Source organism: Heterodontus francisci, chromosome 11, assembly GCF_036365525.1.
Source record: "Heterodontus francisci isolate sHetFra1 chromosome 11, sHetFra1.hap1, whole genome shotgun sequence".
NCBI lineage: Eukaryota > Metazoa > Chordata > Chondrichthyes > Heterodontiformes > Heterodontidae > Heterodontus > Heterodontus francisci.
Window position 1 is genome coordinate 40,239,978 of NC_090381.1, and position 946,410 is coordinate 41,186,387.

The 946,410-nt window shown below is 43.3% G+C and overlaps 5 protein-coding genes across 11 annotated transcripts; 4 read left to right on the plus strand and 1 right to left on the minus strand.

The window, feature by feature from the left end:
- Nucleotides 1-30,342: 30,342 nt before the first annotated feature.
- LOC137374847 (C-C motif chemokine 20-like) lies at nucleotides 30,343-33,259 on the plus strand. The gene is made up of 4 exons (XM_068041396.1): nucleotides 30,343-30,477; nucleotides 30,811-30,913; nucleotides 31,013-31,090; nucleotides 33,010-33,259. The coding sequence occupies exons 1-4, from the start codon at nucleotides 30,396-30,398 to the stop codon at nucleotides 33,038-33,040; spliced, it is 294 nt and encodes a 97-aa protein (XP_067897497.1). The 5' UTR covers nucleotides 30,343-30,395; the 3' UTR covers nucleotides 33,041-33,259.
- A 30,621-nt stretch (nucleotides 33,260-63,880) lies between these two features.
- LOC137374846 (C-C motif chemokine 20-like) lies at nucleotides 63,881-64,935 on the plus strand. The gene is made up of 4 exons (XM_068041395.1): nucleotides 63,881-64,017; nucleotides 64,135-64,249; nucleotides 64,347-64,424; nucleotides 64,724-64,935. The coding sequence occupies exons 1-4, from the start codon at nucleotides 63,936-63,938 to the stop codon at nucleotides 64,755-64,757; spliced, it is 309 nt and encodes a 102-aa protein (XP_067897496.1). The 5' UTR covers nucleotides 63,881-63,935; the 3' UTR covers nucleotides 64,758-64,935.
- Nucleotides 64,936-230,539: 165,604 nt separating this feature from the next.
- Nucleotides 230,540-756,074, plus strand: ppp2r3a (protein phosphatase 2, regulatory subunit B'', alpha). Of its 5 annotated transcripts, XM_068042008.1 has the most exons (17): nucleotides 230,540-230,646; nucleotides 316,793-316,860; nucleotides 355,505-355,664; nucleotides 455,667-455,723; nucleotides 554,406-557,111; nucleotides 669,019-669,270; nucleotides 677,077-677,180; nucleotides 692,567-692,669; nucleotides 714,622-714,696; nucleotides 718,854-718,940; nucleotides 722,619-722,775; nucleotides 733,597-733,645; nucleotides 736,297-736,386; nucleotides 738,319-738,494; nucleotides 740,450-740,568; nucleotides 741,555-741,661; nucleotides 745,929-756,074. In XM_068042008.1, the coding sequence occupies exons 5-17, from the start codon at nucleotides 554,982-554,984 to the stop codon at nucleotides 746,023-746,025; spliced, it is 3,546 nt and encodes a 1,181-aa protein (XP_067898109.1). In that variant the 5' UTR covers nucleotides 230,540-230,646; nucleotides 316,793-316,860; nucleotides 355,505-355,664; nucleotides 455,667-455,723; nucleotides 554,406-554,981; the 3' UTR covers nucleotides 746,026-756,074. The 5 variants fall into 5 exon arrangements, with proteins under 5 accessions (XP_067898109.1, XP_067898108.1, XP_067898107.1 ...); XM_068042007.1 differs by lacking the exon at nucleotides 316,793-316,860; XM_068042006.1 differs by lacking the exons at nucleotides 230,540-230,646; nucleotides 316,793-316,860 and adding an exon at nucleotides 337,699-337,965.
- A 49,829-nt stretch (nucleotides 756,075-805,903) lies between these two features.
- LOC137375206 (E3 ubiquitin-protein ligase MSL2-like) lies at nucleotides 805,904-819,962 on the minus strand. Of its 2 annotated transcripts, XM_068042013.1 has the most exons (3): nucleotides 818,893-818,983; nucleotides 811,661-811,763; nucleotides 805,904-809,334 (listed from the first exon to the last, which is right to left on the minus strand). In XM_068042013.1, exon 3 carries the CDS (start codon nucleotides 809,252-809,254, stop codon nucleotides 807,707-807,709), a length of 1,548 nt encoding a protein of 515 aa, XP_067898114.1. In that variant the 5' UTR covers nucleotides 809,255-809,334; nucleotides 811,661-811,763; nucleotides 818,893-818,983; the 3' UTR covers nucleotides 805,904-807,706. The 2 variants fall into 2 exon arrangements, with proteins under 2 accessions (XP_067898114.1, XP_067898112.1); XM_068042011.1 differs by lacking the exon at nucleotides 811,661-811,763 and having other exon boundaries at nucleotides 818,893-819,962.
- On the plus strand, nucleotides 819,208-917,699 carry pccb (propionyl-CoA carboxylase subunit beta). 2 transcript variants are annotated; one of them, XM_068042015.1, is made up of 15 exons: nucleotides 819,208-819,785; nucleotides 845,242-845,361; nucleotides 852,906-852,974; nucleotides 855,267-855,323; nucleotides 862,901-863,014; nucleotides 866,194-866,304; nucleotides 876,441-876,549; nucleotides 886,019-886,139; nucleotides 892,230-892,311; nucleotides 895,900-896,023; nucleotides 908,059-908,166; nucleotides 911,162-911,262; nucleotides 912,704-912,802; nucleotides 913,756-913,855; nucleotides 917,193-917,699. In XM_068042015.1, exons 2-15 carry the CDS (start codon nucleotides 845,341-845,343, stop codon nucleotides 917,312-917,314), a joined length of 1,338 nt encoding a protein of 445 aa, XP_067898116.1. In that variant the 5' UTR covers nucleotides 819,208-819,785; nucleotides 845,242-845,340; the 3' UTR covers nucleotides 917,315-917,699. The 2 variants fall into 2 exon arrangements, with proteins under 2 accessions (XP_067898116.1, XP_067898115.1); XM_068042014.1 differs by lacking the exon at nucleotides 819,208-819,785 and adding an exon at nucleotides 820,401-820,719.
- The last annotated feature ends 28,711 nt before the right edge of the window (nucleotides 917,700-946,410 follow it).

The following is a 946,410-nucleotide window of genomic DNA, read 5'->3' on the forward strand; positions in this document are numbered from 1 at the left end:
GGCCAACATTTTTTTGTACTAGAGCTCTAAAGAGTAAATCTCTTTATTTTTTCAGTTAACCGGTATGCGTATGGGTAATTACATAGGCATGAGGACAGATTTGGCCCTCGTGGACTGGTCAGGAAGACTAAAAGGTAGGACAGTTGATGAGCAGTGGCAGATGTTTAAGGAGATATTCAATTCCTCCCAACTAAAATATATTCCAGAGAGTACGAAAGATTGTAAGAGGGGAAAAAAACATCCATGGCTAAGCAAGGAAGTTAAGGAAAACATAAAGACAAAAACTAAGGCATACCATATTGCAAAGGCCAGTGGCAGGCTGGAAGATTGGGAAACTTTTAAAGATCAACAAAGGGTTACTAAAAAAAGTACTAAAAAGAGCAAAGGTAAATTATGAAAGAAAACTAGTGCAAAATATAAAAACAGATAGCAAAAGCTTCTGTAAGTATATAAAAGGGAAGAGAATAGTTAAAGTGAATGTTGGTCTCTTGGAGGATGTGACTGGGGAGTTAATAGTGGGGAACACAGAAATGGTGGAGACACTATATCAGTATTTTGCCTCAGTTTTCACGGTGGAGGATATTAGTACCATCCCAATAGTAACAGGTAATGCAGAGGTTATAGAAAGGGAGGAACTTAGAACAATCATCATCACTATTGGGATTGAAGGCAGACAAGTCCCCAAGGCCTGATGGCCGACATCCTAGGATCTTAAAGGATCTGGCAGCGGAGATAGTGGATCCATTGGTTATAATATTCCAAAATTCCCTGGATGCGGGGAAGGTTCCAGTGGATTGGAAAAATGCTAATGTAACGCCCTTATTCAAAAAGGGAGGGAGGCAGAAAGTAGGAAACTATAGACCAGTTAGTTTAACATCTGTCATTGGGAAATTGTTAGAATCCATTATTAAGGAAGTAATAACAAGACATTTAGAAAGTCAAAACGCAATCCATCAGAGTCAGCATGGTTTTATGAAGGGTAAATCCTGTTTGACTAATTTGCTAGAGTTCTTCGAAGATGTAACAATTGGATAATGGGGATCCTGTAGATGTAGTAGGGCTTCCAGAAGGCATTTGACAAGGTGCCGTACAAAAGGTTAATACACAAGATAAGAACACATGGAGTTAGGGGCAATTTATTTGCTTGGATAGAGGATAGTTAATCAACAGAAAACAGAGAGTTGGCATAAATGAGTCCTTTTCTGATTGGCAAGACGTAACTAATGGGGTGCCACAAGGTTCTGTCCTCAAGCCCCAACTATTTACAATCTATATGAATGACTTGGATACAGGGATAGAGGGTATTCTAGCCACATTTGCAGATGACACTAAAATAGGTGGGATAGTAAGTTGCAATAAAGAAATAAGAAATTTACAAATGGATATGGATAGGTTAGATGAATGGGCCAAAATTTGGCAGATGGAGTTTAACTTGGTAAGTGTGAGGTTATCCATTTTGGTTGGAAGAATAGAAAGGCAAATTATTATCTAAATGGAGAGAAAATTCAGAGTGCTTCGGTGCAGAGGGATCTGGGTGAACTCATGCATGAATCACAGAAAACTAGTATGCAGGTGCAGCAGGTAATAAGGAAGGCAAATGGAATTTTGGCATTTATTGCTAAAGTAATAGAGTATAAAAGTAGGAAAGTGTTGCTGCAACTGTACAAGGCATTAGCGAGACCGCACCTGGAGTATTGCATACAGTTTTGGTCCCCTTACTTGAGGAGGGATGTGGTCGCACTGGGGGCAGTTCAGAGGAGGTTCACTAGATTGATTCCAGAGATGAGGGGTTTGTCTTATGAAGAGAGATTGAGCAGTTCAGGCCTTTACTCTCTAGAGTTTAGAAGAATGAGGAGAGATCTAATTGAGATATATAAGATGATTAAGGGGATTGACAAAGTAGATGTAGAGAGGATGTTTCCTCTGGTGGGGCAATCTAGAACGAGAGGTCATAGTTTTAGGATAAGAGGTAGCAGAATTAAAACCGAGATTAGGAAAAGTTACTTCTCTCAAAGGGTCGTGAGTCTGTGGATGCCGGGATATTGAGTAAATTTAAGGAGGAGATAGACAGATTTTTAATTAGTAATGGGTTGAAGGGTTATGGAGAATTGGCAGGAAAGTGGAGTTGAGGCCGAGTTAAGCAGAGCCATGATCCTAGTTCTTCTGTGTGTGTATGTGTGTGTGAGGGGCTAAAGTCATAAGGGAACTTTTATATTTCAATCTGTGTGTTTATGCTTTGCAATATTACTGGTGTCATGCAGGCCCCCACCTGCCAAGAATGAGGCATATTAATTTTGCAGCATGGACAATTAAATTTCAAATTGTTGCTGGGGAGAAGAGAAGGCCTGTTACAAGGACTGCCAGACCTTGGCTGGAAAAAATACATTTGCATATTTACAGATAGTGCTTGGAAAGGACAAAGGACATACAATACAAGGAGCTAAGACATGGTCAAACCAGTTAGTCACATGTCTAATCTGCTTGGAAACTTGGGGGTTTCTGAATTGTACAGTTTGAACTGTGAGATATGGACACTGGACATTTACTGAGATACTTTGCAAGCATCATTGCATTCCTGCCATAGGCTTCAAAAAATGTATTTATATCCATCTGTAACCACGCAAAACATTACCGAGACTGGATCAAATTTTGCATGAAATAAAAATGTTTTAATACATCTTTGCATTTGTGACAATTTATACATCCCCCGTGCCATCTTCATTATCAAAACTGTTTCAATTTCCTTTTTGTCCCACTATGTCGAGGTGCTACCCCAACATTAGCAGCTGAGGTGGAGGCAGTCTGCTCAATGCCCGTTGCTGTGGCAGGAGGAACGGGGCCTGCAGACAGCAGAATGCTCCCAGACTGAAGAAGACCTCCTGTCTGTCTGCCTGCTTCCATCTCTTTCTCATAAGCCAATGAATCCACTGAAGACACATGAACCCCAACAGAGAAAAGACTCCTACAGCGAACAAGATTTGAGAAGAATACTGGGCCGCAACGAAAAGCTAGATCTACCTACAATCAAGGACTTTTCAGTGAGCTCGAAGGCCTATAACAAAAACTCTTCAGATATTGCCTCAAACCTTTCCACTTTATTTCTTCTGCTCTTTTCTGCCTCTATTTGCATGTGTGTATCACGTATGCCTGCTAGCGTGGGTGCGCTGTTTCTCTGTAGGCATCAACTGAATTCGAGTTTAAGTTTAATAAAATTTCACCTTTCTTCTTTAAACCTAAGAAAGCCTGTTTGTGCTGTCATTTTTGCCTTATAATTGACAGCGGTCAACAAGGATTCACCAAGGGGGAGCTAAAAACAGTGTGTTTATAAATAAAACCCTGTTACAGTAAGACCAGGTGAAGGCTGAAAGGGAACCCTAGACCTCTTTCTCACCCGGTCGTTAACACTGATTGAGATTTGTTTTATAATAAACTGATAATTTTGTTGTTTGTTAAGGAAAGCTGTTTGGTGTGTTTTGTTCTGGGATAAAATTAGAGACTATGATTGACCGTATCGGTAGGTGGGAAAAGATTTGGATGTATGTTGTGACCTGTGGAGAAGTGGAACTAAATTAAACAGTGCACTCCTCCTGGTCATAACACTATGAAGAGGGAAAGGAGGAGGATAACAATGACACCAATGCCTTCATCGAGATGAGGACCACAGAGCTACATGAAAGGGGCATCAGGGAGAACCTAATTTATGCACATTTCAGCCAACAATAAGCCACATGATCAAGGAATGTTGGGAAGAGAAACATAACAATTCCGCACAGAAATTCCCTTTTGTATGAGGTCTTAATCATCGCTGCAATCTTAACGAAGCGTTGCTGTACTTTCATGTGATTGGCATTTGAAATCACCCATGGACTACGATGAATGCGATTACACACCATTGCAAGTAGCATTAAATTATCACCGTAGAAAACAAAAATAAGGCATGACAGTATTGGAGAAAGTTATGAATCATCAATAGGAAAGCAGCCATCATTTAAGAGTGAAGACTCAAATTCCTATGAGATATGGACACTGGACATTTCCTGAGATGCTTTGCAAGCATCATTGCGTTCCTGCCATAGGCTTCAAAAAATTTATTTATATCCATCTGTAACCAAGCAAAATATTACCGAGAGTGGATCAAATTTTGCATGAAATAAAAATGTTTTAATACATCTTTGCATTTGTGACAATTTGTACATCCCCCGTGCCATCTTCATTATCAAAACTGTTTCAATTTCCTTTTTCTCCCACTATGTCTAGGTGCTACCCCAATATTAGCAGCTGAGGTGGAGGCAGTCTGCTCAATGCGCTGCCCGTTGCTGTGGCGGGAGGAACGGGGCCTTGACAGCTCCATCCTACTGGGGATCTGCAGCAATAGTACTTGAGTATCCCCCGTGTGCTCACCTGCTGGAGGTACGGGGGTCAATGTCGGGGGAGAGAATGGGACGCCAATTACCCTGGGGGTGTCCTGAGAAGACGACCCCAGGGAAGCTAGCACATGCTCCTCCTCCATCTGTGTGCAAAATGGCACCTGTCTATCTCCCTGAGGGGAAGGAGCACCTGTAGGGAGGTCCAGGTTCCTCGGGCCCCTCTCGCGTAGACTCGCTTCATGGAGCCACAGAACAGCGATGCAGTGCAGGTCAGATCACATATGGTTTGAGTGTTCAACAGGACTCGTCACAGAGCTCACCAGACTCTCGACTGAGGAAGCCATACGCTCAAATGCCTGGGAGATAGCAGACATCATGGCTTGCATGGAATCCTCTATGGCATGTGCAAAGCTACGCATGGCCTCAGGCATCTCCCATATATTTTCCACATAGCTTTGCTGCAAACCCAGCAGACCTCTCAGCAACAAGCAGAGGATCATCATGAGCATGGGGCTGAGCAGGGGCCTGGTCCTCAGCAGTCCTGCAATTGTCACTGGACCTGGCTGGCACACGGTTCCTCAGCTGCTGGGATGTGTCTGTGTTGTGCACACCAGTTTGTGACCCAGATTCTAATCTTAAACACCCGACGGACCGTGTGGATGTACCTGCGGTGGCGGAGGTGGAAGAAGAGGCAGGTGACGGTGCACTCACTGGGGCATTGTCTTCTTCTTCCTCGCCAGTGGAGGACTCTTGGGCCACGTAGCGTTCTGCTACTCGAGTGCGAGGACCTGCAGTGGAGACACAAACAGAGACGCTTTAAGCATCGGCTTCATCTGAGTTTGAACAACTTCCTTCAGTTTCCACATATGGCTGCAAGAGCAGAGAGGACACTTCATCCTTACGCCTTGTGGCTCCTGCCTCGCCACCTCCACTCGCCCTGCCTCCCTCCTCTCGCGATCTCCAAAGCCTCCTCCTCAACCGTGGTCAGCAGCCTGATGTCAGGGACCCCTTCTCCCATCTTAGTATGCTCACGCTTGTTGTGGCTTCATTTATCCTGCAACAGACAGTGCAGCTTTAATGACATGGCAAATGATGCATCACAACCATTGTATACAGGCATCAACATCGCTCATTCTGCATTGGCTTTCGCACAACACATCCAATCACATAAACAATGCCAATCTTCATCAGTTAGTAAATGGCACCAAAGCTGCTCACGCATTTGACTGCATTCCTTGTGTATCCTCTGCCTTAAAGGCACAGATCCATGGAAGAAAACAATGGAGAAGCTTCGCCAGGACCACTTACCCTTGCTGATCTGAGCAAGTCATTGATATGCTTGCGGCACTACACCCATGTTCTATGAGTTACCCCACAGTTTGAGACCTTCTCCGCTACCTCCATCCAGGCTGCCTTGGTGAGGCGGGAGGATCTTTGGACTCCATCCGCAGGGAAGAGGACCCCCCGCCTTTCCCAAACGGCCTGAAGGAGAACCTGCAGGGAGGCATCACTGAGCCATGGGGCGGGATGCTGCCTACTTGCTGCCATGTCATTCACTTTGGCTGTAGGGAAAATAAATGCTATGAAATGGTGGTGAGTTTCACAAAATAAAGGAGGCAAAAAACATTTTGATGTCAGTAAACGCTTCAATTTAAGTTAGTCTGAAGATAATTACATGAAAGGAAGGCTGCTGGTCTCTGACGCTGCAAGCACAGAATGTTTTATGTCTGTGGTGATCAGGGTGTTTCAGGCAGTGAGGGCAGGTGTTCCATCAATGAAAGGCCGCCCCCGCTGCTACCTGATCCCACGTGTTCCCCGTGCCCGTCGCCACATGGCTAATTTAAATACAAAATCGCATGAGAAATGAGATCTGCAGCAGGAGCAGAAGTTACAACAACTTCCAGTCCTGTTGTCAGGAATGCCACAGCACCCAAAAGATTCCACCCCTTCAGTCTTGAGTCTGCTGATGCAGGATTAGGCTAAACTGTGAACACAGAATAATACCTGTTGTTAAAACACCACAACATATCCACCACACCACCTCAATAAGGAACATTCTTTGCTCTATGCTACCTTATTCTGCATCAGAAGTAAACTTTTCAGACAGAGGTGAAATAAAGTGCAGCAAATGTGCTTCCCTAGTTTTGGTTTGTGTATGTGAGCGTGGTGTTTGTTCTCCAGTGCTTCTCCTTGGTGATAGTGTTTGGTGTGCACTTTTTAGACCCAGTCTGCTGCATCCCCACTCCAAGGAGGGAGTATGGTGGCTGGCTGGGTCTCATCAGAAACTGCTGTTATTTTACCAGCGGTGGGCAGGCACTTCAGCACCTGAGGAGGCCACCCAGTAAAACCTGGCAGCTTCCTTTCGGGTTTTGGGGGGGGGAGGGGGCCCTCCTGATCGGGTACCCTGTGCCCCATGGAGAACTCCCCAGCAGCTTGGGCCGCCCTTGCTAAAACTACACCCCCAAACCCCCGCATCCTTTTCTCCGACTCCCAAACCCCTTGTCAGGGCCCAGCTGATTGTCCCCAATGAGGCCCGAACCCCACTTACCTTCCTAAATTGCAACGTCCATCATCCTCCTCTTGCTAGGTGTAATCTCAGCAGTAGCCACTACTCCCGCTGGTGCTGCTGGGACTGAGGAGCTCTGAAGTCCTCTGATTGGCCGGCAGCTCTTGAAGGCAGGACCTCCTGCCTCAGTGGGGCAGAAGTCCAGACTGAGGCCAATTAAGGGCTCGGGCCACCCATAATTGTAGCATTGCTTCCAGGCCCGGCGGAGACAGGCTCTTCCCCCGACTTTTCAGCCTGTGGGCAGAACCACCGCCACAACATAAAATTCCCGCCAAGGTCTTTCAAGCAGCAGTTTTGGCATTCATGCAAGTGTGACCGTGCTTAGGTCCTCTGCCACTAGGGGATGCTGTTGGAGTACATGGCAGACTGCTGCGTCAAGATGTCTTCCTGCAGGACTGAACAGATGCAACTAGTTTATTCCTCTACACTGCTACTTAGACCTTGTGAGACACTTTGAACAAGCCCAAATTATTATAGTAGGAGATCGTGTTCAGGTGCTAATCTTCTTTTGTAAGGAAGCTCCATGAGCCACGAATCCCAAGGCTTTGCAGCTGAGGAAGAATGCATACTAGCCATCCAGCCAACAGGTTTCTGCCATTCTACTGCCATTATCACTTGCTCCTCCCCACTCATGTTCATTCACCTCTCTTTTCAAAATCTGTGCCTATAACCCAAGCTAGATGTACTAGAGGATAAGTCAAGCCATCTGATGGAAGACTTCTGGTTTTACACTTCCCTGCTCCCTCTATTCTCTCTGTTCCTAATATTTCAAATGTGGCTTCTTCAAACTGTGTTAATGCACTGAAATTTCTGGTCCCTCTTTCTGTGTTGCTTTTGCTTCCTTTAGTTATGAGCCATCTTGTCCTGCAAGTAGAGAGCTAGTGTTGAGATATTGGAAGTGCCACCTGCTATCTCAACATGTGTGTGAGTAGAGGACTTGGTCTGGGACCTTCTGGCCATCTTCTTCTTGCCCAGTTTGACCATCACAATTTAATGATAATGATCAAAACCAGCAACAAGGGCATGGCTGTCAGGGTCTGTCAGAGATTCTATCGGTAATGTTCTTTTACAATTACACAGTTACATCCAATATTGCTTCTGGCCAATGCCAGGGCCACTCTGCCAGGTTTCATAAACGTACCCAATTTGTCCACCAATGCTCAATGGTCATCACATACAGTAAAGGAACCTATTTAAGATGGAAGTGTAACAAAAGTTGCAGTTGTATCTTGCAGCTGATATGTCGGCCCTGCTGCACAATGGCTATGGATGGTAATCAATTAGAGAGCAGTGAGATTAGCTGAATGGAGGAGTAATCAATGTCTGTACAAAGTGGAGACTTTCACTTGTGCCACACACTAGCAATTGGCTGAAAAAGTACAGTTGACTCCCAGTGGCCTCTTTGTTTCTAACCGTCAATACTCTTCTAACCTATGAACAGAACTGGAAATCCCACCTCTTTGATTGTAAGCTCCCATTTGTAGTTTATCACACAGGCAAGATTGCAATGAGTATGTAACATTGTCAAACACTGAGGTATGGTGGGAAGCAGTTGAATTGAATTCCCATGTGCACTAGTCCGGCCCTAGGATCTTCCACATCAGTAACTCCGCCCTATTCCACACAATCTGATTAAAACAGGGTAAAACAATTACATAAAATTGCTCCATGACCTTGTGGTCAGTTTCTCTGTGACCCTCTGTCCTATCAACACCTTGCCTTTGTTATCTCTTGCCGCACCACTGCTTTGTTTGCTTAAAACCTATTACATTTCTAACATTTGTCAGTTCTGATGAAGGGTCACTGACCTGAAATGTTAACTCTGCTTCTCTCTCCACAGATGCTGCCAGATCTGCTGGGTACTTCCAGCATTTCTTGGTTTTATTTCAGATTTCTAGCATCTGCAGTATTTTGCTTTTACATTAAATTGAAACCGTATATATACTAAATATAAACAGATGCAATAGATCATTATAAATAAATAGATGCCATGGAATATTATAAACAATAACAGATGCAATAAAGTGATTTCAAGGCACTGGCACAGCCTCATGGCTCAGATTCTAAGCTTTGGGCTTCACTCATAATTTATGATGGTTTCAACCAAGCACCTCTATCATTGGTCCAATGTTTAAGAAACTCTCAGTGATAAACAAAGGGAAACATTCTAACAAACTAATTGTGCCATCAATATGTCTGTTGCAGGTGATTTGAGTTTTGTACTATGAAAAGGGAAAAAGAGAAATTAACAAGGGAAGCCACTCAATGCACTTCTGACCTCCCAAAATAGTAGAAGCTGCTGATATCAGTTCTTTGTGGTTGGTGCTCGACTTACATATCTCCAATCATTGATTGTCATCACTTTTGAGTTCTGTGCAGAGTTTGCTAGACATGTCTAAAATAGACATGTTTTTACATTTTATATCTTTAGCTAGTTCACTGAACGCTTCATCCACTGACCAGTAATGTGATTATGAACTTGGAATAGGTGTTCATTTTTCTTTATCTGTCATTTTGATATGGCGGAAATTTCTTAGAACATTTTGTAAAGACCACCAAGTATTTCGGGGCCGATTAACTCAGTTGGCAAGATGGCTAGAGCATGACATAGAAAGACACTGATAGTGCAGATTCAATCCCTGCACTGGCTGTGGTAGTTCATGGAGACCTGCCTCCTTGCCTTGCCCCACACTTGAGGAGTGGTTACCCTCAAGCTATGCATTACCAGCTGTCTCTCTCAAATGGGTAGAGATGCCTATGGTCCTTTGGGACTATGGCTATAACGACAAAATGTTTGTATTTGTTAACACTCAGCTTAAATAGATGTTTTTTATAGCACACATAACGGTGACTGATCTTATCATATAGTTTGGGTTTGTGGGACCAGCAAACCACCAGCTTGTTTCTTTACTAAAATACTTATTTTACGCAGTGCTGGCTCAGCTAATATTCTTTGAATTTCAATGATCTAATATACATATATTGAAAATTACATGCTCTCCCGCCCCATTTTGTATGTCATTTCTGCTGTTTTGAAACCATTTCACTCATTACTTATACAACTCTAAGGGCATGGAAGTGACTTTCCCACATTCTCTGCCAATGTCACTGTAAACCAAGCTCTAGGACATCTGTGAAGAGGAGAACATGGGCCAATTTCAATGATTTGTGAGGGGATTTGCACAAATGGAGTGGATAAAAATGATTGGCCAGAAAAACAGTAAATGAGCAACAGCAGGCCTTCAAGGAGGGGATAGTTTGGGTACAATGCAAGTATTTTCCCATAAGGAGGAAAGACGGGGCATCAAAAGCGAGGGACCAAAATATCTTTTAGAAACTTGTAAAATGTAAAAGGATAATTAGAGGAATGGTAGGACCAATTAGGGATGAAAAATGAAATCTTGTTGTGGAGGCAGAGGACATGACTGAGGTACTGAATGATAACTTAGCTTCTGTCTTCATCAAGGAAGAGGATGAAGTTAATATCAGAGTCGAGAAAGGGGGAGTAGAGCAAGTAGGGAGAAATTAGTTTCTCTGGAAAGTGGGTCAGTAACCAAAGGTCTTAGATTTAATATCATTGGCAAAAGAGCTAGAGGGGAAATGAGGAGAAATTTCTTCATGCTGTGGCTTGTTAAGATCTGGAATACATTACCTGAAAGGGTGGTGGAATCAGATTCCATAGGAACTTTAAAAAGGCCATTGGACATGTACTTGAAGAGGACTAATTTGCAGGGCTTAAGGAGAAAAGCTGGAGGCTGGGATTTTATCTGGGTGACGGGGGTCTCGGCCACCGGCTATAGCACCGGGGAGAGTCCCACGTCACCTTCCCTGGGCAAGGCCCACCGCATTACGTGCCAATTAGGCACTTAAGTGGACAGCGGCGGGCCTTCTTCAGGATTAAGGACCCTGGCGACTGAAGTCCCACCTGCTGAGAGCTGCTGGCCAATCAGAGACCGGCAGCTCTTTAACTGAGCAGCATCACCACAGAGCAAGTGGCTGCTGCCGGTGCTGGATGCACACCACAGGTAAATCAGGGCAGGAGAGATTTTGAGGGGAGTCAGTAGCAAGCGCAGGGGGTTGGCTCTCAGCAGACCCACCCTCCCGATGCTGGGCCCCTCAATCAGGCATTAAGTACCTGTTAACAATTAACTGTAAGCTAATGCCAGCGGTGGCAGGATGAGCCCCATAATTGGGTATTAATTGCCCACTTAAGGGCCAGATTTGGCAGCAGGGCAGGAAGATTGTCCACGGGCCTTCCCGCCCCAGACTTAATTTGGGTGGAGGTGGGAAGGTGGAAGGGTCCCGACCCCGCCACCACCCTGCCCAAATATATTCTCTCCCACCTCCAAAGTTGCCACACGGAAGAACATAAAATTCTTCCCAATGTGTGGGAATAAATTGGGCAGCTCCTTCCGAGAGCTGGCAGAGGCATGATAGGCCAAATGGCCTCCTTCTATGCTGCAAGATTCTTTGATTCTATGATTTTAAGTCTTTTCCTATACCCATCTGCCTTACTAACACCCTACCTTCAAATATTTGATCAAAACCAACTGCTTTAATCATGCTTTTGGTCAACCTCCTTAATCAGGTGTTCTCTGTGAAGTGTCTTCAGATGTTTATTATGTTAGAGATTGTTGTCATTGTCATCACCACTTCTGAGGAGAGATGAGCTGCAATTGAATAGGTTTCACCTGCTGTTCAGTTCCTAGATCATTTTCTTTTCAAAAAAGTATTCTTTGGCAAGGAATGGAATCATTAGCGATTACACTCATTTATCTAGATCAATCAGTGATGTTAGCTGAAGCGGCCTGAAATGACCATCAGTTACAATTGATCTTCACATCAATGAGAACATACCAAGATGAATGAACCATTTCCAGACCTGCCAGCTGAGGACAGCTCTTCCCAGGCACTGTAAATGAGGCATTTGAGGTCTGACTGACATGTCATTTCACACTTTTGGTTTCATCAGATGCATATGATTAACCTCTGTGCTAATGCAACTCCAGTAGTTAAAACTCCCAATAAATTATTCTCATCAGTTCCCTGGTCCCAACAGGTAGCCTATGGACTGCATGGTTTTCTGTCACTTATAGTCACCCAGGTCTTGTTTCTGGAGCAGAAAATGAGTTTCTAACTCATACCACTGCTCAGTTGCCCAAAACTGAGTTCAAATGGGGACCATCAATGCACTCTTGGTTTAACATCTCCTCTGAAGGACAATTCTGAGGATCTCTGTTATACATCATTTGCTTTTTCAGTAGCAAAAGGAAAACAAGTAAATAATTTAAAAACATTGTTCCCTGTATTCTCTCAAGCCAATTAGCTCGCTACCACATCAACCTTCTTTCTTAGTTAGGGAGAGATGGTGCAGTCACTGTGGCTGCCTTGATGACTATATCAAACACTTTCATAGCTAGCTGGTGAGAGATGCAGTTACAGTGCTACATCTATTTTACTTCCTCTAAAGCCAGACGTCCAACAAAAATGGCATCTTGTATTTATATAGTGACTTTGATGTATAATCAAACATCCCAAAGTGCTTCACAGTAGCATTATCAAACATAATCTGACCCCGAGTCACATAAGGCGATATTAGGACACTTGACCAAACGGTTGGTCAAAAAGGTAGGTTTTAAGGAGCATCTTTAAGAAGGAAAGAGAGCTAAAAAGGTGGAGAGGTTTAGGGAGGGAATTCCAAAACTTAGGGCTTTGGCAGCCGAAGGCACAGATACCGATAGTGGTACAATTAAAATCAGAGATGCTTAATTGGCCAGAATTGGAGGAGTGCAGATATCTCAGAGGGTTGCAGGTCTGGAGAAAATTACAGAGATAGGGAGGGGCAAGGCCATGGAGGGATTTGAAAACAAGGATGAGAATTTTACAAATGAGGTGTTGTTTAACCAGAAGCCAATGTAAGTCAGGAAGCACTGAGATCATGGGTGAATTTGGTGCAAGTTAGGACATAGGCAGCAGAGTTCTAGATGACCGCAAGTTTACGGACAGTAGAAAGTAGGGGACCATCTAGGATTATGCTGGAATAGTCAAGTCTAAAGACAACAACAGCATGGATAAGGTTTCAGCAACTGAGGCAGGAGCAGTCAGGCGATGTCATGAAGGTGGAAATAGGCAGCTTTAGTGATGGTGTGGATAAGTGGTCGAAAGTTCATCTCAGAGCCAAATAAGCCACAAAGGTTGCAAACAGTCCAGTTCAGCCTCAGACAGTTGCCAGGAAGAGAGCTGGAGCCAGTGGCTAGGACCTGGAGTTTGGAGCGAGAACCAAGGACAATTGGCAGAGGTTTAACATGCTGGAATTAGGTGCGGGCAGTGTGGGGTAAGGGGGGTGTTAAATGGGCAAAGAAATGGAAGCGTTATCAGGAACCTGGCTCCAACCTGCTGACTTCCAGGTTTTAGTCTGGTCAGACAAGAGGCAGCCAGTAAACCTGCTCCCAGGAGGCGAGTTGACATTTTAAATGTGTTAATGAGGCTGGAAACTTTGGATTTAACTTGGTTTGCAGGTTTGACTGTGGCCAACCAAGTTTCCTGAGGTTTGGCAAACCCAGCAGCTGCAGTGAGATGAGGAGAGCCTCAGAGGGTACTCCTTGTGGGCCGGGGAGCAAGAGAGTTTCTTTTCTCCAAGCTCCCCCATCATCAGTCCCTCCTCCCAAACAAACCTCCCTCCCCCCCAGGATTGAACACCCCTATCCTCACTCCCCCACCATCCCCCAGATTGGATCCCACATCCCCATCGAGGTCAGGGATCAGACCACATTCCGGATTGGAGATCGCAATCCCCTGCCTTGGGATTGGGCACCCTACACCCTGGGTTGTTCCCCGCCTGACTGGAAGCCAAGCCTGTCAAATCACCACAGCATGTGAAGAAACCCAGACTTCCGGGTTTCCTATGTGCTACTGCACCAACCCCCATTCTCCACCTCCAGTATGTCAGAATACCACCTGCACCACCACAGCTTTGGTCTTCCCAATATTTATTTTTATTTAGAGATACAGCACTGAAACAGGCCCTTCAGCCCACTGAGTCTGTGCCGACCATCAACCACCCATTTATACTAATTCTACATTAATCCCATTACCCTGTCACATCCCCACCTTTCCTCAATTCCCCGACCACCTACCTATACCAGGGGCAATTTATAATGGCCAATTTATCTATCAACCTGCAAGTCTTTGGCTGTGGGAGGAAACCAGAGCACCCGGTGAAAACCCACGCAGTCACAGGGAGAACTTGCAAACTCCGCACAGGCAGTATCCAGAATCGAACCCGGGTCGCTGGAGCTGTGAGGCTGCAGTGCTAACCACTGCGCAACTGTGCCGCAGTTGGAAGAAATTTCTGCTCATCCAATATTGGATTTTTTTTTTTAATTCTCTCAAGGTATGTGGGCCTCACTGGCAAGGCCAGCATTTTTTGTCCATCCCAAATTACCCTTAACAACTGAGTAGCTTGCTAGGCCATTTCAGAGGGCAGTTAAGAATCAACCACATTGCTGTGGATCTGGAGTTACATGTAGGCCAGACCAAGTAAGGACAGCAGATTTCCTTCCCTAACGGTCATTAGAGAATCAGGTGAGTTTTTACGACAATTGATTATAGCTAAATGGTACCATTACTGAGACTAGCTTTCAATTCCAGTATTGAATTCCAGAAGCAGTCTGACAATTTAGAGACAGTGGAGGGGCTAAGGTAGTTGGTGGTGAGGTCAAGCCAGTACCATCAGCATACACATGGAAACTGGTGCTATGCTTTTGCTTGATGTCACCAAGGAGAAGCACGTAGATGAGAAATAGGACAGAGACAAAGATAGATCCTTGAGGGACACCAGAGGAAATGGTAAAGTCCCACTACGTGTGCTAATGAGGCATTTGTTACAAGTTATTTCTCTATGTAGGTCACAGAGAGTGGCTGCAGGATTAGAACTTGTCATCGCAAGTAGGACGGGAAAGTAAAACTGCAAAATGTCACTGTGCCACAATGCACCTACTTTTATTCAGTATCAGCAGTCCAAACAAAATCATTTAGTCCTAAGTGAAGCCCACACAATCACACTATTGTTAGTAGCAAATGCTTACAGTTAAATACTTCTTGAAGAACATATAGGAAAGTCTACAGCAACTAAAGGCCATTCAGTCAATCAAATCCATTCCATTAAGAGACCACACGGTGCATTTTCAACTTGCTGCCTGGAGGTAAAACTGGCGTTCATAGCAGATCGGCATCCATTAGAGTAACCGTCTGATTCTCAGTTCCGAAATCAATGGAAATCACAGGCATGCTGCCCTTGATTTTCCGTCCATCAAAATTAATGAAGAGTTCCTGAACAAAGCTCCCCACTGACAATGCAAACTCAAAAATTAGGCCGTAAGTTCTTTCCCTCATTACCGTGAATAAAAATCAGTGTATTAATATTTCTAAAATCTTTCATGCTTTTCTCAAATGACACCAATTCATTTCCCTTCCAAAATGTATCAGTTGATCCCAAATCAACTACCTTCTCTGGGAATCTGCTCTCTTTTATCCTTCCCACAGCTGATAGTTGTAAAGGCTATATCTGTCAAATGTTAATTGCGATCCATTATTAAAATGTGAAATAGCTACTAAGAGGCAATTTGTCGAAGGTAAAATCAAACTTTTATCATTTTAGATCTTTGATGAATGTCTATGCAGTTCTTTAACTTCTGGTTGCAGATTCTTTCTTACAGACTTAGATGAATTCTTACTGGACTCTATCTTTGGCCTGGTGTCTGCCTGCTCCACAGAAGGAGCATATGACTTTGGAGGGTGGCCCAATCTCTACAGTGCTGTTTAAGGATTAGTCAAGTTATAAACGATCTCTGTAGAGGAAAGGGTATTTTAAATACTAAGTTAATGATCAGTGTCCCAAACAACACTGGTATTTGCTACTGGAGTATCTTGTGGTCCTACTTTTCCTAAATAAAGTCCATTGATAATTTAATGAATTCATTGAGCAAGATGCCTTGGCTGCCACGAGGCTCAGCATAGTCAATCATCTAATTGTTCTAATCCGTGTGGGTGTGTGAGCTTTTGGAATACGTGCCAATAATGTAAGAAGGAAAGATTTTCTAGTCTCTGTCAATTAGTTGCTGGAATTACACAAGCATTTGTTCTCAAACAGGTTGAGCAACGTTCTAGTGTAAACCTTGGTTTGGGATTGGTATTTTTCCATAGGTCATAATGCCAAAGTTCTCCAATACTCAATGCAATCAAGCTTCACAGGCAATACCATATTCAAAGAAGTTGTTTGAATTTCAAAAGGGGAAAATATTATCATTTCCCATGGATCATCAGTTTCTGTTCAGTGTCCCATTGCAGACAAAGACTGATGGAACTCCTTGAGCTGAGCTTATGGTCTCGATTTCATGCTATGACCTTGCAATGGCAAAAATGCAGCAAATGTGCACATCTGTCTGTCTAGTGAGCCTGCCGTTGACTCTGCCTGATCTCCTGGGATCAGCTAATTTGCATGAAGATCAGAGGTCACCTCTTGGAAAGCGCCAGTAATTGGACACAAATGGCTGCAGTGGTGTGATCTGGGAAACGGCTGCAGGATTTAATGGGGGAAGTGACAGCACTTGAGAGAAACTAACATGGAACACAGCTTCTAATTTCAGAGAAGCAGAGTTAGACACATTACCAGAAGTTCTGAGGCAGGAAGGGCAGGAGAGTTTAACATAAAGGAAAGAGACCAAATTGGGCTGCAGTTTGGGTAAAGTAGTGGAAACAGTTAGTCATAGAGTCATAGAGTTATACAGCACAGAAACAGGCCCTTCGGCCCACAGTGTCCGTGCTGGCCATCAAGCATTTTCCAACACTTGTCCCGTAGCCTTGTATGCTATGGCGTTTCAAGTGCTCATCTAAATACGTCTTAAATATTGTGATGGTTCCTTTCAAGCAGTGTGTTCCAGATTCCAAACACCTTCTGGGTGAAAAACTATTTCCTCAAATCCCCTCTAAACCTCCTGCCACTTACCTTAAATCTATGCCTCCTGGTTATTGGCACCTCCGCTAAGGGAAAAAGTTTCTTCTTGTCTAATCTATCAATGCCCCTCATAATTTTCTATACCTCAGTCAGGTCCCCCTCAGCCTTCTCTGCTCTAAGGAAAACAACCCCAGCCTTTTCAGTCTCTCTTCATAGCTGAAATTCTCCAGCCCAGGCAACATCCTGGTGAATTTCCTCTGCACCCACTCCAGTGCAATCACATCCTTCCTATAGTGTGGCAACCAGAACTGTACACAGTACTCTAGCTGTGGCTTAACTAGCGTTTTATACAGCTCAGTCATAACCTCCATGCTTTTATATTCTATGCCTCGGCTAATAAAGGCAAGTATCCCATATGCCTTCCTAACCACCTTATCTACCTGTGCTGCCTCCTTCAGTGATCTATGGACAAGTACACCAAGGTCCCTCTGACCCTCTGTACTTCCTAGGGTCCTACCATCCATTGTATATTCCCTTGCCTTGTTAGTCCTCCCAAAATGCATCACCTCACACTTCTCAGGATTAAATTCCATTTAATTCCATTAAATTTCCATTTCCATCTACTCTGCCCATCTTACCAGCCCATCTATATCGTCCTGTAATCTAAGGCTTTCCTCCTCACTATTTATGACACCACCAATTTTCAAGTCATCTGCGAACTTGCTAATCTGGTCACAGGCTTCCAATCACAAAAACAATCCTTGACCATCACCCTCTGCCTCCTGCCACTAATTTGCCAAATTGCCCCGGATCCCTTGGGCTCTTACCTTCTTGACCAATCTCCCATGTGGGACCTTATCAAAAGCCTTACTGAAGTCCATGTTGACTACATCAACCTGCTTTACCCACATCTACACACCTAGTCACCTTCTCGGAAAATTCAATCAAATTTGTTAGACATGATCTGCCCCGACAAAGCCATGCTGACTATCCTTGATTAATTCCTGCCTTTCCAAGTGGAGATTAATCCTGTCCCTCAGAGTTTTTTCCAATAGTTTCCCTACCACTGATATTAGACTCACTGGCCTGTAATTTCCTGCTGTATCCCTACTACACTTCTTGAATAATGATACCACATTTGCTGTCCTCCAATCCCCGGCACTTGTCCTGTGGCTAGAGAGGATTTGCAAATTTGTGTCAGAGCCCCTGCTATCTCCTCCCTTGCCTCACATAGCAGCCTGGATACATCTCATTGGGCCTGGGCATTTATCCACTTTTAAGCTCGCTAAAACTGCTAATACCTCCTCCCTTTCAATGCTAATTTGTTCAAGTATATCACAAACACCCTCCCTGATCTCTACACCTACATCAGCCTACTCAACAGAGAACACAGATGAAAAGTAATCACTTAGTCTTCTGGCTCCACGCACAGATTGCCACTTTGGTCCTTAATGGGCCCTACTCTTTCCCTGGTTATCCGCTTAGAAAATAGGAGCAGGAGTAGGCCATTCGGCCCTTCGAGCCTGCTCTGCCATTCATTATGATGATGGCTGATCATCCAACCCAGTAGCCTGTTCTGGCTTTCACCCCATACCCTTTGATCCCTTTAGACCCAAGAGATATATCTAACTCCTTTTTGAAAACATACAATGTTTTGGCCTCAACTGCTTTCCGTGGTAGTGAATTCCACAGTCCCACCATCCCAGGAATCACTCTGGTAAACCTTCATTGCACTCCTTCTATAGCAAGAACATCCTTCCTCAGATAAAGAGACCAAAACTGCACACAATATTCCAGGTGTGGCTCACCAAGGCCCCAGCAAAACATCCCTGCTTCTGTACTCGAATCCTCTCGCTATGAAGGCCAACATACCATTTGCCTTTTTTACCGCCTGTTGCACCTGCATGCTTACCTTCAGCGACTGGTGTACGAGAACACTCAGGTCTCGCTGCATATTCCCCTCTCTCAGTTTATAGCTGTTCAGATAATAATCTACCTTCCTGTTTTTGCTACCAAAGTGGATAACCTCACATTTATCCACATTATACTGCATCTGCCATGCATTAGCCCACTCACTCAACTTGTCCAAATCACCCTGAAGCCTCTCTGCATCCTCCTCACAACTCACCCTCCCACCCAGTTTTGTGTCATATGCAAATTTTGAAAAATTACATTTAGTTCCCTCGTGTAGATCATTAATGTATATTGTGAATAGCTGGGGTCCTAGCACCGATCCCCGCGGTACCCCACTAGTCACTGCCTGCCATTCGGAAGAAGACCCATTTATCCCTACTCTTTGTTTCCTTTCCGCCAACCAATTTTCTATCCATCGCAATACACTACCCCCAATCCCATGCGCTTTAATTTTACATGCTAATCTCTTATGTGGGACTCTGTCGAAAGCCTTCTGAAAGTCCAAATAACTCACATCCACTGACTCCCCTTCATTAACTCTACTAGTTACATCCTCAAAGAATTCTAGTAGATTTGTCAAGCATGATTTCCCTTTCGTAAATCCATGCTGACTCTGTCCAATTCTACCACTGTTCTTTAAGTGCTCTGCTACAAATTTTTGATAATGGACTCTAGAATTTTCCCCACTACAGACGTCAGGCTGACTGGTCTATAATTCCCTCCTTTCTCTGTACCTCCCTTTTTAAATAGTGGGGTTTCATGAGCTACCCTCCAATCTGTAGGAATTGTTCCAGAGTCTATAGAATCTTGGAAGATGACCACTATTTCTGGAGCCACTTCCTTTAGTACTCTGGGATGCATACCATCAGGCCCTGGGGATTTATCGGCCTTCAATCCCATCAATTTCCCCAACACCATTTCTCTACTAATACTGATTTCTTTCAGTTCCTCTCTCTCACTAAGCCCTGTGTTCCCCAACATTTCTGGTATGATATTTGTGTCCTCCTTTGTGAAGACAGAACTAAAGTATGCATTTAGTTGGTCAGCCATTTCTTTATTCCCCATAATAAATTGCCCTGTTTCTGACTGTAAGGGACCTACATTTGTCTCCACCAAACTTTTTCTCTTCACATACCTATAGAAACTTTTAGAGCCAGTTTTTATGTTCCCCGCAAGCTTGCTCTCGTACTCTATTTTCCCCTTCTTAATCAATCCCTTGGTCCTCCTTTGCTGAATTCTAAACTGCTCCCAATCCTCAGGACTGTTGTTTTTCCTGGAAAATTTATATGCCTCTTTCTTGGATCTAATGCTATCTCTAATTTCCCTTGTAAACCATGGTTTGGCTACCTTTCCCGTTTTACTTTTGCACCAGACAGAGATAAACAATTGTTGCAGTTCATCCATGCACTCTTTAAATGTTTGCCATTGCCTATCCACCGTCATCCCTTTAAGTAACGTTTCCCAATCCATCATGGTCAACTCACGCCTCATACCTTCATAGTTTCCTTTACTAAGATTCAGGACCCTTGTCTCAGAATCGACTATGTCATTCTCCATCTCGATGAAGAATTCTATCATATTATGGTCGCACATCCCCAAGGGGTCTCGCACCACTAGATTGTCAATTATTCCTCTCTCATTACACAATACCCAGTCTAGGATGGCCTGTTCTCTAGTTGGTTCCTCAATGTATTGGTCCAGAAAACCATCCCATATACACTCTAAGAATTCCTCCTCTATGGTATTGTGACTAATTTGATTTGCCCAATCTATATGCAGATTAAAATCACCCATAATTACAGATATAACGCTTACCCTTAACATAATTATAAAACGCCTTGGGGTTTTCCTTTATCTTGCCCACCAGTGTTTTCTCATTCCCCCTCTTCGCTCTCCTACTTACTTTTTTAAGTACCCCCCCTACACTTCCTATACTCCTCTAGGGCCTTCGCTGTTTTCAGCCACCTGAATCTGCCATAAGCCTCCTTTTTTTCTCCTTATCCAATCCTCTATATCCCTTGACATCCAGGGTTCTGTGGACTTATTGGTCCTACCCTTCACCTTTACGGGAACTGTCACTATTTCCTTTTTGAATGACTCCCACTGGTCTGAGATAGGCTTTCCTGCAAATAGCTGCTCCCAGTCCACTTTGGCCAGATCCTGTTTTATCATATTGAAATCGGCCTTCCTCTGATTCAGTACCTTTATTTCTAGTCCATCTTTGTCCTTTTCCATAACTACCTTAAATCTTACAGAATTATGGTCACTATCCCCGACATGCTCCCCCACTGACACTTCTACCAATTCATCCCTAAAAATAGGTTCAGTAACACCTCTTATCTTGTGGGACTTTCTACGTGTTGGCTCAAAAAGCTCTCCTGGATGCACTTTAAGAATTCTGCCTCTTTAAGCCTTTTGCACTAAGACTACCCAGTTAATGTGGGGGAAGTTGAAATCCCCTACTATTATTACCCTATTATTTTTACACCTCTCTGAGATTTGCCTACATATCTGCTCCTCTATCTCTCCCTGACTGTTTGGAGGCCTGTAGTACACTCCCAGCAAAGTGATTGTCCCCTTTTTGTCTTTAAGTTCTACCCATGTGGCCTCATTTGAGGAACCTTCTAAGATATCATCCCTCCTTACTACATTAATTGATCCTTGATCAACAGTGCAATGCCACCTCCTCTTTTACACCACCACCCCTGTCACGCCTGAAGATTCTATACCCTGGAATATTAAGCTGCCAGTCCTGCCCTTCCTTCAATCATGTCTCTCTGATAGCAATAATATCATATTCCCATGTTTTAATCAATGCCCTCAATTCATCTGCCTTACTTGTAAGACATTTGCATTAAAATAGATGCAATCCAGCCTTGCATTATTTGCTTGTGCCTTAACAGGTCTATATCTGTCCTGCCTTCCAGACTGACTTAGTTTCTCTTCTATATTTGGCTGTGCATCACCCCCTACTGTACCTCCACTTTGTATCCCAGTGCCACCTGTATAACCTCAAGATCAGCAATGCAATGCATGATAAAAATGTAATTTGAACAGAATGTGCAAGGTAGGCACTTCAATGACCCTAGTAAAGATCACAGAACCGCAGCCGATATATTACCACCTTGACACATGTCAAATTTTGTCATGCAGAAGATGGCCCATAATGCAAAAAAGAGAAAGACTATTGGGGAGCTGTGGCAAATATACAGGAGTTAACTAAGCCCACCCCCGACAAGGGAAAAACATTCAGCTTAATGGAATATCAATTTCCTGAAGGTGTAGGCAATGGAGAGATTGGTGAGTAGGTGGCACTAGGAAGGAAGGACATCCTAGCTTTAGATGGTTGTGGACCCCAAGTTCACACTGGTAACAATGTTCTATCAGGTGTCCTGGGTCCTGAGGATATTCGTTGGACAAAACCCCCACCCCTGCCCTCAACCCTATGGCCCTGTCTAAAAAAGTGCAGGATATCCCTTAATTACGCTGATAGATGGAGTTCAGATACAGGTCAGCATTGATCTAATTGAATGGTGGAAAGGCTAATGGGGTTGAATGACCTACTCCTATTCCTATGACAATGAGAACATTGGGAACCCAGCGGAACCTCACTTTGCACATAGTCATTTCCCTGTAGCATCTCTGTACCCATCAACAGCTAAATAAAATACCTAATCATTTATGTCAATCAAATGGCAACTTGCGGGTTAACCAGTGAGAGCACAACACAATCACAGGTGATGTAGATGAAAACAAGTTGTTAAAAGGTACACTTACCAAACTTTCCCACAGTATGTGGAAGATGACAAATAACCACATTGTTTTTAAAATTGTTGCTCTACCGGTTTAGCAGAAAGGAAAGTTTCTTTTTGAAGTGAGTGCTTCTTACCTTATTGCATAAGCACTAAAACAAGCATTACCTTTAATCAAATTCAAAAAAGCTGGCAAGATTTTCATCAGTAAGTTGCATTCCATTATTCTTTGCTTTTACCAGTTACACTGTTCTTTACATTATAAACAGTCAACACTATTGGATAGTACTATCTTCAAAGCAAGTGGAGCAGCCTGTGTGCAAAGGTGTTTCTCCACAATGCTTTAATGTAACTTATGATTCTAATTAAATTACCTATGAAAATAAAGAAGCTCTGATGCAAGGTTATCAACCTGAAATAGTAATTCTGCTTTCTCTCCACCTATGTTGCCAAGACCTGCTGAGTATTTCCTGCAGTTGCTGTTTTAAGATTTTAGCATCTGCCGTATCTTGCTTTACATTTTAAATGATTGTCACCATTAAGGTTTGCCTTAAATTATCATGATTCAAGCCAACAACCAAAGTCCCCCTGAAAATTACAGACTGTATTGGGAATTTGTGGGGTCATGGTTTATTATACACAAGGTCAATGTCACAAGCAACTTCCTGAAATTCAGCTCACAAGCAATACAAATACAAGGACATCAAGGAAGTCAGTAATTCCTCTGGAAAATACAGATGGTGTCAGCTTACTAAAATGTACTATGGAGAACTTGATTTTACCTGACAGATTTTCACTATTAGGGGAAAGATAAAAACTAACAGATCTAGAACATTTTGAGGAACTTGCTTGATTTCATGCCATAATTACTTTAAATTTTCTTGTGAATAGTTCAAGAGCAGATGTGAGGCCTGCAATTAATTACATTTTCAGAGGTTTCAGAGGCTAAAAGTTTTAGTTGGTGGATCAGTTCCCAAGCTGAATGCTACAGAAGTCAGTTTAGGCAGAGTAGAAGAACTAGGCAGGTAGTGCAAGAGTCCCCTGGGTCCATCTCCCTCTCTAACAGATTTTCCCCTTTGAATACTGTTGGGGGAGATAGCTTCTCAGGGGAATGCAGCAATAGCCAAGTCTGGGTGGCTCAGCTGCACAGGAGGATAAGAAAAAGAGTTGGAGTGGGAGAGCTATACTGAAAGGAGATAGGGGTACAGATAGGCATTTCTGTGCCGCAAACGTGACTCCAGGATGGTATGTTGCCTCCCTGGTGCTAGGATCAAGGATGTCACAGAGAGGCTGCAGTACATTCTGAAGGGGGAGGGTGAACAGTCAGAGGTCGTGGTTCACATTGGTACCAACAACATAAGTAGGAAAAGGGATGAGGTCCTGCAACAAGAATTTAGGGAGCTAGGTAGCAGATTAAAAAGTAGGACCTAAAAGGTTGTAATCTCTGGATTACTCCCAGTGTCATGTGCTAGTGAGTATAGGAATAGAAGGATAGATAGAGCAGATGAATGCGTGGCTGAAGACATGATGCAGGAGGGAGGGCTTTTGTTTCCTGGATCACTCAGTCTGTTTCTGGCAAAGGTGGGACCTGTACAAGTAGGACGGGTTGCACCTGAACCGGAACAAAACCAACATCCTTGGCAGGGAGGTTTGCTCGTGATGTTGGGGGGTGGGGGGGGGGGGGGTTGAAACTAATTTGGCAGGGGGATGGGATACAGGTTGGAGGTACAGTAAGGGGTGATGCACAGCCAAACATAGAAGAGAAACTAAGTCAGTAGGGAAGACAGAGCAAATATAGACCTGTTGAGGCACAAGTGAATAATGCAAGGCTGGATTGCATCTATTTTAATGCAAGGAGTCTTACAAGTAAGGCAGATGAATTGAGGGCATTGATTAACACATGGGAATATGATATTATTGCCATCACAGAGACTTGGTTGAGGGAAGGGCAGGACTGCAGCTCAGTATCCCAGGGCATAGAATCTTCAGGCGTGACAGGGATGGAGGTATAAAGGACAAGGTGGCATTGCACTGTTGATCAAGGAGTCAATTACTGCAGTAAGGAGGGATGATATCTTAGAAGGTTCCTCAAATGAGGCCACATGGGTAGAACTTAAAGACAAAAAGGGGACAATCACTTTGCTGGGAGTGTACTACAGGCCTCCAAACAGTCAGGGAGAGATAGAGGAGCAGATATGTAGGCAAATCTCAGAGAGGTGTAAAAATAATCAACTTCTCCACTGTTAACTGGGATAGTCTTAGTGCAAAAGGCTTAAAGGGGTGGAATTCTTAAAGTGCATCCAGGAGAGCTTTTTGAGCCAGCACGTAGAAAGTCCTACAAGAGGAGGGGCAGTACTGGACTTAATCTTTGGGAATGAAGCCGAACAAGTGGTAGAAGTGTCAGTGGGGGAGCATTTCGGGGATGGTGACCATAACTCTGTAATATTTAAGGTAGTTATGGAAAAGGACAAAGATGGACCAGAAATAAAGGCACTGAATTCGGGGAAGGCCAATTTCAATATGATAAAACAGGATCTGGTCAAAGTGGACTGGGAGCAGCTACTTGTAGGAAGGACAGACCAGTGGGAGTCATTCAAAAAGGAAATAGTGAGAGTTCAGGGACAAAATGTTCCCGTAAAGATGAAGGGTAGGACCAATATGTCGAGGGAACCCTGGATGTCAAGGGATATGCAGGATTGGATAAGGAAAAAAAAGGAGGCTTATGGCAGATTCAGAGGACTGAAAACAGTGGAGGCCCTTGAGGAGTATAGAAAGTGCAGCGGGGTACTTAAAAAAGTAATTCGAAGGTGGCATGAAAAAATACTGGCAGGCAAGATAAAGGGAAATCCCAAGGTATTTTATAAGTATACTAAGGGCAAGAGGATAACCAGGGAAAGAGCAGGGCCCATTAAGGACCAAAGTGGCAAGTGTGTGTGGAGCCGGAGGACACAGGTGAGGTTTTAAATGATTTTGCATCTGTGTTCACTACGGAGAAGGACGATGTAGGTGTAGAGAGGGAGGGGGATTGTGATATACTTGAACATATTAACATTGACAGGGAGGAGTAATTAGCAGTTTTAGTTGGCTTAAAAGTGGATTAATTCCCAGGCCCAGATGAAATGCATCCCAGGCTGCTATGTGAAGAGATTGCAGGGTTTCTGACACAAATTTTCAAATCCTTTCTGGCCACAGGAGAAATACCAGAGGACTGGAGGACAGCGAATGTGGTACCATTATTCAAGAAGGGTAGTAGGGATACACCAGGTAATTACAGGCCAGTGAGTCTAACATCAGTGGTAGGGAAACTATTGGAAAAAACTCTGAGGGACAGGATTAATCTCCACTTGGAGAGGCAGGGATTCATCAAGGATTGTCAGCATGACTTTGTCAGAGGGAGATTATGTCTAACAAATTTGATTGAATTTTTCAAGGAGGTGACTCGGTATGTAGATGTGGGTAAAGCAGTTGATGTAGTCTACATGGTTTTCAGTAAGGCTTTTGATAAGGTCCCACATGGGAGATTGATCAAGAAGGTAAGAGCCCATGGGATCCAGGGCAATTTGACAAATCGGATCCTAAATTGGCTTAGTGGCAGAATGCAGAGGGTGATGGCCGAGGGTTGTTTTTGCGATTGGAAGCCTGTGACCAGTGGTGTACCACAGGGATCAATGCTGGGACCCTTGCTGTTTGCAGTGTACATTAATGATTTAGACCTGGATATAGGAGGTATGATCAGTAAGTTCGCAGATGACATGAAAATTGATGGTGTTGTAAATAGTGAGGAGGATAGCCTTCGATTACAGGATGATATAGATGGGCAGAGCAGTGGCAAATTGAAATTTAATCCTGAGAAGTGTGAGGTGATGCATTTTGGGAGGACTAACAGGGCAATGGAATATACAATGGATGGTAGGATCCTAGGAAGTACAAAGGGTCAGAGGGACCTTGTGTACTTGTCCATACATGAAGGCAGCAGCACAGGTAGATAAGGTGGTTAGGAAGGCATATGGGATACTTGCCTTTATTAGCCGAGGCAGAGAATATTAGAGCTGGGAGGTTCTAGAACATAGAACATTACAGCGCAGTACAGGCCCTTCGGCCCTCGATGTTGCGCCGACCTGTGAAACCATCTGACCTACACTATTCCATTTTCATCCATATGTCTATCCAGTGACAACTTAAATGCCCTTAAAGTTGGCGAGTCCACTACTGTTGCAAGCAGGGCGTTCCACGCCCCTACTACTCTCTGAGTAAAGAAACTACCTCTGACATCTGTCCTATATCTATCACCCCTCAACTTAAAGCTATGTCCCCTCGTGTTTGTCATCACCATCCGGGGAAATAGACTCTCACTATCCACCCTATCTAACCCTCTGATTATCTTATATGTCTCTATTAAGTCACCTCTCCTCCTCCTTCTCTCTAACGAAAACAACCTCAAGTCCCTCAGCCTTTCCTCATAAGACTTTCCCTCCATACCAGGCAACATCCTAGTAAATCTCCTCTGCACCCTTTCCAAAGCTTCCACATCCTTCCTATAATGCGGTGACCAGAACTGCACGCAATACTCCAGGTGCGGCCGCACCAGAGTTTATACAGCTGCAGCATGACATCGTGGCTCCGAAACTCGATCCCCCTACTAATAAAAGCTAACACACCATATGCCTTCTTAACAGCCCTATTAACCTGGGTGGCAACTTTCAGGGATTTATGTACCTGGACACCAAGATCTCTCTGCTCATCTACACTACCAAGAACCTTCCCATTAGCCCAGTACTCTGCATTCCTGTTACTCCTTCCAAAGTGAATCACCTCGCACTTTTCCGCATTAAACTCCATTTGCCATCTCTCAGCCCAGCTCTGCAGCCTATCTATGTCCCTCTGTAGCCTACAACATCCTTCGGCACTATCCACAACTCCACCGACCTTCGTGTCATCCGCAAATTTACTAACCCACCCTTCTACACCCTCACCCAGGTCATTTATAAAAATGACAAACAGCAGTGGCCCCAAAACAGATCCTTGCGGTACACCACTAGTAACTAAACTCCAGGATGAACATTTGCCATCAACCACCACCCTCTGTCTTCTTTCAGCTAGCCAATTATGATGGAGCTGTATAAAACGCTAGTTAGGCCACAGGTGTATAGTTCTGGTCGCCACATTACAGGAAGGATGTGATTGCACCGATGAGGGTGCAGAGGAGATTCACCAATTCTGAAGACAAGTCACTGACCTGAAACGTTAACTCTGCTTCTCTCTCCACAGAAGCTGCTTGACCTGCTGAGTGTTTCCAGCAATTCTTGTTTTTATTTCAGATTTCCAGCATCCACAGTATTTTGCTTTTATTCACCAGGATGTTGCCTGGGCTGGAGCATTTCAGCTATGAAGAGAGACTGGATAGGCTAGGGTTGTTTTCCTTACAGCAGAGAAGGCTGAAGAGGGACCCGATTGAGGTATATAAAATTATGAGGGGCATAGATAGGGTAGATAGGAAGAAACTCTTTCCTTAGTGGAGGTGTCAATAACCAGTGCACATAGATTTAAGGTAAGGGGTAGGAAGTTTCGAGGGGATTTTAGGAAACAAAAATTCACCCAGAGGGTGGTTGGAATCTGGTACACACTGCCTGAAGGGGTGGTAGAGGCAGGAACCCTCACAACATTTATGAATTATTTACAAGAGCACTTGAAACGCCATATCATACAAGATTGTGGGCCAAATGTTGGAAAATGGGATTAGAATAGATGGGCTTCATGGCCAGCACAGACACAGTGGGCCGAAAGGCCTGTTTCTGTGCTGTATAATTCTATGACTCTAAATTCAGCCAGCTTTACTGGTGAGGATCTGCTTAAAACATCTTAGTGTTCATCCTTGTGTTCAAACCCCTCCATGGCCGCACCCCTCCTTATCTCTGTAACCTCCTACAGCCTCACAACCCTCCAAGATCACAGTGCTTCTCCACTTCTGACATTATGTGTATCCCCAAATTCTGTCACCGCACCTTCAGCTGCCTAAACCCTAAGCCTGCAATTCCCTCCCTAAGCAGCTCCATCTCTCTCTACCTCTCTTTTATGTTTTAAAACTCTAATTAAAGCCTCCATCTTTGGCCACACTTTTGGTCATCTGCCCTAGTATCACCTTATGTGGTTCAGCATCAAATTTTGTTTTGTAAAGCTCCTGTGAAGCACTTTGGGATATTTTTATTTTGTTAATAGCACTGTAAATACAAGCAGATTCCAACCACCCTCTGGGTGAATTTTTGTTTCCTAAAATCCCCTCGAAACTTCCTACCCCTTACCTTAAATCTATGTGCACTGGTTATTGACACCTCCACTAAGGAAAGAGTTTCTTCCTATCTACCCTATCTATGCCCCTCATAATACAATTTTAAAGGCAATTCATTTCAATAGGCTCACCTAGCATTTACATAGCCTACTGATATTAGAAAATGTCAGAATACAGAACATAGCAAGAATAGGAGGAAAATTCAGGAGAGTTGATCCCAACAATAAAGAAGTTTTGGGTGGTAGCACAAAATGGGTGTTAGTGAATTGGCAGCCTCTTTTCCACTCCAAATAATCTTCTTTTCCATTGACTTCAATAGAAGAGGAAATTGCACACAGTGCAAAATGGACTGCTGATTCGTACTGCCCACATTGTACTACTCCACAAGACCAATTTGTCCCTCAATATCTTTAATGAGACTTTTAAAGGGAGGGAGAGAGATAGAAATCTCAGGGGAAGGTAAGTCCAGAAACAGGGCATAGAGACTGAGAACATTGCAAGCCATTGAATGATTTGTACAGGGCATCATGTGACTGGCAAAGTGAAGCCATAGATGAATCTGGAGGTAAATTCACTGGGCCTGAAGGAGCCAATGGAGTTTGGTAAGAACGGGAGTGATGGGCGTAGCACTTAATATGGAAGAGGATGCAGGCCACGAAATTCAAAATCTGCTGCTAAACTTTAAAAAAATCTAAAATTGCAAAGGAAAAATCTTTCCTTCGACAAACTTTTCATTCTGATACCACCATCCAGATTCATGCAAAATATTGTGGAATTCTAGGTGTTATTCTTTGAAGGAATCATTATTTATACTCCAGGGAAAATACACACATAAAAATAATCAGCACATATTTTCTCAGGGGTTCGCCTGCAGAAGCCCTGGGTCAACAATGAAACAGGGATTACAGTGTTTTCCCAGGGTTTGCGCTGCCCTTCCATTGAAATGATGGCAGGAGATCTGCTGCTGAAGCTCTACCCCATCCATAAATACATTTGTAAAGATTCCCTCTGTTTCGCATTTCCAGGAAAATTGTAAACATCTTCTGAAAGAAGCCTTTTATTATTTCATTGTAAATACAGAAAAGAGAAAACCTTAACCAACGCATTTACAATTGTCTACACGTACAGACAGCAATCCCCATCCCAATGTTAGAACTATTTTATGTCACACAATGACAAATTCAGTTACAATCCTGAGTTTTATTGGAGCTGTATGGAAGATTTCAAATCATCTGTAAATGTTATATTAAGTGTAAATTTTAACCGGCTTATTTGATTTGGGTTTTTTTCTATTTCTGTTTTACATTTTTCTATTGTGGCGATATAATTGAAGAATGTTTCTGTGATGACTGCAGGGGAAAAAACAAGGTGGAAGTTTTAATTGCGGAGGCTTTTCACTTCCTTCATTGTGTATTTTTTCCACTGATTTTATCTTACCTGCAATCAAAATCCTCTCTATATAAGATGACAGAAAGGGCAAGATCATTGTTCAGCTGAAGATCCTCGAGTCATTTGTAGTGAGAGAAAAAGTTTGCTTCAAACAGTCAGCGATACAATGAGTGCTTTCAGGAACCTCGTGGTGGCTGCTTTGTTTTCACTGTTGGTGCTGAACATGTTCAATGACTCAGTCTCTGCGTGTAAGTATTACATCAATTATTAATGCATTGCAATTCAAGATATACCATAAGGCTCATTTCTATTATTGTACATCAGTCACATAATTGTAAAATGATTGAGTCCAATGGGATGATAGACTAATGCAGTGTATGGCGTGTCAAAATCTACGTGAAGATGAAAAGGGAATCCTACCAAAAGGAATTTTGATTCACTTTGATCAGCGAATGTAATATAAATTGTTATAATTACAAAGGATTTATATTCATCGCACTCTCAAAACAGGTTACTTTTTCATCAGTATCATGACTATCTAATGTCTTGCTTTTTTTTACCCTCTGTTACAACCTCTGCAGCGGACTGCTGTCTCCGTTATTCAAGAAATCGGTTGCCATTCAGATTAATCTCTGGCTATGTGGAGCAACAGTCCAATGAGATCTGTGACATCGATGCAATCGTGTAAGTACAAGAGCACGACATATCACATGGAGTGATTCGAAGTAATTACTTTTGATAATGACCATTAATTGACAAACTCTGTTTAAATATGCTTCACAGATTCTACACTGTTGGAGGACGAGCAGTGTGTGCAAATCCTGATAGTAGATGGGTGAAAATAGCATTGAAATTGCTAAGGTAAGAGCACAAACTCGAATCCGAACCAGGTAATAAGGGGGAAGGGTAATTTTGACTTTGTGTAATAATGGAAAATGGGTGATAATGAATTAGCAATGGAAATAAAAAATTGGAGAGAGGCACAAAACTGGCTGCCCATTTGTCATCACTCATTTTACACTATCTCACAAAGTCAAAATAACCCCCTTACTGATCAATGATATTAAATCAAATAATGGTACAATTTGATTCTAGAATTTTAGGGTAATATTTTCCTCTTTGCCAAAGCTACACAGATCAGAAATTCATTTTCCAGAGTTAAGATTGATTCAAAATTTTATACAAGAGGTTATATGTCCTCTTACTGAAAATGTGTACACTTGTTAAAAAATACATCTTATGATGAAATATTTGATAACCACCGGCAGAAATTTTGGAGGCCAATGAGGGTGGGAATTGAGATGGGTGGGCGTGTAATTTCACACTGCCAGCCGGCGTGCGGGTTTGCCGGCACCATCCCGTCCCTGAGCCATTTTTGGGTAGATCGGATCGGGCATGGAGTGGCTACCCACCCGCAAGTGGCAGGCAGTTTGTCAAGGTAATTAAAAGATCAATTAAGGCTATGGACCAGAGGCTGACTGGAATTTTCAGGTGTCAGGAGCATAACAGCTGCCTGGAGGGACCATCGCCCCTGGATGAATTTGAGGTCCCCCGCCCCCACAGTTTCCCCTCCACAATGATGGTATGGTAGCTGTGGCCACTATTTTAATTTCTACTATTTCAAAAGTGCTGAGAAGGTGCATCAAAATGGAGGCACTCTCTCTCTCTCTCTCTCTCTTCCTCCCCCTCCCCCGCCCCCGCCCTCAGTAGGTTGCTGTTCCTTCAGTGCTGGAGGGCCTCCTGTTGGCTCTCCAACTTTGAGAGCCTGCCTGCTGTCCTTAACTGGATGGCGAGTGCACCATCTGCCCATTAATTGGCCAACCCAGCCAAAATGGATGTCCGTTTGCTGCTCTTGACACAGTGAGGGGTCAGGACTTGCATTTGATGCCAGCATTGGTGTCCAGACCCCACAGCTCTGCAAGTTATTCAAGAAAAGTTCACTGATCAGGTTCTTTTTTCAAAAAAAAATGTCTATGCTTCTGTTGGGTGATTCTGCCATTACTAGGATTTATATCCATGCACAGCTTAACATGAACTCAATATGGAATGCACCAATAAATAAGACTTTTTTAAAGGTAAAAAGCTAATTCCTTCCCCTGATTTTACTAGCATTCCTGTTAAAGAAACATAATTGGTATTAAGTTGCCAATCTCACAAGCTGAACTCATGTGGAAAATGAAAAGTGCCATACTGGTGCAATCGGGTGCTAGTTTGTGATTAATTCTGTGTAAGTGAATGGGTTTGAATGAGTTAAAATCAGGACCTTTGTTGGAGCAGAGAAGCGAATGCAATATGCTGCATCTAACCATGTGATTCTTGATCTGGGATTGTTGACACTGGGTGGTTGAACTGGAAAATAGTTCTACTCTCCATGTTAACAATATTTCTCCCCTTGATGGGTGCTTGATTCACAGAAATAAGTTTAACAATATTAACAACAAAGTTTTTCTGTATGTACAAAATATAATTCTGTAGATTAAGTAAAAATGCAAGACACCATAGAAGTTGAAAATGTGATATAAAAACAAAAATGCTGGAAACCAGTCAGTCAGTATTCATGGAGACAACAGTCAAGTTTAATGTTTGTGTGTGTGTGAATTCATCTACATAATTACAAAGAGGTAGACAGGCAAATTAATACAATAAGAAACCCCCTTTTCTCCATAGATGCTGGCAAATCTGCTGTGAGTTTCCAACATTTTCTGTTTTTGTTACAGCTGTGTTTTTATTATTAGAGTTAAGATCATCAGAAACTTAATTCTCATTGTATTTTCCTACAGCAAAAAACTGGAAGAAATGTCCCTTGATTGATAAACACCTTCTCCAGAAATATACTGTCTGCTTTGCTTAAGCAATTATTTCTGCATAGCATCTATGTACTGAAGTATAATTAGTAGCAATAATGCTACTAACAATTAGCTACACTGACAAGTTGAAATGTTATTTGATTATAAATATTATTTGTAATACAATAGAACTTCTGTTTTCTGTAAATCTTTCAATGTTTTATTAATGCATCATCTCCTACATTAAAAGGGTAAAGATTCACCAGTTTCTGTTTGTTCCTTTCGAGTGTACAGTTCTTAGTGCATGCTTTGTGCACTATTAATAGTTGCAATGCTCTTGTAAAATTAGTAGCATATATAAAGTAACTGTTAGAATTCATCATCTGTGTTGTGAGTATTTAAAAAGCAACCCAGTAATATAGGATTGATCTTATAATTTACAAAGTCGAAGAATTCTAAATTTCAGCTACAAACACAGGCCAACACTAAATGCAAATGGAATGAGCTTCGTCAGTATGCTATCAACAATAGCTTGCATCTATATCATGCCTGTAATGCAATAAAACATCCTAAGGCATTTCACAGGAGCGTAGCCAAACAAAATTTGACACTGAGACATGAGGGAGATGTTAAGACAGGTGATCAAAGAGGTCGGTTTTAAGTTGTTTCAAAGGAGGAAAGATAAAGAGGCTCAAAGGCTTAAAGAGGGAATTCCAGAGCTTAGGGCTGACGCAACCTAACAGCACCTGATGTTAATGGTGATGTTGAAACTTGGGAAATCCTAACAGAACCTTAACTACATTCAATTAACTATCAGGTGAATACAATAACTCCATTAGGTGAACAATATTGATGGTTTTGTTTTACTGATGTGACCTTCAAAATAGACATCAGTTCCAAAGATTTTTTTAAAAAGGCTGTGTTAAATTAATTTACTGTTGATAACCCAGCTGTTATGAATCATTGAAGCATTTTCATGGTGTGATGAAAATTGTGAGTGTGTTTCATGTTGTAGACCAATGACAACAGTACAGTGGCTGCAACCAACCAGGTGGTGAAGTTAAAAGCAAAATACTGCGGATGCTGGAAATCTGAAACAAAAACAAGAAATGCTGGATTCACTCAGCAGGTCTGGCAGCATCTGGCAGGTGGTGAAGTTAACTGGGTAGAAATGAAACAATTAGAGCAAAATAGAGAAAATTGCACCTACAGTGCAGAAAAGAAAACAGTAATTGAGAAAAGGAAACAAAAGATAACCATGAGGAAAAACATTTTCAGGGTAATGGGGAAAGAGCAGCGGAGTTGGACTAATTGGATACCTCTTTGAAAGATTCAACCCAGGCACGATGGGTTGAATGGTCTCCTTCTGTGCTGAATCATTCTATGACTCTACAAATCAGTGAATGTGATGCCCAGTAGTTATAAATCAAAGTGGTCTAAATTTCAAAGAATTTGAATTGCCATTGTCAGTGATAATGCACTCACTGGTCTGTATAGTAAAATACAACTTCTCTCTGCACAGATGCTGCCAGACCTGCTGAGTATTTCCACCATTTCTTGTTTTTATTTGATTTCCAGCATCTGCAGTATGTTGCTTTTACATAAATATTTATGATTGATACTGTGATACTTGCAAATGTATTGTGGGTGTATAGAAACAGAAAATAGGAGCAGAAGTAGGCCATTCAGCCCTTTGGCCCTGCTCCACCATTCAAAAAAGATCATGGCTGATCGTCTAATTCAGTACCCTGTTCCCGCTTTGTCCCTACATCCCTTGATCCCTTTGGCATTAAGAAATATTTCTATCTCCTTCTTGAATATATTTAATGACTTGGCCTCTACTGCCTTCTGCAGTAGAGAAATCCACAGGTTCACCACCCTCTGAGTGAAGAAATGTCTCCTCACCTCGGTTCTAAATGGCATATCCTGTATCCTGAGACTGTGGCCCCTGGTTCTGGACTCCTCAGCCATCGGGAACATCCTCCCTGCATCTAGCCTGTCTAGTCCTGTTGAATTTAATAGGTTTCTATGAGATCCCCTCTCATTCTTCTAAACTCTAGTGAATATAGGCCTAGTCGACCCAATCTCTCCTCATATGTCAATCCTGCCATCCCTGGAATCAGCCTAGTAAATCTTCGTCGCACTCCCTCCACAACAAGAACATCCTGCCTCAGATAAGGAGACCAAAACTGCACACAATACTCCAGATGTGATCTCGCCAAGGCCCTGTACAACTGCTGTAAGACATCCTTGCTCCTGTACTCAAATCCTCTTGCACTGAAGGCCAAAATGCCATTCGCCTTCCTAATTGCTTGCTTGCAGCGACTGGGGTACAAGGACACCCAGGTCTCTTTGCATCTCCCCATTTCCCAATCTATCACCATTCAGATAATAATCTGCCTTTCTATTTTTACAACCAAAGTGGATAACCTCACATTTATCCAGGTTATACTGCATCTACCATGTATTTGCCCACTCATGCAACTTGTCCAAATCACATTGGAGCCTATTTGCATCCTCCTCACAGCTCACATTCCCCCCCAAGCTTTGTGTTGTCTGCAATCTTGGAAATGTTACACTTAGTGCCCTCACCCAAATCATTAATATATATTGTGAATAGTTGGGGCCCAAGCACCGATCCCTGTGGTACCCATTTAGTCACTGCCTGCCATCCGGAAAAAGACCCCTTTATACCTACTCTCTGTTTCTTATCTGTCAGCCAATTCTCAATCCATGCCAGTATATTACCCCCAATCCCACGTGCTATAATTTTGCACACTGACCTCTTATGTGGGAACTTATCAAAAGCCTTCTGAAAATCCAAATACACCACATCCACTAGTTCTCCCTTATCTATTCTACTTGTTACATCCTCACAGGTACTGCCTGTGCGGAGTTTGCAAGTTCTCCCTGTGATCGCGTCGGTTTCCGCCGGGTGCTCCGGTTTCCTCCCACAGCCGAAGACTTGCAGGTTGATAGGTAAATTGGCCATTGTAAATTGCCCCTAGTGTAAGTAGGAGAATGGTGGGGATGTGGTAGGGAATATGGGATTAATGTCGGATTAGTATAAATGGGTGGTTGTTGGTCAACACAGACTCGGGCCGAAGGTCCTGTTTCAGTGCTGTATCTCTAAATAAATAAAATAAAACATTTTTTTAAACTCCAGTAGATTTGTTAAGCATGATCTCCCTTTTGTAAACCCATGCTGACTTTGTCCAATCCCATTTATGCTTTCCAGGTGTTCTGCTATCACATCCTTTATAATAGACTCTAGCATTTTACCCACTACTGATGTAAGGCTAACTGGTCTGTAATTCCCTGTTTTTTCTCTCCCTCTTTTTTAAATAGTGGGGTTACATTTGCCACCCTCCAATTTGTAGGAACTGCTCCAGGATCTAGAGAATTTTGGAAGATGACCACCAATGCATCCACTATTTCCAGGGCCACTTCCTTTAGTACACTGGGATGTAGATTATCAGGCCCTGGCGATTTGTCAGCCTTTAACCCCATTAATTTCCCTAGCACTATTTTTTTACTAATGCTGATTTCCTTCAGTTCCTCCCTCACATTAGACCCTGGGTTCCCTAACATTTCTGGGAGGTTATGTGTGTCCTCCTTTGTGAAGACAGAACAAAAGTATGTGTTTAATTGTTCTGCCATTTTTTTGTTCCCCATTCTAATTTCCCCCATTTCTGACTGTAAGGGAACTACATTTGTCTTCACTAATCTTTTTCTCTTCACATATTTATAGAAGCTTTTACAATCAGTTTCTATGTACCCCGCAAGTTTACTCTCACACTTTATTTTCCCCCGCTTAATCAACCTCTTTGTCCTTCTTTGCTGAATTCCAAACTGCTCCCAATCCTCAGACTTGCTGCTTTTTCTGGCAATTTTATATGCCTCCTCTTTGGATCTAATACTATCCCTAATTTCTTTTGCAAGCCACGGTTGAGCCACCTTTCCGGTTTCATTTTTGCGCCAAACAGGAATGAATAATTGTTGTAGTTATGCACACGTTCTTTAAATATTATCCATTGCCTATCCACCATCAACCCTTTTAGTAAAGTTTCCCAAACTACCATAGCTAACTCGCGCCTCATACCTTCGTAGTTTCCTTTATTTATATTGAGGACCCTAGTTTCAGATTCAACTACTTCATTCTCCATATTAATGAAGAATTCTATCGTGTTATGGTTGCTCCTCCCCAAGGGACCCCGCACAACAAGATGGTTAATTAATCCTTTTGCATTGCACAATACCCAGTCTAGGATAGCCTGTTGTCTAGTTGGTTCCTCAACGTATTGGTCTAAACAACCGTCACGTACACACTCTAGGAAATCCTCCTCCACAGTACTGTTGCTAATTTGGTTTGACCAATCTGTATGTAGATTAAAGTGACCCATGATTACAGTTGTACCCTTACTGCATGCATCTCTAATTTCCTGTTTAATGCCATCTCTTACATCTCCACTACTGTTTGGGGGCCTATAGACAACACCCATCAACATTGCTCTCTTTGCTGGTCTGCCTTCATCCTCATTCTAGAAAGTGCAACTTGTCCAAAATGTAGATACCTGCCTTCTGCACTGCATCACTCTGATCCTTGCTAACCTACACTGACACCCTGTCCTCTCGCAAATTATATTTAAATTCTTCATGCTTGTTTGCAAATCCCTCAATTGGATCACTCCAACCTACCTCTGTAACTTCTTGCAACTTGCTTTCCCTTCCACACTCCTCAATTTTCCAACTCTAACATCCTGCGTATCTCAACATCACTCTACCCTACCATGGGTAATGCAATCTTCAAATGCCTAGACCTAGCTTTCAGAAATTTACTCCTGAGATGTTGACACCTCTCTGCACCCCCTCTCTCTCCTTCTCTAGAAAACTTCTTAAAACCCATATTTCTCTCCCTGGTTTGGTAATTCCATTCCTCTTGTCACTCCATTGTGAAGTGCCTTAGGTCATTCTTTACATTAAAGGCAGTATATAAATGTATCTTTTTTTTTATTTAAACATTTCTTTCTGTCAGGGTCTAAAAATACATCCTAAGATTTGTTGCCAAAGTAACAGTGAAGCTAATGGCTCTCACCATTATTTATGCACTAACACAACAACTTCAGGTGCGCGCAGATGACCAGTTAAAAAGGCACAAATATAGAGGTTGTTGTCCAAGATGCACAGTGTTACACCAATGTGCTTTGTTGAATGATAACCTTCTTCAATCCACTGATTGGAGATCTGAATTTATCTTTTTTTTAAAAGACATTTTTCAGAGACCAGCTAAAAAGATGACTTTGCTGGCAGCTTAAGATGGCTATCTAATTTGCAACATTGTATCCTACACAGCAATGCTTGTGAAGAGGGAGATGAAATGTCTGCTCATGCCACAGCAAGAACCAAGACCCAGGATGTGTAAAGTAACTACCTGTTCTTTTTAGCATGAGAGAAATTCTGCCAACTACTATGTTTGAATGACTGAGTGACTGTCATGTGACCAGCCCCTAACCATCTGTGGTTTTAAGCTTGAGTCTTTCTGAAGCAGAGAAAGGACAAGCAACTGGACTCTGACATGAGCAGACCCTAAGTGGGGGTCCTCTCTCTCTCTCTCTCTCTCTCTCTATTTCCATTCCAGCTTGAAAGCTTTCAAATCCTACCTGTTGACTGACCACCTTTGCATACTCCAGCTACAATCAGAAACCCCTTTGGAGGAAATCATCCGCATCACTGTCTCCAAGAGACAAACCGCACTGGTCATCTACCTCTTCAAATTAAAAGCCTCAGGACCACCAAATTCAGCTAGAAACCAGCCAAATCACCAAACCCCACAGACTGTATACCCCATTCTTTCCTATGGACTCTAACTCAACCAATCTATCTTTCCCAACTCTGTAACCTATTTGTGTGTGTGTAAACCTCTAGCGTGTGTGCATAAGTGAAAGTTGGCGCATTGTTTATTATTTTCATTAGTTCGGTGTAAGTACAATAAAGTTAACTTCTTTCTTTGTTAACTCAAGAAAACCTGTCTGATTGGTTCTTATTATCATCATTGCTAGTAAGTAATCAAACACATACTGAATTGGCCAGTACATCTACTTTAAAAAAGAATTAAACCTGTTGAGGTCAAACAGGGAGAGGGAGAAGAGGGAAGCCCTTCAACCCCTCCTCAACTGACCGTAACAACAGTTTCACAATTAGCTTCATGAAAACAGCCTCTGACAGTCTGGCTCAAACTGAAATGCATTGAGTGACATGGAGTTACCATATGTGCATGACAGGCATGAACTGAACTCACCACAGAAAGTTAGGCTGGACACAAGGGGCTGGATTTTCAGCCCCCACAGGGGCTGGGATCAGAGGCAGGCAGGAGCTAAAAATAGCCTCATTGGCCAGTGTGTCAGTTCCCCAGGTCCATCCCTCCTTTGGGTAATTTTTGCAGAGGTGGGATCAGGGGGCGGCAGAGCTATTCACCCACGCACAGCAGGTAGCCAACACAGCTCATTAAAGGCCACTTAAGGCCAATTAAAGGAAGCCAGCTGTGTGTTTCCAGTCAGCCTCCAGGTTCCCACAGGCAGCAGGGGCCAGTTTAGGTGCCTGGTGGCAGCCTGATGAAAGATCACAGAGCTGATATGTTAACTCTGCTTCTCTCTCCACAGATGCTGAGTATTTTGAGCATTATCTGTTTTTATACTAGAGGTCCTCACTGCTTGCTTGGGTTCAGGAGCAGCCATAGGCCGCCCTGTAAAGGGGCCTCCATTCCCCATAACACTGTGTAAAAGCCATTTTTTGATTTAGATTTTAAAAAGCTGGAGTAAGGGAGCCTCTGTCTTGAAGTGACCTCTCTCTTACTTACCTTCCATCGCAGCCTGCTGCTCCTTTCAAGCTGGAAGGCCTCTGATTGGCCATACAGCTTTGAGACCCACCAGCCATCTTTAATTGACGATGAGCCCTTCTCCATGCCAATTAAAGTGAAAATCAAAGTGGGGTGACTGTTTCCATCCAGGGAAAGGTTTGGGATTAGCAAAGACCCACTACAGGCAGAGACAGGAGAATTTATAATGGGAAATAAGGAAATAGCAGAGAAACTAAACTAATGCTTTGTATCTGTCTTCACAGAGGAAAAAACAAAAAACCTCCCAGAAATAATAGAGAACCAAGGGACTAGAGAGAATGAGGAACTGAAAGAAATTTGTATTAGTAAAAAAGTAGTACTGGAGAAATTAATGGGATGGAAAGTTGATAAATCTCCTGGACCTGATGATCTACATCCCATTGTGTTGAAAATGGTGGCTATAGAGATAGTGGATGCGATGGTGGTCATCTTCCAAAATTCTATAGATTCTGGATCAGTTCCTGAAGATTGGAAGGTAGCAAATGTAAGCCCACTATTTAAGAAAGGAGGGAGAGAGAAAACAAGGAAGTACAGACATGTTAGCCTGACATCAGTAGTAGGGAAAATGTTAGAATCTATTATTAGGGATGTGATAACAGGGCACTTAGAAAATAATGGTAGGATTAGACAGAGTCAACATGGATTTATGAAAGTGAAATCATGTTTGACAAACGTGTTGGAGTTGTTTGAGCATGTAACTAGCAGTATAGATAGGGGGGAACCAGTGGATGTGGTGTATTTGGATTTTCAGAAGGCTTTCGATAAGGTCCCACACAGGAGGTTAGTAAGCAAAATTAGAGCACATGTGATTGGGGGTAATATACTGGCATAAATTGAGAATTGGTTAATGGACAGAAAACAGAGAGTAGGGATAAATGGGTCATTCTCAGGTTGGCACGCTGTACATAGTGGGGTACTGCAAGGATCAGTGCTTGGGCCCCAGCTTATCACAATATACATCAATGATCTGGACGCAGGGACCAAATGTAATATTTCCAAGTTTGTTGATGACACAAAACTAGATGGGAATGTGAGTTGTGCGGAGTATGCAAAGAGACTTTAAGGAGATTTAGACATGCTAAGTGAATGGGCAAGAGCATTGCAGATGGAATATAATGTGGAAAAATGTGAACTTATCCACTTTGGTAGAAAAAAACATAAATGCAGAGTATTTCTTAAATGATGAAAGTGTTGATGTCCAAAGGGATCTGGGTGTCCTTGTTTATAAGTCACTGAAAGCTAACGTGTAGGTGCAGCAAGCAATTAGGAAGGCAAATGGTATGTTGACCTTTATTGCAAGAGGATTTGAGTACAGGAGTAATGAAGTCTTGCTGCTAATGTAGAGCCTTGGTGAGACTGCACCTGGAGTATTGTGCATTGTTTTGGTCCCCTTACCTAAGGAAGGATATACTTTACATAGAGGGCGTGCAACGAAGGTTCACCAGACTGATTCCTGGGATGGCAGGATTGTGCTAGGAGGAGAGATTGAGGAGACTGGGCCTATATTCTCTGGAGTTTAGAAGAATAAGAGGTGATCTTATTGAGGCATACAAAATTCTTACAGGGCTGAACAGAATTGATGCAAGAAGGATGTTTCCCCTGACTGGGGGTGGGGGTCTAGAACCAGGGGATACAGTCTCAGAATAAGAGATAGGCCATTTAGGATTGAGATGAGGAGGAATTTCTTCTTTGGAATTCTGTACCCCAGACAGCTGTGGAGGCTCAATCATTGAGTATATTCAATACAAAAATTGATAAATTTCTAGATATTAAAGATATCAAGGGATATGGGGATAGTGCGGGAAAATGGTGTTGAGGTAGAAGATCAGCCAAGATCTAAATAGCGGTGCAGGCTCGAGGGGCCGAATGGCCTACTCTTGCTCATATTTCCTATGTTTCTATGCCACAGAGCCCCACCAGCTGATGTGACACACAGTTTCCCAAATTTGGACAATGCAGGTACTGGCAATGCTTGTGTTGCCCACTCCTGAAAAAAGGTACATAATACAGCAAGATGGACCCTGCAGTAGAGTTATTTAAAGGACCAGGGACCCTGATTGCCAGTAAATTACATTTATGGAAACTTTTCTATGGGAAAGTGCCTGAAAGTGTGTTTCTGGAGATATTTTGATGCATTTGCCAAACAGTGTTGTCACATCCTCACAGGGATAGCAGAGGAGTAGGTGATCTGTCAACACACAAAGGCTGCAACAGGTATGGGGAAGCAGCACCAGTGCCTCTGGGTCTATAGCACAGTAGAGAGATGGAGCAGAGACTGTGGAAAGGGCAAGCTCCACACCATCCCTCAGCCAAGTTGGAGCCAGTCTCCCCTATGCTCTTTGACAGTGACAGGAGTCTATCTGGCAGGCACACCAATGTACCCAGCATCTCGGTGTGCATGCCCATTCAACACTCTCCTGTATGCCGCCTAACGACATCATCTGAATCCTGGCAGCAAGACCCATCTGCCACCTCATCCTTCAGTCAGCTGGCAACCAAACCATCTTTTCACCCTGGCCTGGTTGCAGCCCACTCATGCCCAGTGACTCACCATGTGCTGATCCCAACTCTATACTTGCCTCCAAGGTAATTGCAGTGCCAGTATCAGAGCTGGTGGCTGCAAGTATCAAGTCAAGTGGCATGGCCTCTTCATTAGCACTGTGTTGTTGTTTTCTTTCCTCCTCCTGGAGCTCCTGTGGCTGGACAGGTGACAGTTCTTGCGTGTCTGAAAGCAGGAACTCAGAAGGGGAAGGTTGGTGTGAGAGAAGTGGGGTTGGGGTGGGAGGCAAGAGGTCCATGGTCGCATCATTTGCAATTCGCTCATCATCCCAGATAGTAGGATGAGGTTGAACTGGGAGGTGAGAAGGAGCTAAGACAGAAATATACCATGATTCCCAACATTCTAAGCGACATTGGATGGTGCGGGCCCAATCACAGCCAGCCCCATGATGCTGAAGCCACTTTCTCTGTAGGGCTCCAGAGATGCCAGCATCCTTTTCCCTTGCTGGCTCTGCTCTGCTCCCTTCTATTAAGTGTCACTTTGGCCTAAGAGGACAGAATGTCAGTGGTTGTGTAGCACTGTGACACATAATGTGCCTGCCATTGCTGAATAGCTGGAGGTATGTAGAAGCAGTGAGAGGTAGCTGTGAGGCTGGCAGCATTGGTAGGTCTGTGAGGGTGAGGTGAAATATCTGCATGTTAGGCATGAGTCCACTGCTGGGTGAGTGATGGGGGGTGTGCTGCTCTGAGCAGTATAAGAGATTAGTGGACCAGTGGGTAGGAGATGTCATGTGAAGATACATTCACTGACCTTGACCACCCACATGAGGTCATTAGACTTCTTATTTGCACTGCTGCCAGGTCATCAGGTCTAGATTCCAGATGTTGACCTTCCTGGCCACCTGCTCTCACTCCCTTCTGATGGTGGTCCTTGAGGGTTTCTTGCCCACCCCCCCATGAGACCATGGTGTCTCTCTCCCCCTGTCCACTTGCACCACCAATGCCTCCAGTGCCTCCAGTGCCACATCCATCAATCTGGATTCCATTGTCTGCTCTGGTGTTCAGTTTACAAGAATTTCCTTTGCAGCAATATTTCTGTGCAGCTTCCCATTAAGAAATAGTTTGCAGCAATGCTGCCAGGGCCTCCTGCTTTGTGCAGAGCTCGCTGGCAGTGTTGAGAAGGAGAGAGCAGTGCTGGAGGTGCAGGAATTAGCGCTGAAATCATTCAGAGGTGGGTAGCTGAATTTTGCAGCCCACCTCGATCTGAATGGGCACTGGCACATGGTAATTCATGGCCCCATGCCCAAAAATCGGGGCAAATAAATTTCATGCCCTGAAGTTTAAAAGTAAAAATATTTTTTGCCTTTCCCTTTGTCTTTTTTTAAAACTCTATTTCTCTTTCTATACCTGATTTGATATTGTATTCACTCACTCTAATTTACACGTCCTTCTCAGTCCTTGCTGAGTTATTTTCACAATCTGATTAGCGATTGCGGTACATAGTTGTTTACCCTGTTCCATTCAGGTCCCTGATGCCTTGTTTCTCTTGCTGCGATCTTATCAGTTCGCACTTTCAGCAACTTATGCTATAATTGAGATTAAAAGGCAACGGCAACTCTAACTTATGGCGGATTCTGTTCATTGCTCTGCAACAGCAAATTATAGGCCAATGTGTTTATGGCTAATTGCAAAAAATGCACCAGACAGGTTTGTAAATGTTTAGTTTTTAATGTTTTGTTTAAATGCTGTCTGACAAGTTAACCTTCCATCCCAATGCTATGACGAGCTAAACATGAGCAATATTGAATGTTCATGAGAACAATGCAGGTTGATGTAGAGACAGTCACAGTGAGGATACAGCAAGTGTACAGAGTCACTCAGGGGCCTACTCATGATACCTCAATAACCACAAGATAACTGGAAATATGTTGGTCAAGTGATGCAAGTGGACACTCAGCATTGTTACACATATGTCACCACAACAAAAACATGAGAAACCAGAGTGGTCTGAAAGGGATCGTTTGTTGTTTCTACAAGGAGGTGGATGTTGAGCTCAGTGTCTGAGTGGCCGTAAAGCATTCTCTAATGATAGAAATATTGGCCAGTGAAACAGCCATCTTGTCAATTGTAATCCACCTCTTCAGGCTTTCCAAAGGGATTTATTCCAAAATAGTATTTCCTTTGGATCTTCTGTAACTCTTTAAATGTGAAAAATGGTGATTTTGTACAAAACCCAAGATAAATAACATTCAAAAACAATTTTGTTCTTTATTTTCAATACATGCAAAAATATGAACCAAATCATAAGGAAGCCTTAAATTTGCCATGAAACAACAGCTGGGACTTTCCTCAGTGATCGTATCACGAGGGTTAAGTTGGTGTAATTGCTTATATGTCTGCCAAACTGCCCAGCCATTGGCGACAGCTAGTATCCTGCAATCAACCCAATTAAAAATGTTTTGGTGGTCTCCCAGCAGTGTTTGCATCTGCACCAGAGAGCCTGCCTGAGCCTGGGTGGGGCTAAGGAAAATGAATGATGTCATAGGCCTCTGTTGCCTGCAGCAACCTAAACAGGCCAGCCAGCTTTCCAGATGATGAATGAGTTAGGGCTCCCACAGAATGCTGTGAGACGTCCATCAATTGACCACCATAGTTGAAGTGAATAACTCAGCACTTTAAGTGTTAACGCCCTTCCACCAGCCTGAGCAATGCAGAACACCAGCACAATGCTGGTGTGACTAACATTTAACATTGTTAAGTCACTAATTTTGCAAGATATGGCGTATGCCATTACTCCCTCATTATCACCTTAGTTAAACAAACCTGTGCAAAATTGGGCAGGTGTAGCAACTGTTCATCATCACTTCCAATGGAAAATCCCACAAGAGAGTCATTTCGACAGGGAGCTAGCTGGTATAATGGCTCGTGGCTGATTTTTCATCCTGCCTATTGAAAGGCCACAAAATTGGGCAGTAATTCTCCAAAGAAATCCTGCCTAATATTAATCTTTGTCCCATTACAGCAATCTTCCTGTTTTGCCTCAAATGTTGCCGTAAGGTTTAGTTAAAATGGAAATTAAACAACTTGTTTTCTGTACTATAATCATTATATTCCTTTCTGGTGAGATCATCAACCTTTGCATTCCTTAATCAGCACAAGTGCACATTGTAAGATTGAGCAACAATGATACAATGACTGCTCTCAGGAACTTTGAGGTGGTTGCTTTATTCTCACAGTTAATGCCGAACATGCTCAGTAGCCCAGTCTCAGCATGTAAATTTTAATCTGTTTTACTTTTTGTTTGTCAATTTGTCTACTAAAAAAAATCAAAACATTAACAACTTTAGTAATTACCCTTTTCTTTCTGCTACAGGTCACAAAATCTAGGTTGGCACTCCATTGGAGTACTGAGAGAGCTGCACTGTTGGAGCTGATGCATTTCAGATGAGACATTAAAAAGGGCGACACAGTGGCGCAGTGGTTAGCACTGCAGCCTCACAGCTCCAGCAACCCGGGTTCAATTCTGGGTACTGCCTGTGTGGAGTTTGCAAGTTCTCCCTGTGTTTGTGTGGGTTTCCTCCAGTTGCTCCGGTTTCCTCCCACATGCCAAAGACTTGCAGGTTGATAGGTAAATTGGCCATTATAAATTGCCCCTAGTATAGGTAGGTGCTAGGGAAATATAGGGACAGATGGGGATGTGGTAGGAATATGGAATTAGTGTAGGATTAGTGTAGATGGATGGTTGATGGTCGGCGCAGACTCGGTGGGCCGAAGGGCCTGTTTCAGTGCTGTATCTCTAAATTATCTGCTCTCACAGGAGGATGTAAAAGACCCATGACTCTATTTTGAAGAGCATAGGAATTCTCCCCCCCCCACCCCCCTCTCCCCGTGTCCTGGGAAATATCTATCCCTCAACAAACAAAGCTAAAACACCTTTTATGGTCATTAGCACATTGCTGTTTGTGGGAACTTGCTATGTACAAATTGGCTGCTGCTTTTCCTACATTACAACAGTTTAGAAGTACTAAAATGGGCTGTAAAGCACTTTGGAATATCCTGAGGTTCTGAAATCTGCTATATAAATGCAAATCTTTCCATCTTGAGGAGACTGTTGTCCCCTTTAGTCAAAGAATTGGTTGCCATGCAGATTAATATTAGCTATGAGGAATAAAAGTCCAATTAATTCTCTGATATAGATGGAGTCATGTAAGTGCAAGGCAATACCGCATCACACAGAATGATCAGAAACAAATCATTGACAATTGCTAGTTGGGTAAAAATGAGACCGCACATCTTGAGGTGACTGCACAAATTCCACCCATCACTATTAAACAAATAGAATATGATAAGGGGGAGAAAAGGTTTGATTCCAGAGTTTTTCAGCAAAACAGTTCTTAATGGAAACTCCTCATATTAGAAATTGATTATTCTACTCCATAACAGATTTGAAATGTTATATATATATAATGCTTCATTGGCTTATTGTCCTTTATGCTCTTACACCATTGGATGGGTGGAACTGAAAGAACACATAATATTAAATAAGCAAATTTTATTAGAAAACCTGAATAATAAAGACCACTGTTTTCAATTTTAAATGTCACACATTTATGAACTGGATATTGAACCATACCCCATCTAAACATTGAAGAATTGTTATTGTTTTTTCAATAATAATTTCATATCATTTTTGACTGATTTGAATGGATGATAGTGAGAAGTTCCATGCAAAGAATGTAGGTTTCCTTAGATCACTGAAGAATTTACTGCACTAATCGAACATCAGCATTGTGTCACTGAGCAATAACAATGGTAATACTCAGTGGAACCAAATAGGGCCTAAGGCACCTTGGAGTCTTGCTCCACTCGATTTCTAATCTGAGCTGTATTATGCAGAGTGGCTGCATAAAGGCTCTGGGCTCTGCAACAGAGGAGAGTGAAAACCAGAGCGAATAGTTATACTTGGGTGATCTCTGGCACCTCCAGTTAACTGGGTACAAGGGGTATCAATGCCAACTTGCAGTTGTGTTCTATGCCTTCCCTTTCCACTGCAATATTGTCAGGCCAAGTGGGTGAAGGTAGAAATAAAATTATGAAGAAAAAGAGAATATATATCCAATGTAACTATATAAAAAGAAAATTAAACCCCCTTCTTATGTCCGTAACTTTATCTAGCCCTAAAACCCTCTGAGAACTCTGCATTCCTCCAACTCAGGCCTTTTGAACACCCATCATTGGTGGCTGTGCCATCAGCCATCAGGGCCTCTCCAGCTCCTCTTCCCCTTTAAAAACGCACTTAAAACACACCTTTTTAACTTATCTTTTACACTCCTGTGAAACGTCTTGGGAAGTTCGTCTATGGTGTTCTTAAAATAAACACCTGCTCTGGGATAAATTTAGTGCCACAAAAATGGAGGTAGAAAGACTGATATGTGGATCTTTCTTCAGCTGCATTTACTTCTCATGTGAGAAACCCACTGAATGGCTTAACAAAAATAGCTAGCTCTCAGCAAACAATGTCATCATAAAAACAGGCCTAACATTTAACGCAGATAATTGTGGGAGAATTTTTGCGTATGTGTAAAATTCAGTTTTATGAATTACCTATCGTTTTGCCTTGGTAAAGGTCAAATAACTGAACATTTATCTCTCCCTTTTTTAATCTTACAGCCAAAAATCTGGCAAAAAATGTGTCAGGAGGATTGTACTGCTTTCCCAGAATAACTGAACTGTATTCCTGTCTATGTTGCTTAAAACATTATCTTTGCTTAGTGTCTGATTGAGGCATTAATACTTCAGCTATTAACTACACACTGATGATTAAGTCTAATGGGCAACCATTAGTCAAGCAGATGACAGATAATCTGATAATCTGCTTTTGTATCAGTGTCAAATGGTCTTGGATATGCACTGTTCAAAACTAGTGCTACAACTCAGCAGTCAAGACAACAATCTGATTACAATTCATACTAAGGACAAGTTATGGCAACCTTCAGGTCCACAGTAAGGTGCAAATCTTTAACAAGTTGCTTGCAAGTCTAGTGCTGCCTAGGAACATTTTTAACTTAATTTTGAATCCTGATGTTAGTTGGTGGTCCCATTGGTTCCTTAAAAATATATCTGATATCATGATCTTTGAGGTGGAGGCTTGCCAATTACAACAAATATGCATAGAGTACTGAGAGCAATGGAGAAGAATGATCTGGTAGTTAAAATCAGAGTTAGCTTGTTTTAAGTCTACACCACATTATATAGGGAACAATCTGAGACCAGTCTTTGTAAAGCAAATGGAGATGGAGCACTTCACTACACTAAATGCTGATTGGCAGAGACAATAAGCTATTTGATAGCATACAAACTGTCCAAACAACAGAACAATGTCTTAAAGTTTGGAATAAATTGTGAAATAAGATCAGCAACTGATTTATAGGCTGAGAAACATAAACCAGTGAAAGGAATGAGGAACGCACCACAGAAGCAAAAAGAGGATAAAAGACATTGATAACAAGATAGCTAAAGATTGACATAAAGTAATGAATGCACTGAGTTAAGTAAATAAAGGAGTAGAACTCAAGTCACTGAACAAAAAAATGAGCTAGCAGAGGTTGCAACAATTCTACAGAAAGTACCAGCAAGTTCCCACAGAAGTTGGGAATTTTCTCTGTTTCTCAATGGTCAAAAAAGCAGCATTCAGTTAATCATGCACTGATAAAGTAAATAGAACCAGTACAGACAACAGAATGTAAAGTTCCTGTAGTGTTTGACCTTTGTCATTAAGTCTGGTAACTATTGCAGTGGCACTGAATCAACTTACAGGCAGCAACATCCAATTGCATTTTTTCATTGGACCAAATTTTGCGATCTCTGGGGAAGCAAGGGTGCTCGCCACTGACCTCTAAGAAAGCTGACCACAAAGATTTAGTGATCTCTGTGGTAGGAATTTCCCCTTTCCCAACAGGAGTTTAAGTCTGGTGCCCAGTCAAAGGATGTCTTGGTATGCAGCAGCAGTAATCTCAGCAAGGAGGTAGGGAACCAATCAAATTGAAGTATTCACACACAACAACCAGGAAGTTAAAAACACTGAAAATCCTTTACTTTCAATTTACATTTCCAGATTGCACAATAAATATATCGCTGTATTAAGATTAGAAGCTGAAATAAATATAAACAGATTTTGAAAAAAATGTATATTTTTAAAAATATGTGGACTCTTTATCATTCTGGAGAAATTTGACATTCCACAAATGTAATGTTAGCTTTTCAGGACCAGTAAGGGTGTTTCACAGTAATTCTGAAGTTTGCGCATTGTTAAAAGCCCAGTTGCACCTCATTCAACAAGACATAACTTTTTGAACGGTTTTTACAGTGAGACTAACTGCGTAGAAGTGGAAGTTCTTGTCAAATCATAACTGCATTGGAATTGCCACCTGTGGGGACCTCTACAACACACCCTGTGGAGCAGCGTAGGATCACTAACAGCAACTTCTGGATTTCTGCGTTACTCGGCATACATCTGGACTCCCGAAGTTGCTGTCAGTTTCAATGAAGTAATGACAGTGAATGCTGACAGTTTCATTGTCATTACCTAGCAAAATCGAGGCCATTATATTTCCTAATGGTCTTCAGTATCTTCTCTATATTTTAACACATTGATTGTTTTTAATATGCATTTTCCTACAGTGTCATTTCTCTGTATAGAGTTGCTCAGCTTACACCCTCACTATTTTAATTTGGACCAAATAAGGACTGGAATTAACCATGTGGTGCAGACCCTTGCCCCTTATCTATACCACAAGAGCATTAGCGTACACCAAAGTCAGGCTATTTCTCAATTCTATTTCAAAAGAAATTGCTTTTTTTTCTTTTATTGCACATTCTTCTCTTGTTATTTTTGTTTTCTTCATTCTTTGTGCTCTTCCCTCCACTCCCCTGAGTTCCTCATATGGCCAACATTCCTTTCATTGCCTCAATCATAAAAAGTTACACAGGAATGTCCCCATGTGACTGGGCCTCTGAATTTCCATGCCTCACTATTGGGAATTACTTGACCTCAACAGGTCAGTAGAGTTAGACACTCACTAGAGGGAAAGATTTCCTTGTGTGCCCTGGGTGTAATGAAATAATGACCTAGGTTTTGCAGTCAGTGATGAAGTGACAATGCTTGCCACTGACCTCGAAGAAACCTGCCCACGTGTGGATTTCCCCTTTCCTAACATTAGTTTAAATCTGGCATCAAGTCAAGGGGATCTCCAGGTATCCAACAACAGTGATGTTGTGAAGCAAAGTCAGCAGCTAATCACATTGAAGTATTCTCACAGACAGCAAACCAATAAGTAAAATGCACTGATTATCCTTTACTTTTAATTAAATTTTACAAAGAATGAAATAAATGATTGTGCATAGACATGGGATTAAGATAGAAGTTGAAATATCTAAAACAAATTTTTAAAATATTGTTTTAAAAATGTGTTGTGTTTTTAAAAGTCATAATGGAGAAATTTGACATTACACAAATATAAAATTTGATTTTCAGAGCCAGAAAGGTTTTTCAGCTGTAATTTTGTATTTAGTACACCGTTAAAAAACCCAGTTGCACCTCATTCAACAAGATGGAACATTTTAAAAGGTTTTTACAGTAAGACTAATAGCTTAAAAGGGCAAATTTTCATCAGTTCATTCTGGGAGGACTTCAACAGCACACCCTCTGAAGAAGCATAGATTCACTTGCAGCAACTTTTGGATTTGTGCATTTAACTGCACATGTGGAAATTCCAGAAGTTGCCATCAGTTTCAGAGGAGTAATGATGGCGAACGCTGACAGTTTAGCCATCATTCTACTGCAAAATGCAGACCAACACATCTGTTTAATAAAGAATAATGATTTCACCATAGCTGATGCACAGACAGCTCCCACTCCCACCCTCCACTCATTCAACTCTCCATTGCACTTAGCATGAAAACTGAATATACTACATTACAACAGTAACTACACTTCAACATTATTTCATTGGCTGTAAATCAGTTGAGACATTCTGAGGTCACAAAGGACACTGTATAAATGCATAATCTCTTGTCAGACACTTCTTATTTCAGTGAGTCATTACACCTTAGACCTTTTCCTCTTAATGTTCTTTTATTATATCAGCTTTGTTTCCTGGTAGATCTGTTCAGTAACAAGTGCCAGATTTCATGACACCTCTAGGGGAAAGGGAATGTTTTGAAGGTGGAGATTCTGCACTGCATCAAGTTACTCTGACTCAACCTCCCATGGAATTTCACACTGCGTCAATACTAGGCTTAGATCTTAGTATACTCGACTTGTTATATTTAATTTCTGACACATTTAATTTTGAATGAACTTGTGTATTTTTTTCCTTTTTTACTTTAAAATATTTTTTTTTAAGCTGGAATGTGTGTGGAGGTCCACAGTTGCTGGGTACAGGCCCACAGGTGCTGGATGGGCCTCAATTATCTTGCCGAGGTGGCCATTCTTCATGTGAACCTTAACAGCAAGCATCAGAATTGTTTTTTGACCATGGCAGAGATCACAGTCTAGCTCAGTCTTATCCTCGCCCAGTGTTCTGGCAGGAGCACATTGCTGCAGGAAACATAGGTTTATTTTTTGTCCTGCCTGTAATGAGGACATTGAGATCAATTGTAAAGCTGAGTGAACGAATACAGCAAAAATTGCAGCTCTAAACTGGCACCTTTCTGCTCTATACAACTCAATACCAAACCACATGCCACCACTAAGCCATGGGCACAGCAATTATATCGCTTTGTATTTTATATTTTTTAGGGAAAAGATATCATTGTGTGATATTTGCATTAAATAGCAGGCAGGGGAACGCAGCATTTCCAGATTACGCAATAAATATATGGCTGTATTAAGAGAGAAGCTGAACTAAATATAAACAGATTTTGAAAAAAGAAAAAATATATTTCACTAGAATGTTTGTGCTTTCCACCTTAAGGCATTATAAATTTAAGAGACCATATTATCGGCTTTTATTTTTATTATGTTTGTATTTTGTTGATCATTTTCACAATTCCTTCTCTTCCCATTTTTGAAAACACTGGTAATTGTTTGGGTATGGTTTCATGGGAATGGAATTCCTCTGGTTCCTCACTCAAGTAGCTATTCGACATTGATGAGGTGAGAATGAGTGTACACCAAGTGCTGAATTTTCACCACGGAAGCAGAAAACTGGAGCTGGATTTGTTTTTGGGTCAGAAAACCGCCTCTGTTGGGAAACTGATTTTCACAGGGGTGTGCACTTAACTACGATGGAGACGGGTTTCCTGTCCTGTTCGAGCCAGTGGGGGCTGATGTGTTTGCTTCCCTTTGTGTAAGTATGAACAATACACAAAACCAACCAAGCATAAGGGATCGGTTAACACGTAACAAAAGTTCTTTATTTATAATTATACTGCAGGTGTATAATGAGAAGCTACGTTAGACAGGCCTGGCCTTGCTGCCTACTCCCTACAGGCTCACTCTGAGTAGAATTCACACGGTACATTGAAAACAGAACGACACCCTCTTAAAGGTGTAGCACAACATACCCCTTTTTCTCTAAATAAACAAATAAACCATAAACATATACAAGTCAACAGCATTGGTAAATTACACGTATACATCTACCAAGACAATGGCAAAAGGCTCATAGGTCTCAATAACGTAGTAGTGGTCTAACAATACACCCTGACTTGTTAACAATGTATCTGCTTTTGGATTGCTGAAAAGTTTCACATGGACTCTTCCCCTTGGAAATAGTGTGCACAGACTTTGCTTGAGACTTGGTTTTGGACCTCGGCCTGTTCGCAACGGAATCATGCAGTGATGCGTAGTCAGGAACTTCTCTGATCTGACCTCTGTTTCTCACTCTCTCCCTCCATGACTATGGTTGAGATGAAAACTCATGAATCTTCTCTTTCAGGATCTATAGTTCCACTGCAACATTTTTGTATTTTACTTTGTTCTGTCGAGACTGAATACATATATCCTAATTTGCAGCCTTACCATTTTCTAAGACTTTGTTCCTTACAATTTGCAATTCATCTCGAAATGATCTTCCTGTATTCGGGCCTTGTTTTGCTCAATCAGAAACTTTTATTGTAGTTCGCTGTGTTTTACTTCTGTTTTCTTCAGGTACTCCTCCACCATCTCAAGCAGTGTGAAATGATTCTTCACGTTCTCTATGTGAGATATGCAACAGAATGAACGGGTCTGGCCCATGATTGATCCCATGCATTGTAACTAGGGTTAGGTCCCTGCATGCCTGTAGGCCTGCAATTGCTGGTCTGGTAGTCTGAACAATATAAAAGACTTGGGATGCCCACGCCAATTGGTTGTACTGACAATCTATCTTTATGGAACTCAAACATGGAATTGCTGACCCATTAAAGCCATAAGCTAGGTGCTTGTAGGCGTCATCATAGCTTTGAATGTCTTTGGGTGCATGTTTTTGAAGATCTGCAGAGAGAGTTTTTTCACACTTGCCCCTGTATCAACTTCTGCCAATAGTACATGCTTGCCTTGTTTCTTAGGACATATAATCTGTATGGATGAAAATGCTTCCAATGGTGCAATGGCATCAATGCATCCAGTGGTTTTCACTGTGTGAAAAGCTTGCTCCTCACGTCCTGTGGAACCTGAATCACTGGTATCATCCTCACTCTGGTCACTTCCATTGGCTACCTCATGTATCTGTTTTTTGCACAGTCCCTGTGCTTTGTTGACTGTTTGACTCTGGTCACACACCTTGCTCCTCCTCCCAGGTTTGGCTCCCTGTACTGCCGCTTCCAGTGCCCTTTCTTGGTGTATGTCTGCACACATCATGGAATGCCAGACAACCCCTTGCTGTATGTAGAAGACTACAGGGTGAATTTTAAATACCCCCCCAACGTCGGAGGTCATGGTGGGGTTGGGTGGAGCCGGAAAATGCCTCCAGCAGAGGCACACCCATTAACAAATTTAAATCCATTAAAATTAATGAATTAATTAGGCCTGCGCCTCCGCTTTCCGTTCCACTGCGATATTGGTGCCAGTGGCTGTCACTCCTGCACCTTCAGATCCCTGTCTGGAAGGGGGAGGGGAGCAGCGTCAAAGCAAATTCATTGATGTAGGGGATGGTGGGAAGGGGTAAAATGTAAGGTTTATGAACTTTGAGGGGGAGAAAGTTCAGGTGCACAAGGTAAGTGTTTTTGGGGGGAGAGGGCAGGTAATTAATTCTATGATTCTGGCGGGGTGGGAGAGGGACTAGAAACATTTATTTTTTTAAAATCAGTTTTACACCAATATATCTTTAAACATTTAAATTGAAAGTTAGGGCTCAAAGCCCTTTATAAATGGTGTCAGTGACTGCGCAAAGGCAGCTGATGCCATTGCTGGGGACGGTTCGCCCACCCCCTCCATGTCACTGGGAGGGGCGGTCCGCCCCGACCATTTAGAACAAACAAAGAACAAAGAACAGTACAGCACAGGAACAGGCCATTCGGCCCTCCAAGCCTGCGCCGATCTTGATGCCTGCCGAAACTAACACCTTCTGCACTTTCGGGGCCCATATCCCTCTATTCCCATCCTATTCATATATTTGTCAAGATGTCTCTTAAACGTCGCTATCGTATCTGCTTCCACCACCTCCCCTGGCAGCAAGTTCCAGGCACTCACCACCCTCTGTGTAAAAAACTTGCCTCGCACATCCCCTCTAAACTTTGCCCCTCGCACCTTAAACCTATGTCCCCTAGTAACTGACTCTTCCACCCTGGGAAAAAGCTTCTGACTATCCACTCTGTCCATGCCGCTCATAACTTTGTAAACCTCTATCATGTCGCCCCTCCACCTCCGTCGTTCCAGTGAAAACAATCCGAGTTTTTCCAACCTCTCCACATAGCTAATGCCCTCCAGACCAGGCAACATCCTGGTAAACCTCCTCTGTACCCTCTCCAAAGCCTCCACGTCCTTCTGGTAGTGTGGTGACCAGAATTGCACGCAATATTCTAAGTGTGGCCGAACTAAGGTTCTGTACAGCTGCAGCATGACTCGCCAATTTTTATACTCTATGCCCCGACCGATGAAGGCAAGCATGCCATATGCCTTTTTGACTACCTTATCCACCTGCGTTGCCACTTTCAGTGACCTGTGGACCTGTACGCCAAGATCTCTCTGCCTGTCAATACTCCTCAGGGTTCTGCCATTTACTGTATACCTCCCACCTGCATTAGACCTTCCAAAATGCATTACCTCACATTTGTCCGGATTAAACTCCATCTGCCATTTCTCCGTCCAAGTCTCCAACCGATCTATATCCTGCTGTATCCTCTGACAATCCTCATCATTATCCGCAACTCCACCAACCTTTGTGTCGTCCGCAAACTTACTAATCAGACCAGCTACATTTTCCTCCAAATCGTTTATATATACTACAAACAGCAAAGGTCCCAGCACTGATCCCTGCGGAACACCACTAGTCACATCCCTCCATTCAGAAAAACACCCATCCACTGTTACTCTCTGTCTTCTGTGACTGAGCCAGTTCTGTATCCATCTTGCCAGCTCACCTCTGATCCCGTGTGACTTCACCTTTTGCACCAGTCTGCCATGCGGGACCTTGTCAAAGGCTTTACTGAAGTCCATATAGACAACATCCACCGCCCTTCCCTCATCAATCATCTTCGTCACTTCCTCAAAAAACTCAATCAAATTAGTAAGACACGACCACCCCTTCACAAAACCATGCTGTCTCTTGCTAATAAGTTCATTTGTTTCCAAATGGGAGTAAATCCTGTCCCGAAGAATCCTCTCTAATTGTTTCCCTACCACTGACGTTGGGCTCACTGGCCTATAATTTCCTGGATTATCCTTACCACCCTTCTTAAACAAAGGAACAACATTGGCTATTCTCCAGTCCTCTGGGACCTCACCTGTAGCCAATGAGGATGCAAAGATTTCTGTCAAGGCCCCAGCAATTTCTTCCCTTGCCTCCTTCAGTATTCTAGGGTAGATCCCATCAGGCCCTGGGGACTTATCTACCTTAATGCTTTGCAAGAAACCCAACACCTCTTCCTTTTTGATAATGAGATGACTGAGACTATCTGCACTCCCTTCCCTAGGCTCATCACCCACCAAGTCCTTCTCCTTGGTGAATACTGATGCAAAGTACTCATTTAGCACCTCGCCCATTTCCTCTGACTCCACGCATCGATTCCCATCTCTGTCCTTGAGTGGGCCAACCCTTTCCCTGGTTACCCTCTTGCTCTTTATATATGTATAAAAAGCCTTGGGATTTTCCTTAATCCTGTTTGCCAATGACTTTTCATGACACCTTTTAGCCCTCCTAACTCCTTGCTTAAGTTCCTTCCTACTGTCTTTATATTCCTCAAGTGCTTCATCTGTTCCTAGCCTTACAGCCCTTACAAATGCTTCCTTTTTCTTTTTGACTAGGCTCACAATATCCCGTGCTATCCAAGCTTCCCGAAACTTGCCAAACTTGTCTTTCTTCCTCACAGGAACATGCTGGTCCTGGATTCTAATCAACTGACGTTTGAAAGACTCCCACATGTCAGATGTTGATTTACCCTCAAACAGCCGTCCCCAATCTAAATTCTTCAGTTCCTGCCTAATATTGTTATAATTAGCCTTCCCCTAATTTAGCACCTTCACCCGAGGACTACTCTTATCCTTATCCACAATTACCTTAAAACTTATGGAATTATGGTCACTGCTCCTGAAATGCTCCCCCACTGGAACTTCGACCACCTGGCCGGGCTCATTCCCCAATACCAGGTCCAGAATGGCCCCATCCCTAGTTGGACTATCTACATACCGTTTCAAGAAGCCCTCCTGGATGCTCCTCACAAATTCTGCCCCATCCAAGCCCATAGCAATAAGTGAGTCCCAGTCAATATTGGGGAAGTTAAAATCACCCACCACTACAACCCTGTTACCTTTACATCTTTCCAAAATCTGTCTACATATCTGCTCCTCTACCTCCCGCTGGCTGTTGGGAGGCCTGTAGTAAACCCCCAACATCGTGACTGCACCCTTCCTATTCCTGAGCTCCACCCATATTGCCTCGCTGCATGACCTCTCTGAGGTGTCCTCCTGCAGTACAGCTGTGATATTCTCCTTAGCCAGTAATGCAACTCCCCCACCCCTTTTACATCCCCCTCTATCCCGCCTGAAGCTTCTAAAGCCTGGAACATTTAGCTGCCAATCCTGCCCTTCCCTCAACCAAGTCTCTGTAATAGCAACAACATCATATTTCCAAGTACTAATCCAAGCTCTAAGTTCATCTACCTTACCTGTTATACTTCTCGCATTGAAACAAATGCACTTCAGACCACCAGTCCCGCTGTGCTCAGCAACATCTCCCTGCCTGCTCTTCCTCTTAGTCCTATTGGCCTTATTTACTATGTCCTCCTCATTTACTTCACTAGCTGTCCTACTGCTCTGGTTCCCACCCCCCTGCCACACTAGTTTAAACCCTCCCGAGTGACGCTAGCAAACCTTGCAGCCAGGATATTAGTGCCCTTCCAGTTTAGATGCAACCCGTCCTTCTTGTACAGGTCCCATCTGTCCCTGAAGAGAGCCCAATGGTCCAGATATCTGAAACCCTCCCTTCTACACCAGCTGCTCAGCCACGTGTTTAGCTGCACTATCTTCCTATTTCTAGCCTCACTGGCACGTGGCACAGGGAGTAATCCAGAGATTACAACCCTCGAGGTCCTGTTTTTTAACTTACTACCTAACTCCCTAAACTCCCCCTGCAAGACCTCATCACTTATCTGCTTATCACTGCTTATCTCATTGGTACCGATGTGTACCACAACCTCTGCCTGTTCACCCTCCCCCTTCAGAATGCCCTCTGTCCGTTCAAAGACATTTAAATGAGCCACTGCGTTTAATTTCATGGCGGCTCCGCAACATGTGGCCCATGCGGGCGCACCACCATTGTTTATGCCCGCCATCGATTATGCCAGTGGAAGTATAAATTTCAGCGGTAGGCAGTGGCGTAGTGGTATTATTACTGGACTAGTAACCTGGAGACCGAGGGTATTTCTCTGGGGACATGGGTTCGAATCCCACCACAGCAGAAGGTGGAATTTGAATTTAATTAATAAATCGAGAATTAAAAGCTAGTCTCATGATGGCCATGAAACCATTGTCAATTGTTGTAAAAACCCATCTCGTTCACTAATGTCCTTTAGGGAAGGAAATCTGCTGTCCTTACCTGGTCTGGCCTACATGTGACTCCAGACCCACAGCAATGTGGTTAACTCTTACATGCCCTCTGAAATGGCCATTCAGTTGTATCTAACCGCTATGAAGTCAATAAAAAGGAATGAAACCAGACGGACCACCCGGCATCGACCGAGGCACCAGAAACGACAACGGCAAACCCAGCCCTGTCGACCCTGCAAAGTCCTCCTTACTAATATCTGGGGGCTTGTGCCAAAGTTGGGAGAACTGTCCCACAGACTAGTCAAGCAACAGCCTGCCATAGTCATACTCACGGAATCACACCTGACAAACAATGTCCAAATACTGCAATCACTATCCCCGGGTATGTCCTGTCCCACTGGCAGGACAGACCCAGCAGAGGTGGTGGCATAGTGGTATACAGTAGGGAGGGAGTTGCCCTGGGAGTCCTCAACATCGACTCCGGACCCCATGAAGTGTCATGGCATCAGGTCAAACATGGGCAAGGTAACCTCCTACTGATTACCACCTACCGCCCTCCCTCAGCTGATGACTCAGTACTCCACTGTGTCGAACACCACTTGGAGGAAGCACAGGATGGCAAGGGCACAAAATGTACTCTGGGTGGGGGACTTCAATGTCCATCACCAAGAGTGGCTCAGTAGCACCACTACTGACCGAGCTGGCCGAGTCCTAAAGAACATAGCTGCCAGACTGGGTCTGTGGCAGGTGGTGGGGGAACCAACACGAGGGAAAAACATACTTGACCTCGTCCTCACCAATCTGCCTGCTGCAGATGCTTCTGTCCATGACTGTATTGGTAGGAGTGACCACCGCACAGTCCTTATGGAGACAAAGTCCCGCCTTCACATTGAGGATACCGTCCATCGTGTTGTGTGGCACTATCACCGTGTTAAATGGGATAGATTTCAAACAGATCTAGCAATGCAAAACTGGTCATCCATGAGGCGCTGTGGGCCATCAGCAGCAGCAGAATAGTACTCAACCACAATCTGTAACCTCATGGCCCGGCATATCCTCCACTCTACCATTACCATCACGCCAGGAGACCAACCCTGGTTCAATGAAGAATGCAGGAGGGCATGCCAGGAGCAGCACCAGGCATACCTCAAAATGAGGTGTCAACCTGGTGAAGCTACAACACAGGACTACTTGCATGCCAAACTGCGTAAGCAGCATGCGATAGACAGAGCTAAGCGATCCCATAACCAATGGATCGGATCTAAGATCTGCAGTCCTGTCACATCCAGCCGTGAATGGTGGTGGACAATTAAACAACTAACTGGAGGAGGTGGCTCCACAAATATCCCCATCCTCAATGATGGGGGAGCCCAGCACATCAGTGCGAAAGATAAGGCTGAAGCATCTGCAACAATCTTCAGCCAGAAATGCCGAGTTGATGATCCATCTCGGCCTCATCCTGAAGTCTCCAGCATCACAGGTGCCAGACTTCAGCCAATTCGATTCACTCCACGTGATGTCAAGAAACGACTGAAGGCACTGGATACTGCAAAAGCTATGGGCCCTGACAATATTCCGGCAATCGTACTGAATTTGTATCCATTGCCCTATCAGGTAGTGCATTCCAATCTTAACCAATCGTTGCATAAAAATGTTTTTTCTCATGTCACCTCAGTTTCTTTTTCCAATCACCTTATCAACCCTTCAGCCAATGGAAATGGTTTGTCTTTATTTACTCTACCTAAACCCTTCATAATTTTCAATGCCTCTATCAAATCTCAGTTTCGCCTTCCCTCCTCTCAGGAGATCAACCCCAGCTTCTCCAGTCTATCCATGTAATCAACCTTGGAACTATTCTAGTAAATCTTGTCTGTGCTCTCTCCAAAGGCTTCACATCCTTCCTAAACTATGGTATCCAGAATCAGACACAATACTCCAACTGGAACTGAACTAGTATTTTATACAGGCTTAGCATAACTTCCTGCCTTTTGTACTTTATGCTTCTACTTGTCAAGTCCAGGATCCTGTATACTTCATTAACTATTTTGTTCGCCTGTCCTGCAACCTTCAAAGATATGTGCATAAACACCCCAGGTCTCTCTCTTCTTGCACTCCTTCACAATTCTACCATTTAGTATGTATTGTCTCTCCTCATTCCTCTTACTAAAATGTATATGTTTCTGCATTGAATTTCATCTGCCATGTGTTTTCCCATTCCATCAGACAGTCCATGTCCTCTTAGATTCTATTACTACCTTCTCCTGTTTACTACACATCCAAGTTTCATATCATCTGCAAATTTTGAAATTGTGTCCTATATGCATTATAGCATTGTGCTGCCAGCTTGGCTGAAATTAACTAACTCAGTGTAGACTGGTAGCAAAAGCAACATGACGAAAAACTTATTCATGCAGTGAGTGGTTGGGATCTGGAATGCACTGCCTGTGTGTGAGATGGAGGCAGGTTCAATCGAGGCATTCAAAAGTGAATTAGATGGTATCTGAAAAGGAAGAATGTGCAGGGTTACGGGGAGAAAGCAGGGGAATGGCATTAGGTTTATGGCTCATTCGGAGAGCTATTGTGGACATGATGGGCTGAATGGCCTCCTTCTGCACTGTAACAATTCTGTGAATCTGCCCAATCTATGTGGGTCAGTTCAAAACTAACCAACTAACCAGGTAATATTTCAGTGGCAAGCGGCACAATTAGTCTGTAATTACACATAATCATGCAAAATTATGCAATATAAAAATCAATGCAAGAACATGATTTGTTTTAAAGTTGGATGTATTTTAAATTGCATAATTTTGCATGATTATGTCTAACTACAGACTAATTGTGCCGCTCATAAACTCCCTATTCATAGATTGCTATAGACGGTCAAAGTGGTTTTATTCATGAGGGGAATTAACAAGTGGCGTAACAGGAGAAAACAAATGGAGCAGTAAAGAATGTGCATGGGGGTCAGGTTACAGAATAGAAAAGTTTCACTGACAATCATAACAGGAAATGGGAATTCTTGCATTCAGAACAGCAAAAGCAACATGACGAAAAGCTTCAGCTATGTCACTAACACTGTTCGATTCCTTGTTGAACACTTTGCACTGCCTTAACACATCGCTATTGTAACCCTTCTGAGTTTTAACAGAATTAGCAATCAGTGATTTCCTGTCCTTCATATTTACTACAAACATAAACACTTCACCCCTCATGACCAAAATTTTACTTCTCATCGTTTCAGTATGAGCGCCATAGCCCCCATAATAATCACATCTAGCATGTTAATTATATATTAACTATATTTAATTTTATGCAGGTGTTTTAAAAACCTGATAACAATTAAATGCAACAACAACAACTTATTTATATAGTGCCTTTAACGTACTAAAACATTCCAAGGTGCTTCATAGGAGTATGATAAAATAAAATACCAGTAACACTGAGCTACATCATTTGATATTAGGTCAGGTGACCAAAAGCTTGGTCAAAGAGGTAGGTGTAAAGCAGTATCTTAAAGGAGGAAAGTGAGGTACAGAGGGGGAGAAGTTTAGGAGGGATTCCCAGAGCTCAAAACCTAGATAACTGAAGGTGCAGCCACCAATGAGGGAGCGATTAAAATTGGGTATGCTGAAGAAGCCAGAGTTAGAGGAGCACAGTGGCGCAGTGGTTAGCACCGCAGCCTCACAACTCCAGCGACCCGGGTTCAATTCTGGGTACTGCCTGTGTGGAGTTTGCAAGTTCTCCCTGTGTCCGTGTGGGTTTTCTCCGGGTGCTCCGGTTTCCTCCCACAAACCAAAAGACTTGCAGGTTGGTGGGTAAATTGGCCATTATAAATTGCCCCTAGTATAGGTATGTGGTAGGGAAATATAGAGACAGGTGGAGATGTGGTAGGGATATGGGATTAGTGTAGGATTAGTATATATGGGTGGTTGATGGTCGGCACAGACTCGGTGGGCTGAAGGGCTTGTTTCTGTGCTGTATCTCTAAACTAAACTAAACTAGATATCTTGGAGGGTTGTGGGGCTGGAGGAGATTACAGAGATAGGGAGTGGAAAGACTATTTGAAAACAAGGATGAGAATTTTAAAATCAAGATATTGCTTGACTGGGATCCAACATAGGTCAGTGAGTACAGGAGAGATAGGGGAATGGGACTTGCTGTGAGTTAAGACACGGGCAGCAAAGTTTTGGATGACCTCAAGTTTATGGATAGTAGAATGTTGGAGATCAGTCAGGAGTGCATTGGAATAGTCAAGTCTAGAGGTAACACAGGCATGAATGAATGTTTCAGCAGCAGATGAGCTGAGACAGGGATGATGTTATGGAGGTGCAAATGTGAGGTCAGAAGCTCATCTCTGGGTCAAATGTGACATGAAGGTTGCAAACAGACTGGCTTAATATCAGAGTGTTGCCAGGGAGAGGGCCGAAGTCAATAGCTAGAGAACAGAGTTTGGAGTGGGGATTGAAAACAATGGCTTCGGTCTTCCCAATATTTAATTGGAGGAAATTTCTGCTCATCCGGTACTGGATGTTGGATAAGCAGTCTGATAGTTTAGCAACAGTGGAGGAGTCGAGCAAGGTGGTGATGAGATAGGGCTGGGTGCCGATATACAAGGGAAAACTAATGCTGTGCTTTTGGATTCTGTCACTGAGGGGCAGCATGTAGATGAGACATGTAGGGGGCCAAGGATTGATTCATGGGGACGCTAGAGGTAGCAGTGCAATTAATACAATTACAAATACAATTAACATACAATTAACACAGCACTGCTTCATAACACTTTACTTTGTATTTCTGATTAATTAGTCATATTTATAAGTATTGATTCATTTTGCATTCATGTGTACAACTAATAAATAAACATTCACATTTAAAATTGGCCTGTTTTGTACTCTGCTCTAAGCTTGAAACCTGACTTACAATTCATATCACAGAACTAGTTAGTTTGGAACTGCCATTCTCGTTAGATTGTCAGGTTTTTTTTGACCTAAGTAGAAACAGTTTAACAAACAAAAGAATTGCATGCGTTAAATTGATCTTTAACTCTCAATACGGTGGGAAGGAAAACAAAGGTGAATGGAGTGTGTGGATTATGAAATTAGAGAACTAAGTTCTATTTATAAATACACAGAAAAACCAGTTACATCATAAACTCTTGACAGAGAAAAACCCAGAGGGAACAGATCCGCGGTTGCATTTCCTTGTTCTCAAAAAATTCCAACATCAGGCCAAGTGTATATATACTGACTGGCAGGTACCCAAAGCATATCAGATCTTAGCTACTGACCCAACAACAAGTTCTACAGAGAAGATATCTGGGATACAGACAGAAAACCAGCAATGAGTGCTCTCAGGAAACTTCTGCTAGTGGCTATGCTCTCACTGATCATGATGAGCATGTTTAGTGACTCAGTATCAGCACGTAAGTTTCCCATCTGCCTTTTAAGCCATTACTAGCAGTTTAGCCTGTTTGAAAATAATTTAATTGAGGTACGCGCATAACTTTTTTTCTTATAAGTATCTTTCTCCCCCTTCCTAGATGCGATGTATGGTGACTGCTGTCTCGGTTATTCAAGGAGTCGGTTGCCATTGCGAATCATCTCTGGCTATGTGGAACAACAATCCAATGAGATTTGTGAAATAGATGCAATTATGTAAGTATAGGGACTTAATTACAATCATGTATCGCACATGATTGAAAAGCAAGTTTTATTTGATGAGGTTGTGTTAATTGAAAATTGTATTTCACAGATTCTACACAGTTGGACAACGGGCAGTGTGCACAAACCCTGCGAGGAGATGGGTGAAAAAAGCACTGGAATTTTTGAGGTAAGATAAAAAGTTCTAACATACACCAAATTCACTGTCCAATAATACTGAAAAAGTATATTCTCTTATTCTGACGTTTATAAAGCAATGACAATAGAGATTGTTTGAGGGTGGCATCTAGAATCGGGCTTTTGAACATGAATTTTAACACAAATGCCACCTTCTTTGTTAAGTCGGTGTAAAATGTGAACAGGTCCTTGGTAACATTTGCTGTGTGGTAAGAACGATTGGCTACATTTTCAGTGTATTATAACAGGTTAGATTACTTGTAATTTACTGATCTTCCTTTTGAATTACAGCAAAAAGCTGGAAAAAATGTCACGTCAAGACTGAGTTGCATCTTGCCAAGATAAAGTTGTATCAGCTGGATTGATCTCAGTTAAAACCTTCATACATAGTATCTATGTACACTTATACAGTTCGTTAAAACCAATGCACTTTTACATTACTCCCAATCAATGTGTAAGCTATTTAATTGTATGTTCCATTGAACATGAATATGTAATTAAACTGCAGATACTTATTTATTTTCTGTTAATTCTATTTAAACTGAAATAAATGAAAATACTTTAATACATCTACATCTATTTATCATTCATTCACAAAACTGATTTAGTACAAGAAAGGTCTAAGATAATGAGTAATGTTTTCTGCGTTTAAAGATTCAGGGCGTTTGTTTATTTTAAATGTTTTAAATGAATTAAATAGCTAATTATTTCAGCTTTCCACTGCCAGAATTCATTTTATGGGATTTTATTAGCTTCACTAACAGCAACCTGACCATCATAAGCTGCCTGCAATATTGCTCACTTATTGCTACTGAAGGGCTAAGTGGTCATTGAACTCGTCACATGCATTAGTCCAGCTTCAGCAATTGTGACTCTAAACAATGCACTATGCTGTCTTCACTGACACTGTTATCAGCTGACCAACTCTGTATGCGTTCAAGGGCAGGTTAAATGAACAGTACACAATTTAAATGCCCCACTGCCTGGCTCAGTTGGATGTTTAATTCCTCCTTCTGGGAAATCAAAAATCTCAAGTTGCAGTTCAAACGAAGCATTTTCAGTACAAAGAAGGCCAAAGTAAAACAAGAAATGAGTTTTAACTTAATTTCAATATAATGCTTGATTATTTCTTGTGGCTGCTGGTGCATTTGAATGCATTTTTGGAGCTTTCCTGTAGAGTCATAGATTATACAGCACAGAAACAGGCCCTTCGGCCCACCATGTCCGCACCGGCCATTAAGCACCTATCCTAATTCCATTTTCCAGCACTTAGCCCATAGCTTTGTATGCTGTGCCATTTCAAGTGCTCATCTAAATACTTATTAAATGTTGTGAGGGTTCCTGCCTCTACCACCCCTTCAGGCTGTGTGTTCCAGATTCCAGCCACCCTCTGGGTGAAAACATTTTTCCTCAAATTCCCTCTAAACCTCCTGCCCCTTACCTTAAATCTATGCCCCCTAGTTATTGACACCTCCGCTAAAGGAAAGAGTTTTTTCCTATCTACCCTATCTATGCCCCTCATAATTTTGTATACCTCAATCAGGTGCCCCCTCAGCCTTCCCTGCTCTAAGGAAAACAACCCTAGCCTATCCAGTCTCTCTTAGCTTAAATGCTTCAGCCCAGACAATAGACTGGTGAATCGCCTCTGCACCCTCTCCAGTGCAATCACATCCTTCCTATAATCTGTTGACCAGAACTGTACATAGTTCTCCAGCTGTGGCCTAACTAACATTTTATACAGCTCCATCATAACCTCCCTGCTCTTATATTCTATGCCTTGGCTAATAAAGGCAAGTATCCCAAATGCCTTCCTAACCACCTTATCTACCTGTACTGCTGCCTTCAGTGATCTATGGACAAGTACACCAAAGTCCCTCTGACCCTCTGTACTTCCTAGGGTCCTACCATCCATTGTATATTCCCTTGCTTATTAGTCCTTACAAAATGCATCACCTCACACTTCTCAGTGTTAAATTCAATTTGCCACTGCTCTGCTCATCTTACCAGCCCATCTATATCATCCTGCAATCTCAGGCTTTCCTCCTCACTATTTACACACCACCAATTTTCGTGTCATCTGCGAACTTACTGATCATACCTCCTAAATTCACTATATTAGCTGGTACAATGTGTGTTCAGACTCAGTTGGAGTCTGCATTCCGAGACAAACCTCCCCTATTAGTAGCAGAACTAAGTCAATTTATGTCAGTTTATATCTTAAATCACAGCAAAGTTCATGTTGGACAGACGCTATAATACTTCACCATTGAACTAACTCCTGCTGAGTTGGCAAGCTAACTATGACCTGCTCAGTTCAATTTCACCCAGCACATTTCTCTGAAAGCTCGACAGCAAATTCTTAATATCCAACAACTGATTTTTCAGATAATAACTCATTATCAATTTCACTAACTTTTTGGGGGACCAGTTAACCGGAAGTAATGTAAAGAAAAGTTGGTGTTGGGGGGTGGCGTGGGGGCAGGTGGAAACTGACAGGTCTGTGTAACACACAGCTGTTCCAATTGTGCAGTGCCATGTGCAGATAGAATATGGGTCACCTTGCCTCATGGATTTCTTAGTTTGCTTAATTGGCCTCAGAAACTGGAATGTACTTTTCCTCAGGACAGCAAGCACTGAACATATGATGAATTCTGCTCATGCTCTATTTGAAGTGACTGATCTGCAAAGTTCCTGCTTGCCACATCCCTTGACCAGGATGAGCTACTCACAAAGGAGGGAATCAATGAATAGACCCACATTCGACCTGACTATTGTTGCCATTAGCCTTGTGAAAACAGGAGCTCTCCTTCAACCTCTCCTTGAGTTTCAAAATTTGCTGGATTTCCATATAAATTACTAATTAAACTCACTGCAGAAAGTTTGGGCTGGCATCTAGCAGCCTAAGTACCTTCAAAATGATGAAATTTACATTCCTGCAACATCACTCAACCTGTCTGGCCCCGAAAGGGAACAAGTGGGACTGTGGAGTCTGATTCTAACAGGCAGTAAATTGTTTTTAGAGATTTTTGGAATTTTTTTTTCATACTCTTTCATTCTGTCTCTCTCCTGGTCTGGAGGTGGGGTGGTTTTTGTCAGCTCCTTTAGGCACTAAAGGGCCTTGAAAGTGGCCAAGATGGGGTCTTGAGCTGAAATGCCAGTTTATCCCAAGATAGAGTTGAAGTGAGCACAAGAACTGTCACCCAAAGGATTGCCACTTGAATTATCTACTAGCATTCATTAATGAGGCTTCATGGCATTTTGGTGATGGTGCTTGAGTAAAAAAAATCATAAAGTAAAGAAGTTGCTGCTGGGGTTTTCAAGCGCTGCTTAAAGGCAAATCACCTTTTACTGCTTGAGATTTGACGAGGACTTTTGAAACACCTCAGGAGATTTTCTGTGACACTTTGACAAGACTTCACTAACATTTAGCAATGTTTATTCCACAAATTCTCTGAGGACTTCACCTAAAAAGAGTAAGTGCTGTGCTACTCTAGAATTGGACATCTTCTAGGAATCAGCAGGAGAAAGGGAGTGCTTAATCATAGGTAATGTGCCAGCGGTTCTCTTTGGTCTGCAGGAGGAATGAAAGGAGGAGATGAGACCAGGCAGAGCAGTACCAGCTGCTGCAGGTGAGTGGAAGTGGAGGGTCAGGAAGGAGAGGTGGACTCAGTCCCTGCTGTGGGTATAGGACATCCCTCCTCCTCTGGATCTCCTCCAACAAGACTTCCAGTGGCACATCCAAGAACCTGTGCGCCCTTTCACTGAGCCATCCAAAAATCTGGCATTGTGTGTCAGCCAGCCCAGTCCACACCTTCAGTGGAAGCAATTTCCATGGAGCCCACATATACTGCTCCACGGAAATTGCTTCTAATCAGCTGTCTGTTTTAACATCTTAAGGCATGTCCAAATTATGACAATCAGCAAACAAAATTGTGCAATAAAACCAGACTTTCAAATAGACATGTCTTATTAGCGTAGCTTCCATTTAGTGTCTGTTTCAGCCTTTCACCAAAATAATCCCCCTAATCTTTCTATCTCTTTATTTCTGTTTCTGCACCTGATTTGACTCTAAGTCACACTATTTCCTATTCCTTCATTCTTCTGCTTGTTTCACAATCCTTAAATTTAATTGGTTAAGGAGATAGATTATTGATCCCAGCATTCATCAAGGTCCCAGTTGCCTCATTGCCCTTGCATGTTATCAGCTCGTACATCCAGCAACTTGGAGAACAAAACTGAGCTGTAGGGTGAGGGGAAAAGGCTAACTAATTGGAAAACCATGAAAAGTCTCACTCCAGCAAATTCAGGGCCATTGTCATTCTCTAGTCCCTTGTCATCTTTCTATTATTGTCAGTTCTTGTTAAGTACGTCTAACAAAGAGAATTATTTCCCGGTAAAATCTAAACAGTAATTTTGCTGCAGTGGATGTATTTATCAAAACTGATAGTACCACAGAAACTGCTCAAGACAAGATAATCATGTGGAAAAATTATAAAATCTCTGGGGAGGAGATACATGGAAGAATTTGGAAAAAAACAACTTGAGCACGTCAACGCAAATTAGTCAGATCACTATTTCTCAAGTTTGGAAATATTCTGGTAGGTAGAATCTGGCCTGTGAGCTGCATGTTGTACACACAACTGATCAATGTGAAGCATGTGGAAGAACTGCCCATATCTTGATTTGTGTAACACACTACTCAACATAGAAATATTCTTTGTGGCTTATAAACTGATGTCATCATGTATACTAAGGATGTTGTGTAAACAATTTCAGTATTTCCAAATGTCATTATAGCCAAGTTCAAGTGAATTTTTCCAGAAATATCCTAAACGAATAAAAAATACTAGTCAATCTCCTGTGGCATAACACACAGAAAGTAAAGATGAAGTGTGGTTGGAGGACAGAGGATAACTGGACCACAGAGTACAAATGTAATTCAATCCCCATTTAAAGTCATAGGTTCTATTCTTATTTAAGATAACACTTTGATTTTATTATCTCCAAATTCGATAGATTAGAGATACAGCACTGAAGTCCCAAAAATATTCACAGGGATCGCAATGCACAATTAACCTGCGGCCATTGCTTCCAACACAGGTAGCAGACTAACTTTGTGTTGTTAGCTCATTAACAATGCGGTGCTCATTGAAGATAATGGAAACCTGGAGGTTCTGGGTTCAAGTCCCACTCCAGAGACTTGAGCACATGATCTAGACTGATACCTCAGGGCAGTTTTGAGGGAGTGCGGCACTGTTGGAGGTGTCACCTTTCTAATGAGATGTTAAAATGAGGCCCCATCTGGCCTCTCAGGTGGGTGTGAAAGATCCCAGGGCACTATTCAAAGAAGGACACAGGAGTTCTCCCCAGTGTCCTACCCAATATTTGTCACTCAAACAAATAATCCCTAAAACAGATTATCTGGTCAATATCACGTTGCTGCCTGTGGGAGCTTGCTGTGTGCAAATTGGCTGCCATGTTTCTACATTGCAATAGTGACTGCACTTCAAAAAGTACATCACTGGCTGTGAAGCACTTTGAGATATCCTGCTTTCATGAATGGCAACATATAAAAACCATATTTTTCTTTCTTTTAGATATTTTGGAGGGCTTTGTGATCCATTTAAGTTTCTCATAAATGTTTGCAACATAAGCTACAACTGATGACCTTATGGAAACATGATTTTTTTTTTGGTTATTGTAACGGAAGTATTTGTTTGAGTGTAGGATGCCTTGCACCCATTACCAGACAATAGAATCTAGGTTATTTGCCTGTTTACTCATTATAGACTTAAATGGGTAGCGGATGAACCCATTTTTAAAAAAATTACCGATTAAGTCATCTTTTATGGGACTAACTTGAATTTACAGGTTCTGGAAGGCTCCACAGCCTCCTCAAAGTTTTTTTTTTAGTGCTGGCTAATTGCCTTCATTTGCTATTCACTATGCAGCTACAGTTATGAATAACTGAAATCGATGGAAAGGTAAATTAGGCGGGCAGCCGTTCCGCACTATTAAACCTGTGCGTTAACATACATAGGAAATATGCCACATAACCTGACGGCAACACAAGTATAACAAGAGCACGCATTTATATACATCCACTTCTTCAGGATATCCCAAAGTGCTTAGAGCCAATTAATTGCTTTTTGAAGTATAATCACTGTTGTAATGTAGAAAATACAGCAGCCAATTTGAGCACCGTGAGCTCCCACAACCAGCAATGAGATAAAGACCAGTTAATCTCTTTTAGTGATGCTGATTGAGGGATAAATATTTGCCAGGACACCAGGAAGAACAACCTCTTCTTTGAAATAGTGCCTTGGGATTGAAATACACAATTCTGGAGCACGGAGGTGGTGAGTCAAAATTACCGTGAGCAGGAAATACCAGAGGTGAAGTCATGGGGATTCATCTATCTCTGCATTACATTCTCTCCTAATTTCTATTACGCATGCAGAAATAATCTCCAAATGGCTCCATTGTATATTAACAAGGCATCAGAAAACACAACATCCCAGCTAAATTAAGGATCAAAGAATTGTACCTGTACAGAAAAGATCCAGTGACACAATGACAGGAACCTCGTGGTGGCTGCCTTATTCTCACTGTCAGTGCTGATCATGCTCAGTTGCCAGTATCAGCTTGTGAATTTTACAACTGTCATGGTCTGTTGTTATTTAGACCATTTGAAATCAATCTTTCAAAATAACATTTTAGGTTAAAGGTGTTAATTCTTTTCTCCAGTTGGAACAGGGACTGCTTCCTCAAGTATTCAATTACCATTTAAATTAATCTCTAGCTATGGGGAGTAAAGATCAAATGAAATCCATAACATAGATGCAATCATATTAGTACAAATAGACAGAAATCATAGAATCATAGAAAGGTTACAGCACAAAAGGAGGTCATTCAGCCCTTCGTGTCTGTGTCGGCTCTCTGCAAGAGCAACTCAGCTAGTCCCACTCCCCTGCCTTTTCCCCATACCCCTGCAAATGTCTCCCCTTCAGATAATTATTCAATTTGATTTTGAAAACCACGATTGAATCTGCCTTGACCGCACTCTCAGGCAGTGGATTCCAGATCCTAATTACAAGCTACATTAAAAAAAAATTCTCCTCATGTTGCCTTTGGTTCTTTTGCTAATCACCTTAAATTGGTGCCCACTGGTTCTTGGCCCTTCCGCCAATTTGAACAGTTTCTCCTTATCTACTCTGTGCAGACCCCTCATAATTTTAAACATCTCTATCAAATCTCCTCCCAACCTTCTCTTCGCTAAAAGAACTGCCCCAGCTTCTCCAACCTATCCACGTAACCAAGGTCCCTCATCCCAGGAACCATTCTTATGAATCTTTTTTGAACCCTCTCTAATGTCTTCACATCCTTTCTAAAGTGTGGTGCCCAGAATTGTGCATAACAGGCTGGATCTTATGGAGGCAGCAAGGGTTCTGTCGCTGAGGCCAAAAGCAGGGAGCGAACCCACTTTGGCAGTCAGCGGTACCTGGGGCCGCATCATGTTTGTGGCAGCCAAGTAAGTGACTGTCACTGAGGCTGCCATCCCCCAAGAGCTGCTGACCAACCAAAGGGCTGGCAGCACAGCAGCCTCAGTGCCATTACTGCTAGCGGTGGTCACTACTGGGGCTGTACCTGCAGAATGAGGGTGCATCAATGGCCATGCATCCTCAAAGGCAGGTATGTGGGGTCTGAGGGCACCAGGACCAGTCAACAGGCCCCAACAAGGGGTTGGGGGTTGGTTTTACTGAGGACAGGCAGTGCCATTGTCACATAGACAACCTTTGCTGTTGGGTGGGCCCTGCATGGGCTAAAGAGTGCCCAAGAAGGAGACCCTACCCACTGGAGCACACCAAGGCCTGCTGGTCTCTCCCTACGGCAGAGGGGCCACAATCACTGGTAAAATGCCAGCGGAGATGGGAAAAGGCCCTTAATTGGCTCCATTGGGCTCCCAGCAAACAGGCCACCTACCACCATTCCCAACGCTGGCAAGATGGCAGGGCTGTGGGAAGATGACAGGCCCACCACCTGCTGCCTTCCAGCACCATTTTGCCTTTATCCCAGCCCATTGTCAAAGGGCTGGTAAAATCCAGCCCAATACTCCAGTTGAAGCTGAATGAGTTTTTTTTATAAAGATTCACCATAACGTCCTTGTTTTGTACTCTATGTCATGATTTATAAAGCCATGGATCCCATATGCCTTATTAAGTAACATTCGGCCACACAAGTGCCAGACAATGACCATCTCCAACAAGAGAGAATCTAACCCTCTCCCCTTGACATTCAATGCATTATGCTCACTGAATCCCCACTATCAACATCCTGGGGGTTATCATTGACCAGAAACTGAACTGGAGTAGTCATATAAATAACATGGCTACAAGAGCAGGTCAGAGGCTAGGAATCCTGCGGCGTGTAACTCACCTTCTGACTCCCCAAACCCTGTCCACCATCTACAAGGCACATGTCAGGAGTGTGATGGAATACTCTCCACTTGCCTGGATGAGAGCAGCTCCAACAACACTCAAGAAGCTCGACACCATCCAGGACAAAGCAGCCCGCTTGATTGGCACCCTGTCCACAAACATTCACTCCCTACACCACCAACAAACAGTGACAGCAGTGTGTACCATCTCCAAGATGCACTGCAGCAATGCACCAAGGCTACTCAGTCAGCACCTTCCAAACCCATGACCCCTACCAACTAGAAGAACAAGGGCAGCAGATGCGAGGGAACACCACCACCTGCAAGTTCCCCTCCAAGTCTCACACCATCCTGACTTGGAACTATATCGCCATTCCTTCACTGACACTGGGTCAAAATCCCTTCCTAACAGCACTGTGGGTGTATCTACCCCACATGAACTGCAGCGGGTCAAGAAGCAGCTCACCACCACCTTCTCATGGGCAAATAGGGATGGGCAATAAATGCTGGCATAGCCAGCAATGCCCACATCCCATGAAACAAATTTTAAAAAACTGCTTTTGCAACCTGCCATGCCACCTTCAATGATTTGTGCACATATGCTACCAGGTCCCTCTGCCCGTGCACCTCTTTTAGAATTGTGTCCTTTATTTTATATTGCCTCTCCTCGTTCTTCCTACCAAAATGTATCACTTCACACTTCTCCGCATTAAATTTCATCTGCCTTGTGTCTGCCCAATCCATCAGCTTTTGAAGTCTGTGACAAGCCCCTCCCCATCTGTGTTTTTAAGCTAGTGTTGTTCTCTGCAGCAGAGGAGAAGCAACTGGACTCTGACATGAACAGACCCACATGGAGGTCCCTCTCTCTCTCTCTCTCTCTCTCTCTATCTCCATTCCAGCTTGAAAGCTTTCAAATCCTGCTTATTGACTGACTACCTTTACATACTCCAGCTACAATCAGAAATCCCATTGGAGGAAATCATCATTATTTCCAAGAGACCAACCATACCAGTCATCTACCTCTTCAAACTAAAAGCCTCAGGACCACTCAATTCAGCTAGAAGCCAGCCGAATCACAAAACCCCATAGACTGTAAACCTTTTTTTATGGACTCAAACTTAACCAATTTACTTTTCCCCACTCTGTAACCTATTTGTGTGTGTGTAAACCTCTGGTGTGTGTGAGAGTGAAAGTTGGTGCACTGTTTATTATTTTATTAGTTCGGTTAAGGTACAATAAAGTTAACCTCTTTCTTTGTTAACCTGAGAAAACCTGTCTGATTGGTTCTTGTTACGATCATAGCAAGTAAGTAATCAGACACCTACTGAACTGGCCAGTGCATCCACTTTAAGAAAGAATTAAACCAGCTGTGGTCTAACAAGGAGAGGGAAAAGAGAGAAGCCCTTCAACCCCTCCTCACTTGACAGTAACATTAGTTAAACACAAATGAAAACAGCAAGTGCTGGAAATACGCAGCAGGTCTGGCAGCATCTGTGGAGAGAGAAACAGAATTTACGTTTCAGGTCTGTGACCTTTCATCAAACTCAATCAAGTTAGTTGAACACAATTTGTCTTTAACAAATCTGTGGTGGCTTCCATTAATGAACCCATATTTGTCCAAGTGACTGTTAATTTTGTCACAGATTATCATTTCTAAAAGCTTTCCTACCACTGAGGTTAAACTGACAGGCCTGTAGTTGCTGGGACAAAAACAAGAAATGCTGGATTCACTCAGCAGGTCTGGCAGCATCTGTGGAAAGAAAAGCAGAGTTAACGTTTCGGGTCAGTGACCCTTCTTCCGAAGAAGGGTCACTGACCCGAAACGTTAACTCTGCTTCTCTTTCCACAGATGCTGCCAGACCTGCTGAGTGAATCCAGCATTTCTTGTTTTTGTTTCAGATTTCCAGCATCCGCAGTATTTTGCTTTTATATTACTGTAGTTGCTGGGTTTTTCCTTACCCCCTTTTTTGAACAAATGTGTAACATTTGCAATTCTCCAGTTCTCTGACACTGCCCCTGTATCCAAGGAGGATTGAAAGATTACGGCCAGTGCCTCCGCAATTTCTACCCTGACTTCCCTCAGTATCCTTAGATGCATCTGATCTGTTCCTTGTGACTTATCAAGTTTAAATACAGTCAGCGTTTCTAATACCTCCTCTTTATCAATTTTTAGCACATCTAGTGTCACAACTATCTCCTCTTTCACTATGACTTTGGCAGCATCTTTTTCCTTGTTAAATACAGATGCAATGTACTCATTTAGTACATCAGCTATGCCCACTGGCTCCATGCGTAAATCCTCTTTTTGGTCCCTATTTGGCCGCACTGCTCCCTTTACTACCATTTTACAATTTATTTACATAGTAGCGGCCAACATCCCCAGCTTATACACCCTACTGAGTCAGCGGCGCATGAGATGGCTTGGCCATGTGAGCCGCATGGAAGATGGTAGGATCCCCAAAGACACATTATACAGCGAGCTCGCCACTGGTATCAGACCCACCGGCCGTCCATGTCTCCGCTTTAAAGACGTCTGCAAACGCGACATGAAGTCCTGTGACATTGATCACAAGTCGTGGGAGTCAGTTGCCAGCGTTCGCCAGAGCTGGCGGGCAGCCATAAAGGCGGGGCTAAAGTGTGGCGAGTCGAAGAGACTTAGCAGTTGGCAGGAAAAAAGACAAAAGCGCAAGGGGAGAGCCAACTGTGTAACAGCCCCGACAAACACATTTTTCTGCAGCACCTGTGGAACAGCCTGTCACTCTAGAATTGGCCTTTATAGCCACTCCAGGTGCTGCTCCACACACCACTGACCACCTCCAGGCGCTTACCCATTGTCTCTCGGGATAAGGAGGCCAAAGAAGAATGTCTATACAAAACTTTCGAATTCCCTTTTATGTTAGCTGCCAGTCTCTTCTCATACTTTCTCCCTGCTTCTCTTATTACTTTTTGCACTTCCCCTCTGAACTTTCCATAGTCAGCCTGGTTCTCATTTGTGTTATCAGCTGTCAATCGCACGCTTTTCCTGCTTCATCTTACTTTCTATTTTTATCATAATTTAGGGAGCTCTGGCTGTGTTTTTCCTACGCTACATCCTCGTGAGACGTACCTCGAATGTACCTGAACCATTACCTCTTTAAAGGCAGCCAATTGTTCCATAACAGTTGTGCCTGCCAATCTTTGATTCCAATTTAGCTGGGCCAGATTCTGTCTCAAGCCATTTAAATTGTCCCTTCCCAATTAATTACGTCTTTATTCTGGATTGCTCCTCGTCCTTTTCCATAGCTATGGATACTATGATACTATATTTGTGATGCCATGATCACGGTCCCCTACTGACACTTGATCCACTTGTCCCTCCTCATTTCCCCATAAAGCGAATGTACTAAATTATACAAGGTCAAGTTTGTATATTATTTTCTGACATCTGTATATGCTGAAGCAAAAAAGGAAAAGTGCCCCAATGTTTCCTTCATTAATTTTCACAAAATAACATCAGTCCCAAATACAAAATCTGTCTTGCTGTCACTTACAGAATCTGCAGTAAATCTCAGTGTTGCCATTTTGGAACACACAACACTCATTGTTCAATGTCTATTGTTTACTCCTAGATAATATGGACTGCTTTGTACTGGCTTTAGCACTTGCACGCACATAACATTGGTTGCAACGCTTGGGCAGAATTTTCGGGCCCCACCAGGGCGGGAACAGAAGTGGGGAGAGGTCCATAATGCTAGCACTGGCCAGCATGCCAGTTTCCCAATGCCATTCCCAGTGCCGGTTATGTTCCCCTGGGCAGTGAGAGGGCGGTACACGCTGTCTGTGGATGACCAGGTGAATGGAGGTGGATACTCAGTGGAGAGCCAGCCCTGACCACCCCAGGGATTTAGATGGGTCCCACAAAGGGGTGAACATGGCAGAGGGGGACTTGGCCATTGGGAGACAGGTGCCAGCACCGCAGCACAGCTGATGGGGACAGTAGGCAGCAAGTGCTTGGGGAATGCAGGGGGCTGTCACCCTCCTGGCATCACAGAGCATAAGAGCAGGGGGCAAGGTTGCCATGCACAATTGGGGTGCCACCTGAGCACAATGGGAGCATGGCTCTCAGATTTTCAATCCAGTGGCTATGAGGAGCAATACACTCAGCAGGAAGGCTGGAGAGTCCTGCATCAGGAGGGCAGGGGAGAGGGATGAGGGGCAGGAAGGATACGGAGGTCATAACCTTCACATAGGATCTCCCCATGAAGACAGAGCTACCTGGAGATGACCAAGAATCAGTGCCGCAGGACTCTACAAATTTCCAGGCAGATAGTCACAGACATCAATGCCCTTGACACCGAAGGCCTTGCACCTCGCAGCACTGCTCTCCATACCCTTCCAGTAACTGTCAAAGTCACTGTGGCCTTGAACTTCTTCACTTCTGGCTTTGGCTTCTTCCAAAGATCAGCCTCGGACCTTGGTGGCATCTTGTAAACGCTGCCCACCACTGCATCTCATTTTCCAGAGCTGGACAGCACACGCTTTTCACGACAGATGCAGCCTCGCAGTCACAATTGGACGTGGGTTTCACCACCATCACTGCATTCCCACAGATGCAGGGCATCATCAATTGCACCTATGTGGCCATCAATGCACACAGTGACCGGCCAGAGAGATTCATCAACATGGGAAGGTCTTTCACTCCCTCAAATTTCAGCTGGTTTGCAACCACAACAAGAGCTTCCTCTGCATGTGTGCTTGCTTTCCTGAAAACTGCCATGAGTCCTTCATCCTCCGACAGCCCAAGCTGCCACAGTTCTTTACGCTAACCCTCAAAGTCCGTGGATGGATTCTAGGGACAAGGGCTATCCCTTGAAGAGATAGCTACTCACCCCTCTATGAGATCCCCAGACAGAGGCACAGAGGTGATACAACCAACATGATCGACTTACTAGGACAACCATTGAGCAGGCCATCAGGCTTCTTAAGATGTGGTTCTGGTACCTGGACTGGTCAGGTGGTGCCCTGCACAACAGTCCTGCTAGAGCCTTGCTCAATGTGGTGGTCTGCATAACATGGCCCTCCAGAGTGGTGTGGTCCTTCAGGATGGTGAAGCGCTGGATGAGCACAACTCATTGGAGGAAAAGGACGGAAAAGGAGGAGGAAGAGGAGGCAGAGGGTGCAGAACACTGAGTTGCTCCAGCTGCACAGGGAGGTGGTTAGGCAAAGCGTGGGCCTCATAGGTCTAGTCAGGATGCCACGAATGTCAGGTATCTTCTGATTCAGGAATGTTTTAACAGAGAACCCCAGAAAGAATGGCATGGCATGGAACTCAATCTGAGATGCCTGCGCTAACATTTCCATTGAGGACACAGCCTGTAACATGTAAACTCTGTTACGGCGAGGTGAGGGGGGGGTCCTAGGTTTTCCTCTTGTCCTTCCTCTTATTTGACCACAACAGTGTTTATTCCTTTTTTTAAACAGTGGTTGTGCTTACCACCTCAGTGCGTGTTTAATCTTTTACCTTTAATGTGATCATGAAAGAACCAATCAGACAGGTTTTCTTGAGTTTAAACAAGAAAGAGGTGAGTTTATGATACTTAATCTAAAACCGCTTTAGAAAAAATAACAAATTTACGCTACACATTCATGCACACATACACAAGAGGCTCACACACAAATAAATAGATTACAGAGGGAAAAGTAGATTTTGTGGTTGGATTGGAGTCCAGAATAAATGGAAATTAAATATACCGTCTGTGAAGTTGGATGATTTGATGGTCTTCTGGATAAAGTTGTATTGTTGAAGTTGATGGCTGATCAAAGTGCACTTTGTGGCTGGCCCGTTTGGCTCAAGGCTTTCTTGGAGGCATACTTGTAGGTGGCTCTCTTCACCTGATCTTTGCCTGCAGCAATCTGTAGGTTTGGAGGGTCCACAGTCATAGACAAGGTTCAAACTTGTGTTATCTGGAGAGAAAGGAAGAGAGAGAGAGAGAGAGAGAGAGAGAAAGGCACACAGCCTTCCTGCTACTGCACAATCTGAGTCTGTCTTCGATCAAGGAAACTTTTTGGTTTTCACAGCGATAGACAGACGATCACAAGCCAGCCTCTGTGCATTCATTGGAACCTTCTAATGATTTTTTTTTTTAGAACATTACAGCACAGTACAGGCCCTTCGGCCCTCGATGTTGCGCCGACCTGTGAAACCATCTGACCTACACTATTCCATTTTCATCCATATGTCTATCCAATGACAACTTAAATGCCCTTAAAGTTGGCGAGTCTACTACTGCTGCAGGCAGGGCGTTCCACGCCCTTACTACTCTCTGAGTAAAGAAACTACCTCTGACATCTGTCCTATATCTATCACGCCTCAACTTGAAGCTATGTCCCCTCGTGTTTGCCATCACCATCCGAGGAAAAAGACGCTCACTATCCACCCTATCTAACCCTCTGATTATCTTATATGTCTCTATTAAGTCACCTCTCCTCCTCCTTCTCTCCAACGAAAACAACCTCAAGTCCCTCAGCCTTTCCTCGTAAGACCTTCCCTCCATACCAGGCAACATCCTAGTAAATCTCCTCTGCACCCTTTCCAGAGCTTCCACATCCTTCCTATAATGCGGTGAGCAGAACTGCACGCAATACTCCAGGTGCGGTCTCACCAGAGTTTTGTACAGCTGCAGCATGACCTCGTGGCTCCGAAGCCCGATCCCCCTACTAATAAAAGCTAACACACCATATGCCTTCTTAACAGCCCTATTAACCTGGGTAGCAACCTTCAGGGATTTATGCACCTGGACACCAAGATCTCTCTGTTCATCTACACTACCAAGAATCTTCCCATTAGCCCAATACTCTGCATTCCTGTTACTCCTTCCAAAGTGAATCACCTCGCACTTTTCCGCATTAAACTCCATTTGCCATCTCTCAGCCCAGCTCTGCAGCCTATCTATGTCCCTCTGTACCCTACAACATCCTTCGGCACTATCCACAACTCCACCGACCTTAGTGTCATCTGCAAATTTACTAACCCACCCTTCTACACCCTCTTCCAGGTCATTTATAAAAATGACAAACAGCAGTGGCCCCAAAACAGATCCTTGCGGTACACCACTAGTAACTAAACTCCAGGGTGAACATTTGCCATCAACCATCACCCTCTGTCTTCTTTCAGCTAACCAATTTCTGATCCAAAGCTCTAAATCACCTTCAACCCCATACTTCCGTATTTTCTGCAATAGCCTACCGTGGGGAACCTTATCAAACGCCTTACTGAAATCCATATACACCACATCCACTGCTTTATCCTCATCCACCTGTTTGGTCACCTTCTCGAAAAACTCAATAAGGTTTGTGAGGCACGACCTACCCGTCACAAAACCGTGCTGACTATTGCTAATGAACTTATTCTTTTCAAGATGATTATAAATCCTGTCTCTTATAACCTTTTCCAACATTTTACCCACAACCGAAGTAAGGCTCACAGGTCTATAATTACCAGGGCTGTCTCTACTCCCCTTCTTGAACAAGGGGACAACATTTGCTATCCTCCAGTCTTCCGGCACTATTCCTGTCGACAATGACGACATAAAGATCAAGGACAAAGGCTCTGCAATCTCTTCCCTAGCTTCCCAGAGAATCCTAGGGTAAATCCCATCTGGCCCAGGGGACTTATCTATTTTCACACTTTCCAAAATTGATAACACCTCCTCCTTGTGAACCTCAATCCCATCTAGCCTAGTAGTCTGAATCTCAGTATTCTCCTCGACAACATTTTCTTTCTCTACTGTAAATACTGACGCAAAATATTCATTTAACATTTCCCCTATCTCCTCTGATTCCACACACAACTTCCCACTACTATCCTTGATTGGCCCTAATCTAACTCTAGTCATTCTTTTATTCCTGATATACCTATAGAAAGCCTTAGGGTTTTCCCTGATCCTATCCGCCAATGACTTCTCGTGTCCTCTCCTTGCTCTTCTTAGCTCTCCCTTTAGATCCTTCCTGGCTAGCTTGTAACTCTCAAGCGCCCTAACTGAGCCTTCACGTCTCATCCTAACATAAGCCTTCTTCTTCCTCTTGACAAGCGCTTCAACTTCTTTCGTAAACCACGGCTCCCTCGCTCGACAACTTCCTCCCTGCCTCACAGGTACATACTTATCAAGGACACGCAGTAGCTGCTCCTTGAATAAGCTCCACATTTCGATTGTTCCCATCCCCTGCAGTTTCCTTCCCCATCCTACGCATCCTAAATCTTGCCTAATCGCATCATAATTTCCTTTCCCCCAGCAATAATTTTTGCCCTACGGTATATACCTGTCCCTGCCCATCGCTAAGGTAAACCTAACCGAATTGTGATCACTATCACCAAAGTGCTCACCTACATCTAAATCTAACACCTGGCCGGGTTCATTTCCCAGTACCAAATCCAATGTGGCATCGCCCCTGGTTGGCCTGTCTACATACTGTGTCAGAAAACCCTCCTGCACACACTGGACAAAAACTGGAACTATTCGGAGGTCTACAGAAGACTCCCAACAGGGTGACCTCTCCTCTCCTGTTTCTAACCTCGGCCCATACTACCTCAGTAGACGAGTCCTCAAACGTCCTTTCTGCCGCTGTAATACTCTCCTTGATTAACAATGCCACACCCCCTCCTCTTTTACCATCTTCTCTGTTCTTACTGAAACATCTAAATCCCGGAACCTGCAACATCCATTCCTGCCCCTGCTCTACCCATGTCTCCGAAATGGCCACTACATCGAGATCCCAGGTACCAACCCATGCTGCAAGCTCACCCACCTTATTCCGGATGCTCCTGGCGTTGAAGTAGACACACTTTAAACCAGGTTCTTGCTTGCCAGTGCCCTCTTGCGTCCTTGTAACCATATCCCTGACCTCACTACTCTCAACATCCTGTACACTGGCACTACAATTTAGGTTCTCATTCCCCTGCTGAATTAGATTAAACCCCCCCGAAGAGCACTAGCAAATCTCCCCCCCAGGATATTGGTACCCCTCTGGTTCAGGTGAAGACCATCCTGCTTGTAGAGGTCCCACCTACCCCAGAAAGAGCCCTAATTATCCAGGAAACCAAAACCCTCCCTCCTGCACCATCCCTGCAGCCACGTGTTCAACTCCTCTCTCTCCCTATTCCTCGCTTCGCTATCACGTGGCACGGGCAACAACCCAGAGATAACAACTCTGTTTGTTCTCGCTCTAAGCTTCCACCCTAGCTCCCTGAATTTGTCTTAAATCCCCATCTCTCTTCCTACCTATGTCGTTGGTGCCTATGTGGACCACGACTTGGGGCTGCTCCCCCTCCCCCTTAAGGATCCCAAAAACACGATCTGAGACATCACGAACCCTGGCACCTGGGAGGCAACATACCAACCGTGAGTCTCTCTCGTTCCCACAGAACCTCCTATCTGTTCCCCTAACTATGGAGTCCCCAACGACTAATGCTCTGCTCCTCTTCCCCCTTCCCTTCTGAGCAACAGGGACAGACTCTGTGCCAGATACCTGTACCCCATTGCTTACCCCTGGTAAGTCGTCCCCCGCAACAGTATCCAAAACGGTATACCTGTTGTTGAGGGAAACGGCCACAGGGGATCCCTGCACTGCCTGCTGGTTCCCTCTCCTTCCCCTAACGGTAACCCATCTACCTACTTCTTTTACCTGAGGTGTGACTACCTCCCCATAACTCCTCTCAATAACCTCCTCCGCCTCCCGAATGATCCGAGGTTCATTCAGCTCCAGCTCCAGTTCCCTCACGCGGTTCTCGAGGAGCTGGAGTTGGGTGCACTTCCCGCAGATGCAGTCAGCAGGGACACTCTTGTCGACCCTTACCTCCCACATTCTGCAGGAGGAACATACAACTGCCTTAACTTCCATTCCCTCTATTCTAAATTCCCAACAAATCTACTGAAAAACCAAAAAAAAAGTCAAAACTTGTTAGGTTAGCAATCCAACGGACAGAACTTCTTAAATAAAAAGCTTACCTTATCAACACACCAGAGTCCTTTTTTTTGGTTAGAGGAGGAGGGTGGGTGGGAGACACTACACATGTAGTGTCTCGGGTACAGCCACCACCCAAATATATAGTTTTTACTTACCTTGATATTCAAGGTTAGGAATGGGCTCCCCAGTCCCCAGGATGTCAATATTTACACTTGGAGGAGGTTTGCTCTTTCAAAGTCAAGGTGTTAGGATTGCCTTGAATGTCATGCTAATGAAGCAATCATAGGTAATTCAATCACTTAGAGGAAGCCATTGTTCTGGTTCATACTGCCCAGAGCTCTGTGGTCATTAAGTGGCCACTTAAGGGTCTTGATTGGCCTTGGGTGGGCGGGCCATTTCCCACCCCCCCCGCCCCCCCCGCCGGACCTCCGTAAACTTGTTCAGAGGTGGAATCTGGGCGGGTAGGCCTCCCAGAGACTGCTGCTCAATTTTACGCCGCCCCCACGCCACCATCCGGCCCGCTGGGGTGATGTAAAATTCCGGCCGTTGGGTGAGTCCCTGGTGGCAAACAGGAGAAATCCAAGCACTTTGTCCAAGTCATGGGGGTACTCATAGCAGTACGCCCTGATCATTATCTTTAGTGTCTGGTGGTACTGCTCCAAAGCCCCTTGTGACTGTGGGTGGGAGGCTGAGGACTTTAGCTGGGTTATGTCCAGATTACCCATGACCTTTTGAATGATCCCAGACATGAAATTTGTACTCTGATCGGACTGGATCTCAGCATGCAGCCCATATGGGGTGAAGAATTGGGTTAGCCCCTCCACCACTACCTTGGCAGAGATAGTTCTTAGAGGGATAGCCTCTGGAAATCGAGTAGCCATAGCCATAATGGTGAGAAGATACTGGTAGCCGCCTTTTGTTTTCGGCAGGGGTCCCACACAATCCACCAGCACAATGCTGAAGGGTTCCCCAAAAGCCGGTATGGGAATTAGGGGGACAGGTTTTATTGCAGGTTGGGGCTTCCCCACAGCCTGGCTTGTGTGGCAAGTTTTACAGAACTCCACCACATCTTTGTGGAGGTTTGGCCAGTCAAAATGCTGTCTTATGTGGGCTTGGGTTTTTCGTACGCTGACATGTCCTCCATTGGAATCTCGTGGGATATTCTTAGTGTATCCTTACGGTACCTCGGTGGCACCACTATCTTGAACCACTGTCCACTCGTCATCTGCAGATCTGTGAGGAGAACTCCGCCTGTTCATCAGCACCTCATTCTTTAAATAGTAGCACTCTGGAATTTCCTCAGCTACAGCTTCAGTTTGGGCAGTCTGTGTTAACTTTTTTATTTTTGGGTCAGCCTGCTGAGCCTCGACCAAGGATGACCTGTTTAACCCATCCTTTGGGTTCGCGAACATCCTGAAGAAGGTTTCAGATAAGCAGACAGTAGGGTCATCTGTCTGCAGTGCCAGTTCAGCCTCCTCTGATGGAACTTGTTTGGCCATGGACTGAGTCAGGGAAAATGCCAGGGGCCTTCTTCAACTGCTCTGTCTCCCTGACTTCTTTCGGTCTCTCTAAAACTACTGGGGAAGCTACCACCTTTGCCCCCACCAGATCATTACCCAGGAGCAGGTCGACCCCATCCAACAGTAGACTAGGGACAATCCCAACAGTTACCGGTCCTGAAACCAGGTTGCACCTCAGATATACCTCATATGAAGGTATGGGCATATACCACCCTCCGATATCATTCACTCACACTCCAGCATTCACTGCCCTCTCTGGGGGAAAGGCCATGCCTTTTCCCAGCAGAAGGGATTGGGTGGCCCCTGTATCCCTAAGTATGACTCGGGGCTTGCTTGCCTCACTCGAGGGGTATGGGGTCACTTTTCTTTGGGATGCAAAATCCTGGTAACTCTCAGGGATTTTGTTAAATTTTCCCATACTCATAGCAGTAGATTTAGTGGGTCTTACTGCCACAGTAAAAGCCAGAGGCTGCTCTGCTGTGATTTCCATCAGCCCCCCTTCTCCTGCACTGGTCTGGTATGCCCTGATTAATCCTATAGGTTTTCCCCATAATTTCAAGCAGTCAGCTTGTAGGTGACTGCCTAGTAACAGTGGAAACACACAAGTCTTCGGGTCTCACTCCTGCTCTCAGCACTGTCCTTTTTGGCGTGAGGAGGGCCCCCTGTGTGTCCAGCTTTCCCTTCTCGCCCATAGCTGTTTAGGCTCCTATCACCCTCCCACCTTTTATCTTTTTCGGGTTTGTGAGGGTGACTAGGGAAGGGTTTCCTTTGGGGTAAGGGCTTGTGTACAAGGGTAAATTCATCAGCCAGAATTGTGACCTGTCTAGGTCTTTGAACCTTTTGTTCCTCTACGTGGGTCTTCATAGAAAGGGGAAGTGAGTTTTTAAACTCCTCGAGAAGGGTCACCTCTCTGAGGTTTTCATATGTGGGCTGTATCTTAAGTGCCCATATCCACTGGTCAAAATCAAGCTGCTTAATCCTTTCAAACTCGAGATAAGTTTGATCAGGCTGCTTCCGGAGGGTTTGGAATTTCTGGCGGTATGCTACTGGTACTAGCTCATATGCCCGCTTGATAGCATTTTTAGTCATCTCATAATCTGATGAACTTTCATCTAGCAACAGTGAATAAATCTCATGGACTTATCCTGTTAGCTTGCTTTGTAACAACAGCGTCTACCTCTTTGTCGGTCATTTCAGCTGTTTGGCAAGCTTTTCAAAAGTGATGAAAAATGTTTCCACATCCCCCTCATTGAACTTTGGAATCAACTAGGAGAACTTTGGAATGAACTGGGAGAACTTCAAGAGCTGAGCACATGGCCCTGAGCTAGGGGTAGCTTCCTCGCTTGGTGTGCTTTCACTGGGTGTACTGGGTCTTCCCCTAATTAATTCAAGCCACCTTAACTCTCTTTCCTCCTTCTCTTTCTGGAAAGCTCTCTCTTTTTCTCTTTCTTCCCTTTCTTTTTCTCTTTCTTGATACACTCTCTCCTCTTTGTCTCTCTGGAAAGTTCTCTCTTTTTCTTGGAATTCTAATTCTAGTCTGCTCTGTTCAAATTGTATTTTTGCCAACATTAGCCTGTCTGTTTCTGACTCTATCCCTGTTTCTGAATCTTGAGGTTCAAGTGAAAAATGTTTGGCCGCAAGTCTTAGGATTTTGGATTTCCTAACTTTTGAACAGAGAGTAATCCCTAACTGCCCATCTACATTCCTCAATTCTTCAATAGATAGGGCATTTAACCTGTCCCTAGTTACTTTACTCTGGCTCAGGAAGATACTGGCCTCGAATGTGGACATGTTAGTACTCTAGCAGCAAAAGCCACAAGAAAACATGTATTGAAGTTTTTAAAACTTTGCTAGGGATCAATTTGGTTTCCCACTTCCAATTTCTTGCTTGTCATTAGGTTACAATCACAGACTTGAGCCCCCCAAATCTCTGTTCTGGCCAGGTGAAGAGGGGTTCCCAGGCTCCCCTCTTGTCCTTCCTCTTATTTGACTGCAATAGTTTATTCATTTTTTTAAACAGTGGTTTTGTTTACCACTTCAGTGAATGTTTTATCTTTTACCTTTAATGTGATCGTGAATGAACCAATCGGACAGGTTTTCTTGAGTTTAAACAAAAAAGAGGTGAGTTTATTATACTTACATTCTAAAAACAATTTAGAAAAAAATAATAAATTTATGCTACACATTTATGCACACATTCACACGAGACTCACACACACATAAATAGATTACAGAGGGACAAGTAGATTTTGTGTTTGGATTAGAGTCCAGAATAAATGGAAATTAAATACACCATCTGTGAAGTTGGTTGATTCGGTGGGCTTTGGTTGAAGTTGTATTCTTGAAGTCCTTGGCTGGTCAAAGTGCACTTTGTAGCTGGTCCACTTTGCTCAAGGCTTTCGTGGAGGCAGACTTGTAGATGGCTCTCTTCCCCTGGTCTCTGTCTGTCACAATCTGTAGGTTTGGAGGGTCCACAGTCGCAGATAAGGTTCAAACATATGATCTGAAGGGAGAGAGAGGGGGAGAAAGACACATAGCCTTCGTGCTGCTGCACAATCTGAGTTATTGTCTGTCTGTCTTTGATCAAGGAAACTTTTTGGCTTTCACAGAGATTGACAATCAATCACATGATGGCCTCCGTGCAGTCACTGGAATCTTCTAATGATATTCAAGGTTCAGAATGGACTCCCCTCTCCCCAGGATGCCAATATTGGAGGAGGTTTTCTCTTTCAAAGTCAAGGTGTTAGGTTTGCCTTGAATGCCATGCTAGTGAAGCAATCATAGGTCATTCAATCACTTAGAGGAAGTGTCCACACTTCTCAGACCTGTCTCTGGATGGGTCTTTGGAATGTAAAGAGGTGTTTCAGATGCAAATTGCGGTGGCCATTTTGGCTGCTAGGTTTTTAAAAGTTAACTGCAGGATTTTTTTCCATTAAAAGTTTAATGTAAGTTTCCAACTGATGAATTAATAATCCTTCATTTGGCATATCATAATTTCTTGACAACTCTTACTTCCAATGAAGAATGAATACTGCCCAGAGGTTTTGACACCAATATTGAGGAACCCTTCCTCTCCTTCACCACCTCATACCTCTTTTCTTATCCCTCCATCAATAAGTCTCACACATATTGGCTTCACTGTCATTATTTATATTGTGCTCAGAAAGGAAAACAGTGCACTGTTATAGGAACAAGATGGCCACTCAGTACTCCGCTTGAGGCAGTGGCCTCCGCTCTTGGCCACTTCTACACAGTGCTCAGTGCTCCTCGTTGCCTCAGAGGATGTGGAGGCAGCCTGCGGCTGAGATGCATGTGGCAGTCACCCTCATCATGGAAGTGCCCATGAGGCCATCTCCACAGAATGCTGCACCTGAATAATTTCAGGGCATTCTCCACCATTGGGCTGTGATGCACAGATGGTCCCTCTATCAGAGTGGCCAAGGAGGCCAAGGATGATGAAGATGCCCCATTAGGGATGGCACCCTCATCTTCCTCAGTGATGTCCCCTGCTCTTAATTGGCACTCCAGATGTCTGGAGGGGAACACCAGCTTGGGCACAACTGGCATCTCCTCCAAACATCTCTGCACCACTAGTCCCACTGACTTGTGCAAGCTACGCAGTGTTGCATGCATCCTGTGTATATCAGTGCGCAGTTCCTGCATACACTCTACGTTCTGCCGCATATGGCTCGCCATGAGGTTGGAGGAGCGCATGTGCTCAAAGGCCTCCCACTATGTCTTGGTACAACTCTGACATCAACAGCTGAGGCGGAAGCAGTCTGCTCATTGCACTGACCCATTCCCTGGATGATGGTGGCAGGCATCCTCTGGAGGTATGGGGCCTTGAGTGCTCCATCCTACTGGGGGTCTTCTGCATTTGTGGAGGGGCATCCCCCTTGGCTTTGCCTGCTGGAAGTAAGTGGGTCAATGTCGGGGGGTGGGGGGGGAGAGGAGACGCAGCACACCCTGGAGGTGTCCTGAGAGGTAGGCTCCGGGGCAGCTGGCACATGCTCCTCCTCCATCTGGATGCACGATGGCACCTGTCTGTCTCCTTGAAGGGAAGGGGCACCCGGAGGGAGGTCCAGGTACCTCTTCCCTTCTCGCTTAGCCAACGCTGCAACGAGTCCATCGCTATAGTGATGGAATGCAGGTCAGAGCACATATGGGTCAACTGCTCAACCTGGCCCTCCATGGTGGTCTCCACCCTCTCCATGGAGGAAGCCACATGCTCACATGCCTAGGACATGACAGACATCATAGCTTGCATGGACTCCTCCATCGCCTGTGCAAAACTGCACATGACCTCTGGCATCTCCGACATATGTTCCCCATACATTCACTGCATTTCCAGCAGACGTCCTGTGGCCTTGACCAGACGATCATCATTAGTGCGGGGCTCATTAGGGGCCTGGTCCGCAGCAGATCTCTGAATGTTAGGGAACCCGGCTGTAATATTCCTTCTCAGCTGCTGGGACGTGTCTGTGCTGTGCCCACCAGATTGTGACCCTGATTCTACACACAAACCCCCTGTGGACCTTGTGGATGTAACTGCTTTGGCGGATGATTCAGAAGAGGCAGGTGATGGTACGTCCTCTGAGGCACTTGTCATCGTCCACAGAGACTGAGTCAACAGTTCACTGGCTTGTCGTCGTGAAATTGTTGGCACCTGCAGTGGAGAACAGACAGGAGCACATAAAGCATCATCACAGCACAAGTGCATCATTTTCTTGTGTAGTTCTCCTGTGTACACATATGACATCAACAGTAAGGTTGGCTCTTTATCTTAACATTTAGATGATCCAGCCTTGCCATCTGCAATGGCTCATCCTCCCTCCTCTCCTGCTCTCTGGACCACCTCCTCCTCTGCTGGGGTCAGGAGTTCAAGATCTGAAACACCACCCCCTGTCATGGTGCGCTCACATTGCTTCTGGGTCTGTTTGTCCTGCACAAAAAAGTGCTGAGTTAATGAAGGTAAGTGATGCCTAACACCCCTTGTCGAAATGCAGCCCCATCGCTGATCCTGGCCTGTCTGTCTCATGCTGCATCCAAGTGCAACCACACTCCAGACTTCCACATTCTCCGGACAGAATTTCTATGTGGCATCAAGGCTGATCACGTATTCACCCACCTGGCATGGAAGCCCACTGATAGACATAAAGTTCTGAGGACGCCACGAGTTACCATTTGTTAAGATTCGGTTGCATCACTTACCCTCACCGATGTGAGCAGATCATTGACATGTTTCCTACACTGCACCCAGGTTCTACGTCGAACCCCACGGTTTGACACCTCTTCTGCCACCTCTGTCCAGGCCACCTTGGTCAGGTGGGAGGGACTTCTGATGCCATCTGTCGGAAAGAGGACCTCCTGCCTTTCCCTGACGGCCTGGAGGAGAACCTGCAGAGAGGCAACACTGAACTGTGAAGCTGTTCTCTGCCTACTGGCTGACATGTTGGTGTTGGTGATGAAAAAATCCAGATAAATACAAAGGGGGATGGTGATGATGTGGGAGAGGTGTAAAGATGGGTGAAGGTGGATGAAATTTTATACTAACTGAAGAGGAAAAACCTCGAATACTCCGTCTAAAGAAAAACAACTGCACTGATGAACCTCCTTGATTGTACTTAAGGATTATTAATAGTCCTGCCATACATGCTACTTTGACAGGGATTCCCCGCCACATGATCTCCCGTGTCTGCCACCAGAATTTTGATTTTCAATTACAATTGCGTGAAAACTGGCAAAAAGGGGGGGAGCAGAGGTGCCGCCCACTTCCGGTTCCGTTATCGGAAAAGGCGCGAGATGGATAAAATCTCATTCAAAATATTTCTTCTAAACCAATTTTATTTATTGGAGGTCTTAATAATATTTGAGATGAATGCAGTACGGTCACTGTACATTTTGCTGTATTATTTATACTTTGTAACAGGTTAACTCATCTGAAACGTATCGATTTTTGTTTTGCCTTATAGCAAAAGGCTGGGGAAAATGTCTCAAGAAAATGGATCTGCACCTTGAGAAGATGAAACAGCTGCAACAGCTGAATGTGTCTCACCTAAAACATTCCGGCACTGTATCTACATAGGTTTAAAACGCTTGTACAAACCAAAGCACTTTCACATTACTCCCAATTATTGTGTAAGCTGTTTAATTTTATGTTCCATTAAACATGGGCTAGTAATTTAACGGCAAATACTTATTTATACAATGAAAAACTAATTTCTGTTCACCCTGGCACCAGTTTTTTCTGAAATATATGCGAAAACATTGAACAATACACCTTTCTGAATCTTGAGGGAAATGAGATGGGACAAATGGACCGAGTGTCTATAGGGGAGGGCTTAGGTAAGAGTGATCATTGTATCCTAAGGTTTAGACTAGCAATGCAGAAAAGCAAGGTACAAAATAAGGTAGAATGTCTAGATTGGAAGAAGGCTAATTTCAACACAATGAGAAGGGATCTCGTCAGGGCAGAATGGAACCAAAGACTGGCAGGAAGAGCTGTATCAGAACAATCTCTTTAAGGGAGAGATGCTTCAGGTACAGGCTAGGAAAATTTCAACAAGGGTGAAAGGTACAGGAACCAAGAATAGGGCTCCTTGGTTGACGAGTGAGTCAGAGATGATGATGATGAAACAAAAAAAGAGAGTGATGTGTGTCGGGTGAACTGAGCAAATAAGAAACAGGCCATATACAATAAGTTGAGAGGGGGGTGAAGAGGAAAATAAGACTGGCAAAGAGAGAATATGAAAATAGAATGACAGTCAATGTAAAGCGGAACCCAAAGATCTTCTATCGGCATGTAAATAGTAAGAGGAGGAGTGAGGCCTTTTAGGGACAGAGAGGGTAATATATGCTTAGAGGCACAGGGCAAGGCTAATATACTTAATGAGTATTTGGTATCAGTGTTTTCTAAGGAAATGGAGGCTGACAAAATATCAATAGAAGCAGAGAGAGTAGAGGTAATGTATAGGATAAAAATTGAGAGGGGGATGTACTAAAAGGGTGCTATGTTTAGGGTAGATAAGTCACCTGGTCTGGGTGACTTGTATCTCAGTTTGCTAAAGGAAGGGGGATTGTTGCAACCGAGGCTGGAGGAGTGCACTGTCTTTCTTTAATTCCACTTCTCCATTGGTCACAACATATATACAAATGTTTTACCCAGTTACCGATACGGCTAATTATATACTTTATTAGTTTTAGAATAAAATCCACCAATCAGGTTTCTTTAATAAACAACAAAAATATTAATTTATTATAAAACAAGACTTATCCAATACAGATGCAAAGCTTATTAACACACAGGTTGAAATGTAGACGTTCCCTTCTAAATTAACCCAACACACAACGACACACACGCACTGGTTAAAGAAAAAATAAAGGCGTTTTCTCTGCAGAGATCTCTTTACAAAAAGGACAAAAGTATACTTTGGCCAAATACTTGTTAATTCTTGAAGAAAAAGGATAAGATATGGGATGTCCTTTATTCTGGCATCCAAATACACGTTGATGGCTGTCACTGGGATCTTAGTGGTGCAGTTCTTTTCAGGCGACATCGAGGATTAGTCTGCAGGCTTTCCAGGAGAATCACTGCATCAGGGGTTTCAGCTATCGCAGTGGATTCTCAGGGTTTCTCAAAGAGGTGGAAAAAGGATGAGCTGGTGGTTTCTCCCTTAATAGGCTTATCCCCCACCTCCTCCCACAACTGAACAAAACAATATCCAAAAACGAAACCAACTCTTGACCACCATAAATCTTGACATGTCACTTCTCTGCAAATGGCTCCCATATTCGTCAAGGCTCCTGCTGTTTACTTAGCTTAAGACATGGGACTTCTCATAATGGTTTGTTTTTACACAAAGTCCCAAGTCTTTCCAGAGATGTTTTAAAAAAAAATGTCCAGCACATATGGAATCTCTTCAGCCTTTCAAATGAATCAATTTCCACAATTTTTAACCATGAGTCCTCAAAAAATCTTTTTAAAAATGGAAGCACTTTCATAACATGATGGAGATAGCGAAGGTCTTGCTATAATCTTCCAATCTTCCTTGGATAAGGGGATGTGCCGGAGGATTGGAGAGTGGCAAATGTGACACCCTTATTCAAGAAAGGGTGTCAGGACAGTCTTAGCAACAACAGACCAGTTAGTTTAACATCAGTAGTGGATAAGGATTTAGAAACAATAATCAGGGAAAATATCAATGGACAATTAGGGAGGTTTGAGTTAATTAAGGACAGACAGCATGGATTTGTAAAAGGCAGATCATGCTTGACTAATATCATTGAATTTTTTGATGAAGTAACAGAGAAGGTTGATGAAGGGAATGCGATGGAAGTTGTTTAGATATGTTCTAAGAAAACATTTGATAAGGTACCAAATAAAAGACTGGTTATTAAAATTGAGGGTCACGAAATAGGTGGATCTGTGTCCAATTGGATAAAAAGAGTTGGCTTAAGGACAGAAAACAGCAAGTCATTGTAAATAAAAGCAAAATACTGCAGATGCTGGAAAACTGTAATAAAAACAAAAATTGCTGGAAATACTTAGCAGGTCTGGCAGCATCTGTGGACGGAGAAGCAGAGTTAACATTTCAGGTCAATGACCTTTCATCAGAACTGGCAAAGGTTAGACATGTAATAGGTTTTAAGCAAATAAAGTGGGGGTGAGGCAAAAGATAAAAAAAGGGAAGGTGTTGATAGGACAGAGGGTCACAGAGAATAACTGACCAGAAGGTCATGGAGCAAAGGCAAAGGGTGTGTTAATGGTGTGGTGAAAGACAAAGCATTAGTGCAGAGAGGGTATTAAATGACTGAATAATGAACAGCCCTGGCCAAAAGCACAAACATGAAAAAAAAATGGGCAGGCACATGGTAAAAAAATGAATGATGAAACAAACTAAAATAAAACTAAAAATAAAAAGGGGGGGCTAGTCATTCCCTGAAATTATTAAATTCAATGTTCAGTCCGGTAGGCTGTAGCGTGCCTAATCAATAAATGAAATGGTGTTCCTCGAGCTTGTGTTGATGTTCACTGGAACACTGCAGCAAGCCCAGGTCAGAGATGTGGGCATGAGAGCAAGTCATAATAAATGGTTGCTTTTCAGACTGGAGGATGGTAGACAGCGATGTTCCCCAAGGGTCAGTGATGGAACCATTGCTTTTTTGCTATATATAAATGACTTGGATCTTGGAATACAGAGTAGAATCTCAAACTTTGCTTATGACACCAAACTTGGAGGTGTGGCAAACAATGAGGATGATATGAATCGCCTGCAAAGGGCATAGATAGACTAACAGATTGGGCAGAATGATGGCAGATGGAATTTAATACCGACAAGTGTGAGGTAACGCATTTTGGCAGAAGGAATAGGCAGAGGCAATATATACTTATTGGCACAGTTCTAAAGAGTGTGCAGGAAGAGGGGGACCTGGAGGTGCATCTGCATAGTTCTTCAAATGTGGCAGGACATACAGAGATAGTGGTTAGCAACGCATGTGGGATCTTGGGCTTCATAAATAGAGGCATAGAGTAGAAAAGCAGGGAAGTTATGCTGAAGCTTTATTAAGCTCATTTTTTATTACAGTGATCATTTAGGAATGCTCTGGATCAGAAGGTGGTGCTATTCCAGCCAACATTAGCAGCATCCAGGTCTTGGAACAAGATGTACATCCTGTCTGGAGAAATGTGCAGGTGCTTGTTGACCAGCTCGAACAGAATTTTGGAGTAAGTTTTGTTCTGCTTGCTGCCGATTTTGCCGATGCTGGAGAGTACTAGAGTACTGCATCCAGTTCTGGGCACCACACTTTAAGAAAGATGTGAGGGTCCTTGAGAGGGTGCAGAGAAGATTTACCAGAATGGTTCCAGGGATGGAGGATTTTAGTTACAAGGTTAAGTTGGAAAAGCTGGGTTTGTTCTCCTTGGAGCAAAGGAGATTGAGGGGAGATTTAGTAGAATTGTACAGATTATGACAGGCGTAGATCAGTGAGACAAGGAAAAACTGTTCCCATGAACAAATAGTACGAGGACTAGGGGACACAGATTGAAAGTTTTGGGTAAAAGATGCAGGGGGAATATGAGGAAGCACTTTTTTACGCAGTGGTTGGTAATGACCAGGAACTCGCTGCCCATAAGGGTGGTGGAAGCACAGACGATCAATGACTTCAAGAGGAAGTTGGATGGCCACCTGAGAAAAATAAACTTGTAGTGCTACAAGGAATCAAGTTGGGGAGTGGGGCTGGCTGCATAGCTCCGTGGAATGCCAGCATGGACACAATGGGCCAAATGGCCTCCTTCTGTGCCATAAATGACTCTATGACTCTAGTTCATCATCCGTTTCCACAAGACTGACCCAGTACAAGAAACGTATGAAATAAAATTACTCCTTTGCTCAATTTGTTATACATTCAAATCCCAATCCTCAGGGCAGTTATTTGGAATTCATTATAAACATTTAATCCAGAAATATTGTCAAATCCACCCAAGCTCATTTTTTACAAAAATAACTTCAATTTCTTTGTAGACTGAACATTAAAGGCAAGATATTTTTTGGATGGTGCATTCACACTTGGCATGCTCACATTTTCCATTCACCACTAATTACCAGCGCTAACCAGTTATGGCATAATACTTTCAAGATAATCAAGTTCGAAATAAAAGCAGAAACCAAGCTCTTGGGCAATTAAAAGTTCCAACATTAATTACCAGCTATATTTAGTCTGACTAAAAGCTGCACTTAATAACACCAGACCAGTAAGACATTTATTTGGCTTCTCCACTCCTTTTCCCATGAGATATTTCCTTTGTCCTCCATCTCTGTGCCTGAAGTCATTAACCCCTTCTCATTATGCCAGAAGTAAACTTCATACACAGTGTGGCCCTGAATATCTGATTTGCACTCCCAGCAGTCAGGCTTCATTGGTTGTGACACTCCCCATTGCCTACATGTGAGATAGATGCTCCCTAATCATTTCTTTTTTGAATACTAGGCCCCTGAGAAATAGGACCTTCTTCAGACAAGTGCTCTCCATCTCTCTGTGAAGGAACAGCATCTCCTCTTTGACTCCTGGGTTCACATGCTCACTTGTCCCCATTACTTCACTCAGTGAAAACCCTACTGACTCACTAACTACTTCCTCCTGAGTGGATGTCTCTGGACAAATAAAGGAATTGTAGCCAGTCCTGCAGTTAGAAGGCATTTAACTGAAAGTAAATTAAAGGGTCAAGTGGCTGAACTGTAAAGGGTGTTTATAAATTGACCAATTATAAAAAATTGACCTAGTTTCTTTGACCAGGAACCAATGGGATTTTTAACTGAACTTTTAAAACAAACTGTGAATTTGAAATAAAATTATTCAGAGACACAGTTACGATGGATTGGCTTTACGCATATGCTAACCAAGAAATAGCTGGAGTAATCAGACCACACAATGGCATATGTTTGTTTAAAGTTGTGACTGTCTTGACCATTGAACTGCTGTGGCTAAGTTGTTAACAGGACTTACAAAATAATGACCATGGTTCCACTGCACCTGGATCGGCCCTCGCGCCCTTTGGAAATGTTAATCTTAAAACTGTTATAGTGGATAAAACCCATACAACAACCAAATGATGCTGATAAGCCCTGAATTTTCCCCATTGTTATCAGGGTTTCCATTTTTTGTTAAAACTTGAGATATATATTTTAAAAACTGAAAAGGATTTCATGGATGCTGGATTCTTGAAGAAAGTAAACCTTGGGTGTTTTTCTTCAAAGGAAGGTCAACAGAAGTTTGACCAGTAAACAAATTTTACTGGAAAGCATCTGATTTTAAGTAAACACAGCAGAGGATTGTGTTTTGACCTGAAGAGCTATTTGCTTATTGACAAGTCAGGATTTATGGCTGTCATGGGACATGCCTCTGGAAAGATTTTTGTTTCATTTTTAACCGTTAAAAAGCCAGTAGGTGTTTGGTCAAGAACATAAAGAAGTTGGCTTGTTGACCTGTCAGGAGAACAGAAGAAAAGCTAGACAGCTAATATCTTTCTCTCTTTGAAGAGTCCTTGCTCTTGAAAAGCAAATCCTGCAACAAGTTGTGATGTTGCCTCATATATTTGAAAAAATCCTGAATGTTTGCAGAAACCTTGTATCTTTGAAAAACTTTGCATCAAATGTGTGAGAATTGAAGTCTTTGTTGCTGCACACCTGATGTAAGAGCTATGTGAAGTCTTCTGTAACGACATTTCTTGAAAGTTTACCCAGACTGTTCATCAACATTCTCTGGAAAGAACTGTTCTAGGAAGATTCCTAGTGGCAGCCACCGACTCGCCTTTGAGACACCTCACCAAAACAAAGGACTTCCATATCTTCTCTTCAGTCTAAGTTATTTTTTGTTCCTTCTATTTCTTTGCAACAACTGTAAACAAAAATCCCTTTTTTTCTCCTAGTTACCCAGTTGTGTATGTGACTGTGTGTGTGAGGGCTAGGATAAAAATAAGGAGCTTTAATATTTTAATTTGCCTGTATGATTGTTTCATTTTTGGTTAATACTTGGTTTATAATAAATGGATAATTTTGTTGTTTATTGAAGAAACCTGGTTTGGTGTGCTTTATTCTGGGGAAAAGCAGAGTAACTGATTGATTGTTTCAGTAAGTGGGAAAATTTAAATATATGTTGTGACCTGTGGAGAAGTGAGACTGAATTAACAGTGCATTCCTCTTGCCTCGGTCATAACATCATCAAAATACATTTGTGTGATAATGGTTAAAACATCGAACAGAATGAGGACATTTCCTTGCGTGATAATGGACTATTCACTGACTCAGCATGTGGAAGTGATCAAATTGAGTGAGCACTCTATAGATTTGCAGAAACAGACAAGATTAAAGTGTTACAATCAAATGGGGAGATGTGTAAAATTACAGAATTGTTACAGTGCATAAGAGGCCATTCGGAACATCGTGTCTGCACCGGCTCTCCGAGAGAGCAATTCACTCAGTTCCATTCCCCCACCTTCTCCCCTTAACCCTGCACATTCTTCCTTTTCGTATAACTGTCTAATTTCCTTTTGAATACTTCAATTGAACCCGCCTCCACCACACTCTCAGGCAGCCCATTCCAGACCTTAACAACTCTCTGTGTGAAAAAGTTTTTCTTCTTGTCACTTTTGCTTCTCTTACCAAATACTTTAAATCTGTGTCCTCTCATTCACGATCCTTTCTCTCTATCTACTCTGTCCAGATCCCTCTGATTTTGAATACCTCTATCAAATCACCTCTCAGCCTTCTCTTTCCAGGGAAAACAGCCCTAACTGCTCTAACTTCATAACTGAAGTTCCTTATCCCTGGAACAATTCTCGTGAATCTTTTCTGCACTCACTCAAATGTCCTCACATCTTTCCTAAAGTGCAGTGCCCAGAACTGGGCACAATACCCCAGCTGAGGCCGAACTAATGTCTTGTACAAGTTCAACATAACTTCCTTGGCTCTTATACTCTATGTCCCTCTTAATAAAGCCCAGGATACTGTATGCTTTATTAGCGACTATCCCAACCTGTCCTGTCACCTTCAATGACTTATGCATATATACACCTAGGTCCCTCTGCTCCTGCACCCCATTTAGAATTGTACCCTTTATTAGAAATATTGAAACATAGAAAATAGGAGCAGGAGTAGGCCATTTGACCCTTCGAGCCTGCATTCTTTATGATCATGGCTGATCATCCAACTCAGTAACCTGTTCCCGCTTTCGCCTCATACCCTTTGATCCCTTTAGACCCGAAAGCTATATCTAACTCCTTCTTGAAAACATACAATGTTTTGGCCTCAACTGCCTTCTGTGGTAGTGAATGCCACAGGCTCACCACTCTTTGGGTGAAGAAATTTCTCCTCACCTCAGTCCTGAAAGGTTTACCCTGTATCCTTAGACTATGACCCCTGGTTCTGGACTCCCCCACCATTGGGAACATCCTTCCTGCATCTACCCTGTCAAGTCCTGTTAGAATTTTATAGGTTTCTATGAGATCCCCCCTCACTCTTCTGAACTCCAGCGAATATAATCCTAACCAACTCAATCTCTCCTTATACGTCAGTCCCGCCATCCCAGGAATCAGTCTGGTAAACCTTCAATGTACTCCCTATAGAGCAAGAACATTGTCTCCCATGTTCTTCCTATCAAAATGAATCACTTCACATTTGTCTTTTCACATTTCACATCTGCCACCTGTCTGCTCATTCAACCAACTGTCTGTGTCCTTTTGGAGTTCTACACTATCCTCCTCAAGTTCCCAATGCTTCCAAGTTTTGCATCATCTGCCATCATAAATCATAGAATCATAGAACGTTTCAGGCACAGAAAGAGGCCACGTGGCCCATCATGTCTGTGCCGGCCAAAAAACAATCCACCTATTCTAATCCCACCTTCCAGCATTTGGTCTGTAGCCCTGCAGATTACGGCATGTGGGATGCAGATCCAGACTTCTTTTGAAGGAGTTGAGGGTCTCGGTCTCAACCACCCTTTCAGGCACTGAGTTCCAGACCCCCACCACTCTCTGGGTGAAAAATGTTTTCTTCATCTTCCCTCTAATGTTTCCACCAATCACTTTAAATCTATGCCCCCTCATCACTGACCTTTCTGCTACGGTGAATAGACCCTTCACCTCCACTCTATCCAGGCCCCTCAAAATTTTGTACATTTCAATCAGATCTCCCCTCAACCTTCTCTGTTCCAAGGAGAACAACCCCGGCCTATCCAATCTTTCCTCATAGCTGCAATTTTCCAGTCCTGGCAAATTCCTCGTAAATCTTCTCTGTATCCTCTCTAGTGCAATTACATCCTTTCTGTAATGAGGTGACCAGAACGGCCCTAACCAATTAGTTATATAGTTCCAGCATAACCTTCCTGCTCTTAACAAGGAAAGATAGATGAGGGTTGTGCAGTTGATGTGGTATACATGGATTTTAACAAGGCTTTTGACAAGGTCTCACATGGCAGACTGGTTAAAAAAGCATACCTTTCTTTGTTCATCACTGTACAGTCGGACAATTGGTCAACATGTCAGAAGTTACATCTTTTCCCCTAGGCATCTGATCAGTGCTCCAGGTGTGAACGGAGACAAGAGGGGACCAGCTGGGCTGCGTAAGAGTAAAGCTTGTGAGTCTTGTTCAGGGAACGTGTAACCCTTTAGTCTCCTGGTTGAGATAAAGCGGAGAGCTGGAGGGGGAAGTGCCAGTTTTCTGTGGCTGAGTTAAAGAGATTGAAGGGTAAGGCTGGAGACTGTGTGGAAGTTTCAGCTTTGTGGATATCATCCAGACAACTGAATGTGTAGACATTTGACCTCAGTTTAAAATAGGACAGGCCAGTTGTCCGGTGGAAGCAAGCTTGCTTCGCCATTCAACAAGATCATGGCTGATCTGATTGTAACCTCAACTCCACATTCCTGCCAACCCCTGATAACCTTTCACACCCTTGCTTATCAAGAATTTATCTACCTCTGCCTTAAAAATATTCAAAGACTCTGCTTCCACCACCTTTTGAGGAAGAGAGTTCCAAAGACTCATGACCTTCTGAGAGAAGGTCTGAGGAAAGATCCTATCACTGACCCCAGTGATATCATGCGCAAGGGAAGAGTGAGGGTCAACCATGGATATAAGGGGCTCCCTTTCCTTTATCTGGCACTGCAGTTGAGATAGCCTGGCCAACTATTGGAAGCAGATCCCTCCTGAATAACTGATCATTGATCAATGGGAACTTGGTGAGATTAAAGACACAGACTAGGTGAGAGTCTGTGGGTATTGTTTGTAACATTGATTTTACAATTATATTCACTGGGATTTTAGTGCTATTTTATGAGAATTATATGTAACCTAACAATCTTTAATCTTGCATGCATGTTTAGTTTTTTTGAAAGCCATACGGAGTAAAGCTAAAGGTACTCCAACGGACTCACAAGTGTTGACATTTATTTCCTTATTGGGTCGAATCCGTAGTTAAGTAGGATTAGACTTGTGAATAATATTTTTAAGTTGCTTTTCTTACACCTGTGAAAGACATAAGTATACAATTCAGTTCACAAGAGGGCACAATTGTTATACTCTTGGATGACACGATCATATAAGTAAATATTGGGCAATGTTAATTTGCTCCAGTAGGTAGAGAGCATGAATCTATTCACAAAAGTGACTGATGTCACTAAACCCAGGAAGGTGTCTACGACAGATTCCAATTTGGAATGGCCGCCAATAGCTTGCCATCTTTAATTTTGTTTATGCAGAAATATTGAAATAGAATGCACTGTAACCAAAAAGGAACCAGGTTTAATTACAACTGCGTATCTCAGTGAGTGGAAACTAGATCCCTCTTGAAAAACTATTTCATCCTTTCTGTGACTCATTCAGCCAAAGAAACTTAGTAGTGTATCATAAATGGCTTAACATGTGACCACAGTCTCTCGAAACCTTTTTTAGTGATTACTAATTGTCAATTCTTTCCCATGTCATAAAAACTATGGATCGCCTTGCCTCCCTCAGTTTTCATTTCCTTCTATTTTCTACAAGCTTTTAAAACAGAGTTTGATGGCACTTAAACATTACTTTCTTTGATTTACCTCATCTTCTCTCTTTTGTTTTCCACTTGAGTAGTGTCCTGTATTATGGTTCCCAATTTAATAATTTGCCTCACTTTGATATTGTTAACCACAAAGCAGCTGTTAATAATTTTAGAAATATAAAAATAGATATTATTATTTTCTGGATGTAGGATTTACAAAAGATTAGAACACAATGAGCAATTAAACAAGGCCAAACCTTTATTGTTAAATAAACTAGACATTGTGCAATAGCACAATGGACGTCTGTGGATACTTTATCAATCTTTTCAGTTAAAAGACTGAGTCATTAAAGATTTCAGGGTTTGATAACTGACACCTAACAATGATTCACCCTGTTTAATGCTCAACTGTCAGCTCAACAGAGGAAAGATTGTCACCAAGTTATGATATTTCAACCTACACATAGCTCATAGGCATTGCCAACATAGAAGAATAAGAGCTGTTTTGACATGTAAAATAACTCTTTGAATGGATCAAGCAGGAATTGCAATTCTAATCCGTTCCCAAAATGGGACAAAACACTTTCAACACTTCACATGAAATAAGCAGCCACCCATGATCACTCCCACTTTTTCAATGTATTTTACGTCTAAATAATAACTAACACCTCTTGACTTTGATGACTTAACTCCTAGTCCTTCATCTATTCTCATTCTTAGCTTCAATTTCCTGTCTGATCTCAAATAAAATTATATTGTTAAAGCTGCCGCAAAAAGCTTGGTTTCCATTTTTGTGCTAACCACATGGTTTGAAAACTGCTCACATACCTGGAGAAGCTCAATTAACCATTTATTTCATGCTCCTAATTCAGATACAGGAAAAACAATGGACTAAATTTTGTGGAGGTGGCAGAGGTCTCGCCACCAGAGCCGAAAGCGGGACTGACCCCGCTTTGGCCGGTGGCAGGACCGGGGGGAGTCATTTTGCCAGCAGTGGCCAATTAAGTTGTTGCCGCGGGGGCCGCCATCCAATTAATCAATCCGCTATCGGTGGCCATTGCTAAGGCTGCAACACCCAGGAGATGGCACCTCAATAGCTGGGCAATCAGGGGAAATGGGGGACATTGCTGAGCACCAGCAGCACCATTGCCATGAGGGCAGCCATTGCTACCAGGAGGCCCCTCTGTGGGCCATGGAATGCCCATAAAGAAGGTCCCCCTTAACTCCGGAACCCACCAGGTTGCACTGGGCAGTCTCCCCATGCGACGGTGGGACACCACCGCCAACACCCCCCCCCCACCCTCCCATGCACCATCACCACCATCCCCCCACGACACAGGCAAAATGCCCACAGAGACAGGAAGTGACCCTTAATTGGCCACTTAAGTGGCTCAATTAACCTCCCAGCAGGCAGTGGATCTGCCAACTTTCCTACCACTGTCAAAATGGCATGGCGGTGGGAAGATATCAGGCACCCACTGCCGACTGTTAATGTGCTATTTTACCAGCCTTCTCGCCTCTCAGCCCATCATCAAAGGGCCCAGAAAATTTCAGCCATTATGTCTTTTAGCTGATTTTTCTTTATCTTTGCAGCTTTTCTTTATTTTATTTATTCCTTTATAGTTATTGGCTCTTTTCAATGGTGGTAAATTATAATCCTAAGGTCATACAGAATTACAATCTTTGGGTTATACTTAATTACAATCCTAGAGTTCTACAAGATACTTGGTATTAACTTTTCCCTGTTTACAGCCATGTCTTTAAAGGCATTTACTGATTATGAAAACATGTAGGACTTATGTATGTGTAGGAAAATCCAATACTGGGATCTCATGAGCTTTGGGGATCGTAGTACTTGTAGCCAAAAAAAAAATTGCCCAAATTTTCTTATGTTTTAGAAGATGCTGGGGAGTCAGGTTAAGTATGTAGGCTGGGATCTTATCCTGCCGATGGGGGTTTTGATGTCCAGAAAAAGCAACTCTTCTCTGGGAGGCCCACCGAATCTAGTGCCAATTAGGCACTTATGTGGACAGAGGCGGGCCTTCCACAGGAGATGGAAGTCCTGCCCTCTGAGAGCTGTCGGCCAATCAGAGGCCAGCAGCTCTTTAACTGAGTAGTGGTGGCTGTTGTCAGTGGAGCACGTACCCAAGGCCCAGGAGCCTTTCAGTGCAGCAGCTTTTTCGGGAGCAGCGTGTGAGCGAGTGAGCAGCTGGGAAAGTCCGTTTGAAAGTAAATTTAATTTCCTTTTGTTTTTCGGCGGAGGCCAGGGGGCTGCTGGGTAAGTAAAACACTATATATTTGGGCGGTTTAAAATAACTTTCCTTTCAGTGCAGCAGCTTTTTCGGGAGCAGCGTGTGAGCGAGTGAGCAGCTGGGAAAGTCCGTTTGAAAGTAAATTTAATTTCCTTTTGTTTTTCGGCGGAGGCCAGGGGGCTGCTGGGTAAGTAAAACACTATATATTTGGGCGGTTTCTGAACCCGAGACACCACACTTGTCGTGTCTCCTACCCGCCCTCCTCCTCTAACCAAAAAAAAGGACTCGGTGGGGTGTTTATAAGGTAAGGCTTTTTCGATTTCTCCGGTTTTATTGTGATTGGTAAAAACTTTTCGTTCCTTTTTTATTTAACTAAGTTTAAACTTAAGATTAAAAATGGCAGGAGATCTCAGACCCGTATCATGCTCCTCTTGCTCAATGTGGGAGCTCAGGGACATGGCTGATGACCCTGACTCCTTCACGTGCAGGAAGTGTGTCCAGCTGCAGCTCTTGTTAGACCGCATGACGGCTCTCGAGCTGCGGATGGACTCACTTTGGAGCATGCGCGATGCTGAGGAGGTCGTGGATAGCACGTTTAGTGAATTGGTCACACCGCAGATTAGGATTGCTGAGGGAGAAAGGGAATGGGTGACCAAAAGGCAGAGAAAGAGCAGGAAGGCAGCGCAGGAGTCCCCTGCGGTCATCTCCCTCCAAAACAAGTATACCGTTTTGGATACTGTTGAGGGAGATGGCTCACCAGGGGAAGGCAGCAGTAGCCAGGTCCATGGCACCGTGGCTGGCTCTGCTGTTCCGAAGGGCGGGAAAAAGAGTGGAAGGGCTATAGTCGTAGGGGATTCGATTGTAAGGGGAGTAGATAGGCGGTTCTGTGGTCGAAAACGAGGCTCCCGAATGGTATGTTGCCTCCCAGGTGCACGGGTCAGGGACGTCTCAGATCGGCTGCAGAACATTCTAAAGGGGGAGGGTGAACAGCCAGTTGTCATTGTGCACATAGGCACTAATGATATAGGTAAAAAACGGGATGAGGTCCTACATGCAGAGTTTAGGGAGTTAGGAGCCAAGTTAAAAAGTAGGACCTCAAAGGTAGTAATCTCAGGATTACTACCAGTGCCACGTGATAGTCAGAGTAAAAATGAAAGAATAGTCAGGATGAATGCGTGGCTTGAGAGATGGTGCAGGAAGGAGGGGTTCAGATTTTTGGGACATTGGGACCGGTTCTGGGGGAGGTGGGACTATTACAAATTGGACGGTCTACACCTGGGCCGGACTGGAACCAATGTCCTTGGAGGTGCTTTTGCTAACGCTGTTGGGGAGGGTTTAAACTAATGTGGCAGGGGGATGGGAACCAATTGAGGTCAGTTGACAGTAAGGAGGTAGTAACAAAAGCCTGTAAGGAACTAGATAATGAAGTCAGTGTGACTAAGGGGAAGAGCAGGCAGGGAGCAGATGATGAATATAAAGGGACTGGTGGTCTGAGGTGCATTTGTTTTAATGCAAGAAGTGTAGTAGGTAAGGCAGATGAACTTAGGGCTTGGATTAGTACCTGGGAGTATGATGTTATTGCTATTACTGAGACTTGGTTGAGGGAAGGGCATGATTGGCAACTAAATATCCCAGGATATCGATGCTTCAGGCGGGATAGAGAGGGAGGTAAAAGGGGTGGAGGAGTTGCATTACTGGTCAAAGAGGATATCACAGCTGTGCTGAAGGAGGGCACTATGGAGGACTCGAGCAGTGAGGCAATATGGACAGAACTCAGAAATAGGAAGGGTGCGGTAACAATGTTGGGGCTGTACTACAGGCCTCCCAACAGCGAGCGTGAGATAGAGGTACAAATATGTAAACAGATTATGGAAAGATGTAGGAGCAACAGGGTGGTGGTGATAGGAGATTTTAATTTTCCCAACATTGACTGGGATTCGCTTAGTGTTAGAGGTCCAGATGGAGCAGAATTTGTAAGGAGCATCCAGGAGGGTTTTCTAGAGCAGTATGTAAATAGTCCAACTCGGGAAGGGGCCATACTGGACCTGGTGTTGGGGAATGAGCCCGGCCAGGTTGTTGAAGTTTCAGTAGGGGACTACTTTGGGAATAGTGATCACAATTCCGTAAGCTTTAAAATACTCATGGACAAAGACGAGAGTGGTCCAAAAGGGAGAGTGCTAAATTGGGGGAAGGCCAACTACACCAAAATTCGGCAGGAGCTGGGAAATGTAGATTGGGAGCAGCTGTTTGAAGGTAAATCCACATGTGATATGTGGGAGGCTTTTAAAGAGAGGTTGATTAGCGTGCAGGAGAGACATGTTCCTGTGAAAATGAGGGATAGAAATGGCAAGATTAGGGAACCATGGATGACAGGTGAAATTGTGAGACTAGCTAAGAGGAAAAAGGAAGCATACATAAGGTCTAGGCGGCTGATGAAAGACGAAGCTTTGAAAGAATATCGGGAATGTAGGACCAATCTGAAACGAGGAATTAAGAGGGCTAAAAGGGGTCATGAAATAGCTTTAGCAAACAGGGTTAAGGAAAATCCCAAAGCCTTTTATTCATATATAAGGAGAAAGAGGGTAACTAGAGAAAGGATTGGCCCACTAAAGGACAAAGGAGGAATGTTATGCTTGGACTCAGAGAAAATGGGTGAGATTCTAAACGAGTACTTTGCATCGGTATTCACCGAGGAGAGGGACATGACGGATGTTGAGGTTAGGAACAGATGTTTGATTACTCTAGGTCAAGTCGGCATAAGGAGGGAGGAAGTGTTGGGTATTCTAAAGGGCATTAAGGTGGACAAGTCCCCAGGTCCGGATGGGATCTATCCCAGGTTACTGAGGGAAGCGAGAGAGGAAATAGCTGGGGCCTTAACAGATATCTTTGCAGCATCCTTAAACACGGGTGAGGTCCCGGAGGACTGGAGAATTGCTAATGTTGTCCCCTTGTTTAAGAAGGGTAGCAGGGATAATCCAGGTAATTATAGACCGGTGAGCCTGACGTCAGTGGTAGGGAAGCTGCTGGAGAAGATACTGAGGGATAGGATCTATTCCCATTTGGAAAAAAATGGGCTCATCAGTGATAGGCAACATGGTTTTGTGCAGGGAAGGTCATGTCTTACCAACTTAATAGAATTCTTTGAGGAAGTGACAAAGTTGATTGATGAGGGAAGGGCTGTCGATGTCATATACATGGACTTCAGTAAGGCGTTTGATAAGGTTCCCCATGGCAGGCTGATGGAGAAAGTGAAGGCGCTTGGGGTCCAAGGTGTACTAGCTAGATGGATAAAGAACTGGCTGGGCAACAGGAGACAGAGAGTAGCAGTAGAAGGGAGTTTCTCAAAATGGAGACGTGTGACCAGTGGTGTTCCACAGGGATCCGTGCTGGGACCACTGTTGTTTGTGATATACATTAATGATTTGGAGGAAAGTATAGGTGGACTGATTAGCAAATTTGCAGACGACACTAAGATTGGTGGAGTAGCAGATAGTGAAGGGGACTGTCAGAGAATACAGCAGAATATAGATAGATTGGAGAGTTGGGCAGAGAAATGGCAGATGGAGTTCAATCAGGGCAAATGCGAGGTGATGCATTTTGGAAGATCCAATTCAAGAGTGAACTATACAGTAAATGGAAAAGTCCTGGGGAAAATTGATGTCCAGAGAGATTTGGGTGTTCAGGTCCACTGTTCCCTGAAGGTGGCAACGCAGGTAAATAGAGTGGTCAAGAAGGCATACGGCATGCTTTCCTTCATCGGACGGGGCATTGAGTACAAGAGTTGGCAGGTCATGTTACAGTTGTATAGGACTTTGGTTCGGCCACATTTGGAATACTGCGTACAGTTCTGGTCGCCACATTATCAAAAGGATGTGGATGCTTTGGAGAGGGTGCAGAGGAGGTTCACCAGGATGTTGCCTGGTATGGAGGGCGCTAGCTATGAAGAGAGGTTGAGCAGATTAGGATTATTTTCATTAGAAAGACGGAGGTTGAGGGGGGACCTGATTGAGGTGTACAAAATCATGAGAGGTATAGACAGGGTGGATAGCAAGAGGCTTTTTCCCAGAGTGGGGGTTTCAATTACTAGAGGACACGAGTTCAAAGTGAAAGGGGAAAAGTTTAGGGGGGATATGCGTGGAAAGTTCTTTACGCAGAGGGTGGTGGGCACCTGGAACGCATTGCCAGCGGAGGTGGTAGATGCGGGCACGATGGAGTCTTTTAAGATGTATCTAGACAGATACATGAATGGGCAGGAAGAAAAGAGATACAGAACCTTAGAAAATAGGCGACATGTTTAGAGAGAGGATCTGGATCGGCGCAGGCTTGGAGGGCCGAAGGGCCTGTTCCTGTGCTGTAATTATCTTTGTTCTTTGTTCTTTGTTCTTTGAGTGGCTCTGGATCCAGGCCACAAGTATGTCAGGGTGGGAAGGGTCTTGCCGGTTGGGGGTTGTGGCAGAGGGGGGCATAGTGGAGTCAGTAGCAAGGGCAGGCGAGTAGCTGTCAGTGTGCCCCAACCCCACTCTACCCCCCCCCCCCCCACCCCCCCACCTGATGTCAGGTCCCTTGTTCAGGCACTGTGCCTTTTAACAAGGACCCTCCACCCACCCCGCACCAGAACCAGGAAGCAGCCTGCATGGATTTTCGTGCCGTGCTTCCCGTGTGGCAATAGGGCCATCTGCTGCTAATTGCGGCAGTAGCGGAATGAGGCCCTTAATTTAGTATTAATTGCCTAGTTAAGAGCCTCAATTAGTGGCGGGGCGGGAAGGTTGTTAACAGGTCTTCCGCCCCGGACTTAATTTTGGCAGAGGTGGATAGGTGCCAGTGTCCCCTTGCCACCATCCCACCCGATTATATGTTCTCCCCACCTCCAAACCTGCCACAGGGTAGAGCGAAGATACCCCATAGTCTGTCATAAGCAAACAGGGATATTTTGTGCACAGTCCCTCCTATCCATACTGCATGATTGTCGAGATTTTCTCTTATATATCTCACCAAACTTCTATGGTCAGACAAAAGGGAAAAGATTGGGTAGATCCCAGTCTGGGTCTTTGAGAGCCATTGTCACCGGATTTTCCAAACCCTGACTTCTGCATACTCTTAACATACCATGAAACCTCCAAAATGGGATTTAAATGAGACAACTGTGATTTATGGTGTGAGATGAGTTCAGTGCAGCACAGGATCACATAACAGCCAAAGAGCATCAATCCTAGCACCATTTCACCCAAACCACATTATCAATCAACCAGGAAAAGTCAATAAAAATGTAGCACTGGCAACGAGTGAGCTTGGCTGTTACTTCACCCTCTTTCTCAAGTGTACATAAACAGATGTGAGAAAACAAAGTAATACAGCTCTGCCACGGATCGAAGAATCAGGTCTGTACAGAGAAGATTTATAAAACAATCAATGATACATGATCGTGCCTGTTTAACTCTCAGTGCTGGTACATGAGTAAGGTAGGGACATAACATGCAATAGCCTAGTGTGTAAATTTCCCAACTAATATTTTGTCTTTCTGAAATGATCCATTTATAATAATAAAGTGTGAGCATAAATAACAGCTACAAAACATTACATTTATTGCATTAACTTTGCCAATCAGATTAATTTCTGATTATGTAGAAGGAGCACTGCGACATTGATGCAATCACTGAAATTCAGATTTTCATTGTTCTTTCTGCTGGGCCTTTTGCCAAAAATGTTTGTAAGCAGCTTTAAATATCTCCCTGTGTACTGTTAATCATTAAAAGCACATTTTCCTGTGCGCTTACAATATTCAATACCTAAGCTTAGCCACAGGTGTACAGCAACATCATAATTGTAGCAAATTTTGTAAATAGGAAATTCTGTGTATCGGAAGGGTTCATGTAAAGTTAGCCATTAGAAGTGCAATAAAAACATACTGATGGAAATATTGTTATACAAAATACCAGTTTAATGGGCAATGGGTGGTCTGAGTGTTCCAGACTTATATTTGATGAAACACAGACAGCACCAAGTTCACGTTTAGTCACCCTACATCTTGAATAATAAACATAGGAGTAGGATTGTATCACACATCCACGATCGCATGTCAGAAGTATTCAAAGTCAAAATTATGACCCTAATAGACTTTTTGAGCAGAATTTTAAGTGTTAAGAGGAGTGCAGGGGGGCAGGTTCAGATGTGGTGGGAGGTGGGTGGTAGTTAAAGCCCTGAAAAGTGGCGTTGGATGGGAACCTGACATGGTCACAATCCCATTCATTTCCAGGTTTAACCCAAGCAGGCAAGCGATAAACACCCACAGAGCAGTTGGTAAGCAGTTAAAATATTGAAATCCTAATTAATTGTGAATTTAACCCAGCATTCTGGCATTAACAGCCAATGGATGGGTTTCTCGAGCTGTGTGGAACTCATCAGGCTTACCAGGCGAAAGCACAACAGAGAGTGCGTGTCAACTGAAACTGACAGGCTGGGAAGCCTTCAAACAATGAAACTGAATAGCTGCAGCCCTGCCTAGGTGTCAGGCTAGTGCTCACTACACGTCTTCGGACAATGTGCTCTTAGTGCTTGACAGGAGATTTCCAACTTCCTGAAAGTCAGTTCGCCTGTCTTGAACTTCAGTCACTTTAAGCTGTACTTCCCTGCCATCAATCTTCACCACAACAAAGGAGCAGCTTATGCAATTCCTATGGTTCAATGAAGAGTGCAGGAGGGCATACTAGGAGCTGCACCAGGCAGACCTCAAAATGAGGTGTCAACCTGGTGAAGCTACAACTCAGGACTATTTGCATGCCAAAGAGCATAAGCAGCATGCGATAGACAGAGCTAAGCGATCCCATAACCAACGGATCAGATCTAGGCACTGCAATCCTGCCACATCCAGTCATGAATGGTGGTGAACAATGAAACAACTAACAGGAGGAGGTGGCACCACAAATATCCCCATCCTCAATGATGGGGGAGCCCAGCACATCAGTGCAAAAGACAAGGTTGAAGCATTTGCAACAATCTTCAGCCAGAAGTGCCAAGTGGATGATCCATCTCGGCCTCCTCCTGAAGTTCCCAGCATCACAGATGCCAGTCTTCAGCCAATTCGATTCACTCCACGTGATATCAAGAAATGACTGAAGGCACTGGATACTGAAAAGGCTATGGGTCCTGACAATATTTCGGCAATAGAACTGAAGACCTGTGCTCCAGATCTTGCCGCACCCCTAGCCAAGTTGTTCCAGTACAGCTACAACATTGGCATTTACCCGGCAATGTGGAAAATTGCCCAGGTATGTCCTGTACACAAAAAGTAGGACAAATCCAACCCGGTCAATTACCGCCCCATCAGTCTGCTCTCAATCATCAACAAAGTGATGGAAGGTGTCATTGACAGTGCTATCGAGCGGCACTTGATTAGCAATAACCTGCTCAGTGACACTCAGTTTGGGTTCTGCCAGGGCCACTCAACTCCTGACTTCATTACAGCCTTTGTTCAAACATGGACAAAAGAGCTGAACTGAAGAGGTGAGGTGAGAGTGATTGCCATTGACATCAAAGCAGCATTTGACCGAGTACGGCATGAAGGAGCCCGAGTCACTGTGAATCAAGGGGAAGATCTCCACTGGTTGGAATTACACCTAGCGCAAAGAAAGATGTTTGTGGTTGTTGGAGGTCAAACATCTCAGCTCCAGAGCATCACTGCAGGAGTTCCTCAGGGTAGTGTCCTAGGCCCAAACATCTTCAGTTGCTTCAACAATGACCTTCCTTCAATCATAAGGTCAGAAGTGGGGATGTTCGCTGATGATTGCACAATGTTCAGCACCGTTCGTGACTCCTCAGATACTAAAGCAGTCTGTGTAGAAATGCAGCAAGATCTGGACAATATCCAGGCTTGGGCTGATAAATGGCAAGTAACATTCACGCCACACAAGTGACAGGCAGTGACTATCTCCAACAAGAGAGAATCTAACCATCTCCCCTTGAAATTCAAAGGCATTACGATCACTGAATCCCCCGCTATCAACATCCTGGGGGTTACCATTGACCAGAAACTGAACTGGAGTAGCCAAAAAAGACCGTGGCTACAAGAGCAGGTCAGAGGCTAGGAATCCTGTGGCATGTAACTCACCTCCTGACTCCTCAAAGGCTGTCCACTATCTACAAGGCACATGTCAGGAGTATGATGGAATACTCCCCATTTGCCTGGATGGGTGCAGCTCCAACAATACTCAAGAAGCTCGACACCATCCAGGACAAAGCAGCCCACTTGATTGGCACCCAGTCCACATACATTCACTCCCTCCACCACCGACGCACAGCAGCAGCAGTGTGTACCATCTACAAGATGCACTGGAGCAACGCACCAAAGCTCCTTAGACAGCACCTTCCAAACCAGTGACCTCTACCACCTAGAAGGACAAGGGCAGCAGATGCATGGGAATACCACCACCTGCAAGTTCCCATCCAAGTCACACACCATCCTGACTTGGAACTATATCACCGTTCCTTCACTGTCGCTGGGTCAAAATCCTGGAACTCCCTTCCTAACAGTACTGTGGGTGTACCTACCTCACCTGGACTGCAGCGGTTCTAGTCTTAAGTTGAAAAGTACACAAGACCAGGCACTGGGGATTAAAACGCTAACATGAATATATTATCATTAAAATATATCTTCCGGAAAATTTCAGGAAGTGAGAGAAGCAAAATGAATATATCTACCACTGATGATGGTAAGTAGCTTCTTACACCGCCCATATTTTTAGAAGCACGTTATTTGTATTAACACTTATTCTGTAAAAGCTTGCATTCATATATCCCTTTTCATATATTCTGGATGTCTTGAATCTCTTCACACCCAAAGAAGTATTTCTTAAGTGCAGTAACTGTTGTTTTGGAGATAAACGTAGCAGCCAATTTGTGCATAGTATGGTCCTAAAAATAACAATGAGTTGAATGAGCAGTTAATTTGTTATGGTGGTTGACCAGGACGCTGGAAGAACTCTCTGCTATTCTACGAAAATGTCGCAGGTCATCTTTGATGGTCCCCTGAACAAACAGATGAGGCCCTGGTTTAACATTTCACTAGAAAGGCAGCATCTCAGACAAGGCAGCACTCCTCCCAGTACTGCACCAACGTGTCAGCCATGATTATATGCTCAAGTCCTGGAAAGAGATTTGCACTTATATCTTTCTGACCAGATGTTGGAGCTCATGACAGAAACCTGTCCTCGTCATCAAGCAGAACTGGTCATATTTCTTTTGATGTTCCAGTAAACATCAGGAAGCCATTACAATAGAAAATGTAGAAAGGTTTACAGCACAGAAGGAGGCCATTCATCCCATCATGTCTGTACTGAAAATGATTGTTCATGACATTCCTTATTCCCAAAATTAGGAAGCCCAATCTGAGATTCTTTTCAGAATCTTTCATGAACATAATGTGGTGCGATGCTCCTCTGTTGAGTTCCATTGCACTGTTGCAACATGGAAACAAGCAGGTTAATAAAGAGAACAGTGGAATAATGAAAGCCAGCAGTGCCAATACTACACGCTGGCTTTGGACATCTCAATTCAAAGTAATCCCTTCACATTAGACACAATTCTGTAAAGATGGCCCAAATTCTTTTTCAATTGGCAGTTAATTAGTATACTAATTCTTTCCATCACTCAAATAGGTGGGATATGTAAAGCTGTTCCTTCACTATTTAGAAAGCTGTTTGCTAAGCCAGGCTTAGAACTAAAGCAGGCCATTACCCAAAAACTAGCAGCTGGCTCAGGACAGCATTTTTCTCACAACGCCCACACAAAGCCAAGAGAATTATTTTCAGATGGCAGCTAAGAGTTTTATTCATAAGTCAATACACTTGCCTAATTAAAATGTTGTATCTGATAAAGATTAAAGAAATATTGAGGCGAATTTTAACATCCAAAAATGGGTGGGCTGGGGACGTGACAGGTGTTAAAATTTTTAAAACCTGAATCGCAAACCCAACCCACCCACTTCCTCGATTAACAGAGGTGGGGGCAAAAGGCAGGCAGCCAACATGCTCTTAGGAAGTGGATCGACCATTTAATTATTTTAATGAGGATGGCAGCCTCTAATATAACCTGCTTTGCAGATTTTACAGTGAATGTCACGGTTCTCTTAATAGCACTGTTATGGGCACCCCCCATCAGCTCACCACCCCATATAAAGACTTGTGGGGTCAAAGTTTGGAGGCCACACATTATGAAGCAGAATAGAGCTATGCTTCAGCTATAATTTCTCCCCAGATTGTGCAATGCTTATTCATGAAGTCCCTCTAATGGCCAGCCCACAGTAGAGTACTTGAATCACAAGGGGAGAAAAACAAAATCAGTTTTACTTCAATCCCTGATATGGAGGTTACACCACAGTGTGTTTGGGGGATGTAATTTCCACAAAAACAATGTTTAACTTATCAAATATTTGTTTCTAAACACCTCGTGCAATAGCATAAACCATGTCTAAGCACTTATGATGTTATTACTAAAACAGGGAATACCTTTTGAAAAACACTTTATGAAGACCATGCCTATTTAAAAGCAAAAACTGACATTAAAACCTAAACATAAACTGAAGGGATGCAACTGAGTGAAATTTGTAAAGGCACATTCCAATCATTTCTTCTCAGACTTTCCTGTCATTGACCCCGTCCACTTATACTAATGGTACAAGTTGGAACGAGATGCAAGAAATCTTAAATTTAGTCCAAAAGCAAATACACACAGATAACCAGTCACCAAGGATTTACTGTTCTCAGCTGCAGTAAAGACCTCCCTTTAGATCAATTATTTACTGCAACCTTCATCATTTGAAAAGAGTGAACCTGTGATTAGATGAGCTAGTTGCTGGTGAATGTAGGAAAGTGCAGGTAGCTTTCATCAACCAGACTGCAATGGAACATAGCATTTAAAAAAAGATCACTAGAGAACAGATCAAACTTGTTTTCAATCAGAGCTGACTATCTTTCTACTGCACCCAACTAAGTCTAAGGAGAAGTCACCAAGGCAATTCATCTACTTATACTGGGCTGAAGTCACATCATTTATTATCCACAATTGTACTCAACTATGAACATATAAATTAGGAGCAGGAGTAGGCCACTCGGCCCTTCAAGCTTCAAACATTTACCAATAATGGTGAAATTGTCTTATATGTAGCAATCTTGTCACCCATTTGGCACTAATTATTTGACATTCACCCCATATTTTGAATAAATATTTGTTTGGCTCAGGTTGTAGTGAATGTGTCTTTAAGTTAGAAGATTGTGAGTTTGCAATGTCCATTTCTAGAACTTGATTGTATTAGCTTGATTTTAACCCCTATTGGGTTTTTGGCAGCCCTGAGTTCCAGGCCAGTGTATCTTAACTCATTGGCATCATCCGCATGCCAGCAGTCAGCTGCCTGCCTAAAACCAAGTAAAAAGCAGCATCTGGCCAGTGGGCAGGAGAAGTTCGGGCAGCAGGAGACCAGTGGCCGGCACTAGGTCATGGGGGGAATAAATAGGGCATGTTCAGCATAACTTCATGGGTTGGGATGGAGGAATCTGTCCAGATTTGCCTTGGGGAGCCTGGTGGAGCACATACCACATCTGTACAGTGCCCACTGTTGCAGCTGCTTTTCCACTGTCTGATGGCACTACTCTTCAACTTTTGGCTGCACTTTTCCACACATTGTTTATCTTTGGTCAATGGCTGCAGCATTTATCCACAAAGGAACAGTCACTGCATTATATGAAGTGTTTATTGGAGATTTCTGAGTTGTGTGATAAATTACCATATTAATGCAGTTTTTAAAATAAAATTAAACACATACTTAGTGCAGTCTATGAAGCATATTATGTAGCACACAACTATTAACTGACTGATAATATTGGACTCAGACTGGTGTCTGTACAACTTGATATACTGATCGATACTGCCAAATGTGCCTTACACTCTGCTTAATGATAACGGAGTTGTACAGATGGGTGTAAGCACACAGGCACTGAGCTCCCATAGCCAATTGCTTGAACTTAAACATGAGAGCATGGATAACAGCATGCACTTTTGAGAAATATTAAATAGATTGAGAATGATACTTGAAGAGTTCGGATGGATTCCTACGAACATTTTTAAGTTTGCCTTTACAATAGTGCTGGAGTTACCTGGTCATGTAAAAGTTAGCAGCTGTCAGTTGCAAGTAGTCCTATGTAGAGTGTTTCCACACTGGTTTAGAGGAAATAACCATGTTGGATCACAGCAGGACTTGTTCAGGTACATGGAATATCATAGTTTATTTCTCCCAATCTGTACCTGACTGGTGGAAAATACTCCCTTTGGTCCGCACAACTAGCACTTTTGTCATTTAATCTCTCCTGTCTTCCAACCCATCAGAGACCTTCCATTTTGTTCTTTTTCCTAATTCCCCCATTTCACTTGCTCAAAACCGAATACATTTCAAACTAATAAAATGACATGGAAGAGCACCAGCACACATTGGAAGTGCATCAACTGTGCAGGATGTCATTGTAGCAAATATCATACATGCTCTCTTGGCCCTTCTCTTTTCATTGTAATTAAGAAAATCTCCCTCGCAATCAATGTCCATTTTGAAAGTAGGTGTGTAAATTGAAAACAAGTTTGATGTGTTCTCTAGTGATCTTTTTTTAAATGCTATGTTCCATTGCAGTCTGGTTGACAAGATTGATACATATAAGACAATTTCACCTTTTATTTGTAACTGTTTGAGCTTGAAGGGCCGAGTGGCCTACTCCTGCTCCTAATTCATATGTTCATAGTTGAGTACAATTGTGGATAATAAATGATGTGACTTCAGCCCAGTATAAGTAGATGAATTGCCTTGGTGACTTCTCCTTAGACTTAGTTGGGTGCAGTAGAAAGATAGTCAGCTGTGACTGAAAACAAGTTTGATCTGTTCTCTAGTGATCTTTTTTTAAATGCTATGTTCCATTGCAGTCTGGTTGATGAAAGCTACCTGCACTTTCCTACATTCACCAGCAACGAGCTCATCTAATGTATACATAGATTATGTTCTGTCTTGTGAGTTTATTATAAATCTATTCGTTATTAGGATGTTGATATTTATTTTATTTATTCATCGACCTAAAATGTTAACTTTGTTTCTTTCACCATGGATGCTGCCAGATCTGCTGAGTATTTCCAGCATTTTCTGTCTTTAATCAAGAATGATCTGAGTGACCTACACACTGATTTATCCTCTCTTTCCAGGTATAAAATTCTAGTCTTTGCTTTCTACTGACATTCTGTGTGATTAGGAACATAGAAACATTCAGCCTCTCAAGCCTTTTCCACCATCCAATTAGATAGAATCATAGAAAGTTTAAGGCACAGAAAGAGGCCACTTAGCCCATAATGCCTGTGCCAGCCGAAAAACGATCCACCTATTCTCATCCCACCTTCCAGCATTTGGTCCATAGCCCTGCAGATTACAGCTCTTGAAGTGCATATCCAGACTTCTTTTGAATGTTTTGAGGGTTTCTGCCTCAATTACCCTTTCAGGCTGTGAGTTCCAGACCCCCACCATCCTCTGGGTGAAAAAGTTTTTCTTCAACTCCCCTCTAATTTTTCTACCAATCATTTTAAATCTATGCCTCCTGGTTACTGACCCCTCTGCTAAGGTGAATAGACCCTTCACCTCCACTCTATCCAGGGCCCCTCAAACTTTTGTACATTTCAATCAGATCTCACCTCAGTCTTCTTTGTTTAAAGGAGAATAACCCCAGCCGATTCAATCTTTCCTCCCAGCTGCATTTTTCCAGTCCTGGCAACATCCTTGTAAATCTCCTCCATACTCTCTCTAGTGCAATTGTATCCTTTCTGTAATGAGGTGACCAGAACTGCACACATTACTCAAGTTGTGGCCTAACCAATGAGTTATACAGTTCCAGCATAACCTCCCTGCTCTTGTATTCTATACCTCGGTTTATAAAGGATAGGATTCCATATACCTTCTTAACCACCTTATCAATCTGTCCTGCTACCTTCAGGGATCTGTGCACATTCACTCCAAGGTCCTTCACTTCCTCCGTACCTCTTAGTATTTTCCCATTAATCGTGCATTCCTTTGCCTTGTTTGACCTCCCCAAATGCATCACCTCACACTTCTCCAGGTTGAATTCCATTTGCCATTTTTCTGCCCATGTGACCAGATCATCAATATCTTCCTGCAGCCTACAGCTATCCTCCTCATCATGGCTGATCTGCATCTTAATTCCATATACCTGCCTTGGTAACATTTTCCTTCATACGCTTGCGTAACAAAAAGCTATCAATCTCAGTTTTGACATTTTCACTTGGACTAGCCTCAACAGATTTTTGGTGGAGAGTGTTCCAAATTCCCATTACCCTTTGTGTGAAGAAATAACATAATTGCTTCCCTTCTAGTGAGCAAGTGGCTAGCCTAAAATTTTCCCATGACAAGGAATAAAAACACAAAAGAGTCATCTGCACAAATGTTGCATCTATTAGGGCATGAGACTGTGCTGGAGGATTATCACATCAGTGCACCACACTACCCCACTGTACCAATTAATTAGTGATGCATTAAAACTACATGGTCACTTATTGTAATTTCTTCAACCAGTATTAAACTTCGTCAAATTAAATTTATATGTTATACAACTCTAGTGCAATTTTGCTTCTATTGAGTTGTAAATCATTTTGTAATAGAGTTATTTTGATTCTTCACACCCTGTTGGTCTCCAGTTATTGTTGCTATGACCCGACAAACAAAGTAAACCAACCTGATGTATCCTGAGTTAAATATATAAAAACGTTGATAATAATTGGTATTTGGTTGTCATGACTCTTCCTGTTGAAATGCTTTATTGTATAATTATTTCTTTTTAACAGGTTAAGTATTTAAAACTTACAATATTTGTTTTATTGCAGAAAAAAGCTGGACAGAAAGGCCCAAGAAGATTACGCTGCGTCTTTAGAAAAGCAAACTGGATTTGTCAAGTTTAAATCCTTTCTGTACAAAATCTGTGTACTGCTATTCCATTTGTTAAAATCGAAGTACATTTTACATTATCTAATGAATAAGATCCTTAAAAGAGTTCTGATGTAATGCAAACGAGTTTGGCAAACTCCTTTTATTATATTTTGCTGAAACTTAACCCAATGATGAAAGTCACGTGGAAGAGCACCAGTACCCATTAGAAATGCATCACCTGTGCAGGATGTCATTGGAGCAAATATCATACATGATCTCTTGGCCCTTCTCTTTTCTTTGTGATTAAGAAAATCTCCCTTGCAATCAATGTACATTGTGAAAGTGGGTGTGTAAATTGTCATGTATTGCAAAGATTAAGTTCTGTCTTGTGTGTATTATAAATCTATTCGTTATTAGAATGTTGATATTTATTTAATAAATGGATTATTTAAAAACAACATCTAGACAAAGATTTACCTTTAGCACTTCTGTTGCATTTTTCGTTTTTATGAAGTATAGACAATAATTAAGAATATTCTTCAAACATGCTAGTTTTCATGTGCTTGATTCTTGTAATTTCTAGTGCATCTTATAGACACAGAGGTTAAAACATTGCCACAGCCGTCAATACTCACCTATTTCGAGTTAAACATGTTTATTAATCTGTTAGAATTTAATTTGCATTGAAAATATATGAAACTAAATGTGGCTTCAGATACTTAAATGAGTTATCAAGCAGCTTCATTGCTTTTAGGTACAAATTTCATCTTCCCCATGGCAAGGATCCTCCAGAATAAAATTAAACAAGAAATCACAGTGTTCACCTTTGCAGTTGCTGTTTCAGTTAGCAGCGTAGCCTGACTCCTTACCACATATCTAATGAGGTCATCCAGTTTTCCGCAAGCTGTTGGAGACGTTGTCCACACACTGGAAGTGCCAGAATGAGATTCGGTCAACTCCTTTGTGAACACGTGCCCTCTATTGGCCAGACTACTAAATTACATAAATCAAAGAAGAGGAGGAATAACCAATGGGAGCAAACGTGGACACAGTTGGCTCAATTAATGGGACCACAGAGCATTATCTGTTGCAAAATGTTTTGTTAAAATAACTTGATCCCCACGTTATTTGTTTACCTAACTGATTACTGAGCTTTATTGAATTATATTGCGATTTATGTTTGTGGATGTGTATTAGTTAGGAGTTTCTGGAGAAACCTAGTGTAAACAAGGCCACCATGGCAGTTTGTGCTCATAAAGAGTGATTCTTTATTCAACAAACTACCACTACTTTTATGTTCCTGTGAAGTGCATTGGGATGTTTACTACATCAGCTCACCTGAATGAAGGTCAAAACAAAAAGGGAGAGGGAAAATTACATTTACTTTGATAGGGAAATTGTAGGTTCTTTATAGGTAGATGAGTTAGGAGGGGTGTATTTGCTAATGTGGCTCAATGGTAGTACTCTCACTTCTGCGTCAGAGCTCAGGGTTCTACTCCTGCTGTAGAGCACATGGTCTAGGACATAGTGCAATACTGAGGGAGTGCTGCACACTCAGTGGTGCTGTATTTCAGATTAAACCGAAGCCCCATCTGCCCTCTCGTAGATGTACAGGATCCCACAGTACTATTTGAAAATAAGCATGGGAGTTATCTGGTGTCCTGGCCAATATTTATTCCTCAACCTAAAATACTAAAAATAAGATTATCTTGTCATTTATTTTCATTACTGCTTGTGGGACTTGGCCGCACACAACTTGGCTGCTGTGTATCCTTATATTACAACACTGATTACACTTCAAAAATACTTCATTGGCTGTAAAGTGCTTTGCGACATCCTCAGGTTGTGAAAGGCCCTGCATAAATGCAAGTTCTTTCTTTTCCTCACCTTGCTTTTGATCTTATCTCTAAGGAATATACAAAAAATTGTGGATAACTAGAGTTAGTGGTGTATATCTATTCATAAGAATATTTTAAAGTGCATCCCTCATATTGCAGGTGTCATATTTTGATATGTGTGCAAATATCCGTCAAACTAAAAAAAAAGGAAAAGAAAGCCAGCAATTTCCAATTTAGAGAGAAATTTTCTTAGCAGCCAAAAATACTTCCTAATTGAGCTCAGAACTCAGAATGTGCCCAAGAGTAAATAACCTCTGATTGAACTCAGGGTTTTACATTATTCAGATCATGAGCATTAAAAGAATAGACCATGTTACATATGGTTGCCCTTAGCAGCAGAATAATGCTTTGTGCTTTCTATAGTGTTATACTCCTGTCCTTACAAAGTATCATAGCCTCTGGCTAACCATAAACAACAGCATAAGATTTTTAGTTACATTAATAAACATTTGGAGACATTTCCATCATTTGGCACACATGCAGTTTTTTTTCTGATCTCAGCACATGCTAAAAAGCAATTAACCTCTGATTGACTTCAGAAAGCAATTGTGAACAGACCTGCAGTTTTAAAGGTTTGCAGGCAACTACACCTTAGCAGCAAATAATATGTATGTTGTGGTATGTACCACATGGCACAATGCTCCTTGTAAGACAAAGTACCATTAGCAGTGCCACCAGACACCCACTAGACTTTATAAGATTAATGATTTTAAGCAGAGGAGGAAGCTGTGGGACTTGAATTAATACCAATGTCACCCAAGATGCCCATTAGTATCATGCTAATTGAATACCTTCTTTCAATGCATTGCTTTGCTATTTATTCTGTTGTCTAAATATTGTTTCCTTCCAAAGCAAAACGCTATCATACAGGGACGGGGACCCTAAAACCTTGCTATCTAATTCAATCCAAGACCAAGTGACAATAATACACTTGACAGTTAGGCCACAAAATTACAATATATATCCAGAGTTTACACAACACAACAAAGACCATTGCCTAAAATTAAATAAATAAGGATTGGTGACAACAGAGTGCTTATGCGAATGAATTCCAGAATAATTAGGCAATTCAGTTCATATCACAATGTCTACCTTGTGGCTACTAATCCTATTAACTGCAGCACATTGTATATGTTGTTGTCTGGCATTTCTTAATTTTCAGAGTCTAATTGCTAGCTTGAGAACTAACATGCCTGTACGTTTACATCACTGGATTTTGGGTTATAGGCAGAATTCTAGGGAAAACAGACCGGCCTTCAGTGGATTAGGTGTTGCCTGATGCCTTTGTGGATATAATGCCACCTGTTAAAAAAACTTGTAACAAGCATCAAAATCAATAGTACATGAATGATGCAGACTGGAACTATTCCTGGACCACTGCTAGACATTAAAAGCTTGCCTAAGTCCCCGGTTACTTTTTTGAGACAGGTTTCCCTACAACAACCCTTTAGTGAAGTGAAGTCAGCGTGTATGCTATTTAATGGGCACCCTATTAATGGAACCATTTGTTTAATTAATCCCCCAAACATTCTGCAATGTGCGTTCAACAGCAAGATTTGAAACAGTAATTGCATTACCAGCTAGGAGCAGGGACTTTCCATATTAACAAGGCTTTACTGTAAACATATAGTCAATACATTATTATTCTATTTGCTACATGACATGAACGCAACAATGAGTTCAAACATAACATCTCATTGAATTATAAAACACATTATTCAAAGGAATTCAGACTTGATATTCGATGCTTAATTGTCACTTCAATAAGCAAAGCCATATTTATTTCCAGATTTATTATGCAGTGAATTTTGCAGCTTATCGGGTGCCATCATGGAATCAGGATAGTCAAAGGCTGTGCTTCCAGTTAATGTGGCATTGCTTGTTGCACTGATGGACATAGTGAGGATTCAGAGAGAGGCAGTCTCTGCAGCAAAAAGAGGGAGAAATTTGCTGTTGCCACAAAGAATGCATGGATGAAGATGGCCTAGGAAGTCAGCAGCCAAAGCATTGTGCTATGCTCCTGGATTCAGTGCAATGACCTCACCAGGACAGGAAAAGTGAGTACTGTTGCACAGTTGCCTACATCCTGCTGTGCGCATCACTGCCAACTCTGGTTTGTCAAGCCTAACTCTATTGCATCACTCCTAACACCCAATTACCTTGCAAGTGCACCATTGTTCTCATTTTGTGCACTTCCTCACATTCCCATCTATCCATCCACTGCTGCCACTCACCCCGACCCTTTTGCAATTTCATGCCTGTCCCTGATTTTCACCGTCACCAAATGCACTGCATCCATTGGGTGAACACACGCCATTACAGTCACTCATAGGTCTGTTCTTCACCCCTTGCAGAAGGGAACACAGAACACAAGGGACAAGAAGAGAACTGCAGGTGGCCCTCAACAGATTTTCCAGCTGACAACTGCAGGAAGTGCTGGAGATCATGGTGTTTTGGCATCCCTGATCATTGGAGGTGGGAACGTTCCAGTTTCCCGATGACAGAATTAAATATCAGTGACCCATATTTCATACAATACTCAGTCCTGTAGACTTGATTTCAGCAGCAAGTGAAATAAGGTCATCATCATAATGCTAAGTTGCAAAATTCATACCGTGCCGGCACTAATTCATGTCTTTACTCTCCGCCAGGACCTTCACATCTGCAGCAGCCGTCTGTGGACCTCACAGATGATGAATCCTCAGAGCAGCTGATTCCTCTGTAGGTGCATCATCACAGAATTCATGCAGACCATGCATCAGCACAGATACTCGCACCTCTGTGGATCCAGTTAGACAGATAGTTCACAAGTGAGTAAAAGCAGACAGTGATGGCAGGGACTCAGACCTCTCCAAGTTCTACTCAGCTGGGTACAGATGCTGTACCTAGGGGCTGTTAATGAAAAGGATAACCATTGAGGGGCAGCAGAAAATCTGTGACTTACTGAAAGGACTTCCCCACACATTATCCATGATTGCAGACAGAATGAATAAGTTCAGCTCAAGCATGGATGGGTGGATGTTCCAGGCCATTGCAAGGATGTCTTCTTCCATAAATAGAGTGGCCAACTTCCATAGAACCTCAAATGCGTCCATGCAGGTCTTCACCATGAGTGTACAGACTCTGGATGCCAACATGTCTGGCACCTTAGAGATTATTGAGAGATACAGCGCTGAAACAGGCCCTTCAGCCCAACAAGTCTGTGCCGACCATCAACCACCCATTTACACTAATCCTACATTAATCCCATATTCCCTACCACATCCCCTCCTACATTAATCCCATATTCCCTACCATTCTCCTACTTACATTAAGGGCAATTTACAATGGTCAATTTACCTATCAACCTGCAAGTCTTTGGCAGTAGGAGGAAACTGGAGCACCCGGCAGAAACCCACACAGTAATAGGGTGAACTTGCAAACTCCACACAGGCAGTACCCAGAACAGAACCCGGGTCACTGGAGTTATGAGGCTGCGGTGCTAACCACTGCGCCACTGTGCCGCCCAATACTTTAGCCTTAGCCTTACAGCTTGTCAATTATTTGCAGCAGGCGGCTTTCCAGCAGCGTGGTAGGAGTGAAGGGCAGCTGGCCCATGACTTCCACTTCTCACCCATTCCCCCAACCTCTTACTCAGTACCCAACATGCTGCCCTCGTTATTCGAATGCCAGGTATGACCCAGGCGCAAGTGATACAGTCTTTGATGGGGCCATCAGTCGAGAGCATCTCAACAGTCGGATCAGGTACCAGAGCAGCCTGCCTCTACCTCTGCTCAAGTAACAGTGGTTGCACTATGTAGGAGCAGTCGGAAAAAGAGTAAAGCTTTGTAGTTCCACAAGTGTATGTGCATGGGTGCGTGACAAAATGTTAGGTTGTTAAGTTTCTGTTGTTTAGTAGAATCACATAAAATGTATTACTTTGCACCACATTTCCAGTTGATGAGGATCAAGGGGAGGATGTGCAATCGGTGGTTGGTTGGTAGCTTTATGCCAGTAGAATTGGTGGGGGCGGGAGGGCAGAGAATGTCTGTTAGATATGGTTGTTACATGGGTCCAATGATGCTAACTAGCAGAACCTTACAGCTATAAAGGAATCCCTGGCATCCCGATCAGCAATGTGAGTAGCTGGTGCTGTATTGGGGTCGCCATCTTCCTTCTTCTTCTCCTCCCCCTCCTTTTCCTTTTGCTCTTCCTCATGCTTCCTGTATTCGTCTGCAGGGGATGTGTGCATAGCGCCTTGTTAGTCTTACAGCTCCAATCCTTGCTCTACACAATGTTGTGCAGAGCGCAGCCCACTGTTATCATTCTGGAGTCCACAGCTAATGAGTAGTGAAGGGCACATCCAGATCTGTCCAAGCACCCAAAACACTTCTTGAGCATGCTGATCGCTATCTCAATGATACATCTGATGGTCCTATGGCTTTCATTGTATTGCTCTTGGGCTTCATTGGTTAGGTTTCTCAGGGGTATCATCAGCCAACTTTGAAGGAGGTATCACTTGTCTCCTAGCAGCCATGCTTTGAGACTGCTTGTAGGTCCAAAGAGGTTGGGGAGCTTGGACTGCCATAGGATGAAAGCATCAAGGCAAGTAATTAGGAAGGCAAATGTTATGTTAGCCTTTATTGCAAGGGTGTTGATGTATTAGAGTAAGTGGCTTTAGTGAGACCAGAGTACTGTGTACAGTTTTTGCCTCCTTACCTAAGGAAATATATTCTTGCCTTAATGTGGGTGCAAAGAAGGTTAACTAGATAGACTCCTGGAAGAGAGGATTGTCCTACAAGGGGAAATTAAGTAGAATGGGCCTATAGTCTCTGGAGCTTAGAAGAATGAGTGATGATCTCATTGAAACAAATTAAATTCTTAGAGCACTTAACAGGATATATGCTGAGAGGCTGTTTCTCCTGGCTGGAGAGTCTAGAACCTGGGATCGTAGTCTCAGGATCAGGGGTTGACCATTTAGGATGGAGAAAAGAAGGAATTTCTTCACCCAGTTGGTTGTGAATCTTTGTAATTTTCTCCCACAGAGGACTGTGGATGCTCAGTCTTTGAGTATATTCAAGGCTGAGAATAAAAGACTTTTGGACACAAAGGAATTTGAGGGATATGGGGATAAGGTGGGAAAGTGGAGTTGAGGTAGAAGAAGCTATGTTCTTATTAATTGGCAGAGCAGGCTTGAGGGGCCGTATGACCTACTCCTGCTTCTATTACTTATGTTCTTATATTCTTATGGAAGCTCATCTTGGGGTCAAATAACCAGGTTATGAATGATCTGGTTCAGAAACTGGTGCACACCAGCATTAGCTTTTCTTGTGGTTAGACACCAGCTGAGCATTGATGGAATGGAGTCCCTTGCAGTTTACAAATACTCCTGGTTGCTCTGGCACCATCACAGGCAAAGTTAACATATGCTGACCCTGGCAAATTATCCATCAGTGACCTGTCTTATCCATTTATGTGTGGACAACTTCGATATCCTGTATCAGTCTCCAGCAGTACCCTGGAAGGATCCAGAGCAAAAACGTTGTCATTTTTGCAGCCATTGGTAATGCATGGATAACAGTCAATCCAGAAGCGGGTCTTCTTCCATGAGGCTGAAGATGTCTGCCACCATCCAATGTGAAAACTTCAGCCTCCTGAAGCATTGCTCTTCCAGGAGGTCAAGGGAACTCAGCCTCTGCCCGTATACCCTGTTACACAGGTAATGCTTTCTTTGAGCTCGACCTCTCCGCTTCTCCTCTCTCGGTGGTGTCGTAAATAGTGAGGAGGAAAGCCTTAGATTACAGGATGATGCAGATGGGCTGGCAAAATGGGCGGAGCAGTGGCAAATGGAATTTAATCCTGAGAAGTGTGAAGTGATGCATTTTGGGAGGACTAACAAGGCAAGGGAATATACAATGGGTGGTAGGATCCTAGGAAGTACAGAAGATCAGAGGGATCTTGGTGTACTTGTCCATAGATCACTGAAGGCAGCAGCACAGGTAGACAAAGTGGTTAGGAAGGCATATGCGATCCTTGCCTTTATTAGCCGAGGCATAGAATATAAGAGCAGGGAGGTTATGATGGAGCTGTATAAAATGCTAGTTAGGCCACAGCTGGAGAACTATGTACAGTTCTGGTCACTGCACTATAGGAAGGATGTGATTGCACTGGAGAGGGTGCAGAGGAGATTCACCAGGATGTTGCCTGGCTGGAGCATTTCAGCTATGAAGAGAGACTGAAAAGGCTAGGGTTATTTTCCTTGGAGCAGAGAAGGCTGAGGGGGGACATGATTGAGGTATACAAAATTATGAGGGGCATTGATAGATTAGATAGGAAGAAACTTTTTCCCTTAGCGGAGGGGTCAATAACTAGGGAGCATAGATTTAAGGTAAGGGGCAGGAGGTTTAGAGGGGATTTGAGGAACAATTTTTTCACTCAGAGGGTGGTTGGAATCTGGAACGCACTGCCTGAAGAGATGGTAGAGGCAGGAACCATCACAACATTTAAGTAGTAATTAGATGAGCACTTGAAACGCCATAGCATACAAGGCTATGGGCCAAGTGCTGGAAAATGGGATTAGAATAGGTAGGTGCTTGATGACCGGCACAGATACAATGGGCCGAAGGGCCTGTTTCTTTGCTGTATAATTCTATAACTCTATGACTCTGCTGCACCCCTTGCTGCTGTTCCCCTCTCTGCCACTCCCCTCCCTGCCGACCACCTTCAGGTCTCTCCAAAACAGGCTGCTACTGCTGTTGCTGAAGGTCATCTTGCTCCTTGGCTGAGGTCCAATATAAGGCACACATCTTGATCTCGAGTGTCAACACCTTCAAAGTACAGAAATTAACCTCGCACAATACATAGGCCAGAATTTTACACCACCCCAGCGGGCCACTTAAGGGCCCTCGCCTGCCTCCACGGGTATTTTACCCATGGCAAGTGGATGTGCTGGGGATGTGAAAGGCAACCCAGTGATAGCTGCTGGCCTTTCCGCACCCCGGGGGTGGGGGCATGGCAGTCGGGCACAGCATGCCCGATTGAGGGCCGTCCCCACCTCCCAACCCTCCCCCAGGACCCAAGACACACCCCTCCCCCCAAAGGACCACTCCAGCCTCACCATGGAAGGACCTATCCCCCTGGTGAGACATGCCCCTACTTACCATCCCTCCTCGATCCATGGCGTCAGCTGGGCTGCAGTCCCAGCAGTGACCACCGCTCCTGGTGGCGCTGCTGGGACTGCCAACCCGCTGATTGGCCGGCAGCTCACTGAGGCGGGACCTCCTCCCTCAGGTGGGTGGAAGTCCCACCTCGGAACAATTAAAGCCCGGGGACGCGTAAAATACAGGACGGATCCCCAGGCTAGGTGGAAGGGGTTCGCCACCGACTTTCACATCGGAGTCCGGCTCGAATCCATCACCGTATAATTCAGGCAATAGTCTCGACAAACCCAGTGGGAGGCGAGAAAGGAACTGTGAGCACTGGGTTTTTATTACTGTATTTACCTTACTTTTAATGAGTCTCATGAATTGTCGCTCTCTCCTCACCTTGATTTTAATGGCGAATTTCAGGAAGCCCAGGAAACCTGTGCATATGCAGTTAAAATATTGCTGTAATTCAATGATTTAAATATTCAAATCATTAACCTGTTCTCCGGAGGACGTTATCTGCACACAGCCAAACATGTCAAATTTAAAATAAAAATAAGAAATGCTGGAAATACACTCCAGGTCTGGCAGCATCTGTGGAGACAGGAGCAGAGTTAACATTTCAGGTCAGTGATCCTTGATCAGAACAGGCAGAGCCAAAAATTTAATAGATTTTAAGCAAGTAAAGTGGGGGTGGGGCAAGAGATAACAAAAGAGAAGGTGTTGATAGGACAAGGTCACAGAGAATAACTGACCAGAAGGTCATGGAACAAAGGCAAATGGTATGTTAATGGTGTGCTGAAAGACAAAGCATTAGTACAGAGAGGGTGTTAATTAACAGAAAACTGAACAGCCTGGCCCCAAGCGCAAGCGTGAACAAAAACAGTACAAACAAACTAAACAAACCAAAATAAAATAAACGCATAAAAAAGAAAAAAGAAAAAATAGCTAAAAATAAAAATACAAAGGTGGGCCTGTCATGCTCTGAAACTATTGAACTCAATGTTCAGTCCAGCAGGCTGTAGCATGCCTAATCGGTAAATAAGATGCTGTTCCTCGAGCTTGCGTTGATGTTCACTGGAACACTGCAACAATCCCAGGACAGAAATGTGGGCATGAAAGCAGGGGGGAGTGTTGAAATGGCCAGCAACCGGAAGCTCGGGGTCATGCTTTTGGACTGAGCTGAGGTGTTCCGCAAAGTGGTCGCCCAGTCTGCGTTTGGTCTCCCAAATGTGGTAGAGGAGACCACATTGTGAGCAGTGAATGCAGCAGGCTAAATCGAAATAAGTACAGGTAACTAGCTGCTTCACCTGAATGGAGTATTTGGGGCCCAGTCAGCATTCCGAAGTGATCTTTCCCTCCGCGACACCCAGGTCCACTCCTCCATTACCCCCACCACATCGTCCCCTTCCCACGGCACCTTCCCTTGCAATCGCAGGAGGCGTAATACCTGCCCATTTACCTCCTCTCTCCTCACCATCCAAGGAGACCAAACACAGACTGGGTGACCGCTTTGCGGAACACCTCTGCTCAGTCTGAAAGCATGACCCCGAGCTTCCGGTTACTGGCCATTTCAACACTCCCTCTTGCTTTCATGCCCACGTCTCTGCCCTGGGATTGCTGCAGTGTTCCAGTGAACATCAATGCAAGCTCGAGGAATAGCATCTCATTTACCGATTAGGCACAATACAGCCTGCTGGACTGAACATTGAGTTCAATAATTTCAGAGCATGATGGACTCACCTTTGTATTTTTATTTTTGCCATTTTTCTTTTTTCTTTTATATTTTTTATATATTTATTTTATTTTGGTTTGTTTAATTTGTTTCTACTGTGCCTACCCACTGTTTTTTATCATGTCTGTGCTTGGGGCCAGGCTGTTCAGTTTTCTGTTAATTAACACCCTCTCTGCACTAACGCTTTGTCTTTCAGCACACCATTAACATACCGTTTGCCTTCATAACCTTCTGGTCAGTTATGCTCTGTGACCTTGTTCTATCAACACCTCTTTTGTTATCTCTTGCCACACCCGCGCTTTACTTGCTTAAAACCTATTACATTTCTGGCTCTTTCAGTTCTAATGAAGGGTCAGTGACCTGAAATGTTAACTCTGCTTCTCTCTCCACAGTTGCTGCCAGACCTGCTGTGTATTTCCAACATTTCTTGTTTTTATTTCAGATTTCCAGCATCTGCAGTATTTTGCTTTTATGTTGGTGTCCAATTTAAACCCAGGAACTGGCATGTTGGAGCCAGCTTTCAGATGCACTGACAGTTTCGCTGACTTTATCCCCCTACCTGCACCTAAACCCACACACTCCTCTTTCTAAAATTCTCCCCAGTGTTACAGGTTGATGGCATTTCATCAAAACTAATTTAAGATAATTGACAAAAGAATCGAGGGGTGGTGGGGGCAGACAGAGGAAGGGGGGAGAGGAGCTCTGGTGATGAGAACTTTTTTTATGCAGCAAGTTGTAATGATCTAGAATGCATTGCATAGATGCAAAAGTTCCGCAAGCATATATTTTACAGGAAGATAATGTCATTTCCAATGATTATGCAAAACAGATACAAGAACAACTGACTCTTTAAGCTGTCATTCTTCATGTATGTATTTTAAATTATCATTTCTGCTCTATAGAATTTGCCTATATTTTGCTTCTGCAAATTCTTTTAAGTTTATATGAATTCCTTTATTTTAGTTTTTACAAGGTGGGTAAGGGTTTGTTATCTTCAGTCTTTCAGACTGACAAAAGACAGATCAGTTTTGATTGCCTTTTTCTGGCAGTAACAGGCAGGTAATGGCCTCAGCAAGTAATTAGGAAATTAATAGAATGTCATTGTTTATTGCGAGGGAATTGAATACAGAAGTAGGAAGGTTATGTTTCAGTAATACAGGGCATTGGTGAGACCACATCTAGAGTGTTGTGTACAGTATTGGTCTCCTTATTTAAGGAAGGATGTGCTCAGAGAAGGTTTACTGGACTAATACCTGGAATGGGCAGGTTGTCTTATGAGGAAAGGTTGGACAGGCTAGGCTTGTATTCACTAGAGTTTAGAAGAGTCAGAGGCGGCGTGATTGAAACATATAAGATCCTGAGTGGTCTTGACAAGGTGGATGTGGAAAGGATGTTTCCTCTTGTGGGAGAATCTGGAACTAGGGGTCACTATTTAAAAATAAAGGGTCGCGCATTTAAGGCAGAGACGAGGAGATAATTTTTCTCTCAGAGGGTTGTGAATCTTTGGAACTCTCTTCCTCAAAGGCAGTGGAAGCTGAGTCTTCAAATATTTTTAAGGCAGAGGTAGATAGATTCTTGATAAGCAAGGAGTTGAAAGGTTATCGGGGGTAGGCAGGAATGTGGAGTCGAGGTTGCAATCAGATCAGCCATGATGTTATTTAATGGCAGAGCAGGCTTGAGTGGCCGAGTAGCCTACTCCTGCTCCTAATTTGTATGCTCATATGTTCATTATGTTCATAATGAGGTCCGTAGCCTTACCAACGCATTAACACTGGTGGTACAGCAGGCTCCATTTTGAAAGGGGCTGACTGACAGGTGTCTAAAGCATCCCTCTGTTTCAGGTAATATGTCTGGTTAAATATGGCAATCAGGGGCCAATGAGGTAAATATAACCACAATTGCCACTTCAGGTTGGAACTGGTCACAGCCTTCCCTGTGCACGCACTGATGAGTTCTATGAGTGATGGAACTGAAGAGGCCAGCAAAAGGTAAGAGTTGAATTATTTTGGTGAGCCTCAGAGAGCAGGAGCAAGAGCAGGAGAAGCACCTGACATGCCTATGTAAAGGTGGACCCCAGCAGATTTGATAGGGTGTCCTTGCAGCTGGCTCAGTAGAGCAGGTTAAAATCCCAAATGGTGGGATCCTGGTAGCTTTCCAGGAGGTAAAATACCTTGCCAAGCTGCCCAGTTTCTTTCTAAGTGAGTAGCTTTAAAATCACCCCCTAAATCTTAATAAAACAAAGCTCAAAATCCGAAGTGTAATTATGCAAATTTTACCATAACAGTTTAAGTTTCAATTTACAGAATGTATCATTCACTATTTGGTTTGTGAATCATGCCTATAGTACTGGGTTTCCATTTATTATTTACTGTTGTGGAAGATTTAGAGACTTTAGGAGTTTCAAAATATCAAGTCTTGGGAAAGAACATGAATGGGAGACAGTGTGATGAATCAATACAGGAAGAATGTAAAAAGAAGGAAGAGGTTAAAACAGCTTGGGAAGAACAAGAGAGATGAAGTACTGACATAATGCTTGAATATCAGTTAATACTAGAAGGGCAATAGCTGGTATCACAGATCTGAAAGGTAAAAATCACAAAGTCCAACTGGAAATGCAGAATTGGCTACTTCCTTCTTGCTGTTTTTTGGATGACACGTTGAACCAAGGGCTCGTCTGTCTTCTCAGGATGATGTAAAAGATCTTATGGCATAATTTCAAAGAAGAGTAGGTGTGTTCTCCACAATGTCCTGGCCAATAATTATCTATCAATCAATATCACTAAAACAGATTATTTCGTGCTATTGCTATTTATGAGACATTGTTGGGTACAAATTGGTTGTCACATTTCCTACATTACAACAGTGACTACATTTGAAAAGTACTTTATTTGTTTCAAAGTGTTTTGGAACGTTGTGATATCATGACTGCTTTAACATTATCTGAAAGACAGTATCCTGATAGTGTAGCATTCCTTTAGTAATGCATTGAAGCACCTCCCTAGGTTAGGCGGTCATCTTTGGACTAGAACTTAAACCATAGCCTTCCAACTCAGAAAACAAAAGTGATACCATTGAGTCAAGATTGACATCTCAAAATAATTACTGTGCCTGAGGCAAAGTAATGTCAAGCAGAGTTTATGGCCAACTCAGCGATTGAACCTGCCACTTTGGCATTATTATTAGCATGCTTTAACCAGCTGAACTAACAGGCCACTATGGACAAATGGAACATGTGGAATTACAACTGGCATAAATGGCACTGTTAATACTGTATATTACTTGTTCCTTTGATATATGAACTTTTGTAAGACTCACAGGACAATAAATAACATCCAAAACATGTGTGTTTTATTATAACTTAACTGGAGCATTTATGTACAAACAATTACTGAACAAGCACATCCAAACACATCTCACTCTGATGGACTACACCCACAACTCTCTGGTCATGTGTGATGTGACATCACTTCCTCTGGTGACGCTCACTTACAGCTGTTAAGGTAGTCCCAAAACATGCCCCTATTTCCCAAAGATAAAAACATATGTACAATATACAGTGATGTCGCAGATTGGACTAACTATACATGAATAAAACAAAATGTTATTTACAAGTAAGTAAGTAAGTTTAATACTCTCTAAAACGTAGAGGAGGTTTGCTTATTCATCCTGATCTTGTTATCGTAAACCTCTTCCCAGAGCTGAGCTTGTCTTGATGAGTGCTCTGAGACTCTGGTGACTCAGAACTCTGGTTAGCATGTTCTTCCTCTGTTCTCATAGCCTCTGTACATTCATCTTCAGACTTTGTCCATGGATGTGGCCATGATGCCACAGGGTTGTCATATGCAATGTTGTCATACAGCTCTCTTAGTTGACTTTGGTTCCATCTGAGAATTGCATCGGCGGGGGTCCCTTACAATTCACCAGCCCTCTGCTGGAGGGTCCTCCTAAACCGGTACAGGACGTAGGGGTGCAGGTTTCACGGTAGGTTGGGGTTTCCCCTCAACCTGGCACATGTGGCAACTCCTGCAGTACTCCACCACATCTTTGCGGAATTTTGACCCCTGATATCTCTTGCAATACTTGGTCAGCTCACTGAGCCTCAGCTAGGGAAAATCCATTTAATTCATTCCCTAGGTCTCCTAGCTTTCCAAAGAAAGTCTCAGACAGGCAGACCTGATCACCTGCCTGCAGTGCCAATTCAGTGTTCTCTGGGGGAGCTGGTTTGATCATGGCCTGATCCTCTACACATTCAGGGAGACTGCAGAGGTCCATCTCCCACCACTGCCCTGACACTCTGACATCCTGCAGTCTTTCTTTCACTACTGGGGGGGCCACCACCTTCACCCCCACCAGATAATTACCTTGCAGCAGGTCAACCGTGTCCACAGGCAAACTAGAGACAATCCCTACAGTCACTGGTCCCGAAACTAGGTCACACTCCAGGTGCACCCAGTGTACAGGTACAGGCATACACTGCTCTCCAATACCATTCATCACCATTTTGGTGTTCACTGCACTCTCTGGGGAAAAGGTCAGGCCTTTTCCCAGTAAAAGGGATCTAGTTGCCCCTGTGTACCTGAGAATTACAATGGGCTTGCTTGCCCCACTCAAGGGATATGGGATTGGGATTACTTTCCCTTCGGACACAAAACCCTGATAGCCTTCAGGAACCCTATTAAATTTTCCTGCACTTGCAGCTGTAAGCTCCCTGGGTCTCACTCTTACTGCAGTTAACGCCACAGCTTGTTCTGCTGTGCTTTCCATCAGGTTCATGTCTTCACTGAGTCGATGTGCCCTGATTAACCCTACAGGTTTCCCCTTTAGTTTCCAGCAGTCAGCTCTTAAATACCCTGCTTTATTACAATGGAAGCACACAGGTCTCCGGGTCTCACTCTTGCTCACAGCACTTCCTTTTTTGCTAGAGGAGAGCCCCCTATGTCTCCTGCTTTTCTTTCTCTCCCAGTACTGCTTGGGCTCCTATCACTTTCCCACCCTTTGTTCCTTTCGGATTTGTAGGGGTGACTAGGAATGGTTCTCCCTTGGGAAACCGACTTATAAATTAAAGCAAATTCATCAGCCAGGATGACTGCTTGCCAGGCTCTCTGGACCTGCTGTTCCTCTACATGGGTCTTTATGGAGGGTGTTCAAATTCCTCTAACAGAATTACTTCTCTGAGATTCCCATAGCTGAGCTGTACTTTAAGAACCCTCAGCCACTGGTTAAAAGCCAGCTACTTACTTCCTTTAAACTCCAGATAAGTTTTATTAGTTTGCTTCTTGAGGGTTCTAAACTTTTGGCGATAGGCTTCAGGTACTAATTCATATGTCCCAAGGATAGCATTTTTGTCAGTTCATAATTTGATGAACTCTCGTCTGGCAACAGGGACTAAACCTCATGGGCTTTCCAGTTGGCCTGCATTGTAGTAAAAGAGGCCAGGTCTCAGATGGCCATTTTGGCTGCCTTGCCAGTTTCTCAAAGGACACAAAAATCTTCTACATCTTCCTCATTGAATTTTGGAATTACTTGAGCTAGTTTTAACTATTCAGTACCCAGCCCTGAATTACGCTCCTCCATATGCTTTCACTAGGGTTACTCTGTTGCCTCCTAGTTAACTCAAGCTGCTTCAGCTCTCCTTCTTCACATTCCTTCTGGAATATTCTTTCTCTCTCCCTCTCCTCTCTCTCTCTCATTCCTTTTCCTGTTTTTCTTTCTCTCTCTCTCCTCTCTCTTTTTCTTCACGTTCCTTCTGGAAGGCTCTTTCTTTCTCTTCACGTTTCTTCTGGAAGACTCTCTCTTTCTCAATCTCCTGTCTCTCTCTTTCTCTTTCCCTGTCTTCTAATTCAAGTTTCCTTTGTTCCAATTATATCTTTGCTAGCAGTGCCTTGTCTGGGTCTGCTTCTAACCCTGTTTCTTCAATTTCAAGGGAAAAGTGGCTAGCCACTAGCCTTAGGAGTTCAGACTTCCTAGCCTTGCCACGTACAGTGATCCCACGCTGCTCAGCCATTTTCTTCAACTCCTCCATAGACTGTGCTTTAACTTATCCCAAGTTACTTCACCCTGGCTTGGAGAGCTACTAGCTTCAGTTGCAGACATGTTAGTATTCAAGCACACACAACCACAAGAAAATCTATATTGAAATCTATTTTTTTTTGATTGGGAACAATTTGGCTTCCCACTTCCAATTTCTCTCGTTTGTCTGTGGGTCAATTCCGGATGCTAGCACCGAAATTTCTGTTATGACCAGGTGAGAAAGAGGTCTAGGGTTCCCTTTCAGCCTTTACCTGGCCTTACTGTAATGGTTTAATTTGAAACTCACTGTGTTTTTAGCTTCCCTTTGGTGAATCCTTGTTCAGCGCTTTCCAATTATAAGGCAAAGAAACCAGCACAAATAGACTTGCTTAGGTTTAAAGAAGAAAAGTTGAAATTTATTAAACTTAAACATAAACTCTAATTTGATTGATGTCTATGGATACACGTGTGCCCACGCTAGCAGACATATGCAATACACACATGCAAATCGAGACAGAAAAGAACAGAAGAAAAATAAAGTGGAAAAAGTTTGAGGCAATATCTGAAAAGTTTGTTATGGTTCTTAGAGCTCACTGTAGAGTCCTTGATTGTAGGTAGATCTTGCTTTTCATTGGGGACAAGTATACTTCTTAAACCTTCTTCGCCATAGGAGACTTTTCTCTCTTGGGGTTCATGTGTCTTCAGTAGATTCAGAGGCTTGTGAGAAAGAGATGGGACTAGGCAGGAGAGGCTATGGTGAGCCAGCAGGAGAGATCTTCTCAGTCCAGGAGCATTCTGTTGTTTGCTCAAACTGCTTGTACAAATTCAAAAAACTCAGGTTGCCCAGCAGGTCAGTCATGTGACTAGCTGGTTTGACCATGTCTGTTTTTGTATTCCGCCATCTTAGCAGTCAAGCTGGAATGCGAGCTCCCCCACTTTCAACATCTGGTGATCAAAGTCCATTGTGGGTTGAATGTGTCGGGGAATGGTCCTTTGTCCTTTTCAAGTACTGTCTGTTAATATGCAAATGTCTTTCCTGCCAAGATCTGGCAATTTTTTAAAGCAAGTTCTTTCTTCATTTCAACAACAGTTTGAAATTTAATGTCGATGTTGCAAAATTAATATGCCTCATGCTTGGCAGGTAGGGGCCTGCATGACAAAATACAAATGGGTAATGGAGGGTTTGATTTTGCCAAACGTACATTTGCGCATAAAGTTATGAATCATCGGGATTGGCTAAATTAATTGAAACCTACAACTATGTAGTATATTAAAGATCTCTGGTGTGTTGTGTCAAACTTTAAATTTGTTCACAGCATAAAAGAAAATCTGGCACATTTTATCTAAAAATACTTTACCACTGTTCTCTTTTCCTGATTTGCTCAAATCAGGATAAAATGTTAGTGCCACCGACTTATCTCAATTGGCTCAAATATTCCACACATCAATCAAAAAGCACTTTATCCCACTTTTCACTTGCTTCACTGTCTTACCACATTTTACAAACTTCACATATCTTCCAACTGGCTTTGAGCACTGCCACAGGAGACCTACTCCTCTGTTATAATCTATCATCTTCACAATTCTCAGTATCATACTGCACTAAAGGAGGCTATTCAGCCCACATGCCTGTGCTGACCCTTTGAAAGAGCTACCCAGTTAGTTCCACACCCCTTTTCTTTCCCCATAGCCCTGCAAATTTTCCTCATCAAGTAAAGATCCAAATCCCTTTCGAAAGTTATTACGGAATCTGCTTCTACCACTCTTTCAGGAAATGCATTCCATATCATAACAATTTGCTGCGTACAAATAGTCTCATCTCCCCTGGTACTTTTGTGAATTATCTTATATCTGTTTCCTCCAGTTATCGACCCAACAGTCAGTGGAAAAAAGTTTCTCCCTGTCTTCTCTATAAAAACCCTTCCTGATTTCTAATTAATCGCCTTTGCACCCTCTACAATGCCTTAACATCCTTGCTAAAATGTGGTCCCAGAATTTCACACAATACTCATAGCTAAGGAGCACTGTTAAATTAATCCTTAACCTGTTAATACGTCAGCTTTGTACTGCAATCTATAATGTGTCCCGCCCTCATGTGTGTTGAGAAGGTGCTAAGTGTGAAATAGACAACTAAATGTGATGAAGTGAGGAGGAGAGACAGTCAATTGTGCACTTAAAGTGAAAAGTCTTCAAGCATGAAATTTTACTCAAACATTGATTTGTTCTCTTTGACTCTTGGAAAACAATTCCAACTATTAAGAGACTACTACTTTCATTAAACCTAAGCAGACAGATGATCTGAAGCCTCAGATGGCTTTGAGATTCTGTTGAGGCATGAATCATTACTCGAGTTTGGAGAATGTCTGATGAAGCATTATTTATTTATTAAGGTGACAATGTAGTGATTATAATGACAGATACATGGAAAGATTCCAGCACATCCATTGCTTGAGAAGAATGGGGTACTGGATGAAAGAAACTCATTTATTGAACAATTCAATAAAGATGAAAGTACAGAAGGACAAACTGATTCTCCGTATTTCTTATGAACGTGCACTTCAATACAAAGGCAACTTCCAGCATGCCCAGTAGCTGAGAAAGTGTAGCTGCTGACGAAAGAAAGTCACTTTCCAATGATTCACTTTGAGTTGGCACATTTCTACAAGAAACCCAAGGACTGAAGAGAGTCACATCGAGGCAAAGCTTCATTTTTAAAATTTTCTCCATACAATTAAGATCACCAAATCAGCTGCTTTCTAAAATGGCCTTAAAATTTTGACTATACCAATGTTCTAGACCTTAACACAGAAATGGATCGACTCTGAAGTCTGGGATTGCCAAACGAAAATGCATTAATTAAAAACAATTTAAAAACTATTAACTCAAACTGTTTCTACTCTGCCACATAACTATTAGGTATGTGGGTGGCCTAGGTAGTCTGATGCTTTATATTCTCATCTGCCCACACCTTGGTTGGTCTCTGACGCAACACAATGGAACAACGATAGGCATGTAAAGACAAAGTTAATAGATGCAGAATTAATGAAATTAAGGGAGCGGATTGCCTAATTAAATTACATTATTAATAAAAATCCATGTTTTAAAAAAAATCACACCAGTGCATGTCATGCAGAGCAGAAAAAGCCAGCACACATCTTGGTCTGTGTTGAGTTATATGCAGCAGCAATTGCACCACTATGATTAGCCATAGTGGTGGTGGTGTGGGGAGCAAAAAAACAGTCAAATTCCCACTTCAGCCCATCATAGAATCATACAGCACTGAAGGAGATCATTCAGCCCATCATTGCTCTGCTGGCTGTTTGAAAGAGCTATCTAATTAGTCCCACTCCCCTGCTCTTTCCCCATAGCACTGCCAATGTTTCCATTTCAAGTATTTATCCAATTCCATCTTGAAAGTTAATATTGAATTTTGCTTCCATCACCCTTTCATGCAGTGTTTTCATAATAACTTGCTACATTAAAGATTTTTTCCTCATGTCACCTTTTGTTCGTGCCTCTGCTGACAGTAGCTTTTCAACTGGAAGTATCTCGTTCATTTCCATGACCCTTTCTCCTATTGTTTAATATTCTTTCTTTTCAAATACTTAACCAATTCCCTTTTAAATAATGTTAAAGTTCTTCCCTCAAAAGCAGTTTCTAGTAAAAAGCATTTTATGTTCCAATAACCTTCTGTATGAAAATTCTTTTCTCATTTCCCTCCATTCAGTCTTTAACAATTTACCAGCCAGTGAAAAAAAACCTCAACTCCTTTCATAACCTTGAAAATCTCTATTAGATTCTTCCCCCAACCTTCTATGTCTCAGTTATCAGAAATTCACCTTTCTACTGTTACTAGCTAATCTGAATACATTACCCTCGGTGGCAAATAACTTAGACCCAATGTTTTCAACATGCAGAAAAATGTTACAGTCAAAAATTAAAGCAAGATTATAGTAATGATTGACTGTCTGTTTTACACACACAGGCTAAAAATATGAAAGGTGGTTGCAGTTCACTCCAGAGATCAAAGGCTAAGAAAACTGTTTATTCATTCCCCTAGTAGATTAATGGATATTATAAAATCAGTTCCAGGATGAGGAAAGGCCATTCATTGCTTACCCCTCGAGCATTCTAATTTTCTAGCAGTAAATGGTGTCATATAATGGCTGTAATTTTAACCCCTGAAAACTGGGTCAGCTGGGAAGTTAAAAATGTTAAAATCCTAAACAGGAACTTTGAACCCACCCATATCTGGTTTTCATGAAAGAAAAGGTGGCCAATCCACTCGAGGATCAGTCATTCAAACCTTTTAAGGAGGCTGCATGCTTCTATTTTTGCAGTGATTCTACATTTAATCTATGCTGGCCAGGAGGCGAGAACAGCTGGATCTATAAGCTTTATAGCACTGCTTGTGGGCCAGGAGGAGCAGGCGTGTTTCCACCAGTCCCAATAAACTACCCTGTTAAAGCATTCCCCTGTGTGATCTTGCTTCCCACTTTCTACAGTTTGAAATCTCCCAATCATGTTCTACCCCAGACCACCATCTCCCTCTTGACCATGGTCCACCCTCGACAACGGTCTACCACCCTACCACAATCTACCCCTGGTCATCATCTCCCCCACTGCAATCTCTCCCCACTGCATCCCCGACCCACTAGACCGCAAACCGCAATCTTTATGTGCCTCCCTTCTTGGTTTTTGCTCAATGGATGCTTAAGCAGCAAGCTTTGCCACCCAACAGGCAGACAGTCTGTCAATCAGGCTGGCTGTCAGGTAGGGAATTTGGAGAAAAAATTTAAAAGATGGCCTGAAGTTAAAAACTGCAGGACCTTCAGGAAACCCATACCTCTGGTAACTCCTCCCTGCTCCCCGCAGCGAGCATACAGCCCCATAAATAACGGGGCCTATATATCACATGATATGATACTGGATTATACAAATCAACAAAGTCCCAGCTTTAATCCCTGAGCTGTGCTGACTATCCTGAATATCTGATTTTGGTCAGTGACAAGCATGGTGACTGGAGTGGGGAGGGCGTGAAATCTATTTTGTCTCAGTATCCTTAGGCTAAGGATAGGGAAAATCAGCTGGAGTAATGCTCCTGATCATTATTCACTGGTCCTCACTGGAAAATGCACTTGTGAATACTGGATGTGGACAGGGTGGGTTGGCTGTAATACATCCACCTGTGTTGTGATCCCATGTTGACACTTACTAACTGGACTCAGGCATGAAGACTAACTCTCAGTATACTGGAGGACTGCCAATATTTTTGGAACTATATGGTAACATGAATCAAAATCTTTAGGAGATCAGAAAACTGGAAAAATAAGGTTGTTGAGGTAACATGGTAATCGACTGCAAAAATGGTAAACACTGATCTGCAGCCCTTCAGCAATGAATATCTGCTGACACACAATATCTGCCTGACTGCAATCCTTCCAGAGCTTCTGTTCATTGTTTTTCTGTGTTTACATAGGATAATCTATTGTTGCATAAAACTAACAAAATATCAATTCAAGAACAAGGTGGAGTGCTGTGTTATTATAAATTAGTAAAGAATGTAGTAATTGGGTTGGAATGTTGCAACTTCAGCACACTTAAATGTATTACAGGTGTGTAGAAATAATAAATAGTGCAATAAAAATGGAATGCTGATGTAGTAAGAATTGTCTCATTTAAATTATCTAGTGTCATTATTGACTTTGCGATATTCACACGCCACCAAACCAGTATCATAATGCAATGATATCGGACAAGGGACGTCGGGGTGATAATTTAGGTCAAGGTACAGTAAAATAGTCGTGACTAGGAATCCATTACTAGACTGGGATTGATAGTCTAGAGAATGTGAGTTCAAAATCCTACCATGCTGGTTTAAGAATTTGAATTCCGTTTTGGAAATAAAATTTTTGGAAATAAAAAGTGACCATGAAGCTGTCAGGTGGTTCACTAATATCTTCTAGGGAAGGAAACTTTCTACCCTTACTCAGTCTGACCTTTTTGTGACTCCAGTTCCATATCAACGGTGTTACCATCAGATGAGGAGGGGGCGCAAGGCTCCCCTCTTGTCCCCTTCCTTGTTTGACCACAACACGGTTTATTCCTTTTTAAATAGTGGATGTGTTTACCAATTCAGTGAGTGTTTAACCCTTTATGAGCTATGATCATAAAAGAACCAATTGGACAGGTTTTCTTGAGTTTAAACAAGAAAGAGGTTAGTTTATTGTACTTAAAATCAAAACCTGATCGAAGTAAAATAATAAACCTACGCTCCAACTTTCACACACACACACTCACACACACAAGAATCACACACACAAATAGGTTACAGAGTGATGAAGAATAGTTTGGGTTGGATTAGAGTCCAGAACAAGGAAAAATAATATACAATCTGTGGGGTCTGGTAATTCAATTATCGTCTGACTGAATTCATGCTTCCAAAGTCTCTGGCTGGTAGAAGTGTACTTCCAAACCTGTCTGCAACTGTGGAACATCCAAGTCTACCATTGCTACAGACAGAGACCCTGGGGGAGAAAGCCATCTATTTGTGTGTGTGTGATTCTCGTGTGTGTGGGTGTATGTGTGTGAAAGTTGGAGCGTACTTTTATTATTTTACTTAGATCAGGTTTAGATTTTAAGTACAATAAACTAACCTCTTTCTTGTTTAAACTCAAGAAAACCTGTCCAATTGGTTCTTTTATGATCATAGCACATAAAGGTCCACCTGGTTCAGGGTTATCTTGGGGACAGCAATGTGGGTGGCTTTCTCCCCCAGGGTCTCTGTCTGTAACAATGGTAGACTTGGATGTTCCACAGTCGCAAACAGGTTTGGAAACTTGTGATGTTATCTGGAGAGAGAGAGAGAGAAAGACAGCCCAACCTAGGTCTTGCATGGGTTGGCTCTCAAAAGCTTGTCTGCTGTGTGCAACAAAAACTCCAAATTTTATACAGACTGGGGAGATTGTCATATGGTTCTCTCGGTACCTTTTTTTAATGAGGTCCAAAGTCTAAAACCCAAATCTCTCCACTAGTGAATGCTCCAAGATGCCTTTGACTGTCCTGCTAGCAAGGTTGATACTGGACAATCTGCTCAGCTATCCAAGCCATTGTCCTGGATGGGAGCCTTAGTAGACATGCATCTCCAATTCAATGTCCTGGAATGTGAGGTATTTCAATGCAAATTGTGGTGGCCATCTTGGCTGCCGGCCTTTAAAAGTTTAATGTAGGTTTCCAATTGATGAATTAAAAATCCTCATTCAGCACAGCATGTTTTCTTGACAACATGCTTGAATCTTGACTGCCCTCTGACGTGGTCTAACAAGCCATTCAATTGAATACCACCGTCTCAGGGCAACTAGGGTCGAGCAATGAATACTGGCCTTGCCATTACACCTCATCCTGAGAATGAATGAAAATATCTTTAGTCAAGTACACTATTAGGCATTTCCAGATGCAGAATCGGATTTTTAAGTCCAATATCCTATGTTAGTATTGTGATCAATTAAGGTACCAGTGGAAAATCAATAGTCTAACAGATTAGAAGGTTTTATAGACACTCTAGTCTAGATTTTCCAACTAGGCATCAGCCCCTCAGAAGTTGGACGATGCATGCTTTGCATCAGATTGACTTAAGGTGCATTGACTTGTGCTAAAATTATATGGGTTGGCTTAACTCAAGTATGATGGTCCATTGGGAGCTTGCCTATTGGAAGGTGGAAAAGCACTGTGCTGCTGCAGGAATCAATGCTTTGCATCAGCCTAAAGTGGCAGGCATCCATTGATTTTAAAATGGCAAAACTGGAAGCTAGTTTGCCAAAAGCTGTGACTGGAAGGAATAGACTGAGTCAAAAAGTGGTCAAGTTCTCTGATAGGGCAATAGAAATGTTATTGGAGTAAGTGAAGAGAGGAACCACTCTTCAACAGTGACTCCAAGACAAACTTCTCAGGGGGAATGGGAGGAGGTAATCTTCAGTGTCAATGCCTTTCACAACTCCGCGTGTGTAGAAAAGCATTATAGGGCAAAGTTCAATGAGCTTACGAGGTCAGCCAAGATAGAAGAACCCACCATGAGTTTCCATTAATGCAGTGCATTATCAACTCTTATCTTTTACAGTGTTTTAAAATGTTTTTAGACTTGTTATGGATTCCCATTATACAGCAGGGTGTCCTCTACACCCCCAATCTTCACTCGGAAATTTTCTTCTACACATATTCTTACATGCATTCTGCCCAAAAGAATCCACCTATTTAATGTAACTGAATATTGAATGCACCATGTCATCATAACCGCAATGGGCTGCATGCTGATACCTGAGTATCACATCTCATCTTGACAATTTAACTTCCTACTTCCTTTACTTTGCTTCCAGGAAAAGACAGGTCATAAAGCCCAGGATAGCAAAGTTACTGCCAGTTCCTACTCCCCAACCTAAAAACCCTCATCCTCTATGAAGAAGAAACTCTGAGAGTTCTTGGGAGCAGATTCCATGGAGAAATGGGAGGCTTGCCATCAGCTCAGTTTTTGTTATAAACTTCTGAAGTTCTTCTTTCTCATCCTATTGTCTAATTTATTTCCAGCCTGCTAGATCTTAGGAGGTTTTTAAAGGAGAGAGATGTACCCTCTCTTCAAGATAAACAGCTTGGCCTCCAAGGTTCACCCTCCCAAAATGTTACTTACACAGAAGCCTGTGCCCAATTCTTCTTCCACACAAGACCCTGCACACCCATTGCTGTCACCCTTAGCCAGCTTCACAATGCTCCAACAGATTGATTTCGAGTTCCTTGTCCTTATTTTCAAATCCCTTCAGATATTTAGCCTACCCAACCTGTGCAGTCTTCTCCATTCCTAAATCTGAGCCTGTAGCCTATCTCTCCTGACCCCCTGGTTTACTATCACATGCCTATTGTTCAACCATCATAGTCCTAGCACAGAGGAGTCATGCCATGGAGTTCTGAATAAGTTGAAGCTCTTGCAGGGTGCAGATGGGGAGACCAGTAGGGAGAACATTGCCAAATTCTACCTTTAAAGTGATGAAGATTTATGTTAACAATTTCAGCTGCAGAAGGGGTAATTTAAGGATATAATCAGAAAATCTACAAGAGCTGAGAAAAGAGCTGTCTTTGCAATTAAATTTAGATTGTGTTTCAGCATAATTGTTCACTGAAGGCCTCACTATGGGTTGCAACGGAACAGGAATATGAGAGTATTTGTCAGGTTGTGAATTACACACAGAATCTTCACATACAATTGACTCACCCAACTGTTCCAAACAAAGGTATTCAGCTTTTGAATGAATGAGCTTAAGTAAGAGAAGTGATTGTGTGCAGTTCATTGGCTGAAAGTCAGAAGAAAAGGCCATGAACATGTATGGGGGGGAGGAGTCTCTCTTTGGCCTCCTTATCTCGAGAGACAATGGATAAGCGCCTGGAGGTGGTCAGTGGTTTGTGAAGCAGCGCCTGGAGTGGCTATAAAGGCCAATTCTAGAGTGACAGGCTCTTCCACAGGTGCTGCAGTGAAATGTGTTTGTCGGGGCTGTTACACAGTTGGCTCTCCCCTTGCTCCTCTGTCTTTTTTCCTGCAAACTACTAAGTCTCTTCGACTCGCCACACTTTAGCCCCACCTTTATGGCTGCCCGCCAGCTCTGGCGGGAGGAGGGGGGGGAGGAGTGGTGCCATGAATACTACAGACCGTGATAAAGACTTGCCAGGTTATAAAACCTTAAGCAAGGAAAATTGGATTTATTTGCTGGGATATGACAAGAGAGGATTTTATTAAATGTGGGAGAGTAAATAACAGTTTTGCTTTTAAGAGAGAAACTAAGACACCAGTTTAATCAGAACACTGCGAAATGCTCAACTAATTTGCTAAGAGTTTGATACCAGGGCAAGGACTGTGTTCAGATCAGAGTTTTGAGATGAAGGGAATGATTGGAATGGTAAATGTTAATATTAGGGAGGGGAGAAGAACCATTCATCCAATTCCTGTCCTCAAGGCAAGATATGATGCTTCAGTCAATCTTAAATAATTGTGAGGTTTTTCGTACCCTTGCATTTGACATGTGAACATTCGATATCGTGTTCTGTATATTTTAACCAAAATTTACATTTTTTTTAGACAGAAATAAATAATTCATAGCAAAATCACTCAGCAGAAAAAAGAAGGGACTGTAACATCAAAAACAATGGCTGCGTTAGAAAAGACTGTTCGCAGATGGAGAGAGAACTTTACTAAATCAGCCCTCCAATGGGAGTTGTGGATTGGAGGGGGTGGGAGGGGGATGAAGGGAGGGGAAGAAAAAGAGGGAAAAAGGGAAAAGCACAACCATATGGAAAGGTCAACATTCTCAGTGGACTGAAGCAAAATTTCTATTAATGCAGTCTATCATCCCTTAGCGCTGGGGAGGGGCTGTCCATCTGACATCAGAAAGTAACCATAGTAATCCAGAGGGCCCACACATTGTGATCTGTATTTATAAAGCAAGCATTTGAATTCAAACCTGGTCAAAGTGCTTACCATTCACTTTTTTTAGACAGTGCTGTTGTGGTTCTTTCTCTCCAAAGCCTTGACCTCCTAAATATGTCTGTGTTTCTGTACTTGGATCAGAACTCTGTTTGGATAAGGTGCAGGTTTATGCTGGACACCTCAACACATATTTATATTCGCAATAATGTCATCGTAGACTATATCTTGTCCAGATGGTGTTGCTCAGAGGGAATGTTACTGACGTGGTTGTTAGGGGGGTTGTCTTAAATAGGTTTTTTACTTGTTTTTTTTGAACATGAGAAGATATACGACTCAGGAGTGTTTGTGCAGCTCAGCGATGTGCTATCGGTAATAAATGCAGTTAACTTTGTGCTTTATTTGCTTCAATCATGTTGATGTCCTAGGCTGTGGACTTTAGACCTGCACATCAGTTTCTTAAAATAAAATTAAAGATGTTTTACTCCACATCAGATCTGTCCATTATTCGAGGTAAAAACTGTTGCATTTTGTGTTAGATGATCACAGCTGTTCAGGGAGAAGGACAGTATTTGAAGTGAATATCACCAAACAAAGCCTGGAAAATACTAGTAAATGAAATATCAAATCTACATTTTCCAAGACCCCACACCACTGGCAGCATCTCACTTTCAGCAGCTGGCTTATTGAACGATTGCAAGTGCACTGCCCTTGGTTATCCATTAAATCAATGAACAGAAAATTGCAGACAGCACCCCTGCCATTTTGCAAGAAGCCACCTGCTTTGTGTCAGGTCCCATCGGTGGCAATGACATAACTGCTCGTGAACTTGTGCAACATTCCTTTATCTGCTAACTGAGCAAAGCCATGAACCCATTTAAAATAAACAGGATTATGGCAATGCAAAAAACCAGACAAAGGAATGGATGTGTCATTGCTCATTTATAGCCTCACCAATGGCTTAGTGTGTAAAAGCACATTATATATACACATGCATCTGCACAAGCGGTCCATTCCCCATACCTGAGAACTGCCAAGAACGGGATTTTCTACTTTTTATCTACATCTTGCTCCCCTCATATGTTCTTATTACTTCTCACAGGAGGAGTCTGTGTTACAATACAACACACGATATTGCTACTAAAATAGAAGCAACTGCACACAGTGTAGCAGCATATTCTATTTTTATGCATTTCACCCATCTACGCTCTTAAACTAAACTTAAAAACTTCACGGAAGTTAATCATTCATTGTTAAAACATCAGCCAAAGATAATGTTTCCTGTTTGTACCAAGATTCATCTAAAAACCTTGCAGCTGGTTAAAGTCAGTATTTCCTATTTTATTAGTGCAACTGCCAGGAGAATTTCTATGGACATAATTCTAACAGTATTATCAAACCCACGGCGGAAGTATTGAACCAAAATCCTTCCTGTTGGATAAAGTGATATGGATTTTATTATTAATTTCATTTAACACAGTCAGTAATGGCACGGAGGTTTGAAAACTTGCTTTTAATAATGAATTACAATATATAGTATCCTCTGCTGTGGCCTTATCCATACCAATCAAATTTCCTAATGGTCTGACTTAACATCCTGCTCACAGTGACTTCTCATTTAGAGACAGGCTTAACACTTCTCTCTCAAAGGGCATTGCTTCTGTCATAAATTGCCATGGTTATGTGATGAGTATAGTGATGATGTAGAATCAAATACTGTTCCCACTCCTCAGAACTGTCTACTGATGTCTACTCAAAACAGTACATGTGTGGGTGTTAGGTGAGGACAAAATCAAACTTATCTTGTAGCTGAATTGCCAGTTTTCACTCAAGTCTGGTGTTATGGACAGGTGGTAAGGGATGTGGGTGGTTCCCACTGTTCTCCTCCTAACCGACCGCAAACGTGTTTTATATAAAATGATGAGTTAGCCCCTGAGTGTTTTTAGGGTCAAATAAACAGACAAAACAGGTTTTCTTACAGGATTAAAACAGAAAATTAACTATTTATCAAACAATATTCATTCCCCGAAATGTTTGCAACACCAGTCACGTACGCATTCACTGTCACATTTTTAAAATTCTTTTCATGGGATGTGGGAATCACTGGCCAGGCCAGCATTTATTGCCCATCCCAAATTGCCCTTGAGAAGTTGGTGATGAGCTGCTTTCTTAAACCGCTGCAGTCCATCTGGGTGCAGGTACAGCCAAAGTGCTGTTAGGAAGGGAGTTACAGGATTTTGACCCAGCAACAGTGAAGGAACGGCGATATAGTTCCAAGTCAGGATGGTGTGTGACTTGGAGGAGAACTTGCAGGTGATGTTCCCATGCATCTGCTGCCCTTGTCCTTCTAGGTGGTAGAGGTCGTGGGTTTGGAAGGTGCAGTTGAAGGAGTCTTGGTGAGCTGCTGCAGTGCTTCTTGTATATCGTACTGAAGCCTGGCTCGGGTATAAAATAAAAACCCGACCTGGACCCAACCCCACCACAGCCAACCTGAACCCAACCCGAGCCCAAGTCCTTCAATTTTTTTCGCACCCGACCAGACCTGACCTAACCCGACATGAGTATCCTTCATCTATTCTGGCAGCAGGCGATTCCTGCAGGTGGAATTGTGGGAAATAATTGGTAAGCCTGATCCCGTGACTTCCCGGAGGCAGCACTGTCCAGCCCGACGCCGACCCGAGCCAGAATGCTGGACTCGGAATATAGACCCGACCTGACCCGAACCCAACACATTTAGTCGGGTCCAGTCGGGTTCAGGACAGGTAGCCAGGTTTTATCTGGTACACACTGCTGCCACTGAGTGTCGGTGGTGGAGGGAGTGAATGTTCAAGGTGATGAATGGGGTGACAATCAAGCGGGCTACTCTGTCCTGGATGGTAATGAGGTGTCGAGCTTCTTGATTGTTATTGGAGCTGCACTCATCCAGGCAAATGGAAAGTATGCCATTACATTCCTGACTTGTGCCTTGTAAATGGTGGACAGGCATTATGGGAGTCACAAGGTGAATTTCCAGCCTCTGACCAGCTCTTGGAGTCACACATAATAAAAACAAGAAATGCTGGAAATACTCAGCAGGTCTGGCAGTATCTGTGGAGAGAGGAGCAGAGTTAACGTTTCAGGTCAGTGACCCTTCTTCAGAACTGGCAAATATTAGAAACGTAAAAGGTTATAAGCAAGTAAAGCGGTGGTGGGGAAGGAGATAAGCAAGGAGAAGGTGTAGATAGGACAAGGTCACAGAATAGCCGACCAGAGGGTCGTGGAGCAAAGGCAAACAATATGTTAATGGTGTGTTGAAAGACAAAGCATTAGTACAGATAGGGTGTTAACAGACTGAAAATTGAATAGCCACAAGTACAAACATGAAAAAAGTGGGTAAGCAAACTGCACAAACTAAGATGAAAAAAAATAAACACAAAAAAATATAAAAAAGGAGGAAAAAGAAAAAAATAACTAAAAATGAAAGTAAAATGGGGGGCCCGTCATGCTCTGAAATTATTGAACTCAATGTTCAGTCTGGCAGGCTGTAGTGTGCCTAATCGGTAAATGAGATGCTGTTCTCGAGCTTACGTTGATGTTCACTGGAACACTGCAGCAATCTCAGGACAGAGATGTGAGCATGAAAGCAGGGGGGAGTGTTGAAATGGCAAGCAATCAGAAGCTCGGGGTCCTGCTTGCAGACTGAGTGGAGGCGTTCCGCAAAGCAGTCACCCAGTCTGCGGAACACCTCCACTCAGTCCGTAAGCCTGACTCCGAGCTTCCAGTTGCTTGCCATTTCAACACTCCTCCCTGCTCTCATGCTCACATCTCTGTCCTGGGATTGCTGCAGTGTTCCAGTGAACATCAACGTAAGCTCGAGGAACAGCAATTACTTTTACCGATTAGGCACACTACAGCCTGCAGGACTGAACATTGAGTTCAATAACTTCAAAGCACGACGGGGCCCCCCATTTAACTTTTATTTTTAGTTAATTTTTTCTTTTTCCTCTTTTTTAAAAATTTTTTTGTGTTTATTTTATTTTTTTCACCTTAGTTTGTTCAGTTTGCTTACCCACTGTTTTTTTTCATGTTTGTACTTGCAGCTGTTCAATTTTCAGTCCGTTAACACCCTATCTGTACTAATGCTTTGTCTATTAACACACGATTAACATATTGTTTGCCTTTGCTCCATGACCTTCTGGTCGGTTATTCTCTGTGACCTTGTCCTATCTGCACCTTCTCCTTTGTTATTTCTTGCCCCACCCCCGCTTTACTTGCTTATAACCTTTTACATTTCTAATATCTGCCAGTTCTGAAGAAGGGTCACTGACCTGAAACGTTAACTCTGCTTCTCTCTCCACAGATGCTGCCAGACCTGCTGAGTATTTCCAGCATTTCTTGTTTTACTTCAGATTTCTGGCATCCGCAGTATTTTGCTTTTATCTTGTAGTTACACTATTTGTATGGCTGGTCCAGTTCAATTTAGTTTCTGGTCAATAGTAACCACCAGGATGTTGATAGTGGGGGATTCAGCAATGTAATGCCATTGAATACCAAGGGGAGATGGTTCATTTCTGTCTTGTTGCAGATGGTCATTGCCTGGCACTTGTGTGATGCAAATGTAACTTGCCACTTATCAGCCCAAGCCTGAATGCTGTCCAGGTTTTGCTGCATATGGATGCTGACTGCTTCAGTATCTGAGGAGTCTTGAATGGTGCTGAATATTGTGCAAACATCAGGAAACATCCCCCTTATGACCTTATGATGGAGGGAAGGTCATTGATGAAGCAGCTGAAGATGATTGGGCCAAGGACACTACCCTAAGGAATTCCTGCAGTGATGACCTGGGACTGAGATGATTGGCCTCCAGCAACCATAACCATCTTCTTTTGTGCTAATGTATGATTCGAACCAGTGGAGAGTTTTCCCTCTGATTCCCATTGACTCCACTTTTGCTAGGGCTCCTTGATGCCATACTCAGTCAAATGTTGCCTTGATGTCAAGGGCAGTTACTCTCACCTCACCTCTGGAATTCAACTCTTTTGTCCATGTATGGACCAAGGCTACAATGTGGTCAGGAGCTGAGTGGCCCTGGCAGAACTCAAACTGAGCATCAGCGAGCAGGTAATTGCTGAATAAATGCCGCTTGATAGCACTGCCGACAACATGTTCCATCACTTTACTGATAATTGAGAGTATACTGATGGGGCAGTAAATGACCAGGTTGGATTTGTCCTGCCTTTTGTTTACAGGACATACCTGGGCAATTTTCCACATTGTCAGGTCAATGTCAGTATTATAACTGTACTGGAACAGCTTGGCTAGAGGTGCGGCCAGTTCTGGAGCACAAGTCTTCAATGTTATTGCCAGAATGTTTTCAGGGCCCATAACCTTTGCAGTATACAGTACTTGCAGCCATTTCTTGATATCTTGTGGAGTGTATCTCAAGAGAAGGTAGAAAGAAGGTAAAAGGTAAGAGTCCAAGGTGTAAAAGTCTGTCATTTCAGGGAAAACCTGTGGGACCTTCTCGGAAGGTAAACTTTGCACGCCTGGTTGCTAGTTGTCTGGTTACTGCTGGGCTGTTGCAGCCTTCTGGCAGTGCTCTTTGGGTTGAAGATAATGCCTTAGTTCAATTCTCACAGGTAAAAGAGTAGCTTTTACAAAGGCACTCTCTTGTCTCTGCTGTAGCTGGTTTCCAATTTGTCTCAGCAGGTGTCGACTGTGTTGGCTGAAACTGATCTCTCTTTCTCTCTCTCTCTCTCTCAGCCTTGCTGGATCTCAGGATGGCTTTAGATGTTTTTATGTGTGGCTGAGGAGAAACCAGCCTGATCGTGATGTCTGAAGTTCTGTACTGACAAGACACCCCTTTGTTCATCAAAACGATTACTTTTTAAGGTGACTTTAGTCTTCAGTTCTTGCTGGGCTGCACAATAGCCTTTTGCTGACCATATTTTGAGGATATGAGGGCTGATCATACTCCATTGTAGTGGAGGTTAGTTGAAGACAAAACACCTGGGGAAGGCCTTTGTCTTAGTTTGTTTGAGTATAGCTCACATCCATGTGTGATTATTTGTTTTATTTCCTTGTAGACAGAGTTGATTGGTTTTCAGTCTTAGTAGACGATGGATGTGGATTACTGTGCAGTAGGTATGAGTCATGACTTGTCCTCCATTTTGTTGACAGCCAATGCCCCAATCTTTAAAATTTGTTCTAAGTTTTATAACTTTTCCATTTGTTTCTGTATTTTCACTCCTCATGAAGGTGACACTAGATTTTGCCATCAATGTCATTTTAACCATCTCCAGTAGAATAAAGCTGACTAGAAATTTTAAATTTCACTGTCAATGTTTACAGATGGAGAAAGACCATTTGTGTGAGGGATAGGAGGCTGGCAATGCCTATGGAACCAGAGGGATGTAAGAGATGAGGAGATAATTACAAAGGAAATCTAATTATATTGCTTTGAGCACTGACACTGCAACATCAGAAAAAAGAGTTACTCAAGTTTAAAAATCGAGCATCTGAAAAACTAGGCTCAGTTTATGTAGTAAATACTAATCTGAGACTGGTAGCTGCATAATCAGCTCTATTCAGGAAATACCTGATCTACATTATCAGACTGCAAATGAAACTCTCATGGCCAGAAGAGACCTGTGTCAATGGCTGCCTCTATAAACATGCTGAGCTCTGTTCCTAGCTGACAGATTTAAAGGCCTTGAGTTTCTGTTGGGAGTCTCCTGATTTCCTGCAATAACTTTGGCAAAGGGTCAGTGGAACCCTCAGGGAAATTGGCATAAAGGCTGTTAACGACATTTCTGTGGGGGTTCCACCAATCTCATGCTGGAGAGTCCATACAGAAAATCCAGGTGCACATGTTCTGGGAATGCAGGCAGAGCCACCTGCCTGCTTAAAGCATTGCAGAAGCTCAGTTCATGTTTATAAACTGCCCAGAGAATTTTGAACACTTTTATAACCTGGTTTGATGTTGCACAGGAGTTGGACTCTATGTTGTATCAAATCCAAACAGCATGAGATGGACTTCTCAAAGAGGTCTGACAGTGCTATATTCTGGAATTAGATTGGTAACTGATTCTGGAGTTATACAGTTACGTTTATATTACTGCAATACACAAATTGCATTAGCGTGATGGAAATGTGGCAGCATAAATGCCGTCGTCATATAACTTAGATTACTGGATGATCACAAATGTAGCATATGTAGAATAAGTAGTGGTTAGGGTTACTGTAGGTGTAAAATAATTAGTGGACTGAAATTAGTGCTCAGGGTTACAGTACATGTAGAATCATTAGTATCCAGAGATACAGTACAGAGAATCACAGATTCATACAGCATAGAAGGAGGCCATTTGGTCCATCATTCCTGTGCTGGCTCTTTGAACGAGCTATCCAATCAGTCCCACATCTCTGCCCTTGCCCTGTAACCCTGTTATTTTTCCCCCTTCAAGTATTTATCCAATTCCCTTTTGAAAGTTACCATTCAATCTGCTTCCACCTTTTATGCAAAGCATTCCAGATTACAGCAGCTCGCTGTGCAAAAAAGGTTTCCTCGTGTCCCATCTTTTTTTGCCAATGGCCTGAAATCTATGGCTGCCAACCCTCTACCACTATAACCAGTTTCTTCATATTTACTCTAACAAACTGTTCATGATTTTGAACATCTCTGTCAAATCTCTTAATCTTCTCTGCTGTAAGGAGAACAACACCAGTGCAGTCCAGACCATAACAACTCACTGTGTGAAACTAATTCTCCTCATCTCCCCCTGATTCTTTTGGCAACTACCTTAAATCTGTGTCCTCTGATTACCGACCCTCTGCCTCTTATAGGTAGATTGGTGGCAACAGATAAAGCGCATGTAGTAGTTAGAGATAAAATAATGAAGGGCTATGATGCAGGCTGGGCAGATACTGCCTTAAACTGGGATTTAATAAGATAGTTACTGTACATAAAAGACTGAAAAACAGTAATTATTCTACACCAAATGTATTTAAAATATATCTAAAATGCTTTTGCCATACCTTGGTTTTCTATCATATTGAGCACTGCGGGATGGTAACAGATGGTAGGAGATGAATGATTTCAGGAATATTTAACACAGTACTTTATATTTTAAAGACAGATCACACTATTATACTCTCCTCTGAAGTCATTAAAAGGAAAATGATGATCAGAAATCACAGGACTTCAAAGAACTGTTCTTAACCAGTCCTCCTGAGTCACTTCTGTGGATTTGGATTAACTGAGATTTCACACAACCTGTCAAGGATGACCAGATAACAGTCATCGTACTGTACCATTTTAGGTAAGTGCCAGTTACCTATCAAAATAGGTTTTCAAGTCATTTCTTTAGTGTAATTGTCCAGAATCAAAAGAATAATTTCTCATTATTCAGGCATTCTAATGATTTTGTGTCTTTCTGCTACATTATAAATGGCAGCTCCTCCTCACTTTCCCCCTAGTTTTGATTGAAAATGTTGCTTCTTTTATTAGGGTTCATTCTGCCTTTTGAATCATCTAGGTCAACTTTAATCCTAGTCCCTGGCTTGGCTTTTATTTTAAAACATTGCCAGATCTAGTTTTAATTCTTCTGAGACAGCTCAATAACCACAGTTACATGGGGCTGATTTTTTAGCACCCCCCCCCCCCCCACCACCACCCCCAGCAACCAAAGACGAGATCAGAGGTGGGGGGCCCTGAAAATACCATTACTGGATAGCGTGTCAGTTTCAAGATGCTGTTCCCACGCTGGCAATAATCACCTGGGCGGGGGAAGGGTGGGACAGAAATCCTGTTCTCCTCCCAATTGAGAACTTTTAAACTGTTTAAAAAGCTCGTTAAGAGCTTGTCATGGTGTGAAGTTTCAATTTTTAAAGGACGCATGGGTTCTCTGCACCTTCAGAAACAGATCAGCTGAAGAGAAGTGGCTAAAGACTGGGGAGCCAGTCATAGCTGCCCCAGGGAATCAACCCTGCTCCTTTCCCATAAGAGAGTCAGCGGGGAAAAGGAGAACTCAGCACTTGATAAAGGGGTACCCTTGGCATTGCACAGGTGGCGGGGAGAGTAGGCACAGAGGCGATATAACCAACACAACCTGCTCAGTAGGACAACCATTAAGCAGGCCATCGGGCTTCTGAAGATGTGATTCTGGTGCCTGGACTTGACAGGTGGTGCCCTCCTGCATTGTGGTGTCTGCTGCACTCACCATTACATGTCCCTTCAGATAGATGTGGACCTTGAGGACCATGAGGCCCTGGAAGGAGACAGCTCATCGGAGATGGCGCTGAACAGAGAGGTGCCCCTGGTACACGACGAGCTGGTCTCCTCCTCTCACCTTCCAGGAAGTGGACCTCCCTCCTCTCTCTTAATGCCTCCAGCATTAGATCCAGGTCAGCATCGATGAAGCGAGGGGCTGCCCGGCTCCGGTATCCAGGCCTCCAGCTCCCCTGTGACATCTTACTTGCGTCTGGTGCATGGAAGGCTTTGACACAAACTGCAGATCTCTGCCTGCAGCCTTAGTGACTGCTGTGGGAGTCTAAATGAGTCCCACACTTCATCTGACCCTCCTCCACTGCACCCACCAACCCCATCCCCCCACCCGCCACCCTGCAATTAGCTCTAAGTGGACAGGAACCCCGTTTCCATACTAATTAAGGGCTTCTCCATGTGAAAAACCTAACTTTAATCAGCTTCCCATCAGAGGCGAGCTTCTGATCTGAAAACAAATCTGGCTCCTGTTTCCCGCCTGCATGGCAAAAATTCAGCCCATGGTGTCAATTTGAAGTCTGTCGAATATTTCATTATCGAAAGGACTGCAAAAAGACTTTTACATTCGATACAGATCTATCTTCATTTTTGATCAAATGCAACTGTTTCATTTGGCGATATTGGATTGGCCGCTGTTATATACCTCTCCTAATGTTCACTCCCTTGAAGTCATTGGAAATTAAAATTCAGAGAGATGCACATCCGGTGGCTGATTCAATGTTGCTTGTTTTACACTTGCAGCCAAAGTCAAAATTACCCACTTTGATTTCACTTTGTATTTTAAATACTGTTCACAATTCACAACTGCGAGTGCTGGGAGTGGTCTGAATGGTGTCATAATCCACCCGGCAGGAATTTTAATGCTTGTTGGTAAAAGTGCTCTTGCGTGGGGATAAGACCATGGTACATTGCATAGCTTCAGTGATGTGGTGACATTTAATACTGATTATTCAGCAACAGTAGTTAAGATAATTATTTGGAGTGCTGGAGGGGAATACAATTAATTTTTGACAGACAGCAAATGCAGAATTATAACTTCCCAAACTTGCCAGGTGTTTGTGGTCACATTCAGATAAGATCTTAAGTGTAATGACAACTATTTCTTATTTTCACAGTGGTATAAACCTTTTATCCTAAAATAATACTAGGAAAAACCTCATTTCTCATAACTGCATTGTGTCTCATGAACTCATTTTAATTCACATTGTTCTGAGTGTACAATTGCAGATCGGATACATAGGGAATATGATTATCGAAGACATAACTACAAACATACGAATTAGGAGCAGGAGTAGGCCATTCGGCCCCTCGAGCCTGCTGAGCCATTTGATAAGATCATGGCTGATCTGATTGTGGATTCAACTCTACTTTCCTGTCTACCTGCTATAACCTTTGACTCCCTTGTCATTTAAGAATCTATCTAACTCAGCCTTAAAAATATTCAAAGACCCTGCGTCCACTGCTCTCTGGGGAAGAGAATTCCACAGACAACCCTCTGAGAGGAAAAAAGTTCTCCTCATCTTCGTCTTAAATAGGAGACCTCTTATTTTTATACTGTGTTCCCTAGTTCTAGTCTCTCCCATAAGGAGAAACATCTTTTCAGCATCTATCCTGACAAGTCCCCTCAGGATCTTATATGTTTCAATCAGATCCCCTCTCATCCTTCTAAATTCCAATCGATACATGCCCAACCTGTCCAACCTTTCCTCATAAGATAACCCCTTCATCCCAGGTATCAGTAGAGTGAACCTTTTCTGAACTGCTCCTAAAGCAATTATTTCTTAAGTAAGGAGACCAAAACTATACACAGTATTCCAGATGTGGTCTCGCCTATGCCCAGTACAACTGTGGCAAAACTTCGATAAAAGCAAAATACCGCAGATGCAAAAAATCTGAAATAAAAACAGAAAGTGCTGGAAATTCACAGGAGGTCTGGCAGCATCTGTGGAGAGACAAACAGAGTTACGCTGCGGGTGGTAATAACCTGGAACACGCTGCCCACAAAGGTGGTGGAAGCGGAGATGATCAATGACTTCAAGAGGAAGTTGGGAGAAATAATTCTGCAGGGCCATGGAAATCACGCAGGGGAGCGGAACTGACTGGATTGCTCCATGGAGAACCGGCATGGACACTATAGACCAAATGGTCTCCTTCTGTGCTGTAAATGACTCTGTATACCAGGACACCCAGATCCCTCTGTACCGCAGAGTTCTGCAATCTCTTGCCATTTAAATAACATTCTGCTTTTCTATTCTTACTGCCAAAATGGGCAAGTTCACATTTTCCCACATTATACTCCATTTGCCAATTTTTTTCCCACTCACTTAATCTATATCCCTTTGTAGACCCTTTATGTCCTCTTTACAACTTACTCTCCTACTTAGCTTTGTATCATCAGCAAATTTAGCAACCATTCTTTCTGTCCCTTCATCCAAGTCATTGATATAGATTAACAGTTGAGGCCCCAGTACTGATCCTTGTGGCACTCCATGAGTTACAGCTGGCCAACCCGAAAATACCCTATTTATCTCGACTCTCTGTTTCCTGTTAGCTAACCAATCCTCTATCCATGCTAATATGTTACCCCCGACACCATGAACTCTTATTTTGTGTAGTAACCTTTGATGCGGCACCTTATCGAATGCCTTTGGGAAAACCAAGTGAACCACATCCACAGATTCCCCCTTTATCCACTAAAATAAAAGCAAAATACTGCGGATGCTGGAAATCTGAAACAAAAACAAGAAATGCTGGAATCACTCAGCAGGTCTGGCAGCATCTGTGGAAAGAGAAGCAGAGTTAACGTTTCGGGTCAGTTCCGAAGAAGGGTCACTGACCCGAAACGTTAACTCTGCTTCTCTTTCCACAGATGCTGCCAGACCTGCTGAGTGATTCCAGCATTTCTTGTTTTTGTTTCCCCCTTTATCCACATTGCTTGTTACTTCCTCAAAGAACTCTAATAAATTAATCAAACACAATTTCCTTTTCACAAAACCATGTTGACTCTGCATTAAGAGTTTCTAAGTGCCCTGCTATAACCTCCTTAATAATTGATTCCAGCAGTTTCCCTATGACAGATGTTAGGCTTACTGTCCAGTAGTTTCCTGCTTTTTGTCTCCATCCTTTCTTGAATAGAGGAGTTAAATTCACTATTTTCCAATCTAATGGGACCCTTCTAGAATCTAGAGAATTTTGGAAAATTACAACCAATGCACCTACTATTTGAGCAGTTACTTCTTTTAAGATCCTAGGATGTTGCACTGCATGACTTCCATTGCATGAATGAAGAATAGAAAGTGATGCAAGCATGCAAGGAGCATACCCAGAGGATGGATTATTGTCTATACTGCAGCCTAGCATGCAGCATATGCAATTCTTGTTGTATTTTCAGTGCAATATGCATAGTCAGAGTAGTTTTTATGAATGTTTAGTGCTCCACTGTGCAAACTTGAGATTGAATCAAACTTGTGTTAGAACTCAGGTAGCCAAGAGGTGAAGAAAGGAACATTACAGCCCAGTCTTTATATACTTATGAGCGTTTATTTACAGAGACATAGGGCTGAATTTTAGTAGCGCGTTGCAAATCACTGTGGCAATATTTCACATGGGAGCTCATTTAAACAGAGGGTGCTGGACGGCCAACGCGCAGGTGCCAGTGCCATTTTTAAAGGGCTTCAGGCCCTTCAAACTCATTTCAATAATTAAGGTGCCACTTAACTCTGGTTCAGAACCTGCCGAACACTTTTAGATTCCACTCTCCTACACCTCCCCCCCACTGAGTCCTCATGTATTGCAGTGACATCACCCCAAAAAAGCACCTTTTCATTTTGTGAACTTTCCCCCGAACTTCAGAACCTTCAACCCCTTCCCATCATCCCCACGACCAATTACAATAGTTCTCCCCTCCCCCAGTGCCCTGAAATTTTCACTCCTCCCCTTCCCCACCAGTGTCATTTCTCAGAGTTCTGAACAGAGTTCCGAAGGCGTGGGAGTTCCGGCCACTGGCCGGAACTCCTTTCTTCCTTACAGCATATCTGGCTTAGGAAACTCTGCTGAATTTACCCAGATAAAAAGTCAATTTTACAATATTCAGAGTCCATAAGTCTGGCCATAGCAAAACCATCTGGGCCTGAAGGCCCCGCCACTTGGCGGCGAGGGGGACGGAATGAGACCTCGCTGCCGCCGGTAAAATACAGCTGGGCCTCTCGACATCGGAGGTCGTGGTGGGCCTCTCCTGGAAGAATTTTCCAGGCCCTCCCGCCACGACCCCTGATGCTGGAGGGCACATAAAATTCAGCCCACAGTTGTATAACATGTACATCCAAACAAATGTCCCTCTTTCAGCACTCTTCTGTATATATGAGCACAGATGAGTCCCTGTTATGACCTCAGTAGAGACCATTAACTTTAAAACAAGAGATATGATCTCCCTAGACTGATTAAAGAATTACAGAAGATTTCACATTTTAAGACTTTTACTATAACAACTAAACTACAAATCATCATTAACTAAACCTTACTAGGTAGCTAATACACTAAGTTACAGAGAGATGTATTTCCCATTAACTTAGTAACACACTCAAAAACCCCACACCACATTTATACCTTACAGTGTTCTCAGCAAAAAGGTATTCTTGCCAAATTCCTCCCAGTTGCAATGGGTTGGATCTCCCAGTGTCTTTAACAAACAATGTCCTCTTCGTTCACTTTTTCCGAGCACACTCGGAAATGGTCTTCAGTTAATAAGGTAATCTATAGTAACCCTGTTGGTCTTTTCTCCTCCGGAAACCACAAGCCTTTGAACTGGGTTCAAATCTTAACAGCCTTTCACTTTATCAGTGTTCTGAGATCAGTTGTTTTCTCTCTTTCTCTCTTCTGAGGCTGCCGCTGCTAGTCTTCATGTTTTCCTTTCTTCCTTACAGCCTCTCTGATTTGGGAAACTCTGTTGAATTTACCCAGATCAAAAGTCAATTTTACAATATTCAGAGTCCATAAGTCTGGCCATAGCAAAACCATCTGGGCCTTCTTTTGTTTCCAGGAGTTAGCAATTGCAACTCAAACTTGTATTTTTAGAGCCTTGGCACCATGTTTACAATCTGAGAGTCTGGGAAAGCGAAACCTATTGTCCTTCAAGTGTTAAAACTTGCACTGTGCTTTCAAAAGGTTCTTTGATATGGGTTCCTTGTGCTCAAGGTAACCAAGACCCCTAGCTAATCTCTGGGAAGACTTGGTGTGAGGTCACATGTCTCCTCCAAATCTTTTTTTACACTGCATTAAAAGTTACAGTTTTAAAAACACAATCATACCACAAAGTCCAACGTTCATCACATATCCCAATTTATTCTCACCACCTGAATACAATTAACACCTTGCCTTGCTACAATATGATGGGGAATTAGATGCAGGGAGGCTTAGCACAGGGTTTTACATAGCTGCCCTAAGATTTGTTGCCATGTAGATCAGTGGACATGCTGACGGAGAACCCAGCAGCCAGGACAGTTGTGGCTGAATAAATTGCGAAATCATCACAGGAACCTGAATAGGTGGATATAGGCCATCTGAATCCTATCTACCTCCCACTGAAATCCTACAGCTGACCAGCACACTTACTACTTCCATAGAGGCATATAGACAACAGCTACGCATCTCTCTTTCTGGGCAATGTCACATCCCTGCATAAGTAACAGGAGATGTGCCAGAAAGTAAGAAGGATCAGCCAGCCACAGTAAAAACAGATGTAGGTGATTGGATTGAAGGACCATCTCAGGAACCAGCACAAGGAGGTACTGAGAGACCAGAGTCTCAAAGGCCTCCCACTGCAACCAGAATAATTATTACTGCCTTAGGAGAATCACCGAGAAGAAATAATAGGTTAGGGTTAGATGGACCAGGCAATATACCTGCAATAAGGTGGTAAAATTCACTGATACCCACACATCACATAAGTAAAGCAATAAATTGGGTGCACTGTCCAAGAGGTTTCTTTCTGACTTGTGTAGAATAGGATAGCGGTACATCAAAGTATAGACTTTGATTGTAGTAAAGAAAATGCAGAGGATCATATTTCAAAAGGTACTTTGAGGCAGATTCTTGATTACATTTGGACTGTAGGGTTCCTTAAGAGGCAGCTCAGCAGCTTAGCTGATGTATCTTGTGTGAATGTCGACACACCAGTCTTCCTGGCTGCACCAGTATTTTTGCAGGTATATCCTAATGGTGAGTGCTTGTGTTCTGTTCTGGTTTCGATTCTGGTTTATGAACATACGAACATACGAATTAAGAGCAGAAGAGGCCATTCGGCCCTTCGAGCTTGCTCCGCCATTCTATAAGAATTTCACATTCCCATCTACCCCCGATAACCTTTAATTCCTTTGCCTAACAAGAATCTATCTACCTCCGCCTTAAAAATATTCAATGGCCCCGCCTCCACCTCCTTCTGAGGCGGAGAGTTCCAAAGTCGCACATTGTCCTCACATTGAGCTCTTTGGGAGATCTAGCAATCTGGTCAAATTGGGCAGCTATGTTATCCTGTTGTTGATGTTTAGTGGAAAAGGAGGTGAAAGTAATGGCCCTACTGATTATACAACTATGGACAACAAATAGCTATTACTGTTGCCATCTCCTGTGCTAGCCTGGAAAGAGACAAAAATAAATTTGGGGGGATAGTTACCTTTGCACCTATTGGCAGGGCTGTCTTTATGTTCCAATTTGTCTACAGGTCTTTTTGGCACAGTTCTGTAATGTCTCCCCGATAAACCTGAGCCTCTGGAAACACTGCTCCTTAGTCATTGATCAGGTATTTCTGCTGGAACTATAGATACAATGGTTGACATATTGGCAGGTGTGGACACTACATCTTTGGTGCCATCTAATTTTTTATATGCTCTGCACATCCTCCTCCACCAAATTAACTGATGAATGAAGTGAAAGCAATCTCCGCAGCTGTGAACTTGCTGACTGACGTAAATGATTAGCACTGCTACAATTAATATCAGCTTCCTGACTTATGGGAATTTGCATGGGCTCTAATGCCTTTGCCACATAGGCAAGATTAATGCATTGCTAATATGCTGCAAGAGCACTGCAATTTTATAGGCTTGTTCCTGACAAACTACTGTTATAACCAGGTGCGAAAGGGGTCTAGGGGTCCCTCTCAGCCTTCACCTGGTCTTACCGTAACAGGGTTTTATTTTAAACACACCATGTTTTTAGCTCCCCCTTGGTGAATCCTTGTTCACTGCTTTCCAAATATAAGGCAAAGAAACCAGCACAAACATGTTTTCTCAGGTTTAAAGAAGATAGATTGAAATTTATTAAACTCTAATTCGGTTAATGCCTACAGATACATGATGCACCCACACTAGCAAGCATAGCGTTACACACATTTAAGGTGGCACAGTGGTGAAGTGGTTAGCACTGCAGCCTCACAGCTCCAGTGACCTCGGCTCGGTTCTGGGTACTGCCTGTATGGAGTTTGCAAGTTCTCCCTGTGACCGCGTGGATTTCCTCTGGGTGCTCCGGTTTCCTCCCACATAGCAAAGACTTGCAGGTTGATAAGTAAATTGGTCATTGTAAAAATTGCCCCTAATGTAGGTCGGTGGTAGGAGAATTGTGGGGATGTGAGAGGGAAAAATGTGTTTAATGTAGGATTGCTATAAATGGGTGGTTGATGGTCAGCGCAGACTCGGTGAGCTGAAGGGCCTGTTTCAGTGTTATATCTCTCTATAAATCTCTACACATGCAGATAGAGACAGAAAAGAGCAGAAGAAAAATAAAGTGGAACGGTTTCAGGCAATCTCTGAAGAGGGTTTTTGTCACGCTTCTTTGATGTCACTGTAGAGTCCTTGATTGTAGGTAGATCTTGCTTTTCATTGGGGCCCAGTATTCTTTTTAAACCTTGTTCACTGTAAGAGATTTTTCTTTCTTGGGGTTCATGTGTCTTCAGTGGATTTGGAGTTCCGTGAGAAAGAGATGGGAGCAGACAGACAGGAGGCTGTGGCAAGCCAGCCAGGGGAGGTCTTTTCAGTCCAGGAGCAAACAAACACTCTGAGTTCAAACCGTTTGGACAATTCAGAAAAAAAAACAGGCTGCCAAGCTGGTCTGACTACGTCTGTTTGTGGATTCTCTGGTCTTAGCTGACCCTGGAATGTCTCTTCTTACACACAATACCTGGAGCTCAAAGTCCATTGTGGATCAAATTGGATAAGGGAAGTAACCCCTTTGTTTCCACAAGCACTGTCTGTTAATATGCAAATGTCTTTCCAGCCAGGGGCCTGGTGATTTTTTGAACAAGTCCTTTCTTCACTTCAGCAACAGTTTTCAAATCAATGTTCATATGACAAAATGAAAATGCCTCATTCTTGGCTGGTGGGGGTCTAACATGACACTACAATCCCCCAAACTTGATTGAAGAATAAGCTTAATACTAATACTGTGCAATAAAGCGTACCACCCACTTGAAAACCCAGCTGGAAATGGCACGGGTTCCAGAACCCCCCAAAATGCAGGCTATTATTTCAGAATTGACACCTGGATAATTTCTATGAACTGACATGATTTTCTAGAACTTTTAACTGTCTGAAAATAAAAATCATTTGGTGAACCATTTTATTCCTGTTTGCCAGACACTGTAGTTCAGGAAAAGTAATTCGCATTGATGCACATAATTTCCACCACAAACATCTTAACATCATTTAAGCATGACATCATTGCAATGAAATTGACCAACAGCTGTTTGCAGCTGTTCTCCCCCATCAGCAACAAAGGGAGTGGCTCTTTAAACAGTGCTGGAAAATATTGCTGAAGCACTGTGAACTGCCTTTGTTATGCTGCATAAATGAAACTCCGCAGTACAATTTGTTTCTTGTTCGCCCTATTTTCTCACCTTCAGGAGGCACTGTTACTTCTAAATATGCATATCTAGTTTAAGGAGAGATGAAAAAGAACAGGGAAATGAATTAACTATATGTTTTTCCATAGTTCTTCTATTAGTTTCACTCAGTCCTCTTACTAAATTGAGATACATACATTCCAGGGCAAGGTGGTGTTGGCAATTTAGAATCATAGATTGATACAGCTTAGAAGTAGACGATTCAGCCCATCATCCCTGTGCCAACTCTTTGGTAGAACTATCCAATTAGTCCCCTAGCCTGCTTTTCCCCCATAGCCCTGTAAATTGTTCCTTCAAGTATTTATCCAATTTCTTTTGTATGTTACTGATACATCTGCTTCCATCACCCTCTTAGGCAGTGCAATCCACATCACAACTCACTGAGTAAAAAATTGCTTCCTCGTATTGCCTCTGTTTTTTTGACAATTACCTTAACTCTGCATTTCTTTCTGCCATGGGAAACTATTCTCCCTAATTACTTTATCAAAACCATTCGTGATATTGAACATCTCTATTAAATTTCTTCTTAAACTTCTCTACTTTAAGGAGAACAACCCCAGCTTCTGCAGTCTCTCCACATAACTGAACTCCCTCATCCATGGTACCATTCTAGTAAAACACTTCTATACCCTCTCTAAGGCCTCGACATCCTTCCTAAAGTGTGGTGCCCAGAATTGAACACAATACTCCAGCTAAGGCCTAACAAGTGTTTTCTAAAGGACTAGCATAACTTCCTTGCCTTTGTCCTCTATCCCTTTATTAATAAAACCAAGAATTTTTTTTTAACCATCTTCTCAATTTGTCCTGCTATATTCAAAGATTTGTGTATATACAACCCCAGGTCTCTCTGGTCCTGCACCTCCTTTCAAATTGTACCTTTTAGTTCATATTACCTCTCCTGATTCTTCCTGCTAAAATGTATCACTTCACACTTCTCTGCATTAAATTGCATCTGCCATTATGTCTGCCCATTTCCCAGTCCATGTCCTCTTGACGTCTGTTACTATTCTCCTTATAATGTACTACATTTCCAAGTTCTGTATCATCTGCAAACTTTGTAATTATGCCCTGTGTACCCAACTCCAAGTCATTAATATATATCAAACAGTGCAGTGGTTCTAATACTGATCCGCAGGGAACACCAATATATACCGCCCTCTAGACTGAAAAACAATCATTCAACACTACTCTCTGCTTTCTCTCCCTTAGCCAATTTTCTTTCCATGCTGCCACTGTTCCTTTAGATTCATGGGGCTGAATTTTATGGTCCTCCTTGGGATGGGAACAGAGGCATGGAGGGACCCACGAAATTGCATCGGAAGGCGGGGGGAGGAGCCGGGTGACCTTCACCTTGCCAACGTATTCCAATTTAGTCCGGGGCAGGGAAAGCCGATGATGGCCTTGCTGCCCCAGGTTAACGGAGGTGCTTAAGTGGCAAATTAATAGCCAATTCAGGGTTTCTTCCCACCTCCACCTTAATTTAATAGAAAGCGGAGGGGCCCGCCACTGTGGGGAGACAGTGCCAGTAGAACCAGGTGGCCTGCTAGCGGGTTGGAGGGTTTCCTCCTTTAGAGACAATCCCAGAGCACCCGAAGTGTCACCTCAGAAGCAAGTATCACCACTCCCCCACCAGGAAGAGCCCCACCGCCACCCTCATTAATTCCACCCTCCACCCTGTTACCAGGGCCTACCTAAATGGCCCCATCGACCCAAACCCCACTCACCTCTCCTGGTGTCTCTGGCGTCCTTGGTACTGCAGGTGCTCCAGTAGCCACTGCTCCCAGTGGCACTGCCCATACTGCAGAGCTGCCAGCCTTCCAATTGGCCGGTAGCTTTTGAAGGCAGGAGCTCGTCCCTTAAAGGGCCGGTGGAAGGTTAATTGACTACCCACTGTTAAATAGCTACGGCGGTCCAACGGAGAGAGGAGGCAGGTTCTCCCCCTGTTTTCCAGCCTGCCGCCAGGACTTCTGTCATCAAAACGAAATTCAGCTTATGGACTTCAATTCTGCTAACAAGTCTAGTATGTGATACTTAGTTAAATGCCTTTTGAAAGTCCATACAAACAATATCAACCACACTACCCTCATCAAACTTCTCCATTACTTCATCAAAGAACTCAATCATGTTAGTCAAACATGATTTGCCTTTCATAAATTCATGCTGACTTTCATTTATTAGCCCATATTTTTCCAAATGTCAATGAATTTTGTCCTGGATTATTGTCTCTAAAAGTTTCCTCACTGCCGCTGGTGAGTAGTTGCTGTGTTTATCACTCTCACATTTTTGAAACAGTGGTGCAACATTTGAAGTCATACTTGGGTCTTTTGCTTCTCCTAAGGCAAGGAATTCCACTCCCGTGACATATCCCATGCAATACCCCAGTCATGGTATAACAAAACTCAACTTGGGTGTGACTGGAAGATAAGAAACTTAAGCATCGCCGGGAGTCTGACCAACTGATGACCACATAATTGAAGTGAGCAACTTAATCATTATGCTGCCAAACCACCAGCAGCTGTGGATCCTACAGGATTATGCAGCTGTGTGACTGAATAATATCCAGAAGAACTCAAATCTGAACAGACTTAAATTAAGCAAATAGTTCTTTACACTCAGCAATTTGACTGACATAACAGACACAGATACACAAATAAGGAATTTGTTGAATTCATGTCATGGAAGTACACAAATAATTTTGATTTCATTCTCACATCACTGGCAAAGCTAGCAATTATTGCCCACCCTTAGTTGCCCTTGAGAAGGTGGTGGTGAACCTCCATTTTGAAACCCTGCAGTCTGTGTAGTGAAGTGTTCCCACATTGCTGTTAAAAGTGAATTCCAAGATTTTGACACCTCAGTAGGCATAAGGAGCGCAGGAACCGAACTTCACGATGATTGAAAATGCAGGAGATGACGCCTACGAGAGTTGATGGGTGCACCAATGAGGTCAGGATTTTTCCGGCACTGTAATATTGTGCAAAATTCAAATTTTTATTCACAATCACTAGTGCGAGACCAGTTGGTACTAGCTGAATTGTGCTTGTTTAGCTATTTCTTTCCTGTTTATAAATGCTTAACCTTCCACTGTCATGCTTTTCGTAACAGACTGAGATTTGTATCCTTTCAGTACAGTGATTTTATAAGCTAATTTAGAACTTTTTTTGTAACAACTCTCTACTGTTACAACCGAGGCGGGAAGAGTGGACTGTTAATTCAGTGCCACTTCTCCACAGGTCATAGCATATCAATAAATTTTCCCCAGAAACCAAAACAGCCAATTAGATACTCTATTTGTCCCCAGAATAAAGCACACTAACCAGGTTTCTTTAATAAAACAACCAGATTACCTGTTTATTATAAAATCAAGTCTTAACCAATAATTGAGTAAATATATATACAAATTGAGATATTAAAGCTCCTTATTTTTTCCCTAGCTCTCACGCACACACACATACATCCAAAAACCAGTTAACCAGGAAAAAAAGGATTTTTGTTTCCACCTGTTTCAAAGGAATAAAAGGAATATAAAAAACTTAGACTGCAATGATATGGAAGGAAGTTCTTTGGTTTGGCGAGGTGTCCCAAAGTCGAATAGTTGGATGCCACTCAAAGCCTTTCCAAGGCAAGGTCGATGAACTGTCTGTGTTGAGTAGGCATTCAAAGAAATTCAACTGTAGAGGCTTCACATAGATCTTCCATCAGGGGTGTAGCAAAAGGTGTCAGTTCTCACATTCAATGCAAAAGTCATTTAAAAGATGCAAGGTTTCTGCAAATTCAGGGTTTCTTCAAAAATGCAGGAGGCAACAGTACCACATCATACAAGCTTTTTACTTTTCAAGAGCAAAGATTCTTTACAGAGAGGTAATACTTGTCTGGTTCTTCTTCTGATCTCCCGGCAGGTCCAAATCAAATTCCAATTGCCTGCTTTTGTCCAAACCCACTGCTTTCTAAAGTTCAAAAGTGAAACTAAAATTTTCCAGAAACAAGTCACAATGCCACCATAAATCACTCCTTGTCACAACAAAGGATAGCCCTTAGGTCAAACCCCCTGCTGGTTTCCTTGAAATTACCTGGTTTTCGGTATTTGTTTACTGGTCAAAACCAGGAACATCTTGTTGACCTTGCACTTTTTTTTTAAAAAGCATCCATAATGTTCAGCTATCTCCAGAGGTTTCAATGTCCACTGAAAACCTTTTCAGTTTTTTTTAAATACAAATTCTCAAGTTTTAACAAAGAATGGAAATCTTGTAACACTACTATAAAGGGCATTACAATATGAGACTGATATTAATCTTAATGTCTTACCTACATGGGTAACATTCTATGAATTGGACCCCAACTAAACCCAAACAGTGCTGCACAGCAGTATTTTCAATGGTGACATGTATGGCTGATATGTACATTTCATGCAAGATCCCACCCGCAGAGTGAGTTCGCACTGGTTTAGGAACAGGAGTAGGCCATTCAGCCCCTCAAGCCTGTTCTGCCATTCATGGAGATTATGGCAGATCTACATCTTAAATCTAACCACATGCATTGGCTCTATATCCTTTTATCCCTTGTCTAATCAAAGTCAAGCAATCTCATATTTAATATTTAATAGATTAATAGTTTACCTACCAATGATCACTTAAATGGCTTCAGTGTTCACTTTAAATAGATTCATACATTCTCATCTGGTAGAGCAATAACGGGACCTCTGCGACAAAATTGCATTACCGCTCGCATGTCACTCCATTCAATGATGCACCACAGGAGCAGCTGATCCAGGAAGCAAGGGAAAGGAGGCCTGTACTGTAAGCAACTGATGGTGTCTTCCACACAAATAACTGATACAGCAAGCCTTGCAAGAGAGACTAGGCAGGGCCAATGCAGTCTACATAACTCAGGCAGTCAGGATCCAAATTCAAGAGAAAATGACAAATCTGAAGAAACTCCCAGCTTAAAGCTACAGTACAGCTTGTTATGCCAAGTAGCTGCCCAAAATATTTCCTAATAATCTGTAAAGATTAATACAAATTCATCCTGTTCACTCACTTCATGTGATAAACAGCCCAACGAATGCTTACAAGACTGGCCATGCTGCACTGTGACACAAATACAAACTACAACTTTGTCCTGACATTGTTGCTACATTGAAGTCTATAAGGTGGCCTCAAACAAGAAATCCTTGCAACATAACCTTGCTGCATGCTTTCATACAGGATGGGTTGCAAGTAAAACAAATGTCTGACAGTGAATTTTTTCCCTATACTTGAAAAGTTTGACTACAATCTGTGTTTGCCGAAGTAGATAGTCCGTAATAGAAAGGAATAAACCTGAACTGGAGAATGAGCCTAGAAACTACAAGCCCGTGGCCCCTTTTGTGGAGGCTATGGAATGCATTTTTGGTTACAAGAGCATTGAAGGAATAGAGGATGGTGAAGCTCAGAGAGACTGCACCATGATGCTGCCCATGTCACATCTTGTCCACCCACACACCCTCCCCCCACCCCACAACTCGCAAAGAAAATAAGCTCAAGCACCAAACATTCCACACTAAGTATATTATAATACCAGCACTGTTTGAAGGTGCCTCTTGGAACTAATACTATGAATGAAACTGGACAGACCACCCAGCAACGACCTATGCACCAGAAATGGCAAAGGCACACCCAGCTCTGTCGACCCTGCAAAGTCCTCCTTGCTAACATCTGGGGGCTTGTGCCAAAGTTGGGAGAGCTGTCCCACAGACTAGTCAAGCAACAGCCTGACATAGTCATACTCATGGAATTATATTGTACAGACAGTGTCCCAGACACTGCCATCACCATCCCTGGGTATGTCCTGTCCCACTGGCAGAACAGACCACCAGAGGTGGTGGCACAGTGGATAGAATCGGGATGGAGTTGCCCTGGGAGTTCTCAACATTGACTCCAGACCCCATGACGTTTCATGGCATCAGGTCAAGCATGGGAAACCTCCTGCCGATTAGCAACTACTGCCCCCGCCACCCCCCCCCCCTCAGCTTATGAATCAGTACTCATCCAGTTTGAACACCAATTGGAAGAAGCACTGAGGATGACAAGGGCACAGAATATACTCCGGGTGGGGGACTTCAATGTCCATCACTAAGAGTGTCTCAGTAGCACCAGCACCACTACTGATCAAGCTGGCCATGTCCTAAATGACATAACTGCTAGACTAGGTCTGCAGCAGGAGGTGAGGGAACCAACAAGACGGAAAAATCTACTTGACCTCATCCTCACCAATCTATCTGTCACAGATGCATCTGTCCATGATAGTATTGGTAGGAATCGTCACCGCAATGTTATGGTGGAGGTGAAGTCCTGTCTTCACATTGAGGATACCCTCCATTGTGTTGTTTGGCACTACCACCATGCTAAATGGGATAGATTTTGAACAGATCTAGCAATGCAAAACTGGACATCCATGAGGCGCTGTGGGCCATCAGCAGCAGCAGAATTGTATTCAACCACAATCAGTAAACTCATGGCCCAGCATATCCCACACTCTACCATTACCATCAAGCCAGGGGATCAACCCTGGTTCAATGAAAAGTGCAGGAGGACATGCCAGGAGCAGCACCAGGCATAACTAAAAATGAGGTCTGAACCTGGTGAAGCTACAACACAGGACTATCTGTGTGCCAAACAGCGGAAGCAGCATGCGATAGTCAGAGATAAGCAATCCCACAACTAATAGATCAGATCTAAGCTCTGCAGTCGTGCCACATCCAGTCATGAATCATGGTGGTCAATTAAACAACTGACAAGATGAGGAGGGTCCACAAATATCGCCATCCTCAATGATGGGAGAGCCCAGCACATCAGAGCAAAAGATAAGGCTGAAGCATTCGAAACCATCTTCAGCCAGAACTGCCAAATGGTTGATCCATCTTGGCCACCTCCTGAGGTCCCTAGCATCACAGTTGCGAGCCTTCGGCCAATTCGATTCATTCTATGTGCTATCAAGAAATGGCAGAAGGCACTAGATACTGCAAAGGCTATGGCCCCTGACAAGCATTCCAGCAATAGTACTGAAGATCTGTGCTCCAGAACTAGCCACGCCCCCAGCCAAGCTGTTCCAGTACAGCTATAACACTGGCATCTACCCGGCAATATGGAAATTTGCCCAGGTATGTCCTGTGCACAAAAAGGACAAATCCAACCCAGCCAATTACTGCCCTATCAGTCTACTCTCGATCATCAGTAAAGTGATGGACGGTGTTGTTAACAGTGATGACAAGCAGCACTTGCTCAGCAATAACCTACTCACTGATGCTCAGCTTGGGTTCCGCCAGGCCATTCAGCTCCTGACCTCATTGCAGCCTTGGTCCAAACTGGACAAAAGAGCTGAACTTAAGAGGTGAGGTGAGAGTGACTGCCCTTGACATCAAGGCAGTATTTGATCGAGTATGGCATCAAGGAGCCCTCGCAAAACTGGAGTCAATGGGAATCAGGGGGAAAACACTCCACTGGCTGGAGTCATACCTAGCACAAAGAAAGTTGTCTGTGGTTGTTGGAGGTCAATCATCTCAGTACCAGGACATCACTGCAGGAGTTCTTATGGGTAGTGTCCTAGGCCCAATCATCTTCAGCTGCTTCATCAATGACCTTCCTCCATCATAAGGTCATAAGTGGGAATGTTTGTTGATGATGGCGACTCCTCAGATACTGAAGCAGTCTGTGTAGAAATGCAGCAAGACCTGGACAATATCCAGACTTGAGCTGATAAGTGGCAAGAAACATTCATGCCACACAAATGCCAGGCAATGACCATCTGCAACAAGAGAGAATCCAACCATCTCCCCTTGACATTAAATGGCATTACCATCACTGAATCCCCCACTATCAAAAGCCTGGGGGTTACCATTGACCAGAAACTGAACTGGACCAGCCATGTAAATACTGTGGCTACAAGAGCAGGTCAGAGGCTGGAAATTCTGTAGTGAGTAACTCACCTCCTGACTCTCCAAAGCCTGTCCACCATCTACAAGGCACAAGTCAGGAGTATAATGGAATACTGTCCACTTGCCTGGATGGGTACAGCTCCAATAACAATCAACAAGTTCAACACCATCCAGGACAAAGCAGCCCACTTGATTGGCACCCCATCCACAAACATTCACTCCCTCCACCACCAACGCACAGTGGCAGCAGTGTGTACCAAATACAAGATGACCTGCAGCAACTCAACAAGGCTCCTTCGACAACACCTTCCAAAGCTGCGACCTCTATCACCTAGAAGGTCAAGGGCAGCAGATGCATGGGAACACCACTACCTGCAAGTTCCCCTCCAAGCCACTCACCTTCCTGACTTGGAACTATATCGCCGTTCCTTCACTGTTGCTGGGTCAAAAATCTGGAACTCCCTAACAGCACTGTGGGTGTCTCCACACCAGATGGACTGCAGTGGTTCAAGAAGGCGGCTCACCTCCACCTTCTCAAGGGTATTTAGGAATGGGCAATACATGCTGGCCTAGCCAGCGATGCCCACATCCCGTGAAAGAATATAAAAGACTTAAGTTCCTCTTGTGATTTTGTAGGCTGGAAGAATGGATTGGCAGTACAGCCAGTGTCTCTGAATAAATCGGGTAAATGCCTTTAAGATAAAGGTCAGCCATAACCCAATTGAATGGTGGAACATGCTCAATGGGCTGAATGGCCTACTTTTGCTCTTATGTTTTTATATCTCATAGCACCCTGGACCATACTTATACTGGGTGATTCACAGTATGAAGAGTAACAAGTGGTAGCGTCCAAAGAGGCGTAAACATCTCCTGGCCGAAGGGTCAGCTAGGTTCCTGCCAACACTGCCTAATAATTAGGAATTCAGGCCAGCATGGATTGGTGTTTCTCTCCATACCAGCATTGGAATGGATGTTTGTCTCCAGGCCAGCATTGTAATGGATGTTTGCCTCCAGGACAGCATTGTAATGGTTGGTTATCTCCACGCCAGCCTGGAAAATGAAGTCGATATCTGAGCAGGTTGTCTAAAGATGTCACTTGACCTTCCAAAAGACCCTATAAGGACTGACCAGCAATGTGGAAGCATATGTTAGCTGCATCTGATCTAGTTTTGGAAGAGTGATTAGCTCTGAAAAAGTGAGTAGGGGCAGTCAGATGCAATTTCAGCAGATGTTGCTGATGACAATGATTCTGGATTCTGGATACTTCGTGGGATGAATTGTAAGACTTTCTCTGATCTGTCAAGACATCTGAAGCAATTCTTGAACATATTCCTGATGATTGCATGGACCTCATTGAATTTGCACACAACCTCTATCTGACGTTGTCACAAAGTTGTCATTAGCCTGGGTTGGCAAGGATACCTTTGATTTTTGAGAAGCCATCCTACCAACTTCAAATAAGCCTGGCACAGATGATGGCATAAAAAGAAAACATTCTGGGTTCTGCCTGGGAAGCTGGCATTGGCCTGCATGGTACAGTGTTAATTGTCACTGAACCTTTCAGTTCATGCAGTTATTAAATTGTGTCTAGAATCCCAAATGATCACAAAGATATCATTAATGACCTTCTGTACTTTCGGGAATTCAGGGCTGAATTTTACCACAGACATCTGGACCACGACATCAGGACCAAACGGAGGTCCCAAGTCTACACTTGCCATCAGTGGGACCAACTTGGCAGTTTTACCTCAGACAGCCTTCTAATTGGCTGCCTCAGTGCCCGCCGGGCAGTCTGCTGATGCTGATGACCCAATCAGAGGGCTGGCAGTTTTGAAGCCGCAACAGTGCCACAGGGAGAGGTGGGCACTGCTAGGGCAGGTAGGAGACTTTGAGGGCACTTCAACATGAAGGAGCCCTCAACCAATTAAGTAAAAATTATAAATACAGGATGGCTAAGGGCAAAAGGCCCAGCCTATCAGAGGGGAAACCCCTTCGGGGGGGGGGACCATTGGGGCCACGGGAGCTGCCTTTCATGCCCACAGCCCTCTCTTTGGGCCATGGAGCCTCTGGCTCTGATGGCCCCCAGGCTCCAGAAAGGCTGCCTTCATCAAGCTTAATGGCCCCTAATAGGAGTCTTAATTATATAAATCATCTGTCCGCCTCCTTGGAGCAGGCAGCTGATCCACACCACAGTCCAACTCCTGCTCACCGCTGGGAAACTTCCCCGGCAGCAGGACTGCATCAGGGACCCATCCTGACATGGCTCCTTGTAATGAGTTCTTTATGTTGTCTGGTGCAACATAAATGAGATACGTGAAGTCCAGTTATGCTGAAGATCTCAAACAAGTCTCTGGCACTTTCCTTGCTGCTGTTGCCCTGTTGCTGCTCCCGTTGTCTGTTTGTCTGAGTCCTGCTGTGACTTGTGGCTGCGTCTTTGGAGTCAGATCTCTTGCATAGGCGGGCCCAGTGTCCTTTTGCACTGCACACCTTGCACAGGGCACGAAATGCAGGACAACTTCACGGTGAGTGGGACAAACCACACTTACCAGGCAGCTTGCTTACTATTTTCAACCAGGTTATCATGCTGATGCTGTGGCCTGCAGCTCGTGATTGCAGATGCTGTTGTCCAGCTACAATGGCTTTGTATTTCCTGTTATCTTCTAGCAGTGCATCAATGCTGTGACCTTTCTTTCTCCCCAAGAGGTCTTTCTGAAATGCTTCAATAGGTGTTGAGACAATCACCAGCTCCATTAGTTGCTCTGACAGCTCAATTTCTGAAAAATCACTTTCGTTGCCCTTCCTACGGCATCTACTGATGAACTGATCTATTGATTCCTGTGACTGTTGCCCATAGGACATCAATTCCAGGTGGTGAATTCTGAAATTCATTCATAACCAGAGCTGATCTTCTAGCACTTTGCATGTCTTTGCGGGATCTTTCTGGTCCTCTTCAGATAAGCCAGAGGTATTGATTCAGTGTAACCCCTCATTTCCTACTGCTATCAGTATTTTACAGCCTGTTCTCTGGTTCTACAATCACTTGGTCTGTGAAGCATAACTGCATTTTGTTTGAAAAGGATATCAATGTCCTTACAGGTCATGCTGGGAAATTTGATATCCATATTTCTGCTCATACTTTGCTTTCTGCTCTATATTTAACTGTTCAGTTCTGTGTGTGTGCCTGCAGCACTGTATTTGTTATGACTTTTCTACTTGTGGTTTGAAACTGATTTTAAAACTTGTTCTATTCACTCTGTGCTGTTTCCCCTTCAAGAAGTTATTTAGACTAGCTGCTTGGATGGAGAGTAACAAGTGTTGGTAGTATTCTCTGTTTATCTTGTTTTCAGCACTCTAGCTTGTCTGCTTACATAGCTGTTCAATAGGCAGTTCAATTGTTCGTTTTGCTAGAGTTTGTTATGTTCTTCACGCTTGATTGGTTTAATGGTATTTTTTTAACTTTGGCTGCGTGAAAGGAGACTCTGCAGTATTTGAAGGTTTCCCATGCTTTTTGCTTTTGGACGCCTCCTGTAATGGCGTCAACCTTGATCAGCCTGGGAGAGGAATTGGATTTTTCCCATTTTGTCTTTTATGGAGCCTTTGAAAATAAATCAATTTTTAAGCATTTCAAATCTTTTGTAAAAACCAGTATCCCTCAACCATCGGCACAATGACTCACCCGATCACCGGAATTAACTCATAGCCTGTCATTCTGAGCTCTGCTACAACTGGAGGTAAATTCTTCGTTCCACTATTTGAGACAGTACTTCTGTTGAACTTTCTCTCTTTTGGCTGTAGGAAGGGCCATTTTCACAGCTGTTTTACCCGTGTTCTTCAACTTAGACTTTGTCTTTTCACCACAGCTTCCACCATGTAATGAGTTCATATTTTGTCTGATGCAACATAAATGAGAAGCGTGGAGCCTAGTTATGCTGAAGATCTCAAACAGGTTTATTAACAGCTAAACTAATATGTACAGTACAGAGCAAACTATTTGCAGAACCTTCATCTGGGTGTTACAGTTGCAGAGTGACTCTGGCTTATAGTCACATGACTGCATGCTGGTACTTAGCTCAATAGCATACTGAGATCTAAAAGGGACATCACTCTTAAGGCGATCATACAACACTCTCCATTATTTTACCGGCACCCCGCAACCCCCCCACCCGCCCCACACCCACCTCCGTTCCCACCACCCTGGGGCTGGTAAAATTTGGGCCTCAGTAGTCCAGTGAATTAGCCATCCCTGTCAAGTTCCTGTTGATATTCTGTGTGAAAATAATGAAGGTTTTGGCCGTATGAAATTGACCATCAATATCCTGTTAGGCACATCAATTGCAGCTAATTGGCTGCTGCTGTGGATGTCTACTACACGAGCCTGAAAGGACCTAGAAACAGAAACAGTAAGAGTTATTGTCACTTTGACTGGCAGTGGGAGTGCTGTCCCAATATGTGCTGGTTTCCTTGAAGTATAAGTACCTTATGGAAGCAGTGATCCTCAGACATTGCAGGTAACTGTACCTCGACCTGTAGATATGCTGGGTCATAAATCACCTCTGGCAGCCCTTCTTTCCTCTTGTTCCTGTGCCTCCATTTAAACCAAATGACAGGGGAGCATGAATTATAAGATGATCAAAATATTTGATAGGGCAGGCAAAAAGAAATTAGTTGGGGGGAGTCCAGAACAAGAGGGGTTAACCTTAAAATTAGGACTTGGTCATTCAAGGATGATATCAGAAAGCACTTTTTCACACAAAGTGTAGTGGAAATCTGAAACTCTATCCCAGGGTTGTCCAGCATATGGCCAGCGGGCTAGGATCTGGCCCACCAAAGGTTTCCATCCAGCCTGCAGGTATAAACTATACCTGGGCCATTCCTCATCCTCACCAGGAGTCCGAGACTGGTATTTTCACAAATGATCGGCTTCTTCTTCCTGACCGGCTTTTTTAAAAAATCAGGCTGAGTTTCACAGCTGGCAGGTGCTGACATCAAGAACAGCAGTTTCCCAACTTTGGACAGATTCGGGGTTTTCTAGTCTGCTTTAAAAAAAAAGTCAGAACCCACCAGAAAAGCCCAAATCTGTCCGAAGTTGGGAAACCACTGTTCCCAATGTCAGCACCTGTCAGCTGTGAAACTCGGCACGATTTTTAAAAAAATCAATCAACCATCTGCTGAGCATTCCCACTCTCTGCAACTGTCAGAGAGAGCAAGAGAAAAGGGGCACAGAGAGAGAGAGAAAGGGAGGCAGAGAGAGAGAGAGAGAAGGAGGCAGAGTGGGACAGAGGGGGAACAGAGAGAGAGGGGGGACCAGAGAAAGAGAGAGAAGGGGGACAGAGAGAGAGGGGGCAGTGAGAAAAAGAGGGGGGTAGAGAGAGAAAGAGGGGAGACAGAGAGTGGGGACACAGAGAGCGAGGACAACACAAAGAGGGGAGGAACAACACAGAGAGGGGAGGGGTAACACATACAGGGGAGGGGGAAACAGAGAAGCGGTTAACAGAGAGGGGGAACAAAGAGGGGGGAAACGGAGAGAGGGGGAAACAGAGAGACTGGAAAATACAGAGAGGGGGGAACACAGAGAGGGTGATCAAGATCACTCCTGACAGGTGGACATCTATCTGGAATACTCTGGAATACTCCGCAATACTACAACAAGTGTGCAGGCAAACATTGACGACTTGTGCAAGCAAAAATTGCCAGGTATCTCACTAAATCAGTTTCCAGCATAGTGATGAGAAAGTAAGTCAATACATTAATGTTCTCATTTAAAGCTTCTTCATAAAATTGAGCATTTGTTGTTATTTTGATTTATAGTAAGATAAATGTTTAATGCCTTTAACTTTCTGAAATTGTCTCACCGGCTCCCTATATAAGACAAAAACTGATGTGCCCCACCTCCCCCATCCCCACCACGCGAAAAGGTTGGCCAACCCTGCTCTCTCCAAACTCTCTCCCCAAACAGCTCTTGAGGCTTGGTCAATTGAAAATTTCAAAATTGAGCTCAATCGGTTTTTGTTAGGCAAGGGTGTTAAGGATTATGGAACTAACGCGAGTAGATGGAATTGAGATACAGTTTAGCCATGATCTAATTGAATGCTGGACCAGGCTCAGGGGACTGAATGGCCTACTCCTGTTCTTATGTTTCCAGCACTGAAAGAAGCTCCCTTGGCTGTGAAGTTTTGCAAGAAGAAGTCAATTGAAATTGGTACAATTAGCATTAGAGACCCTGACACGTAAGAACCAGGCTGACCTCTAATGAATGCCTTAAATGGGGCAGGATTAGCACACTGCGTATGTTGAGCAGATTTGCATGCCAAATGATTGTTATGTATAGTGCAAACAAGAAAGTACACAGCTCATTAAGAGACCCTACAGAAATTTGCTCAGGAAGTGACAAGTGCTCCAGTGTGAAAGGAAATGAAGGCGTTGGCCATACTAAATAATCATTGCCTCTGACCAAACAATTGTTGCAAACATAAGCCATTACATTCACAGCTATTTCCAGGCTCATTGTTTTACCATTTTAACACTAACACATTAACATGTTAGTTCATTCAGTGAGTTTCTATTTCTATATCTGAGGGTTGAATATATGTGCATTAAAAAAGGAGTATTTTCTGTTGAAACAGACTCAAGACAAATCTAATGAAATAAATAGCAAATGACCTACAGAAATGAGACAGCATCTTGATTTATAGATCTATTACATGGCATTTATGCAGGATTTTTAAGGACTATTTATATGAGGCTGAAGTTTTAAGTGCTCCAGAACAACCTTGATTAGATCAAAGAGAAAGGTTATTTGATTTAGAATAACGGAATAAGCAACAAGGCAATGCTGACAACATCTGAAATGTATTCAGTATTATGTAATCCATAAATTTGCGATGAATACAGAAAAAGAAATTAAGAAAGAACTTGCCCTGGTAAAGGGACAAGGTGTATATATACAAGTCACCAGCAAGTTTGGAAATGTTTCAAAACTAAAAGTGGTGCTTAGGTGATGTCCTGAGTTTGGGTTTTAGAAGCTGGTAGATTATAAAACAAAGCAAAAAAAAAATGTGGGACATAAGGAGATGTGGGACAATTTTGATGTACCTTGAAGGAATGAATTAACGTAAAGGACCGTGTAATAAATCTTGAGTTCAATGTGCTGTGGATACAAAGGGCAAGAAGCATGTCTCAGACAGTAGACTGAATTTTGACGGGTACTGGCAAGTCCCACCACCAAAACCAAAAGCAGGAAGTGACTCTAATTTGGCAGCATATTGCCGCCGGCAGCCAATTACCAGGCAACTGCTGGAGCCACTGTATAATTAAGGATCCAATCAGAGGGCCAGCAGCTCAGCAGTGCCACTGCTAGGGGTGGCCATTGCTGAGACTGCAACTCCAGGAAGAGGGTGCCTCAATGGTGGGGGGATTGGTTGTGGAACACTTTTCTTCTTCTTTGGCCTCCTTGTCTCGAGAGACAATAGCTAAGTGCCTGGAGGTGGTCAGTGGTTTGTGAAGCAGCGCCTGGAGTGGCTATAAAGGCCAATTTTAGAGTGACAGAGTCTTCCACAGGCGCTGCAGATAAAATTGGTTGTCGGAGCTGTTACACAGTTGGTTCTCCCCTTGCGCTTCTGTTTTTTCCTGCCAACAGCTAAGTCTCTTTGACTCGCCACTCTCTAGCCCTGTCCCTCAGCTCTGGCGATCACTGACAACTGACTCCCACAACTTGTGCTCAATATCACAGGACTTCATGTCGCGTTTGCAGACATCTTTAAAGTGGAGATATGGATGACCGGTGGGTCTGATACCAGTGACGAGCTCGCTGTACAATGTGATCCTTGGGGATCCTGCCATCTTCCATGCAGTTCACATGGCCAAGCCATCTCAAGCGCCGCTGACTCAGTAGGGTGTAAATGCTGGGGATGTTGGCTGCCTCGAGGACTTCTGCGTTAGAGATACGGTCCTGCCACCTGATGCCAAGGATTCTCCGGAGGCAGCGAAGATGGAATGAATTGAGATTTCGCTCTTGGCTGACATACGTTGTCCAGGCCTCGCTGCCGTAGAGCAAGATACTGAGGACACAGGCTTGATACACTCGGACTTTTGTGTTCCGTGTCAGTGCGCCATTTTCCTACACTCTCTTGGCCAGTCTGGACATAGCAGCAGACGCCTTTCCCATGCACTTGTTGATTTCTGCATCAAGAGACAGGTTACTGGTGATAGTCGAGCCTAGATAGGTGAACCCTTGAACCACTTCCAGATATTGGTGGTGGCCGATATTGATGGATGGGGCATTTCTGAGGCCCTGTCCCATGATGTTTGTTTTCTTGAGGCTGATGGTTAGGTCAAATTCGTTGCAGGCAGCCACAGACCTGTCGATGAGTCTCTGCAGACACTGTTCTGTGTGGGATGTTAATGCAGCATCGTCAGCAAAGAGGAGTTCCCCGATGAGGACCTTCCATACTTTGGTCTTCGCTCTTAGACGGGCAAGGTTGAACAACCTGCCATCTGATCATGTGTGGAGAAAAATTCCTTTTTCTGAAGACTTGAACGCATGTGAGAGTAGCAGGGAGAAGAAGATCCCAAACAGTGTAGGTGAGAGAACACAGCCCTGTTTCACGCCACTCAGGATAGGAAAGGGGTCTGATGATGCACAGCTATGCTGAATTGTGCCTTTCATATTGTCATGGAATGAGGTGATGATATTTAGTAGCTTTGGTGGACATCCAATCTTTTCCAGTAGTCTGAAGAGACCACGTCTGCTGATGAGGTCAAAGGCTTTGGTGATATCTATGAAAGCAACAGAGAGGGGCATCTGTTATTCTCAGCATTTCTCCTGTAGCTGGTGAAGGGAGAACAGCATGTCAATGGTGGATCTCTCTGCTCGAACGCCACACTGTGCCTCAGGGTAGACACGCTCAGCCAGCTTCTGGAGCCTGTTTAAAATGACTCAAGCGAAGACTTTCCCCACTATGCTGAGCAGGGAGATTCCACGGTAGTTGTTGCAGTCACCGCGGTCACCCATGTTCTTATAGAGGGTGATGATATCGGCATAGCGCATGTCCTGTGGTACTGCTCCCTCATCCCAGCACAGGCAAAGCAGTTCATGGAATGCTGAGAGTATAGCAGGCTTGGCACTCTTGATTATTTCGGGGGTAATGCCGTCCTTTCCAGGGGCTGTTAGCACCGATACTGCAAGGGCAACCATTGCCGCTGGGGGACTTTCTGTGAGCCATGGAGTGCCCATAAGGGAGGGTCCTCCCCAGAGCCTGCTGGGAGGCTGCCAGGTTTCACTGGATGGTCTCCCCACACGGCGGTGGACTCTCCCAATGTGGGCAAAATGCCCGCAGAGCAGGAACTGGCTCTTATTTGACCCCTCAAGTGGCTCAACTGGCCACCCGGCACGCAGCTGAGCTGCCAACTTTCAGGCTTCTCTCCTGACATCTTCCCCACCTTTTTGCCAGCCCAACCACCTCCCAGCCCTGGGAAAATTCGGCCCAGTATATCTACAGCTTAGAGGAAAAACAGAGGAGAATTCAGAGAAACAAGAAAGAATTTTTAGGTCGAGAGAGATATTAAAAAGCTGCAATTGCAAGAGGTTGGAAGCTGGAGGTGATAGAAAGATCACTTATTCGACACAATGTGCTTAAAGTGGAGGCTTTATACCAGATTTATTACCGCAAGTTTCCACACAATGACATCAATGCACCTGAATACTAATAACTTTTATTTAAAACTTAATTGTTCTTAAAATGTATCAAATGAGAACTGTAAATTGTTTCACAGCATTAATTATGGCATGATTCTTGTCACAGATCATTTGTTGCTTGTTGCCAAAAAATAGCCTCTTAAAAGGCAGAAGCTTTTTAAAAAAGTCCTTAGCAAACTTTCCACTGTGTGTTTACAATCATAGATCACAGTGACAAATCATATTCAAATCTGTCAGAACATCAGCAATTCTGATGTTGTCATAATTGTTCTACTGGGCCTTGTTTCATTCCAAATACAAACAAAACTCACCAAACTCTGTTTCATGGAGACTCTGCTCCTTTGATAGATGCCAGCTTTGCTGACCAACCACCTCTTCAAATTAATTGTAAATTTCTGTTCCATAAATTAATTCAAATCCACTTGCACAGAAGTCAGCTCCAAAATACCCCTAATGACCCTGTTGAAGATAAGGTCTTGTACTGATTTAAAATTATTACTAAACCCTTAACCTCCACTATGTTCTACCAGTTCTTTTTCTGAATGTGCAAGCTTTTAGATCATATTCCATAAAGTACCTTGATAACATGGGTTAGAGACTGACAATGACATGACACAGTGGATGGGAAGCATATCTGACTAATAAACTAGCACAATGCTCATCACTATCATTTGTGAAACATCAATGAGAAGGAGAATATTCAAGCGCAGTCTATAAATAACTGATTATGATTAATGGAGATAAGACGATCTTTACTGCAAGTCAGTCCTACATTTGTTGATGCTGTGTAACCACCAGATATATTATGTTGTTCATAAACTAGTAGTATGTGTAACTTCTTGGTGTCTCAGTATAATGCTAAATACCAGGACTGTAAAATAGCACCTGTTTTCTACTTTCATTTGTTTAATATTTTAACTGTGGAAGCATAAAGATTTCTTGGTAGTCAAGAATGATTATGGCATGCAATTTTTAATCAACTGACAAAACAGCATTTTTATTCCTTCCAAGACTTTTTAACCAAAGTTGTGACTTCCACGATATAAGCTAAATGGAAATGTTTTAGGGTTTGTCATGGAATTTCATCAATCTGAATATATTGTTACGGTCAGGTGAGGAGGTGGTCTCAGGCTCCCCTTTTGCTCCTTCTCTCGTTTGACCGCAACAGGGTTTATCCTTTCTTAACACAATGGTTGAGCTTACCACCTCAGTGAGTGTTTGCTCCTGTTCCTCTAACATGATTGCAAAAGAACCAGTCAGACAGGTTTTCTTGAGTTTAACAAGAAAGAGGTAGGTTTATTACACTTAACACTCTAACCCGATATAAAATACTAAAAATACGGTACACATTCACCAACACATTCACATGAAAGTCACACACACACAAATAGATTACAGAGGGAAACAGATTTGGCGGTTCGATTAAAGTCCAGAATAAATGGAATTTAAATACAGTCTGTGAGTCCAGTAGTCCTCAGCTGAAATTGTAGTCCTGAAATCCTCGCTGGGCCACATGCACGGTGGTTGGCTTGCTTTGCTCAGGACTCCTGTAGACATAAGGATAGTGGTTGTTTCTCGTCCCCTGGGTGCTGGCTTTAGCAGTCTGTAGGCTTGCGGAGGCTTCCCAGTTGCAGCTGGATCTTCTCTTGATATTTTCTGAAGAGAGAAAGAGACCTGCCTCATTGATGGCTTTTCAGTTATTGCCTCTGCTGTCTGTGTGACAAAGCTTAGTTTCTTCAGAGCTGCACAGGCAGTCACATGGCTCTATCAAACCCCTTTGTTTTTTAATGAGTTTTTTTTCTGGAATCTTCTCTGAGATTCAAGGTGCTACATGCTGAAGATGTCCAGTCACACTTGGAGGCGGTTGGCGCTTACAAAGTCAATGGGTGTAGATAACCTTGACGACCGTGTTGATATAACCATTCTAGGTATTTCAATCACTGAGATCAAGCCATTGTTCTTGCTGGGCTTAGTGGAGACTTTTCATCTCCAGTTTAATCTTCTGGTGTTTCAAATGTAAATTGCAGTGGCCATCTTGGTTGCCAGTTTTTGAAAAGTTAACCTGTAGGATTTTCATTAAAAGTCTAATGTAAGGTTCCAACCAATGAAATTAATATTTCTCATTTGGCATGTAAGGTTTTCTCATGACAATATCATAAAGATATTGGGTGATATTTTGCACTTCATCACACTTGGTTTTTGGGATGAAAAACAAGTATAAAGGGAACAAATTTTGGGTTGCAATCTATCACACCTGAACTCTCCCGAAAGTGCATCACCTGCCAAACTGAAATTTATCGATTCTCAAGTGTCCGGGGTACCTGATTGGCCATAGCTTGCCAGTTTTATGCAAATGAAACCTAAGACACAATTTCAAGCAGGCCTCAGGCCCACATCTTCAGGTGAACATTTATACCACTCACCAATTGTGTGCCAGTTTCTGGTGCTACTTGAATTTCTTGGTCCTGGACAAAACTAGTGAATAGAAAAATTTATTCGCATTTATTAACTTGGCTATAAACTTAATTTTCCGCAGTCCTGTACTCAGCTCATGTTCAAAATCTTTGATATTAAGATTCAGGAATAATTGGGCTGGATTTTCAGCCCCCACCAGGGCCAGGATCAGATTTTCCAGAACACCTGGGGGCCAGCGCTCCAGGTGGGCCTAGAGGCACTTCCTGCCTGCCTGGGTGCAGGAGCAGCCATAGGCCACCATGTAGAGGGTCCCCCATCAACTCCCACCATAGTGATGGCCTGGCTTCAAAAGCCATTGTTTAATTTATGTTTAAAAAAGTTGGAGAGAGAGAGCCTCCATCTTAAAGCACCCTCTCTTACTGACATTCTGTTTGCAGCCTGCTGCTACTTTCAATCTGTAAGGCCTCTGATTGGCCCTCCAGCTTCGCGAACCCGCCTGCCAGCCTTAATTGAATGGTGAGCCTGTCTCCATGCCAATTAAAAGGGCGCCCCCATGAAAATCCCAGTGAGTGACTGTTTCATGCCACCCTCACTCCTCACTAGGGGCAGGTTCAGAAACTGGAAACAGTTCTGACATCTGTTTCCCACCCCTGGAGGGCATGTCCTGTCTTTTCCCACCCCTGAGGGCAAGTCCTGCCTAACAGCCTTGAATTTTCATATTCCATTTTTATAGAGACTTTGGCAGCAGGACAAGAAGGTAATATAATACATATACACAGAGATACCAAACTGGGCATCTCTATTAATATTAATACCACAATCCTGCAGTGGTGTTGACATAGTGATCCCATGTTAAGGATTATGTAATGAGTAATAACAGAGTGCTACTTAGAATGTTCTAGTAACTAGGCAACCAGGAAAATGACCTTCGAAAGGCCCCAACTTTTCACAAGAAGCTAGGGCACAAGGGGAAGAATGACCTTCTCTAGCATCAGAGTGGCTGTAATGGGAGCAGAAGGCTTAATTGTTTTTTTCTTCAGTCCATTTGGGCCTCAGGAGGAGCAGCCCACCTTAGAAGGGCAGATTGGGTTGGGCCATGGTGGACAACAAGTAATCCATCCTGTTACGACCAGGTGAGAAAGAGCTCTAGAGGGTCCCTTTCAGCCTTCACGTGGTCTTATTGTAACAGGGTTTTATTTTAAACGCACTGTGTTTTTAGCTTCCCCTTGGTGAATCCTTTCCAATTATAACACAAAGAAACAGGTTTTCTTAGGTTTAAAGAAGAAAGATTGAAATTTATTAAAACTTAAAGACTAATTCAGTTGATGCCTACAGAAACACGACACACCCACGCTATCATGCATACACGATACATACATGCAAATAGAGACAGAAAAGAGCAGAAGAAATAAAGTGGAAAAGTTTGAGGCAATAACTGAAGAGTTTTTGTTAAGGGTCTTCGAGCTCACTCTATAGTCCTTGATTGTAGGTAGTTCCTGCTCTTCGTTGGAGCCCAGTATTCATCTGAAACCTTGTTCACTGCAGGAGACTTTTCTCTCTTGGGATTCTTGTGTCTTCAGTAGGTTTCAGTTCCGTGAGAAAGAGATGGGAGCAGACAGGTAGACAGGAGGTCTTCTTTAGTCCAGGAGCATTCTGCTTTCTGCCAGTTCAAACACTGTCTCTCCAATTTAAAACTCTCAGTTCAAAACTCTGCAACAGCCAGTTAGCCATGTGACTAACTGGGCTGACCACATCTGTTTGTGGATTGAATTGGAGCAGGGAGTAGCACCTTTGTCTACAAGCACAGTCGGTTAATATGCAAAAATGTCTTTCCAGCCAGGGACCTGACAACTCCTTGTAACAGGCCTTCTCTTCTTCCCAGCAATAATTTGAAATTTAATGTCCATGTGGCGAAATTAATGTGCCTCATTCTTGCCAGGTTGGAGCCTGCATGATAATCCCCAGTATATAAATGACATCATCTACAGGAATTGGGATGGAGGCTTCAGCCTGGAGCTACAGTGAGCATGGGTTTTGCTCTGCCGCACTGATGACAGTGGAGCACGTCCCCAAACATTTGGGACTAACATGTTTAATGCATGGGTTAATGGAAGGATGATGTTCATTATTCAATGACTACGCTTAAAATAAAAACTAAAAACAATAGAATCATTCAAACTTAAATATTCAAACGCAAGCTGTCTAATTAGGTTTTAATCTGGCATACATCTTTAACGGTCATTTGATGTTGTTGGGTTATGATACTGATCAGAATAATGCTTGGCCTACGTCTTCTTTGTCAGAACTGATTTAAGTTCCAGACGTAAAGGGATTGCATTCTTTTTACTCTCTGGCCAAGTACAGTATCAGAGAAGAGGCCTCCATTCCCTCTGTTAACTAGATTTGAATCCAGGTCCAAGGATCTGTCATATCTATTTGATGACAAAAAATTTCTTAAGCTCCTCATATGTGTTTTTAATGTAGGGAGTAAAGGGGAAAGGGAATAAATAAAAGCCTGATTATAAATATTTACCCCTGCAACTTTGAGAAAAACAAATGGTACTTTTGCACCATATTTGTGACTTCTGAAACTCAAAAATGTGATTGACAGCACTTATCAAGGCTTATCACTGATTTTCACCACAGTGATTGGTTTGGCACAAACATGCTGAAATTTTGGGTGAGATAGCGTTTAGAGAAATATCATGAAGGAATGCATGCTGATTCTGAGGGAGTTATTTAGATATGAGTTACGTGTAAAATGCCAGCTATTTTTACCTAACTGACCAGTATGGTCTAATTTCACGGATTCATCACATTTGTCAAAGATATGTTGTTCAGCCAGTTGGACAGTTTTTATTCATCCAAGTGGTTCAACTTGAAGAGCTGAATGAAAATTGACGTTATGTATTTTGATGAACCCGTGCAATGCAGAATGATTTTTTTTTAATCCATTGGTTGGAAACCTAAATTAAACTTTAAAAAGAAAGCAGGAGACAAAGAAATTGAATTAAACTTTAAAAAGAAAGCAGAAGACAGAAAACAATAAAAGGATTACTGCTAGCAGCTAAAATGGTCACCGCAATTTGCACCTAAATACCCTACATACCAATGTATTGAGGTGGAGATGTAAGTCTGGTAAAATCTCCAACCAGAACAATGACTTGAATGGTTTGAATGAGCTACCTGCCCTGGTTTCATTAACAAGACATTCAAAGCCATCGTGGAACATTAACACTGGTGTAGACAATCCCCTCAATGGGTAAACACTGAAATAATGGGACCCGAGCGAGATTGGAATTCTTAGACTTGATCCAATTAAAGTGCAAAAGAGAGAATATACTGGGAAATCATGTGACAGACTCTCCATCTGGGTGAAAACTTGCAGTTTCTTCTCTCTACAGCAGCCAAGCACCTATGTTTGACCGGTGCAGGACCCAAGTTGGGTCTGTCTGTCTGTCTCTCTCCAGGCCACCCTGCCTGACAGCTGCAAAACATCCAAGTCTATCATTGCTGCAGACAGAGACCTCGGAAGGAAACCATCTGCATCACTGTCCCCAAGAAAACAATGAACCAGTTGGCTAACTCTACCAGACAGAAACTTCAGGCCCCCGAATTCAGCAGGAAAACAAGTGAATTACCAGATACCACAGACAGTATATTCTTTTTTATTGATCAAGGCTAATCCAAACAATCTATTCATCTCCACTCTGTAACCTATTTGTGTTGTGTGATTCTCATGTGTGTGTGTGAAAGTTAGAGGGTATTTCATTATTTTACTTATATCAGGTTTTGGTTTTAAGTACAATAATCAAACTTCTTTCTTGTTTAAACTCAAGAAAACCTGTCCAATTGGTTCTTTTATGATCATGTCACATAAAAGGGTTAAACACTCACTGAATTGGTAAACACATCCACAGTTTAAAAGAACAAAGTAATTCCTGACAATGCAGCCGGCCACTGGCGTCATCAGGCTGTGCCAAGGTGTGCACTTGCGCAGACGGGCTCCTGCTCTCTGCCCGTGCGCTGGATTCCGACTTGCCAGGACTGGTTAGCGTATGCACCGATGACGTCATCGCGTGATGTGTGCATCTTCAGGCAATGCGCCTGGTCAGCCTCTGCGCATGCGCTTTACGCGTACAGCAATGCAACACTAACGTATTTGCCCATGTGTCAAGCTCCGCTCCCCCTCACCCTGTTCTCTGCGGCCGCTCCGCTCTTTTGGCCGCTCCGCTCCCCCCTTTCGCTGCTCTCTCCAGCCACTCCGATTCCCCCATCGCTGCTCTCCGGCCGCTCCGCTCCTCCCCTCACTGCTCTCTCTGGCCACTCCGCTCCCCCCCTCACTGCTCTCTCAGGCTGCTCTGCTCCCCCCCCTCGCTGCTCTCTCTGGCTGCTCTGCTCCCCCCCTCGCTGCTCTCTCTGGCTGCTCCGCTCCCCCCCTCACTGCTCTCTCTGGCTGCTCCGCTCCCCCCCTCACTGCTCTCTCTGGCTGCTCCACTCCCCCCTCACTCCTCTCTCCAGCTGCTCCACTCCCCCCCTCGCTGCTCTCTCTGGCTGCTCCGCTCCCCCCCTCGCTGCTCTGTCTGGCTGCTCCGCTCCCCCCCTCACTGCTCTCTCCGGCCGCTCCGTTCCCCCCCTCGCTGCTCCGCTCTTTCGGCCGCTCCGCTCCCCCCACCGCCCGCTGCTCTCTCCGGCCGCTCCGCTCTTTCGGCCACTCTGCTGCCCCCCGCCGGGCCCGACCCGCTCCACTCATCCGCTCCGCCCGCACCACCCCCCCCCAGCGTCCCCGGCCCGCTCCGCTACCATGTGTTTTGGTCGGGTTGCCTTCATGTGATTATTTGAGCAGCGCCATCTTTAGTCCTGGCAGCTGCCTGAAGTCGCAGACTGTGACGTTTTAGTGGCACAGGCTGCATTTGCGCATGTGCCATTGCAGTGCCACCTAGTGGTAGCATTGTCAGCAAACACAGCCTTAAAAGAAATAAACCCTGTTGCGGTCAAACAAGGACAGGGATAAGCGGGGAGCCTTTCAACCCTTCCTCACAGATTGTAATAATGTACTAATCTCAGCAACTGTCAAGCAATCACATATATCAGATATAGTAAACAGCTCGTCACCTTGGAATGAGGAACTGGAGCTGCCGCCATTATTCAATAACTCGCAATTATTTAGCCAAGTTATTTATCACTTTGCCAGGAACATAAATTTGCCTTTAACTTGTGCTAACCAAGTCAAAGTTTGCTTTCATTATTTTAGGGTCTTTCAGTTGTCAGGCAAAAAAGCTACTGGTGTGAACAAATTGATCTGAAATTGAGCACTTTCCTTGTAAACGAGACAGGGCTTACTCATCATCTCTTAATCCAAGAGTAGCTGTTTGTGCTGATAAAGTTCATCACGTACTGCTCCATCAATATTTAAAAGCAATCTGTATAAGCATGTTCATGTTGACTTTGTCAGAAAGGCAATGTGGAGCTGTTCTGCCCCTTGTACACATTTAACTGTCAAGAAAATGGTCTCTAAGAGTTTTTTTTGCTGGACACATTTTATCTGCAGCACATTTGTATCACTCAAAGCTTTCTGGTTTCCATATAAAAATTCTAATTTTACATTTACAATGAATATGGGTTTTTTAAATTGACAATGAAGAGATGATAGATATGATTGTCCCACACATTGGATTGTTGTAGATTTACTCCCAGTGATCAGGATCAAAATTTTCTCAGAACCTGGTTCCTCATCATTTCCACTGGAGAAGTGAATAAAAAAGATCTTAATGAGAATTGTACAGGTAATCTCAACAATTAACAGTCAGGAACAATTGTTTCAAGAACTCTAGTGCCATGTAACCAAAGCCATTGCAAGTTTGTGAAGCAACAAAGCTTATACATTCTGCAATATGAGCTTCAACAAAGTGGTTTGAACATTTCCGTGGCTCAGTTGTACCACTATTGCCTCTGAGTCAGAAAGCCGTGGGTTCAAGCCCCACTTCAGAAACTTAAGCCCAAAATCTAGACTGACAATCCAATGCAGTAATGAGAGAGGGCCGCACTGTCAGAGGTGCCACTTTTCGGGTAAGATGCTAAACTGAGGCCTCATTTGCCCATTCAGGAGGATGTAAAAGATTCCCTGGCACTACTTTGAAGAAAAGCAACGGACTGTCCTGGCCAATATTTAGCCCCCAAAACAGATTATCTAGTCAATATCACATTGATGTTTGTGGGATCTCACTGTGTGCAAATTAGCTGCCATGTTTCCTACATTAAAACAATGACTGCTCTTAAAAGTACTTAATTAACTGTAAAGCTATTAAGGATGTCCTAAGTTTGTGAAAGGCATTATATAAATGCAAGCTTTTCTTTCTTTAATCTAATGTCACATTAAAACTAAGATTAAATAGAATTTTTCTTTTAGTGATGTATGCACATAGCACCATAATGCCATATTTAAAGGTATAATTCCAAATCCACAATTTTAAGAGCAAAATACTGCGGATGCTGTAACTCTGAAATGAGAACAGAAAGTGCTGAAAATACTCAGCAGGTCTGGCAGTATCTGTGTATTTAACACCATTTTTTCTTCATCACAATGTCAGGGTTAGTTCTGATGAAAGGTCACAGACCTGAAATGTTAATGCTGTTTCTCTCTACACAGATGTGACCAGACCTGCTGAGTATTTCCAGCACTTTCTGTTTTCATTTCACAATTTTAAGAACTGTTCATTCACTGTCTTGCAAGACATTGCAGTAATGACAACAGTCCCACTTTAAATATGTTCATGTACATCCAACAGACTATGTGCTCTGTGGTGATTGACTATTCCCGAAGATTTCGTGCAGGCTGGCAATGATTTGCTCAGAGGAATGTAACCTAAGAAAATGAGGGGACTACATTAAGGTGGGAAGGAATAAAACTGATCTGTTGCCTGCATTTGGCCCTGGTTCTCCTGAGAGTAATGCTATTGTTGTATTATGCACAAACACACTAAAGGTGCCCTTGCCCAGCATGGAGCGATTTTAAGATGCTACACATATTGCACACAAAAATGTAAAATGGAACTGGATCACAGTGAGTTTAATGCTTGTCAGCTTCTAATGGGCCAAATTCTCAGGATTCTCTGGAGTTGGCTCGAATTAATCGTTCTAAGTAAACTCAACAATGGTAGTTTGGGGGTGCAGGAAGGAAGATGGAAAATTGTGTATCAATTAAAGGACTGCCACAAAAACTTTTAAGTAAGTGGTAATATACATAGGCAAAAATCACTGTAGTATTTACAAAGACTAACAGGGGAATTTTATGCAGTCTACTGTGGTGGCATGCGAGTTGATATAATTAGGCAGGAGGTGTTTTGTCAGACTCCCGACAGCAGGATATTTTACAGGAACTAAGTCAGTAGTGGGTGTGCGGCATTCCAGGTTCTCCCAGTTTGGTGGTGGATTGCAGCTTTGCATTCATTTAATTAACATGAATACTTATTATCCTATGCATAGTTAGGATTTAGTCCGACCTGACAGATTAAGTGAACGGCAAGTGATATTCCCCCGCCACCCGGTTCACGAATGCTTCAACATAGCGTGCAGCAGTTGGATTTGTGCAGATGAGTCTCAGGACTGTGCTCAGGACTCTTTAACTCATCCGCTAAACTAACGCCAGCATTGGAATGGATGTTTGCCTCCAGGTTCAGCACCAGCAAGAGTGAATAATCTCAGGGGATGGCGGCAACAGCATGGACAGGGACTACATGGAGGAGCAGGGGAAGGTAGTCGGGGAGAGAAGGGTGGAGTTGATAAGGTGCATAGAGGATCAGGGGAGGATGGAGTGGAGTGTCCAGGTTGTTGAACGATTGTTGTTGATGGTGAAGATACATTTTGTTGTCTGCGGGGGTTGTGGGTGGATTAGATCAGTACTGTGTGAAGATATTTGGCAACAGCCTAAAGGGAGGGATGAGTGCTGTTGACGGGAAGCTGTGGGTCAAATTGAGGCTACTGGCTAGCAGAGGGAAGGATCACAATCAATGGGGGCAAATGGATTCTGTCGGGGGGGGGGGAGGTCAAGACTAATGGGGGGGTTTTCAACAGCTTCATATGGAGGGGAACGGGACTTGGCAACAATGGTCAGTTCAATCTGAGGAGATTCAAGGATAAGAATTGGCATGTTGATAGTAACGGGTGTAGGAACAGGGGGAGGGATAGCATGAATGTATTAATGATTGCACTGTGCATGATAATGGTAACGGAGGGAAGGGTAATGGTAACATTGGGTGGATCAAGGGTGATGGGCTCAAGTTAGAAGGTTGCAAGAGGAGGTTGGAAGGTGGAGAGACTTGCCCTGAATTCCACGCATGCCATTCTCTCCAACGATAATGGGAACCACATGGACACTCAAGGATTGCAAGGAGAGTGGGTGGAGGCAAATGACAGGTCTTCTCCCTGGCTGCAATTTGAAAGCAGATTTAAGGGAGCTGTTCATTGCCTCAATGTTTCAACTCACTAGCAACAGAGGGCTGAATCACCATGCTCATGTCTTATTGTTCAGGAAAGCCACAGTGACATGAGTCTCATACACCAAATTTATCTAGTACCATGGGAAGAACAAAGAGAGAGACTAATGAGGGCTCTTTTCCCTCAACTCATGATGCCTGAGCGGCAGTAACAGGCAGAACAGGAAGATGAGGTTGCTCCGAATGATAACATCCAGGAACAATATTATCGAAGACAGGCACTGGCATCGCATCCTCAGGACCAGGACAAATTACCTACAAAAATCATAGAGCCAATGTCAGAAATGCCCAAGGATGTCATGTGAAATGGTCTCAGAAATATGTAGGATCCTGCGGCTCGGCTTCAGTGGGGATCCCATGCCAGTTGCCCTCAAGGTGACTGCTGCACACCATTTTTTCTCCAGTGGCTCTTTCCAGGGATCCATGAGCAACATATGTGGCATCTCGCAATCTGCGACCCACAGGTGCATCAAAGAGGTGACCAGTGCCGTTTCTTGACAAGCCAATGATTTCATCTACTTACCTGTAGACAAGGACAGCCAGGCAGCAAGGTCTGTGGCCTTTGGCACCATCACTGGCTTCCCTAGAGTGCAAGGGTGATCAACTGTACTTATGTGGCCATTACAGCTCCCTGGGAAAAGCCTGCTGTCTTTGTCAATAACAAAGGTTTCCACTCTTGAAGCCCATTTGAAGCCGATTTTGCGACCACAGGAGAAGAATCATGTACATTTCCCAGGAAGCTGTCATGATTCCTACATTTTGAGGAACTCCCAGTTGCCAGCAGTTTTCGGATTGATGACACCAGTACATCATTCCCAAAGCACTGTCGAAGAGCAGTACAATGTTGCACACGCATCCAGCAGAGCCATCATTGAACACACCATTGACATGCTGAAAATTAGATTCCGTTGCCTTGACCGGTCTGGAGGTGTTGTTCAGTACGCACCACAGAGGCCATGAATAATCGTTGTCTGCTGTGCCTTGCACAACCTTGCAATTAGACATGACAACATTCTGCAGGCGGAGGAACAGAAGGAACACCAGTTATCCTCAGATAAGGATGACTGAAGACGGTGAGGAGGAGGACAACAATGACAATGATGCCGTTATTGATATGAGGGTCATGGAGATGCATGCAAGAGACATCAGGGAGAACCTAATTTATCAAAATTTCAGCCAACAATAAGCCACATCATCAAGGAATGGAAGGAGAAACATAACAATTCCCCACAGAAATTCACTTGTGCATGAGGTCTTATTCATTGTTGCAATCTTAACAAAGCGTTGATACACTTTCATGTGATTGGCATTTGAAATCATCTATGGGCTACAATGAATTTGACTACACACCGTTAAGGTATGACCATAGAAAATAAAAGTAAGGCATGACAGTATTGGAAAAAGTTATTAATCATCAATAGGAAAACAGCCATCGTTGAAGAGTGAAGGCTGAAATTCCTATGAGATATGGACATTGGACGTTTCCTGAGATGCTGTGTAAGCATCATTGCGTTCCTGCCAAAGGCCTCCAAAAAACTTTTTTGTATCCATCTGTAACCAAACAAAACATTACCAAGAGTGGGTCAAATTTTGCCTGAAATAAAAATGTTTTCATACATCTTTGCAATCATGACAATTTGTACATCACCAGTGCCACCTTCATGATCAAAACTGTTTCAATTTCCTTTTTCTCTCACTACGTCTAGATGCTACCCCGGCATTAGCAGCTGAGGTGGAGGCAGTCTGATAGTGCGCTGCCCTGTTGCTATGGATGACTGTGGCGGGCGTCCTCTGGAGGAACGGGGCCTTGCTGGCACCATCCTACTGGGGGTCTGCAGCAATGGTGTGTGAGTATCCCCCGAGAACGAGATGCCGCTTTCCCTGGGAGTCCGCTGAGAGGAAGACCCCGGGGCAACTGGCACACACTCGTCCTCCATCTGTATGCAAGATGGCACCTGCCTGTCTCCCTGAGGGGAAGGAACACCTGGAGGGAGGTCCAGATTCCTTGTCCACTCTCTCGCTTAGACTCTGATGCAGGGAGCCCACTGCAACAGTGACGGAGTGCAGGTCAGATTCCATACGGCTCAAGTGTTCAACCAGACTCACCAAGGAGCTCGCCAAACACTTGACTGAGGAAGCCATACACTCAAATGCCTGGGCCTGGCAGACTCCGTGGCTTGCATGGAATCCTCCATGGCATGTGCAAAGCCAGGCATGACCTCAGGCATCTCCGACATATTTTCCACATGGCTTTGCTGCACATCCAGCAGACTTCTCATAGCAACAAACAAAGGACCATCATGAGCGTGGGGCTGAGCAGGGGCCTGGTCCTCTGAATGTCAGGGCACCCAGCTGGCACATGGTCCCTCAGCTGCTGGGACGTGTCTGTGTTGTGCACACCAGCTTTTGATCCAGATTCTAATCTTAAACCTCCTGTGTACTGTGTGGCTGCACCTGCGCTGGCGGGGGTGGAAGAAGAGGAAGGTGATGACGCACCCTCTAGGGCATTGGCTTCTTCTTCCTCCCCAGAGGAGGACTCTTGGGCCATGTAGCGTTCTGCTACTCGAGTGCAGGCACCTGCAGTGGAGACACAAACAGAGGCACTTTAAGCATCGTCTTCATATGAGTTTGAACAACTTCCTTCAGTTTCCACATATGGCTGCAAGAGCCGAGATGACACTTCATCCTTACACCTTGTGGCTCCTGCCTTGCCATCTCCACTCGCCCTGCCTCCCTCCTCTCTCACGATCTCTGAAGCCTCCTCCTCAGCCGTGATCAGTAGCCTGATGTAAGGAACTCTCCTCCTGTCTTATCATGCTCACGCTGGTTGTGGCTTTGTTTATCCTACAGCAAGCAGTACAGATTTAATGACTTGGCAAATGATGCATCACAACCATTGTATACATACATCAACATCACTCATTCTGCATTGGCTTTTGCAGGCCACATCCAATCACATCAACAATGCCAATCTTCATCATTTAGTAAATGGCATCAAGGTTGCTCACTCATTCCACTGCATTCCTTACGTACGCTCTGCCTTAAACACACCTGGCCATGGAAAACAACAATGGAACAGCCTCACCAGGACCACGTACCCTCGCTGATCTAAGAAAATCATTGATTCAGCACCGCACCCATGTTCGAAGAGATGCCCCGTGGTTCGAGACCTCCTCCATCCAAGCTTCCTTGGTGAAGTGTGAGGGTCTTCTGTCTCCACCTGCAGGGAAGAGGACCTCCTGCCTTTCCCTGATGGCCTAGAGGAGAATCTGCAGGGAAGCATCAGTGAGCCGTGGGGCAGGACGCTGCCTGCTGGCTGCCACAGATTCACTTTGGCTGCAGGGGAAATAAATGATATGAAGTTGGTGGTGACTTTCACAAAATAAGGGAAGCAAAAAAAATTTGAGTTAAGTGAAAGGTCAACTCAGTTATTCTGAAGATATTTACATGAAAGGAAGGCTGCTGTTCCTTGAGGCTGCAAGCACAGAATGTTTTATATCAGTGGCGATCATGGTGCTTGGGGCAGTGATGGTGGGTTTCACCAATGAAAGGCCGCCCCCGGCGCATGATCCCATATGTTCCCCGTGCCTGTTGCCACATGACTGATTTAAATACAAAATCACGTGGGAAACGAGATTTTCAGCAGGAGCGGAAGTTACAACAATTTCCAGTTCCACTGTCAGGAACGCTATGGCAATGATAAGATTCCACCCTAATCTTTTATTCAGAGGTATTCAATATTTAGGAAGGACAGGCAAAAAGGGAAAGGACATGGGGTAGCATTGTTAGTAAAGGAGGAAATCAATGCAATAGTGAGGAAGGATATTGGCTCGGAAAAGCATGAAGTGGAATCTGTATGGGTGGAGCTAAGAAACACCAAGGGGCAGAAACCGTTGGTGGGGGTTGTCTATAGGCCCCCAAACAGTAGCGAAGATGTAAGGGATGGTATTAAACAAGAAATTAGAGACGCGTGCAATAAGGGTACAACTGTAATCATGGTTGACTTTAATCTACATATAGATTGGTCAAACCAAATTAGCAATAACACAGTCGAGGAGGATTTCCTGGAGTGTGCACGTGACAGTTTTTTAGACCAATATGTTGAAGAACTAACTAGAGAACAGGCTATCCTAGACTGGGTATTGTGCAATGAGAAAAGATTAATTAACAATCTTGTTATGTGGTTTCCCTTGGGGAGGAGTGAACATAACATGATAGAATTCTTCATGAAGATGGAGAGTGAAATAGTTGAATTCAAAACTAGGGTCCTGAATCTAAATAAAGGAAACTACAAAGGTATGAGGTGCAAGTTAGCTATGGTAGATTGGGGAACTTTACTAAATTTTTGATGGTGGGTAGGCAATGGATAATATTTAATGAACATGTGCATGAATTACAACAATTATTCATTCCTGTCTGGCGCAAAAATAAAACCGGAAAGGTGGTTCAACCGTGGCTTACAAAAGAAATTAGGGATAGTATTAGATCCAAAGAAGAGGCATAAAAAATTGCCAGAAAAAACAGCAGGTCTGAGGATTGGGAGCAGTTTAGAATTCAGCAAAGGAGGACAAAGAGGTTGATTAAACGGGGGAAAATAGAGTATGAGAGTAAGCTTCTATAAATATGTGAAGAGAAAAAGATTAGTTAAGACAAATGTTGGTCCCTTACAGTCAGAAGTGGGGGAAATTATAATGGGGAACAAAGAAATGGCAGAACAATTAAACACATACTTTGGTTCCGTCTTCACAAAGGAGGACACAAATAACCTCCCAGAAATGTTGGGGAACCAAGGCTCTAACGAGAGGGAGGAACTGAAGGAAATCTGTATTAGTTTAAAAAAATAGTGCCAGGGAAATTAATGGGGTTAAAGGCTGACAAATCACCAGGACCTGATAATCTACATCCCAGAGTACCAAAAGAAGTGACCCTGGAAATAGTGGATACATTGGTGGTCATCTTCCAAAATTCTATAGACTCTGGAGCAGTTCCTCCAGATTGGAGGATGGCAAATGTAACCCCATGATTTAAAAAAGGAGGGAGAGAAAAAACAGGGAATTACAGAGCAGTTAGCCTTACATCAGTAGTGGGGAAAATGCTAGAATCTATCATAAAGGATGTGATAGCAGAACACCTGGAAAGCATAAACTGGATTGAACAAAGTCAGCATGGGTTTACGAAAGGGAAATCACGCTTCACAAATTTACTGGAGTGTTTTGAGGATGTAACTACAAGAATAGATAATGGAGAACCTTTGGATGTGATGTATTTGGATTTTCAGAAGGCTTTTGATGAGATCCCACATAAGAGGTTAGTGTGCAAAATTAAAGCACATGAGATTGGGGGTAAAATACCTGCATGGATTGAGAATTGGTTGGCAGGCAGGAAACAGAGAGTAGGAATAAACGGGTCTTTTTCCGGGTGGCAGGCAGTGACTAGTGGGGTACTGCAGGGATCAGTGCTTGGGTCCCAGCTATTCACAATATATATTAATGACTTGGGTGAGGGAACTAAGTGTAACATTTCCAAGTTTGCAGACGACACAAAGCTGGGGGGGAAAGTGAGCTGTGAGGAGGGTGCAAAGAGGCTCCAATGTGATTTGGACAAGTTGGGTGAGTGGGAAAATGCATGGCAGATGCTGTACAATATGGATAAATGTGAGGTTATCCACTTTGGTTTTAAAAACAGAAAGGCAGATTATTATCTGAATGGTGATAGATTGGGAAAGGAGGAGGTGTAACGAGACCTGGGTGTTCTTGTACACCTGTCGCTGAAAGCAAGCATTCAGGTGCAGGAAGCAGTTAGGAAAGCGAATGGTATGGCCTTCATTGCAAGAGGATTTGAGTACAGGAGCAAGGATGTCTTACTGTGGTTATACAGGGCCTTAGTGAGACCACAGATGGAGTATTGTGTGCAGTTTTGGTCTCCTTATCTGAGGAAGGATGTTCTTGCCATGGAGGGAGTGCAAAGAAGATTTACTGGGCTGATTCCAGGGATGAGGATTGATGTATGAGGAGAGATTGGGTCGACTAGGCCTATATTCACTAGAGTTTAGAAGAATGAGAGGGGATCTCATAGAAACCTATAAAATTCTAACAGGACTCGACAGGCTAGATGCAGGGAGGATGTTCCCAATGGCTGGGGAATCCAGAACCAAGGGTCACAGTCTCAGGATATGGGGTACGCCATTTAGAACTGAAATGAGGAGAAATTTCTTAACTCAGAGGGTGGTGAACCTGTGGAATTCTCTACCACAGAAGGCAGTGGAGGCAAGTCATTAAATATATTCAAGAAGGAAATAATTATATTTCTTAATGCCAGAGAGATCAAGGGATATGGGGAGAAAGCGGGAACAGGGTACTGAATTAGATGGTCAGTCATGATCTTTTTTGAATGGCGGAGCAGGCCCGAAGGGCCGAATGGCCTACTCCTGCTCCTATTTTCTATGTTTCTATTCAAAAGCTGTGTGGATTGACACAAAATAGCCGGCAAAAAACAATGACAGCTAAGCCAAATGTGGAGACTGGGAATAAAGGGATGGATTTTGTGCTGGAGGTGGCACTCCTAGTGCCAGGCCAGAAAGGCGGGGGGAAACCCATCTCTGCCTTTTTGTGTCCGCACCCCCCTCCCCTCCACCACAACCGCCCCCCCACCCCTCTCCCGGAACAATCCTCTGGTCTTTTTAAATCAAAGAATCAGGAGGCAAGATCCCCTTCCCTTTAAAGTCTTTAAAGGGATGGAGATCCCGCCTCCAAAAGCTGCTGGCCTATTACAGGGCTGGCTGGTCAGCAGTATCAGCAGTGCCACTGGGAGCAGTCGCCACTGCCGGTACTGCAGAAGCCTCAGACTCAGGCCCAGCGCTGGAACCCTGGAACAGAGGTAGGTGAGGCGGGGTCACCAGAGCCAATCCAGAAGGCCCCAGCGAATGGGTAGTGGGGGAGTGGTTGTTCAGTGCAGGGGGAGGGGGGTCCGGGGGGTGGTGGGGGGGGGTAAAGTTGTTCCACAAATTTCCCACGAAGGAGGGACACATCCCAAGCCCACAGGGAGTGGTGCCTCATTTTACAAGGGATTCTCCCACGTGACGATCCCCACCCCCACATGCCCCCCCCCCGCCACTGGTAAAATCCCAGCAGCAGCAGGAAAAGGCCCTTAATTGGCCCTCAATTGGCCTCTGGACAGGAAGGCTGTCGGTGGCCTATTACACTCGCGGGAAGATTGCTGAGCGATGGGGAGGCAATGAGTCCTCTGTCCCAGTGACCCGCACACACCCCCCTCGCCACCCACCAACTACCGCAATGCTCTGTGCCCCCCTCCTCCAAACCCGCCTCATGGGGGCCTGTAAACTCTCAGCAAAAGTCTGTGAGCAAGTGACAGTGGGCAATTCTGGCTTTGCCTTTGAAGTTATGGAAATAAAACTCAGGAAGATTGTATAGCAGGTTGCTGATTTGCTATGAACTAGGAGCAGGAGTCGACTATTCGGCCCCTTGAGCCTGCTCCACCATTCTATAAGATCATGGCTGATCCGTTTGTGCGCTCAACTCCACTTTTCTGCTTATCCCCTGATACCCTTTGATTCCCTTGTTTGTCAAGAATCTGTCGACCTCTGCCTTAAAAACATTCAATTACCCTGTCTCCATTGCTCTCCAGGGAGAGGGTTCCACAGATTCACAACCCTCAGAGAGAAAAAATTTCTCCTCATCTCTGTCTTAAACAGGAGACCCATTATTTTTAAACTGTGACCCCTAGCTTTAGTCTATCCCACAAGGGGAAACGTCCTTTCAACATTCACCCTGTCAAATTTCCTCAGGACATTATATGTTTCAACAAGATCACCTCTCATCCTTCCAAATGCCAGTGTATACAGACCCAACCTGCACAACCTTTCCTCATAAGATAACCTTCTCAACCAAGGAATCAGTTGAGCGAACCTTCTCTGAACTGCTTCCAATACAATGATATCCTTTTTTTAAGTGAGGAGACCAAAATTGTACACAATACTCTAGATGTGGCCTCACCAATGCCCTGTAGAACTGTAGCAAAACATTTCTATTTTTATATTCCATTCTCTTTGCAATAAACGATAACATTGCATTTGCCTTCTAAATCCTCTTGCCTGATGGGTGCAGCTCCGAAAATACTCAAGAAGCTTGACACCATCCAGGGCAAAGCAGCCCACTTGATTGGCACCCCATCCACAAACATTCACGTCCTCCACCCCCGACACACAGTGGTAGCAGTGTGTACTATCTACAAGATGCACTTCAACAATAACCAAGGCTCCTTAGACAGCACCTTCCAAACCCGAGACCTCCACCACCTAGAAGGACAAGGGCAGCAGATGCATGGGAACACCACCACCTGCAAGTTCGCCTCCAAGCCACACACCATCCTGACTTGGAACTGTATCATCGTTCCTTCACGTCGCTGGGTCAAAATCCTGGAACTCCCTTTCTAACAGAACTGTGGGTGTACCTACCCCACACGGACTGCAGCGGTTCAAGAAGGCAGCACACCACCACCTTCTCATGAGCAATTAGGGATGGGCAATTTGGGATGGGCAGCGCCCACATCCCATGAATGAATAAATAAAAAAAGTCACTGGCTGTACCTGCATACCAACCTCTTGTTTATCGTGTACTAGAACACCCTGATCCCTCTTCATCTCATTCATCCTGCCAACCGGCAGGGGACTCTGTAGCATTCAGTTAAACAGCTTGTTGGTCCCTCAGCCAGGGTGAACATTTGTATTAGAAGAGGCCCCTTTTCAAGACACTTACTATTTTCTCATTCCGCTGAGCACTTATCAATCCTTCAATTATAGTGAACTTCCTCATAATGTTGCAGACAGAAATGAGCTTTTCTGCCTGTATAAACGTTCTGAAAGTGTTCCAGTGTCAATAAAACAGAGCAAAGAAAAAATCAAAATCCGAGAAAGGTAAAGCAGTAAAAGCAAAGAATGATTAACGTGATAAAGCATTTTCAAAACTAACAATAAAGGCAGCTCACCACCACCTTCTCAAGGCCAATTATGGATGGGCAATAAATGCTGGCCAAGTCCCCTGAGTGAATAAAAAAAATTGCAAAAAACAAAATGTTATTAAAAAATGCCTGCGTCTCTTTGTTAGTTGCTTTGATAATGGAGCTTCTCTTTGTGCCTGGTTTCATTGGGCATTGTAAACTCCAAGAAATCACATGTGATCAGATTTATATTCAATATCTCATTATTTTAATATTAAAATAAAGCTCACACACAAGTATGGAAGAGTAAGTTGTTCAGCCCAACCGGGATATCACAAGCAATGCAATTGCAATTGGAACTGCCAGAATTTTGTGAGGAAAGCAGGCTTTGGGGAAGCTGGCCTCTTCACGTCTACTTCTGCCATTTCTGCAGCACCTAGCAAGACGGTTGACTGGGTGTAGGTGAGTCCGTAATGAAAGGCAAATAAAGTCTTTACCCACTCTTATTTGGATGCGTCTTTCCGAAAATGGCCAAGTGCTTCTGCCGGGTTTAAAAATATGGGGATAGAAATTGGACCTTGTTGCACCCATTAGCCGGATGTAAAACAGGTGCATTGAGACAAATTTCTGGATCCGACGTCCTATGACCCAAGCATGCCGAAAAAATTCCAACTGAACATTGTGTTGGGCCATTGTTCAGGCATCCAAGACAGCCACCGAAAACAAATGTTAGGCCCCTTGTATATGCTAATGAGTCTAATGTCTATTTGAGAACCCCTCTGCCAAATAGCGCTGCCTTGAATGGAGCAGACGTCGGGCCTTCTCCACTCATTTTTTCTGGACGTGAAGGTGGCCTAGCCAGTAGCCACCACCAAAAATATAAGTGTACTTTCTTTTAAATTGATGTGAAGCCAGGAGGAACAGGAGTGCAATTGGCCTCCTCCTGGTGTTCTTCCCTCCTCTGCCACCCTCAGACTTAATTGAGAGCCACTGCCAGCAAAGCAAACAGACCGAAATTGGATTCTTTAGTCAGGTAAACTGCCCATGGAAGCACAACTAGCACTGGCAGCTCGCCACAATTATGGATGTGAAGGCATTGGAGAGTGTGTAGAAAAGATTTACGAGAATGGTTCTGGGGATGAGGGAATTCAATTACGATGATAGATTGGAGGAGCTGGGGTTGTTCATAGAGAAGAGAAGGCTGAGGGGAGAGGTGTTCAAAATCATGAGGGGACTGGACAAAGTAGATGGGGAGAAACTGTTCCTATTGGTGGAGAACCAGAGGACTCTGAATTAAAGTGATTGGCAAAAGAAGCAGAGGTGACATGAGGTTAGGATCTGGAATGCACTGCCTGAGAGTTTGGTTGAGGCTGATTTAATCATGGCCTTCAAAATGGAATTGGATAATTATCTGAAGAGCAAAAATTTTGAGGGCTCCAGGAAAATGCAAGGGAGTGAGACTAGCTGAGTTGCTCTTGCAGAGAGACAGCAAGGCCTCCTTCTGTGTTGTAACCATTCTATGATAGTATGATTCTATGTAGATGAGATCTGTGGAGTCAAAGTTTTAGGAGGCGGGATCCTCATCCATTTAAAGACTTGAGAGGGACAGGGATCCCTCCTCCAAGAACTACTGGCCAATCAGAGGACTGGCAACTCAGCAATATGAGCAGCGCCACTGGGAGCAGTGGCCACTGCTGGTATTGCAGAGGCCTTGGACTCAGGCTCAGCACTAGAACCCTGGAACACAGGTAGTTGAGGCGGGGTCACTGGGAGTCTGGAAGGTCCCGGCGAGTGCAGCTGGGGGGGTGGTCATTCGGTCCAGCGAGTCCCAGGGGGTTAAAGTTGTTTCGGCCGGGGGGGGTACTCCATGAGCCACAAATTGCCCACGAAGAAGGAACCCCCCCTCCCCCACACCAAGCCCTCATCAGCCTATCCCGTCCATGCGAAGATCAGAACTGGGAATCCCGGCGTCGGGTTCCGTGGTGGGCGGTTCCACTCCAAATCTCCGCCCTCAACCCCCCCCCCCCCCCCCATCCCCCGGCATGAAACCCGCCTTCTGGACAAGCACAAGATTTGGCCCAAAATGTGCAGCAATTTAACATAACCAATCCTAGCTCTATTTGCTGCTCCTAACTATACAAAAAACACCTGAAAAACAGGCAGAAATCAGAGGAAAATCCAAGCTTGTCTCTCTCTCTCTCTCTCTCTGTCTTCCAGCAATACAGGAACAGAAAATGTTACCACATGGCCAGCATAGTGCTTGCCTGATTGCAGTTGTTTGATAGGTTTATTTAATGCATAAGTGCCTTATTATTTTACTGACTTGTTCCAATGACTTAATAAATTGCTTCTGTCAGTATATAAAACAGGAATGAATGAAGGGATAGACGGATTGGATTATAGGTAGTGATTGTGTAAATTGCATATGTTCTCACTGGAAGAGAGATGGTTGAGAGGTGATATAATTGGTATTTTTTGAATTCTATTAGGACTAGATACTGTAACTTATAACAAGCCTTGATCAGAAGAGTAGGACATGGCCTACGCTTGAACGAGGGGTAAATTCAAATCAATCTGCAGAAACAATATTTCAGTGAGTGACGAGTCAATCTATTCAATAGAGATTAATTTCTTTTAGAAAATACCATTTTAGGATACAGTATACGAGTAATTTGAAACACGGTACGTGGTAAGTGTAACATGCTTGGGCGGAAGATGACCTAAGGTGCCCGTGCTACAGAAGTCTGAAACTCATAAAATTCAGCCAAAACACTTCCACCACATCCAGCACAGCCCATGCAGTGCATCCTGACTAACAGGGCACTAGCATAGGCACAATGTGCATGTACCAGAAGCGTGCAGAGCGGGTGGGTCGTAACATCAAACAGTCTCTACTGTTTTTTTGCCTGTACCTGTTTTTCATGTAGATAGAGCTGCTCAGTATTCTGCCATTAACACTCTCTCTGGACTAATGCTTTGTCTTTCATCAGAAGCATTGCCTTTGTCCAATGACAGATTTGTTATTTAATCTTTTCTGCCCTCTACCCTATCATACACCTTCCCCTTTGTTCTCTTCCCCACCAACCACCCACCCACCACTGTGATGTTCCCCTCACCCCTCCCCCACCGCTTCACTTGCTTAAAACCTTTCTAACCTTTGCCAGTTCTTATTAAAGGTTGCAGACCTGACACGTTAACTCTGCTTCTCTCTCCACAGATGCTGCCTGACCTGCTGAGTATTTCCAGCACTTTCTGTTTTTATTTCAGTCTTTAATGCTGATTTGGCACACAATCTGCCATTTTGAATTGTACAGGTCCTGTTAACACACTCTCCTAATCACTCCCAACTGAACATGCATTCAGTTACACTAGTGTTATTTAAAGGGGTAACCAAGTAATCTTCAGTTGAGGGTCTTTTGGCTTTCTTTTGTTGGTGCAGTGTTAGTGGAAGTACTTTGTTCTGTGTTAGTGGAGGAGTTTTGCAATTTTTTTGGATTACAAGAGAGTGATGCTGAATTTTGACAAGAAGATCAGAGGAGTTGGTTGGCCTGTCAGGCGAAATCCTGCTTCAATATTGGGAACTATAGTTGCAGTATATCTTGGGCTTGGAAATGGAACACAGGCAGCAAAGAGGGGAAGTTGTGCACGGAGGGAGGAGGAAGAGGAGGGCTCTCAATTGAGGGCCCTACCCACCTGGGCTCTTTCTGGAGAACTTCTTCAACCTCCACCTCAGGAAGAAGCAATGTCTGAAGCATCAACGTTTTACCAAGGAGGTAATCACTGAACTGTGCCACCTCCTGCAACAAGGCCTGCAGCTGCACAGTACAGCAAAGACAGCACTGCCAATGGCTGTCAAATTCATTGTGGTCCTAAATTTCTACACTAGTGGATCCTTCCAGGCAGGAGCAGACATTAGTGACATCTCACAGTTTGTCGTCCATCACTGTATCAGGGAGATGACAGAGGCCCTGTACAGAGGGAGAGAAGACTTCATCACCTTTTTGTTTACCAGAGAGAAGCAGAAGGACAGAGATGTGGCTTTGCCAGGCTGGCAGGATTCCCAATGGTACAAGGTGCAATCGGCTGCACACACATAGCTCTGCAGATCCAATGCATTAATGTTAAATCTCAACTGCAAGGACTACCATTCCATTAACATGCAGTTAGTTTGCGATCCATGCACAGAAGATCTTGTCAGTGAATGTCCACTATCGTGGCATCGACCATGACGCATTCATCTTGCGCCAGTCAGCCATACCCACCATCTTTGGGCCACCACAAAGAACCAAGGTTGGCAGCTGAGTGACAAAGAATACCCACTCAACCCCTGGCTCATGACTCCCCTCCAGCACCCAACTACACGAGATCAACGCGCCTACAATGAGAGCCATGCAGCAACAAGAAATGTCATGGAGCAAATCATTGACATCCTGAAACAACGGTTCTGCTGTCCTCCAGCACTCACTGGAGCGTGTCTCCAATGTCATGGTGGTCTGCTGTATCCTCCATAGCCTCGCTATCATGAGGGCACAGCCCTTGTCACTAGGCCTTGGGCAGCATCTCGCAAGAAAAAGGAAGAGCAGGAGGGATGTGGGGGACTTCTTCACTCCAGACGGTTGTCTGTGAGCAGGTACCGAGACTCCAGTTCCCCTGACATGTCATCTCCACATCACAATTGTTTCACAATTCCCCACTTTCAATCCAACTGCTGTGGACCATCATAGTGTCCTCTTGCCAAAGTCCTGAAATAAAAACTAACAAGAAAAAACCATTTCATAACAATTTTATTCAACAACACTTCCAATTTTACATACAAAACTGAACTACTTACCCTAGTATATTCTCTTCGAGCCTGCCTTGCAGGCATCTTTGCCTGTCTTAGTGCTCCTACACAGTGCTACCCCAGTGGCTGCAACATGGCTGGTAGATGACTGTTGACTTTCAGTGGAGGAGTCTGTAAATCCCCTTGCAGGACAGTCTTAAGAAGCTCTGGGCCTTGTGGGTCTGGCTTCGGATTGCACCCATTTCGGCATGGGTGACAGCAGTCTGGACTGGCTGGCTGACAAGCAACAGCAGGGCCATTGGTGGAGGGGCAACAGTGGGAGCATGAATGCTGTCATTCTGAGAGAGGACAACACTCCACAGAGCCACTGCCACTCCCCTGGGGCAGTGCCTGAGCAATTCTAGTCATCTGCTGGAACACAGATAACTGGACAGCTTTGAGAGCCTACATGCCCTTTGAGCACTGGTATCTGCAGCCGTGATGGCAACAGTCTGGACCTCCATGGTACCAAGCTGGACTTGCATTGCAACAAGCATGGCTCTCATGATTTCAGTCTGAGCTTTTCCTGCAGCACTGAGACATTGGATGGCTTCTGCCTGTACTACAATGGAAGCTGAGACATCGGCCACCAGACACTACATCATGAGTGGTTATGCAAGTGCTGTTATGGAGTTGACCTCCACTTCCACGCTGGGAAGAATGGGCTCCAAGCTCTGGGCAAAGCCCTGTGCTAAGCCCTGTGCTAAGTTAGAGTGGGACTCCACCATGCTCTTTGACAGTGACAAGAGACTGTCTTGCATACCTACCAATGCCCATCAGCCCTCTCCTGTACACCACCTCATCAACATCCTCACCTGCGTCCTCAGCAGTAAAGCTCATCTGCAACCTCACCCGACAGTGAGCTGGCAAACAAGCTATCCTTTCCTCTGGCATGGCTGCAGCTCACTCAGTGACTCATCACATGCTGATCCAGTCTCTATACTACCCTCTAAGGTACGCACTGTGTCAGTATCTGAGCTGGTGACTATGATTGTCAGATCACATGATGATGCTTCTTCATCATGAGCCTGCACTGGTTGGTCAGGTGGCAAATCTCGAGTATCTGAAAGCAGAAATATAGAAGGGGAGTGTTGGGGTGAGGGAAGTGGGGTGGGGTAGAAAGCAAGCATTCCATGGTCATGCCATCTGCAGCTTGCACTTTCATTCCAGAAAGCAAATGAGAGTGAAGTGAGATTTGAGAAGGGGCATAAGGCAGGAACATAGCAACATCCTCAATGTTCTTGCCAGTCACAGCTGACCCCATGAAATGGAGAACCATTTCCTCCTAAATGCTCAGGAAATTTAGGCCTACTTGTCCCCTGTTGGTTCTCTGCGGCTGCCTGTAGTTTTGCGCCACCTTGTCCTGCAAGAGAGAGGGAAGAATGTCATCGAGAGTGTTGCAATGTGTTTGGGTGATGTGCCTGCTATAGCTGAATAGTTTGAGGCATACAGAAGCAGTGAGAGATGGGTCTGATGGCAGCATTAGTAAAAGTGTGAGGGTGAAGTGGAGTATCTGAATATTAAGTATGAGTCCTGAGTGTTGATGTGTGATTGATGGCTGTATGAACAGTGTTGAGAGGTTGGTGGTGCAGTAGGTAGGAAATGTCCTTGGAAGATGCATTCACTGACCTTGACCTTGACCACCCATATGAGGTCATTAAACCTTTTCTGGCACTGCAGCTAGGACCTCGGAGCCAGACTCTGGGAATTACCTCTGGTCACCTGCTGCCATTTCCTTCTCAGGGTGTCCTTTAAGGGCCTCCTGGCCCCCTGTGGAAACATGGCATTTATCCTCCTTTCAATCTCCATCACAAATACCTCCAGCACCACATCTTCAGTTTTACAATTTGTGGAATTGGAACACTTGACCTCTGAGTTACTAGTCAGCACTGGAATCACCAGGCTACCGTAAAAAGAAAAACTTACATTTATATAGCGCCTTTCATGACTACCAGGCATCCCAAAGCACTTTATAACCAAGGAAGTAGTTTGAAGTCTAGCCACTTATAACGTAGGAAACACAGCAGTCAATTTGCACACATCAAGCTTCCATAAACAGCAATGTGATAATGACTAGATAATCCATTTTTGTGCTTTGATTGAAGGATAAATATTGTCTAGGATATTGGGTATGACTCCCTTGCTCTTTTTCAAAAGATTTCCATTAGATCTTTTATATCCACCTGAGAGGGCAGACAGGGGAGACAGTGGCATATTGCTAATGTCACTAGACTAGTAATCCAGAGACCCAAGATAATGCCATGGCAGCTGGTGGAATTTAAATTCAATTCGTTAAGAAAAAAGAATCTGGAATTGAAAGCTAGTCTCAGTAATGGTGTGATGAAACTATCTTTGGTTGTTGTAAAAACCCATCTGGTTCACTAATGTCCTTTAGGGAAGGAAATCTGCTGTCCTTACTTGATCTGGTCTACATGTGACTCCAGCCCCACAGCAATGTGATTGACTCTTAACTGCCCTCTGAAATGGCCTAGCAAGCCACTCAGTTGTCAAGGACAATGAAGGATGGGCAACAAATGCTGGCATTGCCAATGACACCCACATCGCATGAAAGAATTTTAAAAAATTAAACGTCATTCAGTTTCTACTGTTAGCTATTCTCCTGATATGCTGAAATTGTTTGCTTCTGTAGTGTAGTAAGACATTACCACTAGTTGGATTGGGCTGTGGCGAAATAGTAACTGAGTGACAGGATTTACATGCTCTTACTCATTGTAGTGGCATGAGTTTTATTGTCTTAACTCTGCTCTTTAGAATGTGGTGAATCCTGCATAAACAAGGTGGAGTTGGAAAATTATGCCATGAAGCAATTTTGGGCGAAGTACTAGAGCTTACAGTGAGAAAATCATATTAATATCAACGCAATCACTATAAACAGTTAGCACTGTATTACATTGTCCACTTGTCAGGTAAGGCACTCACCCCCATGTCACATCACCAGTTCTTCTGTTGACATATAGCAGAGGAGTTAAAGAAAACTTGCATTTATATAGCCCCTTTCACAACATCCGGATATCCAAAGTGTTTTACTCCACTGGAGTACTTGTTGAAGTGCTGTAATGTAGGAACCACAGCAGCCAATTTGTGCAAAGCAAGATCCCACAACAGCAATGAAATAATGCGAAATAATCTGTTTTTAGGTGTTAGTTGAGGGATAAATATTGGCCAGGACATCAGGGAAAACCCTCCTTCCCTTTCCCAAAATAGTTCCATGGGATCCTTTATGTCCACCTGAGAGGGTAGATGAGACCCCAGTTTAAGGTCTCATCCGAAAGATGGCACCTCTTCCAGTGCAGCACTCCCTCAGTACTGCACTGAAGCGTCAGCCTAGCTTTTGTACTTAAGTCTCTGGAGTGGATTCTGAACCCACAACCTTCTGACTCAGAGGCAACAGTGCTGACACCTGACATCCAAATGATGGAGTTCCCCAAATGAATGTCTAATGTTGACATACTGTACAGAAACCTCCCACAGTGCTGAAACCTGTGACATTAAATATGTGAAGGAAACCACCACCTGCAGTACCACGGGTTGCATTCAGCTGTGGGGTTTTTTCTTATGATCTAGTAAACAAATCGGAAATTCTACATTAATTGATTCATAGTGGCGATCATGTGTATGGGGCCTAAGGAGAGAAAGCCTGCAGAGGAAAGTGCAATAAAATTGTACTTAGGACTGCATGACCGTAGTTTTGGCTAAAAGGTAAAAGGCCATGCCTGGTCGATCACTGAACCAATAGTTTCTGTCCAGATAAATGAACCTCAAGGCCTAATTTATGAGGCTAATTATTCCTAACCCAACTTTCCAGCCCACCCTCCTCATTTCAAGGACAGCACCCTGATTTTTGAACACTCTCCCATATTTTTAATAGACTTTACATTTCATTAGTTTATGGATATATTTTATATCAAGTGGTGACTGAGAGGTTTGTGGTGACCCAAGACCACTAGGGGGTCTAAAGCAGCCTCTGAATCCTGAGCACATTCCACCACAGCCTGATCCTTAAACACTTGGCTAGATCTTCACCCTCATAAAATTGCCCTCAAATTTAAAAAAAATTCCTAAGATGTGGATGTTTCTGGCAAGGTTGGTATTATTGTCCATCCCTAGTTTCCCTGAAAAGGTGATGGTGGGGACTTCTTCTTGAATCACTAAAGATGTTATTCTTTGCAGAGGTTTGATACAACTGAATGGCTTCTTGCTAGGCCAGATCAGAGGACAGTTAATCAACCACCTTGGTGTGGGTCTGGAGTCAGATTTGGCAAGACCAGGTCAGGGTGCCTGCTTTCCCTCCAAAAAGACTATGACTGAACCAGTTGGCTTTTTACGATAATCTGACAGTTGTCAAACAAAAACACAAAAGGCGTGAAAGAGGCGCTACGCAGACTTTCCCCAGGGGCAGGAAGTGCTGTAGGCTGCCAACTGCACAGTCTGTGCAGTGTTCCTCACTGATGTGGCTGCACACAGCTGAACACAGCCAGACATGTGAAAACAGCGCTATCCTGATCTCACATGGCCCAACTGGCTGATGTGACACCAGGATACCAAAACTGCACAACGCAGGTCCTGGCATTGTTTGCGTTGTTCAATGATGAAAAAAGAAACATGAAGCCGCAAATGGGCTCTGCAGTCATATTAGTTAAAGGGTCAGGCACCCTGATTGCATTTAAGTTAAATTTATGGAAATGTTTCCACTGGAAAGTGTCTGAAAATACTCAGGAATATTTTTGGAGGTATTTTGGTGCCTTTGTCAGAGATTGTTGCCGCATCCTCACAAAGATGGCAGCTGTGCCAGTGGCTCTAGGCCTGCAGCCCAACAGGGAAATTGTGCAGAGACTGTGGGGAGGACAAGCTCTGTGTCATGCCCTCTGCCAAGGGGGGTCCAGACTCCTCCAAGCTCCTTCACAGTGACAGGTGACTGTCTGGCAGGCCAGCCAATGCACCCAGCATCTCAGTGTCCATTCCCATTCAATGCTCTCCTGCATGCCACTCTATCTAGGCCCTCAACTGAGTCCTCTGCAGCAGTACTTGTCTGCCACCTTGCCCTCTGGTGAGCTGGTCAATGAACCATCCTTTACCCTTAGCCTGCTTGCAGCCCACTCCTGCCCAGTGATTTGATTGCAACTCTATGCTTGCCTCCAAGTTAAATGCAGTGTCAGTATCTCAGCTGGTGACTGCAAGTGTTACATCAAGTGATGGGGCCTGTTCATCAGTGCTGTGGTGTTGCTCCTTTCTTTCCTCCTGGGGCTGCTGTGGTTGTGCAGACAGCAGTTTCAGTTAAAAAGTGTAAAACAGTCCTTTAGGTAGCCTTTCTGACTTCTGTTACCTTCTGCTCACCACTAAATGAGGGTGCAGCATGGGGAGAAACTACAAAAAAGCAACTTGTCCTAATTTTCCCAGCTTCTAAATTCAAAGTGCTATTGTAAAGTTTACATATCAAACATTTTGCACTCTGAAAACCTTATACAAGTAATGATGCCACATTTCTGCACTTGTGGTTTCATTTTCATTTTCTTTAATTTTCTTCTCACTGTTTCCTCTTGATGTTACTCTGCTGCCCTCTATTTCCAGGCAACTACAGTATGATATGGAATTTAACATAATATCTTTACTCTAAGAAAACTGAGAACTGCTAAAAAATAATTAAAGCCTGTACCACCATCAATTTTAAAGACCTCTCTTTAAACTCCAAAATGTATTTGACCATTTTGCAAGTTAGGAGGATTTACAAGTGAAAATTATCAGGGTATTATGTCACGCTCACACAATCCATACTTAGGAACTATAAAATGAACTTCTGAAGTAAGCCCGAAATGGACAGGTTTCTGGTAAACAAAATGGATCAAGAGGTCAGGTGGCCTCTTCCTGCCAATACACATAGAACTACAAGAACCCTGAGCTAATTTTCATGTCTGGACAAGTCTTGGAGAAGTCTTTAAAATACAAACGATCTTTTTGGACACATCCCTGAGAAACCATCAAAATGTAACTGACCTTCTCTGTGGTGATGGCTGCTTCTCTCCAACTGATAGGGTTAACAATACCGTCACAGACTTTTTGAGTCCAAGCTCAAATTCCTAAGAATGGGATTGAAAAAACTTACTTTATCAAGAGGAGATGAGGATGAATGATACCCAGACTCTATTGTCTAACAATGGCCTCACCATCAGAAACCATTTATGAGGACAATGGAAAGAGAAAATATGGCCACATGACAAAAACTAGTGGCGATATTTTATGCAACTCGTGGCATTTCCGACAGCAGAACTGGAAGTTGGTGGCACTTCCGCTTCTGCCCTTTTTGCTGTTTCCCACGTGATTACAAATGTAAATTACTGTTCCAGCAGCAGACATGAGAGACACATGGGATCATGCAGCAGGAACGGATTTTCTTTGGTAGAACCCACTGTAATTCTTCAAAGCACCATTAACACCACAGCTATACATAGCAAGCCTGGAGGATCAGCAGCCTGCCTGTTGTTTAATCGTCTGTAGAAAATAATGATCAATATTACGGTATATTTTCCCCTTCCTCAGCCATTGCAATCTCTTCCACTGCAGCACCAACTCTCCTTCAGATTTGACTTCTGTCACCATCACCACCCACACCAATGTCAGCCAGCAGGCAGCGTCCTGCCCCACAGTTCAGTGATTCCTCCCTGTAGGCTTTCCTCCAGGCCATCAGGGAAAGGCGGGTCCTCATCCCAAGGGATAGCCTCAGACACCCCTCCCACCTGACCAAGGCGCCTGGTTGGAGGTGGCGGAGGAGGTGTCGAACTGTGGGGTCACTCAGAGAACCTGGTACAGTGTCAGAAATGGGTCAATGACATGCTCAGATTTGCAAGGGTAATTGATGTTGCCGAAACTGTACCAATGTTTTTCTCCTTGGTTCCATGAGAGTGTGTTTATGACAGTGGGCAGGCATGGCATGTGTTCAAATACGTGATCAGCCTTGGTGCCATATACCAATTGGTTCTGCAGAATGTATAAATCTGGCATCTGTTTACTCTTGAATGCAGTGTGCGACTGACAGTCCAGAATGAGTAATGTTGATACATGTAGACAATGGGTGTGAGGCATCGTTTAACATGTCATTAAATCAGCACTTTCTCCTGCAGGATAAAAGACACATAACTAAAGGGAGAGGACCAAAACAGTTGGAGGAGTGCCTGACATAAGAATCCTGACACCAGCAGAGGAGGAGGCAGCAGAGATAGCTGGAGAGAAAGGAGGAAGACCGATTGCAGACAGCGAGGCAGAATTTCCAAGGCGTAAAGATGAAGAGTCAATTTTACTGTTGCAGCCATATTTGAACACAGGAGAAACGTGTGAAAAAGTCTCCACCTCATGCTGTGATAATGCTTAATGGGCCTCTGTTTGTGTTTCCACTGCAGATGTCCACACTTGAGTGATGGAACGCTGCGAGGCCCAAGACACCACCTTTGGGGAAGATGCTGCCAATGCCCCAGAGGGTGCACCATCACCCATCACTTCTTCCACCTCCGCCAGTGAAGATACATCCACACGGTCCACAGGGGTTTAAGATTCGAACCTGGGTTACAAGCTGATGGGCACAACACAGACACGTCTCAGCAGCTGTGAGAGCATGTGCCAGCTGGGTCCCCTGACAATCGAAGAACTGCTGGGGACCAGGCCCCATGCTCATGATGATCCTTTGTTTGAGGCTACAAGAAGTCTGCTGGAAGTGCAGTGAAATCATAGGGAATATATGTTGGAGATGCCTGAGATCAGATGTGGCTTTGCGCGTGCCATGGAGGAGTCCATGCAAGCCATGACATCTGCCAAGTCCTAGGCATATGAGCAGAGAGTCTGGCGTGCTCTGTGGTGAGTCAGGTTGACCAGTCGAGCCATATGCAATCGGACCTGCATTCCATTGCTGTAGCCATCGGCTCCGTGCAGCAGAGTCTAAGTAAGAGGGGGACAAGGAACCTGGAACTCCATACGGATGCCCCTTCTCCTCAGGGAGATAGGCAGGTGTCATTATGCACCCAGATGGAGGAGGAGGCTAGGCTTTATATCTCCTTCCCCCTTGAACATTGACCCCCTTATCCCCAGCAGGCAAACCCAAGGGGATGCTCAAGCACCAATGCTGGAGACCCCCAGTAGGATCGAACTATCAAGGCCCCAAACCTCCAGAGGACGCCCACCACGGTCATCTGGAGCAACAGAGCAGTGCAATGATCAGACTGCCTCCACCTTAACTGCAAATGTCGGGGTAGCACCTAGACTTAGTGGGAGAAAAAGGAAAATTATTAAAAAGAATTATGAGCACGAAGGTGGCACGGGTGTTTAAAATAGTGTAACTGCAAATGATAATATTTATAAACACATTTATTTGATTAAACCTTGATTCATTCTCGTATATCATTTGAAGTTGCCAAGCTGAAAAGGAGAATAATTGGTGCCTCATGGCTGGTACGCATTTGTGCTTACAAAGGATTTTCAGAAATGACCATTGTGTTGTTATCTTTGATGTTTGAGCCTTCAGTCTTCAATGACAACTGCTTGTAGCTTGAGGAGTTGTCACAGTATTCCATAACAACATGCCTTCCAATGTAAGTTCTGCAGGGCCTTTCTTTATATGCCTTGTATAGGAGCTGCTGCAGCTCCACCACAACATGAACCTGTTTGATGTGCCTGTCTAATCAATCTGCTGTAAAGGTGGAGCAGCTTATGCTCAAGTGGTAATGCCTGGATCCAAGACACTGAAGTGGATTTTACCAATCCCTCAACATTGTGATCCATGGCGGTGGGGGGGGGGCCTGAAGTTGGCTCTGGATGAGGCCCGCCATGGACCTCGACGCTGGCAGGGCCTGGCCCGATCCTCCCAGCAGCAGCGAAGCTCCGTAGTGGCACCCCGCCCCTGGATGATGGGACCACAATTTAAATATGCAATCAATAAAATTAATAAATTTAAATACACTTACCTCCAATCTTGAGGACCTGCCCCGATCTTCGGCGTGGTGGCTGGCACTCCCACACCTTCAGAACCCCGTCCAGGAAAAAAAGTTATAACACTGGTGGGGAGGAGGGAGGAGGTAGGTTCATCAGTGCGGGGTGGGGGGAGACGGGGTCAAATAAACATCATGGGTTTCGGGTATGGTGGGAAGGGTTGAACATTAAACTCTGTGCAGTTTGGAGAGGGGGTGGAGATGGTCAGATGTAAAAGTTAAGTCTTTTGGTGGGGAAGGAAGGGCAAATAGTGATTGTAATTGTTATTGGGGGTGAGAAAGGGGCATGACAAATGTATTTATTTAATTTGGGGGATCTTTCTTCAAAAATTTAAGTATGTCAGCAGGGCTGGCAGCCTTTCAAAAATGGCGCCAATGTCTGCACACAGGTAGCTGATGCCATTTCCAGGGACGGACAGCCCGCCCCCTCCACGTGATTGGGGGTGGGAAGGGGTCGGGCCACCCAGACTATTTCAATGAGCCACTGCGCTTTAGATCTCGGTGACTTTTTGGCATGCAGACCGAGCTCACTGCCGGGATCAGCAGCAGGTTTTTAAAATCCAGCCCACTATTTCCATAGAGACGTAGATAATTCACAATGAAGTTTATAACAGGCAGGACATTAAGCACATCTCCACTGCAGGTGCAATTGTTGATGGTAAACAAGGCCTGCTTTTAGATTACAGCAATGATTCAGCTCACAGGAGTATGTGAACGTTCCGGGAAGTTGAATTTTTTTCATATTGAGCTTTAGTTAGGTAACTGCCTCACTCTTGGCTGAAATGTCCAAAAATAAGGTTCTCTTTGATGTCCCTTGCATGTCTCTCCATGGCCCTAACAACTATAAAATTCTCATTCACATTATTGGCCTCCTCCTCAGGCTCTTCATATTCATCCTCATCTGAGGAAACTGCTGCTCCTCCCGTTCCTCCGCAAGATGTGCCTGCGTTGCATTGACAGGTTCTGCAGCACTCAGCAGACAATGATTATTCATGACACTCTCTGTGGTGCGTACTGAAGAGCCCCTCCAGGCTAGTCAAGGCAGTGGAAGCGCATTTTCAGCAAGCCAATGGTGTGTTCAGTGGTGGACGCGTGAGCTACATTGTATCTCACTTCAGCTGCGCTTTGGGGATGCCGCACTGGTGTCATCAACCATGTACAAAGGGGTAACCCCTGTCACCCAGGATCCAGCCGTCAACTTGGGCTGATGCTTCATAAATTCCTGGTAGCTGTGAATTTCGCATGAGTTGTGACAGCTCCCTTGGAAGTGAGCGCAGAGCTGCATGATTTTACACCTGAGGTCGCAAACCAGTTGAACATTCAAAGAGTGAAAGTCTTTGAAATCACAAATGCAGCTGACTGGTGCGAGGGAATTCCAATGGCCACATGAGTGCAATTAATCATCCCTTACACTCAAGGGAAACGAGCGATGGCGCCGAAGGCCGCTGACCTTGATGCCTGCTGTCTGTGTCTTCTGAGAAATAGATGAAATCATTGGCACAACAGACTGGGCATTGGTCACCTCTTTGATGCACCAGTGAGTAGCAGCCTGTGAGATGCCACATATGTAAGCTGCTGAGCCCTAGAAAGCACCACTATCAAAGAAATTGAGTGCAGCAGTCACTTTGAGGGTAACTGGCAAGGGATTCCCATCAAAACCACATGCTGGCAGATCATGCTGAATGATCGCACAAATTTCAGTGACCATTTGACGTGACATCCTCAGGCGTCTCTGGCATTGCCTCTCAGACATTTGAAGGTAGTTTGTCCTTGTCGTGAGGATGCATTGATGCACCAGTGCCCATCTTCTATAATGCCTTCCCTGGATGGCATCATTCTGAGCAGCCTCATCCTTTTGTGGTCCCTGCTGCTGGTGTTGCAGTCTCAGCCGCGAAGCTGCAGGCACCCTCCTCTGTCGCATCCTCTCCTCTTCTTCCCATGGTAATAGAAAATTTGGCTGTATGATACCCATGACTTTGCGACTTTGTAGCTATTAAAATGAGAGCAGTATTAAATATCACCATGGTTTTGTCAAATTGTTTTAACATTGCAGTAATGTGCAGATAGCTTTTATGCTTCTAACATTGTACCCAGCTTGAAATCCACCCACCCATCATGGGTCTCCTCCCAACTGAATCTGAAATCCTTAAAGAGCCACTTGGTTTTCAGTATCATTTGGAAAAATGGTGCGTGTTACAATAGAGGCCGGTTTCCCCACCTTCCACCCTCCACCTGCCAACTTCCAGCCTTCACTCATCACCCTTGACCCACCCAACATTACCTTACACCTTCCCTCTATGACCCTCACACCTCCTGTCATTACCTTGGACCAGATCATAATTAACTTGTACATGCCACGTTTCCGCACTGTTCCTACATCTGTCACCATTGATATGCCCACTCTCAACATTGATCCTCCAGTTATCCAACTCAATGTAATTGCCGAGTCCTGTTCACCTCCCTATGATTTAATTGAATACCCAACCCAAAGTCTAGACCTTCCCCACTACCAAATCCAACTGCCCCCCGTGACTGTGACTGTTCCCTTCGCCAGCCAATACCCTAAATTCGTCCCACAGAACCCCGACATGCACTCACCCCTTCCTTTAGGCCCGTCATGACCATCGCTTTAATCTTCTGCTCAAAACAAACCCCCTGATACCTGCCAACCGCAGCAGCAACAACACCTAGTGCACACGCTAGATACGAGATCACTCCCTCCCCTGCACCTCCACCCAGCCGAGACCCCAACCTGTGTCCTTCCCAGCTACCCTCCCTCGCACCACCACCCATCCGAAACCCCAGCCTATATAACCTCCCTCAATGCCTTCCCCCATCTCCCCCGCAAAGCATTCACCCTTTCTGGTCCCAAGCCTGGAGCCAAACATCCATTCCAATGTTGGCCAGCTGTGTGCCAAAGAATTCAAGAAAGAAAACCACTTACCTCAGACACAACTGCACAAAGCCGACTGATGTATACCTCCTTTAAACGAATGCAAACCGGGCGCCAAGAGATTCCCGTGCACTGCTGACTTAATCTGGTAGGTAGGACTTAATTTGAAATAATTATAAAGTAATGAGTATTAATGCTTTGCAAAAGTATGGAAAGCTGGCCACCACCACAGAACAGGGTGGACACCGACCAACCACAAACACACCACTGATTTAATCTAAAAAAAAGCCATCAGCAATGCAAAATATCAGCTCAAGACTTAGTTAAGTCACCTCATCCGCTATGAAAGCCACTTTTGCAGGCCCCATAAAATTCTCCCCTACGTTTCTGATAAGGAGCTATAATGAAGGTATATTTTGGGCAGACGAAGGAGATCCATCTATGCCATCAAAGAAAAAGGACCCTGCCTAAGATTACCAGCTTTGAATTGCATGTAGGTAGTGACTGGAGTTTGGCCTTGAACTCCCTACTTGAGAAATTGTACCAGAAACTTTGCCTTTCACCTTTGACTGGAATAAAGCAAGAGCAGTCTGCAACAGTGCATCCATCTTTCTGAACCTCCCAGGTCTTTCTTCAGTGATGTAAGATAATTAGGTTACTAGAAAGTTACTAACCAGAATACGAATCATTAAACTTTAGCTATTTATAAACCAACAATTGACTTATCATCATAAACCAACATTTAACTTTATTAGAACCCTTCTTTATAGTATGATAAGCAGGAAAACTTAGGAAATAGGACACAGTTTGGACACAATGTCAAGGTAGAAAGATTCTGGGAGATTATGTCAAGTTTTAAAATGCTTGCTTCCAACAAAAAGACCTTGAGAGCAGTCAGTGGAAACAGCTTCAGTAAGAACAAAATGTAGATTTGTCTCCCAATGAGATAAAAGACTACGGAATGTAAAGCACGAAAATAAAGTAGTCAACAACACAACGGGGTTAGCAACAATGAAAGAATGATTTTTTGTTGGTTAAGAAAGGCATCCTTTAACACAAGGCTAAAGATGTTTGGGGGAAGGGAGGGTTAGTTGGAAATCAGCCAGGATGAAAGATGTCTTGTCTGTGTCTTTGTACGGCTGAGAGAACTTTTTGAACAAGAGAAACTACGAGAGAGAGAGAGAAAGCTTGAAGACCAAAAAGCTGCAAGAGTCGTGTGCTCCAGTTGTCCAGTTTCTAATACGGATAGTATTTGTGTTAGACTGTTAATCACTGCCTGAGTTTGTGACTATCTGAAAACTTAATAAACTTATCCTTACCTATATCTCAATAAAGTCTATTCTTAAAAAAGCTTTGCTGCCAAGTCTGTTCCTGCCTCAGAAGGGGCCATAAACTCCTACGCTCTTACCTCATCTTTACACTGAACAAGGGAAAAGATTACAGTCCTGCACTGTTTCAAGTCTTTACACCAGGGAAAAGCAAGTTTAACAGAGGACTCTTTAAAATCATCAGAACTAATGCATGTAATCTTTATAATCTCTATCTTTTCTTGAGTGTATGTGTATCTGTATGAGTGTGAGAGTGGATGTTGTTGTGTATAATTCAGGTATTGTATAATAAACATTTATCTTTCTTTTAAACGTAAGAGAAAACCTGCCAGTTGTCTGTTCTTGACAATTGAAGCACTCAGGGGTTAAAAACACCTTTTCTTTTAAAAAATGCTGTCATCGGTCACGTGTCCATAACAATTAATACTATTCCTTTTGGATAGTGTTGCCTGGTGACCTCCTGCTGGAGAAGTATTGGCAGTAAATGGAAGGAAGATTGTGTATTTACCTGATTGTCCAATCAAAAAGCTGGTGCATTTATACTCTACAGACAAAGAGGTCTCAATTTTAAAATTTTCATCCTCACGCTTAATTCCCTTCATGGTCTTACACATCCATATCAGAATAATCTTCTCCATTCCTTCAACTAACACCTCCAAGCTCCTGCATCTTGATCATCATCACCATCCCTTTGCCCAACATTAGAGGCTGTGCTTTCAGCTGCCTAGGCTCCAGATTCAGGAATTCCCTCTGAAATTCCCTCCCTAAGCCCTTCTGTCTCTTTACCTTGCTCTCCTCCTCCAAGACCCTTCTTAAAATCAACCTCTTACTCATGCCTACTGACATCTTGGCGGCACAGTGGCGCAGTGGTTAGCACCGCAGCCTCACAGCTCCAGGGACCCGGGTTCGATTGTGGGTACTGCCTGTGCGGAGTTTGCAAGTTCTCCCTGTGTCTGCGTGGGTTTTCGCCGGGTGCTCCGGTTTCCTCCCACATCCAAAGACTTGCAGATGATAGGTAAATTGGCCATTGTAAATTGCCCCTAGTGTAGGGAGGTGATAAGGGAATATGGGATTACTGTAGGGTTAGTATAAATGGGTGGTTGTTGGTCGGCACAGACTCGGTGGGCCGAAGGGCCTGTTTCAGTGCTGTATCTCTAAATAAAATAAAAAATCTCCTTCTTTGCTTCACTATCCTTTTTCTTATTATTCCTCTGTGAAGCTCTTTGAGACGTTTTTCTCTCTATAAAAGGCATTATATAAATACAAGCTGTTGCCATTGTTAATTATGGCTATATGCCATCTGAGATGCAGTATCACATAGACAACTGCATCTGGAGTTTCCTTGGGGCTTCTTCCCATCTGTCATCCTAACTTTAGCAGGAACTGTATAAAGGTGGTTTCCACTGAAGGTACAGAGTGGTGGGTGGCGGATATGGCGGGGTGGGGGGGTGGGGAGGGGATGCAGAGCAGGCGAATCCCCATGGGAATTTCCAGCACTGATATTAAAGATGACATAAGATTGTAGAGTTTGCAAGAATGGCCTCTTCCAATCAAGCATTTCAAATACATTATGTATAGAAGAACGGCTGGCAATGAGTTACAATGCTTTCACACACTCATAGCAATGTTCCCTCTAACTTCTGTTTGCTGTGCACAGTTGGCTTGTTTCACTGTCCCGGGAAGGCCCAGCCCCATATTGCCGGCAGCGGCAAGGTCTCACCCCTCCCCCCCACCGCTGCTTGGCGACGAGACCAAAATCTAAGTATGTAAGTTTAGCTATATTAATGAATTAAATATTTACCCTCTCCTGCTGTCTGTTTCGGTGCCATATTGGTGGTGGCGGCCGGCACTCCCATGGGACATTGGTGGGGAGGGGAGAGCAGGGAATGAACTGAATTGACATTGGGGGGGGGGGGGTAGGAGAGGGGCTAGAAACATTTCTTTAATTTTTTTAATTAAATGTAAAATACCAATTTCTTTAAATATTTAAACAAAATGTAAGGGCTTGAAGCCCTTTAAAAATGGCGTTGGCGCCTGCGCAGTGGTGCTGAACGCCATTGCCGGGGCGGACCACCCGCCCCCTCCACGTCATTGGGGAGGCGGTCCGCCGAGCCATTTAAATGAGCTGCCGCGCTGAATATTGAGCCAGCTCCGCGGCGAGCGGTCTGCGTGGGCAGACATTCATTTGTGAAGCTCGCCATAATACCCAGCCCCAGGGAATTCCACTGTGCTGAATTTTTTTAAAGCACACATGCACTATTTTAACAAAATTATTAATCAATTTACTTTACATTGGTTATTGACTTTGTTCGGAATTTCGCCGAGTATTAACTCATTTGACACCACAAGGCAATTTTACATGAGGGCATTAACTTATGCTCTAAAAATAGGATGTGCCAGAAATCCAATCATTAGGAAGTAAAGCCAATGGCTTTACTAGAAAATAAACCATGTGATCCTCTGACCGAACCATAAGAAATATTTAATGAAAAATAATGGACTCTGTTTTACTCGGTCATCATACTTCAGTGTGTATATTATTGTAAACATATAATAAAGAGAAAGCATTACTAAACATGGGCAACACCATCATTCTAAAGTAACCTGGATCTCAATTTGCAATGTTCTAAAGTAAATGAATTTAGAAAAGCGAATTGGTTAATTGTTTTGAAAAGAAGGGTTCATGCTGCATATTAAAGTAATAGTGATTAATGATGACAGGCAGTAATGTAGATAAATGTGTTCGAATACATTAGAATGCAAATATTGGATGCGTTCCATAAACATAATGGGCATAATGCTCCTCTATTTGCGTCAGCCTACTTTCATTCTGTGCTGTTTTTCAGCATCGCTCTATTTGTCTGCTGATATTGGAATGGATTGTATCCTGTAGCTGCACCATGAACTAACACAGTAAACAATGAAATTCAGCCCAATCGATATATTTTGCAGTTATAGATAAGCAGTTTAGTGTTTAACTGTGCAGTAACTGGCTATGCTGCTATGGGAAAATGCTTTCACATAAAGTTAGCTAAATTGACGGAAGTACAAAATAATCAGTAAAACTGGAGGATGTATTTTACATAGCGGCAGATCTCTGTATCTTGGTTCATTGGATGATGTATTTATTAATAATGTGACACAGGAAAATTGATGCTCAAAGTACGATGATATGTTTCAAAGATTTATATATAAGCCTATCTCCCTCATTTCTTTCACAGAGGTGTTAACACATTTAAAATGAATGCCTATCTAAAAATAGACATCAAAAAAGTATATGAGCATATTATGTGTTTGCCTGCTAATGGCACTAAATGGAATTTCTCTGCTCAAAAAGTACAATAGCATAGAAAGAAACAAGAGTCTGAAGGTACCCTGAAGATAGCAGGACAGGTAGATAAGATAGTTAAGATGGCATATGGGATACTTTCCTTAATTAGCCAAGGCATAGAATATATGAGCAGGGAAGCTATGCTAGAACTGTAAAGAAGTCTAGTTAGACCACAGCTCGAGTTTTGCACACAGTTCTGGTCAATTCATTACAGGAAAGTTGTGATCACACTCGAGAGGGTACAGAAGAGATTTATGAGGATGTTGTCAGGAATGGAGAATTTTAGCTATGAGGTAAGATTGGATCGGCTGGGGTTGTTTTCTTTGGAACAGGGGAGTCTGATGGGAAGATTTGATTGAGGTGTACAAAATTATAAGGGGCCGATATAGAGAGGATAGGAAGGACCTATTTCCCTTAGCAGAGAGGTCAATAACCAGAGGACAGAGATTTAAAGTAATTGGCAGAAGGTTAGAGGGAGTTGAGAATTTTTTTTTTCACCCAGTGATGGGGTTCTGGAGCTCAGTCTGAAAGGGAGAAACCCTCTTCACATTTCAAAAAATTCTTAGCTATGCACTTGAAGTGCCATGACCTTCAGGTCTACAGACCAAGAGCAAGGAAGTGGGATCAGGCCGGATAGCTGTTTTTCAGCTGGCAGAGACATGATGGGCCAAATGTGTTTTCTAACAGTCAAAGAGAAGCATACATTATTTTGTTAATAGATTGACAGGAGACACGATTCGACTATACAGTAGTTACCTTCTATCCTACTCAGTGGAGTATATTTTCTCATCTGAAGTAGTATTTACATATATTTAAAAACTACTCCAAAAAGCTGTAAAATACACCAAATAAAGGAATATAATCAGCACTTTCCATGGGCAGGCTCCAAACCCTTTCCCCCATCCCCCTCCCCCTCCCCCCTAAAAAAATTAAATCCTGTAGATGGTCAATGGCACACCCACTTCTAAAATGAGAACTACACTGATGGCTGAGCACAATGTGATCCATGTCCAATAAAAGATTTATCCCAGAATTAAAGAAGTTAAATATTGAAGCATAGGAATTGCTGGATGAAAAAAAAGCATGGTCCATCTAGTTCACCCTCTCCCATTCTAATAGTTGCATGAGACAATGATAATGGAGTTGTCGACTAATCAGGTGCTGAAAAATTGATTTTTTTCTGATATTGGGTTAGGGACCAAGGTGGACATTGAACCAAAAAGATCCCATGGCACTATTTGAAGAAGAGCAAGGGAGTTCTACTGGTCCTGGTCAACACTGCTCCCTCAATCAGCGCCACAAAAACAGATCAACTGGTCATTTATTTCTTTGCTCTTGGTGAAGCCTTTCAGGCTATTACATTTCCTGACATTACAACAGTGATCACACTCCAAAAAGTAATTCACTGGCTGTGAAGCACTCTGGGATGCCTTGAGGTTGTGAAAGTGCTGCATTAATGCAACCTTTCTTTCTCATAATGAGCGACAAGGGCAATAAATGACACAGCTACAGTGTCACACACGTTCTTTTATTTTGTATTATTTTGTTGTAATCAAAAAGAACATTAGTCACTGTTACTGTCAATCTTTGCCTTCTGTGGTCACCCCTGCTGCATGTACAAATAAGAATTTGATTTCATAGAGAAGTGAAATGAATTGAACATCATTTTTTATCGAGTAGGATAACCCCACTGGCATTCTTTATGCACCATCATCTTCAGGAAAGTGGAAATACTGAAAAATAAAAAGCAGATTCAAGGCAACAGAAAAACTGCCTTACAAATATTTCCTGCTTTGATACATTTTTGAACTGTTTATCATTTAAAATACTTCACATAATTTTACAGCACAGAAGGAGGGGAGTCAGTCCATCGTACCTGTGCCTGTTATTTGAAAGAGCTCCTCAATGAGTCATGTAAAGGGATGGTCGCACAGTGGTAATATTACTGGACTAGTAATCTAGAGACCCAGCTTAATGATGCAGAGACATGAGTTTAAATCCCACCACAGCAACTGGGGGAATTTAAATTCAATTAATGAATCTGGAATAAAGTGCTAGTCTCACTTAACATTGATGCTCACATCCCAAGAACAAATACACATGTGTGTTTATGTGCAATAAATGTCAGTCCTGATATATTTCAGACACCAGGACTATAGTGAAAATGCACTATTGCTTTCATTTTACCATCATCTGAACATTAGATATGCACTAAAATAAAAGCAAAATACTGCAGATGCTGGAAATCTGAAATAAAAACAGAAAGTGCTGGAAATACTCAGCAGGTCTGGCAGCATCTGTGGAGAGAGAAGCAGAGTTAACATTTCAGGTCTGTGACCTTTCATCAGAACTGTCTATTTTTGAATGACTCGCGATGAAAGAGCCTGCGTAAAGGCAATTTTTGAAAAGGCCAGACATCCATATCCTGTTTCTTCTTTAAAGTAGAGCTTTTTCTGACTTTTCTGAATGCTGCTCACTGCTTACTTTAAATCTACAGCCTTCAACATCTCAATATAATTCAGCCCTTTTTTCAGATCTTTAGATAAACCAAGATGACACAAAACAAAATGATGGATCTGCATGGCGGCACAGTGGTGCAGTGGTTAGCACCGCAGCCGCACAGCTCTAGGGACCCGGGTTCTATTCTAGGTACTGCCTGTGTGGAGTTTGCAAGTTTTCTCTGTGACCATGTGGGTTTTTGTCGGGTGCTCCGGTTTCCTCCCACAGCCAAAGACTTGCAGGTGATAGGTAAATTGGCCATTGTAAATTGCCCCTCGTGTAGGTAGGTGGTAGGGAATATGGGATTACTGTAGGGTTAGTAAAATGGGTGGTTGTTGGTCAGCACAGACTCGAAGGGCCTGTTTCAGTGCTGTATCTCTAAATAAATAAATACTTGCTCTTTAAATCACTCTCCAGATTGAAAGGTTTTCACATGTTACAGGATGATATGACATCTTACTTTGTAGCCTCAAAAGGAGGTAAATCCAATTACATTTTGCCGCTTTTCTTCCCCACTTTTCTCCTTCTTTTGTCCTGATGGCCCTGACTTATGCTAACACAGATGCAGCTGCCCTCTGTAAACTTGTCCAAGTAATCTTATCTCGCAACTGTTGTCAGGCTATTTGACTGTGGGGGGCATTGGCCACTGTAGTTTCAGCTCACTCTACATAGACTGGAAATTAAACTTGGAACATAGATTTAGCACAGAATCACAAAATCACAGAATCGTTACAGTGCAGAAGGAGGCCATTCTGCCCATTGTTTCCATTGTGGGGCGGCACAGTGGTGCAGTGGTTAGCACCACAGCCTCACAGCTCCAACGACCCGGGTTCAATTCTGGGTACTGCCTGTGTGGAGTTTGCAAGTTCTCCGTGTCTGCGTGGGTTTCCTCCGGGTGCTCCGGTTTCCTCCCACATGCCAAAGACTTGCAGGTTGATAGGTTAATTGGCCATTATAAAAAATTGCCCCTAGTATAGGTAGGTGGTAGGGAAATAGAGGGACAGGTGGGGATGTGGTAGGAATATGGAATTAGTGTAGGATTAGTATAAATGGGTGGTTGATGGTCGGCACAGACTCGGTGGGCCGAAGGGCCTGTGCTGTATCTCTAAATAAAAAATAAAACTAGCTCACCGAAAGAGAAATTCCCTCAGTTCCATTCCCTGCCTTCTTCCCATAACCCTGCATATTCTTCCTTTTCATATAACTGTCTAATTCCCTTTTGAATGCTTCAATTGAACCTGCCTCCACCACACTCTCAGGCAGAGCATTCCAGACCTTCACCTCTCTCTGTGTGAAATAGATTTTCCTCATGTCACTTTTGCTTCTCTTACCAAATACTTTAAATCTGTGCTCTCTCGTTCTCAATCCTTTCACAAGTGGGAACAGTTTCTCTCCATCTACTCTGCCCAGACCCCTCATGATTTTGAATAGAACTATAGAACCATAGAAAAGTTATGCACAGAAAGAGGCCATTCAGTCCATTGTATCCATGCCGGCTGCACAAACTAGCCACTATCTAATCCCACATTCCAGCACCTGATCCGTAGCCTTGCAGGTTACAGCACTTCAGGTGCATATCTAGGTTACTTTTGAAAGAATTGAGGGATTCTGCCTCCACCACCATTCCTGGCAGTGAATTCCAGATGCGCACCAACCTCAGGACGATAAAGGTTTTTCCTGATGTCCCCAATCACCTTAGAACTATGCCCCCTGGTAATGGACCTCTCCACAAGAGATAACAGGTCCTTCCTATCTACTCTATCTAGGCCCCTCATAATTTTGTACACCTCAATTAAGTCACACCTCAGCCTCCTCTGTTCTAGGGAAAACAACCCGAGCCTATCCAATCTTTCCTCATAGCTGCAACTTCCAAGCCCTGGCAACATTCTTGTAAATCTCCTCTGTACTCTCTTTAGCACAATGATGTCCTTTCTGTAATGTGGTGACCAGAACTGTATACAATACTCCAGCTGTGGCCTAACCAGCGTTTTATACAGTTCCAGCATTACATCCCTACTTTTGTATTCTATACCTCAGCCAATAAAGGAAAGTATTCCATATGCCTTCTTCAGTACTTTATCTCCCTGTCCTGCCATCTTCAGGGGCCTGTGGACATGCTCTCCAAGGTCTCTCACTTCTTCTAGCCCTCTCAATATCCTGCCATTTATTGTGTATTCCCTCACTTTATTTGCCCTCCCCAAATGCATTACCTCACACTTCTCTGGATTGAATTCCATTTGCCACTTTTCCACCCACTCAACCAAACCATTGATATCATTCTGGAGGCTACAGCTATCCTCTTCTCTATCAACTACACGGCCAATTTTTGTGTCATCAGCAAATTTCCCAATCATGCCTCCCACATTTAAGTCCAAATCATTACAATATACTGCAAACAGCTAGGGTCCTAGCAGTGAGCCCTGTGGAACGCCACTGGAAACAGCTTTCCATTCACAAAAATGGCCGTTGACTACTACCCTTTGTTTCCTGTCCCTGAGCCAATTCTGGATCCAAGCTGCCACATTCCCCTGTATCCCATGGGCTTTCATTTTACTGATCAGTCTGCCATCCGGGACCTTGTCAAATGCCTTACTAAAATCCATGTAGACCAGATCCACTGCACTACTCTCATCATTCCTCCTTGTTACTTCTTCAAAAAACTCAATTAAGTTATTAAGACATGACCGTCCCCTAACATATCTGTGCTGACTATCCCTGATGAATCCATGCCTTCCTAAATGGTGGTTTATCCTGTCCCTCATAAATGATTCTAACAATTTACCCACCACCAAGGTCAGACTGACTGGCCTATAATTATTTGGCCTATCCCTCGCACCCTTTTTAAACAATGGTACAACGTTCGCAGACCTTTAATTGTCTGGTGCCTCTCCTGTATCTAGTGAGGATTTGAAGATGATCCTCAGCACATCCACTATTTCCTCCCTGGCTTCCTTTAACAACCTGGGATGCAATCCATCTGGCCCTGGCGATTTATCCACTTTCAAGGATGCCAGATCCTCTAGTAATTCCTCTCTCATTATGCTTATTGTATCCAATATTTCACACTCCTTCTCTTTAACTACAATGTCTGCATCAACCTCCTCCTTTGTGAAAACACACACAAAAAACTCATTAAGACCCCTGCCCACAACTTCTGCATCCACGCATAAGTTCCCTTGTACATCTCTTATAGGCCCTACACTTTCCTTGGTTATTTTCTTGCTCTTAATTTACTGATAAAACGTCTTGGGCTTTTCCTTGATCTTACCTGCCAATAATTTTTCATGTCCTCTTTTTGCTTTTCTGATTTCCTTTTTATTTCACCTCTGCACTTTTTATACTCCTCTAAGCTTTCTGAAGTATTAAGATTTTTGTGATCGTCATAAGCTTTCTTTTTCTGCTTTAACTTACCCTGTAAGCTTCTAGATAACCAGGGGGCTCTAGATTTGGCAGTACCACCCTTTATTTTTGTGGGGACATGCCTACACTCTGCCTGTAGTATCTCGCTTTTAAATACCTCCTTCGGGTTTCACTGATTTTCCTTCAAGTAGCTGTATCCAGTCCACTTTTGCCAGGTCACCTCTCAGTTTTGTAAAATTTGTCTTCCCCCAATTTAGAACCTTTACTCCTGTTTTATCTTTGTCCTTTTCCATGATTATGCTAAAACTAACTGTATTATGGTCACTATCTCTAAAATGGTCATCCACTGTTACTTCATTGACTTGCCCAGCTTCATTACCAAAGTCTAAATGTAGAATTGCGCCCCTTCTTGTTGGGCATGTTACATGCTGGCTAAAAAAGTTCTCTTGAACACAGTTCAAGAATTTTGTCCCCTATGTGCCCTTCACACTGTTTGTATCCCAGTTGATATTGTGTAGTTGAAATCCCCAACTATTGTTCTATCTCCCTCTCACTATTTGGAGGTCTATAGTACACTCCTAGTATTGTGGCTGACCCTTCTTTATTTCTGAGCTCCACCCATATGGCCTCATTTGATGATTCATTTAGCATATCATCCCTCCTCAAAGCTGCTATTGATTCCTTAACTAATAATGTTCCCCCCTCCTTTTTTATCTCTCTCTCTATCCCGCCTGAAAACTCTAAATTCAGGGATGTTGAGCTGCCATTCTTGCCCCTCTTTAAGCCAAGTTTCCATTATAGCAATGATATTGTGTTGCCATGTATCTATCTGTACCCTCAGCTCATCGGCTTTATTTACTATACTCCTTGCATTTAAATAAATACCCATTAACACTGCCAAATTCCTGTGCTGCATACTTTTTAACCTTTGCTTCTTCTGTCTTTCAGAGTCACTCACTAATTTTCTGTCTCCTGTTCCCTGCCCTGAAATTGTCCTATCTAAGACTGTGCTCAGGTTCCCATCCCCCTGCCAAGCTAGTTTAAACCATCCCCAACAGCACTAGCAAACCTTCCTGCAAGAATATTTGTCCCAGTCCTGTTCCATCCGGCTTGTACAGGTCTCACCTTCCCCAGAACCAGTCCCAATGCCCCAGAAATCTGAAGCCCTCCCTCCTGCACCATCTCTCCAGCCACGCATTCATCTGGTGTATTTTCCTATTTCTATACTCACTAGCACGTAGCCTTGGGAGTAATCTGGAGATTACTACCTTTGAGGTCCTGCATGCTAATCTCATTCCTAACTTCCTAAATTCAGCCTGCAGGACCTCATCCCTCTTTCTTCCTATATCGTTGGTACCAATGTGGAGCATGACTTCTGACTATTCACCCTTGCCTTCCAGAATGCTTTGTAGTCGCTCAGTCAAATCCATGACCCATGCACCAGGGAGGCAACATACCATCCCGGAATCACATCTGTGACCACCGAAACGCCTATCTGTTCCCCAAAATACAGAATCCCCTATAACAATTGCTCTCTTGTCCTTTCTCCTCCCTCCCTGCACAGCTGAGCCATTCATGGTGCTCTGGTCATGACTCTTGCTGCACTCTCCAGAGGAACCCTCTCTCCCATCAGAACTGAATGTTAGAAAGTGGGATGCTCTTGTGGACTCCTGCACTACGTGCCTTGACCTTCTTGTCTGTCTAGCAGCCACCCAATCCCTCTCAGCCTGTGCTCTCTTAAGCTCCAGCTCTGACTACCTCCTGAAACATGCTATCCACATAGTTCTCTGCCTCCCGGATGCACCACAGTGACTCCAGCCTTCGCTCACGTTCTGAAACCTGGACCTCAAGCTTCTGCAGCCAGTGACACTTGCTGCAGATGTGTTCGTCAAGGACAGGTGGTGCATTCATGACTTCCCACATGCCACAGGAGGCAAATTCTGCTTGGCCGAGCTGTCCTGCTTTACAAACTAATTATTGCTAGTGTAGTAAGTGGAATAACTTACCAGTTATTTGCCAAACAGCTTCTTCCCCTGTACCCGTGGAGGCTGAAAAAGCAGAAAAGAAAAGAAAGACTGCAAAGAGCAGCTCCTTCTCCTAGTCAGTGAAATCCCTCACACACAACTCACAGCCTCATTCTGTCCAACCGGCACTACTCTAATTAGTAATTATTAAAAATTACACTAACTTAAAAAAACCTTCGTAGTACTATCCTTCTCACTTACAAGGTAGCTATTTGAGGGATTTATTAAAAAAGAACATTTTTTTTCTCTGTTTATTTTCAGTGATTTACAGATAATAACAGCTGTTTCTTACCAACCAATCAGCTTACAGATTTCTCATGATATCACTGGTAGTTTATTTTTGACCTTTTCAAACCCAGCCCCGCAGACACAGACTGAGAGAGAGAGAGAGAGAGACAGACTGCCTCCGCTCCTCAGGTGGGAAAGGCCGCATTCCAATCTCCGGCCTGTATTTGTGTCGCTCCCGAATCTCAACTGTCTCCGCTCCTCAGGTAGGAACACCTCTATCAAATCTTTTCTCAGCCTTCTCTTCTTCAAGGAAAACAGTCCTAACTTCTCCAATCTATCTTCATAACTGAAGTTTTTCATCCTTGGAACCATTCTCGTGAATCTTTGCTGCACTCTCTGCAATGTCCTCTCACATCTTTCCTAAAGTGCATCGCCCAGAACTGAACGCAATACTCTAGCTGAGGCTGAACTAGTGTCTTATACAAGTTCAACATAACTTCCTTGGCTCTTGTACTCTGTGCCCCTATTAATAAAGCCCAGGATACTGTATGTTTTATTAACTGTTCTGTCAACATGTCCTGCCACCTTCAATGACTTATGCACATATACAGCCAGGTCCCTCTGCTCCTGCACCCACTTTAGCATTGTACCTTTTATTTTATATTGTCTCTCCATGCTCTTGCTATCAAAATAAATCACATTCTCTTATGATTCTGAAGAGACTGAACTGAAGAGTAACTTTGATAATTAATTCATAATTAAAATATTTTCAGCTGCATTGGCAGTTGTTTTGAGGGAAACTAACATATCTGTGAAATTCCTAATGAAGAATACGCTCACCTAAATGTTTCAGCATAATTAGGAGTATAGTACTTCTTTAATACCAGAAATGTTACCTTTACTGGAGGGCAATTCTTTCACCTGGTAGATTTACAGTGTAGAATTTGTTGTATCATGATCCTGTGTCTACATGCTACTAGAATTATAGACTAATTTGGTTGAGCTTGTGTTTGAATCACACCAAATATATTGGCCTAGAGGGGATGGAAGGGTGAAAGATGAATTGGCTGACCTATATTTGCAAGTAGACTAAATCAGTAAGGCACTATCCTGTGCATAATTCACTCAGAAGCGGTCAATAATTTTCATTTAAGTCCTGGGCTTCCATAAGATTAGCATGCAACACATAACATGGAACTAAGAAGTCTCAAGCCAAATTGGGAGGGAAGGGCGAGGGGAACCCAGGACATGTATCAGATATTTAAACTGCAAAAATAAATGCAGCTGACTTTTTGATGCGTTCTACAAGTGTTAGTAAACATTAGGGGGGCTGAGATATTCGAGGAAAGCAGCTGTCTAGCTGGCTTCTTTTCCAGCAGGACATCAGGTGGCCTGATGTTTACTTATATTTTTACTATTGGCCACCCAAGTGTCAGGCAGTGCTCCTCCCATTGGTATATTAAGGGATTTTTCCAAGGGAGATGGCAAGATCCAGTACCCGTGTTTAAAGGCTGAACTTTTTTTTAAATTGTATTTTAGCATAATTATGATTTTTTTTTTACATTCATTCGAGAGATTACAGTCTGAAGAACATTGTGACATACTTTTTGGAACTCCTGAAGTCGATTTTGGGAAGTTTGGGCAATTTGAAAGATTACTTTGTGGGTCAGCACATTGTGTTCAAGTACAACTCAGTGAGCCCCCACCCGGGAGAGAGACCGAGAGAGAGACCGAGAGGGAATCGCTGCGGTCCAGAGTGTCTGCAGCCACGGCATGCGGTAAGTCCATTGAGGTGAAGAAGGAGCTGCGGGACCCGAGAGAAGTCCTGTGAAAAGGTGCCCCGAACACCCAAAACATCCACGAGCGGCCCCCCCGGCCGCAACTTCAAAGCGCCCGCGGGAGATGGCTCGGAGAGCATCTGCAGCGCACTGTCGGCAATGCTGCATGCCTTTATTTAAACCACTGCAAAAAAAAAAACCCTTAGCAAATGTAACCACCTCTAAGTCTGCCAAATGATGCTTCACCTCCCGAAGGACGTAGATGAGCTTTCCGGACGTCGATGGTGGGCACTGAGGAAATGGCTTATTACCTGCACCAGATTCCACCCCCCCTCCCCCCCCCTTTACCCCCCTTCCACCCCCCCCCCCACCCCCGTCCCCTTCCCTGCTCCACCCTCTCAGCTCACCCCCTCACAACCCCGTCCCAGCCCGCCCCCCCCCCGCACCATCTTCACCCCGCACCCCCTTCCCCTGCACCCCCCCCCACCCCCTCCCTCTACCCCTCCCCCTTGCATCCCCTCCTCCCACCGGCACCATCCTACACCTGTGTAGGGGCCCCAACAACCCCACTGCCTTGTGGGCGTCTCGGGAGAGACCAAGGCTAAGGGAGTAAACCCTAACAGAAAATCCGGAGCGAAACCCCGTAGGCGGTCATGTGTCACCTTTGGCATGTTTCCGGCAGTTCCTGCAGCCATACTGGTGCCAAACGTCGTGTCCTGCACTCCTTTGGACCCCACCAGAAAGGCCGAGAGGGGGGTTTTGACGACTGGGCAACTCTCAACCTCCATAAATTTGCCCAGGCATGCGCCATGGAGAGGTCACTCCATAGTTGCCTCACAGCGACTGAAACAACACGGAAGGCAGCAGTTACGGGTTATAAGTCCAGATAAATTGGCGTAGAAACTGGGCGCCACGGGTTGCCTTTGTCGGTGGGAGAGGTCATTGCACCTCACTGGACAGCTACCGCCCGCCTCAAACCGGGCAGCCCCCGGTCAATAAGGTTCTGTCCCGCCACAGTCTGCCTGCTTCAATGGGTGCTTGGAGCTCAGGGTCATTGCCCGAAAGGTGGACTGATACACCGCACCAAACAACATGAAAAAAGGAAAGAAGGTACCAGCCCTTCGCTTTGCAAGCTGGAACGTCAGAACTATGTGTCCTGGCCTGTCGGAAGACCTTACACAAATCAACGATTCTCGGAAGACCGCCATCATTAACAACGAGCTCAGTAGACTCAATGTGGACATTGCAGCACTTCAGGAGACTCGCCTCCCCGCGAGTGGCTCTCTAGCAGAGCAAGACTACACCTTCTTCTGGCAGGGCAGGGATCCTGAAGAACCAAGACAGCATGGAGTGGGCTTCGCCATCAGAAACTCCTTGACCAGCATGATAGAGCCTCCCTCAAATGGCTCGGAACGCATACTGTCCATCCGACTGCTCACCACCTCTGGTCCAGTACACCTACTCAGCATCTATGCTCCAACACTCTGTTCCGCACCTGAAGCTAAAGACCAGTTCTATGAACAACTCCATAACATCATTAGCAGCATCCCCAACACCGAACACCTATTCCTGCTGGGGGACTTTAATGCCAGGGTTGGGGCCGACCATGACTCATGGCCCTCCTGCCTTGGGCGCTATGGCGTTGGAAGGATGAATGAGAACGGGCAGAGACTGCTTGAGTTGTGTACCTATCATAACCTCTGCATCACCAACTCGTTCTTTCACACTAAACCCTGTCACCAGGTTTCATGGAGGCACCCAAGATCACGTCGTTGGCACCAGCTAGACCTCATTGTCACAAGGCGAGCCGCCTTAAACAGTGTTCAAATCACACGCAGCTTCCACAGTGCGGACTGCGACACCGACCACTCCCTGGTGTGCAGCAAGGTTAGACTCAGACCAAAGAAGTTGCATCATTCCAAGCAGAAGGGCCACCCGCGCATCAACACGAGCAGAATTTCTCACCCACAGCTGTTACAAAAATTTCTAAATTCACTTGTAACAGCCCTTCAAAACACTCCCACAGGGGATGCTGAGACCAAGTGGGCCCACATCAGAGACGCCATCTATGAGTCAGCTTTGACCACCTACGGCAAAAGTGCGAAGAGAAATGCAGACTGGTTTCAATCTCATAATGAAGAGCTGGAACCTGTCATAGCCGCTAAGCGCATTGCACTTTTGAACTACAAGAAAGCCCCCAGCGATTTAACATCCGCAGCACTTAAAGCAGCCAGAAGTACTGCACAAAGAACAGCTAGGCGTTGCGCAAACGACTACTGGCAACACCTATGCAGCCATATTCAGCTGGCCTCAGACACCGGAAACATCAGAGGAATGTATGATGGCATGAAGAGAGCTCTTGGGCCAACCATCAAGAAGATCACCCCCCTCAAATCTAAATCGGGGGACATAATCACTGACCAACGCAAACAGATGGACCGCTGGGTTGAGCACTACCTAGAACTGTACTCCAGGGAGAATGCTGTCACTGAGACTGCCCTCAATGCAGCCCAGCCTCTACCAGTCATGGATGAGCTGGACATACAGCCAACCAAATCGGAACTCAGTGATGCCATTGATTCCCTAGCCAGCGGAAAAGCCCCTGGGAAGGACAGCATTACCCCTGAAATAATCAAGAGTGCCAAGCCTGCTATACTCTCAGCACTACATGAACTGCTATGCCTGTGCTGGGACGAGGGAGCAGTACCCCAGGACATGCGCGATGCCAACATCATCACCCTCTATAAAAACAAAGGTGACCGCGGTGACTGCAACAACTACCGTGGAATCTCCCTGCTCAGCATAGTGGGGAAAGTCTTTGCTCGAGTCGCTCTGAACAGGCTCCAGAAGCTGGCCGAGCGCGTCTACCCTGAGGCACAGTGTGGCTTTCGTGCAGAGAGATCGACTATTGACATGCTGTTCTCCCTTCGTCAGATACAGGAGAAATGCCGTGAACAACAGATGCCCCTCTACATTGCTTTCATTGATCTCACCAAAGCCTTTGACCTCGTCAGCAGACGTGGTCTCTTCAGACTACTAGAAAAGATCGGATGTCCACCAAAGCTACTAAGTATCATCACCTCATTCCATGACAATATGAAAGGCACAATTCAACATGGTGGCTCCTCATCAGAGCCCTTTCCTATCCTGAGTGGTGTGAAACAGGGCTGTGTTCTCGCACCCACACTTTTTGGGATTTTCTTCTCCCTGCTGCTTTCACATGCGTTCAAATCCTCTGAAGAAGGAATTTTCCTCCACACAAGATCAGGGGGCAGGTTGTTCAACCTTGCCCGTCTAAGAGCGAAGTCCAAAGTACGGAAAGTCCTCATCAGAGAACTCCTCTTTGCTGACGATGCTGCTTTAACATCTCACACTGAAGAATGCCTGCAGAGTCTCATCGACAGGTTTGCGTCTGCCTGCAATGAATTTGGCCTAACCATCAGCCTCAAGAAAACGAACATCATGGGGCAGGATGTCAGAAATGCTCCATCCATCAATATTGGCGACCACGCTCTGGAAGTGGTTCAAGAGTTCACCTACCTAGGCTCAACTATCACCAGTAACCTGTCTCTAGATGCAGAAATCAACAAGCGCATGGGTAAGGCTTCCACTGCTATGTTCAGACTGGCCAAGAGAGTGTGGGAAAATGGCGCACTGACACGGAACACAAAAGTCCGAGTGTATCAGGCCTGTGTCCTCAGTACCTTGCTCTACGGCAGCGAGGCCTGGACAACGTATGCCAGCCAAGAGCGACGTCTCAATTCATTCCATCTTCGCTGCCTTCGGAGAATACTTGGCATCAGGTGGCAGGACTATATCTCCAACACAGAAGTCCTTGAAGCGGCCAACATCCCCAGCTTATACACACTACTGAGTCAGCGGCGCTTGAGATGGCTTGGCCATGTGAGCCGCATGGAAGATGGCAGGATCCCCAAAGACACATTGTACAGCGAGCTCGCCACTGGTATCAGACCCACCGGCCGTCCATGTCTCCGTTATAAAGACGTCTGCAAACGCGACATGAAATCGTGTGACATTGATCACAAGTCGTGGGAGTCAGTTGCCAGCATTCGCCAGAGCTGGCGGGCAGCCATAAAGACAGGGCTAAATTGTGGCGAGTCGAAGAGACTTAGTAGTTGGCAGGAAAAAAGACAGAGGCGCAAGGGGAGAGCCAACTGTGCAACAGCCCCAACAAACAAATTTCTCTGCAGCACCTGTGGAAGAGCCTGTCACTCCAGAATTGGCCTTTATAGCCACTCCAGGCGCTGCTTCACAAACCACTGACCACCTCCAGGCGCGTATCCATTGTCTCTCGAGATAAGGAGGCCCAAAAGAAAAGAACAACTCAGTGAGTCAGCATGGTACGTAATTGAAAAAAATGGCACTGAAGACATATTTTGGGACATTGGGGAAATTCAACCCTAACAAAGAGAACTGGTAATTATGAGTGAAGGTTACACATTTGGCTGAAAGCTAATAAAATAGCAGATGAGGTAAAATGAATGTTTTCCTCACCATGATGGGGCCAGATGCTTTTGAGGTGGTGTTTAACCAATGTCGCCCACGAAACCACAGTACTATGGACTGTTCTGAAATTAATGAGATTCTGGACTCATAGTATGGCACGACTAAGAATGAAATTGCATTGTGAGTTGCATTGAATGAAAGGAAGAAGTTGTCAAGTGAGACTATGCAGATTATATTCTCATTAAAGAAACTCTCTTGTCACTGTGGATATGTTGCCAACTTAGAAGTCAAACTTAGAGACATGGTCGTTGGAGGTCTAAAGAACAGTAAAATCCAGGTTAAGCTTTTGAGTAAAGGCAGTAAGCTGATGTAGAAGGAGGTCTGTGACGAGGCCACATCCATGAAAATGGCAGGAAGAGATAGCTGCAGATTGCAAGCAAGTTCTTTTCCTGAGCCGGCAGGGGAGGTCCACTGGATTTCAGCAGGAATAAGGCCATGGCTGCCAAATTTACAGACTTAGAGTCAGGAATTTAGATGCTACCATTACAATGGTAGCCACCAACCATCTAAATGCTCCCATTTCCAGTCAAAGTACTATGCCTGTGGGAAAGTCAGTATTAATCAAGCAGCATGCAGGAGTAGAGGAAACAGTAATGCTCCAGGTCGCAGTAAAACTCTAGGTAACAGCAATGCACCAGGTCGAGGTTATGGTAGACCTAAAGCTAGTTCAGGAGCCTGGAAGTCCTCAAATGCACACATGATAGCTACAGAAACTGAAGTTGATGTTATCAAGCAGGAAGATCAAGAGTTGAACTCAGTCACAGAGCAAGGAAAACAGCACATGGAAGTTGAGAGAAAAAGGGCTGAAGATATAATTCCAGTGCCCATAGTAAAAATGAAAGTGGGAGATTCACAACTTACTTTCATCGTTGATACAGTTGCAGTTGTTATCTCGAAAAGAATGTGCTGCTTCTTGGATGACATTTTAATTAGCAGTAAGACAGAGAAAGAGCACATTATAAGGATGAACAAAGTCCTAGATCGACTTCAAGAGCATGACATAAAGCTAAAAAGCATAGTGTCAAGTGTAACATACCTGGGTCACAAAATAGATGGTGATGGCATCCACGCAACACCAAAGGTTGAGGAGAATTTGAAAGCAAAGAGACCAGAGAACAAAGAACTTAGAACATTCATAGAAATTGGTGTGTACTGTTCTAAGTTCATCCCCAACTTAGCTATACATTCACTCCATTGTATCAGCTACTCAAAGATTGAATAGATTGGGAGTGGTCTGTGGAATCTCAGAAAGCATTTGAAGAAATGAAGGAAGTACTGACTAGTGATGCTGTTTTGACCCACTGTGATCCCAAGAAACCATTGGTTTTAGAGTGCGCTGCATCACTGCAGGGGTTAGGTGTGGTGTTATCTCACATAATGGAAGATGGTGTGAAGGCTTCACATACTTTAACAAAGTCAAAGCAAAATTACTCACAAGTTGAGAAGGGGGCATTAGCGATCGTAAATGGTGTTACAAAGTTCCATAAATACTTTGTAAACTGACCACCAAGCCCTTATGATCATATTTGGTTCAAAGAAGGGAGTACCATCTCTAGCAGCAGCATGGCTTCAGAGATGGTGTTGATTTTGATGGCCCATCAGTACGATATTAAATATCGTTAGTCAGCAGATCATGCAAATGCAGATGTTCTTTCGAGATTTTCTGTGAAGACTGATTCATTTTTAGTCAATGAGTTACTTGTGAATTATTTTACATACACAAATGACATGCCAGAGTCTGCCAGAGAAATTTCTGAAGAAGCTTGCAAGGATGTAGTGCTCAGTATTCAATTATGTTATGAATGGCTGCACTAAAGAGTGTGATGATGAGAAATTGCAGGAGTATTTCACATGTAGAAATGAACTGAGTGTAGATCAAGGTCATCTCCTGTGGGGTTTAAGAGTCATTATTCTGCCAATGTTTAGGGAGAGATTGTTAGAGGAATTTCATCAAGCACACACAAGGATAGTTTGTATGAAAGCAGTAGCAAGAAGCTATTTTTGGTACCTAAAGCTAGACAGAGATATTGAAGAGTTGGTGAAAAGTTGTGAAGTGTGTCTCAGAATGAGAAATGATCCAGCCAAGGTTATTTTCATTTCATGGTCAAACACAAGAAAACCATAGGAACAAGTACATGTTGATTTCTTTGAAGTGGAAGGTAAAGAGTTTTTTTTTTGACCAATAGCTATAGCAAGTGAATAAATGTCGAGTCTATGCCCAATACCACAAGTTCTAAAACTATTGAGGTTTTGAGAAGTCGGTTTGCAATTTATTGATTTTCAGAAGTGTTGGTGTCAGATAATGGTCCACAGTTTACATCAGGAGAGTTTGAAATATTTCTGACTAAGATTGGAGTCAAACACACTCTAATACCACCCTATCACCCAGTATCGAATGGTGCTGCAGAAAGAAGTGTACAAATTGTGAAGATGCCATTGCAGAAGTATTTCCTAGGTGACAAGCTCGGCAGCAATTTCCATGTTTCTCTTTGGCACAGGCGAGACAATTTTTTATAATAGACAATTTTTTGTTCTCTTACAGAATAACCTCACAGTCTACAACAGGTTGCTCACCTTACGAGTTAGTGTTTAAACACGCTCCTAGGAAAAGGTTTAGTTTGTTTAAACTAGACGTCAATAGCAAAGTAAGAGAAAAGTATGACAGAGTGGAGATGAGTCATGATACTTGTGGCATGAAACTTGGAGAGTTCAGTGCTGGTCAGAAGATCAGAATAAAAACCACTGAGGTGATTAAGGAGAAGTATGTGCTTGGAGTCATTGTAAAAAGGCTAGGTGCATTCACATATCTAGTGAGGGTTGGAGGGAGACTCCGTCAGTGTCATGCAGATCATTTGCTTGAAATAGAAAATCTGACAAAGGGAGAGCAGGAGAATCCTCCTATAATCCCAAGTTCCTACAGGAAAATATCAATAAAAGTGTAAGTCACAAAGAAACTGGAAGTTTGCCGGTATCACAGAATCCACCAGTACAGCAAACCGAGTCAGAGTCAATTTCACAGTCCCAAGCATTCAGTGGAGCTGGTAGTCAAAGTTCAGGGTGAACACTATTGGGAGAGCAGAGTCAACCTAATGGAAATGGAAGAAGATACCCAGATAGAAAAAGAAATAAGCCAGATAGGTTAATTGAAAGTATGTGGGAAGGTAGAAGAAATAAATTGTTCTTTTCATTACTTCTTGTCAAATGATGATATTTTTGTTGAAGACATGCTGTTAATAAGAAAACAAATTTTTTAACATGAAAATTGCTCTAGAAATATTGGTGATATATTAGAACATTACAGCGCAGTACAGGCCCTTCAGCCCTCGATGTTGCGCCGACCTGTGAAACCATCTGACCTACACTATTCCAATAGAACATTAGAACATATGTTTTAGTTGTGATTACAGTAACAACAAGAATGCAACCAATCTGTTAAATTTTAGGGTATTTTATTGTATTCTGGGAAATCATGTTCATGTTCCATTTTACATTTTATGTATAATTTTTTTTTTAAGTGGGGAGAGAGAGTAGTATATTGTGATAGCTAAGTATTTGTTTACTGCTATCCTACCTCTCTGCTACCCTCTCTGTTGAGGGGATGTAAATAAAAACTTCAACAATGGCTGCTTACAGTAAAGATTTATGTTAGATTTACTCAGTAAGTACACAACACTGTTCATTCAGCTGTTAAGGTGTCAGCTGTGGCTCAGTGCTAATGCTGTCACTTCCAAGCGACCACAGATAATTTTGAAGGCCCGATCAAGGTTATCAAGCAGGATTCTGCAGTCTGTCACACAGTGGGATCACTGATGCAACATGACAATGCAGTGTCTTATTAGAATTCAGGTGGGTACACAAGCATTGCATCTTATTCTGCAAGTACTTGTGAGCTTCTCAAGGGAATTAGTTAGTACAGATGCACTGGATGTCCTTGGTCCTCTGGCAGCCAGCTCTGTAGTCCTCCCCCTTCAAATAATGGTAAAAGTTGCTGGAAATAATGGTTTCATGGCATTTCTCAGGTATTATGTTTTCACTTACATGATTCCATTCTTGCGCTCTGAGACCACATGCACATTAATCGACTGTTGTATGATTGACCTTAAGAGTGATGTCCCTTTAAGATCTTAGTATGCTAATGTGCTGCGAATCAGGACACAGTCATGTGACTCCAAGCCAGAGTCACTCTGCAACTGTAACACCTAGAGGTAAGTTCTGTAAATAGTTCACTCTGTACTGTATATAATAGCTGTAATAAATCTGTTTGAGATCTTCAACCAACTGGATTCCACGCTTCTCACTGATGTTGCATCAGACAACATAAAATAACTCATTATATGGTAACAGCTGTGGTGAGCAAACAAAGTCTAAGCTTAAAGACCACAGGTAAAACTGCTCTGAAACGACTTTCCTACAGCCACAGGAGAGAAGTTAAAAAATATTGGCTCAAACAGTAAAAAAAAAGGAACTTACCTCAAGCTGTGGAAGACAGAGCATAGAAGGCTGCAAGTAAATCGGATGAGTCATTGTTCCAATGGTCAAGAGCTTCTGCTTTTAAAAAAAGCTTTGAAGTCCTTTTTCTAAAATTTCCATGCAAAAAACAAAGAAGACCCAACTTCCCTCCCAGGCTGATTGAGGTCGGCGCCATTACAGGAGACATCCATTAGGAAAAGTGTGGGAAAACCTGATCAGTGCAGAGCCTTCTTCTATGCAGCCAAAGTTTAAAAAAACATGAAACCACTCAAGCGTGAATACGAGCTTCCATTTATGGAGCTACTGTAAAAAACACATAAAACCACTTGAGTGTGAAGAATATAACAAACTCTAGCAGCTAGTGAACAGCTGTGTAAACAGGCCACCTGAAGTGCTGCAGAAATAAACTCTAAAAAAAAGGCAATTGAACTGCCTGTTGAACAGCTATGTAAAGGGAACAAGCTTAAATGCTGGAAGCAAGATAAACACACAGCACCAGCAAACAGATGCTCCTGTCAATCAAAGCAGCTAATCAAAACAGCAGAACATTTCTTAAAGGGGAAACAGGTCAGAGTATTAGAACAAGTCTTAAAGCAAATTTTAAGCAAAAGAATAGCAGGAAAATAGATACCAAATTTCCCAGCATGAACTGGAAGGCCATGGATATCCTTTCTGAATTCCAACTGTTCAAACAAAGAATGCAGTTATGCTTTACAGACCAAGTAATTGTCGAACTAGAGAAACAGACTGTAAAAATACTAATAGCAGTTGGAAATGAGGGATTATACAGAATCAATACCTCTGGCTTATCTGAAGAGGGCCAGGAAGAGCCTGCAAGGATATGGAAAGTGCTAAAGGATCAGCTCCGATTATGAGTGAATTTTCTAATTCACCATCTGGAATTGATGTCCTACAGGCAACGGCCACAGGAATCAATAGAAGAATTCATCAGTAGATGCCGCAGTAAGGGCAACAAATGCGATTTTACAGAAGTTGACCCATCAGAGCAACTAATGGAGCTGGTGATTGTATCAACACCCATGAGAGAATTTCAGAAAATTCTCCCTCTTGGAGAAAAAGAAACATCACAGCAATGATGCGCTGCTGGAAGATGGCAGGAAATACAAAGCCATTGTGGTTGTTCAACAGCATCTGCAAGCACTAGGTGCAACCAACAGTATCGGCATGATAACCAGGTCAAAAAAAGCAAGCAAGCTGTGTGGTAAGTGTGATAGGTCCCACTCACCGAGAAGTCGTCCTGCATTTCGTGACCTGTGCAAGGTGTGCGGTGCAAAAGGACCCTGGCCCCACCTATGCAAGAATTCTGCTCCAAAGACGCAGCCAGCAGTCACAAGAATACAAGCAAACAGAAAACAGGGTAACAGCAGCAAGGAAAGTGCCAGAGACCTGCACAATCACAAACCGATACACGAGGTCCACAGCGAAACAAACCTGAGACAAAACTTGCTGAGAAGCCAATTCTCAGCCAAAAGACAAGCAGGTGTTCCACATCGTGAACATGATGCATCATGTTGATAAAGTCAAACAATTGGAAGCTTTCGCCACTATCAACATCATGTGCCCAAAGAAAGCTGACAAGCCTACACGCGGGATCAAGATTGACACCGGCACTAGTGCAAATATCCTACCAGTCCAAATCCTCAATAATACAACCGACAACTGCCAAGTTATCTGCATACAATAGATCACCCATCCCTTGCAGTGGCACACTGACAATGCAATGCAGATATGGCAAGTTGGCATGGAAATCACAAGTATTCTACTTGGTAGACACGAGTGGACCAGCAATGGCAGGACTACCAGCATGTAAGGACCTCAATATCATTTGTATCTATGAGAGCTTTGCCAAGGGGAAATCTCCAAGGACCAGAACCCACTTGCAGACTCAGACCAGCATCAAATGGTGCAGTCTGGAAAACCAGCAACCGCACAACTGTGCCATGCTTCATTTCTGCTCTCTAGCGAACCACCAGGAACACAACTAGTCAGGATAAACAGGTACCTCCATGCAGCCAAGTCCTCCTGCACCAACATGTCCTCGACCTTGAGCCTCAGGCCTTCAGACTTGGAGGATGAGGAAAGGCGAAGGACATGCAATGTCCTGAAGAGGCAGAGGAGGAATGAGTTGAAGCATTGTCTGCTGGCTCTTCGAGATGAGGTGCTGGAGTTTTCGAACAAGGACAAGGCCTCAAAGGTGGTCATCTTGAGAAAAGCAACAGAGTATATTAGCAGGCTAAAAACAAAGCAACAGGAACTGAATGCAAAGAGGGAGAAACTTCAAAGGAACAGCAACAGATGAAACACAAATTTCCCGAGCAAGAATTGTCAAACGACTGCGACGATATATGGACTTTTGAGCCTCTATACTTGTAAATTTTATAATCTATATTCTGTGTAAATAATTTTTATGTTATCTAATGTCATGTATTTTTACTTTTAGCACACAAGACTTATCTTTGGAAAGAAAGGGGATGTTGTATGATTGTCTTTAAGAGTGATGTCCCTTTAAGATCTTAGTATGCTAATGAGCTAAGTACCAGGACACAGTCATGTGACTCCACACCAGAGTTGCTCTGCAACTGCAGCACCTAGAGGTAAGTTCTGTAAATAGTCAGCTCTGTACTGTTTATAATAGTTAGCTGTAATAAACCTGTTTGAGATCTTCAACCAACTGGTCTCTGTGCTTTTCATTTATGTTGCATCAGACAACATAAAATAACTCATTACAGAACCTTTCCAATACACTGAAGCCATGGTGAAGTTCTTAAGCATCCAAATTGCTACATGTATCCCTTCTACAAGTCCCAGCAGTTTTGGCAAACCTGCCACTAAGAAAGGTGCCATGCCTGGTTGTGCAGCTGCCTTCTTTCAAAATGGAAATGCAATGCTTTAATCACCTGCACAGTCATGGACAGAGCTTTGCCTGAGGTGCAACTTCTCTGCAGGCTGTATTGGAGGAGACAATAATACTTAATGAGAGCCTACATCTTGAAATGTAAAAAGCAAGTCTAAACATGGGGGCCTCAAACATCTGAGGAGTTCTCCTAATCTCCTGCCATAATTTCAGAGAAATATTGATAGACACCCTGTAGATTTGGCACAAATTACCATTTTCACCCACTTGTGCTGTTCTTCCAAGTGTTCCACTAGTGTCCCACTGGAGAACTCCCATGGAAATTTTAGGCAATGGTTCCCGGGATAGCAGTGAGTCTTTCTTCCCTTCACAGAAACTCATGTGGAATGCACTGCCTGAAAGGGGAGTGAAACTAATTGGATAATTCCTTCAAAGAGTCAGAACAGGCACAATAGGCTGAATGGCCTATTACTGTGCTGAAAGATTCTATGATTGTATGATTCATTCACCAAACCTAAGACTGCCTTAGGAATGGAAAAGAATTCCCATGCTGAACAATTCACTTGCTGAAAATGAAATAGCAGCTGTCAACAAGATTGAGAAAGCATTGTGGAAAGACGACCTTGCAACGCAAAAAAGATGTGCCAAACACAAGCAGGAAGTAATATGAGAAGAACTAGATAGATAGAGTTATTCCAGAAGGATAAAAAAAGAACTTTACGTGCAAAACAAAACAGTCAAAAAACACAGGAAATTCCAAAAAGCCAGAACAAACCGAGCAGTTGTCATTTTCATAACGGCTGGTAATCTTAAAGGAGTGAGAAAACGGTCACTTTGGCGTGGAACTAATTTACATGGCTAATGATGGAATTTCATGCTTGTTGCAAGGCCTCCAAAAAGTTCCTGATGTGCGCAACTGAATATGGTGCTTTACAAACCAGACACTGAAGCCTCCTGAATGGATTCAACGAGTCATGCAACTGGAATACGAGTGTATCATCACTGAAATGGCCCGAAAAAGTCAGGAGACTGTTAGGGATTTTTTAAATGATGGGATTGTGACTTGTAGCATGAGTCACTCGTGCCAATTCCTCCTGCATTTTAAATAGCCACTGTGAGCAAGCCATTCCAAACCTAAGGCATTTACATTATTTTTCAAGATACATTTTCCCCATGTGATATCCGAAGAGAAATAATCCAGAAAGACAATTTCTACATTAGGTCAATTTAAAGGCCATTTCCATCCTACTCTAATATAAAAGCAAAATACAGTGGATGCTGGAAATCTGAAATACAAACAGAAATGCTGGAAATACTCAGGCAGCATCTGTGGAGAGAGAAACAGAATTAATGTGCTGAATTTAATGAGCCCGCTGCCGGGACCAACGACAGGCGTGGAAAATGGTGGCAGTCCCATGCGTGAAGTGTGCAGCTGCGCTACCATGGATTACGTGACAGGCGGCTATTTAACATAATGGAGATGGCAGTTACTCCCAATCATTTGACAGGAGCGGCAGGCAAGACGCCAATCACGGCATCAAGTCAATTGCTGGTGCTATTTTAAAAATCCTGCCAGCCCTGCAGTCACTCCTTCCTTGCGTTCTACAAAAGGTCATTTAGTTATTACAATTAGAAGTTCAATCACTGTCAACTTTAGCAATCATCCCCCCAGGAAGACAGGAGAGGGTGGCAGAGGTCAGACCAATGTTGGCCCCATGCTTCAGTGATGCTTCCCTGCAGGTTCTCCTCCTGGCTGCAAGGGAAGGCGGGAAGTTCTCTTCCCCAGCGATGGCAAGAAGAGGTCCTCCCACCTGAGCAAGCAAGCTTGCATGGAGATCGCAGAGGAGGTCAGCAGCCGTGGGGTCACCCAACAAACTGGGTTCAGTGCAGAAAGAGGGTCAATGACCTCCTGCATTCAGCCAAGGTGAGTGCCACGTTCCAAAGTTTCTTTCTCGGGTTTGGATGTCAATAAAGGGTGTTCAGCATGGTGAGGCTGCCACTGCCATCCCAAAGAGAGCGAGGTTATAACACCATCAAGACAGATGTGTGACGCATCTGGGAAACAAACTACCCTCGTTCATAGCTCCAGTAAATCTCATGACAGGGTGTGTCAGTATGAGATGCATCACATCCTCCCCAGTTGGTAACAAGGAGCCCATGGTAGCAGAACAGTCATGTTGAAACGTATGCCAAGTTATAACTTCAACATCCTTCCTCTTGCAGGAGAAGAGGACCCATAACAGGAGGGAGGAGGCCAGGACCGGTGGAGGTATCCCAGACATACATCTTCACAGCCAGGCCGAAGAAGAGGCCTTAAAATTAGTAGGGAGCCAATGCAGATGAGCTATAACTGAGTGGGGGCGGGTGCTGGGGTCCCTGCATAAGAGAGTGATTATTGCCATTCATCGAAAAATTCTTTAATGATGGAGAGTCACCTCAGGCATGTTTGCCATTATGGGATACGTGCAGACTAATCCACACATGTTTCTGTTCTATCATGCAGATTGGTGTTCACAAGAGACTGCAGGCCCAGAGGGAGACATGTCAACCTCTGAGGAGGAGGACAAGTCAGAGGATGCACAGTCCCATGACTGTCCTACAACTTCCACCAGTGCAGATACTTTCACCTTTGTGGATAATTGGCATTCGAATCAGGGTCACAAGCTGGTGAGAACACTGCACACGTGCCAGAGCAGCTGGCTGAGGCTGGGACAGCTGAGGCCTCTGACAGTTAGAGTACTGTGAGTGGCCAGGCCCGTGCTGAGCCCCAGGCTGATGACGAGCCTCTGGTGTGGACAGCACAGGGCATGCTGGAGTTGCAGGGAGAAGTAAGGCAACATCTGGCGGAGATGCCAGAGGCCATGCACAGGCATGAGCGGAAGATAGCGGAGTCCAACCATGCCATGACTGCTACCATGTCCCAGGGATAGGAGAGCATGGCTTCCTTCATTGAGAAGTTGGCAACCCTCATGGAGAGCCAGATTCCACAGATGCACCAGGACCTACACACCATCACCTTGGTCATAAGCTCAAATCAGCAGTGGCAAGGTGAGAGAAGGATCAGGAACCTGGAGACTTTTCCCACTCCTGGTCCTTCTCTGGTGAGCAGGGAGATTTCACTGAGGCTTGAGAGGGAGAAGGAGAGACTGCGCTCCATATATGCGCAATCCCCTCCGGGTGCTTTGAGTTCATACACCAGTTCGTCAGTCTCCCCACCAGTGAGCTCAGCTCCAGCATCCACAATGCCTGATGACAGTCCTGCATCATTGCAGGAAACCCTTAGGTAGCCGGGGCCCTTCAGGCCTCAGGCACCCAGAGGATGGCCACCGAAGTCCTATCAGGCCAAGGAGCAGCCTGATCAGCAGTCTTCCTCCAGCACAGCTGCTAGCGCAGGGGTCACACCACGTAGGAACACCCTCAAACGTGTTAAGAATATCACCTAGCCAATATGGGTAATCATGGGTGACATCAATATGTTATGTGGAATGTAATTAGATGCTCTTTTGTGCCAATCATTAGCCATTGTCGTGTGAAAATCATGCCTGAATTGTGAGCCTCTGAATTCCACCCAATCCCTTACTGACCATGGCCCTCACTATCATGGCAATGTGACTCCAGAGCGCATTAACATTTTTTTTTTTCTTCATTCATGGGTTGTGGGTGTCACTGGCTATGCCAGCATTTAATGCCCATCCCTAATTGCCCTTGAGAAGGTGGTGGTGAGCTGCCTTCTTGAACTGCTGCAGTCCATGTGAGGTAGGTACACCCACAGTGCTGTTAGGAAGGGAGTTCCAGGATTTTGACCCAGCGACAGTGAAAGAACAGCGATATAGTTCCAAGTCAGGATGGTGTGTGACTTGGACGGGAACTTATAGGTGGTGATGTTCCCATACATCTGCTACTCTTGTCCTTCGAGGTGGTAGAGGTCACGGGTTTGGAAGGTGCTGTCGAAGCAGCCTTGGTGCATTGCTGCAGTGCATCTTGTAGATGGTACACACTGCTGCCACTGTGCGTCGGTGGTGGAGGGAATGAATATTTTTGGATGGTGTGCCAATCGAGCAGGCTGCTTTGTTCTGGATGGTGTCGAGTTTCATGAGTGTTGTTGGAGCTGCACCCATCCAAGCAAGTGGAGAGTATTCCATCACACTCCTGACTTGTGCCATGTAGATGGTGGACACGATTTGGGGAGTCAGGAGGTGAGTTACTCGCCGCAGGATTCCTAGCCTCTGACCTGCTCTTGTAGCCATGGTATTTATATGACTACTCCAGTTCAGTTTGTGGTCAATGGTAGCACCTAGGATGTTGATAGTGGGGGATTCAGTGATGATAATGCCATTGAATGTCAAGGAGAGATGGTTAGATTCTCTCTTGTTGGAGATGGTCATTGCCTGGCACTTGTGTGGCGCAAATGTTACTTGCAACTTATCAGCCCAAGCCTGGATATTGTCCAGGTCTTGCTGCATTTCTACACAGACTGCTTCAGTATTTGACGAGTTGCGAATGATGCAGAACATTGTGCAATCATCAGCGAACATCCCCACTTCTGACCTTATGATTGAAGGAAGGTCATTGATGAAGCAGCTGAAGATGGTTGGGCCTAGGACACAACCTGAGGAAATCCTGCAGTGATGTCCTGGAGCTCAGTCATCTTCCTTTGCGCTAGGTATGACTCTAACCAGCAGAGAGTTTTCCCCCTGATTCCCATTGACTCCAGTTTTGCTGGGGCTCCTTGATGCCATACTCAGTCAAATGCTGCCTCGATGTCAAGGGAAGTCACTCTCACCTCACCTCTTGATTTCAGCTCTTTTGTCCATGTTTGAACCAAGGCTGTACTGAGGTCAGGGGCTGAGTAGCCCTGGCGGAACCCAAACTGAGCATCACTGAGCAGGTTATTGCGAAGCAAGTGCTGCTTGATGGCACTGTTGATGACACCTTCCATCACTTTACTGATGATTGAGAGCAGACTGATGGGGCGGTAATTGGCTGGGTTGGACTTGTCCTGCTTTTGTGTACAGGCCATACCTGGGCAATTTTCCACAATGCCGGGTAGATGCCAGTGTTGTAGCTATATTGGAACAGCTTGGCTAGGGGTGCGGCCAGTTCTGGAGCACAGGTCTTCAGTACTATTGCCGGAATATTGTCAGGACCCATAGCCTTTGCAATATCCAGTGCCTTCAGTCGTTTCTTGATATCACGTGGAGTGAATCGAATAGGCTGAAGTCTGGCATCTGTGATGCTGGGGACTTCAGGAGCAGGCCGAGATGGATCATCAACTCGGCACTTCTGGCTGAAGATTGTTGCAAATGCTTCTGCCTTATCTTTTGCACTGATGTGCTGGGCTCCCCCATCATTGAGGATGGGGATATTTGTGGATCCACCTCCTCCAGTTAGTTGTTTAATTGTCCACCACCATTCACGACTGGATGTGGCAGGACTGCAGAGCTTAAATCTGATCCGTTGGTTATGGGATCGCTTAGCTCTGTCTATCGCATGCTGCTTATGCAGTTTGGCATGCAAGTAGTCCTGGGTTGTAGCTTCACCAGGTTGACACCTCATTTTGAGGTATGCCTGGTGCTGCTCCTGGCATGCCCTCCTGCACTCTTCATTGAACCAGGGTTGGTCTCCTGGCTTGATGGTAATGGTAGAGTGGGGAATATGCTGGGCCATGAGGTTACGGATTGTGGTTGAGTACAATTCTGCTGCTGCTGATGGCCCACAGTGCCTCATGGATGCCCAGTTTTGCATTGCTCGATCTGTTCGAAATCTATCCCATTTAACACGGTGATAGTGCCACACAATACGATGGACGGTATCCTCAATGTGAAGGCGGGACTTCGTCTCCACAAGGACTGTGCGGTGGTCACTCCTACCAATACAGTCATGGACAGAAGCATCTGCGGCAGGCAGATTGGTGAGGACAAGGTCAAGTATGTTTTTCCCTCGTGTTGGTTCCCCCACCACCTGCCACAGACCCAGTCTAGCAGCTATGTCCTTTAGTACTCGGCCAGCTCGGTCAATAGTGGTGCTACCGAGCCACTCTTGATGATGGACATATGCATGGCACTGGAGCACGATGCAGCTGGTCAGCATTCAGATGGAAAGGAGGCAGAAGATTACATGCATGAAGGTCAGTCTTTACTGGATTCTCATTGAGTAGACATCAGGGTGTCTGAAAGCTTATCATTATAAGGTTGTCTCTTCCCTCCTTTGCATGTTAGTCACCATGTCTGACCTCCATCGCTGTGTTATCATCTTCCGTAGTTGCTTGGCTCTGTCTCTCCTCCACATCCTCTTCATCGGAGGATGAGCGTCGCTCTGGGATATCTTCCTCATGTAAGGCCTTCCCCCTCTGCAGTGCTAGATTGTGCAGAGAACAGCAGACCACCACAATATGCAAGACCCTCGCTGGGGCATTCTGCAGGGCTCTACTGGATTGATGAGGCAGTGGAAGCTCATTGGAGCCGTGGCAAGTGTTGTACCTTTCCTCTGCTGCACGTGAGGGGTTCCACATAGGTGTCAGAAGCCATGACTTCAATGGGTAGCCCTTGTTCCAGAGAATCCATCCCTGAAGGTGAGTGAGGGAGTGAAAAGCTGAGGCACCTGGGAATGTCGAAATATGTAGGCATTGTGGCTGCTTCCTGGGAAGCAGACGCACCTACAGGAAACAGTTTCAGTGGTCGCAGACCAGTTGAATGTTTAATGAATGGAAGCCCTTCCTGTTGATGAAGGTGGCTGGCTGGTCTGTTGGAGCCTTGATGACCACATGCGTGCAATCTATCACTCCTTGCACCTGGGGGAAGCCAGCGATGGCTCTGAATCTGATGACCCTCTCTGCCTGACTTCATGACTGGTCCGGTAGCACACATAGTCACCGGCCCTCTTAAACAGGGCACTGGTCACCTCCTTAATGCAGCGGTGGGCTGCGGCCTGGGAGACACCACACATATCCCCGGTGGATCCCTGGAAAGATCCAGATGCATAGAAGTTTAGTGCCACGGTAATCTTTAGAGCAATTGGCATAGGGTGACCCCCAAACCCATAGGTCGCATTAGTCAGTGCTGGCCTTTCTGGAGAGCCGTGTTCATTGCTAACAGTAACGCTCGGACATCTGGAGGTCAGTGATGTGAGTCCTGTAGACTCTTTAGCATACTTGAACCCATATTGGCTTGGCCAGCTACTGTCATTCACATTGTGGAGCTTCAGGGTCAGGTGCAGCTGCTTCTGGACCTGCCTCCATCAGAGGCACCTCAACACACCAAAGGGATTCAAAAACACAGGGGTTATGAGACCCATGGCAGGCGTCTTGGGGCCTTCAGATCACTTCAGATGCAGAGAAGAGCCTATCTAGGCAACTATGCTTATCAATCTTTGCTCGTCTGGATGTCTGATGTGCCTCAAGAGTAAAGGTTACTGTTGGTCTATCACCTTTTCCAGCAGTGTGAGACACCACACACATTACAACATCATTTGTGATACCCTCTAATGGCCCCCCGATACACACAGCCTAGACCCTTGCAAGGCCCCCAGCACGCATTACACCCTTGCAAGGCCCCCTAGCACGCACAGCCCTCTTGCAGACCCAAATTCAGCAGAACAACAATAACCATCGAACCCTCAACTTCCCCTATGCTGTAATGGTCAGGATACCTCCCCATCACGACTCCAAAGCCTCTTGCCAGCTATTAATGATCGTAAAGCTGAATGCATGTGCGTGCCGCACGCCATCCACAAAATCATAGTCCATTCACCCAGCCTTCGGCTCTGCGACAATTCTCGTCCCCCCACGCCAATGAACCTACTTTAAACGTGAGCACAAGATTCAGCCCATTGATGACTTTTCATCAGAACAAGTTAAAGATGTCACAGATTTGGGGCTGAATTTAACGCTGCCCCTGTGGGTCGGATGATGGCATGCGGGAGGCGTAAAATTGAGCGGGAGGCTCTGGGAGGTCTTCCCGCCCCACTCCTGCCTCCAGCCAATTTTACGGAGGTTGGGCGGTGGTGGGGAGCTGCCTGGCCGCCCGAGGCCAATCAAGGCCTGTAAGTGGCAACTTAATGGCCCCACCCGCCTCCACAGGTATTTCACCCATGCCAAGCAGGCATGCTGGGGACGTGAAAGGCTGCCCAGCAATAGCTGCCTGCCCTTTTGTGTGCCGGGGGGTGCCATGGCAGTCGGGCACAGGGTGCCCAATTGAGGGCCGCACCCTCCTCCCAACCCACCCCCGGGACCCAGGGCACGCCCCCCCCCACCACCAGATGACTTGCCACCATGAACGATCCCCCACCCCAGTGAGGCAAGTCCAACTTACCTGAAGTCCTGGCTCCATGGCATTGGCTGGGATGCAGTCCCAGCAGTGGCCACCGCTCCCGGTGGCACTGCTGGGACTAAGAGCTGCCAGCTCGCTGACTGGCCGGCAGCTCACTGAGGCGGGACCTCCTCCCTCAGGTGGGTGGAAGTCGCACCTCGGGATCATTAAAGACCGGGGACCCGTATAATGCGGGTCGGATCCCCGGGATGGTGGAATCAGGTTTGCCACCGACCTTTACGTCAGTGGCGAAGTCCCATCGCCTACAGTAAAATCCAGCCCTTGAAGTCAGTACAGATGCATAGAATGAGGGGAGGGAAGGAACAAAAGAGAAGATCTGTGATAGGGTGAAGGCAGGAGAGATTAAATGACAAAAGAGATGATGGTGTAAGACAGAAGGAGATGATAATTGAACAAGTAAAGAAACAAAAGATGGATCTAGAGGAGGTGTGAGTGGGAAAAGCAGCTGTCCAAAAAAATAGGGGCAGTGCTTATGATCTGATGTTGTTGAACTCAAATCCAAAAGGCTGTAAGGTAACTAATTGAAAGATGAGCTACTGTTCCTTGACCCTACATTGTGCTTCATTGGAACAGTGTCGGATACCAAGGACAGACAGGTCAGAGTGGGAGTAGGGCAGAGATTTAAAATGACTGGCGACCAAAAGCTCAAAGTCAAACTTGCAGACTGAACAGGGGAGTTCCACAAAGCAGTCACCCAATCAGCATTTTGGCTCCCCAGTGTGGAGAGGAGCACATTGTGACAGCGAATACAGTATACTAAATTGAAAGAAGTACAAGTAAATCACTGATTCACCTGGAAGGAGTGTTTGGGGCTTTGGAAACTGGGAAAGGGGAGGTAAAAAGGGCAGATATTGCTCGAACTTCCATTTTATTCTTTAGTCCCCTCCTCCCCTCTTCCCTTTTCTCTGCCTCTGTACTTGCTTAAAACTTGTCATATCTCTAACTGTTCAAGTGCTGGTGAAAGTTCATCGACCTGAAACATTAACTCTGTTTCTGTCTCCACAGGTGCTGCCAGACCTGCTGAGTATTTCCATAATTTTCTATTTTTATTCCATCCTACTCGATACTGATTTTGTTCTTGTGTGAGGGAAAAGCAAGCGACAACTTTTATTTTCACAGTAATGTCACTTTAATAAAGGGCCACAGCAAAGCTTTAAATTATAAAATTGCTGAAACCATCACTTTAGGTAACCTGAGACATTAACAGTTATGTGATCAAGTATGGTGCAAAATTTACAGTATGCTAGATCCCAGACAGAATGGAGTAAGGTTGAGGAGACAGCTGTAGGACAAATAGTTCTGCACTAATCCTCTCCTTAACCCTGTCAGACAGTTTAGAAATATAAGCATTTTCTTCTGCTGTCCTAAATGCATTGTGAATGACAGTGCATATGATAAATTGCAGTCAATCAGACATACAGCGATAGGTCCCACTCCTCCGGGCTTAGTTGAACAACTATATGGAATCAAGCTCTCACAACTATTGAATTCTAATTCCAATATCTCTACACTCAACTTTACTGTTGCAGTTTGACAGTTCATTCAACTATTCATGTCCAAGCATTAAGTTAGAATTGGAATGCTGCAAAATATATATTTTCAATCACTTAATATTTTGGCAAAAACATTTTTTATATTAAATACCATGGAGTTGGAAATAGGTCAGGCAACATCAGTGGAGAACCAAAAGTCAGTCAGCCTGAAGACCCTTCCTCAGTACTGAAAGGCTTTATTGGTGAGCAGATTTTTAAAAAAATCTTGAGCAAGGGAAAAGGACGGAATGAAAAACCATTTTTATTGTGTTTGCCAAATGCTGCATTGTGCAACTTGCGTTGAAATACGTCATAACCTTGCAAAACCTTTGCTGGCTGTACCGCTCACATGGTGTTGCAATGAAAATAACTCGCAGCTGTTTTTTCACCACCGACCGCCTTCTCTTCACAACTTTGCAGATTTAGAGTTTGGATATGAGAACATGTCTTTGTTAGGCTGTATCTGTGAATGGCAATGCGCCTCCACGAACACTGAATTTAATTTTGTTTAGTGCAGTCTGAACTGTTTATGCGACCAGTAGCCAATAATTTGTCTTTATTAGAGAAACAGCAGCACAATGTCAAATCTACAATAAGCAGGGAATAAACCGTCCTCAAAGATCAAAGTAGTTGAAGCTGATTCAGATGTACTTATCACTGACGACTTGCCTTTTATTTAGTCTATGACTGGTGTCTATAACAGCAGGCAGGTCAGAATCAATTATAATGGGATGTACTTTACATGTGACAAATCTGTCATCAGTTTATACTATGAGGGATGAGAGTTACAGCCTCCTAAAATATGAGCGTCCATTATTAACAGTGTTAGCCATGAGGCTTTATTAATGTTAGTCGACTGTAAAATAAACATAGGACCTGACGTGTTGCTATACAATGCTTCCTATTTTGGGACATTATAAACTGCAGGCAGCCTAAAAGGTGTAGGAGAAAGCGGATTAATAAAATGTTAGAGCAGTGAAAGCAGTTTGCGGTAATATACCATTCCAATCTGCTTGGTGGCATCCAGTGTATTTTGTCAATAGGAAGGTTCAGTTAGAAAGAAAATACAGATAGACTTGCATTTATATAGCACCTTTCAGTACCTCGCAGCGTCCAAAAGTGCTTTACAGCCTATTAAGTACTTTTGAAGTGTAGTTACTGTTACAATGGAAAAATGTGACAGAAGGGGATAGGACAAGTGTGACAACAGATCACCTCTGCCAGCTGATACCATGGAGCTTTCTCCTTAGTTATGCATGATAGATATTGCAGTGGTATTTAAAGTAAAAAAAGGAAGTAAAGGTTGTAGCAGAGGTTTCATGTTGAAACAACTGGGTTGGTTTTGAAGTGACCGCTTCCATTGGACAAGAATCAAGCAGAGTAAGGCCACCGCCCATCTTTCAGAAGTGGTCGGAGGCCCAATCTATTTTGAGTGAGCTGCTCATGCATTTGTAGCAGCTCAATGATTGGGAAGGGTGGTAAATCCAGCAGCTGCTCTGTGAAGCCCAGGTGGTCCAGGTAGGTTAAAGGGGCAGGCAAGTGATTGCAAGTGTGGATGAATTCTTGTGATGTTCTTTTCTTGGGCAGTGTGGACGTTGCCCATTGGTACTTCAAAATTGCATCATGGGATCCTGAGTTTAGTGGATTAATGAGGCACCTGGCAGGAATCAGGAATTTTGTGGATTCTTGAGTTTAACTTAGAGTGATGTAATTTAAATGTACATATTGAGGCATCTTGTGGTATAGAATGAATCGTGAGTGCACTAAAAATAGTAAGTGGGATGGTTGTGCAAACAATAGTGCAAGATAACTACTGTGTGGGTCATTTTTTGGATGGAAGGAAAGGAGAGAAAAAAATCAAAGATACTCATAGCCTCTTTACATTCCAGGTTTGTGTAAAGAAATTTTACATTATTCATTGTTTGATAATTTTTTTTTATTCATTCATGGGATGTGGGCATCACTGGCCAGGCCAGCATTTATTGCCCATCCCTAATTGCCCTTGAGAAGGTGGTGGTGAGCTGCCTTCTTGAACCACTCCAGTCCATGTGGGGTAGGTACACCCACAGTGCTGTTAGGAAGGGAGTTCCAGGATTTTGACCCAGTGACAGTGAAGGAACGGCGATATAGTTCCAAGTCAGGATGGTGTGTGACTTGGAGGGGAACTTGCAGGTGGTGGTGTTCCCATGCATTTGCTGCCCTTGTCCTTCTAGTTGGTAGAGGTCGCGGGGTTGGAAGGTGCTGTCTAAGGAGCCTTGGTGCATTGCTGCAGTGCATCTTGTAAATGGTACATACTGCTGCCACTGTGCGTCGGTGGTGAAGGGAGTGAATGTTTGTAGATGAGGTGCCAATCAAGCGGGCTGCTTTGTCCTGGATAGTGTCGAGTTTCTTGAGTGTTGTTGGAGCTGCACCCATCCAGGCAAGTGGAGAGTATTCCATCACACTCCTGACTTGTGCCTTGTAGGTAGTGGACAGGCTTTGGGGAGTCAGGAGGTGAGTTACTCGCCTCAGGATTCCTAGTCTCTGACCCGCTCTTGTAGCCACGGTATTTATATGGCTACTCCAGTTCAGTTTCTGGTCAATGGTAACCCCCAGGATGTTGGTAGTGGGGGATTCAGCAATGGTAATGCCATTGAATGTCAAGGGGAGATGGTTAGATTCTCTCTTAGAACATAGAACATAGAACAGTACAGTACAGTACAGGCCCTTCGGCCCACGATGTTGTGCTTAACCTTTAACCTACTCTAAGATCAAACTAACTACCTATCCTTCATTCTACTATCATCCATGTACCTATCCAAGAGTCGCTTAAATGCCCCTAATGTATCTGCTTCTACCACCACCGCTGGCAGCGCATTCCACGCACTCACCACTCTCTGTGTAAAGAACCTACCTCTGACATCTCCCCGAAACCTTCCTCCAATCACCTTAAAATTATGCCCCCTGGTGATAGCCCTTTCCACCCTGGGAAAAAGTCTCTGGCCAGCCACTCTATCTATGCCTCTCATCATCTTGTACCCCTCTGTCAAGTCACCTCTCATCCTTCTTCGCTCCAATGAGAAAAGCCCTAGCTCCCTCAATCTTTCTTCGTAAGACATGCCCTCCAGTCCAGGCAGCATCCTGGTAAATCTCCTCTGCACCCTCTCTAAAGCTTCCACATCCTTCCTATAATGAGGCGACCAGAACTGAACACAATATTCCAAGTGTGGTCGAACCAGGGCTTTATAGAGCTGCAGCATAACCTCGCGGCTCTTAAACTCAATCCCCCTGTTAATGAAAGCCAACACACCATACGCCTTCTTAACAACTCTATCAACTTGGGTGGCAACTTTGAGCGATCTATGGACATGGACCCCAAGATCCCTCTGTTCCTCCAGACTACTCTTGTTGGAGATGGTCATTGCCTGGCACTTGTGTGGCGCGAATGTTACTTGCCACTTATCAGCCCAAGCCTGGATATTGTCCAGGTCTTGCTGCATTTCTACACGGACTGCTTCAGTATTTGAGGAGTCATGAATGGTGCTGAACATTGTGCAATCATCAGCTAACATCCCCACTTCTCACCTTATGATTGAAGGAAGGTCAGCTGTTCCTACCCTTATTAATAGCACAATTTCCGTCATTCACAATCATGGCCATGTTTATATTCTAGTTGCATTCATGTGAAAATGCAACACCAGTCGACCACAATTCAACACTTAAAGAACAAAATATATCACCAGAAATCTTTTGTAATATTTCATTCGGCACCTAAAGCTATTTGAAAGACTAAAAGTAATAAGGGTATAGTCAAGCTCCCCTTTTGGCCTCGTCAATAAAGATGTAGCACAAGAACTTGCAGACCAGAAAGTCGCAGGGTAAATCTTTGTCTGAGCTCAGCTGGATCAGCAAGTGACCATCCAGATGCTTGCTGGAAAGTGATGAGAAGCTTTACTGAACATTTGGTGAGAAGTGGATGGATTTATTGGTCAAACAGCCTGCCAGCAATTCACCACCCTGACGGGCAACTGAAGAATTGCTACCTGGATGAGCTATCATGCATGGAACCATACCTAACATGAATGGATGCTTTTAAAAATTCACTGTACCAGAGGAGAGCTTTGTCCAATGGTCATACATACCAGCAAATCATGGACAGAGCCTTAAAGTGAACAATTGCCAGAGCAATTTTCAATATGCTATTAGTTAAGACTCCTCACTGAAGTAATGTGATATTGGATAAACAGCCCTATGGAATACTTCTGAGAAACAGCTACTAACTTTATGAATATAAGATATGCATTTATCCAGGGGCATTGTCTTTCCACCATGGTACAGATAATTTTTTTAATTTCAGGCTGAAAATATATAGCTAATTTCATTCCTCATGTAATTTGTGAGGCACTTGTGAAGTTGATTCTTAGCAACATCACAAATTTAAGATTATGGCCTTGAATTTCACTTTAGAAGCAGACCCTGCACGCAATGCTGGCCATGCTCCCAGGGTGAATTGTGTCATTTGCCGGCAGCTCCAAACATTAAGCTGGATCTTTTGGGCTCAGGTATATTAATAGGTAGGTTTTGAAAGGTTTTGGCTGATTTTTTTTCTTTAATTTACAAATGAACTGACTACTGTACCCCAATCTAACTAGAATGTAATTTTGCATATTTTTTAAAGTAATTTTCGGTCATTTAAAATCATGTTACATACAGGTGATGGATTGACACTGTGATTTAAAATGTTTATTTTTCATGATAAACACATTTTCAGTTGTATGAATAAAACTTTACCAAAGTTACCATTCCTAATGGGCAGAGAAATGGCAGATGGAGTTCAATCAGGGCAAATGCGAGGTGATGCATTTTGGAAGATCCAATTCAAGAGTGAACTATACAGTAAATGGAAAAGTCCTGGGGAAAATTGATGTACAGAGAGATTTGGGTGTTCAGGTCCATTGTTCCCTGAAGGTGGCAACGCAGGTCAATAGAGTGGTCAAGAAGGCATACGGCATGCTTTCCTTGATCGGACGGGGTATTGAGTACAAGAGTTGGCAGGTCATGCTACAGTTGTATAAGACTTTGGTTCGGCCACATTTGGAATACTGCATGCAGTTCTGGTCGCCACATTACCAAAAGGATGTAGATGCTTTGGAGAGGGTGCAGAGGAGGTTCACCAGGATGTTGCCTGGTATGGAGGGCGCTAGCTATGAAGAGAGGTTGAGTAGATTAGGATTATTTTCATTAGAAAGACGGAGGTTGAGGGGGGACCTGATTGAGGTGTACAAAATCATGAGAGGTATAGACAGGGTGGATAGCAAGAAGCTTTTTCCCAGAGTGGGGGATTCAATTACTAGGGGTCACGAGTTCAAAGTGAGATGGGAAAAGTTTAGGGGGGATATGCATGGAAAGTTCTTTCTGCAGAGAGTGGTGGGTGCCTGGAACGCGTTGCCAGCGGAGGTGGTAGACGCGGGCACGATAGCGTCTTTTAAGATGTATCTAGACAGATACATGAATGGGCAGGAAGCAAAGAGATACAGACCCTTAGAAAATAGGCGACAAGTTTAGATAGAGGATCTGGATCGGCGCAGGCTTGGAGGGCCGAAAGGCCTGTTCCTGTGCTGTAATTTTCTTTGTTCTTTCTTTGTTCTTAACTATATCAATGATAATTAGTGTCAGCCATGGCTCAGTTGGTAGCACTCTCATTTCTGAATCAGATAGTTGTGGATTCAAGTCCCACTCCAGGGTTTGAGCTCTGACTTCAACACACTGATCTATGCTGATACTCCAGTGAGGGTGAACTGCTTGTTACAGGTGCTGTCTTTCAGATGAGACATTAAACTGTGGCCCTATCTGCCCTCTCAGGTGAAAGTAAAGGATCTACTTTGAAGAGGAGTGATGTTCTAGTCAACATTTTCCTCTCAATCAACATCACAAGAAAAACAGATTATCTGCTTATCATCACATTGCTCTTTGTGGGTGTGTGCAAATTGGCTGCCACATTTCCTACACTACAACAACACCTAAAAGTACTTAATTGGCTCTAAAGTGCTTTGGGACATCCGATGGTCATGCAAGGTGCTAAATAAATGCAAGTTTTTTTTGTGAATATTTTTTGAAGCAAATTATTTTTAAATATTATGTTCTAAAACACTGCCTGATTTTGCTGGTTCTTGGCAGATTTTGCTTTCACTGAAAAGCAAATGAGTTTGAGCAAAACCCATGGAAAAATAGCACTTTTCAAAATGGGCACAACTTTGGGCGCAGTTGCAGCCAAATCGCCATACAAAGTCATCAAATACACAGCGACATAAATCTCCATAATACTATTTACTAAGGATGTCAGTTCATGTGTCCTTAAATTCATAATATTCAAGGGTATGTGACGTCGGAGCCTACTCAAATCCACTGGTGAGCATAAGGATGATCCCAGACCAACCAGAGGTCATAGGCACCCATCCAATGAATGGAGAATATGGATACATGTCATTAGGCCACAGCAGACTGTGCACCAAACCCCTCTCAGAAATCGGTCAGACCACCCCAGTGACTTAGTGCAGATCTTCATTAGATAGAGGGTTGGTCTTCCAATCCTACATTTCTAGTGAAGAGCCAAGTTCTCAAGGACCACAGATAAAGATTTGGGGCTACAATGTTGTATCTCTAGTATCAACCATGGCTAAGTGATATAACTCTTGCCTGCAAGTCAAAAAGTTGTGGGTTCATGCTCTACTGCAGGGACTTGAGCCAAAAATCTTTGGATGACATTCCAGTGCATTACTGAGGGAGTGCTGCATTATCAGAGGTGTCATCTTTCAGATGAGGTGTTAAACTGAGTCCATCTGCCCGCTTAGGTAAACATAAAAGATCCACCAGCACTAATTTAAATAAGAGTTGGAGAGTCCTTTCCAGTGTCCCGGCCACCAAAAAAAAAACAGATTATCTGGTCATTATCACATTGCTGCTTGTGGGATCTTGCTGTGTCAAATTGGTTGCCACCTTTGCCTACATTACAACTGAAACTACAAGTCAAAGGTGCTTTGCTGGCTGTAAAGTGCTATGGGATGTCCTGAGATCGCGAAAGGCACTATATAAATGTAAGTCTTTCTGCCTTTCTCTGAGCCACATTCCCTGCAAGTGCAGCTCCCCAGTGAAAGCATGAGATTGTGGAACTACCTTTAACATTCTTCAGTTTGTTAAACAAAAAACAAACACTAAAGATTTTTTGTAAACAGATCTGTGATAAAACTTTCCCTGGCAAGCCACATGCCTGAGTGTGACTGTGAGAGATGAATCCATAAGTAGCAATGAAAAGTAGCACATACAGTAATGTTTTTTTTCTTACACTTTTATAGCTGTTAATGAGTCAGTTGACCAATATATAATTATGATAATCTAACAGTGGAGAACAGAAGAGTAGTAAAAAATAGCTCAAGAGCAGCACAAAGCAAGTTTCAGCAAGGAAGCTGCTTAAGCAAGCAATCATGGAGGAACTCAAGCATTTCCTCATATTGCAGGGTGTGGCAATGTGTCAGTGACATTGCCTGTATGCTCTCCTCCACTCAAAGGATCTGACAGGAGGTTGAAAGTATGTGTAGAATTTAAAAAGAAGCACCATGGTAAAGCATTATTAGTATAAACAAGGAGTAAAAAACATACATGCATAGGAAGGCAAGTTGCAGATGTGGAAGGTATAGATGGCGATTTGTTTTAAGGAACTTCAATAAATCAAAGTTTTAGTCCGGCTTTACCTTACTTCTAACAACCCCTCACCTGCTCTGTTTTGTCAGACTGCTTATCTGACATGCATTCTTTGACAAAGTGCAATTTCCTTCAATTAAACAGTGAGAAAACTGAAGGCATTGTCTTCAGCCCCACCACAAACTTTGTATCCTTGCCATTGACTTCATTCCCCTCTCCAGCCACTGTCTCAGGCCAAACCCAACTGTCTGCAACCTTGGCATACTATCTGATCTGAGCTGAGCATCTAACCTCATAAGGTCTACATCACAAAGACTGCCTACTTCCATTCCACCTCCATAACACCATCTGCCTTACCTCTGCCTTAATCCATCTCTCACTGAAACTCTTATCCATACTTTTGTCACCTTCCTTCTTCACCACCCCAATGCTCTGCTGGCCAGCCTCCTACCTCCCTATCTCTGTAATCTCCATCGACCTTATTAGTCCTTCTGTTCCTTTGATTTTGATCTTCTATAACACCCCTCTCCCTCTGCCTGAACATGGAAGACGGTTTATGGCTGCCTGGTACCCATGCTGTGAAATTCCCTCCCTCAAGCCCTCCACCTCTCCAACTTCCTCTCCTTCTTTAAGATTCTTCTTCAAAACAGTTAATTAGCCAAGCTTTTAGTAACCGCTCCCAATATCTCCTTCTTAGCATCCATTTTTCTTGATTACGCCTCTCTGAAGCACCTCGGGACAGTTTTCTGTATTAAGGGTGCTATATAATTTTGGTAATGATGACTTGTTGCTGTTGTTGTTGTTGCTGTTTCTTCTCTAGGGCTTCCACTGATCTCACATCAAATTCACAGCAAGAGATCTGGTCAACTCCCATGGAAATTCAGGGCTTAAACTTACAGTGTAACTGGTTGCCAGATAATTTAAGACCTGAATTTTCCTCAAGGGTGATGTTGCCACAAGAAGTGGGCCATAGTGGGACCTCTGCTAATGGCTAATTCCCACCATGAACCCAACTCACTTTTCTGTTTCCCCAGCTGTATTTCCAGCTTGCAAAGGGAGCTCGCCACTTAAACTGAGAGAGAACAGGACACTAAGTTCAAAGCATCAAAATACTAGTGCAATCGTTAATGGGGGCTGAAGCCTCCTTCATAGAGATAGAATTATCATGCATCCTGCTGCTACAGTCTGCATATCACTACCCCAATACTGACTGCTGTAACCGTATGTTATTGAAGAGGGAACACAGGGAAATCTGTCAGTGTTCAAGGTCCATGCCTTCGCCATCATTTTAAGTGTGGCAGAGAAGTCAAAGGTGGCCGACATCCCTGCTAGTGAAGGTGAATGAAAATCTAATAGGCCAGGTTTAGAGGTGAGAATTTGGTAGCAGGCATCTCCACCCCATTTTCCATACTTCACCACCCAGAAATCAGGTGGTTAAACAAAATAAAATACAGCTTTAAAAGCTTTTTAAAATAACTACTGCAAAATAGCTGTTAATAATATTGCAGTCAGTGCACTAGTTCAGCCTCAGCTGGAGTATTGCAAGCAGTTCTGAGCGCTGCACTTTAGGAAAGATGTGAGGGCATAGGAGAGAGTACAGAAAAGATTCCAGAATGGTTCCAGGGATGAGGATAGTTATGAAGATAGATTGGAGAAGTTAGGACTGATTTCCTTGAAGAAGAGAAGGCTGAAAGGAGATATGATAGAGGTATTCAAAATCATGAGGGGTCTGGACAGAGTAGATAGGGAGAAACTGTTCCCACTCGTGAATGGATCGAGAATGAAAGGGCACAGATTTAAAGTAATAAGACAATAACAATAACAACTTGCATTTATACGCCACTTTCATGTGCAGAAAAAACATCCCAAACGACTTCACAGAGATATAAGGGAAACAAGTGACTATCAAGCTAAAGAAGGAGATATTAGTGAGCAAAAGCTGGGTGAAAGAGGTGGGTTTTAATGAATGTCTTAAAGGAGGAGAGGGAAAAAGAGTGGCAGACACGTTTAGCGAGGAAATTCCAGAACATGGGATGTAGCCGGCTAAAAGTTTGATTGCCATCAGTACAGGACCATCATTCCAAGAAAAGTCTCTCTTCAAAGCTACATGGGGAGGATTATACAACAGGTCTACCATCAGAGCATTGTGAAAGACTTGTCCACTCCAGGACAAAACTTCCAGTACAGCCAGGGCACTGTAAATGTGTTGTTGCTATAACCGAACAGAAGGTGCTTGATTTCACAGAAACACACAATCACAGAATTGTTAAAGCGCAGAAGGAAGCCATTTGGCCCATCGTGTTTGCACCGGCTCTTTGAAAGAGCAATTCACATAGTGCCATTCCCCCACTTTCTCCCCATAACCCTGCATATTCTTCCTTTTCATATAAGAGTCTAATCCCCTTTTGAATGCACCACAATCTCAGACACCGCATTCCAGACCTTAACCACTCGTTGCGTGAAAAAGTTTTTCCTCATGTCGCATTTGCTTCTCTTACCCATTACTTTATTTTATTTAGAGATACAGCACTGAAACAGGCCCTTCAGCCTACTTTAGATCTATGTCTTCCCATTCTCGATGTTTTCATCAGTGGGAGCAGCTTCTCCCTATCTACTCTGTCCAGACCCTTCATGATTTTGAATATCTCTATCAAATCACCTCTCAGCCTTCTCTTCTTCAAGGAAAACAGTCCTAACTTCTCCAATCTATCTTCATAACTGAAGTTCCTCATCCCTGGAACCATTCTGGAATCTTTTCTGTACTCTCTCCAATGCCCTCACATCTTTCCTAAAGTGCAGCCCCAGAACTGGATGCAATACTCCAGCTGAGGCCACACTAGTGTCTTATACAAGTTCAACGTGACTTCCTTGCTCTTGTACTCCATGCCCCTATTAATAAAGCCCAGGATACTGTCTGCTTTATTAAACTGCTCTCTCAACCTGTCCTGCCAGGTTATGACTTATGCACATATGCACCCAGGTCCCTCTGCTCCAGCATCCCCTTTAGAATTGCACCCTTTACTTTATATTGTCGCTCTATGTTCTTCCGACCAAAATGAATTACTTCACATTTCTCTGCATTGAACTTCATCTGCCACCTATCCACCCATTCCACCAACTTGTCTATGTCCTTTTGCAGTTCTACACTATCCTCCTCACAGTTCACAATACTTCCAAGTTTCGTATCATCCGCAACCCTTGACATTGTCCCCTGTACACCAAGGTCTAAGTCATTAATATATATCAGGAAAAGCAAGGGTCCCAACACTGACCCCTGGGAAACTCCACTACAAACCTTCCTCCAGCCCAAAAAACATCCATTAATCATTACCCTTTGTTTCCTGTCACTCAACCAATTCCATATCCATGTTGCTGCTGTCCTTTTTATTTCATGAGCTATAACTTTGCTCACACGTCTGTAGTGTGGCATTGTATCAAATGCCTTTTGAAAGTCCATGTACACCACATCAACTGTATTGCCCTCATTAACCCTCTCATTACTTCCTCAAAAACGCCAGCAAGTTAAACATGATTTTCCCTTAAGAAATCCATGCTGGCTTTCCTTAATTAACCCACATGTGACTATTAATTTTGTCCCGAATTATTCTTTCTAGAAGTTTCCCCACCACCGACGTTAAACTGACTGGCCTGTAGTTACTCAACTTATCTTTACACCCTTTTTTGAACAAAAGTGTAACATTTGCAATTCTCCAGTCCTCTGGCACCACCCCCAAGTCAATGGAAGACTAACAAATTATGGCCAATGCCTCTGCGATTTCCGCTCTCACTTCCCTCAGTATCCTTGGATGTGTCTCATCCAGTCCTGGTGCTTTATCCACTTTAAGGATAGACAGCCTATCCAATACATTCTCCAATGTTAAACCCTTCCAGTGTCTGAATTACCTCCTCTTTCACCATTGCCTGGGTTTCATCTTGTTTCTTGGTAAAGACAGTTGCAAAGTATTCATTTAATACCTCAGCTACGCCCTCTGCCTCCATGCATAAATCCCATTTATGATCCTGAATTGGCCATTTTACTGTTTATATGTCTTGAGAAAACTTTGGGATTCCCTTTAATATTAGCTGCTAGTCTCTTTTCATGCTCTCTCTTTGCTTCTCTTATTTGCTTTTTCATTTCTGTTTTGAACCTTCTATATTCAGCCTGGTTCTCAATAGTATTTTCTACCTGGTATCTGTCACAAGAACACTTTTTCTTCTTTGTCTTAATTTCTATCTCTTTTGTCACCCAGGGAGCTCTAGATTTGTTTACCCTAACTTTCCCCTTCGAGGGAGCATACCTTGGCTGTGCCTGAAATATCTCTTCTTTGAAGGTAGCCCATTGTTCAGCTACTATTTTTCCTGTCAACCTTTGACTCCAATTTATTCGCACCAGCTCTGTTCTTACCCCATTGAAGTTGGGTTTCCCCAGCTAAACTTCAAATTGTCTCGTGTTACATGAGCACTTCTATTTTTCTTTGTACAATATGTTTCAAGAAATTATAGTTGGATTGTGAACAATGATTCATCTGGAATCTTGAAGAGGCTGAACTTTGGGTGTTTTTCTTAAAAGGAAGGTCAGCAGAAGATTGACCAGTAAGCAAATCTTACTGGAAAGCATCTGTTTGAAGATAACCCAGTAGGGGGGTTGTGCTTGTGACTCTGAAAAAGGATGTTTACAAGGGAATGACAAACCAAGATTTATGGTTGTCAATCAACTTGCCTCTGGAAAGGTTTTTGTTTCATTTTGAATTGTTAAAAAAGCCAGTGGGTGTTTGGCCAAGAACAAAAGTTTGTTTCCTGACCTGCCAGAAGAACAGAAAGAGACAGCTGATATCTCCCTGTCTTTGAAGAATCCCTGCATCTTTAAAGGATTCCTGCATCAAGTTGTACTGTTGCCTCCTGCATTTGAAGAAATCCTGCATTGTTGCAGAAGCCTTGCATCTTTGAAGGAACTTTGCATCGAATGTGTGAGAATTGAAACCTTTGTTGTTGCACACCTGATGTAAGACTTATGTGAAGCCTTCTGTAGCTGCATCTCTTGAAAGCCTACCAAGACTGTTCATAAACATCACCTGGAAAGAACTGTTCTAGGAAGATTGCTAATGGCAGCTATCCATTCACCTTTGGGACACCTCGCCAAAACAAAGACTTCCATACCTTCTCTTTGGTCTAAGTTTTTTTTTATTCCTTCTATTTCTTTGTAATAGCTGCAAACAAAAATCCTGTTTTTTCTTGGTTAACCGGTTGTATATGTGAGTGTGTATGTGTGAGGGCGAGGATAAAAATAAGGGGCGTTGATATTTCAATTCGTGTGTATGTTTACTTTATTGTTGGTTAAGACTTGGGGTATAATAAATGCATAATTTTGTTGTTTATTAAAGAAACATGGTTGGTGTGCTTTATTCTGGGGAAAAGTAGCGTATCTGATTGGCTGTTTCGGTAAGTGGGAAAATTTAAATATATATTGTGACCTGTGGAGACGTGGGACTGAATTAACAGTGCACTCCGCCCGCCTCAGTTGTAACACTCATAAAAGAGATTTTTTAGCAAACTATTTTGCAAAGCAAGGTTGTTGAATGATCAACATTCCAGAGTAGCAAATCATAACTGTAATTGGGTGGGTATACGACCACAGCTTAGAGCTTCACAAAGCATTTAGCTTGCAGCAGGATTACAGATAGAGGTAAGATTTTTGTTTCATTGATTTCATTAATTAGAACTTGGATTTGAAAGTGCCTCTGTCAGTATCATTATTCCTTCCAAAAGTGCCACATCGACCCGACTTTTTAAAAATAAAATAGGTGAGATTACATATTGTGGCATTTAATAGGCTGACATGAACATGAGGTATGAGTCCTGTACAATTAAGGTAACATGGTCTTGTTCCGTTTCCCAGTGTTAAATTCAGAGGACCACAGGGATTTCCTACTGACCAATCGGGTCTCAGTTTAGCAAAAAACAAAAAAGAATGCTTGTCATATGCTGAACTGTTTTATCTGTTAGGAACACACTATATTTGTTCTGACATAAATCATATTCTTTTTCCCTAAATGTGATTAATTGCAAACATAACTGGGGATAATCTTTCACTTAATGGGGATTATTCTTTAATTGCAGACATTTTTAGTTTAGAGATACAGCACTGAAACAGGCCCTTCGGCCCACCGAGTCTGTGCCGACCATCAACCACCCATTTATACTAATCCTACACTAATCCCATATTCCTACCACATCCCCACCTATCCCTATATTTCCCTACCACCTACCTATACTAGGGGCAATTTATAATGGCCAATTTACCTACCAACCTGCAAGTCTTTTTGGCTTGTGGGAGGAAACCGGAGCACCCGGAGGAAACCCACGCAGACACAGGGAGAACTTGCAAACTCCACACAGGCAGTACCCATAATTGAACCCGGGTCGCTGGAGCTGTGAGGCTGCAGTGCTAACCACTGTGCCACTGTGAACTACATAATGTAGTTCTTTAACAAATAACATCATGTATGGTAGCTCTGAAAAACTTCTGCAATTTAATTTCTTCATCCAATTACACTTATTGTGAAATATTTTACATTTTGCCAGGTGAACGGATAATAGCGAATCAACCACCTGTTTTTTGTCCACCCACTGGGGGCAATTTGCACCCCCAAAAATGGGTGGGTTTGGGTTGGATGGAAAGTTAAAATGTTAACAATTTCAAACCTGAGCCACCTCGAACCCACCCCCACTTCCAGTTTTAATGGAGGCGGGATGAGGGAAGGGTAACCAATCCACATTCAAGAGGTGTGTCAGTTGGGAAAACCTTTCAAGGAGGCTGTATGCCTCCATTTTTAACATGATTCCTATTTTAAACTAATGTCGGCTGGGTCTTCCTGGCCTCGGGAAACTCATCAGGTGAAAGGAGGTGAGAAGGCTTTGATCCATCAGGTGAGTGCACTTACATCACTTCTCGTGGGCCAGGAATGTTTCCTCCAAGCCCAACAAGCTAATCCTGTAAAAAAAAACAGCAATCTGTCCGAACACCCACTGCCACAATCTCCAACCCATGATCTCTAAACCTGATCTTCCCCACTCCCCCGCGATCTCTCCAGTCCCCTGTAACCTCTCCTCCTTCCACCACCACAAGACCTACCTGCGCCGCAGCTATGGCCTTGTGCCACAGGCTATCTCGCTGACAGGCAGTCAGCCTATTAATTAAGCTGGCTGTTGGGTGAGAAACCTGGACAAAAAATACTTAAAACACACTCTGCGGGTTTCCATAACTCCTCCCCACCACCACTTTGAGTGCACACCTCAGTAAATATCGGAGCTACTGACGTTAATGGAAAGGAATATCGCAGCCAATTTGCTATCACCCATTTTTTTATCTGCCAATAAAAGTTAAAATTACTCCTATTGTATGGAGGCTTGTGTAAATAGATTAGGGCATCAAGTTGATAATACTTGTAGGTCCACTGCACTGTCACCATCACCTCTCCACTTCAAAAATTCCAACTGCAACCAATCTGTCCCCTCTAATATCTTCCCATTTCTAAACTGCCTTTCCTCATCCAGCTCCCTAAATGTATCATAGCCTTCCAGCCCCACAGCCCTCTTTCCTAAAGATGCCTGTTGAAATACCTTCAGTCCATTCCCATATTACTGCACCAAGATCATCCTTGGCCAAAATTACTACTGACATCCTCTGCGACTGTGACCACTGTGTCCTATCCCTTCTCAGCATCTTCATAGCATTTGATACAATCAACCATCCCCTCTTCTCCATTGTTAGGCTATATGGAACTGCCCTCACATGATTCCACTCCCATCTGCCCAAACACAACCAACACATCTCCAACAATGGCTTCTCTTTCCAACTTCACACTGTCAACAGGGATCCATCCTTGGCCATCTCCTATTTCTCATGTACATACGATACTTGGTGGCATCATCCATAAGCATAAGCATGCAAATGACAGACAACTCTGCCTTACGATTAATTCCTTCAATCCCATGACCACTTCTACACTGTCAAACTGTCTGTCCAATATAAAATAGTGAAAGAATCAAAATTCCCTCCAATTTAACATCAAAAAAGCGAAGACATCATATTCAGTCCCTTCTATAAATTCTGCTCCATCTCCCTCCCATGCTCAACTGCAATGTACAAAACCTTGATGAGCAATATTTTGCTTAAACCTTGGTATCTTGTTTGATCTAGAGTTGAGTCTCAAATACATAATCTATCCATCACAAAGACTGCTTACATCCGCCTCCACAATATTGCTTGCTTGCCTCTGCCACAATTTCAATTCCACCTTGCTGAAACCCTTGTCTATGCTTAGTTACCTGGGCATGATTTCTCCAATGTCCTCTTTGCCAGTCCCATCCTCTAGCCTCCTGGCGTCAACCATGGACCAGTGAATCCACTTTCACCTCTGAGACAGAAGGTTGTGCGTTCAAGTCGCCCTCTAGAGATATGAGTACAAAATCTTGACTGTCAACCCAGTGCTGTACTGAGGGAGTGCTGCACTGTTGGATGCTGCCCTTTGGATGAGGGAAGACTGAGGCCCCATCTGCCTTCTCAGATGGATGCAAAAGTTTCTATAGCATTATTTTGAAGAAGAGCAGAGTTCTTCCTGGTGTCGTGGCCAATATTTAATACTTCAAACAATGTCATTAACATCAATTGTGTGGTCATTATTACATTGCTGTTTGTGGGAGTTTACTGTGCACAAATTTACTGCTGTTTTTCCTACATTACAACAGTGACTACACTTCCAAAGTTCTTCATTGACTGGAAAGTATTTTGGGGCAGCCTGAGGTCATGATATTGCCATAAATGGAAAATCTTTTCCAAGCAATCAAAAACTCAAGATGTCTGTCTCATGCCCGATGCTAAGTCGTGCACAGTCATCACCCTCAGCCTCACTGACCTACAGTGGCTCCCTTTCCCATAGTGTATTGCAATTAAAATCCCCAGCCTCATCTTTAACCCCACCTTGGTCTCTTCTCAGCCTACCTCTACAAGCTTATCCAGCCTTATATTCCCTCCCACACCCTTCAGTTCCCCAAATCTGTCAGCCGAGTCTTCGATCATCTTGATCCCACTCTCTAGTACTCCATCCCTAAATCCCTCCAACTCTCTTCTCCTTTAAAAACCATCGCAAAGCCTATTGTTTCGACCAAGATTTCAGTCATGCCCCCGTCCCAACTCTCGCACCATGACTTTGGATTCATCCCTTTATTCTTTTTACTTAGTGTTTCTCCCTCCTCCGTACAGTGCTTTGGGGCATTTCTACTTTAAAAGGAGCTACATAAATGTGTGTTATTACTGGTGGTGGTGTGGCTGTGGTTTAGTTATTCCTCCAGTTCCTCCGTCCAGTGAGGAGGTGATTTGCCTCCATTCAGCATCTTTATAGATGGAAGGTCACTCAGAGCTGAGATTCGAACATCTTGGATTCAAATCATGGCTACATCACTCTGCCATCCAAATGAAATAGATCAAACACCCTGGGTTGAATTTTCACCACAGAGGCAGGAGACAGGAGTGGGGCTTGTTTTGTGTCAAAAACCCACCTCTGCTGAGAAATTGATTAAAGTTAAAATGTTTGTGTGGTTAAGCCCTTAGTTGGTATGGAAATGGGTTTCCTGTCCAATTAGAGCCAGTGGAGGCAGGAATGGAGGTAGGTCAGATGAAGTGTGAGACTCATTTAGATTCCCCATGGCAGCCATCACTGAGGCTGCTGGTTGTCCTAAGGAAGAGATCTGCAGGAGGGTATTGGAGGGCACCAACTCACCGGTCTAGGCATTGGAATTGCATCTTCAGAAACCCGATGGCCTGCTCAATGATTGTCCTACAGAGCAGGTGGCATTCGTTGTATCGCCTCTGTGCCTCTGTCTGGGGCTCCTGTAGAGGGGTTAGCCATCTATTCAAGGGATATCCCTTGTCTCGTAGGAACCATCCTCGCACTTTGGGCATTGGAGTGAAGATCTGAGGCAGCCTGGACTGGTGGAGGATGAAGGAGTCATGGTAGCTGCCAGGAAAGCAAGAGCACACATGTAGTAAGCTCTTGTTATGGTCGCAGACCAGTTGAATGTTGAGGGAGTGGAAACTCTTCCTGTTGATGGATCTCATTGGTCGTTCGCTGGATGCCTAGATGGCCATATGGGTGTAATCAAGGATGCCCTGCATCTGGGGGGATCCAGCGATGGAGGCGAAACACTCCATCCCTGTGAGAACGTGTTGTCATTAAATAAATGTGCTGTTCAGCTCTAGCAAAGAGAGCATCAGTGACCAGCGAGATGCAGTGGTGTGCAGCCATTTTTGAGATGCCATTCAGGTCTGCAGTTGATCCTTGGAAGGAGCCAGAAGCAAAGATATTCAAGGCCACAGTGACTTTGATGGCCACTGGCGAGGGATGGCGGCCAGTGATGTGACGTGCAAGGTCTTTGGTGGCGAGAGCATAGATGTCTGTGACCATCTGCCTGGAGAGTCACAGTCTCCTGCAGCACTGGTCCTTGGTCATCTCCAGGTAGCGCCATCTTCGGCAGTAGATCTGTGTTGAGGGTTTGTCTCCATTGCCTTCCTCTTTCCTCTCCCGTGCACTCCTAATGCCTGGGGTTCTGCCCTACCTGCAGAGGGTGTTGTCACTGCACCCAAAATCTGACAGTCATGCCTCCATTGCCAGCCTGGAACCTATCTTCTGCCCAATTGTTCTTGGCAGCCTCACCCCCTGCTCTTCTGCCCCCACAATGCTGGGGGTGCTGACCTCATTCAAACACCAGGCACCGAGTGCCCACTCTTCTTGCCACCTGTGCAGTACCAAGGGCATCCCTTTACCAAGTGCCCAGTCCCCCTTTGCCCCACTGACCCACTTATGGGGTCGGGGTAATGCCCTGGGGCAGCCATGACTGGCTCCCCAGTTTTTAGCCACCACCCTTCAGCTGGTCAGTATCTGAAGGCACAGGTAACCCGTGTGCCCCTTTAAAAATTTTAACTTCACCCATGACAAGCTCCCAATGAGCTTTTAGACAGTTTTATTTGGCCTCAGTTGGGGGGATTATTGCCACCTGGGAATGGCATCATGAAATTGACATGTTTCCTGGTGCCAGTATTTTTGGGGCCTCTGTTTCCAACTTCGAGGGGCTCGAAAATTCAGCTCCCTGTCTTAAGATGTGAGGCAAAAACAGGAAACTACTGGGACTAAATAATTCTTTCACTGCTTGTACTATCTGACTGTTTGGCTAAGGAACTAGGAATTTGTACTATATCCCAGTAACTTTACATCAAAACAAGATATCAAAACTAAAGTTGAAATATTCATTAAAATATGAAGGGATATTTTCTTACATCCCTTTCTTTCTTATATTGCCCTGAAAAGCTTTTATGGATTTTTGTGCACATGAATGATTAAATTCTACCCTAAACATATTAATAACATATTTCTCAACTTCCACAGTACAACCCCATAAGAAATCATCAACATGCATCATGAAGATATCTTAAAGTTTTCCTTTATGATACCAATAAAACATTGCAGCATCTGCTTTTAATTGAACACAACCTATTTTCAGCAAAACAAATCTCACTGAAAAATACCACACCCTGGGAGCCTCATTCAGGTCATAGATGCATTTGTTTAGTTTCCATACTTTTCCTTCTGCACCTGCTGCCTCTTCCAGCGGTTTCAGAAACACTGCTCTGTGAAAAGTTACACCCTGCAGAAATGCAGCTTTTATGTCAATTGACCTACACTAAAATGTGGCCAAAATACCTAAAAGGATTTTTAAGATTATTTTTTCAGCAGTGGGAGAATCCAGTCCAACATCTGTGTCAACAATTGCTCTTCAAAACCCCCTCGCAACTAGCCTCGCTTTAGCCTTATAAGACCCATTGCAAGGATTTTTTTTCAGTACAAACCCACTTATGTGACAAAGCTGGTTGGCCTTTATCTGGTATCTCAGAATAAACTCCAAACTCTCTCCATCTATCTAATTCCCTTGGTTTTACCTCTCTTATTGGTCTATCCTCAAGTTTATTGGCAGCCACCAAATCTGTATGGTCATGAAGACTTCTGCTTCTCGTTCCATTCCAATCTGTAGTCATTATTTCATCATCTAATTTATTCAAGCTGCAGCCTCTACTTGCACTTTTATATCTGTCAGGCCTACTACTGTGAGATCTCCCTCTTGCACTTTCAGAGGGTCTTTCTTCAGTAAGTGTTCATTTTCTGATCCACTTCCACACTCATTATCAGTACTTGCACTGAGCTTTTGTAGTCTCCACTCTTTCAGTCCATTCTGTCTGTCCATGTACCTCACTTCCTGGCCATTATTCTGAAAATTCAACAACTAGTTAAACTTGACAGTAGCTTTTCTTGCATATCGCACAATTGTCACATCCCTCCATTCAATAGACCCCTCTGGAATATATGCCACCCAAGTACCCACTCTGGGCAACTGGCCTGTGATGTGATAGCTATGTCATGATCACTCACATTGCTGCTATCCAGCCTTTGATCTACCATATTCTGTTCTTCAGGACCTTCATCAAAAAACACATGAGCACTTAAGATACAAGGTGCCTTGTTCACTGCTGTCAGCTGCTCAGAGTCCAAGATTTTGCAGTTAATTTTGACTACTCATGATGAATGAGCTTTAACACTTTGATTGCCATCTTTGATAAGTACTGTCTCACCATCACAGCCTATTACCTTACCAGGGTTTTTCCATTCCCTATGACTCTCTCTTTTAGAGTACGCCAAATCTCCTGAATTAAGTTCTGTCTCAGATGACCTTACACAATCCCTGCAAGTAAAGCATTTAAATATGCAGAAAAAAATTGAACTAATTGTAGTACCTTCTAGTTCACACAGAACAGAAGAAAGTTGGGATTTTGCCCATAGACTAATTGATAGGGATTATATCCTCCAACCATCTGGAATTAATTCTTTATATGAACTCTGCATGTCAGGGCAGTTGTCAAGTTGCAGTCTGGTTGATCAGCTAAGATTTTATGCAGCATTTCACCAATCACTGCATGATTCCTTTCACAGAGTCCATTTCTGAAAGGACTTTTAGCTGCAATATTCATAACCATGATGTTCATGTTTTCACACATGTCTCTGAACTCGGCATTGTCAGTCAGAAACTTTTATGGCATCCCTTTTGTGGTGTTGTAGTGTTTTGAAATTGCAATTGCATTGTGCATTGTGTACTCGAGAGGCTGCTGTAGAACACATATGCGAGCAAAGAGAAAGTGAAACAAAGAGAGAATAAAAGGAGAAGCCTTTATGTTCAGCTGCTGCAGTCTTTGTCTCTCTGTCTTTGCCTCATATCATATACCAAACTCGGCTAAACCTCACTCAGGTCCCAATTTCATCACACCTTTGATAAGTTGGGTGAGCAAATTGTCTAAGTAATTTTACGACAATTTGTTTTTTTACTTCTCTGATTCTGATGACCTGATGCCATTAATACTTGTCCAACAGTCTAATGAGAAACATTAGGTTTTGTTAAGGGAATACGATTTATTTATTTATTTAAATAAATAAAATAAAACTAAATAATACGATAATGTCCTGATTGGGTAAACTGCAGATCATGCTCCATGTCAAGGCTCATTTGTGCCTTTTTCATAGAAGGTTTGTTCAACAGCATTGGTATCTCCCTAGAGACTATATCAGAACTTATAAAATGACTTACTCCAGCTATTTCACATGGACTTACATTTAGTGACCTACATTTAGTTACCTAAAGCAAGTAGTACTTTATATTCTTTATCTTTGTGTCGATCCTCACTACATAGTGAATCAAGATAACATCGTGACCAATCTGTCCCACATACTTTTGAACACTAAGCACTAGCTAGCACAGCACAATTAAAGGAGTCTGCAACTTAACACGTTCATCACAGGCCTAAAACTCCTTGTGACCAGTATTTAATTCAAACTCATCATTATCTTCAACATCTTCCTCAGAATTCTCTTAATCATGTGTCATTTCGAGGACCCTGCCTGCGTGGATAAGACCTTCCCACCCTTTGTCTTTTCGGATTTGTGGGGGTGATTAGAAAAGGTTCTCCCCTAGGAAACCGACTTAAAAATTAAAGTAAATTCATCAGCCAGAATGGCTGCTTGCCAGTCTCTCTGAACCCGCTGCTCCTCTAAATGGTTTATATTGAGAATGGGAGAGAGTTTTTAAATTCCTCTAACAAGATTACTTCTCTGAGAGTCTCATAGCTGAGCTGTATTTTTAAAGCCCTCAGCCACTGGTCAAAGCCAGCTGCTTACTTCTTTCAAACTCCAGATAAGTTTGATTGGCTTGTTTTTTGAGGGTTCTAAACTTTTGGCGATAGGCTTCAGGTACTAATTCATATTCCCCGAGGATAGCATTTTTGGTCAGTTTATAATTTGATGAACTCTCATCTGGTAGCAAGGAGTAAACCTCATGGGCTTTTCCAGTTAGTTTGCTTTGCAGTCTCAGATGCACATTTTAGCTGCCGTGCCAGTTTCTCGAAAGACACGAAAAATGCTTACACATCTTCCTCATTGAATTTTGGAATTAGTTGGGTGAGTTTTAGCAATCTTATACCCAGCCCTGTATTATGTTCCTCTGTATTGGCCATGCTTTCACTGGGGTTACTCTGTCAATCCTAGCTAACTCAAGCTGCCGTAACTCTCTTTCTTTGCATTCCTTCCAGAATATTCTTTCTCTCTCTCTCTCTCTTGTTCCAACTCCTGCCTTTCATTTTCTTCACGTTCCTTTTAGAAGGCCCTCTCTTTCTCCCCCTCCTCTAATTCAAGTTTCCTTTGTTCCAATTGTATCTCTGTTAGCAGTACCCTGTCTGGGTCTGCTTTTAACACTGCCTCTGCTTCTTCAAATTCAAGGGAAAAATGGTCCACTAGCCTTAGGAGTTCAGACTTCCTAGCCTTGCCACATACAGTGATCCCACACTGCTCAGTCATTTTTCTCAATTCCTCCATAGACAGTGCTTTTAACTTATCCCTAGTTACTTCACCCTGGCTTGGAGAGCTACTCGCTTCAGTTGCAGACATGCTAGTATTCAATCACACACAACCACAAGAAAACCTATATTGATTTGCTTTTTTTGATTGAGAATAATTTGGCTCCCCACTTCCAATTTCACTTGTTTGGCTGTGGGTAAAATCCCAGACAAACCCCCAAATTTATTTTACGACCAGGTGAGAAATGTGTCAAGGGGTCTTTTGCTGTCTTTACTTGGTCTTAGTGTAACAGGGTTTAATTTTAAACACACTGTGTTTTGAGCTCCCCTTTTTGTGAATCCCTGTTCACAGTTTTCCAATTATAAGACAAAGAAACCAATTCGCACAGGCTTTCTCAGGTCTAAAGAAGAAAGATGAAATGTTATTAAAATTTAAAACTTAAACTCTAATACGATTCACATCTACGGATATACGACACGCCCACACTAGCATGCACACATGATAAACACATGTAGGAACAGAAAAGAGAAGAAAATATAGTAGAGAGGGGTTTGAGGCAGTTTCAGAAGAGTTTCTTGTTTACGGCACTTTGAGGTCACTTGCTTGTAGTTAGTCTTGCTGTTTGTTGGGGCCTAGTATTCTTAAGTCTTGTTCATGTAGCACTTTTCTCTCTTTGAGGTTCATGTGGCTTCACAAAATTCAGTTCCCTGAGAGATGAGCAGGCAGACAAGAGAGGCTGTAATTCTTGCTTCACTTCCAGGAGAGATCTTTACTCCATGAGCATATGGCTTTGTCCCAGTTCAAAATCCTTTGTTGGAAGTTCAAATTCTCTGCAACAGCCAGTTAGTCATGTGACTAAAACTGGTCAGTTCACTTCTAATGTGTGTTGGGGAAGCAACGACTGGGTCCCCATTGTTCCAACGCTTCTAGTACTATGCAAATATCCTTCCAGTCAGGGCTTGCAATTTTAAGTTTTAAGGTTCAGTGGCGCAGTGGTTAGCATCGCAGCCTCACAGCTCCAGCGACCCGGGTTCAATTCTGGGTACTGCCTGTGCGGAGTTTGCAAGTTCTCCCTGTGTCTGCGTGGGTTTCCTCCGGGTGCTCCGGTTTCCTCCCATATGCCAAAGATTTGCAGGTTGATAGGTAAATTGGCCATTATAAATTGCCCCTAGTATAGGTAGGTGGTAGGGAAATATAGGGACAGGTGGGGCTGTGGTAGGAGTATGGAATTAGTGTAGGATTAGTATAAATGGGTGGTTGATGGTTGTCACAGACTCGGTGGGCTGAAGGGCCTGTTTCAGTGCTGTATCACTAAACTAAACTCATGTGGCAAAATAATGTATGCCTCAGTCTTGGTAGGTGGGGGGTTTGCCTTGGAGTGTTTTTACAATAGGCACTATATAAATGCAAGTTTTTGTTGTCATAGAAATGGCTGATGCTGGTGTCATGGAATTTTTCACGCCCAATAATGAATGTTGAAATACTTAAATACTTCGATGTTATTTTCTGACATACTTCCAATGACAGCTTCATCAAGTTTTAAATTGAGAGGTTTGAGTAATGTCGCAGGAAAGGACCTCTCAGAGGTTTCAGATACTGTAGGAATATGTTTTCCAGCTGGGTGGCCATGATCCACACATCACTGGTGCCCAGGACTGGATTCTCCACTTGCATTAATTTTATCTACTGTTTGGTGTTACTGATAAATATTGGATACTCCCAGCTTTCTGATTTTCATCCTTCTTTGCCAAGATTTGGAGATCAGGCTGCTCGACAGGACAGCATGACATCAAGGATTAAACTGGTCCATTGATATTGCAGTCTTACTGGTATTGACTGTTCCACAAATCTCTCCCTTCTGACAGTCTTTTATTAATATAAATGCTAGACGTTTTTTAATATAGTTAGTGCATTTTATCAATTTGAGACTTAGTTCTGCATCTGGAAGTCTTGTGGGTCAGAAAAATGAGATAAGGAAGGAAGTCTTCCCCAAGTTTTGTATCGTTTTTGTGTGTTAAAAGGTCTTTGGCTGGTGGATACAATTACCTTAATCTTAATATCCCTCAAACAAGGTTTGGCAGGAGGGGAGATTTTACAATTTTTAAAGTGGTGTAACTATTTCTAAAATGTTCTTTTTTCATTTCAATGCTGTTATTTCAAGTATCATTTTCTTAAACTCGTGTGTTGCTGTGTTAAACTGATATCATAGATAGGAGGGAATTAGAAGTAACTCTGATATTGTGTGTACAAAATTGTAGGCATTAATATATATTTGATTACAGGGAAATTGTACAAATAATAAATAACTTTAACTGTACTTTTAAAAAATCAACTATGACTATATATCCCATAATCTTGTGGAAACAATGAATTCAGAGCTTTACCTAGGCTTTGATGCATCAAGGTTTGCTTTAGCATTTGGTTTTATCTTGTCAAAAAAAAGTCTGATTTGCCAAAATAAATTGTTATGGTTCGGTGGGTGATCGTGTGCCTTGTTCCCATTGTTCACCTCCCAACTAGCAAGCCATTCAGTTGTCAAAGGCAATTAGGGATGGGCAAGAAATGCTGGCTTTGCCAGTGATGCCCCCATCCCGTGAAAGAATAAAAAATAAGTCCTAGTAAACCGTGGCGTGGAGTCAACTCCCCCTTGGCCCCTTTATTCCCTTCACCCACTTGATCCTGGCCATCACGTGGGACTACGTCCTCTTAATTCAGGCTCAGGCTGGGTGTTTGGGATATCGGGGTTACAGGAAAGCCACCCTCCACCTAATCCACCGGCTACGTTTAATGGCTTAGTACAAAGAGGAGGAAACTCAGTCCTTTCTTTAACTATCAAGTTACTTTATTCACGTTGTTGTACAATGTAAGAATAAGGCTTATACACTTGGTTAGACAAAAGTATGCAACTCAAACTGGGTTATACAGTTAATAACAAAGCTAGCTAGACACCCACTAGGTTCCTCTGACCTTTCCCTGACCTAGTCACAGAAAACAAAGGATAATACCCGAAAAAGGGGAGAGCTGACGCTGGCCAGGAGTTCCGTTCTCTCTCTCTTTTACGTCGTTGCCGCGTTGCTCACGCAGGGTCTTCCACTTCCGCGATGGTTGGTCTCTGGAGTTTCTCGCTGGCTCTATGCCCGAGATTCTCCATACTTATTCTCTTTCTTATCTCTTCGAACTGTGCTATCTCTTTCCTGTTGGTTTAGGCCTGCCCACCTCGTTCGTATCTTCTCCTTATTGGCCCAGGCCCAAAGACCCCGGTATCACTCAGTGTCCAAATAAGACTCTATCCCTGTGATCTCTCCCTTGTCTTTCACATAAATTAATTAGTTCAAACTGGTTTTTACCAGCACAGGCCAGTGTCTGTGCTCAGGTTACTTCAGTTCATAAGCTATTCAACAGTGTCTGAGCTCGGGTTACTTCAGTTCATGAGCTATGCAACAGTTTGTAACAGACTCTGTACTTCTTGCAGCTCCTGGCCAACACTGGGCTGTATAATGGCCTTGATGATGGTTCTATTCTGAGGAGATGACAGTGGTTCACATTCCATTGTAATGGAGGTTATTCAGAGATGAGAAGTCTGAGAAAGGTCTTGTCTCATCGTGTTTGAGTATAGCTCACTTTCAGTGTGATTATCTGTCACATTTCCATGCAGACGGGGCTTAATTGGTTTTCAGTCTTAGTAGACACGGATGTGGATTTGAGTGCAAGAGATGCTGAGGGTCATGTGTCTTGTCCTCTATTTTGTTGACAGCACATCTTCAAAATTGTTCCAATTTTTTATAACTCTTCAGTTTGGTTCCGTATTTTCATTGCGGCACTTCTCATGAACGTGACAAAACATAGTCCTATTTGCTCAACATCATTATTGCCTAAACGTACATGATGATGAAAATAAATGCAACTCCTTTTAGAGCGTTGAATCATAAGAACATCTTTTTGTTTTAACAATACAGAGTGAAACATCTTACACAAATGTCCTCTTGATCAGCAGCCATCCACTGACTTAAACATTCTGTCTCTTCACCACCAGTACAATGTAGCTTCAGTGTGTACTATCTACAGGATCACTGCAGCAACTTACCAAGTCTTCTTTCGCAGCACCTCCCAAATCCACCTGGAAGCATAAGTGCAGCAGCTGCATGGGAACACCACCACCTCCAGGTTCCCCTCCAAGTCACACACCATCCTGACTTGGAAATATATCATGTTCATTCACTACCATTGGGGTCAAAATCCTGGAACTCCCCATGTAACAGCACATGTACTTCAGAAATTCAAGAACAGGCCCAAAACCAGCTTTTCAAAGGCAGCTAGGGATGCATAATGAATGAGAGATTTCTGAAATGCAGAATCATATTCTGTTCCAGCTCAACACTTATTTGGGTAACATGAGGTAAACCCACTTGCCATAGCATGCGATACATCCTATGTCCATTTTTTCACTTCCAAGATCTGCTCCAATACACGATTGCGCATTGAATGCCTGTGACATATGCCCCATAGCTACCAGGCTGGGTACTGGTTAGGTTCATTACCAGAGCACATGCTACCTTAGGAAATCAAGCACCTTAGGATTTCCAGCCTTGGCCATGAACCCTCCATATAACAGGTTAATTAAAAACTGGCACCAGAATATTCCTGGGGGTGTCTGCTTAAGTTATATAGCCTCTTGATTCCCAGTATGGGTTCTCTAATCTTTCCTGCTTAAAAGCTCCACATAATGAGCTTCAATCACAGCCAGGTTGTTCATGTGAAGAAAGGACACACTTTCCCAGAGGAAGAAAGGATAGGTCAAGTGATGACTCACAATCCTTACCAACTTCGCATAGGCTAATTTAGTGGCCAGTGCAAGAGCTAAATTTACAGAGGATAGACTTGATTGTTTCTTTTCTGTCTCATTTGAAGCAGAGTATAATCAGATAAAATAGCTTACAAGAATGGAGTGGGGAGAGGTTATGAAACAAACCATTATACTTTTTTTTTACAGATGACTAAGTTTATTTGATGTCAAGCTGTTGAAGTTTGATAATATTGTCTTTAAGTAGTAGTTAATTAATAACAGGCTTGAATTTTTTACAAGGAAGTCTTTGAAAAAATCCTTGAACTTCCAAAGCATGTTTTTTTAAGTGTCTCCGACAAACCAAGGTGCTGAATTTCTCATTGGAGGTTTCTGGATGAAATGTTGATTCTACAAAAGTCTTTGATCTGTAAATTTAACCACGGTCAATAACTCTGTAACCAGTCCCTGGTGATCTCAACGAGTGATAATATATCATAAAGAATGGAAAGGAGAAAAATGAATGTATGGCTTGTGTTGCTTGTTTGAATAACGTACAGTGTTTCTTATCTAAAGGCATAGGAAACATAGCTTCTGCACTAAATCTCTCTGGGTTTATCATTAAAATGATTGTAAACACCCTTTCCCTTCAATAATGAAAGACACACTCCATGCTTCCAGACAGTTAAGCAGTATTAACAAGAAAAATAGCACAAGGGAATGATAGCTGAATCAAATGCTTCAGTGTTGAACTTTGTTGGTTAAGCGTGAACGTCAAGCACAGAGAAATGCAAACAAAAATTAATCTTACTGAAAACAGTTAAATGCCTGTCCTCACCCAGGCAATGCCATCTGGAATTTGTGGCTCATTAAAGTCTACTCCACTCTGTACCTTTCCATTCCTCTAATATAATTTTTCAGGATCTTAGTCTAACTCCCAAATCAGTGTAATTTTTTACGATAGGTACCATGCACATGTTTCAGATTCCATCAGATCTTTTGTATATAAAGTCAAGCACAAGCAGTTAGCAGAGCTTTTAACCCAAGAGAATATGTTTCTTTGCATATGCATGAATCATTCGCAGGAATAAGCTCCACTCAGGACACTGGAACCAAAATAAAGCATCCTTTTCTGCAAGAGCAGGAAGGTTGGAGGAGTTTCCTTGTCCCACTCAGTGCCACCATATTGATATGACACTAATGGTGGATTGATAGTATGCCTGATTACAAGTGGTAATTATATCAGCACTGATCTTAAAGCAGACTCTTGCCTCTATTTCGTGTGGCATAACAATTTATATTTAATGTGTTACGACCGATCACTCCAGTCAAAGCCCCCAATCAAAGTATACGATTCTGATGCACTGTTAATTCAATCCCATCCCTCCACAGATCACCTAACATATCATCTTAAACTTTCCAAATTAAAGAAAGACCCAGCCAAATTGTACCATCTATTAACCCGCGAATGAGGCTAACCAAACCAGGTGTCTTTAAATCAACAAATTAACTGTTTAATTAGAAAAACTAAATTCTTAAACACTACGAAGATATAAACAACATTTAAAATAGAAAAAATTAAAGTTCTTGCTAATTTACACTTCCCGATAAACAAGCCTCTGATTAAAGTCCACGGGCAATCTTCCAGGGTCCGATGAGGAGAGGAAAACAGTCCAACGCCCGAAGTTTCAAACTCCTCTTTCTTCCAGCGATGACCACAGTAGATCAACAACTTGCAACCACTTTCAAAAGAATCAATCTGGCTTTAGAATTTTTGAGGGATAAAAGAATGTCACAGTCTAACTTCGCTTCCTTCAATTTAAATTATCAGAGATCTCTGATTTTGCTTGACTTTTTAGAATTTTGAGAGATAATAATGAATAAACAGACTAAATTCTCTTCCTTCAGTTTAAATGGGCTGAGAGTTCTTCTTTCAGGTGCTAACACACAGCTCTCTGTGTCCCCTGTTAGAACAGGGCATTTGCACTATAGGCCAATTTAAAATTAAATTATAACAGATGTATCTCTCGATACTCAGTTCGAGTGGCTGTATCCAAGGCAACGAGAATACATTCTTTGACTCAGTCTTTAGAGCTTGCTGCCTTAAAGCAGCATGGCTCTTTTACCAGTCTTAAAGGCACACCACGTTCTTCCCAAAAAAAACCCACAGGATCATAATAGTAATGCTGTAGGGTAATGTGTTTTGTTTTGCTTTCTGTGTAACTCCACAATTAGTTATTTTTGTGGCTAAGACTCTGCAGTATTCAATCCAGTTAGGTTGCCAAAGAAACTCTGGCTCTGTGGCAGTGGAGCTTTGCTCTACAAGAGGGTAGAAATCATCACAAAATATATCAACATTTGTATTTGTGCAGCATTGCATAATATTGTGTGTCCTGGCTAAACGTATGCCAATTCAGACATAGTGCAAGATAGCATTGAGGTCGGGGGAGGCAAAATATTTAGTGACAAGAAAAAAAATGAGCCATTCTCTTATTTTATATTGATGTGCGATATTGTACTTAGACACAAATGTATATGGACATTGCAGTAACCCCCTGAAAAGCAATTATATGCTTTGCATGCAGAATAGTCCAATTAGGCCTTTAAAGGGGTTCAGCCTGGAACCAGCAAAAAGGTGGAATCCATAGCTTTACACAAACTTTAGCAAAGTCACTGGTCTCACCTCTCACCAGACAATATAGAGATTTTCAGTCGCAACCTGTTAAACTGGTCAGTTATGGAGAATCATTTTAGAGAGTAGGCGTTGGGGATTGGGAGTGAACTATATGACGATGTCCCTAATATCCTGGTCTAGGTTTCAGATTCCACGCTCGTAACTCATAGTGTACTGTACGCAAGGATCCTATTTGCTCTGGGATATGCTCTGGCTTCACACGATTTGGGTTCCATATGTTGGCAATCAGCAGCTATTTAAGCACATGGGTTGTAAATTTACAATATATTGCAAAAATATTTGTGGCTTTCAAGGCAGTTTGTCATTTCTCACTGGTGTCGCGGGAACTGAGAACCCGGATTCTTGTTCTATCCATGAATCACTCAGTTCGTGAGAAAGGTTATAACTATCGGGCCTGATTAAGATCTATATTAGCAGGATTGTAGAATTGTGCTGTCTTCCATTTTGTAAACCTCGTGCAGAAACAATTTGAAATCAAATACCTTGAGATCCTTTGGACAGAATTACTTCTCAAAGGGAGGAAAAAACCCTTGACAATACTTCCTTGTCCTTTATCTAAGTTCATTTTCGCTTCCCTGTTGGATGCTAATAACACTATTCAATTATTAGTCTCAAGAGCACTGTTCTCCACATTGAGGGGGAGGCGGTGTAGTGGTAATGTCACTAGACTAGTAACCCAGAGCCCCAGGCTAATGCTGTGGGGACATGGGGTAGAATCCCACCACAGCAGAAGGTGGAATATGAATTTAATTAATAAATCTAGAATTAAAAGCTAGTCTAATGATGGCCATGAAACCATTGTCGATTGTTGTAAATACCCATCTGATTCACTAATGTCCTTTAGGGAAGGAAATATACTGTCCTTACCTGGTCTGGCCTGCATGTTACTCCAGACCCACAGCAATGTGGTTGACACCTAAATGCACTCTGAAATGTCCTAGCAAGCCACTCAATTGTATCAAACAGCTACAAAGCCTAAGAAAAGGAATGAAACCGGATGGACCACCTGGCATCGACCTAGGCACCGCAAAAGACAATGGCAAACCCAACCCTGTCGACCCTGCAAAGTCCTCTATGCTAACATCTGGGGATTTTTGCCAAAATTGGGAGAGCTGTCCCACAGACTAGTCAAGCAACAGGCTGACATAGTCAGACTCACGGAATCATACCTTGCAAACATTGTCCCAGACACCGCCATCACCATCACCGGGTATGTCCTGTCTCACCGGCAGGACAAATCCACCAGAGATGGCGGCACAGTGGTATACAGTAGGGAGGGAGTTGCCCTGGGAGTACTCAGCATTGACTCCGACCCCATGAAGTCTCATGGCATCAGGTCAAACATGGGCAAGGAAACCTCCTGCTGATTACCACCTACGGTGCCCCCTCGGCTAATGAATCAGTGCTTGTCCATGTTGAACACCAATTGGACGAAGCACTGAGGGTAGTAAGGGCACAAAATGTACTCTGGGTGGGGGACTTCAATGTCCATCACCAAAAGTGGCTCAGAAGCACCACTAGTGACCGAGCTGGCCAAATTCTAAAGGGCATAGCTGCTAGACTGGGTCTGCAGCAGGTGGTGAGGTTGCTAACAAGAGGGAAAAATCTACTTGAACTCTTCCTCACCAACTTACCTGTCGCAGATGCATCTGTGAATGACAATATTGGTAGGAGTGACCACCGCACAGTCCTTATGGATTCGAGGTCCCGTCTTCACACTGAAGGGAAACACCATTGTGTTATGTGGCACTATCACCATGCTAAATAGGATAGATTTTGAACTAGCAATTCAAAACTGAGCATCCATGAGGCGCAGTGGGGCATCAGCAGTGTCAGAATTGTATTCAACCACAATCTGTAACTTCACGGCCCAGCATATCCCCCACTCTATCATTACCATCATGCTGGCGGACCAACCCTGGTTCAATGAAGAGGGCATGACAAGAGCAGCACCAGGCATACCTAAAAATGAGGTGTCAGCCTGGTGAAGTCACAAAACAGGACTATTTGCCAAATAGCAGAAGCAGCATGCAATAGACAGGGCTAAGCAATCCCACAACCAACGGATCAGATCTAAGCTCTGCAGTCCTGCCATATCCAGTCGTGAATGGTGCTGGACAATAAAACAACTGACAGGAGGAGGAGACTCCTCAAACATCCCCATCTTCAATGATGGGGGAGCCCAGCACATCAGTGCAAAACACAAGGCTGAAGCATTTGCATCCATCTTCACCCAGAAGTGTCAAGTGGATGATACATCTCGGTCTCCTCCTGAGGTCCTTAGCATCACAGATGCCTGTCTTCAGCCAATCCAATTCACTCCAAGTGATATCAAGAGACGGCTGAAGGCACTGGATATTGCGAGGGCTACGGGCCCTGATAACATTCCGGCAATAGTACTGAAGACTTGTGCTCCAGAACTAGCCGCGCCCCTAGCCAAGCTGTTCCAGTATAGCTACAACACTGGCATCTACCCAGCAATGTGGAAAATTACCCAGGTATGACCTGTGCACAAAAACCAGGACAAACCAAACCCGGCCAATTACCCCATTCACCACCTTCAACATTCACTCTCTTCACCACCGACGCACAGTGGCAGCATTGTGTACCATATACAAGATGCACCGCAGCAACTCACCAAGGCTCCTTCTACAGCATCTTCCAAACTCGCGACATCTAACACATAGAAGGACAAGAGCAGCAGATGCATCAGAACACCACTACCTGCAAGTTCCCTTCCTAACAGCACTGTGGGTGTACCTACATCCCAAGGACGGTAGAGATTCAAGAAGGCAGCTCAACTCCACCGTCTCAAGGGCAGTTAGGGATGGGCAATAAATGCTGGCCTAGCCATCGATGCCCACATTCCCTGCTCGAACAAATAAAAAGAGTGACTTCAATTGGAAAATTGAGGATAGTCTAAGAATCAAAGACAGACACCACTATGGCCATCTTTCACTTTACTTCGCAATTGCTAATGATCCCATCCAGTCAGCGTATTCTTTGACTGAAGTTAACATCTATTTTGAACTAATATTGACCAGCTTCCAGGATCATCTGAAAGCACTCAAGAGGTATCAGGTGACATGCCTGACCAATATTTGGATTGCATTTGAGTAGCTTTTCTTTGGTGTTTTGAACAGAATATCAAGTACAAAGTTAGTTATATGAGAATCCTAATCTCAAGCAGGAAGTTGTTATTTCAGGTTGGCATTTCATCTACTTGTCTGGATTCAGACCAAACAGGCATATTTAGTACCACAGAATACAATAACCCATTCAAGCAGTTATGTACTCACAATCACAAAGGTAATGAAAAATGTACTGCAGTCTTGGCCAAAAAGCAAGAATGCTTTGGTAGATGGAGAAGATCAGACTACCAAAAGGATAAGAATGTTCACCACATACTAAGTCCCAACATGACAAAACATTATTGTTATCACGCCTGTGCTCAAAGATCAGCTCCAAACAAATGTAATTTTCAAACAAGTTCCAGTGACCGATGGAAAACTGTCAAGTCTTTATTCAACATCATGTCCAACCCTGTTATTACATTCCACAGACTGTATATCAAGCAAATTTCCCTCTGTTGTTACATTGGCTCCCCAGTGAAACAGCAGGAATGAAGAATCAGCATTCCACTGTCTCCGTGCTACCCCATGTTAGCTTGCAATTTCCTGCTGGAAAAAAATGGGTTGAAATTTGACTTCCAAGAGTCAGTGGGAGAGGTTAGAAGCCTGGAAATTGACAGCCCATCAGGAAACAAGCTCCAACCCATCGACTTCCGCATTTAACTGCGCATTAGGCTGCATGTGAGCAACCTCCTCAAGAGGAATGGGTTGTTAATTTCAAGATATTAATCATGCAATTACAGCGATATTAACATGGCATTTGGCATTTAATTGTGTGTGCATGGGTTTCCCGAACTTCCTGGACTCACAAGGGAAAGCAAGGGGAGAGCACAGTTGGGTTGGTTGAAGACATGACACGAAATTTTGGCAGTAAGTACTGAAACTTCACAGCTGCTTGTTTGTCTAATTGAATGAAAGGCTTCATTCACAGTCCTTATGGTGAGAGGTTACTGTTACTAATTTGGAGCTTTGTACCTCTGGTCTGCACTTTGAAGCTGTGATCGATCAGATCAACATGGTTGCCACTTATGCAGTTTTACTTTGGGCCTTAGAAAAGGACAAAACTAATTAGTAACATCCATTGCACCACCAGCAGCAGGAACCGAAGCAGCAATGCCTGCTCTTCACAGATCTGTTGCTCCTCCACAGGAGAAATGAGATGCGCATGAAGCTGCAACTCACAGGAGGCCATACCTGCAACACAGGGTCTAAAGGGAGAAGATAAACTTCCTCAACAATTCAGAACACCAATGTTTCAATAGGTTCAGGATCTCACATCAGGTGGTGGAAGATATTGGCAGCCTGCTGGAACAAGACCTGCTGCCAAGTAGATGGTTGGTGGCCACACTTTACCAGTGGCTGTCAAAGTCACCCCTGCCTTCAACTTCTTTGTCTTTGGCTCCTTCCAGGGCTCAAAAATTAAACAAAAATGTAACATTCTAGCATTGTGTAACACACCCATACACACACCCTTGTGCAATACAAATCTCTGCTCTTCCACTTCCTGGTTCTAGCAGACATAGAGATAGGCTGCTCAGATTCCTGCTCTGACTGTGAGATGCCCTTGGCCAGTGTCTCCTGGATTTTGGATCCTGTGAGGGTCCTGTCAAAGACTGCTCCACCTGTTACTGTGCAGGGGAAGACTTGGCCATCTGGACAGGACGCAACATGTGGGATACCGACTGAGGGAGGAGCCGCGGATGGGAAGTGGAAGCAACTTAAGTTGATTCCACACTTCTATGGCCCACCCGCAGCTCCCTGCTAGCAATGAGTTGGAGGGCACTTTGCTGCAGATCAGTGGGGTGATGGACAGATAAGGCTAGGGGTTCATGAATCCTATTTAATGTAACATCCATTAATGTGTGCACTCGTTTCATTGTCATGCTTGATGCTCCATGCAAGTGGTCACTCTTCCTATGGACAAAGACCGACAACATACTCAAAAAGGCCTGCAAATTCATGCTCTTCATGCTTGAGTCATACTCCCTGAATCTCACAAGTGTGCACAGTACAGCTGAGACACCTGCCAGTTCATCGCACATTCTTTGCTGCTGCTCCAAAAGTATCCTACTCGCCAACAGCCCCGCAGTTCAGCATCTGTGTCCAGCTTGCAACCTCCCATGCCAGGTCTCCACTGACATCCTGTCTCCATCATCTGCTTTTGCTCACTTGTAATGTTTAGTTTAGTTTAGAGATACAGCACTGAAACAGGCCCTTCGGCCCACCGAGTCTGTGCCGACCATCAACCACCCATTTATACTAATCCTACACTAATCCCATATTCCTACCACATCCCCACCTGTCCCTATATTTCCCTACCACCTACCTATACTTGGGGCAATTTATAATGGCCAATTTACCTACCAACCTGCAAGTCTTTTGGCTTGTGGGAGGAAACCGGAGCACCCGGAGAAAACCCACGCAGACACAGGGAGAACTTGCAAACTCCACACAGGCAGTACCCAGAATTGAACCCGGGTCGCTGGAGCTGTGAAGCTGCGGTGCTAACCACTGCGCCACTGTGCAGATGTCAGGTCATAACCCAACTATCTTCCGTACCAGTCACATTGAAGTGTGAATATCTGAGCTGGTGCATGGTCTACATGAGTTCTGTGATGATACACCCTCACAGTGAGTGACCTCCTCTGAGGAATCATCATCAGCCTTTTGGACCACCTCCTGCAGCACACCTGAAGACCCTGTGAGAGATTAAAGACATGAATTAAAACAGTCATGGTAAAAATGCTTTAATTGATCATTATGCATATGATTATATTTCACCTCCTGCTAACATCAAATCAACATGATTGAGTGTTCTATGCCATGTGGTTGGCTGATATGTAATTCTGTCACAGGTAGCTGGGAGCTCCCCATCTCCCAGCTCCAATGGTCAGGCACACTGAGACTCAACTAAGGTCCAGCATTGACTCCTCTGTAGCAGTCAATTTAAGGATGGCTGGAGGGCTACTTCTGGTTCTCTGCCTCTCCCTTGTGTTCTGTACTCTCTTCTGCAAAGAGGGAAAGAAGAGAACTATGAGAGTAATGATTAGAGTAACAAAGAGAGCAATGGTATTTATTGAATGCATGGACAGAGCGCATTTGCTGCGGGTAACTATGAGGGAGAGTTATGATATTGCAGATGGGGATATGAGGAAGTGCATGGACAAAGAACAGTACAGCACAGGAACAGGCCATTCGGCCCTCCAAGCCTGGACAGAGAAGCATCGGTGACCTAGCTCATTAAACCACTTTCAGCATTGAATCTGGAACCGTGGCACCACACTCCAGCTGCTGACTACCTCTGCTACCTCCTGCCACGACTTCTTGGTTTCACTGGCAGGCTTCTTCCTTCAATCAGTAGAGAACAGTATCTTTCTGTGGAGCTTTGCAACCCCCAACATCACATCCAAGGAGGTGTCAATAAAATGAGGCACAGCCTTTGAGTGTGAGCCTTCCATTCTATCACTGTGTTCTGGTCCCAACTCCAGAATCCCTCAAATTTCATATTTGGGGTATTCCCTTAAATACTGGAGTTGACATCTACTCGTGCGGGTCACGATCACGTCCACTCAACCTAATTGGTCGGGAAACCTGGAAATAATATGTTAATACAGTGGCTGGGTTGAAAAGCCACTGACAGATGCACTGCACTTACTTTTGGTTTTCCTGCGTGCTACCAGGATCACTCCCCTCCCCACCACCACACCCCCCCTCCCCTCACCACACCCCCCTAACCCCACTTTCAGCACATCAGCAACTTAAAATCCAGCCCAATGGGTCTGCACAAATATTGGTGGGTATATTGAAGTGAGACACAAATGAGGAGAATACTGAATATGAAAGCAAAATCCTACGGATGCTGGAAATCTGAAACAAAGAAGAGGAGAATACTGCAATGATGTATTTCCCATCATTTGCATTACAGCAATGCTGGGTTCCAGGAATTCCTGTAGACTCGTCTAAGAGAGTACAGGGAGGACGTAAAATTTAAAGAACCATCCTTACATACTGCAATTGATCACGCACTATGTAATGCAAGAGATTTAAATTCTATTCCAGCTTAAATTTTCTGCCTGTACCAGCTGCATACGAAGCTGCAGCAGGTGCCACACACTAGACAGGTGACCCAAGAGTAGCATAGGCAGCTGAGAACCCATCTAAATTATGGAAAAACCCTGGCCTCAGGAAATCAACTATAGTAAGGATGCAGGCACTGGAAGATTATCCCCTTTCAAAGTTTGATCCTGGAAAATTTACTGACTGCCAATGAGTATGTCTGCCTTGCTAATCTCCAGAAAACTGTGCAGTACTCCAAATGTCAGGTTCACATAAAATACCAGTGATCAAATGTTACACAGCATTTCTTCTGCATGTGAAATTCTCAATCAGACAATGCCATCACCTAGAAAACTGCCCTTTCAAACAAGAAGAGCAAATGGAGTGTTGGCTATCATTTATTGATGGCTGCATGCATTAAGGGTGAGAATGTAACCCTAGTCACCCAACAGAAACTGAATGGGTAGGCAGTTAAAATCCCCTGAGTTACTTGCCCACCCTGGAGCTGCTAGACTGCTACCATCTGTGATTTACACCTAGTCTCCCTAGCAGGCAGCAAGGGCAGGGGTCCTTCTCTACATATGTATGCTTGGTACTGATGACATCATTGAAACCCAAATTCAATCTTAACACAGGTATGAGCAAGAAAGCTGCTGCAGCTTTCCCAACAGGCCAACCATGGCACAAGAAGATCAGTTGCAGAGAAGGCCAAAAAAGTTGTGTTTTTCTTTACTTTGTGGATCTAAAAGGAGCAGGTGTGCTCCTCCGAGCCTCCCAATGATAGTTCAGGCCTCCGTTCACCTGGATTCCTCCCTGAACACGAGGTCCCTGCACACACTCCTACCAACTGCCCACCTATTCCAGGCAGAGTTAAAATAGCCCAGGCCTGATCTCTGCTGCTGCAAGTGTGCTTCCAACACACCTCATCTCACCACCCACCCACCTAAAACCCATCCAGAGTTAAAATAAGGACCTAAGTAAAAGGAAAACTCTACCAACATGGCAGTACAATTTCTCCAAGATTTTTTCATTCCCAAAATCTAACTCAGTCAAATTTGTGAAAACCTGTCTTCATTACAGTTAACTTTCAGCTACATTTTCTTCTGCACCCGATGTAGAATTTTTTTTTCAATTCTTCAAGGTGGCAGAGGACCCTTCTCCACTAGGCTACAAAAGCCATGCCTAAGAGGGCTCCTATTTAAATATTCACATACCAATTGAGTTTTATGACCTGTACCAGACAGGCAGATGTTCTTGTTTAACATTTTCCTACTCTAGGCTATAAAAACACAAGTTAAGCTGTGTATTATTTCCAAAGTGGTATTAATATGTCTTTTAAAAATTGTACGTTAACATTATACTTTTCTGTTATGATTATCATATTTACTGGATGAAATGGAGAATTACGAATCAGGTTAGACTGAAAATATTTACCACATATTGCTACTCTCTCCTTTGAGCAATACAATCTGAATCTGAGACACTAAACGCGCACTACTTTAGTGACTTTGGTAATGTAACCAATTGAAATGCCCGATGCGCCATTTTTTGAGTGTAGATGCTGTGCAGCGGACAGTGAAATTAGGCAGTTATCAGTTCTTACTGCTTTCCCCCCATTCCTGGATCTGTCCATCTTTTCTATGGGTTATGACAGTAGAAGCTGCCATCTGAAGCAGGCTTGGCTTCATTAATTCACTTAAATTAGGGCAAAATTATGTAATTGGGACATCAGAGATAATTTGCATCATTTACACTGAACCTTTCTGCAGTTAATTGAAGAACAATGCATGAAGAGGTGCAATCCTGTAGGGAGGTGGTGAGGGACACAGGTCACCTGCTGCAAGATGGCCTACAACCAAACTTCAGGACAAGCAGAGTAAACCCTTTTGCAGTAAAGATCACTGCAGCACTAAACCATTTTTGTCCCTGGCTCTTTCCAGACCATCACAAGGAACCTCAATAATATCAGCCAAACTGCAGTCTATATGAATAGAAAAGAGATGACTGGTATCTTGCTTGCAAGACCCGACACTTATATCACTTCCCCGAGGGCATTCAGAAACAGCAGGAGGTAACCTTCGGTGTGACACAGATTACAGGTTTCCCCAAAGCTCAGAGAGTTATAGATTGTTGTATTCTTGCCACGGTACTGTCATCTTCATGAATTTCCCAATCTGGTTAGGATCATGTAGGCAACTACTCTATGTTCCAGGTGATCCCATGATGCATTTATCATGCTCCAGTTCCCTGTTCTCCCATTATTTAACCCAAATAAATTAGTGCAAAAATGGTTCCTTGAAGTTCCAAGGCTATCCACTGCAGACCTGGCTTATAATATCCATGAGCACCTGTTGAGAAGAGGTATGCTAAGGTCCATGCAAAGCAGTCATCACACACTACTGGAATCTTGAAATGATGATTCTAATGACTTTTTATTTCTGAACATTTCTTCCAATACAACCCAATTATTGTAGACTGATACAGGCTACACAACTTAGCTGTGCAATAAGGACTAAACAAGGAGCTTGTAGAGGAGAAGAGACTTCTGCCTACTTAAAGGGAGGACACAAAGTATCAAAAATGTTGATGAGCCTTCTGGGGAGCAACAGTTGTCAAATGACTGAGGCATCTGGCAAGATCTGATTAATGAGTCCTTCACAGAATGCAGGATGATAGGGAATCATTAATAGACCAGCTAAACATCTAGCCAGTCCCTGAAAATATGCAACCTCCACACAAGCAACATCAACTCCACAACTGCCAAACATACATCCCACCTCAATTTCTAATTTACAAATCCTTTTCAGCTACATATTGTAATGAAGGTGTTTCCATGTTTTAATATTTTTTGAGGACTTGTGCTTAAAAATTGTGGAAATTGATTCATTTGAAAGACTGAAGAAATTCCATAGATGCTGGACTTAGGGATTTTTTTTTTAAAAAGGTCACTGGAAGGACTTGGGACTTTGTTTAAAAACACACTTACTGGAAGTTACATGTAAACAGAGGAGCTATGGGAGTTGTTTACAGAGAAATGACATGTCAAGATTTAAGGTGGTCAAGAGTTGGTTTCGTTTTTGGATATTGTTTTGGTTCAGTTGAGGGGGATGGGGGTAAACCTGTTAAGAGAGAAGCCTTTTTCCACCTCTTTGAGAAATCCCGAGAATCTAGTGTGATAGCTGAAAACCCTGATGCAGAGATTCTCCTGGAAAGCCTGCCAGACTAATCCTCGACGTCGCCCAAAAAGAACTGCTCCAAAAAGATTCCAGTAACAGCCATCTATGTGTATCCAGACGCCAGACCAAAGTGCCTGCTAAGAACATACCATATTTTATCCTTTTTCTTCAAGAATTAACAAGTATTTGGCCAAAGTGGGGTTTTTTTTGTCTTTTTTATAAAGTGAATCTCTGCAGAGAAAACTTCTTTATTTTTTCTTTAACTGGTGTGTGTGTGTTGGTGTTATTTTAGAAGGGTATATATTTATACATACATATTTCAACCTGCGTGTTAATAAGCTGTGCATCTTTATTGAATAAGTCTTGTTTTATAATAAATTAATAATGTTTTTATTTATTAAAGGATTTTATTCTGAAACTAACCTAAAGTATATAATTGATTGTATCAGTAATTGGGTAAAACATTTAAATATACGCTGTGACCCATGGAGAAGTGGAACTAGAGAAAGATAGTGCATTCCTCCAGCCTCAGCCATAACAATATCCTAGACTAAGTCCAAATGAAGTTCCAGCTCTTGGTTTTTTCCCTACTTTGCTACCTTGTGATTGTTTTTTGCCCTAGTGTTTAATCCTTATTAATTATATATTAGTAGAGTGTTTAATTGTATTCAGGTGGTGTGCATTAACTGGGATTCACTTGTGCTCCTATAAATAGGAGCAGACTGCAACTGCTGTTATTGGATTTGGAGATGCACATTTGTAATGTGTGTCTCTGTAAATAAAAGCTTAAACATCTCTAAAGATTGGACTCTAGTTCTATCCTTCACTGCTTGGCTATCTGAAATAGAACACCCCTTAGTATCTAACTGCAGTATTCTAAGTGTCTAATCTGGTACAACTGTAAGGTGTTTTGCCCGTGGCTTCAACAGGGAAACTGGTTGGCTATGGTATTTCAATCAAAGGCTCCTCAGCTGGTGATGGTCATCGACATTCATAAGCACAGGTTTGAGAGGACCCAGCTACAGGCTGTTCCACTTGATCAGCTATAGAGGCAGTCCAGCCTTGCACATTTCGAGTATTTGTGCAAGCATTGTTTGAAGTGGCTACAAGGTTGCAGTGCTGTTATCATCCAGAGTGGGGAGTTGGAATTAAGAAACAGATCAGCCATGAGCTTATTGAATAGCGGAACATGCTCAAGGGGCTGAATGGTCTACTCGTGTTCCAATGTCCCAGAGTGACAACAACATCATCCATACCCATTGTATGCCTGCTCTACCTAAACATTGCCCACTCATCTGCAGGATAGCAAACTCAAGGCGAGCATTAGGTTTAATGGGGCCCCTATTACAATCTCCTAATCGGACAGATTGTAAATCCCTGTGCAACTATTCATGAGAAATGCTAATACTGGCTTCACAGCCTTTGGCACAGGAAGTTGCTGCAGATAGCCTTGAATCACCATTTGTTCCATAGTAGTCTGCAAAACGTTGATGCTGTTATGTATTTGTATAATAAGTTAATGATGTGATGACATGATGACATCATGCTGTAAATAATCACTTCCTTGAACTCGCCGTGTTTGGTGTCCATCTTGTCTGTTCGTGCCACCCAAATATATCACAGAAAATGGCGACAAGAATGGGTTAAAAGTCTGTTGATATAGGGAGCAAACAACAGCAGGCACTGCAGTAAACAAGATTAGCCAGCTTCTGATGACTTACCTGCTTGGATGGCAGAGATTTTGGTTGGATTGTACAAAGCCTGAGCCTCGAGCTGTTTCGTCAGTTGACTGGAATGCCGCAGGGTCCTAGTGTGCATCAGATTCAAAGTGCTCATTTGGGTAAGAGAATATTTTCAACCACTGGCTAGACTGGTTTTAGGTATTACTATTATGGACAGACACAATCAAGTTTTTACTGGGTTACTGTGAATTTGCAAACAGGACAATATGGCTACACCTACGGGAAATATCGGAAGGCTAGGAACATATGAGAGGGCTCGAGAATCATTCAGTTCGTATATTGAAAGAGTGGACATGTTTTTCAGAACTAATAACATTTTTGAACTCAAAGGTAATAATAAAGAGGTCAAGACTCAGAATAAGGCAATTCTTGAGCACAAGAAAGGAATTTTGCTGACGGAAATTGGCTTGGAAGTACATGGCACGCCAACAAACCCTCTGTCTCCCAACAAGGCAAAAGATGGTGCCATTCAAAACAATCATCACCAAATTGGAGGAACATTTCAATCCTAAGCACTAGAGATAGTGGAAAACTACAAATTTGGAACCAGAAATCAGAAAAGTAGTGAAACAGTTGGTAAGTACATTGTGGCACTGAAGATTTATCACTACATTGCAACTTTGGCATATTCTTGGACGGTGCGTTATGAGACCGATTTGTGTGTGGATTGATAGATGAAAGAATCCAATCATAGTTACTGAACACACAAAATCTTATATTTGAGCTAGCGTGTGAGATTGCTCATTCTATAGGGATGGCATCAAAAAAGGTTTGGGAATTTCATCCTACTGTCCACTGTCAGAAGGCTTCTACCAAGCCTAAAGTGGAGAGACCTAGCCAGAAGAGTGCTGGTGATAGCTGTTTAGTGTCTTATTATCACTGTAAGAGCAACCACACAGCACAAGCATGTCAGTATAGCAATGTCAAATGCTTTAATTGCCAAAAGAAAGGCCAGAGTGCCTAAGCGGAGAGGAGCTATGGCACAGAACAGTATTTCTCTCAGGATAAACACACACATGGGGTTATACTCCTACACAAAGCTGCCCTATGGCGTGAAGTCTTTTCCAAAAATCTTCCAAGCTGCAATGGATAAGATTTTGCAAGGAGTGCAGTATTGCTTGTGTAATCAGGATGATGTGTTGATCAGACGAGAGGAAGAGAATTTTCAAGTGTTGGCTGAAGTGTTAAAAAGGCTCAATGATCACAATGTGAAGTTGAAAAAGGACAAGGGTGCTTTTGTGCAATCTGAGATAATGTACTTTGGCCTGAAAAGCAATGAAAAAGCACAAAAGCCAGTGAAAGAGAAGATAAAGGCTATAGATAATGCCCCAAAAACAAAAGATGTGCCTGAGCTTAGATCTTTTCTAAGCATGGTTCAATACTACTCACGATTTCTGCCTGAGCTTGCAAGGGTGTTAGCTCCATTTCATGTTGAAGAAAGATATGAAATGGGAATGGTCTAAAGCACAACAAGCTGCTTATGATACATGTAAAAGAAGCTTGACCAGTGGATCACATGATCCTAGCAAGGGATGAACTAAAACATGAGCACGATCCGCTTGATCCATGAGCTCATGTCAGAGTTTGAACCAGTTCAGTCTTCAGTGAAAAGGAACAAGATCTTCTCTAAGTTCTGCAGTTACATTAAATGGAAGGAGTTGTAGGGTGAGCAGCCTCTCAAAGTGTAAAGAAAAGCAGTAAGGAGGTGAAGCAAAGTTTCCTGCTGCCTAACGCTCAACAATTGAAGTATCCCAGAAAATGACAGATTGGCAGAAGGCAATGGTATATGTCATGCCCTGAGGAGTGGAAACAATGAGAGATGCAAGTGGAATATTCTACCTAAGAACACCTGGTGAGGTCATTAAATTCCTACCTGCAGTGCAGTCAGTGTGGGGTATACACTGCTGGCATTTACATAGTTGCCAACTTCCTGCTAAACCTCTTCTACAACACTCCATTAACACAGCATCCATCTAAAGGAAAGAGGATATCCTTCCTGCCCCAATCCTAGTCCACCAAGTCCTCCACAGCCCTGTCCTGAAACTGTCGTGCTTTGCCATTTCTTCACTTGCCCCTTAGCACCTTGGCAAGATTGTTTCTATTCTTGTGCTAGGAAGAGTGCAATGACTACTTAAATAGCTGCAGGCCTGCATTTTTCTGGCCCCGAAGAACAAAGTGCCAATCCCAGGTTATAGTTCCACCTACAACTCACCCATAATATGTAAATGAGACTGGTCCCAGAAACTCAGACTGGTGCTAATCTCATCACGTCTGACACCTTCTGGATCTAAAACAGAAAACTAATCTCAACTCCAGTGTAATAGGACAGTTCATTTCTCATTAGTTTACAACTCATTAGCCTAGAAATTACAATCAGCAGTCTTGTAAATGAATGCTTAAGACATTCGTATGACACAAAGTGCCAATCCCAGGTTATAGTTCCACCTACAACTCACCCATAATATGTAAATGAGACTGGTCCCAGAAACTCAGACTGGTGCTAATCTCATCACGTCTGACACCTTCTGGATCTAAAACAGAAAACTAATCTCAACTCCAGTGTAATAGGACAGTTCATTTCTCATTAGTTTACAACTCATTAGCCTAGAAATTACAATCAGCAGTCTTGTAAATGAATGCTTAAGACATTCGTATGACATGCCTTTGTCATTATTTCAAAGATTTTAAATAGTTTAAAGCCAACATTAATTACTGGACTATTATCTTCAGAAAAGCTCTGGAAAACACTGTATAAATTTAGAGTTTAGGAACAGTTAAACCATGCAGGGGAAGGGTGGGAGTGAGGTGGAATGATTACATTTGTGTTCTCTCTTCTACTTTGAGCATCAGTAAGTTACAGTAGGCTTTTCATCCATCATCGGGTGATCATATAGGCAGAGACAAAACATTATTTTTGAAAAGATTTGGATTAAGTGTTTGAAAAGGAGGAATATATAACAGACTATGGAGCAGGAGCAGGGAAATGAGATTAAATAGATAGGTCCTGTTGAAGAGTTTGCAACAGAAAAAGTGCAATGAGCCAAAAGGCCTGCTTTTATGCTGTAAATTCTCAAATTCCATGAGAGCTTGGTCAGACTTTGGAAACTTTGTCAAACTGCTTGCATGAGAAAAGGAGTTGGAAAGAAGCCCATACTGTACCTGATTTAAATAACTCCATGTCAACAATGCAGAGGCGTTTTTAAACAGCTGAAATCTGCAACACTACAAATATGAAATCTGAAGTGGACATTTAGCTGAATAGCAAAGTGTTGGCTGGATTTAAAAAGCTATCACGATGTTAATGAATCATTGCGGTTACCATGATTCTTTATGACGGGTTCTGTCTGTTAAGGATTTGACGTCTAATGCGCTCTTAAGCGGAACAGGGTCCAAAAAAAATTACTGGGTAGTTCGGGTGATGGGGCCTTACTTCTGCATATGTTTGAAAGAGAAACATCTGGAGCTGGATTAATTCCTCACTGCACCACTCCCAATTAATATAATTGGGACAGACACCAAGCTGCTACTACCCATTAGATTGCCTAATGGAAAATAAGTTTCTGGGAAATTGGCAGGTAAATGCATTTAAAAGACGGGAAAATTCCTTCCATGGTAGCCTTGATAGATCATTGATTACTGCCATTTCCTACTCAGCCCCAGCACGCACATCTTTTTCCTCTGTAAGGGAAGAATTGACATAATTCATTGAACGTCTGACAAATGGCTTGAATTATCAGCAGTATTCAGTCAAGCACTTTACAGTTAATCATCACAGTACTACAGTTTATGATGCTCAAAAATAACATGCTTCTTATGATATTCCCTGTCGGCATATAGCACAGAAAGACCAAGGATTGAGCATTTCATTCTGCTTGGCTTGATCACCATCCAGATGGGCACACTTGAGCCTCAAGCCACGCAGGCCAAGTCCTTTTAAAAATAAATAAACTGTTGCAATAATTTTAAAGAAAAGAAAACACAAGTGTACATGCAGAGGATGTCAAGAGCACACAGCTGCATGGATTGAAAGAAAAACATTTTTAATCTAAAGATAAGTGTAGAATTGCATGTACATGGCAAATCTGCATTTGAATAGAAACTGAACCTGAATTGAGAAAAAATTGTCAAGAGGTTGGATTATCCTGTTCCTGTTATTAAACTTTCTTAAATTTAGGCTAACTTGTTTTTTTGCGTGCATGTTTTAGGTACAGTAGAATTCATAATTTATTTGTTTGTTGTTCTTTTGCATATTTCTTTGCAGTGGTTTACTGCATATCCTTGCAGCAGAATAGTAACCTGCCCATTGTAAGTATTGGAATGGTTGAAATATTGCAGGCCCACGTTTTTAATCAGAGTGTTTTTTCAGTTAAGGAGATGCATAATCTGTACTGATGAACAGAAGTCCAAACTCCATCAATCATAAAGCCACAGCACTGTTACCATGTGCAGGTCAAAACACACACACACATCAAAAAGAACAAATGACCTCATCTTTTTGGGGGTTTGTTCTAGTACTTCTGTAGCTGTCACTTTTTGTTGTTTACTTGAAATGACTTTCTATGGGCAAACATCTACTTAAATCAGGATGTTGTTTGACATGGTGAAGCTGTTTGAGCTTGGAGGGCTGCCTGTGGTGCAACTTAAACAGATCAGTCAGGAGTTCCTGCTTTTGTTTGGTAATCTTTTCCGTTGAACTCCAATGACAACAATTATTACAGCCTTTGCAATATGCCCGTAGCCAGTAATGACTTCTTTAACTTCTCATTCACATTCTGCAGAATGGAGGACATTAATGAAATTGATTGGTTCTTGCTTCCAGCAGCCCAGTATGATCTTTCCAACCATCTTAACCCTGTACGTACCAAGCCTCTGTAGCAATTTATCCAACTCTGATGTAAGGGTTGACTGGTACCTGGCAGCTGTTAATGCTATCAGTAAATTCTTTCAACTACTGCTGGCAGAATTCAACATTTTATAACAAGCAACAGCTCACTTTGGCACAGACAGTAAATTAAGACACCCAATCAGCACTGAGCTGCTCGCTGATTGTCTTACCGCCAGTACTAAATTCAGTTTAATGTCTCTCTCTGTAGAGTAGGGGTACGTGAGACTCAGTTGAGATTTTTCAGATCAGTTGGATCTGAAATGATCTCAACCCTTCACAGAGGACCATGATCCAAAGCATAGAACTTCTAAGTTGATGGTGGAACTGTCCAAGTAAAAGGTAGTTGACTGTCTCCTGTATTGCTAGTCCATTGGCTTTGGATTTCTTCCAACATTTCATGCAAACCCTGACTGTAGCAGCGAATTCCTGGTTGGACTTAATTTCTAGGACTCATACCCAGTACAACCACGAATAAATATTGCTTCATTTGCAGCATATGTGCTAAAGCCATTAAGAAAATGTAGGTAGATTTTACTGTTCGATTAGATCCTGTTAAGCATATGCAGGAGTTTGCGTAGAAATATGATGGTTCAATCAATTTACTCTACTACTTCAGTTGTCAGTCTCAGACGGTTTAATTTTATTTTAATGCTAAGTTTTTCTCTGTAACAGCTCTTGAAAGCAAACATAGCTTGGTATATTACATTCAAATAGTTTGCCATTCTATTTCATTTTTTGTGCTACCATATTCATTGTATTAGGATATTAGGGTCAACTTACATGGAATGCAGCAGTTCAAGAAGGCAGCTCACCACCACCTTCTCAAGAAATTGGCGGCCCATCTCACTGCTTAATGTTGATGCTTATGTTGACTACAAGATTCTGTCCAAAGATTTGGCCAGTCAGGTCAAGTCTGCTTTGAAGTTGGTGATTCACCCTGACCAGACCTGCACTGTACCCGGCAGGAAGATCTCTGATAGTCTCGCGCTACTCAAGGATACGATTCCCAATGTACAGGACAAGAGAGTGGACAACTGCCTCATCAGCTTGGAACAGGAGAAGGCTTTTGACAACATATCGCATACCTACATAATGGACGTGCTCTCCAAAATGGGGTTTGGGGATAGAATCTGCAATTGGATCAATTTGCAATTTGTGCTCTACACAAATATCAGTAGCGCAGTCTCAATCAGAAAATTTCCCGATCCAATCTGGAGTCAGACAGGGCTGTCCTCTCTCCCCTGTCTTGTATGTTTGCTGTATCGAACCCTTTGCTAAGTCCATTTGGAAGGATGCGGGCAGAAGAGGGGTGACAATCCCAGGCAGCAGATGCACTCAGGTAAAAGCCTCCCTGTACATGGACGACATCGTCGTCTTCTGCTTGGATCCGCTGTCCGTTCGCAGACTGATGAGCATCTACGACCAGTTCGAACTGACCTCGGGAGCCAAAGTTAACCATGGCAAGAGTGAGGCCATGTTCTTTGGGAACTGGGCCGACCGATCCTTCGTCCCCTTCACCGTCAGGTCAGACTACCTGAAGGTGTTGGGGATATGGTTCGGAAGGGTCAGGGCGTGTGCCAAAACCTGAAAGGTGCGAGTAGCCAGGATACACCACAAACTGAGCATGTGGGAGCAGCGATCTCTCTCCATTGTGGATAAGAACCTGGTCATCAGGTGCAAGGCACTTATTTTGTTGCTGTATGTGGTGCAGGTCTGGCCCATACCCCACTCCTGTGTCGTGGCAGTCACCCGAGCCATTTTCCGCTTTATCTGGAGATCCAAAATGGACCAGGTCTGGAGGGACATGATGTTCAAACCTCTGGATAAGGGCGGAAAAAATGTACCCAAAATCGCCCTCATCCTGATGACCACCTTTGTGTGTGGCTGCATCAAGCTGTGCGTAGAGTCCCAGTACGGAAACACCAAGTGTCACTACGTGCTGAGGTTCTATCTGTCCCCAGTGTTATGAAGGATGGGTCTGGTCACATTGCCGCGGAACGCTCCATCCAGTTGGACCGTGCCATACCACCTATCCTTCGTGGGAAACTTTCTGCGGGAAAACACCTTTGACCACCAATCCATCAGGCAGTGGTCTACATGGAATGTCCTCAAGCCCCTACGGGAAAAGGAGATTGTTGATCCTGTTGGATAGTTCCCCGAGCAGACTGCCAAAGTCATTTGGCAGAATGCCTCATCACCAGAACTTACAAACAAGCACCAAGACGTAGCTTGGCTGGTGGTGAGAAGGGCCCTTCCCGTCAGATCCTTCCTGCACGCCCGGAGTCTCGCCCCCTCCACACGCCACCCTTAAGGTGGCTGCGGTGGGGAAGAGACAGTTGCCCACCTCTTTCTGGAATGTGTCTTTGCAAAGCAGGTGTGGAAAGAGATGCAGTGGTTTTTGTCGAGGTTCATCCCGAGCAGCTCTGTAACACAGGAGTCTGTGCTCTCCGGGCTGTTCTCAGCGACGCACACCAAGATAAACATCAGCTGCTGCTGGAGGACTATCAATTCAGTGAAAGACGCTCTTTGGTCTGCCCAAGACTTGCTGGTCTTCCAGCGCAAAGAGTTGTCCACGACCGAGTGTTTCAGACTGACACATTCGAAGGTTCAGGACTACGTGCTGAGGGACGCACTAATGTTTGGGGCAGCCACCGGAAAGGCTCAATGGGGAAAGACCACTGTGTAAGGTCCCCCCACCAAGCTGAACTGAGGGGCTGGACCCATGGGAAACCCCTTGGGCTGTATACACCAAATATGGGTTTGCTGAAAAATGTACATGGCATGTCAAATGGAATGGAAAGGTTGTGAGACAACTCACTCCTGTATCGAAGAAAACTGATTTCCTTTGCACTTTTTGGAATGTCAACTTGGTGCTGTTTTGAACTGTTTTGTAATGCATTTTTTACAGATTTTTATGAATAAAGTATATTTTTGAGGAAAAAAAATTTGGGATGGGCAACAAATTCTGTCCTAGCCAGTGATTCTCACATCCCATGAAGGAATTAAAAAAAACTTTTGATGTCTTAAACTGCTTGGATTTGGACTTTAACTGATAAAACAGAAGAAAATGGGAGTAGTACATGGGAATTTCATTTTTTGGCTGAATTGTGCTCAGATCAGACATATGTTTACATTTACTGTGATATTTTCTTATTTTCCTTCCATACTTTTGCAAGTTACTTTCTCCTGCCAAATCCCCTGCTCCCCACTCAATCAGAAGGAGACCATTCAGCCCATCATTTCCATGCCAGTTCTCTGCAAAAGCAACTCAGCTAGTCCCTTTCCCCAGCCTTTTCCCTGTAGCCTAGGAATTTTTATTTCTCTTTAGATAATTATCCAGTTCTCTTGTGAAGGCCTCGATTGAATCTGCCTCCACCACACTCTCAGGCAGTTCATTCCAGATCCTAATCACTCACTCTGTAAAAAAGTATTTTCTCATGTCGCCAATGCTTCTTTTGCCAACCACCTTAAATCACTGCCCTCTGGTTCTCGACCATTCTGCCAATGGGAACTGTTTTCCCCCTCTTGATTTTGATCTCCTCTATCAAATCTCTCTCAATCCCTTCTCCAAGGAGAACAGCTCAGCTTCCCCAATCAATGCACATAACTGAAGTTCCTCATTCTTGGAACCATTCTCATGAATCTTTTCTGCATCAACTCTAATGTCGTCACATCCTTCCTAAAGTGTTTGTCACAATACACCAGCTGAGGCTGAATCAGTGTTTTAGAAAGGTTCACCATAACTTCCTTGCTTTTGTACTCTATGCCCCGATTTGTAAAACCCAGGATCCTGTACGCTTAATTAAGCACTTTCTCAACCTGTCCTGCCACCTTCAATGATTTGTGCACATATACCAGGTCCCTATGCTCCTGCATCCCCTTTAGAATTATACCGTTTATTTTATATTGCCTTTCCCCATTTTTCCTACCACAATGAATCATTTCACACTTCTCCACTTTAAATTTAATTTACCACTTGTCTGCCCATTCACCAGCCTCTGTCCTCTTGAAGTTTATCACTATCATCCTCACAGTTCACAATACTTCCAAATTTTGAAAATGTGCCCTGTATCCCCAAGTCTAGGCATTAATATATATCGAGAAAAGCAGGGGTCCTACTACCACCGACCCCTGGGGAACACCGGTACATACCTTCCTCCAGTCCAAAAAACAACTGTTCAACACTAAGCTGTTTCCTGTCACTCAGCCAAATTTGTATCCATGCTGCTACTGTTCCCTTTATTCCATGGGCTTTAGCTTTGCTGAGAAGCCTGTTATGTGGCACTTTATCAAATGCCTTTTGGAAGTCCATGTACACCACATCAATCACATTGCCCTCATCAAAAAACAAAAGCACGTTAGTTAAACACAATTTGCCCTTAATAAATCCATGATGGCTTTCCTTAATCTGTCCAAGTGACTATTAATTTTATTCTGAATTATCACTTCTAAAAGTTTTCCCATCACCGAGGTTAAACTGACTGGCCTGTAGTTGCTGAGCTTATCCTTACACCCTTTTTTGAACAAAGGTCTAACATCAAATTCACCTTTTCACTGTCAGCAGGTAGGACAAGTGCTTTTGTCTGCATCCATGCTCTGACCATCTAATTAAAAAAAGGTCAGAAACCTAGACAAGAGTCAATACCCATTAAGGAAACCACCACAAGAAATTTTTAAAAATATATAAGACAAGGTGATTCCGGATATATCAAGCAAGCGATGTCATGATTGGGTTTTTAAATTCTGTGGATTCCAGCAGTGAGACAGGACTGAGGGTGGTAAGGAGTCCACAGCTGAGGTCCTAGGAGCTGCATAAGAATGGAGAAAGTTTTCTTCACTGTTTGCAATTTAGTCAAGACTGTTCTGAATTTGATTGAGATGGAAATAAGAAACTGACTTGGGCTATGCTGAAAGAAAGAAGTATGAATGAATGGGAACTGGGTTGCATAGCAATAAAAATTGCTAACACCCATTTTACAATGTCCCACAAAGTCCAAGTCTACCACTATAATTCTTTGAATTATTCTAATCAAAGTTACCATGACCCTGATATTAGACTGCATTGTGAATTGGACTCTGTCTATATTGGGTTCCATACAGCTACTAAACCCATGAGAACCTGACTGGCTATACGGCAAAGCAGAACAATGCAGACACCAGAAATACAGCTTCAGTGGGCGGCACAGTGGCGCAGTGGTTCGCACCGCAGCCTCACAGCTCCAGCGACCCGGGTTCAATTCCGGGTACTGCCTGTGTTGAGTTTGCAAGTTCTCCCTGTGTCTATGTGGGTTTCCTCCGGGTGCTCCGGTTTCCTCCCACATGCCAAAGACTTGCAGGTTGATAGGTAAATTGGCCATTATAAATTGCCCCTAGTATAGGTAGGTGGTAGGGAAAATATAGGGACAGGTGGGGATGTGGTAGGAATATGGAATTAGTGTAGGATTAGTAAAAATGGGTGGTTGATGGTCGGCACAGACTCGGTGGACCGAAGGGCATGTTTCAGTGCTGTATCTCTAAACTAAACTAAACTAAACTAAAAGCCCAATGACTCTGGTACAATGGACTGTGTTATCATAACATCCAGCTGGTACTATATAAAACATTTGTGTGTTATTAGCTATGGCTACAGCGAATAACTTTTATCTCCCAGGATCTACACAGGGGTTTGCCATTATGCATCAACATTGTGGGCAAGGTGAAATACTCAAACATAATGGCATTGCGGCAGCTGTCAGGATGAACGTCACATGAATTTGTCATAAGTATTAAGAGACTATGGCATTAAGGAGCCGTAGCAAAACTGGAGTCAATGGGAATCAGGGGGAAAACTGTCTCCTGGTTGGAATCATACCTAGAACAAAGGAAGATGGTTGCGGTTGTTGGAGGTCAATCATCTGAGCTCCAGGACATCACTGCAGGAGTTCCTCAGGGTAGTGTCCTAGGCCCAAACATCTTCAGCTGCTTCATCAATGATCTTCCTTCAATCATAAGGTCAGAAGTGGGGATGTTCGCTGATGACTGCACAATGTTCCGTATCATTCATGACTCCTCAGATACTGAAGCAGTCCGTGTAGAAATGCAACAAGACCTGGACAATATCCAGGCTTGAGCTGATAAGTGGCAAGTGACATTCGCGCCACACAAGTTCCAGGCAATGACCATCTCCAACAAGAGATAATCTAACCAGCTCCCCTTGACATTCAACGGCATTATGATCACTGAATTCCCCATAATCAACATCCTGGGTGTTACCATTGACCAGAAACTGAACTGGACTAGCCATATAAATACTGTAGCTACAACAGCAGGTCAGAGGCTAGGAATCCTGTGACGAGTAACTCACCTCCTGACTCCCCAAAGCCTGTCCGCCATCTACAAGACACAAGTCAGGAGTGTGATGGAATACTCTTAACTTGCCTGGATGGGTACAGCTCCAACAACACTCAAGAAGCTCGACACCATCCAGGACAACGCAACCCGCTTGATTGACACCCCATCCACAAACATTCACTCCCTCCACCACCGATGCACAGTGTGTACCATCTGCAAGATGCTCTGTAAAGGAATCCTGCAACTCTTGAGAAGAAACCCTGTATTTCAAAGGTGGCATTTTCCTATTGCCTCCTGTCTCTGAGTGTAGTTCCTGTTGCCTCCTGTGTTTCAAGAAATCCTGAAATCTGAAGAAATCTTCTACTGCTATCCTGCAGTTGTAAGACCTAAGCAGACCAGTTGCTACACCCCTGATGGAAGACCTTATATGAAGCCTGCTGCAGTTGAATTTCCATGAATGCATACCTATCACATCCAAAAACCAGTGACCCAGGAAAAAAAGGATTTTGGTTTACAACAGTTTCATAGGAATAAAAGGAATAATAAAATTAGATTGTTCATCAACCTCGCCTGGAAAGACTTTGAGTGGCATCCAACTATTTGACTCTGGGTCACCTCACCAAACCGAAGAATTCCAACCAGAACATGACAAACTAAATTACTTTATTATTCCTTTTATTCCTATGAAACAGTTTTAAACCAAAATCCTTTTTTACCTGGGTAACTGGTTTTTGGATGTATGTTTGTGTGCATGAGGGCGAGGGAGAATAAGGAGTTTTAAAATCTTTTCATGTATAGATTTACTTTATTGTTGGTTAAGACTTAGTGTTATCATAAATAGTTAATCTTGTGGTTGATTAAAGAAACCTGGTTGGTGTGCTTTACTCTGGGGGACAAATTGAGTATCTAATTGGCTGTTCTTCAGTAAGTGGGAAAGTTTATTGATATGCTATGGCCCGTGGAGAAATGAGACTAAATTAATAGTGCACTCCTCCTGTCACGGTCGTAATAATGATTACCAATTCTGTGAGTGTTTAACCCTTTGTGTGCTTTGATCATAAAAAGAACCAATCGGATGGGTTTTCTTGAGTTTAAACAAGAAAGAGGTTAGTTTATTGTACTTAAAACTAAAACCTGATCTAAATAAAATAATAAAATACACTCCAACTTTCACACACACACACACACACACACACACAAATAGGTTACAGAATGGTGAAGAATAGATTGGTTGGATTAGAGTCCAGAACAATAAAAAAAATGGGTAAACAGTCTGTGGAGTCTGGTAATTCAGTTGTCTTCTGGCTGATCTCAGTAATTCTGAAGTTTCTGGCTGGTAGATGTAGCCAACTGGTTCAGGGTTTTCTTGGAGACAGTGATGCAGATGGTTTTCTTCCCAGGGTCTCTCTGCAGCATTGATAGGCTTGGATGCTTGCAGCCAGCAGACAGGGTTTGAACTTGCAAGGTTGCCTGGAGAGAGAGAGATCGACCCCTCTTGGGTCCTTCACTGGTCAATCAGTGGTGCTTGTCTGTAGAGAGAAGGAGCAGCTAGTTTCACACAAATGGAGAGTCTGTCACATGATAGCCCAGTGTATTCTCTCTTTTGCAATTTACTTAGATAAGGTCTAAGAATTCCAGTCTCTCTCATGGTTCCATTGTTTCAGTGATTACACTTTGAGTGGTTGGTCTCCACCAGTGTTAATGTTCCAAGATTGTCTTTAATGTCTTGTTAATGAAGGCAAGGCAGGTAGCCCATTCAAAATTCTCAGGCCATTGTTCTGATTGGAGATTTACCAGACCTACGTCTCCACCTTGAAACATTGGAATGTAGGGTATTTAGACGCAAATTGTGGTTCCCATTTTAGCTAGTAGCAGTGATCTTTTGTCAGTTCTTTTTCTCCTATTTTATTAAAGTTTAATTCAAGTTTCTAACAATGAATTAAAAAATCATCACGTGTTCATGACAAAGTGCATATCCAAGTGTGATGAGAGTTTCTGCTTCTACCACCCTTTCAGGCAATCAGTTCCAGAATCCCACCACCATCGGGGTGAAAACATTTCTCCTCAACTTCCCTCTAATCCTTCTGTCAAATACTTTAAATATATGCCCCCTGGTTACTGACCTCTCTGCTAAGGGAAATAGGTCCTTCCTACTCTATCTAGACCCCTCATAATTTTATATATCTTAATTATCTCCCCTCAGCCTCTTCTGTTCCAAAGAAATCAACCCCAGCCTCTCCATTCTTTTCTCATAGCAAAAATTCTCAATTCCTGGCAACATCCTTGTAAATCTCCTTTGCAAACCTTTTAATCAAGCACTTTAGTGTGATCACATCCTTCCTGTAATGTGGTGACCAGAACTGTGTGCAGTACTCTATCTACCTTTTCTGCTACCTTCAGGGATCTGTGGATGTGCAGTCCAAGGTCCCTTTGCTCCTCTACACTCCTCATTACTCTACCATTTAATGTGTATTCCCTTGCTTTGTTTGCCTACCCCACTTCAATGAACTGAATTCCATTTGCCACTTTTCTGCCCACCTGACCAGTCCATTGATATCTTTCTGCAATCTACAGTTTTCCTCCTCACTATCAGCCACATGTCAATTTTTATATCATCTGCAAACTTTTAAGCAAGCCCCCTACATTTAAGTCTAAATCATTTACCACAAAAAGGAAGGAACCCATACTGAGCCATGCAGAACACCACTGCAAGCAGCCCTCCAGTCACAAAGACACCCGTTGACAATTATCGTTTGCTTCCTGCCACTGAGCCAATTTGGATTCAACTTGTCACTTTCCCCTGGATCCCATGAGCTTCTACTTTTCTCACGATTCTGCGATGTTGGAACTTATCAAAAGACTTGCTAAAATCCATGTAGACTACATAAAAGCTCTACCCTCATCGACTCTCCATGAGACCGCCTCAAAAAATTCAATCAAGTTTGTCAAACATGACCTTTCCTTAAACAACAAATCACTGCTGACTGTTCTTGATTAATCCATGCCTTTCTAAATGATGATTTATACTGTCCCTAAGAAACTTTTTCCAATAACGTACCCTCCACCGAGGTTAGGCTGACTGATCCATAATTACTCAGTCTATCCATTCCTCCCTTTTACAACAACACTACAACTTTAACGATCCTCTAGCACCACTGTTGTAGCCAGAGAGGATTGGAAAGTGATGGTCAGAGCCTTCGTTAATTCCTCCCTTGCTTTCTTAGCAGCCTGGAATACATTTCAACTAGACCTGGCAATTTATCTACTTTCAGAGATGCTAAACCCCTTTATATTTCCACTGTCATTGTGTTTATCCCAGCCAACATTTTACACTCATTATCATTAACTGCAATGTCTGTATCACCCCCCGCTTTAGTGAAAAGACACAAACTATTCATTAATAACCATGCCCATGTCCTCCACCTCCACATACAGCCGACTTTTTGGTCTCTAATAGGCCGTACTCTTCCATTAGTTATCCTCTTGCTCATTAGGTACTTATAAAACGTCTTTGGGTTTTCCTTGAATTTTACTTGCCAATATTTTTTCACGCTGGCTCTTTGATATCCTAAATTCCTTTTTAGTTTCACCCTGCACTTTCTATACTCTTCGAGGCTTTCAGCAGTACTGAACTGTCGATATCTGACATAAGCTTCCCTTTCTTTGCCTTATTCTACCCTGTATGCTCTTTGTCATCCAGGACAGTCTAGATTTGGGAGTCCCACTCTTCAGGCTGGATTTTGTTCTCCCCAGGCATCGGGTTCCGTGGCGGGGGGTGGAGGGACCTCAAATTGCCTCTGGGAGAGGGCTGCCACGCACCCTGACGCTGGGAGGGCCCGGCCCAATATTACCGGCAGTGGTGAGGCCTCGTGGCGGCCCCCGATGAGGCCTCGTGGCAGTCCACCCATCGCTCAGTGATGGGACCCCCATTTGAATATATAAATACATTTAAATGAATGAATAAATGATACTTACGCCACCGTCTGATGTCCCGCTGCAATCTTCAGGCCACTGGCCGGCACTCACGCGCCTTCGGATCCCCGCCCGGTCAAACAAGGTGCTACACTGGTGGGGAGGGGGGAGAAGGTAAGTTTATCAGTGCAGGAGGCAGGGGGAGCAGGGCCAAAGTAACAACATGGGTGTAGGAGATGGTGGGAAGGGTTAGAGTTTAAAGTTTATGCTGTTTGTGGGGAGAAGGTCAGATGGAGAATGTAAGTGTTTTTGGGGTGGGTGGGTGGGAGAGGGGCATAAGAAATGTATTTTTTAATTCTTATTAACTTTATCTTTAAATATTTAAATCTCCCAGTAGGCCTGAAAGCCCTTTAAAAATGATGTCAGTGCCTGGTCACAGGCAGCTAACGTCATTGCCGGGGACAAACAGCCAGGCCTCTCCATGTGATCGGGTGGGGGGGTGGGGGTTGCTGGCCGGGACAGTCCATTCCGGCTATTTACACGAGCCGCCACACAGAAGATTGTGGTGGCTCCGTGACAAGCGGGCTGCCGTTTTTTTTCTGTGGGAACAGAATTGTTCTGAACCCTCTCTGTCTCCTCCTTAAATTCCTCCCAATGCTCTAACACTGATTTACCTTCAAGTAGCTATTTCCTGTCCATTTTTGCTAAATCACATCTCAGTTTCGTGTTGCAGGAGGGTTGCGCTGTATCCTTGTCAGCTGCTGTGAATCAATGAGCAAGCATTTCCTCGGAGTTTGAAGCAACATTCTCTTCACGGTGCACACTTCTGGGCCAGTAGGTGGCAGTGGCAGTGGAGAGCACCATGTTGGGCAGTTTTCAGTGCCCTGAAGTCCCGTCAAGAACTGGAGCAGTGTCTTTGGCGGGCTCAGGCATGGAGCCAGAGCACCATGGGCAGCAGGGAGAAGCATAGACAGGAGAAGAAAGAGCTGGAAGGAGTGACCTAAGGCCCCAGAGATCAAGAAGCCCTGAGATGCTGAAGAGACCTCTGGTGATCTGGATATCAAGGTGATCTGTGGCTCTAGCTTCAAGTGGAACTAGCAACAGGAGGGTCACTAGCACACCTGCTCTCAACTTTGTTCTTGCGGTGCTTCAAGCCCAGTATTTAACTCTAAAACCCCCTTGCGAAGAGTAGGAATAAGAGGTCCAGAGAGAAAGGTTCAGGATCACAAACCTGCACTCCTGCTGAAGTGAGACATTCCAGCATCCCATTGTTGAACCGACAAGTCTGAAACACTGCTGATTTGGCATGGATTTTATTTTCCTGCCATCGGCAGCGGCGGGCAAAAAAATGGCGGCCTGCATGTGCGGGCCACATGACGCCATGATCTAGTGTGTGGCAGCTTATTATAATATGCAGGGCCTGTTTCTACGCTGGCGCCACTTTTAAAGGGCTGCCAGGCTTGCGTTGACAGATGACAGTAGACCCTGTTCCCCATCCCCAACCAACTACACCAAAAATAAATGTTCGACCCATTTTCATCCCCCCCTCCCCAATACACTGAAACTGCAGAGTTGACCCCTGCTCCCCACAACTGCACCAAGTGCAGAGGTCACCCCTTCCTCACCCACCTACATTAAAATGCAGCATTGACCCCGTTCCCCACCCCACCCCACAACTACACTAAAAATGCTGTGAACCCCCTGTTCCCCACATCAGTGGCGCCAGCTGTCTCTGGATGGGAAAGTGAAGGCGCGTGAGTGCCATCCGTCGCACTGAAGATCCGGATCCAATGGTAAGATCGTGGGGAATTGGATTCAAATATATGTATAGAGTTTATTTAAATATTTAAAATCGGGTCCCGTCGCCAAGCGACGGGGGGGTCGCCAGGAAACCTTGCAGCTGCCAGGAAGGTCGGGCCCAGCAATCCCGGTGTCAGGCTCGGTGGTGGGTATCTGCCAGTGCGATTGTTCGGCAACACCCCGACCCCCACCCCCGCCCCACCACCACCATGGAGCCCGACATCAGGAGCTGAACAAAATTCAGCCCAAAGAGTTAAACTCTCATCGGTTCTCCTGCTTCGGGGTGACGAGCAATAGTTGCCCACTGTAAGACTTTGTTTCTTTAAAACAAGTTTTTTTCTTCATGAGTCTACTTTCATGTTTGGTGCCAGTGGAATAAAGAGAAACTGAGCTGGAACTTTCACGTGTTCAGCGTGCCTGCATTTTTACATTAGTAAAATTGTCCTTTCTACAAGTTAAAACTTTTACTCTTGATCTATCTTTGTCCTTTTCCACATCTAACCGAATTACTGTCACTACCACCAAAATGCTCTCTCACTGATACCCCTTGCAGTCTGATAATTTAGCAACAGTGGAGGTGTCTTGAGAGGTGGTGGTGAGGTAAAGATGGGTATTATCAGCATACATGTAAAACCTAATATGTTTTTGGATGATGTCACTGAGGGGCACCATGTAGATGAGAAATGGGTTGGTGCTAGGCAAAGATCCTATGGGGACGTCAGAGGTAACAGTGCAGGAACAGGAAGTGAAGCCATAGCAGGTGATACTCTGGCTACGATTATTTGAACTAGACTGTTTTCAAGCTTGGTGTCATATTTGATTCTGAGATGAATTTCCGAACACGTATCTACGCCATCACTAAGACCACATATTTCCACCTCCATAACATCGCCCGATTCTGCCCCTGCCTCAGCTTATCTGCTGCTGAAACCCTCATCCATACCTTTGTTACCTGTAGACTTAGCTATTCCAATGCTCTCCTGGCCGACTTCCCACATTCTACCCTCTGTAAACTTGACGTCATTCAAAACTCTGCTGTCGATATCCTTACTCGTGCCAAGTCCCATTCACCCAGCACCCCTGTGCTCGTGAACCTATATTGGCTCCCAGTTAAGCAATGCCTTGATTTTAAAATTCTCATGCTTGTTTTCAAATTCCTCCATGGCCTCAGCCCTCCCCATCTCTGTAATCTCCTCCGGCCCCTCAACCCTCCGAAATATCTGCGCTCATCTAATTCTGGCCCCTTGAGCATCGTAATTTTAACTGCTCCACCACTGATGGCCATGTCTTCAGCTGGCTTGGCCCTAAGCTTTCGAATTCTGTTCCTAAACTTCTGCACCTCTCTAACTCTCTTTCCTCCTTTAAAACGCTCCTTAAAACCTACCTCTTTGACCAAGCCTTTGGCCATCTACCCCAACATCACCTATTGTGGTTCAGTGTCAAATTTTGCTTTATAACATTCCTGTGAAGCACTCTGGAATGTTTTATTACATTAAAGGTGCTACAGAAATACAAGTTATTGCTGTTGTTGGTTGTGGGATCACTTCGCTTTTTTCATAGCATATTGCTTCTGCTGTTTAAGCATGTATGTAATCCTGTGTTGTATTTTCACCAGGTTGGTAGCTCATATTTCGGTATGCCTAGTGCTGCTCCTGGCATGTTGTTAAGTTAGTCACTGAACCAGTTGAGATTTTACAACTATCCAATAGCTTCATCGTCACTATTACTGATACTAGCTTTTTATACCAGATGTATTTAATTAACTCAATTTCAATTCACAACTTCCATGGTGGAATTTGAACTCACGTCTCCCAAGTTTTAGTACAGGTCTCTGGATTAGTAGTCCGACAACATTCCTGACTAGTCTGTGATCCCTCTGGTGCTACTGTTCTTTTTCCTCAAAAATGAAAGGGGATTTTTTTTATTCGTTCGTGGGATTTGGGCATCGCTGACAAGGCCAGCATTTATTGCCCATCCCGAATTGCCCTTGAGAAGGTGGTGGTGAGCTTCCTTCTTGAACCGCTGCAGTCCATATGGGGTAGGTACACCCACAGTGCTGTTAGGAAGGGAGTTCCAGGATTTTGACCCAGCGACAGTGAAGGAACGGCGATGTGGTTCCAAGTCAGGATGGTGTGTGGCTTGGAGGGGAACTTACAGGTGGTGGTGTTCCCATGCATCTGCTGCCCTTGTCCTTCTAGGTGGTAGAGGTCACGGGTTTGGAAGGTACTGTCTAAGGATTTCTTATGGGAAACTCAATATGACTTCATTTATGGAACTGGGGTGGCTGGGTATCCTCTTTGTTCCACAGCAAAGACTTTCTTTTTACAAAAAATATTTTATTACTTACCTTACATTGATAACCTTGGGAGGTGCTGAGAAATCCTACCTGGGGCAGGCTCAGAGCAGTCAAATTTTTCAAAGGGGTACTTTAAAAGGTGTTAAGCTCCTATTTAAGAGGCTCTGTTTTAAACATCCACTGGGGATGCCTCCAAAACAAGGTCCTACGACTGAAGCAGTTGGATCAAACCAGTGCATATTAGGCATAGGCTAACACAATGCTACACTGATATGCTTTGCATCAGTTTTACACCCAAATTCTATCTCAATTTATTTCTGGAGAGAGAAGGGATATAGGATGATGATTAAAAACTGAATAGGTAACTTTGAAATCAATCAAAAATATCACAGTTATTGTCAAGACGACATTAATACCCTCAGACAGGATGATTCCAGGCAATATAATTTTCAGTAGATGATCCCTGAATATATTTAACTCTTAGTGCACCACAGAGCAGTTAACCCATCCTATGGTAATTAGATTCTACCAATGCACAAAAACCATTGCCCCAATATTTATGGGGAGACAGGGAGACGCTAAGTGGCCGAAGAACCTGATGAGGCCGGGACTTGGATATCCAGTGGATTTAAAGGCAGCACCTCATTATCATTCTTTTGTTCTATTTCCTGTCCAGCAGCTGGCCAAATTGGTAGCAGGTTGCACCTTGGGCCCTGTCCCTAACAACTGGGAGGGCAGAAAAGTCAGCAATTGGGGAGGTGGGATGAGGGGGCTGGGGGGAAGAGAGAGGCTGCAATTGGCGGGTGGAGGCGGGGAACAGCAATCGGGGCAGCAGGGGGTGAGGTTAGTGATCAGGAGCAGAGAAGGGAGAGGCCATGGCGGGCTGGGGAAGGCTGAAGGTTTCCTTAAGGGACCAGTGGGAGTACGATAAAGAAGTACGAAAAAGGCACTTGGTTTGTGGAGCTGGCCATTCCCATGTCGCTTTCATTGCCGGTTTTTACGACCCCTGGGAAATCTGTGTAGCAATGGTAAATTTTAAATCGGACTCTCAATTATGCTACGGGAGCCTGATTTAAATATGTTAATTAAGTCCCCTCCCCTCCGAGATGGAACTCAGATGGTCCAAATTCTGCTGCTGTAAAAATGGTCACAGGTGCGGAACTGTGCGCAGCACACTGGGGACACATTCCCCTTACTGAAGTGCTTAGTCTCCTCTTCCATCCATCTGACGTCATGCAGTGGGGGTGGTAATATTGATGCCCATGTGACTATAGAATCTTAATTTCTAGGCCTTGGTTGGCTGAAAAAAAATAGCTTTAAAAATATATTTCGATGCAAAATGTTTTAAAAATCTTTAAAATAGTTTTGAGTTGTTTATATGTGCCTTGTATAGTTAATATAATAGTAATAAAGATATGCTTGACATTTGAGAGTTACCATAAAATATTTTTTATTTGCTTTCCACACCATAGTGTGTCAGCTGGAAACTTTACAAATTGTCAGCCGTTGAGATTGGAATTTACCTGGGTCTGTTGGAACGGTAAGGAATTAAAATAGCAATCAATATGGAGGCAGAGGGCTGATGATGTAATGACAGGTATGGAGGCCTAAGGCCTACACACGTTACGATGGGCTCAGCTGAGCCCAATGTTGCCATAGCACACTGGGAGCCTGCAGACAAACTGCGCACTAGGCTTATTAGAGCTACAATGAATACTCATAATAAAGGTACCTCTCTATAATTAAACTGGAGTTCCTAAGCTCCAGTCATTGAAAGTCTTGTGTGATCACCGTTAAGAATGATGTCCCTTTAAGATCTTAGGATGCGAATGAGCTAAGTACCAGGACATAGTCAAGTGACCACATCCCAGAGGCACTCTGCAACTGTAACACCCAGAGTAAGGTTCTGTAAATAGTTTGCTACGTACTGTGTAATAGTTTAGCTGTAATAAATCTGTTTTGGGATCTATGACCAATTGGACTCCATGCATCTCATTTATGTTGCATCAGACAACATAAAATAACTCATTACAGAAAGTCCTTTGCCTTGGGCACCCAAGGAGGCATAAAATGGGGCTGTTACCTTGCCCTATAAGAAGAAATAAAGAACTTGAATTTACATAATGTCTTTCACTACCTCTGTATGTCTCAAAGCTGATTTACAGCCAATTAAGTACTTTTGAAGTGTATTCACTGTTGTAATGGAGGAAGTGTGGCAGCCAATATACATCCAGCAAGGGCTCCAAATAATTGACCAAATGACTAGAGAATCTGTTTGAGGGATATTGCTTAAGGGATAAATATTAGCCAGGACACTGGGGTAAAACCCCTGCTCTTCTTCAAATTAATACCATAGGATCTTTTACATCAGCGTGAGAGGAAAATCAAGGCCTCAGTTTAACATCTCATCTGAGATGTGACAGTTGTGGGCAAACAATGAAGGGTCAATGGAATTGTTTTCCTACCAGGTGACGTGGAGGATATAAACATATGAACATATGAATTTGGAGCAGGAGTAGGCCACTCGGACCTTCGAGCCTGCTCTGCCATTCAATAAGTTCAAGGCTGAACTGATTTCTCCACATTTCCACCGACCACCAATAACCTTCCACCCCAGTTACAGTGGAGCACTTCCTCAGTGTAGTGACAGCTAGTTTATGTTTGCAAATCACTGGAGTGAGACTTGAACCCACTACCTTTTGACTGACAGGTGAGTGTGACACCTTTCCTTAGGGACATACAGCTTGCCTCTTCTTTGGAATTCTGACCCTCTGAGGCTGAAGTGCTCCACTGCCACCACCAACATCCTCCCTGCTACCAAATAGGAAAACAATTCCGCCGGCAGCCCTTCACTGTTTGCCCACAATTGCAAACCCAATGCTCCTGGCACTTCCCCCATCACATGCAAAGTGCCCAGAAAAATAATGAAATGATTTGACTTGGCACCAGCATCACATACGTGCAGTGTCCTCTAGGACAACACTATCAGCTCTAGAATGCCTCTTTTCACACACATGCCCCACCATACATTTTAAGGTCACAGCCTCAAAGTATCTAGTTGCAATAGGTTAGAAAATTTCCTTCATCCCTGGGATCTGGGTTCAAAATTAGCTCAGAATGATGCAACAGTGCAGTTGTACGGCCAGTTCCACATTGATGAAGATTGGTTTCTGGCTCTACCATAATAAGTGACCATAATTCCATAAGTTTTAAGGTACTTGTGGATAAGGATAAGAGTAGTCCTCGGGTGAAGGTGCGAAATTGGGGGAAGGCTAATTATAACAATATTAGGCAGGAACTGAAGAATTTAGATTGGGGGCAGCTGTTTGAGGGTAAATCAACATCTGACATGTGGGAGTCGTTCAAACGTCAGCTGATTAGAATCCAGGACCAGCATGTTACTGTGAGGAAGAAAGACAAGTTTGGCAAGTTTCGGGAAGCTTGGATAACTCGGGATCCTGTGAGCCTAGTCAAAAAGAAAAAGGAAGAAATTGCAAGGGCTGGAAGGCAAGGAACAGACGAAGCACTTGAGGAATATAAAGACAGTAGGAAGGAACTTAAGCAAGGAGTTAGGAGAGCTAAAAGGGGTCATGAAAAGTCATTGGCAAACAGGATTAAGGAAAATCCCAAGGCTTTTTAGCTTTTTATACATATATAAAGAGCAAGAGGGTAACCAGGGAAAGGGTTGGCCCACTCAAGGACAGAGATGGGAATCTATGTGTGGAGCCAGAGGAAATGGGCGAGGTGCTAAATGAGTACTTTGCATCAGTATTCACCAAAGAGAAGGACTTGGTGATGATGAGCCTAGGGAAGGAAGTGCAGATAGTCTCAGTCATCTCATTATCAAAAAGGAGGAGGTGTTGGGTGTCTTGCAAAGCATTAAGGTAGATAAGTCCCCAGGGCCTGATGGGATCTACCCTAGAATACTGAGGGAGGCAAGGGATGAAATTGCTGGGGCCTTGACAGAAATCTTTGCATCCTCATTGGCTACAGGTGAGGTCCCAGAGGACTGGAGAATAGCCAATGTTGTTCCTTTGTTTAAGAAGGGTGGCAAGGATAATCCAGGAAATTATAGGCCGGTGAGCCTGACGTCAGTGGTAGGGAAATTATTAGAGAGGATTATTCGGGACAGGATTTACTCCCATTTGGAAACAAACGAACCTATTAGCGAGAGATAGCATGGTTTTGTGAAGGGGAGGTCGTGTCTTACCAATTTGATTGAGTTTTTTGAGGAAGTGACAAAGATGATTGATGAAGGAAGGGCAGTGGATGTTGCCTATATGAACTTTAGTAAAGCCTTTGACAAGGTCCCGCATGGCAGACTGGTACAAAAGGTGAAGTCACACGGGATCAGAGGTGAGCTGGCAAGATGGATACAGAACTGGCTCGGTCATAGAAGACAGAGGGTATCAGTGGATGGGTGTTTTTCTGAATGGAGGGATGTGACTAGTGGTGTTCCGCAGGGATCAGTGCTGCGACCTTTGCTGTTTGTAGTATATATAAATGATTTGGAGGAAAATGTAGCTGGTCTGATTAGTAAGTTTGCGGACGACACAAAGGTTGGTGGAGTTGCGGATAATGATGAGGATTGTCAGAGGATACAGCAGGCTATAGATCGGTTGGAGACTTGGGCGGAGAAATGGCAGATGGAGTTTAATCCGGACAAATGTGAGGTAATGCATTTTGGAAGGTCTAATGCAGGTGGGAGGTATACAGTAAATGGCAGAACCCTTAGGAGTATTGACAGGCAGAAAGATCTGGGCGTACAGGTCCACAGGTCACTGAAAGTGGCAACGCAGGTGGATAAGGTAGTCAAGAAGGCATACGGCATGCTTGCCTTCATCGGTCGGGGCATAGAGTATAAAAATTGGCAAGTCATGTTGCAGCTGTACAGAACCTTAGTTAGGCCACACTGGAACGACGGAGGTGGAGGGGCGACATGATAGAGGTTTACAAAGTTATAAGCGGCATGGACAGAGTGGATAGTCAGAAGCTTTTTCCCAGGGTGGAAGAGTCAGTTACTAGGGGACATAGGTTTAAGGTGCGAGGGGCAAAGTTTAGAGGGGATGTGCGAGGCAAGTTTTTTACACAGAAGGTGGTGAGTGCCTGGAACTTGCTGCCAGGGGAGGTGGTGGAAGCAGATACGATAGCGACGTTTAAGAGACATCTTGACAAATACATGAATAGGAAGGGAATAGAGGGATATGGGCCCCGGAAGTGCAGAAGGTGTTAGTTTAGGCAGGCATCAAGATCGGCGCAGGCTTGGAGGGCCGAATGGCCTGTTCCTGTGCTGTACTGTTCTTTGTTCTTTGTACTAATGCTAAACACTGTGGGACCATTTCAATTTTGGATTTATACACTGGGACATAGGGTTCCCAATTGGGAGGGATGTCCCAAGCCCACAAGGAGGCTGCCAGGTTTTACTGGGCGGCCTCCTGTGGAACCTCAGCCGCCCGCCGGCCGGTGGTACAATACCAGTGGTGGCAGGAGGAGGCCCTTAAGTGTCAGTTAATTGGCCACTTAAGGGCCTTGATTGGCCTGCAGCGGGCATGCCGATTCTCACCACCGCTACCCTTCATAAAATTGCAGCAGGAAGGCATCGGGAACGGCAACCCCACCTCCCACTCAATCAACTGTGATAGAAATTGATGCTTTTTGTCCCCTCGTTACTTCTGTAAATAAACAGCACATGCTGCAGTCAGTCACAATCCATTATCGGAAAGGCTCCTGAAATAAGCGTGAAGCCCCCGATTAGCACAGGCAACTCACCGAACACCTGTTTCAGGTAGGTGTCCTGGATGACTCCAGGATGCTCTAACTAATATGGTGTGCAGCTCAGACCCAGTGTGGAAAGAACATTGCATATGCCATATTGGACCCTCAGTGCCTGTTTTTCACCCAATCCAATCAGATTATGTATCTTAACATCTAAAGGTTTCCAAATGGCGTTTGCCCACACAAATACCACAGCCACTTACATTTTACTTCAAAGGCATCAATCAGCATGTCTGTAATGACAAAGGTGACAAAATTACCCACAAACAGAATTACACCTAAGCAGAATGATGTCAAGACCTATAGACAATGCATTTGAAATTATATTTGCATCCCTTGAAAAATAAGCTAACAGTGCATGCCTTGTACCCTGTGTATTATGACCTGCAAGAAAAAAATGCAATCAATAATCCAACATGGACAGAAAATGCTTTCATTCATGTCACAGAAATCCTCTCCCAGAGGCTGTCTCTTGCTGGTTTGAATTGCACCAGCTGCAGTATAACTCTGATCGAGTGGGAAGCAGCATTTTAAAAGCACCAGACTGTTGCACCGCTTGAGATTTGTTAAAACTTTTAATGGGATCTTTTTACGTTCCCAGCAGATGTCTCCTGATTGTAAAAATTGGACACCAGAAGGGAAGAGTCCTTTATATGTACCGAAACACATAGGCGCATAGCTCCAGTGGCTTACCTTCGGCGATGCACAATGAGCAGTAAAACTGTGCATTATACTCCACATGTCAGTCTGAGACCAGTAGTTGCAATCTAACTGCAGCCAAAGACTTATTTTCCTATCAATATAATAATAAAACTTATAGATAATGCAATCAGTATTAGGCCAGCAACTAGTGGCCAAATGATCCACAGCATAAATCTGCCCTTAGTTTGAAACAAATTGGGACTAAATTGTTCAATTTTTTTAATTTTATTTAGAGATGCAGCACTGAAACAGGCCCTTTGGCCCACCGAGTCTGTGCTGACCAACAACCACCCATTTATACTAATCCTACATTAATCCCATATTCTCTACCACATCCCCACCATTCTCCTACCACTTACACTAGGGGCAATTTACAATGGCCAATTTACCTATCAACCTGCAAGTCTTTTGGAGGTGGGAGGAAACCGGAGCACCCGGCGGAAACCCACACAGACACAGGGAGAACTTGCAAACTCCGCACAGGCAGTACCCAGAACTGAACCCGGGTCACTGGAGCTGTGAGGCTGCGGTGCTAACCACTGCACCACTGTGCCTCCCAGTCCAGTGAGAATTGGGGGCATGCGAGGCAAGATGTGGGGGAATAAATCAAAAGTGGTGCACATTCCAAACCTTAACAATTATTGATAACTACTATCACAGAGAGCACTGACCTCTCCTATTAAAGGCCGCAAGGCAAAAGACAGCTGACTGCAACAAGAACTTGCTTTAATTTTCAGGTATTGTCATGTTAGAGTCATTCAAAGTACGTGTAACTAAAACAGGCTGGCAAGCTGTTGAACAACAAATGGACACTGAATAACTAAAGAAGTGAATCCATAGACATTTGGGATACAATGTAGGTGGAAACTGCTGGAACAAGGCTGGTCAGTCTTAAATTTGATGGCACCACTTGACAAACTAAAATCTGCTCAAAGTTCGTCTTTATTTCTTTTAGATTGGTGACAGTACTATTAAACAGTAACATTCAAAACATACGTTCAAAGGTGGGTATGAGTAATGAGGCAGATGGACAGAGTTCAGTTGAAGTAATAAATGACAGGATTTCTTTGACAGAAACAGAATCTAATTCTGATTTATTTATATTAAATACGTGACAATACTCTTACAATCATTTCAAAGTTCTTTCGTCATTTACATTTTGAAGGAATTTTGTGATTTAATACTAAAGTAATTTTGATGCACAGCTTCAATCCTTATCCGTACTGTGCTGATCTGTGATCATCTTAGAACAGGTCTACATTCAAGGTCAATTGATATATTGAAGCTAGTCACTAAAACACTGCTGGATAGCAATCTGGTACATCATAATCACTGATGTATGTGAAAGAGGTAGCAAATTAAAATGAAACTGAGGCAGGGGCTGGACATTCCAACATAAGAACCTATGAGAATATTTCCACTGTGTACATTCATGGAAATCAATTAGCAGCCAGTTATATGCTGCTTGTGAATTCAGCCACAATCATTACAATTAGGTGAAAATAGAAGCTCAATTACCAGGAAAAAAATAAATTTAACTGAATTGTGCTTTCTCAGCCCTATTTTTTCTGATTCAACCTTTTTAGGTTGGGATGAGCTAACTGGAAGAAAATTAAGTGCACGGTTCAGAAAATCATTATACTATTACAGACCTCAAAGCCAGTGCAATGAGTGCAATCTCTTATTTGAAGATTTAATGTTTAGGAATTTAGAGCTAATCTACAAGTGTTAAAATAATGGTAATTGGAAACTGGAGCAGTTGTTAGATAATCCTGTAATAGGTCTAGGGGGGTTGTGCTTCGTAGTCATGTTGAAGCTATTGTAGCTTGCACAACTTTTTGTTTCCCCTCCTTTCCCCTCTGAAGGTATGCTTCCGAAGCCACCGGCTGTCATCCAGTACCTCATTCAAGTGGCCATTTTTCATGGTTGAGTATGTGTTTTGGTAGGCTATTTGAGAATGGGGCAGTATTGCAGACAAACGGATCCTGACCTCACCCTACATTTAACAGCACGGTCACTGAGTAGTGAGATGGATGGGGAATCCTGGCTGATATTTTTTTTCCCTCTCCTTCTCCCAGTGTCATTGAAGCTGGTTGAGATCAGCTACCTCACCACGAACGGAACATCAAAACGTGTGCTTTGCGACTCCGTATGATGTAATTCCACTTTACATAACTAGACGAGCAATCGCACGTTACCTTGAAGAACTTAAAATCCTACAAAATATGGAGTTGTTTTAGTTGTAATCAAATTTGATGGCAAGCTATTGTGATATGATCCAAACACACTGTAGGAAAGAAGAGTACAATCCCCCTATGGAGCTTCCGAAGAAGGGTCACTGACCCGAAACGTTAACTCTGCTTTTCTCTCCACAGATGCTGCCAGACCTGCTGAGTATTTCCAACATTTCTTGTTTTTAATTAAAGAAGAATGAAGCATATGCACTAATTGTATCTTCCTTCCGAGTACTGCTGCAATAATTTCAACATCAAGAGCAAGATTTTAATTCACTCAGAGAAAACAGTGAGAATGGAAAAAATATTTAAGAACAGGAAATGGCTATTAGAACCAATACCTCATCCATTTTTATTGTCAACAGTATTACCTGCCATCTCCCCATGCCTATCAATCTCTGCCGAGAAACACATCCACCTTCAATCCATTTATACTATTCTGAGTCCACAATTGTGAAACTACTTCACATGTCAACTGCAGCTTAGTGGTAGCATTCTGAGTCACAAGGTTGTGAATTCAAGTTCCACTCCAGAGACTTGAGCATAAAATTCTAGGCTGACACTTAAATGGAGTAGTATGGGAATGCTGCACTGTTAGAGGACAAATATTTTGTATCAGACGCTAAACCAAGGCTCTGTCTGACCTCTCAGGTCAACATTAAAGATCCCACAGTATTATTTTGAACAGGAGCAGAGGATTTCTGCCCAGTGTGCTGGCCCAACATTTACTCATCAACCAACATGACTAAACCAGCTTATCACATTATCTTATTGCTGTCTGTGGGGCCTTGCAATGTACAAATTGGTGACTACAACTGGAGAGTAACTTGATTTAGCAATTCAGGTTATGCCAAAAAATAACTGCTTTCAATCTCAAGACCTGTGAGGTTTTCCAGTTTTCCTTTTGAACAAGTTTCTGACTTTGAGATTTAGATTTTTTTTTCTGGTAGTGCATGCATTGAGCAATTTATGACCAAGCAAATTTATAACCAATATTCTATATGTAGCACTAAATATTATCAGAAATTCAGCATTGTGGATGATATAAGATGAGCAAGAAAAATAGGCACAGAGTTAAAGGAACTTGTTGTTTTCAAAGACCAAATAATAAAATGATTCCCTCTGCATAGGTTAGTGTTGCAGTTTATGTGAAGCATTTCTGTCAGGTGTCCAATTCACCACAGACTACTGTTAAGTGATGCACACTATAATAAAGAAGATTCAACACCTCAAATAAGTCAATCTAAATGCATAGTTCACTCCATGCATAAAGCCAGCTTTGCCTCAGGCTTCCTTAAATGGCCACTAAAAGAAAAAGGCTAGAAACAAGCAGCAGATTAGTCAGCCTCTCTCGCCACAGCTTGGAGACACATAGCACATCACAACCACAGACGCTCATTGATCTGTTCGTCTTTCCCGCAGATCTCTGCATTTGTACTATTTTCCATTTGATTAAAGGGCCACTGTTAATTAACAAGCCAAAACAAATCTGTATATAAAAAAAGAAAATGAGCAACCTCAGGGGTTTCATACAGGTCACATTATCTTACATCATTTCCACAATGAAAATATAAAGGGATGATTTTCTCTCTGCTTCTATTTGCAGCAAAATCATAACAAATTCTTTATAAGTTGATTCTGATCAATTCGTTGAAAGGAACTGTCCATGATTGAGTTTTGTAACGGGACAGTCACAGACTTATACTGTGGAATCCCATCACTATAAAGTAGGAAATTCTATTGGTTTCATAGATGAAAATAACTTTCCCACTGTACCAGGTCTCTGGAATCACAGTGCCATATTCACAGACAGCCCTATTTGCATCTGGGCTCAAGTGTTCAGGAATGGCATCTCAGCACCCTCACAGCATACTTGCTGCCTGGATTTGACATAGTATCTTAAATGGTTAAAACATGAAAAGATCAAGCCAACTTCTACCACTTAAACCAAAAGAGGAATAATTTATTATTAATATAATTATTATATTATAATATTATTATAATTTATTTATTATATTGAGTCTGTATTCATTGGAGTTTAGAAGGATGAGAGGTGATCTTACTGAAGCATATAAGATCCTGAGGGGACTTGACAGGGTGAATGTTGAAAGGATGTTTCCCCTTGTGGTAGAGACTAAAACTAGGGGGCAAAGTTTAAAAATAAGGGGTCTCCCATTTAAGACAAAGATGAGGAGAATTTTTTTCCCGCAGAGGGTCATGAGCCTGTGGAACTCTCTTGCCCGGAAAGTGGTGGAGGCAGGGTCATTAAATGTTTTTAAGGCAGAGGTGGACAGATTCTTGACAAACAAGGGAGTCAAAGGGGGTAGGCAGGAAAGTTATGTTGAATCCACAAACCGATCAGCCATGATCTTATAGAATGGAAGAGCAGGCTAGAGGGGCCAACTAGCCTACTCCTGCTCCTAGTTCGTATGTTCATATGTAAAAATATGAGATTTGCACAGAACAAATTGTTTATAAGGTCAACAAATGAATTATTGCTCTGTATATTCCAATCAAGAGGAAGGTTGGATGGTGGGAAGTACATACAGACACAGACACAACACACACAATGGAATTGTGGAAGGGATTATTTTCCTACATAGCATTTAGACGACAAAAGGGTTTCCATGGCAATAAGATTTAGTGTAGAAGTCCTGTAGTGCTCCATAGCAATAAGAAAATGAAACTTTTGCCAGCAGAAATAGGCAAGTGTTAAAAAGTAGCATTTAATGGAGTAGTGTTCTGAATGCCAATATCTTAGGGCAAATGAGATTGGTTCATGCCATTGATCTTCAAGTACTTTTTGTATTTTGACCGTACCATTCTGGAGGGGCGCCACACATCTTCCTCACAGATAGGGCAGGAAATCGGAATGAGGATCTTTTATATATATATATGGAGTACCACACTCTCACACATCACAGTGAAGGATTTCAGAGGGCCCGTTGGTGGGAGCAGGTTTCTCAGCCTTTCAGGCCTGGATTGTATGTGGTGCAGGGTAAGCAAGATAAAGGAAAGGAACATAGGCACAGGAGTAGGTCATTCAGCCCCTCAATCCTGTTCCAGCATTCAATCATAACACAATGATCTGTATCTTAACTTCTTACACCTGTCTTGGTTCCCTCTCCCTTAATACCCTTGCCTAACAAAAATCCATTAATGTCAGTATTGAAATTTTCAACTGACCTAACTCCAGCAGCTTTTTGGGGGAGAATCACAGATTTCCACCATCCTTTGTGTGAAAAAGTGCTTCCTGATGTCACCCCTGAAAGGCCTAGCTCTAATTTTAAGATTATGCCCACATGTTCTGGGCTCCCCACCATTGGAAATAGTTTCTCTCTACCTACTCTATCAACACCTTTAATTATCTTCAACACCTAATTTAGTTCATCCATAATCTTCGATTAAAGAAAAAAATACAAGATGCACTTTGACCCTCAACTAAAAGAAAGATAAATGAAAGCACTGTTTGATATTGAAGGTTGACTTTAAACACAAGGAAATCATTTCAGCTATTTTAAAGGGCGGGATTGATTACGGTCTGGTAAGTGGGTGTGAAAGCATTTCTGTGCTTTGTGACTCAGACAGTTAATGTTACATATTTTTCTTCTATTTTTTGCAACCACTTGAGAGCTAAGTTCTGGTGTTTCCCATTTAAGCTTGGCAGGACACAGTCACAGTGGAAGTCACTATAACGTGTAACAGTCACTTCTTGTCCTGTCCGGTCAGTAGGTGGTATGCATGCCTTTCTACCTACCCAGGCTGCAGCAGGGAACATGTGGTGAAGTCATCACTCACAATGCATTTGCAGGGAACTTCCAGCTTTAGATCAAACCCCTCCTTCAAAGAGTGGAGATAGTGGATTGAACCATAGCCAGACATCTCGGTCATGGAAGGGGTTTCACTTTACGTAATTGGAAGGAAATGAAGGAGAGATGTTGGTGGGAAGATATTATCCTAATCCTCCAGGGTGTTTGCTACACTGGAGCTTGGCAAACTCAGAGAAATGACAATTACTTTTATCACATGAGATTTAAAATCAGAAAATTATTTTTAATAAACAAAATAGATGGAATATATTTAAATGCGCACTTTGTTCCACCTTCTGGACACAGTGAAGCTAATTATCAAAGAGAAAAGCAAACGTGCTGACATTAATGCCTTGTAGGTCATTACGTTTTCCCAATTTTCTCTGCTGTTTTTCTGAGCACTGCATTCAGGGATCAGGAATGTGAGCTGATGTTTTCCTTGATAATTCAGCACAGACTAAGGCCTTGAACTTCTGCTGTGTGCATATTAATATTCAAATTTATTACATTCCTAAACAATTCCCCTATCTGCTATTTCAACAGAGGTAGTGACTCCTTATAATAGCAGGCAAATGAAATAGGCATTTGTATTCAAATCTTTGCACAGCTTAATTTTAAGACTCAAGGATCAAACCTGAGAGTTGCTGACGTGAAATGATTAGTACCGCACTGCATGGTGTATTTATCTTCTGAGCCTTTTGGGAAGCCTGTGAATCCATTTTTTTATAAGCAGATGCATTTGTATCACCATTTTTTAACTTATATTTTTGCGTTTTCCTGAAAATAGAGACATGTTGTCAAAGTTATTTGTCTTGTACTCATCAGGACAATTTGAAAGAATACCAATGTAAGGGAAAACAATAACTTTTTACTGTATGAGAAGAGAGTGCTGATTGGTTGGCAAGTGAACTCTGATTGATAGAGGTGTTGCCATGGAGAATGTACCAGTTTACAGTAACTGACAGTTAACTGCTAAGCTTTGTTTGAAATTTAAACCAGGCAGCTTGACGCTGATTGGTCAAGGCATTGCCCTGAAGAATGAACCAGCGAATGGCTGTCACTTATTTTGTTTAGCTGAAACAGGCACAATGTTTGTACATGTTCTTGTTGTCTGCAAAGAACAGGGCCCTGTGTATTAATATATGTAGCTTCAAGTACATGCAAATGCACCACACTGAGAGCCCTACTGACAATTTTAAATTGGTTGTCAGCATAATTTTTAGCACACGGAGGATTATTTAGCAAATGCTGTTCAATCGCGGAATCACATCTAATGTTGGACACTGTGTTTTGAGTTTTGCAAGCATGGGCTGGTTGGGTACAGCCTGCACCTTGCCTGTTGTGAACAGCAAAAGGGACATGTTGTTTGATACGATCCTCCAGTCTTTGGGACGTATGGCCTATTTACCTACCATCATACTGGCATTGAAATTCATATATCACATTACTCATTTGTGTGATAGGCAAGACATCTTTTTGGCTCGATGTCAGCATCCTGTTAGTAGCGAACACGGGCCTAAGGCCATCATTTTCAGCCCTGAAAAGTGCCCATTCTACTTCAAATTACCCTGGAAGAGTAATGTATCCCAATAATTTGAGCAACAGGTAAAGCTAGCTGTTTCACGCTACTACTATTCAGTAGCAACATGTGTGGTGCTCACCACTAACAGGATACTTACTGCCTCTCATGCATGCATATACACACAAATAGATACAATAGATACAGAGGAGGAGAAAGAATTAAGGTTGGGTTGAAGTAGAGTTTATAATAAATGGAATACAGATACGTTTATTAGTGTCCTTGCAGTAGTGTCCCTAATTGAAGTGTAGGTCTTGGAGTTCTCACTGGGGCCTGGTGCACAATTTCAGACTTACTTCTCTGGTACCAGAAGACTGAAGAGGTGCTTTGTCTGTAGTCTTGAAGTCTAAGCTGTCACCATGGGTTCCCTGGGACTTTGCTGGAGAGAGAGACAGGGGGGGGGGGGGGGGGCGGATTTTTCCTCTGTCAATCCAGTTACAGTCTTTTTCTTTCTGTGGGGCACAATTCAATTCTTACCAGCAGGTAGGTCATGTGACTATCTATTTGTTTGAAACAGCAACTTCTTGGAGGGTTGTTGGATTTCACGCCTCCCAGACATATTCAGTGAAGAATGTAATATTGTTTCTTACAAAGTCAAAAGCTGTCGGTGTTTATTTGATCATCAGTATTGACAAAACCTATCTCGCTAATTTTTTAAACAAGTTATTTGAAATGTCCAGTAAAAAAGTTTCAAGTAGTGTCCCATATGACAAAATTAATATGTTTCCATTTGGCAGGTGTGATTTTTGCCACATCCTCAATTCTGGCTTCTTGTTTGTCCCTCATTATCACTCCACCATAGGCATCCATGTCTTCAGCTACCTAGATCCAAAGCTCTGGAATTCTTTTGCTAAACCTGTCTGTCTCTCTACCTCTCTTTCCTCCTTTAAAGTACTCCTTAAAATCTAACCCTTTGGTCAACTTTATATCTCCTCTCTCAAGATAAGATCACCTTTATGGGGCTTAGTATCAAATTTTGTTTGATAACGCTCCTATGAAGCACCTTGGGACATTTTACTACATTAAAGGTGCTATATAAATGCAAGCTGCTGTTGTTATCTCACAAAAACACCTCATTCACAGGATGTAATGCTTTTAGTTTCATTGGGAGATGGAATGCATGCCAGGGTAATCAAATACTTCTCCAAACGAGACTCAGTTGCTAAAGTAAAAGCAAAATACTGCAGATGCTGGAAATCTGAAATAAAAACAGAAAATGCTGGAAATACTCAGCAGGTCAGGCAGCATCTGTGGAGAGAGAAATCCATCATCAGAATGATCGTCAAATCAAATACCTTGAATAGTTGCACACACCAGCAGCCATAGATGGCACACCTATCAGGTTACTAATATGGGGACCAACTTTCACCAACTCATGCAGATGGTGCCATGGAGTTTTTTTTCTCTCCACAGATGCTGCCTGACCTGCTGAATATTTCCACCATTTTCTATTTTGGCATAGAGGATCACCTGCTTTACAGTCACCTAACACATCATCACCTGCTTCAGTCACCAGGGAGTTGGGTGTTGGACTGCACAGTCACTTGCTTGCTTCTAAGGTTTCCTTTTGCTTCAACTTTGCTCATCATTTCTTCATCTGCTTCTCCTTTATTCTTAGCAAAGTTGCTAATAGGTGAGCCTTTCCTAAGTGGTAAGCATTTTTGTTTGCATATTCTGACACTTCCCTTCTAATCGTTGGAATCCCTTTAAATTTCACACAGATCATTTTCCACTCACATCATTTATTGCTCCTTCCACACGTCCAAATCAGTGCCTGAAGCTATGCCCAATTATGAAAAAAAAACTGACCAAGGACAATTGGTTGCAAACAGCACACTTCATTTCAGGCGAGCATACCAGCAGTGTCAAGCCTTTCAACTGTAAACTGCTCCCAGATCAGAAACACTAGTCTCCTTGGGGTATTAGAGTAGATTTTGACTTTGGGTGATAGCGTAAGATAGGTGATAGCAAATCATCAGCCTGTTTTACCTCTCTCCCTTTGATGGAACTAATAATCGAGAGAGATGTAAAATGGGCTATCGTACAAAGTCGACAATCTACCCCATAGTATGAACAATTATAGTGAATTGGGATGGAGTCAAGTGTGGTCTTATTGCTGTTGATATTTGTACTTACTCTTGCTTCATATTGTTATCATTCGAGGAGGTTGAGTGATGAAGGATTGTTTTGAGATCTGTTTGTCACTCCAGAGCCTCTATATTGCCTGGCAACACAGGTGACAATAGCTGTGCCTGACAACTTGATGCTGAACTCTGTCCGTTATCATTGAATTGAGATTACAATGCTGTTTCCTGTTAGCAGGGAAAAGTTACTGCAGTCTCATAGAAGAACCTTTCCACAGGAAAATAACATTTTATGCACATGAAGTGACATGATAAATAATGAGTGAAACATGTGGGATCTACTGCAATTTATGAAGATGCTCTGCTGTCAGATCTTTGGGTCAAAGGGATTGAATTTTATTAAAACTCTCTTCCTTTTATCACTCTAATTTTGAAGATCTTGAGCAATGTTTCCTTTCTGCTTGTCATCACTCATAGCATTAGTGTCATGCCTGTGTAACAGCAATGCTATTGAGTGACACACTAAAAAATAAAATACTTGAATCTCCTATTATAGACCATACAGAGTTTTCACACCATCCAGATCTGCTAGGAGTGCAGGAGTGGAGTACAGAATGCCAATTGTATATTTTTTAGAGTATCATTCAGACGATCTAACGGTGATGCCAAGGGGAGATCGAGGCATAGTGGTAACGTTACTGAACTAATAATCCATTGGTCCAGGCTAATGCTCTCAGGGCATGAGTTCAAATCCCACCACAGCAGCTGGTGGAATTTAAATCTGGAATTAATCTAAATTAATAAAAATCTGGAACTGAAAGCTAATCTTAGTAATGGTGACTTAAAATGATCATCGATTGGTCCAGCAGTTTACTCGAGGCATCAACGACTCAAGACTACCAAATTATTGTTCACACATAGCACATTTATTCAGCGTTACAAAATCTTATCTTCAACAGAGATTATACCCACGCGTCCACGTAAGCTAGGTTACTTAGGTTCATCCGAGATTTGGAACGGAGCGGATGATCAGTCCTTCCCTTCCGGTTCTCCAAGTAGCTGATCAGATTCCTTAGTCCTGAGATAGCTGTCCAGCACTTTGGAGCACACTTTCTTATACTTTGTTTCGTGCATGCTGCCTGCATGATCAGCTCGGGATGGGCCAGACCTGACTACCCGACGCACTGTGATTGGTCGGTCAACTGTTGCTAATGCCGCGGGCGTGTTGTGTCAGCCACAGTCGGTCAACCTTTCACCGGTTTTGACATCTGCTTGTTTTGGTAACCTCATCCCTCAAGTTTCAACCACATTGCAGCTAGTTCTCTGTTCTCCAGCCCTTGTCTGATAACAAGACATTACCACACTCCGCCAACCCCCCCACCCCCCCCAGTCTCCAAGCAACCAGCCCACATGGTGCGTCTGTTACAAACTTAGCTATAGTTTAGACATGCTCCATCATGACCTGGCAGGTGTTAGTACATCCACTTCCTCTTTATCAGTTCAGTTACGCCACATTGCTGCTTCAGTACATCCCACTTCCCTGCTGTGGACACGTATTTACCACTTTTAGCTGCATACACTACTTTCCCGCATACCAGGTTACATACAGTTCACAGGGTCGAGGGTGGTCGCCTACGTGTTCAAATCCCAGCACAGCAGCTGGTGGAATTTAAATTCAATTAATTAATAAAAATCTGGAACTGAAAGCTAATTTTCGTAATGGTGCCATGAAACAATCGCCGATTGTCATAAAAACCCATCTGGTTCACTAATGTCTTCAGGGAAGGAAATCTGATGTCCTTACCTGGTCTGGCCTACATGTGACTCCAGCTCCACAGCAATGTGGTTGACTCTTAACTGCCCTCTGAAATGGCCTAGCAAGCCACTAGGTGTCAAGGGCAATTAGGAATGGGCAACAAATACTGGCCTTGCCAAAGATGCCCACATACCATGAAAGAAAAAATGTAGGTCGGATATACTGGAGCAGCTTTAATGCATTGGTGCACAACAGGTTTTTAAAATAAAACAAAAGTCCTGGTCAGAGGAAAAATTAAGCAGCTTCTGTGCCATTTCCACAGAATATTTATTTTAGAAGTTCACATAATGCTCCTTACCTGGGGAGAGGGAGGAATGGCCAATCAGACTCCTCATGTTGTTTATTGTCATGGCACATAGTAGTGACAGCAGTTCTAAAGTACAACATAGATCTTTCCTCATGATGTGTAACTCCATATCTCAAATAAAATAGGCCTTTAACACCAGGATAGGGGCATCTCTCTAGTATGTTAAGAACACAGAGGCACCCATGAGAAAGTCTTCCCCTTTAATTTTTAATATAATAACAGGGAATTATTCCATATATTTAGGTATATGAGCTCTGCATATGTATCCAACTGATAGCTTCTGATAGCCAACTGATAGTTGTGTGAAGCTTCATACTATGTGCAAGTCATAGATGGATTATTGAACTACAATACCTTGTACCCATTACCATCTGTTTGGCTGACCATTATATCAATCACTGTTTTCAGTCTCTGTTCTGTGAGCAGTTTGTACTTTTATAAAAGAGAATATGATACTTTGTTTATTTTTGCAGGCATTGTTCATCTACATTGCTGCAGATCATTGGTTTCTATAATTGTTACACAGCAGGATGACAACAATAATAACAGTTTGTCTTTTAGAGCTTTTAATGTAAGAAAATGTTCCAAGGCACTTCACAGGGGCATTGTAAAACAAGATTTGGCGCTGAGACACATAATGAGATATTAGAGCAGATGGCCAAAAGCTTGGTCAAAGAGGTAGATTTTAAGGAGCATCTTAAAGCAAGTTAGGGAAGTGGAGAGGTTTAGGGAGGGAATTCCAGAGCTTAGGGCCTTGGCAGCTGAAGGCATGGTAACCAATAGTAGAATGATTAAAATTAGGGATGCTCAAAAAGCCAGAACTAGAGGAGCACATATATCTCGGAAGGTTGTAGGGCCGTAGGAGATTACAGAATAGGGAGGGATGAGACCATGGTTGGATTTAAAAACAAGAATGAGAATTTTAAAATCAAGGCATTGCTTAACCGGAACCAATGTAGATCAGTGGGCACAGGGGTGATGGGTGAACGGGACTTGGTGCAAGTTAGAAAAGGGCAGCAGAGTTTTGGATAAACTCAAGTTTATGGAGTGTGAAAAATGGGAGGCTGGCCAGGAGTTGGGATAGTCAAGTTTAACAAAGACACGGATGAGGGTTTCAGCAGCAAATGAGCTAAGGAAGAGACGAAGTCGGGTGATGTAGTGAAGGTGGAAATAGGCGGACAAAGTGATGGCGTGGGTATGTAGTCGTAAGTTCATCTCGGAGTCAAATATAACACCATGGTTGTGAACAGTCTGGTTTAGCTTCAGGCAGTTGTCAGGGAGAGCGATGGAGTTGATGGCTAGGGAAAGGAATTTATGGCAGTGATCAAAAACAATGGCTTCAGTCTTCCCAATATTCACTTGGAGGAAATTTCTGTTCATCCAGTACTGAATGCCTAATGACAATTTAAAGACAGTTGGGTGGTGGAGAGTGGTGATGGTGAGATAGAGTTGGGTGCAGTCAGCGTGCATGTGCAAACTGATGCAGTGTTTTTGGATGATGTCACCGAGGGAAGCATGTAGATGAGGGGACCAAAGATAGATCCTCGGGGGACATCAAAGGTAACGTTGCAGGAGCAGAAAGAGAGGCAATTACAGGTGATTCTTTGGCTACGACTAGATGAATCGTAGATTTGTAGAATCGTAGAATGAGGCTAGCTGAGTGCAATCCCAGCCAGCTCGATGATGATGGAGAGTCGTTGGAGGAGAATAGTTTGGTCAAACATGTCAAAGGCTGCAGACAAGTTTAAAAGGATGAAAAGAGATAGCTTTTCTTTGTTACAGCCACATAGGATGTAATTGCTACTCTGATAAGACACTTCCATACTGTGACAGGACAGAGGGATTCAAACACGGATTTCCAGGAAAGATGAGCATTGATCTGGGAGATATATATATTTTTTTGTTCATGGGATGTGGGCGTCGCTGGCCAGGCCAGCATTTATTGCCCATCCCTAATTGCCCTTGAGAAGGTGGTGGTTCAACTGAGTGGCTTGCTAGGCCATTTCAGAGGGCATGTAAGAGTTAACCACATTGCTGTGGATCTGGAGTCACATGTAGGACAGACCAGGTAAGGACAGCAGATTTCCTTCCCTAAAGGACATTAGTGAACCAGATGGGTTTTTATAACAATCGACAATGGTTTCATGGCCATCATTAGATTAGCTTTTAATTCCAGATTTATTAATTGAATTCAAATTCCACCTTCTGCTGTGGTGGGATTTGAACCAGTGTCCCCAGAGCAATACCCTGGGTCTCTGGGTTACTAGTCCAGTGACAATACCACGACGCCACCGCCTCCCCCTGTCAAGGGCTTTGGAGAGGAAAGGGAATTTTGGGCAGTAGTTTGCAAGAATGGAGAGGTCAAGCATTGTTGTTTTGAGGAGAGGTTTGCTGACACAAAGATTTAAAGGAGAGAGGACAGTACCTGAGGAGAGTGAACCAATAACAATATCAGCTAAAATGGAGGCCAGGGAGGGAAGTTGAGTGGTCAGCAGTTTAGTGTGAACAGGATCGAGGAAGCGGCGCATAGATCTTATGAACAAGATGAGCTCAGAGAGGGCATGGGGGAGATAGGTGAGAAACTAGAGAAAGATGCGAGTTTAGGGCTAGGGTGAGGTTGAACCTTAGAGGAAATTTGGTCAAGTGGGAGAGGGGAAGGGAGGGAAGTGGCAGAGGCAGCTGATCAGATGGTCTCAATCTTAATGACAAAGAAGTTGATGAGCTCCTCGCATTTATTATTAAAGGTGAGGGTGGAGGGGACAGGGGTTTCAGCAGATTGTTTGCAGCAGAGAAAAGAAGCCGAGTTATCTTTGCAATCCAGGATGATTCTGGAATAGTGAGAATTTTGTCAGATGAGAGCAGGACTTGATTGTGCTTTATGTGGTCCAACCAGACCTGGTGGTGAATGGCTTAACCAGGTGCCCACCATATTCATTCAAGTCTGTATCCCTTGGACATGGGAGCAGAGATGAGGGCTGTACCAGGGGGATCAGCTTGGGTGAGAGAGAGTACTGGTTTTAATGGGGACTTGATATCGAATGTGAAGCTGAGGGTGTGGTTTAGCAAATTGGTAGTTGCATAAATGTCATGATGAACTGAGGCCAAAGGCTAGACAGTTAAGATTTTGATCGTGCAATGGCAAGTGAATTGGGAGAGAATTTTTTTCCAGAAGTGGACACAAAAAGAAGGTTGGGATGTGGAAGGGGGGATATGGATAGAGAGCAATACAAGGGAGTGATCAGAGATGGCCTTATCTGTGATTCATATGCTGGAAGTGGTGAGGTCACATGAGATGGCAAGGGCAAGGGGGTCACATGACAACCCCTTTTAGAAGCAATTATATGTAGATCTTCGAGTTATTCGGTGGAAAAGTGAATTCTCTTGAGTGAACCTAGCCATACAAACCAGGAGGGTCTCAGATTCAGTCTCTGGTCTTTGCTGAATTTATTGATTTTGTCCAAGGCAGTAAGACATCAGCACCCTTAGGTTAATCAAAAAAAAATCAGCAACGATTCTAATTCCAAATCATTGACCAATGGCCCCCACTGCAAAGTGTGTGTGTTGATATCAGGTGAGAGACTCCACTAAGATGCCCCCCCCCACCCCCATGACCGAATTGCCTATCAGCACTCTATTAGCCTCGCACCTGAAGAATGGTTGAGTTACCAGGTACCAGCAGCCGTCCCATCTCTCAGCAGGCAGGAGCAGAGTGGAGAAAATTGGAAGAGAAATTTACAAATTATCTAAGTTATATTCACTTCCAAAAGAGAAATTCGTCATGATACTACTTGTATTTTTTCTGAAAACTGATGTCGTGTTGCCGCAAAGAGTTAAAAAAAAACTTCTTCCCTCACGCTGCTTTTGGTTTGATCTGTTGAAAGCCATTTTTAGCGTATGTTTATAATAGATCAGCCTAAACTGGTTTTTAAATTCTAGTGTGTACAACTCAATCTCCAGCCAAGTCATGTGCTACTCTCAGTGTCGCTCCTAAGTTTCCAGACTCGGATTGGCTGTCATTAACTCCCCCAGAGGTCCCCCCCACCCCACAACAGCACCGCGATCCAGAGTTCCTCTGAGAGTTCTCGACGGCATCTGCCTGCCTGTCTATGACTCTCACTGTTAGAATGGAATAACTTAAAAGAGCTTCAGCAGTGTTGTGTAGTCAGCTCGCAGAGGTTGTCAGTGGAAGTCTGTTCCTCCCTTTTTTTCAGACACCTCACCCCGAAAAGAAAGTAAAAGTCCCGAGGCAACAGTAAGGGCTGTCTCAAGTCTTTTCTCTTTTATAAAGCTGTAGTCCCTTCATCTACTGAGCAGGAAGAATATCACTGAAAGTTAAAGGGTATGTGGACTATGCTTATTTATGTTATCAGAGCGTTCTCCTCAGACTTGAGTGTTGGTGGCTGCTTTATTAAAATGAACTGGAGCAGCAGTGCTGTTTTGCTTGTACTTATTGTGCCCATGATGAAATCCTTTGTGAAAATTGGTGTTAAAGAGGGCTCACAGTGTCATGACATTAGTACCTATTGCTCCAAGGTTGTTTTGTGTTTCAGGAGAAAATGAAGTTAGAAGATGTAGGACCACAATAGTAGAGTTAGATGGGAGAGTTTTCAGGGTTTCTGATTTCTAAAGATATAATCAAACAACCTTAATTCTACTTTTTTTGCTCATACTTGTGCTGACGATTGTACTGTGTTGAATCCTGTCTATGTTTTTTTTTGTATTAAGGTGCTATTATGACAGTATTGTAGAAACAAGTTTAGTGCTGGGCTGTGTGAATAGTTTTTGGAGTCGATCTGACAATCTGATTTGAAGGCATTTCTATCCACATGCGTGGATATATTTATAAATGTGTTTCAAAGATTTTGAATTGGTGTCACCTCAAGCACAGATCTGCTTGCTAATACACATAATACCGTCCAGTCTGTTTTTGCTGTGTCACATTGAGAGCTATCTCTATTTGCACAGTACAGTTACAGCAACAACACGTAAACAAGTGTAGCTGATGTTCAGCAGCATCGAATAATAGGATAGTGAGCAGGATCCACATCACCAAAGTTTTTATTCCTCTACAGCCTGCAACATTCTGTGAATGTGCACAGTAATGTGTGCAGTTAAATTTTTTATATGTATATTTATAGAATAGTTGAACACCTAGTTACTAGACTGTAACTTAATCGAGGGGGTTCAGATGACATCATAAAAAGCAACAGTGTAGCCCAAGCAATTTATAAATGTTATCTGAAACCCTTACTTAAAGTATTAGTATTGGCCTTTACCTGATTCCCTGGTACTTAAAGGGGCATCGACTATATTTAAAAGTGTTTGGCAAACCTTTTCCCATTTGTTTAGAAACCCACATCAAAAGGCAGCGTTAGGACACTTGTCGGTGACATCAGTGTGATGAAAAGGGCACATACGCCTTCCGGCTCTTTTCATTCCTTGAACATTTTTTTCATGATGACAGGGCAGCTATGTGAAACATTACCTTCTATTATTTGTTGGAACTTCAATTTTCCCCCTTGCTTCTTATCGGAATGCCATTCACAGAAAGGTATTATATTGTATCATATTTTCATTCTTTTAAGTTTATTGAGAAAAAGATTTGCAGTACATTATGGGATAAGTTGCATGCATCATACATACAATAAAGGGCCATCTGAAGATTTCTGAGATTTACCTTCATATTAATTTCATCAGTGTTTATTTTTTATCTGCGCCAAACTTTCCTGTCTGGCTCATTAACCATGTACCAAGATCTACACTGTTAATTCTAAAATGTAAGCTTGTTCAGGATGCTTCAATTGCCGGGGATGTTGGGCTTGGGTTGCAATCTGTTTTGCCATATGCGATGTATCTATTGGTGCCACATACTTGTGTCTGTCTGCTGAAGCTGGTGGTTGTAATGGTGTGTGAAGAACATGTGAGGAGGGAGTTAGTTACTGCATGTGGGGGGTGCTGCTAGCTGAGCTCCAAAGGTCATAGTAATTAGATTCTGTTGAATCTCTGAGGAAATGCCTGAGAGGAATTAATTACATATTGTAGTTATAAGAAAACAGTTCCATAGGGAGAGTGCCTGTTATGATTAATAACTCTGGGACAATTCTGTTCACATTACTGTGCTGGCTTGGTGCAGAGCTGGTACAGAATGCAGAGAGCTTCTGTTGTGAAATTCTGTAGCCCCACTGCCTGTGACCAGCGCCTGCTTATTCTTGTTTAATTTAAATACTTTGAGATTTATTTGAAGGGAAAAAACTTAAAGACGTTATAAAACTAAATGTCCTATAGGCAGGGTAATCAAGTCTCGGCAGGACCATACTTGCATCAGGGAAGTTTTAACTTTGGCGCCTTAGGGGACAATGTAACAAAAATACTAGGCAAGGTCCAGTAATTGGACTCTGTCAAACAATCGCTCTGCAGCATAATTTCTCATGCTGGATTTATCCTTGGAATTTGTGATAAGGGTTGCGAAAGGGTTAGTATGAAAATGACGACAGTGAATTTTACAAAAGTAATGTGGAAAGAGGGGTCGGTTAGCTCAATTGGCTAGAAGGCTAAAGTATGATGCAGAATAACACCAACAGCGTGGTTCAATCCCAGTACCAGCTGAGGTATTTCTTAGGGCCATCTCCTCGCCTTGTCCCATAGTGATATCATGGCTTGAGCCATGATTAGCAACAATCAAACAATGCGGATACTACATAGAGAGAGAATGAGAAAAGAAGTTGAGAAGATTTGAAGTAAGAAACAGAAAATGCTGGAAACATGTAGAATTTACAGCACAGAAACAGACCATTCAGCCCACAGGTCGATGCTGGTGTCTAGGCTCTGCACAAACCTCCTCGCACCATGTTTCATCTCACCCCAGGCAGCATTTGCAGAGACAACAGACAGATTGATGTTTATGGGTGAGGACCCTTTGTCAAAAACTGTGAAAACGTCAGAGAATGTGAGCTTGGGTCTGTGCGAGAATGACTCTCCAGCTTTACTGGAGTCACCTAATGTATATTTATGGAAGAACAAGTAAAAGGACCGTAGCAATTACATTTCAGGGAAATCTAATTGAATATTAGGTGCCTGGAAGAGTCCTCATTTATAAAGTTGACTTACAGCCAAAATGTGCCAGAAGTTGAAGAAACGATGGCTCCTTGTGTCAGTCTGAGACCCAAGTTAAATCCAGCCATGGCCCTCATTTAAATATTACCAGCTCTCTCTCTCACACACACACCTGACCAGCAGGTTGGATCTGGGGAAGGGAGCAATGTGCAGAGGTCCACAAAGCTGCTGACAGTGGACTGAAGTCATTTTGTGAGCTAAGGGGAAGCTCTCTCTCTCTCTTTTGCTTCTCCTGGGCCAATTAAAAACATTAAAATTGCTTCAGTCTTTTTTTTGAGCAGCATCCAGTCGTACCTTTTAAAAAAAAAAAGTCATTAGGCCGCTCAATGCCTAGTACAAGTCGGCTGAGCGAGCACAGTGCAAGCTCTGCCCATACGTACCTGAGTTTTATTCAGCATCTTAAAACCGGTGTAGGACCCTAATTTTTATCTTTAAGCAGCCGTATGCCTGTTTTAAGCAGATGGGCTAATCTACTATTTACAGGTCTGCCTGAATATCGTAATGCAGGTCTTTGATAGAAATGGCTGGTCCAGGGTGAAATTCCTTCCCAAATGTGTCCAGTTTGGGCCACTGCGCATACGAAAAGACAAAATAAACAACAACAACTTTTATTTGTATAGTACTTTTAACGTAATAAAACATCCCACGGTGCTTCACAGAAGCAATATAAAACAATATGACACCAAGGCACATGAGGAGATATTAGGTGAGATGACCAAAAGCTTGGTCAAAGAGGTAGGTTTTAATGAGTATCTTTAAAAAGGAAAGCGAGGTGGAGAGGTGTAGGGAAGGAATTCTAGAGCTGAGGGCCTAGGCAACTGAATGTGCGGCCACCAATAGTACAGCAATTAAAATCAGGGTGCTGAAGAGGCCAGAATTAGAGGAGCGCAGATATCTTGGAGGGTTTTAGATCTGGAGGGGATTACAGAGATAGGGAGGTGCAAGGCCATGGAGGTATTTGAAAACAGGATGAGAATTTTAAAATCGAGACATTGCATGACTGGGAGCCAATGTAGGTCAGCAAGCACAGGGATAATAGGGGAACGGGAGGACACTGATATTGGAGCGACTGTCCTGCCACTGAATTTGCAGAATCTTGCGGAGGCACTGCTGGTGATACCTGTCCAGGACTTTGAGATGTCTGCTGTACAGTGTTCATGTTTCTGACACATGCAGGAGGGCATGTAGACCATGAGCTTGGTGCCAAGTATGAGGTCTTTGTCTTCAAGCACTCATTTCCTCAGAAGACCGAAGGCTGCACTGGCACACTGGAGGCGATGCTGAGTTTCATCGTCTATGTCTGCCCTTGCTTTTTTTTTTAATTCATTCATCGGATGTGGGCGACACTGGCCAGGCCAGCATTTATTGCCCATCCCTAATTGCCCTTGAGAAGGTGGTGGTGAGCTGCCTTCTTGAACCGCTGCAGTCCATTTGGGGTAGGTATACCCACAGTGCTGTTAGGAAGGGAGTTCCAGGATTTTGACCCAGCGACAGTGAAGGAACGACGATATAGTTCCAAGTCAGGATGGTGTGTGACTTGGAGGAGAACTTGCAGGTGGTGGTGTTCCCATGCATTTGCTGCCCTTGTCCTTCTAGTTGGTAGAGGTCACGGGTTTGGAAGGTACTGTCTAAGGAGACTTGGTGCATTGCTGCAGTGCATCTTGCAGATGGTACACACTACTGCCACTGTGCGTCGGTGGTGGAGGGAGTGAATGTTTGTAGAAGGGGTGCCAATCAAGCGGGCTGCTTTGTTCTGGATGGTGTTGAGCTTCTTGAGTGTTGTTGGAGTTGCACCTATCCACGCAAGTGGAGAGTATTCCATCACACTCCTGACTTGTGCCTTGTAGATGGTGGACAGGCTTTGGGGAGTCAGGAGGTGAGTTACTCGCCGCAGGATTCCTAGCCTCGTCCTGCTCTTGTAGCCATGGGATTTATATGGCTACTCCAGCTCAGTTTCTGGTCAATGGTAGCCCCTAGGATGTTGACAGTGGGGGACTCAGTGATGGTAATGCCATTGAATGTCAAGGGAAAATGTTTAGATTCTCTTTTGTTGGAGATGGTCATTGCCTGGCACTTGTGTGGCACGACTGTTACTTGCCACTTATCAGCCCAAGCCTGGATATTGTCCAGGAATTGCTGCATTTCTACAGGGACTGCTTCAGTATCTGAGGAGTCACGAATGGTGCTGAACATTGTGCAATCATCAGCGAAAATCCCCACTTCTGACCTTATGATTGAAGGAATGTTATTGATGAAGCAGCTGAAGATAGTTGGGCCTAGGACACTACCCTGAGGAACTCCTGCAGTGATGTCCTGGAGCTCAGATGATTGACCTCCAACAACCACAACCATCTTCCTTTGCGCTGGGTATGACTCCAGCCAGCGGAGGGTTTTCCCCCTGATTCCCTCAGTTTTGCTAGGGCTCCTTGATGCCATACTCAGTCAAATGCTGCCTTGATGTCGCGGGCAGTCACTCTCACCTCACCTCTGGAGTTCAGCTCTTTTGTCCATGTTTGAACCAAGGCTGTAATGAGGTCAGGAGCTGAGTGGCCCTGGCGGAACCCAAGCTGAGCATCACTGAGCAGGTTATTGCTAAGCAAGTGCTGCTTGATGGCACTGTTGATGACACCTTCCATCACTTTACTGATGATTGAGAGTAGGCTGATGGGGCAGTAATTGGCTGGGTTAGACTTGTCCTGCTTTTTGTGTACAGGACATACCTGGGCAATTTTCCACATTGCAGGGTAGATGCCAGTGTTGTAGCTGTACTGGAACAGCTTGGCTAGGGGGACGGCAAGTTCTGGAGCACAGGTCTTCAGTACTATTGCCAGAATATTGTCAGGGCCCATAACTTTTGCAGTATCCAGTGCCTTCAGTCATTTCTTGATATCACGCGGAGTGAATCGAATTGGCTGAAGTCTGGCATCTGTGATTCTGGGGACTTTAGGAGGAGGCCGAGATGGATCATCAACTCGGCACTTCTGGCTGAAGATTGTTGCAAATGCTTCAGCCTTATCTTTCGCACTGATGTGCTGGGCTCCCCATCATTGAGGATGGGAATATTTGTGGAGTCACCTCCTCCAGTTAGTTGTTTAGTTGTCCACCACCATTCACGACTGGATGTGGCAGGACTGCAGAGCTTAGATCTGATCCGTTGGTTATGGGATCGCTTAACTCTATCGCATGCTGCTTACGCAATTTGGCTCGCAGATAGTCCTGGGTTGTAGCTTCACCAAGTTGACACCTCATTTTGAGGTATGCCTCGTGCTGCTCCTGGCATGCGCTCCTGCACTCTTCTTTGAACCAGGGTTGGTCTCCTGGCTTGACGGTAATGGTAGAGTGGGGGATATGTCGGGCCATGAGGTTACAGATTGTGTTTGGGTACAATTCTGCTGCTGATGGCCCACAGCGCCTCATGGATGCCCAGTTTTGCATTGCTAGATCTGTTTGAAATCTATCCCATTTAGCACGGTGGTAGTGCCACACAACACGATGCAGGGTAGCCACAATGTGAAGGCGGGACTTCGTCTCCACAAGGACTATGCGGTGGTCACTCCTACCAATACTGTCATGGACAGATGCATCTGCGGCAGGCAGATTGGTGAGGACAAGGTCAAGTATGTTTTTCCCTCTTGTTGATTCCCTCACCACCTGCCGCATACCCAGTCTAGCAGATATGTCCTTTAGGACTCTGCCAGCTCGGTCAGTAGTAGTGCTACCGAGCCACTCTTGGTGATGGACATTGAAGTCCCCCACCCAGAGTACATTTTGTGCCCTCACCACCCTCCGTGCTTCCTCCAACTGCTGTTCAACATGGAGGAGTACTGACTCATCCACTGAGGGAGGGCGGTATGTGGTAATCAGCAGGAGGTTTCTTTGTCCATGTTTGACCTGATGCCATGAGACTTCATGGGGTCCAGAGTCAATGTTGAGGATTCCCAGGGCAACTCCCTCCCTACTGTATACTACTGTGCCACCACCTCTTGTGGGTCTGTCCTGCCGGTGGGATAGGACATACCCGGGGATGGTGATGGCTGTGTCTGGGACATTGTCTGTAAGGTATGATTCCGTGAGTATGACTATTTCAGGCTGTCGCTTGACTAGTCTGTGGGACAGCTCTCCCAACTTTGGCACAAGCCCCCAGATGTTAGTAAGGAGGTCTTTGGAGGGTCGACAGGGCTGGGTTTGCCGTTGTCATTTCCGGTGCCTAGGTCGATGCCGGGTGGTCCGTCTGGTTTCATTCCTTTTTATTGATTTCGTAGTGGTTAGATACAACTGGATGGCTTGCTAGGCCATTTCAGAGGACATGTAAGAGTTAACCACATTGCTGTGGGTCTGAAGTCACATGTAGGCCAGACCAGGTAAGGACAGCAGATTTCCTTCCCTAAAGGACATTAGTGAACCAGATGGATTTTTACAACAATCGACAATGGTTTCATGGCCATCATTAGACGAGCTTTTAATTCCAGATTTTTATTAGTTGCATTCAAATTCCACCTTCTGCCGTGGTGGGATTTGAACCCATGTCCCCAGTCTCGAGGTAATGAGGGCATGAATGAGGGTTTCAGCAGCAGATGAGCTGAGACAGGGGTGAAGTTGGGCAATGTTATGGGGGTGGAAATAGGTGGTCTTAGTGATGGTGTGAATCTGAGGTCAGAAGCTCATCTTGGGGTCTAATGTGACACCAAGGTTGTGAACAGAATGGTTTAATCTCAGACTGTTGCCAGGGCAAGACATGGAATCAGTTGCTGAGAACAGAGTTTGATGTAGGGACCGAAAACAATGACTTCAGTCTTTCCAATATTTAGTTGAAGGAAATTTCTGCTGCTCCAGTACTGGGTGTCAGATAAGCAGTCTGATTACTTATCAACAGTAGAGGAGTCAAGAGAGGTTGTGGTGAGGTAGAGCTGGGTGCCATAAGCATACATGTGAACTAACGCTGTGTTTTCAGATGATGTTGCCAAGGAGCAGCACGTAGATTAGAAATAGGAGGGGACCAATGATAGATCCTTGGGGGACACCAGAGGTCAAGGTACAGGAGCAGGATGAGAAGCCATTGCAGGTGATTCTCTGGCTACGATTCGATAGATAAGAATGGAATCAGGTGAGAGCAGACAAATACCAAGAAGAATTGGAAATTAGTCAAAGAAGGGAAATCAGAATGATACTGGCTCAGTAAATTGTGAAGAGACATTAAGGGAACGAATACTGCTTCCTTTGAAACAAAGAAGACTTAAGGAGCAAGGGAGGCACAGTCTTAGATTGTTAAACCATGCAGGATTCAGTAGGGTGAATTTAAAGAAGATATTTGTGTGGAAAAAGAGAAATGAAGGATGTGATTATAAGTGACAGAAATCTCAGTCTAAACCTAGCTTCAGGAGTAACTACTTCTCAGTTAAAGCCACCCACATGTTGTAGCCTGACATTTGGGTTTAGAATGATCTGTGACAGTCTCAAGAAATGAAGTGGAATGTCTGATTTCATGAGTCTCACTCTGTTAAGGGACACAGCTTAATGCAAAGATGTTCTCGATTGCTGAATTCAATTACTGGCTGTACTCTATCACAGCAATTTCCAATGTGCCAAGATTATAAATGGCAAAGCAGGACAAATTTGAATATATTGGGACTTTTTTTATTGCATTGTTTTATGAGAACAAGGAGAAATAAATACAAATGAAATTTCTACTAGAAACTCAACTTTTCTCATGGTATCCCCTAAGGTTTAAAGATCACTACAATACAAAATTATATTCTTGCGTTTCAAAGGATCATGACTTATGACCCCTTGATGGAACTCTTAACTTCCCATTACGTTATTGTGAACAGTTTAAATAGGTTAATAACATACAATAATGCTCCCCGTAGGTCTGTAGGTTAAGCGTGTTGGAAAATGTTTGGTAAGGTTCAGTAACATATTTGGCCTGGTGATGGTGTGTAGCAAGGCAACACCACAGAAATGGCTTTTCGGCTCAACATGACTTTGTTGTAACCCAGCCACAAATAAAAGATTTCAAACTAATCGACCTTCAAATGAAAACTGATGGTTAACTTTTGAAGTGGTCACCAGGATGTAAAACTGTTGTTGCTGATCAGCCATCTATTTTACACCTAAACAGCAAGTTAAAAATCTACACTTAAACCATAGTCGTAACTTTGATTTGGGTGAAAGATCCTAAGAATCATCCTTTGTGTTACGTCCAGTTTAAAAATGACTTGCATTTAAGATAGCACCTTTCACGATCACGAGATGTCATAATGTACTTTACAGCCAATTGAGTACTTTGGAAGTGCATTTGCTGTTGTAATGTTGCTGGTGGGGAGAATTACATGAAGTTTGCCTGACTTTGTAAAATAAGCTTGTACCATTATGGAACTGGAAAACTTTATCAACTTTGCTTCCAATTTCCACCCTTCTCTCACCTTTTACATGGTCCATCTCTGACACTTCCCTTCCCTTCCTCGACTTCTCTGTCTCCATCTCTGGGGATAGGTTGTCTACTAATATCCATTATAAGCCCACCGACTCCCACAGCTACCTCGACTACACTTCTTCACACCCTACCTACTGTAAGGACTCCATTCCATTCTCCCAGTTTCTCCGTCTCCGACGCATCTGCTCTGATGATGCTACCTTCCATGACGGTGCTTCTGATATGACCTCCTTTTTCCTCAACCGAGGATTTCCCCCCACTGTGGTTGACAGGGCCCTCAACCGTGTCCGACCCATTCCCCGCACCTCTACCCTCACCCCTTCCCCTCCCTCCCAGAACCGTGACAGGGTTCCCCTTTTCCTCACTTTTCACCCCATCAGCCTCCATATCCAAAGGATCATCCTCCGCCATTTCCGCCACTTCCAGTGTGATGCCACTACCAGTCGCACCTTTTCCTCCCTTCCCCTGTCAGCATTCCGAAGGGATCGTTCCCTCCGCGACACCCTGGTCCACTCCTCCATTACCCCCACCACCTCGTCCCCGTCCCATGGCACCTTCCCCTGCAATCGCAGGAGGTGTAATACCTGCCCATTTACCTCCTCTCTCCTCACTATCTCAGGCCCCAAACACTCCTTTCAGGTGAAGCAGTGATTTACTTGTACTTCTTTCAATGTAGTATACTGTATTCGCTGCTCACAGTGTGGTCTCCTCTACATTGGGGAGACCAAGCGCAGACTGGGTGACCGCTTTGCGGAACATCTCCGCTCAGTCCGCAAGCAGGACCCTGAGCTTCCGGTTGCTTGCCATTTCAACACTCCCCCCTGCTCTCATGCTCACATCTCTGTCCTGGGATTGCTGCAGTGTTCCAGTGAACATCCACGCAAGCTCGAGGAACAGCATCTCATCTACCGATTAGGCACACTACAGCCTGCCGGACTGAACATTGAGTTCAATAATTTCAGAGCATGACAGCCCCCCATTTTTCTTTCATTTTTAGTTATTTTTCCTTCCTTTTTTTTTTACATTCTTTTTTACATTTTTTACAATCTTTTTTTGCTTTTATTTCATTTCATCTTAGTTTGTTCAGTTTGCTTACCCACTGTTGTTTTTTTTCAGGTTTGCACTTGCTGCTGTTCAATATTCAGTGTATTCACACCTAATCTGTACTAATGCTTTGTCTTTCAACACACCATTAACATATTGTTTGCCTTTGCTCCGTGACATTTTGGTCAGCTATGTGGCCTGGTCCAATCTAGACCTCCTTTGTTATCTCTTGCCCCACCCCCACCTCACTTGCTTATAACCTGTGACTTTTCTAATATTTGTCAGTTCCGATGAAGGGTCACTGACCTGAAACGTTAACTCTGCTTCTCTTTTCACAGATGCTGCCAGACCTGCTGAGTGGTTCCAGCATTTCTTGTTTTTATTTCAGATTTCCAGCATCCGCAGTATTTTGCTTTTATATTATTGTACCATTATGGATGTTTGTTGAGAAATAATGGTGTCATTGAAGACGGAAAATGTCCCTGTTAAGTGGATCTTGTCAGTAAAAAAAAAAGTCAGGCCTTTGAATTATTTTCACATGTAACTTAATAAAGTTTCTTAATAAACCTTTTGGCAAAAATTGTGGCGTCAAAACTTCCGCTCTGCCTCAGGAATTACTTGTAACAGGAACTTCCTGTCCTTGATTGCATTGTCATTAAATCGACAATGAAGAAGAGTGATGATAGCTTGGTGGATAGATTTTATTGAATGGTGTGCAGTCTCTTGCCCCAACAGCAACAGCAAGCAGCACGGCAGCATCTCTCAAATCGAAGGCACAAAGGTATCTTACTGGACATTGTCAAAACACCCAACAAAATCAGTACCCATAATTAGAAGTTTGAAAGGTGACTGTAAAGTCAATACTAATTAAATAGTGATGTACCATAAACACATAAAACATCAGTACTATAGATATTCCGAATGTCATTATTTAATGAAAAATAATCTAATTTAGTTGTGTGACGGAAATTGCACCTGCCAAATGGAAACATATTAATTCCATCATATGGAACACTACTTGAAACTTTTTAACTGGACATTGAACATAACCTGTTTAAAAGGACCACAGAGTTGAACAGCTAAAAACATGGTTGCACATTTGCATTCTGAGAGACAGTTGATTAGAGAGACAATGTGAATGCTCCCTGATTCAACTAGCGAGCTGCATTTTGTCACTAGTGATGATCAAAAGACATTGAGAGCCATTGACTTTGTAAGAGATAAAACCTCCACACATCTCCCCCCCCCACCATCCCGCCCCAACCAAGTGTCTAGAAGATTCTGAAGTCCAGCAACCCTCCGAGAAGTTTCTGTTTCAAACAGAGATGGTAACATGACTTACATGCTGGCCAGACTGGGGACTGTTTGAATTGTGCAATAACAATTGTGCAAGGTAACAGACTGCAATTTGAAGGCCAAAGATAAGAAAGATCTCTCTCCCGGTCTCTCTCTCCAACAAAGTCTCAGGAACCCATCATAGCAGCTTCAGCCTCAAGACAGAGCACCTCTTCAGCCTTCTGGTACCAGAGAAGCAATTTGGAAATTGTGCACTTGTCCCCAGCAAGAAGTCCAAGATATTAATTTTTATCGAGCACATTTCCACCCAGTAACTGAATTCCCTTTATTACAAATTCTACTTCAACCTCCCCTCCCCACCCCCAATTCTTTCCTCCCCTTTGTATCTATTTGTGTGAGTTTGTGTTTCTCTCGTATGCATGCTAGCATGGTTGCATCGAGTATTTTAGTAATTTTAACTGAGTTAGAGTGATAAGGCTAATAAACTTACATATTTCTTATTTAACCCTAAGAAAACCTGTCTGATTGATTCATTTACAATTGCAATTAGTGCAGTGAGCAAAGGGCTCACTGAGGGGGTGAGCTAAAATCACTGTTTTTTTAAAAGGTAAACCCTGTTATGGCCAAACCAGGAAAGGGGCAAGAGGGGAGCCTGAGACCCCTTCCTCACCCAGTCTTAACAGTTGTCAACATCCATTGCTGACAGAGACCAAGATTTAAACAGACTGAAAACCGATGGATGACTGAATGGGCCAACGTGAAATCATCATTTGCAATTTATGGTGCAATTCAAATATAGCCCTGATTGAAAACCTCTCAAATAAGTTCCTGAGCAGAAATCACTCCCTGTAATCTTCTCAGGTCCCTGCCTGGAGCAAAGCACAATTTTTGGCAGTTCCAGTTTTAAATGATTGAACTTGAATGTGTTGACGTAGGAAATGTAAGTGATTGTTTTAGCAGAACTGGCTTTTCCCTCCATCCTTTCCTGGAGGTGTTGACTTGTGTACTGTTTCACTGACACGTCACCTTCTGGTAGTCACCCCCACCCCCCCAAATAGTCATCCTTCACGTGTAAACCTGGACAGCAAGTGTTAGCAGGTAATTTCAGCATGGAAAGTATCCCAGTTGAATCTGATCCTGTCCTCAGCCGATGCCCAAGTGACCACACCTTCCAGCAGAATTCACCTATGAAAAATGGAATGCCTGATTGATTTCTCCCTCAGTAGCTGAGGCAAACTGCACTGCCCGTACATTTCCCTTGGTTGAGAATGACTAATTCTGCACAGATCCTAAGCTATTTGTCTCAGTTATACACAAAGTATTACACTTAATAATTGAGGCATTTGGAAAGCTTAGCACTGACTTTTCATTGAGTACATGTGTGATTAAGCATCATGGAATTTTAGTGAAAATGGAAAGACTCAGTGCTATACTATGTTTACTGAAGATGTTCATGTCTGTAGTAATGTCCAATGACTAGTAATAATATATGAAATGACTTGCATGCATAGCCGTCTCAGTGTGAGTAATGAAAAGTGCGATGTATTATTTTGATATCTCGGTTAATTCTGTTATATTGTAACAGGCATGTTAAAACTCTGAGTGGAATTTACACTGTTCCCATAAATCAAACTCCAACAGGGAGTTGTTCAATAAATGCAGCAACCTGCCAATGACGAGAAAACTGTGAACTGAATGAGGTGGATTTATCCAATAAAGGCAACATTGGGTATTATGTTAGTTTGATACTCTAGTCAAGTTAGTAGTTAAGGACTATGTCAGTCAATCAGAAGTGAGGAAAAGAGGCTCTCCATTGTCGGACAGCTGTGCAGTTACCAGAGACCAGTTGTGTTTGTGTTCCCTTGTAGTATTAACAGCATTTAAGATTAAAGTTATTTGTGTTTGGTTAGCTGTTTCAACGTGCTGAGTGACGAGACTCACTAAGGCCCAAGCTGTTTGAATGTGTTTGCATGAAAGAAGACTGAAACAATAATTCATTGTAAAGAAATAGAACAGTGATGGTGGGAATAGCTACAGTGTTGATGTTATACCACAGTAGCATCAACAACAAGTTAGTTCACTTTTGCGTGTGTTGATAGATTGTGTGTACCATGGAATGGTCAATTCTTTTTTGCTATTTGCAGATTTGCCAAACTCATAAATTCAAAGAGCTCTTAAGTAAAAGAGTTAAGATTAGGTGAGAGACAGGGGGACACTCTGGGCTGACAGATATAGGTCTCATTATAGACTAACGCTTCTCCAGTTTGCTGCATGTCTCAAAAGATTACAAATTCTCGAAGTTTCAAACGAGAATGCAATTACTGCAGAAACTCTTATTTATTGTGTTGGCCTGTTTACCTATTTCACTCTGCATCTGGGACACACATGTGGATCTCAAAAAGTTATCTGGAAAAACATGGCTGATCTCCGGAATTAGAATATTGTACAATAAAAAAGCAATATTCACTTATCGACAGTACTGCTCCAATAGACTTGTGAACAATTCAATGAAAAGAATCTAAGTTGTCTGAATTATTACTTTAGTAGCAATGAAGGCTGATGCACTATACTACTACCTCAAGGTTTCACCAGTATTTTTAAATATTGTAATATATTTATAAATGCTAAAAATAACTATGGAACAGTGTTCAGAGACTCATATGCCGGAACTTTACGTCTCCCCCAAAGAGCAGGATGGTGGTGGCAGGGGTGGGGGGGGGCGGCGCTGTGTTAAATAGAGTGGGAGGCTTAGGGGGCCCTTCCTGACCCACCAACCCACTCCTGCCTCCACTACCATTTTATCGGTGGTGGCGATGATGAAAAATGGCCCACCCGCCCGCCCCAGTCCAATCAAGGCTCTTATGTGGCACCGCTCCTGGTGGCGCTGCTGGGACTAAGAGTTGCTGACCCGCTGATGGGCCAGCAGCTTTATTAGGCAGGACTTCCTTCCTCAAAAGGTGGAAGTCCTGCCTCAGACCAATTAAGGGCCTGGGGATTGTAAAATGCAGTCTGGATCCCCAGGCCAGGCAGAGGCAGGATCGCCACTGACATTTCGGTAGGTGGATGGCTTCCGTCTGACGAGGATAAAATTCCAGCCAGCGAAACATGCAGCAGGGATGGAGGCCATTCAGCCCATCATACCAGCACTGGCTCAGTGAAACAGCTATCCAATTAGTCCCACTTCCCTGCTCTTTCCCCATAGCATTGCATTTTTATTCTATTGATAGATATCTAATTCCTTTTTGACAGTTATTATTGAATCCATTTCCGCTATCCTTTCAGGCAATGCATTCCAGATCATCATAACTCAGAGTAAAAAAAATTCTTATTTCTTCTCTTTTTTTTTTAACCAATTATCTTAAATCTGTGTCCTTTGGTTATTGATCCTTCTGTAAGTGGAAATAGCTTCTCTTTATTTGCTCTATTAAAACCCCTCATGTAAAATCTCCCTTTAACCTTTGCTGCTTGAAGGTGAGCAATCCCCCTTCTCTAGTCTCTCCATATAACTAAAGTCCTTCATCCCTTCAGTTGAGTTAATCAATGAACTGATCTCCCAATCAGGTGCTATCAGTGAAGAGTGGCGCTCACCAGTAATGCTGGTCGAGAAATCATGGGCCTATTGATCTTGATTACCCATCCATTTAAATTAATGGCTTTAAAATTAGGAACCACAAGCCAGTCTTGACCTGTGCTCCTTCTGAGTGATGCCTTCAAATATCTCTACTGAAAAACTTTGCGATTACTAAGACTGCATCTTAATTACAGACCTATTTATTATTTCATAATTGAGATTCTTGATTGGGTTTATGATAAAAATGAAGTACTGCACTACTTTTTTTTAAGCTGTATCCCTATTGCATGTTTTTACTTTTAATTTTGTATTTCTGCTGCATTTCAGTGGTCATTAAGATGAAAGGAAATATAACTTTTTTAATATATTTGTCCTTGGGATGTGGGTGATGGCAAAGATGTACTTATTGCCCTCCACTCCCCCTGGCAGTTGTCCCAAGAAGGTATTGGTGAGCTTGGTCCTTCAACTGCTGTAGTCCCTGGGTTAATGCTGTTCCATGATGGCGTTAAGTAGACAATTCTAGTATACTGGCCCAGTGACAAACTTGTAATTTTAAGATGGAAAAAGAAAGTTAGCTTGATTTTAATTATGCTAATAATAACGTGAAGGAGTTATAAAAACAGAAAATGCTGTAAATACTCAACAGGTCATGCAGCATCTGCGGTGAGACAAACTGAGTTAACGTTTCTGGTCAATGATTTTTTGTCCGAAGGTGTTATAATGGATGGGGTGGTGACACATTTGGAGTCATTTTAATCTAATCCACCCAAATGGAACATGACCGATTTGGATTGTTTTACACCATGTCCAATTTTATTCTCCATCAAAGTCAAAATTGGGTGGTATGGAAAACGGATGTCCAACCTGAACTAGCCTCATTCCTGCTAAATTCAAGACTAATGAGCTTAGTGTACCAATAAGTACTGTCATGGCATGATAGAATATTGATTCACTATATGAGTATCAAGTTAATACATATCACTTCAGGTAACACAACAGAGCCTAAAAAGTCAAAATCCATTTTATGGATTCCAAAGGGTAACAATGTACAACTGCCTAAAAATTCTTCGTCAATTGTACCATATTAATGAAACAGTCAGATTTTAAGAACACGCTTGTTGCTGGAAAGAATTTTACTTGTTTCGTATTCATGGTATCTCTGGAGATCCAAATCCCACATAATGTTGAATTATTTATCGAAACAATAACCTAATTGCACCTGTAATTTACCACAATGCCGTAACGGCTATAATGAAGACCACTTCCTTCATTAAACTAAATTAACATTCAAGGAAATATGGGCTGTCAAATATATTGGAACTGAAACAGCTTTTATTACATAAACTTTAGCACCTCTGCAGATCAAATGTATTGTACATATTTTACAGGATAATTACAACATTATGAAATAACTGATATGAGGATTAACACTTAGGTTAATACTGGATGCCATTTGTAGTGCTTTCTTCTACTGCATCTGAGTGTCTACATAAAATGCAGATTGTTGTCATGTGTGTAAACCTATAAAGAATAAGAGCTCATTGTATGCCATTGGTTCAGAGAGATTGATTTGGATAGGACAAGTTGATGAGTTATGTGGCTATTTGTCACAACAGTGGATAAATATGTCTCCTGATTTAGTACTGGCTCAACAAAGGCAGGAAGATCTCAGGTTTAGTATGTGACCTGATTAACTCGTGAACTGCACAACAATTGGCTCTGAATCCTCACCAGAGAGGAATATTAGCCAGGGAATTAAGATTAGGACAAGAAAATGTTGGTAGAACTCACTGTCCCATTACCTCATTGTTTCCATTGCTACTCCACGTGATTTTGGTGTAGGATGGTAGAGGAAAATCCAGGCCTTTAAGTGTCTGCAGACACTGGGTGAAAAGAAGATACACCATGATGTCAACTTGCATGCCAGCATGCCAACTTCTCAAGGGAAATTAGGAAAGGATAATAATGCTGGCCTTGCCAGTGTTGCCCACAAGCTGTGAATGAATAAAAAGGAACAATCACCTTCTAAACTCACACATGAGAATGGTCTCTTTCACAAAAGGATACAGTGAACCGTATTTCAGTACGATGCTATAGCGTTAAGAAGAGGAAGAAAATTGGGAGTAAAAAAAATTAGGCATTACCCAATGTTGGCTATTGAGTAATTGTACTGTTCTTCATGGTTATTTAGGATGTGTGGTACAACCCAATATAATTAAATACCCATATTGTTGGACAGGGCAAGATTTTCTGGTACATTTGGCCTCTCTAATGTAGTCTCTGGTTTTTATTTAAATAACTATAGTTTCCTGCAATTTCCTATGAGTCTTTTCATTACTCCAATTAAGTCACATGGATCCTGATGTTAAAATCCTTTGTATGTTGTCTTTGATATAACTGGAGATATTTTTCTCCCTAAAGGGTTATTGAAGGAGTACTGTCTTGATCACTGTGGAGGGAGTACTACAGAACAGTTGGACATTTGGCCTCAGTGTCGAATAACATGCATGCCGTGCTTCTTTGCTTCATTTCAATACAAGCTGTGTCATTGGATTGCAGTGTTTGACAAAGAAAGAAAGAGGTTAGTGAAACACTTTTATATAGTGTCCTGGACATTCTCTTGTGCTGCATCTTTTTTTCAGGCGATGAAGTGTCCAATATAGCATGTGTGCTCATTCCACACCAGAAGCATGCCAAATGACATATTGGTTAGGGTGGCCTGTGGTCACCCAAAGTGCCTGCCTAACCCTAATCTTGTGCCCATTGTCTGTGCATATCAGGGCTGAATGCTTTTCTCAGGTCCCTTTCCAAAATCTAATGCATTTTGAGGTCAGTTTTCTCAGACTCGTAGCAGCCAAACCTATGGTCTTTAAAGGACCGATGGAGGCTGCCACCAAAAAGATGTGATTTTTTTTTTTAACTTACCTGAATGTGGAGCCAGGAGGTGCAAGAATGCTCCCCCTAGCTCTACACGTTTCCTTCCCCTTCTAGCCCCATCATGTTGCGCTCACGCCCCAGGTTAAAATCAGGGCTTAAGTCACGATTGTACATCTGATTCAAATCTACCATGGTACTAGCCTCTAAGGTTTATCCTGTTAACGCCAAAAAAAATCAGAATGATTATATCATCCAGGATAGACAGTGTATTCTGGAGATTGGATTTTAATTTATTGTAGGCCCAATTTAACCTCAAAAATACAATGTAAGTATGGCACTACATTTTTCACATGGAAAGCATGTTACCTGTCAACCTGAATCAACGTTGTGAATTGTATTGCTTCTTGCCTTAAAATCATTGCATTTATATTGTCTCCATCTTGTGAAGATAAATAAAGATGGGGAGGATGAAGAGCCAGGATAATCATAGGTGATCTTTACCAGAGTGACATCAAATGTTTTGATGTAGTTTATGTCATCATTTCATCTATTCATTAACAATTGAAAAATGTTTGGCAGAATTAGTTAAGAAAATGATTCTCATTTAAAGCCAATATTTCACATAATGCCTAAATCAAGAGGAAAAGTATCATAGTTGACCTATTGCAGTCTTGGCTCCAGATAATGGGATTTTGGCAATCTTAGCTTACAATTGTTTGTTTGGGGATGTGCTCTGTCAACACTTTTTTGTTGCAACTTCAAAGTACAAGTTCTTTGGTTTACAATCAGAATGTTGGCTATCTGAAGATAAGGTTTGAAATGTAGCATTTTTAAATGCAACTTTCCTTCTCGGAGTCATTAAAGCAGCACAGCTTCTTGAAGTAAGAATTACATCTTTAGAATGATTTAAAGCTAATCATTCAAATTTCTATTTGAATTAGATACCATGTGATATTATTTATATTTCCAATGGATACAGTATAAATATTCTCAAATACTCTGTTTTCTGATTATCACTGCAGTATAAAATAATGCAAACAAAACTAGAATATGAGTCACATTCAGTAAATGTTATCAGCTAATGATGAGAATTTGGGTTCATTCAATATTTGAGTTGGCTTTGAAGGGTCTAAATTTAACTTGTTCACTACCAAGTCCAACTGTGAAATGTCAAACTTTTAATAATAGAGTTAATCTAAAATTATGAATGCTCTTACACATTGATGAGGCTGCTCTATCTGGTTATTAGGCAATATAGCACAAACTAAAGATCAGGGATTATTGCCATCAGCACACTGAGTTGAGCATGCAGATTGCAGACACCTCTTAACATGGGTATTGCTGTCAGTGTAATTGCTTACCCTGGGGCAGTTGTGTGGATAGAGGCAGCAATATCTTGAAATCCTGAAGATTTCCCACCCGCTGAGCACAACACTTATAATTCCTGTATGGGCTTTGTACCAGCAGCATACATTCTGACAGTGTATGCATTCACGCTGTCATCAATTTGACAATGCTCATTATTACTATTTAAGAGGGCAGCCAGCTATTTTATCATGGACCATGTGTCCAGTTTTCTCATCTTGCCCATTTCAGAAAGACTAGCCAGATTCTTACATGTCAGAAATTGAAACATAACAGAAAAGAGAAAGAACAATCTTGCATTTATATAGTGCCTTTCACAACCTCAGGAAGTCCTGAAGCCCTTACAGCCAATAAAATACTTTTGAAGTGAAATCACTGTTGTAATGTAGGAAATGCAACAGCCAATTTGTGCAAAACAAGGGCCCTCAAACAACAATGAGGTAAATGGCCCGATAATCTGTTTTGGATATTGGTTGAGGGATAGATGTCAACCAGTACATCAGGCGAGACTTCCCTGCTCTACTTCAGAATAGTGCTATGGGATCTTTTACATCCACCTGAGAGGGCAGACTCGGTTTGTCTCATCCGTAGGACAGCACCTGAATCAGTGCAGCACTCCCTCAGTACTGCATTGAACTGACAGCCTAGATTTTGTGCTGTGGAGTGGGACTTGAAGCATAACTTCAGAGGTGAGAGTACTACCACTGAGTCCTAGCTGGCACTTAACAGCAATAATGTATATTTTTTGTCAGTGCCAGGCATTGGTAAGCTATGGGGAGTGCTTTCAATGCTTTCCCCTCACTTGATTCATTGGAAGTGGAGAAACAAAGAAGGGCTGCCAAGGAAATCAGATGGCACCAGCGGTTGTCTGGCCACACCCAGCTTATATGCAGGTTCAGGCACAGCTACTTGGCACTGATTGAAAAGCAGTGACTTCAGAAGCACAGCACAGATACAATAAAGCAACAATGAAATGGTCCCTTGTACTTCTTAAAAGTCAGCAATGCAGTTGATTCAAGGTTCAGCAGGGAGACGGTCGCAGAGCTGTGCCACTTGCTTCAAAGAAACCTGCAGACAGCTTTTAACATAGGAATTGTACTGGCAGTGGCCATCAAGGTGGCCATGGCTAATTTGTATCCCTATAGCTCTTTGCAGGTTAGATTAGAAGACATCATCAGCATCAGCCACTTGTCTCTTCACAGATGCGTTAACTTGGGTCTTGGTTCAGCAGGGTCATGATTCAACAGGGTCAGTCCCCTACTTTTTATTTCTTACTCAACATCAGTTGGACAGAGAACTGCAAATCAACTGCATTGCTGATTTTTAAGAAGTACGAGGAGGTCATTCATAGCTGCTTTGTTGTACCTGTGATGTGCATTTGTCCATGTCTGGTGCCATTGACCAGAAGTGAAGAAGGAGCCCGTTGGGATTCAGATGGTTGAAGGTTTCTGAGCTGACCCTGCCTCAAATTCAGCTACATTTGCTGCTGCTGTAGCTAATTTCTGTCCACTTTCTGGCAAATCTTGGATGGCTCAGATGCCCTGAGAGACAGCAGCCTGGGCTTTGCCCACTCTGGCCATGATTCTGTTGCTGTACGTTCTGTTTGGGAACAGGCCTGATGACCGAAATGAAATTTAAAAACCCTGCTTCAAAGTTCACTCAATCTGATCCCCTACCACATTTGGAGCCAGATCAGAGATTCCTATAATCAAAGCCTGAGAATTTATGGGAGATATCACAAGTCAGGTTTTGACTTCTGTGATGAGGGCACTCCACACCAGACAGCCTTCAAGTTATCATGCACATATATCCTACAGTGGAGGCAACCCTTTCTGTAAGACTGCACAGTTGTAGCTAATAGGTTTGGCTATCAGTGTGGTGAAATCTTTCAGTATATTTTGGACAGACTCAAATGATTCCTGTAGTGAATCCTGCTCAGACAACAAACTCTTTTTATATGGAGGCCCTAGCACAGCAGCTGAGGAAGGAACTGAGCAGGTGTCTGCTCTTCTTCAACAATGCACTATGGCTGACCCAGTGCTATTTTTTTAGTCTATGATCTTTGCACTGTGTGTAGCTGCACTGGTGCTTACAGAAGTTGGTGAGAAGGATGTGGAGTGCTGTGAGATGCTGGATTATTCAGGACCATTGGTAGTACCGGCAGGATGTTCTTCCAAACTAAAAAAAGTGGAACTAATTGTCAACAGTTCTTGCACTGCAATATACCGTGTGTGATATTTCTTTGCTGAGTGTATGCGTGTCTGCGACTGAGCAATGTGGAACAGAATGGTACTGGTTCTAAGTGTAGGGGAGGCCTCCAGCTTTATCCTTCCTTACTCAGTCAATGCTTTCACAGTCAATGATGGCTTCCTAAAAGGAAATCAAGGATTTGCAATTTCCGGATCCTTGTCCAGTTCAAGTCTGGGCCCTTTTTTTAGGAGTCATTTTGTCCTGCACGCAGTAGGGAACTCTGGAGATGTTGTAACCACATAAAATGATGGACATATGCCCATCTTTTGGCTGATCCCATGTGTCAAGAAATGCACATGTAACTAACTTCTATTGGAAGGATATGCTGTGAGAAACCCTTTAAGATTTCAACATAACAATATAGTTTCAGAGCTAAGTTGCAGTTTGTATTTGTTTTCCTGCTGCAGCATGGCCATGCATGCTAAGCATTTAATGGGCTGTAAAGTTGTGTGAATGTTTTGGATCAGCAGCAGTAAATGAGTAACAGATTATTAAGAAACATTCATGGCATGTATACTTGGGTGAGCTACTTGGCATAGAAAGCCATGGTATTGTTTTGCCTTGGAAGCTTTCTTCAGATTTGCCATCTTTAGCACTACACTAAGGCCACACACTAAGGACCACAAGTACAATTATTGCCTTGGTTTCAGTATGAGGATAGCTTTCTTTTGCATGTACACCTATGCCATGATCAGCCACACTCAGTCTCACCTGACATTACAAGAAGGAAGCTTATTGGGTTTTGCATCACTGACATCCATCTAGTAATCTAAACAAAGCCAGATTCAGTTATTCAATAAATCAGCTGGCCCATTTGGAGAGTCCATAGGTTTAGAACTCAGTTCAGTTAACATTGACCTATTTGCAGATATCAACCTGGATTTTTCAATTGGGTCAATGCAATTTTTGAGTGTCTATCAGGAAATCCAGGTTGAAATAGCCAAAGACCATTAAAGTATTAAATTGAAGGTCGAGACATCTTGAATGCTAATTCAGGAAATTGGGGCATGCAGGATGTCCACTCAGGTCATGTGCATGTGAATTGGGTATCTAAAATGAAGTTATAACCCTAGATCATGAGGAAGAATTGAAATTGTAGGTTTGGCACAGTCTGGTTCATACACTATTTAATTACTGACATCAGATATCACCTTTTATCTATGGCACAAATGCAAATTGACAATGGTATCATTTTTCAAATGAAGGAATGTCAGCCTTTAAGCAGGGCCCTGTGAGCAGTATTGTTCACTCTCAATGTATTCATAACCATCATAAAGCCAGTTGAAGTTTCAAAGTCTTTTTTTTGCAGCGAACAACATACTGCTGTGTTGTGTGCCTCTGAATATATTTGGTGCTCAAACAGAGGCTTTCATTGTTCTTTGGATGAAGCGTGAGATTGAGATTTTCTGCAATCCTGGAATAAAGACCCAAATTCAAGCAGGGAAAAAGAAAGTGAACAAAGACTTTCCTTGATGTAGTACAGTTTCACTGCCTGTCTTTACTGTATGACAAAAAGGATGAATGTCTGTTCTTCAAGGACAAGGCAACCTTAACAAAACTTCAGAAAAGTTGAAAGTTCGAGTCATTATTCCAGCCTGTTTTTGGACTTGTGTAAAAATGCTGCTTGTGCAAAAATGTCAGGTAGCTCATAACAAGGCTTTAAAGTATCAAAACGCCCATTAGCCATCGGTTTCCATTGCTAATGACGGCACTGAGTCCTGTAATGCGATCAACCGACATTTAGACCACCATCAATCATTGGATAGTTTCCCACAGGGGAAAACAGCCACTTTGGCTAAAATTACTGGAGTTATCATAGCTGGATAATGCATGTCCCTGGAACAAATGTTAAACATGATGTTGGGTTCTATAAATGACAAACACTTTGTACAAGTCACTCGCTTGGAAATTAATGTTTGCAGGCACTTGTATGTACGTTATCCATAGATGATTTGTGAGGCCCTGGTACTGTTTAGTCCCCAAGCCCCAAAAAATCGTGTCGCTCCCGAGGAAAACTTTTCCTACATCCATCTCTTTCATCATTTAAAAATAATAAAAGCATTATTCTTCCAATTATATTTCAATTTTAAAAAGTAACACCATTAAACATCCCGGAACTCTAAGTTTTGTTCATTTTGTTAATCTTAGTTTCATCCATATCAAAAAATTCTGACTGGAGTACTGGCATGTGAGTCTTTGAGTCAGAAAATAGAGTGGAGACTAGAGTATCATTACTAAGTATTGGTTTGGCATCCCATAGGATACTCACATCTGGATGGTGGCATTCCTGCCGCTGAGTCAGAAGGTTTGGTTTCAAGCACCTTTCAAGACAGCCCCAGCAAGCAGAGACTGGAGTGCCAGCTCTGAATACTAGATTAATGTCCAGCAGAGGTATTGTGTCCAATGGGTGTAGATGTATCCCCACAGTTAAAGGATATGTGAGGCTCTTTAGACTTGATTGCAGCCCACTTAGGAGAAGCTTTCTGAAGATAAAGAAAAGATAGAAGACAACAGGAAACTGCCTCAGCTACTCTTCCATTGAAGTGACTTAAGATTCTCATTCTTATGTGTGAGACTTGATTTAGAACCTGTCTTAGGGAAGAATATAACAGATAGACAGACGGAATGCAGAACTGTAAGCTGACAGAATCTTGACTTAAAGAATGCTAGTGGTTCAAAGTGGTATTTCCATGAATTTACATGCATGATTGTCCAGACTAAATTTACAATCTCTGTCATGTTGTCTAAAGACCTGCTGATTTCCCCCCCATGGGTTGAATTATGATACTGAAGAACAAATGAAGCTGATCACCTCCTGGTGGCCGATGCAGGAGTTGCAATGGCAAAGTTCAGGGAGTGGATTGTTTAATCCGCCTGCCAACCACTGAATGGTTCACAGGAAATTATAGTGGGAAAACAATATTAACAGTGTAGTTGGAGGTACCAATTTAAAACCTTGCATGGGTCTGAAAAAGGATGTAATCTCGCAGTAAATTTATATATGTGGCATTCTTAATGCTTGGTCTGCCTTTCCATAATGTTGCATACTTTTGCCTTTTCCACAGGGAATTGTGATGGAAATTCCACCAAACTTAAAGCAAATTTAATGAATTATTGAAAACTTGGGACATTCTGATGTTGTCCTTCAGGGCAAGAGGAATGCATTTAAAGAATGGGTTTATGATTTTCTTTTTAAACAATCTTCTTGCCCTTGTTTAAATTTCTCTTGAGGGTGAAATTGCTCTGAGCAATATCAATAATGCTTTCATTAATCTTTAATAGAAGCAGAGGAATATTATACTAACACAACACTGCATTCATTAATAATATGGTACAGCATGATTTAAATCCAAATGTACTTAAATGATCATGCTTATAAAACAATACAATGGAAGGACCACTGAGAGTGAGGTTCAGCGTCACTGGTGGAGTGGAACATAACTGCATTTAACACTAAGTTTTGAATTACTGAATGGTGTTGTTATGTTTGGATATAAATCTGGGAATTTCAGTGGGGCAGCTGATGGATCCATCCCTTTCCAGCATAGATCTAAAATGCAGTAAGATTACATTTACTCTTTTATGCATCTTGTTCTTGACTTTTAAATTGATATCAGATTATAGGTTGATATCAAATTAACAGCTGAGGTAGCCATTTCTATCAATAACATGTCAGAATCCGAAAAAATAGATAAGCTCTTCATACAGTTTTACCCCAATCCCCAGCCCAGTGCCAGTCAGGCACAATTCCATTGGGATTCCAAAGCAAAAGAAAAAAAGTTGCATGTTGTAAAGTACAAGAGGGGAAACCTAAAATAAGTTGGCCTGGAGTCAATTCAGAATGCATAACCACATTCTCTCTACCTCCTATCCTTTGCCTATACCCTATTATATAATGCACAAGGACTACTGTCACATCATATTCGTACAAGCGCCTTGTATATTCTTCAATACAAATTATCAAAGTGTATTTATTTCATCTCAATGCTCAGGAATCAAAATAAAAGTTAATACCAATCTGCATCACATTTCAAAGTAATTAATTAAATTCATTGTGCAAAGGACTTTGATATGATAAGGAGCTATATAAATACAAGTGTTTTAGTATTTCCCACTTATCACAAATTCTTGCAATTTTTAACACTTTCTCCAATTGTCAGATGACCGTACTCATTGATAACATTGGCCACAGCCTCAGCAATGTCCCAAGCAGCCAGCACCATCTCCTCCATGGGGGTCAGGACATGCAGGTGCCCCTCTTCCCCTTCAATTAGTTCATGCTGCCTCTGGTTGTGTGCCACCTTCTATTGCAAGGGAAAACAAAGTGTCAGTGAGTGTCATGCAATATGTTTGGGTTACATGGCTGCCATGGTTGAATAGCTGTCAGTGTGTGCAAGCTGTGAGATATGGATGTGAGTCTTGCAGAAGTTAGGCTGAGGTGAAGCATATGAATATTAGGTATGAGTCCTGATTGATAGAGACTGTTGGTGGTGGAGGGGTGGAGGGTGTGGTGAATTGAGCAGTGGCTGAGCGAGTGTTGTAGTAGGTAGATATGGCATTTGAAGAGGCATTCACTGACCTTGACCACTCGTGTGAAGTCATTGAACTTCTTGTGGCACTGCATCCAGGACCTTGGGGTTAAACCTAGCACTGGCCTCTGAAGCTGTCTGTTCCCATTGCCTTCTCATCATGTGTCAGGAGGGCCTCCTGCACCCCCACCCACCCCCAGCACCACAGATATGAGATATCTCTCCTCCTTTCCACCTTCTCCACCAAAGTCTCCAGTGCGGTGTCGAAAAACCTTGGTGAAGGATTTCCCCCATGGTCAGCATTGCTGATTGTTGCACTGCAATATTCCCAGTGATCTTAGCACCTCTCGCAGCCACTATGCACCTTCCCTTTAAGAGCTGCAGGTTAGCTTTAAGCAGTGCTGGCAAATAACAATATTGAGCCCCTACTGATGACACAACAATCATTACAATGAACAAGCAGCATGCAGTTGATGTGCTTGCATTATACTGAATGGGCACGGGGAGTAACCTACACAATCACTGCTTCTGTTTTCAGGGGCTATCTAAATTACGCCCCCCCACCCCCCAAGTACCTGCAAAAGAAGGTTTGCAACCTAACATTTTAAAATGGCTCCCCTTCAAAAAGCTTTGCCATTGTTATACACCATTCCCTAAACAAAAGGGTGAGTGGCAACCATCTCACCTGCTTATATTGTCTTGTCTCAATTGCTAAGACAAGGACAACCCACATTAACTTACCCTTTTATTTTCTCTTTGGTCCTAAGTGAGAGCCGCTTGCGACTACTGATCATCTCCCTTGATCAGACAAATACAGCGTAGATGTCAGAAAATAACTCTTTAGATAACAGTGATCAATGGCTGAAAGAGGTTCTAAAAAAGGTTGGTCGATAGAAGGACATGGGACTCATTAAAGATACAGACAGATGATGTAAGAAGAAGACAGTAGTGTTGGTATTCTGGAATGGGTTGATCTTGCGATGACACATCTGAAATTGGGAACTCACCATGTTGGAATTAAAAGGCATAAAACTGCTCAAGTTAGAACACCTACACCACCACGTATGATCTCATTCTTTTGAATTTGATTTCAATGTCTCCTAAGGCAATTACAAGTTCTGACCTTTTGAATCACTTTATATCAATCTATATAATGTGTTAAAAATGTTGAGTGTTATTTTGGCCAAAGAATGAAAACAAGTGCTAAAAGAGTGCTGTGCTAATAAGACATGCCTGTTTTGAAAGTCTGGGTTTAGCACACAGTTTTGGACCTAGTTGTTTACGATAATTTGAACATGCCCAGAGATCCTAAACCAGACGTCTGTAGGTTTAGCACTCAAGCACTGATTGATATAATTTTCGTGGAGTGGTATATGGGGGCTCCTCATACCCACTTCCACTGAAGTTGTAGAGTGTTCTGATCGGCATTTAGTGGCATGAGGGAGGGTGCACAGGTTCTTGGACATGGCGCTGGAGGTCCTGGTGGAGGAAATCTGGTTGAGGAGGGATGTCCTGTACATACAGGGATAAGGACACCTCCTCCCTTTCCTGCCCCTCTCTCCTGGCCTCCATGTCCTTCTCCCACTCCTCATCCAGACCAAGGGAGACCCCTAGCAAGATGCCCATGACCAAGCACTCCTTTTCTCCTGGTGACTCCTATCAGGTGGAGTAGCACAACTCTTACCCTTTTCAAGTTAAGTTCTCAGAGTATTTCTGGAATAAATGTTGCTCGGGTGTTTGTGATGTCTTGACAAAGTATCCCAGAAAGTCTCCTGATGTGTTTGAGGTCCGCTTCACAGCTCCAGCAGTAACTGAACATGAATATCCCTTTAAGTAGCTCATGAAATCCAAATCAATGCCGTGTTTACTCCCAACAGCTGGTTACAGTTAGGAGAGGGTTTTAGGACACGTACTAGCCACCTGAATTCCATGCAGCCTCTTTAATGAGCGCAAGCAAGCATTTTAAGTTGCAATCGAATCCTTAATGAGCCTCTGGGCAGTTGTTGCTCGTGCAGGCTTCAACTCCTTTACCAAGATGGCTTCTTATATTAAACACAAACCAAATAATGTTTCACCTCAAAACTTCAGGTGGAATTTTATGCTCTTCCCCCGTGGCAGGTTTGGAGGCATGAGAGCATTAAATCAGATGGGATGGTGGGGGGAGTGAATTTCCCGCCACCGTCCTGCCTCCATCAAAATTTAGTCTGGGGCAGGAAGGCCTGTTAACGCCCCGCTGCCAATTGAGGCCCTTAATTGGGCAATTAACCCCCAATTAAGGGTCTCTTTCCGCCGCAGCCGCAATTAGCTGTGTGGCGGGCGGCCCTACCACTGCATGGGAAGCATAGCACAGAAAACTGTGCAGCCTGTTTCCCGACTCTGGGGAGGGGTTAAAAGGCACTTCGTGCCTGAATGTGGGACCTGGTATCAGGGAGGGGAGGGAGGGGGCCCACTGAGAACCACACTCCTGCCCTTGCAGCTGACCCCCCTCCCCCTCTCCACCCCCTCCCCGTGACCCGCCCCTCGCGAGACCCACCCTGACCTACCTGTCGCCTGGATCCAACGACACTTCTCCGCCTCCAGTAAGTGCTCCTCCACCAGCAGCCACCGCCTTGAGATCTGCAGTGGCACTGCAGCTGCCAGCCTCTGATTGGCTGGCAGTTCTCCAAGGGACTTCTGGCGACAGGGTGCTTGATCCTGTGGAAGGCCCGCCGCTGTCCACTTAAGTGCCTGATTGGCACTAGATTTGGCAGGCCTTTGCGACGCAGGGATATCAGCGTCACTTTTTCCGGATGTCGAGATCCCTAACACCAGAATAAAACTTCCCCCTCATATTAGCGTCCTTGGAGGATCTTTAGCACCTGAATGTGCTGCTGGAAATTTCCCTGCTTATGTAAAAAATTCTTACATGGATAGAAAGGCTACTTCACACTATTTCTGTCACATCTAAGTTAAGCTGGTGACGTTTAAATTTCCCACTGATTTCCCAAAATGTTTACCTTTCAGTGGTCTCACCTCCCAATTAACATCTGCCAGTTAGTGGGACTATGGTGCAGTAGTCCACAATACTATTGCTTTCACATTGCAGTATTCTACTGGCATGATCATCTCTCTTTCCCCGATGCTGCTCTGCAATCCAGCCAAATCCTCTCTCAATAGTTCTGACTGTACCACCCCACACAGCACCACTCCTAGATACCAGCCTGAAGTCCTGGTCAGATCTGTCTCCTAACTACTGCTCTGCATCTGCCACTGAATATACAGCCTGCACCAAATCTATCCCTGCACCCACCAGGGGTACAAAACGTACCCACACCCACCCTCCACAAGCTCCATTAGCCTAAAGCCTACTATGAATTCTTCCCCAAATCAAGATTCCTCAGGGAATCATACCTTACAGACAATGTCCCTGACAACACCATCACCATCCCTGGGTATGTCCTGTTCCACCCAGCAGGACAGACCCAGCAGAGGTGGCGGCACAGTGGTATACAGTCGGGAGGGAGTTGCCCTGGGGCTCCTCAACATCGACGCCAGACCCCATGAAGTCTCATGGCATCCGATCAAACATGGACAAGGAAACCTCCTGCTGATTACCACCTATCGCTCCCCATCGGCTGATGAATCAGTGCTTCTCCATGTTGACACCAACTGGAATAAGCACTAAGGGTAGCAAGATCACAGAATGTATTCTGGGTGGAGGACTTCAATGTCCATCACCAAGAGTGGCTCGGTAGCACAACTACTGACCGAGCTGGCTGAGTCCTAAAGGACATAGCTCGAGACTGGGTCTGCAGCAGTGGGTGAGGGAACCAATAAGGGAAACTTTTTTCTCCAAAATATACTTTATTCATAAAAATCTGTCAAAAAAAAAAATACAAAACAGTTCAAAACAGCACCAAGTTAACATTCCAAAAAGTGCAAAGGAAATCAGTTTTCTTCAATATAGGAGTGAGGTGGCTGACACCCCTTCCATTCCATTTTACATACAATGTACATGTTACAGCAAAACAATACTCTGTGTATACAGCCCGAGGGGTTTTCCATGGGTTCAGCCCCTCAGTTCACTTTGGCGGGAGGACAAAACTCAGTGGTCTTTTCCCATTGAGCCTTTGCTGCGGCTGCCCCAAGCTTTAGAGCGTTCCTCAGCACGTAGTCCTGAACCTTGGAATGTGCCAGTCTGCAACACTCGGTTGTGGATAACTCTTTGCACTGGAAGATCAGCAAGTTTCAGGCAAACCAAAGAGCATCTTTCACCAAATTGATAGTCCTCCAGCAGCAGTTGATGTTTATCTCGGTGTGCATCCCTGGGAACAGCCCGTAGAGCACAGACTCCTGTATTACAGAGCTGCTTGGGATGAACCTCAACAAAAACCACTGCATCTCTTTCCACACCTGCTTTGCAAAGGCACATTCCAGAAGGAGGTGGGCAACAGTCTCTTCCCCACCACAGCCACTTCGAGGGCAGTGTGCGAAGGGGCTGAGACACCGGGCGTGCAGGAAGGATCTGATGGGGAGGGCCCTTCTCACCACCAGCCAAGCTACGTCTTGGTGCTTGTTTGAAAGTTTTGGTGATGAGGCATTCTGCCAACTGACTTTGGCAGTCTGCTCGGGGAGCCATCCGACAGGATCCAGCATCCCTTTATCCCTGAGGGCCTTGAGGACATTCCGTGCAGACCACTGCCTGATGGATTGGTGGCCAAAGGTGTTTTTTTGCACAAACTTTTCCACGAAGGATAGGTGGTACAGCATGGTCCAACTGGATGGAGCGTTCCGCGGCAATGTGACCAGACCCATCCTTCGCAACACTGGGGATAGATAGAACCTCAGCACGTAGTGACGCTTGGTGTTTGCGTACTGGGGCTGTACACATAGCTTGATGCAGCTGCACACGAAGATGGTCATCAGGATGAGGATGACGTTGGGTACGTTTTTCCCGCCCTTATCCAGAGGTTTGAACATCGTGTCCCTCCGGACCCGGTCCATTCCGCATCTCCAGATAAAGCAGAAAATGGCTCGGGTGACCGCCATGGCACAGGAGTCGGGTATGGGCCAGACCTGCGCCACATACGACAACAACCAGGTTCTGACCCTCAATGGAGAGAGAACGCTGCTCCCACATGCTCAGTTTATGGTGTACCCTGGCTACTCGCTCCTTCCAGGTTTTGGCGCACGCCCCAGCCCTTCCGAACCATATCCCCAGCACCTTCAGGTAGTCTGACCTGATGGTGAAGGGGACAAAGGGCCGGTTGGTCCAGTTCCCAAAGAACATGGCCTCGTTCTTGCCGTGATTAACTTTGGCTCCCGAGGCCAGTTCGAACTGGTTGCAGATGCTCATCAGTCTGCGAACGGACAGCGGATCCGAGCAGAAGACGGCGACATCGTCCATGTACAGGGAGGCTTTGATCTGAGTGCCTTCACTGCCTGGGATTGTCACTCCCCTTATGTCCGCATCCTTCCTAATGGACTCAGCAAAAGGTTCAATACAGCAAACAAACAAGACTGGAGAGAGGACAGCCCTGTCTGACTCCAGATTGGATCGGGAAACTTTCTGATTCCCACCCATTGATTGAGACTGCGCTACTGATGTTTGTGTAGAGCAGTTTGATCCAATTGCAGATTCCCTTTCCAAACCCCATTTTGGAGAGCACGTCCATCATGTAGGTGTGCGATATCCTGTCAAAAGCCTTCTCCTGGTCCAAGCTGATGAGGCAGGCGTCCACCCCCCCTGGTCCCATACATAGGCGATCGTATCCCTGAGTAGCGCGAGACTATCAGAGATCTTCGTGCCGGGTACAGTACAAGTCTGGTCAGGGTGAAACACCAACTCCAGAGCAGACTTGACCCAACTGATGATGACTTTGGACAGAATCTTGTAGTCTACATTAAGCAGTGAGATGGGCCGCCAATTTCTGATTTCCGCCTTCTCCCCCTTCCACTTGTAGATGAGGGTGATGATGCCTTTCCTCATGGATTCTGACATGCTGCCAGCCAGAAGCATACTCATAAGGGAAACACATACTTGATCTCGTCCTCACCAATCTGCCTGCCGCAGATACATCTGTCCATGACAGTATTAGCAGGAGTGCCCACCGCACAGTCCTTGTGGAGACAAAATCCCACCTTTACATTGAGGATACCCTCCATCGTGTTGTGTGGCACTACCACCGTGCGAAATGGGATAGATTTTGAACAGATCTCGCAACTAAAAACTGGGCATCCTTGAGGCACTGTGGGCCATCAGCAGCAGTAGAACTGTATTCAACCACACTCTGTAACCTCATGGCCCGGCATATCCCCCACTCTACCATTACCATCAACCCTGGTTCAGTCAAGAGTGCAGGAAGGCATGTCAGGAGTAGCATCAGGCATACCTAAAAATGAGGTGTCAACCTGGTGAAGCTACAACCCAGAACTACTTGCATGCCGTAAGCAGCATGCGATAGAGCTAAGCAATCCCACAATCAACGGATCAGATCTAAGCTCTGCAGTCCTGCCACATCCAGTCATGTATGGTGGTGGACAATTAAACAACTAACAGGAGGAGGAGGCTCAACAAATATCCCAAATATCTCCATCCTCAACAATGGGGGAGCCCAGAAAATCAGTGCAAAAGACAAGGCTGAAGCATTTGCGTCCATCTTCAGCCAGAAGTGTCGAGTGGATGATCCATCGTGGCCTCCTCCTGAGGTCCCCAGCATCACAGATGCAGTCTTCAGCCAATCCGATTCATTCCACGTGATATCAAGAAATGGCTGAAGACACTGGATACTGCAAAGGCTATGGGCCCTGACAACATTCCGGAAATAGTACTGAAGACTTGTGCTCCAGAACTAGCCGTACCCCTAGCCTAGCTGTTCGAGTATGATTAACACAGTGGCATCTACCCGGCACTATGGAAAATTGCCCAAGTATGTCCTGCACACAAAAAGCAGGACAAATCCAACCCAGCCAATTACCGCCCTATCGGTCTACGTTCAATTGTCAAAAAAATGATGGAAGAGGTCGTCAACAGTGCCATCAAGCAGCAGTTGCTCAGCAATAACCTGCTCAGTGGGCATCACTGCAGGAGTTCCTCAGGGTAGTGTCATAGGCCCAACCATCATCAGCTGCTTCATCAATGACCTTCCCTCCATCATAAGCTCAGCAGTGGGGATGTTCACTGCTAATTGTGCAATGTTCAGCACCATTTGTGACTCCTCAGATAATGAAGCACCCTGTGTCTAGATGCAGCGACATCCAGGCTGTGACTGATAAGTGGCAAGTAACATTCACGCCACACAAGTGCCAAGCAATGACCATCCCAAACAAGAGAGAATCTAACCATCTCCCCTTGATGTTCAATGGCATTACAGTTGCTGAATCCCCCCGCCCACCATCAACATCCTGGGGTTACCATGACCAGAAACTGAACTGCACCAGCCACATAAACACTGTGGCTACAAGAGCAGGTCAGAGGCTGGGAATTCTCACCTCCGGACGCCCCAGTGCCTGTCCACCATCTACAAGGCACATGTAAGTTGTGTGATGGAATACTGTCCACTTGCCTGGATGGATGCAGCTCCAACAACACTCAAGAAGTTTGACACCATCCAAGACAAAGCAGCCCACTTGATTGGCACCCCAACCAACACTTTCAACATTCACTCCCTTCACCACCAACATACAGTGGCAGCAGTGTGTACCATCTACAAGATGCCCTGCAGCAACTCACCAAGGCTCCTTTGACAGCACCTTCCAAACCTGCACCCTCTACCACCTAGAAAGATAAGGGCAGCAGATGCATGGGAACACCACCACCTGCAAGTTCCCCTCCAAGTCACACACCATCCTGACTTGGAACTATATCACCGTTCCTTCACTGTCGCTTAATCAAAATCCTGGAACTCCCTTCCTAACAGCACTGTGGGTGTTTCTACACCCCAAGGACTGCAGCAGTTTAAGAAGGCAGCTCACCACCAGCTTTTCAAGGGTACTTAGGGGTGGGCAATAAATGCTGGCCGAGCCAGCGATGCCCACATCCCATGAACGAATGAATAATATTCCTGCAGCCACCACTGTAAACTGAGGGCTACTATTCTTCGCTGCTCCCTTCCCTGCAAGCCACAAGCCACCCCACCACCTCTCCTGAAAGCAAAGACAAAGAGAAAGCAGGAGGGGACAGAAAGAGGAGCAGAAAATAAGTCAGAGTGAGAGAAATGGAGAGAGAACCAGAAAAAGAGACAAAAAGAGAGAGAAGCAAAAGGGATGAACAGAGACAAGCTGGGTAGGAAAGAAGGGGAAGCAAAAGATTTTGTATAGAGGGAGAAAAGCATAAGCGGTGAGAAATAGAGAGAAGCAGCAAAATAGAGATGACGGAGAACAGGTGAGAGTGCATATGCTGACCTAACATAAGCAAAGCCACAGAAATCGACTAACGTATTATTCTGTATTGAATATTTCAGTCGCACATTATATTGGATGAAACACCACAAAAGTGCAGCTGAACAGCTTTTAAGAATATAGAAAAAGAAAGAAAAGCCAGTCATTTAGCATTGATTTCTCTCACCTTCAGATAATTTTGCCCCTCAAATGAGATGAGGCAAGCAGCTACCAATTTACAGAAACTTTAAACGGCAACAAGTTCATAATGTCCTCTGGATGTGCCTATTTACACCACTTCCCTGCACAGGAAGAACCTGAATATTGGGCTTAAACGAACAGGTTAACTTAGCAGCTACTTCTCCACATCCCACAGTACCTGGGCGCAACACCATGAGGCATTCGCTCACATTTTTAATTTTCTTTTATGAACATAATTCTCTGTTGGCTACCAGTAAGTATGTGTCATAAGCTGATTTCATTTCTTCAGAACAAATGCATCAAAAGACTGGGTCTGAGTATCGGCACAGACAAATTTAGATTCAGAAATGTTTCTAAATTGTGAGTTCAGCCTGTATTTGTAAAGAGGAATAAGAGAGAGAGGCTCCTCTTTTTATTGATAGAGTATTTGGGCTTTGGCACTATTTAGTTCAATACAGACTTCAATGCAGGACTGTTACCATGTAACCTCACAGATTTCTTCTTGTACAGCTGTACTGTTGAATACTAGATTCATGGGAAATAAACAAGCAGCACAATTGTTATCATTTCTGTTCTCTTCTGGATGCATTCAATGCTTGATTTCCCACCAAATAAGTTCCAGTAAAATATTAATTTTCAATGCACTTTTGATAATGGGGTTTAAGGTCTATTTATCTGTCAGCCGTGGCTCGGTTGCCTCTGAGCCAAAAGGTGCCAGGTTCAATTCCCACTCCAGGACTTGAGCACAAAACTCAATGCAGTACTGTTGGAGGTACCATCTTTTGCATGAGACGTTAAACCGAGGCCCCATCTGTCCCCTCAGGTGGACATAAAAGATCCCATGGCACTATATCGAAGAAGAGTATGGATGTTATCCCTGGTGTTCTTGCCAATATTTGTCCCTCAATCAACATCACAAAAACAAATTATCTGGTCATTATCACATTGCTGTGCGTAGGAGTTTGATGTGTGCAAATTGGCTGCTCCATTTCCTATAGTGCAACAGTAACTACACTCCAAAGTACGTCATTAGCTGTCAAGAGCTTTGTGACATCTGGTGGTCATGAAAGACGCTATGTGTGGAATTTTGTGCTGGCAGCGGGGGCCTTGACATCGCGGGAAACCTATGCCAAGATTCTCGTGTCGCCTCTTGTACGGAAGGCCCGCCAAATTTAGTGCAAATCAGGCACTTAACTGGACAGCAAGTGCCTTCCATACGATTTAGGACCCTGCCACCAGAAGTCCCAGCCTGACAGAGCTGCTGGCCAATCAGAGGCTGGCAGCTGCAGCGACCATACATCAAGGAGCGGTGCTAGAACCAAGCTCAGTGTAGGTCAGGGCGGGTGGGGTCTCGCGGGGTGGAATGGGGGGGTGGGGTCACAGTGTGGGGGAGGGGGTTGGCAGCAAGGGCAGGGGGATGGCCCTCAGCAGGCCCCCCCTCCCTTCCCGATGCCGGATCCCTCGTTTGGGCAGTAATTGCCTTTGAACGAAGGCCCCTCCCCCCACAGCTGGCAAGCGGCCCGCATGGCTTTTCATGCCCTGCTTCCCATGCGGCAACAGGGCTGCCTGCCGCAGGGGTAACTGTGGCTGCAGCAGGAAGAGGCCCTGAATTAGGGGTTAATTACCCAGTTAAGGGCCTCAATTGGCGGTAGGGCGGGAAGGCCGTTCACAGACCTTCCCACCCCGGACTAAATTTTGACGGAGGCAGGACGGTGGCGGCCCACCACCATCCCACCCGATTTTATGCTCTTCCCACCTCCTAACCACTGTGAGGAAAAGCATAAAATTACACCCTATAAAAATGCAAGACTTTTTTTCTCCTTAGGTCTGCTTTCTGCTCCAGCTTCTGAAAAATAAAACTGTCACCAATTGAAAGAATTGCTTTAATATGCAATACTATTAGCATAAATCTTTCTACCATCAGTTGTGTTGTTATTGATTGAACAAGAGGGCTGATCCTCTGATGGGCAGTTCCAGTACAAAGCATTCCTACCTGGGAATTTGCAGACCTGCAGCCTATGATCTTTCCTTCATTTAAATCATGGGCTGTGAGTCCATACTCTCCTGATCTGAGCTGCAATCTCCAAGGGTGCTGCTTCATTCTAGGAGCAGTCAACCACAGAATCTGCCTGAAAGGTTTACTCAACACAAATACATTCAAAGCTTATGTAAAAATAGGGCCCCATTGCTTCAGACATCAAGAGGCAGCAGCCAAACCTGATCATTTATTGAGTAAATGGGATGCTAAATCATACAGGAATCTCCCAAGTTTCTATTCTGATCTGTGCCCAATAATTGATCGCCATTAAGATACCACAATTGGACTCAGTGTTCCTGCTCAGTGTCTTCCTCCCCAACCTCCACTTCCCTGGGGTGGGGGGAGGTGGGTGGATACACATATATGCAGGATGGGTGAAGACAGGGTCAACTGGGGTGCTGCCGAACAATGAATAACCTGTTAGGATCCATGTTGATTGATCATGACCATGTCAAAGTGTTGGATCGAGCAGTCTGATGATGATTACCTTGATGTAGAATGTCAGCTAGCATGGTGAGAAAATCAAGAGATTTTGTGTTACGAAAAAACTTAAAGTAAATTATGTAATAACTGTAGGGTAAACTCCTCGAATCATTGTTTAATACATTCAACTCCACTGTGTGCAGTCATTACCTGTTTAAAATAAGCTAGTTAACAACTACATTAAAAAAACATGCAAAGAAATTTTATGTGAATGTACTAACCACTAACATGTCAGAGGAAATTCAACCTCTGGTAAAATCAGCAAAGAAATGCTAGAAAATGCAGTAAATCCATAGCATCTTGAAAAAGACAAATTAAAGTTTCAGCTGGGAGAATTGGATATTGGAGTGTGCAAGTCTATATACTGAACAAAGTGGGAGGGGGCACAACAAGTTAGACGCTGGGTATGGTGAATGACATCACAAAGAGACAATTTTTGGAAGTAACACTGTAAATGAGTCACTTAGAAAACTGGAACTAGGTGAAAATTTTCTGGAAGATACACAGAGATAAACTAAAATCAGATAATGAAGAGGCATGAGGATGAGAAAAAGTATCAGCTTTGAAATGGAATGGAGGAAAATGGAAGGTAGATGGATGAAAGGCAAGTTATGGGGCAGGTATCTAAGGTCAGAAGTCATTAAAGTCAATCTTTGGACCAGAGGGCTACAATCTACCAAGGAAAAGGGTAAAGATGTTCATAAAGTTCACATTGAACTTCACAGAATCGCTGAATTGTTACAACACAGAAGGAGGCCATTCAGCCCATCGTATCTGCACCAGCTCTCCGAGTGAGTAATTCACTTAGTGCCATACCCCACCTTCTCCCCATAACCCTGTACATTCTTCCTGTTCAAGCAACCATCTAATTCCCTTTTGAATGCTAACCACTCGCTGCGTGAAAAAGGTTTTCCTCATGTCGTCATTGCTTCTTTTGCTAAATACCTTAAATCTGTGCCCTCTCATTCTTGAACCTTTCATGAGTGGGAACAGTGTCTCCCTATAAATTCTGTCCAGACTCCTCATGATTTTGAATACCCCTATCAAATCTCCTCTCAGACTTCCCTTCTCAAGGAAAACAGTCCCAACGTCTCCATTTAATACCTCAGCTATTCCCCCTGCCTCCATACGTAAATCTCCCTTTTGGTCTCTAATTGACCCCACTCCACCTTTTACCACCCATTTACTATTTATATGCCTATAGAAGACTTTGAGATTCCCTTTTATGTTAGCTGCCAGTCTCTTTTCGTACTCTCTCTTTGCTTCTCTTATTTGCTTTTCACTTCCCCTCTGAAACTTTTATATTCAGCCTGGTTCTCCATTGTATTATCTACCTGACATCTGTCATAAGCACACTTTTTCTTTTTCATCTTCATCGCTATCTCTTTTGTCATTCAGGGAGCTCTGGATTTGTTTGCCCTACCTTTCCCCGTCGAGGGAATATACCTTGACCATGCTTGAATTATTTCTTCTTTGAAGGTAGCCCATTGTTCAGCTTTTGTTTTGTTCATGGGATGTAAGCATCGCTGGCAAGGCCAGTATTTGTTGCCCATTCCTAATTGTCTATGAGAAGGTGGTGGTGAGCTGCCTTCTTGAACCCCTGCAGTCTATGTGGTGTTGATATGCCCACAGTGCTATTAGGAAGGGAGTTCCAGTATTTTGACCCAGCGACAGTGAAGGAACAGCCATAAAGCTCCAAATCAGGATGGTGTTTGACTTGGAGGGGAACTTGCAAGTGGTAGTGTTCCCACGTGTTTACTGACCTTGTCCTTCTGGTGGTAGAGTCCTCAGGTTTGAAAGGTGCTGTCGAAGGAGGCTTGGCGAGTTACTGTGTGCGTCTTGTATATGGTACACACTGCTGCCACTGTGCGCCAGTGGTGGAGGGAGTGAATGTTTAAGGTGGTGGATGGGGTGCCGATCAAGCGGGCTGCCTTATCCTGGATAGTGTCAAGCTTCTTAAGTGTTGTTGGAGCAAGTAGATTGGTAAGGGCGAGATCAAGTAGGTTTTTTGCTCTTGATGGTTCTCTCTCCAACTGCTGCAGGTGTAGTCTGGCAGATATGTCCTTCAGGACTTGGCCAGCTCAGTCAGTAGTTACTAACTCACTGTTGGTGATGGACATTGAAGGTCCCAACCCAGAGTACATTCTGTACCCTTGCTACCCTCGGTGCTTCTTCCAAGTTTTGTTCAACATGGAGCTGTACTGATTCATCAGATGAGGGAGGATGGTAAGTCATAATCTGCAGGAGGTTTCCTTGCCCACGTTTTACCTGATCCAGAGTCAATGTTGAGGACTCCCATGACCACTCCCTCCCTACTGTATAACACTGCGCTGCCATCTCTGGTGGGTCTGCCCTGCTGTTGGGACAAGACATGCCCAGGGATGGTGATGGACAGGTTTGGGATATTGGCTGTAAGTATGAGTATATCAGGCTGTTGCTTGACTAGTCTGTAGGACAGCTGTGCCAATGTTGGCACAAGTCCCCAAATGTCAGAGTAGGACTAAAAGCAGTATAGAAGGTCAAAGATGAAAGGTCAAAGTGGGAATAAGAGTTGAAGTGAGGTCAGAATCACAGTTGCATGTAGAATGGAGATAATTGGCGCGAACTGATGACCTAATCTTCATTTAGTCTCCCCATTGTAGAGGAGACTACACCATGCTGTGATGACAGTCTACTATGTTGAAGGATGTGTATGGAAATTTCTAATTCACACAGGAGGTTTTGAGGCCCTGCTCAATGTTATAACAAGAGGAAAATGAACCAGTGTTGCCTTAGCCACAGTTGCACGGGAAAAAGTCAAAGGAAGGGTAGCCAGAAATGGGAGTCCTGTCATATTGAACAAGGGTATCACAGATAGAATAGTGCCAATGGAAGCAGAGTATGGAGAGGAGGATAAGATGTACCTGGTGATAGGATTGTGTTGTTTTGATGAGAATGGCGAATGATTGGTGAATTTTGTTCAGACCTATTTAAATGCTCACTTGTCTTCGAAGTTCCAATTCTGACAAAGGGTTTCACCTTAACTGATACCTTTTCTTTTCTTTTTACAGATGCTGAAAGGCTTGCTCTGCAATTTCTGTATATTCTTTCATTTCATTATTTGCGGTTTCTCATTCTGGGTCCAATTATCCATTGGTTACACTCCCAGTTGGTGTGCTGGAATTGTGTCAGTTGGTGCCCGTCAGTGCAGACTCCACTGGAGGTCAGTGAGATGACATCTCATTACCATGGAACAGGTGGGTGCATGTGCCACTTTTGGGTGCAATTCCATCACCCACCTGCCCATTGTAACCAGAACTTCCAACAACTGCATGCCTTGGGTGGCATTTACATAGGCTTCCCTGACACCGATAATGATCTCCTTGACACCTTGTTTTAAGGGGCCAAAAAATGGGAGATTTATTCAGAGGCCTCGGCCATTTACCTGGTCTGGAGCCTCAACTGTGGGGCCTACATTCACCTTCTGGGTGTAACACTGACTAAACTGGTCCTGATCGAATCAAAGGACCAAGAATTCCCTGCACAGAGAGTCCCTTCCTGGTTCTGCCTCCCTATCATTGTTTGCCTTGTAAGGGGTGGATGGAAGTCCTGCTCTTGATGAGATGGTCGGGAAACCCCTGAACCCCTGTAAACAGCACAGGCCCAGCTTAACAGGTCATCCACCATTTTCTGCTGGGGTTACACCAATGATCTACCAGGATTACACTAGGCCCCCTGCAGATTTTATTTGGGTCTTTATCTTTAAGTCTCTGGGTGTTTTATTTTTAAATCTTTTTTTACAACATATATAAAAAATATATATTAACTATTTTGGATAGGTGTGTCGCTGGCAAGGCCAGTATTTATTGCCCATTCCTAGTTGCTATCGAGAATGTGGCGCCTTAAACTCTGCAGTCTGTGTGGTGAAGGTTCTTCCACAATGCTGTTGCAGAAAATTGTCATGCCGTGTATCTCTTTGCTTTTTAAGATGACCGATACTGCAGTCCCTTTCATCATCTTCCAGCCAATTCGCTTGGAGTGGGTTTGTGGAAGTGTAAGTACATGATTGTGCTATTCCACAATGCCACTTCATCACTCTAATGATCTGTGTGAGGACTTGAGAAGATTAACTGTAAATGCAAAATAAATATTCTTGTCTCTCAGTTGATGGGATTCAAAAGGCTAGATTGAAGTTTCCTCTCTGTACAATGAGTGTGAAAGTGATTAATTCCCATATAATGCACCTAAAACACAATCTATACTTTCCAGAATAGAAACAAGAGTGCTCTTGTGAAAGACTGTTGGAATATTTTAAAATGCAAAGCTGTTTATAAATGGAATTTACTAGCAGCCTCATCTAGGTTGACTTGGTTTGCTATAAATCAGTTGGTTTTATCAAGAGAATGGTCTTCAGCTCAACAAACCTGTACTATCCATTCATAATAAATTGAAATTTCTGTTCAAAATACAAGGAAAAATGGCAGTAATTGATCTCTTCTTGGCTTAAAGATGATTTTAATTACAGTGTTGTAATACTCTTAAGCCAAATGATCAGGGCATTCAGTGGCAAAGTAATAGCTAATAGTGGGATCAAGAAAAATATTTGACCTATATGGCTCATGTGCAAGGCTTGATCTTGAGCTGGCAGTACCATTAGATGCTCTACATTGAAGTATCTATTAAATGTGCCAGTGAAACTCAGCAGCAGACAGCAAAATCGCACTATTGTGAATTTGTATTGAGAATTCATCAGGTTTTACACCGATAATCGATCCTATAATGTATCATTGGAACATTGCCCATCCACAAAACTGCTGGACATAATAATCCAATATGCAAGATGGGCACACTCATTTTATGGGCCTTAAACAGGTGTAACAATAATCAATTTAGCAGAGCAAAGGCCTACATCAATCTGCAGGGGTGATTGGGCCACTGCTAAATTGTTCAGAGCCTTTTTTCAGGAGGCCTGAAAAAGGCCCCAAAAATGCACAGGAAGGTGGTACTTGAGAAGTCAGAAGGAGCAGCAATGCTCTTCCTGACTCCATAAAGCAACTACGGGTCGATGTCGGCCAACTTCTTTTCCCTACTAATCGCCTCCATCGCACCCCCACCATACCCCTACCTCAGGCTCACTTGGGTGCCTGATCGAAGGACAATATTCGATAGGCCCCAATAGGCAAGCTGCTTTAGGGTGCCCAATTGACACCCACTGCAATAGTATGAAAAAGCCGAAGGACAACTTTAAGATGGTGCTGGGGCCTCTCCATTCCAGTGCCCCATAACCCCACACTGCCAGAGTCACACCCATTTGTGCCACTGATGAATTTGGGTCCCAAGATTTCCTTTCCAATATGATCATGAATAGATGTGTAACAAAGCAATCCAAATATATTCTCCGAACTGATCCAATCCTAACATATATTAATCAATGCACTTGACACGGAAGATACATCAATGGGAAGTAAAGCTGGAAAGAGTTTAAAAACCAGTGGCCAATCTGAAATCATCTGTTTTATACCTCACCAAATCTGAGAGTTCCGCCCATAATTTTCTCAGTCAAGTGTTACAGAATCAGATTGAATTTAATATTTTCCCACTACCCATCAGAGTACTTTTAGTCATCAAATCAGTTACAGACACATATGCATAGGTGCACCTGCTGGTATCTGAATCGCAATTCACGAAAATAAACCAAGCAACTAAAGAAGTTGCAAACTCTCTACTTCCTTGTGGAATCTAATTTGCTTTAAAGGAACATTTTTACGATTAATTTTCTTTGCGATTTAAAGCAATTAGATGTGGTAATTTCTAATTTAGCAGGCCCATGAGGTGGAACTGAGTCTTCTTGGAGTAAAACCCACTTGACAAAGAAGGGCAAGAAAATGAGCTGAACTTAACCAATTCAGAACCAAATTACAAATAAAAAGTATTGATTCTTTATTAATCCAATTGGTTTTGTGCCACCATTTTACAAGTAACCTAAAACTGTCCAAACAAGAAGTGAGTAAAATTCAGCTTTGGTTCAGCTCTGAAGAAATGGAATTACGATGAACTCTAGCTTCTGCACTGTCCTTGTTTACAAAGCATCACAACTTGATAATGACATTTTAGTGCGCTAAGTATAGCCATCAGCAGTCCTGAAGGACTCAATTCAACTTGTCAAGTTGTTTCCCGTTTTATTTATCAGACATGTTAACTCAACTGTTCACTGTGATTATCTCCCACAGTGATTTTCAGCTCAGAGGCTTTAGTCCTCTGGGGAGTTCACAAGGAGGAAGGAAGAATTAGGCATTTTATTGGCCTGATTTTCTGCCTATGTATAACTTTTATCTGTCTTTGTGACTTTCCTGAATCGATCTCTATCATAGTCTCTCACAAACAGATGCCAGCATGGAAAACTAGCAAAAAGCTTACTCACAGCTTCAAAAATGCCACCATTCCCTCTCCTAATGGCCTCACTAAATTATGTCCTTTGAATGCAGTGTTTAATTGTGCTTGATTTGTTATTCACGCAATTTTTTAGTTCAAACTGGCTGGGAGCACTAGTTCGTCAAGTTTAGTCCATAGCCCTTTATCCTCTTTCTCCCCAAAAAATTCACATACAAGGAATTGTTTTGATGTATAGTTGTTATGCAGGTGGACTTGGCAGCCATTTTGAGTGCAGCAAGATCTGACAAATTGCAAAAAAGCTGATCCCTCAAAAAGGTGACACACAGTCCTACCTATGATCTTTTCACCATGAGTTCATATTGACACCTCTCACCCCACCCCCAGCCCTAATTCACTCACCTCCACTCAGTTCACTTTGGCTCCTCTCCTCCACCCACAGTTCATGCTCCACTGGTGCTTTATTATTAGTTTAATTCCTTTTTGAGAGGAGACTGAATTTTTTTCTGATCATGTTCCTGTGAAGCAGGAAGTTTTACTACAATAAAGGTGTTGTGTAGGAACAAAGGAACAGGAGTAGGCCTTTCAATCCCTCGAGACTGTTCTGCCATTCAATGAGATCGCAGCTAATCTGTATCTTATATTAATGCAAGTTGTTGTTATTGACTCCTTTGATATACTTTATATCACTGCTCCTTTTCCTTGCTATTGGCATCAATTGCTACCCGTGGTCCTTAGGTCTTCACTATCTTTCCTATGAAACCAGCCACTGGAAAGGAGCTGAAGAGTGACGCAAGGGCATGCCCCCTCCCTTCTTGTCTTCATCTCTGTGATATTTTCTTTTATCTTTGCTTAGCGTTCTCACAGCGCACAGTTCTGGTTGAAAACTCAGAAGTTGGTGGGTCTTACTGTTCCAATTTAATCGACCCAAAGTATATTCAATACTGTCCATGGACTCGACCAATTTTTTTCTTTTTCCAGTCTATCCATAGTGATCAAACTGCACGTGATGCATGATCAACAACTTTCTTTTTCAGCAAAGACATTGGGGGAATTTTAACTTTTGACCTGTTGGGAGCAGGGGGTCCCAGTAGCATTTGGGAAAGCGCAAAGTTAGGACAGTTTTAACTCCATAGTTCATGTGTGGCTTCACTGCCCGGAAGTCAGCCTGATTGATAGGCTTGACTTCCGGTTGGGCCGGGACTTCCTGGAGAAGAGGCAGGCGCACCAGGTCAATCTGAGCCCTGACACGGAGTAGGAGGGGTCCTATCTCTAGTGGAGCACCAATCCTGGGGATGGTGGGGGAGGTCGAGACCTGGGAGTTGGGAGGTTTGAAGCCTCAGGGCGGGAGTGGGTAGAAATCAGAGACCTCAGAGGTCAGGGGGAGCTTGGAAGGTTCGGGGTGAAGCGTTTGAGGGGGTTGGCAAGGCAGGTACACCGAATCCAGCAGATAACTTGAAAAGCATTTGACTCCTGGATCCAACAGTCCTCGCCTTCCTGTAGATGTTCAGAGTTAAATTGGAAATGATGGGTAAAAATAAGGCGCGCAGACTCATTACAATATTTAAATTTCGAACCCAGCCTCCTGGGAGCGGGTTGGCACCAGCCACCCCACCACTGTCCTGGCTCCATAAAAACCAGATGTGGATAGGTCGGAGGCAGGTTGGAGTCGGGATTCAGATTTTTAATATCTTAACCTCCCACCCGACCCAAACCTGCCTGTTTTTTGGAGTTAAAATTCCTCCCAATTGTCATGGGGAGATATAAACATAATATGACAGCAATACTTGGGGGGCGGGGGAGGGTGAATTTAATGCTCTTCTCGTGGTGGGTTTTGAGGTGGGGACAGCACAAGCATAAAATCAGGTGGGATGGTAGCAGGGGGGTGTTCCTGCCACCATCGTGCCTCCGCCAAAATTTAGTGCAGGGTGGGAAGGCCTGTCAATGGCCTTTCCACCCTTCTGCCAATTAAGGACCTTAACTGGGCAATTAATCCCCAATTAAAGGCCTGAACGAGGGACCTGGCATTGGGAAGGGAGGGTCTGCTGAGTGTTAATCTGTTAATTGTGTATTGATTTTTTGATTATATGCAGGTGGAGGGTGTTAATTGGGGTCTTTCTTGTGCATTTATAAGCAGACACTTAATGAGACTGGTGAAGGTTTTTGAGTGAGGAGCTATATGTTTGTAATCTTTTTACTCTGTGCAATAACTATGAAACTGAGTAAAGATAGGCTCCAGCATCATCCTTCCACAACAAGCTTTTTGGAAATTAATTCTGAGAGCCAACCCCTTGCTGCTTCCTCGCCTGCCCCTCTCCCACACAACCCCCACCCCACGAGAAACCTGCCGCCCTGACCTACCTGTCGCCTGGGTCCAGCGATACTCCTCGGTCTCTGGTAGGTGCTCCTCCAGCAGCAGCCACCACTGCGGTGGCACTGCAGCTTCTGATTGGCCAACAGCTCTCCAAGGGCGGAATTCCTGGCGACGGGTCTTTGGCACTAGATTCGGCGGCCTTTCCAAAGAAGAGGCGACGTGGAGATACGGCGTTGCTTTTTCCAGATGTCGCGACCCCGCCGCCAGAATAAAATCCCGGCCTTAGTTAGTCCAAGTGACTGGATGCCAAGCACAAATACATTCTTCTTTTGGAGAGTGACTGTTTTCATACATGGTTCAAATAGGCAGTTGGAATACAAATAGAGCAGGATAGAGCAAAAGAATTCTTGCCATTTGTTCCTGTCTGTTTTCCACACTATTTCAAGACCTTAGCGTGTTCCTGTCAACAGCACGGATCAATTTGAGAATGAATTCTCGGTGTCACTGAGTGATATCCAAATGCCTTTCTGCACCAGTTTGGAAACTTGGAGGAAGAACAGAGTGTGCAGTAGGTGATTGCAAAAGTACTCTAATATTTTTTACTTTAGCCCTGTAACCTCACTATGACATAGATCTGAAACACAAGCCTGTGTGTTCCAGTGGTGATTTTATTACTCTTCAAATTGCCACAGATCATTGAAATGATAATTACCATTAACCAAGAAAATTAATTTCTGTCCCTTATCTTTTTCAAGCAGCACGATCTTAAGGATTATACATATCTTGGACTGATCAATTTATTTATTATGAAACAACAGTGTCAGCAAAAATAATTCCCATGCTTTGGACTTCCTCAAGATATGAAAGCAATACAGATGATGTAGTTCACAAACAAACTGACTAAATTAGATGGATAACTTTGGATTTAAACATGGTTTCAGATCTCATTGAGATCAGAGCATCTATCCAGCTTGGATAAGCTGATTTTATTGATATAGACACAGTTGATAGCAATGAACAAGCTCTTCTAAATCAGTCAAAATTTATCGATACATTTAAGGTCCAAGTCTTTTTGCTGTGGTTTATGGGTTGCCTTTGTTTTAAACCTTTCAAGCCACTTTTACAGATTAGGGAGTAATGCTTTTTTTAGGGGAAAATAGATTTATTTTAGTTTCGACTAATATTTGAAATAATTGTTTTTACTTAAAAAAAGATCCACTCAAATTCCTTCTGTGCCAGCATTGAAACTTAAAGGAAGAATTGTCATTTTGCAAACCATATTTTGTGAGGTCAATGAATACTTTGCATGGGTCTTGTATGAGATTCCACTGAATACATCAGTACCTTGGTTCCACTGGCTAAATTGTACATATGGCTTAAAGTATGCTTGAGGATGAAACAATTTATTTGATCATACTTCCTGGGATCTAGTTGCAGGACCCTCCTACTTTGTTTGGTAATCAGGTTGGATTAATTCATTTTTCTGCTCCAAGCTGCAGCAGGGTCATAATACTGATTTATATCCTCGCCTGGAATCTGTCTTCCTCCTTTTCTGAGGAGGTGGTGTGGATGTTCAAGGAGGATGATTCTGTTCAGTGGGGCCTCCAGAAAGGGCCTTTCTGGTACTTCCACAGCTGTCAATGCAGTCCATAAATACCGACTTGTAAATGTGTTAGTATGTGTATGGGAACTTGTACATGCACATGGTGGAGAAAACACATTGCGGTAGATTTTAAAATGGTGGACCAAGTGTTAATGGGGCAGTAGAGGCCCACAAGTGACAGTTCAGCTGCCACTATCATTAAAGGGAGTGGGCAGCTAGAGCACCCGTGTGTTTCAGGTGGTAAGTTCTTTTAATATGCAAACCTGAGTCCTATGATGCCCAGACGGCCCCGATTGCAGTTTTTGCAAGACAACTCAGCCCGGTTTATCTGAGTGGTACAACAGAAGAGGCCCTCTAAAGGTAAGTTTCAAATTAATTTTTGGCGCCAGGAGGCACAGGATTGATCCTCTGGGCTCCACAAGAATACTACTACCTGGACCCCTCCTTCCTTAGAACCTACCTACCTGCCAGGTTTCCCTCCAGGCTATTTGATATTGTCCCAGCCTAGAGCCTGGTTCTTGCAGCAGGATGCCCATTTGGTGCCCTGTGAAAATGTGCTCGATTTCTGCAAGGTCTGCTTTTCAAAATACAGAGAGTGGTTGAATGATATGGAAGCTCAAGTGTTAATGAGTTTCATAAATAGCTATTACACTGTGATGGTTTTCATTGCCAGGAAATGCTTTTAATTTACAATTTAATTTACAAACCTATTGAGCAGTTGCTGAAACTCTTTGCTCTGTTGGGACAACACTGACCCACTTGCTGAGTTGGATATTCATTCTGACAGTAGTCATCTCTACCACCCAGCAGTGTAATATTTCTAATTGTGTATGTGTCAGAGGTACAATGAGCTTGATGATGCTCACTTAGAACAGGAATTCCCTGGTGGTGAGGTTAGATAAGCCTTGTTTTGTACTACTTTATATATGTATTTAAGTTGAGAATTGTAATGCATTCTAACAGCTTCAGGACTGTTGTGATAGTGTGTAAACAAAAGAACAGTGACCCAATGCTGAATTTAATATTTCATCGAGGTTCAGTACAAGCAGTTGATAAATAAGTATTGCTTATATCTATGTATGCTCTCCCCATCATTCCCCCTCCCCCAACCCCAAAACACACATACACCCCCTTTCCTTCTTTCCTTGCCAAAGAAATGCAGTCATACAATTTTCCCTCAGGATACCTCTCTTTTCCAATGTTCTTCCAATTGGAACTTCAAATCCACCCTGCTGTTAATCTCTTTCCTGCTGTGAAGAATTAACTTTCAGGAAATTGACAGCGGTAACTGCAGGCTGGTGAACAGCTCAAACATTTAAGATATTCTGCTAATCAGGTGGTAAGGTCACATGTTCAGCCAAAGATGGGTCTGCGCAAGGGACATTCTAAGCATTTTCTTCCCTCTGTGCTCCCAACGGCTCAGCATCAAAGCTAATCATGAGATGTAAAATAATTTCTTTAACAAATTAAGCAAAGGCAAATGTTCCATCTCTCAGGATTTCTGACATAAAGAAAATAGGCTTCTGTTGATTAACTGTTGGCTGTCAGTGGGACTGTCACTAACAATTGTCTTGATTACTTACTTGTGGCCAATCAGTATCTCAGCAGCTTGTGGCAGAAGGAAATCATTCAGATACTGTTTTAATGGTGGCAAGATTTCCTGCATTACCGGTGATTCAAATCACTTTTGAAACGGATACTTTGTGAAATAAATAGTTTGCAACTATATGAACACATGAACTGATGCAGATACTGAAGAACAAATAACCCAGTAATGTACCAGAGCAAACCCTGCAATACCGTTTCATCAATCACAGCACAATGTGATTATTCGGTACTTTTGTCACAAAAGCTGTATTTCACAATGCAGTCCAATGAGGAACATTGTCACAATAGCTCTCAGAATTTTTATTTTTAAACATTCTTTCTTATTTGGCAAAAAATGTTATTTGAAGCATCGCTTTACAAAGAGTTAAAAGCTTGGTTTGGTTTCAGGTGATATCTATAGGTCACTCAACCTTTGTTTCTTGGAGTTTACAATAACACTCTGGAATCAGTTAAAGTATGGTAGTTCATTCTTAGGCAGCAATCATTCAACATGTTTTATTTGCAATGAAAATCAGTTTGAGAATAATATCAAGTGAGACAAAGTCACGCCCTTTGTTTACTCTCACAGGAAACCTGCAACTTCCAGAAGAAAAAGAAAATAGCCGAATTTCTTGTACAAACTTAATGGCCTAAAATCAGATGTGTTACTTTCTCAAGATGGTCACATTTGTATTCAAGTCTTTCTGTGAATTTACAGGTCCATATCTTCTGCTGAGGCAGCTCGAGCTCTAAGTACACTTCAACTGCAGATTTACACCTTGTGTTATTCACAGGAGATATAAACCAATGCAGTTCTGAAGCCTACAATCATAATTCAGAGTAACCACTTCTGGTGCAATTAAGAAAGAGCTCTTGATCAAATTTAAAATCAAAATCAAATCGAAAATTAATGTGCACTAGTTCTTTTAAACTATTGTGATAGATCTGGGGTACAAATACAATTCTTTGAAAATGCATACTTTTGTGACATGCATTTCCATATAAAATTAACAGAGACTGAGCAGCCTTGGAGACTTCTGTACAGTCATTGTAATTCCAAGTGGGAGAAAGGAAGAACTTATCCAAATTCCAAATACAATCTGGAATAATTGCCCCTAGCTGAGAAACAGCAGTTCTATACTAGGACAGTATAACTGCCCTAAGATGAATCTCCTGCCATTTTGTGATAACTGGAGGTCAGATCGGTTTCCGTTTTGTATCACCCTCGTTTGAAAAGAATATAATCAGAATATGATGTGTATGTAGCAAAAGCATCTCACTCTCTCATTTAAACATTAGGCATGATTTGCATTCTACAAAACATATAGCTTTTCAAAATATTCCTTGTATTATACTATCAAACAATTCTCTCCTTGCAAGAATTTGAAATAGAATTTTCGAATTCCTTCTCAACTGCACATTTGACCAATTCCCTTTTATTTAGCTTCAATGATTGAATTTTTCGAGGAGGTGACTAGGTGTGTAGATGAGGATAATACTGTAGTCTACATGGACTTCAGTAAGGCTTTTGATGAGGTCCTGCATGGGAGATTGGTCAAGCAGGTAAGAGCCCGTGGGATCCAGGGTAATTTGGCAAATTAAATCCAAAATTGGCTTACTGGCAGGAGGCAGAGGGTGATGGCCGAGAGTTGTTTTTGCGATTGGAAGCCTGTGACCAGTGGTGTACCGCAGGGATAGGTGCTGGGACCTTTGCTGTTTGTAGTGTACATTAATGATTTAGACGAGAATATAGGAGGTATGATCAGTAAGTTCACAGATGACACGAAAATTGGTGGTGTTGTAAATAGATTACAGGACGATATGGATGGGTTGGTAAGATGGGCAGAGCAGTGGAAAATGAAATTTAATTCTGAGAAGTGTGAGGTGATGCATTTTGGGAGGACTAACAAGGCAAGGGAATATACAAAGGATGGTAGGACCCTAGGAAGTACAGAGGGACCTTGGTGTACTTGTCCATAGATCATTGAAGGCAGCAGCACAGGTAGATAAGGTGGTTAGGAAAGCATATGGGATACTTGCCTTTATTAGCTGAGGCATAGAATATAAGAGCAGGGAGGTTATGATGGAGTTGTACAAAACGCTGGTTAGGCCACAGCTGGAGTACTGTGCACAGTTCTGGTTGCCACACTATAGGAAGGATGTGATTGCACTGGAGAGGATACAGAGGAGATTCACCAGGATGTTGCCTGGGCTGGAGCATTTCAGCTATGAAGAGAGACTGGATAGGCTAGGGTTATTTTCCTTAGAGCAGAGAAGGCTGAAGGGGGACCTGATTGAGGTATACAAAATTATGAGGGGCATAGGTAGGGTAGATAGGAAGAAACTTTCTCCCTTAGCGGAGGTGTCAATAACCAGGGGACATAGATTTAAGATAAGGGACAGGAGATTTAGAGGGGATTTGAGGAAAAAAAAAATTCCACCAGAGGGTGGTTGGAATCTGGAACACACTGCCTGAAGGGGTGGTAGAGGCAGGAACCCTCACAACATTTAAGAAGTATTTAGATGAGCACTTGAAATGCCATAGCATACAAGGCTATGGGCCAAGTGCTGGAAAATGGAATTAAAATAGATAGCCTTGATGGCCGGCACGGACACGGTGGGCCAAAGAGCCTGTTTCTGTGCTGTATAACTCTGACACTAATGATTGCAAAGTATATGATTTATTGTTTTTGATACATTTCTTTCAATTTGAATGCCCTTAATTTGACATGTGGTTACATGAATATTGGCTTAGAAACTATAACATTTGGAGATAACAGTAACAAGTACCATACTTTAATTTGGGAGCTAACAGTGAGTACATAAGCTTATTTAAGGAACCAATTTGAAATTTAGGTGGATTCTCAATCAAAATAGTATTAACTTACTAAATTTTGCTAAACACAATAATATAAAAGATTTGTTCTGGAGTCAGATCTGGGCTTGAAGTATATCACTTTTCACATGTATAACCTTACATCCCTTTGCCAAAACTGAGACCTTATTGCTGAAACATCAGAAGAAGGGTTGCTCTAAACAGCAAGTGAACTGCGATTCACCCTCACAGCAGAACAACTGCACATCTATCCATCTATATTTCTGGAAAATATGGACTGTACATGGAGCTGCACAGGTCTCCTAAAATCTGATGAACCAGAAAAGTCAAATGGAGTCTAAGTATGAATGTTTGTGCCTCCTTTACATGTAAGGGATATTAGACAAACCTTCACGTTGTCAAGTCTGTTTGATACAGTATTTATAGACAGCAGTTTTTAAAACTTGGGTCAATGGTGTTACATAAGTATATAAGGACTTGATCCTCCATTACCTTAAGGACTTGGCTAAACCTTAATATTTGACTTTTTGCCTCAGCATTAAGCCTTTGCTTAATTATTGGTGAATTCTGACCAATGAGGTTCCAATAAACATATACCACTTGGTTCATTAATAGACTGACCAGCAAATGATTGACCCTGCAATTGAATACAGAGCAACAAAAACTTCATTTGCAATCAGTACCTTATATAAAAATATTTACTTAAAGTCGGTGTACATTGCATTCAATTTTCGACGGGCTTTTAAAAAAAAAGTCGGAACTGCCAGAAAACCCCGAATCTGTCCAAAGTTGGGAAACTGCTGTTCCTGCTCCCAGCACCTGTCAGCTCTACAATTGATTTGCAATATTTTTACAAGCTGGTCTGGAAGAAGAAGACAATGAGAAATATTTCATCTCTGAAATATTTTCATGGGCCGGATGGAAACCTTTGACGGGCCAGATCCTGGGCCGTGGGCTGTATGTTGGACAACCCAGCTTTATATCTTTCCATAGGCTTCTGTAGAACAAACTAAGGCCTGAAACCATTAGAAATTATTGGAAATTAATGCTGGAGGTGATCGATTATCTTCCCAAAGATGTCTAATGGGCGCAGAAGAAAGTTTTTTTAGTGGCCTTGACGGACCTTCTCTTTGATATTGTAATAATATGGCGCTGCTCTGAAACACCAGCTCTACAGTTCAGGCAGGTACTGTTACGTGTTCTCTTAACCTCTGTGTTAGCTAATACTATACACAAAACACACCACTCAAGATGAGATCAGTAACGTGGATTCCTATTCAAGTGTGGTTCTGCATGTACACACAGGTCTTCATTGTACAGGTACTTGCTTAAGACTGCCCCTACACCAGAAGTCACATGCTGTGATGGATCACAGCTTTTACACTACTGGCATGATAACATAGCCACACCTCTTAAGAGTGTACACACAACAGGTACCATTCTTGTGACCTTACAGGTGCTACGTGTCTCCCCAGCAATGCAAAGTGCCCTTCTCTGCTTTTATCTCCTCCATTAGGATGCTCTTTAAAACCTACCTCTTTGACCAAGTTTTTGGTCACCTGTCCCAACATCTCCTTATGTGGCTCAGTGTAAAATTTTATTTGGTAATGTTTCTCTGAAGCACCTTAGGATGCTTTAATAAATTAAAGGAGTCATATAAATGCAAGTTGTTACTTTCCCCATGGTTTGGGATGGGGTTTTTGGCTTGGGCTAGGCCGGAAAGAGGTAGAACAAACTCTCCAGAATTTTAAGTTCATTGTTTTCAAAATTGTGAGAAAAGTGAAGGTTGGGAAAAAAAAACAATCTTACACAGGCAGACCTTCCCAGAGCTGCTGAGAATGACAAATATTGCTGATCGAATTCAAGGCTAACTAAACTCTTTCACATTCATAAAATAGAGATGGCGATAGTTGAAATTAGAAGTTAAATTTAGTTCAGTGGGTATTTATAACCTTTGGTGGGTAATGCTTGCCAATAATAAACAATTAAATAAGCATATTTCCCTTCCAATTAAGGAAAGGTTTCCCCAGATCCCTTTTTCTCCTTTATAGGCCAATACCACTGCTGTTGAGAACTGACACATGGCTGTACCCCTAGACCACAGCCAATGTTATTTATGGAGAGCTGCCAAGTGCAGTCTACCACTTTGCTCACCCTCCTCCACCCAAAATGGAGATGCCCAGTTCTGCTTAGCAGCTATCTATGTGGAGTGTGTAATATTACTTGTTCCTTAGGTATGTGTACTATTGTAAGACTCACAGGACTACAAGTAATATCTAAAGAATACTTGTGTTTTATTGTACTTTAATTGGAACATTGTGTGTGTGTGTGTGTGTGTGTGTGTGTGTGTATAAGCCACATTTACACACATATTACTCTTGTCAGGCTACACCCACAAGTCCCTGGTCATTTGTGGCACAACATCACTTCCTCTGGTGATCTTCACTGACAGCCTCTTAAGGTGGTCCTCTCTTAAGCTAGTCCCACAACATCCCCCTTTTCCAAAGTTATAAACATATGCACAATATACAAGCATGTTGCGGTTTGGACTGCCTATACATGATTAAAACAAAACATTATTTACAAGTAACCAAGTTTAACACTCTCTAAAATGTAAAGGAGATTTGCTTATTCATCCTGATCTTTTGTTCTCATAAAACTTTTCCCAGAGCTGAGCTTGTCTTGACAACTCCTCTGAGACTCTGGTTATCATGTTCTTCCTCTGTGTTCATTGCCTCTGTATGTTTACCTTCAGACATTGTTTTTGAACGTGTCTGGAATGACACAGGGTTGTCACGTGGTGTTGTCATAGAGCTCCCTGCGATGACTTCGGTTCCATCTCTGAATCACACCATTGAGTGTCTGGATAATGTATGATCTGGGCTGGTCGCGTATCCTAACAACCTCTGCAGGATACCAAGTTCCTGATGCATGATTGAAAACGCTGACTTTCTGTGCTACTCGCAATCGAGCTAATTGTGGTCCTACTTGCCTGTCATACGATGCCTTCAACTTCCATGTGGAAAGCATAGAAAAATGATGACTGGCAACATCACTAATCACTGGCAATCTCTCTGGCCTCTGAGTACTTGCTGCAACGAACTGAAGCCCGAGGAGAGATTTCCGATCATATTGTCTCTTCATGTCAGAAGTCCCAGCCTTTGTGTCATTTACATGGACCGACCCGATACACTCGACCTGGTTATTTTCTATCATTTCTGGCGCGTTACTGACTTCATGTATCATAACAACTTGTAAACCTCGGCATACTGGAAGTCCTGCAAGGGCAGGTCCAGTTGTGTCTACAATGTAAAACATTTGTGATAGCTATTTGGAGTTCCCACAGCTGCACTGCAAGGTTATTGTTCCAATGCACTTGATTGGAGGACCATTGTAGGTAATCAGCCTAGCCATGGTGGGTTTTACCATAGATTCCCATTTCTTTATATACTTGTCCTTCAGTATACAGATGGGCAGAATATTTGCACTTGCTTCAATGTTGATTTTTACTTTGAGCTTATACTTGCCACTGTTCTGTGGACATATAATCCGAATCATGGCAAATGTCTCAGATTGCGTAATAGCATTGACACGTTGATCCAAATTAACAATGGGAAATGCTTGCCCGCTGTTCCCATGAGTGCATTCTTCACCTGTGTCCTCCTGACAATCTGTCTCTCTGCTGGTCTTATATACTTCCTTGGGCTTTTGCTGTGTGTTGGCATTCCTTTTGTTGTGTTTGCCATCCTGTCTTGCAGATGTTCTCTCTGCATTTGATCTGCCACCATTCCTGTGTGCAGTAACTGAACACGGCCTTCTGCATCACATTGCCTAATGTGCTCACATGCCACAAGCTTTGCATGGTCCTGTACACTGTTCAACTGCGAATTGGTTGAGTCAGGCTTCATTTGCCGCAAGGCTTAGCAGACTTCTGAGCCTTGGTTACCATACCAATTGTCGTAGCTGCCTCAACACTAGTAGCTGTTACCACCCAATCATGATGGCTTCAAATTTCTTTCCATCATTCAGTAGTGCATCTATGGTGTGCCCTTTCTTCTTTTCTAGCAGATCCTTTTGAAAGGACTCTATTGGGTTAGATGCAATTATTAGCTCTATAACCCATTCCAACAATTCAATATCTGCAAAGTCACATTCCTGATCTTTGCCTCAGCATTTTTCAACAAACTGGTCAATGGATTCATCTTGCCTTTGCTGGTAGGTCATCAGCTCAAGCCTATGCCCTTGAAAATTGACCTTTACCTTCAGTTGCTGCTCCAAGAATGTCCATAGCTTGCTAGGATCCTTCTGATCCTTAGCTGACAATCCTGATATATTGATCTGTTGCAGGCCCTTGTTGCCCAGTGCAATTTTGATTTTGGTAGCATGTTTCTTTGGTTCATTCACTTCTCAATCCAGGAAACACAGATCCATCCACTGTTAAAACAGTGTAAATTCAGATGCCACGTCTGACTCCTTCCAATCCATAATTGGATGCCTGAACGCCATTTTCTGGATGATCCTGATGTTTCTCAAATATCGGCTTTTTCACAGGTTTTCTTTTTCACAAGCACACTTCTGTTACAGGCTCTCAGCTTTACAGGTTTTCTGTCTCACAGGTACAGCATCCTGTCTTAGACTGGTTCATTATTGTAGGCCTGCCCATTTTAAGAGTGAGATGACAGTTGCTTTCTTTGTTTACACAGTTTGTTTGATTTTGTTTTTAAACAGAGACAGCAGTTTTTTCCTCTCAGGCTTCTTTGCAGACAGCTGCAGCTTGCAGCACTTTCAGCTGCCACAACCAGCCTTTTACTTTGTGCTGCACCTCCAGCAGTGCTGTTGAGCTTTTCCTGCTCTTCTTAGCTTAGGCTCTGCCCACGAAGCAAAAAAAGGGAAAACTAAAGCAGTTATGTCTTTTCAAAATTTTTGACCCACTGCAGCTTAGTTGAAAGCTCCGATCTCCTGGCAATTTTCCTGCTGTACTCAGAGTTTCAACACCTCCCAGGGTCCTCTCTGCAGCCCTACCTCACAGCACTGATATGTTGTCTCCTGCTAACTGCTTTCTGCCTGAATCTTTAGCCACTCTAGGTAGGCAATCGGCTGTTACTTGTTCTCTCCTAGTGTGTTCTTCAGAAAAAAAACAAACATTGCCACGATGTAATATTTGGTGGTCTTCAGGAAAATATATCTCAAATGTTGCCACCAATATTACTTATTCCTTTGGTATGTGAAATATCCTAAAACTCACAGGACTGCAAGTAATATCAAAAGAATATGTGGGTTTTAATATAACTTAATTGGAACTACACAAGTCACATCTACACACATCTTACTCTGTCAAGCTATACCCACAACACCCTGGTCGTGTATGACATGACATCACTTCCTCTAGTGATTTTCACTTACAGCCTATTAAGACAGTCCACTCTTAAGGTGGTCTTACAAGAGAGTGGTGGAAGTGAAATGATGTCATCCCATCCCATGGCACTGTGTGTTACTGCCCCAATACACATTGCCATCTCTCAACCCACTCAAAATAATTATTAACCTAACTTTCAGCAGATAGAACTCTTCCAGATGGGGCCAATCATCTCCAAGAAGAAATATGGGACACCTCATATAGCATAATGGAGAGAGTAAAAAGGCCCGCCACCCTCATGAGTCCCAATTAAAATTATGATGAAGTGTGCATCCACCTCTATTATTTTAGGGCAGTAGGACCCTGAGGAGTGAATGATGGTCGCCAACTAGTCTCCCAATATGTCATCATAGATATCCTAATTAAGTAAAACAAGCAAGGAGATTAGATAACACATATGTCAGATGAAGGGCAGGCATTCAGGGAGGCAGAATGTAAGTCTCTGATAAGTGTAAACTTGTCTATGTGGGTCTAATAATAACAGTGGGAGTGTTAAACTACTTTTAGTTGACTTAAGTTAAATTGACGTTGAAAATATAAAGGGGTGATAAAAATGTTGGCCATCCTGATTGAAACCAAATTACAGCTGTATTTGTCTAGTGCTCCAATAAACTGCTCTGGGTGGAAGAATGCAAATTTGTGCTAAGGATTTCTTCAAAGTGTATTCCCAGCCTTGGTCAATTCCATATGAAGTGTTCTGAGGTGGAGAAGTGATACTTCTTCAAAGGGAGTTGTGAATATCAGACCAGGTCTATGCCTACTAGTGCTTCATTCAGGACTGCTTTTGACAGAAGCTTGGAGGAAATCTTCAGCTGCAGAATGTTATGGTGTGGAAAAAAATCCGTAAAGAGACATAAAACTTACCAGAATAAAAATGTGAAAAGAGTCAATCCAAGTTCCAAGTAATGATTCTTTGAATTCAGAAGAATAGTGGACAATTTGCAATTATTTCCACCCACAGAGCTCCATTAGCTCATTTGTGATTTCATCACTTGTGAAAATATTTTTCCCATTACACATTCCAGCTTCATCTAAACTACTTGTTCTGTAAGATCTTTTTAGTGGAATTCCCAAGTGTCCAATTAAACACAAAAGCTTATTTATCAAAAAAAGTCTGTTACGGTGGGATAAACAAAATATTATTGAGATGGAACTATTTTTACAGTGTGCAGTGGGTTTGCCAGTTGGATACTTGGCAAGAATCAGTTATGTTAAATTCATAGCCTTAGCTCACTCACCCAGAGACAGGGAATCCTCTCAGTCATTTGAACTGAGCAGTAGGGGTGAGTTACACTCTCAGTATAAACATCAAACTTAAGTTAATGCATCTTATGGCACTGTGTTGATGCTTTCTGCTGAAGATGTAAGCTGCTGAGGTTCTAGACGTTCAGTTTGAAGTGTCCATGTCCAAGTTTGCATACAGGATGCTGGTCTATTCTAAATAAGGAGAGCTTTAGGGGTTTTATATTCTCCCCAGCACAATTCCCTAAAGGGGTATGTGTGGGGCCAGGGGATGAAGAGGGCTGGGGATCTCGGCTCTTTAAGACCATCAACATTAAATATAAGTAAAAACAAGACGTTGTCACCAACAGCAGTTCAATTTGTTCCTTCACTTTCATCAATGAGTTTCCAGATCTCAATCATGGTGTGGAGGCAACAAGTGAAGGACAAATCTTCTCATAGACAGGAACAGAAAACTGGCAGAAATCATCCCAAGCTACTGTTAACACATCACCTAGTTTTCAATTCTGAATATCATTAGCAGGTCCACATCCTTAGATAGAGTTAGGCTGAGGGGAAGAGAGAGAGACACAAATTAAAATAAAATATAAGTGTTTTGCAGTTTTGTATAATAAATGGCATTTTCAAAAAATATTACAGATGGTGGGGATTGGCAGAATGTGCATTTCAAATTTCCACCTTAATCCCATCAGTTAAGGTGGACTTTCTTTACAGAGAGTTATGAACTGGTAGAATCAATTGCTACCAAGAATGCAAAATCTGCTGAATCATTGAACAGCAAGCTGGATGTGTCCCAAATTATTGGGGGATCAAAGATGAGATGGTGACAGAAATCTCTGTCTGGAACACAAACACAGAATGAGTCAGACATGCCAACAGGGCTCCTCTCATTCCGGGGAATTTTATTTTCTCAGAATAGTATTGAAGAGGAATTCACTCAACCTCCAACTTGAACTAGTGGTTGTTAACTGAAAAACATGAATGGGACGATCACATTCATGGAGCATACAAACCACTTACATTGCATTCCTTTGAAACATAACTAATTTACACTGATTCTACACACTTAACTGGATTAAATTTTTGTGAAAAGTCAGTATATGAACATGATGTCATCAAAAAAAAGAAAGGAATTGGATAAGAATGTTGTCTCATATTTATAATTAAATTGTAATTGAGCGCAGTGGGTTGAAGGAAATTCGGATGTCAGTGACTTTTAAACCCTTTTACACTACATCAAATTTCTTCAATTCTTTTATGTTGATTCAATAAAACCTCTGCCACTCATATGGATGGTGGGGGGGGGGGTATCCACCCGCCGCCTCCCCCCCCCCCCCCCCCACCACCCCAACCATATAGCTCACACAAATTTCTTGACTTTACGCCAGTTCTGAATGAGCTGTAAATTTAGGTTAAAATTCTGTCTGTCCAGTTCTATCTATGTTGGTACTTGTGTATGAACTGAATCGACATTCGCTCTTTTGTGTTTCAGATCCATTTAGTTACTCACAAGAAATGTTGTGCTTTGTGCATAATCCAGTATCAGATGATGATTTATGTGACTATAATCCTGTTCAGAAATACTAAAAACAACCTTATTTAAAAAAGTAGCAAAGTCTTATTTAGAGAAGGTTGTTTCATGCCAGCCTTTGGGGATCCAAAGGCAAAAATAACTTCTTATTTAAGAGAATTTCGATCTGGTTGTAAGATAATCACCATGTTAAAATTAACTTGATGAAAGAGTGTGTCTCATTTTACCTTGTCACAAGAGAATTTTAGAAAATGAAAACACTTGCATAAGTTTTAAAACTTTTTGTTCATTCAGTTAAATGCTCTTGAAATATTTACTGACTAATTGGTTCTTGGTGTATTTAAGGCAGCTATATGCAAAGTAATTCTTTCACAATTTATCAGTTAATGTAGTCAGAGTAAGGACGGATACGGCGGGAAAACATTGGGGGGAAGCTTGCTCGCTGGAGAGTGACCCTCAGTTGTCGTTTCTGGCACAAGTTGCTCTAAAATTCCCAATAATACCACCATCTAGACACCACTGAAAACCAGTTCTGCTGAAAACCCTGAATCTGTTACATAGCAAACTTTCTTCAGTTTTCTTTTATTAATGAACTTGGTGTTTATCACGTTAAAGGGCAAGGAATGGAACATATATTCTGTTATTGTCACGAGTATCAGCATTGAACATTCCCAGGTCAAGCAAAGTAAGGAAGGATGTAGAGTCATGCTGACTTTGTTCCAATACTGTGTCCAAGACAAAAATGTAGCATATTTCTCTAAGTTTTAGCTTGTTATTGGCACACTAAATTCTGTCAATATAATTAGAGTTAGAAACCAGTTTCACCAACAAAAATCAAGTCTTGTTTTACCTTATTCTGTTCGTCATCTGGCAGTTAGTTTGCAGGAGGAACCAAGCTACTCAATTCAAATAAAAGTAAGTTGTTCTAATGTGTATCTGATTCAAAGCTTTATGCAGAACTTACTGCACAGAAACAGGCCATTCGGTCCAACTGGTCTATGCCAGAGTTTCTGCTCCACATGAGCCTCCTTTCAATCTACCTCATCTAATCCTATCAGTATATCATTCTAGTCCTTTCTACCTCATGTAGTTATCTAGCTTCCCCTTTAGTGCACCTATACTGTTTGCCTCCTGGAGGTAACAAGTTCCACATTCTAATTGCTCTCTGGGTGAAGACATTTCTCCTGAATTCCTTATTGGATTTATTAGTCACTATCTTATATCTATCAACCTTGGTTTGTAGAACTGAACTGCACAGTTATGCTATTCATGAATCTCTGGTTATCATTTCAGGGTCACTTACTAGGCTATACTTTTAAAACTAATAATTTTGATCTGGAGCCCTCAAAGAGAGACTGTATGATTAGAACCATTTAAGAGAATAAGACAAGCCAGACAACTTCATTTTGTGAAGAAAGGGTTAAAAAAAACTGTGTAAAAATGTAATTATGGTTACATAATTACCTAGATATCAAGGCAAGTGAGAACAACTTTGAAGATATGAGAGTGCTCCAAAACTATGCCAAAAATACCTAGTGAAAAAGGTAAAAAAAACTTTTATTCCAAATCACTAATAGTCATCACCTACTGTATGGTGTCATAGTTTCCCATTTCCCACATCAGTCGTCCCTAAGTATCATTGCAACTTTTGTGAATATTTATGCTGAATAATGGGTTGAGTTGCACTATTAAAATTGTTGAATTTACCCAACTAATTTCCCTCATCACCCATTCAGTCTCAGTTAGATTTGAAGTCAGGCCTCAGAGTAAAAGACCCGTGTAAATCATTTTACTTTCATTTACATCTTTGTTTTTTTCATTGTTAATACTAAAATAAAAATGATAAATTCATAGTTACTGAAATAATGACATTGACAATCACATCTTCTTGCCTGTCATTATTTCTGAGCAAGTTCAAGTGTACCTGGCAGACTCTCAGGGTACATTTTAGAGCAGACTTGGCACTATGTCAATGAATATTGATCCTTGGGCTTTGCCTGCAGTTTCGCGTAAGCTACTGACATTGGTCGCGCCTCCACATGCAACTCACCTGATAAAGGACTTCAGTTTCAGGCAATCCGCTGTGCTGGCAGAAGTCCCAGCAGGGATGGAGTCGGGGAATAGATGGAGTGGGTTACACAGCAGGGGGGAGGTGAGTAGGGGGTGTGAGATTGTGAGTGCCACGGATTAGGGGAACTCTCCTGCTCCTTTGGCTCCAAGGAGACTGATTAATTTCTAGATGAGATCCTTCAACAGGTGTAAGGTCCCTAATTTGCACACTTAAAAGGTCTATCACCTGTTCTAGGCATCCGCCCACAGGTTTAGCAGGGGTACCAGCGCCTGCGCAGATTGGATGTGGGCCATCCTACTGCTAAATTCGTATGCCTCATACCCATTTTACAGCAGAAGAACAAGCGCAATGCATATCACTTTCTACCCTTTTATCCTTACAATGCTGTCTCTTTAAATAAGTTTGAGTTATTTTCTATAGCTACTGTTTTTCAATGCACATCTGAGTTAACTTTAAGCAAAGTATGGTGCTTATGGGGACTGAAATAGACTTCAGTAATTTCACTGCATGTTCCTCATCAAGCAGGGACTGCATGGCTCCAGTTAGGAAACTGAGCTCCTGACATTAGAAACCATATAATTCCCACCATGGAAATGAGTCATAAGTACTAGAAAAGTCCCAGGTGAGTTTGTGTTGAGTTAGCTGATCTCAAACTAGGCAACAGTTGGGACACTATTATTGGCCTCAGCCCTTCAGACCAGGGAGAGGGAAAACAAATCCAAGATTTCTCACTAAAATAAAAGCAAAATACTGCGGATGCTGGAAATCTGAAATAAAAACAAGAAATGCTGGAACCACTCAGCAGGTCTGGCAGCATCTGTGGAAAGAGAAGCAAAGTTAACGTTTCGGGTCAGTGACCCTTCTTCGGAACCCTATGTAGCTTCCGAAGAAGGGTCACTGACCCGAAACGTTAACTCTGCTTTTTCCACAGATGCTGCCAGACCTGCTGAGTGGTTCCAGCATTTCTTGTTTTTATTATCCAAGATTTCTCACTCCTGATCACGGTATGGTGGCGTCTGCTGGAAAGTGGAGGTGTGTAGAAATTGACTAGGAGCAAGGCTTAGGCTCAGCTTTGGTTCTGCACTAGCCCATGGTCAAATAGCCTGATGACACTCATTTTTTCGACTTGCACACTCAACAAGGATATTGAGGATTGTCAGCATTTAGGGCACTTTACTGCATCCTGTGTTGGGTCCCTCAGGAAAGTGGTGTGGGCACAAATCCAGAAGTGCGATCAAATGTATTAGTGAATTTTGTGCCAGATTTAATCTATGCTCAAAGCATTGAATGTCCTGAAATAGGTATGTTTTTGCAAACAAATCATGGTGCAGTTGAAGAGAGAGCTCTGGCGACAATTAATTACTTAATTAATTACTTCTAACGTACATCCAGAAAATCGATCACCAAGGCTTACACGTTTGTTACCAGCACAATTTATTGATGACACTGGTATGTTAAAGACCCTACAGCAATAGTGCTCTGAGCTGCTCATTATTAGACCATGTTGACAGCACTGCGGATAGGTATGATTTAAACATAGTGAGAATGGAAGTGAAGATTGATAAGACACAATCTTTACACATTCTGATTACCTCAGGAGACTACTAGGCCAGTGGCCATAGTGCCTTCACAGGGCCCTGGCTGAGATTAATGAACTCAACACAGGCCAAGGCTTGAATCTTGGGCTTCCCTACTCTGCATGGCACAGTATTGTGTCATATGGTCCAATTAACCACTGATTTATTGATATGTGGTAAATCCAGTGACCCTCACTCTTATTGATATCATTACTTGAAAATATTATTTATAGGTCCAATAGGACACTTCAGTATTTTTATAAAGAGATGGGTTTGCGAAGGCAGGATCAGCAGGAAAGTAGCCTGCTCCCAGACATTACTCTTAAATTGGGTATTAGGAGGTACGTAAAAGATAGATGCTATATTGTGCAATTTCTTACTGACTGTTGTCAACAATGTTATCTGTAGAGCAAAGCAGTTGGTGATAGCTTTGGTTCAGTGGAAGCACTGTCACCTCTGAGTCAGAAAGTCATGGCTTCAAGTCCCAATCCAGGCTGACAATTCAATATAGTACTGAGGGAGTGCTGCACTGTAGGATGTGCTGTCATTTGGACAAGACATTATACCACTTTAGCCTGAGTATAAGATCCCACAGCAGTGATGTAGACTGTAATTTTGCTCAGTGTGCTCAGGCTAAGGAGGGGAATAAATTCATCCAAGGGTCCTGCTCTTGATTCTCATATGATGACCCTGCTGGGAGGCGTGCACTGTTTAAAACTTACCTTTTAAATTAAAGGACCCAATTTGCATGCATACTGAGGCTCCTGCCTGAGTCAGCTGAATCACCTCAGCTGCCTAAATAAAATGAGGGTCCAGTTAAGATGGCAACAGGTGGGAGACGAGCAGAAAAGGGACTTTAAGTTCTCTGAGGTGGTTTTAACTCATAGTTGCCCCATTTCTGTCGATCAGCAGGGATTAAATTTACCCACATATTTCTGTTCTTTAGCAGAATGTAGTACTCACTACCAAAGGAAGTCATTGAGATGAATAGCATAGATGCCATTTAAGAGGGGGCTAGATAGGTTCAAGGGGAGAAAAAGGAATAGAAGGATATGATGATAGGGTTAGATGAAGTAGAGTGGGAGGAAGCTCGTGTGGCGCTTAAACACAAACATGGACCACTTGGGCTGAATGGCCTGTTTCTGAGCTGTAAAATTCGATGTTCTAAGTGAAAAAAACAGGGAAGGCCCTGAAATTCTTTGGTGGGTCTCTTAGTTTCCACCATAACTCAAGTGTAAACCCCTGTAGATATGACTTAAACAGTAATTTATATAATTTTCCTCAGGGTTCCACTGATCTCCCATCAAAGTTACCATAGGAGATTGGGAGGACTCCTGTGCATCTCCTGTACATTGGATAGTTTTTTTTTACAGCAAGATACCTTGTGCAGTGTATATAATGAATTAATATACCATCTGCTTCTCATCAACTTTAACACGATATTTGCAAGTTCTTTCAGACAGCTGTAGCTCACATATTTATGCAACACCCTTCTCTGTAACGTTTGCAAAACATTAGCGGATTTTATAATAAGCCATTTATCAAACAACAGCAATATTTACTTCTTTCTTTGGGGTCAAATCCCAACCATGGGCAGCTGAAAGCCAAGCACACAGTAACAAACTGCTTCACTTGTTATAGCATTTTAAAGTACTTCAGTGAGAAATAGACCTCTGCTGTCAATCACCTCGGCAGTCAACAGAGCAAAGGATAGGATCTGGAGTGCAGGGTGTTCCTTGTGGATATTCAGAGTAACAGCCATTAGAATTAGCACAGTTAATGCCATTAGTGATGGTTATTAAAACTTGGCTGCAAGTGAACCAATGTAAGGAAATAACTTAGGTTTATGTAGTGCCTTTCACAATCTCAGTACGTTCCAGCATGCTTTACAGCATTTGAATTATTTTTTTGAAATATAGTCACTGTTGTAATGTAGGAAACAGTAGTTCTCAGCAAACTACCACAAACAGCAATGAAATAAACAAAGTGACTCCTGACAACGCAGCGCATGTGCAGGATGACCGCGGACGTCATAAATGTGTGCGAACATTTGCCAGCTTGCCAGTATGAATGCGCGCATGATGTCAGCACACAATGAAGTCCTCACCCCTCAATAGCCATCTCCATTCACCTGAACAGTACCCTGCTCCCTCCCACCATCCCTGCTTCAATCGCCGCTTCACCCTGCTCCATCCCCACTACGCCGCTGCCTTCCCTCAGCCACATGCTCCCCCTGCCCGCTTCCCCCCCCCCCCACCAGCTACTCACTCCTTCCCCACTGCCCGCTGGCCGCTCTACCCCTCGACCACTCACTCCAGGCCTCCCAGCTTCGTCCCTCTCAGCCACTCTCTGCCCCACCCGATGCTTTCTCCCCCCAACCAGCCGCTTGCTCCTGACCTCGCCGCTGCTCCCCCCCCCCCCCCCACTCCCCTGGATCGATCGTTCCCCATTCCTCACTCCCCACAACCCCCACCCCACAAAACCACTCTCCGGCCGCTTGCTCCTCACTTCTCCCGCTCTCCGGCTGCTCAGTCCCTGCTTTCCCCCCCCCCCCCACCCCTCCAGCCGCTAGCTCTAGGCCATGCCCCTTCCCTCATCTTGGCCACTCACTCCCATGTCACCCCAATACCCCTCGGGCCCACCTTGCTGCTTCGGGTGGCGCGGTGGAGAATAAGCGGTCGTGGGAGCGAGTGGCCAAAGAGGAGGGAAGCGGCGTGGCCTGAAGCTAGCCGCTGAGGGGGGGTGGGGATGCAGGGAGCAAGCAACTGGAGAGCAGGGGGGTGGGGGGAAGCTAGGAGGTGGGTACGATCGGCCAAGAGGAGGTCGGGGAGCAGTGGCAAGGTCTGGAGCGAGCGGCTGTGGGGGCGGTGGAGGGGGGGGGATGTGGGGAGTGAGCAGCCGGAGGGCGGTGGGGAGCGGCAAGGCCGGAGGTAGTAGCTAAGGGGAAGTGAGGGGCGAGAGGATGGGTACAGGAGGCAAAGAGAAGCTCAGTGGCAGGAGGGAGCGGGGGACTGTTGGGGGTGTGATAGAGGCAGCGATGGCAGACATTGAGGGGATTTTCGGGTTGAATTTGGTTTTTGTGATAAATTGAGCAGCACCATCTTTAATCCTGGCAGCTGCCTGAGGCGTCACAGACAGTGACGTTTCAGTGGAAGAGGCTGCATTTGCAGATATGCCAGTACTGCGCCACCTAGTGGTTGCGTTGACAAATGTAGCCTGAAATAAATGACCAGACCATCTGTTTTGATAATGTTGATTCAGGAATAAATGTTGGCCAGGGCACCAGGAGAACTAACCCCCACCCCACTCCCAACCCCACACACAATGCCCCCAATCTATTAAAACATTCTCTTTCAAATCAACTGTGCTAATTTTGGAGCTTCACTCCCATCCTCAGTTGTAAAGGGGATCGAAACCAGAACTCTTTGAAATAACATGTGAAATATATTAATATAACCAATAAGGAAGCATTAAAATTTCTGAAACTATGGGCCAGATTTTATTCCGGCGGGGGTCGCGGGGGGTCCTGACAGCAGGCCAGATGGCAGAAGGAGTTCCCTCCTCAGCCCTCCATTGGACCCCCGTTGCTATCACATGGCAGGCAGGCAATTAACTGTCTGCCGACGAGGATGCCAACCTTTGAGAGATGAGCCCCCGCCTCCAGAGCTACTGGCCAATTGGAGGGCCAGCAGTGACACCAGGAGGAGTAGCCACTGCCAGTACTGCAAGAGGCCCTGCAGTGCCAAAGACTGGAGGAGACCCCGAGAGATGTGAGTGGGTCGGGGTTGCTGGTGCCATTCAGGCAGACTTCAGAGACAAGGTGGGGTTGGTGAGGGCGGGGGTATTCATCCCAGAGGGGCTGCCTTTGCCACCGGGGAGGCCCTCTAGGGGCCCTGGATTTCCCCCAAAGGAGGGACCCCCCCCCCCACCCAATCCAGCGAGGAAAACCTGGTGACGTCTCCCTGTGGAGCGGGCTCCTCCACCTTCAACAAAATTGTAGTGGAGGTGGGAAGAGGTATTTAATTGGCCATTTAACAGCCTCAATGCATGCTTAACACACTCATACCTCCATGTGTGCTATTCTAACAAAGTTGGGCCTTCCCTGCCCCGGACAAAATGGCTGGGGGCCTGGGCGACGTCAGGAATGACGATCCCTGCCATTTTATTTGCCCCCCACCCCCCTCCGTGTCCATCTTCAAGGGCAGCACAAAATCCTCCCTATCTCTAAACAGTCACATTATTTGAAAAATACATACTTATGAAAATAATTTCTCATGCAGCTATCTGACAGCTCTGTCACTGGCACTTCCATATTTAAAGATACAACCTGCATGAAATATTTATTTTCCTGTATATTTTTTTCAAGATTTAAATAAAACAATTCGCTTTTAAAACAGAAGAACTTTGTTAACACAACAAGAGCACGCAAGCACAAATCACACATGCAAAGTACTTTTCCCCTGGGTTGCTGGCTGCATGCCCATGAATCAAACCTCCATTCCCAGATAACCCAGGAAGATTGGCAACCCTGCCACATACACAGGAACTGGGGGATGAAGGGTGGGAATTTAAAAACCATTTCATATTCCAGTTCAATGAAAAAATTATGAGGGAAATATATTCAGAGGGAAAACCCACTTCATTCCCAAAATGACCTTACAGTTCCTTTAAAGATCAGCTACAGACTTCAGAAAAGGTACAAAAGAGACTGATAGGAATAGAAAAGTTACCACAAGCACTTAGCTAAAATGGTTACTGCTGCAGCCAAAGTACAGTTATTAGTTGGGAACTTTGCAGCTTCTGGTGTTCATACAGGCCCCATGAGCCTAACATGCCAATAGCAAACCCACTTTGTTCCTATTTTCCACCATGCCTGTCTGTCAAAGATCTGCCTCATCTCACTGGTGCAGTATCGCTGTCCATCAAATCTATTTGCTTACTTTCTCCTGGGTAACTCGCAGCAGGGCCCGGAAAGTTAATCTGTGGCTCTGTGAGACTCCCAAACAATCCAGGAGGGTTGGCAACTCTAGTTTCTGCCAATCTGCCAAAGTTATAGTGGTTAATCTGGAGAACCCAAGAGGGAATTCCAGGTGTTAATATGCTTATACCACATTTTTTACATGGTATTTGTTTAAAATGGTTAAACAGCTTTGTTAGAATAACGCACATGGAGGTACGAGTGTGTTAAGCATGCATACATGAACATCACCACATGGTGAAATTACTATCACCAGGGAAACGATACTGAGCAAACTGATGGAGCTGCAGGCTGACAAGTCCCCGGGTCCTGATGGACTTCATCCTTGTGTCTTAAAAGAGGTGGCTAATGAGGTAGTAGATGCGTTGGTGTTAATTTTTCAAAATTCGCTAGATTCCGGAAAGGTTCCATCAGACTCGAAAGAAGCAAATATAACCTCTCAAGTTAAGGAGGGGGGAGGCAAAAAACAGCTAACAATAGGCCAGTTAGCTTGATGTCTGTCTTGGGGAAGGTGTTAGAATTGATCATTAAGGAGGCTATAGCTGGGCACTTAGAAAAACTCAAGGTAATCAGGAATAGTCAGCATGGTTTTGTGAAAGGGAAATCATGTTTCACTAATTTATTGGAATTCTTTGAAGTAGTAACATGTGCTGTGGATAAAGAGGAGCCCGTTGATGTACTGTGCTTAGATTTCCAGAAGGCATTTGGCAAGGTGCCACATAAAAGATTATTGCGCAATGCAGGAGCTCATGATGTAGGAGGTAACATATTAGCATGAATAGAAGATTGGCTGGCTGGCAGAAAACAGAGAGTATGCATATATGGGTCCTTTTCTGATTGGCAGGATGTGACGAGTGGAGTCCCACAGGGGCCGGTGCTGGGGCCTCAACTTTGTACAATCTATATCAATGACTTAGATGAGGGGAGCGATGGCATGATAGCTAACTTTGCAGATGACACAAAGATAGGTAGGAAAGTATGTTGCAAAGAGGACATAAGGAAGTTGCAGACCAACATAGATAGGTTGAGCGAGAGGGCAAAAATCTGGTAGATGGAGTATAATGTGGGAAAATGTCAAGTTATTCACTTTGGCAGAAAGAATCAAAAAGCAGAGTATTACTTAAATGGAGAATGACTTCAGAATTCTGAGGTGCAGAGGGATCTAGGTGTTCTAGTGCATGAGTCACAAAAGTTAGTGTGCAGGTACAGCAAGTAATAAAGAAAGCTAATGGAATGCTATCCTTTATTATGAGAGGAATTGAAAGTAAAATAAGGATGTTATGCTTCAGTTATACAGGGCATTGGTGAGATGACATCTCGAATACTGTGTGCAGTTTTGGCCTACTCTTTAAGGAAGGATGTAAATGCGTTAGAGATGGTTCAGAGGAGGTTTACTAGATTGATACCTGGAATGAGCGGGTTGTCTTATAAGGAAAGATTGGACTAACTGGGCTTGTTTTCACTGGAGTTTAGAAGAGTGAGGGGAGACTTGGTTGAAGTATATAAGATCCTGAACAGTCTTGAGAAGGTGGATGTGGAAAGGATGTTTCCTCTTGTGGGTGAGTCCAGAACTGGGGGGCACTGTTTTAAAAGTAGGGGCTGACCTTTTAGAACAGAGATGAGGGGGATTTTTCTCTCTGAGGGTTGTGCAACTTTGGAACTCTCTGCCTCAGAAGATGTGTAGGCGGGGTCATTGAATATTTTTAAGGCAGAGGTCGATAGATGCTTGTTAGGCAAGGGAATCAAAGGTTATCGGTGGTAGATGGGAGTGTGGAATTCGAGACACAAACAGATCAGCCATGATCTTATTGAATGGTGGAGCAGGCTTGAGGAGCCGAATGGCCTACTTCTGCTCCTAATCTGTATGTTCATATGGAAGTTGCACCTTCAAGGTAATATAAGATACATTCAGACTCCATTTGTAGTATCAGTATAAAGCAGTTGGTTTCACACGCGCACTACAATTACAATGTAAATGCAGCCTGAATCAGACATTGGGACCTGTCCTGACCTGATGTCGCAAGGAAGCTGAGCGATATTGGCTGGGAGAAGGTAGCCTCACTCCGCTGCACAATCTGTTTGGGCCTTGCCACCAAAGTTACACTCTGAGTCTAGCTTTGGTGTGAAACAGCTTCCTCTTTGCACCAACACTAAACCTGCAGAGTGTGAATACAACCATACTGTACTGTAGCAGCAACGTAAGAAATTTGGATTCAAATCAGAATCTTGGCGAATATTTATCAATATATTTCCCAAAGTGAGTTGCTTTGCAATCTTGTTTTGGGTGATAAGGCATAGCACCATGCGGGGGTGTGATGCCTTATCAAACTGGAGAGAGGGAAAGAAAATCGGCAGGTCATACTTCAGCATCCCATTGACCAACATTGTCAAGATGTCTTAAAAAATGTCCACAGTCAGCTATCTATTCTCTAAGCCTGAGTCCATGGTGCACAGCTTGAGAGGCTGCAAAGGGGGAAGATTAAGGATAAAAATGACTAAAGGGGCATCAGTAATAAATGTGGAGAGAAATGAATTCTGACAAACAAGTCATTTCTGATTTGGTTTCTCCTGTTATGAGAAGCGATCTCTTTGATGTCTCACTTTTGATCTTTGCTGCTGTATCAAAAAGGAAATTAGTCCTGTTTTAGATTAAGTAGTTCAACCTCCTGCTTCTATTTTTCAACAAATGCTTTGATGGCCCCTGAGAAGATTTACCCCCTCATGAGATTCCTTAAAATGATTTTGCTCACATATAGGAAAACTGTTCAACTTCTGGGCTGGATAAAATGGTTACTGAGCAAATCAAAAACACAACTGAGGAAAGGAACTCTCCCTACCCTCCCCTCTAGCCCATTTAATCAGTTCACTTTTTAATCTCTCATGGTAGATTTCCTCTACTATTACAGGGTTTATCCCAGAGGTTTATTAGAGCAAATACCAACTGCAATTTTGAGCTACTAGTAGCAGAATATTGAATAGGTGCCAAGTTCAAAAAATTAAAAGCACAGCTTGTGAAGAAGCTGGTAGACAATACAAAAGTATTGAATTGCAAAAGAATGATACATACATCTATGCAATGTCTGTCCATGCATTCAACTTTAACTTCAACATTCAACTATAGCAACTTTAAAATCATAATCTAAGAATTTAGAGCTTTTTAAATGGTTGAGATCAAGAGATTTAGTAAATTGATTAGTTCTAATTATTTGGGAGCTGTTGTGTTATCTTAAGTAGAAATGTTTTTAAGCAGTTTCCCAATCATTCATTGTTGCAGCATAATGAATTTATTATATGTGCAGGGCTTGAAACAGCAAGGGCCATAGGCCACTGGGTATGCAACTCAAATTGCTAAAATTTTTCCAAGATCAGGCTGGTGATGAAGGTTGAATATGGGTGCGTCTTCCCTGTGGTGAGAGATTTGACAGGTCCAATATTGGGTGTTGGCTGTTAACTTACAGAAGTTACCTTGAACCTGCTTGCCAACTTCTGCAACAAGTAACACGTAACAGTAACCTGAAGTCGGGGACGGCGGCAGCGGACCTGGAAGGAGTTGGGAGTGGAATCAGACCTATAAAAGAAAGAGCGGGGCTCGAGGACCTTCACTAACCTAAAGTCCGGGATGGCAGCAGCAGCAGGCTCTCTGACTGTTTCTGCGCTCATTCTATTTGGATTTAGAGTTACAAAAAACGAACAGTGACATCACTGAAATTCTGTGCACTACTTGGTCGGTGGGCGGCAGCAGTTATTGTCTGGGGATAACTGTGATTGATTGGAGTTTAAAAAAAAAGGTTCCTTTTAAATTAAAGCCATCGGATAGCTACCTGTAAATTTTTTGCATTTACTGGCTATACTAGTGCTGTTTGCATGGAGTGAAGCTGTAAGTTAAGTGTCGGTATTTTCGTTGACTGGGGACAGTGGGAGGTGCTCTTTGGTCTTTTTCTTTCTCAGCCTCAAAGGTACAGGGCATAAAGGCTGATTGTAAATAGCTGGTAAGATATTACACAAGCAAGTTGTTTTTCATTGTAAAAGTAAGTAATGGCAGGGCAGCTTGGCCAAGCAGAATGTACCTCCTGTGCAATGTGGGAAGTCTTGGACGTGTAATGTGGGAAGTCTTGGACGTGCCATGTGACCTTGGCAACATGTCTGCAGAAAGTGTCTCCGGTTGCAGAAGCTTGAGCTTTGGGTTTCGGAGCTTGAGCGGCAGCTGGAGTCGCTGTGGCACATCTGTGAGGTGGAGGACGTGGATGGCACGTTTCAGGAGATAGTCAAGCCGGCGCCTAGGCAAGCACAGTCGGGGGGGTGACTGGGTGGCTGCCGGATGGACAAAGAAGTCAGGGCAGGTAGTGCAGGAGTCACCAGAGGACATCCCACTTTCCAACCAGTATTCAGTTCTGAGTACCAATGAGAGAGAGGGTTCCTTTGGAGAATGCACCGAGAGTCATGACCGGAATGTCATGGCTGACTCGGCTGTGCTGGGATGGAGAAAAATGGACAAGAGGGCAATAGTGGTAGGGGATTCTATGGTTAGAGGAACAGATAGGCGTTTCTGTGGTCACAGATGTGATTCAAGGATGGTATGTTGCCTCCCTGGTGCAAGGGTCTTGGATATCACTGAGCGGCTACAAAGTATTCTGGAGGGTGAGGGTGCACAGCCGGAGGTCATGGTCCACATTGGTACCAATGACATAGGTAGAAAGAGGGATGAGGTCCTGCAAAAAGAATTTAGGGAGCTAAGCAGCAGATTTAAAAAGTAGGACCTCCGGTTGTAATCTCTGGGTTTCTTCCGGTGCCATATATGAGTATATGAATAGGAGGTTAGATCAGATGAATGCATGGTTATGGTTGGGGAGATGGTGCAGGAGGGAGGCTTTAGATTCGTGGAACACTGGGCCTGTTTCTGGCAAAGGTGGGATCTGTATAAGATGGACGGGTTGCACCTGAAACAGAACGGGACCAGCATCCTTGCTGGGAGGTTTGCTAGTGCTGTTGAGCGGGGTGGATTTTAAACTAATTTGGCAGGGGGATGGGATACAGAGTGGAAGCACAGTAGGGGGTGTTGTACAATCAAATATAAATGTGAAGCTAAGTCAGTCCAGAGGACAGAGGAAAGTCTAAGTGTAGACCTGTTAAGGCTCAGGCAAATAATGCAAGGCTGGATTGTATCTATTTTAATGCAAGGAGTCTTACTAGTAAGGCAGATGAACTGAGGGCATTGATTAACACATGGGAATATGATATTACTGCTATCACTGAGAATGGTTGAGGGAAGGGCAGGACTGGCAGCTTAATATCCCAGGGTATAGAATCTTCAGACATGATAGGGGAGGGTGTAAAAGAGGAGGTGGCATTGCACTGTTGATTAAGGAGTCAATTACTGCAGTAAGGAGGGATGATATCTTAGGTTACTCAAATGAGGCCATATGGGTAGAACTTAAAAACAAAAGGGAGCAATAACTTGGCTGGGAGTGTACTACAGGCCTCCAAACAGTCAGGCAGTAGTAGAGAAGCAGATATGTGGGCAAATCTCAGAGAGGTGCAAAAATAATAGGGTAATAATAGCAGAGGATTTCAACTTCCCTTATATTAGAGAAGATTGTATTAGTGCAAAAAGCTTAAAGGGGGCAGAATTCTTATCGTGCATTCAGGAGAGCTTTTTGAGCCAGCACGTAGAGAGCCCTACAAGAGGAGGGGCAGTACTGGACCTAATCCTAGGGAATGAAGCCCGACAAGTTATAGAAGTGGCAGTGGGGGAACATTTCGGAGATAGTGACCATAACTCTGTAAGATTTAAGGCTGTTATGGAAAAGGACATAGAGGGACCGGAAATAAGAGTACTGAATTGGGGAAAGGCCGATTTCAATATGATAAAACAGGATCTGGCCAAAGTGAACTGGGAGCAGCTTCTTTTAGGAAAGTCTACATCAGACCAGTTGGAGTCATTTAGAAGGGAAATTGTGAGGGTTCAGGTGCAGCATGTTCCTGTAAAGGTGAAGAGTGGGACCAACAGGTCAAGGGAACCCTGGATGTCAAGGGATATAGAGGATTGGATAAGGGAAAAAAAGGAGGCGTATGGCAGATTCAGAGCGCTGAAAACAGTGGAGGTCCTAGAGGAGTTTAGAAAGTGTAGGGGAGTACTTAAAAAAAGTAATTAGGAGAGCGAAGAGGGAGCATGAAAATTCACTGGCAGACAAGATAAAGGAAAATCCCAAGGCATTTTATAAGGATGTTAGGGGCAAGAGGATAACCAGGGAAAAAGTAGGGCCCATTAGGGATCATAGAGGCAATCTGTGTGTGGAGCCGGAGGACATAGGGGAGGTTTTGAATTATTACTTTTCATCTGTGTTCACTATGGAGAGGGACAACGTATGTGTAGTGATCAGGGAGGGGGATTGTGATATATTTGATCAAATTAGCATTGTAAAGGAGGAAGTATTGACTGTATTAGCGGGCTTAAAGATGGATAAATCCCCAGGCCCAGATGAGATGTATCCCAGGCTGCTATGTGAGGCAAGGGAGGAGATAGTGGGGGCTCTGTTACAAATTTTCAGATCCTCTCTGGCCACAGGAGAGGTACAGAGGATTTGGAGGACAGTGAATGTGGTACCATTATTCAAGAAGGGTAGCAGGGATAAACCAGGTAATTATAGGCAAGTGAGTCTAACATCAGTGGTAGGGAAATTATTGGAAAAAATTCTGAGAGACAGGATTAATCTCCACTTGGAGAGGCAGGCATTAATCAGGGATAGTCAGCATGGCTTTGTCGGGGGAGATCGTGTCCAGCAAATTTGATTGAATTTTTCAAGGAGGTGACTAGAGGTGTAGATGAGGGTAAAGCAGTTGATGTAGTCTACATGGACTTCAGTAAGGCTTTTGATAAGGTCCCGCATGGGAGATTGGCTAAGAAAGTAAGAGCCCATGGGATCCAGGGTAATTTGGCAAATTGGATCCAAAATTGGCTTAGTGGCAGGAGGCAGAGGTTGATGGTAGAGGGATGTTTTTGTGAATGGAGGCCTGTGACCAGTGGGGTACCGCAGGGATCGGTGCTGGGACCCTTACTGTTTGTAGTGTACATTAATGACTTAGACATGAATATAGGAGGTATGATCAGTAAGTTCGCAGACGACAGGAAAATTGGTGATGTCATCAATAGTGAGGAGGAAAGCCTTAGATTACAGGATGATATAGATGGGCTGGAAAGATGGACAGAGCAGTGGAAAATGGAGTTTAATCCTGAGAAGTGTGAGGTGATGCATTTTGGGAGGTCTAACAAGGCAATGGAATATCCCATGGATGGTAGGACCAAGGGAGTACAAAGGGTCAAAGGGACCTTGGTGTGCTTGTCCATAGATCACTGAAGGCAGCAGCACAGGTCGATAAGGTGGTTAGGAAGGCATACGGGATACTTGCCTTTATTAGCCGAGGCAGAGAATATAAGAGCAGGGAGGTTATGTTGGAGCTGTATAAAACGCTAGTTAGGCCACAGCTGGAGTACTGTGTACAATTTTGGTCACCACACTATCGGAAGGATGTGATTGCACTGGAGAGAGTGCAGAGGAAATTCACCAGGATGTTGCCTGGGCTGGAGCATTTCAGTTATGAAGACAGACTGGATAGGCTGGAGTTGTTTTCTTTGGAGCGGAGAAGGCTGAGGGGGGGATCTGATTGAGGTATACAAAATTAGGAGGGGCGTTGATTGGATAGATAGGAAGAAACTTTTTCCCTTAGCAGAGAGGTCAATAACTAGGGGGCATAGATTTAAGGTAAGGGGAGTTGAGGAGAAATTTTTTCACCCAGAGTGTGTTTGGAATCTGGAACACACTGTCTGAAGAGATGGTAGAGGCAGGAACACTCACAACATTCAAGAAGTATTTAGATGAACACTTGAAACACCATAACATACAAGGCTATGGGCCAAGTGCGGGGAAATGGTATTAGTTAGGACAGGTGCTTGATGGTCGGCACAGGTGCGTTGGGCCGAAGGGCCTGTTTCTGTGCTGTAAAACTCTATGACTCTAAGTATCTGCAAATGGACTGGGTTAGAGGAGGGTCATTATAAGAAGTCACAGGAGGATAAATTACCTTGTATGTATTACTCACAATTCTAACCTGCAGGGCAATCGTTTGACAGTTCAACTCTCAAAAACATTTTCTTCCTTTGTGTGCTCGGAAAGTTGGCGAACAGTTCACGCTGTACTTTCTCATCTCTATGCAGGTGCATTGTATCTGCACCTGACATTACACCTATCCATTATGTCACATCATCTCATCATGTTGTTGATGTATTACCTTCAACATTTCAAGACGTAACAAACGGAACAACTTTGTATGACTCGTGTGTTTTATACAGTGCCATTCACAACTTCATGATATCCCAAAGTGCTGTACAAACAATAAAGTACCTTTGTAATGTAGTCACTGATGTAATGTAAGAAACACAGCAGCCAATTTTTACACAGAATTGTCCCATAAACAGCAATGAAATTAATGACCAGATCATCTGTTTTAGGTGCTGATTGAGGGATAAATGGTGTCCCATACACTGGGAGAACTCCCCAGCTTTTCTTCAAAAGTTTTGTTTATTCTGTCATGGGATGTGGGCATCACTGGCAAGGCCAGCATTTGTTGCCCATCCCTAATTGCCCTAGGCCGTTTCAGAGGGCAGTTAAGTCAACCACATTGCTGTGGGTCTGGAGTCACATGTAGGCCAGACCAGCTAATGACAGCAGAATTCCTTCCCTAAAGGACATTAGTGAATCAGGTGGATTTTTATGACAATCGGTGATATTTTCATGGTACCAATACTGAGACTAGCTTTTAATTCCAGATTTTTTATTAATTAATTGAATTTCAATTCCACCAGCTGCCATGGTGGGTTTTGAACCCGTGTCCTAAGGGCATTAACCCAGATCTCTGGATTACTAGCTCAGTGACATTACCACTACGCCACCTTCTCCCCCTAAGTGATGAGGAATCTTTTATATCTCCCTGACAAGGCAGCAAGGGCCTCAATTTAATACCTGAATTGAAAGACAGCATCTCTAACACTGCAGCACTCTCTCAGTAGTGGATTGAAGTGCCTCCATAGATTATGTGCTCAAGGCTGTGGTTTGGGGCTTGAGTCCACAACTACTGGGCTGAGAGACAAGAATGCTGCAATTGAGCGAAGATTGTATCTTCAATTACATATCCATAGCATGTAATCTTTCTCATCATAATCTAGCTTGTCTCTTTTCTTGTGTTAATTCAAGGACTCTCTCAGTTGTTACCCTTCTTGTCCAACTAATTTTTAGCTATTAACATTTTCACATTAGTGTACTGTTAGTTGTGAGTTGGTACTAACTTTGATTAAAATACAGTCACATGATATGTATTTGCTGACTCCCTAACAAGTATCAATTAAAGTCTTCAGAAAACGGCACAAACAGCAGTGGAGATTTTTTTTTTCTGGAGGGACAATGTACCCTGCTCTATTGTGACCTGTTAAACCACTGGTAAGTGGTGTAACCATGGTTGACATCCTTCCATCTATGAAAGATGATGGACATGCAGCAAACAATCCAGTCAAGTGGTGCATCTTTTGTTGATGGCTGTGAAGGCCAATCCTTGAGAGGCAGATTCTGCCATAAGTGCTGCATGTGAAGCTGCCAAGTGGCGCTGTGAGTAGTTGTTTTTGACATTGGCGCCTGTTGCCAAGTTGCTGTAGCAACTGGTCATTGTAGTAGTGCACACCAGTCCGCAGGATGTGTCGCTATTTCCCTCTTTCACTAGCTCGTGACTCCCAAGTGTGAGAGTCAGCGTTTAGGGCCTTCATGTTATGCTTGCAAGCATCCTTGAAGCAGAGCTTTGAGTGCCCCACTGGTCGTCTGGCCCCGGCTACTATACAGGGTATGCAACCGTCTTCCATCCTGCTGATCTGTCCGATCCACTGAAGCCGCCTCTGTTTGATTAGTGCCAACACATTTGGGAGCTCTGTCTTTTAGAGAACTGGCGCATTTGTGATTTTGTCCTGCCAGGATATATCCCCAATGTTCCGCACACAGCAAAGATGGAAGTTATTGAGCTCTTTTCCTGGTACCTGTAAGTCGCCCATGTTTCACAGCCATACAGCACGGTCTTGAGAACACAGGCCTTATAAGGACTGAGCTTGGTCCTAAGGGTCAGCTTGGTGTTATTCCATGCGCGTTTTGCAAGACGGCCAAAGGTGGTAGCTGCTTTACCTATGTGTGTATCAAGCTCTGCATCAAGGGACAGATTGGACCCAAGGTAGTAGAATTTGCTAACCGTGTCCAGTGGGGTGTTATTTAGTGTGATCAGATGCAACACCTTGTCCCATGACTACAGATTTCTTGATGCTTATAGCCAAAGAAAACAAGTTACAGGCGGAGAGACAGTCCATGCGTCTTTGTAGCTGAGTTTCTGTGTGAGCAACTAGCGCAGCATCATCAACGTAGAGGAGTTCTCTGATCAGGGCGCCGTGTATTTTTGTCTTTGATTTCAGCCTTGATAAATTGTAGAGCTTGCCATCTGACCTAGTGTGCAAATAGACTCCTTCCATATCTGCAGGAAAGGTGAAGGTCAGGAGCATGGAGAAGAAGAACTGTACAGCGCACTGCATGTTGTCATGGAAGGAGCGGATGAGACTGAGGAACTTTGGTGGACAGCGAATTTTCTTCAAAATCTTCCAGAGCCCTGCCCTGCTACCTTCTCTTGTAGCTGCCTATGGAGAAGATCATATCCACAGTAGATCTGCCAGCACAGAAACCGCACTGCACTTCCAGTACACTCGGTCTGCAATTAAATGGAGTCTTTTAAGTATGACCATCGCAAAGGCCTTCCGCATGACACTAAGGAGTGAGATGCCCTAATAGTTGTTGCAGTCTCCTCTATCGCCTTTATTTTTGTATAGTGTGATGATTTTGGCATCACGCATCTCCTGTGGAACAGAGCCTACTTTCCAGCAGAGAAGGAGAAGGTCATAAAGGTGTGACAATAGATGGACTTTCCATGCTTGAACAATTTGACTGGGATTCCATCCTTGCCCAATGCCCTTCTATTCGCGAGGCGGTCTATGGTCTTCTCAAGTTCCAGTGATGAGGCTTCTTCATCTAACCAATCCATGACAGGTAGTTGCGGGAGAGCATTGAGCGCAGACTGGGAATTGTCTGACTCAGGAATACAGCTCACAATAGTGTTCAGCCCAGCGGGGCATCTGTTTACTTCTGTCAGTGAGTATTTCACCATCTGCCGACTTCAGGGGAGCAACTTTGGTGATGGCAGGGCCAAGCGCCCTCTTGATCCCTTTGTACATAGCTCGTAGATTTCCTTTGTCACATGCAGTTTAGATTCTTGACATAAGCTGATCAGTGTTTGTTTGCACAGTATCTCCCTGTCCTTTGCTTGGCTGTCTTGGCTACTTTCAGGTCGTGCAATGTCTGAGCTGTTGGGCTTATGTGGTGCATCATGTAGGCTTTGTTTATTGCATCAATGACAGATATCATCTAAGCTGAGTAGGTCTCAAACCAGCCTTTGTTGTGGGTTCCGCCTTTATCAAATGATGCTTCTGCTGCTTCATAGATGATTGAGCTTCGTGACTTACAAGCCTCATCAATGCTGGCATTGGTGCTTCCCTTTCAGGCTTTGGTGGATGGCAAGCGTTCTAACAGTGCAAAGTGTTGGTATTTGGCATCATTGCTTATGCAAGGCATGTTAATGTGGAGCTGTCAGGCTTTCGGGGGTGAACCTTCACTTTTCTGCTGATAAGCAAGTGGTCAGTGTCGTAATCTGTGCTATGGTAGGTGCGGGTGTGAAAAGCACTGGACGGATGTAACTATATGGTATAATTAAATAACTATCAACTAAATATCAACTACCATCACAGGTGCCAGTCTTTATTCAATTTGATTCACTCCATGTGAGATCACGAAACAGCTAAAGGCACTGGATAGAGCAAAGGCTATGGACCCTGATAACAACCCAGCTGTATACTGAAGTCTTTGTTCCAGAACTAGCCGCGCCCCTAGCCAAGCTGTTCCAGTACAGCTACAACACTGGCATCTAACCGACAATGTAGAAAATTGCCCAGATATGGCCTGTTCACAAAAAGCAGGACAAATCCAATCCAGCCAATTACCGCCCCATCAGTCTACTCTCAATCATCAGTAAAGTGATGGAAGGCGTCATTGACAGTGCTATCAAGTGGCACCTACGCAGTAACTCTGCTTCATCATAAGGTCAGAAGTGGGGATGATGGCTGATGGTTGCACAGTGTTCAGTACCATTCACGATTCCTCAGATACTGAAGCAGTCCATGCCTGCATGCAGCAAGATTTGGATAACATTCAGGCTTGGGCTCATAATTGGCAAGTAACATTCACACCACACAAGTGCCAGACAATGACCATCTCCAACAAAAGAGAATCTAACCATCTCCCCTTGACATTCAACAGCATTGCCATCAATGAATCCCCACTATCAACATCTTGGGGGCTACCATTAACCAGAAACTTAACTGGACCAGCCATATAAATACTGTGGTTACAAGAGCAGATCTGAGGCGAGGAACTCTGCAGCAAGTAACTCAGCTCCTGACTCCCCCAAAGCTTGTTCACCATCTACAAGGCACAAGTCAGGAGTATGATGGAATAAACTCCACTTTCCTGGATGAGTGCAGCTCCAACAACACTCAAAGACCTCAACACCATCCAGAGCAAAGAAGCCTGCTTGAACATTCACTCCCTCCACCACTAGCCCACAGTGGCGGCAGTGTGTACCATATACAAGGTGCACTACAGCAACTCGCCAAGGCTCCTTCGACAGAACTTTCCAAACCTGCAACCTCTACTACCTAGAAAGATGATGGAAGCAGATGCATGGGAACACCACCACCTGCAGTTCCCCTTCAAGCCACACACCATACTGAATTGGAACTATATCTCTGTTGCTGGGTCAAAAACCTGGAACTCCTTTCCTAACAGCACTGTGGGTGTGCCTACCCCACATGGACTGCAGCGGTTCAAGAAGGTGGCTCACCACCACCTTCTCAAGGGCAATTAGGGATGGGCAATAAATGCTGGCCTTGCCAGTGACCCTCACATCCTAGGAACAAATAAAAAAAATAATGAAGTTTACTAATCACAAATATGAAAGTCATACTTCTCAGGTTACAGGAATTGGAAATTGAACATCAAGCATGTCTTCAGTTTGAGGTATTCTAGTATTTTCTCAGCATTTCTGTAACTCTCAGCACATTACACAACAGGAGTGGAAGACTCTCCGAGAAAAGCTTCCTATCTCAGAAGGAAGAAGCAGCACTTCTCATACACACACTTAATAAAAAATGGCAAAGTAGATGACTTCATCTTCAAAGACCATATTCTGGGTCATTCTGCATTTCTTGTTCAAATATGTACCAGTCATAGAAAATACCACTGAGATGGGAGAAGACAACAAAGGGACAGAATCGCAGAAGGAGGCCATTCAGACCATCTTGTCTGCACCGGCTCTCTGAAAGAGCAATTCCCTCAGTTCCATTCCCCCGCCTTCTCCCCATAACTCTGCACATTCTTTTCATATAACTGTCGAATTCCCTTTTGAATGCTTCAATTGAACCTACCTGCACCACATTCTCAGGCAGCGCATTCCAGAGCTTAACCACACGCTGCGTGAAAAAGCTTTTCCTCATGTCACTTTTGCTTCTCTTACCAAATACTTTAAATCTGTGCCCTCTCGTTCTCGATCCTTTCATGAGTGAGAACAGTGTCTCTCTATCTACTCTATCTAGACCCTTCATGATTTTGAATACCTCTATCAAATCACTTCTCTTTTCCAAGGAAAACAGTCCTAACTTCTATCTGGGTTACGTCGCCTCCCTCCAAATTATGAGAATTGATCTTGATGTCCCTCCTGACTTTTTGAGGTGGTTGCACATCTGGTACTCATCTATCAAGTTCAACACACAAAGTAGATATGAACATTACATACTGTTGGAAGTCTGTACAACTACATGTAATACTTGAAAGTCTATCCATACATATGTGCACATACATCCCAATTAATGGTTGGGTAATCATGCTCAAATTAGTCAAATACCTAATCTTTCTCAATACTAATTCTAAAGTAATGAATGATCCTATGATTAACTGCTTATATTCTGGTCACCAGACATTCTGAAGCAAAGTCTTTGGTTTCAATATATAATTATATCTGGCAACTTGTTTTAAACTGAGTTTAATCTTTGGTCATTACAAACAATCAGTAAAGCTGGTTTTATTGTTTAGTGTACCCGATGCATCCTGGTATTGGTTAAATATTTTGGTTTGAACTCTGCTGCAAAAAGTGCTGTAGGTCTTGAACCAAACAGATTAAAAACTCATTGCAATTTGTAGTAGTATTTTACTTCAGTAGTACCATTGGCTAATATATAAACATTTACACTCATGGTCCATGACTATGAACAGTCGCATGATGGTTTCACAAGCTATGCAAATACTTATTACCACGTTACAGGTCATGAAGGCTGAATCCATTTGGATGTTGCTGGAGACTGTAATCCCGTCCTTTTACAGATGATCTATAAACTGGGAGATACTGGCTTAAAAAAAAGGAAGCTTGTTTTGCTGGTACCAGCTGCAGCAAACTATCAGCTTACAGCTTCTAGCGCAGATCCCCCTCAAATCATAGGCCTTCAAAGACAAGCGGACAACACCAGATCCTTCCAGACTAAAAGCAATCAATCTCTTTTGACTGTTTAGCCAATGTCAATTATTTAAAAATGCCCACTGATCCCACAAGAGTTATCATAATTTAGTGCGATTTAAAAAATGGCCTCTTTCATCTAAGGAACATTTAAACTTTTTATTTTTGCTTCCTATGAGCTACCAAGCACTGATGGATATTGAACTCAGGGTAGTCTTAACAAGTTGCAAGTATATGAAGGAGCTTTAAAGTTACCAAAATTTAAAGCAAAGAAAAATACTACAACTACATATCTGAGTTGTATGTGACATAATCTGTCTGATGAACCTTGTGAATATTTAGCTCCTACTCAAACCAGCTTTAAATATCCATTATGAGATTTCCTAACCAGCTACAAGCTGGTTCCCACAGTCACATTTTTTACTGGCAACATGAAAGTCTGAAATTTCAAAATTCCCATTTTAAAAATGTATTTTATGCAATAAGAATGAATTTTTGGAAGACAGTGATGCGAGCATTATAAAGCAAAATGAGAAAATATAACTAACAGTTTCTTATGTAAAAGTTTGAAAAGTTATTAAAACCTATAAATTGAAGACTAATGTAACTAACCATAATTTTAATATTGATGTCTATAAGTCTCATATGTATCTCATATCCTTCACGCATCAATTAAATAATCTTTTTAAAAAGTTTAAAAACAGCCAGTATTTTAGTATTTGACTGTAGTACTGAAGAAGTGTTCTATTGAAAGAGGTGCCATCTTTTAGTTGAGCTATTAAACCAAGGCCTCAGCTGCCTCCTCAAGTGGATGTAAAAGATCCCATGGCACTATTCACCTGGACCATGTGTCACTGGTGCAATAATTTTTTCAATGAAGATCGAATCATTATAACACACTCATTACATCATCCTTTATATTATGCTGTCAGGTAGTCTGTTGCGAAAATACCATATCACATTGCTACCCATCAACTATTCGTTGCATTACATATATTGACCATTACCCTTTCCGGTAATCAATGCAAGCTATTTGTTGGTAACTGCACAGTAATTCACAATCCAGTTGTGGATCTCATTACCATCAACAACATGGAGAATGTATTTAGTCAGTGGCCACACCAACACAATCAAATGGCACAAAAATCGACACGTAACTGATTGAAAGCACTTGACAAAATGAGCGGTACATATATGTTTTTTAAATTGATAACTTGAACAATGTGAAGACTTTAATCTAATGAAATGAAAAGTATAGAATGTCTATGCAGTGAGAGCACAATGTAATGGCCTAACAGTAGTTTTACTTGAACTCAGTGTTTGGCTCTATTCTAAAACAAAGTGACTCGTTAACCACCACTCCCACATCATACTGCATAATCAGGCTTCATGGTTTTTTGTAAATTAGAACAGGATATTTGATATGTGAAATTATCCTAAAATGCCTGAAAGACACAGGTGGATTTAGAAAAATGAAATGAACTCTGACGGTAAATTTAAGGTTAATTTTTGGACCAAGAAAGCGTGAAAATTGTACTTTAATCAGATTATCAGATTTTATCAGATTATCTGTTCCTATGATTTTTTTTCCTCCAGAAGCTCAAAACTTTGTAACATAACATTAGGAACAGCAGTAGGCCATTTAGTCCCTCAAGTCTACGCTGTCATTCAATTCAATGATAGCTGACCTATACCTCAACTCCATTTTCCTGCTTTGCTCCATATCCGTTGATGTCCTTACCTAAAAAAAACTATCTATCTCAGTCTTGACAGTTCCAATTGTCCCAGCATCCATAACTATTGAGGGAGTGTTGGGAGAGAGTTCCAAGTTTCCACCATCTTTTGTGTGGAAAAAGTGCTTCCTAATTTCTTTCCCGAATGCCCTAGTTCAAATTTGCGTTCCCTTATTCTTGATCCCACCACCAGAGATAACAGTTTCTCCACATCTAGCCTATCAAATCCTTTTTGACAATTTAAACACCTTTTTCAGATTACCCCTCAATCCACTGTACTCAGGGGAATACGTGTCATATTTATGAAACCTGTGCTCATAATTTTTAATCCTCTCGGCCTCAGTATCATTCTGAATAGCCCTTAGTTCTCAAGTAATTAAGTAACACCCTATCTGTACTAATGCTTTGTCTTTCAACACACCATTAACATATTGTTTGCCTTTGCTCCATGACCTTTTGGTCAGCTATGTGGCCTTGTCCAATCTACACCTTCTCCTTTGTTATCTCTTGCCCCACCCCCACCTCACTTGCTTATAACCTTTAACATTTCTAATATTTGCCAGTTCCGAAGAAGGGTCACTGACCCGAAACGTTAACTCTGCTTCTCTTTCCACAGATGCTGCCAGACCTGCTGAGTATTTCCAGCATTTCTTGTTTTTATTTCAGATTTCCAGCATCCGCAGTATTCTGCCTTTACCTTAGTTCTCAATCTTCATTTCCTATTACAATCTATAGTTCTAAAGCACAAGCTTGGTGTCATTTAGTCTCTACTTGGTGATTCACCTCATCAAATCTGCTTCCCTTAGTGTTGATCACGTCCTACGGAATGGACCTTGGCTTGCTGCCTGGGTTTTTCAATAAAACCTCAGTGTGTCCGTGCATTACCTTGTAAGTACATACCACTTAAAAAGAATATTCTGCCTAAATTATATAAGCATAAAATAGTTTAGACGTCAGGTGGTGTTTGTTTTGGCAGAGGGTCATTGATCTTTGGAGAAAGTTATCAGCTGAGTGCAGATTCACTGTGAACAGTCAAAAAAGATGGTAGATAAGGTATGGGTGATGTACCTCATGGTCACTGTGATCTCCTGGAACATGGGGGAGCTGTGGGGGCTGGAGAGGAATTTTGCAGAATACTTTTTTTCTCTTGTACTGGCCTAGGTTTTTAAAAGTTTTTTTTGCCTCTTCCAGGGGATGACATGGCTGCTGGTGGGTGGACAGCATTGGCAACCATAAGCCTTAGTTGCAAATTGACTGTAGGAGAGAGGCTTAATGGACCAGCTGGTCTTTATCCACTATTGCCAGTATTCCACCTGGAGGTAAAAGTTCAAACCTACCCCGATGTATTTTGTGTGGCTCAGGGGAACTGGCCTCCACCCACATAAATCTGAGATCCTAAGAGGAGACCCACTGCAGTACCAAGTAACAGTAGTTATACACAGAAGTAATACCACTAATTAAAATGCAGCAAAATAAAATTGATGTTTACTGAGCAAAGGAACAGAATTTTTTAGTTATATTCTCACATTAAAAATTCCACTGGTTTTACATCACTGTTTAGAAGCTTAAATAGTGTTAACATTATATTTTGTCTTCATTGTGCTGTCTAGACATAATTTATTATTAATTTCAGCCCCTGCCAATCCCCTTTATAAAGTTGGCTTTGGAAGTCATACATAATGATTGTTGTGTTTTGGGGAGATTGTTATAAAGCAAGTTAGTCTATATGGTTTGAGAAGGGATCCATAAAAATGAGCTTTAAATTAAAAAATAAGGTTACACCAAAGACACTCGTGAAGGAGCTGCCTTGCTAAGAATTGCATTGGTAGCAAACAAATATTGTCTGTCGCCTGATCAGGCTTTTTTTATTCATAGTAAATGAAACAATTATTGTCTGGCACAAATGTGCATGTGCAGAGTGAGTATCACTTCTCATCGCCACTCTCCCCCTTTGATTTTTTTCATCTCTCCTGAAGGCTGAGGGTACGATTCAGTGACATCTTCCACATTATGGTATCTTCCCCCAACTCTGTCTAAACAGGGAAGTCCCAAAACCCAATTGGCCATCAGTCTCTGGGTAAATGCCAGGCTCATTTGTCTTACTGGCCCACTGATGTTCTGAGAGGCTGGAACCCTGATTTATTTCCCCTGCACAGGCCTGCAGTGCCATTGACAGTTGCAGCACCCCCTACTGAAACCAGGCTGAGATCAACAAACACAGAACAGAGCAGGGATTGGACTAGAGAATTAAATTTCCAACAAACGAGCTCACATCCTTAAACGAATGGTGGCTCCTGAAAAATGTTCAGGGAACAAGTGAGGAATGCCTGCCACATCCTTAAACAAAGGATGTGGCAGACATTCCTCACTGTTCCCTGAACGTTTTTCAGGAGCCACTTGAGGGAATCAAAGATAGTGACAGGCACCCCTGATCTCCACTCCAGCTCTAATGACATAAACTTTTTTGAATAGTTTTGAAAGGTGTATCTTATATAGAAAAGTTTTTCCAGGAAGATTGAGCTTTTGAAATTCAATCTTCCCAGATCTTCATCAGACTTTCCTGATAATTTCTTTGGTAGATTCCCAACATATTTTTTCTGGATTCACACACAGCAAGGAACGTATGGAAACAATTTAACTGGGAAAATATTTTTATCCAAAGTGCATGTGTTTATGAAATCACCAATAAAGAACAGCAAAATAATAGGAGTTTTCAGGAAATTCAAATTACTTGTGGGGAACACAAATGTAAGGTAGTCACTAATAAACCCAGTAAGGAATTCAGGTGAAACTTCTTTACCCAGAGAGTAGTTACCATACAAAAGTTTCTACCCAATGAAGTAGTTGCAGCGAATAGCAAAGATGCATTTAAGTGACAGCTGAATAAGTACATGAGGGAAAAGGCTATGCAGATAGGGTTGGATGAAGTAGATGAGAGGAGGCTTGTGTGAGCACAAACATCAGCATGGACCAGTTGGGCTGAATGGCCTGTTTCTGTGCTGTAAACGCTAGTTCTATGTTACTGAAGTTTGGATTCAAATTCCCTGTCTTTCTCATTCCTTTTTGTTTTACTTCCCTTTGTCTTCTTCCTTGTTTCAACTTTGGTTTGACTTTTCTCTTTGCTTCTAGGAATAACCCAGTTAAAATCAGAACAGACATTAGGGACAATCCTATACATCATTAGACACGATTCAGCAGCCAGGCAGTAGAGGTGTTGCTGTACCATTGAGTAGCTGGGCCCTTGTTAGCATCTGCAATTCCTCACCCACCAGCTGTCAAATCTTTGCTTTGTTTGTCATCAGAAGAGGTTCTGAACAAAGACAAGGTTTCCTCACAGTGACTGAAGGGATCACATGCCTTTGAGCAGCTGGACAGAGCTTTTAGAGCAGATTGCTCACCCATTTCGTTGATTGAAGAATGATGTATTACATACTAAGGGGGCAGAAAACGAAGAAATAATAATGAAATCAAGCTTTTTTTTTTAAAAAGTAAGGAAATAAATAAACATGTTTTTCAGGATACTTTGTGTAAATCTTTGATACTTTTTATTGAGAAAATTAAGAGAAGGGTCAAAACTCATCATGCAGGACGGTACTAATAAGTGTGAAGAATCTGCATATTGTAATCTGACTATGGAAATAAACATTTGTTTATTCTAAATCTTTTATTCCATACCTAGTGAGCACAGGGATGCTAGTTAAATGGTTATTAGTACAGTATTATACTCTGATCACAGAGCAGAAAGAGCAGCTTTGTCCTTTTACAAGTGTAACGATTAGATATGGTTCTCAGCTTGCTGAATATCAGAGTTGGATCACACAACCATTGTAGTAGTTAAAAACAGACTTGTTCCCTGTATGCTGCCCGTAATGGTTTATTTCTTCCTCTTTGAAATGAACCACAAGATCGCTTTGAAGTACAAAGATCACATGCAGGTGTGCTATTGTCCGAACACCTGGGAAGAGCAAGCTATTCTTTCCAGCTGTTCATACAAGAATTATTAAGATCAAAGGCAAGTGAAAGAAATAACTAGCTTAATGACTTTCTATCCTGCGTGGGTTAAGGAAGCAATGTATTTGGAACCCTTGTATAAGGTATGGTGTAGAGTGTCATATGGATATTATATTACGGATAATGTCATTAGGAAAGTATTTATGTGGTTTTATTAGTGATGGAGTTACATACAATGAAAATTATGTCAAGGTCATGGTACAACAGAGAGTGCTACATAGAATCATACAGTGCCGAGGAGGCCATTTGGTCCATCGTACAATGAAGAAGCAATATTCATTTATTGACAACTGAGGTGTCCAATGGGCCAGTGGACAATTCAATAAAAAGAATCCAAGGTATCTGAATGATCACTTTAGTAACACCGAAGGTTGGTGCTCGCTTATCACTTTAGTGACATGTGCCGGCTTTTTGAAAGAGCTATTCATTGAAGCCCACTCACCTGCTCTTTCCCATAGCTCCACAAATTCTTCCTTTTCAACCATAAATCCAATTGCTTTCTGAAAATTACTATTGAATCTGCTTCCACCACCTTTTTCAGGTAGTGGATTCCAGATCATAAAGCACTGAGTAAAAAAGAAAAATCGCCTCAACTCACCCTGGCTTTTTTGAGAATTATTCTAAAGCGGTGTCCTCTGGTTACTGACCTTCCTGCTAGTGGAAACAATTGCCCACTGTCTACTCTTTCTAAACACCTCATACCTGTAATCCCTCTATTAGATCTCCCCTTAACCTTCTTTGGTCTAAGGAGAACAATCCCAACTTCTCTAGTCTTTCAGCAAGCAGTTAGGAAGGCAAATGGTGTGTTGGCCTTCATTGCAAGAAGATTTGAGTACAGGAGTAAGGATGTCTTACTGCAGTTATACAGGACCTTGGTGAGACCACATCTGGAGTATTGTGTGCAGTTTTGGTCTCCTTATCTGAGGAACAATGTTCTTGTCATGGAAGGAGTGCGATGAAGATTTACCAGGCTGATTCCAGGGATGGCAGGATTGACGTATGAGGAGAGATTGGGTCGACTAGACCTATATTCACTAGAGTTTAGAAGAATGAGAGGGGATCTCAAAGAAACCTATAAAATTCGAACAGAACTGGACAGGCTAGATGCAGGAAGGATGTTCCCGATGGCTGGGGAGTCCAGAACCAGGGGTCACAGTCTCAGGATACGGGGTATGCTATTTAGAACTGAGATGAGGAGAAATTTCTCCACTCAGAGGGTGTAGAATTCCCTACCACAGAAGGCAGTGGAGGCCAAGTCATTAAATATATTCAAGAAGGAGATAGATATATTTCTTAATGCCAAGGAGATCAAGGGATATGGGGAGAAAGCGGGAACAGGGTACTGAATTAGTTGATCAGCCATGATCTTTTTTGAATGGCGGAGCAAGCCCTAAGGGCCAAATGGCCTACTCCTGCTCCTATTTTCTATGTTTCTGTGTTTCCAATTAACTGAACTCCCTCATCTCTGGTACCATTCTGATAAATATCCTTTGCAGCTCTTCAAGTCTTGACGTAGTAACAGGAGTAGGCCATTCAGTCGCTGAAGTATTTTATGGCTGATCTGTATCTTAACTCAATCTGATCACTCCACATGATATCAAGAAACAACTGAAGGCTGGATACTGCAAAGGCTATGGGTCCAGACAGCATTCCAGCAATAGCATTGAAGACCTGTGCTCCAGAACTTGTCGCATCCCTAGCCAAGCTGTTCCAGTACAGCTACAACACTGTCATCTACCCGGCAATGTGGAAAATTGCCCAGGTATGTCCTGCACAAAAAGCAGGACAAATGCAACCTGGTCAATTACCACCCTATCAGTCTGCTCGCGATCATCAATAAAGTGATGGAAGGTGTTGTAGACAGTACTATCGAGTGGCATTTGCTTAGCAATAACCTGCTCACTGATGCTCAGTTTGGGTTCTGCCAGGGACACTCAGCTCCTGACCTCATTACAGCCTTGGTGCAAACATTGACAAAAGAGCTGAACTCAAGATGAGGTGACATCAAGGTAGCATTTGACCAGTGTGGCATCAAGGAGCCCTAGTAAAACTGAAGTCAATGGGAATCAGGGGGTAAACACTCCTCTGGTTGGAGTCATACCTAGCGCAAAGGAAGTTGGTTCTGATTGTTGGAGGTCAATCATCTCAACTCCAGGACATTGCTGCAGGAGCTCCTCAGGGTAGTGTCCTAGGCCCGACTACCTTCAGCTGCTTCATCAATGACCTTCCTTCAAGCATAAGGTCAGAAGTGGGGATGTTCATTGATGATTGCACAATGTTCAGCACCATTCGTGACTCCTCAGATACTGAAGCAGTCCGTGTAGAAATACAGCAAGACCTGGACAATATCCAATCTTGGGCTGATGTGTGGCGCGAATGTTACTTGCCACTTAAGTGCCAGGCAATGACTATCTCAAACAAACGAGAGTCTAACCATCTTCCCTTGACATTCAATAGCATTACGATGGCTGAATCCCCTGCTTTCAACATCCTGGGGGTTACCATTGACCAGAAACTGAACTGGAGTAGTCATATAAATACTGAGGCTACAAGAGGCTAGGAATCTTGCAGTGAATAACTCACCTCCTGACTCCCCAAAGCCTGTCCACCAATTACTAGACACAAGTCAGGAGTGTGATGGAATACTTTCCACTTGCCTGGATGGGTGCAGTTCCAACAACACTCAAGAAGCTCTACACAATCCAGGACAAAGCAGCCCACTTGATTGGCACCCCATTCACAAACATTCACTTCCTCCACCACTGACGCACAGTGGCAGCAGTGTGTACCTTAAGGGTGATGGAACCAAGGCTTTTTTAATCATTCATGGGATGTGGGCATCGCTGGTTAGGACAGCATTCTTTGCTCATCCCTAATTGCCCTTGAGAATGTGGTGGTGAGCTGCCTTCTTGAACCGCTGCAATCCATGTGGGGTAGGCACACCCACAGAGCTGTTAGGAAGGGAGCTCCAGGATTTTGACCCAGCGACAGTGAAGGAACGGTGATATAGTTCCAAGTCAGGATGGTGCGTGACTTGGAAGGGAACTTGCAGGTCGTGGTTGTCCTATGCACCTTCTGCCCTTATCCTTCTAGGTGGTAGAGATTGTGGGTTTGGATGGTGCTGCGTGAGGAGCCTTGGTGCGTTGCTACAGTGCATCTTGCACCCTTAATACCCTTGCCTAACAAAAATATATCAACTTCAGTTTTGACATTTTCAATTGACCTTATCTCAACAGGTCTTGACATCAGCCCTGAACAGCCTAGCTCTAATTTTAAAGTTATGCCATCTTGTTGTGGACCCTCCCATCAGAGGAAAACCTTTAATTATCTTAAAGACCTCAATTAAATCACACCTTAATCTTGTAAATTCAAGGGAATACAGGGCTAGTCTATGCAACCAGTCCTCATAATTTAACCCTTTTAGCCATTTAGACATCCATTCTAAAGTTTATATTCTATTTCTCTCATTCGTGAGGGAATTAAAACAATCATAACTATCAGATGTCAAAGTATAGCAGAAGTTATTACAGAGAATGTTCTTTCAGTTGGAAGAAGAAAGAACTTGCATTTATATATTTTTTTCTTTTTATCATTCTTTCATGGGATGTGAGGGTCGCTGGCAAGGCCAACATTTATTGCCCATCCCTAATTGGTGGCCAGCTGCCTTCTTGAACTGCTGCAGTCCATCAGGTGTAGGTACACTCACTGTGCTGTTTTGAAGCTTTTTGACACAGCGACAGTGAAGGAACAGATATAGTTCCATGTCAGGATGGTGTGTGGCTTGGAGGGTAACTTACAGCTGGTGGTGTTCCCATGTGTCTGCTGCCCTTGACCTTCTAGGTGGTAAAGGTCATGGGTTTGGAAGGTGCTATCTAAGGAGCATTGGTGAGTTGCTGCAGTGCATCTTGTATATGGTACATATTGTTGCCACAATGCACCGATGGTGAAGGGAGTGAATATTTAAGGTAGGGAGTCTGGATGGTGTCAAGCGTCTTGAGGGTTGTTCGAGCTGCACTCATCTAGACAAGTGGAGGGTATTCCATCACAGTTCTGACTTGTGTCTTGTCGATGGTGGACAGGTTTTGGGGAGTCAGGAGGTGGGTTACTCACCACAGAATTCCCAGCCTCTGACCTGCTCTTGTAGCCACAGTATTTATGTGGCTGGTCCAGTTAAGTTTCTGGTCAATGGTCACCCCCAGGATGTTGATGGTGGGAGATTTAGCGATGGTAATGTCATTGAATGTCTAGGGGAGATGGTTAGATTCTCTTTTGTTTGAGATAGTCATTGCCTGGCACTTTATGGCACGAATATTGCTTGCAACATATCAGTCCAAGCCTGAATACGAACATACGAATTAGGAGCAGGAATAGGCCACTCAGCCTCTTGAGCCTGCTCCGCCATTCAATATGTTTGTGGCTGAACTGATTACTCTACGTTCCCGGCTCTCCCCGATAACCTTTCAGCCCCCCACCCCCTTGCTTATCAAGAATCTATCTACCTCTGCCTTAAAAATATTCAAAGACTCCACTTCCACCACCTTTTGAGGAAGAGAATTCCAAAGAGTCACAACCTTCTGAGAGAAAAAAAATTCTCCTCACCTCTATCTTAAATGGGTGACCCCTTATTTTTAAACAGTGACCACTAGTTCTAGATTCTCCCACAAGGGGAGATATCCTTTCCACATACACCCTGTCAAGACCCCTCAGGATCTTATATGTTGCAATCAAGTCGTCTCTTATTCTTCTAAACTCCAGTGGATACAAGCCTCGCCTGTCCAACCTTTCCTCATAACACAGCCCGCCCATTCCAGATATTAGTCTAGTAAACCTTCGCTGAACTGCTTCCAACCCATTTACATCCTTCCTTAAATAAGGAGACCTATACTGTACACAGTACTCTAGATGTGGTCTCACAAATGCCCTGTATAGCAGAAGCATAACCTCCCTACTTTTGTATTCAATTCCCCTCACAATAAACGATAACATTCTATTAGCTTTCCTAATTAGGTACTTTACCTGCATACTAACCTTTTGTGATTCATGCAACAGGACACCCAGATCCCTCTGCATCTCAGAGCTCTGCAATCTCTCACCATTTAGATAATATGCTTCTTTTTTATTCTTCCTGCCAAAATGGGACAATTTCACAGTTTTCCACATTCTACTCCATTTGCCAGATCTTTGTTCACTCACTTAACCTATCTTTATCCCTTTGTAGCCTCCTTATGTCCTCTTCACAACTTACTTTCCTACCTATCTTTGTGTCATCAGCAAATTTAGCAACCATACCTTCGGTCCCTTCACCTAATTCATTTATATAAATTGTAAAAATGTTGAGGCCCCAGCACAGATCCCTGTGGCACACCACTCGTTACATCTGAATGTTGTCCAGGTCTTGCTGCATGTGCACATGGACTGCTTCAGTATCTGAGGAGTAGCGAATGGTACTGAACACGGTGCAATAATTAGTGAACATCCCCACTTCTGCCCTTATGATGGAGGGAAGGTCATTGATGAAGCAGCTGAAGATGGTTGGGCCTAGGACACTACCCTGTGGAACTCCTGCTGCAATGTCCTGGGGTTGAGATTTTTGGCCTCCAACAACCACAACCATCTCCCTTTGTGCTAGGTATGACTCCAACCATTCGCGAGTTTTCCCCCAATTCCTATTGAATTCTGTTTTTCTAGGGCTCCTCATTGCCACACTTGGTCAAATACTGCCTTGATGTCAAAGACAGTTACCCTCACCTCGCCTCTTGAGTTCAATTCTTTTGTCCAAGTTTGGACCAAAGCTGTAGTGAGGTCAGGAGCCCAGTGGCCCTGGCAGAACCCAAACTGAGCATCAGTGAGCAGATTATTGCTGTGTAAGTGCCGCTTGATAGCACTGTCAATGACACCTTCCATCACTTTGCTGGCAATAGAGATTAGACTGATGGGGCGATAATTGGCCGGATTGAATTTGTCCTGCTTTTTGTTGACAGAACGTACCTGGGCAATTTTCCACATTGTCAGGTAGATGCTAGTGTTGTAGCTGTACTGAAACAGCTTGGCTCGTGGCATGGCGAGTTTTGGAGCACAAGTCTTCAGTCCTAGTACCGGAATGTTGTCTGGGCTCATAGCCTTGGCTGTATCCAGTGCCTTCAGCCATTTCTTGATATCATGTAGAGTAAATCGAATTGGCTGAATATTGGCATCTGTGATCCTGGGGACCTCAGGAGGAAGCCGAGATGGATCATGGTTGCAAATACTTCAGTCTGATCTTTTGCACTAACATTCTGGGCTGCCCCATCATTGAGGATGGGGATGTTTTCTGAGCCTCCTCTTCTGGTTGGTTGTTTAATTGTCCACCACCATTCATGACTGGATGTGGCAGGAGTACAGAGCTTTGATCTGATCCGTTGGTTATGGGATCGCTTAGCTTTGTTTATAGCATGCTGCTTCCACTGTTTAGCAATACACATAGTCCTGTGTTGTAACTTAACCAAGTTAGCACCTGGTTAAGATGTCTGGTGCTGCTCCTGGCACCTCTCCTACACTCCTCATTGAACCAGGGTTGATTGCCTGACTTGATGGTGATGGATGGTAGCGGAATATGGAGGGCCATGAGGTTACAGATTGTGGTTGAATATAATTCTGCTGCTGATGGCCCACAGCACCTCATGGATGCCCAGTTTTGAGCTTATAGATCTGTTCTGAATCTATCCCATTTAGCACGGTGGTAGTGCCACACAACATGATGCATGGTGTCGTTAGTGTGAAGTCGGAACTTCGTCTCCAAAAGGACTGCGTGGTGATCAAACCTAGCACCTTTCATGACCTAGGATGTCCCAAAACATTTTAAAGTCAATGAAGTATTTTTGAGGTGTAGTCACTGATGTTATATAGGAAATGCAGCAGCTAATTTGCACACAGCTAGTTCTCACCAACAGCAATGGCTAAGTTATTTGTTTTAGTGATGTTGGTTGAGGGATGGATATTTCCCAGGACACCAGGGAGAACTCCCCTGCCATTCTTCAAAATAATGCCATGAGATCTTTTACAAAAACAACAGCAACAACTTGGATTTATATAGTGCCTTTACCATCGTAAAGTGTCCCAAGGCACATCACAGGAGGATAAGCAAATAAAATTTGACACTAAGCGGCATAAGGAGATATTAGGGCAGATGACCACAAACTTGCTTAAAAGGTCAGCTTTAAGAAGCATCTTCAAGGAGGAAGGAGAGGTTTAGGGAGAGAATTCCAGAGCTTAGGGACTTGGTGGCAGAAGTCACAGCCACGAAAGGTGGAGCAATTAAAATTGGGGCTGCTCAAGAGGACAGAATTGGAGGAGCACAGATATCTCTGAGGGTTTTAGGGCTGAAAACAAGGATGAGAGTTTTAAAATCGAGGCGCTGCTTACTTGGAAGATCCATCTGGGGCCTCGGTTTAGCATCTCATCTGGCACCTTTAGCACTGTAGCTATTTTATACAGTCACTACCCGTGGCATGCAAAATATATTTTACTCTGCAAAATATTGTTCAAAAGTTCAATAACAACAATAATCTTTTTTGAAGCGACTCTATTTTTATTTATTGCAAAACCAAGGTGAAGGATCAAGTCTCTTAAGCAATGAAAATTGAAAAGAGTAAAAAAGAAGACAAAGTAGACTTGGAATTTGTGATCAGAAATCCCCATGCTTGTGTTTTAAAAGCCTGAAGTTGTGGGACAAAGGGAAGACTGAGAGAGGTAAGGGGTTCCAGAGTTTTAAGATCTTGCTGAGTTAAGTTGGATTTTGGAAGGAGGAAGTTTATTTGGAGTTGAATAAAAATGAGAGGAAAGTTCAGAGGAGTTCTGACCCTCGCAATATCAATAAAATATAACCAGATAGAAAGGTTGGAGGCTGAAGGGAAGAGAGGAAGATCGCTGATCAGACAACAAGCTTTTCTTTACATCCTTCCCAGATGTGTGAGACAGGGTCTTGAAGACTCAGATATGGGAACCTTGTTCAAGTCTCTCACCGTAGTCACTTTGCAAAACTCTCCAGACAGCCAATGGCAAACTGATGGCCTGTGAATTATCAGTCTGCCTAGTCTCTCAGTTCCTTTTATCCTCCCCGCTGGTCTGCCTCTCGCTCTTTGATCAGCAGACCAGTGGGGAGGATAAAAGGAGTGGGAGCATCGGTGAGAGGCAGACCAGCAGGACCAGCGGGGGCAGGTATGTGGGTTTCAGATCCCAACAATGGCGTTCAAAAAAAATCTTAGTGTGACGTCAGAGAAAGATGGATAAGTGATTGGCTGTGGCATGGACCCGGCTGAAGACACCAGCAGCAGTGAAGGATAAGGGAGAGAGAGAGAGTGGGGGAAGTGCGCGGACCTGGCAGGAGGGGCTGGGGATGGAGGGTGGCAACCTGGAGGTGCTCCCTTCACACACCTGGAGGACAAGATCACACCTACGTTTGTGGCGATCTGGACCCTGCTGGTCGGTGCCTTCAACATCAACAACAACATCAAGAACTAATGGCTAAGGAAGTAAGCCCAACAAAATCTAGAATGGAGTCGCATTAGGCAGATGGTGCTTCCCTTAACTTAGCACCTTCCGGCAACTCCTGAAACCAAATAGGCCCAGACATATAGGCTTCCATCTTTCCTCTGAACGCCAGCCTATGAGGTTGAAAGGGGATGCAGATGCTAGGCAAGTCTGCACCTCCTAAAACCATTCCGAGGCTACGCAGCAAACAAAGAAAGGCAATCTTTCGGCTTGGAAGCTGGAATGTGAGGACTGTGTGTCCTGGAATGAACAGAGACCCACATTCCACAGCAAGTATATGCCAGACAGCCCTGAGCTACACAAGCTTGGTGTCGATGATGCTGCTCTACAAGAAACCAGATTAGCGGATACAGTCTGTATATGAGAGGCTACCTGCACCTTCTATTGGCATGGATAGAGTGCTGAATATCAGCGTGAGCATGGTGTAGGCTTCACAGTGAGAAACTGGCTGACACAATTGAGCCACCAGTAGCAACCTCGGAGCGCCTCATCTCGCTGCGGTTATCATCCGATGGAGGCACAGTCAACATCATAAGCATCTACACACCAACTCTGAACGCCAGCATCTCAGATAAAGAGCATTTCTATGATTCCCTCGGTGATGTTCCGATGAACATCCCAAATGGCAAGAGGCTATTCATCATGGGTGACTTCAATGCACGTGTTGGGGCAGGGAGTGATTCACGACCAACGTGCCTCAGTCTTCATGGGGTGGGCAAGATCAATGTTAACAGACAAGGCTTCTTGAGCTTTGTGGCCTGAATGAGCTCTGCATCACCAACACCTACTTCCAGGGCAAACATTGCCACAAGGTATAATGACGTCACCCAAGGTCTGGACATTGTCACCAATTAGACCTAGTCATCACGAGGCGCAACCTGCCCAGTGTTCTTCACACCCACACCTGCCATAGTGCAGATTGCGACACCAACCGCTCTCTTATCAGCAGCAGAGTGAAGATGCAGCCCCAAAAGTTCCACAGCTCTAAACATGACAGTCTGCCATGTATCAACATCCCTTGCAGAAGCAATGATGCCAAATACCAGCACTTTGCAATGTCGCTAGAATGCTGGCATCAGTGAAGCTTGGAAGACACTAAGTTCAATCATCCATGAGGCCAGGAAAGCATCATTTGGTAAAGGTGGAACCCACATCAAGGGCTGGTTTGAGACCTACTCAGCTGAGATGATAACTGTCATTGATGCAATAAACAAAGGCTACATGATGCACGACATAAAACCAACAGCTCAGACACTGCACGACCTGAAAGTAGCCCCGCTGGGCTGAACACAACCGTGAGCTGTACTCCTGTGAGTCAGGCATCTCCTAGTCTGCGCTTGATGCTCACCCACAACGTCCTGTCATGGATGAGTTAGATGAAGAACCCTCATCACTGCAGCTCGAGAAGGCCATAGACCGCATAGCGAACCAAAGGGCATCCAAGCAAGGATGAAATCCCAGCCAAACTGCTCAAGCATGGAAAGTCCCATCTATTGCCACACCTTTCTGACCACCTCCTTCTTTGCTGGAAAGTAGGCTCTCTTCCACAGGAGATGCATGATGCCAAAATCATCACACTATACAATAATGAAGGCGACAGAGGAGACCGCAACAACTACAAGGGCATCTCACTCCTTACCATCACGGGGAAGGCCTTTGGCAGAGTCATTGTTAAAAGACTCCATTTACTTGCAGACCGAGTGTACCCAGAAGCATAGTTCAGTTTTGATGCTGTTGGGCCTACTGTGGGCATGATTTTCTCCATACACCAACTGCAAACGAAGTGTATGGAATAGACTATACGCCTTTACCTTACTTTTGTAGCTCTCACTAAGGCATTCGACACTGTCAGCAGAGCAGGGCTGTACAACATTTTGGGGAAACTTGGCTGTCCACTGAAGCTCCTCAGTCTCATCCACTCCTTCCATGACAACATGCAGTGCACTGTACAGTTTGATGGCTCCACTTCCAACAGTTTCAGGATGAAGAATGGTGTGAAACAGGGTTGTGTCCTAACCCCACTCTGTTTGGCATCTTCTTGTCCATGCTTCTGACCTTCCCCTTCCCTGCAGGTATGGAAGGAGTCTGCACACTGTCAGACAGCAAACTCTACAATCTATCAAGACCGAAAGCGAAGCCAAAACACATCACATCCTGATCAGAGAATTCCTCTATGCTGATGATGCTGCGCTATTTGCTCATGCAGAAAATCAGCTACAAAGACTGTTGGACTTCTCTTCCATGCCTGTAACCTGTTCTCCTAGGCAAAAGTGTCAAGATAACTATGGTCATGGGACAAGATGTTGCGTCTCCGCTCCTGGTCACAGTAAATACACCCCGCTGGAAGTGGTTTGCAAATTCTTCTCCCTTGGGTCTACAGTGGCAATCTGTCCCTTGATGCAGAGCTCAATACACGAATAGGGAAAGTGACTTGTGAAACATGCATGGGTTAACACCCTTAGAACCAAACTGATGGTTTATAAGGCCTATGTTCTCAGCACCTTGCTGTATGGCTGTAAAACATGGGCGACTTACGCTACCAGGAAAAGAAGCTCAATAATTTCCATCTTTGCTGTCTGTGGTGCATTATGGGTATATCCTGGCAGGACAAAATCACAAACGTGACCGTCCTCTCAAAGGCAGAGCTCTCCAATTGTGTTGGCACTAATCAAACAGAGGCAGCTTCAGTTAATTGGATACGTCTGCAGGATGGAAGACGGTCACATACCCAAGACCCTTCTATATGGTGAGGTAGCTGTGACCAGATGGCCAGTGGGGCACCCAAAGCTCCGCTTCAAGGATACTTGCAAGCATGACATTAAGGCCCTAAATGTCGACTATCGCACCTGGGAATCACTAGCTGGCGAAAGAGGGAAATGGCGATACATCCTGTAGACTATCGTGAACTACCACGATGACCAGTTGCTACAGCAGCTTGGCAACAGGTGCCAATGCCAAAAACAACAACTCACAGCATCACTTGTCGTATTCAGGTGTAGAACTTTTGCCAGAACCTGCCTTTCAAGGATTGGCCTTCACAGCCACACAGTGCACCAAGGCGGCACAGTGGTGTAGTGGTTAGCACCGCAGCCTCACAGCTCCAGCGACCTGGGTTCAATTCTGGGTACCTCCTGTGTGGAGTTTGCAAGTTCTCCCTGTGTCTGCGTGGGTTTCCTCCGGGTGCTCCGGTTTCCTCCCACATGCCAAAGACTTGCAGGTTGATAGGTAAATTGGCCAATATAAATTGCCCCTAGTATAGGTAGGTGGTAGAGAAATATAGGGACAGGGGGGTATATGGTAGGAATATGGAATTAGTGTAGGATTAGTATAAATGGGTGGTTGATGGTCGGCACAGACTCAGTGGGCCGAAGGGCCTGTTTCAGTGCTGTATCTCTAAACTAAACTAAGACACCCCACCGAAATGGATTGTTTGCTGCGTGTCCATCTTTCATAGTTGGAAGGATGCCAACACACGAGTGTCTCAGCTGAGGAAAATTGCAGGGCATGAGGGGATATAAAGGAAGAGGAAAAATTTAATTTATGACATATATTCTAAATAAATTTTATAAATGAACACATATAGACTACCTCTACATATAGGTCCCATATTTCTTAGGGCTAAGAAATAGTAATAATTTGCATATAGGCTACAACCCCAAGTAAAACTTTTTTAATGCAGCTTATATGTGAATTGATATGGTACACTAAGCACTCATGGTATAAACAGCATCCCACACGGTCATGGGTTAGAACTCACTTTTGTGAAATATAAAATATCTCGTGAGCTCATTGCTCTTGAGGTATGATATCATCCACACATGTTAGACACATCCAGATCTCACCATCTGCATATCGCTCTGCTTCAGTCTCCAATGAAAACCTGTAGAAAGGAGAACAGAATGCTGGCAGAAATTTATTAACCCTAGATGCTAAATGCTCCACATCAGGTCATGTGTAAAAGTATACCATGCCTTTAAATTTTCCATAAATTCATCATTTTTCTCAGTTTTGTTGTAAATTAAATGCACATGCAAGCAATTCTAGTATTAGTAAATTCTTTGATACTCAATGACAATTCATTAAACATTTGAAAATATTTTGCACTTCCACAAATATGTCAATACACATTAATATCCTGACTTACGATATTCAAGTAAGCACTTGTGAGAATTTAAAGGCAAGCATAAGTAGACTATGAAGGTGCAAATTTTTAAGAAAGAAGTTGCTTTTATATAAATTCCTCTCCTATTATCAGAATATCCCAAAGTGCTTCATGACCACTGAATTATGTTTGAAATACTGGGTTGAATTTTCCAGAAAGGCCCGAGGTCCCGCCACTGGGACTGGAAGTGGAAGCCGTTGCCACGCAGATTGGAGGGAAGGGAAGGGGAGGGAGTGCTAAAGTCTGCGATTCAGTTGCAGCCAATCAATTAACTGCCGGGAGGCGGAGGAGCTGTCCACTCAGGCGATGCGGGCAGCGTGAGATTGCACTGCTGGAAGTGCTGGCATCATATTTAAAGGGCAGCCAACACTCTGTCAATTCAATCCACCCACAAAAGGCAGCACATATTGAAGAGCTGAAGAGCAAGGCAACATGAGGAATGACAGAAGGACAATCCAGGATGGCCGTACAGTTTACTGATACCTCCTGTCACGTTCTCCTCCAGGCTGCTCGCGCAAGGAGGGAGGTCCTCTGCCCCCGGGACGGGTGGAGGAGACCAGCCCGCCAGACCAAGCAAGCCTGGGCGGAGATCACAGAGGAGATCAGTAGCTGTGGGGTTGTCCGTCAAGTCTGGCTTCAGTGCCACTAGCAGGTTAATAACCGCATCCAATCCACTGAGGTAAGTGCACCACACATATCTTACAGCCTTACATGTGAGTGTGAGACTGGTAGAAAGGGCATGGCCACCCAGTCGCTGGTCACCCAGAAATGGCCAGACAGCAGCATTGTCTGTCAGAGTCATGTCAGCCTCTTTGTGAAGGGCTCTGGTCCATCAGAGTTGACTCCTGTACTGCTGCTACTGAATGGCCGCATGCAGGAGTCATTCCTATGGCACCATCATGAACAGTTAGACTGCCAGGTGTTGAGCATGTTTTTGGCAGGCGACTAGCAATGGACATTTTTGTGCTTACAGGAGAAGACAGCACATAATGCAAAAGGGCCAAGACAGGCCTCATCTGGCCATCCTGATGCCGATTTGAGGAAGAGGATCTGGAGCTCAGAGGTCTGCATGTGGGCCGGTTTATAGCTGATGGTGACATAGTAGTGGAGCCCCGAGACAGTGAGTGGCCTAATGGATGGACACAAGAGAGCTATTGGCAAACATGAGGCATAGTGCTCATGTGTCCACCACCGGTCACATGGAGCTCCACACTAGGAATGCTATGAAGGACATGATGGAATGTGCATAACTCTCTAATCCCTCTTCCCTCTCACACAGGTCAAAGACAGAACGGGCAGCTGCAGTGACCGGGGGAACAGCCGCCCACCTCTGAGGAGAAGGAGAGGACCTCGGAGAGTGCCCTATCACATCATTCCTCCACGCCCTCCTCCAGCACAGATACTCCCACATCAGTGGGTATCTGTTCGCACATAGATTCGGGATCACAATCTGGTGAGCACACCACAGATGCACCTGAGCAGCTGACGGAAGCTGTGACAGCTGAGGGCACTCTCACTCGGAGGACTGTGGGAGGTGGGAGTCCAGGATGATGCTGAGCCTCAGGTTGATACCATGTCTCTGGAGTCATCAGCAAGGCAGGACATGCTGCAGCTGCAGCGTGAAGTGCGGGAACATCTGCCTGAGCTTCCAGAGGCAATGCGCACTCTGGCTTGGACTGTGGGGGAGCTCATCCGGACCATGAGTGCTGCTATGTCTCTGGTGTGTGTGCACTTGGCTTCCTCCATGGAGAGAAATATCCAGCAGACCATTCAGTGCATGCTGGATGCACATTGACCTGTATGCCATTACCACCTCCATCAGCTCTGTGGAGTAATGGCTGGATGAGAGAGGGACGAGGCACCTGGACTCACCTCCAGGTCCTCAGACTCCTCAGGTGAGCAGGCAGGAACAGGTGTGCCCTGAAAGGTTAGAGGATTTGCTGCCTGTTACATCTGGGGGCTCCTCTCAGTGCAGCTCCTCAGCCCCTCTGTCAGTGACACCAGTGCCTCATGTAGACACACTGACAGACGTGGCTCCTGCACGTACAGAGGCCCTCAAAATTCCAATGCCCTCTAGGCCTCAGGGAGTCAAAGGACATAACCAAAGTCATTGAAAGCCATGGGACACCATGGCCAGCAACCTGCCTCCACATCAGCTGAAAGCACAGAGGTAGCACCACATAGCAGCACATGTAAGAGATTTAAGAGGAGCGCATAGCTGCACTTGAGGTTCACAAGTTTGTTTTTTGTTGATGCGTGATACCTTGCAATCTTTTTGTTTCCCAATAAATTTGGAATGTTGCAAGGCAAGAGGAATCCTTCCAGTTCATGCATGACACTGGGCCTTTAACAGTACCTGGGCTCCCTCAAAGGGTTTGATGGGAAGGACCACACCATGTGAGGTCAGTGCATTCCCCAGGCTGCTGTCGGTGGTTTGGCTGGTGCAGGTAAATGGTAAGAGCAACAAAGGAAATGGCAACAAGGCTGCAGAAGGCTGTAGCTTTAATGAATTGCATGGACCATTGCGGATCATCAGAAATGTACATGTATTAGTGCATCGTGAGCCTCCCTTGCACATATCTCATTGTGCCTTTCCTCCAGTTCCTAGGGTTCTTCATCATTGAGCACCTGGTCAGCATCTTCCTCCCTATCCTCATCCTCAAAGTAGGCATCGCGCTCCAGGATGTTCTCATTGTTCAAAGCCTCTCCCCTCTGTGGTACCAGGTTGTGCACAGCACAGCACACCTCCACAATGCGCAAAACCCCCTTGCTGAGGCATATTGAAGGGCTCCACCTGATTTATCTAGGTATCTGAACTGCATCTTCAAAAGCCCAATGGCCTGCTCAATGGTAGCTCAAATTGTCACGAGGCAGGTGTTGTACCTCTCCTGTGTATCAGTGCTTGGGTTCCTCACAGTACAAGGTAGTCCTTATCACCCAATATCCATCCTTGAAAGCGCGCAAGGAGCCCAAAAAGATCTGGTACCTGGGACTGCCTTAGAATGTAGGCATTGTGGCTGCTTCTCAGGAACTGTGCACACACCTGAAGGAACGGTTTGCATTGGCCACAGACCAGTTTACATTGAGCGAGTGGAAGCCCTTCCTGTTGATGAAGGCTGCTGCCTGGTCCATGGGTGCCTTCATGGTCACATTAATGATGTCGATGACACCCTGCACCTGGGGGAATCCAGCAATAGCCCCAAACACTATGGCCCTCTCAGCTTGACTGTCTGGATCAGCACAAAAGCGCATGCATTGGCTGGCCCTTTTGAAGATGAGGTTCGTGGCAATCTTGATGCAGTGATGAGATCCCACACATATCTCCAGCAGATCCTTGGAATGACCTGAAGCATAGAAATTCAGCACCATTGTGACCTTCAGTGCCACAGACATTGGGCGGTCACCACTTTCCATGGGCTCAGCTAGTCCTCCATCATGGCACGAAGCTCAGTGACTGCCTCCCTGGATGGGTGCAGTCTTTGGCGACACTGTTTCTCCTATATTTGCAGGCAGCTGAGCCTCTCTGATGGTTGCATGTCCCTCTGGTAAAATTCAGCCCACTTTTATGCAAGCAAGCACAGTAGCCAGTAAAGTAAAATGCATGCCCTGTGAATACCATGCATCTGTGAAAATTCTACAAATGACAAATTGTGAAAATCCACAACTCTCAGACTCAGAGGAACTTATATGAATAGGAACCCTTGATGACCAAGCTTTTTAAAAAGGAACTATTTTTTTCATGTCAGCCAGTTGTGAACAACTGGATTCTACCATATTTGCAGTTCTACACAGACTCCTTTCTCAGTCAATACCCACTCTTATGTAGTTTTGTCACACAAATACCGATTGCTGCCTTCACTTATCCTCCAGGAGATAAATTGAGGTTGGCTGTCAAAATGCATTAGGAGAGCACAGCAGCTGAGTACGCCACCAGCTTCAGACAACGATATTTTGTTAACAATAAGCTTTTGTTTTGGGGCCGAGTTCCAGCATATCAAACAGACATCGCCATGTGATGATGCACTTGTTTTATTTTTAGAAATTTGAATGTATTTCAAACAAAACTGGGTCATACAGTTCTCGTATTTCACCAATACTGAAATTTCACTTCTTTTGTGCATATTATGTCTCCAACAGCAGGCCCCAAAACCCAGTGGAATTTCTAAAGCTAAATTCTATTCATTTCTTATGGCTTTGATCATCCATGATTAATGATCAGATGTTAAAATGCATTTTAATTTTCCACCTTGACGTTATGCTGTTGTTAATTGCTGTGGATAAAAAAAAACATGGCTAGCAAACATTCAGTGGCTTATTATAATTGTCAACAATATCAAACTTCAGCCAAATTTTAAAAATGCAAGCTCTTTTTGGGTCATTTTAACATAATTTTAAAAATTTAAGGAAGAAAGAAAGAAAAAAGATAAAGAAAGAAAGACTGGAATTTATACAGTACATTTCAAAAAGTCAGGGCATCCCAAAGCGCTTTACAGCCAATTACGTACTTTTAAAATGTCGTCACTGTTCTAATTTAGAAAATGTGGCAGTGAATTTGTGCACAGCAAGGTTCTACCAACAGTGATATGATTATGGCCAGATCATCTGTTTTAGTGATGTTGGTTGTGGGATAAATATTGGCCAGGATACCAGGGAGAACTCTGCAGTTCTTTTTCAAAATAGCACCATGGGATCTTTTGCATCTATGTGAGAGGGCAGATGGGACCTAGGTTTAACATCTCATCTGAAAGACGGCTTCAATGTTGATCTTCCATATCAATGCTTATGGGTAGTCTGGGGCCTGCAGCACAGTAGCTACACTCAACACAGATATTAACAACATGTTAGAGAAATTTGCAGAAAACTGCTTTTTACAGATGTATTCTGGAAAACAAAACTTCACAAAGCATCCATTACTGCTGGTTGCAAAAATAATAATGTGATTTCATGTTTGTGCATCCATCTAATCTGTGATCCTGGCTTAAAAAAGGAGACTTTTTTTAGGTAATAGTTGGTTTCTGCTCCTCCATTCCACTGTAATTCCCCCTAATGTGATACTGCCTGATTTTTTTTTTCAGGTTCTCAATCTTTATAAACCATCAGATTTTCCAAGCCCTGTAATAGTGACAACATTTCAGTGCATAACCAAAGTAAATAGCGTAAATGCCTTAGGAGATAGTCACCATGTTTTCTGGTTTAACCTAAAGTGCAGGCCAGAGTTCCAACCGAACAATTAAAGAGATTGTAAGCCTCTTTAAAGAATGTTTAAATAGTTTGCATTTAAATGGATCAGAGTTCCAGCCCACATAACACAATTATGAAAGGATTGTGTGTTAAGGTAAAGACATTATGCAAATAATCACTTTTTTCACAACTTTGTAGCTCAATGTTTAACGGTGGGCTCTAGTGAATGTTGGGGATTTTGTTTCCTAGCTTTAAACTCATGTCTAGATGGACATCAAATCTGAAGGTGACAGGCCTGGCGAGGAGGAAGGCAGAGCTATCCTAAAATGTATTTCATACCTCTTAGAGGCCAATACTGGGTGGTGCCAACAGAGGTGTGCACACAACATTATCCTATTTAATGATGACAGAATCAAAGCAAGAAAGCAGCAGCAACATTGAAGTGGATTTTGCAATCAGTGGCTAAGTGATGGCGCCAGCCACTGACCTCAAAGAAAGCTGCCCACAAAGAACAAACGAGCTCTGTGGCATGGATTCCAGCTTTCTCGATGTTAACTTAATTCTCGTGCCAGCTATTGGGGATCTCTGGCATCCAATATTAGTGATGTCATCATTAGACTAAGCAGCCAATCACATTGAAGAATTTTTCACAGGCAGCAAACCAGGAAGTAACAAGCAGGTTTTATCATTCACTTTTTATAATTTTACCAAAAGTTAAATAAAATTGGGACATACACATGAGATTAAGGCACAAGCAGAAATATCATACTCAAACTTTTTAAAAAAAAAAGTAAATTATTGTTTTAAAAGCCTAAGGAATTTTTATAATTGAAAGGAGAAGTTTGACATTCCACAAATATAAAATTAGTTTTTCAGGGCCAGAGGGGTTGTTCAGCAATAATTGTGCCTTGGCATTCCATTAAAAAGCCAATTACACCTCATTCAACAAGGCGTAACTTTTTCAAGGGTTTTTACAGTGAGAATAATGGCATAAAATGTGGAAGTTCATGTCAATTCAGAAATGTCTAGTTGATTTCCATCTGCAATAACTTCAGCACACTTTGTAAAGGAGTAGGGAGTCACTGACAACAACTTCCGGATTTCCACATTTAGCTATGCATGTGTGCATGCCAGAAGATGTTGTCAGTTTCGGAGGAATAACAACAGCAAATGCTAATAGTTTCACCATCATTACAACCACAAAATCTAGGCCAAAGTTAAAAGAGGCTATAAAGTCAACAGTCATCCATATTTATGGGTCAGTAAAAGATGTTACCCCTAAATATTTTCCATTTAATGAGAATTTACAACTAAAAATCACAATATATTTTGACCAATATTCCCTCTAAACTTTGTGGATGTGTGGCCGAACAACAGTCCAGAACTTACTGCGCAAGAGACAAACAGGCCATACATAGGAGGCGGTCCCTTTAAGACATGTGCATGTGCAGCCATGCAGCAATCTTAAAGGGACTGCACAGTGCAACAAACAGGCCGCGCACAGCAGAGGGAATTTAGCGGGAACATTGCTTTTGAGTCAAAAATACTGCAAATACCTGATGGTACAGTGTTTGGGATGTCTTCCAGTAGTGACAAATTCACTGCTAACATTCAGTTATGGTCATGGTACATGTGACCGTCTTCAGTTCTGAAACACTCATCAGGAGAGCATCCCTTTAAAGTGAGACATCACACTTGGCGGAACTAACAAAGAGTATAGGCCCTCCCTCATCTTTGAATTATTGCAAAGACTTTTTTTTGAAATTAGGTCCCTTTAAAATAATATAAATACTTATGAAGGCAACTTTGATCTTTATAGCAAGAGGCAGACATGTTTTTGTTGTACTTTTGACATGCAGTCACTGTTGAAAATTAACTTGCTTGTATTTCACTCCCAATATATACCTGTATGTTACTTTGCTAAAATTCTGGCTGAATTGCATTTGCTTTATGTTTATATTCTTCATAAGATAAATGCCCAAAATGAACTTGAAGGTTGGATTATAAAGACAACAAGTTAATGTCATTAAGAGTGCACCTTACCCTCAGACCTGAATATACAGGGGAAGGTACTACATCAAGAAGGAAAGAAAGAAAGACTTGTATTTATAAGGTGCCTTTCATGACCACAGGATGTTCCAAAGCACTTGACAGCCAATGAAGTACTTTTGAAGTGTAGTCACTGTTGTAATGTAGGAAACATGGTAGCCAATTTACATACGGAGAGATCCCACAAGCTGCAACATGATAATGACCAGACAATCTGACCGGAATTTTTCGCTTACCGGTGGCCCCAGGGCCGATCCACCCGAAGCGAATCAGGCCCCCGATCCTGCTCCGCCTCGCCTGGCCACCGGCATCACGCGCTGATAATCTGATAACCTGATCAGCAGGCCCGCGGCGTAACTGCGAAAAGAAATGGCGCGCGCGGTCGGGAACGTCAACATCATTGGGGGCGGGGCCACATACGCAGAAGGCTGATTGTAAGCCCGACATAAAGGATTGCTGATTTTAAACAGAGCAATGAGTTCCCCATTTGATGTAAAGGAAGATACAACTGTCTTAAGGTCTGGAGCTTTCAAAAAGTTAAAACAAAGAAAGACTGGGAGACAACAATATAGCTGTTAGAGGTGATGGAGGGCAGAAGCAATCGCGTTGCCCCCCGATTCTCTGACGATTCCCTGCAGGTCCCCCTCCAGGCTGTTGAGGAGAGGAGAGACATTCTGTTCAGCTCAGATGGGAGAAGGAGACCCTCCGAAGTGACCAAGTGGGCCTGGCTGGAGGTTGTGGAGGAGGTCAGCAGCCGAGGCATTGTGAGGCGTACATGGATGCAGTGCCGCAAGCGCCTCAATGACCTGCTTCGCTCTGCCCTGGTAAGGGGCATTCTTCATTCATCTAATCGGTTATGTGCCAAGGGAGGTTTTTTGTGTACCCATGATGCAATGTGGAAGCCCTGTATGATCAATGCCTGGCCGCTGCCTTGAAATGGGACACATGATGGGTAAGTCTGAGATGAACGCTGATGCTGTGGTGTTAAAGTTGCGCCCAACACTGTCACAGCAGTGAAATGCAACACCAACCCTTTGGGTGACAGCGTCATATGCCATTGACTATGGATAAAATAAGTATCTTTGTTTATTCAGGAAAAGAGGGCACACAATGCCCGGGAGAGGTCACGTACTGGTGGCGGCGTAGCCACCCAGGCATTCCTCACCAGAATGGAGGAGGATGCCTTAACTATAGCAGGGGAGGAAGGAGGACGTGCCGTGGCAGATGTCGAGGCCGGTGGACCTGGCCATGAGAGTGAGTGTTCTGGGGGAGGGGTGGGGGGGGTGGTGGTGGTGAGGCTGCACTACTGTGCCAATGATTTGGTGAATGTCAAATGCACTGAATGTTGCCCTCAATTGTAACATCACCCAGATGTAACCATGCTGGAGGCACAAGCTTGTGCTTAACTCTGGATTGATGATGAAACTGATCACATTGCTTTTTCCAACAGGTGAAACCCATCATGTGCCAGGAAGCGTTCCCGTTGCCCGACCATCCACCTCTGAGGTGGAGGACGGCGCCTCAGAGGGTGCACCGTCACATCATCGCGACGCACCAAGTACCACAGCAGATACTGACATTTCGGTTGGGATGACTGTGTCTGGGGAATCAATGTCACATACTGGTGTGAGCACAGCACAGTTGCCGGGCCGGACACCAGATGCAAAATCGGCCGATGCATCACACACTCGCAAGCTGAGATCATCCTTCCGTCGGGCGATGTTGCAGGTTCAGAATGCGGTCCATGGAAATCTGGCGGAGTTCTCTGAGACATTGCGCGTTATGACTCATACTCTGGAGACATCCATCCAGAGTATGAGTTCAGCAAACTCACAGGCATTTGAACATCTGGCTTCCTCCGTTGATAGACTGGCGGCTGCAGTGGAGGGACCAGTTCTTCATGCAATTCGGGACCTCAGAGCGACTGTGGCATCCCTGGACCAGAGCATCAGAGAGCATAATCTGATGCAACTGCGCCAGGTTGAGGACCACCAGCGTCTCACGAGGGCACAGGGGCAGATGATCACATATGGGAGCTCCTCTCACGGCGCTTCTGATGCATCCTGCAGCTCCTTTCTCCCACCGCCAGGGACATGTGAACCGCTAAATCCCAGGGTGATAGAGGGTGCTCATGATATTTGTCATGAGAACCCTGAGATGCCAGGGCCCTCACGGCCGCGAGCATGCAGAGGACGTCAGCCCAAGTCATCAAAAGCAGGGCGGCAACAAGATCAGCCACCTGCCTCTGGTAAGTCTGGTGGTGAGGGATCATGCACACGAATGAGCACTCGTAAACGGATTAAGAAAACACTTTAATTCCACTACAGGTGCACTGGGTGACTTGAAGTACATTTATTTGTAAAACAATAGTGTTTGATTAAATTGGAGATCTTATCATTGGACATGTCATTCCTGAGTCAGATATTACATAGTTAGTCAACTAAAGTTGTCTCAAATGTGAGGCCACACACTTGGGTTGCGTCCCTCATGATGTGATTTATTGGTTATTCGCTTTGTCTCACCCCCTAAAGGTGAGAGATTTTGCACTGTCAGATCCTCACAATGATTAATGTCATAAATCAGATTGAAATGTGTGAAGATTTATATCATTTCAACTGAAACGCGTTCCTATTAGAGATTCCCTTGTTTCTCTAGCAGTTGGAGCCAAGTTACATTCAGCTTCCTCTCCATGATCATCATTAGACTGATGCCCATCAGAAACGTCGTCATCATCTGATGACACATCACGCTGACATTGATCATCCTCTAGGGCATCTCCATGTTTAATCGCCAGGTTATGCAAGGCACAGCAGACGACAATGATTCCAGAAACCCTCGACGGTGCGTACTGCAGTGATCCACCGGAGCGGTCAGGACACCTAAATCGCATCTTTAGGAGGCCTATAGTTTGCTCGATTGTCTCTCTGGTGGCCGCATGGCTCCCGTTATATCCTTCCTCCGCCTCACCCCTTGGGTTCCTCACTGGTGTCATGAGCCATGTCTTCAGAGGATGACCCCTGTCGCCAAGTATCCAACCCTCCATTCTGTGTGGAGGACTGAAAATTGCAGGCACCTGAGTTGTGGAGAATGAAAGAATCATGACAACTCCCAGGGTAACGTGCACACACCTGCATGATTCGCTTCCGATGATCAGACGAGCTGAACATTCATTGAATGGAATCCCTTGCGGTTCATGAATGCCCCCGACTGTCCAGCTGGTGCCACATGAGTACAATCTATCACGCCCTGTACCATTGGGAAGCCGGATATAATGCTGAAGCCTCTAGCGCTCTCAGCCTGACTGGTGTTGTCTGTCTTGAACATGATGAAATGGTCAGCACGTTGAAACAATGCATCAGTTACAACCTTTATGCAATGGTGCGCTGCTGATTGTGAGACATCACACAAGTCTGCAGCTGAGGCTTGGAAGGAGCCAGACGCATAGAAGTTAAGAGCTACTGTGACCTTTAGAGCGACTGGCATTGGATGGCCACTGAGATAGTTTGATGCAACATCCACTGCCAGCATCTCACAAAGAGATGTGACAGTCTCCCATGACAGCCGCAGTGTTCTTCTGCACTGGTGTTCTGACAGCTGCAGGTAGTTCAGATGCGTTTGGTATGCCCTTACTACTGGGTAGGTACATCTCCTGACATTTGGTCGCTCCCGGGCGATTCTGCCAACTAATCTCCCTCCAACAGCATGAGGATGCACTGGTGCAGCTTGCTGTACGTTCCCCTGACAATTTGTACTTCTGTCACTCATTGAATCACTGTCCTCCACATCTGATGATCCACCTCCAGAGTGAACAATTCCCATTGTTGAACAGCAGAACAAATGCTTTGACCACAGGTAATAGCTTCCAGCTTTTGTAACTGGCTCACTTCAAGTACTTCCTTCAGGCAATAACTAATATTACATGGGTCCCTATCAGCAGTGCATAACATTCAGATTAAACCTTCTGCACAACCTGCAAGTTACAACCCTTGTTAGGACACACAAATAACAATCAGCATTAATAAAGCTCAATGAATTCATTTTTACCTCCAACTCCCTCATGAATCAATGCCTGCTGCCCTTTTGAACCAGCCGGGTTCCCGACACGCCCCACGCCCCTATTAATGGTCGTAAAATCAGATACGTAGCGTAAAATCTCTGTCAATTGGATTCTGAATTACCTTAAGTACTTCTCAATTGATGTTGGTCAGGTGGCGAGCGCAAACTCGATCGCGCCCGACTTCCCACGCTGGTTAAATTGCGTCATCGCGTAATGACACTGGGGACCCGGCCGACGTCTTCGCGTGCCATTTTTCCCTCCGCAAGACCCCGCGAGACCCGATTTGTAACGGTAAAACTCCAGCCTCTGTTTCAGTGATGTTGAGTGAGGAATAAATATGGACCAAGTCACTGGCATAACTCCCTTGCTTTTCTTCAAAATAATGCCATGGGATCTTTTACATCTACCTGAGAGAGCAGAGGGGCCTCAGTTTAATGTCTCATCCAAAAGACAGCACCTCAGACAGTACTAATTCCACCAGTACTGCATTGAAGTGTCAGCCTTGATCTTTATGTCAAATCTCTGGAGCGGGGCTTGAACCCTCAACTCATAATTCAAAAAAATGAATTTTTAAAAATCTGTCATAGCAAAGATGTTTTGTGTGCACATTGCATTTGTTTGATTTAATTCAAACTGTGACTTCCTCTTCCAAAGTATTGTTGTTCTCCAAGGATATAAAGCAGAAGAATTTGTATGCATCAGTATAATTACTATAAGTACCACTCACAGTTGCTGTGTCATTTTCCTTAAGGTTGTAAGATTTGGCCTTTGAAGCTTTTTGAATCTTCATAATTACTTACACTTAAAAGGTTGAAGGATTAAGATATTCAATCAGATTCCAGATAGATGATTATTTTGACATCCTGGCTTTGACTGAAACTTGGCTCAAGATTAGCAACATCTGTCCCTAACCCAGCCTCCGTGTCAAGACAAACTTTCCACTGTCTATGCTACCCCAACTACCATAATGGCAGTGTGGCCATTATCACCAAGTCATACCATGGTTTCTACCTTCATTCTTCTGGCACCTGCTCTTTTAAGTATTTCATCCCATTACATCAGTCTCATCTATCCTTTAAAATCCTTGTTGTCTTCTTGTCACCAAGCCCCAACCCAAAATTCTCCTTTAGATGTCCTCCCTCCTTGCCTAAGACTATGCCCTGAACAACTCCTCATTCTTGGCGATTTCAATCTCTTCCTCAGCTCCCCTTACCCTCCCTGCTTTGAATTCACCACGCTCCTTTCTCCCTTAGCCTTCCCTTGCGTATAAATTCTCCTCGCCATATATAAGGCCAGAAGATAGTAACCATACTATCTTCTGTGGTTTCGATCACTGGCAAGGTTGTGTCTGACCACTTCCTTGTGTACCTCATCAACCACATCCACCTAGTCCCTTCTAACCCCATCCTCATGGGGGCAAAGCCTGCCCCAAGTCACTTATAACTGCACTTTTAAATCTCAACTACCTAGCCTCCATTTTCCACATTACCTCTGTAGCTATTGATTTGCTTCACTGATCCCTCATGTGCACCTTGTCCCGAGCAAATCCTTTGCTGTCTTCTGGTTATTCCCACTCATACAGCAACCATCTTTGCTCCCTCATGTTAAGAGGGTGCAAACTGAAGCAGAATGGCTTATCATCAGAACTCCCTGGACCACATCAAGCACTATCAGACCTTGGCTCTCTTTAGCCAAAACCAACCACCAGTCTAGGATATCATGTAAGGTAAAGATAACTCCTATCTTCTTTTCTCCATTAACTACTTCATCAAACTCATCTCCCCTGTTCCGTCACCCTCACCTCTAACAAGTGCCAGCAGCTCAAGCATTTCTTTATCACACCAAGACAGAGAGCACCTGTTCAGTTGTTTCTACATCTTTCCCACTCAAGCAAACCCTCCCCCAACCCCTCCACTCAAGCCCTGAATCCCTATCTATTTAGGTCCCATCTCTCCCATTTTCACCAAACAGACCATCTAACTTCCCTCCTGACCCTCATGCACGTTGACATTGTAAACAGTTCCATCACCAACAACACTCAAGAAGCTCAACACCTTCCAGGACAAAGCAGCCCGCTTGATTGGCACTCCATCCACAAACATTCACTCCCTCCACCACCGACGCACAGTGACAGCAGTGTGTACCATCTACAAGATGCACTGCAGCAACGCACCAAGGCTCCTTAGACCGCACCTTCCAAACCCGTGACCTCTACCAACTAGAAGGACAAGGGCAGCAAATGCATGAGAACACCATCACCTGCAAGTTCCCCTCCAAGTCACACACCATCCTGACTTGGAACTATATTGCCGTTCCTTCACTGTTGCTGGGTCAAAATCCTGGAACTCCCTTCCTAACAGCACTGTGAGTGTACCTATCCCATATGGACCAGCGGTTCAAGAAGGCAGCTCACCACCACCTTCTCAAGGGCAATTAGGGTTGGGCAGTAAATGCTGGCCTGGCCAGTGACGCCCACATCCCATGAATGAATTTAAAAAAACCTCAGGAACTGTTGTTGTTAACACTTCCCCAACTGCCTCAAAAAGCTTATTTGCCCTTGCAAGCTATTGCCTTACTTCCAAACCATCTTTCCTCTCCAAAACCCTGAAAATATTTTTGGCTCCCAGATCCATGCCCATTTCTTCCACAACCTAAAGATACCATCGAATTCAAGTTACAGTTGTTCGTAAACTATTCAGTTTGTATGTCATGGACTTGTGAGGAACAAACACCATTAAATAATCAGTAAGGTTAAGCTTCTGAATAAGTTTGTACTTCTGGCTCAAATGTGCTTGCATAGAGTGCCATATTCAAGTCTATTGAATCCCTAACTAACTGTTGTGTATTAGGGCCTCTAACAAAGAAAGCAAATGTTTCTGACCTAGGGACTTGGATGCATACACAGTATGCAAGTCAGAATAGCGGTGACTCTTACCCATGCCGCTGTAGCAAGTAACTGTTCCCATTGGCAGAAGGGTCGGGAACCAAAGGGCACAGATTTAAAGTGATTGGAAAAAAAAAACAAAGGTGACATGAGGAGAAACTTTTTTACACAGTGAGGTGATTAGCATCTTGAATGCACTGCCTGAAAGTGGTGGAGTCAGATTTAATCATGGCTTTCAAAAGGGAATTAGATAAGCACCTGAAGGAGAAAGAAATTGCACGGCTAGGGAAAAAGGGCTGGGGACTGGGACTAGCTAAATTGCTTTTGCAGAGAGCTGACATGGACTCAATGGACCAAATAACAATTCTATGATTCTATTCTATACTATTACAAAAGTAGAAGAATGCACTTACAAAACCTGCAGTTTTGGACAGTTCATTATTTTTAACCAAATATTGTACTCCCAACGGTCATCAATGGTTGTTCTTGATCATAATTGGGATAACTTTCATCTAATCCACAATGTTATATTCTTGAACATAGTCTCTGCTCGCCTTCAAATATGTTTGGCTGCAATTCATGAGGGTTGATTTATTCCTCTTTATGCGCATTGATTTTATACTAGCAACTGATTCACATGGACAGACATGGACCACAGGCACCTGAGATTGAATCAACAGTTTCCTCAAAAGTTTTCTTCCTTCCCTTTCTTTCATTTTCTGAAAGCACTGACTCCTTGCTGGGGTACAGTTTCACAGGTGCCAATCAACCTCGCCCAAGCAGCCAATGTTTATGTGTGAACCTTGACGGTGAGTTTTGGTTGGTTCTTTGACCACCAAGAGCATCACAGCCAAGCACGATTCTGTCCCCAGCTGATAGTTGCACAACATGAGTCACCGGATAGCAGTTTGGAGCACAATTTCTCAAACCCAGGAATGTGGAGGTCAATGTTAGGACTCTTCCCATTCTCTTGGCTGCAATCAGCTAATTCTGCACAGACTGGGGACCTTTCTAGTCAATGGATAAACTTAGTCAGCCATTAGCAGAATTAAAAAACATTATTCCAAAAGTAATGATATGGAATTTTATTTAATTGTAGAATTCTGGCAACACAACCAGAATTTATTATGTATTAGCTATACAAAAAATTATTTTAACAAGGTAGATATAGTGAAAGAATAGCATACGTGACATTAAATCTTAGTATTTATTAACAAGCAACTGTAGCTTTAAGACAGACGGCAAAGAGATCAAAGTCATCATTAGCCCATGTTAAGTCAAGGAATTTACTTCCTTCTATGGACAAATTTAGGTCACCTGCCACATTGCATTTCTACAGTACATCAGGGTAACCTGCCTGCGGCATTATACTTCCAACAGTGATGTAAGCCACATCAAATAAATATACTTCAATGTCAGTAGTCCAATATATAAAGAAACTGTATCTTTAATTTGTAAAGGGCACTGAAACGACAGGCTAAGGCACATCTATGTCTGAGTTGCATCAGTAATACAAAAGCAATACACTTCCCCTTTGAGGGGCTGATTAGCGGTCCATGAGGTATATGCTAATATTTTTTATTTTGCTTTCAGCTACAACTAACATTTCAAACAAAAGTAAGTTTCTACATGTGTTTTATTTTGTGTTTTCTCTTCAGAACATTCAAGTGAGTCAAGACTAAATTAAACCTGTGCAAAATGTCATCTCGTTTAAGGTATGTCATTGAATGTTCAATTTATCTTTAGTTAATGAAAAATGCTGTGCTTCTAATGTTAAAGTAATGTGTGCCACTGTTCTGATGACCCCCCACCCCCCCCCCCCCCCCCCCCCCCACCCCTCCTTGCTAAACAAATCCTATCAAGTTTGAAATGAGATTACTCATATTATCTTTTTTATAGGCATAAACAATGTGGTAAAGATAAGTCTGGAAAATTATTTCAACTTAAATTGCAAGATCAGGACAAGTTTTAAACAAGTAAAATGCAAATTTAGGATCATGTCTGGAAACTATTCTAAGTACAAAGAGTGATTAATACTCAGTTTGGATGTCGGAGTACAGCAGTGGAGGTGAAAACGCTGGAATTATTTAAACAGGAATGGGGTGTGGGGAGCTACAAGATCTTTCTGGATGAATGAACTAAGATGGGACGAATGAGTTTCCTCAATTATATTAATCTTGTGATCTTGAAGGTTATTTAATCAAACATTGATTAAACTGATTCCCTTAACCACAACTGATTATAATCTTAAAATCAACATGGGACTTACTGGTAAACTGACTATATATGCCAGTGACAGCTTAAATCTGATGCTAGAGTCATGTGAAGAGATCTAAAGAACAGCTGTAATATTTTATTAAAGACTGAAGTTTGTAAACATTTTAATAATTAAACTTTTTTTTCCTCATTTTGTTTTATTTTTTCAACCTGATTCGATTCCCCATCCTCACACAACAGACCATGGAGATAGCAGGAGGGTGCACTGTTTCCGGGTCTAGCTTCCATTTCTAATGGAATTTAATTATTAGAGCAAGGAAGTTATGCCACACCATTATAAATCACTAGTTAGGCCTCCTCTGGCATATTGTGTCCAGTTCTGGGCACCGTACATTAGGAAGGACGTCAAGGCCTTGGAGAAGGTGCAGAGGAGATTTACCAGAATGATACCGGGATATAAGACTTCAGTTATGTGGAGAGACTAGAGAAGTTGGGATTGTTGTCCTTAAAGCAGAGGTTAAGAGGAAATTTTAAAAAGGTGTTCAAAATTATGAGTAGTTTCGATAGAAGAAGTAAGAAAAAACTGTTTCCACCAATCAGTGAGGCGGTAACCAAAGGACACAGATTTAAGATAAGTGGCAAAAAAAAAGAAGTTGAGGAAAAATTTTTATGCAGCAAGTTATGATCTGGAATGCACTGCCTCAAAGGGTAGTGGATGGAGATTCAATAGTAACTTTTAAAAGGGAACTAGATAAATACTTGAAAAGGAAAAATTTGCAGGTATACTGGGAAAGAGTGAGGGAGTGGGGCTAATTGGACAGCACTTTCAAAGAAATGGCAGAGGCATGCTCTATTATGTCTGTGGTTCCCAGAGCTTCTTAAATAATTACACTTTAGACACAGATACTGGAGCTTGTATCATATTTTCTCCCATCTCTCCATTTGTGGTGGAATGATGCAATGTGTGTTTGTAGTGCAGCAGTGAGTATTGTGGAGATATATACCCACATATGCTTGAACAATGTAGTTCCTAAGTCATTTCAGATAATATAACAATATAACATCCGTCTTTCTTTAAAAAAAAATCAATCTTTTTGCTATTAACATAACTTTTACAAGCTTTTTAAAAAATTTTCTTTTTGTTTGACTAAAGAAAATTTACATTCAACTTTTACAATTAAACTTGTAATTCTGAACACTTTATTCACGGTATTGTTCTGGTGGTAAGATATTATGCCTCCAACTCGTAGATTTGGTAGTCATCGTCCCCGTCTGTGATGAGTTGGCATGCTGTACAGGTGGTGTTGTATGTGTTGGTCCTGGTGTTGTGAAGTTGTGCCTGAATTTGGTGATGGTTTGTCACTTGTTGGTGATGTTGCTGATGACCTTCTCTGCTTTACCAGTTCGGTGTATGCCGAATATGGACTCTGTTCCTTCTCATCTGCTTACCAGTTTCAGTCTCGATGATGTATGATGTTGGAGTCTCAGCTTTACCAACAACATTTGCGGATTGGATCCTGTACACGCACCATTTGTCTTCTCAACACCTCCAGCAATGATTTGGCATGTTTGTGGAAGCACTGACTTCCTTCTACTTATGCATCAGTGAGTTTGTCGTCTTACTTCCTCATTACTGATCCATCAATATCGGCAACCACGCTCTGGAAGTGGTTCAAGAGTTCACCTACCTAGGCTCAACTATCACCAGTAACCTGTCTCTCGATGCAGAAATCAACAAGCGCATGGGAAAGGCTTCCACTGCTATGTCCAGACTGGCCAAGAGAGTGTGGGAAAATGGCACACTGATACAGAACACAAAAGTCCGTGTGTATCAAGCCTGTGTCCTCAGTACCTTGCTCTACGGCAGCGAGGCCTGGACAATGTATGTCAGCCAAGAGCGACGTCTCAATTCAGTCCATCTTTGCTGCCTCCGGAGAATCCTTGGCATCAGGTGGCAGGACCATATCTCCAACACAAAAGTCCTTGAGGCGGCCAACATCCCCAGCATATACACCCTACTGAGCCAGCAGCGCTTGAGATGGCTTGGCCATGTGAGCCGCATGGAAGATGGCAGGATCCCCAAGGACACATCGTACAGCGAGGTCGTCCATGTCTCCGCTTTAAAGACATCTGCAAACGCGACATGAAGTTCTGTGACATTGATCACAAGTTGTGGGAGTCAGTTGCCAGCGATCGCCAGAGCTGGCGGGCAGCCATTAAGGTGGGGCTAAAGTGTGGCGAGTCGAAGAGACTTAGTAGGCATGAAAAAAGACAGAAGCGCAAGGGGAGAGCCAACTGTGTAACAGCCCCGACAACCAATTTTATCTGCAGCACCTGTAGAAGAGTCTGTCACTCTAGTATTGGCCTTTATAGCCACTCCAGGCACTGCTTCACAAACCACTGACCACCTCCAGATGCTTACCCATTGTCTCTCGAGACAAGGAGGCCAGAGAAGAAGAGGACTTCCTCATTATCGTTTGGAGGATGAATCTCGCTTGGTAGAGTTGTCTTTTCTGCCATTCAGTAGCTCTACAGGTTATTACCGAATATATCATAGCTAAATTTGCAGATGACTCAAAGATAGGTAGGAGAGTAAGTTGTCAAGAGGACATAAAGAGTCTACAAAGGGATATCAATAGATTGAGTGAGGAGGGAAAATGAAAACTTGTTCACTTTGGCAGGAAGAATGGAAAATCAGATTATTATTTAAATGGAGAAAGATTGCAGAGCTCTGTAGTACAGAGGGATCTGAGCATCCTGATCATGAATCACACAAGGTTAGTATGCAGATACAGCAAGTGATTAGGAAGGCAAATGGAATGTTGTTGTTCATTGCAAGGGGAATAGAATATAAAATATATAAATCCCCAGGCCCAGATGAGATGTATCCCAGGCTGCTTTGTGAGTAGGGAGTAGATTGCAGGGGCTCTGACACAAATTTTCAAATCCTCTCTGGCCACAGGAGAGGTGCCAGAGGACTGGAGGACAGCAAATATGGTACCATTATTCAAGAAGGGTAGTAGGGATACACCAGGTAATTACAGGCCAGTGAGTCTAACATCAGTGGCAGGGAAACTATTGGAAAAAACATCTGAGCGACAGGGTTAATCTCCACTTGGAGAGGCAGGGATTAATCAAGTATAGTCAGCATGGCTTTGTCAGGAGGAGATCGTATCAAACAAATTTGATTGAATTTTTCAAGGAGGTGACTAGGTGTATAGATGAGGGTAAAGCGGTTGATGTAGTCTACATAGACTTCAGTAAGGCTTTTGATAAGGTCCCGCATGGGAGATTCGTCAAGAAGGTAAGAGCCCATGGGATCCAGGGCAATTTGGCAAATTGGATCCAAAATTGGCATAGTGGCAGGAGGCAGAGGGTGATGGTCGAGGGTTGTTTTCATTGGAAGCCTGTGACCAGTGGTGTACCGCAGGGATCGGTGCTAGGACCCATGCTGCTTGTAGTGTCCATTAATGATTCAGACGTGAACATAGGAGGTATGATCAGTTCGCAGATGACATGAAAATTTGTCGTGTTGTAAATAGTGAGGAGGAAAGCCTTAGATTACAGGACGATATAGTTGGGCTAGTAAGATGGGCAGAACAATGGCAAATGGAATTTAATCCTGAGAAGTGTGAGGTGATGCTTTTTGGGAGGACTAACAAGGTAAGGGAATATACAAAGGATGGTAGGACCCTATGAAGTACAGAGTGTCAGAGGGACCTTGGTGTACTTGCCCATAGATCACTGAAGGCAGCAGCACAGGTAGATAAGGTGGTTAGGAAGGCATTTGTGATACTTGCCTTTATTAGCCGAGGCATAGAATATAAAGAGCAGGGAGGTTATGATGGAGCTGTATAAAACACAAGTTAGGCCACAGTTGGAGTACTGTGGACAGTTCTGGTCACCGCACTATAGGAAGGATGTGATTGCACTGGAGAGGGTGCAGCGGAGATTCACCAGGATGTTGCCTGGGCTGGAGCATTTCAGCTATGAAGAGACTAGATCGGCTTGGGTTGTTTTCCTTAGAGCAGAGAAGGCTGAGGGGGGACCTGATTGAGGTATACAAAATTATGAGGGGCATAGATAGGATAGATAGGAAGAAACCTTTTCCTTTAGCAGAGGTGTCAATAACCAGGGGGCATAGATTTAATGTAAAGGGCAGGAGGTTTAGAGGGGATTTGAGGAAAAATGTTTTCACCCACAGGGTAGTTGGAATCTGGAACGCACTGCCTGAAGAGGTGGTGGAGGCAGGAACCCTCACAACATTTAAGAAGTATTTAGATGAGCACTTGAAACGCCATAGCATACAAGGCTACAGGCCAAGTGCTGGAAAATGGGATTAGAATAGATAGGTGCTTGATGGCCGGCACGGACATGATGGGCCAAAGGGCCTGTTTCTGTGCTGTATAATTCTATGACTCGAAAAGCAGGGAAGTTTTGCTACAGCTGTACAGGGCCTTAGTGAGACCACATCTGGAGAACTGTGTACAGTTTTGGTCTCCTTACTTAAGAAAGAATAAATTGCTTTAGAAGCAGTTCAGAGAAGGTTCACTTGACTGATTCCTGGGATGAAGGGGTTATCTCATGAGGAAAGGTTGAACAAGTTGGGCCTAAACACTTGCAGTCTAAAAGAATGAGAGGTGATCTTATTGAAACATATAAGATCCTGAGGGGACTTGACAGGGTAGATGTTGGAAGGATATTTCCACTTATGGGTGGGAATAGAACTAGGGGACACAGTTTTATCAATAAGGGGTCTCCCATTTAAAACGGAGATGAGGAGAAATGTTTTCTCTCAGAGGGTCATTAAGCTGTGGAATCCTCTTCCCCAGAAAGCAGTCGAGGCTCTGTCATTGAATATATTCAAGGCTGAGTTAGATAGATTCTTGATAGACAAGGGAATCAAGTATGGGGGGCAGACAGGAAAGTGGAGTTGAGGCCAAATTCAGATCAGCCATGATCTTATCAAATGGTAGTGCAAGCTCAAGGGGCCGAATTGCCTACTCCTGCTCTTTGTTCGGATGATCGTATATATATTCCTATCATTTTGGGTATGATGATTCTGGATCTGGCCAGCTGAACACCATCTTCTCGTGAAATGTCATCTCTGATTGACCAATACTGCTGTATTACTGATTGTGATTGTTGCATCTTTTCTGGCTATCCCTGAATCAGTTGCTGAGAAAGCATCTGCAACTCTTTGTCTTTACTGGTTTCACCTCTGATTTGCCTCAATTTCAATGGTGTCACATTCATTAGGTGATGTATCTTTATACCTAGTTCTTTTATCTCCTGTTTCTCATGTGGCAACAGATGAGATAAGGTGTCTGCAAGCACCATTTCTCTTCCTGGCTTGTATTTCAGAGTGAAATGGTAACTCTGATGCCTCAAGAGTAACCTCTGTGATCTTGCTGGTGCTTTACATAGATTTTTCTTGTAGATCTGTTCTTATGGACAATGATCACTCCACTATGAATTTTCTCCGTAGAGATATGTATGGAATTTCTTGCATCTATACACCACTGCCAAGGTGGATCTACCCTTGGTACATCTGGTCTGTGCCAATGTTTGAGCGTTGGTTGCGAATGCTATTGGCTTTCCTTTTTTGTACCAGGGCCGCTCCCAGTCCTTTCGTAGAACTACCTACTTGCATAATGACAGGTAGTATGACAGACTTGTCTCCTTGTACAATCCTTCTTTGAGTTTATTGAAATTCCTCTCACGTGACTCCGACCACTGGTACTCAATATCTCTCTTCAGCTCTCGTAGGTTCACTGTGTGCTCTGACATGTGAGGTATGAAAGAACTCATGTACTGGATCAAGCCAAGAAGATTTCTCAGCTCTTTCTTGTCTCTCGGAGCTTCCATCTCAGCGATACCTGTGACTTTTTCAGGACTCAGCTTGACTCTTTCAGATGTGTCCCCCATTGCAAAGAACTGGCATTCTGTCACCTTTACAATGCATTTGTCTGCGTTTAGCTTGGTCCCAGCTTTTCTAATTCTCTCCATGACTTCATGTATAAAGATACATCACCTAATGAATGGGAGTTCTGGTTTTTCTCATCTGCACCATAGATCTGGAAATCATCAGCTATGCCGATTACTCCTTTGCATCCCCTGTATGCTTCTCCATTTTCTGCTAGAACACATCCTGGCTCATTTTAAGGCCAAAAGGTAGACGCAAGAATTTGTACTGTCCAAACGGTGTGTTGAATGTTATCAACAGTGAAGATTGCTCCTCAAGATACATGTTCCAGTAGCTGTTTCTGGCATCAATCTTGTGGAAAACCTTTGCCCCACCACTGCTGATGTGATCTCTTCCAGTGTTGGAGTAGGTTAGTGATTCCTCTTTATTGCTTGGTAAGATCTTTGGGATCCAGACAAATTTGTAGCCATCCATTTGGCTTCTCTCTCACTACGATGGGGATTTACCCAATCTGTAGGTTCCATGACTCTGGCAATCACTTTATTTTCTTCCATTTCTTTGCATTCTCTTTCAAGCTTTCCTTTTAGCTCTATTGGTACTTTATGTGGGGGATGAATCAGTGGTGATACTCCAAATCCTTTCTCATGACTTAAATGAAGTCTAGTCATTTAGATCATCAGCATTTTCATCTGTCTACTTGTGGCTTCATGTGCTATGGCAGTGTCTACAGCCTGTGATGTTGTAAACTTGTCCTTTCCAATTAAAGCTTTTTAAACATCAGGATGTGCAGAGCCCCAAATGATCTGACCTACCAGCTTTTCATCCATGTCCTTGAATTTACACTTGCTGGAAATGTTTCTCAGTCTCATTGAGAAATTGTCAATAGGCTCAACTGGTTCTTAACTCAGGCTCTGAAATTCATAACAGTGGATTTGATTATTTGACTTTGGCTGAAGATGTGTGCTGAATTCTCAAAGATCATGTCTAGGTTTTTACTAGTGTCCTCACTCATTTCCCAGCTTTTGAAAAGATCTAATCCTTGCTCTCCTGTCCACAAAAGGATGCTGCTGACCATTTCCTCTTCACTAGCGCCTTTCAGAAAACTACTGAATGTCAATTTGCCCTTTTGCTTAAACTTTTCAAATGCCTCCACAACGTCATCAGCCTCCCGATTCATCATGGGCTGGGTCTGAGTGTTCATTACTGCAGTGGTGGCCATCTCGTTTTTCTTTCATGCAATTTACTGGGTGTTTTTTTCTGGCACTAATTCAGATTGTTTTTCACAGTCAGATTCAGTATTTACATTGCTCATAAAGTTTGAGCTCAACTCACAAGTACCTTGCTACCTTATGTCTGTGGTTCCCAGAGCTTCTTAATCTGTGTCTTTAGACACAGATACTGGAGCTTGCATTATGTTTTCTTACATCTCTCCATTTGTGGCAGAATGATACAATGTGTGTTTGGTACACAGGTTGTAGTGCAATAATGAGTGATGTGGCATTGTGGAGCTATACATACATACATATGCTTGAACAATGTAGTTCCTAAGTAATTTCAGATTAAATAAGAATAGAACATTCCATAATTCTACAATAATCACAAGTTGCACTAGGTCGATTCTCCCTCTCTGCTTCTCCCTCTCACCTTTGGGGGCATACGTGGCCCCTACTCCACACTTCCTCTGGACAGCCTGGCTAAAATTGGTAACTCGCCAGGAGAATGTACTCATGTCTCTGGTACAGTAGCTTTGCTGCAATAGGAAATACTTAAATATGAAAAATGTAAGCATATTTCTGATTGTATTTATGATGTTTAAGAAAATTTAATGTTGAGTAGGAGATAAATATTAAAGAACAGGCTCTAAGCTAGTGCTTATAGCAAAGTCGAATGAGAAAGAATATAGGTTAAAAAAGGTTGATAAAAATAATCATATTAAGCCACCATGGTATAGGAAAAGAAGACATCACTGTGGTAGATCATTATTATGCCAAAAGGAGATCAGATTTACCCTGTAAATCACACTCCTTTTGGCACTATACAGTGCATGTACTGTGATTTCCAAGTTGGCTCTCGTGTAAAAGAGACAACAATGGTCATTATAGTCAATCTTAATACAAGGAGAGAGCTACCAGTATAAATTGGTAGTGAACCCCTCCTGAATACCAGCCATTAGATTCTTCAACTTCTTCTTCCATGTTGCGATGTCCCCAATTAATTGTCCCCTTTCTGCAGAGCCCATCACAATCAGATCCTCCACGTGTGAGGATAAGGCTGCTCCCAGTGGAAGCTTTCAGCAGGAAAATCAGTGCACACTACTCCAATCTGGACAGGTAGATTTAATTCCCAAACCCAGTTTACTGCACCTGATTGCGGCACAAATAAATGGGAGATTTAGGATTTATTGATAGCTGTTTTCAAATTCGAGAGTGCTGAAAAACTGGAATAAACAATCATCAAATGGAATAATGATCAGCTCATTTCAAATGGCTTATTAGTGAGGACTAGAAAATGCAGAGCTTTGAATTAAGTAAAATAATTGTAGGATACAGGAGATGGGATTGAAGGGAGAAAAACAGGATTAAACAATGACAACCGCTGTTGAGCCAATGGCCTGTATATGTGTTGTAACTTGTATGTATCTCTATGGAAAATGAAAGATCTGATAGCTTATTTAGAATGATTCATTGGTATGGATCATATGATATTTCATTATATTCAAAGTTTTATTTGGAGTGCAGGTCTGACTGTTTCGTAGTGGTGTAAACCGCCTGTCCCTGTTGTGTTGAAGCGAGCCATTTTTTATTATTTTATTTATCTTGTGATATGAGAGTTGTAAGCACCAATTTCATGGTGATTAGGATATATCCTTTTATCCTCAGTAGGTCAAAATCAGTAGTTGTTTTCCAACCCCAGAATTAATCCCTCTGAGATTTTAAACATGTGTACCTGTGTTTTGAAGTGTCTGGTATCATATTTTACTGGGCACCTCAAGCGTGCAGCAAATTTCTCTCGAGTTTATTTTCAGTTCCTGAAAAATCCTGTATAATTTTGCAAATTACATGTCGAGGGTTCTTTCAATGCTCTAGGTGTGTATTCATGTCTGTAAAATTCAACTCCACCTCATGTTATTCTGAGACATTTTCTCACATAATTTGACAAAATTGTCATGAGTTGTCAAGTGCTCTGAATTTGTGAAGACATTCTAAGCAAAGGCCCATCCCTTAATGCAAATGGCTCTCACTATTTTGTAATATATTTTTGTCATTACTCTGTTTTGAACAGAGCTGCAGATTTCCCCACTCCTACAATTGTCCAACATTAATTTGTGAAGGCAGTGCCACTGATGACAACCTTTTTTTCGGATTTAGACTTTGTGTGGTTCTCCTATTCTTAGTCTCCACCTGTCTTGGATCAGCCTCCGCCAAAAGGAATGTCATCTCATCTGTTCATTGGCCTCCCAGACAATGCCCTTCAAAGCAGCATAGAATGGCTCAGACAATTGTCGGTATCTCCCCACAACTGAGATTAGGAATTCCGTACATACAAATTGTAGGTATCAGCCATTAAATCACAACTCTATAGTGCAATGCATTCGCTGTTCATCATTACAATACCTCCTAAGCAATCCCACAACCAAAGGATCAGATCAAAGCTCTACAGTCCTATCACATCCAGTCGTGAATAGTGGGAATAACCAATGAACTGGAGGAGCAGGCTCCACAAACATCCCTATCCACAATGACGGAGGAGCCCAGAACATCAGTGCAAAAGAAAAGGCTGAAGCATTCGCAACCATCTTCAACCAGAAGTGTCGAGTGGATAATCTATCTCGGCCTCCGACTGAGGTCCCCAGCATCATGAATGCCAGACTGCAGCCAATTCAGTTTCACTCTGTGTGATATCAAGAAATGGCTGAAGGCACTGGATACTGCAAAGGCTATGAGTCCTGACAACATTCCCACAATAATATTGAAGACTTGTGCTGCAGAACCAGCTGCGCCCCTAGCCAAGCTGTTCCAGTACCGCTACAACACTGGCATCTACCCGACATGTGGAAAATTGCCCAGGTATGTCCTGTCCACAAAATGCAGGACAAATCCAATCAGGCCAATTACTGCCCCATCAGTCTACTCTCGATCATCAGCAAAGTGATGGAAGGTGTCGTCAACAGTGCTATCGAGTGCCACTTATGCAGCAACAACCTGCTCACTGATGCTCAGTTTAGGTTCCACCAGGGCCACTTGACTCCTGACCTCATTACAGCCTTGATCCAAGCATGGACGAAAGAGCTGAACTCCAGGTGGGGTGAGAGTGACTGCCCTTGATATCAAGGCAGCATTTGACCGAGTGTGGCATCAAGGAGGCCTAGCCAAATCGAAGTTAGTGGGAATTGGGGGAAAAAACTCTTCAATGGTTGGAATCAGACCTAGCACAAAGGAAGATGGTTGTGGTTGTTGGAGGCCAATCATCTCAGCCCCAGGACATCACTGCAGGAGTTTTGCAGGGTAGTGTCCAAGGCCCAACCATCTTCAGCCACTTCATCAATGACCTTCCCTCCATCATAAGGTGAGAAGTACATAAAAACATAAGAAATAAGAACAGGAGTAGGCCATTCGGCCCCTCAAGTCTGCCCCGCCATTCAATAAGATCATGGCTGATCTGCCACAGATCTCAACTCCTCTTTCGTGCCAGCTCCTCATAGCCCTCAACTCCTCGACATTTCAAAAATCTATCTACCGCCTCTTTAAATACTTTCAGTGATCTAGCCTCCACTAGGAAGTACGTTGTTCACTGATGATTGTACAATGTTCCATACAACTCCTTAGAGTGGGCGGCACAGTGGCACAGTTGTTAGCACCGCAGCCTCACAGCTCCAGCGACCCGGGTTCAATTCTGGGTACTGCCTGTGTGGAGTTTGCAAGTTCTCCCTGTGTCTGCGTGGGTTTCCTCCGGGTGCTCTGGTTTCCTCCCACATGCCAAAAGACTTGCAGGTTGTTAGGTTAATTGGCCGTTATAAATTGCCCCTAGTACAGGTAGGTGGTAGGGAAATATAGAGACAGGTGAGGATGTGGTAGGAATATGGAATTAGTGTAGGACTAGTATAAATGGGTGGTTGATGGTCGGCACAGACTCGGTGGGCCGAAGGGCCTGTTTCAGTGCTGTATCTCTTTAAAAGAAAAAGATACTGAAGCAGTCTGTGTCCATATGCAGTAAACCTGGACAACATTCAGTCTTGGGCTGATAAGTGGCAAGTAACATTTGTACCACACAAGTGCCAGGCAAGAGCGAATCTAACCATTTCCTCGACATTCAATGGTTTACAGTTGCTGAATCCCCCATTATCAACATCCTGAGGGTTACCATTGACCAGAAACTGAACTGGAGCAGCCACATAAATATTGTGGATACAAGAGCATTCAGAGGTGGGAATTCTGTCGCGAGTAATACATCTCCTGACTCCCCAAAGCCTGTCCACCAGCCACAAGGCACAAGTCAGGAGTGTGATGGAATACTCTCCACTAGCCTGGATGGATACAGCTCCAACATCACTCAAGAAGCTCAACACCATCCAGGACAAAGCAGCGTGCTTCATCAGCACCCCATCCAGCACCTTAAACATTCACTCCCTCCTTCACCGATGCACAGTGGCAGCAGTGTGTACCATCTACAAGATGCACTGCAGCAACTCACCAAGGCTGCTTTGACAGCACCTTCCAAACCCCCCTTCCATCTGGAAGGACAAAGACAGCAGACACATAGGAACACCAGCACCTGCAAGTTCCCCTCCAAGTCACACGCCATCCTGACTTGGAACTGTATCGCCATTCCTTCACTGTCACTGGGTAAAAAAACCTGGAATTCCCTTCCTAATAGCACTGTTGGTGTACCTACAACACATGGACTGCAGCGGTTCAAGACGGCAGCTCACCACCACCTTCTCGAGGGCAATTAGGGATGGGCAACAAATGCTGGCCTTGCCAGTGATGCCCACATCCCATGAAATGAAGACGATAAAACCATACATTGTGTTTTACAATGTCCTGTTTTGGTGAAGGACTCCTATTATTAGATTATCTGCAGGATGACGTCCAAGAGCTTGAAACCTTCAGGCCTCATCTGAATAGACTGTATCACTATCCCTCCTGAGCCAGATGTGGAAGCTGATCAGTGGGCAGGAACTGAATGTCAGGTAGCAGGAGGCTGCCGCTGATGACACAAAGGAATGCTCCTGTCACTCTGGTTTAGAGGCAGTTCAGTGGACCTCATGGTTGGGGGAGAGGAAGGGAAGCCTGTGGCAGTGGAATCGAAGGTTTCTCCATGGGGCCTGGAATAACACTCCTGGCCAAAAAAGAAACAATCAAAAAATAAAAGCCACTTACTAGTCTGGGCCTCTGACAACCAGGTTTTCCTGGTGGGAAAACCACAACAGCTTCCCCACACTAACATCCAGTAAAAATGGCAGACGGCAGATCCTGATTTGCATATTAAAAGGTAAATTCTGTCGACTTCCAGCTGTTCTCCATCTAGCAAGCTTGGGTGCAGTGCTGGTGGGTCTCATGGGCCATTGTAACAGTCAACCCCCACCCCCCTATTCCACCCCCCCCCCCCAATCATGTGCCAGGTTCGGCCGGCTAGGCAGTGCTAAAATCAGTCCTCAAATGCCACATCTCAACATATCACTCTTTGCTTTAAGAGGCAAAACAATCTTAATAAAGTGAAAGAACTTGCATTTATATAGCACCTTTCACAATTTTAGGATGTCCCAGAGTGTTTTACAGCCAATTAAGTACTTTTTGAGGTGTATCCACTGTTGTAATGTAAGGAAGCACAACAGTCATGTTATATCCAGCAAGGTTCCACAAACAGCAATAATCTGTTTTTGTGATGGAGGTTGAGGGGTAAATATTGAACAGGACTCTAGACAGAATCCTCTGATCTTCTCTGAATAGTGCAATGGAATATCTTATGCCCACCTGAGAGGGCAGACAAAGTCTTAGCTTAAGGTCTCATCTCAAAAGACAGCAAATCCAAGAATGTAGCACTCCCTCAGTACTTCACTGGAGTGTCAGTTTAGATTAGGTACTCAAGTCTCTGGAGAGAAGCTTGAACCCGTGACCTTCAAAAGCAAGAGTGCTTCCACTGATTCAGGGACATGGACACCAGGGCTCATGGTAAAGGTTTTTAAGGTCCGTGACTGGTAATTTCAGGGATGAGAAATTTCCCATTGGCTTCTTCAGACTGCCTTTTAAAAAAAATCGCAAGTGTCAGTTTTACAGCAGACAGGTGCTGAGAGAAGAACAGTACTTCTGAACTTCAGACAGATTCGGTGTTTTCTGGCAAGTTCCGAATTCTTTTTTAAAAGCCCACCAAGAAACCTTGAATCTGTCTGAAGTTCAGAAACTGCTGTTCCCGTTCTCAGTAACGGTCGGAGAGGGAGAGAGAGAGATGGGGGAATGAGAGAGAAGGTAGAAAGGGGAAAGGGTGGAGAGAAGGCGGGTAGAGAGAGAGGGTGGAGAGAAGGCGAAAGAGAGAGGGGAAGAGATGGGAGAGAGAGAGGGGGAGGGAGAGAGTGAGAGAGGGGGAGAGGGTGGAGAGAGAGAAGGGAGAAGGTCGGGGAGAGGGTGGGGAAGAGAGGGAGGAGAGGGGGAGAGAGAGGGAGGAGGGAAAGTGAGGGGAGTGAGAGAGAGAGAGAGAGAGGAGGGAGAGATATGGTGGAGTGAGAGAGAGATGGGGAGGGGAGAGAGGGGGGTGAGAGAGAGGGGAGGGAGAGAGGAGCAGGGAGAGACGGGGAGGAGAAGAGGGGGAGGGACTGAGAGAGAGAGAGAGAGAAAGGGGGAGAGAGAGAGAGCGGTGAGTGAGAGAGCAGTCAGTGAGAGCGGTGAGAGAAAGGAAGAGAGGGAGAGAATGGGGAGTGGGAGGGAGAGAGAGGGGAGAGAGAGCGAACAGAGATAGGGGGTGTGAGGGGGAGAGGGAGGTTGAGAGGGAGAGAGAGAGGGGAAAGGGTTGAGAGAAAGGGGAGCAGGGGGAGAGAGAGAGCAGGGAGAGATAGGGGAGAGAGATGGACACAGAGAAGGGATAAGGATTGACACAAAGAGGAAGGGAGCAAGCGAGAGGGGAGAGAAAAAGATCACAATCACACCTGACAGATGAACATCTATCCAGATTCTCCGCATTGCTACATCAAGTGTGTGGGCAGACATTGACTACTTGTGCAAGCAGAAACAATGCCAGGTATCTCGCTAAATAGGGAGAAATGCATTTTAAATCGGATTGTGTTTTGATGGCATTCGGTTAGCTATACACTTTATATACAAATTACTTGCCCCCATGTCAAATGTCCATGGTGCAACATGTTGGTGCCTATCCCTGGTCAAGGCTGACAGAAAAGGTGAAATGCTGGGTTCTCAGACCTGGAGACAGAAAATTACAAGCAGTTTATTATTGCCCCCCCCCCCCCCCCATTAACTTGCCAATTAACAAGCAGCTACAATTGCCTGATTTTCTTGTGTTTTATTTATAATACTTATCCACAGTGAGTATTTATGCAAACCAAAGTTAAACACAATTCTTTTTTAGCAACTACACATCACAAATTCTGTTCCAAACTATCAGTAATGTTATGCAAAATCCACGTTATTTCAATATTTCTCATACACCAAGACCATGCTCTGAAGGTGAGCAGCTGTGTTATTCCCAGGCCTATCTCAACACCACCAGATGTGTAAGAGTAGCCTGTGTGACTTACCCTTTCAATTTTTCCTTGCAAATGTCATGCCCATGCTCTGTGCATCACAGAACTCAAAGCATTGAGTGTTTAACATTTGATCTTAAACTGATAACAGTTACTGGTATTATTCACGTTACCTCTAAGCATTGCCTGTAGCAATGTTCAGTGGATAGTTGATATTCCAATCAAATGCTGCAAAAATAATTTCAAGCCACATGGCTTCATATGTTAGAGATGAACCTCAGCGAATAATAGTGAGCAAATCAATCCCTGATTCTCGCTCTCTCATAGGAACATAGGAACAGTGGACCTTTTAGCCCCTCAAGCCTGTTCCACCATTCAATGAGATCATGGCTGATCTGTGACCTAATTCCACATACCTGCTTTTGCCCCATGTCCCTTAATACCTCTGGTTAAGAAAAATCTATCAAGCTCCTGATATAAAATTTACAGTTGATCAAACATCAAATGTGGTTTGCAGAAGAGAGTTTCAAATTGTTAACATCCTATGTGTATAGAAGTGTCTCCCAACTTCATTCCTGAAAAGTCCCTCCGCAAACACTCTCTCTGCAAATTTATTCTGCTCTTGGGTACAGATAGGAGATGGAAACATTAAACATTATTTAAAGTAATTAGCAAATAGAATCGTAGAATGATACTGCGTGGAAGTCCATCGTACCGTCTGGGCTTTTCTAAAGAGCCATTCGTTCCATTTCTTTACTGTTTCACTAAAGCCCTGCAAGATTTTCCTTTTCAAGTATTTATTCAATTCCCTTTTGACCACCATTTCAGGCAGCGCATCCCAGATCATAAAAATGGACTGACCTGCACTTTCTAACACAACAAAATCACATCATTGACAGGTCTTGTGACAACAACCCAAATACTTGGACTCGCTGGACATTAGTGATATCAGATTAGTATATCTGAAAACAGTGAAACTGTTCACTGTTATTTTATTTTTTCAAGAATTGTTTCTGCCTCAGATATTGCAAATAGTACACTGTATACGTTTACAGATCATTGCAGATATGAAACAGTAACTATTTGCACTCCTTAAATATACTGAACTGGTTGCCTTGCTATTGGATTTCCAGCAGTTGTCTGTAAATGAAAACAGAGCTGCAGCTTCCAATAGTACACAACTTATTGCCATAGTGATGTAAAATAACAGAGAGACTTCACTGTGATTTAGATTGGGAGTCAGGTTTGGATTTCATTTTGAAAGACCAAGAAGCATTTGTCCTATTTTTAAATAAACTACATATAACACTAAAGTGATGACTGACCAATCAGCACCGACCTGATCAGTAACTAGTCAGTGATTAGGGGGTGAGTGACTAATATTTAATTAGTTGCTCAGTGACTAATTAACAACTCGGATCAGATTAGCACTTGATTGTGCATTAATCTGTGCCTCATTAGCACATAAAGCACAATATTGATCTGGTTTGCCCATATTGTCTTCAGGACAAGTATTAAAATCTGACCTGGAGAAAATTTGAAAGCTTCAACTGACATGAATTCACAGTGATTCCAATTTCTTATTTTGTTCAGAGTTTAGCTTTGTTTAATATTTATATTGGCATTGTGTAATTGAATAATCCTCACTGTAATGACTGCTCTCTCGCAAACAACGCTCCATTCCTCAGCTTGTTCTGGCATGGAAACTGTGTGAGTTAGATATTACTCTGGATGGAATTACTCAGCAGGTCTGGCAGCATCTGTGAGAGAGAGGCAGAGTTAATGTTTCAGGTCAGTGACCTTTCATCACTATTTGGGGCAGAATCTGGATCCATTGTGTTTCTGCCCCTCCCACAGTGACACTCAAATTGTACTCAGGTGGGGGTTGGGAGGAGAAGTTGTCAGCAATTCACCTGTCTGTCCTTGTAATGTATCATTTCCAGTTTGGGGGCATTCAACAAATTCTGCCAGTATTCCCCTTGCTAGGCCCAGCAGGACCGAGGTGTGCTAACAATACGTTTAAAACCGATTCTGGGCCTACCAATGTATAAAGTAATGTTAATTTAATTCAGTGTGGCCCACTACTCCCTAGAGGGGAAAATAATGAAATAGTGGCATCTTTTTCTTCAGCTACATCGAGTCTTTGTATTCCCTTTATTACGACCGCTCAGGACAAAGCCCCCCAGTCAAAACATATGATTCTGATCGCGGTGGGAGCAACACACTGTTTATTCAGTCTCTTCGCTCCAAAGGTCACATCATATTTCTTTAGGCTTTCCAAAATCGGAGAAAGCAGCAGCCGAATTGAAACAATCTGGCAATCCCTGAATGAGGCAAACCAAACCAGGTATCTTTAGAATAAAAGCAAAATACTGCAGATGCTGGAAATCTGAAATAAAAACAAAATCTGCTGGAAATACTCAGCAGGTCTGGCAGCATCTGTGAGAAAGAGGCAGAGTTAATGTTTCAGGTCAGTGACCTTTCATCAGAACTGGCAAAGGTTAGAAATATAATAGGTACCCGCCATTAACACACCCTTTGCCTTTGCTCCATGACCTTCTGGTCAGTTATTCACTGTGACCCTCCGTCCTATCAACACCTTCCCTTTTGTTATATTTTGCCCCACCCTGCTGTATTTGCTTAAAACCTATTACATTTCTAACCTTTGCCAGTTCTGATGAAAGGTCACTGACCTGAAATGTTAACTCTGCTTCTCTCTCCACAGTGCTGCCAGACCTGCTGAGTATTTTCAGCATTTTTTGTTTTTATTTCAGGTATCTTTAGATATCAACAAATTAACTATTTAAAAAAAAAACTAAAATCTTATTTTAAAAATCTAACTCTTGCATTCGCATACATATAGTCAAACTAACAGTAGTTTGGTTTTTAATTAGCTGCCCGAAAAAATAGAATAAAACAATAAAGTCTTTGCAGATTACGCTTCCGACGAACAGTCTTCTAAATCAACACAGTCCAAGTTCACTTGCATTCTTCCAAGGTCCGATGAGAAAAGGGTCCTTCCAGAGATAGAGGTTCAACAGTTCGGTTCAACAGTTCGGTTCAGCAGTTGTAGTATGAAACTCTTCTTTTTTCCAGCAATGAACATAGTAGATGAATAATTTGTAATTTCTTTAAGGAATTAATTTGGCTTGAAGCTTTTTAGAAGTTTAAGAGAGAAACTACCCAGGGTCTAAATTGACTTAGTGAGAGAAATTCTATTTCCTTCACATGCTGGATCAGTCTGTCAACTGTGCGTCTCTGCTAGCCAGTTTCAAAGTCAAAATGGATGCGTTGAAGCCCTGTTCTCCATCTCTGTACGGCTGTTGCCTGGCAACCAGAATGCACTCTGGCTTACAGTCTCCAGAGCTTGCAGCCTTAAAGATGTACTGATCTTTTACAGCCTTAAAGACACGCCGCAATATTTCCTGAGGCGAGAAAAAAACAGGATCGTGACACCCTCTTAGAGCAGAAAGTTATCATTCTGAGTACCCTTGGCCACTTGGGGTGGATGCCTCTGTTGTATCACTACTGGTGTGAGAACACTGCCCCATTATTTAAATGGCCAATCCATAGAATTTGGCACAGGATCAGACTGAGGTGAGAGCAGTCAGCAAAATCTGGACTTCCAAGTACTAAACGGCTGTGTGAATAGAATGCCCGCCACACCCCCGCGATGCTTCCTGTGCGTTAATCATATGCTGATCTCATCTCATACTTTATGAATTTTGATCATTTGAATCTAATTTCATTGATTTCAGTTTCAATTCCTAAGGGTTCTGGCTGTCATCAGCCTTGCCAGCCAACTCCTGCGTGCTAGTACATCAAAGTCCAGGTCCATTTCTGTGCCACTATCAGCATGAGGGAAAGAAATTAGTTTTTCATGTCTGTGCCAAGGCTGCAAGAAGTCTAGTTTACAAGCTGTATCTTGTTTTGTTAATAAAGTGTAACCTTACCACAGGCTTTCGCATTTGCCAAAAATTGTAGGGTTTGCGTCACTGCCTAGAATTGCTTGCAAATGTCCAATCAAGGTAATCTTGCAAGTGCTCCTACATTCGTCATGTTTATAGTAGATAGTGCAGCTGCATGAAAATAATCTTACAGTGAATATAAATTCTTACTTTTTCATGATTTATATAAAGCACCCCACATAATTTTTTTTATTATTAAGTCCAAACCATGATTATACACGGTCTCTAACTTTGTCAGACACAGACTCACTTATGATTAGTCATCCCCTTGTGCTTATAAATGATTCAACATACTTACCTTCATGTACACGCATGTTGTATACAGGCAGATGATACATGAAAACACACATCATGAACATGGGCAGCACAGTGGCACAGTGGTTGGCACCACAGCCTCACAGCTCCAGCGACCCGGGTTCAATTCTGGATACTGCCTGTGTGGAGTTTGCAAGTTCTCCCTGTGACTGCGTGGGTTTTTGCCAGGTGTTCCGGTTTCCTCCCACAGCCAAAGACTTGCGGATTGAGAGGTAAATTGGCCATTATAAATTGCCCCTAGTATAGGTAGGTGGTAGAAGAATTGAGGGAAGGTGGGGATGTGGTAGGAATATGGGATTAATGTAGGATTAGTATAAATGGGTGGTTGATGGTCGGCACAGACTCGGTGGGCCGAAGGGCCTGTTTCAGTGCTGTATCTCTAAATAAATAAATATACATGTATAACAATATGATCATAATGTGGTAATTACTGGACAAAGAATTAAATGCACATTGGTGGTGGAATATGTAGTTTACACACCTCTACTGAGTACTCTTTGACTGCAATTGGTATATAAGCAAGGGCATTACAAGCTATAATTTTTATACAGTTACAATAAGCCAATATAAGTACAGTTGGAAACAGTCTTGCACCTGCATAGACCTGTATACAATGCTCATCTGCTCCTCCAAATATGAAGAGTACAATTTTCTCATCTACAGTAATTTGTACAGCAAATCAGAATTAGCATCAAAGTAGCATATTTGTTCCCTTATTCATAGAAATGACAAGGAAATGCCTGAGGCCAAGTCAGGCGGAGTCTCCCTCTGATTGTGCTGATTCCCTCTGGAAAGGGGCCTGCCTTCCACTTGCCACTGATCCACAAAAATCGAGAGTGGAAACTTTCCTTATGGAGAAATGCTAACTTAAACCCAATCTCATTGCATTGAATCTCACGCCCAATCTACCACTGCTAGGAATTGCTAGAGAAAAAAAGATCTTAGTCTGCCTATTTCACCTTCTATCGGCCTGGTAGTCGCATGTTGTAATGGAGTTGCTGACTAATCATAGCAATCAATCTCCTATCAGTTAGTACAGCACACCCAAACTTGATGTGAAGAAAACCCCAATGATGGAGAGCTATGGGAACTATAGGTCTGCAGTGTACATCATATAGCTTCAGGAGCATCAATGGAAAAATATTAAATTTTAAATAAAACACATGAAGGGCCTCAAAATATTCCCCTCCTCCTTTACAAGATGCAATAGCAGTCCTAAAGATAAGTGAACTGACTGGATCTTTTTAAGCCTTTTGGAAAACAAATTCTCTGATATGGTTACAAAAAATATGTTGCCAGTGATATTTGCATTGTGAAAATTTCCAAAGAGAAACTCACTCGTCCACAATGTGACTTCAACCCATTTTGATTGACTTGAAATAGGCAAGGAGTTGTGCCTTCTGGTGAAGAGAAAGAACTGAGGAAACCAAAATAGTCTGGTTGGTCCAATGAGAGGTCTCCTTATGTCTGTTTATGGAAAAGCACATCAGGGACCAAAGAGAAGAGATTTGTGAAAGCAAGTGACATTTTCAGCAAAAAAGAATAATGGAAAAATAACAAAGACAAGAAGTAAAAATATAAAAAGTTTTATTTTTCTCAAGACTGCACAGAATATGCAGCTTCAAATATATGACTGTGGTACATTCATTCCAATTTTTGCTTAGCCATTAATAAATGAAGAAATATGTACAGATGAGTGTGATTGTGTGTACTTTAGCAAAACCAAGTACATAAGAATGTAAGAAATAGGAGCAGGAGTAGATCAAACGGCCGCTTGAGCCTCCTCTGGCATTCAGTAAGATCGTGACTGATCTTCTACCTCAATTCCACTTACCTGCCCAATCCCCATATCCCTTGATTTCCTTTGAGTTCAAAAATCTATCAATCTCAGCTTTGAATATACTCAAGGACTGGGCATCCATAGCCCTCTGGGGTAGAAAATTCCAAAGATTCATAACCCTCTGAATGAAGAAATTTCTCCTCAGCTCAGTCATCAATGGACAACCCCTTAACCTGAGACTAAGCCCCCTCATGCTCAACTCTCCAGCCAGGGGAAACAGCCTCTTTGTCTTACCTTGTCAATCCCTCTCAGAATCTTATATGTTTCAATGAGATCACCTCACATTCTTCTAAGCTCCGACTGCATTGGTCCATGTTAAATCTCTTCTCACATAACAACCCTCTCATCCCACGAATCAATCTAGTGAACCTTTGTTGCACCCTCTCTAAGGCAAGTTAAAATAACTCAGAACATTGGATTTGACTAAAAGCCTACCGAGCAATTCAGTTTTATTTAGGTCAATTCAATGATATGCATCTATTTGGCCTACCGAAAGCTCTATTTGTAATGCGATGTCCCAAATTCTATAACCAGCAGTCCAAGCAGAATTCAATGTGGTCTTTGTGTTACATTTAACTCTCAGACATCTAATCAGTGAATCATGCACTTACTGAAGCACCTACTGATCCATTTAATCCAAGTGGATTTGCTGTCTTCAGATTTATTATTGTCCTTATCCTGTTGCTTGTCACATATTATTTTAATATTATATTTCAGTCTAATTACTGTATTCAGAGACAATTATGCAAATCTCAACCATTGCACATGCCGTTGTCACGCAATTAGGCTTCTAGCAGAGTACTGCTGCATTGACTTCTTGTCAGGAAATATCTTAGTTGGCCAGCAGGACTGCCCATAGAATCAAGCTCCTCTCCTGTTTGTAGTTGACCACACTGTGAGGATCCTGATCATATTTCACCTTTTGAACAAATTAAGCAAGCAGTTATGGAGACATTCGAATCAACACCAGAAATAATCCAGCCCTTGCAAAGGTGAGATGTCCATCCTATTCTTAGCTCCATTAATATCAAAGAAAAGACTCTGACGCTGGGAAATATATTCATGGAAATCTGACATAAACCATTCAATTTGCAAGTCCAAGTCAGACCTGATAGAGCCAATTCTACCATAGAGGTCTGATTCAAAACAACCTGTTTTACTGAACATTTGCACATAATAGCATTCCACTAAACTTAGCCAACTGTAAATCCCATTTGCTGTTTATTTATCCCTGGAATAAAACTAGATGCCTGTTTGGTTCCAGACTCTGTGTCATTTGCCCACCACAGGTATTCCTTTATGACAACCCATAATCATGCACTAGCACTATAGTGCACTCAGTGAAGTGCATGATTCACTGATTAGATGTCTGAAAGTTAAATGTAGTGCAAAGACCACATTGAATTCTGCTTGGACTGCTGATGATTAAATTTGGGACATCGCATTACGAATAAAGTTCTGGTAGGCCAAATAGAATGCATATCATTGAACTGGCCTAAATAAAACTGAATTGTTAGGTAGGCTTTTAATCAAATGCAATGTTCTGAGTTCTCTTCCCACAATCTTTCCCCTACTGCATTCTGTCTTAAGTTGTCAAATTTCAGCAGCAACATTCCCCCAAAAAATCCATATCTGTGTAAAAGCAATAACAACACAATTGAGCCAGTCAGTATTTACCTGGGCTGTATTAATATTCATTGCGTTGCTATCAGGCATATGTTGACTATGAAAAGAAGAGGGAAAGTCCCAGAAAAATACAGAGTTATTGGAAACAAAAGTGCTGAAAACGTTCAGCAGGTCTGGCAACATCTGTGGAAAGAGAAACAATGGACAGGATTTTATATGGCCAGCAATCGTCCCAATGCCAGGCCAGACAGGCAAGGGGAAGCCCCCGATTGCATTTAACGGCACTCAGGCAGTTAGCTGCCTGGCGCCAGATTCCCCATCCCTTTAAGGAAGAGGATTTTGCCTCCATGAGCTGCCAGCCAATCAGAGGGCTGGACGCTCAGCAACCCCTTCAGTGCTACCAGGGGCAGTGGCTACTGCTGGTACTGCTGTAGGCCCGGGACCAGAAGCAGCCATGGACCCTCGGAGAGCAGGTGTGGGGCGGACTTGCCGGGACCAGTCGGGCAGGCCCTGGTGGGGTTGGGAGAGTGAGGATAGGTGGTGGGGTGTTGACACGAGTGGCCTTTGATGCTGGGGGCTCCTCCATGGGCCACAGATTGCCCAAGCAGGAGGGCCCCCCCATATCAGTTCACAGGGAGGCTGTATGGTTTTACTGGGTGGAGTCCCCACTTGGCGAAGGGTCTCCCACTGCTGGTTAAATGTCAATGGCGGTGGGATGAGGCCCTTACTTGGCCATTAATTGGCCACCTAAGGGTCTCCACTGGCCTCCAAGCGCAAAGGCTGTCCTCAACCTTCCCCTCCCCTAACTTAATCAGAGTGAGTCAGGAAGGCAATGGGCATTCCGCTCCACCTTCCCTCCTGATTCTATAGCCCCTCCCCCCTCCCAGCTCACTCCTGAGGGGGAAATTAAATTCTGCCCAGTGTTTCAGGTCAGTGACCTTCCATCAAAGCAGTTCTGACGAAAGGTCATCGACCTGAACGTTAACTGTTTTTCTCTCCATTGATGCTGCCAGAGCTGTTGAGTGATTTCAGCATTTGCTGCTTTTATTTCAGATTTCCAGCGCCCACAGTATTTTGCTTTTGTACAGAGTTATATAGTCAGTTCTAGTTATATCACTCTTAAAAATGCTAATTTTGTCGCTGGAGATCTGTTTCAAAAATGTTTTGGAAGCCTTATAAGGTTAACTCCAGAAAATGTTGGGATGTGTTAGAGCCGATGAGGAATGAGTCACTATTTGCCAAGTATTTTTCCATATTAGTCCCTGATCGGGCAGGTTCATTTAATCTGTCCTACTGTGTCTGGGTTCATCTTCAGCAAAGTGATAGTAGTTTAGCCCTCTGCTGGGTCTCATTGCTTTTGTGTGTCACTTCAGTGGCTGTCACTGTTCCATTAAAAGCAGTTCTTACCTCATTATGCAATGTTTATTTTTTTTGCCAAGACGGAGAATGATAGATTTTTGTTAGGTAAGGGTATTAAGGGATATGGAACCAAGGTAGATAAATTGAATTAAGACACAGATCAGCCATAATCTAATTAAATGGTGAAACAGGCTTGAGAGGCTGAATGTTCCTATGTTTTCCCCATCCAGACACACCCTTCTCTTGATTACATTAGTGCATTAAAATTGCCATTGGCATCTCTTGTAATAAACAATCTTAATTCTGTAATTAACCCTTACATTTTGGATCATTGTTCACAGATTCCCTACTTGAAAGCTTAAATCAAAAGTGCATGTGAACAAATGCTTAGTAGTCACAAACAATGTGAAATGTTCCAGCTTCCTATAAAAAGCAATTAATGCATTTACATCATGCCATGATGTAATTAAGTGGCCTGACCGTGACTATATTCTCAGAGCGTTCATACAGACCAGCAATGCAGCTCTCCATTGCTGACATGTTCAAACTTTCTACCAGCATTAAGGAAGTTCTGAAGGTAGAAAATTGTAGTATTTTAAACAACTGCAGGATATTTCTCCAGTAAACACTGGCCATAAGTGTTTCCCAGCAGCTGCACAACCATAGCGAATTGTCATAGATATCTTCCCCAGGATGGTGGATTCCAGATGCTGTTTTACTCAGAATAACCACTCATGTTTCTGAGTTGTGGGCAGTGAAAATCTTCTGAAACTTATTAATGCCAGCCAGACATCTGTACGGAATAGTCTGAAACCACTGCTTTTAAAAATAATTGTAATACAGTGTGTGTTGTGTAATGCAATATTCCTTCAGGTCAGTTCCAGCCTTATTAGTCTCACTGACATCACACTGCCTTCCCTTTGCTGCTATGTTCAATGAACTTAATGCATAGCTGTAAGATAAACAATGCAACTGATGTGATAACTGAAAACCGGAATAAATTAAAAATACATCATCTGTGAGAGCTTGTGCATGTACTGTGAGCAAGGGCACTGGTTTTCTGTTTTCATGAAAAATCACACACTATATACAAAACACCCAATAAACTGCAAAGACTGCATATGACTGACTGTGGTGCATTCCCCCTCTCTTCAGTTTCTATCTGGCCCTTTGATAAGGTCAATCAACATTCCTCCTTCGCTGTCTCTCCTCCATGGCACTTCTCTCTCATGGTTTGTGTCTTACTTGTCTCATTGCAGATCCTCCACTGGTTTTTCCTCCTGCACCCAAGCAGTCACCTCCTCTCTCCCAAGTTCCATCCTTGGTCTTCTCCTTTTCCTCATCCATATGTTCCACCTCAGTGATATTATTAGTAAGTATGGGGTTATCGTCACATGTATGCCAATTATACCCATCTTTACATCTCCAGTACCCACCTTAACTCCAAGACTATAACCATGCTGTCAAATTACTTGTCCAATATAAATTTATGAATGGAACAGAACTTCTTGCAGCTCAACATTGGCAGAACAAATTATCATGTTCAAGCCCCTGTCAGCAACTTCATAGAATCATAGAATGGTTACAGCACAGAAGAAGGCCATTCACCTATTGTGTCTGTGCCAGCTCTCTGCAAAAGCAACTCATGTAGTCCCATTCCATATTTTAGCCCCTGATCCCATACCACTTTCTGGTGCCCATTCAAGATCAACCTGATGGCACCTACCTTCAGTGCTCTGATCGATCTTCAGCCAAGCCTCAAACCCCACATTTTGTCCATCATCAAGACTGCCAATCTTTGGCTCTAAAACATTGCTTATCTTTGCGCTGCCACATTCCCGCTGACACTCTAATCCATACCTTTGCCACTTCCAAATTCAATTTTTCGAATGCCCACTTTGCTGTATTCACAAGCTCCAACTTTCAGCAACTCCAGCTCATTTAGAAATTTTTGGCCCTAATCCTATCCCTCAGAAAATCTTGCTCACCTATTACCGTACCAGGCTCCATTGTCACACACCCTCAGTGCATTGATTTCATCAATCCTCATCCCTGTCTTCAAATTCCTCCATGGCCTTACCCCTTAAAAAAACTCCTCCAGCCGTTGGTCCCTGCTCACATCTTCTGCTCTTCCAACACTGGTCTACTCCACTTCCACCCGCTCGCTCCCCTCCATCTGTTCTGCAGAATTTCACACTGTGGCTATTTTGCATGAATCCCTTCATCTTTCAACATCTCTCCCTACCTCCAAAAATGACGACTTTGGTGGATGTCATGTTAGGCCCCCATCTGCCAAGAATGAGACATGTTAATCTTGTCTTGAACATTGTTTTTAAACTGTTACTGGAGTGAAGAAGGGACTTGTTAAACAGATCAGCCATGGCTGGAAAAGATATTGGCATATTAACAGACTGATTGGAAGGACAAAGGACCATTCCTGACACATTCAACCCACAATGGACCTTGATCACCAGGTTTTGTGTGTAAGAGGAGCATTCCAGAGACTGCTAAGGTGATAGAATCCAAGACGTGGTCAGACCAGTTAGTCACATGACTAACCTGCTTGGCAACCTGGGTTTTTCTGAATTGTACAAACAGTTTGAACTCAGAGTGTCTGCTTGCTCCTGGACTGAGAAGATCTCTCCTGTCTGCTCCCATCTCTTTCTCACAAGCCTCTGAATCCATTGAAGACACATGAACCCCAAGAGAGAAAAGTCTCTAACAGCGAACAAGGTTTAAGAAGATTACTGGGGCCCAACGAAAAGCAAGATCTACCTACAATCAAGGGCTTTACAGTGAGCTCCAAGAACCATAACAAAAACTCTTCAGATATAGCCTCACACCTTTCCACTTTATTATTTTTCTTCTGCTCTTTTCTGTCTCTATCTAAATGAGTATATCCCGTATGCATGTCTGCAACTGAAGCTAGTAGCTCCCCAAGCCAGGGTGAAATAGCTTGGGATAAGTTGGGATAAGCACTGTCAATGGAGGAGTTGAGGAAAATGGCTGAGCTGTGTGGCATCACTGTACGTGGCAAGACTAGGAAGTCTGAACTCATAAGGCTAGTGCCAACCATTTTTCCCTTGAATCTGAAGAAGCAGAAACAGGTTTAGAAGCAGATCCCGACAGGGTATTGCTAGCAAAGCTACAATTGGAACAGTAGAAACTTGAATTAGAGGAGAGGGAGAGAGAGCCTTCCAGAAGGAACGTGAAGAAAATGAAAGGCACAAGAGGGAGAGAGAAAAAATATTCCGGAATGAATTTGAAGAAAGAAAGCTAAAGTGACTTGAGTTAGCTAGGGGGGCAACAGAGTCACCCTAGTTGAAGCATAGCTAATATGGAGGAGTGTAATTCAGGGCTGGGTACAGAATTGTTAAAATTAACTCAACTAATTCCAAGATTCAATGAGGAGGATGTAGAAGATTTTTTAATGTCCTTTAAGAAACTGGCAAGGCAGCTAAATTGGCCAGCGGAGACCTGACCTCTTTTTCTACAAAGCAAGCTAACTGGAAAAGCCCATGAGGTTTCTTCCTTGTTGCCAGATGAGAGTTCATCAAATTATGAACTGACAAAAAATGCTATCCTCGGGGCATATGAATTAGTACCTGAAGCCTATCGCCAAAAGTTTAGAACCCTCAAGAAACAAGCTAATCAAACTTATCTGGAATTTGAAAGAAGTAAGCAGCTGGCTTTTGACCAGTGGCTGAGGGCTCTTGAAGTGCAGCTTAGCTGTGAGAATCTCAGAAAAGTAAATTCTGTTCGAGGAATTTAAACACTCTCTCCCACTCTCCATAAAGACCCATGTAGAGGAGCAGCAAGTTCAGAGAGCCCGGCAAGCAGCCGTCCTGGTCAATGAGTTTGCTTTAATTTATAAGTAGGTTTCCCAGGGAAAAACCTTTCCCAGTCACCCCCACAAATCCAAAAAGGGCAAAGGGTGGGAAAGTGATAGGAGCCCAAGCAGTCCTGGGAGAGAAAGAAATGCTGGAGGCCCTCCTCTAGCCAGAAAGGAAGATACTGTGAGCAGTAAAAGTGAGACCCGGAGACCTATGTGCTTCCATTATAATAAAGCATGGCATTTAAAAGCTGACTGCCAGAAACTAAAGGGAAAACCTGTAGGGTTAAATCACGGCACATCCGCTCAGTGAAGAAGTGAACCTGATGGAAAGCACAGCAAAATAAGTTGTAGCTTTAACTGCAGTGAGAGTGCAACCCAAGAAACTTATTACTGCAAGTGCAGGAAAATTTAGTAGGATCCCTGAAGGCTATCAGGGTTTTGTGTCCGAAGGGAAAGTAACCCCATACCCCTCGAGTGGGCTAAGCAAGCCCATAGTGATTCTCAGGGACACAGGGGCCACTAGATCCCTTTTACTGGGAAAAGACCTGACCTTTCCCCCAGAGAATGCAGTGAACACCAAAATGGTGGTGAATAGTATTGGAGGACAGTGTATGTCTGCACCTGTACACCGGGTGCACCTAGAGTGCAACCTAGTTTTGGGACCTGTGACTGTAGGGATTGTCCCTAGTTTGCCTGTGGATAAGGTTGACCTGCTCCTAGGTAATGATCTGGCGGGGGTGAAGGTGGTAGCCCCACCAGTAGTGAAAGAAAGACCGCAGGAGGTCAGAGAGACAGGGCAATGGCAGGAAACTGACCCCTGTAGTTTCCCTGAATGTGTACTTGATCAAGCCATGATCAAACCAGCTCCCCCAAGGAAGACTGAATTAGCAATGCAGGCAGATGACCAGGTCTGACTATCTGAGACTTTCTTTGGAAAGTTAGGAGACCCAGGGAATGAATTAAATGGATTTTCCCTAGCTGAGGCTCAGCGAGCCGACCTAGTACTGCGAGAGTTAGCACAGGCTACCTAGTCTGAAAGTGAAGCAGAGTGTGTTCCTGATTGCTACTATTTAAAGAATGAGCTACTGATGAGGAAATGGAGTTCTTCTCACAGACTTGAGAGCAAGGAGTGGACAGTAGTTCACCAGTTAGTGGTGCAGCAGAGATACTGGAGAGAAATATTAAGAAGGGCCCACAAGACTAGAGTGGCTGTACATGCTGGTATACAAAAGACCAAAGCCCGCATAAGACAGCAGTTTGACTGGCCAAAGCTCCACAAAGATGTGGTGGAGTACTGCAGGAGTTGCCACATGTGCCAGGTTGAGGGGAAATCCCAACCTACAGTGAAACCTGCACCCCAAAGTCCTGTACCGGTGTTAGGAGGACCCTCCAGCCGAGGGCTGGTGAACTGTAAGGGACCCCCGCCAAGAACAAAAGGGGACAGGCAGGCACAAGGCTGAGAAAAGGTTAGACTGGAAAGGACACTAGAAGCACCCCACCAGAGTTGCTAACAGCATTTACAGGAACCTGCAGAGACAAAGAAAGACCTCTAGGGGGTAAAGAAACTGTGATGGTGATGCCTCGCCTAGTCGAAGTGCCATAGGGGCATGCCGCACAGTCTGCACAAGTACCTGCAGGCAAGACTGTCCTCTGGGACAAAGGAGAGATTAGCAAAGAATCCTACCCCACAGTCAGAACCAGTCAGAACCCATTGCCCAAAGTCAAAAGCTTTTGCAGGACTCAGCAAAACACTGAAAGAGAGTTCAAGACAGACCTGCCCACTACTGACTCGCTTGAAAAAAAATTTCCTCAGCAGGAACAAAGACCCTAGGCAGCCATGGAAATGGGCAAATGGAAGAAAAACTTCCCCAAAGAACCACATGCTTATTGGGATGCCAACAAAGGGACAAATTTAATAAGTTTTAGGATTTGTGAATGAATGAGAGAAATGCATGGGTTTTTTCTGTATCTTATATTTTCTCTCGACCCTTTTAATAAAATGCGCCTTTTCTCAAATCACATTTCATTCCGCTGGATGTGGAGCTGTCATGTTAGGCCCCCACCTGCCAAGAATGAGGCATATTAATTTTGTCATGAACATTGATTTTAAACTGTTACTGAAGAGAAGAAAGGAATTGTTAAACAGATCAGCCGTGGCTGGAAAAGATATTTGCATATTAACAGATGGTGATTGGAAGGACAAAGGACCATTTCCTGACACATTCAACCCACAATGGACCTTGATCACCAGGTATTGTGTATAAGAGGAGCATTCCAGAGACTGTTAAGGTGATACAATCCAAGACGTGGTCAGACCAGTTAGTCATGACTAACCTGCTTGGCAACCTGGGTTTTTCTGAATTGTACAAACAGTTTGAACTCAGAGACCGGAATTTTACGGTGGATGGATGGGAGCCAGACTCCGCGAGAAAGTCAGTGTCGAACCCGCTTCCGCCTAGCCTGGGGATCCATCCCATATTTTACGGATCCCCAGGCTTTAATTGTCCCGAGGTAGGACTTCCACCCACTTGAGGGAGGAGGTCCCACCTCAGTGAGCTGCCGGCCAATCAGCGGGCCGGCAGCTCTTAGTCCCAGCAGCGCCACCGGGAGCAGTGGCCACTGCTGGGACTGCAGCCAAGCTGACGCCATGGATCGAGGAGGAAAGGTAACTAAGGGCTGGCCTCACCAGGAGGATCGGTCCTTCCCTGTTGTGGCTGGAGTGGTTCTTTGGGGGGAGGGAGTGTCTTGGATCCCAGGGGTGGGTTGGGAGGTGGGGGCAGCCCTCAAATCAGGCACCCTGTGCCCGACTGCCATGCCCCCCCACTGGGGCGCGGAAAGGCTGGCAGCTATCGCTGGGCGGCCTTTCACGTCCCCAGCACACCCGCTTGCCACGGGTAAAATACCCATGGAGGCGGGCGAGGGCCCTCAAGTGACCGTTAAGTGACCACTTAAAGGTCTTAATTGGCCTCAGGCGGGTGGGCCAATTCCCAACCCCCCACCCCCCTCCCCACCTGACCGCCGTAAACTTGTCCGGAGGCGGAATCAGGGTGGGTAGACCCCCTGGAGCTTGCCGCTCAATTTTCCGCCACCCCCATGCTACCATCCAACCCACTGGGGCGTCGTTACATTCCGGCCAGAGTGTCTGTTTGCTCCTGCATTGAGAAGATCTCTCCTGTCTGCTCCCATCTCATCATCTCATTCTCACAAGTCACTGAATCCACTGAAGACACATGAACCCCAAGAGAGAAAAGTCTCCTACAGCGAACAAGGTTTAACAATAATACTGGGCCCCAACAAAAAGCAAGATCTACCTACAATCAAGGACTCTACAGTGAAATCAAAGAACTGTAACAAAAACTCTTCAGATATTTCCTCAAACCTTTCGACTTTATTTTTTGCCTTCTGCTCTTTTCTGTCTCTATCTGCATGTGCGTATCTTGTATGCATGCTAGCAAGTCATTACCATAAGTCTTGCATATGTGTATCGTGTATGGATGCTAATCTTGTATCCGTAGGCATTAACCGAATTAGAGTTTAAGTTCAAGTTTAATAAATTTCAACTTTTCTACTTTAAACCTAAGAAAACCTGTTTGTGCTGGTTTCTTTACATTATAATTGAAAGCGGTGAAAAAGAATTCACTAAGGGGGAGCTAAAAACTGTGTATTTAAAAATAAAACCCTGTTACGGTTAGACCAGGTGAAGACTGAAGGGGAGCCCTAGACCTCTTTCTCACCTGGTTGCAGCAGTGGAGCTTTCAACGAATTCCTCTAATCCGCCCTGCCCTCCAGCCCATTACTGATCGTGTCTGACCCCAGCTGTGCAGTGGTTTGAAATGTTTTACTACATTAAAGGTACAATATAAAATTGAGTTATCAATGTTTTTTTAAATTGCACTTTTCCACATAATAAAAATGAAAATTGGTCCTTTCAGTCATATAAACCAGTGGCGCTGATAATGGTCCATGAAAGACCTCCTGGAACACACAGGCTCACTCGTGAGACAACCTTCATTTTGTTTACTGCAAATATTGCAGAAAATTCACAATGAAAGCCAATATTGTATAGAAAATAAATAATTGGATAACACTGGCTGCATAACACAGTTGGATCAGGCATGACACGTGATTGGCTTACAGCCTGTGAATATATTCTAGAGGTATAATACTTATGCATTGTTTGAAGCATTTCCATTTCTATTAGTTTATCTCAAGTATACTTATTATTTACACATCTTGTGACATTTATGCTGACACAAATATAGTTGTCAGGGGATCGAATGCTTTTGGGGCTTGTTTGTGTCCTTGCACAAAGCTAATGCTAGAATTCCACCAGTCCCTCACAGGAGACCATCAACTCTAAATCATCAATGTAGAGTTCACACACATTGTCTTGGCAGAATACACAGTGAGAAATATTTTACTGGACATATAAGAAAGATGTTCATTATACGCCTGTAAATGTCAGTCTCGCGCACTTGCTTGTAAGCTATGCATCCCATACTTTCCCATTGAACATCCTGTAGTCTATTATGGGAACATGGCAACACTGTAGATTAAGTAACATGACCCAATGCACTTTGTGTTTGAGTTTGGGAAATTGGAAATAAGCTTCGGGCAATGACTTGTGGGGGGGCATTTTCACATACATCAGAAAATGGACACATTATAAAAATGGGCTTTTTTTATTCGTTCATGGGATGTGGGTGTCGCTGGCCAGGCCAGTATTTATTGCCCATCCCTAATTGCCCTTGAGAAGGTGGTGGTGAGCTGCCTTCTTGAACCGCTGCAGTCCATGTGGGGTAGGTACACCCACAGTGCTGTTAGGAAGGGAGTTCCAGAATTTTGACCCAACAACAGTGAAGGAACGGCGATATAGTTCCAAGTCAGGATGGTGTGTGACTTGGAGGGGAACTTGCAGGTGGTGGTGTTCCCATGCATATGCTGCCCTTGTCCTTCTAGTTGGTAGAGGTCACGGGTTTGGAAGGTGCTGTCTAAGGAGCCTTGGTGCGTTGCTGCAGTGCATCTTGTAGATGGTACACACTGCTGCCACTGTGCATCGGTGGTGGAGGAAGTGAATGTTTGTGAATGGCGTGCCAATTAAGCGGCTGCTTTGTCCTGGATGGTGTCGAAGCTTCTTGAGTGTTTTTGGAGCTGCCACCATCCAGGCAAGTGGAGAGTATTCCATCACACTCCTGACTTGTGCCTTGTAGATGGTGGGTAGGCTTTGGGGAGTCAGGAGGTGAGTTACTTGCCACAGAATATCGTGGGGGCTCAGCAACCGCCACTCCGTGCGGGCGGGCTGGCGAGATCACAGCGCACCACCGCGATTTGCGGTGCGCTCATAAAATTCAGTCCATTTTTTCTTCAGTGTTCTGAAAGGAGATGAGAATGAATCTGCAAGCCTTTCCTCAGTTATTTACCAGACCCCATCACAGTTTAAATAGGCAGTCTCAATATCATTGCTCTTTAGAAACCAAATCACAGTTACAATTAGCATTAACATTCTTCTGGTTTATTTCTGTTTATTTTGTTTCAGAATTGTTGAAACAGTGAGTGCTGATAACATAACTTCAGAATTAGGAGTTACTAACCTCAGCTGTGTATGAAATCTTGATTAGAGGCACTGTTGAAGCTATATTACCGCCCCACCACCCACCCTCAACTCCCCACCCAGCAAAGACTGTTCTCTACTGACGTTGAGCCAGTTTCCACTCCCACAAACAGCTGGGCTTAGAAACTATCCACAAGCCAGTTGGGTCCTCGACATTGCAAACCTAACATGAATATTCCCGAAAAAGAACACATGTTAAAATGAATGATGATTCTTTGCTAAGGGTTGAATTTTAACCTGCTCTAAGCCAACTAGAATTTGGGACTTCACGCTTTAAGGACCATTCGTTAGGCCACCCACCACTTGGTACAAATCGAGTGAGTATGCACAGCGCACGCTCCACTCATTTGTACTTCAAAATTGCATTCAGGGTCCTACTATGGAGTAAGATTTAGACGTGTTTATTTAAACTGCCTCCTTCTCAAAACGGTCACAGCTGTGCGCCCAATTACAGGTCCACCTTTGAGCATCCAAGGTGCAGTTAAGCTCCCTCTCTTCCTCTCCCTTTATTTTCCTCTGCTGCCCCCCATTTTTCAGGGGAAGAACAGGTGGCTGGCAATTGAAAACCACCCCCCGCACATTTATGATCAGGAATCCTGGAGTCTAATTGGCAAAACAATTTTGGATGGAATAAATAAAATACTTTAAAGGGACGATACGTACAACTATTTTGACAAAGTAAATGACAAAGGAAGTTGATGTGTGTCATTAACTCAAAATTTCAGCACCCATTCACCCTTGGAATGTTATTCAGCCATCTGTCTGTAACGTAGGTGTGCACTATGTCAACTGACAGAGGAAACAAACATCAGAGAAGGAAAAGGCCTGCAGAACTATTGTATACAAAAGTTGTGGTTTCCAGATGTTACCAGATTTAACATTAATTTTGTATTTTTTAGTTGTACTTCCGAAGACTGAGTAACCATGATGTTGATTGTCAAAGTAAATTTGTTTGTATTATCTTTGAATCTCCATTGCTTGACATATGATCTTGTCATCATTATTGGGTCTTTCAGTGACCTGTTTGAATATAATTTATCAGGAATCCTGTCAGTAACATTCTGCATGGTTTTGAACTCTAGGAGAGCATTCACTGATCTCTGAAAGCACGGCTGGTAAAGCTATTTTCTGCCAGCCTGTGTTATGTGTGTTAATCACAGAGACAGACTGGTAGAAAGATGGACTACAGCCAGCATGATGGATTGCAGAACATTTTGTGTACAGTAATCATCAAACAAAAGTTATCATATTTGTTCTAGTGACAGTCATTGGCACAGCTCCTCATCTGCTGCCAGAATCAGTGGCATTACAGTCAGTGGTCGGCGGAAATGGAGTTGCTCCATTTTAACCAGTCGTCCGCTCCGTCCCTGCTGAGCGTCAAGAGTTAAAATTTCCCCCGTTTCTTTGGTAGCCACGTTCCTGGCAGTAGGAATGTGGTTACAGACTCCTCAATCTCATTTCCTGACAGTAGTCCTCCATGGTAGAAGTAAGGATAAGTGAACTGGCCATAAATTGGAGTTTGTGATTGGATTCTCTGCAAGTTAACACCAACCTATTGCTGTAAACCATTAAGCTGCAAAATCAAAGACCATAATATTAATGAATACTGGGTTCGTTTCCAAGTTTTTTATTAGTTATGAGGTGAGACGGCTTGAACAACAGAGAAATTTCCCTTTTTATTGGAAATTCAAGCCTACAGTGAGTTGAGCTGATTTCATGATGATGGAGGCCCAGTCCAGCTGGTTGATGGCTTACCTCATAATCATATGTTGATTGCTGCCTCTGTTTATACACTGTCCTCTTGACAATTCCCTGCACTGTAATGACATTGTATGAGATGTTCTGTGCCTCGAGAAAAATTGCTGACACTCCATAAATGAAGACAAATATATTTGTTTTAATGTTTAACATGAGGTATTTATCCTCATAGAACACTTACAAATCCTTTGGAGCCTGAAAGAACAAAAGCACAGTTTAGCCAAAGATGGGTTTTCTGAGCCTCCAGTGAGAGGCTGCAAGAGCTGCCAATTAACATATTTCTAATGTTTTTGCTCATGATGTGAGACCATATATTCACACTGAGAAAAATGAAATCATGTAGGTTCATTGTTACCCGTAAGACAGTGTAGATTGTTGTTTTAATGTGTGATGTACATATGGATAAATAAGTCTTCTCTTGTATCAGATGAAGTTGCCTGGAACCATACAGTTTTCCAGCACAGAAACGGGCCACTTGGTTGATCAAATCTGCTTTAGTGTTTTTTTTCCACCTGAGCGTGTAATCAAACACCTGCTCACTCACTATATCCTTTAATAACTCCTGTTTTTAAACTATTTAATGACCTTTTAAATCAATTTACGGACTCTGCATCAGGAGCAGTTTAAGGCTGAAAATTCTCTATTCCAACTTTTTTTTTTATTCATTCATGGGATGTGGGCGTTGCTGGCTAGGCCAACATTTATTGCCCATCCCTAATTGCCCTTGAGAAGGTGGTGGTGAGCTGCCTTCTTGAACTGCTGCAGTCCATGTGGGGTGGGTACACCCACAGTGCTGTTAGGAAGGGAGTTCCAGGATTTTGACCCAGCGACAGTGAAGGAACGGCGATATAGTTCCAAGTCAGGATGATGTGCTGCTCGGAGGGGAACTTGCAGGTAGTGGTGCTCCCATGTATCTGCTGCCCTTGTCCTTCTAAGTGGTAGAGGTCACGGGTTTGGAAGGTCCTGTCTAAGGAGCCTTGGTGCATTGCTGCAATGCATCTTGTAGATGGTACACACTGCTGCCACTGTGCATCGGTGGTGGAGGGAGTGAATGTTTGTAGATGGGGTGCCAATCAAGCGGGTATGCTTTGTCCTGGATGGTGTCGAGCTTCTTGAGTGTTGTTGGAGCTGCACCCATCCAGGCAAGTGGAGAGTATTCTATTACACTCCTGACTTGTGCCTTGTAGATGGTGGACAGGCTTTTAGGAGTCAGGAGGTGAGTTACTCGCCACAGGATTCCTAGCCTTTCAGCTGCTGTTGTAGCCACGGTATTTATATGGCTACTCCAGTTCAGTTTCTGGTCAATGGTAACCCCCAGGATGTTGATAGTGGGGGATTCAGCGATCGTAATGCCATTGAAAGTCAAACGGAGATGGTTAGATTCTCTCTTGTTGGAGATGGTCATTGCCCAGCACTTGTGTTGCATGAATGTTATTATCAGCCCAAGCCTGGATGTTGTCCAAGTCTTGCTGCATTTCTACACAGACTGCATCAGTATCTGAGAGTTGCGAATGGTGCTGAACATTGTGCAATCATCAGCAAACATCCCCATTTCTGACCTTATAATTGAAGTCATTGATGAAGCAGCTGAAGATGGTTGTGCCTAGGACACTACCCTGAGGAACTCCTGCAGTGATGTCCTAGCGCTAAGATGATTGACCTCCAACAACCACAACCATCTTCCTTTGCGCTAGGTATGACTCCAACCAATGGAGAGTTTTTTCCCAGATTCCCATTGACTCCAGTTTTGGTAGGGCTCCTTGATGCCACACTCGGTCAAATGCTGCCTTGATGTCAAGGGCAGTCACTCTCACCTCCCCTCTTGAGTTCAGCTCTTTTGTCCATGTTTGAACCAAGGCGACCCACTATGTAAAAAATATTTTACTAATTTCCCCATTAATTTTTTTTGTGACAATCTTTAATTTGTGCTCTGTTTTGACCATCTCATTAACCAGTGTGAACAATCTATCACTGCCTTATCATTAACCTCCATGAACTTGAACATTTCTATCACATCATCCCTTAACCCTTCAGAGCCAATAACTATAATAACTTGCCTTTTTATAATACTTTTAACGTTGATGCTTCATAGAAAAATAATCAAACAAAAATGGAGGCCAAGCCAAAAAAGGAGATATTATTAGGTGTGACCAAAAACTTGGTCAAAGGGATAGGTTTCAAGGAGAGTCTTAGAGAAGAAGAGGAAAGTGGATAGGCAGAGTGCTTCAGGGAGGGAATAGCCTTTTCAACTCCAATGGAAAACCCCCCAGATTCTTAAGTCTCTTATCACCCTTTTGAACATCCTAGCTAATTTACACCATACACCATGATGAGTTTCCTAAAGCTGTACACAATGCTCCAACTTAGGCTTGCCAATTCTGGTTGGATGTATTCCAGGAAGTTTCATCACACGATCTCTTGCCGCAAATCACCCTATCATTCGTTGCCCGACACATCCATCTACATGGTGCACTGCCTTCCCATATCAACTAGAAAGCAAAAAACACTTTGTTACCCGACTGGATGATCCTCATTTCCAAGCTCTGATTTTCTTTTTAATATCATAATGATTTTTTTTCGCAAGATTAATCTTTTAATTCCTGAAGAATCTAGCACAACCCAGGAAGGTTGCCAACCCTGCTCCGACTGTATATAAACGAATGTCTTGTACAAGTTTGGAACAGAATGGGGGGAAATTGTGTTCAAACACCCTTTTGTGGGATATGTCGAGCATTCTTTGTTCCAGTCCTACTCAGGCCCCCTCCCCCAACTCTTTTTCTGGTACTTTGATGACTGTATCGGTGCCGTTTCCTGCTCCCGCCCCGAACTAGAAAACTTTATCAACTTTGCTTCCAATTTCCACCCTTCTCTCACATTTACATGGTCCATCTCTGACACTTCCCTTCCCTTCCTCGACTTCTCTGTCTCCATCTCTGGGGATAGGTTGTCTACCAATATCCATTATAAGCCCACCGACTCCCACAGCTACCTCGACTACACTTCTTCACACCCTACCTCCTGTAAGGACTCCATTCCATTCTCCCAGTTTCTCCGTCTCTGACGCATCTGCTCTGATGATGCTACCTTCCATGACGGTGCTTCTGATATGACCTCCTTTTTCCTCAACCGAGGATTTCCCCCCACTGTGGTTGACAGGGCCCTCAATCGTGTCCGACCCATTCCCCGCACCTCTACCCTCACCCCTTCTCCTCCCTCCCAGAACCGTGACAGGGTTCCCCTTGTCCTCACTTTTCATCCCACCAGCCTCCATATCCAAAGGATCATCCTCCGCCATTTTCGCCACCTCCAGCGTGATGCCACTACCAGTCGCATCTTCCCCTCCCTTCCCCTGTCAGCATTCCGAAGGGATCGTTCCCTCCGCGACACCCTGGTCCACTCCTCCATTACCCCCACCACTTCGTCCCCGTCCCAGGGCACCTTCCCCTGCAATCGCAGGAGGTGTAATACCTGCCCATTTACCTCCCCTCTCCTCACTATCCTAGGCCCTAAACACTCCTTTCAGGTGAAGCAGCGATTTATTTGTACTTCTTTCAATGTAGTATACTGTATTCGCTGCTCACAGTGTGGTCTCCTCTACATTGGGGAGACCAAGCGCAGACTGGGTGACCGCTTTGCGGAACATCTCCGCTCAGTCCGCAAGCAGGACCCTGAGCTTCCGGTTGCTTGCCATTTCAACACTCCCCCCTGCTCTCATGCTCACATCTCTGTCCTGGGATTGCTGCAGTGTTCCAGTGAACATCAACACAAGCTCGAGGAACAGCATCTCATCTACCGATTAGGCACACTACAGCCTGCCGGACTGAACATTGAGTTCAATAATTTCAAAGCATGACAGCCCCCCATTTTACTTTCATTTTTAGTTATTTTTTCTTCCTTTTTTTTACGTTCTTTTTTTACATTTTTTACAATCTTTTTTTGCATTTATTTCATTTCATCTTAGTTTGTTCAGTTTGCTTACCCACTGTTTTTTTCAGGTTTTTTTTCAGGTTTGCACTTGCTGCTGTTCAATATTCAGTGTATTCACACCTAATCTGTACTAATGCTTTGTCTTTCAACACACCATTAACATATTGTTTGCCTTTGCTCCGTGACCTTTTGGTCAGCTATGTGGCCTGGTCCAATCTGCACCTTCTCCTTTGTTATCTCTTGCCCCACCCCCACCTCACTTGCTTATAATCTGTGACTTTTCTAATATTTGTCAGTTCCGAAGAAGGGTCACTGACCCGAAACGTTAACTCTGCTTCTCTTTCCACAGATGCTGCCAGACCTGCTGAGTGATTCCAGCATTTCTTGTTTTTGTTTCAGATTTCCAGCATCTGCAGTATTTTGCTTTTATTTTAGTGTTCAAACACCTATGTTTGAAGTCTCAGGCGAATCTGACTCCACCACCCTTTCAGGCAGTGCATTCCAGATTGTAGCCACTCGCTGCGTAAATAAGTTTTTCCTCCTGTCATCTTTGGTTCTTTTACCAATCACCTTAAATCTGTGCCCTGTGTTTCTCGACCCTTCCACCAATGGGAACAGTTTCTCTCTATCTACTCAGTCCAGACCCTTTATGATTTTGACAAGCTCTATCAAACTTTCTTTCAACCTGCTCTTCTCTAAGGAGAATAACCCCAGATTCTCCAATCTACCCATATAACTGAAATCCCTCATCCTTGGAACCATTCTCGTAAATCTTTTCTGCACCCTCTCTAAAACCTTAACATCTTTCCTAAATTATAGTGCCCAGAATTGGAAATAGTATTCCAGTTGAGGCTGAACCAGTGCTTTATCAATTAGTGAATCAATAGAGGAGAAGGTAGCATATTGGTAATGTCACTGAACTACTAATCCAGAGGCCCAGGCTAATGCCCCTAGGACATGGGTTCAAATCCTACCACGGCAGCTGGTGGAATTTAAGTTCAATTAATGAATAAAAATCTTGAATTGAAAGCTAGTCTCAGTGATGGTGCCATGAAACTATCATCGATTGTCATTAAAAACCCATCTGGTTCATCAATGTCCTTCGGGGAAGGAAATCGGCTGTCCTTACCTGGTCTGGCCTACATGTGACTCCAGACCCACAGCAATTTGGTTGACTCTTAATTGCCCTCTAAATGGCCTAGCAAGTCATTCAGTTGTCAAGGGCAATTAGGGATGGACTTGCTAGCGACACCCACATTCCAAGAACGAACATAAAAATTATAAAGGTTCATTTTCACTTACTTGCATTTGTGTGCTTCTATTTATAAAGCCCAGGATCCCATATGCCTTTTTAACCACTTTTTCAACCTACTCGGCCACCTTCAATGATTTGTGCACATATAGCCCCAGTTCTTTCCGTTCCTGCACCCTCTTTAGAATTGTATCCTTTAGTTTATATCACCTCTCCTCGTTCTGCCTACCGAAATGTATTACTTCACATTTCTCTGCATTAAATTTTATCTGCCACGTGTCCGCCCATTCCACCAGCCTTTCTTTGTCCTCATAAAATTTATCACCATCCTCCTCACAGTTCACAATACTTCCAAGTTTTGTGTCATCTGCAAATTTTGAAATTGTGCCATGTACACCTAAGTCTAAGTCATGAATATAGATCAAGAAAAACAGTGGTTCTAATACCAACGCCTGGGGAACCACACTGTATACCTTCCTCTGATCTGAAAAACAACTGTTCACACTATTCTCTGTTTCCTTTCACTCAGCCAACTTCATATCCATGGGCTTCAACTTTGCTAACAAGTGTATTATGTGACACTTTATCATAGATGCCTTATGGAAGACTGTATATTCCCTAGCAACCACATTACCCTCATTGACCCTCTCTGTTACCTTATCAAAAAACTCAATCAAGTTAGTTAAACATGATTTGCCTTTAACAAATCAGTGCTGGCTTCCCTTAATTAATCCACACTTGTCCAAATGATTGTTAATTTTGTCCCGGATTATCATTTTTAAAAGCTTTCTCACCGCCAAGGTTAAACTGACTGGCCTGTAGTTGCTGGGTTTATCCTTACACTTTTTTGAACAAGGGTGTAACATTTGTAATTCTCCAGTCCTCTGGAACGTTCCCTGTATCTAAGGATGATTGGAAGATTGTGGCCAGTGCCTCCGCAATTTCTATCCTAATTTCCCTCAACGTCCTCGATGCATCCAATCTGGTCCCGGTGACATATCAACTTTAAGTATGGTCAGTCTTTCTAATACCTCCTCTTTATCAATTTTTAGCCCATCTAGTATCTCACCTACCTCCTCTTTCACTATGACTTTATCAGCATCTTCTTCCTGGGTAAAGACAGATGTAAAGTGCTCATTTAGTGCCTCAGCCATGCCCTCTGCTTCCACATGTAAGTCTCCTTTTTGGGCTCTTTATACGCCTATAGAAGACTTTTGGATTCCCTTTTATGTTATCTGCCAGTCTCTTCTCATCATCTCTGTTTGTCTCTCATTCCTTTTTTGCTTCCCTTTCAAACTTTTTTTATTCAGTCTGGTTTTCACTTGTATTAACGACCTGACATTTGTCATATGCCCCCTTTTTATGTTTCATCATACTCTCTATTTCTTTAATCGTCAAGAGCTTTGGCTTTGGTTGCAGGATCCTACTGCCATAATAGAACTTCAGTTTGTATGAATTCATGATATCCCTGCCTGTTTTTGGTGTATTCATCATTCGCCTGCAAGTTAAAATCCAAACGGTGCAAAGGGGTCATGTTCTGACTGGGTAAGTAAGCCGCTCATTTTAAACTGCCCACCCACCTGATTTCCACCAGGTTGGGTGGGGGGGGGGGCGTTGGTGGTAGGGATAAAATTGACATTTATGTCTGTAGATAAGGAAAAATGTTTTTTTTTAATGGTCATACCTAATTGCATTGCCGCCTTTGAACTTGAGGCACTCCGTTCTCTCAGGTCTAACCCCAACATGGTCATCAAACCTGCAGACAAGGATGGTACTGTTTTTGTATGGCGTATCGACCTCTACCTTGCAGAGGCTCAGCGCCAACTCTCAGAAACTTCTTCCTACCTCCCTCTGGACCATGACCCCACCACCGAACATCAAGCTACTGTCCACAGGACCTCATCTCCTCTGGAGATCTTCCCTCTACAGCTTCCAACTTCATAGTCCCACAACCCCAGACAGCCCGCTTCTACCTCCTTCCCAAAATCCACAAACAGGACTGTCCCAGCCGACCCATTGTGTCAGCCTGCTCTTGCCCCACTGAACTTATTTCTGCCTATATTGACTCTATCTTTTCTCCGCTGGTCCAATCTCTTCCCACCTATATCCGTGACTCTTCGGCCGCCCTACGTCATTTTGACAATTTCCAGTTTCCTGGCCCCAACCGCCTCCTCTTCACTATGGACGTCCAATCTCTCTACACCTCCATCCCCCACCAAGATGGTTTGAGGGCTCTCCGCATCTTCCTGGAACAGAGGCCCAACCGGTCCCCATCCACCACCACCCTCCTCCAGCTGGCTGAACTGGTTCTCTCATTGAACAACTTCTCCTTCAACTCCACTCACTTCCTTCAAGTAAAAGGTGTTGCTATGGGTACCCTTTTGGGTCCTAGTTATGCCTGTCTTTTTGTGGGATATGTCGAACATTCCTTGTTCCAGTCCTACTCAGGGCCCCTCCCCCAACTCTTTTTCTGGTATATTGATGACTGTATCGGTGCCATTTCCTGCTCCCGTCCCGAACTGGAAAACTTTATCAACTTTGCTTCTAATTTCCACTCTTCTCTGACCTTTACATGGTCCATCTCCGACACTTCCCTTCCCTTCCTCGACTTCTCTATCTCCATCTCTGGGGATAGGCTGTCTACTGATATCCATTATAGCCCACCAACTCCCACAGCTACCTCAACTACACTTCTTCACACCCTGCCTCCTGTAAGGACTCCATTCCATTCTCCCAGTTTCTCCATCTCCGACGCATCTGCTCTGATGATGCTACCTTCCATGACAGCGCTTCTGATATGTCTTCCTTTTTCCTCAACCGAGGATTCCCCCCCACTGTGGTTGACAGGGCTCTCAACCGTGTCCGGTCCATTTCCCGCACCTCTACCCTCACCCCTTCCCCTCCCTCCCAGAACCGCGACAGGGTTCCCCTTGTCCTCACTTTCCACCCCATCAGCCTCCATATCCAAAGGATCATCCTCCGCCATTTCCACCACCTCCAGCATGATGCCACTACCAAACACATCTTCCCCTCCCTTCCCCTGTCAGCATTCCGAAGGAATCGTTCCCTCCGTGGTACCCTGGTCCACTCCTCCATTACACCCACCACCTCGTCCCCTTCCCATGGCACCTTCCCTGCAATCGCAGGAGGTATAATACCTGCCCATTTACCTCCCCTCTCCTCACTATCCTCAGCCCCAAACACTCCTTTCAGATGAAGCAGCGATTTACTTGTACTTTTTTCAATGTAGTATACTGTATTCGCTGCTCACAATGTGGTCCCCTGTACACTGGGGAGACCAAATGCAGACTGGGTGACTGCTTTGCGGAACACCTCCACTCAGTCCGTAAGCAGGACCCCGAGCTTCTGGTTGCTTGCCATTTCAACACTCCCCCCTGCTCTCATGCTCACATCTCTGTCCTGGGATTGCTGCAGTGTTCCAGTGAACATCAACGCAAGCTCGAGGAACAGCATCTCATTTACCGATTAGGCACACTACAGCCTGCCGGACTGAACATTGAGTTCAATAATTTCAGAGCCTGACGGGCCCCCCATTTTACTTCTATTTTTAGTTATTATTTTTAATTTTTTTTATATATATATATTTTTTGTGTTTATTTTATTTCATTTTAGTTTGTTCAGTTTGCTTACCCACTGTTTTTTTTTCATGTTTGTACTTGGGTCTGTTCAATTTTCAGTCCGTTAACACCTTATCTGTACTAATGCTTTGTCTTTTAACATACCATTAACATATTGTTTGCCTTTGCTCCATGACCTTCTGGTCAGCTATTCTGTGACCTTGTCCTCGCTACACCTTCTCCTTTGTTACCTCTTGCCCCACCCCTTATAATCTTTTACATTTCTAATATTTGCCAGTTCTGAAGAAGGGCCACTGACCTGAAACGTTAACTCTGCTTCTCTCTCCACAGTCGTTGCCAACCTGCTGAGTATTTCCAGCATTTCTTGTTTTTATTTCAGATTCCAGCATCCGCAGTATTTTGCTTTTATTTTAATCTCTCTATCCTCTATTGCATTTAAAAACTTAATTCCATTTAGGTTGGAGCAATGTGGTGACATTAAAAACAACCAATTGAATGCCTTTACCAATAGCTCAATTATTTAAGCTACTGAGCTCCAAAGCAAAATAGTTCAGGGAGGTCCCAGGTTCAACCGGTGCTGAACTAACTGATCTAAGCTGGAACAATAGTAAAGGGGCTGCAAGAATTACCTTCAGTGCTCCTTGATCCCCTAACTTCGCCAAAAATTCATTACAATTTCCACTGTTAATCTCTCCTGAATTATGCGATAATGTGGATGGTGGATGAGAACAGATTGGATTCAGCTGCAATACTCCCATGATAAAATAGCTGCAAACATATGCTGTCTATAAGCTCACCACCATCTTCTCAAGGGCAATTAGGGATGGGCAATAAATGCTGGCCTAGCCAGTGACACCCGCATCCTATGAATGACTAAATAAAAAATTGTTACGGCCAAGTGAGAAGGGAGTCATAGTTGCCCCTCTTGCCCTTGGCCTCTGGCTGTAGCAGTCTGTATGCTTGGAGGGTCCACAATCACAGACAGTTTTCAAACTTGATGTTTTCTGGCGAGAGAGAGAGAAAGAAAGGGAGGCTTTCTCTGCTGCTGCAGTCTCAGTTACTGCTTGTCTTTTGTGAGTGTAACAAAACTCCCAGTTTTTCAGAGATGGACAGATGGTCACATGGTTCCCTAAATCCCTGTTGTTTTTAATGAGGTCCAAAGTCTAAAACCCAAAAGCTCTCTCAGGTGGTCTTTTCAGTGTTTAACCCCTGGAGGGACGTCTCCACTTATGAATGCCTCTTTGATTGTCCTGCTAATGAGGATGATCTGCATAATCTACTCAGTTAGCCGAAGCATTGTTCTGGCTGGGCTTCTTGTTAGACTTTTGTCTCCAGTTCAATCTCTTGGTATTTCAGATGCAAATTGCAGTGATCATCTTGGCTGCTAGTTTTTAAAAGTTAACTGCAGGAATTTTTCCATTAAAAGTCTAATGTAAGTTTCCAACCTATGAAATTAATATATCCCATTTGGCATATGGGGTTTTCTTGATGAAATATTTATACATGAAGAATGATCACATTGGGTAAGGTACTAGAAAGGAGTTGAGTATCCATGGAACTGCACTTCAGCAAGAGGTTAACTGCTTTCAGGAGAGAGGAGAAAGTTGATAGAAAATAAGGGAAAGAAATAACCAGTTAGACTGCCACTTTGCAGTAGTTTTAAGACCAGCAGTGTTGTTTGCTTTCGCTAGTTGATTGCTCATTTCTATCAAACTTAACCCAACCTGTTGTCCTTAGCAACATTTTCCCAATAACATTTCCCAGGTTTGCATTGGAAATGAGATGTGGCATATCATTATTGAATTACATTGCCCAATATCACAATGGAGACATTTGCCTCACATGTGCCTGTCATTCAAAGCTACTGGTTTCTTATGATCTCATTCAAGTCTGCTTTTGTTCAACAACAGTTATCTTGAATTTTACCTCTCATAGGCACGCTATGTCAGACAGAAGATCTGTGTCACTTCAGTTTTATTTTTGCTCTTTCCTCCTCCTCTCATGTTGTCAACTGATAGCACTTTCTCCTCTGAGTCAGAAGGCTGTGGATTCAATTTCAACTCCAGAGATTTGAACACAATCTAAGCTTTCACTTCAGTACAGTACTGAGGGAGTGCTGCACTCTCAGAGGTGCCATCTTGCAGATGTGACATTAAGTTGAGGCCTTGGCATTATTTTGAAGAAGAGCAGAGGTGTTCTCCCTGGTGTCCTGCACAATATTTCTCCCTTGAACAGATGATCCAGCCTTCATCACATTGCTGTTGGTGGGGCCTTGCTGTGCACAAATTTGCAGCTATGTTTCCTACATTACAACTGTGACTACACTTCAAAAGTACTTCATTGGCTGTAAAGCACTTTGAAACATCCCGAGTTCATGAAAGACACAATATAAATGCAAGTCTTTCTTTTTCACATGAGTGAATGGTACAATGATCGGTCACTGCAGAAAAGATCAAGAGTCGCATAGCCTCTGGACAACCAAACTGAGCAATTTGCTAATAGTATAGAGTTTGAATTTTCACTTTACTCCAAAGATATCTTCAAGCTGTCAATTTTATTTAATTGAGCAGAGAGACAATATAGGTTTGCACTGTGACGTTCAATCTCCATTCCTTCATTTTGCACTGTAAAAGTAATCAATTTTAAACAAGCAGCACTTTGGATCCCCAGGTTTGGCCATGATTCTTCACACCGGGAGTTAATGATGTCAGTGGAGATGCTGAGGAAGATGCTGAGTGGAGGTTAGCCGCTTTCCCACAGGGAGGGCGGAGGGAAATGCTTTATTGTTTTTAGCAGATATTCATTAATGTCACAGGCCATGAAGAAAAGCAGAGGCGAGAAACAAAAGCTGCATAAATATTCGATAAATAAAGAATCCCACTTTATCTCCCTCTGCTGCCTCTGAGAAAACGGTCACTGTTAATAAAACAAAAGCACATTGTGAACAGCAGCTTCAGTCATTTACTGATCAGTCTGACTCATTTCAATCAGTAACAGTTGGCTCTGATGAACTTGTAGGGGGGGAAAAGCATTGAAAATGGCAATTTTCTTTTTCTACTTGGGTGGTTTGATCCTTGATGGAGAATTGCAAAACTCTGAACAGCAAATGACTTACGGAACAACGTTGTTTTAACTGCCCACAGAATTTCAGTTGCTATTCCTAGTAGGCAGGAGGGGTTTTCAACAGTTAATGTAGGGAAAATTTAATTACTCAGCATGGAGTGACATCATGGTATTAGTGCAGAGATCCCAGCTGAAACCAGAATCTCAGTTATGAACCAAGTCTGGAGTTCATTATCTGAAGTCCCTGTATGACAGATGATGCTTGCCTGAGCTGAAACCATGACCGACTGCAAAACTACCATTCAATTATGTGTCTCGTCTAAATGCTTAGTTCTGACATGTTCTGTGTGTTTTTAAGAGAACAATTTGGTGTGATTGCTAGCTGCTTTCCCTGTTAAATATTTACTGCTAGTGACCCCATGATGACAAACAGAGAGCGTGACCCTGCATTTGCGACTTTGGTGTGGCAATCATGGTTGTTTTAGTGAAACCAACAATCTTCTTATCCTTTTGTTTCTGCCCTCAAATATCAATAATTGTAACAAGCATTGCTTCACCATAAGCGAAAAGGGACCATGAATACTGAAACAAAAACAAGAAATGCTGGATTCACTCAGCAGGTCTGGCAGCATCTGTGGAAAGAGAAGCAGAGTTAACGTTTCGGGTCAGTGACCCTTCTTCGGAATACTGAGCTGGATTGCTTTCTGTTTATACAATGACATTCAAACAAAAGCAGAATTAAAGATCTTCAATGGGGCAGTTTTATTTAGTTTGGTATTGCTCGTCTACGGAGGGGTGAAGGATCAGGTTCAATTACTTCTAATTGCTGTCCAGTGATCCCCTCCCCCCCACCCCCCACTCAAAAGAATGCTTGTGTGAACATTAGATGAGGACGATATTGGGCTTGGCTGTGATGCTCCTAACATTTGAGTAGCCTTCTGATACTCAAGCAGGGATTATGACTGCAGGGTGAAAGCTAGGTAAAAGTGCCGGACTGTTTGCCTAGGAGTTGATGTAGGAGGCCCAGTCAAAGTTAATCCACCAGCCAGCTGCTCATCTAGAATGGGCGTAAACAGGCAAAGGCCGACTGCCAATCCTGTGAAGATCAGGTATCCCAGCTGCATTCAGGTAAGGATGGGGAAAGGATTCCAAGGGGAAGGGGATGGTTCAATCAGGAAGGGATCCCGAGAAGGCAGAGGCCCAAATATTCTTTTTGGGACCTAGAGGAGCACTCGGGCTCTTCGGACTTTAATCAGAAAACTATTGCTAAATAATATGGAAAAAATAGGTGGAATCATGGAATGCCATCCTCAGGACACTAGTAAAAATCCAAGGTATTTTCATAATCTCTCATCATAAAAGCAGAATTCACTGATCAAAAACTTATGACCCTGATAGTTGATTCTGATAGTCTGCAAAACATGCTTTACAAACTTTTAATGTAATAAAATACATTTTTTATCTAGTTCGCAATTCACAATGATTTCTTAACTTGCAAAGAGTTAGAGATTTTGTTATTCTTGACATGCAAGATCTTTGCACTCTCAAGGGGATGTTATTTACTGGCAGTAAATGCTGGATGTTCCGTACAACCGAGTCTTCGACAAGATGGATACTTTCACTTATTAATGCTCAGCAAGATTTCCAAAGACGCCCAACAATCAAGCCAGTTCTCAAACTCTCGATTGAAAACATGATGACTCGGACTGAAGACCTCCCACAAAGCACCTCCTCCAGGGCATTCCTCCACACACACTCTAGGATTGGTGACATCCCTGGTTGGCCCCTTGCCATCCAACTATGCGTCACTGAGCGAGACCTCTGGCCCTACAACCATAGGAACTGGCTGTGTCTTGTCACAAGGAACAATTTAAGAGAGTTGGCAAAGGATAACATAGGTCACTGTGCTCTTAGAGGAAGGACCTGCATACTGGATCTATTATTGCTATAAAAAGAACAATGCTATCCTGCCCTGGGGTTTTTAAAATATTTTTATTCATAACTGAACTTCCTGTTTAGAGTCGTTTTTATTACATTTTCAGGTTCCCAGCGATACCAAATGGCATAATTAATTTGACTGCCCCAAATAAGCATGGGCATTGGTAGAACCTCAGGAGAAGGGTGCAGTGAATTAGTTAAAGCAGCACTTTAACTCCAGCCAGCAGTACATTTGTTAAAAAGATATTGCAGTAGTTGCAATTCAATTGGGAACGTTGCTCTTCTCTGCAATACAACTGGGCATTTGTTAAAGTCATTATATATCTACATATAATAGTAATTGGCTGAGAAATTCAATCATGCCCAAAAAGGGGAGTGCAGAGAGCGAGGCACACTGCATGCACGTTTTCACAGGGTCCCAGGCAGCAAATTAATTTTGTGCTGGGACCGGATTAAAATGATTCAGGTGTGCAGCCAGCACTACTATTGGCAGCACACCTGTTTGTTGGGGTGTGGGGGGTTAACAGGGGCTGCACGGCAGAGAGCTGGTGGTGGGGGCCAGGATAGCAAGCATTAAAGGCCTGCTCAGGTCAGGAAGAAAAAACCCAACCGGCCCAAGTCCCTCCATTGTTTCCCGAGCCCGACCTGACCCGACTACCAGAATGTTCACTTTACCTACCTTCCGATTCTGAATCCGTTTCTTTTTAAACACAGTGGCGCAGTGGTTAGCACTGCTGCCTCACAGCTCCAGGGACCCGGGTTCGATTCTGGGCACTGCCTGTGTGGAGTTTGCAAGTTCTCCCTGTGTCTGCGTGGGTTTTCTCCGGGTGCTCCGGTTTCCTCCCACAAGCCAAAAGACTTGCAGGTTGGTAGGTAAATTGGCCATTATAAATTGTCACTAGTATAGGTAGGTGGTAGGGAAATATAGGGACAGATGGGGATGTTTGGTAGGAATATGGGATTAGTATAAATGGGTGGTTGCTGGTCGGCACAGACTCGGTAGGCCGAAGGGCCTGTTTCAGTGCTGTATCTCTAATCTAATCTAAACCCAATTAATACTGTGTGTGTCCAACCTGGACCTGGCCCGAGTCGACCCAAGCCCGAAAGCCGGACCCTGAAGTGCGACCCGATCCGACCCGAACCCGACACGTTGTCGGGTCCCATCGGGTTCGGGTCGAGTAGCAGGCCTTTAGCGAGCATCTCTGACATCACTTAAAGGCATCCAGCACCTCTTAGTCAGCAAGGCAACTCTCCAGATTGAAGAAGATTGCTGGAAGAGATTCAGACAGGGCATCCTGGTTTCATGATTCCACATTGGAGGCCCTGCAATGGGCAGGAGGTGCAAGATTCTGGTCCTCCCAAGTGGCAGAAAGGTCAGCAACAACATCTCTGTAATGGAAAGGGGTTGCAGAGGAGGTCAATGCCAGTAGCTTAGCTCCCGGGACATGGCTACAATGTCAAAAGAAATTCAGTAACCTCACCAGTGTTTTAAAGGTAAGACGAGTGCTCTCTTGTTCTCTGCATGCAGCAACCATAAATCTGTATATCTACTCAGAGCTGTACTATGAAGCAAAATTTCTCCTAAATGGTCCACGCAGCTGAGGCATTGCATGAGTATGCTGACTGTCTGATCAATGAGGTTCCTTGTGGCAGCTTGGCTCTCATTGTAGGCCAGCTGTGCACTTGTGCCTGTGTTCCTGACAGGAGTCATGAATGAAATCTGAAAGGGATAGCCCTTATTGCCAGTTGGTAACTTGAAGATGGTTAGAACAAAGGTGATACTGAGGACTGGTGCAAGATGAATGCATCATGGCTGCTGCCAGCAAACTGCACAGACCTGTAAAATGTGTTGCTTGTAGTGGCAAATAAGCTGGATGTTAAGGGAATGAAATCCCTTTCGATTCAGAAAGGTGTTAACATGATGATTCAGACCCTGCAAGGCAAGTGTGGGAATTGTCTATGGTACCTCACATCCCGGGAAAGCCTGCAAGGCAGACAAAGTCTAATGGCCTCTCATTCTGCTTCACTCTGTGCATGGGAAAAGAGATGTCGCTGTTCCTCCTGATGTAGAAGGCCTCGATAACCTCCCTGCTACAGCGGTGGATTGCATACTATGAGATGTCACTAATGTCAATGGTAGCAGCCTGTAAAGAGCTTGTTGAATAAATGTTAAAGGCCACCATGACCTTGACATCCTCCAATCCATTTGACAGATCTTTGTGGGCAGTTTTCTTTGAGGTCAGCAGCGAGCATCGTCATTCCGCCACTAACAGCACAATCTGGGCCAATATTTCCCCCTTTTGACCTGGACTAGATGTTCAGTTCTTACACACATATACTTCTTCTGTATCTCTGAAATGGACCAAGGAAACACTTAGTGAGAATGAGATGTGACACATATCAGTTTATTTCACAGCAAGTGAACATCCAGAGCAATGGTTATGATCAGATTCATTTAGTTCATTCAATGCTACTTTTTTCTGCCACAATGATACAAAATAAAGAAAGTTCCATGCTTCCCTACGGGCGGCACAGTGGCGCAGTGGTTAGCACCGCAGCCTCACAGCTCCAGGGACCCGGGTTCGATTCCGGCTACTGCCTGTGTGGAGTTTGCAAGTTCTCCCTGTGTCTGCGTGGGTTTTCTCCGGGTGCTCCGGTTTCCTCCCACAAGCCAAAAGACTTGCAGGTTGATAGGTAAATTGGCCATTATAAATTGTCACTAGTATAGGTAGGTGGTAGGGAAATATAGGGATAGGTGGGGATGTTTGGTAGGAATATGGGATTAGTGTAGGATTAGTATAAATGGGTGGTTGATGTTCGGCACAGACTCGGTGGGCCGAAGGGCCTGTTTCAGTGCTGTATCTCTAATCCTACATCTTGTTTGAGTTAGCAAGATTTCTTCGAACAATCTGCCAGCACTTCAAACATCTTCACCTCAGTGACAGACCTCCACAGGTTCCCCTTTAACAAACAGGAAGTTGTGATTGCCTTCTGATCGCTCTCCATTCACGGGTTGGTCAGAAAAGCTGATAGTCCAACCTGTTACTGCACCCCCTAAATTTGAAACTCACCTCATGAAACGTGCAACAAGAATGGGCATTACGCAACCCCAGCGATAATGTTTATTGAGACTCCCTGCAATGAGATAATGATAATCATACACAATCATCCTTGGAAGCAGTATCAATGTCTTGCATTAATATGCATATTGCAAATGTCTGCAGCCTGCGGCTTTCCTTTTAAATCCTGTTCAAATCCACTTTTAAAATCCAACACTTAAAATTAACTCCTTTCTGAGGATAAATGGGCAAAATAATCCTTAAATAAGGCACTCAGGTAAAGCCTGATCATGACAGTGCAGTCATAGATCTGCATTTTCATGTGTCTCGAGTGACGATGATACCTGGATCTTTTTGTTTTATTCATTCATGAGATGTGAGTGTCACTGGCAAGGCCAGCATTTCTTGCCTATTGTCATGTAGATCCCCACCTGCCACGAATGAAGCATATTGATTTCATCATATGAACATTGATTTTAAACTGTTGCTGGAGTGAAGAAATGACTTGTTAAAGAGATCACCAAACCGTTGACTAGAGGACATTTGCATACTAAGAGACAATGCTTGTGGAGACAAAGAACTACTCCCTGGTCCAATTGACCCAAATGGATTTTGATCACCAGACACTGAAGGTGTAAGGAAGAACATTCCAGGGACTCCTAAAATGATACAATCCACAAACGCAGGAGTGGCTAAGCCAGTTAGTCACATGACTGACCTGCTGTCCAACTTGGAGTTGAATTGTGCCACACAGAAAGGAACAGAAGGCAGTTTGCAACTGAAGCTGGAACAAGGAAGCCTCTCTTCTGGCTGGCTCTCTCTCGCTTTCTCCCAAGCCACCAGACCCACGGAAGACATGTAAACCTCAAGAGAGAAAAGACTCCGACATCGAGACAAGTTGAAGCCCCAATGAATTGCAGGACTTGATGGCAACCAAAGACTCCACACTGAACTTAAAGGACTGTAATTATAACCCAGCGATTGCCTCAAACTTTTCCCCTTTATTATTTTCTACTTTTTCTGTCTCTAACTGCGTGAGTGTTTATCACATTTGCATGATAGCGTGGCCACATAGCATATTCGTAGTCGTTAACCGGATTAGAGTTTAAGATCAATAAACTTCCACCTTTCTTACTTAAATCTAAGAAAACCTGTCTGATTTCTTTGCCTCACAATTGGAGCAGTGAACAATGATTCAGAGGGGGAGCTAAAACATGGTGTTTTAAAATTAAACCCTGTTACGGTTAAACCAGGCAAAGGCTGACAGGGAACCCCTAAAGCCCTTCTCACGATAACACTATCCTTAATTGCCCTTCAGAAGGTGGTAGTGAGCTGCCTTCTCGAACTGCTGGGATCCTTGGGATGTAGGTACACCAATAGTGCTTTAGGAAGGGAGTTCCATGATTTTGACCCAGCGACAGTGAAGGAACGGCAATATAGTTCTAAGTCAGCATGGTGTATGGCTTGGAGGGGAACCTGCAGATGGTGGTGTTCCCCTGCATCTGCTGTCCTTGTTCTTCTAGGTGGGAGAGGTTGCAGGTTTGGAATGTGCTGTCAAAGGAGGCTTGGTGAGTTGCTGCAGTGCATCTTGAATAATGGTACACACTGCTGCAACTGTGCGGAGTGAATGTTTAAGGTGGTGGATGGGGTGCCGATCAAATGGGCTGCTTTGTCCTGGATGGTGTTGAGATTCTTCAGTATTGTTCGAGCTGCACTCATTTAGGCAAGTGGAGAGTATTCCATCACATTCCTGACTTGTGCTTTGTAGATGGTGGACAGGTTTTGGGGAGTCAGGAGGTGAGTTATTCACTACACAATTCTCAGCCTCTGGCCTGCTCTTGTGGCCACAGTATTTATATGGCCACTCCAGTTCAGTTTCTGGTCAATGCTAACCCCCAGAATGTTGATAGTAGGAGATTCAGTGATGGTAATGTGTCGTTGAATGTCAAGGGGAGATGTTTAGATTCTGTCTTGTTCGAGATAGTCATTGCCTGGCACTTGTGTGGCGCCATTGTTACTTGCCACTTATCAGCCTCAGCCTGAATGTTGTCCAGGTCTTGCTGCATATGGACGCAGACTGTTTCAGTATCTGAGGAGTTGCAAATGGTGCTGAACACTGTGCAATCATCAGCGAGCATCCCCACTTCTGACCTTATGATGGAGCAGCTGTAGATGGTTATGCTTTGGACACTGCCCTGAGGAACTCCTGTAGTGATGTCCCGGAGCTGAGATGATTGGCCTCCAACAACCACAACCATCTTTCTTTGTGCCAGGTATGATTCCAGCCAGTGGGAAGTTTCCTCCTTTGATTCCCATTGACTTCAGGTTTTCAGGGCTCCTTGATGCCACACTCAGTCAAATGCCGCCTTGATATCAAGGGCAGCTGCTCTCATCTCACCTCTGAATTCAACTCTTTTGTTCATGTTTGGACCAAGGCTGCAATGAGGTCAGGAGCTGAGCGACCCTGGCAGAACCCATTGAGCAGGTAGCTTGATCGCAGTGTCGACGACACCTTCCATCACTATGCTGATGATCGAGAGTGGACTGATGGGGTAGTAATTGGTCGGATTGGATTTGTCCTGCTTTTTATAATCCTTGGGTTTAGTTACACCATAGAGCGAACTGATGAATGGAGACCTACGCATCTTCAGTCAGCTGCACTCCTATAGTGTAAAAATCGTTAAGCAGAGGGCATGCAGTCAACAGAGAGTTCCAAGAATACAGTATTCATGTGGTATGATGACATCAATTGCTTTAGCACAAAATCAGTATCTCATACTCTCAATGTTAAGAATCTGTCTACAAAGTTTGGTTAAATTGTGCCAGGATTTCTTAATTGATTGCACTCGCAGACAGAAGTACCAGCGCCTCAGACTCTCCTCCTTCTCTCCCCCGTTCACTCAGGCAGTCTGCCAGTTATAGAGAGTTTATTTTTATGGATGTACACATTAACTTTCACTTACTTTGAAGCCATGATCACATTAGAAATGGTAAATGAACTTAATCTGAAATGAGAGCATGGGATTCAGTCAGTACTAAGTGCTGGATAACATCAATTCCATAAACTCCTAAAATGTATCTCATCCCCTTTCCTATGAATTCCACTATGTCCACACAATTGCACTTTAATTCCACCCAGAACAGTTGGATAGATGCTGCAAAAGGCAGAAATATTCTTTTATAATGGGGTAGTTTGAAATAAATATTTTGTGCTGAGGCCCAGATAGCGCACATGATACTTTGACCCAGATTAATTTTTATGTGACTGTTTGAAAGACTGGCTTGAAACCAACTTTTGTCATCAAGGCCCCATTACGATGAAATTTCTTTCCACAAGTGATTTTTCCTTTTGTCCTCGCAATTTGCAGCACTACACAGAATGGGTTTCAACTACTTTAAATCTCCGTTCAGCTTTACAGAAATCACTCGGACTTTCTACAGAGTTAATCACAGCTACTCCCCCTGATGACTCTGCTGAGTAAAGGAGTGAGTATTTTCGCTATACAAACCAAGAAGGATCTCCAGTTCAATCTCTGGTTCATGATGAATTGGCTGAACTCAACATGGGGCAATGGTAGAGCACTAAAATTGGCCTCAGAACCGCTGGGTTAGGGAGAGCAGCAAATTGACCAGGAGTCCAACTCCTGAGGGCTGTCCAGCAATATCTGCATGAAGTGCACTTGCACAGCTGTCGGGTGAGGGCAAGGTCATCTGTGATGCCCCCAAGGTTGAATAGCCCACCAACATTTAGTTTCTAGATTTATGTATGATGATTAGAAAATATGGGTCTCAATCCAGGCAGCAGCTGGAGCATCAAAACTGGCCTCAGTATCCATGGGTTAAAAGTGGAGCCTTGGCAATTTTCTGCTGTTCCTACTGGCCATGAGCTCCTGTTCCTCATCATTATGCTTCTACTGGGAAGTGCATGCATGGACATGGGATGACAATAGATTGGCCTCAGCTCTGATTCTTACACAGTCAAATAGATTACTGTTATTCATTGTTTGGTTTCAAGGTATTACCCCTTAATTGAGGTATTTGAGAGCTTGTGGAATTATATCTCAGCAAGAGCCATTGCCTTCAGGTGAAGAGAGAAAACCGAAAAAAAGCATTGTAACATATTGTGAAAAAAATTGGAATGAGACAGAAAACATAACCTCTTCATTTTTACACTATTTTTTAGATCGTCCTGAATGTACTATTGCACACTTAAACAAAAGCACATTTTATTAAAAGGCTTTAGGAAAATCTTTTTCTGTGTTTGCCAACAAATATAACATAATGAAGTAAATCGCCATGAGACATCTCATTCAACGTGGTCAATATTATTACAGCAGAAGCTACACTTAGCTGTTCTCCTTCCACAGTCTGTGAAAGTGGTTGTTTAAGGCCACCATTTCCACTCCTCACAAGATAAACACAGGTAAGAAAGGTCATCTGGCCCATCCTAGCTCATCAGTCCAGAAAAATAACCTAAAGTTCCCTCCTTCATTTCATTAATTTGCCTCTTAAATTTCTCCTGGAGGTAGGGGTACATTTCTGTGGGTGCTCTCCTGCATGTTCACCATAACTCTGACAGAAGAGCTGCAGAAAAAAGGCAGAACGGTGTATAGGTTATTTCCCTGGGGTTTTCCACAATTCGCCTGCCAAAACTACAGTGGATGAGCAGGAGAATCCCAGCAGAAATTCACCCCACAAGATATTTGGCTGTATTATCCTACCCAAAAGTAGGATAGTCACCCAGTCCTAAATGAAGAACTTCCTGATTAATGTCTAAAGTTTGCTTGTCACCTGTTTGATCTGGGTCTGCTGCCAAGGTTTACCTTGATGTCTGGCTCTAGATTTACCTTGAAGTGGAACTTTAAATCCTCTTGAAACTGGCTGGCCAATGTACAAGGGTTAAGTGTGCATGCTCATATCATGTAAGTGGCACACTAATGATGCTATATTTTTACTCCACGTTGAGAACAAAATGGCACCAGAGATAATATTGAATGGTTGAATGGAGAATGGTGGTGCTTGGAGCAGAGACATCAATGTATTCACTACACCTAAATGAAGTAGCTCATCAATTCAAAGGAGATATTTTCTGCTCATCTTTGTTAATTATTTACAACTTCCCTATGTGCCATTCCTCCTAAGGTTTTGGCTGTTGTCACTGATCACAGTTTCACTCTCAAGCCATGTGATTATGCTTTACATGTTGGTCTATGGAAGAGTTCACAGTTTATTCCTGAGCTCAATCTATAAAGTAATTATTATCTTTGCTAAACTTTTTAAATCCAATTGCCATTTTAATAGTTCTGCTGAGGTTTGCTCAAATTGCAATGAAATTTTAAAAAATTCTTCCCTTTACGGAGTTTTCTTTGTGAAGCAAGTAAGTCTCCAATCAGTCATTAAGCATCTGAATCTAATTTGTCCGTGGAGGCAGAAGTGTTTAGATTTCTGTCTTTGGGGGTCAGTGACTCGAGCTTCAGTAATTGACTGCATCATTGGATGCCCAGGAGATGCAGGAACTCTGAATGATTTTATACATCTGTTTCCTGGATGAGCTCCTGTCTGCACAGGGTTTCTAGGTCATTAGGTTCTAAAGGGCAATGGATCTCACTTGAAAACATATCTATCTCCTCTTTGATGGGCCTACGCAGTCAGCATTTACACAAAACAGAAGGTCTTCTTCATTCTGATCTCCAGCTTCCTCTAAAGCCTGTTGCAATTCTATCAGGTTTGCTGTTTTCTTTATTTTTACTGATTATTACTTAGAATATTGGAGGCTGGTTTGTTTACATTATGTTTCGTCCAGTTTGGTGCAGCAGTGGGGAGCATTGCAAATCAGTTCTCTCCAGGAGAGGGAACTAATGTTGGGATTAAAATCCAAACTGCATCCCCCCACCGCTACACCCCTCCCCCCACCCCCCGCCTCCCAGAATGTGTTGTTGCGATTAGTTCTAGTAAACACGGAGCTTTCCTTGGGTCAGATTTAGGGGGGATAAGATTGATTTTTTTCACTATGCAAACAATGAGTACAGATGTAAATTGAAAGTGTGATGGTGAAGGGAAAATCACTTGAAGGGTGAAGGTACACTTTAAATGCCAAATGGAGACCAGAGCAGCAATGTAGTACTGACAAACCTGAGATATACTGTTGGTTCTGCATCGCCTTTTGACCAGAGAAAATATTCCAGTCACCAGTGTCTGAATGACATTTAAATATTAACATTAAAAAAGAGCCAATACAATCAAAGGAGGTTTAAAAGATTGCATTGCACTTGGAGTTATACTATCACTGATTTGAAGCTGCAGCAAAGTGCCAGTACCTCACTGAAATGTATTCACAACATTTGCCTAAATTTGATTTGATCAGCTTTTCAATGGAGTCCTACCACACATTTTATGTCAACACAAAGACAAAATTGCATCACATTCATGCAAAGTGTGTGGCCTGTTGTTCAATCGGATCTGGGAAGAAAGGTTTTCTCTAGTCATTATGTGTTAGTAGTATTGTAAATTTAGCTGGAATAGTTCCTTTGATCATCATTGCTCACAAACTGCTATGTCTGTTCTTTTTAGTACATATTCAGTACACGTGGGGGAGAGTTGTTTATGTCTGATCTTTTTGAATAAAATCTCCCATGTCTGGATCCTGAAATTTGCAGAAAAGTAGTGCTCATATCACCAGTGTATATGTGTCCTGTGAATCTCTAAAAACTGTCTGCATGCAAAAATGTGTAGGCGTTCAGGCTGATAATTTGAAAACAAGGGCATAGTCCTCTCATCCCCATTGAATACATTTTCGAAGTGTAAATGACACATAAAAGATTTAAGAGCCCCTAAGACTATTTATCTCCATTTTATTTGAAAAAATTTCTACAATGGAAGTGTTAAAATGAGGTGTGGATGGTATATCGGAGAACATTAGAATTGTGAGTTACATCTGAAGATTTCAGGTTTTATACATAAACAGGCTGATCTCCAAATCCCATTGCATTCAGGCGGCTGAATTTATGGGGCCCCTAAGGATGGGAATGGAGGCGGGGGCCCCATATAATTGCATGGAACGGCGGGGGGTGGACTGCCCGTCGCCTTCCCTATGCCTTCGAATTTAGTTAGGGGTGAGGAAGACCGAGAATGGCCTTTCTGCCCAGAGGCCAATACTAATTTACTATTTGGGCGGCACAGTGGCGCAGTGGTTAGCACCGCAGCCTCACAGCTCCAGCAACCCGGGTTCAATTCTGGGTACTACCTGTGTGGAGTTTGCAAGTTCTCCCTGTGTCTGCATGGGTTTTCTCCGGGTGCTCCAGTTTCCTCCGACAAGCCAAAAGACTTGCAGGTTGGTAGGTAAATTGGCCGTTATAAATTGCCCCTAGTATAGGTAGGTGGTAGGGAAATATAGGGACAGGTGGGGATGTGGTAGGAATATGGGATTAGTGTAGGATTAGTATAAATGGGTGGTTGATGGTCGGCACAGACTCGGTGGGCCGAAGGGCCTGTTTCAGTGCTGTATCTCTAAACTAAACTAAACTAAACATTATTCCATACTCGCTAAGCCAATTGGACGAATGTGGTTGCTGCCTTTCCAATGCGAGAATTTAGCTCATTATCTGGCAGTAACTTATCTGGTGTAGTTGATCCAAGGTAACAGAACTATCGAAACATTTGATGCAGTCAACACACCCTGTGCGATGAGGAATTTTGACTAAGCCATCAGTCTAAAGAAGATAGTTAAAGAATGGTCTCAGTGCATACATGTCAAGGTCAACAAGAGGCTAAGTGTTGAGTTGAGTTTGTAGATTAGTGGTTACTTGTAAATCCCTGCCTACCACCTTAGAGTGGAGTCAGGTTATCAAGATCCTATAGAGGCACAGAGACAGTGAGAGAGGGAGGAAAGATGGAAGGCAACAAAAGAAAAGAACGAAGGAATGGAAATAAATGTAGAGACAAATACAGTAAAGGAGCAATACTGTTTCTTAAAGGGTGATTAAATATCTATTAAGCTTATAAAAATGGTGCATTTGACACACATTTCTGACATATTGAACTCAAAATTCCTTGTAACATTTTTTAAAAAGGTATAATAAAACATCAGAACTCTCCAAGAATACAAAATACTGGGGCCAGAATGCCTGCAGGCTTTTAACTGACCTGCATACGAATTCACTCAGTTGTTTATTTAGCAGCATTTACACTCTGTAACCTTACAGGGACATATGGCTTTGCTTTACCAGAAGCACAATGCATTGTGGTTGAATATTCCTGTGTTTATAATATATTGCATCCTCTGACTCACCATAAGTATCGCCATGGGAGATTTGCTAGTAATACATTTTTTTAAATAGTACTTCAGCTTGTGCCAGACATCACACTCCAGGCAACCTATTTTATCACCGGTCCTAAAAAACTTTAAAGAAAAGCCAATTACCTAATGCTAGGTGCTTCTGACCTGGAGCCAAAATTGACAAGAACCTTATAATATGCAAAGTTTCTTCAACAAACAACAGTTAAATGTTGAGTGAACCAAGGATTAGTGTAGGATTAGTATAAATGGGTGGTTGATGGTCGGCACAGACTCGGTGGGCCGAAGGGCCTGCTTCAGTGCTGTATCTCTAAACTAAAAACTAAAAAAACTAAAAACAAATTGGAAAGGTTTGAGGCAATATCTGAAGAATTATTATTACGGTTCTTTGAGCTCACTGTGGAGCCCTTGATTGGAGGTAGATCTTGCTTTTCATTGGGGCCCAGTATTCTTCTTAAACCTTGATGGTTTTAGGAGACTTTTTCCTCTTGGGGTTCATGTGGCTTCAGTGGATTCAGAGGCTTGTGAGAAAGAGATGGGAGCAGACAGGAGAGATCTTCTCAGTCCAGGAGCAAACAGCTTTCTGCCCCAAAATGTTTGTAAAAATTCAAAACCTCAGGTTGCCCAATAGGTTAGTCATGTGACTAGCTGGTTTGACCATGTCCATTTGTGTATTCGGCCATTTTAGCAGTCAGCCTGGAATGCGAGCTCCCCCACCTTCAACGTCTGGTGATCAAAAGTCCATTGTGGGTTGAATGTCAGGGAATGGCTGCTCTGACCTTCCAATCACCGTCTGTTAGTAAGCAAATGTCCTTTCCAGCCATGGCTGATCTGTTTAACAAGTCCTCTCCTCACTCCAGGAACAGTTTAAAATCAATGTTCATGACAAAATTAATGTGCCTCATTCTTGGCAGGTGGGGCTCTAGCATGACACTTTCCTTGAAAAATCCTCCAGGCATATATTACTCCGTTTTACCTTGAATGGCTTAATTTATCCCCAAATGAATTAGTATGCCTCCCAATAGTTTAATGCACCTGCAAATTGTTTCTGGTGTGTTGGCAAATGGCCCCACAGCACCTCCTTCTGCAGGTAGGAAAGCTGTTCATGTCGGGTAAACTTATCTTCTGTCTCAATTCAGCAACTGCATTATCCCAAGAGAAAACATTCTCTAATTAACCACAGGCGTCTCCAACCTTTTACTACAGTGCCCAGCAAATTACTCATCGTCAGTGGCAACCAAGAATCCTGCAAGAATGGCAACTTAAACAAAATAAATATTCCACCTTTGCCCTTGACTTAAGTTGGGTTCAGGGACACGAGCAACCATCCAATTCTGCAGTTGAATGGAAAATCTTCGCCTAGATAGGTGGATTAAATAGCAGCAGAAAGTGGGACAAAATTGGGCAAGAGGCCAGTCATCACCTCACCCCACCGCCCTCGCCAATATTTCCCTCTTGCTGCCTGACACATGCAACTGCTGGCTCCTGGGCTGATTTCCCTTCTATCTGCTCCCATTCATGACATTCCCCAGGACCCCCAGGTAAAGCCTGGTGGTAGTTCCTATACCCAACAGGATGATCCCCAAGTTGCTGATTAAAGAAGAGAAACTTGCAACAGCCTCCTCTCCTTCCACTTTGAAATACCCTACCTACCTGATGCTGAACTCATTGGACTCCTCTACTCCTTTAATGTGGCTTCCACCTCTTCCAGTGCTGCGATTCCTTTCTAAAATTGATTCATTATGTCACAGGTTGACACAGATTCTAACAAGCTTCTTTATCTAAAGATTCTACCAAGCTTCTTTATCTAATGGAAAAGAACCATTAGTCAAACATGCAGTACTGACAAGGAACTGGGCAGTAGTTCAGGGGCTCACCCTGGTTGTCAGAGTGTCTGAGGTAGGACTGTCTGTTTTCCTAAAAGCCAAATGGCAAAATTGACTAATGTGGTGTAACAGGATGTTAGAGTTGTGTTCTTGTATCTTGGGAGCAGTTCTAAGATTAATGCCATTTCATATAAAATGAATTAAGATGCTATTTCATATGTCTTTTCTCCTTCCTATCATGAATTATTTATATTAATTTTCAGTGACTGAAAGGAACCAGATATTAATTCAATCACTTAGTGCAGTAGGGCACACTAGAGACAAGCAAGGTGTTTCCTTTGTCCAGTCATTTCTATTTAAAGTATATGTGCTCACCACACTTGGCAGCAACTCACTGTGCAATTGCCCAAAAGTCATGTCATTACCCCATCTGAACAGGTTTGTTAAAGAGGATTCTTCAATTCTCACAGGACCAGGTCGGTGAATAGGTAATGGTAGAAAATGTAGAGATCGCTGGGTCTGTGGTCACCATAATGTCAATTGATATACGGTGGGGAGAAAGGAGTGACATAGCAGGTAACATCTCAAATAATTTTTCAGGAAGAGACAAAAATATCCTGACTAAAAATTTTCCACCATGTGTCCCAGTCAGTGGACATGCTTCTAATCGGGAATGTTTGCTTCAAGGAAAAATTTGTTCAGGCACTGATTCATTCCCTACACATTCCAATAGGAAAAACGATTGCTCTACACGTGGGAGGGAGTTTAATACTGGATTGGCAGATGTGAAAATTAACTGATACATATGGTGAAAAATCACTCATTACCCTTCTAGTCTGCATTCATAAAAACATTAAAGTTCTTCATTGTGATTTTGCCACTTAAAACAAGTTTTAAAAGGAAATGTACTGTGATTGATCCTGGTGTTTATTTTCCTAACTGAGGTAAGTGAAGTTCATTAACTAGTACTGCCTCTGTCATTCCAGCCTGATTACACACATTGGGCTGAATTTTACAGCCCCACCCCCGATGCCGGGAGTCATGGTGGAGGGTGGGGGGTGGGGGGGGTGGCGGCTGGGGGGTGCCGGAAAATCCTCCAGCAGTGCCTGCCATGGGCCTCGACGTCTGGTAGGGCCGGCCCGATATTGCCAGTGGCGGCGAGGCTTTGTGACAGAACTCCCCCCAGCCCCATCCCACCCTGGCTGCTTGGTGACAGGAGCAAAATTTACATATTTAACTAAATTCAAATAAAGGCATCAATTACCTTCTTGCCCCCGCCTCCTGTCCTGCTGTAATATTGGTGCCGGCGGCCAGCACTACCACACCTTTGGGTCCCCTTCCAGGGATCTGAGGCGGACCATTGGTGAGGAGGGGGGAGTAGGTAAGTTTTTCAGTGCAGGGGGTGGTGGGGAGTGGGGTCAAAACTAATCTTATTGGTTTAGGGGATGGTGGGAAAGGTTAAAGTTTATAGTTTATGAACTATTGGGAAAGTCAGGTGGGCAGGGGAAGTGTTTTGGGGGCAAGAGGGCAAGTAAAGCATTGAATGGTTATTGGGGGTTGGGAGAGGGGCAAATTAAATGTTTCTAAAAAAATTTCCAACACCTCTCTTTAAAAATGTAAATTAAATGGAAGGTCTCGAAGCCCTTTAAAAACGTCGTCAGTACCTGCGCAAAGGCTACTGACACCATTGCCAGGGACAGACCACCCGCCCCCTCCACGGTAGGGGCGGGGGGGGGGGGGGGTCGCGGTGGGAGGGCGGTCTGCCCCAGCCTTTTAAATGAGCCACCGTGTTTCATATCACAGCAGCTCTGCAAGGTGCAATCCGCACAGGCTGACTGCCATTGTCTATGGCAGCAGACATGTGAAATGCAGCCCATCATGATTCAGTTCATCCCAGGAGTCAGCGTGCCACTGCACACTTGCATGCAGGTCCAGTCTGTATCAGTTTCAAGTTTGGGGGATCAATTTGTATTTTATGTGTTTTTATTCATTATATCTTCTCAGAATATGAGAACACTGGTAAGGTGATATTTATTGCCCGTTTCTAGCCTGTAAAAAAGCGGTGATGGGACTTCTCCTCAATCCTTGTAATGATGATCTTTGGACCTTCTCTTTGAACTGCTACCATTCTTGTAGTGATGACCTCCCATAATGGTGTTAGGTTGGGAATTTCAGGATGTTGATCCAGTGACTATGAGAAAACAGAGCCGTGTGTTCAAATCAGGATGGTATACAACTTGGAGGTGAACTGAGGTTGATGATTTTCCCTTAACATTGCCGCTCTTGCCCTTTACAGGAAAGAGTTTTTTCCTAGCTGATTTATTACTAGATTAGAGAACTTCTTTTTCCGTCCAAATTTTTTGCCCAGCCACATGGGGGTGAATTTTTATGCCAACATGAGGGTGAGCACGAAGGTGGACAGGTGCGTAAATTCAAGCCGTCGGTCGGCACGTCGCTTTCCTGGCATCATCCCGCCTGCGGGAAAATCCGGTGTCCAGGAACAGTGTAGCTTCCTGGAAATGGCCACCCAGCAGCAGACCTGGGGGCCAGCACTCCAGGCAGGCTTAGAAGCCCTCTCTGCTGGCTTCAGCTGCAGCGCAGGCTACCCTGTGAGGGGCTGTCCCTTCACAATGGTGGCCCTGCTGCTGAAGATATTTTTGATGTTAAAGTTAAAAAAGTTGAAGAGAGGGAGCCTCCATTTTGGGGCGTTCTCTCCTTCACTTACCTGAAAAGGCAACCTGCTGCTTCTTCAGTGCTGGAGCATCTCCTATTGGTCCTTCAGCTTCGAGAACTCACCTGCCATCCTTAATTGAACAGCAAGCCTGGCATCTGGCCATTAATTGGTCAATTTGGGGATAATCACAGCCGGCTGACTGTTCCCCACACAGGGTGGGTTCTGACCTGCATTTGACCATAACTAAGGATCTTGAAACTCACAGAAAAAATCCTACCCATGCATGTAGAATGTACTTTTTGGCACAGATATAGGAAAAGCTTTGGGCCAAAGCAGGTTCAATGGAAAAATCACTCTGTAATTTTGCCATTGGCACTGTGTGACTGTGACCATCCATTGTTAGCACTTACACAGGCAGATTTTCAACTTGCTTCCCAGATGTAAAACTGGTGTTACAAATCAAAAAGGCTACTGATGGAAATGAAAATTGGACAATTTCTATATTGGGGCACATATCGCAATGCCAGTTCTACGCCAGGGTGGCAAGTTGAAAATCCACCCCACAGCATTTACACCTGCTGATAGCCAGCTGTATAACGTCTCCATTCCTATGCAATACAAGTATAGCCCAGTTGTCTTTGTGATCTTTGACAATTATTGTGCTGTCTGTCATTCTGGTGGGAGGACATTTCTGTTAAGAAAAGATGAAGCCATTGGGCAGTATTTCATGGAAGTGATGGGGGTCTTGCCCGTCAGCTGAAGAGTCAGTGCAAGACCCGCGTTGCCTCTTTTCAGGAAGACCTGTCGCATTACATGTTAATCAGGCACTTAACAGGCCTTCCCCGGGATTAAGAACCCAGGGCGATGGAAGTCCTGCTTGCCGAGATCTGTTGGCCAATCAGAGAGGGAGTCAATGGATGCTGCCGGGAATGCACACACCTGAGGCCCAGGATCGTCGATGGACCCAGGTCATAGGTGAGTGAGGGCGGGAGGGGTTTCACAAGGTGGAGGTCGCAGGGGAGAGAGGTGTAGGGGGGTCGGCAGCAAGGGCAGGAGTGTGGCTGTCAGTGGCCTGCCCCCACTTCCCAATGCTGGATCCCTCGATTAGGCACTGAAAGCCTTTGAACGAGTGACCCGCAACACCGCAACCCCCCCCCATCCCCAAGAGTCAGCTAGCAACCCACATAGATTTACTCGTTGTGCTCCCCATGTGGTGACAGGCCCGCACGCCGCTGGTCTAATACCAGCGACAGTGGGAAGAAGCCCTTAATTGGGTATTAATTGCCCACATAAGAGTCTCAGCTGACGACAAGGTGAAAAAGCCATCTACTGGCCTTCCCGCCACAGACTTAATCAGGGTGGAGGTGGGAAGGTGGTGTGGTCCCCACCCACCACCATCCAGCCCGATTAAATGCTCTCCCTGCCTCCATACGCCACGGGGAACAGCATAAAATCCAGCCCATTGTGATAGACTGACTAAGACAGGTTTAGATTCCATTCCTAGTCTGAGCTAGATTAGCTGATCTGGGCTGGAGACAAAACAATGGACTTCAATGTTCACAAAAAGAAGAAGCAAAACCTCAGTCAGAGGTTCCCATTCCTGATCACTCTGTATCTCCTGCTGGAAAGAGCATGTTTGGATATCAAGTGACATCAGGATTAGAGTTAGTTGTGGTCTCTCCAAATGAGTGAATACCCTGCCAACATTCACTGTTCAGCTTCATATAGAATGAGAGATCAGAGGACCTATGGAATTGAATCCCATTGTGAGTCAGTTCTACCTATAGAAGAGAAATAAGGCTGGGGGGGGGGGGGGGTGCGGGTGGGGTGGTGGTTGTTAGAAAAATATAAAGAGAATATATGCCCAGTTTGAGTCATGTGTTCGTATTGCAAGTGGCATAAATGGTGGAGAGGAAGTTCTACGCTCAGGCATGTCTATGGAGAAAGTGCTAAATCTCTGTTTACCATCTCCCTTTGAAAGATTGGCTGAAATTGAAATCACACATTTTGTTCCTCATTGTGATTGTGAGTCCCTATCCGACCATTCCAACGATGTGTTGGCACCAGTCCATCAAGCAAACATAATTTTTTAAACTTCAAAAACAAACATGTGTAAAATGTCATCCTGTAACTATCATAATTTTTTTGAGAAATTAGGTTTTGACATGAATAAAAGTTTTCACCGAGGGGCTATACAGTTTTATAAGCACTTGAAAAATAATATAGATCTATAAATTCTACAATTTTGAAATAGACATTTATGTCATTATTACAAATTGCAGCTGCAAGGATTATAAGGCACTTTCAACAGCCTTCAAGTATTTTCAGTGTAGCACAGGAAGCTAATGGTTTGAAGGAGATTACTTATAACACTAACATTAATTAGTCAGATTAATTAAACAACATAGCTTTTTGTTTATTTTATTCATGGGATGTGGGAGTCGCAGACTCAGCAATGACCACCTATGGCAAACGTGTGAAGCGGAATGCAGACTGGTTTCAATCTCACATTGAAGAACTGGAACCTGTCATAGCCACTAAGCGCATTGCACTGTTGAACGACAAGAAGGCCCCCAGCGAGTTAACATCCGTAGCAATTAAAGCAGCCAGAAGCGCTGCACAAAGAACAGCCAGGCGCTGCACAAATGACTACTAGCAACACCTATGCAGTCATATTCAGCTGGCCTCTGACACCGGAAATATCAGAGGAATGTATGATGGCGTTAAGAGAGCTTGTGGGCCAACCATCAAGAAGATCGCCCCCCTCAAATCTAAATCAGGGGACACAATCACTGACCAACACAAGCAAATGGACCGCTGGGTGGAACACTACCGAGAACTGTACTCCAGGGAAAATGTTGTCACTGAGACCGCCCTCAATGCAGCCCAGTCTCTGCCAGTCATGGATGAGCTGGACGTACAGCCAACAAAATTGAAAATGCCATTGATTCTCTAGCCAGCGGAAAAGCTGCTGGGAAGGACGGCATTACCCCTGAAATCATCAAGAGTGCCAAGCCTGCTATACTTTCAGCACTGTACGAACTGCTTTGCCTGTGCTGGGACGAGGGTGCAGTACCACAGGACATGCGCGATGCCAATATCCTCACCATCTATAAAAACAAGGGTGACCGTGGTGACTGCAACAACTACCGTAGAATCTCCCTGCTCAGCATAGTGGGGAAAGTCTTCGCTCGAGTCGCTTTAAACAGGCTCCGGAAGCTGGCTGAGTGTGTCTACCCTGAGGCACAGTGTGGCTTTTGAGCAGAGAGATCCACCATTGACATGCTGTTCTCCCTTCGCCAGCTACAGGAGAAATGCCGTGAACAACAGATGCCCCTCTACGTTGCTTTCATTGATCTCACCAAAGCCTTTGACCTCGTCAGCAGACGTGGTCTCTTCAGACTACTAGAAAAGATTGGATGTCCACCAAAGCTACTAAGTATCATCACCTCATTCCATGACAAGATGTAAGGCACAATTCAGCATAGCGGCGCCTCATCAGACCCCTTTCCTATCCTGAGTGGCGTGAAACAGGGCTGTGATCTCGCACCTACACTGTTTGGGATCTTCTTCTCCCTGCTGCTCTCACATGCGTTCAAGTCTTCAGAAGAAGAAATTTTCCTCCACACAAGATCAGGTGGCAGGTTGTTCAACCTTGCCCGTCTAAAAGCGAAGACCAAAGTACGGACAGTCCTCATCAGGGAACTCCGCTTTGCTGACGATGCTGCATTAACATCTCACACTGAAGAGTGTCTGCAGAGACTCATCGACAGGATTGCGGTTGCCTGCAACGAATTTGGCCTAACCATCAGCCTCAAGAAAACTAACATCATGGGACAGGATGTCAGAAATGCCCCATCCATCAATATCGGCGACCACGCTCTGGAAGTGGTCCAAGAGTTCACCTACCTAGGCTCAACTATCACCAGTAACCTGTCTCTCGATGCAGAATTCAACAAGCGCATGGAAAAAGCTTCGTCTGCTATGTTCAGACTGGCCAAGAGAGTGTGGGAAAATGGCGCACTGACACAGAACACAAAAGTCCAAGTGTATCAAGCCTGTGTCCTCAGTACCTTGCTCTACGGCAGCGAGGCCTGGACAACGTATGTCAGCCAAGAGTGACGTCTCAATTCATTCCATCTTCGCTGCCTCCGGAGAATCCTTGGCATCAGGTGGCAGGACCGTATCTCCAACACAGAAGTCCTCGAGGCGGCCAACATCCCCAGCAGATACACCCTACTAAGCCAACTTATACACACTACTGAGTCAGCGGCGCTTGAGATGGCTTGGCCATGTGATCCGCATGGAAGATGGCAGGATCCCCAAGGACACATTGTACAGCGAGCTTGTCACTGGAATCAGACCCACCAGCCGTCCATGTCTCCGCTTTAAAGACGTCTGCAAACGCGACATGAATTCCTGTGACATTGATCACAAGTCGTGGGAGTCAGTTGCCAGCGATCGCCAGAGCTGGCGGGCAACCATAAAGGCGGGGCTAAAGTGTGGCGAGTCGAAGAGACTTAGCAGTTGACAGGAAAAAAGACAGAAGCGCAAGGAGAGAGCCAACTGTGTAACAGCCCCGACAACCAATTTTATCTGCAGCACCTGTGGAAGAGTCTGTCACTCTAGAATTTGCCTTTATAGCCACTCCAGGCGCTGCTTCACAAACCACTGACCACCTCCAGGCGCTTACCCATCGTCTCTCGAGACAAGGAAGCCAAAGAAGAAGAAGGGAGTCGCAGGCTAGGCCAGCATTTATTGCCCATCCCTTATTGCCCTTGAGAAGGTGGTGGTGAGCTGCCTTCTTGAATACAACTGAGTAGCTTTCTAGGCTATTTCTGAGGACAGTTAAGAGTCAACCATGTTGCTGTGGGCCTAAAGTCACATAAAGACTAGATGGTCAGGTAAGGATGGAAGATTTCCTTCCCTAAAGGACATTTGTGAACCAGATTGGTTTTTATGACAATCTGGCTTCATGGCCACCATGAAGATACTAGCTCTTTTTTATTAATGATGTTTTGGAGATGTCATCATCATTTTGCATAATGGTCACTGAAAAATATGGTTTAGTTTATTGGCTATATATAGTGGCACAATTATTTCCAGGCAGAATAGCAATGTTTGGGCAATATCCTGCCAAGTATGCCTGGAGACCGCACTGGTATTAGTGACAGAGTTTGATTTTACACACATTTTGTGACTATCCTCTACTCACTGCACTTTGCTGGAGAAATCACCCTGTTCATATCGGGAGACATTGCTGCTGTTTTGGTCATGAGTTCTGTTTGCTGTAGAGGCTCTTATAAAATAGACTTTGTAGACTGTTTGCTGTGGAGCACTGTTTAAACAGACTCTATATGCTAAGAAAATGGACTGTTTGCTGAGATCTGCCATACGTAAATCCTGCTCTACCTCTAAGTCACTGGTTGTCACAGTGCAACTCATTGGCTCTCATAGTGGCATCAGTAGAAACTCTTGTAGTTTTATTCCGATGTCTGAATTAATGGTGCTGCATCTGTTTCTTCTACATTAGTGATTGATGTTTCCTCCAGGCTCATTAGAAGGCAAGAATTTGGAATGAACCATCAGAGAAAGAGTGAGAGAGAACAAAAGAGAGAGGCATGTAACATGTAATGGTTGAGTCACTAATGGAGAGTTCACCATTAGTACTTCTTTGTTTTGTTTCCTTCACCAATTTAATGTATTTTCCTCCCTTCTTTAGGTGCCCACAATGTGTCATTGCCCAATAACTGACCTTCTGCTTTCCCCTTCCTTTGGAAATATATTGAGGTTCCGTTCAGTGCTTTCTCCTGACATCCTCCTGGGCAATATTTGGGAACTCAGAGCTTTGGAACATCACAGCAGCTTATTTTCTGCTCAACATCCATACCTCCTTTAAAACAATTAAATATTTAAAAATAATTGAGAATTACCTTGATCAACATATTTGTTAATCATTGGATTTTTGTTCGAGAGAGTAAGTGGCAGGGATATCTATGGGAAACATAACAGAAGGAATTACTGAACAATGTGCAGCATTCGAATTAACATCTGTAAACATCAGTAGCCCAGGGTGGAATAAGCAGGTGGTCATTTTGACTATGCATGTTAATTTAGCTTCCAGCTCCCTTAGAGTAGGTACAGCCCCTGGCCAGAGCCAGTTCCCTACTGATGTTATTAGCATGCACTTGCAAAAAGAAAATTTTGCATTTATATAGCACGTTTAACAAAGTAAATTCCAGTAGCCAGCACATTAATGTAATGTTAAGCAAACTTGTTACATCGAACAATTTTTAACATGTGAGTGCTGGTTATTAATAGCAAACTACACACTTCCACTTCAATGAAAATTATGACTATAAGAAGGAGATAGTCAAAAGTTCTACATACACGTGGTATGAGCACCAGATGGACATAAACTCTCCTATTCTCAGGAATGGGATTGTTTTTATGTAACCAAAATAAGTAAATAAATTACTATTTTAATATGTGAAAAGGGCTGCTCGCACTGCCATGAGGCAAGGTCTTTTTTGTATCCACTTAGTTCAAAGCAATTCTGATTCCTGATGCCTGGTTCTTTATAAGCAAAAGCTGACTTCATTGCATGAAATCTAACACCCAAAAACAGCTGGGTTGGGGTCAGGTCAGATGTTAAAATTTTTATAGATCTCAAATCCGGCCCCAATTCACCTACTTCCAGGTTAACGGAGGTGAGCCAAGGGGCAGCCAGCCAACCTGCTACCAGGAGGCAGATTGGCAATTTAAATATTTCAATGAGGTTTACAGCCTCTGATTTAATCTGTTGTACATGCTTAATTGTGACCTGCTGGGTTTCCTAGGCCTTGGAAAACTCAGCAACTGAAGGAATGTGAGGACAGCTCCGGGGAGAGAGTCAGTGCCTTTACAGCACCGCTTGTAGGCCAGGTACCTGAACCCTTGCCCCCATACAAAGGCCCCGGGGTCAGGGTTTGGACACCCACCTACCCCCCACCCCCCCCCCCCCCACCTTGCCGGTCAGTGATGTGGGGATGCCCAACATCTGGGTTCCCTGTCTGAAACTCCACCCACTTCCACCCTCCCCCACCCCATTAATATCCAGGCCAATGTTTCTAATTATAAATTCATCATAGATATGTACAATATGTATTTAATCAGCATGGCGATGTGAAAGTGAAGTTCATCCCAGTTCCAAATAAGGCGTTGGACATATTCTGAAAAGGGTGGATTATGCTGGGTGAAAAGCTTACATAGTAACAAACATGATATTTAGAACTAATTGCAACAGGTTAGAACTATTTAAACTGGTAATATTGTAAACAATGTCCAGCTCCCAGCTCTGCATCGAGTGAGGTTACCACACAGAGACTTGCAGCAGTGATAAAGAACAATGCGCTTATAATAGGTGCAGCAGTACAATGCACATGCTGTCAGAAGTGCCTAACAATAGGAAAATAACTTGTATATTCAGATATAAGGGTGTGCAGAAATACAAAAGCATAAGTAATAGGATAATATAAAAATAGGTTATTAGGAATTCTTTATAAGTTTGTGACATACTCAATATGTTTGGTGGCAAAGTAGAATCAGAGACCAGGATTTAACGAGGAGGCGGTGGCCCCGCCCACCGGCTGGAAAATTGGGGGTGAGCCCGCCTCTGCCAGCCCTGGAAACCACGATCAGATTTTACGGTCCTCAGGCAATTAACTGCCTGGAGTTGTGGCACCACCCCAATAAGATAGGATGTCACACCTCTAAAGACTGCTGGCCATTCAGAGAACTGGCAGCTCTTCAGTCCCAGGAGCACCACCGAGAGTGGTGGCCACTGCTGGGACTGCAGCAGTCCCTGGAGTAGCAGCCATCAAGGAGGCCTGGAGTGCAGGTAAGTGGGGTCGCCGGGAAAATCAGGCAGGCTCCAGCAAGATGGGGGGAGAGGTGCGGGGGACTTGACCATGAGGATGGGGAAGGTTCTTCCAGTGGGGATGGCACTTGCCACTGGGGGTGCCCTCCATTGAGCACAGGGTTCCCAATCAGGTGGAACACCCCCCTTGACCAAGGCCACAGGGAGGCCACCAGGTTTTATTGGGTGGTCTCCCTAGGTGGGGAAGTGCCCTTCTGCCACTTGTAAAATACCATCGGAGGCAGATAGGCGACAGGCATGGCACTCCCTGCCATCCCACCTGATTTTATGCCCCACCCCCTCCCCCAACTCCAAGCCCGCTTCCAGGGACAGCACCAAATTCCAGCCATAGAATCATAGAATGGTTACAGAGCAAGAGGAACTCAACTAGTCCCACTCCCCTACCTTCTGCATAGACCTGCACAATGTATTATTCTGCTGCTAAGCTGAAATAGTGGCCCTTTAAAGCCACACAATTTAATTGCTGTAAATAAGTGCTGAGATCAGCTAGAAATCAATTCCTCAGACAGACATTTAGAAGTCAATTACAGAGTAATAGATTCTCTTAAATTTGCAGATGGTTTTAAATTCCTGGCTCCCAATGTCAGACGACCCATTGTGGACCTTCTTTCTCTTTTTTAAAAATAATGTTTTACATCTTTAAGAAAGTTTTATGGCTCCTGTATGATATCTAATGTCACAGGGCATATGCTGGAACACAAGAAGACAAGAAATAGGAGCAGAAGTAGGCCATTCAGCCCTTTGAGCCTGCTCGCCATTCAGTGAGATCATGGCTGATCTTCTACTTCAACACCATTTTCCTGCACTATCCCCATAACCCTTGATGTTTTTAATATGTAGAAATCTATCAATCTCTGTCATTGGAACATACTCAACGACTAAGCCTCCACAGCTCTCTGGGGCAGAGAATTCCAAAGATTCACGACCCTCTGAGTGAAGAAATTCCTCTTCATCTCAGTCATAAACAGCCTGCCCCTTATTCTGAGACTGTGTCCTCTGGTTCTGGTCTCCTGCATCTACCCTGTCGAGCCCTGTAAGAATTTTGTATGTTTGAATGAGATCACCTCTCATTCTTCTAAATTCAAAAGAATCAAGGCTCAATCTATTTAATCTTTCCACATAGGAAAATCTCTCCATCCCAGGAATTAGTTTGGTGAATCTTTGTTGCACTCCCTCCACGGCAAGTATATCTTTCCTTTGGTAAGGAGACCAAAACTTCTCACAATACTCCAGTTGCGGTCTCACCAAGCCTCTATATAATTGATGGAAGACATATTTACTCCTTTACTCAAATCCTCTTGGAAGGAAGGCCAACATACCATTTGCCTTCATAATTGCTTGCTGTACTGCATGTTAGCTTTCAGTGACACCCAGTCCCTTTGAACTTCAACACTTCCCAGCCTTTCACCATTTAAGAAATTTTCTGTTTTTTCCTACCAAAATGGATAACCTCATATTTCTCCACATTGTATTCCATGTGCCAAATTTTTGCCCACTCGCTTAACCTCTCCAAATCCCCTTGAAGCGTCTTTGTATTCTCCTCACAACTCACACTTCCACCGAACTTTGTGGCATCTGCAAACTTGGAAATATTACATTTAATCCCCACATCCAAATCATTGATATGGATTGTGAATAGTTGAGGCCCAAGCACTGATCCTTGCAGTACCCCACTAGTCACAGCCAGCCAATCCAAAAATGACCCATTTATTCCTACTCTGTTTTCTGTCCATTAACCAGTTCTGAATCCATGCCAGTATATTCCCCCAATCCCAAGTGCTAGATGCAAGACTTTTCTGCACAATCTCAACAAAGCTGCTTAAATCCCAACTCTATATGTGTAATAATTCAGTTTCTCATGCCATCCATCATGGTGTCATATTGCCAATTTAATGCCAATTAATAGCTAGTTATGACAGCATTGTGTTTTACAATCGTGCTACTAGAATTGAGATTGTCCAAATTCATTTCAAGTGGGACTCTTACAGTCAGCAGAATAAAGATGTTTTCCATTCAATCAGTTTTGGCTGGATTCAAAATAAGTTCTCAAAGGTGAAAGGTTGGTATTCTAAATCACTGAAACACTCATTTCCATCAAGTTAATCCAGGTACAACTCAAATTTACAGGAATAGATGAGCAGTTGATAGTCATTCCCTTATTCCTGGGCCAGCTTTCACTTTAAAGTACAGAGATTTGGCCAATAGTGGGCCATCTATGTGTGTTAATGGAAACAAGAAGCTCTGTCTACAACAATGTCTTTGCAACTGTATTTATTCAAGTACAGCTATTCAGATTTTGGGAATAGTTATTTGTAACTACAAAATATCACTCAACAATTTACAGCACTGTGATAATCCATAGTACATGTCTCCGTGCTTAATAGATTTCAGAATTGCCCAGATTTTTTTCCCATTGATTCTTTTCCAATCAAAACATAAATAATCTTTCAGACACTCAGCAAATTCTGCAGTGTTTAATTGAAGGATGACAAATAAGTTGTGGCAAAACCATCTCTAAGGTGCTGCCAAAGGCTATCAGAATACGTCGAAAAATTCTTTGCTGAGAGTACATTGACAAATGTCAACATCACGGGAACTTAATCCGCATTTCCTTTTCATCAACGTATATATCAACATGTCTGAAGTTCATTCAACCCCTTGCCCAGAATTATATATGTTTCTGTTTATTCAGTATTTTTAGCATTTGATCAGTGAAGACATTGATATATCGCTCGATTGACTTATACTGTTATCTGCTCAATATTATATCACAAGGATAATAGCTATAGCAAACGCAAAGCAGTGACCTTTATGACATCGCTACCTTTGGGACAGGAGCTAGCATGTGTGGCATAAGCTTATGAGCCTTCATAAGCTGGCAGGACACCAAGTATTAATTTTGACACTTCTTTCAAGCTTCTGCTTTGGGCTTGCTTAGGACAGTATCTCCTGAGCCTTTCCATAGCAACTTGTTTTTGCTCCATTCTACTAGCAGTTTTATATCTAAATATTCAATATCTATCCATTGAAAACTGGAAGTATGTGCTACTTCACAGTGTGATAGAGCCAAGTCTAATTAAACTGATCCTTGACATGTATTTTAACTCTCAGTGTTGTAGTTCTAAATTTACTTTGGATTCTGTTCAACAAAAAACAAAATACTGCTGCCCAGGGAAACCAACATTTCCTGTAAGCTTCAGTTATATGTTAACAACCGAATGGAGACACAGAAGACTGAGCCACTGTGTTTAAGTGGATCATTGAATGAATGTAATAATAGTATATTAATGACAAATGGCTTCCTTTCTAAACTATCATCTCAACTTTCTTTGATCTTGGTTTTCAAAATGTTCAGACAGTTCCATATCCAAAGCCATACTTTTCCAGCAGTAAACTGTCATGGTTGCCATGGTGATTTCTGAGACCTGCTAAGAATAAATTGGAAACAGTGTAGCCCAGATTTTGCTGGAGTTGGACATCTCAGCGTGCCCTGTTAGTTAGACTAGTTTATGCATGTTTAGGTTTCAGAATTTTATGTGCACAAAGCTGCTGGAAGTGCAACATGATAACGGCACAGTAAGGACCACAGGGTATCTGGGACCAGGGTGAACAACAAGACAAACAGAATATCTCCTTAACCAATGAGATTTAAGGACTGAGAAATAAACAGAGGAAGGATTGTGAAGGAGAGTGAGTTAAGGAGTGTAAATTAGAGTGGGTGCATTCAATGTCACAGGAAGAAAAACTAAAAGGGAAAGAAAGATTGGATTGACAGATCAAAAGGAAAGGTAAGAAACAAAATTAAAATTTGACATTTCTAAATCTCCGAAAACAATTCACATTGTAAAGAGATGAGTTTTCAGACTTCTAATTGTTCACTTTCTGGGAAAAAGTAGTTGGGTGACAGGCATTAATGGTTATCATGTCAAAAATGGGGTACTTACACTATTATTACTAGGCTTAAATTTCTATGGTGAGTTTAATGGGCAGTTAATGTGCAAATGCAGTAACTTCATGAAAATCACCAGGACATCAAGCATAAGATGCCATTTTTGTGAAGTTAATAGCAGAGCGGCACAAATCAGCCAGCAACTCGTTGCAATTTGCAATTCACGGCGTATCTCTCTACAAGTTGCTGGCCAATTTGTGCATTAATAACTTTGTGCATTGCTCAGATGCCTTTTTAACAGCCAAATCTGGCCTATTGTTTCTTAATTTTCCATGTATTATACTGTATTGAATGCATTTGACATTACTCATAACTGTGCTATATTTATTAGGGGCACATTGTAGAGCTTGCTATAGTACAATGAGTAATTCATGTGGAGAATTATTTTGTCTTGCCAAGTTAGGCCAACAGACAATGCAAGAAGTTTCAATGTTACAACCTGGGTTTTGAATCTAACCAGCCTGGTGGGATGAACATCTTATCTGTGGATTGGAAAAGCCTTGTTTGGACAATCACAACCTCTCTCCTAGTAGGTGTGGATCCACAACACAAAAACATCCCATCTTGACACTATAAAAATCAGTTAGCTCTCCAAAATCCTAGTAATAGGTCAAATCATGCTTCTTTTGCTTAACCATCTGTGATGATATGACTTATTGTACTATTTCCCCAGTAACATATCTGGGAACTCCAGAATTATGGATAACAATACAAGAAGTTCGCATAGCTCAAGTACTGATAATGTATTACAGACCAATTCATTACAATGAAAAGGATGTATTTGAGTCTCAACTCCTGACAGTTTGTTAGACCTCCAATAAACTTCAAGTAGAACTTTGCACGCCAGTGTATAAGTTTTATGTTCCTATGAGCCTATCAACAGTTTTGGCAAGCACAGGATTCTTTTCATGTTGATTTATTGTTTGTTAGTGGAGAACAGAATGTAACGTGCAGAAAGTATCCCATGATTTCATAGTATTACTATGTTGATAAATTCCTTCAAAATAGAAGTGAACAAATGTTTGAAGAATCAACCTGAGGTTAAAATGATGTACTATACAAAATACATTGTACAGTTAGATAAATGTTCTTGAGCTTTATTTAATTAAATGTAGGAACGGAGAGAAATTTTCTAGCGCCTTCCCTCCCTTCCTCTAGGGTGCACCATACTCTAATGGCTATAGTACTGGAATACTAAACTGGAGGATGCGGGGCCAATTTTCAACTGCTGGTCGCCCCATTTATAGGGCCTGATGTGGTTTACAGACAGGCCTGTAAATAGCCATTCAGCACTTCTGCCCGAAACAAGGACGAGGCTGCTTATATATATAAATTGTGGTCCTATGGCAAGGTCCTCAGTACCTTGCTCTACGGCAGCGAGGCCTGGACAACGTATGCCAGCCAAGAGCGACGTCTCAATTCATTCCATCTTTGCTGCCTTCGGAGAATACTTGGCATCAGGTGGCAGGACTATATCTCCAACACAGAAGTCCTTGAAGCGGCCAACATCCCCAGCTTATACACACTACTGAGTCAGCGGCGCTTGAGATGGCTTGGCCATGTGAGCCGCATGGAAGATGGCAGGATCCCCAAAGACACATTGTACAGCGAGCTCGCCACTGGTATCAGACCCACCGGCCGTCCATGTCTCCGTTATAAAGACGTCTGCAAACGCGACATGAAATCGTGTGACATTGATCACAAGTCGTGGGAGTCAGTTGCCAGCATTCGCCAGAGCTGGCGGGCAGCCATAAAGACAGGGCTAAATTGTGGCGAGTCGAAGAGACTTAGTAGTTGGCAGGAAAAAAGACAGAGGCGCAAGGGGAGAGCCAACTGTGCAACAGCCCCGACAAACAAATTTCTCTGCAGCACCTGTGGAAGAGCCTGTGACTCCAGAATTGGCCTTTATAGCCACTCCAGGCGCTGCTTCACAAACCACTGACCACCTCCAGGCGCGTATCCATTGTCTCTCGAGATAAGGAGGCCCAAAAGAAAAGAATGGCAATTGTAAGGCCTTGTTTGCAATTTTCAAATACTGATTAGTAGAGCGTGTGCTATGCACACCCTTCCATTTGTACCAGCTCCCTAACCAGCAGTCTCTTTATAAAGACTGCTAGAGGCTGCTCCAAGAGTGGCCTGGAGCAGCCCCCATCCTTCAAAGGAAGGAACCTGTCACCTCTACCCAGTCTGGCCAATGTTGGAGTCTAATCCCACATTCTCTGGTTAACTCTTAATGCCCTCAGGGCAATTAGGGATGTGCAATAAATAGAGCTTGCCAGTTATACCTACATCACAAAAACAAATAAAATTTTCCAATTCTTCTAGATACACATGACAACATGCCTACCCATGAGTGCAAAGACTGCTATAACCCTGAATTAAGTAAAGTCAATTTGATTTTCCAATCACTGTGCCAGCAGATAAAATAGTATTTTTACACCAAAGTGTGCGTCTTCCTTTTTTGGGCCATGGAAACCGTGTGAAGACCCAGGATGGAAGTGAAATTGGGCCCATATTACTGGTTCTTTACATTATTGGCAAGAGCATTTTGTTCTCAATTGCTGGAGGAAAATACAATACCATGTCATCCTAAATTTATCAGAAATAATAGTCGATAATGTACAGTGATCAATGGGTCCTAGTTTTGCTGCAAAGCCATTACACTTATGACATCAGTTTTACACATTGTGTCACGATTATGGGATTTAGGTACAAGTTGTCAGAAGAAGTCTAAGCAAGGAGCCACAGAATAACATGACCAGGGAGATAATGGCCCAGATTTTGCACTCAGCAGTGAAGCCACTGCACTCACCATTAATCCTAAAGAAAGCTGCCCACAAAGATCTAGAGATCTCTGTGACATGGTTTTCCCCATTCCCTACTGTTAGTTTGAATCTGTATCCAAGTCGAGGGGATCTCCAGGTGTCCAGAAATAGTGTTGTCAGAAAGTAGGCTAAGCAGCCAATCACATTGAAGTATTATCACAGACAGCAAACCAGGAAATAAAATGAACTGTTTATCCTTCATTTTAAATAACTTTTTTACAGAGCATGAAATAAATGTTTGGGACATATGCATGGGATTAAAGTAGATGCTGAAATATCATAAACAAACTTCTTAAAAATATTATTTTAAAAAATATGGTTTTATGTCATAATGGAGAAATTTGACATTCCACAATTATAAAATTAGTTTTCCAGGATCAGAGGGGTTTTTCAGAGAAAATTATGAACATTGTATGCTATTAAAAACCCAGCGACACCTCATTCAACAAGGTGTAATTTTTTCAAGCATTTTTAAAGCGAGATTAATAATGTAAAATAGCAAGCTCTGATCAGTTCAGTGATTTCTAATTGATTACAATCTGGGGATGCCTCAACAGCACACTCTCTGGAGAAGCACAGAATCACTGACAAGAACCTCTGGATTTCTGCATTTAATTGCACATGTATGGACTCCAGAAGTTGATATCAGTTTCAGAGGCGTAATGACAGTGAATGATGACAGTGTCACCATTGTTACTAAAGCAAAATCTAGGCCAAACAATAGTAAAGCTAATCCACTCGCATGGCTTATGCATTCCTTTCTTCTCCAATTATAGGTGGGTAATATAGATAGGCATGAATAATGTTCATTAGCAGCAGAAAACACCCAAGTACTAACGGCTGCTATGCGGGATTGTTCCTATACAGAAATAAGTACAAGGAAATAAACACTTTAGAAGAAACATAGCTTTTTGACCAGTGGGTGAGTTCTCATGTGTTATTTCCCCTGCACTGTGATATTTGTAAAAACAATCAGAAAATTAAAAAAATCAATTTGGCCTTTCTCAGAGAGCAAGAATATACAGAAGCCAAGAGATATTGAAATATGGAAACAACTGCACACACAAACAGAGGAGAGCAGACAGTGTATTAATGTGCAATACAGTTTAATAAACTTAATAGTTCTATTTATATGCAGACTCCTCGTAATAGTTTCTTTTTCAATCTTGTTATTAATTTTTCAAAATGATTAACATTGTATTCATTTAATTTTTCATAATTTATATAAGCTCAATGACTCATTAACTGTGTGGAAATTATTAAAGATCCACTAACAGTTGCATTTTGATTGGTGTTACGGTCAATTGAGGAAGGTCGAAGGGTTTCCCTCTTTTCCTTCTCCTTGTTTGACCACAACAGGTTTAATTCTTTCTTAAAGTGGATGTACTGGTCAATTCAGTTGGTGTTTGATTACTTACTTGCTATAATCATAACAAGAACCAATCGGACAGGTTTTCTTGATTTTAACAAAGAAAGAGGTGAAGTTTATTGTCCCTAAACTGAACTAATGAAAATAATAAACAATGTGCCAACTTTCACTCACACACACACACTAGAGGTTTACACACACACCCAAATAGGTTACAGAGTGGGGGAAGGTAGATTGATTGAGTTAGAGTCCATAGAAAAAAGGGGTATACAGTCTGTGGCATTTGGTGATTTGGCTGGCTTCTAGTTGAATTCAGTGGTCCTGAGGCTTTTAGTTTGAAGAAATAAATGATTGGTTCAGTGGAATATCTTGGAGACAGCGATGCAGATGATTTCCTCCAACAAGGTTTCTGATTGTAGCTGGAGTATGCAAAGGTGGTCAGTCAATATGCAGAGTTCAAAGCTTGTAAGCTGAAATGGAGAGAGAGAGAGGGACCCCCCACTTGGGTCTGCACGTGTCAGAGTCCAGAAGCTTCTCCATGCTGCTGTAGAGAAACACAAGCTTAAAACCACAGATGGGGAGGCGCTTGTCACATGACAGTCACCCAGAGATTCAAACATGGTAGCAGTGTTTCTTTTCTTGCTAACAATATCTGGTAATTCCCTTCAACTTCCTGGGTCTTGTTTCTTGCTGGGATGAGCAGCCATCTCCACCTCACAGGCCTTGCAATGTAGAATACAGTGTTGCAAACTAGGTGGCCATCCTAAACTACCAGCAAAGCCATCCTTCATCTGTTCTTTTTTAAATTTCTTCAAAAAAATATAACTTCAGATCTCAAGACAGTGGATTAAAGAACATTATCATTCAACAAAGCAAGTTGGCATGACATTGGCTGATTTTTTAAATAAAGTTTATTATTTTTCCTTTTATACCAATAATGAAGTCATATTTCAACAATGACACAACCACCATATGAAAAGCATAATTACAGACCCCACCGCTTATAGGGGCTTGTAGGTGCCAACGCAGTTTTTCCTTTATAAGCATTGCACAGTGTGGCATTTATAGCCCATTAATCTCCGCTGTCTCTGACTTACCCGAATTTTCCTGCACTAATCAGAGACAGTGGGAGGCACTGCTAGAACTAAGCACTCCATAATTCTGACCTGCTCGTACTTTTCTCCAATGCAGTTTGCAGCACGGTATTGTGTAATGTTCTGTGCAATTCCCAGACTGACAGGATTAGGCATAGAATGAGAAACTTACTTGCATTTTCATACTAATGCTATCCACAGAGATCAGTCAACCTTTCTCAGCTTCTCTTCAGCTAAACTCCATGTGTGGCTCCATAACCGAGAACTATAATAGGTAACTGCATCTTCGCAAGATGTGGTCTACTTATGGAGCATATGTGTCTGTCCGAAATATCCGGTGCACGTAACATGCTGTAAGCAGCAACCATGGCAAATTGGTAGTGCTATTTAACCAATTGGGCAGTTTAAATGGTGAGAGCCTTAAATCATCTTTCAAAGAGAAAAATATGCCCCATACCAATTAAATAAAGAACAAAAATATTAAGATAATGAGAGGACGAACCTCACCACTGGGGTTTAGTTCCCCTTTAATATCCATTGGTGAGAGCAACAGTCCGACAATACCATCCCAGCTTCTCGACTGAATTCAAATCCACAGGTGAATGGACATATTCCAACCCACAGCACCACTAAGCTCGCCTTTGTACAATAAATCTTCAAGTACAAGCACAAAACCAAGGCCAACCACATTTGTTCCTGTTCAAGGAAATACTGGAAACTCAGAACTCCTGTGAAAACATACAATCTGACAATAAGATGACTTTTTCTGCAGTCAACTGACAAAGATCTCTGTTGATCTCTGTTAAGTTGCCAGAAGCCTACCCAACCACACACAAAGAGTTGCAAAATTAGTATCTTATTTTCAACTGACAAGTGCGGGAACATTTATAGAGCCTGAGACTCAGCCACCTCGTGAGAAAGAACAAATGTAGGTTTGGGACAGTCTTGGATTTGTAGATTACTGAATGAAGCCAAATGAATTGCACCATATCTGATATTCTCCATCCAAAGTGTGACATCATTTGAAGCTGGGTGGTGACTTACTCAACAGTTTTATAACCAGCAAAGCTGTCCAGGCTTGGAAGTAATTTCAAAATAACCACAATTTTAAGAGATTTATGTTTAGTGCTTTAGTAGTGTGGAATTATGAAGTACCATCAGTTAAATTACTTGCATTTGGTTGTTAAATTGAGTTTACCATTTAATTTCTTTGTTTTGTTGCTGTATTATTTTCATTAGAATGCACATTTTAAATCGTTAGATTAGCACACTAACGGCCCAAGCACAAAAAGAACTTGTCAAAACAAATTTCACCTACAGGCAATGCTGAGGAAAATAAATTCAAGATTGCTGCCATCACAGTTTGTTGCCATTACAAATGTTAGCAGGTTGTAAAAGTCAAATGATTTGTTTGCAGTTAGAAAACCATTCATGGTATAGCTGCTCTTTAATGTCTCTTGTCCCACAGTTTGAGCTGAGGTTCCACCAACAACCACAACCTCTCCCCTCACAGTTTCATGCTGCCAGTATCTCTTCCTACTCCCTATCAGTTAATATTGGCTCTCATTCCTCCCCTCCTCCAAACTACTCTTCCCTCTTCCCACAAAAAGGAATGTTCCCAGTTTTGTCCCCCCTTCATTACCATGCATTTCTCTCTTTCCTCTTTTTTCATTCATTTTTTTTCCATTTCCTTTGAAACGGAAACTCGATCTCATCTGAATTTGGCTCTGTTATGCTGGACTGGGTATCTCCCACCCCGGTCTCAATGCTAATTGCTGGGATTGCGACCTTTGTATACTGTAGACAGGAAATCCTGTTATCACAAGAGTTCCTGCCTACAGCTTACAGTGGCCCCGGTCCATGTATTAGTGCTAGTACAGCCCCAAAAGAAGACAGGGACCAAGTCCAGTGGAATTCCAGCAAGACTCAGGTAGGAGCAAGATTAGGAGGAACAAAGTCAGATATGCACTGATATCATTCAGCATATGCTCATCGGATCCACACAAACACTGACTACTGTCTTTGTCACGTGTATGTTCTCTTTCTCCCTCTTAGCACATTTCCATTCTGTAGATCTATAATATGCATATCAAACTGCAGATGTTCCCAATAGTACTACAGCTACTGTGGGGGAGGGGGATCTTTCTAGTGGCCAATGTAATGTCCAGATATTCAGCAAAGCTGCCTTTCCAAGCAATAACAGTACTTCCCGTCAGTAACAGTAGCTACAGATCTTGGAGTTGCTCCATCTGTGCTGTATATGAACAATGGAAATTGAACATTCATAAAATTTCCCATCAACTAACATCAAATTTTCTGTTCATTTTGATCAGAATTCCTTCTTTCCTTTTGGTGTCTTTTCCTTCATTTTTCCTACACGTCTTTTTCTCATACATAATATACATAAACTTCTAAAATTAATCTTATGCCCATCCCCCCTCTCCCCCCACCTCCAGTGTTTCTCCCCTTACTCTCCCTCATCGCCTGAAGGTGCTCATTCTTGCCAAGGTACAATTCAAGAGATACCAGCTGCCCTTTAGTACCTCAATCAAGTGGACATTCTCCAAGTGTGATCCTAGGTAGTGAATGCCAACAAACGATTGGCCTACATAGTCACCAAAGCCAGGCCTGGTCTTGTTCTTCGACGATATTCAAAAAGACACACTTTCTAATGGCATCATTAATTGTGCTCAGAAGCAGGAACCCATATTAATCTTTTTATGCATAAACTGGATCCATTTGCAGGGATATTGAAAATGGAACTGGCATAAGAGTCTGCAATAATATATATGCTTGACAAAAAATTCTTTTGGGGTTATCTTTTGTGCTGATTAAGTTAAGGGATGTCAGGGCTAATCAATTAAATATTTTCCAGTCTTTGCTCCCAGTATAAGGCAGCAAGCACTTCCAAGGAAAGTGAAAGAAAAGAAAGACTTGCATTTATGTAGCACTTTTCATGACTTCCAGACATCCCAAAGCACTTTACAGCCAATGAAATGTAATATGGTAAATGCAGCAGCCAATTTGCACGCAGCAAGCTCCCATAAAGAGCAATGTGTTAATAGGAACATACGAATAGGACATTTAACCCCACTAGCATGTTCCGCCATTCAATGAGATTGTGTCTGATCTGTGACCCAACTCCTTATACCTTTGCCCCATATCCCTTAATAACTTTGATTAACAATAATCTATCAATCTCAGATTTAAGATTAACAATGATTCAGCATCAATTGCTGTTTGCAGAATAGTGTTCCAAAATTCTAACACCCTTTGAGTGCAGAAGCATTTCCTACTTTCACTTCTGAAAGGTCTGACTCTAATTTTTTGACTATGTTCCCCTAGCCCTTGGCTCCCGAACCAGTGGGAAATAGTTTTTCCATAACTACCCTATCTGTTCCCATTAATAACTTAAAAACTTCGATCAAATCACCCCTTAACTTTCTAAAGTCCAGGAAATCCAACCCTAATTTGTGTAATCTCTCCTTGTAATTTAACCCTTGAAGTCCAGGTATCATTCTGGTAAATCTATACTTCACTTCCTCCAAGGCCAATATATCCTTTCCAATGTATGGTGCCCAGAACTGCTTGCAGTCCTCCAGGGGTGGTTTAAACAGAGCTTAAAACAGCTGTAACATACTTCTAATCCCTTGTATTCTAGTCCTTTAGATATAAAGACCAGTATTCCATTTATCTTTTTGATTATTTCCTGTTCATGACATTTTAATTATCTATGTACCTGGACTCCCAAGTCTAGCCACTGCTTCCAGCTTTTCACCATTTAGAAAGTAATTTGTTCTATCCAAAGTGAATGACCTCACTTTTGCATTTGCCAGTTTTGTAATTTTATGTTTCCATCTATACTGCATACGATGCCACCTATCTTTGTGTCGTTGGATTTCCATTCCATCATCTAAGTCATAGAGTCATTATGACACAGAAGGAAACCATTCGGCAGATCGAGTCTATGCTGGCTCTCTGCAGCGCAATCCAATCAGTCCCATTCCCTGTCTCTATCCCCGTAGCCCTGTAAGTTTATTTCCTTCAAGTGCCCACTCAATTTCCTTTTTGAAATCATTCATTGTCTCTGCTTCCACCACCCTCGTAACAGTGAGTTCCCAGTCATTACCTGCGTAAAAAAGTTCTTTCTTACATCCCCTCTGCATCTCTTGCCAAAAACCTTAAATCTGTGTCCTCTAGTCCTTGTACCAACAGCTAATGGGAACAGCTTTTCTTTGTCTACCCTATCCAAACTTATCAAAATTTTGTACACCGCTATCAAATCTATCCTCAATCTCCTTTGCTCCAAGGAGAACCACCTCAACTTCTCCAACCTAACCTTGGTGCTAAAATCCCTCATCCCAGGAACTATTCTGGTAAATCACCTCTACAACCTTTCAAAGACCTTCATATCCTTCCTAAAGTGTGGTGACCAGAACTGGACGCAATGATCTTGTGGCCGAGCCAGAGCTTTATAAAGGTTCAGCATAACTTTCCTGCTTTTGTACTGCATACCTCTATTTATGCAGCCCAACATTGCTTGTGATTTGCTAACTACACTCTCAATACGTCCTGCAACCTTCAAAGATCTATGCACATGTACCCCCAGGTCCCTCTGCCCCTGTACACTCTTTAGAACTGTACCATTTAATCTATATTGCTTCTCCATACCCCTTTTGCCAAAATGCATTACCTCACATTTCTCTGTATTAAATTCTATGTACCACTTGTCTGCCCATTCAGCTAGGCTAGCTATGTCCTGCTGCAGTTGGTTGGTATCATCTTCGCTAATACAAAAGCAAAATACTGCGGATGCTGGAAATCTGAAACAAACAGAAAATGCTAGAAACGCTTAGCAGATCAGACAGAATCTGTGGAGAGAAAAACAGAGTTAATGTTTCAGGTCTGCATGACCTTTTATCAGAACTGGCAAAAGTTAGAAATGTAATAGGTTTTGACCAAGTAAAAGGGGGAAGGGCTCTCTCTGCCTCCAACCCCCTGAGTCTCACTTCAGTTCTGAATTCAGTTCAGTTAAGGTTCAGTTAGGGTTCATAAAGCTACTGATGACTCATCCCATCCAACTGGGTTAAATTTGAACCCAAATCCCAGAGTTAAAAGTTAGTATCCTAACTACACTCCATCGAGTCCTAGAAATTGTTTTTGAACAATTTCCAGAGTGCAATTCACACAGTATTTATCTGTTTACTTTCAGGTCTGTTAGCTTCATATAAACACATGCCTTACCCAAGCATAGTTCCGATCCAAGAACACAAATTGAATCTATTAAACCACTTCCTTTTCACTCCTGTTCTGCATAACTCTTGATCCAAACAAAACACTTAAACATCAAATCCTCTCCCCAGATAAAAGATTACTCAATTATGTGGATTTTTAAAGTTCATTACACCAAATGTAGTCAACCTGTTTCCAGCAGGACGTTACAGAATTCTAAAGACATTACAGAAGTCCAATTAATCACTTTTGTTTTCAAAGTGTTTCTGTAAAATGTTTTATGTTGGTTACATTCAAATTGAATTGCTGCATTTATTAAATTGGCTGAATGCAGAGATCTGATGATTGGCTTATTCTCTCCACTGTTACTGAAAACCTGACAGTGTTTCCAGATCAGAATCGGGGTTCTCCTGAGGACAGATTTTGTTTCCTTGCATTCTGTTGATGATTTTGTATTTTGTTGTCTGCACATTTACTAAATGAACAATATGCAATGCATGGAAATGTTTGAACAATTATAATGACCAGAATTTTACACCCACTGCAGGAGCGGGCTGGAGGTGGGTAGGGGCGGGGGGGGGGGTGGGGGGGCGTAAAATTGAGTGGGAGGCGGAGGTTGCCATTCCTGTTGCCTTCCTGCCGCCACTGCAATTTTACGAGCGGCAGTGGCAGCGAAAAACAGCCTGCCTGCCCCAGGCTAATTAAGGCCCTTAAGTGGCAAAATAACTGCCACTGAAGGGCCTCCTCCCACCACCGCTGGCATATTACCAGCAGCGGGCAGGCAGCTCAAGGCCTCGGGAGGCTGCTCAGTAAAACCTGGTAGCCTCCTTGTGGGCTGGGGGCTGGGCCCTTCTGTTCGGGCACCTTGTGCCCCACTGAGGGAGGCCCATGGCACAAGCTATCCCCCCAACCGACCCCCCCCCCTCCTTACCTCGCCAGGGCCCAGCCAATTGCCCCAGCAAGGCCCCAGACACTTACCCTCATCACAGGATGATGTCCCTCTTGCTCCTCCCCCTGGCTGCAGTCCCAGCAGGGGCCACCACTCCCGGTGGCACTGCTGGGACTGAGAGCTGCCGGCCCACTGATTGGCTGGCAGCTCTTAGCGATGTGACTTCCTGCCTCAGAGGGACGGAAGTCCTGCCCAAGGCCAATTAAGGGCCTGGGCCGTGTAAAATCATAGCATGGCTTCAAGGCCTGACAGAGGCGGGCTTGCGACTGACTTTTCTGCCTGGTGGGTGGGGCCTCCAGCCCAACATAAAATTCCAGCCAATATTTTGATCTTCATGCACACTTATAGGCAAATGTACATTAAACCTAGAAAGAATTGCAGGGGGAAATGAATAATATGCAGAAAAAGTAATTTGGTTGTCACATTCATACTGTACTTTTGCTCTGTATGTATCTCTCTTTGTGCCTGTTAGCTTCCCTCGCTTCATACTCATGCAAGCAGTCTATCCTGTCTCTCTCGTTTTCCCCACGAAACCCAATTCAAAATGTATTTCCAATATATACCACTCACAGATCTTTATAAAATATCTGCCGGATCTGTCAATCTTAGTGTCGTTCTCCATCACCTCACCAACTGTGGTGCTTTTTTTTCTGTCAGAAATTAAACAATGCAATTATATAGCACCTTTCATGACCCCAGGACATCCCAAAGTCCTTCACAGTCACTGAAGTACTTTTGAAGAGTGGTCACTGTTGTATTGTACAGAACTATGGCAGCCAATTTGCACAAATCAAGGTCCCACAAATAGCAATGAAATAAATAACCAGATCATCTATTTTGGTGATATTGGTTGAGAAATAAATCTGGACCAGGGCACCAGAAAAACTCCTCAGTTTTCTTCCAACTGTGCCTTGGATCTTTTATGTCCATCACAGAGGCCAGATGTGGCTTTCCTTTAACATCTCATACAAAAGACAACACAGCACTCCAATATTAGTCTGGTGTCACAATCAGGTGAGGAGGGGTTGAAAGGCTCCCCTCTTGTCCCTCTCCTTGTTTGATTGCAACAGGATTTATTTCTTTTAAACAGTGGATGTGCTTACCAATTCATTAAAAAAAACAATCGGACAGATTTTCTTGAGTTTAAACAAGAAAGAGGTTAGTTTATTGTCCTTAAAATCAAAACCCAATCTAAGTAAAAATAATAAACGATGTTCCACTTTTTCACACACACACACAAACGAGAATCATACACACACACATCAGTTACAGAGTGAAGAAGAATAGATTGGTTGGATTAGCATCCAGACAAATAAATATACAGTCTGTGGTGTCTGGTAATTCAGTTGTCGTCTGACTGAACTCATGGTCCTGAAGTTTCTGGCTGGTGGAGGTGACTACCTAATTCAGGATTTTCTTGGAGACAATGATATACATGGCCTTCTCCCTGGAGTCTCTGTCTGCAGCAATGATAGGCTTGGATGTTTTGTAGCCCGCAGACAGTGTTCGAAACTTAGAGTGTTACCTGGAGAGAGAGAGAGACAGACAGACAGACAGACAGACAGACAGACCCACTTGGGCTCTGCACTGATTAAAACTCAAAAGCTTGTCTCATGTGTCCAAAAGAAACTTCCAAGTTTTCACACAGATGGAGAGACTGTTACAAGATTGTCTCAGTGTATTCTATTTTGCACTTCTATCAGGCTCAAGCTCAAATTCTAAGTCTAATAATTCCAATCTCTTTCAGGTCTCATTGTTTCAGTGTTTATTGTTTGAGTTTCGTCTCTACTAGCGTTAATGTTCCAAGATGGCTTTGAATGTCTTGCTAATGAAAGTGATACCAGATAGCTCATTCAAACTGCTCAAGCCATTGGTCTGGATGAGGGCTGTTCAGACATGTGTCTCCACCTCTATACCTTGGAATGTGAGGTATTTCAATGCAAATTGCAGTGACTATCTGAGCTGCTTTCTTTTTAAAAGTTGAATTTAGGGTTCCAACCAATGAATTAAAAATCATTCAGCATAGCACGTTCATGGCACTGGATTATGCAGTCAACTGCTGGAGTGGAGCTTGAACCGACCCCCACCATACTCAGAGACAAGAGTGCTATCACTGCACCAAGGCTGACACCCAATACCATAGTATTCAAGAATGACATTTCTCATCCTAGTTCCCCTGATCACTGGGATACATACCAATCTGGATGTTAAGGTCGGCAGGCCCTCGGGATTTATCCAATGCTGATGGAAACTCAAGAAAGCTAACCCTCCGTCTGATTTTTCTTATTCTCCACTGGGAAGCGCCTTGCCTCACCATTTCACTTCTACAGATGAACATGGCTGAAATAGACTACTTAGAATTTGAGTTTGAGCCTGATGTCCAGGAGAAAAGTCAAACTCTTTCAAACTAGCTGGTTGCTCTGTTAGACTTCTGTTCATTTGGACTCCCTTATTATAAATTAATAAACAGATTGATGCAGTTTCTCAAAGTATAAACCTGAAGTTAAATTAAACCTTTTGGTTTCAGACTTTTGCACATATTCAATGGATTGAGTCAGTCTGTGATCTAAATGCTTGAATCAAAGTTAGCTGCCTCATGCCTAGGTGATATGCTTCATCGAGAAATGGATTCTAAGTGCTGTATATTACTTCCCAAAAGCCCTTCTTGTAAAATCTTGTAACACTGTTTAGGCGAACTGAAACCTGCTATCGTTGCATTTGTAACATGTAACAAGCTTTGAAGACACTTTTGAACAAGACATTAATTGTGAGATTCAAACATTGAGATGAAGTCACAGCATTCTACTAAACCATTTTATGCTGCTATACTATTTCCACATGAAAATTAAAAACTAATGCAGTAATTTTTTCAGAACATATTAAACACTTTATCTGATTCATGACTATGTCACTTATTTGTTATGCCAAATCTCATAATAAAGCCTATTTTATTCTCCATTGACGGATTACTTGACTGCTGCAAACTCTGAATTACTTCTTTTGCTGCATCATTCTAGTAAACCAGATTTTTGCATGAGATTCAGTTTCAAATCCTGAATTATGGTGTATTATAATGTACATAGGAACATGAGTAAGCCATTCAACCCCTTGAGTCTCTTCCACCATTCATTTATATCATGGATGCTCTGTACTTCTACTCCATTTACTTGCCTTCGCTCAATGGTAAGCATTAATGTGGCTCAGTTGCGAGCATTCTCACATCTTGAGTCAGAAGATTGTGGGTTCGAGTTTCCCTCTGAAAACTTGAGCACAAAAACCTTACTCAGTGCAGCACTAATCCCAGAATCACAGAATCGTTACAGTGCAGAAGGAGGCCATTTGGCCCATCGTGTCCGCACTGGCTCTCTGAAAGAACAATTCCCTCAGTTCCATTCTCCTGCCTTCTCCGTATGCCCCTGCACATTCTTTCTTTTCGCATAACTCTAATTCCCTTTTGAATGCTTCAATTGAATCTGCTTCCACCACATTCTCAGGCAGTGCATTCGAGACCTTAACCACTCGCTGTGTGAAAAAGTTTTTCCTCATGTCACTTTTGCTCCTCTTACCTAATACTTTAAATCTGTGCCCTCTTGTTCTTGATCCTTTCACGAGTGGGAACTGTTCCTCTCTATCTACTCTGTCCGGACCCCTCATGATTTTGAATACCTCTATCAAATCACCTCTCCGCCTTCTCTTCTCCAAGAAAAAACAGTCCTAACTTCTCCAGTCTATCTTCATAACTGAAATTCCTCATCCCTGAAACCATTCTTGTGAATCTTTTCTGTACTCTCATTGAGTCATAGAGTTGTACAGCATAGAAACAGGCCCTTCGGCCCACCACGTCCATGCCGACCATAATGCCTATCTATACTAATCCCATCTGCCTGCATTAATTCCATATCTCTCTATGCCTTGCTCATTCAAATACCTATCCAGATGCCTCTTAAATGTTGCTACTGTTCCTGCCTCCACCACCTCCTCTGGCAGCTCATTCCAGATACCCACCATTCTTTGTGTGAAATATTTACCCCTTTGATCCCCTTTAAACCTCCTCCCTCTCACCTTAAATCTATGCCCTCTAGTTTTAGTCACTCCTACCATGGGTAACAGACTCTGGCTATCTACCCTATCTATGCCTCTCATCATTTTATATACCTCTATCATATCCCCTCCTTCACTCCAGGGAAAACAGACCCAGCCTATCCAATCTCTCTTTATAACTCAAGCCCTCCAAACCAGGCAACATCCTTGTGAATCTTTTCTGCACCCTCTCTAGCTTAATCACATCTTTCCTGTAGTGCGGCGACCAGAACTGCACACAGTATTCCAAATGCGGCCTAACCAACGTTATGTACAACTGTAACATGACGTCCCAACTCTTGTACTCAATTCCTCGGCCAATGAAGGCAAGCATGCCATATGCCTTCTTCACCACCCTGTCTACCTGTGTTGCCACTTTCAGGGAACTATGTACTTGCACCCCAAGGTCTCTCTGCTCAACAACACTCCTCAGGGCCCTGCCATTCACTGTATATGTCCTGCCCTAGTTTAACTTCCCAAAATGCATCACTTCGCACTTGTCTGTGTTAAATTCCATTTGCCACTCCCTTGCCCACTTTCCCGATTGATCTATATCCTGTTGTAACCTTAGACAACCTTCTCCACTGTCCACTATACTACTAATTTTAGTGTCATCTGCAAACTTACTAATCATGCCCCCTACAGTCACATCCAAGTCATTAATATATATGACAAACAACTGAGGGCCCAGCACCGATCCCTGCGACACATCACTGGTCACCGGCCTCCAATCTGAAAAACAACCCTCCACTACTACCCTCTGCCTCCTATCAGCAAGCCAATTTTGTATCCAATTGGCAAGCTTACCCTGGATCCCATGTGTTCGAACCTTCTGGACCAGCCTACCACGCGGGACCTTGTCAAAGGCCTTGCTAAAGTCCATGTAGACAACATCCACCGCCCTGCCCTCGTCAATCCTCTTGGTCACTTCCTCGAAAAACTCAATCAAATTCGTGAGACATGATTTCCCACACACAAAGCCATGCTGACTATCCCTAATCAGACCTTGCCTTTCCAAATGCATATAAATCCTGTCTCTCAGAATCCCTTCCAATAACTTTCCCACCACTGATGTAAGGCTCACCGGCCTGTAGTTCCCTGGCTTATCCCTGCTGCCCTTCTTAAATAAAGGCACAACATTAGCTATCCTCCAGTCTTCCGGTACCTCACCCGTGGCTAATGATGATACAAAAATCCCTGCCAGGGCCCCAGCAATCTCTTCCCTTGCTTCCCATAGCATCCTAGGATACACCTGGTCAGGTCGTGGGGATTTATCCACCTTAATGCGCTTCAAAACCTCCAACACCTCCTCCTTTGTAATGTTGTTATGCTCCAGGATATCGCTGTTCCTTCCCTTGAACTCACTAGCTTCCATGACTTTCTCCACGGTTAATACAGACAAGAAGTATTCATTTAAGACCTCGCCCATTTCCCGTGGCTCCACACATAGATTACCACACTGATCCCTAAGGGGACCTACTCTCTCCCTAGCTACCCTTTTACTCTTAATATACTTAGAGAATCTTTTAGGATTCTCCTTTATCTTATCGGCCAGAGAAATCTCATGGCCCCTTTTCGCCCTCCTCATTTCCTTCTTAAGTGTACTCCGACATTCCCTGTACTCCTCGAAGGACTCGCTTGATCCCAGCTGCCTATACCTGACATATGCCTCCTTTGTCCTGACCAGACCCTCAATATCCCTCGTCAACCAAGGTTTCCTAAACTTGCCAGCCTTGCCCTTCAATCTAACAGGAACATGCCGGCCTTGAACTCTTCCTATCTCACTTTTAAAAGCCTCCCACTTGCCAGACATCCCTTTCCCTGTAAACCGCCTCTCCCATTCAACTTTTGAGAGTTCCTGTCTGATGCCATCGAAATTAGCCTTTCCCCAATTTAGGAGTTCAACTTGAGAACCAGTCCTATCTTTTTCCATAACTATCTTGAAGCTAATAGAGTATGGTCACTGGGCCCAAAGTGCTGCCCCACTGACACATCAACCACCTCCCCAGCCTCATTTCCTAAGAGGAGGTCGAGTGTAGCCCCTTCTCTAGTAGGGCCATCCACATACTGCTTCAGAAAACTATCCTGGACACACTTAACAAATTCTTCCCCATCTAATCCCTTAGCACTAAGGCAGCCCCAGTCAATATTAGGGAAGTTAAAATCACCTACTATTACAACCCTATAATTCCTACACCTATCTGTGATTTCCCTACATATATGCTCTTCCAATTCCCTCTGACTATTGGGGGGCTTATAGTATAATCCCATCAAAGTGATCACCCCTTTCTTATTTGTAAGTTCTACCCATATGGCCTCGCTGGACATTCCCCCCGGGATATCCTCTCTAAGTACTGTCATGATTTCCTCCCTAATCAATAGTGCAACTCCCCCTCCTCTCTTACCTCCACCTCTGTCATCCCGGAAGCATCGGTACCCCGGAACATTGAGTTGCCAGTCCTGCCCATCCCTCAACCACATTTCCGTAATAACTATAATATCACAATCCCATGTACTGATCCATGCTCTCTCACATGCCCTCACTTCTTTCCTAAAGTGTGGCACCCAGAACTGAACACAATACTCCAGCTGAGGCCGAACTAGCGTGTTATACATGTTCAACATAACTTCCTTCCTCTTGTACTCTATGCCCCTACTAATAAAGCCCAGGATACTGTATGCTTTATTAACTGCTTTCTCAACCTGTCCTGCCACCTTCAATGACTTACGTACCTATACACCTAGGTCCCTCTGCTCCTGCACCCCCTTTAGGATTGTACCCTTTATTCTATATTGTCTCTCCATGTTCTTCCTACCAAAAGGAATTACTTCACATTTCTCTGCTTTGAACTTCATATGCCTTTTGTCTGCCCATTCCACCAACTTGCCTATGTCCTTTTGAAGCTCAACACTATCCTCCCCACAACTCACAATGCTTCCAAGTTTCGTATCATCTGCAAACTTTTAAATTGTGCCCTGTACACCAAGGTCTAGGTCATTCTGATGTATCAGGAAAAGAAGGGTCCCAACACTGATCCCTGGGGAACTCCACTACAAACCTTCCTCCAGCTCAAAAAAACCCATTCACCACTACTCTTTGTTTCCTGTCACTCAGCTTATTTCATATCCATGTTGCTGCCATCCCTTTTATTCCATGAGCTACAAGTTTACTCATAAGTCTGTAGTGTGGCACTGTATCAAACACCTTTTGAAAGTCCATGTACAGCACATCAACAGCATTGCCCTCATCAACCCTCTCTGTCACCTCCTCAAAAAATTCCAGCACATTAGTTAAACATGATTTTCCCTTAAAGAAAGTGTTGTGCTGTCTTTTGGATGAGATGTTAAACTGAGACCCCATCTGCTCTCTCTGGTGGATGTAAAAGATCCCATGACACCATTTCAAAGAAGAGAAGGGGAGTTATTCCCGGTATTTATCTCTTGATCAACATCACTTAAAAAAATTATCCAGTCATTATCGTATTGCTGTTTGTGGGAGCTTGATATGTGCAAATTGGCTGCTGCATTTTCTACAATAGTGACAACACTTCATTGACTGTAGAGTGCTTTAGGATGTCCTTTGATTGTGAAAGGTATTATGTCAATGCAAGTCTTTCTTGCTTTTTTTCTTTCACATCGAATGACGCCCCCCACCCTTTCAAAAAATCTATCAATCTCAGAACCTCAAATCTTTGGTACCAGCGCACTCTCCACTGTTTCTGATATCACAATATGATCTTCATATTGTGACGAGTAGAAATGCTCTTTATAAGTCCATTCACACACATTACAAATTGGGAGTTTGCAACAAGTCTCCATTACTGTGAGTTTACAGAGAAACAATTTGCAGTTGGTCACAAGAAAGTCTTATGTCTAGTAATTATTGCATGGATCTTGAAATTATGGTTTGGGATACCAGCATATGAATATTTAACACATTTGTATGAAATCCCTTCCATTTATTTTAATGGAATCACAAATCTGTTTTGCACACATTAGAGCCTACTTAAGGTAACAAACTACTATCCCATGCTGTATATTCAACGCCATAGAGACTCATGGATACTTGGGAGTGTCTGCAAGTAATAGCTCTGGATTTAGATATCACCATAAACCAAGAGATTGAAGCCTGAATATGTATCCATCATCTGAGATCTGATAACTGCCCATCATATTACGTTATGTACAGCACAGTGCATTGGATCATTTTATTTTACTTTGGAGTCTTTGTTTGCTAACAGCAGATGTCAATAACTAGTATGCTGCTCATCATTGCTCCATGATAAAGGATTAATGATTATGAAATGATCACCTCAAGCTTATGAAATGGTAATCAACAGTTGGTGATCAAAATATAATACAGTCAAAATACATATTGGAGAAAATGAACACATAATTTTAAGACAGTTCACTAATGCTGTCAGGAACCTGAAGAATAATCAAAGGGTAATGTAGATATCATTTTTGTGAACATTTGCTGATTTATCAATTTTAACCAATTTTAATCTTCACATTCCTGATATACAGCTCAATGATTTATTACTGCAGTGTAGCTCACCAACAAATCACTCACAAATAAAGTTAGAGAGGATACTTTAATTAGTTGAATAGACTGATTTATTGCCAGGAACATTGGAATTGGAAACCATTGTCTGTGTAGGACAATCACCTATTTGACCTTTTCAACTTGCATATAATAAGTCTGTTAACTGAATACTAGGTTTTGTTTCTGCTGTAATTTGAGTTTAATCCACGCAGTGCACAAAATAATCTTAAATTTAAAAGTAACTATGCTTTTCCATGTTGCGTTGAGAATTTGTACTAAAATGTACTTTCAATTTTGATACTATGAGGATATTCTACCAATAAATTCAAAAAGAAATTAAACTCGTGTTAAATGAGTCCTTTCATTGCATTATTCACTTTGTAAAAAATTCTCTCCTATCTGCTAGGTACTGACATACTAGGGTATAAATCTACAGATATGAGCTGCCCTCCAGTACTGCATCGAGTACCTGAGTGTAGACAGACTGGGCCTGAAAGTCTTTGGGACACCATATTGATGGTTACACCAGGATCATGTCTACCAGTGCTGACCCTACTGCATTTTACCTCCTCCGGTCCTACACAGCTCCAAGCACTTAACATTACTCAAACTCTGACCTCTTGTCTAGCCCCCACTTTCTTCATCCCATGACTGGTGGCCATGTCTAGGCCCTAGGCTGCAGAATTCCTCCCTATACCTCTGCCTCTCCATCCCTTTCTCCTCCTTTAAGATCCTCCTTAAAATTCATGTTTTTGAGCAAGCTTTTGGTTACCTGTCCTAATGTATCCTTCTTTGGTTCAGTGTCAATTTTTGTCTGATTATGCTGCTGTGACTGGAATATTTTACTCATTTAAAGGTGCATTTAAAAATGCAAATTGGTGTTTGTGGAGTCTAGATAGGGCAGCTCATTTGCATGGGGCAGGATAGCATAAATGTCACGAGGATTTATCACTGGTGCCAAGCTACCCTATACAGTTGGAAACTCCAGCACCCACCCACTAAAGGACAGGTGGAGGTTCTACCACCTACTAGTCAAGTTGGAAGCTCTTAGAAACAGTGGAGTCCTGGCACAAATGGAGCTTCATCATTTTCTGGGGCGGGTGCATGGGGGGGAGGGTCCTAACAATCTCCCACAGGAGTTTTAGTAGGAGCCAAGGAGGAACTCCTGAAGAATTTTGACCCCCAAGGTTCAGTAGGCAATTTGACCATGAGGATATCACACTCAATCTGATCCTGTTCTCAGCTGTATTCATATACAGTTCTGTATGAGAAGAAATGACTCAATGCCAATTAGAAGCAGGAACCTAATACTCCTTTTACCTACAATTTACAGAGATCTTTTCCTTGCTGTTCTGCACTCAGTGCTGCCATGATGTGCTTTTGCTATTATTAATTATTCAAAAAGCAATATTTTCTTAGGTTTTTTTCAGTTACAGCAAAGTAACTATCTCTACCGTCCCCCACCAGTAATATTGGTGCACTCAAATAATTACATTTTAATTACTATACTGACAAGATAAAAAGGATGTCTACACAGCTAATATTAGACTTTGATTGACTAGCACTGATATGATAAAATAATGAAACACTAATTTTCTTCGCATGTAATGAGTTAATGTCTTCTTAAGTCACATTGTTGCTTCTCTCTCTCTTCCAGTTGGTGCTTGAGAAACAGGACGAAAGCTGCTGACACTGAACGAGTCTGTTGAATTCTGAAGCACATCTGCCACAATCATTTGGAACTCAGCAAGGGACTTCATCCCCTAACAAAATTACTTCACGCCTGAATATCTCTTTGTGGATTGTAATGCCGTTTAGATACTTTGACAGGCCTGTGTCTAGGCCATATGCCCAGATATTGAGAATGGATACTGACGCCTTGGCTGCGGTGAACTTTGCATCAATTTCCTGAGTGAAGAGTATAACATTGATGAATGACATGTGATCGTCTGACCCAGAGAAGTCTTGACTGACACAGTAATAGCAGCTGCAATTTGACCACACGTCTCAATTGCAAGCCTCAAAAGGCTTGTAAGAGTCAAGCACTTAGACCCTACATCTGTAGTTACAACCTGATTTGTTCTCAGAAAGTACTAAAGATATTCAGATTTCTACTTAGAATGACACAGCTGGAATGCTCAAGGCCATCAATTTAATGTGTTAATGTAACCAGAGACTGCTAGTCATGTTGTGATAAACTGTTGGAAGAAAACTTCCCCCGTGATTCTCCACTATGGCAGCAACATACAGACTTGTTGTCAGCACCGTGAACTGTTATAACAGCATTATAATTGATCAACGTTTCCAGCATACAGTACACTACTGTAATGGGTCCTGCCAAGCCTTCCCGAATGCTACTGGCATTGACTGCAACGTGGTTCACCATGCCATCTGTTCAGAGCTGCTGAGTCATGCAGCCATTCCCTCGTCCAGCCTAAGGTTCACGGGTACTCAGGACTTGACCCACAAGTTTCTAACTGCTGAAAACATGGCAGCTTCTGCTGATGTCGCTGCTGATGATAGTCACCAGCTTCTGCCTGGTGTTACCAGGGTCAAAAAGGGAATGGGCACACAAGGTTCATCCAGTCTAAAAGACATCACCGGTGATGCCATAAATCTGGCAAGTGGCAAAATTAAAGAGTTTTCATTCGAAAAAGTGAAGTACCCTGCAAGCCATGTGACCTTCAGAAAAGGAAGGAAAGTGAAACCAGATATGTCCAGCAGAAAATCTGCAGACTTTGATATAACTTATAACCATATTGGCAGCAACGAGAACTGTCTGCCTTTTGGTTTTGCACAGAAAACAGCCATTGAGCAAAAAGAGGCAAACCTTATCACCTTGCATGAACAAAATATCAGCAATGCTACACAGTTATACCTTCAAAACCTCTCAGAAGATAATTTAATTGCCAAATTTTTAGGAAAACAGAAAGCAGATAGTTCAGACTCAGGAGAGGACATAAGGGTTTGCCTAGATATTCTGCTCAAATGCTCAGAAGACCTGAAGAAATGCACAGAGATTATTAAGCAATGCATTAAGAGCAAGTCCCATAATAACGATGATGGTGATGCCAGCAACAATCCAGACTTAATCTACAGAAATGTAATGGCAAGACTTTCAAGCTACCTGAAGAAGTTGCCTTTCGAACTTGAACATGGGTTATCTGGACGAGGTAATCAGCATGATCTTGCTGAACTGGTAAACAGCCTGCACAGTTTGCAGCAAATGCCATATCCTCCATTTGGGAATGACCAGCCACCCAGATATGAGGATGTTGTCCAATCATCACCATCCCCATCTACCAATCTACCTCTTCTTCCAGTGGATACTCAAAATGTCCATCGAGCTAACAATGGTAACAGTATGATACCTATTGAAAATGTTTATGCTCCTTCACCTGATGGTAGTTTTCAACAGAATGATATTCAACAAAAAGGTTCAACTGCTGTAAATCAACCCCATGTACTACCTCATGTAAGTCCCCTAAATTGCTCTGATAGCTGTTCCACTCAAAATTCGTTCCTGTCCAGGAGTAGTGACAGTACTTCTAAGATACCTATGGAGCCTCTTTATATTCAGGAGGATTGTGATGTTGATAAGGTTTTAGAACAGGAATCAAGAGGGAAAGATTATTTCAACTTTGGAATGGCTGAAAAAAGCCTTCAGCCTCAAAAACAGGTCTCTCCTGCTAACGCTTGCAAGACAGCAGGAGATGTCGAGGTTGGAATTAGAGATAATATGGGAGAAAATAGATTACATGTGCAAAAAATTTCTGACTCTCCCAACTTTTCCAATAATGTAAGTAGAATCCATAATTCTATGGAGCCCTCAATAACAAGATCAAAAACTAAAACAGAAAATGACAAGGCAACCCAACAAGAAGAAATTGAAAAGCTACTGATGGATTTGGAATCCTTTTCACAAACCATAGACACCAGGCAGGAATATGATTCTTCTGGAAACAATGATATTGGCTTGAAGAATTATAGTCAACGATCAGGACAAGTTCATTTTTTGACCACAGAGTCAGGAAGTAAACACTTAGAAGTGTCACTCGGAGAAACTGCACCATTATCTTCTCCCACAAAAGGAACCAATGTAAATAAAAATAACAAAAATGAAGAGGATGATGCAGCCCTGCTCTTACGCATCCTAGAGAGTATTGAGGGCTTTGCTCAAGAGCTGGTTGAACGTGGGAGTAGTAAGGGTATCTTGGCAAGAGAAAAAGAAGTAATGCGGATACTCCAAGGCACCTTATCACAGGCTTCTGAGTCTTGTAAAACAGCACACTCAACACAGCCAGTTGTATCTAAAGACACAGGCTCACACCTATCAGTTCAACAGACACCAGAGGTGATCAAGGTAAGACTCAAACTGTGCATATTATATTTGGTTTATGATATATAACTTCTGGTTCAGTTGTTATCCTTAACATAATTTTGAACAACCCACATCATCAACAAAGGAAAATCAAAAGGACTCTGCCCCTTCATTTTTTTTTCTTCAGACATGTATATGCCCCCACTCCTTTGGGCAACTTCTTTTTGTTTTGTTGTCCTCTCTGATGATCTTGTTGTCCTCTTTAGTCAACTGATAGTGATTAGATGCCTTGCTAGCTCACTTGAGTAGAGTAACCAATTTTGTGTTTCAAAATTAAAACCTTATGGTTGAATGTAAGGGTTTATCCAATGTCATATGTGGGGTAGCCACATTAACTCCTAATGTATTTATAGTTGCCAGATTCCTGCTAGAATGCAAAGGTCACTAGCAATGCGGTTCCATGGAACTAGAACAAGTGGAAGAAGTTTAGTCCACTGGTTTTTTTGTAGAATTTCATCTTGGTGCTAAAACTGAAAGATATAGATTGATTTTTTCTAGGCCATTAACAATGGAAAATATCCTTTTTCATTTTAACATGCACAAGATACATTAGAAAAATAAGAGTCCTTCTTCAGCCTAGGTTCAAAATAAAAGATGTGAAAAAATATAGGAGGGTAGTTCAAACACACTTCAATTGTATTTAAGTTCAGTTGAACGACTGTTCCAGAGACCAGTGTTATGGACAGGGAAGAAGTGACGTGGGTGACTTCCACTTTTCACCTCTCAACTGACTGCAGCGAATGTTTTAGTGATAGTGTTTTAGTCTCTGAGTGTTTTTAAGGGTCAAATAAATAGACAAATATCAGTTTTTCTCATAGGTTTTTTAAAAAAGATAAATATTTATTTTTGCACAATAACTGAAAAATGTTCACAACCTTTCCAACTCACGCATTCACAAGCACACAAGAAAAGATAGATAGTAGAGTGATAGCATGCAGTTAGAGTTCAATTGTGGTAAAGAGTTTGTTGTTTTAAGAAAACCTTTTGAAGCTTTTTGGGAGGAAATCTTTCATCGGTGCAGGTCAGAATGTTCTTTGTCTTGAAAAGGATGAACTGTTGCAGACTGTTTGTTGTTAAGCCTCTATCCAAGGTTGATGGGGAAATTCCTGGCTTGCTTTTGCAGATGGGGAGTCCCAAAGTCCCCTTGCAATTTCTCTGCTGCAGTAATTAGAAGATGTACTCATCAGGGCATTTGCTTAACTAGAAAAGGACCTTCTCTAGCTGTTCTGCTGTCCTGCTTTTTTTTCATTCATTCATGGGATGTGGGCGTCGCTGGCTAGGACAGCATTTATTGCCCATCCCTAATTGCCTTTGAGAAGATGATGGTGAGCTGCCTTCTTGAACTGCTGCAGTCCATGTGAGGTAGGTACACCCACAGCTGTTAGGAAGGGAGTTCCAAGATTTTGACCCAGCGACAATGAAGGAATGCCGATATAGTTCCAAGTCAGGATGGTGTGTGACTTGGAGGGGAACTTGCATGTGGTGGTGTTCCCATGCATTTGCTGCCCTTGTCCTTCGAGTTGGTAGAGGTCACAGGTTTGGAAGGTGCTGTCTAAGGAGCCTTGGTGCGTTGCTGCAGTGCATCTTGTAGATGGTACACACTGCTGCCACAGTGCATCAGTGGTGGAAGGGGTGAATGTTTGTGGATGGGGTGCCAATCAAGTGGGCTGCTTTGTCCTGGATGGTGTCGAGCTTCTTGAGTGTTGTTGGAGCTGCACCCATCCAGGCAAGTGGAGAGTATTCCATCACACTCCTGACTTGTGCCTTGTAGATGGTGGACAGTCTTTGGGGCATCAGGAGTTGAGTTACTTGCCGCAGGATTCCTAGCCACTGACCTGCTCTTACAGCCACGGTATCTATATGGCTATTCCAGTTCAGTTTCTGGTCAATAGTAGCCCCTAGGATGTTGATTGTGGGGGAATCAGCGATGGTAATGCCATTGAATGTCAAGGGGAGATGGTTAGATTCTCTCTTGTTGGAGATGGCCATTGCCTGGCACTTGTGTGGCGCGAATGCTACTTGCCACTTATCAACCCATCTTCCATTGTTCTGCCCCTCTCTCTCCAGAATGATAGCTTTTCAGGTAGAAACTTGTCAGGTTGGGGTGTAGGTCAGGTGACTAAGGACTTTCTCCCCTGGTGTAATTCATACAATGTTCCAGAATATGGGAGCCATTGTTCCATGATGGCATCTGAATGTGATCCATTCTGATGAATAGGTGCTACTTCACACCTATTATTTTAGTTTTAGTTGTGGAGTCAGTCTGTCTACAACAGACTTTATTAGCTCCATTCCTGAAGATAGGAGTTGTTTGCATGGAATGGGCTTTACAGTACAGGAGAGATCACCTGACCTCTACTACATTTTGTCTGTGACATAAATATGTCCATTTGGACATTTACTTCATAATCCTCCAGTTAACTTCATTTTTCATTACTGTTCTCTTCGCAAGCATTACACCATGGGAAGAGTTAGCATGTGTGAAGTGGTGGATAACATGGCAGAGGTGAAATTCGTCATGGGCAGTTTTACAAAATGGATGTTTTACTCCCCATCCAATTTCCAATTTCCTTTTCTATTGACTTCAGAAAATAATCAGGTATGGTATTAACAAGCTATTGATTTTCATCACTTGTTCTATGCTGCCACCCTTCCTAAATCTCCCACCCCCCACCCCCAACAAGAGGCAGATAACTTAAAATTGAAAATCCTCTTGTATTTCTCGTCAAAGTAAATTAATTCTCTGTATCAATTGAACCAACTGGCTGTACTCAAGGAAACAATGATATCTGACTTCAAATTGCTGACTGTGATGGAAACCACACCTGCCAAAATGAGACATATTAATTTCGTCATATGGAACATCATTATTTGAACGTTTACTGGACATTGAAATAACTTGTTCAAAAAGACCACAGAACAGTGGCTGAAAACATGGCTACACATTTGCATTCTAAAGGACAGTTGCATGGAGAGACAATGGGAGCACTCCCTGATCCAATTAGCTAGATAGCTTTTGTCAGTAGTGATGATCAAGAGACATTGAGGGTCGTTGAATGTGTAAGAGCCAGCATTCCATCCCCCACTGAGAGTGTCTAGTAAGCTATGAGGAATCCACAAACCTCATAATTGAGGCTGTCTCAAGAAAAAAGCTAGTCACATGACTAACCTGCTGGACAACCTGTAGTTAATTGAATTGTGCTCACAGAACAGTTTTTGGAGGAGACTGCAATTGAACTTCAAGAAGAGAGCACTCCCTGTCTCTGTCTGTCTGTCTGTCTCTCTCTCTCTCACAAAGTTCCAGGGACCCATGGAGGTAACTCAACTCTCAAGACAGAAGACTCCTGCAGCCTTCTAGTACCAGCTAAACAAGTTTGAAAGTGTGCACTGGGCCCCAACGAGAACTGCAAGACTTAACTTCAATCAAAGACTTTACATCCAATCCAGTAACTGAATTCTATCTATTACTTAAAACCTTTCCCCCTTAATTCTTTCTCTTCCTCTGTCTCTATTTGCATGTGTGTTTATCGCGTATGCATGCTAGCGTGGTCGCATCATGTATTCTTCGTAGTTTTAACTGAGTTAGTGTTTTAAGGTTAATAAACTTACACATTTCTTGTTTAAATCTCAGAAAACCTGTCTGGTTGATATCTTTGTAATTACAATTAGAGAGCAGTGAGCAAGGACTCACTGAGGGGAAGCTAAAAACATGGTGCTTTAAAAATTAAACCCTGTTACGGCCAAACCAGGAAAAGGCTGAGAGGGGAGCCCTGGACCCCTGCCTCACTTGGTCGTAACACTGACAGTTGTCGTCTTAGTTGAGGTATTCAGTATGTGTTATATTAGTCTTTAAAAAAATGGTCCGATCAAAATCATACAGATTTGGAGAGGGGAGTTTTGTAAGCCAAACATATTTTTGCATTATTTTCTGAAGTGTTAAATGTATGAAATTACAAATATGTCAAACTTGACTATCTATTGCACAAAGGTATGTAAATCACTATCAGATAAAACAGTTACAGTAGTGTAGCTGTTGTGTTTCCGTATTAGTATTCAGCAGGCCTGGACTGACAATCTCAAAGAACATGAGTTCAAATCTCACCCATCGCAGTTTAGGAATTTGAAAAAAAGAAGTTGCTATTAGTAAAAGTGAACATGAAGCTTTTAGATTGCCATAAAAACCCAAATGGTCACTAATATCCTTTGGGGAAGGAAAGTTACTGTCCATACAAAGTCCGGCCTTATGTGAGTCCAGTACCACACCAATGTTGGTGACTCTTAACTGGCCTAGCAAGCCACCACCCAGCAGTTCAAGAAAAAGGCCCACCACCATCACCTTCTCAGGATTCCTAGGGATGGGTCATCAATGTTGGCCTTGCCGGCGACACACACATCCAGTGAATGAATAATAATAGATTGTTTTTCAAAAATTCTTTTCAGCATAATGCTTTTGAAAACTGTGTTGCTTATTTTTCGATATGAAAAGAGCAGGGGTGTCAGTACTTTGCTGAACCTGGTGTGGGAACTATTATTAGTTCATACTTTAGATTCAAATCATCCAACATTCAAATGCCAAAATCTAAATCTCCAGTACAACAGCCCAGTCAAGGCAATGCCTGACAATTCTGACTTCAAGTAAGATTTTGTAAGATTGAAACAAATGGCCACCAAACAAAATACATGTATTTATATACCACTTTTCACATTAAAACTTCTCATTATATCAAGTGTTTTGAGAGGGGAAGTAGAGTCTTTTTTTCACCATACTGTCACTGTTGTGTGATCACTGCATTATCTCCTTTTATGCACATAAAAGCCAGTAGCACTTTGTTAGTAGCACACCTAAAATACATTTCTCTTCTCCATTCAGATTGTTGCACACATTAACCCATCAGATTTCTACACACAATAGTAGCTGTTTACTTACTAAAACACGGTTGCATGTATGGTCAAAGGCTGTTAATCCCTCACACATACCACTAAACATCTTGAGGATTTCTTAAGTGCATTAGTGGAAGAACTTCTCAATTTATATCTAAATCACTCTTTATACGCATATTCCTGATTTTGTGACAACTAATGAAAGGAGGAAATCTTCCCCAAGTTAGTGATTTCTGGAGTGTGGTTCTTTAGCTATTGTAGTATAATTTTTAATTTAAATACATGGAATAAATTCCAGTAAAGATGGTAAAGGAACACCAATCAGAGCTGCAGATATTGGTTTGGCAGAAGCATAGATACTATGACAACTTCAAAGGAATGTAAAGAGAGATATGTTATTACATCCAGTAGAAGGTGTTGACTCTGACATTATTAGGATTATTTGCTGCCTCTATGTTGATCGAATCATTTATTTCAGATATACATTACTGCAAATCTATTGACACATTTAATGTGTCTCTTGTCAGTCGGGAGAAAGGTTGAAAGTAAAATCTGAACTAAATATTCCTATCAGTTCTGATATTTTAAGCTACTTGGAATCGGGCATCAATTTATTCAAATACCATTTTCTATTTGATTTTAGACTTTCAAACAAATTTAGACAGATGTAAATTCCAAATGATTATGCTGCGTAATCCTTTAATCTTTTACGTTACATTTCTTTGGGTTCTCATTGTCAGCATGTTCATTCATAGCAAATTGCACTGGTGAAATACAAAGTTGAAATTTTAATCACTGTACTACTGAGTTCCTCTGCCAACTTTCAAAATACACGTTGAGATTTCACCACACAATAACTAAAACTGCCTGAAACACAGGTGCTCTCAATAGGCAGCTTGCACTAATTCTCAGCTGGGTTGGCTGGCAATGGAAGAGAAAAAGTACAGGTAAAGTGATTCGGCAAATTGAATAAGGTATGCTTACTGTCAGCCAATACAGAGCACCATGTCCTTCTTGGCTGAAATGTTTGAGCTTGAGCTATATTATTCATTGGCAATTTTGCCCTTACAACATCCATTTGCCCGTTTATTCTACAATTTTTTTCGAGGTGGATTTTGGACGTGAAATTGGACTTGGTGAAGCCTTTGTTAGAGTGAACAAAATGGCATCTGCTGTGCATGCGCACACCTCTGTCATGAAATGCCACATTGGTGAAGGTGTTTGCTCGCGCGCGGCTAATATCCGCCGGAAGTATACAGAACAGGCAGATCATGACATCAATCAGTGTGGAACATTAAATTGATGCTAGTGCTGCTATTTTGGATCTCCATACTCCAGCCAATGGCCTTACTTATTCTTGTATAGCTGAGCATGTGTTAAGCAGCATGGCAGAACTCTCCACCAGTACTATTTAAAGGGATCATTACTTAGAGTCATAGAGTTATACAACACAGAAACAGGCCCTTTGGCCCATCCTGTCCATGCCAGCCATCAAGCACCTATCTATTCTAATCCCATTTTCCAGCACTTGGTCCGTAGCCTTGTATGCTATGGTATTTCAAGTGCTCATCTAAATACTTCTTAAATGTCGTGAGGGTTCCTGCCTCTACCACCCCTTCAGACAGTGTGTTCCAGATTCCAACCACCCTTTGGGTGAAAATTTTTTTCCTCAAATCCCCTCTAAACCTCCTGCCCCTTACCTTAAGTCTTAATGCCCCCTGGTTATTGACATGTCTGCTGAGGGACAAAGTTTCTTCCTATCTACCCTATCTATGCCCCTCATAATTTTGTATACCTCAATCAGGTCCCCTTTCAGCCTTCTCTGCTCTAAGGAAAACAACCCTAGCCTATCTAGTCTCTCTTCATAACTGAAATGCTCCAGCCCAGGCAACATCCTGGTGAATCTCCTCTGCACCCTCTCCAGTGAAATCACATCCTTCCTATAGTGCAGTGACCAGAACTGTACACAGGACTGCAGCTGTGGCCTAACTAGCGTTTTATACAGCTCCATCATAATCTCCATGCTCTTATACTCTGTGCCTCGGCTAGTAAAGGCAAGTATCCCATATGCCTTCCTAACCACCTTATCTACCTGCGCTGCTGCCTTCCTTGATCTATGGACAAGTACACCAAGGTCCCTCTGACCTTCTGTACTTCCTATGGTCCTACCATCCATTGTATATTCCCTTGCCTTGTTAGTCCTCCCAAAATGCATCACCTTACACTTCTCAGGATGAAATTCCATTTGCCACTGCTCTGCCCATCTATATCATCCTGTAATCTAAGGCTTTCCTCCTCATTATTCACAACACCACCAATTTTCGTATCATCTGCGAACTTACTGATCATACCTCCTATATTCACATCTAAACCATTAATGTACACTACAAACGTATTTGCAGGTGAGTTGCTGTTTGATTTCTTCCAGCTGTTGGTACAATTCTACATGTGTTTGACGCTTTCTATTGTTGTTTCAAGTTGCAAAAATCTACAAGGAGTGGTGTGGCAGGTACTGAAGGACTTTTTGCTGACTTCAAGGCATATACCAATTGCTCAGAAACATGGGTGGCCTAGTAAGGCTTCCTCTTGACATTGAGCATGATTGAGAGAATAAGCAGAGGCCATACAGAGCAGGCAAAGCTGCTAGAAGAATGAGAATGAGGAGGGGGAGAAGGGGTCTCAACAGGAGGCCATATCTGCAGAGGGTTTTAATGGAACACAATCTATGAAGGTTACGTTGCAGGAGTGCTGTGTGCACTGGCGGCCCTTTTGCACACTGGCATCCAGAGTGACGATGGCAGCAGTCTGATCTTCCACTGCAGAACTCAGATGCTGCTGTGGAATTTAAGACATCAACCATCAGGCACTGTATCATGGATGGGTTCACAAGTGTACTCTTAGAGTTAGCCACCACTTCCATGCTGGAAAGGATGGGCTGCAAGTTATGTGTAAAATACTGTGCCAGATTGGTATCAGGCTCTTCCATGCTCTTTGGCATTGAATGCAGACTTTTTGGCAGGTCTCCAATGCACCAAGTACTTGGTATACCCATCAGCCTTCTTCTGTAACCTGCTCATTGAAGTCCTCATCTGAGTCCTCTGCAGTAGGACTTGTGTGCAGCCTCACCCTCTGGTGAGCTGACACCTGTGCTGTCCTTGTTCTCTGCCCTGGCTATAGCACACTGTGACTGGTGTCTTACCACATGCAGATGCCACCTCTATGCTATCCTCTAAGATATGCATAGTGTCAGTATCTGAGCTGGTGGCAGTGTTACAAAAGTGCTTCCATTTTATTTAATAGTTTTTGAGAACTTGTGTTAAAAGTGAAAAGATTCCACGAATGTGTTTTTTTTTACCAAGTTCACCGAAGGGACACTTGAGATGTTGTTTGAAAGCCACCTATGCTGGAAGCCATATGCTTTGGGCTCAGTAAACAACAGAACCCTTGGTGACCTGGGGAAAAGTGGTTACAGAGAAGCCACATGTCAAGGTTTATGGAGGTCAGGAGGTTGACTCTCTGGGGTTTGGACGTTGTTTTCATTACTTGGGGTGTGAACTGTTTGAAGACAGTTGGTATTTTCCTGCCAAGGTACAAAGAAAGCACCCAGTTCACCTCCTTCTCTACCTCTTTGAAGAAATCCTGCAAAGATCCAGTGTGGATGAACTAAAATTACTGGTGTTGCATAGCTCCTGAGAAGTTGCAAAAATCCTGTGATTCAAGTGTGTGCTGGCAGAAAACCCTGATGCCATATTTCTCCTGGAAAGCCTACTAGAATAATTCTTGACATCTCCAGAATGGACTGCTTCTGAAACAAACCCAGTGACCCATCTCCGTATACCTAGATGCCAGATCAAAAAAGGAACAACTGAGTTCCTTCCATATCTTGTCTTTTTTTGTCAAGAATTAGCAAGTATTTGGTCAAAGTAGTCTTCGTTTATCTTTTTTTTGTAGCAGACCTCTGCAGAGAGAACCTCTGTATATTTTCCAGTGTGTGTGTGAGTATAATTGGGGAATTTTAAAAAGGGAACTTTCATATTTCAACCTGCGTGTTAATGCTTTGCTTTGTTACTGGTTAGGTCTTGTTTTATAATACACTGATAATTTTGTTGTTTATTAAAGAAACCTGGTTGGTGTATTCTATTCTGGGATATAAAGATAGGGTATATCTATTGGCAGTATTGGTAATCAGCTAAACATTTAAATATATGTTGTGACCTGTGAAGAAGTGGAACCAGTTTCGACAGTGCACTCCTCATGCCTTGGTTGTAATAGCTGTGAGTATGAAATCAAGTGATAATATGTCTTCACCATCACTCTCTTGGTGTTCCTCCACTGCCTGGCCAGGTTGCATTTTTTGGGTATCTAAAAGGTAAAAGGTTCTGCAAGAATGAGGAAAGTGTTGTCACTGTTTGTTATGCAATCTGTTTGGGTGATGTGGCTGTCTTGGTTGAATAGCTGGCACTGTGTGCAAGCTGTAAGATTAGGCGTGAGGCTTTAGCAGTGCCAAGTGTTTGAGGGTGTGGGAGAGCATATAATGTTAGGTATGAGTCCTGATTGATAGAGATTTATGGTAACTGAGTGATAGGAATGTGATCAATTGAGGAGTGACTGAGGCTAGTGGTGCAGTTGGTAGGATATGGCATTTGAAGATAAATTCACTGACCTTGACCACTCATGTTAGGTCAATGAACTTCTTGCGTCACTGCACCCAGATTCTCAGGGCTAGACTCCTGGCATTGACTTCCATGGCTATCTGCTTCCACTACCTTTTGACTGTGTGTCTAGAGGGCCTTCTGAATCCCTGTAAATACAGGACATATCTCCTCATTTTCACGTACTCCACCATGGCAGCATTGAAAAACTTTGGAGCCTGATTGCTCCCATGTTGTGCCATTCTTCACCGTTTCCCAGGTTTGCTACCTTCCAATCTTCAGAAATCTTCTACATCTTGATCCTTCAATCTAAGATCCTCTGTCACTAATGTTTGATCTCAACCTTTATTAATAGCGCTACCGCACCTCCTTTTCATTTTTGCCTATCCTTCCTAAATGTTGAATACACTTGAACATTCAGTTCCCAGCCTTGGTCACCCTGCTGCCACGTCTCCGTAATGGCAATTAGATCAGTTTCCTTCTATTTGTGCTGTCAATTCATCTACCTTATTGTGAAGACTGCATGCATTCAGATAGAGTGCCGTTATTTCTGCCTTTTTATTTTTTTCACAATCTCTAGTCTTATCTGCTAACACACTCTGGTTTGTATGCTCTGTCCCTTCCTGCCACACTCAGAGTATCAATTCCCTTACTGCTACCTTGCTCTCTTGCCTTCTCCTCTCTCTTTAAATTATCACATCTTCCCTGATTTGATGCCCCACCGCCACTATTTAGTTTAAAGCCCTCTCTACCACCCCAGGGTGGCACAGTGGTGCAGTGATTAGCACTGCAGCCTCACAGCTCCAGCGACCCAGGTTTAGTTCTGAGTACTGCCTGTGCGGACTTTGCAAGTTCTCCCTGTGACTGCGTGGGTTTCCGCCGGGTGCTCCGGTTTCCTCCCACAGCCAAAGACTTGCAGGTTGATAGGTAAATTGTCCGTTGTAAAATTGCCCCTAGTATAGGTAGGTGGTAGGAGAATTGAGGGAAGGTGGGGGTGTGGTAGGGAATATGGGATTAATATAGGATTAGTATAAATGGGTGGTTGATGGTCGGCACAGACTCGGTGGGCCAAGGGGCCTGTTTCAGTGCTGTATCACTCTATGACTCTAGTTATATCTTTTTCTCTCAGCTAACACCAAGTTTTTTTGCATTTGTTTTGCCTTTTCTTTGGATCATTCTGATTTTTCTTTGTGAAGTGTCTTGGAACATTTCTTACATTAAAGGCACTATAAACTGTAATTGAGTGTTATTATAATCTGAAAAAGGAGATTAGTGCTAATATGGCTAAATTTGAGTGTGGCTTTATGTTCAGGGTACCTTAAATACAGTTTGCTTGGAACCCAAACCTTTTTCCTTTAACATCTACAGTATTGGAATGAATGGAGCTTTTCCATCTTTGCCAGATTTGAATCCAGGCCACAAAGTTTAGGAGGGCAGTGATGTAATCTATGGTAACTCTCAGTTCCTTAGCAACCAATGCCCCATCGGCCTTCAATCAACGTCAACTGATCAGCAACCAGTTCCCCAGTACTCAACTCTGAGGTTTGAATTTTCAGTGACCAACTACACAATAAAATTCAAGTATAGTCACAAGAAACAGTCTGTGACAAAAATTAAAATACGATTGATTCACTTTCTGTTGAGGGGTCGGAAACAGCAAATGTAATTTTGTAGGCTACAGCATAATGACACTGTTAATGAGTTGAATCCATGATCTAGACTATAATAATCAGCATGTACTGCCATCAGCATCAAAAAAACAGGCCCCTAATGTAATGATGTGCAGCTTTGTGCTTTTGCCTACATAATAAGAGTCACTGAAATTCAAAAAGTAATGACATCCTGGTAAATGTGACCATAAGTCAGATTAAAGCTTATGCACATGAGAAGTTCATGTTCTAGGACATTTTGTTTGTTAAATTGTACCATTATGTAGAAATGTCCTATATTAGGTTTACTGCTTGGTGGAATCTGTAAAATTCTCAGTGACTCTAAGAAGAACTTCATGCATTTTTCAATAATATCTGAAATGTGCTAATTTTATTCAAGTACTGATCGAATTTGGAAGGTCAAGTATCAGATAATACTACAGCCAAATTTAAATATGCTTTTCTTGTTAGAGCAATACTTGGTAACAACCGGGATTGTTGAGAGTCAGTGTATAATCTGCCTCTCATTCACTGGTACGTTGAAATGACTTAACATTGCATGAAAAATATTGTGTATATTTTTTACAGGGAAGGTGCTACTGTTTTTTTATTTTTAATGTGACTTGATGTTCAAACAGAAACATTGATAGGGTGAGCTCTGCTATTGACATGTGAACACACAAATCTGGTTGCCATTACTCAAACTTTCTGCTAAGGTGTGACCTGTTTACTTTTCAGCAGCACTTTAATATTAGATCTATTAGTAATCCCACTGACGCCATTTATGTTGCTGACGGAGGCAGCTGTTAGTTGAAGAATTCTTGTTGTGACAGAGTGATGCTGCATCTTTGGGTCTTTCTTGGCTCAGTGAAGCAAGCAGCATAGAATGGCAGCACAGCTGAGTAAATGAAACACTGGTACTTGATATATCTATTTGAAGTAGGTGTACCATAGCCTATGTCAATATGGAAGGCATCAACATGTAATGCAATGATCTTTATATCTCGATGGTTTTGAATTGAGATCTGGATTTGAATGTGAGCCTACTTTTGTTTGCATTCATTGAAGTAGCCATGATGTGTTTTTTTTGGATTGCCAAAGGACTCTTCTTACAACACTTTTTACATGACATCCCTCAGTATGGGATGAGATTCTATTTTATCACAAAATAATTACTGAAATATGTCTTATGTCCCAATAAATCTGTGTGTTTGGCTTCAATATAGTGTAATTTTTCCATTGCAGAGGTGACAACTGTGCAGTGTCATGATGACAACTTCTTGTTGATACTGAAACCCCCTTGAAGAGGTGCCCACCCATTGCTTGCATTGGATCCATCATTATTGTGTCGATGAAGTTTAAAAAGAGAACTCAGACAAGCTTCTGAAATGGTGTTAATTGTCTGATGGTAGAGCTGACTACCTTTAATTTTTGGTAATTTCACTCACAGGCAGAAACTGCTGAGCAAAGCTGTGTAGATACATTTGAGTATTCACGTGCAGAACTCCTTTCACAACTGAGCAGTGAGTGTGGTCATTGTAATATTACTTGTTCCTTTGGTATGTGAACTATTGTAAGACTCACGGGACTACAAGTAATATCCAAAGAATATGTGGGGTTTTATTGTACTTTAACTGGAACATATATAAGCTACTACAGGAGTCACGCCAACATGCTTCTCACTCTGTCAGGATACACCCATGACTCTCTGGTCATGTGTGACGTGACATCACTTCCTCCAGTGGCTTTCACTTACAACCTGTTAAGGTGGTCCACTTAGGTTGTTCCCATAACAGTCATGTAGCTTACTTGCACTGTTCTGAGAAACTTGTCTACTTTGTACAGTATAACTAGAGCAGCTACAGTGGTTATCACTGTTCATTGCCCCTTGTCTGATTTATCTCCCCCAATAGAAAGAAAGAACTTGCATTTATACAGTGCCTTTCACCACTTCAGGATATCCCAAAGCGCTTTACTATCAGTGAAGTACATTTGAAGTGTAGTTACTGTTACAATGTAGGAAATGCGGAAGCCACTTGGCACACAATAAGGTCCCATGACAAGGGACTTGCAATCAGTTGGTGACACATGAAGCAATTGTTTAGCACTAGCATGAAATCTGATCATCATTTTGGGAGAGTTAGTTTAGAATAATCAGACTAAATGATTGTGCACAATGTTGATGTGTATGTGATGTACCTCTGAAAGGCATCACTTATGAGATGAAGGAAAGTAAAGATTTGCAGGACTTATTTGCAGAATTGTGATTTCTGTTTGTTTCCCTCTGAATGTGAAGCCTGGAGATTCTTTTAAAACTATGAATGCCTTTGGTAATCTAAAAACTGAGCCTAAAGTGAATTACCCTTTAGGAGCCAGATCTCCTTACAATTTACATATTGCATTACTGGGCTGAGATTTATGTTGCACGGCAGTGGCTGTAAACAATGACGGCCCATGCGCACGGGCCAAGCTTTGTGCAGCCACCACGATATTAAACACGGTGGCTCATTTAAATGGCCAGGGTGGATTGCCCACCCCCCCAACCCTCCACCCGATGACGTGGAGAGGGCGGGCGGTCCGGCCCCGGTAACAGCGGCAGGCGCCACTGTGCAAGCGCCACTGTGCAAGCGCCGTACCATTTTTAAAGGGCTTTGAGTCCTTCACTTTTATTTAAATATTTAAAGAATAGGCATTTTAAATTTATTTTAAAATATTAAATAAATGTTTCTACTCCCTCACCCAGCCCCCCAATATCCATACAATTCATTCCGCGCCCTCTCCCCCTCTCAAAAAAAAACTTACCTTATGTACCTGACCTTCCCCCCCCAAAGTTCATAAACGTTTAACTTCCACCCCTTCCCACCATCCCCTACACCAATCAGATTAGTTTGACCCCGCTCCCCCCAACCCCGGCCCTGAAATAGTTACCTGCTCCCCCCTCCCCACCAATGTCCTACATCGGATCTCCGGGCAGAGATCCAAAGGCGCAGGAGTACTAGGCACGAGCACCAATATCTGAGTGGGATGGACGGCGGGAGCGGGTAAGTAGTTAATTCATTAATTTGCATTTTTTAAATATGTAAATTCTGCTCCCGTCACTGAGCAGCAGTGGGGCTGCCACAAGGCCTCGCCGCCGTCGGCAATATCGGGCCGGGCCTTCCCTGCGTCGAGGTCCGTGGCATGCCTCTGCCAGAGGCATTTTCTGGCCACCCCCCCATCCACCTCTCCCACCATGACCCCCGAACCCCCGACGTTGAGGGGGCTGTAAGATTTGCCCCATTATATCACCAAAGATGAATGAACATATTACGAGGTTCATGGTACAATCTTTGCTTTCTTGACTGGTACCTATTGCAGATCTATCAAATCAAACTAATCCTCCAATTCATACATAATATTTATTATGTTTAAGCTATAACAACTATTAGAAGAAAATACACTTTTCTGAATATTTCCACGTTAGAAAAGTTTCAATGTCTATCTTAATGCTTATCTGAACTATCTCCAGACTATTGTAACAAAATCCTATCCCAAATCTGTGGGTCTGGGAACTGTGGAGACAGTCTTAGTGTGTTCTGACTTCAACTTATCATAATCTTGCCTAAATGCTTCTAAGATAAAATGCTTGGTCAATATGTGATGGACATTATTAAAATGTCATAAATCTCTGCAGAAATGCTGTTGACCAGATGAACTCACTCAAGATTTAATTGCTCACAGATTATCCAGGCATCTCATTTTGTGAATGGTTAACAATCACTTATTAATGTATAAATGGTGCTGCATCAGTTTGTCTGGGGTATTAGACCAGTGTCACCCTGAATGGTGAAAGCCCGAATACACTTAACCAGCTCAAACTAATGAAGTACGAAGAACCTCCTCCCCAAAGCGTGTTGCAATTTCCCATTGCCACCAAACATTCACTGTTTCTTTTCTTTATTTTTTTCTAAATTCCCCAGTTTCTTCCCCTCCTCAATTGGTATCAACTCATGCTCACATATGGTGCAATGGGTGCCAACAACCCTTTAATTCATCATCCATTTCTTCATCTATGAAGCTAGACAATGGGTGTGAACAGGTTACTTGGCCTAGGCGGGGTCAATACAACCAAGCCTAATCCTACCATTATCTGACACCCACATGAGTACACTAAGCTACTGGGACATCCCACTGGGCAATGGTGGGAGTGGGAACCCCAACTAGTTCATCCGCTAGTTCAGCACTGGCAAGCCAATTTGTACTTTTTTAGCTGAAATCAGCAAACTCAGCACTTCCTGCCATGTATAACACATGCAAATTCATATATGTTTTACAGGTGGTCATCACATCTCCAGTTTTAAACTGGCATGGTCTCAGAACTATGAAAAACTTATAAATTATGTGAACAGTAAAGTTGTCACAATGAAGCACTGCCTCTGCCATCCAGTTTATTTACAAAGAGAAAATAATTCCTTTAAAATGAAATATGACATAATTGTTGGAATCAAAAGTTATATGGAGGCCCTCTCAACTTGGCTCCTGAGGTTGACTATAATTTACTCAGTAATTTTGTTATTTAGGAATTATAACCTGGGAATTGCTGTCAGCCTAAAGACAATGCAATAGGCACTCAGCAGCATTTGTTCAGCTAAGTGACTGAGCTGCCCCTTTAAGGAATCCTACTGCCAACATGTGACCAGAAATGTGGCTCAAAACGCGTTCTATAACACCGCATTCTCTCCGCTACAATCAATGCCTATTTCCTACTGCACTGCTAGCTTATTTTCCACAAACGTTGTTGATAAAGTTCAAGTAAAGTGCAACCAATTCATTCACCTACTTTGTTTCATGTGTGAGTGATGTTGGTGTCCTTTCCCACAGTCCTTCCGTTTAGTGCTGGTGTATTGTATGCACCTTCTAACCCCTAACATGTGACATCTTCTAAGTTGTAATGTGTACTAGCTGGCAGGCTGCTGGTTGTCAATGGAAGTAATGTGGGATTTAGGTGGCCCTGTGATGAACTCAGCAATGTATGCTGCTACTTGCTACTGTGGGCAAGCTGGTAGTGTTCACTCTCTGGAACTTTCTCTGGCACTTGCTCAGGACTGCTATATGGGACTGTCATGGCTTGGCCCTGAGGTACATACCTACTTCAGATATGCATCCACTACTGGGCACTCCCACATAATACTCTGTGGTCTGCATCAGAGCAGACTTGAGGGCAGAAATGAGGCCCATGAAGCCTTGCATCAAGGAGTTCCCAACAACAGTTTGAAAGCAGACAGTAAAACTTCTTTTAGATTTGAGCCCAAACATTCCTGAGGGATTTGGATCCAGGTCCTTTGGGTCACGTAGATCAGGGTTGTCCAACATACGGCCTGCAGGCCAGGATCCAGACCACCAAAGGTTTCAATCTGCCCCACGAAAGTAAACTACACCGGGCCATTCCTCATCTTTGCCATGGGTCAGCAACATGTCCATACACGGACAACAGTGTCGATGGTTAAAAATTTTGAAGTCTGTGACTGGTAATTTCAGAGATGAGAAATTTCTCATTGGCTTCTTCTTCCAGATTAGGGGTTTTCTGGTGGGTTCTGACTTTTGCTTTAAAAGTCCGCCGAAAAACGCCTAATCTGCCCGAAGTTTGGAAACCGTTGTTCCCGCTCCCAGCACCTGTCAGCTGTGAAACTGGCATTGCAATTTTTTTAAAAAGCTGACCATCCACAAAGCTGCTCTGCTGAGTGTTCCTGCTCTCTGCAACTGTCAGAGAGAGAGAGCAAGGGTGGCAGAGAGAGAGGGGGGAGAAAAGAGAGAGGGGGAACAGAGAGAGGGGGAGACAGACAGAGCAGGGACGGACAGAGAGAGAGAGAGCAGGGACAGAGAGAGTGAGAGCAGGGCCAGAGAGAGTGAGAGCGGGGACAGAGAGAGAGAGGGGAAGAGAGAGAGGGGGGAAGACAGAGAGAGGGAGGACAGATAGAGAGAGAGCGGAGAGGACAGAGAGAGAGAGGGAAGTCAGAGAGAGAGGGGAGGAGACAGAGGGAGCAATGGGAGAAGGGATGGGCAACAAATGCTGGCCTTGCCAATGATGCCCACGTCCCATAAAATGAATTTAAAAAGTAAAAACTCATATCGCATAGACCTTAGTGTTACGGCCAGTTGAGGAGGGGGTCTCAGGCTCCCCTCTTGTCCTTCCTCTTATTTGGCTGCAACAGGGTTTATTCCTTTTTTAAACAGTGGCTGTGCTTACCATCTCGATGAGTGTTTTACCTTTTTCCTTTAATGTGATTATGAAAGAACCAATCAGACAGGTTTTCTTGAGTTTAAACAAAAAAGAGGTAAGTTTATTATACTTAACACTCTAAGCCCAATTTTAAAATAATTAATAATTAAAAATATGCTACACATTCACATGAGAATCACACACACACAAATAGATTACAGAGGGAAAAACAGATTTGGTGGTTGGATTAAAGTCCAGAACAAATGGAACTTGAATACACAGTCTGTAAAGTGGATGATCTGGTAGCCTTCCGGCTGAGGCTGTATTCTTGACATCCTTGGCTGGTCAAAGTGCGCTTTGTGGTTGGCCCACTTGGCTCAAGGCTTTCTCAGAGGCAGAACTGTAGTTGGTTCTCTTCCCCTGGTCACTGGCTGTAGCAATCTGTAGGCTTGGAGAGTCTCGACTTTTTACGATTTATAGCAATGACTTAGATGAGGGGGGCGATGGCATGGTAGCTAAATTTGCAGATGACACAAAGATAGGTAGTAAAGAATGTTGTGAAGAATACATAAGGAGCTTGTAGACCGATATAGATAGGTTGAATGAGTGGGCAAAAATCTGACAGATGGAGTATAATGTGGGAAATTGTGAAGCTTTTCAGTTTGGCAGGAAGAATAAAAAAGCAGAGTATTTCGTAAACGGGGAACTATTGCAGAATTCCGAGGTGCAGAGGGATTTAGGTGTTCTAGTGCATGAGTCACAAAAAGTTAGTATGCAGGCACAGCAAGTAATAAAGAAAGTTAATGGAATGCTATCCTTTATTACGAGAGGAATTGAAAATAAAAGTAAGGATGTTATGCTTCAGTTATACAGGGCATTGGTGAGACCACATCTCAAATACTGTGTGCAGTTTTGGTCCCCTCTTTAAGGAAGGATGTAAATGTGTTAGAGGTGGTTTAGAGGAGGTTTACTAGATTGATACCTGGAATGAGAGAGTTGTCCTATGAGGAAAGATTGGACAGACTGGGCTGGTTTTCACTGGAGTTTAGAAGAGTGAGGGGAGACTTGATTGAAGTAGATAGATCCTGAACGGTCTTGAGAAGGTGGATGTGGAAAGGATGTTTCCTCTTGTGGGTGATTCCAGAACTAGGGGGCACTGTTTTAAAATTAAGGGCCGCCCTTCTAGGACAGAGACAAGGAGAATTTTTTTCTCTCAGAGGGTTGTGCAACTTTGTGGAGGCGGGGTCATTGAATATTTTTAAGGTGGAGCTAGATAGATTCTTGTTAAGCAAGGGAATCAAAGATTATCAAAGATGGGAGTGTGGAATTTGAGACAGAAACAGATCAGCCACGATCTTATTGAATGGTGGAGCAGGCTTGATGGGCCAAATGGCCTACTTTTGCTCCTAACTTATATGGTCGTATGGTATGGTAGTCCACAGTCACAAACGGTTCTCAACTTGATGTTTTCTGGAAAGAGAGAGAGAGAGAAAGGGAAGCACACAGCTTCCTCTGCTACTGCACACTCAGTTTCTGATGTCTTCTGTGAGTGTAACAAAACTCCCAGTTTTTTCAGAGATGGACAGATAGTCTAATGGTTTTCTCAATCCCCTTTGTTTTTAATGCGGTCCAAAGTCTAAAACCTCTCTTAGTTGGGGTTGTCAGTGTTTATCCCCTGGAGGGACGTCTCTGCTTATGAATGCCTCAAGATAGCTTTGACTGTCCCGCTAATAAGGATGAGCTGCATAATCTATTTAGTGAGCCAAAGTATTGTTCTGCCTGGGCTTCTTGTTAGACTTTTGCCTCTAGTTCAATCTCCTGGTGTTTCAGATGCAAATTGCAGTGATCTTCTTAGTTGCTAGTTCTTAAAGTTAACTGTAGGATTTTTTTTTCCATGAAAGGTCTAATGTAAGTTTCCAACCGATTAAATTAATATTTCTCATTTGGCATATGGGGTTTTCTTGACAGTGTTTACCAGTATATAATGGAATGACCAATTAATTCAATAAATGGCCTCTATAGAATCATAGAATGGTTACAGCACAGAAGGAGGCCATTCAGCCCATCGTATCCATATTGGCTCTCTGGAAGAGCAACTCACCTAGTCCTACTACCCTGCCTTTTCCCCGTAGCCCTGCAGTTTTTTTTTTCTCTTCAGATAATTATCCAATTCTCTTTTGAATCCTCAATTGAATCGACCTCCACCACACTCTCAGGCAGATCCAGATCCTAACCACTCGCTGCGTGAAAATGTTTTTCCTCATGTTACCATTGCTTCTTTGCCAATCACCTTAAATCGGTGTCCTCCAGTTCTTGACCTTTCCGCCAATGGGAACAATTTCTTCCTATCTACCCTGGCCAGACCCATAACAATTTTTATAATGATAAAAATTCCGGATGTTTAATTTTTTTTGTGATGAACAGACATAAAACAAGTGTCAGCTTTATAATCAATAAGCACCTCTTCAAGCCATTTCATAGCTTCTCTAACTTGGCCTGCAATGGAAGATATATGGGCTGTTACTGAAGAGGCTGAAGAAACACTGCGTAATACAGAATTCCACTGGAGACGCACTGTCGCCACTGTGAAAAACAATATGTAGATATCCTCAGGTCATTACTGGGTGTTGGAATACCTTCTCAGAATATGATCTGCTTCTGGCATGAGAAAGGTATGAAAACTTATGCTGGCAGCCTCTCACAGTGCCTTATGCCTATGATTAGACCGGACGTGTTAATCTCAGCAGTTAACGTGCAGCTTGTTGCGCGCCTGATAATTCGAGGGACATTGCCCTCTTGGCCTGTCAATAATAATTTGAACCATGACGTTGTCGCACTAGTTTACAAAGTGTGAGCAGTATACTTTTTCTTTCCATGGGACAATTCCATTGCTTAGATATTGAGGCCTTATTACTGATTTAATATTTTGAAAGTGACCTTTTAATCAAATTACAGCACATAATCATTGTAACACGGTGTTTAGGACCTAAGAAAAAAAGAAATATTCCAGCAAAAGACTCCTTAAAGCCAAGCGCCGCTGTAATTATCAACATCTGCAGTGGTGGGTTTGGCACCTTAGATCAATCGACATAAATTAATGGAATTAAATAAATTGATATTTGGCAATGTTACAGTGTTGAATTATTTGAACAGGTTACTTACAAATGCCGATGCCATTGATATCGCCACTCCTGCCTAAGTTTATCTGCTGCTGAAACCCTCAGACATGAATGTGTTCCTCCAGATTCGACTATTCCAATGCTTCCTTGGCCAGTCTCCCATCTTCTACCATCCATAAACTTGAGCTCATCCAAAACTCTGCTGCACATATTCTAACCCGCATTGTTCTATTCACCCATCACCTGTGTATTCACTGACCTACTTTGGCTCTCTGTACACCAATGTCTCAATTTTGAAATTCTTCTCCTTGTGTCCAGATTTCTCCGCAGCCTCACCCCTCCCTGTCCCTGTAACCTCCTGCAGCTCTACAACCCTCCAAGATCTCTGCATTGCTCGAAATCTGGACTTGTGTGCCTCCTTACCCTTAGCAACTGTGCCTTCCGTCAACCAGGCCTTAAGCTCTGGTATTCCCTTCGTATATATCTCCATCTGTCTACTTCTTTCTCCTCCTTTAAGATCCTCCTTAAAACTTACCTGTTTGACCAAGTTTTTAGTCACCTGTTGTAATATCTGTTCCTTTGGTTTAGTGTTAAATTTTTATGGTCAATCTTATTATGTTCCATATAAGGTGTTATGCAAATACAAATAACTGTTGTTAATATTTGAGAGATCTTACAATTAAGATATATTTTGTTGATACTTAAAACTACTTTTTAGAAGAAAGCCAAATGTATTACAGAAAGGTCATGATTATGTGGGAGCGAAAACCCTAATGTATTTATAAATGCAAAACAAACTAAAGGACCCTTGTTCTTATTTGAAATTCCCCAATAACAACTGTTTGATATATTTTAACACATTCCTCTCTTTCCTTGGTTCAATTCCATGATATTATGTTGGAGTGTGTTATCAGCACATATGAGGAAGTGGTTGGTAAAGAAGAGCAGTGGGTGTGTGATATCAAAAATACAACAGCACAGTAGTAAGTTGACTTTGGAGGCATCAGAGAATCAAAATTACAGCAAAATAATACATGCAATTCTGATGGACCGATATGAAGCTTAAAACAATGTGAATATTGAGTAATTACAGGGTGATGGAGGAAATCAGAGTTTAAAAAATTGTAACACCAGGTATTTAAATTCAACTTGGCTTCGTATTGTACTTACAGCTATAATGAGGTTGGATGTTGTACTTATCAGGTCAAATTGTCCTAAAGCAGTTCATACTATGGGGGTGAAATTGGGCTTCGCCAGTATTGCGAAGGGAGCTCATAGTGATTCAGCGACCCATTTTATACCACAGGGGATTTTCCTTTCCACTGACTTAAGTCTGCTTTGCACTACTGGCAGAGACTGATTTCACTCCAATTAATTATATTTAAAGTACAATACAATGGCCACTATGTAGGCAAATGTATAGATATAAAATTAGCAATTATAAAAAAAACCTTAGGACACAGAAGAAACATATTTTATACATGCATTATAAAGTTGCAACCATTAAGATAAATATAGATAACAGATCAAATAAAGGAAGGAAGGAAGTGGTTGAAGCTGATAGCATTGACACATTTAAGATGAGGCTGGATATATACATGAAGGAGAAGGGAATAGAGGGACATTGGGAAAGATTGGGAAGAGGAACTTAGATTGGGATAAGGCTCATGTGGGCCATAAACACCAGCATTGACAAGATGGGCTGAATGGCCTGTGGGAAAGTTTACTTTGTATGAATTTCTATGTAATATTTGGATGCTTGAAGCTGAGTTATAGATAATTTACAAATTCCCTTTCATTTCTTAAGATTGAGTTTGACAGCATGGTATTTTGCATCCTCATTGTTGCCATCATCCCCCTTCTCTTAGGATAATGGTTCCACAGATGGAAGATGGCTCATCCAGTGTGGTATGGTGACACATGATAATGGAAGGATTGGCTGCACTCCTGGTGTTAGGTGGGAAGCCTCAGTCACCATGATAGCTCACTTTCTTTGAGTGGGACTTCCTTTCTTCTTTACATGAAACTTTTTCTCACTTCATGTCAGTTTCTTTGGGTGTTGGGGATAATATTTAACTGGCATGCTTTGTGGCATGTTAAAAGAAGAGGATGGGCTTTCTGTCCTGGATAGTATCTCATAAATGATGGGCACATTCATGTGTGCAAAGCATATCTTTCTTCTTTATGCAGTCACAGTATACAAGTTCCTAATCAATGCATCTGAATAACTGGTTGAATCAGGTGTTCCTGAGGCCACTGGATGAATTACAGTTATAGAGGTCAAGAGGTCTCATTTCCTGCTCGTTAAGATGTTGAACAGCCATAATTGCATCTGAGGTCAGACAGTCCAGAGTTAATTCCCAAAAGGTGGATGTTCCGCTCCTACTGAATAGAACTATGCTTCCATGTGTTTGGAAGTTGTGCCAACTGTACAAACAATTCCTTATGTTAAAGGCTCTAAAAGACAACATGCGACTGCTTGTTCTTATGCTGTTAAGTGTCCATGTCCAATGTAGCAGTATTTGAATACGGAGCATTTTAAACAAGATTACTTTGTACTTGAGAGAAACTATGTGAGACTTCAAACCTTTTCTCCAGAGCGTAGCCGCTGCCGCCCCCCACTCCACCACCCCCCGCCACCACCACCGCCCCACATGGGTGACCTTTGTTGCTTTATGTCAATCTCTGATGAAGCCATCAAAAAGCTAATATATCTAAAATCTTCTACATGTTTAATGGACTGGTTACAGAGTTAAATCTCCATTACAGATCACAGTCACCAGGAATTTCATTCATTTGCAAAACTGCTTCTAATCTATGATCCCTTTAACTCTTACTTAAAAAAGCAATCTACTCTGCACTACTTCTATAAAAATTCTGCTAAGACTACACTGTTGAAAGGAGATTCTTTTTTACTCCTCCTATTTTCTGTAGGGTTTCTATGTTTTTCTATGTAAGACTCCTAGTGTCTCCTTGGGCATCTCAGCTCGAGGTGTTGAATGTTTGAGCCCAAAACTCTTACCAGTGCCATTTGAACCAAGTGCTGGGTGGATAAGAATCATTGAAATAACTCTCTCTCCTCGTGTCCCTCCAGCCCTGTTGGGAAGAACTCAACCACTGCTCAACATCTCCACACAATGTCAGCGATCAAAAGCTTGGTGATGTGAGGAACCGTCACCAAGAATCCACAGTCTCTACTATATGCTTCAATGGGGTTGATATTATTAATGTGCTTGTTAATGGCACACTGGACCATGTTCCTGTGACTACAGACTCCTCATTGGGAGCACAGCATTGCAGAATCACCCATGTTAACAAAATAACAGTTGTTTCTTAGGACTAGAAAACATAAAACTATATTATCGTCACTGCTAAAAACCTATCTTAAATCAAAGAGCCTCAGTGCTTTGTGCTAAACTGGGAGAGGACTTTGTCTCGTCTTTTCCATAACATAGGATTTACAGCACAGCAACAGGCCTATGCCAGTGTTAATGCACCACACAAGCCTCCTCCCACTCTGGTCACTTCATCTAACCCTGTCCTGTTAGACCTTTCTTCCTCATCCAATTATCAAGCTTCCCCTTAAATGCATCTATGCTATTCACCTCAACCACTCCATGTGGTAGTGAGTTCCACATCCTCATCACTCTCCAAGTGAAAAAGTTAAAGAAATTACTATTTTTACAAAGTCACAAGATCAGTGATTGACAGCTGTGCAGCAATATTTTGGAATTTTCATAGAATTGAATCTTTTCTATATTACAATTTTTCCTAATTTTTTATTTTGAAGGAATAAGTAGCACTCTCACCTGAGTCAGAAGGTTGGGGCTCAATATCAAGTTCAGGAATTGACCATATAACCTAGGCACTATTTAGGTGCAGTCCCTCAAAGGAGATGTTAAACCGATGCCTTGGCTGTCGATCCAAAGGGTCAAAGTGGATGTTGTAATATCAAAAGAACTGCTTTGAAGCAATCTGTGTTCCTAAGCGGTTCTTTATACTGTGTATTATTGCACACAGCAATGTAATTTTAGTGCCAATAGGTCTTTGTAATGGTAAAGGGAACTAGACAGTGCAGCTTTAACATACAAGCACACACCTAGACCAGGGCTGCATTACATACTTTCTGCACCTGTCAAAGCAGGTCATTAATTTCCATGGTGACAGGGGTTCCCAACGTGGATGCTAAAGTAGATTAACAGCTACGAATTGTACATTCCTGCTGAAAATCTGCCAGAAAGGATATTTTTGGCAAGGATGAAGCATGAAAAATCTGGTCAGAGACACCATGTTGAAAGTAAGCTCTCTGGTTTTGTGACCTTTCATGCTGAGCGTAACACCCCAATGCAGCCCCCTCCCCACCCAAAAGAATGTGCAATTATTCAGAATAGGCTGCAATCAAATCAGCTTCCTCTTTTAGCCAATGAAAACACAAAAATAATACATCTTAAACAATTAACTTCATAACGTTATTAGCAGCTGATGGAAAAATTACCCCTCAAAATCCAAGTAGCATTTCCCAGTTGTATAGGTCAATAGATTCAAACCTAAAATAAGTGTGCTTAAAGTCTGATACACAGAGAAAACTTCCGTTTGCCCTACCAGCTAGTTTTCTTTCCCCTCAAGCCTTGAAAACATAAAAACAATTTATAGTGATTTCATGTGAAGAATTTCAGTTGAAAAGGTCAAGGACGCCAAACAACTATCCGCTGAACTATTTTGTTTAGCAATATCACTTATGATAAACTCATTTATTTTTCCATGCTTTATATCTCGGCTTGCAAAAATAAAATCTAGATACTGAGCTCGGTATATTTTTTCTATTTATGCATAATCATTGACTGGGTGCAACAAGTTCGGAGAACTGGAACAGCCAGGGCTCCCAGCCAAGTAATAGAAAATGAATAATGGAAAATCATTAGGAACAATGTAATATGGTTATTGAATTGGCAGTGAAAGCAAGTGTGTCATTAAAAACCAAAGGAAAATGCCAGCTTTATTAGTTTTGAAGATTTATAGGTTTAACGACTTGCTTCAAGATATTTTTATCATTGAAATCTATGGGGCCCTGTTGTTTACATAGAAACATAGAAGCAGGAATAAGCCATTCAGCCCTTCGAGCCTGCTCCGCCATTCAATACAATCATGGCTGATCATTCAAACTCAGTACCCCTTTTCCCGCTTTCTCCCCATATCCCTTGATCCCTTTATCTCTAAGAACTATATCCAACTTTTTCTTGGATATATTTGACTTATACATTTGAAATCATGTATTATCGCTTGATCTGTGAAGGAAAGTTTATGTGGATAGCATAGTCAATACAAATTGCTAAATCTAATCAGATGGTTGATGTTCAATGCGATCTCCTGGAAAGGTTTTGATTGGCTGAGGGGATCAGAGAGGAATTTTCCAGAGTTCTTTCTTTCCCATATTGGCCCTGGGAGTTTTTCTGTTTTTTTGCCTATCTCAGGAGATCACACGTGTGGTCTGGGTTGGAGGGGGAGGGGGGTGGTGGGCGGTGGGAGCGCAGAGGTGTGGTTGCAGGGTAGGGAGTGTCTAGTCTTGATGGCCCAGGCACCTTGAGTGTGGAACAGGCTTACTGGACCAGCTGCTCTTTTCCCATCCATCATTTTAGGATGTATAGGTGTTTTTCATATTAGATCATATTCTGTACCTCAGTTGTATCCCCTGTGATTGGTTGATGCCCATGCTACCATTTACCAATCTAATCTGATGTAGTTTGGATCTAGAAAGGTCAGATATTGATGGGTAATAGTCAAACCAGAATTAGTCTGAAAGAACAACTGAGTCAAACTGGTCCTGGATTGAAGCTGTGATTTCCTGCCCAGGTTGCAGCCAGATACCCCGGTCCCGACCTAATGCCAAAATGTGCTGAATGGTCTGTAAGGCACTGATCCTCTGTCCACCCCAAACAAGGCCATCAGCATAGGATGGGGCAAAGCCTGGGGTAGGGACTCCAAATAAAGGCCTGCTCGGGTCTGCAAATGAAACCTGATCTCAGCCTGATGGAACCACATCCGACCCGATCCTGACCCGGCCCAACCAGACCACTGAAATAAAGTTGATTATATTAAAGAGGTTGTGCACTACCTTGGATGGAATCACTCACTGCAGACTGGTGCGGAGTGTTCCCCGCCTTGACGTCCTGGCTGTCACTGTGTCCAACCCGACCTGACCCAACCCAAGCCCGAATGCCAGACCCAGAAGAGTGACCCGACCTGAACCCGACACATGTCGTCGGGTTCCGTCAGGTTCTGGTCGGGTAGCCATGCTCCAACTCCAAATGTTGGAGTTCCTGTATCATCAGCCTATTTAGCAACCCACTGTAGGGTTAGTACAAATACACCTGATGAGAACAGGTGCACTCAGCAACCACCCAAAATAGTTGAGGTCCACCTAAAACTCCAGGCAAGGGTCATGGGCTGGACCCCCGAAGATTATTTTCTTACATGATTTTAATATGGTCCCATTTGTCAATAGACCATTGGCTGCATGTAATTTGCCATGGGGGTGGCAGGCTGAATACCTAATTCACTTCCCCTCTGGGACTTTGCCAGATGTTGTAGTCTCTCAGGATGCAGTCCCAGCCATCCAAAACCAGGCAAATTGTGTAACCACCCTCTGACCTTGTGACCTTTGGAGGGATCAGTGGCAACGGTCAGAGTTGGGTTTTCGGAACGCCCAAAATTTTATGAAAGCTTAGAGTCTCCTTATTAAATCTGGCAAGTTGACATCTCTAAGGTCTTGTCCTTGAAAATGAATATGTGCCAGAGGTATAATCAACAACTTGCATTTATATAGTGCCTTTAACATAGTAAAAGATCCCAAGGCACTCCACAAAAGCATTACTAAAAAAAAATTTGACACTGAGCCACGTTAGGAGATATTAAGGGTGAACAAAAGGGAAGGTTTGGAAAACATTTATTGATTACTTATTAGCACAAAATGGGATGACAAATTGTGTCAAAGTACATCATCACAGTTGCTCTTCTGTCTTTTCTTTTCCCTAAAGTAAACAAGAACGATTTGCCAAGCACTTTACCCTGGAGGCAGTGTCCCTTAAAGGAAAAGAGCCGCATCATTCTTCAAAATAGCATTCCATCCTGAATCTGCCATGATCTTTTCAATAGCAATACAGGAACTGAGACTATGGCTTTGATTGTTTACTCAGCCAACGGGAGCAGAGCAGCAAGGGATGTGAAAACAGAGAAGCGATTTAGCGTTTATTGCAAAGTGCGTGGCTCTCCAAGTGAATCTGAAGTGTAATTTCATTACCACAGACAATATTTTAAATGAGCAGATAATTCCTTGAAAAATACACAATCAGCCAGTCATTTTCTTCGCAACTTTCCAAGGTAATTTAAAAAATAGTCAAGGGCACTTGGAAACGCTTTGATTCTATGTGTTTCGAGTGCCTTTACCAAACTTCTTTTCATGCAGAGTGAAGGAAGTATTTTTGAGAAGACACTCTCAATATGGAGGTTCCATTAAAAAAGATCTCCCCTCCCCTCCCCTCCTCTCGCCTATAAAGCAATGAAAAGTATGGCAAGGAAAAGCTTTACCATCATGTCATCAGTATTTGAAACTCTTTGGAATTTAGCTAGGGATAATCACATTGGAACTAACAATACATAACCCTTTAAAAATTCAATCAAAAGGCTACAAATTACTCCACAATATTTTCAAACTGGAAACATCATTGGTAAAGAAATGGAAAATGTCACTTTACATCATTGCTCAAGGGGAAATGCAGTGTTTCAAAGGGTTAGCGCATACTGAGAATTTAAGAAACTGAATAAAAAGAAATGGAAGAAGGAATGTCAAGTATTATAATCTGCTGAAAGAGGCAAACCAAAATAAACTAATCACACAACTGTACATATTTGATTCAAGGTCATAAACCACATCTGCTGAGCATTCTTATTACGCAGCCAAGAAAATGCTTCAGCATTGCACCTAAGGGAGAAACAGTCTAAACTATTTTATACAGGCAAACTGCATCTAAATATGGAACAAGACAACAAAGTACAGATCTGAAATTCTATATAGGCTCAGGAACAAGTTTTGAAAGACCTTAACTGTCTGGATATGTAAACAGATTTTTTTTTTTAGTTAAAGACAAGCCTATCAGAACATTTGGAAAAGAATAGAAATGTGCAATCAGTTTATAATGTATTCATACATTGCTTTTGTTCAAAGCTATTGTATATTTTATAAACATAATTCTTTCTAAAAGAATGAGGCCAGACACATCTTAGCTAAATCCTTTTGGAAACTATTAACAGGGGGAAAGAATCAAGCTGATCCTGATGAGATTAGTTTGCAGCATTTTTAACGCAGTCCAGGTTTGACTGAATTCTGTCTGGTTTTGTCACTGGTGTGGAACTTGGACATTGTATCCATCCCTTTGTTTCTTCGTTTACCATCACACCGCAAATGTAAACTGGTATACTTTGGGTAAAAGAAAAAATAATGGCTATGTACTCTAAATGGAAAAATCCTGAATTTAGTGGATGCTCTATGTGATGTATAGATAAAGATGCTCAGAGATTTTAAAAAAGAATTGCAGATCAAAAAAAACACATGAAAGTGAGTAAATGGGATTGAGTTTTATTCAAAAAATTGAATTCAAAACCAAGGCAATGATAAATCTGTGGATGACACTGCTTAGGCTGCAGTTGGAGCACTGCATGCATGTTTAGGCATCCGATGAGATGACATGCTCTGTGCATTATGTAACAAAATCATTAACCTGTTTATAATGAACAGATTACCAATTTTGCTACACATAATGCACAGAGGAAACCTTTGCCTCCCCCACCCCACATTGTAGAAAGGTTATCAAACTCGTGGAACGAATAGAACTCTCTAGAATGATACCAGGATTTGGATGCTATAGTTATGACGCGAGTCTAAAGAAATGAGGCCAGTGTTCACTGGATTGTAGAAGGCTAATGGGAAATTTAATAGAAGTGTTGAAAATTATGAAAGGATTGAGGGGTAAACAGTTAAAAAATATTTCCACTTCTTGGTGAATCAGTGACAAGACAGCATCAACTGAGCATTAGGACTAGAAGCATAAAGGAGGAGGCTAGAAATATTTTTCATGCAGATTATTACAATATGAAATCTTTAGCACAGTCTGATGCTAAAACTGAGTCATATGTGAAACAAGACCCTCAGTAATCAGACAAGTAAGTATTAGTTTTAATACCTTGTGAGTTATACCAAGTTCTCGAGCAAAAATCAGCTCTCACATTGTTTGTAGGCAACTCTGAATCTGCTCAGTTATAGGATTAACATTTTTATTGCAATTAAACAATGATGAGTAAAATATATAACAGTTACACAGTAATTAAAGGATAATAAACTGAGTTACAGCACTAGAGAAATAAGGCCATTTAAATTCAGAAGCAAGTATTTTGTGCTATTTCACATATTTTGGTACCATTCCCTCTGAAGTCTGTGCTTCCAGGGAAGATATCGCATGCCATTGTTGTTGCAACAGTATTAGTGTAATGTGTAACTACAAATCTAGTGTCTGTGTGAATGCCGTATCATAATGTTATAGTATCACTTACACCAAACAAATTGCAGAACCAGAGATCATTAGCCCTTCAACCAATCACAATCCAGGACTTCAATTGATTAGATTCCACTGCCCTTCTATCCCAGGCCTTCTCAGTCATGTAATTTTCGATTGGTAATATCTATGATTAAATCAACCCTATTATATCAAGAAAATAGACTGTGATGTACAGTTTATCACCCACTCCTCCATCAAACCTGAAAATTAACTATGTAATTAAAACAAAAACAAAAAAATCGCATTTTCCCCAACATGCCTTCCTATCATTCTGGCATCACACAGCTCCAAAATTCAGTAGTGTCAAGCCTGGCTGCCCTTCCCCCTGCTGGCACTCAATCATTCATCCTTGCCACTGTACTTCAAAGCCTGACCCAACTTCTAAACACTTATGTGAGGAAATTATATGCAGCAAACCACAGACAAACTTATACTCTCAGGTCTGCCCCTCCTCACCCTCAGCTGCCAGATCCAGCCGTGCTCACCTACACGCTCCATCCTGTGGCCATTCACAGTGCTCTTCTGCAGCCTCTGTGACCCTGCTCTTGCCTCCAGGATTCTGTCCCGAACTCCTACAGATTTCTTACTGAGGACCAACATGAGGTTCACTTCTGTTCCAATCTCCCTACCTTGGATCCACCTCTACTCTAATTCACACCATGGGACCCGAGCCATTTCTAACCCATCCAAACCAGATTTTAATAAAAGGCCTCTAGGCCCACACAGATGTGGTCAGAAAGACATGATATATGAATCTATAGGTTGACATGACTCCCTACCCTACCCTAAGGGAAGGGGATGTGAAAACTATGCAGAGTGATGCGGAGGAAAAATGGGATATAGAACTAGTAGGAGATAAAGGGATAGATAGACCAAGGGAATCAGAAAGAATTAGCGACAAGAGACAGCTCCAAGAAGAGAGTGAATAACTTGTCTCATCTGTAATCAACACCATGGGAGGGACGAATTAATTTTGGTAAATAAAAATAAAATACTGCAGATGCTGAAAATCACAAATAAAAACAAGAAATGCTGGAAATACTCAGCAGGTCTGGCAGCATCTGTGGAGAGAGAAGCAGAGTTAACGTTTCAGGTCAGTGGCCCTTCGTCAGAAGTGATGAAGGGTCACTGACCTGAAATGTTAACTCTTCTTCTCTCTCCATATATAATTAATTTTGGTATATCAGACATTGAGATATAATAGGTAACTTGGAGCTCTTCAATAAATAATTTACACTATGTTTATTTCTGTTTGGTTTAATAAAAATTGTAAGACATGAATTTTATTAAAAACACTTGGTCAAACTATCAATAACACCAGCAAATTGTGCACAGCAATTTACACAGCAGCAAAGTGAATCTGCAGTGACACCCAACTATGACCTTCACTGCTACGATCAGGTGAGGATCATCTTGTCCCTCTCCTTGTTTGACTGCAATGGGATTTATTTCTTTTAAAAATGGATATGCTTACCAATTCAGTGAGTGTTTAACAATTTATGTGCTATGATCATAAAAGAACCACTCGGACAGGTTTTCTTCAGATTATACAAGAAAGAGATTAGCTTTATGTACTTAAAACCAATCTAAGTAAAATAATAAACTACTCTTCAACTTTCACACACACACACATATACACACACGAGAATCACACACACAAATAGGTGACAGAGTAGAAAGGATAGATTGGTTGGATTAGAGTCCAGAGCAATCAAAAAATAATATGCAATCTGTGGAGTTTGGTAACACAGTTGTCTTCCGACCAAACTTGGTCCTGAGGCTCCCGGCTTGTAGATGTGGCCAACTGGTTCAGGGTTTTCTTGGAGACAGTGATGCAAATGGTTTTCTTCATGGGGTCTCTGTCTGCAGCAATGATAGGCTTGGATGGTTACAGCCAGCAGGCAGAGTTCGAACTTGCAAGGTGGCCTGGAGAGAGAGAAACAGACAGACAGAGAGGGGGGAGGAACCCCCCTCTTGGGTCCTGACTCATCAGTCTCAGATGCTTGTCTGCCTGCAGAGAGAATGAGCAGCTAGTTTCACAGATGAGAGTCTTTCACATGATGGTCCAATGTATTCTCTCTCTTGCAACTTAATTAGATCATGTCTAAGAATTCCAGTCTCTCTCAGGATCCCATTGTTACGGTGATTACCCTTTGAGTGGTCTGTTTCCATCATTGTTAATATTCCAAGATTGCCTTTAATGTCCTGTTACTGAAGGCAGAACAGGTAGCCCATTCAAAACTCCCAAGCCATTGTTCTAGTTGGGGATTGACCAGTCCTTATGTCTCCACCTCCTTACATTAGAATACAGGATATTTTGATCAAATTGTGGTGGCTATTTTAGTTGCTTGCAGTCATCTTTTAGCAGTTAATTTTTCTCCTGTTTCTTAAAGTTTAATTCAGGTTTCCAACCAATGGATTAAAAAAAAAATCATTCAGCATAGCACATGTTCATGACAACACTATAATTTATAAAGGTATTGGAACAGAGGAGCTAAATGACTATAAAGATGTGACCAGATAGTACATAAACCTGATTACAATACACAAATGGGCAACATCATAAAAATAATTATAAAAGGAAGTTTGAAAATAACATAATTTTTTACCAATAGAGTGGAATTGTGTGCAGTGGTATTTGTAGCAAATGTGTTATTTAAGGTAAATAGATCAATCAATGTCATAAAATTGTACATGTCGGAGTTTGACATTGACTTCCTCGTGTATTTTTCCACTGAGACCAATTTCTTCTGACCAGGAGATTAGGTCGTTGCCCCTTTTTTAGGTAATGATTTAGTTGTCTTGTTTGTACAAAGATATCAGCTTCATTGTCAAACAGGTTGGATCCAGCCACAAAGTGTAAATTATTCAACAGCCTTTTCCATTTACTTGTACTGTGCAATTTGGTGACTGACTATAGACTTTATTGAATTGTTGCTGGGTTTTAGCAGATGTCGGAATGTTGTCTGTCCATTAGGTTATGAATGACGTTACCAGGTGCTTCTACATGTGGCCAGTATCTACTGCTATCACTTACACTGATCTTTGTTTTTAAGGGATTCTGTAACACCCATGAAAAATAGGCTGACTACTCGGGGATTCTCTTTCATGGATGTTAAGCACTCTAAAGAACAGAATAAAAAGAAGTCCTGACGTCTAAGGTCAAATATGTGGCTATTGATCACGATAGTTTATTTAGATAAATGTATTCATTCACCATTCAACAAATCCATTTGTATTGTAGTTAGTTACAGGAGGCCATGTTTTATGAACTTTCAGTTGAGATTAGACTAGAACCTTTGTGGACATCAACTGTTTCTGAGCCACAGTTTTGTCACAGTTCACTAACAAACATTATTATCACTACATAATACCATTCACATTCAGGTCTTACTGCCTTGCAACATTGATGTGCAGGTCATAGAGTCATTTTGAGGTGGAAGGAGGCCATTCAGCCCATCTAATCCATGCTGGCTCCCTGTTGAGCAACGCACTCACTCAGGTGAGTGATTTTTTTTATTTTCTCTTGGTAGTCTTGGTAACTTGCGACTCCAAGTTAGTTGCTTAAAAAATCTGAGGTTTGATATTTGATCATATTAGTATTAAAATCGATAAAGTAAATCCATATGAAATTTGTTGGATGGAAGTCTGTCAGAGATGCTGTTTCTAACAGCTGACCCTCTTGCTCAGTTTCCTACCTTGATTTTCAGCAGTGGGTATCGTCAGAGTCTGGTGCCTTCGTGCAAGTGAAGATGGCATGCTTAATTCTCTTCTAAAAGTCCTTCGCTCACTACTTCTATGCTTTCAGTTCTGAAAGGTCACAGACCTGAAATTTTAACTCTGTTTCTCTCTCCACAGATGCTGCCAAACCTGCTGAGTATTTCCAGCATTTTCTGTTCTGATGTCCAGTTTTCTCCCTGATAATACTAAGTCTGTCAAATGTTTCTTCTTAAAGGTAGCAAACCATGGCTTTATCTTCAGTACTCTGGTCTGATTTTCAAACAGTAGACACTGTAATACTGCATTGCCATATAGGCACACACTGTTATATGCCTTCCGTGTATACTTAGCAAATGTTATTTTTTATAGCTATAGTTAGACATATCTTTGCTGGGTTCGGCAGATTGATGCAGGAAATGATAGAGGTGGTTTCCTTTTTTCACTTTCAACTGACTGAAGACAGCATTTTTATTAGAATGTATTTTAACCCTTGAGTGCTTTAATCGTCAATAAACATAGCATTAAAGAAAGATAAATGTTTATTAAACAATACCTGAAAATATTCGCAACATCACCCACTCTCACACACCCACACACACAAGAAAAGATAGAGATTAAAAGTAATGTAAAAACCTTGAACATTTAACATGACATCCTGTTTTATGCAACAGTTTGGAAGGACTCTGGGTACAAAAGCTGTTTTTAATTAGATTTGCGTAAACCAGAAATGAATCTAGTTTACTGTATGAGGAACATATTGGGACTTAGTGAAGATTTGCTTTTAAGTTAACTGTATTTACAAACTTCAGTAAAGTGCACCACATACTTTAAACTTGTTGGTTTAAATTTTATCTTATTTGATCAGGAATTATTTCCTTCCTTTCTTTGTTTTCTGTTCTGCCCAGGCCACACATTGGGCCCACTAAGTATTCCAGGGAGACTGATAGCTCCTCGATTTCTACTGGTTTTATCACCATCAACTTGGAGTTAGGCAGAGAGGGAATGGGTGACCACCAGTCAGTCTAAGATAACCAGGCAGGTAGTGCAGGAGTTGCTGATATGATCTCACTCGCTAATCAGTTTTCCATTTTGGATACTGGTGAGGATCATGGTTCCTCAGAGGAGTGCAGTCAGAGCCAAGTCACAGGTGACTCAGCTGCACAGGAGTGGAGGACGTAGAAGAGCAGTAGTGATAGGGGATTCGTTAGTTAGGGGAACAGATAGGCATTTCTGTTCATGACATAGGTAAGAAGGGGGATGAGGTCCTGAAAGCAGATTTTAGGGAGCTAGGAAGGAGGTTAAAAAGCATGACCTCAAAAGCAGTAATCTCAGGATTACTCAGGATGAGCAGAGCACTTAGAGAACAGTGGTAGAATCAGACAGAGTCAGCATCGATTTACGAAAGGAAAATCATGCTTCACAAATCTACTAGAATTCTTCAAGGATGTAACTAGTAGAGTTGATGAGGGGGAACCAGTGGATGTGGTTTATTTGGACTTTCAGAAGGCTTTCGACCAAGTCCCATATAAGACATTAGCATGTAAAATGGGATTGGGGGTAGTGTATTGCGATGGATGGAAAATTGGTTGGCGGACAGGAACCAAAGAGTATGGATAAATGGGTCTTTTTCCGAATGGAAAGCAGTAACTAGTGGGGTACCGCAGGGATCGGTGATAGGACCCCAGCTATTCACAATATACATTAATGATTTAGATGAGGGAACTAAATGTAATTTCTCCAAATTTGCAGATGACACAAAACTGGGTGGGAGGGTGAGTTGTGAGGAGGATGCAGAGAGGCTTCAGGGTGATTTGGACAAGTTAAGTGAGTGGGATAATGCATGGCAGGTGCAGTATAATGTGGATAAATGTGAGGTTATCCACTTTGGTAGCAAAAACAGGAAGGTAGATTATTATCTGAACAGCTATAAACTGAGAGAGGGGAATATGCAGCGAGACCTGAGTGTTCTCGTACACCAGTCACTGAAGGTAAGCATGCAAGTGCAACAGGCGGTAAAAAAGGCAAATGGTATGTTGGTCTTCATAGCGAGAGGATTCAAGTACAGAAGCAGGGATGTCTTGCTGCAATTATAGAGGGCCTTGGTGAGGCCACACCTGGAATATTGTGTGCAGTTTTGGTCTCCTTATCTGAGGAAGGATGTTCTTGCTATCGAGGGAATGCAGCGAAGGTTTACCAGGTTGATTCCTGAGATGGCGGGACTGAAGTATGAGGAGAGATTGAGCCTGTTAGGATTATATTCGCTGGAGTTCAGAAGAGTGAGGGGGGATCTCATAGAAGCCTATACAATTCTAACAGGACTTGACAGGGTAGATGCAGGAAGGAAGTTCCCGATGGTGAGGGAGTCCAGAACCAGGGGTCCTAGTCTAAGGATATGGGGTAAACTTTTCAGGACTGAGATGAGGAGAAATTTCTTCACCCAGAGAGTGGTGAGCCTGTGGCATTCACTACCACAGAAAGCAGCTGAGGCCAAAACATTGTATGTTTTCAAAAAGGAGTTAGACATAGCTCTTGGGTCTAAAGGGGTCAAAGGGTATGGGGCGGAAGCCGGAACAGGCTACTGAGTTGGATGATCAGCCATGATCATAATGAATGGTGGAGCAGGCTCGAAGGGCTGAATGGCCTACTCCTACTCCTATTTTCTATGTTACTCCCACTCCCACGTGCAAGCGAGCATAAGAATAGGAGAATGGAGCGATTGAACACATGGCTAGAAAACTGGTGTAGGAGGGAGGGCATCAGATGTCTGAAACATTGGGGCAGGTGGGACCTGTATGAGATGGATGGGTTGCATCTTAGCAGGACTGGAATGAATATCCTCACAGAGAGATTTGCGAGTGCTGTTGCGGAGGGTTTAAACTAAATTGGCAGGGGAATGGGAAACTGAGAGGGAGTTCAGATTGGAGGGAAGCAAAACTGGTAACTTGTCAGGGGTGTGGGAACCAGGAGCAAGTATTAGAGAGGAATACCAACATGCACAGAATACTGGGGGAGCTGGCACAAGAGTAGGGAATGGTACATTATTAGGTGGGGTCAGAGTAAGGGAGAAAGTAATAAAGTCTGAATCAGGGTTAATGTACATGTATGTGAATGTACGGAGTGTGGTTAATAAGATTAGTGAGGTACAGGTGCAGATTGCCATGTGGAAGTATGATGTTGTGGCTATAACAGAGACCTGGCTCAAAGAAGGGCAGGACTGGGTGTTAAATATTCCTGGATACAAGGTGTTCAGGAAAGATAGGAAAGGGAAAAAAGAGGGAAGGGTATTGATTAAGTAGAGCATTGCATTGCTGGAGAAAAATGATGTGCAAGAGGGGTCGAGGACAGAATCAATTTGGCTCGAGCTAAGAAACAAAAAAGGTGCAGTTTACATTGCTCGGTGTTGTCTATAGGCCACGTGGGAAGGACGTGGAGGAACAGATTTGCATGGAAATTACAGAAAGGTGCAAAAATTATAGGGTAGCTATAATGGGGGACTTTCATTATCCAAACATAGACTGAGATAATAGTAGTGTAAAGGACAGTGAGGGGCAAGAGTTCCTAGAGTGTGTTCAGGAAAATTTTCTACAACAGTATGTTGCTAGTCCAATGAGAAAGGAGGCACTGCTAGACCTGGTTCTTGGTAATGAGGTGGGCCAAGTGAATCAAGTATCATTAGGTGAGCATTTAGGGGACAGTGATCATTGTATTATAAGGTTTAGGCTGACTATGAAAAAGGATAAAGAGCAATCCAGGGTAAGAATAATTAACTGGGGAAGGCCAACTTCAATGGAGTAAGAATGGAGCTGGGACAAATAAATTGGAGTCAAAAGCTGGCCGGAAAACTGGTAGCTGAACAATGGGCTACTTTCAAAGGAGATAGATCGGCCACAGTCAAGGTATGTTCCCTCGAAGGGGAAAAGTAGAGCAAACAAATCCAGAGCTCCCTGAATGACAAAAAAGGTAGAGATTAAGATACAGAACTAAAAATGTGCTTATGGCAGATGCCAGGTAGAAAATACTATTGAAAACCAGGCTGAATATAGAAGGTCCAGAGGGGAAGTGAAAAAGCAAATAAGAGAAGCAAAGAGAGAGTATGAAAAGAGACTGGCAGCTAGCATTAAAGAAAATCCCAAAGCTTTCTATAGGCATATAAATAGTAAATAGGTGGTAAAAAAAGGAGTGGGGCCGATTAGGAACCAGAAAAGGGATTTACACATGGAGGCAGAGGGCATAGCTGAGGTATTAAATTAATATTTTGCATCTGTCTTTACCAAGGAAGAAGATGCAACCCAGGCAATGTTGAAAGAAGAGGTAAGTCAGACACTAGAGGGGGTTAAAATTGATAAAGAGGAAGTATTAGATAGGCTGTCTGTACTTAAAGCACCAGGGCCAGATGAGATGCATCCAAGGATACTGAGGGAAGTGAGGGTGGAAATCGCAGAGGCACTGGCCATAATTTTTCAGTCTTCCTTAGACTCAGGGATGGTGCCAGAGGACTGGAGAATTGCAAATGTTACACCCTTGTTCAAAAAAGGGTGTAAAGGTAAGCCCAGCAACTACAGGCTGGTCAGTTTAACTTCAGTGGTGAGAAAACGTCTAGAAAAAATAATTAGGGACAAAATCAACAGTCACATGGACAAATGTGAGTTAATTAAGGAAAGCCAGCAAGGATTTCTTAAGGGAAAATCATGTTTAACTAGCTTTCTGGAGTTTTTGAGGAGGTTCAATTGAAGCATTCAAAAGGGAATTAGACAGTTATATGAAAAGGAAGAATGTGCAGGGGAATGGAACTGAGGGAGTTACTCTTTCAGAGGGCTGGAGCGGACATGATGGGCTGAATGGCCTCCTTCTGTGCTGTTGTGATTGTGTGATTCTGAGTAAATGAAAACTTTCCAGGATGTCTTTGCCACCAATTTCCCCTCTCCCCCTGTGGGAAATGCTTGACCTCTGCTCACCACCTCTGAGCAACAGCCTCAAACTCATTAAGTTGGGGATTTTCAGGCAAATGCTACCATGGCATAGTCCAATGCTGGCTTTAAGCATATTAGAAAAGAAGAAAGAACTTGTGTTTATATTGCACCTTTCACAGTCTCTGGACATCACAAAGCACTTTACGTCCAATAACATACTACTGAAATGTGATCTCAGTTCTAACATAGGAAACACAACAGCCAGGTCCTACAAACAGTAGTGAGATAAATGGCCACATACTCTATTCCAGTAATGTTGATTGAGGTGTAAATATTGGCCAGGAGAACTCCACCACTCTTTTTCAAATAATGCCAAGTATTTTTTATGTCCATCTGAAAGAGCAGACAGGACCTCAGTTTTAAATCTCATCCTGAAGATGACAACTTCAACAGTGCAGCATTCCCTCAGTATTGCACTAAAGTATCAGCCTAGATTATGTGCTCTGGACTGGGATTTGTACTCACTACGTTCTGATTTAAAGGTGAGAGTGCTACCGCTGAGCCAGGGCTGACACATCAGTTAGTGTTTTACATTGTTGTTGCAGAATCGATCCTGGAATTGTATATATTAATATTGCTTACAAATGTCACTGACCTCTGCCTTGCACCACCAGCTCCTAGATCTGTGATCAATATCAGCCAATAGTGCAGAACAGAAACCAACTGCCTGTGATTCAGGATATCAACCAATGCAATCAATGTCTCATAAAAGAAGCACATTTAAAATATAGTAACTGATGCACCTTAATCATAAATACTTAAATGTTATAGCATAAAATGTGGGAATGGGGGTCCTGTCCCTGAATCTGTGTCAATTTAACTCAGATTGATGAGGCAAAAGTCTTTTCCCTTTGATGGCTACAAGTGTCCTGTATGAAATCATTGTAAGAGATCTTAAGCCAAATCTAAAACACAAACATGCTCACAAAATAGCACTAAAGTATCAGTTTTGGAAGTGCAAGGGGAGGACGGAACAGTTCAAGGTTGAGGTGGACTCCCATTAACTGCCATTGTGGGAGTTGGTGGCATTGGGGTGGAGTGGATATAGAATCATTGGTTAGATGAGTAACACCGAAGCAAGAAGGAAAGGAATGATACAGGCATTGAGCAGATAGTTCAAAGCAGAAAAGGGAAGGGTAATGATGGAAGTGAGGGGATGGGTAGGGGATGCGATGGTAGCAAGGTGATGGAGTAATAGGGGGAGAAAATGGAAGGGGAGCTGCTGAGGGCCACATTTTCCCCACAAACCCCAAGCCAAAAGCAGCCTATAGCATTTGGTTTTGGTATTTATCTTCCATTTATCACCCACCCTGTTCCCATATCCCTTTAATAATTTTCCTTGAACCACCTAACTAATCTATTCTTAAATGTTAACATTGTCTTTGTTTCAATCACTAACTCTTGGTATTGAATTCCATAGCCTCACAACACTAAAAAATGTTTCTCCTGCGGCCTGTCTGTTCTAAATCTCTTGCATTTAATATATCTGTGTCCTCTCATTATAGACTGTTCAACTACTAGAAAGAGTCTACTTCTATCTACTCTGTCCCGTCCCTTCATAATTTTAAACATCTTTATCAGATCACCTCTTAATCTCTTACAGTCTGATGAAAACAGCCCCAATTTATCCAAGTTTTTTTAGTATGTCCTCGTACCAGGCAGCATTCAAGTGAATCTACACATGATCTTCCTATTGGCTCAGACCCATCATTGCAGTTCAACTTTTATATTCTGATCTCTTACCATAATCTTAACAAAATCCCCTTTGATCCTCCGAACTATTTACTATGCTTCCTATTTTAGTATTATCTGCAAATTTGGACCGCATTCCTTCTAGCCCAATATCCAAATCATTGATGTACACAGTGAACAGAAGCAATTCCAATACAAAACATTGTGGGACACCTGTACCCACTTCCAACCATTAGAGGAACTGTGCTTATCTCTGACTATCAGGTTCCTCCCTTCTAACCACTTTGTAATCCAATTTGCTACCTATTCCCTAAATCTTCTCCAATGATCTGTTGTGTGAGATTTCAAAAGTTTTCTGAAAATCCATGTACACCAGATTGTCCCCTTCTGACATATCTCTATCCCTTTGTCTTTATCAATACCCCTCTCTCTCAACGTCCTCAACTCCACCCCCTCAATTCTCCTCTCTCTTAACTCTTTCTCAATCCCCCTTCTCTGTCTCAATATTCACTCTGCCAAGTCTCTGTGTCTCTCTTCCCTGTCCCTTTTCACTCACCCTTTGTATGTGCTTCCCTCAATGAGATATCACAGGCTTCCAAATTTCTATTTTTTGAAAAACAAATTCGAGATCAAAAAGAAATTGTCTGTTTGCCGTTCTCTGTCCTCTATGTTAGAAATTAAATCCTCTGTCTCTCAGATTCAAGCTATTGGCATTGACCTTTTCAAACTGCCAACAAAAGTAGGTGGAGATGATTAAAACAGAAAATACTGGAAACACTCAACAGATCTGGCAGCATTTGTGTTAACGTTTCAGATCAGGGGCCTTTCATCAGAACTGAACAGGTCATCAACTTGGAACGTTAACTCTGTACCTCTTTCCACAGATGCTGCCTGAAGGACTGAGTATTTCCAGCATTTTATATTTATGTCAGATTTCCAGGATCTGCAGTATTTTGCTTTTGTGTTGTGATGGAGATAATTGGTTGGTTTCAAAATTCATTTTTGTTCCAATTGCAAATTAGCATCAACAAAGGCTTTCTCTTCCCCTTTCTCTTTCTTCCTGTTTATTATCTTGTCGCTCCCTCGAGCAGCAGGATATGATGCTATCTTACTATGAACTGGGACAGTGAGTTGAATACCGCCGCTTCAGATGGTGCTAGTCGAGTCAGTGCATAGCAAGAAGGAAATGTGTTAAGAAGACACAATGGGCCTGGAAACACACGGGCCAGTGATCCCACTGATGACCTCAAGGTCAATATGCAAGGTCAGAGAGGGGTAACCTAATTTAAGTATTCAAGGTGGGCACCTGCACGTTTGGCAGATGGGGAGAGAGTTGTTGGGGGGGAGGGGGTTGTGATTGGGGGGGGGGGGGGCGGTGGTTACTGAATGTGGTTTTCTGAAAAATGTTCTCACATTTTGGTAACAATACGAATTGCCATTATCCAATGCACACGTGCAAAAAAAAAAATCCTTCTGCAGATCTACTGTCCTGAGTGACAGCAAGAAAGAAAAGAAAGATCCCACAAACAGCAATGTGATATATACCAGGTAATCTGATTTAATGATGTTGGTTGAGGGAATGTATTGGCCAGAACACTGGGGAGAACTCCCCTCCTCTTCTTTGAAATAGCACCTGGGATCTTTTACATCCACAATCTGGTGTACATGGATTTTCAGAAAACTTTTTGAAGTCTCACACAATAGATCATTGGAGAAGATTTAGGGAATAGGTAGCAGACAGGGGCTCAGTTTAATGCCTCATGTGAAAGACAGCACCTCTGACAGTGTAGCACTCCCTCGGTACTGCACTGGAGTGTCAACTGAGATTTGGTGCTCAGAACTTGAGCCCACAACCTTGTGACTCAGAGACAAGAGTGCTACCACTGAGCCACAGCTGACTAGCTAAACTAGAAAGTCCTGAATATAATCCCTCTGCTGAATACATTTTTAAAATGTGGTAGTAAAGATATCACTGACAGGCAGAACGGGTAGTGCGGAAAATACTTATTTGATAATTTTTAAGTGAAAGTATGTATATTCATGCAATCAAACTGGACAGTGGGATTAGGCTGGATGGCTTCTTGTCAGCTGGCACAGGCAAGATGGGCTGAATGGCCTCGCTCCACGCTGTAACTTTCTGTGATTCTATGACTTTGCAACTCTAACTTTAACTCTGTAGCATGGCATTACTTACAGGACAGAGAAATGACTGCCTTCAGCACACACGGCTCTTAGATAATACCTTGGGGCTTCCTTCATGATCTATGAATAGGGCTCAACATTTCTCACAGGCTGCACATTTAATACAAGGTCTCTGGAGTGCTCGAGTCAAGGAAATGCACTGAATTTTATATGGATGTTTAGGTAGACGTTCGAAATCTTCTGTGAAATCCATTGGATTACCCCAACTTTGTGAGACGTTGCACAACATACACAATCTGTAAAAAAAAAACACGTAAGCTGGAATTTTACCTTGTGGCGGTGGCCCCGCCCACCAGCTGAAATGTCGGGGGAGAGCTCGCCTCTGCTGGGCCTGAAAGGCACACTGTAATTTTGTGTGGCCCAGGCCCTCAATTGGCCTTGATCAGGACTTCCATCCCTCCGGGGCAGGATGTCCCACCTCCAAGAGCTGCCAGCCAATCAAAGGAGTGGTGGCCACTGCTGGGACTGCATCCAGCCAGAAGTGGGTGATAGATGTCGCCCGTTACAAAGGTAAGTAGGGGTTGGGCCTTGCCGGGGACAATCGGCTGGGTCCTGGCCAGGGCTGGTGGGAATTGGAGAGCGGGGGGGCGTAGTTAGTTTTACCAGGGGTGGCCCGTGTTGCTGGTTGGGGGGCTTCCATGGGGCACAGGATGCCCGATCAGGAGGACAATCTCACAGCCTGCAAGGAGCCTGCCCTGTATGACTGGGAGGTCCCCTGGGAGGCTGAGGTTCCAGTCCGCTGCTAGTAAGATATCAACGGTGGCGGGAGGAGGCCCTTAAATGGCCAGTAATTGGCTCCCCCTCACCACCTCCCAGCCCGCTCCCATGTGGTGAGTGGGGGTGGCAGGGGAGGCATAAAATTCCAGCCATAGGCCTCAGGCCAGATTCCCACTGAAGATCTGGTTGGAGGAGGTGGAACAATTAGCTTTTAAAACTCTTTTTATTTCAGAAGTTCATCTTAAATGATGCTTCTCCTTGTGCATTAGTTTTCTATCTATTGTCCTGTTTTCCTATTCATTCGCTATCCTCCTTCTCTCATAATAACTCAAAAAGGATTGACGTCATCTCCTCATCCCTCTCCACCTCCCCCCCCCTAGCATTGAGCACTTGACAAATTTTGCTGGTGAGGCTGCCTATGGGGTGAATAAAACCTGTTTGTTCCACAGGCTGGTGTTTACCGATTTCCAGTACCCTTCAACGAGTATATTTCTTCCCCAATCCAGGAAAAGCTTCACACACCCATTGAACCTACCTTTTCCGACACCTCTGTCAATACTGTTCAATAAATTGGAAATTTTCCTCTAGCTTTCACCCTCCATTTCTCCCATTGATACTGGGTTCAACACAACAACTTGCATTTATATAACGTCTTTAACGTAGTCAAGTGTCCCAAGGCACTTCACGGGAATTGCGGCCGAGTCAAAGATGGAGGTATTAGGGGAGATGAGCAAAAGCTTAATCAAAGAGAGTTTTATGGAGGGTCTGAAAGGAGGACAGATGCAGAGAGGTGTAGAGAGTGAATTCCAGAGGTTAGGACCTAGGCAGCAGAAGACACTACTGCTAGTGGTGGGGTGAAGGAAGTGAGGAAGGGCAATAGGCCAGAGATGGAGAAAGACAAAGTAGCCAGAGGGTTGTAGGGCTCAGAGGTTACAGAGATAGGGAGGGGCAAGGCCATGGAGGGAGTTGAGCAGGAGGATGAAAATTTTCAATGGAGTTGTTCAGGGACTGGGAGCCAGTGTAGGTCAGTGTCTGGGGAATCACAGCTCAAAACCTTCTGCCTGTTTTCTGTGCCAGAACAACACTATCTGCATCTGGTGGACAGTGAGAATGGTTCCATAAGATAGACTTCAGGCTTCTTTCTAGTATCTTAGCTGCACTTAGACAACAGGTCCTGTAAGTGAGTGGAAGAGACACCACCAGAAAAACAATTTCCAACTAGAAAAACCATCCAATCATTTCCAAACAGAATCTTCTGACTTGTCTCAGCCTGAACCTACATCACATTGAATTTAGTTATTACCTCTGAACCCCTCATCCACCATCCTTAGTTAATGATCACTTGGCTAGTGATCCCATTTAACACACCCAAAATTGGTCTCAAAACCCATCAGAAGCTTGATAAATGATGGATGCTGATTAAAAATGGTATGATTGAACTGTGCTAGTGATTACCCACACAATATCAGCCTTACCAGACATAAGGGACACAAATGTTTCCTCTATCACTTACCCACCAGCATCTGGGCATAAAATAGGAAAGGCTTTGGAACCGGCTGACTTTTCCCCTCTGACACTTCTGCAGTGATCATCCACAACACAGGGAAACCATGAAGAGGGGAAGGGCATGGAGAAATGGAGTAAAGATATTTATAGCATTTCCCATGTTGTACGTGTTTGGTAGAGTAAAGAAATCCCAAGATCGATATGCACACCTAATGTTTTTTGTTGCATCAATCAGTAAAGGTCACAATGAAACAACCCAGTTGGGAAAACATCCACAATAGATGGAATGTTGGTATCCTTCCATCTATGAAAGATGACGGACATGCAGCAAACAATCCATTTAAGTGGAGTTGCTTCACTTCGTGCACCTTTGCTGATGGGTATGAAAGCCAATCCTTGAGAGGCAGGTTCTGCCACAAGTGGTGCACGTAAAGCTGCCAAGTGATGCAGTGAGTTGAGTTGTTTTTGGAGTTGTCGAATGTTGCCAAGCTGCTGTAGCCACTGGTCATCATGGTACTGCACGCCAGTCTACTGAATGTGTCACCATTTCCCTCTTTCGCCAGCTAGTGACTCCCAGGTGCAATAGTCGACATTTAGGGCCTTCATGTTACACTTGCAAGCATCCTTGAAGTGGAACTTTGGACACCCCACTGGTCGTTTGGCCCTGGCTACCTCACCATACCTTGGGTCCTTGGGTATGCGACCATCTTACATCCTGCGGATCTGTCCGATCCACCAAAGCGGCCTGTGTTTGATTAGTGCGAACACACTTGGGAGCTCTGCCTTTGAGAGGACTGCCACATTTGTGATTTAGTCCTGCCAGGATATACCCATAATGCACCATAGACAGTGAAGATGAAAATGATTGAACTTCTTTTCCTGGAAGCTGTAAGTCGCCCATGTTTCACAGCCATACAGCAAAGGTGCTGAGAACACAGGCCTGATAAACCATCAGCTTACTCCTAAGAGCCAGCTTGCTGTAAACCCATGTGCGTTTCACCAATCAACCAAAGGCGGTAGCTACGTTCCCTCTGCCTGTATCGAGCTGTGCATCAAGAGGTTAATCATAAAGATATGTCACCGTGGACCTAAGGCAGCAGAATTTGCTAACCACTTCCCATGGGATGTTATTTAGTGTGGTCAGGGGTGGAGATGCAACACTTGTCCCATGACCATGGCTTTCTTGATGCTTATAGTCAAGGAGAATAAGTTACAGGCACGGGAGAGACAGTCCATGAGTCATGAGGTAGAATATGTAGTAAATATCCCATAGACTAATTCACTTAGAGCATCAAATGAACAATCATGGCACATTCACATAATTGTGGCATATTAACTCCATTGTGTGTTATATAGTTAATAAGCTTAATATTTATATGTTTAATTAGCTAACATATGCAATAATGCAGAATATCTGGCGCCCAGCTCATCGGCACAAAGTCTTAATCTCTGTCTCCATCCAGTGGTGATAATGTGGAATTACATCACAATATTGACTTCAATGCTGTGCTGCAGAAAGCTTTACCAATAGGTGGTGCTTTAGTCTAGACACTGGTGACGAAGATCAGAGCAACTGATTTACAGTGACAGAAAGTTTAAATTCTGTTTCTGTTCCTTAATTTTCACCAGTGTTTTTAAGGATCATATTTCACAGATCTACCTGTTTACAAATGGGGCCACGAATTCATAAATAAAAACAAGAAATGCTGGAACCACTCAGCAGGTCTGGCAGCATCTGTGGAAAGAGAAGCAGAGTTAACGTTTCGGGTCAGTGACTCTTCATCGGAACTGACACGAATTCATAATTAGTCAAATTCCATTTCTATTACATGGGAATTTGGAATTCTTGCCAGTATATTGGAGACCAAATTCTTCCATTTTGGCCAGTGTTCAGTCAAAATCGTAAGTCTGTGTGTGACTTTGGTGAATGTTCAATCTCTTTGCCAAAAAATTTGTTCAGGCTTATCCAACAGAACGGAAAAAGAATATAACAGTTGACTTGTTGATAAGATTATAGGCTGCTTTGATGCCCAGTCCACACGATTGATTCCTACCCCCATATACATCAGCACAGACTTGTCTTCTGACCGTGAAACCTGACACAGCAGCTCCCTCGCAGGCTGCTGCAATGATATAACAGATTTCCTCTGAGAATTTACAGAGATTCTCTTGATATTAGTAAGTGCTTATGTTTTAATCTGAGTTTGAGAATTTTTAGAAATTCCCTCAATGTGTCAATTACGCAACTGGTTAAAAGCATCTGGAGACATATAAGATGAAGCTTGTAATCAGAAACTGAGTTAATGGGGGTAAAGTTGATCTTGGCTGATAGTGAATCATCAGCCTGTTTTACATTCCCGCCTGATTTTCCTTTTCCAGTGAAGTCAAAACCGGCAGCTGATTCACAATCACTTATTTTATACAACTGCCCAAGTCCAATTTCAGCCCTGATGGATGTTGCCTGATTGTAAAGTTGTTTTCAATAATAATAAATCTAGCTGTTTTCCCTTTAGTAATCAATTCTGGGTTATTAAGGACCCTAAAGTCTGTACAGAAATCATGCTAAGTGATATGCTTATTTAAATGTGTTCATATGTTTGTATGAATTTCCCCTGCCCATTACTTTCATTCACGTGTTAATGCTTGGTTAAAATAGCAAATGAAGGTATATCAATGAGCACATTAACATGTTAACATCAGACAGCACCATTCACCCCAGTTGTAATTGCATTGGCAGTACTCCCCTCTCTCAATATTGCATTACTTTAACAAAAGGAACTCCTATTGAAACATGAAGGCCTGAGTTTTACCCCAATGTCACAGCGAAAAGCGGGTCACAAGCCCGCAGTTGCTGACTGCGGGACTGGCTCGGCGATTTTACCACAGGCGGCCTCCTAATTGGTCGCCTGCAGGCATGCCATCTAATTAAGGCTGGCAGGCAGTCTCCTGATGCAGCCGGCCCAAACAGAGGGCCGGCCTCAGTCCCGCCACCAGGAGAGGTGGTCACTGCTGAGGCAGTGAGGAGACCTTGAGCCTCCAGCAGGGAAGTTAATAAAAAAAAACTTCACAGGGTTGAGGGTTGAATGGGAAAACCCCTGCGAGAAGATCGTTGGGGCTGCCTTCCCTGCCCACAGCCCCCTTTTTGTGGATTGGGGCCTCTGGCTCCAATGGCCTCCCTGGCTGCTGCAGGGAGGCCGTCTCCATTAAGCTGGTGGCTTGCCCACATGGCAGGAGGCTGCTCCATCATTGGCAAAATGCCAGCAGGCCCTTAAAATGGCCTTTAATTGGGCCTTTAGTTATGCTAATTGACTGTTGGCCGCCTCCGAGTAGGTAGCCAATCTGCCTCCGGTCCTGCAGTAGAGAAAATACCTGGCAGTGGGACCGAATCAGGGAGCCATCCCAACTCGGCTCTCCGCTTTTTTATCACCCCCTCCCCGCCATCTCCCAGCCCCCCTCATGGGGGAGTGGGGGGCAGTAAAATTCAGGCCACGGAGATATTTAGCCCAAACCAATTGAAATGATAAAAAAAAAAGAATTTGCTTGAAACTGAATTTTTTTTTTAAATTTACTTTTTGAAACTGTGACTCCTTACCTTTTTCATAGAGACTTGCTTTGTTTCATATCTCTTGTAGTTCAGGAAACTATTTGCAGTCACGAGGATAGCAAGGCTACCCATCCTCAGTTCATGATCACAGTTGCTGTAATACCAGCCACAAAGAGGAATAGTAAAGGGGCTTAGGGTGACCCTGCCTCTGAATGACTGTCCATCGGGGTTGTGAGGCGTCCGTCCTCCTCCACTCAGTGTTCCCCTCCCCTCCCTCCCTCCCTCATGATAGAACAGCCAAGATTCCAAACTTGGTGCGCGGAAGTTCAATGATGTTAAATGGCGGCTGCCCACTAGCACAGCCACTACTAGGGGCTTTCCCAATAAATATTTTGCATTTATTGATCATTAAGAACAGGCCCCAGCATTGAGTATTTGGCTGTCATCACCTGCTGGGAGGGAGCAAAGTTAGGGGAAATCTACTTCATTTTATAATCGAGTAGAGCGCCATTAATGACGGATGCACAACAGCTGCAACTAACCAGCTGTGCAGCATTTTCCATTTAAACTTCACTTCCCTCTGGTTCTCTTTATGGCTGGAAAATGCAAATCAAAACCTTTAAACTTCTTGCATAATCCATGATAAGCATGAAACCATTGCCAAATGCTCAGACTATTCCATGGCACAGAAGTTTGTCAGCCAAGGTATCTTGCTGCGATAGATTCTTGTGAGATGAGAGTATCAAGGAATATGGGGCCAAGATGGTTAAATGTAATAAGGTACAGATCAGCCATGATCAGATTGACTGGCAGAACAGGCTAGAGGGGCTGAATTAAAATAAAAGCAAGATACTGCAGATGCTGGAAATCTGAAACACAAACGAGAAATGCTGGAAATAATCAGCAGGTCTGGCAGCAACTGTGGAGAAAGAAGCAGAGTTAACGTTTCAGGTCAGTGACCCTTCATCAGAACTGGCAGATATTAGAAATGTAAAAGGTTTTAAGCAAAATGCGGGGGTGGGGCAAGAGATAACAAAACAGAAGGTGTTGGTAGGACAAGGTCACAGAGAATAATTGACCAGAAGGGGCTGAATGGCTGAGTCCTGCTCTGATGTTCGCTATTTTCTCTGCTTGGTTCTTGGAGGGCAATCACTAGGCTACAGACCCAAGGTCTCCTGCTTGTGTGTTGTTTAATCCACATGGCCACACGTCACACCTTGAGACCAAGGGTATTGTGGAGTTAATCTCTTTCATCAATGAGAGAAGGGGAGGTACGGCTTAGGGAGAAATTCAATAGAAGAAAGAACATGCATTTGTGGGCTGATAATAAGGGAATTGTTTTTTATATGACAGGAGCGTACCAGTTGGCTGAGCTGGGGTAGGGTCCGTGAGCATTGCTGGATCAGTCCTAGTGTCGTTGATCCTATTCTGTGTGTACACGGTGATTAATATTGGGACTAACCAGATAAATCAGCCAGTATCCATGCTCTGGATTACTATCCAACTTGGGAAAATATCATATATAACATTATGGGCTGGCCTGGACAATTGGAATCGGATGGTATTTTATGCCTCCCCCACCCCCCCCCCCCCAACCCAGACCCCCACCCCTCCCCTCCCCACCCCCGGGCTGGGAAGTGGGGTGGCGTAAAGTCGTGTGGGAGGCAAGGGGTGCCGTGCCCATTGCCTACCCACCCCACCTGCAATTTTACTCATGGTGGGAGAGATGGCAAACGGCCCACCCGCCCCAGACCAATTGAGGCTCTTAAGTGGCCAATTAATTGCCACTTAAGGGCCTCCTCCCACCGCCACTGTTATTTTACCAGCACCTGAGGAGCCCGCCCAGTAAAACCTGACAGCCTACTTGTGGGCTGAGGGCAGGGGGCTCTCCTGATTGGGCACCCTACGCCCCAGGGCGGGACCCCCTGCAGCACAGGTCTGGCCCACCCCCGCCCCTCACCGGGGCCTAATCGATTGTCCATGGTGAGGCCCAATCCCCACTTAGCTGCTCTGAGGCCGTTGTCTATCGTGGCTCCTCACACTGGGTGCAGTCCCAGCAGTGGCCACCACTCCCGGTGGTGCTATTGGGACTGAAGAGCTGCTGACCCTCTGATTGGCCAGCAGCTCTTGGAGGCAGGTCTTCCCATCTCAGAAGGGTGTAAGTCCCGACCGAGGCTAATTATGGACCTGGGCCACACAAAATAGAAGCGTATCTTTCAGACCCAGGGAAGGTGAGCTGTCCCCTGACTTTTCAGCTGGTGGGCGTGGCCACCGCCTTTACATTAAATTCCTGCCATAAATGCAAACTGAAAGTCCAAGCAGCATTAGGAGGGATTAGGTTAACATTTCTCCCTTTAAAGAAATTCTTATGTTAAAAAATGTTTTGTACACCGATGGTTAATGCAAGCTCCAGACATCAAATTACTACAAAATATTGATTGATTTTAATAACAACTTAATGTTTGTGAAGCCTGTTAAGAGTATCTTTAGCTCATTCATGTAGAGCACTGCAGGTGTCAAGCAGTGAGGAGCTGGACATCAGAAGCTCATGGATATTATTTAAATAAGCTCACTGTACACGGAACATAACTGGGGGGAATCATACAAGCATACAGCCCTTAAAGGGTTGCTGTTCAAGATTAAAGGGAAGAAACTACTTAAAGGGGGAATGGCCGAATATGGGGTAAGAAATGTTCAAGCATTTATAAGTTTTCGATCTTTGCAGAGATTGGATGGGCGGGAGGGAGGAAGAAGTGATGACTTAGAATGAAAGGACAGAAGATTTGAGGCATGAAATGGAGTGTGTGGATCCTCTGTTTGATGACTGGCAAAGTGGATGTGGGTGTTAGGAGTGTTGATCTGTTTGATAGTCCAGGGCACCCTCCCCAGAAGACAATAGCACCGGCCACAAAACACAACCCTCAACTTAGTGTCAGAAGATTGTAGGTTCAAGCCCCACTCCAGAGACTTGAGTACTAGGCTAACACTCCAGTGCATTACTGAGGAAGTGCTGCACTGTCAGAGGTGCTATCTTTCAGATGAGAGGTTAAACCAAAGGTCCTGTCTGCCTTGTCAGGTGAATGTAAAAGATTCCATGGCACTATTTGAAGGAAGTGCAGGGGGGTTCTTCTGGGTATCCTAGCCAACATTTATACCTCAACCAACATCACTAAAAACAGATTATCATATTGTTGTTTGAGGGGAGCTTGCTGTGTGCCAATTGGCTGACCACACATCAAAGCTACTTAATTTAGCTGTAAAATATTTTGGGGTGTCCTGAGATCATAGTTTGTTCCTTCTTTACACGTGAACCTCTTCCACATTTACCGTTCAATCATACCAGCCCTCAGAACACATTACATCTCTGTCATTGCTTCTTATGTGTTACTGATACCTTAGCAGAACACACAGCCCAGATGAAATATACAATTGCCTCACTGTACTCATATCTTCTAAGGACTTCACACATTCAAATCATTGCAACATAATTCAACTGCATGATGCATGCTCACTTATTAGCACAGAGGCTGGCTCACAGACTGGGCACCTGCCTGTCACTAGGCCTGTGCTCTTTCAATTTACTGCATTTTAGGATTAAAATTCTGCTTTCACAAGTAGATGACCCAAAATCCATGGGAACATGTGTCAACTGGAAGGAGGCTCACAAATCATAGGCCCTTGTTCCTCTTGGGAGTAGACCATCCTGTGTTATTTGTATATTAATTGTGTTTAACTGTAAGCAGGTGGTGGGCATTAACTGGGCATTCACTTGTGCGCCTATGGAGGCTGAAACTGTTGCTGTTGGGCATTTTGGAGGTGCATGTTAGAAAGTGTATCTCTGTGAATAAAAGCTTACAAAGGTAAAGATTGGACTCTAGTTCTATCCTTCACCACCTGGCTTTCTGAATTATAACATGGTAAAAGAGAATGGTTGCCTAAAGGTGAAGGTTGGAAGCTAAGAAAAAAAATCAGACCAGAAGATTGTAATCCAAGCAGCCATTGTGGAGAATGGCAGAAAACAAGTGTAAATTGTTGGGGTATGATTACCCTCCGACATTCTTGGGGTCTGAACCATATGATCACTGGAAGAATGAAGTGGTTATGTGGACGTGGGTTACATCCCTACCAAAGAGGAAACAAGGTATGGCCTTGGTGTTGTCGCTTCCTGTAAGAAGTAAAATCAGAGATAAAGTATTTTGCGAGATGAATGCCTGTCAGTTGGATAGTGATGAAGGTTTGGATCTTCTATTAGAATTCTTGGATGAAATTTACAAGAAGAATTATCTTTGAGGCATGGTCAGATTTCGGAAAAGAGATGGTCATTCCATGGAAGAATATATCAAGGACTTCAACAGATTGTATAAAAGATTGATGACATTCAATTTGGGGATTCCTGGATCAGTACTAGTGTTTAAATTGCTGGATTGTGCTAAGGTGTCTCATATGGACAGGCTCTCTCAATTCTCAGAGAGAGAGACTCTGCTGCTTTAAAAAATTCCTGGGGAAATAGTCATGTCCTTAACCCTTCATGGAACAAATGAGACATTCTGCAATGACACAAAGAATAGAGGACTCAATGATTGCCAGATTTCAAAATATTCAAGATACTGGATGCAGGTATCAATACAATGGAAAGATTAAAGACAGGCTGAATGAGGGTGAAAGCACCTTTAGCAGATCTGGCTATTTAAAACAGAAGACTAAATTGGAACAGCAATAATAGATGAATGAATCCCAGGAATGTCTAAGGAACAGTCAATAGGTGCTTCAGGTGTGAACTGCCCAAAGTGGAGAATCAGGGTCCTTGAAATGGTACATGACAAAGAAAATTCTGAGGAACAGGATGAAGATAATAATGCAGCTGAACAAATTATAGTGGTCATCAGGAGTTTTAGTCCTGTGATGTATGTGTTAGTTGCAGATGTCTTTAATTATGCTGTGTTAGATAGTGCCTGCACTTCACCAGTATATGGAACAGATTGCTTAAATTGTTACCTTGAGGATCGGTGCAAGGTTAAGGAATATAAGAATATTACTTGCTTTAGGTTTCATGGCAACAACATATTGAGGTCACTAAAGAAAGTTGTAATTCCATATAAAATAGCTGCAGTAAGCCATTTTATTAGTCCTGATGTGTCTAACGAGATACCTATGCTGTTGAGTAAACCTTCTATGAAAAAGGCACAAATAATACTTGACATGGAGCATGATAAGCCAGTTATTTTTGGGAAGTTAGTGGATTTTCAGTTTAACCAGTCAGGACATTATTGTATCCCCTTAACAAAATCTGATGTTTTTCATTTAACTGTTAGACAAGTATTAATGGCTGATCAGAATCAGAGAGAAAAAAATTGTCTTAAAGTTACATAGACAATTTGCTCATCTTTCTGGTCAATTGTTAAAAATCCAGTTAAAAGATGCAGGTGTAGTTGATGAAGACTATTTGAGGCTAATAGAAGAGATTAGTGAGAAGTGTAAAATATGTAAAAAGTATCAGAGGAAGCCCCCACATCCTCTTGTAAGCCTTCCATTGGCATGTGACTTGAATGGGGTAGCTGCCATGGTTATAAAGGTTTGGGACAAAGACAAATATTTTCATTCCACATTTTGTAAGATCTGGCGACCAGATTTAGTCTTCCTACAATAATACTTAATAAGGGTAAAAGGGTTGTTACAGACAAAATCATGGAGAAATTGATAGGCACTGGACTTGGGACACCGGTTAAGTTTCTCACTAACAGTGGAGGGGAATTTACTAATGACGGGTTCAGAGACATATGTGAAAACATGAACATCATGGTCGTGAATACTGCAGCTGAAAGTTCTTTCAGCAGTGAACTCTATGAAAAGAATTATGCTGTGATTGATGAAATGCTGCATAAAGTCTTAGCTGATCAACCACACTGCAAGTTGACAACTGGCAGTTCATGCAAAGAATTCACTCCAGATGGTTGGAGGATATAGTCCCTCTCAGTTAGTCTATGGGTGAAATCCCAAATTGCCTTCTGTGCTGTGTGATCGTCCTCCTGTGCTAGAAGTTACTACAATTAGTTCATTTTTTTCTGCACATTTGAAAATGCAGGGAGATGGACTTTCATCAAGGCTGAAGTCTCGGGAAAAAAAATCAGAGAGCTCTGAGGCATCATGTAAGACCATCCAAGACCGAATTTAATTCAGGAGGTTTGGTGTATTATAAAAGTGAGGGTCATAGGGAAAGGAAACCCTGGTAAGGTAATAGCTCATGATGATAAGACAGTACTTATCAAACATGGAAACCTGACTGTTAAGGTTTTGTAATCAGAATTAATTACAAAATCCCAGACTCTGAGCAGCTGATAGAAGTAAATAAGGCACCTTGTACCTCAAATGCTCATGTGTTTTATGAATAATGTCCTGAGGAACAGAATACAGTAGATCAAGGGCTGGATAATAGTAATGATTGATCATGGCACACAGGACAGAGCTACCGCATCCAAAGGCCAATTGGCCAGAGTGGATACTCAGGTTATATATATTCCAGAGTGGTTAAATGAATGGAGGATTTGACAATTGTGAGATGTGCAGGAAAAGCTACTGGCAAGTTTAAATATTGGTTGAAGGTTCAAGATGATGGCTAAGTAGTGAGGTCCGTGAACTGGCAGAATGGGGTGAAAGAGTAGAAAGTAAGAAAGCACAGTGCAAGTTCTGACAGTGAGTCCAGAAGTAACTCCTGCATCAGAAAATGATCACATACCGGAGAAAGACCCTCCAATAGTGCAAAAAGGACATCTCATATTAGTAGTTCCGATCGGCATAAAACTGCAAGTGGTGGCCATACTTGAATAGATTACAAAATTAGATAAAGGCTGCAGAACAGTCTTGGAACAGAACCAAAAGCAAAAAGTCCTCATGATCTTGAAGTTTTGGTGGCTGCCAATAAATTTGAGGATAAACTAATAAGAGGCAAAACAAATGGAATTAGATAGTTGGTGTTTATTCTGTGGTACCAGATAAGGTGCGACCAGCTTTGACACATTGGTGGTTTCGTACAGAAAAAGTCCTTGCATAGGGCGGCACAGTGGCGCAGTGGTTAGCACCGCAGCCTCACAGCTCCAGTGACCCGGGTTTGAATCTGGGTACTGTCTGTGCGGAGTTTGCAAGTTCTCCCTGTGACCGCGTGGGTTTTCGCCGGGTGCTCCGGTTTCCTCCCACCGCCAAAGACTTGCAGGTGATAGGTAAATTGGCCATTGTAAATTGCCCCTAGTGTAGGTAGGTGGTAGGGAATATGGGATTACTGTAGGGTTAGTATAAATGGGTGGTTCTTGGTCGGCACAGACTTGGTGGGCCGAAGGGCCTGTTTCAGTGCTGTATCTCTAAATAAAATAAATAAATAAAATATGGGACTTATAAGGCTAAAGCGAGGATGTTGCTAGGGGTTTTGAAGAGCGACTGGGTGATACAGATGTTAGAGTGGATCCTCCCACAACTGGAAAAATAATCTTAAAACTCCTTTCAGCTCTTTTAGCCACATATTCCTGGAAGTGTACATCAATTGACAGAAAGGCTACCTTTAAAGTGTGTTACTGCCAACCTGGTTAATCATACTAGGTCCTGACAGAAAGAGGGAGCACAATTGCGAAGCTTGGTTGGTAAGTTGAACTGGTTGTGTACTCAGACTAGACCAGATGCTGGTTTTGTATGTGTTGGGGTTAAGTAGTACAGTGAAACCCTAAGTCGAATGTTCTAAGGGCAAATAAAAGAGTAAAAAAGTAGATCTGGAGAAATGTATACTTGTTACCATCCTTAGCTGACACAAAGAACAGGAAACTAGTCATTTTTAATGACGCTCCACATGCTAATCTTCCTGATAGGTATTCTAATGCAACTGGCTTCATAATATTTCTTATGGATGAGAATGGGAAATGTCCTTTAGCTTGGGAAGCTAAGAAAGTAAGAAGTGTTGTTAAAAGTACTTTGCAGAAACATTGGGTTTTGTGGAGGCAAGGGATGTGAGATTCTATTTTATAGTGATGTTCTGTACAATGAGAATACGAAAGACAGTATATCCATTAAACGATTATGTTCATTCTGGGATAATGTACACTCCACAAAAATGAGAGAGTAGGTTACAGATTGAGCTTGCTGGCTTGAAATAAATGCTGGAGAGAAATGAAATCTCTAAAATTGAATGGGTGGATGCAAATCAACAACTGTTGGATTGTTTGACAAAAAAAAGGTGTGTACAAAGAAATTGTTAGGGGACCTCAAGGAGGAGCAGAATATGGAGGGATTTGATTTAATTTGTTTTGAAATTTTGGTTGTACGTATAAACTCTAATTTGTATTTAAAGAGAGAGAAGGGAATCTGTTAATTGTACATTAATTGTATTTCATTGTAGGCATGTGGTGGGCATTAACTGGGGATTCATTTGTGCTTCTATAAATACAGAGACTGAAACTGTTGCTGTTGGGGATTTTGGAGGTGCATGTTTAGAAAGTGTGTCTGTCAATAAAAGCTTATAAAGGTACACATTGAACTCCAGTTCTATCCTTCATCATCTGGCTTTCTGAATTATTACACCCTGTATATACTGACATGAAGGGAGTAGGGAAAGGTGAAGGAGCAGAGTTCTCCCCACCATCCCCCCCAACCCCCCCAACCCCAGAAGCTCAGGCCTGGTATCATATTGCTCTTATGACTCATCCTTCTTGTCACTTTTTTTTAAACAGACATGCACACAATCACACACAGTATCTTGCAACACAAGCTCAATCTGAAGGTATGTTGGGGAGCTAGTGCTCAAATATTCATCCCGTTACTGTCATAGTGAGCCTGTAAAATTGTCTGTCAGCCCTGCCAATGGCTCAGGACAACAGACAACCTTGTAGCATCCTGAACATCTCTCCAATGTTTGCAAGCACCTGCACAGATACACACATCCAATAGGTAGTATGTGTTAAAGTAAGAGTGCATGGTGAGCTGGTAGTGGAAGAGGGGCGAGAAACTGCTTATTCACCTTTATGAAACTGACTCCTAAAAGTAAGGCCATTCACTCATTTCACACAGGAGATCAGTGCTGCTATTGGGAAAGCCTTTCCCAAGTTATGAGATTCAGCATGAGGTATATGGAGGCTCATGCTGGTTGACCTTACTCAGTCATTGATTTCATGTTGGTGTGGCCTTGGTGCTCGATTTTGTGACTCCTTCCCCTGACCAGCGAGGGCCAGGACTGGCAGCGACATCTTGCAAAAGGTCGACCCTATAGTTTCTTCGAAGAATTTAACCATTGAACAACAACAAAAAAAGGCGGGGCTATGGGGAAAGAGCAGGGGAATGGGACTAATTGAATAGCTTTGTCAAAGAGTCAGCACAAGCATTATGGGCTGAATCGGCTCCTTTTGTACTGTATAAGATTCTAGGACAGTTAATGATATTGAGAGGGTAATAAACTAGAAAATGAATGCAGTTTCTTTGCAAAAGATATATGTTGTCCAGTAGTTGGTGCTGTAACATAATACCTCAGAATAGCCAGCATTTTCCTGCTCAAATAAAGAGTTTAGCTGTACAGACAGTCAACTGTGAACTTCCAGCAACATTAAATTGGACACCATGAATAACTGGTATTGATGAGGTGGTGCGACTTTTCAGCCAGGCCAGTAGGTGGCAGATCAGCACTCTTTTGAGGAGCTTAGCGTGGTCGAGGAGCAATGGGCAGGACTGATCCTATCCACACAGACTAACGCTTCATATAGACGTCACACACCCCTTGGGCCCACAGAGAGACACCCATCCTATGTCATTTGATTCTCCCAGCTGAATGAGAAACTGTGGCTGCAGGAGACCTTGGGGGAAGGTATTGAGGGAAACAAGTGTTGTCAATAAAAAGAAACTGATTCTAATCAAATCATCTGAGAGCATTTGCAAACATGCCACAGGGTTGTATGTTGACTAATTTGCTCAAATCCGACTGAACTCAGTCAATACACACACCTCTCCAAACCCCAGCATGGACCATACCCTCTCAGCTATGGCTCAGTGGTAGCACGCTCTCCTGAGTCAAAAGTTTGTGGGTTCAAAAACTGCACTTCAATGCAGTACTGAGGGAGTGCTGCACTGTTGGAGGTGCCGTCATTCATTCTGCTGTCTTAGATGGATGTAAAAGATGATGAAGAAGAACTGAGGAGTTCTCCTCAGCATCCTGACCAATTCCTCAACCAACATCACTAAAATAGATTATTTGGTCATGTATTTCAATGCTCTTTGTGGGAGCTTGCTGTGTGCAAATTGGCTGCCATGGTTCCTGGATTATAACAGTGACCTCATTTCAAAAGTACTTAATTAGCTGTAAAGCACTTTGGGATGCCCTGAGGTCATGAATGGCGCTATATAAATGCAAGTCCTACTTTAGTTCACACGTTTACAGTTACTGAACTCACCAATACACACACACCTCCCTAAACCCAGCATGTACCATAATTTGCTTGGGATACTTGGAGTAAGTGTAGCGTGTTTGGGAGGAACAGGTGATTTTGGACCTCTGGTTGCCAAAGCTCTCCACCACTAGGGTTTTCCTCGCCTCATGTCTGCCTCTGTTGTATTGATGGCGATTGTTGCAATGATCAGTCAACATCTCCATTAACATTGTATCATGCAACTGTCTGGATGGTAGAAGGTGAACTTGGAGGGCATTGGTCTTTTTTCATCTAGCAATTCCTGTTTATGGGCATAAACAGAGTTTCTGTCGAAATTACGCTGGCAAAGCAGGAGAAGCCCAGAGGAAACTCTCAACATTAGTTTACATACAGTCGAGTTTTTTTGTTCATGTGGAGTAATTGGGATAGAATCCACACGACTTTCATTACAGCAGTTTACATCAGGGAAAGGAGAGGAATATAAGTTTTCGAACACTTCATGGTCTCACCCCTCCCTGTCTCAGTAACCGCCTCCAGCCCCACAACCCTCCAAGATATCTGCACTCATCCAATTCTTGCCTCTTGCATATCCCCAATTTTTATTGTTCCATCATTAGCAGTCATGGCTTCAGCTGCTTGTGCTCTAAGTTTTGGAATCTCCTCCTGAAACCTCTCTGCCTCTCGACCTCTCTTGTCTCCTTTAAGACCCTCGTTAAAATCTACCTCCTTGACCAAGATTTTGGTCACTTGTTGTAAATAAAAGCAAAATACTGTGGATGCTGGAAATCTGAAATAAAAACAAAGTGCTGGAAATACTCAACAGGTCTGGCAGCATCTGTGGAGAGAGAAACAGAGTTAACGGCCAGAATTTTGCATCGGGCCAGAGACCCCGCCCACTGGCAGAAACATTCGGTGGCCTGGAAGCTACACTGTAATTTTACATGGCTCAGGCGCTTAATTGGTCTCAGGTGGGACTTCAGCCCCTCTGAGGCAGGAAGTCCCTCCTAAAAAAGCTGCCGGCCAATCAGCGGGCCAGCAGCTCTTCAGTCCCATCATCACCACCAGGAGCGGTGGCCACTGCTGGAACTACACCCAGCCAGGACCAGCACCATGGACGAGGCCCCAAACACAGGTAAGTGTGTGGAGCCTCACCAGAGACAATTGGCTGGTCCACGCCGTGGGGGTGGGGGGTGGGGTTGGGGGTTGCTCAAGAGGGGGGAGGTGCTCCAGGGGAGACAGCTTGTGCTGCAGTGGGGAGCCTCCATCAGGCTCAGGGTGCCCAATCAGGAGGACCACCCCGGGACGCTTGGAAGCTGCATGCCTTCGTTAGGCGGCTTCTCCCAGCTCCGGGACGCCCGCTTGCCATGCGTAAAATCCATGTGGAGGTGGGAAAAGGCCATTATGTGGCCATTAAGTGCCACTGAAGGGCCTTGATTGGCCTGGGGTGGGCGGGCCGTTTTCCACCGATGCCGCCTGCATAAAGTGGCAGCAGAGGCGGGAGTGGGTCGGGAAGGTCTCCCGGTGCCTCCTGCTCCATTTTACGCCACACCCCCCCCCCCACCCCTGCTCCCGCCACCATCTGGTTCGTCGGGGTGGCGTAAAATTCCAGTCGTTAACTCTGTTTCTCTCTCCACAGATGCTGCCTGACCTGCTGTGTATTTCCAGCACTTTCACTTATCGTAATATTTCTATGTGGCTCGGTGTCAAATCTTGTCTGGTAATGTTCCTTTGAGGCACCTATGTAGAAGGCATTACATAAATACAAGTTGCTCTTGTAGATTGCTACCTCCAGGCTGGAGACTGTCTTGAGTGCATGAAACTCAGTTAAAGCCACATTACATGCACTTTACTTCTTTTAATGATTGCAATCTGCAATGATTTGCATTTCTAGCAGTGAAACTAAAACGTTTATGGCAGTTTCAGCAACACAGACTAGAAATGACTCTCAACAATAATAACTAACGGACATTTAACATACTTTGTGGTGTTGTTCTGTCTGTTGTTTACTGGAAGAGCATTAATCCATTATTTAAACTTGACCTGTAAAGTTCTGTTGAAGCTGTAGGACTACAGACAGAAGTATTACAAGCTCCAAACTGCTGGAAAATGCTTTAAATGAAGTATCAAAAGTTGAAAACTTTTTGGGAAGGGAGGGGTGCAAGGTATGCCCCCAGTTCCTCCGGGAAATAAATTTCACACCTGTTGGACTCCTTCAGTCATTTGTAAGTTCACTATTATGTAGTTGTGTACTTTCTGAATTTTTTTCCATATTAAAAGTGATCAAATATATCTGCAGCTTAAGTTATGATCTGCCCATGTCCCGCTGCACTTTCAGTGCAACCCTTAATCTGCAGGTTTTTTAAGGCATGGAATTCAGGGCGGTTTCTCAACTGTTAGTTTTCCTGGGGCTGTGTCAATGTTTTCTGCAACTGTTTGATCAGCGAGTGCTAGCATGTACACTGAATCAATTCTGCCATGGCTGCCCAAAGGTCTTTCTGATGGTTTTGAGACACATACAAACCCAGGATCTGAATTACATGAAAATACTAAAGATTTTATAAAGATATCCATCAGATTGGACATGCTTTCCCATCTTGGGTTCAGCATGGGTCAGTGTGGTAGCACTCTTAACTCTGAGTCAAAAGATTGTGAGTTCTAGTCTCACTCAAGAGACGTGAGCCCATTATTCATGCTGACACTCTCGTGCAGTTACTGAGGAAGTGCTGCAGTGTTGGAGGTGCCGTTTTTCAGATGAGATGTTAAACCGAGGCCCCGTCTGCCCTCTCAGGTGGATGTAAAAGATCCCATGGCATAATTTGAAAAAGAGTGGGGAATATATCTCCCCAGTGTCCTGGTCAATATTTATCCCTCAAACAACCCCTAAAACTGGTGATCTAATCATTTATTACATTGCTGTTTATGGGAGCTGACTGTGCACAAATTGGCTGGTACATTTCCTACATTACAACAGTGACTACAATTTAAAGGTGCTTCATTGGCTGTAAAGTGCTTTGGGATGTCCTGAGGTCATGAAAGACACTATGTGAATGTAACTTTTTTTTAAAATCTGAATTACATAAAAGTCCTAAAGATTTTATAAAGAAATGTATCAGATTGGACAGGCTTTCCCCTCTTTATATATGTATGTAGAAGCTCAGTTTCTGCACACACACACACAGCTGCTGAAATGATCCATAAGGTTGCTGGATAAACAGAGACTGAAGACATGTTTAGGAGTGTGACAAATAAAGCTTTGGAAGTATTGACATTCTTCTCTTAAGTTCATTAGCAGATAGAAAGGACATTTGCTGCTCAGTGCCAGCAAACAGCCTGCTGTGTTGAAAGTGCATGTCCTTGTCACTAAGCAGTAGGAAGTTATGTGTCTCCCCTCAGAGGTCAGCAGTGCCCACCACAAGACAGCACTCAACTTCCTTAAATACTTCCTTGGTTAAGCATGGTTGGCAGAGCAAATAGAGTCTGTTGATTTGTAATGCACGACCTTTGTTCTAAGTATAAACACAACAGCTGTCGTCTAATGATTTCAAACACGACTGGTTAAAAACCTCCATTTTGTGCTGTTATTTCAGTAAAATTACTTTATGCTTGGAGAAGCTGAAGCTTGCAATTTAAAACTTCGTCAGTAATGATTGTTTGTGAGGTAGACCAAGCATGGCTTGAAGCTTTTTATAGATGCAGCAGGAGTTTTAAAAACCTTAAAGGGGAAGGCTGTTCTCTTGACCTACAGCTTAATTTAGCCATCATAATGCGAACCAAAATAACATTGTCTTCTGCCATTCATTTTGTATTTTGGAACTGCAGCTTCCTCCTCATGGGACTAAATGTGTCCTTTATCTGATAGTTAATGCTTAAAGCAATACTATCTTCATGAAAGGTTATCTGCAAAATCTATTTAGAAAACAGGAAGATAAAAGGGAGCCAAGTGTCATTTTTCTCATGAAGGTGTCTTGCCGAAGTGGTGTAGTCAGTGTTTTGGCACAGGTTAACCACACTGTCAGCTGGATTTTGTTGTCCCACTGCCAGGAGCGGCAGTGAGTGCAGAAAATGACAGCCACCCCGCACGGGACCTGCTCCGCCGCGATTCTGCTGCAGTCGGCCACTTAACGTACTGACGGCAGCCGCCACCGTCCCACCCCCCCCCCCCCAAATCACATGGCAGGGGCGGCATTGGCGACACCATGAACAGTGTCACCTGCTGCGGGAGCAGGTGCTGGCGCCATTTTTAAAAGGCTGCCAGACCTGCAAACAAAATACACAGTTGACCTCTTCTCCTGCTCGGTGGCGCCAGCTTCTCGTGGACGGGAAAGTGAAAGCACATGAGTGCCGCATGTCGAGCTCGGGATCGGGAACGGATGGGAAGATCGCGGCGGATGACATTGAAATTTATGCAGAGAGGTATTTTAAATATTTAAACTAGGGTCCCGTCACAGGGCAGCGGAGGTGCCGCCTCGGAGCTTCCCCATCCCCAGGAAGATCGGGCCCGGCAGTCCCGGTGCAGGTTCCATGGCGGCCGCTGCGGCTCCGATTCTCCGGCTGCGACCCCCCCACCCCCGCGTCAGAACTTGACTTTGGGCCAAGCACAAGACCCAGCCCTGTGTGATTGGAGACATTTTTCCTGGATAATGGTGCTCTTTTAAACACACTGAGGCCAAAACTCTGGCACATTCCCACCGTATCTCTGGTAGGTGTAAGCCTGAAGGGTGGCAAATTAGGCCAGGCCCTTGTAATGTCAAGCCCCAGCTTTGCATTGGAGTTTCCTGTTAGGTGTCGGGGTGGAGGCAGGTGCAGAGCCTTGACGAAGCAGCAGAGGGCAGGTTGGGTGGCAGGGACACCCAACATTGGGAGTTTGAAGGTGGCATACATCAGTGGTGGTAAAGGACATTGGTCCCCGCCTGGATGAATGGGCCGAAACCATGGACTGGAGCCTCAAGAGAAAATATCAAGATTTTGTGAAAGTTATATTAAAGATCCTTCCCATCCCCCACCTCCTTTAAAACTGGAAGCGCATCCAAGTTCTTTCCAGGGAGTGAGGGGAGAAGGCACTTCCCCAGAATTGATGGTTGGGAAAATCTCTCCAAAATGTTAAAGCCGGCAGATCCCTACGTGCTTCCTTTTAAATGAGCTTTCCTGTCAGGAGGGTGACCATTAAACCATTCAACAGGTGGTGTCATCTTCCAAAAAGATGATTTTAGGCTGGAAACTGGCACCATATACAGTAGACAAGACTGAAGGGCATCCAACAAGAGCAAAAACAACAAGGCTATCTGCCATGCAAGTGAGAAATTGCTATTCCGATAGAAACCTGCAGTTTTTAGGATTTGAGGTGATAGTGGACTGCAATTTATCAGGGGGTATCACATATTCTTCAGTATCGCCATTTCAATGGCCTAGTGGGTAAGTATGTAGTCTGATCGGGATCTGAACCATAGAGATCAGAAATGTCTACATAAATGCTTTGTGCAAATATACCAGCTGACTGACAGGCTCCCTATAAAGCCCAAGGATGGATTTTTCAAATCTCTGGTCCATATGGTCTGTGACAGACCTGTTTCCCCCATTCAGTGTCGTGTGTTTCTCCTCTCCAGTGCCATACAGTCTGCCCAACAACGTAAGCAGGGGATGCTCACACAACACTTTCAAGATTTAATAGGAGGAGATACAAGTGCATTGAATAAACATGACAGTAGCATTTTCAATGTGCCTTTAATGTGCAAACTGAAGTGACTCAGCCCATCATAAGTGAGATTCCTTTACATTTCTGTGCATGAATTGAGCAACATCTCCACAAGTGTCTGAATGTTCATGGTGGCATTAAAAAGCCCCCAAAGAAAGAAAAATACAGTTATATAATGTCCAAGTTAAATATCCATCAAGATTGCACAGGTCTTTTCATTTAATTTGAGAAGCAGACGCCGGATACATATGTTGGCCTCTGGACTTCATAATCGCAGTCTGTGCTGCAGAAATGTTACACTGACTCCACAAGCGTACTGGACTCCATTTGACCTGGTACTTTTTGCTCATGTTCTTTTAATGGTGGGTTTTACTCAAACTAGGACATTCCAAATCTCGAAATCTGAATTACACTTAGTACCAAAATCAGCACATAAACACAAGTATATATGATGAAAGTATTTTATTTTGTCCCTTCCCTCTGGTTGGCAGCTGTGAGTGCTAAGGTCATAACTTTACTTGGAGCCAATCTCCTAATCAGCAAGTCTACACTGAAGGAGCAATTTTAAAAACATAATTGAAAGAATGAGACCATTAAGTTGAATAATATTTCTTTTTAAAAAGAACAAGGTGAAAAAATGTTAAAATGACAAAATTAAACACAAAATAAAATGTTTCAAAGCATTTCCCTCTACCTCTCCACAACTCACTAATACATCATGGTGCCATGTCTACTTTCATCCCCAATGCAACATCAGAAAAATCTCTATAGTTGAACAGATGATTAGTGAACAACTCTATTACCTTTGTATCATGCAACTACCAGGATGATAGAAGGCGAACTAGATGAATAGCAGAAGAATTAGAGGGGAGTTGCGGAGAACTGTTTTCACTCAGAGAAACATAGAAAATAGGAGCAGGAGTAGGCCATTCGGCCCTTCGGGCCTGCTCCGCCATTCAAAAAAGATCAATGGCTGATCGTCTAATTCAGTACCCAGTTCCCACTTTCTCCCCATATCCCTTGATCCCTTTGGCATTAAGAAATATATCTATCTCCTTCTTGAATATATTTAATGACTTGGCCTCCACTGCTTTCTGCGGTAGAGAATTCCACAGGTTCACCACCCTCTGAGTGAAAAAATTTCTCCTCATCTCGGTTCTATATGGCATACCCCGTATCCTGAGGCTGTGACCCCTGGTTCTTGACTCCCCAGCCACAGAAACATCCTGCCTGCATCTGGCCTGTCTAGTCCTGTTAGAATTTTATAGGTTTCTGTGAGATCCCCTCTCATTCTTCTAAACTCTAGTGAATATAGGCCTAGTCGTCCCAATCTCTCCTCATACGTCAATCCTGCCATCCCAGGAATCAGCCTGGTAAATCTTCTTTGCACTCTCTCCATGGCAAGAACATCCTTCCTCAGATAAGGCGAACAAAACTGCACACAATACTCCAGATGTGGTCTCACCAAGGCCCTGTATAACTGCAGTAAGACATCCTTGCTCCTGTACTCAAATCCACTTGCAATGAAGGCCAACACACCATTCACCTTCCTAACTGCTTGCTGCACCTGAATGCTTGCTTTCAGCGACTGGTGTACAAGGACGCCCAGGTCTCGTTGCACCTCCCCCTTTCCTAATCTATCATCATTCAGATAATAATCTGCCTTTCTGTTTTTACAACCAAAGTGGATAACCTCACATTTATCCATGTTATACTGCATCTGCCATGCATTTGCCCACTCACCCAACTTGTCCAAATCACATTGGAGCCTCTTTGCATCCTCCTCACAGCTCACATTCCCTGCCACCCCGCCCCCCCACCCCCCAAGCTTTGTGTTGTCTGCAGACTTGGAAATGTTATATTTAGTTCCCTCACCCAAGTCATTAATATATATTGTGAATAGCTGGGGCCCAAGCACTGATCCCTGCAGTACCCCACTAGTCACTGCCTGCCAACCGGAAAAAGACCCGTTTATTCCTACTCTCTGTTTCTTTTCTGTCAACCAATTCTCAATCCATGCCAGTATATTACCCCCAATCCCATATGCTTTAATTCTGCACACTGACCTCTTATACAGGACCTTATCAAAAGCCTTCTGCAAATCCAAACACGCCACATCCACTGGTTTTCCCTCATCTATTCTACTAGTTACATCCTCAAAAAACTCCAGTAGATTTGTTAAGCATGATTTCCCTTTTGTAAACCCATGCTGACTTTGTCCAACCCAGTTTATGCTTTCCAGGTGTTCTGTTATCACATCTTTTATAATAGACTGTAGCATTTTCCCCACTACTGATGTAAGGCCAACTGGTCTATAATTCCCTGTTTTTTCTCTCCCTCCTTTTTTAAATAGTGGGGTTACATTTGCCACCCTCCAATCTGTAGGAACTGCTCCAGAGTCTATAGAATTTTGGAAGATGACCACCAAGTATCCACTATTTCCAGGGCTACTTCCTTTAGTACTCTGGGATGTAGATTATCAGGTCCTGGCGATTTGTCAGCCTTTAACCCCATGGATTTCCCTAGCACTTTTTTTTATGAATACTGATTTCCTTCAGTTCCTCCCTCTCATTAGACCCTTGGTTCCCCAACATTTCTGGGAGGTTATGTGTGTCCTCCTTTGTGAAGATAGAACCAAAGTATGTGTTTAATTGTTCTGCCATTTCTTTGTTCCCCATAATAATTTCCCCCGTTACTGACTGTAAGGGACCTACATTTGTCTTCACTAATCTTTTTCTCTTCACATATTTATAGAAGCTTTTACAGTCAGTTGTTATGTTCCCCACAAGTTTACTCTCATACTCTATTTTCCCCCACTTAATCAACCTCCTTGTCCTCCTTTGCTGAATTCTAAACTGCTCCCAATCCTCAGACTTGCTGCTTTTTCTGACAATTTTATATGCCTCCTCTTTGGATCTGATACTATCCCTAATTTCTTTTATAAGCCACGTTTGAGCCACCTTTCTGGTTTTATTTTTGCGCTAGACAGGAATGAATAATTGTTGTAATTCATGCACATGTTCTTTAAATATTATCCATTGCCTATCCACCGTCAACCCTTTTAGTAAAGTTCCCCAATCTACCATAGCCAACTCTCATTTCATACCTTCGTAGTTTCCTTTATTTAGATTCAGGACCCTAGTTTTGGATTCAATTACTTTACTCTACATCTTAATGAAGAATTCTATCATGTTATGGTCGCTCCTCCCCAAGGGACCCCACACAGCAAAATTGTTAATTAATCCTTTCTCATTGCACAATACCCAGTCTAGGATAGCCTGTTCTCTAGTTGGTTCCTCAACGTCTTGGTCTAAAAAACCGTCACGTACACACTCCAGGAAATCCTCCTCCACAGTATTATTGCTAATTTGGTTTGGCCAATCTATATGTAGATTAAAGTCACCCATGATTACAATTGTACCCTTATTGCATGTGTCTCTAATTTCCTGTTTAATGCCATCCCTTACATCTCCACTACTGTTTGGGGGCCTATAGACAACCCCGACCGACGTTTTCTGCCCTAGGTGTTTCTTAGCTCCACCCATACATATTCCACATCATGGTTTTCCGAGCCAATATCCTTCCTCACTATTGCATTGATTTCCCCCTTTATTAACAATGATACCCAACCTCATTTCCCTTTTTGCCTGTCCTTCCTAAATATTGAATACCCCTGGATGTTCAGTTCCCATTCTTGGTCACCCTGCAGCCATGTCTCCCTAATCGCAACTATATCATAACCATTTATATCTATTTGCGCTGTTAATTCATCTATCTTATTGCGAATGCTCCATGCATTAAGACACAATGCCTTTAGACTTGCCTTTTTAACATTGTTAGACATCTTAGCTTTATTTTGCGCTATGGCCCCATTTGTTTCTCGCCCTTGTTTTCTCTGCCTTCCACTTTTTCTTCTTACCTTTCTGTCTTTCAGTGTGGGATCTGGAATTCATTATCTGAAAGGATGGTAGGGGGAGAAACCCTCATTGCATTTAAAAAACGCTTGGCCACACACTTGACTCATAGACTTATAAAGTGGCTACAGCACAGAAGGAGGCCATTTGGCCCGTCATGAACATGCTGGCTCTCTGCAAGGGCAATTCAGTTAGTCTCACTTCCCTACCCTTTCCCCCTAGCCCATCAAATAAAATACTCCATGGGCAGTAGAAGGTTTGGGGGCATCCTGAGGTGCTGTATAAATGGAGGTCTCCTTCCTGTCTAAAGGAGCTGAGCCAGGCTGGGGTATGGATTTCCACACGAACAAGCAATCCAATAGTGGTTGCCCCTACTGATAGGAAAGGATACAACCCAATCACAGCTCATTCTTCCTGGGCTCTCACTCCACGACCCCCTGCCCGCTGGCCCTGTAAGATTCTGAGTATTGTTTGTGTTACGACCAAGTGATAAGGGGTATGGGTGGTTCCCACTGTTCACCTCCTAAGTGACCACAGCAAGTGTTTTTGTTACTCAGGTTTTAACCCCTTTTGTTTTATTTGTCAAATAAACAAACAACGACAGATTTTCTTGTCGGTTTAAAACAGAAGATTAACTATTTATTGAGCAATATTCATTCCGGAAATTGTCACAACCATGCCCACACAAGCATTCACTTGCGCACGCGTGCACACACAAGAGTAGATAGAGAGGAAAACGTTTAAGTGCTTTGAAGTGAGATGGGTGCTTGGGGTTCATGGTAAACCTGTTGAATCTTCTCAGAGGTCAATTTCTCTTTTAAAGTTGTAGGCCTGGATTGTTTGTAGTTTTCTCTAATGGTTGAGACTTCAGTCTGGTGATGGTGATCACTTTCAGTTCTTTGCTGTAACAAGATAAAGTGTACATTTCACAGCAGGACTCCTTCTTTGGCTTTTGGTGGATGTCTCCCAGCTCTTAGCTGGACAGGCTTATGTGATGTTTGTTCTGATCTCTCCCTCTCTCTTTCCAGAGAGCTACTTTTTAAGGTCAAAATTTCTTTCACATGTTGCCTCCGTTGGGAGACACAGAGCCCCCTCCCTGTGGTGACCAACAATGGCCCAGGATGTGGCTACTTCACACCTTCTTTGTTTCAGAAGAACCCATTCAATTTAGAAATGTCTCTTGATGGGTTCATGATGGGTTTAATTGACACCTCTTAGCATGAATGTATCCTTTCGCCCTTAACAGACAGTAAGACAGTTTGACTATACAGGGCCAGGTTGTTTGACCTTTGGTGCCATTTTGTAGTGCATTGTCCACTTGTTATAAAGGAAAAGTCAATTTTTATAATTCTTCAGTTTGGGTTCTGTATTTTCAATCACTGCACTTCACATGAGCAGACATTAGTCTAATACAAAATACCTAATAAGTCTGTTGAGTTAAAAGAAACAGGAGCTTTATTGAAACACATCTTGCTGCTCTGCTTTGCATCTTCCAAGAGACTGCATGAGGGATCCAAACCACGTGGTGTTACATCACTTCCTGTGATGAGGTACACAGCATGATTAGCATCGTAACCACTTAGAATTAACCCATTAACAACCAATAATCCAAACTGGCTCTCCTGTTTGGAGATCTGGCAGGTTTTCTGCCTTGTGACGTTTGTCATAGTTACACATCTGGTAGGAATGATCTTTGTCCTCTTTCTCTCTCACTTTCTCCAAGTCATCAACCTTTACTTGCGGCATGAGCGTGTGTGTGAGAGTAGGGAGTTGTGATTTCAGTCGTCTTCCCATTAGGAGTTCACATGGCGCAAGACCATTTTGGAGTGGATTTAAACGATAACTCAGAAGTGCAAGTTGGATGTCATTGTTCTTCTTCAGCAATGCTTACATTGTACACACTCCTCTTTCAGCTTCACCATTGGCTTGAGGGCATCTTAATGGGCTGGTGGTCTGAACAAATCCATATGATGCTGTGAACTCTTTAAAGTTGGCAAACTGGTGTCCATTATCTGAGCTTACAAGGTCTGCGATTCCATGTGTTGCAAATATCATCAACGATGTAATTACTGCTTCAGAAATGTGACCCTGCAGTTGCTTGACTTCTGTCCATCTGGAGTAATAGTCTATGACAATCAAGAACATCTTACCTCTGTGTTCGAAGAGGTCCATCCCAAAACATTCCCATGGTCGTGATGGGAAAGAAGATGACATCATCGGTTCTCTTGCCTCCTGACGATGAATAGCACAAGTAATACAGCTTGATATCATCTCTTCGAGTGATTTTGAGAAACCTGGCCACCAAACGGAATATCTTGCTCAGGCTTGACATTGTGTGATGCCCAACTGTCCTTCGTGCAATCTTTGTAGTATGTCAAGTCTCAGAACTCTCGGAATGACCACTCTTTCATCATAGCTGAGTAAATCATCAAGTACACTAAGATGTCCTCTCTGTTCTTAGTACTGTCTGATAATGGGATTGTGTGGCATGTATGCTGGCCATACTTTGACGCAGTACTCTCTAACCTCAAAACATTCTTGCTCAGATTTCTGTGCATCTCTGATTTTGTTTAGTTGCTGAGTTGTTGCTGGTAGAGTTGTGGTTGTTGTCAATGCAAAGGTTTCTACTTCTTCAACAAGGGTTACATCACCTTGTTCAGGTCTTGCCACTAGAATGCAGTTCAAAGCAGCCACTTTAATCAGCTGCTTTCCCGGAAAATGTCCTGTCTTTGCATCAAACCTCATCACCCTTGGTCTAAATTGTACTCGTGGAGGCATTTTTGTTAACTCCTTCGAATTTAAGAGAGTCACCAATGGTTTGTAGTCTGTCTCTATCTTGAAGTGAAGACTAAAAACATAATCTGCAAACTTCTTGCAAGCCCATGTAGCTGCTCATGCTTCTTTCTCTATCACTGCATATCTCTGTTCAGTCTCCGTCAGTTAACAGGATGCATAGTAAATGATCTGTGCTTTCCATCCATCTGTATCTGGAAGAGCACAGCTCCCAGTCCTGTAAAAGATGCATCTGCAGCAATGATAGTGGGTAGCTCTGGGTCATAGTGAGCTAACACATCAGGTGATATCAGCAGCTCTTTGGTTTTCTCAATAAACCTCTATTGTGCTTCCTCCCAGCACCATGTATTGTCCTGTCGCAACAGTTAACGTAGTGACTGATTGACAAAAACCACCATTTACATCCAGCTTCGTGAAGATTGAACTCTTTCTGAATTTAGCTAAGCTCTCATCCAAAGACGACAAAGGATGAACTTTGTGTTCAACTGCTTTATTCAGCTGTGTATGATCAGCACAAATTCTGATAAATCCGTTGGGTTTTGGCACCGGAACCATCCCTGAGCACCAGCTTGTCAGTTCTGTCACAGGTGAAATAATTCCTTGCTTCACCATAGAGTCAACTTCTTTCTTTACTTTTGGCAAGAGTGGGTGAGGAACCTTTTTGGGTGTAAACAGGCACACTGGCTTTGTTTCTGGATGTAGAGTTATGTGATATCCTGTCTTCAGTTTTCTTAGTCCTGCGAAAAGCTGTGGGAATTCAGCTGTAACTTTCTGGGCTGATCGTCCTGGCTTCCCAGTTCCTCTACTCTGCAAATCAGACGCAAGTCAGTACAAGCCTTCCTACTCAAAAGTTAACAACTCTAGTTTTGAATCACATACAATGTTTCAGTGATTTCTTTTTCTCAATATTGGAGGGTTGCCCTAAGTTCATCTATGACTTTGAGTTCTATCCCTTCTGGCTGTATAATTTTTTGCATGATGGCTGAAGAGAGCTTCTCTGTAACCATGGTTCAGCTTCAGAAGGAACCGAAACTGCTGCTCCGGTGTCTCGCTTAAAGTGCATTGTGTTTCTCTCTACTAGGATCTCAGCACTCCAGCAACTTCCGCTTCATTCCTGGAAAGGTACCTCAATATTGTGAATATTCTCTACTTCATGGATCTTGCCACCTTTCGAAGTCTTCCCTTTGTGTGTATTCTGTACCGGCTTTTTGCTATGGCACACAGCCTGGAAGTGGCCCATCTTTCCGCAAAAATCGCATTCGGCCTCTTTGGCGGAGCAGTTTTCCCACCTGTGTCTCTCTCGGCCACACCTACTGCAGTTAGCTTGGGCTGTCGATAGATACTCCTCCTGTCTCCCCTGCTGTTTAATGTCAGCTTTCTTTTTTCTATGTATAGCAAACTCTACTGAGTCAGCAGCTTGCGGGATAGGGCTCTCCCTTGTCACCTTGCACCACGGATCGATTCTGTTTCCTGACCTCCGCTTGTCTGCTCAGTTGGATTGCCTTTGCTAAGGTTAGATCATCTCTTGACTGCAAGTGGTCAGACTAGGCGTCATTCAACACTCCCACAATGATTCTGTTTCTGATCAGTTTGTCTTTCAAGCCGCCATACTCACAGTCCTTTGCAAGTTTATACAGGTCGTGTATAAATGCATTAACACTTTCCCCTTGACATTGGGCACATTTGTTAAATTTAGCCTGCGCCACAATGACAATCTTTCTCAGATTAAAGTATTTATTGAGTGCTTAGTTTATCGTACTTGGCTTTCTTCTCATCGATACTTTGCGTGACGAGGATATCATCCGCACTGTCACCCATCATACTGACCTGCTCACTGCTCGGCATCACAGTGAGGGCCAACGCAGTGCAATATCTGACAAATCTCCGATACCATTTCGGCCATGCTTCAGCTTGATTGAGGCCTGCGACTTTCTCGAAGTGTTCCGGCAAAGGTAGAGACTTCTCCATCACACTATATTTCACCCACTGCCACCATATAATATTCTGAGTATTGTTAGTCTAATACGGAATATCTAATGAGTCTACAGAGTTAAAAGAATCAGCAGCTTTATTGAAACACGTTTTACTGCTATGGTTTACATCGTCCAAGAGAGAGCACAAGAGATCCAAGCCATGTGGTCTTGCATCACTTCCTGTGATGAGGTATACAGTATGATTAGCATGTTAACCACTTAGAATTAACCTATTAAAAACCCAATGTCCAATATAACACATTATACTACAGGCTCCTGCTCTCTCTCTCCCTGCTCAGTCCCTGGTCCCCAGCTTGAAGTGCCATAACGTACAGGGCTACGGACCAAGAGTGGGAGACAGGCATGGCTGCATATGTCCTCACATCCATGGAGGAGACAGTGTCATCGTTATAGAGCAGCCATGCCTGTACCCACCAGTGAGGTGCTGCTGCCTCAGGTTATATGCCATCTTGTCCTGCATGAGACAGACTGCATAGGAGCACTAGGACAGGCAAATGCACATGGAAGACGGACACATGGGGAATGCCCAAGGGTGATTAATTGACGATTGTATGCAATATGGAATGGTATGATTTATAAATTTGTTTTGGAATATTTATTTTGTGGTGGCTTTTATTTTTGCATTGTGGCCATGCAGACACTGGGATGGCCAGAGACAGAGGGAAAGTAAAGTACGGGACTGTTGGTGAACAGGAAATTGGGGTTGCATTTATTGGTTTGCAATCAGATGAGTCAATCTTGGATAGTGTGGCCAGAAAGGGCTGTGCTGGTTGCTCCCTCCCTCCCTTCCTCCTCTTCTTCTACCCCTCCGCAGGTTACCAAATAGCTGGTGGCAAGGGCTGTGCCCTCATGATGGCACGGTTGTGGAGCAGAACACCACAAATCTTGACAAGCACTCTGCCAAATACTTTAAAGCTCCTCCAGAGCAGCCCAGACAGCAGAAGCATAGTTTAAGCATCCCAATGATCTGCTCTATCATATTTTTGTAGCAGAATGGCTTTCATTGCATGCATGCTGCCACATATACATGGGTTGCGCACCGGAGTCATGAGCCATGTCACCCAGTAGACACTCTCTGGTTTGTCATGGTGGCTTAAATCAGATGGCATAGCAGACTGCTACAGAATGAAGGCATCATGATTGCCAGCAGGATACCAAGCATTGACCTACATGATACACTGAGTATAGTTGCACACTACTTGGACATTGAAGCAATTTCACCACTTTCAGTTGTGGTACATCTCAGAGTTGATATTTGGTGCCCACAAAATGCCCTGCCTGCACCTCGGGGAAGCCTGTATTCCTCTCAAAGCTGCTTCTCTGTGGCAAGAGAGAATTAAATGTATTCAGCTCTCCTGAATATAGAGCCTCAGTGACCTCCTTTATGCAACAGTGGATGTCAAATTGGGAGATGTTGCAACTATTGCCTGCTCCAACCTGGAAGGAGCTAGACAAATATAAGTTCATGGTCATAGTCACCTTCATAGCCACCGGTAATGCCATTCCCACCCTGCTCTAAGGCTGAAGTTGTGGCCGCAGCAGGTGGCAGATTTCAATAAGGGCATCTTTAGTGAAGCTCAGACATCTGACATGTTGTTCCTCACTGAGGTTCAGGTAGAAAATTTGCTCCCTGAATACCCTGTGCGGGTATGGCACCCTGCTGAAAACCCTCCTCCTCCCCCTTCCAACAGCTTGCTCTGCTCTGTGCCACCTCTGTTCATTCTCCCTGTCATGCTGTAGTCCAAGGGGGATGCATACAACTGCACCCATGTCTGGGAGCAAATAGCTTATGCAGAATCTTTGAAGTCAGGATAAAGCCGTTCAGCACATTGCACACCACTCGCTTTAGACTTTAGCAACTTTAAACAACTCTGGAAAACATCAAAAGACATCTTCAATCACAGCAAGGGCCAGTATAAATCGATCAGCAATTAACCTGAAAGTAGTTGATCATCTATTTAAATAGCACTGATGGGGAATCCTTCCTGCTGCTGAATGTTCAGTTGTGCAAGGTCAAAAGAGAGTGTTAGCTGGAGCATTGAGCTCCAAAATGGCAGCATTGGCATCAAATCACCATTACTTCATTGTGCACGTACAGTTTTAGAGCAGAGAAAGTCAAGGGGAGATTTAATAGTGGTATTAAAAATTATGAAGGGTTTTGCAAGGAATAAATAATGAGATATGAAATCTGGCTCCTTTAGTGCCTGTTTTTTTGGCGCTACAAATGTTTGTATCCACAACGTGCACACATATTTCTGGCATTAGCTGCGCCTTATGACATTTCAGTGAGAGTGTTAGCACTCCATGTACACACGTAACTAAAGAGCTGATTTTCATACCCAGTATCTCCATATTCACTCTATCAAACTCTTCAAAATTTTAACACCACTACTAAATCTCCCCTTAACTGTTCTATTCCAGAGCAGTGGTTATCATGACTGTATGTGTGGGCTTGAGTATTGGAGAATATTTGGTACTTAGAAGGGAAACTGAAAGTAGCTTTGTGCTTTGGGGAAAACACCTGACCTGGGGGTTGTTGTAAGGTCAAATAGCTTTGTATCCACAGTATGCAGAACAGTGAAAAGAACTCTACAGAAGTCTTTAATAAAAACACTTGTTCAATCTATGTTAAAGTTAAAGTTGTGATTTGAAGTGTGATTCATTTCAGCCTGAGCTGAGACAGTGGTGAAGGATAGAACTGGAGCCAATCTTTATGCACTTTTATAAAGCTTTTATTTACAGAGATATACCTTACAAACATGCAGCTCCTCATTCAGCCAATGTGGTTTCAATCAGTTCCTATTTATAGGAGCACAAGTGAATCCCCAGTTAATGCCCACCACCTGTATACAATTAAATACAAATAATATACAATTAGCATTAACCTTCTCTGCTCTAAAGTCAATCCCATCTTCTCTAGTCTCCCTATATAACTGAAATCCATCATCCCTGGAACCATTCTAGTAAATTTACATCACAGCTACATAGCTTTGACTGATAAATATAACTGCATGAAGTAATGGAGTGGGGTGGGGGGATGCGGGGCGGTTCTCCCAGTACCACTGGAAATCAGCAAGTCCAAAGTCCACCCTAGAGATTCTTTGGGTAATAGATTATCTGCCTCTGACTCTGAGTCAGCCCAGTTATTCCTACTCTGTTGGAGTCTTTGTGAGATTGTGACGCTTGAATGCGTACATCAGCACGGCAAATGCTACACCTTTGATTCTGAAATTGAATCCAAGCCGAGTTCAGCGTAGAGCAGTAGCTGTCGAGTAAATTAGGCCCATTGCACTGTGATAAAGAAGTAGTTCTGGAAATTGATCAGATTCTTGAAATTATTCAGAAACAAACCAATGCTAAAATAGCTTTTGGAAAAGCATAATTGAGTAGTAAGAAGGGTTGGACAAGTACCTACTGAATGCAGTCTGGATAACATCCAAGGGAACTTGGCCCGGTGGTGTCAAACAGGCCTTGTGGATTGGCTGCTGATTGTAGAAACTACCCGATTTTAATTTCCATTGAGTTCAACGTCACGGCACCAAGTTGAACATCTACATTAAATGTAATAACTGCCCATATCACAAAGCTGCTCATAGGCAGAAGGGGATGGAGGGATGTGGCTGGGGCCAAACACATTGGTGCCTAGGAATCTTGATGTGTTTAATATTCTACAAACAGCTGCTGTTGATTGGTGGAGTAACCTGGGACTGCAGTTGAACTGAAATGTCAGCATACTGTGCCAACAGCAAGTGTGGAAGTTATTTATACACTGGGCTGGGGATGAAGCAGAGCAAAAGAGGGAGGGAGGCGGTAGAAAGGGTGCATTAGGACGTTAGTCTCCTACAGTGGATCAACTATTTGTAAAAAGCTATCTATGAAATCAAATAGAGTCACCTGGTCGGATCTATGCCTGAAAAACAGCCTTGACAATTTTTCCATAACTTTTTTGTCAGTTTACTTATTGGAAAATTATTTTCTTTTCCTGTTACTACTTTGCGTAATGATTTATCCCACATGCCTTCTCGGGCTGTGATAAGCCTTTTTTTTTTGCATTGTCCTGCTTTCTGCAAAAGCCATGTGATTTATTAAAGTCCATGCCTCACAATTCAAGTTAAGAGTCTATTAGTGTAAACAGTGTCATAGCAGGTAAGATTATTTTCGGGTCTTCTTCAGCAAGTGCTAACTTTAGCTCTTCTGGTAGAGGGTTCTTCCTTTCCCATAATGCACTGTACCAGTCCTGGACAGATTGTGAAGCCCTCCGATAGAACAGATCGCATTGCAGGGCATGTTCCTGGGTACAATACAGCAGTCGAACGTCAGGAGTCAAAGGCTAGAGTAAATGTCAAGACTGGACTCCGACCTCGGTGGTGAGCTACAATGCATGGACATTGTCAGTCTGTGAAAATACAGGAAACAGTGTGGTCTTTCATGAAGGAATTTCTCACTCTTCTCTGTAAACTGGAACCCTGAGTGCTTTTCAGTCTATATTTATCACGTTACAAAAGGACACACACACACACACGAAGCATTGCTGAGCAAGGCTTTTTAAAATGATGATCAAGGAAACTTCTCTGCGGAGGGACCCCGACTTGCGAGGGGAGTTCGCTTTCCTCGCCCGTGGATGTGATTTTGTTTTGCCTTCACGATTCAAGAAGAGGTTGAAATCTTTCCAGCAAGCGCAGGTTTGAAATGATTCTCAATGCCTTCAATCTCAGTTCTATTGCTGTTTAGACAGTGTCCTCTCTGCTAGTTGCTATCAGTGCATGAATGCCTTTAAAGACAGCTATTTGCACTTGTCCCAACAGATTTATAAATAGACCTCTAGGCTCTGGTTAAAAATGCTGAGGTTGATTCATCCTTCAAAGGGGGGGATGAGAAGAGAAAGAGTGAGAAAGTGTTTTGATTGCTACTTTTTAAAAATACTTTACAACTTTTTATCAATTTTAACCTTAACCATATATAGACTTATCCTTAGGTGGTGCATAGAGGGAGGGAGAGTTGGGTTCTGTATCTCCTTACACTGGAATGGATGCTGCCTTTTACATGGAGATTTGCTTGTTTGAAATACTCATGTTGTGTCTGTATTTCACTTTGTGAAGCCATTCAGTCCATTAAGCCATTAAATGTTGACACATTTAAACAAGATATTCCTCAGAGCAGTCAAAACAACATTGTTACTGGCGAACTAAAGCAAAGAAAGAAACTAGTTTATTTATAGAAAATGTAAGCTAAAGTATACCTGCAGAAGCAGCTACTCATTTGCCTTTAGAAGTTTTATATAAAAGTACTTAACCTTTTTACAAGCTGATTCTGCTCTAACAGAGGCACAGAACAGCAGTTAGTTCTGGTAGTCTGTACATCGCCTCTGACAATTTTTGTCCATTAAATTACTCTATATTGCTGGGGGTTTCTCTACCATTTTGCCAATGTGATTATAGAGTCTTATAGTGCAGAAGCAGGCCATTCGGCCCATCATGCCTATGTAGCTTATTGAAAGAGCTATCCAATTAGTTCCACTCCCTTGCTCTTTCCCCATAGCCCTGCATTTTTATTTATTTTCAAGTACATATCTAATTCGCTTTTGAAAGTTACTACTGAATCAGCTTCCACCATCCTTTCCAACAGTGTGTTCTACATAGTATCCACAAATTACATAAAGAAACTCCTCATCTTCCCTCTGGCTCTTTTGCCAATTATCTTAAATCTGTGTCCTCTGGTTACTGAAGACTCCTGCCAGTGGAGTTAACTTGTCATTCAAAAAAAATTTATTCATGCAACGTGGGTGTCACTGGCAAGGCCAGCATTTATTCCCCATCCCTAATTGCCCTGATAGCAGTTTTGAATTGCTAGGCCATTTCAGAGGGCATTGCATTGTCAACCACATTGCTGTGGATCGGGAGTCACATATAAGCCAGACCAGATAAGGACAAACAGATTTTCTAGTTGACCAGATTGGGTTTTTCCAACAATCTGGTTATTTCATGATCACCATTACTGTTACTAGCTTTTTAGTTCCAGATTTATTTAATCAACGAAATTTACGTTCCCCAGCTGCTATGGTGAACTCATGGCTCTGGATCTTTAGTCCAGACCTCTGGATTACTCATCTACTAACTTAACCAATATGCTACCATACCCCATGACAAACTTAATTCAAAAACTTCACATTTGCAAGCTTAAATATCAAGTCATCAGTGTGGACAGAAATGTCGGTTCCTGCCACTGCGGTAGGACTTTATTCAAAGGTTTGTGCAGGTGAAACAGTAAAAACAATTTTCTTTCTCCTGGTAGTATTCCGTTACAATGGAAACTGATGCTCAGATAAGAACTTTCTGTTCAAATATCTGCACAACTTAGTAACTAACAAAAATTGTCTTTTACTGTTCTAACTGTAACAGCTGACATTTATAATGTACAGACCACAAGACCAGGATCATTTAAAAGTTAAGCCAATTCCGTTAATGTTACCAGAATTTGGTCAGGGTGAAAGATGAAAATGTCACAAATTTGATTTAGGTTTGGGTCTTCAAACACTTTGGATTTCCAACATGAAGGTACTTCCCCATACAGTGAAAACTTACTGTTCCTACCAAAAGAGGCAGTAGAAGCACATAAAATAGAATGATACTGGATAATGTGTGTCTTGATAGTTGTGCAATATGCAACAAACGAAATCCATTGTGGACTTCACTCCATAAGGAATATATAACACATGTTAGTTCAATGTGTAACACATGAATCCAGTATAGTTATATTCCATATGGAATATGTGACAGAATGAATCCTGTGTATGCCCCACTCCATAAAAAATGTGTAACATCAGAAATCAGTTCTGGGCTCTGCTCCATTTGAAACTTGATGGACTTAACCCATTAGAGGCATCACACGATGTGGAATCCATTGTAAGTTCCATATGGAATATAGAACAGACTGAATCCAGTATAAGTTTCACTGTAAATTAAAACTGGAACAGATCAAATCCTGTGAGTGCTCCGCTCTATATGGAATGTCTAATGGTGAGAATTTGGAATGGGCTTTGCCAAAGATGGAGCATGTAATGGATTGAATCCAATGTGAACTTTTGACCAAAGTTTAAGTTTTTGGAAAGGTGGATGATATTTTACTGGCAGCCGGCTTCAGTCCTACCACAGTCAGTCAGGAATTAAATTAGATAACTACTAGAATAGTAACTGGACCTTGGTCTTTTTTCATCTAGCAATTCTTATGTACAAATAAATGTGTGGCAAGTCAGGTTGCTTGGTGCACATTCCCCAGAGCTAATTTCTTATCTCTAATCCCCTTTTACTAAACAACTAGGTTCCAGTCAGTTCAACAGGGGACTGCTGATATAAATTTAATCCCAAGTACATGTAAAAAAATCACTGCACAATATGAGCTAATTGCTCAAGGTTGCGTGGGGAACAAGTAGTAATGAATGACAGTGAGGTATATATTGATCTTCAATGCTGCATAATTCGTATTTGAAATCTAAATGCAGCTGATATTAACTGCTAAATCCACCTCCATCCTTGCATGCTTCCATGGACTTCTAATGACAACTGCAGTGGTTTGCTACTCAGTCAGACAGATGCAATTCTGTTTACAGTTCACAAACACATCCATGATGCTACCAGGAATATAACTGCAAATGTTCTGACTATTTGCAACATATTTTAATAGGGGATTGTCATCATTTTGTGGAGGTAACGATGTTAGCTTGGCTTAGGTGGTAGTATTCTCACCTCTAGGTCAGAATGTTGTGGGTTCAAGCCACATACCAGAGTTTGAGCTCCTTATTGTGGTAGACTTTCCAGTCATTTACTGCTGGAGGTTCTGTCCCTCAGATAAGATGTTAAATCCAGGATCTTGTCTTGCTGGTTTCTGGGATTCAAACAGGCAGTAAAGATTCCATGGCATTCCTCAAAGATCAGAGAGTTTTTCATTGTGCCCCCCTGCTGTTGCCCTCACACCAACTGTCACTGGACAGTAAAGTATTAGGTGGGGTCAGAGTGAGAGTGTTAGACAGTACTAAAGTATTAGCAGGGTGTAGACTGAGAAGGACTATGAGGAAATCAAAGACTAGATTACAATGCATGGGCTGATTTTGTGCTGAAGGTGGGGCTCCTGGCGCTGGGCCAAAAAGGTGGGGGGATCACCGCCTCTATCTTTTTGTGCCCCCCTACAGCAATTCTCCGGTCTTTTTGAATCAAAGTTTTAGGAGGCGCAATCCCTGTCCCTTTAAAGACTATAGGGACAGAGATCCTGCCTCCAGGAGCTGCTGGCCAATCAGAGGGCTGCCAGCTCAGCAGTATCGGCAGGACCACTGGGAGCAGTGGCCACTGCTGGTACTGCAGGGCCTCGGACCCAGGCCCAGCGGTGGAACCCTGGAACAGAGGTAGGTGAGGTGGGGTCGCCGGGGCCAGCCCAGAAGGCCCCAGCGAGGGTGAGGTTGGGGGGGCTGGTCATGCAGTCCAGTGGGAGGGGGTCCCGGGAGGGTAAAGTTGTTCCCAGTGGGGGTCCTCCAGGGGCCACAATTGTCCACGAAGGAGGTACCACCCCTCCCCCAAGCCAACAGGGAGGGCACCTCGTTTTACAAGGTGTCCTCCCGCACAGTGGAGGCCCCCCCCGCACACTGATTAGGAACAACATTGTGGTATTGCAAAGGGAGGATGTCCTTGAGGGGGTAAGGACAGAATCCATTTGGTTAAAGTTGAGAAACAAAAAAGGTATGTTCACACTACTAGCGGTATTCTATAAGCCTCAAAATAGTGAGAGAGAGATAGAGGAGCAAATCTGCAGGAAAATTACAGAGATGTGAAAAAACTATAGAGTCGTGATAGTGAGTGACTTTAATTACCCAAATATCGATTGGGATAATTTTAGAGTAAAGGGTAAGGAGGGGGAGAAATCTCTGAAATGTGCTCAGGAGAACTTTCTTGATCAGTATGTTCTCAGCCCAACTAGAAAGGAGGCATTGCTGGGGAATGAGGTGGGCCAAAAGGACCAAGTGTCTGTTGGGGAGCCCTTGGGTAAGAGTGATCATTATATCATAAGGTTTAGACTAGTAATGCACAAAAATAAGGAGCAAAATAAGGTAGAATGCCTGGATGAGAAGAGGACTAATTTCAATGCGATGGGAAACGACCTAGCAAGGGTAGAATGGAACCAAAGATTGGCATGAAGAGCTGTATCAGAACAATCTCTTTAAGGGAGAAATGCTTCAGGTACAGGGTAGGTACATTCCAACAAGGGCAAAAGGTAGGGCAACCAAGAACAGGGTTCCTTGGATGACGAGGGAGATAGAGATTATGATGAAATAAAAAAGAGGGTGTATGATCCATGAACACATCAAGTGAGAGCCAGGTCACAGACAATAAGTTGAGAGGGGAGGTGAAGAGGAAAATAAGATTTTTTTTTTTTTAGATTACAGCACTGAAACAGGCCCTTCGGCCCACCAAGTCTGTGCCGACCATTAACCACCCATTTATACTAATCCTACACTAATCCCATATTCCTACCACATCCTCACCCGTCCCTATATTCCCCTACCACCTACCTATACTAGGGGCCATTTATAATGGCCAATTCACCTATCAACCTGCAAGTCTTTTGGCTGTGGGAGGAAACCGGAGCACCCGGAGGAAACCCACGCAGACACAGGGAGAACTTGCAAACTCCACACAGGCAGTACCCAGAATTGAACCCGGGTCGCTGGAGCTGTGAGGCTGCGGTGCTAACCACTGCACCACTGTGCCGCCCCAAAGACTGGCAAAGACAGAAAAAGAGAGAATCTGGGACCAGAATGGCAATCAACATAAAAGGGAACCCAAATCCCTATAAGGGACAAAGAGGGTAATATATGCTTAGAGGTGCTTAATGAATACTTTGTATCAGTGGTCACTAAGGAAATGGAATCTGACAAAATACCAGTAGAAGCAAAGAGAGTAAAGGCAATGGAAAGGTTAAAAATTGAGAGGGGGGAGGTACTAAAAAGGCTGGCTATGCTTAGGGTAGATAAGTCTGGATGGCTTACATCCCAGGTTGCTAAAGGAAGTGGGGATTGGAGATAGTGGAAGGGCTTGCCATAATCTTCCAATCTTCCCTGGATATAGAGAGGTACAGGAGAATCAGATCGTGGAAAATGTGACACTCTTACTCAAGAAAGGGTGTAAGGACAGTCCTAGCAACTATAGGCCAATTAGTTTAACATCATTGGTGGGTAAGATTTTAGAAATAATTATCAGGGAAAATATCAACACACATTTAGTGAGGCTTGAGTTAATTAAGGATAGCTAGCATGGATTTGTAAAAGGTAGATCATGCTAATCTAACTGAATGCGTTGATGAAGTAACAGAGAAGGTTGATGGAGGGAATGCAGTGGATGTTGTTTATATGGATTTTAAGAAAGCATTTGATAAGGTACCACATAAAAGGCTGGTTAACAAAATTGAGGCTCATGGAATAGGAGGGTCAGTGTCCAATTAGATAAAAATTTGACTTAAGGACAGAAAACAGTGAGTCGGAGTAAATAGTTGCTTTTCGGACTGGAGAATGGTTGACAGTGGTGTTCCCCAAGTGTCAATGCTGGGACCACTGCTTTTTTGCTATATATAAATTACTTGGATCTTGGAATACGGAGTAGAATCTCAAAATTTGCCGATGACACCAAACTAGGAGGTGCGGCAAACAGTAAGGATGACATGAACCACCTGCAACAGGACATAGATAGGCTAGTAGAGTGAGCAGACAGGTGGCGGATGGAATTTAATACTGGCAAGTGTGAGGTGATGCATTTTGGCAGAAGGAATAGGGAGAGGCAATATATAATTAATAGCACCATTCTAAAGAGTGTGCAGGAACAGAGTGATCTGGAAGTGCATGTGCATAAATCTTTGAAGGTGGCAGGACATATTGAGAGAGTGGTTGGGATCTTGAGCTTCAAAAATAGAGGCATTGAGTACAAAAGCAATGAAGTAGTGCTGAACCTTCATAAAGCTCTGGTTAGGCCCCAACTGGAGTACTGCGTCCAGTTCTGGTCACCAACTTCAGGAAGGATGTGAGAGTCCTTGATTTACCAGAATGGTTCCAGGAATGGGGGATTTTACTTAGAAGTTTATGTTGGAAAAGCTGGGGTTGTTCTCCTTAGGATAAAGCAGATTGAGCAAAGGTATAATAAAAATGCACAAGACAGGCTTAGTTAGTTTAGACAGGAAAAAATGTTTCCATTAACTAATGCTACAAGAACTTAGGAACACAGATTGAAAATTTTGAGCAAGAGAGGCAGGAGGAATATGAGAAAGCACTTTTTTTACGCAGCAGGTGGTAATGATCTGGAACTCACTGCCCACAAGGGTGGTGCAGGTGGCGACAATCAATGACTTCAAGATGAAGTTGGATGGCCACTTGAGAGAAATAGACGTGCAGGGCTACGGGGTTTGAGAAGGGGAGTGGGACTGACTGGATAGCTCCGTGGAGAGCCGGCATGGATTCAATGGGCCGAATGGCCTCCTTCTGTGCTGTAAATGACTCTATAATTCTATGGACTTCAACAGTAATTCTTAATATGGGGCATGTAAATAGTCAGGAGTAGGAACCCTGCCTGATTTTTTTTTCCTCCAGCTTAGAGAAGGAGAGAGGCTATTTTTTGTTTATCTTTTAAGTGTTGTCCTCTTCTGCCCAGGACCATTCTGACTGAAATCAGCTAACTCAAGACATAGTAGGGATCAAACCTGAAACCTTATTTTCTGCACAATTCAATGTTGCACCACAGATGCATTTACCCATTGAGCCATCAGCAGATCAACAATGTCCACCTCAGCCCAATTAGGAAATGGGTATCTGTAGTTGCAGTTCTATGGTGTGAAACATTCAGTGCATAATTTGATTCAGTACAAAATTGGACTGTTATCTATCATAGCAACCATTTGAAATTCCTAATTTGTCCCTTGCTTCCTCAATTATTCAGTCTGCAGTTCATATAAACAACATCTGGCATGTTCAGCCATGAATTGACTGGTGAGATCTTGGTCCTTTTAGGTAAAGCAAATAGATTAAAGTGTGTCATATGTTTCAATGGTGAATGTAAAGACTAATGCCCAAACAAATTGTGTTGCTGTGACAGTTTTATGTAACATAAAACAGACCCAGCTTTCTGCCCAAAACTAGAACTGAATATGTCCATAGACACAGCTTCAAGGCACCAAACAGAATTCCTAAATTAGATTAACATGAAATTATTTATTGAGTCCTCTTAACTATTTGACTCTGCTGCTGACAGTTATTGTACCCACATACACACATGTATATTTTTTCCATTATGCTATTTGAAATATAAGAAGACAGCTGTGTGTTATTAATTAAATAACAGCAGCAGAATAAACCAATGTCTGTACCCTTGTGTAATTCGTTGTCTCAAAAAAGCATGTTGCACTGGCTATGTACATTACTCATGATGATTAGAATCATAGAATGTTTACAGCACAGAAGGAGGCCATTTGACCCATCATGTCCATGCCAGTTCTCTGCAAGAGCAATTCAGCTAGTCCCACTCCTCTGCGCTTTCCCCGTAATCCTGCAAATTTTTTCTCTTCAGATGCTTATCCAATTCCCTTTTGAAAGCCCCCATTGAATCTGCCTCTACCACACTATCAGACAGTGTATTCGAGATCCTAACCACTCACTGCAAAAAAGTTTATCCTCATGTCACCTTTGGTTCTTTTACCAATCACCTTAAAACTGTGTCCTCCACCCTTCCACCATTGGGAACAGTTTCTCTCTATCTGCTCTGTCCATACCCCTCATGATTTTGAACACAATCAAATCTCCTCTCTTCTCTAAGAAGAATAACCCCAGCTTCTCCAATCTATCCACGTAACTGAAGTCCCTCATCCCTCATCAAATCTTTTCTGCCACCTCTCAAAAGCTTTCACATCCACCCGAAAGCACAATACTCCAGTTGAAGCTAAACCAGAGTTTTATAAAGGTTCATCATAATTTGATTGCTTTCGTACTCTATGCCTCTATTTATAAAGCCCAGGATCCCGTATGCCTTATTTTTTTTACCACTTACTCAACCTGCCCTATCACCTTCAACGATTTGTGCACATATACCCCCAGGTCTCTCTCTTCCTGTAAATCCCTTTAGAACTGTACCCTTTATTTTATATTGCCTCTCCTCATTGTTCCTACTGAAGTGTATCACTTCACACTTCTCTGCAGTAAATTTCATCTGCCACATATCTGCCCATTCCACCAGCCTATCTATGCCCTCTTGAAGTATATCACTGTCCTCCTGACAGTTCACGATACTTCCAAGTTTAGTGTCATCTGCAAATTTTGAAAATGTGCTCTGTCATTAATATGTATCAAGAAAAGCAGTGGTCCTAATGTCAACTCCTGGAGAATCTCACTGTATAATTTCCTCCGGTCCGAAAAACAACCATTCACCAGTACTCTCTGTTTCCTGCCACTCAGCCAAATTCGTATTTTCTTTCCCTTTCACTTCCCTTTCCTTCCTTCACTTTCACTTTCCCTTTTATTCCATGGGCTTCAACTTTTCTGGTAAGTATTATGTGGCACTTTATCAAATGCCTTTTGGAAGTCCATATACACATCAAATGCATTACCCTCATCAGCCATCTCTGTTACCTCATCAAAAACTCAATCAAATTAGTTAAACATGATTTGCCTTTAAAAAATCCCTGCTGACTTTCCTTAATTAATTCACACTTGTCCAAGTGACTGTTAATTTTGTCCCGTATTATCATCTCTGAAATCTTTCCCATCAACAAGGTTAAACTGACTGGCCTGTAGTTGCTGGGCATATCCTTACACTCATTATTGAACAAGGGTGTAACATTTACACATCTCTAATGCTCCAGCACCACCACCATATCCAAACAGGATTGGAAAATTATGGCCAGTACCTCTGCAATTTCCACCCTTACTTCCCTCAGTATCTTCAGATGCATCCCATCTGGTCCTGGTGACTTACCAATTTTAAGTAGAGCCAGCCTTTCTAATACCTCCGCTTTATCAATTTTTAGCCCAGGCAGTATCTTAACTACCTCATCTTTGACTATGATTTTGGCAGCATCTTCTTCCTTGGTAAAGACAGATGCAAAGTGTTTGTTTAATACCTCGACCCAGATTCCAAGATACAATTCTTAGTGCATTTATAGACAGTGTTTGCTTCATCTGCGTGATAAAATACCCATAAATGCCCATTGGCAACTTTACGCAATAAATTTAATGATGATGGAGGGATGGGGAAGAGGTGAAGATTGGAGGCCAGAGGGAAGATTGGAGTTCAGGGAAGATCAAAGGCTCGAAGGTGGATCAGAACAGTCAATGGTGGCGGGGGGAAATGAGTGTGTCCAATCGTGGGGGATGGGTGAAGTAGGTAAGTGGAAAGGCACTTACCTCCTGGATCCAGCATTCCTTACCTCCCTTTAGATATGGGTTAAATTTAAAATGATGGTTAAATATGAGGCGTGCAGCCTTCTTATAATGTTTAAATGGCCAACTAGCCTCCTGGGAGCGGGTCGTTGCCCAACCCACTCTAGTCATCTCCACTAAAAAGGAAAGTAGGCAGTTTGGAGGTGGGATTCAGATTTTTAACATTTTTACATCCCACCTGACCCAAAACCACCCATTTTTCAGGGTTTAAAATCTCCCCATTGGCTCCATTCTGGGATATAGCTCCATGAGTGCTCACCCAAGTCAGCATTCTTCATACAAGAGGAACAGGGGAAATAAAATTCAAAGCAGTACTCGAGAATGTAAGACTTTCTTTGTTAGAACAGCACAAATTATGGAGGGGTTTAAAATTATAAAAGGGTAAATAGAAGCCAACCATTTCCAGTGGTTGTGGGGTCTAGAAAGAGGGGCCATAACTGTAAGATAAAATGTAAAAGATTTAGAGCAGAGAACAAGAGAAACTTCTTTCCACAGATTTGTGAGGCGATGAAATTCGCCAACAGGATTAGTAGTTGAGGCAGAAACTATATCAACAGTCGAGATTAAATTGGACAGGTGGATGAAGGAACTGGGAGAAAGGGTATAGAACATAGAACATTACAACGCAGTACAGGCCCTTTGGCCCTCGATGTTGCGCCGACCTGTGAAACCATCTGACCTACACTATTCCATTTTCATCCATATGTCTATCCAATGACCACTTAAATGCCCTTAAAGTTGGCGAGTCTACTACTGCTGCAGGCAGGGCGTTCCACGCCCCTACTACTCTCTGAGTAAAGAAACTACCTCTAACATCTGTCCTATATCTATCACCCCTCAACTTAAAGCTATGTCCCCTCGTGTTTGCCATCACCATCCGAGGAAAAAGACTCTCACTATCCACCCTATCTAACCCTCTGATTATCTTATATGTCTCTATTAAGTCACCTCTCCTCCTCCTTCTCTCCAACGAAAACAACCTCAAGTCCCTCAGCCTTTCCTCATAAGACCTTCCCTCCATACCAGGTAACATCCTAGTAAATCTCCTCTGCACCCTTTCCAAAGCTTCCACATCCTTCCTATAATGCGGTGACCAGAACTGCACGCCATACTCCAGTGCGGCCGCACCAGAGTTTTGTACTGCTGCAGCATGACCTCGTGGCTCCGAAACTCGATCCCCCTACTAATAAAAGCTAACACACCATATGCCTTCTTAACATCCCTATTAACCTGGGTGGCAACTTTCAGGGATTTATGTACCTGCATACCAAGAACTCTCTGCTCATCTACACTACCAAGAATCTTCCCATTAGCCCAGTACTCTGCATTCCTGTTACTCCTTCCAAAGTGAATCACCTCACACTTCTCCGCATTAAACTCCATTTGCCATCTCTCAGCCCAGCTCTGCAGCCTATCGATGTCCCTCTGCAACCTACAACATCCTTCGGCACTATCCACAACTCCACCGACCTTCGTGAGATCGTCAGATTTACTAACCTGGGTGGGAGCATGTGATTAGGACTGTTTGCTTGCATGGAGGATAATCACTGACACAGACTGGTTGAGCCAAATAGCCTGTTTCCATGTTGTAACTTCTATATATTTCTATGTAAACAGTTAAGGCCTGGGTTTCCCAATTCTAATATTGAAATTAACTTGCAAATGACATAAATGACAGTAGAAAAGACGAGATTGTCAATCACACATGCACGCATGCACCACAAACATATGCACGCACCATGCATATGCCACACACACGCAGACACAGACACACATGCCCCTAGCTGATTTTTTCAACTCCCTACCTACCCCAGAAATGTTGAAGCCAACTGTAGTCCTCCAGCTGCTGTGAGGTTCAGTGCAGTTGACACTCTTCAGACCAAGGATCAAACCTCCTGGTGTTTATGGCTTAATTAGTCATAGTACCACATCATATACTACATGTCTCTATCACCGGTGACATTATGTAACAGTTCAGAGACAGAAGTCAAGATTCTGTTTCCCTTATTTTAAATTATATTTAGGCAGCTACCTGCTTCCTTATTCTAGTCACAGGTCCAACTTTTTTGTGGGTCTACAGGTCTGCTGCTGGGATAAGGAAGTACCATTTAGTGGTCTAAGTCCCATGAGCTGCCTCACAGACATGCAGGTCTCCCAGAAACTGGATTTTAAAAAGACTAATATAGAATAGCTAGTAGAAAAGAGCTGTCTCTCTCATCATTCAGTTCCCATTAATCACTCTCTGATTCATTCACCCAATATATACATATACATTTTGTCACCATCAAAGCTTTTTTTGTAATTTCTGAAAGCATCAGACTTTTTAGCCATGTTCATTATCAAATATGAGATTGAAACTGTGCTGATAGACATTAATAAATGAGCATGTTAACACAGTTGGATGGAATTCCTTCATTTATTTTAACTAATTTATTAACCTGTTTATTTAAATACATTAAATCTTTTGTTAAATTAGCAATTTTCATGCAAGCAGGTCCACTACTAATGCTCTACAATGTGGTCTGTACCCTATGTCTACTTCCACTTATGTGACACATTAACTTTGTACTACTTTTTAATTTTTGTTTGTTCATTAAAGCTCAAATTCCTCTTGTTAATTTGAAAACCTGTACTGTTCAGGCTGTAATCATAACAATAATAAATGACAATTATCTTAATGGAAAATTGTTGGCATACTTTCCAAGTGTGCTTAGCAACACATTTGGCAATGATATAATTCAAATTGAAATAGTATCATAACATTGCAAAACATTATCCCAATCCTTGCCCAGATCAACAATTTGAAAAAGTTACACTGACCTCTTCTAGATTCCTCCTGTCCCCAAATGGTAAAAAGTAATTACTGAACCCAACAACATGAGGGAGCAACGTGACCAATGAAAGAGTTACTGAATCTGACAATGGGAAGGAGCAGAATTACATCAACAGATACTATAATTACATTAAAATATTTTTAAGCACCCTTGTGATTTCACTCTGCTCATTAATACAACTCTGACACTGATTGACACGATCATTACTACGAGTCAATTCCCCTTACACCATCAGGACTTACTGTTTAAACCAATGTTTTGGGTTATTATTAAGGGTGGCTCTTCATTAAATGCACCTTCTGTCTTTGACCTTGGGTGGGAGGGTCAGCCAGGGCATCATCATTTAACTCTCAGGAGACAGTTTTGGACCGGTATCGGCAGTGGTCTGGTAGCAGTGATCTCAGCTATAGGTAGTGACAAGTAGAAAAAGACAATTAGATTCCTAGAAGAGAGATGAAAACACATGCTCAAAAAAAAACTCTCGCCCCACACCAGCGTCTATAAAGATGAGGATCCGAGATGCATACCAGAGCTGGACATTGAGATAAGTGAGGGCTTCAGATTCTGATTCAGATTGCCCACCACCCATTGAAATAATTGCTTAAAACTGCTCACCCATCATAGTCTGCATATATGAAAGCATGAAAAGGTCCAAACCACTCAGATCAGACACAGATTTAGCCCGTAGATCAAATAGATCCATACTTCTATGAAATAGGCTAGGAATTACCAATTGATATTATTAAGAGTTTTCTCCCCTGGAACCTTGAAGTATAGCATAGGTATTAGGGTAATAGTGCATTGATTGACAACATCAAAAAGAGCCACATGAATCGCAGGTTAGAAGCGGCATTGAGCATGCTAAGGATAAATACAGATTTAACTAAAAAAACAAACAGAAGGACCCAAGGGCCAAGCTGCAGGACAGTAATAAGGTCAAAAAAGATAAAACAATAAGGTAAATCATAAAGCAAGCTTGGGTTTTAAAAACTTGAAGATTGTAGATGGAAGGAAATGCTGAAGAGGAGGAGGAGTTTCACATTTATGAGTGACTTGGAAAAGATGACTTAAAGCAGGAGTCTGTGTGTGGATGTGGACAGCAGGAAGTGCATGTAGGATAGCATATTTGAAGTTTAGAAAACAGTAAGCGAGGAAAGTTCAGAAGGAAAGTGATGTTTAATATAGTTTGCAATGTTCCAGTAACTGAATGGTATTGCATTGCTCTAACTATTGGATTATTTTAATATGGAGGAAAACCATGTCAGTTCCTTTGCAGTTGTCCACTCCACCAGCAGTATTTGCTGCTCCAGGGGACCCATACCTGGGTGCAGACTGGGAACAGTCACTCCTATCATGTGTTACAAACAGGTGAGAAGGGGTCTAGGGGTTCCCTCTTAGCCTTTGCCTGGTTTAACCGTAACAGGGTTTAATTTTTTTTAAAACACTGTGTTTTAGCTCCCCTTAGTGAATCCTTGTTCACCGCTTTCCAGTTGTAAGGTAAAGAAATCAATTCAGACAGGTTTTCTTAGATTTTAAACAAGGTAGAAGTTTATTAATCTTAAACTCTAATCCACTTACCGATTACGAATGTACGACGCGACCACGCTAGCATGCATACGCAATAAACACACGCAGATAGAGACCGAAAAGGATAAAGGGGAAATGTTTGAGGCAGTAGATGGGTTTCTCTTTTACTGTCCTATGAGTTTGCTGTGAAGTCTGTAGTTGCCAGTCAGACTTGCAATTCGTTGGGGCCCAGTGCATGCTTCAATTGTGTCGAGGTCGGAGTCTTTTCTCTCTTGAGGTTTATGTGTCTTCCATGGATTCGGTGACTTGGGAGAAAGTGGGAGAGAGAGAGAGGCTTCCTTGCTCCAGGTTCCAGTTCAAACAGCCTTCTACCTCTTTCTCTGTGGCACAATTCAAAAAACCTCAGGTTGCCCAGCAAGTTAGTCATGTGTAGCCGGTTTGAGCACTTCTGTTTGTGTATTCTGACATCTTAGCAGTCATCCTGGAATGTCAGCATCCTCACCTTCAATGTTTGGTGATCACAGCTCATTTTGGGTTAAGTGGACCAGGGAATAGTCCTTTGTCTCTCCAAGCACTGTCTGTTAGTATGCAAATGTTTTTCCAGCCAAGTGTCTGGTGATTTTTTTTTTATTAAGTCCTTTCTTCACTCCAGCAACAGTTTAAAATCAATGTTCATATGATAAAATTAATATGCCTCATTCTTGGCAGGTGGGGGTCTGCATAACACATGTCAAGGAAAGCAATTGGGTAATGCAGGATGTAGACTGCCCTGGAGTTTTGTTTTGATTTGGAAAATAATAAACTTTGTGGCACTTTGCATGAGAATAAGTAGGTTGAATGGAATTTATAATGGAGAATATTGTTCGCAGCCCATGCTAAAGGTGTCTTCCTATAGCATTATGTAATGCAAGTTGGTTTTCTCCTCTTTTGAAAGTCATAGACGTTTCAGTCCAGAAGAAAGGCATAGAGCCAATAGTTCCCAGAGTAGAATTAATAAGGCATGATGAGCTGAATGATCTTTTCTTATTTCTTTCCAACATTTCTTTTTCTTTAAGTTTTTGTCCAAACATAATAACAAGAAAAAGAAGCCAAGCTCTGCCTGATACCATTGTGCTTTGCTATGTCAATGGGGAGGTGCTCCAGTTCTCTGACTGGCCAGAGACAGTACTGTAGAGTATGGGTGGTTCCCAGAGGAAAGTTTCAAACGGCTGTTCAAAGGTAAGAAACAGATGAGCTCAGAAGGGAAACAGAACTAGGAAAAATAAGCGAAGTAAAGAACAATCAACCACATCCCTTTAAGTGTAAAATAACTTAGGTTTATAGGGTTTTAAGAACTAAAAGATGGTAACTTTAGAATCAGTGATAAATACTTACCTATTATAGGTTCAGTTTCTTAATTGAAAACAATAATCAGGGGTCCTCTGTGTAGCCCTATGTCAGCAGGATTTAACTATTGCCATTTTACTCACAGTTGCTGTACACAATCTGCACTCATTTCTCAGCACAAGTTTATTTGCAATTTGAGATCAGTGTTAAATAATATTGCGTTTTCATCAACCTAGTTAAATCATGCTACATGTATGGTTACACAGTGGTCACAAATGCAAAACAGCAGGTGTACAGATGGCTGAATACAATTAGGTCGTTTCTAAAGCTATCCTACCTGAAACATAATAGCCGAGATTTTATCTTGGCAATGGGGGTCTCAACAACCAGCTAAAGCACCGGTGAGAGCCCCACGTCACCTCTTCTGGGGAAGGCCTGCTGGATTACCTTCCTCTTAGGCACTTAAGTGGACAGCAGTGGGCTTTCTCCGGGGTTAAGGACCTGGCGACAGACGTTCCACCCACTAAGAGCTGTTGGCCAATCAGAGGCCGGCAGCTCTTTAACTAAACAGCACCACACGGATGTAGTGGCTGCTGTAGTTACTGCACTCACCGGAGGCGCTGGGCCCAGGCCACAAATAAGGCAGAGTGGGAGAGGTTTTTGCGGGATGGGGGTCGTGGAGGAGGGGGCGTGAGCAGCAAGGACAGGGGAGTGGCTGTCAGCACTCTCCACCGTTTCACAATGCCATGTCCCTTGATCAGACTCTAAGTCCCTTTTAACGAGGGCCCCACACCCGTTCCCTGAGCTGGCAACCAACCCGCATGGGTTTGCTTGGTGGGCTGCCAATGTGGTGACTGGCCTGCCCGTCGCTGGGCTAATTCTGGCGGTGGTGGGCTGAGTCCCTTAGTTGGGCATTAATTGCCTCAATTGGTGGTGGGGTGGGAAAGCCGTTCACAGACCTTCCCGTCCTGGACTTATTTTGAATGGAGGCAGGACGGTGGCAGGGCCCCCACCCGCCACAATCCTGCCTGGTTATATGGGGCTGGATTTTGTGTAGGAGGCGGGGCTCCCAGTGCCGGGCTGAAAATGCGGGGGAAACCCTGCCTTTGCATTTTCGCAGGCCCCGGAGCAATTATCTGGTGTTTTTAAATGTAATTTTCAGGAGGTCGGATCCTCAGCCCTTTAAATCCTCGGCCTCCATGAACTGCCAGCCAATCAGAGGGCAGGCAGCTCAGCAGTATTGGCAGTTCCACGGGGAGCGGTGGCCACGGCTGATACTACAGACGCATCAGACTCAGGACCAGCAGTGGAACCCCGAACAAGAGGGAGGTAGACAAGGTTGCCGAGTCCAGTCCGGAAGACCCCGGTGAGGCGGGGCTCGGGGTGGTCTCGCGGTCCAGGGGAGGGAGGTCCCAGGAGGTCAATTGGTTCCCGGTGGGGTCCTCCATGGGCCACAAATTGCCCAAGGAGGAGGGACTCATCCCCCCAAGCCCGATGGGAGGGCACCTGGTTTTACAAGGCTGCTGGTAAGATGCCAGTGGCGACGGGAAGAGGCCCCTAATTGGCTGCCAGTAGGCCACTTAAGGGCCTCAATTGGCCTCTGGGCGGGAAGGCCATGGTCAGTCTATCCCACCCTTGGGAAGATCGCTTAGCAATGGGGAGGCAACGGGCCCTCTGAACCGCCACACCCGCCACCCGTCAAATTACTTCATGCCCCCCAACCTCTGATCCCACCTCGCGGGGGCCCATAAAATCCAGCCCATGTTCTCCCTGCCTCCAAACACGACCTGGGGAAGAGCATAAAACTCCCCCCAAGTTAGGCAATCAAATATCGACACAGAATCACTGGTATCAGTGTATTCAGTTAGAATGGCTCTGCAGAGATGGAATACATTGATGCTCATACTTCTGACTGGATGTACTTTGGCACTCAAGTGTATCTGTTTCAGCGTGCTCCTGTAAATGTACATACTTTTAGAAACTACTCATGGAAGAATCTGTGGGTAAGCACAACATGCCCACAACCTGATCAGACACTTTTCCCCAGATCACACTGGCCCCTGTGTTTTGCCTATCATATTCATTTTTCTGGTCTAATTGCCTGTGTACACAAATTCTCAGCATATCAAGTACAGACAAAACGGGAGAAAAATTCATTTGTGTAACACCGCTTTAAAGTGACGCTATGCAGACTACACAGATTCGCAGGGGCAAACGGTGTAGTAGGCCACTAGCTGCCTGGCCCACGCAAGTTTCCTCAATGATATCAATGGAGAAACCCATGTGTCTGCTTGAAGGGGCATTGTGCGATATAGTTTCTCCCCGAACATCTTCCCTTTTTTCTCCTTTGTTTTTGACTTGTGTACATATAAGAATTCATTATCTATGATATGTACTGTTCATTGTCATACAGTAAATGCTTCCCTTTTAGCTTCTCTACAGCAGATCGCTGTTGTTTGTCTGTGTAGTTCTGTGTTTATTCCCTGCTATTGCTGGTTTTTTGCTTGGTTTTCCACTGTGTCTATTTTTTCCTTTGATGTTTCTATTTCTTTCCGTATTTTCCCCTTTTTTGTATTTTCTTTGTTCCTTGTTTCTTTCAGATCAATCCCACTCCCCCCACAATTCCCTGGATTTTCAACAGATTAAAATAATTCTACATCTTATAACATGGGAACAGGAGGCGGCTTTTTTGCCCCTCGCACCTGCTCTGCCATTCAATTAGATTATGGCTGATCTGTGCTGAACTCCATTTCCTTAGCTTCCTCAATACCCTTACCTAGTGGATAACTATCGATCGCAGTCTTAGAAGCACCAATTATTCCAGTATCCACAACTTTTTGAGGCTGGGGGTAGGTTTGGGGGTGGGAAGATTTCCAGATTTCTACCAACCATTGTTCAAAAAATAAATTTCTGATCTAAGTCATATTGTTATGAGGAGATGCTCAGCAGGGTACAGGCTGTTCCCTGAAGGAATGGATGAAAAACTGGAGGGAGAATCACCATCCCACAGTCCATACACTGGGCTAATCCAAAATAATCCCTTTCATCAAGTCAGAATGGTGGAGACTTTTTCTTTGTGAAGTCCATGAAGAATTTTTAACCCTTTGAAGACTGCAGTATCTAACCTGTATCAAAAATAAATCCTGGAAAGCCAGCAAACATCTCAAATCTTCACTCCCTAACGATCCCATTACTTTCATCGAAGCCTTTGAATTTCAAATATTCATACCAGGAATTCTATTAAATGACACAAGAGACCTGGAAAAATCCCCTGTACAGTATTATTATAAGAACAAGACTTTTTTTTTAAGTTACTAGGGATCTAACAATAAAATTTAACAATTGAAATTGAAATATATAGAAATGATAGACGTGTTTCAAAGACGCAGGTTTTGTCCAAACTGAAAGCATTAACTGTCTTTGACAGAGATTCTAAAAGAATGTGCATTGAATGGCAAGATATGGATTTCTGCTTGTGCTTGGCAAGCTTCCCAATGACAGCAAGAATCTAAGATGGCTCCTTCTTTTGAACGGAGGCTCTATGACGTCCCCATTCTAGTACTTTCCAGCTGAGGAAGGACATGAGCTATCATTGCCTGCTCCTGTTCATTTATACGTCGTTTGTCACCTGGTGTATTGTCTACCAAAATCTCTGGAATGGCCATACTTGTGCTGGTTGTTGCTGCAGAAGAACTAAATGACACAGGGTGTGGTGCAATACTGACTTCTTGAGTACTGTTGGGACCTGAGGTTGGTTCATGAGGTTTGCCTGTAAAAAGAGAAGAGGTTATTTGCATATGATGTGTGTCATGGTGGGATGCTGGGATATAAATAAGTGTGCAGGATGAAATGCGAATAATAGGAAATAGATGCTATGTCCCTGAGCTTCAATAAAACATCTTCCTCGTCTACTCTCTTTATGTCCTTGGGCCTCAGGATGTCAAACAGGGCCTGTTCAAACTGCCCAAATGGTCAAGAATTATGAGGCCCTCTTCCAGTTCAAGTTTCCTCCCTCTTGTTATACACTTACTAGTTATGTATGCAGAGAACTAGCACTGGAATTTAGAGGGGCGCCCATGGAGTGAGATCCAAGTGCCCACTCTACATCCTAGCTTATAAGCAAGTAAACGAACATGCATTATGCTGTTAGTGTGTGTTATGACTGAGGTGGGAGGAGTGCATTGTCTTTTCTAGTTCCACTTCTCCACAGGTCACAACATATGTTTAAATGTTTACCCAGTTACCAATATACACCATTTATCCCAGAATAAAATACACCAACCAGGTTGCTTTAATAAACAACAAACATGTCAGTTTATTATAAAACAAGACTTAATCAGTAATGAAGCAAAGCATTAATACACAGAGTGAAATATGAAAGTTCCCTTTTTACCTTAGCCCCTCTCACACACTCACACACACACCGGTTAACTGAAAAATAGAGATTTGTCCTTTAGAGCTCTGTTACAAAAAAAAGACAAAAAAGAATACTTTGGCCAAATATTTTCTTATTCTTGAAGGAAAAAAACAGCAGATATAGAAAGATGTCAGTTGTCCCTTTTTGGTTTGGCATTCCAAATATGCGTAGGCTGTCACTGGGATCTTTCTAGAACAGTTTAGCAAGTTTTCTGGGCGAAATGCGGCAACAGGGGTTTCTGGCAGGCCTTTCAGGAGGAATGCAGCATCAATTTTTCTATTTCTTACAATCGCTTCAAAGAGCTTCTCAAAGAGATGGAAAAGCTGGCAGTCTTTTCAAAGACATGGAAAAGGCTGAGCTGGGGTGACAGCTTTCTTGGCTGGTTGTTAAAACTCCTTTCAAAACACTGTCAAATACCAACTGACTGTCCAAAGTGAAACCAAACCAATCTCAAGAGTCAAGCCTCCTGACCCCTATACATCCTGACCTGTCACTTTTCTGTAAAAATCTCCTCCAATCAAAAAGCCCCTGCTGGGTATTTATCTGAGGACAGGTGACTTCCAGTAAGGTTGTTTACAAACCAAGTCCAAAAGACCTTCCGATGACCTCTTTTCAATGATCCCAGTGAAAAAAACATCCATGGAATCATTTTCAGTTTTCCCAAATAAAACTAGGTCCATAATTCTAAAATACACGAGGCCTCAAAAAACCTAACAAAAAATATAGAAGTATCATTATAATATATGCAAGATTAATTTATGGGTTTACCTTTCCTAACAGCTTTGTGACAACAGTTCCAATTTGCATAGCAGCAATAAAGTCTGTCGTGATGCAATACAGGCATGCATGTGAAGCTTGGAGCGAGCATATAAAAATAGTTTTTATTTAACAGGGCAAGAGGAAGCACTGCCATGCAAAATATGCCCATCTACTTGATCTAGTCCAGTACAAAACTGGCCAGTCCTACTTTGGCAGACTACATCATGTGCTAAACCTCTTCCTCATCTGCTCCCATATACTTTGGCTGTCAGAACATTAACTCAGTCCACCACCAAGCAAACTGGATAGCGCTCCTGCTTAGCAGACTGCCTGAGGTTCCCAAAAACAAACAAAAACCTTCTTTGCTATACTCCTTTCATAAGCATGTCGCAAGCAGTATCACAGAATAAATGTGCTCTGCACTCTAGACTGGCAATTTCCAGCTTTGGGCCAAGCTAAAACTAAGAAATATCTTTTAAATAGCAATTACAGCTACAGCTACGTGATATTTCTGTCCCGTCCACACCGACTGGCGTTAAGCTCCTATTGGCGGCCTCGATCCAGGCCAGTAGCTGGCTATGCTTAATTAATTAAGCTGACCTCATAAATTCCAGTGCTGGGACCACAGAATTAAGCCTGTTGTATTTTTGTTCACAATGAGCTATTTTTCCCTTAGAAAAAAGCACATTTACTCTAAAATAGAAACATTAAGATTGATTAATACATACAATAACAGACAATGGACAGAAATCCGAACATAAAGTGGCATAGTGGCAGACTAGACTAGTAACCCCAGGCTAGTCCTCTGGGGACATGGATTTGAATCCCACCATGACACATAGTGGAATTTGAATTCAATTAATTTTAAAAAAAAATCTGGAATTAAAAGCTAGTCTAGTGGTGACCATGAAACCATTGTCGATTGTTGTAAAAACCCATATGGTTCATTAATGTCCTTCAGGGAAGGAAATCTACCGACCTTACCTGGTCTGGCCTACGTGTGACTCCAGACCCACAGCAATGTGGTTAACTCTTAAATGCCCTCTGAAATGGCCTAGCAAGCCATTCAGTTGTAGCAAACCGCTACAAAGTCTAAGAAAAGGAATGAAACTGAAGAGACCACCTGGCATCGACCTAGGCACTGGAAATGACAACAGTAACCCCAGCCCTGTCAACCCTGCAAAGTCCTCCTTACTAACATCTGAGGGCTTGTGCCAAAATTAGGAGAGCTGTCCCACAGACTAGTCAAGCAACAGCCTGACATAGTCATACTCATGGAACCAAACCTTACAGACAATGTCCCAGATACCACTATCACCATCCCCGGGTATGTCCTGTCCCACCGGCAGGACAGACCCACCAGAGATGGCGGCACAGTGCTATACAGTCAGGAGAGAATTGCCCTAGGAGTCCTCAACTTTGACTCCAGACCCCATGAAGTCTCATGGCATCAGGTCAAACATGGACAAGGAAACCTCCTGCTGATTATCACCTACCGCCCTCTGTCAGCTGATAAATCAGCATTTCTCCATGTTGAACAGCACTTGGAGGAAGCACTGAGGGTGGCAAAGGTGCAGAATGTACTCTGGATGGGGGATTTCAATGTTCATCACCAAGAGTAGCTCAGTATCACCACTACTGACCAAGCTGGCCGAGTCCTAAAGGACATAGCTGCTAGACTGGGTCTGCGGCAGGTGGTGAGGAAACCAACAAGAGGGAAAAACCTACTTGACCTCGTCCTCGTTAATCTACCTGCTGCAGATGCATCTGTCCATGACAGCATTGGTAGGAGTGACCACCGCACAGTCCTTGTGAAGGCGAAGTCACATATTCACATTGAGGGTACCCACCATAGTATTGTGTGGCACTACCACCATGCTAAATAGGATAGATTTCAAACAGATCTAGCAGCTCAAAACTGGGCATCCATGAGGCACTGTGGGCCTTCAGCAGCAGCAGAATTGCATTCAACCACAATCTGTATCCTCATGGCCCGGCATATCCCCCACTCTACCATTACCATCCAGCCGGGGATCAACCCTGGTTCAATGACAGAGCAGCACCAGGCATACCTCAAAATGAGTTGTTAACCAGGTGAAACTACAACCCAGGACTACTTGCATGCCAAACAGCATAAGCAGCACACGATAGACAGAGCTAAGCGATCCCATAGCCAATGGATCAGATCTAAGCTCTGCAGACCTGCCACATCCAGTTGTGAATGGTGGTGGACAATTAAACAACTGACAGAAGGAGGAGGCTCCACAAATATCCCCATCCTCAATGATGGGGGAGCCCAGCACATCAGTGCGAAAGATAAGGCTGAAGCATTTACATCCATCTTCAGCCAGAAGTGCCGAGTGGATGATCCATTTCGGCCTCCTCCTGAAGTCCCCAGCATCACAGATGTCCGTATTTTGCCTATCCGATCCACTCCACGTGACATCAAGAAATGACTGAAGGCACTGGATACGGCAAAGGCTACGGGCCCTGACAACATTCTGGCAATAGTACTGAAGACTTGTGCTCCAGAACTAGCTGCACGCCTAACAAGCAGTTCCAGTACAGCTACAACACTGGCAACTACCCGGCAATATGCAAAATTGCCCACGTATGTCCTGTGCACAAAAAGCAGAAAAATCCAACCTGGCCGATTTCCGCCCTGTCAGCCTACTCTCAATGATCAGTAAAGTGATGGAAGGGCTCATTGACAGTGCCATCAAGTGGCACTTGCTCAGCGATAACCTGCTCACTGACACTCAGTTTGGGTTCTGTTAGGGCCACTCAGCTCCTGACCTCATTACAGCCTTGGTTCAAACATGGACAAAAGAGCTGAACTCCAGAGCTGAGGTAGCATCAAGGCAGCATTGACCGAGTATGGCATCAAGGAGCCTTAGCAAAACTTGAGTCAATGGGAATCAGGGGGATAACTCTCAGCTGGCTGGAGTCATACCTAGCACAAAGGAAGATGGTTGTGGTTGTTGGAGGTTAATCATTTCAGTTCCAGGACATCACTGCAGGAGTTCCTCAGGATAGTGTCCTAGGCCCAACCATCTTCAGCTGCATCTTCAGTGATCTTCCCTCCATCATAAGGTCAGAAGAAGGGATATTCACTGATGATTACACAATGTTCAGCACCATTCACGACTCTTCAGATACTAAGCAGCCCATGTATATATGCAGCAAGACCTGGACACCATCGAAGTTTGGGCTGATAAGTGGTGTAATATTTGCACCACACAAGTGCCAGGCAATGACCATCTCAAACAAGAATCTAACCATCTCCCCTTGATGTTCAATGGCATTACCATTAACATCCTGGGGGTTACCATTGACCAGAAACTGAACTGGACCAACCATGTAAATGCTGTGGCTGCAAGAGCAGGTCAGAGGCGAGGAATTCTGTGGCGAGTAACCCACCTCCTCCCTACCCAATGCCTGTCCACCATCTACAAGGCACATGTCAGGAATGTGATGGAATACTCTCCACTTGCATGGATGGATGCACTTCCAACAATACTCAAGAAGCTCGACACCATCCAGGACAAAGTGGCCCGCTTGATTGGCATGCCATCCACCACCTTCAGCATTCACTCCCTCCACCACCGACGCACAGTGACAGCAGTGTGTACCATATACAAGATGCACTGCAGCAACTCACCAAGGCTCCTTCCACAGCACCTTCCAAACCTGCGACCTCTACCACCTAGAAGGACAAGAGCAGCAAATGCATGGGAACACCACCACCTGCAAGATCCCCTCCAAACCACACACCATGCTGACTTGGAACTATATTGCTGTTCCTTCACTCCCTTCATAATAGCACTGTATGTATACCTACACCCCAAGGACTGTAGCGGTTCAAGAAGGCAGCTCACCACCACCTTCTCAAGGGAATTTAGGGATGGGCAACAAATGCTGGCCTAGCCAGCGACACCCACATCACGTCAACAAATTTAAAAAATGTGAATTATGGGCAAGAATTTCTCATCTGTGATTTTTTTTAAAAAGCCTGTTAGGAACAAAACTGTATTTTTTAGTATTTCATGAAATTAACAACTGCCACATTTTTTAAAGGATGTGAGTTGTCCTGGAGGAACCAGCAAATGTGGAGGCTGTACAATCATTCTAATTATAGGCATTTTAAATATGTGACACAAGTTGAATAGCCACACCCAGCAACATTGCTTTTTTGCGTTAATTTAATAGCAATTGTAAGTCAATCTAGGGCAATGTTATGGTACATTTTGGCAATCCTCTCACAAATGTAAAGAAAGAAATAACTTGTATATACATGCACCTTTCACGACCTCAGATGATCCCAAACCATTTTACAGCTAATGAAGTACTTCCGAATTGTAGTCACTGTTGTAATGTAGGAAATGCAGCAGCCAATTTTGCACACAGCAAGGTCCCACAAACAACAATGTGATATGATCATCTGTTTTTAGTGATGTTGGTTGAGGCATAAATGTTGGCCTAGGCATCCAGCATAACTCCTCTGCTCTTTGAGATAGTGCCAAGGGATCCTTTATATGCACCTGAGAAGGCAGAGAGCCTCGGTTTAACGCTTCATCTGAGGGATGGGTGTAAGAGTTTTATAAATTGTAAGTGGCAGAAGCAGGATTGAGTTGTGGTTGCCTTCACACAAGTGCAGTGTGAGCAATCGCCTATTCTGAAGGATGTTTATATTGCACTAGCATTACCTGTGTATAGATATCGCACAGTTACAGATGAACATCAATTTATAATGAAGGCCTAGAATAGACAGCTCACTAGCAGATCAGCACAGTTCAGAAATACCAGACATGTACTTTTGATATATTTGTCCAACCATGAAATTCCTTAAAGGCAATCCTCAAAAGAAGGCATAAGTTCAGGTTCATTGATTTCAGCAGTCCAAACATTGTTAGGGGCGCACTCAAGTTCTCTTTTGAATGTTTTAAAAAATCTTACCCATCTACCATCCCTCATTACAACGAACAGTATCAGAGCAGAATCCAGAAAAAATGACCACTCGCACGGCAGCGTTTTACAATTAAACATTTTAACAGTTGCAGAGAAATGCTGATCATTTAGAATGTCACATTTCAAATGCATTACCATTTATATACAGTCTGAACAGCATGTATGTGCAACTACCATACTGGAGGGATATACTCATTGATCAGGACACCATCAAAGGAGATGAGTTAAATTAAGCAGTAGTGGTTAGGCATGCTACGCTTGAGTTTTAAAAGGCTGCAGATTATGGAAGGAAAGGAAGTCTGATCACAGTATTATTAGAGGAATGCTAAAATGACTGACACTTTTAGTTGCTAATGTTTTTTTTCTGGCAAATGTTACAGCATTTTTAATTCCTATTAATTTTTGCAGTTAACTACTTCTAGGTATGGACAAGTTTATTTCAGTGCAGGCATCTTTGTGGTACACTGGGGTCCTGAGAGGAAAGGGAGGGGGGTCTCAGCTTCTTTGTTCAATCTTTTCTAGGCAATGAATGGAGCAGTGAGTAATGTGCTTGGAGATAGAAGGCGCTTAGTTGTAAGGCTTGTGGAAACTGGAAACTCAAATCTCACAGCACAGTCAAGATTCATTTTGTACCAGGTCCTCTGGCCTTGGTTTAAATGTTTAACCCTTTGAGGACAGCAGTAGCATTTTCTGCTCCCAAGATCTCAGCAGGCTGCAACATTGGCTCTTTACTCCAAGGATTGTCAATGGTTTCTATGCATTTTTCTACTTATTCTTCATGATGTCTGCCGTAGGATATTTACAGAAAGTCATTTCTGCAGATGCTATATGAAAGAAAAAAGGTGCGTGACAGTATTTTAAAAGTTCTCAAAGGGTTAATGTCTGAAGGGACTCTGTGGACCTTACTCTGCTGCCTTATATTCAGGGGCAACTGATTTACAATACCTGAATAAGTTGAATTATTTTATTATATGGAGTATTAGTGTTCTTTACTGTGGATTTGGAGCTGACTTTTCACCCTTTTAAAATTGAGCTTGTTGATTTCCAGTGAGAGAATAAGCAGAATTCTTTTTTGTTTAGTTTTACATAGTGGGTTTTATTCGGGGGATCATATTCCACAATTCCATCCATTTTCTTTGAAAACTTAAAATCAGTAGCTTTGTTTCATGTGCAGTAAAATGCAGAGAAGGATGTTACTCTATAGGGAATTACATTGTATCTGTCCCAGTATCCAGATTGACTGGCTGATCAGCAGTCTGATGCTGAGACCACAGTCCTTTTACTGGTTTGCAGTGAAGGCTGAAGTCAGTTGCTGCAGCCTGGGGTTTTGTGGGTTTATTTCTCACTTTCTGCCAAACTCATGCAGGAAGACTTGTAATCTGAAAAGCCACCCACCTCCATTGCCACGTTGTTATCATATCCAAGTCCCTGAGACCTTCAATCTTTATGTTGGTGTCATTGGGATGTTTTAAGTGATCTCTCTGCAATCTGAGCCTCAGATTTCCAACTGGGTTAACGCTAAATACTACAACTGTAATGAAAGGGGCAGTATCTTCATGAGAAAAGTCCATGCCAAAACTTTTTTGGTGGGGAGGGAGAACAGCAATGGCTCACTTTCACTGCAGTGATATCAACATGCAAGTGATGAGATGATGTATTTTGAAATGATTTGTTTCATTGCATTGTGCATTTGCAAATGAAGAAAAATAGTTTGTCAAACATAAAGCCCCTTGAAGCTCTTATACAAGGCCAATATCACATAGTATTACATAATACTTACATCACAAAAAACAAGCCAATAGGTCTTGTCAGTCTTTATGCTCCACACGAGCCTCCTCCCACCAAACTTCAGCTCACCCTGTCAATATATCCTTCTATTCCTTTCTCCCCCATATCTGGCTTCCCCTTAAATGCTTCTATGCTAAGAGCCTCAGCTACTCCATGTAGTCATGAGTTCCACATTCTAACCACTCCCTGAGTAAGGATGTTGGTCCTGAATTCCTTATTGGATTTATTAGTGGCAATCTTGTTTTTATAACCCTTAGTTTGAGACTTACCTACAAAAAGTGGATAAATCTTCTCTACCTATATCAAACCTCTTCATAATCTTAAAGACTGCTATCAGATCACCTCTTATTTCTCTTTTCTAGAGAAAAGATCCCACCCCCACCTGTTCAGCCTTTCCAATAGGTTATAACCATTCAATTAAAGTTCGATTTAAAATGCAAGGCATTTTTGTGAAAATAATCAGAAATACGAGTTAACAGTGCCATTAAGAATGGGCAATAGAGCTCCCTCACATGCTCACACAGCTGCAAAAACCACTGCCTTACATGGAATGAAACCAAATACACCAACATGGTTTTATGTTTAGTAATAGAATGTGCTTAATTGTTGATCTCACCTGGGGTGGTGGAAGAGCACTCCAGTGGGCCTTGACACTCACTTGGAAAGGGAAGCGAAGGGAAAATGGGCCAAAGTTCCTGTTGCTGATTGCTACATGTGCATATTAGGTGAGGACAACATTGGGATTGATTGCGACATCCCAGTGGTTGACTGATCTGGCAGTCGCAGAGTAATTTCTAGTTCCGTCCCATAGGCCTGTGAAGCCAGTGGAGCGGCAAAACCGCCTACCTAAAACAGCCGGCTATGAAATGCCAGTTATGGCAGGGTGGGAAATCAACCTAGCCAAAGGGCCAGGGTTGCGTAGGGGGTGGAGGGGGGCCACAGGGGAGACAATACTGGGAAGGCCACCTCACGCAGGCCAGCAGTAGGCCAGACTTATTTTCTGTGCCCAGGTGAATGACTTGAAACCAAAGAAATTTAAAAATTTCTTCAGTGTTTTTTCGACAGCCTCCAGCAATCACTTTAAGGAGCATTCGTTGAGTCACTCAACCCCTGGTGCAAATGCATCGAGATGCATATTCTGCAATGCAGGCAGGATCCTCCAAATGTTATAGGACTCTGATTTGCATATTTAAGCCGCCTCCTGCTGGAAGTAAGCAGTACATGGGCTGCTTATCCATTTGAAGGTGGCCTAAAAGTTGCAGCAAGCAGGCCTTGGGCATCAATGGGTTGCTGAGGTACCCCCCTCCCCAATACCCCATTCGTTAGGCAAGAAACAGGCAGCCAGAGGTTAAAAACCACTGCCTCACAATCTTGCCCATTCATCATGTGTGAGGGACATGAGTGAAGTAGTAGAGGGGATCTGGAACAAGTAGAGAACTGTGTCCCAGAATAGGCTAGTGTTTTCCTGAAATAAGGAAAGAGGATTAGACAGGAAAGGAAATGAGCAAATATTTCTGGAGCTCTGCTTCCTTTGAGGCTATCTGATTCTTTTATGTTGATGTGAACATATATGTGTATTGGAATCAAAACTGACCAGATTATTATAACAATGAAGACTAATTGCCAGCCTGGATACTTAGCACATGAACAATGAATATCCATATACCAGTGCGGTTTCAATATGCAAAATACCAGAATAAAAATATAGTAAATGAGAATCAAAATGCAGCATACTAAAATCATATAAACTGTTAATGATAAGACTTCAATTATATTTCATTAAACAAGTTAGAAAGCCTGCAAATAATTATTAGTATAAAGTTGTTGCATCACACCAAGCTAATCAGAAATGGTATTTAGCCATGACAACATGGTGACTTCAATGCAGCACTGAGAAGCTCTGTCTCAGAATAAATATTTTTTTTTTCAAAAATGGTGATCAGAATTTAAGTTCTCAGTAAACTGGGGAAAGTAAATGCTGCAAAGGTCAACTAAACTTTATGAACTCTTTAAGCGGGATTTTTATTTAGATAAGATGGTGGAAATGGGGGCGGGCAGTCACTTAAACTCACCCCTCAGGTCAGCATTTTGGTTTCCCAATGTAATACCAGCATGTTAAAAGTTTAAAAGGCTCCGCCAAGAGCCGGAGGAGACAACCCACCCAAGATTGATAAGAAGCCAGTTAAGGTTCTTAAAGAGTTCGTTGTCACCTTGTTTAGGACCAGTTTTGAATTTTCTTTCGAAGGCACAGGATCCACAACGGGGTCTCAACCATGATTGGGAGAGGAGGTGCAAACACAGTTGGGTGCCAGTCAGAACAGCAGGATAGCAGCAAGAGGCACCATTAAAGATGGAAGGCGCAGAAAAAGCCCTCATCCACAGGCAACCAATTGTACAACGTCAGGAGCATTATCTGTCATATTTCTTCACTCTTGACAAGAGCATTTTTTGGGGGTCAGCTTTGGGAGGGGGTGGATGGGTCTCTCAGACTATGGGCCTCACAGGTTCATGGGGTGGGGGGGGGGGGGCGATTCAGGAACACTGCACATTCCAATTGAAAGAATTGAAGGTCCCAACAGGAAATAGGATTAAGCTAGTCAGAGATAGGATCGACTAGGGATGAGAAGCAGCATCTACAGGAACAGAGGCAGACCCCTGGGCAACAGGGGCATAGGCGCGAGGAACGAAGGGCAGGAAGGCAGCGAAGGCAATACCCTCGGCAGAGGGACTACTGCCCATGGAGCAGTCACCTGGAGATGTCGGAGTGTCAGTGTTGTGGAAGGCTACGCCTGCCCAGCCAGATGGTTGCTGACTTGTGTGCCCTCGTTGAGCATCATCCGAGGGTTCACAGGAACCATTGCCATTGCCTTCCTGTGGCTGTAAAAGTCACAGTGGCTTTGCACTTTTTTGTAATTGGTTCCTTCCCAGAAGCGGCAGCAGATATTGGTGGCATCTCACGGGCAGCAGCACATCATTGTATCACGGAGGTGATGGATGCTCCATTCGAGAGAACAGCAGATTACATTCAATTCCAGGTAGGTAGAAGCTCAAAGGGCAGTGGGATTAGACTCCGTTACCAGATTCCCTCAGATGCAAGGAATCATCGATTACACCCATCTGGCCATTAAGGCAATGACTGAGCAGCCAGGGAGATTTCTAACTTGGTCATTGAAACATAATAAATTTTTACTATGTCTTCCCTGACAATTTTAAAACTGCAAATGCAGCATGGGTTTTGTTAAGGAATTGTAGACAGTTCATAGATTAAGGTTTATTACAGCTATTACATTGTATTTATTAACTATTGTATATGGGTTATCAGCATCCTTTTTTGCCAATATCACTCAGCCCCATTACACCGTACTCTTCTATTCATGATGAACTTACAGTGCTGATTTATGGAGATTTCTTGGATTTTCTTGCCTGTTTTCCCCTCAATACAAGTTTTGGAACAATGTGATTCCAAAAGATAGCAATAGAATTGCGACATTTATATAGAAGTGAAAGTCCAGCAACTTTCAACATGTCACTGAGCTTGTGTCCCAAGTGAAATTAATGCTGCCAGAGTGTAGAAATTGAGACATTCCCTAAGTTACTTTTCCCATTTTAAAATGAGTTTACATAACACAAACCTTTAAACTTGTGTTTTAAAATAACTTAGTTAGGTTATTTTAAAACACAAGGTTAAAGGCTTGGAGCAGGGATGTCCAAACCTTTCGCATGTGGGGGCCCACATTACAATTTTTGTCCCCCACCTCTGTGTCCCCCGACCCCCCCTTCTGTGTCCCCCGACCCCCCTTCTGTGTCTCCCCCCCCCGTGTCCTCCCCCTCTGTGTCCTCCCCCTCTGTGTCCTCCCCCTCTGTGTCCTCCCCCTCTGTGTCCCCCCCTTCTGTGTCCCCCCCTTCTGTGTCCCCCCCTTCTGTGTCCCCCCCTTCTGTGTCCCCCCCCTCTGTGTCCCCCGCCTGTGTCCCCCACCTCTGTGTCCCCCGCCTGTGTCCCCCGCCTGTGTCCCCCACCTCTGTGTCCCCCCTTCTGTGTCCCCCCTTCTGTGTTCCCCCCTCTGTGACCCCCCCTCTGTGACCCCCCCCCCTCTGTTGGGGGCCAGTGAGACAATTTCAGGAATATAAAGGCATTTAAAATGTAACTTTCTGTTAATCAAAACAACAACAAATGTGCATTTTTGTGAAGAAACTTTAAATGAGAAGACTAATTTATTGACTTACTTTTTTGTCAGTATGTTGGGCACTGATTTAGTGAGATACCTGGCATTGTATTTGCTTGCACAAGTAGTCAATATCTGCCTGCACACTTCTTGTAGTGATGTGGAGTACTCCGGATAGCTGTCCAACGGCAAATGGAATTCAATCTGGAGAAGTGTGAGGTAATGCACTTGGGGATGGCAAATAAAGTGAGGGAATACACAATAAATGGGAGGATATTGAGAGGGGTAGAAGAAGTGAGAGACCTTGGAGTGCATGTCCACAGGTCCCTAAAGGTGGCAGGACAGGTAGATAAAGTGAAGAAGACATATGAAATGCTTTCCTTTATTGGCCGAGGTATAGAATTCAAAAGCAGGGATGTAATGCTGGAACTGTATAAAATGCTGATTGGCCACAGTTGGAGTATTGCGTACAGTTCTGGTCACCACATTACAGGAAGGACATAATTGCTTTGGAGAGAGTACCGAGGAGATTTACAAGAATGTTGCCAGGGCTTGGAAGTTGCAGCTATGAGGAAAGATTGGATAGGCTCGGGTTGTTTTCCTTAGAACAGAGGAGGCTGAGGGGTGACTTAATTGAAGAATACAAAATTATGAGGGGCCTAGATAGAGTAGACCTGTTTCCCTAGCAGAGAGGTCAATTACCAGGGGACACAGATTTAAGGTGATTGGTAGAAGGATTTAGAGGGGACATGAGGAGAAACCTTTTTCACCCAGAGGGTGGTGGGTGTCTGGAATTCTCTGCCAGGAAAGGCGGTGGAGGCAGAAACCCTCAATTCTTTTAAAAGGTACCTGGACATGCACCTGAAGTGCTGTAACCTGCAAGGCGATGGACCAGGTGCTGGAAGGTGGAATTAGATTAGGCAGCTAGCTTTTTTCAGCTGGCACGGACACAACGGGCTGAATGGCCTCCTTCTGTGCTGTAATTTTTCTATGGTTCTGTGGAGTAATCTTGATCGCTCTCTCTTCCTCCCCTCTCTCTCTCTCTGTCTGTCTTTCCCCCACTCTGCGTTCTCCCCCCACTCTGCGTTCTCCCCCCACTCTGCGTTCTCTCCCCCTCTGTGTGTCCCCCCCTCTGTGTGGTGTCCCCCCCTCTGTGTGTCCCCCTTCTGTGTCCCCCCCCTGTGGGTCCCCCCTCTGTGTTCCCCCCATGGGTCCCCCCCTCCGGGTCCCCCCCTCTGTGTCTTCCCCGTGTCCCCCCTCTGTGTCCCCCCTCTGTGTCCCCCCCATGTGTCCCCCCTCTGTGTCCCCCTATGACTCCCCTGTGGCCCCCCGACCCCCCTTCTGTGTCTCCCCCCCTGTGTCCTCCCCCTCTGTGACCCCCCCCTGTGTCCCCCCCCCCGTGTGCCCCGCCTCTGTGTCCCCCCCTCTGTGTCCCCCCCTCTGTGTCCCCCCTTCTGTGTCCCACCCCTCTGTGTCCCACCCTCTGTCCCCCCCCTCTGTCCCCACCTCTGTGTCCCCACTGTGTCTCCCCCCCTCTGGGTCCCCCCCATGTCCCCCCTCTGTGTCCCCCCCATGTGTCCCCCCTCCGGGTCCCCCCCTCTGTGTCCCCCTCTGTGTCCCCCTATGATTCCCTGTGGCCCCCCGTCCCCCCCTCTGTGTCCCCCCCCCTCTGTGTCCCCCCCCCTCTGTGTCCCCCCCCCCCCTGTGTGTCCCCCCCCCCTGTGTGTCCCCCCCCCTGTGTGTCCCCCCCCCTGTGTGTCCCCCCCCCTCTGTGTGTCCCCCCCTCTGTGTGTCCCCCCCTCTGTGTGTCCCCCCCTCTGTGTGTGTCCCCCCTCTGTGTGTGTCCCCCACTCTGTGTCCCCCCTATGTGTCTCCCCTCTATGTCCGCCTGTGACCCCCCCCAACGGCCCCCCTCTGTGTCCCCCCCTTTTTACCCCCCTCTATGCCCCCCTCTGTCCCCCACTCTCTGCATCCCCCACTCTCTGCGTCCCCCCCGACCAATGCGTCGTCCCCCGCCCTCTGTGTCGTCCCCCGCCCTCTGTGTCGTCCCCCACTCTCTCTTCCCCCCCCCCATCCTCCACTCTCTCTCTGTCCCCCGCTCTCTCTGTCCCCCTCTCTCTCTCTGTCTGTCTCCCTTTCCTCTCGATATTCCTCCTCTCTCTCTGTCACCCCTCTCTGCGTCCCCCCTTTCCTCTCTCTCTGCCCCCTCTCTCAGGTGCTGAAAGCAGGAACAGAGGCTTCTGAACTTTGGGCAGCTTTGTGGTTTTCCTGCAGGCTTTTAAAAAAAAATCAGAACCAGCTGGAAGCATACAAATCAACAATTATGCAGTGTAAAGCAATGCCCATCACACTATTTGAAAAGATCTCATGGAGAATTTATGTTGCATGTTCCATTGTCTTTTACAGGTCCAAAGCAATAAAGAAAAGAAACCTGGAACTCCACCCCCCATTGTGACAAACACTGCTCCCAGTCCTCCCCCTTCAAACAAAGTTGTTGTCAGCACTCCTGTATCTATAAACATTCCACGCTTCTACTTCCCTAAAGGACTTCCAAGTGCTACCAACAACCACGACGAGACCATTGCCAAAGTTCAAGCAGCCTTTGCCGAATTTGAGGATGAAAAGGCCGATATATATGAAATGGGCAAAATCACAAAGGTAGGAGAAGCCATTTTTTAATCGCAAATAATGCCAAAGTATGTGACAAGCAAAGCACTTTTTTGTAAAAATGCAATTTTTCCCTCATATCCATTCCCCTGGCAGTGACGCTATTATTGTGATTGCTTGGTTACTGTTCATGGGCATCATTAGGAATCCTGCATTGCACACTTTCACTGGCCTCCAAAGCAAAATATTACCACACCTGGAAGTATTTAAGTACTAGTTGTGAGTTTGAATTTCAACTTGCCACCCAATTGTTGCTTTCATCATTGAGCTTCAGCTTGCCTCCCCCTCGAATATATGTACACTCAACAGGAGAATGTAAATTCATCAATCCAATTCCCTCAGCAGGGAGCTGTGCTCAAAGTGTGGATGATAGGGTTACAACACCGATTGCCCCTTTGACTGTGGCTTCCCTTTAATAGGGCTGATCGATGAATCTACTCGAAGAACTTTTATTTCATAATACTTATAGGGCCATAAACTGCTGCAATGGTACTGTGGCAATTGGACTTTTATGTTCATCATTGACTATATTTGTGTTGTAAATTGCTGGAACATCAACTGTTGCATCTACAACTACGTGAGCATCATGCCCAAAGGCTTATCTCTTTGACCAATGAAAGAAAAGGATAGAGAAAGAAACAAGCACCCAGATTTTGAGCTCATTCTTAGGAGTGGCACGTGAACCCTCAACCTTCTGATTCAGGCATGAATGCTACCAACTGAGCTAACCCCATTATATTTCAGTCATTTCGTGAAGGAAGTGATTTGCTGTGCTTGCTCATCATTCCTGTTTCACTAATTTTCATCAATGGCAAAACAACATTGACAGCTTGGTATTTGTTGTGTTTGATTGCTCAGTGGTTGATTGCTCTGTGCTACGTTTGTAAGATTGCCCAGTATGCTGTCAGACAAGCCTGAGGGGGGTGTGGTTCCGAAAGTGAAACTAAGACAGATTCAGGCAGCCATCTGAAATCATGAGTCTAGTTTCTACATGCTTGGGGTACAAAACATAACGTCTGGCGACGAAGGTGGTGAGTAATTTAAATTTACTGGCCCCAGCACCTTTACTGTCATTGCCGGAAGATCCTCCCATTCGTGGGACAGATGGATTTCTGGGTTTGAAACCTACTTGCTCGCTACAGGTGTGGACGGTAAGGATGTAGCAGCAACCCGCAAGAAGGCGATACTCGTGCATTGCCTCGGAGCAGAGGGCCAGCGATTATTTGATGATATGTCTACGTTCAATAAGGCGAAAGGTGCTGTTGAGAAATACTTTGGCCCGAAGAAACGTGTGATGATTGAAAAATACGTGTTCCGCCAGAGATGCCGGGGAAATGGTGAGCCCGTAACATGTGGCAGTGTTGTGTCAGTTGGCTTCCACATGCAAATTTGGCACACTAACTAATGAACTAATTCACGACCAACTAGTTGAAAAACTGCAATCCCACAAATCAGGGAATGCCTACTCATGGAGGATGATAGTTTGGGGAGATTAAGGGGTACTGTCATGCTCCTTGCGTCGACTCATCAATTCCACCTGTTCTGCAAAATTTGAGATGGTTGTCATTCACCACCCACATCAGTGTCATAGGAGCTGAAAAGGCAGTATCATTGAGCAAATCAATTCATCCCCAAGGATATCGAACCTAGCCATTTTGCAATGCAAAAATGGAGAACTTGGACTCTGTGTTGACTTATGTCAATCAACAAAGCAATTATTCCAGACAAGTACCCACTCTTAACGATCCAAGAACTATCGACATCATTTCATGACTCCACATTCTTCATGAAGATCAATATGTGATAAAGCTATCTTCAGATACCACAGATGGAGTGAAGCTGACATCTTACAGCCTTTGTTACACACGACGGCATGTTTCAGTACTGCAGAATGCCCTAAGGACTAAGTTCAGCACCTAGCACATTCCAGAAGATTGTCTCTTCAGTTTTGTCAGATGTTGAGGGAATGTACAACCTTCTCAACCACCTCGTCATCCATGGAATGGATAAAGCAGAATACAATTAGCGGTTATCTGCAGTGCTCGTCAACTCTCACAACCTAATTTGATGGTCAACAAGGACAAATGCACTTTCACAGCATTCCAGATTGATTTCCTTGGGTACAAAGTGACAGCAGCTGGAGTAAAGCCTACACACGACAACGTCAAAGCCATTCATGCACTTCTGACCTGCCTAACACAAAAAGAGTTGTCATTGTTCCTCGGCACTACCAACTTTTAGAACAAATTTGTGCCCCAGTACACAGAGATCGTGGAGCCTCTTCAAAAGCAAAGATGCACAATGGGAATGGACAATTGCACAGCAAACAGTGTTTGACATGTTAAAGACCAAGATAGCATCTCCATGCGCCACAACAGATGCATCAGGAAATGCGATGAGAGCTGTAATTTCACAGTACACTGCAGGAAGACAACAATCGATTGTGTTCACATCATTCCCGTTGTTGGGAACTAAACACAAATACTCCACTGGAGAGTAGGAAGCACTGGTCTGCATCTACGCTTGTGAACATTAGCACATGTATCTCTATGCTAGGAAGTTCACTCTTCACACCAATCACCAAGCACTGACTACATTGTTAGCCATGTCAGAATCTGATCATCAACCTCTACGCATCTATCGATGGTCTGATCACCTTCATCAGTGCAACTTCAAGGTACTGTATCTCGCAGGTTCACGCAACCGAGTAGCTGACCTGCTGAGCCACACTACTATCACCGAAAGCGTTAACGATAGCGAAGCTACTTGCAACAACGAAGACATAGACCTGGTGATTTTATATGCGACGGCGAATCTTGTGACACAAGAGGAGTTGAAGGCAGAGTCACGAAATAGAGGAAGAACTGGTCCCGTACTACAGAGTACGCAATGAGCTCACATTGTTTGATGACAACTGTATCACATGCAGAATCCGAGTGGTTATCTCAAAAGCTCCAGAAAAGCATCTTGCCCATGAAGGACATCTGGGTGTCGTTAAGATGAAACAACGATCCTGTAAAGCAGTCTGGGGGCCAACAATAGATCATCACATGGAAGAGTTAATCAGGAACTGCGTAGTATGTACGCTCAATGAAAAATCTGCCAAACCGTGTCCCGCACTTCACAACCGTCCCGATGGCCAACAAAACCATGGCAACAACTCCAAGTAGATATTTCCAGAGAGGTGTATGCAACCCTAGCAATCAAGGTTTTTTGCTTGTTGTTCATGATCTACATAGCAAGTGGCCGGAAATCACGACAACAAATTCCATAACCACCACATTGACATTCTAGACAGGTTGTTTACAAAGTGGGAATAAAAACAGAAAGTGCTGGAAATAATCAGCAGGTCTGGCAGCATTTGTGGAGAGAGAAGCAAAGTTAGCATTTCAAGTCTGCGACCTTTCATCAGAACTGGCAAAGATTGGAAAAGAATTAGGTTTTAGGCAAATGAAGGGAAGTGGGGGAGAGAACAAACGGGAAGGTATTTAATAGCACAAGAGAGATTAAATAACAAAGCTGTTCTGGGACAAAGGCAAAGAGTGTGTTAATACTAGTGGTGAAAGACAAAGCATTAGTCTAGAGAGAGTGTTACCAGCAGAATAATGAGCAGCTCTGACTACCTAAAATGCAGGCACATGGTTAAAAAATAAAATATTTTAAAAAGAGGCCAGTTATGCTCTGAATTTATTGAACTCAATGTTCAGTCCGCAAGGCTGTAGCGTGCCTAATTGAAAGATCAGGTGCTGCTTATCGAGCTTGCGTTGATGTTCACTGAAGCATTGGAGCAGGCCAAGGACAGAAATGTTGGCATGAGAACAGGGTGAGTGTTGAAATGACAAGCAACCGGAAGCTTGAGGTCATGCTTTCAGACTGAGCAGAGGTGTTCCACAAAGCGGTCACCCAATCTGCATTTGGTCTCCCCAATGTAGAGGAGACTGCACTGTGAGCAGCGAATACAGTATACTACATTGAAAGAAGTACAAGTAAGTTGCTGCTTCACCTCAAAGGAGTGTTTGGGACCTTGGATAGTGCGGAGAGAGGAGGTAAAAGGGCAGGTATTACACCTCCTGTGATTGCATGGGACGGTGCTGTGGGAAGGGGACCAGGTGTTGGGGGTAATGGAGGAGTGGACGAGGGTGTCTCAAAGGAAACGATCCCTTCTGAATACTGACAGGAGAGGGGAGGGGAAGATGCGTTTGGTCGTGGCATCATGCTGGAGGTGGCGGAAATGGCGGAGGATGATCATCTGGATGTGGAGGTTGATGGGGTGGAAAGTAAGGACAAGGGGAACCCTGTTACGGTTCTGGGAGGGAGGGGAAGGCATGAGGGCAGATGTGCGGGAAATGGGCCAGACACAGTTGAAGGCCCTGTCAACCACAATGGGGGGAATCCTCGGTTGAGGAAAAGGAAGACATATCAGAAGCGCTGTTCTGGAAGGTTGCATCATTGGAGCAGATATGCCAGAGACGGAAAAACTGGGAGAATGGAATGGAGTCCTTACAGGAGGCAGGGTGTGAAGTGTAGTCGAGGTAGCTGTGGAGTCGGTGGGCTTATAATGAATATTAGTGGACAGCCTATCCCCAGAGATGGAGACAGAGAAGTTGAGTAAGGCAAGGGAAGTGTCGGAGATGGATTGTGTAAAGGTGAGAGACGGGTGGAAATTGAAAGCAATGTCGATGAAGTTTTCCAGTTCAGGGCGGGAGCAGGAAACGGCACCGATACAGTCATCAATGTATCGGAAAAAGAGTTGGGGGAGGGGCCTGAGTAGGACTGGAACAAGGAATGTTTGACATATCCCACAAAAAGACAGGCATAACTAGGACCCATGCGGGTACTCATAGCAATACCTTTTACTTGAAGGAAGTAAGTGGAGTTGAAGCAGAAGTTGTTCAATGTGAGAACCAGTTCAGCCAGGCAGAGGAGGGTGCTGGTGGATGGGGACTGGTTGGGCCTCTGTTCAAGGAAGAAACTGAGAGCCCTCAAACTGTCCTGGTGGGGGATGGAGGTGTAGAGAGATTGGACGTCCATAGTGAAGAGGAGGCGGTTAGGGCCAGGAAACTGGAAATTGTCAAAATGACATAGGGCGTCAGAAGAGTTACAGATGTAGGTGGGAAGAGACTGGTCCAGCAGAGAAAAGATAGAGTCAAGATAGGAAGAAATAAGTTCAGTGGGGCTGAAATGATGGCTTTGCCACGACAGTCCTGTTTGTGGATTTTGGGAAGGAGGTAGAAGCGGGCTGTCCGGGATTGTAGGTCTATGAGGTTGGAAGCTGTCGAGAGAAGATCTCCGGAGGAGATGAGGTCAGTGGCAGTCCTGTGGACAATAGCTTGATGTTCAGTGGTGGAGTCATGGTCCAGGGGGAGGTAGGAAGAAGTGTCTGAGAGTTGGCGCTCAGCCTCTGCAAGATAGAAGTTGGTATGCCAGACAACAACAGCACCACCCTTGTCTGCAGGTTTGATCACAATGTCGGGGTTAGACCTTAGAGAACAGAGTACAGCAAGTTCAGAGGGAGACAGGTTAGAGTGAATGAGGGGAGCAGAGAAATTGAGACAGTCGATGTCTCAATGAAAAGATCAAGAGTGGGTAAGAGGCCAGAAGGAGGGGTCCAGGTGGAGGGAGAATGCTGGAGGCAGGTGAATGGGTCTGCTGGTCGGGGGGAGGACTCCTGGCCAAAGAAGTGAGCACAGAGGCAAAGGTGACGGAAGAAGAACTCAACGTCATGCCGAGCGCAAAATTCATTCAGGTGGGGGCGTAAGGGGATAAAACTGAGTCATTTGCTCAGTACAGATCATTCAACATCAGAGAGGGGAAGGTCAGAGCGTGTAGTGAATGCACGGCAAGTGGTCAGATCAGAAGGGGTGGGGTCAGAGGGAAGTGAAGGGGAAGAAGGATCTGGAGGGGCATTAGTTCCCATCAGCTGCTGGAGCTTGCATTCCTTAACACCTAAAAGGAAGAAAAAAAGTCTTTTGTTAATGTGCGGGATAAGACGAAGGATGAAATGAAACTGCGGAGTAGAACAGCTTTGAGATGAGGTGAGGCGGTGCGGCTGGAGAGAGAGGTTCAGTGTGTATGTGTGATGGCGCATGGCACTGTGTGGATCTCAGGATGTGACGAGAACTGCAGTCTGAGGAATGTTGTATTTCTCGGAGATACCTGTAATGCTGGGTGGATTCAAAACATGAAGGATGAAACTACAGTTGGAATCCACATGGAATAAGTCAGAGCTGGAGACAGTCACTGAGGAAGGAGATGTGGCAATGAAAACGGGTTTTGGTAGACACCTTATCAAACACCAGGAGGGAGATAGAAAGCAATGAAGGTGAACAAGGTAAAAGAGATAAATGAAAATCCCTTCGGAGAGAAGAGCAGAACATGTTCAAGGCATGCATTCCTGGAAGAGAAGTGGCAGTGAATTAAACACTAAAACATTTCCTTATCTGATTTGCGATCGTGATGTTGATCATCTGCCTCATCAAGATGATTGCGCTGAACCACAAACATGTCTTTGTTGATCTCAGCGCCATTATAGAAGACCTCCATATCATGAAGATTATTTGTGTACTTAGAGGAACAAATGGACTCTAAGAAATGATTCAATATGTACCTGTTTAATGCTGATGAAGGTTTAATTCAAAATAAGCTCCTTAGTCTGCAAGGAGGAAAATATGTTGTGTTTGTTTATTCAGTGATTGATTGCTCTGTGCTATGTTTATAAGACTGCTCACAATGCTGTCAGTCAACCCTGAGGGGGTGTGGTTCCAAAAGTGAAACTAAGACAGATCCAGGCAGCCATCTGAATAAAGCCTATATACACAGAAATCATAAGTCTAGTTTCTTCATGCTTAGGGTACGAAACATAGCAGTAATACCATAGTATAAGTAGGACAGAGACTTGAGTCAATTGTGGATGGGTCTGAGGTATCACCTGTACCTTAGCAACCACTGTGTGTTATTGAGTGAAGGAGAGAAGTAGACCTGAAAGTACACAGTGGGTGTGTCGTTATCTGAAAAGTGAAAAGGTGGATTTGGGTTGAAACTCTTGGTCAGAATAAGTTAGAGAGTTATGCTGAATCCTGTGAGCCTTAAGAATATGTCACTTTTCGAGCTGTAACCTATTGCAACCAATGTTTAGAAGAGGAGTTTCTTTTTAATCTTTGTCATTGGTGCAAGATGACCCAGTGACACTGCATAATGGGTATCAACACAAGCCAAAATGTTTGACATATCTCTTTTAACTGAAGCCCTATGCTTTTGACTATAAACTGTCTTCCTTCTCTACCAGACACCATAATAAACAATGAATAAAGTAAAATGGTTTATTGCAGCTCCAGACTGAGACCTGTAACATGTCTTTTGTTACACTGCCACTACACGCTGTTTGGAAATAGCAAACTTCATAAGAACAATTGGTTCAATGTCAGACTTTTATATAATCCAGGATCTCTTGTGTTAACTCAATGCACAAATGCTATTTTGTTGTTTTGAAATACCTTGTCACTGTGTATAGAATCCACTGTTTCGGCTGCATTTGAATCCAAATTAGAGAAATGAAAGGACAGTATATCAACTCACTGAGACATACAGTTTCCCACCAGGTAGAACTTATTTTAATGGTGAAAATTTCAAAATATTGGGTAATTGGGGAAATAAAGCTTGTATCTGTCACACGCAATATCAGCTGAGTTCCATTGGAAACCTCGCTTTATTTTAAGTATAGCTGTGATTATTTTAATTGTTCCCTGTAGGCCTCTATTACAAATGAGTGATATTTAAAGTTTGATTTTGTTTTTCCAGGCATGTGGCTGTCCTTTATACTGGAAAGCCCCCATGTTCATTTCTGCTGGTGGAGAACGGACAGGATTTGTGTCTGTGCATTCGTGTGTAGTGATGTGGAGAAAGTGAGTATTAGCCCTGTCCTGAATTTCACTATTGCAATCACCAGCAGCAATTATACTTAGATGCATAACTTCACTTGCATACAGAATGAAAAACCTTGCATTTTATATAGCGCCTTTCATGACCTCATGACATCCCAAATTGCTTTACAGCCAATTAAGCGCCTTTTGAAATGTTGTAATGTAGGAAATGCACAGCAAGGACCTGCAAACGCAATGAGATAAATGACCAGATAATCTGTTTTAGTGATCTTGCTTCAGGGATAAATAACGGCCAGGACACCAGGAGAACTCCCCTGTTCTTCGAAAAATGCCATGGAATCATTTAAGTCCATCTGAGAGAGAGCAGGTGGGGACCTAGTTTAATGAAAGGTGGGATTTCTGGCAATGCAGCACTCAGTCAGTGCTGCACAGAAGTATTAGTCTAGATTAGGGTTGTCCAGCCCGCCAAAGGTTCCCATCCGGCCTGCGGATGTAAACTGTACCCGGGCCGTTCCTCAACCTCGCAGGGATCCGTGACTGGAGATGAGAAATTTCCCATTGTCGTCTTCTAGATAGTTGGTCAGTTTTTTAAAAAATCAGAAGTCAGTTTCACAGCTGACAGCCTGGTGGAAAACCCCAATTCTGTCCGAAGTTCAGAGCAGGAACAGCAGTTTCAAGATCACTCCTGACAGAATGACACCTATCCAGAATACTCCACATTGCTGCAAACACTGACCACTTGTGCAAGCAAAAAAATGCTAGGTATCTCACTAAGTCAGTGTCTAACATAATGAAGAGAAAGTAAGTCAATAAATTAGTCTTCTCATTTAAAGCTTCTTCACAAAAATGTACATTTATTGCTGTTTTGATTAATAGTAAGATCAATTTTAATGCCTTTATGTTTCCAAAATTGTCTCACCAGCTCCCCATGTAAGACAGAAATTGCAATGTGCCCCTTCATGCGAAAAGATTGGACACCCCTGATCTAGATTATATGCTCATGTCTCTGGAATAGGACCTGAGCTCACAACCTTCTGATTCTGATTCTGAGAGTGCTACCTGAGCCATGGCTAACCAACTTTATTTATTTTACTTTGTAGTATAAAATAAGTCACCATTTTTACATGGTGGTGCTTTTGCACTGAGATTAGAAGTTGTCTTAACTTTGCTTGGAAAAGACAAATAATCCTAAAAGAGATTTACCTCATAGCATCAAACTAGTCCTTTCCACAAAGCTTTCAGCCAGGCTCAGTTCCTGCAAGCAGGAGTGAGTTATGTTGAGAAGACCATTTCACTGCAGCCATGTTGGCTACAACAATTTGCATTTATGTAGCACCATTAATGGAGAGAAACTTCCTAAGGTGTTTCACAGAAGTGTAATCAGTCTAAAATAGACAAAAAAGCCAATATTAGGAGGTGACTAAAAACTTGATCAGAGAGATCTCTGTGCTCCTCCAATTCTGGCATCTTGTATATACCTGCTTTTGTTCATTCCACTATTGGCAGCCATGCCTTCAGTTGCCTAGGCCCTAAGCTCTGGAATTCCCTCTCTAAACTTCTTCACCCCTCTAATTCTCTCTCATCCTTTAAGATGCTCTTTAGAACCTACCCCTTTGACCAAGTTTTTGGCCATCTGTCCTAATATCTCCTTATGTGGACCGATCTCTCATTTTGTTTGCTAAAACTTCTGTGAAATGCCTTGGGATGTGTTAAAGATGCGATATAAATGCAAGTTGTTTCTGTTAAGGTGGGTCTTAAAGGAGAAGAGAGAATTACAGGGGAAGAGAGGTTTAGGGAGTGTATTCCAGATGGAAAGTCTTAGATAGTTGAAGGCATAGCCAGCAGTGATGGAGTGAAGGGAGTTGAGGATACACAAGAGACTTTTACTATTCCAGTTCAGTTTTTTTAGTTAATCCCTCCTTTCTCCATAAATGTGGACTTACAGGACCCTTGCAGCTGTCAGAGAAATGCTTTCATCCTATCAATTTGGGCTGGATTTGAGCCCCATCCTAGAGCAATGGACTGGTGGTCATGAGTCCTATGATCAGGAGGTCTCTAGTCAGTTCAATCCCCAATCTATACTGAGTTAATCTGGAGATTTTTCTTTAAAACTTCCTCTCCAGCCCCAGTGAATACAATATCAAACACTCTTTCAAAGAAAATCTCAGGGCTTACTCCTTCAGTATATAGCTCTAACTTCTGTTTCCAAGTTTCACCTTTAAATTATTGTTACAATCCTATTGGGGACTATTAACTTTAAAAAACAAGTTGAATTCCCAGTTATTACTGAAAGAATTACACATAAGATTTCATGTTTTAAACAAAAAACTTTACTGTGCAAAAGTTAAACAAAGCAAAACACTACTAACTTAACACTACAATTTGGAAACACTTATATTTTAAACTTAAAATCTTAATAGAACATGAAGTCATATGCTTTAACTCTAAATCTCAACACAACACTCCTGTTTGACTGTTACTTTCACCCCAAGGGTCCCCTCTACATTACAGGATCATGGCGGTTTGTTCACTTCTCCTGGGACCAATCCAAAGTGTACCACAGCTCTTAGGAATTAATTTTGATTTCCTTAATTTATCATCTGTCTTCTGAGATATCAGATCTCCCAAATCTGGACTTCGCAGCTTGAGCACAGGCCTTACTCAAAACAGAAACACCCTGGTTCCCGATGGCCTCTTTGCTCCTGAGTCTAGTTATTCCCAAATTCAACAGCTTTCCAAAAGCCAACTTGCTTTTCCAAAAGGCAACTCTTGTCCAAAAGCCAACTGACTGTCTGTCAGCAAGCACACAGAATCAAAACACCAACTATGCGTCATCTATCACCATAGCAATGTGATACACGTGGGATGTTCCAGAAAGCAATTTAAGCTAATTACAATCCTAACTCCCAAAACATCTCTTTGATTTCTGACATCCACATGAATAATTGATATTGCTAACAATGACAGAGCAATTTCTTCTAAACTTTCTGGTTCCAAATACGCAACTAAATGAGTCCACCTGCAGTTTTATGGTTCTCCCCTCTCTAAATCTGTCTTTGTAAGCACTCATGGAGAGATTTTTGTACTTTAAATCTTCTTTGTTCTGGGAAATCATATGACTAATTTAAATCCCTTGTTGAGGTAGCTGCAGACACACCATTTCCATCAGGAATTTCAGTGAGGTTCCCATTGTTTAGGATCTACACACATCCCATTGTGACCTTACTAAATAAACATGGGTTACCCTTTGGTTTGTAACCACCCTAGGTTTGTTTGCCAGCTTCTCAAACCAGGTGTTTTCATTTGTCTTGCATTGTTTGCCTAGCCAGCGATGCCCACATCCCATGAATGAATAAAAAATATCAATTCCCAAATTAAAAGTTACCTCCAGAAACTTAATACAAACCATGAACCAACATTATAGTTTATTAAAGTTATTACTTGATTAGTCAAAGAATGCACAAATTTGAACTAATGTGAAATGGTTTACAAACTGATATTAGAAAGCTACTTTTTTACACAAAGTTATGCATGTTTGGAGCAATCTTCCAGGCTGGTTAGTAGAGGCAAAGAGACAGGCTACATTCTGTGAGCTAAATTTAGTGCGGCTGTTTGGTGTGGGAATGGAACCATGGGGGGCCGGAGAATAGCATCAGATGCATCCGCCCGGAAATCTGATATTATGATTTTGGTTCCGGATTTAGTCAGCAGCAGGAAAGCACCAAGGCGGCATAACCACCCCAACGTGACAGGAGTGCAATTTAAATTGTAGAACAGTTAGTTTTAATACATTGGCATGTTGTTGTAAGCGATTCAATGGGGGGGGGGCTTGGAATTAAGTGGATGACAGGTGGCCCTCACATACCTTTGGAACCCCAGCCATTGAAAGCCTCAGTGCAGCGATGGGTAGCCAGCCATGACCGACAATAGGGAAGAGGTGGGAGTGCAGACCATTGTCGGCCTGCAGTGCTGTGCGCTCTGCATGGATGGGCTTGGTCTCGGGTGGCAGTACCGGGTGAGCAGGGTGTTGGGTGGTCTGCAAGGATGAGCAGGGTCTCAAACTATCGGGTGCCCAAACTGTTGGGTAAGAGGTTCGGATGCCTTTACTGCTGGGTGAGAGGGTTGGCTATTAGTAATGGTGGGCACTGACGGCCATTAGGGAGTCTGCCGGGAGAAGTAGCAAAGAGAAAGCTGCCAAGGCAGTTTCGTATCTGCAAGGACAGCGCTCTGGAGGCCTAATGATCACCTGGCATGGGTCTCATACACCCAATCTTTTTGGATTCCCTGGCGTGATGCAGTGCCTCCGATGGAGGGAGGGAAAGGAGGCAGTGTGCCTGCCCAAGATGCTCCACGATGAGAGCAACAGCAGCTGGCCATGGCAAAAAGGGCCCACCTGCGCCAGAGATTTTACCACACTCAAGTCACTGCCTCCAAATGTCCAAGCGGCATTGTCAGCGAAGACTGCAGCTCTCCAGGGAGACCGTCACCAACTTATACGCCATACTTTTTAAAAAATTCTTTCATTGGATATGGGCATTGTTGGCAAGGCCAGCCTCTCTTGCCCATCCTTAATTGCCCTTGAGAAGGTGGTGGTGAGCTGCAGTCCATCTGGTGCGGGTACAAACATAGTGCTATTAGGGAGGGCGTTCCAGGATTTTGATCCAGTGATAGTGAAGAATCAGTGATATATTTTCAAGTCAGGATGGTGTGCGACTGGGAGGGAACTTGCCAGTGGTGGTGTTCCCATGCATCAGCTGTCCTTGTTCTTCTAGGCGGAAGAGGTCGCGGGTTTCGAAGGTGCTGTCAAAGGAGGCATGGTGAGTTGCTGCAGTGCATCTTGTAGATGGTACACAATGCTGCCACGGTGCGTCCGTGGTGGAGGAAGTGAATGTTGAGGATGGTGGATGGGGTACCGATCAAGCAGGCTACTTTGTTTTGGATGGTGTTGAGCTTCCTAAGTGTTGTTGGAACTGCACTCATCCAGGCAAGTGAAGAGTATTCCATCACATTCCTGACTTGTGCCTTGTAGTTGGTGGACAGGCTTTGGGGCGTCAGGAGTTACTGGCAACAGAATTCCCAGCCTCTGACCTGCTCTTGAAGCAACAGTATTTACGTGGCTGCTCCAGTTCAGTTTCTGCTCAGTGGTAACCCCCAGGATGTCATAGTGGGGGATTCAGCGATGGTAATGCCATCGAATGTCAAGGGGAGATGGTTAGACTCTCTCTTATTGGAGATCGTCATTGCCTGGCACCTGAATGTTGTCCAGGTCTTGCTGCATATGGCCACAGACTGCTTCAGTATCTGAGGAGTTGCGAATGGTGCTGAACATTGTGCAGTCATCAGCGAACATCCCCACTTCTGACTTTGTGATGGAGGGAAGGTCATTGATGAAGCAGCTGAAGATGGTTGGGTCAAGGACACTACCCTGAGGAACTCTTGCAGCAATGACCTGGTGCTGAGATGATTGCCCTCCAACAACCACAATCATCATCCTTCTTGCTATGTGTGATTCCAACCAGTGGAATGTTTTCCCCTTGATTCCCATTGACCAGTTTACCAAGGGCTCCTTGATGCCATAATGGGTCAAATGCTGCCCAGATGTCAAGGGCAGTCACTCTCCCCTCACCTCTGGAACTCGGCTCTTTAGTCCATGTTTGAACCAAAGCTATAATGAGGTCAGGAGCTGTGTGGCCCTGGCGGAACACAAACTGAGGACAGGACGATTTACAACCTATGGGATTTGGTGGGCACCCTATGCCCATGGCATTGAAAATCACCATGGCATTTAACCTTTCAGCTTCTGGATCATTCCAGGGATCCATTGGGGACATGTATGGGATCTCCCAGTCAGCTGCATCAAGGAGGTGACCAATGCTCTGTTCAAGAGGGCTGGTGACTACGTGTGCTACCAGACCGATCCTGACAGTCAGACCAAGAGGGCTGTCGAATTCAGGGCTATCACTGGATTCCCCCAAGTGAAAGGTGTGGCAGATTGCACGCATGTGGTCATCAAGGCTCCAACAGACCAGTCAGCCACCTTCATCAACAGGAAGGGCCTCCATTCCATCAATGTTCAACTGTTGTGTGACCACCAAAAGTGTTTTCTGCAAGTGTGTGCCCGCTTCCCGGGAAGCAGCCATGACGCCTACATACTTCGAAAGTCCCAGGTGCCGCAACTTTTAATGCCCCCCGCTCGACTTCAGGGATGGATTCTCAGGGAAGAGGGCTACCCATTGTAGACATGGCTACCCACGCCTATGAGGAACTCTCGCACTACAGCAGAGGAGAGTTAAAACCAAACAACCATCGAGCAGGCCATGGACTGAGATGAGATTCTGTTGCCTGGATCGATCTGGTGAAGCCCTGCAGTATGCCCCAGCGAGGGTCTTGCGTATCGTGGTGGTCTTCTGTGCTCTACAGAGGAGGGAGGTCTTGCATGATGATGACATGATTGAATGCTGCTCCTCAACTGACAAGGAGGACATGGAGGAGGGAGATGTACAGGCAGCACTGAATTTTGAACTTCTTGTACCAGAAGCCAAGCACATTGAGCAACGGGCCAAGGAAGCAAGAGACAGTCTTATACTTACCCACTTGCAGCTGCCCTGATGGCCACTCAGAGTGAAATCAATAAAGATTCACCTCAATGCATGCAGTCTGTCGCCTCCTTTCTACTTGTCTTCTAGTGCCTACTGCCCAGTAGGACCGCACGCTATGGCCGATGGCAAATGCTAATCAAATGAGGGCTGTACCTACATTGGCATCCACTAGGGGGAAGGATGAATAATTATTTTCCACAATGAAAGTTAATACCAAATACAAAAGAACTTTATATGAAAAAACAAATGTCAAACACCTGTGAAACTCCATGTAAACTCTAGGTGGTTTTCTTTATACATTTTGAGTGTTTCTACAAACACTCTCCAGCAGCTGGGCTGGAGGCGGTCTGCTGATCAGGCTGCCCCTTGACCTGATGATGACTTAGGCAGCCGTCCTTTAGCTACCTGAGGGCTGGACGGCCCGGACTGCCTGAGGGTTTCCTGCAAAGCTGCAGTTCTCTCCTCAGGCATCAAGGCTACTGGAGCTGGGTTCACTGGCAGAGGGGCTAAGGAGTCGCTGTCCACACTCAGCGCCCTGAGGGAAGCCCCTAGCTGTGGAGGTCAGCCTCTCCTCCTCCCTTTCAAGGCTCAATTGAACCTCCCCACTAACCAGAGAAGGATGAGGAGCTGGGGAAGGCTCCAGTGGCCTTGTCCTTCTCTCATCTTGCCACTGCAGCTTTGAGCTGATGGCCAAGGTGATGGTGTGCAGATCTGCGTGCATTTTTGGGATCTGCCTCTCCATGAGGGCCGCCAACCTCTTGATGGAGGAAGCCATGCGCTCACATGCCTGAGACATTCATGGCATGGACGGACTCCTCCAATGTCCGCTCACGGCTGCACATTGCCTGTGGCATCTCCGCCAGATGTTACCTTACACCTCTCTGCAACTCCAGCATGCCCTGTACTTTTGACAGCAGGGGCTCGTCATGAGCCTGGGGCTCCGCATGGGCTTGGCCACCCACAGTCCTCTGACTGTCAGTGGCCTCAGCTGTCTCCGCCTCAGCTTGCTGCTCAGGTGCATGTGCAGTGCCCTCACCAACTTGTGACCCTGATTTTACAGCCGAGTGGAAACCCACCAAGGTGAAAGTATTTGTGCTGGTGGAAGGTGCAGGAGAGTCACAGGACGGTGCATCCTGTGACTCCGGATCCTCTTCAGATGTGGAATTATTTCCCCCTTCTACTGGAGTCCACAAGGTCTCCCTCCTGTTTTGGTGTCACTTGTCCTGCAATGGAAAGCGAGAGATATTAAGACTTCACAGGAAGAGCAAGAGAACAGTTCTGCTCTTGGCAGCCCCTCGTCCCCTGCTGGGTTTTCCTGCATGGCTCCTCCCCATATGCTGTCAGGGGAGGTAATGAGGGTGAGGTTTGAAAGAAAGTGGCCTGTGGCCAAGATGCAACCATGCACTTTACAGGATGTGGTGATGCCGAACCCCCTCTGCCAGCACCTTTCTGGTGCCTCCCTTCCCATGTCACGCTGCCTGCCGCATTCCCACATGCAAGCCCCAAGAGGAGAGAGGTGTGGAGCACTCACCATGGCAGACCAAAGGATGTCGTTGACTCTTCCTACACTAGACCCATGTCTGAAGGGTGACGCCATGGCAGTTTACCTCCTCTGCGATTTCCGTCCAGGCTTGCTTGGTCAGGAGCATCTCTTTTTGCCATCCCTGGGGAAGAGGACCTCCCATCTTTTCCTTGCATCCTGCAGGACAATCTGCAGGGAGGCATCACTAAATCGTGGAGCCACCAGTGTCTTGTCTCAGTTCTATCAGGCTCTGTTCTGATGGTCTGACATCCTGGTGCAGCGGGGTCCAGGAGTTATAGTCATAGGAACCAGCAGCTACAATAGTGTTGCAGGGAGGCCCAGTAGTCACAGGAACTAGCAGCTACAGTAGTGTTGCCGGGTGGTCCAGTAGTCACAGGAACCAGCAGCTACAGTAGTGTTGTCGGGTGGTCCAGTAGTCACAGGAAATAACAGCTACAGTAGTGTTGCAGGGTGGTCCAGTAGTCACAGGAAATAGCAGCTACAGTAGTGTTGCAGGGTGGTCCAGTAGTCACAGGAAATAGCAGCTACAGTAGTGTTGTCGGGTGGTCCAGTAGTCACAGGAACTGGCAGCTACAGTAGTGTTGTCGGGTGGTCCAGTAGTCACAGGAACTGGCAGCTACAGTAGTGTTGTCGGGTGGTCCAGTAGTCACAGAAACTAGCAGCTACAGTAGGGTTGCCGGGTGGTCCAGCAGTCACAGGAACCAGCAGCTACAGTAGTGTTGTCGGGTGGTCCAGTCGTCACAGAAACTAGCAGCTACAGTAGTGTTGCAGAGAGGTCCAGTAGTCACAGGAAATAGCAGCTACAGTAGTATTGCCGGGTGGTCCGGTAGTCACAGGAACCAGCAGCTACAGTAGTGTTGCAGGGAGGTCCAGTAGTCACAGGAAATAGCAGCTACAGTAGTGTTGTCGGGTGGTTCAGTAGACACAGGAACCAGCAGCTCCAGTAGTGTTGCAGGGTGGTCCAGTAGTCACAGAAACTAGCAGCTATAGTAGTGTTGTTGGGTGGTCCAGTAGTCACAGGAACCAGCAGCTACAGTAGTGTTGTCGGGTGGTCCAGTAGTCACAGGAAATAGCAGCTACAGTAGTGTTGTCGGGTGGTCCAGTAGTCACAGGAAATAACAGCTACAGTAGTATTGCCGGGTGGTCCAGTAGTCACAGAAACTAGCAGCTACAGTAGTGTTGCAGAGAGGTCCAGTAGTCACAGGAAATAGCAGCTACAGTAGTATTGCCGGGTGGTCCGGTAGTCACAGGAACCAGCAGCTACAGTAGTGTTGCAGGGTGGTCCAGCAGTCACAGGAACCAGCAGCTACAGTAGTGTTGCAGGGAGGTCCAGTAGACACAGGAAATAGCAGCTACAGTAGTGTTGTTGGGTGGTTCAGTAGTCACAGGAACCAGCAGCTACAGTAGTGTTGCAGGGTGGTCCAGTAGTCACAGGAAATAGCAGCTACAGTAGTGTTGCCGGGTGGTCCAGTAGTCACAGGAAATAGCAGCTACAGTAGTGTTGCCGGGTGGTCCAGTAGTCACAGGAACCAGCAGCTACAGTAGTGTTGCAGGGAGGTCCAGTAATCACAGGAACCAGCAACTACAGTAGTGTTGTCGGGTGGTCCAGTAGTCACAGGAAATAAGAGCTACAGTAGTGTTGCCGGGTGGTCCAGTAGTCACAGGAACCAGCGGCTACAGTAGTGTTGCCGGGTGGTCCAGTAGTCACAGGAAATAGCAGCTACAGTAGTGTTGCCGGGTTGTCCAGTAGTCACAGGAAATAACAGCTACAGTAGTGTTGCCGGGTGGTTCAGTAGTCACAGAAACTAGCAGCTACAGTAGTGTTGTCGGGTGGTTCAGTAGTCACAGAAACTAGCAGCTACAGTAGTGTTGTCGGGTGGTTCAGTAGTCACAGAAACTAGCAGCTACAGTAGTGTTGCAGGGAGGTCCAGTAGTCACAGGAAATGGCAACTACAGTAGTGTTGCAGGGTGGTTCAGTAGTCACAGAAACTAGCAGCTACAGTAGTTTAGTTTAGTTTAGAGATACAGCACTGAAACAGGCCCTTCGGCCCACCGAGTCTGTGCCGACCATACACTAATTCCATATTCCTACCACATCCCCACCTGTCCCTATATTTCCCTACCACCTACCTATACTGGGGGCAATTTATAATGACCAATTAACCTATCAACCTGCAGGTCTTTGGCATGTGGGAGGAAACCGGAGCACCCGGAGGAAACCCACGCAGACACAGGGAGAACTTGCAAACTCCACACAGGCAGTACCCAGAATTGAACCCGGGTCGCTGGAGCTGTGAGGCTGCGGTGCTAACCACTGCGACACTGTGCCGCCCCGGGTGGTCCAGTAGTCACAGGAACCAGCAGCTACAGTAGTGTTGTCGGGTGGTCCAGTAGTCACAGGAAGTAACAGCTACAGTAGTGTTGCCGGGTGGTCCAGTAGTCACAGAAACTAGCAGCTACGGTAGTGTTGTCGGGTGGTCCAGTAGTCACGGGAACCAGCAGCTACAGTAGTGTTGTCGGGTGGTCCAGTAGTCACAGGAACCAGCAGCTACAGTAGTGTTGCCGGGTGGTCCAGTAGTCACAGGAAATAGCAGCTACAGTAGTGTTGTCGGGTGATCCAGTAGTCACAGGAAATAGCAGCTACAGTAGTGTTGTCGGGTGGTCCAGTAGTCACAGGAAGTAACAGCTACAGTAGTGTTGCCGGATGGTCCAGTAGTCACAGGAAATAGCAGCTACAGTAGTGTTGTCGGGTGGTCCGGTAGTCACAGGAACCAGCAGCTACAGTAGTGTTGTCGGGTGGTCCAGTAGTCACAGGAAATAGCAGCTACAGTAGTGTTGCAGGGAGGTCCAGTAGTCACAGGAAATAGCAGCTACAATAGTGTTGCCGGGTGGTCCAGTAGTCACAGGAAATAGCAGCTACAGTAGTGTTGTCGGGTGGTTCAGTAGTCACAGAAACTAGCAGCTACAGTAGTGTTGTCGGGTGGTTCAGTAGTCACAGAAACTAGCAGCTACAGTAGTGTTGTCGGGTGGTCCAGTAGTCACAGGAAATAGCAGCTACAGTAGTGTTGCCGGGTGGTCCAGTAGTCACAGGAAGTAACAGCTACAGTAGTGTTGCCGGGTGGTCCAGTAGTCACAGGAAATAGCAGCTACAGTAGTGTTGTCGGGTGGTCCGGTAGTCACAGGAACCAGCAGCTACAGTAGTGTTGTCGGGTGGTCCAGTAGTCACAGGAAATAGCAGCTACAGTAGTGTTGCAGGGAGGTCCAGTAGTCACAGGAAATAGCAGCTACAGTAGTGTTGCAGGGAGGTCCAGTAGTCACAGGAACCAGCAGCTACAGTAGTGTTGTCGGGTGGTCCAGTAGTCACAGGAAATAGCAGCTACAGTAGTGTTGCCGGGTGGTTCAGTAGTCACAGGAACTAGCAGCTACAGTAGTGTTGCAGGGAGGTCCAGTAGTCACGAGAACCAGCAGCTACAGTAGTGTTGTCGGGTGGTTCAGTAGTCACAGGAACTAGCAGCTACAGTAGTGTTGCAGGGTGCTCCAGTAGTCACAGGAACCAGCAGCTACAGTAGTGTTGCGGGGTGGTCCAGTAGGCACAGGAACCAGCAGCTACAGTAGTGTTGCCGGGTGGTCCAGTAGTCACAGGAAATAGCAGCTACAGTAGTGTTGTCGGGTGGTTCAGTAGTCACAGGAACTAGCAGCTACAGTAGTGTTGCAGGGTGCTCCAGTAGTCACAGGAACCAGCAGCTACAGTAGTGTTGCGGGGTGGTCCAGTAGTCACAGGAAGTAGCAGCTACAGTAGTGTTGTCGGGTGGTTCAGTAGTCACAGGAAATAGCAGCTACAGTAGTGTTGTCGGGTGGTTCAGTAGTCACAGGAACTAGCAGCTACAGTAGTGTTGCGGGGTGGTCCAGTAGTCACAGAAACTAGCAGCTATAGTAGTGTTGTCGGGTGGTTCAGTAGTCACAGGAACTAGCAGCTACAGTAGTGTTGCAGGGTGCTCCAGTAGTCACAGGAACCAGCAGCTACAGTAGTGTTGTCGGGTGGTCCAGTAGGCACAGGAACCAGCAGCTACAGTAGTGTTGCAGGGTGGTCCAGTAGTCACAGAAACTAGCAGCTATAGTAGTGTTGTTGGGAGGTCCAGTAGTCACAGGAAATAGCAGCTACAGTAGTGTTGCCGGGTGGTCCAGTAGTCACAGAAACTAGCAGCTACGGTAGTGTTGTCGGGTGGTCCAGTAGTCACGGGAACCAGCAGCTACAGTCGTGTTGTCGGGTGGTCCAGTAGTCACAGGAACCAGCAGCTACAGTAGTGTTGCCGGGTGGTCCAGTAGTCACAGGAAATAGCAGCTACAGTAGTGTTGTCGGGTGATCCAGTAGTCACAGGAAATAGCAGCTACAGTAGTGTTGTCGGGTGGTCCAGTAGTCACAGGAAGTAACAGCTACAGTAGTGTTGCCGGATGGTCCAGTAGTCACAGGAAATAGCAGCTACAGTAGTGTTGTCGGGTGGTCCGGTAGTCACAGGAACCAGCAGCTACAGTAGTGTTGTCGGGTGGTCCAGTAGTCACAGGAAATAGCAGCTACAGTAGTGTTGCAGGGAGGTCCAGTAGTCACAGGAAATAGCAGCTACAATAGTGTTGCCGGGTGGTCCAGTAGTCACAGGAAATAGCAGCTACAGTAGTGTTGTCGGGTGGTTCAGTAGTCACAGAAACTAGCAGCTACAGTAGTGTTGTCGGGTGGTTCAGTAGTCACAGAAACTAGCAGCTACAGTAGTGTTGTCGGGTGGTCCAGTAGTCACAGGAAATAGCAGCTACAGTAGTGTTGCCGGGTGGTCCAGTAGTCACAGGAAGTAACAGCTACAGTAGTGTTGCCGGGTGGTCCAGTAGTCACAGGAAATAGCAGCTACAGTAGTGTTGTCGGGTGGTCCGGTAGTCACAGGAACCAGCAGCTACAGTAGTGTTGTCGGGTGGTCCAGTAGTCACAGGAAATAACAGCTACAGTAGTGTTGCAGGGAGGTCCAGTAGTCACAGGAAATAGCAGCTACAGTAGTGTTGCAGGGAGGTCCAGTAGTCACAGGAACCAGCAGCTACAGTAGTGTTGTCGGGTGGTCCAGTAGTCACAGGAAATAGCAGCTACAGTAGTGTTGCAGGGAGGTCCAGTAGTCACGAGAACCAGCAGCTACAGTAGTGTTGTCGGGTGGTTCAGTAGTCACAGGAACTAGCAGCTACAGTAGTGTTGCAGGGTGCTCCAGTAGTCACAGGAACCAGCAGCTACAGTAGTGTTGCGGGGTGGTCCAGTAGTCACAGGAAATAGCAGCTACAGTAGTGTTGTCGGGTGGTTCAGTAGTCACAGGAACTAGCAGCTACAGTAGTGTTGCAGGGTGGTCCAGTAGTCACAGGAAATAGCAGCTACAGTAGTGTTGTCGGGTGGTCCAGTAGTCACAGGAAATAGCAGCTACAGTAGTGTTGTCGGGTGGTTCAGTAGTCACAGGAACTAGCAGCTACAGTAGTGTTGCAGGGTGCTCCAGTAGTCACAGGAACCAGCAGCTACAGTAGTGTTGCGGGGTGGTCCAGTAGTCACAGGAAGTAGCAGCTACAGTAGTGTTGTCGGGTGGTTCAGTAGTCACAGGAAATAGCAGCTACAGTAGTGTTGTCGGGTGGTTCAGTAGTCACAGGAACTAGCAGCTACAGTAGTGTTGCAGGGTGCTCCAGTAGTCACAGGAACCAGCAGCTACAGTAGTGTTGCGGGGTGGTCCAGTAGGCACAGGAACCAGCAGCTACAGTCGTGTTGCAGGGTGGTCCAGTAGTCACAGAAACTAGCAGCTATAGTAGTGTTGTTGGGAGGTCCAGTAGTCACAGGAAATAGCAGCTACAGTAGTGTTGCCGGGTGGTTCAGTAGTCACAGGAACCAGCAGCTACAGTAGTGTTGCAGGGAGGTCCAGTAGTCACAGGAAATAGCAGCTACAGTAGTGTTGTCGGTGGGCCCACCGCACACATGACGAGCAGAGATGGCGCACACTTCCAGGTCCACTGCTGGGACCCACGACGTGGTCACTGAATTCAGCCCAATACGTGTGAACGTCAGTGTTCCGCGGGAGTGGAGGGTAGAAGGGGGATAGAATGCAATGGGCAAAATGGCCTTTTCATATTCCTGGCTCTTGCTATGAATGTTTTCCACTGGCTGATTACAATCATAAGGGATTCTGGAAAATTGGTTAAAGCCTATTGTTACCAAACAGTGATGTTGTAATATACTCTTCTCATGTTCCTTCACAAATTTAATTGCATTTCGAGTAGTTTAACCTATGTTAAGGGGTGCACAGTTGAGTAATCAAAATGTTGCAAATTCTAAGCCATACTACTTAGTCTAAGACAAACTGCTTTATATGCTTTTATTGACTGAGGTGTAAAGGCAAATTTTTCTTAACAGGCAGGGTAATGTGGATATAAAACTTCCCTTTTACTTCTGGGACCGTGTTTGGATCTGCCCTGGAGCTATAGAATGACAACATTTACTATGTAATAGATATAAGAACTCCAACTGGGATGAATGTACTTTCAACCCATCTCCTAGTAATAAATGGCTATAATTCTGTACCTCACTTAGTGAAGCTACAAGACTGAAATGAGAAATGGAAATGTTCATGCTGGTGCAATAGAGGGTTATTAGATTATTTCATTTTGAAGTTGACTTTAAGATGTATTGTAAACTTTACCTTACATATTAACCCAATTTAATTGATGGTCTCTCTTGGTGTCAACAGTGTAAAAGTTGTGTTATTCTTACAATAAACTTGTTTTTTGCTTAATTAAAAGCCAAGATTTGATGATAAGAAAGAACTTGCATTTACATACTATACCATGACATCAGACAATAGAGAGGGCAGAGGAAAACAAAAAAATGAGACTGTTTCATTCAGAACACAGGAGACTAAGGGGTGATTTGATAGAGTTGTTTAAAATGATGAAAGGGATCATAGAATGATACAGCACAAAAAGAGGACATTCAACCTCTCATACCTGCGCCAGCTCTTTGAAAAAGCTATCAAATTAGCCCCATACACCTGCTCATTCTCCATTGCCCTGCAAAATTTCTTCTCGGACAGAGTAGATAGAAACAGACTGTTTCCAGTGATTGAGCGGTGTAGAATGAGGATATAAATATCAGATTAAATGTAAAAGATCTAGGACAGAATCTTTTATTTATCTTTACAAATGGCATGGATTATTTTACTGTCCCTGAGTAATAAATGCAATGGTTGTATCTTTCACAGAGTGCTGCAGAGCTGCCACGATGATGCATCCAAGTTTGTTTATCTACTTGCCAAACCAGGCTGTAACTACCTAGAGCAGGAAGACTTCATCCCACTGCTGCAGGTCTGCACTCACTCTTCTCCCCTCCAGTGAATATTTCAATGCTCTGTACTATTTTACGAAGCCGAGTCCTTCCCTGTTCATTAACATCTATGGGAAACTTCATTTATTCTGTGTGATTGGTTTAGAATTCTTTATATACTTGGAATGACAGCCTGTAACCACCCATTATATAGACACAGAGCATAACCCTTTTGCACTGTTAACTGAGTGCACCATGAACAGACTAGGAAGTTTAGAATTTGGTAAGACTAAGAATTCTGTGCGGTGGGAGAAGGAGGTATTTCTTTTTGCCTTAAACACTTGCAGTGGCTTGTGTAAAGTCAAATTAGTAGGTAGAGCAGCAAATTTAAAAAGCATGTGAGAGCCTGCAGCAGCTGAACCTATTGGGAGAAACAGAGCGGCAGACAGCAAACGAACAGGGGGTAAAAATCAAAAAGTGGTATAATAGTGAGAACAGAGTGTTACAATTAAGTATTAAGTTTATTGGTCAGTGTTTTTAGTTGGAAACACACTGACACATAAAGGAGAAAGAGGACTATCTAGTCAGTTTATTCTAGATCTCGGTCACACCTCGTAGAGAGGTGCAGTATCAGTATTGGATTGGTGTGACCGGTACCGTATAGAGTAAGGGGAAACCCAGTGAGATAGAGATCAAGAATGTACAGAAACTGATCCTATCCAACAGGTACAATGTACTTGCTGCCTATGAGGATAAAGACGGTTGGAAAGACAGCCAGATTTCTAACCATGGAACCTTGGAGCAGGAGGATGTCTCAAAGAGAGGAGGAGGGGAGTGTAATTTGTTAGTTGTAGGAGATTAGGGGGTTAGATAGCATCCATTGTAAGCAGGATTGAGAATCCCACATGGTATGTGTCTACCTGGTGCCAGGGTGAGGGATATCTCGAGCCAGCTTGAATAGATATCGGAGAGGGAGGGACAGATCCAGTCATTGTGGTCCATACTGGGATCAACAACATAGGAAAGTTGAGGCAAAAAGCCCTGTTCAGCCAGTACTGGAGCTAAATTTTAAAAAAACAGAACCTCAAGGGTTATATTCTCTGGATTATTACTAGAACCATCTGCAAATTGGCATAGGAATATGCAGATAAAGGAGATGAACATGTGGTTGAAGGAGTGGTTTGGGAACAAGCGGTTCCATTTCAGGGGACACTGGCACCAGTACTGGGACAGCAAGGAACTGTTGCCTTGAGACGGGCTCCATATGAACTGGGCTGGACCAGGGTGGGGCCAGGGTCCTAGCAGAAAGGATAAGTAGGGCGGTCACAAGGACTTTAAACTAATAAATGGTGGGTGGGGGGAGATCAGGTGAAAAACGTAGTATAAATAATAATTCTAAAACAAATGGAAATGAAGAGAGTAGAGTAATAGTCAGAAATTGTGGGCTGAATTTTATTGGGGTGCCTTTGAACTCGGCGGCGCGTCCACATTCGCCGGCCGCCGCCGAGCCCCCGCGATATTAATCGCGAGTGCTCATTAGAATCACGTCGCCGAGCCGCCCTCCCCATGTTACGTGGGGAGAGACGGGACATTCAGTGTACTGAGAGAGTCTTTGACAGCTGTGCAGCTTCTGTTTTCCCAGGATATTTGGGACTGCAAATTGGGAAGTTTGCATTCAGAAATGATTGGTGTCATAATCAATATAGCTGTAATAGAAAAAATCTTGGCATGTACATCAGGAAAGCCATTTAATAGCTCTCGTCCCATCGCATGAGCTGATTCAAACAACTCTCCCTCTATAACTTCTTGAGGCATCACGTTCAGTTTGGGGCACAAATTAAATGTGATCTCTGAAGTGTTTCCTTTACATGAGATGGCTGTATAAAGAATGCCAGGAGCCAAAAATGCCCAAAGTGCTGCCCACAGTAATTAATTGGCCAACTTTAGCAGGGTTCAGCTGAAATAAACGTTAGCCAAAGAAAGTGGTAACATTATCGCCCTTGGCTATAGTTGACCCATGGTAGTAATTGGAAGATACTTTTATAAGATGATTAAAGTAATTAATGTCATTGAGATGACTCAGAAATATATTTTTCTGACTGACAAAATGGTTAACAGTCAACTGTCACACAATTAAGAGTAAATATGTGTTGCATTGTTGGGTTTATATAAGTAGTGTTTCAGGATGCTTGCGAGAAAGTCTTAGACTCCAGTAAAGGTTAATTAACAACTCTTTATTATTTACAGTTACTATATACACTCTCCGTAAGCTACCTAAGCTAGCATCCTTCGTGCTGCTCCTTCTTCTCCAGCCTATCTCATGTGACTGTTATATCATCGCTCGTACATGGGAGGGAAGGGTCTCTCTCACTGTCTTCAGTATTAACCCTTTACATCCGTAAACTACGTCTCCCCCCAAGTTTTTATCCAATATTTTTCCAAACATATATACATTTATGACTTCTCTACTACTCTCTCTTCCCCCAAGTCTCTTATTTTACAGATTCAGTCCCATCGGAGGTTTGACAACTCTCCCCGATCTGGTTGTAATCTGTCTGGGATGATCAGTAGTCTTCATAGGAAGTCTGGGTTGTTTGTTTCTATGGGTTGTAGTATTTTGTTGGGTTTGGGTTTGTTCATCTTCATCTGGATCTTGCAGATGGATTATTGGCTGTTGCTTTTGCAGAATGGGAATGATATTCCTCCGATTTCTTCGTATGTTCCCTTCATTCGTTCGTCTAACGTACGATCGCTGATAGTCCTCATATTTATGGATTACTGTACCTTCTCATTCCAGGTCACGTATTCAAACTTTTTGGTCATTGTTTAATTTGGGTAAGCTTCTCGCTCAAAATCTCCTATTGTAATTCTGGGTTTGTTTCCTTCTGTAGGAGTTTTCTCTTACTCAAACTTTCTCATAGTCTTGAGTCTGCAATCCAGGCATTAATTTATGAAGCAATACTGGAAGCTATGTTTTTAACTTCTTTCCCATTAGTAATTCTGGTGATAATCCACTCAGCAGTGGCATTGAACGATAAATTAGGAGTGAGGTAGGAAGATCTTCATTTTTCTTTAGTAAAGATTTTATGGTTCTCACACTTTGTTCTGTCACACCATTGGACTGTGGATATCTAGGTGAGCTCGTAAGATGCTGAAAGCCCATCTTCATGGTGCACTGGATAAAATATTTGATCATGAACTGTGGTCCATTGTCTGCTAATATTTCAGCTGGAATCCCATGTGCGTGAAGATGTCCGTAAGGATTCTGATAACTACCTCAGTTGTCATAGAATGTAATTGTCTGACTTCTATCCACCTGAAAAAGTAGTTGATAATGATGATATATGAATTCCCACCAAACATGAATAAATCCATGCCTAGCCTTTGTCAAGGTGCAGTTGGAAGTTGGGTAGTCAGCAGCGGTTCATGTTGTTCTGGCCTCTGCATCATACATGTTTAACATTTGTTGATCATGGTTTCAATATCCTTAGATATCCGTACCAAAGATTGTGCCCTCACTCTGCACTTGGTTATATCTAAATGATCTTGGTGTAATCGATCTAAGATATCGGATCTCATTGAAGTAGGAATAACAATTCTGTCATTGTAAACTAATAAGTCGTCAATGATGGTGAAGTATTTCCTATACTCATGGAACGTCTTCATTGTTCTCCCTCCTGGTCTTTCTTGTGGCCACACATGTGTACAATACTGTCTAATGCGAATGCACTCTTCATCATTCTTCTGTGCTTGTCGTATTTCTCTCAACTTCTGTGTGCTTGCTGGCCTTGCTGTGTGTTGCAAGAATGACTCTATGTCACCTAGGAAAGTCATGTCTTCCTGTGATGGAAGATCAAGGTTGCCCTCTATAGATCTTCGGCTAATGATTGGAACTCACCTTGGACAGTTACAGTAGCGTGTCTCTGTATCTGACAGCATCTCTTTAATTTTCTGGAAAACTTGTTCCTGTTTGGCATCCCAACATCACGCTTGCTGTTTTCTTAGAAGTTGTCTCAGTGGATCAGTTATTTGTGCTAAGTGAGGTAAAAACTTTGCCATTTGATATACCATTGAGAAATCTGTGGAGTTGCTGAACTGTTGTGGGGATGGGAAATTCCTTAATGGCCCTTGTTTTCTGAGGATTTTCTATTATTCCTTCTCTGCTCACAAAGTGGCCTAAGAAACGAATCAAAGTCTTGGAAAACTCACACTTCTGGTTTAAAGTCAGTCCCGCTTCTTTGCCCTCGTGTTCAGCCTGAGTGATGGATTGGGTTTTCCCCACTTTTTTTCTCTCTTCGAGCATGATGCCGTAAGAAAATTACTTTCAGCTTTTCAAAGGGCTTTTAACTCACCCAATTGCTGGATTCTATTTGCAGGCGACCACGCTTCTGTTCTGTGGTGCAGCCTGTATTTCAGTGCTCTAACTCCCCCACAGCTGCGGAGCTCCTCATAGCCTCTTCTGTAGGTATGTAGTTTTCTTACTGTTCTCTTTAAATTTCTCTGTTGTTCCTCTGGTGTTTCTTCTTTCACTGCAGTTTACTATTGTTTTACCACTATTTTACCATTGCTACCATGTTGCGTTGTTGGGTTTGTATAAGTAGCATTTCAGGGTATTCTCAAGAAAGTCTTAGACTCCGGTAAATGTTAACTAACAAGTCTTTATTGTTTGCAGTTACTATACACTCTCTGCAAGCCACCTAAGCTAGCATCCTTTGTGCTTCTTCTTCTCCAGCCTATCTCATGTGACTGTTACATCATTGCTCATACAATGGGAGGGTCTCTTTCACTGCCTTCGGTATCAACCCTTTTCATCCTTATACTACAATAAGTGCAATCTTGAGCATTTGTAACATGTCATTGGCTCACAGAGCTAGTGAATTATAAAATCACTCCATTGGGTTTGGTGCCAATGATATCTTGTTGACCCCTAGCTCAAAGATTATCCTTCCCCATTGCTGCCAATGATACATCTTTCATTTTCCTGTGCTATGATTTCCCATGGCAATCTTATCCAGTTGAAGATAAGTCTATTTTTAGAGCAAAAATTTGATTTGATTAAACCTCTAAAACCTTTCCTACAAAAAGAAAGATAACTGATTGTGCAGAAGCACCATGCTGGTGCTTCAGTGCACTATCCCACAGAGGTGTGAGGTGAGCTCACACCTGAGATTCTCCACAAGGCAAGGAAAATGAATGCAAAAAATAACCTGACAGCCTCCTAGCAACTGACATCACAGCTGCACAGGCAGAACAGGACAATGTCAGGCTTTGAGGTGATGCTATCTTATTGAATAGCCTGCCACCATGCATTGTCTAGGCTGATAAATCTAGTATGGCCACCAGCGCTAAATATTGAAGGCTTGCCAGTGTTCATTCTTAACCAATGAATGGTACATGGAAGCAAGGAAACCCGAAGGACGCAGCACATTAAAAACACAGGAAACACTTACTTACATTATTTTGTAACTATCCTTGAAGATGCTGTCCTCCTTTTTGAGAGTGTAACACTCCACATTCTAACCTGATGTTTGTTTTAGATATGTGTGAGAATATACTGTCAGGGAGAAGGTGCAGTAAGTATTTCCATGAAAAGAACTCTTGAATTGAATTTAACCCAGCAGTTCAAATCACATTCCCACACATTTAACGAGATTATGCAAGTACTTCAAAAATATAAGCACAATAAAACCACATGCAAATCGATCAACTTTTCCCATTTAAATTATTTAAACAAGTTTATTCTTGATTATAAATCTCCCATTCCTAATATTGCTGAGATTATTCAACACAAGATTAAGCCTCACTCCATATGACCTAGGCCAGGGGTGCCACCTAGTGCCTTGATAAAGCAACTAAGCAAATTTAGCCACAAGCTAGAATCAACAAAAGACAACTGTCTCTATTAGGTAAATCTTACTTTTCTTTTTGCTTGCTCCTAACGAGAACAGAGTATAATTTTAACATGCAGCCAATCCATCAAAACTTCTGGGCTTTCAACGAATCATGTGTTCATGTTAACTCCGATCTGCATGCCTGTGGGTGTATTTAAACAGTTGAAAGAGCTCTGCTGTGCTGCTGCTATTTAAAGGTCTGCAACAGGAATTTAAATGCCTGCGTTGTTGGTTTAGCAAAAGACATTGTGAACTGTAAGCAGTGTGGCCGCAATGTCGGCATTCAAGAGGATGCACTGTGCACTCCAAGGTTTAGGGATGCAGTAGCTAAGATATAGCTACATGAATATGGCCAAAGGAAGGCTAATGTATTTGGCACTCCAGAATTTCCTCCCTGGTGAAAGTCTGAATCCAGTGTGCAGAGGACTTGAGGGAAAATTTTACATTTAAACATCTAACAAGAGTGCACATTGGATAATGGCACCCCACAAGTCTGATTTTTCTATCTGAAGCAGAAAATCTCCCTATGGGTCCAAATGAGAATGAAATTTGGAGACCTTTGGAAAGCTGCCAAGATAAGGCAACACAATCGCTTCATATACCAAGCAGATGCTCCAAATATGCATGGTACAAAGCTTTCCCTTGCAGCCTGTTAATCTTTTACTGTTGTCTCTTGCAAAACATTGAGACAACCATATATCTTTTTCATTGTTTACAATGCACAACTCTACTAGAAGCATTGCACTCATTCAAGCTGCAATTTATAACCAAACTTCATATCACAAGAACACAAGAAATCGGAGCAGAAGTAGACCATGTGGCCCATCGAGCCTGCTCCACCATTCAATATGATCATGGCTTATCTTGGGCTTCAATTCAACTTTCTTGCCCGCTCCCCATATGCTTTAATTCCCTGCGAGACCAAAAATCTATCCATCCCAGCCTTAAATGTATTCAATGAATTCCAAAGATTCACAACCCTTTTAATGTAGTAATTTCTCCTCATCTCAGTCCTGAATGATCGGCCCCTTATCCTGAGACTGTGCCCCGGCATTCTAGGTTCCCCAACCAGCGGAAACAATCTCTCAGCTTCGAACCTATCAAACCCTTTCAAAATTTTGTATGTCTCAATTAGATCCTCTCATTCTTCTACACTCCAGAGAATATAGACCCAATTTACTCAGCCTCTCATCATAGGACAACTCCCTCATCCCAGGGACCAATTTAGTAAATCTTCGCTGCACCGCCTCCAGTGCAAGTATATCCTCTCTTAAATGTGGAGACCAAATCTGCACACAGTATTCCAGGTGCAGTCTCACCAAAGCCCTGTACAATTTTAGTAAGACTTCTTTACTCCTGTATTCCAATCCCCTTACAATAAAGGCCAACATGCCATTTGCCTTCTTAATAGCCTGCTGCACCTGCATGTTAACTTTGTGCATTCCTTGTTCAAGTACACCCAAGTCTCTCTGAATATTACCAGTTTCACACCTTTTAAAAAATACTCTGTTTTTCTATTTTTGCAATCAATGTGAACAACTGTACACTTCCCTACATTATACTCCATTTGCCATCTTGTTGTCCACTCACAACCTGTCTATATCTCTTTGCAGGCTCTCTATGTCCTCCCCACAACTTACCTTTCCACCGAGCTTTGTATCATCAGCAAACTGTCTGTCTCTTCATCCAAGTCATTAATATAAAGTGTAAATAGCTGAGGCCCCAGCACTGATCCTTGCAGCATCCCACTATTCACTGCCTGCCAACTTGAAAATGCCCCATTTCTGCTCACTCTCTGCTTCCTGTCTGTTAACCAATCCTCTATCCATGCTAATATATTACCCCCAACACCATCTTGCCTATTAATCTTTTATGTGGCACCTTTTTGAATGCCTTTTGAAAATCCAGGTATACTACATCTACTGGTTCTCCTTTATCTGCCCTACTAGTTATATCCTCAAAGAATTCTAATAAATTTTTCAAACAGGATCTCCCTTAAGTAAAACCATGCTGACTTGTTCTAATTATACTATGCTTTTCCAAGTGCAATGTTAAGACTTCTTTAATAATAGTTTCCAGCATCTTCCCAACGACTGATGTCAGGCTAACTGGCCTGTAGTTCCCTGTTTTCTCTCTACCTCCTTTCTTGAAATGCAGCGTAACATTTGCCAGCTTCCAATCTGACGGGAACATTCCTGAATCTAAGGAATTCTGGAAAATCATAGCTAGCGCATCCACTATCTCTGCAGCTATCTCTTTTAGAACCCTAGGATCCAGGCCATTTGGTCCAGGGGAGCTTGTCAGATTTTAGTCCCTCAAATTTCTCCAATACTTTTTTTCTGCTGATATCAATTTCCTTAATTTCCTCACTCTTTTTAGCCCCTAGGTTACTGCTTATTTCTGGTAACTTGTGTCTTCTACTGTGAAGACAGACACAAAATATTTGTTCAATGTCTCTGCCATTTCCTCATTCCCTATGATGATTTTTCCTGTCTCTGCCTTTAAGGGACCAATGTCTACATTAGCTACACTCTTCCTTTTTATGTACTTATAAAAGCTCTTACATTCTGTTTTTATATTGTTGGCTAGTTTACTCTTACTGATGCATACAATGAACTGCAAGATGAGCACTTGGGTATTACCTCATGTGTTCTTGAAACTTAAAACAGCTAAAAACTACTCCTCCACTTGCAGGATAAATGGCTCAGAATTGGAAGGAGTAGGGCCCCATGTGAGAAAAGCTGCAAAAATGTCATGTCCTTGGCTGCCTTCGAAGAAGTTTGTTAGATATCTTGGGGGTTTAAAAGCATGGAGTGAGTCGGGTGGGGTGAAGCCAGAGGCCTCCAAAATGAGTAGCATCCTGCTTTTGCTTTGTCTTCTCCTCCTCCTCACACCAACTCTCACATGGGCACACATGCAAGATTGACACTATCACTGTTTGAAAGCATGTCTTGCGCATTGTAACATATATTGCAATGTGTTACAGACAGGAGGTAAGGGGTATGGGTGATTCCCACTGTTCACCTCTCAACTGATTGCAATTGTGTTTTGTTTAAAATGATGAGTTAGCCCCTCAGTGTTTTTTAGGGTCAAAAAACAGACAAATGACATGTTTTCTTGTAGGTTTAAAACAGAAGATTAACTATTTATTGAACAATATTCATTTCTTGAAATGTTTGCAACACCACTCATGTATGCATTCACTCTCACATCCACTCTCAAGATAAGATAGAAAGAAGGCAAAGGGTAAGAGTTCAAGACATGGTAGATGTTCATGGCTTACAGTAAACCTACTGAATCCTCTAAGTATAACAGTCTCTTTTAAAGGTGCAGGCCTGGGTGTTTGTTGTTTTGAACTTGTTGAGGTGTTGTAGATTTCTAGCAGTTAAGGTTTCAGACTGGAGGTGGTCAATTTCAATTCTTTGCTGCACCAAGTTGAAGTGTAAAATTAACAGCAGGGCTTCTTCTTGTTTAGGTTAGATCTTTCCACAGCCCGTGGCCGGACTGTCTTCTTGTGATGTTGTGATCTCTCCCTCCCTTTCCAGAGAGTTACCTTTTAAGGTCACAATTCATCATATTAGCATTTCTGTTAGTTGACACATGGCCTTCTCCCCTGGTGTGACCACACAGTGGACCAGGATGTGGAACCCATGCTTATCTATTGATGTCTGGATGAGTACCATTCTGTTATGATGTGGCTACTTCACATCTTTGTCTCAGAAGAAAAGCATTCAATTCAGGAATGTCTCTTGATGGTTTCAGGATGAGTGTAGTCAACACCTCTTAGCCTGGGGTGTATTCTTTTGTCTTTTGAGACAGTGAGGCAGTGTTTGAATGCAAAGGCCAGGTCATCTGGCCTTCAAAGCCATTTTTGCAGCACTTCGTCCACTTTTTTAAAGTAAAAGTCAATTTCAAAGAGTCCACATTGAATAAAGTTCATATCTTAAAAGTTAAGAGTATGATATGTCTTTACTGGGCATGACAAATGGCACAGAGAAACCAGCACCTCACAACCACCTGGCATTACATAGACTAACCATTGTAAGTACTTACACAGTTACATCTACCTGCAGGATTCAAATAATGAGCTTGAGGAGTTGTGAGGGCACAAGTAAGAATTGGTGTCTTTGACTTTCTGTGGCTCTTTCCTCCTGCTACATAATTTTGTTTTGCTAAAACTTGCCCCCCTTTCAATCTGTTAAATATATTGCAAAGCATTTTGAAGTAAATTATTTAGCACTTCATCTTGAGAATGGTGTTTCTGACCACTTGTACAAATGTGACTAGATATCAGTCAATTGGAATGGTGTCAGAGCCAGAAATATGCAACTGCTAAAGAGCCAGACATGCAATTGATTGCTACTGCTAGCAGACCATTATCACTGGTCTTAGAGTGCTGTAATGTAGTTAAGTGAACTTTCTTTTATAAGTCGTCCTTCAATAAGCTTTAGCTGCAGCGACAGATACCAAATCATCTTCCACAATGTTGCTATGAAGTGTGTTAAATAAAACTCTGTGGACTGGTAGACTTTTCCACTGATCATATTACAGCATATCGCAAAGAGAAGACTGTTCAGCTTTGCTGGAACTGGAATTAAACGTTCCCAATTGCCAAAATATTTATCACATTCCAGTCAGCCATCCCTATATTGTTATATCATGTGGTAATGACAGAAACATTAAATAAAGAGGAAAAAATGCTTTGATTAAAATGGAAATTAAGACCAGCATAGTTAAGAATAAAATTGAGATGTTGGGACTGAATTTTGTCTGAATCTGAATAATTCAAATTGAGTGAATTCAGATCAGTTCAGATCGTCCTGAATTTGCTCAATTTAGATTTCAGTTGGCTGGTGTCCATCAGTTCAGGTAAGTGCAACCTCAGGATATTTTTTCCTCTTGCCTTCCTTTTTTCAGAGACTTGACGCCCATGTTCGATTTCTTAGTCAAGAGGATATATAAGTGCCCTTATCCTAGGTCTGTGCTACCAATGCTCTAAACTGCCACAATGAGGCAAGCAAGAATGGAGAAGATGAATTTCCCTTTGAACCATCGCTGGAGCAGTACCTGAGATTAAAGCTTGGCTACCCGACCTGAACCCAACTAGACCCGACTACGTGTGTCGGGTTCGGGTCAGGTCGAAATTCCGAGTCCAGCATTCAGGCTCAGGTCAGGTTGAGCTGGACAGTGCTTCCGGGAAGTCATGGGATCAGGCTTAGCCATGATTCCCCACAACTTCAGCTGCTGGAATAGCCTGCTGCCGGAACAGATGAAGGAGATTCTTGTTGGGTCGGGTTGGGCGTGAAAAAAACTAAAGGGCTCGGGCTCGGGTCAGGTTCGGGTTGGCTGTGATCGGGTCGGGCCAGGTCGGGTTTTAATTTTATACCCCAGCCAGGCTTTACCTGAGATCCCTTGAGCAACTCTCAGTAACACCACAGCTGAGATCAGGAGGTCACTGGGAAATTATGATATTGTCCCATGTTCTTTTTCTTCTTCACACAGTTATGGATCATCAGTTTTCCATGGCAGCTTGCTGTCTTTAACTTCAGGTTTTTATCATAGCTCTTGTAATCTGAACCAGCAAAACTGTTTAAGGGTGTTATTATATAGTGGTTATGCTGCTGGACTAGTAAGCCAGAGGCCTAGACTAGAGATGTGAATTCAAATCCCGCTGTGGCAGCTGGGGAAATTAATTTTAGTTAATTCAGTAAATTTGGAATTTAAAAAAAAAAGCTATTATCAGTAATGGTGACCATGAATCTACCATATTGTCATAAAAACCCATCTGGTTCACTAATCTCCTACAGGGAAGGAAATGTGCTATCCTTACCCAGTCTGGCTTATTTGTGACTTCAGACCCACAGCAATGTGGTTGACGCTTAACTGGCTTCTGAAACAGCCTAGAAAGAACATAGTTATGCCAAACTGCCATGACAAATTAGACGGCCCACCCAGGTTCTGAGACGACAAAAGCACACTCAGTCCAGTAAACCCTGCAAAGTCCTCCTCACTAACATCTGGAGGTTTGTGCCAAAATTGAGAAAGCTGTCCCACAGACAAGTCAAGCAACATCCTGATATAGCCATATTCACAGAATCTCACAAATCAGCCAACCTTCACCACACAGATTGCAGCAGTTGGAGAATGTGGTTCACTATCACTTGTCAAGGGTAATTGAGGATAGGCAGTAAATGTTGGCTTTGCCAGCAACACCAACACCAACATGAATTAATAAAAAATAAAGTTGTGTTGAGAAAGCTGTCAGAATGTGGCATAATCCAAGACTTCAGTTGTTAAATTGGGACATTCAGATCTGAATCTGAAGCCAAATTTTGGATTCACCCAATAATGCCAACCTGATACCGTATTATAAGCACCTTAACAGTGACATAAAGGAACGAGTGGAGTTGAAATTTGATGCTTCTCAAGCAAAGGTGCGTCCTGGCTAGGAGGCCTGAAATTGGGTCCCAGATTTCAGTAATTTAGACGAGATTTCGCAGCTCCACAAGCAGCTTGCGCCTTTGAAGAACTTAATATCGGGACACTTGACTCACCAGCAGTGGCCCGAAAGTACATCCCATAACATAGTGCAGGTGCAGATTGGGCACAGGATTTTGCACCTTAAAGCTGGTTCCTTTACCGCCTGAAAAACAGGTGCAACCAGGTCCAATTTCTACCCAATGTCTCCTTATGCTATAGTTAATTAAAATGAAAGAAGGTTAGAAATTCCAGTTTGGGGTTGGCGAGCAGAGAGGCACCAAATAATTCCAGTGGTGGGGGGGGGGGGGGGTCGATTTCTGGTTGAAGGAATCGTTCAACTTAGGGTGGAACTTGGATCCCCTGTGTTTCTACTCCACACATCTTGCCACCACATTTCACTGCCGAGAGAACAACCCGTCCAGGGAGAACTTTGGTGGCATTCCCAGAGTATCTTCCACCCAGCTCACTTCTGATTAGGACCATCACAGGGCTCAGTGCTAGCCCCAATGCTGTTCAACATATACACAAATGGCTTGCCAACAACCACGTCTCGCAAGCTCATCTATGCTGATGACATCTTTTGTGCCACCCAAGCTCCATCCTGCTGCACCCTAGACCAGAAGAGGTTACAAAGCTGACGGACTACTGCTGCACATGACATCTCACAGTGAATCCCTCTAAAACTATATCCAGTGTATTCCACCTCCACAATGCCGGTGCCAAAAATGAATTGTGTATCTACATGGATGGTCAGAGACTAAAGTATGAACCCAACCCAACATACTTGGGAGTGACTCTGGATAGGACTTTGTGCTTCCAGGAGCATCTGAAGAAAACAGTAGCAAAGGTCAAAACCAGAAATAATCTAGCAACCAAACTTGCTGGATCTACATGGATTGTTGCTGCCACACCACCCCTATCATATTCAACAGCAGAGTACTGTGCACCTGTCTGGCATAGGTCACCTCACGCACACACACCTTGTTGATACTCAATTGAATGAAACAATGCGCAACATAACTGGAACCCTCCGCTCAACACCCCTCCTCTGGCTTCCTGAACTCGCAAACATCACTCCCCCGCACATCCGCCAACTGACGAAAACCCACAAGCTGGTTGAAGCCATCCGTGCGGCACCTCACTTACCACTCCATAATGACATGTTCAAGCCACCTACTGCCTGCCTTCCATCTCAGTGCCCCATATGGAGAAACCTTCCTGAGCAAGATCTACCAGCCGACATCCTTTGGATCAAGGAATGGGAAACACAGGAAGTCACTAACAAGTTCCTTGTGACAAACCCATCTGTCAAATGGCAGGCTTTGAACTACCACGGCAAGCGTGGTCCTTGCTAAATAGGTTCAGAACAAACCAGGGTCCCAGTGCAGACAACCTCCACTGCTGGGGCCTCAGTACAAACGCCTGATGCAATTGTGGAGAGACGCAAACAATGTTGCACATTACTCAGGAGTGTCCCTCTACAGAGTAAGTGGTGGACAAATCACCTTAAACTCAACAAATTAGGAGGCTATCACTTGGCTCTGGGGATTTGCATTCACTAAATAAATAAATCTCTGATAGCCCAAGTGGAAACCAGGCCTGCTGGGAACCCAATTGTGGCTTCCATTCTGGGCCTCCTAAAGAGTCCAATAATAAGAAGCACTAAGGCAATAAATGCCATTCAGACCTGATGGGGAATGAAAATGTATTTTGCAGCCTTTAATCTTTTCCTTGATTGTATTTCAGATGCTCCCTTCTCAAAGCAACTATCTCAGTCGGGATGCACCTTTACAGGGTCAGGCTGCTCACCCCAAAGATCTAAACTTCCAGTCTCCGGGGTTTGATTCCTACCCTGCTGCACTCAGACCTCCTTGACTTTTTAGGCTAGATAGTTTGCGAACATGTTACGGAGATATTTGCGGTTCAGTGTGTACGGAGAAATGCTAAAGTGAAGTAAAAACGGTAACAAAAAAAATCCCATAATACTCCCAATTCCCGTAGTGTGAATTGAGAAAGTCTGTGCTTCTCTGTACATGTCACCAGGAGCAATTTAATAATTTCATCTGCTGATCTAATTGTCTGTAGGATCTGAACAATGCAACTTAATTTACCTAACCTAATGGCAATAATTTATTTATTTATCAGATATTCACACGTGCAAAAATCAAGGATAATATCTCAAAGTCTCTTCCCTCGTTGTGAAATATTGCAGTGAATTTTGCGCAAGTTCACTAGTTTAAAGATCCTCTTCCTATCATTTCTCTCTCAACCAAGGAAGTGCTTTCCTGTTCCACAATTACCTCCAACAAGTAGTGCAAGGAGCTCATGGACTTCTTTGTCACTAAGATCAAGACCATCCAATCAGCTGCCTCTACTGTGTCCCTCCCTCCCAGTAGCCCACCTGCCCAAACGTCTTATAATGCTCCCCACTGCCCTAGCCCTGAACTCACATCTTTCTTTCCTATCTCCCCTCAAGCTCTCTGAGCTGATCTTGTCCATGAGATCTTCCTATGAGTCCCTCGATCCTATTCCCACTAAACTGCTGATCACCAACTTCCCTTCCTGGTCCCCATGTTAGCCGATATTGTAAATGGCTCTCTCTTTCCAGTGTTGTCCCTGTCTCCTTTAAATCTGCCATCAGATGGTAGATGTGGTGATCAGATGCAGTGGTAGTGTCACTGGACTGTTAGAGAAATCTCCAAGCCTGTTTGAGAAGAAGACACTGAGACTAGGATGCTTTGGTGTAGATTGTTTATTACTTGTCATAGAGCTTACTTCTACTCACCAAACAACACCACCAGTCAGTGCTGGCTGGCTCTTTATATATACACACTTGAATACAATTAACTAATTAACATCCAAAAGTTGTTCACCCTATTATCTTGAACTACCAGGTGTTTATCATTCATTAGCAGAACTTCAGACCCTAACATAGATCAGTAATCCAGATGCCTCGGCTAATGCTCTGGGGACATGGGTTCGAATCCTACCATGGCAGATGATGAAATTTGAATTCAATTCATAAATCTGGGAATTAAAAAGCTAGTCTAATGGTGACCATGAAATCATTGTCGATTGTTGTAAAAATCTATCTGGTTCACTAATGTCCTTTAGAGAAGGAAACCTGCTGTCCTTACCTGGTCTGGCCTACATGTGACTCCAGACCCACAACAATGTGATTGACTCTTAAATACCTTCAGTGGGCAATTAGGGATGGGCAGTAAATGCTGGCCTAGCCAGTAACGCCCACATCCCATGAATGAATAAAAAAAAATCATCACCCACTTCTCAAAACAAAACAACCCTTGACCCCAACGTCCTTGCAAACTCGTGTTCCATCTCCAATCTGCCTTTCCTCTCCAAAGTCCTTGAACGTGTTGTCGCCTCTCAAATCCATTCCATCTTTCCCGGAACTCCATGTTTAAATCCCTCCAATCAGTTTTCTGCCCCTGCTACAGTACCAAAACTGCTCTTATTAAAGTGACAAATAACATCCTATGTGACTGTGACAAAGGGAAAGTTTATTCCCTCCTCCTCCTTCTCGACCAGTCTGCAGCCTTTGACACAGTTGAGCAGACCATCCTCCTTGAACACCTCTCCACTGTCATCCATTTGGTTGGCACTGCTCTCACCTGGTTCCATTTTTATCTGTCTAATCGTAGCCAAGGTATCACTTGCAGTGGCTACATCCCTGCTCCTGCACCATTACCTCTGATGTCCCCCAAGGATCTATCCTTGGCCCCCTCCCATTTCTCATCTACATACTGCCCCTCGGCGGCATCATCCAAAAGCACAGTGTCATGCAGACCCTCAATTGCCAAGAATGAGGCATATTAATGTTGTCATATGAACAAAGATTTTAAACTGTTGCTGGAGTGAAGAAATGACTTGTTTGAAGATCACCAGACACTGGGCTGGACGGACATTTGCATACTAAGAGATGCTGCTTGTGGAGACAAAGGGCTATTCCCTGCTCCAATTAACCCAAATGGATTTTGATCACCAGACATTGAAGGTGTAAGGAAGTGCATTCCAGGCCCTGCTAAGATGATACAATCCACAGAGCCAGGAGTGGTTAAAACAGCTGGTCACATGACTAACTGGCTGGTCCAGGTTTTTTGAACTAGCCACAGGACAGTTTGAATTCGGAAGGCAGTGTGCAACTGAAGCTGGAACAAGGAAGCCTGTCTCTCTCTCTGTCTTGCTTTCTCCCAAGCCACTGGACCCACAGAAGACGCGTAAACCTCATGAGAGAAAAGACTCCTGCATCGGAACAAGTTGAAGCGTGAACTGGGCCCCAATGAATTGCAAGACTTACCAGCAATCAAAGACTCCACATTGAACTTAAAGGACTGTAACTACCAGATTTGTCTCAAACTTTTCCCCTTTATTGCTTCTACTTTTTCTGTCTCTATCTGCATGTGTGTTTATCGCGTATGCATGCTAGTGTGGTCACATCACATATTCATAGTTGTTAACTGGATTAGAGTTTAAGATGAATAAACTTCTACCTTTCTTGTTTAAATCTAAGGAAACCTGTTTGATTTCTTTGCCTTACAATTGGTGCAGTGAACAAGGAATAAGGGGGAGCTAAAAACACAGTGCTTCTAAAATTAAACCCTGTTACGGTTAAACCAAGCAAAGGCTGAGAGGAAACCCGTAGACTCCTTCTCACTTAGTCGTAACAGAAATTTGGGGGCTTGCGTCTGAGATTTGACCCACAGACAAATGAGAAATTGGAAGTGGGAAACCAAATTGTTCCCAATCAAAAAAGAGCAAGATTTCAATACAGGTTTTCTTGCGGTTGTGTGTGCTTGAATATGAACATGTCTGCGACTGAAGCTAGTAGCTCCCCAAGGCAGGGTGAAGTAACTTGGAGTTACCTGGAGTTTGAGAAAAATAAGCAACTGGCTTTTAACCAGTGGCTGAGGGCTCTTAAAGTGCAGCTCAGCTATGAAAATCTCAGAGAGGTAATTTTTCTAGAGCAATTTAAAAACTCTCTCCCACTCTCCATAAAGACACATGTAGAAGAGCAGAAGGCTCATAAAGCCTGGCAGGCAGCAGTCCTGGCTGATGAGTTTGCTCTCATTTATAAGTCAGTTTCCCAGGGGAAAACCTTTCCTAATCACCCCCACAAATCCAAAAAGGACAAAGGGTGGGAAGGTAATAGAAGCCCAAGCATTCCTGGGAGGGAAGGAAAAGCAGGAGACACAGGGAGCCCTCCTCCAGCCAAAAAGGAAGGTGCTATAAGTAGGAGTGAGACCCAGAGACCTGTGTGCTTCCATTGTAATAAATAAAATTTAAGAGCTGACTGCTGGAAACTAAAGGGAAAACCTTTAATCAGGGCACACCCACTCAGTGAAGAAGAGACCCTGATGGAAATCACAGCAGAACAAGCTGTGGCTTTAACCGCAGTAAGAGTAGGGCCCAGGAAGTCTACCGCTGCAAGTGCAGGAAAATTTAATAGGATTCCTGAAGATTATCGGGGTTTTGTGTCTGAAGGGAGAGTAACCCCATACCCCTCAAGTGGGTCAAGCAGGCCCATAGTAATTCTCAGGGACACAAGCTCCACTATATCCCTTTTACTGGGAAAAGGCCTGACCTTTTCCCCCAGAGAGTGCAGTAAACTCCAGAATGGTGGTGAATGGTATTGGAGGGCCATATATGCCTGTACCTTTACACCAGGTGCACTTGGAGTGCGACCTAGTTTCGGGACCGGTGACTGTAGGGATTATCCCTAGTTTGCCTGTGGATGGGGTTGACCTGCTCCTAGGTAATGGCCTGGCAGGGACTTCCCCAGTAGTGAAAGAGAGACCGCAGGAGCTCAGAAAAACAGGGCAGTGGCAGGAGACGGTCCCCTGCAGTTTCTCTGAATGTGGAATGAGTCAGGCCATGATCAAGCCAGCTCTCCCAGAGGAGACTGAATTGGCACTGCAAGCAGATGACCATGAAGTCTGTCTGTCTGAGACTTTCTTTGGAAAGGTAGAAGACCCAGGAATTGAGTTAAATGGATCTTCCCTAGCTGAGGCTCAACGAGCTTACCCAGTAGTGAGAGAGTTAGCACAGGCTACCTAGACTGAAATTGAAGCAGAGGGAGTCCCTGATTGCTACTATTTAAAGAATAAGGTACTGATGAGGAAATGGAGTTCTCCTCAGACCTGAGAGCAAGGAGTGGACAGTAGTTCACCAGTTAGTGGTGCCGCAGAAGTACCGGAAAGAACTAGTAAGAATGGCCCATGAGACCACAGTGGCTGTACATGTTGGTATACAAAAAACCAAAGCCTGCATAAGACAGCAGTTTGACTGGCCAAAACTCCACAACGATGCGGTGGAGTACTGTAGGTGTTGCCACATGTGCCAGGTTGAGGGGAAACCCCAAACCACAGTGAAATCTGCATCCCTAAGTCCTGTATCGCTGTTTGAAGGACCCTCCAGCAGAGGGCTGGTGAACTGTAAGGGACCCCTGCCAAGAACAAAAGGGGACAGGCTGGCAACAGGTTAGAAAGGAACGGCGAAAAATGGACCAAAAGGGCAGGTTAAAGGAAGTCCAGGAAGAATGCCAGATGAAAACCCCTACTGTCCGGTCAGCCAACCCCGAAAAATTTGAAAAGTTAGATTCCACATCCTCCTATGTAAATGCAGACAGTAGAAGCACCCCACCAGAGTTGCTAAGACAAAGAAACTTCTCTGGGGGCAGAGAAACTGTGAGGGTGATGCCTCACCTAGTTGACGTGCCGCAGGAGAGTGCAGCAGGATCTGGACAAATACCTGCAAGCAGGAGTGTCCCAGAGGACAAAGGGTAGATTAGCAAAGAATCCTCCCCCACAGTCAGGGAAAAGGGAGCCAGCCGTCCCCTGAGGTGAAAAGTCCTTGCATGACTCATCAAGGCACTGAGAGTTCTGAGTACAACCGCCCATTGCCACCGCCCCTGAGCAGAACTCTAACCTAGGGCTAATTAAACCTAACCCTCCCCCTGCAGACTTCAACAAGAGCAAATGCACCTAAGGCAGTCATAGAAATGTGCAAACTGGAAAAAAAACGTCCCCAAAAACCACATGTTTATTGGGATGCCAGAAAGGGAAGGCCATTTAAAGCAGCATTGCTACCAAGAAAAGATAGGCTGTAACAATTGTTAGGCTTCTGAATGAAAGAGAGAGATGTATGTCAGTGTTTTCCTGTCCTTATCTTCTCTCTAGTCCCTTTTAATGAAATGCTCTTTTTTAAAAATCCCTTTTAATTGCGCTGGGTGTGCAGTTGTTATGTAGACCTTCACCTGCCATGAATGAGGCATATTCATTTTGTCATACGAAAATTGATTTTAAACTGTTGCTGGAGTGAAGAAATTACTTGTTTGAAGATCACCAGACACTGGACTGGAAGGACATTTGCATACTAAGAGCCACTGTTTGTGGAGATAAAGGGCTATTCGCTGCTCCAATTAACCCAAATGGATTTTGATCACCAGACATTGAAGGTGCAAGGAAGCACATTCCAGGCCCTGCTAAGATGATACAATCCACAGAGCCAGGACTGGTTAAACCAGCTGGTCACATGACTAACTGGCTGGTCTAGGTTTTTTGAGCCAGCCACAGGACAGTTTGAATTCAGAAGGTAGTGTGCAACTGAAGCTGGAACAAGGAAGCCTCTCTCTCTGTAGCAGCCTGTCTCTCTCGCTTTCTCCCTAGCCACTCGACCCATGGAAGACACATAAACCTCATGACAGAAAAGACTCCTACATTGGAACAAGTTGAAGCGTCAACTGGGCCCCAATGAATTGCAAGACTTACCAGCAACCTAAGTAAGCACATTGAATTTAAAGGACTGTAACTACCAGATGTTGCCTCAAACTTGTCCCCTTTATTCCTTCTACTTTTTCTGTCTCTATCTGCATGTGTGTTTATCGCATGTGCATGCGAGCATGGAGGGGTCGCATATTCATAGTTGTTAACTGGATTAGAGTTTAAGATGAATAAACTTCTACCTTTCTTGTTTAAATCTAAGGAAACCTGTTTGATTTCTTTGCCTTACAATTGGAGCAGTGCACAAGGATTCACTAAGGGGGAGCTAAAAACACGGTGTTTCTAAAATTAAACCCTGTTACGGTTAAACCAGGCAAAGGCTGAGAGGGAACCCCTAGACCCTTTCTCACCTGGTTGTAACAACAGCATTTGTTTTCACATGTGTGCAGATGACACTCAGCTCTACCTCACCACCACTTGTCTCAACTCCTCCACTATTGCTAAATTATCAGACTGCTTATCTGACACCCTGTATGGATGAGCAGAAATTTCCTCCAATTAAACATTGGGAAGGCTGAAGCCATTGTTTTAAGCCCCCACTCCAAATTCCATTCCCTAGCTAACGACTCCATCCCTCTCCCTGGCAACAATCTGAGATTAAGCCAGACTGTTCGCAACCTTGGTGTCGCATTTGACCCTGAGATGAGCTTCTGACCTCATATCCGTGCCATCAATAAGACCACCTATTTCCACCTCCATAATATTGCTTGACTTCATCCCATCTCAACTCATCTGCTGCTGAAACCCTCATTCATACCTTCATTACCTCTAGACTTGACTACTCCAATGTACTCCCGGCTGGTCTCCCACATTCTACTCTACGTAAACTTGAGGTCATACAAAACTCTGCTACCTGTGTCTTAATTTGCACCAGGTCCCTTTCGCCTATCATCCCTGTGCTCGTTGACTTACATTGGCACCCGGTCAAGCAACATCTTGCTTTTAAAATTCTCATTCTCATTTTCAAATCCCTTCATTGCGTCGCCCCTCCCTATCTCTGTAATCTCCTCCATCCACACAACCCTCCAAGCTCCTCTAATTCTGGCCTCTTGTGCATCCCTGATTTTAATTGCTCCACCATTGGTGGCGGCACCTTCAGTTGCCTAGACTTCAAGATCTGGAATACCCTCCCTACACCTCTCTGTTTCTTCACCTCGCTTTGCTCCTTTAAGACACTCCTTAACCTCTTTGACCAAGCCTTTGGTCATTTGACTGAATATCTCCTTTAGTGGCTCGGTGTCGTATTTTGTTTTATAATGCTCCTGCGAAGTGCCTTGTGACGTTTTATGACGTTAAAGATACTATATAAATATAAGCTGTTGTTGTTGTTGAACATGCCATCTGATCTGATGTTTTAAGGATTCAATGGGGTAGATACAGAGAAATTATTCTCTGATTGGGAAAAGCAAGAACAAAGGGACATAACCTTAAAATTAGAGCTAGGTCATTCAGGAATGAAATCAGGAAGTACTTTTTCGCACAAATGTTGGTAGCATCTGGAACACTCTCCCTCACAAGTTGGTGCTGAGTTAATTGGAACTTTCAAGACTAAGATCAATAGATTTTTGTGAGCTAAAGGCATCAAGAGGTAAGGAGCAAAGGCAGGTAAATGGAGTTTGGGTGCAGATCAGTCATGATCTAATTGAATGGTGGAGCAATCTCGAGTGGCTGAATGGCTTACTGCTGTTCTTTCTGTTCCTATGCTGTGATGTCATGGTCTGGGGTCTTTGTCTGCACAATGATGAGTAAACGTAATGTTGATTTTGCCACTGGGCCATATCCAGGCATAAAGGCTAACTCCATGTTTTAAATGCCTTCCCCAGGATATCGTGGATACACATCCAGGTCTAACGTTTTTGAAGGATGCGCCAGAATTCCATTCACGATACATTACCACGGTAAGATCAGGTTGGATAAGCTGCACTTTAAAATCATGCGTTTCAAGCTTGGGTCCCTGAACCCAAGGGAAATCACTGAGGAAATCTAGAGTCCCCAAGGTCATCAGACATCTGTCTGTCTGGCAACCGTTTTCTCTACTTTTTTAACTTATTTCTTTTGCTGTATACTAATAAAAATAATTTTCTGCTATAATAATGCTTTGCTGTCTTTGGGTATTGAACACTGACTTTCAGAAGCTAGGTTCCCAAAAGTGTGTCAATATTTACAGGGAATTTCCCCATACAGAAAAGTTTGAGAAGTGCTACTTTAGAATTTCCTACTAGAACAAACAGCTGTGAGACAATTCCGGCATGCTGAGGTATGGCCTGATGATTATTTTTTAGTATTGCTGACAATAGACAATGTCGAAGCTTTTCGTCTTCAGGACAATCCGCAAGAATACCAATGGAAGGGAAAACAACAACTTTATACTGTATGAAAAGAGAGTCCTGATTGGTTGCCAAGAGAACTCTGATTGGTAGAGGCGTTGCCATGGAGAATGCACCAGTTTATGGTGACTGACAGTTAACTGCCAAGCTTTGTTTGAAATTTAAACCAGGCAGCTTGACTCTGATTGGTCAAGGCCAATTCTTAGGAATGAACCAGCGAATGGCTGTCACATATTTTGTTTAGCTGAAATAGGCGCAATGTTTGTACATGTTCTTTCTAACTACAAAGAACAGGGCCATGTGTGTTAATATATGTAGCTTCCAGTACACGCAAATGCGCCACACTGCGAGCCCTACTGACACTGATATATGAATTACAATGCGGGTGTGATGCTAGATATATAGGCCGTACGTCCCAAAGACTGGCGGATTGTATCAAACAATATGTCCCTTCCGCTTTCGCAACGGGCAAGGTACAGGCCGTGCCCAACCAACCTGTGTTTGCAAAACTCAAAACACAGCGTCCAACATTAGATGTGATTCCGCGATTGGATAACATTTGCTAAATAATCTTCAGTGTGCTATTATGCTGACAACCAATTTAAGATTACGCCTGTTTCAGCTAAATAAAATATGTGACTGCCATTCGCTAGTTCATTCCTAAGGGCATGCCTTGACCAATCAGAGTCAAGCTGCCTGGTTTAAATTACAAACAAAGCTTGGCAGTTAACTATCAGTCACCATTAACTGGTGCATTCTCCATGGCAACGCCTCTACCAATCAGAGTTCACATGGCAACCAATCAGCACTCTCTTCTCATACAGTAAAAAGTTGTTGTTTTCCCTTGGTTTGGTACTCTTTCGGATTGTCCTGATGAGTGCAAGACGAAAAGCTTTGACAACATGTCTCTATTTTCAGCAATACTCAAGTACCAAAAGATTATGATTATTTTTTAATTGTATTGTCACGTCAAAATACAGTAAGTCTATTCTTTGGAAACAATCTGAACAAAGTCTTCCATGTCATTGGTCAGAAAAATTTGAAAGGATTATTAGTGATTCAGTGGAAAACTTTTAGGTAGGAACAGTTTCTTGAGCATTCTGCTGCAAGAGCTTTGCTGCTGTGTGGTCACAATGCCTTACATCATGGTACTGCTCTGGTTATTCAATCCTGTTGTGTGAACTTTGACACAATGTTGAAGTAAATTTGCTTCATATTATGAACCTTGTTTGCAAACTTTGTTAAAAATGTTGATGTTATCATGAAACTGTCACTTCTTAAAGAAAACAAAGAAACCTCTCTCCATGACATCTGCAGGGAATTTTGCAAGAGCAACCTAAGTGCCTGGATAGTACCACTGGAATACTGCCAGCACCATGAAGTTTTGACCCTTTCATGCCGAAAAAGATATCTACTTTATGGGTTGAGATGATTCACTCTTTCAATGTGTGTGCCGGCTCTCCAAAAGCACAGTCTTTTTCATTTAACTACCCCTAATCTACTTTCTTTTGTTGCACACAGAATGCATCATGGTGTGTCTAAATTCAGTCTTTCACTGTGGATTAAAAATACAATACACCAGGTGGTACAAATTCAATCCCCAACTCTACAGAGTTCCTAGTTTTCACAGTAGAACGATCTTCACCAGGCTGCACTCACACACCTCCCTTCATGTACTTATCTATTTCCCTATTGAAAGGCTTGATTATATCTGCCTCCACCACCCTTTCAGGCGGTGCATTCCAGATCAATACCACTCACTGCAAAAGAGTTTTTCCTCTTGTCACCTTTGGATCTTTTGCCAATCATTTTAAACACGTGTCCTCTGCTTCTCAACCATTCTTCCAATGGGAACAGTTTCTCTCTATCCATTCTGTTTAGACCTCATGATTTTGAACACCTCTATCAAATCTCCTCTCAACCTTCTCTTAATGAGAACAATGCCAACTTCTCCAATCTATCCACGCAACTGAAGTCCCTCATCCCTGGAAGCATTCTAGTAAATCTTTGCTTCACCCTCTCTGAGGTCTTCACATCCTTCCCAAATTACGGTGCCCAGAATTAGACACAATACTTCAGGTGTCCAAACCAGTGTTTTATAGAAGTTCATCAGATGTGTGGACCAGCAGGGGGAGTAAAAATAGAAGATACATTCCCATAATAGGTACATATAGTCAAAGATAAATACAACAGTTGAGCAATGTGTCGTGTTATTCATTGTTACACAGAAACTTGCTGGGTCACAATATTTGGTAGAGTGCGATAACCAAGGTTATATTTCTCTACCATTGTTCTGATTATTTTCCATGACATTTTTTTCGCATTCCAAATCAGGGAAATATTTGGTGCCATCTTGCTCTGCACTTAAGTTGGTATTCAATGATTTATCATACAGGTTTGAGACATATTGTTTCAACTAACATTGTTCCTAAGTAGTCAACCCTTCCAAGATACTCTGAAGGTTAGAAATTAAACTCCATCAAAGTCCTGCATTAATATTTCTTTGTTGAGCTGTGAGCTCATTCTGCATGCTGTCTCTGCCTGTAACTTTCAGCTAGATGACTACAAGAGATGAATGCATGTCACGTTAATGGCATTCTGTGGCTTTAACTCAAGTATAACTATTTATGAATTGCCATTGCCAATTCCTACTTCCCCTCCACTTTAGTTACTACACAGTGCCTTTGCAGCGTAACATTTGCAGTGAATAATTTTTGGGGCTTGTGTGGGGGGGAAAGGTAGCTGACATATTTCAGTTTTGATTCCTGTAAGTGGTGAGAATATTACTGGACTGAAGAGTCAAACTCAGTGGGCTTCAGTCACAATCCAGGGTGGGCCTAGGTGAACCTGTGGTTTAATTAACAGTTGGAGTTTTACTCCTTGTACACTGGGAGATTTTTTTAACTTATATATAAACTGGTAAATGATGAAATGGTTTTCCACCTGTTAGTAACAACTTCCATCTATAGCTATCAGTTTTCTACATGCCTCCTCTCGCGAATAGCAGCCATAAGGAGTTAAGCACAACAGCTTGGGGAAAGAATGATTGCCAGTATCCCATGACTTGATTTCTCTCCTCTCTCCCTTGTAGTGACAAGGCTAGTTAAAAATTGCTTCTCTACCCACAGTATTAGTTTCTGCCAAATGCCATAGATGCTTCCCAATATCAAGTAATGTGTAATGGAATCCCCATCAGTGACACAACACTCCAACTCCAATCATGGAAGGAGGTAGGGATATTGAGATCCTGGCATTTAAAAAAAAATCAGATTCACATGACTACCCCTTGAAAAAGAAAAGGGCTGACAACAGCAGCCACTTGCGTATGCATGAGTAAGTGCTAAAGATTTCCAAATTACCATGTCATGGAAAGAGTGAGAGTGCTCGAAGGTGATCTCTATCCTGTGACTCTCCTTATTAGGTCGGTAGTTTGTTATTTGTTTCCTTGATGTGTGAATAATGTTAATCCCTTTGTTTGTTAATAAGGCATAGTGAGGTGATTTAAAATAGAATGGTAATTTCTCCTTGGAGGCCAAGCATGTTAAATGACGCTTGAGGCTGGCAAGACTATGCTGTCAGTTTTATAGGCTGTCTGTCTATAAACTGCAGCATGTAACTGTGCTGCCAATTTACCCTTTCCCTTATCTCCTGGGAATAGGAACTTTCTGATTTCTATACAGTTCTGTATTGAGGGTTATTTGTGGTTTGTCTACTGTTTACTTCCATAGGTCATACAGAGAATATTCTACACAGTCAACAGATCCTGGTCTGGCAAGATAACTCTGACAGAGCTGAGGAAGAGCAACTTCCTACAAGTATGTAAATCTTCCAGCAGTTCGAGACATAGATCAGGACTTATCACAATTTTGTCATCTGGACAACATGCTTTTAGCAGTGGCACAGTTAAAACCAAAAATTAGGAGTTAAACAGAATTTTATGAATGTACTTAATGAGTTCATAGTAAAGAATATGAAGTCACAATATACATTTTCCTCCAATAACTTTAGCAAATTCTTTAGATTGAACAAGAAGGGGCCATTTACTACATCAGCTCCAATCCTTCCATTGACCATATACAACTGCCCAATCATAGACCCTGCCACATTTATCCAACTGGGCTAACAATATGACTTAAAACTTGTTAAATAAAATAAATTCAAGAAGACAAAACCCCCACGGTAATCTAGTAAATTCCATTCTAATATTGCAGTTTACCTAATTGCATTCAACAGTGCAATGGTTCCAACAACACAGGACTGCTGTTCCACAGAGCTTTTGATCCTCTATGTCTAGACTTGTTTTTTTAGCCTTCCATCTAATTCATAATTGGATATATAGGTCATGAAAATTTTCATCAGCAGTAAGTTCCCTTTTGCTACTTCTCAGTGGTTGCAATTAGAAATATTATACAGTACTGTGCTAACAGATCCACTAGCAACAGAAATCAGTACTATCCATATTGTTAGAGTGGGATTATTGAATTTAAAGATCTTGATGTAGTGCAAGAATTCAAATTCTATTTGAAAACATGTTGGGTCAGTTTCTTCTGGAGCAGCACATCCCCTTAGACTTGTTCATGCAGGTTTAGGTTTTAAAACGTTTTGCCCACAAAGCTGCTGGAAGTGCGAGCTGATAACAAGGGTAATAGGGCATCTAGGACCTTGATGAACAACAGTTCAAACAGCAGGCGGAATATTATTAGGCAGCTTTGGAGGCAGGAGGGTGGAGAATTTCAAAAAGTATCATTTCTGGGTGGCTCCCCAACGAATTCCCACCTCTGAGCGATCTTGCTGGAAGTAGGGTCTGAATGGCAATAGCAATTAAGTGCACAAGGGGCAAATTGGTGACAGTGCTGGGATCTTACTGCCGGCAGCTGGGCCCTCCATTGAGGCCAAAGCCCGGCAGATGCCTGGGTGCCAGCGCGTCTTTCTTTAATTTCCGCCGCCACTGTTTCCCCCACCCATCGCCAGTCCCTCACCAAAGACACAGGTATCAGAGGGCCACAGCAGCGGCCACAGGTCAACCCCTGGTAGCTGTGGCCACATTTATGTATGCCGATTTTTGATATCATCAGATGGAGGTGCCCTTGCTGTCTCCTCCAGCAGCACCCACCTCTCCCAATGGTGCTGCCGGCTGACCACAGCCCCAGGCATCTGATTGGCCCTCCCTTCTGTGCAGCCCACCTGCCGTCCTTAATTGGACAGTCCTCCAGGAGCTGTCCTGTTAATTCTCCACCTCTGGGAGGAGCATGCAGGCAGGCAGGACTTGGACACCATCCAATCGGGACCCAGCAATGGTCCTGGCCCGCATTTAAAAACTAAGGCAGTAAGATTCCATTCTTTATCTCCTTAACCAATGAGATTTAAGGATTGAGAAATAAACAGAGGAAATATTGAGAAGCAGGGTAAATTAGAGTGGGTGAATTCAATGTCAAATCAGAAAGAGAAATAGAGGGATGGAAAAATTAGTTTAAGAGAGAGAGAGAAAAAGAATGCAAAGGAAAAGTAAGAAAAAATGTAAAAATTTATAATCTGACATTTTTTGAATCTCCAAAAATTCACAACCTGAAGGAATGAGACTCCACACATTTAATTGTTCACTTTCTGAGCAAGAGGTTGACTGGCAGTCATTAACAATGATCATGTTGTTAAAATGGTGCTTATACTGTTAATTACTAGACTTGGCTTTCTCTGCTGAGTTTAGTGAGCATTTGTAGGAATGCAGCAAGACCTGGACAATATCCAGGTTTGGGCTGATAGTGGCAAGTAACATTCGCGCCACAAAAGTGCCAGGCAATGACCATCTTCAACAAGAGAGAATCTTGACATTCGGTGGCATTACCATCACTGAATCCCCCACTATCAACATCCTGGGGGTTACCATTGACCAGAAACTGAACTGGAGCCATATAAATACCATGGCTACAAGAGCAGGTCAGAGGTTAGGAATCCTGCGGTGAGTAACTCACCTCCTGACTCTCCAAAGCCTGTCCACCGTCTACAAGGCACAAGTCAGGAGTGTGATGGAATACTCTCCACTTGCCTGGATGGCTGCAGCTCCAACAACACTCAAGAAGCTCGACATCATCCAGGACAAAGCAGCCCACTTGAGTGGCACCCCATCTACAAACATTCATTCCCTCTACCACTGACGCAAAGTGGCAGCAGTATGTACCATCTACAAGATGCACTGCAGCAACGCACCAAGGCTACTTAGACAGCACCTTCCAAACCTGCGACCTCTACCACCTAGAAGGACAAGGACAGCAGATGCATGGGAACACCACCACTTGCAAGATCACCGCCAAGCCACACACCATCCTGATTTGGAACTGTTTCGCTGTTCCTTCACTGTCGCTGGGTCAAAGTTCTGGAACTCCCTAACAGCACTGTTGGTGTACCTACCCCACATGGACTGCAGCGGTTCAAAAATGTGGCTCACCACCACCTTCTCAAGGGCAATTAGGGATGGGCAATAAATGATGTCCTAGCCAGCGATGCCCACATCCCATGAATGAATAAAAAGATGAGTGTGCAAATGCAGCAACTTCATGAAAATCACTGAGGCTTAAGTGTGAGATGCCGTTTTCACAAAGCTCAGAGGGGAGTGAGGTAAATCAGCTAGCAACTTGTGGTGACTCACAATTCATGGGGTATCTCTTCCTTGCCACAAGTTGCTGACCGATTTGCATATTCATAATGCGTCATTCACAATACGGCTGCTTTTTCAGCTCATTATACAAGATCGTGGCTGATTTAAGGTCAGTTTTTTGCCAGCAAATTGACATTAATCTAAAGAGAACTCCACTATAATAAAATGCTGTCCATTTTGGCCTCAGTCCTTCTTAGCATCTCATCAGGAGGCCAGTCATTAATAAGGGACATTGGTAGAGGGTTGAAGGCAGATGGCCTGTCTGTCCTGTAAAGAATCGGAGGCAAGAAAAGAAGGAAATAATTTTCATATGTATTCATCATATGAGAAAAGATTCAGAGCAAGTTGTCTGCCAACAGCCAACAGCTGACATCCCAGATTAAGCAGTTGTGCAAATCCACCATGATGCCCAGCAACACCTGATGGGGAACAAAGTGTTTTGTATGTGTGATATATACATTTCTAGAAGTTTCGCTGCTACCCTAGTCCGACAGAATCCTACACTGATAGTGAGCGGTATAATATCCCATAACTGATCCGTCAATAACTTTAAAAGAAACAACCTGAAGGAAGGGAAGTGGGAAAGTAACAATCAGCAAAACCTAGAGACCCAAAAATTACAACAGCAATAAAATTGTGAAATGGTTGTCCAGCAAAAGCAGACAGATCTGTCTTGTCAGTTATCAACAATTCCATTTTTTTTACTGATTAAACTAAAAGTTTGCTAACTGTGCAGAATCAATAAAGCCCAATGTAACAGTAAGCGAAGAATCAGTTTGACACTTCTGATGTTCTTGCTACTTTCTAACACTTGTCGATCATCACTCCTTGATTTCTTCAGACTCTTGCCCTCCTGGAGGAAGAGGACGATATAAACCAAATTACAGACTACTTCTCCTACGAGCATTTCTATGTTATTTACTGTAAGTTCTGGGAACTAGACACTGACCATGACCTCTTCATTGACCAGAAGGACTTGGCCAGACACAATGACCATGGTGAGTAACTCTACAAATGACATATCATTGTGTCTTAAGTTTTGTACATTTTAATTTCCCTGTAATAATGTTATGTATTCTTGTTCCTTTTAAATCTCACTGAGAAAAAATTTAATTAACTCACTTAATTTTTGCATTCTTGTATCTTATTTCCAATTGTTTGGCTCCCAACCTGGAGACTATGAGTCGTGCTCAGTCGGCCACACAGCACCAACCCATCAGAACCTCATCTGAGGTCATTCTCTGTGTCTGAGCTGAGGCAGTGGATGTCAGCAGGGCTTCAACCATGAGGGATATCACAGCCTAGCCTGATCCTATCTCCAACTAGCATTTTTGTACAATAATTGCATTATTGGACAGCTTCCATTTTTAGTTTATTACCTCAGGTGGTTTCACTATCTTTAATTTGGGTTACATATGTATTTGCTCTGATTTTAAACCAGGGTGAGCATGGGGCTGGAAAGGGCAATGCCAATATCTCCCTTACTGACATGAGGCCCAAGGCCTTTTAACTCCACATGTCTCATTTATATAGACCAGGCATGATTTTCTGCCCGAACCTGGTATTAATGTTGTGAGGCCGGCAGGTCAGAGAAGGACCAAGATTTCCTTGTGGAGCCCGGAGGAGCACTCCCACTAATCCTGTCCCACAAGGAAACTTTAAAAATTTGGGCTGCTCCCTTTTGGCACCACATTTCACTGTTGAGATCAGTGGCAGGAGCAACCTCGGAGCACAGACCCCTGACTGTTGAATCTCACTGGGGCCGTCAAGGATGTGCAGCATGTATCCAGTGAATGCCACACCACCAATATTTTAACCAACCCACCCACATGCCCCAATCTCATGGAAGAGTTAAAATCAGAGCTATAATTCCATTGCTTGATTTATTTTCAATGCAAGTAAGGAAAGAAACTAAGGCAGAGTTTTAATTACAGAAAACCACTATCTAATAACAGTCGAAGTGGAAATCTCTGGTCTTAAAGGAAAAAAATCAAAATGATGGGGAATGTAATAATCATAAAAGGGCTCTGGATCAAACAAGCTCAGTACGCCAAATGGCTGTTTCACTCTTCAGACACTCTTCTGGTTTTAATTCTTGGACTATGTTGTGGAATTAGATGCATGACAGGCAGAGTTAGAGTTTTTTGCATGGGTAGAAGCCGATTCAATGTGCTACTTACAATGCTACTTACAATGTGCCTAAATATGTAAGACAGAAGAATCCAATGAAAGAGGATCCATTTGCCTCCATCACTCTGAATCTTTAATGCATCTGAGAAAAAGTTGTTCTTTGCAGACAGAATACAAAGACAAATAATGTACCGTGCAATGCCTGAATCTAAAATTGCCAAATGCACAAGGAAAAATAAAGACAGAGCGAGCAGACATACCTGCGGGCAGGTATGCAAGCAGGCAGGGGATGCAAATACTTGGCGATGTTTCCTATCGCTGTTCTCAGCACCACCAGCTTTCACCAGGGCAAGGGGAAGAGCGGCCCCGAGAATCTGCCTGATTCGGCACTGATGCCAATTTAGGTAGTTAACGAGCTCAGTGAGGCCCATGTTCTGATTTTGGCGGGGACGCACAGGCTGCAGTTGCTGTCTGGGACAGACCAGGTGCGTGGAGGCAGCATCACAGTGGGGAGCCAGTTGTCATTGCAGGCCCCCACCTGCCAAGAATGAGGCACATTAATTTCACCACATGGACATTAAATTTCAAATTGTTGATCAGAAGAAGAGAAGGCCTGTGACAAGGGGTTGCCAGCACCCTGGCTAGAAAGACATGTTCGCATATTACCAGACAGTGTTTGGGAACAAAGGAGCTATCCCCTGCTCCAAAACAATCCACAACCAGACATGGTTGGACCAGTTGGTCACATGACTAACCTGCTTGGCAGTCTGGGTTTTTTTCTGGTAGAGACAGTGTTTGAACTGGCAGGAAGCTGAATGCTCCTGGACTGATAAGAACTCTCCTGGCTAGCTCGACACAGCCTCTCCTGCCTGCCTGTCTGCTTCCATCTCTTTCTCATGGAAGTCCAAAACCCACTGAAGACATATGAATCCCAAGAGAGAAAAGTCTCTTAGTGTGAACAAGGTTTAAGAAGAATACTGGGCCCCAATAGATCTACCTACAAACAAAGACTCTACAGTGAGCTCAAAGACCCATAACAAAAACTCTTCAGATATTGCCTCAAACATTTCCACTTTTTTTCTTCTGCTCGTTCTGTCCCTATCTGCATGTGTGTATCGCATATGCATGCTAGTGTTGGCGCGTCAAATATCCGTAGGCGTTTAACCGAATTCGAGTTTAAATTTAATAAATTTCACTTTTCTCCTTTAAACCTGAGAAAGCCTGGTGTGCTGGTTTCTTTGCCTTATAATTGGAAAGCGGTGAACAGGGATTCACCAAGGGGGAGCTAAAAACACGGTGTGTTAAAAATTAAACCCTGTTACAGTAAGACCAAGTGAAGGCTGAAAGGGAACCCTAGACCTCTTTCTCACCTGGTCGTAACAGAAATTTAGGTGCTAGCGTCTGGAATTTTACCCACAGCCAAACGAGAGAAACTGGAAGTGGGAACTCAAATAGTTCCCATTCAAAAAGAGCAAGATCTTAATCCAGGTTTTCTTGTGGTTGTGTGTGATTGAATACTAACATGCCTGCAACTGAAGCTAGTAGCTCTCCAAGCCAGAGTGAAGCAACTTTGGATAAGTTAAAAGCACTGTCTCTGGAGGAGTTGAGGAAAATGGCTGAGCAGTGTGGGATCACTGTACTTGGCAAGGCTAGGAAGTCTGAACTCTTAAGACTAACGGCCAACCATTTTTCCTTTGAATCTGAAGAAGCGGAAACAGGGTTAGAAGCAGACCCGACAGGGTATTGTTAACAAAGATACAATTGGAACAAAGGAAACTTGAATTTGAGGAAAGGGGAAGAGAGAGAGAGAGAGAGACAGGAGAGGAAGAAAGAAAGAGCCTTCCAGAAGGAACGTGAAGAAAGAGAGAGAGAGGAGAGAGAGAAAGCAAGAAAGGTGAGAGAAAGAGAAAAATATTCCAGAAATAATGCAAAGAAAGAGAGCTGAAACAGCTTGAGTTATCTAGGGGGCGACAGAGTGAAAGCATGGCCTATGTGAAGGAGCATAATTCAGGGCTGGGTATGGAATTGTTAAACCTAGCTCGTCTAACCCCAAAATTCAATGAGGAAGATGTGGAGGCATTTTTTGTGTCCTTTGAGAAACTGGCAAGACAGCTAAAATGGACAGCTGAGACCTGGCCTCTTTTACTGCAAAGCAAGCTAACACGAAAAGCCCATGAGGTTGATTCCAAGTTGCCAGATGAGAGTTCATCAAATTATGAGCTGACCAAAAATGTTATCCTCGGATCATATGAATTAGTCCCCGAAACTTATCGCCAAAAGTTTAGAACCCCGAAGAAGCAAGCTAATCAAACTTATCTGGAGTTTGAAAGAAGAAAGCAGCTGGCTTTTGACCAGTAGCTGAGGGCTCTTAATGTACAGCTCAGCTATGAGAATCTCAAAGAAGTAATTCTGTTAGATGAATTTAAACAGTCTGCCCCACCCTCCATAAAGACCCATGTAGAGGAGCAGCAGGTTCCAAGAGCCCGGCAAGCGGCCGTTCTGGCCAGTAAGTTTGCTTTAATTTATAAGTCGGTTTCCCAGGGGAGAACCTTTCCTAGTCACCCCCACAAATCTGAAAAGGACAAAGGGTGTGAAGGTGATAGGGGTCCAGGCAGTCCTGGGAGAGAAAGGAAAGCAGGAGACACAGGGGGCCTCCTCCAACCAAAAAGGGAGGTGCTGTGAGCAAAGGTGAGACCCGGAGACCTGTGTGCTTCCATTGTAATAAAGCAGAGCATTTAAAAGCTGACTGCTGGAAACTAAAGGGAAAACCGGTAGGGTTGATCAGAGCACACCCGTTCAGTGAAGAAGGGACCCTAATGGAAAGCACAGCAGAACAAGCTGTGGCTTTAACTGCAGTAAGAGTGAGACCCAGGAAGCTTACTACTGCAAGTGCAGGAAAATCTAATAGGTTATCAGGGTTTTGTGTTTGAAGGAAAGGTAACCCCATACCCCTCGAGTGGCCCAAGCAAGCCCATAGTGATTCTCAGAGACACAGGGGCCACTAGATCCCTTTTACTGGGAAAAGGCCTGACCTTTCCCCCAGAGAGTGGAGTAAATGCCAGAATGGTGGTAAACGGTATTGGAGGGCAGTGTATGCCTGTACCTGCACACCGGGTGCACCTGGAGCGCAACCTAGCTTCGGGACCGCTGACCATAGGGATTGTCCCGAGTTTGCCTGTGGACGGGGTTGACCTGCTCCTAGATAATGATCTGGCGGGGTAAAGGTGGTAGCTCCCCCCCAGTAGTGAAAGAAAGACCGCAGGAGGTCAGAAAGTCAGGGCAGTGGCGGGAGACGGTCCCCTGCAGAGTCCCTGAATGTATAATGGATCAGGCCATGATCAAACCAGTTCCCCCAGAGGAGACTGCATTGGCATTGCAGGTAAATGATCATGAGGTCTGCCTGTCCGAGACTTTCTTTGGAAAGTTAGGAGACCCAGGGAATGAACTAAATGGATTTTCCCTAGCTGAGGCTCAGCGAGCCGACCCAGTATTGCGAGAGTTAGCACAGGCAGCCCAGTCTGAAAGTGAAGCAGAGGGAGTCCCTGATTGCTACTATTTAAAGAATGAGGTACTGATGAGGAAATGGAGTTCTCCTCACAGACCTGAGAGCAAGGAGTGGATAGTAGTTCATCAGTTAGTGGTGCCACAGAGGTACCGGAGAGAAATATTAAGAAGGGCCCACGAGACTACAGTAGCTGTATATGCCGGTATACAAAAGACCAAAGCCCGCATAAGACAGCAGTTTGACCGACCAAAGCTCCACAAAGATGTGGTGGAGTACTGCAAGAGTTGTTACGTGTGCCAGGTTGAGGGGTAACCCCAACCTACAGTGGAAATTGCACCCCTAAGTCCTGTACTGGTATTAGGAGGACCCTCCAGCAGGGGGTTGGTGAACTGTAAGGGACTCCTGCCTATAACAAAAGGGGGCAGGCAGGCACAAGGCTGGCAAAAGTTTAGAAAGGGAAGAGAAAAAGAGACCAAGAGGGCAGATTAAAGGAAGTCTGGGAGGAATTCCGGTCAGCCAACCCCCAAAAATTTGAAAATTTAGACCCCACATCCTCCTACATAAATGCAAACAGTAGAAGCACCCCACCAGAGTTGCTAACAGCATTTACAGGTACCTGTGGAGACAAAGGAAGACCTCCAGGGGGCAGAGAAACTGTGAGGGTGATGCCTCACCTAAGCGAAGTGCCACAGGGGAGTGCAGTAGAGAGTGCACAAATACCTGCAGGCAGGTGTGTCCCAGAGAACAGAGGGAAGATTAACAAAGATTCCTCCCCCACAGTCAAAGAAAAAGGGAACCACCCATCGCCTGAAGTCAAAAGCCTTTGCACGACTCAGCAAAGCACTGAAAGGGAGTTCAGGATAGACCCGCCCACTACTGACTTTTTTTTTTAAATTACCTCAGCCGGAACAAAAGCCCTAGGCAGTCATGGAAATGGGCAAATGGAAGAAAAACTTCCCCAAACAACCACATGGTTACTGGGATGCCAAAAGGGGGAAATTAAAGCAGCACTGGCACCAAGAAAAGACAGTTTTAGTAAGTTTTAGGATTCATGAATGAATGAGAGAAATGCATGATTTTCTGTATCTTATATTTTCTCTCAACCCTTTTAATGACAAGGAGTTGCCAAGGGGAGCTAAAAACATGGTGTGTTCAAAATTAAACCGTGTTACAGTAAGACCAGGTGAAGGCTGAAAGGGAACCCTAGACCTCTTTCTCACCTAGTCGTAGCACAGTCATGGCCACCCTAACAAATTGGGTGGGCTCCATGAAAGACAGAACCTGATTGACACACAGGTACCATCAGGTGAGCGGAGGTTGCAGGGAGAGTGCTCGGTAAGCACATGGACAGCACAGGGGGGGACATCACCCTCCTGGCATCACAGGGAAATAAGAGCGGAGTAAAGGCTTCCAAACACAATTAGGAGTCCACCTGAGCACAAGGAAGGCAGCAGCTGGCAATGGGAGCACTACTCTCAGATTTTAGGTCCAGTGAAAATAAGGAGCAACATCTTCCACAGGAATGACAGAGCCCCGCACATCAGGAGAGCAGTGGAGAGGGTCGAAGGGCAGGAAGACAACAGAGGTCATAACCTCAGTACAGGCTGTGCTGCTGAAAACAGAGCTACCTTGAGATGACCAAGAACCAGTGCCGGAAGAGACTGCGCCTATCCAGGCAGATGGTCACTGGACAGATGTCCTTGTTGCAAAGATTTCACACCTCACAGCACTACTCGCCGATTCCTGACTTTAGCCATCAAAGTCACTGTGGCCTTGAACCTCTTCACCTCTGGCTCCTTTCAGGGATCAGCTGCAGACCTTAGTAGCATCTCACAAGTGGCTGTACACACTGCATCTCACAGGTCACTGATGCCTTTATTGCGGAAGCTGGGCAGAAAATACAGTTCCTTACAGATGATGCAGGCACAGAGGGCAGTGGGTTTCTTCTCCATTGCTGGATTCCCCCAAGTACTGGGCATCATCGATTTTACCCATGTGGCAATCATGATCTGACTGATCGGCCAGTGAGATCCATCAACAGGAGGGGCTTCCACTCCCTCAATATTCAACTGGTCTGCGACCACAACAAGAGCTTCCTGTATATGTGCAATCACGTTCTTGGCAGCTGCCATGGCTCCTTCCTCCTCCGGCTGTCCAGGGTTCTGCAGCTCTTCATTCCAACACACCCTCCCCAAACTCTGTGGATGGTTTCTAGGGAACAAAGGACATCCCTTGGATACATGACTACTCAGCCTTCTATGTGACCCTGAAGGCGCAGAGGCACTACAACCAAAGCTATCTGCTCACCATCACCAGCATTGAGCAGGCCATTGGCCTTCTGAAGATGCAGTTCCAGTGCCTGGACTGGTTGGGTGGCTCCCTGCAGAACACTCCTGCAAGAGTCTCACACGTGGTGGTGGTCTGCTACGTTCTTCATAACATAGCCCTTCAGAGAGGTCTGGGCCTTGAAGACAGTGAACCACTGGATGGACACAGCTCATCAGAGGTAGAGGAGGAGCAGGACATGGAAGAGGAGGAGGATGAAGATGCAGAGCATGGAGATTCCCCGGGGCTGGCACAGGGCTTGAGAGTCTCATCAGGATGTCATCAACGTCGGATATTGTCTGATTCAGGCCTCTTTCAGCTAAGCCCCTCTGACCCAATAGGAAAGTCATGGTCTGGAACTCACTCTGAGCTGCCTGTGCTAACACTTCCATTGAAGACACAACCTGGAACAGTTCAACCGCCAAAGAAGGATGCACATCTGTCCAGAGGTTTCACTGTCACCATTGATGGACCCTTGCTCCCCTTCACCACTTCATCCCTCTTCTCCTGTCCCTCATTATTAAAAGGAGGCTCACACGTCTGGCTTCATGTGTCAATATTTAGATGTGCTCCAAAAGACAAATCATGCACATTTACAAGAGAAAGAGACCCCAATGACCCACTCAGTGCTCTACCCGACGTGGTGACCTCCGCTCTCGGCCACTTCTACACAGCTGAGCAGGGCTGTGTCTGTCTCCATCCTCCGAGGGGGACTACCCACAGCTGCCTCTGCTTTTGGCATCTCCTCCTGCAACCAGAGCATTGCTCTTCACCCAGTGCCATCCAATCTAACCGCACATGAGGACCCACTGAGGTGACTGTATCTGGTCTGGTGGAGGGTGCGCTTGTAAGGTGTGACGGTGCTTGGTCTAAGCTTTGCTGTGTCTGTGCTTGGTCCAGTGATGGTGACCCACACTCCGTCTGCTCACAGTGTCAATGGCCTTAATCTAGGCCTGCTTGGTCTGGGAGGGTAGCCATCTCATGGCAGCCGCAGTAATGATTTGAGGGAGAGATGAATAGGTCCAAGATGAGTATTTTAAACTTAAATAAAGGCAATTATGAGGGCATGAAAGCGGAGCTAATTGAAGTGAACTGGCAAATTAGGTTAAGGGATAGGTCAATAGAGATGCAGTAGCAGACATTTAAGGGATTTTTCAGAATACACAGAATAGATACATTCCAATGAGAAAGAAAAATTCCAAGCGGTGGACCCACCATCCATGGTTAACGAAAAAAATTAAAGATAGTATCAAACTTAAAGAAAAAGCATATAATTGCACAAAAATGGGTGACAGGTCAGAAGATTGGACAGAATATAAAGAACATCAAAGAATGACTAAAAGATTGATAAGGAGGAAAAAATTAGAGTACGTGAGAAAGCTAGCTAGAAATATAAAAACAAATAGTAAGAGTTTCTATTATTATTTTAAAAAGAAGAGTTAACAAAGTGAGCATTGATCCTATAGAATGTGAATCTGGGGAATTAATGAGGGAAAATAAGAAGATGGCAGATGAATTGAACAGGTATTTTGCATCAGACTTCGCTATAGAAGATACAAGTAACATCCCAGAAATAGCTGTAAATCAGGAAATGGAAGAGAGGGAGGAGCTCAAGAAAATTAAAATAATCAGAGAAGTGGTACTGAGCAAATTGTTGGAGCTGCAGGTTGGCAAGTCCCCAGGTCCTGATGGACTTCATCCTAAGGTCCTAAAAGATGTAGCTACTGAGATAGTTGATGCATTGGTTTTAATTTTCCAAACTTCCCTAGCTTCGGGGAATGTTCCATTAGATTAGAAAATAGCGAATGTAACTCCTTTATTCAAAAAGGAAGGGAGACAGAAAGCAGGAAACTACAGGCCAGTTAGCTTAACATCTGTCTTGGGGAAAATGTTAGAAGCTATTATTACAGACGTTATAGCAGGGCACTTAGAAAAATTTAAGGTAATCAGGCACAGTCAACATGGTTTTGTGAAAGGGAAATCACGTTTAACCAATTTATTGGAGTTCTTTGAAGAAGTAGCATGTGCTGTGGATAATGGGGAACCAGTGGATACACTGTATTTAGATTTCCAGAAGGCATTTGATAACGTGCCACATCAAAGGTTATTGCGAAAAATAAAAGCTCATGGTGTAGGGGGTGACATATTGGCATGGATAAAATATTGGCTAGCTAACAGGAAACAGAGAGTATAAATTTGTAGGCATAAATGGGTGATTTTCTGGTTGACAATGAGTGGTGTGCCGCAGTGCTGGGGCCTTAGCTTTTTACAATTTATATCAATGACTTGGATGAAGGGACCGAAGGTATGGTTGCTAAATTTGCTGATGACACAAAGATAGGTAGGAAAGTAAATTGTGAAGAGGACATAAGAAGGTTACAAAGGGATATAGATAGGTTAAGTGAGCGGGCAAAGATCTGTGTGAGAATGTGAAATTGCCCATTTTGGCAGGAAGAATAAAAAAGTATATTATCTAAATGGTGAGCGATTGCAGAGCTCTGAGATGCAGAGGGAGCTGGGTGTCTGAGTGCATGAATCGCAAAAGATTAGTATGCAGGTTCAGCAAGTAATTAAGAAAGCTAATAGAATGTTATTGTTTATTGTGAGTGGAATTGAATACAAAAGTAGGGAGGTTATGCTTCAGTTATACAGGGCATTGGTGAGACCACATCTGGAGTTCTGTGTACAGTACGGTCTCCTTATTTAAGGAAGGATGTAAATGTATTGGAAGCAGTTCAGAGAAGGTTTACTAGACTAAAACCTGGAATGGGCAGGTTGTCTTATAAGGAAAGGTTGGACAGGATAGGTTTGTATCTGCTGGAGTCTAGAAGAGGAAGAGGCGACTTGATTGAAACATCTAAGATCCAGAGGGGTGTTGACAGGGTGGATGTGGAAAAGATGTTTCCTCTTGCGGGAGCATCTAGAACTAGGGGTCACTATTTAAAAATAGGGGTTCGCCCATTTAAGACAGAGATGAGGAGAAATTTGTTCTCTCAGAGGGTCGTGAGTCTTTGGAACTCTCTTCCTCAAAAGGCAGCAGAAGCAGAGTCTTTGACTATTTTTAAGGCAGAGGTAGATAGATTCTTGATAAACAAAGGGGTGAAAGATTATCGGGGGTAGACGGGAATATGGAGTCAAGGTTACAATCAGATCAGCCATGATCTTATTGAATGGCGGAGCAGGCTCGAGGGGCCGAGTGGCTACTCCGGCTCCTAATTCATATGTTCATCTGTAATCGAGCCTGAAATTTCACAGTCCCGCCTCCCTTTCTGCCCCCGCTTCCTGTCAGTTTTCTTCATTGATCAGATAGTCACTGCTTCATCATTCCAACAATGGTTTTATGCTGCAAAATTATATTTGATACAGTAAAAGAGGTGAGTCTCACTGAAAAAAAAAACCTTGTTAATAATATAACCATCTATCAGTTCACATGATCACTATCATGAATTTGCTTACATCACAAATGTGCGTAACATATGGGGTGATTTTAACCTTACAACCCCCACCCCATGGCAGAAACCAAATGGGTGGACAGTTAAAATCACTCTGGAGCCACCAGAAAATTGTTCATTCCGATTTTAACCTATGTACTGGGTAGGCAGCAAGGAGGCCTGGCCAAAACTGCAGGGTCCCTTTCTTGCATCTGAACAAATTTGTAATGCAGATGTGACTTTTCTGCAGCCTTTTCCTCTGATTTCCAACACCCAACTAGCCACTGCTTGGCATGCATTGGCAGAGGCTGTCATGATGAGATGCTTTTTCAGCTCTTCAGCCAGTTTTCTGGGCCTCAATATTTAATATCCAACCACACCTGCAGAATATGAGATGTTCTAATATTGCTTTATTTCTTTCTCCATAGCTATCTCTAATAGAATTATTGAAAGGATATTCTCTGGAGCAGTCACAAGGTACTTAAAACATCTTCATTTTTGTATAACTGAAAAATGTTTTCCATAAAATTGATTCATTTGATTAACATGTTTGTAGGAAACTCTTCTCTCTATGTGAAGGGAGGCATTAACCCTTTTATTTACCTAAGGAAGGATATACTAGTCTTGGAGGGAGTGCAACAAAGGTTCACTAGACTGATTCCTGGGATGAGGGGATTGTCCTATGAGGAGAGATTGTATATACTGGGACTATAATTCCCTGGCATTTAGAAGAATGAGCGGTAATCTCATTGAAACATATAAAACTCGTTTAGGTTTTGATAGAGTAGATGCTGGGAAGATATTTTCCCTGGCTGGGGAGTCTAGAACTCCGGATCATAGTCTCAGAATATGGGGTCGGCCATTAAAGACAGCTGAGATGAAATTTTGTGATGAAATATAGGTATAATAGGGATAATTAGGAAAGAATATAGATAATTAATACATACACTTAATTAGGTAGAATTCAGATATAATCAATACATTACACTTTAGTAATAGTAAACTGAAGAAATAAAGATTCATTTAATACAATTAAAGATTGAATAAATGGTCAGTTTTCAAAATTCACTGGACTTCCCCTTTCAGACCAGAGTTAAAAATTGCTGATTCTCTTGTAATTATAAAAGCCCATCTCAATGTCTATACTACATTGGAATCTATAAACTAATGAAAAATAAGGCATTCTGAGATATACTGCACCTGGTACACACTGATGGCTATAGTCAAGCTATGGTCCTAATTAATTGACAATAATAATATAGACAGACTATCTTAAGGAGATAGTACAAAGTAACACCAAGGAATCATTGCACAATCACAAAAATAGTACATTACGTAAGAAAAACAGATGCCATGCAACCTCAATTTAATTTAAAAAGGAAAAAACACTTACTGCACAAAGTTTGTTTTAAAACAGCTTTTTAGAAAAGAACGCATTTATAAAACATAATAGTGTTACTATAAAACACGACAGATATTTTGACCAGATAAAAGCTCACAACTAAATGGTAAGGGAATTCTCAGCAATTAAATTAATTAGGAATGATACAACCATATATGGATAACAAGAGAGAAACATTTACAGAAAGGTAAACCCATATTTGCAAAGGATGAGTTAATCAATTAGAAACAGTATAAATGTGAGAGTTTTGAGTTGAAAAATCAAAAATATTGAATTCCTCAACAATGCTTCTCAACCAATGGTAAAGGCGGCTGACTGCGTGACAAGAGAACTCTACTGTTTACCGAGAGTGCTTTATCTTGTTAAGCAGGAGGCCTACTCGGGGAATTTAAGGTAACAGTTTACTTTGGATTTTAATGAATGTTCTAAGACATTTTGCTGTAACATTTTCAAGGTGAAACCTTTGAATTCTATTTTAGAAATAAGATTATGTTTTACATCTTTTAGTAATCTTTGATATTGTAGTATACTTAGCCACTTAAAGTGTATTGCATGTTCAATTCTTTAATAAATTTATAAAAGTTAATAAATCGTCTCATGTAGCATTCTGTATACAACTGCAAAAACCCCCTCTCTGTGTCTCCTTAAATGGGGAGATTCGTATTGAAGAGAGTTTCCCAGACCCTTGTAATATCTGGGATATTTATGACTTAGCTATAAATTATTAAAAATAGGCTATCTGGTAATATTCTCTGTGGATTTCTTTCTTTGAGGGAGAGCTAGTTCAATTCTTCGGACCGAAACAAGTGTCTGTGAGAATCTGTCTGGTTTGAACTTAATTGAGAGAGATTTACAGGAATGTACTCCTGATTTGGTTTAGTCCCTATAAGGGGTTAAAGTCATAAATCACTTCAATTTCTTCACGCAAAGAGTTATGAATTTTTGGAATTCTCTCCCCCAGCTGACTGTACAAGCTCAGTCATTAAACATATTCAAGATAGAGATCAATAGATTTTTTGGATATTAAGGGAATGGAGGATAGTGGAGGAAGATGTAATTGCAGTAAAAGGTCAGTCATGATTGTGTTGAATGGCGTAACAGGCTCAAAGGGCTGAATGGCCTACTCCTGCTCCTATTTGAAAATGTTCTTATTTTAACAGAGGCATTAACCTATTTAAAATAATGAACAAAGAATTTTCACACAAATATATTTAGTATTCATACACTAACCTTGCACAGTGTAATTTCACCCGATCTATGTGAGAACTTTCAAAAGAGAGGCAAAAGCTTAGCACTTGTATTGTGCGGGGGCTTGTGCCTGCTTTATATCATAGTGCTACCTATAGCCCTGACGTCAGTGGTATCACTGATAATGGAAATCAAATCATACCACTGCCTCACACTTAAAGTGATGGTTTTCATCAGTACTCTGATAACAAATAAAAATGAGAACTGTTGATGACACAGGGAAAGATCCCCACTCTATCTGGCAGTCAGTATGTCCACATAGTGACCCGGCTCTCCTGCCCCAGCCAATTGCTGAGTGGGGGGGTGGGGTGGTGGTTGCAGGTCTGCTGGCCATTCATGAATCATGACCTTCAAATGACTTTGCATGCTTTGGCGGGATTAGTATTTTCATTAAGACCATTTTACATTTATCTTTTGAAAAAGAACTTGGCAAGCATTATTTACTCTGATTTGGTAAATACAACACCTCCATTTTCAGGGGTAACTGTGTGCAGAAAGAAGGTCGGATGAGCTATGCTGATTTTGTCTGGTTTCTGCTTTCTGAAGAAGATAAGAAAAATCCCACCAGGTAATATTTCTAATGAGATTATGAACAGCAGTCATGACCCTCTGTCATTTTTAGCTGCAGTCTTACCCCCTTAATACCCCCTGCTCTGCAGCATTTTCTGAAGGCCCCTGTCAGCACTGGACAGCTACATTTCTATAGAATCCATCTTCTAGATCTGCCTTCACCATATACCAGGTGTGAGGGCAGATAAGCTGTCTGTATCCAGATACTGATGTGATGCCCCACTGTTTGGCTCCTCTGACAGTTTTCCCTTCCTGTTCAGCATCTTCAAATACTGTGTCAAAAACTCGCGACGAAAATCTTATAAGCAAACCTGTGAGTTGCTACCCAGTACAAAGCATGAATCAAAGACCAATTATTGGAATCTAATGTCAGCAGCAAAATCAAAGGTTTTCATTCTTTCTTATTTAATTCATTCCCGGGATTTGGGATTATAGCTGGTGTCAAAGAATTAAGAGGAACTTCTAGAAAAACTGAGCTGTTTAGCTTTGAAAGGAGGCAACTAAGATGGGACCATGACATTATATGGCTGATAATCTGGTCCCTGCATTTCACCAGTGGTGACCCTGCCCAATAATGTGCAGTTCGCTCACTTGAATGTTGTTCGAGTATTCTTAACATGCCACGTGTGACACCTTGGGAGCACCAGGAAGTTGGGGGCCACAATTTTGGGCACCAGCAGTTAGTGAAGGGCTGTCAGCTGCTCATTGAGCACCAGGAAATGTTCTAAGGATGGGAGCAGAGATGGTAGAAAGAGATAGAAAGAGGGAGAGAGAAGAAAAGGGAGAGGAAGGGAAGGCTTATCTATATGGAAAATGTAAAATAAAACATTTTCGTTGAGGTCTCCCCTCAGTGCCTGATTAATGGCCCATGTGGGAGAAGGTTTCATCTGTGTGCAGGTGTAGCAAACCTGGAAACCTGTTCTTCATCAATGGAGTGAAGATTTCAGTACAACTACAATATATGTTATTAGAGGTAAGAATCAATGACTGCAACAGGAATCTTTTTGAAGGAAAACAAAGTTGTTATTCTGCAGTGGTTCTGGTTCTCATTTTGAATGCTTCATTCATGAGGTTATATCAGGCAAAGTGCAGTGTCTTCTACCAGGCCTTTAACATATGTGACCTCCAGTCTTTTCAAAATAAGGCTTAGGATGTTTTGCAGAATTCTATCAAGTAATAAATGAGGATTACCCTGTAAGTTCCCTTTGCTAACCAGGAAACCACATACGTGATTTATAATGGACATCATGTTATCCTAGGTCACCCAGAGGTCATGGGCATCTTAGTCTTAAATCTAATCATTATTTTTGTAAAACAGTATAGACTAACTAGTACAAAATGGACACAGGACTTTCAGTGAGTGTGTGGGGTGGTGGCCTAAGAAACTGAAGGTTTACTCAAGATTAAACACAGTGGCGCAGTGGTCAGCCTCACAGCTCCAGCGACCCAGGTTCAATTCTGGTTACTGCCTGTGTGGAGTTTGCAAGTTCTCCCTGTGTCTGCGTGGGTTTTCTCCGGGTGCTCCGGTTTCCTTCCACAAGCCAAAAGACTTGCAGGTTGGTAGGTAAATTGGCCATTATAAATTGCCCCTAGTATAGGTAGGTGGTAGGGAAATATAGGGACAGGTGGGGATGTGGTAGGAATATGGGATTAGTGTAGGATTAGTATATATGGGTGGTTGATGGTCGGCACAGACTCGGTGGGCTGAAAGGCCTGTTTCAGTGCTGTATCTCTAAAACTAAAACTAAAACAAAATGTCATCAGTGCAACCCTCTTGCCCTGCTCAAAGTTTGGAGTTCAGGACGAGTATATGATTGTGATTCACATATGGGGAAAGATATTTTCTGTTAATTGCCAGTAATTTGTACTTTTTGTTATACCTCATGGATAGTAATTGTAAAGCAGTAAACATTTGATTCCCTTTATTTAGCATGGAGTACTGGTTTCGGGCCATGGACATCGATGGGGATGGCATAGTCTCTATGTATGAGCTGGAGTACTTCTATGAAGAACAATGTGAACGCATGGAGGGAATGGGCATTGAGCCATTGCCATTCCATGACCTCCTCTGTCAGCTGCTGGATTTAGTGAAGCCAGAATGTGAAGGTAAATAAATGTAGCGCTACATTACAGGAGTGATTCCCCAATCCAGTTCTTCCAGCAGGGAACACCACTCCAGGAAAGTGCATTTCAGAAAATTAATGGCCAAAAAGCATTAGCTCTGTGCAAAAAAAAATTCCAAGATGTGCTTCCTATCGATGGCCATCTCCACTGCTGGAAATCAGAATCATCTCTTATGAGAACAGACAATAACTAATCTGGAAATGGCTATAAGCGATTAGCACCTTGTACCACACTCCTCTCACTATGCTATTTTAAAATATAGCATCTTGCATCAAAGAATTGTTACAACACAGAAAGAGGCCATTTGGCCCATCATGTCTGCACCGGCTCTCCAAGTGAGCAATTCACTTCATGCCAGTCCCCACAATCTCCGCATAATCCTGTACATTCTTCCTTTTCAGGAAACAATCTAATTCCCTTTTGAATGCCTCAACAGAAATCATGGCTGTGTGTAAAAAATTTCCAAGATGTGCTCCCTATCGATGGCCATCTCCACTGCTGGAAATCAGAACCATCTGTTATGAGAACAGACAATAACTAACTTGGAAATGGCTATGAACAATTGGCACCTTATATCACACTCCTCTCTCATTGCTATTTTAAAATAAATAGGTTACTGCCTCTGTTAAAATATCAGTGATTGGAATTTGTTGAAAGTATGTCAAGTGTTTGTAGATAACATTGCTCACAGTAATATTCTTACAATATTCCAACAGCTTCCATTGTCTTTTTTTACTAGATTTATTCAATGAAGTTTCATAAATTACTTTGGTAGGATTTGAGCTTGCAACCACTGAGTTACTGTTCCAGTAACATAACCGTTACACTACCATACCAATAGATGGTATGAAAATAAGGAGGACTTTCTCTTTAGCACAGACTGCAAGTGTATGATCGATCACACTTTACAGAACTCTATTAGCAACAGAATCATCACCAACAGTTGTGTCATATCAGAAGCACTGTCGTGGAAGATGGCATTGTCAGAACAGATGAGACAGAGATGGAGAAACCGGGAGAATGTAATAGAGTTCATACAGGAAGCAAGGCGTGATGAAATATAGTCAAGGTAGCTGTGGGAATCAGTCAGCTTATAATAGATATTGGTCGATAGCCTATCCCCAGAAACAGAGACAGAATTTGAGGAAGGGAAGGGTGGAAATTGGAAGCAAAGTTGATGAAATTTTCTAACTCGGAGAGAGAGCAGGAAATGGCTGAAATGTTGGCTCTATCAAGGTAGTCCTTTCTTTGAATCTTCAGAGTGAGGTAAAAGTGTGTGTGGTTTGGGGTACTATGACATTGCAGGCCATGGAGAGAAGATCTCCAGAAGAGATGAGGTCAGTGACAGTAATGGAAATGAGGGCTTGATATTCAGTGGTAGGCTCTTGGTCCAGGGAGAAATAGGAGGTGCCAGAGAGTTGGCGTTCACTCTCCGCTAGGTGCCAAGTAACAACAGCACCACCCTTGTCAGCAGGTTTAATGACAATGTTAGGGTTGGATCTGAGAGAATTGGAATGCTGCAAGGAGGTAGATTAGGGTGAGTTAGGGGAGCAGGGAATTTGCGTTGGCTGATGTCATGCTGGCAGTGAAAAAGCAATATGTTTCCTACTCCTGACCACTATCCAAAGACCAGCTACTGTGGAGGTGCTTATGTGGACATTGGATGAGGCCAAGATCAGGCTCAGCTGTGATAGCTGCCTTCGTTCAATAGCCTACTGACATTTTCGTCAAGGCTTACTCATGAAAACTGAATCTTCCACTATCCCACCCGGTTCATATTTTAGCCAACCTGGTTTGTTGGCAATTTTCTGAACAGCGGGTTAAAAAAGGCAGCACCAAGATGGAACTGTGACAACAAATAATTTGCCTAAGAAATTATAATTGTAATTTTAATTCTTGTCCTCCTCACTTATTTTTATTACTGTTCTCCATTCCAGGTAAAATAACCATGCGGGATCTAAAGAGGTGCAGAATGGCTCACATTTTTTATGACACCTGCTTCAACTTAGAGAAGTACCTGGACCATGAGCAGAGAGATCCATTTGCTGTGCAGAAGGTAATCATAGATGGGGCAGTCAAGTAGTTTCATTTAACAGCGCAGGAGCAGAGCACTTACTTTAAGGTCAAGTCAGAGTCTTAAGCGCCATGGCTGCCTCTGACCTGAATGTGCCAAACTCCTGATGCGGTGTGTCAGTTTCAAAATAAATTGCAAGGTGGAATGTCTTTATAATATCAGAATATTACAATATATCCATCTGGAGATGGATATCCACCCCTAGAACCATACCCTAGCATAAGCTAGGAAATTGAAAAGGTGGAAATAGAGGATACAAGTGTAACTGCAAAGTGGAACATAAACAAACATTATATAGAACCTCGTGTAATGTTTATACAATGGATTGATTTTATTCTTCTAAAACTATTCAGCAATTTGAATAGCTACTTTATGCAACTGAATCAGATGCTGTTTCTGCTGAGGAAGGTTTTTCTAATGGAGCCAATGGAGTTTTCAAACACTTGTCAACAACAAGGCAAAGAAGGGACTGCACTGATAACAATATGAATGTCACACATTCAAACCTATCTTTCACTGTAAGGAGTATAAATTCATCCTGGTGGTAGGGCAAATGCACAAAACCACAGTGGTCACCCATTAAATGTCATGTCCGATATTCAGGTCCATTGACATCACTGGAACTGAATATTGGGCAACGTGTATAACAGGTGATCAATGCAATACTGCCGTACTTCTGCCACCACCCAGGACAAATTTATACCTCTAAGTGCTGAGTATTTAATCATGTCTTTATCCTGTTGCTTTAAGTACACACTACTTTTTCTAGTTGAAGATGTCCAAGATAAGGTTATTTGAAATTTTGAGTGGGATTAATTCTTGAGTAATTCAGGGCTATTTGACTTTTGTGAGCTTTGGGCCCTGTAGGTTTGGATAAGGAATCAACCTTCCATTTTAAATATATATTTTTAAAAATTAAGAATGAAGTCACGGCATTTTTGTTGACCATTGTTTTCTGCATTCTGTAGGATATTGACAGTGATGGTCCGGAGCCTTCCGACTGGGACAAGTATGCAGCTGAAGAATATGAAATTTTGGTTGCTGAGGAATCGGCCAATGAGCAGTTACAGGAAGGGTAAGTGGCTGCAAAGTGACATTAGTCATTCTATTTGTGTCACGCAGTGTGGTTAAAAAAAATTCAACAGTGGTCTCAGTTCATTGTTTTTGGGTCTTAGTTTGGGCCCATTTCTTGACTAGAATGATTGAATGACAGGAAGTCTCTGATCACCTTTTATTCATTACAATATGTTCCAGAATTTAAAAATGACCAATTGTTGATTTATCAGTATATGATTGGTCAAGTCCCAATGAATGTGGGCATTTAGCTAACCAGCTGATTGGACACAATTTCATGGCTGAGAGAAATGTTACATTTTTCTGAACGTTTGGTAACATTGGTACCTTCCAACAATGTCATCTTCAGATGCTACCCAGAGCATCAGACAATTCACAACTCATTACCTGCCTCAGCCTTCCCATTCCTCTTATGATCTAAAGCCACAATCGGGGTCACCAAATTGCTGTATAATTTCTCCACACTTTTCAACTTTGCTGGGAGCAAACACCAAGGCCCATGGCTCTTCACAAGGATTTGCAATGAAAAAAAATCCAGACAGGTGGAAGACCAGTGGGACCCCTGGGGAAATGATGCAGATGGCAATTCATAGATGAGAGATCGATAAGAGAGAGGTAGAACCTCTGAGAACCTTCAAGGCACAGATGTCTAGTCCATTAAGCAGAAAATGTTGTAATGTTTAAATGAGCGCTGAAATTCTCTCACAATACAAAAGCAAAATACTGTAGGTGCTGGAAATCTGAAATAAAAGCAAAAAATGCTGAAAATACTCAGCAGGTCTGGCAGCATCAGTGCAGAAAGAAACAGAGTTAACGTTTCAGGTCAATAACCTTTGAACTGAAGCTCTAATGAAAGGTCATCGACCTGAAACATTAACTCTGTTTCTCGCTCCACAGAGGCTGCCTGACCTGCTGAGTATTTACAGCATTTTCTCAGTTTTTTTACAGAAATTCTCACATCTGCTTTAGCACAACTATCAGTAAGACCTCATAGGATATCTACTTATTTGGAGGACTTAGCATTTTGATTACGTAGTATATTACCTGAAGAAAAGAGAAAATAATTTGTTTTCTTCAATGCTATATTTAAATAATTGTTTTTATTGACCAGGGAATAAATTCAAATAAGATTACTCAAGATAGAACATATAATGTGATCTACATATTAATCACTATCTTCACAATCTGTAGCAGCACCAAAACTAGTCTGTTAAAAAGATGTATTTTGATGCCTTGATGGCTCAGTGAATTACATCAGGTGTAACTGAGCTTTACAGGTCAATAAGGTCTCAGGGTTCATCCTTGGTTTGTGCATTAGGGCCACCACAGTTGGCTTCAGCACCATTGGTCTTGGTAGAGGAAAGAACAACATATATTAGCATCCAGTGATTCTTGCTGGAAAGTGAGTTTGCGTGGACTTTGAGTGAGAAGAGGATTAGCCATGTTCAAATAGTCTGCTGGCAGTTACTGTCAGGGATCAAACATGGAGCCTGGTCACTTGGATCAAGTAGAGAAGGCTGTTTGTAGCGCAGGACAGATGAGAAAATTAGAAGGAAAAGAATTCCATGGAAAAACATTTGTGATAGAGTAGGTTATGGCCACCAATGATTATTCAGCTACTTCACAACCATGCTGTTGGAGTGCAGCTAGTGTATTTTAGGTGGAACAGTGGAGAGGAATAACCAGAAATGGCCCCACATGTTGAGGCAATGATCTCCTGGATGCAAAATGCAGCTCAGCAGTTGTTTGGAACCACTCAACTAGTTGGGCTCAGGGCTCATGAATTATTGCGCTCACAAGCAAATAAAATAGGTTGATAGCATAGTGTCACATTAAGCTTCTTCAAAATGGTGTTATCAGAACCAATCTCATGGCCTGCGCACTAATGCAACATTTGTAAACATGATGGTGCTTAAAGTAGCACTTTAATGGAGATTGGCCTGCCCCTTCCTCTGCTCCTGCTCCTGACTCCATCCACTTCATAGCACTGTCAGGAGTGATGCGGAATTAAACTACAGGGTTCGTTGTACCTGAAACGTAGCCATGTGTATATTCGTATTTTAACTAAAGGTAACGCCACTTACTGTTAATTTAGATATTGTAGCCACTTGTGGCACTCATAATTGACAAATCCAGGGAAGCCAGCTTAAAGTGTAAAAATTTAAATCACCGTTCGAAAGACTGACTCTCAGTTTGCAGATAGGAAGTAATAAAGAGATGAACACATTTCTGTGCTGTATATTCTCTGTCACATATGTTAATAATAATGATGTTTTAGAGGCTAGTTACTGCTATGAAGAGAAGTATGAATAAAGTGTCACAGAGTGCTGCCACCTGTTGTTGAAATAGAGACAATGCTAAAGCTGTGTCCCTTCCTCAGTCATGCTGGTTCTGTTACTCAATCAGAAAAAAAACACATTGAATTCTTTTCATTAGAGGCCATTATGTTCTGCCCAGAAAATCTACATCTTAGTGCAGATCTGTAAGTCTCCTACAATCAGCACTGTAATTAGTCCCGTTTCTAAACTCTCGAGTGCAATTTAGTAAATCTCAAACAGATGAGAAAATGTGAAAAATTTGTAAAACTAACAGTTTGGACAGCACAAGTAGGATGGGAGAGGAGAAAAATGATGAGGAGGGGAGAGATATAGGGCTGAATTTTACATGCCCCCGATGTCGGGGGTCGTGGTGGGGCGGGGCCAGAAAATACCTCCGGGAAAGGGCCGCCATGCACCCATGCTGGGAGGACCTGGCCTGATATTGCCAGTGGTGCAGGATAGGATCCTGTTCAGCTGTGGTGCTCCCCATGGTTGAATACCCTGCCAACACTCACTATCTAGTGTCACATACAAAAAATGGCTACTTGGACGAGAACTGGATAATGGCTGATACCCATGGAATGATACACCATAAATATTCAGCACCTGTTAGAAAGAAGAGAATTTTTTTTTAAAGAAAAAAGTCAAAAAGATACTAGCTCTGTTTTTAATTTGCAGTGAGAGTTGTGCAGACAGGACACCATCCGGTCCTGTCCAGTGTGAGGCCCAGGAGATTTTAACTCCTGGGCCGCAATTGCACAGGCCCCCATCAGTCTCCCATCCGATACCGGTGAGAAGCGCTTGCTGGCTGGTGATTGGGAGCAGGATTTTACACAGCAAGATACCACTGCAGCGGTCCCGAAGGAATAGTTCCCGGTAATCAGTAAGTGTTCAGAAGGGACGTCGAGGGAGGATTTCCTGGGCAAGGGATGTCCAAAGTTTCCATGTGGAGCCTCGAGGAATCCTCCTACTCTGCCTGGCCCACAAGAAAACAAAAAAAAATAAATGCCTTGCCTTTCTTGGCCTCTTCCAGCATTGGATCCACTTCCCCCCCAGATTGGCCTGGCAGCAAAGCCACAGTGGCTTCCCCGTACAGACCTTGGGTTCAAATTGATGTCATGGGAGCCTGATCTGCATATTTGAAGAAGTGCACAGCTGAATTTTGTTTGATCTCATCAAAGTAAAGGACATTAGCACTGGGAAATGCCAAACCTTCCCATTTTGGGCACCCAGTATCAGCATCTAGCACTCCCAGGTCAGGAAACTCCAGTATATGGCTCCCTATATTCAGCACCAATTATATGTTGCAGCCACATCCTCAACACAGCATACAGACAAACTGACAAGAGCTCTAAGGTTCAGATTCCCTGTAGGCTTATTTGAAGAATTATGAATGCAGGATTTTGTGAATCAACAGTGATGATGATTACACAAATATGAATAAGGTTTAGCATTTCCCAATGACACTTACTGGACGACCCCACTACCTAGTAGCAGGTTTCATCAGAACACAAGAAATAAAAGCAAGAATAAGCCATTCGGCCCTTTGAGTCTGCTCCGCCTTCCAATACAATGTGGCTGATCTTCTACCTCAACTGCACCTTAACACACTATCTCCATCTCCCTTAATTCCCTTAGTACCCAAAATTCTATTGATCTCTGTCTTGAATGTACTCAGTGACTGAGCATCCACAGCTCTTGGGGGTAGAGTGTTCCAAAGATTTACCACCCTTTGAATGAAAAGAGCAGGTTAAAATTACAACCCTCAGGGAAGCAGTGGGATTGGAGAGTTAAGTTGGTGCAGTCATTTTAATGCACAGTTTCTGCCAGGTGGGCAGGATTAAAATCAGCCCTTATTTATTCTGTGGTGATTGATAAAACAATTAAAGTATTTAAACAGCTGTAGGATTTGGTTCGATTCTGGTACAATCTTTTGCTTCTTCCTTGCAGTTCATTTGAGGAAGACTACGAATCAGATGAGTTATCCACTGGCCCAGAACTCAGCAACAAGATGGACAAACTTGTCATTTCTGACCTTTCGACATAAATTCAAAGCTAGCTCAGCTGCTGGACAGTCAGGGTGACCAGTAGATACCAACTTTAAGGACTGACCACTGCCCGGTCAGACATGTAGAGAAAAGAAATTGTTTATATCTTTTTTGTTTGTTTTTTTCTTGTTGAAGAGATTATGCTAGATTTTATATCAGAACAAAAGAAGTACATGCTTACCGTGTGCAATGGACTTTATTCAAGATCAAAAAATGCTGTCTGTTTGTGCAATATGTCTTAAAATGCAGTGTTATGTATATGGATTTCTACTAGCTACCCATTGCTGCATTTGTTCCTGTTTAGTTATTGCTTGCTTTTCTTTCCTCTCCTTGTTCACATTTCAGGGTCACCTTCTTTCCAGTATGAACCACCCTTTATCAAGGCTTGGTAGAGTTCCTTTCCTCCTATCAGTAGTCACATGCTGTGATTCTGTTTTTTTAATTTGTTCTCACTATCCAAATACAGTTGTAGCTGAAAGGGCTGAGAAGCCTGACTTCAAGGCCCAGCTGGATAAAATGATGTGCGAGTTGCCCATTACAACCAACAACAATACAACTTGCATTTCTATAGTTCCTTTAATGTAGTAAAACATCCCCAAAGCACTTGCTCCATAGCTCTGTCAATTGTAATGAAATGCATAGAATCCCACAGAATCAGACCAGCGTGAGCTGTGATATAGCTGGCCTAAAGGAGATAGCTAATTTTCCATTTTCCTTACATGTACAATATATATTAGTTTGTGGGAGTTTCTACAAACTGGAAAATGCATTTTTTCTTTAAGAGCCATTCATAAAATGGCCCAGTCAGTTCAGTTCACAAGCACCCCCAAGAAACCTTTCTGAACCTGCACCTTTGGCCCTTGTGGGCACCTGTACTTGCTTTCACTTGCTAATAGTCCATTCAAATATTTACCTGATATTGATCCGTTGACTCTGCACTTTTGATGCACTCCAATTGCTGCTACTGCAAGGATCCATTCTTTAATCCAACACTGGTTTCATGTAGTTTAGATGCAGATTAAATAATATTTACCAACTGAGGAGTTCCTTTTTGCTAACCATGAAAGTACTTTTCATTTTCCAGTTGCATATTACAACAAAAGCAACAGTGGCCCAGGTCAGTGCCAAATACACAATTTCACACAGGAGATGCAAAATGCAAAAAAAAATTGATCACCTATTTCCTCCATTTTGTGGCATTAACAATCCACTTCAGTCATCAATAAAGTCTGTAATTATTACTTTCCTGCAATGGGTCTTAAAAACCATTTGAAAACTACCCTCTATCGACCCTAACAAAAAGGTTAGGTTATTGAACAGGAATCTTACCCCTTCAGAGACCAAAGTCCTTAAATTGTAAAAGCAAATAGAATTCCCGGTCGCAGAATGTAGAAACTTAATTTAGCACCAGCATGAAAACTTATGACGGTGCCTTCTGTTTCTGAATGTTAAAGGAAATCTGTAAATAAAGCAAATTTCAGGTCACTAATATTAAACAGTTAATACAGAAGACCGTACAGGTTATCAATATTAAACATTTAATACAGGGAAGCGCATAGTAATCGTTCAATCAATACAATTCACTTTTATTCCAACCTCCCTATTTTGATAACATCAACTAAGCTATCATAACCTTCTTTGCAGGTTCATTCAGAATGTTGTGCAACATCTAGTCAATTCTCTGTTTCACTGATAAGGTGGTTGTTTCTGTTCTTCTGCATTTTTCCACTTGCTATTCTATTCAAATTTCCACCTGATATTGAGCCATTGAGTCTGCGCTTTTGATGCACTTCAATTGCTGCTACTGTAGGGATCCATTCTTTCACTGAACAACCAAAGTGCTCACAACTCCCAACAATCGCAGAATTTCTCAACTTTCAACGGGAAATCTTTTTGGTGTTGCACTTTGGAGATTTTGTTTGCAGCCCATGATGTACTCCAGTGTCGGGCATCTCTCTGTTTCAATAAATGACAATGGAGAAAGAAGCAACTTGACTTCACAATACCAAATTGAGAAAGACATTTTGATTTTCAAATGGTATTTTCACAATATGCAGACAAGAATATAAATACTGATTGAAGGCTATGGCATTATGTTATTAGATATTAATTAATTCTAGCCCCAAATTTTCTCTTTTCTGTCATATATAAAAAATGTTGTGCAATGAAGAGAGACCTAAAATTAGGAAGCTGTCTACTTAAAAATTACATAAATATCAATATGAAGTAACAGAATTAGTTTAACATTGTGTCTAACTTGTATTTTTTTAAATTAAATTCCTATTTGCTTTTTGTTCTCCCTACTCCACTCTCAAACTTCAATCAATATCTACACTGCAATGCTTCCTGATCCTTGATAAGGTCAGTAAAAGAAAAGAACTGAAAATGCTGGAAGTATATAACAGGTCCATCAGAATCAACCTATTAATGTCCTATTTGTGATTGAATCTTTTTTGCTTCCCCCACCACAAACATTTTTTCTCTACTAAAGGCTTCCTTATTGTTCAGCTTTGAGGACTATTCATAGAAATCATAGAATGGTTACAGCACAAAAGGAGGCCAATTGGCCCATCATGTTTGGTGCCAGCTCTCTGCAAGAGCAGCACACCTAGTCCCACTCCCTCGCCTTTACCCCATAGACCTGCACATTTTTTCTCCAGATAATTATCCAATACCCTTTTGAAAGGCATGATTGAATCTACCTCCACCACACTCTTAGGCAGTGCATTCAGATCCTAACCACCCACGGCGGAAAAAAGTTTTTCTTCATGTTGCCTTTGATTCTTTTGCCTTTCACCTTAAATGGTGTCCTCTGGTACTTGACCCTTCTGCCAATGGGAACAGTTTCTCCCTATCTGCTCTGTCCAGACCCCTCATGATTTTGAACACCTCTATCAAATCTCTCAATCATCTCTTCTCCAAGGAGAACAGCCCCAGCTTCTCCAATCAATCCACGTAACTGAAGTTCCTCATTCCTGGAACCATTCTAATGAATCTTTTCTGCATCATCTCTAATATCTTCACATCCTTCCTAAAGTGTGGTGCCCAGAATTGGACACAATCCTCCAGTTGAGGCCAGACCAGTGTTTTATAAAGGTTTGCCATAACTTCCTGCTTCTGTATTCTATTTATAAAGCACAGGATCTAAAATGCCTCATTAACCGCTTTCTCAACCTGCCCTGCCACCTTCAACGATTATGCACATATACTCCCAGGTCCCTCTGTTCCTGCACCTTCTTTAGAATTGTATCCTTTATTTTATATTGCACCTCCTCATTCTTCCTCCTAAAATGTATTACTTCGCACGTCTCTGCATTAAATTTTATCTATCACTTGTCCTCCTGAAGTCCGTCAATATCCTCCTCACAGTTCATAGTACTACCAAGTTTTATATTATCTGCAAATTTTGAAATTTGTCTATTCATACTTACTCTTGACTAACCCGGCAAAACCTTCTCCCCACTCTCCAGGCCATTTTACCCTCCCTCTGCCTGAACATTATTCAAGGCAATTTTTTATGAGACTGCAGTGCTCTTATATTGTTGCTGTCTAGACGTTGTTCCTGTTCTGAATATACAAATGTTCTCCACCTACAGGGGATCACTCAATGCAAAACAATTATGCCAATTTTAACTTATAGAGGTAGATTTCCAATGATTTGGTTGGAGATAAATATCATGCAGTGTCCATAAATGGACAGCTGGTCTGCAATGCCAGTTTTATGCCCAAAGTTGAAATTGTTCCCCATAATATTTATTTTGCTCCATCTTAAAAAAAAACCTTTTCTTGTCACAACTTAAATAAACTTCAGAGAGATTGCATTATGAACATGGTGACTAATATAGTATTTTTAGATGGTGACTAATGCAATATTTTTAAAATTAATAAAGGCACAATGCACTTTTTTATTGAAAGGTCCTGCCTGAATAGGAGAACAAAAGAAGCTATTGTCAGGAATCACTACCCACCACCCCCACCCTCACCCTGAGCTATATGAAAACTACAACAGTGATTCAAAGGGGGAATCAAACTTTTCTTTACCCTAAAATTTGTTCTATCCAGGCCTGGCAGAAGACTTAATGCCAATGTAACCACATACAACCACAATTAATTATTTTCTGTCTGTGTATTTATCAATTGAAATTAAGTATTACACAATTCTGAAGTGGAGCATTACCTCACACTGTAACCTTGATCAAGCACTAAAACCCAATCTCAAAAGAGCAACTCTTGTATTACCCAATGTGCCATCTCCATTTCCTACACAGTTTGCCCTTATGGTCTAGTTGCCAAATCTGTGCATGTTTTATAAAGAAAAGGGCATTTTGTGATACGCCAGTGTCCAAACACATTTTAGTTAAAGCAGCTGGCTTATGTCTCATGTTGGACCCTTCACTTGGTGTATAAACAGAGGAAGATGTGATTGCTGCATCTGCTAGATTAAAAAAAAGGTTTGTGCTGTGGCAGATTTAATCTCTGTTGCAGCTGACAGGCAGGCACGTCAAGGTTTTCCACATAGGCTATTTCAGGATTTCAACCCAGTAAAATCTCCCTGAGAAATTCCTTTGAGGCAAATTCATGGCATCCATCGGGTTGGATTTTAAACTAAGTTGCAGAAGTAGAAGGGCCCTTTCCAGTTTAAATGAAAATATTTCTTTTGCATACATAGTTTATTATTTACATGTTTTCTCTGTCTCTTACCTAGGTAGAACGGAAATATTTTGGTAGAGGGTTGTGAGTAGTTTAATCCAGTAGGTTTTTGCTGTTTGTGTGGTCCAATTTATTGTTTCACCTACCAAGACTTTACTTCTATGTATTGTCAATAAACAGAATTACCTGGGAATTTCCATTCAGACTATGATGCGAAAGCATAACTGGCTGCCAAAGTATGGTGCCAACATTAACATTTAGTGGATTACTTATCTTCTTCTTCTTCTTTGGCCTCCTTGTCTCGAGAGACAATGGGTAAGTGCCTGGAGGTGGTCAGTGGTGTGTGGAGCAGCGCCTGGAGTGGCTATAGAGGCCAATTCTAGAGTGACAGACTCTTCCACAGGTGCTGCAGATAAAATTGGTTGTCGGGGCTGTTGCACAGTTGGCTCTCTCCTTGCGCTTCTGTCTTTTTTCCTGCCAACTGCTAAGTCTCTTCGACTCGCCACGCTTTAGCCCCGCCTTTATGGTTGCCCGCCAGCTCTGGCGATCGCTTATAGGCTATAGGAAATCACAATATTTGTAGCAATACTGCAATTCAAAATAGTTGAGAGCAGTATTGTAGATGGTTGCACGAAGGTTACAGTGGGATGCATTTTAGTCAAAGACCACAAATGTTCAGCTCAACTTCCAGAAATTATTCCAATTCCAGTAATTCCAATCAGCTATTAATATCTGGAGTGGGGTGTAACTTTCTGTATGTGTACCGTACTGTGCACTGGCATGTTTTGGAATTCCAAAAATAACGCAGTTTCTTTTGTTAAAAAATGCTGTGCTCATTTCTTTTCGTATGTTAGTTTGGTAAAATGCATAATCCAGGTACAGGTAATTTTACAAAGAAGAAAACGCTGATAATTTCAGTTGCAGAATGGATCCCCATCAAAACAAATTTGGTCCTATGTCAATATAACCTACTGGTAATCAAGAAGGGGTAGAGGAATATAGTGACTAGTGGTTCACTGAGAAGCAAGTGCTTGAGTAACACTGTACCCAAGAGCAGAGATATGGGTTATCTTTTAACAAATCCTTTCAAAAATATTAAATCACTGACACTTTAATTCTAACGGATTCAATGACATCCAGTGGAACGTCACAACCGTTGTCCCCTTGAAACTGGGAATTACATGCAAATATATTCCTAGAGATTGGAAGCTCTGATTTATATCAAGAATTGCACAGGATATGGCAGTTCCCTGCATCTGAGGCTGAAGCCAGGGTTAAATGGATGCTTGTTGGCCTTTGGAGATTATTTACATAGAACTTTCCATCAGTATATTAAATGGGGGAAGGGTAAAGACCATGATAATGTAGAACATGTATAGCTCTTGATAAGAATGGATTTGATGGACTGAAGGACACTTTACTGTTGCATGTTTTCTCCTTTGTACCACAGGTTTTGTGTTTATTTCCACATATATGGACTAACTTACTGCATGTAAGCTTCTAACTTCCTTTCTCACACATGCAGGATAAACTATGAGCATGCTGCAATCCAAATTCTACCTTTATTAAATAATAATGCCTTGCAAGCCAAAAAATTCCAACTTGTGAAACCCACAATTATATTTGAAGCCACCAAGATGGTGGTAGAATTTGAACCTCTGACCCTCAATTGATCCCGGGGATACTAGCATGCAAAAACTTAATGCTTCGGAATGAACTACCTCACTCCGCTGTCTTAACATTTTTAAAATAAGGAGGTTAATACCTCTGCTAAAATAACAGAGAGGAATTTCAGACAACTACATTAAGCATTTATTCTGGGTAATTTCAGGGCCTCTGTCTTTGAAATAAAGAAGTAATAGATTTCTGGGAGTGATTACAGTGCAGTAATCTGGTCAAGGGGAATCAGTTGGAATCAGAAACGCCCAAAGCAAATCTTGAGTGATCTCTATGTCACTTGAATCCCAAAATGTGATTAAAGCTTGAAAATTAAATCAGGGAATCTTTCTTTTTGAATAGGTTCTGTGAACATCGTGAGTGTTTTTATTTAGCTTAGCAATTCATTTTGGGTGACAGCAGCTTGCAGTGGAGAAACCAATGACCAGTGCACACCACACAATTGATGGATGATGACATCTACAGTGAAGAATAAATAACTGTGACATAATCATAGTAGGGTTATTGAGATCTAAGGAATTAATTATCAGAGAGAAGGAGTATACTGTACAGTCACCGCTCAGGTTCAAACAGAACTACGACTGATAAGACAAAAATCTCCTCTAAATATCAGCTGCAAGGGTCTTATTTTAAATAATTTTGGGCAGTTCCTAATTGGTTGGCATCTACAGCACAATCTCTCGACAAATTGGTGGTTATAAAGGTGTCTAGGAACTGGAAGAATTCACGTTAATGTTCCAACGTTGGTAATTAACTACTGTGTATTTGGCCGAGTAGTACCAGAGGTGGAAAGGTTTTTCATTTTCCAGCATTGGGATGCCTTTTGTTCATAAGCACAAAAACTCATCAAAATTAATTTTTAAAATTATTAGGAAATAATATACCCGCTATATACTGTATATATAACATTGGAGGCATTGGTGCAAAAAATGCTGTTATTATAAAATTGCAGTATACTATTGGCTTGGCAATGTTAAGACAACTACTGCATTTTTGTAACAACGAAAAATGTATTCTTCTGTGTACTGGGTGTAGCAAAATTATGAACACATTTACAATTGCTATCCATATTAGACAAAGGAAATCTCTCTTCCATGTGGGCAGTTCACAGCCGTTCGCCATAATTACATTGCCTTTCATGACTAAACATTAGCAGGTAAAATTATATTTAAAAAAATTATTTGAAGAAACTTAAAAATCTTTTTGTTAAAAAGTCACAAGAACCAATATTATAATGCATGAAGCTGGAAAGTGAGAGAAACAGTTCAGTGCCTTGCATAAAAAGGATGATTTGTTTTGTTCTGTTATCCAGAATATGTTTAAGTGCTGGTCTTTCTGCAGAGTAAGTGAGTGATGATGGTTTTAGTTGTGTGCTATCAGGGCTTGATCGTTATTCCAATGTCACTTATTAAAAACTTGTCTGTTTGAAGTGAATTGCAAGCAGTGTGATAATTTTCAATTAGATCCCAAATCAAATGGTCTTAAAATATAAAATGTGTAATATAACATTAGTACCTTTACCTAGTTGTGAAAAATCCTCAAAATATGAATGTGATAATCATGTTATTCAGAAGGTGTCTTTTCAAATTTTCACCATTGTGACTGAGAATCAAGCACATGATATCATAGATGAGATGTGCAGATATTTTTCCATGGATGAGTAACAATAAAAATTAGCACGGTTTTATGTGTGCTTAATTAAAATCAGCAAAACACATTTTTTTTCCTCTCTTCATCCGCAGTGAGGTGGAGTGACCACCAGTCGATGCAGGGTATGAACCACACCAGTACACTGAAAGTTTGATTCTTATTTGGCATAGTGTCCTGTATAGATGTAGAATGAATATTTCACCTTTGGATTGTGATCTTGAACAAGACTGGCTAAAGCATAATTACCAACATATTTAAACAGACCTCTTTTTTTTCTGTCTTCAGTCAGATACCCATTAAGCAAAGCTGTTTCCCCTGAAGATTTGTCCTTTGAACTCTGCATAGCAATAAATTGTGCCTTCCTGAGCCCACTGTCCTGGGGTTTCATTTTAGCCCTCCCCAGTTCAGAGAGGTCAGAAGCAGCAATCGCAGTATCCCGCCAAAGCAACAAAAGATTTACAACTCCAAGAACAACTTATTTTCCTTTTGATTACCAGTTATGTAGCACCTTGAACTGACAGCTTTCTTGGATTGGGCTTGGATTATATTTTCTAAAGTAAACATATTTGGGAGTTTTGGTTACACTAATACTGGTAGTGATGTGGGCCTGGACTGTATTCAATGATGCTATACTGTAAATGTTAGCTGAAACAAGATTACATCCTATAACTCCTCTTTTTGTCGCAGGAGATTTTTGAAGATCCTTATTTTCCTTCCAGTGTGCAATTAAAATTCCAAGAGGAAGTGTAGTTTTGTTTATTTCTTCTAACAATATATCTTATACTTGCACAAAATTCATGTTTAGTCAGACCACAACCAGGATGCTCGAACCACTTGAGACATTTTTTTTTTATATAGGAGGAAAGCCACATAGCCAAATATGAAATTCAGATTCATCACTTTTTAAAAGTAAGGTACCACTTTGCACTGAATCGAAATTTCTCCCTTTTTCATCTAGCTCTGTTTCTTGTTTGCTCCCACTGATTTGCACCATTAATCAGTTCAGACCGTACCTCTCAACTTTCATTTTAAGTGGGACGTTCCAACATTAAAGACTGTTTCTGAAGAAAGCGGCAGTGGCAATGCAAGGCTCCAAGCTGACAAAATTGGCCAGCTTGGTAAGTCTGCAAAAAAAATGGTTCCACTGTCTGCCAAGTCTGCCCTTTTAACACACTGCAGTTTGAGAGATATGGTTCAAACTAATTTGAAAACCTACATCTGTATCCTTCTTTCTATCACACAGTCTGTGAACCTCTGTAAAATGTACAAATATGATACATTTCTGCAACTGCTATTTCTTTCTTGTTAAAACTAAATAATTTTTTGAAACTGTGCCTTATTTATAACAATGTTCTAGATAATTAATGTATACGTGTGTAGAAGAACTTAGTTATCTCTGTAAGTAATGTAAAAAAAAGGTCAGCCAAAAAGTGTGAAATTTGTTTTGTCCATTCTGCGTGGTTTGCCAATATAGAAACCTCAGCATTAGAATATCTGTAAATTTATACACCACCTTCCCTTATTAGGGTTTTCTTTTTATAAAAAAAAGCAAAGGAAAGTGACTTCAGAGTTTGAGATTGAGATTAATATTCAATTTATTCTGAATGGTGAACTGGACAGATTTATATATTAAATATGAAAAGCTCCAGCGTTGTTGAGTAACAATTTTTCCAGTGTTGATTATTTATAGCAATAGGTCTTCTGTTTTTTATTGTTAAAAACACACTCGTTATTCAGATGTGACACAACCCGTACCAAATGACTGAAGATTTGAGATGAAAAACTGCCATTTTTTTCCACAGTACTTCGAGCTCTATGCAAACACATCGGGGACATCTATAAAAAGTGTGAGCTACTGTATAGCAACTTAAAAACTGCTCAAAGTTTTTAAAGTATTATAACTGTTAATGATAAAAAGCAGTATAGAAATGTTCTAAATGAAAACTGTGTTTGTTGTTATGATGTGCTTTTTTGATTGCTGAAAATAATTACGTGGTGTGAAATATGCTGGTTGCTTGTGTTAGCATGGCTTTACATTCGCTGAATTTGCTTTGGAATTTTGAAATTAAATAAAGACTTTTAAAGAAGTTATAAGCTTTTTCTTAATTTAGGACCATTTTTTTCCCAATTTTCCCATCTCATCTCCCAAATTTCTGCATTCAACTGCAGAAGGCATCACAGCTGAGCTATATCCTGCCTTCACACAAAACTTTCCAGCAGACAAATATTAGGTGATGATGATGCCAATTTCCTGTCCCGAGCTTGAAGCACAGAGACCAATTGCAGCAACCCCACTGGCGTCCTAGCCAAGATCAGCTAAAACAAGCCTGGGATCTTCAGGTCTGTATGGCTGAGTATAACACTGGACAGTGCCACTGACCACTTGAGTTTTGTTTATTCAGTAATGTAATTGCCTTAACCTCAACCATGGAAGAGGTGTTCCCATACTCAAAAAAAAATTCAAAATTAGTCCTCTTAGGCTCAGTTTATTTGTATCAGTTTTAACCACATTTCTCAGGTCAAAAACTTTTCTGGATCACATTAGGGTGCAACCTAACTCCTTATGTTGTTGCACAGTATGTCTGAATCCAAAGAGAATTCAAATTAGGCCATTTTGAATCTCTGAGATGCTAAATTGTGTTGATACAACAATTGTGACAATTTCAGCTCTACTGGTGTAGCTTTTTTCATTTTTCTTGAGCGTAATAAAAGGTCTTAAGGCACTTCACTGGTGAATTATAGAATAAAATTTTACACCAAGCCACATAAGAAAATATTAGGCCAGATGAGCAAAAGCTTAGTCAAGGATGTCGGTTTTAAGGAGGGTCTAAAAGGAGGAAAGAGAGGTGGAGAGGTTTAGGGAGGGGCTTTCAGAGACTAGAGTCTTGGCAGCTGAAGGCACGGCTGTCAATGGTAAAGCGACTAAAATCGGGAATTTTCAAGAGGCCAGAATGGCAGAGCACAAATATCTCGGATGGCTGTGGGCTGGAGGAGATTACAAAGAATGGAGCGGGATGGCGGAATTTGAAAACAAGATGAGAATTTCAAAATTGAGCTAGTGCTTGACCAGGAGGCAAATGTGGATCAGTGAGCACAGGGGAAATGGATGAATGAGTTAAGACATGGACAGCAGAGTTTTGAATGACCTCAAGATTGCAGAGGATAGAACGTGGGAGACCAGGCAGAAGTGCATTGGAATAATCAAGCCTAGAGATAACAAAGGCACGGATGAGCGTTTCAGCAGCTGATAAGCTGAGGCAAGGGTGGAGTCAGGTGATGTTATGGAGGTGGAAATAGGTGGTCTTAGTAATGGTGCAGATGAGTGGTAGGGAGCTCATCTCTGGGCCAAATATAGCACCAAGGTTGTAAACTGTTTGGTTCAGCCTTAGACAATTGCTAGGGGAGAGATGTAGTTGGTGCAAGGATACAGAATTTGTGATGGGGACCAAAATCTATGGCTTCTGTCCTCCCAATATTTAGTTGGAGGAAATTTCTGCTCATCCAGTACTGGTTGGAGAGAGGTGGTGGTGAGGTAGAGCTGGGTATTGTCAATGTAGAGGTGAAAACTGACACCGTGTTTTACGATGATGGCACAGAGGGGAAGCATGCAGATGAGAAAAAGAAGCGGACCAAGGATAATTCCTTGGGGGACACCAGAGGTAACGGTGTGGGAATGAGAAGAGAAGCCATTGATGGCGTTTCTCTGACTATGACTGGATATATAAGAATGAAACCAGGCGAGTGCAGTTCCACCCAACTGGATGGCAGTGGAGAGGTGTTGGAGCAGAATTTCATGTTCAACCTTGTCAATGACTGCAGACAGGTCAAGTAGGATGAGGAGGGATAATTTACCCTTGTCACAGTAAACAAGGATGTAATTTGTGATTTTGGCAAGATCCATTTCGGTATTGTAAGGGGGGGCTGGAGTGGAAACCCAATTGGAGGGATTCAAACAAGAAGAAATATTATGAGCTAAGATGGGAGCCAGGAAGTGAAGCGGAGTAGTCAATAGTTTTGTAGGAGTAGGCTCTAGAGAGCAAGAGGTGGATCTTATTGATAAGATGAGCGTGGAGAGGGCATGAAGAAGGATAGGTGAGAAACTATACAAAAATTCTCCATGATGAGAATCTAGTTGCAGTATTTTCTCACCTTGTCCTTCCTTTGATCTCTGTGTCCCATCCAACACCGTCCTTGGTAAGAAAAGGCGGAAGTAGTTTTCTTCCAATCACACTCTGAAGCTGGTTTCCAAGAGTTGCCCTGACAACTGAGACTCTGATTTTTCTCTCTGATTAGGAGAGAATTGGCCTCACCTCAGCACTGAGCCATTACAAGAGGAATGAGATCAAGAACACAGGAGAGTGAACAAGCAGGTGGAATTCCAGTCTGATCTCTTGAGACAAATTTTATTATTGAGATGCCGGTCCCGAGGCACGCCGGGGCAGGAGTGGCCAGCTGCACGTGATTCAGCAGCAGCTAGCCAATTAAGCCTAATAAGCCGTGACACCTGTCCTATTGTGTGGTTGGTGTCGGCCCAGAGGCAGGAAATACAGTGTCAGGTGATGTCTCGTTAGGTGTTGGCACCATTTTTAAAGGGCCCTGAAGCGATGGCTGGGAGAAGACCCTGGGCAGCCCCACGCTTACCTCCAGGTGCTTTTGCAGGTTGCAAGAGAGCAGAAAGACACATTGATCCCGACGGACTGGAGAAGGAAATGGAAGGGAGGGAGGAACTCAAAAAAATTACAATCACCATGGAAGTGGTACTGAGCTGCGGGCTGACAAGTACCCGGGTCCTGATGGATTTCATCCCAGGGTCCTAAAAAATTAGCTAGTGAGATAGTTGATGCGTTGGTTTTAATTTTCCAAAATTCCCTAGATTCTGGAAGGTTCCGTTAGATTGGAAAATAGCGAATGTAACTCTTTTATTCAAAAAGGGAGGGAGACAGAAAGCAGGAAACTACAGGCCAATTAGCTTAACATCTGTCTTAGGGAAAATGGTAGAAGCTATTATTAAAGACATTATAGCAGGGCACGTAGAAAAATTCAAGGTAATCAGGCAGAGTCAACATGGTTTTGTGAAAGGGAAATCATGTTTAACCAGCTTATTGGAGTTTTTTGAAGAAGTAACATGTGCTGTGGATAATGGGGAACTGGTGGATGTATTGTACTTAGATTCCCAGAATGCAGTTGATAAGGTGCCACATCAAAAGTTTTTGCGAAAAATAAAAGCTCATGGTGTAGAGGGTAACATATTGGCATGGATAGAAGATTGGCTAGCTAACAGGAAACAGAGAGTAGGCATAAATGGGTGATTTTCTGGTTGGCAAGATGTAATGAGTGGTGTGCCACAGGGATTAGTGCTGGGGGCCTCAACATTTTACCATTTATGTAAACGACTTGGATGAAGGGACCGGAGGTATGGTTGCTAAATTTGCTGATGACACAAAGATAGGTAGGAAAGCAAGTTGTGAAGAGGACATAAGGAGGTTACAAAGGGATATGGATAGGTTAAGTGAGTGGGCAAAGATCTGGCAAATGGAGTATAATGTGGGAAAATATGAAATTGTCCATTTTGGCAGGAAGAATAAAAAAAAGAAGCGTATTATCCAAACGGCCAGAGATTGCAGAGCTCTGAGATGCAGAGGGATATGGGTGTCTTAGTGCAGGAATCACAAAAGGTTAGTATGCAGGTTCAGCAAGTAATTAAGAAAGCTAATAGAATGTTATTGTTTATTGTGAGGGGAATTGAAGACAAAAGTGGAGAGGTTATGCTTCAATTATAGAGGGCATTGGTCAGACCACATCTGGAGTATTGTGTACAGTACTGGTCTCCTTATTTAAGGAAGGATGTAAATGTGTTGGAGGCAGTTCAGAGAAGGTTTACTAGACTAATAATTGAGATGGGTGGGTTAACTTATGATAAAAGGTTGGACAGGCTAGGCTTGTATCTGCTGGAATTTAGGAGAGTAAGAGGCGACTTGATTGAAACATACAAGATCCTGAGGGGTATTGACAGGGTGGATGTGGAAAGGATGTTTCCACTTGTGGGAAAATCTAGAACTAGGGGTCACAATTTAAAAATAAGTGGTCGCCCATTTAAGACAGAGATGAGGAGAAATGTTTTCTCTCAGAGGGTCGTGAGTCTTTGGAACTCTCTTCTTCAAAAAGCAATGGAAGCAGAGTTTTTAAACATTATTAAGGCAGAGGTAGATAGATTCTTGATAAGCAAGAGGGATAAGTTATCGGAGGTAGGCGGGAATGTGGAGTCAAAGCTACAATCAGATCAGCCATGATCTTATTGAGTGGCGGAGCAGGCTCAAGGGGCCTAATCCTGCTCCTAATTCATATGTTTGTAGGAGTCAAATCAAACAGGCCTAGCTCCAGATCACAGAGCAGATCAGCAACCTTGGGGTCAGGCCGCGAACATAGATTCAGTGCCACAAGCGGCTCCAAGACTTCATCCGGGCTGTGAAAGTGAGTAACTTTTAATGCTATCATCCTCTTGGGTCTTGCAACTGGCAAAGAGTGCATTGGGAGGAGAGGGCTCAACACCCCCCAGATGTGGGCAAAGGGTCTGGGATGCAAGCTGACGACTGCGGCATAGCGAGGTGGCCCTGAAAGGAGGCCCCCACAAATAGTGCAATCCTGCAAGGTTCCTGGAAAGGGGACCAATGCAGGAGGCATCTGTGTGGCCCTGTCAGTGACAGCTGGACTGCCAGTAGGCTTTGTGCTGGAATTGATGTCACTGGGGGACCATCAGCTCCCTTCCCCTCTGCAGGAGAATATAGCACATAATCAGAGAGCACGGATCAAGAATGGTAGGTGGGCTCCCCATTCCGCATGTCATAATACCAATGGAGGAGGAGACCATGGAGCTGGCTGGACTGCAAGATGGCTGGAGAGGCAAGGGCACCTTCTCAAGACAGTGAGTAATGTTGCCATGGGGTACAAAGCTGCAAGTGCAGCGATGCAGCCATGCTAATCAACAGGAATCCAGTGTCCACAGGGGTCTACATCGTAGGGGTGTGTGCTATGGTGGGAAGGGAGGCCCTTGAGCCTTCCGTGTCTCTGTTCTCTCATGCAGGTCAAGCGGTGCCAAATCAGACAGGCTCCAAATCCGCAGAGGAGCCTGCCACCTCTGAGGGGGGAGGAAGGCGCCTCAGAGGGGCCATCGACATCTCATACTCCTGCACCCTCCACCAGCACAGATACACCTTGGTGGGCTTGCACTTGAGTTTAGATCTCGGCACAAAACCTGGTGAGCACAGCACACACACCCGAGCAGCTGACGGAGGCTGTGATAGCCCAGGCCTCTGACAGTGGTGGGACTGTGGGAGGTCAGGAAAATGCTGAGCCACAGGCTCATGACGTGCCTCTGGTATTGCAAGCATCAGGTACAAGATCAGCCATGATCTAGTTGAATGGTGGAGCAGGCTTGAGGGGCTGAATGGCCTACTGCTCCTATTTCCTGTGTTTCTATGTTTCCTATCATGACAAATGCTGCAGCTGCAGCGAGAGGTCCAGCAACATCTGGCAGAGATGCCAGAAGCAATGTGCTTAGCTCAAGCAATGGAGGAAGGAGGCCAGAATAGTTCAGGCACCAGGGACTGTGTCAAAATGTAGGCATCGTGGCAACTTCCCAGGAAGCCTGCATAGACTTGCAGGATCCGTTTACAGTGTTTGCAGACCAGTTGTACATTGAGGGAGTGAAAGCCTTTCCTGTTGATGAAGGCTGTTGGCTGGTGTTCTGCAGCTTCGATGGCCACGTAGGTGCAGTCAATGACAGCCTGCACGTAGGGGAATCCAGCGTTGGCCCCAAACTCAATGGCCCTCTCAGCTTCAGAGTTGGGATCCGTGCGGAAGTGCACATCGTCTTCGGCCCTCCTGAAAAGGGCATTGGGGATCTCCTTGATGCACCAATGGGCTGCTGACCTTGAGATCCCACACTTGTGCCCTGTGGATCCCTGGAATAATCAAGCGCATAGATGTTCAGTGCCATAGTGATCTTCAGGGACACTGGCATCAGATTCCCACCAAGTTCCCTGGGACATAGCTGATCCTGCATCATGGTACACAGGTCTGTGATGGCCTCCTTGGAGAGGTGGAGTCTTCATTGGCACTGCCTCTCGGACATCTGCAGGTAATTGAGCCTTGACCTGTAGGGCCTCTCTGGAGGATACCTCCTTCTGCCTAAGGCAGCTCCCTCTCTCTCTCCTCTGTGCCCTTCGCCAGCATCTGGAGGCCGCTGCTGAATCTTCTGTGGGCTCACAGGTTGTTGCGGTGCCAACAGGCGCCTGGTCCTCCCTCCTGCTCTGCTGCACCTCGTCTTCAACAGGGTCCCCGAAATCTGGATGAATAAGGCCCATGATAGGTTGCCTCTCTCCGAATGACAGTCCTTCCCTACCAGTGCCCCCCCTGCTTGTTGCCCCTACTTGTGAGCCTTGCCCTGGTGTCATTTACCTGTTAGCACCCCCCCCCCCCACCCACAGTTCAAACAACGTTCCCCTTACTCCTCCCTCTGTAACCAAGCCAGACACTCAATGGTTGCCGTCCCAATAATCTCCCCTAGCAGGCTGCCATGCTGTCCCGCCTCCATGTCGCCTCCTTGAAGGAGGCAAGCCTCTGAAGTCCCATGAGACACATGCGCCATTTATAAAATCCAATCCGGACCATAAAATCACTTTCAATTGGCATCTAAAGCATCTTAATTACCTACCTGTTGCCATCAGACCTCCACTCTCCATGTTTGCCACCATGAACAAAAATGGGATGGGATGTTACAATGATGGACTTCCTGTCCCATCCCTATTTTATGTCCCCCCAGCCTCCGTTCCCGTCCACTTTGTTACCTTAACATTCATCCCATTGTGTCAGTGTTTAAAGGCTTTACCACGCTATCCCATTTATTTTAAACATATGTACCATAACTAAATATATAATAGCAAGTATTTACAAATGGAAACTTTGATTTAAGTTTCTTTTTAACATGTTACATATCAGAGTTTTGGGCAGATCTGGGCAGATTTAGATCGTTATTGGATTCTGATGGTATTTTATACTGACAATATTCTTCTTGTTGAAATTATCAATAGTGTGAACCCTTCTCACAGGCAATCCTGATTTCTCTTAATGTCTCTAACTAAACACAGCACAAGTGCATTACAGTACCAAATGTAGGACAAAGTTCAAGATGAATCCAATTTCTACCAATATAAATGAGAAGAGCCTGTGATTCAAATCTGTTTACCAAAGAAGTATTAAACCATCTCTAGAGTTTTGTTTTTACTCTGAATTAACATTTTTCTGCAGTACTTTAACATTGCTGTAAAACATGGTGTAAACAAAGGCTCAAGATTACTGAAGATTATATAACAACTATGAACAATAATCATGAAAGAATTCACTGCCATCATCAACATGCAAACTAGACTAAATTGGATTGAATTCAAGGTCCATAGAAATGAAGAGCATCATATTGAACAGAAATTGTACTCCACTAATGCAATACCTGTCTGGGGGCCACTTATGGTGTCCACCGCACCCCCTTTACGCCTAGCTGTCAGCAGACATCTTGCATATATGCCTCTGGAGTTCCATTCATGATTTGTCCAGCTATGAGATTAACAGCACCGGAATTCCCTATCCTTGTCCAAAAAGAGAAGGTATTTGAGCAAATGGTGCTATGAGAGAGAACTATCCAGCACCAATAAAGTGGGTGGAAGAGCTCTATTAGAACTATTAATCCTAAAGCTTCTTCTTTCCCATGGGAAAGTGCCTCGCTTCACCAGGTAGCTCTTGATAATGGAACATTAAAGGGCCTCCTACTGTAAGAAAATAATGCTGCATTTCCATTTCCCATGACTGTGTGATACGGGCAGGATTATGTCCTGCCCCTGGAGACGGGAATAGAGGCGGCGAGGGCAAACAAAGTGGCAAGGTGTGGCATGCCCGATGTTGTCCTGGCCACCTGTCATTTTGCCTGGGTGGTGAAGACCAAGGACAGCCTTCCAGCCCCAGGCCAATTAATAGCCACTTAAGTGCAACCTCCCACCTGCTCCAATTTTGTGGAAGTTGGAGGGATCTGCAACCGAGTGAGGTACCACCAGGTGAGACCTGGCTGCCTCATAGCAGGCTCTGGGGGGTTGGGGTCCCTCCTTTGGGGGAAATCCATGTTCCCTGGAAGGCCCCCTAAAGCGATGGCTGCCCCCACAGCAAGACCACCCCACCCCATCCTCACCAACACTCCCCCCACCCCATCGCCGCAACCTGCCTGACTGGCCCCAACGACCCCGACCCCACTGACCTCTCCTGGGGTATTCTTCACTGCATCACTGCAGGGCCTTCTGCAATACCGGCAGTGGCCACCCCTCCCAATGGCACTGCTGGTATTGCAGAACTGGCAACCCTCCAGTTGGCTGGCAGCTCTGGAGGCAGGATCTTGTCCCTTAAAGGGACGGCGGGCAGTTAATTGGCTACCCACCGTTAAATTGCAACGGGGGTCCTACGGAGGGCCAAGACAGGTTCTCACCCTGCCTTATGGCCTTCCACCAGGACGCCCATTGCCGGAATATAATACAGCCTGTTTCAGCATTACAGGAACTTTCCCCTTAAGCAAGACACCAGTTGGGATTGTGGTCTGTGAGAAAATGGAATAAGAGTGTAATATTCAAACAATACTTTACATATGTTCTTTCACACATTCAGATGTATGTTAACAAGTCTTCAATGCTCTTAAAAATATCTCATGTGCTGTCACTGGCAAAATGTCCTACATTTACACTAGGTAACAATTGTGATTTACTTCCTTTGACTAAACATTCTGGTTGTACTAAGTAATCCAAATATTATTGCATAGTAGCAGTAATTTGGTTCATTTTCTTCACATTTTTGTCCATTTACATGAAGGGAACAAGGACAAACTAGAAATTTTCTACCATCCACCCTCTAAAACTGATTTCTCAGAGGTGCATGAAAGCACCCTAGGGGTGACGGTCTCTGAATTTCCCTTCCTGTGAAGAAATAAAATGGCTTCACCACAGTGCTTCTCCATAGCAACAGAAATGAGATTAGAAACTCTCTGTGATCGATTGCAGGCATGAACCCAATCTAATCTCTCTTTGTCACATAATTTTGAAGCTTCAACATGCTATTCTATTTATTTTAAATAACTATGCATTTTATACTACATTGTATGCAACTTTTTATTAAGTATAATTTGTTTTATTTTTTACATCGTATATATTGGAGTTTTTGGCACTGAACAGATTTAGATTAGGCCTCCCATGCCATTTCTTCAGTACTTTGATGATTTCTACCTTATATTTTAGAGACAGCTGACAGCAGTGCAAGTATAGGGCAGGTATCCATCTGTGTGTATGTGTTCACTGAATTGAAATCTCCCATGAGATATGGTCCTGCAGTTACAAATTAGGTATTAATAAACAATTATTCTTGGAGACAGGTATTTACTGTGAAATTTTGTTACTAGCTTACTGTTTAATGGAGTAATCAAGTTTTATGGTAATAAAACTCCTCATTTGCTAGATGCCTCAAAAAAGTGCTGTTGTTTTCACCTATAAAATTGAAAGTACAGCTAATGTTAACCATTAGTAAAAGCCTGTGCACTGCCCTGCCAACCCTGAGTTGACAGCAGCAGACTGTTGTCATAGCAACAAGAAAGCATTAGACAGATCCATCTCTGTCCTCTTCGGATTGGTCAAGCTCCCGGCTATGTAAACAAGAATTATCTGATTACACTCTCCAGGCATAAGCTACTGCTCCTGACATAAGCGGCATCCTTCGTCTCACACACAAACTGCATAAAGCTTTAAATAAATATTAAACAAACCAGAGTTTTTCAATGTTGTACAGATAGGTTTTATTTAACTGTTTAAAATTCAAACATGCATAATGCTTTAAGTAATCTGCCAGATAGGCAAAAACATTAGGGGCATTCTGGATGCTTTAATATGAGATTCAAGGTACAAGAACAATGTACTTTGATAGGTTAAATTACCTATTTTCAACCTTTACTCTTCTTATGCCTTTATTATCATTCTTGAGTTAAATTACACTTGAACAGAAACACAAAGAATATTTTGGATTTTATATGAAAAGAGGTAATTTTATACATTCTTTTTCTTTCCCTGATGGAAATTGAGACACACGAGTTGCTTAGCCTCTATTGCGTGCAGTGTCACATCAAGTGACATCACAACATCAGTGGACTGGTATTCCAACAATCATGATCTGACCTGGATTCAAACAAGTTCCTAGCGTAGAATAAGCAGGCTTATGTAATATCTGCTCATTGCTACAGGAGAGAATCATTAGCTGATTATGACTCAATTTGACATTGTACTACTGAGCACTAAAAATTCAGTAATTTTTACTTTACAGAAAAATGTAAACATCTACTATGCAGTTTAATGTGGATAATTATGATTCTCAAGGAATATCAATAATTTGTATAAATTTCCTACCTAATTCTGTAATTTGTTTAAAGAAAATCTTGATAGTTAAAATATATATTCTTTATAAATGAAGATGATTTTAAAAACAATTTATTTGGATCTTTACCCATTTCACTCTGCAAGTATACATTTGTAAAAGTAATAAAGCCCCTAAGGATGGATGAGATGGCTGGTAACTTACTGGTTTGTAGCTTCAATCAATTTCTAAATATGAGAGGTAAAAGAGGTGGGGGAGTGGCATTGCTAATCAGGGATAGTATCACAGCTGCAGAAAGGGAGGTCGTCGAGGAGGGTTTGTCGACTGAGTCATTATGGGTGGAAGTCAGAAACGGTAAAGGAGCAGTTACTTTATTGGGAGTTTTCTATAGACCCCCCAATAGCAACAGAGACACGGAGGAACAGATTGGGAGGCAGATTTTGGAAAGGTGCAGACGTAACAGGGTTGTTGTCATGGGTGACTTCAATTTCCCTAATATTGATTGGAACCTCCTTAGTGCAAATAGTTAGGATGGAGCAGTTTTTGTCAGGTGTGTCCAGGAAGGTTTCCTGACTCAATATGTAGATAGGCCGACTAGAGGGGAGGCTATGTTGGACTTGGTGCTTGGCAACGAACCAGGCCAGGTGGCAGATCTCTCGGTGGGAGAGCATTTCGGTGATAGTGATCACAACTCCCTGACCTTTACTATAGTCATGGAGAGGGACAGGAGCAGACGGGATGGGAAAATATTTAATTGGGGGAGGGGAAATTACAATGCTATTGGGCAGGAACTGGGGAGCATAAATTGGGAACAGTTGTTCTCAGGGAAATGCACGACAGAAATGTGGAGGTTGTTTAGGGAGCACTTGCTGCGACTGCTGGATAGGTTTGTCCCGATGAGGGAAGGAAGGGATGGTAGGGTGAAGGAACCTTGGATGACAAGAGATGTGGAACAGCTAGTCAAGAGGAAGAAGGAAGCATACTTAAGGTTGAGGAAGCAAGGATCAGACAGGGCTCTAGAGGGTTACAAGGTAGCCAGGAAGGAACTGAAGAATGGACTTAGGAGAGCTAGAAGGGGACATGAAAAAGTCTTGGCGGGTAGGATTAAGGAAAATCCCAAGGCGTTCTACACTTATGTGAGGAACAAGAGGATGGCCAGAGTGAGGGTAGGGCCGATCAGGGATAGTGGAAGGAACTTGTGCCTGGAGTCGGAGGAGGTAGGGGAGGTCCTAAATGAATACTTTGCTTCAGTATTCACTAGTGAGAGGGACCTGGTCGTTTGTGAGGACAGCGTGGAACAGGCTGATATGCTTGAACAGGTTGATGTTCAGAGGGAGGATGTGCTGGAAATTTTGAAAGACATGAGGACAGATAAGACCCCGGGGCCAGATGGGATATACCCAAGGATATTACGGGAAGCGAGGGAAGAGATTGCCGCGCCTTTGGCGATGATCTTTGCGTCCTCACTGTCCACTGGAGTAGTACCAGATGATTGGAGGGTAGCAAATGTTATTCCCTTGTTCAAGAAAGGGAATAGGGATAACCCTGGGAATTATAGACCAGTCAGTCTTACATCGGTAGTGGGCAAATTATTGGAGAGGATTCTGAGAGACAGGATTTATGATTATTTGGAAAAGCATAGTTTGATTAGAGACAGTCAGCATGGCTTTGTGAGGGGCAGGTCATGCCTCACAAGCCTTATTGAATTCTTTGAAGATGTGACAAAACACGTTGATGAAGGAAGAGCAGTGGATATGGTGTATATGGATTTTAGCAAGGCATTTGATAAGGTTCCCCATGGTAGGCTCATTCAGAAAGTAAGGAGGCATGGGATACAGGGAAAGTTGGCTGTCTGGATACAGAATTGGCTGGCCCATAGAAGACAGAGGGTGGTAGTAGATGGAAAGTATTCAGCCTGGAGCTCGGTGACCAGTGGTGTTCCGCAGGGATCTGTTCTGGGACCTCTGCTCTTTGTGATTTTTATAAATGACTTGGATGAGGAAGTGGAAGGCTGGGTTAGCAAGTTTGCTGATGACACGAAGGTTGCTGGAGTTGTGGATAGTGTGGAAGGCTGTTGTAGGTTGCAACAGGACATTGACAGGATGCAGAGCTGGGCTGAGAAGTGGCAGATGGAGTTCAACCTGGAAAAGTGTGAAGTGATTCATTTTGGAAAGTTGAATTTGAATGCAGAATACAGGCTTAAAGACAGGATTCTTCGTAGTGTGGAGCAACAGAGGGATCTTGGGGTCTATGTCCATAGATCGCTCAAAGTTGCCACCCAAGTTGATAGGGTTGTTAAGAAAGCGTATGGTGTGTTGGCTTTCATTAACAGGGGGATTGAGTTTAAGAGCCGTGAGGTTCTGCTGCAGCTCTATAAAACCCTGGTTAGACCACACTTGGAATATTGTGTTCAGTTCTGGTCGCCTCATTATAGGAAGGATGTGGAAGCTTTAGAGAGGGTGCAGAGGAGAATTACCAGGATGCTGCCTGGACTGGAGGGCATGTCTTACGAAGAAAGGTTGAGGGAGCTAGGGCTTTTCCCATTGGAGCGAAGAAGGATGAGAGGTGACTTGATAAAGGGGTAGAAGATGATGAGAGGCATAGATAGAGTGGATAGCCAGAGACTTTTTCCCAGGGTGGAAAGGGCTATCACCAGGGGGCATAATTTTAAGGTGATTGGAGGAAGGTTTCGGGGAGATGTCAGAGGTAGGTTCTTTACACAGAGAGTGGTGGGTGCGTGGAATGCACTGCCAGTGGTGGTAGTAGAAGCAGATACATTAGGGACATTTAAGTGACTCTTGGATAGGTACATGGATGATAGTAGTATGAAGGGTATGTAGGTAGTTTGATCCTAGAGTAGGTTAAAGGTTCAGCACAACATCGTGGGCCGAAGGGCCTGTACTGTGCTGTACTGTTCTATGTTCTATTTGCTTAAAAATAACTCCCATTGCACCTGACTTTTGCCAATTGTGTTGTGAAGATGTAACCAGTTGGGGGTTTTACCAGGGAAGATACTACAATGCTTCAATGGAATTTCCATTATATTATTCCTTTTTGGATTTTTTTTTTGCTTCATTTTTCACAAACTCAAAAGTCACTTGGTTACTGCAAGCTGTTAATCTTTTTAATGTATCTTCAATTCTTTATAATGTGGGCAGCACCTTGAAAATCCCCGAAACAGGGATTCAGCTTTAAATTTCCAGGGCAAGAGTATTACTTGTTTTGCCACTGTGTCATTGTCCAAATAGAAATATTTAGGTCCATTGCTTGGTACAAAATTCAAACAGCTTTTCTAATTAAATGTTTGCTGCACAGTATGAATAATTATCTTCAGTTCCAAGTGCAATATCTTTGTTATGAAACACCTCAGTGTGGCAATATTACTGTTCTTTGTATTCAATAACAAATGTCATTAAATATATATCAAGTTACAGAGGTAAAATTTCATAATAGTTCATTAACTCATTAACACATGCTGTTGGTGGTTGAATTGGAACAATATATTAATCTTGGATGCTTTTACAGATTAAATGGAATAGGAATAGCCTGGGTAGCAATAGATCTAGTTAATGTGCAACACAAGTCAACATGTAGCAAACAGCAGTTTCATGTTTTGGGTCTGTCTTTGACAATCGCTTGATACAGAGGAGCACAGAAACAGGAGTAGGCCATTCACCTTCTCAAACCTCTTCTGCCATTCAATTAGATCATAGCTGATTCGTATCTTAACTTCATCTACCCGCCTTGGTTCTGTAACATATAAAATTCTTAGAAGGTTTGACAGGGTATATGCTGAGAAGCTGTTCCTCCTGGCTAAAGAGCCTAGAACTATGGGTCATACTCTCCGGATAAAAGGTCAGCTACTTAGGACTGAGATGTGGATAAATTTCTTCACTCAAGAGAGTTGGGTATCTCTGGAATTCTCTATCCCAGAGGGCTGTGGATGCTCAGTCATTGAGTATGTTCGAGACTGAGTCGATAGATTTTTGGGCAGTGATATGGGGATGGGGTGGGAAAGTGGTTTGGACGTAGAAGATAAACCATGATCTTATTGAATGTCAGAGAAGTTTTGATGGGCCACAATGGCCTACTCTTGTTCCTATTTCTTATGCTCATGCTTAATATTCTTGCCGAACAAAAATCTCAGTTTTGAAGTTTTCAACTGACCTAGCCTTACCAGATTTTTGGGGAGAGAGTTCCAGATTTCCACCAGCTTTTGTGCAAAGAAATGCTCCCTGACATCATTCCTGACTGGCCTAGCTCTAATTTTGAGGTTATTTCCACCCCCCCCCCCGCCGCCCCCCTTCTGCACTTCTCCAAAAGAGGGAATAATTTCTCTCTATCTACCCTATCAGATTCTTTAAAGTTTATAAGTCACCAGGACTAGATGAGATGCATCCAAGGATACTGAGGGAAGTAAGGGTGGAAATTGAGGAGCCACTGACCATAATCTTCCAATTTTCCTTAGATACTACAGGTGTGGTGCCAGAGGACTGGAGAATTGCAAATGTTATGCCCTTGTTCAAAAAAGGGTGTAAGGATAAGCTGAGCAACCACAGACCAGTCAGTTTAACCTCGGTGGTGGGAAAGCTTTTAGAAAAGATGATTCAGGATAAAATTCCAGTGCCAGTGCGATGCCAGGTACGTAGGCTGTACATCCGAACGACTGCAGGATTGTATCAAACAGCACGTCCATTCGACTGTTTGCAATATGCAGAGTACTGACCATATTCAACCAGCCTATACTTTTTTTTATTCGTTCATGGGATGTGGGCGTCGCTGGCTAGGCCAGCATTTATTGCCCATTCCTAATTGCCCTTGAGAAGGTGGCGGTGAGCTGCCTTCTTCAACCACTGCAGTCCTTGGGGTGTAGGTACACCCACAGTGCTGTTAGGAAGGGAGTTCCAGGATTTCGACCCAGCAACAGTGAAGGAGCGGTGATATAGTTCCAAGTCAGGATGGTGTGTGGCTTGGAGGGGAACTTGCAGGTGGTGGTGTTCCCATGCATCTGCTGTCCTTGTTCTTCTAGGTGGTAGAGGGCACAGGTTTGGGAGATGCTGTCGAAGGAGCCTTGGTGAGTTGCTGCAGTGCATCTTGTAGATGGTACACACTGCTGCCACTGTGCGTTGGTGGTGGATGGAGCATTAATCAAGTGGGCTGCTTTGTCCTGGATGGTGTTGAGCTTCTTGTTGCAAAACTCAGAAAATGATGTCTAACGTTAGATGTGATTCCATGATTGGACAGCACTTACTGAACAATCCCGAGTGTGCTAAGAATTACACTAACACCCAATTTAAGATTATCAGTCGTGCTCGCAAAGTGGCTCACTTACTCTAGCTAGAAGCTAGATATATTCATACGCAGGGACTTGTCCTCTGCAGGTAAAAGGAACATGTCCAGGCATTGCGGCTTTTTTGAATTAACCAAAAGTAAGGGACAATAGTTCCCTGGTGTTCCATGGCAATGCCTCGACCAATCAAAGTCAACTTGCCAACCAATCAACACCCCTTTTCTCATGCAGTATAAATTGTTTCTCCCTTTGTAATTTAGCATTCTTGCATGTGTCCTGATGAGTGCAAGATGAATAGCTTCAACAGCATGTCTGTTTTTCAGCAATTCTCAATTATAATACCCCAATTTCTAATTCCAACAAAGCACTAAATATTTTGATATTGGGTTTTAGACAGCTGGGGGAGGGGCTGAAAATATTGAGAAATAGAATTGTTTTGGGCTGTTTTTGTTAGAATAAAGGAAATTAAGAGGTAATTTGATAGAGATGTTTAAAATTAGAAAGGGAAGGGGCAGAGTAGATAGAAATAGACTGTTTCCAGTTACAGCGGAGTGGAGAACAAGGGTACATAGATCGAAGATTAAATGTAAGAAATTTAGGACAGAGAGTGGGATTTTTTTTTTAGACTTTGCATGTTGAGTCTCTGGAAGGCACGACCATTGATGCAGAGACCATGTCAATATTTAAGAATAAGTTAGAAAGGAAATAAAGGGTTCCAGGAACAGAGTAGGCACATAGGATTAGGAACATAGGAACAGAAATAGGCCATTCAGCCCCTCAAGCCTGTTCTGCCATTCATTGAGATCATGGCTGATCTGTACCTTAACTCCATCTACCTACCTTGTTTCCATATCCTTGTCTAACAAAAGTCTATCCATCTCAGATGTAAAACTATTAATTAAGTTATACTTACTACTTTTTGTGGGACAGAATTCCACATTTATATTACCCTTTGCAAGAAAAAGTGTTTCCTACTTCTCACCTGAATGTCCTGGCTCTAATGTTAATGTTACATCCCCTGGTCCTACACTCCCCCACCAGCAAAATAAGTTTCCATCTACCTGACTGATTCCTTTCAAAATCCTAAAACCTCAATCAAATCACCCCCTTAACTTCTAATATTCCAGGGAATACAAGCCTAATTTATTAAATCTCTCTTCATAATCTAACCATTTACAGCCCTGGTAACATTATGATTAGGGATTAGGACTGCTGCTCCTGTGGAGGAAAAACAAATCAGTTGGACTGAAAAGTCAGATTCTGTGTTGTAATTTCTATGTAATTCTATAATCCCAGGACATATGATGAATCTAATAATTTGATAGATATTTAAAGACATGATCTGCTGCTAACTAATTAGAATACTAGAATACTAGAATAATACAGCACAGAAGGAGGACATTTGGCCCATCGCATCTGCGCTGGTTCTTTCGAAGAGCAATCCAATTAGCCTCACTCTCTGGCTCTTTCCCATATCCTCATTCAAGTAATTATCCAATTCCCTTCAGAAAGCTATCATTGAATCTGTTTCTACCACCCTCTCAAGCAGTGTATTACAAATCCTAACTACTCATCATGCAAAATGGTTTTTCCTCATGTCACCTCTGGTCCTTTTGCCACTCACCTTAAATCTATGTCCTCTTGTTATCAACTCTTCAGCCGTTGGAAACATTTTTCCTTTATTTACTCTTATCAAACCTTTCATGATTTTAAACATGTCTATGAGATCTCTTCTTCGCCTTCTCTGCTCTAAGAAGAACAGCCCCAGCTTCTCCAGTCTGTCCACATAACAGTAATCCCATATCCTTGAAACCATTCTAGCAAATCTCTTCAAAACCCTCCTCAAAGCACATTAGTGAACCAGATGGGTTTTTATGACAATCAATGATAGTTTCATGGCATCATTACTGAGACTAGCTTTCAATTCCAGAAGTCATTAATATAAATCAAAAACAGCAGTGGTTCTTATACTGAATGCTGAGGAACAGCATTGTATGTCACCCTCCAGTCCCAAAACACCCATTCACCCCATTTTCATTCTTTAGCCAATTTTGTATCAATGTTGCGACTGCCCCTTTTATCCCATGAGCTTCAATTTTGCTAACAAGTCTATTATGTGGCAGTTTACCAAATGCCTTTTGAAAGTTCATATACACAACATGAACTGCACTGCCCTCATGCATCCTCTCTGTTAGCTCATTAAAAAAAATTAGTTAGTCAAAAGTGATTTATTCTTAGCAAATCTGTGCTGGTTTCCCTTTATTCATTCATACCTGACCAAATGGTTGTTAATTTTTTCCTGGATTATTGTTTCTAAAAGCTGTCTCACTACTGACGTTAAACTTACTGGCCTGTATTTGGCAGGTTTATACTGCTTTGAACAAGAGTGTAAACATTTGCAATCCTCCAGTCCTCTGGCACTACCCCTGCATTTAGGGAGGATTGGAAAATGGTGGCCAGCACCTCCGTAATTTCTATCCTTACCTCCCTCAGCAACCTAGGATGCATCCATCCAGACCATTTGCCTTATTCACTTTAAGTAGTCCCAGCCTTTCTAGGTAAGAAAGTAAGAAAATAAAAAATAGGAACAGGAGCAAGTCATTTGGCCCTTCGAGCCTGCTCTGCCATTCAATAACATTATGGCTGATCTTCTACCTCAGCTACATCTTCCCGCACTATCCCCATATTTCTTGATTCCATTAGTATCTAAGAGGTTACTCATCTTTGAATATTCTCAACAACTGAGCATCCACAGCTCTCTGCAGTAGAGAATTCCAAAGGCTCACTGCCCTTTGAGGGAAGAAATTTATCCTCACCTCAGTACTAAATGTGCGTGCAGTGGTGATCTGCCCGAGGACAGGTGCGATGCTCATTTCTCCATGCCTCACGGTCCTGCGCTTTCCTCTTCAGTTTCTCCTAACAGCATCACAATTTTGAATTTCCATGAGAAATGAGCAAAAAGAAGAGGGAAAAAGTACATGAAGTGGTTTTTCGTTGCTTTCCTTGTGTACTTTTAAAGGAAATACGTCCTTTTCCTGAAGGGTCCTCCGTTGTAAGTAGCCGTTGTCCCTCAAGGTTCTTGCTCTTCCGCCCTCACCACTGAAAATTCGTTAGTTCTGCTGTTGCCCATGGCTCATAACTCTAAGCATGGGACCGTTACCTGGACCTGGGGTGACTCGCAAGAGGGCAGAGATGACCACCTGCTGAGGTCTCAAATGACCCTGCTACCCTAAATGGACAAACTCTTATTTTGAGACTGTGAACCGTAGTTCTAGACTTGACAGGCAGTGGAAATATCCTTCCTGCATCTACCCACTCAAGTCCCTTAAGAACTGTATATGCTTTAATGAGATCACCTCTCATTCTTCTAAACTCTAGGGAATATAGGCCTAGTCTACTCAATCTCTCCTCAAAAGACAATCCTCTCACTCCACGAATCAGTCTAGTGAATCTTCATTGCACTCCCATGAAGGCAAGTATATCCCTCCTCAGGAAAGGAGACCAAAACTGTACAAATACTCCATAGTCTCACTAAGGCCCTGTACAATTGCAGTAAGACTTCCTTACTCTTATACTCCAGTCATTTTGTAATAAATATTTACATACCATTTGCTTTCCTAATTACTTACTGTATCTGCATATTAACCTTCTGTGATTCGTGAACAAGGCCTTCCAGGCCGCTCTGAATACCAATATTTCACAGTCTCTCACCACTTAAAAAATATTTTGTTTTCGATTTTTCTTACTGAAGTGGGTAACTTCACATTCCTTCACATTATATTCCATGTGCCATGTTCTTGCCCACTCACTTAATCTGTGTATATTCTTTTGCAGCCTCCTCACAGCATACTTTCCTACCTAAGTTTGTATTGTCAGCAAGTTTGGATACATTACACTTGGTTCCCTCTTCTAAGTCAAGATTGTAAATAGCTGAGGCCCAAGAAGTATCCTTGTGGAACATAGGAGAAGGAGTATGTCATTCAGCCCATCGAGCCAGCTCTGTCATTCAACCAGATCATGGCCGAACGTCTACCTCAACGCCACATTCCCGTGCTATTCCCATATGCCTTGATGTAACTAGTATCCAGATATCCATCCATTTCTGTCTTGAGCATGCTGATTGATTGAGCTTCCACAGCCATCTGGGGTAAAGAATTCCAAAGATTCACCACCCTCTGAGAAATTCCTCTTTATCTCAGTCTTAAATGGACTACCCCTTATTCTGAGACTGTGTCCCCTGATTCTAGTCTCACTATCCAGGGGAAACATTCTATTTACATCCACCCTGTCACACCCTATAAGAATTCTGTAAGTTTCAATGAGATCACCTCTCATTCTTCGAAACTCTAGAGAATACAGGCCCAGTTTCTGCAATCTCCCCTCATAAAACAATCCCACCATTCCAGAGATTAGTCTGGTGAACCTCCGTTGCACTCCCTCTATGGCAAGTATATCCTTCCTTAGATGAGGAGATCAAGACTGTACACATTACTCCAGGTGCAGTCTCACCGAGGCTCTATACAATTGCAGCAAGACTTCTTTACTCCTGTACTCAAAACCCCTTGCGATGAAGGTCAACAGACCATTTGCCTTCCAAATTGCTTGCTGCATGCTAGCATTTAGTGACTCACGTTACAATCAGATGAGGAGGGATCACAGGGCTCCCCTCTTGTCCTTCCTTTTATTTGAACACAACGGGGTTTTATTCCTTTTAAACAGTTTGGGCCTACTACCTCACTGAGTGTTTTACCTTTTACCTTTGTTGTGATTGCAAAGAACCAATCGGACAGGTTTTCTTGAGTTTAAACAAGAAAGAGGTGAGTTTATTGTACTTAAAAAAACTAAACCCATCTAGATAAAATGATAAAATTACGCTACACTTGCACGTACACATGAGAATCACACACAAACAAACAGATTACAGAGTGATGAGGATAGATTTGTGTTGGATTAGAGTCCAGAACAAATAAAAATAACACACAGTCTGTGCTGATTGGTGCCTTTAGTGGTCTTCTGGATGAATTTGTGGTCCTGTTGTGCTGCATTGAGTCATAGAGAGATACAGCACTGAAACAGGCCCTTCGGCCCACCAAGTCTGTGCCGACCAACAACCACCCATTTATACTAATCTTACATTAATCCCATACTCCCTACCACATCCCCACAATTCTCCTACCACCTAGCTACACTAGGGGCACTTTACAATGGCCAATTTACCTATCAAGTTGCAAGTCTTTGGCTGTGGGAGGAAACTGGAGCATCTGGCAGAAACCCACATGCTCACAGGGCGAACTTGCAAACTCCGCACAGGCAGTACGCAGAACTGAACCCAGGTCGCTGGAGCTGTGATATCGTGGTGCTAACCACTGTGCCGCCCACAAATTGGTATTTGTTCTTGGAGACAGTTGAGCAGAGGGCTTCCTTCTCGGTGTCTTTGGCTTGGATCTAGCAGCCAGCAACTAGGCTTTGCATGCCCCACCAGGCCTTCTGGAGAGAGAGAGAGAGAGAGAGAGAGAGAGAGAGAGAAAAAGACAGCTCTTCTAGCTTCTGCCCAGAATGAGTCACTGGCTTGTTTGCTTGTCCAAGGGAAACTCCTAGTTTTCAAAGATGGACAGATGGTCACATGATTGTCTCAGTGTACTCTCTGGTACCTTCTAATGAGATTCAAATTTATGAATTTTCATCTCTCAAGCCTCATGGTGTCAATGTTCAGTCCTGGAGGGGGTTTGCTCTTTCAATGTTAATGTCCCAGGATGGCATTGAATGTTTTGCTAATGAAAGCAATCTCAGGTAGTTCAATCAATAGGGCAAGCCATTGTTTTGGGTACAGGCTAATCAGACATGTGTCTCCACTTTGATGCTTTTGGAATGTGCAAGGTTTTCAAATGCAAATGGAGGCAGTCGTTTTTAGCTGTAGCAAAGTCTTTGTAAAAGTTGTCTGTAATATTCCAGCTTTCCTTTTTTAAGTTTAATGTATGTTTCCAACCAATGAATTAAAAATCCTCATTTGGCATAGCATGTGTTCTTGACACCTCCACACCACACAGAATGAAATGAGATGATAGGAATATTTCATTACAAGCTTGTAAAAAAAAAACATGCATTCATTCTCAAATTCACATGTTAATCTTAGAATTGCTGCAGCTGGCACTGTCTGCAACAGCTATTCTGGTTTAATTTTTTGGAATTTTGTCCTTTGGATGAGGTACTATGAAGGAATTGCATTTCTTTTGGGTCATGTGTTGTCAAATGGGGTTAAAGTTTCTCTAGTATTAATTTGTAATACTCTGGGAATGTGCATCTCAATAAACATCTGGTTTTTGGTGAAGCTTGGGGTATGTAAATTTTCATACTGCCTGTGGCAAGTCCTCCTGTATCAACAAGCTTTAACCCATCAATTGCTGTTTCTGCAACACGTGGCTTTAACCATTCAGGTTCCAGCACCTTGATAATCATTCTCTCTGTAGTGACAGTGGGTAATTAATAGTTTTTTAAGTCCGTGAGGTGTCTGAGAGATCCTCCAGGCCGTTGTTCTCGCTGAGTTGCGAATTGAAATTGTTGGGTTTGATTAGCATTGGATTTGGGACCTGATCATTGGACCTGAATCGTCTTGCCTTTTCTCAGCAGAAGGGATTGGATGGCCCCTAATTATGACTACAGGCTTGCTTGCCTCACCTGAGGGGTATTGGGTCACTTTTCCTTGGGCCACAAATTCCTGGTATTTTGATAAGCTTTCCCACACTCACAGTCGTAGGTTTACTGGGTATTACTGCCACAGTTAAAGCCACAGCCTGCTCTGCTGTGCTTTTTGTCAGGACCCCTTGTCCTGTACTGGTCTGGTCTGGCCTGGCCTGATTAATCCTACAGGTTTTCCCCCTTCCTTCCAGCAGTCAGCTCAAAGGTGATCTACCTTATTAAAATGGAAACACCCAGATCTTTGGGCGTCACTCCTGCTGTCAACATCATCCTTTTTGGCCTGAGGAGGGGCCACTGTGTGTCTAGCTTTCCCTTCTTGCCCAAGGCTGTTTGGGCTCCTATCACCCTCCTACCTTTAATGCTTTTCAGGTTTGTGGGGGTAACTGGGAAAGGGTTTCTCTTGGGGATAAGGGCTGGTGTACAAGCGTAAATTCATCAGCAAGGATTGCGGCCAGCCTGGCTCTTGGAACCATTTGTTCCTCGATGTGGGTTTTATGGGAAGGGGGTGTGAGTTTTTGAACTCCTTGAGAAGGATCACCTCTCTGAGGTTTTCATATGTGGACTGTATCTTAAGTGCCCATATCCACTGGTCTAAAGCAAGCTGCTTAACTCTTTCAAACTCGAGGTAAGTTTGTTCAGGCTGCTTTCGGAGGATTCCGAATTTTTGGCAGTATGCCTCCAGTACCAGCTCATATGCGCCCAGCTTTTCATAAGTGACAAAAAATGCTTCCACATCCCCTCCATGGAACTTTGGGACTGGGAGAACTTTAAGAGCTCAGCACTAGGTCCTGAGCTAGGGGCAGCTCGCTCACTAGCTGTGCCTTCACTGGGTGTATTAGGTCTTCCCCTAGTTAGTTCGAGCTGCCTTAAATCCCATTCCTCCTTCTGAAAAGCTCTTTTTCCCTTTCCTCCCTTTCTTTTTGACACTCTCTCTGCTCTTTCTCTGGAATTCTAATTCTCCTTTGTTCTAATTATCTTGGCTAACATTACCCTGTCTGTTGCTGACTCTAACCCAGTTTCTGAGTCTTCAGCTTTAAGTGCAAAATGGTTGGCCACCGGGTTTGCTAGCTTTTAGACGGATAGTAATCCCTAACTGCCCAGCTACATCCTCAACTCTACAATAGATAGGGCATTTAACCTGTCCCAAGTTACGTGACTCTGGCCTTGAATGTGGACATGTTAGTACTCGAGCAGCAAAATCCTCAATCCATACTGACATATTACCCCCCATCCCATGAGCATGTATTAAAGTTGTTAAAATTTTGATAGGGATCAATCTGGTTTCCTACTTCCAATTTCTCATTTGTCGTTGGGTTACGACCAGGGACTCGAGTCCCCAAATTTCAGTTACGATCAGGTGTCTGTTTCCTGTCTTTTAACCAATTCTTAATCCATGCCTGTATATTACCCCCAATGCCATGCACTCTAATTTTGTTTATGGACCTCCTGTGTGGGACCTTATCAAAAGTCTTCTGAAAATCCAAATACACCACATCCACTGGTTCTCCTTTATCTATGCTACAAGTAACACCCTCAAAAAACTCCAACAGGTTTGTCAAACATGATTTCCCTTTCATAAATCCATGTTGACTCTGCCCAATCATATCATTATTTTCTAAGTGTCTAGTTATCACATCCTTTATAATAGATTCTGACATTTTATCGACTACTGACATCAAACTAACAGGTCCCACTATCCCATTAGCTACAACCTACAAATCCAAAAATGACCTGTTTATTCCTATTCTTTAATTTTGTCCATTAACCAATCCTCAATCCATACTGACATATTACCCCCCATCCCATGAGCACTAATTTTGTTTAGAGCCTCTTGTGCAGTACCTTATCGAATGAAAATCCAAATACACTACACAAACTGGTTCACCCTTTTCCACCCTAACAGTTACAACCTCAAAAAACTCTAACAGATTTGTCAAATAAAATCTGTATTAATTTTGCCCAATCATATTATGATTTCCTAAGTGACCTGTTATCACATTCCTAACAATAGATTCCAGCATTTTCCCTACTACTGATGTCAGGCTAACTGATTTTTAGTTCCCCGATTACCCTTTCCCTCCTTTCTTGTGGGATTACATTTGCTACCTACCAACCATGGGGACCACTCTAGATTCAAGGGAATTCTGGAAGATCAAAACCAATGCATCGACTATCCCTGTAGTGGCCTCTTTTAAACCCCGAGGCTGTAGGGCATCAGGTCCAGGGGATTTGTTGGCTTTTAGTCCCATTAATTTCTTCAGTACTATTTCTTTACTAATTTCCTTAAGTTCTTCATTTTCACGAGACCCTTGGTTCCCTACTACTTCCAGAATGCTTTTTGTGTCTTCTACCATGAACACAGATACAGAGAGCCTGATTTCATTTCCGGGGGCATGGAACAGACATCAGAACTGTTTCTGGGTCCCGATCCTGACCCAGGCAGGAAGAAATCCCTAGCCTCAATTTTCACAGGGCAGTGAATGAGAGGAGGGAGTTCCTTTTCGCAGAGGGTGGCAGAGGAGGCGGTGGCATCGTGGTATTGGCACTGGACTAGTAACCTAGAGAGCCAGGGTTTTGCTCTGGGGATATGGTTTCAAATCCCACCACAGCAGAAGGTAGAATTTGAATACAATCATTAAATCTGCAATTAAAAGCTAGTCTAATGATGGCTATGAAACCATTGTCGATTGTCATAAAAGCCCATCTGGTTCACTAATGTCCTTTCGGGCAGGAAATCTGCTGTCTTTACATGGTCTGACCTACCTGTGACTCCAGACCCACAGCAATGTGGTTGTCTCTAAAATGCCCTATGAAATAGCAAAGCCACTCAGTTGTATCAAACCGCTACAAAGTTAATTAGGAATGAAACTGGACGGAAAACCTGGCATCGGCCTAGCCGCTGGAAATGAAAATGGCAAACCCACCCTATCAACCCTTCAAAGCCCTCCTTACTAACAGCTGGGGGCTTGTGCCAAAGTTGGGAGAACTATCCCATACAAAAGTCTAGTAGCAACCTGACATAGTCATACTCACAGAATCATACTTTACGGACAATGTCCCAGACACTGCCATCACCATCCCTGGGTATGTCATAGAGTTATACAGCACAGAAACAGGCCCATTTTCCACCACTTGGCCCGTAGCCTCGTACTGTCCCACTGGCAGGACAGAGCCGGCAGAGGTGGCAGCACAGTGGTATACAGTCAGGAGGGAGTTGTTCTGGGAATCCTTAACATTGACTCTGGATCTCATGCAGTCCCATGGCATCAGGTCAAATATGGGCAAGGAAACCTCCTGCTGATTACCACCTACTGCAACCCCTCCCCTCAGCTGATGAATCAGTACTCCTCCATGTTGAACACCACTTCGAGGAAACACTGAAGGTGGCAAGGGGGCAGAATGCACTCTGCGTCCATCACCAAGAGTGGCTTGGTAGCAATATTACTGACAGAATCCTAGTGGACATAGCTGCTCGACTGGGTCGGCGGCAGGTGGTGAGGGAACCAACAAGAGGGAAAAATATACTTGATCTTGTCCTCACCAATGTGCCTGTCACAGATGCATCTGTGATCAGTGGTGTACCGCAAGGATTGGTGCTGGGACCCTTGCTGTTTGTAGTGTACATTAATGATTTAGAAGTGAATATAGGAGGTATGATCAGTAGGGTTGCAGATGACACAAAAATTGATGGTGTTGTAAATAGTGAGGAGGAAAGCCTTAGAATACAGGATGATATAGATGGGCTGAGCAGTGGCAAATGGAATTTAATCATGAGAAGTGTGAGGTGATGCATTTTGGGAGGACGAACAAGGCAAGGGAATATACAATGGATGGTAGGACCCTAGGAAGTATAGAGGGTCAGAGGGACCTTGGTGTACTTGTCCATATATCACTGAAGGCAGCCGTATAGGTAGATAAGGTGGTTAGGAAGGCATATGGGATACTTGACTTCATTAGCCAAGGCATAGAATATAAGAGTAGGGAAGTTATGATGGAGCTGTATAAAACGCTAGTTAGGCCATAACTGAAGTACTGTATAGAGTTCTGGTCACCACACTATAGGAAGGATGTGATTGCACTGGAGATGGTGCAGAGGAGATTCACCAGGATGTTGCCTGGGCTGGAGCATTTCAGCCATGAAGAGAGACTGGATTGTTTTCCTTAGAGCAGAGAAGGCTGAGAGGGGACATGTTTGAGGTATATAAAATTATGAGTGTCATAGATAGGGTAGATAGGAAGAAACATTTTCCCTTAGCAGAGGGGTCAATAACCAGGGGGCATAGATTTAAGGTAAGGGGCAAAAGGTTTCGAGGGGATTTGAGGAAAAGTTTTTTCACTCAGTGGGTGGTTGGAATCTGGAACACACTGCCTGAAGAGGTGGTCGAGGCAGGAACCCTTACAACATTTAAGAAGTATTCAGATGAGCACTTGAAACACCATAGCATACAAGGCTATGGGCCAAGTGCTGGAAAATGGGATTAGAATAGATAGGTACTTGATGGCCGGCACGGACATGATGGGTCGAAGGGCCTGTTTCTGTGCTGTAAAACTATGACTCTAGTATTGGTAGGAGTGACCAGCACACAGTCCTTGTGGAGACAAAGTCCCATCTTCACACTGAGGGTACCCTCCATCGTGTTTTGTGGCACTACCACAGTGCTAAATGGGCTAGATTTCGAATAGATCTAGCAACACTAAACTGGACACCCATGGGGCACTGTGGGCCATCAGCAGTAGCAGAATTGTACTTAACCACAATCTATAACCTCATGTCCCGGCATATCCCCCACTCTGCCATTACCATAATGCCAGGGGACCAACCCTGATTCAATGAAGAGTGCAGGAGGGTATGCCAGGAGCAACACCAGGTAAACCCCAAAAAGAGGTGTCAACCTGGTGAAGCTACAACCCAGGACGCCTTGCGTGCCAAACAGCCTAAGCAGCATGTGATAGACAGAGCTAAGCGATCCCACAACCAACAGATCAGATCTAAGCTCTGCAGTCCTGTCACATCCAGTCGTGAATGGTGGTGGACAGTTAGACAACTAACTGAAGGAGGTGGCTCCACAAATATCTCCATCCTCAAAGATGGGGGGAGCCCAGCACATCAGTGCAAAAGATAAGGCTGAAGCATTTGCAATAACATTCAGCCGAAAGTGTAGAGTGGATGATTCATCTCAGCCTCCTCCTGAAGTCCCCAGCATCACAGATGTCAGTCTTCAGCCAATTTGATTAACTCCAGGTGACATCAAGAAATGACTGAAGGCACTAGATACTGAAAAGGCTATGGGCCCTGACAACTTTCCAGCTATAGCACTGAACACCTGTGCTCCAGAACTTGCCGCACCCAAGCTGTTCCAGTACAGCAACAACACTGGCATCTACCCGGCATTGTGGAAAATTGCCCAGGTATGGCCTGTACACAAAAGCAGGACAAATCCAACCCGGCCAATAGCCACCCCATCAGTCTACTCTCGATCATTAGTAAAATGATGGAAGGTGTCGTTGACAGTGCTATCAAGCGGCACTTGCTGAGCAATAACCTGCTCACTGACGTTCAGTTTAGGTTCTGCCAGGGCCACTCGGCTCCTGACCTCATTACAGTTTTGGTTCAAACATGGACAAAAAAGAGGTGAACTCAAGAGGTGAGGTGACAATGACTGCCCTTGACATCAAGGCAGCATTTCACCGAATATGGCATCAAGAAGCCCTGGCAAAACTGGAGTCAATGGGAATCAGAGGGAAAACTCTCCACTGGTTGGAGTCATACCTAGTGCAAAGAAGGATGGTTGTGGTTGTTGGAGGTCAATCATCGCAGCTCCAGGACATCACTGCAGGAGTTCCACACGGTAGTGTCCTAAGCCCAACCATCTTCAGCTGCTTCATCAATGACCCTCCCTCAATCATAAGGTTAGAAATGAGAATGTTCACTGATGATTGCACAATGTTCAGCACCATTTGCGACTCCTCAGATATTGAAGCAGTCCTTGTAGAAATTCAGCAAGACCTGGACAATATCCAGGCTTGAGCTAATAAGTGGCAAGTAACATTTGTGCCACACAAGTGCCAGGAATGAACATCTCCAACAAGAGAAAATCTAACCATCTCCCCCTGACATTCAATGGCATTATGATTGCAGAATCCCCCACTATCAACATCATGGGGGTTACCATTGACCAAAAACTGAACTGGAGTACCCATTTAAATACTGTGGCTACAACAGCAGATCAGGTCTAGGAATCCTGTGGCGACTAACTCACCTCCTGACTCCCCAAAGCCTGTCCACCATCTACAATGCACAAGTCAGGAGTGTGATGGAATACTGTCCATTTGCCTGGATGGGTGCAGTTGCAACAACATTCAAGAAGCTTGACACCATCCAGGACAAAGCAGCCCGCTTGATTGGCACCCCAGGCACAAGCCTTCACTCCCTCCACCACTGATGCACAGTGGCAGCAGTGTGTACCTTTGTTTAAGAAGGGTAGCAAGGATAATCCAGGAAATTATAGGCCGGTGAGCCTAACGTCAGTGGTAGGGAAATTATTAGAGAGGATTCTTCGGGACAGGATTTACTCCCATTTGGAAACAAATGAACTTATTAGCGAGAGGCAGCATTGTTTTGTGAAGGGGAGGTCGTGTCTCACTAACTTGATTGAGTTTTTTGAGGAAGTGACGAAGATGATTGATGAAGGAAGGGCAGTGGATGTTGTCTACATGGACTTCAGTAAAGCTTTGACAAGGTCCCTCATGGCAAACTGGTACAAAAGGTGAAGTCACACGGGATCAGAGGTGAGCTGGCAAGATGGATACAGAACTGGCTCGGTCATAGAAAACAGAGGGTAGCAGTGGAACGGTGCTTTTCTGAATGGAGGGCTGTGACCAGTGGTGTTCTGCAGGGATCAGTGCTGGGACCTTTGCTGTTTGTAGTATATATAAACGATCTGGAGAAAAATGTAGCTGGTCTGATTAGTAAGTTTACGGCCAACACAAAGGTTGGTGGAGTTGCGGATAGTGATGAGGATTGTCAGAGGATACAGCAGGATATAGATCATTTGGAGACTTGTGCAGAGAAATGGCAGATGGAGTTGAATCCGGACAAATGTGAGGTAATGCATTTTGGAAGATCCAATACAGGTGGGAGGTATACAGTAAATGGCAGAACCCTTAGGAGTATTGACAGGCAGAGAGATCTGGGCGTACAGGTCCACAGGTCACCGAAAGTGTCAACGCAGCTGGATAAGGTAGTCAAGAAGGCATACGGCATGCTTGCCTTCATCGGTCGGGGCATAGAGTATAAAAATTGGCAAGTCATGCTGTAGCTGTACACAACTTTAGTTAGGCCACACTTAGAATATTGCGTGCAATTCTGGTCACCACACTACCAGAAGGACGTGGAGGCTTTGGAGAGGGTACAGAAGAGGTTTACCAGGATGTTGCCTGGTCTGGAGGGCATTAGCTACGAGGAGAGGTTGGATAAACTCGGATTGTTTTCACTGGAATGACGGAGGTGGAGGGGTGACATGATAGAGGTTTACAAAGTTATGAGTGGCATGGACAGAGACCAAGCAGGCCTGGATAGAGGTCAACAAAACAGTAAGCAGACAGAGTGTACTCCACAGAAACTGGGTACAGTGCCAAAATAGACCGGTTTACTCCAGCAAGGTGAGAGCAACACCGAACCCTCAAGACAGGCCTTTGGGAATGCAACCTCCAGCAGATACTTCAGCTGAGGAGCATGCTGCTCCTGAACATGGGACGAATGTACACTCAGGGTACTTAACTACCCCTCATCAAGGCTCAGAGCCATAGTGCTGCTAAGGACCTGCCAACACTTAGATATGCACCACTGGCTGTTGAGACCTCATCTCTCTCTTTTTTTCCTTTCAGGAGAAACGGGTAGATAATTCCCACGAGAGGGCCCATATGGGAGGAGGGGAGGCCTGCCTGCACGTAAATCACCAAGTGGAGGAGGGAGCCATGGAGATCACCAGGCTTGCTGACAAACAGCGTCGGGGAAGGCGACCGGGCTTCCCTGGTGGAAGTGGTGAATACTGACTCCAACACGTTCATTAAGGGAATGCATTGTAATACAGCCCATCTGACAGCTTTCCAAAGACTCAGCTCCATTGGGATGCCTCAGAACTGCAGAGGCTTCTGCACTCCAAGGCTGGTTCTCATGACCTCCTCATGTTTCCCCACAGGTGCAGATGTTGAGGCGCTATGACAGACTCCTTCACCATTGCCAGGCCAAGCATTGCAGGAGCAGAACTCAGACCAAGCACAATCAAACCTTACAAGCAGACCCTCCACCAGCCTAGATACAGACACTTTGGTGGGTCCTTGTGCGATATTAGATCGGGTGGCACTGGATGAAGAACACGTCGCGAGTGTGCAGGAAGAGATAACAGAGGCAGAGACAACAGTGTGAAGTCCCCCTTGGATGATGGAGGACAGCCACAGCCTTGCTTAGCTGAGCGCAGATGCAGGGCCTCAGGAGTCACAAGAAAGGAGGTCTACTTCGAGCAGCAGCACCAGATGTGCTCCCGAATGTCAGAGTTCTCCAATACAAAACTCGGCATCCATGAGGCACTGTGGGCCATCAGCAGCAGCAGAATTGTACTCAAGCACAATCTGTAACCTCATGGCCTGGCATATCCCCCACTCTACCATTACTATCAAGCCAGGAGACCAACCCTGGTTCAATGAAGAGTGCAGGAGGGCATGCCAGGAGCAGCACCAGGCATACCTCAAAATGAGGTGTCAACCTGGTGAAGCTACAACCCAGGACTATCTGCATGCTAAACTGCGTAAGCAGCATGCGATAGACAGAGCTAAGCGATCCCATAACCAATGGATCAGATCTAAGCTCTGCAGTCCTGCCACATCCAGCCGTGAATGGTGGTGGACAATTAAACAACTAACTGAAGGAGGTGGCTCCACAAATATCCCCATCCTCAATGATGGGGGAGCCCAGCACATCAGTGCAAAAGATAAGGCTGAAGCATTTGCAACAATCTTCAGCCAGAAGTGCCGAGTGGATGATCCATCTCAGCCTCATCCTGAAGTCCCCAGCATCACAGATGCCAGACTTCAGCCAATTCGATTCACTCCGCATGATATCAAGAAGCAACTGAAGGCACTGGATACTGCAAAAGCTATGGGCCTTGACAATATTCCAGCAACAGTACTGAAGACCTGTGCTCCAGAACTTGCTGCGTCCATAGCCAAGCTGTTCCAGTACAGCTTCAGCACTGGCATCTACCCTGTAATGTGGAAAATTGCCCAGGTATGTCCTGTACACAAAAAGGACAAGTCCAACCCGGCCAATTACCGGCCCGTCAGCCTACTCTCAATCATCGGTCAAGTGATGGAAGGTGTCATCAACAGTGCCATCAAGCGGCACTTGTTTAGCAATAACCTGCTCAGTGACACTCAGTTTGGGTTCCGCCAGATCCACTCAGCTCCTGACCTCAATACAGCCTTGGTTCAAACATAGACAAAAGAGCTGAACTCAAGAGGTGAAGTGAGAGTGACTGCCCTTGACATCAAGGCAGCATTTGACGGAGTATGGCATCAAGGAGCCCTAGCAAATCTGAGGTCAATGGGAATCAGGGGGAACACCCTCCACCGGCTGGAGTCATACCTAGCGCAAAGGAAGATGGTTGTGGTTGTTGGAGGTCAATCATCTGAGCTCCAAGACATCACTGCAGGAGTTCCTCAGGGTAGTGTCCTAGGCCCAACCATCTTCAGCTACTTCATCAATGACTTTCCTTCAATCATAAGGTCAGAAGTGGGGATGTTCGCTGATGATTGCACAATGTTCAGCACCATTCGTGACTCCTCAGATACTGAAGCAGTCCCTGTAGAAATGCAGCAAGACCTGGACAATATCCAGGCTTGGGCTGATAAGTGGCAAGTAATATCTGCGCCACACAAGTGCCAGGCAATGATCATCTTCAACAAAAGAGAATCTAACCATCTCCCCCTGACATTCAATGGTATTACCATCGCTGAATCCCCCACTATCAACATCCAAGGGGCTACCATTGACCAGAAACTGAACCGGAGTAGCCATATAAATACCATGGCTACGAGAGCAGGTCAGAGGCTAGGAATCCTGCGGCGAGTAACTCACCTCCTGACTCCCCAGAGCCTGTCCACCATCTACAAAGGCACAAGTCAGGATGGGTGCAGCTCCAACACTCAAGAAGCTCAACACCATCCAGGACAAAGCAGCCCGCTTGATTGGCACCCCATCTACAAATATTCACTCCCTCCACCACCGACGCACAGTGGCAGCAGTGTGTACCATCTACAAGATGCACTGCAGCAATGCACCAAGGCTCCTTAGACAGCACCTTCCAAACCCGCGACCTCGACCAACTAGAAGGACAAGGGCATCAAATACATGGGAACACCACCACCTGCAAGTTCCCCTCCAAGTCACACACCATCTTGACATGGAACTATATCGCCATTCCTTCACTGTTGCTGGGTCAAAATCCTGGAACTCCCTTCCTAACAGCATTGTGGGTATACCTACCCCAAATGGACTGCAGCGGTTCAAGAAGGCAGCTCACCACCACCTTCTCAAGGGCAATTAGGGTTGGGCAATAAATGCTGGCCTGGCCAGTGACACCCACATCCCATGAATGAATTTTTAAAAAAAACCCCGATTGAGATGAACCAAACCAGGTGTCTTTAGATCAAATTAACTCTTTAATTAGAAAAACTAAATTCTTAAACACGACTAAGATATAAACATCTAAAAAATAGTAACTACAATAAAATCTGTGCAGATTTACGCTCCTGAAGTGGAATCTTCCAATGTGGAACCGTCCAAGGTTGCTTTAAGTCCTCGCATCCGTCCGATGGGAATAAAAAAAGGTCCAACGTCCGAAACTTCAACTCCTCTTTTGTCCAGCGATGACCTCAGCCAATCAACAACTCACAAACACTTCAATAAATCAATTTGGCTTTAGAACTTTGAGGGGTGAAAAGTGATGTCTAAAATTCACCTTCCTTCAGTTTAAATTATCAGAGAACTCGTTAGGTTCATGCTGGTCCAGCTGTCTGTGTCTGTTAACTGTGTCTCCACTAAAAGCCAGTTCAAAAAATGTAATTGCCACATTGTATATTTTGTCCTTGTTCTCTGAATGGTTGTTGCCAGGTAACCAGGATACATTCTTTGAAGCTGGTTGGTTCCCTCTCCATATGGTTATATCCAACGGCAACCAAAATGCATCATCTTAGTAATCCCTGAGGCTTGCTTGTTCTTAAAGCAATACCGAACCTTTTACAGCCTTAAAGGCACACTGCATACTTCCCAGAAAAGAAAAGAAAATCTACAGGATCATAACAATATCGATCCCAACCTGTTCAGCTTGAACAGGTCACTCGTGCCACAGAACTTGTTCTGATCTCCCAGGAATCTGAAGCTCTTCCTTCTGCACAATGTATCTAACCATACTTAAATCTGTCATATCCTCCTAATTGTATTCTCACTAGTATGTGCTACCGGGAGTAATCCAGAGATTACTACATTTGAAGTCCTGCTTTTTAGACTTCCTGACTGCAGGACCTCAAACCTTTCCTACCTATGTTGTTAGTGCCAACATGAACCACAACTTCTGGCTGTTCTCCTTCCCCTGCATCCTCTCCATGATGCCCCTTTCCCTGGCACTAGGGAGGTAACAATAACATACAGGACTCAGATCAGCAGTAGCTGAACGGCCTTTGTCCCTTTGACTATCAAAATCCCAGTTACTACTTTGTTCCTATACTTTGTGTGTCACTCTGTGCAGTCCTTTAGCTCACTGTAACAGGCTCGAGACTTTACTCCTTTGAGGGTCTTCACCCTCAATGGTATTCGATGCCGAATGGAAGTTTGAGAGTACCAAATATCTGGAGCATTCCTGCACTGCCCATCTCTTTTTACCTGCCCCGCCTGTGTCTTTCTACCCTTGTGTGGCCACCCACTTGTTACTTTGTTCGATTATCCTCTCTAATCTCTTTTCCAGGTGATAGTTTCTGTGCCAATTTTCTCCAGCTGCATGTACATAGGAAATAGGAGCAGGAGTCGACCATTCAACTAGATCATGGCTGATCTTCTACCTCAAAGTCATTTTCTCACACTGTCTCCATATCCCTTGATATCTTGAATAACTAGAAATCTATCAATCTCTTGAACATATGCAATGACTGAGCCTCCACAGCCTTCTGGGATTGACAATTTTAGATTCACCACCCTCTGAGTGAAGAAATTCCTCCTTATCTCAGTCCTAAATGGCCTAACTTGTATTCTAAGACTGTGTCCCCTGGTTCTAGAACCCAAACCAGGGGAAACATCCTTCCTGCACCTACCTTATCGAGCCCTGTAAAGATTTTGTATGCTTTAGTTTAGAGATACAGCACTGAAACAGGCCCTTCGGCCCGAGTCTGTGCCGACCATCAACCACCCATTTATACTAATCCTACACTAATCCCAGATTCCTACTACATCCCCACCTGTCCCTCTATTTCCCTACCACCTACCTATACTAGGGGCATTTTTTTTTTATAATGGCCAATTAACCTATCAACCTGCAAGTCTTTGGCATGTGGGAGGAAACCGGAGCACCCGGAGGAACCCCACGCAGACACAGGGAGAACTTGCAAACTCCACACAGGCAGTACCCAGAATCGAACCCGGGTCCCTGGAGCTGTGAGGCTGTGGTGCTAACCACTGCGCCAACCTTTAATAAGATCACCTCTCATTCTTCTAAACGCTAGAGAATACAGGCAGTCTTCTCAATCTCTCATCATAGGACAATCCCACCATCCCAGGAATCAGTCTGGTGAATCTTCATTGCACTCCCTCTATGCAAGTATATCCTTCCTTAGGTAAGGAGACCAAAACTGTACACAATACTCCAGGTGCAGTCTCACTAAGGCTCTATAGAATTGCAGCAAGCCTTCTTTACTCCTGTACGCAAATACTCTTGCAATAACGGCCAACATATCATTTGCCTTCCTAATTGCTTGCTGCACCTGCATGTTAGCTTTCAGTGACTTATGAACAAGGACACCCAGGTCCCTTTGAACATCAACAATTCCCTGTTTTTCCTACCAAAGTGGATAACTTCACATTTTTCTATATTATATTCCACCTGCCATGTTCTTGCCCCCTCAGTTAGCCTCTCCAAATCTCATTGAAGCCTCTTTGCATCCTCCTCACAACTTACATCCCTTCTTAATTGTGTGTCATTAGCAAACATGGAAATATTACATTTTCCCCCACATTTAAATCATTGATATAGATTGTGAATAGCTGGAGACCAAGCACTGATCCTTGCACTATCCCACTCGGCACAGCCTGCCAACCTGAGAATGACCCATTTATTTATTCCTACTCTGTTCTCTGTCCATTAACCAATTCTCAGTCCATGCCCGTATATTACCCCCAGTCCCATGTGCCCTCATTACTAACCTCTTGTGTGGGACCTTATCAAAAGCCATCTGAAAATCCAAATACACCACATTCACTGGTTCCCCCATACCTATTGTTAGTTATGAAGTTTCAGGGTGGACATTACTGTCTGTTATAAGCTTGACAGCCAACTAAATTCAATAGAGAAGATGTGCACCATACTCTGTCAAACCATTTCTCCCCTCCCCACCCACAGCAAACAGAAAATGAGGCTAATTTACCTATTGGAAGAATAGGCATTTACCCTATGTGCTAGCAGACAGGAAGTTGGGGTGTTGCTTCAGAACAGGTAAAACATGTAGCCAGAGCAGTCACTATATTAGCAGATATTTCATGTATTGATAGTTATATCAGATTATTACACAACTTTAAGCTTGGTTAACACAAATATTCTCATCTTATTACCCCATTGAAATGTGAATTCTTCTTTCTTTGGCCTCCTTATCTCGAGAGACAATGGGTAAGCGCCTGGAGGTGGTCAGTGGTGTGTGGAGCAGCGCCTGGAGTGACTATAAAGGCCAATTCTAGAGAGTGACAGGCTCTTCCACAGATGCTGCAGAAAAATTTGTTTGTCGGGGCTGTTACACAGTTGGCTCTCCCCTTGCGCTTTTGTCTTTTTTCCTGCCAACTGCTAAGTCTCTTCGACTCGCCACGCTTTAGCCCCGCCTTTATGGCTGCCCGCCAGCTCTGGCGAACACTGGCAACTGACTCCCACGACTTGTGATCAACGTCACAGGACTTCATGTCGCGTTTGCAGACGTCTTTAAAGCGGAGCCATGGACGGCCAGTGGGTCTGATACCAGTGGCGAGCTCGCTGTATAATGTGTCTTTGGGGATCCTACCATCTTCCATGCGGCTCACATGGCCAAGCCATCTCATGCGCCGCTGACTCAGTAGGGTGTATATGCTGGGGATGTTGGCCGCCTCGAGGACTTCTGTGTTGGAGATACGGTCCTGCCACCTGATGCCAAGTATTCTCCGGAGGCAGCGAAGATGGAATGAATTGAGACGTCGCTCTTGGCTGACATACATTGTCCAGGCCTCGCTGCCATAGAGCAAGGTACTGAGGACACAGTCTTGATACACTTGGACTTTTGTGTTCCGTGTCAGTGTGCCATTTTTCCACACTCTCTTGGCCAGTCTGGACATAAGTGGAAGCCTTTCCCATGCGCTTGTTGATTTCTGCATCTAGAGACAGGTTACTGGTGATAGTTGAGCCTAGATAGGTGAACTCTTGAACCACTTCCAGAGCGTGGTCGCCAATATTGATGGATGGAGCATTTCTGACGTCCTGTCCCATGATGTTCGTTTTCTTGAGACTGATGGTTAGGCCAAATTCATTGCAGGCAGCCGCAAACCTGTCGATGAGACTCTGCAGGCACTCTTTAGTGTGAGATGTTAAAGCAGCATCGTCAGCAAAGAGGAGTTCCCTGATGAGGACTTTCCATACTTTGGACTTCGCTCTTAGACGGGCAAGGTTGAACAACCTGCCCTCTGATCTTGTGTGGAGGAAAATTCCTTCTTCAGAAGACTTGAACGCATGTGAGAGCAGCAGGGAGAAGAAAGTCCCAAAAAGTGTGGGTGCGAGAACACAGCCCTGTTTCACGCCACTCAGGATAGGAAAGGGGTCTGATGAGGTGCCGCCATGTTGAATTGTGCCTTTCATAGTGTCATGGAATGAGGTGATGATACTTAGTAGCTTTGGTGGACATCCAATCTTTTCTAGTAGTCTGAAGAGACCACGTCTGCTGACGAGGTCAAAGGCTTTGGTGAGATCAATGAAAGCAACGTAGAGGGGCATCTGTTGTTCGCGGCATTTCTCCTGTATCTGACGAAGGGAGAACAGCATGTCAACGGTCGATCTCTCTGCACAAAAGCCACACTGTGCCTCAGGGTAGACGCGCTCGGCCAGCTTCTGGAGCCTGTTTAGAGCGACTCGAGCAAAGACTTTCCCCACTATGCTGAGCAGGGAGATTCCACAGTAGTTGTTGCAGTCACCTTTGTTTTTATAGAGGGTGATGATATTGGCATCGCGCATGTCCTGAGGTACTGCTCCCTCGTCCCAGCACAGGCATAGCAGTTCATGTAGTGCTGAGAGTATAGCAGGCTTGACACTCTTGATTATTTCAGGGGTAATGCTGTCCTTCCCAGGGGCTTTTCCGCTGGCTAGATAATCAATGACATCACTGAAATGTGAATACTTCATAACTTAAGCCTGTACTGTATTGGTTATACGATGTAAAAGTGTTATTTGTTCAGTACCAGTAAATTACACATCTTAGGAGAGGAGCTGTTAAATGGCTTAGTGAATAGCTGTCAAAAATTTAGTATACTTCTCACAGACAAATGAGACTACTATAATTTTAATTCATTCATTGCATTTATGCTTCTTCTTGTGTTCCTGACACTTAGTCATTCCTTCTTCACCTTCCGATCAGTTGTTCCAAAGTTCATAGGACAGTTTGACCAGCAACAATTAAAAAAACTCTTGTATAGAATCATCACTGTTGAGGGGAGTCATGGTCACTATCTCTATGTTCAGCCAATGAGTGACTGTGGAGGGAACAGCCAAATGAGCTAATCATTTGTCAAAATGATACAGACATGAGCACGTGTTGATATAGGCAGTCTGGTTCAAGGGGTTAATTCCTTACATGGTTTCAGTGTTCAGATGAAATGGCTTTTCACTAAATATAGTGTGGTGTCAACAAACTGAGTCAATTAGCTTTGAGGTTTGGATAAAAGTGTTATGGCAAAGGGCATTGTGCACTGCACTTATATGTAAAACCAGGAGACTTAAATGAAGTAAAACATAGAAAGTAAAGTGCAAATGGTTAATTCAATCGTCTGAGTTAACTGAAAAAAAAGTTACATCATATGTAGAAATAATTAAATAAGGAAAATGACAAATATATAAAAGCTTGCCACAGATACAATCCAGGAGACCAAAGCCAACCGGCTATTCAAGTAGTTTTATGAGTTTATGTACATTACCAAGCAACAACCTGATGCTGGAGGCCTACCAGTGGAAGGCAGAATATAGATTGTGAACTTAAAACTCAAGTTCAAACTATAAGCTTGGATGTCAAATACGACTTTCATATTGTTACTAAATAAAATCCAGCTAATGCTGATATATTGCGAAGTTTACAATTAAGTTACTGCTATACTGCTGATGATTTGGGTACTGTTTATAAGAATTAAACTACCTTTACTGTCATCACCAATACTTAATCTGGTGATGGTAATAATCAAATCATTGGAAAAAGAGTGTTTGCAATATATCTGTCTCCAAAACTATGATATTTCTGGCAAATAAGAATTAAACTGCAATGTGGTCATCCTACTGACTGATCTGATTTAGTCAATAAATCAAGATTTTTCAGACTGAGCCATATATGGTGGCCTGAAGCAAACCTATTTGGGAATTATATATGACATGTTAAAACCCAATTTCATTTCCTGGTGTGCATATACACAACAAAAATACATTGTGAAAGGGGGAAGGAGTTGAGATTAGTCTGATTCTCTTCCACTAATATGAGCTACATATTGGGATTTTTGATACAGTATTCCCAACACACATGAGCCATTATGGAAGCAAACAACACAAGACCATTCATTCCATTGTGCCTGTGCCGCCTCTTTGAAAGCAATAGCCTATTAGTCTCATTCCACTGCCCTTTCCCCATAGACTGCAATATTTTCCCCATCAATATTTATCTACTATCCAACAATAACTTTTGAAAATTATTGAATCTACTCCCACCACCCTTTTAGGCAGTGGATTCTGGATCATAAGAAATCTTTTTACATAGCGAGTTGTTATATCATTTGTCATTAATCTTGAATGTGTCTCCTCCGGTTACTAAACCTTCTGCCGTCAAAACCCTTCATAATTTGGAACACTTCTATTAAATCTCCTCTAACCTTTTTTGCTCCAAGGAGAACAACCCAGCTTCCCTTGTCTCTTTATGCAAGTGATGTCCCACATTCCGGATATTATTCCAGTAAATCTCCTCTCCACTTTCTCTAAGGCTTTGACGTCCTTTCTAAAGTGCAGTGGCTAGAATTGGACACAATGTTCCAGCTAGGGCTTAGACAGTAATTTAGAAAGGGTTTCCATGATTTCCTTGCTTATATACTACATGGGCTAAAAATTGGTTTACTTATGTTTTTGGGTGTGGGGGCTGCAATTCACAGCATGCCCGCGCATCTTCTGATGGATGTTGGGAGCACGTCGGGCAGAATTTTCCCAGCCCAATGAAGGCTGGGTTGGGGCGAGCCAGGTGGGAGTGTCCCAGAAATTGACATTGAGTCTGGATCCCAACATGATCACACCCTCCTTAGGCTTTCTCCTGGGCTGCATGAAAGGTGGCCGGAGATCCCTTGGCTCTGTCGGGTTATTAATTAAGTAAAAGCAAAATACTGCGGATGCTGGAAATCTGAAACAGAAACAAGAAATGCTGGAATCACTCAGCAGGTCCGGCAGCATCTGTGGAAAGAGAAGCAGAGTCAACGTTTCGGGTCAGTGACCCGAAGAAGGGTCACTGACCCGAAACGTTGACTCTGCTTCTCTTTCCACAGATGCTGCCGGACCTGCTGAGTGATTCCAGCATTTCTTGTTTCTGTTATTAATAAAGTAGTTGCTGTGGTCGTTAACAAGCCAATTATGAGGTACTTTAACCCTGAATCCTGGATTTCCCATGGAACCTGTATCCGATCCTGTCAGCACTGCGCCAAGATCACCCAGGTGAGTGCACAGTAGGAAAAGCTTCTTCAGTGAAACCGACAAGCTGGAAAGTCTTTGATCAGTTACACTGAAGAGTTCCAGCCATGGTCATTGAGAAACTGCTGTTCAAAACACTTCTCTCAGAGTGCTTTCAATGCTTGACAGGTGACTGCTTTTCAAGAGTTGGCAATTCACCTTTCAAGCACCTCACCCACCTGCAGCAGCACTACCCTACTGCTAGCCTTCAGCATGGCATGGCAGCAGCTTATACAGCTCCCCCTTTCACCTGCACGGAGGCTCAAGAGCAGAGGCCACATCACTGCCAACTTCTCCAGCACCAGAAGGACCACCACCAGCAGCTGCACCAGCTGCTTCCTCCTCAACCACATGCCCCTCCAAAGGGCAGATGGGATGGACACCAAGATCCCCCAACACAGGGTCCACAGATAGATGATCAGCTCTTGGGACATTTGAGCACTAGTGCCACAGGAGGCTCAGATTGCTGCTGATTTGCATCCACCTGGAACAAGACCTTCTTCCCAATGGAACAGGTGAGCATGGCTGACAAGGTGCCAGTCACTGGAAGTCCCCTCCCACCCACCCCACTGGATCTCTGCCTCTTGCCAAATTGTGTGCTCTTTGCTCCTGCAAGGAGAGAAAGCAGGGGGTGAGTGCTCAATGTCTTTTGTGCAGAGGAGGAAAGGGCACCATTTTTGGAGGGCAACTATGAGTTAATTGCTTTCTCAGCCTGTGTTACCGCATTCAATGATTTGTGCACATATACCCCCAGCTCTCTGTGTACCTGCACCCCTTTAGAAATCCTTTATATTGCCTCTTTTTGTTCTTCCTACTACAATGTATCATTTCACACTTCTCTGCATTATGTTTCATGAGCCATGTCTGCTCCTTCCACCAGCCCATATATGGGTCCTCTTGAAGTCTATCACTATCCTCCTCAGTTCACAATACTTCCAAGTTCTGTGTCATCTGCAAATTTTGAAATTGTGCCATGTCCACCCAAGTCTAAGTCAGATATATAGAGTAAGAAAAGTAGTCCTAGTACAGACCACTGGGGAACCCCACTGTATATCTCCCTCCAGTCCGAAAAACAATTCAGCACTATTCTGTTTTCTGTCACTCAACCAACTTTGTATCCATATGGCTACTATCCCTTTTATTCCATGGGCTTCAACTTTGCTGGCAAGTCACTTATATCGCACTTTATCAAATGCCTTTTGGAAGGCCACATCAACTGCATTACTCATATCTCATCAAAACCTCAATCAAATTGGTTAAACACAACTTGCCTTTAACAAATCCATTCTGGCTTTCCTTAATTAATCGACACTTTTCCAAGTGACTGTTAATCCAGGACAAAGTTATCATTTCTAAAAGCTTTCCCACCACCGAGGTTAAACCGACTGGCCTGTAATTGTTGGGTCTATCCTTACACCCTTTTTTGAATACGGGTGTAACATTTGCAATTCTGCAGTCCGCTGGCACCACCCCTGCATCTAAGAAAGGATTTAAAGATTATGGCCAGTACCTCTGCAATTTTCACCCTTACTTCCCTTAGCATCCTTGGAAGCATCTTAACCAGTCCTCATGACTTATCAACTTTAAGTATAGCCAGCCTTTCTAATACCTAGCAATTATTAGCCCATCCAGTATCTCAACTACCTCCTCATTCACTATGATTCCAGCAGCATCATCCTCCTTGGTAAAGACAGATGCAAATTACTCATTTAATACCTCAGCAATGCCCTCTGCCTCCATACGTAGTTCCCTTTTTTGATCCCCAGTCACCCCCATCCCTCCTGTTACCACCCTTTTACTATTTATATGCCTATAGAAGATTTTTGATTCCCTTTTATGATAGCTGCCATTTCTTCTCACATTCTCCATTTGCTTTTCGTTTCCTTTTTTACTTCCCCTCTGAACTTTCTATAATTTAGTCTGGCTCTTGCTTGTGTTATCAACCCGATATCTGTAACACACACCCTTTTTCTGCTTCATCTTACTCTCGATCTCTTTCGTCACCCAGGGAGATCTGGCTTTGTTTGCCTTACCTGCTCCCCTCATGGGAATGTTCAACTGTACCCGAACCATCTCCTCTTTAAAGGCAACCGATTTTTCTGTTACAGTTCTGCCTGCCAATCTTTCATTCCCATTTACCTGGGACAGATCTGTTATCAACCATTTGAAATTGACCCTCCTCCAATTAAGTTTTTTTTAAACTCTGGATTGCTCCTTGTCCTTTTCCACAGCTAGTCTAAACCTATGATACTATCATTGTTCCCTAAATGTTCCACTACTGCCACTTGATCAACCTCATTCCCCAGAACCAGCAATGCCTCGTTGCTCATTGGGCTGAAAACATACCAGTCAAGAAACTCTTCTCCCTATCTACCCTTTACTGTATTATCCCAGTCTATATTAGGATAATTAAAGTCCCCCATCATCACTACTCTAAGTTCGTGCACTGTTCTAATTTCCCTGAAAATTTGCTGCTCTGGATTCTATTCTTTTGGTTTGTTAGTAATCTTCACAAGGATTATAATACTATTCATTTTGGAAAACAGTCATTATGTAAACACAAACTTTGATGAAATTCTCAATGCAGAAATAAAGTGATTCCAGCAGTCAGAAATTCATTGCTATCAATCTCATCTTGAGAGGTAGTAATAAACAGAACAAATGCAATGTTGGCATTATAGTGCCGAATCAGCCGAGTTCAAATTCCCAGAAGTCATGCTGAAGCTGCGCCAGGCACTTGGGAGTGGAGCTTGTATCACTGCACATTGTTGCCAACTCCCCATTTTGAGCAAGCATCAGCATTTTAACCCGTTTTCATCACTTGTGCAGTATCTCCAAATCCCATTGATTTCCCAAACATCAACCCAAAAAACCTTGTTTGTTATCACTTCTGCAGCAGCATTGAAACATTAGGTATGTGAATAGATTACTTGTAAATGTATTATAATTGATTTAAGCTGCAAGTATGTCAACTTCTGAAAATTCTGCATTCCAAGTTAAACTCAATAGTTGCTTTAATACAGAATAGTCCATCTTTAAAGTGAACTCTGTAGGGGAATTTAATATAACTCAAACATGGCAGTAACATATTCTTTGAAGTGTGTTCTAATTCAATATTTGGAACTAATGTGCTGGAAAATGCACTGAAGTGTGTGCAGTTATAATTACTAAATACACCACTGCAAAAGTGCATTTGTGTATTTTACTATTTTCCCCCCTATAATATAGTTGAGGGAATATAGGGTATAGCTATAGCGTAAATCATGATAAGTATTGGATCACTGCACTCCCATCATAACAAAGACCAGTACTAATAACAATCTTAAAATCTAATAATGAAAAAAATTACCATTCAACCACCTTGAAGTAGCAGCTTTGATCATCAGACATTTAGGGCTTTCCCTGAACTGCCCACTGTTGTGCATTAGCTTTGAGCTGTTCATCAACATTCACTGGTTTTGTATATTGGCATATGTGTGATTTTTAGGTAAAGGTCAGAAAATAGAGCAGGATGTCACTCAGGAATATACATCCAAGATATGCTGAGTGCTTCGGATTTGATTATAAGCCTTCTATGTCACACTCACATGCAGGCTAGCTTTTGCTTTCAGAAAGCAAAAACAAGTGAAATTATATAAAAGGATTTTGAACCCTTGTATATCAGAAATGTAAAGGCTAGGGTCCAATTTTTTTTTTTAAGAAAAGGACCTTAAAATGTTCATTCACAAACTGAATACAGGATTGTTAGAATCATACAGCCTGTGCTCGATTTGAAAGAGCTGCCCAATTTAGGCCCACATCCCAGGATTTTCTCCATAACCCTGCAAATTAGTTCTTTCCAAGTACATGCCCAACTGCCTTTTGAAAGTTCCAATCTGACTCCATCAGCCTTTCAGCTAGTACATTACAGATCTTCACAACCCTCTGAAAACGTCTAATTTTCCCTCTAGTTCTTGCAATAATTATTTTAAACTTATGGCTTCTGATTACCAACCCATGTTCTAGAGGATACAGTTTTTCCCTACTTGCTCCATCAACATTTTACTCTCGATCATCAGTAAAGTGATGGAAAGTGTCGTTGACAGTGCGATCAAACTGCACTTGCTTAGCAATAACCCACTCACTGATGCTCAGTTTGGGTTCTGCCAGCGCCACCTCAGCTCCTGACCTCATTCCAGCCTTGGTTCAAAAAAGGACAAAAGACCTGAATTCCAGAGGTGAAGTACTGCCCTTGACATCAAGGCAGCATTTGACTGAGTATGGCATCAAGGAGCCCTAGCAAAACTGGAGTCAATGGGAATCAGGGGGAAAAACACTCTGCTGGTTGGAGTCATACCTAGTGCAAAGGAAGATGGTTGTGGTTGTTGGAGGTCAATCATCTCAGCACAACGACATCACTGCAGGAATTCCTCAGGGGAGTGTCCTAGGCCCAACAATCTTCAGCTGCTTCATCAATGACCTTACTTCAATCTTAAGGTTGGGGATGTTCGCTGATGATTGCACAACGTTCAGCACCATTTCCGACTCCTCAAATACGGAAGTAGTCCATGTAGAAACGCAGCAAGACCTGGGCAATATTCAGGCTTGGGCTGATATGTGGCAAGTAACATTCGTGCCACACAAATGCCTGGCAATGACCATCACAAACAAGGTTCTAACCATCTCCCCTTGACATTCAATGGCATAACGATCACTGAATCCCCCAATATCACCATCATGGGGGGTTACCATTGACCAGAAACTGAACTGGAGCAGCCATATAAATACTGTGGCTACAAGAGCGGGTCAGAGGCTAGGAATCCTGCAGTAACTCACCTCCAGACTCCCCAAAGCCTGTCCACCATCTACAAGGCACAGGTCAGGAGTGTGATGGAATACTCTTCACTTAGGTGCAGCTGTAACAACATTCAAGAAGCTCGACACCATCCGGGACAAAGCAGCCTGCTTGATTGGCATCCTATGCACAAACATTTACACCCTCCACCACTGACGCACAGTGGCAGCAGTGTGTACCATCTACAAGATGCACTGCAGCAATGCACCAAGGCTCCTTGGACAGTACCTTCCAAACCCACAACCTCTACCACCTGGAAGGACAAGGGCAGCAGTTGCATGGGAACACCACCACCTGCAAGTTCCCTTCCAAGCACCACACCATCCTGACTTGGAAATATATCGCTGATCCTTCACTGTCACAGGGTCAAAATCCTGGGACTCCCTTCCTAACCGCACTGTGGGTGTACCTACCCTACATGGACCGCAAGTTCAATGCGGCAGCTTCTCAAGGGCAATTATGGATGGGCAATAATGCTGGCATAGCCAGCGACGCCCGCATCCCACGAATGAATTAAAAAAAAGTTTTCCCACCCTGATGTTTGGCTGTAGTTACCAGGTTTATTCCCCTTCTCTTTATTGAATAGGGGTGGAACATTTGCAATCTTCCCGTTCTCTGCCATCACTCCCATATCCAAAGATTAAAAGAACTTATACTATTTCCACCGTAGCTTCCCCCAGCATTCTACGATGCACCCCATCTGGACCAGGTGGCTTGTTAACTATGAGTGATGCCAACCTATTTAGCACTTCCTTTCTATTTGGCATTCCCAAAACTTCATCAGAACAAGAAATCTAACTGGGAGATGCAAAGTTAAGAAATGAAAAATGAAAAAAAAAAAAAGCTGGTACAGGAGTCCTTACAGTTTATCATATAGCTAAGCAGATATAATAGAAATCTAATCAATAACAATATAGAAATGTTCAAGTTCTTATAACAAAATCTGAAAATTTGCAGTAAAAATCTGATAACTTTGTTGGCACTCAGATGAAAGCCCTGAAGCAAGAGTAATAGCTTTTAACAAACTGAAATGACAAGTAAATCAACTGAAATAAGTTACCAGATCCACTGTTAAGAGGTTAGGAATCAATCTCCTGTTTAGATGCATTCTTTGTCGAGGTTCCCGATTTATTTTTAAAGTTTTTCTTTAACTTGTTAAAATATTATTTTTTGTGCTTAATTATAATATAGTTCTAATTTTAACTGTTCCACCTCCCAAGACACTTAAGCAACAGACAGAAATAGCAGCAGCATCGGCATAGATACACTATGTGTAGCTATCTCCCAAGTAGAAATTTTCCTACTGCTGCATTTATTCGTCAATCTCTAATGGTCCTGCCAAGCTGAGTCTAAAAACAAGAGTCTATCATTCACATGTCATTGATATTCTGCTGTTACGTTCTCATTGCTAAAGATCTTTTAGGCAAACATGGTAGCCAATTTGCACATGGCAAAGTCGCTTATAAAACATGTACATAAATATTTACCAACACAGATAGGGCGACATATCCTGGATGATCAGTGAACCGTGCCATAGCAGATTCTTCTGTATATTTTTTTTTTAAAGTTACTGGCATAAATTGAGGGCTTTACACACACTGCAGCTAATTATATTTAAGAATCACAATAGCTACGTTTTGAAGTCTGGATTGATAGCATATGGTTCCTTTACATTCAAAAAATATATTACGAATTTTATAATAAAATGTAGGACTTTAAACACAAGTTCACTAAAGTAATTATAAGTCATTCCAACTTGCAGATTGGAGTTTTTCAAGCTCCTTATAAAGTGGGCAAAGTTACATCTCAATCAAACATGTACTCAGCTTTAAAAAGGACCTGTGGACTTCATCCAAGGCTTAGAAAAAGTATTTAGTATTGCACTGTCAAAGCAATACAAAACAGTAGTGAACAAAGTTAACTTAAAAAAGACTTGTATTTATATAGCGCTTTTCACAACCACCAGATGTCTCAAAGCTTTACAGCCAATGATGTACTTTGGAGTATTGCCACTTCTGTAATGTAGGAAATGCGGCGGCCAATTTGTGCACAGAAAACTCCCACAAGCAGCAATGTAATATTGACCAGATAATCTGTTTTTGTAATGAATGAGGGATAAAATATTGGCCAGGACACTGGAGATAACTCCGTGGATATTAGTGCCACGAGATCTTTTACGTCAACCCAAGAGGGCAGACGGGACCTCTGTTTGATGTCTCATCTGAAAGACAGCACCTCCGATAGTGCAGCACTCCTTCAGTACTGCACTGGAGTGTCAGCCTTGAGTTTTGTGCTCAAGCTCTGAAGTGGAACTTGAATGTGGAACATACTCTAATATACTGGATTAATGTTATTATAAACTGTTATAGATGAAGCAATTAAAATCCAGGCCCGAAACTTCTTACAGGCAGACAGTGGAATGCTTAACTTCCATGTCCCTCACCACGTTGGGGGAGGCAGCTGTTTAGGACTGGACCCAGATATGGGATTTTACCCTTTTCGCACTAAGCTTTGTCCTCCACCCCCTCCTTGTCAATGTTGTATGTTTTGGTGGGGGCAGGGAGGGCATGGAGAAAAATCGTGGCAGGGTTGATAGCTCTCAAACTTCTCTGGGAAATTCAACCCTTATAAAGGCTCAAGGGGATCTTACGCTGAGACCTTAGAAGCTCCCAAGAAAAAAGTAACAATCCCATAGTTGATCTATCACTTCAAAAAATCCCCGCAAATTGCACCATTGAAAAAAAAAACCCACCAGCAACTTGCCTTTGGCCCAAGAACGGCATCAGGGTCCACCTGTCAGAGCAGCTGTGCTGCTCAGACATCAGGGTAGTTGTCTTTGTTGCATCCACTCTAGTCATTTAAAAGACTCCATCCTTGGGATATTGGGCCCGAGATCTTGGGTTCATTTTTCTGCATGTGCTGATCAAGATGACGTCCAGGAATTTTGCGGCTCCAACCTCCTCTGATGGTTTAGTGAGCAAAGGAACCAGTATAAGTTTAATCCTCAATCTGTGCCAAATTAACTGATCTCACCTGAGTCAGGTGTGGGGGCCACAATTAAGCTCAACGCTCTGTTAAAGAAAGAATACCATACCTATCATTCTCCAGGGCCCCCTGCTGGAAAAGCACAAGAGCACACACATCAGATTCAGCTGTGACGCTTGCTAGTCAAGAGAAGGTTAGCAACTTAACAAAAGGAAAGAAAATATTAATTCATTTATTTTTCCCAGGATATGAATCTCATTTTCTCATGTCGAAGTATAATCTGTGGCTAGGAAGTAAGTGAACGAATCACAGGATGCCACCTATCTACTAGAGGGTGTGTAGGAGGAGCTACTCTATGATGCAATGCACCCTTCCATATAGGTAAGTAATTGCCAATTAACTTAGTATCCTCCACCCCAAGTAGCAGTCAAGATTGTTAACCTACTGTTCCCCCACCACCATGATGTTGACTGTCTGGAGCCCTAGTCTGCCTTTTATATTTCCAGTTTGTAATTATTTTTGTCTCAATAAGGGTGAATGATATTTATAGGCTCCTGTTTTGAGGAGCTACTCAATCTAACAGTACAAGTGAGCCGAGTTAATGCAGCCTCAATTAATATTAATTTGGCTCCATCGCATCACAACTCCTTTACAGAATTCCTGACAACACCATCAGACTCTGAATTTAGAAAGAACTTAAAAAAAACATTTTATTTACAGAAATAGCTGGAAGTACTGATGGTGATAACCCCTTTATAAATCATTTCTGTTTTCTGCCAATACAAAATAAAAATTTGCAGGTACTAGATTGCAAGTCCAATAACTATTTAATCCCCTTTCAAATCTCATAAGAGCCAAACTAACCAGCTTTGCTACAATACACAAATATTTTGCACTTTTTGGCCAATATAGTAATTTAGCCATTGCACCCTGAATATAGCTAAACCAGAGTAGTATAAAACTAATGTATTTATTCATTACTTTCTCATACATGTTCCGGAAAAGCGGCAGTGAGTATACCAGCATTAAAAAAAATTAAGGAATTTTTTTCTAGGTTCCTCAAATGGAATCTGCACCAACTTTTACGACGAGTAACAGGAAAACAACAGTGTTAATACAGCTTCACAGCTTTGCAGAAATGTCATGAAATGGTTCCATGGACTTTCTTGTGGCTATATATCAGTATTTCTGTTTTCAATGCTCCAACAGCAAGCACAGAGTTCATGCGAGAGTTAGGATCAACCACCTACTCAATTAATGGATTTTTTTTTTTGGTCAGCATACAGAAATCACATTACACAAATACAAAGAAACATAGCTTTGCTAAGACATTAAATCTACCACGGATGTCAAAATATTAAAAAAAAATGTAGGTGCCTTAGGTGCTAAAAAAGACAAGAAAACTGAAGAAGCATTTTCCACCATTTACTCTCATTATCAAAAATAGTTTTCAATTCTTCTCGCAAAACAAAAAAAAAGGAAAAACAAAACAAAAAATTAAAGTACAGACTGGACACAAAACATCACATTATTCCTATGGCTTCAAAACACTACTTGACCACATTCACAGGAATTGACACCAGCTACACTATAAAAACAAACAAAAAAAAAGGTGCCATTCGATCTCTTTCTGTATGTGAAAGATTTCCTGCACATTTACACTAGGTGAGTAACCATTGTTGTGCATGCTATGTGCCAAACCAGAAGTGAGGCTGAGGAGTAATTTCATATACATCATTACAATGGTGGACAGTGGTACAAGCAGTTCAGCCACATTGACACATATAACGGGATTGAGATATTAATAAAATACTGGATTTTTTATCAAGGGATGTGAGGGGGAAGAGAAGAGCACATGCACTAGTCCCCATTTTTGAAGTGCCTTAGTAAAAGTAACGGTATTTATTCCTTTCAATTTTATATCCATGTGGACCAAACTGCACAATTACACAGGTACTGGTTGTTTTGTTAACTCAGCTGAGTTTGTGCCAAAGTGAAACCTGAATTTGCCAATGTGGCTAAAAGGTACAGCATTTACTTTGGTCAGACATGCCGACAATTAACTGTCAGCTGCAGTACTAAACTATCTGGCATTAGAAGCCATGGGTGCACTTTGTAAATATAGTACAATACAATAAGTGCTATGCTACCCAATGGCAGACAGCCAGTAATGCAGAGGCACTGCCATAATATGCACATTTGGGGTGAAAAGTCAATTCTTCATTACTCTGCTTTTCATATCACCGCCGAGACAGTGGCGAACTGTAGCATGTATCCAGCGTAGTAACAAATTATACAACTCTGTAAATTCATAATAGAATAAGCCCCTCAAATATTGTAGAAAAACGCTTGCACAAAATATTTCTGGCCAGATTGACAGACACTTGTGCACAACTTAGCCCACTCAATAAGCTTCTTCTGTACACACTTTCATTAACGTAGCTCCAACACCCTCTCCAATTGTAGGCATCTAAGTGCATGTGCAGGGTGGGGGTGGGGTCTTCCAGCAACCACCATTCATGACAGAATTACATACTGAGCACCAGATAGTTCTCCTAATGAAACAACAAGCAGACCTGAGGGAAGAAAATATATATCATGTGCGTCTAAAGTGTCATCCTTATTCTACTTAAAATGTGTAACTACACAGGTGTAATGGGAGTGTTTTGCTTTGTGCAACTGATCCATGTTAATGCAGTCATTAGAAAATAATGAGGCATTTTGTTTTAAATATATTCTTGGGTCATCTAATGACATTACCAAAATAAAACAAAACCAATGTTTCTTTTGATTTAGAGAACACAAAAATAATTTGCATATAAAAAAGTGACATTATATTCTACATGTAATTTTTTTTTTAAACTGTTCGTACTGTAGTTCACCATTTTCTGTTTTTTTTAAATTACACCTTAACCTTTTGCGATTATGCACAATGCATAAGCAGCAACAATGAGGTCAAATTTCTCTTGCCAAAGATCATTCAGTATAAACCACTTGCAACAGTTCATTAATTACATCTTATTCAACAAATTAACCTATTCCTCCTTTTTGGAGCCAGGCCTGCTGATTTACATTTACTTCAAGTGATCTATACCCAAACCACTACGGCAAGTTCAACAGTCTATTTTCTCCAAAAACAGAACTATAGCTGCCTTAAAATTGTAGCCAACCCCATGAACAGGGACAAGCCTAAGGTTTACCAGATCAATTCCAATCTAACAGTCATATCTATAGTCAATAGGTTCATCCAAGCTTTTGTCGTCATGTGGACTGGCAGCTAGGAAAGTTGGTATGGGTGACCCCGTTGTCACATTGATGACACTTGCGCTCGTGCTTGCATTCCGCACCGCGTTGCTGATGCTGGTTAGGCTGATGCCCACAGTAAGCCTGGTCTGTTCCAGGGCCTTTTCTGGCACAGCAAAAGCCTCCAATTTTTTCTCGCCATTGGCCATGTATGAGTTCTGGCAACCACGGCAAATGCAGTCCAAACAGGCCTTGCGATTCGAGTAACAAGGGCAACGTTGCCCACGACACGTAAGAACACTTGGGTTTTGTGTAGCACGTCCACACTTGCACCCCTTTTTCTCTTGGGGCTTTTTGTATGCTATTTTTGATGGGCTACCAGGCATTACAGTACTGCTATGAACTTTCTCCTTAGTTTTAGATTTGGTTGTTCCCTGCTTTACTTTTGAGTGCGATTTCTTTGCTCCATGTTCTGCATGCTTTTTAACACTTTTACTGGCCACAAGCAAGGATTTGCCCACTTTTAGTGTGCCGCCATTTGGCACTGTGACTACAGTTTCTGTGGACAACTTGGTCTCTCGTTTGGCAGGAACAGGAGCAGCAGCCCCTAATGGTGGGCCATGTATAATGCTGGAAATAGGTAGGGGCTGAATTTTTTCACTGTCACTCTCCGATCGAGATCGCTTCCGATTCCCCCGTACAATTTTAGGTGTTGCTGCTACACAGGGAATACCATGAGGAGGTGCATTGCTAGAAACAAAAATACTGCTTTTAGGAGACAAGGAGATGGGTTTGGCATGTATAAGAGGTCCATTGGGTGTACTTGCCTCAGAAATAGGTTGTGAATAATTGCTACAAACCTCAAGATTATTTGCAACAGTTTCTAAGTCTTGAAATACATGTCCACCAGTAAATAACAAAGAACTAATAGGCTTTATGTCTTCACCATAACTACAAATGTCAACTCCCACTACATCGACATTACTACAAGACACTACTTCGTTGACTATCTGCAAGCTATCAGAAATGTCCCTACTTTTGAAGTCCTCCTCAGTGCAAGATGTATTAAGCCTTTCTGAATTTTCCGAAGAAATATTTACAGTAAATTCACCAGCTGGAAGTCCATTGCAACCAGGCAACCCATTGAAACTAGAGCAGGCCAGTTCAGTATTACTTGAAACTTGTTCACTGTCTTGAATATTTTCAATGATTCGTGGTGTTGCTGCCATTTCCAGGTCACTGGTGCATTCTGAGGTTGATGGAGTTGGGGAATTTGACAAATTTAAAGCACTGGTCAAAGCAGAATTCCCTTGCCGCTCTTCATCCAACGATAGTCCCTCTTGCAGCAGGGTTAAGATGTCAGGAGCACCATCCATAACCGTAGCTAGATGTTGTGAAATTGGGGATTCAGCTACATATTCACATAGTTTTTTGTAGCAGCAAACCAGGATGCTCAGTTGTTTATTTTCCTCAAACTGCTCATAATCTTTGCACCAACTACAGGAGGGCTTCATCATCATCTTTTTACCTTTACACGTTTTGCAGACATAGTGCTGGCAAGTGGAGTTTGTAGGAGCAATTGGTTCTTTCAGTAGATTTCCTGTAAAAGAAAAAAGTATTAATTTATCTGGAAAGTACTGTTGATAAGACTACTGAAACTTCAGTCATGTATTGTATTTAAAAGTTAGAAGCTTTTTCTTCAAGTATTGTTTCCCATCTATTTTCAAGACAATATATTGCTTGCAATTTTTTTTTAAGCAAATTGCTGATACATTACTTCTCAGAAACAATTCCCATGGCAATGTCTCTGCCATTTGATGAATATATTTTCTCCCACGGTGAGGAAAGAGGAGAAATAAAATTTACCGAAATATATTCATTTTCCTTGTTGCTATTAAATAAAGTTTTTACTCTTTTGTAGCTGTGGCTGTACACGCCTTTTTGAAGATTCTGCCACTCAAGTAACTCTCAGCTCTATTCCAATTTATAAACTATAATGCTAATAGCTGAAGGCTGTAGTGACTAAAGTGCATGTAAAAGAGATTCACACAATACAAACATTAATGATTCCAGTATGCCATCTGTTAGTAAGTGATTTGAGAGATCGGTGAAGCAGACCAGAAAACGCATTGTTCTTCATGCAACTGCTTCCTGTACCAGAACTACTGTAAAGTGGGCTGTTACAGCCACAACTATAATGACAATCAGATTTCTCTTTAATAGGGTGGCAAGAGCTCATAACACTTGTCCAATACTGGTACTTTCTACTTAGTATTCCACTCATGTTTTGCCATCATTGATTATGAATAAAAGATCTCATATTGTAGTTTGCTATGTCAAGTAATTGGCATTTTGCACCTGAAGCTATGCTAGCACTTTGGACCCAGAGAGATAAACTGTTGTAAGGGAGAAGTGTGTGGCACATCCTTCTAATCTAAGAGAAGGAAATAAATACCAGTACGTGATCAACGCAAAACCTAAGTAACAAATATTCAATTAGCACCCTGTCTACATACTCACCTACAAACATGCAATCGGCAAAAACTTCTATTTTAGCAATAATAGGCTAGCTACAATGTAGAAAAAAGGAATGAGGAAGAGAAAACAGATGGACCATTTGAATGCATAAGCTATTCTTTTGTGAATTAAAGCAATTTAAAGTGAATAGCTAATCTTCCCCTTTGCCCATGTTAAAGATAGTCTTGTACATTTCCTTTCAAAGTCACCTGCTTAAAACAGCAATTTAATTAATGTGCACTGTGTATACATACATTTTTCAAGCAATGCCCCCAAAAGCTTTAGTCAAAGATGATTTTCATGAGGGTGCTCAAACAAATTTAATTAAACAAGAGAACAAGACCAACTAGTTGATTAGTGTCGCATCCATTACTTATTGCCATTCTAAAATGACCAGGACTGCTACAAATCATTTAAATTTCAGCTTTAAGTTCTCAACACTTGCTTTGCCATAGCATTATGGACTTGAGAGTTATAGAAAATAAACAGTTGAACATGTGTAATCATGTGCAACATGATATCCAGTAAAGCACAAACTGACTGCAGCATTATACACTCAACCAACAGTGCACTAGCCATTTTACAAGGATTCAAACATCAAATTTGAAATTATGTTCTACTCAAAATATTATGTTCTTCATAAGGGACAGAAATAAGTTATTGCTTGTCTGCCTAGTAAGCATAAGCCAAAACATCCTCAGACTTCTACATTGGTTTCTTGAGTAAACATATCAGGGATACATTAATCAATGTCTGAACAAAGTACAAGGGTTCAGACAAAGTTAAAAGGGGAGCATCTGCAGCAATTTAAGGAAATTTGGAAGCCAACGTAATGAAACTAACATAAGCTGGTGTTGCTGGACATCACAGGCAAACTTTATGAATATATAGACAAATCCAATTCTTGTTAACAAATGTAACAAAATTGTTTGGTGTTTTCACACTGAACTGAATATGTTTCATTAAAACAAGGCAAATGACATATAAGACAGGCATGTTTTTTCTCAACAAATGAAAAGTTAAAACATTTCTGCAATTGATAGCAACACTTTACTAAGTACAGCAATCAAAAACAATGTTAGCATAGAATGCCAGTAAATTGTTACTGCATCATATTATTTCCAACCTGTCTTCTGTTTCTTTAGCGATAAATTCCCAAGCATTGCTCATCTTTTACCTTAACTTTATATCCACGCCCCCTCACCAACTGATAACATCTTCCAAAACCCGATACAGCTGACTGCATCTGAAAAGCAGGTACATATCTTCTAATAAAATGAGTTAAATATTTACTGTATAGTAAACACTTAACTCACCTTACTGAAGATATTCTACTATTGCACACAGTGAAAAGGCTGGCACTGGGTCTTCAGAACATGCTGGTAACCACCATAACAATGTAATCTCACCTTAATTGCTTTCATCTACAATTTTCTCTTGCACTACCAGGTGGTAGACAGTACAACAGAGTAAAAGTTGGCAACGTAACCTCCTAGGTTCCTCTAAATAGGTCTGAGCCAAGTAACAAAAAAATGAAGAAACACATTAATAGTACAGCAGTAGGCTGTGCACCATAAGTTAAATCCAACACAATTCTTAAAGGCTAATTATTGCAATCAACAACTACAAATCAGAATACAACTCTCAGGTGAGTGAACACTGAGAATACCACCCAATTTTAGACTAAATGTTTTTGTTTTTTCAACTCTAGAATAGCAATTGAAAATCGAAGATACAGGAGTACTGCATTCAGTTTTGGACAGCGAAACTTAGAAGGGTTACAGCAGATTCACTGGAATGATACCAGGGCTTTAAAGGTTAAAGTATGAAGTTACATAAACTTGGTTTGTATTCCCTTGAGTTTAGAAGGCTGAGGATGATCTAATTGTCCTTAAAATGATAAAGGGGTGCAATAGGGTAGATACAGAGAACTATTTCCTCTGGTGGAGAATCCAGAGCAAGAGGGCACACTCAAAATAAGGGCTCGGCCATTTGGCTAGGCCATTTGGGAGTGAAATCAGGAAGCACAAGCTCATGCAAAGGATAGTTTGGAAATTTCAATATGGAAAACCAACACCTTTGCTTCAATGGCTTACAAGAATATTTGCGTTACTGATCTCAATTAAAATTGGAACAGACTGATCTGCTGGACGTCTCGCGCAAATCTTACAGGATTGCTAAATCAATTGCTTTAATGCAAGGCATTTACTCCCAAAACATTAAAATGAACTACTCTCTAGTACTAAATTCCTGTTAAGGGGATTCTACTTTACGTTTGAAATGGCTATCAGTATCCTGTCACTGCACCTTATCAATAGCATTGAAGGTTTTACTTTATTTTCAACTTTTAAAAAATTTAAAATTTGTACCCAATCTTAGCTTAAACTAAAGAGCTCTTCTAAATAAATGTGGACAATTTGCTGAAAATCAAGACTCCCTATTACTCATTTTAACAATTTTGGAATGTATCAAAATTAGGTAAATAATAGGTTGATATAGCACATTCAGTCCATCATCCCTGTGCTGGCTCTTTAAATAGAGCTATCCAATTAATCCCACTCCCCTGATCTTTCCCCATAGCCCTGCAAATTTTTACAGAATAGCATACTGGGAAAGTAGTAAGATTGCTTTAAAAATGATAACTGCAGGGAGTAAATCTGGATACATTTTCTCTGTCATTTCTGATTTGGGCTAATTGCATACACATTTTGCAGATTACCCTTGCTATTTTCCCTAATGCATACTAAATGACCTGACTCTTGGCACTTTGCCCAGAGCTCGGCGCCCAAACAATGAGGCAGACATATAAACCATATCAGGCACTAACCAACTAGTCATCTCTTACAAAACGACTTACCCAACGTATGAATGAAAAAAGATGAAAATTCTGTACCAAGGAGATGAAGTTTCTTACCTCATTTCATATAAAGTAAAACAAATGTGTCCTGACATGGATCACAATTAAAACATAAAGGGTCTAAGTACACCGGAACAAAACACCTCATCATGTTCTCCTTCCTCCCTCATGGTACAATGTGCCCCCATCATGGTGCTCAATTCAGAAGTCTGGGATCTCGCTGTTTGATTTTGGGGCTGAAGCCCTTCCCTGGACCTGCAGCAAGCTGCATACACCATCCTCACACTTAGACATGGCACCTCTTGGGGGCTTTGGGAGGGAGAGGAGAGGAAGAAAGGTGAATATATAAATACCCCCCCAAACATTGCAAGAGGGTCTCTTTCTCCTAAGTCCATGTAACATTGCTTCTCTCTCCCATTCAACATAGTTTTTCCCTCAAATGGTTAGTTGAAAATTAGGCCTTGAATTGTAACTTTTCTACAACTCCCAAAAGCTGAATCATGTACTACCCTACCAAATCCACCACCAAAACCCACTCTCTCTCAATATTTTCATGAATGAAGTAGTGAATGAAACCAAATGTAAAAGAAAAGACAAACTGCAACACAAGCTGGTATCCATAATGTAATTTCAGACACTCTATACGCAAAGGCCTAGAGATCACACTAGGGATATAGCAGCAAACAACTGTGCACTAGCATGGACTAAGGGGAAAGGGAACAAAAGTGACCATTGGAAATGCCTTCAATCAAACTCAACTTCAAAACAAAAGCAAAATACTGCCGATGCTGGAAATCTGAAATAAAAACGAAGTGTTGGAAATACTCATCACGTCTGGCAGCATCTGTGGACAGAGAAACAGAGTTAATATTTCAGGTCTGTGACCTTTCATCAGAACTGGCAAAAGTTAGAAATGTAATGGATTTTAAGCAAATGAAGCGGAGGCTGGGGGGGGGGGGGGGGGGAAGATAACAAAAAGGGAAGGTGTGTGATAGGCAGAGGGCAAGAGATATAAACTGACAAGGAGGTCATGGGAACAAGACAAAGGGAGTGTGCTAATGATGTGGTGAAAGACAAAGCATGTGTGCAGAGAGAATGTTAAATGACAGAATAAACAGCTCTGTCCAAAAGCACAAACATGGAAAACCAAGTTTAAGGCAGGTACATGGTTTAAAAATAAATAAAGGGCCAGTCATGCTCTGAAGTTATTGAACTCAATGTTCAGTCCGGAAGGCTGTAGAATGCCTAATCGGAAAATGAGGTGCTGTTCCTTGAGCTTGGGTTGATGTGCACTGGAACACCGCAGCAGGCCAAGGACAGAAATGTGGGCATGGGAGCAGGGTGGTGAATTGAAATGGCCAGCAACCAGGAGCTCGGCGTCATGTTGGCAGACTGAGTGGCGGTGTTCCACAAAGCACAGTGGGGTGGAATCCTTGGTTGAAGTAAAAGGCATATCAGAAGCGCTGTTGTGGAAGATTGCATCATCAGAACAGATGCATTGGAAACAAAGCACTGGGAGAATAGGATGGAGTCCTTATAGGAAGCAGGGTGTGAGGAAGTGCAGTCGAGGTAGCTGTGGGAAGGTGGTGAGCTTATAATATTAGCAGACAGTCTATCGCCAGAGAACTCAAGGAAGGGAAATGTCAAAGATGGACCATGTTAAGAGAGAGAAGGGAGGATTCCCCCCCACTGTGGTTGACAGGGCCCTCAACTGTGTCCGACCCATTTCCCGCACTTCTGCCCTCGCCCCTTCCCCTCCCTCCCAGAACCACACAGGGTTCCCCTTGTCCTCACTTTCCACCCCACTAGCCTACACATCCAAAGGATCATCCTCCGCCATTTCCACCACCTCCAGCGTGATGCCACTACAAAACGTATCTTAAACTTCCCTCCCATCAGCATTCCAAAGGGATCGTTCCCTCTGCAATACCCTGGTCCACTCCTCCATTACTGCTGCCTCATCCCCCTTCCCATGCAATCACAGGAGGTGTAATACCTGCCCTTCTATCTCTTCTCTCCTCATCATCCAAGCCCAAACACTCCTTTCAGGTGAAGCAGCGATTTACTTCTACTTCTTTCAATTTAGTATACTGTATTCGCTGTTCACAATGCGTTGCCTCTACATTGGAAAGACCAAACACAGACTGGGTGAATGCTTTGCGGAACACCTCTGCTCAGTCCGCAAGCACGACCCCGAGTTTCTGGTTGCTGGCCATTTCAATTCACCACCCTGCTCCCATGCCCACATTTCCGTCCTGGCCTGCTGCAGTGTTCTAGTGAACATCAACACAAGCTCAAGGAACAGCATCTCATTTTCCGATTAGGCACTCTACGGCCTTCCGGACTGAGCATTGAGTTCAATAATTTCAGAGTATTACTGGTCCTTTTTTATTATTTTATCATTTTTTAAAAAACCATGTGTCTGCCTTAAACATGGTTTTTCATGTTTGTGCTTTTGGGCAGAGCTGTTTATTATTCTGTCATTAACACTCTTTCTGCACTAATGCTTTGTCTTTCGCCACACCATTAACACACTCCCTATGCATTGACCCCATGGCCTCCTTGTCAGTTTATCTCTCCTGCCCATCACACACCTTCCCTTTAGTTCCCTTTCCCCCCCACCCGTGCTTCACTTGCTTAAAACCTACTACATTTCTAACCTTTGCCAGTTCTGATGAAAGGTCACAGACCTGAAGCATTAACTCTGCTTATCTCTCCACAGATGCTACCAGACCTGCTAAGTATTTCCAGCACTTTCTGTTTTTATTTCAACTTCAAAACAAGTCTGCATCCCAGAAGCCAGAGTCAAAAACAAACAAAAACTATTCACACACAAACAGTGGAAACACACTCTGGGCCCCAGAACAATTACCTACATTTGAAGACTAGTATTGTTTCTTTAACATATGTAATTTTAAATTCCACCCTGCCTCACATCCCGTTAGTAAAAGCTATTTAAAAACACACATTTGGATGCCCCCTTTACACTTGTTGTCATTTGCGTTTTAGCTTAACCATCAAAATTGCTATCATAGTAATCCAAGTGTTATGATACACCATTTTTTTCTTTCAACAAAGAAATATAACATGATTTTGCGTTTCTATCTATATTTAGTTGAAACAAATGTCAAACACTAGAGAGAGTACTTATGACCTTGGACACAAATGCTCATAAAATGTTATTTTACTAATTGAAATTTTAATTCAAGTCTACATAGCAAACATAAAATATAACAAGTGCGACCTTCAATACTACTTGCACAGTTTACCTCAAGAAACTGTACCAAAAATATCTTTAGACTTAACTGCAAGAGCCAGAATGCAAGACAAAAAAGAACTAAAGATAATGACCATGTAGGAAACTTCAAAACAGTCTTCATTACTCTGCATAGCTTTTACTTAAAACTATTTTAAAATATAGCTCATTTATATGCATTAAAAAAGTGTCTGGATGAGATCCAATTAGTGCAATAAGGAATCAGCAAACATTAGGGAGTGTAGCAAGTTAGTAATTCAACAAATAGCCACAGATTGTCAGGGTTCAGGTGTATACCTACAACTCCCACACAAACAATCCCTTTTTTTTTTACACGATCAGTAGAGTGACAAGTACAGGATTCCCTACAAAAGGAGAACAAAAATATTTTAAACAGAAGGTGGGTCACCCTCGGCTGCTTTAAAAGCTTCCCCTCCAGAACAAGTTACTGGGAGGCCCAAATATAAAGATATTTGGAAAAAAAAAAACTTACAAATTTAAACATGCCTTAAATAAAGGCCCATTAGGAATTCAAACTGCATAACAAAATAATGGGAGAATTTTCCTCACCAACACAAAAAGGATACTCAAAGAATGCTGAAAAATGAATAGTTTCTATTGTGAACATACACTAAAGGGACAATTCTCCTATAACTTGATCACTTCAAAAGATCGGTAAATATACAGTTTTATGAAGGCAATCAAGAATGTGACATTTAACAACCCATGAAAATGTCAGATTAACCATTCCGCACAAGGTCGTCCAAACTTCCTAAAATATAACTAAGAACGACAGAGGTTTTGACGTAATTTTCGGAATTAAATCGAATCTATGAAAAGTTTAAAAATCTAAAGAGGTATGACTGAAAGTAATGGATTGCTATAGGAGCCGAGTTGCTCATTGGGTGAACTTGCTGCGTCTCCAGATCGAAGCCTCAGAACACGTGTGCGTGTTTACTTTTGGTCAGAATACAAAAGCGTCCCGGTACTATTCCTACTCCTCTTCTTGGGCCAACTAATGCAAAATTCAACCTTTAAAAACAAGCGTAAATACATCCACGTCTGTCAACAACTGACAGTGACTTACTTTGAAAGATTCCCCCATTGGTGCAACCAGATTATAAAGCGAGGTTTGCACTCGCCGACGCAACTGGCGGGGATTTGAAACAACCAGACTTCCCATTCATATTTGTACAATAGCTGGTCAATTGCAAAGAAAAAAGGGGGATTTAAAAAAAATAAACAACATTTTCTTTGGAATTCTTAAACCCGTCACAGCTCACAGATTAATCTCATTTAATGATGTTGCTCCACATTAAAAAATTAGCGGATTATAGAGGAATTGAAATAATGTCTAAAAAAAATACTATTACGTGGTAATGAAACCATCTCCCTAAACACGTGGTAACTTTTATTTTCAAGTCAGAGAAATACAAATCACAAGCCTACAAAGATCTCGGATTACAACAGAAAAATGCACAAAGAACCAGTACAAATGCTTTTGAGTGTTCGGCGAATAAAGGACATTCAAATGTTGTCATCTTTGTACTTACAGGCTTGTAGGAAAATTACAAATTGTGTTTGTGATCGATATTATAAAAAGCACAGACCTGTTGCAACGAAAAACAATGAATCAGTACAGGAACTGTTTAAGCCGTACTGAAGCCTTCTCACCTCTCCAGTTTAAAAAAAGGCATTTTAATATGGTTGAGTTATAGGCGAGAATGCTAAATTCAAATGAACTCCACAGTTTTGACAACACGCCAGACCATTGCTGCAATGCAAACAGGGAAACAAACGAATAAATGCAGTCCTCGTGTTAGTCTGATGGAAAGGATGCGATTATACCGAGTTCACTTAAATTAATCGCGAAAAAAAGTCTTCAGCAAAGATAAAAGCGTATGGATGGCATAACACTAAACAATGCAGGCTTCTGCTGCAATGTAAGAAAAATCTGACCCAGTTATGAAAGGGAAAATATATATTCCTTAACATCAATGTTCAATTACACAATAACCTTATCCTAACTGTTGTGCTTAAAGATTTAAAACTCAGTCAGATTTCTGCGATAAGAAACGCAGATTCCAGTTTTACTTCCCGAGTACTGTGTACAATACAGGCCTCTTACTGCAATGCAAGGGATAGATCTCAACAGGAGCGGGGAAAATTACGCCACTTGCACTGAGAAAAATGTAAAAACAAACAGAAATTTACAACTGAACTTGCACAATCTGCAATTCGTATCGAAAAGCTTTTAAAAATTCAAATACATATGTAGTTATGGTGGTGAGCAGACCAGGCCTCTGGTGCAATGCACAAACCCTCCTTATAGAATTCACATGTACTGGAGAGGAAAAAAAAAATTCAGGCTTAAAAATAAAACATCATACTGCAATGCTCGTTATATAATTGATTCGGATCTCCAAACCCGTCCTTTTGCAATAAAAATAAAGAGAGCGAGTGCCACTGTTGCTTTATTTTGACGGGTTTCTTTGCATTTTCTATATACTGATAAAGAAAAAACTCACCGCAGACACAGCAGGAGAGGGACTGGCGCAGGTAGGGCAGCAGTTTGTAGAGCTCGGAGAAGGAGCCGGGCTCTTGCGGCTCGCACTGCATGATGTAGCGACAGGTCGACACGTACAGGCTGGTAGCGTTGACCGGATTCATGGTGGAGGCGGCGGCGGTGTCGGAGCGGGCCGGGCCGTTATGCCGAGGCTGCCGCCGACGAGGATATTTCCGATTCCTCTTTCTCCGACGCCCAGTTTCCGCGGCGATGCCAACGTCCATTTAATTAGAGCGATGTGTCAGCGGCAGAGCCGCTGCTGTTTACCTCCTCGGCGGGTTGTAGTCTCCGGTGGCTCGGTTCCACTGGCAGAGCCATACTAACGGCGGCGGCGGCGGCGGAGAGCCTAGTGGCCGCGAGCCGTGTCCCCATCCGCGCTGCGCGGGCTCCGGGCTCGGCGGCACCTACTGGTTAACGCGCGCGCAGCGGGCCTTGGCCGCGCACCTCTCGCCATTCGCGAGAACTCGCCTCAGTCTCTCTGCCCCCTCCCCGCAGCCTCTGGGCTTCACCCGCACCCTCCTCCGAGACCTGGCGGCACCGAGAGCGTCCGCTTTCCGACAGAAGGAAAATGAGGGGGTGGGGTAGGGATAAGAGAGCGGCCGAACGAGCTCAATCCCTCACAAGCCCCGGGCCCGATATCGACATCATCATCATCCTCCTCACCGCGACGGCGGCTTCACTTCTCTCTCTTCCCCCGCTGACGGTTATATCCTGCCGCCCTGTTTAAACTCTGCCTAGATTGGGAAGGCAGCGATAGGTTGGGGGACGATTTTTTTTTAAATGGTGGAAACGTTCGTTTAAAGAGGAAAAAACGGAAAGAGCTCGAGCACCAGTCACGTGACTGGAAGAAAGAAGGTAATACGAAGCGTCTTCCCAAATGCCTGATCGTTTTCATTTAAAAAAAATGTTGAATCGCTCCCGATATGAATTATATCCCCTTTTATGCAGGTTGGGCTGCAAAATAATTGCATTCGATTTTATTCACCTACTTTTGTCTTAATGAAACTAGTTTTGAAACAGTCTGCAGTTGCCTACACCGGCAAAGCTGTTTGGATTTTACATGTCGAAGGAGATTGATTCGCTTTTTATACGGAGGTTGGGCTGGCGGGTGCACAGCTGCTCAGCCAATAGTAACGGCGGCAGTTGAGGTCCTTCGCGCAAAGGGCTGGGCTCGTGTGAAACACGCTGGGATCTGTAGTTTCTATTCGATGATGCTGGCGCACGCGTTCATTTTAAGGCTTCCCTGAAAACTACATTTCCCAGAAGGTAGTTGCGTTTTTACGAAGAACGCATTGCGTATGTTTGATTTACCGCGCTCGCAACCTATCCTGACATCAGTGAACCCGCCTAGTTCCAATTCATTGGCTGAGATCGTCCCCAGTGTTGTAGCTAAGCCTTGATGAGTATTTCAAGCACTTTCTGTTTTTATTTCGGATTTCCAACATCCGCAGTATTTTGCTTTTATTTTAGCTAAGAAACCTATTGGCTGCCAGGGTGCCAATCAACTGACGCGCCGCAAATCTCGGTCGAGTTTGGTTAGCTGGGAGGCGAGAACTCATTCAGCAACATGGCGGCGGGGTTGGCGGTGTTGTGCTGTTCCCGGCTGCTGGCAGGCGTGTCGCGGGTTACTAAATACGTTTCACCCGTTTCGGCGGCGATCAGAACTGCCGAGGAGCGGAGACAATGGTATTCACGCAGCAATTTGACCGTACAGGAGAGAATCGAGAAGAAGTCTCAAAGGGCAATGCTGGGAGGAGGTCAACTCAGGATAGATGCCCAGCATAAGCGGGTATGTTTAGCATATCATCCGTGGCAGTGTTTTACCCGCTGGGAACTATTAAAACATAAAGACACATTCAGCCTTTAGCTTCCGTGTAATTTTCGCTTTTGTTTAATTTGTGAAGTTCGCCGTCATGAGAACCTGCGACAAAAACAAGAAATGCTGGAATCACTCAGCAGGTCTGGCAGCATCTGTGGAAAGAGAAGCAGAGTTAACGTTTCGGGTCAGTGACCCTTCTTCGGAACTGACAAATATTAGAAAAGTCACAGATTATAAGCAAGTGAGGTGGGGGTGGGGCAAGAGATAACAAAGGAGAAGGTGCAGATTGGACTTGGCCAACTCACAGACACCTCTTCCTACCTCCCTCTGGACCATGACCCCACCACCGAACATCAAGCCACCGTCCAAAGGACTGTCACTGACCTCATCTCCTCTGGAGATCTTCTCTCTACGGCTTCCAACCTCATAGTCCCACAACCCCGGACAGCCAGCTTCTACCTCCTTCCCAAAATCCACAAACGGGACTGTCCCGGCAGACCCATTGTGTCAGCCTGCTCCTGCCCCACTGAACTTATATCTTCCTATCTTGACTCTATCTTTTCTCCGCTGGTCCAGTCTCTTCCCACCTACATCCGTGATTCTTCTGACGCCCTACGTCATTTTGACAATTTCCAGTTTCCTGGTCCCAACCGCCTCCTCTTCACCATGGACGTCCATTCGCTCTACACCTCCATCCCCCACCAGGATGGTTTGAGGGCTCTCCGCTTCTTCCTGGAACAGAGGCCCAACCAGTCCCCATCCACCACCACCCTCCTCCGTCTGGCTGAACTTGTTCTCACATTGAACAACTTCTCCTTCAACTCCACTCACTTCCTTCAAGTAAAAGGTGTGGCTATGGGTACCCGCATGGGTCCTAGTTATGCCTGTCTTTTTGTGAGATATGTCGAGCATTCTTTGTTCCAGTCCTACTCAGGCCCCCTCCCCCAACTCTTTTTCCGGTACATTGATGACTGTATTGGTGCCGTTTCCTGCTTCCGCCCCGAACTAGAAAACTTTATCAACTTTGCTTCCAATTTCCACCCTTCTCTCACCTTTACATGGTCCATCTCTGACACTTCCCTTCCCTTTCTCGACTTCTCTGTCTCCATCTCTGGGGATAGGTTGTCTACCAATATCCATTATAAGCCCACCAACTCCCACAGCTACCTCGACTACACTTCTTCACACCCTACCTCCTGTAAGGACTCCATTCCATTCTCCCAGTTTCTCCGTCTCCGACGCATCTGCTCTGATGATGCTACCTTCCATGACGATGCTTCTGATATGACCTCCTTTTTCCTCAACCGAGGATTTCCCCCCACTGTGGTTGACAGGGCCCTCAACCGTGTCTGACCCATTACCCGCACCTCTACCCTCACCCCTTCCCCTCCCTCCCAGAACCGTGATAGGGTTCCCCTTGTCCTCACTTTTCATCCCACCAGCCTCCATATCCAAAGGATCATCCTCCGCCATTTTCGCCACCTCCAGCGTGATGCCACTACCAGTCGCATCTTCCCCTCCCTTACCCTGTCAGCATTCCGAAGGGATCGTTCCCTCCGCGACACCCTGGTCCACTCCTCCATTACCCCCACGACCTCGTCCCCGTCCCAGGGCACCTTCCCCTGCAATCGCAGGAGGTGTAATACCTGCCCATTTACCTCCTCTCTCCTCACTATCCCAGGCCCCAAACACTCCTTTCAGGTGAAGCAGTGATTTACTTGTACTTCTTTCAATGTAGTATACTGTATTCGCTGCTCACAGTGTGGTCTCCTCTACATTGGGGAGACCAAGCACAGACTGGGTGACCGCTTTGCAGAACATCTCCGCTCAGTCCGCAAGCAGGACCCTGAGCTTCCGGTTGCTTGCCATTTCAACACTCCCCCCTGCTCTCATGCTGACATCTCTGTCCTGGGATTGCTGCAGTGTTCCAGTGAACATCAATGCAAGCTCGAGGAACAGCATCTCATCTACCGATTAGGCACACTACAGCCTGCCGGACTGAACATTGAGCTCAATAATTTCAGAGCATGACAGCCCCCCATTTTACTTTCATTTTTAGTTATTTTGTCTTCCTTTTTTTTTACATTCTTTTTTACATTTTTTACTATTTTTTTTGCATTTATTTCATTTCATCTTAGTTTGTTCAGTTTGCTTACCCACTTTTTTTCAGGTTTTTTTTCAGGTTTGCACTTGCTGCTGTTCAATATTCAGTGTATTCACACCTAATCTGTACTAATGCTTTGTCTTTCAACACACCATTAACATATTGTTTGCCTTTGCTCAGTGACCTTTTGGTCAGCTATGTGGCCTGGTCCAATCTAGACCTCCTTTGTTATCTCTTGCCCCACCCCCACCTCACTTGCTTATAATCTGTGACTTTTCTAATATTTGTCAGTTCCGAAGAAGGGTCACTGACCCGAAACGTTAACTCTGCTTCTCTTTCCACAGATGCTGCCAGACCTGCTGAGTGATTCCAGCATTTCTTGTTTTTGTTTCAGATTTCCAGCATCTTTTGCTTTTATTATATGAGAAACTGCGATGTGGTCCCCAAGTCTGACGAGGGTATGGTCCCATAGGCTGGCCAGTAGGGTCATTAATCCTGGTTGTACTGAATGATTATCACTATTTCAGTTAAATGCTGCAACTCTTCTTGCAAACACTGTGTTTTTGTTGCCTGAAGTGTCATCATTCTCCCAAACAAAAGAAAGGTGAATGATTTGTCCTGAGGGAAACGCTGGGCGTTAAACTAAATTAATTTGCAGTCTCTATCTCTTTTGTGGTTCGTTCGTGAGGTGAGCTTACTCTTGGCTACCCGCTATGAAGGGCATCTTTGTAACAAGTGTGCAATAGTTCAAACCACATCAACTGTTTTGTTGGCAGTTTGGAGGCTCCTTGTGACAATCCGCTAGATTGGTGAAAATACTCAGTGTAATTGACTAAATGTTAACAATTAGTTAATTACACCTAATGAGTATGCACCTTATCCAATAGGCAACCCACCTCACAAGGGAGTTTTAATTGTTTATTAAAAATTGTTTACTGTAACTTTTGTATGTAATTTTAAATAAAAGTATGTGATTTTAATTTGTCACGGCAGTCAGATAACCAGTGAGAGTGTGTTCTACTCCGCAGTTTCATCTCATCTTACGTCTCATCCGATGCGTTAACAAAAAACTTTTTTTCTTCCTTTCAGGTGTTAAGGAATGCAAGCTCCAGCTGCTGATGGGGACTAATGCCCCTCAAGATCCTCCCTCCGCTTCACTTCCCTCTGACCCCACCCCTTCTGATCTGACCCCTTGCCGTGTATTCACTATACCCTCTGACCTCCCCCTCTCTGATGCTGAGCGTTCTGTACTCAGCAAAGGTCTCAGTTTTATCCCCTTACGCCCCCACCTCAATGAATTTCGCGCTCGGCATGACGTTGAGCTCTTCTTCCGTCGGCTCCGCCTCTGGGCTGACTTCTTTGACCAGGAGTCCTCCCCCCGAACAGCAGACCCATTCACCCGCCTCCAGCATTCTCCCTCTACCTGGACCCCTCCCCCTGGCCTCTTACCCGCTCTTGATATCTTCATTGAAAACTGTCGGCGAGACATTGGTCGTCTCAATTTCTCTGCCCCCCTCACTCACTCTAACCTGTCCCCCTCTGAACTTGAGGCACTCCGTTCTCTCAGGTCTAACCCCGACATGGTCATCAAACCTGCAGACAAGGCTGTTGTTGTATGGCGTACCGACCACTATCTTGCAGAAGCTCAGATTAGGCACACTACAGCCTGCCGGACTGAACATTGAGTTCAATAATTTCAGAGCATGACAGCCCCCCATTTTACTTTCATTTTTAGTTATTTTTTCTTTACATTCTTTTTTACATTTTTTACAATCTTTTTTTTTGGCATTTATTTCATTTCATCTTAGTTTGTTCAGTTTGCTTACCCACTGTTTTTTTTCAGGTTTGCACTTGCTGCTGTTCAATATTCAGTGTATTTACACCTAATCTGTACTAATACTTTGTCTTTCAACACACCATTAACATATTGTTTGCCTTTGCTCCATGACCTTTTGGTCAGCTATGTGGCCTGGTCCAATCTAGACCTCCTTTGTTATCTCTTGCCCCACCCCCACCTCACTTGCTTATAACCTGTGACTTTTCTAATATTTGTCAGTTCCGAAGAAGGGTCACTGACCCGAAACGTTAACTCTGCTTCTCTTTCCACAGATGCTGCCAGACCTGCCGAGTGGTTCCAGCATTTCTTGTTTTTATTTCAGATTTCCAGCATCCGCAGTATTTTGCTTTTATATTAATGAGAGTGTGTTATTGGGCTGAGCATTTATTGGCTTCTGGTTGTACCTAATATTGACTTCTGTAATGTAATTTCATAGAAGACAAATATTTCTTGCAAAAGTAAGGCTGCAGTCTTCTGCAATTGAGAAAATTTGGCTTGCTTGGTACTTCACATTTTTTTTACACTGCAGTTTTTCTACAAAAAGTTCCTTTTGCTGTGTTTGTATTGGCATGTAATAAACACACAGAAATGGGAGTAGGCCACTTAGTCCCTCAAGCCTGTTCCATTCAATGAGCTCACAACTGATCTGTGATCTAACTCCATTTACCCATCTATGCCTCATATCCATTAAAATACCTTTGGTTAACAAAAATTTGATCAATCTGAGCATTAAAATTAACAATTGGTCTAGTATCAGTTGGCATTGCGGAAGAGAGTCCTAAACTTCTACCGCCCTTTGTGTGAAGAAGTGTTTCTAATATCACTGTTGAAAGAGCTGGCTCGAATATTTAGACTATGCCCCAGAGTCCTTGACTCCCCACCCCCAGCGCAATTAGGGTAGATAGAGAGAAACTATCTGTTCCCTTTAATATCTTGAAAGCTTCAATCAAATTTTCCTTTAAATTCAGGGAATATAAACCTTGGTTGTGTCATCTTTCCTCATAATTTTACCTTGGGGTCCAGGTGTCTTCCTAGTAAATTTACCCTGCACTCCCTCCAAGGCAAATATATCATTCCCAAGGTTTGGTGGCCAGAACTGCTCATAGTACTCCAGATGTGGTTGACCCAGGGCTTTGTATAGCTGAAGCATGACTTCTACCCCCTTGTAGTTGAGTCCTCCAGATATAACAGCCAGCATTCCATTTGCCTTTTTGATTATTTTCTGTACTTGTTCATGACATTTTAATCTATGTACCTGGATTTCAATAGTTTTTATATGTAGTCTGATTGTTTACTCATCTTCTCTCAGGTTCACAACACCTTGTTACAGGGAAGATGGTGGCATAGTGATAATGTCACTGGACTAATAATAGAGAGACCCAGCTAATACTCTAGGGACACAGGTTCAAATCCCATCATGGCAGCTGGTGGAATTTAAATTCAATTAATAAAATTCAATCAATAAAAATCTAGAATTGAAAGCCAGTCTCAGTAATGGTGGCCATGATACTACCATTGATTGTTGTAAAAATCGATCTGGTTCACTAATGTCCTTTAGGGAAGGAAATCTGCTGTCCTTACCTGGTCTGGCCTACATCTGACTCCAGATCCACAGCAGTGTGGTTGACTCTAATTGCCCTCTGAACAGGCCTAACAAGCATTCAGTTATACAAATCTGCTACACCAAAGTTGAAGAGGAATAAAACTGGACGGAACCCATGGTATGGACCTAGGTGCCGGAAATGAAAATGGCAAGCCCAGCCCTGTCAACCCTGCAAAGTCCTCCTTACTAACATCTGGGGGCTTGTGCCAAAATTGGGAGAGCTGTCTCACAGACTAGTCAAGCAACAGCCTGACAAAGTCCAACTCATGGAAACATACCTTCCATCCAATGTCCCAGACACCACCATCGCCATTCCTGGGTATATCCTGCCCCACCAGCAGGACAGACTCAGCAGAGGTGGCAGCACAGTGGTATACAGTCAGGAGGGAGTTACCCAGGGAGTCCTCAACATGGACTGCGGACCCTAAGATGTCTCATGGCATCAGATCATACATGGCAAGGAAACCTCATGCTGATTACCACCTACTGCCCTCTCTCAGCTGATGACTCAGTACTCCTCCAAGTTGAACACCACTTGGAAGAAGCACTGAGGGTGGCAAGGGCACAGCATGTACTCTGGGTGGGGGACTTCAATAACCATCACCAAGAGTGGCTCGGTAGCACCACTACTGACTGAGCTAGGCGAGGCCTGGAGGACATATCTGCCATACTGGGCTTGCGACAGGTGGTGAGGAAACCAACAAGAGGGAAACACCTACTAGACCTTGTCCTCATCAATCTACCTGTTGCAGATGCATGTGGTATTGGTAGGAGTGACCACCACACAATCCTTGTGAAAACTATGTCCTGTCTTCACTCTGAGGATACCCTCCTTCATGTTGTGTGGCACTGTGCTAAATTGGAAAGATTCAGAACAGATCTGACAGCTCAAAACTGGGCGTCCATGAAGCAATGAGGACCATCAGCAACAGCAGCAGAATTGTATTCAGCTGCAATCTGTAACCTCATTACCCAGCATATCATCCACTCTACCATTATTATCAAGCCAAGGCATCAACTGTGGTTCAATGAAGAGTGCAGGACAGCATGCCAGGAGCTGCACCAGACATACCTAAAGATGAGTTGTCAACCTGGTGAAGCTACAACGCAGGACTACTTGCATGCCAAACAGCAGGAGCAGCATGTGATAGACAAAGCTAAGCGATCCCACAACCCAACGGATCAGATCAATGCCCTGCAGTCCTGCCACATCCAGTCATGAAATGTGGTGGACAATTAAACAAGGAGGAGGAGGCTCCACAAATATCCCCATCCTCAATGATGGTGGAGCCCAGCACATCAGTGCAAATGATGACACTGAAGCATTTGCAACTATCTTCAGCCAGAAGTGCTGTGTGGATGATTCATCTTGAACGTCTCCTGAGGTCCCCAGTATCTCAGATGTCAGTCTTTATCCAGTTTGATTTGCTCCACGAAATATCAAGAAATGGCTGAAGGCATGGGATACAGCAAAGGCTAGGGGCTCTGACAACATCCAGCTGTGGTACAGAAGAATTGTGCTACAGAACTAGATGCACCGCTAGCCAATTGTTCCAGTATAGCTACACCACTGGCATCTACTCGACAATGTGGAAAGTTTCCCAGGTCTGTCTTGTCCACAAAAAGCAGGACAAATCCAATCTGGCCAATTACTGCCCCATCAGTCTACTCTCAATTATCAGTAAAGTGATGGAAGGTGTCATCGACAGTGCTATAAAGCACCACTTAAACAGCAACAAGCTGCTCATTGATGCTCGGTTTGGGTTCTACCAGGGCCATTCGGCTCCTGACCTCATTACAGCCTTGATCTAAACATGGACAAAAGAGCTGAACTCGAGAGGTGAGGTGAGAGTGATTTCCCTTAATATTAAGGCAGCATTTGACAGAGTGTGGCATCAGGGAGCCCTAGCCAAATTGAAGTCAGTGGGAATCGGGAAGAGTCTCCACTGGTTGGAGTCATACCTAGCACAAAGGAAGATGATTGTGGTTGTTGGAGGCCAATCATCTTAGCCCAGGACATTGCTGCAGGAGTTCCTCAGGGTCATGTCCTGGGCCCAAGCATCTTTCGTTGCTTCATCAATGTTCTCTCCATCATAAGGTCAGAAGTATGGATGTTCGCTGATTGTACGATATTCAGTATCATTCGTAACTCTGGATACCAAAGCAGTCCATGTCCATATACAGCAGGACCTGGACAACATTCAGGCTTGAGCTGATAAGTGGCAAGAACCGTTTGCGCCACACAAGTGCCAGGTATTATGACCGACCACTCCAGTCAAAGTCCTCGATCAAAATATATTCTAATTGTGGTGGGAGAAACGCACAGTGAATTCAATCCTGTTCCTCCACAGATCGCCTAACATATTATTTTAAACTTCACAAATTAAAGAAAGACCCAGTCAAATTGTACCATCTATTAACCCCCGAATGAGGCTAACCAAACCAGGTGTCTTTAGATCAACAAATTAACTAATTAGAAAAACTAAATTCTTAAACACTATGAAGATATAAACAACATTTAAAATAGAAAAAAATTAGTTCTTGCAAATTTACAGTCCAATGTTGCTTGAAGTCCTCACAGCCATCAGATGGGGGAAAAAAGATTCCTCCACAGTAGCACAGTCCGTAGTCTAATTCCAGCAGTAAGTGATGCTTTCCTTCTCCAGCGATAGATTTCAACAATTAACAACTTGCAAACACTTTCAATAGAATCAATCTGACTTTAGAGTTTTTGAGGGATAAAAGATTGTCACTGTTTAACTTCCCTTCCTTCAGTTTAAATTATCAGAGATCTCTGTTTTGGCTTGACTTTTTTAGAATTTTGAGAGAGAATAATTAAACAGACTAAATTCTCTTCCTTCAGTTTAAATGCCTGAGAGCTCATTATTCAGGTGCTAACACCAGCTGTCTGTCTGTGTTCTGTTAGAACAGACTGTCTTCAACTAAAAAGCCAGTTCAAAAAATAATTGCAACATTGTATACCTGCTTCTTGAGTCCCTGAGTGGCTGTTGCCTGGTAACCAGGATGCATTCTTTGAAGCTGGTTGGTTCCCTCTCCATATGCTTGTATCCAACGGCAACCAAAATGCACTTTCTCCAACTCCTGAGGCTTGCTGGCTCTTAAAGCAGTACAGATCCTTTGCTGTCTTAAAGACACACCACATATTTCCAGGAGAGAAAAAAAACGACAGGATCATATTACCGCAGGGAGGAGGATAAGCCAGTACGGGTATGTAAGGTAATCGGGACTGTGGAGAAGGAAAAGGATAGCAAGGATGAGGCAGAAGTAGGCCTAGGAAATTCTCAGATTGAACCTCCAACTATCCCATTAGCGAATGCAGAATGGCTAGGAAAATTAAACCATATGCTTTTACACTTGGAGGCAAACCAGAGTGAAGTCCGAACCAGGGTTTTCACAACGTTTCAAAAATGTTTGTAGGGATAAGCCAGGATGTACAACCTTAGCCGCACATGATGTGGGTATAAGGGGAACCATTCCTTTAAAACAACATCCTTGTTGCTTAGGTCCAGACAGACAGGCTCAAGTAGAAGCAGAGGTACAATGCATGCTGAAGGGCAGCTGGATTACCATGCATGCGAAAATGTAATTCGTCGCTTGTCAATCCCGGCCACGCCACCTATCCCCACTTGGCTGCTCACTCCCTGCATCATCACCACGGCCCCCCCCCCCCCCACCGTGGGCCCTCACTCGCGGCCTCACTGATTCCTCCCCTCTGCATCTGCTCCCCGCTCCCTCCTGCGATCGTTACCTTTCTTTCCCACATTGGGGAAGCGGGGACGAGAGAGACAAGATAGGCAAGGGAGGGGAGGGAGACTGCAAGGGGAGGGGAAGCGGCCGAGGGGAAGAAGTGGCGAGGCCATGGATTCTGTTGAATTGCAGACACGATCATGCTGAACACAGGCTCCCAGGATTTATCTTTTCCAACTTCCAAAATGTTAGAAATCTCTTTTCAAAATGCTCACTGGTTTAAAATTCAGGTTTGTGGTCCAGAAATAATCGTCAATATAATTCACTAAACAACCTGTTGCGGGGACGAGAAGCGGGAGGGAGTGTGGAGCAGAGCAGAGGGGAGGAAGCGGCGAGGCGGTGATCGCCTTTTTTCATTTGTTTTTGTGATAAATAGAGCAGCGCTATCTTTGCTACTGACAGCTGCCAAAAAACGTCACAGATGATGACGTTTCCATGTATCAGGCTGCATTTGCAAGTACTGCACCACTTGGTGGTTGTGTTGGCAGCAAACGCAGCCATGATAGAATACTTTCCACTTACCTGGGTTGAGTGCGACTCCAACAACACTCAGGAAGCTCAACATCATCCTGGGCAAAGCAGCTCGCTTGATCAGCACCCCATCCACTACCTTAAACATTCGCTCCCTCCACCGTCAGTGCACAGTGGCAGCAGTGTGTACTGTATACAAGATGCACTGCAGCAACTCACCACGCCTTCTGCGGCAGCACCTTCCAAACCTGTGACCTCTTCCACCAAGAAGGACAAGGGCAGCAGACGTGTAGGAACACCATTATCTGCAAATTCCCCTCCAAGCATGCATTATCCTGACTTGGAAATGTATCACCAGTCCTTCACTGTCGCTGGATCAAAATCCTGGAACTCCCTCCCTAATAGCACTGTGAGTGTACCCTCACCAGTTGGGTCATAGCAGTTCAGAATGGCAGCTCACTGCCACCTTTTCAAGGGCACTTCGGGATGGGTAACAAATTGCCAGCAATGCCCACATTCCATGAAACGAGTAAAAAAAAAAGTCTTGTGGTTCCTTTCTGAACTTTGAAGAGGTTTGATGCATTAAAAATGAATAGTTAATGAATAGTGAAAGTTCCTGTCAATTGAATGTTTAGCAATTCAGCAGACCATATTACAGGTACATTTTGCAGACAGAATAACATTACAATTGTGATTAATGTTCAAGCAGTTTTGAAGTTTGCACTGTATACACACTGACACGGAACACAAAAGTCCGAGTGTATCAAGCCTGTGTCCTCAGTACCTTGCTCTATGGCAGCGAGGCCTGGACAACGTATGTCAGCCAAGAGCGACGTCTCAATTCATTCCATCTTTGCTGCCTCCGGAGAATACTTGGCATCAGGTGGCAGGACCGTATCTCCAACACAGAAGTCCTCGAGGCGGCCAACATCACTAGCTTATACACACTACTGAGTCAGCGGCGCTTGCGATGGCTTGGCCATGTGAGCCGTATGGAAGATTTTTCAATTAGAGATACAGCACTGAAACAGGCCCTTCGGCCCACCGAGTCTGTGCCGAACATCAACCACCCATTTATACTAACCCCATATTCCTACCAAACATCCCCACCTGTTCCTATACTTCCCTACCACCTACCTATACTAGTGACAATTTATAATGGCCAATTTACCTATCAACCTGCAAGTCTTTTGGCTTGTGGGAGGAAACCGGAGCACCTGGAGAAAACCCACGCAGACACAGGGAGAACTTGCAAACTCCACACAGGCAGTACCCGGAATCGAACCCGGGTCCCTGGAGCTGTGAGGCTGCAGTGCTAACCACTGCGCCACTGTGCCTCCCAAGATGGCAGGATCCCCAAAGACACATTGTACAGCGAGCTCGCCACGGGTATCAGACCCATCGGCCGTCCATGTCTCCGCTTTAAAGACATCTGCAAATGCGACATGAAGTCCTGTGACATTGATCACAAGTCGTGGGAGTCAGTTGCCAGCGTTCGCCAGAGCTGGCGGACAGCCATAAAGGCGGGGCTAAAGTGTGGCGAGTCGAAGAGACTAGGCAGTTGGCAGGAAAAAAGACAAAAGCGCAAGGGGAGAGCCAACTGTGTAACAGCCCCGACAAACAAATTTTTCTGCAGCACCTGTGGAAGAGCCTGTCACTCTAGAATTGGCCTTTATAGCCACTCCAGGCGCTGCTCCACACACCACTGACCACCTCCAGGCGCTTACCCATTGTCTCTCGAGATAAGGAGGCCAAAGAAGACTGTTTACACAGCAGCCCTTCTCTTCAAATGTAACTAACCAGACTATTATTTGTGTGAATTAATTAAGGTAACAAATAGTGTGAGAAAAGTCTCAAGCATTTCATAGTGTGAATACTATTTTTATCATCATTCAGTAACACTTTCTCCTCTTGGGTATGTGTATGTTTTGTGATTTTTCCCTCTTATTTTTCTTTCCACTGCTGTGTATGTGAGAGTTCTTAGAGAATTTGTTGCTGCTGGTCAGGCTTGGATCACCTTTGTTTAAATTTTGAGGTGGCCAAAGCAACTGAAGCTCCTGATAAGAAATGGAGAAAACACCTACAACATTTTAAGTGGGTAATTGAAGAGGGAATTAGATATTTTTATGAAGGAGAGTTTGGTGGATATGGTGAGCAGATGGGTAGATGGTATTAAATCAGTGGGAAAATGCATAGGTTTAATGGATTGATTGGCATTTTCCTGTTCGAGTTGGGTCGAATGGCCTTTCTTTGTTTACATCTCAAATTTGCAGTAATTGAAGTAAATAAAACTAGCAATGGTATGCTAATAAAATGAGTTTATGGATCAGTAATAAGGTGCTATATGAATTTATTAAATATTGTTTACAGCACACTTGATATCATTTCCTTTAGTTCATGATAATGTACTATTGAATTTAGACTGCACTGGGATGTCACTGGAACTATTGCACAATACAAGTGTCAATTTGGTTGCCACTTAAAAGCATTAAAAGAACCAAGATATTTTGAGAATCCTAGGTTTATGACAGTGTATGGAAATGTAACACCCCTATACTCGAAATGAGGGAGACAGAAAGCAGAAACTGTGGGCCAGTTAACCTAACATCTGTCATTGGGAAAATGCTGGTATCCATCATTAAGGAAGTAGTAGCAGGACATTTAGAAAATCATAATATAATCAGGTAGAGTCAACATGGTTTTATGAAAGGGAAATCATGTTTGACAAATTTATTAGAGTTCTTTGAGGATGTAACAAGCAGGGTAGATAAAAGGGAACCAGTTGATGTAGTGTATTAGGATTTCCAAAAGACATTTGATTTGATAAGGTGCCACATAAAAGGTTGCACCACAAGATAAGAGCTCAAGGTGTTGGTAATAAATTAGCATGGATAGAGGATTGGCTAACTAACCGGAAACAGAGAGTCAGGATAAATGGGGCATTTTCAGGTTGGCAAACTGTAACTAGTGGAGTGCCACAGGGATCAGTACTGGGCCTTAACTATTTACAATCTGTATTAATGAGATGGATGAAGGGAGCAAGTGTATTGTAGCCAAATTTGCTGCTGATACAGAGATAGGTCGGAAAAACAAGTTGTGAGGTGGACTCTGTGTCTACAAAGGGAAATAGATAGGTTAAAATATTTAAATGGAGAGAGACTACAGAATGCTTCAGTGCAGAGGGATCTGAGTGACCTCGTGCATGAATCTCTCAAAGTCAGCATGCAGGTACAGCAAGTAATTATTGCAAGGGGTGGAGTATAAAAGTAGGATGTCTTCCTAAAGCTGTTCAGGGTACTGGTGAGGTCACACCGAGAGTGCTGCATACAGTTTGGGGCTCCTTATTTAAGGAGAGATATACTTACATTGGAGGCGATTCAGAGAAGGTTCACTAGATTAATTCCTGGGATGAAGGTATTGTCTTATGAGGAAAGGTTGAGCAGGTTAGGTCTATACTCATTGGAGCTTAGAAGAATGAGAGGTGATCTTATTGAAACATCGCGAACATAATATAGAATTTTACATTATGTTTGAAGGTGAGGTGGTTCAATCAGAAGCCAGGACGTAAATTTGAACAAAGGAAATTATGAAGGTATGAGGGACAAATTGGCTGAGGTGGATTGGGGAAATACATTAAAAGGTATGACAGTACAGTCAATGGATAGTCTTTGAAGAAATATAACATAGTTTACAGCAACTATACATTCCTTCAAGGCACAAAAACCCCAAAGGTAAAGGCAGTCAACCGTGGATAACAGGAAGTTAAGGACTGTATTTCTTTTTCTTTGGCCTCCTTATCTCGAGAGACAATGGGTAAGCGCCTGGAGGTGGTCAGTGGCGTGTGGAACAGCGCCTGGAGTGGCTATAAAGGCCAATTCTAGAGTGACAGGCTCTTCCACAGGTGCTGCAGAAAAATTTGATTGTCGGGGCTGTTACACAGTTGGCTCTTCCCTTGCGCTTTTGTCTTTTTTCCTGCCAACTGCTAAGTCTCTTCGACTCGCCACACTTTAGCCCCGCCTTTATGGCTGTCCGCCAGCTCTGGCGAACGCTGGCAACTGACTCCCACGACTTGTGATCAATGTCACAGGATTTCATGTCTCGTTTGCAGATGTCTTTAAAGCGGAGACATGGACGGCCAGTGGGTCTGATACCCGTGGCGAGCTCGCTGTACAATGTGTCTTTGGGGATCCTGCCATCTTCCATGCGGCTCACATGGCCAAGCCATCTCAAGTACCGCTGACTCAGTAGTGTGTATAAGCTGGTGATGTTGGCCGCCTCGAGGACTTCTGTGTTGGAGATACGGTCCTGCCACCTGATGCCAAGTATTCTCCGGAGGCAGCGAAGATGGAATGAATTGAGACGTCGCTCTTGGCTGACATACGTTGTCCAGGCCTCGCTGCCATCGAGCAAGGTACTGAGGACACAGGCTTGATACACTCGGACTTTTGTGTTCCGTGTCAGTGTGCCATTTTCCCACACTCTTGGCCAGTCTGAACATATCAGTGGAAGCCTTTCCCATGCGCTTGTTGATTTCTGCATCTAGAGACAGGTTACTGGTGATAGTTGAGCCTAGGTAGGTGAACTCATGAACCACTTCCAGAGCGTGGTCGCCAATATTGATGGATAGAGCATTTCTGACGTCCTGCCCCATGATTTTCGTTTTCTTGAGGCTGATGGTTAGGTCAAATTCATTGCAGGTAGCCGCAAACCTGTCGATGAGACTCTGCAGGCACTCTTCAGTGTGAGATGTTAAAGCAGCATCGTCAGCAAAGAGGAGTTCCCTGATGAGGACTTTCCGTACTTTGGACTTCGCTCTTAGACGGGCAAGATTGAACAACCTGGCCCCTGATCTTGTGTGGAGGAAAATTCTGAAAAGGACTGTATAAGATTAAAAGAAAAGGTCTATAAAATTGCCAGAAATAGTAGTAAACCTGAGGATTGGGAGGATTTTAGAAGCAAAGAAGGACGAAGATTGTGATAAAGAGAGGGCGAATAGAATATGAACGTAAGCTAGCAAAAAATATAAAAACGGACTGTAAAAACTCCTATAGATATGTAAAAGGAAACGTTTGGCTAAGACAAATATGGGTCCATTACAGGCAGAGTCAGGAGAATTTATAACGGGGAATAGAGAAATGGCAGAGGAGCTAAATGATTACTTTGTGTCTGTCTTCACTGAGGAAGATACAAGAAATCTCCCAGAATTAGAGATCCAGGGGATAAGGGAGAATGAGGAATTGAAGGAAATTAGTATTAGTAAGAAGGTTGTATTGGAGAAATTAATGGGGCTGAAAGTTGATAAGTCCCCAGGACCTGATATTCTACATCCCAGCGTGTTGAAAAAGGTAGCTATAGAGATAGTGGATGCTTTGGTGATCATCTTCCAAAATTCTATAGATTCTGGAGCAGTTCCTGCAGATTGGAAGGTAGCAAATTTCACCCCACTATTTAAGAAGGGAGGGAGAGAGAAAACAGGGAATTACAGACCTGTTAGCCTTACATCAGTCGTTGGGAAAATGCTAGAATCTATTCTCAAGGATGTGATAAATGGACATTTGTCTGATTGGGCATAGTTAATATGGATTTTTGAATGGGAAATCATGTTTGATGAACATGTTGGGAGTTTGTTGAGGATGTTATTAACAGAATTGATGAAGGGGAGTCAGTGGACGTGGTATACTTGGAGTTTCAGAAGGCTTTTGATAAAGTCCCCCACAGGAGGTTGGTTAGCAAAATTAAAGCACATGGGATTGGAGGTAGTATACTGGCATGGATTAAGGATTGCTTAACAGGCAGAAAGCAGAGAGTTGGACTAAAAGGGTAATTCTCACATTGGCAGGCTGTGATTAGTGGGGTACCACAGGGATCAGTGCTTGGGCCCCAGCTGTTCACAATATATATCAATGATTTGGATGTGGGGACCAAATGTAGTGTTTCCAAGGTCGCAGATGACACAAAACTAGGTAGGAAAGTGTGTTGTGAGGAAGATGCAAAGCGGCTTCAAAGGGATTTGGACAGACTTAGTGAGTGGGCAAGAACATGGCAGCTGGAATATAATGTGGAAAAATGTGAGGTTATCCACTTTGGTAGGAGGAACAGATGTGCAGAGTATTTCTTCAATGGTAAGAGATTAGAAAGTGTAGATTTTTAAAGGGACCTGTGTGTCCTTGTCAATAAGTCACTGAAAGCTAACATGCAGGTGCAGCAAGCAATTAAGGTTATTGGTATGTTAGTCTTTATCGCAAGAGTATTTGCGTACAGGAGTCGTGAAGTCTTGCTTCAATTGTATAGAACCTTGGTTAGACCACACCTGGAGTACTGTGTGCAGTTTTGGTCCTCTTACCTTAGGATGGATATTATTGCCATAGAGAGAGTGCAACAAAGGTTCACCAGACTTGTTCCCGGGATGGCGGAACTGCCCTGTGAAGAGAGATTGGGGAAACTGGGCATGTATTCTCTCGAGTTTCGAAGAATGAGAGGTGATCTCATTGAAACCGACAAAATACTTAAAGGGATGAACAGTGTAGCAGGTAAGATGTTTCTTACACAATTTCAAAATAAGGGGGTAGCCACTTAGGACAGAAATGAGGAGAAATTTCTTTACTCAGAGGATTGTGAATCTTTGGAATTCTCTACCCCAGAGAGCTGTGGAAGCTCAGTCATTGAATATGTTTAAAGGAGAGATTGACAGATTTCTAAATACCAAAGACAAAAGGGGGATATGAGGATAGTGTGGGAAAAAGGCATTGAAGTGGATGATCAGCCATGATCATATTGAATGGTGGGGCAGGCTCAATGGGCTGAATGCCCTACTCCTGTTGCTATGTTCCTATATAAGATTCTGAGGGGGCTTCACAGGGTAGATGCTGGGACGATGTTTCCCTGCATGGGGGAATCTAGAACTGGGGCACAGTTTCAGAATAAGGGGATCTCCCATTTAAGACGGAAATGAGGAGGAATTTCTCCTCTTGAGTTTTGTTAATCTTTTGGAATTCTTCACCCCAGAGAGCAGTGGAGGCTGGGCCATTGAATATATTCAAGACTGAGTTAGACAGATATTTGATCTACAAGGGAGTGGAGAGTTATGGGGGATAGGCAGGAAAGTGATGTCGAGGCCATGATCAAATCAGCCATGATTTTATTGAATGGCGAAGCAGGCTCGAGGGGCTGAATGGACTACTATTTTTTCTCTTTTTATCTTGGCCCTCTCCTGAAGTGCCCAGCATCACCGATGCCAGACTTCAGCCAAGCCGATTCACTCCACGTGATACCAAGAAACAGCTGAAGGCACTGGGTACTGCAAAGGCTATGAGTCCTGACAACATCCCGCCTGTAATACTGAAGACCTGTGCTCAAGAACTAGCCGTATCTCTAGGCAAGCTGCTTCAATACAGCTACAATACTGGCATCTACCTGACAATGTGAAAAATTGCCCAGATATGTCCTACCCACGAAATGCAGGATAAATCCAATCCGGCCAATTATCACCCCATCAGTCTCGATCATCAGCAAAGTGATGGAAGGTGTCATCGACAGTGCTATCAAGCACTACTTGGAACAATAGCCTGCTCCCTGATAAGTTTGGGTTCCGCAAGGGCCACTTGGCTCCTGACCTCATTACAGCCTTGGTCCAATCATGAACAAAAGAGCTGAACTCGAGAGAGATGAGAGTGATTGCCCTTGATATCAAGGCAGCATTTGACCGAGTGTGGCATCACAGAGCCCTAGGCAAACTGAAGTCAGTGGGAATCGGGGAAAATCTCCACTGGTTGGAGTCATACCTAGCACAGGAAGACGGTTGTGGTTGTTGGAGGCCAATCATCTCAGCCCCAGGACATTGCTGTAGGAGTTCTTCAGAGTAGTGTCACAGGCCCAAACATCTTTAGCTGCTTCATCAATGATCTTCCCTCCATTATAAGGTCAGAAATGGGTATGTTTGCTAATTGTACAATGCACAGTACTATTCGCAACTCCTCAGATACCAAAGCTGTCTGTGTCCATATGCAGCAAGACCTGGACAACTTTCAAGCTTGAGCTGTAAGTGGCAAGTAACGTTCATGCCACATGAGTGCTAGATAATAACGATCTCCAGTAAGAGAGAATCTGACCATCTCCCCATGACGTTCAATGGCATTGCTGTCGCTGAATCCCCCAGTATCAACATCCAGGGGGTTACCATTGACTGGAAACTGAACTGGACCAGCCACATAAATACTGTGGCTACAAGAGCAGGTCAGAGGCTGGGAATTCTGTGGCGAGTAACCCACCCCCTGTCCACCTACAAGGCACAAGTTGGAAGTGTGATGGAATACTCTCCACTTGCCTGGATGATTGCACCTCCAACAACATTCAGGAAACTCGACACCATCCAGGACAAAGCAGCCCGCTTGATTGGCACCCCGTCCACCACCTTAAACATTCACTCCCTCCAACAGCGACGCAGCTGTGTACACCATATACAAGATGCACCGCAGCAACTCACCATGCCGCCTTTGACAGCACCTTCCAAACCTGTGATCTCTTCTACTTAGAATGACGAGGGCAGCAGACACATGGGAACACTGCCACCTGCAAGTTCCCCTCCAAGTGGCACACCATCCTGGCTTGGAAATATATCGCTGTTCCTTCACTATCACTGAATCAAAATCCTGGAACTCCCTCCCTAACAGCACTGTGAGTGTACCCGTCCCAAATGGACTGCAGCGGTTCAAGAAGGCAGCCCACCACCACCACCTTGATGATTAGGGATGGGCAAGAAATGCTGTCCTTGCTGGCGACGCCCACATCCCATGAAAGAATGAAAAGTATTCATAGTTTTGCAGTGATGTGTAAGCCACATGTGCTGGATCTTTGGAGTGCGCTTGCAATCCGAACCTTTGGACTTGGAAGTGGCAGTACTACCACTGAGCCAAGGTTCACACCGGTAGGTGTCAAATTTGAATTTAAGAAATGAAGCTGCCATGGGTGGCAACATGGTGGAGTTGGTATAATTGGCTGAATACTACAGTTGTTCCTATAAAACTTTAATTGCACAATATGTGATTATAAATAACATTCTTGTGGCTTTTATCATTTGAGAAAAGAAGGGGGAGAGGAAGAAAGAGAGAGAGGTACAAGATTCAAGTCTTTAAAATGATGAAGTGGATAATGAAAATTGCTTATAAGAAGGCTGTAGACAGTGAGTGCAGAAATAAATAGGGCTAATTTAAAATTAACAAGTTAAGCAGATATTTTCGTGCAGTACTTTATAGTATCCTTAAGTATGAGGTATGTTACATTTATGTAAATATATACAAAAGTATACTGCAATCAAATCTGTATCTTGCTATTTGAAGAGCCTGGGGGTTAACCATTGTTCCACTGTCCCACATGGTCGAGTGCACTGATATTTTGTACTGTTGGTATTGGTTTCTCTGTTGTTTATACATGTTGTTTTCTGTGGGGAATGGTCTATTAAATTCATTCTTGCATCTTCCACTTATAGTCCAAGTTTAGTTTACAGTTTGGCAAAATATTTTTCAGAAATCTGCAGTGATACATGCCATATTCACCAACAACTGGAAATCTGAGTGTGGTGTCATCCTGACACTTGGCTGTTGTTGGTTGTTTCACTTTCTAAAGCACTTTAAATTTCCATGCCTTGGAGCAAATCTGATTCTGTTAAATAACATTTTTTAAATTCCCCAAGTTTTTTTTTCTTCCTTTGTTTTGGGTTCATGATAATCTGAGTGTCCTTGTTTTATCATATATTACATTGGTTTGTGTCCTGACATTATCATTTGTCCTTGTATGGTGAAGTACTTATCTCCTTTTATGTGTTGCTTTGTTGTTCTTTGTCTTTTGTTTTTGATTTGCAAGGTACAGTGTGTTTCATGCTTATTTTGAGCACACAGATCAGGGCTGAAATTAAATATCACCAGATGTATCTGACTTTTGTTTTACCCAGTGGTGACAATTTCCATAATAGTTATTCTAACTTTCTATTGAGCTTCATTCGATTGGGATCAGACTCCACTCCAATGCATGTTTTATGATCAAGGTTTTTTTTAAATATCTGGACACAAATGTAACAAAACTTTTCACTTTGCAACTGGTCTTTTACTGAGAGCATTGTGTTTCAGAAAAATTGTAGTGGGATGCCAAGGTACATGCTACAGATTTACCATGGGTCTATAAACATGATTTAGCAAGTGAAAAAGGGATCACTTGTTGGCACATTCAAGACAAAGTCAGAACTCTTCCAGCCATTTCAACCAGATTCTATAGAAGTGGATGCATTGGAGTTGTTTCTGACATCGACCACGTATTGCGTGAAAGTATTTGTCCATGTCTCCGTTATAAAGACGTCTGCAAACGCGACATGAAATCGTGTGACATTGATCACAAGTCGTGGGAGTCAGTTGCCAGCATTCGCCAGAGCTGGCGGGCAGCCATAAAGACAGGGCTAAATTGTGGCGAGTCGAAGAGACTTAGTAGTTGGCAGGAAAAAAGACAGAGGCGCAAGGGGAGAGCCAACTGTGCAACAGCCCCAACAAACACATTTCTCTGCAGCACCTGTGGAAGAGCCTGTCACTCCAGAATTGGCCTTTATAGCCACTCCAGGCGCTGCTTCACAAACCACTGACCACCTCCAGGCGCGTATCCATTGTCTCTCGAGATAAGGAGGCCCAAAAAGAAAAAAGATTTGTAAGAGCATCGAACTACCAAAACTGATTTCCAATTAAGATGATAAGTCTAATCCAACCAGGCAGACAGTTTCAGAATATTTTGGTAGTGACCTCTTGAGAGTGTAACTGTCATAAATCTTGAAGTTACAATTGATTGTCTGGATCCCAGATTAATTGGATTAAATGGTCATGGTAAAGGTCACCCTCCATGTGTGGCATCAGCACCCTGCGAAATGCGATGGAATCAGATCCCACGCTTTCCCCCTCGCTTTCTCTCTCCCCTCCCTCGCTTTCTCTCTCCCCTCCCTCGCTTTCTCTCTCCCCTCCCTCGCTTTCTCTTCTCCCCTCCCTCGCTTTCTCTTCTCCCCTCCCTCGCTTTCTCTTCTCCCCTCCCTCGCTTTCTCGTCTCCCCTCCCTCGCTTTCTCTTCTCCCCTCGCTTTCTCTTCTCCCCTCGCTTTCTCTTCTCCCCTCGCTTTCTCTTCTCCCCTCGCTTTCTCTTCTCTTCTCCCCTCGCTTTCTCTTCTCCCCTCCCCTCGCTTTCTCTTCTCCCCTCCCCTCGCTTTCTCTTCTCCCCTCCCCTCGCTTTCTTTTCTCCCCTCCCCTCGCTTTCTCTTCTCCCCTCCCCTCGCTTTCTCTTCTCCCCTCCCCTCGCTTTCTCTTCTCCCCTCCCCTCGCTTTCTCTTCTCCCCTCCCCTCGCTTTCTCTTCTCCCCTCCCCTCGCTTTCTCTTCTCCCCTCCCCTCGCTTTCTCTTCTCCCCTCCCCTCGCTTTCTCTTCTCCCCTCCCCTCGCTTTCTCTTCTCCCCTCCCCTCGCTTTCTCTTCTCCCCTCCCCTCGCTTTCTCCTCCCCTCCCCTCGCTTTCTCTTCTCCCCTCCCCTCGCTTTCTCTTCTCCCCTCCCCTCGCTTTCTCTTCTCCCCTCCCCTCGCTTTCTCTTCTCCCCTCCCCTCGCTTTCTCTTCTCCCCTCCCCTCGCTTTCTCTTCTCCCCTCCCCTCGCTTTCTCTTCTCCCCTCCCCTCGCTTTCTCTTCTCCCCTCCCCTCGCTTTCTCTTCTCCCCTCCCCTCGCTTTCTCTTCTCCCCTCCCCTCGCTTTCTCTTCTCCCCTCCCCTCGCTTTCTCTTCTCCCCTCCCCTCGCTTTCTCTTCTCCCCTCCCCTCGCTTTCTCTTCTCCCCTCCCCTCGCTTTCTCTTCTCCCCTCCCCTCGCTTTCTCTTCTCCCCTCCCCTCGCTTTCTCTTCTCCCCTCCCCTCGCTTTCTCTTCTCCCCTCCCCTCGCTTTCTCTTCTCCCCTCCCCTCGCTTTCTCTTCTCCCCTCCCCTCGCTTTCTCTTCTCCCCCCCCCTCGCTTTCTCTTCTCCCCTCCCCTCGCTTTCTCTTCTCCCCTCCCCTCCCCTCCCCTCGCTTTCTCTTCTCCCCTCCCCTCCCCTCGCTTTCTCTTCTCCCCTCCCCTCCCCTCGCTTTCTCTTCTCCCCTCCCCTCCCCTCGCTTTCTCTTCTCCCCTCCCCTCCCTCGCTTTCTCTTCTCCCCTCCCCTCCCTCGCTTTCTCTTCTCCCCTCCCCTCCCTCGCTTTCTCTTCTCCCCTCCCCTCCCTCGCTTTCTCTTCTCCCCTCCCCTCCCTCGCTTTCTCTTCTCCCCTCCCCTCCCTCGCTTTCTCTTCTCCCCTCCCCTCCCTCGCTTTCTCTTCTCCCCTCCCCTCCCTCGCTTTCTCTTCTCCCCTCCCCTCCCTCGCTTTCTCTTCTCCCCTCCCCTCCCTCGCTTTCTCTTCTCCCCCCCCCTCGCTTTCTCTTCTCCCCTCCCCCCCCTCGCTTTCTCTTCTCCCCCTCCCCTCCCTCGCTTTCTCTTCTCCCCTCCCTCGCTTTCTCTTCTCCCCTCCCCTCCCTCGCTTTCTCTTCTCCCCTCCCCTACCTCGCTTTCTCTTCTCCCCTCCCCTCCCTCGCTTTCTCTTCTCCCCTCCCCTCCCTCGCTTTCTCTTCCCCCCCCCCTCGCTTTCTCTTCCCCCCCCCCTCCCTCGCTTTCTCTTCCCCTCCCTCCCTCGCTCTCTCTTCCCCTCCCCTCCCTCGCTCTCTCTTCCCCTCCCCTCCCTCGCTCTCTCTTCCCCTCCCCTCCCTCGCTCTCTCTTCCCCTCCCCTCCCTCGCTCTCTCTTCCCCTCCCCTCCCTCGCTCTCTCTTCCCCTCCCCTCCCTCGCTCTCTCTTCCCCTCCCCTCCCTCGCTCTCTCTTCCCCTCCCCTCCCTCGCTCTCTCTTCCCCTCCCCTCCCTCGCTCTCTCTTCCCCTCCCCTCCCTCGCTCTCTCTTCCCCTCCCCTCCCTCGCTCTCTCTTCCCCTCCCCTCCCCTCGCTCTCTCTTCTCCCCTCCCCTCGCTCTCTCTCTCTTCTCCCCTCCCCTCGCTCTCTCTCTCTTCCCCTCCCCTCCCTCGCTCTCTCTTCCCCTCCCCTCCCTCGCTCTCTCTTCCCCTCCCCTCCCTCGCTCTCTCTTCCCCTCCCCTCCCTCGCTCTCTCTTCCCCTCCCCTCCCTCGCTCTCTCTTCCCCTCCCCTCCCTCGCTCTCTCTTCCCCTCCCCTCCCTCGCTCTCTCTTCCCCTCCCCTCCCTCGCTCTCTCTTCCCCTCCCCTCCCTCGCTCTCTTTTCCCCTCCCCTCCCTCGCTCTCTTTTCCCCTCCCCTCCCTCGCTCTCTTTTCCCCTCCCCTCCCTCGCTCTCTCTTCCCCTCCCCTCCCTCGCTCTCTCTTCCCCCCCCCTCGCTCTCTCTTCCCCTCCCTCCCTCGCTTTCTCTTCCCCTCCCTCCCCCCTCGCTTTCTCTTCCCCTCCCTCCCCCCTCGCTTTCTCTTCCCCTCCCTCCCCCCTCGCTTTCTCTTCCCCTCCCTCCCCCCTCGCTTTCTCTTCCCCTCCCTCCCTCCTCGCTTTCTCTTCCCCTCCCTCCCTCCTCGCTTTCTCTTCCCCTCCCTCCCTCCTCGCTTTCTCTTCCCCTCCCTCCCTCCTCGCTTTCTCTTCCCCTCCCTCCCTCCTCGCTTTCTCTTCCCCTCCCTCCCTCCTCGCTTTCTCTTCCCCTCCCTCCCTCCTCGCTTTCTCTTCCCCTCCCTCCCTCCTCGCTTTCTCTTCCCCTCCCTCCCTCCTCGCTTTCTCTTCCCCTCCCCTCCCTCCTCGCTTTCTCTTCCCCTCCCCTCCCCTCCCTCCTAGCTTTCTCTTCCCCTCCCCTCCCTCGCTTTCTCCTCTTCTCCCCTCCCTCGCTTTCTCCTCTTCTCCCCTCCCTCGCTTTCTCCTCTTCTCCCCTCCCTCGCTTTCGCCTCTTCTCCCCTCCCTCGCTGCTTCCTCGCCCCCCCCCCCCACCTGCATTTCCTCGTCTCCCCCCCCCCCCCGTGCTCTCCTTACCTCCCTCTTACCCCCTCCAACCTCGTTCCATCTTTCCATCTCCCTGTCCTTTAAGGTCCTCAAGGCCTGCTTTACCATGGTTCTGTCCATCCCTTCTAGATTCTCCCTCTTTTTCTCTTGGCATTCATTTTTGTCCGATTACACCTTGATGCGCCTTTCTACGTTAAAAGCACCATATGAATGCAAATTGTTGTTGTATAGGATATTCATGCTATATTGGTATCGAAGCCCTATATTTACAAAACATACTGGTATTTCTGTAGGTTTTAATGCTCAGTTCTCCAGTTAACTAGTTCTCCAGTTAAAACAATTCCGAGTTGGTGAGTTGTTTTACGAATATATGAAGGTTACCATAGTTCCTGAAACTGTTACAGACACTTTCGTGAAAGAACGGCTTCAGGTGTTGCATTTGATTGCCAGTATTTCCCGAGTATGAGCAGGTAAACTGTACCCTTCCTTTCTGTTTAGGAAGCTTGGCAGAAATAGTATTAAAAAGGCTTCAAAGTGGGTCTTAAGGCATGCCAAATTCTATATATACAACAAGCACTAAGGTAACTTTCAGTTGCTTTCCTAAACATACTTTGGATACAGTAGTTCTTCCCATTTTTTTATATTCCTGGAAATAGTAATTTGTAAACATTAATTGAAGTCTTGACTGTCTACTTATGATCGTGTCTACCTAGGGAAAGCTGACTGCCAGGGAACGTGTCCAACTGCTCCTGGATCCTGACTCCTTTGTAGAATACGACAAGTTTGTGGAACATAGGTGTTCGGATTTTGGCATGGGCACAGAAGATAATAAGGTAACAACAATAAGGTATCCATTTAGCGGATATGGTATGCCTTTTTTATAGCAGAAACAACTGTCCAGCTATACATTTTGGTATTAAAAACATCAATCCCTTTTTCCTGGTTGGCCACTAGGTTGATGTCAATTACAGATCATGTCCTAGAGAGCCAGTAGCTATGACTTCAAACTGACCTGCAGGTTGTCCAGGAATTACCTGGTCCCAGAAATCCTACTGCCTGAAGATGCAGATTTTTCAGACTCTTGTCTCTCGGGCATTAGGAAAATTGAGAATTTTTTTTAAATCGCTTTATGGCAAGAATAGAGTTTTCTTTTATAAAAATTTGAATGCTTTTGAACAAAACTTCCCACCTCACCCCCAACCTCAGACTTCCGTTCCCCTTTAAGTTATTAATGCAAACTTGTTGATTCAAACTTTATTTTCATTTGTTACCTCTTGGAGAGCTGGAAGAATTGCACTAATGAATAAGGTGCTGAAACTGTCCCCTTCTAAAATGTTGCTTTGGCAAATAAACAGGGGTAATTCTTGCTGTGCACTGTAGCTGCCACTTGCCGTGGATGGTATTGTGCTTTAGCAGGCATACACAAGAAAATCTCCTCTCTTCAGTCTGCTGCTTTATGAGAGGTGATCTTATTGAAACATATAAGATTCTGAAGGGGCTTGACCGGGTACATGCTGAGAGGATGTTTCCCCTCGTGAGGAATCTAGAACATATGAAGTAGGAGTAGCCACTCAGCCCCTCGAGCCTACTCTGCCTTTCAACAAGATCATGGCTGATCTGATTGTAACCTCAAATCCACATTTCCACCTACCCCTGATAACCTGTCACCCCCTTGCTTATCAAGAATCTACCTCTGTCTTATAGATATTCAAAGACACTACTTCCGCCATCTTTTGAGGAAGAGAGTTCCAAAGACTCAGGACTCTGAGAAAAAAAATTTCTCCTCATCTCTGTCTTAAATGGGTGACCCCTAGTTCTAGATTCTCCCACAAGGAGAAACATCCTTTCCACATCCACCCTGTCACGACCCCTCAGGATCTTATATGTTTCAATTAAGTCATCCCTTACTCTTCTAAACTCCAGCAGATACAAGCCGAGCCTACCCAACTTTTCCTCGTAGGACAACTTGCCTATCCCAGGTATTAGTATAGTAAACCTTCTCTGAACTGTTTCCAATGCAGTTACATCCTTCCTTAAATAAGGAGACCAGTACTGTACACAGTGCTCCCGATGTAGTCTCACCAATGCCTTGTATAACTGAAGCATAACCTCCCTACCTTTGGATTCAATGCCCCTCGCAATAAACGATAACATTCTATTTGCTGTGCCTGCATACTAACCTAGGGGGCGCAGTTTAAAAATAAGGGGTCTCCCATTTAAGAAGGAGCTGAGGAGGAATTTCTTCTCTGAGGAGTGTTAATCTTTGGAATTCTCTTGCCCAGAGAGCAGTGGAAGCTGAGTCATTGAATGTATTCAAGGCTGAGTTTCACAGATGTTTGATCTACAAGGGAGTTGAGGGTTATAGGGGGCTGTCAGGAAAGTGGAGGTAAGGCCACAGTCAGATCAGACATGATTTTAGTGAATGGCAGAGCAGGTATGAGTGGCCGAATGGCCTACTGCTCCTGTTTCTTATGATCTTATGAATGCTCTTGGAGGGAAAACAAACCCCTGCAACCTGACCATGCCATAACAGATGGTCTGTTTCTTACATACATAAATTTCCGCAAAGTATTTCAATGTTGAACAATGATTATGTACTTTGGTACTGCAGCAGTCATCATACTGGATGAGCAACTCAGAAGCTGTGCTCTCAAATTTGGTAAATCTGGTTATTTTTGGACTGGCAGCAAGAAAACAACTTCTGTGGAAGTTACTGAGTTGTTGTTAAAACCCAACTGGCTCATGAAAATTCTTCAGGGGACCTCCCATCCCTACTGATCTAGCCTCCCGTATGATTCCAGTTCCACACTGTGGTTAATTCTTCATGCCTTTTTGTTTTTAAGCTGTAGCCGCCTTCGAAACCAGCTGCAGGGTTAAAAATGCTCTTAATAATCTTTTTGAAAGTATTATAAAAGTTTTTAGATACAGAGTATATCTTTGTTTATATTTTTAAAAAACAATGAAACTTAAATCCATTACAATAATTCCAATATTATGCATTGTAATCCAAATTTGTATATTAAAAATGTAATGTTTAGCACAATCATTAATAACTCAATTTTTGTAATGTGTTCCAAGCTGGTATGAAGTTAACAGCTGGTTCTTAATTTTATTAAAACACGTGTAAAAGAGTTCAATTTAGTTATCTCAATTTGGTTTCAATTTTTTTTACATTTTTTGTGAATTCTATGCTTGTCATAGTTGAGGATATTGATGATGGGGCTTAAATCCATTTCAGACAGGGATTGAATGCATTATTCTGTCCAGCAGTGCATTTCAGTCCCAACTTCAAAAGTTACACTATACTAGCATCTTGTCACCTTTGTGAATGTGTGCTAATTAGTGCCAATTTAGGGGCACTGTTGTGCACATATGCCCTCAATGAACTGGATTGATACTACTATTGATTATTTCACTCCGGAACCTTGCAGTTAGTCTAAGCTGGATTTGAACCCAGGTCCAAGAGGTGAGATAAGTGTCTAACCCACTGAACTACTTCCTCTTGTCACTTCCCCTCCTTCAAAATCTATCCCTTCAATCATATATTTAGTCTTCTGCTGCTCAACATCTCTTCCCCAATTCTGTGAAGCATGTTGGGATAGTTTATGTTAAAGGCACTATATAATTGCAAGTTGTTGCATTTATTTTATGTTATTACAATATTGTTCTACATCTTCAAAAAGAAAAGAATGTATGGAAGAGTTAGCAGGTCTATCTTGGATATTTCACTTGTTTTTCTAATATCCATAGATCTGAGTGTGCATCACTGGAGATTGTGAGGAGAGCTCAAGATGGCCAAGGTAGGAAGAGGTAGCACAGAGGGAAATATTAAAAAAAAAGCAACACACTGAAGTAAAAACACCTAAACTAAAATAGGGGGACTTGAAAGGGGAAAATGTAACATAAGTAGGGAACAATTGGCAAAGAAAGAAAGATAAACCAAGAAAGTGTGAGCGAAAATGAGGAGGAAAAATAAGCACAGAAATAAGGAACAAAAAGAGTATAAGCATAAAAGATAATCTATACCCTACATGAACATGCTATTTCCTTTAGTTTCAAACCACTGTCAGTTTAAGCTATCACTGCTTCACTGAGATACAGAAAATGCTGTTATTGCAAACCAGTATTTGGGAACAGAATGGCTCCACATTCTATTGGCACTTGAGATTCTCATCACGTTGACATTGATGTCCTTTATCATCACTGACAAAAAAAGCAACAATTATAGAAAACTGCGAGAACTGAATAATTCACCAAACATTTTCTGTGAAGTTGCATTTTGGAGCTGTACAAAAATCATTCTATCAAATTTTATGTTTTATCTTGTTGGAAAGGGACCCAAAAAGGGTGCACAATATTGTGGTAAACTTACCATTTAATTAAAAGCCCCGTTCTTTATCTAATTTGCATCTTTTTACTTGTCTTTTTTAACATCTCTTTTGAGTTCATACGTTATGGAAAATTATGGAGAAATCTTTTGACCATTCTGAAAAAAACTGCATCGAATGCAAATTAATTTTAATTATTACATCTAAACATTCTAACTCAAAGCAATCATTATGTAAAGGTTACAAAGATGGTTCTCCTTACACAGTAGTAAGTAGAAACATTCTATTTGAATATTTTCAAAAGTTTAGGTTTAAAATGATAACTTAATGTTAGACTGCATTTAAAAAGAATCAAACTGTTGTTATATATCTTGTAATATAACTTGAGATATCCCTTACAGTGGGGTTAAACAGACGTTGTTTATTGTAAATGTAGGAAATTTTAAATTGCAGTTCTACCACCTAAACTGAATTTGTCAGGCTTGATCGGAATACATCTTAGGTGAAAAAGTGCTTTCTTAAGTGTGCTTCCTAATTGCCAGTAGCTTTGAAGGAAGAACTGCATTTAATCAACAAAAAAAGTGGTGGAGAGCGGTTACAGTGAATTAATATACTGTACTCTTTTCGACCACCTCCAGGCGCTTACCCATTGTCTCTCGAGATAAGGAGGCCAAAGAAGACTTTTTTTTTTTAGAACATTACAGCGCAGTACAGGCCCTTCGGCCCTCGATGTTGCGCCGACCTGTGAAACCATCTGACCGACACTATTCCATTTTCATCCATATGTCTATCCAATGACCACTTAAATGCCCTTAAAGTTGGCGAGTCTACTACTGCTGCAGGCAGGGCGTTCCACGCCCCTACTACTCTCTGAGTAAAGAAACTACCTCTGCCATCTGTCCTATATCTATCACCCCTCAACTTAAAGCTATGTCCCCTCGTGTTTGCCATCACCATCCGAGGAAAAAGACTCTCACTATCCACCCTATCTAACCCTCTGATTATCTTATATGTCTCTATTAAGTCACCTCTCCTCCTCCTCCTCTCCAACGAAAACAACCTCAAGTCCCTCAGCCTTTCCTCGTAAGACCTTCCCTCCATACCAGGCAACATCCTAGTAAATCTCCTCTGCACCCTTTCCAAAGCTTCCACATCCTTCCTATAATGCGGTGACCAGAACTGCACGCAATACTCCAGGTGCGGTCTCACCAGAGTTTTGTACAGCTGCAGCATGACCTCGTGGCTCCGAAATTCGATCCCCCTACTAATAAAAGCTAACACACCATATGCCTTCTTAACAGCCCTATTAACCTGGGTAGCAACCTTCAGGGATTTATGCACCTGGACACCAAGATCTCTCTGTTCATCTACACTACCAAGAATCTTCCCATTAGCCCAGTACTCTGCATTCCTGTTACTCCTTCCAAAGTGAATCACCTCGCACTTTTCCGCATTAAACTCCATTTGCCATCTCTCAGCCCAGCTCTGCAGCCTATCTATGTCCCTCTGTACCCTACAACATCCTTCGGCACTATCCACAACTCCACCGACCTTAGTGTCATCCGCAAATTTACTAACCCACCCTTCTACACCCTCTTCCAGGTCATTTATAAAAATGACAAACAGCAGTGGCCCCAAAACAGATCCTTGTGGTACACCGCTAGTAACTAAACTCCAGGATGAACATTTGCCATCAACCACCACCCTCTGTCTTCTTTCAGCTAGCCAATTTCTGATCCAAAGCTCTAAATCACCTTCAACCCCATACTTCCGTATTTTCTGCAATAGCCTACCGTGGGGAACCTTATCAAACGCCTTACTGAAATCCATATACACCACATCCACTGCTTTACCCTCATCCACCTGTTTGGTCACCTTCTCGAAAAACTCAATAAGGTTTGTGAGGCACGACCTACCCGTTACAAAACCGTGCTGACTATCGCTGATGAACTTATTCTTTTCAAGATGATTATAAATCCTGTCTCTTATAACCTTTTCCAACATTTTACCCACAACCGAAGTAAGGCTCACAGGTCTATAATTACCAGGGCTGTCTCTACTCCCCTTCTTGAACAAGGGTACAACATTTTCTATCCTCCAGTCTTCCGGCACTATTCCTGTCGACAATGACGACATAAAGATCAAGGACAAAGGCTCTGCAATCTCCTCCCTAGCTTCCCAGAGAATCCTAGGATAAATTCCATCTGGCCCAGGGGACTTATCTATTTTCACACTTTCCAAAATTGCTAACACCTCCTCCTTGTGAACCTCAATCCCATCTAGCCTAGTAGTCTGAATCTCAGTATTCTCCTCGACAACATTTTCTTTCTCTACTGTAAATACTGACGCAAAATATTCATTTAACACTTCCCCTATCTCCTCTGATTCCACACACAACTTCCCACTACTATCCTTGATTGGCCCTAATCTAACTCTAGTCATTCTTTTACTCCTGATATACCTATAGAAAGCCTTAGGGTTTTCCCTGATCCTATCCGCCAATGACTTCTCGTGTCCTCTCCTTGCTTTTCTTAGCTCTCCCTTTAGATCCTTCCTGGCTAGCTTGTAACTCTCAAGCGCCCTAACTGAGCCTTCACGTCTCATCCTAACATAAGCCGCCTTCTTCCTCTTGATAAGCGCTTCAACTTCTTTAGTAAACCACGGCTCCCTCGCTCGACAACTTCCTCCCTGCCTCACAGGTACATACTTATCAAGGACACGCAGTAGCTGCTCCTTGAATAAGCTCCACATTTCGATTGTTCCCATCCCCTGCAGTTTCCTTCCCCATCCTACGCATCCTAAATCTTGCCTAATCGCATCATAATTTCCTTTCCCCCAGCTATAATTTTTGCCCTGCGGTATATACCTGTCCCTGCCCATCGCTAAGGTAAACCTAACCGAATTGTGATCACTATCACCAAAGTGCTCACCTACATCTAAATCTAACACCTGACCGGGTTCATTACCCAGTACCAAATCCAATGTGGCATCGCCCCTGGTTGGCCTGTCTACATACTGTGTCAGAAAATCCTCCTGCACACACTGGACAAAAACTGACCCATCTAAAGTACTCGAACTATAGTATTTCCAGTCGATATTTGGAAAGTTAAAGTCCCCCATAACAACTACCCTGTTACTCTCGCCCCTGTCGAGAATCATCTTCGCTATCCTTTCCTCTACATCTCTGGAACTATTTGGAGGTCTATAAAAGACTCCCAACCTCACCTCTCCTGTTTCTAACCTCGGCCCATACTACCTCAGTAGACGAGTCCTCAAACGTCCTTTCTGTCGCTGTAATACTCTCCTTGATTAACCATGCCACACCACCCCCTCTTTTACCATCTTCTCTGTTCTTACTGAAACATCTAAATCCCGGAACCTGCAACATCCATTCCTGCCCCTGCTCTACCCATGTCTCCGAAATGGCCACTAGTTTAGTTCATATCAAACTGTGACTGGCAGGTAAGGTTATTCTGGAGAATCAGTTTGGGTATGATCAATCCAGCATATGAACGGCAGGGGTCCAAAGTACAAAGTTGCCCACAAATGAACACAGATGTATGGCTGGCATAAGAAATTAAAAAAACAAGACATTGGCAGGGGTACTCTTCCAGTTGGACTGAAGACACATTGGCAGGGGTAAAGTACATGGGAACATTATTTCTGTATTAGCAGTCCTTTTCCTGAAATCGAATTGCTTACTGTTAATGTTGGACATGCGCATAGAAAAAGTATTCATTTCACAACTATGACATCCCTCACCTTGGTGTGCACAGAAGTACAGTATGGTGCATAAAGATTAATAAATCCATCACTCTGCAAAAACGTTTTGTAATGTGTAAGTGTTTTTATTATTTTCTTTTCTTTACCATAAATCAGATCCTGGAACAGAATAGAATCTGAGTGGGTGCTATCTCAGCCATAAACTCTTATGGCCCTTTACAAGATAGTTTGGTTGTTAAACATCTAATTTCACTATATCTGTCATGACAATATTTTGAATGTTACTTCACTGTTTATTAGTTTCTTGTCTTTAAACCATTTCATAGTTTCCCGGTGACAGTGTGGTGACTGGTCAGGGCCGAATTAATGGGCGACTCGTTTACGTCTTCAGCCAGGTAATAAGATTCATGTTTTAATTTGAAGTTTCTCTTCTTGAAAAGATTGAGTTACTGGGAGTATTATTCATTTATGGGCCAAAACACGGGGGTGGGGGTGGTAGATTTCTCCACATCAGCATACAGTGAGCAGGCAGGTGGAAAATATTGACCAGCTTCCCGGTTGCCGTACCAGAAGGCCTGATCCATTTTGAGGACCGGTCTGCATTTGCATTAGACTGGTGGCTGTGACTGGAAACAGGGCACCCTTCTCGGTGATTTTTCTTCTCAATGGGCTGGATTTTACCTTAGGCAGATGGGAATTTGCCACCGAAGTAAAAGTCGGTGGTGAACCCGCTTCCGCCTAGCCCGGGGATCTGTCCCGCATTTTATGGGTCCTGAGGCGGGACTTCCACCCGCTTGAAGGAGGAAGTCCCGCCTCAGTGAGCTGCCAGCCAATCAGCGGGCAGGCAGCTCTTAGTCCCAGCAATGCCACCGGGAGTGGTGGCCGCTGCTGGGAGTGCAGCCCAGGCGACCAGATGGAGCCAGGAGACGAGGTTAGTTGGGCATGCCTCACCAGGGAGATTGGTCCTTCCCTGTTGAGGCTGGAGTGGTCATTTGGGGGGAGGGGGGCGTCTTGGGTCCCGGGGGTGGGTTGGAAAGCGGGGCGGCCCTCAATCGGGTACCCTGTGCCAACTGCCATGGTGCCCCCCCCCGCCCCCGGCGCACAGAAAGGCTGGCAGCTATCGCTGGGCAGCCTTTCACATCACCAGCATGCCCACTTGCCATGGTTACATACCCGTGGAGGCGGGAGCAGAGCGGGTATGTCTCCCGGAGCTTCCCGCTCAATTTTACGCCGCCCCCACGCCACCGTCCGACCCGCTGGGGCGGCATTACGTTCAGCCCAATGTATCTGGGGGTCATGAAGAAATGGGAATTGTTGCCACATTGTGTCAGTTGGTGGCACTCTCACTTCTGAGTCAGAAGGTTGTGGATTCAAGTCCTACAAAAATTAATGTTGACACTCCAGTGCAGTACTGAAGGAGTGCTGCACTGTTGGAGGTGCCTTCTTTCGGATCAGACATTAAACCAAGGCCCCGTCTGCCCCTTGGGTGAACGTAAAAGATCCCACAGCGCCATTTTGGAGAAGAGTTATTCCAGTGTCCTGGCTAAAATTAATCCCTCAATCCACATCACAAATAAAATTATCTGGTCATTATCACATTGCTACTTGTAGCAGCTTGCTGTGTGCACATTGGCTGCCCCGTTTCCTACATTACAACAGTGACTAAATTTCAAAAGTAGTTCATTGGCTGTAAAGATGTCTGGTGGTCATGAAAGGCACTATATAAATGCAAGTCTTTCTTTTCATACTACACTATTGTATAGTTTAAGATGGAGAACCTCCACAAGGTTTTGGTTTAAATCTCAAAGCAAGGAGTGGTAGTGCTTTATGTTTTTGGTTGCATCAGTGACATGGAATGTGGCATATAACTTAATTTGAAGAATGACAATGAGAACATCTAAAGTTAATAATCTCACTGATACCATTGTATCTCAATTGGAAAAGTCAGCAAACATGTCTGACTTCCTTTTGCATTAATTTGAGCATGATCTCACTATTTTTGTCTGATTTCATTCCCTTTGCATTGAGATATTGAAAACATTCTTTACCTCACTGTTAACATTGAATATCTTCCAGTACTTTAGGCTAATTTCTATAACCTGGACCTGTTTGACATCCAGGACCTTGAAAATTCAAAATAAATGCAAATTCTTCTCTGAGAATTCATTAAATTTCCTAATGCATGAGGAGATGTTGTAGTAAGAGTAGAGGATATGAGAAATTACAGAAGTGTGTATTTTGCTGAAGTATTTTGAAAATTGCCCTGTTATTGAAATGTGAAATTTTTCTGTTGCCAGCTTCTAACGAGAAAAATAAATTGGCAACCAAAATAAAAATGGGATAATCTGTTAATTTCAAAATATATATACCCCTGCAAAGATAAGTCCTGTCTTTTAGACCCCTCTGCCTTACTGATCATTCTCTTAAACTCTTCCTTGCCCTTGTTAGGTCTGACCCCCACTTATGAAGTGCCTTGGTACATTTTGTGTGCTGTTGAAGCTACTGCACAAGAGTGAGTTTTTTAAAATAGCGTTTTTTCTTGTAAATATGGGGTGAAAGTGCTGTAGTATCCGGACTTGCTAGTTATACAATGAGGCAAAACAAAGCAACTTCACATTTTTGTACAAAACTGATGCTCTTCACATCAGTTACTCAAAGTATAATTTTTGTTTCCTTTCTTTTGGCAGGATTTCACAGTATTTGGAGGAAGTTTGTCAGGAGCTCATGCACAGAAGATCTGTAAGGTAAAGGGATAAATGAGTGGAGGCAACATTCAATTTGAGGGCAGGTCATTCAATCATGCCTGAGTGGCCCTTCTTGGTGGAGATGTAACTTATGTGATCTAGAGCTTCATTCAGCTGCAGAGAAGAGGTGTACACATTCAGGATGGTTATCTTTTGAACTAAGCTGTTAGACTTGCCAAAGCAAAATACACTAATTCTTTAATAAATTTTATAGAACAGCAACAGCAAAATACTGTGGTCGCTGGAAATCAGAAATAAAAATAGAAAATGTTGGAAATACTCAGTAGGTCTGGCAGCATCTGTGAAGAGAGTTAACATTTCAGGTCGATGATCTTCAGAACTGATGAAATGTTATGACCTGAAATGTTAGCTCTGTTTCTCTCTCCACAAAAGTAGGATAGCAGTCTTGTTAAATTAAGGATGGTGTAACAGATATGATCTTTTAGACTTTATTCTTTAGTGGCCCTGCTTACAGTTCCTTCCTGTTCTCAACCACCATTCTTCAAGGTAGCCCACATCCACTTAATATAGCTGCTACACATTTCAATACGTTGTTTTTAAAAGGCTTGATATAGTTAAGCTGTACCATGTAATATGGGAAGAACCAGGACAGTTCTATGGGAATTGTCTCTTACTGAGATTACTTGTACCTAGATTAATAAACACATTGCTCTAGTATGTAGTATTCTATGATTCTAGTACATTGCTCTTGCAACGTCATGATTTTAAAAGTTTCATCCTTGTTTTCACATCCCTCCGTGGCCTTGCCCAACCTATCTCCATAATCTCTTCCAGCCCCACAACTCTCAGACTCTCAGTTGGAGTCACTGTGGCTCATCCGCAAGGTGGAGGATGACGTGGATAGCACGTTTCAGGAAGTAGTCACCACGGAGCTTAAGAAAGCATGGTCAGAGAGGGACTAGATAGCTGCCAGACAGACAAGAAGGTCAGGTAGTGCAGGAGTCCCCAGAGGGCATCCAACTTTCTAACCAGTATTCTGAGTACCGATGGGAAGGAGAGGCCCTCTGTAGAGTGCAGTGAGAGTCATGACCAGCGCACCATGGGTGACTCAGCTGTGCAGGGAGGGAGGAAAAAAGGCAAGCGAGCAATAGTGATAGGTGATTCTATGGTGAGAAGAACAGATAGGCGTTTCTGTGGTTGCAGATGTGATTCCAGGATGGTATGTTGTCTCCTTGGTGCAAAGGTCATGGATATCACCAAGCGGCTGCAGAGCATTCTGGAGGGCGAAGGTGCACAGGGAAGGGAACAGGAGGCAGAAAACTGGCAAAATTAGCAAATATGAAAGACAGAAGAAGCAAAGGTTAAAAAGTGTGGAACACAGGAGTTTGTCAGTGTTAAAGGATATTTATTTAAATACAAGGAGTATAGTAAATAAAGCCGATGAGTTGAGGGCACAGATAGACACATGGCAACACTATATCGTTGCTATAATGGAAACTTGGCTTAAAGAGGGGCAAGAATGGCAGCTCAACATCCCTGTATATAGAGTTTTCAGGCGTGATAGAGAGGGAGATAAAAAAAAAAGGAGGGGTTGTAGCATTCTTCTTTGGCCTCCTTGTCTCGAGAGACAATGGGTAAGCGCCTAGAGGTGGTCAGTGGTTTGTGGAGCAGCGCCTGGAGTGGCTAGGAAGGCCAATTCTAGAGTGACAGACTCTTACACAGGCGCTGCAGATAAATTTGATTGTCGGGGTTGTTACACGGTTGGCTCTCTCCTTGCACTTCTGTCTTTTTTCCTGCCAACTGCTAAGTCTCTTGGACTCACCACTCTTTAGCCCCGCCTTTATGGCTGTCCGCCAGCTCTGGCGATCACTGGCAACTGACTCCCACGACTCGTGGTCAATGTCACAGGACTTCATGTCGCGTTTGCAGACGTCTTTAAAGTGGAAACATGGACGGACGAGGGGTCTGATACCAGTGACTAGCTCGCCGTACAATGTGTCCTTGGGGATCCTGCCATCTTCCATGTGGCTCACATGGCCAAGCCATCTCCAGCGCCGCTGGCTCAGTAGGGTGTATATGCTGCGGATGTTGGCTGCCTCGAGAACTTCTGCGTTGGAGATACGGTCCTGCCACCTGATGCCAAGTATTCTCCGGAGGCAGCGAAGATGGAATGAGTTGAGACATCGCTCTTGGCTGACATATGTTGTCCAGGCCTTGCTGCCGTAGAGCAAGGTACTGAGGACAACTTCTCCTTCAACTCCACTCACTTCCTTCAAGTAAGAGGTGTTGCTGTGGGTACCCGTATGGGTCCTAGTTATGCCTGTCTTTTTGTGGGATATGTCGAACATTCCTTGTTCCAGTCCTACTCAGACCCCCTCCCCCAAATCTTTTTCTAGTACATTGATGACTGTATCAGTGCTGTTTCCTGCTCCTGCCCGGAACTGGAAAACTTTATCAACTGTAAGGACTTCATCATTCTCCCAGTTTCTCTGTCTCCGATGCATCTGCTCTGATGATGCTACTTTCCATGACAGTGCTTCTGATATGTCTTCCTTTTCCCTCAACCGAGGATTTCCCCCCCCCCCCCCCCCTGCCCCCCCACTGTGGTTGACAGAGCCCTCGACCGTGTCTGGCCCATTTCCCGCACCTTTACCCTCACCCCTTCCCCTCCCTCCCAGAACTGCGACAGGGTCCTCTTCACTTCCCCATCAGCCTCCATAGCCGAAGGATCATCCTCCGCCATTTCCGCCACCTCCAGCGTGATGCCACCACCAAATGCATCTTCCCCTCCCTTCCCTTGTCAGCATTCCAAAGGGATAGTTCCCTCCGCGACATCCTGGTACACTCCTCCATTACCCCCACCACCTCGTTCCCTTCCCATGGCACCTTACCCTGCAATTGCAGGAGGTGTAAGATCTGCCCATTTACCTCCTCTCTCCTCACTATCCCAAACACTCCTTTCAGGTGAAGCAGCGAATTACTTATACTTCTTTCAATGTCGTATACTGTATTCGCTGCTCACAATTTGGTCGTCTCTACATTGGGGAGACCAAACGCAGACTGGGTGAACACTTTGCAGAACGCCTCCGCTCAGTCTGAAAGCATGACCCTGAGCTTCCGGTTGCTTGCCATTTCAACACTTCCCCCCCCCCCCCCCCCCCCCCCCACCCCCTGCTCTCATGCTGACATCTCTGTCCTGGGATTGCTGCAGTGTTCCAGTGAACATCAACGCAAGCTTGAGGACCAGCATCTCATTTACTGATTAGGCACACTACAGCCTGCAGGACTGAACATTGAGTTCAATAATTTCAGAGCATGACGGGCACCCCATTTTACTTTTATTTTTAGTTACTTTTTCTTTTTAATTTTTTTTGTGTTTATTTTGTTTTATCTTAGTTTGTTCAGTTTGCTCACCCAATTTTTTTTCATGTTTGTACTTGCGGCTGTTCAATTTCAGTCCGTTAACACTCTATCTGTACTAATGCTTTGTCTTTCAACACACTATTAACATATTGTTTGCCTTTTCTCCATGACCTTCTGGTCGGTTATTCTCTGTGACCTTGTCCTATCTGCACCTTCTCCTTTGTTATCTCTTTCCCCACCCTGGCTTTACTTGCTTAAAACCGTTCACATTTCTAATATTTGCCAGTTCTGAAGAAGGGTGACTGACCTGAAACGTTAACTCTGCTTCTGTCTCCACGGATGCTGCCAGGCCTGTTGAGTATTTGCAGCATGTCTCGTTTTTATTTCAGATTTCCAGCATCCACAGTATTTTGCTTTTATTTTAAGGTACGGAGGACACAGGCTTGAAACGCTCTGACTTTTATGTTCCGTGTCTGTGCCCCATTTTCCCACACCCTCTTGGCCAGCCTGGACATAGCAGCAGATGCCTTTCCCATGCGTTTGTTGATTTCTGCATTGAAAGACAGGTTACTGGTAATAGTTGAGCCTAGATAGGTGGGTGAACTCTTGAACCGCTTCCGGAGCTTGGTCGCCGATTTTGATGGATGGAGCATTTCTGACGTCCTACAGTGACCATTGTCATCACAACTGCTACCTGTGGATCCTGAGAGATATAGAAAACATTAAAACAACAGCATTTTACTGAGGAGATGAAATGTAGTTTATGTCAGCTTTGCTCAATTGGTAACACTTTTACCTCTGTTTAGAGGCTGGCACGCTCGCCAGGGGATGCACGCAGAGAGCTCAAACTCCTGCTGCTTGTTTAATGCCGGAGCCGCTATGGGGTTGCGCTGGAGCCGCAGTGCCTAGACTGGGGCGACGATGAGCGCATGCCAAGGGCCCAGCGAGGCCACGGCCTCCCCGCTGGTATCGTTCGGAAAATCCTTAATTGGATCCCAGGAGAAGAAGCTCTACATCGCAGCTGGCCATAGCACTGGCTTCTCTCCCCGCCCCCCCCCACTCTCGTTCCGGCGTCCCGTCTCTCCCCCCCCCCCTCGGCCCGGCTCTCTTTCCCACCCCCCTGCAGTCATGTGCTTCTTTGGGGCCCAGTAATCATCTTGAAACTTTATTCACCTGGCAAGCTTTTCTTTGAGTTTCACGCATTTTCACAAGATTCAGTTCCTTGGGGCAAGATGATGTTAGGTAGGCAGAGGAGATCTTCTCAGTCCATGAGCACACAGCGTTCTGCCAAAATTCCCTTTATGGGAATTCAAATTCAAAAAAAGCTCCCAGGTTGCCCTGCAGATTACTCGTGACTAGTTCCTTATATGGATCCCCATTGTTTCAACCTTGTCTGTTACCATGGAAATGTCTTACTGATCAGGGTTGCAATTTTAAGTTATAATGTTCATGTAACGAAATAATGTGTGCCTCATTCTTGGCAGGTGGGGTTTGCCTGACATGAGGGATAGGATAAACTGTTACTTAGAAAGGCACAGATTAATCAGGGATAGTCAGCATGGATTTGTTAGGGGAAGGTCATATCTTACTAACTTAGTTGAGTTTTTTGAGGAAGTAACAAGGAGGATTGATGAGGGTAGTGCAGTGGATGTGGTCTACATGGATTTTAGTAAGGCATTTGACAAAGTCCCGCATGGTAGACTGGTCAGTAAAATGAAAGCCCATGGGATACATAAGAAAGTCTGTGGAGAGAGAAGCAGAGTTAACGTTTCAGGTCAGTGACCCTTCATCAGATAGAAAACAGAGTTGTGGTGAATGGCTGTTTTTTGGACTGCAGGGAGATATTACAGTGGTGTTCCCCTGGGTTCAGTACAATGACCACCACTGTTTTTGATACATTAATGACTTGGATTTTTAGGGTGCCAGACACAATTTTGAAATTTGCAGATGACTTGAAAATTGCAAGTGCAGTAAAGAAGTTGGTAATAGACCTTAAGAGGACATAGGCTGGTGGAATGGGCTGATCCATGGCAGATGAAATTCAACATAAAAGATTGAAATGAGAGACAAAACAAACTAAATGGTACACTCTTAAAGGTAGTGCACGAACAGAGAAACCTTGGAGTGTTTTGCACAGATCTTTGAAGATAACAGACAGGTTAACAAAGTCGTTATTAAAGCATATGGGATTCTGGGCTTTTTGAATAGAGGCATAGAGTACAAAAGTGAGGAAGTTATACTAAACCTATGTAGAACACTGGTTTGGCCCCAGCTGGAGTATTATGTCCAATTCTGGGGCTCACATTTTAGAAAGCATGCAAAGGATTTGGGGAGGACACAGAAAAGGGCGCAGTGGTTAGCACCGCAGCCTCACAGCTCCAGCGACGCGGGTTCAATTCTGGGTACTGCCTGTGTGGAGTTTGCAAGTTCTCCCTGTGAACCGCGTGGGTTTCCTCCCACAGCCAAAAGACTTGCAGGTTGATAGGTAAATTGGCCATTATAAATTGCCCCTAGTAAAGGTAAGTGGTAGGGGAATATAGGGCAGGTGGGGATGTGGTAGGAATATGGGATTAGTGTAGGATTAGTATAAATGGGTAGTTGATGGTCGGCACAGACTCGGTGGGCCGAAGGGCCTGTTTCAGTGCTGTATCTCTAAATAAATAAATAAAAAATAAATAAAGTGGCAGGTTGGATCCAGAATTGGCTCAATGACCGGAAACAAAGGGTAGTCGTCGATGGATGTTTTTGTAAATGGAAAGCAGTTTCCAGTGGCGTTTCACAGAGCTCGGTGTTGGGTCCCTTGCTGTTTGTGGTATATATTAATGATTTGGACTTAAATGTAGGAGGCATGATTGGGAAATTTGCTGATGACGCAAAAATTGACCATGTAGTTAATAGTGAGGAGGAAAGCCATGGACTCCAAAATGATATCAATGGTTTAGTTGAGTGGGCAGAAAAGTGGCAAATGGAATTCAATCCAGAGAAGTGTGAGGTATTGCATTTGGGGAAGGCAAATAAAGCGAGAGAATACATCATAAACGGGAGGATATTGAGAGGGGTAGAAGAAGTGAGATACCTTGGAGTGCATGTCCACAGGTCCCTGAAGGTGGCAGGACAGGTAGATAGAGCGGTGAAGATGACATGGATTGCTTTCCTTTATTGGCTGAGATATAGAGTACAAAAGCAGGGATGTGATGTTGGAACTGTATAGAATGCTGGTTAGGCTACAGCTGGAGTATTGTGTGGAGTTCTGATCACATTACAGAAAGGACAAAATTGTTCTGGAGAGAGTACAGAGGAGATTTACAAGAATGTTGCCAGGGCTTGAAGGTTGCAGCTAAGAGGAAAGATTGGATAGGCTAGATGAAGGGTCACTGACCCGAAATGTTAACTCTGCTTCTCTTTCCACAGATGCTGCCAGACCTGCTGAGTGATTCCAGCATTTCTTGTTTTTATTTTGGATAGACTAGAGTTGTTTTCCCTGGAACTGAGGAGGCTGAGTGATGACTTGATTGAGGTGTACAAAATTATGAGGGGCCTAGATAGAGTGAACGGAACGACCTATTTCCCCTGGCGGTGAGGTCAGTAACCAGGGGATACAGATTTAAGGTGATTGGTGGAAGGATTAGAGGGGACATGAGGGGAAACTTTTTCACCCAGAGGGTGGTGGGTGTCTGGAAACCACTGCCAGGAACAGTGGTGGAGGCAGAGACCCTCAATTCTTTTAAAAGGTACCTGGACATATACCTGAAGTGTTGAACCTGCAAGGCTATGGATCAGGTGCTGGAATGAGGGATTAGTTTGGGCGGCTAGTTTGTTTTTACCAGCGCGGACATGATGGGCTGACTGGCCTCCTTCTATGTTGTACTTTTTCTTTGGTTCTATATCTATGCTCCTCTAATTCTGCTCTCTTGAGCATCCCTGATTTTAGTTGCACCAGCATTGGTGGCTGAGCCTTCAGTTCCCGAAGCCCTAAGCTCTGGAATATCCTGCCTACACACACTATGTCTCTACCTCACTTTCCTCCTTTAACAGACTCCTTAAAACCTACCTCTTTGTCCAAGCTTTTGGTCATCTGGCTTAATATCTCCTTATGCGCTTGGTGTTATATTTTGTTTTATAATACTCTTGTGAAGCGCCTTGGACATTTTATAATATAAAAGGCACTATATAAATACAAGAGGACAGGAATATTTTTGGCCACCAGTTTTTAACACATTTATTAAATCAATGTTATTTGCGTGACTTTCTAGATTATGGACCAAGCTTTGTTGGTTGGAGCTCCTGTTATAGGACTAAATGACTCTGGAGGAGCACGTATTCAGGAAGGTGTGGAGTCTTTGGCTGGTTATGCTGATATTTTCCTGGTGAGGTTGAAAAGTTTTTTCACTTAAGTACTTTTCTGGATTTTTAATCTGGTTTCAGGTGTTATTTTGAGTAAGAGGAAGAAGAAAAAAAGTAACTTGGATTTATTATATCTCTAAGAAGCTGGGTGTTTTTTAAAATTCCAACTTCAAAAGTACACTTTGAATAATAAATGTACAAACAGGCATTTGCATGCAGGTTGTGTTTACCTGCAGCTCTGACAGATTCATCATTTGTCAATACAAAATGAATATCAAATAGTATCCTTATATTTAGAACTGATACCCTATTTTCATTCCCCATTCTCTGGGCTCATATTTTAAAATATTCTCAGGATGTGGGAGGCACTGACAAGACTGTCCTTTATTGGCCACCCCTAGTTTACCTTGAGAAGGTGGTGGTGGGCCTTTTTAAATGCTATCGCTCAATTCTGGTTGAAATTCCTTTCTAAGGATAAGTAAGTGATGCGCTTGCAGGTCTCTGCTAGAGTTGCTCTGTTGTCTGTTACTAGAGTGGCCTGGGTAACCTTTGATTTTTGTTCCTCTGAATAAAAACCTAAATGGCCTGGGCTAGAACTTACCAAATATGGGAGGAATTTTTATTATTCATTATTTCTTTATTTATACATATGTGGAATGTGGGCATTGCTAGCAAGGCCAACATTTATTGCCCGTCCCTAACAACTGAGCGGCTTGCTAGGTCATTTCAGAGGGCAGTTAAGAGGTAACCACATTGCTGTGGGTCTAGAGTCACAAGTAGGCCAAATCAGACAAGGACAGCAGATCCCCTCCCTAAAGGATATTAGTGAACTGGTTGGATGTTTACAATGATCAGGTCATTTCATGGTCATTATTATTGGTACTGGCTTTTTATTCAAAGTTTATTTAATTAACTGAATTCAAATTCCCCAACTGCCATGCTGGGATTGGAACTCGTGTCTCCAGATTATTAGCTCAGGCCTCTAGATTACTAGTCCAGTTACTTAATCACTATGCTACTGCACCCATACTGTCAATCAGGATGGGGGAATACTGCCACTTTTATATCTCTGCATTTGTTGCATTTTCAGAACCTTTTTACAAATAGTACAATGAAGAATACTCTGCTTCAAGAGAAGTTATTTTGGGTTGTGAAATTTAGTGCACAGTAGTGGATGTCCCATGGCATTGTTTGCTATAAGTCAGATGATGCACGGTTAAATAAGTGTTACATATATAATACAGAATGTATTCTGCTAGTAATGTGGGTGTGTCCCTTTAGGCCACAAAGTTCAATTGTTAAATAAACAGAGCTTCGAGTGATTTTAGAACTTGATTGTTTGGTCGGGCAGTTTTGCAAATTGAATGCAGAGCCTCGGGTCAATTCACTTTATTTGGTCAAGGAACTTTGTGAATTTTGGCAAAGACTGCAGGAGTTCAAGAAGGTGGCTCGCCACCACCTTCTCGTGAGCAATAAATGCTGGCCTTGCCAGCGCTACCCATGTCCTATTAACGTATTAAAAAAGAAAACTTGAAATGTGCTGGTCATATTTAGGCTCCAGGTGAGAAGAGCAGAGCATTTTAAAATTGTCTTGCCAACAAAGCATGATGCCTATATGTGCTGACATATCACTTTAAAATTTAAATAAATATACTTGATCCCGTTATAATTTTAGCCTGTCGTTCTTTCCCTCCCCTCCATTCCCTCCCCCCACCCCACCCCCGACCAAAAAAAAAGCAAAATTTGTAAGAGTGGATTGTGTTACGACTGAAGCAGGAGGAGTGAACTGTTTGTTCTAGTTCCATTTCGCCACAGATCACAGCATATATTTAAATTTTCCCACTTATTGATACGGTCAATCATCTACTCTATTTTTCCCAGAATTTAACACACTAACCAGGTTTCTTTAATGAACAACAAAATTATCAGTTTATTATGAAAAAAAGTCTTAACTAGTAATGAAGTAAAGCATAGAGACACAGATTGAAATTTTAAAGTCCCCTTTTTACCTTAGCCCCTCACACACATATAAACACACACATATACCGGAAAAATAAAAAGGGATTTTGGTTCAGAGCTCTGTTACAGACATAAAATATACTTGGGCTTAATACTTGCTCATTTTTGAAGAAAACAGCAGATGAGATATGTTGTGTTCCACAACTGGCATACAGTCTAGCTTCTGAGTACACTTAAGACAGGTCACTGAGATCTTTTAGGACAGTTCTTTTCAGGCGGTGTTGAGAAGTAATTTAGCAGGCTTTGCTTCAAGGACAGGAGACGAGATGAATTGATACAGTGGACTTCTCAGCGTCTTTTAGAGAGTTCCTGGAAAGTGAGCTGGGTTGTGGTCTTCTCTCCTTCCTTGACACTTCTTCAGCATCAGGCTAACTTTATCTCATTCCAGAAGATAAAACACACACTACAACCAAAAGCTTGTGCATTTGCTGCCCTTTCGGATGCGTGGTGCTGCTCTTGGGCTTGTCCTATCAAGGGGTGCCTGTCACTTCTGTGCCCACATTTTCCCCTGTTACCAGGGTTTTTGTTCTGTTTTTAACTTGAGTCATGTGACAACCAGTAAACATTGTTGCCAAAACAGTTCTTTCAGTGCCCCCTTGATGACTCTCGGAAAAAAAACTGATCCAACATTCCTTCAGTTTGACTATGAATTCCACAAAAAAAACAGAAGCACCTTCATAACAATTGGTGCAGCCTATCTCTGGAGGCTGTTGTCAGTGCTACTTCATGGTGGAATTTTGCAGGAAGGGATTTTCTTAGTAAATGTTCCTTTCCCCTTTGTCAAGTGACTGAGCTTGGCAAACCAGCCATCTGCAGTATTGTTTTGTTCATGGTTTGGTTTTGATGAGCTTTCACCTACACCATACTTCCTTGCCTTTGGTGTGAAATTACTATGCTTTTTTGTTTGGTTATGCAATTTATGTGTGTCACTTCAAAATTTGCATCTATTTTTGAAATATATAAAAAGACAGAAATTCTGATTAGCTACTTTTCATATGCTGGTTGGTGCACTTAACATAATAGAGTTTATTGATAGATAACATTGATTTTATCAACTACAGTAGTGAAATAATGTTTCCAGAAGTTTTAATAGCTGTGGCATGGGTTGTGATTAATTTATTTCCTACAGGACAAGTTTCCTATAGTAACACAATAGTGGAAAATGTGTTTTAATATGTTACAGAGAAATGTACTGTCTTCAGGAGTCATTCCTCAGATCTCCCTTATTATGGGTCCTTGTGCTGGTGGTGCTGTCTACTCACCTGCCTTAACAGACTTTACGTTTATGGTGAAGGTAATGTGCATTAATTGCTGTTTTCTGTGCCTTTAGTAGCCAAGACATCATATTAAATATTTCTAGAATGCAATGTTTTTTTCTAGGCATACTACTAATATGATTATATAAAATCAATTTGGGATATGTGAAACAGATTTGTTTTCTATGTCATATATGCACCACATTATGATACTGAGCTTGCAGCTCAGCAGTGGGGGAGGCGGCGGCGTAGTGGTATTGTCACTGGACTAGTAACCCAGAAATCCAGCGTATTCCTTTGGGAACATGGGTTTGAATCCCACCATCGCAGAAGCAATAAAAAAAAAAAAATCTGGAATTAAAAAGCTAGTCTAATGATGGCCATGAAACCATTGTTGATTGTCACAAAAACACCCATCTGGTCCACTAATGTCTTTTAAGGAAGGAAATCTGATGTCCTTACCTGGTCTGGCCTACATGTGACTCCAGACCCACAGCAATGTGGTTGACTCTGAAATAGCCTGGTAAGTCACTCAGTTGTACCTAACCGCTAAAAAGCTAATAAGGAATGAAACCGGATGAGCCACCCAGCATCGACCTAGGCACCGGAAATTACAACAGCAAATCCAGCCCTGTTGACCCTGCAAAGTCCTCCGGACTATCATTTGGGGGCTTGTGCCAGTGTTGGGAGAGCTATCCCACAGACTAATTGAACAGCAGCCTGACATACTCATACTCACTGAATCATACTTTACAGACAATGTCCCAGACAAGACCATCACCATCCCTGGATACGCCCTTTACCACCAGCAGAACAGACCCAGCAGAGGTGGCGGCACAGTGGTATATAGTTGGGAGGGAGTTGTCCTAGGAGTCCTCAACATTGATTCCGGTCCCCATGAAGTCTCATGGTATCAGGTCAAACATGGGCAAGGAAACCTCCTGCTGATTATCACCTACTGCCACACCCCCCCCCCCCCCCCTCAGCATATGAATCAGTACACCTCCATGTTGAACACCACTTGGAGGAAGCACTGAGGGTGGCAAGGGCGCAGAATGTACGCTGGGTGGGGGACTTCCGTGTCCATCACCAAGAGTGGCTCAGTAGCACCACTACTGAACAGGCTGGCCTATGTCCTAAAGGACATAGCTGCTGGACTGGGTCTGCAGCAGGTGGTGAGGGAAAAACATACTTGACTTCATCCTCACCAGTCAGCCTGCCGCAGATGTATCTGCCCATGACAGTATTGGTAGGAGTGACCACCGCACAGTCCTTGTGGAGAGGAAGTCCCATCTTCACATTGACGATACCCTCCATCGTGTTGATGGCACTACCACCGTGCTAAATGGGACAGATTTCGAACAGACCTAGCAATACAAAACTGGGCATCCATGAGGACCATCAGCAGCAGCAGAATTCTACTCAACCACAATCTGTAACGTCATGGCCCGGCATATCCCCCACTCTACCATTACCATCAAGCCAGGGGATCAATCCTGGTTCAATCAAGAGGGCAGGAGGGCATGCCAGGAGCAGCACCAGGCATACCTTAAAATGAGGTTTCAACCTAGTGAAGCTACAACCCTGGACTAGTTGCATGCCAAACAGCTTAAGCAGCATGTGATAGACAGAGCTAAGTCCTGACTGGTGGTGGACAATTAAACAACTAACAGGAGGAGGTGACTCCACAAATATCCCCATCCTCAATGATGGGGGGAGCCCAGCTCATCAGTGCAAAAGATAAGACTGAAGCATTTGCAACAATTTTCAGGAGTGCCGAGTGGATGATCCATCGTGGCCTCTTCCTGAAGTCCCCAGCATCACAGATGCCAGTCTTCAGCCAATTCGATTCACTCCACAACTTAAGGCACTGGATACTGCAAAAGCTCTGGGCCCTGACAATATTCCAGCAATAATACTAAAGACCTGTGCTCCAGAACTTGCCACGCGCCTAGCCAAGCTGTTCCAGTACAGCTACAATATTGGCATTTACCCGACAATGTGAAAAATTGCTCAGGTATGTCTTGTGCACAAAAAGCAGGACAAATCCAACCCGGCCAAATACCGCCCTAACGGTCTACTCTCAATCATCAGTAAAGTGATGGAAGGTGTCATTGACAGTGCTATTAAGCGTCACTTGCTCAGCAATAACCTGTTCAATGACGGTCAGTTTGGATTCCACCAGGGCCACTCAGCTCCTGACCTCATTACAGCCTTGGCTCAAACATGGACAAAAGAGCTGAACTCAAGAGGTGAGGTGAAACTGACTGCCCTTGACATCAAGGCAGCATTTGACTGAGTATGGCATCAAGCAATTCTAGCAAAACTGGAGTCAATGGATATCGGGGGGAAGACTCTCCACTGGTTAGAATCGTACCTAGTGCAAAAGAAGATGGTTGTGGTTGTTGGAGGTCAATCATCTCAGCTGCAGAACATCACTGCAGGAGTTCCTCAGGGTAGTGTCCTAAGTCTAACCATCTTCAGCTGCTTCATCAATGACCTTCCTTCAATCATAAGGTCAGAAGTGGGGATGTTCGCTGCTGATTGTGCAGTGTTCACCATTCGCAACTCCTCCGATACTGAAGCAGTCAGTGTAGAAATACAGCAAGACCTGGACAATATCCAGGCTTGGGATGGTAAGTAGCAAGTAACATTTGCGCCACACACGTGCCAGGCAATGACAAGAGAAAATCTAACCATCTCCCCTTGACATTCAACGGCATTATGATCGCTGAATCCCCCTCATGGACATCAACATCATGGGGGTCGCCATTGACCAGAAACTGAACTGGAGTAGCCATATAAATGCCGTGGCTACAAGAGCAGGTCAGAGGCTAGGAATCCTGCAGTGACTAACTCACCTCCTGACTCACCAAAGCCTGTCCACCATCTACAAGTCACAGGTCAGGAGTGTGATGGAATACTTTCCACTTGCCTGAATGGGTGCAGCTCCAACAGCACTCCAAAAGCTCGACACCATCCAGGACAAAACAGCCTGCTTGATAGGCACCCCGTCCACTCATATTCACTCCCTCTACCACCGACACACAGTGGCAGCAGTGTGTACCATCTACAAGATGCAGTGCAGCAACACGCCAAGGCTTCTCAGGCAGCACCTTCCAAACCCGTGACCTCTTCCACCTCGAAGGACAAGGGCAGCAGATGCAATGGAACACTACCACTTGCAAGTTCCCCTCCAAGCCACACACCGTCCTGACTTGGAACTATGTCGCCGTTACTTCAGTGTCGCTAGGTCAAAATCCTGGAACTCCATTCCTAATAGTACTGTGGGTGTACCTACCCCACATGGACTGCAGCGGTTCAAGAGGGCAGCTCACCACCACCACCTTCTCAAGGACAATTAGAGATGGGCAAAAATGCTGGCCTGGCCAGTGACGCCCACATCCAATGAAAACAAATTAACCATTTCCCCTCTGACTTTTTTTTTACCTGGGTGGTCGCTAATTTTATTTTGCTGTAAACTGTTCTGGCTCCTATGTGCATGCTAAGTGGTTCAAAAGAAGAATTGTTAAAATAAATGTGCTTTAGAGCAAGAAATAATTGCAGATTTGAAAGCTTTTTTGAAGTATGTTCCTTTTGAAGTGTAGTATCCCACACAATTACATTACCTTTTTGAAAGGAAGATTTGATTCTGTTCAGATGTCCAAGTTGTTGGAATTGGTGGATGCTAATATAGGTGGAGGAGAACAAGACTTTATTGAAAAATCAGGGAACTAATGTGAAGAAAATTTCAACATTTCAATTGATCTCCCCCCTCAGCTTCAGATGGGTGAATAACTTTGTTTAAACAGTTAGTATTGTTGGTATTTGTGAAAGCTATTGAACACGCATTTGTCACTCTTTGATACCTGAGAAAATACAAATAAATTATTTGTACCAACCTTTCACATGGTTGGGACTGTGAGGTGAATGTTGGTGAAGGGGCTGAATTAAATTAGCAAACCCAACCTTAACTTGACACTATGTTAACACATAAAGAACAGTTACTACTGGGCTCAGTTTAAAGCTGCTGCTGCCCATGCAGCTGTACTTCACCAAAAATTACTAACTGAAGGAGCAGGAAATTAAAGATCACATAAAGCCTCAGCTCCAACCTCAATTCTTTGTTATACTAACATTTGATGCTCTTATTTGATAAATTACTTGTATTTCCCAGTCTCCTAGATTTACAAATAGTTTTTTTTAATGGTTTTGACAGATACCATTTGACCAAGAAATAGATAAAGATAAAAGAATATCAAAGCAAACTAGCAAGCTTCTATAGGTATGTAACAAGGAAGAAATTAGCAAAAGTAAGCATGGGTCCCTTGGAGGCAGTGATCGGAGAAATTATAACGGGGAATAAGGAAATGGCAGAGACATTAAACAAGTACCTTGTATCTGTCTTCATAGCACAAGACAAAAAAAATTCCAGAAAGAGTACGGAAACAAGGGTCTGGTGCGATTGAGGAATTTGCAGCAATTAACATTGTAAAGAATTAGTACTGGAGAAATTAATGGACTAAAAGCTGACAAATCTCCAGACCTGATGCCTACAGTCTGGGGTTTTAAAGGAGGTGATGACCGAGATAGTGGATCCATTGGTTTTGATCTTCTAGAATTCTCTAGATTCTGGACTAGTCCCTGTGAATTGGCAGGGAGCAAATGGAACCCCTCAAAAAAGAAGAGGAGAAAACAGAACTGTAGGCCAATTGGCCTGACATCACTAGTAGGAAAAATGCTGGATGTGATTACAGAGCACTTAAACCATCTGTTGGAATTTTTTGAGGTGCTGACAAGCAGGGTAGATGGGGGGAACCATTGGATGTGGTGTATTTGGATTTTCAAGAGGCATTCAATAAGGTGCCAGACAAGTGGTTATTGCACAAAACTAGGCCTCATGGGATTGGAGGTAAGATTTAAGCACAGGTTGAGAATTGTTTAATAGAAAACAGAGTGTAGAGATACGTGGGTCATTTTTGGGTTGGTAGGCTGTTTTTATTCTTTCTTGGCATGTGGACGTTGCTGGCAAGGCCAGCATTCCTTGCCCATCCCTAATTTCCTTTGAGAAGGTGGTGGTGAGCTGCCTTCTTGAACCGCTGCAGTTCTTATGGTGCGGGTACATCCGCAGTGCTATTAGTGAAGGAGTTCCAGGATTTTGTTCCAGCGACAATGTAGGAACAGCGATATATTTCCAAGTCAGGATGGTGTGCAACTTGGAGGGGAACTTGCAGGTGGTGATGTTCCCGTGCGCCTGCTGTCCTTGTTCTAGCAGGAAGAGGTCGCTGGTTTGGAAGTTGCTTTCAAACGAAGTGTGGTGAGTTGCTGCAGTGCATCTTGTGGATAGAATCATAGAATCTTTATAGCACATAAAGAGGCCACTTGACCCATGGTGTCTGTGCCAGCCAAAAAATGAGCCACCCACCTTACAGCATTTGGCCCGTAGCCCTGCAGCTTACAGCACTTGAGGTGCATATCCAAACACATTTTAAATGAGTTGAGGGTTTCTGCCTCTACTATCCTTTCAGGCAGTGATTTCCAGATAGAATTATAGAAAATTTATGGCACAGTGTGGTATACACAGTTGCCACTATGCATTGGTGTTAGAGGGAGTGACTGGTTAAGGTGGTGGATTGGGTGCCGATCAAGCGGGCTGCTTTGTCCTGGATGCTGTCTAGTTTCCTGAGTGTTGTTGGAGCTGTACTCATCCAGGCAAGTGGAGAGTATTCCATCACACTCCTGGCTTGTGCCTTGTAGTTGGTGAGCAGGCTTTGGGGAGTCAGGAGGTGGGTTATTTGCTGCAGAATTTCCAGTCTCTGACCAGCTCTTGTTGCCACAGTGTTTATGTGGCTGCTCCTGTTCAGTTTCTGGTCAATGGCGACTGCCAAGATGTCGGTAGTGGGACATTCGGTGATGGTAATACTATTGAATGTCAAGGGGCGATGGTTAAAAAAGAAAAGAGTTAACAAAGTGAGCGTTGGTCCTATAGAGAGTCAGTCTGGGGAATTAATAATGGATAATAAGGAGATGGCAAATGAATTAAACAGATATTTTGCATCGGTCTTCACTATTGAGGATACAAGTAACATCCCAGTGTTAGCTGTAAGTCAGGAAATAGAAGGGAGGGAGGAATTCAAGAAAATTGCAATCACCAGGGAAATGGTACTGAACAAATTGTTGGAGCTGCGGGATGACAAGTCCCCGAGTCCTGATGGACTTCATCCTAGGGTGTTAAAAGAAGTGGCTAGTGAGATAGTTGATGCGTTAGTTTTAATTTTTCAAAATTCCCTAGATTCGGGGAAGGTTCCATTAGATTGGAAAATAGCAAATGCAACTCCTTTATTCGAAACGGAAGAGAGACAGAAAGCAGGAAACTACAGGCCAGTTAGCTTAACATCTGTCTTGGAGAAAGTGTTAGAAGCTATTATTAAAGATGTTATAGCAAGGCATTTAGAAAAATTCAAGGTAATGAGGCTGAGTCAACATGATTTTGTGAAAGGGAAATTATGTTTAACCAATTTATTCGCGTTCTTTGAGGGAGTTAAATGTGCTGTGAATAAAGGGGAACTGGTGGATGTACCGTACTTAAAAATTTCCAGAAGGCATTTGATAAGGTACCAGATCAAAGGTTTTCGCAGAAAATAAAAGCTCATGGTGTAGGGGTTAATATATTGGCATGGATAGAAGATGGCTAGCTAACAGGAAACAGAGAGTAGGCATAAATGGGTCATTTTCTGGTTGGCAAGATGTAACGAGTGGTGTGCCACAGGGATCTGTGCTGGGGCCTCAGTGTTTTACAATTTATATAAATGACTTGCATGAAGGGACCGTAGGTATGGTTGCTAAATTTGCTAATGACACAAAGATAGGTAGGAAAGTAACTTGTGAAGAGGACATAGGGAGGCTACAAAGGGATATAGATAGGTTAGGTGAGTGGGCAAAGTCCTGGCAAATGGAGTATAATGTGGGAAAATATGAAATTGTCCATTTTGGCAGGAAGAATAAAAAAAGAAGCGTATTATCCAAACGGCCAGAGATTGCAGAGCTCTGAGATGCAGAGGGATATGGGTGTCTTAGTGCAGGAATCACAAAAGGTTAGTATGCAGGTTCAGCAAGTAATTAAGAAAGCTAATAGAATGTTATTGTTTATCGGGAGGGGAATTGCATATAAAAGTAGGGAGGTGATGCTTCAGCTATACAGAGCATTGGTGAGACCCCACCTGGAGTACTGTGTACAGTACTGGTCTCCTTATTTAAGGAAGGATGTAAATGCGTTGGCGGCAGTACAGAGAAGGTTTACTAGACTAATATCTGGAATGGGCGGGCTGTCTTAAGAGGAAAGATTGGACAGGCTAGGCTTGCATTCATTGGAATTTAGAAGAATAAGAGGTGACTTGATTGAAACATATCTGAGGGGTCTTGACAGGGTGGATGTGGAAAGGATGTTTCTGCTTGTGGGAGAATCTAGAACTAGAGGTCACTGTTTAAAAATAAGGGGTCGCCCATTTAAGACAGAGATGAGGAGAAATCTTTTCTCTCAGGGTCGTGAGTCTTTAGAATTCTCTTCCTCAAAAGGCAGTGGAAGTAGAGTCTTTGAATATTTTTAAGGCAGAGGTAGATAGATTCTTGATAAGCATTGGGGTGGAAGGTTATCGGGGGTAGGTGGAAATGTGGAATAATCAGTTCAGCCATGAACTTTTTAAATGGCGGAACAGGCTTGAAGGGCCAAGTGGCCTACTCTTGCTCCTGATTCGTATGTTCGTATGTTAGATTCTCTCTTATTGGAGGTCGTCATTGCCTTGCACTTGTGTGGTTCAAATGTTACTTGCCACTTATCAGCCCAAGCCTGCATTTTGTCCAGGTCTTGCTGCATATGGACACGGACTGCTTCAGTATCTCAGGAATTGGGAATGGTACTGAACGTTATACAGTCATCAGCGAACATCCCCACTTCTGACCTTATGATGGAGGGAAGGTCATTGATGAAGCAGCTGAAGATGGTTGGGCCTAGAACACTACTCTGAAGAACTCCTGCAGCGATATCCTGGAGCTGAGATGATTGGCTTCCAACAACCACAACCATCTTCCTTTGACTAGTTATGACTCCAGCCAGCAGCGAGTTTTCCCTTTGATTTCCATTGACTTCAGTTTGCCAAGGGCTCCTTGATGCCACACTTGGTCAGATGCTACCTTGATATCCAAGGCAAATCACTTTCACTTCAAGTGTGATACCGCAAGGATTAGTTCTTGGGCCTCAGTCATTTATAATCTATATCAATGACTTGACTGAGGGGCACTGAGTATAATGTATCCTCATTTGCTGCTGATACAAAGTTAGGGAGAAGAAGCTATAAGGAGGACGCAAAGGGCTATATAAGTGAGTGGGCAAGAACATGGCAGGTTGAATATAATGTGGAGAATTGTGAATTGATCCACTTTGGAAGGAAAAATAAAACAAAATATTTTTTAAAAGGTGAGGGGTTGGGAAATGTTGATATTCAGAGGGACCTCTGTGTCCTTGTAGAGGAAGCATAGAAAGTTAACATGCAAGTACAGTAAGCAATTAGGAAAGCAAGTGGTATATTCGTCTTTTTACAAAGGGATTTGAGTACAAGAGTGAAGAAGTCTTACTGCAATTATATAGAATTATAGTGAGACCTAGAAAACTGTGTAAAAGTTTTGGTCTCACTAAGGAAAGGATATATTTGTCTTGTAAACTCTTCATTGCAGTCCTTCCGAGACTGATTCCTGGGATGAGTGGATACCCTATGAGGAGATGTTGAGTAGTTTACATTTACTATATTTATTCTATATTTCCTGGAGCTTAGAAGAATTAGAGGTGACCACTTTGAAACAACAAATTCTTAAGAGGCTTTACAGGGTAGAAGCTGGGTGGACGTTTCTCCTGGCTGGGTGGGTCTAGAATTAGGGATCACAGTCTCAGAACAAGGGGATGACCATTTAGGACTGAGATGATGAGAAATTTCTTCACTCAAAGGTTTGTGAATATTGGAATTCTCTACCCCAGAGAGCTGTGGATGCTCAATTGTTTAGTTTAGTCAAGACCGAAATAGATAGATTCTTGGATACTAAGAGAATCGAGGGATATGGGGATAGTGGAAGAAGTTGGAGTTGAGGTAGAAGATCAGCCATGATCTTAGTGAATGATAGAGCAGGTTCGAAGGGCTGAATGGCCTACACCTATTATTTTCTAATGCAAACCATTCTTGGGTAATGTACTGGTTTTACTATGTTCGCATAATCTAATTAATCCACAAGACAGCAGGAATCTAAATAACAGGTTCGACAAAGAGATGTAGGAACCTGCAGTGCTTTGTGAAAATGCAGAGAAAGTTGCAATCTCCTTTCAAGCATTGGCTTAATATTTGATTGTGAGCAAAAGCAGGATCAGGGTTATTCTTGGCTCCAGTGACCTGCATTATTGAAGTGCTTCTCCCAACTCTTCATTTTTACACTCCAGACTCTCCTTACAATGCTGATTTCCACCTGTGTGTTAACATGGGTGTGCTGCATTTACAGTCTGTTGCTGCTGAGTTTTTGGTTACAATTTTGCATCCGCTTTCCATGATTGCTTTGTGTTTTTTTTTATATTCTTTCATGGGATGTGGGCATCACTGGCAAGGCCAGCATTTGTTGCCCATCCCTAATTGCCCTTGACAAATGAATAGCTTGCTAGACCATTTCAGATGGCAGCTAAGAGTCAACCACATTGCTGTGGTCTGGAGTCACATGCAGGCCAGACCAGATAAGGACAGCAGATTTCCTTCCCTCAAGGACATTAGTGAACCAGATGGGTTTTTACGACAATTGATAGTTTACTGAAACGAGCTTTCCATTCCAGATTTTTTAAAATCAATTAATTGAATTTAAATTCCACCAGCTGCGATGGTGGGATTTGGACCTGTGTCCCCAGGGCATTACCCCAGGCCTCTGGATTACTAGTCCAGTGACATTACCACTATGCCACCATCTCCCCAATCAGAAGAGTTTTTTTTAACAGAAAGCAAGATGTGTGATAGTACTGAATGAGTAGAAGGTGCTGTTATTCCCTAGCCTCTGTTTTAAAAAACTGTCAGTATATTCATGCGGCCTTTTCTTCTTATCAGAGTTGACACTAATTAGATGAGTGTTGTGGTTTTGTTTCATGTTGCAGGATACCTCTTACTTGTTCATCACTGGCCCTGATGTGGTGAAATCTGTTACAAATGAGGATGTGACTCAGGAAGATCTTGGTGGTGCTAAGACACACACTGCAGTTTCAGGTTGGATGGCATTTATTTATAGAGGAAATCTTTTTCACTAGAAGTATACTGTATTCTTTCCAATGTCAGGTTGACACTTTATGATTTGTGTTTTGGATCTGAAATATGCTGAATTCTTGGTTGCCATTTTCCATCAGGTATTGTCATAGAGTCATAAAGTTATACAGCGCAGAAACAGGCCCTTCGGCCCATCGCGTCTGCACTGACCATCAAGCACCCATCCAATCTAATCCCGTTTTCCCGCACTTGGCCCATAACCTTGTATGCTATGACGTTTCAAGTGCTCATCTAAATACTTCTTAAATGCTGTGAGGGTTCCTGCCTCTACCACCCCTTCAGGCAGTGTGTTCCAGATTCCAACCACCCTCTGGGTGAAATTTTTTTTCCTCAAATCCCCTCTAAACCTCCTGCTCCTTACCTTAAATCTATGCCCCCCTGGTTATTGACCCCTCCGCTAAGGGAAAATATTTCTTCCTATCTATCCTATCAATGCCCCTCATAATTTTGTATACTTCATTCAGGTCCCCCCTCAGCCTTCTCTGCTCCAAGGAAAGAAAACAACCCTGGTGGGGATAATGGGTAAGTACTCCGATTGGCAGGATGTGACTAGTGGTGTCCTGTGTTGGGGCCTCAATTATTCATTAATGACTTGGATGATGGCATAGTAAGTCATATATCCAAATTTGCTGATGATACAAAGTTAGGCAGCATTGTAGACAGTCTAGATGATAGCATAAAATTGCAAAGAGATATTGACAGACTAGGTGAGTGGGCAAACTGTGGCAGATGGATTTCAATGCGGGCAAGTGTGAGATTAGCCACTTTGGACCAAAAAAAGGATAGAGCAGGGTACTTTCTAAATGGGAAGAGGTTAAATACAGTGGATGTCCAAAAAGACTTGGGGGTTCAGGTGCATAGATCTTTAAAATGCCACGAGCAAGTGCAGAAAATAATCAGAAAGGCTACTGGAATGCTAGCCTTTATATCTAGAGGATTGGAGTATAAAGACACAGAGGCTATGCTGCAGCTGTACAAAACCCTGGTTAGACCCCACTTGGAGTACTGTGAGCAGTTCTGGGCACCACATCGTAGGAAGGATATATTGGCCTTGGATGGAGTGCAACGTAGGTTTACAAGAATGATACCTGGACTACAGGGGTTAAGTTACAAGGAGAAATTACACAAATTAGGCCTGTTTTCACTAGAATTTAGAAGGTTAAGGGGTGATCTGATCAAAGTCCTCAAGGTATTACCAGGAAAAGACAGGCTGGATAAAGATAAACTATTTCCACTGGTTGGAGATTCTAAAACTAGGGGGCATAGTCAAAAAATTAGGACCAGACTGTTCAGGAGAGATGTTCGGAAGCACTTCTTCACGCAAAGGGTGGCAGAGGTTTGGAACTCTCTCCCACAAACAGTAGTTGAAGCTAGAGCAGTTGTTAATTTTAAATCTGAGATAGATAGATTTTTGTTAAGCAAAGATATTAAGAGATGTGGGCCAAAGGCAGGTATATGGAGTTAGGCCGCGGATCAGCCATGATCTCATTGAATGGCGGGACAGGCTCGAGGGGCTGAATGGCCTACTCCTGTTCCTATCTTCCTATGTTCCTATGCAGTGTCTCTTCATAGCTGAAATGCTCCAGCCCAGGCAATATCCTGGTGAATCTTCTCTGCACCCTCTCCAGTGCAATCACATCCTTCCTATAATCTGGTGACCAGAACTGTACACGGTACTCCAGCTGTGGCCTAACTAGCATTTAATACAGCTCCATCATAACCTCCCTGCTGTTATATTCTATGCCTTGGCTAATAAAGGCAAGTATCCCATATGTCTTCCTAACCACCTTATCGACCTGTGCTGCTGCCTTCAGTGATCTATGGACAAGTACACCAAGGTCCCTCTGACCCTCTGTACTTCCTAGGGTCCTACCATCCATTGTATATTCCCTTGCCTTGTTAGTCCTCCCAAAATGCATCATCTCACACTTCTCAGGATTAAATTCGATCTGCCACTGCTTCGCCCATCTTGCCAGCCCAACTATATCGTCCTGTAATCTAAAGCTTTCCTCCTCACTATTTATGACACCACCAATTTTCGTGTCATCTGCGAACTTACTGATCATACCTCCTATATTCATGTCTAAATCATTAATGTACACTACAAACAGTAAGGGTCCCAGCACTGATCCCTGTGGTACACCACTGGTCACAGTCCTCCAAAAACAACCCTCGACCATTACCCTCTGCCTCCTGCCACTAAGCCAATTTTGGATCAAATTTGCCAAATTGCCCTAGATCCCATGGGCTCTTGCCTTCATAACCAATCTCCCATGCGGGACCTTATCAAAAGCCTTACTGAAGTCCATGTAGACTACATCAACTGCTTTACCCTCATCGACACATCTAGTCACCTCCTCGAAAAATTCAATCAAGTTAGTTAGATACGATCTCCCCCTGACAAAGCCATGCTGACTATCCCTGATTAATCACTGTCTGTCGAAGTGGAGATTAATCCTGTCTCTCAGAATTTTTTGCAGTAGTTTCCCGACCACTGACATTGGACTCACCGGCCTATAATTACCTGGTTTATCCCTGCTGCCCTTCTTGAATAATGATACCACATTCGCTGTCCTCCAGTCCTCTGGTACCTCTCCTGTGGCCAGAGAGGATTTGAAAATTTGTGTCAGAGCCCCTGCTATTAAAGGCCTGCTACCCGACCCGAACCCGATGACATGTGTTGGGCTCGGGTTGGGCAGGATTGGATATGCTCTATCACCACCTCAGGAAAGTGACCCTAATATTCATTTACTTTTTGGACTTTAAAGGTGGCTTTGCTACAGTTATTTTAAGCTTGTGCAGGTAAGGAACAAAGTGAAAAACAGAAGGTAAGTTAACTGATTGTCGGGTCAGGCACGGGAAAAGATGGAAGGACTAGGGCCAGGTCAGGCTCGGGTCGGGTCTCATTTTCAGACCTGAGCAGGCCTTTACCTGCTGTCTCCTCCCTTGCCTCACATAGCAGCCTGGGAATTTATCCACCTTTAAGCCTGCTAAAACAGCTAATACTTCCTCCCTTTCAATGTTAATTTGTTCAAGTATATCACAATCCCCCTGCCTGATCTCTACACCTACATCGTCCTTCGCCATAGTGAATACAGATGAAAAGTAATCATTTAAAACCTCACTTATGTCCTCCGGCTTCCCACACACATTGCCACTTTGGTCCTTCTTGGGCCGGACTCTTTCCCTGGTTATCCTCTTGCCCTTAATATACTTACAAAACGCCTTGGGATTTTCCTTTATCTTGTCTGTCAGCGTTTCTTCATTCCCCCTCTTCGCTCTCCTAATTACTTTTTTAAGTACCTCCCTACACTTTCTGTACTCATCTAGGGCCTCTGCTGTTTTCAGCACTCTGAATCTGCCATAAGCCTCCTTTTTTTTCCTTATCCAATCCTCTATATCCCTTGACATCCAGGGTTCCCTGGACTTGTTGGTCCTACCCTTCACCTTCATGGGAACATGTTGGACCTGAACTCTCACTATTTCCTTTTTGAATGACTCCCACTGGTCTGAGTAGACTTTTCTACAATTGGTCCTCCCAATCCACTTTGGCCAGATCCTGTTTTATCATACTGAAATCTGTCTTCCCCCAATTCAGTACTTTTATTTCCGGTCCCTCTTTGTCCTTTTCCATAACTACCTTAAATCTTAGAGTTATGGTCACTATCTCCGAAATGCACCCCTACTGCCACTGCTGCCACTTGTCCGGCTTCATTCCCTAGGATTAGGTCCAGTACCGCCCTTCCTCTTGTCGGACTCTCTATGTGCTGGTTCAAAAAGCTCTCAATACACTATAAGAATTCCACCCCCTTTAAGCTTTTGCACTAATAGTATCCCCTCTAATATAGGGGAAGTTGAAATCCCCTACTATTATTACCCTATTATTTTTGCACTTCTCTGAAATTAGCCTACATGTCTGCTCCTCTATCTCTCCCTCTCTGTTTGGAGGCCTGTAGTACACTCCCAGCCAAGTGATTGCCCCCTTTTTGTTTTTAAGTTCTACCCATATGGCCTCATTTGAGTAACCTAAGATATAATCCCTCCTTACTGCAGTAATTGACTCCTTGATCAACAGTGCAATGCCACCTCCTCTTTTACACCCTCCCCTATCATGCCTGAAGATTCTATACCCTGGGATATTAAGCTGTCAGTCATGTTCTTCCCTCAACCATGTCTCTGTGATAGCAATAATATCATAATCCCATGTGCTAATCATCTCCCTCAATTCATCTGCCTTATTAGTAAGACTCCTTGCGTTAAAATAGATACAATCCAGCCTTGCATTATTCGCTTGTGCCTTAACAGGTCTATATTTTCTCTGCCTTGCAGACTGACAGAGTTTCTCTTCTATATTTTATTGTGCATCACTCCCTAATGTACCTGCACCCTGCATCCCATGCCCCAACCAAATTAGTTTAACCCTCAACCCCACCACCCCACAACAGCACCAGCAAACCTCCCAGCAAGGATTTTGGTCCCATTCCGGTTCAGGTGTAACGCATCCAACTTGTACAGGTCCCACTTTTGCCAGAAACAGACGCAGTGATCCATGAAACTAAAGCCCTCCCTCCTGTACCATCTCTTCAGCCACGCATTCATCTGCTCCATCCTCCTATTGCTATACTCACTAGCACATGGCACCGGGAGTAATCTAGAGATTGCAACCTTTGAGGTCCTGCTTTTCAATCTGCTACCTAGCTTCCTAAGTTCTTCTTGCAGGACCTCATCCCTCTTTCTACCTATGTCATTGGTACCAATGTGGACCACAACCTCCGGCTAGGCACCCTCAGCCTCCAGAATACTCTGTAGCTGCTCGGTGATATCCATGACCCTTGCACCAGGGAGGCAACATACCATCCTGAAATCACGTCTGCGACCACAAAAATGCCTATCTGTTCCTCTAACTGTGGAATTCCCTAGCACTACTGCCCTCTTGTCCCTTTTTCACCATCCCAGCACAGCTGAGTCACCCATGATGATCCGGTCATGACTCTCATTACACTCTCCAAAGGAACCCTCTTTCCCATCGGTACCCCCCCCCCCCCCCCCCCCACTGACTGTGCTTGCCGAGGCACTGGGTTGACCATCTCCTGAAAAGCGCCATCCACGTAGTCCTCCACCTCGTGGATGTGCCACAGTGACTCCAGCCACTGTTCGAGCCCTGAATCCCGAAGCTCAAGCTTCTGCAACTGTAGACACTTTCTGCAGACATGTTCGCCAAGGTCACATGGCACATCCACGACTTCTCACATTGCACAGCAGGCATATTCCACTTGGCCGAGCTGCCCTGCCATTACTTAACTTTACAATGAAATTTTGCTAGTGTAATAACTTGCCAGCTATTTACAATCAGCTTTATCCCCTGTATCTGTGAGGCAGAAAAGAAAGAGTCCAAAGAGCACCTTCCACCGCCACCACACCCGCCCCCAGCCAGCAAAAATACCCACGCTCAACTTCCAGCCTCACTCTGTACAAACAGCACTAGTACAGCTAGTAATTACTAATAAATTACAGGTCGCTATCCTCGGGCTTTATTTTAAAAGGAACCTTTTTTTTAATACTCTGGTCTATCACAGCTATCCACAGGCAATAACAGCTGTCGCCCACTGACCAATCAGCCCATAATATTTCAGTGCTGTCACTCAGTTTTTTTTCTCACTTGTGAAAAAGGAGTGCGCGCTGACAGTCAGAGAGCCTGCTGCTGTCCCGGACTTCAGGTAAGTGAAGGGTCTGGAGCCCCGCTCTTTTATTTGAAAGCTCTGCTTCAGTCCCGGTTCCTTCCAGGTCTGCTGCTGCCGCCACCCCGGACTTCAGGTAAGTAAAGGGCCTCGAGCCCCGCTCTTTTATTTAACAGCTCCGCTCCAGTCCCGGTTCCTTCCAGGTCCGCTGCTGCCTGCCGCTGCCCCGGACTTCGGCTATGGGGTCATCACATCCTCTGTTATGCTGCCGGGTACAGTTAATCTTAAATTCAGATTTTATTTCACCTGCTTTTAGATTCTGCCTTTAATTTGATATATAAATTGGTTTAGTGAATAATGGACTGTGTGCTATGGTATTGAATTGTGCAAATCACAAAGGACCTGGTATCTCAGGACTGTGGTGGTGGCAATGTTACAATTGCCCTTTGTCACTGGATTTCAACAAGGGGGAAAAGGGGAAATTCAGCTGCTGATGATGGCAACACATAACAGGTTTGCAGACTGGGGTTCTCTGATTCTAGGGTATCCATGAGGAGATTGTGAAGGTTCATAGGGATGTCAGATTTCTATAATTGTTGTTTCACTAGCACGGGGCTGCAGTCTAGTTACCTTTTCTACAATAATAAAAAAAACTTGCATTTGTTTCTCATGACCACTGGACGTCTTTACAGCCGATGAAGTACTTTTGAAATGTAGACGCTGTTGTGATGTAGGAAAGGCGGCAACCAATCTGTTCACAGTAAACTCGCACAAACAGCAATGTGATAATGACCAGGTAATCTGTTTTTGTGATGTAGATCGAGGGCTAAATATTGGCCAGGACAGTGGGGGTAACTCCTGTGCTCTTCAAAATAGTGCCATGGGATCTTTTCCTTCCACCTGAGCAAGCAAATGGGACCTCGGTTTAAAGTCTTATCCGAAAGATGGCACCTCTGACAGTGCGTCGCTCCCTTAGTACTGCACTGGAGTGTCAGCCTTGATTTTTGTGCTGAAGCCCTGGAGTGGAACTTGAACCTGGAATCTTGTAACTCAGAGCCGTGAGTGTTACCCACTGAGCCACAGCTGATAATAGCACAGATTTTCCTTGAGTGGCTGTCATTGTCTTTCGGAACTTAGAATGGGGGTCCTCAGGAGTGTGCCAGCATTTGTACAATTCCCCATACGAGTTTTGAGATCACATGCCCAATGACAGCGTCCATTGCTTATTTGTTATTTACAAGCTTGTCAGATAGGAAAAGACCAGTCGGTCTGTCTAGCTTATCTCATACAGTCCTGATGCGTTATGCATCACAATACAGGCACGCCTGACAAACCACGTAGATTCTGATTTGTATTACAGGATTACCTACCTCTTTGAATTGAGCCCCACCCCAGCCAGAAACAGGACCAAACTCTCTTGAATATATACAATGAATCAGCGCATAAACTGGCAACCTGTTGTACAGGTCTACTATTTATTGGGAAAAGATGATTTGATTAACATTTAACCTAGTCCTGCCCTTGTGTAATTTGGAAGCATGATCATTGGTCCCTTTAACCTATCCAGTTGAAATAATTTGTCCATGAAAACACAGTCTTGTCCCTTCATTATTTTATAAACCTCGATCAAATCGCCCAAGTCTAAAATATAGCGAACCAGCTTTTTAAGCCTTTCTGGGTAGCTAAGGTAGTTTAAACTGGGAATCAATCTGGTAGCCCTCTTCTATACTATTTCCAAAGTCTCAGTATCCCGACCATGTGAGGGAACCAAAACTGGACACACTACAGGGTTTTGTAGAAGGACAAAATAGTACAGTGAATTGTTCTCTGAATGCAACCTAGCACTCTGCTTGAGATTTAACTTCTCAGCAGTGGTCATGAATCTTTAGAAAGCGATGCACTATAACACCAGATCATCATCTTTCACCATCTTCAGTTCTGTTTTCTGTAGGGTGTATTATTTAGCATTAGACCTTTCTTTTCCAGAAGCCATGTTAACTGTCCCTGATGATGCCCTCTTTAGCTAAGTGACGTATATGGCTTTTCTAATGATATCTTTGAGCATCTTGCCTATTACTGAAGTCAACCTAATGGGCCTGCAGTTGTCTGACACTGCCTTTTCGCACTTATTCAAAATTGGAACTATATTAGCATCCTTCTAGTCAGGGAACCTGTTCCCAACTCCAGCAAGCTATTAAAGATATGGACGAGATGCAGAACACATGTCCATTTTTATTTTTCATCTGGTAGTCATATCTATTTTAATGTTCCTTATTTTATCTAAGAAGGTATCCTCCTCTATTTTCATTAACAGTTGTACTGTTAACAGCATAACTGCTGTCGGTTGAGCAGCATCGTTATGAGTAAAGACTGAAGCAAAGTTCTCATTCAGTATCTCTGCCACATCCTGAGATTCCTTTGTAATCTGTCCTAGAAATCTTCCAGTGGCCCACTGGAGCCTTTGATGGTCCTTTGACTTCTAACATCGCAAAAAAAACTTTTCCCATTGCTACCAGAATTGTTCCCCATCCTCTTTTCATACTAGCTTTTGTTTCCTATAATTGTGCATGGTACATGTCTTTGTTTTCCTGGCAATTTTCTAATTTTAATCTATGAAAACATTATTATTTAAGTCATATTTGTCTATGTGCATGATCAGTCTGTTAATCAAAATGCAATTTGGACTTAGCCTCATGTGGCCAATGTCTAATCTATCAGTCTAAAGAGAGGGAAAAAACTGGGAGGAAAGTACATGATTTTTTTTTTAAACTTTGTTTTCTCTGTTTAATGTGAGACTGGAAAAAATTGCAGGCATTAAAAAATGAAAATAGCTTGACTTCCATAATTCCTTATGTATATCCAAACTGAGTTTAATTACCTTGTCTTATAATCATTGACAAATAGGCTGCAGAATGGCAAGATTTTGATTATTTCATTAATAGTAAATCAGTTGTTTGGATTAAAAGTAATGATTCTGATGTTTGAACAGAAAATGTGGTTAAAATATTGCATAAAACTGGCGCACCCAGCCCTGTGTTCACATTAGACCACTCAATTATTGTCTCTGATTCTGCTATTACATATAAAGATCTTCCTCTAAATAATAAATATACCATGAAATTACTGAAACATTGTGGAGACATTTCATATTTTCAGTCACTGATGCTTTCTCACCTCACTTTAAGACAGTTTCCACATTGGACCCATGATAATTCTTGTGGTTCTGCATTATTTTCTTGGGCATGAGAAAGACTTTAATAATGATCATAAACACCTGCACTCATAGTTGCTACCAGCTGAGCCAAAAGCTACACTGACCTGATAAAGCAGTCTCTTAAACATCACACGTGCTGATTATAGCTCTTTCTGTAATAAACAATGTAAAACACACATCTACATAATGTGTGTCTCAATATTAACAGATGGTGATTTCCAGAGACTCTTGTAAAGTGGGATTGATGCAACATTCATCTTCTGGTTTGATATCACTAGTTAGTTTGGTCCTTTTAGTGATAGATAAATTGTTCAGTTACAAGTAAAACTCTGGAATTATTGTATCGGTGCTAGAATTTTTTGAAGGTCCTGTGATAGCCCTTATGAAGTATCGCAAATAACATGAAATACAATTTTTTTTCTGTAGCTGAATTTATCTTTGCAGCAATAGTAACTAATTTTTTTATTTTGAAGATTTAAGCACTGGATTTTTTGTAATAACAGGTGTGTTTATACTGCAGGTGTTGCACACAGGGCTTTTGAAAATGATATTGATGCCTTATTGAACTTGAGAGAGTTCTTTAATTATATACCTCTGAATAATAAAGATCCCGCTCCTATCAGGGAATGTCAAGATCCATGGTAAGTAAAAGAATCAAGCTGTTACCCTACACTCCAATATAAGGTTATGGAAGATTTAGTACATGACATCGGTTTGTCAGTCTGATTTCCTAGCATTTTAATTACAGCAATCCCACATGCAGTCCTCTGATGTCCTGAATATCAATTGATGCTCATTTTCTGATGGAGAAACTACCAAATACCCTTCACTGAGTAGAAGTCATACTGAAGCTTACACTATAGATTTGATCTATACACTGTTACGGAGCAGAAATAACCTTCCTTTGGCGGAATACAGATCTGGCACGCGGTTCCTTCCACACAATCCATATGATTTGCATAATATATATTATATATAATATATATAACTATTATATATAGTTTTGCATCTAGAATACAGCTGTCATGTTCCAGGTTCCACTCCTTGTTTCAGATATAAACAACAGTTGGCCTTGAGGTGGGGCTGCATCCCTTTAGCAGTGAAATAGTTCATTGCATCATTTAATGCTCATATCCTTATAAACTAATATATTGTCCAACTCTTATATGAATAATACCATGGAGAGATTTGCCATTATATTAATATTGCTCACCAATGTTCAACGATGCCCGAGATGATGTACTCTGTGAAATTAAAAAGGGAGCACGCTGGTGGTTTGATTCATCACATTAATATGGCACAAAATGTCAGATTTTATCCAGTGTAAATTATGTGATTGACCAAAGAGACAATAGATTTTAAGTAAGGTATGGAAAATAAAAATGCTGAGTTGGGCTGACTGCCTGCAGAGGTCACTAAATGCACAGCAATTCTACTAGGACTTAACTGTTCAGTCACTGCTAAAATCCCTGGTGTTACTAATAAATATACCTTTGAACACTTGACTGGATCTGCATTATAGGAAGGCACTGCACCATATAACTGGGCCAGTTGACACTTTCAAAGACTGCGATCAATTGATTTTTCTTGGGTAAGGGATATGGAGGAAAGACAGCTGAATGGATTTGAGGTACAGATTAGCTATGATCGAACAGAATTGCAGAACAGGCCTTGAGGGACTGAGTGGTCTACTCCTGTTCTATATAACTCATTAATTTTATAATTCCAGTAAGTTTTATGTAAAACTGTTGGAACAGGGGCTGATTGTCTGATTCTCTCCCCCTGTCCTTTAGCCAGGGACACTGAGACACATTTCAGCTGCCTTTCCACTGCACTAGCTGGAATCACTAACTCAGCCTGGGTTGAACTTCTGTTCTGTATGGTTCAGTTGCTGACCCATTGGAGAACGTTTGGAATCATTCTACATCTGGCCACATATTCCAGATTTCTTATTTGACAATCTGTCAATACATGTCTTACCTTTGGCTTTACTTCTAGCCACATTTCAGACATTTTTAGTTTTGCCTCCTCAATTGTGCAAGCTTTTTATTCCTGAATGCTGTTCACTGTCCAAACAAAACGAACTGAATTTTGAAGAAGTATGTTGCTTATGGTGTAAGAAAAAGTGTTATTATTTTGAGTAACTTTCAAAATATTAAACCGGTGCTTTCAGGAGGGCAGCTTGTTAAATCTGTTCTGTACTTAAGTTTTAATATGAATATGATTGTTGCTGACAGTGAAATTACAGTGTCTTAAGTACTAACCTTTTAGTTTTCATTCAATTTATATTCATTTATTGTACGTTAAGGAACGGATCTGTCTAAATCATGGAAGGCTTCATGTTTGCTCATATTAACCTGTTGAAAGTCTTGTAATTGAGTTGATGGGTAGCTTTTTTAGGAACAGACTGGTCCACGGTGAAAGGTTGCCCTCTAGTGGCTGCTAAGAAAAATATTTCTCTGGTGTATGACAATGTGGTGCTTCCCCACTGGTTACAAGGGAAAGGATGCCATCTAGTGGCCACATTGAGTTGTACACTTTTACTAGGTTGTGGCTGGAATTTTTGTTGACAAATCTTTTTTAACTCTCCATATGAAAACGAAGAATATTTTTGCAGCCTTGGTGTTCTATGGATGCATAATGATTATTCACATGAAAGGAATATATATTTTAAGTGGAGATTTGCTATTTGTAACAGTTCTCACATTTTTAATAAATGTTTTGGAGAAACCCTTGAACCCATGCTATATTTCCATGTTTAAGGCTTACAAATTTCAATTTGTCAACAGGATGCTGAGATTTCTCCTTCCAATTACGGTATTCCCTCCCTAAAATGTAATGACAGCAAATTTCAAGAGCAGATTGTTTATCTTTGCAAATACATTTGTTTTCAATAAAAGCAAAATACTACAGATGCTGGAAATCTGAAATCTGGACCCCTCCCCCTGGCCTCTTACCCGCTCTTGATCTCTTCATTGAAAACTGTCAGCGAGACATTGTTCATCTCAATTTCTCTGCCCCCCTCACTCACTCTAACCTGTCCCCCTCTGAACTTGAGGCACTCCGTTCTCTCAGGTCTAACTCCGACATGGTCATCATACCTGCAGACAAGGGTGGTGCTGTTGTTGTATGGCGTACCGACCTCTATCTTGCAGAAGCTGAACACCAACTCACAGACACTTCTTCCTACCTCCCTCTGGACCATGACCCCACCACCGAACATCAAGCCACTGTCCACAGGACTGTCACTGACCTCATCTCCTCTGGAGATCTTCCGTCTACAGCTTCCAACCTCATAGTCCCGCAACCCCGGACAGCCCACTTCTACCTCCTTCCCAAAATCCACAAACGGCACTGTCCCGGCAGATCCATTGTGTCAGCCTGCTCCTGTCCCACTGAACTTATTTCTTCCTATCTTGACTCCATCTTTTCTCCGCTGGTCCAGTCTCTTCCCACTTACATCCGTCACTCTTCTGACGCCCTACGTCATTTTGACAATTTCCAGTTTCCTGGTCCCAACCGCCGCCTCTTCACCATGGACGTCCAATCGCTCTACACCTCCATCCCCCACCAGGATGGTTTAAGGGCTCTCCGCTTCTTCCTTGAACAGAGACCCACCCAGTCCCCATCCACCACCACCCTCCTCCGCCTGGCTGAACCTGTTCTTACATTGAACAACTTCTCCTTCAACTCCACTCACTTCCTTCAAGTAAAAGGTGTTGCTATGGGTACCCGCATGGGTCCTAGTTATGCCTGTCTTTTTGTGGGATATGTCGAGCATTCTTTGTTCCAGTCCTACTCAGGCCCCCTACCCCAACTCTTTTTCCGGTACATTGATGACTCTATCAGTGCTGTTTCCTGCTCCCGCCCTGAACTGGAAAACTTTATCAACTTTGCTTCCAATTTCCACCCTTCTCTCACCTTTACATGGTCCATCTCTGACACTTCCCTTCCCTTCCTCGACTTCTCTGTCTCCATCTCTGGGGATAGGTTGTCTACTAATATCCATTATAAACCCACCGACTCCCACAGCTACCTGGGCTACACTTCTTCACACCCTACCTACAGTAAGGACTCCATTCCATGCTCCCAGTTGCTCCGTCTACGAAGCATCTGCTCTGATGATGCTACCTTCCATGACGGTGCTTCTGATACGACCTCCCTTTTCCTCAACCGAGGATTTCCCCCCACTGTGGTTGACAGGGCCCTCAACCGTGTCCGGCCCATTTCCCACACCTCTACCCTCACCCCTTCCCCTTCCTCCAAGAACTGTGACAGGGTTCCCCTTTTCCTCACTTTCCACCCCATCAGCCTCCATATCCAAAGGATCATCCTCCGCCATTTCCGCCACCTCCAGCGTGATGCCACTACCAAACGCATCTTCCCCTCCCTTCCCCTGTCAGCATTCCGAAGGGATCGTTCCCTCCGCGACACCCTGGTCCACTCCTCCATTACCCCCACCACCTTGTCCCCGTCCCATGGCACCTTCCCCTGCAATCGCAGGAGGTGTAATACCTGCCCATTTACCTCCTCTCCCCTCACTATCCCAGGCCCCAAACACTCGTTTCAGGTGAAGCAGCGATTTACTTGTACTTCTTTCAATGTAGTATACTGTATTCGCTGCTCACAATGTGGTCTCCTCTACACTGGGGAGACCAAACTCAGACTGGGTGACCGTTTTGCGGAACACCTCCGCTCAGTCTGCAAGCAGGACCCTGAGCTTCCGGTTGCTTGCCATTTTTACACTCCCCCCTGCTCTCATCTCTGTCCTGGGCTTGCTGTAGTGTTCCACTGAACATCAACGCAAGCTCGAGGAACAGCATCTCATTTTCCGGTTAGGCACACTGCAGCCTGCCGGACTGAACATTGAGTTCAATAACTTCAGAGCATGACGGGCCCCTCATTTTACTTTTATTTTTAGTTATTTTTTCTTCTTTTTTACAGTGGACAATTAGTAGACAATGGAAATGCACTTAAAAGAGAGACAGACCTAGGGTTCAAGTACTTAATTCTCTGAAAGTAGAAATGCCATTAGATGAAGCTTTTCTTCAAAAAAAAATTTTTTTTTGAGTTTTATATAGACCACAAGAGTAAAGAAGTAATGAAACATTTGCACAAAAGGTTGGCTAGGCCACAGTAAGAGTACTGTGTGCAGTTTTGGCTGCTCCCTTATCGAAAGGTGATTAATGCCATAGAGTGTACGGTGTCGGACTACCAGGTTGATGCCAAGGATGGGAAACTAGTTATGTAAAGAGGTCTTGGGACTATTTCCATTGAAGCAGAGAACTTGTTACGATCCCATTAGGAACCGTTATCTTTTAAAAAGATAGAGTCAAATTTCCAGTTATTACTGAAAGAATTATGCCACAAGATTTCACATTTTATATAATACTACCATTTGGGAACACTTGTACTTTCAACTTAAAATCTTAGAACATGAAGATGTATGCTTTAAACTCTAACTCTCAATAGAGCACTCTTGTTTGACATATTTCCACCCCAGGAGCTCCCCTATATGTTGCAGGGCCTTGGCAGTTTGGTTTACTACTCTTGGGACCAATCCAAAATATACCACTGCTCTTGGGAATTCACTTCGCTTTCCCTTAATTTTTCAACTGTCTTCCAAGGTATAAGATCTCCTGGTGATTCTCCCTCTAGCATCTGGCTAGGCAAATCTTCCAGTTCTCTTCCAACACCTCCTGAAACTGGACTTCCCAGCTTGAGCATTGGCTTTACTCAAAACAGAAACACCTCTGGTTCCCGATGGCCTTTTTGCTCCTGTGCCCAGCTGCTTTCAAAGCCAACTGACTGTCAGCCTGCACAGTGATTTAAAAAAAACCTGACCAAAGGCATGTCATTGCATCGTCCTCCAACTCCAAACATCTCTTTGATTTCTGATACCCACATGAATAATTGATATTGCTACAATGACAGAGCAATCCCATCCAGACCTTCTGGCTACAACTCCCAGCTAAAGCCCACCTGCTGTTTTATGGCTCTCAGCACTCTAGCACTGTCTCTGTAAGCACTCATGGAGAAATCTTTAAACTTTAAATCTTGGGTGGTCTGCAACCTTTTGAAATTCTTAGATTACACATTTAATTCCTCAAAACTAAAAGTGACCTCCAAAATATTAATACAAACCATGAATTAGATGATCATAACAAAGTCGATGAGGAAATTCAGTAGAGTTTTTAAAAAAAAATATGAAGTGAATACAAATATGAAAACCCCCTATCTCAAGTTGGGGTGTCAGGAGGGTCATCAATTAAAATTGGCCCCAAAGAGAGTGAGGAGAGGGGTTAGGAGCAATCTATTTTGGAGCATGAAATCTGTGCTACAGGGAGTGTTTGAGTCAGAGACCACTGCACCTTTTAAGGGAAAATTGGAAAAATATTTAAAATAGATGAAGATAATGGCTGGGGTGGTGCCATGGGTGAATGAGGTAGTGGGATTAGTTTTGGATTGTTGTAGCAGAGTTAGTACCGCCATGATGGTTGAATAGCCTCCTCCTATGCTGTAAACCTCAGACTCTAGGACAAGATTGCAGTTGGCACACTGTGCAATGAAGTAAACCCTTATGCATGACTTTTTCCTCTTGAAATTTATGGTGGATAATCGGGAAGGTGAATCATTGGAGCATGAATAATTAATGTTTCACTGTATACACAAATGATTGACAAATTGTAAGAAAGTAAAATTCTACTTTTGCCCTTTTGCTGCTCATAAAGTGACCGGTTGGTGCCAAGCCTGGATACAGTAGTTCCTCTGGAATCTACAAAAGCGTATGATATGTTGGATATTGTCAGTGCGGTAAGATGTTTAGTTTTAATTTTTCAAATCGACACTCAAAAAAGCAACTTGCAAGTTTGTTTGCCAAAGGGATTACACATGTCAGATGCCCTTCATAACAAAAGAGGGGAGTTCCCAGTTACTACTTTTATGTTAGCAGATTGTAAAATCTCAGAAAACTGTCAAATTTGGTTTTATAGAGGATGCACTTTGTAAAACAGGTGCTAGTTTTACATATATCAGGAATAGCCCATTCAGCCCTTCAAACCTGTTCCACTGTGCAAAGATCACAGCTGATCTGTATCTTACTCCATCTACCTCCCTTGGTTCCGTAAACCTGAATGCTTAGATTTTTATTCGGCAATCGGTCGCACTTTTGAAATTTTTAATTGATCTCGCGTCAACAGCTTTTTGGGGGACAGATTTCCACTACCCGTTGTGTAGATGTACTTCCTTACATCATCCCTGAACAGCCCAGCTTTAATTTTAAGGTTATGCCCCTAGTTCAGGACTCCCCACCAGAGGAAATAGTTTCTCTCTACCCTATCAAATCCTTTAGTCGTCTTCAGTTGGATCAAACCTTACAACAGTAGGACGGTATAAGTATTTGAGAGTTGAAAGACTCTATTTGGTTCGCATTAAGGAATAACAGAGGAGCAATATTATGCTGCTGAGTGTATACTATCGGCCGCCAAATAGTGGGAAGGCGATTTAGAGGAGTAAATTTGCGTGCAAATTGCAGAAAATGTAAGAACTTTAGAAAGTGACAGTGAGGACTTTGGTTATCCCATTATAGACTGGGAAAATAACTGTGTAAAGGGCAAAAAGATGGAAGAATTTCTGAAATTGGGCCTGTATTCTCTAGAGTTTTGAAGAATGCAGTGATCTCATTGAAACCTACAAAATACTTAGAGATAGACAGGGTAGATGCAGGCGAGATGTTTCCCCTAATTGGGGAGTTGAGAATCAGGGGACACAATTTCATAATAAGGGGGAAGCCACTTAGGTCCGAGATGAGGAGAAATTTCTTTACTCAGAGGGTTGTGAATCTTTGGAATTCTCGACCCCAGAGAGCTGTGGAAGCTCAGTCATTGAATATGTTTAAAGCAGAGATTGACAGATTTTTAAATACCAATGATATAAAGTGATATGGGGATAGTGTGGGGAAAAGGCATTCAAGTGGATGATCAGCCATGATCATACTGAATGGCGGAGCAGGCACGATGGGTTGAATGGCCTACTCCTGTGTTCCTGAGAATTGTATGCGAGAGAACTTTTTTGATCAGTGTGTTTCCAGCCGAGCAAGGAAGGAAGCAGTGCTGAATGTAGTTCTGGGGAAGGAAGGGCAAATGGAATGTGTTTCAATGGGAGAGTATTTGGGAACCAGACATCACAACGGCCCAAATTTTGCTGTGAGTGACGAAAAAAATGCCTTTTCTGTTCACCTAGTTGCCCAGAGACTTGTTAGTGGAGATTTCTAGTAATCTGCTGTCTGATGTAGTGTAGTGGGAAGTAAAAAAATAGGAAATAAAAATTAAATTTAAATCATTGTACAGGAAGCAGAATAAAGGTTGGGATATGCGCATGGGATTAAGGGAAATACATCGGGGAAAATCAGAAAAAGTTTTTAAAAAATGAAATTGCAATATTAATTCTCTTGTGAGGGAATGAGACCCTGCATTTGTAAAATTCAGTTTTTCAGGGCTAGGGAGGTTGTTCAGTGATAATTATCACTCGTTACACTGTTTAAAAACTCAGTTATGGCTGATTGCATGAGCTCTAACTTTTACATCCTTCATTAGTACAAAACTAGTGGGTAATTGCCCTAAGTTCATGCCATTTCAGTGATTCATGTGCAGATTCCATCGGCAAAGACTGCAACAGCGCATCCTGTGGAGAAGAAGGGTAGCACTGACAGCAGCTTTTGGCTTTCCCCGTTTAACTGTGCATGTGCAGACGGCAGATGTTCCTATCAGTTTTACCCTCTCTCATCATTATATAACAAAATCTGGGCAAATATCATTAGGTTTAGAGTAAGTGTGGAAAAGGACAAGGAAAATTCAATGTTAAAATACTCAACTGGAGGAGGGCTAGTTACAGTGAGTTGAAAAGAGATCTGGCCTAGGTGGCTTGGAATCAAAGATTGGCAGATAAAACAGTAAATCAGCAATGGGAGGCCTTCAAAAAGAAGATAGTTCGGGCATATACTAGATGCATTCCAACGAGAGGGAAAGGAAGGGCATCTAAAGCTATTGCTCCCTGGATGATTAAAGATGTAGAGATTAAAATGGGACTGAAAAAGAAAGCTTATGATAATTGTGGGGTTCATAATGCAGTAGAGAACTAAGGTGAAAACATAAAGTACAGGGGAGAGCTGAAAAAGGAAATGAAAAGAGCAGAAGAAGGGTCACTGACCCGAAACGTTAACTCTGCTTCTCTTTCCACAGATGCTGCCAGACCTGCTGAGTGAATCCAGCATTTCTTGTTTTTGTTTCAGATTTCCAGCATCCGCAGTATTTTGCTTTTATTTATAAAACACTGATTAGGCCCAACTGGAGTATTGTGTCCAATTGTGGGCACCACAGTTTAGGAAGGAGGTCAAGGCCTGAGAAAGAATGCAGAGACATACTAGAATGGTACCAGGGATGAAAGACTTGAGTTATGTGGAGAAACTAGATTTACTGGGGTTCTTAGAAAATCATGAGAGATTTTGATCGAGTAAATAAGGCAAAACTGTTTCCATTGGCAGAAGGGTCAGTAATCAGAGGGCACAGATTAAAGGTAATTGACAAAAGAACAGGAGGCAACATGTGTTATGATGATCTGGAATGCACTGGCTGGCAGAGTGATGGAAGAAGAACCAGTAATAACTTTCAAAAGGGAATTAAATAAATACTTAGAAAAATTTTCAGGGCTATAGGGAAAGAACAGGGGAGTGGCACCTATTGGATAGCTCCTTCAAGCATGATGAGCCAAATGGCCTCCTGTTTTGCCTAACTCTGTGAATTCTTTTAACCCAGCAATCATTCTGGTGAATCTGTCGTGCCTGCTTCCAAAGCCAATGTTTCCTTCTTAAGGTGTGATGCCCAGAACTGAATATAGTACTCCAGATGGGGTTTAATCAGAGCTCTGTACCAATGTAACGTAACTTCTGGCCCCCTTGAGATAAAGGCCTGTCCACTAGCTTTTACTGATTTCTGTACTTGTATCCCTACATCTCTAGGCCCATCCACAGTTCCTACCTTCTCGCCATTTTGAAAATAATATTTCAAAATAGTCACAATTTTTCAGACTTGACGATTAATTGGAAGTATGTAATGTGCCTTTCACATTAGGTGGTCCTTTAAGAATCTTGGCTGAACATAGGACATTAATTTAAATGGACATTTAATCAGGCACTGTGGGACTAAATTTCCTGGCTGCCGCTCCCATGAAATTATCCCCAGAGTGTTTAGTAATCCCTGTGATGAATCATTCTGTTCTCAACACCTGGCCTTATTTTGGGATTCAGTTGTAGTTTGAGTCTCTTTCTAGAGCCAATGAACATATATTCATTTGACTTTGTTATACAACACCTTTCATTAAATGCCTTCAAAACTCTTGTTTTAGATTGCGGATGAAAGGGAATTTTTTGAGCTCATGCCTAATTATGCGAAGAACATCATTATCGGATTTGCCAGGATGAATGGATGCACAGTGGGAATTGTGGGTAATCAACCTAAAGTAGCTTCAGGTGAGTGTTGAATTTGTGTTCCAGAAAATTCATACCGTAGTGAGATTGTAATATTGTTAAAAATATAACACACGCAAAGAGGCTTGATAAAATCTGTTCTCCCCCTGCTGCTCGCCATTGCCTAAATTGGTTGCCATCTATCTTGTGATGTAAATTGTGCTTCCTGCCTTTGTCTCTTTACATCATTTATGGTCATGTTTTTTATTGTAACTACTACATGAAGAATCACATTTCATCTCAACCCAACCCCACAGAATTTAACCAAAACTTAGCAATGGGAGTCATCTTTAAAAAAAAAAGCCATTTCAGTGGGTCTTCCCACAGACACTTAAAAATAACAAAATAATGGATGAGAAAGACAAGCTGGCCCATTGAGCCTGTTCCACACAGTCATGTTCCAACTGAGCATCATGATTCCAATGCTCTCCACCCACCAACAGCCATATTATAACCTGGGAGCAGTTTAAATGAAAAAAACTAGGGCAATTCTGGAAAACTACTCTCCTGAAGGTGATCGAATTCTGAGATCAGTGATCTTGAGGCACATGACCCAGCATCTCACTTCCATTTTGTAGATTGATATCTGCCACAGCCAGCAACTTGTCCAGCTCCCTTTTGAATAGTTGCAGTGAATCCACATGAGCTTTGTCCTAAAATTTGATGATCCTTTCTTCTTAAACCCTCCCCTGATGTCTGTCCCAGTTCTTCCATGAATGTCCCATGGTTCTCTTTAAAATGTTTGGTTCAAATAGTCTATCCAATAGAGACAGTATATAGTCCCTTCATGATTTTAAACATGTCAATCAAATCCCCCTGAAATCCATTTTTCTAGTGTAAAAAGACCAGCTCTCTCAAGCCTTTTGTGGTAAATAAGGCCTTTTAAAATGGGTATTTATCCAGTGCCTAATGTTCCCTCTAATTTCTGTTTTCTGCATGTGGGCAGCTTGTTGCACTGTGTGGTCTCTTTAAGATTGACATGAAGGCACAGTTCTTAAAGCAAAGGTTGCTTGTGCAAGGCCTGTTTGTTGCTTGTGTGGCACATTCCAGATTGCTGCACGGCCATACACTCTCGCAATTAGAGGGAACATCGCTAGTGGCCCTTCTTTGAACCTTTTCCGAGGCCTATATTACCCACCATGTGAGGACACCAAAACTGGACACACATTCTTTGAGGCCTAACCATTGTCTTGTATTAAGATATCATAGTGGTTTTTATTTAATATTGCATTTTCCTGAATTCTAATACTCCATTTGATTTTGCTGTAGTCTTTTGACATTGGCCATGAACCTTTAGAGATTCATGTACTATAACACTTAGATCTTTCTCCCACTCACCAGACTTTAGTTTGGAGCCCCGGATGGCATACATATGCTTGGCATTATCCCTACCCATCTGTATTATGCTACATTTGTTTACATTAAATGGCATTTATCAGTTGAGGGTCTATTAGATTTTCTTTTCATTCTTTCATGGGATGTGAGGATTGCTGGCAAGGCTAGCATTTGTTTCCCATCCCTGATTGCCCTTGAGAAGGTGGTGTTGAGCTGTGTTCTTGAGTCGCTGCAGTCCATATGGTGTTGGTACACCACAGTGCCGTTAGGAAGGGAGTTCCAGGTTTTTGACTCAGCAACAGTGAAGGAATGGTAATACAGATCCAAATCAGGATGATGTATGACTTGGAGCGGAACTTGCAGGTGGTGCTGTTCCCATGTGGCTGCTGCCCTTGTACTCCTAGGTGGTAAAGGCTGCAGATTTGGAAGGTGCTATCGAAGGAGGCTTGGTGAGTTGCTGCAGTGCATCTTATGTATGGTATGCACTGCAGCCATTGTGCAGAGGTGGAGGAGGGATTGGATGTTTAATATGGTGGATGAGATGCCGATCAAGCATGCGTTTTAAAATTCTTTCATGGAATGTGGGTGTCGCTGGCTAGGCCAATGTTTATTGCCCTCCCTAATTTCCCTTGAGATAGTGGTGAGCCTGCTTTGTCCTGGGTGGTGTTGAGCTTCTTGAGTGTTGTTGGAGCTGCACTCATCTAGGCAAATGGAGAGTATTCCATCACATTCTTGACTTGCCTTGTAGATGTTGGAAAGGCTTTGGGGTGTCGGGAGGTGGATCACTCGCCTCAGAATTCCCAGACTCTGACTGCTGTTATAGTCATAGCATTTATTTGGCTGGTCCAGTTAAGTTTCTGGTCAATGGCAACCCCCAGGATGTTGATGGTAGGGGATTCAGCGATGGTAATACCTTTGAATGTCAAGGGGAAAATGTTAAATTCTCTTCTCTTAGAGATGGTCGTTGTGTGGCACTTATGTGAATGTTGCTTGTTACTTATCAGCCCAAGCCTGTATGTTGTCCAAGTCTTGCTGCATATGGACACGGACTGCTTCAGTATCTGAGGAGTCGCGAATGATGCTGAATACTGTGCATTCATCAGTGAACTGATGATTGAAGGAAGGTCATTGATGAAGCAGCTGAAGATGGTTGGGCTTAGGACACTACCCTGAGGAACTCCTGCAGCAATGTCCTGGGACTTAGATGTCTGGCCTCCAACAACCGCAACCATCTTCCTTTGTGCTAGGTATTACTCCAACCAGTGGAGAGTTTTCTCCCAATTCCCACTGACTTCAGTTTTCGTGGGGCTCCTTGATGCCACACTTGGTCAGATGCTGCCTTGATGTCAACCTCACCTCGAATTCAGCTCTTTTGTCCATGTTTGGACCAAGGCTGTAATGAGGTTTGGAGCCGAGTGGCCCTGGCAGTACCCAAACTGAGCATCAGTGAGCAAGTTATAGCTTGATAGCACTGTCGATGACACATTGCTAATGATAGAGAGTCGACTGATGAGGCAGTACTAGGCCGGATTTGTCCTGCTTTTTGTGGACAGGACATACCTGGGCAATTTTCCACATTATCAGGGTATGTTGTGGTACACCTTTAAGAGATATGATCATGTGATAAAGCACAGCAATTAAGAGCTGTGATGTAACCTACCATGTGACTTTGGGTGTGAGCTCAGTCTTTCGAAAGTACATGTATATTGATGACCTGTGTTTGCATGCAGAACCACCCTTAGATGAAGATCCCAAATTATTGTGTTACTGATCCCGTCCTGCATGGTCAGTGTCTCGTGTGTAGTAGCCACTAACACAGCGGTTAAGAAAGCACAATATGATGGCCGCTTGTAGGAATTTCAACATCTCAACTTTTTGAGTACTTGCCCACACCTTCAAAGAAGTGCTAGCCACAGCCAGTGCCATCTCTACGGAACTTCAAGGGCTTGGATATTGGTTCCGTTGCTTCACACAATAGCAGCAGTGTAGGCAGCTGTGTAAGCTTGTGTGTACTTGAGGCTGTAAGATTGGGCAGTTACAGACTCCAGTTAGACTCAATATTCACAGAGATTCTGAGGGGCAGATTTCTCACGTTGGGAGCAACTTGCGAAGGTCTGAATGTGCAGGACAAAGTACAGATTAAATAAACCCCCAATTGAGAGGCATGTCGAATGGATTAGTGCCATTGCAATAGTGGGCTACTGGGTCAAGCACGAAAACGGGCCAGCTTTAATTTTCATGTCGCAATCCAAAGGTGAACCGAAGATAAACAACTACCCCAATATCAACTGGACACAAAAGGCTTACAGAGGGCGGAATTCTTAAAGCACATCCAGGAGAGCTTTTTGAGCCAGCACGTAGAAAGTTCTACAAGAGAAGGGGCGGGACTGGACCTAACCTTAGTGAATGAAGCCAGACAAGTGGTACAAGTGTCAGTGGGGGAGCATTTCGGGGATAGTGACCGTAACTCTGTAAGATTTAAGGTAGTTATGGAAAAGGACAAAGATGGACCGGAATTAAAGGTACTGAATTGGGGGAAGGCCGATTTCAATACGATAAAACAGGATCTGGCCAAAGTGGGCTGGAGGCAGCAATTGTAGGAAAGTCTACATCAGACCAGTGGGAGTCATTCAAAAAGGAAATAGGGAGAGTTCAGGGCCAACATGTTCCGGTGAAGGGTAGGACCAATAAGTGCAGGGAACCCTGGATGTCAAGGGATATAGAGGATTGGATGAGGAAAAAAAAAGGTTTATGGCAGATTCAGAGGGCTGAAAACAGCAGAGGCCCTAGAGGTGTATAGAAAATGTAGGGGGGTACTTAAAAAAAAAAGTAATTAGGAGAGCGAAGAGGGGGTATGAGAAAACACTTGCGGACAAAATAAAGGAAAATCCCAAGGCGTTTTATAAGTATATTAAGGGCAAGAGGATAACCAGGGAAAGAGTAGGGCCCATTAGGGACCAAAGTGACAATCTGTGTGTGAAGCCAGAAGACGTTGGTGAGGTTTTAAATGATTACTCTTCATCTGTGTCCAATATGGAGAAGGACGATGTAGGTGTAGAAATCAGGGAGGGGGATTGTGATATACTTGAACAAATTAGCATTGAAAGGGAGGAGGTATTAGTGGTTTTAGCAGGCTTAAAAGTGGATAAATCCCCAGGCCCAGATGAGATGTATCCCAGGCTGTTATGTGAGGCAAGGGAGGAGATTGCAGGGGCTCTGACACAAATTTTCAAACCCTCTCTGGCCACAGGAGAGGTGCCAGAGGACAGGAGGACAGTGAAGGTGGTACCATTATTCAAGAAGGGTAGTAGGGATTAACCAGGTAATTACAGTCAGTGAGTAACATCAGTGGTAGGGAAACTATTGGAAAAAATTCTGAGGGACAGGATTAATCTCCATTTGGAGAAGCAGAGATTATTCAGGGATAGTCAACATGGCTTTGTCAGGGGGAGATCGTGTCTAATAAATTTGATTGAATTTTTCGAGGAGGTGACTAGGTGTGTAGATGAGGGTAAAGCAGTTGATGTACTCTACATGGACTTTAGTAAGGCTTTTGATAAGGTCCCGTATGGGAGATTAATCAAGATGGTAAGAGCCCATGGGATCTAGAGCAATTTGGCAAATTGGATCCAAAATTGGCTTAGTGGCAGGAGGCAGAGGGTGATCGTCGAGTGTTGTTTTTGCCATTGGAGGCCAGTGGTGTACCACAGGGATAGGTGCAGGGATCCTTGCTGTTTGTAGTGTGCATTAATGATTTAGACGTGAATGTTGGAGGTATGATCAGTAAGTTCGCAGATGACACGAAAATTTTTGGTGTCGTAAATAGTGAGGAGGAAAGCCTTAGATTACAGGATGATATAGTTAGGCTGGTAAGATGGGCAGAGCAGTGGCAAATGGAATTTAATCCAGAGAAGTGTGAGGTGATGCACTTTGCAAGGACTAACAAGGTAGGGGAATATACAGTGGATGGTAGGACTCTAGGAAGTACGGAGGGTCAGAGGGACCTTGGTGAAGGCAGCAGCAAAGTTAAATAAGGTGGTTAGGAAGGCATATGGGATACCTGCCTTTATTAGCCAAGCCATAGAATATAAGAGCTGCATAAAATGCTAGTTATGATGGAGCTGCATAAAATGCTAGTTAGGCCACAGCTGGAGTACTGTGTGCAGTTCTGGTCACCACACTATAGGCAGGATGTGATTGCACTGCAGAAGATGCAGAGAAGATTCACCAGGATGTGGCCTGGGCTGGGGCATTTTAGCTATGAAGAGAGACTGGATAGGCTAGGGTTGTTTTCCTTAGAGCAGAGAAGGCTGAGGGGGGACCTGATTGAGGTATACAAAATTATGAGCGGCATAGATAGGAAGAAGCGTTTTTCCTTAGCGGAGGTGTCAATAACCAGGAGGCATAGATTTAAGGTAAGGGGCAGGAGGTTTGGAGGGGCCGAAGGGCCTGTTTCTGTGCAGTATAACTCTATGACAAACAGTGTGAAGGGCACAGAGGGGACAAAATTCTTGAACTGTGTTCGAGAACTTTTTTAGCCAGCACATAACAAGCCCAACGAGAGGGGGCGCAATTCTAGGTTTATCGGTAATGAAGCTGGGCAAGTGGATACACTAACAGTGAGTGACCATTTTGGAGATAGTGACTGTATGTAATACAGTTAGTTTTAGCATAATCATGGAAAGGACAAAGATAAAACAGGAGCAAAGGTTCTGAATTGGGGGAAGGCAAATTTTACGAAACTGAGGTGCCATGGCGAAAGTGGGCTGGATACAGCTACTTGAAGGAAAATCAGTGACAAACTAGTGGGAGGCATTCAAGAGCGAGATACTACAGGCACAGTGTAGGCATGTCCCCACAAAGATTAAGGGTGGTCCTGCCAAATCTAGAGCCTCCTGGTTATCTTGAAGCTTACAGGGTATGTTAAAGCAAAAATAGAAAGCTTATGACGATCACAAAGATCTTAATACTTTAGAAAGCTCAGAGGAGTATAGAACGTGCTGGGGTGAAGTAAAAAAGGAAATTAGAAAAGCAGAGAGGATGTGAAAATTATTGGCAGGTAAATCGAGGAACACCAGAAGATGTTTTATCAGTATATTAAGAGCAAGAGGATAACTAAGGAAAGGGTAAGGCCTATCAGAGATGTACAGGGGAACTTATGCGTGGGTGCAGATGATGTGGGCGGGGTTGTTGATGAGTTTTTAATCTCTCTCTTCACAAAGGAGAGAGTTGTTGCAGACATTGTAGTTAAAGAGGAGTGTGAAATATTAAATATGAGCATAATGAGAGAGGAAGTGCTTGAGGGTCTGACATCCCTGAAAGTGGATAAGTTGCCAGGACCGAATGGATTGCATCCCAGGTTGTTGAAGGAAGCCAGGCAGGAAATGGCGGATGAGCTGAGGATCATCTTCGAATCCTCACTAGATACAGGTGAGATGCCAGGTGATTGGAGGTCTGCGAACATTGTACCATTGTTTATAAAGGGTGCGAGGGATAAGCCAGGTAGTTATAGGCAGTCTGACCTCAGTGGTGAGTAAAATGTTAGAATCTATTCTGAGGGATAGGATAAACTGTCACTTAAAAAGGCATGGATTAATCGGGGATAGTCAGCATGGATTTGTTAGGTGAAGGTCATGACTTACTTCCTCAAAAAATTCATTTAAGGTAGTAACAAGGAGGATTGATGAGGGTAGTGCAGTGGATGTGGTTGACATGGATTTTAGTAAGGCATTTGACAAGGTCCCGCAAGGCAGACTGGTCAGTAAAGTAAAAGCCCATAGGATACAGGGGAAGATGGCAGGTTGGATCCAGAATCGGCTTAGTAACAGGAAACAAAGGGTAGTAGTCGACGGATGTTTTTGTGAATGGAAAACGGTTTCCAGTGGCGTTCCACAGGGCTCAGTGTTGGGTCCCTTGCTGTTTGTGGTATATATTAATGATTTGGACTTAGATGTGGGAGGCATGATTGGGAAATTTGCTGATGACACAAAAATCAGCCGTGTATTTAATAGTGAGGAGGAAAGACGCCAAATTGATATCAATGATTTGGTTGGAGTGGGTAGAAAAGTGGTAAATGGAATTCAATCCTGAGAAGTGTGAGGTATTGCGTCTAGGGAGGGCAAATAAAACGAGGGAATACATCATCAACAGGAGGATATTGAGAGGGGTAGAAGTGGGAGACCTTGGAGTGCATGTCCACAGGTCCCTGAAGGTGGCAGGACAGGTAGATAGAGTGGCGAAGAAGGCATATGAAATGCTTTCCTTTATTGACTGAGTTATAGAGTACAAAAGCAGAAATGTGATGCTGGAACTGTATAGAACGCTAGTTAGGCCACAGCTGGAGTATTGCGTGCAGTTCTGGTCACCACATTACAGAAAGGGCATAATTGTTCTGGAGAGACTACAGAGGAGATTTACAAGAATGTTGCCAGGGCTTGAAGTTTGCAGCTATGAGGAAAAATTGGATAGGCTAGAGTTGTTTTCCCTGGAACTGAGGAGGCTGAATGGCGACTTGATTGAGGTGTACAAAATTATGAGGGGCCTAGATAGAGTGGAATGGAACAACCTATTTCTCCGGGCGGGGGGGCCGTTACCAAGGGACACGGATTTAAGGTGATTGGTGGAAGGATTAGAGGGGGCATGAGGGGAAACTTTTTCACCCAGAGGGTGGTGGGTGTCTGGGAACTGTTGCCAGGAATGGTGGTGGAGGCAGAGACCTTCAGTTCTTTTGAAAGGTACCTGGGCATGTACCTGAAGTTCTGTAATCTGCGGGGCTATGGACCAGGTGCTGGACGGTGGGATTAGTTTGGGCGGCTAGTTTATTCGGCCAGTGCGGACACGATGGACTGAATGGCCTCCTTCTGTGCTGTACTTTTTCTATGGGTCTATGAAAAGGACAAGATTTAAGGCACGGAACGGAGCAAATTACCATTGCTGTTTCGGGTCTTTGACATTTTTTAGCGCCAATACCATGTTTGGTGGGCAGGGCCAGGTCAAAAGCGCAAATCAGGCGACAGTGCCACAACCTCCAAGTGGAACTGCAGGTAGTTACTGCTGCAGTATTTCTGTCTACCTATACAGCAGGAGATTTCTTTGAACTTCACACAGAGTAATGGCAGTGAGTCATTACAAGAATGATCAGTTTCCTACCATTCACTGGAAAGCTTCTGACTTGCTGTCAGAATTTCAGCTCTTCAGGCAAAGGGTCAAGCTACATTTTGTCACTTTTAACAGTTGCGGAACCAGAGAAGCGGGCAATGAAAATACAGATTGTCATTGGCAAATAAGGCTTACTACTTCTGGTCTCACTAAAGAAGAGCGGAAGGATCCCACGAAAGTCTGGTCCACATTAGAGGATCAACTTATGTCCAACTCAATTTCCAGGTCCATTGGCTCGAGTTCATCTCTTTTCAGCAGCAGCCGACTGAGTCTATTGACCAATTTGTCAGTCGATGTTGAGCTAAGGGTCATGAGTGTGACTTCACAGAGACTGAACTGGAAGACGGTATCGTTGACCTTATGATTGCATCCACAACAATAGAGGCGTACTAATGGGCTCTCTTAGAGAAGTCCAAAGTGTATACCGTGGATGCATTACTCAAAGATGGTTAAAAAGAGTATATGTTGCAAATACCATAAGTGCGTTGAGTAAGGATTCCAGGTCCAGGAAACTGTGTAAAAGGTGCAGGCTCTTAAATTTGCGTAAGTGTTGCCCAGTGTTTCGCGACATATGCAAAGCGTGCGGTGTCAGGGGTCACTGGAAACGTCAGTGTCAGAGAGCCAAGCCAGATGCTACTGGTAAGAATCCTATGAAAAGTCAGGCAGACCATAAGAAGGCTTGTCATGATACTGTTTTATTTTCGGGAAATACTACTTTAAGGCAGCCAGCTTCAGAAGTTACCAGAATGTGCATCTTGGTTGCCCTGGATACAGCCATACAGAGAGGGAGAACAGGACATACAACGTTGCCGTTTAACTTTGAAAACTGCTTGTTCAGAGACAGTTGGGACACAGACTGTTCTGACACGTGAAGGAAAGAGAAGAGCTCTCCCTCGGTCTATTTAAACCCTATTTGTTCTCTCAAAATTCTGAAAAGTCAAGCCAGATTAATTCTTCTTTAAAAAAAAAACAGCTATTTGTCGATCTACAGTGTTCATTACTGGAAAGAAGAGGAGTTTGATGCTTCAACGACTGAACTGTAATTGCTGAACTCCTATGGTCGGATTCATCAGGCCTTGGAAGACTTGAAGCAACCTCGTACTGTTCCACATATGAAAATTCCACTTCATCAGGATCGTAAATCTGCAAAGAATTTATTATTTTTTTTGTGTCGGGCAGTTAATTAAACACCAAACTTCCAATAGTTTGTATATGTTTGCAAATGCAGGTATTAGATTTTTAAATAAGTTATAAGGTCTTTAGATATTGATTTATCTTAGTGTTTAAGATCGTAGTTTTTTTTCTAATAAACAGTTAATTTGTTGATATCTAAAGATACCTGGTTTGGTTCACCTCATTAACCAATCATGTGGCGAGGTAAGTCCTCGGCGACGCCGTAAACGGCGTCAACCATTTATGCGCAGGCGCTGGCGCCATTTTTAAAGGGGTGCTCGCCCTGCAAAAAAACTGCAGAGTTGCCCCCTTTCCCTCCCCCCCCCCCCCAACTACACCAAAAATACATATTTGCCCCATGGCCTCCCCCCAAACTACACTACCAATGCAGAGTTGACCCTCTCCTCTTCCCCCACCCCCCCCAACAACTGCAGTAAGTGCAGAGTTCACCCCTTCCCCACTACAATAAAAATGCACAGTTCACCCCATTTTCTCCCCTAACTCTCACCCCCCCCCCCCCACCCATGCTACAGATGCAAAGATGCCCCCCCCCTTCCCCACCTCGATAGTCCCAGCTTTCCCAGGATGGAAAAGTGAAGGCACGTGAGTGCTGTCCGTCGTGCTGAAGATCCAGAACTGCAAATAAGATTACTCAGGTTTTCATTTTAATTCATGCAAACAGGTGATTTAAATATGTAAAATCGGGTCCCGTCGCAGAGCGGCAGAGGGCCCGCCACGGAGCTTCCTCGTTGTATGTAAGATTGGGCCTGGCATTCCCAGCATCGGGTTCCATGGCGTGCTGCTGCGATCCTCCGGCATCCCCCCCCAGGACATGGAGCCCGACGTCTGGAGGAGAATAAAATCCAGCCCAGTGTCTCCATTGTAGATGGTTGACTAAATATTGAAGTTCAAGCTAACAGACCCATAACTCCCCAGTTTTGAATTCTTTTAAGTATCAGCACAGGAGCCTCCCTCACGTCCAAAGGAACAATCTCTGACTCTAGCAAGCTGTTAAATATATAGGCACTTGGCACAGCTGCCAGTTCTTTAATTTGAATGCCATCAGAGTTAGCAGCCTGATCTGATTTGCAGCTTTATATTCTTTGCATCTACTTTGACACTTAGAACTTTGGTGTTAATTGTATATTGTATTAATGGTAACTGAGCATAGTCTACTTGAGTGAAGACTGAGCCAAAGTAGCTTAAAACTTCTGCCATGCCCTGGGAGTACACCTGAATCTGTCCTTAGGAATCCTTTAATGGCCCCATGCCGTTCTTCATCGCTCTTTGACTCCTACATAGCTAAAAAGAATTTTAATTTTGCAATTGCAGCTACCCTCCACCACCACCTCCAATGAGTTTTGGCCACTTTGTTGCCTTTTGCAGTATGGGGCAAAATCACATTTGTTTCAAAATATCTTTATGCCAGCACTAGTTTCAGCAGAAAGAACACCAGTATATATTGTGGAGTTGATTGAGGGTGAAGGAATAACTACATGGGAGACTGAATTATGGATGATGCAGGTAAAGAGAGGAAAACACGATCAGTTTTGTAAAACAGCACAGCATGGTGGTGCAGTTTGCGGAAGCATTAAAGTTGGGTTTGTTCCTTTTTACCTTCTGAGTTGCCAATCTTTGCTGCACCTCAATGGTGAGGAAATTCAGTACTGAGCTGCTGTCGCATGTTTCCTTGCAGCTAGATGAAGAGCAGCATTTGTAGAGGCTTGAGAGCAGGTTGCTTTCTTGTGTACTCAGCTGCAGGAGGTGCATTGGAAGAAAAAAATGGGATAAATGTAAGATGTCATACCCTGGATTATTGATATGTGCAAATCAATGGAGGTTATGATTCTTTCAACCTTGCGTATCTGAGTGGGCTGGAGAATATTTTGCATCCCTTGAGGACTCCAGTGAAAATCTGATGAACAGTGTTTCTATACCTGATATGAGGGCTGCTAGATGTTTTTTAAAACTCAAATTGCATTGTAACCAAGCGCTGTGGGAAGGCCCAGTTTATTGGGGATATTTATTTTAAGGAATATTTAATTTTCAGTAACTCGGTGTAGTTACCCCTCAAGGTGCCCAATGCAAATTCTTGTAGTACCACTGCCATAATACATTAAAACAAATTCAACAAAGGGCACCAACTGGTGGTTCCCTCAGTCTTCTCTACCTTATCCAACCATTGAACTTTACAACCCAAGCTCGTCACCTATTATTGCTTCTTGATTTGCTTTTATCTTTTCTCAACACCTTTCAGCCTTGGTGGTATCCTGCCCTTCACTGAGGATTCTCAGTTTTATAAGAACAAGGAGTAATGAGATTAACCTGATTTGTTCATTTATGACTGAACTGTAATTTTATTTTGTTTTTAGGTTGTCTGGACATAAATGCTTCAGTAAAAGGAGCTCGTTTTGTTAGATTCTGTGACGCGTTTAATATCCCTATCATTACATTCGTAGATGTGCCTGGATTCTTGCCAGGTAGGACCGAAAACAATGCCAGCAGTTTAAATCATTAGTCCATGGTTGGCAGTGACAATCATCACACTTCCATTCTGTTAGTTCCAAAGTCATAATATGCTACAGTATTTAAAATCTAATTGTTCATATGCATGCACTGTCAGGGTGCATTATTTTATTGTACCTGATAATTAGCCCAGTTTTATTACCCAGTTCCAGTTTCTCAGCAATTTTATGGGTGTAATCTACAAAGTTTTTTTGTTTTCTTTTGGTTTTTAGTAGTTTTATTATATGTACAGAAGTTGTTGCAAAATGAGTAAAATCTAATCCCTTTCCATAAGCTTCTGCTTCTTCTGGGAAACCTTTTTCTTCTGAACAACTTCCAACTCCTTTGCTTGTGTTGTACTAAGTAGGTATCTGATATTTTACTTTTCAGACAGAGATAATTTGGACACCAAGTAACTTTACTTTGAGTGTTGCTTCAATAATTTTATTGTTTTGCTTACTGACATGCAGTCTTGAAGAATTGTGGATAGATTACGAACATATGAATTAGGAGCAGGAGTAGGCCGCTCGGCCCCTTGAGCCTGCTCTGCCATTCAATAAGTTAATGGCTGAACTGATTACTCCACATTTCCACTTATCCCCGATAACCTTTCACCCCCTTGCTTATCAAGAATCTATCTACCTCTGCCTTAAAAATATTCAAAGACTCTGCTTCCACTTCCTTTTGAGGAAGAGAATTCCAAAGATTCACGGTCCTCAGAGAAAATATTTATCCTCATCTCTGTCTAAAATGGGCAATCCCTTATTTTTAAGCAGTGACCCCTAGTTCGAGATTCTCTCACAAAGGGAAACATCCTTTCCACATCCACCCTGGCAAGACCTCTCAGGATCTTGTATGTTCAAAGCCTTTTTATTCAAAAGTACCTTTTCCCCCAGGCTACAAGCCAACCACTGCCAATGGGCAGCTTTCACCAGTACCACATTAACCAAAGGTTGCTTACCTGCAATGATGGAACAGCCACTATTTGTAAAATGAATACGTGTGAACCCATTACCTAACTGCTCCTCATTCGCATGTTTGTATACTTGTAAAAGACTACATTACTACACCATTGTACTGGACCAACTGAAACTTAAACTGCTTGTATCTTATGTGCCAGGTCTTATTCTGTCAGTGGCACCTACAAGCTAAGCAGCTCAGATTTTTTTCTTCTAATTATTAACCAGGAGCTCTCTCTTTTAAAACTGGATGATCTTGTATCTGCTGTTTTGGTGACAGCTTAATCCCCGTCATGACGTCAGTACTTGGTGCATGTGCCCTCTCCAAACTGTAGCAGCCAGTCCATGTACGGAGATCCACCTTGTAGCTCACAGGGAGATCTTCTGCTTATCTTTGGAATTTTTCTTCCCACACTTTTTTTTCCTCTTATTAATGTGGAAATGCACAAAAGATAAGAATGAATGTTTTTGGGTATAATCCTTTGGTAATTCTGAATAAGGTTCTCCACCTGAAACATTAGCTCGTATTTTGCGATAAAAGTAATAGTGAGGCTATTGGAGCTCACTGTTATGAAAGAGTAAATTGCACGGCAGCATCTGATGAATGCACATGTGCAATTAAATGCAGAAATTGGGAAGTTTCTGTCCAAGTTTCGCTGCTCCTCCAGAATCTTTGCCATAACAGTACCTCACTGAGAGTTGCGCTACTGAAACACATGGAATGAAGTTGCTGTACTTACCCATTAGATACACACTAAAACCACCAGAAAAAGTTAAGGCTTGTCCATTTTAGTGGTGTGATAAGTTTTAATTACTGCTAAACAACCTCTATGGCACTGAAAATTAACTTCTGCAGCTGTGGAGTCTCATTTGTTCAATTTTTTATCATTGATGGAGATTTGAAAAACTGTTTTGTCTCTTAGCTCTCTCAATCCCATATTTCTTTCCTTCTTTTAATGCTGCTTTCTAACTTACACTTCCTGGTTCAGACTCTGCTGCTTCAATCTGATTGGTTAAGGAGATAATGGTACCATAGTTGGTGTCCTCTCGTACCTCTCCTGTGACCAGAGAGGATTTGAAAATTTGTGTCAGAGCCCCTGCTATCTCCTCCCTTGCCTCACATAACAGTCTGGGTTATTGGGCCTGGGGATTTATCCACTTTTAAGCCTGCTAAGACAGCTAATACTTCCTCCCTTTCAATGCTAATTTGTTCAAGTATGTCACAATACCCCCTCCCTGATCTCTACACCTACATCGTCCTTTTCCAAAGTGAACACAGATGAAAAGTAATAATTTAAAACCTCACCTATATTCTCCGGTTCCACACACAGATTGCCACTTTTGTTTCTAATGGGCCTACTCTTCCATTGGTTATCCTCTTGCCCTTAATATACTTATAAAACGCCTTGGGATTTTCCTTTATCTTCCCCACGAGTGTTTTTCCATGTCCCCTTTTCGCTCTCCTAATTACTTTTTTAAGTACCCCCCTACACTTTCAATACTCCTCTAGGGCTTGCTGTTTTCAGCACTCTGAATCTGCCATAAGCCTCCTTTTTTTTTTTCCTTTATCCAATCCTCTATATCCCTGGACTTGTTGGTCCTACCCTTCACCTTTACGGGAACATGATGGCCCTGAACTCTCCCTGTTTCCTTTTTGAATGACTCCCACTGGTCTGATTTTCCTACAAGTAGCTGCTCCCAGTCCACTTTGGCCAGATCCTTTTTGATCATATTGAAATCAGCCTTTCCCCAATTCAGTACTTTTATTTCTGGTCCCTCTTTGTCCTTTTCCTTAAATCTTAGAGTTATGGTCACTATCCCTGGAACTGGCTAATAGCTGCAAGTTCCAATGCAAAAGAAAGTGTGGGCAAGTGGTCTGCCATTCATTTGCCGCTGACTGTAAGATCCAGGCCATTATCCTTTCTCTGTCAGATACTGACTGACCTGTATTTCTTCTGGGTTTATAACCGTTGTAGTTTCTTGTTCTCATGTACTTCATGTGAATATACAGGAACGAGCCAAGAATACGGTGGAATCATCAGACATGGTGCAAAGCTGCTCTATGCATTCGCTGAGGCTACAGTGCCCAAAATTACAGTGATCACACGAAAGGTAAGAGGAGGTGGGACTGCTGAACCTTTACCTGAAATAAATCCTGCCTGGTCAGTCTGTGCTACAGTTGTTACTCCAATGAAGTGCAATCCCATGAGTTTTAAGAGGTCTGAAAGAATGATGTATTTCTGTACCTGCCATGTTATTCATGCTTAACAGAAATTGTAGTAAGATGGACTTGGTGGTGCTCCCTTACCTCTGGGGCTTACTTTCAAATCTGGTCCCAATCTAATGGGATGAAGCGCTCCACTGATAAATGTAATGGGTGGGTAGTATAAATTGTCATTTTAGTGCGCAATGGCCCCAAATACAAAACTAGCCCATTTGGGAGAAAAGGAAGAATTTCACATTGGTGCATTAGATCTGGGGTTCCCATAACTGGAATTTATTTAGTCCTCAGTCCCTTTATTGTGTATGGCCTGAAGAGCAGCTCCTGGTTATTCTGTCCCCTCGTTTGCTCACTGTGTTTGATGAGTGGTTTGGGGAGAAAAGCCAAAGCAGCTAATGGCTATTGTTCCATTACTACATTCAGAGATCACAGCAAACTAACATTAAAGTAATTTAAAATTTGGTACAATTAACTGGACTGTGGCACAGTGAGTACGTTGAATGGATCAAATTGGGATTGCATATTCTCCATGCACCCACATTGGTTGGAATAATGTCAGCTAATAATGCAATATGGAATTAAAGAATTGCTGAAAATAGAGGCATGTTGTTGAAGCTTTTCATCTTTCACTCATCAGGACAATACGCAAGAATAACCAATGTAAGGGAAAACAGCAACTTATGCTGCATGGTAGGAGTGTTTCCATGCACCAGTTTACAGTGACTGACAGTTAACTGCCAAGCTTTGTTTGAAATTTAAACCAGGCAGCTTGACTCTGTACCAATCAGCTCTTGCTTAGAACCTGAAGAAAGATTGGTTCCACGTAATAATTTTGCATTCTGAACAGTGTACTGGTTGCGTGAAATGAAACTGAATAGATTTGCCATTACAAGGAAATGTTCTTCCAATAATTGTAAACATCAGGCTGCTCTAAACATGTTAAATATAGTGTTTAACCCAGACGTTTGGGGTCAGTGTACATTGCTGAGACAGTGGGTACAAATTTACTCTGCAGCTTGCCATGTTTGGCATTAATATCTTCAACCTGAAAATATAAAATCTAAATAAATGGTGTAAATAATCTAACATATATATTGAGTTATTGATTGGCTATCTCAACTGGTGGATAATATTAATGATGAGTATATTTGGCTTTCTGCCACTGCTGCTTTTCATGCCAGTAATGGAACAGTAACAAATTAATAAAATACCTGAGCAATGCACATTATTTTTGGGTGGTCTATTCAATTGTCCTACTTACATTTGTGAAGAAAATTTCTAATCTTTTCATTGAGTTGTATGCAAGATGTTGAAATGTGCTTTTCTTGGTAGGCCTATGGTGGTGCATATGATGTGATGAGCTCCAAGCACTTGAGAGGCGATTTGAACTATGCTTGGCCAACAGCTGAAGTTGCAGTTATGGGGGCTAAGGCAAGTGACACCTCATATTCATGCTTCTAGCTGTAGATAGGTGCATATCCTGGATGTGATACGACTGGCTGGCATTTCTTTACATGAGATTAGCCAGTTCTCCAATACTTACTAGCAAGCCTTTGTTGAGATGGAGGTGGGGCAGTTTGCAGAGACTGCAGCTCAGTGGCATGAAATTTAAATCCCTTGACGTTAGGACAAACACATGGTAGTTAGTGAACTACCTAATGAGACTTCTATTCAAGATGATAGATTTCCTCCCTTAATCATCCTTCTCCAGAGGTAAATCAGCATTTGATCAATTTAAATATGATTCAGGTCCCTTCAAAATGTGAAAATCAAGGGAGCAGGAGCCATGCAAGCTTCAAGTAGTTCTGTTGCAGCCTAAACAGTGATCTATAAGGTAGCCATTGAAGGGTAGGGAAAGATGCTTCTCCTGCCTCCACAACTGTCCCTCTTATATTTTCCTCTACCAACCTCTCAAGAATTACCAGTAATGCAGCAGGTCTAGATTTGAATTACTTTTATTAAATTCATTAAAGGCACATTAAGCCTGTTTTAACTGGAGCCAATGTGACCATTTATGCATCAGCTTGGGAACAGTGATTAAATGAACAAAAAAAAATTGAGATGAATTGTTTAGATACTTTGTGCAGTTAGCTAGCTTACACTGGGGAGGACATGAAGTTTGTAATTTTTAATCCCAGAATTGTGACTGTGTTGGAGCAAGGGTTATGGGAGAGTAATTATGTCTGTCTTGAAGCCGCTGACAGTTGCATGGAAAGAATGGGAATACTAAAAGATTACGGATCAAAAATACAACTGGACGGTCACCCATGGAAAAAGTATTGTTTATAACTAATTTTGTTTGTTCTGTGGAATTGATCAAACATTCCCATGATGATGATATTGTAAATTTGGGTCTTTCATTGTTTGACATTTTTCTTTTAAAGGGTGCTGTGCAGATTATCTTTAAAGGGAAGGGGAATGAGGTCAAGGCAGAGGCAGAATATGTGGAGACATTTGCAAATCCATTCCCAGCAGCTGTGAGAGGTAAGTGCTAGAGGAAGGATATTGTCACAGAACTGTATTTTCTCTCCTCTGTTGGAAACAGTGTGCCACTGCTGCACTTGTTACCTAAGCAACAGTAGGAGAGTGAAATTCTACAATGAGCTACAGGTTGTGCTAATTGCCAGAGGTAGCAAAAATCCTTTTCAAGATTGAATCTCTTGACTGATTGCCTTTTCTGGAACTCGTACTAAACTTTCGACTGAGAAATTGTCTGTTTTTAGACCCATTGCAATACTCCTTCTTTAAATGCCTATCTTCTGAAGGACTGTTTCATCAAATGTGTGTGGAGACTTCGAGTGGCATCTAATTATTTTTACACTATGATACCTCACACATCAAGAACGTAACCCCCAAAGACTAACAACCTTGTCGAAAGATACCTGACTTGGTCTGGAAAACGTTAATAATATGCTGCGACGGGACTGAATTACATAACTTAAGAACTAGGAGCAGAAGATGCAATTTAGCCCCTCGCGCCTGCTCTGCCATTCAATACAATCATGGATGATCTCATTCTCGGCTTCAACTCCACTTTCCTCCCCATTCTCCATAACCCTTCAACCCATTACTAATTAAAAATCTGTCCATCTCCTCCATAATTTACTCAGTGTCCCAGCATCCACCGCACTCTGGGGTAGTGAATTCCACAGACTCACGACCCTTTGAGAGAAGTAATTTCTCCTCATCACTGTTTTAAATCTGCTACCCCTTATCCTAAAACTATGATCTCTCGTTCTAGATTGCCCCACAAGAGGACGCATTACGTCTACTTTGTCAATCTTAATCATCTTGTATAGCTCAATTAGATCTCCTCTCATTCTTTTAAACTCTAGAGAGCATAGGCCTAAACTGCTCAATCTCTCTTCATAAGACAAACCCCTCATCTTTGGAATCAATCTAGTGAACCTCCTCTGAACTGCCTCCAATACAACTACATCCCTCCTCAGGTAAGGGGACCAAAACTTTACGCAATACTCCAGGTGTGGTCTCACTAATGCCTTGTACAGTTGCAGCAACATTTCCCAACTTTTATACTCTATTCCTTTAGCAAGAAATGACAAAATTCCATTTTCCTTCCTTATTACCTGCTGCACCTGCATACTAGTTTTCTGCAATTCATGCACGAGGACACCCAGCTCCCTCTGCACCGAAGCACTCAAGTTTCTCTCCATTCAGATAATTTGCCTTTCTATTCTTCTGACTAAAATGGATAACCTCACACTGATCCACGTTAAACTCCATCTGCCAAATTTTGGCCCATTCACCTAACCTATCCATATCCATTTGTAAATTTGTTATTGTTTTATTGCAACTTGGCGATAGTACCTTCTATCCCTGCATCCAAGTCATTAATATAGATTGTAAATAGTTGGGGCCCCGAACCCTGTGGCACCCCACTAGTTACATCTTGCCAATCCTCTATCCAAGTTAATAAATTGCCCCTAACCCCATCTGATCTTATGTATTAACCTTTTGTGCGGCACCTTATCAAATGCCTTCTGTAGATGCAGTATATCTGGACTTCCAGGATCCCCATTATCCACTTTGCTTGTTACATTTTCGAAGAACTCTAGCAAATTAGTCAAACATTGTTTACAGTTCATAAAACCATGCTGACTCTGATGGATTAAGTTATTACTTCCTTAATAATGGATTCTAACAATTTCCCAATCACAGATGTTTAACTAACTGGTCTGTAGTTTCCTACTTTCTGCCTACCTCCGTTTTTGAATTGACAGTGTGTTGCTCCTGCCTCGGTCGTAACAATATATGGTGCATTTTCTAAAATATTCCCACCTGCCAAGAATGTGGCATGTTAATTTTGTCATGAACATTGATGTTAAACTGTCACTGGAATGAAGAAAGGACTTGTTAAACAGATTAGCCGTGGATGGAAAAGAAATTTACATATTAACAGAGGGTGATTGGACGGCCAAAGGATCATTCTGACATATTCAACCCACAATGGACCTTCCTTGATCACCAGATATTGTGTGTAAGAGCAGCATCCAGAGACTGCTGAGGTGATACAATCAAAGGCGTAGTCAGACCAATCAGTCACATGACTAACCTGCTTGGCAGCCTGGGTTTTTTCGCTGCTGGACTGAGAAGATCTCTCCTGAATCCACCGAAGACACATGAACCTCAAGAGAGAAAAGTCTCCTACAGTGAACAAGGTTTAAGAAGAATACTGGGCCCCAACGAAAAGCAAGATCTACCTACAATCATGTAATCTACAGAGAGCTCAAACAACTGTAACAAAAACTCTTCTGATATTACTTCAAACTTATCCACTTTGTGTCATGTATCTTAGGCATTAACCAAATTAGAGTTTAAGTTTAATAAATGTCAACTTTTCTTAAAACCTAAGAAAACGTGTTTGTGCTGGTTTCTTAGACTTATTAGAAAGTGGTGAACAAGGATTCACCAAAGGGGAGCTTAAAACAGTGTTTTAAGAATTAAACCCTGTTACGGTAAGACCAGGTGGGAAAACTTTAATAATATGTTGCGACTGAATTGACAGTGTGTTACTCCCGCCTCGGTCGTAACAATATGTTGTGTTCTCTAAAATTCTGAGTGCTGTAAAGCCTCCAATTTTATTTAAGTTTCAGGCTCTTAAACCAACATTAAAGACAATGAGAAACAGCACAGTACTGTGACATAATGCAATGACATAGGATTACATGTATGATGTCCCGAAATGTGGCTGAGCTGAGCAGGACAGGACTTGTGTGTCCTTCCCATCTCCCCTTTTACAGAGGAGGCAGAGCTCTGTTGCTGGCAAAAACTTTTGAGATCCAGTAATGGTAGAACGTGTTAGATAGTCCTTGTAGAGCTACAATGAATTTTATACAGCACTTTTCTTAATGCTGCAGCTTTTGCCTTTGCTGGAAAAGATTAAACATAAAACCAGAAAGCTAATTTCAGGCAGGGTAAATGGAGATTTCAGCTGTGGTCTGAACCTGGTCTGTTTTTGAGAATTGTCCAATAAGAGTCAATACTAACTTTTACATCTAGCTACTATAAAATAAATCCTTTATATTGCAAGGTATTCTGTTTAGTGTTAATATGTTGTATCTAGGACTGGCTCACAACTCTGAAGAACAAAAGCCAAGAAATCAAAGTTAAATTAAAAAACAAAGTGCTCCGCACAGATTATATCATTGCAATTAATTATATTTACGATAGGTTTGTTGTTGCTATTTTCCCCTTTCCCAGGTTTAGGACAGTTAATGCATCAAGAACCTATTTTCATGAGCTGAATTTTGCCTGCGATATCCTTTAAAACTGATCTAATCTGCTTCTATGTTCCATGCAGGTTTTGTTGATGACATAATTGAACCGGCAACCACTAGAATCCGTATCTGTCGAGACCTAGAGATGCTGGCAAACAAGAAACAGACCAACCCTTGGAAAAAACATGGCAATATTCCCCTGTAAAATACAAACCTTTTACAGGTTACAAGCTAATGAATAGAATTTTCTTTATGCCTCCCAAAAATTTGATTAACTCTTAACAAATGATATGCTGTCTGCAGTTCCCCACATCATTTAGCAAAAATTATGAAAAATTCTTTTGGCATTAACTACTGTATTTGTGAATTACTGACTAATAACATCCTTAATTCTCCTGCCTTCAACAGGAGATGCAATATATTAAATCATTTGTTACAGACAGAATTGAGAACTGAATCCCCAGTTCTTGTCCCCTTACTGACCGTAACCAGTGTGTATTTCTTAACCCCTGAGTGTATGGCCAATTTGAATGAACGGCAGCACGCTTTTCGTACATTTAAATAAAAAACATTTGCATTTATACGTTCAACCCGAAAGTCTAATGCTACATCACTGCCTCACCACTCACACACATGCCCTTGAGAAAGAAAAGACTCTTAATAAACTGCCTTTACAAATCATATTAGCTTTTCCCATTATGCTTAAGGCTGCCAGTACTCCAGGAAAACAACTGATTCCCTGGGGAGGCACTGATGTAGTGATACTGTCACTGGACTAGTAACCCAGGATTTTGCTCTGGTGACATGGGTTTGAATTCAATTAATAAAAATCTGGAAGTGAAAAGCTAGTCTAATGATGGCTATGAAACCATTGTCGATTGTTATAAAAATCCATTTACTTCACAAATGTTCTTTAGGGAAGGAAATATGGTTGACTCTTAAATTCCCTCTGAAATGGCCTAGCAAACTACTCAGTTGTATCTAACCACTACAAAGTTACGGAGGAATGAAACGGGATGGACCACCCGTCACCAGCTGGGGGCTTGTGCCAAAGTTAGGAGAGCTGTCCCACAGACTAGTCAAGTCATTGTACGGTATGATTTGGTGACTATGTCCCAGACACCATCACCAGGTATGGCCTGTCGCACCGGCAGCACAGTGATATACACTCAGGAGGGAGTTGCCCTGGGAGTCCTCACCATTGACTCTGGTCCCCACAAAGTCTCATGGCATCAGGTCAAACATGGGCAAGGAATCAACCTGCCTCTCTTCCGCAACACCCACACCGCGCCCCCCGATGAATCAGTCCTACTCCATGTTGATAAAAACAAGTAGTGTTGGAAATACTCAGCAGGTCTGACAGCACTAATGAAAGGTCACAGACATGAAACGTTAACTTTGCTTCTCTCTCTCCACAGATGCTGCCAGACCTGCTGTGTATTTCCTGCACTTTTTGTTTTTACTCCTCCATGTTGAACTGCACTTGGAGGAACCACTGAGGGTGGCAAGGACACAGAATGTACTCTGGGTGGGGGACTTCAATGTCAATTACCAAGAGTGGCTCAGTAGCACCACTACTGACCGAACTGGCCGAGTCCTAAAGGACGTCACTGCCAGACTGGGTCTGTGGCAGGTGGTGAGGGAACCAACAAGAGGGAAAACTACACTTGACCTCGTCCTCACCAATCTGCCTGCTGCAAATGCATCTGTCCATGACAGTATTGGTAGGAATGACCATGACGAAGTCCCATCTTCACATTGAGGATACCCTCCATCGTGTTGTGTGGCACCACCACCGTGCTAAATGGGATAGATTTCAATCAGATCAAGCAATGCAAACTGGGCACACATAAGGCACTGTGTGCCATCAGCAGAATTCTACTCAACCACAATCTGTAACCTCATGGCCCGGCATATCCCCACTCTACCATTATCATCAAGCCAGGAGACCAACCCTGGTTCACTGAAGAGTGCAGGAGGGTATGTCAGGAGCAGCACCAGGCATACCTCAAAATCAGGTGTCAATCTGGTGAAGCTACAACACAGGACTCCTTGTGTGCCAAACAGCGTAAGCAGCATGTAATAGAGCCAAGGGATCCCACAACCAACGGATTAGATCTAAGTTTTGCAGTCCTGCCACATCCAGTCGTGATTGGTGGTGGACAATTAAACAAGTAATTGGAGGAGGTGGCTCCACAAATATCCCCATCCTCAACAATGGAGGAGCCCAGCACATCAGTGCAAAAGATAAGGCTGAAGTATTTGAAACAATCTTCAACCAGCAGTGCTGAGTTGATCATCTATCTCGGCCTCCTCCTGAAGTCCCTAGCATCACAGATGCTAGTCTTCAACCAATTCGATTAGCTCCAGCTGATATCAATAAACGACTGAAGGCACTAGATACTGCAAAGGCTATGGATCCTGACAACATTCAAGCAATAGTACTGAAGAGCTGTGCTCCAGAACTTGCCGCGCCCCTAGCCAAGCTATTCCAGTACAGCTACAACACCAGCATCTATCCGGCAATGTGGAAAATTTCCCACGTATGTCCCGTACACAAAAAAGCAGGACAAGTCCAACCCGGCCAATTACTGCCCCATCAGTCTACTCTCAATCATCAGTAAAGTGATGGAAGGTGTCGTCAACAGTGCTATCAAGTGGCACACTTAGCAATAACCTGCTCACTCTGATGCTCAGTTTGGATTCCACCAGGGCCACTCAGCTCTAGACCACATTACAGCTTGGTTAAAACATGGACAAAAGAGCTGAACTCAAGAGGTGAGGTAAGAACAACTGCCCTTGACATCAAGGCAGCATTTGACAGAGTCAATGGGAATCAGGAGGAAAACTCTCCACTGGTTAGAGTCACACTTAGCGCAAAGGAAGATAGTTGTGTTTGTTGGAGTCCAATCATCTCAGCTCCAGGACATCACTGCAGGAGTTCCTCAGGGTAGTGTCCTAGGCCCAACCATCTTAAGCTGCTTTATCAATGACCTTCATTCAATCATAAGGTCAGAAGTAGGGATGTTCGCTGATGATTGCACAACGTTCAGCACCATTCACGACTCCTCAGACACTGAAGCAGTCTGTGTAGAAATGGACCAAAACCTGGACAACATCCAGGCTTGGGTTGATAAGTGGCAAGTAACATTCATGCCACATAAGTGCCAGGCAATGACCATCCCCAACAAGAGAGAATCTAACCACCAGAAACTGAACTGGAGTAGCCCTATAAATACCGTCTACACTAGAGCAAGTCAGATGCTAAGAATCCTGCGGCGAGTAACACACCTCCTGACTCCCCAAAGCTTGTCCACCATCTATAAGGCACAAGTCAGGAGTGTGATGGAATACTCTCCACTTGCCTGGCTAGGTGCAGCTCCAACAACAATAAAGAAGCTCGACATCATCCAGGACAAAGCAGCCTGCTTGACTGGCACCCCATCTACAAACATTCACTTCCTCCACCACCTATGCACAGTGGCATCAGTATGTACCATCAGCAATGCATCAAGGCTACTTAGATAGCACCTTCCAAACCTGTGACCTCTACCTAGAAGGACAAGGGCAGCAGATGCATGGGAACACCATCAACTGCAAGTTCCCCTCCAAGCCACACACCATCCTGACTTGGAACTATAATTGCCATTCCTTCACTGTCGCTGGGTCAAAATCCTGGAACTCCCTTCCTAACAGTACTGTAGGTGTGCCTACCCCCACATGGACTGCTGCAGTTCAAGAAGGCAGCTCACCAGCACCTTCTCAAAGGCAATTAGGGATGGGCAATAAATGTTGGCCTAGCCAGCGACACCCACATGGGAACGAATAAAAAAAAGACTTTCAGGTCAGTGAGATGCTGCAAAAAAAACATACTAACATTATAGTATTAAATCAGCACAGATAACTGGAGTAGCTGTAACAGTAGCTCTAAGATATAAAACCCCAATTTTAATGGAAAACAAGTTAAATATTTTATTCATCCAATTCCTCTCTTCCTCCTAATACTGCATGTTCAAATTTCATTTATCTTTTCTATATCAAGGCCTTGTCTCTGGTAGCACATTCATCTCTGCATCAGAGATTTGTGAATTGTGGGATCAAGTCCCACTTCAGAGATTTAGGCAGGTAATCCAGGCTGACACTTCAGAAAGCTGCTGCACTGCCATAATTAAGATGAGATGTTAAATCGAGGTCCTGCTTGCTCTCGTGGATATAAAAGATCTGCATAACACTATTCAAAAAGCAGCAGAGTTCTCATGGTGTCCTGGGCAATATTTATCCCTCAATCAACATCAATAAAACAGATTATCTGTTCTGCCGTATGCAAATTGGCTGTCGTGTTTCCCTACATTGCAATAGTGACACTAAAAAGTAAAATCACTTAATTGGTTTGTTACGACAGAGGTGGGACTGCACCGTCTTTTCTAGTTCCACGTCTCCACAGGTCACAACATATATTTAAATGTTTACCCAGAAATATCAATGTGGTCAATCAAATGCTTTACGTTTTATTTCAGAATAAAATACACCAACCAGGTTTCTTTAACAAACAAAATCAGTTTATGAAACAAGACTTAACCAGTAACGAAGCAAAGCATTAACCCACAAATGAAACATGAAAGTTCCCTTTTTACCTTAGCTCCTCTCACACACACACACACGTTAATCGAAAAATAAAAAGATTTTCTCTTTAGAGTTCTGTTACAAAAAAAGAATACTTTGGCCAAATACTTGCTAATTTTTGAAGAAAAAAAAAAGATATGGAAAGATGTCTGGTGTCCAGGGCTACGTTGACAGGTCACTGGGATCCTTTTCTGGAACAATTCGTTCAGGTGGCGTCGATTTATCCGGCAGGTTTTTCCAGCGTCTCAGGAGAAATGCGGCAACAGGAATTTCAGCATCAATTTCTCTATTTCTTACACTTGCTTCTAAGAGCTTTTCACAGAGATGGAAAAACTGGCAGGCTTTTCAAGAGCTGGAAAAGGGATTTGTCCTTGGCAGGTTGATTTTTCAATTCCTTTTCAAAACACAGTCCATACCCCAGCTGCCTGTCCAAAGCGAAAGCAAAACAATATCTCATGAGTCAAGCTTCCTGACCCCTATAAATCTTGACCTGTCACTTTTCTGTAAACATCTTTCCCAGGTCAAAAAGTCCCCGCTGGGTACTTATCTGAAGACAGATGACTTCCAATAAGGGTTGTTTACAAATCAAGTATAAAAGACCTTCCAATGACCTTTTTTTAAAAAAACAATCCAGCAATTATAAAATCTTAATTTAAATATAAGTCCTCAAAAAAAACTATAAAATATAGCAGTCATAACACTGAATGAAATGCCATTTTTAAATGCGTTTCATGACAAAGAGTGAAAAAAAACCAGATGAAAACATTTTAAAACACTTTCACAATCTTACTCATTCACTCTTTACCTGTAGCTAATACAGTTCTGCTTTGTACCATCTTTGCACTCAGATAACTCAAAGCAAAGGTAAATCCTAGACAAAGCATCCACAATAACATTTTCTCCCACAATGTGGATAATCTTAAAATGATTAGGTTGCAATAGTAAACTCCAGTAAAATGGTCTGGCATTTTTCCAAAGGCTAGGGGGTTATAAGGTTATGATCAGTATATACCAGTGTCTCCCTGTAGTCATGGTGGACATAGACCTCAAAATGCTTAAGGTAATAAGCCCAGTTTCTTCTTCCACTGTTGAATATCTTTTTTGGTGTTGATTTAGCTTTTTGGAAAAGTATCCTCCTGGCATTTCTATGCCAGATTCATCGTCTTGTTACAGGGCTACACCAACCCCCAGGTCACTAATATCAATTACTACCTTAAGGGGCTCAGTGAAATTTGGAGCAGCCAACATTGGTTCATTAATCAAAATGGTTTCAGCCTCAAAATATGCTTGGCACTCTCCTGACCACACTACCTTAGTTTTCTTTTTTTTTTGCAGCAAAATGGTCAGGGGAGCAGCTATAGTACTAAAATTTGATACAAACTTGTGGTAGAAACTGCACATCCCCAAAATCCTCATAATTTCTTTAATTTTAGGGGTAGGAACTCCATGAATGCTTGTACTTGGCTGGCATACGTTGTCCAGCGAGGCCTGGACAACGTATGCCAGCCAAGAGCGACGTCTCAATTCATTCCATCTTCGCTGCCTTCGGAGAATACTTGGCATCAGGTGGCAGGACTATATCTCCAACACAGAAGTCCTTGAAGCGGCCAACATCCCCAGCTTATACACACTACTGAGTCAGCGGCGCTTGAGATGGCTTGGCCATGTGAGCCGCATGGAAGATGGCAGGATCCCCAAAGACACATTGTACAGCGAGCTCGCCACTGGTATCAGACCCACCGGCCGTCCATGTCTCCGTTATAAAGACGTCTGCAAACGCGACATGAAATCGTGTGACATTGATCACAAGTCGTGGGAGTCAGTTGCCAGCATTCGCCAGAGCTGGCGGGCAGCCATAAAGACAGGGCTAAATTGTGGCGAGTCGAAGAGACTTAGTAGTTGGCAGGAAAAAGGACAGAGGCGCAAGGGGAGAGCCAACTGTGCAACAGCCCCAACAAACAAATTTCTCTGCAGCACCTGTGGAAGAGCCTGTCACTCCAGAATTGGCCTTTATAGCCACTCCAGGCGCTGCTTCACAAACCACTGACCACCTCCAGGCGCGTATCCATTGTCTCTCGAGATAAGGAGGCCCAAAAGAAGGGGTAGGAACTCCATGAATGCTTGTACTTTTGCTGTTCTTGGCAACATTTGTCCTTGTCTGCTTGAGGTAGGTTACCCTTGCTTTTGCAAATTTACTTTTGGCAAGGTTTACCACTAAATCAACCAATTGTAATTTTCTAAACAGAGCTTCTATTTATTTCAACTCGTCCTTCCAAGTGTCACTGTCTACCAGCACATCATCAAAGTAAACCACAGAGTTAGGAACACTGGCCACCACTTGGTTCATTAGTCTCTGAAAAGTTGCTGGGGCATTTTTTAGCCTGAATGGCATCACTTGGCATCGGTGTAACAAAGGCCGATATTTCTTTAGCTCGGGATGTTATCCCTCTAACAAATCTAGTTTTGTAAGAAACGTGGCACTGCCCACTGTCATTACAGGCGTCAAGCGAGAAATTGGGTAGGAGTCTGCCTTCGTTACTGCATTAACCTTTCTGTAGTCTATGTAGAATCTAGTTGAACCGTCAGGCTTAGGTATTAACATGACTGGGTAACTCCAGCTGCTTTGGTTGGGTTCAATTAGGTGGTTTTCCAGCATGTATTGGATTTCTGCTTTTACCTGGGCCTGTTTTTCTGGACTTAAGTGAGAAGGATGCTGTTTTATAGGAAAGGATTCCCCTATATCCACATCATGGGCTGAATTTTACAGACCCCCCACCGTTGTCAGGGTTCGTGGTGGGGGGGGACCGATGCTGGAAAATGCCTCCAGGAGAGGGCCACCACACGCAGCCTGATGTTGGGAGGGCCCAGCCTGATATTCGCAGTGGCAGCGAAGCTTTGTGGCCGACCCCCTTCTGCTTGGCTGAGGGGACCGCCATTTAAATATTTAAATGAATTTAACTTACTTCATTAATTATACTTACACCACCGCCTTCCACCCCGCAGCGATCTTCATGCCGCTGGCAGGCACTCACGCCCCTTCAGATCCCCTTCCAGGAAAACGAAGCGGAACACTTGTGGAGAGGAAGGAGGAGGTAAGTTTCTCAGTGTGGTGGGGATGGGGCGGTGGGGTGGAGAACAGGATCAAAGTAACATCATTGGTGTAGGGGATGGTGGGAAGGGTTTTATGTTAATGCACTTTGCAGGGGGAGGTCAAGTAGATAAGGTAAGTGTTTTGGTGGGGAGAGGGCAAGTAATTAATTTTATGGTTGTAGGGGGGGTGGGCAAAATAAATATATTTAATTTTTTTAAAACTGCAGCTTTAAATATTTAAATTTAAGGGTAGGGCTGACAGCGATTAAAAAAATGACGTTAGTGCCTGTGCACAGGCAGCTGATGCCATTGCCGGGACCGAAGGCCCAACCTCTCCACGTGATCAGGGGGGCGGGGGAAGCCCGCCCCAGCTATTTAAATGAGTCACCACGCTTAGGATCACAGCGGCTCCGTGACATGCGGCCCCGCACAGGCGGAACGTCATTGTTTTTGCCTGCCGCTGATTGCAGCAGTGTGATTGTAAAATTCAGCCCCATGAGTGACTAAGGTTGTAGATCCTGGTTGGTCCCTACAGACTCCTTTAAATGCTGTGAGTAGCCTTGTTAAGTCTTCTCGTTGTTCTGCATCTAAATATGAAAGCATAGTATCTAATCTCCCTAACAATTCAGTATTCGCTAACCGGATAGTGGGAGGTTCAATTTAAGAATTGTCTAGGCCTCCTTCTGCCTCATCCTCACTATCCCTACTACCTAACATACCTGTGCTTGCTTATCCTCCTCCCGCTGATGCTATTGTTTCAACATATTGATATGACACAGCTGATTCTTTTTCTGGCAATCTGGTGTGTCAATCAAATAATTTACCAATTCCTTTGATTACTCCATATGGTCCACTGAACCGTCCTTTCAGCAGTTCACCCTGTAAAAGGTAGGAATAATAAAACCTCATCCCTGGTTGAAATGTTCAGGTTTTGGTATACTTGTCCGTCCATTTTTTCATAGTTGTTTGGGAAGCTTAAAGGTGTTCCCCAGTCACTTTGCAGGCTCTCGTGAGCTGTGCTCGGAACACAGATACATAATCTAGCACAGAGGATTTGTCACTAAAATAAAAGTAAAATACTGCAGATGCTGGAAATCTGAAATAAAAACAAAGTGCTGGAAATACTCAGCGGGTCAGGCAGCATCTGTAGCGAGAGAAGCAGAGTTAACATTTCACGTCTGTAACCTTACATCAGAACTGGCAAAGGTTAGAAAAGAATTAGGTTTTAAAGCAAGTGAAGTGGGGGGGGGGGGGGGGGGGGTATGGTTTGGTGGGGAAGAGAACAAAAGGGAAGGTGTGTGATAGGGCAGAGGGCAGGAGAGATTAAATAACAAAGCAAAGGTAAAGAGTGTGTTAATGCTTGTGGTGAACGACAAAGCATTAGTCCAGAGACAGTGTTAATGGCAGAGTAATGAGCAACTCTGCCTGCATGAAAAAAACAGGCACGTGGTTAAAAAAAAAATAGAAAAATGTAAAAAAAAGGCCAGTCATGCTCTGAAATTGTTGAACTCAAGGTTCAGTCCGTGCAGTGGTAGAGTGTCTAATCAAAAAATCAGGTGCTGCTCCTCGAGCTTGTGTTGATGTTCACTGGAACACTGCAGCAGGCCAAGGACAGAAATGTGGGCATGAGACCAGGGAGTGTGTTGAAATGGTAAAAGCAACCAGAAGCTTGGGGTCATGCTTTTGGACTGAGCGGAAGTGTTCCGCAAAGCGGTCACCCAATCTGCATTTGGTCTCCCCAATGTAGAATTGACTGCATTGTGAGCAGCGAGTACAGTATACTAGATTGAAAGAAGTACAAGTAAATTGCTACTTCACCTGAAAGGAGTGTTTGGAGGAGAGAGGAGGTAAAAGAGCAGGGATTACGCCTCCTGTGATTGCGAGGGAAGGGGACGAGGTGTCAGGGGTAATGGAGGAGTGGACCAGGATGCCACAGAGGGAACGATCCCTTCGGAATGCTGACAGGGGAGGGGAAGGGAAGATGTGTTTGGTGGTGGCATCATACTGGAGGTGGTGGAAATGGTACAGGATGATCCTTTGTTTTGGAGACTGGTGGGGTGGAAAGTGAGGACAAGGGGAACCCTGTCGCGGTTCTGGGAGGGAGAGGAAGGGGTAAGGGCAGAAGTGTGGAAATAGGTCAGACACAGTTGAGGGCCCTGTCAACCACAGTGGTTGGGGGGAGGGGAATCCTCAGTTGAGCAAAAAGGAAGGCTTATCAGAAGCGTCGTTGTGGAAGGTCAGCAACAGGGCTCCCCTTGTCTTCACTTTCCACCCCACCAGCCCCCAATCCAAAGGATCATCCTCTGCCACAGATGCTGCCTGACCTGCTGAGTATTTCCAGCACATTGTTTTTATTACAGAAGATTCGTCCCTCTCGTAAGGATGGGGGCTTGCCCCGGTACCCAAAAACACCTCGAGAGACAGATGTCTTGTACCAATGAGCGCTCTTTATTTATGAGCATGCAAGAAGTCCTACTCTCTCGAATGATTGTAGGGGTTCTGCTAATACATTGCTCCAGTAGTCATTTTATACAGTTTTACAGGAGGTTTACTTGATAAACTGTTTCATCATTACATAATCACCCATTTGCTGCCTTCCCTGATCTCATCCTGCCTTGATTTTATTATTCACCCCGTCAACCTCTTGATTACCCTATTCATAGGATTCTTAGACTATTTCATAGGATTCGGGTGTCTCCCTCCTGAGCTCGTTTCCTTCTGATAAGGCTATTCATAGGATTTGGGTGTCGCCCTCCTGAGCTCGTTACCTCCTGATTAGGTATTCATGTAATTCGTGTGTCCAGCAGGCAAGCTTTCTCAAGTTACAGGAACCTAAGTTAAGCCAAGTATCCCATTGTTCCCTATGTCCATCTCCCCTACAGAACCCGCTTTTGGCCCTTGGCCAGCATCTGGCCCAAGGCAGCCATTACCCTAGGATCCTCTGCCTGTCTAATAATCTGGGGATCCTATCGGTTTCGATGAGCTTCGGATCCTTCCCTCGCCTCCTCTTACTACCTCACCTGTGTCCTAGTGACCAGCCTTAGTTTGGGATTGATACTTTGTATTATTCTACATAAATTACAGCAATTCTAGTCACCCCTGCAGTATTCCCGGGGTACACCACTTCAGTCCCTCCTTTTGGCCCTAGGCTACTAGCAAGATCGCCAACTAACGCTAAGTGCTCCTTGCTCCATCACTGCTGGCCAGACTGGTGATTAAATCTGCACGGTTAACTTTTCTATATTATGTCTAACATCTCAATTTAGGTGCCAGGGTACAACATTCAACCATAAGTCCGATAGCAATTAACAACTGCACCGATACCAGTACATGGGAATCAATTCTAATCCAGGGGTGAACATCCACCCTAATACCCCAGTCCCAAACTGTCTCCCACCATGATGCGTCCTCCAGTTTGGCTTCCACATCCTCTCCCAGTTGTTTGACCTCCTGTTGGATTCGGTGATACTGCGTCATTGCTGTCCGGGCTTCTTCTCTCACCTTCAGAAGATGTTCCAGCAGTTTAGGGATTCACTTCCTCGTGGGAAGCAGGTATCTCAACAAGTCCTCCATTAGATTATCAGTTATGCTCATCCATTCCCCACGGGGAGGCCGGATGTGAGTTATCACCGAATGTCTGATTGTCGTTAGTGCCCAGGTGTGGAAGCAGAAACTCGAATCGATTACTGGGCAGTGGATGTTACCGTACTGGTATTAAGGTTCGCTGGTGGTCAAGTAGTATTCCCCTTCTCCACGATGTGCCACTTGCGTCGGCTCATGGCAGGCGGTGGAAATGTCAAGGGTACAGTTTAGGGTGATATTAAGAACATGTGCGACTCTCATCCCTATCCCTACCCCCAGCCAGCAAGATCCCGTAAGGAGGGAACCTCTCTGGGTCGTGTATTTGCGTACAGGGTAGTACTTTGGCCAATTGCTATCTCCCATGATCCATGTATTCTCTACCCCAAGGAGGGTTTGGATGCCCCTGGTTCTTTAGTGTTTTGCTAGCATGTTGGTTAAATTCAAATCTAACTTAAAATTCCATTTAAAAATTGCCATTGCTCAATAGGATTTAGAGGTCAGCAAGCTCATTATAGCTAACAGCCATAATGCATTAATAAATACCAACTGGTGCTACACAATTATTCTAGCAATTCAATTTTTTAAAATTAAAAGTTACAATTGAATCAGTGAATCTGGCTGTGCAGTTCAGCCACAAAACTAGCCAATGTGCTCACGTACACTCGCGTTCAGGATACAAATAATGAACAGATTATCCAAAATGGAACCCTGCAGTCAACATTCACATTGGTTAGACGATTTAATAACAAATAACTTGAATAGAACTTAATCCAACACATAACTGCATACAGATAGAATAGGGGGTTATAAAGTTAGAACTACTGTGAATGAAACTGATGCTAGTTTTATGCATGACTGCTTTAAGTATAAAGGGAACCTTCATTGCCACGCTTTGCAACTTCAGGCACTGCTGCTCCCCATTCCCAACTGCCCTGAGCTACTCCTTAGGTATACTAGTTTGTTAACTGTGACATTTAACGTTCCATGCACCTGATCACAATTGGCATCGCTCAAGTTCTTACAGAACAGGCCTTGTTGGGTCCCCCAGTCAACTGACTTGGTTCCTTCCACGCTCGTGGTTGCCAGACGTATCAGCAGTACTGTGTTTTTCATGGTCCTGTAAAGAGAGAACATAGCGGATGCTGGTCGTCACCAGTTAGACCTTATTATTCTTTGTGTTTCCATATTCCTTGATCTGTGTCCAGTGTTTCCACCGGCCTTTCCCTTCCATATCCACACGTACAAGTGTTGCTGGTCATCGGGACCTCGTAAAGTACTTGTCAGCGAGATGCTAAGCCTGGTTTGCAAGTAGGACCTTAACAATCACTTGATCCTCTACGCCTGACAACCTTTCCCTGTCCTTTAGAATAACTTCCAAGTTTTGATGTTCCCTCCTTAATCACATTCGAATTGCATCGTCTTTAACTTGCTGCAAAAGATTGATAGGGTTTCTGACGGACCTTTACAAGACTCCGGACCTATCTTTATATTTGGAAAACAAACTGGAGCTTCATCCCCAGTTGCCAATAGTTTGTGCCAGTATGTCTCAGTTTTTAAAATTGCACTGAAAATCACATTCAAGCACACAAACATCATGCGCCCAAATAAAATAAATAAATCCACACACACCCATAGACCAAAAAGAGTAGCACGTGCGTTTCAAGGAAGGGAAATATAAATAAATCAATTACGTCAACAATCCCAAATCTCCCTTCTTCAAATGTCTTGCAACAACTATAATTGGAAACTAAAGGAAAAAGATAAACTCTCAAAAGCAGACAAACTCCAAGAGGTTATGCAGCAGCCTGTCACAGTCATTCTTTGATGAGTATTCTGAACTAGCTGATATGCATCCCCTTTTCCGAGGGCCATTGCCCTAGCTACCCAAGTCTTCATTTCGTCCCAGGTGCCTCGAGCCATTCTTCCTTCCTCTGATAGTAAATCTCGCTCCTGCTCAGCTTCACTACATTTCTGCTTCAACAATCTCTTGTCTGTCTCCCTCTTTTCCCTTTCCCTTGATATATCTGCACAACATGCTTTCAGGAACTCCACTTTCCTGGCCCACCGAGTTGTTTATTTATTTATTTAGAGATACAGCACTGAAACAGGCCCTTCGGCCCACCGAGTCTGTGCCGACCAACCACCCATGTATACTAATCCTACATTAACCCCATATTCCCTACCACATCCCCACCATTCTCCTACCACCTACCTACACTAGGGGCAATTTACAATGGCCAATTTACCTATCAACCTGCAAGTCTTTGGCTGTGGGAGGTAACTGGAGCACCCGGCGGAAACCCACGCAGTCACAGGGAGAACTTGCAAACTCCGCACAGGCAGTACCCAGAACTGAACCCGGGCTGCTGCAGCTGTGAGGCTGCGGTGCTAACCACTGCGCTACCCTAAACACATTGGAGAATGCGGGCAACGTTCCCGCTACCTCTTCTATGTTTTTGGGTCATTCCTCCTCTCGTTTATCCCTTTCTTTCTGTAATTGACTCTTTGTCCTGTTAACTATGGCACACTTATCTTCTATCTCTTTTCTTAATTTACTCAATTCTATCTCTGAATGTCTACGCTTTTCCTCCTGCTGCTTACACTTAGCCTGATACACCAACAGCCAGACTGCTTTAATTTATCTGACTTTACATGTGGACCCCTGCATCTACTGTTCTGCCTCACCGACAGGGTCGTCCGAAATCTGTACAACCCGGACCCACCCTATAAATTTCACTACCACCAAACAAAGCAAGTTAGAAAGCAATGCTTTCCAATAACTTAAACACCGCTCTTTATTGTAGCTTCTTCTAGCTTACACCAATTTAATACAACTTCACTCAGACACTTCACACACATTCACATTTACCATTCAACAATTTCTGAACACAGAGAACAAACACCAACATAGACTTACACACACACAAGTTTTTCTTCTTTTGTCCTTTCAACAGCATTTTAGACTACTGTCGCACTTCCAATGTAATTTCTACCAATTGTTTCCTGAAACTTGTTTCCGACTGACTGTTAATTTGTTTCTACTTTTGGGAATGTTTGCGGACTCGCCGGCAGAGCCCCATATAAGAATTGATTCAGAACCTAACTGCTTTATCCTTCAGACCTTTCTTTTGGCCCTTCCACCATGTTCTTTGTACTTCATTAGATTTCCACCCATCTTTTTTCATTTTACTGGTCAAGTTCTCATCTGTTATAAACCTGGTAAGGGACCCCTCCGGTCCCCAATCTAGGCCTTCTGCGCTATTGGTGATTCTATCAGGGTGTGATCTGCCCAAGCAGTATTGACTTGCGGGATGCCCTTTAAATCTCTTACACGGTATATGGACCTACGGGATACCCTTTAAATCCCCTGCACAGATCGACCTCGTGTGAAGGTCTGCTTTGCGGTCTTTCTCAATGCTGTCTCCTGCATGGTAACAGCCTTCGGGATACCTCTAAGTCCCCTACATGGCTTCACCATGTGGCTCTGCGTTGCTGCTTTCTCAGCACGGTTCTTTGCCCAGTTCTCTAAACAAGCAACCTACTACTCTGGCGTACGCTTTGATTGCTCGGCACTCTAATCTCCGGGCGTTGGTTCTTTGATACCCACTTAAAGTACCAGTCCCGAGACTGTGGGGTAAACATTTCCTAACTATGGGTGGTAAAATAAAAGGTACTCACCCCTTGATTGGTCTCCTCACTGTCGCAGTCCTGATGTGGTGTATCCTGCCGACTACGCCAAATGTAAGGGTGGGGGCTTGCCCCGGTACCCAAAAACACCTCGAGAGTCGGATGTCTTGTATCAATGAGCGATCTTTATTTATGAGCAGGAGAAGTCCAACTCTCACAAATGGTTGTAGGGGTTCTGCTAGTACATTGTTCCAGTCGTCATTTTATACAGTTTTACAGGAGGTTTACTTGATAAACTGTTTCTCAATTACATCATCTCCCATCCGTTGCCTTCCCTGATCTCATCCTGCCTTCTGTTACGACCAGGTGAGAAAGGCATCCAGGGGTCTTGCTCAGCCTTCACCTGGTCTTAGGTTTTGTTTTAAACACACTGTGTTTTGAGCTCCCCCTTTGTTGAATCCTTGTTCAGCGCTTTCCAATTATAAGGCAAAGAAATGAGCACAAACAGGCTTTCTTAGGTTTAAAGAAGAAAAGTGAAATTCATTAAAACTTAAACTCTAATTTGGTTAACGCCTAGGGATACACGCCGCACCCCAGGCTAGCATACATACGTGATACGCAGATGAAAATAGAGACAGAAAAGAGACGAAAAAGAAATTGAAAAAGTTTGAAGCAACCTCTGAAGGGGGTTTGTTACTGTGCTTCAAGCTCGCTGTAGAGTCCTTGATTGTAGGTAGTCTTGCTTTTCATTGGGGTCCATATTCTTCTTAAACCTTGTTCACAGTACGAGACTTTTCTCTCTTGGGGTTCATGTGTCTTCAGTTCCGTGAGAAAGAGATGAGAGCAGGCAGAAGAGGTGGCGCAAGCCAGCCACGAGAGGTCTTGTCAGTCCAGGAGCAAACAGCTTTCTGTTCAAATTTTCTGTGGCAAGTTCAAAAAAACCTCTAACACACAGTTAGTCATGTGACTAAACTGGTCTGACCACGCCTGTTTGTGTATTTGGCCATCTTAGCAGTTAACCTGGAATACGAGCTCCTCCACCCTCAACATCTGGTAATCAAGAGTCCATTGTAGATTAAATTGGAGCAGGGAGTAGTTCCTTTGTTCCAACACTGTCTGTTAGTATGCAAAAATGTCTTTCCAGCCAGGGGGCTTGGCAACCCCTTGTAATAGGCCTTTTCTTTCCAGCAACAATTAAAAAATTTAATGTCCATGTGGCAAAGTTAATGTGCCTCATTCATGGCAGGTGGGGGTCTGCATGACACTTGGTTATATTATTCACCTCGTCAACCTCTTGATTACCCTATTCATAGGATTCGGGGTCTCCCTCCTAAGCTCGTTACCTTCTGATTAGGTAATCATATAATTCGTGTGTCTAGCAGGCAAGCTTTCTCAAGTTACAAGGACCTAAGTTACACCAAGTATCCCATGGTTTCCTATGTCTTACACTCTGTTCTAAAAACCTTTCCTTGGTTAGTTTTAGAGGACCTCTTATCTAATGTCCATAAACTAATTCAAAAGGACTAAAACTGGTGGACTAATTTGGTGAATCCACAAACAAAATAAATTCTAGCCCTTTATCCCAATCATGGAGATATTCATGACAGCATGCCCTGATCATCATTTTGAGGGTCTGATGGTACCTTTCTGAAGGTCCCATGTGTCTGTGGGTGGTATGCTGAAGATTTTAATTGTGTTATACCCAAATTACCCATAACTTCCTGAAAAATATTAGACATAAAATTGGAACCTTGATCCGACTGAATCTCAAACGGTAATCCATATCGAGTGAAGAACTGGGTTAACTTCTCTACCAGAAATTGTTCTCAAGGGAATGGCCTCTTGGAACCGAGTAGCCATATCCATGATAGTGAATATACTTTGGTGTCCCACTTTTGTTTTCGGTAAAGGTCCTACACAGTCTACCAACACCCTACTAAATGTTTCCCCAAAAACTGGTATGGGAATTAGAGGTGCCGGTCTTATGGCAAGTTGCGGTTTTCCCACATTCTGGCACGCATGGCACATTTTACAAAACCACACCATGTCCTTGGAAAGACGTGGCCAGTAAAAGTGTGGACAGCACAGTGGCGCAGTGGTTAGCACCGTAGCCACAGCTCCAGCGACTTGGGTTCAATTCTGGGCACTGCCTGTGCGGAGTTTGCAAGTTCTCACTGTGTCTGCGTGGGTTTTCGCCGGGTGCTCTGGTTTCCTCCCACATGCCAAAGACTTGCAGGTTGATAGGTAAATTGGCCATTATAAATTGCCCCTAGTATAGGTAGGTGGTAGGGGAATTGAGGGAAGGTGGGGATGTGGTAGGAATATGGGATTAATGTAGGATTAGTATAAATGGGTGGTTGATGGTCGGCACAGACTCGGTGGGTCGAAGGGCGTGTTTCAGTGCTGTATCTCTAAATAAAATTGTGTGTAGTTGGTTATTCTGGATCCCCACATGTCCTGCCATAGGAATTTCATGTGCTATCCTTAAAATTTCCTGGCAATACTTGGGCAGTATCACTATCCGGTGAAAACTGTACATTCTGCATCCGTAGGTCTGTGAGGTGGTTTCCACTTCATCAGAATCCCATTTTTAATATTGTAGCCTTCTGGAACGCCCTTTGCCTCAGCTTCAGTTAAAGCTGATTGTGCTACTTTATTTAACTCTGGATCGGCTTGATGAGCCTTGATCAGAGAAGACTTACTGAACATTTCCTTTGGATATCCAAATCCCCAAAGAAAGTTTCAGATATTCGGCTATCTATGGTGTCAATTTTCCTCCGACAATGGAACTTGTTCAGCCATTGCTTGCGTCACTACACACGAAGGAAAAATTCCTGTAACCTTTTCTTGCAACTGTTCTGTCTCTGACTTCACTTGGTCTTTCTGTGACTACTGGAGAAGCTACTACCTTCGCTCTGGCCAAATCATTTCCCAGGAGTAGGTCAACTCCGTCTACCGGCAAACTATGGACAACTTCTACAGTTACCGTTCCAGATATGAGGTCACACTCTAGGTACACCTGATACAATGGTACGGGTATATACTCACAGCCAATACCATTCATTAAAACCTTGGCATTCAGTGCGCTCTCTGATGGAAAAGTTATGCCTTTCCCCAGCGAGAGAGTTTGGGTGGTTCCTGTATCCCTAAATATAACTGTAGGTTTATCTGCCTCACTTGAGGGATAAGGAGTTACTTTTCCTCTTGACAAGAATTCCCTATAAATCTCAGGTATCTTATTCACATCCCCTGCACTCACAGCAGTTTTTGTACTTGGCCTTACAGCTGCAGTCAGAGCTACTGCCTGATCTGTCGTACTCTCTGTTAGGGCCCCTTTTTTTGCATTAGCTTTGTGTACCTAGTAGGTTCCATGGGTTTACCCCGCAACTTCCAGCATTCTGCACAAAGGTGTCCCACCTTGTGACAATGGTAACACTTAGGCTTGCAGACCTCACTTCCACCCTCAGCATCTTCCTTTCTGGCCTGAGGAGATGATCCTGGGGCATTCCCAGCTGTCCCTTCTTGTCTCCAGCTACTTGCCTTCCTTTCACCCACCCACCTTCTATCCTTCTCGGATTTGTAGGGGTGATGGACTAAAGGTTTGGGCTTGTATTCAAGTTCATAATCATCAGCGAATTCCACTGCCTGTCTGGCAGTTGAAATCTTCTGGTTCTCTACATGGGTTGTTACTAACCGGCCGGAGGGGCGGGAGAGATCTTTTAAATTCTTCCAGGAGAATTAATTCCCTAATGCCTCATTCGTGGCCTCTACCTTCAGTGCCCGTATCCAACGATCAAAATTAATTTGCTTTACTCTCGCAAATTCTATACAAGTCTGCCCAGACTGTCTCCGGAGGTTCCGAAATTTCTGCCTGTATGCTTCAAGAACTAGCTCATTAGCAGCCATAGCCTTTTTTGCCATCTCATAATCTGCAGGTGCCTCCTCAGAAAGCACGGTATAAACTTCATAAGCTCTGCCCATCATCCTGCTTTGCATAAGCAGTGTCCAGCTTTCCTTCGGTCACTTCATCTGTCTGGCTAACTTTTCAAAAGAAATGAAAAATGTCTCTATGCCCCTTTCCTCAAACTTCAGGAGGGCTTGTACAAATTTAAACAGCTCTCCATTGGGTTCTGGGCTGGAGTCAGATCTTTCCACACCAGAATTTTCCTTGAAGTCATAGCCATCCAGTTGTCTTAGTTCTAGCTTTTTAAATTTGAATTCCCTTCCTTTTGCCATCTCCTCTCTTTCAAGTTCAAGTTTCTTCATTGTCAATTCTCTTTCCTGTTTGAGCTCAAGTTTCTTCAGGTCTTTTTCCTTTTCAAGCTCAAGCTGCTTCATCTGTAACTGAATTTTAGCTAATTCAACTGAACTACCATCTGGTCCATCTTTTTCTTCTTCCAATTTCAAATGGTGTGCTAATGCGGTCTGCCTTCTTAGCCCCTGGTTTTAGCTCTAACACCAACAGTTCTGCCAAATATAGTCCAACCATGGTTAAGTTTCTCAAATCACTCAGGGATACATCCTCCTTCCCCAGCAAGTTCTTAGCAACTAACAAAGACATTCTGGTAGTGTAGACTTTACTCTATTGCACAAAAAAACTGTTTTATTTTTGTTTACTTTTCCTCTTTTCTTTTATTACCCCACTTACAATTGTACGTCGTCGGCATTGGGTTATCCCGCACAGAGCCCCCAATTATATATTACAACCGAGGCGGGAGGTGTGCACTGTCTTCTAGTTCCACTTCTCCACAGGTCACAAAATTTAAATGTTTACCCAGATAACGATGAGGTCAATCATATACTTTTTAACGCAGAATAAAATACTCCAACCAGGTTTCTTTAAGAAACAACAAAATTATCAGTTTATTATAAAACAAGATTTAACCAGTAATGAAGCAAAGCATTAACCCACAATTGAAATATGAAAGCTCCCTTTTTACCTTAGCTCCTCACACACACACACACACACATAGCAGTTAACCGAAAAATAGTGATTTTCTCTTTAGAACTCTGTTACAAAAAAAAAATACTTTGGCCAAATACTTGCTAATTCTCGAAAAAAAAGATATGGAAATATGTCAGATGTCCTTTCTTTTGTCTGGCGTCCAGGGATATGGTGACGGGTCATTGGGATCCTTTTTTAGAGCAATTCGCTCAGGCAGCGTCGAGGATTTATCTGGCTGGTTTTTCCAGCGTCTCAGCAGAAATGTGGCAACAGGGGTTTCAAGCAGGCCTTTCAGGAGGAATGCAGCATCAATTTCTCTATTTCTTACAATCACTTTTAAGAGCTTCTCAAAGAGATGGAAAAACTGGCAGGCTTTTTAAGAGCTGGAAAAGGAATTAGTCCTTGGCAGGTTGATTTTTGAACTTTTCAAAACACTGTCCATACCCCAACTGCCTGTCCAAAGCAAAATCTGCAAACATCTTTCCCAGGTCAATAAATCCCTGCTGGGTACTTATCTGAAGACAGGTGACTTCCAGTAAAGCTTGTTTACAAACCAAGTCCAAATGACCTTCTGATGACCTCTTTAAAAAAAAATGTCCAGCATTTATAAAATGTTCACAATTTAAATATAAGTCCTCAAAAAAAAATCTTAAAAATATAGACGCATCATCATAGCAGGTTGTAAAATACTTTGGGACATCCAAATTTAACAAAGAGTGCTATGGGTACAGTGGCATAGTAGTTATGTTATTGGACTATGTTACGACCAGGTGAGCAATGTGTCTGGGGATCTTTGGCTGTCTTTACCTGGTCTTATTGTAACAGGGTTTAATTTTAAACACATTGTGTTTTGAGCTCCCCTTTTTGTGACTCCGCATTCACAGTTTCCAATTATAAGGCAAAGAACTGAGAACACATAGGCTTTCTTTGGGTTAAAGCAGAAAGAAGAAATTTATTAAAACCTTAAACTCAAACTTTAATATGGTGCATGCCTACAGATATACATCGCACTCATGCTAGCATGCACACGCGATATAAACATGCAAAATAGGGACAGAAAAGAGAAGAAAAGATAAGTAGAAATTTGAGGCAATATTTTGTTACTGTTTCTCAAGCTCACTGTAGTCCATGATTGAAGTTATACTCTTGCGTTTTGTTGGGGCCCAGTAGTCTTCTTAAAACTTTGTTCACGTGGCAAACCTTTTTCTCTGAGTTTCACGTGTCTTCAATGGTTTCAATTCCGTGAGAAGAGATGAAGGCAGGCAGACAGACAGGCAAGCAGGCAGGAGAGAGATGTTCTTGCTTCAGTTTCAACAGCACACAGCGTTCTGCCTCAAATCCCTGTGTCTGAAGTACAAATTTTTAAAAACTCCCAAGTTTCCCAGCAGGCTAGTCATATGACTAGCTCCTTATGTGGAACAGTCTCTTCAAAAATCCTTTGTGGGAAGTGCAAATTCTCTGCACCAGCCATAGTCATGTGACTAAAACTGGTCTGACCACTTCTGTGTATTTATTGGGAAGCAACTGCTTGGGCCCCCATTGTTTTAACATTGTCTGGTATTATGCAAATGTCCTTCCACTCAGGGCTTGCGACTTTAAGTTTCTGTTCATGTGGCGAAATAATGTGTGCCTCAGTCTTGGCAGGTGGGGGTTTGCCTGACAACTAGTAATCCAGAGGCCTAGACTAAATATCCAGAGACATGAGTTCAAATCCCAGCATAGCAGCTGAGGCACTTAAATTAATTAAATAATTAATTGGGCGGCGCAGTGGTTAGCACCGCAGCCTCACAGCTCCAGGGACCCGGGTTCAATTCTGGGTACTGCCTGTGTGGAGTTTGCAAGTTCTCCGTGACCACGTGGGTTTTCGCCGGGTGCTCCAGTTTCCTCCCACTGCCAAAGACTTGCAGGTTGATAGGTAAATTGGCCATTATAAATTGCCCCTAGTATAGGTAGGTGGTAGGGGAATATAGGGACAGGTGGGGACGTAGTAAGAATATGGGATTAGTGTAGGATTAGCATAAATGGGTGGTTGATGGTCGGCACAGACTCGGTGGGCCGAAGGGCCTGTTTCAGTGCTGTATCTCTAAATAAAAATAAAATAAATAAAAATAAAATAAAAATCATTAATGGTCATCATGAACTTACTAGATTGTCACCAAAAACCCATCTGGTTCACTAATATCCTTGAAAGAAATACACTGTCCTTACCCAATCTGGCCTATATGTTATTCAACCAAATTGCTGCGAGTCTGAACTCTTAACTTCCCTCCAAAATGACCTAGCAAGCCACTCAGTTGCAGCAAAATCGCTATGAAAACAAATAAAACTGGATGGACCACATGGCATCAACCTAGGTACCAAACATGACAAAAGGACATCCAGATCTTACAAAGGCCTCACTAATATCTGGAAACCTGTGCCAAAATTTGGACAGCCATCCCACAGACTCTGTCAGGCTGTTGCTTGACTCGTCATGTTACAGAATTGTACCAGACTCATCTCCATCACCACCCCTGGGTGTGTCCTGTCCTGTCAGCAGGGCAGATGCAGAAGAGGAGATGGCAGCACCGTGGTATACAGGCAGGAAGGAGTGGCCCTAGGAGTCCTCAACATTAACTGCAGACCCCAAGAAGTCTCATGTGATCAGGTTGAACATGGAAACCTACTGATTCATCAGCTGAGGGAGGGCAGTAGGTGGTAATCAGTACTCCTTCATGTTGAACACCACTTAAAGTCGCACTGAGGGTCACAGGATCACCAGAAGTGGCTCAGTAGCACCACTACAGACTGAGCTGGTCAAGTCCTGAACGATATAGCTGCCAGTCTGGGCCCACGGCAGGTGGCGAGAGTACCAACACGAGTGAAAATCCTGCTTGACCTCATCCCCACCAATCTACCTGTTACAGATGCATCTATCCATGCTATTATTGTTAGGAGGGATCACTGCACATTGCTTGTGCAGGCTGTTACGACCTCAGTGAAACCAGTAACATTAAAATATGAGATATGAACTCCAGACTAATTTAAAGAATTATACGAGAATTGGTTAACAGACAGAAAGCAGAGAGTAGGAATAAACAGGTCATTCTCAGGATGACAGGCTGTTACTGGTGGGGTACCGCAAGCATCAGTGCTTGGGCCACAGCTGTTCACAATCTATATAAATGATTTGGGTGTGGGGACCAAATGTATTATTTCCAAATTTGCTGATAACACAAAACTAGGTGGGAATGTAAGTTGTGAGGAGGGTGCAAGGAGGCTTCATGGGGACTTGAACAGAGTAAGTGAATGGGCAAGAACTTGGCAGATTGAATATAATGTGAATAAGTGTGAGGTGATCAACTTTGGTAGATAGAACAGAGTTTTTCTGAAATGGTGAGAGGTTGAGAAGTGTTGATGTCCAAAGGAACCTGGGTGCCCTTTTTCATGAGTCACTAAAAGCTGGAATGCAGGTTCAGCAAGCAATTAGGAAGGCAAATGATATAAAAGCAAAATACTGCGGATGCTGGAAATCTGAAACAAAAACAAGAAATGCTGGATTCACTCAGCAGGTCTGGCAGCATCTGTGGAAAGAGAAGCAGAGTTAACGTTTAACAACAAATGATATGTTGCCCTTCATTGCGAGAGGATTTGACTACAGCAGTAAAGATGCCTTGCTGCAATTGTATACAGCCTTGTTGAGACCGCACCTGGAATATTGTGTAGTTTTATTTATTTAGAGATACAGCACTGAAACAGGCCCTTCGGCCCACCGAGTCTGTGCCGACCATCAACCACCCATTTATACTAATCCTACACTAATTCCATATTCCTACCACATCCCCACCTGTCCCTATATTTCCCTACCACCTACCTATACTGGGGCCAATTTACCTATCAACCTGCAAGTCTTTGGCATGTGGGAGGAAACCGGAACACCCGGAGGAAACCCACGCAGGCACAGGGAGAACTTGCAAACTCCACACAGGCAGTACCCAGAATTGAACTCGGGTTGCTGGAGCTGTGAAGCTGCGGTGCTAACCACTGCGCCACTGTGCCTTATCTAAGGAAGGATATACTTGCCATAGAGGGAGCGCAGCAGAGGTTCACCAGACTAATCCCTGGGATGGCATGATTGTCTTATGAGGAGAGATTGCAGAAACTGGGCCTGTATTCTCTAGAGTTTCGAAGAATAAGAGGTGATCTCATTGAAACTTACAAAATTCTTACAAGGCTTAACAGGGTAGATGCGGATAGGATGTTTCCTCTGGCTGGTGAGTCCAGAACCAGGGGACACAGTCTCAGAATAAGGGGCAGGCCATTTAAGACTGAGATGAGGAAGAATTTCTTCACTCAGAGGGTGGTGAATCTTTGAAATTCTCTACCCCAGAAGGCTGTGGAAGGTCAATCGTTGAGCATGTTTAAGACAGAAATCGACAGGTTTCTGGATACTAATAACATCAAGGGATGTGGGGATATTGGGGGAAAATGGCAGAGGTAGATGATCAGCCATATTCTGTTTAAATGGTGGAGCAGGCTCGAATGGGCTGAATGGCCTATTCCTGCTCCTATTTCCTATGTTCCGAACTGATGGTATAAGCACTAGGGGACACAGATTGAAGGTTGGGGCTAGAGATGCAGGGGCAATGTGAGGAAGAACCTTTTTTTACACAGCGAGTCGTAATGACTCGCTGCCCATGATGGTGTTGGAAGCGGAGACAAACAATGATTTCAAAAGGAAATTGAATGGGCACTTGAAGGAAATAAGTCGCAGTGCTATGGGGATCGAGTGGGGGAGTGGGACTGACTGGATTGCCCCGTGGAGAGCCGGCATGGACTTGATGGGCTAAATGGCGGCCTCCTATACAGTAAATAAATGACTAATATTATTCTAGGTAAACACGAGGAGACTCCCTCAAAGTGGGATTTGAGTTTATTAGAGTTGATCTGAAGTTGAATGTCAGCACCAACATTCCTTTCAAACTATGGTCAGAGGGTTTACTGAGGCAGTGTTGAGAGGAACTGGAACATACAATGCAATTAACACAGTTGGGCATAGTACCTGTGAAACCACATCTCGGCAAGAATCTTCATCGTCTTCTATGTAGGATGTATCCTTAAGACCTGCAGCTTCACTGCCTGACTGTTGTCATATTATTGAGCAACTCAATTTATTTTCACTTGTGGCATTTATTCACTTGTTTTCCTTGGTGAGAAATACAAAGCTGTGGAGGATAGGGAGGAATTGTGAAAATGTTATTAAATAATACATTAACATTGATTAGTGTTTTAAGAACAGTCTTACCATGCTGCAATATTTCTGCATGCCAACAGGTAACAGATAATGGATAGACTGCACCTCACTACAGAAGAGGTATTATTCATGGAAAGGGTACAGTGAAGAATCAATGGATTAGATCAAAGCTCTGCAGCCCTGTCAAATCTAGTCATGAATGGGGGTGGACAATTAAACTAACCGGAGGAGGCGGCTCCAAAAACACCCCCATTAAGTGCCAACTGGATGATTTATCTAGGCTTTCTCCTGCAGTCCCCACCATCATAGATGCCAGTCTTCAGCCAATTTGATTCATTCCATGTATTATTAAGAAACAGCTGAAGGCATGGGATACAGCAAAGGCTATGGGCCCTGACAACATCCTGGCTGTAGTACCGAAGACCTGTGCTCCAGACTAGCTGCGCCCTTAGCCAAGCTGTTCCAGTACATGTACAACACTGGCATCTACCCAACAATGTGGAAAATTGCTCAGGTATGTCCTGTTCACAAACACGAAGTGACAGAAGGTGTTGTCGACGGTGCTATCAAGTGGCGTTTACTCAGCAACAACCTGCTCACTGATGCACAGTTTGGGTTCTGCCAGGGACACTCAGCTCCAGACCTCATTACAGCTTTGGTCCAAACATGGACAAAAGAGCTGAATTCCAGAGGCGAGAGTAACTGCCCTTGACATCAAGGCAGCATTTGACTAACTGTGGCATCAAAGAACCCGAGCAAAATTGAAGTCAATGGGAATCGGGGAAACTCTCCATTGTTTGGAGTCACACTGAGCACAAAACAAGATGGCTGTAGTTCTTGGAAGCCAATCATCTCAGACCCAGGACATCGCTGCAGAAGCTATTCAGGGTAGTGTCCTAAGCCCAACTATCTTCAACTGCTTCAATGAGCTTCACTCCATCATAAGGTCAGAAGTGGGGATGTTCACTGATGATTGTAGTGCTCAGTACCATTTGCAACTCCTCAGATACTGAAGCAGTCCATGCCCACATACAGAAAGACCTGGACAATATTTAGGTTTGGGCTGATTAAGAGGCAAGAAACATTCATGCACACAAGTGCCAGGTAATGACCATCTCCAATAAGAGAGAATCTAGCCATCTCCCCTTGATGTTCAATGGCATTACCATTGCTGAATCCCCCACTATCAACATCCTGGTGGCCACCATTGATCAGAAACTTAACTGGACCAGTCTTATACTGTGGCAACAAGAGCAGATCAGAAGCTGGGAATTCTGCAGCAGGTAACTCACCTCCTAACTGCCCACAGCATGTTCACCATGTACAAGGCACAAGAGTGTGATGGAATACTCTCCATTTGCTTGGATGAGTGTAGCTCCAACAACACTCATGCTTGACACCATCCAAAACAAAGCAGCCCACTTGACTGGCACCCATTCCACAACGTTAAACATTCACTCCCTTGGCAACTGGCACACAAAGTGCACACTGCTGCCAATCTACAAGACGCACTGCAGCAACTCGCCAAAGCTCCTCCGAAAGCACCTTCCAAACTGGTGACCTTTACCACCTAGAAGAGCAGCAGATGCAGGGGAACACCACCACAAGCAACTTCCCTCCGAGTCACACAACGTCCTGACTTGGAACTATATTGCCATTCCTTCATTGTCACTGGGTCAAAATCCTAGAACTCCCTCCCTAACAGCATTGTGGGTGTATCTACACCACATGAACTCCAGCGGTTTAAACAGGCGGCCCATCACTACCTTTTCCAGGACAATTAGGGATGGGAAATAAATGCTGGCCTTGCCAGCGACGCTCACATCCCACAAATGATTTTTTTTTAAACAAATCACTAAACTGATGGGAATTTTTTTTAAACACTTGAGGGTTTATGGACCATAAAATGCCTCACACAAGTAGCTACTGGGGAAGAAACAATAACATAATTTAAATGCGAAATGAATAAATATTTGAGAAGGAAGAACATAAAAGAACACAGGGAAATAAAATTTCAGTAGGCAGCTGCATTTGAGAGCTAGTACCAGCACAGGCACAATGGGCCAAATGGCTTCCCTCAGTGCTGTAATTTCTACAATTCTATTCCACTTATCTTCTTGATAGGAAGGCTGGGAAGGGGATACAATAAATTCACTCATTTCTTTTTAATACATTTCTGTGATATTATTAAGTGAAATTCATCCACACTAACAAGTAACATGAAAAACAACTTGCGTGACATAATAGGAATGCTGCCATTTCTCTTTCATAGCTTCTGTACTGTTTCTTCTGAATACTCATTCGAAGTTTTGCTTGTTTGTGGCTGTTACAAAGTCACTTTTTTTTTTTAAAAGTCATTACGATTCCTTTTGTATTTTCCAACTCTATCCTGACTGCTTTCCCATTCTTTCCTCCACACAGTAAGGATTTACAAATGTGTAATACACACCTTAAAACATCAGTCACTGGCTCCCAGGAGATATAAAGCACATCCAACAAGTGAGTCAACTGCTGTGCCTTGCTGTTTTCCCTAAATAACTTGATATGTAAAGGATGTCATAGTTCATTAATAACATAATAGCGTTATTTTCAGGTAAATCGAGACTTGTCACTTACCTGCCATGCGAGAGTTGTATCCAACTGATAGGATGTGTAATTCTGCAATTAAAAAAACTGCTTGTTGAAATTCTACTTATTCTGGCAATATTTTACTGGAAACATGAGTAATAAAAGTATAAATGAAGTCAGATGCTAATTGCCAGAATATAAATTTCATTCCAATGGTTACTAGTGATATCAGTCACGTCATTAGACAAATTTGACACTGAACTACAAAAGGAGATATTAGCACAGATGGCCAAAAGTTTGGTCAAACAGATAGGTTTTAAGAAGCATCTGAAAGGATAGAGAGGTAGAGAGAGTTTAGGGAGGGATTTCTGGAGTTTAGGGCCTAGGTAGCACAAGTGGTGCTGCGACTAAAATTGTGGATGCACAAGAGACCAGAAGTGGAAGAGTGCAGAAGTCTCGAAGGCTAGTAGGGTTGGAGGATGTTCCAAAGATTTGGGGTGGGTGGCATTCGAAAATGAGAATTTTCAAATTGAGGCATTGCTGGACCAGAAGCCAACAAAGGCAGTGAGTAAATGGATATGGGTGAGCAGGACTTGGTGATTTCGGACCAGGGAAGCAGTTTTGGATGAGCTTGTTTATGTAGAGTGGAAGATGGGAGGCCAGCCAGGGGAGCATTGGAATTGGTGAGTCTAGAGGTAACAAAGGCATGGATTGGGGTTTCAGCAGTAGCAGAGCTGAGGCAGGGGCTGAGTCGAGTGATGTTGGAAAGGTGGAAGTAGGGCTTCTTGGTGACAGAACGAATATGTGGTCAGAAGCTCATCTCGGTGTCAAATAAGACAGGGCGGCACAGTGGCTAGCACCGCAGCCTCACAGCTCCAGCAACCCTGGTTCGGCTCAGGGTACTGCCTGTGCAAAGTTTGCAAGTTCCCCCTGTGACCGTGTGGGTTTCCTCCGGGTGCTCAGGTTTCCTCCCACATGCCAAAGACTTGCGGGTTGATAGGTAAATTGGCCATTGTAAAAAAAATTGCCCCTAGTGTAGATAGGTGGTAGGAGAATTGAGGGAAGGTGAGGATGTGAGAGGGAAAAAATGGGATTAATGTAGGATAAGTATAAATGGGTGGTTGATGGTCGGTGCGGACTCATTGAGCCGAAGGGCCTGTTTCGGTGCTGTTACTCTCTATGAATCTAAGACACCAAGGTTGTGAATGGTTTGTTCAGCCTCAGACAGTTGCCAAGGTGAGGATGGAGCTGATGGATAGGAAACAAAATTTGTGTCAATGAGACAATGGCTTTGATCTTCCGATTATTTAGATGGAGTAAATTTCTGGATGTCAAGACAGGTGTGAGAATTAAAGACAGTGGAGGGGTCGATAGAAGTGGTGGTGAGGTAGAGTGGAGGGTCATCAGGGTACATGTGGAACTGAACATTGTGATTATGGATGAAGTTGCCGAGGGGCAGCACATGGTTGAGAAACAGGAGGGGGCCAAGGATAGATCCTTGTGGGACTCCAGATGCAATAGTGCAGGAGTGGAAACAGAAGTCATTCATAAAAATAGATTCAGTCGTCCTCCTTATGTCTTATGTAATGAAAATTACTTTAAAAGCAGAAGCTTCCTTGTTATTGTTCACTCA

What these genes read in the sequence shown, in the direction of transcription:
- LOC137374847 (XM_068041396.1), top strand. Translation starts at nt 30,396, where the DNA reads ATGAGTGCTTTCAGGAACCTCGTGGTGGCTGCTTTGTTTTCACTGTTG. An exon ending in CAATGACTCAGTCTCTGCGT is followed by an intron (nt 30,478 to 30,810) that starts GTAAGTATTACA and finishes CAACCTCTGCAG; the next exon opens with CGGACTGCTGTCTCCGTTAT. An exon ending in TGTGACATCGATGCAATCGT is followed by an intron (nt 30,914 to 31,012) that starts GTAAGTACAAGA and finishes TATGCTTCACAG; the next exon opens with ATTCTACACTGTTGGAGGAC.
- LOC137374846 (XM_068041395.1), top strand. Translation starts at nt 63,936, where the DNA reads ATGAGTGCTCTCAGGAAACTTCTGCTAGTGGCTATGCTCTCACTGATC. An exon ending in TAGTGACTCAGTATCAGCAC is followed by an intron (nt 64,018 to 64,134) that starts GTAAGTTTCCCA and finishes CCCCCTTCCTAG; the next exon opens with ATGCGATGTATGGTGACTGC. An exon ending in AAAGCACTGGAATTTTTGAG is followed by an intron (nt 64,425 to 64,723) that starts GTAAGATAAAAA and finishes TTTGAATTACAG; the next exon opens with CAAAAAGCTGGAAAAAATGT.
- ppp2r3a (XM_068042008.1), top strand. Translation starts at nt 554,982, where the DNA reads ATGGCAGCAACATACAGACTTGTTGTCAGCACCGTGAACTGTTATAAC. An exon ending in AAATGGGCAAAATCACAAAG is followed by an intron (nt 669,271 to 677,076) that starts GTAGGAGAAGCC and finishes TTGTTTTTCCAG; the next exon opens with GCATGTGGCTGTCCTTTATA. An exon ending in ATCCATTTGCTGTGCAGAAG is followed by an intron (nt 740,569 to 741,554) that starts GTAATCATAGAT and finishes TGCATTCTGTAG; the next exon opens with GATATTGACAGTGATGGTCC.
- LOC137375206 (XM_068042011.1), bottom strand. Translation starts at nt 819,154, where the DNA reads ATGGACGTTGGCATCGCCGCGGAAACTGGGCGTCGGAGAAAGAGGAAT. An exon ending in CCTCTCCTGCTGTGTCTGCG is followed by an intron (nt 809,335 to 818,892) that starts GTGAGTTTTTTC and finishes TTTCTTTTACAG; the next exon opens with GAAATCTACTGAAAGAACCA.
- pccb (XM_068042014.1), top strand. Translation starts at nt 820,498, where the DNA reads ATGGCGGCGGGGTTGGCGGTGTTGTGCTGTTCCCGGCTGCTGGCAGGC. An exon ending in TGGGCACAGAAGATAATAAG is followed by an intron (nt 845,362 to 852,905) that starts GTAACAACAATA and finishes ACCATTTCATAG; the next exon opens with TTTCCCGGTGACAGTGTGGT. An exon ending in ATGCACAGAAGATCTGTAAG is followed by an intron (nt 855,324 to 862,900) that starts GTAAAGGGATAA and finishes GTGACTTTCTAG; the next exon opens with ATTATGGACCAAGCTTTGTT.